We start from the raw sequence: 1,153,433 nt of genomic DNA, 5'->3' as shown, positions 1-1,153,433 counted from the left end.
TTCAACGTTCGACTGGTCCGGGGTCATCGTTTTTCATCACAAAATTGATTTTTGGGACTCTACCAAAAATGATTCAAAATGTCTTTTGGATCGGGCCTCATGTTGAATAACAACTTTTTAAACCCTCACAGTGACCAAAATTGCAATTTTTAAAGAGTTTTGCTCCTACTCAGAAGCTTCAATTTTGACCAATTTCAGGCACAGAAATGACTTTAAACACACTTATTTTAGTTGAAAAAGTAATAATTCACATCCAGCCGTCATTTAAAGTCAAAAGATTAAATGTTAAAATTTCATCAATATTAACCATTTTGTCAACGTTCGACTGGTCCGGGGTCATCGTTTTTCATCAGAAAATTGATTTTTTGGACTCTACCAAAAATTATTCAAAATGTCATTTGGATCGGGCCTCATGTTGAATAACCACTTTTTTAAACCCTCACAGTGACCAAAATTGCCATTTTTACAGAGTTTTGCTTACTCAAAATCTTCAATTTTGACCAATTTCAGGCACAGAAATGACTTTAAACACACTTATTTTAGTTGAAAAAATAATTATTCACATCCAACCGTCATTTAAAGTCAAAAGATTAAATGTTAAAATTTCATCAATATTGATCATTTTTTCAACGTTCGACTGGTCCGGGATCATCGTTTATCGTCACAAAATTGATTTTTGGGACTCTACCAAAAATGATTCAAAATGTCTTTTGGATCGGGCCTCATGTTGAATAACCACTTTTTAATCCCTCACAGTGAGCAAAATTGCCATTTTTACTGAGTTTTGCTCCTACTCAGAAGCTTCAATTTTGACCAATTTCAGGCACAGAAATGACTTTAAACACACTTATTTTAGTTGAAAAAGTAATTATTCATATCCAACAGTCATTTACAGTCAAAAGATTAAATGTTAAAAAAATCATCACTTCTGACATTTTGGGAACGCTCGACAGGTCTGGGGTCACCGTTTTTCATCAGAAAAATTATTTTGTGGAGTGTAACAAAAATGATTCAAAATGTCAATTGGATCGTGCCTCATGTTGAATAACCACTTTTGAAACCCTTAATGTGGCCAAAATTGCCATTTTTACAGAGTTTTGCTTACTCAAAGGCTTCAATTTTGACCGATTTCAGGCACAGAAATGACTTTAAACACACTTATTTTAGTTGAAAAAGTAATAATTCACATCCAACAGTTATTTACAGTCAAAAGATTAAATGTAAAAATGTCATCACTACTGACCATTTTGGGAACGTTCGACGAGTCCGGCGTCATCATTTTTCATCAGAAAATTGATTTTTTTGGACTGTACCAAAAATGATTCAAAATGTCAATTGGATCATGCCTCATGTTGAAACACCACTTTTTAAACACTCACAGTGACCAAAATTGCCATTTCTGCAAAATTTAGCTTACTCAGAAACTTCAATTTTGACCGATTTCAGGCACAGAATTGACTTTAAACACACTTATTTTAGTTGAAAAAGTAATATTTCACATCCAACCGTCATTTAAAGTCAAAAGATTAAATGTTAAAATTTCATCAATATTGACCATTTTTTCAACGTTCGACTGGTCCGGGGTCATCATTTTTCATCAGAAAATTGATTTTTTGGACTCTACCAAAAATGATTCAAAATGTCATTTGGATCGGGCCTCATGTTGAATAACCACTTTTTAAACCCTCACAGTGACCAAAATTGCCATTTTTACAGAGATTTGCTTACTCAAAATCTTCAATTTTGACCAATTTCAGGCACAGAAATGACTTTAAACACACTTATTTTAGTTGAAAAAGTAATAATTCACATCCAACCGTCATTTAAAGTCAAAAGAATAAATGTTAAAATTTCATCAATATTGACCATTTTTTCAACGTTCGACTGGTCCGGGGTCATCGTTTTTCATCACAAAATTGATTTTTGGGACTCTACCAAAAATGATTCAAAATGTCTTTTGGATCGGGCCTCATGTTTAATAACCACTTTTTAAACCCTCACAGTGACCAAAATTGCCATTTTTACAGAGTTTTGCTTACTCAAAATCTTAAATTTTGACCAATTTCAGGCACAGAAATGACTTTAAACACACTTATTTTAGTTGAAAAAGTAATAATTCACATCCAACCGTCATTTAAAGTCAAAAGATTAAATGTTAAAATTTCATCAATATTGACCATTTTTTGAACGTTCGACTGGTCCGGGGTCATTGTTTTTCATCACAAAATTGATTTTTTGGACTGTACCAAAAATGATTCTAAATGTCTTTTGGATCGGGACTCATGTTGATTAACCACTTTTTAAACCCTCACAGTGACCGAAATTGCCATTTTTACAGAGTTTTGCTTACACAAAATCTTCAATTTTGACAAATTTCAGGCACAGATATGACTTTAAACACACTTATTTTAGTTGAAAAAGTAATAATTCACATCCAACCGTCATTTAAAGTCAAAAGATTAAATGTTAAAATTTCATCAATATTGACCATTTTGTCAACGTTCGACTGGTCCGGGGTCATCGTTTTTCATCAGAAAATTGATTTTTTTGGACTCTACCAAAAATTATTCAAAATGTCATTTGGATCGGGCCTCATGTTGAATAACCACTTTTTTAAACCCTCACAGTGACCAAAATTGCCATTTTTACAGAGTTTTGCTTACTCAAAATCTTCAATTTTGACCAATTTCAGGCACAGAAATGACTTTAAACACACTTATTTTAGTTGAAAAAATGATTATTCACATCCAACCGTCATTTAAAGTCAGAAGATTAAATGTTAAAATTTCATCAATATTGACCATTTTTTCAACGTTCGACTGGTCCGGGGTCATCGTTTATCGTCACAAAATCGATTTTTGGGACTCTACCAAAAATGATTCAAAATGTCTTTTGGATCGGGCCTCATGTTGAATAACCACTTTTTAATCCCTCACAGTGAGCAAAATTGCCATTTTTACTGAGTTTTGCTCCTACTCAGAAGCTTCAATTTTGACCAATTTCAGGCACAGAAATGACTTTAAACACACTTATTTTAGTTGAAAAAGTAATTATTCATATCCAACAGTCATTTACAGTCAAAAGATTAAATGTTAAAAAAAACATCACTTCTGACATTTTGGGAACGTTCGACAGGTCTGGGGTCACCGTTTTTCATCAGAAAAATTATTTTGTGGAGTGTAACAAAAATGATTCAAAATGTCAATTGGATCGTGCCTCATGTTGAATAACCACTTTTGAAACCCTTAATGTGGCCAAAATTGCCATTTTTACAGAGTTTTGCTTACTCAAAGGCTTCAATTTTGACCGATTTCAGGCACAGAAATGACTTTAAACCCACTTATTTTAGTTGAAAAAGTAATAATTCACATCCAACAGTTATTTACAGTCAAAAGATTAAATGTAAAAATGTCATCACTACTGACCATTTTGGGAACGTTCGACGAGTCCGGCGTCATCATTTTTCATCAGAAAATTGATTTTTTGGACTGTACCAAAAATGATTCAAAATGTCAATTGGATCGTGCCTCATGTTGAAACACCACTTTTTAAACACTCACAGTGACCAAAATTGCCATTTCTGCAAAATTTAGCTTACTCAGAAACTTCAATTTTGACCGATTTCAGGCACAGAATTGACTTTAAACACACTTATTTTAGTTGAAAAAGTAATTATTCACATCTAACAGTCATTTACAGTCAAAAGATTACATTTTAAAATGACATCAATGTTGACCATTTTGGGAACGTTCGACGAGTCCGGGGTCATCGTTTTTCATCACAAAATTTATTTTTGGGACTCTACCAAAAATGATTCAAAATGTCTTTTGGATCGGGCCTCATGTTGAATAACCACTTTTTAAACCCTCACAGTGACTAAAAGTGCCATTTTTACAGAGTTTTGCTTACTCAAAATCTTCAATTTTGACCAATTTCAGGCACAGATATGACTTTAAACACACTTATTTTCGTTGAAAAAGTAATATTTCACATCCAACCGTCATTTAAAGTCAAAAGAATAAATGTTAAAATTTCATCAATATTGACCATTTTTTCAACGTTCGACTGGTCCGAGGTCATTGTTTTTCATCAGGAAATTGATTTTTTGGACTCTACCAAAAATGATTCAAAATGTCTTTTGGATCGGGACTCATGTTGATTAACCACTTTTTAAACCCTCACAGTGACCGAAATTGCCATTTTTACAGAGTTTTGCTTACACAAAATCTTCAATTTTGACAAATTTCAGGCACAGATATGACTTTAAACACACTTATTTTAGTTGAAAAAGTAATAATTCACTTCCAACTGTCGTTTGAAGTCAAAAGAATAAATGTTAAAATTTCATCAATATTGACCAATTTTTTCAACGTTCGACTGGTCCGGGGTCCTCGTTTTTCATCACAAAATTGATTTTTGGGACTCTACCAAAAATGATTCAAAATGTCTTTTGGATCGGGCCTCATGTTGAATAACCACTTTTTAAACCCTCACAGTGACCAAAATTGCCATTTTTACAGAGTTTTGCTTACTCAAAATCTTCAATTTTGACCCATTTCAGCCACAAATATGACTTTAAACACACTTATTTTAGTTGAAAAAGTAATAATTCACTTCCAACCGTCATTTAAAGTCAAAAGATTAAATGTTAAAATGTCATCACTACTGACCATTTTGGGAACGTTCGACGAGTCCGGCGTCATCATTTTTCATCAGAAAATTGATTTTTTGGATCGAACCAAAAATGATTCAAAATGTCAATTGGATCGTGCCTCATGTTGAAACACCACTTTTTAAACACTCACAGTGACCAAAATTGCCATTTCTGCAAAATTTAGCTTACTCAGAAACTTCAATTTTGACAAATTTCAGGCACAGATATGACTTTAAACACACTTATTTTAGTTGAAAAAGTAATAATTCACTTCCAACCGTCGTTTGAAGTCAAAAGATTAAATGTTAAAATTTCATCAATATTGACCAATTTTTTCAACGTTCGACTGGTCCGGGGTCTTCGTTTTTCATCACAAAATTGATTTTTGGGACTCTACCAAAAATGATTCAAAATGTCTTTTGGATCGGGCCTCATGTTGAATAACCACTTTTTAAACCCTCACAGTGACCAAAATTGCCATTTTTACAGAGTTTTGCTTACTCAAAATCTTCAATTTTGACCCATTTCAGGCACAGAAATGACTTTAAACACACTTATTTTAGTTGAAAAAGTAATAATTCACATCCAACCGTCATTTAAAGTCAAAAGAATAAATGTTAAAATTTCATCAATATTGACCATTTTTTCAACGTTCGACTGGTCCGGAGTCATCTTTTTTCATCACAAAATTGATTTTTGGGACTCTTCCAAAAATGATTCAAAATGTCTTTTGGATCGGGCCTCATGTTTAATAACCACTTTTTAAACCCTCACAGTGACCAAAATTGCAATTTTTACAGAGTTTTGCTTACTCAAAATCTTCAATTTTGACCAATTTCAGGCACAGATATGACTTTAAACACACTTATTTTAGTTGAAAAAGTAATATTTCACATCCAACCGTCATTTAAAGTGAAAAGAATAAATGTTAAAATTTCATCAATATTGACCATTTTTTCAACGTTCGACTGGTCCGGGGTCATTGTTTTTCATCAGGAAATTGATTTTTTGGACTCTACCAAAAATGATTCAAAATGTCTTTTGGATCGGGACTCATGTTGATTAACCACTTTTTAAACCCTCACAGTGACCGAAATTGCCATTTTTACAGAGTTTTGCTTACACAAAATCTTGAATTTTGACAAATTTCAGGCACAGATATGACTTTAAACACACTTATTTTAGTTGAAAAAGTAATAATTCACTTCCAACCGTCGTTTGAAGTCAAAAGATTAAATGTTAAAATTTCATCAATATTGACCAATTTTTTCAACGTTCGACTGGTCCGGGGTCCTCGTTTTTCATCACAAAATTGATTTTTGGGACTCTACCAAAAATGATTCAAAATGTCTTTTGGATCGGGCCTCATGTTGAATAACCACTTTTTAAACCCTCACAGTGACCAAAATTGCCATTTTTACAGAGTTTTGCTTACTCAAAATCTTCAATTTTGATCCATTTCAGCCACAAATATGACTTTAAACACACTTATTTTAGTTGAAAAAGTAATAATTCACTTCCAACCGTCATTTAAAGTCAAAAGATTAAATGTTAAAATGTCATCACTACTGACCATTTTGGGAACGTTCGACGAGTCCGGCGTCATCATTTTTCATCAGAAAATTGATTTTTTGGATCGAACCAAAAATGATTCAAAATGTCAATTGGATCGTGCCTCATGTTGAAACACCACTTTTTAAACACTCACAGTGACCAAAATTGCCATTTCTGCAAAATTTAGCTTACTCAGAAACTTCAATTTTGACAAATTTCAGGCACAGATATGACTTTAAACACACTTATTTTAGTTGAAAAAGTAATAATTCACTTCCAACCGTCGTTTGAAGTCAAAAGATTAAATGTTAAAATTTCATCAATATTGACCAATTTTTTCAACGTTCGACTGGTCCGGGGTCATCGTTTTTCATCACAAAATTGATTTTTGGGACTCTACCAAAAATGATTCAAAATGTCTTTTGGATCGGGCCTCATGTTTAATAACCACTTTTTAAACCCTCACAGTGACCAAAATTCCCATTTTTACAGAGTTTTGCTTAATCAAAATCTTCAATTTTGACCAATTTCAGGCACAGAAATGACTTTAAACACACTTATTTTAGTTGAAAAAGTAATAATTCACATCCAACCGTCATTTACAGTCAAAAGATTAAATGTTAAAATTTCATCAATATTGACAATTTTTTCAACGTTCGACTGGTCCGGAGTCATCTTTTTTCATCACAAAATTGATTTTTGGGACTCTTCCAAAAATGATTCAAAATGTCTTTTGGATCGGGCCTCATGTTTAATAACCACTTTTTAAACCCTCACAGTGACCAAAATTGCAATTTTTACAGAGTTTTGCTTACTCAAAATCTTCAATTTTGACCAATTTCAGGCACAGATATGACTTTAAACACACTTATTTTAGTTGAAAAAGTAATATTTCACATCCAACCGTCATTTAAAGTGAAAAGAATAAATGTTAAAATTTCATCAATATTGACCATTTTTTCAACGTTCGACTGGTCCGGGGTCATTGTTTTTCATCAGGAAATTGATTTTTTGGACTCTACCAAAAATGATTCAAAATGTCTTTTGGATCGGGACTCATGTTGATTAACCACTTTTTAAACCCTCACAGTGACCGAAATTGCCATTTTTACAGAGTTTTGCTTACACAAAATCTTGAATTTTGACAAATTTCAGGCACAGATATGACTTTAAACACACTTATTTTAGTTGAAAAAGTAATAATTCACTTCCAACCGTCGTTTGAAGTCAAAAGATTAAATGTTAAAATTTCATCAATATTGACCAATTTTTTCAACGTTCGACTGGTCCGGGGTCCTCGTTTTTCATCACAAAATTGATTTTTGGGACTCTACCAAAAATGATTCAAAATGTCTTTTGGATCGGGCCTCATGTTGAATAACCACTTTTTAAACCCTCACAGTGACCAAAATTGCCATTTTTACAGAGTTTTGCTTACTCAAAATCTTCAATTTTGACCCATTTCAGCCACAAATATGACTTTAAACACACTTATTTTAGTTGAAAAAGTAATAATTCACTTCCAACCGTCATTTAAAGTCAAAAGATTAAATGTTAAAATGTCATCACTACTGACCATTTTGGGAACGTTTGACGAGTCCGGCGTCATCATTTTTCATCAGAAAATTGATTTTTTGGATCGAACCAAAAATGATTCAAAATGTCAATTGGATCGTGCCTCATGTTGAAACACCACTTTTTAAACACTCACAGTGACCAAAATTGCCATTTCTGCAAAATTTAGCTTACTCAGAAACTTCAATTTTGACAAATTTCAGGCACAGATATGACTTTAAACACACTTATTTTAGTTGAAAAAGTAATAATTCACTTCCAACCGTCGTTTGAAGTCAAAAGATTAAATGTTAAAATTTCATCAATATTGACCAATTTTTTCAACGTTCGACTGGTCCGGGGTCTTCGTTTTTCATCACAAAATTGATTTTTGGGACTCTACCAAAAATGATTCAAAATGTCTTTTGGATCAGGCCTCATGTTGAATAACCACTTTTTAAACCCTCACAGTGACCAAAATTGCCATTTTTACAGAGTTTTGCTTACTCAAAATCTTCAATTTTGACCCATTTCAGCCACAAATATGACTTTAAACACACTTATTTTAGTTGAAAAAGTAATAATTCACTTCCAACCGTCATTTAAAGTCAAAAGATTAAATGTTAAAATGTCATCACTACTGACCATTTTGGGAACGTTCGACGAGTCCGGCGTCATCATTTTTCATCAGAAAATTGATTTTTTGGATCGAACCAAAAATGATTCAAAATGTCAATTGGATCGTGCCTCATGTTGAAACACCACTTTTTAAACACTCACAGTGACCAAAATTGCCATTTCTGCAAAATTTAGCTTACTCAGAAACTTCAATTTTGACAAATTTCAGGCACAGATATGACTTTAAACACACTTATTTTAGTTGAAAAAGTAATAATTCACTTCCAACCGTCGTTTGAAGTCAAAAGATTAAATGTTAAAATTTCATCAATATTGACCAATTTTTTCAACGTTCGACTGGTCCGGGGTCATCGTTTTTCATCACAAAATTGATTTTTGGGACTCTACCAAAAATGATTCAAAATGTCTTTTGGATCGGGCCTCATGTTTAATAACCACTTTTTAAACCCTCACAGTGACCAAAATTCCCATTTTTACAGAGTTTTGCTTAATCAAAATCTTCAATTTTGACCAATTTCAGGCACAGAAATGACTTTAAACACACTTATTTTAGTTGAAAAAGTAATAATTCACATCCAACCGTCATTTACAGTCAAAAGATTAAATGTTAAAATTTCATCAATATTGACAATTTTTTCAACGTTCGACTGGTCCGGAGTCATCTTTTTTCATCACAAAATTGATTTTTGGGACTCTTCCAAAAATGATTCAAAATGTCTTTTGGATCGGGCCTCATGTTTAATAACCACTTTTTAAACCCTCACAGTGACCAAAATTGCAATTTTTACAGAGTTTTGCTTACTCAAAATCTTCAATTTTGACCAATTTCAGGCACAGATATGACTTTAAACACACTTATTTTAGTTGAAAAAGTAATATTTCACATCCAACCGTCATTTAAAGTGAAAAGAATAAATGTTAAAATTTCATCAATATTGACCATTTTTTCAACGTTCGACTGGTCCGGGGTCATTGTTTTTCATCAGGAAATTGATTTTTTGGACTCTACCAAAAATGACTCAAAATGTCTTTTGGATCGGGACTCATGTTGATTAACCACTTTTTAAACCCTCACAGTGACCGAAATTGCCATTTTTACAGAGTTTTGCTTACACAAAATCTTGAATTTTGACAAATTTCAGGCACAGATATGACTTTAAACACACTTATTTTAGTTGAAAAAGTAATAATTCACTTCCAACCGTCGTTTGAAGTCAAAAGATTAAATGTTAAAATTTCATCAATATTGACCAATTTTTTCAACGTTCGACTGGTCCGGGGTCCTCGTTTTTCATCACAAAATTGATTTTTGGGACTCTACCAAAAATGATTCAAAATGTCTTTTGGATCGGGCCTCATGTTGAATAACCACTTTTTAAACCCTCACAGTGACCAAAATTGCCATTTTTACAGAGTTTTGCTTACTCAAAATCTTCAATTTTGACCCATTTCAGCCACAAATATGACTTTAAACACACTTATTTTAGTTGAAAAAGTAATAATTCACTTCCAACCGTCATTTAAAGTCAAAAGATTAAATGTTAAAATGTCATCACTACTGACCATTTTGGGAACGTTTGACGAGTCCGGCGTCATCATTTTTCATCAGAAAATTGATTTTTTGGATCGAACCAAAAATGATTCAAAATGTCAATTGGATCGTGCCTCATGTTGAAACACCACTTTTTAAACACTCACAGTGACCAAAATTGCCATTTCTGCAAAATTTAGCTTACTCAGAAACTTCAATTTTGACAAATTTCAGGCACAGATATGACTTTAAACACACTTATTTTAGTTGAAAAAGTAATAATTCACTTCCAACCGTCGTTTGAAGTCAAAAGATTAAATGTTAAAATTTCATCAATATTGACCAATTTTTTCAACGTTCGACTGGTCCGGGGTCTTCGTTTTTCATCACAAAATTGATTTTTGGGACTCTACCAAAAATGATTCAAAATGTCTTTTGGATCAGGCCTCATGTTGAATAACCACTTTTTAAACCCTCACAGTGACCAAAATTGCCATTTTTACAGAGTTTTGCTTACTCAAAATCTTCAATTTTGACCCATTTCAGCCACAAATATGACTTTAAACACACTTATTTTAGTTGAAAAAGTAATAATTCACTTCCAACCGTCATTTAAAGTCAAAAGATTAAATGTTAAAATGTCATCACTACTGACCATTTTGGGAACGTTCGACGAGTCCGGCGTCATCATTTTTCATCAGAAAATTGATTTTTTGGATCGAACCAAAAATGATTCAAAATGTCAATTGGATCGTGCCTCATGTTGAAACACCACTTTTTAAACACTCACAGTGACCAAAATTGCCATTTCTGCAAAATTTAGCTTACTCAGAAACTTCAATTTTGACAAATTTCAGGCACAGATATGACTTTAAACACACTTATTTTAGTTGAAAAAGTAATAATTCACTTCCAACCGTCGTTTGAAGTCAAAAGATTATATGTTAAAATTTCATCAATATTGACCAATTTTTTCAACGTTCGACTGGTCCGGGGTCATCGTTTTTCATCACAAAATTGATTTTTGGGACTCTACCAAAAATGATTCAAAATGTCTTTTGGATCGGGCCTCATGTTTAATAACCACTTTTTAAACCCTCACAGTGACCAAAATTGCCATTTTTACAGAGTTTTGCTTACTCAAAATCTTCAATTTTGACCAATTTCAGGCACAGAAATGACTTTAAACACACTTATTTTAGTTGAAAAAGTAATAATTCACATCCAACCGTCATTTACAGTCAAAAGATTAAATGTTAAAATTTCATCAATATTGACCATTTTTTCAACGTTCGACTGGTCCGGGGTCATCGTTTTTCATCACAAAATTGATTTTTGGGACTCTACCAAAAATGATTCAAAATGTCTTTTGGATCGGGCCTCATGTTTAATAACCACTTTTTAAACCCTTACAGTGACCAAAATTGCCATTTTTACAGAGATTTGCTTACTCAAAATCTTCAATTTTGACCAATTTCAGGCACAGAAATGACTTTAAACACACTTATTTTAGTTGAAAAAGTAATAATTCACATCCAACCGTCATTTAAAGTCAAAAGAATAAATGTTAAAATTTCATCAATATTGACCATTTTTTCAACGTTCGACTGGTCCGGGGTCATCGTTTTTCATCACAAAATTGATTTTTGGGACTCTACCAAAAATGATTCAAAATGTCTTTTGGATCGGGCCTCATGTTTAATACCCACTTTTTAAACCCTCACAGTGACCAAAATTGCCATTTTTACAGAGTTTTGCTTACTCAAAATCTTCAATTTTGACCAATTTCAGGCACAGAAATGACTTTAAACACACTTATTTTAGTTGAAAAAGTAATAATTCACTTCCAACCGTCATTTAAAGTCAAAAGATTAAATGTTAAAATTTCATCAATATTGACCATTTTTTCAACGTTTGACTGGTCCGGGGTCTTCTTTTTTCCTCAGAAAATTGATTTTTCGGACTCTACCAAAAATGATTCAAAATGTCATTTGGATCGGGCCTCATGTTGAATAACCACTTTTTAAACCCTCACAGTGACCAAAATTGCCATTTTTACAGAGTTTTGCTTACTCAAAATCTTCAATTTTGACCAATTTCAGGCACAGAAATGACTTTAAACACACTTATTTTAGTTGAAAAAGTAATAATTCGCATCCAACCGTCATTTAAAGTCAAAAGATTAAATGTTAAAATTTCATCAATATTGACCATTTTGTCAACGTTCGACTGGTCCGGGGTCATCGTTTTTCATCAGAAAATCGATTTTTTGGACTCTACCAAAAATTATTCAAAATGTCATTTGGATCGGGCCTCATGTTGAATAACCACTTTTTAAAACCCTCACAGTGACCAAAATTGCCATTTTTACAGAGTTTTGCTTACTCAAAATCTTCAATTTTGACCCATTTCAGCCACAAATATGACTTTAAACACACTTATTTTAGTTGAAAAAGTAATAATTCACTTCCAACCGTCATTTAAAGTCAAAAGATTAAATGTTAAAATGTCATCACTACTGACCATTTTGGGAACGTTCGACGAGTCCGGCGTCATCATTTTTCATCAGAAAATTGATTTTTTGGATCGAACCAAAAATGATTCAAAATGTCAATTGGATCGTGCCTCATGTTGAAACACCACTTTTTAAACACTCACAGTGACCAAAATTGCCATTTCTGCAAAATTTAGCTTACTCAGAAACTTCAATTTTGACAAATTTCAGGCACAGATATGACTTTAAACACACTTATTTTAGTTGAAAAAGTAATAATTCACTTCCAACCGTCGTTTGAAGTCAAAAGATTATATGTTAAAATTTCATCAATATTGACCAATTTTTTCAACGTTCGACTGGTCCGGGGTCATCGTTTTTCATCACAAAATTGATTTTTGGGACTCTACCAAAAATGATTCAAAATGTCTTTTGGATCGGGCCTCATGTTTAATAACCACTTTTTAAACCCTCACAGTGACCAAAATTGCCATTTTTACAGAGTTTTGCTTACTCAAAATCTTCAATTTTGACCAATTTCAGGCACAGAAATGACTTTAAACACACTTATTTTAGTTGAAAAAGTAATAATTCACATCCAACCGTCATTTACAGTCAAAAGATTAAATGTTAAAATTTCATCAATATTGACCATTTTTTCAACGTTCGACTGGTCCGGGGTCATCGTTTTTCATCACAAAATTGATTTTTGGGACTCTACCAAAAATGATTCAAAATGTCTTTTGGATCGGGCCTCATGTTTAATAACCACTTTTTAAACCCTTACAGTGACCAAAATTGCCATTTTTACAGAGATTTGCTTACTCAAAATCTTCAATTTTGACCAATTTCAGGCACAGAAATGACTTTAAACACACTTATTTTAGTTGAAAAAGTAATAATTCACATCCAACCGTCATTTAAAGTCAAAAGAATAAATGTTAAAATTTCATCAATATTGACCATTTTTTCAACGTTCGACTGGTCCGGGGTCATCGTTTTTCATCACAAAATTGATTTTTGGGACTCTACCAAAAATGATTCAAAATGTCTTTTGGATCGGGCCTCATGTTTAATAACCACTTTTTAAACCCTCACAGTGACCAAAATTGCCATTTTTACAGAGTTTTGCTTACTCAAAATCTTCAATTTTGACCAATTTCAGGCACAGAAATGACTTTAAACACACTTATTTTAGTTGAAAAAGTAATAATTCACTTCCAACCGTCATTTAAAGTCAAAAGATTAAATGTTAAAATTTCATCAATATTGACCATTTTTTCAACGTTTGACTGGTCCGGGGTCTTCTTTTTTCCTCAGAAAATTGATTTTTCGGACTCTACCAAAAATGATTCAAAATGTCATTTGGATCGGGCCTCATGTTGAATAACCACTTTTTAAACCCTCACAGTGACCAAAATTGCCATTTTTACAGAGTTTTGCTTACTCAAAATCTTCAATTTTGACCAATTTCAGGCACAGAAATGACTTTAAACACACTTATTTTAGTTGAAAAAGTAATAATTCGCATCCAACCGTCATTTAAAGTCAAAAGATTAAATGTTAAAATTTCATCAATATTGACCATTTTGTCAACGTTCGACTGGTCCGGGGTCATCGTTTTTCATCAGAAAATCGATTTTTTGGACTCTACCAAAAATTATTCAAAATGTCATTTGGATCGGGCCTCATGTTGAATAACCACTTTTTAAAACCCTCACAGTGACCAAAATTGCCATTTTTACAGAGTTTTGCTTACTCAAAATCTTCACTTTTGACCAATTTCAGGCTCAGAAATGACTTTAAACACACTTATTTTAGTTGAAAAAATGATTATTCACATCCAACCGTCATTTAAAGTCAAAAGATTAAATGTTAAAATTTCATCAATATTGACCATTTTTTCAACGTTCGACTGGTCCGGGGTCATCGTTTTTCATCACAAAATTGATTTTTTGGACTGTACCAAAAATGATTCTAAATGTCTTTTGGATCGGGACTCATGTTGATTAACCACTTTTTAAACCCTCACAGTGACCAAAATTGCCATTTTTACCGAGTTTTGATTACACAAAATCTTCAATTTTGACAAATTTGAGGCACAGATATGACTTTAAACACACTTATTTTAGTTGAAAAAGTAATAATTCACTTCCAACCGTCGTTTGAAGTCAAAAGATTAAATGTTAAAATTTCATCAATATTGACCAATTTTTTCAACGTTCGACTGGTCCGGGGTCATCGTTTTTCATCACAAAATTGATTTTTGGGACTCTACCAAAAATGATTCAAAATGTCTTTTGGATCGGGCCTCATGTTGAATAACAACTTTTTAAACCCTCACAGTGACCAAAATTGCAATTTTTAAAGAGTTTTGCTCCTACTCAGAAGCTTCAATTTTGACCAATTTCAGGCACAGAAATGACTTTAAACACACTTATTTTAGTTGAAAAAGTAATAATTCACATCCAGCCGTCATTTAAAGTCAAAAGATTAAATGTTAAAATTTCATCAATATTAACCATTTTGTCAACGTTCGACTGGTCCGGGGTCATCGTTTTTCATCAGAAAATTGATTTTTTGGACTCTACCAAAAATTATTCAAAATGTCATTTGGATCGGGCCTCATGTTGAATAACCACTTTTTTAAACCCTCACAGTGACCAAAATTGCCATTTTTACAGAGTTTTGCTTACTCAAAATCTTCAATTTTGACCAATTTCAGGCACAGAAATGACTTTAAACACACTTATTTTAGTTGAAAAAATAATTATTCACATCCAACCGTCATTTGAAGTCAAAAGATTAAATGTTAAAATTTCATCAATATTGATCATTTTTTCAACGTTCGACTGGTCCGGGATCATCGTTTATCGTCACAAAATTGATTTTTGGGACTCTACCAAAAATGATTCAAAATGTCTTTTGGATCGGGCCTCATGTTGAATAACCACTTTTTAATCCCTCACAGTGAGCAAAATTGCCATTTTTACTGAGTTTTGCTCCTACTCAGAAGCTTCAATTTTGACCAATTTCAGGCACAGAAATGACTTTAAACACACTTATTTTAGTTGAAAAAGTAATTATTCATATCCAACAGTCATTTACAGTCAAAAGATTAAATGTTAAAAAAATCATCACTTCTGACATTTTGGGAACGTTCGACAGGTCTGGGGTCACCGTTTTTCATCAGAAAAATTATTTTGTGGAGTGTAACAAAAATGATTCAAAATGTCAATTGGATCGTGCCTCATGTTGAATAACCACTTTTGAAACCCTTAATGTGGCCAAAATTGCCATTTTTACAGAGTTTTGCTTACTCAAAGGCTTCAATTTTGACCGATTTCAGGCACAGAAATGACTTTAAACACACTTATTTTAGTTGAAAAAGTAATAATTCACATCCAACAGTTATTTACAGTCAAAAGATTAAATGTAAAAATGTCATCACTACTGACCATTTTGGGAACGTTCGACGAGTCCGGCGTCATCATTTTTCATCAGAAAATTGATTTTTTTGGACTGTACCAAAAATGATTCAAAATGTCAATTGGATCATGCCTCATGTTGAAACACCACTTTTTAAACACTCACAGTGACCAAAATTGCCATTTCTGCAAAATTTAGCTTACTCAGAAACTTCAATTTTGACCGATTGACTTTAAACACACTTATTTTAGTTGAAAAAGTAATATTTCACATCCAACCATCATTTAAAGTCAAAAGATTAAATGTTAAAATTTCATCAATATTGACCATTTTTTCAACGTTCGACTGGTCCGGGGTCATCATTTTTCATCAGAAAATTGATTTTTTTGGACTCTACCAAAAATGATTCAAAATGTCTTTTGGATCGGGCCTCATGTTGAATAACCACTTTTTAAACCCTCACAGTGACCAAAATTGCCATTTTTACAGAGTTTTGCTTACTCAAAATCTTAAATTTTGACCAATTTCAGGCACAGAAATGACTTTAAACACACTTATTTTAGTTGAAAAAGTAATAATTCACATCCAACCGTCATTTAAAGTCAAAAGAATAAATGTTAAAATTTCATCAATATTGACCATTTTTTGAACGTTCGACTGGTCCGGGGTCATTGTTTTTCATCACAAAATTGATTTTTTGGACTGTACCAAAAATGATTCTAAATGTCTTTTGGATCGGGACTCATGTTGATTAACCACTTTTTAAACCCTCACAGTGACCGAAATTGCCATTTTTACAGAGTTTTGCTTACACAAAATCTTAAATTTTGACAAATTTCAGGCACAGATATGACTTTAAACACACTTATTTTAGTTGAAAAAGTAATAATTCACATCCAACCGTCATTTAAAGTCAAAAGATTAAATGTTAAAATTTCATCAATATTGACCATTTTGTCAACGTTCGACTGGTCCGGGGTCATCGTTTTTCATCAGAAAATTGATTTTTTTGGACTCTACCAAAAATTATTCAAAATGTCATTTGGATCGGGCCTCATGTTGAATAACCACTTTTTTAAACCCTCACAGTGACCAAAATTGCCATTTTTACAGAGTTTTGCTTACTCAAAATCTTCAATTTTGACCAATTTCAGGCACAGAAATGACTTTAAACACACTTATTTTAGTTGAAAAAATGATTATTCACATCCAACCGTCATTTAAAGTCAAAAGATTAAATGTTAAAATTTCATCAATATTGACCATTTTTTCAACGTTCGACTGGTCCGGGGTCATCGTTTATCGTCACAAAATTGATTTTTGGGACTCTACCAAAAATGATTCAAAATGTCTTTTGGATCGGGCCTCATGTTGAATAACCACTTTTTAATCCCTCACAGTGAGCAAAATTGCCATTTTTACTGAGTTTTGCTCCTACTCAGAAGCTTCAATTTTGACCAATTTCAGGCACAGAAATGACTTTAAACACACTTATTTTAGTTGAAAAAGTAATTATTCATATCCAACAGTCATTTACAGTCAAAAGATTAAATGTTAAAAAAAAACATCACTTCTGACATTTTGGGAACGTTCGACAGGTCTGGGGTCACCGTTTTTCATCAGAAAAATTATTTTGTGGAGTGTAACAAAAATGATTCAAAATGTCAATTGGATCGTGCCTCATGTTGAATAACCACTTTTGAAACCCTTAATGTGGCCAAAATTGCCATTTTTACAGAGTTTTGCTTACTCAAAGGCTTCAATTTTGACCGATTTCAGGCACAGAAATGACTTTAAACCCACTTATTTTAGTTGAAAAAGTAATAATTCACATCCAACAGTTATTTACAGTCAAAAGATTAAATGTAAAAATGTCATCACTACTGACCATTTTGGGAACGTTCGACGAGTCCGGCGTCATCATTTTTCATCAGAAAATTGATTTTTTGGACTGTACCAAAAATGATTCAAAATGTCAATTGGATCGTGCCTCATGTTGAAACACCACTTTTTAAACACTCACAGTGACCAAAATTGCCATTTCTGCAAAATTTAGCTTACTCAGAAACTTCAATTTTGACCGATTTCAGGCACAGAATTGACTTTAAACACACTTATTTTAGTTGAAAAAGTAATTATTCACATCTAACAGTCATTTACAGTCAAAAGATTACATTTTAAAATGACATCAATGTTGACCATTTTGGGAACGTTCGACGAGTCCGGGGTCATCGTTTTTCATCACAAAATTTATTTTTGGGACTCTACCAAAAATGATTCAAAATGTCTTTTGGATCGGGCCTCATGTTGAATAACCACTTTTTAAACCCTCACAGTGACTAAAAGTGCCATTTTTACAGAGTTTTGCTTACTCAAAATCTTCAATTTTGACCAATTTCAGGCACAGATATGACTTTAAACACACTTATTTTCGTTGAAAAAGTAATATTTCACATCCAACCGTCATTTAAAGTCAAAAGAATAAATGTTAAAATTTCATCAATATTGACCATTTTTTCAACGTTCGACTGGTCCGAGGTCATTGTTTTTCATCAGGAAATTGATTTTTTGGACTCTACCAAAAATGATTCAAAATGTCTTTTGGATCGGGACTCATGTTGATTAACCACTTTTTAAACCCTCACAGTGACCGAAATTGCCATTTTTACAGAGTTTTGCTTACACAAAATCTTCAATTTTGACAAATTTCAGGCACAGATATGACTTTAAACACACTTATTTTAGTTGAAAAAGTAATAATTCACTTCCAACTGTCGTTTGAAGTCAAAAGAATAAATGTTAAAATTTCATCAATATTGACCAATTTTTTCAACGTTCGACTGGTCCGGGGTCCTCGTTTTTCATCACAAAATTGATTTTTGGGACTCTACCAAAAATGATTCAAAATGTCTTTTGGATCGGGCCTCATGTTGAATAACCACTTTTTAAACCCTCACAGTGACCAAAATTGCCATTTTTACAGAGTTTTCCTTACTCAAAATCTTCAATTTTGACCCATTTCAGCCACAAATATGACTTTAAACACACTTATTTTAGTTGAAAAAGTAATAATTCACTTCCAACCGTCATTTAAAGTCAAAAGATTAAATGTTAAAATGTCATCACTACTGACCATTTTGGGAACGTTCGACGAGTCCGGCGTCATCATTTTTCATCAGAAAATTGATTTTTTGGATCGAACCAAAAATGATTCAAAATGTCAATTGGATCGTGCCTCATGTTGAAACACCACTTTTTAAACACTCACAGTGACCAAAATTGCCATTTCTGCAAAATTTAGCTTACTCAGAAACTTCAATTTTGACAAATTTCAGGCACAGATATGACTTTAAACACACTTATTTTAGTTGAAAAAGTAATAATTCACTTCCAACCGTCGTTTGAAGTCAAAAGATTAAATGTTAAAATTTCATCAATATTGACCAATTTTTTCAACGTTCGACTGGTCCGGGGTCTTCGTTTTTCATCACAAAATTGATTTTTGGGACTCTACCAAAAATGATTCAAAATGTCTTTTGGATCGGGCCTCATGTTGAATAACCACTTTTTAAACCCTCACAGTGACCAAAATTGCCATTTTTACAGAGTTTTGCTTACTCAAAATCTTCAATTTTGACCCATTTCAGGCACAGAAATGACTTTAAACACACTTATTTTAGTTGAAAAAGTAATAATTCACATCCAACCGTCATTTAAAGTCAAAAGAATAAATGTTAAAATTTCATCAATATTGACCATTTTTTCAACGTTCGACTGGTCCGGAGTCATCTTTTTTCATCACAAAATTGATTTTTGGGACTCTTCCAAAAATGATTCAAAATGTCTTTTGGATCGGGCCTCATGTTTAATAACCACTTTTTAAACCCTCACAGTGACCAAAATTGCAATTTTTACAGAGTTTTGCTTACTCAAAATCTTCAATTTTGACCAATTTCAGGCACAGATATGACTTTAAACACACTTATTTTAGTTGAAAAAGTAATATTTCACATCCAACCGTCATTTAAAGTGAAAAGAATAAATGTTAAAATTTCATCAATATTGACCATTTTTTCAACGTTCGACTGGTCCGGGGTCATTGTTTTTCATCAGGAAATTGATTTTTTGGACTCTACCAAAAATGATTCAAAATGTCTTTTGGATCGGGACTCATGTTGATTAACCACTTTTTAAACCCTCACAGTGACCGAAATTGCCATTTTTACAGAGTTTTGCTTACACAAAATCTTGAATTTTGACAAATTTCAGGCACAGATATGACTTTAAACACACTTATTTTAGTTGAAAAAGTAATAATTCACTTCCAACCGTCGTTTGAAGTCAAAAGATTAAATGTTAAAATTTCATCAATATTGACCAATTTTTTCAACGTTCGACTGGTCCGGGGTCCTCGTTTTTCATCACAAAATTGATTTTTGGGACTCTACCAAAAATGATTCAAAATGTCTTTTGGATCGGGCCTCATGTTGAATAACCACTTTTTAAACCCTCACAGTGACCAAAATTGCCATTTTTACAGAGTTTTGCTTACTCAAAATCTTCAATTTTGACCCATTTCAGCCACAAATATGACTTTAAACACACTTATTTTAGTTGAAAAAGTAATAATTCACTTCCAACCGTCATTTAAAGTCAAAAGATTAAATGTTAAAATGTCATCACTACTGACCATTTTGGGAACGTTCGACGAGTCCGGCGTCATCATTTTTCATCAGAAAATTGATTTTTTGGATCGAACCAAAAATGATTCAAAATGTCAATTGGATCGTGCCTCATGTTGAAACACCACTTTTTAAACACTCACAGTGACCAAAATTGCCATTTCTGCAAAATTTAGCTTACTCAGAAACTTCAATTTTGACAAATTTCAGGCACAGATATGACTTTAAACACACTTATTTTAGTTGAAAAAGTAATAATTCACTTCCAACCGTCGTTTGAAGTCAAAAGATTAAATGTTAAAATTTCATCAATATTGACCAATTTTTTCAACGTTCGACTGGTCCGGGGTCTTCGTTTTTCATCACAAAATTGATTTTTGGGACTCTACCAAAAATGATTCAAAATGTCTTTTGGATCAGGCCTCATGTTGAATAACCACTTTTTAAACCCTCACAGTGACCAAAATTGCCATTTTTACAGAGTTTTGCTTACTCAAAATCTTCAATTTTGACCCATTTCAGCCACAAATATGACTTTAAACACACTTATTTTAGTTGAAAAAGTAATAATTCACTTCCAACCGTCATTTAAAGTCAAAAGATTAAATGTTAAAATGTCATCACTACTGACCATTTTGGGAACGTTCGACGAGTCCGGCGTCATCATTTTTCATCAGAAAATTGATTTTTTGGATCGAACCAAAAATGATTCAAAATGTCAATTGGATCGTGCCTCATGTTGAAACACCACTTTTTAAACACTCACAGTGACCAAAATTGCCATTTCTGCAAAATTTAGCTTACTCAGAAACTTCAATTTTGACAAATTTCAGGCACAGATATGACTTTAAACACACTTATTTTAGTTGAAAAAGTAATAATTCACTTCCAACCGTCGTTTGAAGTCAAAAGATTATATGTTAAAATTTCATCAATATTGACCAATTTTTTCAACGTTCGACTGGTCCGGGGTCATCGTTTTTCATCACAAAATTGATTTTTGGGACTCTACCAAAAATGATTCAAAATGTCTTTTGGATCGGGCCTCATGTTTAATAACCACTTTTTAAACCCTCACAGTGACCAAAATTGCCATTTTTACAGAGTTTTGCTTACTCAAAATCTTCAATTTTGACCAATTTCAGGCACAGAAATGACTTTAAACACACTTATTTTAGTTGAAAAAGTAATAATTCACATCCAACCGTCATTTACAGTCAAAAGATTAAATGTTAAAATTTCATCAATATTGACCATTTTTTCAACGTTCGACTGGTCCGGGGTCATCGTTTTTCATCACAAAATTGATTTTTGGGACTCTACCAAAAATGATTCAAAATGTCTTTTGGATCGGGCCTCATGTTTAATAACCACTTTTTAAACCCTTACAGTGACCAAAATTGCCATTTTTACAGAGATTTGCTTACTCAAAATCTTCAATTTTGACCAATTTCAGGCACAGAAATGACTTTAAACACACTTATTTTAGTTGAAAAAGTAATAATTCACATCCAACCGTCATTTAAAGTCAAAAGAATAAATGTTAAAATTTCATCAATATTGACCATTTTTTCAACGTTCGACTGGTCCGGGGTCATCGTTTTTCATCACAAAATTGATTTTTGGGACTCTACCAAAAATGATTCAAAATGTCTTTTGGATCGGGCCTCATGTTTAATACCCACTTTTTAAACCCTCACAGTGACCAAAATTGCCATTTTTACAGAGTTTTGCTTACTCAAAATCTTCAATTTTGACCAATTTCAGGCACAGAAATGACTTTAAACACACTTATTTTAGTTGAAAAAGTAATAATTCACTTCCAACCGTCATTTAAAGTCAAAAGATTAAATGTTAAAATTTCATCAATATTGACCATTTTTTCAACGTTTGACTGGTCCGGGGTCTTCTTTTTTCCTCAGAAAATTGATTTTTCGGACTCTACCAAAAATGATTCAAAATGTCATTTGGATCGGGCCTCATGTTGAATAACCACTTTTTAAACCCTCACAGTGACCAAAATTGCCATTTTTACAGAGTTTTGCTTACTCAAAATCTTCAATTTTGACCAATTTCAGGCACAGAAATGACTTTAAACACACTTATTTTAGTTGAAAAAGTAATAATTCGCATCCAACCGTCATTTAAAGTCAAAAGATTAAATGTTAAAATTTCATCAATATTGACCATTTTGTCAACGTTCGACTGGTCCGGGGTCATCGTTTTTCATCAGAAAATCGATTTTTTGGACTCTACCAAAAATTATTCAAAATGTCATTTGGATCGGGCCTCATGTTGAATAACCACTTTTTAAAACCCTCACAGTGACCAAAATTGCCATTTTTACAGAGTTTTGCTTACTCAAAATCTTCAATTTTGACCCATTTCAGCCACAAATATGACTTTAAACACACTTATTTTAGTTGAAAAAGTAATAATTCACTTCCAACCGTCATTTAAAGTCAAAAGATTAAATGTTAAAATGTCATCACTACTGACCATTTTGGGAACGTTCGACGAGTCCGGCGTCATCATTTTTCATCAGAAAATTGATTTTTTGGATCGAACCAAAAATGATTCAAAATGTCAATTGGATCGTGCCTCATGTTGAAACACCACTTTTTAAACACTCACAGTGACCAAAATTGCCATTTCTGCAAAATTTAGCTTACTCAGAAACTTCAATTTTGACAAATTTCAGGCACAGATATGACTTTAAACACACTTATTTTAGTTGAAAAAGTAATAATTCACTTCCAACCGTCGTTTGAAGTCAAAAGATTATATGTTAAAATTTCATCAATATTGACCAATTTTTTCAACGTTCGACTGGTCCGGGGTCATCGTTTTTCATCACAAAATTGATTTTTGGGACTCTACCAAAAATGATTCAAAATGTCTTTTGGATCGGGCCTCATGTTTAATAACCACTTTTTAAACCCTCACAGTGACCAAAATTGCCATTTTTACAGAGTTTTGCTTACTCAAAATCTTCAATTTTGACCAATTTCAGGCACAGAAATGACTTTAAACACACTTATTTTAGTTGAAAAAGTAATAATTCACATCCAACCGTCATTTACAGTCAAAAGATTAAATGTTAAAATTTCATCAATATTGACCATTTTTTCAACGTTCGACTGGTCCGGGGTCATCGTTTTTCATCACAAAATTGATTTTTGGGACTCTACCAAAAATGATTCAAAATGTCTTTTGGATCGGGCCTCATGTTTAATAACCACTTTTTAAACCCTTACAGTGACCAAAATTGCCATTTTTACAGAGATTTGCTTACTCAAAATCTTCAATTTTGACCAATTTCAGGCACAGAAATGACTTTAAACACACTTATTTTAGTTGAAAAAGTAATAATTCACATCCAACCGTCATTTAAAGTCAAAAGAATAAATGTTAAAATTTCATCAATATTGACCATTTTTTCAACGTTCGACTGGTCCGGGGTCATCGTTTTTCATCACAAAATTGATTTTTGGGACTCTACCAAAAATGATTCAAAATGTCTTTTGGATCGGGCCTCATGTTTAATAACCACTTTTTAAACCCTCACAGTGACCAAAATTGCCATTTTTACAGAGTTTTGCTTACTCAAAATCTTCAATTTTGACCAATTTCAGGCACAGAAATGACTTTAAACACACTTATTTTAGTTGAAAAAGTAATAATTCACTTCCAACCGTCATTTAAAGTCAAAAGATTAAATGTTAAAATTTCATCAATATTGACCATTTTTTCAACGTTTGACTGGTCCGGGGTCTTCTTTTTTCCTCAGAAAATTGATTTTTCGGACTCTACCAAAAATGATTCAAAATGTCATTTGGATCGGGCCTCATGTTGAATAACCACTTTTTAAACCCTCACAGTGACCAAAATTGCCATTTTTACAGAGTTTTGCTTACTCAAAATCTTCAATTTTGACCAATTTCAGGCACAGAAATGACTTTAAACACACTTATTTTAGTTGAAAAAGTAATAATTCGCATCCAACCGTCATTTAAAGTCAAAAGATTAAATGTTAAAATTTCATCAATATTGACCATTTTGTCAACGTTCGACTGGTCCGGGGTCATCGTTTTTCATCAGAAAATCGATTTTTTGGACTCTACCAAAAATTATTCAAAATGTCATTTGGATCGGGCCTCATGTTGAATAACCACTTTTTAAAACCCTCACAGTGACCAAAATTGCCATTTTTACAGAGTTTTGCTTACTCAAAATCTTCACTTTTGACCAATTTCAGGCTCAGAAATGACTTTAAACACACTTATTTTAGTTGAAAAAATGATTATTCACATCCAACCGTCATTTAAAGTCAAAAGATTAAATGTTAAAATTTCATCAATATTGACCATTTTTTCAACGTTCGACTGGTCCGGGGTCATCGTTTTTCATCACAAAATTGATTTTTTGGACTGTACCAAAAATGATTCTAAATGTCTTTTGGATCGGGACTCATGTTGATTAACCACTTTTTAAACCCTCACAGTGACCAAAATTGCCATTTTTACCGAGTTTTGATTACACAAAATCTTCAATTTTGACAAATTTGAGGCACAGATATGACTTTAAACACACTTATTTTAGTTGAAAAAGTAATAATTCACTTCCAACCGTCGTTTGAAGTCAAAAGATTAAATGTTAAAATTTCATCAATATTGACCAATTTTTTCAACGTTCGACTGGTCCGGGGTCATCGTTTTTCATCACAAAATTGATTTTTGGGACTCTACCAAAAATGATTCAAAATGTCTTTTGGATCGGGCCTCATGTTGAATAACAACTTTTTAAACCCTCACAGTGACCAAAATTGCAATTTTTAAAGAGTTTTGCTCCTACTCAGAAGCTTCAATTTTGACCAATTTCAGGCACAGAAATGACTTTAAACACACTTATTTTAGTTGAAAAAGTAATAATTCACATCCAGCCGTCATTTAAAGTCAAAAGATTAAATGTTAAAATTTCATCAATATTAACCATTTTGTCAACGTTCGACTGGTCCGGGGTCATCGTTTTTCATCAGAAAATTGATTTTTTGGACTCTACCAAAAATTATTCAAAATGTCATTTGGATCGGGCCTCATGTTGAATAACCACTTTTTTAAACCCTCACAGTGACCAAAATTGCCATTTTTACAGAGTTTTGCTTACTCAAAATCTTCAATTTTGACCAATTTCAGGCACAGAAATGACTTTAAACACACTTATTTTAGTTGAAAAAATAATTATTCACATCCAACCGTCATTTGAAGTCAAAAGATTAAATGTTAAAATTTCATCAATATTGATCATTTTTTCAACGTTCGACTGGTCCGGGATCATCGTTTATCGTCACAAAATTGATTTTTGGGACTCTACCAAAAATGATTCAAAATGTCTTTTGGATCGGGCCTCATGTTGAATAACCACTTTTTAATCCCTCACAGTGAGCAAAATTGCCATTTTTACTGAGTTTTGCTCCTACTCAGAAGCTTCAATTTTGACCAATTTCAGGCACAGAAATGACTTTAAACACACTTATTTTAGTTGAAAAAGTAATTATTCATATCCAACAGTCATTTACAGTCAAAAGATTAAATGTTAAAAAAATCATCACTTCTGACATTTTGGGAACGTTCGACAGGTCTGGGGTCACCGTTTTTCATCAGAAAAATTATTTTGTGGAGTGTAACAAAAATGATTCAAAATGTCAATTGGATCGTGCCTCATGTTGAATAACCACTTTTGAAACCCTTAATGTGGCCAAAATTGCCATTTTTACAGAGTTTTGCTTACTCAAAGGCTTCAATTTTGACCGATTTCAGGCACAGAAATGACTTTAAACACACTTATTTTAGTTGAAAAAGTAATAATTCACATCCAACAGTTATTTACAGTCAAAAGATTAAATGTAAAAATGTCATCACTACTGACCATTTTGGGAACGTTCGACGAGTCCGGCGTCATCATTTTTCATCAGAAAATTGATTTTTTTGGACTGTACCAAAAATGATTCAAAATGTCAATTGGATCATGCCTCATGTTGAAACACCACTTTTTAAACACTCACAGTGACCAAAATTGCCATTTCTGCAAAATTTAGCTTACTCAGAAACTTCAATTTTGACCGATTGACTTTAAACACACTTATTTTAGTTGAAAAAGTAATATTTCACATCCAACCATCATTTAAAGTCAAAAGATTAAATGTTAAAATTTCATCAATATTGACCATTTTTTCAACGTTCGACTGGTCCGGGGTCATCATTTTTCATCAGAAAATTGATTTTTTTGGACTCTACCAAAAATGATTCAAAATGTCTTTTGGATCGGGCCTCATGTTGAATAACCACTTTTTAAACCCTCACAGTGACCAAAATTGCCATTTTTACAGAGTTTTGCTTACTCAAAATCTTAAATTTTGACCAATTTCAGGCACAGAAATGACTTTAAACACACTTATTTTAGTTGAAAAAGTAATAATTCACATCCAACCGTCATTTAAAGTCAAAAGAATAAATGTTAAAATTTCATCAATATTGACCATTTTTTGAACGTTCGACTGGTCCGGGGTCATTGTTTTTCATCACAAAATTGATTTTTTGGACTGTACCAAAAATGATTCTAAATGTCTTTTGGATCGGGACTCATGTTGATTAACCACTTTTTAAACCCTCACAGTGACCGAAATTGCCATTTTTACAGAGTTTTGCTTACACAAAATCTTAAATTTTGACAAATTTCAGGCACAGATATGACTTTAAACACACTTATTTTAGTTGAAAAAGTAATAATTCACATCCAACCGTCATTTAAAGTCAAAAGATTAAATGTTAAAATTTCATCAATATTGACCATTTTGTCAACGTTCGACTGGTCCGGGGTCATCGTTTTTCATCAGAAAATTGATTTTTTTGGACTCTACCAAAAATTATTCAAAATGTCATTTGGATCGGGCCTCATGTTGAATAACCACTTTTTTAAACCCTCACAGTGACCAAAATTGCCATTTTTACAGAGTTTTGCTTACTCAAAATCTTCAATTTTGACCAATTTCAGGCACAGAAATGACTTTAAACACACTTATTTTAGTTGAAAAAATGATTATTCACATCCAACCGTCATTTAAAGTCAAAAGATTAAATGTTAAAATTTCATCAATATTGACCATTTTTTCAACGTTCGACTGGTCCGGGGTCATCGTTTATCGTCACAAAATTGATTTTTGGGACTCTACCAAAAATGATTCAAAATGTCTTTTGGATCGGGCCTCATGTTGAATAACCACTTTTTAATCCCTCACAGTGAGCAAAATTGCCATTTTTACTGAGTTTTGCTCCTACTCAGAAGCTTCAATTTTGACCAATTTCAGGCACAGAAATGACTTTAAACACACTTATTTTAGTTGAAAAAGTAATTATTCATATCCAACAGTCATTTACAGTCAAAAGATTAAATGTTAAAAAAAAACATCACTTCTGACATTTTGGGAACGTTCGACAGGTCTGGGGTCACCGTTTTTCATCAGAAAAATTATTTTGTGGAGTGTAACAAAAATGATTCAAAATGTCAATTGGATCGTGCCTCATGTTGAATAACCACTTTTGAAACCCTTAATGTGGCCAAAATTGCCATTTTTACAGAGTTTTGCTTACTCAAAGGCTTCAATTTTGACCGATTTCAGGCACAGAAATGACTTTAAACCCACTTATTTTAGTTGAAAAAGTAATAATTCACATCCAACAGTTATTTACAGTCAAAAGATTAAATGTAAAAATGTCATCACTACTGACCATTTTGGGAACGTTCGACGAGTCCGGCGTCATCATTTTTCATCAGAAAATTGATTTTTTGGACTGTACCAAAAATGATTCAAAATGTCAATTGGATCGTGCCTCATGTTGAAACACCACTTTTTAAACACTCACAGTGACCAAAATTGCCATTTCTGCAAAATTTAGCTTACTCAGAAACTTCAATTTTGACCGATTTCAGGCACAGAATTGACTTTAAACACACTTATTTTAGTTGAAAAAGTAATTATTCACATCTAACAGTCATTTACAGTCAAAAGATTACATTTTAAAATGACATCAATGTTGACCATTTTGGGAACGTTCGACGAGTCCGGGGTCATCGTTTTTCATCACAAAATTTATTTTTGGGACTCTACCAAAAATGATTCAAAATGTCTTTTGGATCGGGCCTCATGTTGAATAACCACTTTTTAAACCCTCACAGTGACTAAAAGTGCCATTTTTACAGAGTTTTGCTTACTCAAAATCTTCAATTTTGACCAATTTCAGGCACAGATATGACTTTAAACACACTTATTTTCGTTGAAAAAGTAATATTTCACATCCAACCGTCATTTAAAGTCAAAAGAATAAATGTTAAAATTTCATCAATATTGACCATTTTTTCAACGTTCGACTGGTCCGAGGTCATTGTTTTTCATCAGGAAATTGATTTTTTGGACTCTACCAAAAATGATTCAAAATGTCTTTTGGATCGGGACTCATGTTGATTAACCACTTTTTAAACCCTCACAGTGACCGAAATTGCCATTTTTACAGAGTTTTGCTTACACAAAATCTTCAATTTTGACAAATTTCAGGCACAGATATGACTTTAAACACACTTATTTTAGTTGAAAAAGTAATAATTCACTTCCAACTGTCGTTTGAAGTCAAAAGAATAAATGTTAAAATTTCATCAATATTGACCAATTTTTTCAACGTTCGACTGGTCCGGGGTCCTCGTTTTTCATCACAAAATTGATTTTTGGGACTCTACCAAAAATGATTCAAAATGTCTTTTGGATCGGGCCTCATGTTGAATAACCACTTTTTAAACCCTCACAGTGACCAAAATTGCCATTTTTACAGAGTTTTCCTTACTCAAAATCTTCAATTTTGACCCATTTCAGCCACAAATATGACTTTAAACACACTTATTTTAGTTGAAAAAGTAATAATTCACTTCCAACCGTCATTTAAAGTCAAAAGATTAAATGTTAAAATGTCATCACTACTGACCATTTTGGGAACGTTCGACGAGTCCGGCGTCATCATTTTTCATCAGAAAATTGATTTTTTGGATCGAACCAAAAATGATTCAAAATGTCAATTGGATCGTGCCTCATGTTGAAACACCACTTTTTAAACACTCACAGTGACCAAAATTGCCATTTCTGCAAAATTTAGCTTACTCAGAAACTTCAATTTTGACAAATTTCAGGCACAGATATGACTTTAAACACACTTATTTTAGTTGAAAAAGTAATAATTCACTTCCAACCGTCGTTTGAAGTCAAAAGATTAAATGTTAAAATTTCATCAATATTGACCAATTTTTTCAACGTTCGACTGGTCCGGGGTCTTCGTTTTTCATCACAAAATTGATTTTTGGGACTCTACCAAAAATGATTCAAAATGTCTTTTGGATCGGGCCTCATGTTGAATAACCACTTTTTAAACCCTCACAGTGACCAAAATTGCCATTTTTACAGAGTTTTGCTTACTCAAAATCTTCAATTTTGACCCATTTCAGGCACAGAAATGACTTTAAACACACTTATTTTAGTTGAAAAAGTAATAATTCACATCCAACCGTCATTTAAAGTCAAAAGAATAAATGTTAAAATTTCATCAATATTGACCATTTTTTCAACGTTCGACTGGTCCGGAGTCATCTTTTTTCATCACAAAATTGATTTTTGGGACTCTTCCAAAAATGATTCAAAATGTCTTTTGGATCGGGCCTCATGTTTAATAACCACTTTTTAAACCCTCACAGTGACCAAAATTGCAATTTTTACAGAGTTTTGCTTACTCAAAATCTTCAATTTTGACCAATTTCAGGCACAGATATGACTTTAAACACACTTATTTTAGTTGAAAAAGTAATATTTCACATCCAACCGTCATTTAAAGTGAAAAGAATAAATGTTAAAATTTCATCAATATTGACCATTTTTTCAACGTTCGACTGGTCCGGGGTCATTGTTTTTCATCAGGAAATTGATTTTTTGGACTCTACCAAAAATGATTCAAAATGTCTTTTGGATCGGGACTCATGTTGATTAACCACTTTTTAAACCCTCACAGTGACCGAAATTGCCATTTTTACAGAGTTTTGCTTACACAAAATCTTGAATTTTGACAAATTTCAGGCACAGATATGACTTTAAACACACTTATTTTAGTTGAAAAAGTAATAATTCACTTCCAACCGTCGTTTGAAGTCAAAAGATTAAATGTTAAAATTTCATCAATATTGACCAATTTTTTCAACGTTCGACTGGTCCGGGGTCCTCGTTTTTCATCACAAAATTGATTTTTGGGACTCTACCAAAAATGATTCAAAATGTCTTTTGGATCGGGCCTCATGTTGAATAACCACTTTTTAAACCCTCACAGTGACCAAAATTGCCATTTTTACAGAGTTTTGCTTACTCAAAATCTTCAATTTTGACCCATTTCAGCCACAAATATGACTTTAAACACACTTATTTTAGTTGAAAAAGTAATAATTCACTTCCAACCGTCATTTAAAGTCAAAAGATTAAATGTTAAAATGTCATCACTACTGACCATTTTGGGAACGTTCGACGAGTCCGGCGTCATCATTTTTCATCAGAAAATTGATTTTTTGGATCGAACCAAAAATGATTCAAAATGTCAATTGGATCGTGCCTCATGTTGAAACACCACTTTTTAAACACTCACAGTGACCAAAATTGCCATTTCTGCAAAATTTAGCTTACTCAGAAACTTCAATTTTGACAAATTTCAGGCACAGATATGACTTTAAACACACTTATTTTAGTTGAAAAAGTAATAATTCACTTCCAACCGTCGTTTGAAGTCAAAAGATTAAATGTTAAAATTTCATCAATATTGACCAATTTTTTCAACGTTCGACTGGTCCGGGGTCATCGTTTTTCATCACAAAATTGATTTTTGGGACTCTACCAAAAATGATTCAAAATGTCTTTTGGATCGGGCCTCATGTTTAATAACCACTTTTTAAACCCTCACAGTGACCAAAATTCCCATTTTTACAGAGTTTTGCTTAATCAAAATCTTCAATTTTGACCAATTTCAGGCACAGAAATGACTTTAAACACACTTATTTTAGTTGAAAAAGTAATAATTCACATCCAACCGTCATTTACAGTCAAAAGATTAAATGTTAAAATTTCATCAATATTGACCATTTTTTCAACGTTCGACTGGTCCGGGGTCATCGTTTTTCATCACAAAATTGATTTTTGGGACTCTACCAAAAATGATTCAAAATGTCTTTTGGATCGGGCCTCATGTTTAATAACCACTTTTTAAACCCTCACAGTGACCAAAATTGCCATTTTTACAGAGATTTGCTTACTCAAAATCTTCAATTTTGACCAATTTCAGGCACAGAAATGACTTTAAACACACTTATTTTAGTTGAAAAAGTAATAATTCACATCCAACCGTCATTTAAAGTGAAAAGAATAAATGTTAAAATTTCATCAATATTGACCATTTTTTCAACGTTCGACTGGTCCGGGGTCATCGTTTTTCATCACAAAATTGATTTTTGGGACTCTACCAAAAATGATTCAAAATGTCTTTTGGATCGGGCCTCATGTTTAATAACCACTTTTTAAACCCTCACAGTGACCAAAATTGCAATTTTTACAGAGTTTTGCTTACTCAAAATCTTCAATTTTGACAAATTTCAGGCACAGATATGACTTTAAACACACTTATTTTAGTTGAAAAAGTAATAATTCACTTCCAACCGTCGTTTGAAGTCAAAAGATTAAATGTTAAAATTTCATCAATATTGACCAATTTTTTCAACGTTCGACTGGTCCGGGGTCCTCGTTTTTCATCACAAAATTGATTTTTGGGACTCTACCAAAAATGATTCAAAATGTCTTTTGGATCGGGCCTCATGTTGAATAACCACTTTTTAAACCCTCACAGTGACCAAAATTGCCATTTTTACAGAGTTTTGCTTACTCAAAATCTTCAATTTTGACCCATTTCAGCCACAAATATGACTTTAAACACACTTATTTTAGTTGAAAAAGTAATAATTCACTTCCAACCGTCATTTAAAGTCAAAAGATTAAATGTTAAAATGTCATCACTACTGACCATTTTGGGAACGTTTGACGAGTCCGGCGTCATCATTTTTCATCAGAAAATTGATTTTTTGGATCGAACCAAAAATGATTCAAAATGTCAATTGGATCGTGCCTCATGTTGAAACACCACTTTTTAAACACTCACAGTGACCAAAATTGCCATTTCTGCAAAATTTAGCTTACTCAGAAACTTCAATTTTGACAAATTTCAGGCACAGATATGACTTTAAACACACTTATTTTAGTTGAAAAAGTAATAATTCACTTCCAACCGTCGTTTGAAGTCAAAAGATTAAATGTTAAAATTTCATCAATATTGACCAATTTTTTCAACGTTCGACTGGTCCGGGGTCTTCGTTTTTCATCACAAAATTGATTTTTGGGACTCTACCAAAAATGATTCAAAATGTCTTTTGGATCAGGCCTCATGTTGAATAACCACTTTTTAAACCCTCACAGTGACCAAAATTGCCATTTTTACAGAGTTTTGCTTACTCAAAATCTTCAATTTTGACCCATTTCAGCCACAAATATGACTTTAAACACACTTATTTTAGTTGAAAAAGTAATAATTCACTTCCAACCGTCATTTAAAGTCAAAAGATTAAATGTTAAAATGTCATCACTACTGACCATTTTGGGAACGTTCGACGAGTCCGGCGTCATCATTTTTCATCAGAAAATTGATTTTTTGGATCGAACCAAAAATGATTCAAAATGTCAATTGGATCGTGCCTCATGTTGAAACACCACTTTTTAAACACTCACAGTGACCAAAATTGCCATTTCTGCAAAATTTAGCTTACTCAGAAACTTCAATTTTGACAAATTTCAGGCACAGATATGACTTTAAACACACTTATTTTAGTTGAAAAAGTAATAATTCACTTCCAACCGTCGTTTGAAGTCAAAAGATTATATGTTAAAATTTCATCAATATTGACCAATTTTTTCAACGTTCGACTGGTCCGGGGTCATCGTTTTTCATCACAAAATTGATTTTTGGGACTCTACCAAAAATGATTCAAAATGTCTTTTGGATCGGGCCTCATGTTTAATAACCACTTTTTAAACCCTCACAGTGACCAAAATTGCCATTTTTACAGAGTTTTGCTTACTCAAAATCTTCAATTTTGACCAATTTCAGGCACAGAAATGACTTTAAACACACTTATTTTAGTTGAAAAAGTAATAATTCACATCCAACCGTCATTTACAGTCAAAAGATTAAATGTTAAAATTTCATCAATATTGACCATTTTTTCAACGTTCGACTGGTCCGGGGTCATCGTTTTTCATCACAAAATTGATTTTTGGGACTCTACCAAAAATGATTCAAAATGTCTTTTGGATCGGGCCTCATGTTTAATAACCACTTTTTAAACCCTTACAGTGACCAAAATTGCCATTTTTACAGAGATTTGCTTACTCAAAATCTTCAATTTTGACCAATTTCAGGCACAGAAATGACTTTAAACACACTTATTTTAGTTGAAAAAGTAATAATTCACATCCAACCGTCATTTAAAGTCAAAAGAATAAATGTTAAAATTTCATCAATATTGACCATTTTTTCAACGTTCGACTGGTCCGGGGTCATCGTTTTTCATCACAAAATTGATTTTTGGGACTCTACCAAAAATGATTCAAAATGTCTTTTGGATCGGGCCTCATGTTTAATAACCACTTTTTAAACCCTCACAGTGACCAAAATTGCCATTTTTACAGAGTTTTGCTTACTCAAAATCTTCAATTTTGACCAATTTCAGGCACAGAAATGACTTTAAACACACTTATTTTAGTTGAAAAAGTAATAATTCACTTCCAACCGTCATTTAAAGTCAAAAGATTAAATGTTAAAATTTCATCAATATTGACCATTTTTTCAACGTTTGACTGGTCCGGGGTCTTCTTTTTTCCTCAGAAAATTGATTTTTCGGACTCTACCAAAAATGATTCAAAATGTCATTTGGATCGGGCCTCATGTTGAATAACCACTTTTTAAACGCTCACAGTGACCAAAATTGCCATTTTTACAGAGTTTTGCTTACTCAAAATCTTCAATTTTGACCAATTTCAGGCACAGAAATGACTTTAAACACACTTATTTTAGTTGAAAAAGTAATAATTCGCATCCAACCGTCATTTAAAGTCAAAAGATTAAATGTTAAAATTTCATCAATATTGACCATTTTGTCAACGTTCGACTGGTCCGGGGTCATCGTTTTTCATCAGAAAATCGATTTTTTGGACTCTACCAAAAATTATTCAAAATGTCATTTGGATCGGGCCTCATGTTGAATAACCACTTTTTAAAACCCTCACAGTGACCAAAATTGCCATTTTTACAGAGTTTTGCTTACTCAAAATCTTCAATTTTGACCCATTTCAGCCACAAATATGACTTTAAACACACTTATTTTAGTTGAAAAAGTAATAATTCACTTCCAACCGTCATTTAAAGTCAAAAGATTAAATGTTAAAATGTCATCACTACTGACCATTTTGGGAACGTTCGACGAGTCCGGCGTCATCATTTTTCATCAGAAAATTGATTTTTTGGATCGAACCAAAAATGATTCAAAATGTCAATTGGATCGTGCCTCATGTTGAAACACCACTTTTTAAACACTCACAGTGACCAAAATTGCCATTTCTGCAAAATTTAGCTTACTCAGAAACTTCAATTTTGACAAATTTCAGGCACAGATATGACTTTAAACACACTTATTTTAGTTGAAAAAGTAATAATTCACTTCCAACCGTCGTTTGAAGTCAAAAGATTATATGTTAAAATTTCATCAATATTGACCAATTTTTTCAACGTTCGACTGGTCCGGGGTCATCGTTTTTCATCACAAAATTGATTTTTGGGACTCTACCAAAAATGATTCAAAATGTCTTTTGGATCGGGCCTCATGTTTAATAACCACTTTTTAAACCCTCACAGTGACCAAAATTGCCATTTTTACAGAGTTTTGCTTACTCAAAATCTTCAATTTTGACCAATTTCAGGCACAGAAATGACTTTAAACACACTTATTTTAGTTGAAAAAGTAATAATTCACATCCAACCGTCATTTACAGTCAAAAGATTAAATGTTAAAATTTCATCAATATTGACCATTTTTTCAACGTTCGACTGGTCCGGGGTCATCGTTTTTCATCACAAAATTGATTTTTGGGACTCTACCAAAAATGATTCAAAATGTCTTTTGGATCGGGCCTCATGTTTAATAACCACTTTTTAAACCCTTACAGTGACCAAAATTGCCATTTTTACAGAGATTTGCTTACTCAAAATCTTCAATTTTGACCAATTTCAGGCACAGAAATGACTTTAAACACACTTATTTTAGTTGAAAAAGTAATAATTCACATCCAACCGTCATTTAAAGTCAAAAGAATAAATGTTAAAATTTCATCAATATTGACCATTTTTTCAACGTTCGACTGGTCCGGGGTCATCGTTTTTCATCACAAAATTGATTTTTGGGACTCTACCAAAAATGATTCAAAATGTCTTTTGGATCGGGCCTCATGTTTAATAACCACTTTTTAAACCCTCACAGTGACCAAAATTGCCATTTTTACAGAGTTTTGCTTACTCAAAATCTTCAATTTTGACCAATTTCAGGCACAGAAATGACTTTAAACACACTTATTTTAGTTGAAAAAGTAATAATTCACTTCCAACCGTCATTTAAAGTCAAAAGATTAAATGTTAAAATTTCATCAATATTGACCATTTTTTCAACGTTTGACTGGTCCGGGGTCTTCTTTTTTCCTCAGAAAATTGATTTTTCGGACTCTACCAAAAATGATTCAAAATGTCATTTGGATCGGGCCTCATGTTGAATAACCACTTTTTAAACCCTCACAGTGACCAAAATTGCCATTTTTACAGAGTTTTGCTTACTCAAAATCTTCAATTTTGACCAATTTCAGGCACAGAAATGACTTTAAACACACTTATTTTAGTTGAAAAAGTAATAATTCGCATCCAACCGTCATTTAAAGTCAAAAGATTAAATGTTAAAATTTCATCAATATTGACCATTTTGTCAACGTTCGACTGGTCCGGGGTCATCGTTTTTCATCAGAAAATCGATTTTTTGGACTCTACCAAAAATTATTCAAAATGTCATTTGGATCGGGCCTCATGTTGAATAACCACTTTTTAAAACCCTCACAGTGACCAAAATTGCCATTTTTACAGAGTTTTGCTTACTCAAAATCTTCACTTTTGACCAATTTCAGGCTCAGAAATGACTTTAAACACACTTATTTTAGTTGAAAAAATGATTATTCACATCCAACCGTCATTTAAAGTCAAAAGATTAAATGTTAAAATTTCATCAATATTGACCATTTTTTCAACGTTCGACTGGTCCGGGGTCATCGTTTTTCATCACAAAATTGATTTTTTGGACTGTACCAAAAATGATTCTAAATGTCTTTTGGATCGGGACTCATGTTGATTAACCACTTTTTAAACCCTCACAGTGACCAAAATTGCCATTTTTACCGAGTTTTGATTACACAAAATCTTCAATTTTGACAAATTTGAGGCACAGATATGACTTTAAACACACTTATTTTAGTTGAAAAAGTAATAATTCACTTCCAACCGTCGTTTGAAGTCAAAAGATTAAATGTTAAAATTTCATCAATATTGACCAATTTTTTCAACGTTCGACTGGTCCGGGGTCATCGTTTTTCATCACAAAATTGATTTTTGGGACTCTACCAAAAATGATTCAAAATGTCTTTTGGATCGGGCCTCATGTTGAATAACAACTTTTTAAACCCTCACAGTGACCAAAATTGCAATTTTTAAAGAGTTTTGCTCCTACTCAGAAGCTTCAATTTTGACCAATTTCAGGCACAGAAATGACTTTAAACACACTTATTTTAGTTGAAAAAGTAATAATTCACATCCAGCCGTCATTTAAAGTCAAAAGATTAAATGTTAACATTTCATCAATATTAACCATTTTGTCAACGTTCGACTGGTCCGGGGTCATCGTTTTTCATCAGAAAATTGATTTTTTGGACTCTACCAAAAATTATTCAAAATGTCATTTGGATCGGGCCTCATGTTGAATAACCACTTTTTTAAACCCTCACAGTGACCAAAATTGCCATTTTTACAGAGTTTTGCTTACTCAAAATCTTCAATTTTGACCAATTTCAGGCACAGAAATGACTTTAAACACACTTATTTTAGTTGAAAAAATAATTATTCACATCCAACCGTCATTTGAAGTCAAAAGATTAAATGTTAAAATTTCATCAATATTGATCATTTTTTCAACGTTCGACTGGTCCGGGATCATCGTTTATCGTCACAAAATTGATTTTTGGGACTCTACCAAAAATGATTCAAAATGTCTTTTGGATCGGGCCTCATGTTGAATAACCACTTTTTAATCCCTCACAGTGAGCAAAATTGCCATTTTTACTGAGTTTTGCTCCTACTCAGAAGCTTCAATTTTGACCAATTTCAGGCACAGAAATGACTTTAAACACACTTATTTTAGTTGAAAAAGTAATTATTCATATCCAACAGTCATTTACAGTCAAAAGATTAAATGTTAAAAAAATCATCACTTCTGACATTTTGGGAACGTTCGACAGGTCTGGGGTCACCGTTTTTCATCAGAAAAATTATTTTGTGGAGTGTAACAAAAATGATTCAAAATGTCAATTGGATCGTGCCTCATGTTGAATAACCACTTTTGAAACCCTTAATGTGGCCAAAATTGCCATTTTTACAGAGTTTTGCTTACTCAAAGGCTTCAATTTTGACCGATTTCAGGCACAGAAATGACTTTAAACACACTTATTTTAGTTGAAAAAGTAATAATTCACATCCAACAGTTATTTACAGTCAAAAGATTAAATGTAAAAATGTCATCACTACTGACCATTTTGGGAACGTTCGACGAGTCCGGCGTCATCATTTTTCATCAGAAAATTGATTTTTTTGGACTGTACCAAAAATGATTCAAAATGTCAATTGGATCATGCCTCATGTTGAAACACCACTTTTTAAACACTCACAGTGACCAAAATTGCCATTTCTGCAAAATTTAGCTTACTCAGAAACTTCAATTTTGACCGATTGACTTTAAACACACTTATTTTAGTTGAAAAAGTAATATTTCACATCCAACCATCATTTAAAGTCAAAAGATTAAATGTTAAAATTTCATCAATATTGACCATTTTTTCAACGTTCGACTGGTCCGGGGTCATCATTTTTCATCAGAAAATTGATTTTTTTGGACTCTACCAAAAATGATTCAAAATGTCTTTTGGATCGGGCCTCATGTTGAATAACCACTTTTTAAACCCTCACAGTGACCAAAATTGCCATTTTTACAGAGTTTTGCTTACTCAAAATCTTAAATTTTGACCAATTTCAGGCACAGAAATGACTTTAAACACACTTATTTTAGTTGAAAAAGTAATAATTCACATCCAACCGTCATTTAAAGTCAAAAGAATAAATGTTAAAATTTCATCAATATTGACCATTTTTTGAACGTTCGACTGGTCCGGGGTCATTGTTTTTCATCACAAAATTGATTTTTTGGACTGTACCAAAAATGATTCTAAATGTCTTTTGGATCGGGACTCATGTTGATTAACCACTTTTTAAACCCTCACAGTGACCGAAATTGCCATTTTTACAGAGTTTTGCTTACACAAAATCTTAAATTTTGACAAATTTCAGGCACAGATATGACTTTAAACACACTTATTTTAGTTGAAAAAGTAATAATTCACATCCAACCGTCATTTAAAGTCAAAAGATTAAATGTTAAAATTTCATCAATATTGACCATTTTGTCAACGTTCGACTGGTCCGGGGTCATCGTTTTTCATCAGAAAATTGATTTTTTTGGACTCTACCAAAAATTATTCAAAATGTCATTTGGATCGGGCCTCATGTTGAATAACCACTTTTTTAAACCCTCACAGTGACCAAAATTGCCATTTTTACAGAGTTTTGCTTACTCAAAATCTTCAATTTTGACCAATTTCAGGCACAGAAATGACTTTAAACACACTTATTTTAGTTGAAAAAATGATTATTCACATCCAACCGTCATTTAAAGTCAAAAGATTAAATGTTAAAATTTCATCAATATTGACCATTTTTTCAACGTTCGACTGGTCCGGGGTCATCGTTTATCGTCACAAAATTGATTTTTGGGACTCTACCAAAAATGATTCAAAATGTCTTTTGGATCGGGCCTCATGTTGAATAACCACTTTTTAATCCCTCACAGTGAGCAAAATTGCCATTTTTACTGAGTTTTGCTCCTACTCAGAAGCTTCAATTTTGACCAATTTCAGGCACAGAAATGACTTTAAACACACTTATTTTAGTTGAAAAAGTAATTATTCATATCCAACAGTCATTTACAGTCAAAAGATTAAATGTTAAAAAAAAACATCACTTCTGACATTTTGGGAACGTTCGACAGGTCTGGGGTCACCGTTTTTCATCAGAAAAATTATTTTGTGGAGTGTAACAAAAATGATTCAAAATGTCAATTGGATCGTGCCTCATGTTGAATAACCACTTTTGAAACCCTTAATGTGGCCAAAATTGCCATTTTTACAGAGTTTTGCTTACTCAAAGGCTTCAATTTTGACCGATTTCAGGCACAGAAATGACTTTAAACCCACTTATTTTAGTTGAAAAAGTAATAATTCACATCCAACAGTTATTTACAGTCAAAAGATTAAATGTAAAAATGTCATCACTACTGACCATTTTGGGAACGTTCGACGAGTCCGGCGTCATCATTTTTCATCAGAAAATTGATTTTTTGGACTGTACCAAAAATGATTCAAAATGTCAATTGGATCGTGCCTCATGTTGAAACACCACTTTTTAAACACTCACAGTGACCAAAATTGCCATTTCTGCAAAATTTAGCTTACTCAGAAACTTCAATTTTGACCGATTTCAGGCACAGAATTGACTTTAAACACACTTATTTTAGTTGAAAAAGTAATTATTCACATCTAACAGTCATTTACAGTCAAAAGATTACATTTTAAAATGACATCAATGTTGACCATTTTGGGAACGTTCGACGAGTCCGGGGTCATCGTTTTTCATCACAAAATTTATTTTTGGGACTCTACCAAAAATGATTCAAAATGTCTTTTGGATCGGGCCTCATGTTGAATAACCACTTTTTAAACCCTCACAGTGACTAAAAGTGCCATTTTTACAGAGTTTTGCTTACTCAAAATCTTCAATTTTGACCAATTTTAGGCACAGATATGACTTTAAACACACTTATTTTCGTTGAAAAAGTAATATTTCACATCCAACCGTCATTTAAAGTCAAAAGAATAAATGTTAAAATTTCATCAATATTGACCATTTTTTCAACGTTCGACTGGTCCGGGGTCATTGTTTTTCATCAGGAAATTGATTTTTTGGACTCTACCAAAAATGATTCAAAATGTCTTTTGGATCGGGACTCATGTTGATTAACCACTTTTTAAACCCTCACAGTGACCGAAATTGCCATTTTTACAGAGTTTTGCTTACACAAAATCTTCAATTTTGACAAATTTCAGGCACAGATATGACTTTAAACACACTTATTTTAGTTGAAAAAGTAATAATTCACTTCCAACTGTCGTTTGAAGTCAAAAGAATAAATGTTAAAATTTCATCAATATTGACCAATTTTTTCAACGTTCGACTGGTCCGGGGTCCTCGTTTTTCATCACAAAATTGATTTTTGGGACTCTACCAAAAATGATTCAAAATGTCTTTTGGATCGGGCCTCATGTTGAATAACCACTTTTTAAACCCTCACAGTGACCAAAATTGCCATTTTTACAGAGTTTTCCTTACTCAAAATCTTCAATTTTGACCCATTTCAGCCACAAATATGACTTTAAACACACTTATTTTAGTTGAAAAAGTAATAATTCACTTCCAACCGTCATTTAAAGTCAAAAGATTAAATGTTAAAATGTCATCACTACTGACCATTTTGGGAACGTTCGACGAGTCCGGCGTCATCATTTTTCATCAGAAAATTGATTTTTTGGATCGAACCAAAAATGATTCAAAATGTCAATTGGATCGTGCCTCATGTTGAAACACCACTTTTTAAACACTCACAGTGACCAAAATTGCCATTTCTGCAAAATTTAGCTTACTCAGAAACTTCAATTTTGACAAATTTCAGGCACAGATATGACTTTAAACACACTTATTTTAGTTGAAAAAGTAATAATTCACTTCCAACCGTCGTTTGAAGTCAAAAGATTAAATGTTAAAATTTCATCAATATTGACCAATTTTTTCAACGTTCGACTGGTCCGGGGTCTTCGTTTTTCATCACAAAATTGATTTTTGGGACTCTACCAAAAATGATTCAAAATGTCTTTTGGATCGGGCCTCATGTTGAATAACCACTTTTTAAACCCCCACAGTGACCAAAATTGCCATTTTTACAGAGTTTTGCTTACTCAAAATCTTCAATTTTGACCCATTTCAGGCACAGAAATGACTTTAAACACACTTATTTTAGTTGAAAAAGTAATAATTCACATCCAACCGTCATTTAAAGTCAAAAGAATAAATGTTAAAATTTCATCAATATTGACCATTTTTTCAACGTTCGACTGGTCCGGGGTCATCGTTTTTCATCACAAATTTGATTTTTGGGACTCTACCAAAAATGATTCAAAATGTCTTTTGGATCGGGCCTCATGTTTAATAACCACTTTCTAAACCCTCACAGTGACCAAAATTGCAATTTTTACAGAGTTTTGGTTACTCAAAATCTTCAATTTTGACCAATTTCAGGCACAGATATGACTTTAAACACACTTATTTTAGTTGAAAAAGTAATATTTCACATCCAACCGTCATTTAAAGTGAAAAGAATAAATGTTAAAATTTCATCAATATTGACCATTTTTTCAACGTTCGACTGGTCCTGGTCATTGTTTTTCATCAGGAAATTGATTTTTTGGACTCTACCAAAAATGATTCAAAATGTCTTTTGGATCGGGACTCATGTTGATTAACCACTTTTTAAACCCTCACAGTGACCGAAATTGCCATTTTTACAGAGTTTTGCTTACACAAAATCTTGAATTTTGACAAATTTCAGGCACAGATATGACTTTAAACACACTTATTTTAGTTGAAAAAGTAATAATTCACTTCCAACCGTCGTTTGAAGTCAAAAGATTAAATGTTAAAATTTCATCAATATTGACCAATTTTTTCAACGTTCGACTGGTCCGGGGTCCTCGTTTTTCATCACAAAATTGATTTTTGGGACTCTACCAAAAATGATTCAAAATGTCTTTTGGATCGGGCCTCATGTTGAATAACCACTTTTTAAACCCTCACAGTGACCAAAATTGCCATTTTTACAGAGTTTTGCTTACTCAAAATCTTCAATTTTGACCCATTTCAGCCACAAATATGACTTTAAACACACTTATTTTAGTTGAAAAAGTAATAATTCACTTCCAACCGTCATTTAAAGTCAAAAGATTAAATGTTAAAATGTCATCACTACTGACCATTTTGGGAACGTTCGACGAGTCCGGCGTCATCATTTTTCATCAGAAAATTGATTTTTTGGATCGAACCAAAAATGATTCAAAATGTCAATTGGATCGTGCCTCATGTTGAAACACCACTTTTTAAACACTCACAGTGACCAAAATTGCCATTTCTGCAAAATTTAGCTTACTCAGAAACTTCAATTTTGACAAATTTCAGGCACAGATATGACTTTAAACACACTTATTTTAGTTGAAAAAGTAATAATTCACTTCCAACCGTCGTTTGAAGTCAAAAGATTAAATGTTAAAATTTCATCAATATTGACCAATTTTTTCAACGTTCGACTGGTCCGGGGTCATCGTTTTTCATCACAAAATTGATTTTTGGGACTCTACCAAAAATGATTCAAAATGTCTTTTGGATCGGGCCTCATGTTTAATAACCACTTTTTAAACCCTCACAGTGACCAAAATTCCCATTTTTACAGAGTTTTGCTTACTCAAAATCTTCAATTTTGACCAATTTCAGGCACAGAAATGACTTTAAACACACTTATTTTAGTTGAAAAAGTAATAATTCACATCCAACCGTCATTTACAGTCAAAAGATTAAATGTTAAAATTTCATCAATATTGACCATTTTTTCAACGTTCGACTGGTCCGGGGTCATCGTTTTTCATCACAAAATTGATTTTTGGGACTCTACCAAAAATGATTCAAAATGTCTTTTGGATCGGGCCTCATGTTTAATAACCACTTTTTAAACCCTCACAGTGACCAAAATTGCCATTTTTACAGAGTTTTGCTTACTCAAAATCTTCAATTTTGACCCATTTCAGGCACAGAAATGACTTTAAACACACTTATTTTAGTTGAAAAAGTAATAATTCACATCCAACCGTCATTTAAAGTCAAAAGAATAAATGTTAAAATTTCATCAATATTGACCATTTTTTCAACGTTCGACTGGTCCGGGGTCATCGTTTTTCATCACAAAATTGATTTTTGGGACTCTACCAAAAATGATTCAAAATGTCTTTTGGATCGGGCCTCATGTTTAATAACCACTTTTTAAACCCTCACAGTGACCAAAATTGCAATTTTTACAGAGTTTTGCTTACTCAAAATCTTCAATTTTGACCAATTTCAGGCACAGATATGACTTTAAACACACTTATTTTAGTTGAAAAAGTAATATTTCACATCCAACCGTCATTTAAAGTGAAAAGAATAAATGTTAAAATTTCATCAATATTGACCATTTTTTCAACGTTCGACTGGTCCGGGGTCATTGTTTTTCATCAGGAAATTGATTTTTTGGACTCTACCAAAAATGATTCAAAATGTCTTTTGGATCGGGACTCATGTTGATTAACCACTTTTTAAACCCTCACAGTGACCGAAATTGCCATTTTTACAGAGTTTTGCTTACACAAAATCTTGAATTTTGACAAATTTCAGGCACAGATATGACTTTAAACACACTTATTTTAGTTGAAAAAGTAATAATTCACTTCCAACCGTCGTTTGAAGTCAAAAGATTAAATGTTAAAATTTCATCAATATTGACCAATTTTTTCAACGTTCGACTGGTCCGGGGTCCTCGTTTTTCATCACAAAATTGATTTTTGGGACTCTACCAAAAATGATTCAAAATGTCTTTTGGATCGGGCCTCATGTTGAATAACCACTTTTTAAACCCTCACAGTGACCAAAATTGCCATTTTTACAGAGTTTTGCTTACTCAAAATCTTCAATTTTGACCCATTTCAGCCACAAATATGACTTTAAACACACTTATTTTAGTTGAAAAAGTAATAATTCACTTCCAACCGTCATTTAAAGTCAAAAGATTAAATGTTAAAATGTCATCACTACTGACCATTTTGGGAACGTTCGACGAGTCCGGCGTCATCATTTTTCATCAGAAAATTGATTTTTTGGATCGAACCAAAAATGATTCAAAATGTCAATTGGATCGTGCCTCATGTTGAAACACCACTTTTTAAACACTCACAGTGACCAAAATTGCCATTTCTGCAAAATTTAGCTTACTCAGAAACTTCAATTTTGACAAATTTCAGGCACAGATATGACTTTAAACACACTTATCTTAGTTGAAAAAGTAATAATTCACTTCCAACCGTCGTTTGAAGTCAAAAGATTAAATGTTAAAATTTCATCAATATTGACCAATTTTTTCAACGTTCGACTGGTCCGGGGTCATCGTTTTTCATCACAAAATTGATTTTTGGGACTCTACCAAAAATGATTCAAAATGTCTTTTGGATCGGGCCTCATGTTTAATAACCACTTTTTAAACCCTCACAGTGACCAAAATTCCCATTTTTACAGAGTTTTGCTTACTCAAAATCTTCAATTTTGACCAATTTCAGGCACAGAAATGACTTTAAACACACTTATTTTAGTTGAAAAAGTAATAATTCACATCCAACCGTCATTTACAGTCAAAAGATTAAATGTTAAAATTTCATCAATATTGACCATTTTTTCAACGTTCGACTGGTCCGGGGTCATCGTTTTTCATCACAAAATTGATTTTTGGGACTCTACCAAAAATGATTCAAAATGTCTTTTGGATCGGGCCTCATGTTTAATAACCACTTTTTAAACCCTCACAGTGACCAAAATTGCCATTTTTACAGAGATTTGCTTACTCAAAATCTTCAATTTTGACCAATTTCAGGCACAGAAATGACTTTAAACACACTTATTTTAGTTGAAAAAGTAATAATTCACATCCAACCGTCATTTAAAGTCAAAAGAATAAATGTTAAAATTTCATCAATATTGACCATTTTTTCAACGTTCGACTGGTCCGGGGTCATCGTTTTTCATCACAAATTTGATTTTTGGGACTCTACCAAAAATGATTCAAAATGTCTTTTGGATCGGGACTCATGTTGATTAACCACTTTTTAAACCCTCACAGTGACCGAAATTGCCATTTTTACAGAGTTTTGCTTACACAAAATCTTGAATTTTGACAAATTTCAGGCACAGATATGACTTTAAACACACTTATTTTAGTTGAAAAAGTAATAATTCACTTCCAACCGTCGTTTGAAGTCAAAAGATTAAATGTTAAAATTTCATCAATATTGACCAATTTTTTCAACGTTCGACTGGTCCGGGGTCCTCGTTTTTCATCACAAAATTGATTTTTGGGACTCTACCAAAAATGATTCAAAATGTCTTTTGGATCGGGCCTCATGTTGAATAACCACTTTTTAAACCCTCACAGTGACCAAAATTGCCATTTTTACAGAGTTTTGCTTACTCAAAATCTTCAATTTTGACCCATTTCAGCCACAAATATGACTTTAAACACACTTATTTTAGTTGAAAAAGTAATAATTCACTTCCAACCGTCATTTAAAGTCAAAAGATTAAATGTTAAAATGTCATCACTACTGACCATTTTGGGAACGTTCGACGAGTCCGGCGTCATCATTTTTCATCAGAAAATTGATTTTTTGGATCGAACCAAAAATGATTCAAAATGTCAATTGGATCGTGCCTCATGTTGAAACACCACTTTTTAAACACTCACAGTGACCAAAATTGCCATTTCTGCAAAAATTAGCTTACTCAGAAACTTCTATTTTGACAAATTTCAGGCACAGATATGACTTTAAACACACTTATTTTAGTTGAAAAATTAATAATTCACTTCCAACCGTCGTTTGAAGTCAAAAGATTAAATGTTAAAATTTCATCAATATTGACCAATTTTTTCAACGTTCGACTGGTCCGTGGTCATCGTTTTTCATCACAAAATTGATTTTTGGGACTCTACCAAAAATGATTCAAAATGTCTTTTGGATCGGGCCTCATGTTTAATAACCACTTTTTAAACCCTCACAGTGACCAAAATTCCCATTTTTACAGAGTTTTGCTTACTCAAAATCTTCAATTTTGACCAATTTCAGGCACAGAAATGACTTTAAACACACTTATTTTAGTTGAAAAAGTAATAATTCACATCCAACCGTCATTTACAGTCAAAAGATTAAATGTTAAAATTTCATCAATATTGACCATTTTTTCAACGTTCGACTGGTCCGGGGTCATCGTTTTTCATCACAAAATTGATTTTTGGGACTCTACCAAAAATGATTCAAAATGTCTTTTGGATCGGGCCTCATGTTTAATAACCACTTTTTAAACCCTCACAGTGACCAAAATTGCCATTTTTACAGAGATTTGCTTACTCAAAATCTTCAATTTTGACCAATTTCAGGCACAGAAATGACTTTAAACACACTTATTTTAGTTGAAAAAGTAATAATTCACATCCAACCGTCATTTAAAGTCAAAAGAATAAATGTTAAAATTTCATCAATATTGACCATTTTTTCAACGTTCGACTGGTCCGGGGTCATCGTTTTTCATCACAAATTTGATTTTTGGGACTCTACCAAAAATGATTCAAAATGACTTTTGGATCGGGCCTCATGTTTAATAACCACTTTTTAAACCCTCACAGTGACCAAAATTGCAATTTTTACAGAGTTTTGGTTACTCAAAATCTTCAATTTTGACCAATTTCAGGCACAGAAATGACTTTAAACACACTTATTTTAGTTGAAAAAGTAATAATTCACATCCAACCGTCATTTACAGTCAAAAGAATAAATGTTAAAATTTCATCAATATTGACCATTTTTTCAACGTTCAACTGGTCCGGGGTCATTGTTTTTCATCAGGAAATTGATTTTTTGGACTCTACCAAAAATGATTCAAAATGTCTTTTGGATCGGGACTCATGTTGATTAACCACTTTTTAAACCCTCACAGTGACCGAAATTGCCATTTTTACAGAGTTTTGCTTACACAAAATCTTGAATTTTGACAAATTTCAGGCACAGATATGACTTTAAACACACTTATTTTAGTTGAAAAAGTAATAATTCACTTCCAACCGTCGTTTGAAGTCAAAAGATTAAATGTTAAAATTTCATCAATATTGACCAATTTTTTCAACGTTCGACTGGTCCGGGGTCCTCGTTTTTCATCACAAAATTGATTTTTGGGACTCTACCAAAAATGATTCAAAATGTCTTTTGGATCGGGCCTCATGTTGAATAACCACTTTTTAAACCCTCACAGTGACCAAAATTGCCATTTTTACAGAGTTTTGCTTACTCAAAATCTTCAATTTTGACCCATTTCAGCCACAAATATGACTTTAAACACACTTATTTTAGTTGAAAAAGTAATAATTCACTTCCAACCGTCATTTAAAGTCAAAAGATTAAATGTTAAAATGTCATCACTACTGACCATTTTGGGAACGTTCGACGAGTCCGGCGTCATCATTTTTCATCAGAAAATTGATTTTTTGGATCGAACCAAAAATGATTCAAAATGTCAATTGGATCGTGCCTCATGTTGAAACACCACTTTTTAAACACTCACAGTGACCAAAATTGCCATTTCTGCAAAATTTAGCTTACTCAGAAACTTCAATTTTGACAAATTTCAGGCACAGATATGACTTTAAACACACTTATTTTAGTTGAAAAAGTAATAATTCACTTCCAACCGTCGTTTGAAGTCAAAAGATTAAATGTTAAAATTTCATCAATATTGACCAATTTTTTCAACGTTCGACTGGTCCGGGGTCATCGTTTTTCATCACAAAATTGATTTTTGGGACTCTACCAAAAATGATTCAAAATGTCTTTTGGATCGGGCCTCATGTTTAATAACCACTTTTTAAACCCTCACAGTGACCAAAATTGCCATTTTTACAGAGTTTTGCTTACTCAAAATCTTCAATTTTGACCAATTTCAGGCACAGAAATGACTTTAAACACACTTATTTTAGTTGAAAAAGTAATAATTCACATCCAACCGTCATTTACAGTCAAAAGATTAAATGTTAAAATTTCATCAATATTGACCATTTTTTCAACGTTCGACTGGTCCGGGGTCATCGTTTTTCATCACAAAATTGATTTTTGGGACTCTACCAAAAATGATTCAAAATGTCTTTTGGATCGGGCCTCATGTTTAATAACCACTTTTTAAACCCTTACAGTGACCAAAATTGCCATTTTTACAGAGATTTGCTTACTCAAAATCTTCAATTTTGACCAATTTCAGGCACAGAAATGACTTTAAACACACTTATTTTAGTTGAAAAAGTAATAATTCACATCCAACCGTCATTTAAAGTCAAAAGAATAAATGTTAAAATTTCATCAATATTGACCATTTTTTCAACGTTCGACTGGTCCGGGGTCATTGTTTTTCATCAGGAAATTGATTTTTTGGACTCTACCAAAAATGATTCAAAATGTCTTTTGGATCGGGACTCATGTTGATTAACCACTTTTTAAACCCTCACAGTGACCGAAATTGCCATTTTTACAGAGTTTTGCTTACACAAAATCTTGAATTTTGACAAATTTCAGGCACAGATATGACTTTAAACACACTTATTTTAGTTGAAAAAGTAATAATTCACTTCCAACCGTCGTTTGAAGTCAAAAGATTAAATGTTAAAATTTCATCAATATTGACCAATTTTTTCAACGTTCGACTGGTCCGGGGTCCTCGTTTTTCATCACAAAATTGATTTTTGGGACTCTACCAAAAATGATTCAAAATGTCTTTTGGATCGGGCCTCATGTTGAATAACCACTTTTTAAACCCTCACAGTGACCAAAATTGCCATTTTTACAGAGTTTTGCTTACTCAAAATCTTCAATTTTGACCCATTTCAGCCACAAATATGACTTTAAACACACTTATTTTAGTTGAAAAAGTAATAATTCACTTCCAACCGTCATTTAAAGTCAAAAGATTAAATGTTAAAATGTCATCACTACTGACCATTTTGGGAACGTTCGACGAGTCCGGCGTCATCATTTTTCATCAGAAAATTGATTTTTTGGATCGAACCAAAAATGATTCAAAATGTCAATTGGATCGTGCCTCATGTTGAAACACCACTTTTTAAACACTCACAGTGACCAAAATTGCCATTTCTGCAAAAATTAGCTTACTCAGAAACTTCAATTTTGACAAATTTCAGGCACAGATATGACTTTAAACACACTTATTTTAGTTGAAAAATTAATAATTCACTTCCAACCGTCGTTTGAAGTCAAAAGATTAAATGTTAAAATTTCATCAATATTGACCAATTTTTTCAACGTTCGACTGGTCCGTGGTCATCGTTTTTCATCACAAAATTGATTTTTGGGACTCTACCAAAAATGATTCAAAATGTCTTTTGGATCGGGCCTCATGTTTAATAACCACTTTTTAAACCCTCACAGTGACCAAAATTCCCATTTTTACAGAGTTTTGCTTACTCAAAATCTTCAATTTTGACCAATTTCAGGCACAGAAATGACTTTAAACACACTTATTTTAGTTGAAAAAGTAATAATTCACATCCAACCGTCATTTACAGTCAAAAGATTAAATGTTAAAATTTCATCAATATTGACCATTTTTTCAACGTTCGACTGGTCCGGGGTCATCGTTTTTCATCACAAAATTGATTTTTGGGACTCTACCAAAAATGATTCAAAATGTCTTTTGGATCGGGCCTCATGTTTAATAACCACTTTTTAAACCCTCACAGTGACCAAAATTGCCATTTTTACAGAGATTTGCTTACTCAAAATCTTCAATTTTGACCAATTTCAGGCACAGAAATGACTTTAAACACACTTATTTTAGTTGAAAAAGTAATAATTCACATCCAACCGTCATTTAAAGTCAAAAGAATAAATGTTAAAATTTCATCAATATTGACCATTTTTTCAACGTTCGACTGGTCCGGGGTCATCGTTTTTCATCACAAATTTGATTTTTGGGACTCTACCAAAAATGATTCAAAATGACTTTTGGATCGGGCCTCATGTTTAATAACCACTTTTTAAACCCTCACAGTGACCAAAATTGCAATTTTTACAGAGTTTTGGTTACTCAAAATCTTCAATTTTGACCAATTTCAGGCACAGAAATGACTTTAAACACACTTATTTTAGTTGAAAAAGTAATAATTCACATCCAACCGTCATTTACAGTCAAAAGAATAAATGTTAAAATTTCATCAATATTGACCATTTTTTCAACGTTCAACTGGTCCGGGGTCATTGTTTTTCATCAGGAAATTGATTTTTTGGACTCTACCAAAAATGATTCAAAATGTCTTTTGGATCGGGACTCATGTTGATTAACCACTTTTTAAACCCTCACAGTGACCGAAATTGCCATTTTTACAGAGTTTTGCTTACACAAAATCTTGAATTTTGACAAATTTCAGGCACAGATATGACTTTAAACACACTTATTTTAGTTGAAAAAGTAATAATTCACTTCCAACCGTCGTTTGAAGTCAAAAGATTAAATGTTAAAATTTCATCAATATTGACCAATTTTTTCAACGTTCGACTGGTCCGGGGTCCTCGTTTTTCATCACAAAATTGATTTTTGGGACTCTACCAAAAATGATTCAAAATGTCTTTTGGATCGGGCCTCATGTTGAATAACCACTTTTTAAACCCTCACAGTGACCAAAATTGCCATTTTTACAGAGTTTTGCTTACTCAAAATCTTCAATTTTGACCCATTTCAGCCACAAATATGACTTTAAACACACTTATTTTAGTTGAAAAAGTAATAATTCACTTCCAACCGTCATTTAAAGTCAAAAGATTAAATGTTAAAATGTCATCACTACTGACCATTTTGGGAACGTTCGACGAGTCCGGCGTCATCATTTTTCATCAGAAAATTGATTTTTTGGATCGAACCAAAAATGATTCAAAATGTCAATTGGATCGTGCCTCATGTTGAAACACCACTTTTTAAACACTCACAGTGACCAAAATTGCCATTTCTGCAAAATTTATCTTACTCAGAAACTTCAATTTTGACAAATTTCAGGCACAGATATGACTTTAAACACACTTATTTTAGTTGAAAAAGTAATAATTCACTTCCAACCGTCGTTTGAAGTCAAAAGATTAAATGTTAAAATTTCATCAATATTGACCAATTTTTTCAACGTTCGACTGGTCCGGGGTCTTCGTTTTTCATCACAAAATTGATTTTTGGGACTCTACCAAAAATGATTCAAAATGTCTTTTGGATCGGGCCTCATGTTGAATAACCACTTTTTAAACCCTCACAGTGACCAAAATTGCCATTTTTACAGAGTTTTGCTTACTCAAAATCTTCAATTTTGACCCATTTCAGCCACAAATATGACTTTAAACACACTTATTTTAGTTGAAAAAGTAATAATTCACTTCCAACCGTCATTTAAAGTCAAAAGATTAAATGTTAAAATGTCATCACTACTGACCATTTTGGGAACGTTCGACGAGTCCGGCGTCATCATTTTTCATCAGAAAATTGATTTTTTGGATCGAACCAAAAATGATTCAAAATGTCAATTGGATCGTGCCTCATGTTGAAACACCACTTTTTAAACACTCACAGTGACCAAAATTGCCATTTCTGCAAAATTTAGCTTACTCAGAAACTTCAATTTTGACAAATTTCAGGCACAGATATGACTTTAAACACACTTATTTTAGTTGAAAAAGTAATAATTCACTTCCAACCGTCGTTTGAAGTCAAAAGATTAAATGTTAAAATTTCATCAATATTGACCAATTTTTTCAACGTTCGACTGGTCCGGGGTCATCGTTTTTCATCACAAAATTGATTTTTGGGACTCTACCAAAAATGATTCAAAATGTCTTTTGGATCGGGCCTCATGTTTAATAACCACTTTTTAAACCCTCACAGTGACCAAAATTGCCATTTTTACAGAGTTTTGCTTACTCAAAATCTTCAATTTTGACCAATTTCAGGCACAGAAATGACTTTAAACACACTTATTTTAGTTGAAAAAGTAATAATTCACATCCAACCGTCATTTACAGTCAAAAGATTAAATGTTAAAATTTCATCAATATTGACCATTTTTTCAACGTTCGACTGGTCCGGGGTCATCGTTTTTCATCACAAAATTGATTTTTGGGACTCTACCAAAAATGATTCAAAATGTCTTTTGGATCGGGCCTCATGTTTAATAACCACTTTTTAAACCCTTACAGTGACCAAAATTGCCATTTTTACAGAGATTTGCTTACTCAAAATCTTCAATTTTGACCAATTTCAGGCACAGAAATGACTTTAAACACACTTATTTTAGTTGAAAAAGTAATAATTCACATCCAACCGTCATTTAAAGTCAAAAGAATAAATGTTAAAATTTCATCAATATTGACCATTTTTTCAACGTTCGACTGGTCCGGGGTCATCGTTTTTCATCACAAAATTGATTTTTGGGACTCTACCAAAAATGATTCAAAATGTCTTTTGGATCGGGCCTCATGTTTAATAACCACTTTTTAAACCCTCACAGTGACCAAAATTGCCATTTTTACAGAGTTTTGCTTACTCAAAATCTTCAATTTTGACCAATTTCAGGCACAGAAATGACTTTAAACACACTTATTTTAGTTGAAAAAGTAATAATTCACATCCAACCGTCATTTAAAGTCAAAAGATTAAATGTTACAATTTCATCAATATTGACCATTTTTTCAACGTTCGACTGGTCCGGGGTCATCGTTTTTCATCACAAAATTGATTTTTGGGACTCTACCAAAAATGATTCAAAATGTCTTTTGGATCGGGCCTCATGTTTAATAACCACTTTTTAAACCCTCACAGTGACCAAAATTGCCATTTTTACAGAGTTTTGCTTACTCAAAATCTTCAATTTTGACCAATTTCAGGCACAGAAATGACTTTAAACACACTTATTTTAGTTGAAAAAGTAATAATTCACATCCAACCGTCATTTAAAGTCAAAAGATTAAATGTTAAAATTTCATCAATATTGACCATTTTTTCAACGTTCGACTGGTCCGGGGTCATTGTTTTTCATCAGGAAATTGATTTTTTGGACTCTACCAAAAATGATTCAAAATGTCTTTTGGATCGGGACTCATGTTGATTAACCACTTTTTAAACCCTCACAGTGACCGAAATTGCCATTTTTACAGAGTTTTGCTTACACAAAATCTTGAATTTTGACAAATTTCAGGCACAGATATGACTTTAAACACACTTATTTTAGTTGAAAAAGTAATAATTCACTTCCAACCGTCGTTTGAAGTCAAAAGATTAAATGTTAAAATTTCATCAATATTGACCAATTTTTTCAACGTTCGACTGGTCCGGGGTCCTCGTTTTTCATCACAAAATTGATTTTTGGGACTCTACCAAAAATGATTCAAAATGTCTTTTGGATCGGGCCTCATGTTGAATAACCACTTTTTAAACCCTCACAGTGACCAAAATTGCCATTTTTACAGAGTTTTGCTTACTCAAAATCTTCAATTTTGACCCATTTCAGCCACAAATATGACTTTAAACACACTTATTTTAGTTGACAAAGTAATAATTCACTTCCAACCGTCATTTAAAGTCAAAAGATTAAATGTTAAAATGTCATCACTACTGACCATTTTGGGAACGTTCGACGAGTCCGGCGTCATCATTTTTCATCAGAAAATTGATTTTTTGGATCGAACCAAAAATGATTCAAAATGTCAATTGGATCGTGCCTCATGTTGAAACACCACTTTTTAAACACTCACAGTGACCAAAATTGCCATTTCTGCAAAATTTAGCTTACTCAGAAACTTCAATTTTGACAAATTTCAGGCACAGATATGACTTTAAACACACTTATTTTAGTTGAAAAAGTAATAATTCACTTCCAACCGTTGTTTGAAGTCAAAAGATTAAATGTTAAAATTTCATCAATATTGACCAATTTTTTCAACGTTCGACTGGTCCGGGGTCATCGTTTTTCATCACAAAATTGATTTTTGGGACTCTACCAAAAATGATTCAAAATGTCTTTTGGATCGGGCCTCATGTTTAATAACCACTTTTTAAACCCTCACAGTGACCAAAATTCCCATTTTTACAGAGTTTTGCTTACTCAAAATCTTCAATTTTGACCAATTTCAGGCACAGAAATGACTTTAAACACACTTATTTTAGTTGAAAAAGTAATAATTCACATCCAACCGTCATTTACAGTCAAAAGATTAAATGTTAAAATTTCATCAATATTGACCATTTTTTCAACGTTCGACTGGTCCGGGGTCATCGTTTTTCATCACAAAATTGATTTTTGGGACTCTACCAAAAATGATTCAAAATGTCTTTTGGATCGGGCCTCATGTTTAATAACCACTTTTTAAACCCTCACAGTGACCAAAATTGCCATTTTTACAGAGATTTGCTTACTCAAAATCTTCAATTTTGACCAATTTCAGGCACAGAAATGACTTTAAACACACTTATTTTAGTTGAAAAAGTAATAATTCACATCCAACCGTCATTTAAAGTCAAAAGAATAAATGTTAAAATTTCATCAATATTGACCATTTTTTCAACGTTCGACTGGTCCGGGGTCATCGTTTTTCATCACAAAATTGATTTTTGGGACTCTACCAAAAATGATTCAAAATGTCTTTTGGATCGGGCCTCGTGTTTAATAGCCACTTTTTAAACCCTCACAGTGACCAAAATTGCCATTTTTACAGAGTTTTGCTTACTCAAAATCTTCAATTTTGACCAATTTCAGGCACAGAAATGACTTTAAACACACTTATTTTAGTTGAAAAAGTAATAATTCACATCCAACCGTCATTTAAAGTCAAAAGATTAAATGTTAAAATTTCATCAATATTGACCATTTTTTCAACGTTCGACTGGTCCGGGGTCATTGTTTTTCATCAGGAAATTGATTTTTTGGACTCTACCAAAAATGATTCAAAATGTCTTTTGGATCGGGCCTCATGTTTAATAACCACTTTTTAAACCCTCACAGTGACCAAAATTGCCATTTTTACAGAGTTTTGCTTACTCTAAATCTTCAATTTTGACCAATTTCAGGCACAGAAATGACTTTAAACACACTTATTTTAGTTGAAAAAGTAATAATTCACATCCAACCGTCATTTAAAGTCAAAAGATTAAATGTTAAAATTTCATCAATATTGACCATTTTTTCAACGTTCGACTGGTCCGGGGTCATTGTTTTTCATCACAAAATTGATTTTTTGGACTGTACCAAAAATGATTCTAAAGGTCTTTTGGATCGGGACTCATGTTGATTAACCACTTTTTAAACCCTCACAGTGACCGAAATTGCCATTTTTACAGAGTTTTGCTTACACAAAATCTTCAATTTTGACAAATTTCAGGCACAGATATGACTTTAAACACACTTATTTTAGTTGAAAAAGTAATATTTCACTTCCAACCGTCGTTTAAAGTCAAAAGATTAAATGTTAAAATTTCATCAATATTGACCAATTTTTTCAACGTTCGACTGGTCCGGGGTCCTCGTTTTTCATCACAAAATTGATTTTTGGGACTCTACCAAAAATGATTCAAAATGTCTTTTGGATCGGGCCTCATGTTGAATAACCACTTTTTAAACCCTCACAGTGACCAAAATTGCCATTTTTACATAGTTTTGCTTACTCAAAATCTTCAATTTTGACCCATTTCAGGCACAGATATGACTTTAAACACACTTATTTTAGTTGAAAAAGTAATAATTCACTTCCAACCGTCATTTAAAGTCAAAAGATTAAATGTTAAAATTTCATCAATATTGACCATTTTTTCAACGTTTGACTGGTCCGGGGTCTTCTTTTTTCCTCAGAAAATTGATTTTTCGGACTCTACCAAAAATGATTCAAAATGTCATTTGGATCGGGCCTCATGTTGAATAACCACTTTTTAAACCCTCACAGTGACCAAAATTGCCATTTTTACAGAGTTTTGCTTACTCAAAATCTTCAATTTTGACCAATTTCAGGCACAGAAATGACTTTAAACACACTTATTTTAGTTGAAAAAGTAATAATTCGCATCCAACCGTCATTTAAAGTCAAAAGATTAAATGTTAAAATTTCATCAATATTGACCATTTTGTCAACGTTCGACTGGTCCGGGGTCATCGTTTTTCATCAGAAAATCGATTTTTTGGACTCTACCAAAAATTATTCAAAATGTCATTTGGATCGGGCCTCATGTTGAATAACCACTTTTTAAAACCCTCACAGTGACCAAAATTGCCATTTTTACAGAGTTTTGCTTACTCAAAATCTTCACTTTTGACCAATTTCAGGCTCAGAAATGACTTTAAACACACTTATTTTAGTTGAAAAAATGATTATTCACATCCAACCGTCATTTAAAGTCAAAAGATTAAATGTTAAAATTTCATCAATATTGACCATTTTTTCAACGTTCGACTGGTCCGGGGTCATCGTTTTTCATCACAAAATTGATTTTTTGGACTGTATCAAAAATGATTCTAAATGTCTTTTGGATCGGGACTCATGTTGATTAACCACTTTTTAAACCCTCACAGTGACCAAAATTGCCATTTTTACCGAGTTTTGCTTACACAAAATCTTCAATTTTGACAAATTTCAGGCACAGATATGACTTTAAACACACTTATTTTAGTTGAAAAAGTAATAATTCACTTCCAACCGTCGTTTGAAGTCAAAAGATTAAATGTTAAAATTTCATCAATATTGACCAATTTTTTCAACGTTCGACTGGTCCGGGGTCATCGTTTTTCATCACAAAATTGATTTTTGGGACTCTACCAAAAATGATTCAAAATGTCTTTTGGATCGGGCCTCATGTTGAATAACAACTTTTTAAACCCTCACAGTGACCAAAATTGCAATTTTTAAAGAGTTTTGCTCCTACTCAGAAGCTTCAATTTTGACCAATTTCAGGCACAGAAATGACTTTAAACACACTTATTTTAGTTGAAAAAGTAATAATTCACATCCAGCCGTCATTTAAAGTCAAAAGATTAAATGTTAAAATTTCATCAATATTAACCATTTTGTCAACGTTCGACTGGTCCGGGGTCATCGTTTTTCATCAGAAAATTGATTTTTTGGACTCTACCAAAAATTATTCAAAATGTCATTTGGATCGGGCCTTATGTTGAATAACCACTTTTTTAAACCCTCACAGTGAGCAAAATTGCCATTTTTACTGAGTTTTGCTCCTACTCAGAAGCTTCAATTTTGACCAATTTCAGGCACAGAAATGACTTTAAACACACTTATTTTAGTTGAAAAAGTAATTATTCATATCCAACAGTCATTTACAGTCAAAAGATTAAATGTTAAAAAAATCATCACTTCTGACATTTTGGGAACGTTCGACAGGTCTGGGGTCACCGTTTTTCATCAGAAAAATATTTTGTGGAGTGTAACAAAAATGATTCAAAATGTCAATTGGATCGTGCCTCATGTTGAATAACCACTTTTGAAACCCTTAATGTGGCCAAAATTGCCATTTTTACAGAGTTTTGCTTACTCAAAGGCTTCAATTTTGACCGATTTCAGGCACAGAAATGACTTTAAACACACTTATTTTAGTTGAAAAAGTAATAATTCACATCCAACAGTTATTTACAGTCAAAAGATTAAATGTAAAAATGTCATCACTACTGACCATTTTGGGAACGTTCGACGAGTCCGGCGTCATCATTTTTCATCAGAAAATTGATTTTTTTGGACTGTACCAAAAATGATTCAAAATGTCAATTGGATCATGCCTCATGTTGAAACACCACTTTTTAAACACTCACAGTGACCAAAATTGCCATTTCTGCAAAATTTAGCTTACTCAGAAACTTCAATTTTGACCGATTGACTTTAAACACACTTATTTTAGTTGAAAAAGTAATATTTCACATCCAACCGTCATTTAAAGTCAAAAGATTAAATGTTAAAATTTCATCAATATTGACCATTTTTTCAACGTTCGACTGGTCCGGGGTCATCATTTTTCATCAGAAAATTGATTTTTTGGACTCTACCAAAAATGATTCAAAATGTCATTTGGATCGGGCCTCATGTTGAATAACCACTTTTTAAACCCTCACAGTGACCAAAATTGCCATTTTTACAGAGATTTGCTTACTCAAAATCTTCAATTTTGACCAATTTCAGGCACAGAAATGACTTTAAACACACTTATTTTAGTTGAAAAAGTAATAATTCACATCCAACCGTCATTTAAAGTCAAAAGAATAAATGTTAAAATTTCATCAATATTGACCATTTTTTCAACGTTCGACTGGTCCGGGGTCATCGTTTTTCATCACAAAATTGATTTTTGGGACTCTACCAAAAATGATTCAAAATGTCTTTTGGATCGGGCCTCATGTTTAATAACCACTTTTTAAACCCTCACAGTGACCAAAATTGCCATTTTTACAGAGTTTTGCTTACTCAAAATCTTAAATTTTGACCAATTTCAGGCACAGAAATGACTTTAAACACACTTATTTTAGTTGAAAAAGTAATAATTCACATCCAACCGTCACTTAAAGTCAAAAGATTAAATGTTAAAATTTCATCAATATTGACCATTTTTTGAACGTTCGACTGGTCCGGGGTCATTGTTTTTCATCACAAAATTGATTTTTTGGACTGTACCAAAAATGATTCTAAATGTCTTTTGGATCGGGACTCATGTTGATTAACCACTTTTTAAACCCTCACAGTGACCGAAATTGCCATTTTTACAGAGTTTTGCTTACACAAAATCTTCAATTTTGACAAATTTCAGGCACAGATATGACTTTAAACACACTTATTTTAGTTGAAAAAGTAATAATTGACATCCAACCGTCATTTAAAGTCAAAAGATTAAATGTTAAAATTTCATCAATATTGACCATTTTGTCAACGTTCGACTGGTCCGGGGTCATCGTTTTTCATCAGAAAATTGATTTTTTTGGACTCTACCAAAAATTATTCAAAATGTCATTTGGATCGGGCCTCATGTTGAATAACCACTTTTTTAAACCCTCACAGTGACCAAAATTGCCATTTTTACAGAGTTTTGCTTACTCAAAATCTTCAATTTTGACCAATTTCAGGCACAGAAATGACTTTAAACACACTTATTTTAGTTGAAAAAATGATTATTCACATCCAACCGTCATTTAAAGTCAAAAGATTAAATGTTAAAATGTCATCAATATTGACCATTTTTTCAACGTTCGACTGGTCCGGGGTCATCGTTTATCGTCACAAAATTGATTTTTGGGACTCTACCAAAAATGATTCAAAATGTCTTTTGGATCGGGCCTCATGTTGAATAACCACTTTTTAATCCCTCACAGTGAGCAAAATTGCCATTTTTACTGAGTTTTGCTCCTACTCAGAAGCTTCAATTTTGACCAATTTCAGGCACAGAAATGACTTTAAACACACTTATTTTAGTTGAAAAAGTAATTATTCATATCCAACAGTCATTTACAGTCAAAAGATTAAATGTTAAAAAAAACATCACTTCTGACATTTTGGGAACGTTCGACAGGTCTGGGGTCACCGTTTTTCATCAGAAAAATTATTTTGTGGAGTGTAACAAAAATGATTCAAAATGTCAATTGGATCGTGCCTCATGTTGAATAACCACTTTTGAAACCCTTAATGTGGCCAAAATTGCCATTTTTACAGAGTTTTGCTTACTCAAAGGCTTCAATTTTGACCGATTTCAGGCACAGAAATGACTTTAAACCCACTTATTTTAGTTGAAAAAGTAATAATTCACATCCAACAGTTATTTACAGTCAAAAGATTAAATGTAAAAATGTCATCACTACTTACCATTTTGGGAACGTTCGACGAGTCCGGCGTCATCATTTTTCATCAGAAAATTGATTTTTTGGACTGTACCAAAAATGATTCAAAATGTCAATTGGATCGTGCCTCATGTTGAAACACCACTTTTTAAACACTCACAGTGACCAAAATTGCCATTTCTGCAAAATTTAGCTTACTCAGAAACTTCAATTTTGACCGATTTCAGGCACAGAATTGACTTTAAACACACTTATTTTAGTTGAAAAAGTAATTATTCACATCTAACAGTCATTTACAGTCAAAAGATTACATTTTAAAATGACATCAATGTTGACCATTTTGGGAACGTTCGACGAGTCCGGGGTCATCGTTTTTCATCACAAAATTTATTTTTGGGACTCTACCAAAAATGATTCAAAATGTCTTTTGGATCGGGCCTCATGTTGAATAACCACTTTTTAAACCCTCACAGTGACTAAAAGTGCCATTTTTACAGAGTTTTGCTTACTCAAAATCTTCAATTTTGACCAATTTCAGGCACAGATATGACTTTAAACACACTTATTTTCGTTGAAAAAGTAATATTTCACATCCAACCGTCATTTAAAGTCAAAAGAATAAATGTTAAAATTTCATCAATATTGACCATTTTTTCAACGTTCGACTGGTCCGGGGTCATTGTTTTTCATCAGGAAATTGATTTTTTGGACTCTACCAAAAATGATTCAAAATGTCTTTTGGATCGGGACTCATGTTGATTAACCACTTTTTAAACCCTCACAGTGACCGAAATTACCATTTTTACAGAGTTTTGCTTACACAAAATCTTCAATTTTGACAAATTTCAGGCACAGATATGACTTTAAACACACTTATTTTAGTTGAAAAAGTAATAATTCACTTCCAACTGTCGTTTGAAGTCAAAAGAATAAATGTTAAAATTTCATCAATATTGACCAATTTTTTCAACGTTCGACTGGTCCGGGGTCCTCGTTTTTCATCACAAAATTGATTTTTGGGACTCTACCAAAAATGATTCAAAATGTCTTTTGGATCGGGCCTCATGTTGAATAACCACTTTTTAAACCCTCACAGTGACCAAAATTGCCATTTTTACAGAGTTTTGCTTACTCAAAATCTTCAATTTTGACCCATTTCAGCCACAAATATGACTTTAAACACACTTATTTTAGTTGAAAAAGTAATAATTCACTTCCAACCGTCATTTAAAGTCAAAAGATTAAATGTTAAAATGTCATCACTACTGACCATTTTGGGAACGTTCGACGAGTCCGGCGTCATCATTTTTCATCAGAAAATTGATTTTTTGGATCGAACCAAAAATGATTCAAAATCTCAATTGGATCGTGCCTCATGTTGAAACACCACTTTTTAAACACTCACAGTGACCAAAATTGCCATTTCTGCAATATTTAGCTTACTCAGAAACTTCAATTTTGACAAATTTCAGGCACAGATATGACTTTAAACACACTTATTTTAGTTGAAAAAGTAATGATTCACTTCCAACCGTCGTTTGAAGTCAAAAGATTAAATGTTAAAATTTCATCAATATTGACCAATTTTTTCAACGTTCGACTGGTCCGGGGTCTTCGTTTTTCATCACAAAATTGATTTTTGGGACTCTACCAAAAATGATTCAAAATGTCTTTTGGATCGGGCCTCATGTTGAATAACCACTTTTTAAACCCTCACAGTGACCAAAATTGCCATTTTTACAGAGTTTTGCTTACTCAAAATCTTCAATTTTGACCCATTTCAGGCACAGAAATGACTTTAAACACACTTATTTTAGTTGAAAAAGTAATAATTCACATCCAACCGTCATTTAAAGTCAAAAGAATAAATGTTAAAATTTCATCAACATTGACCATTTTTTCAACGTTCGACTGGTCCGGGGTCATCGTTTTTCATCACAAAATTGATTTTTGGGACTCTACCAAAAATGATTCAAAATGTCTTTTGGATCGGGCCTCATGTTTAATAACCACTTTTTAAACCCTCACAGTGACCAAAATTGCAATTTTTACAGAGTTTTGCTTACTCAAAATCTTCAATTTTGACCAATTTCAGGCACAGATATGACTTTAAACACACTTATTTTAGTTGAAAAAGTAATATTTCACATCCAACCGTCATTTAAAGTGAAAAGAATAAATGTTAAAATTTCATCAATATTGACCATTTTTTCAACGTTCGACTGGTCCGGGGTCATTGTTTTTCATCAGGAAATTGATTTTTTGGACTCTACCAAAAATGATTCAAAATGTCTTTTGGATCGGGACTCATGTTGATTAACCACTTTTTAAACCCTCACAGTGACCGAAATTGCCATTTTTACAGAGTTTTGCTTACACAAAATCTTGAATTTTGACAAATTTCAGGCACAGATATGACTTTAAACACACTTATTTTAGTTGAAAAAGTAATAATTCACTTCCAACCGTCGTTTGAAGTCAAAAGATTAAATGTTAAAATTTCATCAATATTGACCAATTTTTTCAACGTTCGACTGGTCCGGGGTCATCGTTTTTCATCACAAAATTGATTTTTGGGACTCTACCAAAAATGATTCAAAATGTCTTTTGGATCGGGCCTCATGTTTAATAACCACTTTTTAAACCCTCACAGTGACCAAAATTGCCATTTTTACAGAGTTTTGCTTACTCAAAATCTTCAATTTTGACCAATTTCAGGCACAGAAATGACTTTAAACACACTTATTTTAGTTGAAAAAGTAATAATTCACATCCAACCGTCATTTACAGTCAAAAGATTAAATGTTAAAATTTCATCAATATTGACCATTTTTTCAACGTTCGACTGGTCCGGGGTCATCGTTTTTCATCACAAAATTGATTTTTGGGACTCTACCAAAAATGATTCAAAATGTCTTTTGGATCGGGCCTCATGTTTAATAACCACTTTTTAAACCCTCACAGTGACCAAAATTGCCATTTTTACAGAGATTTGCTTACTCAAAATCTTCAATTTTGACCAATTTCAGGCACAGAAATGACTTTAAACACACTTATTTTAGTTGAAAAAGTAATAATTCACATCCAACCGTCATTTAAAGTCAAAAGAATAAATGTTAAAATTTCATCAATATTGACCATTTTTTCAACGTTCGACTGGTCCGGGGTCATCGTTTTTCATCACAAAATTGATTTTTGGGACTCTACCAAAAATGATTCAAAATGTCTTTTGGATCGGGCCTCGTGTTTAATAACCACTTTTTAAACCCTCACAGTGACCAAAATTGCCATTTTTACAGAGTTTTGCTTACTCAAAATCTTCAATTTTGACCAATTTCAGGCACAGAAATGACTTTAAACACACTTATTTTAGTTGAAAAAGTAATAATTCACATCCAACCGTCATTTAAAGTCAAAAGATTAAATGTTAAAATTTCATCAATATTGACCATTTTTTCAACGTTCGACTGGTCTGGGGTCATTGTTTTTCATCACAAAATTGATTTTTTGGACTGTACCAAAAATGATTCTAAAGGTCTTTTGGATCGGGACCCATATTGATTAACCACTTTTTAAACCCTCACAGTGACCGAAATTGCCATTTTTACAGAGTTTTGCTTACACAAAATCTTCAATTTTGACAAATTTCAGGCACAGATATGACTTTAAACACACTTATTTTAGTTGAAAAAGTAATATTTCACTTCCAACCGTCGTTTAAAGTCAAAAGATTAAATGTTAAAATTTCATCAATATTGACCAATTTTTTCAACGTTCGACTGGTCCGGGGTCCTCGTTTTTCATCACAAAATTGATTTTTGGGACTCTACCAAAAATGATTCAAAATGTCTTTTGGATCGGGCCTCATGTTGAATAACCACTTTTTAAACCCTCACAGTGACCAAAATTGCCATTTTTACATAGTTTTGCTTACTCAAAATCTTCAATTTTGACCCATTTCAGGCACAGATATGACTTTAAACACACTTATTTTAGTTGAAAAAGTAATAATTCACTTCCAACCGTCATTTAAAGTCAAAAGATTAAATGTTAAAATTTCATCAATATTGACCATTTTTTCAACGTTTGACTGGTCCGGGGTCTTCTTTTTTCCTCAGAAAATTGATTTTTCGGACTCTACCAAAAATGATTCAAAATGTCATTTGGATCGGGCCTCATGTTGAATAACCACTTTTTAAACCCTCACAGTGACCAAAATTGCCATTTTTACAGAGTTTTGCTTACTCAAAATCTTCAATTTTGACCAATTTCAGGCACAGAAATGACTTTAAACACACTTATTTTAGTTGAAAAAGTAATAATTCACATCCAACCGTCATTTAAAGTCAAAAGATTAAATGTTAACATTTCATCAATATTGATCATTTTGTCAACGTTCGACTGGTCCGGGGTCTTCGTTTTTCATCAGAAAATCGATTTTTTGGACTCTACCAAAAATTATTCAAAATGTCATTTGGATCGGGCCTCATGTTGATTAACCACTTTTTAAAACCCTCACAGTGACCAAAATTGCCATTTTTACAGAGTTTTGCTTACTCAAAATCTTCAATTTTGACCAATTTCAGGCTCAGAAATGACTTTAAACACACTTATTTTAGTTGAAAAAATGATTATTCACATCCAACCGTCATTTAAAGTCAAAAGATTAAATGTTAAAATTTCATCAATATTGACCATTTTTTCAACGTTCGACTGGTCCGGGGTCATCGTTTTTCATCACAAAATTGATTTTTTGGACTGTACCAAAAATGATTCTAAATGTCTTTTGGATCGGGACTCATGTTGATTAACCACTTTTTAAACCCTCACAGTGACCAAAATTGCCATTTTTACCGAGTTTTGCTTACACAAAATCTTCAATTTTGACAAATTTCAGGCACAGATATGACTTTAAACACACTTATTTTAGTTGAAAAAGTAATAATTCACTTCCAACCGTCGTTTGAAGTCAAAAGATTAAATGTTAAAATTTCATCAATATTGACCAATTTTTTCAACGTTCGACTGGTCCGGGGTCATCGTTTTTCATCACAAAATTGATTTTTGGGACTCTACCAAAAATGATTCAAAATGTCTTTTGGATCGGGCCTCATGTTGAATAACAACTTTTTAAACCCTCACAGTGACCAAAATTGCAATTTTTAAAGAGTTTTGCTCCTACTCAGAAGCTTCAATTTTGACCAATTTCAGGCACAGAAATGACTTTAAACACACTTATTTTAGTTGAAAAAGTAATAATTCACATCCAGCCGTCATTTAAAGTCAAAAGATTAAATGTTAAAATTTCATCAATATTAACCATTTTGTCAACGTTCGACTGGTCCGGGGTCATCGTTTTTCATCAGAAAATTGATTTTTTGGACTCTACCAAAAATTATTCAAAATGTCATTTGGATCGGGCCTCATGTTGAATAACCACTTTTTTAAACCCTCACAGTGACCAAAATTGCCATTTTTACAGAGTTTTGCTTACTCAAAATCTTCAATTTTGACCAATTTCAGGCACAGAAATGACTTTAAACACACTTATTTTAGTTGAAAAAGTAATAATTCACTTCCAACCGTCGTTTGAAGTCAAAAGATTAAATGTTAAAATTTCATCAATATTGACCAATTTTTTCAACGTTCGACTGGTCCGGGGTCATCGTTTTTCATCAGAAAATTGATTTTTTGGACTCTACCAAAAATTATTCAAAATGTCTTTTGGATCGGGACTCATGTTGATTAACCACTTTTTAAACCCTCACAGTGACCGAAATTGCCATTTTTACAGAGTTTTGCTTACACAAAATCTTGAATTTTGACAAATTTCAGGCACAGATATGACTTTAAACACACTTATTTTAGTTGAAAAAGTAATAATTCACTTCCAACCGTCGTTTGAAGTCAAAAGATTAAATGTTAAAATTTCATCAATATTGACCAATTTTTTCAACGTTCGACTGGTCCGGGGTCCTCGTTTTTCATCACAAAATTGATTTTTGGGACTCTACCAAAAATGATTCAAAATGTCTTTTGGATCGGGCCTCATGTTGAATAACCACTTTTTAAACCCTCACAGTGACCAAAATTGCCATTTTTACAGAGTTTTGCTTACTCAAAATCTTCAATTTTGACCCATTTCAGCCACAAATATGACTTTAAACACACTTATTTTAGTTGAAAAAGTAATAATTCACTTCCAACCGTCATTTAAAGTCAAAAGATTAAATGTTAAAATGTCATCACTACTGACCATTTTGGGAACGTTCGACGAGTCCGGCGTCATCATTTTTCATCAGAAAATTGATTTTTTGGATCGAACCAAAAATGATTCAAAATGTCAATTGGATCGTGCCTCATGTTGAAACACCACTTTTTAAACACTCACAGTGACCAAAATTGCCATTTCTGCAAAATTTATCTTACTCAGAAACTTCAATTTTGACAAATTTCAGGCACAGATATGACTTTAAACACACTTATTTTAGTTGAAAAAGTAATAATTCACTTCCAACCGTCGTTTGAAGTCAAAAGATTAAATGTTAAAATTTCATCAATATTGACCAATTTTTTCAACGTTCGACTGGTCCGGGGTCTTCGTTTTTCATCACAAAATTGATTTTTGGGACTCTACCAAAAATGATTCAAAATGTCTTTTGGATCGGGCCTCATGTTGAATAACCACTTTTTAAACCCTCACAGTGACCAAAATTGCCATTTTTACAGAGTTTTGCTTACTCAAAATCTTCAATTTTGACCCATTTCAGCCACAAATATGACTTTAAACACACTTATTTTAGTTGAAAAAGTAATAATTCACTTCCAACCGTCATTTAAAGTCAAAAGATTAAATGTTAAAATGTCATCACTACTGACCATTTTGGGAACGTTCGACGAGTCCGGCGTCATCATTTTTCATCAGAAAATTGATTTTTTGGATCGAACCAAAAATGATTCAAAATGTCAATTGGATCGTGCCTCATGTTGAAACACCACTTTTTAAACACTCACAGTGACCAAAATTGCCATTTCTGCAAAATTTAGCTTACTCAGAAACTTCAATTTTGACAAATTTCAGGCACAGATATGACTTTAAACACACTTATTTTAGTTGAAAAAGTAATAATTCACTTCCAACCGTCGTTTGAAGTCAAAAGATTAAATGTTAAAATTTCATCAATATTGACCAATTTTTTCAACGTTCGACTGGTCCGGGGTCATCGTTTTTCATCACAAAATTGATTTTTGGGACTCTACCAAAAATGATTCAAAATGTCTTTTGGATCGGGCCTCATGTTTAATAACCACTTTTTAAACCCTCACAGTGACCAAAATTGCCATTTTTACAGAGTTTTGCTTACTCAAAATCTTCAATTTTGACCAATTTCAGGCACAGAAATGACTTTAAACACACTTATTTTAGTTGAAAAAGTAATAATTCACATCCAACCGTCATTTACAGTCAAAAGATTAAATGTTAAAATTTCATCAATATTGACCATTTTTTCAACGTTCGACTGGTCCGGGGTCATCGTTTTTCATCACAAAATTGATTTTTGGGACTCTACCAAAAATGATTCAAAATGTCTTTTGGATCGGGCCTCATGTTTAATAACCACTTTTTAAACCCTTACAGTGACCAAAATTGCCATTTTTACAGAGATTTGCTTACTCAAAATCTTCAATTTTGACCAATTTCAGGCACAGAAATGACTTTAAACACACTTATTTTAGTTGAAAAAGTAATAATTCACATCCAACCGTCATTTAAAGTCAAAAGAATAAATGTTAAAATTTCATCAATATTGACCATTTTTTCAACGTTCGACTGGTCCGGGGTCATCGTTTTTCATCACAAAATTGATTTTTGGGACTCTACCAAAAATGATTCAAAATGTCTTTTGGATCGGGCCTCATGTTTAATAACCACTTTTTAAACCCTCACAGTGACCAAAATTGCCATTTTTACAGAGTTTTGCTTACTCAAAATCTTCAATTTTGACCAATTTCAGGCACAGAAATGACTTTAAACACACTTATTTTAGTTGAAAAAGTAATAATTCACATCCAACCGTCATTTAAAGTCAAAAGATTAAATGTTACAATTTCATCAATATTGACCATTTTTTCAACGTTCGACTGGTCCGGGGTCATCGTTTTTCATCACAAAATTGATTTTTGGGACTCTACCAAAAATGATTCAAAATGTCTTTTGGATCGGGCCTCATGTTTAATAACCACTTTTTAAACCCTCACAGTGACCAAAATTGCCATTTTTACAGAGTTTTGCTTACTCAAAATCTTCAATTTTGACCAATTTCAGGCACAGAAATGACTTTAAACACACTTATTTTAGTTGAAAAAGTAATAATTCACATCCAACCGTCATTTAAAGTCAAAAGATTAAATGTTAAAATTTCATCAATATTGACCATTTTTTCAACGTTCGACTGGTCCGGGGTCATTGTTTTTCATCAGGAAATTGATTTTTTGGACTCTACCAAAAATGATTCAAAATGTCTTTTGGATCGGGACTCATGTTGATTAACCACTTTTTAAACCCTCACAGTGACCGAAATTGCCATTTTTACAGAGTTTTGCTTACACAAAATCTTGAATTTTGACAAATTTCAGGCACAGATATGACTTTAAACACACTTATTTTAGTTGAAAAAGTAATAATTCACTTCCAACCGTCGTTTGAAGTCAAAAGATTAAATGTTAAAATTTCATCAATATTGACCAATTTTTTCAACGTTCGACTGGTCCGGGGTCCTCGTTTTTCATCACAAAATTGATTTTTGGGACTCTACCAAAAATGATTCAAAATGTCTTTTGGATCGGGCCTCATGTTGAATAACCACTTTTTAAACCCTCACAGTGACCAAAATTGCCATTTTTACAGAGTTTTGCTTACTCAAAATCTTCAATTTTGACCCATTTCAGCCACAAATATGACTTTAAACACACTTATTTTAGTTGACAAAGTAATAATTCACTTCCAACCGTCATTTAAAGTCAAAAGATTAAATGTTAAAATGTCATCACTACTGACCATTTTGGGAACGTTCGACGAGTCCGGCGTCATCATTTTTCATCAGAAAATTGATTTTTTGGATCGAACCAAAAATGATTCAAAATGTCAATTGGATCGTGCCTCATGTTGAAACACCACTTTTTAAACACTCACAGTGACCAAAATTGCCATTTCTGCAAAATTTAGCTTACTCAGAAACTTCAATTTTGACAAATTTCAGGCACAGATATGACTTTAAACACACTTATTTTAGTTGAAAAAGTAATAATTCACTTCCAACCGTTGTTTGAAGTCAAAAGATTAAATGTTAAAATTTCATCAATATTGACCAATTTTTTCAACGTTCGACTGGTCCGGGGTCATCGTTTTTCATCACAAAATTGATTTTTGGGACTCTACCAAAAATGATTCAAAATGTCTTTTGGATCGGGCCTCATGTTTAATAACCACTTTTTAAACCCTCACAGTGACCAAAATTCCCATTTTTACAGAGTTTTGCTTACTCAAAATCTTCAATTTTGACCAATTTCAGGCACAGAAATGACTTTAAACACACTTATTTTAGTTGAAAAAGTAATAATTCACATCCAACCGTCATTTACAGTCAAAAGATTAAATGTTAAAATTTCATCAATATTGACCATTTTTTCAACGTTCGACTGGTCCGGGGTCATCGTTTTTCATCACAAAATTGATTTTTGGGACTCTACCAAAAATGATTCAAAATGTCTTTTGGATCGGGCCTCATGTTTAATAACCACTTTTTAAACCCTCACAGTGACCAAAATTGCCATTTTTACAGAGATTTGCTTACTCAAAATCTTCAATTTTGACCAATTTCAGGCACAGAAATGACTTTAAACACACTTATTTTAGTTGAAAAAGTAATAATTCACATCCAACCGTCATTTAAAGTCAAAAGAATAAATGTTAAAATTTCATCAATATTGACCATTTTTTCAACGTTCGACTGGTCCGGGGTCATCGTTTTTCATCACAAAATTGATTTTTGGGACTCTACCAAAAATGATTCAAAATGTCTTTTGGATCGGGCCTCGTGTTTAATAGCCACTTTTTAAACCCTCACAGTGACCAAAATTGCCATTTTTACAGAGTTTTGCTTACTCAAAATCTTCAATTTTGACCAATTTCAGGCACAGAAATGACTTTAAACACACTTATTTTAGTTGAAAAAGTAATAATTCACATCCAACCGTCATTTAAAGTCAAAAGATTAAATGTTAAAATTTCATCAATATTGACCATTTTTTCAACGTTCGACTGGTCCGGGGTCATTGTTTTTCATCAGGAAATTGATTTTTTGGACTCTACCAAAAATGATTCAAAATGTCTTTTGGATCGGGCCTCATGTTTAATAACCACTTTTTAAACCCTCACAGTGACCAAAATTGCCATTTTTACAGAGTTTTGCTTACTCTAAATCTTCAATTTTGACCAATTTCAGGCACAGAAATGACTTTAAACACACTTATTTTAGTTGAAAAAGTAATAATTCACATCCAACCGTCATTTAAAGTCAAAAGATTAAATGTTAAAATTTCATCAATATTGACCATTTTTTCAACGTTCGACTGGTCCGGGGTCATTGTTTTTCATCACAAAATTGATTTTTTGGACTGTACCAAAAATGATTCTAAAGGTCTTTTGGATCGGGACTCATGTTGATTAACCACTTTTTAAACCCTCACAGTGACCGAAATTGCCATTTTTACAGAGTTTTGCTTACACAAAATCTTCAATTTTGACAAATTTCAGGCACAGATATGACTTTAAACACACTTATTTTAGTTGAAAAAGTAATATTTCACTTCCAACCGTCGTTTAAAGTCAAAAGATTAAATGTTAAAATTTCATCAATATTGACCAATTTTTTCAACGTTCGACTGGTCCGGGGTCCTCGTTTTTCATCACAAAATTGATTTTTGGGACTCTACCAAAAATGATTCAAAATGTCTTTTGGATCGGGCCTCATGTTGAATAACCACTTTTTAAACCCTCACAGTGACCAAAATTGCCATTTTTACATAGTTTTGCTTACTCAAAATCTTCAATTTTGACCCATTTCAGGCACAGATATGACTTTAAACACACTTATTTTAGTTGAAAAAGTAATAATTCACTTCCAACCGTCATTTAAAGTCAAAAGATTAAATGTTAAAATTTCATCAATATTGACCATTTTTTCAACGTTTGACTGGTCCGGGGTCTTCTTTTTTCCTCAGAAAATTGATTTTTCGGACTCTACCAAAAATGATTCAAAATGTCATTTGGATCGGGCCTCATGTTGAATAACCACTTTTTAAACCCTCACAGTGACCAAAATTGCCATTTTTACAGAGTTTTGCTTACTCAAAATCTTCAATTTTGACCAATTTCAGGCACAGAAATGACTTTAAACACACTTATTTTAGTTGAAAAAGTAATAATTCGCATCCAACCGTCATTTAAAGTCAAAAGATTAAATGTTAAAATTTCATCAATATTGACCATTTTGTCAACGTTCGACTGGTCCGGGGTCATCGTTTTTCATCAGAAAATCGATTTTTTGGACTCTACCAAAAATTATTCAAAATGTCATTTGGATCGGGCCTCATGTTGAATAACCACTTTTTAAAACCCTCACAGTGACCAAAATTGTCATTTTTACAGAGTTTTGCTTACTCAAAATCTTCACTTTTGACCAATTTCAGGCTCAGAAATGACTTTAAACACACTTATTTTAGTTGAAAAAATGATTATTCACATCCAACCGTCATTTAAAGTCAAAAGATTAAATGTTAAAATTTCATCAATATTGACCATTTTTTCAACGTTCGACTGGTCCGGGGTCATCGTTTTTCATCACAAAATTGATTTTTTGGACTGTACCAAAAATGATTCTAAATGTCTTTTGGATCGGGACTCATGTTGATTAACCACTTTTTAAACCCTCACAGTGACCAAAATTGCCATTTTTACCGAGTTTTGCTTACACAAAATCTTCAATTTTGACAAATTTCAGGCACAGATATGACTTTAAACACACTTATTTTAGTTGAAAAAGTAATAATTCACTTCCAACCGTCGTTTGAAGTCAAAAGATTAAATGTTAAAATTTCATCAATATTGACCAATTTTTTCAACGTTCGACTGGTCCGGGGTCATCGTTTTTCATCACAAAATTGATTTTTGGGACTCTACCAAAAATGATTCAAAATGTCTTTTGGATCGGGCCTCATGTTGAATAACAACTTTTTAAACCCTCACAGTGACCAAAATTGTAATTTTTAAAGAGTTTTGCTCCTACTCAGAAGCTTCAATTTTGACCAATTTCAGGCACAGAAATGACTTTAAACACACTTATTTTAGTTGAAAAAGTAATAATTCACATCCAGCCGTCATTTAAAGTCAAAAGATTAAATGTTAAAATTTCATCAATATTAACCATTTTGTCAACGTTCGACTGGTCCGGGGTCATCGTTTTTCATCAGAAAATTGATTTTTTGGACTCTACCAAAAATTATTCAAAATGTCATTTGGATCGGGCCTTATGTTGAATAACCACTTTTTTAAACCCTCACAGTGAGCAAAATTGCCATTTTTACTGAGTTTTGCTCCTACTCAGAAGCTTCAATTTTGACCAATTTCAGGCACAGAAATGACTTTAAACACACTTATTTTAGTTGAAAAAGTAATTATTCATATCCAACAGTCATTTACAGTCAAAAGATTAAATGTTAAAAAAATCATCACTTCTGACATTTTGGGAACGTTCGACAGGTCTGGGGTCACCGTTTTTCATCAGAAAAATATTTTGTGGAGTGTAACAAAAATGATTCAAAATGTCAATTGGATCGTGCCTCATGTTGAATAACCACTTTTGAAACCCTTAATGTGGCCAAAATTGCCATTTTTACAGAGTTTTGCTTACTCAAAGGCTTCAATTTTGACCGATTTCAGGCACAGAAATGACTTTAAACACACTTATTTTAGTTGAAAAAGTAATAATTCACATCCAACAGTTATTTACAGTCAAAAGATTAAATGTAAAAATGTCATCACTACTGACCATTTTGGGAACGTTCGACGAGTCCGGCGTCATCATTTTTCATCAGAAAATTGATTTTTTTGGACTGTACCAAAAATGATTCAAAATGTCAATTGGATCATGCCTCATGTTGAAACACCACTTTTTAAACACTCACAGTGACCAAAATTGCCATTTTTACTGAGTTTTGCTCCTACTCAGAAGCTTCAATTTTGACCAATTTCAGGCACAGAAATGACTTTAAACACACTTATTTTAGTTGAAAAAGTAATTATTCATATCCAACAGTCATTTACAGTCAAAAGATTAAATGTTAAAAAAATCATCACTTCTGACATTTTGGGAACGTTCGACAGGTCTGGGGTCACCGTTTTTCATCAGAAAAATATTTTGTGGAGTGTAACAAAAATGATTCAAAATGTCAATTGGATCGTGCCTCATGTTGAATAACCACTTTTGAAACCCTTAATGTGGCCAAAATTGCCATTTTTACAGAGTTTTGCTTACTCAAAGGCTTCAATTTTGACCGATTTCAGGCACAGAAATGACTTTAAACACACTTATTTTAGTTGAAAAAGTAATAATTCACATCCAACAGTTATTTACAGTCAAAAGATTAAATGTAAAAATGTCATCACTACTGACCATTTTGGGAACGTTCGACGAGTCCGGCGTCATCATTTTTCATCAGAAAATTGATTTTTTTGGACTGTACCAAAAATGATTCAAAATGTCAATTGGATCATGCCTCATGTTGAAACACCACTTTTTAAACACTCACAGTGACCAAAATTGCCATTTCTGCAAAATTTAGCTTACTCAGAAACTTCAATTTTGACCGATTGACTTTAAACACACTTATTTTAGTTGAAAAAGTAATATTTCACATCCAACCGTCATTTAAAGTCAAAAGATTAAATGTTAAAATTTCATCAATATTGACAATTTTTTCAACGTTCGACTGGTCCGGGGTCATCATTTTTCATCAGAAAATTGATTTTTTGGACTCTACCAAAAATGATTCAAAATGTCATTTGGATCGGGCCTCATGTTGAATAACCACTTTTTAAACCCTCACAGTGACCAAAATTGCCATTTTTACAGAGATTTGCTTACTCAAAATCTTCAATTTTGACCAATTTCAGGCACAGAAATGACTTTAAACACACTTATTTTAGTTGAAAAAGTAATAATTCACATCCAACCGTCATTTAAAGTCAAAAGAATAAATGTTAAAATTTCATCAATATTGACCATTTTTTCAACGTTCGACTGGTCCGGGGTCATCGTTTTTCATCACAAAATTGATTTTTGGGACTCTACCAAAAATGATTCAAAATGTCTTTTGGATCGGGCCTCATGTTTAATAACCACTTTTTAAACCCTCACAGTGACCAAAATTGCCATTTTTACAGAGTTTTGCTTACTCAAAATCTTAAATTTTGACCAATTTCAGGCACAGAAATGACTTTAAACACACTTATTTTAGTTGAAAAAGTAATAATTCACATCCAACCGTCACTTAAAGTCAAAAGATTAAATGTTAAAATTTCATCAATATTGACCATTTTTTGAACGTTCGACTGGTCCGGGGTCATTGTTTTTCATCACAAAATTGATTTTTTGGACTGTACCAAAAATGATTCTAAATGTCTTTTGGATCGGGACTCATGTTGATTAACCACTTTTTAAACCCTCACAGTGACCGAAATTGCCATTTTTACAGAGTTTTGCTTACACAAAATCTTCAATTTTGACAAATTTCAGGCACAGATATGACTTTAAACACACTTATTTTAGTTGAAAAAGTAATAATTGACATCCAACCGTCATTTAAAGTCAAAAGATTAAATGTTAAAATTTCATCAATATTGACCATTTTGTCAACGTTCGACTGGTCCGGGGTCATCGTTTTTCATCAGAAAATTGATTTTTTTGGACTCTACCAAAAATTATTCAAAATGTCATTTGGATCGGGCCTCATGTTGAATAACCACTTTTTTAAACCCTCACAGTGACCAAAATTGCCATTTTTACAGAGTTTTGCTTACTCAAAATCTTCAATTTTGACCAATTTCAGGCACAGAAATGACTTTAAACACACTTATTTTAGTTGAAAAAATGATTATTCACATCCAACCGTCATTTAAAGTCAAAAGATTAAATGTTAAAATGTCATCAATATTGACCATTTTTTCAACGTTCGACTGGTCCGGGGTCATCGTTTATCGTCACAAAATTGATTTTTGGGACTCTACCAAAAATGATTCAAAATGTCTTTTGGATCGGGCCTCATGTTGAATAACCACTTTTTAATCCCTCACAGTGAGCAAAATTGCCATTTTTACTGAGTTTTGCTCCTACTCAGAAGCTTCAATTTTGACCAATTTCAGGCACAGAAATGACTTTAAACACACTTATTTTAGTTGAAAAAGTAATTATTCATATCCAACAGTCATTTACAGTCAAAAGATTAAATGTTAAAAAAAACATCACTTCTGACATTTTGGGAACGTTCGACAGGTCTGGGGTCACCGTTTTTCATCAGAAAAATTATTTTGTGGAGTGTAACAAAAATGATTCAAAATGTCAATTGGATCGTGCCTCATGTTGAATAACCACTTTTGAAACCCTTAATGTGGCCAAAATTGCCATTTTTACAGAGTTTTGCTTACTCAAAGGCTTCAATTTTGACCGATTTCAGGCACAGAAATGACTTTAAACCCACTTATTTTAGTTGAAAAAGTAATAATTCACATCCAACAGTTATTTACAGTCAAAAGATTAAATGTAAAAATGTCATCACTACTTACCATTTTGGGAACGTTCGACGAGTCCGGCGTCATCATTTTTCATCAGAAAATTGATTTTTTGGACTGTACCAAAAATGATTCAAAATGTCAATTGGATCGTGCCTCATGTTGAAACACCACTTTTTAAACACTCACAGTGACCAAAATTGCCATTTCTGCAAAATTTAGCTTACTCAGAAACTTCAATTTTGACCGATTTCAGGCACAGAATTGACTTTAAACACACTTATTTTAGTTGAAAAAGTAATTATTCACATCTAACAGTCATTTACAGTCAAAAGATTACATTTTAAAATGACATCAATGTTGACCATTTTGGGAACGTTCGACGAGTCCGGGGTCATCGTTTTTCATCACAAAATTTATTTTTGGGACTCTACCAAAAATGATTCAAAATGTCTTTTGGATCGGGCCTCATGTTGAATAACCACTTTTTAAACCCTCACAGTGACTAAAAGTGCCATTTTTACAGAGTTTTGCTTACTCAAAATCTTCAATTTTGACCAATTTCAGGCACAGATATGACTTTAAACACACTTATTTTCGTTGAAAAAGTAATATTTCACATCCAACCGTCATTTAAAGTCAAAAGAATAAATGTTAAAATTTCATCAATATTGACCATTTTTTCAACGTTCGACTGGTCCGGGGTCATTGTTTTTCATCAGGAAATTGATTTTTTGGACTCTACCAAAAATGATTCAAAATGTCTTTTGGATCGGGACTCATGTTGATTAACCACTTTTTAAACCCTCACAGTGACCGAAATTACCATTTTTACAGAGTTTTGCTTACACAAAATCTTCAATTTTGACAAATTTCAGGCACAGATATGACTTTAAACACACTTATTTTAGTTGAAAAAGTAATAATTCACTTCCAACTGTCGTTTGAAGTCAAAAGAATAAATGTTAAAATTTCATCAATATTGACCAATTTTTTCAACGTTCGACTGGTCCGGGGTCCTCGTTTTTCATCACAAAATTGATTTTTGGGACTCTACCAAAAATGATTCAAAATGTCTTTTGGATCGGGCCTCATGTTGAATAACCACTTTTTAAACCCTCACAGTGACCAAAATTGCCATTTTTACAGAGTTTTGCTTACTCAAAATCTTCAATTTTGACCCATTTCAGCCACAAATATGACTTTAAACACACTTATTTTAGTTGAAAAAGTAATAATTCACTTCCAACCGTCATTTAAAGTCAAAAGATTAAATGTTAAAATGTCATCACTACTGACCATTTTGGGAACGTTCGACGAGTCCGGCGTCATCATTTTTCATCAGAAAATTGATTTTTTGGATCGAACCAAAAATGATTCAAAATCTCAATTGGATCGTGCCTCATGTTGAAACACCACTTTTTAAACACTCACAGTGACCAAAATTGCCATTTCTGCAATATTTAGCTTACTCAGAAACTTCAATTTTGACAAATTTCAGGCACAGATATGACTTTAAACACACTTATTTTAGTTGAAAAAGTAATGATTCACTTCCAACCGTCGTTTGAAGTCAAAAGATTAAATGTTAAAATTTCATCAATATTGACCAATTTTTTCAACGTTCGACTGGTCCGGGGTCTTCGTTTTTCATCACAAAATTGATTTTTGGGACTCTACCAAAAATGATTCAAAATGTCTTTTGGATCGGGCCTCATGTTGAATAACCACTTTTTAAACCCTCACAGTTACCAAAATTGCCATTTTTACAGAGTTTTGCTTACTCAAAATCTTCAATTTTGACCCATTTCAGGCACAGAAATGACTTTAAACACACTTATTTTAGTTGAAAAAGTAATAATTCACATCCAACCGTCATTTAAAGTCAAAAGAATAAATGTTAAAATTTCATCAATATTGACCATTTTTTCAACGTTCGACTGGTCCGGGGTCATCGTTTTTCATCACAAAATTGATTTTTGGGACTCTACCAAAAATGATTCAAAATGTCTTTTGGATCGGGCCTCATGTTTAATAACCACTTTTTAAACCCTCACAGTGACCAAAATTGCAATTTTTACAGAGTTTTGCTTACTCAAAATCTTCAATTTTGACCAATTTCAGGCACAGATATGACTTTAAACACACTTATTTTAGTTGAAAAAGTAATATTTCACATCCAACCGTCATTTAAAGTGAAAAGAATAAATGTTAAAATTTCATCAATATTGACCATTTTTTCAACGTTCGACTGGTCCGGGGTCATTGTTTTTCATCAGGAAATTGATTTTTTGGACTCTACCAAAAATGATTCAAAATGTCTTTTGGATCGGGACTCATGTTGATTAACCACTTTTTAAACCCTCACAGTGACCGAAATTGCCATTTTTACAGAGTTTTGCTTACACAAAATCTTGAATTTTGACAAATTTCAGGCACAGATATGACTTTAAACACACTTATTTTAGTTGAAAAAGTAATAATTCACTTCCAACCGTCGTTTGAAGTCAAAAGATTAAATGTTAAAATTTCATCAATATTGACCAATTTTTTCAACGTTCGACTGGTCCGGGGTCCTCGTTTTTCATCACAAAATTGATTTTTGGGACTCTACCAAAAATGATTCAAAATGTCTTTTGGATCGGGCCTCATGTTGAATAACCACTTTTTAAACCCTCACAGTGACCAAAATTGCCATTTTTACAGAGTTTTGCTTACTCAAAATCTTCAATTTTGACCCATTTCAGCCACAAATATGACTTTAAACACACTTATTTTAGTTGAAAAAGTAATAATTCACTTCCAACCGTCATTTAAAGTCAAAAGATTAAATGTTAAAATGTCATCACTACTGACCATTTTGGGAACGTTCGACGAGTCCGGCGTCATCATTTTTCATCAGAAAATTGATTTTTTGGATCGAACCAAAAATGATTCAAAATGTCAATTGGATCGTGCCTCATGTTGAAACACCACTTTTTAAACACTCACAGTGACCAAAATTGCCATTTCTGCAAAATTTAGCTTACTCAGAAACTTCAATTTTGACAAATTTCAGGCACAGATATGACTTTAAACACACTTATTTTAGTTGAAAAAGTAATAATTCACTTCCAACCGTCGTTTGAAGTCAAAAGATTAAATGTTAAAATTTCATCAATATTGACCAATTTTTTCAACGTTCGACTGGTCCGGGGTCATCGTTTTTCATCACAAAATTGATTTTTGGGACTCTACCAAAAATGATTCAAAATGTCTTTTGGATCGGGCCTCATGTTTAATAACCACTTTTTAAACCCTCACAGTGACCAAAATTGCCATTTTTACAGAGTTTTGCTTACTCAAAATCTTCAATTTTGACCAATTTCAGGCACAGAAATGACTTTAAACACACTTATTTTAGTTGAAAAAGTAATAATTCACATCCAACCGTCATTTACAGTCAAAAGATTAAATGTTAAAATTTCATCAATATTGACCATTTTTTCAACGTTCGACTGGTCCGGGGTCATCGTTTTTCATCACAAAATTGATTTTTGGGACTCTACCAAAAATGATTCAAAATGTCTTTTGGATCGGGCCTCATGTTTAATAACCACTTTTTAAACCCTCACAGTGACCAAAATTGCCATTTTTACAGAGATTTGCTTACTCAAAATCTTCAATTTTGACCAATTTCAGGCACAGAAATGACTTTAAACACACTTATTTTAGTTGAAAAAGTAATAATTCACATCCAACCGTCATTTAAAGTCAAAAGAATAAATGTTAAAATTTCATCAATATTGACCATTTTTTCAACGTTCGACTGGTCCGGGGTCATCGTTTTTCATCACAAAATTGATTTTTGGGACTCTACCAAAAATGATTCAAAATGTCTTTTGGATCGGGCCTCGTGTTTAATAACCACTTTTTAAACCCTCACAGTGACCAAAATTGCCATTTTTACAGAGTTTTGCTTACTCAAAATCTTCAATTTTGACCAATTTCAGGCACAGAAATGACTTTAAACACACTTATTTTAGTTGAAAAAGTAATAATTCACATCCAACCGTCATTTAAAGTCAAAAGATTAAATGTTAAAATTTCATCAATATTGACCATTTTTTCAACGTTCGACTGGTCTGGGGTCATTGTTTTTCATCACAAAATTGATTTTTTGGACTGTACCAAAAATGATTCTAAAGGTCTTTTGGATCGGGACCCATATTGATTAACCACTTTTTAAACCCTCACAGTGACCGAAATTGCCATTTTTACAGAGTTTTGCTTACACAAAATCTTCAATTTTGACAAATTTCAGGCACAGATATGACTTTAAACACACTTATTTTAGTTGAAAAAGTAATATTTCACTTCCAACCGTCGTTTAAAGTCAAAAGATTAAATGTTAAAATTTCATCAATATTGACCAATTTTTTCAACGTTCGACTGGTCCGGGGTCCTCGTTTTTCATCACAAAATTGATTTTTGGGACTCTACCAAAAATGATTCAAAATGTCTTTTGGATCGGGCCTCATGTTGAATAACCACTTTTTAAACCCTCACAGTGACCAAAATTGCCATTTTTACATAGTTTTGCTTACTCAAAATCTTCAATTTTGACCCATTTCAGGCACAGATATGACTTTAAACACACTTATTTTAGTTGAAAAAGTAATAATTCACTTCCAACCGTCATTTAAAGTCAAAAGATTAAATGTTAAAATTTCATCAATATTGACCATTTTTTCAACGTTTGACTGGTCCGGGGTCTTCTTTTTTCCTCAGAAAATTGATTTTTCGGACTCTACCAAAAATGATTCAAAATGTCATTTGGATCGGGCCTCATGTTGAATAACCACTTTTTAAACCCTCACAGTGACCAAAATTGCCATTTTTACAGAGTTTTGCTTACTCAAAATCTTCAATTTTGACCAATTTCAGGCACAGAAATGACTTTAAACACACTTATTTTAGTTGAAAAAGTAATAATTCACATCCAACCGTCATTTAAAGTCAAAAGATTAAATGTTAACATTTCATCAATATTGATCATTTTGTCAACGTTCGACTGGTCCGGGGTCTTCGTTTTTCATCAGAAAATCGATTTTTTGGACTCTACCAAAAATTATTCAAAATGTCATTTGGATCGGGCCTCATGTTGATTAACCACTTTTTAAAACCCTCACAGTGACCAAAATTGCCATTTTTACAGAGTTTTGCTTACTCAAAATCTTCAATTTTGACCAATTTCAGGCTCAGAAATGACTTTAAACACACTTATTTTAGTTGAAAAAATGATTATTCACATCCAACCGTCATTTAAAGTCAAAAGATTAAATGTTAAAATTTCATCAATATTGACCATTTTTTCAACGTTCGACTGGTCCGGGGTCATCGTTTTTCATCACAAAATTGATTTTTTGGACTGTACCAAAAATGATTCTAAATGTCTTTTGGATCGGGACTCATGTTGATTAACCACTTTTTAAACCCTCACAGTGACCAAAATTGCCATTTTTACCGAGTTTTGCTTACACAAAATCTTCAATTTTGACAAATTTCAGGCACAGATATGACTTTAAACACACTTATTTTAGTTGAAAAAGTAATAATTCACTTCCAACCGTCGTTTGAAGTCAAAAGATTAAATGTTAAAATTTCATCAATATTGACCAATTTTTTCAACGTTCGACTGGTCCGGGGTCATCGTTTTTCATCACAAAATTGATTTTTGGGACTCTACCAAAAATGATTCAAAATGTCTTTTGGATCGGGCCTCATGTTGAATAACAACTTTTTAAACCCTCACAGTGACCAAAATTGCAATTTTTAAAGAGTTTTGCTCCTACTCAGAAGCTTCAATTTTGACCAATTTCAGGCACAGAAATGACTTTAAACACACTTATTTTAGTTGAAAAAGTAATAATTCACATCCAGCCGTCATTTAAAGTCAAAAGATTAAATGTTAAAATTTCATCAATATTAACCATTTTGTCAACGTTCGACTGGTCCGGGGTCATCGTTTTTCATCAGAAAATTGATTTTTTGGACTCTACCAAAAATTATTCAAAATGTCATTTGGATCGGGCCTCATGTTGAATAACCACTTTTTTAAACCCTCACAGTGACCAAAATTGCCATTTTTACAGAGTTTTGCTTACTCAAAATCTTCAATTTTGACCAATTTCAGGCACAGAAATGACTTTAAACACACTTATTTTAGATGAAAAAATAATTATTCACATCCAACCGTCATTTAAAGTCAAAAGATTAAATGTTAAAATTTCATCAATATTGATCATTTTTTCAACGTTCGACTGGTCCGGGATCATCGTTTATTGTCACAAAATTGATTTTTGGGACTCTACCAAAAATGATTCAAAATGTCTTTTGGATCGGGCCTCATGTTGAATAACCACTTTTTAATCCCTCACAGTGAGCAAAATTGCCATTTTTACTGAGTTTTGCTCCTACTCAGAAGCTTCAATTTTGACCAATTTCAGGCACAGAAATGACTTTAAACACACTTATTTTAGTTGAAAAAGTAATTATTCATATCCAACAGTCATTTACAGTCAAAAGATTAAATGTTAAAAAAATCATCACTTCTGACATTTTGGGAACGTTCGACAGGTCTGGGGTCACCGTTTTTCATCAGAAAAATTATTTTGTGGAGTGTAACAAAAATGATTCAAAATGTCAATTGGATCGTGCCTCATGTTGAATAACCACTTTTGAAACCCTTAATGTGGCCAAAATTGCCATTTTTACAGAGTTTTGCTTACTCAAAGGCTTCAATTTTGACCGATTTCAGGCACAGAAATGACTTTAAACACACTTATTTTAGTTGAAAAAGTAATAATTCACATCCAACAGTTATTTACAGTCAAAAGATTAAATGTAAAAATGTCATCACTACTGACCATTTTGGGAACGTTCAACGAGTCCGGCGTCATCATTTTTCATCAGAAAATTGATTTTTTTGGACTGTACCAAAAATGATTCAAAATGTCAATTGGATCATGCCTCATGTTGAAACACCACTTTTTAAACACTCACAGTGACCAAAATTGCCATTTCTGCAAAATTTAGCTTACTCAGAAACTTCAATTTTGACCGATTTCAGGCACAGAATTGACTTTAAACACACTTATTTTAGTTGAAAAAGTAATATTTCACATCCAACCGTCATTTAAAGTCAAAAGATTAAATGTTAAAATTTCATCAATATTGACCATTTTTTCAACGTTCGACTGGTCCGGGGTCATCATTTTTCATCAGAAAATTGATTTTTTGGACTCTACCAAAAATGATTCAAAATGTCATTTGGATCGGGCCTCATGTTGAATAACCACTTTTTAAACCCTCACAGTGACCAAAATTGCCATTTTTACAGAGATTTGCTTACTCAAAATCTTCAATTTTGACCAATTTCAGGCACAGAAATGACTTTAAACACACTTATTTTAGTTGAAAAAGTAATAATTCACATCCAACCGTCATTTAAAGTCAAAAGAATAAATGTTAAAATTTCATCAATATTGACCATTTTTTCAACGTTCGACTGGTCCGGGGTCATCGTTTTTCATCACAAAATTGATTTTTGGGACTCTACCAAAAATGATTCAAAATGTCTTTTGGATCGGGCCTCATGTTTAATAACCACTTTTTAAACCCTCACAGTGACCAAAATTGCCATTTTTACAGAGTTTTGCTTACTCAAAATCTTACATTTTGACCAATTTCAGGCACAGAAATGACTTTAAACACACTTATTTTAGTTGAAAAAGTAATAATTCACATCCAACCGTCATTTAAAGTCAAAAGATTAAATGTTAAAATTTCATCAATATTGACCAATTTTTGAACGTTCGACTGGTCCGGGGTCATTGTTTTTCATCACAAAATTGATTTTTTGGACTGTACCAAAAATGATTCTAAATGTCTTTTGGATCGGGACTCATGTTGATTAACCACTTTTTAAACCCTCACAGTGACCGAAATTGCCATTTTTACAGAGTTTTGCTTACACAAAATCTTCAATTTTGACAAATTTCAGGCACAGATATGACTTTAAACACACTTATTTTAGTTGAAAAAGTAATAATTCACATCCAACCGTCATTTAAAGTCAAAAGATTAAATGTTAAAATTTCATCAATATTGACCATTTTGTCAACGTTCGACTGGTCCGGGGTCATCGTTTTTCATCAGAAAGTTGATTTTTTTGGACTCTACCAAAAATTATTCAAAATGTCATTTGGATCGGGCCTCATGTTGAATAACCACTTTTTTAAACCCTCACAGTGACCAAAATTGCCATTTTTACAGAGTTTTGCTTACTCAAAATCTTCAATTTTGACCAATTTCAGGCACAGAAATGACTTTAAACACACTTATTTTAGTTGAAAAAATGATTATTCACATCCAACCGTCATTTAAAGTCAAAAGATTAAATGTTAAAATTTCATCAATATTGACCATTTTTTCAACGTTCGACTGGTCCGGGGTCATCGTTTATCGTCACAAAATTGATTTTTGGGACTCTACCAAAAATGATTCAAAATGTCTTTTGGATCGGGCCTCATGTTGAATAACCACTTTTTAATCCCTCACAGTGAGCAAAATTGCCATTTTTACTGAGTTTTGCTCCTACTCAGAAGCTTCAATTTTGACCAATTTCAGGCACAGAAATGACTTTAAACACACTTATTTTAGTTGAAAAAGTAATTATTCATATCCAACAGTCATTTACAGTCAAAAGATTAAATGTTAAAAAAACCATCACTTCTGACATTTTGGGAACGTTCGACAGGTCTGGGGTCACCGTTTTTCATCAGAAAAATTATTTTGTGGAGTGTAACAAAAATGATTCAAAATGTCAATTGGATCGTGCCTCATGTTGAATAACCACTTTTGAAACCCTTAATGTGGCCAAAATTGCCATTTTTACAGAGTTTTGCTTACTCAAAGGCTTCAATTTTGACCGATTTCAGGCACAGAAATGACTTTAAACCCACTTATTTTAGTTGAAAAAGTAATAATTCACATCCAACAGTTATTTACAGTCAAAAGATTAAATGTAAAAATGTCATCACTACTGACCATTTTGGGAACGTTCGACGAGTCCGGCGTCATCATTTTTCATCAGAAAATTGATTTTTTGGACTGTACCAAAAATGATTCAAAATGTCAATTGGATCGTGCCTCATGTTGAAACACCACTTTTTAAACACTCACAGTGACCAAAATTGCCATTTCTGCAAAATTTAGCTTACTCAGAAACTTCAATTTTGACCGATTTCAGGCACAGAATTGACTTTAAACACACTTATTTTAGTTGAAAAAGTAATTATTCACATCTAACAGTCATTTACAGTCAAAAGATTACATTTTAAAATGACATCAATGTTGACCATTTTGGGAACGTTCGACGAGTCCGGGGTCATCGTTTTTCATCACAAAATTTATTTTTAGGACTCTACCAAAAATGATTCAAAATGTCTTTTGGATCGGGCCTCATGTTGAATAACCACTTTTTAAACCCTCACAGTGACCGAAATTGCCATTTTTACAGAGTTTTGCTTACACAAAATCTTCAATTTTGACAAATTTCAGGCACAGATATGACTTTAAACACACTTATTTTAGTTGAAAAAGTAATAATTCACTTCCAACCGTCGTTTGAAGTCAAAAGATTAAATGTTAAAATGTCATCACTACTGACCATTTTGGGAACGTTCGACGAGTCCGGCGTCATCATTTTTCATCAGAAAATTGATTTTTTGGATCGAACCAAAAATGATTCAAAATGTCAATTGGATCGTGCCTCATGTTGAAACACCACTTTTTAAACACTCACAGTGACCAAAATTGCCATTTCTGCAAAATTTAGCTTACTCAGAAACTTCAATTTTGACAAATTTCAGGCACAGATATGACTTTAAACACACTTATTTTAGTTGAAAAAGTAATAATTCACTTCCAACCGTCGTTTGAAGTCAAAAGATTAAATGTTAAAATGTCATCAATATTGACCAATTTTTTCAACGTTCGACTGGTCCGGGGTCTTCGTTTTTCATCACAAAATTGATTTTTGGGACTCTACCAAAAATGATTCAAAATGTCTTTTGGATCAGGCCTCATGTTGAATAACCACTTTTTAAACCCTCACAGTGACCAAAATTGCCATTTTTACAGAGTTTTGCTTACTCAAAATCTTAAATTTTGACCAATTTCAGGCACAGAAATGACTTTAAACACACTTATTTTAGTTGAAAAAGTAATAATTCACATCCAACCGTCATTTAAAGTCAAAAGATTAAATGTTAAAATTTCATCAATATTGACCATTTTGTCAACGTTCGACTGGTCCGGGGTCATCGTTTTTCATCAGAAAGTTGATTTTTTTGGACTCTACCAAAAATTATTCAAAATGTCATTTAGATCGGGCCTCATGTTGAATAACCACTTTTTTAAACCCTCACAGTGACCAAAATTGCCATTTTTACAGAGTTTTGCTTACTCAAAATCTTCAATTTTGACCAATTTCAGGCACAGAAATGACTTTAAACACACTTATTTTAGTTGAAAAAGTAATAATTCACAACCAACCGTCATTTAAAGTCAAAAGATTAAATGTTAAAATTTCATCAATATTGACCATTTTGTCAACGTTCGACTGGTCCGGGGTCATCGTTTTTCATCAGAAAGTTGATTTTTTTGGACTCTACCAAAAATTATTCAAAATGTCATTTGGATCGGGCCTCATGTTGAATAACCACTTTTTTAAACCCTCACAGTGACCAAAATTGCCATTTTTACAGAGTTTTGCTTACTAAAAATCTTCAATTTTGACCAATTTCAGGCACAGAAATGACTTTAAACACACTTATTTTAGTTGAAAAAATGATTATTCACATCCAACCGTCATTTAAAGTCAAAAGGTTAAATGTTAAAATTTCATCAATATTGACCATTTTGTCAACGTTCGACTGGTCCGGGGTCATCGTTTTTCATCAGAAAGTTGATTTTTTTGGACTCTACCAAAAATTATTCAAAATGTCATTTGGATCGGGCCTCATGTTGAATAACCACTTTTTTAAACCCTCACAGTGACCAAAATTGCCATTTTTACAGAGTTTTGCTTACTCAAAATCTTCAATTTTGACCAATTTCAGGCACAGAAATGACTTTAAACACACTTATTTTAGTTGAAAAAATGATTATTCACATCCAACCGTCATTTAAAGTCAAAAGATTAAATGTTAAAATTTCATCAATATTGACCATTTTTTCAACGTTCGACTGGTCCGGGGTCATCGTTTATCGTCACAAAATTGATTTTTGGGACTCTACCAAAAATGATTCAAAATGTCTTTTGGATCGGGCCTCATGTTGAATAACCACTTTTTAATCCCTCACAGTGAGCAAAATTGCCATTTTTACTGAGTTTTGCTCCTACTCAGAAGCTTCAATTTTGACCAATTTCAGGCACAGAAATGACTTTAAACACACTTATTTTAGTTGAAAAAGTAATTATTCATATCCAACAGTCATTTACAGTCAAAAGATTAAATGTTAAAAAAACCATCACTTCTGACATTTTGGGAACGTTCGACAGGTCTGGGGTCACCGTTTTTCATCAGAAAAATTATTTTGTGGAGTGTAACAAAAATGATTCAAAATGTCAATTGGATCGTGCCTCATGTTGAATAACCACTTTTGAAACCCTTAATGTGGCCAAAATTGCCATTTTTACAGAGTTTTGCTTACTCAAAGGCTTCAATTTTGACCGATTTCAGGCACAGAAATGACTTTAAACCCACTTATTTTAGTTGAAAAAGTAATAATTCACATCCAACAGTTATTTACAGTCAAAAGATTAAATGTAAAAATGTCATCACTACTGACCATTTTGGGAACGTTCGACGAGTCCGGCGTCATCATTTTTCATCAGAAAATTGATTTTTTGGACTGTACCAAAAATGATTCAAAATGTCAATTGGATCGTGCCTCATGTTGAAACACCACTTTTTAAACACTCACAGTGACCAAAATTGCCATTTCTGCAAAATTTAGCTTACTCAGAAACTTCAATTTTGACCGATTTCAGGCACAGAATTGACTTTAAACACACTTATTTTAGTTGAAAAAGTAATTATTCACATCTAACAGTCATTTACAGTCAAAAGATTACATTTTAAAATGACATCAATGTTGACCATTTTGGGAACGTTCGACGAGTCCGGGGTCATCGTTTTTCATCACAAAATTTATTTTTGGGACTCTACCAAAAATGATTCAAAATGTCTTTTGGATCGGGCCTCATGTTGAATAACCACTTTTTAAACCCTCACAGTGACTAAAAGTGCCATTTTTACAGAGTTTTGCTTACTCAAAATCTTCAATTTTGACCAATTTTAGGCACAGATATGACTTTAAACACACTTATTTTCGTTGAAAAAGTAATATTTCACATCCAACCGTCATTTAAAGTCAAAAGAATAAATGTTAAAATTTCATCAATATTGACCATTTTTTCAACGTTCGACTGGTCCGGGGTCATTGTTTTTCATCAGGAAATTGATTTTTTGGACTCTACCAAAAATGATTCAAAATGTCTTTTGGATCGGGACTCATGTTGATTAACCACTTTTTAAACCCTCACAGTGACCGAAATTGCCATTTTTACAGAGTTTTGCTTACACAAAATCTTCAATTTTGACAAATTTCAGGCACAGATATGACTTTAAACACACTTATTTTAGTTGAAAAAGTAATAATTCACTTCCAACCGTCGTTTGAAGTCAAAAGATTAAATGTTAAAATTTCATCAATATTGACTAATTTTTTCAACGTTCGACTGGTCCGGGGTCCTCGTTTTTCATCACAAAATTGATTTTTGGGACTCTACCAAAAATGATTCAAAATGTCTTTTGGATCGGGCCTCATGTTGAATAACCACTTTTTAAACCCTCACAGTGACCGAAATTGCCATTTTTACAGAGTTTTGCTTACACAAAATCTTCAATTTTGACAAATTTCAGGCACAGATATGACTTTAAACACACTTATTTTAGTTGAAAAAGTAATAATTCACATCCAACCGTCATTTAAAGTCAAAAGATTAAATGTTAAAATTTCATCAATATTGACCATTTTGTCAACGTTCGACTGGTCCGGGGTCATCGTTTTTCATCAGAAAGTTGATTTTTTTGGACTCTACCAAAAATTATTCAAAGTGTCATTTGGATCGGGCCTCATGTTGAATAACCACTTTTTTAAACCCTCACAGTGACCAAAATTGCCATTTTTACAGAGTTTTGCTTACTCAAAATCTTCAATTTTGACCAATTTCAGGCACAGAAATGACTTTAAACACACTTATTTTAGTTGAAAAAATGATTATTCACATCCAACCGTCATTTAAAGTCAAAAGATTAAATGTTAAAATTTCATCAATATTCACCATTTTTTCAACGTTCGACTGGTCCGGGGTCATCGTTTATCGTCACAAAATTGATTTTTGGGACTCTACCAAAAATGATTCAAAATGTCTTTTGGATCGGGCCTCATGTTGAATAACCACTTTTTAATCCCTCACAGTGAGCAAAATTGCCATTTTTACTGAGTTTTGCTCCTACTCAGAAGCTTCAATTTTGACCAATTTCAGGCACAGAAATGACTTTAAACACACTTATTTTAGTTGAAAGATTAAATGTAAAAATGTCATCACTACTGACCATTTTGGGAACGTTCGACGAGTCCGGCGTCATCATTTTTCATCAGAAAATTGATTTTTTGGACTGTACCAAAAATGATTCAAAATGTCAATTGGATCGTGCCTCATGTTGAAACACCACTTTTTAAACACTCACAGTGACCAAAATTGCCATTTCTGCAAAATTTAGCTTACTCAGAAACTTCAATTTTGACCGATTTCAGGCACAGAATTGACTTTAAACACACTTATTTTAGTTGAAAAAGTAATTATTCACATCTAACAGTCATTTACAGTCAAAAGATTACATTTTAAAATGACATCAATGTTGACCATTTTGGGAACGTTCGACGAGTCCGGGGTCATCGTTTTTCATCACAAAATTTATTTTTGGGACTCTACCAAAAATGATTCAAAATGTCTTTTGGATCGGGCCTCATGTTGAATAACCACTTTTTAAACCCTCACAGTGACTAAAAGTGCCATTTTTACAGAGTTTTGCTTACTCAAAATCTTCAATTTTGACCAATTTTAGGCACAGATATGACTTTAAACACACTTATTTTCGTTGAAAAAGTAATATTTCACATCCAACCGTCATTTAAAGTCAAAAGAATAAATGTTAAAATTTCATCAATATTGACCATTTTTTCAACGTTCGACTGGTCCGGGGTCATTGTTTTTCATCAGGAAATTGATTTTTTGGACTCTACCAAAAATGATTCAAAATGTCTTTTGGATCGGGACTCATGTTGATTAACCACTTTTTAAACCCTCACAGTGACCGAAATTGCCATTTTTACAGAGTTTTGCTTACACAAAATCTTCAATTTTGACAAATTTCAGGCACAGATATGACTTTAAACACACTTATTTTAGTTGAAAAAGTAATAATTCACTTCCAACCGTCGTTTGAAGTCAAAAGATTAAATGTTAAAATTTCATCAATATTGACTAATTTTTTCAACGTTCGACTGGTCCGGGGTCCTCGTTTTTCATCACAAAATTGATTTTTGGGACTCTACCAAAAATGATTCAAAATGTCTTTTGGATCGGGCCTCATGTTGAATAACCACTTTTCAAACCCTCACAGTGACCGAAATTGCCATTTTTACAGATTTTTGCTTACACAAAATCTTCAATTTTGACAAATTTCAGGCACAGATATGACTTTAAACACACTTATTTTAGTTGAAAAAGTAATAATTCACATCCAACCGTCATTTAAAGTCAAAAGATTAAATGTTAAAATTTCATCAATATTGACCATTTTGTCAACGTTCGACTGGTCCGGGGTCATCGTTTTTCATCAGAAAGTTGATTTTTTTGGACTCTACCAAAAATTATTCAAAGTGTCATTTGGATCGGGCCTCATGTTGAATAACCACTTTTTTAAACCCTCACAGTGACCAAAATTGCCATTTTTACAGAGTTTTGCTTACTCAAAATCTTCAATTTTGACCAATTTCAGGCACAGAAATGACTTTAAACACACTTATTTTAGTTGAAAAAATGATTATTCACATCCAACCGTCATTTAAAGTCAAAAGATTAAATGTTAAAATTTCATCAATATTGACCATTTTTTCAACGTTCGACTGGTCCGGGGTCATCGTTTATCGTCACAAAATTGATTTTTGGGACTCTACCAAAAATGATTCAAAATGTCTTTTGGATCGGGCCTCATGTTGAATAACCACTTTTTAATCCCTCACAGTGAGCAAAATTGCCATTTTTACTGAGTTTTGCTCCTACTCAGAAGCTTCAATTTTGACCAATTTCAGGCACAGAAATGACTTTAAACACACTTATTTTAGTTGAAAAAGTAATTATTCATATCCAACAGTCATTTACAGTCAAAAGATTAAATGTTAAAAAAACCATCACTTCTGACATTTTGGGAACGTTCGACAGGTCTGGGGTCACCGTTTTTCATCAGAAAAATTATTTTGTGGAGTGTAACAAAAATGATTCAAAATGTCAATTGGATCGTGCCTCATGTTGAATAACCACTTTTGAAACCCTTAATGTGGCCAAAATTGCCATTTTTACAGAGTTTTGCTTACTCAAAGGCTTCAATTTTGACCGATTTCAGGCACAGAAATGACTTTAAACCCACTTATTTTAGTTGAAAAAGTAATAATTCACATCCAACAGTTATTTACAGTCAAAAGATTAAATGTAAAAATGTCATCACTACTGACCATTTTGGGAACGTTCGACGAGTCCGGCGTCATCATTTTTCATCAGAAAATTGATTTTTTGGACTGTACCAAAAATGATTCAAAATGTCAATTGGATCGTGCCTCATGTTGAAACACCACTTTTTAAACACTCACAGTGACCAAAATTGCCATTTCTGCAAAATTTAGCTTACTCAGAAACTTCAATTTTGACCGATTTCAGGCACAGAATTGACTTTAAACACACTTATTTTAGTTGAAAAAGTAATTATTCACATCTAACAGTCATTTACAGTCAAAAGATTACATTTTAAAATGACATCAATGTTGACCATTTTGGGAACGTTCGACGAGTCCGGGGTCATCGTTTTTCATCACAAAATTTATTTTTGGGACTCTACCAAAAATGATTCAAAATGTCTTTTGGATCGGGCCTCATGTTGAATAACCACTTTTTAAACCCTCACAGTGACCGAAATTGCCATTTTTACAGAGTTTTGCTTACACAAAATCTTCAATTTTGACAAATTTCAGGCACAGATATGACTTTAAACACACTTATTTTAGTTGAAAAAGTAATAATTCACTTCCAACCGTCGTTTGAAGTCAAAAGATTAAATGTTAAAATTTCATCAATATTGACCAATTTTTTCAACGTTCGACTGGTCCGGGGTCCTCGTTTTTCATCACAAAATTGATTTTTGGGACTCTACCAAAAATGATTCAAAATGTCTTTTGGATCGGGCCTCATGTTGAATAACCACTTTTTAAACCCTCACAGTGACCAAAATTGCCATTTTTACAGAGTTTTGCTTACTCAAAATCTTCAATTTTGACCCATTTCAGCCACAAATATGACTTTAAACACACTTATTTTAGTTGAAAAAGTAATAATTCACTTCCAACCGTCATTTAAAGTCAAAAGATTAAATGTTAAAATGTCATCACTACTGACCATTTTGGGAACGTTCGACGAGTCCGGCGTCATCATTTTTCATCAGAAAATTGATTTTTTGGATCGAACCAAAAATGATTCAAAATGTCAATTGGATCGTGCCTCATGTTGAAACACCACTTTTTAAACACTCACAGTGACCAAAATTGCCATTTCTGCAAAATTTAGCTTACTCAGAAACTTCAATTTTGACAAATTTCAGGCACAGATATGACTTTAAACACACTTATTTTAGTTGAAAAAGTAATAATTCACTTCCAACCGTCGTTTGAAGTCAAAAGATTAAATGTTAAAATGTCATCAATATTGACCAATTTTTTCAACGTTCGACTGGTCCGGGGTCTTCGTTTTTCATCACAAAATTGATTTTTGGGACTCTACCAAAAATGATTCAAAATGTCTTTTGGATCAGGCCTCATGTTGAATAACCACTTTTTAAACCCTCACAGTGACCAAAATTGCCATTTTTACAGAGTTTTGCTTACTCAAAATCTTAAATTTTGACCAATTTCAGGCACAGAAATGACTTTAAACACGCTTATTTTAGTTGAAAAAGTAATAATTCACATCCAACCGTCATTTAAAGTCAAAAGATTAAATGTTAAAATTTCATCAATATTGACCATTTTGTCAACGTTCGACTGGTCCGGGGTCATCGTTTTTCATCAGAAAGTTGATTTTTTTGGACTCTACCAAAAATTATTCAAAATGTCATTTGGATCGGGCCTCATGTTGAATAACCACTTTTTTAAACCCTCACAGTGACCAAAATTGCCATTTTTACAGAGTTTTGCTTACTCAAAATCTTCAATTTTGACCAATTTCAGGCACAGAAATGACTTTAAACACACTTATTTTAGTTGAAAAAGTAATAATTCACAACCAACCGTCATTTAAAGTCAAAAGATTAAATGTTAAAATTTCATCAATATTGACCATTTTGTCAACGTTCGACTGGTCCGGGGTCATCGTTTTTCATCAGAAAGTTGATTTTTTTGGACTCTACCAAAAATTATTCAAAATGTCATTTGGATCGGGCCTCATGTTGAATAACCACTTTTTTAAACCCTCACAGTGACCAAAATTGCCATTTTTACAGAGTTTTGCTTACTCAAAATCTTCAATTTTGACCAATTTCAGGCACAGAAATGACTTTAAACACACTTATTTTAGTTGAAAAAATGATTATTCACATCCAACCGTCATTTAAAGTCAAAATATTAAATGTTAAAATTTCATCAATATTGACCATTTTGTCAACGTTCGACTGGTCCGGGGTCATCGTTTTTCATCAGAAAGTTGATTTTTTTGGACTCTACCAAAAATTATTCAAAATGTCATTTGGATCGGGCCTCATGTTGAATAACCACTTTTTTAAACCCTCACAGTGACCAAAATTGCCATTTTTACAGAGTTTTGCTTACTCAAAATCTTCAATTTTGACCAATTTCAGGCACAGAAATGACTTTAAACACACTTATTTTAGTTGAAAAAATGATTATTCACATCCAACCGTCATTTAAAGTCAAAAGATTAAATGTTAAAATTTCATCAATATTGACCATTTTTTCAACGTTCGACTGGTCCGGGGTCATCGTTTATCGTCACAAAATTGATTTTTGGGACTCTACCAAAAATGATTCAAAATGTCTTTTGGATCGGGCCTCATGTTGAATAACCACTTTTTAATCCCTCACAGTGAGCAAAATTGCCATTTTTACTGAGTTTTGCTCCTACTCAGAAGCTTCAATTTTGACCAATTTCAGGCACAGAAATGACTTTAAACACACTTATTTTAGTTGAAAAAGTAATTATTCATATCCAACAGTCATTTACAGTCAAAAGATTAAATGTTAAAAAAACCATCACTTCTGACATTTTGGGAACGTTCGACAGGTCTGGGGTCACCGTTTTTCATCAGAAAAATTATTTTGTGGAGTGTAACAAAAATGATTCAAAATGTCAATTGGATCGTGCCTCATGTTGAATAACCACTTTTGAAACCCTTAATGTGGCCAAAATTGCCATTTTTACAGAGTTTTGCTTACTCAAAGGCTTCAATTTTGACCGATTTCAGGCACAGAAATGACTTTAAACCCACTTATTTTAGTTGAAAAAGTAATAATTCACATCCAACAGTTATTTACAGTCAAAAGATTAAATGTAAAAATGTCATCACTACTGACCATTTTGGGAACGTTCGACGAGTCCGGCGTCATCATTTTTCATCAGAAAATTGATTTTTTGGACTGTACCAAAAATGATTCAAAATGTCAATTGGATCGTGCCTCATGTTGAAACACCACTTTTTAAACACTCACAGTGACCAAAATTGCCATTTCTGCAAAATTTAGCTTACTCAGAAACTTCAATTTTGACCGATTTCAGGCACAGAATTGACTTTAAACACACTTATTTTAGTTGAAAAAGTAATTATTCACATCTAACAGTCATTTACAGTCAAAAGATTACATTTTAAAATGACATCAATGTTGACCATTTTGGGAACGTTCGACGAGTCCGGGGTCATCGTTTTTCATCACAAAATTTATTTTTGGGACTCTACCAAAAATGATTCAAAATGTCTTTTGGATCGGGCCTCATGTTGAATAACCACTTTTTAAACCCTCACAGTGACCGAAATTGCCATTTTTACAGAGTTTTGCTTACACAAAATCTTCAATTTTGACAAATTTCAGGCACAGATATGACTTTAAACACACTTATTTTAGTTGAAAAAGTAATAATTCACTTCCAACCGTCGTTTGAAGTCAAAAGATTAAATGTTAAAATTTCATCAATATTGACCAATTTTTTCAACGTTCGACTGGTCCGGGGTCCTCGTTTTTCATCACAAAATTGATTTTTGGGACTCTACCAAAAATGATTCAAAATGTCTTTTGGATCGGGCCTCATGTTGAATAACCACTTTTTAAACCCTCACAGTGACCAAAATTGCCATTTTTACAGAGTTTTGCTTACTCAAAATCTTCAATTTTGACCCATTTCAGCCACAAATATGACTTTAAACACACTTATTTTAGTTGAAAAAGTAATAATTCACTTCCAACCGTCATTTAAAGTCAAAAGATTAAATGTTAAAATGTCATCACTACTGACCATTTTGGGAACGTTCGACGAGTCCGGCGTCATCATTTTTCATCAGAAAATTGATTTTTTGGATCGAACCAAAAATGATTCAAAATGTCAATTGGATCGTGCCTCATGTTGAAACACCACTTTTTAAACACTCACAGTGACCAAAATTGCCATTTCTGCAAAATTTAGCTTACTCAGAAACTTCAATTTTGACAAATTTCAGGCACAGATATGACTTTAAACACACTTATTTTAGTTGAAAAAGTAATAATTCACTTCCAACCGTCGTTTGAAGTCAAAAGATTAAATGTTAAAATGTCATCAATATTGACCAATTTTTTCAACGTTCGACTGGTCCGGGGTCTTCGTTTTTCATCACAAAATTGATTTTTGGGACTCTACCAAAAATGATTCAAAATGTCTTTTGGATCAGGCCTCATGTTGAATAACCACTTTTTAAACCCTCACAGTGACCAAAATTGCCATTTTTACAGAGTTTTGCTTACTCAAAATCTTCAATTTTGACCAATTTCAGGCACAGAAATGACTTTAAACACACTTATTTTAGTTGAAAAAGTAATAATTCACATCCAACCGTCATTTAAAGTCAAAAGATTAAATGTTAAAATTTCATCAATATTGACCATTTTGTCAACGTTCGACTGGTCCGGGGTCATCGTTTTTCATCAGAAAGTTGATTTTTTTGGACTCTACCAAAAATTATTCAAAATGTCATTTGGATCGGGCCTCATGTTGAATAACCACTTTTTTAAACCCTCACAGTGACCAAAATTGCCATTTTTACAGAGTTTTGCTTACTCAAAATCTTCAATTTTGACCAATTTCAGGCACAGAAATGACTTTAAACACACTTATTTTAGTTGAAAAAGTAATAATTCACAACCAACCGTCATTTAAAGTCAAAAGATTAAATGTTAAAATTTCATCAATATTGACCATTTTGTCAACGTTCGACTGGTCCGGGGTCATCGTTTTTCATCAGAAAGTTGATTTTTTTGGACTCTACCAAAAATTATTCAAAATGTCATTTGGATCGGGCCTCATGTTGAATAACCACTTTTTTAAACCCTCACAGTGACCAAAATTGCCATTTTTACAGAGTTTTGCTTACTCAAAATCTTCAATTTTGACCAATTTCAGGCACAGAAATGACTTTAAACACACTTATTTTAGTTGAAAAAATGATTATTCACATCCAACCGTCATTTAAAGTCAAAAGATTAAATGTTAAAATTTCATCAATATTGACCATTTTGTCAACGTTCGACTGGTCCGGGGTCATCGTTTTTCATCAGAAAGTTGATTTTTTTGGACTCTACCAAAAATTATTCAAAATGTCATTTGGATCGGGCCTCATGTTGAATAACCACTTTTTTAAACCCTCACAGTGACCAAAATTGCCATTTTTACAGAGTTTTGCTTACTCAAAATCTTCAATTTTGACCAATTTCAGGCACAGAAATGACTTTAAACACACTTATTTTAGTTGAAAAAATGATTATTCACATCCAACCGTCATTTAAAGTCAAAAGATTAAATGTTAAAATGTCATCAATATTGACCATTTTTTCAACGTTCGACTGGTCCGGGGTCATCGTTTATCGTCACAAAATTGATTTTTGGGACTCTACCAAAAATGATTCAAAATGTCTTTTGGATCGGGCCTCATGTTGAATAACCACTTTTTAATCCCTCACAGTGAGCAAAATTGCCATTTTTACTGAGTTTTGCTCCTACTCAGAAGCTTCAATTTTGACCAATTTCAGGCACAGAAATGACTTTAAACACACTTATTTTAGTTGAAAAAGTAATTATTCATATCCAACAGTCATTTACAGTCAAAAGATTAAATGTTAAAAAAACCATCACTTCTGACATTTTGGGAACGTTCGACAGGTCTGGGGTCACCGTTTTTCATCAGAAAAATTATTTTGTGGAGTGTAACAAAAATGATTCAAAATGTCAATTGGATCGTGCCTCATGTTGAATAACCACTTTTGAAACCCTTAATGTGGCCAAAATTGCCATTTTTACAGAGTTTTGCTTACTCAAAGGCTTCAATTTTGACCGATTTCAGGCACAGAAATGACTTTAAACCCACTTATTTTAGTTGAAAAAGTAATAATTCACATCCAACAGTTATTTACAGTCAAAAGATTAAATGTAAAAATGTCATCACTACTGACCATTTTGGGAACGTTCGACGAGTCCGGCGTCATCATTTTTCATCAGAAAATTGATTTTTTGGACTGTACCAAAAATGATTCAAAATGTCAATTGGATCGTGCCTCATGTTGAAACACCACTTTTTAAACACTCACAGTGACCAAAATTGCCATTTCTGCAAAATTTAGCTTACTCAGAAACTTCAATTTTGACCGATTTCAGGCACAGAATTGACTTTAAACACACTTATTTTAGTTGAAAAAGTAATTATTCACATCTAACAGTCATTTACAGTCAAAAGATTACATTTTAAAATGACATCAATGTTGACCATTTTGGGAACGTTCGACGAGTCCGGGGTCATCGTTTTTCATCACAAAATTTATTTTTGGGACTCTACCAAAAATGATTCAAAATGTCTTTTGGATCGGGCCTCATGTTGAATAACCACTTTTTAAACCCTCACAGTGACTAAAAGTGCCATTTTTACAGAGTTTTGCTTACTCAAAATCTTCAATTTTGACCAATTTTAGGCACAGATATGACTTTAAACACACTTATTTTCGTTGAAAAAGTAATATTTCACATCCAACCGTCATTTAAAGTCAAAAGAATAAATGTTAAAATTTCATCAATATTGACCATTTTTTCAACGTTCGACTGGTCCGGGGTCATTGTTTTTCATCAGGAAATTGATTTTTTGGACTCTACCAAAAATGATTCAAAATGTCTTTTGGATCGGGACTCATGTTGATTAACCACTTTTTAAACCCTCACAGTGACCGAAATTGCCATTTTTACAGAGTTTTGCTTACACAAAATCTTCAATTTTGACAAATTTCAGGCACAGATATGACTTTAAACACACTTATTTTAGTTGAAAAAGTAATAATTCACTTCCAACCGTCGTTTGAAGTCAAAAGATTAAATGTTAAAATTTCATCAATATTGACCAATTTTTTCAGCGTTCGACTGGTCCGGGGTCCTCGTTTTTATCACAAAATTGATTTTTGGGACTCTACCAAAAATGATTCAAAATGTCTTTTGGATCGGGCCTCATGTTGAATAACCACTTTTTAAACCCTCACAGTGACCAAAATTGCCATTTTTACAGAGTTTTGCTTACTCAAAATCTTCAATTTTGACCCATTTCAGCCACAAATATGACTTTAAACACACTTATTTTAGTTGAAAAAGTAATAATTCACTTCCAACCGTCATTTAAAGTCAAAAGATTAAATGTTAAAATGTCATCACTACTGACCATTTTGGGAACGTTCGACGAGTCCGGCGTCATCATTTTTCATCAGAAAATTGATTTTTTGGATCGAACCAAAAATGATTCAAAATGTCAATTGGATCGTGCCTCATGTTGAAACACCACTTTTTAAACACTCACAGTGACCAAAATTGCCATTTCTGCAAAATTTAGCTTACTCAGAAACTTCAATTTTGACAAATTTCAGGCACAGATATGACTTTAAACACACTTATTTTAGTTGAAAAAGTAATAATTCACTTCCAACCGTCGTTTGAAGTCAAAAGATTAAATGTTAAAATGTCATCAATATTGACCAATTTTTTCAACGTTCGACTGGTCCGGGGTCTTCGTTTTTCATCACAAAATTGATTTTTGGGACTCTACCAAAAATGATTCAAAATGTCTTTTGGATCGGGCCTCATGTTGAATAACCACTTTTTAAACCCTCACAGTGACCAAAATTGCCATTTTTACAGAGTTTTGCTTACTCAAAATCTTCAATTTTGACCCATTTCAGGCACAGAAATGACTTTAAACACACTTATTTTAGTTGAAAAAGTAATAATTCACATCCAACCGTCATTTAAAGTCAAAAGAATAAATGTTAAAATTTCATCAATATTGACCATTTTTTCAACGTTCGACTGGTCCGGGGTCATCGTTTTTCATCACAAAATTGATTTTTGGGACTCTACCAAAAATGATTCAAAATGTCTTTTGGATCGGGCCTCATGTTTAATAACCACTTTTTAAACCCTCACAGTGACCAAAATTGCAATTTTTACAGAGTTTTGCTTACTCAAAATCTTCAATTTTGACCAATTTCAGGCACAGATATGACTTTAAACACACTTATTTTAGTTGAAAAAGTAATATTTCACATCCAACCGTCATTTAAAGTGAAAAGAATAAATGTTAAAATTTCATCAATATTGACCATTTTTTCAACGTTCGACTGGTCCGGGGTCATTGTTTTTCATCAGGAAATGGATTTTTTGGACTCTACCAAAAATGATTCAAAATGTCTTTTGGATCGGGACTCATGTTGATTAACCACTTTTTAAACCCTCACAGTGACCGAAATTGCCATTTTTACAGAGTTTTGCTTACACAAAATCTTGAATTTTGACAAATTTCAGGCACAGATATGACTTTAAACACACTTATTTTAGTTGAAAAAGTAATAATTCACTTCCAACCGTCGTTTGAAGTCAAAAGATTAAATGTTAAAATTTCATCAATATTGACCAATTTTTTCAACGTTCGACTGGTCCGGGGTCCTCGTTTTTCATCACAAAATTGATTTTTGGGACTCTACCAAAAATGATTCAAAATGTCTTTTGGATCGGGCCTCATGTTGAATAACCACTTTTTAAACCCTCACAGTGACCAAAATTGCCATTTTTACAGAGTTTTGCTTACTCAAAATCTTCAATTTTGACCCATTTCAGCCACAAATATGACTTTAAACACACTTATTTTAGTTGAAAAAGTAATAATTCACTTCCAACCGTCATTTAAAGTCAAAAGATTAAATGTTAAAATGTCATCACTACTGACCATTTTGGGAACGTTCGACGAGTCCGGCGTCATCATTTTTCATCAGAAAATTGATTTTTTGGATCGAACCAAAAATGATTCAAAATGTCAATTGGATTGTGCCTCATGTTGAAACACCACTTTTTAAACACTCACAGTGACCAAAATTGCCATTTCTGCAAAATTTTGCTTACTCAGAAACTTCAATTTTGACAAATTTCAGGCACAGATATGACTTTAAACACACTTATTTTAGTTGAAAAAGTAATAATTCACTTCCAACCGTCGTTTGAAGTCAAAAGATTGAATGTTAAAATTTCATCAATATTGACCAATTTTTTCAACGTTCGACTGGTCCGGGGTCATCGTTTTTCATCACAAAATTGATTTTTGGGACTCTACCAAAAATGATTCAAAATGTCTTTTGGATCGGGCCTCATGTTTAATAACCACTTTTTAAACCCTCACAGTGACCAAAATTGCCATTTTTACAGAGTTTTGCTTAATCAAAATCTTCAATTTTGACCAATTTCAGGCACAGAAATGACTTTAAACACACTTATTTTAGTTGAAAAAGTAATAATTCACATCCAACCGTCATTTACAGTCAAAAGATTAAATGTTAAAATTTCATCAATATTGACCATTTTTTCAACGTTCGACTGGTCCGGGGTCATCGTTTTTCATCACAAAATTGATTTTTGGGACTCTACCAAAAATGATTCAAAATGTCTTTTGGATCGGGCCTCATGTTTAATAATCACTTTTTAAACCCTCACAGTGACCAAAATTGCCATTTTTACAGAGATTTGCTTACTCAAAATCTTCAATTTTGACCAATTTCAGGCACAGAAATGACTTTAAACACACTTATTTTAGTTGAAAAAGTAATAATTCACATCCAACCGTCATTTAAAGTCAAAAGAATAAATGTTAAAATTTCATCAATATTGACCATTTTTTCAACGTTCGACTGGTCCGGGGTCATCGTTTTTCATCACAAAATTGATTTTTGGGACTCTACCAAAAATGATTCAAAATGTCTTTTGGATCGGGCCTCATGTTTAATAACCACTTTTTAAACGCTCACAGTGACCAAAATTGCCATTTTTACAGAGTTTTGCTTACTCAAAATCTTCAATTTTGACCAATTTCAGGCACAGAAATGACTTTAAACACACTTATTTTAGTTGAAAAAGTAATAATTCACATCCAACCGTCATTTAAAGTCAAAAGATTAAATGTTAAAATTTCATCAATATTGACCATTTTTTCAACGTTCGACTGGTCCGGGGTCATCGTTTTTCATCACAAAATTGATTTTTGGGACTCTACCAAAAATGATTCAAAATGTCTTTTGGATCGGGCCTCATGTTTAATAACCACTTTTTAAACCCTCACAGTGACCAAAATTGCCATTTTTACAGAGTTTTGCTTACTCAAAATCTTCAATTTTGACCAATTTCAGGCACAGAAATGACTTTAAACACACTTATTTTAGTTGAAAAAGTAATAATTCACATCCAACCGTCATTTAAAGTCAAAAGATTAAATGTTAAAATTTCATCAATATTGACCATTTTTTCAACGTTCGACTGGTCCGGGGTCATTGTTTTTCATCAGGAAATTGATTTTTTGGACTCTACCAAAAATGATTCAAAATGTCTTTTGGATCGGGACTCATGTTGATTAACCACTTTTTAAACCCTCACAGTGACAGAAATTGCCATTTTTACAGAGTTTTGCTTACACAAAATCTTGAATTTTGACAAATTTCAGGCACAGAAATGACTTTAAACACACTTATTTTAGTTGAAAAAGTAATAATTCACATCCAACCGTCATTTAAAGTCAAAAGAATAAATGTTAAAATTTCATCAATATTGACCATTTTTTCAACGTTCGACTGATCCGGGGTCATCGTTTTTCATCACAAAATTGATTTTTGGGACTCTACCAAAAATGATTCAAAATGTCTTTTGGATCGGGCCTCATGTTTAATAACCACTTTTTAAACGCTCACAGTGACCAAAATTGCCATTTTTACAGAGTTTTGCTTACTCAAAATCTTCAATTTTGACCAATTTCAGGCACAGAAATGACTTTAAACACACTTATTTTAGTTGAAAAAGTAATAATTCACATCCAACCGTCATTTAAAGTCAAAAGATTAAATGTTAAAATTTCATCAATATTGACCATTTTTTCAACGTTCGACTGGTCCGGGGTCATCGTTTTTCATCACAAAATTGATTTTTGGGACTCTACCAAAAATGATTCAAAATGTCTTTTGGATCGGGCCTCATGTTTAATAACCACTTTTTAAACCCTCACAGTGACCAAAATTGCCATTTTTACAGAGTTTTGCTTACTCAAAATCTTCAATTTTGACCAATTTCAGGCACAGAAATGACTTTAAACACACTTATTTTAGTTGAAAAAGTAATAATTCACATCCAACCGTCATTTAAAGTCAAAAGATTAAATGTTAAAATTTCATCAATATTGACCATTTTTTCAACGTTCGACTGGTCCGGGGTCATTGTTTTTCATCAGGAAATTGATTTTTTGGACTCTACCAAAAATGATTCAAAATGTCTTTTGGATCGGGACTCATGTTGATTAACCACTTTTTAAACCCTCACAGTGACCGAAATTGCCATTTTTACAGAGTTTTGCTTACACAAAATCTTGAATTTTGACAAATTTCAGGCACAGATATGACTTTAAACACACTTATTTTAGTTGAAAAAGTAATAATTCACTTCCAACCGTCGTTTGGAGTCAAAAGATTAAATGTTAAAATTTCATCAATATTGACCAATTTTTTCAACGTTCGACTGGTCCGGGGTCCTCGTTTTTCATCACAAAATTGATTTTTGGGACTCTACCAAAAATGATTTAAAATGTCTTTTGGATCGGGCCTCATGTTGAATAACCACTTTTTAAACCCTCACAGTGACCAAAATTGCCATTTTTACAGAGTTTTGCTTACTCAAAATCTTCAATTTTGACCCATTTCAGGCACAGATATGACTTTAAACACACTTATTTTAGTTGAAAAAGTAATAATTCACTTCCAACCGTCATTTAAAGTCAAAAGATTAAATGTTAAAATGTCATCACTACTGACCATTTTGGGAACGTTCGACGAGTCCGGCGTCATCATTTTTCATCAGAAAATTGATTTTTTGGATCGAACCAAAAATGATTCAAAATGTCAATTGGATCGTGCCTCATGTTGAAACACCACTTTTTAAACACTCACAGTGACCAAAATTGCCATTTCTGCAAAATTTAGCTTACTCAGAAACTTCAATTTTGACAAATTTCAGGCACAGATATGACTTTACACACACTTATTTTAGTTGAAAAAGTAATAATTCACTTCCAACCGTCGTTTGAAGTCAAAAGATTAAATGTTAAAATTTCATCAATATTGACCAATTTTTTCAACGTTCGACTGGTCCGGGGTCATCATTTTTCATCACAAAATTGATTTTTGGGACTCTACCAAAAATGATTCAAAATGTCTTTTGGATCGGGCCTCATGTTTAATAACCACTTTTTAAACCCTCACAGTGACCAAAATTGCCATTTTTACAGAGTTTTGCTTACTCAAAATCTTCAATTTTGACCAATTTCAGGCACAGAAATGACTTTAAACACACTTATTTTAGTTGAAAAAGTAATAATTCACATCCAACCGTCATTTACAGTCAAAAGATTAAATGTTAAAATTTCATCAATATTGACCATTTTTTCAACGTTCGACTGGTCCGGGGTCATCGTTTTTCATCACAAAATTGATTTTTGGGACTCTACCAAAAATGATTCAAAATGTCTTTTGGATCGGGCCTCATGTTTAATAACCACTTTTTAAACCCTCACAGTGACCAAAATTGCCATTTTTACAGAGATTTGCTTACTCAAAATCTTCAATTTTGACCAATTTCAGGCACAGAAATGACTTTAAACACACTTATTTTAGTTGAAAAAGTAATAATTCACATCCAACCGTCATTTAAAGTCAAAAGAATAAATGTTACAATTTCATCAATATTGACCATTTTTTCAACGTTCGACTGGTCCGGGGTCATCGTTTTTCATCACAAAATTGATTTTTGGGACTCTACCAAAAATGATTCAAAATGTCTTTTGGATCGGGCCTCGTGTTTAATAACCACTTTTTAAACCCTCACAGTGACCAAAATTGCCATTTTTACAGAGTTTTGCTTACTCAAAATCTTCAATTTTGACCAATTTCAGGCACAGAAATGACTTTAAACACACTTATTTTAGTTGAAAAAGTAATAATTCACATCCAACCGTCATTTAAAGTCAAAAGATTAAATGTTAAAATTTCATCAATATTGACCATTTTTCAATGTTCGACTGGTCCGGGGTCATCGTTTTTCATCACAAAATTGATTTTTGGGACTCTACCAAAAATGATTCAAAATGTCTTTTGGATCGGGCCTCATGTTTAATAACCACTTTTTAAACCCTCACAGTGACCAAAATTGCCATTTTTACAGAGTTTTGCCTACTCAAAATCTTCAATTTTGACCAATTTCAGGCACAGAAATGACTTTAAACACACTTATTTTAGTTGAAAAAGTAATAATTCACATCCAACCGTCGTTTAAAGTCAAAAGATTAAATGTTAAAATTTCATCAATATTGACCAATTTTTTCAACGTTCGACTGGTCCGGGGTCCTCGTTTTTCATCACAAAATTGATTTTTGGGACTCTACCAAAAATGATTCAAAATGTCTTTTGGATCGGGCCTCATGTTGAATAACCACTTTTTAAACCCTCACAGTGACCAAAATTGCCATTTTTACAGAGTTTTGCTTACTCAAAATCTTCAATTTTGACCCATTTCAGGCACAGATATGACTTTAAACACACTTATTTTAGTTGAAAAAGTAATAATTCACTTCCAACCGTCATTTAAAGTCAAAAGATTAAATGTTAAAATTTCATCAATATTGACCATTTTTTCAACGTTCGACTGGTCCGGGGTCATTGTTTTTCATCACAAAATTGATTTTTTGGACTGTACCAAAAATGATTCTTAAGGTCTTTTGGATCGGGACTCATGTTGATTAACCACTTTTTAAACCCTCACAGTGACCGAAATTGCCATTTTTACAGAGTTTTGCTTACACAAAATCTTCAATTTTGACAAATTTCAGGCACAGATATGACTTTAAACACACTTATTTTAGTTGAAAAAGTAATAATTCACTTCCAACCGTCATTTAAAGTCAAAAGATTAAATGTTAAAATTTCATCAATATTGACCATTTTTTCAACGTTTGACTGGTCCGGGGTCTTCTTTTTTCCTCAGAAAATTGATTTTTCGGACTCTACCAAAAATGATTCAAAATGTCATTTGGATCGGGCCTCATGTTGAATAACCACTTTTTAAACCCTCACAGTGACCAAAATTGCCATTTTTACAGAGTTTTGCTTACTCAAAATCTTCAATTTTGACCAATTTCAGGCACAGAAATGACTTTAAACACACTTATTTTAGTTGAAAAAGTAATAATTCACATCCAACCGTCATTTAAAGTCAAAAGATTAAATGTTAACATTTCATCAATATTGACCATTTTGTCAACGTTCGACTGGTCCGGGGTCATCGTTTTTCATCAGAAAATCGATTTTTTGGACTCTACCAAAAATTATTCAAAATGTCATTTGGATCGGGCCTCATGTTGAATAACCACTTTTTAAAACCCTCACAGTGACCAAAATTGCCATTTTTACAGAGTTTTGCTTACTCAAAATCTTCAATTTTGACCAATTTCAGGCTCAGAAATGACTTTAAACACACTTATTTTAGTTGAAAAAATGATTATTCACATCCAACCGTCATTTAAAGTCAAAAGATTAAATGTTAAAATTTCATCAATATTGACCATTTTTTCAACGTTCGACTGGTCCGGGGTCATCGTTTTTCGTCACAAAATTGATTTTTTGGACTGTACCAAAAATGATTCTAAATGTCTTTTGGATCAGGACTCATGTTGATTAACCACTTTTTAAACCCTCACAGTGACCAAAATTGCCATTTTTACCGAGTTTTGCTTACACAAAATCTTCAATTTTGACAAATTTCAGGCACAGATATGACTTTAAACACACTTATTTTAGTTGAAAAAGTAATAATTCACTTCCAACCGTCGTTTGAAGTCAAAAGATTAAATGTTAAAATTTCATCAATATTGACCAATTTTTTCAACGTTCGACTGGTCCGGGGTCATCGTTTTTCATCACAAAATTGATTTTTGGGACTCTACCAAAAATGATTCAAAATGTCTTTTGGATCGGGCCTCATGTTGAATAACAACTTTTTAAACCCTCACAGTGACCAAAATTGCAATTTTTAAAGAGTTTTGCTCCTACTCAGAAGCTTCAATTTTGACCAATTTCAGGCACAGAAATGACTTTAAACACACTTATTTTAGTTGAAAAAGTAATAATTCACATCCAGCCGTCATTTAAAGTCAAAAGATTAAATGTTAAAATTTCATCAATATTAACCATTTTGTCAACGTTCGACTGGTCCGGGGTCATCGTTTTTCATCAGAAAATTGATTTTTTGGACTCTACCAAAAATTATTCAAAATGTCATTTGGATCGGGCCTCATGTTGAATAACCACTTTTTTAAACCCTCACAGTGACCAAAATTGCCATTTTTACAGAGTTTTGCTTACTCAAAATCTTCAATTTTGACCAATTTCAGGCACAGAAATGACTTTAAACACACTTATTTTAGTTGAAAAAATAATTATTCACATCCAACCGTCATTTAAAGTCAAAAGATTAAATGTTAAAATTTCATCAATATTGATCATTTTTTCAACGTTCGACTGGTCCGGGATCATCGTTTATCGTCACAAAATTGATTTTTGGGACTCTACCAAAAATGATTCAAAATGTCTTTTGGATCGGGCCTCATGTTGAATAACCACTTTTTAATCCCTCACAGTGAGCAAAATTGCCATTTTTACTGAGTTTTGCTCCTACTCAGAAGCTTCAATTTTGACCAATTTCAGGCACAGAAATGACTTTAAACACACTTATTTTAGTTGAAAAAGTAATTATTCATATCCAACAGTCATTTACAGTCAAAAGATTAAATGTTAAAAAAATCATCACTTCTGACATTTTGGGAACGTTCGACAGGTCTGGGGTCACCGTTTTTCATCAGAAAAATTATTTTGTGGAGTGTAACAAAAATGATTCAAAATGTCAATTGGATCGTGCCTCATGTTGAATAACCACTTTTGAAACCCTTAATGTGGCCAAAATTGCCATTTTTACAGAGTTTTGCTTACTCAAAGGCTTCAATTTTGACCGATTTCAAGCACAGAAATGACTTTAAACACACTTATTTTAGTTGAAAAAGTAATAATTCACATCCAACAGTTATTTACAGTCAAAAGATTAAATGTAAAAATGTCATCACTACTGACCATTTTGGGAACGTTCGACGAGTCCGGCGTCATCATTTTTCATCAGAAAATTGATTTTTTTGGACTGTACCAAAAATGATTCAAAATGTCAATTGGATCATGCCTCATGTTGAAACACCACTTTTTAAACACTCACAGTGACCAAAATTGCCATTTCTGCAAAATTTAGCTTACTCAGAAACTTCAATTTTGACCGATTTCAGGCACAGAATTGACTTTAAACACACTTATTTTAGTTGAAAAAGTAATATTTCACATCCAACCGTCATTTAAAGTCAAAAGATTAAATGTTAAAATTTCATCAATATTGACCATTTTTTCAACGTTCGACTGGTCCGGGGTCATCATTTTTCATCAGAAAATTGATTTTTTGGACTCTACCAAAAATGATTCAAAATGTCATTTGGATCGGGCCTCATGTTGAATAACCACTTTTTAAACCCTCACAGTGACCAAAATTGCCATTTTTACAGAGATTTGCTTACTCAAAATCTTCAATTTTGACCAATTTCAGGCACAGAAATGACTTTAAACACACTTATTTTAGTTGAAAAAGTAATAATTCACATCCAACCGTCATTTAAAGTCAAAAGAATAAATGTTAAAATTTCATCAATATTGACCATTTTTTCAACGTTCGACTGGTCCGGGGTCATCGTTTTTCATCACAAAATTTATTTTTGGGACTCTACCAAAAATGATTCAAAATGTCTTTTGGATCGGGCCTCATGTTGAATAACCACTTTTTAAACCCTCACAGTGACTAAAAGTGCCATTTTTACAGAGTTTTGCTTACTTAAAATCTTCAATTTTGACCAATTTCAGGCACAGATATGACTTTAAACACACTTATTTTCGTTGAAAAAGTAATATTTCACATCCAACCGTCATTTAAAGTCAAAAGAATAAATGTTAAAATTTCATCAATATTGACCATTTTTTGAACGTTCGACTGGTCCGGGGTCATTGTTTTTCATCAGGAAATTGATTTTTTGGACTCTACCAAAAATGATTCAAAATGTCTTTTGGATCGGGACTCATGTTGATTAACCACTTTTTAAACCCTCACAGTGACCGAAATTGCCATTTTTACAGAGTTTTGCTTACACAAAATCTTCAATTTTGACAAATTTCAGGCACAGATATGACTTTAAACACACTTATTTTAGTTGAAAAAGTAATAATTCACTTCCAACCGTCGTTTGAAGTCAAAAGATTAAATGTTAAAATTTCATCAATATTGACCAATTTTTTCAACGTTCGACTGGTCCGGGGTCCTCGTTTTTCATCACAAAATTGATTTTTGGGACTCTACCAAAAATGATTCAAAATGTCTTTTGGATCGGGCCTCATGTTGAATAACCACTTTTTAAACCCTCACAGTGACCAAAATTGCCATTTTTACAGAGTTTTGCTTACTCAAAATCTTCAATTTTGACCCATTTCAGCCACAAATATGACTTTAAACACACTTATTTTAGTTGAAAAAGTAATAATTCACTTCCAACCGTCATTTAAAGTCAAAAGATTAAATGTTAAAATGTCATCACTACTGACCATTTTGGGAACGTTCGACGAGTCCGGCGTCATCATTTTTCATCAGAAAATTGATTTTTTGGATCGAACCAAAAATGATTCAAAATGTCAATTGGATCGTGCCTCATGTTGAAACACCACTTTTTAAACACTCACAGTGACCAAAATTGCCATTTCTGCAAAATTTAGCTTACTCAGAAACTTCAATTTTGACAAATTTCAGGCACAGATATGACTTTAAACACACTTATTTTAGTTGAAAAAGTAATAATTCACATCCAGCCGTCATTTAAAGTCAAAAGATTAAATGTTAAAATTTCATCAATATTAACCATTTTGTCAATGTTCGACTGGTCCGGGGTCATCGTTTTTCATCAGAAAATTGATTTTTTGGACTCTACCAAAAATTATTCAAAATGTCATTTGGATCGGGCCTCATGTTGAATAACCACTTTTTTAAACCCTCACAGTGACCAAAATTGCCATTTTTACAGAGTTTTGCTTACTCAAAATCTTCAATTTTGACCAATTTCAGGCACAGAAATGACTTTAAACACACTTATTTTAGTTGAAAAAATAATTATTCACATCCAACCGTCATTTAAAGTCAAAAGATTAAATGTTAAAATTTCATCAATATTGATCATTTTTTCAACGTTCGACTGGTCCGGGATCATCGTTTATCGTCACAAAATTGATTTTTGGGACTCTACCAAAAATGATTCAAAATGTCTTTTGGATCGGGCCTCATGTTGAATAACCACTTTTTAATCCCTCACAGTGAGCAAAATTGCCATTTTTACTGAGTTTTGCTCCTACTCAGAAGCTTCAATTTTGACCAATTTCAGGCACAGAAATGACTTTAAACACACTTATTTTAGTTGAAAAAGTAATTATTCATATCCAACAGTCATTTACAGTCAAAAGATTAAATGTTAAAAAAATCATCACTTCTGACATTTTGGGAACGTTCGACAGGTCTGGGGTCACCGTTTTTCATCAGAAAAATTATTTTGTGGAGTGTAACAAAAATGATTCAAAATGTCAATTGGATCGTGCCTCATGTTGAATAACCACTTTTGAAACCCTTAATGTGGCCAAAATTGCCATTTTTACAGAGTTTTGCTTACTCAAAGGCTTCAATTTTGACCGATTTCAAGCACAGAAATGACTTTAAACACACTTATTTTAGTTGAAAAAGTAATAATTCACATCCAACAGTTATTTACAGTCAAAAGATTAAATGTAAAAATGTCATCACTACTGACCATTTTGGGAACGTTCGACGAGTCCGGCGTCATCATTTTTCATCAGAAAATTGATTTTTTTGGACTGTACCAAAAATGATTCAAAATGTCAATTGGATCATGCCTCATGTTGAAACACCACTTTTTAAACACTCACAGTGACCAAAATTGCCATTTCTGCAAAATTTAGCTTACTCAGAAACTTCAATTTTGACCGATTTCAGGCACAGAATTGACTTTAAACACACTTATTTTAGTTGAAAAAGTAATATTTCACATCCAACCGTCATTTAAAGTCAAAAGATTAAATGTTAAAATTTCATCAATATTGACCATTTTTTCAACGTTCGACTGGTCCGGGGTCATCATTTTTCATCAGAAAATTGATTTTTTGGACTCTACCAAAAATGATTCAAAATGTCATTTGGATCGGGCCTCATGTTGAATAACCACTTTTTAAACCCTCACAGTGACCAAAATTGCCATTTTTACAGAGATTTGCTTACTCAAAATCTTCAATTTTGACCAATTTCAGGCACAGAAATGACTTTAAACACACTTATTTTAGTTGAAAAAGTAATAATTCACATCCAACCGTCATTTAAAGTCAAAAGAATAAATGTTAAAATTTCATCAATATTGACCATTTTTTCAACGTTCGACTGGTCCGGGGTCATCGTTTTTCATCACAAAATTTATTTTTGGGACTCTACCAAAAATGATTCAAAATGTCTTTTGGATCGGGCCTCATGTTGAATAACCACTTTTTAAACCCTCACAGTGACTAAAAGTGCCATTTTTACAGAGTTTTGCTTACTTAAAATCTTCAATTTTGACCAATTTCAGGCACAGATATGACTTTAAACACACTTATTTTCGTTGAAAAAGTAATATTTCACATCCAACCGTCATTTAAAGTCAAAAGAATAAATGTTAAAATTTCATCAATATTGACCATTTTTTGAACGTTCGACTGGTCCGGGGTCATTGTTTTTCATCAGGAAATTGATTTTTTGGACTCTACCAAAAATGATTCAAAATGTCTTTTGGATCGGGACTCATGTTGATTAACCACTTTTTAAACCCTCACAGTGACCGAAATTGCCATTTTTACAGAGTTTTGCTTACACAAAATCTTCAATTTTGACAAATTTCAGGCACAGATATGACTTTAAACACACTTATTTTAGTTGAAAAAGTAATAATTCACTTCCAACCGTCGTTTGAAGTCAAAAGATTAAATGTTAAAATTTCATCAATATTGACCAATTTTTTCAACGTTCGACTGGTCCGGGGTCCTCGTTTTTCATCACAAAATTGATTTTTGGGACTCTACCAAAAATGATTCAAAATGTCTTTTGGATCGGGCCTCATGTTGAATAACCACTTTTTAAACCCTCACAGTGACCAAAATTGCCATTTTTACAGAGTTTTGCTTACTCAAAATCTTCAATTTTGACCCATTTCAGCCACAAATATGACTTTAAACACACTTATTTTAGTTGAAAAAGTAATAATTCACTTCCAACCGTCATTTAAAGTCAAAAGATTAAATGTTAAAATGTCATCACTACTGACCATTTTGGGAACGTTCGACGAGTCCGGCGTCATCATTTTTCATCAGAAAATTGATTTTTTGGATCGAACCAAAAATGATTCAAAATGTCAATTGGATCGTGCCTCATGTTGAAACACCACTTTTTAAACACTCACAGTGACCAAAATTGCCATTTCTGCAAAATTTAGCTTACTCAGAAACTTCAATTTTGACAAATTTCAGGCACAGATATGACTTTAAACACACTTATTTTAGTTGAAAAAGTAATAATTCACATCCAGCCGTCATTTAAAGTCAAAAGATTAAATGTTAAAATTTCATCAATATTAACCATTTTGTCAATGTTCGACTGGTCCGGGGTCATCGTTTTTCATCAGAAAATTGATTTTTTGGACTCTACCAAAAATTATTCAAAATGTCATTTGGATCGGGCCTCATGTTGAATAACCACTTTTTTAAACCCTCACAGTGACCAAAATTGCCATTTTTACAGAGTTTTGCTTACTCAAAATCTTCAATTTTGACCAATTTCAGGCACAGAAATGACTTTAAACACACTTATTTTAGTTGAAAAAATAATTATTCACATCCAACCGTCATTTAAAGTCAAAAGATTAAATGTTAAAATTTCATCAATATTGATCATTTTTTCAACGTTCGACTGGTCCGGGATCATCGTTTATCGTCACAAAATTGATTTTTGGGACTCTACCAAAAATGATTCAAAATGTCTTTTGGATCGGGCCTCATGTTGAATAACCACTTTTTAATCCCTCACAGTGAGCAAAATTGCCATTTTTACTGAGTTTTGCTCCTACTCAGAAGCTTCAATTTTGACCAATTTCAGGCACAGAAATGACTTTAAACACACTTATTTTAGTTGAAAAAGTAATTATTCATATCCAACAGTCATTTACAGTCAAAAGATTAAATGTTAAAAAAATCATCACTTCTGACATTTTGGGAACGTTCGACAGGTCTGGGGTCACCGTTTTTCATCAGAAAAATTATTTTGTGGAGTGTAACAAAAATGATTCAAAATGTCAATTGGATCGTGCCTCATGTTGAATAACCACTTTTGAAACCCTTAATGTGGCCAAAATTGCCATTTTTACAGAGTTTTGCTTACTCAAAGGCTTCAATTTTGACCGATTTCAAGCACAGAAATGACTTTAAACACACTTATTTTAGTTGAAAAAGTAATAATTCACATCCAACAGTTATTTACAGTCAAAAGATTAAATGTAAAAATGTCATCACTACTGACCATTTTGGGAACGTTCGACGAGTCCGGCGTCATCATTTTTCATCAGAAAATTGATTTTTTTGGACTGTACCAAAAATGATTCAAAATGTCAATTGGATCATGCCTCATGTTGAAACACCACTTTTTAAACACTCACAGTGACCAAAATTGCCATTTCTGCAAAATTTAGCTTACTCAGAAACTTCAATTTTGACCGATTTCAGGCACAGAATTGACTTTAAACACACTTATTTTAGTTGAAAAAGTAATATTTCACATCCAACCGTCATTTAAAGTCAAAAGATTAAATGTTAAAATTTCATCAATATTGACCATTTTTTCAACGTTCGACTGGTCCGGGGTCATCATTTTTCATCAGAAAATTGATTTTTTGGACTCTACCAAAAATGATTCAAAATGTCATTTGGATCGGGCCTCATGTTGAATAACCACTTTTTAAACCCTCACAGTGACCAAAATTGCCATTTTTACAGAGATTTGCTTACTCAAAATCTTCAATTTTGACCAATTTCAGGCACAGAAATGACTTTAAACACACTTATTTTAGTTGAAAAAGTAATAATTCACATCCAACCGTCATTTAAAGTCAAAAGAATAAATGTTAAAATTTCATCAATATTGACCATTTTTTCAACGTTCGACTGGTCCGGGGTCATCGTTTTTCATCACAAAATTTATTTTTGGGACTCTACCAAAAATGATTCAAAATGTCTTTTGGATCGGGCCTCATGTTGAATAACCACTTTTTAAACCCTCACAGTGACTAAAAGTGCCATTTTTACAGAGTTTTGCTTACTTAAAATCTTCAATTTTGACCAATTTCAGGCACAGATATGACTTTAAACACACTTATTTTCGTTGAAAAAGTAATATTTCACATCCAACCGTCATTTAAAGTCAAAAGAATAAATGTTAAAATTTCATCAATATTGACCATTTTTTGAACGTTCGACTGGTCCGGGGTCATTGTTTTTCATCAGGAAATTGATTTTTTGGACTCTACCAAAAATGATTCAAAATGTCTTTTGGATCGGGACTCATGTTGATTAACCACTTTTTAAACCCTCACAGTGACCGAAATTGCCATTTTTACAGAGTTTTGCTTACACAAAATCTTCAATTTTGACAAATTTCAGGCACAGATATGACTTTAAACACACTTATTTTAGTTGAAAAAGTAATAATTCACTTCCAACCGTCGTTTGAAGTCAAAAGATTAAATGTTAAAATTTCATCAATATTGACCAATTTTTTCAACGTTCGACTGGTCCGGGGTCCTCGTTTTTCATCACAAAATTGATTTTTGGGACTCTACCAAAAATGATTCAAAATGTCTTTTGGATCGGGCCTCATGTTGAATAACCACTTTTTAAACCCTCACAGTGACCAAAATTGCCATTTTTACAGAGTTTTGCTTACTCAAAATCTTCAATTTTGACCCATTTCAGCCACAAATATGACTTTAAACACACTTATTTTAGTTGAAAAAGTAATAATTCACTTCCAACCGTCATTTAAAGTCAAAAGATTAAATGTTAAAATGTCATCACTACTGACCATTTTGGGAACGTTCGACGAGTCCGGCGTCATCATTTTTCATCAGAAAATTGATTTTTTGGATCGAACCAAAAATGATTCAAAATGTCAATTGGATCGTGCCTCATGTTGAAACACCACTTTTTAAACACTCACAGTGACCAAAATTGCCATTTCTGCAAAATTTAGCTTACTCAGAAACTTCAATTTTGACAAATTTCAGGCACAGATATGACTTTAAACACACTTATTTTAGTTGAAAAAGTAATAATTCACATCCAGCCGTCATTTAAAGTCAAAAGATTAAATGTTAAAATTTCATCAATATTAACCATTTTGTCAATGTTCGACTGGTCCGGGGTCATCGTTTTTCATCAGAAAATTGATTTTTTGGACTCTACCAAAAATTATTCAAAATGTCATTTGGATCGGGCCTCATGTTGAATAACCACTTTTTTAAACCCTCACAGTGACCAAAATTGCCATTTTTACAGAGTTTTGCTTACTCAAAATCTTCAATTTTGACCAATTTCAGGCACAGAAATGACTTTAAACACACTTATTTTAGTTGAAAAAATAATTATTCACATCCAACCGTCATTTAAAGTCAAAAGATTAAATGTTAAAATTTCATCAATATTGATCATTTTTTCAACGTTCGACTGGTCCGGGATCATCGTTTATCGTCACAAAATTGATTTTTGGGACTCTACCAAAAATGATTCAAAATGTCTTTTGGATCGGGCCTCATGTTGAATAACCACTTTTTAATCCCTCACAGTGAGCAAAATTGCCATTTTTACTGAGTTTTGCTCCTACTCAGAAGCTTCAATTTTGACCAATTTCAGGCACAGAAATGACTTTAAACACACTTATTTTAGTTGAAAAAGTAATTATTCATATCCAACAGTCATTTACAGTCAAAAGATTAAATGTTAAAAAAATCATCACTTCTGACATTTTGGGAACGTTCGACAGGTCTGGGGTCACCGTTTTTCATCAGAAAAATTATTTTGTGGAGTGTAACAAAAATGATTCAAAATGTCAATTGGATCGTGCCTCATGTTGAATAACCACTTTTGAAACCCTTAATGTGGCCAAAATTGCCATTTTTACAGAGTTTTGCTTACTCAAAGGCTTCAATTTTGACCGATTTCAAGCACAGAAATGACTTTAAACACACTTATTTTAGTTGAAAAAGTAATAATTCACATCCAACAGTTATTTACAGTCAAAAGATTAAATGTAAAAATGTCATCACTACTGACCATTTTGGGAACGTTCGACGAGTCCGGCGTCATCATTTTTCATCAGAAAATTGATTTTTTTGGACTGTACCAAAAATGATTCAAAATGTCAATTGGATCATGCCTCATGTTGAAACACCACTTTTTAAACACTCACAGTGACCAAAATTGCCATTTCTGCAAAATTTAGCTTACTCAGAAACTTCAATTTTGACCGATTTCAGGCACAGAATTGACTTTAAACACACTTATTTTAGTTGAAAAAGTAATATTTCACATCCAACCGTCATTTAAAGTCAAAAGATTAAATGTTAAAATTTCATCAATATTGACCATTTTTTCAACGTTCGACTGGTCCGGGGTCATCATTTTTCATCAGAAAATTGATTTTTTGGACTCTACCAAAAATGATTCAAAATGTCATTTGGATCGGGCCTCATGTTGAATAACCACTTTTTAAACCCTCACAGTGACCAAAATTGCCATTTTTACAGAGATTTGCTTACTCAAAATCTTCAATTTTGACCAATTTCAGGCACAGAAATGACTTTAAACACACTTATTTTAGTTGAAAAAGTAATAATTCACATCCAACCGTCATTTAAAGTCAAAAGAATAAATGTTAAAATTTCATCAATATTGACCATTTTTTCAACGTTCGACTGGTCCGGGGTCATCGTTTTTCATCACAAAATTGATTTTTGGGACTCTACCAAAAATGATTCAAAATGTCTTTTGGATCGGGCCTCATGTTGAATAACCACTTTTTAAACCCTCACAGTGACTAAAAGTGCCATTTTTACAGAGTTTTGCTTACTTAAAATCTTCAATTTTGACCAATTTCAGGCACAGATATGACTTTAAACACACTTATTTTCGTTGAAAAAGTAATATTTCACATCCAACCGTCATTTAAAGTCAAAAGAATAAATGTTAAAATTTCATCAATATTGACCATTTTTTGAACGTTCGACTGGTCCGGGGTCATTGTTTTTCATCAGGAAATTGATTTTTTGGACTCTACCAAAAATGATTCAAAATGTCTTTTGGATCGGGACTCATGTTGATTAACCACTTTTTAAACCCTCACAGTGACCGAAATTGCCATTTTTACAGAGTTTTGCTTACACAAAATCTTCAATTTTGACAAATTTCAGGCACAGATATGACTTTAAACACACTTATTTTAGTTGAAAAAGTAATAATTCACTTCCAACCGTCGTTTGAAGTCAAAAGATTAAATGTTAAAATTTCATCAATATTGACCAATTTTTTCAACGTTCGACTGGTCCGGGGTCCTCGTTTTTCATCACAAAATTGATTTTTGGGACTCTACCAAAAATGATTCAAAATGTCTTTTGGATCGGGCCTCATGTTGAATAACCACTTTTTAAACCCTCACAGTGACCAAAATTGCCATTTTTACAGAGTTTTGCTTACTCAAAATCTTCAATTTTGACCCATTTCAGCCACAAATATGACTTTAAACACACTTATTTTAGTTGAAAAAGTAATAATTCACTTCCAACCGTCATTTAAAGTCAAAAGATTAAATGTTAAAATGTCATCACTACTGACCATTTTGGGAACGTTCGACGAGTCCGGCGTCATCATTTTTCATCAGAAAATTGATTTTTTGGATCGAACCAAAAATGATTCAAAATGTCAATTGGATCGTGCCTCATGTTGAAACACCACTTTTTAAACACTCACAGTGACCAAAATTGCCATTTCTGCAAAATTTAGCTTACTCAGAAACTTCAATTTTGACAAATTTCAGGCACAGATATGACTTTAAACACACTTATTTTAGTTGAAAAAGTAATAATTCACTTCCAACCGTCGTTTGAAGTCAAAAGATTAAATGTTAAAATGTCATCAATATTGACCAATTTTTTCAACGTTCGACTGGTCCGGGGTCTTCGTTTTTCATCACAAAATTGATTTTTGGGACTCTACCAAAAATGATTCAAAATGTCTTTTGGATCGGGCCTCATGTTGAATAACCACTTTTTAAACCCTCACAGTGACCAAAATTGCCATTTTTACAGAGTTTTGCTTACTCAAAATCTTCAATTTTGACCCATTTCAGGCACAGAAATGACTTTAAACACACTTATTTTAGTTGAAAAAGTAATAATTCACATCCAACCGTCATTTAAAGTCAAAAGAATAAATGTTAAAATTTCATCAATATTGACCATTTTTTCAACGTTCGACTGGTCCGGGGTCATCGTTTTTCATCACAAAATTGATTTTTGGGACTCTACCAAAAATTATTCAAAATGTCATTTGGATCGGGCCTCATGTTGAATAACCACTTTTTTAAACCCTCACAGTGACCAAAATTGCCATTTTTACAGAGTTTTGCTTACTCAAAATCTTCAATTTTGACCAATTTCAGGCACAGAAATGACTTTAAACACACTTATTTTAGTTGAAAAAATAATTATTCACATCCAACCGTCATTTAAAGTCAAAAGATTAAATGTTAAAATTTCATCAATATTGATCATTTTTTCAACGTTCGACTGGTCCGGGATCATCGTTTATCGTCACAAAATTGATTTTTGGGACTCTACCAAAAATGATTCAAAATGTCTTTTGGATCGGGCCTCATGTTGAATAACCACTTTTTAATCCCTCACAGTGAGCAAAATTGCCATTTTTACTGAGTTTTGCTCCTACTCAGAAGCTTCAATTTTGACCAATTTCAGGCACAGAAATGACTTTAAACACACTTATTTTAGTTTAAAAAGTAATTATTCATATCCAACAGTCATTTACAGTCAAAAGATTAAATGTTAAAAAAATCATCACTTCTGACATTTTGGGAACGTTCGACAGGTCTGGGGTCACCGTTTTTCATCAGAAAAATTATTTTGTGGAGTGTAACAAAAATGATTCAAAATGTCAATTGGATCGTGCCTCATGTTGAATAACCACTTTTGAAACCCTTAATGTGGCCAAAATTGCCATTTTTACAGAGTTTTGCTTACTCAAAGGCTTCAATTTTGACCGATTTCAGGCACAGAAATGACTTTAAACACACTTATTTTAGTTGAAAAAGTAATAATTCACATCCAACAGTTATTTACAGTCAAAAGATTAAATGTAAAAATGTCATCACTACTGACCATTTTGGGAACGTTCGACGAGTCCGGCGTCATCATTTTTCATCAGAAAATTGATTTTTTTGGACTGTACCAAAAATGATTCAAAATGTCAATTGGATCATGCCTCATGTTGAAACACCACTTTTTAAACACTCACAGTGACCAAAATTGCCATTTCTGCAAAATTTAGCTTACTCAGAAACTTCAATTTTGACCGATTTCAGGCACAGAATTGACTTTAAACACACTTATTTTAGTTGAAAAAGTAATATTTCACATCCAACCGTCATTTAAAGTCAAAAGATTAAATGTTAAAATTTCATCAATATTGACCATTTTTTCAACGTTCGACTGGTCCGGGGTCATAATTTTTCATCAGAAAATTGATTTTTTGGACTCTACCAAAAATGATTCAAAATGTCATTTGGATCGGGCCTCATGTTGAATAACCACTTTTTAAACCCTCACAGTGACCAAAATTGCCATTTTTACAGAGATTTGCTTACTCAAAATCTTCAATTTTGACCAATTTCAGGCACAGAAATGACTTTAAACACACTTATTTTAGTTGAAAAAGTAATAATTCACATCCAACCGTCATTTAAAGTCAAAAGAATAAATGTTAAAATTTCATCAATATTGACCATTTTTTCAACGTTCGACTGGTCCGGGGTCATCGTTTTTCATCACAAAATTGATTTTTGGGACTGTACCAAAAATGATTCTAAATGTCTTTTGGATCGGGACTCATGTTGATTAACCACTTTTTAAACCCTCACAGTGACCGAAATTGCCATTTTTACAGAGTTTTGCTTACACAAAATCTTCAATTTTGACAAATTTCAGGCACAGATATGACTTTAAACACACTTATTTTAGTTGAAAAAGTAATAATTCACATCCAACCGTCATTTAAAGTCAAAAGATTAAATGTTAAAATTTCATCAATATTGACCATTTTGTCAACGTTCGACTGGTCCGGGGTCATCGTTTTTCATCAGAAAATTGATTTTTTTGGACTCTACCAAAAATTATTCAAAATGTCATTTGGATCGGGCCTCATGTTGAATAACCACTTTTTTAAACCCTCACAGTGACCAAAATTGCCATTTTTACAGAGTTTTGCTTACTCAAAATCTTCAATTTTGACCAATTTCAGGCACAGAAATGACTTTAAACACACTTATTTTAGTTGAAAAAATAATTATTCACATCCAACCGTCATTTAAAGTCAAAAGATTAAATGTTAAAATTTCATCAATATTGATCATTTTTTCAACGTTCGACTGGTCCGGGATCATCGTTTATCGTCACAAAATTGATTTTTGGGACTCTACCAAAAATGATTCAAAATGTCTTTTGGATCGGGCCTCATGTTGAATAACCACTTTTTAATCCCTCACAGTGAGCAAAATTGCCATTTTTACTGAGTTTTGCTCCTACTCAGAAGCTTCAATTTTGACCAATTTCAGGCACAGAAATGACTTTAAACACACTTATTTTAGTTGAAAAAGTAATTATTCATATCCAACAGTCATTTACAGTCAAAAGATTAAATGTTAAAAAAATCATCACTTCTGACATTTTGGGAACGTTCGACAGGTCTGGGGTCACCGTTTTTCATCAGAAAAATTATTTTGTGGAGTGTAACAAAAATGATTCAAAATGTCAATTGGATCGTGCCTCATGTTGAATAACCACTTTTGAAACCCTTAATGTGGCCAAAATTGCCATTTTTACAGAGTTTTGCTTACTCAAAGGCTTCAATTTTGACCGATTTCAAGCACAGAAATGACTTTAAACACACTTATTTTAGTTGAAAAAGTAATAATTCACATCCAACAGTTATTTACAGTCAAAAGATTAAATGTAAAAATGTCATCACTACTGACCATTTTGGGAACGTTCGACGAGTCCGGCGTCATCATTTTTCATCAGAAAATTGATTTTTTTGGACTGTACCAAAAATGATTCAAAATGTCAATTGGATCATGCCTCATGTTGAAACACCACTTTTTAAACACTCACAGTGACCAAAATTGCCATTTCTGCAAAATTTAGCTTACTCAGAAACTTCAATTTTGACCGATTTCAGGCACAGAATTGACTTTAAACACACTTATTTTAGTTGAAAAAGTAATATTTCACATCCAACCGTCATTTAAAGTCAAAAGATTAAATGTTAAAATTTCATCAATATTGACCATTTTTTCAACGTTCGACTGGTCCGGGGTCATCATTTTTCATCAGAAAATTGATTTTTTGGACTCTACCAAAAATGATTCAAAATGTCATTTGGATCGGGCCTCATGTTGAATAACCACTTTTTAAACCCTCACAGTGACCAAAATTGCCATTTTTACAGAGATTTGCTTACTCAAAATCTTCAATTTTGACCAATTTCAGGCACAGAAATGACTTTAAACACACTTATTTTAGTTGAAAAAGTAATAATTCACATCCAACCGTCATTTAAAGTCAAAAGAATAAATGTTAAAATTTCATCAATATTGACCATTTTTTCAACGTTCGACTGGTCCGGGGTCATCGTTTTTCATCACAAAATTTATTTTTGGGACTCTACCAAAAATGATTCAAAATGTCTTTTGGATCGGGCCTCATGTTGAATAACCACTTTTTAAACCCTCACAGTGACTAAAAGTGCCATTTTTACAGAGTTTTGCTTACTTAAAATCTTCAATTTTGACCAATTTCAGGCACAGATATGACTTTAAACACACTTATTTTCGTTGAAAAAGTAATATTTCACATCCAACCGTCATTTAAAGTCAAAAGAATAAATGTTAAAATTTCATCAATATTGACCATTTTTTGAACGTTCGACTGGTCCGGGGTCATTGTTTTTCATCAGGAAATTGATTTTTTGGACTCTACCAAAAATGATTCAAAATGTCTTTTGGATCGGGACTCATGTTGATTAACCACTTTTTAAACCCTCACAGTGACCGAAATTGCCATTTTTACAGAGTTTTGCTTACACAAAATCTTCAATTTTGACAAATTTCAGGCACAGATATGACTTTAAACACACTTATTTTAGTTGAAAAAGTAATAATTCACTTCCAACCGTCGTTTGAAGTCAAAAGATTAAATGTTAAAATTTCATCAATATTGACCAATTTTTTCAACGTTCGACTGGTCCGGGGTCCTCGTTTTTCATCACAAAATTGATTTTTGGGACTCTACCAAAAATGATTCAAAATGTCTTTTGGATCGGGCCTCATGTTGAATAACCACTTTTTAAACCCTCACAGTGACCAAAATTGCCATTTTTACAGAGTTTTGCTTACTCAAAATCTTCAATTTTGACCCATTTCAGCCACAAATATGACTTTAAACACACTTATTTTAGTTGAAAAAGTAATAATTCACTTCCAACCGTCATTTAAAGTCAAAAGATTAAATGTTAAAATGTCATCACTACTGACCATTTTGGGAACGTTCGACGAGTCCGGCGTCATCATTTTTCATCAGAAAATTGATTTTTTGGATCGAACCAAAAATGATTCAAAATGTCAATTGGATCGTGCCTCATGTTGAAACACCACTTTTTAAACACTCACAGTGACCAAAATTGCCATTTCTGCAAAATTTAGCTTACTCAGAAACTTCAATTTTGACAAATTTCAGGCACAGATATGACTTTAAACACACTTATTTTAGTTGAAAAAGTAATAATTCACATCCAGCCGTCATTTAAAGTCAAAAGATTAAATGTTAAAATTTCATCAATATTAACCATTTTGTCAATGTTCGACTGGTCCGGGGTCATCGTTTTTCATCAGAAAATTGATTTTTTGGACTCTACCAAAAATTATTCAAAATGTCATTTGGATCGGGCCTCATGTTGAATAACCACTTTTTTAAACCCTCACAGTGACCAAAATTGCCATTTTTACAGAGTTTTGCTTACTCAAAATCTTCAATTTTGACCAATTTCAGGCACAGAAATGACTTTAAACACACTTATTTTAGTTGAAAAAATAATTATTCACATCCAACCGTCATTTAAAGTCAAAAGATTAAATGTTAAAATTTCATCAATATTGATCATTTTTTCAACGTTCGACTGGTCCGGGATCATCGTTTATCGTCACAAAATTGATTTTTGGGACTCTACCAAAAATGATTCAAAATGTCTTTTGGATCGGGCCTCATGTTGAATAACCACTTTTTAATCCCTCACAGTGAGCAAAATTGCCATTTTTACTGAGTTTTGCTCCTACTCAGAAGCTTCAATTTTGACCAATTTCAGGCACAGAAATGACTTTAAACACACTTATTTTAGTTGAAAAAGTAATTATTCATATCCAACAGTCATTTACAGTCAAAAGATTAAATGTTAAAAAAATCATCACTTCTGACATTTTGGGAACGTTCGACAGGTCTGGGGTCACCGTTTTTCATCAGAAAAATTATTTTGTGGAGTGTAACAAAAATGATTCAAAATGTCAATTGGATCGTGCCTCATGTTGAATAACCACTTTTGAAACCCTTAATGTGGCCAAAATTGCCATTTTTACAGAGTTTTGCTTACTCAAAGGCTTCAATTTTGACCGATTTCAAGCACAGAAATGACTTTAAACACACTTATTTTAGTTGAAAAAGTAATAATTCACATCCAACAGTTATTTACAGTCAAAAGATTAAATGTAAAAATGTCATCACTACTGACCATTTTGGGAACGTTCGACGAGTCCGGCGTCATCATTTTTCATCAGAAAATTGATTTTTTTGGACTGTACCAAAAATGATTCAAAATGTCAATTGGATCATGCCTCATGTTGAAACACCACTTTTTAAACACTCACAGTGACCAAAATTGCCATTTCTGCAAAATTTAGCTTACTCAGAAACTTCAATTTTGACCGATTTCAGGCACAGAATTGACTTTAAACACACTTATTTTAGTTGAAAAAGTAATATTTCACATCCAACCGTCATTTAAAGTCAAAAGATTAAATGTTAAAATTTCATCAATATTGACCATTTTTTCAACGTTCGACTGGTCCGGGGTCATCATTTTTCATCAGAAAATTGATTTTTTGGACTCTACCAAAAATGATTCAAAATGTCATTTGGATCGGGCCTCATGTTGAATAACCACTTTTTAAACCCTCACAGTGACCAAAATTGCCATTTTTACAGAGATTTGCTTACTCAAAATCTTCAATTTTGACCAATTTCAGGCACAGAAATGACTTTAAACACACTTATTTTAGTTGAAAAAGTAATAATTCACATCCAACCGTCATTTAAAGTCAAAAGAATAAATGTTAAAATTTCATCAATATTGACCATTTTTTCAACGTTCGACTGGTCCGGGGTCATCGTTTTTCATCACAAAATTGATTTTTGGGACTCTACCAAAAATGATTCAAAATGTCTTTTGGATCGGGCCTCATGTTGAATAACCACTTTTTAAACCCTCACAGTGACTAAAAGTGCCATTTTTACAGAGTTTTGCTTACTTAAAATCTTCAATTTTGACCAATTTCAGGCACAGATATGACTTTAAACACACTTATTTTCGTTGAAAAAGTAATATTTCACATCCAACCGTCATTTAAAGTCAAAAGAATAAATGTTAAAATTTCATCAATATTGACCATTTTTTGAACGTTCGACTGGTCCGGGGTCATTGTTTTTCATCAGGAAATTGATTTTTTGGACTCTACCAAAAATGATTCAAAATGTCTTTTGGATCGGGACTCATGTTGATTAACCACTTTTTAAACCCTCACAGTGACCGAAATTGCCATTTTTACAGAGTTTTGCTTACACAAAATCTTCAATTTTGACAAATTTCAGGCACAGATATGACTTTAAACACACTTATTTTAGTTGAAAAAGTAATAATTCACTTCCAACCGTCGTTTGAAGTCAAAAGATTAAATGTTAAAATTTCATCAATATTGACCAATTTTTTCAACGTTCGACTGGTCCGGGGTCCTCGTTTTTCATCACAAAATTGATTTTTGGGACTCTACCAAAAATGATTCAAAATGTCTTTTGGATCGGGCCTCATGTTGAATAACCACTTTTTAAACCCTCACAGTGACCAAAATTGCCATTTTTACAGAGTTTTGCTTACTCAAAATCTTCAATTTTGACCCATTTCAGCCACAAATATGACTTTAAACACACTTATTTTAGTTGAAAAAGTAATAATTCACTTCCAACCGTCATTTAAAGTCAAAAGATTAAATGTTAAAATGTCATCACTACTGACCATTTTGGGAACGTTCGACGAGTCCGGCGTCATCATTTTTCATCAGAAAATTGATTTTTTGGATCGAACCAAAAATGATTCAAAATGTCAATTGGATCGTGCCTCATGTTGAAACACCACTTTTTAAACACTCACAGTGACCAAAATTGCCATTTCTGCAAAATTTAGCTTACTCAGAAACTTCAATTTTGACAAATTTCAGGCACAGATATGACTTTAAACACACTTATTTTAGTTGAAAAAGTAATAATTCACTTCCAACCGTCGTTTGAAGTCAAAAGATTAAATGTTAAAATGTCATCAATATTGACCAATTTTTTCAACGTTCGACTGGTCCGGGGTCTTCGTTTTTCATCACAAAATTGATTTTTGGGACTCTACCAAAAATGATTCAAAATGTCTTTTGGATCGGGCCTCATGTTGAATAACCACTTTTTAAACCCTCACAGTGACCAAAATTGCCATTTTTACAGAGTTTTGCTTACTCAAAATCTTCAATTTTGACCCATTTCAGGCACAGAAATGACTTTAAACACACTTATTTTAGTTGAAAAAGTAATAATTCACATCCAACCGTCATTTAAAGTCAAAAGAATAAATGTTAAAATTTCATCAATATTGACCATTTTTTCAACGTTCGACTGGTCCGGGGTCATCGTTTTTCATCACAAAATTGATTTTTGGGACTCTACCAAAAATTATTCAAAATGTCATTTGGATCGGGCCTCATGTTGAATAACCACTTTTTTAAACCCTCACAGTGACCAAAATTGCCATTTTTACAGAGTTTTGCTTACTCAAAATCTTCAATTTTGACCAATTTCAGGCACAGAAATGACTTTAAACACACTTATTTTAGTTGAAAAAATAATTATTCACATCCAACCGTCATTTAAAGTCAAAAGATTAAATGTTAAAATTTCATCAATATTGATCATTTTTTCAACGTTCGACTGGTCCGGGATCATCGTTTATCGTCACAAAATTGATTTTTGGGACTCTACCAAAAATGATTCAAAATGTCTTTTGGATCGGGCCTCATGTTGAATAACCACTTTTTAATCCCTCACAGTGAGCAAAATTGCCATTTTTACTGAGTTTTGCTCCTACTCAGAAGCTTCAATTTTGACCAATTTCAGGCACAGAAATGACTTTAAACACACTTATTTTAGTTTAAAAAGTAATTATTCATATCCAACAGTCATTTACAGTCAAAAGATTAAATGTTAAAAAAATCATCACTTCTGACATTTTGGGAACGTTCGACAGGTCTGGGGTCACCGTTTTTCATCAGAAAAATTATTTTGTGGAGTGTAACAAAAATGATTCAAAATGTCAATTGGATCGTGCCTCATGTTGAATAACCACTTTTGAAACCCTTAATGTGGCCAAAATTGCCATTTTTACAGAGTTTTGCTTACTCAAAGGCTTCAATTTTGACCGATTTCAGGCACAGAAATGACTTTAAACACACTTATTTTAGTTGAAAAAGTAATAATTCACATCCAACAGTTATTTACAGTCAAAAGATTAAATGTAAAAATGTCATCACTACTGACCATTTTGGGAACGTTCGACGAGTCCGGCGTCATCATTTTTCATCAGAAAATTGATTTTTTTGGACTGTACCAAAAATGATTCAAAATGTCAATTGGATCATGCCTCATGTTGAAACACCACTTTTTAAACACTCACAGTGACCAAAATTGCCATTTCTGCAAAATTTAGCTTACTCAGAAACTTCAATTTTGACCGATTTCAGGCACAGAATTGACTTTAAACACACTTATTTTAGTTGAAAAAGTAATATTTCACATCCAACCGTCATTTAAAGTCAAAAGATTAAATGTTAAAATTTCATCAATATTGACCATTTTTTCAACGTTCGACTGGTCCGGGGTCATAATTTTTCATCAGAAAATTGATTTTTTGGACTCTACCAAAAATGATTCAAAATGTCATTTGGATCGGGCCTCATGTTGAATAACCACTTTTTAAACCCTCACAGTGACCAAAATTGCCATTTTTACAGAGATTTGCTTACTCAAAATCTTCAATTTTGACCAATTTCAGGCACAGAAATGACTTTAAACACACTTATTTTAGTTGAAAAAGTAATAATTCACATCCAACCGTCATTTAAAGTCAAAAGAATAAATGTTAAAATTTCATCAATATTGACCATTTTTTCAACGTTCGACTGGTCCGGGGTCATCGTTTTTCATCACAAAATTGATTTTTGGGACTGTACCAAAAATGATTCTAAATGTCTTTTGGATCGGGACTCATGTTGATTAACCACTTTTTAAACCCTCACAGTGACCGAAATTGCCATTTTTACAGAGTTTTGCTTACACAAAATCTTCAATTTTGACAAATTTCAGGCACAGATATGACTTTAAACACACTTATTTTAGTTGAAAAAGTAATAATTCACATCCAACCGTCATTTAAAGTCAAAAGATTAAATGTTAAAATTTCATCAATATTGACCATTTTGTCAACGTTCGACTGGTCCGGGGTCATCGTTTTTCATCAGAAAATTGATTTTTTTGGACTCTACCAAAAATTATTCAAAATGTCATTTGGATCGGGCCTCATGTTGAATAACCACTTTTTTAAACCCTCACAGTGACCAAAATTGCCATTTTTACAGAGTTTTGCTTACTCAAAATCTTCAATTTTGACCAATTTCAGGCACAGAAATGACTTTAAACACACTTATTTTAGTTGAAAAAATGATTATTCACATCCAACCGTCATTTAAAGTCAAAAGATTAAATGTTAAAATTTCATCAATATTGACCATTTTTTCAACGTTCGACTGGTCCGGGGTCATCGTTTATCGTCACAAAATTGATTTTTGGGACTCTACCAAAAATGATTCAAAATGTCTTTTGGATCGGGCCTCATGTTGAATAACCACTTTTTAATCCCTCACAGTGAGCAAAATTGCCATTTTTACTGAGTTTTGCTCCTACTCAGAAGCTTCAATTTTGACCAATTTCAGGCACAGAAATGACTTTAAACACACTTATTTTAGTTGAAAAAGTAATTATTACTATCCAACAGTCATTTACAGTCAAAAGATTAAAGGTTAAAAAAACCATCACTTCTGACATTTTGGGAACGTTCGACAGGTCTGGGGTCACCGTTTTTCATCAGAACAATTATTTTGTGGAGTGTAACAAAAATGATTCAAAATGTCAATTGGATCGTGCCTCATGTTGAATAACCACTTTTGAAACCCTTAATGTGGCCAAAATTGCCATTTTTACAGAGTTTTGCTTACTCAAAGGCTTCAATTTTGACCGATTTCAGGCACAGAAATGACTTTAAACCCACTTATTTTAGTTGAAAAAGTAAAAATTCACATCCAACAGTTATTTACAGTCAAAAGATTAAATGTAAAAATGTCATCACTACTGACCATTTTGGGAACGTTCGACGAGTCCGGCGTCATAATTTTTCATCAGAAAATTGATTTTTTGGACTGTACCAAAAATGATTCAAAATGTCAATTGGATCGTGCCTCATGTTGAAACACCACTTTTTAAACACTCACAGTGACCAAAATTGCCATTTCTGCAAAATTTAGCTTACTCAGAAACTTCAATTTTGACCAATTTCAGGCACAGAATTGACTTTAAACACACTTATTTTAGTTGAAAAAGTAATTATTCACATCTAACAGTCATTTACAGTCAAAAGATTACATTTTAAAATGACATCAATGTTGACCATTTTGGGAACGTTCGACGAGTCCGGGGTCATCGTTTTTCATCACAAAATTTATTTTTGGGACTCTACCAAAAATGATTCAAAATGTCTTTTGGATCGGGCCTCATGTTGAATAACCACTTTTTAAACCCTCACAGTGACTAAAAGTGCCATTTTTACAGAGTTTTGCTTACTCAAAATCTTCAATTTTGACCAATTTCAGGCACAGATATGACTTTAAACACACTTATTTTCGTTGAAAAAGTAATATTTCACATCCAACCGTCATTTAAAGTCAAAAGAATAAATGTTAAAATTTCATCAATATTGACCATTTTTTCAACGTTCGACTGGTCCGGGGTCATTGTTTTTCATCAGGAAATTGATTTTTGGGACTCTACCAAAAATGATTCAAAATGTCTTTTGGATCGGGACTCATGTTGATTAACCACTTTTTAAACCCTCACAGTGACCGAAATTGCCATTTTTACAGAGTTTTGCTTACACAAAATCTTCAATTTTGACAAATTTCAGGCACAGATATGACTTTAAACACACTTATTTTAGTTGAAAAAGTAATAATTCACTTCCAACCGTCGTTTGAAGTCAAAAGATTAAATGTTAAAATTTCATCAATATTGACCAATTTTTTCAACGTTCGACTGGTCCGGGGTCCTCGTTTTTCATCACAAAATTGATTTTTGGGACTCTACCAAAAATGATTCAAAATGTCTTTTGGATCGGGCCTCATGTTGAATAACCACTTTGTAAACCCTCACAGTGACCAAAATTGCCATTTTTACAGAGTTTTGCTTACTCAAAATCTTCAATTTTGACCCATTTCAGCCACAAATATGACTTTAAACACACTTATTTTAGTTGAAAAAGTAATAATTCACTTCCAACCGTCATTTAAAGTCAAAAGATTAAATGTTAAAATGTCATCACTACTGACCATTTTGGGAACATTCGACGAGTCCGGCGTCATCATTTTTCATCAGAAAATTGATTTTTTGGATGGAACCAAAAATGATTCAAAATGTCAATTGGATCGTGCCTCATGTTGAAACACCACTTTTTAAACACTCACAGTGACCAAAATTGCCATTTCTGCAAAATTTAGCTTACTCAGAAACTTCAATTTTGACCAATTTCAGGCACAGTTATGACTTTAAACACACTTATTTTAGTTGAAAAAGTAATAATTCACTTCCAACCGTCGTTTGAAGTCAAAAGATTAAATGTTAAAATTTCATCAATATTGACCAATTTTTTCAACGTTCGACTGGTCCGGGGTCTTCGTTTTTCATCACAAAATTGATTTTTGGGACTCTACCAAAAATGATTCAAAATGTCTTTTGGATCGGGCCTCATGTTGAATAACCACTTTTTAAACCCTCACAGTGACCAAAATTGCCATTTTTACAGAGTTTTGCTTACTCAAAATCTTCAATTTTGACCCATTTCAGGCACAGAAATGACTTTAAACACACTTATTTTAGTTGAAAAAGTAATAATTCACATCCAACCGTCATTTAAAGTCAAAAGAATAAATGTTAAAATTTCATCAATATTGACCATTTTTTCAGCGTTCGACTGGTCCGGGGTCATTGTTTTTCATCAGGAAATTGATTTTTTGGACTCTACCAAAAATTATTCAAAATGTCTTTTGGATCGGGACTCATGTTGATTAACCACTTTTTAAACCCTCACAGTGACCGAAATTGCCATTTTTACAGAGTTTTGCTTACACAAAATCTTGAATTTTGACAAATTTCAGGCACAGATATGACTTTAAACACACTTATTTTAGTTGAAAAAGTAATAATTCACTTCCAACCGTCGTTTGAAGTCAAAAGATTAAATGTTAAAATTTCATCAATATTGACCAATTTTTTCAACGTTCGACTGGTCCGGGGTCCTCGTTTTTCATCACAAAATTGATTTTTGGGACTCTACCAAAAATGATTCAAAATGTCTTTTGGATCGGGCCTCATGTTGAATAACCACTTTTTAAACCCTCACAGTGACCAAAATTGCCATTTTTACAGAGTTTTGCTTACTCAAAATCTTCAATTTTGACCCATTTCAGCCACAAATATGACTTTAAACACACTTATTTTAGTTGAAAAAGTAATAATTCACTTCCAACCGTCATTTAAAGTCAAAAGATTAAATGTTAAAATTTCATCAATATTGACCATTTTTTCAACGTTCGACTGGTCCGGGGTCATCGTTTATCGTCACAAAATTGATTTTTGGGACTCTACCAAAAATGATTCAAAATGTCATTTGGATCGGGCCTCATGTTGAATAACCACTTTTTAAACCCTCACAGTGACCAAAATTGCCATTTTTACAGAGATTTGCTTACTCAAAATCTTCAATTTTGACCAATTTCAGGCACAGAAATGACTTTAAACACACTTATTTTAGTTGAAAAAGTAATAATTCACATCCAACCGTCATTTAAAGTCAAAAGAATAAATGTTAAAATTTCATCAATATTGACCATTTTTTCAACGTTCGACTGGTCCGGGGTCATCGTTTTTCATCACAAAATTCATTTTTGGGACTCTACCAAAAATGATTCAAAATGTCTTTTGGATCGGGCCTCATGTTTAATAACCACTTTTTAAACCCTCACAGTGACCAAAATTGCCATTTTTACAGAGTTTTGCTTACTCAAAATCTTAAATTTTGACCAATTTCAGGCACAGAAATGACTTTAAACACACTTATTTTAGTTGAAAAAGTAATAATTCACATCCAACCGTCATTTAAAGTCAAAAGATTAAATGTTAAAATTTCATCAATATTGACCATTTTTTGAACGTTCGACTGGTCCGGGGTCATTGTTTTTCATCACAAAATTGATTTTTTGGACTGTACCAAAAATGATTCTAAATGTCTTTTGGATCGGGACTCATGTTGATTAACCACTTTTTAAACCCTCACAGTGACCGAAATTGCCATTTTTACAGAGTTTTGCTTACACAAAATCTTCAATTTTGACAAATTTCAGGCACAGATATGACTTTAAACACACTTATTTTAGTTGAAAAAGTAATAATTCACATCCAACCGTCATTTAAAGTCAAAAGATTAAATGTTAAAATTTCATCAATATTGACCATTTTGTCAACGTTCGACTGGTCCGGGGTCATCGTTTTTCATCAGAAAATTGATTTTTTTGGACTCTACCAAAAATTATTCAAAATGTCATTTGGATCGGGCCTCATGTTGAATAACCACTTTTTTAAACCCTCACAGTGACCAAAATTGCCATTTTTACAGAGTTTTGCTTACTCAAAATCTTCAATTTTGACCAATTTCAGGCACAGAAATGACTTTAAACACACTTATTTTAGTTGAAAAAATGATTATTCACATCCAACCGTCATTTAAAGTCAAAAGATTAAATGTTAAAATTTAATCAATATTGACCATTTTTTCAACGTTCGACTGGTCCGGGGTCATCGCTTATCGTCACAAAATTGATTTTTGGGACTCTACCAAAAATGATTCAAAATGTCAATTGGATCGTGCCTCATGTTGAATAACCACTTTTGAAACCCTTAATGTGGCCAAAATTGCCATTTTTACAGAGTTTTGCTTACTCAAAGGCTTCAATTTTGACCGATTTCAGGCACAGAAATGACTTTAAACCCACTTATTTTAGTTGAAAAAGTAATAATTCACATCCAACAGTTATTTACAGTCAAAAGATTAAATGTAAAAATGTCATCACTACTGACCATTTTGGGAACGTTCGACGAGTCCGGCGTCATCATTTTTCATCAGAAAATTGATTTTTTGGACTGTACCAAAAATGATTCAAAATGTCAATTGGATCGTGCCTCATGTTGAAACACCACTTTTTAAACACTCACAGTGACCAAAATTGCCATTTCTGCAAAATTTAGCTTACTCAGAAACTTCAATTTTGACCGATTTCAGGCACAGAATTGACTTTAAACACACTTATTTTAGTTGAAAAAGTAATTATTCACATCTAACAGTCATTTACAGTCAAAAGATTACATTTTAAAATGACATCAATGTTGACCATTTTGGGAACGTTCGACGAGTCCGGGGTCATCATTTTTCATCACAAAATTTATTTTTGGGACTCTACCAAAAATGATTCAAAATGTCTTTTGGATCGGGCCTCATGTTGAATAACCACTTTTTAAACCCTCACAGTGACTAAAAGTGCCATTTTTACAGAGTTTTGCTTACTCAAAATCTTCAATTTTGACCAATTTCAGGCACAGATATGACTTTAAACACACTTATTTTCGTTGAAAAAGTAATATTTCACATCCAACCGTCATTTAAAGTCAAAAGAATAAATGTTAAAATTTCATCAATATTGACCATTTTTTCAACGTTCGACTGGTCCGGGGTCATTGTTTTTCATCAGGAAATTGATTTTTGGGACTCTACCAAAAATGATTCAAAATGTCATTTGGATCGGGCCTCATGTTGAATAACCACTTTTTAAACCCTCACAGTGACCAAAATTGCCATTTTTACAGAGATTTGCTTACTCAAAATCTTCAATTTTGACCAATTTCAGGCACAGAAATGACTTTAAACACACTTATTTTAGTTGAAAAAGTAATAATTCACATCCAACCGTCATTTAAAGTCAAAAGAATAAATGTTAAAATTTCATCAATATTGACCATTTTTTCAACGTTCGACTGGTCCGGGGTCATCGTTTTTCATCACAAAATTGATTTTTGGGACTCTACCAAAAATGATTCAAAATGTCTTTTGGATCGGGCCTCATGTTTAATAACCACTTTTTAAACCCTCACAGTGACCAAAATTGCCATTTTTACAGAGTTTTGCTTACTCAAAATCTTAAATTTTGACCAATTTCAGGCACAGAAATGACTTTAAACACACTTATTTTAGTTGAAAAAGTAATAATTCACATCCAACCGTCATTTAAAGTCAAAAGATTAAATGTTAAAATTTCATCAATATTGACCATTTTTTGAACGTTCGACTGGTCCGGGGTCATTGTTTTTCATCACAAAATTGATTTTTTGGACTGTACCAAAAATGATTCTAAATGTCTTTTGGATCGGGACTCATGTTGATTAACCACTTTTTAAACCCTCACAGTGACCGAAATTGCCATTTTTACAGAGTTTTGCTTACACAAAATCTTCAATTTTGACAAATTTCAGGCACAGATATGACTTTAAACACACTTATTTTAGTTGAAAAAGTAATAATTCACATCCAACCGTCATTTAAAGTCAAAAGATTAAATGTTAAAATTTCATCAATATTGACCATTTTGTCAACGTTCGACTGGTCCGGGGTCATCGTTTTTCATCAGAAAATTGATTTTTTTGGACTCTACCAAAAATTATTCAAAATGTCATTTGGATCGGGCCTCATGTTGAATAACCACTTTTTTAAACCCTCACAGTGACCAAAATTGCCATTTTTACAGAGTTTTGCTTACTCAAAATCTTCAATTTTGACCAATTTCAGGCACAGAAATGACTTTAAACACACTTATTTTAGTTGAAAAAATGATTATTCACATCCAACCGTCATTTAAAGTCAAAAGATTAAATGTTAAAATTTAATCAATATTGACCATTTTTTCAACGTTCGACTGGTCCGGGGTCATCGCTTATCGTCACAAAATTGATTTTTGGGACTCTACCAAAAATGATTCAAAATGTCAATTGGATCGTGCCTCATGTTGAATAACCACTTTTGAAACCCTTAATGTGGCCAAAATTGCCATTTTTACAGAGTTTTGCTTACTCAAAGGCTTCAATTTTGACCGATTTCAGGCACAGAAATGACTTTAAACCCACTTATTTTAGTTGAAAAAGTAATAATTCACATCCAACAGTTATTTACAGTCAAAAGATTAAATGTAAAAATGTCATGACTACTGACCATTTTGGGAACGTTCGACGAGTCCGGCGTCATCATTTTTCATCAGAAAATTGATTTTTTGGACTGTACCAAAAATGATTCAAAATGTCAATTGGATCGTGCCTCATGTTGAAACACCACTTTTTAAACACTCACAGTGACCAAAATTGCCATTTCTGCAAAATTTAGCTTACTCAGAAACTTCAATTTTGACCGATTTCAGGCACAGAATTGACTTTAAACACACTTATTTTAGTTGAAAAAGTAAATATTCACATCTAACAGTCATTTACAGTCAAAAGATTACATTTTAAAATGACATCAATGTTGACCATTTTGGGAACGTTCGACGAGTCCGGGGTCATCATTTTTCATCACAAAATTTATTTTTGGGACTCTACCAAAAATGATTCAAAATGTCTTTTGGATCGGGCCTCATGTTGAATAACCACTTTTTAAACCCTCACAGTGACTAAAAGTGCCATTTTTACAGAGTTTTGCTTACTCAAAATCTTCAATTTTGACCAATTTCAGGCACAGATATGACTTTAAACACACTTATTTTCGTTGAAAAAGTAATATTTCACATCCAACCGTCATTTAAAGTCAAAAGAATAAATGTTAAAATTTCATCAATATTGACCATTTTTTCAACGTTCGACTGGTCCGGGGTCATTGTTTTTCATCAGGAAATTGATTTTTTGGACTCTACCAAAAATGATTCAAAATGTCTTTTGGATCGGGACTCATGTTGATTAACCACTTTTTAAACCCTCACAGTGACCGAAATTGCCATTTTTACAGAGTTTTGCTTACACAAAATCTTCAATTTTGACAAATTTCAGGCACAGATATGACTTTAAACACACTTATTTTAGTTGAAAAAGTAATAATTCACTTCCAACCGTCGTTTGAAGTCAAAAGATTAAATGTTAAAATTTCATCAATATTGACCAATTTTTTCAACGTTCGACTGGTCCGGGGTCCTCGTTTTTCATCACAAAATTGATTTTTGGGACACTACCAAAAATGATTCAAAATGTCTTTTGGATCGGGCCTCATGTTGAATAACCACTTTTTAAACCCTCACAGTGACCAAAATTGCCATTTTTACAGAGTTTTGCTTACTCAAAATCTTCAATTTTGACCCATTTCAGCCACAAATATGACTTTAAACACACTTATTTTAGTTGAAAAAGTAATAATTCACTTCCAACCGTCATTTAAAGTCAAAAGATTAAATGTTAAAATGTCATCACTACTGACCATTTTGGGAACGTTCGACGAGTCCGGCGTCATCATTTTTCATCAGAAAATTGATTTTTTGGATCGAACCAAAAATGATTCAAAATGTCAATTGGATCGTGCCTCATGTTGAAACACCACTTTTTAAACACTCACAGTGACCAAAATTGCCATTTCTGCAAAATTTAGCTTACTCAGAAACTTCAATTTTGACAAATTTCAGGCACAGATATGACTTTAAACACACTTATTTTAGTTGAAAAAGTAATAATTCACTTCCAACCGTCGTTTGAAGTCAAAAGATTAAATGTTAAAATGTCATCAATATTGACCAATTTTTTCAACGTTCGACTGGTCCGGGGTCTTCGTTTTTCATCACAAAATTGATTTTTGGGACTCTACCAAAAATGATTCAAAATGTCTTTTGGATCGGGCCTCATGTTGAATAACCACTTTTTAAACCCTCACAGTGACCAAAATTGCCATTTTTACAGAGTTTTGCTTACTCAAAATCTTAAATTTTGACCAATTTCAGGCACAGAAATGACTTTAAACACACTTATTTTAGTTGAAAAAGTAATAATTCACATCCAACCGTCATTTAAAGTCAAAAGATTAAATGTTAAAATTTCATCAATATTGACCATTTTTTGAACGTTCGACTGGTCCGGGGTCATTGTTTTTCATCACAAAATTGATTTTTTGGACTGTACCAAAAATGATTCTAAATGTCTTTTGGATCGGGACTCATGTTGATTAACCACTTTTTAAACCCTCACAGTGACCGAAATTGCCATTTTTACAGAGTTTTGCTTACACAAAATCTTCAATTTTGACAAATTTCAGGCACAGATATGACTTTAAACACACTTATTTTAGTTGAAAAAGTAATAATTCACATCCAACCGTCATTTAAAGTCAAAAGATTAAATGTTAAAATTTCATCAATATTGACCATTTTGTCAACGTTCGACTGGTCCGGGGTCATCGTTTTTCATCAGAAAATTGATTTTTTTGGACTCTACCAAAAATTATTCAAAATGTCATTTGGATCGGGCCTCATGTTGAATAACCACTTTTTTAAACCCTCACAGTGACCAAAATTGCCATTTTTACAGAGTTTTGCTTACTCAAAATCTTCAATTTTGACCAATTTCAGGCACAGAAATGACTTTAAACACACTTATTTTAGTTGAAAAAATGATTATTCACATCCAACCGTCATTTAAAGTCAAAAGATTAAATGTTAAAATTTAATCAATATTGACCATTTTTTCAACGTTCGACTGGTCCGGGGTCATCGCTTATCGTCACAAAATTGATTTTTGGGACTCTACCAAAAATGATTCAAAATGTCAATTGGATCGTGCCTCATGTTGAATAACCACTTTTGAAACCCTTAATGTGGCCAAAATTGCCATTTTTACAGAGTTTTGCTTACTCAAAGGCTTCAATTTTGACCGATTTCAGGCACAGAAATGACTTTAAACCCACTTATTTTAGTTGAAAAAGTAATAATTCACATCCAACAGTTATTTACAGTCAAAAGATTAAATGTAAAAATGTCATGACTACTGACCATTTTGGGAACGTTCGACGAGTCCGGCGTCATCATTTTTCATCAGAAAATTGATTTTTTGGACTGTACCAAAAATGATTCAAAATGTCAATTGGATCGTGCCTCATGTTGAAACACCACTTTTTAAACACTCACAGTGACCAAAATTGCCATTTCTGCAAAATTTAGCTTACTCAGAAACTTCAATTTTGACCGATTTCAGGCACAGAATTGACTTTAAACACACTTATTTTAGTTGAAAAAGTAAATATTCACATCTAACAGTCATTTACAGTCAAAAGATTACATTTTAAAATGACATCAATGTTGACCATTTTGGGAACGTTCGACGAGTCCGGGGTCATCATTTTTCATCACAAAATTTATTTTTGGGACTCTACCAAAAATGATTCAAAATGTCTTTTGGATCGGGCCTCATGTTGAATAACCACTTTTTAAACCCTCACAGTGACTAAAAGTGCCATTTTTACAGAGTTTTGCTTACTCAAAATCTTCAATTTTGACCAATTTCAGGCACAGATATGACTTTAAACACACTTATTTTCGTTGAAAAAGTAATATTTCACATCCAACCGTCATTTAAAGTCAAAAGAATAAATGTTAAAATTTCATCAATATTGACCATTTTTTCAACGTTCGACTGGTCCGGGGTCATTGTTTTTCATCAGGAAATTGATTTTTTGGACTCTACCAAAAATGATTCAAAATGTCTTTTGGATCGGGACTCATGTTGATTAACCACTTTTTAAACCCTCACAGTGACCGAAATTGCCATTTTTACAGAGTTTTGCTTACACAAAATCTTCAATTTTGACAAATTTCAGGCACAGATATGACTTTAAACACACTTATTTTAGTTGAAAAAGTAATAATTCACTTCCAACCGTCGTTTGAAGTCAAAAGATTAAATGTTAAAATTTCATCAATATTGACCAATTTTTTCAACGTTCGACTGGTCCGGGGTCCTCGTTTTTCATCACAAAATTGATTTTTGGGACACTACCAAAAATGATTCAAAATGTCTTTTGGATCGGGCCTCATGTTGAATAACCACTTTTTAAACCCTCACAGTGACCAAAATTGCCATTTTTACAGAGTTTTGCTTACTCAAAATCTTCAATTTTGACCCATTTCAGCCACAAATATGACTTTAAACACACTTATTTTAGTTGAAAAAGTAATAATTCACTTCCAACCGTCATTTAAAGTCAAAAGATTAAATGTTAAAATGTCATCACTACTGACCATTTTGGGAACGTTCGACGAGTCCGGCGTCATCATTTTTCATCAGAAAATTGATTTTTTGGATCGAACCAAAAATGATTCAAAATGTCAATTGGATCGTGCCTCATGTTGAAACACCACTTTTTAAACACTCACAGTGACCAAAATTGCCATTTCTGCAAAATTTAGCTTACTCAGAAACTTCAATTTTGACCAATTTCAGGCACAGTTATGACTTTAAACACACTTATTTTAGTTGAAAAAGTAATAATTCACTTCCAACCGTCGTTTGAAGTCAAAAGATTAAATGTTAAAATTTCATCAATATTGACCAATTTTTTCAACGTTCGACTGGTCCGGGGTCTTCGTTTTTCATCACAAAATTGATTTTTGGGACTCTACCAAAAATGATTCAAAATGTCTTTTGGATCGGGCCTCATGTTGAATAACCACTTTTTAAACCCTCACAGTGACCAAAATTGCCATTTTTACAGAGTTTTGCTTACTCAAAATCTTCAATTTTGACCCATTTCAGGCACAGAAATGACTTTAAACACACTTATTTTAGTTGAAAAAGTAATAATTCACATCCAACCGTCATTTAAAGTCAAAAGAATAAATGTTAAAATTTCATCAATATTGACCATTTTTTCAGCGTTCGACTGGTCCGGGGTCATTGTTTTTCATCAGGAAATTGATTTTTTGGACTCTACCAAAAATTATTCAAAATGTCTTTTGGATCGGGACTCATGTTGATTAACCACTTTTTAAACCCTCACAGTGACCGAAATTGCCATTTTTACAGAGTTTTGCTTACACAAAATCTTGAATTTTGACAAATTTCAGGCACAGATATGACTTTAAACACACTTATTTTAGTTGAAAAAGTAATAATTCACTTCCAACCGTCGTTTGAAGTCAAAAGATTAAATGTTAAAATTTCATCAATATTGACCAATTTTTTCAACGTTCGACTGGTCCGGGGTCCTCGTTTTTCATCACAAAATTGATTTTTGGGACTCTACCAAAAATGATTCAAAATGTCTTTTGGATCGGGCCTCATGTTGAATAACCACTTTTTAAACCCTCACAGTGACCAAAATTGCCATTTTTACAGAGTTTTGCTTACTCAAAATCTTCAATTTTGACCCATTTCAGCCACAAATATGACTTTAAACACACTTATTTTAGTTGAAAAAGTAATAATTCACTTCCAACCGTCATTTAAAGTCAAAAGATTAAATGTTAAAATTTCATCAATATTGACCATTTTTTCAACGTTCGACTGGTCCGGGGTCATCGTTTATCGTCACAAAATTGATTTTTGGGACTCTACCAAAAATGATTCAAAATGTCATTTGGATCGGGCCTCATGTTGAATAACCACTTTTTAAACCCTCACAGTGACCAAAATTGCCATTTTTACAGAGATTTGCTTACTCAAAATCTTCAATTTTGACCAATTTCAGGCACAGAAATGACTTTAAACACACTTATTTTAGTTGAAAAAGTAATAATTCACATCCAACCGTCATTTAAAGTCAAAAGAATAAATGTTAAAATTTCATCAATATTGACCATTTTTTCAACGTTCGACTGGTCCGGGGTCATCGTTTTTCATCACAAAATTCATTTTTGGGACTCTACCAAAAATGATTCAAAATGTCTTTTGGATCGGGCCTCATGTTTAATAACCACTTTTTAAACCCTCACAGTGACCAAAATTGCCATTTTTACAGAGTTTTGCTTACTCAAAATCTTAAATTTTGACCAATTTCAGGCACAGAAATGACTTTAAACACACTTATTTTAGTTGAAAAAGTAATAATTCACATCCAACCGTCATTTAAAGTCAAAAGATTAAATGTTAAAATTTCATCAATATTGACCATTTTTTGAACGTTCGACTGGTCCGGGGTCATTGTTTTTCATCACAAAATTGATTTTTTGGACTGTACCAAAAATGATTCTAAATGTCTTTTGGATCGGGACTCATGTTGATTAACCACTTTTTAAACCCTCACAGTGACCGAAATTGCCATTTTTACAGAGTTTTGCTTACACAAAATCTTCAATTTTGACAAATTTCAGGCACAGATATGACTTTAAACACACTTATTTTAGTTGAAAAAGTAATAATTCACATCCAACCGTCATTTAAAGTCAAAAGATTAAATGTTAAAATTTCATCAATATTGACCATTTTGTCAACGTTCGACTGGTCCGGGGTCATCGTTTTTCATCAGAAAATTGATTTTTTTGGACTCTACCAAAAATTATTCAAAATGTCATTTGGATCGGGCCTCATGTTGAATAACCACTTTTTTAAACCCTCACAGTGACCAAAATTGCCATTTTTACAGAGTTTTGCTTACTCAAAATCTTCAATTTTGACCAATTTCAGGCACAGAAATGACTTTAAACACACTTATTTTAGTTGAAAAAATGATTATTCACATCCAACCGTCATTTAAAGTCAAAAGATTAAATGTTAAAATTTAATCAATATTGACCATTTTTTCAACGTTCGACTGGTCCGGGGTCATCGCTTATCGTCACAAAATTGATTTTTGGGACTCTACCAAAAATGATTCAAAATGTCAATTGGATCGTGCCTCATGTTGAATAACCACTTTTGAAACCCTTAATGTGGCCAAAATTGCCATTTTTACAGAGTTTTGCTTACTCAAAGGCTTCAATTTTGACCGATTTCAGGCACAGAAATGACTTTAAACCCACTTATTTTAGTTGAAAAAGTAATAATTCACATCCAACAGTTATTTACAGTCAAAAGATTAAATGTAAAAATGTCATCACTACTGACCATTTTGGGAACGTTCGACGAGTCCGGCGTCATCATTTTTCATCAGAAAATTGATTTTTTGGACTGTACCAAAAATGATTCAAAATGTCAATTGGATCGTGCCTCATGTTGAAACACCACTTTTTAAACACTCACAGTGACCAAAATTGCCATTTCTGCAAAATTTAGCTTACTCAGAAACTTCAATTTTGACCGATTTCAGGCACAGAATTGACTTTAAACACACTTATTTTAGTTGAAAAAGTAATTATTCACATCTAACAGTCATTTACAGTCAAAAGATTACATTTTAAAATGACATCAATGTTGACCATTTTGGGAACGTTCGACGAGTCCGGGGTCATCATTTTTCATCACAAAATTTATTTTTGGGACTCTACCAAAAATGATTCAAAATGTCTTTTGGATCGGGCCTCATGTTGAATAACCACTTTTTAAACCCTCACAGTGACTAAAAGTGCCATTTTTACAGAGTTTTGCTTACTCAAAATCTTCAATTTTGACCAATTTCAGGCACAGATATGACTTTAAACACACTTATTTTCGTTGAAAAAGTAATATTTCACATCCAACCGTCATTTAAAGTCAAAAGAATAAATGTTAAAATTTCATCAATATTGACCATTTTTTCAACGTTCGACTGGTCCGGGGTCATTGTTTTTCATCAGGAAATTGATTTTTGGGACTCTACCAAAAATGATTCAAAATGTCATTTGGATCGGGCCTCATGTTGAATAACCACTTTTTAAACCCTCACAGTGACCAAAATTGCCATTTTTACAGAGATTTGCTTACTCAAAATCTTCAATTTTGACCAATTTCAGGCACAGAAATGACTTTAAACACACTTATTTTAGTTGAAAAAGTAATAATTCACATCCAACCGTCATTTAAAGTCAAAAGAATAAATGTTAAAATTTCATCAATATTGACCATTTTTTCAACGTTCGACTGGTCCGGGGTCATCGTTTTTCATCACAAAATTGATTTTTGGGACTCTACCAAAAATGATTCAAAATGTCTTTTGGATCGGGCCTCATGTTTAATAACCACTTTTTAAACCCTCACAGTGACCAAAATTGCCATTTTTACAGAGTTTTGCTTACTCAAAATCTTAAATTTTGACCAATTTCAGGCACAGAAATGACTTTAAACACACTTATTTTAGTTGAAAAAGTAATAATTCACATCCAACCGTCATTTAAAGTCAAAAGATTAAATGTTAAAATTTCATCAATATTGACCATTTTTTGAACGTTCGACTGGTCCGGGGTCATTGTTTTTCATCACAAAATTGATTTTTTGGACTGTACCAAAAATGATTCTAAATGTCTTTTGGATCGGGACTCATGTTGATTAACCACTTTTTAAACCCTCACAGTGACCGAAATTGCCATTTTTACAGAGTTTTGCTTACACAAAATCTTCAATTTTGACAAATTTCAGGCACAGATATGACTTTAAACACACTTATTTTAGTTGAAAAAGTAATAATTCACATCCAACCGTCATTTAAAGTCAAAAGATTAAATGTTAAAATTTCATCAATATTGACCATTTTGTCAACGTTCGACTGGTCCGGGGTCATCGTTTTTCATCAGAAAATTGATTTTTTTGGACTCTACCAAAAATTATTCAAAATGTCATTTGGATCGGGCCTCATGTTGAATAACCACTTTTTTAAACCCTCACAGTGACCAAAATTGCCATTTTTACAGAGTTTTGCTTACTCAAAATCTTCAATTTTGACCAATTTCAGGCACAGAAATGACTTTAAACACACTTATTTTAGTTGAAAAAATGATTATTCACATCCAACCGTCATTTAAAGTCAAAAGATTAAATGTTAAAATTTAATCAATATTGACCATTTTTTCAACGTTCGACTGGTCCGGGGTCATCGCTTATCGTCACAAAATTGATTTTTGGGACTCTACCAAAAATGATTCAAAATGTCAATTGGATCGTGCCTCATGTTGAATAACCACTTTTGAAACCCTTAATGTGGCCAAAATTGCCATTTTTACAGAGTTTTGCTTACTCAAAGGCTTCAATTTTGACCGATTTCAGGCACAGAAATGACTTTAAACCCACTTATTTTAGTTGAAAAAGTAATAATTCACATCCAACAGTTATTTACAGTCAAAAGATTAAATGTAAAAATGTCATGACTACTGACCATTTTGGGAACGTTCGACGAGTCCGGCGTCATCATTTTTCATCAGAAAATTGATTTTTTGGACTGTACCAAAAATGATTCAAAATGTCAATTGGATCGTGCCTCATGTTGAAACACCACTTTTTAAACACTCACAGTGACCAAAATTGCCATTTCTGCAAAATTTAGCTTACTCAGAAACTTCAATTTTGACCGATTTCAGGCACAGAATTGACTTTAAACACACTTATTTTAGTTGAAAAAGTAAATATTCACATCTAACAGTCATTTACAGTCAAAAGATTACATTTTAAAATGACATCAATGTTGACCATTTTGGGAACGTTCGACGAGTCCGGGGTCATCATTTTTCATCACAAAATTTATTTTTGGGACTCTACCAAAAATGATTCAAAATGTCTTTTGGATCGGGCCTCATGTTGAATAACCACTTTTTAAACCCTCACAGTGACTAAAAGTGCCATTTTTACAGAGTTTTGCTTACTCAAAATCTTCAATTTTGACCAATTTCAGGCACAGATATGACTTTAAACACACTTATTTTCGTTGAAAAAGTAATATTTCACATCCAACCGTCATTTAAAGTCAAAAGAATAAATGTTAAAATTTCATCAATATTGACCATTTTTTCAACGTTCGACTGGTCCGGGGTCATTGTTTTTCATCAGGAAATTGATTTTTTGGACTCTACCAAAAATGATTCAAAATGTCTTTTGGATCGGGACTCATGTTGATTAACCACTTTTTAAACCCTCACAGTGACCGAAATTGCCATTTTTACAGAGTTTTGCTTACACAAAATCTTCAATTTTGACAAATTTCAGGCACAGATATGACTTTAAACACACTTATTTTAGTTGAAAAAGTAATAATTCACTTCCAACCGTCGTTTGAAGTCAAAAGATTAAATGTTAAAATTTCATCAATATTGACCAATTTTTTCAACGTTCGACTGGTCCGGGGTCCTCGTTTTTCATCACAAAATTGATTTTTGGGACACTACCAAAAATGATTCAAAATGTCTTTTGGATCGGGCCTCATGTTGAATAACCACTTTTTAAACCCTCACAGTGACCAAAATTGCCATTTTTACAGAGTTTTGCTTACTCAAAATCTTCAATTTTGACCCATTTCAGCCACAAATATGACTTTAAACACACTTATTTTAGTTGAAAAAGTAATAATTCACTTCCAACCGTCATTTAAAGTCAAAAGATTAAATGTTAAAATGTCATCACTACTGACCATTTTGGGAACGTTCGACGAGTCCGGCGTCATCATTTTTCATCAGAAAATTGATTTTTTGGATCGAACCAAAAATGATTCAAAATGTCAATTGGATCGTGCCTCATGTTGAAACACCACTTTTTAAACACTCACAGTGACCAAAATTGCCATTTCTGCAAAATTTAGCTTACTCAGAAACTTCAATTTTGACAAATTTCAGGCACAGATATGACTTTAAACACACTTATTTTAGTTGAAAAAGTAATAATTCACTTCCAACCGTCGTTTGAAGTCAAAAGATTAAATGTTAAAATGTCATCAATATTGACCAATTTTTTCAACGTTCGACTGGTCCGGGGTCTTCGTTTTTCATCACAAAATTGATTTTTGGGACTCTACCAAAAATGATTCAAAATGTCTTTTGGATCGGGCCTCATGTTGAATAACCACTTTTTAAACCCTCACAGTGACCAAAATTGCCATTTTTACAGAGTTTTGCTTACTCAAAATCTTAAATTTTGACCAATTTCAGGCACAGAAATGACTTTAAACACACTTATTTTAGTTGAAAAAGTAATAATTCACATCCAACCGTCATTTAAAGTCAAAAGATTAAATGTTAAAATTTCATCAATATTGACCATTTTTTGAACGTTCGACTGGTCCGGGGTCATTGTTTTTCATCACAAAATTGATTTTTTGGACTGTACCAAAAATGATTCTAAATGTCTTTTGGATCGGGACTCATGTTGATTAACCACTTTTTAAACCCTCACAGTGACCGAAATTGCCATTTTTACAGAGTTTTGCTTACACAAAATCTTCAATTTTGACAAATTTCAGGCACAGATATGACTTTAAACACACTTATTTTAGTTGAAAAAGTAATAATTCACATCCAACCGTCATTTAAAGTCAAAAGATTAAATGTTAAAATTTCATCAATATTGACCATTTTGTCAACGTTCGACTGGTCCGGGGTCATCGTTTTTCATCAGAAAATTGATTTTTTTGGACTCTACCAAAAATTATTCAAAATGTCATTTGGATCGGGCCTCATGTTGAATAACCACTTTTTTAAACCCTCACAGTGACCAAAATTGCCATTTTTACAGAGTTTTGCTTACTCAAAATCTTCAATTTTGACCAATTTCAGGCACAGAAATGACTTTAAACACACTTATTTTAGTTGAAAAAATGATTATTCACATCCAACCGTCATTTAAAGTCAAAAGATTAAATGTTAAAATTTAATCAATATTGACCATTTTTTCAACGTTCGACTGGTCCGGGGTCATCGCTTATCGTCACAAAATTGATTTTTGGGACTCTACCAAAAATGATTCAAAATGTCAATTGGATCGTGCCTCATGTTGAATAACCACTTTTGAAACCCTTAATGTGGCCAAAATTGCCATTTTTACAGAGTTTTGCTTACTCAAAGGCTTCAATTTTGACCGATTTCAGGCACAGAAATGACTTTAAACCCACTTATTTTAGTTGAAAAAGTAATAATTCACATCCAACAGTTATTTACAGTCAAAAGATTAAATGTAAAAATGTCATGACTACTGACCATTTTGGGAACGTTCGACGAGTCCGGCGTCATCATTTTTCATCAGAAAATTGATTTTTTGGACTGTACCAAAAATGATTCAAAATGTCAATTGGATCGTGCCTCATGTTGAAACACCACTTTTTAAACACTCACAGTGACCAAAATTGCCATTTCTGCAAAATTTAGCTTACTCAGAAACTTCAATTTTGACCGATTTCAGGCACAGAATTGACTTTAAACACACTTATTTTAGTTGAAAAAGTAAATATTCACATCTAACAGTCATTTACAGTCAAAAGATTACATTTTAAAATGACATCAATGTTGACCATTTTGGGAACGTTCGACGAGTCCGGGGTCATCATTTTTCATCACAAAATTTATTTTTGGGACTCTACCAAAAATGATTCAAAATGTCTTTTGGATCGGGCCTCATGTTGAATAACCACTTTTTAAACCCTCACAGTGACTAAAAGTGCCATTTTTACAGAGTTTTGCTTACTCAAAATCTTCAATTTTGACCAATTTCAGGCACAGATATGACTTTAAACACACTTATTTTCGTTGAAAAAGTAATATTTCACATCCAACCGTCATTTAAAGTCAAAAGAATAAATGTTAAAATTTCATCAATATTGACCATTTTTTCAACGTTCGACTGGTCCGGGGTCATTGTTTTTCATCAGGAAATTGATTTTTTGGACTCTACCAAAAATGATTCAAAATGTCTTTTGGATCGGGACTCATGTTGATTAACCACTTTTTAAACCCTCACAGTGACCGAAATTGCCATTTTTACAGAGTTTTGCTTACACAAAATCTTCAATTTTGACAAATTTCAGGCACAGATATGACTTTAAACACACTTATTTTAGTTGAAAAAGTAATAATTCACTTCCAACCGTCGTTTGAAGTCAAAAGATTAAATGTTAAAATTTCATCAATATTGACCAATTTTTTCAACGTTCGACTGGTCCGGGGTCCTCGTTTTTCATCACAAAATTGATTTTTGGGACACTACCAAAAATGATTCAAAATGTCTTTTGGATCGGGCCTCATGTTGAATAACCACTTTTTAAACCCTCACAGTGACCAAAATTGCCATTTTTACAGAGTTTTGCTTACTCAAAATCTTCAATTTTGACCCATTTCAGCCACAAATATGACTTTAAACACACTTATTTTAGTTGAAAAAGTAATAATTCACTTCCAACCGTCATTTAAAGTCAAAAGATTAAATGTTAAAATGTCATCACTACTGACCATTTTGGGAACGTTCGACGAGTCCGGCGTCATCATTTTTCATCAGAAAATTGATTTTTTGGATCGAACCAAAAATGATTCAAAATGTCAATTGGATCGTGCCTCATGTTGAAACACCACTTTTTAAACACTCACAGTGACCAAAATTGCCATTTCTGCAAAATTTAGCTTACTCAGAAACTTCAATTTTGACAAATTTCAGGCACAGATATGACTTTAAACACACTTATTTTAGTTGAAAAAGTAATAATTCACTTCCAACCGTCGTTTGAAGTCAAAAGATTAAATGTTAAAATGTCATCAATATTGACCAATTTTTTCAACGTTCGACTGGTCCGGGGTCTTCGTTTTTCATCACAAAATTGATTTTTGGGACTCTACCAAAAATGATTCAAAATGTCTTTTGGATCGGGCCTCATGTTGAATAACCACTTTTTAAACCCTCACAGTGACCAAAATTGCCATTTTTACAGAGTTTTGCTTACTCAAAATCTTCAATTTTGACCCATTTCAGGCACAGAAATGACTTTAAACACACTTATTTTAGTTGAAAAAGTAATAATTCACATCCAACCGTCATTTAAAGTCAAAAGAATAAATGTTAAAATTTCATCAATATTGACCATTTTTTCAACGTTCGACTGGTCCGGGGTCATCGTTTTTCATCACAAAATTGATTTTTGGGACTCTACCAAAAATGATTCAAAATGTCTTTTGGATCGGGCCTCATGTTTAATAACCACTTTTTAAACCCTCACAGTGACCGAAATTGCCATTTTTACAGAGTTTTGCTTACACAAAATCTTGAATTTTGACAAATTTCAGGCACAGATATGACTTTAAACACACTTATTTTAGTTGAAAAAGTAATAATTCACTTCCAACCGTCGTTTGAAGTCAAAAGATTAAATGTTAAAATGTCATCACTACTGACCATTTTGGGAACGTTCGACGAGTCCGGCGTCATCATTTTTCATCAGAAAATTGATTTTTTGGATCGAACCTAAAATGATTCAAAATGTCAATTGGATCGTGCCTCATGTTGAAACACCACTTTTTAAACACTCACAGTGACCAAAATTGCCATTTCTGCAAAATTTAGCTTACTCAGAAACTTCAATTTTGACAAATTTCAGGCACAGATATGACTTTAAACACACTTATTTTAGTTGAAAAAGTAATAATTCACTTCCAACCGTCGTTTGAAGTCAAAAGATTAAATGTTAAAATTTCATCAATATTGACCAATTTTTTCAACGTTCGACTGGTCCGGGGTCATCGTTTTTCATCACAAAATTGATTTTTGGGACTCTACCAAAAATGATTCAAAATGTCTTTTGGATCGGGCCTCATGTTTAATAACCACTTTTTAAACCCTCACAGTGACCAAAATTGCCATTTTAACAGAGTTTTGCTTACTCAAAATCTTCAATTTTGACCAATTTCAGGCACAGAAATGACTTTAAACACACTTATTTTAGTTGAAAAAGTAATAATTCACATCCAACCGTCATTTACAGTCAAAAGATTAAATGTTAAAATTTCATCAATATTGACCATTTTTTCAACGTTCGACTGGTCCGGGGTTATTGGTTTTTATCACAAAATTGATTTTTGGGACTCTACCAAAAATGATTCAAAATGTCTTTTGGATCGGGCCTCATGTTTAATAACCACTTTTTAAACCCTCACAGTGACCAAAATTGCCATTTTTACAGAGTTTTGCTTACTCAAAATCTTACATTTTGACCAATTTCAGGCACAGAAATGACTTTAAACACACTTATTTTAGTTGAAAAAGTAATAATTCACATCCAACTGTCATTTAAAGTCAAAAGATTAAATGTTAAAATTTCATCAATATTGACCAATTTTTGAACGTTCGACTGGTCCGGGGTCATTGTTTTTCATCACAAAATTGATTTTTTGGACTGTACCAAAAATGATTCTAAATGTCTTTTGGATCGGGACTCATGTTGATTAACCACTTTTTAAACCCTCACAGTGACGGAAATTGCCATTTTTACAGAGTTTTGCTTACACAAAATCTTCAATTTTGACAAATTTCAGGCACAGATATGACTTTAAACACACTTATTTTAGTTGAAAAAGTAATAATTCACATCCAACCGTCATTTAAAGTCAAAAGATTAAATGTTAAAATTTCATCAATATTGACCATTTTTTCAACGTTCGACTGGTCCGGGGTCATCGTTTTTCATCACAAAATTGATTTTTGGGACTCTACCAAAAATTATTCAAAATGTCTTTTGGATCGGGCCTCATGTTTAATAACCACTTTTTAAACCCTCACAGTGACCAAAATTGCCATTTTTACAGAGATTTGCTTACTCAAAATCTTCAATTTTGACCAATTTCAGGCACAGAAATGACTTTAAACACACTTATTTTAGTTGAAAAAGTAATAATTCACATCCAACCGTCATTTAAAGTCAAAAGAATAAATGTTAAAATTTCATCAATATTGACCATTTTTTCAACGTTCGACTGGTCCGGGGTCATCGTTTTTCATCACAAAATTGATTTTTGGGACTCTACCAAAAATGATTCAAAATGTCTTTTGGATCGGGCCTCATGTTTAATAACCACTTTTTAAACCCTCACAGTGACCAAAATTGCCATTTTTACAGAGTTTTGCTTACTCAAAATCTTCAATTTTGACCAATTTCAGGCACAGAAATGACTTTAAACACACTTATTTTAGTTGAAAAAGTAATAATTCACATCCAACCGTCATTTAAAGTCAAAAGATTAAATGTTAAAATTTCATCAATATTGACCATTTTTTCAACGTTCGACTGGTCCGGGGTCATCGTTTTTCATCACAAAATTGATTTTTGGGACTCTACCAAAAATGATTCAAAATGTCTTTTGGATCGGGCCTCATGTTTAATAACCACTTTTTAAACCCTCACAGTGACCAAAATTGCCATTTTTACAGAGTTTTGCTTACTCAAAATCTTCAATTTTGACCAATTTCAGGCACAGAAATGACTTTAAACACACTTATTTTAGTTGAAAAAGTAATAATTCACATCCAACCGTCATTTAAAGTCAAAAGATTAAATGTTAAAATTTCATCAATATTGACCATTTTTTCAACGTTCGACTGGTCTGGGGTCATTGTTTTTCATCAGGAAATTGATTTTTTGGACTCTACCAAAAATGATTCAAAATGTCTTTTGGATCGGGACTCATGTTGATTAACCACTTTTTAAACCCTCACAGTGACCAAAATTGCCATTTTTACAGAGTTTTGCTTACTCAAAATCTTCAATTTTGACCCATTTCAGCCACAAATATGACTTTAAACACACTTATTTTAGTTGAAAAAGTAATAATTCACTTCCAACCGTCATTTAAAGTCAAAAGATTAAATGTTAAAATGTCATCACTACTGACCATTTTGGGAACATTCGACGAGTCCGGCGTCATCATTTTTCATCAGAAAATTGATTTTTTGGATCGAACCAAAAATGATTCAAAATGTCAATTGGATCGTGCCTCATGTTGAAACACCACTTTTTAAACACTCACAGTGACCAAAATTGCCATTTCTGCAAAATTTAGCTTACTCAGAAACTTCAATTTTGACAAATTTCAGGCACAGATATGACTTTAAACACACTTATTTTAGTTGAAAAAGTAATAATTCACTTCCAACCGTCGTTTGAAGTCAAAAGATTAAATGTTAAAATTTCATCAATATTGACCAATTTTTTCAACGTTCGACTGGTCCGGGGTCATCGTTTTTCATCACAAAATTGATTTTTGGGACTCTACCAAAAATGATTCAAAATGTCTTTTGGATCAGGCCTCATGTTTAATAACCACTTTTTAAACCCTCACAGTGACCAAAATTGCCATTTTTACAGAGTTTTGCTTACTCAAAATCTTCAATTTTGACCAATTTCAGGCACAGAAATGACTTTAAACACACTTATTAGAGTTGAAAAAGTAATAATTCACATCCAACCGTCATTTACAGTCAAAAGATTAAATGTTAAAATTTCATCAATATTGACCATTTTTTCAACGTTCGACTGGTCCGGGGTCATCGTTTTTCATCAAAAAATTGATTTTTGGGACTCTACCAAAAATGATTCAAAATGTCATTTGGATCGGGCCTCATGTTGAATAACCACTTTTTAAACCCTCACAGTGACCAAAATTGCCATTTTTACAGAGATTTGCTTACTCAAAATCTTCAATTTTGACCAATTTCAGGCACAGAAATGACTTTAAACACACTTATTTTAGTTGAAAAAGTAATAATTCACATCCAACCGTCATTTAAAGTCAAAAGAATAAATGTTAAAATGTCATCAATATTGACCAATTTTTTCAACGTTCGACTGGTCCGGGGTCTTCGTTTTTCATCACAAAATTGATTTTTGGGACTCTACCAAAAATGATTCAAAATGTCTTTTGGATCGGGCCTCATGTTGAATAACCACTTTTTAAACCCTCACAGTGACCAAAATTGCCATTTTTACAGAGTTTTGCTTACTCAAAATCTTAAATTTTGACCAATTTCAGGCACAGAAATGACTTTAAACACACTTATTTTAGTTGAAAAAGTAATAATTCACATCCAACCGTCATTTAAAGTCAAAAGATTAAATGTTAAAATTTCATCAATATTGACCAATTTTTGAACGTTCGACTGGTCCGGGGTCATTGTTTTTCATCACAAAATTGATTTTTTGGACTGTACCAAAAATGATTCTAAATGTCTTTTGGATCGGGACTCATGTTGATTAACCACTTTTTAAACCCTCACAGTGACCGAAATTGCCATTTTTACAGAGTTTTGCTTACACAAAATCTTCAATTTTGACAAATTTCAGGCACAGATATGACTTTAAACACACTTATTGTAGTTGAAAAAGTAATAATTCACATCCAACCGTCATTTAAAGTCAAAAGATTAAATGTTAAAATTTCATCAATATTGACCATTTTGTCAACGTTCGACTGGTCCGGGGTCATCGTTTTTCATCAGAAAGTTGATTTTTTTGGACTCTACCAAAAATTATTCAAAATGTCATTTGGATCGGGCCTCATGTTGAATAACCACTTTTTTAAACCCTCAGAGTGACCAAAATTGCCATTTTTACAGAGTTTTGCTTACTCAAAATCTTCAATTTTGACCAATTTCAGGCACAGAAATGACTTTAAACACACTTATTTTAGTTGAAAAAATGATTATTCACATCCAACCGTCATTTAAAGTCAAAAGATTAAATGTTAAAATTTCATCAATATTGACCATTTTTTCAACGTTCGACTGGTCCGGGGTCATCGTTTATCGTCACAAAATTGATTTTTGGGACTCTACCAAAAATGATTCAAAATGTCTTTTGGATCGGGCCTCATGTTGAATAACCACTTTTTAATCCCTCACAGTGAGCAAAATTGCCATTTTTACTGAGTTTTGCTCCTACTCAGAAGCTTCAATTTTGACCAATTTCAGGCACAGAAATGACTTTAAACACACTTATTTTAGTTGAAAAAGTAATTATTCATATCCAACAGTCATTTACAGTCAAAAGATTAAATGTTAAAAAAACCATCACTTCTGACATTTTGGGAACGTTCGACAGGTCTGGGATCACCGTTTTTCATCAGAAAAATTATTTTGTGGAGTGTAACAAAAATGATTCAAAATGTCAATTGGATCGTGCCTCATGTTGAATAACCACTTTTGAAACCCTTAATGTGGCCAAAATTGCCATTTTTACAGAGTTTTGCTTACTCAAAGGCTTCAATTTTGACCGATTTCAGGCACAGAAATGACTTTAAACCCACTTATTTTAGTTGAAAAAGTAATAATTCACATCCAACAGTTATTTACAGTCAAAAGATTAAATGTAAAAATGTCATCACTACTGACCATTTTGGGAACGTTCGACGAGTCCGGCGTCATCATTTTTCATCAGAAAATTGATTTTTTGGACTGTACCAAAAATGATTCAAAATGTCAATTGGATCGTGCCTCATGTTGAAACACCACTTTTTAAACACTCACAGTGACCAAAATTGCCATTTCTGCAAAATTTAGCTTACTCAGAAACTTCAATTTTGACCGATTTCAGGCACAGAATTGACTTTAAACACACTTATTTTCGTTGAAAAAGTAATATTTCACATCCAACCGTCATTTAAAGTCAAAAGAATAAATGTTAAAATTTCATCAATATTGACCATTTTTTCAACGTTCGACTGGTCCGGGGTCATTGTTTTTCATCAGGAAATTGATTTTTTGGACTCTACCAAAAATGATTCAAAATGTCTTTCGGATCGGGACTCATGTTGATTAACCACTTTTTAAACCCTCACAGTGACCGAAATTGCCATTTTTACAGAGTTTTGCTTACACAAAATCTTCAATTTTGACAAATTTCAGGCACAGATATGACTTTAAACACACTTATTTTAGTTGAAAAAGTAATAATTCACTTCCAACCGTCGTTTGAAGTCAAAAGATTAAATGTTAAAATTTCATCAATATTGACCAATTTTTTCAACGTTCGACTGGTCCGGGGTCCTCGTTTTTCATCACAAAATTGATTTTTGGGACTCTACCAAAAATGATTCAAAATGTCTTTTGGATCGGGCCTCATGTTGAATAACCACTTTTTAAACCCTCACAGTGACCAAAATTGCCATTTTTACAGAGTTTTGCTTACTCAAAATCTTCAATTTTGACCCATTTCAGCCACAAATATGACTTTAAACACACTTATTTTAGTTGAAAAAGTAATAATTCACTTCCAACCGTCATTTAAAGTCAAAAGATTAAATGTTAAAATGTCATCACTACTGACCATTTTGGGAACGTTCGACGAGTCCGGCGTCATCATTTTTCATCAGAAAATTGATTTTTTGGATCGAACCAAAAATGATTCAAAATGTCAATTGGATCGTGCCTCATGTTGAAACACCACTTTTTAAACACTCACAGTGACCAAAATTGCCATTTCTGCAAAATTTAGCTTACTCAGAAACTTCAATTTTGACAAATTTCAGGCACAGATATGACTTTAAACACACTTATTTTAGTTGAAAAAGTAATAATTCACTTCCAACCGTCGTTTGAAGTCAAAAGATTAAATGTTAAAATGTCATCAATATTGACCAATTTTTTCAACGTTCGACTGGTCCGGGGTCTTCGTTTTTCATCACAAAATTGATTTTTGGGACTCTACCAAAAATGATTCAAAATGTCTTTTGGATCGGGCCTCATGTTGAATAACCACTTTTTAAACCCTCACAGTGACCAAAATTGCCATTTTTACAGAGTTTTGCTTACTCAAAATCTTCAATTTTGACCCATTTCAGGCACAGAAATGACTTTAAACACACTTATTTTAGTTGAAAAAGTAATAATTCACATCCAACCGTCATTTAAAGTCAAAAGAATAAATGTTAAAATTTCATCAATATTGACCATTTTTTCAACGTTCGACTGGTCCGGGGTCATCGTTTTTCATCACAAAATTGATTTTTGGGACTCTACCAAAAATGATTCAAAATGTCTTTTGGATCGGGCCTCATGTTTAATAACCACTTTTTAAACCCTCACAGTGACCAAAATTGCAATTTTTACAGAGTTTTGCTTACTCAAAATCTTCAATTTTGACCAATTTCAGGCACAGATATGACTTTAAACACACTTATTTTAGTTGAAAAAGTAATATTTCACACCCAACCGTCATTTAAAGTGAAAAGAATAAATGTTAAAATTTCATCAATATTGACCATTTTTTCAACGTTCGACTGGTCCGGGGTCATTGTTTTTCATCAGGAAATTGATTTTTTGGACTCTACCAAAAAGGATTCAAAATGTCTTTTGGATCGGGACTCATGTTGATTAACCACTTTTTAAACCCTCACAGTGACCGAAATTGCCATTTTTACAGAGTTTTGCTTACACAAAATCTTGAATTTTGACAAATTTCAGGCACAGATATGACTTTAAACACACTTATTTTAGTTGAAAAAGTAATAATTCACTTCCAACCGTCGTTTGAAGTCAAAAGATTAAATGTTAAAATTTCATCAATATTGACCAATTTTTTCAACGTTCGACTGGTCCGGGGTCCTCGTTTTTCATCACAAAATTGATTTTTGGGACTCTACCAAAAATGATTCAAAATGTCTTTTGGATCGGGCCTCATGTTGAATAACCACTTTTTAAACCCTCACAGTGACCAAAATTGCCATTTTTACAGAGTTTTGCTTACTCAAAATCTTCAATTTTGACCCATTTCAGCCACAAATATGACTTTAAACACACTTATTTTAGTTGAAAAAGTAATAATTCACTTCCAACCGTCATTTAAAGTCAAAAGATTAAATGTTAAAATGTCATCACTACTGACCATTTTGGGAACGTTCGACGAGTCCGGCGTCATCATTTTTCATCAGAAAATTGATTTTTTGGATCGAACCAAAAATGATTCAAAATGTCAATTGGATTGTGCCTCATGTTGAAACACCACTTTTTAAACACTCACAGTGACCAAAATTGCCATTTCTGCAAAATTTAGCTTACTCAGAAACTTCAATTTTGACAAATTTCAGGCACAGATATGACTTTAAACACACTTATTTTAGTTGAAAAAGTAATAATTCACTTCCAACCGTCGTTTGAAGTCAAAAGATTAAATGTTAAAATTTCATCAATATTGACCAATTTTTTCAACGTTCGACTGGTCCGGGGTCATCGTTTTTCATCACAAAATTGATTTTTGGGACTCTACCAAAAATGATTCAAAATGTCTTTTGGATCGGGCCTCATGTTTAATAACCACTTTTTAAACCCTCACAGTGACCAAAATTGCCATTTTTACAGAGTTTTGCTTAATCAAAATCTTCAATTTTGACCAATTTCAGGCACAGAAATGACTTTAAACACACTTATTTTAGTTGAAAAAGTAATAATTCACATCCAACCGTCATTTACAGTCAAAAGATTAAATGTTAAAATTTCATCAATATTGACCATTTTTTCAACGTTCGACTGGTCCGGGGTCATCGTTTTTCATCACAAAATTGATTTTTGGGACTCTACCAAAAATGATTCAAAATGTCTTTTGGATCGGGCCTCATGTTTAATAATCACTTTTTAAACCCTCACAGTGACCAAAATTGCCATTTTTACAGAGATTTGCTTACTCAAAATCTTCAATTTTGACCAATTTCAGGCACAGAAATGACTTTAAACACACTTATTTTAGTTGAAAAAGTAATAATTCACATCCAACCGTCATTTAAAGTCAAAAGAATAAATGTTAAAATTTCATCAATATTGACCATTTTTTCAACGTTCGACTGGTCCGGGGTCATCGTTTTTCATCACAAAATTGATTTTTGGGACTCTACCAAAAATGATTCAAAATGTCTTTTGGATCGGGCCTCATGTTTAATAACCACTTTTTAAACGCTCACAGTGACCAAAATTGCCATTTTTACAGAGTTTTGCTTACTCAAAATCTTCAATTTTGACCAATTTCAGGCACAGAAATGACTTTAAACACACTTATTTTAGTTGAAAAAGTAATAATTCACATCCAACCGTCATTTAAAGTCAAAAGATTAAATGTTAAAATTTCATCAATATTGACCATTTTTTCAACGTTCGACTGGTCCGGGGTCATCGTTTTTCATCACAAAATTGATTTTTGGGACTCTACCAAAAATGATTCAAAATGTCTTTTGGATCGGGCCTCATGTTTAATAACCACTTTTTAAACCCTCACAGTGACCAAAATTGCCATTTTTACAGAGTTTTGCTTACTCAAAATCTTCAATTTTGACCAATTTCAGGCACAGAAATGACTTTAAACACACTTATTTTAGTTGAAAAAGTAATAATTCACATCCAACCGTCATTTAAAGTCAAAAGATTAAATGTTAAAATTTCATCAATATTGACCATTTTTTCAACGTTCGACTGGTCCGGGGTCATTGTTTTTCATCAGGAAATTGATTTTTTGGACTCTACCAAAAATGATTCAAAATGTCTTTTGGATCGGGACTCATGTTGATTAACCACTTTTTAAACCCTCACAGTGACCGAAATTGCCATTTTTACAGAGTTTTGCTTACACAAAATCTTGAATTTTGACAAATTTCAGGCACAGATATGACTTTAAACACACTTATTTTAGTTGAAAAAGTAATAATTCACTTCCAACCGTCGTTTGGAGTCAAAAGATTAAATGTTACAATTTCATCAATATTGACCATTTTTTCAACGTTCGACTGGTCCGGGGTCATCGTTTTTCATCACAAAATTGATTTTTGGGACTCTACCAAAAATGATTTAAAATGTCTTTTGGATCGGGCCTCATGTTGAATAACCACTTTTTAAACCCTCACAGTGACCAAAATTGCCATTTTTACAGAGTTTTGCTTACTCAAAATCTTCAATTTTGACCAATTTCAGGCACAGAAATGACTTTAAACACACTTATTTTAGTTGAAAAAGTAATAATTCACATCCAACCGTCATTTAAAGTCAAAAGATTAAATGTTAAAATTTCATCAATATTGACCATTTTTCAATGTTCGACTGGTCCGGGGTCATCGTTTTTCATCACAAAATTGATTTTTGGGACTCTACCAAAAATGATTCAAAATGTCTTTTGGATCGGGCCTCATGTTTAATAACCACTTTTTAAACCCTCACAGTGACCAAAATTGCCATTTTTACAGAGTTTTGCCTACTCAAAATCTTCAATTTTGACCAATTTCAGGCACAGAAATGACTTTAAACACACTTATTTTAGTTGAAAAAGTAATAATTCACATCCAACCGTCGTTTAAAGTCAAAAGATTAAATGTTAAAATTTCATCAATATTGACCAATTTTTTCAACGTTCGACTGGTCCGGGGTCCTCGTTTTTCATCACAAAATTTATTTTTGGGACTCTACCAAAAATGATTCAAAATGTCTTTTGGATCGGGCCTCATGTTGAATAACCACTTTTTAAACCCTCACAGTGACCAAAATTGCCATTTTTACAGAGTTTTGCTTACTCAAAATCTTCAATTTTGACCAATTTCAGGCACAGAAATGACTTTAAACACACTTATTTTAGTTGAAAAAGTAATAATTCACATCCAACCGTCGTTTGAAGTCAAAAGATTAAATGTTAAAATTTCATCAATATTGACCAATTTTTTCAACGTTCGACTGGTCCGGGGTCCTCGTTTTTCATCACAAAATTGATTTTTGGGACTCTACCAAAAATGATTCAAAATGTCTTTTGGATCGGGCCTCATGTTGAATAACCACTTTTTAAACCCTCACAGTGACCAAAATTGCCATTTTTACAGAGTTTTGCTTACTCAAAATCTTCAATTTTGACCCATTTCAGGCACAGATATGACTTTAAACACACTTATTTTAGTTGAAAAAGTAATAATTCACTTCCAACCGTCATTTAAAGTCAAAAGATTAAATGTTAAAATTTCATCAATATTGACCATTTTTTCAACGTTCGACTGGTCCGGGGTCATTGTTTTTCATCACAAAATTGATTTTTTGGACTGTACCAAAAATGATTCTTAAGGTCTTTTGGATCGGGACTCATGTTGATTAACCACTTTTTAAACCCTCACAGTGACCGAAATTGCCATTTTTACAGAGTTTTGCTTACACAAAATCTTCAATTTTGACAAATTTCAGGCACAGATATGACTTTAAACACACTTATTTTAGTTGAAAAAGTAATAATTCACTTCCAACCGTCATTTAAAGTCAAAAGATTAAATGTTAAAATTTCATCAATATTGACCATTTTTTCAACGTTTGACTGGTCCGGGGTCTTCTTTTTTCCTCAGAAAATTGATTTTTCGGACTCTACCAAAAATGATTCAAAATGTCATTTGGATCGGGCCTCATGTTGAATAACCACTTTTTAAACCCTCACAGTGACCAAAATTGCCATTTTTACAGAGTTTTGCTCACTCAAAATCTTCAATTTTGACCAATTTCAGGCACAGAAATGACTTTAAACACACTTATTTTAGTTGAAAAAGTAATAATTCACATCCAACCGTCGTTTGAAGTCAAAAGATTAAATGTTAAAATTTCATCAATATTGACCAATTTTTTCAACGTTCGACTGGTCCGGGGTCCTCGTTTTTCATCACAAAATTGATTTTTGGGACTCTACCAAAAATGATTCAAAATGTCTTTTGGATCGGGCCTCATGTTGAATAACCACTTTTTAAACCCTCACAGTGACCAAAATTGCCATTTTTACATAGTTTTGCTTACTCAAAATCTTCAATTTTGACCCATTTCAGGCACAGATATGACTTTAAACACACGTATTTTAGTTGAAAAAGTAATAATTCACTTCCAACCATCATTTAAAGTCAAAAGATTAAATGTTAAAATGTCATCACTACTGACCATTTTGGGAACGTTCGACGAGTCCGGCGTCATCATTTTTCATCAGAAAATTGATTTTTTGGATCGAACCAAAAATGATTCAAAATGTCAATTGGATCGTGCCTCATGTTGAAACACCACTTTTTAAACACTCACAGTGACCAAAATTGCCATTTCTGCAAAATTTAGCTTACTCAGAAACTTCAATTTTGACAAATTTCAGGCACAGATATGACTTTACACACACTTATTTTAGTTGAAAAAGTAATAATTCACTTCCAACCGTCGTTTGAAGTCAAAAGATTAAATGTTACAATTTCATCAATATTGACCAATTTTTTCAACGTTCGACTGGTCCGGGGTCATCATTTTTCATCACAAAATTGATTTTTGGGACTCTACCAAAAATGATTCAAAATGTCTTTTGGATCGGGCCTCATGTTTAATAACCACTTTTTAAACCCTCACAGTGACCAAAATTGCCATTTTTACAGAGTTTTGCTTACTCAAAATCTTCAATTTTGACCAATTTCAGGCACAGAAATGACTTTAAACACACTTATTTTAGTTGAAAAAGTAATAATTCACATCCAACCGTCATTTACAGTCAAAAGATTAAATGTTAAAATTTCATCAATATTGACCATTTTTTCAACGTTCGACTGGCCCGGGGTCATCGTTTTTCATCACAAAATTGATTTTTGGGACTCTACCAAAAATGATTCAAAATGTCTTTTGGATCGGGCCTCATGTTTAATAACCACTTTTTAAACCCTCACAGTGACCAAAATTGCCATTTTTACAGAGATTTGCTTACTCAAAATCTTCAATTTTGACCAATTTCAGGCACAGAAATGACTTTAAACACACTTATTTTAGTTGAAAAAGTAATAATTCACATCCAACCGTCATTTAAAGTCAAAAGAATAAATGTTACAATTTCATCAATATTGACCATTTTTTCAACGTTCGACTGGTCCGGGGTCATCGTTTTTCATCACAAAATTGATTTTTGGGACTCTACCAAAAATGATTCAAAATGTCTTTTGGATCGGGCCTCGTGTTTAATAACCACTTTTTAAACCCTCACAGTGACCAAAATTGCCATTTTTACAGAGTTTTGCTTACTCAAAATCTTCAATTTTGACCAATTTCAGGCACAGAAATGACTTTAAACACACTTATTTTAGTTGAAAAAGTAATAATTCACATCCAACCGTCATTTAAAGTCAAAAGATTAAATGTTAAAATTTCATCAATATTGACCATTTTTCAATGTTCGACTGGTCCGGGGTCATCGTTTTTCATCACAAAATTGATTTTTGGGACTCTACCAAAAATGATTCAAAATGTCTTTTGGATCAGGCCTCATGTTTAATAACCACTTTTTAAACCCTCACAGTGACCAAAATTGCCATTTTTACAGAGTTTTGCCTACTCAAAATCTTCAATTTTGACCAATTTCAGGCACAGAAATGACTTTAAACACACTTATTTTAGTTGAAAAAGTAATAATTCACATCCAACCGTCGTTTAAAGTCAAAAGATTAAATGTTAAAATTTCATCAATATTGACCAATTTTTTCAACGTTCGACTGGTCCGGGGTCCTCGTTTTTCATCACAAAATTGATTTTTGGGACTCTACCAAAAATGATTCAAAATGTCTTTTGGATCGGGCCTCATGTTGAATAACCACTTTTTAAACCCTCACAGTGACCAAAATTGCCATTTTTACAGAGTTTTGCTTACTCAAAATCTTCAATTTTGACCCATTTCAGGCACAGATATGACTTTAAACACACTTATTTTAGTTGAAAAAGTAATAATTCACTTCCAACCGTCATTTAAAGTCAAAAGATTAAATGTTAAAATTTCATCAATATTGACCATTTTTTCAACGTTCGACTGGTCCGGGGTCATTGTTTTTCATCACAAAATTGATTTTTTGGACTGTACCAAAAATGATTCTTAAGGTCTTTTGGATCGGGACTCATGTTGATTAACCACTTTTTAAACCCTCACAGTGACCGAAATTGCCATTTTTACAGAGTTTTGCTTACACAAAATCTTCAATTTTGACAAATTTCAGGCACAGATATGACTTTAAACACACTTATTTTAGTTGAAAAAGTAATAATTCACTTCCAACCGTCATTTAAAGTCAAAAGATTAAATGTTAAAATTTCATCAATATTGACCATTTTTTCAACGTTTGACTGGTCCGGGGTCTTCTTTTTTCCTCAGAAAATTGATTTTTCGGACTCTACCAAAAATGATTCAAAATGTCATTTGGATCGGGCCTCATGTTGAATAACCACTTTTTAAACCCTCACAGTGACCAAAATTGCCATTTTTACAGAGTTTTGCTTACTCAAAATCTTCAATTTTGACCAATTTCAGGCACAGAAATGACTTTAAACACACTTATTTTAGTTGAAAAAGTAATAATTCACATCCAACCGTCGTTTGAAGTCAAAAGATTAAATGTTAAAATTTCATCAATATTGACCAATTTTTTCAACGTTCGACTGGTCCGGGGTCCTCGTTTTTCATCACAAAATTGATTTTTGGGACTCTACCAAAAATGATTCAAAATGTCTTTTGGATCGGGCCTCATGTTGAATAACCACTTTTTAAACCCTCACAGTGACCAAAATTGCCATTTTTACATAGTTTTGCTTACTCAAAATCTTCAATTTTGACCCATTTCAGGCACAGATATGACTTTAAACACACTTATTTTAGTTGAAAAAGTAATAATTCACTTCCAACCGTCATTTAAAGTCAAAAGATTAAATGTTAAAATGTCATCAATATTGACCATTTTTTCAACGTTTGACTGGTCCGGGGTCTTCTTTTTTCCTCAGAAAATTGATTTTTCGGACTCTACCAAAAATGATTCAAAATGTCATTTGGATCGGGCCTCATGTTGAATAACCACTTTTTAAACCCTCACAGTGACCAAAATTGCCATTTTTACAGAGTTTTGCTTACTCAAAATCTTCAATTTTGACCAATTTCAGGCACAGAAATGACTTTAAACACACTTATTTTAGTTGAAAAAGTAATAATTCACATCCAACCGTCATTTAAAGTCAAAAGATTAAATGTTAACATTTCATCAATATTGACCATTTTGTCAACGTTCGACTGGTCCGGGGTCATCGTTTTTCATCAGAAAATCGATTTTTTGGACTCTACCAAAAATTATTCAAAATGTCATTTGGATCGGGCCTCATGTTGAATAACCACTTTTTAAAACCCTCACAGTGACCAAAATTGCCATTTTTACAGAGTTTTGCTTACTCAAAATCTTCAATTTTGACCAATTTCAGGCTCAGAAATGACTTTAAACACACTTATTTTAGTTGAAAAAATGATTATTCACATCCAACCGTCATTTAAAGTCAAAAGATTAAATGTTAAAATTTCATCAATATTGACCATTTTTTCAACGTTCGACTGGTCCGGGGTCATCGTTTTTCATCACAAAATTGATTTTTTGGACTGTACCAAAAATGATTCTAAATGTCTTTTGGATCAGGACTCATGTTGATTAACCACTTTTTAAACCCTCACAGTGACCAAAATTGCCATTTTTACCGAGTTTTGCTTACACAAAATCTTCAATTTTGACAAATTTCAGGCACAGATATGACTTTAAACACACTTATTTTAGTTGAAAAAGTAATAATTCACTTCCAACCGTCGTTTGAAGTCAAAAGATTAAATGTTAAAATTTCATCAATATTGACCAATTTTTTCAACGTTCGACTGGTCCGGGGTCATCGTTTTTCATCACAAAATTGATTTTTGGGACTCTACCAAAAATGATTCAAAATGTCTTTTGGATCGGGCCTCATGTTGAATAACAACTTTTTAAACCCTCACAGTGACCAAAATTGCAATTTTTAAAGAGTTTTGCTCCTACTCAGAAGCTTCAATTTTGACCAATTTCAGGCACAGAAATGACTTTAAACACACTTATTTTAGTTGAAAAAGTAATAATTCACATCCAGCCGTCATTTAAAGTCAAAAGATTAAATGTTAAAATTTCATCAATATTAACCATTTTGTCAACGTTCGACTGGTCCGGGGTCATCGTTTTTCATCAGAAAATTGATTTTTTGGACTCTACCAAAAATTATTCAAAATGTCATTTGGATCGTGCCTCATGTTGAATAACCACTTTTTTAAACCCTCACAGTGACCAAAATTGCCATTTTTACAGAGTTTTGCTTACTCAAAATCTTCAATTTTGACCAATTTCAGGCACAGAAATGACTTTAAACACACTTATTTTAGTTGAAAAAGTAATAATTCACATCCAACCGTCATTTAAAGTCAAAAGATTAAATGTTAAAATTTCATCAATATTGACCATTTTTCAATGTTCGACTGGTCCGGGGTCATCGTTTTTCATCACAAAATTGATTTTTGGGACTCTACCAAAAATGATTCAAAATGTCTTTTGGATCAGGCCTCATGTTTAATAACCACTTTTTAAACCCTCACAGTGACCAAAATTGCCATTTTTACAGAGTTTTGCCTACTCAAAATCTTCAATTTTGACCAATTTCAGGCACAGAAATGACTTTAAACACACTTATTTTAGTTGAAAAAGTAATAATTCACATCCAACCGTCGTTTAAAGTCAAAAGATTAAATGTTAAAATTTCATCAATATTGACCAATTTTTTCAACGTTCGACTGGTCCGGGGTCCTCGTTTTTCATCACAAAATTGATTTTTGGGACTCTACCAAAAATGATTCAAAATGTCTTTTGGATCGGGCCTCATGTTGAATAACCACTTTTTAAACCCTCACAGTGACCAAAATTGCCATTTTTACAGAGTTTTGCTTACTCAAAATCTTCAATTTTGACCCATTTCAGGCACAGATATGACTTTAAACACACTTATTTTAGTTGAAAAAGTAATAATTCACTTCCAACCGTCATTTAAAGTCAAAAGATTAAATGTTAAAATTTCATCAATATTGACCATTTTTTCAACGTTCGACTGGTCCGGGGTCATTGTTTTTCATCACAAAATTGATTTTTTGGACTGTACCAAAAATGATTCTTAAGGTCTTTTGGATCGGGACTCATGTTGATTAACCACTTTTTAAACCCTCACAGTGACCGAAATTGCCATTTTTACAGAGTTTTGCTTACACAAAATCTTCAATTTTGACAAATTTCAGGCACAGATATGACTTTAAACACACTTATTTTAGTTGAAAAAGTAATAATTCACTTCCAACCGTCATTTAAAGTCAAAAGATTAAATGTTAAAATTTCATCAATATTGACCATTTTTTCAACGTTTGACTGGTCCGGGGTCTTCTTTTTTCCTCAGAAAATTGATTTTTCGGACTCTACCAAAAATGATTCAAAATGTCATTTGGATCGGGCCTCATGTTGAATAACCACTTTTTAAACCCTCACAGTGACCAAAATTGCCATTTTTACAGAGTTTTGCTTACTCAAAATCTTCAATTTTGACCAATTTCAGGCACAGAAATGACTTTAAACACACTTATTTTAGTTGAAAAAGTAATAATTCACATCCAACCGTCGTTTGAAGTCAAAAGATTAAATGTTAAAATTTCATCAATATTGACCAATTTTTTCAACGTTCGACTGGTCCGGGGTCCTCGTTTTTCATCACAAAATTGATTTTTGGGACTCTACCAAAAATGATTCAAAATGTCTTTTGGATCGGGCCTCATGTTGAATAACCACTTTTTAAACCCTCACAGTGACCAAAATTGCCATTTTTACATAGTTTTGCTTACTCAAAATCTTCAATTTTGACCCATTTCAGGCACAGATATGACTTTAAACACACTTATTTTAGTTGAAAAAGTAATAATTCACTTCCAACCGTCATTTAAAGTCAAAAGATTAAATGTTAAAATGTCATCAATATTGACCATTTTTTCAACGTTTGACTGGTCCGGGGTCTTCTTTTTTCCTCAGAAAATTGATTTTTCGGACTCTACCAAAAATGATTCAAAATGTCATTTGGATCGGGCCTCATGTTGAATAACCACTTTTTAAACCCTCACAGTGACCAAAATTGCCATTTTTACAGAGTTTTGCTTACTCAAAATCTTCAATTTTGACCAATTTCAGGCACAGAAATGACTTTAAACACACTTATTTTAGTTGAAAAAGTAATAATTCACATCCAACCGTCATTTAAAGTCAAAAGATTAAATGTTAACATTTCATCAATATTGACCATTTTGTCAACGTTCGACTGGTCCGGGGTCATCGTTTTTCATCAGAAAATCGATTTTTTGGACTCTACCAAAAATTATTCAAAATGTCATTTGGATCGGGCCTCATGTTGAATAACCACTTTTTAAAACCCTCACAGTGACCAAAATTGCCATTTTTACAGAGTTTTGCTTACTCAAAATCTTCAATTTTGACCAATTTCAGGCTCAGAAATGACTTTAAACACACTTATTTTAGTTGAAAAAATGATTATTCACATCCAACCGTCATTTAAAGTCAAAAGATTAAATGTTAAAATTTCATCAATATTGACCATTTTTTCAACGTTCGACTGGTCCGGGGTCATCGTTTTTCATCACAAAATTGATTTTTTGGACTGTACCAAAAATGATTCTAAATGTCTTTTGGATCAGGACTCATGTTGATTAACCACTTTTTAAACCCTCACAGTGACCAAAATTGCCATTTTTACCGAGTTTTGCTTACACAAAATCTTCAATTTTGACAAATTTCAGGCACAGATATGACTTTAAACACACTTATTTTAGTTGAAAAAGTAATAATTCACTTCCAACCGTCGTTTGAAGTCAAAAGATTAAATGTTAAAATTTCATCAATATTGACCAATTTTTTCAACGTTCGACTGGTCCGGGGTCATCGTTTTTCATCACAAAATTGATTTTTGGGACTCTACCAAAAATGATTCAAAATGTCTTTTGGATCGGGCCTCATGTTGAATAACAACTTTTTAAACCCTCACAGTGACCAAAATTGCAATTTTTAAAGAGTTTTGCTCCTACTCAGAAGCTTCAATTTTGACCAATTTCAGGCACAGAAATGACTTTAAACACACTTATTTTAGTTGAAAAAGTAATAATTCACATCCAGCCGTCATTTAAAGTCAAAAGATTAAATGTTAAAATTTCATCAATATTAACCATTTTGTCAACGTTCGACTGGTCCGGGGTCATCGTTTTTCATCAGAAAATTGATTTTTTGGACTCTACCAAAAATTATTCAAAATGTCATTTGGATCGTGCCTCATGTTGAATAACCACTTTTTTAAACCCTCACAGTGACCAAAATTGCCATTTTTACAGAGTTTTGCTTACTCAAAATCTTCAATTTTGACCAATTTCAGGCACAGAAATGACTTTAAACACACTTATTTTAGTTGAAAAAATAATTATTCACATCCAACCGTCATTTAAAGTCAAAAGATTAAATGTTAAAATTTCATCAATATTGATCATTTTTTCAACGTTCGACTGGTCCGGGATCATCGTTTATCGTCACAAAATTGATTTTTGGGACTCTACCAAAAATGATTCAAAATGTCTTTTGGATCGGGCCTCATGTTGAATAACCACTTTTTAATCCCTCACAGTGAGCAAAATTGCCATTTTTACTGAGTTTTGCTCCTACTCAGAAGCTTCAATTTTGACCAATTTCAGGCACAGAAATGACTTTAAACACACTTATTTTAGTTGAAAAAGTAATTATTCATATCCAACAGTCATTTACAGTCAAAAGATTAAATGTTAAAAAAATCATCACTTCTGACATTTTGGGAACGTTCGACAGGTCTGGGGTCACCGTTTTTCATCAGAAAAATTATTTTGTGGAGTGTAACAAAAATGATTCAAAATGTCAATTGGATCGTGCCTCATGTTGAATAACCACTTTTGAAACCCTTAATGTGGCCAAAATTGCCATTTTTACAGAGTTTTGCTTACTCAAAGGCTTCAATTTTGACCGATTTCAAGCACAGAAATGACTTTAAACACACTTATTTTAGTTGAAAAAGTAATAATTCACATCCAACAGTTATTTACAGTCAAAAGATTAAATGTAAAAATGTCATCACTACTGACCATTTTGGGAACGTTCGACGAGTCCGGCGTCATCATTTTTCATCAGAAAATTGATTTTTTTGGACTGTACCAAAAATGATTCAAAATGTCAATTGGATCATGCCTCATGTTGAAACACCACTTTTTAAACACTCACAGTGACCAAAATTGCCATTTCTGCAAAATTTAGCTTACTCAGAAACTTCAATTTTGACCGATTTCAGGCACAGAATTGACTTTAAACACACTTATTTTAGTTGAAAAAGTAATATTTCACATCCAACCGTCATTTAAAGTCAAAAGATTAAATGTTAAAATTTCATCAATATTGACCATTTTTTCAACGTTCGACTGGTCCGGGGTCATCATTTTTCATCAGAAAATTGATTTTTTGGACTCTACCAAAAATGATTCAAAATGTCATTTGGATCGGGCCTCATGTTGAATAACCACTTTTTAAACCCTCACAGTGACCAAAATTGCCATTTTTACAGAGATTTGCTTACTCAAAATCTTCAATTTTGACCAATTTCAGGCACAGAAATGACTTTAAACACACTTATTTTAGTTGAAAAAGTAATAATTCACATCCAACCGTCATTTAAAGTCAAAAGAATAAATGTTAAAATTTCATCAATATTGACCATTTTTTCAACGTTCGACTGGTCCGGGGTCATCGTTTTTCATCACAAAATTGATTTTTGGGACTCTACCAAAAATTATTCAAAATGTCTTTTGGATCGGGCCTCATGTTGAATAACCACTTTTTAAACCCTCACAGTGACTAAAAGTGCAATTTTTACAGAGTTTTGCTTACTTAAAATCTTCAATTTTGACCAATTTCAGGCACAGATATGACTTTAAACACACTTATTTTCGTTGAAAAAGTAATATTTCACATCCAACCATCATTTAAAGTCAAAAGAATAAATGTTAAAATTTCATCAATATTGACCATTTTTTGAACGTTCGACTGGTCCGGGGTCATTGTTTTTCATCAGGAAATTGATTTTTTGGACTCTACCAAAAATGATTCAAAATGTCTTTTGGATCGGGACTCATGTTGATTAACCACTTTTTAAACCCTCACAGTGACCGAAATTGCCATTTTTACAGAGTTTTGCTTACACAAAATCTTCAATTTTGACAAATTTCAGGCACAGATATGACTTTAAACACACTTATTTTAGTTGAAAAAGTAATAATTCACTTCCAACCGTCGTTTGAAGTCAAAAGATTAAATGTTAAAATTTCATCAATATTGACCAATTTTTTCAACGTTCGACTGGTCCGGGGTCCTCGTTTTTCATCACAAAATTGATTTTTGGGACTCTACCAAAAATGATTCAAAATGTCTTTTGGATCGGGCCTCATGTTGAATAACCACTTTTTAAACCCTCACAGTGACCAAAATTGCCATTTTTACAGAGTTTTGCTTACTCAAAATCTTCAATTTTGACCCATTTCAGCCACAAATATGACTTTAAACACACTTATTTTAGTTGAAAAAGTAATAATTCACTTCCAACCGTCATTTAAAGTCAAAAGATTAAATGTTAAAATGTCATCACTACTGACCATTTTGGGAACGTTCGACGAGTCCGGCGTCATCATTTTTCATCAGAAAATTGATTTTTTGGATCGAACCAAAAATGATTCAAAATGTCAATTGGATCGTGCCTCATGTTGAAACACCACTTTTTAAACACTCACAGTGACCAAAATTGCCATTTCTGCAAAATTTAGCTTACTCAGAAACTTCAATTTTGACAAATTTCAGGCACAGATATGACTTTAAACACACTTATTTTAGTTGAAAAAGTAATAATTCACTTCCAACCGTCGTTTGAAGTCAAAAGATTAAATGTTAAAATGTCATCAATATTGACCAATTTTTTCAACGTTCGACTGGTCCGGGGTCTTCGTTTTTCATCACAAAATTGATTTTTGGGACTCTACCAAAAATGATTCAAAATGTCTTTTGGATCGGGCCTCATGTTGAATAACCACTTTTTAAACCCTCACAGTGACCAAAATTGCCATTTTTACAGAGTTTTGCTTACTCAAAATCTTCAATTTTGACCCATTTCAGGCACAGAAATGACTTTAAACACACTTATTTTAGTTGAAAAAGTAATAATTCACATCCAACCGTCATTTAAAGTCAAAAGAATAAATGTTAAAATTTCATCAATATTGACCATTTTTTCAACGTTCGACTGGTCCGGGGTCATCGTTTTTCATCACAAAATTGATTTTTGGGACTCTACCAAAAATTATTCAAAATGTCATTTGGATCGGGCCTCATGTTGAATAACCACTTTTTTAAACCCTCACAGTGACCAAAATTGCCATTTTTACAGAGTTTTGCTTACTCAAAATCTTCAATTTTGACCAATTTCAGGCACAGAAATGACTTTAAACACACTTATTTTAGTTGAAAAAATAATTATTCACATCCAACCGTCATTTAAAGTCAAAAGATTAAATGTTAAAATTTCATCAATATTGATCATTTTTTCAACGTTCGACTGGTCCGGGATCATCGTTTATCGTCACAAAATTGATTTTTGGGACTCTACCAAAAATGATTCAAAATGTCTTTTGGATCGGGCCTCATGTTGAATAACCACTTTTTAATCCCTCACAGTGAGCAAAATTGCCATTTTTACTGAGTTTTGCTCCTACTCAGAAGCTTCAATTTTGACCAATTTCAGGCACAGAAATGACTTTAAACACACTTATTTTAGTTTAAAAAGTAATTATTCATATCCAACAGTCATTTACAGTCAAAAGATTAAATGTTAAAAAAATCATCACTTCTGACATTTTGGGAACGTTCGACAGGTCTGGGGTCACCGTTTTTCATCAGAAAAATTATTTTGTGGAGTGTAACAAAAATGATTCAAAATGTCAATTGGATCGTGCCTCATGTTGAATAACCACTTTTGAAACCCTTAATGTGGCCAAAATTGCCATTTTTACAGAGTTTTGCTTACTCAAAGGCTTCAATTTTGACCGATTTCAGGCACAGAAATGACTTTAAACACACTTATTTTAGTTGAAAAAGTAATAATTCACATCCAACAGTTATTTACAGTCAAAAGATTAAATGTAAAAATGTCATCACTACTGACCATTTTGGGAACGTTCGACGAGTCCGGCGTCATCATTTTTCATCAGAAAATTGATTTTTTTGGACTGTACCAAAAATGATTCAAAATGTCAATTGGATCATGCCTCATGTTGAAACACCACTTTTTAAACACTCACAGTGACCAAAATTGCCATTTCTGCAAAATTTAGCTTACTCAGAAACTTCAATTTTGACCGATTTCAGGCACAGAATTGACTTTAAACACACTTATTTTAGTTGAAAAAGTAATATTTCACATCCAACCGTCATTTAAAGTCAAAAGATTAAATGTTAAAATTTCATCAATATTGACCATTTTTTCAACGTTCGACTGGTCCGGGGTCATAATTTTTCATCAGAAAATTGATTTTTTGGACTCTACCAAAAATGATTCAAAATGTCATTTGGATCGGGCCTCATGTTGAATAACCACTTTTTAAACCCTCACAGTGACCAAAATTGCCATTTTTACAGAGATTTGCTTACTCAAAATCTTCAATTTTGACCAATTTCAGGCACAGAAATGACTTTAAACACACTTATTTTAGTTGAAAAAGTAATAATTCACATCCAACCGTCATTTAAAGTCAAAAGAATAAATGTTAAAATTTCATCAATATTGACCATTTTTTCAACGTTCGACTGGTCCGGGGTCATCGTTTTTCATCACAAAATTGATTTTTTGGACTGTACCAAAAATGATTCTAAATGTCTTTTGGATCGGGACTCATGTTGATTAACCACTTTTTAAACCCTCACAGTGACCGAAATTGCCATTTTTACAGAGTTTTGCTTACACAAAATCTTCAATTTTGACAAATTTCAGGCACAGATATGACTTTAAACACACTTATTTTAGTTGAAAAAGTATTAATTCACATCCAACCGTCATTTAAAGTCAAAAGATTAAATGTTAAAATTTCATCAATATTGACCATTTTGCCAACGTTCGACTGGTCCGGGGTCATCGTTTTTCATCAGAAAATTGATTTTTTTGGACTCTACCAAAAATTATTCAAAATGTCATTTGGATCGGGCCTCATGTTGAATAACCACTTTTTTAAACCCTCACAGTGACCAAAATTGCCATTTTTACAGAGTTTTGCTTACTCAAAATCTTCAATTTTGACCAATTTCAGGCACAGAAATGACTTTAAACACACTTATTTTAGTTGAAAAAATGATTATTCACATCCAACCGTCATTTAAAGTCAAAAGATTAAATGTTAAAATTTCATCAATATTGACCATTTTTTCAACGTTCGACTGGTCCGGGGTCATCGTTTATCGTCACAAAATTGATTTTTGGGACTCTACCAAAAATGATTCAAAATGTCTTTTGGATCGGGCCTCATGTTGAATAACCACTTTTTAATCCCTCACAGTGAGCAAAATTGCCATTTTTACTGAGTTTTGCTCCTACTCAGAAGCTTCAATTTTGACCAATTTCAGGCACAGAAATGACTTTAAACACACTTATTTTAGTTGAAAAAGTAATTATTCATATCCAACAGTCATTTACAGTCAAAAGATTAAATGTTAAAAAAATCATCACTTCTGACATTTTGGGAACGTTCGACAGGTCTGGGGTCACCGTTTTTCATCAGAAAAATTATTTTGTGGAGTGTAACAAAAATGATTCAAAATGTCAATTGGATCGTGCCTCATGTTGAATAACCACTTTTGAAACCCTTAATGTGGCCAAAATTGCCATTTTTACAGAGTTTTGCTTACTCAAAGGCTTCAATTTTGACCGATTTCAGGCACAGAAATGACTTTAAACACACTTATTTTAGTTGAAAAAGTAATAATTCACATCCAACAGTTATTTACAGTCAAAAGATTAAATGTAAAAATGTCATCACTACTGACCATTTTGGGAACGTTCGACGAGTCCGGCGTCATCATTTTTCATCAGAAAATTGATTTTTTTGGACTGTACCAAAAATGATTCAAAATGTCAATTGGATCATGCCTCATGTTGAAACACCACTTTTTAAACACTCACAGTGACCAAAATTGCCATTTCTGCAAAATTTAGCTTACTCAGAAACTTCAATTTTGACCGATTTCAGGCACAGAATTGACTTTAAACACACTTATTTTAGTTGAAAAAGTAATATTTCACATCCAACCGTCATTTAAAGTCAAAAGATTAAATGTTAAAATTTCATCAATATTGACCATTTTTTCAACGTTCGACTGGTCCGGGGTCATAATTTTTCATCAGAAAATTGATTTTTTGGACTCTACCAAAAATGATTCAAAATGTCATTTGGATCGGGCCTCATGTTGAATAACCACTTTTTAAACCCTCACAGTGACCAAAATTGCCATTTTTACAGAGATTTGCCTACTCAAAATCTTCAATTTTGACCAATTTCAGGCACAGAAATGACTTTAAACACACTTATTTTAGTTGAAAAAGTAATAATTCACATCCAACCGTCATTTAAAGTCAAAAGAATAAATGTTAAAATTTCATCAATATTGACCATTTTTTCAACGTTCGACTGGTCCGGGGTCATCGTTTTTCATCACAAAATTGATTTTTTGGACTGTACCAAAAATGATTCTAAATGTCTTTTGGATCGGGACTCATGTTGATTAACCACTTTTTAAACCCTCACAGTGACCGAAATTGCCATTTTTACAGAGTTTTGCTTACACAAAATCTTCAATTTTGACAAATTTCAGGCACAGATATGACTTTAAACACACTTATTTTAGTTGAAAAAGTATTAATTCACATCCAACCGTCATTTAAAGTCAAAAGATTAAATGTTAAAATTTCATCAATATTGACCATTTTGCCAACGTTCGACTGGTCCGGGGTCATCGTTTTTCATCAGAAAATTGATTTTTTTGGACTCTACCAAAAATTATTCAAAATGTCATTTGGATCGGGCCTCATGTTGAATAACCACTTTTTTAAACCCTCACAGTGACCAAAATTGCCATTTTTACAGAGTTTTGCTTACTCAAAATCTTCAATTTTGACCAATTTCAGGCACAGAAATGACTTTAAACACACTTATTTTAGTTGAAAAAATGATTATTCACATCCAACCGTCATTTAAAGTCAAAAGATTAAATGTTAAAATTTCATCAATATTGACCATTTTTTCAACGTTCGACTGGTCCGGGGTCATCGTTTATCGTCACAAAATTGATTTTTGGGACTCTACCAAAAATGATTCAAAATGTCTTTTGGATCGGGCCTCATGTTGAATAACCACTTTTTAATCCCTCACAGTGAGCAAAATTGCCATTTTTACTGAGTTTTGCTCCTACTCAGAAGCTTCAATTTTGACCAATTTCAGGCACAGAAATGACTTTAAACACACTTATTTTAGTTGAAAAAGTAATTATTACTATCCAACAGTCATTTACAGTCAAAAGATTAAATGTTAAAAAAACCATCACTTCTGACATTTTGGGAACGTTCGACAGGTCTGGGGTCACCGTTTTTCATCAGAACAATTATTTTGTGGAGTGTAACAAAAATGATTCAAAATGTCAATTGGATCGTGCCTCATGTTGAATAACCACTTTTGAAACCCTTAATGTGGCCAAAATTGCCATTTTTACAGAGTTTTGCTTACTCAAAGGCTTCAATTTTGACCGATTTCAGGCACAGAAATGACTTTAAACCCACTTATTTTAGTTGAAAAAGTAAAAATTCACATCCAACAGTTATTTACAGTCAAAAGATTAAATGTAAAAATGTCATCACTACTGACCATTTTGGGAACGTTCGACGAGTCCGGCGTCATAATTTTTCATCAGAAAATTGATTTTTTGGACTGTACCAAAAATGATTCAAAATGTCAATTGGATCGTGCCTCATGTTGAAACACCACTTTTTAAACACTCACAGTGACCAAAATTGCCATTTCTGCAAAATTTAGCTTACTCAGAAACTTCAATTTTGACCAATTTCAGGCACAGAATTGACTTTAAACACACTTATTTTAGTTGAAAAAGTAATTATTCACATCTAACAGTCATTTACAGTCAAAAGATTACATTTTAAAATGACATCAATGTTGACCATTTTGGGAACGTTCGACGAGTCCGGGGTCATCATTTTTCATCACAAAATTTATTTTTGGGACTCTACCAAAAATGATTCAAAATGTCTTTTGGATCGGGCCTCATGTTGAATAACCACTTTTTAAACCCTCACAGTGACTAAAAGTGCCATTTTTACAGAGTTTTGCTTACTCAAAATCTTCAATTTTGACCAATTTCAGGCACAGATATGACTTTAAACACACTTATTTTCGTTGAAAAAGTAATATTTCACATCCAACCGTCATTTAAAGTCAAAAGAATAAATGTTAAAATTTCATCAATATTGACCATTTTTTCAACGTTCGACTGGTCCGGGGTCATTGTTTTTCATCAGGAAATTGATTTTTTGGACTCTACCAAAAATGATTCAAAATGTCTTTTGGATCGGGACTCATGTTGATTAACCACTTTTTAAACCCTCACAGTGACCGAAATTGCCATTTTTACAGAGTTTTGCTTACACAAAATCTTCAATTTTGACAAATTTCAGGCACAGATATGACTTTAAACACACTTATTTTAGTTGAAAAAGTAATAATTCACTTCCAACCGTCGTTTGAAGTCAAAAGATTAAATGTTAACATTTCATCAATATTGACCAATTTTTTCAACGTTCGACTGGTCCGGGGTCCTCGTTTTTCATCACAAAATTGATTTTTGGGACTCTACCAAAAATGATTCAAAATGTCTTTTGGATCGGGCCTCATGTTGAATAACCACTTTTTAAACCCTCACAGTGACCAAAATTGCCATTTTTACAGAGTTTTGCTTACTCAAAATCTTCAATTTTGACCCATTTCAGCCACAAATATGACTTTAAACACACTTATTTTAGTTGAAAAAGTAATAATTCACTTCCAACCGTCATTTAAAGTCAAAAGATTAAATGTTAAAATGTCATCACTACTGACCATTTTGGGAACGTTCGACGAGTCCGGCGTCATCATTTTTCATCAGAAAATTGATTTTTTGGATCGAACCAAAAATGATTCAAAATGTCAATTGGATCGTGCCTCATGTTGAAACACCACTTTTTAAACACTCACAGTGACCAAAATTGCCATTTCTGCAAAATTTAGCTTACTCAGAAACTTCAATTTTGACAAATTTCAGGCACAGATATGACTTTAAACACACTTATTTTAGTTGAAAAAGTAATAATTCACTTCCAACCATCGTTTGAAGTCAAAAGATTAAATGTTAAAATGTCATCAATATTGACCAATTTTTTCAACGTTCGACTGGTCCGGGGTCTTCGTTTTTCATCACAAAATTGATTTTTGGGACTCTACCAAAAATGATTCAAAATGTCTTTTGGATCGGGCCTCATGTTGAATAACCACTTTTTAAACCCTCACAGTGACCAAAATTGCCATTTTTACAGAGTTTTGCTTACTCAAAATCTTCAATTTTGACCCATTTCAGGCACAGAAATGACTTTAAACACACTTATTTTAGTTGAAAAAGTAATAATTCACATCCAACCGTCATTTAAAGTCAAAAGAATAAATGTTAAAATGTCATCAATATTGACCAATTTTTTCAACGTTCGACTGGTCCGGGGTCTTCGTTTTTCATCACAAAATTGATTTTTGGGACTCTACCAAAAATGATTCAAAATGTCTTTTGGATCGGGCCTCATGTTTAATAACCACTTTTTAAACCCTCACAGTGACCGAAATTGCCATTTTTACAGAGTTTTGCTTACACAAAATCTTGAATTTTGACAAATTTCAGGCACAGATATGACTTTAAACACACTTATTTTAGTTGAAAAAGTAATAATTCACTTCCAACCGTCGTTTGAAGTCAAAAGATTAAATGTTAAAATGTCATCACTACTGACCATTTTGGGAACGTTCGACGAGTCCGGCGTCATCATTTTTCATCAGAAAATTGATTTTTTGGATCGAACCAAAAATGATTCAAAATGTCAATTGGATCGTGCCTCATGTTGAAACACCACTTTTTAAACACTCACAGTGACCAAAATTGCCATTTCTGCAAAATTTAGCTTACTCAGAAACTTCAATTTTGACAAATTTCAGGCACAGATATGACTTTAAACACACTTATTTTAGTTGAAAAAGTAATAATTCACTTCCAACCGTCGTTTGAAGTCAAAAGATTAAATGTTAAAATGTCATCAATATTGACCAATTTTTTCAACGTTCGACTGGTCCGGGGTCTTCGTTTTTCATCACAAAATTGATTTTTGGGACTCTACCAAAAATGATTCAAAATGTCTTTTGGATCGGGCCTCATGTTGAATAACCACTTTTTAAACCCTCACAGTGACCAAAATTGCCATTTTTACAGAGTTTTGCTTACTCAAAATCTTCAATTTTGACCCATTTCAGGCACAGATATGACTTTAAACACACTTATTTTAGTTGAAAAAGTAATAATTCACTTCCAACCGTCGTTTGAAGTCAAAAGATTAAATGTTAAAATTTCATCAATATTGACCAATTTTTTCAACGTTCGACTGGTCCGGGGTCATCGTTTTTCATCACAAAATTGATTTTTGGGACTCTACCAAAAATGATTCAAAATGTCTTTTGGATCGGGCCTCATGTTTAATAACCACTTTTTAAACCCTCACAGTGACCAAAATTGCCATTTTAACAGAGTTTTGCTTACTCAAAATCTTCAATTTTGACCAATTTCAGGCACAGAAATGACTTTAAACACACTTATTTTAGTTGAAAAAGTAATAATTCACATCCAACCGTCATTTACAGTCAAAAGATTAAATGTTAAAATTTCATCAATATTGACCATTTTTTCAACGTTCGACTGGTCCGGGGTCATCGTTTTTCATCACAAAATTGATTTTTGGGACTCTACCAAAAATGATTCAAAATGTCTTTTGGATCGGGCCTCATGTTTAATAACCACTTTTTAAACCCTCACAGTGACCAAAATTGCCATTTTTACAGAGATTTGCTTACTCAAAATCTTCAATTTTGACCAATTTCAGGCACAGAAATGACTTTAAACACACTTATTTTAGTTGAAAAAGTAATAATTCACATCCAACCGTCATTTAAAGTCAAAAGAATAAATGTTAAAATTTCATCAATATTGACCATTTTTTCAACGTTCGACTGGTCCGGGGTCATCGTTTTTCATCACAAAATTGATTTTTGGGACTCTACCAAAAATGATTCAAAATGTCTTTTGGATCGGGCCTCATGTTTAATAACCACTTTTTAAACCCTCACAGTGACCAAAATTGCCATTTTTACAGAGTTTTGCTTACTCAAAATCTTCAATTTTGACCAATTTCAGGCACAGAAATGACTTTAAACACACTTATTTTAGTTGAAAAAGTAATAATTCACATCCAACCGTCATTTAAAGTCAAAAGATTAAATGTTAAAATTTCATCAATATTGACCATTTTTTCAACGTTCGACTGGTCCGGGGTCATCGTTTTTCATCACAAAATTGATTTTTGGGACTCTACCAAAAATGATTCAAAATGTCTTTTGGATCGGGCCTCATGTTTAATAACCACTTTTTAAACCCTCACAGTGACCAAAATTGCCATTTTTACAGAGTTTTGCTTACTCAAAATCTTCAATTTTGACCAATTTCAGGCACAGAAATGACTTTAAACACACTTATTTTAGTTGAAAAAGTAATAATTCACATCCAACCGTCATTTAAAGTCAAAAGATTAAATGTTAAAATTTCATCAATATTGACCATTTTTTCAACGTTCGACTGGTCTGGGGTCATTGTTTTTCATCAGGAAATTGATTGTTTGGACTCTACCAAAAATGATTAAAAATGTCTTTTGGATCGGGACTCATGTTGATTAACCACTTTTTAAACCCTCACAGTGACCAAAATTGCCATTTTTACAGAGTTTTGCTTACTCAAAATCTTCAATTTTGACCCATTTCAGCCACAAATATGACTTTAAACACACTTATTTTAGTTGAAAAAGTAATAATTCACTTCCAACCGTCATTTAAAGTCAAAAGATTAAATGTTAAAATGTCATCACTACTGACCATTTTGGGAACATTCGACGAGTCCGGCGTCATCATTTTTCATCAGAAAATTGATTTTTTGGATCGAACCAAAAATGATTCAAAATGTCAATTGGATCGTGCCTCATGTTGAAACACCACTTTTTAAACACTCACAGTGACCAAAATTGCCATTTCTGCAAAATTTAGCTTACTCAGAAACTTCAATTTTGACAAATTTCAGGCACAGATATGACTTTAAACACACTTATTTTAGTTGAAAAAGTAATAATTCACTTCCAACCGTCGTTTGAAGTCAAAAGATTAAATGTTAAAATTTCATCAATATTGACCAATTTTTTCAACGTTCGACTGGTCCGGGGTCATCGTTTTTCATCACAAAATTGATTTTTGGGACTCTACCAAAAATGATTCAAAATGTCTTTTGGATCAGGCCTCATGTTTAATAACCACTTTTTAAACCCTCACAGTGACCAAAATTGCCATTTTTACAGAGATTTGCTTACTCAAAATCTTCAATTTTGACCAATTTCAGGCACAGAAATGACTTTAAACACACTTATTTTAGTTGAAAAAGTAATAATTCACATCCAACCGTCATTTACAGTCAAAAGATTAAATGTTAAAATTTCATCAATATTGACCATTTTTTCAACGTTCGACTGGTCCGGGGTCATCGTTTTTCATCACAAAATTGATTTTTGGGACTCTACCAAAAATGATTCAAAATGTCTTTTGGATCGGGCCTCATGTTTAATAACCACTTTTTAAACCCTCACAGTGACCAAAATTGCCATTTTTACAGAGATTTGCTTACTCAAAATCTTCAATTTTGACCAATTTAAGGCACAGAAATGACTTTAAACACACTTATTTTAGTTGAAAAAGTAATAATTCACATCCAACCGTCATTTAAAGTCAAAAGAATAAATGTTAAAATTTCATCAATATTGACCATTTTTTCAACGTTCGACTGGTCCGGGGTCATCGTTTTTCATCACAAAATTGATTTTTGGGACTCTACCAAAAATGATTCAAAATGTCTTTTGGATCGGGCCTCGTGTTTAATAACCACTTTTTAAACCCTCACAGTGACCAAAATTGCCATTTTTACAGAGTTTTGCTTACTCAAAATCTTCAATTTTGACCAATTTCAGGCACAGAAATGACTTTAAACACACTTATTTTAGTTGAAAAAGTAATAATTCACATCCAACCGTCATTTAAAGTCAAAAGATTAAATGTTAAAATTTCATCAATATTGACCATTTTTTCAACGTTCGACTGGTCCGGGGTCATCGTTTTTCATCACAAAATTGATTTTTGGGACTCTACCAAAAATGATTCAAAATGTCTTTTGGATCGGGCCTCATGTTTAATAACCACTTTTTAAACCCTCACAGTGACCAAAATTGCCATTTTTACAGAGTTTTGCTTACTCAAAATCTTCAATTTTGACCAATTTCAGGCACAGAAATGACTTTAAACACACTTATTTTAGTTGAAAAAGTAATAATTCACATCCAACCGTCATTTACAGTCAAAAGATTAAATGTTAAAATTTCATCAATATTGACCATTTTTTCAACGTTCGACTGGTCCGGGGTCATCGTTTTTCATCACAAAATTGATTTTTGGGACTCTACCAAAAATGATTCAAAATGTCTTTTGGATCGGGCCTCATGTTTAATAACCACTTTTTAAACCCTCACAGTGACCAAAATTGCCATTTTTACGGAGATTTGCTTACTCAAAATCTTCAATTTTGACCAATTTCAGGCACAGAAATGACTTTAAACACACTTATTTTAGTTGAAAAAGTAATAATTCACATCCAACCGTCATTTAAAGTCAAAAGAATAAATGTTAAAATTTCATCAATATTGACCATTTTTTCAACGTTCGACTGGTCCGGGGTCATCGTTTTTCATCACAAAATTGATTTTTGGGACTCTACCAAAAATGATTCAAAATGTCTTTTGGATCGGGCCTCGTGTTTAATAACCACTTTTTAAACCCTCACAGTGACCAAAATTGCCATTTTTACAGAGTTTTGCTTACTCAAAATCTTCAATTTTGACCAATTTCAGGCACAGAAATGACTTTAAACACACTTATTTTAGTTGAAAAAGTAATAATTCACATCCAACCGTCATTTAAAGTCAAAAGATTAAATGTTAAAATTTCATCAATATTGACCAATTTATTCAACGTTCGACTGGTCCGGGGTCCTCGTTTTTCATCACAAAATTGATTTTTGGGACTCTACCAAAAATGATTCAAAATGTCTTTTGGATCGGGCCTCATGTTGAATAACCACTTTTTAAACCCTCACAGTGACCAAAATTGCCATTTTTACAGAGTTTTGCTTACTCAAAATCTACAATTTTGACCCATTTCAGGCACAGATATGACTTTAAACACACTTATTTTAGTTGAAAAAGTAATAATTCAATTCCAACCGTCATTTAAAGTCAAAAGATTAAATGTTAAAATTTCATCAATATTGACCATTTTTTCAACGTTCGACTGGTCCGGGGTCATTGTTTTTCATCACAAAATTGATTTTTTGGACTGTACCAAAAATGATTCTTAAGGTCTTTTGGATCGGGACTCATGTTGATTAACCACTTTTTAAACCCTCACAGTGACCGAAATTGCCATTTTTACAGAGTTTTGCTTACACAAAATCTTCAATTTTGACAAATTTCAGGCACAGATATGACTTTAAACACACTTATTTTAGTTGAAAAAGTAATAATTCACTCCCAACCGTCATTTAAAGTCAAAAGATTAAATGTTAAAATTTCATCAATATTGACCATTTTTTCAACGTTTGACTGGTCCGGGGTCTTCTTTTTTCCTCAGAAAATCGATTTTTCGGACTCTACCAAAAATGATTCAAAATGTCATTTGGATCGGGCCTCATGTTGAATAACCACTTTTTAAACCCTCACAGTGACCAAAATTGCCATTTTTACAGAGTTTTGCTTACTCAAAATCTTCAATTTTGACCAATTTCAGGCACAGAAATGACTTTAAACACACTTATTTTAATTGAAAAAGTAATAATTCACATCCAACCGTCATTTAAAGTCAAAAGATTAAATGTTAACATTTCATCAATATTGACCATTTTGTCAACGTTCGACTGGTCCAGGGTCATCGTTTTTCATCAGAAAATCGATTTTTTGGACTCTACCAAAAATTATTCAAAATGTCATTTGGATCGGGCCTCATGTTGAATAACCACTTTTTAAAACCCTCACAGTGACCAAAATTGCCATTTTTACAGAGTTTTGCTTACTCAAAATCTTCAATTTTGACCAATTTCAGGCTCAGAAATTACTTTAAACACACTTATTTTAGTTGAAAAAATGATTATTCACATCCAACCGTCATTTAAAGTCAAAAGATTAAATGTTAAAATTTCATCAATATTGACCATTTTTTCAACGTTCGACTGGTCCGGGGTCATCGTTTTTCATCACAAAATTGATTTTTTGGACTGTACCAAAAATGATTCTAAATGTCTTTTGGATCGGGACTCATGTTGATTAACCACTTTTTAAACCCTCACAGTGACCAAAATTGCCATTTTTACCGAGTTTTGCTTACACAAAATCTTCAATTTTGACAAATTTCAGGCACAGATATGACTTTAAACACACTTATTTCAGTTGAAAAAGTAATAATTCACTTCCAACCGTCGTTTGAAGTCAAAAGATTAAATGTTAAAATTTCATCAATATTGACCAATTTTTTCAACGTTCGACTGGTCCGGGGTCATCGTTTTTCATCACAAAATTGATTTTTGGGACTCTACCAAAAATGATTCAAAATGTCTTTTGGATCGGGCCTCATGTTGAATAACCACTTTTTAAACCCTCACAGTGACCAAAATTGCCATTTTTACCGAGTTTTGCTTACACAAAATCTTCAATTTTGACCAATTTCAGGCACAGAAATGACTTTAAAACACACTTATTTTAGTTGAAAAAATAATTATTCACATCCAACCGTCATTTAAAGTCAAAAGATTAAATGTTAAAATTTCATCAATATTGATCATTTTTTCAACGTTCGACTGGTCCGGGATCATCGTTTATCGTCACAAAATTGATTTTTGGGACTCTACCAAAAATGATTCAAAATGTCTTTTGGATCGGGCCTCATGTTGAATAACCACTTTTTAATCCCTCACAGTGAGCAAAATTGCCATTTTTACTGAGTTTTGCTCCTACTCAGAAGCTTCAATTTTGACCAATTTCAGGCACAGAAATGACTTTAAACACACTTATTTTAGTTGAAAAAGTAATTATTCATATCCAACAGTCATTTACAGTCAAAAGATTAAATGTTAAAAAAATCATCACTTCTGACATTTTGGGAACGTTCGACAGGTCTGGGGTCACCGTTTTTCATCAGAAAAATTATTTTGTGGAGTGTAACAAAAATGATTCAAAATGTCAATTGGATCGTGCCTCATGTTGAATAACCACTTTTGAAACCCTTAATGTGGCCAAAATTGCCATTTTTACAGAGTTTTGCTTACTCAAAGGCTTCAATTTTGACCGATTTCAGGCACAGAAATGACTTTAAACACACTTATTTTAGTTGAAAAAGTAATAATTCACATCCAACAGTTATTTACAGTCAAAAGATTAAATGTAAAAATGTCATCACTACTGACCATTTTGGGAACGTTCGACGAGTCCGGCGTCATCATTTTTCATCAGAAAATTGATTTTTTTGGACTGTACCAAAAATGATTCAAAATGTCAATTGGATCGTGCCTCATGTTGAAACACCACTTTTAAACACTCACAGTGACCAAAATTGCCATTTCTGCAAAATTTAGCTTACTCAGAAACTTCAATTTTGACCGATTTCAGGCACAGAATTGACTTTAAACACACTTATTTTAGTTGAAAAAGTAATATTTCACATCCAACCGTCATTTAAAGTCAAAAGATTAAATGTTAAAATTTCATCAATATTGACCATTTTTTCAACGTTCGACTGGTCCGGGGTCATCATTTTTCATCAGAAAATTGATTTTTTGGACTCTACCAAAAATGATTCAAAATGTCATTTGGATCGGGCCTCATGTTGAATAACCACTTTTTAAACCCTCACAGTGACCAAAATTGCCATTTTTACAGAGATTTGCTTACTCAAAATCTTCAATTTTGACCAATTTCAGGCACAGAAATGACTTTAAACACACTTATTTTAGTTGAAAAAGTAATAATTCACATCCAACCGTCATTTAAAGTCAAAAGAATAAATGTTAAAATTTCATCAATATTGACCATTTTTTCAACGTTCGACTGGTCCGGGGTCATCGTTTTTCATCACAAAATTGATTTTTGGGACTCTACCAAAAATGATTCAAAATGTCTTTTGGATCGGGCCTCATGTTTAATAACCACTTTTTAAACCCTCACAGTGACCAAAATTGCCATTTTTACAGAGTTTTGCTTACTCAAAATCTTCAATTTTGACCAATTTCAGGCACAGAAATGACTTTAAACACACTTATTTTAGTTGAAAAAGTAATAATTCACATCCAACCGTCATTTAAAGTCAAAAGATTAAATGTTAAAATTTCATCAATATTGACCATTTTTTGAACGTTCGACTGGTCCGGGGTCATTGTTTTTCATCACAAAATTGATTTTTTGGACTGTACCAAAAATGATTCTAAATGTCTTTTGGATCGGGACTCATGTTGATTAACCACTTTTTAAACCCTCACAGTGACCGAAATTGCCATTTTTACAGAGTTTTGCTTACACAAAATCTTCAATTTTGACAAATTTCAGGCACAGATATGACTTTAAACACACTTATTTTAGTTGAAAAAGTAATAATTCACATCCAACCGTCATTTAAAGTCAAAAGATTAAATGTTAAAATTTCATCAATATTGACCATTTTGTCAACGTTCGACTGGTCCGGGGTCATCGTTTTTCATCAGAAAATTGATTTTTTTGGACTCTACCAAAAATTATTCAAAATGTCATTTGGATCGGGCCTCATGTTGAATAACCACTTTTTTAAACCCTCACAGTGACCAAAATTGCCATTTTTACAGAGTTTTGCTTACTCAAAATCTTCAATTTTGACCAATTTCAGGCACAGAAATGACTTTAAACACACTTATTTTAGTTGAAAAAATGATTATTCACATCCAACCGTCATTTAAAGTCAAAAGATTAAATGTTAATATTTCATCAATATTGACCATTTTTTCAACGTTCGACTGGTCCGGGGTCATCGTTTATCGTCACAAAATTGATTTTTGGGACTCTACCAAAAATGATTCAAAATGTCTTTTGGATCGGGCCTCATGTTGAATAACCACTTTTTAAACCCTCACAGTGACCGAAATTGCCATTTTTACAGAGTTTTGCTTACACAAAATCTTCAATTTTGACAAATTTCAGGCACAGATATGACTTTAAACACACTTATTTTAGTTGAAAAAGTAATAATTCACTTCCAACCGTCGTTTGAAGTCAAAAGATTAAATGTTAAAATTTCATCAATATTGACCAATTTTTTCAACGTTCGACTGGTCCGGGGTCCTCGTTTTTCATCACAAAATTGATTTTTGGGACTCTACCAAAAATGATTCAAAATGTCTTTTGGATCGGGCCTCATGTTGAATAACCACTTTTTAAACCCTCACAGTGACCAAAATTGCCATTTTTACAGAGTTTTGCTTACTCAAAATCTTCAATTTTGACCCATTTCAGCCACAAATATGACTTTAAACACACTTATTTTAGTTGAAAAAGTAATAATTCACTTCCAACCGTCATTTAAAGTCAAAAGATTAAATGTTAAAATGTCATCACTACTGACCATTTTGGGAACGTTCGACGAGTCCGGCGTCATCATTTTTCATCAGAAAATTGATTTTTTGGATCGAACCAAAAATGATTCAAAATGTCAATTGGATCGTGCCTCATGTTGAAACACCACTTTTTAAACACTCACAGTGACCAAAATTGCCATTTCTGCAAAATTTAGCTTACTCAGAAACTTCAATTTTGACAAATTTCAGGCACAGATATGACTTTAAACACACTTATTTTAGTTGAAAAAGTAATAATTCACTTCCAACCGTCGTTTGAAGTCAAAAGATTAAATGTTAAAATGTCATCAATATTGACCAATTTTTTCAACGTTCGACTGGTCCGGGGTCTTCGTTTTTCATCACAAAATTGATTTTTGGGACTCTACCAAAAATGATTCAAAATGTCTTTTGGATCGGGCCTCATGTTGAATAACCACTTTTTAAACCCTCACAGTGACCAAAATTGCCATTTTTACAGAGTTTTGCTTACTCAAAATCTTCAATTTTGACCCATTTCAGGCACAGAAATGACTTTAAACACACTTATTTTAGTTGAAAAAGTAATAATTCACATCCAACCGTCATTTAAAGTCAAAAGAATAAATGTTAAAATGTCATCAATATTGACCAATTTTTTCAACGTTCGACTGGTCCGGGGTCTTCGTTTTTCATCACAAAATTGATTTTTGGGACTCTACCAAAAATGATTCAAAATGTCTTTTGGATCGGGCCTCATGTTTAATAACCACTTTTTAAACCCTCACAGTGACCGAAATTGCCATTTTTACAGAGTTTTGCTTACACAAAATCTTGAATTTTGACAAATTTCAGGCACAGATATGACTTTAAACACACTTATTTTAGTTGAAAAAGTAATAATTCACTTCCAACCGTCGTTTGAAGTCAAAAGATTAAATGTTAAAATGTCATCACTACTGACCATTTTGGGAACGTTCGACGAGTCCGGCGTCATCATTTTTCATCAGAAAATTGATTTTTTGGATCGAACCAAAAATGATTCAAAATGTCAATTGGATCGTGCCTCATGTTGAAACACCACTTTTTAAACACTCACAGTGACCAAAATTGCCATTTCTGCAAAATTTAGCTTACTCAGAAACTTCAATTTTGACAAATTTCAGGCACAGATATGACTTTAAACACACTTATTTTAGTTGAAAAAGTAATAATTCACTTCCAACCGTCGTTTGAAGTCAAAAGATTAAATGTTAAAATGTCATCAATATTGACCAATTTTTTCAACGTTCGACTGGTCCGGGGTCTTCGTTTTTCATCACAAAATTGATTTTTGGGACTCTACCAAAAATGATTCAAAATGTCTTTTGGATCGGGCCTCATGTTGAATAACCACTTTTTAAACCCTCACAGTGACCAAAATTGCCATTTTTACAGAGTTTTGCTTACTCAAAATCTTCAATTTTGACCCATTTCAGGCACAGATATGACTTTAAACACACTTATTTTAGTTGAAAAAGTAATAATTCACTTCCAACCGTCGTTTGAAGTCAAAAGATTAAATGTTAAAATTTCATCAATATTGACCAATTTTTTCAACGGTCGACTGGTCCGGGGTCATCGTTTTTCATCACAAAATTGATTTTTGGGACTCTACCAAAAATGATTCAAAATGTCTTTTGGATCGGGCCTCATGTTTAATAACCACTTTTTAAACCCTCACAGTGACCAAAATTGCCATTTTAACAGAGTTTTGCTTACTCAAAATCTTCAATTTTGACCAATTTCAGGCACAGAAATGACTTTAAACACACTTATTTTAGTTGAAAAAGTAATAATTCACATCCAACCGTCATTTAAAGTCAAAAGAATAAATGTTAAAATTTCATCAATATTGACCATTTTTTCAACGTTCGACTGGTCCGGGGTCATCGTTTTTCATCACAAAATTGATTTTTGGGACTCTACCAAAAATGATTCAAAATGTCTTTTGGATCGGGCCTCATGTTTAATAACCACTTTTTAAACCCTCACAGTGACCAAAATTGCCATTTTTACAGAGTTTTGCTTACTCAAAATCTTCAATTTTGACCAATTTCAGGCACAGAAATGACTTTAAACACACTTATTTTAGTTGAAAAAGTAATAATTCACATCCAACCGTCATTTAAAGTCAAAAGATTAAATGTTAAAATTTCATCAATATTGACCATTTTTTCAACGTTCGACTGGTCCGGGGTCATCGTTTTTCATCACAAAATTGATTTTTGGGACTCTACCAAAAATGATTCAAAATGTCTTTTGGATCGGGCCTCGTGTTTAATAACCACTTTTTAAACCCTCACAGTGACCAAAATTGCCATTTTTACAGAGTTTTGCTTACTCAAAATCTTCAATTTTGACCAATTTCAGGCACAGAAATGACTTTAAACACACTTATTTTAGTTGAAAAAGTAATAATTCACATCCAACCGTCATTTAAAGTCAAAAGATTAAATGTTAAAATTTCATCAATATTGACCATTTTTTCAACGTTCGACTGGTCTGGGGTCATTGTTTTTCATCAGGAAATTGATTTTTTGGACTCTACCAAAAATGATTCAAAATGTCTTTTGGATCGGGACTCATGTTGATTAACCACTTTTTAAACCCTCACAGTGACCAAAATTGCCATTTTTACAGAGTTTTGCTTACTCAAAATCTTCAATTTTGACCCATTTCAGCCACAAATATGACTTTAAACACACTTATTTTAGTTGAAAAAGTAATAATTCACTTCCAACCGTCATTTAAAGTCAAAAGATTAAATGTTAAAATGTCATCACTACTGACCATTTTGGGAACATTCGACGAGTCCGGCGTCATCATTTTTCATCAGAAAATTGATTTTTTGGATCGAACCAAAAATGATTCAAAATGTCAATTGGATCGTGCCTCATGTTGAAACACCACTTTTTAAACACTCACAGTGACCAAAATTGCCATTTCTGCAAAATTTAGCTTACTCAGAAACTTCAATTTTGACAAATTTCAGGCACAGATATGACTTTAAACACACTTATTTTAGTTGAAAAAGTAATAATTCACTTCCAACCGTCGTTTGAAGTCAAAAGATTAAATGTTAAAATTTCATCAATATTGACCAATTTTTTCAACGTTCGACTGGTCCGGGGTCATCGTTTTTCATCACAAAATTGATTTTTGGGACTCTACCAAAAATGATTCAAAATGTCTTTTGGATCAGGCCTCATGTTTAATAACCACTTTTTAAACCCTCACAGTGACCAAAATTGCCATTTTTACAGAGATTTGCTTACTCAAAATCTTCAATTTTGACCAATTTCAGGCACAGAAATGACTTTAAACACACTTATTTTAGTTGAAAAAGTAATAATTCACATCCAACCGTCATTTACAGTCAAAAGATTAAATGTTAAAATTTCATCAATATTGACCATTTTTTCAACGTTCGACTGGTCCGGGGTCATCGTTTTTCATCACAAAATTGATTTTTGGGACTCTACCAAAAATGATTCAAAATGTCTTTTGGATCGGGCCTCATGTTTAATAACCACTTTTTAAACCCTCACAGTGACCAAAATTGCCATTTTTACAGAGATTTGCTTACTCAAAATCTTCAATTTTGACCAATTTCAGGCACAGAAATGACTTTAAACACACTTATTTTAGTTGAAAAAGTAATAATTCACATCCAACCGTCATTTAAAGTCAAAAGAATAAATGTTAAAATTTCATCAATATTGACCATTTTTTCAACGTTCGACTGGTCCGGGGTCATCGTTTTTCATCACAAAATTGATTTTTGGGACTCTACCAAAAATGATTCAAAATGTCTTTTGGATCGGGCCTCGTGTTTAATAACCACTTTTTAAACCCTCACAGTGACCAAAATTGCCATTTTTACAGAGTTTTGCTTACTCAAAATCTTCAATTTTGACCAATTTCAGGCACAGAAATGACTTTAAACACACTTATTTTAGTTGAAAAAGTAATAATTCACATCCAACCGTCATTTAAAGTCAAAAGATTAAATGTTAAAATTTCATCAATATTGACCATTTTTTCAACGTTCGACTGGTCCGGGGTCATCGTTTTTCATCACAAAATTGATTTTTGGGACTCTACCAAAAATGATTCAAAATGTCTTTTGGATCGGGCCTCATGTTTAATAACCACTTTTTAAACCCTCACAGTGACCAAAATTGCCATTTTTACAGAGTTTTGCTTACTCAAAATCTTCAATTTTGACCAATTTCAGGCACAGAAATGACTTTAAACACACTTATTTTAGTTGAAAAAGTAATAATTCACATCCAACCGTCATTTACAGTCAAAAGATTAAATGTTAAAATTTCATCAATATTGACCATTTTTTCAACGTTCGACTGGTCCGGGGTCATCGTTTTTCATCACAAAATTGATTTTTGGGACTCTACCAAAAATGATTCAAAATGTCTTTTGGATCGGGCCTCATGTTTAATAACCACTTTTTAAACCCTCACAGTGACCAAAATTGCCATTTTTACGGAGATTTGCTTACTCAAAATCTTCAATTTTGACCAATTTCAGGCACAGAAATGACTTTAAACACACTTATTTTAGTTGAAAAAGTAATAATTCACATCCAACCGTCATTTAAAGTCAAAAGAATAAATGTTAAAATTTCATCAATATTGACCATTTTTTCAACGTTCGACTGGTCCGGGGTCATCGTTTTTCATCACAAAATTGATTTTTGGGACTCTACCAAAAATGATTCAAAATGTCTTTTGGATCGGGCCTCGTGTTTAATAACCACTTTTTAAACCCTCACAGTGACCAAAATTGCCATTTTTACAGAGTTTTGCTTACTCAAAATCTTCAATTTTGACCAATTTCAGGCACAGAAATGACTTTAAACACACTTATTTTAGTTGAAAAAGTAATAATTCACATCCAACCGTCATTTAAAGTCAAAAGATTAAATGTTAAAATTTCATCAATATTGACCAATTTTTTCAACGTTCGACTGGTCCGGGGTCCTCGTTTTTCATCACAAAATTGATTTTTGGGACTCTACCAAAAATGATTCAAAATGTCTTTTGGATCGGGCCTCATGTTGAATAACCACTTTTTAAACCCTCACAGTGACCAAAATTGCCATTTTTACAGAGTTTTGCTTACTCAAAATCTACAATTTTGACCCATTTCAGGCACAGATATGACTTTAAACACACTTATTTTAGTTGAAAAAGTAATAATTCAATTCCAACCGTCATTTAAAGTCAAAAGATTAAATGTTAAAATTTCATCAATATTGACCATTTTTTCAACGTTCGACTGGTCCGGGGTCATTGTTTTTCATCACAAAATTGATTTTTTGGACTGTACCAAAAATGATTCTTAAGGTCTTTTGGATCGGGACTCATGTTGATTAACCACTTTTTAAACCCTCACAGTGACCGAAATTGCCATTTTTACAGAGTTTTGCTTACACAAAATCTTCAATTTTGACAAATTTCAGGCACAGATATGACTTTAAACACACTTATTTTAGTTGAAAAAGTAATAATTCACTTCCAACCGTCATTTAAAGTCAAAAGATTAAATGTTAAAATTTCATCAATATTGACCATTTTTTCAACGTTTGACTGGTCCGGGGTCTTCTTTTTTCCTCAGAAAATCGATTTTTCGGACTCTACCAAAAATGATTCAAAATGTCATTTGGATCGGGCCTCATGTTGAATAACCACTTTTTAAACCCTCACAGTGACCAAAATTGCCATTTTTACAGAGTTTTGCTTACTCAAAATCTTCAATTTTGACCAATTTCAGGCACAGAAATGACTTTAAACACACTTATTTTAGTTGAAAAAGTAATAATTCACATCCAACCGTCATTTAAAGTCAAAAGATTAAATGTTAACATTTCATCAATATTGACCATTTTGTCAACGTTCGACTGGTCCAGGGTCATCGTTTTTCATCAGAAAATCGATTTTTTGGACTCTACCAAAAATTATTCAAAATGTCATTTGGATCGGGCCTCATGTTGAATAACCACTTTTTAAAACCCTCACAGTGACCAAAATTGCCATTTTTACAGAGTTTTGCTTACTCAAAATCTTCAATTTTGACCAATTTCAGGCTCAGAAATTACTTTAAACACACTTATTTTAGTTGAAAAAATTATTATTCACATCCAACCGTCATTTAAAGTCAAAAGATTAAATGTTAAAATTTCATCAATATTGACCATTTTTTCAACGTTCGACTGGTCCGGGGTCATCGTTTTTCATCACAAAATTGATTTTTTGGACTGTACCAAAAATGATTCTAAATGTCTTTTGGATCGGGACTCATGTTGATTAACCACTTTTTAAACCCTCACAGTGACCAAAATTGCCATTTTTACCGAGTTTTGCTTACACAAAATCTTCAATTTTGACAAATTTCAGGCACAGATATGACTTTAAACACACTTATTTCAGTTGAAAAAGTAATAATTCACTTCCAACCGTCGTTTGAAGTCAAAAGATTAAATGTTAAAATTTCATCAATATTGACCAATTTTTTCAACGTTCGACTGGTCCGGGGTCATCGTTTTTCATCACAAAATTGATTTTTGGGACTCTACCAAAAATGATTCAAAATGTCTTTTGGATCGGGCCTCATGTTGAATAACCACTTTTTAAACCCTCACAGTGACCAAAATTGCCATTTTTACCGAGTTTTGCTTACACAAAATCTTCAATTTTGACCAATTTCAGGCACAGAAATGACTTTAAACACACTTATTTTAGTTGAAAAAATAATTATTCACATCCAACCGTCATTTAAAGTCAAAAGATTAAATGTTAAAATTTCATCAATATTGATCATTTTTTCAACGTTCGACTGGTCCGGGATCATCGTTTATCGTCACAAAATTGATTTTTGGGACTCTACCAAAAATGATTCAAAATGTCTTTTGGATCGGGCCTCATGTTGAATAACCACTTTTTAATCCCTCACAGTGAGCAAAATTGCCATTTTTACTGAGTTTTGCTCCTACTCAGAAGCTTCAATTTTGACCAATTTCAGGCACAGAAATGACTTTAAACACACTTATTTTAGTTGAAAAAGTAATTATTCATATCCAACAGTCATTTACAGTCAAAAGATTAAATGTTAAAAAAATCATCACTTCTGACATTTTGGGAACGTTCGACAGGTCTGGGGTCACCGTTTTTCATCAGAAAAATTATTTTGTGGAGTGTAACAAAAATGATTCAAAATGTCAATTGGATCGTGCCTCATGTTGAATAACCACTTTTGAAACCCTTAATGTGGCCAAAATTGCCATTTTTACAGAGTTTTGCTTACTCAAAGGCTTCAATTTTGACCGATTTCAGGCACAGAAATGACTTTAAACACACTTATTTTAGTTGAAAAAGTAATAATTCACATCCAACAGTTATTTACAGTCAAAAGATTAAATGTAAAAATGTCATCACTACTGACCATTTTGGGAACGTTCGACGAGTCCGGCGTCATCATTTTTCATCAGAAAATTGATTTTTTTGGACTGTACCAAAAATGATTCAAAATGTCAATTGGATCGTGCCTCATGTTGAAACACCACTTTTTAAACACTCACAGTGACCAAAATTGCCATTTCTGCAAAATTTAGCTTACTCAGAAACTTCAATTTTGACCGATTTCAGGCACAGAATTGACTTTAAACACACTTATTTTAGTTGAAAAAGTAATATTTCACATCCAACCGTCATTTAAAGTCAAAAGATTAAATGTTAAAATTTCATCAATATTGACCATTTTTTCAACGTTCGACTGGTCCGGGGTCATCATTTTTCATCAGAAAATTGATTTTTTGGACTCTACCAAAAATGATTCAAAATGTCATTTGGATCGGGCCTCATGTTGAATAACCACTTTTTAAACCCTCACAGTGACCAAAATTGCCATTTTTACAGAGATTTGCTTACTCAAAATCTTCAATTTTGACCAATTTCAGGCACAGAAATGACTTTAAACACACTTATTTTAGTTGAAAAAGTAATAATTCACATCCAACCGTCATTTAAAGTCAAAAGAATAAATGTTAAAATTTCATCAATATTGACCATTTTTTCAACGTTCGACTGGTCCGGGGTCATCGTTTTTCATCACAAAATTGATTTTTGGGACTCTACCAAAAATGATTCAAAATGTCTTTTGGATCGGGCCTCATGTTTAATAACCACTTTTTAAACCCTCACAGTGACCAAAATTGCCATTTTTACAGAGTTTTGCTTACTCAAAATCTTCAATTTTGACCAATTTCAGGCACAGAAATGACTTTAAACACACTTATTTTAGTTGAAAAAGTAATAATTCACATCCAACCGTCATTTAAAGTCAAAAGATTAAATGTTAAAATTTCATCAATATTGACCATTTTTTGAACGTTCGACTGGTCCGGGGTCATTGTTTTTCATCACAAAATTGATTTTTTGGACTGTACCAAAAATGATTCTAAATGTCTTTTGGATCGGGACTCATGTTGATTAACCACTTTTTAAACCCTCACAGTGACCGAAATTGCCATTTTTACAGAGTTTTGCTTACACAAAATCTTCAATTTTGACAAATTTCAGGCACAGATATGACTTTAAACACACTTATTTTAGTTGAAAAAGTAATAATTCACATCCAACCGTCATTTAAAGTCAAAAGATTAAATGTTAAAATTTCATCAATATTGACCATTTTGTCAACGTTCGACTGGTCCGGGGTCATCGTTTTTCATCAGAAAATTGATTTTTTTGGACTCTACCAAAAATTATTCAAAATGTCATTTGGATCGGGCCTCATGTTGAATAACCACTTTTTTAAACCCTCACAGTGACCAAAATTGCCATTTTTACAGAGTTTTGCTTACTCAAAATCTTCAATTTTGACCAATTTCAGGCACAGAAATGACTTTAAACACACTTATTTTAGTTGAAAAAATGATTATTCACATCCAACCGTCATTTAAAGTCAAAAGATTAAATGTTAATATTTCATCAATATTGACCATTTTTTCAACGTTCGACTGGTCCGGGGTCATCGTTTATCGTCACAAAATTGATTTTTGGGACTCTACCAAAAATGATTCAAAATGTCTTTTGGATCGGGCCTCATGTTGAATAACCACTTTTTAATCCCTCACAGTGAGCAAAATTGCCATTTTTACTGAGTTTTGCTCCTACTCAGAAGCTTCAATTTTGACCAATTTCAGGCACAGAAATGACTTTAAACACACTTATTTTAGTTGAAAAAGTAATTATTACTATCCAACAGTCATTTACAGTCAAAAGATTAAATGTTAAAAAAACCATCACTTCTGACATTTTGGGAACGTTCGACAGGTCTGGGGTCACCGTTTTTCATCAGAACAATTATTTTGTGGAGTGTAACAAAAATGATTCAAAATGTCAATTGGATCGTGCCTCATGTTGAATAACCACTTTTGAAACCCTTAATGTGGCCAAAATTGCCATTTTTACAGAGTTTTGCTTACTCAAAGGCTTCAATTTTGACCGATTTCAGGCACAGAAATGACTTTAAACACACTTATTTTAGTTGAAAAAGTAATAATTCACATCCAACAGTTATTTACAGTCAAAAGATTAAATGTAAAAATGTCATCACTACTGACCATTTTGGGAACGTTCGACGAGTCCGGCGTCATCATTTTTCATCAGAAAATTGATTTTTTGGACTGTACCAAAAATGATTCAAAATGTCAATTGGATCGTGCCTCATGTTGAAACACCACTTTTTAAACACTCACAGTGACCAAAATTGCCATTTCTGCAAAATTTAGCTTACTCAGAAACTTCAATTTTGACCAATTTCAGGCACAGAATTGACTTTAAACACACTTATTTTAGTTGAAAAAGTAATTATTCACATCTAACAGTCATTTACAGTCAAAAGATTACATTTTAAAATGACATCAATGTTGACCATTTTGGGAACGTTCGACGAGTCCGGGGTCATCGTTTTTCATCACAAAATTTATTTTTGGGACTCTACCAAAAATGATTCAAAATGTCTTTTGGATCGGGCCTCATGTTTAATAACCACTTTTTAAACCCTCACAGTGACCAAAATTGCCATTTTTACAGAGATTTGCTTACTCAAAATCTTCAATTTTGACCAATTTCAGGCACAGAAATGACTTTAAACACACTTATTTTAGTTGAAAAAGTAATAATTCACATCCAACCGTCATTTAAAGTCAAAAGAATAAATGTTAAAATTTCATCAATATTGACCATTTTTTCAACGTTCGACTGGTCCGGGGTCATCGTTTTTCATCACAAAATTGATTTTTGGGACTCTACCAAAAATGATTCAAAATGTCTTTTGGATCGGGCCTCATGTTTAATAACCACTTTTTAAACCCTCACAGTGACCAAAATTGCCATTTTTACAGAGTTTTGCTTACTCAAAATCTTCAATTTTGACCAATTTCAGGCACAGAAATGACTTTAAACACACTTATTTTAGTTGAAAAAGTAATAATTCACATCCAACCGTCATTTAAAGTCAAAAGATTAAATGTTAAAATTTCATCAATATTGACCATTTTTTGAACGTTCGACTGGTCCGGGGTCATTGTTTTTCATCACAAAATTGATTTTTTGGACTGTACCAAAAATGATTCTAAATGTCTTTTGGATCGGGACTCATGTTGATTAACCACTTTTTAAACCCTCACAGTGACCGAAATTGCCATTTTTACAGAGTTTTGCTTACACAAAATCTTCAATTTTGACAAATTTCAGGCACAGATATGACTTTAAACACACTTATTTTAGTTGAAAAAGTAATAATTCACATCCAACCGTCATTTAAAGTCAAAAGATTAAATGTTAAAATTTCATCAATATTGACCATTTTGTCAACGTTCGACTGGTCCGGGGTCATCGTTTTTCATCAGAAAATTGATTTTTTTGGACTCTACCAAAAATTATTCAAAATGTCATTTGGATCGGGCCTCATGTTGAATAACCACTTTTTTAAACCCTCACAGTGACCAAAATTGCCATTTTTACAGAGTTTTGCTTACTCAAAATCTTCAATTTTGACCAATTTCAGGCACAGAAATGACTTTAAACACACTTATTTTAGTTGAAAAAATGATTATTCACATCCAACCGTCATTTAAAGTCAAAAGATTAAATGTTAATATTTCATCAATATTGACCATTTTTTCAACGTTCGACTGGTCCGGGGTCATCGTTTATCGTCACAAAATTGATTTTTGGGACTCTACCAAAAATGATTCAAAATGTCTTTTGGATCGGGCCTCATGTTGAATAACCACTTTTTAATCCCTCACAGTGAGCAAAATTGCCATTTTTACTGAGTTTTGCTCCTACTCAGAAGCTTCAATTTTGACCAATTTCAGGCACAGAAATGACTTTAAACACACTTATTTTAGTTGAAAAAGTAATTATTACTATCCAACAGTCATTTACAGTCAAAAGATTAAATGTTAAAAAAACCATCACTTCTGACATTTTGGGAACGTTCGACAGGTCTGGGGTCACCGTTTTTCATCAGAACAATTATTTTGTGGAGTGTAACAAAAATGATTCAAAATGTCAATTGGATCGTGCCTCATGTTGAATAACCACTTTTGAAACCCTTAATGTGGCCAAAATTGCCATTTTTACAGAGTTTTGCTTACTCAAAGGCTTCAATTTTGACCGATTTCAGGCACAGAAATGACTTTAAACACACTTATTTTAGTTGAAAAAGTAATAATTCACATCCAACAGTTATTTACAGTCAAAAGATTAAATGTAAAAATGTCATCACTACTGACCATTTTGGGAACGTTCGACGAGTCCGGCGTCATCATTTTTCATCAGAAAATTGATTTTTTGGACTGTACCAAAAATGATTCAAAATGTCAATTGGATCGTGCCTCATGTTGAAACACCACTTTTTAAACACTCACAGTGACCAAAATTGCCATTTCTGCAAAATTTAGCTTACTCAGAAACTTCAATTTTGACCAATTTCAGGCACAGAATTGACTTTAAACACACTTATTTTAGTTGAAAAAGTAATTATTCACATCTAACAGTCATTTACAGTCAAAAGATTACATTTTAAAATGACATCAATGTTGACCATTTTGGGAACGTTCGACGAGTCCGGGGTCATCGTTTTTCATCACAAAATTTATTTTTGGGACTCTACCAAAAATGATTCAAAATGTCTTTTGGATCGGGCCTCATGTTTAATAACCACTTTTTAAACCCTCACAGTGACCAAAATTGCCATTTTTACAGAATTTTGCTTACTCAAAATCTTCAATTTTGACCAATTTCAGGCACAGAAATGACTTTAAACACACTTATTTTAGTTGAAAAAGTAATAATTCACATCCAACCGTCATTTACAGTCAAAAGATTAAATGTTAAAATTTCATCAATATTGACCATTTTTTCAACGTTCGACTGGTCCGGGGTCATCGTTTTTCATCACAAAATTGATTTTTGGGACTCTACCAAAAATGATTCAAAATGTCTTTTGGGTCGGGCCTCATGTTTAATAACCACTTTTTAAACCCTCACAGTGACCAAAATTGCCATTTTTACAGAGTTTTGCTTACTCAAAATCTTCAATTTTGACCAATTTCAGGCACAGAAATGACTTTAAACACACTTATTTTAGTTGAAAAAGTAATAATTCACATCCAACCGTCATTTAAAGTCAAAAGATTAAATGTTAAAATTTCATCAATATTGACCATTTTTTCAACGTTCGACTGGTCCGGGGTCATCGTTTTTCATCACAAAATTGATTTTTGGGACTCTACCAAAAATGATTCAAAATGTCTTTTGGATCGGGCCTCATGTTTAATAACCACTTTTTAAACCCTCACAGTGACCAAAATTGCCATTTTTACAGAGTTTTGCTTACTCAAAATCTTCAATTTTGACCAATTTCAGGCACAGAAATGACTTTAAACACACTTATTTTAGTTGAAAAAGTAATAATTCACATCCAACCGTCATTTAAAGTCAAAAGATTAAATGTTAAAATTTCATCAATATTGACCATTTTTTCAACGTTCGACTGGTCCGGGGTCATTGTTTTTCATCACAAAATTGATTTTTTGGACTGTACCAAAAATGATTCTAAAGGTCTTTTGGATCGGGACTCATGTTGATTAACCACTTTTTAAACCCTCACAGTGACCGAAATTGCCATTTTTACAGAGTTTTGCTTACACAAAATCTTCAATTTTGACAAATTTCAGGCACAGATATGACTTTAAACACACTTATTTTAGTTGAAAAAGTAATATTTCACTTCCAACCGTTGTTTAAAGTCAAAAGATTAAATGTTAAAATTTCATCAATATTGACCAATTTTTTCAACGTTCGACTGGTCCGGGGTCCTCGTTTTTCATCACAAAATTGATTTTTGGGACTCTACCAAAAATGATTCAAAATGTCTTTTGGATCGGGCCTCATGTTGAATAACCACTTTTTAAACCCTCACAGTGACCAAAATTGCCATTTTTACAGAGTTTTGCTTACTCAAAATCTTCAATTTTGACCCATTTCAGGCACAGATATGACTTTAAACACACTTATTTTAGTTGAAAAAGTAATAATTCACATCCAACCGTCATTTAAAGTCAAAAGATTAAATGTTAAAATTTCATCAATATTGACCATTTTTTCAACGTTTGACTGGTCCGGGGTCTTCTTTTTTCCTCAGAAAATTGATTTTTCGGACTCTACCAAAAATGATTCAAAATGTCATTTGGATCGGGCCTCATGTTGAATAACCACTTTTTAAACCCTCACAGTGACCAAAATTGCCATTTTTACAGAGTTTTGCTTACTCAAAATCTTCAATTTTGACCAATTTCAGGCTCAGAAATGACTTTAAACACACTTATTTTAGTTGAAAAAATGATTATTCACATCCAACCGTCATTTAAAGTCAAAAGATTAAATGTTAAAATTTCATCAATATTGACCATTTTTTCAACGTTCGACTGGTCCGGGGTCATCGTTTTTCATCACAAAATTGATTTTTTGGACTGTACCAAAAATGATTCTAAATGTCTTTTGGATCGGGACTCATGTTGATTATCCACTTTTTAAACCCTCACAGTGACCAAAATTGCCATTTTTACCGAGTTTTGCTTACACAAAATCTTCAATTTTGACAAATTTCAGGCACAGATATGACTTTAAACACACTTATTTTAGTTGAAAAAGTAATATTTCACTTCCAACCGTCGTTTGAAGTCAAAAGATTAAATGTTAAAATTTCATCAATATTGACCAATTTTTTCAACGTTCGACTGGTCCGGGGTCATCGTTTTTCATCACAAAATTGATTTTTGGGACTCTACCAAAAATGATTCAAAATGTCTTTTGGATCGGGCCTCATGTTGAATAACAACTTTTTAAACCCTCACAGTGACCAAAATTGCAATTTTTAAAGAGTTTTGCTCCTACTCAGAAGCTTCAATTTTGACCAATTTCAGGCACAGAAATGACTTTAAACACACTTATTTTAGTTGAAAAAGTAATAATTCACATCCAGCCGTCATTTAAAGTCAAAAGATTAAATGTTAAAATGTCATCAATATTAACCATTTTGTCAACGTTCGACTGGTCCGGGGTCATCGTTTTTCATCAGAAAATTGATTTTTTGGACTCTACCAAAAATTATTCAAAATGTCATTTGGATCGGGCCTCATGTTGAATAACCACTTTTTTAAACCCTCACAGTGACCAAAATTGCCATTTTTACAGAGTTTTGCTTACTCAAAATCTTCAATTTTGACCAATTTCAGGCACAGAAATGACTTTAAACACACTTATTTTAGTTGAAAAAATAATTATTCACATCCAACCGTCATTTAAAGTCAAAAGATTAAATGTTAAAATTTCATCAATATTGATCATTTTTTCAACGTTCGACTGGTCCGGGATCATCGTTTATCGTCACAAAATTGATTTTTGGGACTCTACCAAAAATGATTCAAAATGTCTTTTGGATCGGGCCTCATGTTGAATAACCACTTTTTAATCCCTCACAGTGAGCAAAATTGCCATTTTTACTGAGTTTTGCTCCTACTCAGAAGCTTCAATTTTGACCAATTTCAGGCACAGAAATGACTTTAAACACACTTATTTTAGTTGAAAAAGTAATTATTCATATCCAACAGTCATTTACAGTCAAAAGATTAAATGTTAAAAAAATCATCACTTCTGACATTTTGGGAACGTTCAACAGGTCTGGGGTCACCGTTTTTCATCAGAAAAATTATTTTGTGGAGTGTAACAAAAATGATTCAAAATGTCAATTGGATCGTGCCTCATGTTGAATAACCACTTTTGAAACCCTTAATGTGGCCAAAATTGCCATTTTTACAGAGTTTTGCTTACTCAAAGGCTTCAATTTTGACCGATTTCAGGCACAGAAATGACTTTAAACACACTTATTTTAGTTGAAAAAGTAATAATTCACATCCAACAGTTATTTACAGTCAAAAGATTAAATGTAAAAATGTCATCACTACTGACCATTTTGGGAACGTTCGACGAGTCCGGCGTCATCATTTTTCATCAGAAAATTGATTTTTTTGGACTGTACCAAAAATGATTCAAAATGTCAATTGGATCGTGCCTCATGTTGAAACACCACTTTTTAAACACTCACAGTGACCAAAATTGCCATTTCTGCAAAATTTAGCTTACTCAGAAACTTCAATTTTGACCGATTTCAGGCACAGAATTGACTTTAAACACACTTATTTTAGTTGAAAAAGTAATATTTCACATCCAACCGTCATTTAAAGTCAAAAGATTAAATGTTAAAATTTCATCAATATTGACCATTTTTTCAACGTTCGACGGTCATCATTTTTCATCAGAAAATTGATTTTTTGGACTCTACCAAAAATGATTCAAAATGTCATTTGGATCGGGCCTCATGTTGAATAACCACTTTTTAAACCCTCACAGTGACCAAAATTGCCATTTTTACAGAGATTTGCTTACTCAAAATCTTCAATTTTGACCAATTTCAGGCACAGAAATGACTTTAAACACACTTATTTTAGTTGAAAAAGTAATAATTCACATCCAACCGTCATTTAAAGTCAAAAGAATAAATGTTAAAATTTCATCAATATTGACCATTTTTTCAACGTTCGACTGGTCCGGGGTCATCGTTTTTCATCACAAAATTGATTTTTGGGACTCTACCAAAAATGATTCAAAATGTCTTTTGGATCGGGCCTCATGTTTAATAACCACTTTTTAAACCCTCACAGTGACCAAAATTGCCATTTTTACAGAGTTTTGCTTACTCAAAATCTTCAATTTTGACCAATTTCAGGCACAGAAATGACTTTAAACACACTTATTTTAGTTGAAAAAGTAATAATTCACATCCAACCGTCATTTAAAGTCAAAAGATTAAATGTTAAAATTTCATCAATATTGACCATTTTTTGAACGTTCGACTGGTCCGGGGTCATTGTTTTTCATCACAAAATTGATTTTTTGGACTGTACCAAAAATGATTCTAAATGTCTTTTGGATCGGGACTCATGTTGATTAACCACTTTTTAAACCCTCACAGTGACCGAAATTGCCACTTTTTACAGAGTTTTGCTTACACAGAATCTTCAATTTTGACAAATTTCAGGCACAGATATGACTTTAAACACACTTATTTTAGTTGAAAAAGTAATAATTCACATCCAACCGTCATTTAAAGTCAAAAGATTAAATGTTAAAATTTCATCAATATTGACCATTTTGTCAACGTTCGACTGGTCCGGGGTCATCGTTTTTCATCCGAAAATTGATTTTTTTTGGACTCTACCAAAAATTATTCAAAATGTCATTTGGATCGGGCCTCATGTTGAATAACCACTTTTTTAAACCCTCACAGTGACCAAAATTGCCATTTTTACAGAGTTTTGCTTACTCAAAATCTTCAATTTTGACCAATTTCAGGCACAGAAATGACTTTAAACACACTTATTTTAGTTGAAAAAATGATTATTCACATCCAACCGTCATTTAAAGTCAAAAGATTAAATGTTAAAATTTCATCAATATTGACCATTTTTTCAACGTTCGACTGGTCCGGGGTCCTCGTTTTTCATCACAAAATTGATTTTTGGGACTCTACCAAAAATGTTCAAAATGTCTTTTGGATCGGGCCTCATGTTGAATAACCACTTTTTAATCCCTCACAGTGAGCAAAATTGCCATTTTTACATAGTTTTGCTTACTCAAAATCTTCAATTTTGACCCATTTCAGGCACAGATATGACTTTAAACACACTTATTTTAGTTGAAAAAGTAATAATTCACTTCCAACCGTCATTTAAAGTCAAAAGATTAAATGTTAAAATTTCATCAATATTGACCATTTTTTCAACGTTTGACTGGTCCGGGGTCTTCTTTTTTCCTCAGAAAATTGATTTTTCGGACTCTACCAAAAATGATTCAAAATGTCATTTGGATCGGGCCTCATGTTGAATAACCACTTTTTAAACCCTCACAGTGACCAAAATTGCCATTTTTACAGAGTTTTGCTTACTCAAAATCTTCAATTTTGACCAATTTCAGGCACAGAAATGACTTTAAACACACTTATTTTAGTTGAAAAAGTAATAATTCACATCCAACCGTCATTTAAAGTCAAAAGATTAAATGTTAACATTTCATCAATATTGACCATTTTGTCAACGTTCGACTGGTCCGGGGTCATCGTTTTTCATCAGAAAATCGATTTTTTGGACTCTACCAAAAATTATTCAAAATGTCATTTGGATCGGGCCTCATGTTGAATAACCACTTTTTAAAACCCTCACAGTGACCAAAATTGCCATTTTTACAGAGTTTTGCTTACTCAAAATCTTCAATTTTGACCAATTTCAGGCTCAGAAATGACTTTAAACACACTTATTTTAGTTGAAAAAATGATTATTCACATCCAACCGTCATTTAAAGTCAAAAGATTAAATGTTAAAATTTCATCAATATTGACCATTTTTTCAACGTTCGACTGGTCCGGGGTCATCGTTTTTCATCACAAAATTGATTTTTTGGACTGTACCAAAAATGATTCTAAATGTCTTTTGGATCGGGACTCATGTTGATTAACCACTTTTTAAACCCTCACAGTGACCAAAATTGCCATTTTTACCGAGTTTTGCTTACACAAAATCTTCAATTTTGACAAATTTCAGGCACAGATATGACTTTAAACACACTTATTTTAGTTGAAAAAGTAATAATTCACTTCCAACCGTCGTTTGAAGTCAAAAGATTAAATGTTAAAATTTCATCAATATTGACCAATTTTTTCAACGTTCGACTGGTCCGGGGTCATCGTTTTTCATCACAAAATTGATTTTTGGGACTCTACCAAAAATGATTCAAAATGTCTTTTGGATCGGGCCTCATGTTGAATAACAACTTTTTAAACCCTCACAGTGACCAAAATTGCAATTTTTAAAGAGTTTTGCTCCTACTCAGAAGCTTCAATTTTGACCAATTTCAGGCACAGAAATGACTTTAAACACACTTATTTTAGTTGAAAAAGTAATAATTCACATCCAGCCGTCATTTAAAGTCAAAAGATTAAATGTTAAAATGTCATCAATATTAACCATTTTGTCAACGTTCGACTGGTCCGGGGTCATCGTTTTTCATCAGAAAATTGATTTTTTGGACTCTACCAAAAATTATTCAAAATGTCATTTGGATCGGGCCTCATGTTGAATAACCACTTTTTTAAACCCTCACAGTGACCAAAATTGCCATTTTTACAGAGTTTTGCTTACTCAAAATCTTCAATTTTGACCAATTTCAGGCACAGAAATGACTTTAAACACACTTATTTTAGTTGAAAAAATAATTATTCACATCCAACCGTCATTTAAAGTCAAAAGATTAAATGTTAAAATTTCATCAATATTGATCATTTTTTCAACGTTCGACTGGTCCGGGATCATCGTTTATCGTCACAAAATTGATTTTTGGGACTCTACCAAAAATGATTCAAAATGTCTTTTGGATCGGGCCTCATGTTGAATAACCACTTTTTAATCCCTCACAGTGAGCAAAATTGCCATTTTTACTGAGTTTTGCTCCTACTCAGAAGCTTCAATTTTGACCAATTTCAGGCACAGAAATGACTTTAAACACACTTATTTTAGTTGAAAAAGTAATTATTCATATCCAACAGTCATTTACAGTCAAAAGATTAAATGTTTAAAAAATCATCACTTCTGACATTTTGGGAACGTTCAACAGGTCTGGGGTCACCGTTTTTCATCAGAAAAATTATTTTGTGGAGTGTAACAAAAATGATTCAAAATGTCAATTGGATCGTGCCTCATGTTGAATAACCACTTTTGAAACCCTTAATGTGGCCAAAATTGCCATTTTTACAGAGTTTTGCTTACTCAAAGGCTTCAATTTTGACCGATTTCAGGCACAGAAATGACTTTAAACACACTTATTTTAGTTGAAAAAGTAATAATTCACATCCAACAGTTATTTACAGTCAAAAGATTAAATGTAAAAATGTCATCACTACTGACCATTTTGGGAACGTTCGACGAGTCCGGCGTCATCATTTTTCATCAGAAAATAGATTTTTTTGGACTGTACCAAAAATGATTCAAAATGTCAATTGGATCGTGCCTCATGTTGAAACACCACTTTTTAAACACTCACAGTGACCAAAATTGCCATTTCTGCAAAATTTAGCTTACTCAGAAACTTCAATTTTGACCGATTTCAGGCACAGAATTGACTTTAAACACACTTATTTTAGTTGAAAAAGTAATATTTCACATCCAACCGTCATTTAAAGTCAAAAGATTAAATGTTAAAATTTCATCAATATTGACCATTTTTTCAACGTTCGACGGTCATCATTTTTCATCAGAAAATTGATTTTTTGGACTCTACCAAAAATGATTCAAAATGTCATTTGGATCGGGCCTCATGTTGAATAACCACTTTTTAAACCCTCACAGTGACCAAAATTGCCATTTTTACAGAGATTTGCTTACTCAAAATCTTCAATTTTGACCAATTTCAGGCACAGAAATGACTTTAAACACACTTATTTTAGTTGAAAAAGTAATAATTCACATCCAACCGTCATTTAAAGTCAAAAGAATAAATGTTAAAATTTCATCAATATTGACCATTTTTTCAACGTTCGACTGGTCCGGGGTCATCGTTTTTCATCACAAAATTGATTTTTGGGACTCTACCAAAAATGATTCAAAATGTCTTTTGGATCGGGCCTCATGTTTAATAACCACTTTTTAAACCCTCACAGTGACCAAAATTGCCATTTTTACAGAGTTTTGCTTACTCAAAATCTTCAATTTTGACCAATTTCAGGCACAGAAATGACTTTAAACACACTTATTTTAGTTGAAAAAGTAATAATTCACATCCAACCGTCATTTAAAGTCAAAAGATTAAATGTTAAAATTTCATCAATATTGACCATTTTTTGAACGTTCGACTGGTCCGGGGTCATTGTTTTTCATCACAAAATTGATTTTTTGGACTGTACCAAAAATGATTCAAAATGTCATTTGGATCGGGCCTCATGTTGAATAACCACTTTTTAAACCCTCACAGTGACCAAAATTGCCATTTTTACAGAGATTTGCTTACTCAAAATCTTCAATTTTGACCAATTTCAGGCACAGAAATGACTTTAAACACACTTATTTTAGTTGAAAAAGTAATAATTCACATCCAACCGTCATTTAAAGTCAAAAGAATAAATGTTAAAATTTCATCAATATTGACCATTTTTTCAACGTTCGACTGGTCCGGGGTCATCGTTTTTCATCACAAAATTGATTTTTGGGACTCTACCAAAAATGATTCAAAATGTCTTTTGGATCGGGCCTCATGTTTAATAACCACTTTTTAAACCCTCACAGTGACCAAAATTGCCATTTTTACAGAGTTTTGCTTACTCAAAATCTTCAATTTTGACCAATTTCAGGCACAGAAATGACTTTAAACACACTTATTTTAGTTGAAAAAGTAATAATTCACATCCAACCGTCATTTAAAGTCAAAAGATTAAATGTTAAAATTTCATCAATATTGACCATTTTTTCAACGTTTGACTGGTCCGGGGTCTTCTTTTTTCCTCAGAAAATTGATTTTTCGGACTCTACCAAAAATGATTCAAAATGTCATTTGGATCGGGCCTCATGTTTAATAACCACTTTTTAAACCCTCACAGTGACCGAAATTGCCACTTTTTACAGAGTTTTGCTTACACAAAATCTTCAATTTTGACAAATTTCAGGCACAGATATGACTTTAAACACACTTATTTTAGTTGAAAAAGTAATAATTCACATCCAACCGTCATTTAAAGTCAAAAGATTAAATGTTAAAATTTCATCAATATTGACCATTTTGTCAACGTTCGACTGGTCCGGGGTCATCGTTTTTCATCAGAAAATTGATTTTTTTTGGACTCTACCAAAAATTATTCAAAATGTCATTTGGATCGGGCCTCATGTTGAATAACCACTTTTTTAAACCCTCACAGTGACCAAAATTGCCATTTTTACAGAGTTTTGCTTACTCAAAATCTTCAATTTTGACCAATTTCAGGCACAGAAATGACTTTAAACACACTTATTTTAGTTGAAAAAATGATTATTCACATCCAACCGTCATTTAAAGTCAAAAGATTAAATGTTAAAATTTCATCAATATTGACCATTTTTTCAACGTTCGACTGGTCCGGGGTCATCGTTTATCGTCACAAAATTGATTTTTGGGACTCTACCAAAAATGATTCAAAATGTCTTTTGGATCGGGCCTCATGTTGAATAACCACTTTTTAATCCCTCACAGTGAGCAAAATTGCCATTTTTACAGAGTTTTGCTTACTCAAAATCTTCAATTTTGACCAATTTCAGGCACAGAAATGACTTTAAACACACTTATTTTAGTTGAAAAAGTAATTATTCATATCCAACAGTCATTTACAGTCAAAAGATTAAATGTTAAAAAAACCATCACTTCTGACATTTTGGGAACGTTCGACAGGTCTGGGGTCACCGTTTTTCATCAGAAAAATTATTTTGTGGAGTGTAACAAAAATGATTCAAAATGTCAATTGGATCGTGCCTCATGTTGAATAACCACTTTTGAAACCCTTAATGTGGCCAAAATTGCCATTTTTACAGAGTTTTGCTTACTCAAAGGCTTCAATTTTGACCGATTTCAGGCACAGAAATGACTTTAAACCCACTTATTTTAGTTGAAAAAGTAATAATTCACATCCAACAGTTATTTACAGTCAAAAGATTAAATGTAAAAATCTCATCACTACTGACCATTTTGGGAACGTTCGACGAGTCCGGCGTCATCATTTTTCATCAGAAAATTGATTTTTTAGACTGTACCAAAAATGATTCAAAATGTCAATTGGATCGTGCCTCATGTTGAAACACCACTTTTTAAACACTCACAGTGACCAAAATTGCCATTTCTGCAAAATTTAGCTTACTCAGAAACTTCAATTTTGACCGATTTCAGGCACAGAATTGACTTTAAACACACTTATTTTAGTTGAAAAAGTAATTATTCACATCTAACAGTCATTTACAGTCAAAAGATTACATTTTAAAATGACATCAATGTTGACCATTTTGGGAACGTTCGACGAGTCCGGGGTCATCGTTTTTCATCACAAAATTTATTTTTGGGACTCTACCAAAAATGATTCAAAATGTCTTTTGGATCGGGCCTCATGTTGAATAACCACTTTTTAAACCCTCACAGTGACTAAAAGTGCCATTTTTACAGAGTTTTGCTTACTCAAAATCTTCAATTTTGACCAATTTCAGGCACAGATATGACTTTAAACACACTTATTTTCGTTGAAAAAGTAATATTTCACATCCAACCGTCATTTAAAGTCAAAAGAATAAATGTTAAAATTTCATCAATATTGACCATTTTTTCAACGTTCGACTGGTCCGGGGTCATTGTTTTTCATCAGGAAATTGATTTTTTGGACTCTACCAAAAATGATTCAAAATGTCTTTTGGATCGGGACTCATGTTGATTAACAACTTTTTAAACCCTCACAGTGACCGAAATTGCCATTTTTACAGAGTTTTGCTTACACAAAATCTTCAATTTTGACAAATTTCAGGCACAGATATGACTTTAAACACACTTATTTTAGTTGAAAAAGTAATTATTCATATCCAACAGTCATTTACAGTCAAAAGATTAAATGTTAAAAAAATCATCACTTCTGACATTTTGGGAACGTTCAACAGGTCTGGGGTCACCGTTTTTCATCAGAAAAATTATTTTGTGGAGTGTAACAAAAATGATTCAAAATGTCAATTGGATCGTGCCTCATGTTGAATAACCACTTTTGAAACCCTTAATGTGGCCAAAATTGCCATTTTTACAGAGTTTTGCTTACTCAAAGGCTTCAATTTTGACCGATTTCAGGCACAGAAATGACTTTAAACACACTTATTTTAGTTGAAAAAGTAATAATTCACATCCAACAGTTATTTACAGTCAAAAGATTAAATGTAAAAATGTCATCACTACTGACCATTTTGGGAACGTTCGACGAGTCCGGCGTCATCATTTTTCATCAGAAAATTGATTTTTTTGGACTGTACCAAAAATGATTCAAAATGTCAATTGGATCGTGCCTCATGTTGAAACACCACTTTTTAAACACTCACAGTGACCAAAATTGCCATTTCTGCAAAATTTAGCTTACTCAGAAACTTCAATTTTGACCGATTTCAGGCACAGAATTGACTTTAAACACACTTATTTTAGTTGAAAAAGTAATATTTCACATCCAACCGTCATTTAAAGTCAAAAGATTAAATGTTAAAATTTCATCAATATTGACCATTTTTTCAACGTTCGACGGTCATCATTTTTCATCAGAAAATTGATTTTTTGGACTCTACCAAAAATGATTCAAAATGTCATTTGGATCGGGCCTCATGTTGAATAACCACTTTTTAAACCCTCACAGTGACCAAAATTGCCATTTTTACAGAGATTTGCTTACTCAAAATCTTCAATTTTGACCAATTTCAGGCACAGAAATGACTTTAAACACACTTATTTTAGTTGAAAAAGTAATAATTCACATCCAACCGTCATTTAAAGTCAAAAGAATAAATGTTAAAATTTCATCAATATTGACCATTTTTTCAACGTTCGACTGGTCCGGGGTCATCGTTTTTCATCACAAAATTGATTTTTGGGACTCTACCAAAAATGATTCAAAATGTCTTTTGGATCGGGCCTCATGTTTAATAACCACTTTTTAAACCCTCACAGTGACCAAAATTGCCATTTTTACAGAGTTTTGCTTACTCAAAATCTTCAATTTTGACCAATTTCAGGCACAGAAATGACTTTAAACACACTTATTTTAGTTGAAAAAGTAATAATTCACATCCAACCGTCATTTAAAGTCAAAAGATTAAATGTTAAAATTTCATCAATATTGACCATTTTTTGAACGTTCGACTGGTCCGGGGTCATTGTTTTTCATCACAAAATTGATTTTTTGGACTGTACCAAAAATGATTCTAAATGTCTTTTGGATCGGGACTCATGTTGATTAACCACTTTTTAAAACCTCACAGTGACCGAAATTGCCACTTTTTACAGAGTTTTGCTTACACAAAATCTTCAATTTTGACAAATTTCAGGCACAGATATGACTTTAAACACACTTATTTTAGTTGAAAAAGTAATAATTCACATCCAACCGTCATCTAAAGTCAAAAGATTAAATGTTAAAATTTCATCAATATTGACCATTTTGTCAACGTTCGACTGGTCCGGGGTCATCGTTTTTCATCAGAAAATTGATTTTTTTTGGACTCTACCAAAAATTATTCAAAATGTCATTTGGATCGGGCCTCATGTTGAATAACCACTTTTTTAAACCCTCACAGTGACCAAAATTGCCATTTTTACAGAGTTTTGCTTACTCAAAATCTTCAATTTTGACCAATTTCAGGCACAGAAATGACTTTAAACACACTTATTTTAGTTGAAAAAATGATTATTCACATCCAACCGTCATTTAAAGTCAAAAGATTAAATGTTAAAATTTCATCAATATTGACAATTTTTTCAACGTTCGACTGGTCCGGGGTCCTCGTTTTTCATCACAAAATTGATTTTTGGGACTCTACCAAAAATGATTCAAAATGTCATTTGGATCGGGCCTCATGTTGAATAACCACTTTTTAAACCCTCACAGTGACCAAAATTGCCATTTTTACAGAGATTTGCTTACTCAAAATCTTCAATTTTGACCAATTTCAGGCACAGAAATGACTTTAAACACACTTATTTTAGTTGAAAAAGTAATAATTCACATCCAACCGTCATTTAAAGTCAAAAGAATAAATGTTAAAATTTCATCAATATTGACCATTTTTTCAACGTTCGACTGGTCCGGGGTCATCGTTTTTCATCACAAAATTGATTTTTGGGACTCTACCAAAAATGATTCAAAATGTCTTTTGGATCGGGCCTCATGTTTAATAACCACTTTTTAAACCCTCACAGTGACCAAAATTGCCATTTTTACAGAGTTTTGCTTACTCAAAATCTTCAATTTTGACCAATTTCAGGCACAGAAATGACTTTAAACACACTTATTTTAGTTGAAAAAGTAATAATTCACATCCAACCGTCATTTAAAGTCAAAAGATTAAATGTTAAAATTTCATCAATATTGACCATTTTTTGAACGTTCGACTGGTCCGGGGTCATTGTTTTTCATCACAAAATTGATTTTTTGGACTGTACCAAAAATGATTCTAAATGTCTTTTGGATCGGGACTCATGTTGATTAACCACTTTTTAAAACCTCACAGTGACCGAAATTGCCACTTTTTACAGAGTTTTGCTTACACAAAATCTTCAATTTTGACAAATTTCAGGCACAGATATGACTTTAAACACACTTATTTTAGTTGAAAAAGTAATAATTCACATCCAACCGTCATCTAAAGTCAAAAGATTAAATGTTAAAATTTCATCAATATTGACCATTTTGTCAACGTTCGACTGGTCCGGGGTCATCGTTTTTCATCAGAAAATTGATTTTTTTTGGACTCTACCAAAAATTATTCAAAATGTCATTTGGATCGGGCCTCATGTTGAATAACCACTTTTTTAAACCCTCACAGTGACCAAAATTGCCATTTTTACAGAGTTTTGCTTACTCAAAATCTTCAATTTTGACCAATTTCAGGCACAGAAATGACTTTAAACACACTTATTTTAGTTGAAAAAATGATTATTCACATCCAACCGTCATTTAAAGTCAAAAGATTAAATGTTAAAATTTCATCAATATTGACAATTTTTTCAACGTTCGACTGGTCCGGGGTCCTCGTTTTTCATCACAAAATTGATTTTTGGGACTCTACCAAAAATGATTCAAAATGTCTTTTGGATCGGGCCTCATGTTGAATAACCACTTTTTAATCCCTCACAGTGACCAAAATTGCCATTTTTACATAGTTTTGCTTACTCAAAATCTTCAATTTTGACCCATTTCAGGCACAGATATGACTTTAAACACACTTATTTTAGTTGAAAAAGTAATAATTCACTTCCAACCGTCATTTAAAGTCAAAAGATTAAATGTTAAAATTTCATCAATATTGACCAATTTTTTCAACGTTTGACTGGTCCGGGGTCTTCTTTTTTCCTCAGAAAATTGATTTTTCGGACTCTACCAAAAATGATTCAAAATGTCATTTGGATCGGGCCTCATGTTGAATAACCACTTTTTAAACCCTCACAGTGACCAAAATTGCCATTTTTACAGAGTTTTGCTTACTCAAAATCTTCAAATTTGACCAATTTCAGGCACAGAAATGACTTTAAACACACTTATTTTAGTTGAAAAAGTAATAATTCACATCCAACCGTCATTTAAAGTCAAAAGATTAAATGTTAACATTTCATCAATATTGACCATTTTGTCAACGTTCGACTGGTCCGGGGTCATCGTTTTTCATCACAAAATTGATTTTTTGGACTGTACCAAAAATGATTCTAAATGTCTTTTGGATCGGGACTCATGTTGATTAACCACTTTTTAAAACCTCACAGTGACCAAAATTGCCATTTTTACCGAGTTTTGCTTACACAAAATCTTCAATTTTGACAAATTTCAGGCACAGATATGACTTTAAACACACTTATTTTAGTTGAAAAAGTAATAATTCACTTCCAACCGTCGTTTGAAGTCAAAAGATTAAATGTTAAAATTTCATCAATATTGACCAATTTTTTCAACGTTCGACTGGTCCGGGGTCATCGTTTTTCATCACAAAATTGATTTTTGGGACTCTACCAAAAATGATTCAAAATGTCTTTTGGATCGGGCCTCATGTTGAATAACAACTTTTTAAACCCTCACAGTGACCAAAATTGCAATTTTTAAAGAGTTTTGCTCCTACTCAGAAGCTTCAATTTTGACCAATTTCAGGCACAGAAATGACTTTAAACACACTTATTTTAGTTGAAAAAGTACTAATTCACATCCAGCCGTCATTTAAAGTCAAAAGATTAAATGTTAAAATTTCATCAATATTGATCATTTTTTCAACGTTCGACTGGTCCGGGATCATCGTTTATCGTCACAAAATTGATTTTTGGGACTCTACCAAAAATGATTCAAAATGTCTTTTGGATCGGGCCTCATGTTGAATAACCACTTTTTAATCCCTCACAGTGAGCAAAATTGCCATTTTTACTGAGTTTTGCTCCTACTCAGAAGCTTCAATTTTGACCAATTTCAGGCACAGAAATGACTTTAAACACACTTATTTTAGTTGAAAAAGTAATTATTCATATCCAACAGTCATTTACAGTCAAAAGATTAAATGTTAAAAAAATCATCACTTCTGACATTTTGGGAACGTTCAACAGGTCTGGGGTCACCGTTTTTCATCAGAAAAATTATTTTGTGGAGTGTAACAAAAATGATTCAAAATGTCAATTGGATCGTGCCTCATGTTGAATAACCACTTTTGAAACCCTTAATGTGGCCAAAATTGCCATTTTCTACAGAGTTTTGCTTACTCAAAGGCTTCAATTTTGACCGATTTCAGGCACAGAAATGACTTTAAACACACTTATTTTAGTTGAAAAAGTAATAATTCACATCCAACAGTTATTTACAGTCAAAAGATTAAATGTAAAAATGTCATCACTACTGACCATTTTGGGAACGTTCGACGAGTCCGGCGTCATCATTTTTCATCAGAAAATTGATTTTTTTGGACTGTACCAAAAATGATTCAAAATGTCAATTGGATCGTGCCTCATGTTGAAACACCACTTTTTAAACACTCACAGTGACCAAAATTGCAATTTCTGCAAAATTTAGCTTACTCAGAAACTTCAATTTTGACCGATTTCAGGCACAGAATTGACTTTAAACACACTTATTTTAGTTGAAAAAGTAATATTTCACATCCAACCGTCATTTAAAGTCAAAAGATTAAATGTTAAAATTTCATCAATATTGACCATTTTTTCAACGTTCGACGGTCATCATTTTTCATCAGAAAATTGATTTTTTGGACTCTACCAAAAATGATTCAAAATGTCATTTGGATCGGGCCTCATGTTGAATAACCACTTTTTAAACCCTCACAGTGACCAAAATTGCCATTTTTACAGAGATTTGCTTACTCAAAATCTTCAATTTTGACCAATTTCAGGCACAGAAATGACTTTAAACACACTTATTTTAGTTGAAAAAGTAATAATTCACATCCAACCGTCATTTAAAGTCAAAAGAATAAATGTTAAAATTTCATCAATATTGACCATTTTTTCAACGTTCGACTGGTCCGGGGTCATTGTTTTTCATCACAAAATTGATTTTTTGGACTGTACCAAAAATGATTCTAAATGTCTTTTGGATCGGGACTCATGTTGATTAACCACTTTTTAAACCCTCACAGTGACCGAAATTGCCACTTTTTACAGAGTTTTGCTTACACAAAATCTTCAATTTTGACAAATTTCAGGCACAGATATGACTTTAAACACACTTATTTTAGTTGAAAAAGTAATAATTCACATCCAACCGTCATTTAAAGTCAAAAGATTAAATGTTAAAATTTCATCAATATTGACCATTTTGTCAACGTTCGACTGGTCCGGGGTCATCGTTTTTCATCAGAAAATTGATTTTTTTTGGACTCTACCAAAAATTATTCAAAATGTCATTTGGATCGGGCCTCATGTTGAATAACCACTTTTTTAAACCCTCACAGTGACCAAAATTGCCATTTTTACAGAGTTTTGCTTACTCAAAATCTTCAATTTTGACCAATTTCAGGCACAGAAATGACTTTAAACACACTTATTTTAGTTGAAAAAATGATTATTCACATCCAACCGTCATTTAAAGTCAAAAGATTAAATGTTAAAATTTCATCAATATTGACAATTTTTTCAACGTTCGACTGGTCCGGGGTCATCGTTTATCGTCACAAAATTGATTTTTGGGACTCTACCAAAAATGATTCAAAATGTCTTTTGGATCGGGCCTCATGTTGAATAACCACTTTTTAATCCCTCACAGTGAGCAAAATTGCCATTTTTACAGAGTTTTGCTTACTCAAAATCTTCAATTTTGACCAATTTCAGGCACAGAAATGACTTTAAACACACTTATTTTAGTTGAAAAAGTAATTATTCATATCCAACAGTCATTTACAGTCAAAAGATTAAATGTTAAAAAAACCATCACTTCTGACATTTTGGGAACGTTCGACAGGTCTGGGGTCACCGTTTTTAATCAGAAAAATTATTTTGTGGAGTGTAACAAAAATGATTCAAAATGTCAATTGGATCGTGCCTCATGTTGAATAACCACTTTTGAAACCCTTAATGTGGCCAAAATTGCCATTTTTACAGAGTTTTGCTTACTCAAAGGCTTCAATTTTGACCGATTTCAGGCACAGAAATGACTTTAAACCCACTTATTTTAGTTGAAAAAGTAATAATTCACATCCAACAGTTATTTACAGTCAAAAGATTAAATGTAAAAATGTCATCACTACTGACCATTTTGGGAACGTTCGACGAGTCCGGCGTCATCATTTTTCATCAGAAAATTGATTTTTTGGACTGTACCAAAAATGATTCAAAATGTCAATTGGATCGTGCCTCATGTTGAAACACCACTTTTTAAACACTCACAGTGACCAAAATTGCCATTTCTGCAAAATTTAGCTTACTCAGAAACTTCAATTTTGACCGATTTCAGGCACAGAATTGACTTTAAACACACTTATTTTAGTTGAAAAAGTAATTATTCACATCTAACAGTCATTTACAGTCAAAAGATTACATTTTAAAATGACATCAATGTTGACCATTTTGGGAACGTTCGACGAGTCCGGGGTCATCGTTTTTCATCACAAAATTTATTTTTGGGACTCTACCAAAAATGATTCAAAATGTCTTTTGGATCGGGCCTCATGTTGAATAACCACTTTTTAAACCCTCACAGTGACTAAAAGTGCCATTTTTACAGAGTTTTGCTTACTCAAAATCTTCAATTTTGACCAATTTCAGGCACAGATATGACTTTAAACACACTTATTTTCGTTGAAAAAGTAATATTTCACATCCAACCGTCATTTAAAGTCAAAAGAATAAATGTTAAAATTTCATCAATATTGACCATTTTTTCAACGTTCGACTGGTCCGGGGTCATTGTTTTTCATCAGGAAATTGATTTTTTGGACTCTACCAAAAATGATTCAAAATGTCTTTTGGATCGGGACTCATGTTGATTAACCACTTTTTAAACCCTCACAGTGACCGAAATTGCCATTTTTACAGAGTTTTGCTTACACAAAATCTTGAATTTTGACAAATTTCAGGCACAGATATGACTTTAAACACACTTATTTTAGTTGAAAAAGTAATAATTCACTTCCAACCGTCGTTTGAAGTCAAAAGATTAAATGTTAAAATTTCATCAATATTGACCAATTTTTTCAACGTTCGACTGGTCCGGGGTCCTCGTTTTTCATCACAAAATTGATTTTTGGGACTCTACCAAAAATGATTCAAAATGTCTTTTGGATCGGGCCTCATGTTGAATAACCACTTTTTAAACCCTCACAGTGACCAAAATTGCCATTTTTACAGAGTTTTGCTTACTCAAAATCTTCAATTTTGACCCATTTCAGCCACAAATATGACTTTAAACACACTTATTTTAGTTGAAAAAGTAATAATTCACTTCCAACCGTCATTTAAAGTCAAAAGATTAAATGTTAAAATGTCATCACTACTGACCATTTTGGGAACGTTCGACGAGTCCGGCGTCATCATTTTTCATCAGAAAATTGATTTTTTGGATCGAACCAAAAATGATTCAAAATGTCAATTGGATCGTGCCTCATGTTGAAACACCACTTTTTAAACACTCACAGTGACCAAAATTGCCATTTCTGCAAAATTTAGCTTACTCAGAAACTTCAATTTTGACAAATTTCAGGCACAGATATGACTTTAAACACAATTATTTTAGTTGAAAAAGTAATAATTCACTTCCAACCGTCGTTTGAAGTCAAAAGATTAAATGTTAAAATTTCATCAATATTGACCAATTTTTTCAACGTTCGACTGGTCCGGGGTCATCGTTTTTCATCACAAAATTGATTTTTGGGACTCTACCAAAAATGATTCAAAATGTCTTTTGGATCGGGCCTCATGTTTAATAACCACTTTTTAAACCCTCACAGTGACCAAAATTGCCATTTTTACAGAGATTTGCTTACTCAAAATCTTCAATTTTGACCAATTTCAGGCACAGAAATGACTTTAAACACACTTATTTTAGTTGAAAAAGTAATAATTCACATCCAACCGTCATTTAAAGTCAAAAGAATAAATGTTAAAATTTTATCAATATTGACCATTTTTTCAACGTTCGACTGGTCCGGGGTCATCGTTTTTCATCACAAAATTGATTTTTGGGACTCTACCAAAAATGATTCAAAATGTCTTTTGGATCGGGCCTCATGTTTAATAACCACTTTTTAAACCCTCACAGTGACCAAAATTGCCATTTTTACAGAGTTTTGCTTACTCAAAATCTTCAATTTTGACCCATTTCAGGCACAGAAATGACTTTAAACACACTTATTTTAGTTGAAAAAGTAATAATTCACATCCAACCGTCATTTAAAGTCAAAAGAATAAATGTTAAAATTTCATCAATATTGACCATTTTTTCAACGTTCGACTGGTCCGGGGTCATCGTTTTTCATCACAAAATTGATTTTTGGGACTCTACCAAAAATGATTCAAAATGTCTTTTGGATCGGGCCTCATGTTTAATAACCACTTTTTAAACCCTCACAGTGACCAAAATTGCAATTTTTACAGAGTTTTGCTTACTCAAAATCTTCAATTTTGACCAATTTCAGGCACAGATATGACTTTAAACACACTTATTTTAGTTGAAAAAGTAATATTTCACATCCAACCGTCATTTAAAGTGAAAAGAATAAATGTTAAAATTTCATCAATATTGACCATTTTTTCAACGTTCGACTGGTCCGGGGTCATTGTTTTTCATCAGGAAATTGATTTTTTGGACTCTACCAAAAATGATTCAAAATGTCTTTTGGATCGGGAGTCATGTTGATTAACCACTTTTTAAACCCTCACAGTGACCGAAATTGCCATTTTTACAGAGTTTTGCTTACACAAAATCTTGAATTTTGACAAATTTCAGGCACAGATATGACTTTAAACACACTTATTTTAGTTGAAAAAGTAATAATTCACTTCCAACCGTCGTTTGAAGTCAAAAGATTAAATGTTAAAATTTCATCAATATTGACCAATTTTTTCAACGTTCGACTGGTCCGGGGTCCTCGTTTTTCATCACAAAATTGATTTTTGGGACTCTACCAAAAATGATTCAAAATGTCTTTTGGATCGGGCCTCATGTTGAATAACCACTTTTTAAACCCTCACAGTGACCAAAATTGCCATTTTTACAGAGTTTTGCTTACTCAAAATCTTCAATTTTGACCCATTTCAGCCACAAATATGACTTTAAACACACTTATTTTAGTTGAAAAAGTAATAATTCACTTCCAACCGTCATTTAAAGTCAAAAGATTAAATGTTAAAATGTCATCACTACTGACCATTTTGGGAACGTTCGACGAGTCCGGCGTCATCATTTTTCATCAGAAAATTGATTTTTTGGATCGAACCAAAAATGATTCAAAATGTCAATTGGATCGTGCCTCATGTTGAAACACCACTTTTTAAACACTCACAGTGACCAAAATTGCCATTTCTGCAAAATTTAGCTTACTCAGAAACTTCAATTTTGACAAATTTCAGGCACAGATATGACTTTAAACACACTTATTTTAGTTGAAAAAGTAATAATTCACTTCCAACCGTCGTTTGAAGTCAAAAGATTAAATGTTAAAATTTCATCAATATTGACCAATTTTTTCAACGTTCGACTGGTCCGGGGTCATCGTTTTTCATCACAAAATTGATTTTTGGGACTCTACCAAAAATGATTCAAAATGTCTTTTGGATCGGGCCTCATGTTTAATAACCACTTTTTAAACCCTCACAGTGACCAAAATTGCCATTTTTACAGAGATTTGCTTACTCAAAATCTTCAATTTTGACCAATTTCAGGCACAGAAATGACTTTAAACACACTTATTTTAGTTGAAAAAGTAATAATTCACATCCAACCGTCATTTAAAGTCAAAAGAATAAATGTTAAAATGTTATCAATATTGACCATTTTTTCAACGTTCGACTGGTCCGGGGTCATCGTTTTTCATCACAAAATTGATTTTTGGGACTCTACCAAAAATGATTCAAAATGTCTTTTGGATCGGGCCTCATGTTTAATAACCACTTTTTAAACCCTCACAGTGACCAAAATTGCCATTTTTACAGAGTTTTGCTTACTCAAAATCTTCAATTTTGACCAATTTCAGGCACAGAAATGACTTTAAACACACTTATTTTAGTTGAAAAAGTAATAATTCACATCCAACCGTCATTTAAAGTCAAAAGATTAAATGTTAAAATTTCATCAATATTGACCATTTTTTCAACGTTCGACTGGTCCGGGGTCATCGTTTTTCATCACAAAATTGATTTTTGGGACTCTACCAAAAATGATTCAAAATGTCTTTTGGATCGGGCCTCATGTTTAATAACCACTTTTTAAACCCTCACAGTGACCAAAATTGCCATTTCTGCAAAATTTAGCTTACTCAGAAACTTCAATTTTGACCGATTTCAGGCACAGAATTGACTTTAAACACACTTATTTTAGTTGAAAAAGTAATATTTCACATCCAACCGTCATTTAAAGTCAAAAGATTAAATGTTAAAATTTCATCAATATTGACCATTTTTTCAACGTTCGACTGGTCCGGGGTCATCATTTTTCATCAGAAAATTGATTTTTTGGACTCTACCAAAAATGATTCAAAATGTCATTTGGATCGGGCCTCATGTTGAATAACCACTTTTTAAACCGTCACAGTGACCAAAATTGCCATTTTTACAGAGATTTGCTTACTCAAAATCTTCAATTTTGACCAATTTCAGGCACAGAAATGACTTTAAACACACTTATTTTAGTTGAAAAAGTAATAATTCACATCCAACCGTCATTTAAAGTGAAAAGAATAAATGTTAAAATTTCATCAATATTGACCATTTTTTCAACGTTCGACTGGTCCGGGGTCATTGTTTTTCATCAGGAAATTGATTTTTTGGACTCTACCAAAAATGATTCAAAATGTCTTTTGGATCGGGAGTCATGTTGATTAACCACTTTTTAAACCCTCACAGTGACCGAAATTGCCATTTTTACAGAGTTTTGCTTACACAAAATCTTGAATTTTGACAAATTTCAGGCACAGATATGACTTTAAACACACTTATTTTAGTTGAAAAAGTAATAATTCACTTCCAACCGTCGTTTGAAGTCAAAAGATTAAATGTTAAAATTTCATCAATATTGACCAATTTTTTCAACGTTCGACTGGTCCGGGGTCCTCGTTTTTCATCACAAAATTGATTTTTGGGACTCTACCAAAAATGATTCAAAATGTCTTTTGGATCGGGCCTCATGTTGAATAACCACTTTTTAAACCCTCACAGTGACCAAAATTGCCATTTTTACAGAGTTTTGCTTACTCAAAATCTTCAATTTTGACCCATTTCAGCCACAAATATGACTTTAAACACACTTATTTTAGTTGAAAAAGTAATAATTCACTTCCAACCGTCATTTAAAGTCAAAAGATTAAATGTTAAAATGTCATCACTACTGACCATTTTGGGAACGTTCGACGAGTCCGGCGTCATCATTTTTCATCAGAAAATTGATTTTTTGGATCGAACCAAAAATGATTCAAAATGTCAATTGGATCGTGCCTCATGTTGAAACACCACTTTTTAAACACTCACAGTGACCAAAATTGCCATTTCTGCAAAATTTAGCTTACTCAGAAACTTCAATTTTGACAAATTTCAGGCACAGATATGACTTTAAACACACTTATTTTAGTTGAAAAAGTAATAATTCACTTCCAACCGTCGTTTGAAGTCAAAAGATTAAATGTTAAAATTTCATCAATATTGACCAATTTTTTCAACGTTCGACTGGTCCGGGGTCATCGTTTTTCATCACAAAATTGATTTTTGGGACTCTACCAAAAATGATTCAAAATGTCTTTTGGATCGGGCCTCATGTTTAATAACCACTTTTTAAACCCTCACAGTGACCAAAATTGCCATTTTTACAGAGTTTTGCTTACTCAAAATCTTCAATTTTGACCAATTTCAGGCACAGAAATGACTTTAAACACACTTATTTTAGTTGAAAAAGTAATAATTCACATCCAACCGTCATTTAAAGTCAAAAGATTAAATGTTAAAATTTCATCAATATTGACCATTTTTTCAACGTTCGACTGGTCCGGGGTCATCGTTTTTCATCACAAAATTGATTTTTGGGACTCTACCAAAAATGATTCAAAATGTCTTTTGGATCGGGCCTCATGTTTAATAACCACTTTTTAAACCCTCACAGTGACCAAAATTGCCATTTCTGCAAAATTTAGCTTACTCAGAAACTTCAATTTTGACCGATTTCAGGCACAGAATTGACTTTAAACACACTTATTTTAGTTGAAAAAGTAATATTTCACATCCAACCGTCATTTAAAGTCAAAAGATTAAATGTTAAAATTTCATCAATATTGACCATTTTTTCAACGTTCGACTGGTCCGGGGTCATCATTTTTCATCAGAAAATTGATTTTTTGGACTCTACCAAAAATGATTCAAAATGTCATTTGGATCGGGCCTCATGTTGAATAACCACTTTTTAAACCGTCACAGTGACCAAAATTGCCATTTTTACAGAGATTTGCTTACTCAAAATCTTCAATTTTGACCAATTTCAGGCACAGAAATGACTTTAAACACACTTATTTTAGTTGAAAAAGTAATAATTCACATCCAACCGTCATTTAAAGTCAAAAGAATAAATGTTAAAATTTCATCAATATTGACCATTTTTTCAACGTTCGACTGGTCCGGGGTCATCGTTTTTCATCACAAAATTGATTTTTGGGACTCTACCAAAAATGATTCAAAATGTCTTTTGGATCGGGCCTCATGTTTAATAACCACTTTTTAAACCCTCACAGTGACCAAAATTGCAATTTTTACAGAGATTTGCTTACTCAAAATCTTCAATTTTGACCAATTTCAGGCACAGATATGACTTTAAACACACTTATTTTAGTTGAAAAAGTAATATTTCACATCCAACCGTCATTTAAAGTGAAAAGAATAAATGTTAAAATTTCATCAATATTGACCATTTTTTCAACGTTCGACTGGTCCGGGGTCATTGTTTTTCATCAGGAAATTGATTTTTTGGACTCTACCAAAAATGATTCAAAATGTCTTTTGGATCGGGACTCATGTTGATTAACCACTTTTTAAACCCTCACAGTGACCGAAATTGCCATTTTTACAGAGTTTTGCTTACACAAAATCTTGAATTTTGACAAATTTCAGGCACAGATATGACTTTAAACACACTTATTTTAGTTGAAAAAGTAATAATTCACTTCCAACCGTCGTTTGAAGTCAAAAGATTAAATGTTAAAATTTCATCAATATTGACCAATTTTTTCAACGTTCGACTGGTCCGGGGTCCTCGTTTTTCATCACAAAATTGATTTTTGGGACTCTACCAAAAATGATTCAAAATGTCTTTTGGATCGGGCCTCATGTTGAATAACCACTTTTTAAACCCTCACAGTGACCAAAATTGCCATTTTTACAGAGTTTTGCTTACTCAAAATCTTCAATTTTGACCCATTTCAGCCACAAATATGACTTTAAACACACTTATTTTAGTTGAAAAAGTAATAATTCACTTCCAACCGTCATTTAAAGTCAAAAGATTAAATGTTAAAATGTCATCACTACTGACCATTTTGGGAACGTTCGACGAGTCCGGCGTCATCATTTTTCATCAGAAAATTGATTTTTTGGATCGAACCAAAAATGATTCAAAATGTCAATTGGATCGTGCCTCATGTTGAAACACCACTTTTTAAACACTCACAGTGACCAAAATTGCCATTTCTGCAAAATTTAGCTTACTTAGAAACTTCAATTTTGACAAATTTCAGGCACAGATATGACTTTAAACACACTTATTTTAGTTGAAAAAGTAATAATTCACTTCCAACCGTCGTTTGAAGTCAAAAGATTAAATGTTAAAATTTCATCAATATTGACCAATTTTTTCAACGTTCGACTGGTCCGGGGTCATCGTTTTTCATCACAAAATTGATTTTTGGGACTCTACCAAAAATGATTCAAAATGTCTTTTGGATCGGGCCTCATGTTTAATAACCACTTTTTAAACCCTCACAGTGACCAAAATTGCCATTTTTACAGAGTTTTGCTTACTCAAAATCTTCAATTTTGACCAATTTCAGGCACAGAAATGACTTTAAACACACTTATTTTAGTTGAAAAAGTAATAATTCACATCCAACCGTCATTTAAAGTCAAAAGAATAAATGTTAAAATTTTATCAATATTGACCATTTTTTCAACGTTCGACTGTTCCGGGGTCATCGTTTTTCATCACAAAATTGATTTTTGGGACTCTGCCAAAAATGATTCAAAATGTCTTTTGGATCGGGCCTCATGTTTAATAACCACTTTTTAAACCCTCACAGTGACCAAAATTGCCATTTTTACAGAGTTTTGCTTACTCAAAATCTTCAATTTTGACCAATTTCAGGCACAGAAATGACTTTAAACACACTTATTTTAGTTGAAAAAGTAATAATTCACATCCAATTGTCATTTAAAGTCAAAAGATTAAATGTTAAAATTTCATCAATATTGACCATTTTTTCAACGTTCGACTGGTCCGGGGTCATCGTTTTTCATCACAAAATTGATTTTTGGGACTCTACCAAAAATGATTCAAAATGTCTTTTGGATCGGGCCTCATGTTTAATAACCACTTTTTAAACCCTCACAGTGACCAAAATTGCCATTTTTACAGAGTTTTGCTTACTCAAAATCTTCAATTTTGACCAATTTCAGGCACAGAAATGACTTTAAACACACTTATTTTAGTTGAAAAAGTAATAATTCACATCCAACCGTCATTTAAAGTCAAAAGATTAAATGTTAAAATTTCATCAATATTGACCATTTTTTCAACGTTCGACTGGTCCGGGGTCATCGTTTTTCATCACAAAATTGATTTTTGGGACTCTACCAAAAATGATTCAAAATGTCTTTTGGATCGGGCCTCATGTTTAATAACCACTTTTTAAACCCTCACAGTGACCAAAATTGCCATTTCTGCAAAATTTAGCTTACTCAGAAACTTCAATTTTGACCGATTTCAGGCACAGAATTGACTTTAAACACACTTATTTTAGTTGAAAAAGTAATATTTCACATCCAACCGTCATTTAAAGTCAAAAGATTAAATGTTAAAATTTCATCAATATTGACCATTTTTTCAACGTTCGACTGGTCCGGGGTCATCATTTTTCATCAGAAAATTGATTTTTTGGACTCTACCAAAAATGATTCAAAATGTCATTTGGATCGGGCCTCATGTTGAATAACCACTTTTTAAACCGTCACAGTGACCAAAATTGCCATTTTTACAGAGATTTGCTTACTCAAAATCTTCAATTTTGACCAATTTCAGGCACAGAAATGACTTTAAACACACTTATTTTAGTTGAAAAAGTAATAATTCACATCCAACCGTCATTTAAAGTCAAAAGAATAAATGTTAAAATTTCATCAATATTGACCATTTTTTCAACGTTCGACTGGTCCGGGGTCATCGTTTTTCATCACAAAATTGATTTTTGGGACTCTACCAAAAATGATTCAAAATGTCTTTTGGATCGGGCCTCATGTTTAATAACCACTTTTTAAACCCTCACAGTGACCAAAATTGCAATTTTTACAGAGATTTGCTTACTCAAAATCTTCAATTTTGACCAATTTCAGGCACAGATATGACTTTAAACACACTTATTTTAGTTGAAAAAGTAATATTTCACATCCAACCGTCATTTAAAGTGAAAAGAATAAATGTTAAAATTTCATCAATATTGACCATTTTTTCAACGTTCGACTGGTCCGGGGTCATTGTTTTTCATCAGGAAATTGATTTTTTGGACTCTACCAAAAATGATTCAAAATGTCTTTTGGATCGGGACTCATGTTGATTAACCACTTTTTAAACCCTCACAGTGACCGAAATTGCCATTTTTACAGAGTTTTGCTTACACAAAATCTTGAATTTTGACAAATTTCAGGCACAGATATGACTTTAAACACACTTATTTTAGTTGAAAAAGTAATAATTCACTTCCAACCGTCGTTTGAAGTCAAAAGATTAAATGTTAAAATTTCATCAATATTGACCAATTTTTTCAACGTTCGACTGGTCCGGGGTCCTCGTTTTTCATCACAAAATTGATTTTTGGGACTCTACCAAAAATGATTCAAAATGTCTTTTGGATCGGGCCTCATGTTGAATAACCACTTTTTAAACCCTCACAGTGACCAAAATTGCCATTTTTACAGAGTTTTGCTTACTCAAAATCTTCAATTTTGACCCATTTCAGCCACAAATATGACTTTAAACACACTTATTTTAGTTGAAAAAGTAATAATTCACTTCCAACCGTCATTTAAAGTCAAAAGATTAAATGTTAAAATGTCATCACTACTGACCATTTTGGGAACGTTCGACGAGTCCGGCGTCATCATTTTTCATCAGAAAATTGATTTTTTGGATCGAACCAAAAATGATTCAAAATGTCAATTGGATCGTGCCTCATGTTGAAACACCACTTTTTAAACACTCACAGTGACCAAAATTGCCATTTCTGCAAAATTTAGCTTACTTAGAAACTTCAATTTTGACAAATTTCAGGCACAGATATGACTTTAAACACACTTATTTTAGTTGAAAAAGTAATAATTCACTTCCAACCGTCGTTTGAAGTCAAAAGATTAAATGTTAAAATTTCATCAATATTGACCAATTTTTTCAACGTTCGACTGGTCCGGGGTCATCGTTTTTCATCACAAAATTGATTTTTGGGACTCTACCAAAAATGATTCAAAATGTCTTTTGGATCGGGCCTCATGTTTAATAACCACTTTTTAAACCCTCACAGTGACCAAAATTGCCATTTTTACAGAGTTTTGCTTACTCAAAATCTTCAATTTTGACCAATTTCAGGCACAGAAATGACTTTAAACACACTTATTTTAGTTGAAAAAGTAATAATTCACATCCAACCGTCATTTAAAGTCAAAAGAATAAATGTTAAAATTTTATCAATATTGACCATTTTTTCAACGTTCGACTGTTCCGGGGTCATCGTTTTTCATCACAAAATTGATTTTTGGGACTCTGCCAAAAATGATTCAAAATGTCTTTTGGATCGGGCCTCATGTTTAATAACCACTTTTTAAACCCTCACAGTGACCAAAATTGCCATTTTTACAGAGTTTTGCTTACTCAAAATCTTCAATTTTGACCAATTTCAGGCACAGAAATGACTTTAAACACACTTATTTTAGTTGAAAAAGTAATAATTCACATCCAATTGTCATTTAAAGTCAAAAGATTAAATGTTAAAATTTCATCAATATTGACCATTTTTTCAACGTTCGACTGGTCCGGGGTCATCGTTTTTCATCACAAAATTGATTTTTGGGACTCTACCAAAAATGATTCAAAATGTCTTTTGGATCGGGCCTCATGTTTAATAACCACTTTTTAAACCCTCACAGTGACCAAAATTGCCATTTTTACAGAGTTTTGCTTACTCAAAATCTTCAATTTTGACCAATTTCAGGCACAGAAATGACTTTAAACACACTTATTTTAGTTGAAAAAGTAATAATTCACATCCAACCGTCATTTAAAGTCAAAAGATTAAATGTTAAAATTTCATCAATATTGACCATTTTTTCAACGTTCGACTGGTCCGGGGTCATTGTTTTTCATCACAAAATTGATTTTTTGGACTGTACCAAAAATGATTCTAAAGGTCTTTTGGATCGGGACTCATGTTGATTAACCACTTTTTAAACCCTCACAGTGACCGAAATTGCCATTTTTACAGAGTTTTGCTTACACAAAATCTTCAATTTTGACAAATTTCAGGCACAGATATGACTTTAAACACACTTATTTTAGTTGAAAAAGTAATATTTCACTTCCAACCGTCGTTTAAAGTCAAAAGATTAAATGTTAAAATTTCATCAATATTGACCAATTTTTTCAACGTTCGACTGGTCCGGGGCCTCGTTTTTCATCACAAAATTGATTTTTGGGACTCTACCAAAAATGATTCAAAATGTCTTTTGGATCGGGCCTCATGTTGAATAACCACTTTTTAAACCCTCACAGTGACCAAAATTGCCATTTTTACAGAGTTTTGCTTACTCAAAATCTTCAATTTTGACTCATTTCAGGCACAGATATGACTTTAAACACACTTATTTTAGTTGAAAAAGTAATAATTCACTTCCAACCGTCATTTAAAGTCAAAAGATTAAATGTTAAAATTTCATCAATATTGACCATTTTTTCAACGTTCGACTGGTCCGGGGTCATTGTTTTTCATCACAAAATTGATTTTTTGGACTGTACCAAAAATGATTCTTAAGGTCTTTTGGATCGGGACTCATGTTGATTAACCACTTTTTAAACCCTCACAGTGACCGAAATTGCCATTTTTACAGAGTTTTGCTTACACAAAATCTTCAATTTTGACAAATTTCAGGCACAGATATGACTTTAAACACACTTATTTTAGTTGAAAAAGTAATATTTCACTTCCAACCGTCGTTTGAAGTCAAAAGATTAAATGTTAAAATTTCATCAATATTGACCAATTTTTTCAACGTTCGACTGGTCCGGGGTCCTCGTTTTTCATCACAAAATTGATTTTTGGGACTCTACCAAAAATGATTCAAAATGTCTTTTGGATCGGCCTCATGTTGAATAACCACTTTTTAAACCCTCACAGTGACCAAAATTGCCATTTTTACATAGTTTTGCTTACTCAAAATCTTCAATTTTGACCCATTTCAGGCACAGATATGACTTTAAACACACTTATTTTAGTTGAAAAAATGATTATTCACATCCAACCGTCATTTAAAGTCAAAAGATTAAATGTTAAAATTTCATCAATATTGACCATTTTTTCAACGTTCGACTGGTCCGGGGTCATCGTTTATCGTCACAAAATTGATTTTTGGGACTCTACCAAAAATGATTCAAAATGTCTTTTGGATCGGGCCTCATGTTGAATAACCACTTTTTAATCCCTCACAGTGAGCAAAATTGCCATTTTTACAGAGTTTTGCTTACTCAAAATCTTCAATTTTGACCAATTTCAGGCACAGAAATGACTTTAAACACACTTATTTTAGTTGAAAAAGTAATTATTCATATCCAACAGTCATTTACAGTCAAAAGATTAAATGTTAAAAAAACCATCACTTCTGACATTTTGGGAACGTTCGACAGGTCTGGGGTCACCGTTTTTCATCAGAAAAATTATTTTGTGGAGTGTAACAAAAATGATTCAAAATGTCAATTGGATCGTGCCTCATGTTGAATAACCACTTTTGAAACCCTTAATGTGGCCAAAATTGCCATTTTTACAGAGTTTTGCTTACTCAAAGGCTTCAATTTTGACCGATTTCAGGCACAGAAATGACTTTAAACCCACTTATTTTAGTTGAAAAAGTAATAATTCACATCCAACAGTTATTTACAGTCAAAAGATTAAATGTAAAAATCTCATCACTACTGACCATTTTGGGAACGTTCGACGAGTCCGGCGTCATCATTTTTCATCAGAAAATTGATTTTTTGGACTGTACCAAAAATGATTCAAAATGTCAATTGGATCGTGCCTCATGTTGAAACACCACTTTTTAAACACTCACAGTGACCAAAATTGCCATTTCTGCAAAATTTAGCTTACTCAGAAACTTCAATTTTGACCGATTTCAGGCACAGAATTGACTTTAAACACACTTATTTTAGTTGAAAAAGTAATTATTCACATCTAACAGTCATTTACAGTCAAAAGATTACATTTTAAAATGACATCAATGTTGACCATTTTGGGAACGTTCGACGAGTCCGGGGTCATCGTTTTTCATCACAAAATTTTTTTTTGGGACTCTACCAAAAATGATTCAAAATGTCTTTTGGATCGGGCCTCATGTTGAATAACCACTTTTTAAACCCTCACAGTGACTAAAAGTGCCATTTTTACAGAGTTTTGCTTACTCAAAATCTTCAATTTTGACCAATTTCAGGCACAGATATGACTTTAAACACACTTATTTTCGTTGAAAAAGTAATATTTCACATCCAACCGTCATTTAAAGTCAAAAGAATAAATGTTAAAATTTCATCAATATTGACCATTTTTTCAACGTTCGACTGGTCCGGGGTCATTGTTTTTCATCAGGAAATTGATTTTTTGGACTCTACCAAAAATGATTCAAAATGTCTTTTGGATCGGGACTCATGTTGATTAACCACTTTTTAAACCCTCACAGTGACCGAAATTGCCATTTTTACAGAGTTTTGCTTACACAAAATCTTCAATTTTGACAAATTTCAGGCACAGATATGACTTTAAACACACTTATTTTAGTTGAAAAAGTAATTATTCATATCCAACAGTCATTTACAGTCAAAAGATTAAATGTTAAAAAAATCATCACTTCTGACATTTTGGGAACGTTCAACAGGTCTGGGGTCACCGTTTTTCATCAGAAAAATTATTTTGTGGAGTGTAACAAAAATGATTCAAAATGTCAATTGGATCGTGCCTCATGTTGAATAACCACTTTTGAAACCCTTAATGTGGCCAAAATTGCCATTTTTACAGAGTTTTGCTTACTCAAAGGCTTCAATTTTGACCGATTTCAGGCACAGAAATGACTTTAAACACACTTATTTTAGTTGAAAAAGTAATAATTCACATCCAACAGTTATTTACAGTCAAAAGATTAAATGTAAAAATGTCATCACTACTGACCATTTTGGGAACGTTCGACGAGTCCGGCGTCATCTTTTTTCATCAGAAAATTGATTTTTTTGGACTGTACCAAAAATGATTCAAAATGTCAATTGGATCGTGCCTCATGTTGAAACACCACTTTTTAAACACTCACAGTGACCAAAATTGCCATTTCTGCAAAATTTAGCTTACTCAGAAACTTCAATTTTGACCGATTTCAGGCACAGAATTGACTTTAAACACACTTATTTTAGTTGAAAAAGTAATATTTCACATCCAACCGTCATTTAAAGTCAAAAGATTAAATGTTAAAATTTCATCAATATTGACCATTTTTTCAACGTTCGACGGTCATCATTTTTCATCAGAAAATTGATTTTTTGGACTCTACCAAAAATGATTCAAAATGTCATTTGGATCGGGCCTCATGTTGAATAACCACTTTTTAAACCCTCACAGTAACCAAAATTGCCATTTTTACAGAGATTTGCTTACTCAAAATCTTCAATTTTGACCAATTTCAGGCACAGAAATGACTTTAAACACACTTATTTTAGTTGAAAAAGTAATAATTCACATCCAACCGTCATTTAAAGTCAAAAGAATAAATGTTAAAATTTCATCAATATTGACCATTTTTTCAACGTTCGACTGGTCCGGGGTCATCGTTTTTCATCACAAAATTGATTTTTGGGACTCTACCAAAAATGATTCAAAATGTCTTTTGGATCGGGCCTCATGTTTAATAACCACTTTTTAAACCCTCACAGTGACCAAAATTGCCATTTTTACAGAGTTTTGCTTACTCAAAATCTTCAATTTTGACCAATTTCAGGCACAGAAATGACTTTAAACACACTTATTTTAGTTGAAAAAGTAATAATTCACATCCAACCGTCATTTAAAGTCAAAAGATTAAATGTTAAAATTTCATCAATATTGACCATTTTTTGAACGTTCGACTGGTCCGGGGTCATTGTTTTTCATCACAAAATTGATTTTTTGGACTGTACCAAAAATGATTCTAAATGTCTTTTGGATCGGGACTCATGTTGATTAACCACTTTTTAAACCCTCACAGTGACCGAAATTGCCACTTTTTACAGAGTTTTGCTTACACAAAATCTTCAATTTTGACAAATTTCAGGCACAGATATGACTTTAAACACACTTATTTTAGTTGAAAAAGTAATAATTCACATCCAACCGTCATTTAAAGTCAAAAGATTAAATGTTAAAATTTCATCAATATTGACCATTTTGTCAACGTTCGACTGGTCCGGGGTCATCGTTTTTCATCAGAAAATTGATTTTTTTTGGACTCTACCAAAAATTATTCAAAATGTCATTTGGATCGGGCCTCATGTTGAATAACCACTTTTTTAAACCCTCACAGTGACCAAAATTGCCATTTTTACAGAGTTTTGCTTACTCAAAATCTTCAATTTTGACCAATTTCAGGCACAGAAATGACTTTAAACACACTTATTTTAGTTGAAAAAATGATTATTCACATCCAACCGTCATTTAAAGTCAAAAGATTAAATGTTAAAATTTCATCAATATTGACAATTTTTTCAACGTTCGACTGGTCCGGGGTCCTCGTTTTTCATCACAAAATTGATTTTTGGGACTCTACCAAAAATGATTCAAAATGTCTTTTGGATCGGGCCTCATGTTGAATAACCACTTTTTAATCCCTCACAGTGACCAAAATTGCCATTTTTACATAGTTTTGCTTACTCAAAATCTTCAATTTTGACCCATTTCAGGCACAGATATGACTTTAAACACACTTATTTTAGTTGAAAAAGTAATAATTCACTTCCAACCGTCATTTAAAGTCAAAAGATTAAATGTTAAAATTTCATCAATATTGACCAATTTTTTCAACGTTTGACTGGTCCGGGGTCTTCTTTTTTCCTCAGAAAATTGATTTTTCGGACTCTACCAAAAATGATTCAAAATGTCATTTGGATCGGGCCTCATGTTGAATAACCACTTTTTAAACCCTCACAGTGACCAAAATTGCCATTTTTACAGAGTTTTGCTTACTCAAAATCTTCAAATTTGACCAATTTCAGGCACAGAAATGACTTTAAACACACTTATTTTAGTTGAAAAAGTAATAATTCACATCCAACCGTCATTTAAAGTCAAAAGATTAAATGTTAACATTTCATCAATATTGACCATTTTGTCAACGTTCGACTGGTCCGGGATCATCGTTTTTCATCACAAAATTGATTTTTTGGACTGTACCAAAAATGATTCTAAATGTCTTTTGGATCGGGACTCATGTTGATTAACCACTTTTTAAAACCTCACAGTGACCAAAATTGCCATTTTTACCGAGTTTTGCTTACACAAAATCTTCAATTTTGACAAATTTCAGGCACAGATATGACTTTAAACACACTTATTTTAGTTGAAAAAGTAATAATTCACTTCCAACCGTCGTTTGAAGTCAAAAGATTAAATGTTAAAATTTCATCAATATTGACCAATTTTTTCAACGTTCGACTGGTCCGGGGTCATCGTTTTTCATCACAAAATTGATTTTTGGGACTCTACCAAAAATGATTCAAAATGTCTTTTGGATCGGGCCTCATGTTGAATAACAACTTTTTAAACCCTCACAGTGACCAAAATTGCAATTTTTAAAGAGTTTTGCTCCTACTCAGAAGCTTCAATTTTGACCAATTTCAGGCACAGAAATGACTTTAAACACACTTATTTTAGTTGAAAAAGTACTAATTCACATCCAGCCGTCATTTAAAGTCAAAAGATTAAATGTTAAAATTTCATCAATATTGATCATTTTTTCAACGTTCGACTGGTCCGGGATCATCGTTTATCGTCACAAAATTGATTTTTGGGACTCTACCAAAAATGATTCAAAATGTCTTTTGGATCGGGCCTCATGTTGAATAACCACTTTTTAATCCCTCACAGTGAGCAAAATTGCCATTTTTACTGAGTTTTGCTCCTACTCAGAAGCTTCAATTTTGACCAATTTCAGGCACAGAAATGACTTTAAACACACTTATTTTAGTTGAAAAAGTAATTATTCATATCCAACAGTCATTTACAGTCAAAAGATTAAATGTTAAAAAAATCATCACTTCTGACATTTTGGGAACGTTCAACAGGTCTGGGGTCACCGTTTTTCATCAGAAAAATTATTTTGTGGAGTGTAACAAAAATGATTCAAAATGTCAATTGGATCGTGCCTCATGTTGAATAACCACTTTTGAAACCCTTAATGTGGCCAAAATTGCCATTTTTACAGAGTTTTGCTTACTCAAAGGCTTCAATTTTGACCGATTTCAGGCACAGAAATGACTTTAAACACACTTATTTTAGTTGAAAAAGTAATAATTCACATCCAACAGTTATTTACAGTCAAAAGATTAAATGTAAAAATGTCATCACTACTGACCATTTTGGGAACGTTCGACGAGTCCGGCGTCATCATTTTTCATCAGAAAATTGATTTTTTTGGACTGTACCAAAAATGATTCAAAATGTCAATTGGATCGTGCCTCATGTTGAAACACCACTTTTTAAACACTCACAGTGACCAAAATTGCAATTTCTGCAAAATTTAGCTTACTCAGAAACTTCAATTTTGACCGATTTCAGGCACAGAATTGACTTTAAACACACTTATTTTAGTTGAAAAAGTAATATTTCACATCCAACCGTCATTTAAAGTCAAAAGATTAAATGTTAAAATTTCATCAATATTGACCATTTTTTCAACGTTCGACGGTCATCATTTTTCATCAGAAAATTGATTTTTTGGACTCTACCAAAAATGATTCAAAATGTCATTTGGATCGGGCCTCATGTTGAATAACCACTTTTTAAACCCTCACAGTGACCAAAATTGCCATTTTTACAGAGATTTGCTTACTCAAAATCTTCAATTTTGACCAATTTCAGGCACAGAAATGACTTTAAACACACTTATTTTAGTTGAAAAAGTAATAATTCACATCCAACCGTCATTTAAAGTCAAAAGAATAAATGTTAAAATTTCATCAATATTGACCATTTTTTCAACGTTCGACTGGTCCGGGGTCATCGTTTTTCATCACAAAATTGATTTTTGGGACTCTACCAAAAATGATTCAAAATGTCTTTTGGATCGGGCCTCATGTTTAATAACCACTTTTTAAACCCTCACAGTGACCAAAATTGCCATTTTTACAGAGTTTTGCTTACTCAAAATCTTCAATTTTGACCAATTTCAGGCACAGAAATGACTTTAAACACACTTATTTTAGTTGAAAAAGTAATAATTCACATCCAACCGTCATTTAAAGTCAAAAGATTAAATGTTAAAATTTCATCAATATTGACCATTTTTTGAACGTTCGACTGGTCCGGGGTCATTGTTTTTCATCACAAAATTGATTTTTTGGACTGTACCAAAAATGATTCTAAATGTCTTTTGGATCGGGACTCATGTTGATTAACCACTTTTTAAACCCTCACAGTGACCGAAATTGCCACTTTTTACAGAGTTTTGCTTACACAAAATCTTCAATTTTGACAAATTTCAGGCACAGATATGACTTTAAACACACTTATTTTAGTTGAAAAAGTAATAATTCACATCCAACCGTCATTTAAAGTCAAAAGATTAAATGTTAAAATTTCATCAATATTGACCATTTTGTCAACGTTCGACTGGTCCGGGGTCATCGTTTTTCATCAGAAAATTGATTTTTTTTGGACTCTACCAAAAATTATTCAAAATGTCATTTGGATCGGGCCTCATGTTGAATAACCACTTTTTTAAACCCTCACAGTGACCAAAATTGCCATTTTTACAGAGTTTTGCTTACTCAAAATCTTCAATTTTGACCAATTTCAGGCACAGAAATGACTTTAAACACACTTATTTTAGTTGAAAAAATGATTATTCACATCCAACCGTCATTTAAAGTCAAAAGATTAAATGTTAAAATTTCATCAATATTGACAATTTTTTCAACGTTCGACTGGTCCGGGGTCATCGTTTATCGTCACAAAATTGATTTTTGGGACTCTACCAAAAATGATTCAAAATGTCTTTTGGATCGGGCCTCATGTTGAATAACCACTTTTTAATCCCTCACAGTGAGCAAAATTGCCATTTTTACAGAGTTTTGCTTACTCAAAATCTTCAATTTTGACCAATTTCAGGCACAGAAATGACTTTAAACACACTTATTTTAGTTGAAAAAGTAATTATTCATATCCAACAGTCATTTACAGTCAAAAGATTAAATGTTAAAAAAACCATCACTTCTGACATTTTGGGAACGTTCGACAGGTCTGGGGTCACCGTTTTTCATCAGAAAAATTATTTTGTGGAGTGTAACAAAAATGATTCAAAATGTCAATTGGATCGTGCCTCATGTTGAATAACCACTTTTGAAACCCTTAATGTGGCCAAAATTGCCATTTTTACAGAGTTTTGCTTACTCAAAGGCTTCAATTTTGACCGATTTCAGGCACAGAAATGACTTTAAACCCACTTATTTTAGTTGAAAAAGTAATAATTCACATCCAACAGTTATTTACAGTCAAAAGATTAAATGTAAAAATGTCATCACTACTGACCATTTTGGGAACGTTCGACGAGTCCGGCGTCATCATTTTTCATCAGAAAATTGATTTTTTGGACTGTACCAAAAATGATTCAAAATGTCAATTGGATCGTGCCTCATGTTGAAACACCACTTTTTAAACACTCACAGTGACCAAAATTGCCATTTCTGCAAAATTTAGCTTACTCAGAAACTTCAATTTTGACCGATTTCAGGCACAGAATTGACTTTAAACACACTTATTTTAGTTGAAAAAGTAATTATTCACATCTAACAGTCATTTACAGTCAAAAGATTACATTTTAAAATGACATCAATGTTGACCATTTTGGGAACGTTCGACGAGTCCGGGGTCATCGTTTTTCATCACAAAATTTATTTTTGGGACTCTACCAAAAATGATTCAAAATGTCTTTTGGATCGGGCCTCATGTTGAATAACCACTTTTTAAACCCTCACAGTGACTAAAAGTGCCATTTTTACAGAGTTTTGCTTACTCAAAATCTTCAATTTTGACCAATTTCAGGCACAGATATGACTTTAAACACACTTATTTTCGTTGAAAAAGTAATATTTCACATCCAACCGTCATTTAAAGTCAAAAGAATAAATGTTAAAATTTCATCAATATTGACCATTTTTTCAACGTTCGACTGGTCCGGGGTCATTGTTTTTCATCAGGAAATTGATTTTTTGGACTCTACCAAAAATGATTCAAAATGTCTTTTGGATCGGGACTCATGTTGATTAACCACTTTTTAAACCCTCACAGTGACCGAAATTGCCATTTTTACAGAGTTTTGCTTACACAAAATCTTGAATTTTGACAAATTTCAGGCACAGATATGACTTTAAACACACTTATTTTAGTTGAAAAAGTAATAATTCACTTCCAACCGTCGTTTGAAGTCAAAAGATTAAATGTTAAAATTTCATCAATATTGACCAATTTTTTCAACGTTCGACTGGTCCGGGGTCCTCGTTTTTCATCACAAAATTGATTTTTGGGACTCTACCAAAAATGATTCAAAATGTCTTTTGGATCGGGCCTCATGTTGAATAACCACTTTTTAAACCCTCACAGTGACCAAAATTGCCATTTTTACAGAGTTTTGCTTACTCAAAATCTTCAATTTTGACCCATTTCAGCCACAAATATGACTTTAAACACACTTATTTTAGTTGAAAAAGTAATAATTCACTTCCAACCGTCATTTAAAGTCAAAAGATTAAATGTTAAAATGTCATCACTACTGACCATTTTGGGAACGTTCGACGAGTCCGGCGTCATCATTTTTCATCAGAAAATTGATTTTTTGGATCGAACCAAAAATGATTCAAAATGTCAATTGGATCGTGCCTCATGTTGAAACACCACTTTTTAAACACTCACAGTGACCAAAATTGCCATTTCTGCAAAATTTAGCTTACTCAGAAACTTCAATTTTGACAAATTTCAGGCACAGATATGACTTTAAACACAATTATTTTAGTTGAAAAAGTAATAATTCACTTCCAACCGTCGTTTGAAGTCAAAAGATTAAATGTTAAAATTTCATCAATATTGACCAATTTTTTCAACGTTCGACTGGTCCGGGGTCATCGTTTTTCATCACAAAATTGATTTTTGGGACTCTACCAAAAATGATTCAAAATGTCTTTTGGATCGGGCCTCATGTTTAATAACCACTTTTTAAACCCTCACAGTGACCAAAATTGCCATTTTTACAGAGATTTGCTTACTCAAAATCTTCAATTTTGACCGATTTCAGGCACAGAAATGACTTTAAACCCACTTATTTTAGTTGAAAAAGTAATAATTCACATCCAACAGTTATTTACAGTCAAAAGATTAAATGGAAAAATGTCATCACTACTGACCATTTTGGGAACGTTCGACGAGTCCGGCGTCATCATTTTTCATCAGAAAATTGATTTTTTGGACTGTACCAAAAATGATTCAAAATGTCAATTGGATCGTGCCTCATGTTGAAACACCACTTTTTAAACACTCACAGTGACCAAAATTGCCATTTCTGCAAAATTTAGCTTACTCAGAAACTTCAATTTTGACCGATTTCAGGCACAGAATTGACTTTAAACACACTTATTTTAGTTGAAAAAGTAATTATTCACATCTAACAGTCATTTACAGTCAAAAGATTACATTTTAAAATGACATCAATGTTGACCATTTTGGGAACGTTCGACGAGTCCGGGGTCATCGTTTTTCATCACAAAATTTATTTTTGGGACTCTACCAAAAATGATTCAAAATGTCTTTTGGATCGGGCCTCATGTTGAATAACCACTTTTTAAACCCTCACAGTGACTAAAAGTGCCATTTTTACAGAGTTTTGCTTACTCAAAATCTTCAATTTTGACCAATTTCAGGCACAGATATGACTTTAAACACACTTATTTTCGTTGAAAAAGTAATATTTCACATCCAACCGTCATTTAAAGTCAAAAGAATAAATGTTAAAATTTCATCAATATTGACCATTTTTTCAACGTTCGACTGGTCCGGGGTCATTGTTTTTCATCAGGAAATTGATTTTTTGGACTCTACCAAAAATGATTCAAAATGTCTTTTGGATCGGGACTCATGTTGATTAACCACTTTTTAAACCCTCACAGTGACCGAAATTGCCATTTTTACAGAGTTTTGCTTACACAAAATCTTGAATTTTGACAAATTTCAGGCACAGATATGACTTTAAACACACTTATTTTAGTTGAAAAAGTAATAATTCACTTCCAACCGTCGTTTGAAGTCAAAAGATTAAATGTTAAAATTTCATCAATATTGACCAATTTTTTCAACGTTCGACTGGTCCGGGGTCCTCGTTTTTCATCACAAAATTGATTTTTGGGACTCTACCAAAAATGATTCAAAATGTCTTTTGGATCGGGCCTCATGTTGAATAACCACTTTTTAAACCCTCACAGTGACCAAAATTGCCATTTTTACAGAGTTTTGCTTACTCAAAATCTTCAATTTTGACCCATTTCAGCCACAAATATGACTTTAAACACACTTATTTTAGTTGAAAAAGTAATAATTCACTTCCAACCGTCATTTAAAGTCAAAAGATTAAATGTTAAAATGTCATCACTACTGACCATTTTGGGAACGTTCGACGAGTCCGGCGTCATCATTTTTCATCAGAAAATTGATTTTTTGGATCGAACCAAAAATGATTCAAAATGTCAATTGGATCGTGCCTCATGTTGAAACACCACTTTTTAAACACTCACAGTGACCAAAATTGCCATTTCTGCAAAATTTAGCTTACTCAGAAACTTCAATTTTGACAAATTTCAGGCACAGATATGACTTTAAACACAATTATTTTAGTTGAAAAAGTAATAATTCACTTCCAACCGTCGTTTGAAGTCAAAAGATTAAATGTTAAAATTTCATCAATATTGACCAATTTTTTCAACGTTCGACTGGTCCGGGGTCATCGTTTTTCATCACAAAATTGATTTTTGGGACTCTACCAAAAATGATTCAAAATGTCTTTTGGATCGGGCCTCATGTTTAATAACCACTTTTTAAACCCTCACAGTGACCAAAATTGCCATTTTTACAGAGATTTGCTTACTCAAAATCTTCAATTTTGACCAATTTCAGGCACAGAAATGACTTTAAACACACTTATTTTAGTTGAAAAAGTAATAATTCACATCCAACCGTCATTTAAAGTCAAAAGAATAAATGTTAAAATTTTATCAATATTGACCATTTTTTCAACGTTCGACTGGTCCGGGGTCATCGTTTTTCATCACAAAATTGATTTTTGGGACTCTACCAAAAATGATTCAAAATGTCTTTTGGATCGGGCCTCATGTTTAATAACCACTTTTTAAACCCTCACAGTGACCAAAATTGCCATTTTTACAGAGTTTTGCTTACACAAAATCTTCAATTTTGACCCATTTCAGGCACAGAAATGACTTTAAACACACTTATTTTAGTTGAAAAAGTAATAATTCACATCCAACCGTCATTTAAAGTCAAAAGAATAAATGTTAAAATTTCATCAATATTGACCATTTTTTCAACGTTCGACTGGTCCGGGGTCATCGTTTTTCATCACAAAATTGATTTTTGGGACTCTACCAAAAATGATTCAAAATGTCTTTTGGATCGGGCCTCATGTTTAATAACCACTTTTTAAACCCTCACAGTGACCAAAATTGCCATTTTTACAGAGATTTGCTTACTCAAAATCTTCAATTTTGACCAATTTCAGGCACAGAAATGACTTTAAACACACTTATTTTAGTTGAAAAAGTAATAATTCACATCCAACCGTCATTTAAAGTCAAAAGAATAAATGTTAAAATTTCATCAATATTGACCATTTTTTCAACGTTCGACTGGTCCGGGGTCATCGTTTTTCATCACAAAATTGATTTTTGGGACTCTACCAAAAATGATTCAAAATGTCTTTTGGATCGGGCCTCATGTTTAATAACCACTTTTTAAACCCTCACAGTGACCAAAATTGCCATTTTTACAGAGATTTGCTTACTCAAAATCTTCAATTTTGACCAATTTCAGGCACAGAAATGACTTTAAACACACTTATTTTAGTTGAAAAAGTAATAATTCACATCCAACCGTCATTTAAAGTCAAAAGAATAAATGTTAAAATTTCATCAATATTGACCATTTTTTCAACGTTCGACTGGTCCGGGGTCATTGTTTTTCATCAGGAAATTGATTTTTTGGACTCTACCAAAAATGATTCAAAATGTCTTTTGGATCGGGACTCATGTTGATTAACCACTTTTTAAACCCTCACAGTGACCGAAATTGCCATTTTTACAGAGTTTTGCTTACACAAAATCTTGAATTTTGACAAATTTCAGGCACAGATATGACTTTAAACACACTTATTTTAGTTGAAAAAGTAATAATTCACTTCCAACCGTCGTTTGAAGTCAAAAGATTAAATGTTAAAATTTCATCAATATTGACCAATTTTTTCAACGTTCGACTGGTCCGGGGTCCTCGTTTTTCATCACAAAATTGATTTTTGGGACTCTACCAAAAATGATTCAAAATGTCTTTTGGATCGGGCCTCATGTTGAATAACCACTTTTTAAACCCTCACAGTGACCAAAATTGCCATTTTTACAGAGTTTTGCTTACTCAAAATCTTCAATTTTGACCCATTTCAGCCACAAATATGACTTTAAACACACTTATTTTAGTTGAAAAAGTAATAATTCACTTCCAACCGTCATTTAAAGTCAAAAGATTAAATGTTAAAATGTCATCACTACTGACCATTTTGGGAACGTTCGACGAGTCCGGCGTCATCATTTTTCATCAGAAAATTGATTTTTTGGATCGAACCAAAAATGATTCAAAATGTCAATTGGATCGTGCCTCATGTTGAAACACCACTTTTTAAACACTCACAGTGACCAAAATTGCCATTTCTGCAAAATTTAGCTTACTCAGAAACTTCAATTTTGACAAATTTCAGGCACAGATATGACTTTAAACACAATTATTTTAGTTGAAAAAGTAATAATTCACTTCCAACCGTCGTTTGAAGTCAAAAGATTAAATGTTAAAATTTCATCAATATTGACCAATTTTTTCAACGTTCGACTGGTCCGGGGTCATCGTTTTTCATCACAAAATTGATTTTTGGGACTCTACCAAAAATGATTCAAAATGTCTTTTGGATCGGGCCTCATGTTTAATAACCACTTTTTAAACCCTCACAGTGACCAAAATTGCCATTTTTACAGAGATTTGCTTACTCAAAATCTTCAATTTTGACCAATTTCAGGCACAGAAATGACTTTAAACACACTTATTTTAGTTGAAAAAGTAATAATTCACATCCAACCGTCATTTAAAGTCAAAAGAATAAATGTTAAAATTTTATCAATATTGACCATTTTTTCAACGTTCGACTGGTCCGGGGTCATCGTTTTTCATCACAAAATTGATTTTTGGGACTCTACCAAAAATGATTCAAAATGTCTTTTGGATCGGGCCTCATGTTTAATAACCACTTTTTAAACCCTCACAGTGACCAAAATTGCCATTTTTACAGAGTTTTGCTTACACAAAATCTTCAATTTTGACCCATTTCAGGCACAGAAATGACTTTAAACACACTTATTTTAGTTGAAAAAGTAATAATTCACATCCAACCGTCATTTAAAGTCAAAAGAATAAATGTTAAAATTTCATCAATATTGACCATTTTTTCAACGTTCGACTGGTCCGGGGTCATCGTTTTTCATCACAAAATTGATTTTTGGGACTCTACCAAAAATGATTCAAAATGTCTTTTGGATCGGGCCTCATGTTTAATAACCACTTTTTAAACCCTCACAGTGACCAAAATTGCCATTTTTACAGAGATTTGCTTACTCAAAATCTTCAATTTTGACCAATTTCAGGCACAGAAATGACTTTAAACACACTTATTTTAGTTGAAAAAGTAATAATTCACATCCAACCGTCATTTAAAGTCAAAAGAATAAATGTTAAAATGTTATCAATATTGACCATTTTTTCAACGTTCGACTGGTCCGGGGTCATCGTTTTTCATCACAAAATTGATTTTTGGGACTCTACCAAAAATGATTCAAAATGTCTTTTGGATCGGGCCTCATGTTTAATAACCACTTTTTAAACCCTCACAGTGACCAAAATTGCCATTTTTACAGAGTTTTGCTTACTCAAAATCTTCAATTTTGACCAATTTCAGGCACAGAAATGACTTTAAACACACTTATTTTAGTTGAAAAAGTAATAATTCACATCCAACCGTCATTTAAAGTCAAAAGATTAAATGTTAAAATTTCATCAATATTGACCGTTTTTTCAACGTTCGACTGGTCCGGGGTCATCGTTTTTCATCACAAAATTGATTTTTGGGACTCTACCAAAAATGATTCAAAATGTCTTTTGGATCGGGCCTCATGTTTAATAACCACTTTTTAAACCCTCACAGTGACCAAAATTGCCATTTCTGCAAAATTTAGCTTACTCAGAAACTTCAATTTTGACCGATTTCAGGCACAGAATTGACTTTAAACAAACTTATTTTAGTTGAAAAAGTAATATTTCACATCCAACCGTCATTTAAAGTCAAAAGATTAAATGTTAAAATTTCATCAATATTGACCATTTTTTCAACGTTCGACTGGTCCGGGGTCATCATTTTTCATCAGAAAATTGATTTTTTGGACTCTACCAAAAATGATTCAAAATGTCATTTGGATCGGGCCTCATGTTGAATAACCACTTTTTAAACCGTCACAGTGACCAAAATTGCCATTTTTACAGAGATTTGCTTACTCAAAATCTTCAATTTTGACCAATTTCAGGCACAGAAATGACTTTAAACACACTTATTTTAGTTGAAAAAGTAATAATTCACATCCAACCGTCATTTAAAGTCAAAAGAATAAATGTTAAAATTTCATCAATATTGACCATTTTTTCAACGTTCGACTGGTCCGGGGTCATCGTTTTTCATCACAAAATTGATTTTTGGGACTCTACCAAAAATGATTCAAAATGTCTTTTGGATCGGGCCTCATGTTTAATAACCACTTTTTAAACCCTCACAGTGACCAAAATTGCAATTTTTACAGAGATTTGCTTACTCAAAATCTTCAATTTTGACCAATTTCAGGCACAGATATGACTTTAAACACACTTATTTTAGTTGAAAAAGTAATATTTCACATCCAACCGTCATTTAAAGTGAAAAGAATAAATGTTAAAATTTCATCAATATTGACCATTTTTTCAACGTTCGACTGGTCCGGGGTCATTGTTTTTCATCAGGAAATTGATTTTTTGGACTCTACCAAAAATGATTCAAAATGTCTTTTGGATCGGGACTCATGTTGATTAACCACTTTTTAAACCCTCACAGTGACCGAAATTGCCATTTTTACAGAGTTTTGCTTACACAAAATCTTGAATTTTGACAAATTTCAGGCACAGATATGACTTTAAACACACTTATTTTAGTTGAAAAAGTAATAATTCACTTCCAACCGTCGTTTGAAGTCAAAAGATTAAATGTTAAAATTTCATCAATATTGACCAATTTTTTCAACGTTCGACTGGTCCGGGGTCCTCGTTTTTCATCACAAAATTGATTTTTGGGACTCTACCAAAAATGATTCAAAATGTCTTTTGGATCGGGCCTCATGTTGAATAACCACTTTTTAAACCCTCACAGTGACCAAAATTGCCATTTTTACAGAGTTTTGCTTACTCAAAATCTTCAATTTTGACCCATTTCAGCCACAAATATGACTTTAAACACACTTATTTTAGTTGAAAAAGTAATAATTCACTTCCAACCGTCATTTAAAGTCAAAAGATTAAATGTTAAAATGTCATCACTACTGACCATTTTGGGAACGTTCGACGAGTCCGGCGTCATCATTTTTCATCAGAAAATTGATTTTTTGGATCGAACCAAAAATGATTCAAAATGTCAATTGGATCGTGCCTCATGTTGAAACACCACTTTTTAAACACTCACAGTGACCAAAATTGCCATTTCTGCAAAATTTAGCTTACTCAGAAACTTCAATTTTGACAAATTTCAGGCACAGATATGACTTTAAACACACTTATTTTAGTTGAAAAAGTAATAATTCACTTCCAACCGTCGTTTGAAGTCAAAAGATTAAATGTTAAAATTTCATCAATATTGACCAATTTTTTCAACGTTCGACTGGTCCGGGGTCATCGTTTTTCATCACAAAATTGATTTTTGGGACTCTACCAAAAATGATTCAAAATGTCTTTTGGATCGGGCCTCATGTTTAATAACCACTTTTTAAACCCTCACAGTGACCAAAATTGCCATTTTTACAGAGTTTTGCTTACTCAAAATCTTCAATTTTGACCAATTTCAGGCACAGAAATGACTTTAAACACAATTATTTTAGTTGAAAAAGTAATAATTCACATCCAACCGTCATTTAAAGTCAAAAGAATAAATGTTAAAATTTTATCAATATTGACCATTTTTTCAACGTTCGACTGTTCCGGGGTCATCGTTTTTCATCACAAAATTGATTTTTGGGACTCTGCCAAAAATGATTCAAAATGTCTTTTGGATCGGGCCTCATGTTTAATAACCACTTTTTAAACCCTCACAGTGACCAAAATTGCCATTTTTACAGAGTTTTGCTTACTCAAAATCTTCAATTTTGACCAATTTCAGGCACAGAAATGACTTTAAACACACTTATTTTAGTTGAAAAAGTAATAATTCACATCCAACCGTCATTTAAAGTCAAAAGATTAAATGTTAAAATTTCATCAATATTGACCATTTTTTCAACGTTCGACTGGTCCGGGGTCATCGTTTTTCATCACAAAATTGATTTTTGGGACTCTACCAAAAATGATTCAAAATGTCTTTTGGATCGGGCCTCATGTTTAATAACCACTTTTTAAACCCTCACAGTGACCAAAATTGCCATTTTTACCGAGTTTTGCTTACTCAAAATCTTCAATTTTGACCAATTTCAGGCACAGAAATGACTTTAAACACACTTATTTTAGTTGAAAAAGTAATAATTCACATCCAACCGTCATTTAAAGTCAAAAGATTAAATGTTAAAATTTCATCAATATTGACCATTTTTTCAACGTTCGACTGGTCCGGGGTCATTGTTTTTCATCACAAAATTGATTTTTTGGACTGTACCAAAAATGATTCTAAAGGTCTTTTGGATCGGGACTCATGTTGATTAACCACTTTTTAAACCCTCACAGTGACCGAAATTGCCATTTTTACAGAGTTTTGCTTACACAAAATCTTCAATTTTGACAAATTTCAGGCACAGATATGACTTTAAACACACTTATTTTAGTTGAAAAAGTAATATTTCACTTCCAACCGTCGTTTAAAGTCAAAAGATTAAATGTTAAAATTTCATCAATATTGACCAATTTTTTCAACGTTCGACTGGTCCGGGGCCTCGTTTTTCATCACAAAATTGATTTTTGGGACTCTACCAAAAATGATTCAAAATGTCTTTTGGATCGGGCCTCATGTTGAATAACCACTTTTTAAACCCTCACAGTGACCAAAATTGCCATTTTTACAGAGTTTTGCTTACTCAAAATCTTCAATTTTGACCCATTTCAGGCACAGATATGACTTTAAACACACTTATTTTAGTTGAAAAAGTAATAATTCACTTCCAACCGTCATTTAAAGTCAAAAGATTAAATGTTAAAATTTCATCAATATTGACCATTTTTTCAACGTTCGACTGGTCCGGGGTCATTGTTTTTCATCACAAAATTGATTTTTTGGACTGTACCAAAAATTATTATTAAGGTCTTTTGGATCGGGACTCATGTTGATTAACCACTTTTTAAACCCTCACAGTGACCGAAATTGCCATTTTTACAGAGTTTTGCTTACACAAAATCTTCAATTTTGACAAATTTCAGGCACAGATATGACTTTAAACACACTTATTTTAGTTGAAAAAGTAATATTTCACTTCCAACCGTCGTTTGAAGTCAAAAGATTAAATGTTAAAATTTCATCAATATTGACCAATTTTTTCAACGTTCGACTGGTCCGGGGTCCTCGTTTTTCATCACAAAATTGATTTTTGGGACTCTACCAAAAATGATTCAAAATGTCTTTTGGATCGGCCTCATGTTGAATAACCACTTTTTAAACCCTCACAGTGACCAAAATTGCCATTTTTACATAGTTTTGCTTACTCAAAATCTTCAATTTTGACCCATTTCAGGCACAGATATGACTTTAAACACACTTATTTTAGTTGAAAAAGTAATAATTCACTTCCAACCGTCATTTAAAGTCAAAAGATTAAATGTTAAAATTTCATCAATATTGACCATTTTTTCAACGTTTGACTGGTCCGGGGTCTTCTTTTTTCCTCAGAAAATTGATTTTTCGGACTCTACCAAAAATGATTCAAAATGTCATTTGGATTGGGCCTCATGTTGAATAACCACTTTTTAAACCCTCACAGTGACCAAAATTGCCATTTTTACAGAGTTTTGCTTACTCAAAATCTTCAATTTTGACCAATTTCAGGCACAGAAATGACTTTAAACACACTTATTTTAGTTGAAAAAGTAATAATTCACATCCAACCGTCATTTAAAGTCAAAAGATTAAATGTTAACATTTCATCAATATTGACCATTTTGTCAACGTTCGACTGGTCCGGGGTCATCGTTTTTCATCAGAAAATCGATTTTTTGGACTCTACCAAAAATTATTCAAAATGTCATTTGGATCGGGCCTCATGTTGAATAACCACTTTTTAAAACCCTCACAGTGACCAAAATTGCCATTTTTACAGAGTTTTGCTTACTCAAAATCTTCAATTTTGACCAATTTCAGGCTCAGAAATGACTTTAAACACACTTATTTTAGTTGAAAAAATGATTATTCACATCCAACCGTCATTTAAAGTCAAAAGATTAAATGTTAAAATTTCATCAATATTGACCATTTTTTCAACGTTCGACTGGTCCGGGGTCATCGTTTTTCATCACAAAATTGATTTTTTGGACTGTACCAAAAATGATTCTAAATGTCTTTTGGATCGGGACTCATGTTGATTAACCACTTTTTAAACCCTCACAGTGACCAAAATTGCCATTTTTACCGAGTTTTGCTTACATAAAATCTTCAATTTTGACAAATTTCAGGCACAGATATGACTTTAAACACACTTATTTTAGTTGAAAAAGTAATAATTCACTTCCAACCGTCGTTTGAAGTCAAAAGATTAAATGTTAACATTTCATCAATATTGACCATTTTGTCAACGTTCGACTGGTCCGGGGTCATCGTTTTTCATCAGAAAATTGATTTTTTTTGGACTCTACCAAAAATTATCAAAATGTTATTTGGATCGGGCCTCATGTTGAATAACCACTTTTTTAAACCCTCACAGTGACCAAAATTGCCATTTTTACAGAGTTTTGCTTACTCAAAATCTTCAATTTTGACCAATTTCAGGCACAGAAATGACTTTAAACACACTTATTTTAGTTGAAAAAATGATTATTCACATCCAACCGTCATTTAAAGTCAAAAGATTAAATGTTAAAATTTCATCAATATTGACAATTTTTTCAACGTTCGACTGGTCCGGGGTCATCGTTTATCGTCACAAAATTGATTTTTGGGACTCTACCAAAAATGATTCAAAATGTCTTTTGGATCGGGCCTCATGTTGAATAACCACTTTTTAATCCCTCACAGTGAGCAAAATTGCCATTTTTACAGAGTTTTGCTTACTCAAAATCTTCAATTTTGACCAATTTCAGGCACAGAAATGACTTTAAACACACTTATTTTAGTTGAAAAAGTAATTATTCATATCCAACAGTCATTTACAGTCAAAAGATTAAATGTTAAAAAAACCATCACTTCTGACATTTTGGGAACGTTCGACAGGTCTGGGGTCACCGTTTTTCATCAGAAAAATTATTTTGTGGAGTGTAACAAAAATGATTCAAAATGTCAATTGGATCGTGCCTCATGTTGAATAACCACTTTTGAAACCCTTAATGTGGCCAAAATTGCCATTTTTACAGAGTTTTGCTTACTCAAAGGCTTCAATTTTGACCGATTTCAGGCACAGAAATGACTTTAAACCCACTTATTTTAGTTGAAAAAGTAATAATTCACATCCAACAGTTATTTACAGTCAAAAGATTAAATGTAAAAATGTCATCACTACTGACCATTTTGGGAACGTTCGACGAGTCCGGCGTCATCATTTTTCATCAGAAAATTGATTTTTTGGACTGTACCAAAAATGATTCAAAATGTCAATTGGATCGTGCCTCATGTTGAAACACCACTTTTTAAACACTCACAGTGACCAAAATTGCCATTTCTGCAAAATTTAGCTTACTCAGAAACTTCAATTTTGACCGATTTCAGGCACAGAATTGACTTTAAACACACTTATTTTAGTTGAAAAAGTAATTATTCACATCTAACAGTCATTTACAGTCAAAAGATTACATTTTAAAATGACATCAATGTTGACCATTTTGGGAACGTTCGACGAGTCCGGGGTCATCGTTTTTCATCACAAAATTTATTTTTGGGACTCTACCAAAAATGATTCAAAATGTCTTTTGGATCGGGCCTCATGTTGAATAACCACTTTTTAAACCCTCACAGTGACTAAAAGTGCCATTTTTACAGAGTTTTGCTTACTCAAAATCTTCAATTTTGACCAATTTCAGGCACAGATATGACTTTAAACACACTTATTTTTGTTGAAAAAGTAATATTTCACATCCAACCGTCATTTAAAGTCAAAAGAATAAATGTTAAAATTTCATCAATATTGACCATTTTTTCAACGTTCGACTGGTCCGGGGTCATTGTTTTTCATCAGGAAATTGATTTTTTGGACTCTACCAAAAATGATTCAAAATGTCTTTTGGATCGGGACTCATGTTGATTAACCACTTTTTAAACCCTCACAGTGACCGAAATTGCCATTTTTACAGAGTTTTGCTTACTCAAAATCTTCAATTTTGACCCATTTCAGCCACAAATATGACTTTAAACACACTTATTTTAGTTGAAAAAGTAATAATTCACTTCCAACCGTCATTTAAAGTCAAAAGATTAAATGTTAAAATGTCATCACTACTGACCATTTTGGGAACGTTCGACGAGTCCGGCGTCATCATTTTTCATCAGAAAATTGATTTTTTGGATCGAACCAAAAATGATTCAAAATGTCAATTGGATCGTGCCTCATGTTGAAACACCACTTTTTAAACACTCACAGTGACCAAAATTGCCATTTCTGCAAAATTTAGCTTACTCAGAAACTTCAATTTTGACAAATTTCAGGCACAGATATGACTTTAAACACACTTATTTTAGTTGAAAAAGTAATAATTCACTTCCAACCGTCGTTTGAAGTCAAAAGATTAAATGTTAAAATTTCATCAATATTGACCAATTTTTTCAACGTTCGACTGGTCCGGGGTCTTCGTTTTTCATCACAAAATTGATTTTTGGGACTCTACCAAAAATGATTCAAAATGTCTTTTGGATCGGGCCTCATGTTTAATAACCACTTTTTAAACCCTCACAGTGACCAAAATTGCAATTTTTACAGAGTTTTGCTTACTCAAAATCTTCAATTTTGACCAATTTCAGGCACAGATATGACTTTAAACACACTTATTTTAGTTGAAAAAGTAATATTTCACATCCAACCGTCATTTAAAGTGAAAAGAATAAATGTTAAAATTTCATCAATATTGACCATTTTTTCAACGTTCGACTGGTCCGGGGTCATTGTTTTTCATCAGGAAATTGATTTTTTGGACTCTACCAAAAATGATTCAAAATGTCTTTTGGATCGGGACTCATGTTGATTAACCACTTTTTAAACCCTCACAGTGACCGAAATTGCCATTTTTACAGAGTTTTGCTTACACAAAATCTTGAATTTTGACAAATTTCAGGCACAGATATGACTTTAAACACACTTATTTTAGTTGAAAAAGTAATAATTCACTTCCAACCGTCGTTTGAAGTCAAAAGATTAAATGTTAAAATTTCATCAATATTGACCAATTTTTTCAACGTTCGACTGGTCCGGGGTCATCGTTTTTCATCACAAAATTGATTTTTGGGACTCTACCAAAAATGATTCAAAATGTCTTTTGGATCGGGCCTCATGTTGAATAACCACTTTTTAAACCCTCACAGTGACCAAAATTGCCATTTTTACAGAGATTTGCTTACTCAAAATCTTCAATTTTGACCCATTTCAGGCACAGAAATGACTTTAAACACACTTATTTTAGTTGAAAAAGTAATAATTCACATCCAACCGTCATTTAAAGTCAAAAGAATAAATGTTAAAATTTCATCAATATTGACCATTTTTTCAACGTTCGACTGGTCCGGGGTCATCGTTTTTCATCACAAAATTGATTTTTGGGACTCTACCAAAAATGATTCAAAATGTCTTTTGGATCGGGCCTCGTGTTTAATAACCACTTTTTAAACCCTCACAGTGACCAAAATTGCCATTTTTACAGAGTTTTGCTTACTCAAAATCTTCAATTTTGACCAATTTCAGGCACAGAAATGACTTTAAACACACTTATTTTAGTTGAAAAAGTAATAATTCACATCCAACCGTCATTTAAAGTCAAAAGATTAAATGTTAAAATTTCATCAATATTGACCATTTTTTGAACGTTCGACTGGTCCGGGGTCATTGTTTTTCATCACAAAATTGATTTTTTGGACTGTACCAAAAATGATTTTAAATGTCTTTTGGATCGGGACTCATGTTGATTAACCACTTTTTAAACCCTCACAGTGACCGAAATTGCCACTTTTTACAGAGTTTTGCTTACACAAAATCTTCAATTTTGACAAATTTCAGGCACAGATATGACTTTAAACACACTTATTTTAGTTGAAAAAGTAATAATTCACATCCAACCGTCATTTAAAGTCAAAAGATTAAATGTTAAAATTTCATCAATATTGACCATTTTGTCAACGTTCGACTGGTCCGGGGTCATCGTTTTTCATCAGAAAATTGATTTTTTTTGGACTCTACCAAAAATTATTCAAAATGTCATTTGGATCGGGCCTCATGTTGAATAACCACTTTTTTAAACCCTCACAGTGACCAAAATTGCCATTTTTACAGAGTTTTGCATACTCAAAATCTTCAATTTTGACCAATTTCAGGCACAGAAATGACTTTAAACACACTTATTTTAGTTGAAAAAATGATTATTCACATCCAACCGTCATTTACAGTCAAAAGATTAAATGTTAAAAAACCCATCACTTCTGACATTTTGGGAACGTTCGACAGGTCTGGGGTCACCGTTTTTCATCAGAAAAATTATTTTGTGGAGTGTAACAAAAATGATTCAAAATGTCAATTGGATCGTGCCTCATGTTGAATAACCACTTTTGAAACCCTTAATGTGGCCAAAATTGCCATTTTTACAGAGTTTTGCTTACTCAAAGGCTTCAATTTTGACCGATTTCAGGCACAGAAATGACTTTAAACCCACTTATTTTAGTTGAAAAAGTAATAATTCACATCCAACAGTTATTTACAGTCAAAAGATTAAATGTAAAAATGTCATCACTACTGACCATTTTGGGAACGTTCGACGAGTCCGGCGTCATCATTTTTCATCAGAAAATTGATTTTTTGGACTGTACCAAAAATGATTCAAAATGTCAATTGGATCGTGCCTCATGTTGAAACACCACTTTTTAAACACTCACAGTGACCAAAATTGCCATTTCTGCAAAATTTAGCTTACTCAGAAACTTCAATTTTGACCGATTTCAGGCACAGAATTGACTTTAAACACACTTATTTTAGTTGAAAAAGTAATTATTCACATCTAACAGTCATTTACAGTCAAAAGATTACATTTTAAAATGACATCAATGTTGACCATTTTGGGAACGTTCGACGAGTCCGGGGTCATCGTTTTTCATCACAAAATTTATTTTTGGGACTCTACCAAAAATGATTCAAAATGTCTTTTGGATCGGGCCTCATGTTGAATAACCACTTTTTAAACCCTCACAGTGACTAAAAGTGCCATTTTTACAGAGTTTTGCTTACTCAAAATCTTCAATTTTGACCAATTTCAGGCACAGATATGACTTTAAACACACTTATTTTCGTTGAAAAAGTAATATTTCACATCCAACCGTCATTTAAAGTCAAAAGAATAAATGTTAAAATTTCATCAATATTGACCATTTTTTCAACGTTCGACTGGTCCGGGGTCATTGTTTTTCATCAGGAAATTGATTTTTTGGACTCTACCAAAAATGATTCAAAATGTCTTTTGGATCGGGACTCATGTTGATTAACCACTTTTTAAACCCTCACAGTGACCGAAATTGCCATTTTTACAGAGTTTTGCTTACTCAAAATCTTCAATTTTGACCCATTTCAGCCACAAATATGACTTTAAACACACTTATTTTAGTTGAAAAAGTAATAATTCACTTCCAACCGTCATTTAAAGTCAAAAGATTAAATGTTAAAATGTCATCACTACTGACCATTTTGGGAACGTTCGACGAGTCCGGCGTCATCATTTTTCATCAGAAAATTGATTTTTTGGATCGAACCAAAAATGATTCAAAATGTCAATTGGATCGTGCCTCATGTTGAAACACCACTTTTTAAACACTCACAGTGACCAAAATTGCCATTTCTGCAAAATTTAGCTTACTCAGAAACTTCAATTTTGACAAATTTCAGGCACAGATATGACTTTAAACACACTTATTTTAGTTGAAAAAGTAATAATTCACTTCCAACCGTCGTTTGAAGTCAAAAGATTAAATGTTAAAATTTCATCAATATTGACCAATTTTTTCAACGTTCGACTGGTCCGGGGTCTTCGTTTTTCATCACAAAATTGATTTTTGGGACTCTACCAAAAATGATTCAAAATGTCTTTTGGATCGGGCCTCATGTTGAATAACCACTTTTTAAACCCTCACAGTGACCAAAATTGCCATTTTTACAGAGTTTTGCTTACTCAAAATCTTCAATTTTGACCCATTTCAGGCACAGAAATGACTTTAAACACACTTATTTTAGTTGAAAAAGTAATAATTCACATCCAACCGTCATTTAAAGTCAAAAGAATAAATGTTAAAATGTCATCAATATTGACCATTTTTTCAACGTTCGACTGGTCCGGGGTCATCGTTTTTCATCACAAAATTGATTTTTGGGACTCTACCAAAAATGATTCAAAATGTCTTTTGGATCGGGCCTCATGTTTAATAACCACTTTTTAAACCCTCACAGTGACCAAAATTGCAATTTTTACAGAGTTTTGCTTACTCAAAATCTTCAATTTTGACCAATTTCAGGCACAGATATGACTTTAAACACACTTATTTTAGTTGAAAAAGTAATATTTCACATCCAACCGTCATTTAAAGTGAAAAGAATAAATGTTAAAATTTCATCAATATTGACCATTTTTTCAACGTTCGACTGGTCCGGGGTCATTGTTTTTCATCAGGAAATTGATTTTTTGGACTCTACCAAAAATGATTCAAAATGTCTTTTGGATCGGGACTCATGTTGATTAACCACTTTTTAAACCCTCACAGTGACCGAAATTGCCATTTTTACAGAGTTTTGCTTACACAAAATCTTGAATTTTGACAAATTTCAGGCACAGATATGACTTTAAACACACTTATTTTAGTTGAAAAAGTAATAATTCACTTCCAACCGTCGTTTGAAGTCAAAAGATTAAATGTTAAAATTTCATCAATATTGACCAATTTTTTCAACGTTCGACTGGTCCGGGGTCCTCGTTTTTCATCACAAAATTGATTTTTGGGACTCTACCAAAAATGATTCAAAATGTCTTTTGGATCGGGCCTCATGTTGAATAACCACTTTTTAAACCCTCACAGTGACCAAAATTGCCATTTTTACAGAGTTTTGCTTACTCAAAATCTTCAATTTTGACCCATTTCAGCCACAAATATGACTTTAAACACACTTATTTTAGTTGAAAAAGTAATAATTCACTTCCAACCGTCATTTAAAGTCAAAAGATTAAATGTTAAAATGTCATCACTATTGACCATTTTGGGAACGTTCGACGAGTCCGGCGTCATCATTTTTCATCAGAAAATTGATTTTTTGGATCGAACCAAAAATGATTCAAAATGTCAATTGGATCGTGCCTCATGTTGAAACACCACTTTTTAAACACTCACAGTGACCAAAATTGCCATTTCTGCAAAATTTAGCTTACTCAGAAACTTCAATTTTGACAAATTTCAGGCACAGATATGACTTTAAACACACTTATTTTAGTTGAAAAAGTAATAATTCACTTCCAACCGTCGTTTGAAGTCAAAAGATTAAATGTTAAAATTTCATCAATATTGACCAATTTTTTCAACGTTCGACTGGTCCGGGGTCATCGTTTTTCATCACAAAATTGATTTTTGGGACTCTACCAAAAATGATTCAAAATGTCTTTTGGATCGGGCCTCATGTTTAATAACCACTTTTTAAACCCTCACAGTGACCAAAATTGCCATTTTTACAGAGATTTGCTTACTCAAAATCTTCAATTTTGACCAATTTCAGGCACAGAAATGACTTTAAACACACTTATTTTAGTTGAAAAAGTAATAATTCACATCCAACCGTCATTTAAAGTCAAAAGAATAAATGTTAAAATTTTATCAATATTGACCATTTTTTCAACGTTCGACTGGTCCGGGGTCATCGTTTTTCATCACAAAATTGATTTTTGGGACTCTACCAAAAATGATTCAAAATGTCTTTTGGATCGGGCCTCATGTTTAATAACCACTTTTTAAACCCTCACAGTGACCAAAATTGCCATTTTTACAGAGTTTTGCTTACTCAAAATCTTCAATTTTGACCCATTTCAGGCACAGAAATGACTTTAAACACACTTATTTTAGTTGAAAAAGTAATAATTCACATCCAACCGTCATTTAAAGTCAAAAGAATAAATGTTAAAATTTCATCAATATTGACCATTTTTTCAACGTTCGACTGGTCCGGGGTCATCGTTTTTCATCACAAAATTGATTTTTGGGACTCTACCAAAAATGATTCAAAATGTCTTTTGGATCGGGCCTCATGTTTAATAACCACTTTTTAAACCCTCACAGTGACCAAAATTGCAATTTTTACAGAGTTTTGCTTACTCAAAATCTTCAATTTTGACCAATTTCAGGCACAGATATGACTTTAAACACACTTATTTTAGTTGAAAAAGTAATATTTCACATCCAACCGTCATTTAAAGTGAAAAGAATAAATGTTAAAATTTCATCAATATTGACCATTTTTTCAACGTTCGACTGGTCCGGGGTCATTGTTTTTCATCAGGAAATTGATTTTTTGGACTCTACCAAAAATGATTCAAAATGTCTTTTGGATCGGGACTCATGTTGATTAACCACTTTTTAAACCCTCACAGTGACCGAAATTGCCATTTTTACAGAGTTTTGCTTACACAAAATCTTGAATTTTGACAAATTTCAGGCACAGATATGACTTTAAACACACTTATTTTAGTAGAAAAAGTAATAATTCACTTCCAACCGTCGTTTGAAGTCAAAAGATTAAATGTTAAAATTTCATCAATATTGACCAATTTTTTCAACGTTCGACTGGTCCGGGGTCCTCGTTTTTCATCACAAAATTGATTTTTGGGACTCTACCAAAAATGATTCAAAATGTCTTTTGGATCGGGCCTCATGTTGAATAACCACTTTTTAAACCCTCACAGTGACCAAAATTGCCATTTTTACAGAGTTTTGCTTACTCAAAATCTTCAATTTTGACCCATTTCAGCCACAAATATGACTTTAAACACACTTATTTTAGTTGAAAAAGTAATAATTCACTTCCAACCGTCATTTAAAGTCAAAAGATTAAATGTTAAAATGTCATCACTACTGACCATTTTGGGAACGTTCGACGAGTCCGGCGTCATCATTTTTCATCAGAAAATTGATTTTTTGGATCGAACCAAAAATGATTCAAAATGTCAATTGGATCGTGCCTCATGTTGAAACACCACTTTTTAAACACTCACAGTGACCAAAATTGCCATTTCTGCAAAATTTAGCTTACTCAGAAACTTCAATTTTGACAAATTTCAGGCACAGATATGACTTTAAACACACTTATTTTAGTTGAAAAAGTAATAATTCACTTCCAACCGTCGTTTGAAGTCAAAAGATTAAATGTTAAAATTTCATCAATATTGACCAATTTTTTCAACGTTCGACTGGTCCGGGGTCATCGTTTTTCATCACAAAATTGATTTTTGGGACTCTACCAAAAATGATTCAAAATGTCTTTTGGATCGGGCCTCATGTTTAATAACCACTTTTTAAACCCTCACAGTGACCAAAATTGCCATTTTTACAGAGATTTGCTTACTCAAAATCTTCAATTTTGACCAATTTCAGGCACAGAAATGACTTTAAACACACTTATTTTAGTTGAAAAAGTAATAATTCACATCCAACCGTCATTTAAAGTCAAAAGAATAAATGTTAAAATTTTATCAATATTGACCATTTTTTCAACGTTCGACTGGTCCGGGGTCATCGTTTTTCATCACAAAATTGATTTTTGGGACTCTACCAAAAATGATTCAAAATGTCTTTTGGATCGGGCCTCATGTTTAATAACCACTTTTTAAACCCTCACAGTGACCAAAATTGCCATTTTTACAGAGTTTTGCTTACTCAAAATCTTCAATTTTGACCAATTTCAGGCACAGAAATGACTTTAAACACACTTATTTTAGTTGAAAAAGTAATAATTCACATCCAACCGTCATTTAAAGTCAAAAGATTAAATGTTAAAATTTCATCAATATTGACCATTTTTTCAACGTTCGACTGGTCCGGGGTCATCGTTTTTCATCACAAAATTGATTTTTGGGACTCTACCAAAAATGATTCAAAATGTCTTTTGGATCGGGCCTCATGTTTAATAACCACTTTTTAAACCCTCACAGTGACCAAAATTGCCATTTCTGCAAAATTTAGCTTACTCAGAAACTTCAATTTTGACCGATTTCAGGCACAGAATTGACTTTAAACACACTTATTTTAGTTGAAAAAGTAATATTTCACATCCAACCGTCATTTAAAGTCAAAAGATTAAATGTTAAAATTTCATCAATATTGACCATTTTTTCAACGTTCGACTGGTCCGGGGTCATCATTTTTCATCAGAAAATTGATTTTTTGGACTCTACCAAAAATGATTCAAAATGTCATTTGGATCGGGCCTCATGTTGAATAACCACTTTTTAAACCGTCACAGTGACCAAAATTGCCATTTTTACAGAGATTTGCTTACTCAAAATCTTCAATTTTGACCAATTTCAGGCACAGAAATGACTTTAAACACACTTATTTTAGTTGAAAAAGTAATAATTCACATCCAACCGTCATTTAAAGTCAAAAGAATAAATGTTAAAATTTCATCAATATTGACCATTTTTTCAACGTTCGACCGGTCCGGGGTCATCGTTTTTCATCACAAAATTGATTTTTGGGACTCTACCAAAAATGATTCAAAATGTCTTTTGGATCGGGCCTCATGTTTAATAACCACTTTTTAAACCCTCACAGTGACCAAAATTGCAATTTTTACAGAGATTTGCTTACTCAAAATCTTCAATTTTGACCAATTTCAGGCACAGATATGACTTTAAACACACTTATTTTAGTTGAAAAAGTATCATTTCACATCCAACCGTCATTTAAAGTGAAAAGAATAAATGTTAAAATTTCATCAATATTGACCATTTTTTCAACGTTTGACTGGTCCGGGGTCATTGTTTTTCATCAGGAAATTGATTTTTTGGACTCTACCAAAAATGATTCAAAATGTCTTTTGGATCGGGACTCATGTTGATTAACCACTTTTTAAACCCTCACAGTGACCGAAATTGCCATTTTTACAGAGTTTTGCTTACACAAAATCTTGAATTTTGACAAATTTCAGGCACAGATATGACTTTAAACACACTTATTTTAGTTGAAAAAGTAATAATTCACTTCCAACCGTCGTTTGAAGTCAAAAGATTAAATGTTAAAATTTCATCAATATTGACCAATTTTTTCAACGTTCGACTGGTCCGGGGTCCTCGTTTTTCATCACAAAATTGATTTTTGGGACTCTACCAAAAATGATTCAAAATGTCTTTTGGATCGGGCCTCATGTTGAATAACCACTTTTTAAACCCTCACAGTGACCAAAATTGCCATTTTTACAGAGTTTTGCTTACTCAAAATCTTCAATTTTGACCCATTTCAGCCACAAATATGACTTTAAACACACTTATTTTAGTTGAAAAAGTAATAATTCACTTCCAACCGTCATTTAAAGTCAAAAGATTAAATGTTAAAATGTCATCACTACTGACCATTTTGGGAACGTTCGACGAGTCCGGCGTCATCATTTTTCATCAGAAAATTGATTTTTTGGATCGAACCAAAAATGATTCAAAATGTCAATTGGATCGTGCCTCATGTTGAAACACCACTTTTTAAACACTCACAGTGACCAAAATTGCCATTTCTGCAAAATTTAGCTTACTCAGAAACTTCAATTTTGACAAATTTCAGGCACAGATATGACTTTAAACACACTTATTTTAGTTGAAAAAGTAATAATTCACTTCCAACCGTCGTTTGAAGTCAAAAGATTAAATGTTAAAATTTCATCAATATTGACCAATTTTTTCAACGTTCGACTGGTCCGGGGTCATCGTTTTTCATCACAAAATTGATTTTTGGGACTCTACCAAAAATGATTCAAAATGTCTTTTGGATCGGGCCTCATGTTTAATAACCACTTTTTAAACCCTCACAGTGACCAAAATTGCCATTTTTACAGAGTTTTGCTTACTCAAAATCTTCAATTTTGACCAATTTCAGGCACAGAAATGACTTTAAACACACTTATTTTAGTTGAAAAAGTAATAATTCACATCCAACCGTCATTTACAGTCAAAAGATTAAATGTTAAAATTTCATCAATATTGACCATTTTTTCAACGTTCGACTGGTCCGGGGTCATCGTTTTTCATCACAAAATTGATTTTTGGGACTCTACCAAAAATGATTCAAAATGTCTTTTGGATCGGGCCTCATGTTTAATAACCACTTTTTAAACCCTCACAGTGACCAAAATTGCCATTTTTACAGAGATTTGCTTACTCAAAATCTTCAATTTTGACCAATTTCAGGCACAGAAATGACTTTAAACACACTTATTTTAGTTGAAAAAGTAATAATTCACATCCAACCGTCATTTAAAGTCAAAAGAATAAATGTTAAAATTTTATCAATATTGACCATTTTTTCAACGTTCGACTGTTCCGGGGTCATCGTTTTTCATCACAAAATTGATTTTTGGGACTCTGCCAAAAATGATTCAAAATGTCTTTTGGATCGGGCCTCATGTTTAATAACCACTTTTTAAACCCTCACAGTGACCAAAATTGCCATTTTTACAGAGTTTTGCTTACTCAAAATCTTCAATTTTGACCAATTTCAGGCACAGAAATGACTTTAAACACACTTATTTTAGTTGAAAAAGTAATAATTCACATCCAACCGTCATTTAAAGTCAAAAGATTAAATGTTAAAATTTCATCAATATTGACCATTTTTTCAACGTTCGACTGGTCCGGGGTCATTGTTTTTCATCACAAAATTGATTTTTTGGACTGTACCAAAAATGATTCTAAAGGTCTTTTGGATCGGGACTCATGTTGATTAACCACTTTTTAAACCCTCACAGTGACCGAAATTGCCATTTTTACAGAGTTTTGCTTACACAAAATCTTCAATTTTGACAAATTTCAGGCACAGATATGACTTTAAACACACTTATTTTAGTTGAAAAAGTAATATTTCACTTCCAACCGTCGTTTAAAGTCAAAAGATTAAATGTTAAAATTTCATCAATATTGACCAATTTTTTCAACGTTCGACTGGTCCGGGGTCCTCGTTTTTCATCACAAAATTGATTTTTGGGACTCTACCAAAAATGATTCAAAATGTCTTTTGGATCGGGCCTCATGTTGAATAACCACTTTTTAAACCCTCACAGTGACCAAAATTGCCATTTTTACAGAGTTTTACTTACTCAAAATCTTCAATTTTGACCCATTTCAGGCACAGATATGACTTTAAACACACTTATTTTAGTTGAAAAGGTAATAATTCACTTCCAACCGTCATTTAAAGTCAAAAGATTAAATGTTAAAATTTCATCAATATTGACCATTTTTTCAACGTTCGACTGGTCCGGGGTCATTGTTTTTCATCACAAAATTGATTTTTTGGACTGTACCAAAAATGATTCTTAAGGTCTTTTGGATCGGGACTCATGTTGATTAACCACTTTTTAAACCCTCACAGTGACCGAAATTGCCATTTTTACAGAGTTTTGCTTACACAAAATCTTCAATTTTGACAAATTTCAGGCACAGATATGACTTTAAACACACTTATTTTAGTTGAAAAAGTAATATTTCACTTCCAACTGTCATTTAAAGTCAAAAGATTAAATGTTAAAATTTCATCAATATTGACCATTTTTTCAACGTTTGACTGGTCCGGGGTCTTCTTTTTTCCTCAGAAAATTGATTTTTCGGACTCTACCAAAAATGATTCAAAATGTCATTTGGATCGGGCCTCATGTTGAATAACCACTTTTTAAACCCTCACAGTGACCAAAATTGCCATTTTTACAGAGTTTTGCTTACTCAAAATCTTCAATTTTGACCAATTTCAGGCACAGAAATGACTTTAAACACACTTATTTTAGTTGAAAAAGTAATAATTCACATCCAACCGTCATTTAAAGTCAAAAGATTAAATGTTAACATTTCATCAATATTGACCATTTTGTCAACGTTCGACTGGTCCGGGGTCATCGTTTTTCATCAGAAAATCGATTTTTTGGACTCTACCAAAAATTATTCAAAATGTCATTTGGATCGGGCCTCATGTTGAATAACCACTTTTTAAAACCCTCACAGTGACCAAAATTGCCATTTTTACAGAGTTTTGCTTACTCAAAATCTTCAATTTTGACCAATTTCAGGCTCAGAAATGACTTTAAACACACTTATTTTAGTTGAAAAAATGATTATTCACATCCAACCGTCATTTAAAGTCAAAAGATTAAATGTTAAAATTTCATCAATATTGACCATTTTTTCAACGTTCGACTGGTCCGGGGTCATCGTTTTTCATCACAAAATTGATTTTTTGGACTGTACCAAAAATGATTCTAAATGTCTTTTGGATCGGGACTCATGTTGATTAACCACTTTTTAAACCCTCACAGTGACCAAAATTGCCATTTTTACCGAGTTTTGCTTACATAAAATCTTCAATTTTGACAAATTTCAGGCACAGATATGACTTTAAACACACTTATTTTAGTTGAAAAAGTAATAATTCACATCCAGCCGTCATTTAAAGTCAAAAGATTAAATGTTAAAATTTCATCAATATTAACCATTTTGTCAACGTTCGACTGGTCAGGGGTCATCGTTTTTCATCAGAAAATTGATTTTTTGGACTCTACCAAAAATTATTCAAAATGTCATTTGGATCGGGCCTCATGTTGAATAACCACTTTTTTAAACCCTCACAGTGACCAAAATTGCCATTTTTACAGAGTTTTGCTTACTCAAAATCTTCAATTTTGACCAATTTCAGGCACAGAAATGACTTTAAACACACTTATTTTAGTTGAAAAAGTAATAATTCACTTCCAACCGTCATTTAAAGTCAAAAGATTAAATGTTAAAATGTCATCACTACTGACCATTTTGGGAACGTTCGACGAGTCCGGCGTCATCATTTTTCATCAGAAAATTGATTTTTTGGATCGAACCAAAAATGATTCAAAATGTCAATTGGATCGTGCCTCATGTTGAAACACCACTTTTTAAACACTCACAGTGACCAAAATTGCCATTTCTGCAAAATTTAGCTTACTCAGAAACTTCAATTTTGACAAATTTCAGGCACAGATATGACTTTAAACACACTTATTTTAGTTGAAAAAGTAATAATTCACTTCCAACCGTCGTTTGAAGTCAAAAGATTAAATGTTAAAATTTCATCAATATTGACCAATTTTTTCAACGTTCGACTGGTCCGGGGTCATCGTTTTTCATCACAAAATTGATTTTTGGGACTCTACCAAAAATGATTCAAAATGTCTTTTGGATCGGGCCTCATGTTTAATAACCACTTTTTAAACCCTCACAGTGACCAAAATTGCCATTTTTACAGAGATTTGCTTACTCAAAATCTTCAATTTTGACCAATTTCAGGCACAGAAATGACTTTAAACACACTTATTTTAGTTGAAAAAGTAATAATTCACATCCAACCGTCATTTAAAGTCAAAAGAATAAATGTTAAAATTTTATCAATATTGACCATTTTTTCAACGTTCGACTGGTCCGGGGTCATCGTTTTTCATCACAAAATTGATTTTTGGGACTCTACCAAAAATGATTCAAAATGTCTTTTGGATCGGGCCTCATGTTTAATAACCACTTTTTAAACCCTCACAGTGACCAAAATTGCCATTTTTACAGAGTTTTGCTTACTCAAAATCTTCAATTTTGACCAATTTCAGGCACAGAAATGACTTTAAACACACTTATTTTAGTTGAAAAAGTAATAATTCACATCCAACCGTCATTTAAAGTCAAAAGATTAAATGTTAAAATTTCATCAATATTGACCATTTTTTCAATGTTCGACTGGTCCGGGGTCATCGTTTTTCATCACAAAATTGATTTTTGGGACTCTACCAAAAATGATTCAAAATGTCTTTTGGATCGGGCCTCATGTTTAATAACCACTTTTTAAACCCTCACAGTGACCAAAATTGCCATTTCTGCAAAATTTAGCTTACTCAGAAACTTCAATTTTGACCGATTTCAGGCACAGAATTGACTTTAAACACACTTATTTTAGTTGAAAAAGTAATATTTCACATCCAACCGTCATTTAAAGTCAAAAGATTAAATGTTAAAATTTCATCAATATTGACCATTTTTTCAACGTTCGACTGGTCCGGGGTCATCATTTTTCATCAGAAAATTGATTTTTTGGACTCTACCAAAAATGATTCAAAATGTCATTTGGATCGGGCCTCATGTTGAATAACCACTTTTTAAACCGTCACAGTGACCAAAATTGCCATTTTTACAGAGATTTGCTTACTCAAAATCTTCAATTTTGACCAATTTCAGGCACAGAAATGACTTTAAACACACTTATTTTAGTTGAAAAAGTAATAATTCACATCCAACCGTCATTTAAAGTCAAAAGAATAAATGTTAAAATTTCATCAATATTGACCATTTTTTCAACGTTCGACCGGTCCGGGGTCATCGTTTTTCATCACAAAATTGATTTTTGGGACTCTACCAAAAATGATTCAAAATGTCTTTTGGATCGGGCCTCATGTTTAATAACCACTTTTTAAACCCTCATAGTGACCAAAATTGCAATTTTTACAGAGATTTGCTTACTCAAAATCTTCAATTTTGACCAATTTCAGGCACAGATATGACTTTAAACACACTTATTTTAGTTGAAAAAGTAATATTTCACATCCAACCGTCATTTAAAGTGAAAAGAATAAATGTTAAAATTTCATCAATATTGACCATTTTTTCAACGTTCGACTGGTCCGGGGTCATTGTTTTTCATCAGGAAATTGATTTTTTGGACTCTACCAAAAATGATTCAAAATGTCTTTTGGATCGGGACTCATGTTGATTAACCACTTTTTAAACCCTCACAGTGACCGAAATTGCCATTTTTACAGAGTTTTGCTTACACAAAATCTTGAATTTTGACAAATTTCAGGCACAGATATGACTTTAAACACACTTATTTTAGTTGAAAAAGTAATAATTCACTTCCAACCGTCGTTTGAAGTCAAAAGATTAAATGTTAAAATTTCATCAATATTGACCAATTTTTTCAACGTTCGACTGGTCCGGGGTCCTCGTTTTTCATCACAAAATTGATTTTTGGGACTCTACCAAAAATGATTCAAAATGTCTTTTGGATCGGGCCTCATGTTGAATAACCACTTTTTAAACCCTCACAGTGACCAAAATTGCCATTTTTACAGAGTTTTGCTTACTCAAAATCTTCAATTTTGACCCATTTCAGCCACAAATATGACTTTAAACACACTTATTTTAGTTGAAAAAGTAATAATTCACTTCCAACCGTCATTTAAAGTCAAAAGATTAAATGTTAAAATGTCATCACTACTGACCATTTTGGGAACGTTCGACGAGTCCGGCGTCATCATTTTTCATCAGAAAATTGATTTTTTGGATCGAACCAAAAATGATTCAAAATGTCAATTGGATCGTGCCTCATGTTGAAACACCACTTTTTAAACACTCACAGTGACCAAAATTGCCATTTCTGCAAAATTTAGCTTACTCAGAAACTTCAATTTTGACAAATTTCAGGCACAGATATGACTTTAAACACACTTATTTTAGTTGAAAAAGTAATAATTCACTTCCAACCGTCGTTTGAAGTCAAAAGATTAAATGTTAAAATTTCATCAATATTGACCAATTTTTTCAACGTTCGACTGGTCCGGGGTCATCGTTTTTCATCACAAAATTGATTTTTGGGACTCTACCAAAAATGATTCAAAATGTCTTTTGGATCTGGCCTCATGTTTAATAACCACTTTTTAAACCCTCACAGTGACCAAAATTGCCATTTTTACAGAGTTTTGCTTACTCAAAATCTTCAATTTTGACCAATTTCAGGCACAGAAATGACTTTAAACACACTTATTTTAGTTGAAAAAGTAATAATTCACATCCAACCGTCATTTACAGTCAAAAGATTAAATGTTAAAATTTCATCAATATTGACCATTTTTTCAACGTTCGACTGTTCCGGGGTCATCGTTTTTCATCACAAAATTGATTTTTGGGACTCTGCCAAAAATGATTCAAAATGTCTTTTGGATCGGGCCTCATGTTTAATAACCACTTTTTAAACCCTCACAGTGACCAAAATTGCCATTTTTACAGAGTTTTGCTTACTCAAAATCTTCAATTTTGACCAATTTCAGGCACAGAAATGACTTTAAACACACTTATTTTAGTTGAAAAAGTAATAATTCACATCCAACCGTCATTTAAAGTCAAAAGATTAAATGTTAAAATTTCATCAATATTGACCATTTTTTCAACGTTCGACTGGTCCGGGGTCATCGTTTTTCATCACAAAATTGATTTTTGGGACTCTACCAAAAATGATTCAAAATGTCTATTGGATCGGGCCTCATGTTTAATAACCACTTTTTAAACCCTCACAGTGACCAAAATTGCCATTTTTACAGAGTTTTGCTTACTCAAAATCTTCAATTTTCATCAATTTCAGGCACAGAAATGACTTTAAACACACTTATTTTAGTTGAAAAAGTAATAATTCACATCCAACCGTCATTTAAAGTCAAAAGATTAAATGTTAAAATTTCATCAATATTGACCATTTTTTCAACGTTCGACTGGTCCGGGGTCATTGTTTTTCATCACAAAATTGATTTTTTGGACTGTACCAAAAATGATTCTAAAGGTCTTTTGGATCGGGACTCATGTTGATTAACCACTTTTTAAACCCTCACAGTGACCGAAATTGCCATTTTTACAGAGTTTTGCTTACACAAAATCTTCAATTTTGACAAATTTCAGGCACAGATATGACTTTAAACACACTTATTTTAGTTGAAAAAGTAATATTTCACTTCCAACCGTCGTTTAAAGTCAAAAGATTAAATGTTAAAATTTCATCAATATTGACCAATTTTTTCAACGTTCGACTGGTCCGGGGTCCTCGTTTTTCATCACAAAATTGATTTTTGGGACTCTACCAAAAATGATTCAAAATGTCTTTTGGATCGGGCCTCATGTTGAATAACCACTTTTTAAACCCTCACAGTGACCAAAATTGCCATTTTTACAGAGTTTTACTTACTCAAAATCTTCAATTTTGACCCATTTCAGGCACAGATATGACTTTAAACACACTTATTTTAGTTGAAAAAGTAATAATTCACTTCCAACCGTCATTTAAAGTCAAAAGATTAAATGTTAAAATTTCATCAATATTGACCATTTTTTCAACGTTCGACTGGTCCGGGGTCATTGTTTTTCATCACAAAATTGATTTTTTGGACTGTACCAAAAATGATTCTTAAGGTCTTTTGGATCGGGACTCATGTTGATTAACCACTTTTTAAACCCTCACAGTGACCGAAATTGCCATTTTTACAGAGTTTTGCTTACACAAAATCTTCAATTTTGACAAATTTCAGGCACAGATATGACTTTAAACACACTTATTTTAGTTGAAAAAGTAATATTTCACTTCCAACCGTCGTTTGAAGTCAAAAGATTAAATGTTAAAATTTCATCAATATTGACCAATTTTTTCAACGTTCGACTGGTCCGGGGTCCTCGTTTTTCATCACAAAATTGATTTTTGGGACTCTACCAAAAATGATTCAAAATGTCTTTTGGATCGGCCTCATGTTGAATAACCACTTTTTAAACCCTCACAGTGACCAAAATTGCCATTTTTACATAGTTTTGCTTACTCAAAATCTTCAATTTTGACCCATTTCAGGCACAGATATGACTTTAAACACACTTATTTTAGTTGAAAAAGTAATAATTCACTTCCAACCGTCATTTAAAGTCAAAAGATTAAATGTTAAAATTTCATCAATATTGACCATTTTTTCAACGTTTGACTGGTCCGGGGTCTTCTTTTTTCCTCAGAAAATTGATTTTTCGGACTCTACCAAAAATGATTCAAAATGTCATTTGGATCGGGCCTCATGTTGAATAACCACTTTTTAAACCCTCACAGTGACCAAAATTGCCATTTTTACAGAGTTTTGCTTACTCAAAATCTTCAATTTTGACCAATTTCAGGCACAGAAATGACTTTAAACACACTTATTTTAGTTGAAAAAGTAATAATTCACATCCAACCGTCATTTAAAGTCAAAAGATTAAATGTTAACATTTCATCAATATTGACCATTTTGTCAACGTTCGACTGGTCCGGGGTCATCGTTTTTCATCAGAAAATCGATTTTTTGGACTCTACCAAAAATTATTCAAAATGTCATTTGGATCGGGCCTCATGTTGAATAACCACTTTTTAAAACCCTCACAGTGACCAAAATTGCCATTTTTACAGAGTTTTGCTTACTCAAAATCTTCAATTTTGACCAATTTCAGGCTCAGAAATGACTTTAAACACACTTATTTTAGTTGAAAAAATGATTATTCACATCCAACCGTCATTTAAAGTCAAAAGATTAAATGTTAAAATTTCATCAATATTGACCATTTTTTCAACGTTCGACTGGTCCGGGGTCATCGTTTTTCATCACAAAATTGATTTTTTGGACTGTACCAAAAATGATTCTAAATGTCTTTTGGATCGGGACTCATGTTGATTAACCACTTTTTAAACCCTCACAGTGACCAAAATTGCCATTTTTACCGAGTTTTGCTTACATAAAATCTTCAATTTTGACAAATTTCAGGCACAGATATGACTTTAAACACACTTATTTTAGTTGAAAAAGTAATAATTCACATCCAGCCGTCATTTAAAGTCAAAAGATTAAATGTTAAAATTTCATCAATATTAACCATTTTGTCAACGTTCGACTGGTCAGGGGTCATCGTTTTTCATCAGAAAATTGATTTTTTGGACTCTACCAAAAATTATTCAAAATGTCATTTGGATCGGGCCTCATGTTGAATAACCACTTTTTTAAACCCTCACAGTGACCAAAATTGCCATTTTTACAGAGTTTTGCTTACTCAAAATCTTAAATTTTGACCAATTTCAGGCACAGAAATGACTTTAAACACACTTATTTTAGTTGAAAAAATAATTATTCCCATCCAACCATCATTTAAAGTCAAAAGATTAAATGTTAAAATTTCATCAATATTGATCATTTTTTCAACGTTCGACTGGTCCGGGATCTTCGTTTATCGTCACAAAATTGATTTTTGGGACTCTACCAAAAATGATTCAAAATGTCTTTTGGATCGGGCCTCATGTTGAATAACCACTTTTTAATCCCTCACAGTGAGCAAAATTGCCATTTTTACTGAGTTTTGCTCCTACTCAGAAGCTTCAATTTTGACCAATTTCAGGCACAGAAATGACTTTAAACACACTTATTTTAGTTGAAAAAGTAATTATTCATATCCAACAGTCATTTACAGTCAAAAGATTAAATGTTAAAAAAATCATCACTTCTGACATTTTGGGAACGTTCGACAGGTCTGGGGTCACCGTTTTTCATCAGAAAAATTATTTTGTGGAGTGTAACAAAAATGATTCAAAATGTCAATTGGATCGTGCCTCATGTTGAATAACCACTTTTGAAACCCTTAATGTGGCCACAATTGCCATTTTTACAGAGTTTTGCTTACTCAAAGGCTTCAATTTTGACCGATTTCAGGCACAGAAATGACTTTAAACACACTTATTTTAGTTGAAAAAGTAATAATTCACATCCAACAGTTATTTACAGTCAAAAGATTAAATGTAAAAATGTCATCACTACTGACCATTTTGGGAACGTTCGACGAGTCCGGCGTCATCATTTTTCATCAGAAAATTGATTTTTTTGGACTGTACCAAAAATGATTCAAAATGTCAATTGGATCGTGCCTCATGTTGAAACACCACTTTTTAAACACTCACAGTGACCAAAATTGCCATTTCTGCAAAATTTAGCTTACTCAGAAACTTCAATTTTGACCGATTTCAGGCACAGAATTGACTTTAAACACACTTATTTTAGTTGAAAAAGTAATATTTCACATCCAACCGTCATTTAAAGTCAAAAGATTAAATGTTAAAATTTCATCAATATTGACCATTTTTTCAACGTTCGACTGGTCCGGGGTCATCATTTTTCATCAGAAAATTGATTTTTTGGACTCTACCAAAAATGATTCAAAATGTCATTTGGATCGGGCCTCATGTTGAATAACCACTTTTTAAACCCTCACAGTGACCAAAATTGCCATTTTTACAGAGATTTGCTTACTCAAAATCTTCAATTTTGACCAATTTCAGGCACAGAAATGACTTTAAACACACTTATTTTAGTTGAAAAAATAATTATTCACATCCAACCGTCATTTAAAGTCAAAAGATTAAATGTTAAAATTTCATCAATATTGATCATTTTTTCAACGTTTGACTGGTCCGGGGTCTTCTTTTTTCCTCAGAAAATTGATTTTTCGGACTCTACCAAAAATGATTCAAAATGTCATTTGGATCGGGCCCCATGTTGAATAACCACTTTTTAAACCCTCACAGTGACCAAAATTGCCATTTTTACAGAGTTTTGCTTACTCAAAATCTTCAATTTTGACCAATTTCAGGCACAGAAATGACTTTAAACACACTTATTTTAGTTGAAAAAGTAATAATTCACATCCAACCGTCATTTAAAGTCAAAAGATTAAATGTTAACATTTCATCAATATTGACCATTTTGTCAACGTTCGACTGGTCCGGGGTCATCGTTTTTCATCAGAAAATCGATTTTTTGGACTCTACCAAAAATTATTCAAAATGTCATTTGGATCGGGCCTCATGTTGAATAACCACTTTTTAAAACCCTCACAGTGACCAAAATTGCCATTTTTACAGAGTTTTGCTTACTCAAAATCTTCAATTTTGACCAATTTCAGGCTCAGAAATGACTTTAAACACACTTATTTTAGTTGAAAAAATGATTATTCACATCCAACCGTCATTTAAAGTCAAAAGATTAAATGTTAAAATTTCATCAATATTGACCATTTTTTCAACGTTCGACTGGTCCGGGGTCATCGTTTTTCATCACAAAATTGATTTTTTGGACTGTACCAAAAATGATTCTAAATGTCTTTTGGATCGGGACTCATGTTGATTAACCACTTTTTAAACCCTCACAGTGACCAAAATTGCCATTTTTACCGAGTTTTGCTTACATAAAATCTTCAATTTTGACAAATTTCAGGCACAGATATGACTTTAAACACACTTATTTTAGTTGAAAAAGTAATAATTCACTTCCAACCGTCGTTTGAAGTCAAAAGATTAAATGTTAACATTTCATCAATATTGACCAATTTTTTCAACGTTCGACTGGTCCGGGGTCATCGTTTTTCATCAGAAAATTGATTTTTTGGACTCTACCAAAAATTATTCAAAATGTCATTTGGATCGGGCCTCATGTTGAATAACCACTTTTTTAAACCCTCACAGTGACCAAAATTGCCATTTTTACAGAGTTTTGCTTACTCAAAATCTTAAATTTTGACCAATTTCAGGCACAGAAATGACTTTAAACACACTTATTTTAGTTGAAAAAATAATTATTCCCATCCAACCATCATTTAAAGTCAAAAGATTAAATGTTAAAATTTCATCAATATTGATCATTTTTTCAACGTTCGACTGGTCCGGGATCTTCGTTTATCGTCACAAAATTGATTTTTGGGACTCTACCAAAAATGATTCAAAATGTCTTTTGGATCGGGCCTCATGTTGAATAACCACTTTTTAATCCCTCACAGTGAGCAAAATTGCCATTTTTACTGAGTTTTGCTCCTACTCAGAAGCTTCAATTTTGACCAATTTCAGGCACAGAAATGACTTTAAACACACTTATTTTAGTTGAAAAAGTAATTATTCATATCCAACAGTCATTTACAGTCAAAAGATTAAATGTTAAAAAAATCATCACTTCTGACATTTTGGGAACGTTCGACAGGTCTGGGGTCACCGTTTTTCATCAGAAAAATTATTTTGTGGAGTGTAACAAAAATGATTCAAAATGTCAATTGGATCGTGCCTCATGTTGAATAACCACTTTTGAAACCCTTAATGTGGCCACAATTGCCATTTTTACAGAGTTTTGCTTACTCAAAGGCTTCAATTTTGACCGATTTCAGGCACAGAAATGACTTTAAACACACTTATTTTAGTTGAAAAAGTAATAATTCACATCCAACAGTTATTTACAGTCAAAAGATTAAATGTAAAAATGTCATCACTACTGACCATTTTGGGAACGTTCGACGAGTCCGGCGTCATCATTTTTCATCAGAAAATTGATTTTTTTGGACTGTACCAAAAATGATTCAAAATGTCAATTGGATCGTGCCTCATGTTGAAACACCACTTTTTAAACACTCACAGTGACCAAAATTGCCATTTCTGCAAAATTTAGCTTACTCAGAAACTTCAATTTTGACCGATTTCAGGCACAGAATTGACTTTAAACACACTTATTTTAGTTGAAAAAGTAATATTTCACATCCAACCGTCATTTAAAGTCAAAAGATTAAATGTTAAAATTTCATCAATATTGACCATTTTTTCAACGTTCGACTGGTCCGGGGTCATCATTTTTCATCAGAAAATTGATTTTTTGGACTCTACCAAAAATGATTCAAAATGTCATTTGGATCGGGCCTCATGTTGAATAACCACTTTTTAAACCCTCACAGTGACCAAAATTGCCATTTTTACAGAGATTTGCTTACTCAAAATCTTCAATTTTGACCAATTTCAGGCACAGAAATGACTTTAAACACACTTATTTTAGTTGAAAAAATAATTATTCACATCCAACCGTCATTTAAAGTCAAAAGATTAAATGTTAAAATTTCATCAATATTGATCATTTTTTCAACGTTTGACTGGTCCGGGGTCTTCTTTTTTCCTCAGAAAATTGATTTTTCGGACTCTACCAAAAATGATTCAAAATGTCATTTGGATCGGGCCCCATGTTGAATAACCACTTTTTAAACCCTCACAGTGACCAAAATTGCCATTTTTACAGAGTTTTGCTTACTCAAAATCTTCAATTTTGACCAATTTCAGGCACAGAAATGACTTTAAACACACTTATTTTAGTTGAAAAAGTAATAATTCACATCCAACCGTCATTTAAAGTCAAAAGATTAAATGTTAACATTTCATCAATATTGACCATTTTGTCAACGTTCGACTGGTCCGGGGTCATCGTTTTTCATCAGAAAATCGATTTTTTGGACTCTACCAAAAATTATTCAAAATGTCATTTGGATCGGGCCTCATGTTGAATAACCACTTTTTAAAACCCTCACAGTGACCAAAATTGCCATTTTTACAGAGTTTTGCTTACTCAAAATCTTCAATTTTGACCAATTTCAGGCTCAGAAATGACTTTAAACACACTTATTTTAGTTGAAAAAATGATTATTCACATCCAACCGTCATTTAAAGTCAAAAGATTAAATGTTAAAATTTCATCAATATTGACCATTTTTTCAACGTTCGACTGGTCCGGGGTCATCGTTTTTCATCACAAAATTGATTTTTTGGACTGTACCAAAAATGATTCTAAATGTCTTTTGGATCGGGACTCATGTTGATTAACCACTTTTTAAACCCTCACAGTGACCAAAATTGCCATTTTTACCGAGTTTTGCTTACATAAAATCTTCAATTTTGACAAATTTCAGGCACAGATATGACTTTAAACACACTTATTTTAGTTGAAAAAGTAATAATTCACTTCCAACCGTCGTTTGAAGTCAAAAGATTAAATGTTAACATTTCATCAATATTGACCAATTTTTTCAACGTTCGACTGGTCCGGGGTCATCGTTTTTCATCAGAAAATTGATTTTTTGGACTCTACCAAAAATTATTCAAAATGTCATTTGGATCGGGCCTCATGTTGAATAACCACTTTTTTAAACCCTCACAGTGACCAAAATTGCCATTTTTACAGAGTTTTGCTTACTCAAAATCTTCAATTTTGACCAATTTCAGGCACAGAAATGACTTTAAACACACTTATTTTAGTTGAAAAAATAATTATTCACATCCAACCATCATTTAAAGTCAAAAGATTAAATGTTAAAATTTCATCAATATTGATCATTTTTTCAACGTTCGACTGGTCCGGGATCATCGTTTATCGTCACAAAATTGATTTTTGGGACTCTACCAAAAATGATTCAAAATGTCTTTTGGATCGGGCCTCATGTTGAATAACCACTTTTTAATCCCTCACAGTGAGCAAAATTGCCATTTTTACTGAGTTTTGCTTACTCAAAATCTTCAATTTTGACCAATTTCAGGCACAGAAATGACTTTAAACACACTTATTTTAGTTGAAAAAATAATTATTCACATCCAACCATCATTTAAAGTCAAAAGATTAAATGTTAAAATTTCATCAATATTGATCATTTTTTCAACGTTCGACTGGTCCGGGATCATCGTTTATCGTCACAAAATTGATTTTTGGGACTCTACCAAAAATGATTCAAAATGTCTTTTGGATCGGGCCTCATGTTGAATAACCACTTTTTAATCCCTCACAGTGAGCAAAATTGCCATTTTTACTGAGTTTTGCTCCTACTCAGAAGCTTCAATTTTGACCAATTTCAGGCACAGAAATGACTTTAAACACACTTATTTTAGTTGAAAAAGTAATTATTCATATCCAACAGTCATTTACAGTCAAAAGATTAAATGTTAAAAAAATCATCACTTCTGACATTTTGGGAACGTTCGACAGGTCTGGGGTCACCGTTTTTCATCAGAAAAATTATTTTGTGGAGTGTAACAAAAATGATTCAAAATGTCAATTGGATCGTGCCTCATGTTGAATAACCACTTTTGAAACCCTTAATGTGGCCACAATTGCCATTTTTACAGAGTTTTGCTTACTCAAAGGCTTCAATTTTGACCGATTTCAGGCACAGAAATGACTTTAAACACACTTATTTTAGTTGAAAAAGTAATAATTCACATCCAACAGTTATTTACAGTCAAAAGATTAAATGTAAAAATGTCATCACTACTGACCATTTTGGGAACGTTCGACGAGTCCGGCGTCATCATTTTTCATCAGAAAATTGATTTTTTTGGACTGTACCAAAAATGATTCAAAATGTCAATTGGATCGTGCCTCATGTTGAAACACCACTTTTTAAACACTCACAGTGACCAAAATTGCCATTTCTGCAAAATTTAGCTTACTCAGAAACTTCAATTTTGACCGATTTCAGGCACAGAATTGACTTTAAACACACTTATTTTAGTTGAAAAAGTAATATTTCACATCCAACCGTCATTTAAAGTCAAAAGATTAAATGTTAAAATTTCATCAATATTGACCATTTTTTCAACGTTCGACTGGTCCGGGGTCATCATTTTTCATCAGGAAATTGATTTTTTGGACTCTACCAAAAATGATTCAAAATGTCATTTGGATCGGGCCTCATGTTGAATAACCACTTTTTAAACCCTCACAGTGACCAAAATTGCCATTTTTACAGAGATTTGCTTACTCAAAATCTTCAATTTTGACCAATTTCAGGCACAGAAATGACTTTAAACACACTTATTTTAGTTGAAAAAGTAATAATTCACATCCAACCGTCATTTAAAGTCAAAAGAATAAATGTTAAAATTTCATCAATATTGACCATTTTTTCAACGTTCGACTGGTCCGGGGTCATCGTTTTTCATCACAAAATTGATTTTTGGGACTCTACCAAAAATGATTCAAAATGTCTTTTGGATCGGGCCTCATGTTTAATAACCACTTTTTAAACCCTCACAGTGACCAAAATTGCCATTTTTACAGAGTTTTGCTTACTCAAAATCTTCAATTTTGACCAATTTCAGGCACAGAAATGACTTTAAACACACTTATTTTAGTTGAAAAAGTAATAATTCACATCCAACAGTCATTTAAAGTCAAAAGATTAAATGTTAAAATTTCATCAATATTGACCATTTTTTCAACGTTCGACTGGTCCGGGGTCATTGTTTTTCATCACAAAATTGATTTTTTGGACTGTACCAAAAATGATTCTAAATGTCTTTTGGATCGGGACTCATGTTGATTAACCACTTTTTAAACCCTCACAGTGACCGAAATTGCCATTTTTACAGAGTTTTGCTTACACAAAATCTTCAATTTTGACAAATTTCAGGCACAGATATGACTTTAAACACACTTATTTTAGTTGAAAAAGTAATAATTCACATCCAACCGTCATTTAAAGTCAAAAGATTAAATGTTAAAATTTCATCAATATTGACCATTTTGTCAACGTTCGACTGGTCCGGGGTCATCGTTTTCCATCAGAAAATTGATTTTTTTTGGACTCTACCAAAAATTATTCAAAATGTCATTTGGATCGGGCCTCATGTTGAATAACCACTTTTTTAAACCCTCACAGTGACCAAAATTGCCATTTTTACAGAGTTTTGCTTACTCAAAATCTTCAATTTTGACCATTTTCAGGCACAGAAATGACTTTAAACACACTTATTTTAGTTGAAAAAATGATTATTCACATCCAACGGTCATTTAAAGTCAAAAGATTAAATGTTAAAATTTCATCAATATTGACCATTTTTTCAACGTTCGACTGGTCCGGGGTCATCGTTTATCGTCACAAAATTGATTTTTGGGACTCTACCAAAAATGATTCAAAATGTCTTTTGGATCGGGCCTCATGTTGAATAACCACTTTTTAATCCCTCACAGTGAGCAAAATTGCCATTTTTACTGAGTTTTGCTCCTACTCAGAAGCTTCAATTTTGACCAATTTCAGGCACAGAAATGACTTTAAACACACTTATTATAGTTGAAAAAGTAATTATTCATATCCAACAGTCATTTACAGTCAAAAGATTAAATGTTAAAAAAACCATCACTTCTGACATTTTGGGAACGTTCGACAGGTCTGGGGTCACCGTTTTTCATCAGAAAAATTATTTTGTGGAGTGTAACAAAAATGATTCAAAATGTCAATTGGATCGTGCCTCATGTTGAATAACCACTTTTGAAACCCTTAATGTGGCCAAAATTGCCATTTTTACAGAGTTTTGCTTACTCAAAGGCTTCAATTTTGACCGATTTCAGGCACAGAAATGACTTTAAACACACTTATTTTAGTTGAAAAAGTAATAATTCACATCCAACCGTCATTTAAAGTCAAAAGATTAAATGTTAAAATTTCATCAATATTAACCATTTTGTCAACGTTCGACTGGTCCGGGGTCATCATTTTTCATCAGAAAATTGATTTTTTGGACTCTACCAAAAATTATTCAAAATGTCATTTGGATCGGGCCTCATGTTGAATAACCACTTTTTTAAACCCTCACAGTGACCAAAATTGCCATTTTTACAGAGTTTTGCTTACTCAAAATCTTCAATTTTGACCAATTTCAGGCACAGAAATGACTTTAAACACACTTATTTTAGTTGAAAAAATAATTATTCACATCCAACCGTCATTTAAAGTCAAAAGATTAAATGTTAAAATTTCATCAATATTGATCATTTTTTCAACGTTCGACTGGTCCGGGATCATCGTTTATCGTCACAAAATTGATTTTTGGGACTCTACCAAAAATGATTCAAAATGTCTTTTGGATCGGGCCTCATGTTGAATAACCACTTTTTAATCCCTCACAGTGACCAAAATTGCCATTTTTACTGAGTTTTGCTTACTCAAAATCTTAAATTTTGACCAATTTCAGGCACAGAAATGACTTTAAACACACTTATTTTAGTTGAAAAAGTAATAATTCACATCCAACCGTCATTTAAAGTCAAAAGATTAAATGTTAAAATTTCATCAATATTGACCATTTTTTGAACGTTCGACTGGTCCGGGGTCATTGTTTTTCATCACAAAATTGATTTTTTGGACTGTACCAAAAATGATTCTAAATGTCTTTTGGATCGGGACTCATGTTGATTAACCACTTTTTAAACCCTCACAGTGACCAAAATTGCCATTTTTACAGAGTTTTGCTTACACAAAATCTTCAATTTTGACAAATTTCAGGCACAGATATGACTTTAAACACACTTGTTTTAGTTGAAAAAGTAATAATTCACTTCCAACCGTCGTTTGAAGTCAAAAGATTAAATGTTAAAATTTCATCAATATTGACCAATTTTTTCAACGTTCGACTGGTCCGGGGTCATCGTTTTTCATCACAAAATTGATTTTTGGGACTCTACCAAAAATGATTCAAAATGTCTTTTGGTCGGGCCTCATGTTGAATAACAACTTTTTAAACCCTCACAGTGACCAAAATTGCCATTTTTAAAGAGTTTTGCTCCTACTCAGAAGCTTCAATTTTGACCAATTTCAGGCACAGAAATGACTTTAAACACACTTATTTTAGTTGAAAAAGTAATTATTAATATCCAACAGTCATTTACAGTCAAAAGATTAAATGTTAAAAAAATCATCACTTCTGACATTTTGGGAACGTTCGACAGGTCTGGGGTCACCGTTTTTCATCAGAAAAATTATTTTGTGGAGTGTAACAAAAATGATTCAAAATGTCAATTGGATCTTTCCTCATGTTGAATAACCACTTTTGAAACCCTTAATGTGGCCAAAATTGCCATTTTTACAGAGTTTTGCTTACTCAAAGGCTTCAATTTTGACCGATTTCAGGCACAGAAATGACTTTAAACACACTTATTTTAGTTGAAAAAGTAATAATTCACATCCAACCGTCATTTAAAGTCAAAAGATTAAATGTTAAAATTTCATCAATATTAACCATTTTGTCAACGTTCGACTGGTCCGGGGTCATCGTTTTTCATCAGAAAATTGATTTTTGGGATTCTACCAAAAATTATTCAAAATGTCATTTGGATCGGGCCTCATGTTGAATAACCACTTTTTTAAACCCTCACAGTGACCAAAATTGCCATTTTTACAGAGTTTTGCTTACTCAAAATCTTCAATTTTGACCAATTTCAGGCACAGAAATGACTTTAAACAAACTTATTTTAGTTGAAAAAATAATTATTCACATCCAACCGTCATTTAAAGTCAAAAGATTAAATGTTAAAATTTCATCAATATTGATCATTTTTTCAACGTTCGACTGATCATCGTTTATCGTCACAAAATTGATTTTTGGGACTCTACCAAAAATGATTCAGAATGTCTTTTGGATCGGGCCTCATGTTGAATAACCACTTTTTAATCCCTCACAGTGACCAAAATTGCCATTTTTACTGAGTTTTGCTCCTACTCAGAAGCTTCAATTTTGACCAATTTCAGGCACAGAAATGACTTTAAACACACTTATTTTAGTTGAAAAAGTAATTATTCATATCCAACAGTCATTTACAGTCAAAAGATTAAATGTTAAAAAAATCATCACTTCTGACATTTTGGGAACGTTCGACAGGTCTGGGGTCACCGTTTTTCATCAGAAAAATTATTTTGTGGAGTGTAACAAAAATGATTCAAAATGTCAATTGGATCGTGCCTCATGTTGAATAACCACTTTTGAAACCCTTAATGTGGCCAAAATTGCAATTTTTACAGAGTTTTGCTTACTCAAAGGCTTCAATTTTGACCGATTTCAGGCACAGAATTGACTTTAAACACACTTATTTTAGTTGAAAAAGTAATTATTCACATCCAACAGTCATTTACAGTCAAAAGATTACATTTTAAAATGACATCAATGTTGACCATTTTGGGAACGTTCGACGAGTCCGGGGTCATCGTTTTTCATCACAAAATTTATTTTTGGGACTCTACCAAAAATGATTCAAAATGTCTTTTGGATCGGGCCTCATGTTGAATAACCACTTTTTAAACCCTCACAGTGACTAAAAGTGCCATTTTTACAGAGTTTTGCTTACTCAAAATCTTCAATTTTGACCAATTTCAGGCACAGATATGACTTTAAACACACTTATTTTAGTTGAAAAAGTAATATTTCACATCCAACCGTCATTTAAAGTCAAAAGATTAAATGTTAAAATTTCATCAATATTGACCATTTTTTCAACGTTCGACTGGTCCGGGGTCATCATTTTTCATCAGAAAATTGATTTTTTGGACTCTACCAAAAATGATTCAAAATGTCATTTGGATCGGGCCTCATGTTGAATAACCACTTTTTAAACCCTCACAGTGACCAAAATTGCCATTTTTACAGAGATTTGCTTACTCAAAATCTTCAATTTTGACCAATTTCAGGCACAGAAATGACTTTAAACACACTTATTTTAGTTGAAAAAATAATTATTCACATCCAACCGTCATTTAAAGTCAAAAGATTAAATGTTAAAATTTCATCAATATTGATCATTTTTTCAACGTTCGACTGGTCCGGGATCATCGTTTATCGTCACAAAATTGATTTTTGGGACTCTACCAAAAATGATTCAAAATGTCTTTTGGATCGGGCCTCATGTTGAATAACCACTTTTGAATCCCTCACAGTGACCAAAATTGCCATTTTTACTGAGTTTTGCTTACTCAAAATCTTAAATTTTGACCAATTTCAGGCACAGAAATGACTTTAAACACACTTATTTTAGTTGAAAAAGTAATAATTCACATCCAACCGTCATTTAAAGTCAAAAGATTAAATGTTAAAATTTCATCAATATTGACCATTTTTTGAACGTTCGACTGGTCCGGGGTCATTGTTTTTCATCACAAAATTGATTTTTTGGACTGTACCAAAAATGATTCTAAATGTCTTTTGTGTCGGGACTCATGTTGACTAACCACTTTTTAAACCCTCACAGTGACCAAAATTGCCATTTTTACAGAGTTTTGCTTACACAAAATCTTCAATTTTGACAAATTTCAGGCACAGATATGACTTTAAACACACTTGTTTTAGTTGAAAAAGTAATAATTCACTTCCAACCGTCGTTTGAAGTCAAAAGATTAAATGTTAAAATTTCATCAATATTGACCAATTTTTTCAACGTTCGACTGGTCCGGGGTCATCGTTTTTCATCACAAAATTGATTTTTGGGACTCTACCAAAAATGATTCAAAATGTCTTTTGGTCGGGCCTCATGTTGAATAACAACTTTTTAAACCCTCACAGTGACCAAAATTGCCATTTTTAAAGAGTTTTGCTCCTACTCAGAAGCTTCAATTTTGACCAATTTCAGGCACAGAAATGACTTTAAACACACTTATTTTAGTTGAAAAAGTAATAATTCACATCCAACCGTCATTTAAAGTCAAAAGATTAAATGTTAAAATTTCATCAATATTAACCATTTTGTCAACGTTCGACTGGTCCGGGGTCATCGTTTTTCATCAGAAAATTGATTTTTGGGATTCTACCAAAAATTATTCAAAATGTCATTTGGATCGGGCCTCATGTTGAATAACCACTTTTTTAAACCCTCACAGTGACCAAAATTGCCATTTTTACAGAGTTTTGCTTACTCAAAATCTTCAATTTTGACCAATTTCAGGCACAGAAATGACTTTAAACAAACTTATTTTAGTTGAAAAAATAATTATTCACATCCAACCGTCATTTAAAGTCAAAAGATTAAATGTTAAAATTTCATCAATATTGATCATTTTTTCAACGTTCGACTGATCATCGTTTATCGTCACAAAATTGATTTTTGGGACTCTACCAAAAATGATTCAAAATGTCTTTTGGATCGGGCCTCATGTTGAATAACCACTTTTTAATCCCTCACAGTGACCAAAATTGCCATTTTTACTGAGTTTTGCTCCTACTCAGAAGCTTCAATTTTGACCAATTTCAGGCACAGAAATGACTTTAAACACACTTATTTTAGTTGAAAAAGTAATTATTCATATCCAACAGTCATTTACAGTCAAAAGATTAAATGTTAAAAAAATCATCACTTCTGACATTTTGGGAACGTTCGACAGGTCTGGGGTCACCGTTTTTCATCAGAAAAATTATTTTGTGGAGTGTAACAAAAATGATTCAAAATGTCAATTGGATCGTGCCTCATGTTGAATAACCACTTTTGAAACCCTTAATGTGGCCAAAATTGCAATTTTTACAGAGTTTTGCTTACTCAAAGGCTTCAATTTTGACCGATTTCAGGCACAGAATTGACTTTAAACACACTTATTTTAGTTGAAAAAGTAATTATTCACATCCAACAGTCATTTACAGTCAAAAGATTACATTTTAAAATGACATCAATGTTGACCATTTTGGGAACGTTCGACGAGTCCGGGGTCATCGTTTTTCATCACAAAATTTATTTTTGGGACTCTACCAAAAATGATTCAAAATGTCTTTTGGATCGGGCCTCATGTTGAATAACCACTTTTTAAACCCTCACAGTGACTAAAAGTGCCATTTTTACAGAGTTTTGCTTACTCAAAATCTTCAATTTTGACCAATTTCAGGCACAGATATGACTTTAAACACACTTATTTTAGTTGAAAAAGTAATATTTCACATCCAACCGTCATTTAAAGTCAAAAGATTAAATGTTAAAATTTCATCAATATTGACCATTTTTTCAACGTTCGACTGGTCCGGGGTCATCATTTTTCATCAGAAAATTGATTTTTTGGACTCTACCAAAAATGATTCAAAATGTCATTTGGATCGGGCCTCATGTTGAATAACCACTTTTTAAACCCTCACAGTGACCAAAATTGCCATTTTTACAGAGATTTGCTTACTCAAAATCTTCAATTTTGACCAATTTCAGGCACAGAAATGACTTTAAACACACTTATTTTAGTTGAAAAAGTAATAATTCACATCCAACCGTCATTTAAAGTCAAAAGAATAAATGTTAAAATTTCATCAATATTGACCATTTTTTCAACGTTCGACTGGTCCGGGGTCATCGTTTTTCATCACAAAATTGATTTTTGGGACTCTACCAAAAATGATTCAAAATGTCTTTTGGATCGGGCCTCATGTTTAATAACCACTTTTTAAACCCTCACAGTGACCAAAATTGCCATTTTTACAGAGTTTTGCTTACTCAAAATCTTAATTTTGACCAATTTCAGGCACAGAAATGACTTTAAACACACTTATTTTAGTTGAAAAAGTAATAATTCACATCCAACCGTCATTTAAAGTCAAAAGATTAAATGTTAAAATTTCATCAATATTGACCATTTTTTCAACGTTCGACTGGTCCGGGGTCATTGTTTTTCATCACAAAATTGATTTTTTGGACTGTACCAAAAATGATTCTAAATGTCTTTTGGATCGGGACTCATGTTGATTAACCACTTTTTAAACCCTCACAGTGACCAAAATTGCCATTTTTACAGAGTTTTGCTTACACAAAATCTTCAATTTTGACAAATTTCAGGCACAGATATGACTTTAAACACACTTATTTTAGTTGAAAAAGTAATAATTCACTTCCAACCGTCGTTTGAAGTCAAAAGATTAAATGTTAAAATTTCATCAATATTGACCAATTTTTTCAACGTTCGACTGGTCCGGGGTCCTCGTTTTTCATCACAAAATTGATTTTTGGGACTTTACCAAAAATGATTCAAAATGTCTTTTGGATCGGGCCTCATGTTGAATAACCACTTTTTAAACCCTCACAGTGACCAAAATTGCCATTTTTACAGTTTTGCTTACTCAAAATCTACAATTTTGACCCATTTCAGCCACAGAAATGACTTTAAACACACTTATTTTAGTTGAAAAAGTAATAATTCACATCCAACCGTCATTTAAAGTCATAAGATTAAATGTTAAAATTTCATCAATATTGACCATTTTTTCAACGTTCGACTGGTCCGGGGTCATCGTTTTTCATCACAAAATTGATTTTTGGGACTCTACCAAAAATGATTCTAAAGGTCTTTTGGATCGGGACTCATGTTGAATAACCACTTTTTAAACCCTCACAGTAACCAAAATTGCCATTTTTACAGAGTTTTGCTTACTCAAAATCTTCAATTTTGACCAATTTCAGGCACAGAAATGACTTTAAACACACTTATTTTAGTTGAAAAAGTAATAATTCACATCCAACCGTCATTTAAAGTCAAAAGATTAAATGTTAAAATTTCATCAATATTGACCATTTTTTCAACGTTCGACTGGTCCGGGTTCATTGTTTTTCATCACAAAATTGATTTTTTGGACTGTACCAAAAATGATTCTAAATGTCTTTTGGATCGGGACTCATGTTGATTAACCACTTTTTAAACCCTCACAGTGACCAAAATTGCCATTTTTACAGAGTTTTGCTTACTCAAAATCTTCAATTTTGACCCATTTCAGGCACAGATATGACTTTAAACACACTTATTTTAGTTGAAAAAGTAATAATTCACTTCCAACCGTCGTTTGAAGTCAAAAGATTAAATGTTAAAATTTCATCAATATTGACCATTTTTTCAACGTTCGACTGGTCCGGGGTCATCGTTTTTCATCACAAAATTGATTTTTGGGACTCTACCAAAAATGATTCTAAAGGTCTTTTGGATCGGGACTCATGTTGAATAACCACTTTTTAAACCCTCACAGTGACCAAAATTGCCATTTTTACAGAGTTTTGCTTACTCAAAATCTTCAATTTTGACCCATTTCAGCCACAGAAATGACTTTAAACACACATATTTTAGTTGAAAAAGTAATAATTCACATCCAACCGTCATTTAAAAGATTAAATGTTAAAATTTCATCAATATTGACCACTTTTTTCAACGTTCGACTGGTCCGGGGTCATCGTTTTTCATCACAAAATTGATTTTTGGGACTCTACCAAAAATGATTCAAAATGTCTTTTGGATTGGGCCTCATGTTGAATAACCACTTTTTAAACCCTCACAGTGACCAAAATTGCCATTTTTACAGAGTTTTGCTTACACAAAATCTTCAATTTTGACCAATTTCAGGCACAGATATGACTTTAAACACACTTATTTTAGTTGAAAAAGTAATAATTCACTTCAAACCGTCATTTAAAGTCAGAAGATTAAATGTTAAAATTTCATCAATATTGACCATTTTGGGAACGTTCGACTGGTCCGGGGTCATCGTTTTTCATCAGAAAATTGATTTTTTCGGACTCTACCAAAAATGATTCAAAATGTCTTTTGGATCGGGTCTCATGTTGAATAACCACTTTTTAAACCCTCAGAGTGACCAAACTTGCCATTTTTACAGAGTTTTGCTTACTCAAAATCTTCAATTTTGACCAATTTCAGGCACAGATATGACTTTAAACACACTTATTTTAGTTGAAAAAGTAATAATTCACTTCCAACCGTCGTTTGAAGTCAAAAGATTAAATGTTAAAATTTCATCAATATTGACCAATTTTTTCAACGTTCGACTGGTCCGGGGTCATCGTTTTTCATCACAAAATTGATTTTTGGGACTCTACCAAAAATGATTCAAAATGTCTTTTGGATCGGGACTCATGTTGAATAACCACTTTTTAAACCCTCACAGTAACCAAAATTGCCATTTTTACAGAGTTTTGCTTACTCAAAATCTTCAATTTTGACCAATTTCAGGCACAGAAATGACTTTAAACACACTTATTTTAGTTGAAAAAGTAATATTTCACATCCAACCGTCATTTAAAGTCAAAAGATTAAATGTTAAAATTTCATCAATATTGACCATTTTTTCAACGTTCGACTGGCCCGGGTTCATTGTTTTTCATCACAAAATTGATTTTTTGGACTGTACCAAAAATGATTCTAAATGTCTTTTGGATCGGGACTCATGTTGATTAACCACTTTTTAAACCCTCACAGTGACCAAAATTGCCATTTTTACAGAGTTTTGCTTACTCAAAATCTTCAATTTTGACCCATTTCAGCCACAGAAATGACTTTAAACACACTTATTTTAGTTGAAAAAGTAATAATTCACATCCAACCGTCATTTAAAGTCAAAAGATTAAATGTTAAAATTTCATCAATATTGACCATTTTTTCAACGTTCGACTGGTCCGGGGTCATCGTTTTTCATCACAAAATTGATTTTTGGGACTCTACCAAAAATGATTCAAAATGTCTTTTGGATCGGGCCTCATGTTGAATAACCACTTTTTAAACCCTCACAGTGACCAAAATTGCCATTTTTACAGAGTTTTGCTTACACAAAATCTTCAATTTTGACCAATTTCAGGCACAGATATGACTTTAAACACACTTATTTTAGTTGAAAAAGTAATAATTCACTTCCAACCGTCATTTAAAGTCAAAAGATTAAATGTTAAAATTTCATCAATATTGACCATTTTGGGAACGTTCGACTGGTCCGGGGTCATCGTTTTTCATCAGAAAATTAATTTTTTGGACTCTACCAAAAATGATTCAAAATGTCTTTTGGATCGGGTCTCATGTTGAATAACCACTTTTTAAACCCTCACAGTGACCAAACTTGCCATTTTTACAGAGTTTTGCTTACTCAAAATCTTCAATTTTGACCAATTTCAGGCACAGATATGACTTTAAACACACTTATTTTAGTTGAAAAAGTAATAATTCACATCCAACCGTCATTTAAAAGATTAAATGTTAAAATTTCATCAATATTGACCATTTTTTCAACGTTCGACTGGTCCGGGGTCATCGTTTTTCATCACAAAATTGATTTTTGGGACTCTACCAAAAATGATTCAAAATGTCTTTTGGATTGGGCCTCATGTTGAATAACTACTTTTTAAACCCTCACAGTGACCAAAATTGCCATTTTTACAGAGTTTTGCTTACACAAAATCTTCAATTTTGACCAATTTCAGGCACAGATATGACTTTAAACACACTTATTTTAGTTGAAAAAGTAATAATTCACTTCCAACCGTCATTTAAAGTCAAAAGATTAAATGTTAAAATTTCATCAATATTGACCATTTTGGGAACGTTCGACTGGTCCGGGGTCATCGTTTTTCATCAGAAAATTGATTTTTTCGGACTCTACCAAAAATGATTCAAAATGTCTTTTGGATCGGGTCTCATGTTGAATAACCACTTTTTAAACCCTCACAGTGACCAAACTTGCCATTTTTACGGAGTTTTGCTTACTCAAAATCTTCAATTTTGACCAATTTCAGGCACAGATATGACTTTAAACACACTTATTTTAGTTGAAAAAGTAATAATTCACTTCCAACCGTCGTTTGAAGTCAAAAGATTAAATGTTAAAATTTCATCAATATTGACCAATTTTTTCAACGTTCGACTGGTCCGGGGTCATCGTTTTTCATCACAAAATTGATTTTTGGGACTCTACCAAAAATGATTCAAAATGTCTTTTGGATCGGGCCTCATGTTGAATAACCACTTTTTAAACCCTCACAGTGACCAAAATTGCCATTTTTACAGAGTTTTGCTTACTCAAAATCTTCAATTTTGACCCATTTCAGCCACAGAAATGACTTTAAACACACTTATTTTAGTTGAAAAAGTAATAATTCACATCCAACCGTCATTTAAAGTCAAAAGATTAAATGTTAAAATGTCATCAATATTGACCATTTTTTCAACGTTCGACTGGTCCGGGGTCATCGTTTTTCATCACAAAATTGATTTTTGGGACTCTACCAAAAATGATTCAAAATGTCTTTTGGATCGGGCCTCATGTTGAATAACCACTTTTTAAACCCTCACAGTGACCAAAATTGCCATTTTTACAGAGTTTTGCTTACACAAAATCTTCAATTTTGACCAATTTCAGGCACAGAAATGACTTTAAACACACTTATTTTAGTTGAAAAAGTAATTATTCACATCCAACCGTCATTTAAAGTCAAAAGATTAAATGTTAAAATTTCATCAATATTGACCTTTTTGTCAACGTTCGACTGGTCCGGGGTCATCGTTTTTCATCAGAAAATTGATTTTTTGGACTCTACCAAAAATTATTCAAAATGTCATTTGGATCGGGCCTCATGTTGAATAACCACTTTTTTAAACCCTCACAGTGACCAAAATTGCCATTTTTACAGAGTTTTGCTTACTCAAAATCTTCAATTTTGACCAATTTCAGGCACAGAAATGACTTTAAACACACTAATTTTAGTTGAAAAAATGATTATTCACATCCAACCGTCATTTAAAGTCAAAAGATTAAATGTTAAAATTTCATCAATATTGACCATTTTTTCAACGTTCGACTGGTCCGGGGTCATCGTTTATCGTCACAAAATTGATTTTTGGGACTCTACCAAAAATGATTCAAAATGTCTTTTGGATCGGGCCTCATGTTGAATAACCACTTTTTAATCCCTCACAGTGAGCAAAATTGCCATTTTTACTGAGTTTTGCTCCTACTCAGAAGCTTCAATTTTGACCAATTTCAGGCACAGAAATGACTTTAAACACACTTATTTTAGTTGAAAAAGTAATTATTCATATCCAACAGTCATTTACAGTCAAAAGATTAAATGTTAAAAAAATCATCACTTCTGACATTTTGGGAATGTTCGACAGGTCTGGGGTCACCGTTTTTCATCATCAAAATTATTTTGTGGAGTGTAACAAAAATTATTCAAAATGTCAATTGGATCGTGCCTCATGTTGAATAACCACTTTTGAAACCCTCACAGTGACCAAAATTGCCATTTTTACAGAGTTTTGCTTACTCAAAATCTTCAATTTTGACCAATTTCAGGCACAGAAATGACTTTAAACACACTTATTTTAGTTGAAAAAGTAATTATTCACATCCAACCGTCATTTAAAGTCAAAAGATTAAATGTTAAAATTTCATCAATATTGACCATTTTGTCAACGTTCGACTGGTCCGGGGTCATCGTTTATCGTCACAAAATTGATTTTTGGGACTCTACCAAAAATGATTCAAAATGTCTTTTGGATCGGGCCTCATGTTGAATAACCACTTTTTAATCCCTCACAGTGAGCAAAATTGCCATTTTTACTGAGTTTTGCTCCTACTCAGAAGCTTCAATTTTGACCAATTTCAGGCACAGAAATGACTTTAAACACACTTATTTTAGTTGAAAAAGTAATTATTCATATCCAACAGTCATTTACAGTCAAAAGATTAAATGTTAAAAAAATCATCACCTCTGACATTTTGGGAACGTTCGACAGGTCTGGGGTCACCGTTTTTCATCAGAAAAATTATTTTGTGGAGTGTAACAAAAATGATTCAAAATGTCAATTGGATCGTGCCTCATGTTGAATAACCACTTTTGAAACCCTTAATGTGGCCAAAATTGCCATTTTTACAGAGTTTTGCTTACTCAAAGGCTTTAATTTTGACCGATTTCAGGCACAGAAATGACTTTAAACACACTTATTTTAGTTGAAAAAGTAATTATTCACATCCAACAGTCATTTACAGTCAAAAGATTACATTTTAAAATGACATCAATATTGACCATTTTGGGAACGTTCGACAGGTCCAGGTCATCGTTTTTCATAAGAAAATATATTTTTAGGACTGTACCAAAAATTATTCAAAATTTCAATTGGTTTGTGCCTCATGTTGATTAACCACTTGTTAAACCCTCACATTGACCAAAATTGCCAATTTTTACTGAGTTTTGCTTCTACTCAGAAGCCTCAATTTTGACCAATTTCAGGCACAGACGTGACTTTAAACACATTTATTTTAGTTGAAAAAGTAATAATTCACATCCAACAGTCATTTACAGTAAAAAGATTAAATATTAACCCCTTCGATGCTCATGACGGAACGGTTCCGTCATGAGCCTCGGTCGCACTGCGCTCATGACGGAACCGTTCCGTCAGGACCACACCCGCGAATGGAATGTTCAGCACCGGGGGAGAATCGGCGCCGCAGTCAAGGTGTTAAAAAATCATCACTTCTGACCATTTTGGGAAAGGTCGACAGGTCTGGGGTTACCGTTTTTCATCAGAAAAATGATTTTGTGGACTGTAACAAAAATGATTCAAAATGTCAATTGGATTGTGCCTCATGTTGAATAACCACATTTAAACCGCTAAAGTGGCCAAAATTGCAATTTTTACAGAGTTCTGCTTACTCCGAAGCTTCAATTTTGACCAATTTCAGGCACAGAAATTGCTTTAAACACAATTATTTTAGTTGAAAAAGTAATAATTCACATCCAACAGTCATTTACAGTCAAAAGATTACATGTTAAAAAATCATCACTTCTGACCATTTTGGGAACGTTCGACACCTCAGGGGTCATGGTTTTTTATCAGAAAATTGATTTTTTTGGACTGTATCAAAAATGATTTAAAATGTCAATTGGATCATGCCTCATGTTGAATAACCAATCTTTAAACCCTCACAGTGACCAAAATTGCCATTTTTACAGAGTTTTGATTACTAAAAAGCTTCAATTTTGACCAATTTCAGGCACAGAAATGACTTTAAACACACTTATTTTAGTTGAAAAAGTAATTATTCACATCCAACAGTCATTTACAGTCAAAAGATTAAATGTTAAAATGACATCAATATTGACCATTTTGGGAACGTTCGACAGGTCCAGGTCATCGTTTTTCATAGGAAAATTGATTTTTTGGACTGTACCAAAAATGATTCAAAATGTCAATTGGATCGTGCCTCATGTAGAATAACCACTTTTTAAACCCTCACAGTGACCAAAATTGCCATTTTTACAGAGTTTTGCTTACTCAAATCTTCAATTTTGACCGATTTCAGGCACAGAAAGGACTTTAAACACACTTATTTTAGTTGAAAAAGTAATAATTCACATCCAACAGTCATTTATATTCAAAATATTAAATGGTAAAATTTCATCAATATTGACCATTTTGGGAACGTTCGACAGCTCAGGGGTCATCGTTTTTCATCAAAAAATAGATTTTTTAGACTGTACCACAAATGATTCAAAATGTCAATTGGATTGTGCCTCATGTTGAAAAATCCCTTTTTAAATCCTCACAGTGACCAAAATTGCGATTTCTACAGAGTTTTGCTTACTCAGAAGCTTCAATTTTGACCGATTTCAGGCACAGAAATGACTTTAAACACATTTATTTTACTTGAAAAAGTAATATTTCACATCCAATATTCATTTACAGTCAAAAGATTAAATCTTAAAATTCCATCACTACTGACCATTTTGGGAATGTTCGACGAGTCCGGGGTCATCCTTTTTCATCAGAAAATGGATTTTTTGGACTGTACCAAAAGTGATTCAAAATGTCAATTGGATCGTGCCTCATGTTGAATAACCACTTTTAAACCCTCACAGTGAACAAAATTGCCATTTTTACTGAGTTATGCTCCTACTCAGAAGCTTCAATTTTGACCAATTTCAGGCACATAAATGACTTTAAACACACTTATTTTAGTTGAAAAAGTAATAATTCACATCCAACAGTCATTTACAGTCAAAAGATTAAATGTAAAAATGTCATCACTACTGACCATTTTGGGAACGTTCGACTAGTCCGGGGTCATCCTTTTTCATCAGAAAATTGAATTTTTGGACTGTACCAAAAATGATTCAAAATGTCAATTGGATCGTGCCTCATGTTGAATAACCACTTTTTCAACCCTCACAGTGACCAAAATTGCCATTTTTACAGAGATTTGCTTACTCAAAAGCTTCAATTTTGACTGATTTCAGGCGCAAAAATGACTTAAAACACACTTATTTTAGTTGAAAAAGTAATAATTCACATCCAACAGTCATTTATATTCAAAATATTAAATGGTAAAATGTCATCAATATTGACCATTTTGTGAAAATTAAACTTGTCCGGGGTCATCACTTTGCATCAGAAATTGAATTTTTGGACTGTAACAAAAACGAATCAAAATGTCAATTGGATCGTGCCTCATGGTGCATAACCACTTTTTCAACCCTCACAGTGACCAAAATTGCAATTTTTACAGAGTTTTGCTCCTACTCAGAAGCTTCAATTTTGACCAATTTCAGGCACAGAAATGACTTTAAAAACACGTATTTTAGTTGAAAAAGTAATAATTCACCTCCTACAGTCATTTAAAGTCAAAAGATTAAACGTTAACATTTCATCAATATTGACCATTTTGGGAACGTTCGCCAGCCCGGGGGTCATGGTTTTTCATCAGAAAATTGATTTTTTTGGACTGTACAAAAAATGATTTAAAATGTCAATTGGATCATGCCTCATGGTGAATAACCACTTGTTAAACCCTCACATTGACCAAAATTGCCATTTTTTACTGATTTTTGCTCCTACTCAGAAGCTTCAAATTTGACCAATTTCAGGCACAGAAATGACTTTAAACACACTTGATTTAGTTGAAAAAGTAATAATTCAAATCCAACAGTCATTTACAGTCTAAAGATTAAATGTAAAAATGTCATCACTACTGACCATTTTGGGAACGTTCGACGTGTCCGGGGTCATCCTTTTTCATCATTAAATTGATTTTTTGGACTGTACCAAAAATGATTCAAAATGTCAATTGGATCGTGCCTCATGTTGAAACACCACTTTTTAAACCCTCACAGTGACCAAAATTGCCATTTCTGCAAAATTTTGCTTACTCAGAACCTTCAATTTTGACCGATTTCAGGCACAGAAATGACTTTAAACACACTTATTTTAGTTGAAAAAGTAATTATTCACATCCAACAGTAATTTAATGTCAAAAGATTAAATTTTAAAATGACATCAATATTGACCATTTTGGGAACTTTCGACAGGTCCAGGTCATTGTTTTTCATAAGAAAATTAATTTTTTGGACTGTACCAAAAATGATTCAAAATTTCAATTGGATTGTGCCTCATGTTGAATAACCACTTGTTAAACCCTCACATTGACCAAAATTGCCATTTTTACTGAGTTTTGCTCCTACATAGACATGACTTTAAACACATTTATTTTAGTTGAAAAAGTAATAATTCACATCCAACAGTCATTTACAGTAAAAAGATTAAATATTAACCCCTTTGATGCTCATGACGGAACGGTTCCGTCATGAGCCTCGGTCGCACTGTGCTCATGACGGAACTGTTCCGTCATGACCACACCCGCGAATGGAATGTTCAGCACCGGGGGAGAATTGGCCCCGCAGTCAAAGTGTTAAAAAATCATCACTTCTGACCATTTTGGGAACCTTCGACAGGTCTGGGGTCACCGTTTTTCATCAGAAAAATGATTTTGTGGACTGTAACAAAAATTATTCAAAATGTCAATTGGATTGTGCCTCATGTTGAATAACCACTTTTTAAACCCTTAAAGTGGCCAAAATTGCCATTTTTACAGAGTTTTGCTTACTCAGAAGCTTCAATTTTGACCAATTTCAGGCACAGAAATTACTTTAAACACAATTATTTTAGTTGAAAAAGTAATAATTCACATCCAACAGTCATTTACAGTCAAAAGATTACATGTTAAAAAATCATCACTTCTGACCATTTTAGGAACGTTCGACAGGTCAGGGGTCATAGTTTTTCATCAGAAAAATGTTTTTTTTGGACTGTACCAAAAATGATTCAAAAATTGGATCGTGCCTAATGTTGAATAACCACTTTTTAAACCCTCACACTGACCAAAGTTGCCATTTTTACAGAGTTTTGCTCCTCCTCAGAGGCTTCAATTTTGACCAATTACAGGCACAGAAATGACTTTAAACACACTTATTTTAGTTGAAAAAGTAATAATTCACACCCAACAGTCATTTACAGTCAAAAGATTAAACGTTAAAATGTCATCAATATTGACCATTTTGGGAATATTCGACAGCTCAGGGGGTCATAGTTTGTCATCAAAAAATAGATTTTTTGGACTGTATCAAAAATGATTCAAAATCTCAATTGGATCGTGCCTCATATTGAAAAACCACTTTTTAAACCCTCACAGTGCCCAAAATTGCCATTTCTACAGAGTTTTGCTTACTCAAAAGCTTCAATTTTGACCGATTTCAGGCACAGAAATGACTTTAAACACACTTATTTTAGTTGAAAAAGTCATAATTCACATCCAACAGTCATTTAGAGTCAAAAGATTACATTTTAAAATGTCATTAATATTGACCATTTTTTCAACGTTCGACTGGTCCGGGGTCATCATTTTTCATCAGAAAATTGATTTTTTGGACTCTACCAAAAATGATTCAAAATGTCATTTGGATCAGGCCTCATGTTGAATAACCACTTTTTAAACCCTCACAGTGACCAAAATTGCCATTTTTACAGAATTTTGCTTACTCAGAAGCTTCAATTTTGACAAATTTCAGGCACAGAAATTACTTTAAACACACTTATTTTAGCTGAAAAAGTAATGATTCACATCCAACAGTCTTTTACGGTCAAAAGATCAAATGTTAAAATTTCATCACTACTGACCATTTTGGGAACATTCAACAAGTCCGGGGTCATCCTTTTTCATCAGAAAATTGATTTTTTGGACTGTACCAAAAATGATTCCAAATATCAATTGGATCGCGCCTGATATTGAATAACCACCTTTTAAACCCTCACAGTGGACAAAATTGCCATTTTTACAGAGTTTTGCTAACACAGAAATTACTTTAAACACACTTATTGTAGTTGAAAAAGTAATAGTTCACATCCAACAGTCATTTACAGTCAAAATATTAAATATTAAAAAATCATCACTACTGACCATTTTGGGAACGCTCGACAGGTCCAGGGTCATCGTTTTTGGTTTAGAAATGCAGTGTGTGAGAAAAACAACGGTCTTACTCTTTTGTGAATCTGCATTTGTTTTAACATTTTCCTTCTTAAACCTTTTCTTAAATTTTGATACTCTCCCTCCTATTCTGGAGTAAGTATTTTCACATGTTCGAACCTCTTGCTCCAGCCCCATACATGAGTTTTTTTTTATTTCCTTGCCTCCATTTGTTTTTTATGGGAATGCGTTGCAGTATCTGTGAGTGTCCATGTGTAGTGCTTGACTCGCTCCAAGCTTGGGTTGGAGTACTTGTACACCTGTTTTGACACCGTTTGGACTGTAGTAACATTTGAAGTGTAGTTTGTGAGCAGAAGTAGTCTTACTCATTTGTGGGTTTAGAAGGGTAGTATGTGAATAGTAATCGTCTTACTCTTTTGTTGGTCTGTGTTTATTTTAGCACATCTCTCCCTACAACTTCTCCTTTTCCATCCTCTTCCACTGGCACCACTCAAATTTACTACTAAAACACAAACCTAGACATGCAGAGATCTCTGCCATGACGGTGGAGACCTCCGCACAGGAAAGTTGAGGTGGAGGTCTCCGCCCATGGGTTTGGTAATAGCATTTCGTGGGAGTTACAAGAGGAGGAATGGATGGAAGTCAAGAGAAAAACGAGAGAGGCGGTAATCTAAGTAAGGCTGCACACGATATACATTATGCCAGAACACCTATGAGAGATGTACAGATGCTATCACCAGAAAGTATTATACTCCTTGCACATGCGAAGGACTTCGTTCATACAGTCTGGAGCTGTCAGGTCTTTCACAGATGGGGTTTGCGCTGATTTACATTTCTTATAGGCAACTTTCTTGCGCAAAACAGGTTTTGCACTAGAAAGTTAATAACTAAAAAAACATTTTGTGTTGGTTTGCGATACTTTTGTGAAGCAAACACAGTTCAAAGGGTTTGTAAATCAGCCCAATTAATATAACGTGAACTTTGACAAAATTTAGTATATGTGCAAAATACTTACACAAAAACATGCTGCAACATGAGGAATTCTTCTGCTTAGAGCAATGGATTTCATTAAATAAAAGGATCAGCAAAACATTGATACCCACATTCAAGAAGAAATACTACAGCTCAAGGTCACTTTTGTTTACAGAACTGAACTTATCTTTGGGTGAACTCAGAATAAAATAGTAATGTGGATAGTGGTATAATAGAGTATGACATTCAACCAGTGACTGCACAGTTTGTGACATTGATCCACATTCGGTCCATCACCTGTTGTGTTTGCATATTCCGCCCTAAGTGCGCTGGGGATGCCCAGACGTGGGTCCCAGGCACTCCACACCACTGGAGTCAAGCTAGCCGGGCTGATGAGAGGTGTTACCTCGAAACCGGGCCGGTCCTCGGATGCTTGATTCCGTTCTGGGAAGGACATGGCTTTTGTAGTTCGGACTGGACACTTCCCATGGGGCACAGGGTCAGAGCTGATTTGCATATCGCCATTGTCTAACCCAGGGTGGTGTGGAGTGCAAAAAAACGATGGATTTGGGCCCAGATCTTTGGACTGGGGTGAGTGTGTGACATTGATCCACATTCGGTCCATCACCTGTTGTGTTTGCATATTCCCCCCCTAAGTGCGCTGGGGATGCCCAGACGTGGGTCCCAGGCACTCCACACCACTGGAATCAAGCTAGCCGGGCTGATGAGAGGTGTTACCTCGAAACCGGTCCGGTCCTCGGATGCTTGATTCCGTTCTGGGAAGGACATGGCTTTTGTAGTTCGGACTGGACTGTTCCCATGGGGCACAGGGTCAGAGCTGATTTGCATATCGCCATTGTCTAACCCAGGGTGGTGTGGAGTGCAAAAAAACGATGGATTTGGGCCCAGATCTTTGGACTGCGGTGAGTGTGTGACATTGATCCACATTCGGTCCATCACCTGTTGTGTTTGCATATTCCGCCCTAAGTGCGCTGGGGATGCCCAGACGTGGGTCCCAGGCACTCCACACCACTGGAGTCAAGCTAGCCGGGCTGATGAGAGGTGTTACCTCGAAACCGGTCCGGTCCTCGGATGCTTGATTCCGTTCTGGGAAGGACATGGCTTTTGTAGTTCGGACTGGACTGTTCCCATGGGGCACAGGGTCAGAGCTGATTTGCATATCGCCATTGTCTAACCCAGGGTGGTTTGGAGTGCAAAAAAACGATGGATTTGGGCCCAGATCTTTGGACTGGGGTGAGTGTGTGACATTGATCCACATTCGGTCCATCACCTGTTGTGTTTGCATATTCCGCCCTAAGTGCGCTGGGGATGCCCAGACGTGGGTCCCAGGCACTCCACACCACTGGAGTCAAGCTAGCCGGGCTGATGAGAGGTGTTACCTCGAAACCGGTCCGGTCCTCGATGCTTGATTCCGTTCTGGGAAGGACATGGCTTTTGTAGTTCGGACTGGACTGTTCCCATGGGGCACAGGGTCAGAGCTGATTTGCATATCGCCATTGTCTAACCCAGGGTGGTGTGGAGTGCAAAAATGATGGATTTGGGCCCAGATCTTTGGACTGGGGTGAGTGTGTTACATTGATCCACATTCGGTCCATCACCTGTTGTGTTTGCATATTCTGCCCTAAGTGCACTGGGGATGCCCAGACGTGGGTCCCAGGCACTCCACACCACTGGAGTAAAGCTAGCCGGGCTGATGAGAGGTGTTACCTCGAAACCGTTCCGGTCCTCGGATGCTTAATTCCGTTCTGGGAAGGACATGGCTTTTGTAGTTCGGACTGGACTGTTCCCATGGGGCACAGGGTCAGAGCTGATTTGCATATCGCCATTGTCTAACCCAGGGTGGTGTGGAGTGCAAAAAAACGATGGATTTGGGCCCAGATCTTTGGACTGGGTTGAGCGTGTGACATTGATCCACATTCGGTCCATCACCTGTTGTGTTTAGATTTTACATAAATCACAAACCATTTGACCTAACAATGCAAAATATATAGCAAGCCACATTTTCTTTATTGTACACAATCTTTAAATAATAGACATACTTAACAAAAAGGCACAGGACCTATTAATGGTTGAAATAAATAAACATTTCCTCAAAGTCCTGTTTTACAGAGAACTGTAACCCTAGCAGAATCCATCTGTAATATAGTGCACTGCAAAATGAAGCCCTCATTTGGTTTTCTGTGTTTGACTTTCTGTGATGTAACATAAAATTGGCATTTGGAAATGTTTTGTATCATAATTCACTTAACTGTTTTTAGCTCCGCTCTGCTGTCACAGAAGACAAGTATCATATACAAAAACAACAAAAAAAGATGACCCTATTTTCATTTTAGAGATGACTTTTGTTTTGTTGGCAAATATTTTATTAGAACTGCAGCTCACTATTTAAGATTGTTTATACTTGCATGTTGGAATGCTAAATGATGTTGAATCAGATTACTCACAGCTCAAAATCTATGTTCACTGTACAAGCTTCTTATATCACAACATGATAATATATTATAACATGACATTAAAAAAAATACAAAGTAGAGGCTGAGCAATCTTTAAAAATTATCGATTTAGAGGCTGAATACATAACTCAAAGAAGCAATAAAGCTTTCCCCAAATGAATCAAGGTACAGTAGGAAAGCCAATTTGTAGCTATAACTAAGTTTAACCTTTCCCTAAAGATTTGCCAAGAATGTTTAAGGTAAAGACTTCTGCCCAATACAAAAAGCATGCTGCCCTGCCATGCACTTCATATGCCCTGCACTATATCAAAAGAAAAAAATGTAGCTACATAGAATGAAATCTAATAGAACAGATACCTGTGAAAATGGAAGCACAGTAAAAACATAACACTGATATAAGTAAAAAGTAATCAACTAAGAGAGAAGTAGTCATTTATGCAAACAGAAATTTAATACATACTGAATGTGGAGCTCCAATCAGTCAAGCATAGTGTATTAGAAAGTAAGTTACCAATAGATTTGATTTGAAAATCCAACAAGACGTCAAATAATGGAACCAAAGAAATAAATAAATTGGTATGTTGAAAAGTACTCTGTGTAGTATTTTGTGACTTATGTTTGGGGCTGTTTCTTTAACTGACTTAAATTAAGTGTATAATTCCACATATTGCATTAAGAGAAGTTTTGTTATTATCCCAGTTGGAATGAAAGTACTTGCATATAGTTATAATGCTATCCAAAAATATCAAGACAATGAAATAGTGGAAATAATTTGCATCTGTTACTACATAAAATACCACTGTAATCACTAAACCAAAAGCAATCACCCACAGGCAGTAAACAATATTGTAAGGTATACCAGGCATAGATAACCTGGATGCACAAACAGTGGTAAAGATGCTAAAGACATTATATGTTGGGAAGTAAGCAGACAATCAGTATCTTGAACTGGAACAAAATCTCAAATGCCAAGCTGCCTCATTGAGAAGCACTTTCTCTGTCAGAAAGAAGAAAGCCTGTTCTTTTTTAACAAGAATCACTGTCCTAGGCATACTCTAATATGAAGTCACATGAAGGGAATACTCAAATGCAGGGAGCATAAAATGTAAACATTGTGCGAACCAATATGAAAGCTTTAATATTAGTTTAAAATTATAGGACCAGCTTATGGATGGGAAACAACCACGATTCAAAGGAAAATACACTGAACACAAGACCCATAACTTTTGAAAAATAAGGGACCAAGAAAGCTGAAAGAAATGACTGTTTAGCCATATATGCATTAAAAAGTATTTTAACCTGGAAAAAAAATACGGCATTTAGAAGAAACACTATCATATACTGAAAATATTAAACTAACATACATAGGAAAATAATGATGATACTGTATTTAATGGTCACAAACAAATAATTGAAGAAACTAAGGGCCTGATGTATCAAAAGACTAGGTGCAAAAAGATGTGTCAAATTCCGCACCAACTTTATGTGACAAGTTTTTAATTTTGTGAGACAACCTTTTTCGCTAACAGGTTGTATTACCAAACAAACTGCCTAATGAATATAAATTAAGCAGTCACTATTTGTGACTATCTGTGATTTCCTACAAACATGGGGATAGTAGCCTTAAACAGTGGACCACTATCCATGTGTAACATTCTCAGATGGGAATTGTTTTTGTAGCAGTATAAACGAACCAGAGCAGAACTTTTTTTAAAAGGTTTGCTGGCTGAGAAAACATTTAAGGGAGCAGGCAGTGGCCCCACGGAGCACAGCCTACCCGCCCCTGAGGCTGTAGGGTCAGTTACCAATCAATGGTGAGAGAGCAATAGCAGTTCTAAACTACTGATCTATGCAATACTGGATCATATTTAGGAATACCCCTTCCTAACTGTGATTCTAAATGAATTAGTACACCCATTTTAGGAGTAGGAAATGGATTTCAAATTTGCAAAACGGGTTTCGTACATACACAATGTACGTCTGGCTCCTAGTTACTGAGTTATTGAACAATTTAATGTGAAATACTTATAAATGCATGGTTACCATAGTAAAGAATCTTTTGTAGCGCTGAATATAAAAAAATTGATATGCATCTTTTAATAAAAGTTATATCAACTCTGCCACTACCCAGCATGCATGTCAAACTTACAAAAGCCTACACTGCATCAAAAAGGACACATATTGGCAAAATATTTGGTTTAACTATGTACATCCTGTCTGCACTAATAGCAAACAAAACACAACCAGGAGTGCAGAAGATACATTAAGGTTAATCTTTGATTTAGATGCTATCATAAATTCTAGGATCGTGATTCACAGAATCAGTGTCTGCATACATTTACATCAGCAAAAATGCAACTTACTGCAGGCAGCCATTGACCTTACAATATTCAAGTAATGACAAAAATAATTTACAATGGTTATTCATTTCCATCTATGATTTTCTTTTTCCATGCTTTTTTCAACTTTACGACGGTTGATTTGATAGAATTATAAATGCTACAAGGAGGCACAGAAAAGTAAAGAGGGGTGCACATAGCCAGAACAGCAACATTTAGAAGTGATTTACAGTGTGGTGGAAAGGCCCTTTGATACAGTAGCATAATTGATGAATGTCAGTTGAGCAAGGTTGTTGGTGTGTAAGTGGCAGAAGGGGAAGGAATGAGCAGGTATGTGTGTGTGTGTGTGAGAGAGAGAGAGAGAGAGAGAGAGAGAGAGAGAGAGAGAGAGAGAGAGAAAGAGAGTGTTTGTGTGTTGAAGTGTGTCCGATACATTCTTAACCTCTTGTCTCTGTGAAAAAGCTTGTTCTGCTTGTAACTCACTTTAAATGTAAACAGATTTTAAAGATGGTAACCATGATTTGTGAGGGTTGACCATTTACCAATTGAATTCCATTAAACCAATTATATAGTTTCTTCTCCACCATTACCTCATTTGTGAAAGGTACCACTATACAGTTATTCTGAGTTGCATGCTGAACATGTTCATAGACACATCCCAAATTGCTTGCAGCGTACTGTGATGTTTTTTTTTCAATATGAGTTCTATAATATAACTAACCAACATTCATTAAAAACATTGGGCATATTAACAAGGAACAGGGAAAATTAATGCTAAGGGCGCTTAGCGTACATTTTTTTAACGCCCGCTATCGCTGGATAATATCGCCTGGTGATCGCGTTATTAACAACGCTAACCGCCTAGATGATAAAAAATCCAGCAATAGCGGCATTTTGGGGGGTTATCACTGATAATGCAGCGATAAAACTACAAGGATAGGGATATCCTTGTTGATAGCCCATGGTGGACTTAACCATGTAATCAACCTCCCATTGGATTACATAGCTAAGTCTGAAAAGTAACAGTCATAAAAAAGCAGCGGTAACTGGGGTTAGTGCTGCTTTTTTTGTCTCTAACAGGGTTAGTGTGAAGCTTGATAATAGGAGAAATGTCGCTTAGCGACATTTCTCCTATTATTTTGCTCTGGAACGCCCACTTTGCATCTCATTAGAGATGCAAAGGGAAGCATACTGAAAAAGGGTGCTAACATGCGATTTTGTATGTTAGCACCCTGTTGTTGATAGGGCGATATTTTAATCTCCTCTTCTTTGGCTTTTAAAGCTAAAAAAGTGGGGATAAAGCCCTTATTATTATGCCCTATTGTTTTTTTCTGGTTAAATACTTCTATAGAGCATGGCATGAGAATCAATCATTTATTTTAACCACTGTTCATATCAGAAAATCAGAATTTCGAAATGAGATGCATTTTGCAGGAACAAAATGCGCTTTCCGAGAGGCTGCACCATTGAAAATTCACATGTATGGGATTTTTTCTACATTTCTACGTTTCAAAAAAAATATTTTAGAAAAAATAACTTTTTGTATAGCACGTCCTACAACACACTTCAGCCAGTTCTAAGAGGTGTAGTGAACAGATGTTAATATTATCCATTGTATTGCTTCGCAATTTACTGGTCTCATAAAGATGTAATCATGAGCCTGCTTTGCCAAGTTTCAGTCTTGTTACCTTCAGATCAATGCAGAAATCATTTGTGAGTGTTTTTTGCCATCCGATAAAATAATTTAAAAAAAGGCGGGAGTGAGTCTGTGTGAAGGTGAAGAATAGGAGGGCTCACACTCATATTTCATGTCTTATGGGTGGAAGAAGGTAAAAGTGATTTATCCACAGCCAAACATTTTACTTAAGTGAAAATATTTCATAAGCTACTGCCATGTGTAATTTGGGATGAACTTCTAAAGAAAATGACATTGTTCTTTTCAATCATGAAATCCACATTTATCATTCAAGGCAATACATTTCTTTCTCTATAATGTTATTTGATTTCTCTGAAAATAATATTTTAATAATCATGCACGAGAATAATGTGCATCATCTGAAAGAAATTCTAGAAGTTTGATACCATCAAATGGTAAATTATTTGGTTAAAGCTCCATCTGACATGTGAACTTTATTCATATGTAGATTTTAATAATAGAATATGTATAATTTTAGTAATTTTATATTGATAGTGTTTAGAAAGTTAACTAACAAATCAAATGGGCATGCAAAGTGCAACGTAATTATTTGGAGTTCTAATGCTGATTTGGTGGAGGTATGTCTTACAACATGAACAGTTATATATTTTATTGATACACTTTCTTTGGGAGTATCTAAATCATTTTATATCAAATGAGCTTTAATAAAACATTAAACTTGAAGGATAGTTCATTTTAGGCCTAGCCCTGCAAAAAGAAACAATTTGAAATATGTTTTAACATTGTCTGGCCATCATATTCCTAACAATATTTTTGTTTTACAAGCCATCTATCTAACACAAAGAACTGTAATATTTGTTGCCATCATAGCACATATCATAGACACATGTAATTACTTCTAGACTGTAATATCTTAGTGGCAATCACCATATAACTGTCGTAGGGGAAGGTAGACAATGATGATGTGCTGTTATAATAAATTCGTTACCACAGGTATATTTCATAGAAACACAAAAACTATCCATTGCATTTGCGGTCTGCTAATATTGTTCCATATTTGGGGTATTGATTAAAGTATGAGATGGAGGAAGCAGTAGTCAAATTTTTAGATGTAAATCATTATGTTAAAAACTGTGCCAACCACAGAAGCATATCTTTCAGGGCTCAAAGGCATTCATGATCGTTTTTTATTGAAGAGGTTTTGGCTCAATCTTTTCCACCATCTCTTGGCTCAACCATGTGGCTTCCACAGAGGTCAGTGTCTCATGCCCTGTTGCTGTGACGGAGAGTCTCCTCAGGACATGATGCACTTTTTAATGTTCTGCAGTTTTTATAATCTTCCCCAAAAATTATTTATTATCCATGTCCTGAAAAAGGCCGGTTTTAGGAGGGTTAAACCAGCTGGTATCTATTTACAACTTCTTTCTACAGATATTGTTTTGTACACTCTTAATTTTTTAAGGGCAGCCCTAAGACTCAGGTCAAGTTGTGATTAATTTCTGCACTGTAATCTATGTATTTTAGGTATAAACCCAGTGTAATTTGATGTATTAACAGTTGTTAACCTGTATTGTGGAACACGTTTTTAATCATGTTTGTTTTACTTTTATGGTTTTATTCATAAAACAGAATAAAGTTTGTTGATGATGATGATTTAAATTTTGTGTTTGAAAGTTTCCTAAGATTTTACAAATGTATTGCTCCATTTTGACATTACTAAAGCCAACCACTTTCAAAGCCAATTGCTTTCGAAGCTAGTTCAGAAACAGAACACCTGACCTTCAAGGGAAGATGATTATTGACCTTTTTTCCCGGAACTAGTTGTATTTGACAATGTAAACATGATTCACCTACATAATGGTTTCAAAATTTTACATTTCTCAAACCAAAAAATGTTTTACTCACTCTGCTAAGGAAGCAAGTAATGAGCAACAATCAGCGATTTCAGACAAAAATGCAGGTCTATGTTATGCCTCAAGAAAAAAACAATACAATTTGCCACTCTGAAACTAGAATTACAACTAACATGAGCACTGGAAAGTTATCAATATCACAAATACATTGTAATTTAGAATAATCAAACCTCTGATTTAGAATTTGAGAGATGGAGTAGTGTCCTTGGGAGGGCAAAGGACATTACTTCCACCATCCTAATAGTACACTGTCTGCCAAATGTAGAGATGACATTTGGCCCAGTGTGGTTCCTTTCAATGTACTAAACATTTGGTGGACAGGTGTTGTCGTCCACTAAACGTTTTATATTTCTTCATTACTGTTTTTTTCCTGTGCCTTTCTGCCCTTCTTGTTCTGTCAGTGACAAGCGGGAAACATAAGACTTTACACATCCACCCTAAATATGGTGGGTGGTGTAATGCCTTTCTTCCAACAGCCCATACTTCATCAGGCATTAGGAGGAAGTATTCCATCGATGGAGTGCAAAAAGTTATTTTGTCAACAGAATACTAAAGGTCTGCACATCTCTAACATCTCTAACTGGGACAGGTGGACAAAGGGTTTAGTTGGACAGGGTACTTTCATCTTGTTTGAAACAGAGTACATTGTCAGCAAAACTCTAAGCCAGGTCCTAAATTGTGTATTGTTCCACACTAAATCAAAAGCAAAGGAACTAACACGTAACCTAAAATTCCAAATTAATCTACATTTTAAATGAAAAACCTTGAATTGCGCTATTTTGAAGTAAATAACTTTTTGGGAAAAAATAATACTTTAAAACTTCTGTGCCTTTCTAATAGAATACAACATATCATCTAGGTTATTTCTTTCATATAGTAATTTTCATCAAGACCAAACCATATACGTTCACTTACATCAACAGATGACAACCAGTGGCAAATCAATCTCTTATGCTTAGGTAATACGGTATTATTGCATAATTTGGAACAATAGCTCAACATTCTTTCTCATTCTTAAAATATACATTTCTAAAGGTGCAGAGGCGCATGTGACTACATCTAGATTATTTGGTTTAGTACCCATTACCACTTTGTGATATGTTAAATTAACAATTATCAGGGGAGAAAGGAAACCTTTTTATGCATGTTATAAAATGCTGATTTCCCACAATGGCATTTACTGAAATGCTAAATAAGGAGAAAATAATATGACTTGCCACCAGAACTTGCTTGTTTGCTCAGTTGAGGTCAATGTTGAAATTCACAATCGGTCCGCATTATATTGTGATATATGGTAAAGGTCAGTTTTGTTATCCAAGTCAGGGTATCTGTATGTTCCTAGTCGTAGTAGGGTATGTATTGGATTCTGAACTGGGGACTACACTATTTATACTGTAATAATTATTTGGAAATGTGATACAGTAGTATGCTAAGCAACTTGTATATTTGAATTTTGCATTAACATGCATTTGCTCTGTTTCACATGGTGTAAAATGAAGAAATGGTGCAAAATCATATGCAATATTTTTTCACCGGTCTAAAACTTCAAAAAATGTCCCACAAGTCACATGTCCCAAGTTTCACATTTGTAAGATTCAAAATACTTATTCATAAAACACAAATACGATGAGAGTCATAGGTTTTGTGTATTTGTCATATTCAAGTGTTGGCAATTTCATTTTGTAAAAAGATATATCACTCAGGCACTTGTGATATATTTTGCAATATCCCTATCAGTAGCATTGCATATTGGTTAGTTTATTGCAAAATATAGCCAGAGACCAATATTTAAGGCATGTGGCACTTGTTTAAGTGACTAGTTAAAAAAGTTTAAGATTAAGCAATTACAAAATATTTCACAAGTAATAATTCAAAATGCAAACATTTCAAAATTCAAATTAAATGTGCAGTATTCATTACTTAATGAGTACAAATATCCACAACATAATGTTGCACTTCATGTGCAATGATCCTCAGGTTTGACTACCTCCACTGAGTAAGGAGCTCGCTTCTGAGCATACCATGGTTCTTGGCTGGGGAAGGCTTTACCACCTGCAAGTTACTGAACTGAACAATCTGCAGGTAATATATACTAGTTGATAAAGACATGAACTAAATGTTTCAATATGGCAGAGCAAGCAGGATCTCATCCTCCACCTCAAAAGCCATGTTCATATGTTCATAGGTATCTGGTAAAATATGAAGCTGTGGCAAGCCCACACAAGTGGAATGCTCATTTGTGAATTTCAGGCTCTTGTTTCAGCATGGGTCAGGTCTCCATTAGTCCAGGATTTTTGCTTTGGATGGCTATCTGCATCAATTGAGTTAGGTTGTGCTTTCTTAAGTTTTTTCACCAATCTGGCACTACATAGCAGCATTGAACTAAGTATCATTGAAAATCCACTGAGAAGAAATACCCCAGTATAGCTTTGAGTTGTGTCCAGCAGCCATCCTGTTAAAAAACAAATGTTTAGATTAGTAAATAATTCTAAATCATTTTCGCAGTGAGTGTACGCTTTATTGAAAAGAGGCAAACTATGTATGGGATTAAAGTACTTCATGCTGTACATTATACGGATATTGCAAGTCATCAAGAAGTGGCCACAAAGAGGATTTAGGCCGAAGGCCAAATTTCATAATAAGTTCATGGAACCGGGAGGGTACTTTCAATATCGTTATAATGTACGGCAGAGGGTACTTAAGTTCCTATAGTAAATGATCACAAAATCCCCTTCCCAAAAATGTTAATTTTATGGTGTGTTGCCCCTATAAGATGATAGGATTTTGCAGACCTAAAGAATAAAAGCAGTGCAGAATTGAACACACTAACATTGAGTTAGATATTTGTTGCATAAAGATATTAGAATCAGTTTAACATGAGTCAGATTTTAAAAAAATGCTGTAGCTCAGAATGTTTAGAAACATGCAGAGAGATTTTATCTTTCCTATACAGTGCAATAATATGTTGACAATATCTATTTTCTGATCACCACACATTTGAAACCAGCAACTTAATTATGCTCTGTGACCTGCCTTTCACCTTGGCTACTGCCTCTGGCAGTAGGCATTATGACGTCAGAACTCAACTGCAATAAGTTATTACTTTTTGGGCAGCTGCGTCATTTCTTTATTACAGGCAACTAGAAATGTCACAAGTTGCCCATTATATACAGGATAAAGCCCCCCCTGTTGTACATTATAAGGATATTGCAAGTCACAGAGGAGTTCCATAACCATATAGGCCTAAAGCTTTATATGGTAATGGGTCTCCGAGACAACTTATCATGTATGGCAGGGGATACTTTAATCCATATAATACATGATCACACCGTTACCTTTCCCAATACCCACTTAAAACATTGGTGCATAGCTCTTTCAGAAAGAGAGAGCATGTTTGCAAACCTGGAACATAAGCTTAGAACCTCTAGTGCAATTTTAAACACATTAAAAACTTGTTAGATGGTTGTTGCAAAAAGATATTAGAAACTGTTGAATTCATGTGAGTTAAAAAAAAGCTACGGTAACTCAGAGGGCTTGATTCACAAAACTAACTTAGGACAAAATCCTAAACTTACTACCATTTTGGTATTTACAGAAGGCACTTACTCATTTTGGTATTCACAGAAGGCACTTACTCATTTCGGTATTCACAGAAGTTAGGAGTCCTAACTTTAGGACTTCTAAATGCCTTCTGTGAATACCGAAAGTCTTAAAGTTAGGATTTTTCTCAGTTTAGGAGTAGTAAAGTTAGGAGTCCTAACTTTAGGAGTCCTAAATGCTTTCTGTGAAGACAGAAATTCTTAAAGTTAGGATTTATCTCAGTGTATGAGTAGTAAAGTTAGGACTCCTAACTTTAGGACTCTTAAATGCCTTCTGTGAATACCGAAAGTCTCAAAGTTAGGTTTTTTCTCAGTTTAGGAGTAGTAAAGTTAGGACTCCTAACTTTAGGACTCCTAAATGCCTTCTGTGAGTACAGAAAGTCTTAAAGTTAGGACTTTTCTCAGTTTAGGAGTAGTAAAGATAGGGCACTTAACTTTAGGACTCCTAAACTGAGAAAAATCCTAACTTTAAGACTTTTGGTATTCACAGAAGGCATTTAGGAGTCCTTAAGTTAGGACTCCTAACTTCTGTGAATACTGAAATGAGTAAATGCCTTCTGTGAATACCAAAATGAGTAGGTGCCTTCTGTGAGGATTTTGTCTTAAGTCAGTTCTGTGAATCGGGCCCTACATATATAGAAAGATTCCAACTTTTCTATAATTAACTAAGAAATGCAAAAATAATGATTTTCTTTCTGCTAGTCACTGTAAGCTACAAAAATAGAGCAGAAGAAAGAAAAGCAAGGTTTCGTTTTCATTGCTATAAACAGCTGCTCCATGACCAACCTGCCTTTCAACTTGACTGCTGGCTCTGTCAGGTGGCATTGTGACATCATAACTCGACTGCAATAACTTATTCCAGTTGAATTTTGAAGTCTTATCCTTATGAAAGTCAGCTGAGCGCATCACTTGTTGCCGATTATAAAATAAAATTAGAGATGTACATTTATATAGGTTTTGCAGGCTTTCATTTATTATATTGGTAATGACAGTGAAATGCTCAATAGCACTCTCGATTCATGACAGTAACAATGGCAACTCGCTACATAAATGGCAAATTGAACAATCTATTTATTACACAGGATAAGTACTATTTGGTTGAGTTAATACTAGGCCCACACATTGATTTTTGTTCATTAGAGATATAGGTCAGTACAGAGTGGAAGACGTGCTAATTCAGTATTATCACTGAATTGCTGGAGTAAAAAGGGCCATCATGCATTTCTTATATAGAGTTTTTCTGTACAAGAGCCCTATATCAAAACTTTATACAAACATAGTGCATCTCTCAATTCCATCGCTTTAGAACTAGAAAGTCAGAGGGACATGGGAAAACCAGTGGAGAAAGAGAGGGAGAAAATGGGGGGAGGGTACAACTTATCCATAGTGTGATTTCTATGCTAACCATCATTCTCTTCGTCACCAGGTCATCACACATGAGTTGGTGTCCAAGGGGTGAGTGAGTCTCAACTTGAGTTCGTAATGTGAGCTAGATCTGCAAAGGGCCCCAGATACCTCTTGGTCACGCCTAGATAGGCATTAGGCTGTCAGTTGACCTAGTATTCCCCGTGGGGGATCGTGCGGTGGCCCCAGCACATTACTAAACGTCTCTTAGTAAGCAGCAGGAGTAGCGCAATTAGTTTCCTGTTATCTATGGGGACATTCCCCAAATACACCAGCAACACAGTCAAGGGGGAACACTCTAATTGCAGATCTACCATTTCATCGATTGCATCAAAGACAGCACTCCAGTAGTGACTAATGCTGGGGCATTCCCACAACAAGTGCAGGAAATTCATGCAGGGAACCATGCATATCAAGCAGAGAGCATTTTCAAATAAGCCTCCCCTGAGAAGCCATTCCGGCGTCTGATACAATCTATGCAGAAATGTGAAATGAATCAGGTGCGGCCTATAGTTAGGGGATAGTTCTCTGGCCTGAGCGCAGCAAAAGGTCCACTTTACATCTGATATTGGTGTGCCCAGCTGGACCTCCCACTCATGTCTCGCCGTAGGTACTCGCGCCGGTGCCGTTCGTTGCATCTCTGTATAGAGCCACGCTATCAGTTTACAGACAACGGGATTCTTCAGAAAGCTTTCCAGTACCTGCAGCATGGGAGGCGCAATTGGAAATGAGGCAGAGTTAGCACACAGGGCCACCTGAAGCTGATATTAGGTCAATCCCTACAACACATTGAGCTCTGCTCCATTCAGGGCCTGCTGCATTGTGATGAATACTCCCTCCGGAAATGCATCGCCCATCCTGGGAAGCTGAAGTCTCCTCAATCTATCGCAGGCACCGCAATACGAGAACAGGGAAATGTAGGGTGTTTGATTAATGGTAAGGAGGTGGCACATAGCACCTCCAACCGTGCCCTCTGACGCAATTCATTCCAGGTCCATACAGTACAGCCAACCGTGTTCACTCTTGGGCATGGTCCAGCCAGCACCCTATAGAGGACCATGTGTAGCTGATACAGTGCCGCCTGGTCAGGCGCCGAACTGTGTACACCAGAAACTGCATAGGGTACACCCAATGGAACCCGAAATTGTGCCTGTGCACAGCTGTAATACAAATCTATGCCCTGAGCACATAGTCGTCCCTGCTCGAAAGGGAGCATCAAAGTTTGCCCGGAGGCCCTGGACGGTTTCCCAGCCAATGCCAATGATATCAAGTTCAAACACAACCTACGTCTAAAGCTGCTGGTAAGAGGGAGGGCAAGATTTTTGAATATGTAAAGAAATTTGGGTAAGACAACCATCTTAGCAATTGCCATGTGCCCCGCTAAAAACAGTGGAATTGTGCCTACCGTCCCATATGATTCTCCATCCAGTCCATTGGGCGACAGTAATCCACCTTCCAGAGAACATCAATGTCTCAGCTCAGTCATATGCTGAGGTATTGCACCTGGCCCTCTGCCAAGCTGAAGGGGAATTCCCATTGATACTGTGCTGTGGACCCAGTTAGTGGGAACATCACAGATTTAGCCCAATTAATGCATATGTCCAACAATCCACCAAATGTGATGAATTCCCTTATTAATGGGTCTAGCCTCACAGCTGGGCATTTAAAAAATAATGTAATATCATCCGCATATAAGGAAACAAGTATCACCTGGAGTGTGAAGGCTAGGCCACAGTGGACATGGTGTTTCCTTAGGCATGCTGACATGGGTTCCATTGCCATAGCAAAGAGAATAGGGTAAAGTGGACATCACTGCCTCGTCCCATGGGAGAACTGAAATGGGGGTGATCACCCCATTAATCTGGAGCCTCGCAGTAAGCTTTGTGAAGAGGAGGTGGATTAGTTGCATAAATTTAGGACTTATCCCCAGGCATGTCAGCAGCATGAATAAGTACAGCCATTCATGAGCATCAAACGCCTTAGTGGCATCCAGGAAACTGGCGTACGCCTCCAGCTCTGGGACTATCTACTGAAGGGTGGCAATAAAAGTGTTCAAGTTATTTGTTGTAGCTCTGACTGGGATTGGACTTGTATGGTTGCATTACAGCAGGGGGAAGGGTTGCAAAACAACCAGCTGTCCTCTTTCTATTGACTCCCCATACATGTGGAGATGTGAAGCCAGGATTGCTGCGAATACCTTCTTGAAGGCTGCCGACAGGCCATCTAATCTGGGAGCTTCATCACCTGGGATATCTCTAATCGCCTGGATCACCTCCTTCTCCATGAAGGGCTCATCTAAAAAACGTCAAGCTCCATCCCACGGCCAGAGCAGCTGAATTGAATTAAAAAAGGAATTCAAATCCGGGGGGCTGCATCTTTTTCACGTCGTAAAGGGAAGAAAAGAAAGAGATCATTTCAGCCTGAACTGCCTCCTGACCCACAGCTGTCCCATTCTCGAATGTGCAGAGTTCTGCTATATATACATACATGCCCAGGGTTTCCTAAGTAGACTATCAAGGATCTTGCCTGCCCTTTTTCCCTCCCCATGCTTCCTATCGCTCACATCATGGCCTAGGTAGTAGGTTCCTCTTAGCGCTACCTCTTCAAAGTTCCGGATCTTGCCTCTAATGCGACTTAACCCTTCTGCATTGTTGATGGCAAATTATTCACACTCTAAGCCCTGTATCTCTGCTTCAATATGACGTATATAATGTCTGAGTGAGCTCAGGACACCTGCCTGTGTCGCTATGTATTGCCCCCTGAAGGCCGTTTGGAACGCCTCCCACAATATCGAAGGCTTTTGGTATTCACAAAAGGCATTTAGGAGTCCTTAAGTTAGGACTCCTAACTTCTGTGAATACCAAAATGAGTAAATGCCTTTTGTGAATACCAAAATGAGTAGGTGCCTTCTGTGAGGATTTTGTCTTACGTTAGTTCTGTGAATCGGGCCCTCACATATGTAGAAACATTCCAACTGTTCTATAATTAACTAAGAAATGCAAAAATAATGATGTTCTTTCTGCTAGTCACTGTAAGCTACAAAAATAGAGCAGAAGAAAGAAAAGCAAGGTTTCATTGCTTTAAACAGCTGCTCCATGACATACCTGCCTTTCAACTTGACTGCTGGCTCTGTCAGGTGGCATTGTGACATCATAATTCGACTGCAATAACTTATTCCAGTTGAATTTTGAAGTCTTATCCTTATGAAGGTCGGCTGAGTGCATCACTCGTTGCCGATTATGAAATAAAATTTGAGATGTACATTTATATAGGTTTTGCAGGCTTCCATTTATTATATTGGTAATGACAGTGAAATGCTCAATAGCACTCTCGATTCATAACAGTAACAATGACAGCTCGCTACATAAATGGCAAAATGAACAATCTATTTATTACACAGGATAAGTACTATTTGGTTGAGTTAATACTACGCCCACACATTGATTTTTGTTCATTAGAGATATAAGTCAGTACAGAGTGGAAGACGTGCTAATTCAGTATTATCACTGAATTGCTGGAGTAAAAAGGACCATCATGCATTTCTTACATAGAGTTTTACAGTAAGAGAGCCCTATATCAAAATTTTATACAAACATAGTGCATCTCTTAATTCCATCGCTTTAGAACTAGAAAGTCAGAGGGACATGGGGAAACCAGTGGAGAAAGAGAGGGAGAAAATGCCTGTTTGGCTATGTATTGCCCCCTGAAGGCCGTTTGGAACTCCTCCCACAATATCGAATAGGACTCAACCGTGCCCGCATTAAATTCGAAGTATTCCACTATTATAGTCCTAATGGTCTCTCGGAACACCTGGTCTCACAAAGCTCAAGGCTGTAACCACCATCCAAACGCCCGGCTTGGGCATTCCAATAGGGAGAGCTCAATCTGCACCAATAAGAGGTCAGAGAGGGTTTGAGGCAGATGAGTAGCAATAGAAACCCAAGTATCCACATCTCTACATCTCAGGAAGCAATGCAGTAATCAATCAATGACCAATATGGGCCAGCAGAAGCAACACATGTGTCCTTCTCTCTGTCTCCATTCCTATTCCTACAGACATCCACTAATATATTATCTGCTTTTAAGGAGTGGAGTTGCACTGCCGCTCTAGAATGTGGGTGCCAGAGCCCACCCGACCTATCTTGCTGAGGGTCAAGAACCCCAAAGTAGAGCAACAGGCCCCAGGGTATGGATACATCACCAAATCTCTGTGAAAAGACCAGTGTCATCGACGTTAGGGTCATATGGTGCACTGTGTTTGAATTGTAAGCAGAATTGTTTTCGTGCAGGAAGGGACAACTTCCTGCACAAAAAGAATCATCTAAGGCATTTTCCGCTTTCTATGTGGGCCGAACAATGCAGCACATATTGAAAGAGGAAAAACGTGGAGAAATAAAGAATTTCTTCTTGTTATGCCTCACCTTCTATGGCGTTGCATGGCTGGATAAATCTGACTTAATTGTTGCATCGCCTATGGGCACCCTTGCGTGGCGCAAGGGCGACACAACAACAATAATAAATATGCTGCTTAATTACCAAGGTATTTAGAGCTAATTAGGCAAGAAGGGGAATATGGCATTGCGAAGGATAGTCTTTAAAGGAATGGGATGGGGAGAAGCAGGCTGAATAACAGCGGGGAGAGCTGTAAAGGCAGAGAATGCGTATGCTATTTGTAAGGAGTTGAGCAACAGACAGGAGAGGTAGAGATGGAGATGAGGAGAAGTAAACAGAATGTTTGGGGACAGATGTAGGTGGCTAAATACCAGTCGGCAATGCCAAAATACGTTAAATGTTTGCGTTACTGATAGGTATTTAGCCATGTACGATGTAGGTAATACCGAACACCGTCGGAAAAAAGAGAAATCGGTAAAAATAAGGGAAACCAGTTACAGATTCCTTATTTAGCGATTAGCAGACACCGAAACCCCTAAATACCGAATCGGTTAATAAGAAATCCTTAAATATTCGCAAATGCGATGTACCAAAAATCGGTATTAACGAATTTTCGGTATTTAAGCTTCGCTAATTACCACTGACTCAAAGCAGGTGGTAATCAGGTGCACTGCATATAAACAGCCCCAACATGCAACAGTGTGAACACAATGACGGCCTTCCACATAATAGCAAGGCGGCTATGTTTGCGAGCAGCAGGACTGAGTATCTGGAGACGGGAGGAGCGCGTGCACAGACTGCGTGTTACACTGTTCCAAATGACTGAGGCTGAAATACATGAGAGGTACAGGCTATACCCCTAAACCATCCTAGACCTGATTCAGGCCCTGCTCCCACTCCTGGAGCATCAGACACCAAGGGCGCATGCCATACCAACACATGTTCAGGTGCTCTGTAGCCTGCACCTACTTGCATCAGGAAGTAACCAGGGGGTAAAAGCTGTGGCAGATGGTGTGTCACGGAGTTGCCTATCCCATTTCTTGAACTCCTTCTTGGATGCTATGATGCAGAGAACTCAACCTAGAACTTTCCCGGCTGTTACACCTCACGTTATCATTTTGGTTAATGTTCCTGTGTAGGCGCCTAATACCACTGGGAATTATGGCCAGCTTAAAATCAAAGTGATAAACCGGTTACATAAATGTCTAGGTTATAGCCTGCCCTTGCCTAATGAAATCATAATGGCCAGGAGAGTACCTTGGGTTGACTGTCAACTTAAGATCCTGGTTTGTGACTGTGTTGTGGTTGATTTTAACAACCCACGACTAGCTGTTTTTTTATATCCCAGCTCTCAAGTAGCAAAGAGTCACCAACAGGCATTTCAGTGTTTCCTTTATGTTTCTTTTATAAACCATCTTTTCTATCGTCTAACAGTCCTAATGTACCCACTGTTTCTCCTATTATTGCTAGTCCTTTAATGTCTGTTCCAGCACCTTTGCCTGAGGTTAAGGTTTCCACCTTCAATCGTTTCGCTCTATTAAGCTCATTATGTGATACCGAATCACTGTCAACTTATGATGCTAGTGGCTCGTCTGCTTGCCCAAGCGAGCCCAAGGTTAACAAGATGGACTTTGGCACTATTTCTTTCCTTAGATAGAGAATTGCTGGTCTCGCCAATATGGACAATGTGACCTTTATGATTTTGTAGCTAATTTTAATGTGGTTTGTCTTTAAGAGACTTGGGATACTTCTTCTTATTTTTTCCTGAATAATTTATTTTGTCTTTTTCAGTTCCAACTGTTCCCTCTATTCATGGGAGGGCAAAGGGTAGACTTTTTATTTTAGTTTCTGTAACACTCAAATGTATTGTGTCAACAATGTATACACTGTCTCCTAATTTGGCTGCAGTTGTAGGAGAGTAGGATCTGCTTCTTATAGTTAGCCCTACTTTTTGCTGATATTTCACTGTTTTTGACTTAGACTGGCTGGGATCCTGCTATCCAGGACCCCAGCCTAGCTGCTTTCTCCTCTAAATTGATTGCAAGTACTTTAGGTACACTCCAGATTGGATTCTGGGGTACCCTTATAAGTCCCTAGTATATGGTATACTACGTACCCTGTGCAGCGTGTATTGTGCCACCCCTGCGAGACCACTCAAACTGACACCACAGGTCTGCTACTGCAGCCTGTGTAAGGTGGTGCATGCACCTCTTACTTAGATATAGGTTCACTATATCTATCATATATCACTGCACATATAAACTGATCAGTCACCCCTATGGTAGGCCTTATCAATCCTGAAGGCAGGGTGCTGGGTTTTATGTGAGAGGTTGCCCATGCATGACTAGAGCCCCTCTGCAGTCTTTTTTCCGGGGTTGTTTGTGATTCAGGCAACCATATACTTTTAAGAGCATTATAACCTCGCCGTAAATTCTAACTTTAAAACGGCTGCTTAGACACATGTCGTGCTTGTTCAAACACCTTGGAATCATACCTCCCCGCCAGTAACATAAAGGGACATATGCGACACACCGGTACACCCGGTACCACCTTTCTCGACCTGGGCATCAAAAAATGGATGCTGCCAGCCACAGACAAGAGTCTGCCCTCCTGCTGTTGAGCCAAGCTTGAGCAGGGGAAGGCTTTACAATAGGCTTCCTGTCACAGGGAGGTGTAACCAGACAGGCTTTAGTGCATTGGGGCTGGGTGGTTGCACTATGAGAGTGCTTTGATGTCTGCACTGGTGGCACATTTGGTATCCCTGTGCATAGTCCAGCACAAACTGGTCGCAGGAGCCATTTGCTCCTGCTCTGGCATGAAACTGGACAAAGGACATGGGTGTAGCCACCCCTCTGTCCTGACCCTCCCATGGGTTGGGCCCCGGAGTTTGTCCCACCCCTTTCTTTGGTATAAAGTAGGAACCCCTGACTAAAGGACTTTAGATTTTACCTGGACTAAGCACTGCTACAGAACCCAAGTACTTTGAAGATCTATATCATGCTGAATGACTGAAGAATTTCCCTTAGAGTAAAGGAGTTACTCCCATGCAAGTCAGGCACCTAAAGTGCATCTGACCGGTTTGCATCTCCTGAGCTCCTGCGGACTCCGAAGATTTCTGCAACACAGGAGGTGGGTTCCTTAGGTCTCTGAGGGTGATCTGGGCTCTCAGCAATTCTGAGGCCCGTATCCCTCGTGGGGACCGTGCAACCTGAACCCCTGTGCACCGTGCTCTTTGGCAGCAGCATATGCTTTCCGGCAACCCCGGAAGATGTGCTTTGGGCTACATTTAGTCCTTACCCCAATTAGTGTTTCCATTGAAGATTTCCAGCCTACACTCCATGAGTGTTCGGCGGGCTGGGATTTCATAATTCATCTAGAGGTCCCTTCGTAATCCCTGGTCTGTTGGCCTGTGGGTCCCTGTGAAGGTGACTTTGACTTTCTGAGGGCTTTTCACATTGCTCCAGACATGGCCTGACTCTCTATAGCTTGGAGAGTCCCCAGGATCTTGCTGGTCCTCACCGAAGATGATTTCCTCTAACCACATGGGTTGCAGTTGCCAAAGCTTGTTGGTGTTCCATCTGGACACTGACCCCCCCAGCACTCAACCTCCTTTGTGGGGCAGTTCACCTGTGGACTTTGTCATCTTCGACATATTCTGGTCCCCGTGGCTGCAGAGTCAAGCTTCCCCTCTTCTTATCTGAAATACCCAACATCATGGGCATTCGTCTACCGGGGCCCCTGGTCACCCTGAAGTGACCCAGACTATGTCCCCTCTGTTTTCAGGTTCTTCTCACCTCGAATCCAGGTTTGTATTTCACTGGACACTTTTTATCTTCCCAGCAGCAGCACTTTTCAGCATTACCCCGTTGAAAACAACGAAGATTCCCGACAACACTTGACACCTATGCACACGGCATTCCTGGGTTAGGTAAACAAGTACTCCAGTAGTCCCAAGGGTCTGGCCTTAGAACCTTCTAAATGTGAAAAGGTTTGCTAAAAGTCCTCTCTGAAGTGTCCTTAATCTTTAAAATACCAACCGCGACTTTCCCATAGAGTTGTACGGAGCTCGCTCATGTGTTCTCACACTGCACCCGTCCTCCGTGGGTCCCCTGTGTTACTTCTTGGGTGGTTCCTTGGGGTCCCAGTGATTCTACGTGCTCTAGGCACTGTGTCTATTCAGGACTTGGTTGTTATACCACTTTCTTAGTATATGGTTTAGTCTCCCACTGGAGCTCACTGAGTATTGTGCTTGTTACTGTCGTTCTAGTGATTTAATATTGTGTGCTTTGTTCTCTAATCTCATAAAAGGGTCAGTAGAGAGTGTTTAGTAATACATATATATATTTGATATATACCTTGGTTTGGTTCTCCTATCATTTGGTCATTCAGGAAGTTCTGATCTTCTAAAACAAGCTGCTTTACATTCCTTCGAGTCTTAGGCTGAAGGTTGCTCTCCATAGCTACCACTAGGATAGCTTTCAATACAGGTTATCTTAAACTAACCCTGGGCGTTGAAAAACGATCCGCTCACGGAGTTTGCGAAGTTTCGGCAACTTTGCCCTTCGCAATGAACGCAAAGTTACAACTTACCGTGGTTCTGCGTTCTGCGACTTGATTTCCTCTCCCGGTCGCGTGGGCCACAAGGTTTGGAATCCAGCCACACAATCCCGCGAGACTGTGCGAACGCGATCACGTCATTTGGACGTGCGAACACGTCATTCGGACGTGCTATCTTCCTTCCGGCGCAGTGTTGGTAAGATCACTTTCCCAAACACGCAGGAACTACAATCTGGCACAGAATATCTCTCAAGCACGATAAAACCTTCTCGAAAATGATCATTTTGCTCAGAAAAACCCCTCAGATTGTGATTTGGATGTAGTCTTTTGTGCAAGGAGTCCTCATTTTTTTCTACTCTTTTTTTCAAGAGGAAGGAAGTGCCCCTGAATCTCCAACTTCCTGTTCCTGTCCGGCAGGTTCCTCCCAGTGCTTTGTCCATGTGCTGTTCACTTTGATTTGGATTTGGAGCTGGAAGGATCACATTTTGTGCATGTCTGCTGCATCATATCATTGATTGGATTTATTGAGGACTTTTGGATTTGACATTTTATTTTATAGGTAAGTTGGAGAATTGGTGGACATGTTTGTTTGATTTAGGCTTTTTTTTACCTACAGTTTTCTGGGCTTTTCAATCCTTGTTAAAAAATATTGTTGTGGGAGGCGTGTACTTTCATGAGGGGCCAAGTTGTTTTTCTTTGAAATTTCATCCAGTAGGCCCAGAGGTACCCATGGGTTTCAAGTGAATTTCAAGTTTTTAAACATCATGGATGGCATTGGATTCAATTGCAAACTGTGTTTTTTGGAGTGGAATTTCGGTTTTTGGGTGTGTGTTAATTGAATATTGGCTTTTCAGCCAATAGATACCCCTAGGAGTTCATATAGTTAGTGTAGGCCTGCTTGAGTTCATTGTATGTACTTTCTGTGGGTGGCCTGGCCATGTGGTGGCAGCCATTTTGTGGGACCAGCCACTGTGCTTTTGCCATAGGCCTCCAAGCTTGTGGCCTACTCTGCAGTAGGCCCAGAGGTACTACTCAAGTCATCATGGGTGCATGAAAGTTCAACAACTGTTTTTGTGGTGTTTTTTTTTAACATCATGTATGGCATGGATGGCTTTGGATTGATTTGCAAAATGTGTTTTTGGGGTGGAATTTCAGTTTTTGGGTGTGTGTTAAATAATAGGGCTTTTTCTGCCAGTAGGTAACCCTAGGACTTCAGGTTGCGTAGTTTTTGGTAAATTTGCAGAGTGCGACAACGCGACCTTACAGTTTTTGTCTTCATCGGTGGCTCAATCTACGTGCTCGTGCACGCGATAACAAATTTTTGTACAGTTCGCGCTACCGAACATGCCGAATATGCAATCTTGCAAGCAATATGTCTCGAGTTGCATAAAACCTTCTCGAAAATGATGATTTTGCTAAAAAAACTCCTCAGGTTGTCATTTGGTTGTAGATTTTTTGTAACATGGAGTAATGTTTCTGTTTTCAAATTTTTTTTAAAAGAGGAAGGAAGTTCCCCAGAGACTTCCTGTTCCTGTCCTTTGTATGTACTTTGTTGATTTGGGTGGGCTTACCATGTGGGTGGCGGCCATTTTGTAAAGCCAAGCATTGTGTTTTGCCATAGACATGCATTGTCTGTCTTCTCTTCCTTTTCATGTTGTTGTGGGTGGCCAGGTCATGCGGTGGCTGCCATATTGTGTGACCTTCCACTGTGATTTTGCCATAGGCCTCCAAACTTGTGGCCTACTCTGCCAGTAGGCCTAGACTCCCAGAGGAAGTCATTGGGGGTGCTTGATGTAGCTGTTTCTATGTTGTCTCCTGAATTTAAACATCATTTAGGGCATGGATGGCATTGGATTGAATTCCCAAATGTGGTTTTTGAGGTGTAGTTAACTTTTTGGATGTGTGTTAATAAATGCCTTTATTGTATGTGTTGTTGTGTAACTTTCCAACCTTTTTAGACATGCGGATTTTCTTTTTTGCATTGAAGCTGTGATGTGTAACAGGCCATATTGGGATATAGGCCATGTCTGGCCATATATGTCTGGCCATCTAGGGATATAGGCCTGCTTGAGTTCATTGTTTTCTGGGCTTTACCCTTGTGCCTGTGATGAGTGACCATGTGGCTGGGGGCCGTGGTGGTGGTAGTAGTAGTGTGCTGTTTTGTTTTTGCCACATTGGCCTGTGTGTCTTTCCATTGTTCTTGTTGGCTTACTGTTTCCATCTGCATTGCTATCTGCTGCAGGTCACTGATGCTGCATCCATCCAACATGATGCACAAATTAAGGACAAACAAGTTCCACTTCCACTACATTTGTATTTTAGTTATTTGCTATTCTTACTCTTACTGAGTGTACTAACACTACTAGTAATTAAAATAAAAGCACAACAAATTCCATGTTTGACTGATATTCTTCTGCCTTCTTTGCTTGTTGGTGCACAAAAGACTGAGGAGGAGGTGTCTGTCATCATTCATCGCCCGTTGTACTGCCAGACAGACGTCCTGCTGTTGTCCGTGACATGTGGTGTCAGCTGCCCAGACATCTCTGCAACTTGTGCAACTGAGTGCTGCTAACATCTGAAGAAGATGGGCCCAAAGAAAGCAGGTACCAGGTCCTCCAAGACCAAGAAAGTTGCAGAGAAGAAGAAGAACAGAAGAAGGAAGTGACACTTAAGTCTGGTGTTGACCCAAAAACCAAAAAGTATGCCTGCAGCAGCGGTGTCCGAGGAGCAAGCTGGGGGCAGCACCTCCGCATCAGTGGGCCCAACCAACCCAGGCCCAAGCAGATGAGTGTGGAAGAGGTAGCCAACCTAATGGTGGGAAGCAGTGATGCTGAGGCTGACCTAAACTTATCACTATCTCAAAGCAGTACATAATCAACACAAGAGGGAATGCAGCAGATAAATGGTGAACAACAACCGCAACCACCGCCCGCAATAGTAGTTGTTGTTCCTCCCGAAGTAGGGGCAGTTCAGGAAATTGAGCCTCATGCAGAGCAAGTAGAAGAGGAAGCCACTCATGCAGGGGATCTATTGTCTTTCAAATCCCCACCAAGGAAAAGGAGGATTAGTTCATTGAGTTCTTCGCCAAAGCATCCCTTCTGATGATCTAGATCTCACTTGGGAGCCACAACAACCTGAGCATGAGAGGGAGACACATCCCAAGACCAGGCTAGGGAAAAGGATGGTTCCAGAAAGCCTTACACTTAAAGAGGTCGATGTAGAACAGCAGAATAATGATGATGATGACCCAGTCATCACGAGCCTCACTCCCGGCCCCGAGGACATGGAGACCAACATTTTTACCCTATCCAGAATGGTTGCGACTAGTAGGGATGTAGTACGCATACCTCCAACACAGGCAACACCAACATGACCTCCAGCTTCCATATTTACATTAGCAAAGGGCCGGCAGCGTCCAACATGCAGCACAAGCACCACCTCAGCAGAAGTAGGTAGTGGTACTACTGCACAGCCACAGAGTCAAATTCAACACACACCCTCCAGTTCATCCGGCATTGGAACCTCTAGCAGGAAACAAAAGTTAAGCTCCCCAGTGTGGGACTTCTTTACGGTTAGCGTAAAGAAGGAGAACATTGCTATATGCTCAATTTGTCATTTCTCTGTCGTGGTAAGCTTGGTACAAACTATGGTACCGGAGGCCAAATGACCCATTTAAAAAAACACCACGCAATCAAGTGGGAGGACCACCTTTGTAGCATAAAAACTGGAACCATTGATGTTGGTGGGGATAAACGAGTAGAAGATCCACTCACGGTCGAACAGGAAGAAAAAGAGGAAGACATTCTATCTGGTAGTGGTACACAAAGTAGCCCTGTCCCAGCACTGCAGTGGTACAGCCCACATCCTCAGCATCAGCAACATCTCAGTGGCACAAGAGTAAGAGTCAGCCGGAGACACCAAGGAGTACTGTGATGCAAAGTGCTGCGTCGAGCCGAACAGAAAGGAATACCAGGCAGTGTACCATTCTTAGCATGTTTACTAGGCAGGAGGGAAAGTACGAACGAAATTTCCCAATAGCACATTTGTACAATGCGAAGCTGGCTAAAATGCTAGCATTGTAACTTCTCCCTTTTTCTTTTGTTGAAGGGGTGGGTTTTCTGGAATTTCTGACAACCATCTGCCCAAAATGGAATGTTCCCAGCCGCTACTATTTTGCCAGAGTTGCTGTTCCAGCACTACATCACGACGTGCTGGAATCGCTTGGAAAAGCCTTACATCAGAGTACTGTTCATAGTATCCACATGACAAGAGACATGTGGACCAGTTGCCAAGCCACTGATTGCATGTGCTTCACTGTACACTGGATCTCTTTTTCAGGTGTTAGAGAAAAGCTATCTGCAGGCGCTGACACTGCTGAGATTTTTAATGACACTTGCAGACATGCAACTGTAGCCATGTTTGCTATGGAGAAATCTCATACTGCTACAAACATTTTGGCTGAGTTTAACAGCAAGGTCTTTGAATGGCTGCGACCAAGAGGGCTGGTTTTGTTGCCACGATCTATGGCAGTAATGTAGTTAAGGCCAAGAAAGATGGTGGCTATTTCAGGGTCCCGTGTTTGGCAAAATCCATTAACATTGTTGTTCAACACATTCTGAAAAATGAAAGCAAAGTCAGTAACTTACTGACCACCTGAAGAAGAATATGCATGCATTTCAACCATTCTTTTAAAGCCCGGAAGCAGCTAAGGGTCATTCAATGTGAGCATAAAATGCCAGTCAAAGCACTCATCCAGGAGGTGCCAAAACGTTAGAACCCAACTTATTACATGCTTGATCGTCTGTTTGAGCAGTACATACCACTTAATACTTGTGTTATGACAAGAAGATTAGGGGATCCTACTGTGAAAGCCATGACCTTTGAGATGTGGTAATGGAACCTCATTAAATGCCTGACAGAGATGCTACTTCCTCTTGAGGTCTTCACACGTGCAGTCAGCAGGGAGGACTGTACTATGGGCCAAGCTATCCCATTGTTGTAAATGCTAGAGCAACAGCTGAAGAAGGTGTCTGAAACATACGAAGGTGTGGAAGACAAAGTAGATGCATGTTATTTGGCGAACGCCTTAACCATCCGCTTATCTGACAATACAAGGATTCAAAATAAGATTGTGTCACATCGACATTACATAACTGCCACAATTTTGGATCCACTGTACAAATTATTTCTGAACAGTAATGCAGTAATTCCTTTTTCATAAGGGGATGTTGCCAAGTAAAAACTTTAATAGCTGAGGAGGCCACTGATTTAGAAAACAAACAGCTCTCAATTAGAGCCCTGCCAGTGCCAGCCCAGGACAGTGCAAGTACTACAGGGCATCCAGAGTCAAGTTCTTCTTCAGAGCATGAGAGCAGTGCGTTTGCTTCCCAGCAGTCACCAACACTACCAATAACATCAATAACAGCACCAACGGGATAAGATTCATCAGACACAGCAAACAAAATAGCTGCTTGGTTTCTACGGAAAGGGATGGGTAAGTCCGTTGCTGATGCAAAGTCAAAAGAGGCCAAGCAAATTGGAGCACCACTGAACATTGAGTGGATGGTCCAGGCCTATCTGGATGACACAACAGAGGTCTTCATGGAGCAAAGCCTATTGATGTATTTGTATGGGAAAAGAAGCCAATGGCTAGTGCTCAGCAGGCTGGCGATAAAGTATCTGGCTTGCCCTGTCGAAAGTGTCTCTTCTGAGTGTGTTTTCAGTGATGCTGGTGCCATTGTAACTGTGAAAAGGACCAGTCTTTTGCCCAAAAGCGTAGAGAGGGTAACCATAATCAAAATGAATCAGCACTTCATACCACTGGACTATAAAATATGTGAATCACAGCAGGAAGAGGAGAGCGACTCCGAAGACATAAGTAGTGGGTTATATGACCTACTTCTATCCAAACCACCAGAGTTTGAGGACTAGCTCCTCTTCCCTGACAACTAGGCTTTCAAATTGTTACTTTCTCCCTTCCTTTATTTGTGTGTATATCTGTCTTTCTGGTTCAAATCAAACCACAACAAATCCATCCCCATCGTCTCTTATTTTTATTTATCTATTGGAGTTGCACGTCTGTGCATTTAACTGTCCACTCCACTCCTCAGAGTCTAGCTCCATCTTCATGACTCGCCCTAAATACATTATCCATCTTGCCAGTCATTGGATGGAGATGGAGAATAGTACAATAATGTAGCCTCTAACAGTCCCTCCATAACAAGTTAAACGTATGTGACTATATCCATCTTCTGTGTTGTTTCCAATCTGAAACTCATCACTGTCTAAAGGCTACCACCTCTGTCTGCAGGCATCCACAACTTTTCACTGTCAGAACTTGAGCAGGCATCCAAAACTAAAGTAAACTCGTCATCACTTTCAGAAGGCTTGGCATCTCTGATCTGACAGCCAAAGAGAAGAGCAACACAGGTATATGATTTAATGAATGATGTCATGCATTGCATTGGATGCTTGCTGACTCTAAGCAAATGAGCAAGAAGTCGAACTATACTAGTAGTTAAATAATAACAAAGTAAAAGTGACTCAAGTGATAGTCACTGTTTCTATGTTGTTTAATAATAACCAATTGTACTCCTACTACTGTAGGTGCAGTCTGGACTTACTTAATCGGAGTCACTCACTACAGACTGAGTTGGTATTGGTCTGTTGGACAACACGTACACGTACCACACCATAATGATGACCATACTATCTTTGCACACAGTCAGTCAGTTGGATCTGAGATGATTGATGGAATAACAGTGTTTCATGAACAGGCATAAAAGATAAACACAGCCATTCAACAAGAACCACAGCAGACCTAGGCTACATGTCTGTACAGTGGTGGAATCGAATAATGGTATGATGACTGAAAGTGGAGCATTGATTTAGTCACTTGATTTGGAAAATGCTAGGTTGCTGTATATACCTTTTGTCTGGCTCTGTCAACAATTAAGGTAAATGGAGTTTGGGTCACAGCCCGGTGCCGTGGCCTGATCCGTGCTGGCTCCTGTCCTGTTGTTCTTGTAGATTAATGCTGTGTAAATACTAGAGTAGACAGAATGTATCCAAGCCGCCTCAGTTTGAAAGTCCTCTGCCTTAAGAGTCTTGTCTTTCTGCACTACACCATAATTGATGCTTTTTTTTAAATTCATTTATTTTTCAATACCTCTTTTGTTTTTCCATCAACACTTACAGGCTGGCCTTTTACCCAGTGGTATTATACTTGGAGCAAAAACTCACACTTACCTTACCAATCCTCATCAGCCAGCCAGTGGCACCCAAGAATGATGTGCAGAGTGCCCATGGAAGGGAGGACCAAGATGAATGACGAGATATACAAGTACACAATTGGACCTGGATAATGCAGTAACTTTAGTATCATATTCATCATTTGTCTTTTAAATAATTTGTTTCCTTTTTTCTCTTCATTCAATTTACGACTGGGTGACTTTGTTTGCTAATTGCTCCCGACAACTATTTTTTAATTTTCTTTGCTCGCTTTCAGCCCGGTACAGCAGGTAATTATGGTTTCTCTGAGGGCATACAGGCAGGGCAAATTTCATATAATACTACTTCCCTGTACTGTCTAATTGTGTAGTAGTAGTTAAGTACTACTCATTAACCATCAAGTTATCTTCATCATGCATGTATTTGCTTTTTCTCCCTTTATAGATTTATTGGATAGTGGATCATCGCCGTCTTCAAATATTGTTTTGCTTTTGTTGTCTCCATGCATACCGTTTTACTTTGTCAAACCTTTCCCCAAACCTCCCCTTCCCATCCACTCATCAAACCATAAGCCTCTTCCCCCGGGCAGTGTGATTTTATATTGAGGTGTGATGTGACTATATTAAATGTACACCAACAATTAATCACACGCTTGCTGGGGCAGATGCGTTGAAAGCAACGCTAATTAAATGTCAATAAGGCAGGGCGAGGATCTTCTTCTGCTTGCCCACCCATGCTCAGTCTATGTACAAGCCAGTGAATTTTCCAAAGGGACCCACCTAATACATTATAATTAGTTGCCGGTATTGATTGGATGTACAGCATTAAAGTTTACGAATTACGATTGTGTTACGCCACTCCTTCGACACAACTACAGTTTAACTTCTTAGCTTGTACTAGGCTGTCCCCGACATCCTTATGTTTTCTTTTAGTTTAGCAGTTGCAATATTGTTTGTTTGGCAGTCTTCTTATGTATTGTACTTTTCTACTACTCCCACCGTCTGGCTCAGGCAAGTGACTGTCTCTTTTTTTGTTTGCAAATGCTAGTGCCAGTGTCTAGTACTACCACTACAACCATGGCATCTTCTCCATTCTCTTGGGAAATCATGCAGCCATTGCTGTACTGAACTTAATCTTCATCCATCACAGGTAAGATAAGTTTGCTGGGAGGTATAACGGACTAGGAGGAGCAACTGGCAGTACTAGTAGGACAAATATAACTCAGTGAGGGGTACTGCATCTGTCTGTTTGCATGTGGCAAAATTGGCAGATTATTTAAATCAAACACTGGCTGCTGCCCTGCATCTGCAAGTGTAAATAAATAAAGTGTATTTCCCTAACAAAAATAAACTATCCCACACCTCACCCACCCCTCTCCCTAACCACAACCAATGTCCAAGTCCAACCAATGTCCAAAAAAATAAGAATCCCTAACACCCAATTCCCTCCCACCCACCTACAAAAGGACTAAAAAAAGGGCAAATTAACAGAGTCCATCTACAATTGGCAGGCTTTGAGGTGTTTGTCCACGAATATTTTGACTCGCTCCTCTAAGTGGTCCTCCAGCTCTGCCATCCGGAGGCAAAATGCCCGGCACTTACATTTGCATTCATGTGGGGGGGGGCAGCAGTTGTTGAAAAAGGCAGGCGGTGGGTGGCTGCCTGACCGCAGCGCCATACTACTGGAGGCGGGGCCTGGCTGGGGCCCAGGGCATTGAAAGAGGTGACAGCTGCTGCTGCCTCCTCCTCCTCCTCTGCCTGAGCCACCAGCCGGCGATATTCCTCGCGATGGCCTCCAGTTTCTGGCGCCGGGCCCTGGCTGCCAACTCCTTCCGTGTTGGTTTTTGGGAAGGAGTATATATAAAGAAAGAAACAGAATTGTAACCAATACTCTTAGCAAAACAGTAACACAAAATTAATTCAACATACAGTGGCACAGTAGCACTAGCAAGCGCAGTGCATAACATTTGTGGTAAGTATCTATCCTCCTGCCTCCTCGGCCTGTAACATTTGTTGGAGATTTTTCCGGCATTATACTTGCCCTAGTACTATGGATGGACTCCAGTACACAGAACAACAGTCTTTTTCTTATCTCTAGTTTAGCTAAATTACATAACCTTGTTGTAGCCGTCATGCCAGCTCAGTCAGCTAAGCTTGCGTCCAAGATCAACATACGAGTCAATACGCAGACTCCTGTTACTTTTATTTAGTACTCTGCAGGTGGGTAACTCGTATTTTTAGATTACGGGTGGCACTGGCCATACTCTCTCTGTTACATGAAGGCAATTGCTCAATTTCACATACACTGTACTCTGGCTACTACAAAAAGGCAGATTACTATAATATATTTCTGATCCAATGATCATTGCTTATATGGAACGACGACATATCAGTCCAGTAGTGGTCGGTGGTGGGAGTGCTGGTGGGCGGTGACGTGGAGAAGGGAGGGGCAGGGTAGAGGGATATCTTCGTGTGGGGGTTCGGGACCTAATAAGACACTTTAGCTAGTCGGTGAGGGGATTGTGGGTTCTGAGTTCTGACTGAGGTGTGAGTAAGGTCCAAGCTCTCATCACCAACATCCTATTTTCTTGAGCATAGTTCTGTATGTGGCTGTGCAGAATCCCCACAATAGTAGTAGTATGTACTACTATCCTAACAAAAATACTAAACATCTTGTTGGGCATTTTGTTGGTGGGCATTGTCATAGCCTCGAGATTAAAGAGGACAACCCAAAGGACAGGAGTAGAACCAGTGGCTAGAGCTATTGCTCTATCTGAGCTTTATTCAAAAGAAAACCTTAAATAAATAATGGCCAACTGGGCAAGCTTAGCTACAGACAGGCTAATAGTAGTAGTACAGAGAGTCATAGCAGAGGCAGTTATAAGGAACTTAAAGGCAGGGATAACCAGAATTTGGAAACAGATAGTCAAGGTCAAAGAACCTTTTGTAAAAAAATTAATTAGGAAGTGTAACCGTAATTAATAGTTCAGAAAAAAGAAGGTATGTTAAAAGTTAGGGAAATACAATTGTTCATATAACCACTGAAGTACTTACTGGGGCCAGCAGCAGGACCCTCAGTAGTGGAGCGGTCCTCTGGTGGTTGTCCCGCAGACTCGTTGGACCCCGTCTTCTTGCCCCTGGGTACTGATCATGTAAGAAATAATAAAGAAAGAGACAAACATTAATGAGTCCTGTGAAACAAATAAATCATTTAAAAAAAACACTCAAAAAACTTTTTAGGAAACAGCAATTCCAATAAAATTGACCTATGTAATCAGAACGACTACTGGCTTGCAGGATTCACGGACTGTCTACTTATTATGAACACTAATCAAATGTTCCATAATCATTCTGATTCCAGAATACTAATGAAGCCTAAGTACCACCTGACCTACACCACCTATTCCAGACGGGCCAAATGTTCAGTAAGTCTACATTTCCATTTTATTTTTGCCTTCAAAAATGCATAGATGAGATGGAGGACACATGCATAAATTTGTGCATACACCAAATTGTTGGTTGGTTGCGTCATCTGTGTTTCTGCTACTGACTGACAATGCTAAGCCTACCACTCAGTAAACAAACTACAAAAGGTTCTATGGAGGTCTGGGGTAAGCAGCATTCAGTGACAGAGGAGGTGTCACACAGACCGTAAAAAAATATGAACTAATACTAAGAAAACCTATTATCCATCCACCACTATTTCACAGAAGGACAATGGAAGGAATGGACTATCTAGCAATAGCATTAAGTAACTTCAGTTCTCTAAAGCAAACTCTTACATCATTAATCAGCACAAGCTAGCGCAAATTTGCAAACAACTAAGAGTAGTGCCGTGCATCACCTGTGTCCTACAATCACAGATATTGAAACGTAATTGACCTACAATGTAACTAAGTGCACCAGTAATCATGTTATTATTCATCAAAAAATTATACACAATACTCATACTACTTAATATTAGCTACTCACCAAGCCCCACAACCTCGACACCTAGCAGGTCCAACCGGTCCTGCTCCCGGTCCAGAATGTCTGACCACCGGTGGGCAAGCTGGTTGTCGGTGCGCCGGATCCCGGAGCAGCGAAACACTGCCCGGCGCACCTTCGCCCACCGGCGGTGACTCTCCTGGGTAAGGTTCCCGGAGCCTGGTCTGCCGCCTGCTGCCAAGGTGAAGGGGAGGTGGCGCTGGATGAAAAAAACAAGGGGGGCCACCTCCACCTCCCCAAAAAGCTGACGGGCCTGCACCCCTGCAGGGCGCATTCTACCGCAAGGCACCTGCATCTTGGCGCAGGTGCCTTGCACTTGGAGCCGGTACTGCTGCCCTTGGCCATGGTTCTAGAGTGGAGGCGGAAAAAAAAGAAGGGAAAAATAAAATTAGGGGGAAGAAGTAGAAGCTTAAAGAAAGAAGTAAAATAAAACAGAAAAGTAAAAAAACACAGTAAAAGTAGAAATAAAAGCCAAATATAAAAGAAAAGTGAGAAAAACAGTGAAAAAATCTAAGGATTGCAAAGATTAAAGGTGGATACAAAACTAGGCCCAGAACCATAGCATAGAGTGAAAAAACAAGATGGCCATGCCCATCGCGACTGCGTGGGTAAGTTTGCATGATATTTCTCGTGAGCACGCACTAGTCGTCCCGAACAAGTAGATAGCCTTCCCGAACATGACATCTGCAGTGTGAACACGCTATATGTGATCTGGTACAGGAAATAAGGCATCGCAAGCAGGTGGGACAATTGAAGAAACAAGATGGCCGCGCCCATAGGCCACCGCATGGGTAAGTTTGCGAGCTGGTATCGCGAGCACACAAACAGTGCCCTCAACACGCACAAAGCGCTTGCGAGAAAGAGAAATGCATCGCGAACAGGCGCGACAAGCAACTACGCACGCTTGCGAAGCTCACGGAGTGCAGGGACATCTTCACATAGAGAGACTACGCGCACTACGCCCAGCCGTATCTTTAATCTCATCACCAATAAGGGTTGTTGGGACTGGTACAGGGTGCCCACTATAAGTAGTGGTCAGCTTATACCAAGCTAACTTCTCACATTGGCAGCAGTGGGATTCAAGCTTGCTATTGTTTTACCAGATAAATCACATTGAATGATTAACTGAAAACCACTAAAGGTGTTAGGTACATATAAATAAAGACTAGAATACGTAAGTTCTACTGAACTTGGAGTTGGGTAGTCAAGGGTCTAGCACACCCTTTCTCCAACTCAAGAGTTTCAGTTCCCACTAGGTTAGGTAGATGCCTATACCACATAACTCTATTATGTCTTCTAGGTCTGAAGCCAGTGGCTCCTTTCCAACTAAGTATGACCATCTCTCATTTCAAGAATTGAGAAATATGTATACATCTAGGAAACATAAGATAGGGAGACATGCAAGCACTCAACGTCTCATAGAGACTCTGTTTTTAGATGATCTCCGAAAGACCCCAGGGTCTGATGAGGCAGGCAAGTTGTGTGGGACAGCAGATGAGGAAAGGCCAGGAAGTGAGAACTTCTATGACATGGACTCAAATGCTGACCTGGATGAACATGATGAATCCAATTCTTCCCTCAGGTGGGAGAGAAGGCCCCAGTAGCCCTCTCTTCACTTCCCCAGGAAGAGTTAACAGTTTAGCAAGTAGATCAAGATCTCCTTCTCAGGAATCTTATCATTCTGGTACTGCTGTAGGGACCTCAGCTTCTCACAAGAGAGAATCCTCTTATGATAAGAAGTGCCAAATGCTTGAGTTTGAGAGAGCTAACCTCAGAATCAAGAGCGAATAATTGGCCTTAGATAGGGACTCCCTACAGCTCCAGAGAGCTTCCAGAAGGTTGGGGCTAGAGCTTGATGGTGACAGCAACAGTGTCCCTAGAGGTAGAGAAAATACACATGCCCATAGGAACCTGAATAAGATTGTCCCTCCCTATCAGAGTGGGGATGACATCCACAAATGGATAAATGAACCAGAGAGGGTCTGAAAAAGTACATAGGGTCCCTCAAGAGCAGTGGGCAGCAATCATATGGCTCTCCTTTGCAGACAAAGGAAGAGGCAAGCTCCTCACTGTAAGAGAAGAGGATGCTGATAATTACAAAGTCTTGAAGAGTTCTCTGATTGATGGGTTTGGCTTAACCACTGAACAATACAGGATTAAGTTCAGAGATACCCAGATGGCACATACTCAAGACTGGGTTGACTTTGTAGATTGTGCTAATAAGGCTCTGAAAGGCTGGTTACTTGGCAGTAAAGTGTGTGATTTTAAAAGATTGTACAATTTAATTATGAGGGAGCAGATCCTTAATAATTGTCCAAATCAGTTATTTCATCAGTACCTGGTGGACTCTGATCTGACCTCTCCCCAAGAATTGGGTCAGAAGGCAGGCAAATGGGTCAGAACCAGGGTATGGCAGAAGGTTCTGAACCAAGGTGGCGACTTCAAGAAGCAAGATTCAAAACCCTCAGATACGGGTGGGGAGAAGGGAAAAGACCAGAAGTCTTCACAAGGGCCCCAAATATCTTCATCTGGTGGGGAGTCACAATGCAACAAGGGTAAAGGCAAGAAGATGCCATGATGTCAGATCTGTAAACAGAAGACCCATTGGACAAGTGATTGTACCACGTCCAAGGACTCAACTCCAACCTCCACTGCCCCTAAGGCAACTGTTCCCTCTAGTTCAGCTCCAAGTGGTGGTACACAGAATAAGGATGTGGTAGGGTTAACCCTGGGATCTGAGATGGACTCTGGCCTTGTCAGAGTTCCAGCTCAGGCTGTGTTGGTCTTTGACGGGGGCAACGTTATTGCCTTCTTATTTGTCAGTCCCAGTAATCTGGGCAAAAACAGACAGCAGCCTTTGATCAATGGAAAAGAGGCCTTGGCATTCAGGGACACATGTGCCAGTATCACAAAGGTGACAATAGATCTTGTGGCCCCTGAGCAAATCATACTTGGTGAGATTTACCAAATGACCTATGATAGCAAATTCAGGACAGACCATTCCTTGGCAGTTGTTAATTTCACCTGGGGAGGGGTAACTGGCCCTAAGAAGCTTGTAGTAAGTGCAGACCTCACTGTTGAATGCTTGTTGGCAATAATTTAGAAATTTCAGCTTGGGCTGGAGAGGAACTCAGTACTCATGCACAAATGTTGGGTATACCTGCAGATGTGTTTGGTATGACTAGGTCACAAGCAAAAATGTTTTCCACTCAACAGGCCCTGGATCCTGGAAACATGGACCAGGCGCCTTCCAGGAGAAGGAGCAGTAGGTGTAAGGTAGTGTCTTCTCCCCTGCCTCAGAATTCAGATCAGTCCTTCGAGGGAGGTGATCTTAGTCCTGAAGAAGTGACTGTCTCAGAGGAACTTGAACCTGATCAGGTTGAGTTCTTGGAGACACCGGCCCTTCCAGGGCAGAACTGAGCCAGGAGCAGCTGAGCTGCCCCTCTCTTGAACCCCTCGGGCAGCAAGCTGTTGCTGAGGCTGCTGGGAATGCCAATGGGTCCCATAGTATCTACTGGGATGATGGACTCCTATACTCAGAGAGTAGAGCCCCCAAGCCTGGTGCTACCAGGAGGTTGGTTATACCTCTGAAGTTTAGGAGCTTCCTATTGACACAGGCACATGACATCCCATTAGCAGGTCACATAGGTAAAAACAAGACCTAGGACAGAATTGTCCCTCACTTTCATTGGCCTCACATGTCAGATGACACAAAGGAGTTTTGTCACTCTTGTATCACCTGTCATGCCAGTGGTAAGGCAGGTGGTACTACAAAGCCCCCCCCCGATACCACTACCTGTGGTGGGGGTTCCCTTTGAGAGGGTTGGGATTGACATTGTTGGTATCATGGATCCTCAAACTGCATCTGGGTACAGATTCATACTAGTGGTGGTGGACCATGCCAGTAGGTATCCAGAGGCGATTCGATTAATAAAACTTTATTCGATTCAACAACAGAATCATAGAAGTATACAGACATTTTTTTTTTATAAAACACATTAGACACCATTACATAAATTCAAAAACCATCATATTAGTATTTTCATATAATTCGGACATGCACATTTCCCAAATAATCAATTATAACATTTTTTGTAAAGATAAAAACAGCCAATAATACAATACTTATACTGGTCAGTTACCATCCTACCATATATCAGGATAACATTTCCAAGTCCCATAAATCTAATAATGCAACAATGCAACAAGGAGGACAACCCCAGTTTTTCAATAATGTTTTCTTATATTAAGTGACAATCTAATAAAACTGAGGATACCACTACACACAACATCTGAGGACAATGATAGCAAATGCTCATAGCCCTCCTTGTAAGTGCATGGTTGAAGATCCAGTAAAACAGGTTTGATAAACCTGGTTCTCGGCTCTCTATACAAGGGACAGAATAAAACAAGATGCAGGGTACACTGTTGGGTTTTATTATCACAAGGACAAGGGGGAAGCCTCTCACACCACCCCCCTTGTTTAGGAAAGGCGAAAAGAAAGTGCAGTGTGTTTAATCAGAATCTGGTCAGATAGAAACGCCATTGTGAATGCACAGTGAATGTTAGATAAAATTGATGCTGTAATTTATTTCTATAATCTAATTGCTCTTTATTTAGCATACCAATGGTGTTACGATAGGCCGTTTTAATTACAGTCTTTATGTCCCCCTGAATAGTTTCTGGCTTCTCATAAATATGGCCCAAGCCAATTCTCTGGAGGGTTTCACTCACATAAGATAACCATGGGATCTTCATGGCATAATCTAAATTTTTACAATCCTGGAGGATTTCCTTTGAAAGATGGAGGTCTTCAGACAGCCATATTTTCCCCCATAAAAGTAAAGAGGAGACGCGGATAATATCGCTCAAGTATTCCATGCCCACTTCTGTATGGCAAAATTTATTCGATGAGCCTAATGGAATTGATAATAAGCGTTTTAAAATTGTATTTTCCATAACCTGGATCTTAGTGGGGCTTTCTGTCCCCCATGCCCCTGCTACATAGGTGGCCACAGACAAGCATTTTGCTTTATACAGGGTTTTTAGCTCAACTATAGGTTTTTGGCCTAGTTTGCATCCAGAGGCAATTTCCCTTAGAACTACCACAGCTCCTATTGTGGCTAGAGCCCTCCTGGGAATCTTTTCCAGGGTGGGTTTTCCTAAGGAGGTAGTATTAGACAGAGATGCAAAATTCATCTCTAGTTAGTTGACTGCTATGTGGAAGGAGTGTGGGTAAATTACAAATTGACCACCCCTTATCACCCACAATGCAATGGGTTAGTTGCAAGGTTATGTTATGTTATGTTAATAGAAATTTATAAAGCACACAGTCACCAAGAGGTTTCATGGCGCTGATCAAGGCAAATGTCAAAACAGAGACAGATTACGCAAGTGCTTGCTCAAACAGCCAGGTCTTAAGCAACTTTCTGAACCCCAGCAGGTTGTCACACTTCCGGATTGCTAATGGCAGGTAATTCCAAACTTTTGGGGCAAGGTAGGAGAACCTGCACCCTCCCTGGTGTTTGAGTTTGAAGGTGGGGGTAGTCAGTAACTGAAGATTGGCAGACCGTAGCTTGCAGAGTGGAGCGTGACTGGCTATCAGGCAGCTGATAAAGTTGGGGCTCCTGCCGTGCAGAGCTTTAAAAATGATTCACCCTGTCTTGAAGGCAGCACGTTGGGCAATAGCTAGCCAGTGAAGTTTGTCCAGCAAAGGTCTAGCAGAAAGCCATCTAGGTTGCATCTGGATTAACCTGGCGGCCTGATTGTGTACCATTTGAAGGCGTTCAAGTAAACATAATGGAGGGCCGAGGTAAATAGAATTGGAGAAGTCAAGGCGAGACAGTTCCAGAGCTATCACAACCTGTATTCGGGCAGAGTGGGTCAGCAGATGGGCAATGTTCCTGATCCTGTGTAATTGAAAAAAGCAGGACAAGACCACTTCCCCCACTTGGCCTCTAAGTGATAGGTCTGCATTTTTGATGACCCCAAGACTTTTCACAGAGGAAGACGGGGCCGGGGATCCCAATTTTGCTGGCCAGTAGTGTGGGCCCCAGGAAAGCTCACTCTTCCCAGGCAAGATTAGTTTGGTCTTGCCGGGGTAAATTTTTAGATGGTTAAGGTCCATCCAACGCTGGATACGGAGCATAGTGGCTTGAAATTGATGGATAGAGTCAGAGAAGCTGTCCAGGGTGAAGACGAACTGGAGGTCATCCGCATAATTAAAGGTAGTTACCTTCCTGTCTTTTAAGGAGTGAATATGGGGCAGGAGGTAAAGATTAAACAGGAGTGGGGAAAGGGACGAGCCCTGTGGGACTCCACATTTAGTCGAGATCTTAGGGGCGGTGAAAGAAGCAAGACGTACTGCTTGAGTTTGACCTTCTAAGAAGGATTTAATCCAGTTGGAAGCAAAGCCCTGAATGCCGGCCTGCTCGACACGGTCCAACAGGATTTTATGGTCGACCGTATCGAAAGCAGCCGACAAATCCAGTAGCACCAGAGCCTGAGGGCCACCCTTATCAGCATGAGCTCTCATAGGGTCCAGCATAACCAGAATTACGGACTCAGTAAAGTGGGCGGGCTGAAAGCCTGCCTGGTGCGACTCTAGGTATTCTGACTGTTCAATGAAATTGGATAGGCTCTTAGTGACATGTGCCTCTAAGATCTTAGCCAAAAAAGGAAGGAGAAAGATAGGCCGATCATTAGAGGGATTCACAGTGTCAGCCCCGGTTTCTTAAGTAGAGGGACCACTATTGCGTTCTTGAAAGCGCTAGGAACCTTACACTACGTGACAGACTCATTAAGAAAGGGTAACACGCTATGTGGTAAGGCAGAGAGGGCATCCCTCATGATATGGGGGGGCAGCAGTCATTGGGGGTGCCAGATTTGACGCAAGTCAATAATTCTGAAAAGGTCAGAGGACAGATGATGGGGAAATGATGCAGAGTGGATGCATTGGTTATCAGGTTGTCCAAAGGTTTCCTGTGTGATGTAGTGGAAATACTGGCTTTGATGATAGAGATTGTATCCAAGAAGAAATCATTCAGGGAATCACATAGGTCTTGAGTGGGTGTCTGTTTAGGAAGGATCCTCTCAGAGTTGCATAGGTCATTGACTATTGAGAAGATTTCCTTCAACTTATTCTGGGCACCTAATATTCTATTTGAAAAGTAGGCCGCTTTAGCTGCCAGAATGGCAGTTTCATATTCTTGGCGAGCTGATGAAAAGTGGTGCTTGTCTTCAGTAGAGTAGCGTACATTTTCTTTCTTTTTGGCGGAGCTCGAGTTTCTGTTTTTTTAGCTCAGCGGAGAAGCATTTTTGGGCCTCAGAATGATAAGCACGGGTAAATTTAGTTGCAGGACGACAATAGCCAGGTGGAGATATTCTCTTCCATGGAGTTAACATCAGGATTAAAAGTGGGTACTGAGCTAGCCAATGTTTCAGGGAAGGCTTGTTTGTCAAGAGCACTCCATTTTCTTGTCACTCCTCCCTCAGCTGTGGAGAAGTGTGGCTCAGGGGTTAGAGGCGGCAGACCCGGAAGCTGAGATCGGTCCTGGACCAGGGTTCAATTCCCCGCCTCGGCGGGTCTTGGGCTAAAAATTCCACGGACTCGATAATTCTCACTCTGGTGCCTTCTCGACTCACGGGTTCACACTCTGCGACTCTGGGCAATAGCTTGCTTAATCTCCACAACGGCCCCTCGTGGCGGGATGCCTGACTTTCACCTTGTGGATACCCTGTCGGGGCTATCACACAGGGAATATCAGGACGGGTTCCCTAAGCAAGCGCCGGGAAACCCACTGCGGGTAGCTGTGCGCTATATAAGCTCAACTACATTTACACATTTACAGCTGTGGGGGTCTTGGATCTTAGGAAGCATTGTGACAGTGAATTGTATTAGATGGTGATCTGACCATATACATGGGGAGATGGTCAATTCCGTCAATGTAAGATTAGTTGACCAGATTTGGTCCAGTGCATGACCTTTTATGTGTGGGGCAGAAGATACATATTGAGCAAAGTTCAAGTTAGAGAGTAAGTCAAATAGTTCTGCAGCATGTGGCCCACCAGAGGCATAATTGCGCCAATAGTTCAAGTTGCCTATAAGTAAAATATTGGTAAAATTTATGGCAAGGTAGGCCAGCTGTTCAGATAGAGAGATAGGGAAGTTAGGCATGGACTGGGGGGGCCGATAGATCAAGACAAAACTAAGAGCTCCTGAACTGGATTCAAGTTTAATGACAATATTCTCCACCGCCGAAAGGACCAGAGGAGACACAGAAGTAAACTTATGATGTTTGTGTATGAAAGCGGCAACTCCACCACCAGTTTTTCCTAAAGGCCGGTTGGCATGCAGTATATAATAGTCCTGGGGTAGGGCTGCTAGTAAATCAGGAGTAGAGTCCTGGGTCAACCAGCTTTTAGTGAGCAGAAGTACATCTGGTTTATCAGATATGAGCAACAAGAAAATATCCAGTTGGTGTTTGACCAAAGAGCGGGTATTAAGATAAAGAATGCACAGGGTGGAATGTTTAACGATGGTCAGGTCAAGAGTAGTGGTACAATGAGGGGTGCGGGTAGGAGCAGCGTGAGGACTACGTGTTTGGGAAATGCAGTTAGTCCTTATGCGGTTGCAGACAGCCGCATCAAGGGGTAAGCACTGTTGAGTGAGAGATCTAATTTCCTCAGAAGAATATTTAAAAAAATGTCCATAATGTGTGGCCCCTGGGCCAGTCAGGGTGCGGACGGGCGCAGACGGGCTTGCCTTTGGTGCTCCTTCGGCGCGTCCGCTGCGCTCCCGCGTTGTGGCGTGCATTAGAGCCTGGGCCCTGCCTCTGACTCCTCCCCCTCTCGGCCGATTGGCTAAGGCCTCTGGGTAGTGTCTGGAACATCAGGAGAACAGCGAGCAATTCGGTCAATTTTAAAAAGGTGAGCAATTCTAAACACAAATTCATAAAGTGACAGTTTCTTAAAAAGTGATAAGTGCTGGCAGCACCAGGCAGCGTGAAAACACAAGCCTAAAATCGCCTGCACTCGAGCTATAGCATGCTTTTGAGCCCGGGCCCTGTCTCTGACTCCTTCTCCTCTCGGCCAATTGGCTAAGGCCTCGGGTAGTGTCTGAAGCATCAGGAGAACAGCGAGCAATTCGGTCAAGTTTAAAAAGGTGAGTAATTCTCAACACAAATTCTAAAGTGACAGTTTCTTAAAAAGAGATAAGCGCTGGCAGCACCGGTCAGCGTGAAAACACCAGCCTAGAATCAACAAAACCCTCAAGGGCATGATCAAAGGTCTCCCTGAAAAGCTCAGACTTATATGGGACATACTTTTGCCCTGCATTCTCTTTGCCTACAGAGAGGTTCCTCAGAAGGAGGTTGGTTACAGCCCTTTTGAACTTCTGTTTGGACATCCAGTTAGGGGTCCATTATGTCTAGTGAAGGAGGGATGGGAGCTAACTCTCAAACCCTTGAAACAGGATATTGTGGACTATGTACTTGGTCTCCGCTCTTAGATGGCTGAGTAGATGGTTCAGTTGATGGAGTAGCCTTGGCAGGCAGCCTCACTGGCCAGCAGCAAGCTGATTACAGAAACGTTCTCAATCAGTTTAGACATATGTTCTCACTGACTCCAAGTCAGACTACCTGGTGCACTCATGAAGTGGACACAGGGGACAGTCTGCCTGTTGAAAATAAGATTTACAGGCAACCTGACCATGTCAGGGACTGTATCAGGACTGAAGTCCAGAAGATGTTGGACCTGGGAGTGATTGAGCCCTCAGATAGCTCTTGGGTTAGTCCAGTAATCATAGTACCAAAACCTCATACCCAGAATGGTGAGAGAGAGATGAGGTTCTGTGTAGACCACAGGGGTCTCAATGCCGTCACTAGGACTGATGCACATCCAATACGAAGGGCAGATGAGCTTATACATACTTTGGCCTCAACCAAGTTTCTGAGGGTATACAGACATAATATCAACAACAAAAATATCGAGGTAGTTAAATATCGAGTTTAAAATATCAAGTAGACAGAATATAGATAAGACAGAATATAGACTACAAAAATATCGAATAGAAGGACAATAATATTGAATCAAAAATATAGAATGGACAGCATATCGAATGGACAGAATATAGACAACAGAAATATCGAGGGACAGAATATAGACAACAAAAATGTTGAGGGACAGAATATAGACAACAAAAATATAGATGGATAGAATATAGACAACAAAAATATCGAATTTTAGGTAAGTAACTAAGTCAATTTATGGTATTTAATTTTTGCGTAATATAATTCTGGAGCGGGTTGTGGGTTTACAGGGGAATAAAGCGGGAAGTAATTTAATAATAATTAATTAAATATTTTAAATTATTGGTATTTATGTACAATTAATTGTTAACAAATTATTGGTTGGAAATTAATTAAAATATAATTGGTAATGAATTTTTATTAATTGATTAATTGATAATTATGTGAATTTTATTTATTTATTTTCTGGAGCGGGTTGTGGGTTTATAGGGGAATAGGGTGGGAAGTAATTTAAGTATAATTAATTAAATATTTTAATTTATTGGTATTTATGTACAATTAATTGTTAATTAATTATTGATTGGAAATTAATTAAAATATAATTGGTATAATTGGTAATTAATTTTTATTAATTGATAATTATGTGAATTTTATTTATTTATTTTCTGGAGCGGGTTGTGGGTTTATAGGGGAATAGGGTGGGAAGTAATTAAATTATAATGAAATGAATATATTAATTTATTTGTATTTATTTACAATTAATTGTTTATTATTTTTTAATTGCCAATTAATTAAAATATAATTGGTAATTAATTTTTATTAATTGATAATTATCTTAATTTTATTCATTTATTTTCTGGAGTGGGTTGTGGGTTTATAGGGGAATAGGGTGGGAAGTAATTTAATTATAAATAATTAAATATTTTTTATTGGTATTTATTTAGATTTAATTGTAATTTAATTTGTAATTGGTAATTATTTAATTTTAATTGGTAATTCATTTTTATTAATTGATTAATTGATAATTATGTTAATTGTATGTATTTAATTTTTGTAGTGGGTTGTGGGTTTAGAGGGGAATTGGGTGGGAAGTCATTTATTTGTAATTAATTAAATGTATTAATATATAAATTGGTATTTATTTTGAATTAATTGTTAATTCTTTTTAAATGTTTTAATAATTCATTGTTATTTGTAAATATTCTGTATTATTAGGTAATTATTTTTAAGTAATTAAATTAATTTCATTATTTTAAATTGTATGATTATTATAATATCTTAAATTGGGAATTATTTTAATTAATTTGTAATTGGTATTAATATTTAATTTATTTTCAAATATATATGAAGTATTTACTTTCCCTGCTGTTGCACTCACGGGAGTGGGAATAGTAATTTTATCCCCTATACTATCCAACGCTTACCCTACTGTTGCACTCTCTGGAGTGGGAATAGTAATTTTTACTCCTACGCTATCCAACGCTTCCTCTACTGTTGCACTCTCTGGAGTGGGAATAGTAATTTTTACCCCTACGCTGTCCAACGCTTTCAATACTGTTGCACTCACTGGAGTGGGAACAGTAATTTTAATTTCTATGCTATCCAACGCTTTCCCTACTGTTGCACTCTCTGGAGTGGGAATAGTAATTTTTACCCTTCCACTATCCAATGTTTTCCCTACTGTTGCACTCTCTGGAGTTGGAATAGTAATTTTTAGCCCCTACACTATCCAACGTTTTCCCTACTGTTGCACTCACTGGAAAGGGAATAGTAATTTTTACCCCTACGCTATCCAATGTTTTCCCTACTGTTGCACTCTCTGGAGTGGGAATAGTAATTTTTACCCCTACGCTATCCAACGTTTTCCCTACTGTTGCACTCAATGGAGTGGTAATAGTAATTTTTACCCCTACGCTATACAATGCTTTCCCTACTGTTGCACTGTTGCACTCACTGGAGTGGGAATAGTAATGTTTACCCCTACGCTATCCAACGGTTTCCCTACTGTTGCACACGCTGGAGTGGGAATAGTAATTTTTACCCTTACACTATTCAACGCTTTTCATACTGTTGCGCTCTCTGGAGTGGGAATAGTAATTTTTACCCCTACGCTATCCAACGATTTTCTTACTGTTGCGCTCTTTGGAGTGGGAATAGTTATTTTTACCCTCCCACTATGCAACGCTTTCCCTAATGTTGCATTCTCTGGAGTGGGAATAGTAATTTTTACCCTTACACTGTCCAACGCTTTCCCCACTGTTGTACTCTCTGGAGTTGGAATAGTAAGTTTTTTACGCCTACGGTATCCAACGCTTTCTCTACTGTTGTACTCACTGGAGTGGGAATAGTAATTTTTACCCCTACGCTATCCAACATTTTCTCTACTGTTTCACTCTCTGGAGTGGAAATAGTTTTTTTACCCCTATGCTATCCAACATTTTCCCTACTGTTTCACTCTCTGGAGTGGGAATAGTTTTTTTTACCCCTACGCTATCCAACACTTTCCCTACTGTTGCGCTCTCTGGAGTGGGAATAGTAATTTTTACCCCTCGCTATCCAATGCTTTCCCTACTGTTGCACTCACTGGAGTGGGAATAGAAATTTTTACGCCTACGGTATCTTATGATTTCCCTACTGTTGCACTCACTGGAGTGGGAATAGTAACTCTTACCCCTATGCTATCCAACGCTTTCCCTACTGTTGCACTCTTTGGAGTGGAAATAGTAATTTTTACCCCTACGCTATCCAACGTTTTCCCTACTGTTACGCTCTTTGGAAAGGGAATAGTTATTTTTACCCTCCCACTAGCCACCGCTTTTCCTACTGATGCACTCTCTGGAGTTGGAATAGTAATTTTTACCCCTTCGCGATCCAACACTTTCCCTACTGTTGTACTCACTGGTGTGGGAATAGTAATTTTTACCCCTACGCTATCCAATGTTTTCCCTACTGTTGCACTCTCTGGAGTGGGAATAGTAATTTTTACCCCTACGCTATCCAACGCTTTCCCTACTGTTGCACTCTCTGGAGTGGGAAGAGTAATTTTTACCCTCCCACTATCCAACGCTTTCCCTACTGTTGCACTCTCTGGAGTGGGAATAGTAATTTTTTACCCCTACGCTATCCAACGCTTTCCCTACTGTTGCGCTCTCTGGAGTGGAAATAGTAATTTTTACCCTCCCACTATCCAACGCTTTCCCTACTGTTGCACTCTGGAGTGGAATAGTAATTTTTACCCCTACGCTATCCAACGTTTTCCCTACTGTTGCACTCTCTGGAGTGGGAATAGTAATTTTTACCCCTACGCTATCCAACGCTTTCCCTACTGTTGCACTCTCTGGAGTGGGAAGAGTAATTTTTACCCTCCCACTATCCAACGCTTTCCCTACTGTTGCACTCTCTGGAGTGGGAATAGTAATTTTTTACCCCTACGCTATCCAACGCTTTCCCTACTGTTTCGCTCTCTGGAGTGGAAATAGTAATTTTTACCCTCTCACTATCCAACGCTTTCCCTACTGTTGCACTCTCTGGAATTGGAATAGTAATTTTTACCCCTACGCTATCCAATGCTTTCCCTACTGTTGCGCTCTGTGGAGTGGAAATAGTAATTTTTACCCTCACACTATCCAACGCTTTCCCTACTGTTGCACTCTCTGGAGTTGGAATAGTAATTTTTACCCCTACGCTATCCAATGCTTTCCCTACTGTTGCACTCACTGGAGTGGGAATAGTAATTTTTACGCCTACGGTATCTAACGCTTTCCCTACTGTTGCACTCACTGGAGTGGGAATAGTAATTTTTACCTCTACGCTATCCAATGTTTTCCCTACTGTACCGCTCACTGGAGTGATTATATTAAATTTAACCCTCTCGCTATCCTACGTTAAAAATATTGTATATGTGTTGTTAATAATATGTATATATATATATATATATATATATATATATATATATATATATATATATATATATATATATATATATATATATATATATATATATATATATATATATATATATATATATATATATTACCTACTGGCGGTCGCCAGTAGGTAGTTATAGTTAGGATTTTTTTCAATGTTAAATCTCAAAATTCTATTTGGAATAACTTTGGCACCGGTTGACGAATCTGCCTGAAAATTTCCTGAAAATGGCCTCGTCGAGCGCCGGTTCTACCTTGAAAGTTTGGGGGGGATACGTCAAGCGGGGGCCGAGATAAAAGGGGGGTCCCAAAACGCGTTTTCCCCATGTTAATTTCCATAGGGCAGTCGATTTCACTTTTAGCCCGAACGGCTGAATGGATTTCCACCAAACTTGGCAAAATTGTAGGGACTGGTAGCCCGATGTGCCTTTGCTATGTCTCAAGATATGTGCTGCAGTGGATTTTGAGTAATTTAGGTTAAAAAAAATATATATATCTATAGGCGCTCTCCGGTGCGCGCACCGGAGAGCGCTCCAGGCGCGCCACGCGACTTGCGCGCAGAAAGCTGATTGGCTCTCAGTTGTCTGTAAACATTCTAAACAGTCCGGAGCGGCCGCCATCTTGTGTCTCGGTAGGATCGAGACACGAGAGGTGGGCAAAACAAAGAGGGAAATGACCATAAGGGGGCAGGGTAGACCCCCCCTTGACCCCCTAGGTTTGATGTGGGGGCTATAAAAGGGCCCCGCGGGGCATTTAAAATATTTTTTTTTTCGTTTTGCGCGGGGGAAGCGCCCGGTACGCGCACCAGGTAGCGCACCGGGGAGTGTAAAATGAGGGAAAAAGATGACAGTTTATAAAAAAAAGAAGCCTTTATTTAGAAATTGGAGGTAGTTCTAAAAAGAACTCTTTTTTTCTTCTTTTTGTTGTTTTATATTTTTTTTGTGTTTTTTGAACTTTTTGAACTTTTTTTGGCTTTTCAAAACAGTTTTATATTTTTTTTGTATTTTTTTAGGGGGAGAAACAAAAAAAGGGAATTGAAACTGGCTCAACTGGAGCAAAAAAATAAAAAACCCAAAAAATTACTTCTTTTTGGGGCACTTAAAAAAACCTATGAAATTCACTGAAAAAAACATAGGTTTCACACCAGTTATAGTTAGGAATTAGCATTTTAAAAACCTATGAAATTCACTGAAAAAACCATAGGTTTCACACCGGTTATAGTTAGGAATTAGCATTTAAAAAACCTATTAAATTCACTGAAAAAAACATAGGTTTCACACCATTTATAGTTAGCTGGAAATTTTACTGATATAAAACCATTGAAATTCCCACGTTATAGTTAGTTGGACTCACTATAACTTGCGCGTGCAATGCACTGCTGATGACATCACATATTACATCACTCATGACATGGTCAGTGACATCACTCATGACATCACTGATGACACCATCCTTGTAACACAGTGACAGACCTCCTTTCACTGTAAAGTAACCTTTGAAACACATATTCAAAAATAGAAACTAACATTAACAAAAAAGTGGATATACCCATACCAGTTACAACAACCAATTCAGTAATTTCACCATCTATATACAAATTCACACATTCACCAACAGTTTTATGTATTCACTCATACATATACTCACTCATCATATGTAGTGATACCCCTATTCATTCTGTTACACACTGACAGTCATCAAAAACTTACTCATACATATACTCACACATGCAAATAAACTAATAAACATCCATTTATTTGCATATACAACTATACACACATTAGCACATTACTTCTAAGGAAACTTACACATACTTACTCTCTTAAACAATCACTTATAGAAACACATACTTATTTAAACAGGAACTCTTTCAATCTCTCACTCTCACATATACTTACTTATATACATCAATTCTCATATATACAAGATTAAAACATATGTAGTTACTCATAAAGACACTAGTGAGAGAGGCATTCACTCTCTAACACACACATATACACACTCATCCACCCATACAATCCTACACAAATGCTGTCTTCAAAACACATACAAACAGTGAGTCAGTCATTGATGCATCTATGTGCTAAGTAACAGCCCCACCAAACCATACAGACATTCATACTGATACTAAAAAAACATCTAATAACCCATATACACACACATGTAGCTACTCACCAACCCATGCAGCCACTTATACACAAAGTAAAACACTGATACATATATTTAAATATTTAAACATTACTCGCTAATATATGTATTCACTAAGATACACTTAATAAGCCAGTTAACCAATCAATTTTTTTTAAAAAAACATCCATTTAGACACTTATTTAAACATTTATTCTTCCATCGATCTTAATATATACATATATAAAATATATTTATTTTTCAGAAAGACACACATTCACTGGACGATGTCATCAGTGATGTCATTTGAGATGTCATCAGTGATGTCATGAGTGATGTCACTGACCATGTCATGAGTGATGTAATATGTGATGTCATCAGCAGTGCATTGCACGCGCAAGTTATAGTGAGTCCAACTAACTATAACGTGGGAATTTCAATGGTTTTATATCAGTAAAATTTCCAGCTAACTATAACTGGTGTGAAACCTATGTTTTTTTCAGTGAATTTAATAGGTTTTTTAAATGCTAATTCCTAACTATAACCGGTGTGAAACCTATGGTTTTTTCAGTGAATTTCATAGGGTTTTTAAATGCTAATTCCTAACTATAACTGGTGTGAAACCTATGGTTTTTTCAGTGAATATATATATATATATATATATATATATATTTATATATATATATATAAATATTCACAGAAAAAAACATAGGTTATAGTCCATATATAGTTAGGAATTTGCATTTACAAAACCTTGAAAATTCACTGAAAAAACCATTGGTTATAGAACATATATAGTTAGGAATTTGCATTTACAAAACCTTATTTTACTCGCATAAAACCATTGAAATTCCATATATAGTTAGATGCGCTAACTATATATCGCGCACCCGCAATCCACTGCTGATGATGTCACATATTACATCATTCATGACATGGTTAGTGACATCACTGATGACATCACTGATGACATCTCAAATGACATCACTGATGACAACATCCAGTGACTGTATGTTTCTGTAAAGTTAAAATGTGTCTTACATATTGAAGAATGAGTGGATGTATAAGTGTCTGGAAGAAGGATTTAGTAGGTGCATGACTGACTGTATGAGAGAATGATTAAATGTGTCTTAATGAGTGCATGGATTAGTGACTAAACTATCTTAATTTGTGCATCATTATATCTGTTGTTCTACAAACTGCTGCATGTGTTGATCAGTAGCTATATGAATAACTGTATGGGTTATTGATTGGTTGTCCAAGTATTTGTATGGGACACTGAGTGTGTGTGTATGGGTAGCTGGGAGGTGTGTGACTCTGTACATAGATGTGTGAGTAGTTGATTCACTATATGTATGGGTTCAAAACTGCATGTGGAAACAGCTGTATGGGCGGATGACTGTGTGCATTAGTGTATTAGTGAGTGAATGGATATCTCAGTGCTACATGTCAAAGTAAGTACATATGTAAAACACAGTACATGTGAGAGTTGACATATATAAATAACTGTGCATAAGAGCCAGTGAATGTGTGAGTGGCTGTATGGATCATTGTGAACTTGTATCAGGGATTGTATAACAGAGTAAATATGTGTTAGTATATGTTTGAATAAGTAAGGTGTGTATAACTGTATAGTTGAGGAAATGGAAATGTGATTGATTGTTTGCATGACTGACTAGGTGTGTGAGTAACTCCATGGATGAGTGACAGTCTGTGACTGTCTGTTTACACTGATTGTATCTAAGGTTATATTAGAGTCTGAAGAGGTTCATGGTATTATCACATGAATGAGATCATCAGTGATGTGATCAGTAATGTCAAATGAGATGTTATCAGTGATTTTATCAGTGATGTCATTTGAGATGTCATCAGTGATGTCATCAGTGATGTCACTAACCATGTCATGAATGATGTAATATGTGACATCATCAGCAGTGGATTGCGGGTGCGCGATATATAGTTAGCGCATCTAACTATATATGGAATTTCAATGGTTTTATGCGAGTAAAATAAGGTTTTGTAAATGCAAATTCCTAACTATATATGTTCTATAACCAATGGTTTTTTCAGTGAATTTTCAAGGTTTTGTAAATGCAAATTCCTAACTATATATGGACTATAACCACAGTTTTTTCTGTGAATTTCAATGGTTTTTTAATAGCAAATATCAAAAGCTGTCAAATGTCAAGTACGTGATAGGTAAAAACGTTTTCGTGTTTATGCACGCTGATGTGCTTTGAACGCTGCCCCCCCCCCTCTTTTCTCTTAGTAGTACTCTCTCTTTGCAGATAGTGAAGGGTAGTTAACGCAGACCTTTACCCCCGTTGTAATCCGTCGTACCTGCTTGTCTCTCCATTTGATTGATTGTTATCCAAGCATTTACTGTTTTAGAATTGGTTCTCTTTGGATCATTCTCTATTTACAAACAAGCACAAAGTCGCAATACTCTGTTTAGTCTTTGCAGATAGTGAAAAATCGTGTAAAAAAATAAAAGTAATCGAGCAAAATCAGTAGACCACTAATTGGATCTCTTTTTGACCTCGCTAAAATACAAACATTAGGAACAACCCTTCATGAGAAATACGAAAATAGTGAGATGAACTGAGCTCCACACCATGATGGCTGCAAGACAGCTCGACTCCGCCACCCACCCCGCCCAAAATAACAACAAACCCTATGCAAATATTATAAATATATACAACACACCAGCAAAGTAACAGGGTAAAACATTTTATTAAATAACTATTTACATAACTATTTTATACTTTTTGTTGCCCGATCCGGCTAGCTCAATCGATCGAGCATGAAACTCATGCACTGATAGCAAGCGTTGCTGCTGATGCTATGCAGACAAAAATTGGTTTTCAGTTTGTACATTCTTTAAGATTTTTCCATCCAAGGCTGAATGAGAGTTTGTAGAACGATGGCTTCAGATTTTCTACATACGGTGTGGTGGCGCGAACTGGGAGGGGGCATTTGGATCCTGCCCCTTCCCCAAATAAGATTTTCATACGTGAGTGTTCGTTCATGCTTTTGGTCCCTGAGTTGCTTCGATGTCACTGCCTTACACAAATGGCATAAGTCCTGGATGTTGAGTGCCATACTTCAGAGTTCTAAGCAGCGCTTGTAACACTGTCTAAACCTTATTTGCACCTGCTGCAGCTTCACTATTCAAAGTAAGTGGGGTCCATTTGTGGACCTGACTGCATTGGAAAACAATGTGATACGGTGCCTCCCTAAACCGCTTGACGGAGGCCCCCGAGGGGCGGTGAGATGGCGCGGACTGGGAGGGGGCGCTTGGCTCCTGCCTCCTCCCCAAGTCGTGTTGCCCTGGTGTGGCCTGAGATCGCCCCCGACATAGGCGGCCGGCTCCCGGGGTCCGGCGGAATTTTTTGCCTTTTGATGACTCTTCCATTCTGGACCTTGTCCCACAATCCGTTTGACCTGAAGACACGCTGTAGTGGGGCGCCCCTTTACCGTTTTAGTTGCCATTCCGCCCGCTTTTGCTACTCTGTGCCTCTTCCGCCATTCAGCTGTTTACCGCCCGCTCTGGCGACTACAGCGTCTCGCTCATCATGTAGTTGAGTTGCTCCCGCTCTTGCGATTTAACAGAACTTTTTGGACTGCTGAAAGCGGTTGTATTCCGACCGCTGGTTGGTGGAGACATTTTGACTATATTCTGGACCTGCGTTGTCGCGTAATGCGTCATATGACGCGCCGCGTTAGCGCACCCAGAAGTGCTCCGGTGCGCAAGGCGCAGCTTCCCGGAAACGATCCAGAGCGCGCCGCGCAGCGCGTAACGTAAGCATAACAGGTCATGTGACTTGTTAATAAAACTTTTCATTGGTTCATTTTACTTTTGTTTTCCTAATGATGTAAGACTAGGTCATGTGACCTAAAAATAACACTTTTCATTGGATTAAAACATTTTTTTTCCCAAACGATGAAAGCCCCACCTTGTTTCTGGATGTTTCAGACTGAAGCTGGCGTCACCATGAGAGCACCACCATCTCGTAGCTCCGTCGTGGCCATTCCGCAAGCAATCATGGCAGCCGCTCCCCACCGGAAGCCTGCAGGAGTCGAGGGCCCCCAAGACTTTTGTAGAATCTTCAAGGCTGAGGGGACGCTTTCGAGAATGGGACCCAAGCCCTGGCAGACAAGCGTCCGAGTTCCAAGGTGTCCCAGGGCCATTTTACTGGACCAGGCCCAAGTCCGAAGAGCCGGCCGCCATTTTAAGAGTCCTGTGGCAGCCGCCTATCGCTGCACCGCAAGAGTGGGAGCAACTCAACTACATGGTGAGCGAGACGCTGTAGCCGTAAGAGCGGGCGGTAAACAGCTGAATGGCGGAAAAGGCACAGTGTAGCAAAAGCGGGCGGAATGGCAACTGAAACGATAAAGGGGCGCCCCACTACAGCAGACGAGCCTCCGCCATGTGCTTCAAAACTGCATACGTATCTCGTGATATCAAGGTTGGGCAACCAGTACACAACAAGCAGTTACGAGTCCCATTTACACCGGCGCCATTTTGGGCGCGGCCGGGCAGGTCCAGGATCTAGTCAAACATAACAAATGAGGCTGACGTCTCTGAAGCAGTTGACGCACAGCAGGACATAGCAAATAAACATGAAGTCTCTAAAGCTGTTAACTCACTGCAGGACAAAACAAGTGAACCTGAAACCTCTGGGATAATTGTCGCTCAAAAGAACAACACACAAAACTCTGTAGAGCCTGAAGAAAGAAAAACAGAAGGGCACTGTAGTTTCAGACACACTTAACACTAATGACTTAACAAAGATATCGTCTGTTTATGAAGCAGTTATCATGTTCACAGAATTGACAAAGAAGTGTGCAGACACCAATGCTATTAAGAAACACAAGGAAATCCCTAACGCATCAGCATTCTCGGAAGAGGTTGACACAGATAACATCTTAAGGAACAAAGAAAGACAAAATAAGGATGAGGAAGTTATCACTTTAGTTTTTTCATCAGCTAGCGACAGCAAGAAACATATTGTAATGGAGATTAGAGAGGCTACGGATGGATGAATAAATTATCAAAAGAAATGGCGACTCCCCCCTTTAGCAGATTAGCTAAATCTTTGCGTAATTTGGACATTAAAGTTATATTATTGTTGTTGTTGTTGTTATGGTTATAGTTCTGGTTAATTTCAGCAAGAAACACATTTTAATGGAGATTAGAGAGGCTACGGATGGGTGAATAAATTATCAAAAGAAATGGCGACTCCCCCCTTTAGCAGATTAGCTAAATGTTTGCGTAATTTGGGCATAAAAGTTATATTATTGTTGTTGTTGTTGTTATCGTTATAGTTCTGGTTAATTTCCATTCAGAGTGTCCTACACAGCACCACTCTAGGTAAACACTACTTTATGTAAAACCTGGGACATAGCACTCATTGAAACTATAGTTGGTCACCATGGGGTTTAAAGAAGGGATGGTTCTTCACCTGGGTGCCTTCCACAACTCAGCACGTTGTGCTGCCTTGGGACTATTCGCACAAAAGACAGCTTCTGACCATTGTTGTTTTTTTTTGTCAAAAAATGTTTAAATATATTTACAGTTTTTGTTGCGTTCGTTATATTTAAAAGTTAATAAAGTTTTATAATCCTACTTTCTTGGAGTACTATATTTTTTTTAAAAATCGGGTGAATGGGGCCTTGAATCGGGTTATTGTCATGTGTGGGCTTTGCAAGTGTACTGCTACAGGATCGGACATTTCAAACTCAAATGCACGTTCTTTTTCTTACCTTTCCGAAGCATGGAGCGCAATAGCAGGCAGAGAAAGGGTGATGCACGTGTTGAACACTGCCTGGCCTGGCAAGTTGCTGGCAGTGCCCCCCCCCCCGCCCGCTCCTGAAAGAGGGCACACACACACCGCCGCCCCGAGTACTTCACAAATCGTTAAAAGACCATGCGCTTGTTCATGAGGCTTAAATGGTTTATCACCCCTTCTAGAACCCCTGCATCGACCCTCTGACGTTTCCTGGAAGAATTAGCACGTAACACAATACCAAGCCCTGTCAGCTGAAACCCCCGAGGAATCGTGGGGCATATTATCAAGGGGGTTTATTTCCGCTTTTTTGGCTTTAAAAGCCAAGAAAGCGGAGATAAAATTATCTCCCTATTACCAAGCTGTCGCTAACACCAGTTAGTGACAGCTAAAAGGAGATAGCGACCATCTTGGGCCCCGCTTTGCATGTCAGTGATATTTATCACTAATGACATGCAAAGTGGGCGTGCCAAGATGTTAGCGACTGGAAACAGTCCCTAACATCGCTATCTCCTATTACCAACTTTTGGAGATATTCGCGCTAAGCGTGAATATCTCCAAAAGCTAACACCTGCCCTGAGCAGTTTTTAGCCATGTTATCCAATGGGAGGTGGATAACATGGCTAAGAGCATTTGCTGGATAATGCATGAATATCGCTGACTTTTCAGCGATATTCATGCATTGCGGCCGTTTTTTATCGCATTTGCGATAAACCTTGCTAATAGCAAGGTTTATCTGCGATAAAATTCGCCGATGTGCGGCGATAATTTTTGTCTCTAAACAAGTTAGAGACAAAAATTATCGCTAGTTGTTGGTAATATGCCCCCGGGTTTTTGCTTGCAGGAATCGGGAGGCGGGAGACTAGCACTGAACTCAGTAGTCTCACGCCTGAATCGGGAGGATTGGTATGTCTGGATTCTCTACAGCTGGGGCCATAAACTACATCTGCAGGGCTAGGTGATAGCCTGGGTCCGGCCTGGACAATCGGACACAGAGGAAGAGGAGTGTCAGAGGGTGCGGTAGTGAATAGGGTGAAAGGGAGGTGTCGGGCGGGCACAGGGTGTGATTCTCAGGGAAGAGCAGCGCAGATGGGGGGAAGTATATGGCCCATGCATGAGAGAGAGAGCGGGGGTGACCAGTGCGTGGGGGAGATGCTTGCGAGGGTGGGGAGCCGTGCTGAGAATCGACGGCGTGCAGAGAGTGGGTCTGGTCAAGGCATCTAAAATGGCTGCCGTGCACGACAAAATTGTGGCATTGGACAAAAAGGCAAGATGGCGCAGACAATGTTTATCAATAAGGATTCATTTATAACAAAATATTTACTCGCAGTGACAAAATGGTGGTCAACACTTCCTGATTTCCATCGAATCGAACGTTAACAGACGTCACGCAGCAAAAAAAAAAAAAAAAAGCTCACGCACAGCCGCTGGAAGACATGTATCAACATATATGAGCCTCCTCAGCCACCCTCAGAAAACATAAGGGATCAGGATACGTCTCCCGCACCCCCTTATACCTAGTAATTTAATTAAAACGAAACACAAAATGGCGAATTCCCGTTTCGCTACCAGTTTGCAGCCCAGTTCGCGGCCGGGGAAGCGCTTCTACCGTGAAAAATATATATTTTTTTATTTTCCCCACGGGACCCTTTAATAACCCCAACATCATTCCTAGGGGGTCAAGAGGGGTATACCTTGCCCCCTTTCATTAAATTCCCCCTTCGTTTTTCACCTCTTCTTCTCTCTCGATCCTACCGAGAGATAAGATGGTGGCCGCTCCGGCCTGTTTAGAATGTTGATAGACACCGGAGAGCCAATCAGCTTCGCATCGCAAAGTTCCGTTTCGCGAAAAGTAAGCGGACCGGAGCGCAGCCCGGAGCGCTGTTACAGATATATATCTTGTTTTGAACGTTAATTTCTCAAAAACCACTGGAGCACATATATTGAGACCTAGCAAAGGCACATCGGGCTAACAGTCCCTACAATTTTGCCAAGTTTCGTGCAAATCCATTCAGCCGTTCGAGCTAAAAGTGAGGCCAAAGGCCCTATGGAAAAATGAATGGGAAAAACGTGTTTTGGGACCCCCCTTTTTTCTCGGCCCCCCTTGATGAAACCCCCCCGAATTTTCAGGGGCTGCTCAGAAACAAAATGTGCCATTTTCCTGAAAATTTCAGCCGATTCCGTCCACAAACGCCAAAGTTATTAGACATAGAATTTTCAAAAGTTCCATAGAGAAATAATCCTAACTATATATACCTACTGGCGACACGCCAGTAGGTAATATATATATATATATTTATATATATATATATTTATATATATATGTATTATCATTTTTGGAGGTATTTTGAAGTTACATTAATTATTTAATAATTTTACATGTATTTAATTATTTTAAGTATGTTTAAATTAATTATATTTATTATTATATTACTTTTAAATTAATTTTAAGACATTGAAAAAATTCGATATTCTTTACAATCGATATTTTGTAGTCGATATTTTTGTACTTACCTGTTTGTAGATAGGCAGTCGATATTCTGGCATTCTATATTTTTACCTCAAAATTTTGGTAGGTCGAAATTTTGTCTGTCGATATTATGATAGTGATCCGTTTCTGAGCACATTTGACCTGACAGCTGGCTGCTGGCAAATCAGACTAGCTGAAGATGCAAAGCTAAAAACAGCATTCTCAACTCCAAGTGGGCACTATTAATTTGTGGTGCTGCCCTTTGGTTTGAAGAATGCACCTGCCACTTATCAAAGGTTGGTGAATAAAGTCCTTACAGGCCTAGAAGCCTATAGTGCAACTTATCTAGATGATATTACTGACTTTAGCTCCATCTGGGAGAAACACCTGGTCCACCTAAGAAATGTTTTGGAGGTCCTGCAGAAAGTCGGCCTCACTATCAATGCCATCAAGCGCCAGATAGGGCAGAGTCAGGTTGTATACCTGGGCCATCTGGTGGGTGGAGGTCAGGTTCAACTATTGCAGAGCAAAATCCAGACCATCATGGACTGGGTTGCTCTAACCACACAGACTCAGGTCAGAGCTTTATTGGGCCTGACTGGGTACTACAGGAGGTTTGTCACAGGATATGGATCCATAGTGATCCCTTTGAATGACTTAACTTCCAAAAGAATGCCAAAAAAAGTTCAATGGATAGTTAGGCTTTGCATGACCTGAAGCAGGCCATGTGGACTGCTCCCATTCTGCAAAGTCCTGACTATTCAAAACAATATTGTTCAAACAGATGCATCTGAGTTGGGGGTAGGGGCTGTATTATCACAAATGAATGATGAGGGTCAGGATCAGCCAGTAGATTTTATTAACAGAAGGCCGTCCCCCAGAGAGAAAAGTTGGTCAGCTATTGAGAGGGAAGCCTTTGCTGCGGTTTGGGCTCTGAAGAAGCTGAATACTTGTTTTGCACTCACTTCATTGTTCGGACAGACCATAAGCCCCTCTTATGGCTAAAACAGATAAAGGGCGAAAACCTCAAACTTTTGAGGTGGTTCAAAGGAGATGGACTATACAGTAGAACATAGATCTGGAAGTAACCATGCCAATGCAGATGGACTCTCCAGATATTTCCACTTAGAACATGAAGACTCAACCGGTCAAGGTTAGTTTAATGTCCTCATGTTTGGGGGAGGGTTGTGTAGGAGAGTAGGATCTGCTTCTTATAGTTACCCCCACTTTTTGTTGATGTTCACTGTTTTTGACTTAGACTGGCGGGGATCCTGATATCAAGGATCCCAGCCTAGCTGCTTTCTCCTATAGATTGATTGCATGTACTTTAGGTACACTCCAGATTGGATTCTGGGGTACCCTTATAAGTCCCTAGTATATGGTATCCTATATACCCACGGAATAGGTACCCCAGAGGCCACCCATGGGCTGCAGCATGTATTGTGCTACCCCTGAGAGAGCACTCAAACTGACACCACAGGTCTGCTAATGCAGCCTGTGTAAGGTGGAGCATGCACCACTTACGTAGATACTGGTTCAAATATCATATATCCCTGCACATATAAGCCTATCAGTCCCCCCTATGGCAGGACTTATCAATCCTGAAGGCCAGGTGCTGGGTGGTTTTATGTGAGAGGGTGCACATGCATGAGCAATGCCCCTCTGCAGCCTTCGGAACCTATTTCCCGGAATCGTTTGTGCTGCAGCCAACCATATACTTTTAAGCGCATTATAACCTTGCAGTAAATGCTAACTTTAAAACGGCTGCTTAGAAACATGTTGTGTTCGAGTCAAACACCCTGAAATCATACCTCCCTGCCAGTAACTGGCGGGGGAGGTATGATTCCACCCTCCTAAAGGGACATATGCGACACACCGGTACACCCGGTACCAGCTTTCTCAACCTGGGCATCACAAAATGGATGCTGCCAGCCACAGACACGAGTCTGCCTTCCTGCTGCTGAGCCACGCTTGAGCAGGGGAAGGCTTGACAATAGACTTCCTGTCAAAGGGAGGTGTAACCACTTACCGGACAGGCTTTAGTGTATTGGGGCCGGGTGGGTTCACTCTGAGAGTGCTTTGATGTCTGCACTAGGGGCACATTTGGTGCCCCTATGCATAGTCAAGCTCAAACCGGTTGCAGGAGCCAATTACTCAGCTCTGGCGTGAAACTGGACAAAGGACATGGGAATAGCCACCCCATAGGTGGGACCCCAGAATTTGTCCCGCCCCTTCCTTGGGTATAAAGTAGGAACCCCTAACTACAGGACTTCAGATGTTACCTGGACTAAACTCTGCTACAGAAACCAAGTACTTCGAATCTCCCTTGGAGTAAAGGAGTTACTCCCCTACAAGGCAGGCACCTAAAATGCATCTGACCAGTTTGCATCTGCCGAGCGCCTGAGGACCCCGAAGATTTCTGAAACACAGGAGGTGGGTTTCTGAGGTCTCTGAGGTTGATCTGTGCTCTCAGCAATTCTGAGGCCCATCCCTCGTTGGGAACGTGCAACCCGAACCCTTGTGCATTGTGCTCTTTTGCAGCAGCATATGCTTTCTGGTGACCCCTGAAGCTGTGCTTTGGGCTACTTGTAATCCTGATCCCAAATAGTGTTTCCACTGAAGATTTCTGGCCTACACTCCACGAGTGTTCCGTGGGCTGGTATTTCGTGATTCATCTCGAGGCCCGTTCACGATCCCTGGTCCGTTGGCCTGTGGGTCCCTGTGAAGTAACTTTGACTTTCCGTGGGCTTTCCTGGTTGCTCCAGATGTGGCCTGACTCCCCATAGCTTAGAGTGTCCCCAGGACCTTGCTGGTCCTCACTGAAGCTGATTTCCTCTAACTGCGTGGGTTACAGTTGCCAAAGCTTGTTGGTTTGGTGTTCCATCCGGACACTGACCCCCCCCAGCACGCGACCTCCTTCATGGGACAGCTCACCTGTAGACTTTGGTCATCGTCAAAGTCTCCTGGTCCCTGTGGCTACAGAGTCAAGCTTCACCTCTTCTCACCTGAAACACCGACATCGGTGGGCATTCATTTACCGAGCCCCTGGTCACAATGAAGTGACCCAGACTCTGTCCCCTCTGCTTTCAGGCTGTTCTCACCTCAAATCCAGACTTGGATTCCGCAGGACACTTCTCATCTTCCTGGCAGTAGCACTTTCAAGCATCACGCCATTGAAAACAAGGAAGATTCCCAACATCACTTTACACCTATGCACCCGGCTTCCCTAGGTTAGGTAACACGAGTACTCCGGTGCTCCCAAGGGAGCTGGCCTTAGAACCTTTTATGTTTGAAAGGGTTCGCTAAAAGTCCTCTCCGAAGTGTCCTTCATTTTTAAAATTCCAACTTCGACTTTCCCATAGAGTTATACTGAGCTCACGGCTGTATACTCACACTGCACCCATCCTCCGTGGGTCCCCTTTGTCACTACTTTGGGTGGTTCCTTAGGGTCCCAGCGATTCTACATGCTCTAGGGACTGTGTCTAGTCAGGTCGTGGTTGTTACATCACTTTCTTAGTATGTGTTTTGCTCACACCCTGGAGCCCACTTTGTATTGTGCTAGTTATTGTCGTTCTAGTGTTTAATATTGTGTGCTTTGTTCTCTAATCTCATAACGAGGTTAGTAGAGAGTGCTTAGTAATATATACATATATTTGATATATTCCTTGTGTGGTTCTTCTTTCATTTGGTCATTCAGGAGGTTCTGATCTGGTAAAACAAGTTCCTTTACATTCCTTCGAGACTTAGCCTGAAGGCTGCTCTTCATAGCTCACTTCCAGATGACTTCTGGCCTATTCAGGCAGACACACCTCCCACACCAGCATCTGCTGTGCGCTATCTGGGGGTAGTTTTCGACAACAATTTGAGTATGGAGAAACATGTAAATAAAACAGTTGGAACCTGTTTCTCCCTCAGTAAAGTCTTGCAGAAAATCCTTGCCTTGTTGCCTTTGTCAGCCAGGGCTCTAGTAGGTAGAAGCGTCATCCTGTGCCGGCAGGTCTATTGTAACGCCCTGCTTCTTGGTGCAACCAAATTCCTCATTAAGAGACTACATAGAATACAAATAATAGCTGCTTAGTTAGCCTTAAAGAGGAGGTTCAGATGACTCTGCAACTGCGGCTCTCATCAATCTCCACTGGCACCCTCTGGTCCAGAGAATCCAGTTCAAAGCAGTATGCATTGTGTTCAAGGCCCTTCGTGGACTTGGACCTCTGCCTTTGCAGGAATATTTTGTCGGGCACTCCCCGTCACAAACTCTTCGCTCTTCTACTGCTCACCTGGCCCGCACTACCAGAGCAAGAACTTCCAGATATGGAGGCAGAGCATTCAGCTATGCGGCGACATAGCTGTGGAACAACGTCCCACCTAATATCAGACAATTAGAGGAGTTTGTACAGTTTAGGAAAACACTTAAAAATACCTTTTCCTGAGGGTGTGGTGCTTGCATCACCTGCGGTGTGTAAACTCTGTGTGTGTAGAGGAACCTCTGTTTTTTTCAGCGCTAAGATACCCGTGGGTTGATAGAGCGCTTTAAAAATTCTGGTTACATTACATTACAATAAGGGTTGTTTGGACTGGTACAGGGTGCCCACTATAATAAGTGGCCAGCATATACCAGACCAACTTCTCATAGCAGTTATGCTGCAATTTATTCATTCTCCCAGTTTGCTCCACAATGCTCCATCCTGGTCAGTAACTCCTGGTTGTGAAGCATCCCCAAAGATTTCTTTGATTCCTTGCCTAAAGTATGCATAGAGAAAAGTTATGTTATTCTAGCTGAAGATTTTAATTTACATCTTTGTCCAAACTGGTGTTTTAACCAGTGTTTTTTTAGATTCCTTGGACTTTTTGCACACTCCTAAAGGAAATGATATGGATTTGTTTCTAGCCGAGTTCAACCTGGTTTTCACATTGGCCTCTGATTTTCATACTTCCTCAGAAGAGCTTTTTCCCACTTTAAATGGTCGAGGTGCTAACAGTGTAATTTATTCTTTTTTTATTTGGAGTGTCCTGGACAAATTTGAAGTGTCCTGGAGTATAGTGAGCGATTAAAACCCTTTATCAGTTGTTTTTCTTTGGGATTCTAGCCGTCATCATCTGGTACATTTGACTGTGTTCAACAGGAGTCTCGCCTCCCAGTTGCGGTGCCTCAGATGGAACACAGTGCTTTCTGAAGCCTTTTTCAGAGATCTACTTAGGAAATGTCACAATGAGGTTGACATTTTTAAATGTAACTACTGCTGCTACTGTTATTGTGAACCCCTTTAATGTTATTTGTTGTAGCATGTATTCCATGTTAACAAGCAAGAGTAACAACAAAATCAGGAAACACTTCAAATGGTTTGAGTCCAACTGTACTAGGGCGCATCGCAGAACGTTAAAGCTACTCCTCAAGACTGTAAATGGGTTTCTATGTGCTGTGTCAACTATAGAAACACTAAAGAGGAGTGGAAGAGATCACTGAGAGAGGAAACATGGGAACAGCTGTTGACTGCAAGCCATCTTAGGGATAGTGGCAGGTTTTGGTAAATTGTTATTCACCCCGGGCCTCAAATAGGAAAAGTGACGCATCGCTGCGTGAAAACATTGATACATCACTTTTAATTGCGCCTTCCATGCGACAGGCTGGATGCGTCATATTTACAGTATGGCACATCATGTTGTAAGGAGTTACAGATACGTCAGTATTTCTGATGTATCTGTAGGCGCAAAAATGACGCATTGCTGGAGTGTGTCACGAAAGTGACGCAACTCCATCAATGGGTCATTTCAAATAGGCAAGTCCCATTTCAAATGTGCCTGCGTCAGTCTTACGCCTTCTGTGAGGCAGGCTTAAGATATTGACGCATTTGCGTCCTAGAAATGAGCAGTGAAATCTCATAGATTTCACTGTGTCACTTCTACGAGGCTTACTTGGGTCAGAAGGCTCACCCTGCATACATTATACCTGACGCAGGTGTAATGTGGCGCAGGGGGTTACAAAGTGACGCATCTACCTAGATGTGTCACTTTGTAAATATGATAAAGACGATAAAAATTTCTGGGGGTCAAAGAATGCTACAATCTTACTGTGTAAACATCAGAAATTGTATCCCAGCAATAGGAGGAATGAACGTAGAAGGTTTTTTTAAACCGGTATTAGTATTGTTCAAAACAGGTGGTTCGTCATTCTTCTTGGCGAAAAAGAAATGTAACCTGATTTTCCTAAAGAATTTAGCCATTTCCAATCTGGCAAGGAAAGGATCACCTTGTAGGGTTGTGACAAATCCTAGGCCTCTATTTAAGAGAGCTTCTTCAGTCTCTGATAATATATAGGAACAGGTTTATCACAAGACTATCCCATGGCTTGTCTGTGCACCCTCTTGCGGTATCTTCTTGCCATTCCACAGATCCATTGTGGCTGGTTGTAGAGGAGCCACCCATTGGACAACTCTTGATTTTCTTAAAGTTGTCCGTCTTCAACATCACACTCGTAGACAGACTGTACTTTCTCCTGGGTAAGGAGAGCCCAAATGATGTTTAGGGCGGTACCTGGCGGGAGCTGATGGGCACTTTTTTCCAAATTCAGGAATTTAAGTGCATCACATATTAGTCTTACCTTTGTCCATCTCACAGCACCATTTCTGATGTTGACACAGTATGATTGTAGCATTCTTTGACCCCCAGACATTTTTCTCGTCTTTATAGTGTTAATAGGGTATGTGTCTGTTGGGTCGTTAATCTAGCCCTAGGACCCTCTTCTAATGTTGTATTTTATTACTTTGTAAATATGTCCCTACATCGCGCATTTTTTACCCTGCTGGTGCATCACAAAAAGTGACGCACCAGCTGCCTAAAAGTGACGCACAGGCTCATAAATAAGACCCCCTCTTTTTAGGAAAAGCTTTTAACCTGCTCTGCAGTCTACCATTTAATCTAGGATATGGGTCAAACACATCAAATCTATCATATATAGATTTGACCACTCCGTCAACCACTGTTAGTTCAAATGATAATGCACTAGCCCCAGTTAGATTCAATTTAGACGAGGTCCATAATGCTATCCATGTGCTTTCTGCAAATAAGGCTCCTGGTTCTGATGGGGTTCCGCTTGAGTTATTTAAGTCAACCAATGATTTTTGGGCCCCTCTCTTAACTCTATATTTATACTCAGCTGTGAAAGTGTACATTCCTAATGCCTGGTCCAATTCTGTGGCTCTCCCTATCTTCAAGAAAGGTAACCATCTAGATCCTAAGTGGTATAGGCCCATTAATTAAATCTAGAGCCAAGATTGTTGCCGGCATCTTATTGAATAGATAAGTGGACTGGGCCACGAAACAGAATGTATATTCTGACATACGGAACAGTTTCTGTACGGGCCTAGGCAAAATTACCAGAGCTTTAATTTGTATTTGATTATTGCAAAATATACTTTTGCTATTAAACAGGCTTTACATCTTGCATTTATAGATCTTAGTACAGCTTATTACAGAGACAACAGGGATAAACTTTGGGCACTCTTGTTGGAGATTGGGGCTGATCCCCAGTTTCAATCTGTCAGCTTCAGTGAGATTTAGAGATGGGGTTAATGCACTGGACCCTTTAAGCTTATCAGTCGGGATTTCCAAGGTTGTATGCTGGTCCCATTTCTGTTTACATTATATATTAATAGTCTTGAAAACCTGCTGTTTGAAGTTGGTAGAGACATACCTAAAATTAGTACTCGTCTGACACCTGTAATACTGTATGCAGACGACACCGTCCTTATTTCACGAACCGTCTTTGGTCTAGATGTTTTCCTTAACAGATTTGTGGAATTTATTAATAGATTAAATACTAATTGTACCAAGTCCCACGTCTTTGTGATTGGTCCATGGTCCACCAAGTCTAGATTGTACTGTGTCAAAGGCAATTCCCTTAGTCCAGTCCTTGTATTCCCTTATCTGGGCAGATGAGAGAGCATTATTGGTCAAGAACAAATGGTCTCTAAGAGCATAATTACCACTCCAGACCACTCTTTCAATTGAACTGTATCTTACCAACAATATGTCACATTAGCACTTGATTCTGTTTAAATTAAACTTAATACACCATTTGTTAACAGTTTTGCAAGGTTATTCATTTGGTTCCACACACATTCCAAGTAGTTGTAATAATATTTCAGCCCAGGACATGTTGCGATTTGTCATTTTTTTTGGAGTAAAGTTTTATTTATTTTCAAATAACACATAACTAATCATATGTTCAGTGCTTACAATATCCGTACTGCTCAATACAATATGATTGCTATTTCCAGAATTACAGTATTCTTGCAGAGAGAAGCAAGGGTACAGAGATCAAGATATTCACTTTAAAAGAAATCCCCCCAATGCACGTAGTTCCTCCTACCCCTTACCCCTTACCCCTCCCTCAAACGAAAAAAGGCAAAACGATAGCAAAATTGTAGTACATCAGGGAGCGTGCAATGTCCAAGGATGGGGCTTTATATCCCATTGATATTTCATTGGTGATCAGGGAGTGCATAAACCATTCATGAGTAGCCCCCGGACAGGATGCTCAAAACTGAAACAGTTGAAGTTCCCTCGTTCTGGCGCGGCAAGCACAAAGGGAAAGACCCTCCAAGAGATATGATAAAAAGTTTGTAGGAATCTGCTAAAATATCTTCCAGGCATTCACGCATTATTGCTTTCCACAGCCGAGAGTGCCATTGAGTCATCAAGGGAGCCTCCGCTTTCTTCCATCCTGCCGCTACTGCCATCTTGGCCTCTCCAAGACATAGCCACATAATGGCCTTATCACCATGTGTCTGGTATTGTAGAGACTCACATCCCAGACCCAAGAGCACAAACCCCGGGTCCTCCGGCAGAGGGTAGCCCAAGATTACAGTCCCACCAGATATGTTGGAGATCACCTAATAGCCCACACCTGATCCAACAGCGGTCTGACGTTTGAGGGAATATCTTTTTAAGTTTAGCCGAATGTAGATACCAATCAAATAATAGTTTATAGTGCGCCTCCCAGAGTTACATTGAATAATTGAATCTTGTAATATCTCCAAGCACTCCCAATCATTGAGCCTCCATGATGGGACTATTCAGGACCCCCTCCCAGTGTTCTTTATGTTGGGGTTGGGGCGTGTGTAAAATATCTAATAGTAGGTTGTACAGAAAAGTAACAGCGTCCCACTACTACACTTTGCAAATTTCTCAATGGACGTGAGCTCTCTCATGGCGGCGTCCCTCACACTGGAATGTGAAACCCAGTGTATTAACTGATTATATCGGTAGAGTACTGTGGTTGGGAGCTGAAAATATCGGGCAAAATTCTCAAAGGTTTGCACATCCCAATTATGGAATAAGTCAGAGACCGTTAAGTAGCCCCCCACCCTCCATGCCTCGAAGGGGCCACTTAGCAGGGCCGGTGGGAATGCCGGATCGATGTGTATCAGAGTTAGTGGTGATGGAAAGGAGGTCAGTCCCTCAGCCACTGTGACCCCGTCCCATGCTCTCAGAGTGGTGCGTGTTGGCGTGCTCAGATAAGCATTTGGCGGCCGATCCGTTCTAGGTTTCAACATCACATCCCGTATATATTTCCCCATGAGTGCTCTTTCCATGTGGAGCCAATGTATGCCTGATGCACGGGCTGACTATTCCGGGATTACCCTTTGAAGCACTGCCTTGTAATATAAACTGAAATCTGGCAATACCAGGCCTCCTTTGGCCTTAGGTAACCGGAGCACCGAGTATGAAAGTCTCACCCCCACCATAACAATTGTGTTACTATGGAGCGTAGGGTAGAGAAAACACTGCAGCCTACCTCAATTGTGAGCCCTTGGAATAAATAGAGGAGTCACTGAAGAACTGACATTTTATTGACATGACTACTCCCCAGCCAAGTTAAGTGTAGAGGGGCCATCTCTTTAAGACCACTCCAGTGCTCATGTTCGTAGGACGGCCCCTGGCCATCCTCGCACATGGCACATGGAATCCCTCTGGTGTGGGCACCAGCAGGATTCCCTTTGCCCCACAACAGCCTCAGGAGCTGGGGAAGAGCTTCACCAGCTCCCAAGGCTGCTTCCCTGGTTTCCCTTAAATGATGATCAGCGCGCATGTCGCGCTGATGTCATTTCATTGAAACCGAAACTGAAATGAGCCAAGAGGCTCATTTTAGTTTCACTTTCAAGGTGCTCAGGGGGCTATCTCAGCCCCTGAGCATGTAGAAATACGGGAGAGGTATCATTGGAAAGAGGAATACCATTTTTATTTGGAAACCTGGGGGAACGCTGGGTGGTAGGAAATTTGTGGATCCACGCAGATTCCAGAACTTTCCCTCACAGAAATTTGAGACAAAAGTGTTTTTTTCAGCTAGATTTCAGGTTTGCAGGGGATTTTGAGTAGAAAGACTTTGGGGGACCAACACAAGCCATACCTTGCTGGACTTCCCCGGTGTCTAATTTTCAGAAATGTGTGGGTTTGGTGGATTTCCCAAGATAGTCGCCGACTCATTTTGATGTCTCCTCCATACGTTTTGGGCCCTTGTCTATCACGGGTATATGGGGCACCCACATGACCCACATGAGTGAGGTACCATTTTTATTAGGAGACCTGGGGGAATGCTGGGTGGTAGGAAATGTGTGGGGGGTCTACACAGATTCCAGAACATACACCACAGAAATGTGAGGAAAATGTGTTCTTTTTGACAAATTTTGAGCTTTGCAAGGGATTCTAGGTAACAGAACCTTGCGAGAGCCAGACAAGCCACCCCTTGCTGGATTCCCCTGGGTGTCTAGTTTTCAAAAATGTATAGCCTTGCTAGGTTTCCCTAGGTGCTGGCAGAGCTAGGGTTCAAAATCTTCAGCTAGGCACTTTGCAAAAATAGGGTCAGTTTTCACTGTGAAAATGCGGTGTGTCCACAATGCGTTTTGGACTGTTTCCAGTTGTAGGTACTAGGTCTACCCACACAAGTGAGGTACCATTGTTCTCGGAAGACTTTGGGAAATGCAGGGTAGGTGGAATTTTGTGGTTCCATGAAGATTCCAGAACTTTCCAACACATAAATGTGACTAAAATGTGTTTTGGGACAAATTATGAGGTTTGCAAGGTATTCTGGGTAACAGAACCTGGTCAAAGCTAGACAATCACCCCATCCTGGATTCTCCTGGGTGTATAGTGTTCAAAAATGTATAGGTTTGCTAATTTTCCCTAGGTGCCGGCAGAGTAAGGGTTCAAAATCTACAGCTAGGCACTTTGCAAAAAAAGGGTCAGTTTTCACTGTGAAAATGCAGTGTGTCCATGTTGCGTTTTAGGACGCATCCTGTTGCGGGCACCAGGCCTACCCACACAAGTGAGGTGCCATTTTTCTCTGAACAGTTGGTGCGTGGAATTTTGTGGATCCATGTATATTTCAGAATTTTCCACCACACAAATGTGACGAAAATGTTTTTGGGGGACAATTTATGAGGCTTGCAAGGGATTCTGGGTAACAGAACTTGGTCAAAGCCAGACAAATCACCCCATCCTGGATTACCCTGGGTGTCTGGTTTTCAAAAATGTATAAGTTTGCTAGGTTTCCCTAGTTGCCGGCAGAGCTAGGGTTCTAAATCTACAGCTAGGCACTTGGCAATAAAAGAGTCAGTTTTCACTGTGAAAATGTGGTGTGTCCACATTTAGTTTTGGGCTGTTTACTGTTGCGTGCACTAGGCCTACCCACACAAGTGAGGTAGCATTTTTCTTGAAAGACTTTGGGGAATGCGGGGTGGGTGGAATGTTGTGGATCCACGCAGGTTCCAGAACTTTCAACCACAGAAATGTGAAGAACGTGACTGTTTTTTGACAAATAATGAAGTTTGCAAGGGATTCGGGGTAACATAACCTGGTGAGAACCAGACAGGTCACCCCATCCTCGATTCCCCTTTGTGTCTAGTTTTCAAAAATGTTTAGGTTTGCTAGGTTTCCCTAGGTGCCGGCAGAGCTAGGGTTCAAAATCTACAGCTAGGCACTTTGCAAAAAAAGGGTCAGTTTTCACTGTGAAAATGTGGTGTGTCCACATTGCATTTTGGTCTGTTTCATATTACGGCCACAACACCTACCCACACAAGTGAGGTATCATTTTTATCAGTTAGACTTAGGGAAACCCAAAACTGTGGAGCAACTGTTATTACCTATTGACTTTCAATGCATTTCTGCCTTCCAAATGTAAGACAATGTGTAAAAAAGAAGTCACTTTGAAAAATGACCTATAATTCATATGCTGCTATGTATACCCACAATTTCGGAGATGTGCAAATAGCTACTGTTTCTAAACTCTATGTGGTGTTCTCATTTTAGAAATACATAGGTGACATAGGTGACTTTCATACCAATTTTTCCCTGTTTATATTTTTCCAAATGAATTGCTATATACCTGGTACACAATAAAAATACATTGCAAGAAGCTGCTCAAGTATTGGCTCTGGGTTCCTAGAGTTCTTGATGAACCTACAAGTCCTATATATCCTCACAACCAGAAGGGTCTACCGGATGTAATTATTAATTGCCTTCAAACATCTGTCATACTTAGTAGAAGTTACAGGTGAAAACGTTGGCAGAAATAGCTGTTTTTTTAACTCATTTTCAATTCTTTCTACATTCAACTGTTAGTTTCTATACGAAACCCTTGAAGGATCTACATAAATGACCACTTGCTGAATTAAAAAAGTTGTCAAATGTTCAGAAATGTATAGCTTTCTATGATCCATCATTGCTTTCATACCCATTTTTACCATTAACTGGAAGTAGATTGAAAGCACAAAAAATACAAAAATAGGCTATGTCTCAGAAAAGTACCAAAACTGTGTAAACATTTTTGGTTATCTGAAAAAAGTCTGCTTGTCCCTGAAAGCTGGGAAAATTGTGATTTTAGCACAAGAACCCGTTTGTTCATACCATTTGCAGGGAAAAAAACAGACGCTTTCATCTGTAGACGTTTTCCCATCTTTCAAAAAACAAAACAAAGTTTAGCTGTATTTTGACTAATTTCTGAGTCCCCTCCAGGGGAATCCACAAACCCTGGATACCTTTAGAATCCCTGTGATGTTGCAAAAAAAGGACACAAATTTGGCGTGGATATCTTATGTGGTCAAAAAATTACAGGTGCCTAAGCGCAAACTACTCCAAATAGCCAAAAAAAAGCTAAGCAGGTGGGGGGAAAAGGCCTTGCAGCAAAGGGGTAATTGTTGTAGCAATGGTGGGTAGTTGGCATGAAAAAGCTCTGTTAGTGTAGATGTGATTAGAATGCCTAAATATGTAATCCCACGGGGGCCCACTGAAAAGGTGTTTAGCCAGTAAGGACATCTACCACTGCTTGGGAGGCTGTCAGGTTGAACGGGTGCGGCTTAGATAGGTTGATACTGAGTCCTACTACTTCCTTGAAGTGTTGCTGATCTTCAAGAATGGCCGTAAGGGAAGGCGAGGGCTTGGTCAGAGAGAGCAAGATATCATCTGAAAAGAGTGAAAGCTTGTGCTCTTCCTCTGCAAAACGTATTCTGCAGATCTGTGGATTCTGGCAAATTGTGGCCGCTAGGGGCTCTATACTTAGCACAAGCAATAAAGGGGAAAAGGGACACCCCTATCGTGTTCCCCTACCCAGCGGAAATAATTCCAAACTCACCCCATTAACCAACACTCTGGCAACCGGGGAGGAGTATTTCGCCTTGATCATTGTCAAAAATGTATCACAAAAACTTCTTCAATGTGAGGAAGAGAAATTCTCAATTCACCCGGTCAAATGCCTTCTCTGCATCAAGCGCCAGGAGGACAGCTTGGATCTTTTTTTTAACTTTCTCAATTAAATTAAGTATACGTCTAATGTTATCATGTGTCTGTCTCCCTTTAATGAACCTCGATTAATCCGGATGGATGAGCTCCGGGAGTACCCTGTGTAATCGGGTGGCGAAGATTTTTTAACAGAGCTTGGTGTCTGAATTTAACAAGGCTATCGGTCGATAGGAGCCGCAATGTCTCAGATTCTTACACTGTTTGGGGATGAGGGATATCAAGGCCTGACTCATAGACTCCGTAACCCTTCCCTTGTCAGCCATGTAATTGAACTGGGATACTAGCTGCAGAGCTACCTCTGCCATGTAAGCTTTGTAGAATTAGGCTGTCAGTCCATCAGACTCCTGTGATTTGTGGCACCGGAGACCCTTTATAGCAGTACAACTTTCTTCATCTGTGATCCCAGCAGATCCTTTAGAGACCGAGGGAGTCTGACAGTTTGCAAATTTTCTAGCTGTATAACTGTTGGAGATGGATCTGCTGTATATACGTCTAAATAGAATTTTCCAAATGCCTGGGCCTTCCTAGTATCTTGCCCAAGGATTTCATTATGCTCATTGTAGATATCCCGTATGTGTTCTTTTTTGTTCTTTACTCTCAGCTGTCTTGCTAAATGGGAACCTATCGTATTTCCCCGGTCATCGGTAGTGCTGTGTAGACGAAGCAGGGAGAGTTCTGTCCAATTATTATAAATTGCTTTGAGTTTCCCCCACAAAGCTATGCCTTTTTTTGCTGCGCCCATATTGGGTTCTCTTTGTGGAGTCGCTCTGTCCGTCTAGTTCTGGTTCTAAACCTTGACGGTCCTTAATTCTTGACTTGTTGAGTGCAGAATTTAGGTTTATGCACTGCCCCCTTAAAAATGCCTGAAAGGTATCCCAATTGTTAAGCGGGGAGGTGTCTTTTGGGTCGTTATTATTTTTTTTTTAATCATTAATAGTAACCCTAAGGGAATCTCGCAGTACTCTATCTCTCAGTAGCGATTGTGGGAAGAACCAACGCTTGAACCTAAGTGGCGGCATCTCCCAGTTAAGGAATGTGTACACTGGTGCATGGTCAGAGAGTTTTATCGTATACATTGTCACTGACTGTAGGGCCTCATGCAGAGTGTTACTCACAAATACATAGTCCAATCGGGAAAAGGTTCTGTGTGAATGTGAAAGAAATATGTAGTCCCGATCGGATGTAATGTGCACAACACATCTAGGAGGCCTAGTTCTTCAAAGGCCCTCTTGAGTGAATTGTAGAAGCTTCCCTCTTTGTCAGGTTTGCCATTTTTTTACAAAAGATTAAGAAAGTCTTTTATCATTCCACTGCTTTCTGATAAGCATTTTGCACAAGTCCGTCCCGCACTATTCTACTTAATGTTATTATCGGATGTGTTTACTTGTTTTAATTTAACTAATATTTTATCTGGTGCTGTTCCCAGGAGAAAGTTTTTATATCCTACATGATGTGATGTTAGAATTATGTGGGCATGATTTTGGTTTGATGTCAAATAGATTTGTTGGGTGGTTTGTGTTCTGGCCTAATTGCATTCAACAAATGAGGATTTTGCTTGAAATATTTTGTTTTTACATAGTTTCATTGATGCAGAAGTGAGAGGATATTCAAATGTGACTATTTTTGTCTCTATCTGAATTCCTTTGGACAAAGATGCCTTCTGTCTCCTTTTAGTTCCAGGGAAAACCATTGATACGAATTATTTATGTTTTGCCTCCTGGGATTCACGTAAGCTAGCTCTCCGATTAGGTTTGCCATGGTGAAATTCTACGATTAGTTAATAGCATTGCTGAGTGACCTCGTGATGAAATCTGTAGATGAGCAGAAATTTTCACAGTGAGGTCTTGCAGGTTTATCTACCTTGTCTCTGAATCCTTGTTTAGGTCTAAGTGATTGGCCTTTTGATCACATTTTTATTGAGGACAGAGAAAAATGGCTGACGGTGTGGGTGGACAAGTCGATCAAAATATACGGACTGGTTCCTCCGCTCTCTGGTCACTAACATCAGATCATACATTAAAGATATGAAATATCTGCTAAAGCTCCTGAACGAAGTTGAATATGACCCTTTCAGGGGAACCATGATATGTCTGGTTGTAGAGGTTCAATACACCAGCATACCACAGGAGGAAGGCCTACAAGTAAACACCATTGTACTGTGTGATCAGGACATTGGCACACCCAGCTCTGATGGAAAACCTCTTCAAATTTGAACACCAGGTTTATTTACAACAACACGGAACTTCAATGTGGAGTAGAATAGATTGCCTCTGCATGAGCTGGTTCGAAGAAGAGAACATCTGGAATAATAACCCCAATCTAAACCAGATTCGCCTATGGCACCGCTACATAGATGATATCCTGGTAATAAGGCACCGAGATGCGAACTGCACAGATGGATTCAAAGGATGGTTCAACCAACAGTACCCTTACCTTATGCTTCACTATGACCACCAAAAGGAATAAGATCTCCTTCTTTGATGTTAACATCTTGGCAAAGAACGATAAACTTGAAAGTATCCTGTACACGAAACCCACAAATCGTGACAGTTTGCTCCATTTTCACATTGCCCACCCTGAGCACTTAGAGAGAATCTCTCTGTGGGCTTAGAAGAAACTGTTCTGACGTACGCAGTTTCAAAGATGGAGCTGGGAAGCTAGCAAGAAAACTAAAAGAAAAAGAATACCAAAACAAGATCATTGAACAAGCACAGAAAAGAGCCTGTAATACCCCATGGGCGGCACTGCCAGAAACCAATACCAAACAGGAACCCAAATCCTTTATATTTGTACGCACATATAACTCTTCCTCGAATGACATAGAATAATAAATAAGAATTGGTGCATCTTCATTTCTACCCTATTGTCCTTTAAGAAGCCTCTTTTTTTCATTCAAACATAAGGGACATGCTGTTTTCACTGCAACACATGGAAAGACCCACCAGAAAAGCAAACTACCCTTTGGGGCCTACCACGAGTGATAGGGCATTTTCCCTGTGGCTCTTGTTTATTGAGCTTGCTGACTACACAAATCAAAATCGACCTGGGCCTACCAACACCATGGGAACAGAGAAATCACACTAATTGCAACAGTACTACTATGATCTACATAATCACCTGACTATGCAGTTACCACTACGTGGGAATGACCACTAGAAAAAACCAAAATACGAATTAGTGAACACAGATGTGCAAAATTGTTGCAAAATAACATCTACGAAACTAACAGCACATTATCTAGAGAAAGCACACACTGATCAAGATGTAGGATGGGCTTTCATAGAGAAATGAAACTACAACACAGGAGTGGCACATAACTTACTGGAAAAAGAACAACTCTGGGTGGACATATTAAACACACATGTATCAGGACTTAATATTGAGATTCCATGGAATCAACTAACCCTATAATAGTACCTGAAAAATATGAACACCAAATTGAACCATAACCGCAAAAATTATCACCTAATGGTTACGTGAATGATCAATAGACTGACAAAATTGCAGATAAACATGGTATCTCAACCTCTCAAACCCCCGCACCCCACCCCAGCCATATAGATACAATTGACAATTTTAAGTAAAAAAATATCCGAAAAAAACTAAAGCCCTAGGTGTTGCAGATGACCAGAAGTTTTTTTAGATCTATAAAATATATTGTTTTTCCAATGTTTTGATTTGATCATCAAAACGGGTTGTCTATTACAACCATAAAACACGAGACAAGTAAAGACCTAAACCTTTGTACTAGAAAAGGAATTTATGCAGAAATATGCAGGGAAGTATGTTACAGAATACATGATCAACACAAAACGCCATGGATATGGTATGGGGACAAAAAGAACCACAAGTGCCATGACACCCCTGGTTTAGGGTAGTTACATGCGCCAGTGGTTTGTCCGGGCAACCACCATAAGCCAACATCGCGGTAATTAGATATGACAGAATAATGCCCCCCGGGCGTCTTGTACATGAGCAACGTTGAACAGCTGCGACCAAAGTGGCTTATAAAATCACGTGCTCTACCATGTTTGAAATTCACAATCCAGGATGACTGGAACCGTTGTGGTGAAAAAGTAGGAAAGGACCCTTGACAAAGTAAGTCTTGCTGTTGCTCTTTGAGGCCACACATAATTTTAGCTGTGCTTAAATTTTCCCTAAAGATGCCACATTTACGGATGTATGACGTTACAACGCATACTTTTACTCCGCATACCATTACAACGCGGTATTTACAACGCATACCGTTACAACGCATAGCGCTTTGGGGTGCTGGATAGTGGTAAGTATAAGTTACTATTCTAACTCCAGTCCCCGTGGACCCTAGGGAAGGTGTTGGATAGTAAATTAAACTTACCTCTTATCCTAGAGCGCCCCCCAGCGCAATGCGTTGTAATGGTATGCGTTGTAATGCCTGCGTTGTAGTGGTAGTGCGTTGTAAAAATTGCGTTGTAAAAGGTGCATACCCACATTTACGCTAATGCTTTTAAAAAAAAGGAATGCTGTAACACCAAAGAGTTTGACTACAGGGCGACCCTTTTCCTTCCTCTCCAGAGAAACAAGGAACCCAGAAAAATTGCATGAGTGTATGGATGTATTAACTATTAACAATGATATTGGAGTCATGCTTGAAATGATGAAGTAGAGGTAGGCCTAATAGTCTACTTGTTTTCTCTCATGGTTTTCGAAAAATTACATAAGAAAAGCGAAAATATAGCTCTGGCATAAGACATGAGGTTGGTGGAACAAAAGAATATGCCACCTTACCACGCATGCTTTTTTTCCCCATGCAATTACAATGCGGTTGTTAAAACGACTGCGTTGTAACAACGCATGACATTACAACACAAGTTGGAACAACAACTTTCTCTGGGAGGGGATGCTGGATGTTGGAATAATATAATTTACTATTCTTCTGTTCTGACTTGTGGAGTAATGGCATGCGTTGTTACAACACAGTCATGGTAACAACCGCGTTGTAATTGCATGCGGTGTTCAGATTCAAAGTATACGATGTTTACCCGCACAAAATGGTCATAAATAACTTTTAAGGCTACTAAGAATTATATATCGCAAAAGATGTGTGTTCCATGAATTTCTCCTCCTAAACTGAGGGGAAAGATGTTGTGTGTAATACAGAAGGGGACTTGAGGCTAATCGGCGCATAGAAGTACTCCCTGATTGAATGACGTGAGGTGAACTTGAAAGTATCAGTTTCACAACTACGATAGCATGCACCGGGTATGCATGCCACCAAAAGAAAGTAATTGGAAATGACACTGTAGATGTCATAAAAGAAATTTTATGACGAACGTAACCAAAAATAAAATGGCTATTTTAAAATTACAGGTCAAATTCCAAAGGAAGAAAAAGTCAAGTATATTAAATGACCAAGCATGCACTAGTTTGCATGCTTCACATTCACAGAATAGGGCAATCAGCTAAGAAACTGGGGAGGTGAGTTTTATCACCCCAATGAAAGCCCCGGACATCCTTTGCCTTCAGAGTAGGGCTGAAACATGTTGGACACTATAGGGTCATATGACCATTTTATCCTAATCACCCCTTGCAATTTTTAGTTTTATCATCCCGACCACTCTGCCAATAAAGGGATACCTACCTTGAAGTATTCGAGGGAATTTTAATCTGTAGTTCAGCCCCCTGGTCTTTGTCTTTCAAGAGCACCCTGGAAGATGGTTGAGCCCATCCTGACCTTTAGGAGTTGGGAATGAACCTAATGATGAAGCATGGCACTATCAGAGTGTTTGAGGGTTAGTTAAAGAAAAGGAAGCCTTTCCTTTTCCTCATTTAGAAACGTGGTGTCTTAGTGAAGCCTACCAAACCCCAGAACGCTACATCTGGAACTTTAGGTGGGATACTTATGATTTGTGTGTGTATATATAGCTAGGTCAGACAAGTCAACATGTTGTATGGAGTTGATAGTGATGTTCTCTATCTTGGCAATCACAAGGTCAAGTGTGGCTCCCTTTTTATGCATTGATTCACTGCAGAATTGTGAAATGCTGTTTTTGTTAGGGAGAATGTTCAGCAGAGTGACCTGATGATCTGTTTTATTATTCTAGTGTAAGCTAAAATCAACAACAAAATAATGATTTGTGAAGCAAGGACTTAGCTTGAGTTGCACACCAGTAATTATTTAAAGAAAATCCGATTATCTCGGTGGGTGGCAGAAGATGTAAATCTTGTGGGGGGTCGAATTAGCTTGCCCTCTAGTTCATCACCCAGTTATTCAATTGAGAAATAGTTCCTAATTCCAAGAAATCAGAGCTGGATAGGTTTTCTGGTGATGGCAACAACTCTACCACCCTGTCGGACATCACAGTCCTGACGCAGGGTGCCATTGTCAAGGGAAACCATTCGGTCATAAAGAGGGGATAAGTGTTCAATGTGCCATGTTTCTGTGAGAAAATTGATGTTGGAGTTGTAGATTTGGATAGACTCCTCTACAATCTCAGTGCAGTGTTTGGCAGCAGAACAACAGTTATGAAGCATGCACTTCAGGTTTATAAGTGCTAGACGGGGCTAAATGAACATGGATTAAATTGTTGGGGTTGGGTCGAGAGGATGTCTGGGGAGGGATTCATTTCTTAGAACTTTTGATTACCTGGCTGTTGGATGCTTGAGTGCAGTGAAGAGGAACACTCTGGTTTGCAGAATTTAATTAAATTGTCAATGTTGATGTTGAGGTATGGATGGCTATTGAGGAGAAATATCTTTGGGGTTTAGGTAGGAGGACGTAAGAGAGGAAGGAGCTGTTACATTTTGTTGGACTTTAGCAGCTATCAAGTGTGCAGCCATAGAGTTGACGATGGTGAGTGGTGAATCAAGATTGGTGCAGATGTTCTCGATGGTGCACTGGATGTGGAATGGAATAAGAGTCTGGGTCGAGTAAGTCAAGTAGGTGCATGTAGGTGGGGTTTGACTGTTCTCGTATATCTGGCTAAGTATTGGCTTCTGAGGTGAGTAGTGAGGGCATTGTAGGAAAAAGGGAGAGAGTAGGGGTCTGATTTGCAGGGTTAGTTCACCCTTGGCTAGGTGATATAATGGTGGCCTTTTGGGTCAATATGGGGGAGAAATATTCATTGGAGGAAGTAGTGGAAGAAGAGCGATTGGACTTGAAGATAATGGTAGGGATAGGCTTGCAGAGGGACAAGAGGGGCAATAATAGAGAAAGCAGGGGAAGCAGTGTGAGAAGTGTTTAAGGTGTGTGTGGTAGTACTACTTGGAGGAGGAGTGGATGATATGTTGCAGAGGCAGTTCTGGAGATGGGGAGCTAATTAGGTGGGTAACTGATGTATGTGACTGCAGGTGGCTCACCGTGAAGTATAAGGGGTTACTCAGACTGTGAGTGGTAGTGCTAGGAGTTAAAGTGCTGATAAGTGTGATGAGGGGGATTGGGTAATGGGATGCCACTTAAGAGGGTATCTGGTATCAGCCAATGCAAGTGGGTCCCATTGACGGTGTATTGAGCTGGACCTGTGTGTTACTTTGAAGCTTAAGACCAGAAATAGAGCTTTTGATGTACGGAAGGTTGACACATTTTAGATACAATGTTTGCAGGTTGAAATCTGAGGGTTGGATCATTATATTGCCATTGTTGTAGATGGAGATTAAGAGTTCTGTTTTAAGACTGACTGATGGGCTATTTACACGTTTCCAACCAAAGGGGTTCCAGAGAAGCTAGCAACATTTAAGTGGTTGATGAAGAAGGTTGTCTGGTTAGTAAGTTTGTGGGAGAAGAAGATAAGGTTGATCTTTAGGCATCTTTTTTTTAGCACAGAAATATTAGACAAGGTGGAGGGTTTCTGGAAATTCCTTGAAATGTCTGTATTTGAAGTTCTTATCAACATTTTATGAAAGGTTTAAGGGGGGCCTACTCTGGTGAGGGTGCAGTGTAGGTTGGAGGTTACGTAGGTAGACATCACAATGTGGCCATTGGGGGCATCTAGGGGAAGAGGTATGTGGGTGAAAAAGAGAGTTGAGAGGACCGAAGAAGTAGTGTGGCTGAGAAAAAACTCTGAGTGCAATTTTCAATTTGCATGAGAATAATAAAGTTGAGGATAAAGTGAATAGCATCAACAAGCGGCCTCTGCGAAGGGTGATGGTAATAGGAGGTAGCAAGAACAGGAGGTGGGGGCAGAGATGGAGATCGGAGGACCTGGAGGGCCGAGGGAGGGGGGAGCAGGTGTTAGAGAATTATCAGTATCGGGGGAGATGTATAATAAAAGCAGCATATAATAAGTCAAAAGTAATTGAAGATAACAGGGTAGAGGGTGATATTATGCTGTCAGGGTCCGAGGTTTGATCTAATTCACTAGTATCAGCAGATCAGTTTGGGAGTGAACTAGATCATGGAGAATATAATGGGCAAATGTATGACTGGGCTATTAAAGTAAGTTGGGCTTATCTGTGGTCAGTGTGTAAGAGGGTGGTTGATCAGATTGTTAGAGTTTGTGCTCAGTTTGTCATGTTTTTCATCCTCTTTTAGTGTTCCTTTAGACAGCTGGAGAGTAAATTGAATTATGGAGCTAGAAGATTTTATTATGGTAATCCGTGGTATTGGTCTGGCTTCTAGGGTTATTTGGGCTTTTTAAACAATGTTCGTGGGCGAATCTGAAGTCTGGAGAGCAAAGATTGCCACCACCTCACCTTTGCCTGTGCAAAAAAGAAGGGGTATTTATAACAGCTAGGTAGGCAAGGGCTTCCAGAGGGCGGTCTCAGTAACACCTCACAATGCAGTGCTGCCCAAATTAAGGATAGTGGCTATTGTGTGAGGCACCAACCTGGCTGCACACCCCAGGTGAAATGATGTGGCACAACTTAACAGCATAAGGAAGAGGGGAGGAACTGCCATGTGTCTCATCGCCTGAGAAGGGCTCAGGAGTAGCACACTGCAGCGGATGTGGGGGATGATGTCAAGGTAAGTCCATGAAGGTCGCATACCCCAGGGTCCTGTCAACGGCAACCAGCACCCAGGGGAAGGAGTAAGAGAGCAGAGCAGTCCATTTAAGGGAAGCAGAGAGTCACATGTTGTTGGCTAGACTGGGGCTCCAACTTCCTCCAGCAGTGTCCTTGTGCAGCGGGCCAGATCTTTGAGTGTTTATGCTGGCCTCTAGTACTGGTTTCCTATGTGGTAGATGGAGTTTCTGCACAGTGTTTTGCGGTAGTGGGAAAAGTTGTTCCCCGGCCTCCGAGGTCACAGGCGATGCTCCGTCCTGTCGGCCATCTTGGGATCTATCTGTGATGCTTTATGACATTTGGAGGTGGTCAGACAAATTGATTTTAATGTGAGATGTACTTTAAGTCTCTTTTGGGCATGAATGATTAGATGAAACATGGCTCCGTTATTGAGGGTGTATTTTTGGATGAATTACAGTCATTATTCTCAACTAACAATGAATAGCGGGTTTGGACTCCTTTGTCACAGTGGTCAGTCATACCAAAAAATGTTACAATCTCCTAAAGAAGTTTGTTCTCGCTCGCAGGAGAGGAACATGGCGGCCCCCTGCTGAACAGCCGCGGCTCGGCTCCCCCCTCTAGGTTATAGCACAAAGTAATAATGATTCTTGCGGGAATTTAAAGTAAAAAAGTTGGTTGTTTGCCCCTCCCACCCTGTTCCCCCTTCTTACTGTTTTAACATGTTGCTGGAGCGGGCTATTTTCGGAGCATTGAGGCGTCCAAGAGCAGGAGACGCAAAGATTGGCATGGCAGGAGCCAGTGAGGTGAGCAGCGGCTGGCACTGGGAGGAGGCGGCTCGATCCCGGAAGAGACGAGAGGTGGCACTATTCCTGTTCCGGGTTGTAAGGGGCAAAGTCAGTGGCGGCGGTGATTTGCCGGAAACTAAAGAGGTGAGGGAGAGTGTGAGCAGCTGCGGGTCCCATGAAGTTGAGTGCAGCAATATCCCTGTTTTTTGTTTCCTTCTGAGGGTCCTGGGTGTGGCACTAGAGAGGAGCAGATCCATTTGGGATTCGGGGCAGCTAACACGGACGTGTTAGGTAGATGTATGGATATTGAAGGAGTGACCCGAAGTGAGAGCTTTGGAAAACTAAGAGACATGGAGGTAGTAGAGCCCAAGAGGATACAGGCACCTAAAGTGAATAGATATACCCTCCCTGTTAGGTCTGTTTTTGATCCCACCAACGAAACCGCAGATTACCCCCCACGCGTTTCACCTCCAGTTTCTGAAGTGAAACCCCGCACTAGGCAGAGCAAAGCCAAAGAGAGTCACCTCAATGAGGATATTGAGCTTAACGCCAGGACTGGAGATATCAGCAAAAGAAAGGGCAAGGGCAAGAAGGGGTCCACCCCAAAGTAAAAGTTACCCCATCGCTTAAATCTTTTTATAAAGTTATGGCTACTACCTCAACTTCCGTATCATCCCTTCAATCAACTTCAGCCGATAACATTATAGAAAACAAAAACCAGGGGGTCTCTATGGGGTCTGGCAGTATTCCCGGCAGTATGCCTGGCAGTATCTCAAACCCCGTAAAGGAAAGGGATAGAGATACGGATACGGTTTTACAAGCAGATTCAGCCCTGAGCACGATACATTCAGCAGTGAGCCTGGCAAACAGATACTCAGTATTGGCAAGTAACAATGAGGAGATTCCTCCTATGGAGTCATCTGAGGTCCACAACTCAGCACAAAACCCAGTTCATCCCGGTGCAGCAGCAACAGCGGATAACACTATAGGTCCCGTAGGTCAAACTGATGCACCATCACACTCTTTGGCGGACATTCTCCTTGCAATAAAAGCAGAGATGACTAATAGATTTTTAGTCTCAGAAGCTAATCAGGCAGCAATCCAAGCCTCTTGTGAAGTTTTTACTAAAAGGTTGGATGAGGTCACTCTGAGAAGTGAGGTCATCGAGGTGGAAATCCCCAAGATCAAGGACTCCATGCGTTCCACAGAAGTAGCCAAATTATCGGCCCAGAACAAAGAATTAAAGGATGATTTTAAGCATCTAGAAAAATCACTCTTGACGGAACAACCTAAGGCTTTTGAATGTTCCTGAAGCCCTGGAAGGGTCCAACATCAAGGGGTTTGTTATATCAGTGTTAAGGGGGACAATCCTAAAAGGAGCCCCAGAAGTGAATCTAGCGAAATTCAAAGAGCACATCGTGACCCTTTTAGGAGAAACCCCGCCAAACAAAAACCGAGAAAGATTCTGGTTAACTTTTTAACATATTCTGTTAAAGAACAGATCTTGTCTGCTGCCTTAAAAGAAGGCTCCGTTACTTTTAACAGCTCCAACCCCTTCTCTTTTCAAATTAGATCAGACATTTCTCATACCACTGCAACTAGACAATGGGAGCTGGGGAGAAGGTTAGAGGAGCTAAATAGTAAAGGTGCGAAGGCGCAGCTGAAGTTTCCAGCAGTACTCCGTGTGATGTGGAATAACAAAATGTATCTAATAAAATCAGGAGAAGAAGCTGATGCTCTTATTGTTAAGATTAAGGATGAGCGGGGAGGGAGGTGGGGGGTTGAGCATGCGAGCAAAAATGAGAAGCTTTAGTTGTTGTGTTTTCAGTAAGAACTTAGTCTTTTTTGATACCCCTGGGGAGGGGGAGAAGAGCCAAATAGGCTTTTGCCTACTGGAAGGGCGGGTTCCTCATGGGAAGAGAGGGCACAGGGGTCTTGGGGAGGAGGGTGGGGGGGCACTTGGGACAGGAGCAGTGGGAAAAAAAAGGAAAAAAACAACCTCATCTTACCTTAAAGCCAAGAATACACTGTTAAATATGGTAATAGCCAGTAGACCCATGTGTTCAGGTGAATGGCAGGTAATCAGGACCTAGGGGGTCAAGTAGCAATGAGGACATGCAAGCTTGTCTTCTTTAGCTTTTTTCAAACCTTTATAGAGAGGATTTGGCCCCATTCCCGGGTTCTATCCTCTCCTGGTTGAGCAATAAACTATATAGGAAAGTAGAAACATGCTTAATGCCCCCTTTACGTTGGAGGAAATAACCGAACAAATAAAAAAATCTAAGGGAAAAAAAGCTGCAGGCTCGGATTCACTCCTGAGGGAAGTATATAAATTGCTCGCAGACGAGTTGATTCCTTTAATGAGTACGGTTTTCAACTCAGTTTATTGTCCTAATGGCAGAGTACCAGAGTTTTGGAAAGAGGCAATAATTGTACTAATCTTAAAGCCAGGTAAAGACCCACGTAAGGCGGATTCATATCGTCCAATCTCCCTGCTAAATACCGACTATAAGATCTTTATGGGCATTTTGGCAGGGAGATTGGCAAAACTAGTTCCTAAGTTGGTGCATACGGATCAAAAGGGTTTTGTGGCAGGAAGACACATCCAGGAGCAGACGCAGCTGTTGATTGGCAATATAGATCTAGCCATCTAGAGATCTGCTCCCTTGGCCATCGTGGCAGTGGACGCGGCCAAGGCTTTTGATAGAGTCTGCTGGGTGTATCTTTGGGAGGTGTTGGAGGTTATGGGTTTTGGTCCTATTTTTATTCAGATCCTGCGGAATTGTTATCATGGGAATTCAGCTCGGATCCTTTTAAATGGTCTATTAACGTTGAGCTTTGATATTCAGAGAGGAACCAGGTAAGGGTGTCCTATCTCGCCTCTCCTGTTCAATATTTATATAGAACCCCTGGCACAAGCCCTAAGATTGGATGATTTGTTCTATCCATTTAGGTCCGATCAATATTGGTCTAAAATTGCCCTCTACACGGACGACTTGGTACTATATACCAGTGATCCTGAGAGGGTGATTCCCCGGGTAGAGAGGGTTCTGGTTGGATTTGGGTCTCTGTTGGGCTACTCAGTTAATAAATCAAAGACGGAGGTAATGTGTTGGAACCTGGACCAGTGGACAGGAACCGTTAGTTTAGAGTTTAAATATCTGGGGGTTTATATTGTAAAAGATCTGGATAAAATTCCCCAAATTAACCTCAATAGAGTGATCAAAGATATCTCCCCTTAACCATTTACGGGAAGATCAACCTGGTAAAGATGGTCATTCTCCCCAAGCTCTCCTATCTTTTTACTACAATGCCTTTAACCTTTCCAAAAAAGAGCATCAGTAAGGTGCAGAGCAAGATAGGGAGTTTTGTGTGGGGCGATAAGGGGGTTCGACTGACCTGGACTCCGGACTGTCTGAGAGGCAGTTTGGTGCTGCCTATAAAGAGGGCAGGTATAACTACTTGGTCTGAACTGGTGGATTCAGAGGGGGTGCACCCCTGGAAATATTCGAGAGCCAAGATAGGTATAGGGTTATCAAGATTTAAATATCTGCAGTTAGTATCTTGGTATAATGCCGAAGGAAGGGAAGCAAGAGGGAATGTGGAGATCAAAAGGCTGTGTAAATCCACACACCCAATAAGGAAGGCAATCTCAGTATGGTATCACCATTTACCAGAAGCTGAAGATCTTGAGGTTCCTTCCATGGAATCGGTGTGTAACCTAACTACTCTTGGACCCTCAATAGTATCCCTTTTTGAGCCTTCATTAAAGATACTATACAAGTATATAAAACCTGCCTGTCTGAAAAAGAATCACTTTTTTGTCATAAACAGACTGTATTACACTCCTGCAAAGATTGCCAAGTTTGCCCCAGAACCATCTACTAAGTGTCCAAGATGCCTCTCCCCTCTGGCTAATGACCTGCATGTTTTCTTCGAGTGTCCAGAATTGGGAACCTTTTGGAAAGAGGTTGGTGATTCACTCCGAAATATTTTTAAGGCTGATATTGATCTTAATCTCTCATTAGTCCTCTTTGGAGATGATGGTGTATTCTGTCAGACGGCCCCACGGTTGCAGAGAGGTCTTCTTTTGTACCTGGTTTTGTTGGCTCAGAGACAGATCTGTAAGAAATGGAAAGATCTTCTCCCGCCAAAAAGGGAGGACTGGCTCAGAACATCGTTTAATATGGCCAGATTGGAGTATGAAGGTGCTGAGGATAAGCCATCGAACATTTGGTATCCTTTGATGAGTTGGGGTCGTAATTTAAATCTGGTATAAGTGGTCCTATGATTACACTGTGTACCCTCAACAAAAGGGGATTGTTCGGGTGACCAAAGCGAGTGCGGTAAGCCGGGAGGCCCACAGATCTAAATAGCGGCTTTATAAGATCCGCAGAGGCGGGGGCGTGGCTTGGGCGCCGATGGCGATGGTCGCCTGAGAGCTCGGCTCCGGGACTGAGCCCGGGATTATCCTGTTAATCGGAGGCCGCGGGGCACCCTAGCCCCCGCAAATCGTAGCTCGGCCCAACTGGACCCCACTGAGACGACCGGCGCGGCCTGGACGGGTGGTGATCTGCCCGAAACACGAAGTTCGAGGTCCCGGGGAGAGCGACCCAATATGGCGCCCGGACCCCTTTGTCCCCTTGGACGGGGCCATTAGCCTGGATGAACGCCGCTGAGCATAACGTGCCCTCCTCTCATGTGTGTTCCAGGAGAGTGAGGAGTTGGACTCTGCCCTGCTGAGACCCTGGTATTGATGAAGGCGCCTGGGCGATCGGAAGCTCCTACCACGGTAAACCCGGACGCCTGGAGGTCCCGGCGGTGGTGACGACCCCCGACGCGGCGCCTGGTTGCATCCCCCGATCGGCCCGATCCCATGGGAAGCATAACCCCCTGGTGCCACAAAGTCTCTGGAGGAGTGGGTGGCCCTCGTTCCGGATCCTCGTCAACCAGACGGCCCTACCCGGCCTGGCGCCGAGTGTCTCCGCCTCCTCCTCAGCGCTCTCAGACGACACGGTGGTGGCGTGAGCCGAACCTGTGGAGATCCACCTGGCCCTGGAGAAGAGGATCACCGGCCTTCATCCCGAGGGCCTCCATTCGGGAGAGTTATAGTCGGAGCCCGCACTCGGGGGCACCTTTATCTGAGCCCACATTGTGCGCTTCCCACGATATGGGGAAGCCGAGAGGGGCCAAGGGGCCCACCCCGGCCGCCTCTGACTCGGAGACCCCAGACAAGGAAGGCAGCGGCAACCCGGGGGACGCTGGTGGCACACCGCTGCAGCAACAATTTGATCGCGTCCTGGAAGCGATTGCGACCACACGCTCGGCCCTTCAGCAGGACATTGCCCAGGTGGTGACGAGTCTGGGCCTTCTCAGGGCGGATCATGGCAAGCTATCGGACAGGGTCAAAGAAGTAGAAGGCTCGGTGAAAACCTTGGAGCCGGCACAGCGCACCTTGGCCGCGGCAATGAAAGATGCTCTAACCCGGATTTCTGCCCTGGAACAGCGAGCGGAGGATGCGGAAGGCCGTAACAGGCGCAACAACATCCGAGTGGTAGGCCTGCCGGAGAAGATCGAGGATGACGACATGGTGGCCTACTTGGAGGCCTGGCTCCGAGACACGGTAGCCCCGGAAGGCCTATCCTCTTTCTACACACTTGAACGGGCTCATAGAGTCCCAGCACGGCCACCGCAACTGGGCCGGGCGCCGCGCCCGGTGGTGGCGCGCCTCCTGCATTTTCGCGACAGAGACCTCATCCTCAATGCCGCTAGACATAATGGCCCTTTCAAGGTGGAGAACAGCCAGGTGAACATTTTCCCGGACTACACCTATGAAACCCAACGTAGGCGGTACTCATTCTTGGCGATCAAGCGCGAGCTCCGGAGCGAGGGCATTCAATACTCGCTCCTATTTCCTGCAAGGCTCCGCGTCATTGTGGATGACAAGACTCAATTTTTTGATACCCCGGAGGATGCCTGTAACTGGCTTGAACTGTATAGAGCTGGGAAAGATGGCTTCGCCCCCACATCTCAGACAACGGCGGAGCCGGGACAGCGACGGCGGTCCACGAGGGTGCGGAGTCGCCGGGGCCGTTCAAGCGGCCCTACTACTGCAGAGACATCGACGGAGCGGAAGGGTGTATTGGAGGTGTTGTCTGCCCTTTCTGGGTCAAGAGAGGATGCCATCGCAGAAGAAGAGAACCCTGGTGACGAGGGAGCATCGACGGACTCAGAGAACTCGGTGACGGATAGTACCGGCACACCTGTGATCACACCAAAATCGGTTGAGGACCTTCTTGATGGACAGGGTTGACGGGGTGAGCTGTATCCTTTTGGGTGGGGGCCCGTACCGGGGGTGGAGGGAGCCGATGGTTCAACATGACCACAGGTGAAGCGGGGGGTAGGGGGCCCTGCCTTTGCCCCGAGGGTTTCCATTACTGTTTAGGGCTTGCTTTAGTCCTGGCAGCCTGAGCATCGAGGGCCCACTGCCACCGCCCAGCCCGCACCTGGCCCCTAAGGCCTTCCTACGGTGGCGACTGTAGGATTAGTTGGGGATGAGGGGAATTTTGGAGGGCATGGTTTGGATGGGAACTAGATGGAGTTATTTGGGTCCTGTTCTGGGGAGGGTGGGCAGGGGTTTGGGTAACGTAAATTTTGTTGAGTTTTGGTTGAGGGAAATGGCCGCCATCAGTGTTGGGGGGATTGTTGTCTGCCTATTGCTGGGACCCGGATGGGGTGACTTTGCATGCACAGTATGGGACAATGGCTGACGTTGCTAATGTGAAGTGTATTACTTGGAACGTGCGGGGGCTTCATACCATGTCTAGGCGGCACAAAGTCCACGCTTATTTAGTGCGTAGGGGAATACAAATGGCGCTACTGCAGGAAACCCATCTGAACAAGGCGGAAGGGGCGGCGCTACAGCGTAGATGGAGGGGACAGGTCTTCTACACGTCGTACTCAGCGTATGCCAGGGGGGCGCTAATCTGGATCCGGGCTGGGGTTCCCTTCCAGGTCACAAACTCAGTGGTAGACCCCGAGGGGCGTTACGTGGCCATCTCTGGCACTCTGGGGGGGAGGGACCTGAACGTTTGCTGTGTTTACGCACCTAACATGGACCAGATTGCCTTCCTTTCTAGGTTGTCGGGCTCGTTAGCCCACTTTTTCACGGGGCCCCTCCTGCTCGGTGGGGACTTCAATTCAGTGGTGGATGTGGAGACTGATCGCTCGCACCCGCCCCTCCCTGATTCTCCGGTCCGCCGCGTGGCCAAGGGCCGTGGCGACTGGCAGACACGGTGGGGGTTGACGGATATTTGGAGAGCGCAACACCCCGACACTAGAGATTACTCCTATTTTTCGGGCCTCCACGAGTTGCACGTTCGGCTGGACGGGTTTCTTGGCTCGACTGAACTGGTTTCAGCGGCCGTCCGTTCCGAATACTTGACTAGGACCATCTCGGACCATAACCCCCTCCTGCTGGCCCTTCGCTGGTTTCCGGGGGCGCCGGCGGTGCCCACCTGGAAGTTACGCCCTGAGATGCTCGAGGATATTGTCTTCAGAGCGGACTTAGGTGATAAGATCGAGGAGTATTTCGCGTCCAACGGGGGCTCTGCGAGCTCGAGAGCGCTGGAATGGGACGCTTTTAAGGTGGTGATGAGGGGTTATTGCATCACCAAGAAGGTAGGTATGAGGCGGGTTATCCTCGATGACTTGGAGGTGGCCGATCGGAAGCTTCGGGAGTTGGAACTCCGCCGCCCCGGGCACCCTGACCTCCAGGGACGCACGGCGGAGGCGAAGGAAGCGGTGGCAGCTGAGGTCGAGCGGCTGCGCTGCTTCGACTACAAGGCCTATACGGTTCGGTCCCTTGCAGAAGGGGATAAAACGAGCGCATTACTGGCTTGGCTGGCTAACCCTACGCGCCAGACCTCACTGACGACGTCCATGCGTATGATAGACGGGACCCTGGTGCATACTCAACCGGAGATTCTAGGTTGCTACCGGCACTACTACGATCAGTTGTACCGCAGTTGTGCTGTCAAAGACCCTGACCTTCTTGAGGACTATTTGGGATCCCTGGAGCTCCCGATGGTGGAGCCTGACGTGGCGAAAGCCCTGGGTTCCGATATCGAACTGGGGGAGATCCGCAGCGCCATCAAAAGGATGGCGCGGAACAAGACCCCGGGACTAGATGGTCTTCCGGTGGAATTTTATGCGACCTATGCCGACCTCCTGGCTCCGAGACTGGTGATTGTTTATAGAGAGGCGAGGAGGCTTGGCCGACTGCCTGGCTCGATGCGGGAGGCCCTGGTGGTTCCCCTCCTCAAGCCGGGGCGAGACTCGACCGATCCGGCATCTTACCGGCCCTTATCGATGCTGACGGTCGATTATAAGATTCTGAGCAGCATCCTGGCCTCGAGACTGATTGGCCACATGGCCTCCCTAGTGCATGAGGACCAGGCCGGATTCATCCCCAAGCGCAATACGACAATGAACATCCGCAGGTTGTTCCGCTTGCTGGGTGAACCGCTGACGGATGCTCCATGCCCAGTGGTCCTGTCGGTGGACCTAGAGAAGGCGTTTGATAGCCTGGAATGGGACTACCTACACACGGTGTTGCGACGGTTTGGCCTCGGGGAAGGCTTCATCAAATGGACCGCGGTCTTATACGCCTCTGTGTCGGCCAGGGTTCGGGCGGGCCCATTAATTTCCTCACAGTACCCGGTAGAAAGGGGCACGAGACAGGGCTGTTCGTTATCCCCACTTCTCTTTGCGCTGGCGGTGGAGCCCCTCGCAGTGCTACTCCGGTCGGGGGCGCATTACAGTGGCTTCTGGACCCCTTCGGGCACGCACCAGGTTTCGTTATATGCTGACGACTTGTTACTCTTTCTGGAGGACCCAGTCGAGGCCCTACAGGGAGCTAAGACGGCGCTCTCGGCGTTCGGGGCGGTCTCGGGCCTACGGGTAAATTGGACCAAGACGTGCCTCTTCCCGGTCCGTAGAGGCACCCCTAGTCCAGTCCTTAATGGGGGACTTAGATGGGAACCTGACTGTTTCAGATACCTGGGGGTGTACATTTATCATAATCCATCTGACCTCCTGGACGGAAACATCGCCAGGTGCAGTCGAGCTCTGCGGGGGAATATGGACTTCTGGGCTACACTGCCGCTTTCGTTGGCGGGGCGGGTCGCCCTCCTCAAAATGGTGGCTCTCCCCCGACTGCTATACTATTTCCGGGCGCTGCCAGTTTGGATCCCACCGGCCACGTTTAGGCTTCTACGGTCGACGGTGACCGGATTCCTTTGGGGCTCGGGCCGCCGTAGAGTGGCCCTTAAGACCCTGATGAGGCCGAAAGCCGAGGGTGGGCTTGCGGTGCCGGATTTCGAGAAATATTATTTGGCGGCGCAGCTCCAGACCCTCACCCAGGAGGTTGCCAGGGAATTCCGAGGCCCGGAGGACAGGAGAGGTACAGGGATGGCTAGGCATGTCCTGTCTTTCATAGCTCTACGCCAACGTTTGACCTTACAGGACCTAACGTTGGAGGAAAAGACCATCCGACTGTGCTGGAACCGGGCTCACGCCAGGGGCCAACTCCGGATACCGTATGCGCCGGAAATACCATTGGGGATGCTGACGGCGTTGCCCCATGGCGGGGATTGGTCACGATTGGCGGTATGGGAGGACGCGGGGTTGCAGTTGGTGGGTGATCTTTATGAGGCCGGGGTACTTTTGCCTTTCCAGGGGCTCATTGATCGTTTCGGGATTCCCCCAGGGGACTTCCTGTTGCACTCGGCCCTGGTCCGTGCGATCCAGGCGCATTGGAAAGGCGGACAGGAGGAACCTCCTACGTCTCCGGTGTGCCAATACGTTATGATGTCTGCGGGCACGGTGAAGGCGGTCACCTGCCTCTACGGCAGATTGGTCAATGAAGGGTTGACCCCCCTTACGACCCTCAAGGGCCGTTGGGAGGCAGACATAGGCAAGGAAATCCCGGAAGCGACCTGGTCTCAGCTCGTGCGGCGAGCGTGGAAGGGGACGCGTCATGCCCGTTTTCAGTTGGTCCACTATTATGTACTCCATCGAGCATACCTGACCCCGGCAAAAATCCAACAGTATTTCGCTACGGACTCGGCAGCTTGCCCCAGATGCCCGGCGCCAGAGGCAGACCTCCTCCACATGCTGTGGACCTGCCCGGGTCTGTCCTCCTACTGGGCGGAGGTGGAGAAGACCCTGACGGAGGTGACAGGGAGACCCCTATCGCTTGATGCGGCGGTGGGGTTGTTGCATTGGTTTCCACATACCCCCAAAAACAAAATTTCCAGTAAATTTATTGATTTAGGACTTCTCCTGGCCAAACGAGAGGTGACCAGAAACTGGAAGGCACGCGCTGGTCCGACTGGGGGCAGATGGCATAGCGAACTATTGAAGTGGGCGGCGGGGGAAAGTACGCTGAGGTATCAACTGGCTGGGAGACAACGTAGCGAGCGAGCACAGGAGACAGCGCTGGAATGGGAGACACTAGTGCAGGCCCTCAGAGACTATTGCGCCCCCAGCGACTCAGATAGTGAGATGGAAGCGCGCCCTGAGTCCCGATAGGCGATGGTGTTTTCTGTTACTGATACGCTCATCTTGGGTCCTCTCACGAATCCTATTGCGGTTGCTACCATACACTGATGGCGGAGTTGGGTGGGGGAGGGATTTCTTTGCAAGTTAGTGTTTTGTGGGTGGGACTTTCTTTTGGGTTTGGGGGCTTGTTTAGAAAAGCAGATGACGGACGGTGGATTATCCGGACCAGCCTTTCGCTCCTGCTGAACCCCCACTGGATTTTATCGCCCTACTGTTGAACTATGGGCTGGATGATAATGTGTAAAAACGTGCTGCGGGGGGTGGACGGGAGGCAGTCGATTGATTTCCGTGTATTTTGGATACTGGTCATATCTGTAACAGTTTACTGATTCCTGCAATAAAAATATATTTCAAAAAAAAAAAAAATAAATAAGATCCGCAGAGGCTTGAAAGGTAAGATGAGGACAAAAAATATTTTTTCATTAAAAAAAAGAACAATCTCCTAAAGAAGACAATTATTAGCTATGAGTAGCTGGTTCACTACCTTCAGGACCAATAATTTAATAAAATCTGATTGTTCCCAGGTGGATAATATATAAGGCTGTGACAGATGTTGTTTTTGAAGACAGAGATGCTGAGCTGCAAGCATTCAATTGATGGGCATTGGGTATATTGTATGCATTCACATTTTAGCATTTTTGGGGGGATTTTCATCACACATACTTTGACTTATTTTCACTTTGCTGTCTAATTCTTGCATCTCCTTTGCAGGGGAAAATATCCATAAATGCTTTTGGTCATAAAGAGTATATCCGGTATTTGAATTAATAGATCACAGAGGTAGAGGGGTCATTGGTCACTGCTAAGTAACAATTATTGTAGTATGCATTGTTATTCATTTGTGTTGTTTTGTGCTTTGTTGAATGGTTTAGATATACTTGAACAGGCGTGAGATTGTAGAGTCAGAAACCTCCATCTGTGTGTTAATTACTGTATCTATTTTTGGGGTGTTGTATCATTGAGGTATCCATCTTTGTGTTCTGACGTCTGGGAGTGGAGGTGTACCATACGTACTGGATTTTGCTCTTACTTTTGAAGCTGTAGCTAGCATTGTGAGGCTGCAATGAATGTGAAGTTTGAGTGATTAATGGAATGAGGCTGCCATTCATGTTGAAGTGCAATCCCAGATCGGGTTCAAGCCCCTATTTCTGCATGGCTTGAAATTACAGTCCAAGTAGAAAATACTCATCCCTGGGTGCTTTGGCTGCATGATTTGCAGAAGTAAGACTGACACAATTTGTTCTGACAATTAGCACACATTCACTATTTCATCACCTTAGAATAGGTAATACCAAGTGTCTATTTGCAGTTCATTGCTCATTCTGAAATATGTAAATTACAACGGGGCACACATTGCACACCTGGTAAGTAACAAAAAACCACCCAATGAGTATTTACTGGGTACATAGTTTTTAGTTCTCAGAGGCAGTTATTGATGCAAATCCTAATGACACAGGTTTGAGAGAGAGAAGATAGAAGGTGTTAACACCCCAGATTAGGTGCTACTCTTTGATAGTCTCTGTATCTATGAGATTGATGGATGATTAGATTGAGAATGGGAACATACTTTTGTGATGTATTGTATGGTAATAAAAGGGCAATTTGTTCAATATCATGTTGACGTTGGTGGTTGCATTATAAGAAAGGAATGACTGGGAAAATACAACATACAATTACAGTCACATATGTTCTGGGTTCCTTATTTGGATGGAAATGTTCATGTTGGAGGACAATTGGTTCATGTTGATGCATGAAAGGGTAATCATATCATCAATTGAAGGGGCAGTGTAACTGTTGCTTTATTGAATGTGCTTATGTTTTCAGGTATACTTTATTGACTTTCTTTTTTCTACTCATTAGAGGGCCTTATGTTTACATGCTGAGGTTAAGGTTTGTGAGCTTCACTTGTGGGTTTGACATTGATTAATCTGTGATCATAAGAGCGGTCAGAGGTAATTATAGATGAATTGGTGGTTTAATAAGAGGATGTTTAACACCATCCAGCGATGTATGATGGCTAAGATATTGGCAAGAGTATCCTTGTTTCAAATCTGGGGAAAGCATTGGGTTTGAAGAAGGACAGGTTCAGTGTAAGCTGAGTATCATCAGCACACATGTAAAATTTGCTACCAAGGTGTATAGCACAGAGGGATAAAGGTAACATGTAAATGTAAATGTTGAATAATAATGGAGACTACTGATCCCTTGAGTAGACGGCATGGATACTACTAATTCTCCTAGTGGTTGACCATTTAACCTTTTTTTTCTTCCTTACAGGGTTCCTGTTGATATCTCCTAATTTTTTCTTTTTGTCTGTTATAAAGTAGTTTTGCCTTTTGATGTTTCCTCTATAGATTTAGCAATGTTCTCTTTAACGTTTACTTCTTTTTGTAATTGCTCATTTAAAGCAGCATAAGTTCCTCATGTTTATCATATTTCTTGTTGCACGTTAGCTGGTCGTATATTTCCTTATGTATTATCCTAATGTTAATCATCTCTTTTGTTTATTCATACAGATCTGTTTATGTTCCTTCAACCCATATTCCTTCTCGTCCTGATGCGGTCCGGACTCCCAGTTTCGGGTGGTTTGTCTTGTTGTGTGTCATCACTGCCCCATTGTTCTTTCTTTGTTTCCCTCAGGTATGTTATTCTGAGTCATCCTTTTTGGATATGTACTGTCTCTTCTTGTATTTCTCCTCTCTTTCCCTCTCCCTCTTTTCCTTCTTTCTCCCTTTTTTCTAAAGGACCTATTCTTCTTTCTTCTTCTCATATCTGATTCTTCTTTTTCTACGTATAAATTTGTAATCTCTTTTTCCTCATGCTTCTTCATCTCCTTCTCTCTGCTCCTCCTTCTTCATCATCTGATTTTTCTTTTATTTCTTGGAATTCTCTTTTATCTCTTTATCACTATAGCTTTTGTTTCCTTTACATTTTTATTGTTTTTACATTCAGTTATCTCCTGGAATGTAAAGGGTTTTATCAATCCTATTAAATGACAAAGAATCCTTTCCCACCTTGCTTTGTATAACCCTGACATAGTTCTTTTACAGGAGACCCATCTTACAGAAGCGAAATCACTAAAGTTAAAAAGAAGCTGGATGGACACAGTTTTATTCTCAGCATCTACTAATAAAAAACATGGGGTTGTCATTCTATGCAAATAACAAATTGAAATGTAAAGTCATATCGCAGGAAAATGACACAGAAGGTAGACGGATATTAGCCAAGTTGTCCATTAATTCTGTGCCTTCAACTGTCTTTAATATTTATGTCCTACACAACCTGATTGTTCTTTTTGGCCTTTGATTATGCAAAAATGTATTCAAATTTGAGATGATTTGTTTATTCTAGGTGGTGATTGCAACCAGATTCTAGACCCGTTTCTTGATCGCAAGTCTACAGTCCTTTTTATTCCCCATAAGACCCACAAACAATTCCTTGACATTATCTCTCAAGCACATCTCATTGACTCTTGGAGAGGTTCTCACCCTGATACTCTTGACTATTGCTTTTTCACTCCTCCTCCTGCATCTCTTTCTCGTCTAGGCTATATCTTTCTCTCTCAATCTTTGTGTCAAAATCTACTGTCTTCTTCTATCGAACCCATAGTTATCTCGGACCAGGCCCACATTTTATTGGACCTTGATTTACTCCCTTCGCATCCAAAATCTTTGTGATGGCGCTTTAATAACTCCCTTCTTACTGATCCTCTCTTCTCCTCCTCCTTTTACTCCCCTGCTAAAAAATTCTTTGTACTTAATTGCGACTCCAGTACCTCCCGCCAGATTATTTGGGACTCTTTTAAAGCAACAGCAAGATTTTTTATTATAGATTTTGTCTCTAAGAAAAAGAAACGTTTTCTTCAGAAACGGAAAACTACATTATCTCATATTAAGATTTTGGAGCATGAATTTTACATATCCTCAAATAAATCCATCTCACCGGAACTCATACGAGCAAAGCTTGAGTTTAATAAAGCTACTACTGACAATGCATCATCAATACTCCTTCGTAATGGTGCTCGTTAATATGGTGGTCACAATAAAACAGGGAAACCTCTTGCTAATTACCTCAAAACAAGGAAGGAGCGCACTCTTATAGATTCTATGTACTCTTCTGATACTCCCTTCTACATAAAGATCAGGAACTACTTGATAAATGTAAACTTTTTTATAAAACCCTTTGCACACCAGAATCTACCCCCACTCCTTCTCTCATTCAGACTTATCTTGATGAACTCCCTACTCCCTCTACTTCTCATCTTAACATTCTTGATCTTGAAAACAACCTTTTCCTTAATGAACTTTCCAAAGCTTTAAATACCCTCACTAAAGGAAAATCGCCTGGACCAGATGGATTTTCTGTTGAATTTTACATCCATTTTTCTGATTTGTTACTTCCTAAACTTTTAACACTTTTCCATTCATTTTATTCATCTGGTAAGACAGCAGGCCACTATTTGCCTCATTCCTAAAGAGGGCTGTGATCCTCAATTTTGTAAAAATTATTGTCCGATCGCTCTAGTTAATGTTGATTATATATTATTTGCTAAATTGCTTGCTTTACGTTTAGATCCTCTTATGCCTCATCTTATTGGTAAAGAGCAATGTAATTTTGTTAAGGGCAATCTTACCTCCGATAATTCTCTTCTTTTTCTCAATGTTTTAAATAAAGGTCCCTCCCTTTCTATTCCTCTGGCTGCTATCTCTGTTGATGCAGAGAAACCTTTTGATAGAGTTGATTGGTCTTTTTGTTTGCATCGTTACGCTGGCATGGTTTTGGTCCTAAATTCACATCCCCTATCTCCTTACTATATTCTGCTTCCAAAGCTTCGGCCCTAGTTAATTGTCGCATCTCATCTTATTTTCCGCTCCAACGTGGTGTTCGTCAAGGCTGTCCTTTATCCCCCCTTCTTTTTGTTCTAGTCCTTGAACCTTTTTTGACTTTTAGCCTTAACAATGACTCCATCTCCGGTTTTCCTTATGGTGATTGCCAATTGAAACTCTCTGCGTATGCAGACAATATTCTTTTATTCATTTCTGCTCCTGAAACATCTATTCCTCCTTTATTACTTGAATGTAATTCTTTTTTGCAGGTTTCCGGGTACAAAATTAATTCAGACAAGACTGAAATTCTCCATCTTACAAAATTCTGTCTTCCCCATTTCTTCTCCTCAACTGGGTTTGATTGGAACAGTTCAAAAATTAAATACCTAGGTATATGGTTTTCCAATTCCATTGCCTCTTCAATTAAACTAAATATGTCTGCAGCCCTATCTTGAAGTCATTCTCCGCTTGTAATCCTCTCTTTCTTTCTTGGTGGGAGCGGTTGGATTCGATTAAGATGATGATTGCCCCAATTTAAATTCATATTTTCTCCATGATCCCCGTCTACACTCCCGCTATCTACTTTAAACGTATTGATTCGTGTCTTTCTAGATTTCTCTGGAAAAATAAAAAATCCAGAATTGCCTTATCATCTCTTTGAAAGATAAAATCTAATGGTGGAGTGAATTTCACGGATTTCCGTCTTCATCATAAAACATTCTCACTGCGCCAGGCCTCAAGATGGCTTACATCAGACCCTTCTCCCTTTACTCCCCTTTGGTTCTCCATTGAACAATTCTTATTATTCCCCTATTCCTTCAATGAAGATATACGTTTTTCCGCCAAAACTTCTCATACTCCCCCCCCCCTTATTTAGACACACTTGTTCCCTCTTGAAACTTTTGGTTCACCCCACTACTATTTCCCGTGAATCTTTCTTAGATGCCCTTATTTGGCATAATTAGCGAAATTCTCCTCAACAACAGACCCATTTTTTGGAACTTGTGAAGATTAAAAGGTATTTCATGGGTTAAACAGCTTTTTGATGGAGTTTCACCTTGCTCCTTTGCCCAGTTTCAGTCCTTATTTCATTGCCATCGATCCTTTTTGCCGAAATTTACCACTCTTATGGCGATTATTCTTGAAATGTATTATTCCCTTCCTCCTTCATCTTTATCTGTTATCCAAAATCCTCTCCTCAAATTACTTCTTACCTTTTCTAAAGCCTCTCTTATCTATAAATTCTTCTCAGCCCCAATCCATATTGCGTTAAATCTAAACTCGAACTTTCGTGGGAATCAGCTTTGGGATGCAATTGGTCTGTCATTTGTTGGGATAAACTTTGGTCCAGATCCTTAAAAAATTCTTGTTCTGCTTCCCTTACCCAATCATTGTTCTTCCTTTATCACAGATTTTATCTTTCCCCTGCTTCTTTATCTCATTTTTCTGTCTCTTCTGATTGTAACTGTTGGACTTGTGGTACTTCTAATGCTGACCTTCTTCATCTCTTCTTTCTCTGTCCAACAGTTTCTGAATTCTGGGAAAAGGCTTGGTCATACATCTCTCGTCTGTTTACAATATCCATTCCTTATTCTATGCCTCTCCTCTTCGCTAGTAGCCTCTCTAACTCTTTAGAACTTTCTCCACATTGCCATGGTCTTTTTGACCTTGTGCTGGCTCGAGCCTATCAACACATTTCCTTTAACTGGAAAACTCTCACAAATCTTTCCATACAACATTGGTGGAATACTCTCTGTCATTTTCATAGACTTGATGTTGCCTTTGCCTCCTCTTGCAACCTAACCGTTAATAGTGATCTCTTCTGGTGTAGTGTAGTTCCTATTTTCCCAATAGGCTCTGCGCATTGGAATAACATAAACAGCAGTGTAGACGTAGGACTGAGGTTATCTAGGTCTCTACTGACTATGTTAGACTTAATTTAGGTTTGCGCCAGCTAGCTCAGAGGTCACTGGAAACTTTCTTGAATGAATAGGAAGGGATCAACTTCCCTGGCTCAGACAAGAAGGGATTCAGTTTCCGACAACTGCATAAACATGACAACTTTGCTCCCTCAGAATAAGAGTAAATCTCTAGAGTCGTGTGAAAACAATAGACAGCTATTTCACTCAGTCAGATGTGCATTCTTAGCTTCACCAGAGTGCAGAGAATAGAGAGACGGGCGTTTTCAATAAAAGGTATTATTTATTGAGCAGTCTTCCTTCTCATACAAGAGAAATGAATTGCCACAATTGCAATACTTAATATAAAGTAAAGTACGTACAGTAAAAGGAGTATTATGAAATAATACTGTAAAAGCATTGATATGGTTTCTTAGCCATAAGACACTTTAAATTGGATAAAATATATATACATATATACATAGGCTAACGTGCTCAACTGGTGCTTCTAAAATACGCCTACCCCGGTGTACTGACCTAAGCCTAATACGTGGGAAGGAGTAAGTAAGTAGCAGTTTAAGTTAAGTTGGTTTTGCCAAGAATCTGGTTCAAGGATTCTCTCTAAGAGTTTAGTCAGCACTGTACCTCGGGAATAGAATGTAGGAGGTCTGGTATCTCTCTCTCAGGACTCGATATCCCAGTCACCCACAAGGGTAGGCTGGAAACGCCGGAGCTGGGTTTTCTCGGCAGGAGAAAAGACAGCGTCTTTCTCAGCGCGTCAAAGAGGAGGTGCAGCGTCCGTGGGCTCTCCGCGTCTGCTGGGCTCTCAGCAAGTAGATTAGCTGCTCTGCTCCAGAACCACCACCGTGTGTTTGCTTAAGGCAACGTTGGTATATTTATACCTGAAAGGTGCTGAGTTTGACGTAAGGTTTGGACATAAGACGTCAATAAAGATGTCACTAAGAACTGGCCGTTCTTACAGTGCTCGCAGGAGTTCTATTACAAATCAAAACAAAGCAAGTGGGGATTTCCCAGTTTGCTGGAGGTTTGGTGTGTTGAAAGAACTCATTGTGCTTTCTAGGAATCTAAGGAAGTAGCTTTTGCCGTGCCTTGGACTGCAAGGGCGATTTACTGAAATATGGATCTGATTCTTATGCCATTATAGGAATATTATTGATTATAGCCTTACAAGGGCATAAAATGGTAATATTGATTCAGGTTCCTAGATAAAAACACAATACTGGTTGCCCTTACCACCTATTTGGACCGAATGCATATCACCTCTGAAAATTCTAAACCTTTTTGAAGGATATCAACTCTGTCCTTCATTTCTTTCTTGATCCGGTTAATCTAATATATAGACCTACTTGCTAGACAATTTATATTGATTCATTTACAGTATTTTTCTAGTATGCCTTACTCTGTTTTATTTCTTTATTTCTTGATATTATAGTGTTAATATTCCCTCTCCTCCCCTTCTCACCCCTCTTCTGCTCCCGTTCCCTCTCCTTACTGCTCTTCTTATATAAAATTCCACAAATTGCTTTTACTCTTTTCTTCCAGTTATCAGCCAGGTCCTTTGTTATATTGCTGTATTTGAATTTTTCTGTATTTTGCTGGTATCTTTATGTATTAACGATATGATAAATAAAGCTTTTCAAACACAAAAAAAAGTAAAACATAAAATTGTGGGATTAGAATAAACGAAAATATTGAGAGGTTTGTAAATTTTGAATGAAGTCTTTTGTCTTAAAATATGCTGCACCCTGACACACTCATGGGTGGCATATTTCATTACTAGACCCGCACCTCTGTCATGCAAAGTCTGGCTAAGCATGAGTGGGCTCATCTCATGAGAGAGGAACAGATATATCAATGAGCATCAACATGAAAAATTGTCCATATACTCAATTTTGACAACAGGAACTAAAAAAAACCATTATTTCCACTATAAAGGTGACCAAAACCTAAAAGACCTATACACAGTAGCGAACCCTACAAAGTTGACTTTAAGGGGTCTACCATTGTCACAATCCATTGCCCAAGTGATTACTGTTGTGTGTGTCCCTTGATGAGACACAGCAATAAGTTGGACTTAGGCCTTAATGCACCTTGTATTTTCCTACATCTCAATAATTATAGCAGTTATAATGTAATTTACTTAATCTTATGTTCATAGACATTATGATACGTGTGCATGACTATACAATTTTAGATTGGTAAAGCAATATAAGATGCAAAATATCCTCCTCCGAACTAAAGGCTATTTAGCAGGAAGTGGGCCACATAGTAGATCAATTAATTAGGAGCATCATACAAAATCGGCCCCGCAACATCCTGCAAAGTGAGGCTACCCGGCAACTATTATGACAAAACAGAGTTTTTTTAGAGTTTTCACTTTGTTGATGTATTTCAGAAGCTTGAATGATGAAATTCCCTTGCAATCATTATGATACAGCATTGTTGCTAATGTCATAACTACCATGCATTTAATCAAAAATTATTAGATTTTGACATATCATTTCCACTTATTATTTTAATACAAATTACGCATTCATGCGATTTAAATCAGCCTTAGCAAAATGCATGATAAGTCTCAGCAGATTTTGCAAGTTTGCATAAGGGTTTTTAATATCCATGTAACCCCTTTGATGGCAATGCCTACGCAAAATATTTGACTTAGCCGTCTTCCTTCACATTAATAATTACATGCTGTACAGGACGCTTATGGAAGCTCTTCTTTGGTCACAAAATGGGTACAGACTTATTCTTCATTAAATTAATCACATGTGGTCTAGTTGTACAGTAGCTTCCACTCATCATGCTAAGCCAGTGACACCTCCTACCATTGCGCTTTTGCGATTTTAAATAGGCTTCCCACTTTTTTGTGGTCCAGTGCCTGTCAGTGAGTGACCTGGGAGGCAAAACCATGACCATGACCTCACGTAGGTGAGTGCTTTTTAGGTCAAAGCCTACATCTGGTTGTGAAAATACTTCTTGTGGGCATTCTCAAAGGTTCTCTTGGAATGCATTCAATCCGTTGCTTACCACTGGCTTTGTGATTAGTCACTCACATTTTCTGGCTTTCTGATTTGCTGGCTTCATTTGTTTTAGGCTGCCCAGCATGTCGTTGTCAATCTTGAGGAGCATAGCATGTTTACTGTAGTCTTCCCCCAGTTTTCGCTTTCTGTAAACAGGCCCACAAATCTTGTTCGTATCTTGTCAAATTTGATGTGCCTTCAAAGATTTAGGTCAAATGTGAGGCTTTGGCTTCCAAGGGAGCTTGGTGTTTACTTTTCTATCTCTGGCTTTAAAGTGAAAGGATTTGAAAAAATTGGGTTACTGGTTTAGGTCGGTGAATCCCTACTCAAGCACAATCCACAGTCCTTGTCAGGGTGAAGTCATAAGCAGACCTTAAATTAACCAGTGCTCAACCCTTGGTTAGTTTGGCACAGATCAACCAGGCTTAGCTCAGAGGCAATGTGTAAAGTATTTGTGCAAAAGCACCACAAAAGGATCCCACCCCAGTTTGGGAACATAGAGAAATGTTTTAATAATTAAAAAAAGACCAAAACAAAAGAAATCCAATCAGTAGAACAGGAGATATGCAGGTTCAAAGATTTCAGTGAAAATAGCGTTAAAAAGACAAGGCACCAACTGTGGATATCTGGTTACGCCAGACTGGGACAAAGTCACAAGTTCAGGCTGGCTGCAATGGCAGGCCTGAGACATGTTTAAAGGGCTTCTTAAGTGGGTGGCACAATAAGTGGTACAGGCCCACTTGTAGCATTTAATTTACAGGTCCTGGGTACATGGGTATCATTTTACTGAGGCCTTATAAGTAAATTAAATATACTAATTGGAGATAAGCCAATGTTACTATTTTTAAAGAGGGAACACATGCATGTTAGCACTGGTAAGGTGCACAGAGTCCTATGGCCAGCAAAAACGAGATCAGCAAAAATAGAGGAGGAAGGCAAAAAGTTTGGAGAAAGACCACCCTAAGGCTGACAAGCCTAACAGAATCTATCAGACAATCTTGCAGGATACTGGGAAAGAAAAGTGTTTGTTTCTAGCACACAATAAAATGGCAGAAGGGTTGCTCTGAGGAATTATTTTGTGTCTCTATAAGACTATTTCGCCCACAAAACATATGTTTTGACATCCAAATGAAGCATATAGGTCTCCTGGTTCCTGAAACATTACATAATCACAGCAACAAGGCCACTGACTCATTGTCAGTGAAATTGCTCTCCCACCCTCGCAGCTCCACCATTAAGTGAGGTGCCCCTGCCCCTGCACTCTTTAGTGTTGGTGATCGAGGCCCTCCCCCACCCGCAGGTTTCCTTGCGCCTCATCCCTGGTGGTCCAGTGGACCTCTGTCTCCTTTCTTTCTTTCTGCTCCTTCACTCGTTTTTCTCCCCTTTCTATCTTTCACCTTTCTGCACCTCTGCTCTTTTGTGCCTTATTTATGCCCATTCTCCCTTTCTCTACCTCTGCTCCTTCACTCGTTTTCACTCGTTTTTTCCCCCTTTCTATCTTTCACCTTTCTGCACCTCTGCTCTTTAGTGTCTTATTTCTGCCCATTTTCCCTTTCTCTCCCTCTGCTCCTTCACTCGTTTTCACTCGTTTTTTTACCCTTTCTGTCTTTCACCTTTCTGCTCTTTTCTGCATCTCTGCTCTTTTGTGCCTTATTTCTGCTTATTTTCCCTTTTATCTTTATCCCTTCTTTCCTCCCTTTACCTTTCCCCGCCGCTGCTGCCCCCGCGGCCCCTCCCCCCCAGCACGACCGGCCCAATCCAGCTCCCCTCCCCGCCTCCCAGCTGTCCAGACCTCCCCGACCCCTACTTAATGGCGGCCACTGCGGGGACAGGCGAGCAAGGCCACTGACTCATTGTGAGTGAAATTGCTCTCCCACCCTCGCAGCTCCACCATTAAGTGAGGTGCCCCTGCCCCTGCACTCTTCAGTGTTGGTGATCGAGGCCCTCCTCCACCCGCAGGTTTCCCTGCGCCTCATCCCTGGTGGTCCAGTGGACCTCTGTCTCATTTCTTTCTTTCTGCTCCTTCACTCGTTTTTCTCCCCTTTCTATCTTTCACCTTTCTGCACCTCTGCTCTTTTGCGCCTTATTTCTGCCCATTTCCCTTTCTCTCCCTCTGCTCCTTCACTCGTTTTCTCGCCTTTCTATCTTTCACCTTTCTGCACCTCTGCTCTTTTGTGCCTTATTTCTGCCCATTTTCCCTTTCTCCCTCTGCTCCTTCACTCGTTTTCACTCGTTTTTTTACCCTTTCTATCTTTTACCTTTCTGCTTTTTCTGATTCTCTGCTCTTTTGTGCCTTATTCAGTGAAGTAGTGTGGCTCACTGGTTAGAGGCGGCAGACCCGAGAGCAGAGGACGGCACGGGACCAGGGTTCGATTCCCGGCGCGGCAGGTTTCTGGACCAGGGTCAGCGGACTCGATAATTCTCTCGCCTCGGTGCCCACTCTGATCAGCGATCACACTCGGCAACTCTGGGCATTAGCTTGCCTCATCTTCACTAACGGCCCCACCAGACCTCCGGGGATGCCTGGTCTCACCCTGGAGATACCCATTAAGGGACCATCTCTCAGGGAAGCCAGGAAGGGTTTTGCAGCGGTCGAAGCGCCTTGGGACCCTACGGGTAAGTAGTGCGCTATATAAATGCCTATACATTTACATACATTTACATTTATTTCTGCTTATTTTCCTTTTTTTCTTTATCCCTTCTTTCCTCCCTTTACCTTTCCCCGCCGCTGCTGCCCCCGCGGCCCCTCCCCCCCAGCACGACCGGCCCAATCCAGCTCCCCTCCCTGCCTCCCAGCTGTCCAGCCCTCCCTGACCCCTACTAAAGGCGGCCACTGCGGGGACAGGTGAGCAAGGCCACTGACTCATTGTCAGTGAAATTGCTCTCTCACCCTCGCAGCTCCACCATTAAGTGAGGTGCCCCTGCCCCTGCACTCTTCAGTGTTGGTGATCGAGGCCCTCCTCCACCCGCAGGTTTCCCTGCGGCTCATCCCTGGTGGTCCAGTGGACCTCTGTCTCCTTTCTTTCTTTCTGCTCCTTCACTCGTTTTTCTCCCCTTTCTATCTTTCAACTTTCTGCACCTCTGCTCTTTTGCGCCTTATTTCTGCCCATTCTCCCTTTCTCTCCCTCTGCTCCTTCACTCGTTTTCACTCGTTTTTCCCCTTTCTATCTTTCACCTTTCTGCACCTCTGCTCTTTTGTGCCTTATTTCTGCCCATTTTCCCTTTCTCTCCCTCTGCTCCTTCACTCGTTTTCACTCGTTTTTTTACCCTTTCTATCTTTCACCTTTCTGATCTTTTCTGCATCTCTGCTCTTTTGTGCCTTATTTCTGCTTATTTTCCCTTTTTTTTTTATCCCTTCTTTCCTCCCTTTACCTTTCCCCGCCGCTGCTGCCCCCACGGCCCCTCCCCCCCCAGCACGACCGGCCCAATCCAGCTCCCCTCCCCGCCTCCCAGCTGTCCAGCCCTCCCCGACCCCTACTTAATGGCGGCCACTGCGCGGACGCGCAGCGGCTGCGGGCGTGCCGCTGGTGCACCACAGGCACGTCAAAGGCAAGCACGTCTGCGCCCGTCTGCGACCCGTCCGCAACCAGCACCAGGAACCCTGGACCTCCGCCCCGCCAACGCTATGACCCAGCAGCACTCCCAGGCTGCAACAACAACTGCAAGCTAGCATCACCAGCCGACACACATGGACCCTTCAGCTGTCTCCGCTGCTGGCACACCTGCAGCACCGCCAAGAACACGGATCCAGCACAACCCGCCCACAAGAACGCAACCGAACCGAAGACTCTGCAATGCATCCTCCTCAACGTCCGATCCCTCCACAAACACGCAACAGAAATCTGGGACCTCCTCGACAGCACCACCCCAGACGTAGCATTCTTCACCGAAACCTGGACCAACACCACCTCGGGACCGGACATCGCCATCGCCATCCCCCAAGGATACAAGATCTCCAGGAAGGACCGCCCCATCCACCCAGGAGGAGGAATCGCCATCATCCACAAATCAAGCCTCCGCCTGAGCACACTCCCTGACGAGTCCACAGAACTGATGGAACACCTTCACTTCAAGATACTGGCCAGCCCCACCGCCGCCCTCCGAGGAACCCTCATCTACCGACCCCCTGGACCCCACGGACCCTTCGCCAACTCCATCACGGACATTATCTCCCCGCAGGCCATCGCATCCACCAACTCCACCCTGCTGGGAGACCTCAACTTCCACCTCGACAATCAACTGGACCCCAACACCACATCCCTCCTGGACAACCTCCACAACATTGGACTCCGCCAGATCGTGACCGAGCCCACGCACTCAGCAGGACACACCCTCGACCCCCTCTTCACTACAGGAAACTCCATCACCTTCAGCCACACCACCAAACTCCCATGGACCGACCATCGTTGCGCCCACTTCACCTTCAGAACACCCACCATCCACAGACACTAGCACCTGCTTCCACAAAGAAACTGGACCAAAATCACTGATGACCAGCTCACCTCCTCACTCAACAGCTCCACCCCAACCATCGCGGAAAACGACGACCCCAACACCGCAGCCCGAACCCTGCATAGATGGATCTCGGACAGCACCAACACCATAGCCCCCCTCAAGAAAAACAATACCCATGCCAAGAAAGCCAGATGGTTTACCACCGAACTTCGAGAGTCCAGGCGCACATGCCGCCGCCTTGAAAAGGCCTGGAGAAACACCAAATCCATAGAAGCCCACAACAACTTCAGAGCCGCCACCAACGCCCACCATCAACTCATCAGAGAAACTAGGAAAAAAGCGATTGAAGACAGAATCTCCACCCACGCACACAACAGCAAGGAACTCTTCAGCATCATCAAGGAGTTCGCCCAACCCACCAGCGAGTCTACCGACATCCCTCCCTCACAAGACCTCTGCGACAAACTCAGCATCTTTTTCCACCACACAATCAAGAGCATCTACGACAACTTCGACGAAGACAACCAACACACTGAACCCTCACCAACCACCCCCGACACCCGGAAACCAGCGATTGATGACTGGACAGCCCTCACCACCGAAGACAATGAAGTCAATCCACTCAGGGGCCCCCACGGACCCCTGCCCCCACCACATCTTCAACAGAGCCGCCAACACCATCGCACCCATGCTCCGCCAAACCATCAACCGCTCCCTGGCGACCGCCTCTTCCCCGACGACTGGAAACATGCCGAGGTCAACCCCCTCCTAAAGAAACCCTCAGCGGACCCCACCGACCTAAAAAACTACAGACCCATCTCTCTGCTCCCGTTCCCAGCGAAAGTCATCGAGAAAGCCATCAACAGCCAACTCGCCACATTCATTGAAGAACACAACATCCTCGACTCCTCCCAATCCGGCTTCAGAAAAAACCACAGTACGGAAACCGCCCTCCTCGCCGCAACAGACGACATCCGCACCTTACTGGACAAAGGAGAAACAATAGCCCTCATCCTCCTCGACCTATCAGCGGCGTTCGACACAGTCTCCCACCGCACCCTAATACGCAGACTCTACGATGCAGGAATCCAGGACAAGGCCCTCAACTGGATCTGCTCCTTCCTCTCCGGCAGGACGCAGCGGGTCAGACTCCCCCCTTTCCTCACGGACCCCACACCGATCACCTGCGGAGTCCCCCAGGGCTCCTCCCTCAGCCCGACGCTCTTCAACGTCTACATGGCTCCACTTACCCACATCGTCAGAACCTACGGACTCAACATCGTGTCATATGCAGACGACACCCAGCTCATCCTCTCCCTATCCACCGAGCCCAACACCGCCAGACGCAACTTTCGAGAAGGCATGGAAGCCGTCGCCAAATGGATGAAAAACAGCTGCCTTCAACTAAACACCAACAAAACAGAAGTACTCATCATGGGCCCAAACCCCGACACCTGGTGGCCTACCGCCCTCGGAAACCCGTCAACCCCCACAGACCACGCATGCAACCTGGGAATCATCCTGGACTCCGAGCTCAAAAGGGACCGCCAGATCAACTCTGTCTCATCTTCCTGCTTCCACACCCTCCGCCTCCTTCGTAAGACCTTCAAATGGATCCCCCTCGAACACCGAAAGACAGTCACTCACGCCCTGGTCACCAGCAGACTCGACTACGGCAACGCACTCTACGTGGGAATAAACAAAAACCCCATCCGCATTCTACAGAACATCCAGAACGCTGCCGTAAGACTGGTCCTCAACCTGCCAAAACACTGCCACATCTCCCAGCACCTGCGCACACTCCACTGGCTCCCCGTCGAGGCGAGAATCACCTTTAAGATGCTCACCCACGCACACAAGGCCCTCCACGGCACCGGACCAGCATACCTGAACAGCCGACTCAAATTCCACGCACCCCAAAGGACCCTACGATCAGCCCAGCTTTCCTACGCCGTGGTCCCCTGCACCAGAAAGACCAGATCGGGAGGTTGCTCCTTCTCCTTCCTCGCGGCCAAAGCATGGAACGCCCTTCCGCTCCACCTCAGACAGACAACATCGCTCCCCATCTTCGCAAGAAACCTCAAAACCTGGCTCTTCGAAAGACCCCCTCCTTGATGGAATGGAACCTGCACCCCCCCACTCCCCCACCCCTAGCGCCTTGAGACCCTTACGGGTGAGTAGTCGCACTTTAACAAACTCCTGATTGATTGATTGAACACATCTGCCATTTTTAAAAATGTCGTCCCTAAAATTGCACCGTTATTAGCAATGTCTCCGTAAGCTAAATGACTTCTCTCATGATACAAAAACACACAAAAAAATGAAAATCTCTGCACCAAAATTTTGTCACGGGGGTATATCAAGGGGCCAGACTAACATCTAATCTTATGGACAGTAACCAACTGACTCTTATAGATGCTGAAAGGAAGGCCCACATACCCTCACACCATCCATTGCACCACTAAAGAGAGGACGAGACTCTGCAGACTGTTTAGAAGAGTAGAAGAGCATGCGCCAGGATGTATTAGACACATTTTCAGAATTGTATGTTAATTATTGAGGTTAATAATATCAACCTACAAACATGTTGTTACAATAATTATAGGAAGGAAAATATGGAGGCGCTATTCTTAACTCCACTCCTACTTACCTTGCTGGTATGTTGCTTGTAAATTCTATGTAGTCAGTTGATATGAAAAAAATCTTGATATTTTGATAGAACACCATTCTGACAGTTTGTTAAGCTTGATTTGTTGGAAGCAATGAATCAAATGTTTTGAAGAATACAAATAACCAATGTACAGACTTGTTAAAATATGAAGCAAACTAACCTGCTATAGGCGGGCTCACCAAATAAGGTATGGCATGAAGAAAGAAGATCACACCAAGAGCTGATGATAAGTAAGTTGTTCCGACAACGTCAGCAGCCACAACAGGAATTAGTGCCACATAGGCCCCATCAAAGTAGCCAAAGGTCACTGAGAAAGGTACAAGCAGTGCAAAGCTTCGTAGAATTGGAAGAAAGAGGCATGACAGTCCATCGAGTCCCACAGCAATGAGATAGCAAATAAGGCGATACTTCTTTAGAAACCTGTGAATAAAAAAATAAGCTGGGTAGGCATTGTGGCTAATACTGACATTTCTATCTACCAGGGAGACATGTAGCTTAGGCACCAATGTGATACAGGCAAAGTAGAAATTTAACATGTGATGGCATTAGAATGTATTTTCAATTCTGACACAGCTACATATAATTTCCTTTAAAACAAAATGTGAATCGATGAGACTTTCTTTTATCCCCTTTTTGTGAGCAAGTAAGGAAGGGGACTTTGTTTATTTGTTTTACAGACCAACCATCCCAAAACTACTTTAGGGTCTTGTTTTTGCAAAACAAAGGAAAATGCCGACTGGCCATCATGACATGAAGGCCAGTTGGCATTAATGTTTTGACAAAAATTATCTGGCCATGCATCTTTGCTAAAATAAATCTTACCATCCCTATGGAGTTCTCTACTTATGGCAGGATGCCCAACAGCATTTAATTGGTCTTGGTGCCCCCCTGGAGAGATGTAAACCTAAACCAGATGTAGGGGTATTAGTCATATCGTTTACGGGCTACGGGTACACACTTTTTACTGGGCTCCCTTTAAACAGACTCACCCGACTAAATGCAACACTCCATGCCGCAGTGCACTTCCAAAAACAAAACAAAAAGCCTGACGATATTGCTCTTGTCTCCGAATTGCTGCCAATTGAGGACCAATGCATATTTAGAACTACATTACTTATGACCAACTCTCTCCACCTTAACTCTCCTAAATACCTCACATAAAAACTAAAACTAAGATTAACCTTAAATTCTAGATTACTCAGAAGCACAAACTCCTACTCGACACTCCTGACTTCAAGAAAATTGTATGCAAGCCAGATCCTTTCAAGAACACCCAAACAAACCCTACACATTGTGAAGGCCTCACCTTAAAATGCCTGCTTATAAAGAAGTAATATGGCATCAGAATATCTTTGTCTTATTTTGTGGGATTTTACTGTTGACTTAAATCTAGATTTTGCTTGATGCCAACCATTTTGTACACTCCTATAAGCAAGAGAAATAAAGGGGTATATTCACAAGAATGTGTGATAACTACCGCAAGAGTAGCGTAACGCATCTTTCAACATTGCAGTCCATCACGGGAAAATAACCAAGTGACAACGTGGAATTCACAACACGGCGGTAGCATGCAATAGTCTGCAGAAACTGCAGACAATAACCGCCATACAACCACCGCAATGTAGACAATAACACAACCCACAACACCAAAAAACATGCGATGGGCCCAAGCTATGAGGAAAACAGCGATAAGCAGCACCAGGCCTGCAACACACACCTGGCAGGTGGGAAAAATCACAATAAAAGTAGGAAAAACACACAAAAACAAACTGACAAACAACCTAGCACTGTTGAGGCTGCCGAGCAGGTGCAGAGGATGAGCGCAACCCCCCAAGCACCCCGGACGACCTGTCCGGGACCTTGGGGACAGGGAAGGGCAAGGATAAGAAGAGGAAGACGAAGTTCAGTACGCAGGCAAACAGGATCATAGTCACGGAGGTGATGCAACACCATCAAAAACTGTTTGTCACTTCCAACGTGTCATTGGGCACCAAAAATGGAATATGGCGGGACATAGTGTGCAAGGTGAATGCCGTCGGGGAGCACAAGAGGAGAATGGACGAGGTCAAGAGGTGATGGAATGAAATAAAGCGGTGGACCAAGTAGAAACTCATCGCCAACTGAAAGGCAGCAACGCAGACTGGAGGTAGGTGACAGCGCCACAGCTCGAGCTGGATGTGTCACAGGGATTCTGCTCCTACACAGAACTGTGCACAGAGACCCAGGACCTCAGTGAATTGTGGTGTAACAAAAAAATCACCTTAGTGCCTAGAAACCCTAACCAGCTAGCATCAGTGTCACATTAGCTCTTCGTCTTATAGCAAATGAACCAATGATTAGACAACCCAGAAAATGCGACTTAGGTTATACTCAGAAATGGTCGGAAGCAAGATCACTCTTTCGTTATACTCTCATACCAGTCCACAACAGGAGTAAAAAAGAGACACAGAAAGGTTAAAATATTTATTTTAACGACGTGCTCAAAGATGCAGTATTTTTGCTAACCTAAGCAGACATATGATTAGAAATAATATGATCAGCATTGTTACAATTCCATAAAACACAAAAGGAGAAATCATATTACAATGATGGTGCAAATAGGTACTATAGCACCTAGTAAATCACCCTCCTTAGCTAGGAACTATGTTTTATAAAATATAGAAGGTCTCTTAGGTTTGTTTGGGGGACCCCATACCTCCAAGATCAGCAGGTGTGAATCACATCAAGATCTGTAAAAGCTCTCTGTCTCTCTGGAAAAGCGGGCTTCTTCCAAGTGCCTGAAATCATGCTAACAGGGTATTATTAAAGGCCCTAGAATCACGTTGGCCCGCAGCTGCATATATGTTATGGCTAGAACGTGAGCCAGTGATACAAAGAATATATTAAATGTGATAGTTGTGAAGTTTGTTAAAAAACAAACAAACTCCGCTGTGCGCCGCACACGTGATCAATGCTCACACGCGTGTAGAGCACACAGCGGGGTAGTCTCAAAGTCCCAGATTATGCCCAGAAGACTATTCCCAACTAGGAGAAGAGTCTGGGGGCTTGTTGGTCACACGGTCATGGGTGGGGGGAGGAGGAGACCCTACTTCTTAGAAGGACCCTCACTCACCACTAGTTGGTGACATGCTTCATAATCGGGTCCCCGCTGGGGTGACCTAATGTCTCCCCAGCGTGCTACGACGCCTGGTTACAGCGGAGCAGGATGTGGTGAGTGCAACAGTGCCCAAATTATGAGGTGACTAGCTGTGATTGTGCAAATGTGTTTACGGGCTACGGGTACACACTTTTTACTGGGCTCCCTTTAAACAGACTCACCCGACTAAATGCAACACTAAGTGCACTTCCAAAAACAAAACAAAAAGCCTGACGATATTGCTCTTGTCTCCGAATTGCTGCCAATTGAGGACCAATGCATATTTAGAACTACATTACTTATGACCAACTCTCTCCACCTTAACTCTCCTAAATACCTCACATAAAAACTAAAACTAAGATTAACCTTAAATTCTAGATTACTCAGAAGCACAAACTCCTACTCGACACTACTGACTTCAAGAAAATTGTATGCAAGCCAGATCCTTTCAAGAACACCCAAACAAACCCTACACATTGTGAAGGCCTCACCTTAAAAAGCCTGCTTATAAATGCAAGGGTTGTGCCTTTAACATTTTTTAATAATGGCCACCCTGCATTAGTTAAAAACAAAGTGAACGGACTCCCCAGGTTCTTAATTAAGGAACCGGAATCCTAGTTCTAAGGCATGAATTTGGTCGACATGTTTCAGCTGTTAATAGCGTTTCGCTCAGCTTTCTTCAGGACCTATACCAAAGTCCTCCGGTGGTGTGCGCGCGCTAAGGCGCACCCTCCCGAGAGGCTCTAAGTGTGAAAAAATATATACAGTGAAAGTACACGGAAAACACCACACTACACACTTGGTAGAGATGTATGAGAAGACCTGTGGAAACAAAAAGGGACAGACAAGACCACAACATATAGACATGAAGAAGGTAGATTACTATCTTCATTTCTGAATTTTTTATCATGGTTATCACATATAGTAGGTCTAGGCATCATGTATCTTGTGTCTGACACCATGTGCTGCCAAAACTATCTTAGAATCCCTGGTTTCAGTGCTTCTAAATTGGCCACTAGGACCGTCCCCGCAATTAGGTCCGTGTCCAGGTAGTGCTCCATAGTCAGTTAGAGCAAGCAAAGTATCATGCGCTTTCTATTCTAAAAGCGGTGAAATTTAGGTGAGGCACAGTGTTTTAGGAAAGTAATTGTAAGTGTAATCTAAGATCTTAATAGAGAACCATTGGCCCATACTGCGGGGCGAGGGTCACTCTGACAGTGTGACAAGCAAGCAAAAGCGATTTTAACCCCTTCCGTGCGGCCGCGATTTTCCCCGTGTGCGGCCGCCGGCAGAACACGGGCGGGCCATGACGAACCCCAGCCGTCATCAGCACACGAGCACCGTAGTGCATGACGGCTGGGGTTCGTCACCAGCATGGAAGGGGTTAACATCCACGTGAGTGAGAAAGACTGTAAATACTGCAGAGACTCACTTCAACAGGGACATAACTGCGCCCCTACAGGAATGACAGCGTGGGATGTCTTCACGTGGCGTATTTCTAAAAAACATGGTGGATAGAGAGGATCGTTAGGAAAAAGATGCGAGGGCTCGCCTTGATGGCGTGGTGGCAGTTAGACTTACTTTAGCGCACGCGGCTCCCCTCCGTGTACCTATACGGTCTGCGACTGTCTCCCGGCATTGCCGGAAGCTGATCGCCGGTCTGTTTATGTACACATTGCCCTGATTGGTTGTTGCAGCCCTCGTGTGTCCGTGACGTCGGAGACAACGCCCCGCGTTTACGGATAATTTCACAGAGAGGGTATTGAGCTAGCGGGATTGGTTGATTGATCCCACGTGGGGGGTGGGCGGATAGGTGCTTACAGCCCCAGAATTAAGGGTTCGAATCCCCGTTATGATCGCGGCTCGAGTCCGGTATTATGTTTGGTCCGATATTTTAAAAAATGTGATAATCGAATCATTAATAATACAAATCAAGTCAAAGGGGCCCAACCCGAATGAAACAATTTATAGGTCATTCCAGTGGAAAGGAGAGGCTTCCTCATAACGGTGTTTTCAAAACCGAGAAATGTATGGCTTTAATGAAAAAATCTCCCGGAGGTGCTAGAAGAAAGGGAACAATCTATTTATATCCCCAAAGCTCTTCCATGGTTAGTACAGCCCACATGGGTCTGTAAAACCGGGAGACCAGTCCTGCATCAAAGGTTGACTGGCAACAAAAAAGTATTGGCTAATGGGGTTGATTTTAATGATACCTCAGTGGAGGTGCTGGTAGCACTGAGTAAAAGAGTTCGAGTACCCGTTCTAGGCACAACCAGGGTCTGCTTTGATGGTTATCAGTAAAAATAGAAGGGAATCTGGGTTGGTATGCTTGCAAAGATTGAATGTTGTTGGTAGAGTTACCAGGTTGCACCAGTTGATGGTGATCCCTCATTGTGGTGTAAAACAAAACAGAACCAGGCAATGAATAGCGGGATGGCCCCTGGTCATAGAGTGAATGAACTTAAAGCATGGATGCCCAGTCTTAAAAGTGCTAGAGGGTAATAATGGAAATGGGGGATCGGGTATTAGACCCTATACACTTCTAGCCTACTTCGTGAATACACTCCCCACAATTGTGCGCCAGGATATTGAAGGCCATTACTGTAAAGCCAGGTGGATTACCGTTAACTGGGGGAAGTCAAAGTGATTCACACCCATACACAGAGAGGTGTCTAAAGACCCGGATGTCTCCTGTGCCTGTTGGTGTTTGTTGGGCTCTTGCTAGTATCCAGAATTCCAGTTTTCATGATTCAACCCGTCAGCTTAATACACTGCCGCACGGTATCTCATCATTCAGGCCTTTTTGTTGTTTATTATACATTGAATCGGGGCACAGGAGTGTCTACGCCCTACCTCTCTTGTTGATATGATATAGAACGTGAGCCAATCAGCTTGAACAACAGATACCTTGTTATGATAACCTTGGAGGCTTTAGCACTTAGTGTGCAGACTAGAGTCACGATGTAAGTCTAGGGTTGCTGAAAACAAGCCAGTCTCATATGAAGCATTTCACCAGCCTAACTTACAACAACAGTTGTATGCAGTGTTGTGTGCAAAAGCAGCAAAGAGGAAAAATGGTATTTAAACTTCTAATAAGCCTATGCTAACTTTGCGGTGTGAATAACAAGGCCCAGCCCACACTACACCCTCCCTTGATCAGAGAACGCACAATAGCGGGGGCAATTTTTAGAACAAAGAGTTCAAGTGCAAATGAGAAGGAACCAACCCCCAGATGCATTAAAGTTATGTTCTGCGAATCCTTAATAGCGAATTTTAAGGAATCGCTATTAAAGACTCGCAAAACGGGATGCATGTAGGAATCACAATCTGGCAGATGCATCAAAGTTATGTTTTGCGAGCCCTTAATAGCGAATTTTAAGGAATCGCTATTAAAGACTCGCAAAACGGGATGCATGTAGGAATCGCAATGTTATTAGCGATTCCTACAGATTCCTTATTAGCGATTCGGTAATAGCTAATCGCTAATTAGGAATGGCTTTCCCATTTATTCCTATAGGAATGAATGGGAAAGCCATTCCTTATTAGCGATTAGCTATTACCGAATCGCTAATGTTCCGCTATTTCAAGGGTGCCAGGGTGTCCAAAGGACACCCTGTTGCACCCCTGAAATGGACCTGTGCACAAATGTTACACACAAACATGCCCTAAGGGATTGTGTGTGCGCAACATGTAACTTTGAAAAATGCACAAAAGTGCATTTTTCAAAGTTTTAGCAAATTACCACGAAGTTCAACTTCATGGTAATTTGCTTCCCCTATTAGCGAAATCGCTATTTTTTTGGGTTTCATGCATTGCATTTAAGGAATCTCATTTTGGGATTCCTTAAATGCAAGAGCAATTTGAGGAATCGCTATTTAGAGATTCCTTAAATTGCGATTTCTGCATTTGGGATGATGCATCCCAAATGCAAAAATACCGGGAGCAAACGGCCAGATTCTGAGAATCTGCCCGTTTGCTCCCGGTATTTTCTTTGATGCATCTGCCTGAATGTTATTTGCGATACCTACTGATTCTTTATTTGCGATTCGCCAATTGCTAATCGCAAATAAGGAATAGCTTTCCCATTCATTCCTATGGGCCTAAAGGCCCATAGGAATGAATGGGAAAGCCATTCCTTATTTGCAATTAGCAATTAGCGAATCTCAAATGTGCCGCAATTTCAAGGGTGAAAATTGCAAAAAACAGTTGATGGACAGAATGCAGAACAATGTCTTACATTCACCCCAGTACAAAAATCTGGGCCTAAATCCATCGTTTTTATGCACTCCACACCACCCTAGGTCAGACAATGGCTATATGCAAATCAGCCTTGACCCTGTGCCTCATGGGAACAGTCCAGCCCGAACTACCAAGCCATGTCTTTCCTAGACCGGAATCAAGCATCCAAGGACCGGTTTCTGGCTATCAGCCTTCTTCAGCCTGGATAGCTTGACTCCAGTGATGTGGCGAGCGTGGGACTCACGTCTGGGCATACCCAGCCCACTCGGGGTGAAAATTGCAAAAAACACAGTTGATGGACAGAATGCAGAAAAATGTCTTACATTCACCCCAGTACAAAGATCTGGGCCTAAATCCATTGTTTTTTTGCACTCCACACCACCCTATTTCAGACAATGGCTATATGCAAATCAGCCTTGACCCTGTGCCTCATGGGAACAGTCCAGCCCGAACTACCAAGCCATGTCTTTCCTAGACCGGAATCAAGCATCCAAGGACCAATTTCTGGCTATCAGCCTTCTTCAGACTCACGTCTGAGCATACCCAGCCAGTTCGGGCTGGACTGTTCCCATGAGGCACAGGGTCAGACTGATTTGCATATAGCCATGTCTGAACTGGGGTGGCAGAGTGGGCTAAAGAACGGTGATAGATTAAACCCAGATCTTTTGACTGGGTGTGAGTGTTTGATAGATGCAGATGCTCCGTCTATCACCACCCACTTTTGTACCGCTTTTGGCCGCCATAAGTGTGGCAGGGTATGCTCAGACGTGAGTCCCTTGCTCACTTTGCCACTGGATTCAAGCAAGCCGGGCTGAAGACGGCTGGAATGCCAGAAACTGGTCCTCGGGAGCTTGTTTCCGGTCATGGGAAGACATGGCTTGGCAGTTCGGGCTGGACTGTTCCCATGAGGCACAGGGTCAGACTGATTTGCATATAGCCATATCTGAACTGGAGTGGCAGAGTGGGCTAAAGAACAGTGATGGATTAAACCCAGATCTTTTGACTGGGTGTGAGTGTTTGATTGATTCAGATGCTCCGTCCATCACCACCCCTTTTGTACCGCAATTTCAAGGGTGCCAGGGTGTCTAAAGGACACCCTTTTGCACCCCTGAAATGGTAATGTTCACTGGTGTTGCGCACACACATGTCCTAGGACATGTGTGTGTGTAATATACAACTTAGAAAAATGCACTAAAGTGCATATTTCTAAGTTTTTGCTTTTTACCACATAGTTTGGATTCGCTGTAAATAGTGACCCCAGATTGCGAATTCGCAATCTTGGAATGGTTCATGCATTGCATTTAAGGAATCACAAATTACGATTTGTTAAATGCAATCGAAATTTGAGAACTCGCAATTATTTGCAAATTCTTAAATTGCGAGAGCCTGAACCCTTGATGCATCTCAAATGCCATTTTTGCGGGAGCAAACGACCAAATTTTGCGATTCGCACCGTTTGCGCTCGCAAAAATGCTTGATGCATCTACCTGCAAGTTCAAAAGTACACCAAAGTGGATAATTGGGAGTAAAATCGGAATTTGTAACCAAAACTTTTTTGTAAAACCCAACTGGGCTGATAGTGTCAAAACACATGTAACTTGTAGAGTTAATGATAGAAAAAATTGAAAGGAAAAAGGTCATCATACCAATACGTGTCTATGAAGCATAAAAAGTTATAACTTCAATCCAACAGCGTATAGGCACAGTACGTTGCAACCGCCTCCAACAGGAAGTCGTTGCTCACGCCAGTGAACATTTCAGCCATCCAATTTAGCAATGGAAAAGAACACACATGTTCCTCAACAGCCAGAGCCTCTAGCACCATCAGAGGACAACTCGGGTGTTCTTCGAGATAACTGCTTGTCAGAAAGTGTTGGGCTGCAGTCCATATGTTCCAATTGCCCAGGACCCCATGAGCCGCTGCGCAGGCCATGATCTCGACTCCAGAACAATATAGTTCATGAGCAACTAAGGGACTCATTAGTAGATCATAATCCGGGTTAGGAGACACCGTGTTGCAGAGACACAAATCCAGAGCCCATTCAAATCTGCAATCCAGGCAGCAATAAACTGGCTGCACGCATGTAAAATATGAAAACTGGAAAGATAAACCATACGCCACACTCAGAGTCGCCAGAGGTAGCGATCCATAGTATTCAAGCATCAGGTTATGAAGTTGGAGCAGCCGGGGCAGACCATTGTGGGGCACAGAATGTGCTACCATTTTGCCGCAAGCAAATTAACAGCAGTACGCCCGCAGCTAAGGCGAGAATTAACGGTAAACCGCCAAAGATGCTGGAAAAAATAGAATGAAAAAATGCCGGCATCACACCAAATATAGTCTGGAATTAGGTCATAAGGCCAGAACTTACTACTTTAAAAAAGTGTGCCAAGCCTGTGGTCGAAGAGGCATTAAAGATAGTGTGAATCAATGCCCCAAAATGCAGGGGGAGATCTGTGTTTAATAAGGCATGGACCTCAGTATGAGTATTAGCCACGTGAAGGATGAATGTTTCCCGGGCAGATGTCAGGACAACTTCCTTTTGGGACAAAAAATCGCTCTTTTTTGACTCATCTTATTGAACTCTGCTTTCAAGGTCGGAATAAAAGGCCAGATGAATACATCGAGCTTCCCATGTGGAGGAGGAAACAGGACATTCTTACAACAGACAACATGTTGGGAAACAGTCACGATGTACGGAATTCCTGCCAGCATACCACAGCAATCTTCATTACTTAAAAGTAAATAACTACTGTTTGCTAAAAACTTGAAAGTAGGTGTGATAGCCGGAGTGGGTGTACCTTTTAAAATACTGGCCAGAATCGGTGCTTCCTGGTTGCAAGAACCGTGCAATTATATATTCCTACAGAGCAAAGAGTGATCGGGGTGGAAGTGTAACCTTCCCCCTTTAAATAAACTTCTTTTCCCTCCCTCAGACACCTATGGGAAAAAGGAAGAGACCAAACCGCATGGAGATACGCGCTGCCCAATTGTTCATGTCTGCCAATGGCATAATGTTTCATGCATGCTTCAAATTTAAACAGTGGGAAAGGCAACGTTATTAACCCATGAATAAGCCACACAGCAGAATTTGTCTCTGCCACTGAAAATTGTAAGGGTTCTAACTTTTCAATATGCAAAAGTGAAAATGTGGCATCTTTCATTGGCATAAATTGTTGTTTAACAGTCAGATTAAATGGTAAAAACAGTGAAGAAGTGTTCATTTAGTCCCAAGGCACCTTCTCAGCCTTCAAGGTTTATTAGTCCATGCAAACTGCATAATCGAAAGCAATTGATTTTGACCATGGTACAAAACTGAGACTTCATCTGGCACAATATCAACAACAGAAGGAACAATATTATCTAATGTGTAAATTTGGGAAGAAAGTGTGTTATTGCTATTATCTACACCTGCAAGCACTTTTTCTAAATTAGCTTGATCAATATCACGTAACCTAGAAGCAGCTTCAATTTGGGACAGCTTCCAAACTTCGTTGAAAACTGCATAAATCCATCTTTTGGACCTGCCTTTTGCAGGATCTTTTACAAAGTTATTCAAGTCAACTGCATCAGTCAATTTGGATAAATGGAGATTAACTGATGCTAAGGTGGAATGTTTGAGCCAAGACTGACATAGCTTGCCTACTGAGTAGGTAGGGACAGAATGATCATTCTCAAAATGTGGGTCCACCCGAACTTGTGTATAGCCAGGAGCCAAAACCAGAAAAAGATGCTGGCATGAATCTGCACTTTTTTGCCATAATAGCCAGTCTCGCGAATCCAAACTGGAAATGTTAAAGGACGAATTTTGCAATAGAGTCTGTAAGTCACTAAGGGACATATTGGTGTGGTTATTCCAACTGGAGTATACTCCCAAATCAGGAATAGAAGGAGCATTTGATTTTTTTAAGACGTAGCCAATCCAACGCAAGTGGTTTGTGAAATAGTTGAATTTAGAAACAACATATGGTTCGGGATAAGACATGCATGATGCAAAGCGTCAGTGCCTTGAACTTGCCAATTTTTAGAACCTCAAACAGATTTAAGATCAATAGTCTCTTTCCACAGCTCAGAGCCCCCTACTGCCAATTGGTTGAGTAAGGACTTTGAATACAATAGTTTTGTGTGGGTGAGTCTAACCTTGGAATAGGACTTCTCAGTCATCTTAAAATAAAATGCATCAGGATTTGATTGATTAAAATCAGTAAAGTAAGAAAACTTTTTCAACAGAGTTTTGGAGCTGCCTTCAACAGGAGTGGGAAAATGTTCCCATTGTGTGTAATTAACTACATTTCTAAATGTGTTTGCTTTGTTCAGAAAAGTATTGCCATCGTGTTGGTAACAGAACAAATCAGCATAATTAGCAGAATCTAAGTACAAATCTTCAGCATCAAAGGCATCATAATATTTCAAATCAGAAAACAGTGCCTCTACGGCTTGGACGTCCCAATCATCAGAGGGAATATTTTGTTTAACCACATCCCCCATTGAAATACGAAGTACATTAGGGACTTTAATAACCTCTCTGGGACCGTGGATTTGAAATTTAACAGCATCCCATCAAAAACAGGCCAAGCAGTGATATTCACAAAAGTCTGGTCCCTCTTCATTCTGTGTGATGAGGAATGGGGTGCCAAAGTCCCATCAATTAGTCTAATTGTAGTTCTTTCTTTAACATAGTGTCCATTCACAAAACAGAAAAAAAACACAACAAATCCAATGGACATAAATGAAAAACATTGAAAAAAGCACCAGCCAAATGTAAGTCCACGGAGGAATCAAAAAATGTTTTTTAAACCATACAGCAAAAAGCAAAACTTTTGAAGGAGACTTTGATGTGGTAGAGTAAGTGTCAAATGAAAAACGTGATTGATTAGCCACACAGGTCTCTAAATCAGGCATAGATAAGTCTGTGGGATAAGTGTACTCGGTAACATCAATGGGGTCAGCAGCTGGAGGATTCAATAAAGGATTTGCAACTGTAGTCATCTCGATAGCAACATCAGGTCCGGCAGCATGTGTCTGAGCCAAAACAGAGTTTCGCAGCATAGCTGGACAAGAGACCGCAGGTGTCATACTAAGAAAAATCGGCCACTCTGTGTAGTTTGACATTGTCAATAGAGATGTACCTGTTTTCCTTTCGACCAGGAAGTGGAGGTAAAATGACTGTTCGTGTACCCTTCACGCCAAGCACAGGAACTTGAGCACGATACGAGGGGCCGAATTCCTTCTTATTCTCAATCTTCTCTCGGACCAGTTCCCCAACTTGTGTAAGTGTGTGTACTGTGCCAGTTATGTCTCTGGACTCTGTTTCAGTTGACGGCCCTGTCTCAGATATGTGACCTGGCATGCAGCTCTACGTACCGACAAGTGGTTGGAGGCACCCAGGTGGCAGCAGGTGAGCGGTGTAGATTGGGTGCTCTGGGTTGGCTCTCTCTCTCCCCCTCTGTTCTTCTCTCTCACTCTCCCCCACTTTCTTCTCTCTCTCTCTCTCTCTCTCTCTCTTCTTCTCTGTCTCTCTCTCTCTCCCCTTTCTTCTCTCTCTCTCTCTTCTTCTCTCTTTCTCACCCCCTTTCATCTGTCTCTCTTCTCTCTCTCTCTCTCTCTCCCTTTCTACTCTCTCCCCCTCTCTTCTTCTCCCTCTCTTCTTCGCTCTCTCTGTCCTTTAATGTGTTCAGGACACTCCTTCTCATCATGGTTTTTGTCTTGCAGGCTCTGACGTACGGAATGTGTCGAGGGGAGCCAGCATATGTCTTAATGTGATTTCTGTGTTTCAATAAAGTTTAATTGTTTGCTTTAGTAGTGAATGTGATGTGTGATGGTCATTTCTGTCCCCACACATGCATGTCACTAGTTGTGATTGTGTGACATAAGGCAGAATATTTTGTACATGTTTAGGTGTAGCTGGAGTAGCATGTTTTTGCCTGGGGGTGGGGGGGGTGTCCTGGGTGTGCTGGCAGTTGGTGTTGTGGTCCTCTTGGGTGTCCGGTGGGCATAATCAGTAGTTCCATGACATCTGTTGTTCTTCTGGTGGGGCTCTGGATTGGGTTTCCTAATGTGGTGCAGGCTGCCGTCCGGCTTTACACCAGGTCAGAGCAGGTGTAAAATTCCTGCAGCTAACGTGCCTTATCGTGTGTTTTGTGTTCTTATCGCCGATCTGTCTGGTCGTTGTGTATGTTTAGGTGTGGTGTTGTCGCGGCTATTGTCACGGGAACGCCTACTCTGCATCCCATTAGCTATAGTTGTGGGGGTGTTGTTTGCAGCTGCTATCGCGGGAAATGTGGTGCTCTGGGCTGTTAGCACTGGACTGTGAATGGTGTGGTAAATTTATCACAACTTCGGCTGCAATAAAGTGCAGTTAATTACGCAATAACTCCTTGTGAATTTGCACCGTTCTCTGTGCTAGCTGAACAAAGGCATTTCAGTTTTGTTTCAATCTCTGCTAATGTCAGTGGGTGATAGCGGTATGCCAACCCTCATTTCTGCTGTCGATTTTTATTAGTGCAGAATTTGAGGACAATCTGTGAAAGTGGTTTCTTAACCCTAATCATAAACCAAACTACAATGAGAATACAAACAGTAAATTAATGAGGATAGAGACAGCTTTTCACAGCCTTTTCTAAGAATGGGTGTCTGTGGGGAGACGAAAAGCACTTAGAAATGTTTTCCATATACTGTGCTCTAGAAGTGGTTTTAACTGATTTTAAAGGCCGTATGTACACCAGATCCACCGCCCCACACCCCTAACGGCCGCTGGAGCCTGCCCCCTTCTTTGTGAAGGAACAGTCATACGTTTGATAAAAGTAAAAGAACTACTCATGTCTTGGGTACGTTTATCCTTGAAAAATGGAGAAAGACCACTATGCAGTTACTTTTTTAATTCTCACCCATATTTCATATCACCTTCATCTGCGGTAGCACAGAGAGTTTTGAGACACAAGCATTCATGCTGCCCAGCTCCTTCTGCATATCAATGTAAAGAACAAGTCTAACGAGAGAAAAAGTCCTGTGGCATTTTCTGATCTTGTTTAAAATGAAATTCTTCAGAAAAACACACATTTGCTACGTTTCTTCCGTCAATTTACCGGGAATCAAATTCTGCTTTGCCTTCTAAACAAATTATTTCTGCCACACCTGTAAGCCCATCTGGTTATTTCTGTTCTATTAACACTAGAAGATTTGTTCATATGAATGCCGACTTGCCTACAGCATAATCCACTGTTACCACTCTCCCACATAGAGTTGCTTTCCCTTTTGTAGAACTTTTCACACACAGACACAAACAAACACACACACTGTGTTTTTCATACCAGTTGCTCTGGGTTGCCATCAGTTTACCACAGTACTGTGGGAACATTCACTATTATGCTCAGCTTACCAGCTATGGCTACTGGTGATGTGTATCCTTAGCATGTTACAGCACCTCAAGCACAAGTCATATCACCTCTGAGTGTATTTGTTAAGGCAGGCTAGATAGTAGTATCATACTGGAAAGCAAGCTTAGATGATTAACGCGCTTGCAAAAGAGAGCTGTTTCGAAAAAGATGGTCACAAGTTAGACTCTTTATAAAATATATCTTAGAGAGTTAAGTTGCTTGTGGCAGAACACTGAATGAACCCTAAAGGGCATGTGTTTGAAAGCTAAAAACATATCTCTGTGTCCCATCATTTTTTTCAGAAGGCTTTTTGAAACCAGAAGGTCAAAACATCTATTTACATGTTACTAACAATGCTTATGATGAAAGTCTTGTATGTCTTCCAAAAAGTGAAATCGTTGAAGCTCGTAGTGCCATTCCATTTGGTAATAATTTACACATATTATTGAGCATCCACAATCATCTGCAGGCATATGGTGCATTATATTAGCTGAATTTGTATGTTACATTGCACTGAAAATGGAGTGTTTCTTCATTGAATACAAAGGAACATGCAAGGTGATATCTTCCAGCAATCGAGGCTTCTATCGTTCCTTGGGTTTCTTTCATCAGCGCATAAAAATCTTTGCAAAAAACCTTCCTTTTCTTTTGCAAAGCCGGCCCACCTGCTTTTTTTTGTTTCCTCTGATGGTTTGCTTAATTTCGAAAGGAGTGGCAGCATGTCCAGCTGTGCAGACGTCTGGACATCTACTGGGAGAAAACATCTCCTCTCGAAAGGGAGTAGCGATTACCTGTAAAACGATAGATGCTGACCCATTCATTCTTTAATTCAGGAATCCTTGTAGCCTGAATTGTTGAATAATAGAGAACCAGAGACAGAGTAAGGATGATACAAAGAAGCTCCAGCCAAGAGCCTGTGTGGCAAATGTACTGTTTAGGAGCAATTAGAGTAATGTTCTCTGTCTGGCTGCATGAGATAGGGTGCCCCAGGACTGCAGCATGGCTCGCCACGCTCTCCCAAGGAGATATTCCAGCTACTTGCCTGGTTTTATTTTTAACCTGACGTGAAGTATGAGTGCCAGGGGCGGCATGTGCGCATCCTTAGGGCTCTTGGGCAGGGTCGGATTGGGATCACAATTCGGCCCGGGCACTGACGAAAAAAGTGGCCCACATTCAAGAGGCGTGGCCCATATTTCAGGGGCGTGGCCCACATTCAAGGGGCGTGCCCTTTCATGAAACACCATTTGCACAGACAAGGAATGAAAGTGGGAGGATACTGTTCTTGCACACGACACAGGGCCAAGGTGACAATGGCCTACATGCTGAGCAACTAAAAAAAATAGCAAGGCCCCTTTTTGTCACAAAATTATTCCAGCCCTACAGCACAGGAGCACCTGAAAAGCAGCAAAGCCCCTGCTATTACTAACCTACTCAGCCCTCCCCAGACCTTCAGCTCAGGGGCACATGAACAGAGGTAAGGCCCCTGCAATTAGTAAATTAATCAACCCTCCAGGCCTGGGGAAAATGTCCTGGCAGGGGAGCACAAAACACAGCTTTCTGGGTCATCCAAGGTAGCCAGGTAGCCAGGGGGGAGGCTGAGGTGAAGCTGGTGCATGGGAAGTGTCTTACCAGTGTGTTCTGGCAGTTTGAGTATTTACCATTTACTGTAGTATTACTCTTGTACCTGTGTATGGTACCCTTTTGTAACTTGCACAAGTCACTTTTCTCTTGTAACACACTGTTTGCTACCTCTCACTTTTTGTTTGCTTTAGATGCTTGCACAAGTGCCACCATTGCCTACGTAACGTTTGTTCTTGTGCTGGAGTGTCTGCCATTAATTGCAGTATTATACCTCTACTTGTATTTTGTACGCTTTTGTAACCTGCACACATATCTCTTTTTCCTCCTGTAATGTATCGTTTGCTCCTGTTGTATTTTGGTTGCTCACTATTGTATAAATAAATAAATAAAACAAAAAAATTCCAAACATCACCAGGCCCCCACAGCAAGACCCATTCTTCCTCGCCCACTATGCCCTGAATGTGAAGGGCTGTGGGCGAGGTGTTAAGACTAACACCGTTTCTGGGCTGCATGGGCGCCAGGGGGCCGAGGTACAAATGGCTCAAAGGCCTGAGAAACACCTGGCCCCCAGGGAGGCCGATTATTGCAAACAATCACCCCTCCCCAGCCCAGCCTCAGCTTGATTGCTTGGCAGGGTAGGGGTGAAGGAGAGCCCACAGCTGACAATCACTGTCTGGCCGCACAGCGAGGCTGCTTTCATTTTCTGTCTCTGTCTCCGTGCACTCTGTGGGCCGTTTTTTTTCTCCCCTTTCCTAGTCCACTCTCTGTGGACTGGGACAGGGGAGAAAAAAAATGGCCCACAGAGGGCACTGAGGCACTGGCCCTTCGGCCCATTCCCGAATGCCCGCCTTGCCAATCCGCCCCTGCTCTTGGGCACAGGGAAAAGGTAGGCTGCGCACCCGCCCTCGTACAGCTTAGAGGTAATGTAGCAGCCAAGATATAAATCAGTCCCTAAGTCCAAAAACAAGAAATCTTGACCGGCCATAAGCACAACAAGCATTTCCAATGCAATTGGTCTCGCCGTTGGGACCTTGTTGGACTTGGCCCTTATGGCAGGTTCACCCCTAGACTTTTTGCTTGTAATGGTGACCTGGGGATAGTGATTTTTGGGGTTCTGCGCCCTTTCACTGTGTACCAGTGGAAAGTGCGTGCGCACTCTGGGTGCATGTGATGAGATAGGCCTGCCCTCCCATAGGAATGCATGGGGAATGTATGTGTCCCTGGTAGTTCCTGATGCGTGGGGTGTACAGGTTCGAATCTGATATGTGCGAACTTGTGAGAGTGAATGCTTCGCAATGGTGTGTGTTGCAGGAGTGTGTCATATGTAGAAGTGCTACTTCTAGGAGTTGGCATATTAGAGTAAAATATACCTGGCGCGTGATTGGCTGGAGCTGGCTGGTGAGCCTGGCTCCAGGAAGGCTGGGTGGGTCTGCCAGGTGGTGAGTGTGAGATTAGCATGAGTGATGTGTGAGAGGAGTGTACCTGTGTCCTGGATGGGCTGGGTTTTCCCCACACAATGCTGGCTCCGCCCCCCTGTGGTGTGACTGATGACCCTAGCCCCGCCAGTGAAAGAAAGGGGTGGTTAAGCCATCAAGGGTACTCCCAAACCAGCTGCGACTGGTTTCTCCCCCACCCTGCACCTCCAAACAAAGGATTTAGGTGTATAAAAATGGGGCTGTGTCTCCACAGACGTTGTTCTCTTCCAGGATCCTGAGGGGGCTGCTGCTGCTGTAGCTGGGCCAGAGGACCGCCACTTGGAGTGTCTCCCTGCCTGGAGACCCAGTGTGCTGGCTCTGGGCCCAGCCTTGCCCCCTCTGCCTACTTAAGGACTTTGCTGGAACTCTGCCCTGCTGAGGGCACCTGGGAGCGCTGTGCTTGTGCTACCAGCACCTAGGAGCGCTTTGGACTTTCCCTGGAGCGCCTGGAAGCGCTTGATTTCCCCTGTAGCACTCTATTTGACTCCTAGCGCTTGGGAGCGCTCTTTGCTATAATTGCCGCGCTTCCCCGCCCCGCATTTTGCGTGGGGAATAGCAGGTGCCTACCCTGCGTGTTGTGAGGGATTAATTGATTGGCTGAGGCCGGTGCCCACCCGGCATTGCCCCACTGGTTTGCTGCCCCAAGCAAGTGCCACCTCGCAGATTTGCGTTTATTTATCTGACTCGAGGGAGCCCACCCCTCGGTCGATTGTTCCCCCAGCCTGCGAGTGCCCCGCCGGGCCGCCGCACTGCCTGCGACGACCCGGAAGCAGCTGACAGGCTGGCCAATCACTGCGCAGCCTGCCCGGAAGTCCCGCCCTCGCAGGTCAGCCCGGAAGAAGAGGAAGTCTGAAGCTGGCTGCCGGGGCTCCCATGTGAAGAGAGAGCCCCGGGGAGAGAGGAGTCCGGCCGCAGCATCGGAGAGTCCCGAGGAGCGGGAGCTCTCCGTCCACAGCCTCCGCAGTCACCGGTGAGTGGGGCCCTTGGGTGCACTGTAAGGAAGGAGGGCGTCGGGGCACATTGCCGGTGCCCGCCCCTCCCGCCTGTGCTAACGTGAGCTGAGGCTCCACCGGAAAAGTGGGCATTACAGTGTCTTTGAGCCTAAGAAAGGCTCCAGGGGCAATACTTCATTGAGAGCCCGAGAGGCTCGGGGCCCATTTGTTTGTATTCCGAGTACCAGAGAGGGGGACTCCAACGGCTGGGCACAAGCTTAAACCGAGCCCTGAGAGGCTCCCCGCCCCCATTTTGTGTTCAGGGCCTAGTGAGAGGCTCTTGAGGGCACCACGAGTCATTTACAAGCCAGAGCGGCTCAAGGCGCCCCAGTGTTCCCGGGTCCCCCGTGAGGGACCCCGACAGCCCAGTGAGGCTGCAACTTTGCTCATAGAGAGTCCAGGTTGGCTCTGGGGGCATCCTTTGTTGTTTAAGAGCCCAGAGAGGCTCTAGGGGAAATTCTTTTAGCCAGAGCCTGCGAGGCTCCAGCGTGTGGCCACATCCTCCTCACTTCACACAGCTGCCCAGCACTTCGTGGGCAGCTGCCACGTTTAGGCCCCCTGACTTTGGGACACAGGGCGTCCTAAGCCCCCACAAGGCCAGTTGGCCTAGGGAAAGTCACAGGTGGTGACTTATGTGAGTTTGGCGCAATTGTTATTGCTACACCTCTGAATGTATTGTTGATGCAACATGTGTTTTCCTCCCCTGCACCTCTGAATATGTTGATAATGCGTCATGTGCCTTGTTCTTTACACCTCTGAATGAATGTTATGCATTGCATCATGTGTTATGTGTTTACACCCCTACAGGTATTGTGATACATAGGTGGTTGTTTTTCTCCTAGTGCAGGTGGTGCTAGTGAGGTCCTGGTTACCAGTAGTTACTGGTTGTGTACTACAGTGATTTTACATTCTATGTGCTATGTTCTAAAAGTGTTACTTCTAAAAGTGCTGATTCCTGACAGTGGTCCAGGTGGCCCTGTCTTGTACATATCCCCTGTAAATTCTGCCCGTGCCTCTGGCACATTGTAAAGTGTGTGTTTTATCTGATGTGTTTTGGTGTAATACAAAGGCTATTTTTATATATAACCTTGTGTGGAGTTTCCTTTGTGGTGGGCCTTGGGTGTTGTTGCTGGGGTGCGTGCGCAAATACTTAACTCATATCGCCTCCAAGTTTAGCCTTGCTGCTCGCGCCACGTTACCTAGAGGGTGAGCAGGGGTTATCTTGGCGTGTAACTCCCTTGCCCTGACTTAGGAGTGGTGGTCTCTGACTGACTTTGGCGCAAGCCCTGGCCAGCCAGGGATCCCATTTCTAACATTGGACGCAGCGGTGAGGATAAGGATTTGTGTTTGCTTTGTACCACAGTGGCAACGGGCCACACTACAAAACTCTGCATTTTAGATGACCACATTTTAGGGGATTATTGTTTTTATGAAGTTCCATATTTCTTCTCCTGAAGGTATCATTGTTTAATTGTGTCCAGTACATTTGTTCCCCCACCCTGCACCCAGAGTTTGGTACCTGTGTCACGTGTGGTCAGGTTGAGGAATCAGGGGTGGTAGAAACTGCCTTACCAGTCCGAGGGGGGGGTTGTGTGTGAATGAATGGTGTGTGGCACTAGGCAAGTGAGTGTGAGTTCTCTGGAATAGGGAACTTGCTGAACCTTTGTGAATTGTGTACTCCTGTTTAAGCTCAGACCCTTAGGTTCCCTGTGTGATCTTGTCTCTAGAACGTCCTGCCAAGATGGAGCTTGTCTTTGATCTCAGTGATCTAGTTTGGTACAATACGCAGGAGTTGGAAGGGTTCTGTAGATAGAGAGACATAGGGGTGGATGGGTCAGATACTAAGTACGAACTTAGGAACTACCTGGTCCGACGGTGTAAGGAACAAAGGGATCTTGAGCGCAGTGAGGAAAGGGCCCGGGCCTCACACCAGGAGGGTGGTGGGTCTGTAGGGAGCCCTGAAGATTCAGAGGAGGAAGAAGATGCCAGTACCTGGATGCCAGTAGAGAGTGAAGACCCCATAGGTAGAGAGTCTCTTGCTGGGTCCAGCGTAGGAGGCAGCGCCTCATCCCTTTCCCTGTCCCCAGAGGAGCTGGAAGATAGGAGGAGAGAAAGGGAGCACCAGTTAGCTTTAGAAAAGCTCAGGTTAGAGCATGCCCAGGCTATGGCATAGCTGGGTGTAAGAAAGCAACAGTTAGAGACTGAGAGGGTCTTAGCACAGGAAAGGATAGAGGAGGCTGAGAGGGCCTCCACCAGAGGCAAAGTAGCTCTGGAGGGTAGACTATCCCCTCTGCACAGTTTTAATTTTCTGGATTCCCCAGGGAGGGTTGAGTCCAGTGGTGGCAGCTACATAGATTTCAGTGCAGAAAGTCCCAGTTCCCCGAGTATGGTACCTGTTTCCCTAGAAGAGAAGTATAGGTTGAAGTTCAGGGACAGTAGGAAACTGTCTCACCAGTCTTCGGAGGACTTTGCAGGGGACTGTCAGTGTGCACTGATTGAGTGGTTAGAGGTTCCCACGGGACCTGATTTTGACAAACTGTTTGATCTTATTCTCAAGGAACAGGTGCTCAGTCGTTGTTGGCCGGAGTTGCGGCAGCACTTGTTGAGGTGTGAAACGATGGATCCTTGGGAGCTTGCAAGTGAAGCAGACCGCTGGGAGAGTGCCAGAGGTTCTCTAGAGTCATTAGGGAGTGACTCCAAAAGTAGTGGTTCAGGTATCCTCCAGCCCAGCGTGGTGGAGGAGACTCAGTGTAGCCCAACTAGGTCCCAGGATAGCGAGGAGGTTGTAGGGGCTCACTGCCTGGCTCAGTGGAGCAGGAGTGAGAGGGAGACCGAGGGTCCCCAGACGCCCGAAGCCCTGCCTCAGGACTTGGATGTATCGCCTCCAAGTTCAGCCTTGCTGCTCGCGCCACGTTAGCTAGAGGGTGAGCAGGGGTTATCTTGGTGTGTAACTCCCTTGCCCTGACTTAGGAGTGGTGGTCTCTGACTGACTTTGGCGCAAGCCCTGGCCAGCCAGGGATCCCATTTCTAACAGACCTCATATGTATTGAGGTATGCAGCGCGTTAGCCTGGGTGCTGAAACATCCACTATTCTTGAACATGGAGGGAAAGTAAGCACCAAACTGCATGACACGCCAGGTATGGGAACACAGCGAGAGAAATATTGCACTGCTGATGCCAACAACATAACCCTAGACAAGTAAAATATAACAATATTGGGCTTAGGCGTGTGTTAGTAACACATTACCATAACCTTAGCATTTCCATACCGTTCTGAAAACCATCAGAGCAGCGAAGGGCCCAACAGTATTCCAATATAACAGCACGCTTCAAAATGTACAGTAATCTACTGCTTTATTTAACCCTCGACAGTAGTAAAATATTGACTAACCCAAAAGGACATGTATTTTAAAAGCAACAGCAATTAACTTGTAGACTACGTGATTTATGCGAGTGGTTCCAAAATATCAGCTAACAATAGCAAGTTAAGCGTATTACAATGCAGACTTGTAAAATCCAAAACAAAGAAGTTGAATAAGGAGGAAACAAAATGTGTGACGTGTAATAGATGAATACTTTGACAAAACACCAAAGAAGGGAACATTGAATTTACAGCTCAAGGGAAAACGAAGATGCTGTTACTATACCATTATATGCTATAATATGGTACTCACCCTAACGTTGAAAAAACTAAGGTTGGGGGGGCCACAGGGAGTTTAAAGACCATGCAGTGACAAATTCCCTGAATGAACTGTAAAACACAACCAATGTCACCGGGTCTAAACAAAGAAATGTGGTACAACTAGAGAAGTGTTAGTGAATTTCCATATCAACAAATGAAAGAATTGGTAGGCACCTTGTGATCCCTAACAGGGTACCCTTCAGTCACCACTCGGAACCGCCCTTCATCATTTGGGATTCCTGTATGCCATGTATTAGGTGCAGCAATGGTTCTTAATAGAGGTAAGCTGTAAAAACCTCTGATGAACCTAGTGCTGCCCTATATGGTTGGAGTGTCACAGGCCATTTGTTGGCTGGAAAGAAGAGAGGGTGACTGATATGCAGTGCAAGTGAAAGAATAGTGCTAAGTGAAACTAAAATTGGGTGAGGGAGCAGGAAAAAATACCTTTATTCTGTGCTTTGCTCGCTCCTCCAATATTAAAAAGCAGTAAAGGTAAATTAAACAAATATTTACCCAGATGTAGTAGGGGTCAACATGTTTCTGCAAATCTAGGGACTACAGAGTCCATTGCATTCATCAGGACCTAAGTTAAAGCTACTGCAAAAATAAATAGTGAAATGTGTACTAAAGAAAATGTGACTACATATAACAATCTGCGACATGAAAAAAGATCACCTGGATCCCTAGGTATCGTCTAGTTTCGCAGTAGATGTATGTCACTGGTGGAGAAAGACACAAACATCAAAAGAATGACCACATTAGTTTAAAAACGGTTAACATGTGTTTAGTACATTCATAACCACGAGTAATATTGTTCTCAAAAACACATTGGTTTCTAAGGTTAGCCGCATGAAGATACTGTAAATTCTTACATGGAAGAGTATGTACTTCGTCTTACCATTATAGTCGAAGTAGAAGACTGCACCTCGCCTGGCAACGGCTCAGGATACGAGGGAAGCACCGCTCTATTGGGAGGAAGCAAGGAACAAGCAATGTCATCGCCATACGAGGACACAGTGTATCTTCAAACGTCTGGTACCAGTATGGGGAGTGTTTTCGCCCCCAGCCTTGCTAACCTTTACGTACACCATTTTGAACAGGAGCATGTCCTGAGTAATACCAATCCATATATCACCTCCATAAAAATGTGGAAGCGGTATATCGATGATATACTGGTGATTTGGAGAGGGACGCATGAAGATCTGATGACATTTTATCACTGGCTAAATAGCAGGAACAACTTCCTGCGATTCACAGTGGAAGTGAGTAAAACTGCCATTGTGTTCCTGGACCTAAGGATTTTCTCCACTCCTGAAGGCCTGCAATCAGAACTTTACAAAAAACCAATGGCAAAAAACTCTTTACTTTGCTTCGATAGCCAGTGACATACATCTACTGCGAAACTAGACGATACCTAGGGATCCAGGTGATCATTTTTCATGTCGCAGATTGTTATATGTAGTCACATTTTCTTTAGTACACATTTCACTATTTATTTTTGCAGTAGCTTTAACTTAGGTCCTGATGAATGCAATGGACTCTGTAGTCCCTAGATTTGCAGAAACATGTTGACCCCTACTACATCTGGGTAAATATTTGTTTAATTTACCTTTGCTGCTTTTTAATATTGGAGGAGCGAGCAAAGCACAGATAAAGGTATTTTTTCCTGCTCTCTCACCCAATTTTAGTTTCACTTAGCACTATTCTTTCACTTGCACTGCATATCAGTCACCCTCTCTTCTTTCCAGCCAACAAATGACCTGTGACACTCCAACCATATAGGGCAGCACTAGGTTCATCAGAGGTTTTTACAGCTTACCTCTATTAAGAACCATTGCTGCACCTAATGCATGGCATACAGGAATCCCAAATGATGAAGGGCGGTTCCGAGTGGTGACTGATGGGTACCCTGTTAGGGATCATAAGGTGCCTACCAATTCTTTCATTTGTTGATATGGAAATTCACTAACACTTCTCTAGTTGTACCACATTTCTTTGTTTAGACCCGGTGACATTGGTTGTGTTTTACTACTCACCCTAACGTTGCCATTCATCACCGATTCAACAAAGCAACTCTGTAAATACTACATTACCAAGGCACACGCTGGACAAGAACCTGTTGTAAAAGCCGGGCGTCTATTTAATTAATAAAACAAATTTCGTAGCGCTGGCTGCATCGTATTTTCTGATGCAGGGCATGCTACGAAATTTGTTTTATTTATTAAATCGTTTACTTACCTCCAATTATCCATATTCCGGTTTTTAACACCCCCACCCTGCCCCTCCCCCGCCACGCCTTCCCGCCCCACTGCAACTCCCTCCACGGGTCGTGGCTACCCAGAACAAAGACTTTAGGAATATTAGTACAGAGACAGTGACCCTATGATTTTAGACACTGTGTGGCACTTGCAACCAGACGCTGCTGGCTCTACAGACGGCACCTGGCCAGAAGGAACTGAGGTGCTACCAGGAGGAACTGCCATTGGACACCCTTGCTTGTGCTGACCTGTTGCCTGTGAGGCTATGAGAAGGACTGCTACTTTCTTTCCAAGGGCCCTGGTGTGCCTGCCTGCTGCTTGTTCCATGTATTGTGCCCACAGTTGTACTCCAGAAACTGGGTAGTGAAGCCCTCCCTGTTTTGCAGTCAGTGCGTGGTGAGAGTGCTTTAGTTCCTGACAGTTTTGGGTGCTGGCACTCCATTTTGTGCTGTCCTGGTGTCTTCGTTTTATTTGACAAAGCCCTGGTGCTCTTGGGCCATCGTTTGCACTCTGTTTGTTTGGGAAGAGCCCCTGATGGCGCGCCAGTGCAGGAACCCGCCCCTGGGATCAGTGCTACTGTAAGGGATCGCCAAGGGTCGGAGCTAGTGCCCACTTGCAGAGCCAGTCAGTAGCAACAAGTGAGGCCACCAGTCCTGCACAAGAGTCACACCCCCACATCAGAGGGCATTAAGCCCGGATTGTGAGAGACCGCAGGGACAAGATGGAGCGACTGCGCCACGTGTTGACAGGCAGCCACGATAGAAGGTCAGAGAGTGGGTGCTCTCTTGCTGAGGCGCAGCAGCTGCACTGCATGGGGCAGGCAGCCACGGTATAAGGACAGATAGTGGAAGGCTCTTCCCAGACGGAGGCTTTGCTCTGTACTGTGGTCCATCCAGAAGTAGATCCCTGGGGTGAGAGAGCAGAAGGCTGTGCTCTGACAGACGTGTTCTCCACGGCAACGTCCCGTGCCACCGCTCATAGCTACCTGCAAGTGCTGCAGTTGCCCACCCAGTCTTGAGGGACCAGGGCTGGCGTACCTTTGCGCTTCACGTTTGTCTTGGTGATTTTCTTGGTCCCAAGGGGCCGCAATTCACTGACACTATAGTGCTCATTGCTGCTCAAGACAAAATTACTGCATTTTCCTTTGTAGGTGGGCAGGTGGCCCAGAAGCCTATGCGGAGGGGACAGGGACACCAGATACCCTATAATAGGATTGCAGGTGCCGCCCTTTGTGTTGTTTATGGTACAATATGGTGATATGCATATGTTGGCACCGCAGTGATGATCCGTGTGCTGTTTATGGTATAATCTGTTGCAGTTCATTTTTTTTTCTTAACACATTTTTATTGAGATAGAAAAATGTAGGCACAGTGAATAACACGAATAGGGCTATAATCTGTTGCAGTTCATGCCCTGATATTAGGATATGTCGTTTTGCCTTACAGTATGAGAGGATACAGATTATTATTTCAGGCAAATGACTTTATTTGCACAGTGATGGTGTTTTTGAAACATGTGCAATCTATGAGTAATTACCCTATTGCACTACCTATACTGTTATGACCATTGCATAATGGCAAAGTGATTTATGATCTAAGTGATGTCATGACAATCACCTGGTTGGCAAAGTGATTTATGTGATTGTGGTCTAATGTGTTTTTATGTATATTACAAATTATATTTTTATATAACCTTGGTGGAGTCTCTTTTTGTGGTGTGACTAGTCTGTCGCTGGTGTGTGTGTATGTGTTGTGCAAACGCTTTACTAATTGCCCCAGGGATAATCCAGACTGCTCTGCCAAGCTACCAAGGGTGTGAGGAGAGGTTATCTTGTGTGTGTAACTCCCTTACCCTGACTAGTAATTACTACTTACTACTACTTACTACCCTGACTAGAGTAGTGGGTTCTGCCTGGCATAGGTGCATATCCTAGCCAACCAGAAACTCAATTGCTAACAGCATGGCATGAGATGCACACCACCAACTCCAGGCAGTAACCTTCAGGAAGGCAGCAACAACTCATGGCACTGCCAAACACAAAGGGATAAATCAGTCAGAACTTCCATCAACTCACCCAGGGTCGGTGGGAATGAAAAGTGCTGGATTTGGAAATCCTTTACTCTGGGAACCTATAAATTGGGGGTCAAGTTTTGGCAACAAAAAGGGGTGGAGTCATGAGGCGCAGACTCATGAAAAGCAGCCTGGCATTCAACATATACATTTTTTTTAACTAAGTCGCAAAGAAATTCGCAACAAGGAGAACATGGCAGTAAACATATCTGTTTTGGCTTAATTTGTTGCTATTGTATGAGGTTAAAACACCTGCTGCCCAACAAATCTCAGGGAATAATAATAATGGTAAGATAACTCTGGTGGTTAAAGAAGTTTCTAGAGACATCAGTCTTTTGTTTAGTTGGCATTTTGACTCCTAAAGTAGCATAGAGGGTTAATGGGTCTCCTGCAAAGCACATCATGTAACATGTAACAGATACATGCAGATGACAGATTATTATGTTATGAAGATAGATATGTGGGTCAATGGGTTTGACACTGAGCTCCTGTTATTACTTGAAGTTCATATATTGCAATCTGTAATAGAGCACAGTGAGCTAAGAACGGTATAAGTGACCTGCAATCAAACTGCAAGGCATAGGTTTAGAACTTTATTGTTTTTTCTCTCTGTTACTATCAGCGCTGGGATGCCCTCTGTTAGCTATGCACTTAATAAATGTTTTTCAACTATGAATCTGCTAAAAAGGGTATCTTTGGGTAGGAATAAAACTGCAAAAGGTTTTAAATCCTGACTTTGTGTTTCTCCCAGCCATGCAAGCATATCATTTCTACCAGTAAAGACGATGTGTGACTAATACCTTGAAACCCAAATTGTGTTATGGAACATCCTATACATTGACGTTCACACCTGTATGATTTATTGTCAATGTAGAATGTGGGTGTGTGATGTAAAGGGCTCTGACATCATTCACTGGGATAAATAGACCTACTATAAAATTATTAAATTAATAAAAAATGCTATTTAATTGTTATTCATGTTAATTCTTGTAGATACTGATACATCTGACATTCTTATAGTGCATGTATATCTCTTACATATAGAGTGTGCACAAAGTCAAAAACTTGTCTCCAAATCGTAGTTTCTCTTAAGTACCTTTGAAGCAGTGGCTCGCTGCTGCCAGTCGAAAGGGGTAGGGTGGCACTGGGGGTAATAAAAATAAATTAAAAGGACTTATCTGCTGCTCTGCTGAGATTGCCAGATGCCTCGTTCCTCCTCCACCGATGGGCTACAAAGCACAGGCGACCCACCCAATCAAGATGCTGCTCTCATGCTATACCTAACATAATAGAAGCGCCGGGATTTGCCTGAGCAGACTGGTCTAACGCTCGCTCAGTCACAAGGAACCTGTGCCATTTCTCCTTCCTGCTGGGTTGGAGAAACCTAAGTGTGAATGTCTCCTTGGCCTGCGTAAGACGGCTGGCCAAACCAACATGCACACATTCAGTGCCCCCCACGACTTCTCCTCACTGTCATAGTCTGCACCCACCCCACCCTAGACTCACTGGCTTTGCGGCTCAGATACGACTGATAAATAAAATGATAATAACATTGTTTTTATTATCATTTTATATATCCTCTGCTGTACCTGAGCAGAGGGACAACACTCCTCTCCATTACGGAGAAGCCTCCCCTGCTTTAAGGAGATAACAAGATGTGTGCTTTTATTTTCTCGTTGCACAGGCATCTAGATGTTAGGCTGCAGGTAGCTCCCAGGCAGGAGAAAATAAAAAAGCTATCTCACAGACAGCACTTTGCTACTCCAAACAGAAGTCAGACAACGTGGTGGAGCTGATGAATTGTGTGTCAGTGTTTGCAAATCACACCGTAACCAATTCTGCTTTTTTAACTGGAGCAAAACTATTCCCTGATCCAGCGGCAGCTGGCACAGGTAAACGTGGTGAGGTGAGGCATGGCGCGGTAGGGAGGAAGCCAACAGAGGATGGAATAGGCATTATTTCTTTATTTAATTATACATTTTCTGTCCCCTGCTCCCGCCCCACCACGTTTATCCATGCCGGCCGCAGCTGCCCTGATCTGGCTCAATAATAGCTGTCGGACCCGGGATCCACCTGATCCTGTTTTCACTCCAGCCCTGGTAATGAACCATCCTCCCTGAATGCTTACGGAACCACAATTCACCTGTACTACAGGATACAACTAAACTGCATGTCACTGGGGCACTGTGGTGACGCGTGGGGATGCAACCTTCTTAATCCAGATTGAGCGTCATCCAGGTGCGGCTCTAGGCTCATAGTGGGCCCGGAAGAGGGGGTCCGGGCGGGGCTGAGCGCGGAGGCCAGTAAAGAGGGGGGGGGTCAGGGTGTTTGGAAGTGGAACAGACCCTGTGGCCACCAAATCCCTGCCAGGGGCCACCACGCAAATATGTATCCATCCTCAGAGGATTATTATATTAAGGATATATATTGGCGTGGTGGCCCCTGGGGTTTGGTGGCCCTGTGCAGGTGCACAGCTTGCACATGCCTAAGGCCGCCCCTGACTCATCACAAGTGTTGATGTCATCGGGAGGTGGCACAGAGAAATGAAACGTAGCAGGTATTTAAGGCTGTGCCTGGGGTGTTTCATACTCTTTGTCCCCCTCAGACCACAGCAGGGCTACAGAAGCATCATCGATGGAGAGAGGTGTCCGGTTGGTGGCTGGCGTTGTGTGGCAAACTGGGTTGGAGGGGGCCGTGGCGTAGTGTGTCGCCCTCTTAAAGTGTTTTTTTAGTAATGGATCTTGTATGTAAAATCGAGGTGCCGTTCAAGAGGGTGCCGCGCCCGTACGTAGCTCTTTACTGTATTGCCCACATAATGGGCAATTTAATCATAGATGGGGACTGCACGGAGTTTGCTGTGCAGGGACTACAGGTATGCCTTTAAGGTGCAAAATATAATAGCTGTTAAGGGACCGCTCGGGTAGCGGGTAGTGGTTAGTGTGGCCTGGGACACCAACGTCGTTCTTCCGAGATTTTTGTATTGGGATAGGTACATGAGGTTGTTATCTGTGCCTTTGTTGCTGTCCCGATGGGTGAAGAGCGCGCCAGTTTGTGGGGGGCGTGGCCTCGTGGGATAGGTTTTGACTTTGGTTCGGGTCACGCAGAAATAGAGAAGCGCTTTTTGATGCGTGTTGCCTACTTATGCGATATATAATATAAGTCCTTTCCTTTACTAAGTAGTGATGGGTCGAAGTGAGTGGGCTTGTTTTGACTTCTTTACCAGACTGAACTGTGGAGTCGCATTCTAGAATTCCTCAGTCAGCACCCGGCGTAGAGAATCATGGGAAGGGTATGCTCGTTGAGTGCCAGAATGCTGACATACAGTGCACGGTGCGGACTGTGTACTCTCTTTCTAATATAGAACCTACATCTTCCCTATGTTATGCGGCTTCCATTCTTTACAATTTTAGCAACAATCCTCTCGGACCTTCGGCGTTGCACCCGCAGTTCGTCTGGTTATCTCCTGGCCTCTTCTTACGCGGTCAGGTACAGCCACCTTTATTTGATAGCCAGATGTACATACATGCCAACATTTTTAGGAACGGAAAGTGGGAGATTTAGAAAAGTTAAAAGGGAGAATGCATTTCATACATTGACTTCGATGGAAGAAGTGGAAATTTATGGTGGGAAACAGCCAAAAGAAAGCCATTTTGGCTTTAAAAATCGGGAGTCTCCTGCATGAATCGGGTCTATTGGCATGTGTAGGATGATACTTGGAATATTCTACCGAAATGTTTATTCTGCCTTATTACCGTTCGGACTTTCGAGTGAAAGAGATAGAACTATCCTTACTAGTGGCGTCTTTGACTTACAAAATGCTATGCTCCTGCTTAATTTTCCAGACACTGCCTTTTATTCTTCTCAGATCTGCATGAACATACAGTCTATTGGGTCAATCAATCAATCAGTGACACTTATAAAGCGCGCTACATACCCGTAGGGTCTCAAGGCGCTGGGGGGGGGGGAGCCGCTACTGCTCGAACAGCCAGGTCTTCAGCTTCTTCCTGAAGGAGAGGTGGTCTTGGGTCAGGCGCAGGTCGGTCGGGAGGGAGTTCCAGGTCTTGGCGGCCAGGTAGGAGAAGGACCTTCCTCCTGTAGTCGCTCTTCGGATGCGGGGGACGGCGGCGAGGGCGTGGTTGGCTGATCGGAGGTGGCGTTTGGGAGCGTAGAAGTTGACTCGGCTGTTGAGGTAGCTCGGGCCTTGGTCGTGTAGGGCTTTGTGTGCGTGGGTGAGGAGGCGGAAGGTGATTCTTTTGTTGACGGGGAGCCAGTGAAGGTCTCTCAGATGTCCGGAGATGTGGCTGGTTCGTGGGATGTCGAGGATGAGTCTGGCTGAGGCGTTCTGGATCCGCTGGAGTCTCTTCTGGAGCTTGGCGGTGGTACCGGCGTAGAGGGCGTTGCCGTAGTCCAGTCGGCTGGTGACGAGGGCCTGGGTGACGGTCTTCCTGGTCTCGGTGGGGATCCACCAGAAGATCTTCCGTAGCATGCGTAGGATGTTGAAGCACGCCGAGGAGACGTTGTTGACTTGCCTGGTCATGGAGAGGGAGGAGTCCAGGATGAAGCCCAGGTTGCGTGCATGGTCTGTCGGTTTGGGTGCGGTGCCCAGGGCGGGAGGCCACCAGGAGTCGTCCCAGGCGGAGGGAGAGGAGCCCAGGATGAGGACCTCCGTCTTGTCCGAGTTCAGTTTCAGGCGGCTGGTCGTCATCCACTCGGCTACCTCTTTCATCCCTTCGTGCAGGTTGGCTCTGGCGGCGGCGGGGTCGTTGGTCAGGGAGATGATCAGCTGGGTGTCGTCGGCGTAGGAGATTATGCTGAGGTTGTGTTTGCGTACGATGGCCGCGAGGGGGCTCATGTAGACGTTGAAGAGGGTGGGGCTCAGAGATGATCCTTGGGGGACGCCGCAGATGACTTCGGTGGCCTCTGACTTGTACGGTGGTAGGCGGACTCTCTGTGTTCTCCCGTCGAGGAAGGAGATGATCCATTCCAGCGCCTTGTCCTGGATTCCGATGTTGCTGAGGCGCTGTACTAGGGTGCGGTGGCAGACCGTGTCGGTATCCTGACTTTACTTGCGTTTGTTTGCTCTAGGTAGGTTTACTAAATGTGGCAGTGTTTTAGAAGTGGTATTTTGGAGTACTGTGTGTCGCGCTGTTTGACGCAAACAGTTTTAATTACCTGTTGGTTGCATAGGGCGGCCTGGGCCAGGGTGTGCGCTTCTGTGGTCGCGCAGATATCAGACGCTCTGTAAAGAGTTGGTAGTACAGTTCCTTTGGGGGGCGGTGCGTTGGTCAGGTTGCTGCACACCCCGGAAGCTTTGTTACATCTAAACAGGTATTGTAGCTTTAAATTTGAAGATCTTCTGCTGACTATATCTTCCATGAATGACACCTCGCAGTGTTTATAGAGATGCGGTGGGCAGAAAAGCCCGCCCAAGTATCTGAACAGGTCTGTAGTCCATAATCATTTACAGTTGTCAGACCTTCGGGGTTATTTCAAGCTAGTTACTGTATGCCGGTGGCAAGGCAGATCTACAAGTCAATAATTTCACGTCCTAGTGGTGTCCTGGTAAATAATCAGGGCTAGTTGCAGAGTTCAGTGTAATCTAGTTCCTCAATGTACCTTGCTTCAACATGTAAACGCTGCCTCACAATTGGAGCTTTCATTGTTAATGGCCAAGTCACAGGTTACGGGGGGAGGGTCTCTAAGTTCGTGCCCACAAAAGGAAACGGATCACCCTTGCCTCAAGCAATATGTAGGTGCCTTGCAGAGGTACTCAGTTGGAGCCATAGCCTGCGGGATGCCAGATTTATGGTCATAAAGTAGGCGTTGTGGCATAAATACACCGAGACGGCTGGACCTAATGTGAGGTAGGTTGCTGAACATGTTTAATCGGGGCAGTCAAAATGTGGCAGTTTTTTTGGTGTGTCGATTCCACGCGGGGGGGGTAATTTATGAGTACATAAAGACAAAGCTCTGTGGTAAATCTTCTCTATCACTGCACATCACTGCAGAGAGTTACCATTGTAATCCATGGTGATCCGTGGTAATAGAATTCAGCATCTAGAAAGGCATTCTTAGTATACCTTGCATGCCATAGAATATTTTGGACATTTATAAAACACAGCTGAAAAGGTTCAGTCATAATTTATTTTGTATTAACAAATTGGGCCATATCTGGCTACATGAGTAACAGTCTTCTAAATAGGCTTGGTTTTCACTTCCAATTCCTGGTGGGGCACTTACATTCAAAGGCTGGAAGGTGGGGCGGATTTGATTTATGGCCGCTGTCAGTAAGGCAGGGAGAAAGCAGGCCCATACATAAGAGAATTCTTTCTTCTATTAGAGATCTTGCCCACAAAGGAAAACGGATCACCTCTCCCTCGTGCCATATGTAGGTGCCTTCCAAATATGTTTTACTAGAGCCATAGCATTGATGGCTGTTTCCCACACCTGGCTGGGCCGGGTGAATTAGTGGGTTAATGCATCCATTTCGGGGCCCCGTGTTTCACCTCTTGGTCACAGATTCGATTTCCTGCGAGTACACTTAGCCCTTCATCTTTGCGCAGGTAGGCAAATAAGCACAATTCAGTTGGTCAATAAGCATCTGTTATTCAGCACCTCGATGCCCCGTTTGGGGGGAAAAAATGCACGGTGCAAGTCATGCTTTGTGGCAGTAATATGGATGGGCTGGTGCAGACGTCATTTACCTACCCTTTCATCTTGGCGCAGGTAGGCAAATAAGCACAATTCAGTTGGTCAATAAGCATCTGTTATTCAGCACCTAGATGCCCCTTTTGGTGGGGGGGGGGAACGCACGGTGCAAGTGCAATTCATGCTTTGTGACAGTAATACAGATGGGCTGGTACAGACTGTAGGAGAGTAGGATCTGCTTACTATGGTTACCCCCACGTTTTGCTGGTGTTTCACTGTTTTTTACTTTAGTCTGGCTGGAGCCCTGCTAACCAGGACCCCAGCCTAGCTGCATCCACTCTAAAATGATTGCATTTACATTAGGTACACTCCAGATTGGTTACTGGGTTACCCTTTTGAGTCCCTAGTATATAATACCTTAGGTACTAAGGGCATAGGTACCCCAGAGGCCTATCAGGGGCTGAAGCATGTATTATGCCACCCCTGGGAAGCCTTTCAAAATGGCACCATAGGTCGGCCACTGCAGACTGGATAAGGTGGTGCATGCACCCCTTACTAAGATATAGGTTACCTGTATCTACCTTTAATCACTGACACAAATAAACCTATAAGTCACTCATATGGTAGGCTTAATCAATCCTGAAGGCAGAGTGCTTGTTTTTGTGTGAGAGGGTGTCCATGGATGAGCAGGACCCCTCTGCAGCTTTCGGAATCTATTCTCTGTAGCTGTTCTGTGATGCAGCCAGACCATATACTCTTAAGTGCAGTAAATGCTAACCTTGGAGTGGCTGCATGGAAAGATGTTGTGTTTGGTGTCATACACTTTGGAATGATACCCCCCTGCCAGTCCTGGCGGCGGGGGTACAATCCCACCCTTCTAGAGAGAGAAGACATGTACACACTAACCTAACCGGTAATAGTGTAAAAGAGCCCCAGCATCACAAAATGGATGCTGCAGCCACAGACAAGAGTCTTACCTCCAGACAGGCTTTAGTGTATTGGGGCTAGGTGGGTGCATTCAGAGAATGCTTTTCAGACAGTGCTGGGGGCACACTTGGTGTCCCTGTGCATACCCCAGTTCAAACCGGTTGCAGGGGCGCTCAGCCCCTGCTCTGGCGCAAAACTGGACAAAGGGAAAGGGGTGTAGCCACCCCCTCCCTAGATCCTCCCATAGGTGGGTCCCTAGAGTATGCCCAACCCCCTAACTTAGTATAAGTATGGGACCCCAGTCCTTAGGACTTCAGATTACACCTGGATGAAACTCTGCAACATATATTCTGGAACTTCGGCATTCTACATCGACTGGAAGATGGAAGAATCTCCCTTGGGGTCAAGGAGTGACTCTCCTGTTCAAACAGGCATCAAAGAAGCATCTTGCTGGTCTGCATATCCAAGGCTCCCGCAGGATCCCGACAAGTTTGCGACTCAGGACACAGACTTCCAAACTTCTAAGAGGCCGACCCGAGATCCCAGCAAAGTTGAGACCCGCAGCCCTCACGGGTGATGTGCACATTTGCTAGTGCATCAACTTCATAAGCTTTCCCAAAGTTGTGCATTAGGCCATGTGTAGTCCAAGCCCCGAACACCTTTGCAATGAAGATTGTGGGCTTACACTCCACAAGTGTTCCGTCAGCCCGCTTCTTGCATTTCTGCTTGAGGCCCCTTCACAATCCCTGGTCCATCGACTGGTGGGCCCCCCTGACGATAACTCTTCTTTTCCTTGGGCTTTCCTGGTTGCTTCAGATGTGCCCTGAGTCCCATCCAAAGGGTGAGTCCCTCAGACCTTGCTGGTCTGCACCAAAGCCAATCTCTGTTTTCTGTGTGGGTTGCTGTTGCCAAGGCTTGTTGGGTCCAATCCGGGAACTGATACTGCAGCACTCGACATCCTTCATGGGACAGCACCAATCCAGTTCCTGGTTGTCCTCAACCCCTCCTGGCTGAAAAGTTAAGCTTCACCTTCTTCAACTGAATTCACAAGACATTGGTTGGCATCTTCTCATCACCTTCCTGGTCACTGGCAAGTGACCCAGACTCTGTCCCCTCTGCTTTCAGGTTCTTCAGATCTTTGATCCACCTTTGGATCCACCCGGACACTTTCCACTTGGTCGTCTGCAGCACTTTTCAGCAGCTCGCCATTGAAATCGATGACAAAGCCAGACACGAAAAACACCTATGCACCCGGCTTCCCTGGGTGAGGTAACTCGAGTACTCCGGTGCTTCCATGGGTGTTGACTCTAGAACCTCCTAGTTCTAAAGGGGTTTTCTCCAAGTCCTCTTCTAAGTGTCCTTAATCTCGAATTTTCCAACAGCGACTTTCCCCATAGAAGTTAATAGTGATTCGCGGCTGTGTTTAGACACTGCACGCATCCCCTGTGCGTCCCCTGTGTCACTACCTTGGGTGGTTCCTGGTGGACCCAGCGATTCTACAGGCTCTAGGCCTTGTATCTATGTCAGTCGTGGTTCTTATACCACTTTCTTAATATGTGGTTTGGTACGCCTCTAGGGCTCAACGTACATTGTGCTAATTTACTGTGTGCTAAATAAGTTTACTGAATGTACTTTTGCCTCTAGCCTCAAAGAGACTAGAGGGATGCGTTTATAATGAATACATATATTTTATATATACCTGGTGTGGTTCTCCTTTCATTTGGTTATTCCTGAGATTATAGACTGGTAAAACAAGCTGCTTTACATTCCTTCAAGACTTAACCTGAAGGCTGCTCTCCACAGCTACCACTAGGATAGTTTTCTATATAGGTTGTCTTTAAACCTACCATCAATAAGGGTCGTTTGGACTGCGACAAGGTACCCACTAGAATAGTGGACAGCATATGCCAGGCCAACTTCTCACACAGACGTCATTTGCCTTCACATTAGTGACAGCCTGAGGTAGTATGGCAGTTCACATAGCATTTCTCATCCAGCTGTCAAATACAAAGATGATTCCGGCCTAGCTTTAATTAGTTTCCTATGGTGTGTAGTTAACAACTGGTTGGTGGCACATGGGGATCCCTGTATTACAGTGCGGCACATTAAACTCAGCACTATAGCCGCAAGTTGACTGTTGCACCACAACTGTAACACAGTATCACAACCCACACCCATTGCGGCGATGGTGGGCTTTGCAGAGGCGCACTGCCAGCATCACTTGGGTGACAAGGGGACAACATAAGGGACTGCTCATCAATTGAAATTCTCCCCAGGATCTACGGTCCAATTCCCGTGCAGTAGATAGTCTCCGGCAGATAGCAAAGAGCTAAACTTCATTTTATAACTCATCCAAATTCCATGTAGAGATTTTTTGTTAACGTAGTCTGTGGGGAATTGTTAAAATTCATCAATTGTAGCACAGCTTTATGCATTGCCAAATATCTATTTGCAGAATTTCTCCTTCCCTTTCAGGTGTCAGCAGTATTGTATGAGGCTGCTGGTTTACTCTGCACTTAACAGAGAGCAGGCATGGGAAAAGAAATGCATTTTAAAAGCTCATACTGATACCATGTAGCGATTTCCTTAAAACGTAATCCACATGCAAAGTGGTGTTGTGGGCCAACAGTCCTTGGTAAGGGTTGATGGTGTCAGGCACATTTAACATGTAGTGGACTTTAAAATGGAAATACATTTCAAATTATCAACCCAAAAATTTGTATAAACGAAATATATTTTAAACTTCACTGTGTTTATTAGTGGAGTTGCTCCAGATAACGTATTATTGGGCTTTATGTATTTTCACTGCCATGCATAAATGACATGGGTGAACACACACACATACACAAACACACACATGTATAAAGAGAGAGAATGCAAAAGAGAGGAGAGAGAATAACACGCAACCCTCCTTGCTACACCCCCTCCCACCACCTCCCACCCTGGTGTTTATGCGCATGTGGAACGTCAAGACATTTGCAAAATGTGACTTTTGGGGGATTGTTTTTGTTGATCGGGCTCAATATTCAGACAATATCGCATTTAAGCCAATGAAAGAAGACGCTTAATTACTATTATTGGAATACACTAGGGGGCCATTTTTTCACAGCAAAGTTGAATCCACTTTGCACGACATAAACCTGACACAGTAACTTACTGTTTGTTTAATCTATACAAGTAAACCTATGACGAATTTACCATTTACCTGGGCTCTGGTGCAAATAGTTAACTTTGCTATGGGGACAGTATGTGAAAATACATACTTCAGCAGATAGGTAAACATTGACTATGACTTAAACACTCAAAATTTGTTTTCAGGATGTGTGTGCTGTACTTTGGCAGTTGCAAGCTGAAAATGAGCACACAGATAAAAGTATTATAAAATGAGCATTGTAAACCCGGTTGCACATAGGGGCTCATTTATGAGAAAGTGAAGGAGTGTATGGCAGCAGATGCACTGCATGACAGGAAAAGGGCAGGAATCATACGTTGGCACAATTTCGGCAGCATAGCGCCAGCGCAGGCACCCTTGCACCCTGGTGCATGGATGCTTGTATTGCATGCATAATTGTTTTTTTCCCCAGAAAGGACACCTTCCCATACAAAACCAATTCCGAGAGACATATTCCTTTTTGCAGCACACATAGAAAGAAGAAGAAACGAGGAGAAATAGAGACATTTCTCCTGCTTATGCCTCCCCTGGGAAGGTGTAAGATTTTGGTGTATTACCAGGTTTACAAGTTCTTGTAAATCTAGGAATTGGAGTTCTGGACTTTTTGGTTCCGTCCAGAGGTGTCAGGGAACAACACCCAAAGACCCCGGAGTTCCACCTGCCTTGGTGCACAAATAAACAGAAACACGGGCTTCTCGATGGTGGCGTCAAAGACCAAAGGTTTATTACTGCAGGGACACAGAAGTCACAGAAACCACACACGGGCAGAATCTAGGAGCCTGTTCGATTTGTACAAAGAGGGTTGCTCCTTATATACTAAATTTTAAGCTGGGGGCAAATTCTTTACATGCAATACATTCTCAAAACCTTTGTGTCAAAAACAATAAATATTTGGCGTTACACAGGAACCGTCGATAATATCTGATGCCAAACATTACGAAGAGGGGTTCCCACTAGTTCATCACAATCCCTTGTCAATATTGCATTCAAGAGCCGGACCGCCTCATCGTAAATTTCGTTGCCTCCCCCTAATAAAGATTCAGAAAGAAAGGAACGGAGCCAGGTGTGGAAGATAGAAAAGTGGGATAAGGGATGTTTGTGGGTTGTAAATGGGCAAGGCTACCGGCTTCGGCCGCCTAATCATGATCGGGACAATGGACACGAGAACCAGTTCAGTAGGGCTGGCCTCGGGCAGAGGAGGCAGCCTTTGTCGAGTCATGCAGCTACAGCGTGTTCTGGTTTAAGGTGCACGTGTCATGAAAGAGGTGAATCTCCGGCTAAGGCTACGTGTCCTTAATCGAAATGAAGTGATCAGAGGTTATTGCGTATGTGAGGGCAAGAAACACAAAATGGCCGCCATGATCTAAGATGGATGCCATGGGTAAATCAGAAATGTGTTTGTTACAGGAGTACTCTTGCTCGTAGCATAGCGAAAACACCAGGATATGCTAAATGGATCATTTGCGGTTCGCTGATACCAATATTATGTATTTCCGACAATATTGAAAACACGGGTTCAAATCGTCATGGAACCTCAGACCCTCCTTTTGCCCTTACATAGGCAATTACTCAGTCTATGTCAGAATCTCGTTCTATGCTCATCAGGTCAGTGACATGTTGTTGTATCATCATCCTTTCTCGCGCCTTTTCTCCAAACGCAGGTGGTTTTCTAAGACAAGTTGCAGCACAAAGACTACACAGAGCAGGACCACACTGGATAATCAGGCAGCATGAGAATAGGAATACTAAGATGACACCGATGACCATCAGAACCTTCCATCCCCACGCGGATATCAGAGTCCAAAACCACTCCATGAAGGACCAGTTTCCCTTGTCTACATGAATAGAGTCGGAAATCTTGTGTAGCTTCGAGATCGCCTCATAGACTGTTGGAGCATTATTAGGAATAAAGACACAGCAGCTCGATTGGATCACTCTGCATACCCCACCTCGGTCTGCAAGTATTACGTCTAGAACCATACGGTTCTGCAACGTCATGAGTCTATCCGCCTGAAGCTCAGCTGTCAAATTGCTAAGGGCACCAGCAGTTTCGGTGATAGTAGATTCAACTACCCGTGTTAGCTGACGTATGTTTCTACTATTGGCCATAGGCCCCCAGAACGGAAGGAAGCCTTTGAAGAAGTCTCCAGCTTCCTGACCAGCGGTATCTTCCTTGCTGAAAACACCTCTTGCTACTCTGGTCTTGTGGTAGTCAGATGAAGCAGTGTATGTTGGAGGCAATAATCGAGCAATATAACATGAACCTGAAAAGTCAGCAGGTAACCATGTATACGCTCTGTCTAGACAGATGAAGTAAGTACCCCTAGCAGTAAGAAAGGCAGGGGAAGAGTTAGCCGGAAACACGTAAGTCTCTACGCACTCACTCCTCCCTAGCTGAGCTCTCGGATTTCTCCCATTACCTTGCAAACAGACTTGACCTCGGTGTGGTACGACCCAGATTGGAGTTGAGCTTTTACGCTTGCTTTCTCCCAAACTAAGGCGATACTCTGAAGAATTCCAACTTAAATATACTCGCAATTCGTCTCTAGGGTAAGATGGAGTATTATTGACGTCCTTGATCATGTCAATAATTCCCTGGACTAAAGCTTTGTTGGCAGAGTTATATTTAGTGGAACGTGGTGGACGCGGAGGATAGGTTTCAAGGGCATAAGCAAAGATGGTTTGAAAGGCCTGAAATGATCCATTGTAGCTGAAAGGCAAAACCAGATAGGGAATACCTTTCATCCATAGTGTGGGGTATCAAGCCACACACCCAGCAGTCTGTAGTGTTAACTACCAGTTGGTGATGGTGCAAGAGTTGTACAAAAGTGTTATTAATGAATTCTGAGCGTCGAGCTTGCTCATGTTCAGGAAACGAGTGAAAAGAGTGTATAGAAGAAACAGTAGAAGTAGCAGGATCAAGGGGAGGTACTGTGGTTACTGGCATAAAAATCAAACTCATACCAAAGACGATTCCACCCACCAACGTTATCAAAACAATCAAAAATGTAATGGCACATTGTATCAAAAAGCATTTGCTGTGAAGAATTCTGTAAAGTCTGTTTCTGCGAACATAAATCACATTTTCTCGTTGCAGCGCAGGAAGCTCCATCTTCTACAATCCGCTCGCGACCACTGATGATGATTACGTAGATGAAAATGCCTCTATTAGCCCTGGGAGTTCCCAGAACCAACAGAAAGATCGACCTTGTGTCAGACCCCCGCAGATTCAACTAGGCACACAGCCACGACCCTACGGCTACCCAGACGGCAAGGCAATTTTAAAAAAAACAATAAAACAATAGCAAACTTCCTGGCTGAAGGCAAAAGTTCAAAATTTCAAAATATCACAATAGGCAGTTGCCTGCTTTATTTGTCCATATTACGAGGTCGTAAATTGTATCTTTGCTTTGCAGGTACTGTTTGATCGGCAAACAGCATATCACGAGTAGTTGTTGCAGTGTTCAAGTTCGCAGATGACAGAGTTTTTTCTGATGCAGAGGACAAATGTTCAGAGTTCAGAGGAGTCTTTTCAGGAGGAGAGTCAGATTTCGGAGTGTCGGTAATCAATTCGGCATCGCTGAAAGGGATGAACTTTGGCGTTTGTTCAAATTCGGAGGCACCAGTTCCCTTCTTCACCCAGTCGTCGTAAGGAAGTGGCAAAGGCACACGTTTGACATGAGATGCATGAATCCAGTGCTTGCGACCAGCTACACGAACTGCGGTTCTTGTCACAAGCAGGACTTGGAACGGGCCGACGAATTTCGGTTGAAGGTTCTTTGTCCTCGCAAAGTTTCTGACCACAACGTGGTCGCCTGGTTTCAGCTGATGCCCTGGACTCTCCGGAGGCTTTGGCAATGCATCGAAAACCTGTTGGTGAATAAGACTCAATTTAGCAGTCAAGTTGTAAAGGTAATCAATCAACATAGGATATTCTAGAGAACAAAACTCCTTTGGTCTAGGCACACCCCACACATTTGCCGGGCGGCCAAAGACAATCTCATAGGGACTAAGCCCTACTCTAGAATGTACAGTTGCTCTCGTTGATAACAAAGCCAAGGGTAGTGCGTCTGCCCAGGACAAACCCGTGGATGCCTGTATTTTAGCTAGTTTTAATTTGAGTGTGCCATTGTAACCCTCAACTAAACCAGCAGACTGGGGATGGTTTGCACTGTGAAACTTTTGTTTGATGCCCAGACCGGCACACACACTCTGCATGACTTTCCCTATGAACTCACTTCCGTTATCTGACCATACAATCCGTGGCATTCCGAACCTAGGGAAATATTCTTTGAGAAGAATTTTGGCAGTTGATAGGGCAGTATTGTCCTTTAGTGGATATGCTTCGATCCATCTGGAAAAAGCACAGACTACCACCAGGACGTATTTCAAAATATTACACAGATCCATGTGAATGAAGTCTAACTGAATCACTTCAAAGGGGCAGGAAGGAGGAGCGAAGTGACCAGCAGGAGTTGGAGTTCCCTTGCCAGGATTATGCATCAGGCATACCATGCAATTTTTCACCACTCTCTCTGCACATTTACTGATCCCATCATTCTTCCAGACTGGAGCCAACATCTTACAGATTCCTTTAGAACTTATATGCGCTACTCCATGCGCCATCGCCACCACTGCAAGCACATACGCATCAGGCAACATCCAACGCTGCTGTTCTGACAAATCAATCCAACACCCACTCGAATCCAACTTGCCCGTACTTTCTCTCCATACACGTTTTTCCTCCTCAGTTGCCTCTTTCTGAATCTCTTTCACACTTTCCATTGTATCCTCACACATTCCAGACTCAGAAATCCATCTTGCAGACGTAGCAACATACATTCTACTCATCATGTCTCTAGCTGTCTGTTTAGCAGTTTCATCAGCAAAAGCATTCCCACGACCAACATCATCCGTGATTGCTTTATGAGCGCTGCACTTCACAATCGCAACTTCAGTCGGCAAGGTTAGAGATTCCAACAGGTCGTTAACTAGCTGACCATGTTGAATCTTAGTCCCATGGGACGTAATGAAACCTCTTTCTTTCCACAAACGGCCAAAACTATGGGCCACGCCAAATGCGTACTGACTATCTGTAAACACATTCACTCTCTTTCCCTTAGCTAAAACACACACTCTTGTTAGAGCTATTAATTCTGCAGCTTGGGCAGAATTCTGACTCACTCTTGCAGTCTCCACAATCGTTCTTAGAGTCGTTACCGCATAGGCAGCAGTCACATCACCATTCTCCAATTTAAAGCATGACCCATCCACATACAACGTGCCATCCGGATCTGACAATGGAGTGTCCTTTAAATCAATTCGGCCTTTTGTCTCTTCCTCCGTTCTAAAACAACAATCATGAGGCTCGGAATCACTCGACTCTTGATTAGCCGGCAACAACGTTGCTGGATTCAATACATTACATCTTTTGATCTGAATATGACTCGCTAATAATGTCAGCTCATAACCAGATAGTCTCGCACTGGTAAGGTGTTGTGTCTTAGTTCGATTCATGAGTGTGTCCACAGCATGAGGAACCATGACCACTAGCATGTTGTTCATCACCAAACCAGCAGATTGTCGAATGGAAGCCGCAGCTGCCGCTGTGGCTCTCAAACAACTAGGTAACGCTCTAGCTACCGGATCCAATGTTGATGAAAAATACGCACAAGGGCGTTGTTTATCACCAAATGTCTGTGTCAGAACACTCAACGCGCAACCTTCTCTCTCGTGAACATAGAGTGTGAATGGCTTACTGTAATCGGGTGTACCCAATACAGGAGCTGAACACAATGCTTTTCGTAACTCAGAAAAGCTCTCCTGACATTCATCAGACCATGGCACCGGACTCGGAACACTTTTCCCAGTCAAAGCTACCAATGGTTTTGCTAAAAGAGAAAAATTTGGGATCCACTGCCTACAGTAAGAGGTAATACCTAAAAAGGCACGCACTTCTCTCTGTGTGCGGGGAACACTCATCTGCATAATTGCTTTTATTCTCTCTGGGGTCAACTTCCTTCCCTCCTTTGACAAGAGATGACCTAGGTAGGTCACTTCTTGGCAGCAGTATTGCATTTTCGAAGGTGATACCTTATGATTCAAATTAGACAAATGATGCAATAACGAAATCGTAGCTGCTTTGCAAGTTTCCTTGTCGTCAGCAGCCACTAGAAGATCATCTACATACTGCACTAGAGCAGAGCCTGGAGGAAGGACAAAGGAATCTAACTGACTTTTTAGTGCTTGACTGTAAATAGATGGGCTCTCACAATAGCCTTGTGGAGCGCGTTTAAATCTGAAACTTCGACCTCCTAGACAGAAGCCGAAAATATCCCTGCTTTCTTCGGCTATCGGAATGCTGAAAAAGGCATTCTTCAAGTCGATGACTGAAAACCATGTGGCTGTAGCAGGAATCAATGTTAACAAGGCAGTAATGTCTGGAACTACAGGAAACTGCGGGACCACAATCTTATTAACTTCTCTGAGGTCGATGACAAACCTATACACTGGAGGCTTTGTAGGATCAGTTCGTTTCAAAATCGGTAATACAGGACTGTTACAGACATTTCCTCTAGTTTCTTCAACCACACCTTTCTTAATCAAATCTTGTACAATCAATAAAAGTGCTCGTTCACCTTCACTAGATATTTTATATTGAGGAATTCGTGGAAATTTTACATTTGCTTTCAAAGTGACTACATATGGTGGTATCTCTAAAAGGCCTACATCGTTAGGACCAGTCGCCCAAAGAGTATCAGGGAGTGAACGCAGCTCTGGCGGGAGTGCATCCATTGACAAGTACATCGGAGAGGTGATTCTTTTGCCCAATGTAAGCTGTACTCCTTCCGGAGAACAGTATAACGTCGCATATAGGCGTTTTAACAAGTCTAAACCAAGCAGATTTTCATTACAACCCGTCGTCAAAATCAAGGGTGCTTTCAATTGACACGGTCCAACAGAGATAGACAAAGGACCAGATATGGGGTTGTAAACAGGGGCGCCTGAAAAACCTACAGAAACATTTGTTGAGCCGGACAAAGGTGCGCCAGGGAGTTTCGCATGAATGATAGAACTTTTTGCTGCACCAGTATCCAACAGAAACGGTTCGACTACACCTGATGTTGCTACTGCGACATAAGGCCCACTCTGATCCACTGGAACTGATACTACTCCCTCTCTCTGTCCATGGCTGTCCTAGTACCCATTTTGCTGAAATCCCTCATCCACTTCACAATAGTCCTCAACAAGATATTGTTGAGATCTATTTTGCTGAGCAGACTGTCCATTTCGTTGATCAAAGTGATTAGAAGGGCGATCATTCGTCTGTGGAGGCATAGCACCTCGCCCTCGACCTCTAGAATTTTGCACAAAACCACCACGACCTCTCTGAGCTGCTGCTGCGTTATTTTGCGCTAAGACTGGACACTCATTTTTGTAGTGACCCTCTTTCTTACAGTACGCACACTGATTCCACTGATATTGAGGCCTAGTTGAGTTATAATCTGTTCTTTGATATGAACCCTGTTGCGTATTATTCTGATTTGCACGAGGCGGATACGCCTGTTGCAAGAGAACTTTAGTTTTTAAGTCTTTCGTTTTCTTATCTGATTTCTCTTTCTCCTCTTTATCCCTATTTTCATAATACTGTGCAGTTGCAAGTATTTGCGCAGTTGTAGAGACAGCCCACGCACTCTCTGAATCCTTTAATTTATTGCATAACTCAGGTAACAAATTATGCACAAATTTATCGACAAACAGTCTCTGTCCTCCTTCTGTACTCATATCCTGACCACTGTGATCTACAAAAGTCTCTTCGAACCTCGTGAAAAAGTCGGAGACACTTTCGTCTTTCTTCTGCCTGCATGCGGACAACTTGTCCCAATTAACACGCAATGCGGGCATCAGAGTCTTCATTAAGTCGATTATCCTACCTGGAAGATTAGCAATTAGAGGTTCAGGTTTGGCACCACCTATTTGCTGACCATCCGCTGCAATAATAGCTGCCCAATCACCACCTAGGGCAACTGGATGATTCTCTTTACGAATTTTAGCCCAAATTGGTTGCGGAACTACATTGCTAAATAACATGTCAATGTCTGCTAAGTTCATTATACAAGCCTCAACTGTTTGTGTTAGTTCCTTATAGTATCCGGCAGGATTTTTACGCGGGTCTGGCAAGGCCTGTTTCACTGCTAGCACTTCGGCTCGTTTCCATGGAATGTGTATCCACACTCTTTGGAATTGGGCCGGAGCAGCTACAATACCATTGGCATTATCAGCTTCCACAGCTTCGCGCCAAATTGGAGGAACCTCCCTCATTGGATATTGGCGACTTAGCTTCATCTTACTTTTCTCTAAATCTCTTGGTGAATGAAGTGATGGATCACTCCTATAACTTAAAATCAGTTCCATCGCTTCTTCTATATTTTGACCTACTATCATTCCTGCAGCAAACTCTTTCTGAACCTTAATTAAGTCTTCTAAATTCGATTCAACATCATCTTCTTCTACTTCCTCACGTAAAAGCGAGCACATCTCATCAAAGACATACCGTTGCGTTGGCTCCTTCCATTGCATAAATGTATCTAGCACATCTCTCGTACTATATCTCCTACTCTTCGAAATCCATCTGAGAGCCGTGGAATCTAAAATTCCCCGTTCCTCAGTGCTTGGAAGCTGACTACGTCTCTGTACAGAGTCAGAAGTAGGAGTCTTAATTAAAGTCTTATAGAAGGGAGACAGAATGTTAGAAACAGAATCAGTGATTCTTCGACGAACAGAAAGTGGAGTCAACACACTAGCGGACGCAGAGAACACAGTAGAAGTAGGGACAGATAGCGGGACAGTAGGAGTATCGAGGAAAATAGTTTGTGGAACAGTAGGTGTGAGCGAAACAGATACAGGTATAGAAGTCGGCAATCCAGGAGGAGGAGGTGCCGTAGGAACATTCATATTGATCACAGGAGGTACAGGAGCTTGATTCTGAGGAGCAGGAGCAGGAATACCAGGTTGTCCAGCAACCGGCAACTGAACATTCGGTACAGGTGGAGCCACAATACCCTGTGCATACGGTGGAGGTGACTGTAACAAATAAGACAACAGAGGATCGTTTTCGGGGTCCTCCAGTATCTTAGCTGTTTTCGATGGCAAGGCAGGATAGCACTTGTCAATCGCTAAATTATGCTCTCTAATGGCCACCTCTATAGCCTTCTCTGATTCATTGACTTGCAGCTGTTTAACTGCTTGCTCTAGAGTCAACTCTTCTTGCTCTTTCTGTTCCTTCTTCAACCTCTTAATCTCTCTCTGTTTGGATTCTTTTCGCCAGTAACGGAAAGAATCAAACATTGCCGGCCGGGCTTTCTTCCTAAACAATTTCGCAAAACTACCATGTAGTGGCCAACTTAGGACACCATCAAGTCATATAAGGGAGTCCCAATCGGAGGAACCAGACATGAGTCCTCCAATCGTGAATCACTGTTGCAACCAAAGCACGACAACATACAATTTCTCCGACTTACCATTTTGCAATCCGGAACACAGAACAAACAAAACACAGAACAGATATGTGCACCTGAACCAAGAACTTAGGCCTACCAAAAATGAACTGATGTATCGATACCCAAACTAAACCAAATAGATTATCGTAACCAGAATAACCAGTGATAATCTAAACCAAACCAAGGACCAAAAAGGATTTTAACAACCCTCACGAAGTAACCAACTAGCAACCACTAAATACTTAACTGAGGCACTGAAGACGTCACCAAGGAGAAACCCGTCACGTTTCGCCGTACTAAGGACTGCACCTCGGGTCCAAGACAGGGCGACGGTCAAGGCAACGGCCCACTGCAGCCGTCCTGAACGGGAACCCTCGTGGAAGAGAACTTCGGGCCACTTTTGCGATATGCCGGGATCGATGAAGTGGGGCGCCTCCCTCAGGAATCTTCACACGAAGCTTCTCGAACTCTTCAGGCTTTTGGACCGGTACCGAATGACGTCGCCCCACGTTGGGCGCCAATTGGAGTTCTGGACTTTTTGGTTCCGTCCAGAGGTGTCAGGGAACAACACCCAAAGACCCCGGAGTTCCACCTGCCTTGGTGCACAAATAAACAGAAACACGGGCTTCTCGATGGTGGCGTCAAAGACCAAAGGTTTATTACTGCAGGGACACAGAAGTCACAGAAACCACACACGGGCAGAATCTAGGAGCCTGTTCGATTTGTACAAAGAGGGTTGCTCCTTATATACTAAATTTTAAGCTGGGGGCAAATTCTTTACATGCAATACATTCTCAAAACCTTTGGGTCAAAAACAATAAATATTTGGCGTTACACAGGAACCGTTGATAATATCTGATGCCAAACATTACGAAGAGGGGTTCCCACTAGTTCATCACAATCCCTTGTCAATATTGCATTCAAGAGCCGGACCGCCTCATCGTAAATTTCGTTGCCTCCCCCTAATAAAGATTCAGAAAGAAAGGAACGGAGCCAGGTGTGGAAGATAGAAAAGTGGGATAAGGGATGTTTGTGGGTTGTAAATGGGCAAGGCTACCGGCTTCAGCCGCCTAATCATGATTGGGACAATGGACACGAGAACCAGTTCAGTAGGGCTGGCCTCGGGCAGAGGAGGCAGCCTTTGTCGAGTCATGCAGCTACAGCGTGTTCTGGTTTAAGGTGCACGTGTCATGAAAGAGGTGAATCTCCGGCTAAGGCTACGTGTCCTTAATCGAAATGAAGTGATCAGAGGTTATTGCGTATGTGAGGGCAAGAAACACAAAATGGCCGCCATGATCTAAGATGGATGCCATGGGTAAATCAGAAATGTGTTTGTTACAGGAGTACTCTTGCTCGTAGCATAGCGAAAACACCAGGATATGCTAAATGGATCATTTGCGGTTCGCTGATACCAATATTATGTATTTCCGACAATATTGAAAACACGGGTTCAAATCGTCATGGAACCTCAGAATGCATCAAAATCCATGGGAGTTGCGTAGGAACACACACGCAACACCTATGACATGCCTTCCCAGGGTAGAGTAATGCAAAGCATTGATCTGTGCTGTGTTGCATTACTTTAGATTTTGAAAGCCAGTGTGAGCCACGCAAAGTGGCTTTGCGTGGCTTGAAAAATCAGACTTAGAGGTTTGAGTCATGCATGTACCACATTGCGTGGTGCAAATGCGACACAATCCTTTCATAAATGTGACCCTAAATATATGCATTAGTTTCCATACTAGCTGCTGAAAAACATCCTGCGTAACACAGTATATGGACAAAGTTAAATTTCTCACACTTGACACAGTAAACAATATGTCAGAAGTTAAGAACCTACCCTATGGAAAACATATTACTGCAGGGAACTGTGACGTAATTAATAGACAATCAGGCCTGCTATTGCCCCATCGTAATAATTATAATAAAAATCTTAAAACGGAGACAAGCCTTTCACAATATTTTGAGGGGCCCATGTCACAAACTTCATGCACCGCCCCTCTGGTTTTCTGGCAGTATGAGAAACTCATTCAAAATAGAAACAACGTCCTGAGAAACATTTGGAGGCAGCTCCAGCATATGGTGTCACCTAGTGGCAGCTGCCATTAATTGCCTTGTGGTTAATATTTCACCAAAGCAGGAAAGGTCTTGCTTTTGTGAGTTATAAATACATTTTGCAGTGTGTGGCCACAAAACAGTAAACAGCCCCCACCCCCGCCACTGCTCTCCATGATGACATTGGCTGGTGGCAAAACAAAAATAATAATCACGTCTCCAGAATTAATATTGCACCCTGTCTTACAAAAGAAATGCCCCAGACTTTAAAAGAGCTGGCCATCCTTGGGGCAGCTTGACCCCTAATCGGTCCTTATTAAGGTCTCTGCAATAAACTGAGAACATACTTTACTGATAAATAATTCAAGACTCAATAGTCCATCAGGATTCCTGTTCTGGGTAGCTTGGTGCAAATGTATCTCACGCAGCTTGCTCAGAGCTGTGTACGCCAGCATTGAAGGAAATTCCAACCACAATTGAACTCATGGTGAATCTAAAACCCAAGAACACAGTGAGTTGGCCTAGCCTCTGCAGTCTTCAAGTAGGACATGAAATGCCTCTTTTGAAGAAAGCATTACAACATCTCAGAAATGGGCAACTTCCAACCATTTTCTAACCTAATATACTGCCAGACAAAACTAGATAATAAACAGAATTAAAACAACACTTTAAAATGTTTTCCATATTAAAATGAATACGTTTCAATAAAAATGGCACAATGTAAATTGAATGTTATCATAACCAGTTTCCTTAAATTTCCTTTCTTCTGAGATCGCAGCAACGTGCAATGGGTAAGCTAGTTATTTATACTTAAGCTGAGGCACACATTTCTCAAGACCTCAACTTTCCCTGAATTTATCCACCTAGGCGAAATAGACACAAGAAAAACAGATGGAGGTAAAAGTCGGAAGTCTCTATTCCTGTGTCAATCAGCTAACCACGCAGTTTTCATGCCATAACAACAAGACATGTTTCCTTGTTTCTTTTTCTAAATTAACAGATGTAAAAAGCGAATGTGCAACACCATCCTTTTCACCAAACTCATACTTGCACTATGCATGGTAGATGTATAAGGTGGTCTTAGAGCTAAATCATCTTTTAAGGTATTTAACGTTGGGCACCACATCTAAATAATACAGTCTCCATGTTGTGGCACTAGGAACCAATTCCTAATACTTGGAACAACTGTACACTTTACATCGGGTTCTGTATTTTAATTTTGTTAAAGAGATCTACCTTCATCTTAGATTAACTTGACCCTGCTAATGATTGCACGGACTGTTACCACTGTGAAAAAACTATCAAAATAGTTTTACCAATGATCAGCTCACAAACCCATTGAACAAGAGTAATTGTTTGAGTTCAGAGCTTATGTTTGTTAGTCTCAATTAATGTTCCAGCCATGCTACACATACCAGTTTGAAATGTATTGCTGAGACCTACTTTATTTTTGTGGATTAGCACATTTCATTGTAGTCGTTTTTCAAGTGCTGGGAAGAGATGGGTCATAGGTTTATTTAAACAGTATAAACTCCGGGCTTATTCTCAAAAACAATGTTAAGTAAATAAAGTACCACTACTCTAGTAGCCTTTTACACACTCTTACATGCCTTACTGAATTGGCCTCAAAACATTTCAAATGGGAATAAACTAGCATTATTTAAGGAGCATTCACAAAGATTAGTACAAACAAAAATGTCTCTGCCCTCCTTACACTTTTACTAATAGGGAGTTGGATTTTGTGGGCCGATTCCCAAGAGGCAATTAAGAGTGCGTAAAGGAGAACTCCAGGGGCTGTATTACAGAAAGTGCCCCGGGACCACAACAGGCATGTGCACCTGCTTTGTGTGCCCCTGTGGCATTTTGATATGACAAAAGGGGCCTCAGATTCTTGTGTGGACCCTTCTGTAATACTGATAACGGTGGTGCACATGTAGCACTATATCAAGAGGGTATTCTCTCATTTGCATAGTAGTGTGGCCCCAGGCAAATGAAAGAATCTCTTTGCTTCTGCACCCGCGGCGTATTCAGGACGTGGGCATATAGGAAATAGAAGATGTCAGAAGGTGCAGTGAATGTGCACCGCAAAAAGCTGGAGCGCTGTCAGTGCACCTCCTCATGACAGTTCTCTGGAGGGGGCAAGGGGCCACATGGACCCCCAGAAATCCCCTTGCAGGCTCACTTTTCAGGTTTGCGCACAATGCACCTATTTAAAGATGCACCAAGGTGGAAGCAGGAAAAATGAACCCTGTGTGTAAAAAGAGCCCTGGAGTACAACGTCCCGCAGTCAAAAATGATTGTGCGAATCTGCTCCAGTGTGTCTCTTCACTGTGTGCATATCCTAATGTAGCTAATATGATGATGTGTTATTGTAAATTGTGTTTCATATAGTATGTTGCCCCCTTGTATTTGAAAAGTACTGGGAGTTGCATCACACTTAATTATTTTCAGCTTCACATCCACATTTTTAGGATTTGAGAATTAACTGTGTTTTTAATCATTTCATTCATCAGCAGAATAGGGCCACACAAATGCTGAGAAAATGAGCCCTCCCTAAATGGCTGAGCAGACAGTTCATGTCCTGGAATAACCCCAGGCGTCCAGACTTTCAACCACTGTCTGATATCGGTATACACTGTGTCTGTGAGAGATCATTTTCCTGGACTGGTAACAGTTGCAGAGATTGTGTCCTTTCCATCCTTCCATTGCGGTTCTCTCCATGCATTTCCCACAGAAAACAGATGCCACTTTAGACTCTCATCTTTCCACACATTCCAAATGCCTGCTCCCAAGTGTGGAATATGTATTTTGTAGGTTCATTGTTTGATTTTGGCCTGGCAGTTCATAGTTCTGTCCAGTAGGTGGGGTAAGACACACGCCACTATTTTAGTTTTCACATTGGCAAATTACTTTTCAAAGTTCTAAAGGCCTCATTCTGAGTTGTCAGTGCAATAACGATGTCCATCATTGTTGCACTATTTTAAAGAAAAGAATCAACGTATGTTTGAAAAGCCCGGATATCTAAGATTTTTAGAGAGAAAACGGATTTTCATTTTGTTGCAGTTTTATATAGCACAAACCTGGCCCGAAAGTATCCGAGCACTTTATATGAGCAGTCACTACATTACACAAGGACACATTCATTTTTGGTTTTGAGACACTGGGAGGTTAAGTGATTACCCAGAATCATAGGATGTTGAGCGAACGCCGAGAATGGAACCTGGTTACCCAGTGCCAAAATCAGCAGCTCTGGCCGTTACGCAACATCCCCTCCATCGGCTGTCCTCTCAGATGAGGAGGCTCAAAAGGGCATACCTCCACAATTTTGTTGATTGAAATTTGAATGGTGGAATTTTCAATTGTCATTTGATTGGGGGTTCCTGATTGATTCATATTGGGGGTCAATAGCTCCCTTAAGCCTTTAGTACAATCAAATGGCTTCCAAATTAAGTTTGAACTCCATCAGAAGCCAATGGGGTACTTTAAGGCTTGGTTTGTGTGCTTTTTATTTTTAATGTCAGGATCAACCTCTCAATTTTAATATTGGGCCAGTGTACATTATAATTATAGTGGTCCTGGGTCCATATTTATAGAACAGCCATAGAATGCAGCGCAGCAGCCAAAATTGCTGCACTGCGCTGTATGACAGGAAGGAGCAGGAGAACGCCATATCCACAGAGATATGGCTCTCTACTTCCCTTAGCTGTTGTGCGCCAGGCACACACCTTGGCGCCAGAGTGCTAGTGTGTGTGCGAGTCTACTAAGGTTTTGTACTAGAATGTTAGCCTTTCGGTACAAAATATTATGCTTAGACACACTTTGAATCTTTTCCTACTTTGTATGTGTGCTGCACAGGGCAGCAGGCATGCAAAGTTGGAAAAGAAAGGATAAATAAAAACATTTCTCCTTTTTACGCCTCCTTTGAATTGGCATTAACATTTGGCGCTAAACCCTGACTGCTATTGTTTGTAGATAGGGTTTGTGTTGCGCTGCTTTGCATTAATTTTAGGATATCTTCCAGCGCGAAATAAGTTTTGGACTAGAAAGTGAATTAGGAAAAAATATTTTGTGCTGGTTAATATCACTATTCTGACGTTAACCCAATGCCAAATGTTCGTAAATGTATCCCCAGATTTGCCCTTTCTTTGGAGGTGATGAGATATCTCAGTGGTTATTTCTGTGAAAGACGGGATCTCTAGAATTCTCAGTAGTTTATTCTTGAACCCTGCACTAATAGATATGTTTTAGAACATTTGCAGAGTTGGCTGGCTCGTAATTTGGTTTCCAAGGCTGAGTTAGAATTACTTATCATTAGCATGCGCCTGGAACCTCATACCGTGCTTTTCAATCTGAACAGCAGTGTTAAAATGGAAGATGTCAGGAGGCCTTTGAATGTTCATGACTACATGAGCGCTGTATGTGTGTGTGGCCGTACCCTGATGTGGGAAGCGTGTGTGTCTCCGGAATTATTTTAAAAATTGAAATCTCTGCTGTCTCCGCTATTCTATAGATTGGAATCGCGTTTCAACTCGCACCACTGAACCAGAGAATCCGGCACTTTGAAGCCTGAAAGCTTAAAATTTAATTTGTACCTCGAACTTAAAAGCCCAGCCACCTTCCAGACTTCAGCCCCTTCGCTGCACGCCTCCCGATCCGACCCCGGTCCACCACAGCCCAGGGCTGCTTGAGTGGAGGGCAGAACGGGAAGAGAGCGAGACACGCCCCCTGATCCAGCTGCCCTACATTAGGCCCATAGCCTTGCGCCGCACCTCAGACTACATGAGCGCTATATGTGTGAGTGGCCGTACCCTGATGTGGGAAGCGTGCGTGTCTCCGTGATTATTTAAAAAATTGAAATCTCTGCTGTCTCCGCTATTCTATAGATTGGAATCACATTTTACCTCGCACCACTGAACCAGAGAATCCAGCACTTTGAAGCCTGAAAGCTTAAAATTTAATTTGTACCTCGAACTTCTAAGCCCAGTCACCTTCCAGACTTCAGCCCCTTCGCTGCACGCCTCCCGATCCGCCCCTGGTCTACCACAGCCCAGGGCTGCTTGAGTGGTGGGCGGAACGGGGAGAGAGCGAGACAAGTCCCCGACTCCTCCTCCTAAGAGTACATATGTAGCCCACGCTGAGACCGAGCAGCGGCGCGCCGCCGGTGCGCCGAAGGCGCGCCAGTCGCAAGCCCGTCTGCGCCCGTCCACAGCCGTTCGGGGCCAGGGGCCACAACCCCTACATCTTGGACATCAGAAAGGAAGAGCTACAGCGCAAGGGAACTGAAAACATTTAGGGACAAACTCCCCACCGTATGTAATCATACCTGGCTTGCGGATACTCCCCAATTAGCCTGTACCATGTGCGGCTTCCAAGTTAAACATACCTCTAACAGCAACACTGCTCTGGATAGGTATAAAATGCTTCTTGTAGACTGCAGATCTCTCGTGAAGCACGCCCTGGAAATCCACCTCCTCATTCAGTGGCTCGACCTTGAGGCCATCTTCCTGACCAAAACGTGGCTCACCGATGAGTCTGAACCCGACCTGGTCCTGGCTTTACCACAGGGATACCAAATCGTACATGAAAATCGTAAGACGGGGAAGGGAGGGGGACTTGCTATCATCTTTAAAGACTCCTACCAGTGTCGGATCTTCCTGCTCCCTGTACATGAATGGCAATCCACTCTGAACAAAACCAGACCCCCCACTAACACTGACCCCACATTAGCAAATGAGGATTTTAACAGGTGGGTCACTAATTCCCTAGACTCAGTTCTCCCTCTAAGGAGGATGGAGGCAAAGCGGACCACCAAAACTGCCCCCTGGTATCTCCGGAACTGCGGGAACTCAAGAGTAAATGTAGACGTCTGGAAAGGAAGTGGAGACTTGACTTCTCTTCCGCTAGTAAAATCATTTACAGAGACTCGATTAGGTCGTACAAAAAGGAGATCAAAGCCGCCCAAGCAATTTTCTTTGCAGAGGAAATTAATCTTGCCGCTTCCAAAGCCAAAGAAATGTATAGGATTGCAAAGACTCTCATGAAACGGCGAGAACCGCCCCCCAACTCTCAGAATGCACAGTCCCGCTGCAATAGCCTAGCTCAGTGTTTCCCAAACTGGGGTCCGCGGACCCCCAGGGGTCCGTGAAACATTCCCAGGGGGTCCGTAGGCAGCAGTTTTAAAAGCACAGCAAAGTTTCTCAAATTAGCAGAGCTGAGCAACAATAAAAGTGTCAAGATATGCCAGTGATTAATGTACCTGCTGGAGAGAGAGGAGAGTTTTGTTCAGTGGCAGCTTTGACTTAACTAATGTAGCACAGATGGTTAATGTGCCTACTGCAAAGAACGTGTAACATGCATTTTAAAAAGCCGATTTATGTGCATAGGTCCGTGGTTACTGCTTTTGTCACAGAGATTCTTTTGTTACTGTGCACTTCGTAAGTGACAATCGGAATCTAGCAGAGGGACCTATAGGCTGTTATCAAAGAGCGGCTTGCAAACTGCATGGTACCAGTCAGTAACTTATGTTTTTTCCAAGTGATTCATTATCCTGATGCTGCTAAAAAGATTTATTTGGGTTGAAATACATTTTTAATGTTAAAGTCAGTGCTAGCCACTGTGTTATGTTCTGAATCCTGAGTTTGTCCTTTTCCAGACCAAGCACTCTTTAAAAATGCCTACCAGTATGAATGACATGTGAATACTACACCTTGTAGTCCCCTTTACCTTATGTAACGTTTTCTATACAATGATTTACATGTATGATTCATTGTCTCTATATGTGTGTGATGTAAAGTGCTCTGACATCCTACAATGGTATGAGAGATGCTATAAAACAAAGGAATTACGTGTGACAGAGGGGGTATTCCTTCAATATAAAATACTAAGGGCCAGATGTGCGACCAGTTTTCATATGTGCAAACGGGTTTGTGAACCTGTTTGCGCATGCAAAAACCTATTGGGCCATGTACATAGCCTGTTTCGTGAGTCACAATTTTTTTGCTACTTGCTAAATAGGTTTTGCAACTTGCTATTTGGGAGTGGCATTCCCTTCTAAATAGAGAGTCTCAAAACCATGTACAAATGTTTTGCGACTGCAATTGCGGTTGCAAAACAGTTGCAAAACACTTGCAATTATCACCTACTTCAAGTAGATAGTAATGCATTCGCAAATGGGAAGGGGTGCCCAGGCGACCCCTTCCCCTTTGCAAATGCATGCAAAATTATTTTTTAAGGGCAGGCAGTGGTCCCAGGGTCCACTGCCTGCCCTTAAAAAATAAAACAAAAGCGTTTCATTTTTTTTTAAATGCATGGAAAACAGGCTGCATTTTTTTTAAAAAACTGCTTTATTTAAAAGCAGTCCCAGACATGGTGGTCTGCTGAGCCCAGCAGGCCACAATCCCTGGGATGGCTGGCATGCCCAAACAGTGTTAAACACACTCTTGTACATTTCATTTAGCGACTCACAATTTGCCACTCGCAATGGATCGCCGATTGCGAAGCGCTAAATAAAATGGTCGTACATCTGGCCTCAAAATCCTTAGTACTTTGAGTATTTGATTCGTGTGCACACGTGTTTTTTTAAATTACTGGTTTAATATTTGAAATTTAACTCATACAAATTGCTTGGGGGTCCCCGGCTTCCAGTGGTGACTCAATTGGGGTCCTCAGGAGTCAAAAGTTTGGGAACCACTGGCCTAGCTAATTACTTCTCTGAAAAAATTCAACTGATATATTCCTCCTTCCAGACATACCCCACTCCTCCTGAGAGGGAGTCCTCATCCATTCTTGAGATCCATCCTACTCATTCCCTGCAGTCTTTTCCTCAGATCAATATGGCCACACTCAATTTCATTGCTCCTCAGGTAAAATCAGGCTCCCCGAAGGACCCGGCTCCGCCACGAACCATTGATATGGTAAATGAAAACATTTTTCCAACACTATTGAACCTACTCAATACCTCCATCACTGCAGGCTCAGTCCCACTCCCCTGGAAACAGGCGATGGTCAAGGCTCTTTTAAAAAAACCTACCCTCGACCACACTGATCCCAGAAATTATCATCCAATCTCACTCCTCCCCTGGACAAGGAAGGTACTAGAAAAACATATCAACTCTGCACTAATGGAGTATATTGAAACTAGTCACCTGCTCGACGACTCACAAACAGGCTTTCGGCCTAAACATGGGACCGAAACCGCCCTGTTGGCAGTGACGGAGGAGGCACGGATGATTATGGACAGGGGGGGGCTCTGCAGCCATAATCCTCCTGGACCTTAGTGTCGCCTTCGACACTGTCAACCACAGTACACTACTGTCACGTCTGACAAACATCGGAGTGTCGGGTAAGGCCAGATCCTGGCTAGAATCTTTTCTTTCTGACCACTCCTTTCAAGTGTTTGAGGGCGACTCCACCTCACTGAGCAAACCTCTCATTTGCGGTGTGCCCCAGGGCTCCTCATTAAGCCCGACGCTCTTTAATGTTTATATGGAGCCACTAGCGGGTGACGTTCGACCGTTTGGAGTGCGAATTGTCACTTACGCGGACGACACCCAGCTGGTGGTGTCCCTCAATCAACTGGATTCCAACCCCGGCAATCTGATAGCATGCCTGGAGGAGATCTTTAACTGGATGACCATGTCACATCTTAAACTAAACAGCGATAAGACCGAGCTAATGACCCTGGGCAACCCCTCCCCCCTGGCTCTCAAGCTGCTTTGGCCCTCCTCTTTGGGTTCCCCCCCCCCCCGGTGCCCAAAAATGAAATCAAGAGACTGGGCATTTGGCTCGACAAAGCTCTCACTTTCAACGCCCAAGCCTCAAAACTCTCAGCGACCTGCTTTGGTCTGCTAAGGGTACTACGGAAGATTCTCCCCGTATTGCCATTCGAAGCCAGGAAGATCATGATTCAGGTACTCATCATGTCTAGACTGGACTTTGGAAACGCGCTGTATCTGGGTGCCCCTCAGTCGACCCTAAACACACTGCAGATTGTGCAGAACTGTGCGGCCCGTACACTGCTCCAAATTCCCCGTCGAACATCAGTTAGGGATGAATTAAGGACCCTACACTGGCTGCCAATCATATGAAGAATCGAATTTAAATCTCTATGCACCATGCATCGAGTAATCTGGGAAACTGGCCCACCCATCAATCGCTCCCTGGCAATCCCATATTCTCCCGCCAGGCAGCTCAGATCATCAAACTCATTTCTACTGACATCAAGGAAGCCAGATGCGGAGGCCGTGCCTTTTCGTACAATGCATCCGGCCTTTGAAACACCCTCCCCCTCTACCTGCGTGCAGAATCTAACCTACTGGATTTTCGTAAACTACTAAAAACCCTTCTCTTCTCAAAACTCAACTAGGTCTCTTGCCCACCCCTACCGCTCACAGTGTCTGTTAGCGTTAGGACGCCTCAAGGTAACTATCGCGCTCTATAAATCGTCTTTCCATTCCACATTATAAAATCGCACATGTGAATGCTTAGTGGGTTTTGATATACTACATACTCCTAAAGTTGACACCGCGCAAATAGTCTGTGCCAATTTGCTACCTGTCTCTTTGTACATCAAACACAAATGATGATCAGCTAATTTACAAAATATAATACATATTTCCTATAACTGTTTGCTTGTATCCTTTACAGAGTTCTGTTAACTGCTTCATAATAACCTAACCTGGTTAGTCTGCTAAAACGTCCTTGTATCCCTATGGGAATAATATCTACAGTATTCCAGACTTCTATCTGTACTTTTTATTCTAGCTTGTGGTAACATCACCAGTCATTGGTAAATCTGATCAGTGTTTTTATTTCTCACTGCATGCATGAGAAACATTGCTAAATGGATGTCCCTAAACTGCCTTCAGTTGAACAGGGATAGTATGAGATTTTACTGTTTGGAAAGGCACAGTTCCTATGAACAACAGATTGGTGGCCCACAGAGCTTGGTCCCTTCCCTAAAAATACAACAAGAAATCTAGACATTTTTATAGGCAATAAACTATCGATGAAAGAGGAGTTAAAGCCACTTGTGGCACATGCATTGGGATAGTGAGGTGATGGGATAGGAAGAGAGAAGTAGATGACGAGTGACATGAAAGATATGGGCATTGATTAAGTGACACTGAGGGTTCAAGTGCCTCCTTCCTTGTGCGTCGATTTCTTCCCTGAACCCCCCTTTTCTCCTCCAGTCTTCCCAACAATGAGCTCCTGTACCTCTAAACAGCCCCATCTCTCCTTCTGGTCTGACTGTACAGGGGTCCCCGCTCCACTGCACAAGGCTCGGGCCCTGCAGCAACAAACGCCGCCCGAAAAAAACACCCAGCAAGACACAGAGGGGGAGACAGATAGCCACCCGCCGAAATCCGGTGCATAACATTTCCGAGCTCCCACGGTAGAAGCTAAAAACAAGGAAGTGACAAGCGAATGAGCCATTTAATAAAGCATCAGACACTTTGAGAGTTACATCTGTTCTTAATGCAGAACAAGAGAAAATATAGCTATGTATTTAAAAAGCACATTTTCACAATGCCTTAAAAAAACTAATTATGTAAAAAGTTGCAATATCATTCAATAAACATTTGAAAGGATTAAATGTGTTGTTGTTGTACACTACATTTATGATAATTGGTAGGTGTCTGAGTTTAAAGTGCTGGCACAGCTAGGATGGTAGTGACATCAATGCGGCGATGGGGAAGAACTTGGCATGGTGGGCCATGCAGTGCCTGCAACTCATGCTATTGTTGTGCTTAGTGTGGAAAAAAGAAGTTCATATCTCGAAATTCAGTGGAACAATATTTGAATTCCATGTCCCTCTGAAAAGACAAGGAGCCGCAAGGAAGCAAGGATAACAGGGTGAATACAAAAGAATTTTATGAGTAAACAACAAGCGATGCGGAGGTAAGTGGGGTGGGCATCCAGCCATATGGGAGGACGTGGGAGTGACCAATGATGCATTAAAATGCAAGTGTTAGGGGCCCAAAATCAGGACACAGGTAAACAGTAATACAAGGAGGATTGAAAGAAAAAAATGTCCAAAACCCCAACAGATAAACAACCAAGTTGTAATGACACCGTACTTGGTCCCTGCTCCATGGGAGGAAGCAGAACGACAAAAAGGAGGGAAAAAGAGAAGGACTGACCACTAGCAAGCAAGGATCTCCAAGAACATGAAACTAGAACCATCTGCAACACAGGGCTTGCACACGCAATTCAGAAGCAAATGACACATCAATTTAATGAACATCTCATACATTACCAATAGGTGTTCCTAGGAGCCTCCCAACCCAATGGAGACCCAATAAGATGCCATCTATGTTTCTTTTTGACACCTTACCTTTAAAATGGCCGTGTTCTTAATGACAAGGGGCTGTCATAAAATAACGTCATGCAATACTACTTAAATAAGCAGATCAAGTGCATTTTACAAAGGATTCAACCATAAACAGCCGCTAATTTTGTATGCATATTATGAACTCTGAATCTTGCTATAGGTCAAGATTCAGAAGTTAATGGCTGTGCCCTTGGTTGCCAATTATCTGACAATGAGGAATAACATACTATAAGCTCATGCTATTCCTCATTTCAAAATGCACAAAGAGATACTTTGAGCTCTTTCGTCTCTTGGCTTGCAGAAGGTTTCCCGTGTGGTAAATTGCAGGAGCGGACAAGCAAAATCCCAAATTGGAAACAAACAAGAGTCGAGTCAAAAATAGTAAGTGCAGGTTTTTTGGCCTTTTGCGATTAGGGTCAAAGTGGTCTAGCATGGGACACATCCTGATTAGGACTGGCTTTCACCTCTTTTTTACTGACAAAAACCCCTGATGAATTATCTGCCGGTCAGCACCAAAACACGCATCATCTTATCTTATCTTATCTTAACCAGAATTTATAAAGCGCACGTACACCCGAAGGTTTCATGGCGCTAACCGGCAGGTCTAGAAGCTAAGCCCAAGAAGGAAAAGGAAAAATTACGCTAGCGTCTGCACAAAAAGCCACGTTTTAAGTTTCCGCCTAAAGTGGAGAAGGGTAGTGGCAGAACGGATCTCCAAGGTGAGGGCGTTCCACAGCTTGGTGGCAGGTGTGGCGAACCAACGTCCTCCCTTACGTTGAAACCTAAAGCGGGGGACAATCAAAAGGATTTGAGAAGAAGACCGAAGGTTGCGTGAAGGGGTGTATTTAGCCAAAAGTTCCTGAATGAACCTGGGACTGCGAACATAAAGGGCTTTGAACGTCCTGCAGGCAACTTTAAAGAGAGTGCGCTGTAATACAGGGAGCCAATGGAGTTGCTTCAGCAGTGGTCTAGCAGATTGCCAGCGAGGGAGATGGTAGATGAGTCTGGCTGCTTGATTTTGAGCTAACTGCAGACGCTTGCTAAGGGCAACAGGGAGACCTAGGTAAATGGCGTTGGCATAGTCTAAATGCGACAACCCCAGGGCCATTACAACCTGAGTCAGGGCGGATTGGGTGAGCAATCGGCTGATCTTCTTTATTTTCCAGAGCTGGAAAAAGCACGATGACACCACAGCATTAACTTGAGGCCTCAATGAAAGCTCATCATCGATAAGTACCCCTAGGCTTTTCACCGATTTGGATGGATTAGGAGGTGGGCCGAGTTTGGGAGGCCAATAATGTGCTCCCCAGAAAAGCTTACTTTTGCCGAAAAGAACCAGTTCTGTCTTTTCAGGATTCAACTTGAGATGGCTACTGTCCATCCATTGACCTATAAAGAGCATGGTGGACTGAAATTGAAGGACAGATTCTGGGGAGTCGTCGATGGTAAAGGTGAGTTGCAGGTCATCTGCATAATTAAAGGTGATAACTTTAAAGGATTTTAATGAGTTCAACAGAGGAAACATATAAATATTGAACAAGATCGGAGATAGGGAGGAACCCTGAGGAACCCCACAGGTAGTGAGCAATTTAGGCGAGGAGAAGGGAGGAAGACCTACTGATTGGGAGCGGGCACTAAGAAAGGACCTAACCCAATCGTGGGCGAGGCCACGTATGCCGGCTAGTTTGACACGGTCGAGAAGGATGTCATGGTCGACCGTGTCAAACGCAGCCAACAAATCAAGTAAAATCAGTGCCTGGGGGGTGCCTAGGTCTGCATTATGGCATAGAGAGTCCAGGACTGCTGTAATAACCGCTTCAGTAGAATGGGCTGGACGGAATCCCGCTTGAGCAGGGTCCAGAAAATCGGACTGCTCGATGAAATTAGAGAGGTGAGTGGTAACGTGAGCTTCCAAAACTTTGGCCAAATAAGGTAACAAAGAGATACCAGGCCTGGCTTCTTTTGTAAAGGTACCACTACAACCTCTTTAAAGGAACTTAGTACCATGCCCGAAGCTAGAGAGCTGTTAAGAAGACTCAATATAGGCAGGGGTAATGCAGTAATCACCTTTTTTTAAGATCTGGGGTGAGCAACAGTCAAGAGGGGAGGCTGACTTGACCCTAGCCGTCAGGGCGAGCAAGGTTGGGGCATTCAGAGAGGGGAAGAGATCAAGGGAAGATTCATTGGAGGGGAAGGTGACATCATGGGGAATGGGAAGGGTAGCTGGGATACTGGACTTAATGAGCCTGATCTTTTCTTGAAAATATTTCTTGAGGGTATTACAGAATTCTTGTGTAGCTTTAGGTTTGGGCTGGGTTCTTGCCGGATTGGTGAACTTATCTACAATAGAGAAAATGTCCTTTGACTTATTGAGAGAATTTTCAATACCGTTGGAGAAGAATTCTGCTTTAGCTGAGAGAATGGCATTCACATAGGCAGAGCGAGCAGCCAAATATTGGGTCTTTCCAGAGGGATCGTAGTTCCTTCTCCACTCGCGTTCCTTCTGGCGGACAATAAGTTTCTTAGCCCTGAGGTCTGGGGAAACCATTTATGAGCGTCAAATTGACGCAAAGTTTTCGACGTTTTTAGAGGGGTGTGTATATTGCTGGCTTTAACAAGCCAGTCGGAGATGTCATCTGCAGATTGATCGAGGTCGTCATTATTGACAGGGACTGAATTCTGCAGACTGTCAAGAAAAGCTGGAGTGTCCAAAGAGCCCCACTTCCTAATCATGCCTTTTTTAATATCTGTGTTGATAAGGGGCTTAGAGATGGGAATATAAAATTGAATCAAAAAATGGTCAGACCATATACACGGCGAAATCGTGGGCGATAAGATGCTAAGGTTGGTTCTCCAGATCTGATCCAGCCTGTGCCCTTTGATGTGAGTGGCAGCATCAATATGGTGACTGAAATTAAGCCCTGTGAGAAGATCCCCAAGTTCGCTTGCTGCCGGGTCTCCAGACTCATTATCCAACCAGTAATTGAAATCGCCAACCATCAAGATCCTAGTGTAATCTGTGACCAACATAGCCAACTGGTCACACAAAGAGAATGGAAAAGAGGGCATACTTTGAGGGGGTCTGTACATCAGTACACATATAAAAGTACCTGGCCCAGAGTCAAACCTGATCACCATATTGTCGGCTGCTGAGAGGTCAAGTGACATCAATTTGGTGAATGCTAATTGTTTGTTAATGATGGCAGCCACTCCGCCACCCATTTTACCTGGGACGTGGTCTACCTGTAAAATATAATAGTTCTTAGGAAGTGCTGCTAAAATGTCTGGTGAAGAGTCCGCATTAAGCCAAGTATCTGTAAGAAAAAGAATATCAGGTTTTTGATCAGCCAGGAAGAGAAAAATATCCAGTTGATGTTTTACTAACGATCTCGTGTTGAGATAGCAGATATGTAATTGTTGAGTATCAGCTTTAATTTGGCTGGGTGGAGAATGCCTATAAGGCATAGTAGGAGGGGATTGGAGAATGCTTAATTGAGTAAGATGTCTGATCATAGAAGGACTGAGGGGTCCAGCAGTGCTACGAATATTCAACAGGTCCTTCGAGGGGTAAATCAAGGAGGAGGTTAGGGGAGTGGCCCCTGGTCCCGGCATGTCGTGGACGGGCGCAGACGGGCTTGCCTTTGGCGCGCATCAGACATCGCCGACCTTGCCCTCAACAGGAAAATTGATATAATCATCCTCACAGAAACTTGGCTTAATGAGTCATCCTCCCCTTGCCTAAATCTTCTTTTTCCACCCGATTACAACATCATTAGATTAGACAGAACGCACAAGACATGTGGAGACTTTGCCTGCATACATCGGTCCGACATCTCCATCTCGAAATTTCATGCGGAACCCCTTGTCTCCTGTGAATATTTGGGGATTTCTGTTATTTTTTCAAGTACCTACTCTTACAAACTATGCATTCTTTACCATCCTCCAGGTTTGAATGCTGAATTCACTTAACAGCTTATGGAATTTATTACTTCAAAATTTCCCCTCACTCCAAAGACATATACCTGGGTGATTTCAATCTACACTGGGATAACCCCCTGGACAAGCAGGTTAACGTCCTTAAAACCTTCCTAGCAGACCATTTCCTGACCCAAGTTATCTCAATGCCGACTCACTCAAAGGGTGCCACTCTTGATTGGAACATATCTAATCAAAATACTATTGACTCACTCTCGGTTATACCTTGTGACTGGTCAGACCACCACATTATCACCTTCAATTCCATCCGCATTCAAGAAAATCTTCCCGCAACAATGCAAGCATAAACATTGGTTAAGAGACACAAAAACTATCGATTGGAACAGCCTGGCCTCTCACTGTGAGAAGGTTCTCCCTCCCCCCAATAACGTGTTAGACGTCAATGATTTCACAGCTCACTACAACTCCGTAATGACCAAAGTCTTCAAGCAAGCTGCTCCACCAAAACTCAAAAGAATTAGAGAAAAAGACAATAACCCATGGTTCAGCGCAGCCTTAAATGAAGGGAGACTGTTGGAAGGCTGTGACCCCAGGGGTCAAGAGGACTCTCCTAACCGCCTGGAACCTCCTCTCCCACAATTACTGCTGAGTCTTATCGAGGGGGAGTTCCCGCCGGGGAGGACTGATCGTACACACTGTCGACACACCACACTTATGAACGGACACCACACCGTGATTCTTTATCAAGAAAGACTTTATCAAGATTTAAAAGTAGGGAGCAATACACAGCGATCGCGAAAGTCTCGTAACGAGGGATCCGGGAAGCGGGACAGTCTTAGGGTGCCAGCTGGCACGCCACGCACCCTGCGCACAGTTCTCAATCCTCGAACTGGGGGGTACGGGGGCTGGCGATGAGACTTGCTGTCCTACTCACTTCTGGTTCAAGATGATCGTGGGGGTAGCGTCGATGGTCCAGCCGGACCCAAGAGTTTGTCAAGCCGCGACGAGGTCAGCAGGGCTTAGTCAGAAGTACTCCGTTGTACTCGTAGGCAGGTGGAGCCGCGACAGCGTCAGCAGGGCTCTGATGGTTCAGATTTTGGGCTTCGAGAGGGAGCCGCAACAGCGTCAGCAGGGCCCCAATGGTTCAGGTCTTGCACTTCAAGAGGGAGCCGCGACAGCGTCTGCAGGTCTCCGATGGTTCCGTTCCGTAGGTTCGAGGGTGAGCCGCGACAACGTCAGCAGGGCTCAGTGGGTCAGAGTCTGTTCTCCTCAAGGTCAGCCGCGATCAGATCAGCAGTGCTTTCTTGTCCAAGATACAACTGCCGACTAGATGGAAGGCAGGCTGTCTTATAGTACTGGAGCTCTTTGATGTCCGGACCCTCACAGGCAGGAGGCCGGAAGTCCGAGGGCAACAGCGTCAGCAGGGCCCCAATGGTTCAGGTCTTGCACTTCAAGAGGGAGCCGCGACAGCGTCTGCAGGTCTCCGATGGTTCCGTTCCGTAGGTTCGAGGGTGAGCCGCGACAACGTCAGCAGGGCTCAGTGGGTCAGAGTCTGTTCTCCTCAAGGTCAGCCGCGATCAGATCAGCAGGGCTTTCTTGTCCAAGATACAACTGCCGACTAGATGGAAGGCAGGCTGTCTTATAGTACTGGAGCTCTTTGATGTCCGGACCCTCACAGGCAGGAGGCCGGAGGTCCGAGGGCCAGGCGCCTGATTGTCTGGGCGGTTGGTTCCTTGATGCTTTGGACCATGCGTCCAGGGAATCCCAGACGCCCATCAAGGTCTGGAGCCAGCTCACTAGGAGGCCCAAGGTGCAATCGAACCCAGCCCCAAGGGATTGTTCAGAGGTGTGAGGGGAACCAGTTCCTCGGAAGGGGGCCGGAGGTGCGATGGAAGTCTTGGTTTCGGGTACTTGGTGAGTCGTTCACCCCCTGGGCGGATCTGGGCGCGCCGGACGCGCACGCTTAGCTGTAGCCAGGAGTGGCCAGGGGATGCCGAAAGGAAAGAAGGCGGCTGGCCGGCCGGGGTGGCCAAACATGGAGTCTGATGGTCACGTGCACGGGGGCAGGCACGCGGTCTGGGGATCGTCCCAGGTCTGGGGTAGGAGTGTCATGTACAGTTCTGGGTGGACGGGAATCAGTTCCACCCGTAGTTCTGGAGCTGCGGAGATCAGCGAGGACCACGCCACGAGGCCGGGTCCAACAGAGACACAAACTCAGATCTGCGGAACGGAAATGGAGGCAACATCCCTCCCCCAATCATCTCAAACATCTCTGGAAATCAAGAAACTACTACAATAAAAGTATCCTACAATCAAAAAAAGTCTTTTTCAGATCAGAACTAGACAAGGCTAAAAATAGACCAAAGAAACTCTTTGAAATTCTGAAACAACAATCTAACAAATTAGCTAAATCTTCACTCCTAACATCAAAATCACAGTTGAGTAGTGTAGAATTCTCCTCATTTTTCTCTGCTAAAACAAACTCTCTTCAACTTGAACTTAGTGTAGCAGCACTCAACTCAGCCACGCCAAAGGGCATTCAAGTCATTATGCCTGCAATGCTTGAGTTTCCACGGCCCAAAAATAACTCTCTCTGGGCCACTTTTAAACTCTACGATCTCAATGAAATCACCAATATTATTGCAACGACCAAACTTAACAACCACTTCAACAACCCTGTCCCCTCAAACTGTTTACCCCACCTCTTCCATATCATCTCTCCTTTTTAGACCAATATCATCAATGCCTCTCTAGCACAAGGTCACATCCCAGATTGCTTATAAACAGGACAAGTCACCCTATCCTTAAAAAACCTACTGCAGTTAACTCCGACCCCAACAACTTCCAACCAATAACCAATATTCCCATGCTAGCCACGGTCCTGGAAAAATGTGTTCAGCAACAACTAAACCAACACATTTTTCTAACTTCAAATCTACTGAACATTCAGGGGGGGGCGGAGCTAGCCAGCATGTGAGATGTCCGCTGCTTGAGTGAGCTCCTCACCTAAGCCTGCATAATCCTTTCAAGACCCATCCTTTCCCTCATCTATACCGGGCTAACACACCGTAAGAGCTGTTGGGGACATCGGAGCATCCAGCGACCGTTAACTGGCGGATAGACGCAGCCGCAGCACATGGGACGCCGGCCTGAAGACGCAGGCCTGGAGCTGCCATTATTACAGGGCTGGGACCTCGGACTCGAGTAGGATGCGGTCCCGTGACGCAAGTCATGCACGGCGGCCGCGCTGCTGGGTGAGTGCCACCTTGTCCGTGAATGCAGTCCGGGGGTACGAGACACGAATGAAGACCCGAGATGGTGTGTTCCAGCCACCGCATTTGCAACGCGTGTCCGGGGAGCCGAACGGAGGGCTGAACAGGCTAGATGGGCGGCTGTGACGCAGAAGCCGATTTCGCATAATTATTACACCCGCCCTTGATGAGCAGTGGATACAGTGCCCCTTGCCCCTGTTGATCACCGCCTAGGGTGGCACGATTATGAAGGCCTGGTTGTGAGCTGTGGGGGCAGATGGACTAGATCCCCCGGGTCTCAGAGGCGGCCACTGGGTGGTGGGCTCACTGACCTGGCTGACGAAGCGCCCCCATGAATACAGAGTAGAGGGGCGGTCACCTGCATAGGGAGCCTGGGGACATACCGGACTCTCTTTCCCTCTGCCTTGTCCCGGGGGTGAGCGGCCACAAGGGAGGGCGACATCAAGCGGGCCCCCTGTCTGGCTTGCGATTGAGGCAATGCTCCTGGGCTAGATCACTAGCAACATTCCCGCCTACCACGCACATCAGCTGAACGGTCACTGGGCCTGCCGCGAAGATGCTGCGATCCGTACAGGCACGTGTGGGAGAAGCGAGGAGGCTGGCCCGACGGGCTATCAGGTGGCTGGAGTGGGACGGATTAAGGACGGGCACCATAGGCCCCCAGAAGAGTGCCGCTCCCTCCGGTTGGCAAGGCGCACACAGTAAACTAGCGGAGTGCCCTGGATGTGCCAAGCTAACAGCCCAAGAGGACGTGCTGACCCCCCCGATGCCTTCCCAGGAAACGTCCCTTTGCAGAGGCCTTATATATGGTACAATTGCTACGCCATGGGGAAACCGGACCCCAACCAACCGAAGTTGACCTTCGACCAGTCAAAGAAACAACAGGACAGCACCACGGAGACTCAGACAGCGTCTCAGCCCACGACGTCGGAGGTTGGTGGGATTGCAAATGATGCCATACAATCCATGTTTCAAACTATAAAGACTTCCCTCACGAATAAATATGGCAATATTGATTCCCTAACTTACAGGGTGGATAGAATGTCAGAGCGCCTAGATAAACACACAGGTCGCATAGACATGGCGGAACGACAGATTTCTGAGGCTGAAGATTCTCAGGCGTAACTGGAAGGGAAACAAGTAAAACTTGAGAAGCAGGTGGCGGTAATGGCGTCGAAAGCGGAGGATCTGGAAGGCTGGTCCAGAAGATGCAATATCCGCCTAATGGGTGTATCGGAAACTACAAACACAAGCCAGATGGAACACTACGTAGAGAAATTGCTGATCTCCTTGCTAGGCCGAGACACTTTTTCAGAAGTGTTTATTGTAGAACGAGCTCACAGGTCGCTGGCCCCGAAGCCGCCTGCTGGATCCAGGCCGAGGCCAATCATAGCCAAGCTCCTGCACTACAGGGACCGCGATGCAGCACTACGGAAGGCCAGAGAACTTGGAAAGCTTACCCACGAAGGGATGGATATTTCTTTACACCCGGACTTTACCTCTGCGGTACAGGAAGCCCTGAAGACATTTTTGGATGCAAAGCAGAAGTTGTGTGAGCTTAACATTCCCTATGCAATGCTCTACCTGGCACGACTTAAGATTACAGTAGAGGGTAAAACCAGGATCTTCAATGACACAGCGGAGGCGCAGAAATTCCTGAAGCAAAAAGGGAAACAGGGCGTGCGGAGAAGATCGCCACGAGGCGAACAGGGAGAACAGCCAACACTATCTGATGAGGAATAGCTTTGATCCACGATTACACAGGGTCCGCTGAAAGGTTGAGGACACGGGCGAGATCCTAGATTTGGTAGACACTGGACACTGGTGTTATCAACATGTGTATGCAGTAGAAGCCACCTCCAGATAAGTGGACGATAGTTAAACTTTTTCGAAGACCGATTGTACTTACTGTTCTGATAAGGTCGATTATAGGCATGTACTGTGGTTAAATTGTTGCTACCCAACAGCCTTATATATGGGGCGAGAAATAGATATGGGTGAGTGTGATGAGAATATACAGCGAAGGGCTTAGACTCATGTAATCTAGGTTACAGGTAATGGGTGGGCAGCTCCGACCCCCACGCGTGTACAGCACAGTTTACTGAGTTATGTTTTTTCACTGTTCTTTTTGCTTTAATAAGTGGGGGGTAAGAGGGCTAATGTTATCAGGGATTAGGGAAGGTGGAGTCGGGGGTGTGGTAATGGGAGTACAGAAAATTCTGACCCGCAGCTTGATGGTTGTAATACATGAGGTTGACATGTTCCATAGGACCGCCCATAAAGGGTTACAGCAAGGCCACACAGGGGCGGTATATACTACCAATACAAGATATGGGTGAGGCTTTCACAGATTATAGGCCACTGTCTCTTCTATCATGGAACGTACAGGGTCTACATTATCCACAGAAAATACAAAAAGTGGTGGCATATTTAGACAGACTCAAACTTGATGTGGCCTGCCTGCAGGAGATGCATCTCACTGATAGCCGGGAGCAACATAAAGGAAATAGGTGGGCCTCCTTTAGATTAGCATCCTCCTACTCGTCATATGCCAGGATAGTACTCATATGGGTAAAACGCTCTGTACCATTCACACACATTAAGGACGTTCAAGGGCGCTATGTAATACTTCAAGAGAATTACGGGGCACCATCCTAACCATAGTGAACGTCTATGGACCAAATACAGACAACCCTTCATTCTCTGCACAAATCTGGTCGACACTAAGGGACATGCAGCCTGAGACCGTGGTTTGGGGGGGACTTCAATACATGCCAAGACCCTGCGATAGATAGATCATCCGGCATAGACAGATATGGCAAGGGTGCGGCCAAGGTCCTCCGAGGCGGAATGTCCGACTGGAACCTGGTAGATATTTGGAGGCAGAGGAACCCAGATAAAAGGGAGGGTACATGTTTTTCAGCCACACACCTCACATGGTCCAGACTGGACTACTGGTTAGTCACACAAGAAGTTTGCACATGGGCCGTCGAAGTGTCACACATGCCTAAGACATTGTCGGATCACGCACCGGTCATGCTTAAATTAAATATTCCAACACATACTCCACAACAATTTACATGGCAACTGCGACCTACAGCACTACAAGACCAGGTTTTCAGAGAAGACCTGCGCCAGGCGATCGTGAGCTTTTTTGAACATAATACTGGCTCAGTTCAGAGTACACAAACCCTATGGAAAGCCTTTAAGGTTACGGTGCCCGGACACTGCATCGGTGCGCATGCAGTATACTGCGCGATATACAGCGCCAATTGGAGAACACTGAGAAGGCTCTACTGTCCTTAGAACGTAGTTATGAATTGCACCCTTCAGACTCATTGTTGGCGGATATACGGAAGCAAATCGACATATACAATGACTTTGACGATGAACTAAAATATCTTGCACGCAAATGTATAGTGAGGAATTATGGCGAGGGTGGCAGACCCGGCAGGGCACTATCATACAAAATTAGGCCTGTAAAAACCCAGATACATATTACTGAAATAATAAACGCTCAGAATGTCCCGGTCTATGGCACGCCAGCTATACTCAATTGTTTCACTGAATTCTATACTAAATTGTATACGGCCAGAGTAACCCCCCCTGCTTCAGATATATGGGAGTATCTAAATGATATAGGCCTTGCTTGGCTGTCTGACACTCACAGAAAATACTTCTATCTACCAATCTCTAAGGAGGAAATCATAGATGCTTTCAACTCTCTTCCCAGTAATACGGCCCCGGGTCTCGATGGGCTCCCGGGAGAATTTTATAAAGAATATCGTGAATTACGGGTGCCGAACTTTGCAGAAATGCTCGAAGAAGCATACGAGGAAGGTACACTTCCGACCGCTCTTACAGAAGCGTTACTGACAGCACTCCCAAAACCGGGCAGTGTGACTCTTATAGGCCCTTGTCCTTGATAAATATAGATGCGAAGATCCTGGCAAAAAAATAATAGCGAACAGAATACAACCGCTCCTCTGTAACCTGGTTTTGCCTGATCAAGCTGGCTTTATGCCGACGTGGTCCACGGCCCAAAATTTGCGCACTATCTTTTCTTTATATCATCAGCTAGACTAGGTGGAGCCAGCGGCTGCCGCTCTGCTGGACGCTGCTAAGGCGTTCGACTCCATGGAATGGGGTTTTTTGTTTGTGACTCTGCGTAAAATGGGATTCCCGGAACCTTTCCTAAAGTGGATATCCCTCTTCTACGCGGCACCTAAGGCTAGCGTCCGTATAAATAGTTTAACATCTAACCCCATATCCATTGCAGAGGAACAAGACAGGGGTGCCCGCTGTCACCCATGCTTTTTGCCCTGATACTTGAGCCTTTGGCCTGCAAAATTATGCAAAAACACTCAGCCATGGCTCTATAATTTAACTTAAGACCAATTGGCATTTCGCTATATGCGGACGACATGGTCCTCTATGCGACGCATCCGGACAAAAACCTGAATCCCCTAATCAGAGAGTACGTCCGATATCAGCAATATGCGGGTCTCTGCATAAACTGGGACAAATCAGTGGTAATTACACTCACTACAGGTACGATGGAGCCAGAGTTAGATTATGCTCTAAAATGGTGTGTGGACCCCGTCAAATACCGGGGGATATGGCTACATAGAGACCTGGAGACAGTTATCAGGGAGAACTATGGCAAGGCGATGACTCGGCTGGAGGACCAAGTCGACAGGTGGATTAAAATGCCACTTTCAATGGCGGATAGGATAGCTCTCCAGAAAATGATTGTCCTACCCAGATTTTTTTACTTATCCTGGATGTCCCAATTTGGCTGACAAACGCTTTCTTTGACAGACTACACTCTGTACTTCAGAAACTAACTTGGGCCGGTAAACAAGCCAGAGTAAGCTGGCAGGTCCTTACCCAACCATATAATTTGGGAGACTTTGAAGCGCCTGATTTTCAATTATCTGTGCACAAGGTCAACACGCTTATTATTGGACGAGACCACACGCCCATGTACCACATGTTGCGGTAGAAAGTGATAGTGCCTCCACAATGCCGCTGAGGGCACTATTGGCCAACCCCACACGATACACGCCGCACGACAAGATTCACCCAGCCAAGAACACCTCGAGAGCGCGGCACGCACTGGTGTGTAGGGCAGATAAACTGCCGATATACGCACGGGCAATACCAACGGCGAAACACCCTCACATTACAGTGACTCAAGAACCAAACCTGCAGAAACGTCTGGAAGACATGGGCTTCCAGACTCTGGGACAAGCGTTTCCACATAATACATTTCTTAATTGGTCGGACCCCGCCTAATGTGTGCACCATAACCCAATGAAAAATTTTGCATACCTGCGCTTCCGTACGGCTCTGATGGAGCTATATGCCACATTTCCTGCTGAACCTGAAAAGTTGCTGACACTGCAGGTACTTTTAAAGGACCCTACACGGAAAAATCTAGTGACGCGATTATATACTGCAGCTCAAAGTGAGCAGGTTGACATGCCCACGACGGCAAAGGGTAGATGGGAACGGTCACTGGGAGTAACAATTGATGAGCAGGATAGGCAGTTCAGCTGTACGCAACTCACACTCGTACTTCTAACTGCAACCTGTGCATTATTCACTTTAAATTCCTTCCTCAAATATATTACACGCCAGTAAAATTATACAAACTAGGGCTTAGAGACTCCGACTCTTGCTATTGTTGCAATGTGCCAGGTGCAGATTTCCCACACGTGGCTTGGTCCTGCCTTGGCTTACAGCTATATTGGCAATCCGTCACTGATGCGTTAAGCACCATGCTCTCGGAACACATCCCAAACTCCCCTCTGACTTGCCTGCTGGGAATCAAAAAGCTAAAACATGCTAGGCCCAGGAAATTCTTGGCAGTGGTGTTACTTCTCGCGAAATAGCAAGTAGCTGTAAGATGGGGCAGCAAGAGACCACCTAGATTTAAAGAATGGACAACAGACATAACCAATTGCAAAACAACACTAGAGACTTATGCTGAAAACATACCACTAGCGTCCCGGCCCAGAGACTTTTGGGAACCACTATTGCACTACTTGCAGGATACTGCAACCTAAACGCACTGTACAAATGTGGACTGTTCGAAGTGATTCGGCAGTGGCTGCAGTACGGATATTTGGTATGTGACCAGAGGGGTGTGATATTGTACCGGAAGCAGAGTTGAGGGGGTTCTTAGCACTAAATGGATTATGCTATTGTTGTTCTATGTACTGCGTGATGTGAGCTGTGTCTGTTTGTAGATCACCCACAATGTAATTACTCAGTGTCAACTGTATTTGTGTAAAACTTTGCTGTGTTCTGATATTTGCTGTATAATTCTGCCGGTCAGAGGAAAAAATAAAATACTAAAAAAAAATCTACTGATCATTCACCAATCGGGTTTCAGCCCCGGGCATAGCACAGAAACAGCCATCTTACATATAGTAGATGATGCCCTGCAAGCCCTTGACCACAACAAAACCTGCCTGCTCGTTTTACTCGACCTCTCTTCAGCCTTCGATACGGTCAACCAACACAAACTACTAAGAAGACTAGAATACAGGATGGGTTTTCCTGGTAAAGTCCTTCAGTGGTTCAAATCCTTCCTGGAAAACAGAACACAATCCTACTTGATCAACAACAATCTTTCAGCTTCCTCCCCTAACCTACTAGAAGTTCCTCAAGGCTCCACACTATCTCCCATGCTATTCAACCTATACGTCGAACCACTCACCGAGCTACTAAAGCTGGAGAACATATCCTTCCACATGTACGCGGATGACACCCAACTGTACATCAAGATCTCCTCTATCGAAGATATATGGTCAATAAATACAGCCCTCGAAAAGACAGTCCAAAAACTCAGCCTATCTGGAGGAAGCAGAAATTCAAGGAGTGCTAACGATCTACTTCTGAAACCCTCACGTTTCAAAAAGTCTAAAACTTCCAACAGAGCATTCTCTGGGGCAGCTCCAAGAATTTGGAACTCCCTTCCACCACACATCAGAAAAATCTCCTCTATCCCTCTCTTCAAAAAGGAAACAAAATTATTCCTGATGAGCAAATTCCTACCTTAAATCAATACAACCACTTCACAAGATCGGCAAACCCCTAACAACCTCTATTCTATGGTCCGCTTAATTAAGACCTTCATGAACTTAAATAGTTTTTTTGGGGTTCAGAACATTCTTCTAATTGTTGCCGCGAGAACTGATGACTCACTCAAACTCGAAAGGTCTTTCTATTGTTTTCAGAACAAGTTTTCTCAATGTTGTTACTCCCTGTTACTTGCAGACTATGTTTCTTTGTATGCAATGTTCCCCTTTGAATGTTTCACCGTACGCCTTATGTAAAGTGCTCTGATACCCTAGTTTGGGTCTGGTTCACGCTCTATAAAACTTTAAAAATAAATAAATAAATACATAAATTACATTTTCTATTTGGAAACAAATAGATTTTGGGTGCAAACGGCTGTAGTTTTTCTGAGCGACAGTAATTCACAAACAGTGACCTTGTAGTCATAAATTTATTGACCTCATGTGATATTACTTCATAAATGTGTAGCATCCCACAAGGTTGTATGTTCCAAGGTTTGGTTAGCCTACCTACAGCTAGGAGTCCCGTCAAGAACAGTAGTATATAACTTTCGAGGATACGCAATGGAAGGTGATACCACCAGACTTCACCAGACTTCATGGTATGGTAGAAGAACTTGCTCTTTGATGAGGAAAAATATTTACTGGCAGATTAAAAAAAAAGTTGTGCAATGGCACAAAGGTGCTAACTAAATGTGTAGCAGTACAATTGAAACAAATCGCTTTGGAGAAATATTGTAAAAAAAAAAGAAAACCAATTCATATACTTTTTTTAGGATTACAAATAAAAGATGTGACTGGGAAAGGTATCATCTGGGAAAGTTATGTGGGTACTTTTAGAATACCAGAACGTTTTTACACTGATGTATTGTCACAGACCTATTGGGCGCGTGGCTCCCCCTTATGGTGGAGGAGCATTGCCCCACTGAAAAATAAAATGATAATAAAACCACTTTGTAATCATTTTATTTTTCATTACTTCCAGCCGCGAGGTTAGGGCAGGGCAGGGCCATCCTGCCGAGCGTCACATTGTAGGAGCAGTGTTTGGGCACTTGCAAGTGCGCATGTCTATGTGGCCGGCCATATCAGGCCAGCCAAACAAACATGAATACTTGTGTTTCTACAACCCAGCTGTGTTGTACAGCCAGGTTGGATAAAAATCCCAGGGTCCCTGGGCCTGAGCGAGCATCAAGTCAGCCCACTCAAACCAATCACTGCGCTGCTCTCATGCTGGTATTACCAGATTGAGAGCAGCGCTGTGATTGCCCCCTGGGAGCCTGTGCAGCGTCAGAAGACGCACGCTGAGGGGGCGGCCCCAGGAGCAGGTAAGTTTAAAAAAATATATTTTCCCCTCACCCCAATTTCCTCCTTTGTGTTGCCTCAGCACCCGAAAATTGTAGCAGCCGCCACTGCTATTGGTGTTGATTTACAACTTTGGACCTGATTTTGATTTTGGCAGACAAGGTAATCTATCACAAAGGTTGCAATTGTGACGGAATACTAAACCCTCAGTCCACCCATGGCTTTGGTGGGCACACAGTCAGATTTCCAATGGCGATGCCTAAGCATATTAGGTCATCAGAGTAAGAGCGTCATACTGCCTGCCCTATTTAGATTGAAAGACCAAATATCCTTTTTTTCCTGTGCTCCGCGGCTAGTCACAAAGAGAAAAAAATAATGAACCCTGCACCCTGGGAGAAAGACCAGAGTGTGGGGCCATGAGTTCTTTATTTTTCAGAAACAAATTCTGCTTTGAGAAATCTTCATGTATGACCCATTTCAATGACAAAATGTGAGCTAGATGAACATTATTGCACACAAATTCTATAAAAAAACGATTTTTTTTGTGAGCAATGGAAAATGGTCGTAATAACGCAGGCGGAGCCACACTTGTTTCAACATCGCAAGCACTATCATGCTTGCCTTAACCACCCACATGCGTGTTTAAGGCAGTGCACAGTCTAGCTGCTGCCTGGAATGGGCGGAAGCAGGAAGGATCAGGAGAGGAGGCAGAACAAGGTGAGGTAAGTGGGGCTGTGGGGGGATCTGGGGGTCGCTTTCAGAGGGGGGCAGGGTACTTCAGGGAAGGAGCAGGTTTTTAGGGCTCAGGGAAGGGTACTTTTAAGAAGAGGGCAGGTTTGTACGGCTCAAGGCGCGGGAGGAGGTGTGGGCAGTTTTAAGGCCTTGAATTGGTGGATAGTTTTTTTTAGGACTCAGGGCAGGGGGATCCGATAGTTTTTTACATGGGGGCAGGGTTTTAGGCTTCAGGGCAGTGGAAGGGGCTAGGATAGTTTTAGAGACAGTGCAGGGGCGTGGGTCAGGGTAGTGTATGTTAAGGGGCAGGATTTTAAGCCTCAGGGCAGGGGAGAGGAAAGGGGTAGTTTTCAGGTTAGATTTTGGTCCTCAGGGTGAATGGGGTTTATAATTTAGGGCTTAGGGTGGGGCCAGGCTGGGTCAGAGTAGTGGTGAACTTAACCTCGCATACTCCCTTACCATTCATGCCTTTACAGCGAAATTGCATTGTACCGGCATGCATGGTAAAGGAATGCTTGGTTAAGATGCTTTAGTGGTTTGGGCTGCGTGGTAGACATACGCGTGGTTTAGCCATGTGTGCCTCTATTGTACATATAATTCAGTCTACTCCTTTCACAACGTGCTACATAAAATATTAGTGGTTTGTTGATTCTGTAGAGGGGTAAAACCGTTTAAGCCTAACAGAAAAAAATATATTTCGATAATATGGATATGCACATCAGCTTTTGGAGCACCTTTAGATCGATCCACAGGCTGACTGTGTTGCTCTTTTCTTCGTCACCAATCGTAACAAAAGAAATGTATGAAAACGGTCTTTATCAAAGTATTTGAAGTCACCTTACCTTCTGTCCGTCAGCCATCCGAAAGTGATGTTCCCAACAATGTCAACCCCCCCAAGAATTGACATGAGGAAAGCAGCTTCTTGATTGCTCACACCAATACTTAGTGAATAAGGCACCAGGTAGACAAAAGGGGGGCTGCAGCCATATGCAAGAAATAGAAAGGAAACTGCTAATATTATAAAGTCTGGTATCAACAAAAATTGGTACTCTTTCTGTGAGCAGTAGCATAGGCTCTTATGATTGCAGTCTTCAGGTAGAGGGAAACATGCTGAAGTCTGATTTTCATCTTTAAGTTCTGGATCAGAAGCATATTGTTCCTTGAGAAGCTCTTGAGAGTTCCTGTTTTTTTCCTTGATTGCTATGGGTCGCATCAATGCCCCACAAACACACAGGTTGGAAACAAAACCTCCCATAATAAGTAATGCTCCACGCCAAGAATACTGTTCAATGAGGAGCTGCACCACTGGTGCTAGAACAAATGTACCGATTCCGCTCCCCGACATGGCAATCCCATTGGCCAAGGCTCTTCGTTCATTGAAATACTTGCCAACCATAGCTATTGCGGGACTGTAACAAAGTGCAAATCCGAGTCCTGGCAAAGAAAAGCAAAATGTTAGACAGACATGAATATATAACATCTATTGTGTTATCTTAGTAAACAACAGACACAATAAAGGTAGTATATGACAGGTGGGTCACTGCGGGCAAGTTCTGACTACATTTCACTATCCATGATCCAATTTACATTTCGGGTTCTGAATTGTTAACATATATTCATGGTTAGGGACTTATAATCTGGAATTCGAGACAGGTTGAAGGATGCATTATATCAGGAATCTTTAACAAGGTAAACAAGTGCATTTAGATATGATATTATATTATAGGTATTGATATAATACTGATGGAGGCATAGGACACTAATCAAGGGTTTGTAATAATGTAGGTTTTTAGGACAGCTCTGAATGTAAATTTGCATTGTATTAAATTGACAACTTTTAACTTGATCATTTCAATGCATTATACTAAAGTTATTGTAAAAGTTGGGATTGGCTGCTACAAATTATCAACCACTTTAACATCATTTTAGCAGTAAATCACATTTTTGTTTTAATTCTAATTAATTCTATACATTTAAAGAATTAGCTCTTTTTCAAACATTACATATACCATGCAAGAATTTTTCCTACAAAATGAAAAGTGGTATTTGTTTATTTTTTCTATTTTTTATTGAGTCCTCATAGAACCTCTGGGGAGAGGATGTAGCCTAACGGCTAGGGTGGTCGACCACGAAGCTGGGGAACCTGGTTCGAGTTTCGGCAGAGACGCTCACCATCCTGTGATCAGGGCGGGACTGGCCATAGCGGGCACCAGGCAATCCCCCAGTGCGCCGCATGGATGGGGGCCGTTTTTGTTACAGGGCCATTTTTGCAGCATAGCTGCAAAATCGTCCCAGTACCAAAATCGTCAGAAAACCGGCCCCGGCAAAGAGCTCAGCGGCACCTCCAACCCCCCGAGTGGGGGGGGGGGCGGCCGAGCACTTTGCCAGGGCCGGTTGTGGTTAATTGTTTTGTTAAGCACAAGGAGAAAAAGTGATTCTGGGTAAATCACTTTATCTACTTGTGCTTAACAAAAAAAAAATGAATGTGTCCATCTGTAATGCAACTGGTGCTCATGTAAAGTGCTCTGATACCTTCGGGTCTAGGTTGCGCTATATAAAACAAAGCCTCAAAAAAACAAACCTCACATGATCCTTCAAGCAGATAAGACACATGCAATGCTCTTCAGATATAATCCAAGGCCAGTAGTCTCACAGTGAAATCCAAGGCCCTAAGGTCACTCTAGCCAAAGAGGTATAATCACAGGACACGACCAGGGTTCAACATTCCGCCTATGGGGTCCCATATACACTGATTGTGACATGTATCCCCTCTTCACCATTTTCCTTTCCATTTCATACATAAAGGCCACTGATCGCCACCAGTCTGACCATTCAGGGGACCCTGGACGGGACCACCTCTTATAAATCTCTCTACTTGTCTGTAGGAGTAATTCTCATTACTTGAGCTCTTTAGAGGCAGATGTGGTGTGTCTCCACGAGACCTGTTGTACGGGTGAATTGACTTGTATGTCCCCTCCTTCAAGGAGGGAACATGCAAAGGAGGAGGGGTGGCATGTCTACTGTCTAACAAGATCCAATTGTGATATGAATGTTGTAAAGAGCGGAGTAACTTATTTTGGGCAGTACCCTTGTCTAATTTTGATGGAAATCTGAGAATGCTCCTGCTAATGTTGATAATACTTATATCCTGCCAGAGGCCTCTTATGATGTTCTTTTAAGTGAGGTATGTTCCCATACTAAAAAAGCGTGTGATAAGGAGTTTCCTTACATATATTTTTGGGAGGGGATCTGATCTGTAAGATATCTAATTTTACTTTAGATAGGTTATGGGAGAAAGAAAAAGAGGAAGCCATGCTGATACCACAAGCTCTTTTTACCCCCCCAAAAAGAACTACCAAGAGAGGGAGAATGTTAGCGTGTGGGCTGAGAAAGGTCGATGGTATCCCAGTGAGCTGGAGGTTATCTTCCGTCTCCACCCCAGCTTATATACATAAAACTCAAGGGGAAGCGCCTATTTTGGTCTATGTGGCAGTAGGAAGTACTTCCTTCCTTTTACAGAGTAACTTAAGGTCTCCGACTCCTTTCTTAGTGATCATAAACTTCTAACTCTTCCAGTACATTTTTTGTAGTAAAATTTTTATTTATAGCATAGTAAACAGAAAGAAGGAAATATAGAGAGAGAAAGAGAGAGGAAGACAAGCGGCAACAGTGCATTATTACATATGCAAGAATGGGAAGAGTCTCAAACAGTCGCATCTGCTATGATGGTTGCCAACAGTTAGGCTGTCCCAAGTACAAGGAAAGCCAGCTATAGTCCAGGAACTGATAATCACACTTTTCCGGAAGTCCGGCTGCCTCTCCAGGGGAGAAAGTCAATCTAGCAAGTTCACGGGTCTCGAGAGCCCCCGGGCAAGCCAAATCTCCCCGCAGCTATGCAATGCCACAACCAATACAGAACCCCCCCCCAAACTCCCCCCATCCCACCTCCCCAAACACCCCCTCCCCCCAAGGTGATGGCGCCAACATACATTCTCATTCACAGTTGCATTATCACACACGCTACTTAAATCTGAAAAAGATGAAGGGCTGATGGGCATACCGCAGACGGCAATCCTCGCGATAAGAACCGGACCAAGGGTCCCCACCGGAACATAAAGTTCTTACAGTTGCCTAGGAAGATGTCCGCCATTCTCTCCATGCTCATCAACCTCCACAGCTTCGCATGCCACAAGGATAGAGCCGGGCCGTCGGTTTCTTCCAGGCCGCAGCCAAAGGTACCACTGCACTCTATGCCATTCCACTCTATGGCACTGCACTTTACTCTGCACCATTCCACTGTACACAACTGCACTCTATGCCACTTCAGTCTATGCCTCCGTACTCTCCTGTGCACCGCTCTACTTTATGTCAATGTAGTCTATGCCATGCCTCACCACTGCACTCTGTGCCACTCCACTCTACTCTACCCTGCACCAATCAATTCTACACCACTCCACGCCATTCTACTCTGCAACACTGCATTCTATGCCACTGCACTCTAAGTCAATGCACTCTACTCTGTACCACTCCACTCTAAGCCAGTCCACTCTAATCTATTTTGCACAACTGCACTCTATGCCACTCTAATCTGCTCTACACCACTCTACTCTGTTCCACTCCAATCTACCTTGCACCACTCCACGTTATGCCATTGCACTTAACTCTGAAACATTCCACTCTATGCCAATGCACTCCATGCCCCTCTACTCCACTCTGCTCCACTTCACTCTATGCCACTCCACTTTATGCCACTGTACTCTACTCTAAACTACTCTACTCTACACCACTGAACTTTAAACCACTCTACTCAAAACCAATACACTCTATGCCAGTGCACTCCACGCCTATCTACTCTAACCCACTGCACTCTACACCTCTATACTCTACACCGCAACACTCTACGTGACTCACTTTCTGGCGCTGCACTCTATGTCACTCAACTCTACACGACTGCACTCTATGTCACTCAACTCTAAGCCACTCTGTTCTACTCTGGACCACTGTACACTACATCACTGCACTCTATGCCACTCTATTCTACATCACTGCACTCTTCTACACTCTACACTGCAGCACTGCACTATAAGCCATTAAACTCTATGCTATTCTTCTTTGAACCACTGGACTCTATGCCACGGCACTCAACTCTGCACCACTATACTCTAAGCCACTCGACTGCACTCTATGACAATGCGCTCTACACCACTACACTCTACACCTATCTACTCTGCATCACTCCACTCTATGCCACCTCACTTTACACCACTGCACTCTGCACCATACTACTGTGCAGCACTCCTCTCTACAGCCCTGTACTTGATTCTACTCTGCAACACTCTACTCTACACAACTACACTATACACCTTTCTTCTCTAATCGATACCACTGCACTCTACGACACTGCTTTCTACACTACTCTATGCTGCGCACTACACTCTGTGCCACTCCACTCTAATCTGCACCATTGCACTCTATGCCACACCTTTCTATACAGCAGCAAGCCATCCTACGCCACACCATAAACATTTAGTCACACTAAACAGCAGCCATGCTGGTGTATAATATGACTAAAACAGGTTGGTAAAGATTATAGCTCATGCATAGTCGAAACCTATTGGCTTTGAAAATGCTTGTTTTTTTCTGCTTAATGCAATGGCTCGAATGGTTCCATCATCAGTTTAGTGAGCACCAGGTCAATATTCCACATGGGTGTTTGTGCAGACGGCTGTAGGAAATTTAACCTTGCCCTTTCAAGGAATTTCTTAATAACTGGTATATTGAAGAAACGTTTGTTTGTTTGTATGTATCCCCTTGTGTATGCTACTATGCCTAAAAGGTGAAGGTTAAGTTAGGTTCTCGTCTAATAAATATGTTAGATATTTTATGACTATAGTGTGTTGTGTTCTGGCAACCAGAATGAGGCTGACTGGTGATAAATGTGTCCCTTTTGCATTGATAGGTCTTGTAGAACTGGTAGCGTTCTTATTTTCTCCAGTGACATTTGTGTAGGAGCTTTGGGCATCAGTGCTATTGGGGGAAATTGTATTCACATTTGTTTGACCAGTCTATTGATAGAGCATTTCATTGGGACCAGTGGCGTGAATGCCTGGAAGTGAAGTTTTGGAATTTCTCATTATCTGGTGTTGTGACTAGATACATTTCTGGTGTGCCTAAGTGTAGAATACATTTTGTGATCCTTGCTGCTTCATTACCCATTTGTGTGAAATGGCTACATGTGTGCTTAGTCTGTTTGTACGTTTGGCATCCCTGGTATGTGTATTGCCAGCAATGTACTTTTCCTTGGAATGGTCCATTTCCAGATGTCTTGGGCTAGTGTTGACAACAAATGGTACTTTGTTCCTCTTGCATGTTGAGGTAAAACAATACGGTTGTGTTGTCCTATAGAATAAGCACTCTCCCCTTTTATCTGTGATGCAAAGACTTTTAGAGCTAGGAAAACTATCTTTAGTTCCAATACATTTATGTGCTGTACTGCTTACTCTAATTTACACATGCCATTGTGCATCCCTCATCCTGTGTGGGATGCATCCATGGTGATGGTCACTAAAGGAAATGGTTGATCAAAAGGTCTTACAACTGCTATATTGTTTACATTCGAGTAATCGGAGTTCTGAGTAATAACAACTGGATCCTCTTGGCTCTCTCTTGCCTGTGACCATTGGTTTTGAATCCATATTTTAATAGGCCTCATAAGTATTTTGCCAGGTGGTAGTGGTAGAAAACATGAGGCCATCTTGCCCATTAGTTTTGTAACTGTTTCTCAACTATCCTCACTGTCAAAGATTGTCCTTTCTGTTAAAAGCAAACTTGGTCTGGCAATGCATTGATTCTGTCAGTAGTTGGAAATGCTTTCCCCTCTCTAAAGTGGAGGCTTGATCGTAAAAAGATTTTTTATATCTCTGGTATTGGTGATCATTTTTCTATGTTTATCAAGAACCCAGTAGTGCACACACTGTGCATAACTGTCACTGTAACCTTTTATAATTGTTTGAACAAGCTCTACTTTAATAAAGGTCTAGGTATGAGTATACATGTTTTCAGTACTCTGCTATATGCTGTTACTGTTGCAAGACATGCTAGAAGCTAACATTATCACAAAATGAAGGTTTTTGATTTGATAGTGTACATGATTGAAAATGAAGCAAAGGAATCTCTTGTGTTTCTTGCTCGCTGGCATGCGCATGTAGGTTTCCTTGAGGTCAATTGTCACCATATACTCCTGATTTTGCAGACCCCTTGAAGTGTAGTCAATTTGAACCTTTGTGTCTTTATGAAAGGGTTCAAGAATCTGGGTCCAAAATTCATTTAAACGTTTTGTCAAGTTTTGATACTGGAAAATACACACAGTAGATATCCAGGTTGATCTATTATCTTGGTACTTTTTCCATTGCTTGTTTCCGCAGGAGCTCTTCTGCCTCCTGTTGCAAGCATTGTAGGTTTTCCTTTGTTTGCTTTCTCCTTTAAGGTTTGACACTTTGAAGATTTCTTAGGAGTTTGATACAATGACTGTGTTGAAAAATCTTCAAACTCTATAAGTCTGTAGTGATTGACCTCCACTCCTGGAGGAAACCTTGGGTTCTGCCCCAACAAGTGTTATGTAGTGGGGCTGTCCTGTGGGCAAGTTATTTACTTGATGTAGCTGCATCTCTCAAAGGCTGCCCCCTACCTGTAGCTATGCCAGGAAAAGGCTTCCTTGGTTTTGTTTAGAATTGCCACTGTGGTGGCATTGATTGTTGTGTACCACCCTTGCTGGTAGGATGTCTGCAGCATAGGTATTTGGAAGCCTTCACTTTCTAAACACCTTCGTAATACCGTACCTACTATACCTTTTTTCTGATGATAACAAGAAATCTCAGGAATTGAGATTGTTGAAAAAGAAGACTTATTTTGATCAAAGAAATGCTGTCTCACGTACATGTGTTAAAGTAGGAGACAGGGTAAAAGTTCGGCTGTCGAAAAGAATCTGTGGTTTGTCTAAGTACTCCACTCCTTTTGTTGTGGTAAAGTGTTTTGGAAATGCCGTCAAGTTGAGCGATGGTCGTATTTGGAATTTAAGTAGGATTGCACCTTTGTATACAAATGTTTTGTAAAATCTATTCCTGAAACACTTGATGATAAGGAAGGTAAAAACCCTGCCTTACGCAGGAGCAGTCGTGAAAAGAAAACTCCTAAATGTTTTGACGATTTTGTTACAAAGTAATTATGTATAGGAGAAAGGTGTGTAATATCGTACCTACTATACCTTTTTTTGTATGTATAAATGCTTGTTACTTCTGATTTACCTTTGCTTATGCTCGTTTAATTCCAGAGTAGAATGTTACTAATAGAGTGTTTAGATTCAACTGATTGTTATGATCAGTTATTCCTGTGAGCTGTGTGGCTAGGAAGTCCTTTACCTTTTCTTGTAACTATTTACAAATAAACCCCTCTTCAATCAACTCTCCTGGTGTGACCATCATCATTTCAACCTTCTTATTGGGGGTTCACCCCTTCTTAAGTTGCTGCACAACTACAGGGCACTCTTGGCCATTGCAGTCTCATTGTCTTTCTCAAGCTGTTGTAGAATGTCATCGACAATTGTTCCACCTAGGTGCTACTCTGTAAATGGAACGTTTATGACATTTGCCTGCATCTGATGTATTGAATCCTGCAACACGTAGCCTGGCACATCTCCTGAGGACAATGCTTAATTGTCTGCTTGCCATGTCAGTGGCATTCAAAGGAGACTAAAGGCAGTTGTTTGAGATGGCTTTGTCTTCTTCTGTAATGGAGCTTGCCCTCTTTTTGCGTTGTTCAAGGAGGTGTTTCATTAATTCCCCGATTCCTCCAACTGTTGAAGTGCATAGTAATTAAGGAGTTTGCAATCTTCCACTGCATGGTTACTCCTCTCTACACTTTTGCCCTAGCCTCTCCATCTTTTTGCTTTCGTTTTTCTGGTGGAGATCATGTTGGCATTGGGACATTAGCTTTTTTCCCTGCGGTGGACATGATTAAGGAGTCCACTACTGCATTGCCCTTAATATGTACAGGGTCCCTGAACTCCTCCTTTCCTTGCACTAGAATGCTTAGGCGAATAAGAGGCTACTGGCTCTGCCTTTGAGATGTTAAAAGTGCTTCTGGGAAAAAACAAGATGGTTACTGTTCTTCTTCCAACTGTACCCTATACTTGCTGGCAGCTTGCTTTATTATTGTGTTGTACATTGTAATGTCATCCGCCGGGAAAAGGTCTGAAGGGTAGGATTCTACACTCTCTTCTGTTGAGGCTGTGTCAGCATCTTGTCATTCTCCCTCAGTGCTCTCAATGTAAGGAATCAACCCCGGCTCTGTAAAGTAAACACACGGTATTTCTGAAAGTGTCACTTTATTCCTTGTAAATACGACACACCGGGTAGAGCGCTCCGGTCACCAGCTCAAATCATGGACAGCTGCAACTGCCCTCATCAACTGTCAACTAACTGTCAGATGGCAAAGTACAAACGTCATCTGACGTAATGTATGCAAATGCAGGGTCGCGCAGGAGGGACGGAAACAAGGAGGGGACATTTGCGAGAGGGAAAGTTACAACCGTAACACATCTCCTTCCGAAGGGAAAAAAAGCAAACACAAATAAACAAAAACATTTAACAGTTAGTCAAACATACTCCTAGTAATACGTGAGTCTGTCCACAAGAGGACCATGTAGGAACGGGTAAGTGGTTACTTCCCTATTGTCAACTTTTGTGGTTAGTCCACTACGGACTTCTAGTTATCTTCAGTTCCAAATTCACTGGTGGTGTTACTGTAAACAAGGTTCATTGTTCCGTAAAGGCCAACGCAAAGTCCTGACCTTCCTCCAACGTGGATGAATGAACTTCACAGGAGGATGCTGCAGAGCCTTCTGATCCCCTGAACTCGTCCTCGCCAGCAACACCAATGCGCATCCAGTCAGCTCCTCAGTTAACTTCATGGTGTGGGCATTGTACTGGTTTGTGTGCTTCTTTACTCCCCTCCTCTGACTCCTCATAGTCTACCCAAACCCAGCAGTTCATTCTACTATCGTGCTCCACACTTCTCCTACTCGTACCATCTTCTCCCTCCAGGTGAGTGATGGTAGCATTAAGATCCTTTTATTTGGGTAGTTTCCTGGGCCAGACCACACTGCGTCTACGCCTTCTAATACAACAAGTCTCTTTCTCATTGTCATCATCGGTGTCAGGTCTTGACCATCCTCCAGCGTCATTTCTCTTGTTGTGATCCTTACCAGAGCCACTGGTAGAGTTCTTTTCATTAAGTTCCACACCATTAGTACGAGCCTCATCAAAGACCTGTCCTTCCTCCAGTTTCATCAAGTAACTACCGCAGGAGGATGCCGTTGAGTCTTCTAGGCCGCAGAACTCATATTCTCTCCTGTATTCTATAAGCACACTCGTCTTCCCTAACATAGCTTTATTTAGTGGACTTTGTAAGAGTTCCTGTGCTTCCTTAATCTCATTCTCCAACTTGTCACTATATAACCTTTGATAATACTCTCCTTTGTTGTCACACTTTGACTCAACAAAACTCAGACCATCTTCCCCTTCCTGGTCAAAGTCATCAGCATATTCCTCTCTTGTTTTATTCTTGGGCTCAACCAAAGTAGTTCCATGCCGCTCTTCCCTAAAATGTAGTTGGTTAGACTTACAAACTACCTCCTCTTTACCTTTAGTTTGTGTTACCATACATTTTCCTTTTCTTTCAAATTCACCTTTTTTTACTATTTCTTCATCATTGTTCTTTCTCTCGTATTCTTTGCTTATATTCTTTTTGTTGTCCATTCCTTTGTATGTTTCTTGTTTTATTTTGAATTTGTCCATAACTGCTTCTTTTTCCCATTTCTTTCTCCTTGCAGCTCCTTCCTTAGCTACCACGACCTTAGATGGTGGTGTTCTTGCATTTAACAACTCATACTTTGCTATTTGTGCACTGTTGTTTAGCGCCAGCTCTCTTATGTGTTCATTACTGTTTTGATTTAGCGTTATTCTTAATTTTTTTTGTTCCTTCCACCCTAGTACGGTGGGTCCATTTCCTGAAATGTCTATCGTACTCCTGGTACTTTTCTTCTTGTAACTCAATTTCAGCTCTCTGCATCCTATTAAGGTAATGTCCTCGCCTGTGAACGTTTTCAGGGATATGTTGGCCTCCTTTAATTCATTTCCAAGTGTTTCAGCTAATTTTCCTTTCCATATACTTGTGCTTACTACAGTATAATGTGACCCTGAATCAGCGATTATGTCTATTTCTACTCCACCTATGTTGATGGTACACTCTTGGTTTATTTTACTTATGTTCACCTCCTCTTTGTTATCCGTTTCTTCCTTGAAAACCTCGTTTTTTAGTACATCAACAGACGTCACTTGCTTATAATGATCATCTAAATTTTCCATAACTTCCTCAAATTCATTCTTTACTGCTCCCTTGTGGACTTTTTTCCACTCTTCCCTTTTTGCTGTAGTTCTACCATCCCTTTCCAAAAATGGCACAGGTTGCAGTAAACTGTACATATTGTTTTTATCCATGTTTATTTTAGCTATTGATCCAAATTTCGCTCACAGTTCTTTTTATTCTTACTCTTTTATTCTCTTTTTTTTAAAATTTGATTTAAACTTTGTTTTATTTTCTTATCTTTTAGCAAAGGATACTTTATTGTACTTATCCAGTAAGTTTCGTTCTTAACGATGTTATCTGCGTTGCAAACAATTGGTGATGCGTATAGTCTAGCCTAGTCTCTCACAATTTCATCCAGCGCGATGTCGTCACACGCTTTTAAGTTCAGTGGGTTAAACACCCGTGGTTCACTTAGATGAGATCTTTTCTCCTTAACCTTTACTTGAGTATTAGATATTTGTTTTACAAACAGTTTTCATGTATATGAAGTTTTATTCATTCTCACGTAGTTCTATTTTTGCCGTAAGACTTGACTCATTGCTTTGTAATTTTTCCTTATTCTTCTTCAGTGAGTGCGCTTAAAGCTTAAGGCTTCTGATTTATTAGAGATCTCATACCTATTTATTATCAGTCACAGTCCACAAGTTAAACTTTGCTTCCTTCTTAGCTATTGTACTCCATGTATTATTGTTATTTAGTTATGTTCCTTGCTTATATTTTTCTTTTCCTCAAAAGTAATACTGGTGCTTTTACAGCCTGATTCATCATTGGGAGGTTTTGCGAGGCTGAAATAGCGAATCATAAGGAATCGCTATTCCAGACTCGCAAAACGGGATTCATGTAGGAATAGCAACATTTTTTGCGATTCCTACTGATTCCTTATTTGTGATTAGCTAATTGCTAATCGCAAATAAGGAATAACTCCCCATTCATTCCTATGGGCCAAAAGGCCCATAGGAATGAATGGGGAGTATTCCTTATTTGCGCTTAGCAATTAGCTAATCGCAAATAAGATAGCGATTTAAAGGGTGCCAGGGGTGACCAGAGGACACCCTGTAGCACCCCTTAAATGCTAATTTAAACAGGTGTTGCGCACACACATGTCCAAAGGACATGTGTGTGTGCAACATGCAACTCAGAAAAATGCTTTTAAAAGCATTCTTCTGAGTTTTCGATATTTACCACGAGGTTTGACCTCGCGGTAAATAGCGGGCCGAAATTGCGAATTCGCAAATTTTAAATGGATGATGAATTGCATTTAAGGAATCTCAAATAGAGATTCCTTAAATGTAATTCATCGCAAAATAGCGAAATCGCTATTACCGATTTTTGCATGCGGGATGATGAATCCCAAATGCCAAAATAGCGCTCACAAAGGGCCAGATTCTCAGAATCTGGCCCTTTGCGAGCCGATTTCGGCTTGATGAATCAGGCTGATAGATTTTAATTTCCTTTCGATAATGTCCGTGCGTTTAATTAGCTTCACGACACGGTGACATTCAAACTCAAAATGTCTCCTTAACACCGTTACGTAATCACGTTTGCTCCTGTGTGAACGTTGAAGTTCTGAGTAGATCACACGCTTAATGTGCTGCTTTAGATCAATTTCAAATGCGGTTTACAGCGATATAACCCGTTCCCTGCTCCGCTCACTACTCCACCTCACGGCTTTGCAGATTTACCTCACAAGCCACGCGTAAGATTAGTTTAACTGCGCGGTGACTTTTATACTCAAAATGGCCCCATGATGCCAGTATTTATTGAATTTACTTCTTGGATGAACACTGTTGTACTGAGGAGAACACTTCACACGCTAGCGCGCTGCTTAAGATCAACTTCAAACACGGTTCCAGAGATATCACTTGTTCCCTGCACCGCTCAAAACTTCTCCTCCCAGCTTCCAAGGTTCACCTTATGAACTTGCGCAGATTCCAGTGTTCATCTACTTCGGGTCTTACTTTTCTTTAATATTTCATTTTCACAAGAATGCCCAAAGTTCAATTAGTATTCACCGGTCATATTAATCCGCTCAAAGTCCAAGGTTAATTTGATCAACTCACTCATATTTTAACTTGCCGGAATTCACGGAGGCTGCTCTTTTTCCTCAACTCAATCGTACTTCATGTATGAAAATACATGCTTCACGATGCCGTCATACTCCTTGTAACTTCATCTAAAATATTCATCAAGTTGTGGGTTCTCCGGTGTGCCGTCCTCGTCGCCAAATTTGTAAAGTAAACACACAGTATTTCTGAAAGTGTCACTTTATTCCTTGTCAATACGACACACCGGGTAGAGCGCTCCGGTCACCAGCTCAAATCATGGACAGCTGCAACTGCCCTCATCAACTGTCAACTAACTGTCAGATGGCAAAGTACAAACGCCATGTGACGTAATGTATGCAAATGCAGGGTCGCACGGGAGGGACAGAAACACGGAGGGGACATTTGCGAGAGGGAAGTTACAACCGTAACAGGCTCATGCATCTTCTCTTCCTCTAAGACTTCCTGCTTCTCTTCATGGGGATCACCTGTAGTAAGTGGTAGCAAATTCCACCTGATCTTACTCAACAATGTTCTTTCTGCAAAAGCTTCAAAGGAATTTGAAATTCCTTTATGGATTAGTTAAATTACCTCTACTTTTGGACAATCACAGCCTTTTTGGACTTGTGGAGTTTTTTTTCCATTCAACCTTGATCATTCTTTGCTTAGCATCGAAGGTTGGTGCCTTCTCTGCAGGGCCAGCACCTCTTGCTTCAATTGCTTCTCCCTCTCTGTCTTCACCGACAATCAGCGCTGAACCCCTGTCACTCCCGCCATCCAGCTGCCCCTCCCTCCCACTTGGCCTCTTATGGAGGCCGTGCGGCGCAGGTGAGTGTGACCTGACCCCAGGTCACTCCCCACGCCGCACGACTCCTCTGGGGGCCCAAGTGCTGCCGAGGGTTCTCCGCTGGTGTGCCCACTGCATACCTTTCTTGCTGTGCTATTGCCTGTTGTGGTTTTACTGTATTTTAGTTTTATTTCTGTCATTGTATATTCGTAGGCGTGCCTTGTGTGCCCCTGCCCTCTGTGCCCCCCTGCTCCTGCCTCCCGCCGCTGCTCCCCCGCGGCCTTGCCCCCTTTTTCCATCCTGTTCCCCTGTCCTCGCCCATTGGCCGCCCGCTCCCGCCTCCCAGCTGCCCCTCCATCCCACTTGGCCTCTTATGGAGGCAGCGCGGCGCAGGTGAGTGTGACCTGACCCCAGGTCACTCCCCACGCCACACAACTCCTCTAGGGGCCCGAGTGCTGCCGAGGGTTCTCCGCTGGTGTGCCCACTGCATACCTTTCTTGCTGTGCTATTGCCTGTTGTGGTTTTACTGTATTTTAGTTTTATTTCTATCATTGTATATTCGTAGGCGCTCCTTGTCCGCCCCTGCCCTCTGTGCCCCCCGCTCCCCTCTTCCCGCCTCTGCTCCCCCGCGGCCCACCCCCTTTTTCCTTTCTGTTCCCATGCCCTCGCCCATTGGCCCCCCGATCCCTCCTCCCAGCTGCCCCTCGCTCCCACTTCGCCTCTTACGGCACTACGACTCCATCACCCTCCGCGCACTCAACACCGAGCGAGACCATCCCTGCTACCGGGCCACCCCGAAGTGCACCCAAGGGCCCTTCGCCTGCCGGAACTGCAGACACAACCAGCATTCAGCCCACCAAACCACCAACCAGAGTACCCAACCACCTCCGCTGCATCCTCCTCAAAACTCCCCCCGCTCACAAACATGCCATCGAACTCTGGGACCTCCTAGACTCTACTGCCCCCGACGTCGCCTTCCTGACGGAGACCTGGCTGAATGCCACCTCAGCACCAGACATCACCATAGCCATCCCACAGGGCTACAAGATCTCCCACAGAGACCGCACCAATGGAGTAGGAGGGGGAATCGCCATCATCCACAAAGACACCATCAGAATCTCGACCCTCACCTCCGCCGAGCACATGCACTTCCAGATCCACACCGACCCCAACACCACCCTCAGAGGAACACTCGTCTACAGACCTCCCGGACCTCGACCACAGTTCAGCGACACCATCGCCAACCTCGTCAGCACCCACGCCCTCACCTCCACGGACTACATCCTCAAAAGGGGACCTGAACTTCCACCTCGAGAACAACAACGATGCCATCTCCACCGCCCTGATCGACAAATTCGCCAACCTTGGGCTCAAACATCTCGTGACGACACCCACCCACGCCGCTGGATGCACCCTGGACCCCATCTTCTCCACCAGCCCCCACGTCTCCTTCAACCACACCACTGAACCCCACTGGACCGACCACAGATGCGTCCACTTCACCTTCAGGAAACCCACCACACACCACCGCACCAAGCAGATGACTCACTGCCACTGGAGCAAAGTCACCGAAGACCAGCTAACCACCACCCTCGCCCGAAATCCACCCGCACCCAACAGCTGCCACGCCGCTGCTGGGGCAAAGTCACCAAGGACCAACTGACTACCACCCTCGCCTTGAGACCACCTGCCGACCCCACCGACACAGACACCACAGCGACCAACCTCAAACAGTGGATAAATGACTGCGCCGACACCCTCGCCCCCCCTCAAGACCTCCACAACCAACCACACCAACAAGAAAGCCGCCTGGTTCACCGAAGACCTCCGGATCTCCAAGCACACCAGTCGGAAGCTGGAAAAGAAATGGCTCAACAACCGATCACCTGACAGCCACACAGCCCACAACAGTGCCACCTGCAGACACCACCAACTCATCATGGCCACCAACAGGACCACCTTCAAGGACCGCTTAAACAACAATGCACACAACACCAAAGAGCTCTTCAGCATCGTGAAAGAACTCTCCAACCTCAGCACCAACACCAACGACATCTCACCATCACAAGACCTGTGCGACTCCCTGGCCATCTTCTTTCACCGCAAGATCACCAACATCCACGACAGCTTCAACTCCGACACCCCCGCGCCCACCACTGAGTCCATCACCCCTACGACCACCACCAGCACCTGTCACCTGACCACCTGGACCAACGTCACCGACAAAGACACCATCAAAATCATGAACTCCATCCACTCCGGATCCCCATCTGACCCTTGCCCTCACCACATCTTCAACAAAGCCAGCACAACCATCGCGCCCCATCTCCGGAAAACAATCAACCGTTCCTTCGAGACAGCAACCTTCCCGGAAAGCTGGAAGCACGCCGAGATCAACGCCCTTCTGAAGAAGCCCAAGGCGGACCCCAAGGACCTCAAAAACTTCCGGCCATCTCCCTGCTCCCGTTTCTGGCAAAAGTGACAGAGAAGATTGTCAACAAACAGCTAACCCGCTACCTCGAAGACAACAACATCCTGGACCCCTCCCAATCCGGCTTTCGCAGCAACCACAGCACTGAGACCGCCCTCATAGCCGCCACTGACGACATCAGGATCTTGATGGACAAAGGAGAAACAGCCGCCCTCATACTCTTGGACCTATCAGCACGCCTCCACAACGCTGAAATTCAAGAGAAGGCTGTGGCCTGGACCTCATCCTTCCTCTCCGGCAGAACCCAGAGCATCCGCCTCCCCCCTTCCGCTCAAAATCCACCGAGATCATCTGCGGCATCCCAAAGGGATCCTCCCTCAGCCCGACGCTGTTCAATATCTACATGGCTCCGCTCGCCCACGTCGCACGACAACATAACCTCAACATCATCTCCTATGTCGACGACACCCAGCTGATCATATCCCTCACCGAAGACCCCCACACCGCCAAAGCCAACCTCCACAGACCGTAGCCGACTGGATGAAGGATAGCAGACTGAAGCTGAACTCAGACAAGACAGAGGTCCTCATCCTCTGACCCACCCATCAGCCTGGGACGATTAGTGGTGGCACACATCGTTAGGCACAGCCCTGGATCCCACAGACCATGCACGCAACCTGGGGGTCATCCTCGACTCCACCCTCTCCATGACCAGACAAGTCAACGCCGTCTCCGTGTCCTGCTTCAACACCCTCCGCATGCTCCGCAGGATCTTCAAATGGATCCCCCCGACACTAGAAAAACCGTCACCCAGGCCCTCATCACCAGCAGACTCGACTACGGGGACGCCCTCTACTCAGGAACAACAACCAAGCTCCTGAGACGACTTCAACGAATCCAGAATGCCTCGGCACGACTGGTCCTCGACGTCCCCCGCGCTGCCACATCACACCCCACCTTAGAGGCCTGCACTGGCTCCCCGTCAACAAGAGGATCACCTTCAAACTCCTCATCCATGCACACAAAGCCCTACACAACGCCGGACCCACATACCTCAACAACCGACTCAGCTTCCACACCCCCACCCGAAACCTCCGCTCAGCCAACCTCGCCCTCGCCACAGTTCCTTGTATCTGGATAGCCACCGCCGGTGGCAGATCCTTCTCCTACCTCGCCACCAAGACCTGGAACGCTCTCCCTACCAGCCTATGACAGACTCAGGACCTGCTGGCCTTCAGAAAACTCCTCAAGACCTGGCTCTTCAATCAGTAGCGGCCCCCCCTCCCTCCCAGCGCCTTCAGACCCTCACAGGTATGTAGCGCGCTTTATAAATGCAGTGATTGATTGATTGATTGATTGATTGATTGATTGATTGATTGATCTCATGGGGGACTGCAAGTCACAGGATACAACAGTACGCTCAGGAGTAGGGGCTGGTCTCTGCAGGGGCTTTTAAGCACTTTTGTTCACAGCAGCAAATTCCATATCTAAATGTACTCCAAGAAACCTGAACTTTACAACTCACATTTAGGGTGGGCTATATAAACTACAGTATAGAAGCAAAACTGTGAAGTGCAGGTCTGAATCATGACTTAGAAACCTTATTAGCTTTGGTAGATTCCCTGGAGAATTTAAATACTGGAAAATATATTGTTATAGCTGGGGATTTTAATGTGACGTTCAAACCAGTAGATTTTATTCAAAATCTTATGCAAGAAGATGAAGAAAGGGGTATTCCAAGATTGCAAAAATCCAGTTTAAAGAGATGCTCGAATACGTGCAGTGGGTGAACAATCTCAGATAAAGAGGCAAATTACACATTCACAAGGGTAAACTTTAGAAATAGGATAAACTATATATTGCTTGATCTAAATGTATCGTCCAACTTACAGGACAAGAAAGTCATCAATAAAACTGCAGTGACCATGACTAAGTATGGGCGGAAAATCCGTTGCGCTCGCGGATTTTCGGTAAATTCGCAATCCGCGAGATTCGCGAATTTCCCGCAAAATCCGCAAATCCGCAAGCAGCGGATTTTATGGCTTGCTCGCACTGTTCGCGTGAGTTCGCGGCTTCCCAGTTCAACTTCGCGCCCCGCGAATAAGCGCTAAATTGCAGAAATACGATCTTAGCAAAACTGAAACTACTTACCAGGTTCAAAAGTTCAAGCTCATCATTAGTAGCCATTTCCTGTAGTGCTTCCTGAGGGGCCCCTCCAGAGTTCAGTTGCCTACTTGCACCTATTATGTGACCCTGCTCTGACCCTCAGAATAGTTATACATATGCCACAAAGGTCCTGAATTACAGCTAAGGGAGACAAGCAGGAGCCAGGCTGGAAGTTCAAATCCAGTGCCACATTAATCAGCCCCTAATTCATTATTGTCAGTTGGGGCAGGGCAGGTGTTGTAACTAATTTTGCAACAATGAAAGCACTTAGCAAGTGCAAAAGATCACTAATCAGGAAGCACTAAGGAAGCAGGTGCCAGCTAAAAAAATATTCTGTGACACATTAATCAGCCCCAAATTAATTCAGGTCACTTGAGGCAGGGAAGGTGTGCTTTGCTTTGCCACAATAATGTACACTGGACAACCAGAGGGTGCTGTGATGAAACAGAGGGTGGCATGGGTGAGCCAGAGGGTGGCATGAGTGAACCAGAGAGTGGCAGTGGTGACAGAGGGTGGCAGTGATGAAGAAGAGTGTCCCAAACAGGCTGGACACGTAGAAACAACAAGTTCGCAAAACTTGCGACCCGACAGGTAAGTTCGCGTTTGCAAATTGTACAAAAACCCTCGCGAACTGGAAGAAACCCGCGCGAACACAAAAAAAAAATCCGCAAATTCGCGAGAATTCGCGGATTTTGCGGATTGCGAGTTCGCAAATCCGCAAAATTCGCGAACGCGAGATTCGCAAAATTCGCCCATGCTTAACCATGACACCCTCGCCCTTGAGCTGAAGAATATTCGATACCTACATAATAATCAATGCCCCCGCATGTTGGATCCACCTATTGTATCTTCCAATTATGGTAGGAGATTAAAATGGCCCTGCTCACAATTATAATTGTATAAGGAATTCCTTGCTTGTACATATACCGATGATACGTCCTCCCTATGTCTACTTGGTAACCAAGCGCAAACTGAATCGTCTATCATGCATATATTTAATAGCTTACTTCCATAAAAATAAAAATGTTATGGAATCTTTAAGGCAAAAATTACTAGACAGAAAGAGGCAGAATATTTTTAATAAGGACTGTAAGATACCAAAGCACACATTGATGCCCACTTTGGAAATTGCCTTTCGACCTGCCATACTTATAGGGAGATAATGATATAATAGAACACAATCACTTGCCAAGAATAACTGGGAGGAGGAAAACTGGTGAGAATGTGTCACATTGGCCACAATCAAAGACAGACGGTCATTCTGGTATTTGCTCACCAAACGTGTACCTTTTACTGTAAATGAAGATGATTTTTCTATCCAACCATACATTTGGGAAAAGCATTATATCAAGTTAGACTCTACCAAAGAGACAGGTGAGGGACATGATCTTAGTAGGGAGTGTCTGACTGAAGCACAGGAATGAGGTATATGGTCCTTATTTCCTTCTCCATGGCAGAGACAATAACAGCTATAGAATGCATGAAAAAGGGCAAAGTGCCAGGTTTGATTACAATACCTGGAGACCTTTTAAGCTCTCAGCTGACTGTATGGGGCTATATATTAAATATGATCTCTAACGCTATAGCGAAGGGGGAAGAGATACCAAAAACATAGGAAGCTAATTATAGGCCCATCAGCCTGATAGATAGTGTTCAGAAGTTTTTTTTACCAAGAAGCGATTTGCAAAAATACAAACTTGGACAACCAAGTTTGTTTCATCCAATTCAGGAGGAGGCTTCATTGCACACACAAGCACTAAGGATCATGTATTTCATTTTTTACTGATTGTGTGAAAATGGGTCCTGATTAACAAGGGACACTCGTATGTAGAGTTTGTAGATTTAAGATCTGCTTTTGATTTAATCACCCAAGCAAAACTATGGGTTGTACTTAAGGAGATGGGGATGTTATTAGATGTGTTACATTTAATAATCTGCTTAAATAATGGAAATTATGCACAAGTGAGGTGGGGCGGGGAGGGCAAACTGACAGATGTCATAGATATCTCTAAAGGGGTCTGACAAATATGTGCCATAGCTCCAACATTGTTTACACTCCATATAAATGGGATCATAGACACTCTATATGACTGCAAAGATGACTCCCCCCAAAGTAGTGGGCCAATTAATCCCTGCCTTCCTCTTTCCAGATGATACACTGCTGATATTAGAGACACCCATGGGATTACAAAACATAATGAACCGTTTTTCATATGCTTGTGATAAATTTGTTCTTGAAATTAATGCACCCAAAACTAAATATATGACTTCTTGGCCACACAACGCATTTAGAAGGAAAGTGGGTATTGGACCTAGGAACCTGGAACCGGTTAAATATTTTGATTGTCTAGGTGTAATGTTAGCCAGCAATCTATCATCAACTGCCCAAATACTGATAAGTCAGTTGTCCTTGCGACATGTTGAGGCGGCAATTGTAAAGAAACTGAATAGATCTAACTTCCACCCAATTTCTCCTGCACTAGAAATTTATCATGCTAGGGGGCTTGGTGCAGCTATTTATGGGGCAGAACTCTGGGGATATGACAACACCAAAAGGCTGGAAAAAACTCAAAATAAGTTTATTAGATCGTTACTGGTTATGCCACTGAGTACTCCACTTAACCTCGCTACACCTAGACCTACATACATAATGCATATAATACATTATGCTGCACTTAAACCTTTACAGCCTGATTCATCATTGGGAGGTTTTGCGAGTCTGAAATAGCGAATCATAAGTGTTAGACCTGTCTGACTTTTTGCGTAGTCCCTCCAATTTATTATTTATTTTGTCCCCTTTTTGCCCCTCATGCCTTTAATTATTTTTGTGTCCACTGGAATTTTCAAGGTGTTGGTCATGGGGATAGGTGCTCTTTTACCCTCATAATCATTTACCCCAGTTTAGGTGCCTTTCCTGTCAGGGATTTACTGAGTTTCACAAAATGGTGGCCACCAACTGTCCCCAACTGCCACCTCATAGACTGCCCCATAGGTTAACATTAGGCCTTCCAGAACTTTCTGGACCCTACTGGACCCTGTGTGGTCTGGCTATAAAAGGGCAGGGGTCAGGGAGCCATTTTGTGTAGTCTAGAGAGTGTGAGGAGTAAGGCAGTCGCGAGTGGAGGTGGACGCACAGAGAGAAGTTAGTTGGCAGGAAGCTTGACAGCCTCTTCTGGATGACGTTCCCCCTTAGCTACTGACCAAACCCTCTGGTGGGACCTTGATAACTGTGGGTGTCAGCTCTGTGATCTTCGCTGGCTCTTTCTGGAGAACATAAGCTAACCACCTGGCTGCTGACCGAGTAAAACCCCTTCCCTTTGGACTGTCTACCGATCTTACCAGGAGCGGAGTGTAGACGCCCTGTGTTGGGGTTGGAGTCCTTGAGGCGGAGATACGGGACTGCGGTGAGCTGACAGGCCGGTGCTTGATTCGGGAGACGCTGCTCTCTGCGCATGCCCAAAGGCGCGGGCGGTGTCTCATTTTGGAAGGAGCCACGCCTGTTCAGGAAGATAGCGGCCGAGTATCGCGCAGGCCCGGTAAGAGGCGGAGCGGTGTCTCATTTTGGAAGGAGCCACGCCTGCTCAGGAAGATAGCGGCCGAGTATCGCGCAGGCCGGTAAGAGGCGGGGCGGTGCCTTGTAGGCGGAGTGCTGGCTTCGGTGGGCGGGCGGCTCTGAAGGCGCGGAGGCGTCTAGGAGGCGCGCAGGCCCAGTGAAGGGCTGAGGAAGACTCTCGGTGGGATCGGAGGAGAGGCGGAAGTGTCTCTCACCGTGATTCCCCGTGAGTAGCACACAACGTCGTTTCCCCGCCTAAGAAGCCACAGGTCCATCGCTAACTGAAGGAAGAGCGGCTGGTCTGGTGGGTCGGCTTGAAAAGCAAGCCGCTTCTGTGGAGCTTCCCTGGTGGCCTACCTTCCTCCCTCCAGTGTCCTAAGACAACGCGAGACGGAGGGCCCTTGTTGAAAGTAAGGAGCTTGTGGGTGTGAGAAGCTGGAGAGCAGGGGGCACTTTCTTGTGCGCAGAATCAAATGCGCTGGTGAATGACTCAAAGAAAGTCTTGAAGAGTTGCCTCAAAGACGCAAAAGTCTGTATTGTTATAAGGGACACCGGTTCTGGAACTGGGTCAGGAGAGAATCTGGATTTAGGGGAGGCTAAGGAGTTCAATGATAATAGCTTTGCGGGGAGGGGGAACTTCCTAAGACATCAGCCTAAAGTACCTATTTTATATGACCAGGCTAATGTTTCACTGTAATCATTGCCGTTACTGATACTCCTTACTTCTGGCTCATGTTCATTGACTGTACTGCACCATTAGGGAGTGTGAGAGAAGGAAGGTGGTAATTGGAGGAAACTACAGAGGCTTATTCAAACGTCCATTTGCCCTGCTATCCACCTTGTTGAGTTGTACTGTTATAAAGCTGTAGAAAATAGCAGGCTTAATGTAAACCTTGTGAAATTGACAAAGCAAATGTAATTTGACTATGAAATGTGAATATCAGTTTTAAAAGTAACCAATACAAAAAGGTGAAATGATGGTGTGAAATACAGAAGAGAAAATAACCAATCTATTTTTATAAAGTAATCCATATTTTTCCATAATTTACGGTGTAGCGTCATTTTTGAGTGGAATTTTATTGAGTTACTGTTGGGTGGTTTTGCAACCTTTACACATGTGCCTCTAGTGATTGTGTCTTACCCTAGGCCAGGCTACCCTAGGTGACCTGACATATTTAGGTTCCAACAAGTTGGTGTCTAGCGGTGGGATCCTGACTGTGGTTGCAACTACTCTGTAGTAATTTAGTAAAATCCACTAGCCTACACCTGGAGTTTTCTCCTAGCGGCCCTCCTAATTTTTACTTTTGTTTTTCCAAATTTGTTCCTGGTGGTGGGGTGGAGGTAGCTTCAGGTTGCCCTTGCAACTCAAATTTCCTTGAGTGTATAACTTGGTATTGCTTGTTGAAAAATGGAGTTTGCACTAGAGAAACTAGACACCTATTCTGTGGCTCAGCTGAAAGATTTCTGCCAACAAAATGGGGGTATTTTTTAAGCATGGTGCCAGGAAGGGGGAACTCCAAACCAGTCTAAGGGCTTAGGTGGAAGCACACAAAGAAGGGAAGGAGGAGGATGAAGGGACAGACCGGGACACGGTTGTGGAGATAGAAGGATTATTCCACTCAGAGGGGGAAACCTACTCCCAGGACCAGTGTCCTACTCTCGGAGGGGCAGTAGTGTCTCCGGGGGAAGCCTGACCGAAGCCGAGCTTACTGACAGGAGGGAAATGAGACAGTTAAAATGGGAGTTGGCTAAGCTGGAGCAGGAGAAGGAGGAGCGGAGGATGGCTCACGAGTTTAGGTTGAAAGAGTTAGAACTCCAGAACCTGCAACGGGGGTCCTCTCCTGTAATGAATGGTGGCAGCGAATCCAAAGAAACAGCCAGGGAGTCCAGACCCTATTTGCCAAAAGACCTCATTGCTAGCTATAGTCAGGGGGATGACATAGCCAAATGGTTGGCTGCCTAAGAGGTCTCCCTAAGAGCCCATGGGGTGCAGGAGAAGCACTGGGTGGGTGGTTTGTATAAGTACATGCCTCCTGCTGGTCGGGTCACCTTGCTGGCCCTGGAACCAGAGGAGCAAACCACCTACCCCATCATGAAGCTAGCATTGGTAAGGAAGTTTGGGCTTACCCCTGAGAAATATCGCCAGAAGTTCAGGGGGAGCCACAAGTTAAGCACCCAGAACTGGGTAGACTTCCTTGATTACGCAAGAAAGGCCTTGGAGGGCTGGGTCAAGGGCAGTGAGGTGAAGGATTATGAGGGGTTGTATGATCTATTTTTGAAAGAGCACCTCCTCGAGAAATGTTTTCCCGAGCTGCGCCAACACCTGGTGGACAGCAAGCTGACCAATCCCCGGAAGCTTGCAGAGGAGGCGGACATCTGGGCAAGTACCCGGGTGTCCCCAAAGGGGACTGGAGGGGATTCCCAAAAGGCTGGACAGGGCGCCCTCCAGAAAAAGGAGGGGGGAGATAAAAAGAGGGAGTTCTCTAAAGGTCCCCAAAACAATTTCCAAGGAAAGGGAACAGGTTTCACCCCTAAGGCAAACCCGCCCAGAAACCCTAATCCTGGCCAAAGCCAGCAGCCAAGGGTTCTCCACTGTTTTGAGTGTGGTGGTGTTGGACATTATAAGGGAGATGTCAGATGCCCAAAGAGACCACCCCCTCCCACCGGAGGAAAACCACCGGGAGTAGCTAGTGTAGCGCTCGGGGAGGAGTTGCCCTTAGATAAGGGGGGTGAGTGGGCGGGTGTCACCTTAGTGTCCCTGGGAGAACGGGAGATGGTTCCTAAGATCCAGGTGCCCCCAAATACTGCAAAGTATGGGCAATGGGTCACCATCAATGGCCAGAGAGGGGAGGCTCTGAGAGATACAGGAGCCAGTATGACTATGGTGAGAAGTCAACTGGTGTCTCCAGAGCAGGTGGTTCCCCATGTACTCCACCCCGCCACGATGGCTGACGGCAGAATGGGCCACTATCCAGTGGCTGAGGTTCCCTTTGAGTGGGAAGGGGTTGCAGGTTCACTTCGAGTTGCCGTAAGCCCTGCCGTGCCAGTTGATTGTCTGCTGGGGAATGATATGGAGCACAACGCTTGGAGAGAGGTGGAATACCGGACGCACACTGCGATGCTGGGTACACCTGACTGGGCCTGTGTGAGCACACGGTCTGCGACTGCCCGGAGAGGGAGTTCACCTGGGTTGGAGCCTGGAACAATGGCCCAACCCGCTGCCAAAAAGGGACAGACCCGAAGTCAGGAAGAGCCTGCTTCGGCTTCCACACCCCATGTGACAGATCGGCCACCTGCGGTGGTGGACCAGGAGTCCGTGGAGGGGGAAGTAGACTCTCTGGAGGATTTACCCATCCCTGCTGAGTGGCATGTGGAGACAGGACCTACCAGAGAGGAATTCTGTAAGGGGCAGAGGGAGTGCCCTACCCTTGAGGGACTGAGGCGACAGGCTGAAGCCCAGGCAGCAGGTGATGTTACGGGACACTACCATATTTACTGGGAGGATGGACTCCTCTACAGTGAACCCAAGGTACCCTTACCTGGTTCATCAAGGGCCTTGGTAGTCCCGCAACAATACCGAGCCTTTCTGCTGGAATTGGCTCATGCTATACCCTTGGCAGGACACTTAGGTCAGGACAAGACCTTTGCTCGGCTTGTCCTCCACTTTTACTGGCCTCAGATGAAAGTGGCGTCCAACACTTACTGTCGGACATGTGTATCCTGCCAGGCCAGTGGGAAAACAGGAGTGAAGCTGAAAGCTCCCCTGGAACCACTTCCAGTCGTTAGCACCCCCTTTGAAAGGGTGGGCATCGACATTGTAGGGCCTTTAGATCCACCAACAACAGCTGGTCACAGGTTCATCCTGGTTCTGGTGGATCATGCCACACGGTACCCAGAGGCAATTCCTCTGAGGACAGTCACTGCACCTGTGGTGGCTAGGGCCCTAATGGGGATCTTTACCCGAGTGGGTTTCCCCAAAGAATTTGTGTCTGACAGGGGGACCAACTTTATGTCAGCTTACATGCGGGCAATGTGGAAGGAGTGTGGAGTGACCTACCGGTTCACCACTCCTTATCACCCCCAGTCGAATGGACTGGTTGAGAGGTTCAACAAGACCTTGAAGGGCATGATCAGAAGTCTGCCCGAAAGCCTGCGGAGGAAATGGGACGTCCTCCCACCCTGTTTGCTATTCTCTTACAGGGAAGTGCCACAGAAGGGAGTGGGCTTCAGCCCCTTTGCACTTCTGTATGGGCCCCCTGTATGCGGTCCTCTCAGCCTGGTGAAGGATAGTTGGGAAAAGTCTCCCAGAAAACCCCCCCAGGATGTGGTGAGCTACATGCTCGCCTTCCGGAGCCAAATGGCGAAGTTGTGGAAGCAAGCTTCTGACAACTTGGAGGCCAGCCAGGCAGTCATGAAAGAGTGGTATGACCACAATTCTCACCAGGTGGAATTGGAGCCTGGCCAGAAAGTGTGGGTGATGGAACCTGGAGAGCTTAGTGCCCTCCAGGATAGCTGGACAGGCCCATTTGAAGTGTTGGAAAAGAAGGGTAAGGCCACATACCTGGTGGACCTTAAGACCCCTCGACAGCCCCTACGAGTGCTGCATGCCAACCGACTCAAACCCCACCATGAGAGGCCCAAGGTCATTTTATGATGGTGACTGATGGGGAAGAGGAAGCGGAAAGCAAACCTCTCCCAGACTTGTTCTCGTCTCAAAAGAAGGATGGGTCAGTGGAGGGAGTGATTCTCTCTCCCACTCTAACTCCTGAACAGCGAGAGGACTGTCGCCAGATACTGGAGCAGTACTCTACATTGTTCTCCCTTGTCCAGGGAAGGACTCACCTGTGTACCCATGATGTGGACACAGGGGACAGCCCACCAGTGAAGTCAAAGACCTACCGGCTGTCCGACAAGGTGAAGGCTAGCATCCATGGAGAGGTTGCCAAGATGCTAGAGCTGGGAGTTATAGAACCTTCTAACAGCCCTTGGTCCAGTCCGGTGGTGCTAGTGCCAAAAGCCGCTCCACCAGGCACCACACCAGAACTGAGGTTCTGTGTGGATTACCGGGGACTGAATTCAGTTACAAAGACTGATGCTCATCCGATCCCTAGGGCGGATGAATTAATTGACCGGCTAGGAGCTGCCCAATATCTAAGTACCTTTGACCTCACTTCAGGGTACTGGCAGATCACCTTGACAGATGGAGCAAAGGAAAGGTCAGCCTTCTCCACGCCTGAGGGACACTTCCAATTTTATGTCCCTTTTCACATCCCTATCCGTCACTTGCCCCACTTAGTAATGGCCGATCATTTCACTAAAAGTTCTAATATGGCTGCCATTCTGTCCCTTTACACGTCACTTTTATGTCCCTTTTCACATCCCCACCAGTCACCTGCACCTTTAGTAATGGCCGATCATTTCGCTAACCGTTCTAATATGGCCGCCATTTTAACTTTGTTAGTCCATTGCCTTAACTTTACTAATCCTTAACCTTACTAATCGTTCCAATATGGCTGCCACTCTCAGCTCATAATTCTATTGGTTATATCAATACCTTGTGACCCTTTTACTTTACTCACTGTCCTAATATGGCTGCCGTTTTTACTTCGTAATTCCATTGGCCAAGTCAATACCACGTGACCCAGAACAGTTCCATTTCCACCCTCACCGTGGCTTTTCTCTGATCGTGAGGGCTTCCCCACGACTCACAAGGACCCACATTGAGGACCTGTGCACTACGGGATATGGTAAGCGTAACCCGGTTGTTTTCGCTTTCCTACCGTCATACCTCGCTTATGACCAGCAACCTTATTACTATTCTCCTCCCTTGCAGAATTGCCCCATATTGTGATCTCGCAGTAGCAGCAACCCGGTGAGCAAATAGTCCTTTGAGCACGCATGCTGGTATCATCATACCCCCCGTTCCAATCTGTCTTCTTGTCTCATTCCCCATAGGATTGATATATTGTTACATTGCAGTATCGTAATCACCGAGCCTAACTCAGTGTCCCCGGTATGCCTGGCTCACTGTGAGCAATTGCAATTTTTATGTGCCCCTGCCCTGTTACCTTAGCAATTCTTGGCCGTTTTCGTTCTTAACTAGAATCATTGCGGTTTAAATTAATTTAAATTTTCGTGTTAATGCTATCTCCTAACCTCTTGATGCAACATGACAGTTGCGTGTTCGTCGGAGTAGCTGGTAACTGCACCGCTATCGTCACCTTCTATTCCCTCCATCTTCCCAGTCACTTGTGTAATTTCTGCATGTACACTCACTACACCTTTAGCAGGCTGCGCATGCTTTCAATACGTTGTGGTCACGGGTACATTTCTGCATCACTTGCACGACTGTGGTCTAATATGGCTTTAGTTGTTTATATGCATTGAATGGTTGACATGCCTATATATGGTTTTAATTTGTTCCTTGTTTCCCCCTCCCCCCTTCTATCCAATTTTTCCATTAATTGTTTATATTGGCGAAATAACCACAGAATTTGGGCATTATTTATATATGTGTTCACTAGGCAATTTACTGTTGTCCTGAAGATGAACTTTGTATCTTAATCGGGTTCGAAACGTCGTCGACCTTAATACACTAAATGCATAACTATTGTGTGAATTACTATTTGCATATGTGTATAAATTGTATTGTCTATGTATGATTTAAGATATTCAGACCGCAAAAATTGCCTACAAATTCCCCTGTTTGTTCTCCCGTGAGTGTGTTAGTTGGGCATCGGCTGGTGTCCCACTTGTATCACACTTAATTTTACATGTATTATATTCATTGGAAATTAAGCTGTCAGGCTGGACACATAATATAGAACTATTTAGTCTATATTTATTTGAATCCATTGTTTCTTGTCTAGGGACCACTGTCTCTGTTGATACATATCTACCCAAGGTCCCTGGCTTATTGCACCTTTGGGTCCCCTTGTATTGTAGATATACTATCATAATTGAGGAGCATACAGGGTGTCAACTCATCTGACCTACCAACCATTTTGATTTCCTGAATGGCCCAGTTCATGTTACAGTAAAAAAAGGTCATAGATCAATTGTACAAATATAACATCCGCCTCTATTAGTACTTTATTCAAAGATCTTAATCCTGGGAATACACGTGAAATGTCTTGGTTTGGATTAATTGATTTTGGTTGATTCCACAAATCCTTTACTGCATGGTAGAATTTTCACCATCACATTTTATTTGTAATGTGCACCCACTATTGGGGTATTTTTCGGATGTCCATAAAACATGTAAAACTGTTCTATTTACAGTTTTCTTCAAGAGTGTGAGTAGACCTCCCTGCAGATTTTACTCAGAGGAGATGCCACCAAAAATGATGGTGGGCCACAAGGACTCAATTGGGTAACCAATGGTTTGGCAATTTTCAGCACCATCAGCACTGCAGACATTATTTTTCTGATCGAGACCTCAAGGAGGTACTGGCATCTAGACGTCTGCCTTCCTTTGCCCTTTTAATATGGCTGGGGTACGGTCAGAATGAAGGACAAGACTCCAGGGGCCTCATTTATGAAAAGAGACGCATCGCTGCGTGAAAACAGCGATGCGTCACTTTTCACTGCGCACTCCTTGCGACACCAATGATGCGTCATATTTAATGTATGACGCATCATGTCGCAAGGACTTACAGATACGTCAGTATTTCTGACGCATCTGTAAGCGCAAAAGTGACGCGTTGCTGGAGTGTGTCACAAAAGTGACGCAACTCCAGCAATGCGTCCTTTCACATGGGGAAAGCCCCATGTGAAAGGGCTTGCGTCAGTCTTGCGCCTGCTGTGAGGCAGGCGCAAGATTTTGACGCAACCGCATCCTAAAAGTGACGCAGTGAAATCTCATAGATTTCACTGCGTCACTATTACGAGGCTTTTTGCGGGGGAACGCACCCTTTGCATACATTATACCTGACGCAGGCATAATGTGGCGCAGGGGTTTAAAAAGTGACGCATCTACCTAGATGCGTCACTTTTTAAATATGGCGCAACAAGGTGCATGTTTTACGCTGCCGATGCGTCACGCATCCGCAGCGCAAAACTGACGCAAGGCCTCATAAATGAGGCCCCAGTAATTTTTTGCCAGATGTCTGTTACCATCCTCATCTAAATCAGGTAATTAGTGACTGGAATTGAGGGTTAGCTCATGAATTAAAAATGTAAATTTTAAATTTGGGAACGATCACAGTTCATTTTTCACATATTAATTTGCATTTGCACAGGCCTATTGAATTGAAACAGTGAACTTCCTCCACTCAAAGGAATGATGACATAGTTAATGATTGACTGAACCATCAAGTAGCCCTCTAGTGAATTATTAGTCAGTCTTTCTCATTCTAGAAACACAACTCTATCCCCACATGAAACCCATACTTTTTCGATGTTTAACAAATTTGGCCCTCTATTATTTAATGCATTGATGTCGGTTTGCTCACTTCCAAAACTGCACATTTACTGCATTACTTAGCTTATATGCAGGGTACAAACAATGAAGCTACATACATAGTAATAAAAACTCTGATAAGAATGGACTATGTAAGTTTCCAAATGACCTAATTGCAGGGAAAGCCACAACCATCTCTGTTACAAAGAAATCAGAAATACTGCATTGATATTTATGCCCCTAAAATGACAAATTCCTTGGTATCCGTCATTTTGGGAATCAAGGTGACCATGCAACCTAGGGCTGTATTATGACTTTGGCAGTGCAGGAGCAGGCCACCCCGCCTGCAGGGCATTGACTGTCAAGTCCATGGCCTGCAGGAACTGGGGGCTGCATGCAGACAGGGCGGCACACCATATGTCCCCCTGCATGCATTCCCTAGCGCAGAGGCAACAGTAAGCCCTGTTTCCTCCCTGCCACAGTTTTCATTCAGAGACAATGCCATCACTCACAGTACAAGCCAGTGGATGAACTTGGATGACGCATTGCCCCATGCTGCGTGCTGTGGTGGGCAGAAACAAAGTGTGAAGGGCACGTGAATAGACTAGTGAATAGTGGCCAATATTTTTTGATAGCATTCTGTTGTGCATTGTGAAGTACATAGTGCCAAAATAATGTGCAATAAGGTGAAGATGTGCTATGCATGTGATTTTGTAGTGCTCCGTCATTTGCAATAAATGCATTTCTCATTGAAATGAAGGGGCATGTGTACAATGAAGTGGCTAACTGTGTCGTTAAGCTAAGAAGGCTAATGAAACGCTTCTAACTGCGTATCAAGAGGGAGAGAGAGAACCAAAAAGCTAGTCCTTATCCCCGGGGTTTATAAATAGTTAATCAAAAAGAGACTAGCTTATGCATTATGAGTTTAACAAAAAGTTTAAGGACTCAGGTATGTTTTGTCATGGGATAGGAGCACCTGGTTGGTGTGCTAATGAAGCCCTCACCCACCAACCTAGTTGGTGGCATGCTTCATCATCGGGCCCACCCAGTGACACCTAGCGTGTCCCGGGTGTGCTTCGAAGCCTGGTTACAGCGGAGCAGGCATGTCGCTGAGTGTGCGGTGAAGAGTGTTGTGAAAGTGATGTTAAAACGGCTTGCAGATGGTCCCAGTACCCGAAGGTGAATTAGATTTTAATACCTGGGCCACCGTCTGCGGTTAAAAATAAGGTTGTTGGATGTTAGAGGCGAGTTACGACCTCCCACATCCATGGTGAGTCAACATGTTTCAGCCAGTGCCTTATGAATATGCTGGCTTTCTTCAGGACTAAAATAAAAATAAGTGTATGTGATTAAACTAGTGGGTGTGTAATTCAGACTATGTGTATACACGCGCTAAAGTGTTTATCTATGTGTGAGAGGGGGATTCCCTTCTCAAAACACCTGTACATGTAACATATGGACAAGGACAATACACACAAGGGGAAAAGAGAGTCACTTGAATGTATTGCATTATATACATCTGACTGCCGACTCTATAGCGAGGAGGGTGCAGGCTATAGGCGGCTGCTATTGTAATGGTATTGGTGGTACCATTAGGGTGAGGTTCGCATTTGTAGTTTGGGGGTGGAGTGGCTAAAACACGATAATCACAACCATAGTGCATATATGTGAAGAAAAGGCGCAAGATTGTTTCTTACGCTAGTTTAAGCAGTATTATGCTCCAAGGTTGTGAAGAGGCAAGGGGTTGACCCTGTGGGAAAGAAAGGTTTTGGCCACTTTGATTAGGAAACCTGCAAGGGAGAAAAGGTAGCGCTTACCAGTGGTCGTGGTGGTTGTTCAGTCATACTCACAGCTTTTCTGGGTAGGGCCTGCTCTGGACCTGTAGTGCCTCCTTCGCATACCGGTAGGTAATGACCGGTATCGCCAAGCGTTTTATACCGTGGTTAATTGGGTAATTGCTTGCATCTGCATAGTGGAGGAAAGGGTAGAGAGACTCAAACTGTTGAGTCATGGTGCTCGCGGGGGCGCCCGGGTGTGCTCTGCTACACGCGAGTCGCGTTCGCGCATGCGTGTTACCAGCGGTAGCGGTGCGCATATGCGGGCGCTAGTCTTGTCTCCGCGCATGCGCATTGCGAGAAGCGCGCGTATGTGTTCCAGTGCGCTAGCGGGGGCGGGGCGCTGAATTATTAGCACATGAGGTGTAGGGTGAAGCACTGATAAGTTGGCGCTGGCAGGAGGCAATACTCCCGCTGGCGCCCGAAATTATTAATTATGGATGATTATTATTTGCCAATGGGCTGAACTGTTAGCACAATGGTGAAGTTAGGGTGAAGTGCCTGGGTGATGCGCTAAAACCGTAGGCGCTGGCAGGGTGTCTTTACTGCCAGGGTGCAAGATGATGGGTGGTACTATTAACATGATCATGGGGGGCACCATTGACCCAGTACTAAGAACTGTGGGGCTCTATCTCAAGGGAGATATCTTACAAGGGGGTTCTTTGTAATCCGTGGTAGGCGGAGAAATGCCAGCCCTGGTAGGTTTACAGGGTGGTGCTGTAGGTGTAATCCTTTGAGTCATGGACATGTCAGGGAATTCCAAGGGATGGCGTCATTAAGGCCCTGGATAGCTGTGGAAAGGCAATATATCCATCGCTGCTCTTTGCGCAGAAGTTTTTTGTCGTTGTCAATTGTGCTTTCTGGAATTTGCTCAATGACCGTCCAGTGTACGTCGTTGGGTGTGTGGTAGTGGGTGATAAAGTGGTTGGTCAGTCTGCTGATGTTTTTCTTCAATCTTATGGTACTGTGATGCTCTGTTATTCTGGTCTTGACTTTGCGTGTTGTCATCCCGACATATCGGAGGCCACACGTGCATGTGAGGAGGTAAATCACGTTGCGTGAATTGCAGTTGGTATGGTTACATTGGGTCCAAATCTTATTGGGCTCCAAGTCCAGAGTCTTTGTGTGTGTCGTAAGGTGACACATGCTGCAATCATTGCAGGGGTAGTGTCCTGTGACTTTGGGTAGGCCCCATGCATTCAGGACTGAGCTCGTCGGTTGTTTTTGTTGTTGTCTGGGTCGGGTGCTAACCAATTGGTCTTTGAGATTGTTGCATCGTTTATACGCAAATCTCGGGATGTCCCATGTCCTCTGTCCAGAGTTGATTATTCTCCAATGTTTTTTGATGACCTTGGCTACTTTGTTGGACGCTGTGTTGTAGGTGGTAACACAGGTGATGGGTTGTTCTTGGTCCTCCTTTATGACGTTCTCAAGTAAGGCATCACGGTTTTGATTACTAGCCCTTTTCTGCGTTTTGCGAATGATGGCTTTAGGGTAGCCACGGTTTTCAAGTTTGATGGCCAGGTCCGCAGATTATTGTTTGTAATCTGTGATACTGGTACAGTTTCTACGTCTGCGTAGAAACTGACCGATGGTAGGTTCTCTCTCAGCGGGCGGGGGTGGAAGCTCGTGAAGTGGAGCAGCGAATTCCTCGCAGTTGGCTTGTAATAGGTTGTTGTGACCAAGGTCCCGTCTTTGACTCGAATGTCCAGGTCTAGGAAGGGGAGCTGTTGGTTACTGGCTGCGCTGGTAAATCTCAGGTATGGGTCCCTGATGTTGAGCCAGGTCATGAATCTGTCTAAGTCAATCTGGGAGCCCTACCAGATGACTAGAATGTCATCTATATATCTGTGCCAGTTCAAGATGTGATGACTGAAGGGGTTGGTGTCAGTGGCAATGTGGGTGCGTTCAAAGTTGTGTACATACAATCCTGCCAAGCTTGGGGCGAAAACGCTGCCCATGGATGTTCCGTTCGTTTGCAAATAGAAGGTGCCTTCATATTCAAAGTAATTTTCTTTGAGAGCCAGGGTTGCACATGCTAGTATAAAGTCCCTAGGGGTGTGGTAAGGCCAGGGAGATTCCATTAGGATGTCGTGGAGGACTGCCAAGGTGGCATCCTGGGGGAGACTGGTGTACAGGCTCTCCACGTCCAACCCTACCAGTAGTTGTGTATCCGCGTTGAAATTCATATTGTTGATAAACTGTAGAAGGTGTTTGGTGTCTTTTATATATGTTGGTGTTCCTTGCACTAAGGGGTTCAAGAAGAAATCACAGTACCGTGATAGTGCCATTACTGCCAATCATATTGACCTGTAAATATGTATGGATGAATTTATATATCACTTGTATATTAATGTATTTTGACTTTTTTGGGAAATCAGTGCTAAGAGTATTCTTGCAGAACACTTGTGGCGTTTGGGAACATCCATTCTGGCACACTGCACATAACCAAGCATGTCGTGTTCAGAAATGGAAAGCAAATCACTGTAATACAAGAGAGTTTTTCAGCATAGCGATGCGGCTTTCAGTAGTCTGACCGAGATACAACGTATTGTTATGATTTTTGGAAATAGCAAGAAAATGTTAGAAGTTTTAGTTAGCCTGTAGTATGGAATGTAAATGATGCAAGCACAATCTGCAGATATGGAGGACATGAATGAAAAGTGCACACACTAGGCCTAGACAATATTTTTTGTGATTTAAGGTCGGAGAATCGAAGACAGCAGATGTTTGTGCACGATACAACTTGACATTAAGACCTTGCACACAAACTAGACAGATCGCTTAATGTTCTTGTTTTCATCGAGTAATGGACTCTTGGACAATGCCGTTCATTACTATTCTTTAATCCTACTTTCTTGCACATTTTTTTTAAATTCCTATCTAGTAAGATATTTTGTAGTAAACTCCCACGACCACTGCTATTACCGACATAATAAAAAAATATTTATTTTTATTTTTAGCTTGCTTGAGATAATACCAAGAGAGAGTTTAACTCTAATCTGCAGATTACAGTTACTGTAATCTGCAAATCTGAAGATTTGTCAAAACTGTGCAGAACTCAGGAGAATAGCACAGAAAATTCCCAGCTCTTATGATTTGGATGCGGAGCACAAGAACATGATCATTCTTACAAGACTTAGGTAAGCATCTTTAGAAGCTTCCTAATACTTGGGTCCTTCCTGAAGAAGCGGTTAATAGCTAGTGGCCACCAGCAGAAGGAGCTAACAACAGGCAGTTGTCAGGCCCCCACCTAGTAGTGATAACCACTCTACACAAACTATGATGGTGACAGGCAGTAACTCCTGTGGGAGACACCGTCAACCACCACTAAAGACGGCAAGACGGGAAGACAATATCTGCCTTGGTTGTGTCCACCACATCTTCCATCAGCGTGAAAGTGTGTTCAGCGTTAAGCCTCCACCTGTGGAAAGGCACACATAGTAAACTAGTGTTTTACTGGATTAGATGTGGGTGCAGTGTGTATATTTGTGTACGCGAGGTCAATAGCAGGTGTACCTGAGATCCTCTTCCTTGTGAGGCATTTCAGGAGGACCCTTCTCATCCAGGGAAAATGCTACAGGGGGTTCCTACTGGTGGTGATGCTGGTCAACAGCAAGTCACCGTCCCTCAAGGGGAGTAATTTCCTAGCTGTCCACTACATTGCCAGGCAGCTATGGGCTGATGGGTGATAGACGGTCTACTCAACCCATTCACATAATCACTCAAACACAGAGGAGTTATCTTATATTAGCCCTTTCTATCAGGGCACTACCAACTGGTGAATAACATGATCATAACATTTTCTGCATGTGTGCATGGAGCTCTCACCACTCTATCCTGAAATGTACAGGAAAATAAGAAAGATAAACTTAAGTGTTTATATGGTACAAAATAAAGAAAAACGGATACAGCCAATCAAATGATAAGGAGGATGTACCACTTGGGCCTGATTAGGAAATAATGCATCTACCTAGAGTTGTGCTGCATGGTCTCCTGAGTGTCTTCCACCTTAAATATAACTGTATCATTAGTGACTGGCCATAGAGATGTAACTCCTCAATATACTTCTGAGTTACTTAATAGTGAGGGTGTACTGTGGGAACTATTCTCACACACAAAAGGATACAACTGGTATACAGATCAAATACAAGCACAAGGGGCTGCATTACCTGTGTTGAATTAGAGTGAGGCTCTCTATGTACAGGCAATGCAGTGATCTCAGGTTGGAGAGGGAGTGAATGGATGTGAGGAGTTAGTGAGAACATTAGTGAAAGAGTGAATACCTTGATAAAGTGCACTTTTCAGAATAAATTGGTTCCCAAAGGTTGTCACCACATTCACACAGGACTGAGATGGAGAAGCCAGTGTAGACTGGTCAAGAGAGAAAAAGACTCTCTAGGAGTTTATAACCTCGTTTAGAATCTTGCACTGAAGATGCTCTTTCAGTAAAGAACCATATTCTATTTTGAGTATGACGCTTGTACAAGATTATACATCTAAATATTCTCTTGAAGATATGTGGGTTCAGAGAGATATCAACCTTGGGACAGCATACATTAGTGTAACACTTGCTGTATAGTCCATGCACTTCTTTGTGGTCCCCCCCACCCCACCATTCACACCTTCTGATGGTGCTCCTTGGTGCTACTACTATTGAATTTGGGAGCAGCATACAGGAGAACTTAAGAGTCTTCGCTGCTTCCTGCACCACAGAGCACCGTCAGTTTTGGCTCCTGTCTAACTGAGAGGCTGAGAGAGTAGGCATACAATGCTGACCTCATTGGCATTCAGGGCTGAGTCGGGCCCAGGTCTCGCACCTGTAGGTGATGCACCCCCAGTGGCGGCTCATCTGCTATGGCAGAAGAGCGTTACCCCACTGCTTTTAAGCAGTGCAAGAAGAGGAAACATAACATGATGATAACTTTCTGATGCACTCATGCTATGTGTCTTTTGTGGGTGGAGAGTGAGTGGGGCTGCTCTACTCACGGAGCATGACAGGGGCAGAGTAGTATGCCCACTCAAATGCGCAATAACTGTTTGGTCAACCCTCTCAGGCCGCCCAAAGCAGTCATGCACACATCCCTGTTCGCAATGCAGGCTGCCTTACAGCCTGCATGGAGATCATGTCCACCGATCCAGTCCCTGGCTGAACGCCTTGTCACAGCACTCAATAACAATCACAATGCCGCAGGCATGATTGTGATTGGCTTATGGGAGGGAGCCTGGCTCTGCTTTCTATTCCTGGAAGCAGCCTCAGAAGAGCAAGAGCACAGAAAACATGGGGCCCAGCCTTGAGGTAAGAATTTTACAAAAATATACTTACAACGCCCGCTCCCCCCATGTCCCCACCCCTCCAGTGTCCTTTCCCACGTTTCCCGCCTCACAGCTGTTCAGTCCCCCCGCAGCACTACATAATGGTGGCCGCTGTGCGGCAATGCGCAGCGGGCATACCACTGGTATGCCAAAGGCAAGCCTGTCTGCACCTGTCTGCCCCTGGACCACGCCCAGCACCAAAGACCCTTCCTCTCGGACACTCCATCACAATGACGATAGCCCCCTCCTCGCCATCAACCGTGGCTGCCAGATCGCCTGCCATCTAACAACACTGTAGAATTCTCTTGCACAATCTGCCTGTCGAAACTGCAATCGCACCTTCTGCCACATCAGCACACAGCGCCTCCTACCGCCTAACCAACCAACAGTGCAGCAGACCGGCTCAAATGCATCCTCCTCAACGTGCGGTCCCTCCACAAAAATGCAACAGAAATCAGGGACCTCCTCAACACCACCTCTTCAGACATCGCCTTCTTCACAGAAACCTGGACCAACCTCTGCTCTGGACCGGACATTGCCATCACCATCCACGATGGCTACAAATTCACCCGCACGGTCCAACCAGAGAGGCCAGGAAGAGGCATTGCCATTGTCTGAAAAAGCACACTCCGACTGACCACGCACTGTAATGACCCAAAGGTGATTATGGAACACCTCCACTTCCAGATCGGGACCAACCCCAACCCCAACACCACCCTCCGCAGCACTCTCATCTACAGGTCCCCCGGGCCATGAAATCCCTTTCACTGATGCTATTGTAGACCTCATTGCATTCCAGGCTTTTCCATCCACTGACTACATCCTACTCAGAGACTTCACTGTCCCCCTGGACAACCCCAGTGACCAGACCACCACCCCTCTCCTGGGGAACCTCGCCAACATCTGACTCAAGCAGCTAATCACTGTACCAACCCACATGCTTGGGCCTGTCTTCTCCACCAGCGGGAACTTCAACTACAGCCACACCACAGGACTCTCCTGTACCACCAATGATTGTGTACACCACTCCCACCGCTAAGAGGGGAGCTCTGTGCTAGAGCTCCGGGGTCGGGGATAACCAACTTGGTCTAAATCCCCATGCAAACCCCACCATACACCATCATCCAACATCTCCTATTACTAGCATAAGGAAAGGAAATTTTGACCTACCTTAGAAGATCTTCAAGCGAACCGCCATCTCCTACACGATGCCTGGGCTACGGGCAGGACGCTGCTGGGCCGGATAGCAGCACCCACATGGTGAGGTGCTGATCGCCGGGTGGCCAGCTGACCGCCCGTTCTGCAGCAGGTTGGAACGGACCCTCAGATCAACATAAAGTGAGAAAAAACAAGTGGGGTTCCCCGAGTCATATCCGGTCTCTGATTCGACAGTGGTGGTCCCCTCAGTGGACCCGACGACTGTGGGACCCCCTGCTGGACCCAGGATCCTTGCAAAAGGCGGCGGCGGACCGTTGTAAAAAACATGTGGGTCCCAGATTGATGACCAAACGATGGCGGGTTCCCGCTGGATGCACCGCATCCTGATCTGGAGGCTTCGCTCTCATGCCCCCAGGGACTGGCGACCTCAGGGCGACGAGTGGTGGATCTGTAACGGGCTGACAAACACCGCATGTCAATCTGGCGGCTTCATTCACGTGCATATCAGTGCAGGACCAGGGCTGTGGAGCGCTCATGATCGCAAGTGAATGCTCGATTTACTAACCACCGTAAGGAGGCATCGCAACGCGCTGCTGGCTGCCTGATTTTAAAATGGCTGCTGCGGCGGACAGTTGAAAGGCAAAACGCTAAGCAATTGTTTTACAGGAAGACGGGCACCGCTCTGATGGCTGCCCGATTTCAAAATGGCGGCCACAGTGAATTTATTCAATATATATTTTGACCTGATACTTTTCATCAGAAAAACGGCTAAATGGCGCACCATCATTACGAGATGCTCAATGTAAAAAACACAAACAACATTCCACATGGCACAAAATTTAGTATCATTTCGTCACCAAGACGAAAAGCGGATTTATGCATAACTATCTACAAGAACGGCATTGCACTTATACAAGCAGCTAACAAGTATCTAGAAAAGTTTCACAACCTATTTTCAATGCTAAAAGAATGGGTAGACAAAACAAATCTCTCTAATCAACAACGGACAATACAAGAAGCCACTCAACTCACCTCCAACAATACCGCCACAGACATCACATCAACAATCAGAGACCATCTAGATCCACAAACTACAATGATACTAGGAGGCACAACGGAGGCTCTTTAGACGGAAATTAGTCTGAGACAGGTGAAAACAAAACACCATATGCCATTACCGCCCAATGCCACTGCAGCGAATAGAATCAACGCCTCTACCCAGGGTGACATACACATAGGAAAATCAATGGAAACCCCCTTCCAGGAACAAAGTTCAACAAAGACCTTACAAAATTCTTCTCCGGAGAACGTAAGACAGAAAGACCAGGTCTCAAGAAGCGCATCCCACCCAACAAATATAGGAGACACTATCTACTGAGGCAATGACAAAAATAGGAAAAATTAAGAAACCAAAGATCCAAAACTTCAGGACACAAGAAAAACTCAAAACTGGCAGACGCATACTCCCAAAATATCTTCACAACCTCGGAAAGAACTCGAAGCACTCCAAACAAAAGTGGACAAGATGTCACAGGACATTTCAAACGCACTACAAGCTTTAGAAACAATACTGGAAATCACGGTAAGCACCCACGCCAAAGTCGAACAGGTCCAAAAATTAGTGCATAGCTCTCAAGAAAAGAACAGAGAGTTTTTCCTGCCTTTTTCAAATAGACTTAACAGACCAGACAGAAATCTTAAATACCTATCAGACGATGAAACCTTAACCATATTAAGATCATATGAGCCAGAAACTAGCAACAAAGGGGAGACAATTGAGTCAGTCCCGATCGATGCCAATAGAAAACCCTGGCCCAAGAATAGGAAACCCAACAATACCAACCTACAACAAGTCCAGCTAATCGCCAATACGAGTGAAATGAACTCTAGTAGCGCAGGGAAACCTCTACTATGCCTACTGCTCAACTGTCGGCCCGCAGTAAAACATGCCTCGGACATTGCAGCCCTCATCATTAGTCAGGAAATAGATGTAACAATCCTAACAGAAACGTGGCTTACGGAATCTTTATCCCCGTTCAGGGATCTGCTGGTGCCCCCTCATTATAACATTGGGAGATTAGACAGACAAAAAAAGACAGGAGGCGGTATTGCATGCAAACACCGAATGGATATAGAGATCAACCAAATTCAGTCAGACCCTCTCGAATCTTTTGAATACTTAGGCCTCAATATAAGAACAGCAGGCAACCAAAGATGCAACCTGCATGCGCTTTACCACCCACCAGGCAATAATGCTACTTTCATAGAACAGTTAATGGAGATCATCACAGTTAATTCTAACAGTCACACGAATAACATATTAATGGAGACTTCAATTTACACTGGGATGACAAGAATGATAAACAAATCAACACACTTAAAGACTTTCTGACAGATCTAAACCTCACTCAAACCTGCCCACAACCAACCCATTTGAAAGGGGCTACCTTAGAATGGGTAATTTCAAGGAGTAAAGGTGTTACAATCCAATCAATTGTCCCTTGAGATTGGTCAGATCACCATGCCATAACATTCCTGATACCCTCAATAAAAAAGAGCAAAACAACGCAGCCAGTCAAACTAAAAAAATGGACCAGAGACATCAAAGATCCTAATATTGAGATACTAGTAGCAAGATCCTAGAGGGAACTAAATCCGCCTAACGACTTGCTGAACGCTAACGAACTCACTGAGCACTACATTAAGTCTATGACGGATAAAAACTACTCCACCATGCCTCTAAAACTAAAAAGAATATCTGAGAAGGATAAAAATCCATGGCTTAATGAGACATTGAATGAGGATAGGCGTAAACTGAGACTAGCAGAAAGAAAATGGAGACAACATCCATCATCCCCACAGCTTAAAACACTCGAAAAGATCAGAAACGAATACAACAAAAAAGTACTTAACTCCAAGAAAGAACTCTTTAGATCTGAACTAGACAGCGCCAAAAACAGACCGCAGAAACTATTCGAGTTATTAAAACAGCAGTCAAATAAGCAGGCCAAATCCACACAAGAAACTACTAAAACTCAACTGAATTGCGTAGAATTTTCTACATTCTTCACGGACAAGGCCAACAAGCTAGAAAGAGAGCTCAGGTTGACAGCGGACAACCTTCATAGTCATCTACCTAAACAAAACAAGGAATCCTCGACAAACGATCATGATAGATCGAAAAACAATGCACAATGGGCAAATTTCAAGCTCTATGACCAGAATACCATCGACAAAACTCTTTCGGATATCAAACCTAAAAACCATTACAATGACCCCCTTCCCTCTAAATGCCTAAAAAGAATCAATCACATTGTCGTTCCTGTATGGTCAAAAATAATAAATGCCTCACTTTCTGCCTCACTTTCTCAAGGAACACTACCAGATTGCTTAAAAACAGGTCAAGTACTCCCCATCATCAAAAAACCTACAGCGGACACGACAGAGCCAAATAACTTTCGCTCAGTAACTGATATTCCTATACTTGCCAAACTAGTCGAGAAATGTGTACAAAATCAACTGAGCTACCACATCGCCAATTTCAAGCAGCTGGACCACTGTGAATCCGGATTTAGACCTGGCCATAGTACAGAATCAGCAATCCTACACATAGTAGATGATGCACTGCAACCCCTAGACCACAATCAAACTTGCCTACTAGTACTTCTTGACCTGTCGTCTGCCTTTGACATGGTAAACCATGAAAAATTGCTAGCCAGGCTGCAAGACTGGAATTGTTCTGAAATGGTTTGAATACTTCCTCCAAAACAGAACTCAAAGATTCCTAGTCAACCAGACGCTCTCCCCGTCATGCCCAAATTCAATTGGAGTCCCTCAAGGATCAACACTATCCCCATCACTATTCAGCTTATATGTTGAACCCCTCACAGAAAGTCTCCGAGACGCATGCATATCTATATGCTATATGACTCTAGCGGAAGGGTATTGCGCACCAGGAACGCTGGCTGAATGACTTATACCAGACACGGTTCCTGATCGAAAGACCCTCACACCGCGGGTTACAGGTCTTTTTTGCTTTCCTCAAGACACTCTCTCCAATACAGGAGTTTCCTACATTTGGACTAGGTATGCCTTGCTTCGACTAGAGTCATATAGCCAAGCTCCCGACTGGCTTTTACCTGAATACATTTCCAATTTAATATCTTTCAGGTTCTACTATTTACGCTATCTTGGAAAACCTTCAACGAGTTATCAGTACATAGGCGTTGACAAGGAACACCACTCAGTGTTCAGAAATAGGAAGAGTTGCTAGTGACATTAGGGCCATCCTGACAAACCATGGTCATGGATAATTTAGGTTTCTCAGCATTTACGGCTATGGGTTATAAAGTCATGTTTGCGGTTGCCTCAGGAACTGACAAGCGCTAGGCTTCCTTGAGACCGATGCACAGGTGAGCCCAACATCATCTATCAATATTAGAGTTGACTTTGAAATCACCACCTTGGGGTTGCACTTCCAATGTTATTCGAGAATAAGGTTCCTTAGCAAGATAATGATTCTTTATGTGAATTTGACATGAGCTTAGGAAAGTACATGCCCGTTATGGTGTGGGGAGAACCAATGTATATATATATACATAGTCTGGCAGAGAGTCTCTGAGATGGAACTGCTTCTGCCTTTGGAAACCTGCAGCGAATTTGTAAGAGTAGCCTTCAACTAATCCATTAGCTTGAGTCATCAGATCTGTTATTTTTTGATATCTAAAACATACTCTGGCAGCAACTTCCTTGAACACGCCTCCAGAATAGGAGCTTACTTGATTAGAATGGAAAAGTAGGGAAGATCTTGTTGATGGCTGGTATGAACAAGTCAGAAATGGTGCTGGGAACAGCCCTTGCCGTTGAAAAGCATGAACATTCATTGTTGGCCAGGTTTTGCCCAGTTGTATTAGACCCACATTCTATTGTAGCATGTTTCACATCTTAGGTGGATACTGCAACATGTATAAAGGTTTGGTAGAGCTGTTCTCACACCCAGACTCTGCACACTTGACAGTCATCTACTTTTACCCACACATTTATCTAGGGAACGGTCTCATAATTTCTGTTGCAACAATCTCTTGGTAGCTTCATTGCCTTAATGTACTTTGTGTGCCAGATCAACCACATAGTCCTGCAGTATGTGAAGAATAACCAAAATAGTTCCTCATAATCAATTGTAAAGTCAGGTGAGTTCACTCTGAACATGAAAAAATATCTTGAGATTTTCTTAATTTCAAAATACTCTGTTCATGCCTTTGTGGGTATGTTCTGGACCCCATACACCCCAATCTCTTATCTCAAGAAGGTCAGTCACAGTATTGAAGGTATTGCTCAGCCATTGATGATCTTGCATTGGTGTAAGAGACTATTGAGCCAAAATCAGAAGGACTCTCATCTTTGCCAGGGTAATTAAGTAACTTAAACTTGAAGTATTGCAGGCAAAGTTCCCACCTTTAAGATCCCCAGATATGGCGAGCAATGCCTGCAAAGCGTGCCATACAGAATAATATGTAAGTGCCTGCATGCACACACTACTACTCTTTAGTGCTTGTGAGTAGTCATTTTCAGAATGTGTGATGCTACAACTGGTATATTCAACTACATGTTGTGGAGCTTTAGGGAATAGTGTCCCTTTCTAACAGAATGGTTCATCGGGGTCACAGAATTTACATCATCGAATAGTTTGGTGTGTGAGTAAGCAAAATATGCAAGGTATTAAGTTTCTCTGATTTTCACACAAATGCTTTCGAACACTGTTTGGCTTTTCTGAGACCATTTAAAGCACACAGGTTTTCATGAGATCTTGTAGTGGCACACTGATAGATGTGAACTCAGGTATATACCAGAATCTGGAGCTTGCTAGTTCAAGAAATGAAAGAAGTGCTAAAATTCTCTCTGGCAGAGGGGCCATCAAGGTGGGGACTTTGCATGAGTCAGGACACATGCCTTTTTGCAAAACAGTTTGACCTTTGCATTTTGGTGGAGGCTGTTCTAAAGTTACATTTTGCTTTGCTAAGTGTCAAATGAGTGTTACAAAGGGCTTGACAGAATTCATTTTGTTTTTAATTGTGTTCTTCTTTTATTTGCCAACGATTAAGATATTATTGCTATAGTTTAGGCGTACCTTGGCAATTGACAGAATACTAAAGGCAAGGTGTTTGACCCAAACATACTGTAGTGAATGGCAATGGTTGTGTTGTAATAGGGCCTTCCTTCTAGGTTCAACTGGTGGCATCCTTTATTTAATTTTAAATTGGACAATATGTAAGCTCCATTCAGTTGGTGAATAAAGTTTTGAATTCTCTGCTTCTCGTGTCTCTCACAGTAAATGGCTAGGTTTATTTCATGAATGTCCACACAGATGCATATTTTACCTCATGCTTATTGTTTTGGTCCCACAACAATGGGTGAGATTCAAGAAGTTGGCCCTTCTACGGCTTGTGAGGATAACCAGTCCTGAAGAAATGCCATGATCACACCCCTACCCCCGCCTCCCAGCTGCTTCTCCCTCCCACCTCCCCATATATGCCGGCTGCTGGCGTGGCCGCCGAAGGCGCGCCTAAGGCAAGCCCGTCTATGCCCATCCGTGCCTGGACTGCGCCCAGTGCCAGATCCCCTGACCCCCGCACCGACCACGACAAACCACCGCCGCTACGACGCCAGCACTCTGCACGCTCTCAGCTCCAGACAGAGCCACACCTGCTTCAAGGCTGCCCCGAAATGCACACATGGCCCCTTCACCTGCCGGAACTGCAGCTACACCAGCCTCAGAGCCGACGAACCACCCGCCAAGGAAGACCTCAACCACCTCCGATGCATACTACAGAACACCCGCTCCGCAAGCAAGCATGCCGTCGAGCCCTGGGAACTGCTCAACACAACATCCCCGGACGTCGCCTTCCTGACAGAGACCTGGTTTAACGACTCCTCCACACCTGACATCCCCATAGCCATCCCAGACGGCTACAAGATCACCCGCAGAGACCGCATCAACGGAGTCGGAAAAGGAATCGCCATCGTCCACAAGAACAGCATCAGGGACTCGACTAGCACCGACGACGCGCTCAGCACCGCCGAACAGATGCATTTCCAGATCTACACAGACAATAACTCCACCCTTAGCGGCACCCTTGTCTACCGATCCCCCGGAACCCGCCACCAGTTCAGCGACTCCATCGCCGACTTGATCAGCACGCATGCCCTGACCTCCACCGACTACATCCTCCTCAGAGACCTGAACTTTCACCTTGAGAACAACAACGACAACAACTCCACAACTCCACAACCCTGATCGATAACCTCGCCAACCTCGGACTGAAGCAACTCATCACAACTCCCACCCACTCCACCCGAAACGGCAGCAGTCATCCTCCTAGACCTCTCTGCTGCCTTCGACACCGTCTGCCACCGACACTACGTGCATACCTTCATGACGCAGGGATCCGAGACAAGGCTCTGGATTGGACCACCTCCTTCCTCTCTGGCAGAACCCAGAGCGTCCGCCTCCCCCCATTCTGTTCGAAAGCCTCTGAGATCATCTGCGGCATACCCCAGGCATCCTCCCTTAGCCCGACGCTGTTCAACATTTACATGGCCCCGCTCGCACATGTAGCCCGACAGCACGACCTCAACATAGTCTCCTACGCCGACGACACTCAGCTGATCCTCTCCCTCACCAAGGACCCCATCACTGCCAAAGCCAACCTCCACGAAGGAATGAAGACTGTCACCGACTGGATGAAGACCAGCCGTCTGAAGCTGAACTCGGACAGGACGGAGGTCCTCATCCTCGGCTCCAACCCTTCAGCGTGGGATGACTCCTGGTGGCCGACGGCACTGGGGGCAGCCCCGACACCCACCGACCACGCATGCAACCTGGGAATCATCCTCGACTCAACACTCTCAATGACCAAGCAAGTCGACCCGTCTCCTCCTCCAACACCCTCTGCATGCTCCGTAAGATCTACAGATGGATCCCGACCGATACAAGAAAGACAATCACGCAGGGCCTTGTCAGCAGCAGACTCGACTACGGAAACGCCCTCTACGCGGGAGCCCCGACCAAGCTCATCAAACGACTACAACGCATCCATAACACCTCGGCACGACTGATCCTCGACGTACCCCGCACGGCCACATCACCCTCCACCTGAGAAACCGGCACTGGCTCCCTTTGAACAAGAGGATAGCCTTCAAGCTCCTCACCCATGCACACAAGGCACTCCACAAGACCGGCCCAGCGTACCTCAACAGACGGCTCTTCTTCTACATCCCCAAACGCCAGCTACGCTCCGCCGACCTCTCACTCACCACGATACCGCGCATCTGAAGAACAACCACCGGTGGGAGATCATTCTCCCACCTCGCCGCCAAAACATGGAACACCCTAACACTGAGCCTACGACAGACCTGAGGCTTGCTGACCTTCAGGAAGATACTCAATTTATTTATTTAAAGAGTTTTATATATCGCTGGCTAGACCTGGCTGTTTAATAAGTAGCGCCCCCGTGCCAGGAGACCCGACCCTCGCGGGTATGTAGTGCGCTTTACAAATGATTGATTGATTGACTGATCTCACAGACAGTAATAGGCATGAAACATGTCGACCCACATCCTTGTTTAGAACACGTCACAGTGGACCATTACATGCACTTCTTGCAATAATTGAAGGTGTTTAATCATAACATAGGATCCCAAGGGATTACATTAGTTTTATTAGGCTTCTATAGTTATTTTTACAGCACCCTCACTCCACTCTGCTCACCACTTACACACCCTTTTCATCACACCTCAGACTCATCAACGGCAAATAGAAAGGAACTCTGGTAAAGAGCACCCCTGTGGGGACTGTTGGGCATTGTATCACCGGCTCAACGAGGAGCTTCCTGATGATGAAGCATGACACTTCTTGGGGTGTGTGAGGGCCCGTGCTTCTATATGGAGCACTCCCTTCTAGTTGATTTCTTAGTAAAAAAACTCATTTTCTCTATAGGAAATTCATACCTCATGTTGAATAAGCCCGTTTTTTGACTCATTACCTGGGCAATAATAATTTAAATATTCATCAATCGTGACAGGGTATGTTTGACAACCTTCACTGCAGGCCACTAAGTTGACAAGATGACCTTGGATTAGAATAATTGATCATTATGATTTGTATATCAAAATGTGTTTTCAACATGTGTGACAAGATTTACTGTGTCTTTTCATTTCTATTTTACATTTCTGTTGATCATGTGCATTTGTACACCACCATACAATAATCTTGAAGAAGAGCAGTGGCTTGAGAGCCACAGGAAAACGTGTTAGCTGTCTAAAGAACCTCATCAGTGATGTCACTGATCATGTCATGAGTTATGTAATATGTGAGGTCATAAGCAGTGCATTGTAGGGGCATTAGCAATAGTTAGCTCAGCTAACTATAACTGCTGAGTTTCACTGGTTTTGTACAGGTGAAACTTGACCTTAACTATAAGTTCCTGTAACCTTTGTTTTTTGGGTGAATTTCTATGGTTTTTAAATGCTAAGTCCTAATTATAATGTTTATGTTACCTTTGTTTTTTTCAGTGAAGTTCTATGTTTTTAAGTAGTAATGGCTTTTGCAGAGTGGTGAAGAAAGTGGATGGGGCCTCTGACCATCTCTCAGGAATCCTGCTATGTTGGACTTACAGAACCAGGAGGTCTTCTTGGGCCCCAAAGTCCCATAGCATCCAAGAGGACTTCATTTCCCAACCAGTAATGCACCAGGAGATGTGTTTGCAGAGTGGTGGCTGCCCATTTTATCTGTGTAGTGCTCCATATTAACTATATTTTATCATGCTGCTAAGCCGGTCATTTTATCTGTTTAGTGCCCTTTATTAACTATATTGTATCATGTTTTTAAGAGACTTATTTGGATCTTGACTCCCAGTTGGGTGTTTGCCTTGTGCCCTGGTCTGCTGCGGCTGTCGTGACGTTTGTGTAGAGGGCAGAGGAAACCTTGCGGCACCACTTTTGTGCCAAGCTTACTTCCGGGGTGGTGAGCAGTCCAGTTGCTTTCTCACCACCTCTCAAAAGGGATGGTGGAGTGGACACGCAGCCCGTCTTTGCCCGTCCGCGTCCAACTGGGGCCAGTAACTCTGGTCCTTTGCAGCCAGAAACAATATCTTAGTCCCCCCCTGTTTTTACATAACCTAAGGCCCACACCGAACAATCATTGTCGGGATTTTAATCCTGAAAATCCTCCACCTTCATGCCCTTTCTGCCATTCTTGATGCTCACCTTAAATTCCCTTCCTAGGAATGATAGCCCTGCGTATGGACTGCAGGTCAGGGTGGCTGCACCTGTGTTCTTCTCCAACTGTCGGGGCTGATTCTCTCCCGCCCCAAGAATTTCAGTGTTTCAGCTTGAACTGCCGCTCTCTCCCCATGCACCAGCTATATTTATTTAATTTTCTCTGTGATGCTAGTCCCAACGCAGTTTTCCATACAGAAACCTGGCTTCAAGATGGATGCTTACCTGATGTTATTTTAGCACTCCCTGCCAATTTGCTCTGATGGGGCTAAATCGACCTCACAGAACTGGCGGAGGTATCGTCATTATTTTTTAAAACAGCTATAAATGTAAACTAGAGGACCTCTAGATTACTAACCGTGAAGCCCTGCTATTTACTCTCTCTCTCTCACCATAAAATGTACTTTCTCCAGTGCTCTTATCTATCATCCCCCTGGGTATTCCAGCGTCTGGTGTTCAGCTCTTCCTGACTTACTGGCTCCCCATTTTTTGCAGTTAGCCAATTTTACTGTGCTTGGCAATATTCGCCTACATCTTGAAAATGCAGATGATTACATAGCTTCAGCTTTTATCAACAACTTGGGCTCCCTCAATCTTGCCCTCGGCAACTCCGCACCTACACACATCGCAGAGGACCTTCTGGACCCTATTGTTTCTAACTTTAAAGCCTCGTCCATAGCATCGCCTCTTCCATTCTATTGGTTGGATCACTTTGCGGTGTCTTTTAGTATCAGTGACACTTTCAATCCTCCTTCTCAGCCTGTTCTGAAACCTAGTTCCAGGAACTGGTCTAATCTCTGCATGTCAGACTTAAATAAGCTGGTCATAATACATTGCCCACCCTTGTCTCCCAACATGATCCAGACCAAATTTCTGTCCGCCAATGGATTATAGAGGCCACTGATTCCATCCTGCCTCCTTCAGCTAAATTGACGCACAAAATGCATCCTCTTGCTCCTTGGTTCACTGTGTCCCTCAGGCATGAAAAGAAACATTGTAAAAAACTAGAAAGGCAATGGAGCAAATGCTATGCGACTGAGGATAAGTCCAAATATGTGGCGGCGCTGAAAACATATCATGCCGTTTGTAAATTGGCATGTGCGACTACTTTACTGAGAAGATTGCTAGTTCCCAACATTGTCAGAATACTTTTTTTAAAGTACTTAATGAGCTCTCAGCGGCTGGTAACACTCTACCTTCATTTACTCTTTCTCAATATCAGTGTGACGAGTTAGCCATGTTCTTTCAGAGCAAAGTTGATACAATTCACCGTCAACTAGCTGTTGATGCTGCAAACTTGGAGATCCTTACGCATTCAGCTGCCTCATTGGAAGGTCACCAGGAAGTGTACCTTTCGCCTAATCAGCCTATGGAGTCCTCTAAAATTAGGGCATGGCCTTCTTTGGACATGGTGACATTAAAAAATGTACTACAATCTATAAAATCCAGCTCCCCATTAGATCGCCTTCCTCTTGCAAAATTTAGACTTTTAGACAATGCTGCCCTAACTGTTATTCTTAAACTTCTCAATACTTCCTTCAAAGGATATGTCCCTCAGAACTGGAAATTTCTCTTCTTTCTGTTTTTTCCAAGATGTTAGAAAAGCATGTTAACACCCAACTCCTCATTTGTTGAGTCTCATCAGATGCTCAACTCATCATTGTCTGGTTTTAGGGCGGCACACAGTACCGAACCCACTCTCCTTGGGGTCACAGAATGTCTTAGGCAACAGCTCAACTCTGGTGGTACGGCTGCTCTAAATTTGCTTGACTTAAGTGCAGCACTTGATACAGTTACAGTGTCACACTCTATTCTGGCAGATAGACTTGAGACCTTGGGCGTAGAAGGCTCGGCCTTGAGGTGGGTGACCTCCTTCTTGAAAGATCGCTCCTTCCAGGTCGTCTTGGCCAATATAAGATCTAAATTATCAGCTCTGTCCTCTGGTGTTTTCCGGGGATCCATCTTGAGCCCACTTCTCTTCAACATTTATGTTTGTCCGTTGGCTGATGTTGTTGAGAAGCATGGGCTCACTCTCTTCTCATATGCTGGTGACACCCAGATTATCTTTTCGTTATCAGCTGCTCAACATCATGATCTCTCCATATTCCATCCGACCCTAAGGAATGTTTCCCTCTGGATGAATAAAAACACTCTGAAGCTTATCAGTGATAAAACTGAGGTCTTGGTTCTGGGTAACAACCTGGAACCAATCACTGGCCGGATTCACTTGGGCCTTTACAATCTCCGGCGACCAAGGTCAAGAATCTCGGCTTTATTATTGACAACAAGCTCTCCCTGAACCCACAGGTGTCCAAGGTCACCGCCACCTGCTTCGCTGTTCTCAAGTGGATCAAAAAGATCCTTTGGCTAATTCCTCTGCTCACTCAAAGAACCGTGATTCAAGCTCTCGTGATTACTAGATTGGATTACAGCAACGTACTGTACTTGGGGACAGATAAATCCTTGATTCATTATTTACAAATCATTCAGAATGAAGCAGCTAACCTACTCTTCTGCTGCTGAGACATGCTTCGACCTCCCCTCTGTTTCATGAATTACATTGGCTTAAGATCGACAAGCGCATTAAATTCAAGGCATTGTTCTGCATGTTTAGGGCCTGACATGGTTTGGCTCCCTCATATATTCAAGATCTGGTGACACCCTATGTGCCTACCCGACAGTTGAGGTCATCCAACGTCTAACTGTTCGCAACGCCCAGGTATCACCTTGTTTGGATGAAGGGATGCTTGTTTGCCTATCTGGGCCTGAAACTCTGGAACTCCCTTCCAGTCTCTCTTAGGAACTGCCACTTTCTACTTACCTTTCGTAAAGAATCTGAAGACAATGCTTTTTTTAACTGTGCACTGCAGCTCTCTTATGCTGTCTATTCTTGCACCAGGAGACCTCTTGGGATAGCTGTGCGCCCTACAAATCTGGTTTGATAATAATAATAACTCTGATAGTACTAAGTTCAGATGATGTCACCGAAACCATAGGAAATATCTCCAGTTTGTTGTTAAGTTTGTAGGTGGTGCATTCATGAAATGCCACTCCATGCAATTCTATGGGTCACTCCTTGCCCGTTGTGCTCGTACCTTGGCGCCAGGGATGGAGAATGCATATTTTGGCCATTACCAGTGCAGTAGCTGGCCACTGGTAAGTTCAGAGTCTAAATCAGGTGGGTGGGATGTGTCATGTCAAAGATTTTAAGTGCGATAAAGGGGCAATCATGCCTAACCATATATATCACTTTAAACTTTTTCTGGGTTTCCCTAATCAAATTCAACCTCGAGTGTACACCCAACTTGCTTAAGCAAGCTGTGGCCAACGCCCAGTCTACGCATGGCCTTGAACTGTGAGTAACAACAATTTGGTCACAGTGACTGGCTTCTGTCCAGGCCTTGAGCTAAATTCTGCTGTGGTCATCCAATCCTGCATGTGGGCATCCCTAGGGGGAAACAATCTGCGGCATCTGGCCTTTGGCCTGCACCCAACACCTCTGCTTGCCACAGCTTCCTGCCAGGCCCTTTGCAGGACCCCCCTCCTGTGTGCAGCTAAACACCCACAGGTGCCCAGTGCCCCACTGTGGACAGCCTTCAGTAAGGTGCTGTAGTGGATTAGCCCTGCACCCAACCCACTGCAGGTGGTCAACCCGCTGCATTTCACCTGCAGGCTCTACAATGGTGGTTGGCTACTTGGTCTGGTCAATGACTCCACAGTGGGTGCCATGCTTGGCACTATGCTTGCAATCAGTTGATCCTGGTAGCGGTGTGCCATAATAATTATTTTCTTTTATTTGACTTCAGGGGGGTCTCTCTGGGACACCCCACATGCCCATGGTGGTTAAGGTGTGTCCATCCTGTCCGATATGGGATTTTTAAATTTTCTTTTCAGGGTTTGGGAACCGTTTTCTTGAATTCTGTAATTGCAGCTGCAACATTTTGTTCAGAGTTGCCTCCAGTCACTCAGATTAATGGCTGGTGGGAGAAAAAGCTCACGCAGGCAATGAGAATGGCCTATTTATATTTGAAAATGTTGGTAGCATGTTCAACCTTCCAGACATACCTAACGTTTCCTGAGCGTTAACCTCTTTTTAAAAGCTAATTCCTTGATATTGGTGTTATGAATTTACATCAAACCACAAAAATGACACTGATGTAATTCCATTCAGTAATTTTTTTGTATATCGATAAAGTAAATTCCCTATGGAAAATTGGACTTTTAGGGCCCTATCTTTCTTGGCCTACTTGTCGGATCAGCGCAATTCTTTCAATAAAGTAGCAGAGGTTGATGAATGTTTCTTTTGAGTTTTGCGTCGATGGACAAATCAACGTCAAAGTTATTAGCTCTTAATACATGTACAGAAAAACACACAGATATATTTTTAAGGTTAGGGCTCTTAAACTTAACTAACTTGTTCAGTAAAGTCATGCAGTATAAAATACCGGAAAAATTACCTTGATGCAATGACTCCCAATGTTACTCCTGTGATGTAATGGTAGCACACATCCCTTTTGCTCGGATGAGTCCACAAATAGATAATTCACCCTTCAAAATTTTTATATCCACCCAGCTCTCCAGGATGTGCCCGCAGGAATGACCCCACTTGATGAAGAGGCGTTGTGTGATGCCCTAACAATTCCCTCATTTCGGAGGGGGCTTCTTTGTTCTATCATGGTGTGCACAAGGAACGCCCACATCAAGGTATATCTCTGGGAGACTTGCTAGTACCCATTGGAAATACATTCAGGTTAAGACTAACAAACTGCTGAACATATTCTTGATTAGTTTTAGTGAGGCGTCATAGGATCTGTACACCTATTCAGCACTTTTCTTTTTTTTTCAGAGTTTTATATAGCGCGAACTTGACCCGAATCGGGTGTCAGAGAGCTTTACATAGCACCAGTTACATTACATGAGGACACAATCATTTTTGCTAGGCACGGGGAGATTAAGTGATTTGCCCAGAATCACAGGATGTTTAGCGTCATTGCCGAGAATCGAACTCAGTTCCTCCAGGTCCGAGTTTGAGCGCCCTAGCCGTTAGGAACTGGGAAAGAAAAGCATAGGCATGGGCCAGGCCCTATTTCAATAAGTCTCTGCACATGAGCCAAAGTTAAACTCTGTGCCTCCTTATGGATCACTGCACATTATTCTTCTGGGTTTTATGTAAAGGAGAGAGATATCCTTCCTCCGCAACTTTTCATTTAAGCAATGAGGGTCTACCTCTTAGGATAATGGTTTGTACAGCCTGATGTCCATACATTGTCATGTATTTCACAGAACAAATATTACATATTAGCATTCAGAATAAAAATGTTGCATTGCATAGTAGAAAAAACATAACATGAACCTAAAAATGAACATAAATGAACACTTTTTGTGATCTCTGGATGCAACAAACCTCGTCATAGAGGTACGATCACAGCAGAAAATGATATCTTGCAATTACAGCGTACTAGAGAAAAAGGCTTGTGAAGCTATTAAGTACCTGTCATAACTCCCAGAGTGAGGTACAGGTACTCCAGGCTTGTGGCAAAGGAACTCAGGATTAATCCAGTAGAAGCAAGCAGTCCTCCTAACATGATTCCCACTTGACAGGAAAAATGATTACTCACATAACTGCCAAGTGGAGCTGGAATACAAAAGAATACATATCTGCAAACAACAATATCATAAAATCTTCCTCTCTGAAATACGGTCAAAGGCGTATCAGGAAATATTTTTTAAATACCAAGGGAGATTATTCCAACAGAATGGAGCACAACCTTGGCACATCACAATTTGTTAAGCAAACCTGGTGTAATTAATTGTAGTCAATGATTTCACAACATTTTCTTCTGGGCAAGGTCATAAGGGTATGTTACTGTTACATCGCAACTTTTACATCGGAATGCTGTTACAACGCAGCTTTTACAACGCTGGTTCCATTACATCGGATGCCATTACAACGCAGGATATTACATAGCAGATGCTATTACAACGCATACCATTACATCGTAAGTATTGGTAGGTATATAATTTTTTTTAATTTTATTTAATATTATATAATTAATTTAATTATTATTAATTATAAATAAATATGTTTATTTATGTTTTTTAATATTATAAATTAAATATATTAATTTAAGTAATTTTTTTAAATAAGTATGAGTATAGGAGTATATGTTTTGGGGTACTGAGGTATATGTTTTGGGGTGTTTGGGTATTTTTAGGTTTTAGGGCAGGGTTTGGGTTTTGGGGAACAGGGGTATTTTTAGGTTTTAGGGCTGGGTTTGGGTTTTGGGGTACAGGGGTATTTTTTAGGTTTTAGGGCAGGGTTTGGGTTTTGGGGTACAGGGGTATTTTTAGGTTTTAGGGCTGGGTTTGGGTTTTGGGGTACAGGGGTATTTTTAGGTTTTAGGGCAGGGTTTGGGTTTTGGGGTACAGGGGTATTTTTAGGTTTTAGGGTTGGGTTTTGGGTTTTGGGGTACAGGGGTATTTTTAGGTTTTAGGGCTGGGTTTGGGTTTTGGGGTACAGGGGTATTTTTAGGTTTTAGGGTTGGGTTTGGGTTTTGGGGTACAGGGGTATTTTTAGGTTTTAGGGCAGGGTTTGGGTTTTGGGGTACAGGGGTGTTTTTAGGTTTTAGGGCAGGGTTTGTGTTTTGGGGTACAGGGGTGTTTTTAGGTTTTAGGGCAGGGTTTGGGTTTTGGGGTACAGGGGTGTTTTTAGGTTTTAGGGCAGGGTTTGGGTTTTGGGGTACAGGGGTATTTTTAGGTTTTAGGGCTGGGTTTGGGTTTTGGGGTACAGGGGTATTTTTAGGTTTTAGGGCAGGGTTTGGGTTTTGGGGTACCGGGGTATTTTTAGGTTTTAGGGCTGGGTTTGGGTTTTGGGGTATAGGGGTATTTTTAGGTTTTAGGGCTGGGTTTGGGTTTTGGGGTACAGGGGTATTTTTAGGTTTTAGGGCTGGGTTTGGGTTTTGGGGTACAGGGGTGTTTTTAGGTTTTAGGGCAGGGTTTGGGTTTTGGGGTTCAGGGGTATTTTAGGGTTCAGGGGTAGGTTTGTGTTTAGGGCTAATTAAATTATATTTACCATTTATAAATTAATTAAAATATATTTATTAAATTAAATTAATTATATTATATTAATTACATTTTTTAATTACATAATTAAATTAAATACATTATTTTAATTAATTTAATTTAATTACAATTTTAAAAATATTTTAATTAAATTAATTTCATTATATTAATTAAATAACATTAATTACAATTTATATTAAAATTAAATTAAATAAATAGATTTTATTTTATTAAATTAAATTAATTACTATTTTAAAATGTATTTTAATTAAATTAATTAAATTAAATTAATTAAATTAACTTAATTACATTTTTTTTAAAAAGTTATACTTACCTATACTTACGATGTAATGCCATGCGTAGTAATAGCATCTGCTATGTAATGCCATGCGTTGTAATGGCATCCGATGTAATGGATCCTGCGTTGTAAAAATTCCGATGTAACGGAATGCGTTGTAAAAAAACGCGTTGTAGTGACACCAATCCGGTCATAAGTTACCTGACTGCAGAGATGCTAATTTTTTTTTAAAAGATGGAATTCGACTGAAGTCGAATTGGTCTGTGCTGTGCACTACTGTATTTCTACCACATGTCTGAAACCAAGGGCCTGAATTAGATCTTGGTAGATCAGGTCCTGCCGTCGCTTTTTCAATAGTCTTCCTGCCCACTGACTTGGCGGTTCGCCCTCTGTATTTATACGTTTGCAGGTCCATGGGCAAAAGTCCACCACGGTTCTGCAACATCTGCCAGGAATCTTGGTCCGCGTCAACAACGCCATCGGCAGAAGTGGATGGCGGCCCCTCCCAATTATGATACGCCTTTCTGACGAGGCAACTGTGGCAGGAATGCCGCCTACTTTGAGTTGGCGGAATTGAAGAAAAATAGGTAAAAATATTACATTTTTACCTGCTTCCGTTTCCGTCTGGTACCCAATGGCCCAGGTCCCTCCTTTGCTGCTCCGACTCCACCACAATGCCAAACGACCCCATTGTTGCTCAGATGTAAGGTAAGCTACTCGTACAATTTTCCAACTGATGTAGCCTCATGTATTTCTGCATTGCTCTGACATACAATATTTTTCTTAGGTGTAATGCAGTAGAGTTCATTTTCCAATTTATCAAGGTAAATTGAACACATCTGTACTGAAACTTAAAAAATATTTGTTGTTGTGGTGTTTGGGGGTGCTGTGTTAGTGGTGCATGTTGGTGGGCATTCAATTGTGTGTGTATGTTGTGTGAGTGGCATGCAATATGTAACACAGACGGACATAGCGCATTCCCTACACATGATTTATATGTAAACATGACACGTATGTGTATTGGCACATTAATAAGTTGTACTTGCCAGTCACCACTCCACTAGGTACTCATTCCGTCAGCAAACCACTGCTAGGACACTGACAGCACAAATGGAAACATCTACATCGACTTGGTGCATATCTGCCGGCCTAATGGAGTACTGTTAGCCAGCAGTGAAGACTGCTGCTGTGGCCGTCTACTGTCTAGTACTGCAACATCTAAATACGGCGGCTGACTGGTGCCAGCTTGATGAAGTACTTGAATCTGCTGCGGTACTTGAGTCCCGCCAATATCTAAATGAGGCCCTATTTTGCTCAGGCTGCTACTAGACTAGGCAGCTGTATTTCTTAAAGAAAAAGGGGTTTCCCAGAGGGCAGGGTGAGCATTTTGAAAGAAAGCTTGAGAAAAACAATTTGTTGGCAGTTAATTGAATCACAGAAAGCATTTTATTGCATTTCTTACAAAAGCAATTTATGGAATTTATATTATCCTAACACACTGTCTTTACTGTACATGTAATTATTACAAGTGGAACCTGTTGTTCCGGTCTTTCAGACCACAGCCAAAATTAAGCTTTCAATTCCTGCAAGAAGTAGCATTCAGAGCAAAAACCAGAGCTGTCTGGATTAGATCTTTCTTATGTCAACCCCTTCCTGTATTTTTCAAGAGGCAGAAGGCACCGTTAAAAACTAAAGTAATCCAGGTGAGGAGAACCTCCAAACAGTTATGTTCACCCCACAATGAGATATTTGAAGAATGCTTGAGTTGAGAATGCCAATATTGGGTATGTCGCCTAATATTCACAATTTCGGCCACTCCCTAAATTTCTTGAAGAACCCTGCAAAAATAAAGCGAATGCAAAAATGAACGAATTATTATAGTTCATTCACCCCTATTTTCTATTTTTCAAGAATTCTACATAAATGTAATGATTTGCAACTATGTATTCACTTTTGTAGTAAGCACCGCAATAAATTACTGACGATAATGGGGGTTATTTGTCCGAGAATAAGTCCTGATCTTGTGTACCTTTAAAATATTTGATAAAAAGAAGACAAATCTCTCCTGAATAAAATAATGCTAAACTTTCCTGCAACCTCATTTCTTTGTGGTAGGAAATATTGTACGGTTTTTAGTTTCTGCGGGCCAGAAGAATCAATTCTCCACCCCTGTTATCTTCCAAATACTTTTTTTTCTCAAGCACAATTGACTGTTGGATGGATACCTTTGCTGTACCTACTACACACATGTTGAAATAATGACCACTTTTGGTCTCTCAGTACTTACCACAAAGCATTGTGGTACAATCAACAATGGAATGAATCCAAGCAGTTCGAGCATAATCCTCTCCAAAGTATGTTTGGAATTCCACAAAAAATATGGAAATGCACCTAAAAGGAGATAGACAGTAAAAAAGAAAATATAAAACAGTTTAACAAAGTATTCTAAAGTCAATGTGTCCATGCAAGTTCTTATGTATTGCTATAACAAACCGGCAACCTTTAGGGATGAATGTATCCACAAAATAGATTGAACTAGCTTGCAATTGAAATAACGAAATTTTGCTAGTAAGCACTGCCTGTGAAAATCATTTTGAAGTGTATGTAGGAAATAGATGAGATGGAAGGAGGAGCTCAATAATATGACATTTGCACCCATTAAACTAATTCTCTTCTCTGCCTATACTAATAATCCAAAGAAGCCCTAACTTAGGGGCTCATTGCAATCGCGGTTTTCCGGCATCCTCCGGGTCGGCGGAAGCCACCGCCAGCCCGGAGGTGCGGGTAAACCGCTGCGGAGCAACCAAAGACCCACCGCCACATTTGGATGGCTGGTGGGTCTTGGTTTCAGTCCGCCGCTTTTCCGCCACGGTCGGCTTACAACCGCGGCGGAAAAGGTCTAATATGGTGGCGGTGTCTCTCAGACACCGCCAGACATATTAGGATGGCTTCTAAAACATGCTTTTCCGCAGCGGATTCACCGCCGTGGAAAAGCATACGGATCTTCACTTCGGGGGCCCTTTGCGGGCCCCCTGGGTGAAGGTTGGGTGGGGGGTGCACATGGGGGGGTACCTATGGTACCCCCCCCCGGCATTTACATGCAGAAAGCAAAGCGGCAGGCACCGCGTGGTGCATGCCGCTTTCTGCATCTAAATTGAATGCATGCCTTTTTAACATTGCGGCGGTCACATCCTAATTGCACAGGAGGGAACGCCGCAGCACATGCGGACGTTCCCTCCTACTCAGGGCTCGCGGACGGACGCAAGTCCGTCCGCGATCGTAATGAGCCCCTTAGTTAGATCGGTTTTAATATAATGGGATTTATTAAGAAAGACAACTTTTAAAAACCAGCTCATTAAAATTCATAAATGGTGAGGATTCAGCAGAACAGCCTTTCAATGGAGCCTGACGTCAGAAAGAAAAGAGATACATTATGTATGGATATCTTCTCGGATTCCTTAGATTAAGTGGGTTAGGATGACTGTGATGGCTATCTAGGTGGACTGATATGTGATTGTTTGACTGGTGAAAGGGAGGGTGGACATAAGAATAGGTGGGTGGATGGATGGGCACACGTACATACTGATGATTAATGGATTAACAGATGAGTTGCCAGATGTGTAGATGGACAGACAGATGGAATGGAAGTTCTGACTTAGGAAACATTTTCTAACAACGTTATCACCTCTTGAAGGCTGATATAAACCTGCTGGAAAAGACTAGGGGGAATGGGGGTGCTGGACAAACTTGTTAACTAAGAAGGTCTTTTATGAATGTGAAAGCTAGAGTCAATTTTTGGGGAGGGATGAAGTTGATTGTCTGACTCTTGCTGGCATGTTTACTTTAGGTACTGTTAAGAGATGAGGAAATCTAAGCCTCCGCATATTTTACGGACATACCTGCTGATTTAGTTTTCTTATTCTCTTCTTAACAGTCACTTAAGTACCAGATAAGAAGAATTAATCTGATACTTCTAAAGATGAGCTAACCATTATTGAGAGCTTCACAAAGATCACACATAGGTACTCTGACACTGTATAGACTGCACAACCAACCACTCTTCACTTGAGAAGTTAAGTAACAGAGTACAACGCTCTCCTTATCCTTAAAACACACCTTTCTACAAAATTGCCCTGGGATCTTGGATAATAGTTTTAACTTTAATAATCCCTTGACTCCAATAGTTCGCACACTCAGTAAAAGCTGCACTCATGAGTGCCCTCAATGTAAGATGCCGCCTACAGCCCCTTTATTGTGAGCATCCATTAGTAGTGTGTACTTTCAGCTGTTAAATAATGTAAAGCATCAGAAAGTGGATTAAGGGGGATTGGCCTGGGTGTACACATTGAAACACTCCTACTATGGAGTTTGAATTTTCAGTAAACCAACCAATGCTAATTTTAATTGAAATATAATGGGGTTTTTTCAGTGAAAGTTGGGAGGCACAACTAAAAAATGGAAGTGAGTGCATACAACATTCCCCTGCTTTAATGTAAATGTATTGTAATCAATGGGCCTTGGCCTATCTTAAATAAGACTTTACCAATTTACAGTTTTTTTATATTACACCGGCACTACTAACAAGAAACAGTTTAGAGACACAATAACAGACCATCTTCCCTAATCTCTCCAAATACTGTTTTATGTCCAGTCTGTCCCATGATTGTGTCACAATAAAATATCCTTCAAAGCTGCTGATGCTTGTTAAAGCAACTGGTTCCCGTGAAATCTATACACCCAGAAGAACTTTAGCTAAACATTATGTGTTACCTGTTATTTTTAGATCCAGTGAGAGGCAGCACAGGCTGTCTTTCCGGCATTATACCAACCACTGACACAGATAAAGGTGATAATAGATAAGCCTTATCAGATACCTGACAGCTGTTCACTTTTTTTGATCAGCCCACATTACAGCCATTATCTGCTGAAACAGTCATCCATGATGTGTGGAGTCTTGAGTGTGTACTTTCATACACTGGCTCAGGAGATATATGAGTCAGAATACAACTGCTACACTCAAGTTGTTTATTCGCAAGCTTCACACACAACCAAGGATAGCACTGGGTTTGTGAAACAATTTCCTCTGCAAGTCCATGACAGCGGTGACCTGGATCTTGGAAAGTGACTTTCACTGGATGAGGACAGGGTGCAGTGACCAAGCACCTGTCCACCAGCTGCACGGCTGGTGCTGCTAATGGCATCTCTGTCCATGACTGATGGGCACCAGTAAAAGAGAGGGACTATGTAACTGCCGATGGCATGGGTCACCGTCCCAAGAGCATGTAGTACAACCCCATGGTACCTACTTACTCCTGAAAGTTCATACATGGAATAGCGATGCTCACCTCCTGGGCCCTCGGCAGCGCGTGTGTACGTAATTTCTGCCTTTGGCCTTCTGATGCTCACCTCATCACTCTCGGTCTTCAACAATAAATAGTAACCACTACCCAGTGTTCCATATATCGTCCTCACAGATGTTCCCCAGGCCTCTTCCCCAGCCATGTACTTTGCTGCATCATAGTCACATTCGGGTGCAGAATGGAGTTGTATGCATATTGTCTTCGAAATAGTACTGTCTGCAGCACATATATTAATTTTGATACTCTCCAAGTTTGTGCATGAACTTCATACAGCATACATATGAAACTACCACCCACCCATGTTTCCAACATGTTCTGTCAGCAGCTGTTTCACCATGTCAGTGTTTAGTGTTATTGTACGTACTTTAGGCAATATGAGAGCATAAATGGCTTCAGGTGCCATAGTTCTACATCACATTTTGTTCTCCAATCTTGCTCAATGCACCTGGGATCAGATACAAATGGGCATTTATATCCACACCTACATTTTTAGCTCAATCAGCATCAAGGAACTGGGGGAAAAGAAGCTCTGGGCTGGATTCTTAGGGATCACCTGTGTTTAGCCTCAACTCATGGCCATGCCTGCCTCCTTTGTCTGTTAGTATATTTCAAGCTTTCTGGACATATTGGTGGTAATTACTGGCAGATTGTGGGTATTCATGTCAAGATGGGGCCTACCCCAAGCACATGGTTTTCTCTGCCATAGTGATGGTAATTCATTTTGGCACACTCTGGATAATAATGCTATGATGGCATACTGACATATGGCCTAACTTGGTATAACACTGGTGATTCTTAACATATTGTGGGCACCTTTGCATAACAGTCCCTGCCTGGCATATAAGTGTTGTCCCAGACATAATTGCTGTGAATAATTGAATAATTACAGAAGCACCCCACTTAATAGTTATATATCACTCTTGTAGAACAATTTTCATATGTATGGGAACAAAATGTATTAGACTTATTCATTCATACAGAGTTATAACATTATGTAGTACGGTCACAATAAATACAATTGTTGCATAAGTTCTTTATCCAATATCCAAAAGTGATCATATCATTATGTTTGTGCAAAGATAGAACTTTACATGTTGTCAGAAATGAAGATTATTAAGATCATTTCAAGAAATTAATTTTAAAATTCACAAGATCTTCTTTCCTAATTTTAGACAACTGTCATGATATGATCACTTTTGAATATTTGACCATGTACTTATACAATAAATTATAACCTGGGACATTATAAAAATGAATTCTATATATTGTTACTATATGTCAGTCCCGTTCAGGAGGCCAAGGTGCAGGCAGTGGCTACTGTCCCACAACTGTTAAGGTTAAGATCAGAGACAAGTACTTTATTTCACTAAAAATATAGAATTCCACTACACATTCAATAGTGCACGAATACCAGAATTAAGGATGCAAGTCAAGCCTCTGCCAACTAATCCTATTATCCCATCATTTATCTCCTCATGGGTTCCCCCTTCTTTGGGGCGTCCTTTCACAGGTTCAAAGTTTGAGGTAAGGTCTGTAGGTGCAGCTTGTGCTCACTCCGTTATAAAGAACAAGGGTCCTTAGCTTATTTACGAATCAAAGCAATACAGTATAGAAACACAATGGAAAACTATACGAGTTAAGATTTCCAAACCCAGCCGGGAAAGGAGTTTATTTTCTGGAGGCAATGTCCAATCTTTCAATATACACGGAATAGCTTGACACAAGCCTGTGCCGTACAAAAAAAGAGGGAAAAGGAAGGATAGAATTAGAGTGAAAGGGGTGTCTTTCAGGCAAAGGAAGAGAGCAAGGACAGGGTACTGTGAACAAATCAAAGATTAATAACAGTATCGCCTGGAGTTGAGTATACACAATCTCATTTAACAATATTATAAGTGTAAACCCACTCGTGGGTGTCGACGTTTCGATCCCTATTGCTCAATTAGATACATGGGATCATCATCAGGACTTTTATAATAAACAAAAACATGCCTGAATGAAATAAAGCCTCAGTAAATCGAGGAAAAAGACCTCAAAAGGGGGGTGTCCTTCTCTTCAGAATACAGCGATGGTGCACGTAAATACACGTCAGGGAGGTCTTTATGGGGGTCCAGAGGAAAATTGCTTAATTTAAAAATAAGTGGATGTAACTCGAGGTCCGTTTCCAACTGCAAAGAATGGCAGCTCTTACTCCACTCTAAATGAGATCGGGGAGTAGCTTTAACAATGCAGGCACCGGTGGCCGTGCATGTGGAATGCCAACAGTGTGGCGTTAAGGACGCAAGTCTGAATGAAGACGCGTCTCTCCTGGGGCTGCTCGGTCAATGCCGGATGCAGAGCCATTGACCGAGCAGCCCCACGGACCTCGAGTTACATCCACTTATTTTTAAATTAAGCAATTTTCCTCTGGACCCCCATAAAGACCTCCCTGACGTGTATTTATGTGCACCATCGCTGTATTCTGAAGAGAAGGACACCCCCCTTTTGAGGTCTTTTTCCTCGATTTACTGAGGCTTTATTTCATTCAGGCATGTTTTTGTTTATTATAAAAGTCCTGATGATGATCCCATGTATCTAGTTGAGCAATAGGGATCGAAATGTCGACACCCACGAGTGGGTTTACACTTATAATATTGTTAAATGAGATTGTGTATACTCAACTCCAGGCGATACTGTTATTAATCTTTGATTTGTTCACAGTACCCTGTCCTTGCTCTCTTCCTTTGCCTGAAAGACACCCCTTTCACTCTAATTCTATCCTTCCTTTTCCCTCTTTTTTTGTACGGCACAGGCTTGTGTCAAGCTATTTCGTGTATATTGAAAGATTGGACATTGCCTCCAGAAAATAAACTCCTTTCCCGGCTGGGTTTGGAAATCTTAACTCGTATAGTTTTCCATTGTGTTTCTATACTGTATTGCTTTGATTCGTAAATAAGCTAAGGACCCTTGTTCTTTATAACGTAGTTATACCCATGGTACTTAGCTATCCGTTGGGTCCCCCTTGTATTCTAAAAAGCTTGTGCTCACTCCAGCACATCCCCTCCTTTGGTCCTAACACTCAGAGGCATATTCTCAAGCCCCTATCGCCATGGGAACATCACTTTTCCTGATGTTCCCATGGTGCTAGGGTCAGGGCGTTATTCTCGAGGCAGCGGTAAATCACATAACGTGCCTATAAGCCACGTTAAGTGGCTTAACGTTGCCTTGAGACTAAAGCCCCTTTCACGCTAAATTTCACTAAATTTCACTGCAACACCCATTGTGAGTGACGCTGCCACCTATTATCAAGGGCAGCGTTAATAAGTGGCATCTCCGAACTTAAGACCAGAAAAATCCTGGTCTTAATCAGGCATGGCTCGTGCTGGGCGTTATACTGGGGAGGTGACGTCAGGCAGGGGAGGGTCAGGGTGGGGGGATGTAAAATGCAAAAATAAATAAAAAGAATTTTGTTGCCCACTCTGCATCGCCAAATGTGATGCAGCGTGGCAACGAAATTCGTTTTTTTTTTTCGATACTTACCTCTAATGGTCCTTATCCCATATTTTACATCCCCCCACCCTGACCCTCCTCTGCCTGACGTCACCGCCCCAGTATAACGCCCAGCACGGCCCGTGCCTGGTCTTAATTAGGTAAAACGAGGAGAAATGCTATATTTCTCCTCGTTTTTGCTTTTCCCATGTGTGCTGCCTTGTGCAGCACACATGGGAAAAGGAAAATGGTATTTCAGGAATGTTCATGTGCAGGAAAGGGCACCTTCCTGTACATGAACAACCCTTCCCTGCACACTTGCACTCTGGTGCAAGGGAGTCTGCGTTGGCGCTAAGTCGTGAAACTTAGCGCCATCGCAGGGGGAAACGCCAGGCTGCACCACATGCTTGAGAATAGGGTGCAGCCTCGCGTTTCTGAAGTGGCGGTGAGAGGCGTTAAGCCAAGGAGGCTAACGTCTCTCACGCCACTTCCTTGAAAATATCCCCCTCAGTCTGTTGGTCCTAGGCTCTCTCAGTCTCTCACCCAGCTCATAGGAGCCGTGCCGGGCCTCGGCCCTCCTGTGGTAGCGAGATCTCTGTTGTAAATAGGATTAAGTAGGCAGCAGGACACGCCTTCTTGTAGTTAGATGTATTTATTAAGTTACAAGATAAGTTAAGACACAGAGCAGAGAAACCCCACAGCTGACCAGACCAACTGCCAGGGCTGGAATTCTCAATGTATTTATTAAGTTACAAGATAAGTTAAGACACAGAGCAGAGAAACCCCACAGCTGACCAGACCAACTGCCAGGGCTGGAATTCTCGACACCGACAGAGAATGAGAGAACACTAAGAAAGGACTAAGACTACAGACAACCACATTACATGAAGAAACAATGTACAACAATCTCACTGGTAGGAGATCCCACCGGTAGCAGAAAGCTTACGGTTGGTACACAGGCCCGGACTGGCCGTTGCGGGCACCGGGCAATCCCCCGGTGCGCCGCAAGGGTGGGGGCCGGTTTTGGGCCCTGTGGGCCGTTTTTGTTACAGGTCCGTTTTTGCAGCATAGCTGCAAAATCGGCCCTGTAACAAAATCGGCCGAAAACCGTCCCTGGCAAAGAGCTCGGTCGCACCCCCAAGGGGCCGGCCGAGCACTTTGCCAGGGCCGGTTTTGGTTCTCAGTCCGGCCCTGTTGGTACACAGCAGTCTTCCAGGAAGCATCTGGCCATGCAGCCTCTTGCTTGAGGGTTTTGGCAGGATCGGGGTCTAGCTGTGGATCACACTTACTTAGACACACCAGTGTGTACAAGACTCGCAGCACAGCTCACTCTGATACTCCAGTGGGTACTTGCTGCATCTTCTTGAATGTGTTTAGGAACACAGGAGTATCATTTTTAAGGGACCATCGTGGAGCAGATTTTCAAGAGAATCCATACCTCTATGAGTCGCATACTCTTCTCTCCTCTCTAATGTACGTAGGCTTAATTAATTTGGAGATTCATAAAATTCCCAGACGTACAACTGCTAAAATGTGGAAATTGTCAATTCCCGGGGGATATTAGAACTTTGTCTCGTCAGTGTACTGTGCTTTATTCACAGGCACACATTTACGGTCTGCAGAGAATTAAATTAGCATATGTTGTTCACATTTATTTTCTCCATCAGGACAACATCTTGTCCCCTAAAAACATGTGGTGTTTGGTCCTTTGTTTTCAGCCTAATTGCACAGTCAGTAGAACCCCTTGTCTACTATTCTATTGTAATTCCAGTGTGAAAAGCCCTTCTCGATGTTGTGAACACACTCAAAGCTAGAAACTACGGACCCAGCTCTTTGTAAACCTCATTTAAGCACCCATTTCCTGTAGCTAAAGCTCCAGACAAGTCATCTAACTCGAGATTTCTTCCCAATCACAGGTTAAATGTCTTACCATAAATATCAGCATACAGTAATTCAGCAACTCACATCCATCATTTGTGGTCACGCATGATAATATTGTGCAATTAAGGATGCAGTTAGGTAGGCAATTAGGTATACAGTTAGGTATGCAAAAAGCCATTAACTACTCGTTTCCAGATTCAAATAAAACAGTCCTTTTTTTTCATCATACCACACTTAGTATCTCATTACACATCACATTTCACAGTGAATGCAATTGGCAAAACTTGTTTTGGTAAACAGCTCATCTAAGATCCGTGTTTGAAATCAGATATGAGAGCTGGGCCGATTTATGCAACAGCTTGGACTCTAATGGGTAATTTGTGTTTTAGGCCCACATGCATCAAGCGTTTTTGCATTCGCAAACGGCGCGAATCGCAAAAATCGGCCGTTTGCGAATGCAAAAACCTTTTTTGGGATGCATCATTTTTTTTCATTTATCGCAATTTAAGAAATCGCAATTTTTTGCGATTTCTCAAATTGCGATAGCATTTAAGAAATCGCAAATTTTGAGATTTCTTAAATGCTAGGCATGAATTAATTTAATTTGCGAATTCGCAATTAGGAAGGGGAAATTACCATGAAGTAAAGCTTCATGGTGATTTGCGAAAAGTTTCAAAAATGCAAAAAAATGCATTTTTGAAACTTACATGTTACACACACACACACATGCCCTTGGGACATGTGTGTGAGTAAAATGTACTTACGTGACATTCAAAGGGTGCAGGAAAGGACCCCCCCCCTGCACCCTTGAAATTGCATTCTCATTTTACGATTCCTTAATTGCGAATTCGCAAAATGAGAATGCCTTCCCATTGATTCCTATGGGCCTCTAGGCCCATAGGAATCAATGTAAAGCGATTCCTTATTAAGGAATCGCAAATGAGGAAAATTATGAAATCGCAAAAACTTTTGCGAATTTTTAATGCATAGGAATTTGCGACTCCTAAATTGCGATTTCTTAATTTTCGCAATTTAGGAATCGCAAATTCCTACAATGATGCATGTGGGCCTTCGTGTCATAATCCTAATTTTTGAAATGTCATTGTTATTGCACCTTCTGTTTTTGTTTTGTTTTGTGGAGTTTTATATAGCACAAACTTGACCAGACGGAATTTCATGAGCACCAGTTGTGATACAGACGGACACATTCATTTTTGTTAGGCACGGGAAGATTAAGTGATTGATCTGCCCAAAATCACAAGAGGTCGAGCGTCCTTGCAGAGACTCAGTAAGAAGATGAATCATATGATGTGTGCTGGAAAGTTACAAAATGGCTGCTTGCAGAACACAGAACATCATTCACAAATGACAACAATCCTGCTTGGTGGCTATAATGACATCTGTTTTAAGTGCACTCATTGGTAGCACTTGCGGTGCAACAAAATTATTTTTTAGTGCTCATTCCATGTAGTGGACTCCATATTCCAGAAAAAGAGGGTTTAGGGGTTTATGATTATAAAATATTAACTAGGTGATTCCGCAAACTACTGTGTTTTTGGAACATGACCTAAGGACATTAGTCATGTAACAAAGGTTTTCCTCATTGAAAACTAGAGCCAAGACTTGATTCAGATTGTGTTTCAGTGGTAGGATGTTTCTGGTCAAACGAGTAGCTCGAGCTTTAAGTGTAAATCCCAACATACCTTTGCACTACAATCTGTGTGCATAAAATTTGATAGTGGAAAAAGGTTGTAAGGAGGCATATCTATTTTAAAACACGAATCAAAAATTAAATGTCATGCAAAAAATATAGCTCACGTAGATATTTTGAAGAGATCCATTCATATGTAAAGGGCACAAACAGACAGACAGACGAACATTGTGTAGGTGCCATACATAATAACTTGTTCATATTCATGAACAAAAACTAGGCATTACAAGGCAAGACAGAACAGAATGTTTCTCCCATCTGAATATATCGTTTTTACTAAGATATGTGATCGAGTGACTGTTAGGCAGGATATGCAAATTAGGGGCTTTGACACATTTATTACCTTTTATTAGCTCTTTATCTTTCCTACTAAGGGTCCATATCCTTCACTGTCTCATAGTTTGCGCATGCATTTGTGGCATGGAAGCAGCAAGATAATCCATTCTCAGCACTTCTTTTTTTTTTTACTTTATTAAATTCTGTGCACAGTTAATTAAAACCCTTGCAATGGTGGAGCCTTCAATACATCTTTGGGAGCAGTGGTCATACTGGCCATAACATTTAAAAATCATTACTAATAAAAAGCATTCTTGCACAGTAGCCTTGCTATGAATACAAACGTTAAAATCAGAGATAAAATGAGTAAAGTGACTTAGAGTGGTGATAAAACTCTGGGGTATGCTATAATCAGTAATGAGTTTTTGAGGAGCGAGGTCCAGATTGGGAAGGGCTACGCGAGGGAAAAGTCTTCTAGGATTATCACATATATTTCGCACCTTGCATGCTTTTGAGTGTCTGTTCGGGTAAAACAAAGTGCAGATGCCGCCAAGATGGTGTAAATGCTCTTTTTAGGTCTCGTCTGGTGTTGCAGCACACATGCGCTGTTCGCTCTGCAAGGGCTTCTTGGAATCCATACGATTTTAGAAGGGCACTTGAAGCCCTGCCCCTCCTTTCCATTGGCTTGCATCATCGTTTATGTTAAACGATGGTGCGTGACTGGAAATCAGGTTTATTGTTACCGCCCTGTCCAATTTTAGGACGGCCCATCTGGACAGTTTTTGGGAAACGCTGGGTCCTCATTGGAAATCTTACCAGCTTCTCCCTCCCCTTCCCCATCCAAAAGCAAACGCCCCAGAGTTGCGCAAGTCATTGTTAATGGGCTTCCTGAGGCAAAGGGCTGAGTTAGCTGCACTGTAAGTTTCATTGGACCTCATGTCGCTTTACTTGTTAATTAGCGCATTCGCCGTGCTTGTTTTTATAAATGAAACTTAAGACAGGCTCCCTCACTAGTGTCGCAAAACATCATTGAATATTTGTGCACTGAATTTGCATCTGACGTAGGCCTCAGGCTTGGTTACACAACAGGAAAGGTAATTAGGAGAACCCGCATCAGGAAAGGAACATAATCTGGTTGTTAATCGTTTTGTAAGCAGATTGTTGACAGACACAACAGCACAGCAAAGTCTGTTCTGCTGACAGCACCCAGTGCGTGCCTCTGTACACCGAAAGGGGTTTTACCATTTCACAACACCGGGTTACACTGACTGTCTGGTTTCATGCATCAGCCATACTTTGCATTTATGTAAGCTGCGCTTCCACAGAACTCGAGTTCTTTGAAGGATTACAACATGTTTAGTCCTTCCTTACAGCATCAGGAGTAGGCCACGGAGCTCCAAACTTGTGAGGTGCAGGGTGTTCGCTGATCTCAGCAGAGCCGCCATTTTCAGCGAAGCCTCGATTTATGGCACTGGTTATCAAAGCTCAGACTTCTTTGCTTTTGTTGGGTGTCGTTCGGCAAAGAAGGTCAAATTGCCTGTGAGGGGAACAGCATTAGCTAGGTCGGACGGACTCCTGACCAGCTGCCTGGTCACAAGGGAACCTATCTTTACCGCATAATTCAAAGTTGACTCAGACAAATAAGTTGCCGTTTAGCTTCTTCATGTTGTGCAAGATCTGAAATGGAGTTCTACGGGGCTAGTCCGATGTCACCCCTCCACACCCGTGTCACTCCATGCCTCTCACAGTCAAATCTGATCCCTGCTTCTGCCATTAAGGAGAATTTCTTTTTTGTATACTGCTGGGTAGCTCAGGATTTGCGGTTTGTTACAGCTGCTTTATAAAAGGTGCCATCTCCACCATACCAGATACCATTTTTCTCTATCTTGCATGGAGAAAAGGCTGAGCTGCCCATGACCAATATTTTGTCAGTGTTATTTCAGATGCACATTATCTACAGAAAGTGCATACAGCATGCTAAACGACCTTCCCCGCATAAAACATGCTTGGTGGAAAATCACACACTCGTTGTGTAGTTCCAAGACACAGCGTTTCAGATTGTCCCCTCCACATTCATCGTGTAGGCGTTTCTGGTGTAATTGTTTGCCAAGGTGAATGGAAGGGATGAAGAAAGCAGAAGCATAATGTAATTTCTAGGAAGCCCAGCACGCTCTAGATTTGGCCAAGGGTTGTTTCTGTTCAGAGTTGCAAAATAAATCAAAGTTAATGATTCAGACCCTAGGCCGCATCTTGTGAGCAGGGCTTACATTCCCAAGATAATGTACATTAGTGAGCCAAAAGGCAAGACAGTTGTCAGGTGAAGCCTGTGTGTGGCTCAGGTTTTGTAAAGCAAATTAGATTCTACTGAATTAAACGTTTTTGTACAGCTGATATTCAGAAGTTACGCATCTGAAAGTCCTTTCGTAAGCTTTTATGAATAAAAAGGAACTTTGGTGAAAAAGCTCACAAATTAAACGGAGAAGCCGTAATATATCCAGGTTTTTGAGTTCACATTGTACATATTAGCCGTTAAATGGTTATCTATCTGTGTCTCCTTTTGATGTTCTTGCTTTGTTTTTACTTCTTTGTGCATTCTTCTGCAGTTTGGATGGTGTGAACTTGACCTGAAGGTATTGGAGCGCTTTACATAAGCACCAGTTACATCACCCAATGCCATTCTTTTTTTTAATATACAAGGGGGTTACCCAATAGAATCACAGGGACCTGGGTTCAATAAGTGTTAAGAGGAAGGGGTCCCAATGAAAGTGGGAGACATATAATACACTTCACAAGAATTGATCTAAAGCAATTATTTTGATCCACAGAGTTTTATTCAATATGGGATCCAGTGTAATTAATACACGTAGCAAAGCAAACAGTCAACTGTATTCATGGTCATACAGTGCCCCAGGAGGGAGAAGGAAGTGATCGTGAGGAGGTAGGGGAGTGGTGGGATGGCGTGACAGTAAAATCAACAGTTCAAAATATATTTCATGCTATGAATCACATAGCAGTAGGTGCCACAACCTTATGGCAACATTATGTATAAACAGGCATACGACACATAGTACAATATAAATGCAATTTTTCGCATGTGTGGTTGCCGTAATTGAAAAAGCCGTCGACGTTTCGACCCTCTGAGACTGCAGGAAGATTTAACCTTGCTGCGGGGTCTTCATCAGGACCAAGGAAGGGGCAGGGGACCTAGTAAACGGGTATAATTAACTTAGATTAGAGGGGTATGGCTTCAACCTCTATTTATCACATAGGAAAATACGAGCGTGCAAGTAAATCAACATTCTAAAAAGACTTGCATGCAAGTGAATCAACATTATAATAAACTGTTAAATAAGAGTGTAAATCCGAAAAAGTTAGATGAAATTCATTAGCATAGACGTTAAATTGGCATATTATTACCAAGGTCTGGGTGCCTGTGTAGGAAACTGGCGGAGTACAGGGCGGACAAACACTCGCCTGATGAGGTATACACTAGAGTGCCAAAATGAAGAAACATAGGAATGGCCGCGAAGGTCACAAAGAACCTAAATATTAGTATTAAAGTGGCTAACATTCGATAAACGTGAAGACAAAGAATTGTACAATATTGGATAAATTACGGACATACCACATGATCCGTAGTTTGCAATGTGGTCTTGTAGGTACTTAGAACATGGGAAGGTCTGAGTCAGCATCTAAAGTAATTGGTGGTATCAATTAGAAAAGGGCTTAGATGGTGGTGACAAAATACATCGTGAAAGTAAAACGGGAAGCTTACCGAAAGACGGCATTGTGCCAGTAATCAGTATTCGGTAAAGCAAATTGCGCGGGGAATTAATCCACAGTAGAGCTAGGGAGACAAAGCATTAGGATCGTAAGGCATCCGTTCACTGAGCGGATTATATATAGCAGAGGACAGAGCGGGCGGGGGATCGTATTCACTCGGTAGCGTTGATTCACAGAGCTCCGTACGCGGGCAGCCGATCAGCGCGGCATTTCCTGGTTTAATGAAATAACCATGGAAACAGGTCACATGGTGACCGTCAGAGTCATGAAGGCTGAAGAGAGACTATGGGTCACGAAGGGGTTTGATGATAAGGGATTTACAACGTAATGGACTGGAATACGGAGAGACAATTGTCCATTGTGGTGGTAATATGTCAAATTACATGCAAATATTCACAGCGTCATACTAAGGAACAAATTTGAATTAAAAGCAAATAAATTATTATTGCAGGGCGTACCTCGTCAACATGAGGGTAAGGCCCATAAGATAATAATTGCAATAATCACAGTTACTGGCCATGTAGTATACATCAATATAAAAGAAAAATGTGAAGGATGGCGTACCTCTCGCACACGATGGTAAAGCCAACATGACAAGATCAGTCAACAATTTTTAAACCAGGCCCATATGAGGGTCAATTCAAAATTCAACTCACTAATTCAATGGTACACATCAATTAGAAAGAGGTAAATGACTGAGTGGTAGCGTACCTATCTTAACTGAGTATAGATGTAACATGCTAAAATTAGTCTGCAATTGTAACCGGGTGGTACTGGAAAAGGGGAACCCTACATAAATGGATACCATGGTGATTGATTGATAAAGGTAGTAGATCTGAGTGATAAAGGAGGGATCAATCATGGTAGTGTGGCCAGTTGGGAGAAGGAACTGTCCTGTTCATTGAGGCCGGTTTCAATGGAGTTGAAAAAATATATCCATTTCAGTTCTCGAGTGTTCAGAATATCAGAAATGTTGCCACCTCGTGGTCCTAACATGGTTTTCTCAATAACCAGCCATCGTAGACTTTCAGATGGGTGGGCATGCAGCTTAAAGTGTTCCACAAGAGGTGCGCCGGAAACATCGCATCGAATACGGCTCATATGCTGTAGGATACGTGCTTTGATTTTTTGCTGAGTCTGCCCAATATAGATCTTTTGACATGGGCATATGATGGCATAGATGAGGTTATTGGAATTGCAATTACTAAAGGATTTTAGTTTGACAGTTAAATGAAGATGTACAAATTCTTTAGTCTGAATAGTCATATCACAGGCCTTGCAGTGGCCACAGCGGAAATGGCCAGTGACTGGTGGGAGATTCCACAAGGTGTTGATGGTGGGTTGGTTGTCAGGTGATAGGAAGGAGCACACGACATAGTCTTTGATGCTTTTGGCCTTCTTAAAAGCATGAAGAGGTGTCTCTGATTGTTTGATCTCATCCGATACCAGATGCCAGTGCTTGTTGATAATCCTCTTGATGTTATTGCTTTTCGTATTGTAGGTTGTGACACAGACAATACGACTCTCATCGCAATTGGTTCTGTCTTTAGGAGTTAGAAGTTCCTCGCGTGGATAGAACCATGCGCGTTTGCGTGCTTTTTTTATCAAACGTCTTGGGTAACCTCGTTCAAGCAGGCGATTGGAGAGAACCTGAGATTCCGAGAAATAGTCGTCTTTGTCTGAACAATTTCTTCGTATCCTCAAAAATTGCCCAAAGGGCAGATTGTCACGGAGAGCTCGAGGATGATGGCTATTGTAAGCCAATAGGGAGTTTCTCTCAGATGGTTTACGGTATAATTTTGTACATAGTCTTCCAGAGTGATGGTAAATGGTTACATCCAAGAAATCGATGGTGATACTGTCTGATTCAATCGTGAACTTGACATGCTGGGATTGTTGGTTTAACCAGGTGAAGAAATCATTCAATTGGTCATGGGTGCCATTCCAGACCATTAAAATGTCATCTATATACCTCATCCAGAGGTCAATATGCTCTCTGAATGGGTTAAGTTGGTTACGAACACTGTCCTCTTCAAACGCTGCCATATATAGTATAGCTACATATGGGGCAAATGGAGCGCCCATAGCTACACCTGATGTTTGCAGGTAAAACTTGTTATCAAACAGAAAGAAATTACGAGTCATGGCTATTTTGAGCAGAGCCACAATGAACTCCGAAGGGACTTGGACAGGTGCAGGACGTTTTTGGCTAATAACCATCATACTGGAACCTTTGGGCAAGTATATTGACTTTTTCATTAAACCACTTGCCGAATCCACCTCGTCCTACCTTCGAGATACAATGCACGCTATCAACATAGTTGAAAACATTCCATACGATCCGACGAAGCAAAGGTTAGTCACGTGTGATGTAGTTTCCCTCTATACTTGCATTCCTCAACAAGAGGCACTTACTGTGATAGCCAGATGTCTCCAAAAACGTTCTGCACCTGTCCAAGTCCCTTCGGAGTTCATTGTGGCTCTGCTCAAAATAGCCATGACTCGTAATTTCTTTCTGTTTGATAACAAGTTTTACCTGCAAACATCAGGTGTAGCTATGGGCGCTCCATTTGCCCCATATGTAGCTATACTATATATGGCAGCGTTTGAAGAGGACAGTGTTCGTAACCAACTTAACCCATTCAGAGAGCATATTGACCTCTGGATGAGGTATATAGATGACATTTTAATGGTCTGGAATGGCACCCATGACCAATTGAATGATTTCTTCACCTGGTTAAACCAACAATCCCAGCATGTCAAGTTCACAATTGAATCAGACAGTATCACCATCGATTTCTTGGATGTAACCATTTACCATCACTCTGGAAGACTATGTACAAAATTATACCGTAAACCATCTGAGAGAAACTCCCTATTGGCTTACAATAGCCATCATCCTCGAGCTCTCCGTGACAATCTGCCCTTTGGGCAATTTTTGAGGATACGAAGAAATTGTTCAGACAAAGACGACTATTTCTCGGAATCTCAGGTTCTCTCCAATCGCCTGCTTGAACGAGGTTACCCAAGACGTTTGATAAAAAAAGCACGCAAACGCGCCTGGTTCTATCCACGCGAGGAACTTCTAACTCCTAAAGACAGAACCAATTGTGATGAGAGTCGTATTGTCTGTGTCACAACCTACAATACGAAAAGCAATAACATCAAGAGGATTATCAACAAGCACTTGTATCTGGTATCGGATGAGATCAAACAATCAGAGACACCTCTTCATGCTTTTAAGAAGGCCAAAAGCATCAAAGACTATGTCGTGTGCTCCTTCCTATCACCTGACAACAAACCCACCATCAACACCTTGTGGAATCTCCCACCAGTCACTGGCCATTTCCGCTGTGGCCACTGCAAGGCCTGTGATATGACTATTCAGACTAAAGAATTTGTACATCTTCATTTAACTGTCAAACTAAAATCCTTTAGTAATTGCAATTCCAATAACCTCATCTATGCCATCATATGCCCATGTCAAAAGATCTATATTGGGCAGACTCAGTAAAAAATCAAAGCACGTATCCTACATCATATGAGCCGTATTCGATGCGATGTTTCCGGCGCACCTCTTGTGGAACACTTTAAGCTGCATGCCCACCCACCTGAAAGTCTACAATGGCTGGTTATTGAGAAAACCATGTTAGGACCACGAGGTGGCAACATTTCTGATATTCTGAACACTCGAGAACTGAAATGGATATATTTTTTCAACTCCATTGAAACCGGCCTCAATGTACAGGACAGTTCCTTCTCCCAACTGGCCACACTACCATGATTGATCCCTCCTTTATCACTCCGATCTACTACCTTTATCAATCAATCACCATGGTATCCATTTATGTAGGGTTCCCCTTTTCCAGTACCACCCGGTTACAATTGCAGACTAATTTTAGCATGTTACATCTATACTCAGTTAAGATAGGTACGCTACCACTCAGTCATTTACCTCTTTCTAATTGATGTGTACCATTGAATTAGTGAGTTGAATTTTGAATTGACCCTCATATGGGCCTGGTTTAAAAATTGTTGACTGATCTTGTCATGTTGGCTTTACCATCGTGTGCGAGAGGTACGCCATCCTTCACATTTTTCTTTTATATTGATGTATACTACATGGCCAGTAACTGTGATTATTGCAATTATTATCTTATGGGCCTTACCCTCAGGTTGACGAGGTACGCCCTGCAATAATAATTTATTTGCTTTTAATTCAAATTTGTTCCTTAGTATGACGCTGTGAATATTTGCATGTAATTTGACATATTACCACCACAATGGACAATTGTCTCGTCCGTATTCCAGTCCATTACGTTGTAAATCACTTATCATCAAACCCCTTCGTGACCCATAGTCTCTCTTCAGCCTTCATGACTCTGACGGTCACCATGTGACCTGTTTCCATGGTTATTTCATTAAACCAGGAAATGCCGCGCTGATCGGCTGCCCGCGTACGGAGCTCTGTGAATCAACGCTACCGAGTGAGTACGATCCCCCGCCCGCTCTGTCCTCTGCTATATATAATCCGCTCAGTGAACGGATGCCTTACGATCCTAATGCTTTGTCTCCCTAGCTCTACTGTGGATTAATTCCCCGCGCAATTTGCTTTACTGAATACTGATTACTGGCACAATGCCGTCTTTCGGTAAGCTTCCCGTTTTACTTTCACGATGTATTTTGTCACCACCATCTAAGCCCTTTTCTAATTGATACCACCAATTACTTTAGATGCTGACTCAGACCTTCCCATGTTCTAAGTACCTACAAGACCACATTGCAAACTACGGACAATGTGGTATGTCCGTAATTTATCCAATATTGTACAATTCTTTGTCTTCACGTTTATCGAATGTTAGCCACTTTAATACTAATATTTAGGTTCTTTGTGACCTTCGCGGCCATTCCTATGTTTCTTCATTTTGGCACTCTAGTGTATACCTCATCAGGCGAGTGTTTGTCCGCCCTGTACTCCGCCAGTTTCCTACACAGGCACCCAGACCTTGGTAATAATATGCCAATTTAACTTCTATGCTAATGAATTTCATCTAACTTTTTTGGATTTACACTCTTATTTAACAGTTTATTATAATGTTGATTCACTTGCATGCAAGTCTTTTTAGAATGTTGATTTACTTGCACGCTCGTATTTTCCTATGTGATAAATAGAGGTTGAAGCCATACCCCTCTAATCTAAGTTAATTATACCCATTTACTAGGTCCCCTGCCCCTTCCTTGGTCCTGATGAAGACCCCGCAGCAAGGTTAAATCTTCCTGCAGTCTCAGAGGGTCGAAACGTCGACGGCTTTTTCAATTACGGCAACCACACATGCGAAAAATTGCATTTATATTGTACTATGTGTCGTATGCCTGTTTATACATAATGTTGCCATAAGGTTGTGGCACCTACTGCTATGTGATTCATAGCATGAAATATATTTTGAACTGTTGATTTTACTGTCACGCCATCCCACCACTCCCCTACCTCCTCACGATCACTTCCTTCTCCCTCCTGGGGCACTGTATGACCATGAATACAGTTGACTGTTTGCTTTGCTACGTGTATTAATTACACTGGATCCCATATTGAATAAAACTCTGTGGATCAAAATAATTGCTTTAGATCAATTCTTGTGCAGTGTATTATATGTCTCCCACTTTCATTGGGACCCCTTCCTCTTAACAATTCTTTTTTTTAAGGCATGGGGAGAGGATTTGCCCAAAATCTCAAGATGTTGAGCCGACACAAACTCGAAACTGGTTTGAAGGTTGGCAGACTGGTTGCAATTCCACACCCTGGGTACAGATAGGATGGCAGGCATAATCCACAAACAAGCATTGGCATAGCCAATAGCTCTCGCCTTTGGGACCTTACAAGTGTTTAGCCATACAACAGTTTATGTTGTTGCACCAAGGATATTGTACTGCATAACTAAATACGTATAAGGACTAAATACGTATAAGGTTCCAAAGGTGAGAGTGACTTCAGAAAGAATCTCCTGGGGGGGGGTATCAAATGAAGGACAGCAGCACAAAAGGTGGAGCCAGATTTGTCTCACCTGTTTGTTTATGGCCGTTTTCCAGACTGCGTAAGAAATTGAGTCTAATTTTAGCGCTGATTGGTCAATTTGTAGAGATCTTATGGCTTTATACTCTCTTAGCAAGCACTTAAGAATCATACAGTGACGGATCTCCTACTACATAATTGTACTGAGCTTTCCAGTTTTTTTGGCTTATACGCCCATACACCATCTACCATGACCATACAATGGACTGTATCCAGTTCTCGAAGGTTTGTGCAACTTATCAGATGGAACCTGTTTAACTTTGTATATCTATGTGGTATTTAATCTACATATCAACTCTAAATAAATACATTTTGCAATCAGTTGGATACATGAAAGAAATGGAAATATTGGTTCTATATTGCATGATTGAAAATGATAGTGGAGATTGATAACCACTGTATAATGGGAATTGTTTTCACTTTGCACAGCAAAGTATGATATCTCAGTTCTAAACTACAAAATATTTTCACAGATGAAATTACTTAACACCATGACCAAACAGCGACCTGGAACAGACGGATTCCATGGTTGATATAACCGTGCCCCTGAAAGGAGTCAGAGCTGTTAAAGCCGAACGTCGTCTGCACCGAGGTCTACCTGAAGGTGAGAGTTAGTCTGCGCTGCTGTAGCACGAAAGCAGCCATGCACAGTCGCAGACAGAAGGAAAGAGGTAGACACCACCCGAGAAACAAGCGGGCACAGGCAAGTCATGGCCAGGGACCAAGAGCAGAGGGTCAGAGAGATCTGGGTCAGATTTTAATCTTACAGCACCCTGCCTCTTATTAACTTAAACTCTGTTGTTCTAAACACCACCTGTCTCAATGCCCTCCTCGTAATGTTTGCCACGCTCACATTCAGCCATCGGTTTAGCTGAACATTTTCACGAGTTGTACAAATATTTCAGACTGTAACTCCTGTCGATGTGTAACTTGTAAGGGGTGATATTTCGTGCAGTGGCTGAGTGGCGGCCTGTTATGAATAGATGCAGCACCGAGACAGTGATTGCACCCCACGATTAATGTGTGTGCGTTCAAAATCTTTTCCTAGAGGGTGAGGATGGTACCTGTGCTCCGGTCTACCGCCAAGAGCAGAGATATTCAAAGTACATCCCAGGGGCCGCACGCAGCCCTCCTGATCGAAGTAAGTAGACAGGTGTCGGTGCGGCTGGAGGTGAGACTTGCAAACATGTTGTCCAGGGCAATGTGGTGTCTCGGGCCCTAGGTCCTCATGCTGGGTAAATGACCACACAGACAGGGCGTGTTTGGGCACTAGAACTGACAGGGTACGTGCGCCTAACCCCTTTTTTTGCAGGGTCACCTGACCGGTGACGTCTGTGATGGGTGTGTGTTAGTGTGGGTGTAATACAGGGTGAAACACTAGAAAGTGTTCAGCAGGACACTACATCCCTCCCAAACTTTAATGAAAATAAACAAACAAAAGTCCAACCTATAGGGAAAAAAATAAACCCTACACAGCACCAAATGAGTCTCTCCAGGCCATCTGCTAGGCAGCGCTAGAGCTTTGGTCCGCATGGTCAGGATTCTTTATTCCGCCTTGGCGATGTATTTCAGAACGGCCTGGTCTCACGGTGTGGAAGACTATTTACAAAGTTCCAATAGCGGTGCATCTGGAGCAGTGGTGGAGTCTATTCTGGAGATCTTGCAGGTGCTCAGGTTCTGGTGGACGACAAACCTACATCCATTGAGAAGGCTCTCTGTGGATGAGGCCTTTCCTTGGAGGCGACGTATTTGATAATCTTTCCAGTTCCTGCTATCCGAGCAGCTTCAGACTTGTCTCTCCTGCCTGGACTCCCCTCTCACAGGGGTATCCGGGAGGGCCTTCCTGCCGGCTGCCATGGGACCATGTGGACTTTGGGGGCATCATGTGTGCCTCACGAAGGCATCACTAAGGAACTCCCAACAGGACTACAGCCAAGTCACTCATGCAGCTGCACAGGGTATTGTCTCAGTTTGGGGGTTCTCACCGTCCGGACTCGGGTTCTATGCCTTCCTCAGATGGTCTTTGGGTGACCAGTCTTCGTCTGTGACCTCCATGCTTCCTGGTGCCTGTCATGGAGCTGCTGCCAACACATCTCTCCGATCCAGATTCCCCTCTCACAGGAATTCCGTTGAGGCCCTTGCCCCTGGATTGCCACATGACCGTGTGGGCTTTGTGGGCCTTTCATATGCCGCACTGAGGGTATGCTGCAGAACTCCCAACAGGGCCACGGCCAAGCCTCGTGTAACCCCAACGGTGGATAGTCTAATGGTCGGGTATGCTCTTCCTCTGCAGGCTTCAGATTTACCGGGGGCACACAGAAGGTTCCTGGGTGGCTAGCCTCCTATGGCATGGAGAGTTCCTCGTTGAAACTCAGGATGTCTTGAGTGTTTGGATCCACTCTAGTGGTGCAATGCTCCTTGGATGTTCTTGGTGATGATGCACCTGGATGATGAACATGGTTCTTTTTTTTCAATTGGGCAAACAGGCGGCGATCTCTGTCTTTAGGTGACTTTCGTGGAGTGAGGAGGATTGGAGGGACTTCGCAGCCCGTGTCTTCTTCTTGCTCAGGCTGTTTTTCACCCGTAGCATCTTCGGTGAGAAGCAGGGATGCCGTCCGACTTGGAATGCCAATGCTTGGGACTAGATAGTCGCACTGGGAAGCATTGGCGAGAGACGCTGTTCGCGATGGCTGCGGGTTACATTGGGTGTCTCCAGGGCCGTCGGTCCGGCATGATGGCTGTCTGGTGTCTCTGGGTGCGTTCATCTTGTGGTGATATGAGTCCTCTGTCCTGTCACTCTGCTCCTTTTTCTCCTGCACGCCTGTGGTGGTTGTCTGCCCTGTGGCGTTGTGTCATTGTTCTTTCTTCCTTTGCGGAGTGGCGTCCTGCCACTCTTTTTTCCTCCTTCCGACCAGGTCCTCCCTTGGATGTGGCGTCCTGCCACCTGTCTCATGTTTGCTGCACATGGACATCTTGCTGGTCCTGTCCATTGCTTGGGAGGGTCTTCACTTCTCTGAGGACCTGTTAGAGGTCTGTCCTGTCAGTAGGACTTGATTCTTCCTCTTGGGGACCTTTTCACGGGCACCATCCCTTCCTCAGGGATTTCGTAGTGCTCCTCCTCTCTTCACTTGAAGGCGTTGTGCTTGCCCCTCGAGGCTGCACCGTCATGGCACTTGACTATGCTTCCCTTCAGGCATGCTTGGTCACTTTGAGCAACATGCTCCTTGCTTGCGATGCGGCAGTGGTGTCCTTCAGGACGCACGTTGCAGTGGCGGCCTGCCATGTGAAGTGTGCCACTCTCCTCTTGCCTGTCTTGGCTTGCAGGTGACTCTTTCTTGAGGCAGTGTGAGGGAGGACACTCTGTTGTCTTTTGGCCCATTGCAGGGCTTTGCTGGTGCAGCAGAGACATGCAAAATCTTGCTGTCTTCAGCATTCCTTCTCTTCTGAGAGGTCTCTCTCTCTCTCCTGGGTTGCTGCCCATGCTGTCAGGTTTGATGGCATAGTCCTCTGTGGACCTCTGACTTTGCTCTCGCAGCCGGTTCCCTATCATGGGTGCCCCCTGCTGGTGCTTGACTTGCCCTTTTCTATCTTGTGGTGGTGGTCGTTCTCTGCCAGGGCTGTGTGGTGCAGTTTCCTCACTTGCAATGGCGTCAAACAGGTACTGGAGGTCACGCAAACAGCACATTTTCTCCTTGGGCCTTTTGTGAGATATGCTTGGCTACTTGACGCTAAGGTATCTTTGTGGTTCTTGAGGCTCTTTGCTGGGGTATCCAGCCTGTCTGTTACTGAGGGACAGGGTGCTGTCACTGTGGCACAATTGGTGTAGGAGGCAACAGGGTTTTCCACCTGATGTAAGGGTATGTAGTAATGGGCCTCTGACCCACATGCTGAGCAATGATGAACACTTACACTACATAGTCTGGTGCAGTAACTGGTCTCGAGCACGTGCACCTGGACCCTTTTATTAACGGGGCCACATCACTCGTGGCACCCGTGATGGATGGGTGTGGGTGTGCAGTGTGTCCATTCCTCGAGGGAGTGGTTGGGATTACAGCTTCCTGCAGAACACTAGAATGTGTCCCGCAGGACATTACATTCCTCCCCAACTTTTTTGAAGAACAAACAAAACGTTAGTCCAACCTGTGAGGACAAAACAAACAGTTATGTGAATACCACAGGGTCCACCTGTCTCCTGAGTCATGTGGCAGGACGACGTCAGACAGGAGCTGGTGACTTGGCTTGCAGCAGGACCTTCTCGGCGGGCACCCGTAGTTTAACCTCAGGGGTTCAGGACACAAGGTGCTGGCTTGGAAAAGTCCACTGCATACGGCCAGTTCACTGATAATGAAATGTCATACGATCTTGCATGGCTCCTACCTTGCTGACATTGGTGATGGTCTGTGGTAAGTTCTAACAGTTCTTTACAGTGGGTTGCGTTGTGAGCATGGATGGAGTCCACAGTGAAAATTCACGGAGGTGTTGCTGGACCGACTGTCCCTGTTCAACTGCTAGGCTGTGACCAGTAACCTGTCGGTGGGGCAATGTCTCTTCTCGCTCTCCCACCTGGGGAGGCCTGTCGTCAGGGTTGCAGCGGGACTGTAGGAGGGCTGCGCTGAGGGCTGCTTGTGTGCCATCTGGGGGCAGCTGCAGGACCACTGAGGAGCCGTTACTTAGTCACACGCACAACCTTCACAGGTAGATGAGTCTTGGCCAAGACTTGCACTCACTGCTGCGGTTCAGGTGTAGGCCAGGTTCACAGGTAGCTTCTGATCCCTTTAGTCGGCTGGTGTGGCAACGGTGTAGGACTCCAGTCCACTTGTGCTCTGGTAGTGATGTTTGACGCAGGTGCTGAGGGTTGGAGTGATGGCGGCTGCCAGCCCTGTGGTGAGTCGGAATGACAGGCGGTGGTGACTTGCTAGGAGAGTTTGGATGTCAGGAGGGACTTAGCAGCCAGGTGTCTTCGCCTTGTTGAGGTTGATCCACTGTGGCAGCTTGACACGTAGAGTGTGCAGATCCTCTATTGCCTGTTTTGAGGCCACTGCCATCTCCATCGTGAGGCGGTGTGAGGTCGGGCACTCAGAGCTGATCTTCACCCGTGACATCAGCAGACAGGAGCAGGGTTGCCGATTGACTTTAGACTGCCGATGCTTGGGGATGGCCAGTCACCTGGGGGAGCATTGGGACGATACGCGGTCTGCGCTTGCTGCAGCTTATGTTCGGTTCATCCGCGAGGCTGTGCCCTGGGACGTCGGTCTGCCTTGGTGGCTGTCTGGTGTGTCAGGGTGTGCTCTTGGCTTGCTGTGAGTCCTCAGCCTTTTCCCTTTGTTGGTCTGTTCAGCCCACCTGTGTTCCTCCGAATTTTGGGGTGACAGGGCTGTCACTCTCTCGAGGAGTCGCTTTTGTGGCTCCAGCTTCTGCCTTTGCTCCGGTGTGCTTGTCTGGACTGGTCACTTTTTTACATGCTCCTTGCTTGTTGGGTGACATGCTGTCTGGTCTCATGTCGCTGGTTGTTGGACTGCATGTTGCTGTGGCGGCCTGCCACGTGGAGTGTGCGACTCCTCTCTTGCCTGTCGTGGGTCACTGCTGACTCCATCCGGAGGCAGTGTGAAGGAGGACCCTGTTGTGTGGTCTGCGGCCCAATGCGGGGCTTCACTGGGGCGGTGGAGATGTTGCTGTCTTGGCTGGTCGTCCCCTCTTGCTCGTGGGACTTGTGTCGCAGTTTCAATAACAAAAGAGAGAGTCAGGGAAATTTTACATGTATTATGTGAGGTGGGAACTCCTGGTCCCCGGAACAGTTTACAAAAACAATAGAGGAGTATCCCCTCAAAGGCAGAGAACTGTTTCTCTGAATCTAGAGTAAAGTGCTCAAGTCAGCACAATATGCCCCAACCTGTTGTCGGATAATGCATATCCTTATAGAAGACCCCTCACTCACCAACCTAGTTGGTGACATGCTTCATCATCGGGGTCCCACCCCATAGGCCGACTGCCTATAGGGTGTGCTGCGACACCTGACTACAGTGGAGCTGGTTCGTATTTTTCTTTTATGTGTGCATAACTATCAAGGAGTGTTTTAAAAAAGGGGCCAAAACTACTCACTTCAAGTGTTTATTCTTGAGTGCTTGGACCCTTATTAAAATGGTGTGGCACCTGTGCCTAATTAGGTAGGCTTTGGTGTCATTAAGAAGTATAGTGCGTTAAAAATAGCGTAGTGTGCTATGTGAGATGTGAAATTTACAGAAACTACTAATTAAAAGGTCTACATGTTTCAACCATTATATACATTCATTGGTTTTCGTCAGGACCGTGGTGTTTTGAACTGGGTGGTCCGCACACGCTAAGGCGCGTCCTGCCCTTGTCCAAATAAGAGACCGCAAATTGTGGTCTCGTGTAAAAGGGTGCGGGAAAAAAAAACCTGTAAGGAAAACAGGGGAACAAAAAGAAGGAAGGGGGTCACATACCAGGGTAGACAAAACAAATGTACAACATTTAACACATATGTTACTAGTCTTTACCCCAATCGTATGATCAATAGATGGGGTCATGCCAGCATTTGAGGTCAAGCAGTGTAGTCCATCTATTGCGGTCACGGAACAGTGCTTCAGTGATTGTTACCGAACTGTGCCTAAAGTAAAGGACCAGCGCCAAAAAAGAGGTGTCGGACTGGTTTTGGCGTCTGGGGTTATGGTGTAAAAAGGGGGCCGTAGTAAGGGAGAGTGATCTTTATCGTGCTGCGATGTGGGCGGCTGCATAAGTATGTTTGTGAGCAGTCGTGACATCGCTTATAGTGAATCTCAACAGCGACTTGTTTTGGCTTACGCTTAGATGCGGGACTACCGCTTCATGGGCACCAGCGTTTCCAAGACGGCAAGAGTCCGTCTCCTGTAAAGTGGTAAAGAACAGATGCCAAATGTGAGCTATGGGCTGCCCAGGTCGGGCAGTTTGGTACAGCCAACGGGATCGTGCGGTAAAGGGTTTCCCGCACTTAGGTCAGCCTGATTGTACTTACTTGCAACTTCTGTTCATCAAGCGGAAAACCTACTTGGTTTCTGCTGGGGGTGCCCCGAGGAATGACCGGAGAATCCGCGCGGTGCCGGTAAAGTAAACTGGTTGCATTTCCTGGTTGGGCGTGGCCTCGTCACGTGGTCTTGACATGTGGTTCTACGAGAGCCAATCGGATCGCGTTTGCCGAGAAAGTAGTAAGAATTCTCCATTCCCGAGCGCCGATTGTGAGATGCCTCTCTGGGTTGCCATGAAGATTATGCTGGCTCTTAATTCTTAGTCATGGGAGGGTAGAGATATGAGAACATATCATACGGGCTCCCAGTGTAGGTGGGATTTCGAACAGAGGACAGAAAAAGGGGGGGTTGTGGTAAACCACATGGGTTGGTTAAATAATTTTGGCTGATTAAATCAATGGACAATGCGTATCACAATGAAGAATAGCTTCTTGGTTTAAGTTCGTATTCGTATGGCTAATGGGAACTATACTCAAGCCATTACGCTATTCCACGGGATATTATAATTCAAACCGGACTTGTGGGTGGAGAGTCTGTACACCCACCTCTGTTCTTTCTCGAATAGTCGTTGAGTCAGGTTGGCTCCTGGTTTGATTTGTTCAATGATTGTCCACTGTAGGTCATCTGGTGTGTGACCTACGGATAAAAAATGTTCAGTAAGTCTTGTATTGGTTTTTTTGCATCTAATTGTGCTTCTGTGCTCTCCGATGCGTAGTTTAATCTTCCTGCTAGTCATTCCTACGTAATGTAGGTCACAGGGACATGTTAGTCTGTAGATCACATTCTCGCTATTGCAATTCGTCTGCCCCTGATTGTCCAGATCTTATTAGGTTCCAATTGTAGTGTTTTGGTATTTTTGGTATATGGGCAAACGCTGCAACTTCCACATTTGTAGTGGCCTGTCACCTTTGGTAGACCCCATAAGTTGGTTAGTGTCTCTCTGGTTTCAAGAAGAAGCTTGATGAGCTGAATAAGGAGATGACGGATTATAAAGATAATCTGACACAACAGAAAGTGCAGAAGTTCCAAAAGGACTTGAAAAGATTCTCAATGACCAAAGCATACCCGTACTCTGATCCAGATTTCGTACCACCATCTAAAGGAGAAGACAACTCAGATGCCTCCAGCAATGCATCAAGCAATACATCTAACTCCAGTGGGAACTCAAGTGGAGGTGGTACCAAACAGAGAGGGAGAGGACGCGGTAGAGGGCATGGAAATTGGTCATATTATAATCCAATACCAATGCAAGGGCTTCCTGACCCTTACTACCACCCACAAAATATCCCAATGTATGGTTGGCAACCACCCTTCCAGCAACCATTTTTTCCACCTAACCCTTATAGACCGCCTTTTTTATACCAGGGCGGAAGGGGACGGGGAAGAAGAAAAAAACAGAATCAGGGTGGTCAGGTACACTGGGCACCGGAAGATCCTAGTGCGAACCAGAACAGGCACAAACCTCAACAAGCAGGGCCGAGCAATCGGAGAACTTAATAACAAACCTCTCCACCAGACCCTTGAGCAGGGACGAGGAATCAGTCCTAAATAAGGGTTTAGGGTTTGTACCCACAGCGAATCTAGACAAATTTAGACTTCACTGTGAACTCTCATCTTTCTTCCGAAAACTGCAGCCATTTTGAGTACCATGGCCTCTCTGCCCATCACGAATAGCCAGCGCGTCTTTCTCCCTCTCCTGACCACGCAAGCATCCCCCACACGCTGACAGCCCCCGCTCTCACATGCCTTGGGTCATAAACCCCTTCAGCGCAGCTCTGCCTCGGAACCCCATCCTGTTCCCAGCACGACACCTCCCTTCTTCCTTTCATGATCCCGGGTCCTTTGATAAAACCCCCTTTCCTCTGTGCCCGTTTTTCTTACGCGTTCCCAGGCCGCCACCTGGCCCTGCGGATGCTGTTTATTGCCCCCCTGTACAGTAGGAAGCCTCCCCCATCAAAGGATCCACGAGTTGATCAAAGCCCCCACCCTATGAGATCCGATCAATCCCATACATTCCGTGAATCGGCGGAATGTCCAGCTGTGCGATAATCATCACCTATTGTGACCGGGGTGGGGACTTCAACTGTAAATGTGTGTGGGAACGGGTCTGAAGCGGGGATTCCGAGGATGTCTTTCCGTACATCAAAGTGTTGACAGAGATGTGTTTTATGCAATAAAACAATAAACTTGTGTATAAGAGGCCAGGCCACAGAGATGCGGTTAGAGCACCTCGAGAAGATACCTTGTTGTCTGATTTGATGTGTTCTGCTCCGTCGGAATAAACTTCTGTTCCCCTGCCTTCCAGTCTCCAGCGCCTGCCTCTTTGTTTGGTAACTTGAGTGGGTATAGAGGCGGTTAACGCCGGGCAACTCTGAGAAAGGTCATCGGCCCGTACCTTTTTCCACAATTGGCCGCCCAAACGTGGGGCCCATCAGCGACTCGTGGATCCAGTGGGAGAGGTCCCGACGACAGAGTGAACGACTGCAACGATCGGGAGAGCTCCTGTCCGATAGACCCTCGTCTGACAGCCGATCATCCGAACTTCACTGGTTCCGAACAGACCTCTCTCGAGTGATCTACGGTCCTGACTGGGAACCATCAGGAGTGCCGCGAGGATCACGAAGAATAGAGGACGATCGGGCGCTGGATTCGGAAGACAAGAAACTGTCCATGCGGTCCGGGTAAGGTCGTGTAAACACGACGAATTGCAAAATGATTGTTTGATTGTTTGGAAAATACTAGTATTACTCTTTTGTTGATTTGTTTGGAGATTCGCTGTCTGCAAACAGAGAAACAACAGGCTCTCCCTTTGCAAGCAGTGAAGGATAGGTAACGCAGACTTTTGTCCCCGTTGTAATCCGTCGTGCCTATCTTCCTCCCCCACTGATTGATTGTTTGGCCCGAACTACTGTTCGCGGATTGTTTTCTGGAGATTCTCTGTCTGCAAACAGGGAAGAACAGGTTCTCTCTTTGCAGGTAGTGAAAGGGTAGGTAACGCAGACTTTTGTCCCCGTTGTAACCCGTCGTGCCTACTTATTCTCCCCATTGATTGTTTGATTGACCGAACATTGACTGTTCGATATTGGTTCTTTTGAGGTATTCACCGCCTGCAAACAACGAAGAATAGAAATATTCTGTCTAGTCTTTGCACGCAGTGATAAGATAGGTAGTGCAGACCTTTGTCCCCATTGTAATCCGTCATGCCTGTCTTCTCCCCACTGATTGGTAGCCTGTTTAGCCCGGACCGCTTATTAGAGATGAACCATCCGGCTCCACCGGAAGGCACCCCTAATAAGGACATGTTCACGAAGCATGGATTGATCGCTATAGCTTATAGCAAGCTGTGGCATAAATATACGAAAAAGGATCGAGAAAGTCAGTGGCCACTGATAGGATCCTTCGATGAGGATAAAATAAGCGCGCTAGAAACAGCCCTTGGGAAACACAAGACAACGCCCACTATGCTTGATAGTCTCGGCATGTGGCGCAAAGAAACCGAACAGCGTAAAAAGAGAAATGAGAGTAGGTTGGGAAAAGAGCTGCGAAAGGCAGCCCACCTAGCTGCTAAGAAACTAGAAGAAGAGATTAAGGAAAAAGAGGAAGCCAAACAGAAACTAGAGGTAGAAACATCAAGCCAGTGTCCGTTCAGAACGCCCTCTACGCTTTATCCTGAACTACCACTGAAACAGCGAGCCAGCGATGATCTTTTGTTAGGTCCTCCGATCATCTACATGCCCCCTCCATATGCCCCTTCCCAACCCTTAGCACAGCACCCACCACCCCCAAGCACAGATGAGAGTAATACCAGAGCTTCGGCCCCCATAGCCCCTGTGCCGGCCGAACCCCTTGTATTAGATACAGCACAAGCGGCAACGTTAGATGACCCTGAGACCCGGAAGGCTGATTCCGCAAGAACAAACAGATTAAGCAAGGATGAGCGAGCAGGGATTGACAAGATAGTGAGGACATTGGTAGAAAGAAAGGAAAGTGAAGAGTACATCACGGATATGTTCAACTCATATGCAGGAAGCCACAGACGACATTTTGCCGTACGGCTGTGTTATCATATCTTGAATGCGTACGAGGACCGATATCGAGACAAAGGTCCCGAGAGCCTAACGACTCTGTATAGGAAGGTCGATATCGGGGATGAGGGCGAGTGTGATGTGACGGACCTCCTTACGCATACGCTTGAGGTTCTCCGCCACCTCACTGAACAGGAATCGGAAGCTGAACCCACGACACCTGTAGCGACCGAACCCCAAACTGAGCGAGCTAGTGCCATGATGCCAATAAGAGAGGCTGCCCCTTACTGGGTTCCCCCACGAGGTCTAGGAACACACGATGACGTCAACCACCAGGATGCAAAAGGGAGGGTTGTGTACAACTGGGTCTACCAGCCATGGGATCGGCAAGATATTCTGACGTTTCGGAAATCTCTGCCCGATTTACGTAAAAACCCCACTGCTTTCTATACCGAATTAGGTACAGCCCTAGGTTCAACGATCATGACCCTGGCTGACATCGACTTGTTTTTCGGGTTATGTCTACCAGCTGATGTGTGGAAGCAAATCCGGAAAGTCGACCACCTTGAGCTGTTCGGACATACCTGGTCACAACTCGATGGCATAGATAAACAACGAGAACCTGGACAGAAGCCTTTGAAATCCATTTTAGACCTCCCAGACAAGATTGTACAGAAATTGAAAACCCTGATTCCAGAAAAGAAAGTGGACTGGTCGATAGTAACGGCTTGTCGACAGAAACCCCAGGAAGATGTGTCGGACTACTTCTCCAGGTTTGAAACGGTGTTCTCCGATTACAGCGGCCAGGATCTGACCACTGTATCCGGACACCACTTGTTTGTCCAGAATTATGTTAAGGGTTTGTCACCGGAAGACTCCCAGAAACTACAGGCCAGCGAGAGTAGTTGGGCAGCCTCCAAACCTGCGGCTATCCTTCAGATGGCCCAATATTACGAACACCAGAAAAATGAAAACGATAGAGCAACAGAGAAAAAGAAGAAGGACTTAAAAGAGAGGGTGATGATTGCACAACTGCAAGGGGTGACTATAGGACGAGAGCAATACAAAGGAAACTACCAGACAAATGCCCCTAGGAACGTGCCTCCTAAAGAGCGCAACCCGACATCCCGCATTGGACGTACAGACATTAACGAGGACCAGTGTGCTTTCTGTAAAGGATTCGGCCATTGGAAATCCCAGTGCCCGTTCCTGTTAGAGATGAACAGAAATAGGGATCCCAAGGACATAGCAGGTGGGCCGAGAAATAGAGGACAGCAACAAGGGCCCACAAATAACACGACTAACGATAGACCAAACAGACCGAATACATTCGACCGACCCAGACAAAATCAGTACCAGCAGTCTAACTGTGATGATGCCCACGACTTCGCATAGGACTGCCAAGGGCAAGGGAGGGATCCAGTCGAGCTCTATGTTGACCAGCAAGGACCTTATGTCACCGCTAAGGTCCTGGGTACCAAGTCTCCATTTCTGGTAGACACTGGCGCAACACGTAGTGCGTTATCTAAACGACTGATTCCAAGGGCACCCTTGTCTGGCTCACTTGTGACATCGATAGGTTTCGATGGAACGCCCTCCACTAACCCTTTGTCCACTCCAATTTCCTTCGACTTAGAGAACAACCTCACTGACACAACGTTTTTGCTTTCTGCCAATACCCCTGATGCCATTATGGGCCTTGACTTACTGAAGCACTTCCGTGCGACTATTAGATGTTCCCAAGACGGAGTTCGAGTTTTCCTGTATGACAACCCCATTCTGCTCAGACATTGCCCTTCCCGACGCATGTTTTCTATCAATGACGCTGACATGTCCCTGCTTGACACTCTGCCTCCGTATCTGTGGGCCAAGACAGATTCGGACGTAGGACGCATGATGATTGACCCAGTGCACATCACTGTTCGGCCGGACGCAATACTCCCAAAACTTCCACAATATCGGATATCGCCCGAGGGCGAGAAGGCATTGGTAAAAATTATTCAGTCTCTGATAGACGCAGGAGTGGTAGAGGAAGTAGTTAGCAACGTTCGTAACAGCCCTATCTTACCCATCATCAAGAAACAAGGAGAGGGAGATGAGAGAGCATACCGCTTCATCATTGACCTTCGAGAGATCAACAAAGTGGTTGTGCCCCAGTACCCCGTAGTCTCAGACATCACCACTATCCTGACTTTGATTCCTTCTACTGCCACCACCTTCACTGTTATCGACCTCAAAAACGCATTTTTCTCTATCCCCATCCACCCAGACAGCCGATATCTCTTCGGCTTCACCCTAAAAGCCCGCTCATATAGGTTCTGCCGAGCACCCCAGGGCTACACAGAAAGCCCTAGCATCTACAGCCAGGCCCTCAAGAGGCAACTGGATCAGGTCCAGTTACCCGATGGAGTGGTATTGATCCAATACGTCGATGACATCCTTTTGGCAGCCGACACCACTCCATTAGCAGTCACAGCCACCATTCAACTCCTGCACTTCCTTGCGGAAAATGGCCACAAGGTCTCCAAGAAGAAGTTGCAATTCTGCCAACCCCAGGTCACTTACTTAGGCCACCTTTTGTCCAAAGACGGAAGGAAACTCACTCCCGACCGGATCCAAACCATTCTTGAAACCCCTGTCCCCAAGACTCAGAAACAGGTCCGCTCCCTACTAGGTCTCACCTCTTTCTGCCGACAGTGGTTACCAAACTTCAGCCTCATTGTAAAACCGCTGCTTTCTCTGCTAACTAAAGATGTCCCCTTCCCACTCCCTTGGACCCCCGAATGCCAATCCTCTTTCATAGAGCTGCGTGATGCCCTCTGTTCAGCCCCTGTCCTAGGTACCCCTGATTATACCAAGCCCTTCTCCCTCTACACTCACGAAAGGGAGGGGTGTGCTTTATCTGTCCTGACCCAGTCCATTGGCCCAAAACAACGACCGTGCGCTTACTTCTCTGCCGCTCTCGACCCCGTAGCCAGAGCCTTACCTGCCTGCCTTCGAGCTGTAGCTGCCGCTGCTATCTCTATCAGACAGAGTGAGGGGGTCGTGCTCTCGAATGCCCTCACGGTATTAGTACACCATGCAGGTGACACCCTCCTGAACCAAACCAAGACGCAACACCTGACGAGTGCACGACTGACTGGATACGAACTGACTCTGCTCGCACCCCACATCACCCTGAAAAGATGTACCACACTGAACCCAGCGACTCTGTTACCCCTGCCAGAGAACGTTCCCAATGTGCCCCCTGTACACGACTGTGTGACCCTCACGGACGAACAGACTAGAAGTAGAGTTGACCTCAGAGACACGGCTTTTCCTGACCCTGACGGAGAGCTGTGGGTGGACGGCTCTTGCATCAAACTCCCCGATGGCACCACTTCTGCTGCCTATGCAGTCACCACAGCCCGAACTGTAGTGGAGACAGCCCGCATCACCCAGCGATCTGCACAGGCAGCGGAACTGATTGCCCTGACACGAGCATGCATCCTAGCAGCAGGAACCACAGCGAACATATACACCGACAGCCAGTATGCCTTCGGGGTGGTTCACCATTTTGGGCTCCTTTGGAAGGAAAGGGGATTCTTGACCTCACACGGCACTCCCATCCTATATGGAGATCCAGTCTCCGCCTTGATCGAAGCTGTCCTTCTCCCCAAAAGACTTGCGGTCATCAAATGCCAGGCACACAAGAAAGTGACAGATATTATTGGACAGGGAAATGCACTAGCCGACCTCACTGCTCGAACGACAGCTGAAAATAGGACGACAACACATATGTACGTGACCAGGTCACAAGCAGAGAAATGGACCGACGCTAGGGACACTATTAGAGACATTCAAATGGCTAGCACGCAACACAAATTGACTGAATGGGCGCGGGTGGGATTGAAAGACGATGAAGGCTGCTGGCGGACCAAAGACACGAACAAGTGGTTGCTACCTGACTCCTACCTGATTCCCATACTGACTATGGCACACTCCTCTGCTCACATAGGATCAGCCCCCATGATTGAACTTGTCTCCAGAGTTTGGCACAACGACAAAATAACAGACTCCGCCAAACGTCTGGTCCAACAATGCTTGATATGCCTGCAGCATAACCCCGGGAAAGGAACTGTAGTACCCCGGGGAGGGTTTGGGGTCCCCAATCACCCGTTTGAAGTCCTGCAGATGGACTACATCCAGCTAGACAGATGCCAAGGCCTGAAATATGTACTTGTTGTGGTATGCGCATTTAGCAAATGGGTGGAAGCATACCCAACCCGTGACAACACTGCTATGGCCACTGCAAAAGTACTGTTAAAGGAATTTTTCCCTCGCTACGGCCTTTGTCGAATTTTATGGAGCAACAATGGCCCCCACTTCGTAGCCGAAGTCATCCAGCTCATCTTAAAGGGGCTGGGTATCAAGCAGAAGTTCCACGCAGTCTTCCACCCCCAGACTGCTGGACTTGTTGAGCGACACAATGCCACACTAAAGCTTAAGCTGGCCAAGATAGTGGCTACCACGGGTCTGAAATGGCCAGACGCCCTCCCACTGGCATTGCTATCGATGCGTTCCACCCCCACCAAACATCACTTGACACCTTATGAGGTTGTTTTCGGTCGACCCATGAGCGTCTGGTCTGCACCGAAACCAACTTCCATTCATGACGTCCCGGACGTCCTAATGTCTGATTATCTGTATAAATTGACTGAAACTCCGTCTGTCATTCATCAGCAGGTGCAGCAGGCCATCCCCGATGCTTCCAGGGTTCCGGGCCACGACATCCAACCGGGGGACTATGTATTAGTCCGGAATTTTCAACGAGCGAAGAGTTTGGAACCCCGGTGGACGGGCCCCTGGCAAGTACTGATCACCACCCGGACAGCTCTTCGAGTGGAGGGGAAACGGCACTGGCTGCACGCGCACCACTGCAAGAAGGTCTCTCCGACCCTGGCCACAACAGAAAGCATCGACAACCAGGAAGAGCTCCTGAACAAGGATCGACCATCTCTAAACTGCTATCCCGATACCGAGGCACTTGAACTCGCAAAATTCTCTGATCCCACTGTGCCATCCAGAGAAGGGTATTTCCTGCGTCGAAAGGAGGGAGCTTCGGCTAAGTAGACCACGGACTAAGTTAAAATCTCAGAACGGTGACCTAAACACCACCAAGGGTTACCCGGAGAGAAGCTAAATGAAGTCTGTGGTTCTGCCCACTACCGAGCACCTTGAAGGTGATGGAAGCGCCAGATAAGAAGACGATGGAAGCGCCAAATAAGAAGATGATGGAAGCAACTGGAAATACCCACTACAGAAACCCAAAGACTGACAATATGCACAAATCAAAGACAATCGCATTCTTCATTGTCTCCCTCTTTTGCCTCCTCCTCATGACTTGCTTTTGGATCCTGGAGGAAAGCACACCTGCTCATCAGATATTGCTAACCACTGCCCAGCCTACTACCATGAAGGAACATTATCTGATCTCGCTCTCTCCTCAACTCAGAGAAAGGTGAAAGGAGTTCTGGAACAACTCCTTTGTACAGCTACTGCACCAGCACAATCTCGCCACCAATGCCACCAACTGCTGGATCTGTGGGTTGCTACCCCACGCCACTGGACATTCGATACCTTTTATCCCTTTACCCTTTTCAATTCACGGCTCCTGCCTTGCTTGGCTGATTCTCCTGCAGGAGAGCTATAAGGACAATGTCACCTCCAGCAAAACCATGACACATTTCTACCATGAGGTCTGGCGAAATAAAACAAAGACACACTTCTGCCCGCAGACCTCCAACGATTCTATCCACATGGACATCCCTGCTAAAGAACGAGTTGAAATGCAGGTGTTCAACAATCCAACCAGACCCACTTTCTCCTACCTACGGAAGCGAACAACTGCCACTTTGACTGTGGCTCTATCTGTCATCAACGTCACAGGCCATATGTGCATAGAAGGGTTCGGGTCACAGCTGGTAGGCCGCAGTGCTTGCCGCTTCACCAGGACTTTGGACTCTACTGACCCACCTTCCTTTGTATCCTCTCCAAACATGTACTTTGTTTGCGGCACAAAAGCTTACACCTGGCTCCCCAAAGGCTGGGGGGGCACTTGTTTCATCTCCTTCGTCCTTCCTCCAACCTATGTGGCCCCAGCAAATCACCATAGACAAAAGCGAGCCAAGGACATTGAACAAGCCGACTCAACAGGTGCACAGTTCCTCGATGCTATGAAGGGACTTGTTCCGCTCTGGGGTCCGATGGCAAACAGCCGTGCCATCCGACATCTGACTCAAGCAGTCGAGACAACAATGAACATCACAGCTGGTATCCTTGCTAACAATACCGCCGAGCTTCAAGCGGTCCGCCTGGTGGCTCTCCAGAACCGCCTTGTTCTAGATGTGGTTCTTGCGGACCGTGGTGGAGCATGCCGCATTATTGGGTCCAGCTGCTGTACATATATACCGGACAACGCACCTTCAGTGTACAAGGCCATCGAACATCTCCACAGACTCTCCTCAGAAGTCCACCAGGAGCAGGAAGAATGGTCGCTTGGTGGATGGTTCTGGAGTACTGTTAAGAACTGGGGCTGGAGACTGTTTTCTATTATCCTGATTCCCGTAGTTGTAATATGTGGACTATGCTTGGGAATTCAATGCCTGCCGCCTCTGTGTTCATTATGTATGAGGTGTATTTGCCCTAAGACTGTGGACCTTGGAAATGAACGCATGGGAGCATTATATGATGCCGAGGTTAGGAATTTGATGAGGATCGACATAGAGTAGACAAGCTGGCTAGATATGTTGAAAAGGGAGGACTGTTAAAAGTTAGGCTGCAACGTCAACATTATCGGCGCCATCTTGCCCCCTTTTCGAGCCCATTCATGCGCGCAAGCGACAGCCATTTTGAGTACCATGGCCTCTCTGCCCATCACGAATAGCCAGCGCGTCTTTCTCCCTCTCCTGACCACGCAAGCATCCCCCACACGCTGACAGCCCCCGCTCTCACATGCCTTGGGTCATAAACCCTTCAGCGCAGCTCTGCCTCGGAACCCCATCCTGTTCCCAGCACGACACCTCCCTTCTTCCTTTCATGATCCCGGGTCCGTTGATAAAACCCCCTTTCCTCTGTGCCCGTTTTTCTTACGCGTTCCCAGGCCGCCACCTGGCCCTGCGGATGCTGTTTATTGCCCCCCTGTACAGTAGGAAGCCTCCCCCATCAAAGGATCCACGAGTTGATCAAAGCCCCCACCCTATGAGATCCGATCAATCCCATACATTCCGTGAATCGGCGGAATGTCCAGCTGTGCGATAATCATCACCTGTTGTGACCGGGGTGGGGACTTCAACTGTAAATGTGTGTGGGAACGGGCCTGAAGCGGGGATTCCGAGGATGTCTTTCCGTAAATCAAAGTGTTGACAGAGATGTGTTTTATGCAATAAAACAATAAACTTGTGTATAAGAGGCCAGGCCACAGAGATGCGGCTAGAGCACCTCGAGAAGATACCCTGTTGTCTGATTTGATGTGTTCTGCTCCGTCGGAATAAACTTCTGTTTCCTGCCTTCCAGTCTCCAGCGCCTGCCTCTTTGTTTGGTAACTTGAGTGGGTATAGAGGCGGTTAACGCCGGGCAACTCTGAAAAAGGTCATCGGCCCGTACCTTTTTCCACAAAATCACTAGTGGAGTACGGTGAAACAGAGGGATTCATATAAAAACAGGAAGCAGATTTCCTATGTAAGAGTGAGGGGAGAAACCCCTACTTCTATACACTCCCGAAAATACACAAAAACAAGACACCACCCCCTGGCAGGCCAATTGTCTCTGGGCTGGGGTCCGTTCTGGAACCACTTTCGCAATTTTGCGACGTGTTCTTCAAGACTTTGGTGCAAAAAACCAGCACGTACCTCCAAGACACCAAAAGTCTATTACAAATCTTGGATCAACTCACCGTGGATAACGACACCATCCTGGTGAATTTTGATATTGAGAGCCTGTACACCAGCATCCCCCAGGATGCCACGCTGGATGTACTAGGAAGGGCGCTAGAAAAAGAAGAGTGGACATCCAGAACTCCTAGGCAATTCATTATGGAGTGTGCCAGACTGGCACTCAAAAGAAATTATTTTGAGTTCGAAGACAAGATATTTCTACAGACGGGGGGTACATCCATGGGCAGCACTTTTGCGCCGAGCGTAGCTGGACTGTACGTGTATGACTTTGAGGAGAAATACATCCTCAGCGATACCAACCCCTACAGTTCCAATATTCTATTATGGCGTAGGTACATCGACGATGTGCTGACCATATGGAAAGGCACCGAAGAATCCTAACTTCCTTCTTCAACTGGATCAATACCAGTGATGATCACCTAAGGTTCACCTATGAAAAAGACACGGACACATTGGTCTTCCTAGACGTGATGATTACAAAAAAGGATGGGAAATTAACAACTGTCACCCATCACAAACCAACCTCCAAAAACAATCTACTACGATTTGAGAGCTTTCACCCTAGACCTTTATGTGAAAACTTACCCTACGGGCAATACCTGAGGATCCGCAGAAATTGTAGCGAGCTGGAAGACTACAAGAAACAAGCCCAGGATCTCACTCAAAAATTGCGTAACCGGGGTTATCCAGACAGAATCCTCCAAAAAAGCCAAAAGCGAGCGCGGAATCAACCGCGTGCAGCCCTATTGGAACACACGAACAAAACAGTAGAAGAAATCCCCTTGACTTGTGTTACTACATACAACACCATATCCAATGATGTTTCCAGAATAATAAAGAAATACTGGAACATCCTTAATACAGGAAATTTGAGGTGGGAGAAACCCCTTTTTTTATTCAGGAAGGCACGGAGCATAAAAGATGCAATTGTCAATACAAGACCCAGAAAGGAGTCCCCAGAGAGAGAGACACTAACCAACTTATGGGGTCTACCAAAGGTGACAGGCCACTACAAATGTGGAAGTTGCAGCGTTTGCCCATATACCAAAAATACCAAAACACTACAATTGGAACCTAATAAGATCTGGACAATCAGGGGGCAGACGAATTGCAATAGCGAGAATGTAATCTACAGACTAACATGTCCCTGTGACCTACATTACGTAGGAATGACTAGCAGGAATATTAAACTATGCATCGGAGAGCACAGAAGCACAATTAGATGCAAAAAAAACAATACAAGACTTACTGAACATTTTTTGTCCGTAGGTCACACACCAGATGACCTACAATGGACAATCATTGAACAAATCAAACCAGGAGCCAACCTGACTCAACGACTATTCGAGAAAGAACAGAGGTGGGTGTACAGACTCTCCACCCACAAGTCCGGTTTGAATGATAATATCCCGTGGAATAGCGTAATGGCTTGAGTATAGTTCCCATTAGCCATACGAATACAAACTTAAACCAAGAAGCTATTCTTCATTGTGATACGCATTGTCCATTGATTTAATCAGCCAAAATTATTTAACCAACCCATGTGGTTTACCACAACCCACCCTTTTTCTGTCCTCTGTTCGAAATCCCACCTACACTGGGAGCCCGTATGATATGTTCTCATATCTCTACCCTCCCATGACTAAGAATTAAGAGCCAGCATAATCACCATGGCAGCCCAGAGAGGCATCTCACAATCGGCGCTCGGGAATGGAGAATTCTTCCTACTTTCTCGGCAAATGCGATCCGATTGGCTCTCGTAGAACCACGTGTCAAGACCACGTGACGAGGCCACGCCCAACCAGGAAATGCACCAGTTTACTTTACCGGCACCGGGCGGATTCTCCGGTCATTCCTCGGGGCACCCCCAGCAGAAACCAAGTAGGTTTTCCGCTTGATGAACAGAAGTTGCAAGTAAGTACAATCAGGCTGACCTAAGTGCGGGAAACCCTTTACCACACGATCCCGTTGGCTGTACCAAACTGCCCGACCTTGGCAGCCCATAGCTCACATTTGGCATCTGTTCTTAACCACTTTACAGGAGACGGACTCTTGCCGTCTTGGAAACGCTGGTGCCCATGAAGCGGTAGTCCTGCAACTAAGCGTAAGCCAAAACAAGTCGCTGTTGAGATTCACTATAAGCGATGTCACGACTGCTCACAAACATACTTATGCAGCCGCCCACATCGCAGCACGATAAAGATCACTCTCCCTTACTACGGCCCCCTTTTTACACCATAACCCCAGACGCCAAAACCAGTCCGACACCTCTTTTTTGGCGCTGGTCCTTTACTTTAGGCACAGTTCGGTAACAATCACTGAAGCACTGTTGCGTGACCGCAATAGATGGACCCCACTGCTTGACCTCAAACGCTCGCATGACCCCATCTATTGATCATACGATTGGGGTAAAGACTAGTAACATATGTGTTAAATGTTGTACATTTGTTTTGTCTACCCTGGTATGTGACCCCTTCCTTCTTTTTGTTCCCCTGATTTCCTTACAGGTTTTTTTTTCCCGATTAAGGAAAAATGCCCCCTTTTACACGAGACCACAATTTGCGGTCTCTTATTTGGACTAGGGCAGGACGCGCCTTAGCGTGTGCGGACCACCCAGTTCAAAACACCACGGTCCTGACGAAAACCAATGAATGTATATAATGGCTGAAACATGTAGACCTTTTAATTAGTAGTTTCTGTAAATTTCACATCTCACATAGCACACTACGCTATTTTCAACGCACTATACTTCTTAATGACACCAAAGCCTACCTAATTAGGCACAGGTGCCACACCATTTTAATAAGGGTCCAAGCACTCAAGAATAAACACTTGAAGTGAGTAGTTTTGGCCCCTTTTTTAAAACACTCCTTGATAGTTATGCACACATAAAAGAAAAATACGAACCAGCTCCACTGTAGTCAGGTGTCGCAGCACACCCTATAGGCACTCGGCCTATGGGGTGGGACCCCGATGATGAAGCATGTCACCAACTAGGTTGGTGAGTGAGGGGTCTTCTATAAGGATATGCATTATCCGACAACAGGTTGGGGCATATTGTGCTGACTTGAGCACTTGTGTCGCAGTGTCTTTAGTGTTGGTGCTTGATCTTGATCGGCGCTTGCTTGGGCTAGAGAAACTTCGGGCTTCCTGGGAGCCCTTGGTGATGTGCAACAGTCATTTCACTTTGAAGTGCCTTGGCAGCCTGTTAGGGTGGCACACAATGCACCCCGTATTTGTGTGCTTCTCTTGGGGCTCCTTGTTGGGGTTGCCAGTCCCTTACTTTGGAGATGTGACCTGCGTCTGGGGGGGTGTACTGCGACAGCCTTGTGGTACTGCGGTCAATTACTGTGCAGCAGAGTGGTGCAACTCAGTCTCCGTGGTGTATCACCTACCAGCACTAGGTGGCACTGCTCTTACTTTCACAAGGCTGTTGTAATCGATGCTTGCTGGCACTCCTCATTCAGGGTACTGGCCCCCTTGGGCCTCAGTGCAGCTTTATTCTCAGGCAGACCTCCTCATAGGAGCAGCAGTGTGGCTGGCTTCTAGGCACTGGGCTCTTTCACTATAACCTGTGCCTAATTGCTGCTTTGGTCTCCCAGGTGCAATGCCGGCGTTTGACATCTCTACCCTCTGTTGTGTTACAGGCACTCCTTTAGTGCCTTGACTTCAGGCGCATTAACTCAACTGGCCAGTAGGTGGCAGTGTTGCTGCATTCTCGTGTCCCAGTCTCTGCCAAACTCTAATGCTGCAAGGCCTCATGCAAGGGGATGGCGCTGTCTGAATCCACCCTGCAGGGACTCTGGCACTAGGATTAACCGTACCTTCAGCTGCTCCCCTAGTGCCTCTCATCTCGTCACTCACGCAGGTAATGGAGGGGCTTTCATTTATATCGCATTCCGTTCACACCTTGCAGAGTCACTCTTTTTTTTGTGTGTGTGTGCCTCGACGGGGGCAGCTGCACTTAATTACCTGCCTGGAAGCATTCGCGCGCTTTGAGTCTTGCCAGTGGAGGGTGCCGGTGAAATTATTCCTGCCGCACTCTGTAGGCCTCAGCAGCTCTACCCATGCTGCGGGCCACACTCTACTGCGGTCTCACTTTTGCGGGAGCTCCCGCCACTATCTTGCGGTCTCATTGCTCCGGCCCCTGGGACCACCTAGCAGGCTGGCTTAGCATACTCTCTTGTGCCTGTCGGCCGTGCGCTCACTCTTCCGGGGGGGGGGGGCACTGACACCTCCGCTGGACTCCCTGTACACATGCTGCCGGGGACTCTCTCTCGTCGGTCAGGAGCAGCCACACACACTGCAGCTTCCCAGGACTCAGACGGTCGGCCGGACCTTACCGGAGAACTCCGTCTTCACTCCAGTAAGTGTCCTGTGCTACCGTTCGTCCCACGTTTACGGCCCCACACAATGCAGTAGCTGCCGCATTCCCCCTTAACTTGCTGCAAGGGGATGCTGGCTCCGTTCTGGGGGCCGCTCTTCTTCCTCGCGGGGCGGGGGAGTGGTTAGTTACTCCACACCCGGTTCTCCCGCATTCTGCCTATTTTCTGGCACTGATGCGGGGTTGGTTCCCTCGGACCTCCGGCGTTCGGGCTCATGCTTCCCTCCGCGCCTGAACAGGTATGAGGGCGCGGACCTTCGTTCTGCGCTGCCGCATCGGCTCCTTGGGGCAATGAGCAGTCACGCTGGGCAACAGGTTTCGGGGGATGGTGTGTGGTGGGGGCAGCGGGGCACGATTGCTCCCTATTCCTCTCACCTGGGCACTCATACAGTCAGAGAGTGGGCAATGCCGTGTGGGAATTCGCCTCCGGTGGCGCCGATCGCCTCATAGGCCAGTACCTTGAGCCTGGTGCGGGCACATTGCTCCGCCACCTTCCATTGACCTCATGCTGTTGGGCCGGTCAGTACAGCGGGCTGCAACTGCGTCGGCTGCAGTCGACCACAGGGGCAAACTGGAGGGCACGTGCCTCGGCGAGCCACAGCCCCGGTGCTTCGGTCGCTGCAGGTCTTCTAGGGTCAAGCTGCCCTTCCCCCTCCAGGACCCGGGAAGCGGTCGCCACTACACACATGGGGTAAGACCCCCTCGTCGCCTGTGTAGTATTGGGCCTCAGGCCCACATGCTGACCAATGATGGACACTTACACTACATAGTCTGGTGCAGTAACACTGACAGTGCTGTTCAGCTAGGAGGCTCTTTCACCGACAGTCTCTGCTGCTGAATGTGGAGGATATGTTCATGCCACTTACATGTAGGTGCAGTTTAGAGTCATCTTCTTTTGACTTGGTGTGTACATCAACAGGTGCCATATGACGAAATGGCAACTAGATGGCGGTGCAGCACTGTTCTCTGCAGGCCACAGCAGTGTATCTTCCGACTACGGGCTTCGACAGTTGCTGGAGATGTCGGTGCTGGGTTTTTGTGCAGCAGGGGTCGATCAGGCAATCTTTGCAGGATCCTCCAGCCTTTCAGGTGAGTGTTCATCTCTTCTGGCCTGTGGGCTTACAGTGTGACGCATGCAGGCTGGGAATGCCTGGGTGGTTTTCCTTCTACAAAAAGGGAGCCCATTGGTGCTGCCCGCTGTGTATTTGCAAGTTGGTGCTGGATGCGTGCCGTGCACCACCACTAGGGACACTGCGGCTCCTTTTCTTGTACCCATCAAGCTTTTTAACACTGTGGGGCTCAGCAGGATGGTAGAGGCAGGAGTGGGGCCATCTGTAGTGCTGGTGCGGCCCCAGTCTTCACCTGATGCTCTTCCCAGTAGACTTTCCATATGGTAAGTGGCGCTGCCTCTTCAACACTGGTGGCCATGGTAGTCTGCCTCACACGATATGGTCACTTATCTCTCTTGCCGGCCTAGATTACTTCCCTGCAGGGCAGACACGAGTTACTCTGGCTGGTTTCTCGACCTTGATTCGGGGTTGGCAGGGCCTGCCAGCTCACTTGGGCCTAGATGTATCAAGCCTTTTGCGATTCCTTAAGGCCGAAATTCTGCAAATTTCGGCCTTAAGGAATCGCAAACGGACATTTAGCATCTTTTGGGATGTATCACACATTAGCAAAATAAGGAATCGCAAAAAATTGCGATTCCTTATTTTGCTTATGCATTTAAGGAATCGCAATTTTGCGATTCCTTAAATGGCATGTATGAAACTTTTTTAAATTGCGAATTCGGGTTAAGGAATCGCAAATTAACACCAATTTGAGGTTCGTGTTAATTTGCGAAATCCTTTTAAAAAACAAAATATGACTATTTTGAAGGTGGCATGTGACACACATACATGCCCATAGGGCATGTATGTGTGCCATATGCACACACATGTAAGTTTCAGGGGTGCAGCAGGGTGTCCATGAGACACCCCTGCACCCTTGAAATAATTCTCAAATTGCGATTAGCAAATTGCGAATTCGCAATTTGAGAATTACTGCACAATCATTCCTATGGGCCTCCTGGCCCATAGAAATGAATGGGAAAATTATTCCTTAATTGCGATTAGCAATTTGCTAATCGCAATTAAGGAATTTTAAGGAATCGCTAAAAAATAGCGAAATTCTACATACATACCATTTTGCACTTCTCAAATAGCGATTCCTTAACAATCGCTATTTGAGAAGTGCAAAATGGTTTCTTGATACATCTGCCCCTTGTTTCCCTGGCAACCAGGTAGGGTAGGGTTAGGAGTGTGGGCCTCTCTCAGTGCGGGGCAGGCACTGTCTCACCTTGCCGCAGATGCAGCCTTTTTTTCTTGTACCAGAGCTGCAGAGGTGGGCGCTACGTATTTAGTGCAGTTAGCAGTCTTGGACAAAGATGCAGCACTCTTCGCCCACTGTCATGGACCCGGGGGTGCAGCTATATTAAATGCAAGGCGCAGCAGCCTTCCTAGTGCTGCCGGGCACGCCTTTCCTTGTGGGCTTTGCTGCACTTGTTATGAGAGGTGCCACTCACCTTGGACGTGGCCACTGGCTGATCCGCTCGTTGCCTGCTGGGAACCCACAGGCAATGCGGGCAGAAGTCCATTAGGGGCTCACCGTGCTCTGTCTGCCAGGCTGTTCTTGCTTTCCCAGCGACGGTCTCCTCAGCAGGGTGGGAGACAGGGCTGTGATCCAAATTGGCACATCGCCTCAAAATCCCACCATACAAGAAAAAACATGGATGGCACATCTTTCTCTGTTCATGCAGCCAAACTATGGAATACATTACCTCGAAACACAAGATAAACAGATTGCTATCTTATCTTCAGAAGACTACTCAAGAGTCAGCTCTTTCCTACAAAACCTCCATACTCAACACAAATGTACAGCATATCCCTGTGTATATTAACATTTCATTTGATTAAATGGATGTAAGTAGATATGTATATTTTTGGTATACATATGAATAATGATATGTACTTTGGTATCTATACATTTATTACTTAATTCCTACCGTTAAAAATATTAAAAATACTAAATATTTGCCACTCTCCAATGCACTGTCCTATATTTCATCCTATATCTCTCTCAATATATCCTTCACCTCCTTTTTCTGACTCATCCCAAAACTCATTCTACTACTATGATCTGCAAAATAACCCTTTCTAGACTCTACCCTCCTCTATCCTTCCTTGGATCACCCCAAACCTCATTTTAATACTATGAGCTCCCAAACAACCCTACAAAATTCTTCACTCACTTATCCCTCCTTTGACTCATCCCAAAACGTATTTTACCTCTATGATCTCCCTAATGCTTTTCTAGCAGGCACGACCCGTGATGGGTGTGCCAACGGGCGGTGACGTGGGGCGAGGAGGGGCAGGGTGGGTGGTTGTAAAATGCGGGAAACGGACAATTTAAGGTAAGTACAGAAAAAAATGAATAAAACGAATTTTATTGCGCACGCTGCATCGCCAAATGTGATGCAGCCCGCGCAACAAAATTCGCTTTATTTAATTTTTTCGCTACTTACCTTAAATCGTCTGTTTCCCGCATTTTACAACCCCCCACCCTGCCCCTCCCCTGCCGCACGTCACCGCCCGTTGGCACACCCTTCATGGGCCGTGACTGTTTTCTAGACAGTTGTCCCACCTCCACCTCTCCTTATACTCATCCAAACCTTATCTTACTACTATGATCTCCCAATAAACACTTTCTAGACTCTGCTATCCCCCATTCTCATTTTCAATCCAACTAACAGACTCACATGTCCACCACTTAAATTAATTCAAATTTCACTATACTAATCCACCACTAATCCTTTTTGGGTTCCAGAATAGCGTGCTACTCGCCAAAAAGAGCGTTGACACCTCGTCAGGAGTATTAAGTGCTAAATGAATACAATCACAATTACAATGTTCAACTGGGCAATACTCATTACTTCTAACCTTTTAATTTTGTTACTTTATTCTGAGAAGCCACGATTAAAGCTGACCTCATTTTAATCTTCAATCGACATATGTGTGCAAATGCATTTAGAAGACAATTCAGAAATATGCAGTTGAACACATTTAAGACATAAGAAAAATTTAATAAAAAAACAAATCTTGAGATTTTTTTTTGGTCATTCATTTAGTTTTGCCCTTAATGGAATTATTCACTTCAGATGCGAAATGTAAACGTACTATTTTAAGCTATTTACTCACATTTCAATTCAAACACCTCATCGTCTCAGTCTTATCAAATGGGAGCTAAGTAAATCCTCAAGCTTACCTTGTAACAGCTCGGGTGCAGACAGTAACAAGGAAGCAGCCAGCTACAATCATCCACCCCCAGCCTCCGTCAGGGGGAGCATTGTTTTCATCTTTCTTTGGCTGAGCCATAGTTGAGATGTTTTGGCTTATGAGTTTAGTAGACTTACAGTAAATGTTCCAGTCGACATAAGGCTCATTCATGGAATGTTACCTTACGTAAGAGTTTAGCTTTAGCATCTAAGGACAAAATAAGGAAAAAATCATTTAAAATAACCATGAGTATGATATCATGGAAAGCGATTCTCTCTAACTTCGTATGCATTACTTTGTAGTTAACAACATATGCTTTGAAAGTCTTAAAAATGGCTTAAGAACAATTTCATGACTTGTCCTCCAAAAGAGCATTATGAAAGTAGTTAACTGTACAACAGTGATCATATATGTACATATTTATTTTGCATAGTACAGTATCAATTAAAGCAACATATCATTAAAAAACGAATTAGTGGATGATGTAATAGATAATACATTTAGCATTTATTTAATAGACCACACAGATTGGTTAGGTTTCTCATTTGAGGACAAGTTTATTTTGCAGCTATTGAAAACATGCAAATGGAAACTTTGTCACAAAACGTACTAATTTGCTATCAAGCAAGAAAATTAACACATAAACTATCACAAATAAGACCGACAGAAACGCTCTCTGTTAGTGATAAATACACACTTGTGTTGAAACCTTCACAACCGCACAGTTATATGCATTCGAAGAAGCATAAAAGGAAATTGGCATGTCAAATAGTGCAAATCATGTTAAGGAAATGTAAGTGCTGCTAAGCGGGCTAGTGAAGTGTATTTTCTTACACACTCTTTACCAAACTCCTTTTATGCACGAGTCAATGCTCCATGATGGATCTTTCCTCGCCCTTCCTCTAGAGTAAATACTTTATTTCCCAGCTGATGTTCTTTCTACAAGTCCTCACATTTTTGCTATTTTATACTGTAGTGGTAAAGGCAAAAAACTGCACTCTTTAAGTCATGTTGACAGATTGAATGCATCAGTATTTGCAAAACAAAACAAAAACAGCTTTTCATGTGCTCAGCTACTTTGTGTCCAATATTCAACATCCAAACCCTCCAAAAATTTCTTTGTGGTTCAAATTTCCCCAGGCAAATCCCACATTTTAATATTGGCATTTTGTTAACTGCGTATATTCCAACATTTTAGGAGGCTAACTCTTTGGAACTATAGGCCAGATAGATGTGCAACCCTTTTTAACGGTTGCAAACAAAAAATCGGCCCATTTGCGACTACTATAAAGGGTTGTGGTATGTACAAACCCTATTTTGCGATTCTGTAACCTATTACCGACTAGCAAAATATGATTTACCAATTTGATATTAGGAAGGGGCCTGCCAAGTGCATCCCTTCCTAATAGCAAGTCACAAGACATGTACGATTGTTGTCGCAAAACAATTGCAGTTACCGCATACTTCAAGTAGGTGGTAAGCCAGTCACTAATAGAAAGGGGTCCCCAGGGGGGCCCTTTCCCTTTGTGAATATGTGCGGAAACATTGTTTCAGGGCAGACAGTTTTCCCTGGGCCCACTGCCTACCCTTAAAACATTAAAATAATTCATTCATTTCTTTTAAATACATCCTGTTTTCCTTTAAGGTACAAAACCATTTTACAAGTGGTAAAGTATTTTCCCAGCTCACAAAAGGTCATCTATGATTCTTTCTGAACCTCAAGTAGGAAGGGGTGTGATGCTGAACAGAAAGTATCAATAGCTTGAAATTGCAATTGGGACGTCAAACCACTGATGAGATACCGGACCCAGAGTTGGGGTAGTACTTGATTCGCAAAGAGGAAGGTGTCCATTTGGGACACTTTCTTCTTTGTGAATGGTGAGGGTGGCCTTGAGATGAGGAGGCAGTGGTCAAAATGACCACTTCCAGCTCACCCCTACACCTTTTAAAACTGAAACTGTTTTTTTTAAGTAGTACATGTGACACAGCGCAGATAGCTTTGAGTTTTTAATATATGAACTGTTAGGCAAGTAATTCATGCTATTTTATTTACCCTGGCGAAAATTGCACTTTTAACTAAATGTACTTTTTAAATGTGCTGCTGCTTTCCGATCTGCACAGTCTTTGACTATTTGTCAGGGAGAAAGCATTGCTTCCTTGGTTCACCCACTTCCGGTACCTTGCACGATTCCCTAGGCAGCACTCTAGCTCTCCCGGGTATAAATGCCAATGCTGGCCCACACGCGTGAACAGCGCAGGTGGCTTTGAGATTTTAATATACGAACTGTATGGCAAATAATTCCTGCTGTTTGATTTTCACTAGGTGAAAATTGCACTTTTAACTAAACATACTTTTTATTTGCGCTGCTGCTTTCTGGTCCACCACAGTCTTTGACTGTTTGTCATAGAAAAAGTATTGCTTCCTTGGTTGACCCACTTTCGGTACCTTTCACAACTCGCTTAGTGCTCTAGCTTGGAAAATAAGGGCCGGGCAGTTTGAATTTGCATCACAGTACACGACCTAGTATAATAAATCACTAGGTTGGACAACCATTTGTATTGATTGACTTTTTTGTTTTATAAAATATTTTAAGATTTTTTTGGCATCAAAAAATACAACACAACATTTATAAAGATACACAAATTCAAAATCAGTGAACCGAAAGGAAATTGTCAAAACACATACTGTGTTTTGACAATTTCCTTTCGGTTTACTGATTTTGAATTTGTGTATCTTTATAAATGTTGTGTTGTATTTTTTGATGCCAAAAAAATCTTAAAATATTTTATAAAACCAAAAAGTCAATCAATACAAATGGTTGTCCAACCTAGTGATTTATTATACTAGGTCGTGTACTGTGATGCAAATTCAAACTGCCCGGCCCTTGTTTTGTTTCTTCGTACAATGGTGGTCCAGGCCGGTCAGTGACAGGACCCAAGCCTTTCCCAGTTTTCCCTAGCTTGGAAAATGGCATGAACAACGCGAGCTGTGCCATGCGGGCCATTTCCCTGCAAGCCCTACCTCCCTTGCCTTAACCACACATATGCATAGTTAAGGCAATGCACTGTCTAGTTGCCCAGTGGAGACACAGGAAGGGGAAGACTGTAAGAGGAAGGACTATCAGGAATCAGGAGAGGACACAGTGAGGTAAGTGGAGCTTGGGCTTGGCTTTGGGGAGTGGAGAGGGTAGTTTTTTGGGGTGGGGTAGGATTTTAGGGCTAAGGGCGGGGGAAAAGGGACAGTTTACAGAGCAGGGAGCAGGGTTGGGGTACTTTAGGGATGTTGGGGATCATTTTTAGGGCTGCGGGCAGGGTTGCTTTGTAGGGCCTTTGGTTGGGATTGTATTTTTTCCCATATCTGTGCTTGGGGTGGTCCTAAGAGGATGGGACCACCACTGAATCGTTCAGCATGATATGCTCTTTGTGTTCAAGGCATCTGCCTGGTCCCCCCTAGGTTAGGGTGACCCCAAAATCATCCCCTCTCTCATTGCCTAATATTTTCCATTTTCAAAGTTCATTGTTGTGAATTGGTTATATGCTATTTAGCATGCAAAGTTGCTTTATCAAAGCGTTTGTGGATGCAGTTTAGTAGCTGACTCTGCTACGTGGAGGAACAGAGTTTTTGCCTGAATTCCGTGTTTTTATTTGAATGCGCGGTTAACCAATCTCCGCAAACTCAAGTTCATTGCCCAGGGTTAGTCTATACCACAAACTTGCGTGCTAAAGACCCAGTTGTGGTAGAGACCGCATGGTACAGGCATGCATTGTTGAGGCATGCTTTGTACCATCATACAACCCTCTAGCTCTCCCGGCTATAAAAGCTGATGCCGATCCGGACACGCGCAGCAGGCGCGCCTAAGGCAAGCCCGTCTTTGGCCATCTGCACCTGGACTTCACCAAGAGCCCAGACCCCTGGTCCGCCGGACAAAAAAGGTTTTTACCTAACCGAATCTCCTATTCTTTTGCTTCCCTCTACCAGGTAAAAGTATCTTGCAGACCTAGCAACCGACAACATCGTCTTTGTAAAAACAGCTTTTTTGAAACCCTGTAGATACCTTTCGGCCTGCCGCCGCTGCCATTTTCAAAGCGGCCATGAGCCTCCCTGTGCCACATGTCATGAACTGAATCCTTACATACCCAAAGCTATTTTAGCCTGTTGTGGAAACTATTCTACCAATCTACCTCCCACAGTGTCCCCCACTATACCATACCATGTCTCCCACTTGAATGACACTAAAACCAGCATAAAAAGCTTTCTCTGTAAAGTGAGATCACTAGCTAAGCCCTCTACTGAATTATTATCACCTTTCTATCTCCAGACATATGTTTTCTTACAGAAACATGGCTGAATGCCACAACGGGTATCACTCTAGCCATCCCTGACAACTATCAATTAATAAGACTTTATAGAGACCGGAAAATAGGAGGGGGCATCACCATAGTTTTCAAAAACTCGCTTAAAGTCTAATGGATTAATACTTCTATTACTTAATCAATGGATTTAAGCATTTTTAAAATAATTCTATCTGTTACAGAAAGCTGGAAGCGTATCTTCAAATATCGCCCACCTGGGACTAAGAAGGTTTTAGCCAATGTTTGATGGAAGAAATAGCCACCCAATCTCAACTACAAATACTTTTCTCCTCCTGGATGACTTTAATTACCATGGTTAGGATCTAGCGAACCAAGAGGTGGTGCAGCTTATGGCTGATATTGAAACCCTAGGCCTACACCAGCTAATTATTGGCCTTACTTACCAATAGGGCCATTCACTGGATTTGCTATTCACAAACAATAAGGAAGTTACTTGCGAAGCACCTTTGCCTATAACTTGGACTGACCATTATATAATCCTGTTCCAAACCCAACTTCCTTTAATAACCAAATTGTCAGATAGCAGAATAATGGATAAGACCATAAGAAGAGCCTGGCACACAAGTTCCCTGCACTCTTTCAGTGAGCCTTTTCACCCTGTCTTACCATCACGTAGAAAATTCCAACATAGCTCTAACTGAGGTTTTGGACAAAATTGCGCCTATCAAAAAGATCCACAGCACAACATTATGTTCCTTTGCACCTTGGTATACGACAAAGCTAAAAAATTGAAAATTTGCCTTGTAAAAACATAAAGAGAAGATAGCAGATAATTACAAATCTACAAGACAAAGATTCTTATAAACTAGTTCTGTCTAGAAATCATCTCAGTATTAGAGCTATGTGTAAGCATTTTATCTATAAATAAATTGAAAAGGCAGTAAATGCACCGAAAGTGCTCCTTAAAATCATTCCCGATTTTACTAGCCCTCAGGCATGCGCGCTGCCCTGCTTAGTGTTGCAGGAACTGTGTGACTCTCTCACCATTTTTTTCCAGGAGAACATTTCACTGATTTTTTTTAAATTTCAACACCTCATCCATAATGGAACCTTGCGTTACTAGCAGTGTGCCTGACATGGTAGAGGTTTGGACTACCACACTAATACGGTTTGAGCCATTCTCTCTGGAGGAGTCCCAGAGGTTTCTGGGATCAGCAAAATCAAGCTCCCCCTAGATATCTGCCCTCCTAGAATTATGGTGTCTCTATCTAGCCATCCTGCTCCGGTGATTAAATCTATATTCAATTTTACGGTGGAAACTGGCACAATTCCCTCTGAATGGAAAGCTGCACATGTTCTACCAACCCTAAAGAAAGATAACCTGGACCCAACCATCCTATCTAAATACGGTCCCATATCTATGCATCCCCTTCTGGGTAATTTGCTAGAAGTCCTAATCAATAACCAATTAACAGCATATCTAGAAAATAATAACATTCTGGATTCAGACCAGGCCATAGCACTGAAATGGCCCTACTGCAGTTACCGATTCTTTGAGACTCTCTCTGGACGCAGGTACTCCTTCCATGCTAGTGCTGCTGAATCTCTCTGCAACTTTTGATACGGTCTCTCATTCAAGACTGTTGAAGAGGCTGCATGAGATTGGTGTTCGAGTGACTGCACTTAAATGGTTAAATAATTTCTCAGACGATAGATCCCAAACTATCACTCTTGGTCCCTATACCTCTTGTAAGATGCGTCTGGATAAGGGTTTACCACACGACTCATCCTTGAGCCCCATCTTGTTCACCATATATTGACCTAGACTTTTGATTCTGATTTAGATTTAACTAAAGATCGCTTTGCGAAAGGAATGTTAGCCATCTCCTGTAGGATGATTGACAAATATTTACAATTGAACGCAGACAAGGCCGACATCATGCTATTTGGCAAGCCATCACCCTGTGGTTCAATGAGCAGTGGCCCTCTCAACTAGGATCAGTCCCATCTTCCAAACCAAATGTGAAAATCCTTGGCATAAAAATTGATCAGCCCTCTCTATGAAAGATCACATCTTGGAAACTACGGCCAGGTGCTAAAATAATATTTATCTCCTACGCAGAATATTTCCCTTTTTCCCACTCTCTGCGAGAAGAACATTAGTTCAAGCTCTGGTAGTAAGTTGACTAGACAATGGGAACGCTTTTCTGGCTGCAGCTAATGAGACTCTTGTGACTAAACTACAGGTGGTGTAAAATAAGGCAGCCAGACTTACTCTCAATCTTCGGCTGGGTACCCCGTTGGCCCCTTCATTGAAGTCTCTGCATTGTCTGCCGGTAAAAAAAGGAGCATTTGAATGATCTGCTCCCGCACATATAAGGTCGTAAGGTGGGATTGGCCCCAGCTAGCTTCAATAGAAAGTTGCATTGTATGTAACCACCAGAAGTCTAAGATCCCAGGACAAAACTCTTTTGTGTGTCCTGCCGATTCCGCCTGCATAGATGTGGTGGGAGAACTTCATCTAACTTGGCCACTGTCTATTAGAACAGACTCTCTGTGCATATTCATACCTGTCTGAATTATTGCCAATTTAGGAATTTGTCGAAAGCCTCCATTTTCCAATGAGACCTCTTCTGGTAGATGCTAGCAGAGCCGAGATGCCTACTGGGGATTCGAGTGCCATATTAAACATTTATCAATATAACATACTTAATTAACATAACATGTGGTATTAATGGACATGGGCTGCTTTGTAAAAAAATGTTTTCCATTTTGGTAAGCAAATGCAGGGATGGCTGTCTGCTGTGCTTTGAAGACCTCAAGGACACCACTGTCAGCCATTCACAGGGGATTGCAAGTTGTGACTTACCTAAGGCAGGACATTTTGAACCCCCTTGCAAGTGTACAATTTGTGATGTGATCTTTTACTGCAAAGGTTGCATCGAAAACTGCATTCCCATTCGCAAACTAGTCGACGTGCAAATTAGACATATCTAGTTAGCGAATGGGAATGTAAATTGGAATAGCACATCTGGCCATAGATTTTTGATTACAATGAAAGTGTACAACTAACACTTCACAATTCAGGAGTACAAGCTTGCAGTTGTAAGCCACTTTACACAAGTCAGCATCGATTAACAAAAGCTTTATTTGTTCGCATAACATGATTGTATAGAAATGCCAGGGAGAGGGACGGGTGGTTGCTGTGTGAGATTGGCCAAGATTTGATGCAAACTTTCATAGTGTTAGTTCTAATGGAAATCAGAAATCATGATAAAGATTAAAGCTATGGATCAGGGAGGATACTGAAAGTACACTTTTCTCTTGAACATAGAGGTGATCATATATTCTGGGGTGCAACAGGAAGGTGGATGCATAAGCTCAAAATTATAGGATCTAGTTTCCTTTAATCATGTTCCTATAAGTTGAACATCATTCTCATTCAGCTAGTGAGATTTTGCTTTTGCCTTGAGATTTTTAGAGAAGAAGTGAGAAAGGACTGGTTTTCGAGATGAATTTACACTGAAGATGAGGCAGGCTTGTTTGATCCTGATACTATCAGAAGCCTGTGTTGACCTATCAACACAGAGATGATGTAGTTAAATGTTTGCTATCCTGAAAGTAATATTGTGCCTGGATGCAAAACGGCTGTGAGTTGGGACAGTGAGGCTTTTGGAAGAGCAATCAGGATGCCATTTCCATAGTACTAGCACATGATTACTAAATCTTGTGCTGCTGAGCATATGTCCCTATGAAAATAAAAGGAACAGCTTTGACTAAAAATATTTACTGATACCAGTTATGTATGTTTGGCACTGTTGTTTTGAGAACATGTATATTTTCAACCGAGGATAGCTTTATGTGAAGTAAGGAGTTTCAAGGGAGAGTAATTTGGAAAAAGAAGTGAAAACAGGAATGTAATGATAACAAAAAGAGAGCCTAAGTCAGTAATGGTGTTAATACAAAGTGAGTAAATGACATAGAAATGAAGAGAGAGATCACAATTCTGACTTGGAACAACATTAATGGAAGGAGAGGTTTCATGAGAAGAGGCATGACTATGAGTGTAAGGTGATTTAAAGTTAGACTTTGAACTAGATCAGTGAAGCAAGGTATACTTTTGAACTCTTGCAGCATCTTAGTTACCCAGTGGTGACATGGTAATGCATTTGTTCTGCTAATCATACAGACTTGGTTGATAACTAACTATCAAAGTTAATGCACGTTTGAATTCTGTTTCCAAAGCTATAGTAATATTTAACAAACCACAGGAATAATAGATGTATGTCTATAATGGCCATGAATAGTCCATGTCAGCAGTAAAGTATATTTACATATGGGTAGACGTTTAAAAAACATCTCAAAAGAGAAGACTGGAAATGATACCCAATATGGCTGTCTTTGGCTCTAATTGAAAGTTAGGTGACACTGGAAAAATAACCAAATTACACATAAAATCCTCTGTTGGACGATTCACCGCCCGAGGAAAACATGTGCCAGAGGAATAATTTGGCACATATAATTCCACTAGAGGAGTTTTTACTGGTAAAGAAGCCGTCATTATAACTTTGTCCAGTTCCTCCTCAAATCGAAGCATGTCCTGGGAAATCCAACTATAAATCAGGCCCATATTCTGACATTTTGTTAGTAGACATAGCCTGGATACAATATTAGAGTGAAATTTGGTGCACACTGTTGAGAGGGGTATGTAATCGTGTTCCATTCAGGACCATGGTTGTATCCTGACTGCATTATTTTATTAGACACATTTAATGGGAAATGAATTTCTAAAATTGGTTAACAAAGGTTCATCCCACAGCAGCCCCTGAAGACAGACTTAGGAGCAACATAAGTACCAGTGGGTGGTATGATGGAGGCCAAGTGTATGTATTTGATTTTATATTCTGACAGAAAGTGGTGAACATTTACTAACAATAGCATGTTGAAATAAGGATAAGGGTATATTTAAATTGTGTAATTGATGGTACCTTGTACAGTTGTGGACTTCACAATGAAGGCACATCAGTATCATATTATGACCCTAAGTAAAAAGTCCAATACATACAAATATGCTAATGCAGGGCTTATTTGTGCTCATAAATAATTGTATACTCCTGGAAATGTTCATAACCATCTACAGAACACAGACAGATGTCCTCACAAATTTGTCCGTGTTCTGATCGCAATATTTTACTAACTGGATTTTTATTTTCAAACAATCTTTAACATTTTCCGTCTTCCGAACTGTGATGAATTGTTAAAGTGACAAGTATATTAGGATTACTTGTGCAACGAGCATATTACGTCGCTTCCTTTTGGAAAAAGTGACAATATTAAGTCCATTGTATTTTTCTTTACAATCGATTTCAAATGCTTCTGCTTTTCTTTTAAGCAGTTCGTTGCTAGAGAGAACTGTAGAAATGACATGCAACCAATGCCATCAGTAACATCCGTGCAAAATATACAATTGTATATATTATACAAGGGACTTTTGAGCCACTAGAATGTACTTACACGCTCATGTTGCGGTGTTTAGTTCATCTTAAGGGTGGATGTCTTTGATCGCTCTTAAACTCCCGCTTTACCCTCTGCTCCTTGGCAATTCACAGCTACAGCTGTGCAGGGAAACTGCCACTGATCCGTTTTCTTTGACGAGTGACATGATGTGGCTAAAGAAAGACAAGGGCAGATGATAGGCGCACAGGAGACTTTTTGCAATAGTGGAGAGCATTCTTTGGATCCATTACTGTATTGTGAACAAGGTGACAGAGTAGCTGTCAACTAGACTAGCCCTCATTATTGTGAAGATGAAGGGAGACTGGGGCTGGCGATTGTCTCCTGGAAAACACAATGAGGTGATGGACAGAGAGCTGAAACTTTTCAGACACATACCCCCAGTCACAGATATGGGTTGAATCCATCATTGTTCTTTAGCTCACTTACCACCACAGTTTGGACCCAGCCATATGCAAATCAGTCTTGACCCCATGCCTCATGGGAACAGTCGAGCGTGAACTGCCATGCCGGGTCCTCAGTGGACTGGAAAAAAGCATCCAGGGACCAGTTTTGGGGTAACATCCCTCATCAACCAGGCTTGCTTGAATCCAGTGGCAAAGTGAGCAAGGGACCCATGTCTGGGCATGTAATGTAATGTTATGTAAAAAATTCTTGTAGAGTGCTCTTACACCCAGCGGTTTCATGGCGCTATAAGCAGTGAAGAGGCAGAGAGAAACAGGTGAGGGCAGAAGATAGAGGAATTAATTGTGCGCCTTACAGAACAGATGTGTTTTCAAGAGGGACCTAAAATGAGGGTAAGAAGTGGTGAGCCTAAACTCCAAGGGGAGTGCGTTCCAAAAGGAAGGAGCAAGAAACGAGAATTTGAGCCCTCCATGTTTCTTGCGTTTGAAGGTGGAAGTTTTGAGTAGCGCAAGATGGGAGGACGGGAGATTCCGGGGGGGAATTTGGTGTTGTAAAAGGGAAGAGATGAAGGCTGGGCCAAGGCCAGCCAATGCTTTAAAGATCGTGCATCCCAATTTAAAGTTGCACCGTTCAGCAACAGAGAGCCAATGAAGAGTTTTCAATAGTCGGCGAACGTGCTGATGCCTAGGCTGATAGAAAATTAATCTTGCCGCCTGATTCTGGACCAGCTGTAATCGGTTTAGTTGGTAGGCAGGGATGCCAGCATAGAGAGAGTTGGCATAATCGAGCCTGGAAATTACCAGGGCAAGTAAGGCCAGGGTGAGCGCCTCTGTGGTTAGGAATCGGGATATCTTACGGATTTTACGTAAGTGGAAGAAGCTAGAAGAGACCACCGCGTTAATTTGGAGTTTTATCGATAGGTTCTTACAGATGACCACCCCTAGGCTTTTGACAGAGTCAGCAGGGCGAGGGGGAAGGCCTAGGTCAGTGGGCCAGAAGTTGGAATTCCATGGATTGGATGTACCCCCGATAAGAACCAGTTCGGTCTTAACGGGGTTAAGTTTCAGGTTGTTTGCTCCCATCCAGTCACTAATGTGACACAGAGTGGACTGGAAATTGTGGACAGATTGATCCGAGGAATCAATGTCGAGGATCAATTGAATGTCATCTGCATAATTAAATGCAGTGACATTTCTGCCTCGTAAAGAACGAATGAGAGGGGCAACATACAAATTAAAAAGAAGGGGGGAAAGAGAGGAGCCCTGCGGGACGCCACATGATAACTTAACCTTGTCAGCGGAGAACTGGGATAGACAGACAGCCTGATGACGATCGCTCACAAACGAGCGAACCCAGTCTAGGGCTGAACCCCGGATGCCGGCCTCCTCGACACGGCCGACCAGAATATCATGGTCGACCATGTCGAAGGCGGCCGACAAGTTGAGGAGTACCAGAGCCTGGCTGGTGTTGCCGTCCGCTCCTACTTAGGGCAAAGAAAGCAAACACAAGGAGATGACGGATGGAATGCTGAAACTTTTCAGACACTCACCCCCAGTCACAGATCTGGGTTTAATCCATCATTGTTCTTTAGCTCACTTCAGCATCCTAGTTTGGACCAGCCATATGCAAATGAGCCTTGACTCTGTGTCTCATGGGAAAAGTTCAGCCCGACCTGCCTGGTCCTCCCTAGACCGAAAACAAGCATCCTGGGAACGGTTTCGGGGTAAGACCCATCATCAGCCAGGCTAGCTTGAATCCAGTGGCAAAGTTAGCAAGGGACCCTCATTTGGGCATACCCTGCCAATTTAGGGCAAAGAAAGCAAACATAAGGAGATGATGGACAGGGGGCTGAAACCTTTCAGACACTCACCCCCGGTCACAGATCTGGGTTGAATCCATCATTGTTCTTTAGCTCACTTCACCACCCCAGCTTGGACCCAGCCATATGCAAATCAGACTTGACCCTGTGCCTCATGGGAACAGCCCTGTTATGTTCCATATAGGTACCCCAATATAGGCTCAGGTAATCACCTAGCATTTCACTTATATTCTGCCCCACTATTACACTCCATGGTCTAAGTACTGACCTTTTACCTAGTTACGGTAATGTCCAGAGATGACATGGGGTTTTCTCCGAAAAACTTAAGCCTCATTCATTATGCATGAGGATTCTTGGAATCACAGCAGGACAGCAGGCCTACCATCTCCTGCATAATACCTATGTATTAGAGTCATTCCTTCCATAATCCCAGTACAACATGACACAGCAAGGTATATCCCCAGGGGGTACCACTTTGGGTATATATACATCATCTCCTGCTGAGATAGATAGAGGAGGAAAGGACTTCCATGCCGACACACCGATGCGAGATGAAGAGGCTACTACATGCAGACACTCCAGCTCGCAGTGGTCTGACATCCCTTGTGAGGTGTCCATCTCGAGACCGAGATGGGGTCCCACAGGCTCTCACTTCACAGAATAGGGTTGACTTTATCCTAGAAGGATTCTTGGCTTTTACACCCACATACATGCCAGGTACATTCAGGTATGTCTAGTTAGGAACGCATCGTAGGAGTACACATTTTATTACTGTCATGTATTTTATATACTTGCCTGTATTCATTGTTTTAGCACAACAGTATAAATCTATCATCCTTTTACTCTATTAGTTCTTATTATCATTCATATCTGTTACTGTCTAATGGTTGTTTCAGCACACCTATTTTACATTTGAATGATGCTGGTTCAATAAATGCTTATTGAAAAACGTCCCCACCATTTATTCTGTGCATCTCTCTGAGACAAAGTGAGCATGTGTGACTGAGTGACAAGTAGCACTGTTTCCACCATCCCTGAAGGGACAGGGTTGCCATGTTCGATAATTGTATTGCTACAAAAAGGGTGGGGGGGGCACCAAAACCCAACACACCAAAACCCTGAACCTTGGCGACTTCATAAGGGAACAGTGTAGACACACCAATTGTAACACTAATAACTGTGTCTACCTGGTCACCTGCCCGTGCTCACTGAGAGACGTGGGGATGATGACCCGACCGGACAAAACAAGGATAAGTGAACACAAGAGCATGATCAGACGTGGCCGCACGGCTACCAAAATAACAAACCACTGCATAGAGAAAGGCCACACCTGTGATGAAATACAGTGGACAATATTGGAGGCTAACCAAATGTGGAGTAGCGTTTCCCCGTTACGCAGCGAACAGCGATTGGTACACAATCTCCTCACAAATGAACGGTACCTCACCGATGAGATCCCCTGGGTGGAACTTTGACTCACTCAGTATGCTAGGCCCCATCCACCGTACATGATCTAGTGTGGGATATGGTTGATCAAAGGCCCAAATGCACAGGGCGGAGCAACATCACTAGAACATTAAACCCACCCCCACCACACCATGAAGAACACCTAGCTGAATGTATGGGGTATATTGACTTTCGACCCCGCAGACATGATAGTAGAGGGATGGGCCAGTACACCTGCCAGACCTGTCTCCTCTGTCTCCCCTCTAAAACTGTCCACTAATGCTGTAGTGGTCGTCTCTCTTATTATAGGTGGGCCCGCCATGCTTTTGTGTATCCACGAAATTTCTATTGGCCACTGGGTTACTACCGCCTCACTCAATGGCAATTTGACTTTACTTAACTCCATAAATTACGCCTAACTATAACGAAACCACGTTTAAGGTATGCCTTAATATAGAGGCAGCTGTTCACCGCACGCCTGGCGTCATTGATCACCATGACAACCGGGCTCTGCACGGCATTCTATGCGCAGATGCACGGGATAAGGGTCTCTCCAGCACACATTACAACTGCGCAGCTGTTAGTCACAGGAATGTGCCTCCCAGAACATGGCCCCTCCCCAGCACCAATTAACAACACTATAACAAGTCGTCAGTGCCAGAACTACTCATTGCAGGCAGATGTATGGACGGGGTAGGTGCTACTGTGCCGGCACCCGTGCATTAGTGTAAGTAGAAAAGCTGTGATGGGACCACAAAAACAAAACAGTAAGTTCTCTGTATCAAACTGTACTATTGGACCATGTGTACGATTTTACTTTTGTGTCCAATGTTGTTTCTTCTCTTTAGCCCGGTAAGGTGCGGGCGTCCTACATTCCGAGCCTATGGAGCAATTCTCAGTTTATTTATAGGTAAGTGCTCTTGTAGATACCTAGCACTCCATAGAAGCTGTGTCTAAAATCTACAGGGGCTGAGTTTGCTAAAACAACTGTTATTATTCTTGTGTGGCAGTTAGTTGCAGCGCTAAGAGTCTCTAACACCTTCAGGTGCCTTCCCACATAGTACGGAGGGTTGTTTCTCTTTTGTTACTGCAAACTGGATATGCTACGTGCAGGGACTAACCCATAATGCTGGGCCCTCTCTTTCTGGCGTAACGCCAAGCGCGGGTGACCCCTTGGACACTGGCGGGGCCACACACGCGACGGCCATGCTTTCTGGCACTGCGTGTGTTCGGTCTGCTGGCTGTTCTGAGTTGAGACACCGCGCTGGGGGCCTGCTGTAAAAACGGCCCTACTTTAACCTCACCTGTCTCGTGCTCTTTGATGTGATATACACAGTTTGGATGTATGCAGTTGGGACACACTATGAAGCCACAGAGATAGTTCTGATACATGTTGTTTTTGTTTTTTGTTGTTTTCTCTCCTAGGTGGTCTTCAGGAGCGGTCACAACTATTTAGTTTATAGCCATACTGTAGGGTACACAGTTCTTTGGCCCTCCCTGACACCTTCAGAGGGTATTACCCCTTCACTTCTTTCGTGCACATCACCTCACTTTGTTTTGTTTTGGTCCTGAAGAAACGCCATGGATCCTTGAGACGACACAGTGCGAAACATGTCGACCTTTTAACAATTGTGTGGCTCAATGATTAGAGCGGCAGACCCTGATGCAGAGGTCTAGCCCGGGACCAGGGTTCAATTCCCCGCTTTGGCGGGTCTTGGGCTCAAAAATCCACGGACCTAATAATTCTCGCCTCGGTGCCTATTCCAATCATGGAGTCCCACTCTGCAACTCTGGGCAATAGCTTGCTTAATCTCCACAACGGCCCCCACAACACTAAGGATGCCTGGCCTCCACCTTGGGGGTGCCCAGGAGTGGAAGCCTCACAGGGAAAGCCAGGATGGGATCCACAGCGGTATTCGTACAAGCGCCTTGAGACCCTTGCGGGTGAGTATTGCGCTATACAAGTATCAATGTACAATGTGTGTGCACATCAAGCCTATTGGGGTAAAACACAACCTACTGATTTTTACTCTGTCAAGGGTACAGCCACAGTAAACTATTTTTGGAGACCCTTAGGCAGTTTTAACTCACTTTGCATGCACTACACCACCCTCCAATAGGACCCACCCCACACACCCGCATGCATCAAAAGGCTGTTCTCCAAAAAGGTCTCTGCTTAAGCGACCCTTCGGGGGACACGTACGGCATTAAAGCGCCGCCCGATGATGAAGCATGACATCCTTTGAGGTGTGTGAAGGCAACAAAAGGCAAGACTTGTTCTCCCCTCTCACAAGTGGTTCCTAATGTCTAGGAGACTTTACACGTCCCTTCCCCCTTTCTCTACTTCATTTATCTTTCTTGTAGCGAGTGGGTGACATTTTGCACCCCTCTGCTGGAACAGTGTCCCTTTTTTTGGTTATACATGTTCGATAGTTGCCAAGAACTACTCTCTCCTTGGTAAGAGGGGTTTCTAGTGCAACTGTGAGCTAGGTGGTAAACAGACTAACATATTCGGTAGGGGTGTCTAGAATCAGTCTGAATACAATCCTACAACATATGTTGTCTAAACGCGCAGATCCTATATAGGTTTATAGGAACTACACGACATGACACCACCAACATTAGTTTGGTACTTATTTAACGGTCAAATCTGAGTAGTTCAGTAGTACTATTCTCAGAGAGCCCTACTCACATTTCTCCAAAGATGTCTGGAGGCGGAAGGGAATTATCTGCCACAGCAGAGTAGGCATAAATTCCTATTTATTGGCTGTAGGTTTATCAAGCTTGAGGGACCAAGTGTTCCTACTGTGCATAAAGCCTTTATCTCAGTTTCCTTGAAACCTTTTCCTTCTTCAAAACAAATGGCTAACGAAAATGCTACTGGGCGAGCACAGCCTGCTGTAGTCAGGGAAGTAGTATGAGAGGAAAAACACATTTCAGAAAATGTTAGGTATTCCCTTATTCAAAAGCTATAAGACTGCAGAGTCACAGCTAGGGGTGGAACAGTAACCTTTGTGATTGAGGCTCAGGAGTCATATAGAATAGAGCTATTCTATTCTTGGGTTAAATTTCCACAAGCAGATGCACAATCAAATACATTTCATTCTTACACTGAAGTTGAAACAACAAATGAATACTGTCCTAATGAGGACATTGAAATTCTGCTCACCTACCAGGAGTACATAAACTGGTTTAAAGGCGTCCTTCCTCATACAAAAGACAAAGCAAGACTAGGTCCACTCGGAAGGGATGGAGCCACTTGGCCAGTCTTTGCGGCTTATACACCGCATCCAGAGATTGACACAATGCCATTAGCAGACCTAAGTCTACATCAAATAATAAAACTTTAAAGAAACCTCACACAGTTTGTGATGAGAACACTCACACTTCAGCCACCAAGAGCTACACAAGCAGTACAAATGTAGGCTTCTACAACTAAAATTACACCACAAAGGCTATATCAAGTTATGGTAAAGTGCTCACTAAACGTGAGCAAATGCCATTCTGGATAACTAAAAAATAAACACAGCTAGAGGCAGTATTTCCAAACACAAGCCGTTAAGAAAAACACAAAATGTTAACTATCTGCTTGCCAGTGGGGATAGCTCCCCAGATGGAGGATTGTACCACTTGCGGTACAGTTTTCGCTACCATATATACCAGAACTCATGGTATTCCATAATTAGCAGTAATACCAGATGTATTAAGACAGATACAGACCAAGTATGGAGCAGGGCCTGCTCTGAACTTAGAGATGGAATTATTAGGTCATTTTGCCCATGTATCAGCTATAATATTAGCCGATATAAAAGGGGGGTAGCAACAGTAGCAATAAGCCAACCCCTGAGAGAATTTCACTCCTTTACAACAGGGTCGTGAATAACCTAAAATTATCACAAACACCTATGCTGAATTAGGTAGAGATAGTTTGGGAGCTAGAGTAACAAAGCCTCAACTCATGGTTGGTCCTAAAAAGGATAACACCAAGCAAGCACCTGATTCTTCCAAGAGGAAATCGGATAAAAACAATAAAAAACAAAAAGATAGATCTCAATCCAGGAGTGGTTCTCCTCTAAAGGAGCCCTCCGAAAGGAAATTTGCCCTTAGAAATAGGGATAACATTAAAAAACCTGAAAGGTATCAGGATATTGATATATGTTCCTCTCATTCCTTTCAGGGTTCATTAAGAAACTCCGAGAGAAAAGGATGGTCAGAACACAGACAAGAAGAGCGTACAAAGTCCAGAGACACGCTAAAAGCTTCAAGCTATCCTTCCAAAAAAGAAGACAAGCCACAATCTAAGCCTCAATTTAAAAAGAAGAAAGTAGCAGGTCTCAAAGTTAGACATGCCCAGAATTCTGAGGACTCAATTACTGAACAGGGCTCTGGCGATGCTAAACAGCACAGCAGAAGTAACAATAGATTGCCACAACCTGATGGAATTTCTGGTGACAGCGAAGTTGAATGAGCACGTCACAGTGGAAATACCTGATATGAGAGTAAGTGTACCACATGGGTTACATGAAATAACACTAAAAATAAAGGGGGACAAACCCAGAAATGTAAAGGTCTCTTTTGGGAGAACTTGACTTATGGCTATGAAATGTTATGGATTGCCCAAAGAAGAAACAGTAATTTTACCAGCTTTTTCCGACCACGTTCCAATTTACTTAAAACACACATACCTGCGGGAGTTGGCGGTAGCCCTTGCTCCAGCACTTTATCGCAACCATGTTGGGTGGGATACTGAGTCTCCTCACCATGTAATCCCAGTAAACACTAGTCCAGTTCCAAAGAGACAGCACCCAACAAAACAAGAAGTGAAAAAAACAGGCCAGGGAGATCTTATATCAACTTTGAATACCAGGGTGTAATAGAAACGTGCACCTACTCAATGAATAATCCTTTGTTTCCAGTAATGAAACCCGATAATTCATATTGTCTAGTTTTAGACTGCAGACATCTGAACACATGCACTAAAACATTTGCAGTACAGAATGTACACAGTGCCACATTAATGATTAGCATTTGCGGAAAAAATACAAAACCACACTAGATATCTTAAATGGATTTTTCTGCCAAAATGTAGTGCCGGAAAGCAGGTATTTGACAGCATTCTCAGTGCTAGGTTCCCAGTGTCAGTTTTGTTGACTCTCCCAAGGGTATAAGAATAGCCCTGGATTGTTCAGCGCTAGGGTAACAGAATTACTTCAGAATTTGGATGAAGAGGCATTGTCCTATGTAGAAGATATTTATCTGATAGATGATGATTTAAAGGATCACTTGACCAGGGTGAACAATATAATTTTGGAGCTTGTCTCTGAGGTCTACAAATTCAGCTTTAAAAAATCCAAAATAGCCCACCTCAATGTCCTATTTTTGGGATATGAGTTATCAAGTTAAGGGAAACGCCTTGCAGCTAACTTTATAGAAAAGTGTGCGCTGCTCCATCCTCCTAAATCTTTGAAAAACTTACAATCCATATTTTGATTTTTTAATTTTGCCGGAACATACATTTTGGACTACACAGAAAGAGTAAAACCGTTCTACAACTTAATAAGACCTGATTTCTCAGTTAGGCATTGGACACAGGAGCACACAGATATACTTTGTTCCCTACAAGCTGACATTATAGCTTCAAAACACCTGCAGACATGTGTAAATGTTCGCCAATTAGTGATCCGTGTTATAGCGGTTCAATCTTGGTACCCTTACCGAACCTTCAATGAAGGAGAAACTGTACCCATAGCATACAAATCACATTTGTACACAAATGCTGAAATGCGCTTTGCTTCAACAGAAAAAATCTTGACAGCAGTACAGACCGCTGTAGTGAGAGAAAGAGCACTGGCTCAGGGGAAATGGATATTTGTTGTAACTCCACTACAAGCCTTAGATGCTGCTACAAAGGGAAGCATTCATAATGCTAAAGCCTTGCATCCAGGATGGATACAAATAACTAATTCTTTCACTGCAACAGTCTAGTCTAGTCTAAAAACACAAGCATTTCTGCAATATGAACAGGAATATCCTCTACCAAATGAAATATTGCCTCTAGATCAGTATGAATATATCATTTACACTGACGGATCTGCTTAGCCGGCCATCGGGAGTAAACAGCAATACAGCGCTGCTTGTGCGATTGCAAAAGGTCGTATGTGTGAAGGCAATTTCCATCCCAGCGAAACGAAGACACAGTCTCTAGGAGACTGCACAGCTCAGTGGCAGAACTAAAAGCCCTACTACTGGCACTAATAAATATGGATCGAGAATTCCCCACACTGATCGTGTGCGATTCTTTTTTATTGTGTCCAGTCCTACAATGAGTATCTCCACTACTGGGGTCAGAATGGGTTTAAAGTCTCAAAAGGTGGCACAATTAAGCAAAAAATGCTTTAGGAACAGGTTGCTAAGATGAAAAACGAGCTACCAAAAGCTCACATGATACACACGCTGAGTCATCAACATGATGGTGTTCACGTTGAAGGGAATTCATTGGCTGATGAAGCCCCAAAAGGGGCAGTACGAACTGCTGCCTAGCCTCAATCACTCATTAAAAAACAAGGATAGATGGACAGATAATGGTAGCTGTTATTGCTTCAGGCAAAAACAGCCCTGCCTTACCAAAAGGGTTTCCACTCAAATCCTCCTACAAGTTAGATGCAAACAACATTCCAAATGCTCAGATTCCTGGAGTGGGGGATAGAATAATACCAAACATGGATCGTACATTAGGTTTAATACTAGCTACACACGAGGCTCTAGGTTCTGCACACTCAGGAATTACTGCGACAGTTTCATTAGCGAAACAACGCTATTGGTGGCCTGGTTTAACAAAACCGACAAACAATTTTGTCTTAAATGTGACATCTGTAAGCAGATGAAGGGTTCCACCGGAGCACGTCCAGCACAGACACCTTTACTAATATCAGACAGACCACTAGCGTGTGTCTATCTGGACCACTGTGGCCCTCTACATTCGGATGGGGCTTACAAGTATAACTTGGTGGCAGTGAATTCATGGTCAAGATACCTATCGCTCAGCTGACGCTCAAACTATTATAAAAGATTTGCGAGTCTTCATAGGGACATACGCAGTTGGCACATTACATTCTGACTGTGGCCCCAAGTTTAGCTCCAGGACCCATAAGGAAGCCATGGAAGGTTTGGGTGTAGCATTGCTGTACTCCTCTCAGTACCATCTCGAGGGAAATTCGGTTGTGGAGAGGAAAATTCGGGACTTAAAGCAGTCTTTAATAGCAAGACTATTAGGTTAGGGTGGTAGTTGGGTTAATCACCTATATGGGATAAAGTGTGCCCTCAATTCCATGCCACAAAGTGCTCTAGGGGGTGCCACTCCTTATGAAGCTCTATTTGGGATGAGAATGTGGGTACCTGATCTTGATTGTGAAGGCACAGTGGCAGATGAAAAAAATTTGACATCAATAAACGTTCAGCTATTTTACATGATCTGAACGAATCAAGATCACTACTAAGCAACGTGCAAGCAAAACGTACTGCCACTGGGATAGTCAAATCAGTCACGGCAAGACCTGTCTGGGTCACAAAAGTCAGGGATCTGGTCAGAGAAAAGATCAAGAACAAAAAAGAATTTGGGTCATCATACAGAAAGCCTGTATCTGTCCTGGCTGTCGAAGGGACAAGAACAGTACTTCTTCCACCTCTTGCCGGCAAAAAAACAAAGAGATTTGTCTTGATTGACCTGATCAAACCACACTATGTGGCCAATACTGAATGGTGGGCCTCATGGGCTCCTGGGTAGCTGAGGCTCTCCTCTCGCTACCATATAGGAAGTTCAGACCGAAAAACTCATAACATTTGAAGAATCAGCAATACAAAGTGATGGAGATTCCAACAATGAAATAAAGTCGTTCCTCTGGAAACAAAACTTCAAACTACAAATGAAAGACAAATATCAGTTTAGCTTAACACCGACCTCTACATCAATATGTCTCAACAAGAAACACCTGCCAGTTCCACACAACCTTTTGAGCTATCAAAGATTGATCGAACGGCATCTGGCTACTTCAAGATTTTGATGCCTTCCCTCCTGATCCCAGTGAACTTGAGACACTGCCAGCTCCAGTTTACCGTAAGCCACAAATTTGTGAATTCTACACTCTCCTGAAAAAGACTTCTTTAGTGTCACCTTAGCTCCAGCTCTGGATCACAACTGGAATATTGTTTTTTCTGTTCTGGATTGGCCTTGTAACTGTTTTCTTCTTACTTGTGAATTGAAATGATCTCCCAAAACACTCTGCTGTATCCAATGTTAACTTGGTCCTGAAACCTTGTGCATCATCTCATCGTGAACAAAGAGACTTGTTTTCTGTGAACATTACAGCTGTTCCAATTCCTAATGGTATAGTTTGGGAAAAGGTTTATTATGATGTATTTGGCCCTAGTGAACTTTTTAAAATACCACGTTTATTTGAAATATCTCTAAATGATATTACCTCCAGTACTTTTTATGACAATTGGGATGTTGAAACTGTAAACAATATGATTTCTGATTTAGAAAAATCTGCTACATTTGCAACAATGAAATGTTACTTTGATAGTATGTACTGTTACCATCATTATGTGTTAGTCCGTACTCTTTATACAAATCGAGTATCCTTCATAGTGTTTTCACATACACCAATGGGAACATTGCCCAAGACCAACAACAGGTAATTCAAAAATACTTGCACAGAAATGTTCATATTTTTCAGGGTTTAAAACTACTGGCCAAACCTCATTTTCCTATAAAGTTGCACCTACACCTGCACAGAAAAATATGCAGACTAACACAAAATAAATGTATTCCGCCTCATTTATTTCCCTCATGTCTGAACAGGATTTGACTTATGGAAGGACACAATAGACACAAAATCAGTCTGGGTATCTAAGGATTGGCAAGTCTAGGTCAAAGAAACACTAAATAGAGCATGCCTTATTCCACCACAAATAATATTTCTGAATGACCTGTGCAACAGACTTCCTGTCTTGCACTTGCCAAGAACAAGGATTTGAACACACCATGGTTTCCCACACCTTCACACATCAATTTTACATCATGCGGAGGGATACAGTAGATGACATCACGCAGTACAATACATCAGACCCCAATTGGAAGGGATAGTTAGTTTGTCCCACTCACACAAACAGATGTCATTCAAGATTTCAGGGCACAACCGAAGGGTTTAGTATAAATAGACCAGACCCACAATATGTACAAAGAGAACATCCGGGGGTAGTGACATAATACAGTGTTGGGAAGTTGTGCCTCGATTGGCTAAAAACCTTAACACTGTCCCAGGTGAAACAGCACTTATCCTTACTCTCAGATGAGGTGGATCGAAGGAATTTGTTATTAGGTCCCCGGAAGCCATGTCAGAAACATTTTTATTACGCTGTCTATTATGAACTCTGGAAAATCTGTCAACAAGAAGCTTCAGAGAGACTTTGTGAAATAGATAGAATTAAACTAAAAAAGGCGTTAGCTGTAGTTGACAATAGTACGACTACATTAACATCCAGGATTCATTCCCTGGGCAGCATTGTATCATCTGCTATTGATATTCTAAAACAGGACTTGTCCATTCTACAGCACGGACAATCTCAACTACATTCTATTATGTTATTAAGCTGGATGCTGCAATCATTGTGCGCTGGTTATATGCCTCAGCATACAATCTGACTGAAAAACAGATTACAATGGCACAAAGGGGAGCAAAATGTACAATGTTGCTTATTGAAAAACTTGACAAGTTACCTTTTTCTGTGGCAGAGTCACCATCCACAGAATTGGTAATCCATGGGCATATAACACTAACAGTCAAAACTTTCCAGTTTCAATATTGCCAAGAACAACAACAGGCACGCAAGAAGTCGTGTATGTAGGGCTAAGCCTGCCCCCTCGCTCAAGGAGTATTTTAGGGTTATACCTTCTACTCTTGAACTAAAACCCTTGTCCGGCTGCTCTGATCCCCTAAAGGACTCTACAACTGAACGGCCTAACTTTCCGGAAGGAATATTGTGTCCTAACAGATACCAGGTATTGGAAGATCAGCTGGACCCCGAGGCAATGGAAAGCCCGGAAATGGGGGACACAGCAGCTACCATAGAAAGTGTATCTGCCCTGCCCTGTAATGGGGATACTCCGCCCAAGAGTGGAAAAGAGCACCCAGTGGATCGTGAAGATGCCAAGGGGCGGGAGAAGACTTCTTTAACTAGTAGCAGACAGGACATTGAGAAAAAGGATAAAGATGATGAGGGACTATCTAGTGATCAGTCTGTTTTGTTAATCCTCCAGTCATTAAGCTAAGAGATGAGAAATGGTTTTTGGGTTTCAGAGGAAAAATCAGCAGGAGATTAAGACATTCTGTGAAAAGTTAGAAGAAAAAATGTACTCACTAGCTGTTAGAACTACGGCCCTAGAAACAACAGTTACAGATATGAAAACCTTGGCTTTACAACATACAAAGAAAATCGATAATTTAAGAGAACGTGAGCAGGGCTTTCAGGAAAAATTAGAATCTATTGAAAACTCTCAGAGGAGAAATAATCTTCGTCTTTTGAAAATTCCAGAAGGGGCCGAAGGCAGCAATATTAAAGAATTTGTAGCTAAACTCATCAAACAAGCGACTGCAATAGAGGTCTCGGAGCACGATCTCATCAGGGATATACTTTTCAGATTAGGTCAGACTTCTCCTCAATAACTGCATCTAGACAGTGGGAGCTAGGGAAACTACTAGACCCCTTTAGACAGATGGGCGCAGTGGCACAATTGAAATTCCCTGCATCCTTAAAAGTAATGTACAATAATAACATCAGGGTCTTCAAGAGAGTGGAGGGGGCAGAAGCCTATCTACAACTGATTTCTGAAATAGGTCGGGAGGTAGAAGTGGGGTCATTTACGTTTTGCTTTATTTATTTCACCTATGCCATCGATACCATCCTATTCTTCTTTTTTTCATTCACTGACTTTGTTACGTCATGTCACACACATAGAGCGCAATGTACACCGTCCGGATACCGGGAGGGGAGCCTCAAGGCCAGAGAGGGCTAAAAGAAGAAGAAGGGGGGGTTCTCCAGGGAAGCACTAGGGAGGGTCAATGGAGGGTGGGGTGTAGGGGAGGTGGTCACTGGGTGGGGAGCATTTGAGTAAAAAAAAACTAAAAATATGTCCGATTCGCCAAATTAGGTCACTTAAAGAAACATACTTTCTGCCTAGAGAAGAATTGTCGTAATTTGACAATGGCCGGGTTAGCGCTTAGCTTTGCTACACGTTATTTCCCTTAACTTGGCCATATTAGTAAACGCCATTTTGTATGTTGCGGCGGCCATTTTAGGGAACGAGCGGCCTCGTGGTCAGCATGCCCTTTAGTCCGTTGTCCGTACCACTGACCACTCGGCTTTGCCCAGCAACAGGCTATTTTTAGCAACGGTCAAGCCTGTACATGCGCAGTCCCCACTGACCAGTCACCCCTCAGGAATGTTCCGCCAAACTGACCAACGGAGTTGTAACTCCTCCCATGAGTTGGCTGTGTTCCAAAAATGACCATATATGTACATAAAGCTGTGTAACTCTGTACTGCCTACCTTTTTATTACCTGTAAGATTGTATAAAAGAGGCATTCACACCAACATTCGGTGTGATACTTCTTGCATTACCGAAGGGTGCTGTAGGAATGTACCACCACCCCATGGGGTCTTAATAAACTTGTTCTTTGTACTTTTCAGTTTCCGTGCCAACAGTTCTTTCGGTGTAGGTGGGTTATCTACGGAGCATGTGGCCTTGGGAACCCGATACCACAAATTGGCGACCACGAAGGGACTCATCGGCGACTCGGATGCCCGAAGGAGAGGTCGTGACGAAGGATTGGAAATTCGCCATGGACGCATACGCTGCCACCGAGTGACCCGAGTCTTGGCACCCACGGTGTTTTCTTCCTTTCCTTCTGATCTGACCTTCCAGGTGGCGCCGGTCTCCGACTGAGTTCTTGATCGTCTGTGTTGCTGGATAAGCGCCGTTTGGCTGATTCGATTAAAGACCTTGGCAGTTGGAACCTGGATATTTGATTTGGGTAAGATTTGTGATCAGTAAGGTAGTCTCCGGACGCTTACTGAAGTTCTATGATTTGTGTTCGGTAAGGTAGTTTTCGGACGCTTACTGAAGTTCTATGATTGTGTCTATGATTTGAGTTAGCTAACATTTTGACTTTGTGAACTTTGAATTATATGTGTAGTGCACTTCACATAGGCAGGCATGTAGAGATGCTTCTCTAATTTGTTTCGTATTCTGAGCGGCACATTTGTGTGAAGTACTGTAAGTGCCATTTATATGGTATCACGCTTTTGTGATACTTTTTGAACATGCCTGTTTTAAGCACACTCCGAGGGATGTGCTGTCTTGGAAATGGTACCTCAATCAGGTTAGCGGAATCACAGCCGGCTCCCCCAGAAGGAACTCCAAACCGTGAAATGTACATAAAATTTGGCCTTCCCCCTATAATGTACAGTAAATTATGGCATAAATATACCAAGACCGATCCTGAATTGCAATGGCCACTACATGGGTCGTTTGATTTACGAAAGGTTCAGTTTGTGGAGCAATGTTTGTTTCAGCGCAGGTCTAGACAGAATATGTTTGATTGTGTACGAATGTGGGAGAAAGCGGTGCGTGAACGTATGAAACGTGAAGTTGCCTTGGCGGACAAAGAGCAGCGCAAGGCTGCTCGAGATAAGGCTTTACAGCTTGAGGAAAAGGAGGCGCAGGAAAAGAAAGAGAGGGAGGAACGGGAACGTAAATTGCAAGCGACCGGTCAATTTCCTATTCGACGACCACTTTATCCTGTCCTTACTAATGAAATTGATGATTTTTCGTTATTAGATCGATCGCCGCCTCCGTACGTTCTTCCTACGGCTCCGACTGCAGATTCTGATGACGAAGGACAGGATAAGTCGGAAAAAGGGGATAAGTCCAGTGTCAGGTTATCCGCGGAGAGAGCTGCGGACTTGCGTAGTTGGGCCCGTAAATTGAATTTAAATTATGTAACTGTTTCTGACGTTACTGCCAAGAGGGGTAAATGGTCAGAACGAGAATTGATGTGTTTTTTGCATACGTTTGCTGATGAAGTTGTTACTACATTTCGTAAATATTCAGAGACTTTAGAACCAAAAGCTGTGTCGGTTCATCGTGAGAATTTGGATAAAGGTATATTTGTTCTTGCAGATGTCGATGAATTTTTCAAACAACTGATCGCGCTCCGGAATGAGGCGTCCAAGCTGCGGGAAGCAAAGAAAAAGGAGTCTGCGCCGGGGTCGCAAGAACAGATTAAGGAGTGTTCTCTCCGGGGTTCAGATAAGAATTCTAAAGTGCATGTTATGCCTATGCGTGAAGCTGCGCCCTTGTATGTTCCACCTAAAGGGGACGGTACAGATGAGGATAAAAGATCGAAGGATGCAAAGGGGTATTTTATATATAATTGGGTGTATACACCCTGGAATAGAGCAGATGTTATGGCGTTGAGAAATTCCTTACCTGATCTTCGTAAAAATTCAGCCGCATTTTATGAAGGGGTGGAGGGGGCCATTTCCTCTTGTGTTATGACTCTCGTTGACATAGATCTGTTTTTTGGGTTAATTCTTCCACCTGATATGTGGAGATTGATTCGTAAAAATAATGATGAAACAATACTTGGGGGTACGTGGAAGGAAATAAACCAGGCAGATTTAGACAGAAAACCTGCATGTAAGCCATGTGAGTTGATTTTAGACCTCCCAGCGGCTATCTTAACTAAACTGAAAACGCTTGTTCCTTCTAAAAAGATTGATTGGACCATGCTAGCTTCGTGCAAACAAAAGTTGGATGAAACGGTGTCAGATTTTTTTACACGCTTCGAAGAAGCGTTTCATGATTACAGTGGTCAATCGTTAACAGACGATACGGGTAGACATTTGTTTGTAGATAAGTATGTGGCCAATCTCCTACCGGAGATTGCAAAACGGTTAAAGTCGAGTGAAAGTTCCTGGGCCACGGTGACCCCTGCGTCTTTGTTAACTATGGCTCAGTATTATGAGCGGCAGGAATTGGAGGCTAAAGAAAGTGTTGATAAGAAAGCGAAGGAATTGAAAACGAAGGTGATGTTGGCGCAGGTTCGCGGAACACAATCTTGAGGGAATGATAGAGGCAGGCGAGGAGGGGGTACTGCGTCGTACGGGCGTACGGATATAGCGGAGGACCAATGTGCCTATTGTAAGGAGTTTGGGCATTGGGCTGATGATTGTCCGGTACTTCGTGAGCAACGTAGTCAGCGTGGTCGAGGAGGTGGAAGGACCAGGAACAGTTATTCGGGGGCGAGAGGTGGTGGAGGTGACCGTGGTAGATTTGAAGAGAGGGGCCGTGGCCAGGATGAACGTAATACCTTTGATAGACGGAACCAGTATCAGATATCGGAGGGTGAGAATGTGGAGCATCAGGATTACGTGCATGCATAGGACTGCGTAGGATGGGGTACGGAATCAGTTGAAGTGCCAGTAGATCAGAGTGGTCCATATGTATCAGCGGGCATTTTAGGTTCTACTGATCAGTTTTTAGTCGACACAGGAGCTACTCGTAGCGCTTTGTCTAAAAACTTGGTTCCGAGGGCTCCCCTGTCTGGCGGCATGATAACTTGTATAGGGTTTGATGGCACACCCTCTCCTAGCCCATTATCGAAGCCTCTTGCACTTTGTCTTGATACATTTTTCAGTTTTGGTCAATTTTTGTTGTCACCCTATACACCAGATAACATTCTGGGCATTGATTTACTCAAATATTTTCGAGCAACGATACGTTGCGCTCCGGAGGGAGTGCGAGTTATTTTGAACGACAATTATCCAGATTCAGACAGATTTTGCACTATTCAAGAAATTGAAGCATTAGCCTCTCTCCCGCACACGTTATGGGCGACCTCAGACACGGATGTGGGACAGATGCTTATTCCACCTATTCGAATCACTGTTAAGGAGGGAGTACTTTTGCCACGTGTACCACAGTATAAGATTTCCAGGGAAGGTGAAATTGCCCTGACGCATATTGTTCAAGATTTGATCATTGCAGGAGTAGTGGAGGAGGTTCCTTACAATGTTTGCAACAGCCCTATTCTTCCAATCCTTAAGAAAGATACTGACGACAAGGTCTATCGATTTATTATTGATTTGAGAGAAATTAACAAAATTGTCATTCCCCAATACCCGGTGGTGTCCGACATCACGACATTACTCACATTGGTTCCCCCAACGGCGACGACCTTTAGTGTCATTGACCTTAAGAATGCGTTCTTTTCCATCCCCATCCATCCTGATAGCAGATATTTGTTTGGCTTTACATTAAATAATAAATCGTATAGATTTTGTCGTGTTCCTCAAGGTTACACTGAGAGTCCGAGTATCTACAGCCAGGCTTTAAAAAGACTGCTTGATTCTTTTGAATTGCAATCTGGCGTTGCCCTTATCCAGTATGTCGATGACTTGTTGTTAGCTGCAGACACTTATGTACAATGCGAGGAGAGCACGCTTGCCTTGCTTTCCTTTTTGGCCCAGAACAATCATAAGGTTTCAAAGAAAAAGCTTCAATATTGTAGACCCAAGGTGACCTACCTCGGTCATCATTTGTCTAAGGAGGGGCGTGCATTAACATCAGATCGAATTCAGGCGATTTTAGATACACCAGTCCCCCGCACTCAGAGAGATGTGCGCGCCTTCATAGGATTAACGTCCTTTTGTAGACAGTGGATCATGGGGTTTTCGCACATTATAAAGCCTTTGTTAGCGTTACTGTCCAAAACTACACCAATGCCCCTTGAATGGACAGATGAATGTCAAAATGCTTTTGATCAACTGAGACAAGCCCTTTGCTCTGCACCCGTGTTAGGTACACCAGATTATACAAAGATTTTCACATTGTACGTGCACGAGAAAGATGGGTGCGCGTTATCAGTGTTAGTGCAGGCACACGGGGATAAGCAGAGGCCATGTGCGTATTTTTCTGCTATTCTTGATCCTGTAGCACGAGGGCTACCGGGGTGTTTCCGAGCAGTTGCAGCAACAGCAGTAGCTACACAGCAAAGTGAGGGAATAGTTTTATAGCACAAATTGTTGGTGTTAGTTCCTTACGCAGTAGATGCCCTGTTGAAACAAACGAAGACATAGTATCTCACGAGTGCACGTTTGACAGGATATGAGCTTACACTTCTGGCGCCACATATCACACTGAAAAGATGTGCTACCCTGAACCCTGCCACTTTATTGCCCTATCCGGTCGAGGAGGGTCAGGAAGAAAAACATCATGATTGTGTTTTCCTGACCGAGGAACAGACAAAGGGTCGTGTCGACTTACAGGATATGCCACTTCCAGATGTGGATGGGGAACTGTGGGTTGATGGATCGTGTTTGAGGCTGCCAGATGGTACGACTTCCGCAGCATATGCGATCACGACACTTAAGACAGTGGTAGAAACAGCACGAATACCACAAAAATCGGCTCAGGCAGCAGAGCTGATAGCCTTGACAAGAGCCTGCGAATTGAGTGCTGGCCTATGTGTGAACATATACACAGACAGCCGGTAAGCCTTCGGAGTAGCGCATGATTTCGGGATACTCTGGAAAGAACGTGGGTTTTTGACTTATCATGGAGTACACATTATGCACGGAGAACTGGTGCGTGATCTCCTAAACGCGTTGCTTTGTCCACAGAAAGTAGCGATAATTAAATGCAGTGCCCATAAAAAGATCACTGATAAAGTGGGTCAAGGAAATGCTTTTGAAGACAGCATAGCAAGACAAACGGCTATGTCCCGAACTGACTCCCCCATGTATGTAACAAAATCACAGGCTGAGCGATGGTATGATGCTAGAGCAGAGATACTAGATATCCAAAAATCAGCGACTGAATCAGAGCTTGCGGCATGGGCAGCAGATGGGGTGTTAGATGATGAGGGTTGTTGGAGAAGCAAGGATATGGAAAGATGGAAATTGCCTGCAGCTTACTTGCAGGCGATGGTTCAGATGACACACGGATTAGCGCATGTGGGAGCTCTTGCAATCACTCGATTATTAACACGAGTTTGGGAGCATCCCGAGATTGCCAATACTGCTAAGAGAGTAGTGCAGACCTGTCTGATATGTTTACAGCACAATCCTGCAAAGGGGACTCATACTCCGAAAGGAGGGTTCGTTCCACCTTCTGCACCATTCGAGGTACTCCAAATGGATTATATCCAGCTTGAGCGCTGCAATAACCTTAAGTATGTCTTAGTGGGGGTGTGTGCTTTTAGCAAATGGGTTGAGGCCTTCCCCACGAAAGATAATACAGCTTTTACAACGGCTAAGGTGTTGCTCAAGGAGTACTTCCCTCGATTTGGAGTTTGCAAATTTTTGTGGAGCGATAATGGGCCTCATTTTGTTGGCAAAATTGTGGAGTATGTACTGAAGGGGTTGGGGATCCAGCAGAAGTTTCATGCTGTGTTCCACCCTCAGTCAGCAGGTCTTGTTGAGCGGTACAATGCTACGTTGAAGTTGAAGCTGGCTAAGATTGTGGCATCCACGTCATTGAAGTGGCCGGATGCCTTGCCGCTAGCATTACTCTCTCTTAGATCAGTGCCCCACTCTCGGACAGGCCTCACACCGTATGAAGTGGTGTTTGGAAGGCCTATGAACATATGGGGAGTGCCTAAGCCGCGATTGATACATGATGTGCCTTGTATAATGATGAACGATTATTTGGCACGATTAACAAATGATTTGCTTTCTATTCATCAACAGGTTCGAGAAGCGCTCCCTGACAATTCTACTGGAGAAGCTCACAATCTCCGTCCTGGGGATTTTGTGATGGTGAGATCGTTTGAGAGGGCGAATAGCTTGGAACCGAGGTGGCGTGGCCCCGAGCAAGTCCTCCTAGCAACTCGAACAGCTGTACGAGTGACCAATAGAAAGCGGTGGGTGCACTCAACTCACTGCCGTCGTGTTTCTCCGGATCTGGTGAATCCTGCCGTGCTGACCGACTACAAGGAGATTCTAGATAAAGAAAAGAGCCCAGCTGTGACATCGGCCGAAGTCGAGGGAGCCTTCCCGGACCACACTGCTTCTGGACGACAGCGCTACGATCTGCGGCCAAGATAGGAAGAAGATTTTTGTTTTTCGAGACTAGTTGGTTACCGCTCTGGGGTTTGTGAAACGGAAGCCGGGAATCTCAAGGGGGGGGGATCAGTTCTGCCAAGAGTAGCGACACTCGTCTTGACCCCGGAGAAGAAAACAACGGCTACCTCGGAGCTCAGCACCGTATTTTTCTTTTTTAGGTATACTTTTGAGACATTGTGAACTCTTCGAACTATGGCGTCCACTGCATCACGAGACAAAAGAATACTTGGTGCCGTCTTGTTTGTATTAACTATTGTGGTGATAGCAGTAATAGCCTGGGTAGTAGAACTTGTGGTACCTGTACGTGAACATTTGCTGCCGACTACCCCGGCTCCATCTGAACATTTTCACTTCACCTTGCCCTACCATGAAGAACGGCACCGACAGACTTACTTGAACAATAGCTTTATTCAGATTCTGCATCATACTCATAATATGACAAACACCTCCAATTGTTGGGTGTGTGGGATGCTGCCTGGTCATCAGAAGAAAGGGGGCACCCCGCTCATCCCACTCCCATTTTCGCATAATGGCTCCTGCAATGCCTGGTACACTCTTCTATTCACTTTACGATGGCCAACGAAGGGGGGGGTGCTCTTCCGCTTGAACAAAGTTTGCTACCATGACCGGGATGGGTATCCACGAGCTGAGGGTACTCGATTTGAATGGGAAGAGTTCCGCCCGATAATGTGACTGCACCTTGTGTTTACAGCAATCAAAGGAACATTAATATGTCCAGTACACATGTTATTAATGTTATCACTACTAAGGCAGACCTCAGCATTCGTAATAAAGGTACAATCCCGGTGGGGAAAAGTGAATGTAACACTACACTTACATTTGACAGTTCGAATGGCATATCATTTGTGGCATCTCGAAATACTTATTTTATCTGTGGCAATAAAGGTTATCATCAGCTCCCTTTAGGATGGTTAGGTACATGTTATGTATCCTTTGTATTGCCCCCTGTATTCATTGCCCCGCCAATGTACCATAATGACTATACACTCTATCATGACTTTGTATTAAATCGTGTTAAACGTGCTGTGGTCGTGGACGATATTGATCAGACCGATACTGCCTTGCAACAGTATGTAGACTTTAATTTGGGATTGTTTTCCTTTGTGGGGGCTGCTTTGAATAGTCGGAAGATACGACGGCTGACTCGTGTTGTTGAGGCTGTAGCCAATGATACTGCTATTGCATTGGGAAACATAACAGAAGAACTTCAGATTTCTAGGATTGTTACGCTCCAGAACCGCATGGTTCTAGATGTGGTTCTAGCTGACCGTGGGGGGGCATGTAGAATCATCGGAAGTAGCTGCTGCGTGTACGTGCCCGATAATTCGCCTTCTGTTTATGATGCCATCTCAAAATTGCACAAAATAGCTGCTGAAATACACCCGGACAATGGAACTTGGACTCTTTCAGGGTGGTTCTGGTCAGTGCTCACTGCTTGGGGTTGGAAACTACTGACGATTTTATGTGTCATTGTTGGGATACTGTTCTTCCTATGTTTATGTATACAATGTGGTCCTGCCTTATGTTCTATGTGTTTATCAGCTTGCATTCCATCCAGACGCACTCTTGCTCGAAATGAAATGATGCTTCATAAAGAAGTTGCTCAAATAATGTCAATAGATATCGAAGATGAGTATCCCGACTATGTCCACTATGAGGTAGCTTCAGCTAAACGCTAAAAGGGTCGTCTGTCGTAATTTGACAATGGCCGGGTTAGCGCTTAGCTTTGCTACACGTTATTTCCCTTAACTTGGCCATATTAGAAAACGCCATTTTGTATGTTGCGGCGGCCATTTTAGGGAACGAGCGGCCTCGTGGTCAGCATGCCCTTTAGTCCGTTGTCCGTACCACTGACCACTCGGCTTTGCCCAGCAACAGGCTATTTTTAGCAACGGTCAAGCCTGTACATGCGAAGTCCCCACTGACCAGTCACCCCTTAGGAATGTTCCGCCAAACTGACCAACGGAGTTGTAACTCCTCCCATGAGTTGGCTGTGTTCCAAAAATGACCATATATGTACATAAAGCTGTGTAACTCTGTACTGCCTACCTTTTTATTACCTGTAAGATTGTATAAAAGAGGCATTCACACCAACATTCGGTGTGATACTTCTTGCATTACCAAAGGGTGCTGTAGGAATGTACCACCACCCTATGGGGTCTTAATAAACTTGTTCTTTGTACTTTTCAGTTTCCGTGCCAACAGTTCTTTCGGTGTAGGTGGGTTATCTACGGAGCATGTAGGCCTTGGGAACCCGATAGCACAGAATGTCATAAGCTAGATCAGCCCAGGATATATATTTGAAGGTTTTAACGTGGAATCTAAATGGCTTGAGGGTAAAACATGGAAGAGACATAATATTACAATATCTTAAAGATGCGCCGGAGCAAATTTGTATTCTTCAAGAGACCGCTCTCACTGAAAAAGAGTTGAGGGAGTTTTGTAAAAGGAAAAAATGAATACAGGATGTAATATGCACCACTCAGCAAGTAACCATAAGGGGGGTTGCTTTTCTGGTTAAAACCAATGCAGCTCTCATGGTGGAAGACTCTAAGGTGGATAAGAAGGGCATTTGGGACATAGCGAAGATTAGATACCATACATATAAATTTACTATGGCCCAAACTTGGATGATCCGGCCCGCTGAGAAAGCTGCTGGAAGAACTGTTAGCCTATAAAGATCCACTAATTTTAGAGGGTGATTTTAATCTGGTTTTGGATCCCTTAATCGATAAAACATATAAGGATAAATCCCCACAAAATTGTAAAACGAGATCTCTCTTAGTGAATGCAATTCACCAAATGAGTTGGTCGGATGTATGGAGGAAACAATGGGGGTCTAAAAAGGGATACACTTTTCATAATAAGAAGCTGGGCCAAAAATCCAGATCTGAATTTTTCTTGATTGCTGAAGAATTATTGGGTGCTGTGGTGGATGTTAAGCATTTAGGAGGGCATCTGTCAGATCATTCGGCCATTTCTTTAGTTTTAAAGTTGCCTAAGGAACAGAGCACTAAAAGGTGAACTCTGCATCGAACTATCTTGCTCGAGGATGAAGTGGTAAAAAAGCTATTAGATGAGTCGGAGAGGTTCTTTGAGATAAATCTAGGAACCTCCTCCATCGAAATTGTCTGGGACTCTTACAAAGCTTACCTGAGGGGGATGATCACTGCTATACAATCCATGAGACAAAAAAGTTTAGGGCCACTATAGCCGAAATCGAGGCAAAAATCTATGAGTTAGAACATGACCTTATAGCTCAGAATCAGTTGTCCAACGCAAACATTCAGGTGGAGCTCTCAGCTTGTAAATTACAACTAGCAGAGGTATTGGATGCTAGAGTTAGGAAACGGTGGCAGGCTAGCACTCTCGCACATTTTGAATATGGGGAATCCAGCGGGAAGCTCCTAGCCTGGAAAACTAAAAGGGAGCAAAACAGAAACAGGATTAAAGGAGTTCTGTCTGGAACCTCGGATGATATCGCAGAGAACGCAATCGATATTGAGGAAGCCTTTTTAAAACACTTTGAGCAGGTATACAAGGAAGATTTATCCCCGCAAGATAGCTCGATACAAGCACGGCTTGAGCAATATGCTCTGTTGAGAATTGAGGACGAGGCATCCAACAATTTAAATGGAAGTATCAGCTTAAATGAGGTGGCCAGTGCAATAGAGTCGGGCAAGAGAGGCAAAGCCCCAGGTCCAGATGGGCTGCCAGCCAAACTATACAAGGTTTTAGCGCCAGTTAATCTCCCCGTGCTCCATAGGCTCTTTTCTATCATCTTCGAGGGGGGAGGGAAAATACCCCCGTCGTGGAATGAGGCAACTGTGGTCCTTATCCTTAAACCATCTAAACCACCAGGGCAATGTGACTCCTACAGGCCAATCTCTATGCTTATTCTTGACTACAAGATCTTTGCCAAGATTTTAGCAGAAAGATTAAATGGGGTAGTAGGCAATCTATTACATTGCGATCAGAAGGGGTTCGTCAAAGGACGGAGCATACAAGACCTGACTCATACATTAGTGGGTGCTATAGATCTAGCAACTCTGTATAAATTGCCAATGGCCATTATCACACTCAACGCTACCAAGGCGTTTGATGCGTAAATTGGGCCTATCTAGCAAGAGTGTTGGAAAGATGTAATTTGGGTGAGAACTTCTTTCTACCACCACCCTATAGCCAGAGTGTTGGTAAATGGCAACCTCTCTGCACCCTTAACCATTAAAAGAGGGACGAGGCAGGGATGTCCCCTCTCACCTCTACTCTTCAATTTATACATTGAACCATTGGCGGAGAAAATAAGACGGGATACGAGTATTGTACCCTTTAAATGCAGAAATTGGGAGAAAAAAAGTATCGCTCTACGCGACAATATGATGATTTATACCTCGTATCCAACACGAGTGATCCCACTAATTTATAGAGCAGCCTCACAGTTTGGACAGATCTCTGGCTACAAGATTAATCAGTCGAAGTCAGCGTGCATGGTCTTGAAAATAAATGCCCATTTTCCCATCCTGAAACGAGAGATAAGATATTTGGGAATTCAAATTACTCAGGATATCGAACAGATGTCGGACTGAAATCTTGCTAAGATAGACAAAGAAATTGCAGATTCCATAAAGGGCTGGTCGCTCCTTCCCCTCACGTTAATAGGAAGAGTGAACATCGTGAAAATGGTGCTCCTGCCTAAATGAATATTTTTATTTCAGAATATTCCTCTAGCATTCAAGGAAGAGAAGCTAAGAAAAATCCAACCTAAACTTAATTCCTTTGTATGGGCCTCAAAGGGCATAAGGATCTCGTGGAGGAAGCTGCGGAGAAAAAAAAGCAAAGGGGGCTTGTGTGCCCCAGATTTGAAGTTGTATGCCTGGACACTGTTACTAAAGGCAGGGAAATGCTTTTCGACCAGCCTGACCGATCAGAGGTGGGTGCAATGTTTAAGGAAATGTTACGGGAGATTACAGGGGGAAATCAAGGCTTCCTGTACACGTTTGGAGATCCGCGTTTTTTTCAAAAAGGTTCGTTTAAAGTTGCTGAAAGATATGGCTTCCACCTGGGCAAGAATAAGGAAACCCCTGAATATTGGATACTATAGTGCTCTGGCTCCTATCTGGGAGTTACCGGGGTCTCCAGAGTGGACTAAGGATTTCCTCGCAAAACCACTGCTGGATGCAGATATAAAGCACTGGTCCCAGTTAATGCCCGAGGGTTCGCTGATACGATGTAATGAGATCTCCATTGTGACAGAGAGAAACCTATCCAAGTTCAAATATGTCCAAACTAATAGCTGGAGTCAGGGTGTGGGGACAGTGGTGGGAGCAACAAATGACCTGGAGAAAGTGTTTCAGGGAAGAGCAACAAGGTAAGACAGCAGCTTTGTACTGGACTATCTTGGAAGCCAAGGATGGTAATTTCACCTTGCCTGCTCAGCTCTGGGGAGATCACCTGCCGGACAGGGATACAGAAGAATTATGGCAAGTATCCTATGATGTATTACATACTACAGTATCCCCTGCCAATTTAAAATGAAACTATCTGTTTTCTCTTCACAGAGTATATTGGTCCCCAGCTAAGCTTTCAAAATTCTCGAAAGGTACTACTCCCTGTTGTCCAAAGTGTCAGCAGGTAAAAGCGGATGATCTCCATATGTTTTTAAGATGCCCTGTTTTGCATAATTTCTGGGGTGCGGTTTGTGATGGTATGGACGTCATGTTTAATTTTGAAATCCAGGTGAGCGTAATTCTAATCTTTTTTGGTATTTTTCCAAACTATGAGTTACTTCCTCGAGATGTTAATAAGTTGTCGCTATATTTGATCATACTCGCCCGTAGAGATATTTGCAAATCCTGGCTAAATGATACTGCACCAACCTATTTAGATTGGATAAATGCAATAAATATACAATGAACGTAGATAGGGTAAACTGGAAAAGAAAAAAACCTTTTTTGGATACCCTATATCTCCTGGCTAGATAAGCTGTGATAGAAATGACTTAAATTGTCCAATGATTATGCCTTTTTGCAGTTTAATATACCTGTAGAATCAGTCCCATGGCTGGAAAGTTAGAAGAACTGAACTGACCATGTTTAAGGGTATCTGCGGAAAGTGCATCCATTAAGATCTTCAGAGTCCATGATAGGTGGAGGTATACACCTGTTGCATAGTGGATGGTACGGACAATGCGGACTCTGGGCATAACTTTGGCGTATGAGGACAAAAAATTAAAAAAAAAAAAAAAAAACCAACAGGCAGGCAGATATGAAGCGAAGGGTAGGGAATTCATCAAGGAATCTTGGAAATTGCCGTACAGATTACTATCCAGGAATGGGGACACATAAGTGTTACTTAGCAGTACCAACTGCGAGAATTCCTTAAGGGGATCTCTCATATGCCAGGATATCATGCTTCATGGGGTCTGTAATGGTGCAGTTGCTAACTTATCCTGCCACTTGAAAGGTTCCCCGGCTGCTGTGATTAATCCGGTATTCAAGTTACTTTCAAATGGGAATTACTTGAAGCTGAATGATCAAGGTTGTTGTGGGATGCTCCCAGGCATAGCATATATTGTCACTGTAAGCGCCAAGGTTACTTGCTGTATGCAAGTATTGTTTCCACCGACCCACACAATCAGAGAGGCCCCATAGTGGCCTTCGTGAAATCCTTTATATGTTTTGATTCTCTGAGCTGAATGAAAGCTATGCTTTTACAGTAAAGCTGGCCCTTAACCTCCACCTGAGAACCTTATTATCACCAGGTTGCAAGGTCCTTGGCTGAGATACAGGCACTGATATGAACATACTGCCCTTTCCATTTCACAGAATGGTACAACGCATCTTTAAGATGTCTGATACGACGGGTATTATCCACCTATTTAAGACATAGGTTCTGGGCTGTTATGCACCTTTCAGACATTCCTCGGAGTTGTTCCCAACTTTATACACTCCGTATTTTGAAGCATTTTTTGAGGGTTTCAGCTGATCCTGTTTCTAATAGTTGGTATCCAGATTGTCCTTTTTCTGCTACACAATGGATGTCCCAGTCACCAAGGAGAAGGAATGAACACTCTTGGAGCCCCGATACCGTGATCACATGGTACTCCATTTGGTCTACGAGTACTGAGAGAGTCTTGGTTGTTGTCATTTAGACCAGTCTGGATTGTCTGTATTCTGCCTGTCCTCCAATACCTGTTCTGTGGACAAGAATGCGTGTTGGATCTCTGTCTAACACTTCCAACACTTGCTCCACCGTACATTGATGCTTTTCTAGACCCGATAATGGCCCCTGTTCTGCAATGTCCTCATCGCATTCCAATGTTGATGTCTGCATTCATAGAGCCACTACAAGATGCTTTAGCTCTTGTCAGGAAGGATACCAGCTCCTCAACAAATATTCAGGTCTCGGATGACACTAGTACATCCCCAGCTGTAGCTGTGGTGAATACGGAGGAACATCTGTGCTTGATTCACCTGATCTGCAAGGTGTTGCAGTGACCGCCGTTTGCGATTGCAGGCAACAGTGATGTTGCGTCTCCCAGCCAGGACACATAAACATTTTGGCTCATTGTGTGCTGGGAAAATATGTTTGGGATTTTAAACAAGACACTTTTTTTTAAAACTGCATGGCTTTCAGTCCCTCATTGTTCGGACTACATATACAAACGTATTTATTATAGACTTCTATTACATGCACTACTTTTCCTTTTTAGTATTTTTTGAAATGTAACATGTTTAAGTACTATTTTTTATGTACATTAATAGTTGCGCACCAAGTTTAGCCATACGTACATTTTTTAGTATATCATCCAGTTGGATGAGGAGTGGGTGTTATGTTCCATATAGGTACCCCAATGTAGGCTCAGGTAGTCACCTAACCTTTCAATGATATTCTACCCTACCATTACACTGCATAACGGTTCTTACTACTGACCTTTCTCCTAGTTACAGTAATGACTAGAGATGACATGGGGTTTTCCTCCAAAAAGCTGACACCTCATTCATTATGCATGAGGATATTTAGAGTCACAGCAGGACAGCAGGTCTACCATCTCCTGCATAATAACTATATATACGGGTCATTCCTTCTGTCATCACATTCCGACATGACACAGCAAAGTATATCCCCAAGGGGTACCACTTTGGGTATATATACATCATCTCTTTCTGAGCTAGAGAGAGGAGAAAGGGACTTCCATGCCCACACACTGACATGAGACTCTGAGGCTCCTGCATGCAGACACTCCAGCTTGCAGTGGTCTGACATCTGTTGCGGGGTGTCCATCTCGAGACCAAGACAGGGTCCACCATTCTCTTACTTCAGGTAATGGGTTTGACTTTATACTAGAGGGATTCTTGGCTTTTACACCCACATACATGTTAGGTACATTCAGGTACATCTAGTTAGGAACACTTCATAGGAGTACAAATGTTATTACTGTAATTTATTTGATATACTTGCCTGTATTCATTGTTTTAGCACAATGGTATAAATCTACCATACTTTTACTCTGTTGGTGCTTATTATCATTTATATCTGTTACTGTTTAATGGTTGTTTCAGCACATCTATTTTACACTAGAATGACGCTGGCTCAATAAATGCTTATTGAAAGACGTCCCCACCGAATATTCTATGTATCTCTTCGAGACAAAGTGAGCACAAGTGACTGAGCGACAAGTAGCACTGTTTCCACGATTATTGATGGGACAGGGTTGCCATGTTCGATAGCTCCCAAGAACTATTCTCTCCTTGGTAAGAGGGTTTTCTAGTGGCACTGTGAGCCAACTGGTACCCAAGCTAACATATTCGGTAGGGGGGTCTAGAATCAGTCTGACTCCAATCCTACAGTATATGTTGTCTAAATGTGCAGATCCTATATAGGGTTATAGGAACTGCATGATAGTCCATCACAAACTGCCAGGCCAGGTCCTCTCTGGACAGGTAACAAACGTCCTGGGACAGGTTTCGGGGTAACACCCCTCATCGGGAAACAAACTTTATAACGCAACTTTTACAACGCACTACCAGTACAACGCAGTCATTATATCGCAGCATCTCTTACATCGCATGCCAATACAACACAACCATTACATCGCATGACACTAAAATGCATACCATTACAACGCATTTCATTATAACACAGTCATTAGAACGCTTACCATTATAGCGCATACCATTACAATGCATAGTACCCTTACACTGTCCAAAACGTACCCCACTGTTGCACCCCCTGGGGTTAGAATAGTAATTTTTACCCCTACACTATCCAACACTTACCCTACTGTTGCACCCCCTGGAGTTAGAATATTCATTTTTACCCCTATACTATCCAATACTTACCATACATGCAATTTAATGGTATGCGTTGTAATGGTATGCGTTGCAAAGGTAGTATGCATTGTAATATAATGCGTTGTAAAGGTAGTTTTAGACAATTTGTTGTAATGGCATGCGTTGTAATGGAATGCGTTGTAAAGGATGTTGCGATGTGAAAAATGTGTTGTAAAGGCATGTGTTGTAAAAGTATGCGTTGTAACATCATACAACCCCCTTCATCAGCCAGGCTATCTTGAATCCAGTGGCAAAGTGAGCAAGGGACCCACTTCTGAGCATACCCTGCCAATCTAAGATCAAACACAAGGAAATGATGGACGAAATGCTGGCATTTTTCAAGCACACATCCTCAGCTCTACGAACGTCTGACCTGTTATGGATGGGCCCTATTTGGCTGCGGGAACTTTCCCTTGATTTACTCCAGAGTCACTACCTGGGTAATACACATCTGTTATGCAGTATTTGACACTTGAAAGTTTATGAATTCAGGATAAGGGATTTATAAGTTTGGGAACATACGACCTGACCCAGGATCTTGCTTTGGAATCTTTTAAGTACGAAACGGGAATCTCTATTATCTGTGGAGGTTTTTGATCCAGTACTTATTGCAGAACTTAGGACCAATACGGATTGGTATCTGAGCATACCGCGGCCCTTTTTGATATTAATCAGTGGGAGTGAGCATACAGATTTCTTTCTTCTCCTCGCTTGAGGTCGTGACTGATCCAGACATCTCAGCCATGGCCACATTTTGGTACTGCTCAGGAGTTATCCTCAATATAAGGAACTTCTCCAATCCACTTGGTTTTCCCCTCGTAAGAGTGAATGACCTTAAGAGCCCTGATGAAGTTCTCCCAGGGAGAACGAAACATGTTGGCTGAAATCTTAAGCTTTGAGGTCAATTGAACAATAAAGAAATTCAGAAAATTCAACTTTGCTACTTGGACTTTTTTATTCTGTGCACGCCCAACATTGGCATTTCAAGGATCTGGAGCACAAAGGCATCACTAGAGGGTTGATGCCAGGGCTTGCTGCACTGGACTTGTATATATGAAGAAACTTGTGTGAGGTGCAGAAGTTTTAGTCAACCATCTTTTACCTCTCTGGACAGGTTACAAGCATCCTGGGACCAGTTTCGGGGTAACACCCCTCATCAGCCAGGCTATCTTAAATCCAGTGGCAAAGTGAGCAAGGGACCCACATCTGGGCATACCCTGCGAATCTTAGGGCAGACAAAGCAAACACAAGGAAATGATGGACGAAATGCTGACATATTTCAAACACACCCCCCCGGTAACAGATCTGGGTTGAATCTATCATTGTTCTTTAGATCACTTCGCCACCCCAGATTGGACCCAGCCATAAGCAAATCAGACTTGACCCTGCGCCTCATGGGAACAGTCCAGCCCGAACTGCCACATCTGGTCCTCCCTGGACCGAAAACAAGCATCCTGGGACCAGTTTCAGGGTAACAACCCGTCATCAGCCAGGCTAGCTTGAATCCAGTGGCAAAGTGAGCAAGGTACAAATGTTTAGGCATACCCTGCCAACCTAGGGCAAACACAAGGAGATGATGGGTGGAGTACTGAAACTTTTCAGACACTCACCTCCAGTCACAGATCTGGGTTGAATCTATCATTGTTCTTTAGCTCACTTCACCACCCCTGATTGGACCCAATCATATGCAAATCAGTCTTGACCCTGTGCCTAATGGGAACAGTCCAGCCCGACCTGCCAGGCTGAAATAAACCCAGACTCTGCCTACAGAAAAGCCACCACAACACACCACCAACTCATGAAATCCACAAAGAAGATTTTTGTCACAGACAGAATCCTGACCAACACACACAACTCCAAAGAACTCTTCTCCATCACCAAGGAATTTACCAAGCCCAGCAGCAAAAAAATTTCCCACTCTCCCAAGACCTCTGGAATAGACTCAGGATTTAGCTGATCAATGAAAACTTCGACAACCAGGACCTCTGCCCCACCCCAGCTCCTACCCACAGCGATGCCACCCAACAGACCCTGCTCACCTGGGCCCCACTCAAAACTGAAGACACCATAAAGACCATGTAGAGCATCCACTGCGGAGTACCCTCTGACCCCTGCCCATCCCATATCTTCCATAGAGCAACCACAGCCATCGTACTCTAACTACGCCGGATGATGAACCGCTCCCTCAAAACCACCACATTCCCCGATGACTGGAAACATCCTGATGTCAACCCTCACCAGAAGAAAGCTGCCACAGACTAGACGGACCTCAAGTACTTCAGGCACATCTCCCTGATTCCTTTCGCAGACAAGGTCATTAAAACGTCTGTCAACACCCAGCTAGAAAACTTAATTGAAGCCTATAATGTCTCTCACATCTTCCAATCCAAACTCTGCAGCAACCACAGCACCAATACTGCCCTCCTCACCGCCACCAACGACATATGCTCTCCCTTGATCAGGGCCAGACGGCAGCCCTCATCCTCCATGTCCTCCTTGCCACCTTCGACAAAGTCTTCCACCGCACACTAGCCACCAGACTCCACAACACTGGCATCCGTGGAAAGGCACCTGGCTGGATATGCTCATTTCTCACAGGCAGAACTCAGTGAGTCAGACTCCCGTCCTACCTCTCTGAGCCAACAGAGAGCAGATGCGGAGTGTCCTAGGGATCCTCCCTCAGTCCCACCCTCTTCAACTTCTACATTTCCCCCCTCGCAACCATCGTTAGAAACCACGGGACTCAACATTGTCTCCTATGCAGACGACACCCAGCTCGTGTTCTCTCCCTCACCAAAGAACCCAACATCACCAGGCACAACTTCCAGGAAGGGATGAAATAAGAGATACCTGAAAATCAACTCAGAGAAAACAGAAGTCCTCACCCTTGGCTCCACCCCCTCTGAATGGGACGACACCTGGTGAACCCTGCCCTCAGAACCCCCTCACCCCCAAACCCCACGCACAAAACCTCTGCATCATACTACTGATGACCCGCTAGATCAGTGCCTTGTCCTCTGCCTGCTTCAACACCCTCTGCATACTCCAAAAGACTTTCAGATGGATCCCACCCGAATCCGGAAAAATGGTCACGGATGCCCTCATCAGTAGCAGATTGGACTATGGCAACGATGTCTACGCCGAAATCAACAAGAAATTACTTTGCAAACTCCACACAGTCTAAATTGCCGCAGCCAGACTGATCCTGGAGATCCCCCGCCTGAACCACATCATCCAACACCTCCGCAATCTCCACTGGCTCCCCATTGAAAGAAGAGCATCCTTCACTTTTGCTGCTGACTCCACGTTGGGATTACTGTGCCTCTAAAGCCTGCCTTGCATCACCGGGATACTGCTCGCGGAACCCGCTGCGCGGGTCCCGCTTCGCCTGAGGCTCCTCTTACCGCTGAAACTGCTGGGACTCTGATTTTGGGCGCCGGGACCTGCAGGGCTGTGAGCGTGTTGTGGGCGCAGGACTACAAGTCCCAGGAGCGCCCACAACTCCCAATTGCTGCCAGCTGGGACGCTCTCCCTGCAGGCTCCTCCCTGGTGCCTCACTGCAGTAAAAAGCCGCCATTTCTTTTCCATTGGCGGATTTCCTTCACTTTTGCTGCTGACTCCACGTTGGGATTACTGTGCCTCTAAAGCCTGCCTTGCATCACCGGGATACTGCTCGTGGAACCCGCTGCGCGGGTCCCGCTTCGCCTGAGGCTCTTCTTACCGCTGAAACTGCTGGGACTCTGATTTTGGGTGCCGGGACCTGCAGGCCTGCGAGCGTGTTGTGGGCGCAGGACTACAAGTCCCAGGAGCGCCCACAACTCCCAATTGCTGCCAGCTGGGACGCTCTCCCTGCAGGCTCCTCCCTGGTGCCTCACCGCGGTAAAAAGCCGCCCTTTCTTTTCCATTGGCGGATTTCCTTCACTTTTGCTGCTGACTCCACGTTGGGATTACTGTGCCTCTAAAGCCTGCCTTGCATCACCGGGATACTGCTCGCGTAACCCGCTGCGCGGGTCCCGCTTCGCCTGAGGCTCCTCTTACCGCTGAAACTGCTGGTACTCTGATTTTGGGTGCCGGGACCTGCAGGGCTGCGAGCGTGTTGTGGGCGCAGGACTACAAGTCCCAGGAGCGCCCACAACTCCCAATTGCTGCCAGCTGGGACGCTCTCCCTGCAGGCTCCTCCCCTTCCTTTTTGAGATAGTATATTATCAACTGGAGATCCCCGCGGCGCGGGAGCGCGCGGGAGGGTGCCGGGACAAGGGCGGGACAAGGGCGGGACCGTCTGTGGCCGTCAGTGGCCGAAGGAGGCCGGGCTGGGCCGTCCCACTAACATTTTCAGAACTGGTATTTCAATACAGTCATTTGTGTAGTGTTAGTGCTTTAACCTGTTCTAATATATTGAGGTGGTAAAAGGGCTCCTTATATGGCTTTTTCTACAAACACCTCCACCTTGCTGCCCTCCCTGAGTGAGGTGGAAGCTGCTGTTATGGGCCCCCTAGATACCTATTTTAAACGGCTGCCTCAGGATATTGATAGGGAAATCGCCTTGGCAGAAAGACGTGCGGGGCGTAGGTTGTCCATTGAGCTTTTGAAAACCCCTGTTGACAAACGTAAAAGCCAAAGTTTTCCCTCATTGGTCACCCCTTTATTGTCCATTACGCTGCCTGCTGTACATGACATTCCACATTTCTCACCCCTAATAAATGAGTCATTGGTTACTTTTCCCCTAGAAATAGTAACCGCTACTCTGCCTGCAACTTCCCCTAGTGTTCTTACTAATCCATCCACTGGGCAACATTCTACATCTCAACCCAGTGTTTTAGCACATCCTACAAAACCCAAACCCTGTCCCAAAAGGAAAAGGAGTGTAACTGTAAAAAAATGTCAGGTGCCAAAACCTCCCAAAAAATATAGGAAATTAGGGACAAATACACGACCTCGTCATACTACTGGGGATAACCCAATTGGGTTACCAATGGGCGAGGGAGAAGTTGTTCCATCAGGCTTGGATCCCGTAATAATGGCATCCCCTAGGACACCATTAACATCAGGTCCTGATCCCATTGTTATAATCTCCCCTGGGACACCAACATCTAAGCCACAACTCCTTTCGGAATTGGAAAAATTAATACGGTCCCTCTTGAACCCCTTTGAAGATAGACTCAAAAAGCTAGCTGATCAATTGGGCCACCTAGAGCAGGCTAGCCTAGATAATTTTTTCTCTACAAAATCCCTAATTAAGTCTTGTCTCAAAACGGGCGATAATAGGAATAACCAACAAATAGCTGAGCGAGATGTAGGTGCCCCGTTGGTTGACTCACATCCTTCTGCTGCGAGTATTGCAACTAGCCAACGGGGAAAAGGACAGAGTAGTAAGACTACTAATGATCCACCAACTATTCTAACTAATAGCAATTGTGGGAAAACCAAGCCCCATAGTACTGTAGCCAAAGGTAGCAAGGAATGCTTAAAGAATGCCACCCCTGTTAGTAATAATATTCAACCCCTACCAAGTACTTCGATAACTTGTCAGGGTCCTTTGGCAAGCAATGACAGAAATTCTTGTAAAAACAGTGTTGGAACAAATAAGTCCCATGTTCCACAAGTGCAAAATAGGGGTGGTCCTGTAAGTAATGGAAATAATATATTCGAGAAAATAAGGCTTCCATGGTACCAAAGAATCTTCTCCCACCAGGGCCTGTTGTTCCAGAACAAAGCCGACCAATACCCTGTGTGACAAAACCTCCAACTAGGATACCTCCAGTACAACTTACCCCTGATTCCTATCCCTATGTGGCTATCTTTACCAATGTTCCACCCCTATTGGAAGGGCAAAGAGAAACCTACCAGATGCTAAAAAACAAGGTTATGTACTGGTTAAGGGTTAATAGACCTCTGCCCGGGGAAGTGGATGGTTTGATTATCGGGGTTAGAAGGGTTAAGTGGATAGGAGGCACCTCAAAAAATTGGGGGGCGAATGTATTATAATTAACTTCCAAGATCCAAGGGTGGTAGGATTGATCACAAGACCAGGCTGGAGTACTAGGAGTACTAGCAGTGGTGGGATTGGTATTGTGGATCTCACTTTTTTCTATCCAAGACCAGTGGACGTTCATCTTGGTGGGAACAACGAGCTAGGGAGATTCAGTTTCTTTCCTCAGGCAGAGATCAACCCTTTTAACTTCCCTTTCCCACGACTGAATGATTGCTATGAACAAGCATATAACCCCTATGATGGGCTGGGAAATTTGAGGTGGGGATGTTGACGGAAATCGGCTGACCTCATTGATATTGGGGGTAACATGGTTAGAGAGAACATATCTGAGAAACCACTGGTAACAACTAGGGATGTAACATCAAGTCCAAATGCAGTGATTCTCAATGGGGAAAATGAAAATGGGAGGGGGAACAGTATGGCGTGTATGGAAATTTTGGGGGCGAATTAAGAGCGTTATTAAATATGGGTGCTACTGAGGGAAAGGATGTCAACTGTGTGGACACTGTCATAGAAGAGGAAGGTAACTGTGAGGAAGGTAACTGTGAGAGTTTGATTAACCTCCCGTCTATGCAAGTTATTGATGTGGGGACTTGTAATGGCAATACCACGGGGAGGTTCTTTTCGTGGAATATCGCGGGGCTGGGTAATAGATTATTGTCACAAAATTGGATAGATTTTGTCAACGGGTTTGAAATGTGTTTATTCCAGGAGACATGGGCTTGCGACCCAATATTCCTCCCAGGCTATTTAAACTTTTGTATCCCAGCGAGTAGAGTCCCAAGGGGTAGACCCATGGGAGGTCTAACAGTTTGGATCAAGCAAAGTTTACAAGTTAAAATAAAAGTGCTTGATCTGGGTTGCAAGGATATACAATTGCTAAGAATGTCATCAGACAAGGGGGGTGTGATAGACATATACACTATTTATGCCAGGGGTGCCAATGCTGGGAATTCCCCCACCCTAGAGGCTCTATCCACCTTCCTAGAATCAAAGTCCCTGGGAAATAGAGTGGTTGTGGCTGGTGACCTCAATAGGACCTTCGAACCGTTGGAAAATACGGAAAATACGATAGGGCAGGAGGAAGATGTCCAATGGGGTGTCCCAAACTTAAATCTTGTACCAGTTAAACGGTGGACAAAAGATATATTGCTACTGAATGTGCTATGTTTGGAATATGGCTTGAGGGCCCTTAATGGAAGGACAAAGAGCGACCAGGGAGGCAATTGTACATTTGACAATGGTCACAGTAAAAGTAGAATAGACTATGTCATTTGTAGCCTTAATTTATGGTGTGGGATAGGCGACATGGAAATCAAGGGTAGATTAGAAAGTGACCATAATACCCTTTGTGTCACCCCCTCCTGGTGGAGGGCCACGCCTGATAATCCAGAGTCGCGTAGTGAAGTTGTACCTGTTATGGCCAATGATATGCGAAGAGTTAAATGGCCAAATGTGTTGGCAAATGTGGCATCCATGGACTACATAAACTCGGAGGTGGACAAAGCAATTGCCGACATGGAGATAGTAAACCCTGTAACACCTGGTTCCTCTTCAACAACAGCCATACACGATACGTTCTTTTCCCTTTTAAAACCACATTTTACTAGATTAAATAAGGTAAATAGAAAAGCCCCACTTAAAATGTGGGATGAGGAATATTGGGATGAGTTGCTGGAAGCTTCTGGGACAAGGGATTCCAGACTTTTCTGGAAAATTGTGAAGTGGGGCCGAGGTGGCACCCCTAGCAATCCAGATAATAATGTCAATGAGGCATCATGGGTCGAGTATTTTAAACCCCAGTATGCAGAGAATAGGGATATTGTGGCCATAGAACCTATTCCAGTGGCATTTTGTAAGGGAAACCTGTTCTCAAATAAAGAAGCAGAATTGGTAATTTTAACCCTACAAGGGGGAAAGGCACCGGGCTTGGATGGGATCCCCTCTGATTTATTCAAGAACAACAAGGTACGGTGGGCTAGGTATGTGACCTTGCTGGGAAATGCTCTAGCTAAAGGGGCTAAAATCCCAGAAATATGGAAGGGGGCAATAATTATACCGATCTATAAGAAAGGTGATCGGTCACTCCCGGCCAATTACAGGCCGATAAGTTTGATTGCCACTATCCAAAAAGTGGTGGGGAAGATGGTGGTCAATAAACTTATGGACTGGGTAGACGAGAATAACGCCCTTTCCCCCTACTAGGCAGGCTTTAGGCGGGCAACCAGCACGGTGGATCAAATATTTTGATTTACCATGTTGAGGTGGGGGACGGTACTCCTTGGCGAAGGCAGCCTATATGTCGCATTTGTAGACTTGAGGGCTGCCTTCGACCTGGTTCCAAGGAGCAAGCTATGGGCAGTTCTGAAAATGATAGGGGTCCCACTCGAGTTGCTCACTCTAATAATGCGTCTCCATGAATGCAATTTTGCAACAGTCCAATGGGGGAGGAATGGGGAATCTACTGTTAATTTTCCTGTCGAGCGGGGTGTACGGCAGGGATCTGCAATGGCGCCCCTGCTCTTCTCCCTGTTCATTAATGGTATTGTGGATAGGATGTTGGATGCAAGTGTGGATGCACCTTCGCTAGCGGGCATCAGGGTCCCGATCCTGATGTTCGCTGACGACACCCTAATTGTGTCCAAAACCCCAGCTGGACTCCAGCGTGCCCTAAATATATTTGACATGTTTTGTAAGGAGCATGGCCTCGAAGTCAATGCTAGCAAAACAAAGCTGATGGCTTTCTCTCAAAGGCGCCGACCTCAACCAAGGGTATCTCTGAATAACATCGAGCTTGAGGTAGTCAATGCTTTTACTTACCAAGGGGTAGAGATATCAAGCAAGCCAGGTTGGTCACGACACATAGAAAAGGCGGTATTGAGACACCAGCAGATTTCAGGGGCGCTCCGGGTAGAGCAAGTAAAATCAAAAACTAGGCCCATAAAACCGGTCCTTATGGTTTATGATGCTAAAGCCTTAGGGGCAGCCCTGTATGGGGCAGAAGTATGGGGTTTTGAGAGGTTCCCTACTCTACAAATATCAGAGAATAGATTTCTGAGGGGAATTACGGGTCTCCCCCACAGTGTGCCATTAATACCGCTTGGCCTTGACCTAGGGAGGAGATCGGTTAGTGACCGTGCTCGATTAAGGCCTATCCTTTATTGGAGACGGCTTTGGATGACCCCAGAGATCCGACACTATGCTGATGGGTTTTTAGCCCTAGTTAAATCAGATACATTCCACAAAATATCATGGTTGAAGACGCTCAGGTCTCTCTAACCTTTGGGAAAATCCGTCTGGGGAAGTATTCCCAAGTAAAAACATCATCAAGGCCATATATTGGGATTATGTAGAAGACAAGCTCTGGAGGGGTACACAAACAGAAACAATGGGGGGTAGATTCATGGAAATTAAAACGAGACCTGTACTGGAACAGTATTGGGACAGTATAACTGTCCCGATAGATAGAAAATTATTTTTTCAGTTAAGGTCAGGTTCTCTCCCCTTGAGATCATTGACGGGTAGGTGGAGGAGTACTAACATCTCGTGTTGCCTGGTATGCGGTGCCCCCAACGAAAGCATTGCTCACTTTTTATTTCTGTGTGAGGCCTATGCAAACCCGAGGAGAGTATGGTTAGCTCCAGTTTATAGAAACCTTGGGGTATCCAGCGGTGTTGAGGGGTTGAGAATTATTTGTACCTCCACCGAAATGCCTATTGTGCTGGGAACAGCAAAATACTTGGGGTGGGCATGGTCCATCAGGCGGAAGGCTTTACCTCCCAATATGAATTAAAATTTTACAGTAATTTTATATATTCTTTTTGTTAAAGCTTGCACAACTGCTTAAAATGTATATTATGTGTATGAAATATGAATTTTAATTGCAATGTATTTTAAAATGTATGAATTTTAAAATGTATGTTGTGCTTTTATGAGTGTATAACTCGAATAAAGCTTTTTTCAATTCGAAAGAAGAGCAATCTTCAGGCTCCTCGCTCTCGCAGGCAAGGCCATCCACAATATCGGACTAGCATACCTAAACTACCGCCTTTCCTTCCACACATCCAATAGACACCTCCGATCAACTGACCTCTCTCTGGCCACCGTTCCACACATCTACAAGACCAGAACAGGAGGAATGTCCTTCTCCTACCTCGCAGCCAAGGTCTGGAAAGACCTCCCCCTCTACCTCCGACAAGTCCCCACACTGCTCCAGTTCAGGAAGGACCTCAAGATCTGGCTCTTTGGTTGACCCAGCACTCAACAGAGCCGCCCCTTCCTCCCCCCCAGCGCCTTGAGACCCTTGCGGGTGAGTTGCTACGCTTTACCAGCCCCTGATTGGTTGATTGATTGATTGAGTGGTCAAGCTATATAGTGACTTATGGAAATTTGAGCTGTCACTATATAGAAATTTTAGAGAAAGAGGAGATCCAACTCTGCACCTTCATTGGCTGGAGCCTGGGAATTAGTCGACAATATATTTATTTCACGGTCCTTGCACTCCTTTGTAACTACTGGTAGAACACTGGAAAATAGCTACCGTGATCATAATCCTAACAATCTGGCCCTCTGTGTCTCAGTGCAAAGTTGTATGGCTCCAATTGCAATAGCAGATAAAGGGTTACGGTTCAAGTGGTGAGTCATTGACTTAGAGCCTTTATTTAGTAACATACTGAAGCAGAACTTGGTTTAATAATGGAACGAATATTAACTGATGCCCTGAACAGACCAGATACAGTGGACACTTTTGTAACTCTACGCCACAATATTCATAACCTACACATAATACCAAGTAAATGACGAAAGATATTAAACCTGGGTGGTTTAACAGGCCATGCAGGGATGCCTATAGACACCTAAGGACAGCCATTAATAAAACCCCCTAGGATCACTGTAGTTGTAACCATCCTTAGGGTTGAATACAAACAGGCCAATAATGAAGAAAGCACGCTAAAAGAAATTAAATATGGACCATTTAGTCAATGCTACGAAGCCAAAGATAGAGTTGGATTTTGATTAATAGTCAACTCAGGTGATCCCTTAGGCAAGCTATCAGATGACCTGGGGACTAACATCCAAGCAGATTTATGGCTTGCACACTTTAAGTCAATATATGGCCTAGGCTCCCATGTGGAATTCCAACAAGAAGCTCAGGATCCTTCATTCTGTCTTAAAATCAGATTTGAATATGTAGTGGTCATGACCGCAATAGCCTATTGTACCTCTAACAGGGCTCTTGGCCCTGATGACATCCCACTGGAGCTGTGCAAGTCCAGGCCCGAGTTCTCTGCATCTCTCATCACAAACACTTGAAATTTGGCTGTAAGCTCTAGGTTCCTGATTATATGGCGGGCCACAGTTATTGTCCTGGTATACATAAACGGGAACAGGCAGGACCCTAAATGTTATCAGCCCATCTCCCATAAGGACTTTGTGGTGAAAACTATTGGCTGCATAATCCTGCAGAGGATGTTGGCCTGCAGTGAGGCCAGTAGCATAAGGTTACCTGTCAAATATGGCTACAGGGAGATTTTAGGCACTCAGCAGCTGATCCTTAACCAAATACTGCTTATTAACAAATACACACTAGCCAAACAGAGGGTGTTATATCTCTCCTTCATGGATATGAGTTTGACTTTCACCCAGTTGAACTGGTCTAAGCTACCAGACAGCATTGCAGGGATGCACTTGGAACCAGACGTGATAGACGTAAGGTACGAATCTGCGGTGGAGTGCACCGAAAATTTTGAGCTAGTTCACCTGGGATGTGTGTTGGCACCTGTTTTATACTCATTATACATTAGTGGCCTTAATGAATATCTATCTTCCTTAGGCAAAGACATGCCGACAGGTAAACAACTCCCTGTACTGGCTTTACTTTATGCAGATGATGCTTTGCTCCTGTTTGGCCATAGGGGCCAGCCCATCCAAAATAAGACCGATCCATATTAAGGGCAAGTCTATGTCTGTATTTTATTGATGATGAGGATAGAGTTTATTATGTGTACTTTTATGGCTACATTTATTAGGCAAATAAAGTTGTTTGGTAGAGTTTCAGACTTTACCATATGTGGTCAGCGAAAATTAGAATGAGGGGGATAGAGGCAGAGAGGCAGTACATCATAATGGCATCCACTTCATCACCTCTAGTTTCAGAAGTTCCTTCCAATTGCTTCATAATATATTTATGGAGACTAAAATAGATAAAACTTGGGTTCTGTTCATGTGAAGCAATTCCTCATTGATGAATGAACAATCGAGATTGGGGTTTAAAATATGGCATGAATATTTGGTGAAAGTCAAATAGCTAGCCTTGCATTAATTGACCCACAGAGCACAGCTCTATGTTTACACAAAGGAGAAGTAGATTTAGTTTTAACGGGAATTATCACTAGAGTGAAGAGGTGAGCAATTGCATCATCATTTAATATATATTTCTTTACATAGGCTAGGAACATATGCTCGTCATGAAGAAACGTTATGGGCTGGCGTCATTGGGACTGGGAGAAATGTAATTATAAGCAGTGCAGCTCGCCATACGGTCCTGTCACCTACTGTTAGAAATGGGGGGTCCTGGTTGGCTGAGGTATGCACCTAGGCCAGGCAGGAACCACCACTCTAGTCAGAGTAAGTGAGATACACACTAAAAGATAACCTGTGCTCACCTTCTAGTAGCTTGGCGCAGAGTAGTCAGGCTTATCTAAAGAGGCAATGTATAAAGTATTTGTGCAAAACAAACACACACACGCAGTAACATAATGAATACACCACAAAAAGACTCCCCACTTGTTATAAACGTAGATTTTATATTATAAACAAAATAAGACCAAAATAAGAACAATTGATTAGTAGAGGTCAAGAGATTGAATTTTAAAGGAATAAATGCAGTAAAGTATTTAGTAACAAGTAGCACTAAAAAGGATTACTTTAGGTTGTGCTGGAATGGGGCAAAGCCAAGGTTCAAGCCGACCGCGATGGAGGAGAAGAAATGCAAAAAGTTTGGGGTAACCATGCAAACAGGGCCATTTCCATCACCTCCTAAAAGTGCTATGACTGCCCTAGGAAGGCAAGAGGATCTCGGAACGTAGTGCTGTGAGCACAAATGAAAACTGTTAGTAGTCAACACCAAAACTAATAGGTAGTTCAGGGCTCTCCGTAATCTTCACTAATTGAAATGGAATTACAAAAGCATAACATGGATTATGAAGAGGAAAAAGCGGTAAATCCGTCCCAGAGGGTAAACAAAAATATCGCTTTAACTTGGAACACAAATGGAAGAGGAGCATGCACAATGGCACTCAGATTAGTTGTGTTCATCTGGCTGCTTGACATATACACTTTTTCTGAGCTTTTGCACCCCTCGTGATGTCAGGACTGTCAGTGGGATGACATCGGACAAGACTATCTAGGGAAGTGTAGAGGTGTACGTTCTCTTACAAATCAGTAACTGTCAAAAGGCTCTCCGAAAAAAAGATTGTGTTATGCATCCCACATGGGAGCATAACCAGGGCTGGCGCTAGGCATGGGCATGTGGGCAGCTGCCCAGGGTCCTGTTGTCAGCTCTCCACCATGGGGCCCGCACCAGTGCGACAGTCAGACCACGGCATGAAAGGTGACACCTTTCAAATGCACATACTTAGGAGGCCCCCTCCCCTGGCCTCACTGCTTTGGTGTAGCAGGGGAACCTGAGGGGAGGGGGCCCCCCTTTCACATTCACAGTTTCAAACTCAGGTTTGTCCTGCAATTAGGCCTTCACCGCCCACCCAAGCAGAGGCACAGTGGGATGGCTATTGCCCTGCTGTTAGCTCCTTGGCAGTATGAAGATAAGCTACCCTGACAGCCTCAGCCCTTGATGAGCTGTTGAGAGGTGCTTGAAAGTGGCTGAGAGGGAGGGGCTGCAACCTCAGGAGCAGGGGCATCCATGCAGACAGCCCTGAATGGGTCAAGTCTATGCAAATTAGAAGGGGCTTCCACTTTCCCTTGCTGCACAGGGCCCTACAAATCCTAGAACCGGCTGTGAGCATAACAACGTGAATTCCCTTTTTTTAAAGATACATATGGATTGGTGATAGCGTTACTGCAGTAGTAGCCATATTAGTAGTAGTAATAGTAGTAGTAGTTCATTGTTTTAATCAAAAAAAAACATCATCATAAAAATATATCCATGCAATAAAATACAAGATAAAACAATCATAGTAGCATACAAACTAAAACTGGTGCGTCTACTAAAACTATAAATGTCTTAAAGGAATTCATTGTCTCGACGGAATAGATGTCTCATGATCTTCCATATATTGCAATCATAAAGTACCTGGGGCTCTTAATTTTGTGTCTGCTCAGGTTCCTTGCGTTGATAGAATACCTACTGATGTGTCTCCGTACTTGCCGTGCAAAAGGCACTCTCTCCTAGGGTGCTTCATAATTTAAACATTAAGGGCGGTAGAAAGCATCATCTAAGGCACTTTGTGCAAAATGTTTGCAAAAGAAGATTTAACCCAACATCTCTGTGCTTAAGGAAGTCTAGCGTAATAAGTTGAGTAAAGTGTTGATAGCGCTACATAACCAGCTTGCTGAACGAGTTTGTTAGGTTTATTGAAGGTCTGAAGAAACTGTCACACAAGAATTGCAAGAATGAAGGCTGAATTGCTGCTTGCTATAGTATGCTGCAGGCGACACTGTAAACAGCTGCTTTAAGATATGTTGACATTGTTTTCATAGTTTAACACTTCCTTTATGTATATTTAAGTTGTCATGCATTCTTCATTTTGTATTCTCATGCTGTATATTCTTAGCGTGCGCACTCTCAAACAAGTTTATGTTTGAAAGTGCATCGCTCCTGTTGCTGTCTCTTAATGAATCATCCCAACTGTGAACCTTTCCCTTAGATTTACATTTTATGCTTTGTTGGATACAGATGCACTCCTGTGTCTTGCCCCATTGTCTGAATAAACATCGTCAACTTCAAACTTCACCTCTAGGTCTCTTCATTGGATCACCTTCATTTTGGAAACTTCACAGACACATAATGAAAAGTAAGAGTCAACACACCACGTGAGCTTCTGGTGCGGCCAGGAGCTGATAATCGTCATAAGCGCCTAGGTCAGGAGAGGGAAGGTGAAAGAGCCCACTGTGGTTTAGGTAAATGGGAGCTGGCTGACATTTGTAGAACAATCTTTATTTGAAAAAGTAAGACATTGGATTTCGTTTTCATTCCTCTTGAAGAAAATAAAAAAAAGATAAAGGTGATTGAATATACCTAAATAATTAAAATGTTAAAACATATGTAAACCATAGGCGGCCCACGCAGATGATGTGTGTAAAATGTGCTTAAAAAAGGTCTAGGTACAGTACTTGATGATACCCTAATTGTGACACTTTTCCGAGCAGCGATTAAGTAAAACTCTTCTTTAAATTACGGGTCTCAAGATAACCTATGAATATAATGATCTCATGATTCCTGTGATGTGTGCACAGGGAATATGTGAAGACTGTTTTCGTAGAGACATTGACAAGCCAAGATGACCCTTCCCTGAAAGTGCCACAATGTTTGGACCATCAGATCATCGCCAGAACACTTCTTACTCAACAATAATCTTACAATTTCTAATTTGCTCTTCAGCACCAAACCTACAACACAAGTTGTTAACTACTTTCAAGAAAAACCGAACACATTTATTTTGTGAGGAAGCTGCCTTGAGCATGCCATGCTTTGATGGAGAACCGAGCAGACTCCAAGATACCAGTCAGAAATTTCCCGAGTTACCCCAACAAACTGAACTGTTAGTAGTTCAAATGCAGAACTCCAAATCAGAGTCAAGCTTCTCGTCCAGAAAATCCAGAAAGTTCCACCAGTCCCATCTGAGTGGGAGGAAGATTGATTGCATATTGCTACACAATGTCCACTATCCCCCTCCTCCTTTCAATAGGGCACAGAGAACAGTGTTTCTTTCTTGCTTCTGTGCATTTGGCTCGCCATTCTTCTGCACATCCTCCTATACGAATTCAAACAAGGTTGGTTTTTGATGGACGCGTCTTGCCATTATTTGGTGCCATCATGTTCTTGTTTCAAAGGATGCCACATAATATTCCCCATGTGATATTGTGCCTGTCCTCATGCCTGACCAATAGCTTCCATAATTGCTGCTATTCACAGGAATGCTAAATCAGCTCGACATGGCCCACCTGATGTGTTACCAGTGGGCAGAAAGGATGGGGGCCTGTTTTTGAATTGTGATGGCCAGTTTTATTACTAAGGGCTGGTTTTGCAGCAGCGCTGCAATATTACCCCCGTAACAAAAGTGGCAGCGGCGACACTATAACCTGAACGTCCCAACCTACCCTCCCCCCCTTCCCAGACCGGAGTTACTCACCCAGTCAAGCAGGGTTAGTTTCTATACCCAGTCCGGCAGTGCTGCTCGGGTACAACCATCCAAAATGACTCCAGAACTAGGATGCAAGCCCCTCTAGTTGCACACATAGGGTTTCTCTTGAGGCCAGATGAACTAGTTATGGGTCAAATTGCGCAACAATGGTTACTGGGCCTGTCTGACCAGTTGCGGCACGCCGTGGGAGTGCTGCGGGCAGCTGGGTAGGGGAAGGGCCGAGTTGGCAATGCGGCACTCGTAAGGTAAATTGTTTTATCTATTTTATTACTTACCTTACTCCTGTCCGTCGTATGTCAGACTCCACTACCCCCCACCCTGCCCCTCCCCGCCTCACCACCCGGCAGCACTCCCAGGGCGAGCCGCCGGTGCGTCTGACCTACCTTTAACCAGTTTCATGCACGAACGAGAACTTGTTGACCCTTCTTAAAGGCTTCAAATAATGTAGGCTGCCTTCAAAACAATCTCAACCACTCAAGGGCATGCATGGTCTCAATGCATGCTCAGTAATAGGAAGAGGTGCTATATGATAAGCAGGGTTTCCCTCATTCGCTCAATAAAAGGGTCATGCAGATGAGGACTCACTCCTCTTTCAACATCTTTATTCTTGTCTTGCCATCATGGACAATTTTGTCACACGAGGAATACAAACTGTTCACAAAGTCGAGATAAATGCACACATGCAAGCATGAAATGTGGAGTTATCTCAAATTCACATTCACGGAAATAACTTATGGCATTTCTTGGAATCCAAGGTCATTCTCCTTTGTCCTCGAGTATTGGTAACTAAACTTAGAATCATACATTCTCTTCTTGTTTAACGGTATCTTGCCTCATCATACTGTACAACAGCATGTGATTCACAGGAGGCACTACAGTATTAGATATAAAAGTATAACATCTGCTCGACAAGCAAGTTAATTGGGCCACTGCTATAGTTAATGATTCAAAACCAATCATCCTTAAAATGCTAACCCTGCAATCCAAAATGAATATGTCACAGAACCTTCATTCCTTTACACAATTCCCTATTAATTATTTATGTTTTTAAATGGAGAGGTCTTCATGACAGGGTAAAAAAGTGACAAAATAACTAAATCGAAAAAACAATATAAATAACTTTTTGCAAAGCCCTTCGAACCCTACTTCTGCTTGCCTCTAAGTACTCCAATTAGCAAGCATTAATAATACCCAAATTATTAGTACTCAATCTACCGACCTTTGAAGGATAAGTCAGCCTTGCTGATGTTCGAATCCGTGACCTGATGATCTCCAATTCCTTCATTGACAAGTTGAACTCCTAGAACTAAGCTAGAGGTGAAGAAGTCTTGTTTATTCTAACAACACTGGTCCTCTTACTTTCAAAAGGTGGTTCCAAATAGGTTTTTTAATAATCTCAAGTAAGTTGCCAATGCTAACGTATGGAAACCAGATGAAAGCTCCATAAAGCAAGATAGGGAGTGTGGCCATCTCATGTGGTCGACTCAGAGTTTTGAGGGAATATTCCATTTTTGCCTTTTTAAATCAAGTAACTACTTCCTCAGTAGTTGTGCTGCTTTAGTTTTACTCAATCAATCAAATCGAAACGATATTTTCAGGTTCAGTGAAAAAAGACGGGTATAGAATTTTTCCAACTTAAAACAAATAAATAAAGTCATTGGGAATCTGATGATCAGTCTGGTGTCAATATGTCAGTACTGTGACGAGGATGTCAGATGAGGAGGAAATAAGTCGCTTTTCCAGTTTCATATGTTTTTAAATTATAGAAATATATGCAGTGGATTGCATTTTTTATAAGCTTAACTAGTTACTACTCACCATTCTTTGCTTCAGAGCAGGAGTATATCCTTCCATGGATGCTCTTTGATTTGTCAAATTACTGCCTATAAAGAAAAACATACTTTTGTAAATAATTGTACCAATATATTGTATATTAGTAGTACGTATTGAGAGTGATCAATTCATCACTGCATCATGCGTTCAACTTTATATAAACTCTTTTTGACTTTCTTTATTTTTATAGAGTTCGAAAAAATAAATTACATAATTCATAGTAATAAGCATGTACATGTAAAAATCACGACAAAAATGAAAGGACACATTTAAGAAGTATAAAATACTATCAATTGTGTTCTAAACATGTCTGCAGTTGTTTCAAAAGTAATTTGGTTATCGATCAATTAAAGGACAAGTATTAAACACCAAAACGTCAAAACACCTGAAAGCATAATCAAGAGACGACAAATGATATGATAGTCTGAAAAAAACACTACGGGCATATTATCTAGGAAGTGGTGGTGAGAGGTGCTAGCCTCCTTGGCTCAATGCCTCTCATCTCCACTTCGGAAGCACAACGCTGTACCATATGTGTGTTCTGCTTCATGCAGCACACATGTAAGTTACAAAATGGCATTTTAATTAAAGTTTTGTTTACGTACAGGAAGGGGCACCTTCCTGTTCATAAACAAACCTTGGCATTTTGCTTTTTCCATGTGTGCTGCACAAGGCAGCACACATGTAAAAAACAAAAAAAAGGAGAAATGAAGCATTTCTCTCATTTCGCCACCGTAAGACCAGGATTTTCCTGGTCCTAAGTTTGGCGCTACCACCTATTATCGCCTCTCTTGATAATAGGTGGCAGCGTCAAAGTGAATGGGTGTTGCGGTGGAACGCCCACCACAACACCCACTGTACGCCCCTTTCACGCTATTTCTAGCGTGAAAGGGGCCCTATTACCAAGGCAGCGTTAAGCCACTTAACGTGGCTTTTAGACACGTTATGTGGTTTAACGCTGCCTAGGTAATAGGTCGCTGACCCTTTCGCTGCCACAACGTCACAAAAAGTGACGTTTTAGTGGCGATAGGGGCTTAGTAATATGCCCCAACCAGTGATAAATTTCCTGTCTTCCAAGAATACCAGCCAGCTAGCTAAAAATGCCTATAATAACATAATTTCATATTAACATTGGTCATATTACACTTTGCTAGCGATCAATATCGCCTGTGCTAATTACCACTGTAAATGTAAACTAATGCCAGATAGTCCTTACTCGGACAGTGAAAATAACAACAGCTAGAATCAAATGTATGGATTGAAATAAAAAAAACAATGGTTAAAACTGCTCTCCATTTGTTAACTGAGAATATAGTGAAGATAACTAGCTAACACACCAATCTCTAATGACAGGTTAAATTGTTGGCGCTATTTAAGACCAGCTCTAAGCTGATCCTATTTTTGGTGATAAATGCTACAATTATTAAGGCATTATTTTTTGCAAAGAAAAATCTTTAGCCAATGGATTTTCCATTGGTTGTAAAGTAACCACTTGCGTTATTTCCACAATATTCCAGCAGTAATTTAACAGAGGTTTTTCTTTCCAATTGATAATTTTGACTTTTGGCAAGTGTGGCATCCTATGTCCATTAGTACTTTTATTTTACCACCAATGGAAGCAAGCATGGGAAAAGCCAAAAGGTCTTGCTTTTCAGACATACTGGCTTTGTCAATACCATTTGGTAGTTCAGTACAGGCATGTCAGTTTGTAAACAGACACATGCATGATGATGCCACTAACAGTGCAGGAGAGCCAATGCTGTATGTTGTGGCGGAGGGAAATAAAATGTGAGTGAGAGTAGAGCAAACCAATGGTTCAAGAGGGCTGACTCAAAACCCATCTATGTGTGTGTGTAATATATATATTGATAAAGCCTGCTGCTCAGGCGAAACGCGTTTCTCTTTTACTGCGGGGTCGAGGGAAACCTAAATATAATAAACTAGCCTCGTGGAGAAGTGTGGCTCAGGGGTTAGAGGCGGCAGACCTGGAAGCTGAGATCGGCCCTGGACCAGGGTTCAATTCCCCGCCTCGGCGGGTCTTGGGCTCAAAAATTCCATGGACTCGATAATTCTCGCTCCGGTGCCTTCTCGACTCACGGGTTCACACTCTGCGACTCTGGGCAATAGCTTGCTTAATCTCCACAACGGCCCCTCGCGGTGGGATGCCTGGCTTTCACCTTGTGGATACCCTGCCGGGGTTATCTCACAGGGGAATACCAGGACGGGCTCCCTAAGCAAGCGCCGGGAAACCCTTTGTGGGTAGCTGTGCGCTATATAAGCTCAAATACATTTACATTTACATTAGCCTCATACATGCCAATCATGTGTACGTGCCACTTTCTCCTCAGAGGTGGATGGATTACTGGATTACTGGGATATATATAACTATATATTACCTACTGGCGATAGCCAGTAGGTATATATAGTTAGGATTAATTCTCTATGGAACTTTTGAAAATTCTATGTCTAATAACTTTGGCGTTTGTGGACGGAATCGGCTGGAATTTTCAGGAAAATGGCACATTTTGTTTCTGAGCAGCCCTTGAAAATTTGGGGGGGTTTCGTCAAGGGGGGGCAGAGAAAAAAGGGGGGTCCCAAAACGCGTTTTTCCCATGTTAATTTCCATAGGGCGTTTGGCCTCACTTTTAGCTCGAACGGCTGAATGGATTTGCACGAAACTTGGCAAAATTGTAGGGACTGTTAGCCCGATGTGCCTTTGCTGGGTCTCAATATATGTGCTCCAGTGGATTTTGAGAAATTAACGTTTTAAAAAATGTATATATCTATGACAGCGTCCCAGATAGCGCTCCAGATCGCGTACTTTTCGCGTCACGTAGCTTTGCGAAGCGATGCTGATTGGCTCTCCGGTGTCTGTCAACATTCTAAACAATCCGGTGCGGCCGCCATCTTGTCTCTCGGTAGGATCGAGAGACAAGAAGAGGTGAAAAACGAAGGGGGAATTTAATGAAAGGGGGCAAGGTAGACCCCTCTTGACCCCCTAGGAATGATGTTGGGGTTATTAAAGGGTCCCGTGGGGAAAATAAAAAAAATGTGATTTTTCATGGTAGAAGCGCTTCCCGGATCACGAACCGGGCCGCAAACTGGTAGCGAAACGGGAATTCGCCATTTTGTGTTTCGGTTTAATTAAATTACAGGGTATAAGGGGGTACGGGAGACGTATCCTGATCCCTTATGTTTTTTAGGGTGGCTGAGGAGGCTCATATATGTTGATACATGTCTTCCAGCGGCTGTGCGTGAGCGTTTTATTTTTTTTGCTGCGTGACGTCTGTTAACGTTCGATTCGATGGAAATCAGGAAGTGTTGACCGCCATTTTGTCACTGCGAGTAAATATTTTATTTGTTATAAATAAATCATTATTGATAAACATTGTCTGCGCCATCTTGCCTTTTTTGCAATGCCACACTTTTGTCGAGCACAGCAGCCATTCTAAAATGGCTGCTGTGCTCGACAAAAGTGTCGCCCACAACACCCACTGTACGCCCCTTTCACGCTATTTCTAGCGTGAAAGGGGCCCTATTACCAAGGCAGCGTTAAGCCACTTAACGTGGCTTTTAGACACGTTATGTGGTTTAACGCTGCCTAGGTAATAGGTCGCTGACCCTATCGCCACTAAAACGTCACTTTTTGTGACGTTGTGGCAGCGAAAGGGTCAGCGACCTATTACCTAGGCAGCGTTAAACCACATAGCGTGTCTAAAAGCCACGTTAAGTGGCTTAACGCTGCCTTGGTAATAGGGCCCCTTTCACGCTAGAAATAGCGTGAAAGGGGCGTACAGTGGGTGTTGTGGTGGGCGTTCCACCGCAACACCCATTCACTTTGACGCTGCCACCTATTATCAAGAGAGGCGATAATAGGTGGTAGCGCCAAACTTGACCAGACCCACTGTCTGCACCCTCGCAAGCATCTCCCCCACGCACTGGTCACTCCCGCTCTCTTTTTCATGTATGGGCTAGAAACCTCCTCCCATCTGCACTGTTCTTCTCTGAGAATCACACCCTGTGCCCGCCCGACTCCTGCCTTTCACCCTATTCACTACTGCACCCTCTGACACTCCTCTTCCTCTGTGTCCGATTGTCCAGGCCCGTCCCAGGCTATCACCTAGCCCTGCAGATGTAGTTTATGGCCTCAACTGTAAAGAATCACCCCTCTTCAAAGAAGTTACAGTAGATCAAGGCCCCCACCCGATGAGATCCGTCACACTACACGCGTTCCTGCAATCTGATAACCATCCTGTATTGTGATTGGAGAGGGGATTCTCACTGTGAGGGTGTGTGGGACCGAGCCTGAAGCGGAAGATTCCAGGGATGCCTTTTTGTACATCAAAGTCTTCACAATTATGTGTCACATTATAAATATATAGCACTCCAACAAAGTAGAAGGAAAATAACACTTTAATAACTTATAAATATATACATCGCAACAAAAACAGTAAACACCTTAAAACATTTTTTATTAAAACAGAAGCAACAATGGTTTATGACATGGGGAACAGTTGTGATATCCTGGGCGGGTGATGGAACTGGGTTTGTTAATGGAAAAACATCTACAGAGAAAACTATTGGTAAATTATACTTCTCCGGAAATTTTAAACTCACAAATGTTTCATTTGTGTAATCGTTTTATGAACATGTACATTAAAAAACTAAAAGAAATGCCAAGAACGTCCCATGTGAAAGTGAATTTTATCTGGCAATTTTTTTCTTTTCCTTCTCATGAAAAGAAAGTTAAAGCCAGGTTCGTTACCTGCCTCATCTGCAAAAAAAAACTCTCGAGAGGGACCGAAAAAAAATAGCGCTATGGTAATCATACCATGCATCAGCACATGGAGAGGTGGCACCCTCTTAATTATTCTAAAGCACAACTTCGAGATTTTGGGGATAACCCCCGACCGGCAAAAACATCCACCAATGACTTAGCAATAAGTGAGTCAGAGGCAAGGGAAATGGTCCCAAATCTGCAAAAGAACTTTGGGCAGATGAGATTGACTTGTGTAGCATGTGGAAAATTAATTTCATGCGGAGAGATCAGTATTACTTCAATAAATACAGTAATCAATGATGCATTAGAACTTAATAGCAATTCATTTTCCGAAAGTGTAATCAGTACCTGTCCCATGTCAATTCATTGTTCGAACGTATAATCAAAACCCATCCCGGATCAATTCATTGTCCGAACATATAATCAGTAAAAAGTGCGACAAGTGCGACAAAATCATATCGATAATTCATTGTGAGCAAGTACCAAAAGTGTCGACAATTCTAACCTTCAATAAATACAGTAATCAATGATGCATTAGAACTTAATATCAATTCATTGTCCGAATGTGTAATCAGTACAAGTCCCATGTCAATTTATTGTTCGAACGTATAATCAATACCCATCCCGGATCAATTCATTGTCCGAACATATAATCAGTCTTATCCCATATCAATTCATGTGCTAAAAACTGCATACATATCTCATGATATCAAGGCTGAGCAATAGGGGCACAATAGTTTCATTTGTACCGGCGCCATTTTGGGTGAGGTCTGGAAGGTCCAAGTATAGTCAAAATGTCTCCACCAACTCGTGGTTGGACCGGGACCTCTTTCGGCAGTCCAAAAGTTTTCGTTGAAGGGTAGTAGAGGGGACTGGCGACATGAACCATCAGTCAAAGAGGGGTGGGAGGCAAAAATCTCTCCTACCGGGTCATACTGGTGTCCCACCGGAACTGATCAAGTTCGTAGTCTTGCAGGATTTTGGTGATTTCAAGACTGAGGCCGGCGCCGGCATGAGCGCGCCGACGTCCCGCGGCTACGTCGTGGTCGTTCCGTGGGTGATCATGGCAGTCATTTCCCATCAGGGGTCGGGGGCCCCCGTGGCTCTTATAGAATCTTCAAAGTTGAGGAGAACGTTTCTGGATGCAGGACTCATTTTGTAGTTGAACTCAGAAGCGCCGTTGCACCGCAACAGTGGACGAGACCCCCGCTGGGTGAGCGGAGCATCATTGCCTCGCAATAGTGGACGAGACCTTTTGTCGGGTGAGTGCAGCGTCGCAGCATCGCAAGAGTGGAGGAACCCTTTTGTTGGGTGAGTGCAGCGTCGCTGCATCGCAAGAGTGGACGAACCCTTTTGTTGGGTGAGTGGAGCGTCGCTGCATCGCAAGAGTGGACGAACCCTTTTGTTGGGCGAGTGGAGCGTCGCTGTATTGCAAGAGTGGACGAACACTTTTGTTGGGCGAGTGGACCGTCGCTGTATCGCAAGAGTGGACGAACCCTTTTGTTGGGTGAGTGGAGCGTTGGGGGTGCAGCTGAGGGGCCCCCACCTGGGGGGGGTGGGAGAGGCTCGTTCGCGCCGCCTCTCCCTCCCAGCGCACCCCACGCCGACACCTGGCGTTGATATCCGTGATGTCCGGACCAGGCGATAAGAGGGGGGGGGTCGGAGGCAGAGGCAAGACATCCCCCCCCGTGGCCTGCAGGGCGCCGCTTCAGGCCCGAATGGGGAGCTCATATCAAGCCGGGGCCAGACCAGGAGATATGAGGGGGGGGTCGGTGGCATGTGCAAGACATCCCCCCCGTTGTCGCAGTCATTATCTAAGAAAGAAGAAGAATCCCGTCGGCCTCGGCTCCTCTCCTGGCCAACCTTACGGGATGACCTCCCCGGCCGACGGCTGCCAGCAGGACTCGCCCTACACGTGCCGAAGGCCTCGTCTTCCGGATGGGCGTAGCCGCGAACCTGTTGCACTTCGGGAGTTTCCGGAATGGGGGTAGGTATCTGCTGATTTGTATTTATTTCATGTTACCGTTATTGGGCGTGGCGGGCGGTGGGACAGACATGCTTGGAGCAGTGGGGGGCTGGCGGAGCCTAGCTACCTTGTGGCTGCCGTAACGTCAAGCTTGGCTTCTTTCACCACTTTCATGTTTCTTATTTCTAGCGAAGTCAAAAACTCATCAGAGGCCTACTGATTTTGTTCGATTTCTTTCCTTTCCTTTTCAAGTGTGTTTCATGCTAAAGTTTCTGTTTAACAGGATACAGGGATTACTTCGTATTTTACATATGTCTTCTTTATTAGGGGTTCTCTCCGGTTGAGTCAGATGATGCACCTCTAATAAATGGTCCGGGTGGAAGTAGTTTCTCAATCAGTGGGGAGTGACAGATTACAACGGGGGACAAAGGTCCGCATTACCCACCCTTCACTACTTGCAAAGACTAGACAGAATATTTCTATTCCACGTTATTTGCAAACAGAGAGTACCTCGAAAGAACTATTCCTTGAACAATAAATGTCCAGCCAATCAATCAATCAGGCATGACGGATTACAACGGGGGACAAAAGTCCACATTACCTATCCTTCACTATATGCAAAGGGAGACAGAATATTTCTATTCTTCTTTGTTTGTAGACAGGGAATATCTCAAACAGCAATAATCGATAAAAAAAATAGTAGGATTATAACACTTTAATAACTTATAAATATATACATCGCAACAAAAACAGTAAACACCTTAAAACATTTTTATTAAAACAGAAGCAACAATGACAACTAACAATAGTGATATCCTGGGCGGGTGATGGAACTGGGATTGTTAATGGAAAAAGATCTACAGAGAAAACTATTGGTGAATTATACTTCTCCGGAAATTTAAAACTCACAAAGGTTTTATTTGTGTAATCGTTTCAGGTCAAACGGATTGTGGGACAATGTTCACAATGGAAGAGTCACCAAAAGGCATTTGGATCGATGTTGCAGCAGGCTGTCATGTATATAGTTATTTAATAAAACATTTTACCCTGTTACTTTGCTGGTGTGTTGTATATATTTATAATATTTGCATAGGGTTTGTCGTTATTTTGGGTGGGGTGGGGTGGGCGGCGGAGTCGAGCTGTCTTGCAGCCATCATGGTGTGGAGCTAAGTTCATCTTACTAGTTTCGTATTTCTCATGAGGGGTTGTTCTTAATGTTTCTATTTTAGCGAGGTCAAAAACAGATCCCATTAGTGGCCTACTGATTTTGCTTGATTCCTTTTGTTTTTTTAAACTATTTTTCACTATCTGCAAAGACTAAACAGAGTATTGCGACTCATTGCTTGTTTGTAAATACAGAATGAACCAAAGAGAACCAATTCTAAAACAGTAAATGCTTGGATAGCAATCAATCAAATAGAGAGAGAAGCAGGCACGACGGATTACAACGGGGGCAAAGGCCTGCGTTAACTACCCTTCACTATCTGCAAAGAGAGAGTACTGCTAAGAGAAAAGAGGGGGGGGGGCAGCGTTCAAAGCACATCAGCGTGCATAAACACGAAAATGTTTTTACCTATCATGTACTTGACATTTGACAGCATTTGATATTTGGTATTAAAAAACCATTGAAATTCACAGAAAAAACCATAGGTTTTAGGCCATATATAGTTAGGGATTTGCATTTACAAAACCTTATTTTACTCGCATAAAACCATTGAAATTCGCATATATAGTTAGATGCGCTAACTATATATCGCGCACCCGCAATCCACTGCTAAACAGACGCAGCTCATACAATGTCCCCGGGTATGCATCCGTGGGACATTTATGTTTGCTATTACAGGGCGGGAGCATGGCTTCCACCATGTGATAGCAAATCCTTGTTTGGCTCGTTGAAGGGAGAAGAGGAAAACCTCTTATCGCTTCAATAAAGCGGATCCGGATGGTAAAAATGGAGAGAAAAAAATGAAGCAGGGTCTCACCTGTTCCTTTAAATGAGCCCCCTGGTGAGTAATGTTCCGGGGCCAATCCTATTATTATATTGGGGGGTCTGTGCAGGACTGGGGACCTTAATCTCACATGTAAATTTGGCACGGGAGGGCACAGAGACGTTTCGCAGCCTAGGGGATCGCCACCTCCTCGGGTATTGTTTACTAATTGTTCAGGGGGCTTCGAGGCCAACTGAAGTCCGGGGATTGCCACCCTCCAGGGCTATACTTAAATACGCTGGGTGGGCCTCGCCAGTCCTTGAAGCCTCGGTGGTCCTAGGCAATGCTTTATTGGTTTGTAATCAAATGGGCAGTACTCATGGTGTTGTAATAAAGTGATAAACATATAGAACCCTTGCAGTTGTGAATTCCGAAGACTTTATTTATGTAATAATCTGTTGGTTTATATTTGGCAGGTGCACCACAAATTTACAAATATTTTCCCTCAAAGCCTCCTATAAACAGACAATTTTCACAATAAACTACAGACAACTGTTTTCAGAAAAAGAAGACGTGTACACTCACTTATTTATGGTAAAAAAATAACCTTTATTAAAACAACACAAATAAATGGAAACACAAATGTATTGGAAGAAACAACAGGGTAACATGAAATAAGTGGCTGGGACTCCTCTGGAAGCAGCGGACAAAACCTGCAAAACAAAAATGAAACATAAGTATGTGTGCTATGTCCAAGAGAAAAATAAAGGTAGTCAGAATGAAAGGAAGATAGTGAGAATGGGACAGAGAGGAAGTGGTTGGAAGGGAGAAGGGGAGGGAGAGTCAAAACAACTGAGGGAAGAGGAGACAAAGCGTCGGTCTACTGCACCCAGCCCTCACTGTTTACCTCCCGTCACCCGTGTGTCTATGACGCTGGGGTCCGTGATAAAGAGTGCGGTCCAGCAAGTCCTTAAAATGAAAAAGGTATGAATGAGGCCAGAGATTACATTATTAGCTACGGGAACATTGTTTGCCTGTACCCTGTGCACCCAGGCTGCTGCACCCCAGCCCCTTCCCCCACACCTTGTTCAATTGTAGTTCCTGCGCAGCAAGGCATCACTTCTCACCTGCCACCATGGTGTGTCCAACGATGTAGCGGTGCAAGCTCCGACTCGGGGGTGCCTCTATAGGGTGGCACAGCAGGTCTCCGGTCGGGGACGGTGTCTTGATACCACGATGGAAGGCGTCAGAATGCCCAGGGCATCATCACGGTATGAGCACCCTCTCCGTCCATTTCGGCGCAACAAATTCAATGTATGAAAATGGAGAAAAAATATAATGGTGGAAACATCTGAAGGTAAATGAAGGTTTATTTCAAGCTTAATAGAGAACACCAGTTGAGTGCATCCTTCCTTCTTGAAGCACGATCTACCAACTGTTATTGGTAATCGTGGTTCAAAGAGGAGTTGGAGTGCACGAGAATACACAAGGTTAAATAATGATATGTTATGCCAACGTTCACATACAAAGAAACAGAGCGCATGCTAGAAGCATGGCTCAGGCGTACAGTACGATCCAGCAGGTCCTTAAAATGAGACAGAGATGTGACTAAATGAGGTCTGAGATCACATCATTAAGGAGGGCAACATCCCTTGTTTGCACCTGCGCACCCAGGCTGATGCACCCCACACCTAACGCAGCAGTCGCTCAACACGTGTCTGTAGGGTTGCGCTGCCCGCTGGCACAGGCCTACAGTACGGTCCAGGAGGTCCTTAAAATGATACAGACATGTGAGTGAGATCATATCATTACGCATGGCAAAGATCGCTTGTTGGCACCTGTTCACCCAGGTTGCTGCACCCTAGCTCCTTCTCCCGCACTGTGCTCAATTGTAGCTCCTGCGCACCGAGGCTTCACTGTTCATCTGCCACCATCGGTGTGTCCAACGACGTCCCGGTGCAAGCTCTGACTCCGGGGTGCTTCTGTAGGATGGCACAGCAGGTGTCCGGTAGAGGACGGCGTCTTGATACCACGATGGAAGGCATCAGAACGCCCAGGGCATCATCACGGGATGAGCACCCGCTCCGCCCATTTCGGCGCAACAAATTCAGTGTCTGAAAAGGGAGAAAAAATATTATAGTGGAAACGTCTGGAGGTAAATGAAGGTTTATTTCAAGCTTAATAGAGAACACCAGTTGAGTGCATTCTTCCTTCTTGAAGCACAGTCTACCAACTGTTAGTGGTAAACGTGGTTCAAAGAGGAGTTGGAGTGCATGAGAATACACAAGGTTAAATAATTATATGTTATGCCAACGTTCACATACAGAGGAACAGAGCGCATGCTAGAAGCATAATGTGTGCGTGTAATGCAGTGGTGCAAACCTGTGTGCATGTTCACTTAGTAATCAATTCACTACAGTGCCCTAAAAGGCAACGCCATGTGTCTGTAGGGCAGTGCTGCCCGCTGGCTCAGGCCAACTGTACGGTCCAGCAGGTCCTTAAAATGAGACAGAGATGTGACTGAATGAGGTCAGAGATTACATCATTACGCACAGCAACATTGCTTGTTCGCACCTACGCAGCCAAGCTGATGCAACCCACCCCTCCTGCAGTACTGCGCTCAACACGTGTCTGTAGGGCAGCACTGCCCGAGGGCTCAGGCCTACAGTACGGTGCAGCAGGTCCTTAAAATGAGACAGACATGTGACTGAATGAGGTCAGAGATCTCATCATTAAGGAGGGCAATATCGCTTGTTCGCACCTGCTCACCCAGGCTGATGCACCTCACCCCTCCCACAGCACGTGCTCAATTGCAGCCCTCGTGCACCCAGGCCCCACTGCTCACCTTCTGTCATTGCTGTGTGTCCAAACACGACAGACATCAGTGTTCACAATTCAGATGTAGTGTTGACTGCAGGATGGTGTACACCTCATGGATCCCTTTCGAAACACGACATCCAGTAGGGTTCACAATTGATGTCCAGTGTTAATTGCCATGATGGTGTACACCTTATGGAGCCCTTTTTTTATTGCGCATTGTGATATGCAAGGTGGATGCGGCCATATCACCTTAGGCAGTGTGGAAGAGCTGGGACATGTGGCATTGTCGTTATCCTATTTATATGAACCTAAAGTGGGCTGGGCTTATGTACGTCAAGCCAGCATACGGGTGTGAATAATTGTTCCGGGGACCTGGGCGTTGTTCAGTTCCTGCCTGGCCAGGAAGTGTACTTATGTGTGTTTCTGCTGCAGTTTCGATGTCGCAAATGAGCAGTTTACATTAATGTAGCATGTACCGAGGCGAGGGTTGTAGAGTTTACTGGCATAGATTGGAATTAAATGGAGTAGAGTGTCGTACAGTTCAGTGTTATAGAGTGCAGTGCCATTCAGAAGTGTGTCGAAGAATCTAGTATAGTGTAGTACAATGGGGTGTCATTATTAGAGAGAACACAGTGCATGGTAGAGTGGCGAGTTATAGTTAGTGTAGTCTGGTTGCTGAACTGCAAAGAGCCTGTAACATGGTGTGCTACTTATATTAATTTGAAGGTGGTGGAAAAATCATAAATGAAAGCTTTAACTTTAGAATTGTTAAAGTTTCTGTTAAGTTTAGTTTGTATAAGAAAACAACATTTTCCTAACTATAACTAAGCTTTACATTTTTGTTTTGTGATTGAATTTCAATGTTTTATAATTTAATAAAAATGTGTTTCAAATCGTAGAGTCCAGTTTCGTCGAGTGGAGGTTTTAATGTGGACTGTCGTAGAGTACAGTGGAGGAAAATGTTTTAAAGTCTATGGTTGTAGCGTTAAGTATTGTAGAGCTGATTAGAGGGAAGCAGACTAGAGTGGAGTAGTGTATTGTATAGTGTAGTAAAATGTTAGATAGTGTAGAGGCATGGTGTCTCAGAGTGGAGTCAAGTATCGTAGACTGTAGCAGAGAGTAGTACAGTGGACTGTAGCAGACAGTTATACAGTGGACAGCCTCATTTGCCATTGTGCAAGCCAGCGAGAACGAGGCTTGGTGGTATGCCGGTTCAAGGAGCAAATGCCAGCTAGGGATGGTCAAATGAACCACAGTCATAAGAAGGAAGAAGGACGTCCGGGTTACCCGGTTCAATGACCGATAGTGACCGATAGTGAGTAATCTCGGTGCTGCTCAATCGCGGGTGCCGGCATTTGACCTTCCCTAGCTGGCATTTAGCTCACGGCTCTCCAGCGCCCACTCCATGCTCCGGTCTCACCAAAGCACTCCTTTATCTGACTGACACCACCTTGTCTCTACAGTTAATTATTCGAATACTCCTTAAACCGGCGTACCACCAAGCCTCGATCTCGCTGGCTTGCACAATGGTAACTGAGCCTTTTTTACTATTAGGCATACATTACATGTCCTGCTGAGATCCGTACAATGTGGTAAACGGATCAAAACGCCGTCGACAACTATGTGCACCTTATACACATGGAATTACTTATATGCCCACTAAAAGTGTGAAGGTGTCAATATTGTTCTGTTTCATAATCTAAACTGTGCGATTAACAAGTTTACAGGACGCTAAGCTTTTGCCGATAAGCCCTTTTGTTTGTTTCCTTTTAATTGTTTCCCTTTTGTCTGTGATATAAAGTGGGTGCAGGTTTGTGACCTGTCTTGTATATTGTGTGTGAATTATGTTTTACATTGACTGAAAAGTAAATACCAAGACCTCTGCCCAGCTGGGTATGTCATTTGCAATATAGTAACAACTTCGTCTATACTTAATGATTAAATATTAATGCTTGTACGGGACCACTGTTGCGTTAATAATACAGTGGCACAGCATAGAGTGGAGTGGCAGAGTATGGAATAGCATATAGTGGATTAACATACATTGGAGTGGTGTACAGTGGAGTAGCATAAAATAGAGTGGTGTACAGTGGAGTGGGGTGGAGTGGAGTGTTGTACAGTGAAGACGTGTAGAGTGTATTAGCGTATAGTGTAGAAGTGTACAGTGGAGTGGTATACAGTGGAGTGCTGTAGACTAAAGTGGTGTACAGAGGAGTCGGGTACAGTGTAACAGCAGACAGTGGAGTGACATCCAATGGAATAGTGTAGAATGGAGTAGGGTAGAGTGGAATACCATTCAGAGGAGTGACAACAATTGAAATTGTGTAAGGTGTAATAGTGTAGAGTGGAGTGGTGTACAGTGGAATAGCATTGACTGGAGGACAGTGGAGGTGTAAAGTACAATAATGTAGCGTGGAATAGCATGGAGTGGAATTGTGTACAGATGAGAGGTGTACAGTGCAGTGATGCAAGTTGGAGTGGGATACAGGAGTGGGGTAGATTGGATTAGCATTCAGTGGGGTGGGTTACAGTGTAGTGGCCTCCAATGGACTAGAGTAAAAAGGAGTGGCTTCAATGGGAGCAGCGTACACTGGAATGGGTCAGAGTGGAGTAGCGTATAGTAGTGTGTCATCCAGTGGAATAGCATAGACTGGAATGGGGTATAATGGAGTGGTGTAGAGTGAAATAGCGTATGGTGGAATAAATACAGTGGAAGCGGTGTAGACTAGTGTGGCAAACAATGGAGTTGCATAAAATGGAATAGCTTAAAATGGAATTTGTAATGTATGTTTGAATTCTTTACAAGTAATTAATTTTATGTTATTAAAATTTTGCGTATTTTAGTTCTGTAGCGGGTTATGGGTTTATAGGGGAATAATTTAATTAGAATATATTTAATAATTTTTTTAGAAGTTATTCATTTTTTTAAAACATAAATATTGCGTTTCAGTTGCGCAGCGGGTTGTGGGTTTATAGGGGAATAGGGTAGGAAGTAATTTAATTTAAATTAATTAATTAATTCTATTAATTAAACATGTTGTATTTAATAATTTATATTGATAATTGTGTTAATTAATTTGTTATTATTTATTAATTAATTGGTTATTAATAAATAATAATTAATTGGTAAATGTGTTAATTGTGCAATTGTTGTGGTTTTATAGAGGAGTAGGGTGGGAAGTAATTTTATCATAAATAATGAATTAATATTTGTATTAATAAATATTTATTTAATTATTATTTCATATTGTTAATTGCGTTAAAATATGAATTAGTTATTGATTGGATATTAATTATTAATACATATTTCGCAAATATGTTAATTGTGCAATTTGTTTTATGAGTTGGTTGTGGGTTGATAGGGGAGTAGGGGGAAAGTAATTTAATTTTAAAAATATTTGCAATATTTCTTTAAAGTTACTTAATAATGTTAACTGTGTGAACTAATTTATATTTGATTGGTTTTAATTTGCTTGTTAATTGTTATGAGTTAATTTATTAATTGTTGAATAATTATGTTAATTTTGTAATATTTTACAATGTTGGCAGTGTCGTTTATAGGAGAATATCGTGGGAGGTAAATTACTTTTGGAAAAATTAATTCTTTGTTAATTGGTGTTAACTCTTTTGCAGGAGTGGGAATACTTAATTGTTCCCCTTCGCTATCCGACACTTTGCCTATTGTTACACTTGGTGGAGTGGGAATAGTAAATTATTCCCACCTGCTATTCAACACTTTCCCTACTGTTGCACTCACTGGAGTGGTAATAGTAATTTTTACCCACCCTCTCTGCAACACTTTCCGTACTGTTGCACTCGCTGGAATGGGAATAGTAATTTTTACCCACCCTCTCTCCAACACTTTCCGTACTGTTGCACTCGCTGGAGTGGGAATAGTAATTTTTACCCACCCGCTATCCAACACTTTCCCTACTGCTGCACTCGCTGAAGTGGAAATAGTACTTTTTACATACCCGCTATCAAACACTTTCCCTACTGTTGCACTCGCTGTAGTGGGAATAGTAATTCTTATCTACCCGCTATCCAACATTTTCCCTACTGCTGCACTCGCTGGAGTTGGTATAGTAATTTTTATACACCGCCATCTCAGCTTTCTCTACTGTTGCACTAACTGAAGTGGAAATAGTAAATTTAACCTCCCGCTATCCAACAATTTCCCTACTGTTATACTCGTTGGAGTGGGAATAGTAATTTTTACCCATTTGCTATCCAAAACTTTTCCTGCTGTTGCACTCACTGGAGTGGGAATAGTAAATGATTCCCCTCCGCTATCCAAAACTTTCCCTCCTGTTGCATTTGCTGTAATGGGAATAGTAAATTATTCCCCTCTGCTATCCAACACTTTCCCCACTGTTGCACTTTGTAGTGGGAATAGTAATTGTATCCCCTACTTTATCCAACATGTCCCTACTTTTATAGTTAATGTTGTGTAAAATATTTTTTTAAATAAACATTAATTTTATTATTTACATTTAGGGGCCGATTCTGATCCTGAAAAAAAACATCCGTCCGATTTTTATCCGGAGCCATCACCGTACGATTCATACCTGTCCGTCCGATTCGCGTAGTACGATTCGTATTCCATCAATCCGTCCGAATCGTCGCGATCCGTACGTATTGCAAGGCTGAAACAGTGAATCGTATGACTCGTACACATGCCGTATGACCCGACGAGTACGATCCGGACCCGGGTATGAAGACACGATTCGTACGGTCCACGTCAGGTAAGGGTGATTCGTACGGAAAAGCACACAATCACATACACACCGTAAGGTGCGTACACCCCGTGATCGCAGGGGTATGCACTGTACCCCTGCGATCTTGGGGTGTACGCACTGTACCCCGTGATCGTAGGGTGTACACACCGTACACCCAGTGAACATGGGGTACGGTGCGTACACCCCAAGATCGCGGGGTACGGTGCGTACACCCTGTGATGGGGTGTATGCACCGTACCCGGGGGGGCCGTTCCGTACCTGTTTTGGGGCAAACTCTGCTTTTACTGCTGTTTTCAGCTCCCATAGAAAAAGGGTCGTACGGTGCGTACCCAACATGAATCTTACTTGCCGGGTCGGAAAAAGCAGCCGCGTACAGCGGGTTCCGAGGGAGATTCGTACGGGGATTTGATTCGTACGGTCTCTGTATGATTCGTACCGAGTCCATCTCCTGGTAAGAATCGTACTTCGTTGTACGTACGGGGGACGTTGCAGGGTACGATTCGTACAGGTAAAACGCTCCGAACGGCTATTCGGAGCGTTTTTTCCCGAATCAGAATCGACCCCTTACTATATATATTTTATTTATTTATATATATATATATATATATATATATATATATATATATATATATATATATATATATATATATATATATATTACAGGTTTATGTATATATATATGTGTGATCAAGACAGACTTGTTCTGTCGAAACGCGTCATGCTGGGGCACTGGCCAGGACTGAATGGATGCCTTTCAATAAATGAAGCACTGAGAAACATCGTTGGAGTCCCTGAGTGGTTCGTACCTGTGATTGCTGCGCTGAAGATTGCTGGTGTACTGCAGGATTTTTCGCTATATATATATATATATGTATTTATAAAGTTTCTTATGTTTCTAACACTGTATAATTAAATACATTAATTATTTATTATTATTATTGAGCTAATATAAATAAAAAAATGTACGTGCGATTTTTTATATTACATTTATCAGTGATCCGTTTTTAAAATGTTTAAATAATTCTAACTATGGGGGTCATTAGTATGGCGGGTGGACCTTGTCCGCCAGCCATACCCCCGGGAAACCGGACCGCCCACTGAGGGTGCGGTGGTCCCGCACTCCAAATTAGGATGCGCCCGCCTCACTGGCGGGCGCATGGCGCATTTGTAACATTGCGGGAGGCGAGCTGAAAGCACCGCCCACCGCAATGCCACAAAGGCAGGTTGTGCCTTTTAATGCACAACATGACAGGCACTGAGCGGTGCCTGCCAAGTTGTACATTGAAATGCAGGGGGTTACCATAGGTACCCCCCATGTGCACCCCACATCCTCCTGAGTCACTGGAGGCCCGCAAAGTGCCCCCGCAAGCAAACTCTGCATGCTTTCTGTGGCGGCAATGCAGCCACAGAAAGGCAAATTTCAACCCACATTGTAATATAGATGGCGGTGTCTAACAGACACCGCCACCATATTGAACCCTTTTCCGCCCGGTCGACTTGTCGACTTGGTGGAAAAGCGGCGGACAGTCTTTCCGTCTGCCGTGGACCCCCCAGCCATAGTAATATGGCGGGGGGCTTTGCTGCTAGGATGGCAGGCTGATAGCCCCTGCCGGGCTGGCGGTGACTACCGCCGGCCCGGTGAGGGCGATCCGCCCGCTATCCTAATGGGGCCCTATGTTTATATTTAATATTTAATTATGTTCATATTATTTTTATGACATTTAAAAAAAATGATATTTTAAATAACGATATTTTAAACAACCATATTTTGGTTTTGATATTTTGTAGAGATAGGCTGTCGATATTGTGTCGATCGATATTGTAGACTGGATATTTCTATAGCTCGATATTCTGTCCATCGATATTCTGTGAGTGATCCCAATGGAGTGTTGTACAGTCGAGTGATATATAGTAAAATAGCATTGATTAGAGTACAGTGGAATGGCGTAGAGTATAATAGCATTTAGTGGAGTAGCATATATTAAAGTGCCATACAGTGGCGTAAACTGGAGTGCTGTAGAGTGGAGGTTTGTACAGTGGAACAGCTTAGAGTGTACGGGTAAAGGAGAGGTCCATACAGTGTATTAGCACAGAGTTGAGTCTCGTACGGTGGTGTGGCATAGATTGGAATAGCATATAATGGAGTGGCGTACAGTGGTGTGGCATTGAGTGGAGAGGGTTGAAGTGGAGTGAAGTGATGTACACTAGAGTGGCCTCTGATGGCATACATTAGAGTGGAGTGGTGTATAGTGTAGCGGCACAAAGTGGAATGGCGTACGTATATATGTGAAATTTAGCAGCAATGTAGATTATGGTGTGCAGAGTAACGCAAACAACGAATCGTGCTGAATTGCATTTGTCCCGTTTTACCAATCAACGTGGGCCGTGAATGGTGACCTTGCGTTTCTATCTAAATCTGATTTAAGCATTGCATCTCCCATGCCGCACCATGCATGATGCAACGGTACGCAATATAATATTACAGCTAGGCCTTAGTTATATTTTGGGCCACGGTATAACATAGCAACTTTGCAGTATACTGTGGTATATGGAGATGACAAGTCAGTATATAATTGGGTAATTGTGGTTTTTAGAGGCTACCATATTGTTTTTACTACACTTTGGCTGTGTTCTCTGCTAGGACCTTAGATATGGGTAAGTAGAAGGTTGTACTTCCATACCTAATACCACTTTACTAAAGTGGCAATAGGTAGGGAATTTTAGTTTTTTTGAAATATATTTAGTACTCCGGTAGTGCCTTGCAAGTACCATATTTTTTAGGGAATTCTTTAGGTATTTATGCGGTACTCCGTACTCTTTTTTATTACAGAATTATACATGCTACAAATTGTAAATACATTGTACTACACTGTGTTTGTGAAATATAGTGTAATTCAGTGTTTTTCAGTTTTTCTAAGATATTTATTTTTTGTACTTATTTAAGTATTGCAGTACTTTCTATGTAGTACCGCTTTACTGCATATCATTTTTTTTAAAATGATATAGAAACTTATATTAATTTTTCCTATCTATTACCACTTTACTTAAGTGGTAATAGGTAGGGAAAACATATAAAATTTAATACTTATATCTATTTGCTACGCCAGAACACTGGCAAAGTGGCCTTCAAGCAGCATTGCTGCCTTAAAGATTTGTAAAGGTGAGGTGTCTGCCACCATGGCCATGACAATGCACGGGGGTACCATAGGTACCCCCCATGTGCACCCCCCAATACCCTTGGGCCCGCAACGGGCCCCCGTAAGCGAATTCCGCATGGGAAAGGCTTGTTACCGCTCCCATGCTAAAATGGATGGCAGTGTCTAGCAGACACCGCCACCATATTATACCCTTTTCCGCCCGGTCAACTTGTCGACTGGGCGGAAAAGCGGCAGACGGTTTTCCCGTCCGCCGCGGTACCCCCGCCATACTAATATGGTGGCAGGCGGAGAAGGATGTAGGGCAGATCGCCACCACCATGCGGGCGGCAGTGATCCGCCCTACATCCTAATGGGCCCCTTAGTTTGGTGGGCGAGAATTGTCCTGATGGTATTAATCAACTTCTCCTTTCCTTTATGAAACCCTTTAGAGCTGAAACCTCTAAAACAATCACAAGATGATTTAAGTGGACTATGTAGTTAGTGGCCATTGACCTAAAAAAAAATTCAAGCTCACTCTATAGAGGGGAGCTATGGCTAGTCAGTCCTTTTGCAAAGGTGGCAGGCTAGAGGACATCCTTAGGGCCTCTTATTGGTCAATTTATCCTACCTATGCAAAACTCTACTGTAAGTCGATTGAGCACATCAGATGTGATTTTGCAGGACTACCAACATGCATAACGATAGCCTCTGATCTTGTAATGAAATAACAATTCTCCTCATTAAATGGCAAGAGAATCTGGATTTCATTACCCTGTTGACCGCGGAGCAAATTCCAACGCAGTGCGGGTGATTTATGACTGGGCGTGGTCAGGACGGCCCCGGCCGTTCTCCCCACAGGCTCACCGTGACGTCAGACGGGGTTAAAGACACAGAGACTAAGATTAACCTGCACTCCCGGCCCAGGGGTAAGGTTGGGACTATAGAAAAAAAAGAAAAGAAAGAACACTAGAAAAAGCTATGGATTGAAAGAATGCTACAGTTAATGTTATGTTTTGAAGCTTTTCTTTATTCACTATGATTAATAGTTTTTGGCATTTGCAGAGGTGCGAAAAGATGGATTATTACCATTCTGCTTTAATTGCAGATAATGACCAGTAGATCAGTTCTTCTGTGGTGTTCCATCTTCTGGAAGTTTGGCATGGCGATAGGATTCCTTACCGTGGTTCAGCTATGATGTTATTCGTTATCCTGATGTTCTAATGCCGTTACTGGATTCTTCGTTTATGCATGAAGGAGGAATTTTGTTTGTATTTCTGTGTGCATGCTTATTATATGCCAGGAAGGTTATGTTCTGGAAAAGTTTTCTTTGGGGTGTATAACTTCTGTGCCGCGTGGAGTGGCATTAAAGGAACAATTCATAATTCTAGCCTTAGTGCCTTAAATCCAGATTCTCTTGGCATTTAATTAGAAGAATCGCTATTATCCTATTCCCCTCTATCTTTAACTTGTAGGAGCACCTCTAAATTTATCTCCTAGACATGCTTTTGATTTCCAGAAACTCCTCTGTGGCACTTTTGTCCTATTCAGACTTTTTGTTCATTAGGCTTAGACTGGTATAGCCACAACCTTTTTCACTCTATTACTGCAGTAATATGGTGTGTAGCTGAGAGTGCCCTAACAGGGAACACACAGGCACAGGGAACACACACTCTTCGCCCATGTCCAGCATGACTACGGCAAATGACTCTGCTGAGGGAGATTGACAGACTTTTTTAACAGGAGAGGCCTGTAGGAATCTCTCCCCTGAAGGTGACGGGATAAAAGCGTCTGTCCCTTCTACCAAAATCAATGCTGCAATCACTGCAAATTTCTCTGAGCTAGATGAGAGGGTAATAGTCACCCCCAAAGAAAGATGTGCACTTTGAGTACCCCTTTTAACCACTGTGACAGGGGTGAACAGTCTAAATATCACATTTTAAATATCGAGTTACCAATATTGAATTTTAAATATAGAATTGCCAAAATATTGACTTACAAAAATATAGTGGTGCTGAATATCGAAATGAAGGTAAGAAATATTGTTTTTAATAATATCAAAGTTAGTAATATCGGAAGTCATAATAAAGTTGTTAAAATATCGATTTTTTTAAAGTGTTTTAAGTGTTAGTATATGTGTTAAAAGTATACATTATGTTTGTAATGTATGTTGGAATTGTTTTTTAAGTAATCAATTCTATGTTAAAATATTTTTGCGTATTTTAGTTCCACTGCTGGTTGTGGGTGTATAGGGGAATAGGCTGGGAAGTAATTTAATTATAATATATTAATTAAGATTTTATTTGAAATAATTAATTAAATGTTAATTAATTTTTGTGTAATTTTATTGGGTAGCAGGTTCCGGATTTATAGGGGATCAGGGTGGAAAGTAATTTAATTTAAATTAATGAATTCATACATTATTTAATTAATAATTTTGTATTTAATTATTCTTTGTCCTACCTGCTGCAAAGAAGCCTTTCAGAAGCTTTTCAGAACGCCGAAGGGGGGCCGCCGCACTATAGAAGTACGGCCGAGTGCCGCTGAGTGCTGCTGCCATTAACTGCTTGACTCCTGGACACTAGGGGACTACATCCCCCAGCATCCCTCGCTGCAGTTCCGCCGTGCAACGTGACTTTGTGCACCAGGAGGCGCTTAAGAGGGGGCCAGAGCTCCCGCAGCGCGAGACGCGCGCGTGCAAAGCCCGGGCCAGGGGCGGGCCCGTCCTTGCCCATCATCGGCCGAAAGAGGCTGGGATGGGACACGGCTCTTTCGCTCCCTGGTGAAAATATTTTGCCTTCAAGCCTGTGGTAAAAATGACAGTTTATGTTCTTGTCTGATTATACTTCCGGCTTCACCGTTTCATGAGAACTATCGCCGCCGGTCCATTGATATTGACATTGATTGACTGGTGGGGGATCTAGGGTTTTATGAGACTATGGTTTACTCACCCCAAGTTATTAACCCTTGATTATTGTTTATTTTGCTTTATGTGATGCAAGTGGGGGGTTATATTTTCTGCTTCCCATTAGAAATTTATTGTGTAGGAACTTTTGGAGGGATAAAGTCAGCTCTTTTTGTTATTAGGACAGGGGCTGTCTTTTGGAATCGATATGGGGAAAAGAAAATTGCACAGTTCAAAGACTGGATAAAAATCAAAGCAGGCTAAGGTATCCAGTGCATCTTTAATGAAATACCTGTCAGGGGCAGTGGGCTCTTTAGAAAAGCAAATTTTGAATGCAAAGGAGGCTTTGAACAAAGAGTCATATAGTACGATTGACTCTAGTAAAGCCTACACTCCCACCCATAGATCGCCTAAGGGGGTTTTAAAATCTAATTCAGCATAGCCACCAGTGGAAAAGCAGAATGGTTGTGACCAAATAGGGGGGATGAGATCTTATTGATTGATCTCGAAGCTGCGCCATTGCCTCCACAAAAAAGAGTGTGTGTATCAAAGAACTTAGAGGCCCATATATCTTTACCACCACAGATTCATGAGGATTACACTACCCTAAAAACCTCAAAACCCTATTTTAAGTCTGTTCACGGAAAGGATCGCCCAGCCACTAGTATAGCCAAAGAACACGCAAGTCCTACTAAAGTCAAAAGTAAAAACAAAGGCCAAGTAGCTAATAACATGACAATCATGAACTCAATAACTGATTTAACCATCTTTATTAAAGAGTCTATTGGTACCCTGGCAAAAAGACTTGATATAATTGAGCAAGACCTGGCAGCAATCTCAGGGCACCTAAAGAATGTACAAGCAGAGCCAGAAAGGGGCGGGGGTTCAGACAAAAACTATAGCCAGATACAGGTTGATTGTGTCCCTAGTGGTAGCATAAAGACCTGGGATGGGGAGAGATCTAGTTGCATTGCCGGCTCTAGGCTAAAGAAGGTAAATTCTCCTAGTGCGCAATCGGCTAGGACCGTTAAAGAGAGGGGGTGGAAGCGATCCTGGTAGAGACGGATGTAACGATCCATCTCGAGCAGATACTTGCCTTAACCCAGGAATATGAAGGACCTATAATCAAGTACCCACATCAAACCATGTTAACTTGAATCTTCCACCGGCAGCGGCTCCCTACACTTTGATTCTGGAAAATGTGCCATCGCCAATACAGGGAGACAAAGAAAACTGGGTGATGTTGAGGAATAAATCTTTACATTATCTAGGGGCTAAAATAGGTTTGACCCAAGAGATGTTTGATTCCTTTAAAATGGTGAGACGAGTTCAATGGGTGGGCCCTAGTAGAAAGATTTTCAAAGGGGATTGTGTAGTTCTATGCTTAGGCTCCCCTGCCCTAGTCCATGAAATTTTAATTCGAGCTGGTACAAACAGAGTAACGATCGAGGGAATTAACGTGTTACCCCTGGGCTTCTTTTATCAGCCCAATATGCCTAACAGAGTTACTACCCTTCCTACTGGTACTCATTTTAATAATCAGTGGAGTTACAATCTAGATGAGCCAAATAAATACGGGCCCCTATATTCATTGGAGGAGGTGGATTGACGCAGAGCCACATAAGTTTGCAAGGAGTCGGGGACTAGTGAGGTGCCTGAGATTGATCAGAGAGTATGTTATCCTGTACCCCTGAAGGTACAACGTAAACCTGTCTTTAAGGCAGTGGGTGGGTGTTTCTCTTTAGCTGATCCGCCTTCTTCAACCCATAAACATCTTAATTATCATACCTGCATAGGCCCACAAAAAGCCGTAGATCTACCTGAAATGAGTATCCAGGAATTGGACCAATATGCCCTTGTGACCAAGGAAGCATCTAGTGAAGTAGTAACTAGTGCAGCTACAGAAAACAGCTTAAGTGCTGTAAAAGCGTTATAGCTGGGGGGGAGAAGGACCTGACTTTAAAGCCTCAATCACTAAATGCTCACAGGCAAGTAATAATAGCATTTTGGAACATTTTTGGGCTCCAATCCAAGGTCAATAACCCAGCCTGGACGGATTTTAATGCGAATTTTGACGTATTGTGCTTGCAGGAGACATGGCTGTTGGATGAATTACATATTGATGGTTTTAAAACATTCCATGTCCCTGCGATACCTTCAACGCATTGGAGACATAAAAGGGGGTTATGTATGTACATCTCGAATATGCTGGGGGCTCAGAAGATAAAAATCGTAAAAATAACTGCCTATTATCAAATTGTCACCATATACTTCTCCCCGCAAGTCGAGTTAGCTGACATCAATTTCTATAACAATATTGATAGGGGCAACTTTGTGGACCTGTTAAAAATTTTCGAAGACGACATAAGCAATTTAACCGCATCAAAAGGGAAGGATTGTATTATTATCTGGTGAGGGGATTTCAATACCAGTGTTTGTACCCAGTATTCTTGTGGGTTTGGGTAAGTTGTGGAAGAAGAGCATGGCCATGCAGCCCACTTAGTACACTCTATCAGGGGTGAATATTTTAACGAAGTCTTGGCCTCGCATGATTTTGGCTTTGCCAATATGTTGTGCTCCCCTCCTGTAGAGTTTGATACCACGTTTATTGGTCGGGGCCTCGGCTCCATAATAGACGTTATTATTCTCCCAAATCGATTTGCAACGTGGGTTAATAAATTTAGTATCCACACGAACGGGCTCAGCGATCATCTCCCGCTAAGTATTAACATCTTAATCCCCCATAGGAGCACTTCTGTAGTAGAGAGCTTGGCTTGGACACAAGGCTGCGTGTTGGATCGTCAGAATGGCTATTCATTGCACTGGGCTAAGAATGATCCTGAGGCATTGAACTTAAAATTAATGTCACAAGACATAATTCCCATTAATGAGTGCTTGCAAGAAGAGATCTCTCACTCTGATATATTGGTCGCATTCTCTCAAATTACAGCTGCGATCCAAAAAACTTTGACTCGCCCTTGCAGGAAGCCAAGAAACGTAAAACACGGCTGGTTTGATTCTGTGTGAACCAAGGCATACTCCTTGCTGAAGGCTGCACTACACAAGACCATGAGGGACTATGAGGAAATCAGAGGGTGTAGGAAGGCCTATAATCTTGCTAGAAACAAACGTAAAAAAGATTTAAAAGACCAGGCCTGGAACCACCTCTATGAAGCATCCCTTAGTAGTCAAGTCAAGTCAAGTCAAAAGATTTATATAGCGCGCTACATACCCATAGGGTCTCAAGGCGCTTGAAGAAGGGTGGGGAATTACTTGTCGAATATCCAAGTTTTAAGTTGCTTTCTGAATGCTAGGTGGTTCTGTGTAAGGCGAAGGTGAGTGGGAAGTGAGTTCCAGGTTTTAGCTGCCAGGTAGGAGAAGGATCTACCTCCCATGGTGGTTTTGTTGATGCGAGGTACAGTGGCAAGGGCTTGGTTGGAGGATCGTAGCTGGCGGGAGGGGGTGTAGAAGGACAGTCGTGTGTTGAGGCATTCGGGTCCAAGTCCGTAAAGGGCTTTATGTGCGTGGGTTAGGAGGCGGAAAGTAATCCTCTTATTTACGGGGAGCCAGTGGAGGTTTTTCAGGTGACCGGAGATGTGTTCCTTACGCGGAACTGGAGTTTTGCGGTGGTACCGGCGTATAGGGTGTTTCCGTAGTCCAGGCGGCTCGTGACCAGTGCGTGGGTGACCGTTGTTCTAGTTTCGGTGGGGATCCAGCGAAATGTACTTTTGAGCATGCGAAGAATGTTGAAGCAAGAAGATGAAACGGCGTTGACTTGTCTGGTCATCGAGAGTGAGGAGTCCAGGATGACGCCCAGGTTCCGTGCGTGCTCCTATCGGGATGGGTGCTTTTCCAAGGGCCTCTGGCCACCAAGAGTCATCCCAGGCGGAGAGGGAGGTGCCTAAGATGAGGACTTCTGTTTTGTCTGAGTTCAGTTTCAGACGGCTGTGCTTCATCCACTCGGCTACTTCTTTCATTCCTTCGTGTAAGTTGGTTTTGGCGGTGTTAGGGTCTTTGGTGAGCGAGAGGATCAGTTGAGTGTCATCAGCGTAGGAGATGATGTTGAGGTTGTGTTGGCGAGCGATGGCCGCAAGGGGGCTCATGTATACGTTGAAGAGGGTGGGGCTGAGTGACGATCCTTGTGGCACGCCGCAGATGGCATCAGTGGCCTCTGACTTGAATGGTGGGAGGCGGACTCTCTGGGTTCTTCCGGTGAGGAACGAGGTGATCCATTCCAGTGCTTTTCCATGGATTCCGACGTTTCTGAGGCGCTGTAAAAGGGTGCTATGACAGACTGTGTCGAAGGCCGCGGAGAGGTCGAGGAGGATGAGGGCGACTGTGTCTCCATTGTCCAGTAGGGTTCGAATGTCGTCTGTTGCTGCGATGAGGGCGGTTTCAGTGCTGTGTTTGGCTCGGAAGCCGGACTGTGAGGAGTCGAGGGATTTGTTGGTTTCGAGTAAGGCTGGTTGTTGACAGCTTTCTCGATGACTTTGGCCGGGAATGGAAGAAGCGAGATGGGGTGGTAGTTTTTGAGTTCGGTGGGGTCAGCTGTGGGTTTTTTCAGAAGGGCGCTGAGTTCTGCGTGTTTCCAGCTTTCCGGGAATGTGGCGGAGTTGAGGGAGCAGTTGATGACGTCTCGGAGGTGTGGTGCTATGATGGAGTCAGCTTTGTTGAAGATGTGGTGAGGGCATGGGTCTGTGGGGGATCCTGAGTGAATGGAGTTCATCAGGCGGATGGTGTCCTCAGTGGAGATTGGGTTCCATTCATTAAGGATGTTCAAGGGGGGTGAGGGTACGGCAGAAGGTTGGGTGGGATGGTCTCCGGGACGGTTGTCGAAGCTGTTGTGGATGTCTGCAATTTTGTTGTGGAAGAATGACGCTAAGGAGTCGCAGAGGGCTTGAGAGGGGGTGATGTCGTTGGAGTTGGCTGATGGGTTGGTAAATTCTTTGACGATGTTGAATAATTCCTTGCTGTTGTGGGCGTTGTTATCTAGTCGGTCTTTGAATGCGGCTTTCTTGGCAGATCGGATTAGTTGGTGGTGTATGCGGGTGGCGTTTTTGAAGGTGTCCCTGGTGCTGGTGTTTGGGTCTTTTTTCCAGGCCTTCTCCAGGGAGCGACAGAGTTTCTTGGATTTCTTAAGATCATCGTTGAACCAGGAGGCGTTTTTGCTGCCTAGTTTGATTTGACATTTTTTCAACGGTGCTAGGATGTCGGCGCTGTTGGATAGCCATTGGGTGAGGTTAATGGCTGCTTGGTCGGGGTTAGAGGAGTGGGCGGGGGGGTTTAGAAGAAGCGATGAGGAGATCTGGTCGATGGTGATTTTGTTCCAATTTCTTCGCAGAGTGGGTTGAGGATGGTTGTGGATTGTGGTCTTATTGTAGATAAAGTGAACGCAGCTGTGGTCCGTCCAATGAAGAGCTGTGGTGTGACTGAATGAGACATGTTTGCTGGAGGTGAAGATAGGGTCGAGTGTGTGACCTGCAATGTGGGTGGGGGTAGTGACAAGTTGTTTGAGTCCGAGGTTGGCGAGATTATCCAGAAGGGTGGTGGCGCTGCTGTCGTTGCTCTTTTCCAGGTGAAAGTTGAGGTCTCCCAATAGGATGTATTCCTCAGAGGGGAGGGCGTGTGGGGTGATAAAGTCAGTGATGTTGTCACTGAATTGTGCACAGGGTCCTGGTGGTCTGTAGAGGAGGGTGCCTCTGAGTGTGGTCTTGGGGTCGATATGGATCTGGAAGTGAAGGTGTTCGGCGCTGGCAAGGTTGACGTCTGAGCTGGTTGAGATGCGGATGGAGTTCTTATGGACGATAGCGATGCCTCCTCCTGTTTGGTCGGTGCGGTCCTTACGGATGATCTTGTAGCCTTTCGGGATGGCAATGGTGATGTCTGGGGCTGATGAGGCGTTCATCCATGTTTCTGTTAGGAAGGCGACGTCCGGGGAGATGGTGTCTAGTAGATTCCAGAGGGATTGCTCATACTTCTGGCAGGCAGTAAAGGCCCCGTTCTTCACGAATAACGAGGGAGCTAGGATTGAAGTGGCAATCAATGAAAATGCCTGGGTTGACTATTTCTCCTTGGTTTATGGTAATGGGTGTAATGACATTTTAGAATCCAAGGAGCCAACACTATTGGACGAGCATATTCATTTCTCACCGATAAATATTCATTTTACACATGGCGAAGTAATGGTGGCAATTAAGGAGAGTAAATGTGGAAATGCCCCGGGACCCGATGGGACTCCGTTTGACTTGTATAAATTCACGGCTGAGCTATGGTCCCCACTTTTAACTCGAGTCCTCAAAGCCAGCTACACAAAGGGTTTTATAAAATCCTGGTCGGAGCCCATAATAATACCTATTTTTAAAAAAAGGGGACCAGGAAAATCCTGCTTAATACAGACCCATATCCCTTCTAGATTCTTTCATAAAAATTGCAGGAAGGGTCATCTTGAATAGACTGCAAGAGTGGGTAGAAGATAATAACATCTTGAGCCCCGCTCAATATGGGTTTAGGGAAGGAAGGGGTACAGTCGAGCAGGATTTAAACTTTTCAATTTTACATGAGAAATACACCCAGGCTAAGTCAGGAAAATTATTTGCGGTATTTGTAGACTTTATGGCCGCCTTTGACTGCGTCAATCATATTCGGCTATGGCATATTTTAGAGGGGCATAAGGTTGACCAGTCTCTGGCGTTTTTTATGAGACAGCTATATGTGGGGGCATAAGCAAAGGTGATTTATGGTCTAAAGGGAGAGTGTACCAGGTCTTTCCGCCTGGAGAAGGGAGTGAGACAAGGCTGCGTACTGTCTCCGTTGCTCTTCTCATTATACACCAACGCTTTGGAGGAGGAACTGGTGGCCAGCGTGAGTGATTCACCGCAAGATAACAACAAGCAGATTGCCTCCCTTCTTTACGCGGACAACACAGTTGTAATGGCCTGAACCCAGCTTGGTCTTCAGAGGGCCCTTACTACTTACATTGACTTCATGGGCAATAGGGGACTGAAGCTCAATGTGAAGAAAACCTTTGTTATGTCTTGTGGTAAGGGCAGAAATAAACGTTGCACACTTGCAGCTGGGACCGATTAAATTGAATCAACTATAATGTTTTCCTACCTTGGCATTTTGCTAGAGGATACTGGTTCTTGGGGCACTGCTGTTAAGAGTGGGGCTCTTTTATTTAAAAGGTCGACGGCGGCCTTGATGATATTTTAAAAAAAGATGGGTGGAAGGCCGCCAGAGATCTTATTGAAATCTACCAGGCTAAGTGTATAAGTATTGCCACATATGGGGATGGGGTCTGGGGTTTTATGATGTCACACCAATTCAGGTGGTAGAAAATGCTTTTTTAAGATTTATATTAGCTGTTCCTCAGAGCACAGCTGTTTTTAATTGTCACAGTGAACTAGGGATCCATCATATCACTGATGTGATTAAAATGCAACCTATGCTACTTTGGCATAGAGCCTGGACCGCACCCAACCTTGGATTACACTGAGACATTATTAGAGATTCTATGGGCCTGGATCAGGCTATTAAAATTCCTTGGCTAAACTACATCAGTAAACTATCTAATGATCTTGGGAGACCTGAGTTCTATGTTAATCCTGATTCCTTAGATTCAAAATCTAGAAAAGAGCTTAAAGCTATATGTCTGAACCATTTTGAGACTTTAAGAATGGGGTTGGAGTTTAACAAAAAAAACTGTGATCCAAAATCAACTTACCCTGGCCTGTAGCTCCATTCAACCCTATTTAGTATGGTGCATAGGGGGTTACGATAGATACATTTTGACCAGGTTTAGGTTTGATTGTTTTCATCGCATGGTTTCCTTTCCAACAGTTAACGACTGGTCCAGACAGCTTTGTCTTTGTCCGTGCGATAATTAATCAAACCAAACGACCATGCACGTGACTCTTTTCTGTAAATTTTATGTAAATGAACAGGCCAAATGGATTATTCCCTTCTTAAGGAAGGGTACATGGCGGCAATGCCGTCCGGCCTTTTTATTTCTTCAATTATAGAGCAATGTGTGTTGTGTTGGAATCATGTCTGGTTTTTTAAAAAGTATATTGAAAAAAAGAAAAAGTATAAACTGATAGCTAATTGCATAGTTTAATGTATTTTTAAGTGTATATATTCAATGAACTGATATTTTGTTTTTTCTGCTTTTATGATTGTATTAACTTTTAAAATCGAATAAAGCATTTTCTGATTTTGATATTATGGAGAAGTGTGGCTCACTGGTTAGAGCAGGCAGCCCCTGAAGCAGAGGTCAGACCCGGGACCAGGGTCAGACCCGGGACCAGGGTCTTGAGCTCAAATGTCCACGGACTCGATAATTCTCGCTTCGGTGCCTGACCTAATCATGGGTTCACACTCTGCAACTCTGGGCATTAAGCTTGCTTAATCTCCACAACGGCCCCCCGCGGCGGGATGCCTGGCTTTCACCTTGGGGATGCCCGTTAGGGGCTATCTCACAGGGAAAAGACAGGACGGGTTCCCAAGGCAAGCACCGAGATGCCTCCGGGTAGTTGAGCGCTATATAAGAACATACAAAAAAATAAATTATTAATTGTGTTAATTAGTTAATTAATTAAAAAGTATAATTTAATTAATAAAAATAGGAATGTATTTGTAATTATGGTAATTGTGTAAAAAATATTAAATAGTTATATTTTTTTAAATTAAATATTAATAATTAATTTGTTAATATTTTAAAAGTGTACTTTTTTTAGGACAGGGTTGTGGGTTTACAGGGGAATAGGGTGGGAAGTAATTTAATTGTGTTTAAGTAATTATTACATTTTATTTATCGGTATTGATAATTAATTAATTGATAATTATATTAATTGTATTAATTATTAATTAGTAAATAATGTTTAATATTTATTATTTATTGGTATGGGTAATTAATTTATTATTAATACATTATGAATTGGTAATTAATTTATATTAATTGATTCTTATATTACTTATGTGAAAATTTATGTGGAGTGGGTTGTGTGCTTATTGTGGAATAGGGTGGGAAGTAATTTAATGTTATTAAAGGTATTAATAATTTTTATTTATTGGTATTTTAATTAATTTATTGTTAATTTATGATAATTCATTATTTAATTACACATTTTTAAATGTATAAGTATGTTATTTTTAGCTCTACGCTAACCAACACTTTCCCTACTGTTGCACTCATTGTAGTGGGAATAGTAACACCCACCCGCTATACAACACCTTACCTACTGTACCACTCGCTGGAGTGGGAATAGTAATTTCTACCCACCGCTATCCAACACTTTCCCTACTGTTGCACTGTTTGGAGTGGGAATTTTAATTTTTACCCACCCGCTATCCAACACTTTCCCTACTGTACCACTCGCTGGAGTGGGAATAATAATTTTTACCCACCCGCTATCCAACACTTTTACTACTGTTGCACTGTTTGGAGTGGGAATTTTAATTTTTACCCACCCGCTATCCAACTCTTTCCCTACTGTTGCACTCACTGAAATGGGAAAAGTAATTTTTACCCACCCGCTATCCAACACTTTCCCTACTGTTGCACTCACTGGAGTGGGAATAGTAGTTTTATTCCCTACTTTATGCAACGTTTTCACTATTGTAATATTTAATGTACTGTAAAACATTAATTTAGAAAAAATATATTTGTAATGTTTTAACTCATTATATATAATTTATTTGTATATTTATATGACAGCTTTATTTATATATATGTAATTATATTTTAAAATATGTTTTAACATATTACAATACTTTTTAATATTGTTAAATATATATATATATATACAAAAAATGTAAATGAATGTTTATTTTTTTAGATTACATGTTTTATTTATTAATTTTGACCTTATATACTTAATTTAATGTTTTACTTAATTGTACTCAATATTTAATTAATTATATATTATTTGTAAAACATTTAAAATATTCGATATTTTATCATTCTGTATTCTTAACATTAATATTTTTTTATTCTATATTTTTGCACTTGCCTGTTTGTAGCTAGGGAGTCGATATTCTGTCATTCTATATTTTTAATTCGATATTCTGGTAAATCGATATTCTTGTATTCTATATTCTGTCAGTGATCCGTGACAGGGTGTCAAGCTACTACAAAAGGACCATTAATGAACATGTGTTGTTGCCATGTTCACTAAGACAAATAGCAAGAACCTACGGGAACCCTCCATGACTTTTGTAGCAGACTAGCACAGAGCTGGGACGCATGCTCTTCAAAGTCATACAGGTGACCTTTATGTCTCACCAGTGGGCATTACAAATGGAAGGTAGCATGCTTTTTACAAACTGATTGCACCCAAGTACTCTCTCCCAATATTATCCCATGATATGAGCTGTTAAGTGATGTTTTTAAAAGAACAAAACTATTCTCAGACATGCCTTCAGTGTCTATACAGTTTAATTTTGCTACTGTTTTTCTTTGACAAGAATCATTGTACACTCTTCTTTGCTACCGTATTTGATATTTGCTCACAATCGATACAAACCACCAAGTACTTTGAAACGTTGAAAGTTCGGCCATTTTAAAAAGAACAACTGATTGACGCAATGCTGAAAAATGTCAAACATTCACCCCCAGAACTAAGATATGGGATTAAATCCATCGTTTTTTTGCACACCATGCCATTTCAGTTTAGACTCAGCTATACGCAAATCAGTCTTGACCCCGTTCCCCATTTCATACAGTTTTGGTGGAAGTAATACATTTTCCAACAGCAAAGCAAGGCCCACAGTAAATATAGCTGTTAACAAGACACGCGGACAGTTTATGTATTTTGCTTCTGCAGGCATTTACGCCACCTTCCTAAATATTTATGGGTTTCAGTAAAAATTAGAGCAATAATAACATCAAAGTTCTTGTTATGCATCTATCTTGCACAAATGACCTGTCATATACATGCACTTGACAAATAAATAGCAAGAATATGCCTGGTCAATCACTAAATGCTTATGTAGCCGGCATTGTGAGGTGAAAAAATATATCCTGAATCTCAGCCAATTGCGGTCAGTGCTCAAATAATGCACAGTATTTATGCTTCAGTGCCTCCGATACATGACTAGCTTCAGAAATTGCAAACATATCAGAGTATTGACTGCATACACATTTACTGAGTAAAATCTAAATTGGAAAAAGAGATACAGCAGCTCAAAGAATTTAAAGATAATATAAATTCAGAGTGGTCAGGAAAAACTCAAGGAAGATACATTAAAATGGGCAAAGTAACATTTAACACAAACATATCAAACCGAAACATTACAGATGAATGAGTACACCTAAAGGTCAGCAAGGTTGCATTAAACTTAATTTCAAGTTAAATCTAGTAACATGCTAAGGTAAATTCTTTTTTAATTCAATTTAACTTAATTGATGGTTTGCATTTTGGTTGGGATAAGGTCACTTGTTCATTTCATTCAAATTGTAATTATTTCGTGGTTGGCTTATTTACGATTGGCTTCTGGGTTCGGAAAAAGCTAGTTTACATTTATTTATATATATAAATAAAAAAATGTGAGCTTAAGTGCGATTATATTTAGTTTAAGGGGATCAACTAAATATAATTTGAGTGAATTTAATTTAGCACTCTGATAAGAAACAGGCTCATGTTAATGTTATTGAAATAATATTTTGGTTATTATTATTATGTTCAATTATATACGTATCCCCTTAAATGCCTCTTCAAGGATTATCGAGTGAACTTCTAAAGGAATTTGAACAATACACAAATCCACTTCCATTTGGATACCAGCCTAAAACTTAACCAACATCACCTCATATTCGGAACATGCGTTCAACTGGATGAAGGAATGCATCCTGCGCATGAATTGCACTAAGATAAGACTATACTTCTACTCATTTGAGGCTGTTATGAGGGAATTGCTGTTTAGGTAGGTCCAGGGGAGATAGTGGCGAGTAAATGACTTCACAGACTGTTAATATTGGACTCTGCCTCGAATAGCCGGATATCCATTCAATTTATCCCTGAGGCTGTGCTCAACCTCAGGGTGACTGTGATGCCTTATACATCTGTAGTTCTGCATACAATTTGAACAGTGCATCCCTTCCCACCTTAGTGGATTTCTACTCCGTATCCTGCCATGGTTTCTTGAGCACAAATGGGTTGGTGATGCAATTGAAAAAATCTTTAAATATTATGGTCGAACATGAATGCGGCCGTAGGTGGTAGAGTTGACTGCATTACTCCTGACTCACTGGAATTTCCTTTGTAAGTGTCTCACACCATGCTGGTGTGATTTCTTGGTTTGTGTGGCTGATCGGGGTGCACTGTTTGGTACCGGAGTGGGAGATGTGGATGGAGTTGCCTCTGCTTCCTCAGGCGCTTCCTCTTGACGCTCACAGTGGCTTCTCTCACCACTTTCTCATGTTATCTCCTACATCATGATGTTTCTTGTTCCAACTGCTGTACCTTTTATGGCCCTGATGATGCTTCTTTTGTGGTTTGCTAAAGTTCACATTCCAAACTCAAATGGGGGCTGGTACTTGCATCCTAGGTGTCTATCTTTTATGAGCAGTAAGTCACCCTTCTTAATCCCAATGTTCTTGGCCCATTGGGTCATTGTGGCATGGTGGCTGGTTTGGGCTCTTCTCTTCTGGTTGTCAGCCATCTCGAGTTTCTTCAGGTTTTATTTTGCTCTTCTGGGAAATACATTTCGTAATCTCCTACCGAACATCAGAGATGCTGAGATGCATTGAGTGGCTCTATGATCTACGCTTATCCTGAGCACATTGGTCGTGGTACACATGAACCTCTCGACAGCTCTGTGCACCTAGGGGCCATCAAGGTATTAAGCACCAGTGTTTTATGTCAAGGTTCTCAATATATTCCTGGTACTCATTCCCTTGGAAGGGGGCCTATAGGCAAAACACACAGCCATCGGCAGGCCAAAGTCTCTGAACATTTTATCCAACTTTGGTCTCATGTGTCAAAACCCTGAGGACCGGTCTAATTCAACTACTGGAAACTTTGAGTAAGAATCCCTGAATACTAAGGCAAGTTGGCCTTCAGGAAAACTGCCAAAGTCAATGCTGATTAGTATCCAAGGTGTTGTGCTAGGATATTCTGTGATAACTGAGGTTGACCTATCAGCCTCCCTGTTTAGTAGACATGGCCTCCAGCATGTCCAAATGGGCTTTCATGCTGGGAAACCAACGGTTTTCCCTGAGTCTTGTTATTTTCTTTGTCGTGCCATGGTGTCCTTGGTGGGCCAGGGTCACCACCAGCTCCTGCAATGATCTTGGAACTACCGTCCTCCATTCTCATAAGATGAAGCTGCCACTGGTCATCTTCAGTTCTCATTGTACTCTCCGGAGTTGCTCAAGGGTATTGTGAGCTCCGTGGTCGGCTGAAAAAGTTTGCTAATAAGATGACCCATTTGTTCTGTGTATGACTTCCCTTTTTTCCCCTAGGTAGCTGTTCTGCAGCAAGGCATTGATGAACTCTTCTAAAGACAGTGCACAGCAGCATAGGGCTAAAGAGTTCAGACAATCAGTTCTGTTGCATGTGTCTGGGGAGCAGCAATACTGGCTTGGCTTCTGGGGTGTCTGAAGAGAAAGTCAGCAGGATTCTTTGCTCCCATCCGGTAACTGATTCTAAGCCAGCCGGTAACTGATTCTAAATTTGTATTGCTGTATAGTATCAACCCATTTTCTGATGCGGGAAGGTGGGTGGCTGGGTTATTTACTTGAGGTTTGAATTTGTGATCTGTAACTACTTTGAACCGGCAGCCTACAGGGGAGAGGTGGAAATGGATGCAACCCCCTTTGATGACCGGGGCCTCGCGTTCAATATGAGCATATCTGGTTTCCACATCTGATAATGCTTGACTTGCAAAAGACAAAGGCATCTAGCTGTCTTTCTTCTGTTGTTGTACTAGGACCATTTCTCGACCCTCCGGGTTTGCATCAATGATCTATGTTTCCAAGGCATGGTCAAAATACACCATGGCCACATTATAGAGGAGCACACCTTTGATATTTTGAAAAATGCTATCTGCTGAGTATCTTCCCACTCCCACTGGAGATGAGTTTGTGTCAAAGCACTCAAAGGACCTGTGAGGTTGGCCAGGTTGGGAATGAATCACCCACAGTAATTCACCATTGCAAGAAAACTTCCCACTTTGGTGGCAGATGTTGGAACAGGGCATTCTGGATGACTTTGGATTTTTGTGGGTCCACACTAATTGTATCTGCCAAGAATATGTAGCCGAAAAATTCGTCTTACACTGGTCAAAGACAGAGCATTGGTTTTGTTCAGCGTCAGGCCTTGCTCTGATAACCTCTGGAGAGGGAAGTCTTTGAACATATCGTTGCTGATATTGATCACTACTTATAGTCCAATGAGGTTTCTTGTATTGCATTTTGAAAAACTTCTGGTGTGAACAAGATCGCAAAATTGTAAATTTTTGCACTAAAAAGTCCAATCATTCTTGTAGCAGGAGGATCCAATTAGTGATTGTGCACATGTTTGGCAAAGGCTATGATTCCGAGGTTTTCAGCGTTTTTTCAGGCTGATCATTGTGTCATCCGCTTTCTTAGTAATATATAATGTCATGCTGATTTGTTGATCTTTGTGGCTGACATGAGCATCAGAGAGTAGTGTTGCTCCCATAGACGGAGATACGGGCCTTTTTCATCTTCAGAGGGGGCCATCTATTCAGGCACTGATGCAGATTTAGAGCTGTTATGTTCACCTAAACACTAGCATCTATTAGTGCTGGGATTGGCTGTGGTCTTTTAAGTGCTGGCTTGTCAGCAGTGTATGATATGAGGAACACCTTCTCTTCATCATTGAGTGCACAAACAAGGACACAGGGCATTGCCCTGGATCCCCTGTGCCCATTGGTGGCACTGGGACACACTTCTGTGAAGCGACTAAGCTTTCCACATTTTGCACATGACTTTCATTGTGCCTGGCACTCAGATGATGAGTGCGGATCTCAGCCACAGTAATTGCAGGTGGCTGCACGCTGAGTGTCATGACTGTGGGGCGCACCCTGAGTATCTGATCTACAGTCTCAGACTTTACTCAGTCTTCATGATCCAGTGATTGTGACACGCTTACTTTTGCCCGTCCTTCTTCCATTCTCTCTGCTCTGCTGTGGGACAGATTATATGCTCATGCTTGCAAGAGCATGTCCTCTAACTTAATTCCTGGCTCTCTCACGGTGAGCCGAATTAGTGAGCTTGAATTGCAGCACTGAATAATTTGGTCTGAACCTTCTTTTGAGGCTCGTTGTCTGTAAACGCGCTTGCTATCTCATGCAGTTGTGAGGAGAAGCTATTGATGGACTCATCTTCCAGATGCATGCCTTGGCGGAGTTTGAAGCATTCAAAGTCAGGATTGATTTGCAGGTTGAAATGTGCATTGAGCAATACAATCAATGTGTCATAATTGTCTCTGTCTCCCGTGTCTGGGATATTCTCCAACAGTTTGAAAATGTTGTCCCCAAAGTAGTAAAGTAGGAGGGATTACAGGGGCAGTTTCTCTGGTGGCCCAAAAGTAGTTGTTGAGCCTGCTGAGCCATGTCTTCTAACAGGCTTCTGGCATTGCAGGGACTACTAATTTAATTTGCTAAATGGTGGCAAAGCAGTTGTCACAAAGTAAACAGGAACACCTGTAACATAAACAGGTACTGCCAGAGGTCCAGAGCCTCGAGCAGCCAAATGTCTGTCTATCTATCCCTGAGGGCACATGACATTCTTCCCCAAACAAATTGAACAGCACAAAGGCCATGTGCTGAAATACCTGATAGGCTGAAGAATCAGAACGGCCCATCCTTCTGAATGAATTTATAACTAATAGCAGGCACTACCACAAATACAATGAGAAGGGAACATGCAGACAGAAGGCTCATGCATAGTACTATTTTGTACACAATCAAATGAAAAGTTCTGCATACACTCTTAGGTCTTCCATCAATATTATGTTTGTTAGGGGCTTTTCGTAGTGAGAAATATAGTATACCTTTTCTAACTACAGCAATATTTTTATAATTTGCAATTGAATTGAATGGATCTGCATTTTTGGAAACTATACAAAAGAAAATGAACTGACTTATCTAGGTAAGGCACCCCTGATATTCACATGCAGTGTACTGTGTATTTTCACTATTGAAAGGCTGTCTGTCCCATAAGCTTATCATTGGGGCTGCACTGTAACATTTTTACATGCGTAACTTCCAATAGGGACAAGATAGAAAAATTGAGTTTAGGTCCTCTGAACTCAGCATTTATTAATGTATCTTACGTAAAGGTGGTTTTTTAATTCTGTGTTTGAAAATACCACTTTTAGCAGTTCGGGCTGGACTGTATTCATGAGGCACAGGGTCAGACTGATTTGCATATGGCCATGTCTGAACTGGGGTGGCGGAGTGAGCTAAAGAATGGTGATGGATTAAACCCAGATCAGTTGACTGGGAGTGAGTGTTTGATTTGCTCAAGCGCTCCGTCCATCATCCCCTATTGTATCACTTTTAGAAAGTAGGCATTTTCCTTATTTACCACTCTGTATTCAGCATCTGGTTGGAGTGACAGGAGCTGGGGATGGACATACACTCTAGACAGTTACAAGGGGGGTTGAGGTGTGTCCTCACTTACCTTGATGACTCATAGCTGGGCTGAATAGACCTGGTCTGCATTTATAGTGGCGGGAGGAGTTTTGCTTGCACCTGAATAGGCTGTGTCTCCTTTTTAGGTCGAGCCTAGAGAAGCACGCATGTGCTGCTTTGCGAGACATGCTGTACATGGTATGTGTGGGAGAAGAACCTCCCATCTTTCCTATTGGCTTCTGCTACTGCCCTTCTGCAATGCTTGCTTTTCTTTGATGGATATTGTAAATTAGTCCTGCCTTTTGCTGTTTTGGACCCTCCCAGGTGACTGCCCCTATTACTGTGGCAGTACTCTGTTTTTCATATATGTATATTCCTGTGCACTCTCTTTTCCTTTCCCTTCGATCGGCTTCTTGAACGCATTGATAATCCCTTCTGTCTGCCTGTTTTTGGCTTTTCCCCTCCCACCTCTCGCTTGGAGCCCTCCCCCACCCTACATGCACACACACAGATGTGAGTTTCTCATGGCAGAGAGACCTTGCACTACGAATCCCCCACCAGCAGCAGAACTCCCCTCTGTCTGCCTCTGCTTACTTCCGTAGCGGCATGTACAGGCAGTTAACCCCTTCTTTTCCCATGTCCGCTGTACTTGTGTTCAGCTCTATGAAGCCTTGATGCCTGCCCTGGCCAATGTTTGCAAAAGATGTCACTTCACTCACTCTCTCTTTTCTTGTCTCTTTCCCCCTTCCAATCCAGCCAGATGGTCCTCACACTCCACCTTAAGCAACATCACTCCAAGCAGTGACACTCAAGGCAATGTCATTCTAGGCAGCACCACTCTGCTCCACGCAGTGCTGCGCCACTGTGCTCAGCACAGCGCCATTCCGCTCCACGCAATTCCACTCCACGCAACACCACTATAGGCAATGTTGCTCAAGGTAATGTCACTTTACAGAGAGCCACTCCATACAACTCCACCCATGTGGCACCATCCCTCTCCACTCCATGCAGTAACACTCAACTCTATGCATTGCCACTCCAAGTCATGCCACTCAAGGCAGTGCCACTCAAGGCCATGCCACTCTACACAGCGCCACTCCATGCAATGCAACTCCACACACCGGCACTCTACGCATGCCACTCTACGCAAAGCCACTTCACATAACACCACTCCACGCTGCTGCACACCCCACAACTGCACGCTGCGCCCCACTCCATGCAACATCACTATATGCAGCACCATTCTGCTCCATGCAGCGCCAGTCCATGCAACACTGCTCAGTGCAATAACACTCAAGGCAACGCCACTCAGTACAATATCACTCCATACACCGCCATGCTACCCCGATTTACGCAGCACCATTCCATTTTATGCAACTCCACATGCAATGCAAATTCACTCTAGTAACTCTACTCCACCTATCGACAATTCACTCTACCCAACCCAATCCACTCTATGCAATGCCACTCCAAGCAGTAACACTCGAGGCAGAAAAACACCATGAAACACTGCACCATGCAATGCCACTCCATGCAACACTGGTCCATGCAACCCCGCTCCATGCAACCCCACTCCACGCAACTCCATTCCGCTCCATGCAGCACCACCCCACAGAAAGCCACTCTGCTGCATTCCACACAACTCCACGCCACTCCAGGCAGTGCCAATCTACACAGAGCTGCTCAACGCTACTCCAAGCACTGGCTCTCATGTCAGCATCACTCTAGGCAGCGGCACTCTATGCAACACCACTCTATGCAGAGCCACTCTATGCAGCGCCACTCTATGCAGCACCACTCTATGCAGCACAACTCTACACAGCAACACTCTACGCAGCCACACTCTAAGAAGTGATGCTTGACGCAGCGACACCCAACACAGCAACACTCGAAGCACCAACACTCAAGCAACGCTTTTAGTACAATATCACTCCAGACAAAGAAATGCCACCCTGCTCTATGCAAGGCTACCCTGCTCTATGCAACACCACTTAATTTTATACAGAGCCACTCCAGGCAAACCTAATTCACTCTACAAAACAGTACTCCATACAAGTGCACTTCACTCTACCCACTCTATCCACCCCAATTCACTATATGCAGCTCCACTCTAAGCAGTGACACTCAAGGTAATGCCACTCTATGCAACGCCACTCCACTCCAGGCCACGTTGCTCCACACAAGTCCCACTCCTCGCAATGTTACTACGATTCATGCAACACCAAACTATGCAGCTCCACTCTTCTGCACGCAATGCCACACCATGCGTCAAAGGTGTACTCTATCCAATGCCAATCCATGCAACCCCACTCCACGCAATGCCATGCCGCTGCACTCCACACAACTGCACACCACACCCAACTACAAGCACTGTACACAGCATCACTCCATGCAACCCCACTCCATGCAACACTATTCCACCCAATACTACTCCAAGCAGTGGCTCTTGCTCCACGCAACACAGCTCCACTCCGCGCAAAGCCACTCTACACACCGGCACTCAAATTCACACAACTTCACTCCACGCCACTGCACTCCATACAACTGCACTCTACTCCATGCAACGCCACTGTACACCGTGCCGCTCAACACAACCCCACTCCAAGCACTGACACTCCATGCAATGCCACTCTACGCAACACCACTCAACGCTAGAGCACTCCATGTAATGCACTCCACGCAAACGTCACGCTTTGCAGTGCCACTCTGCTCTACAAAACACGACACCACTCCATGCAACGCTGTGGCACTCCACGCCACTCTACATGGCACCACTCTATGCAGCACCACTCTATGCAGCCACTCTATGCAGCCCTACTTCACTCAGCACCACTTCAAGCAGTACAATATCCCTACAGACAATGCCACACCACTCCACTCTATGCAATGCCACTCCATTTTACGCAGCGCCACTCCATGCAAACCTAATTCACTCTACGCAACTGTACTCCATATAAGTGCACTTGACTCTACCAAACCCACTGCATTCTACGCAGCTCCGCTCCAAGCAGTGAGACACAAGGCAACGCCATTCTGTGCAACTCCACTCCGTGCCACGTTGCTCCACACAACTTCGCTCCATGCAAGGCCACTCAGCTCCATGTAACACCACTCTACGCAGCACCACTCCACTGCAGCAGTGCCACACCATGAGTCACCAGCGTACTCTATGAAATGCCACTACATGCAATAGCACACCTCTGCTCTATACACAACTTCACGCCGCACGCCGCTTGATGCAATGTCACTCTATGCAGTGTCACTCCACTCAGCGCCACTCCAAGCAGTGCACTCACTGCAACGCCACTCAATGCAACGCTAATGCATGCAATGCCACTCTGCTCCATACAGTGCCACTCTACGCAGCACCACTCCGCTCCACACAATGCAACTCCATGCATCGCCACTCTACACCTCTGCACTCCAAACAACTGCACACCACACCCAACTACACGCAATGCCACTCTACACAATGCCACTCTACACAGAGCCATTCAACGCAACCTCACTCAACACAACCGCACTCAATGCAACCCCACGCCACACAGCGCCACTCCAAGCAGTGGCACTCACAGCAGCACCACTCAACGCAACACTAATCCATGCAATGCCACTCCCTCCATACAGTGCCACTCTACACAGCACCACTCCACACAATGCTACGCCATGCAAAGCCACTCCACACCTCTGCACTCCACACAACTGCACACCACACCCAACTATACACAATGCCACTCTACACAGCGCCATTCAATGCAACCCCACTCAACACAACCCCACTCAATGCAACCCCACTCCACACAGTGCCACTCCTTGCAATGCCGTACCACGGAACACATGACCACAGCTGGCCACGCAACTCCAAACAGTGGCTCTCACAGCAACATCACTCTACACAGCGCCACGCAATGCCATTCCATGCAATGCAACGCCACTCCACGCAATTCCACTCCACGCACAGCTTCCCTACTCCGCGGCACTCCACTCCACACAATACAGCTCCACGTAATCTACTGCATGCCACTGCACTCTACACAGCTGCACACAGCACCCCATGCAATTCAACACCACTCTACACAGAGCCACTTAACGCAAACACACTCCAAGAACTGATGCTCCACGCAACAGCACTCCAAGCAGCGGAACTCCACACAGCAACACTCCGCTCCATGCAACAGCACTCTACGCAGCACCACTCCGCTCCACACAACACCACTCCATGCAATGCAGCTGCACTCCATGCCACTGTACACCACTCCACAAACCCACTGCATTCTACGCAGCTCCGCTCCAAGCAGTGAGACACAAGGCAACGCCATTCTGTGCAACTCCACTCCGTGCCACGTTGCTCCACACAACTTCGCTCCATGCAAGGCCACTCAGCTCCATGTAACACCACTCTACGCAGCACCACTCCACTGCAGCAGTGCCACACCATGAGTCACCAGCGTACTCTATGAAATGCCACTACATGTAATAGCACACCTCTGCTCTGTAACACTCACACTCACTGTAACACTACTCTTCCGCAAACTTGATAGATCTAGCTACACATTCCTTAAGATCACTCTCACTTTACATAAGCCACTGATACTTTTGTTGCCTACCACTATATCCTAATACCATAATCCTTTAACAATAAACAACCTACAACATAATTACATTACACAAATATAGTTCACACCACACACAAATAAACTACTAAACAATAAAAAATAAACATATTTCCACTACACAATACATACAGGCACTACATTAAAAATTAAAACACATAAGAATAAAACATTACAATTTACAACGTCAACAGCTCTAACTCTCAAACAAAATGCAAAACCTATTGTATTGAAAATGCTTGTTACAATTCCATCTCCCCCCTGTGGGCAAGTTGCACCAGGGAGGACAGGACGGGTTTGGACTGCGTTCAGAGGTCCTTGCCACAAAGAAAACAATGACAAAATGGGGTATAAGTATTGGACCTAAAACCCCAAGTCTTTAGATTACTTCAAGGAACAAGAGGACCCTGCCAAGAAGAGGTTCAGAAGGACTGGGAGGAGTGCTGCCTGTTCTTTGTGAAGGGTGGGTTAGCCTACAGTTGCTGCTTCTGTCTGTGGTAGAGGAAAAGGACTGACTCTTTTTGCCCTGCTGAGGTATCCTGCTTGAGAAGAAATCTTCAATGGTCTGTATGTGCTGGCCTCCAGTTTAGGGAAACTCAGAGACATTACAGTTTCCATGGGCTTTGCTTTGCAAGCACTGTGTGTGTTTTACTTTCACCGAGCTCAGTGTGATTTTCTTTTGCAAGAGCACTGTGTGTTCTGTTCTCTAACAGCACTATGTGTTTTCCGTCTGAGGGCTTGGAGGGCTCTCCTCTGCGTGTGTTTGAGGGAAGCAGCCTACCTGGGCACTGCCCCTTACTCCTTCTTGGACCCGAGTCCGGGGCTGAGACCCTCCCACTGTGCAGGAAAACCGATATCGCAGTGAGGTCCCTCCGCCAACCCCGCTAGAGCACTAGGCGTTGCCTAGCAACCTTCTGAAGCTGCAGAGATCCCTTAGCCCCAGCCGCACTAGCTGGTCATCCCGCTGTCACCCTCAGCGAAGGATAGGGGTCTCATAATGCTGTACTGTGCCCCTCAACCACGAGAAAAGGGCAGAGGGATCTCCGCCCACGTCAGCTTGGGGCGGGGCCCTGCTCGTGAAGAGAAACTACACTGCCCGAGGAGGAAGGAGAAGAGCTCCACGTCTCGCTGTGGGCTGGGTTGGAGGCCCATGGGAGTCCTGCAAGGACGCAGGGAAAGGGAACGGCCCCCGCACCCCGGGCTGGGTGACCCGAGATTTCTGGCAGCTGCACTGCAGGCCCATGGGCAGCTGCAGGGAATCAGTTGATGGTGGATGCCGGTCGAGGTCTAAGGTGTGGAGAGCCTGAACTGGCCCGACCCCTCCTTTTGTGAATTGGGAAGATACCTGGGGCATGTCGATTTGGTGGTTGGTACAGGTGGAATGTCGATGGAGGCTAGATCCCCAGTAACAGTGGCAAATTACCATATACCCTGTAAGAAACAGTGCAGGAGTGCTGTGGCCTCATGTTTAGGGGGGTACACTGGTAATTCATGTGATTTATGGTAGTCACCGACATTCCTATTCCCTAAGGTTATTTTCTAAAGTAATGAAATATCTGGATGATATGATGTGTAGAGTGATGGTGTTTTAAGTGATAATGTTTTCATGACGTGTGCACCCTTCAATGATTTACTTTATTGCACTACATGTGATGTAATGACCATTGCATTATGGCAAAGTGATTTATGATGTATGTGATGTCATGACAATTGCCTAGTAGGCAAAGTGATTTTTGTGATTGTGGTCCGATGTGTTTTATGTATATTACAAAAGATATTTTCATATAATCTGGTATGGAGTCTCTTTTGTGCTGTGCCAAGTGTGTCACAGGTGTGCGTGTGTGTGTTTTGCAAATGCTTTAAACATTGCCTCTGGGATAAGCCTGTGGTGTGCCTGGTGAATCACTGGTGTGTGTGTGTGTGCTTTGCAAACGCTTTACACATTGCCTCTGGGATAAAACTGACTGCTCTGCCAAGCTACCAAGGGGGTGAGCAGGGGTTATCTTGGGTGTTCAACTACCTTACCCTGACTATAGTGGTGGGTTCTGCCTGGCTTACATATATATATACCCTAGCAAACCGGAAAATGCATTTCTAACAATATGCAATAAACACAACAAATATAAAAGTAATAAAAAATAAACCTGCTGCCATCAGCAGGTATGTGTGTATTTTTGCGAATAAAACCTAAACAATGACTCATCACAAAAGTAAATAAATACAAATATGAAAAGATAGTAGAACCGACAGCAGGAAATTGCTTAGGTGCCCTGGCATTGAAATTGAATACTTTCTAGCCAGAAATGCACATGTGCAAGAGCAAGAAAGGGTCCTTCACAGTAAACAGAGCCAGTGCATGAAGTGGGCTGACACTTTGGCCCATGCTGTAGGCTGTGAGGGGTGAAAGTAAAATCTGAATAATAGCACAAAAAAAGAATGGATGATTGAATAACAATAGCAAAACAGCTGAATCTGTGTCTAGGACAGAACTTAAAGAAGTTTAGAATATTTTGTCCTCAGACATAATGGCACCTATTCAAGAAGCTATTACATTAGACATGCTTTCAAATCTCGGGCTAGACCCAGTGTGTACCCACGAAACAATATCATTCTAGATATTCCCACTCCTGCAGTAAATGTAATAAATGAATCAAATGTAGTGCATTTAATATCTTTTTAGTTGATATCTTCTCTTCCACATCAAAGTACACAACTAAGGGGCTGTTTCTATCAATGTTGCATCATTCTTCTTTGTCATTCAGTTAGGTCTAATTGCTACTGGACTCAATGAAACAAAAAAGTGATGTTTAGATTGACTTTAGCATTAGGATAAACCAGCTACCGGAATGGGCATTCGCCCTGCAGCAGACTGTTCCAGCAATTCCAGGCACATGGACAAAACATTCAAGCAATCAGCGTTCTTTTGTAAATCATACAACCTTGGCCTCACCAAGTTTTGTAAGTAAGTACTAGCCCAAAGTGTACAGTTTGTAGCTAACAACAAATAGTTGAAAATAGTCTGCAAGCAGCTCAAGCAATATGTTGCATCCCACTCCTTCTAGAGCTGAACCAAAATAGTATTATGCCCTAGATAAAGGAGGGAACTATCTGTGTCTATCATTAACCACCTGATTTGTCAACTAATTTTTATATAGTTACTATTAATCCCTATTTAAAATTTCATTTGATACCTTGGGAAGCACCATTCAACAGTTCAAGTCTTTGACACTTCTTCCTAGTCACTAGCCTGAGACTTTTTCTTTACAGAGTTTTATATAGCGCAAAATTGACCCGAATCGGGTATCAGAGTACTTTACATAGCACCAGTTGCATTACATGAGGACACATTATTTTTTGTTAGGAGATTAAGTGATTTGCCCAGAATCACAGAATGTTCAGCATCATTGCCGAGACTCAAACCCAGGTCTCCAGATTCAAGGTCGACCGCCCTAGCCGTTAGGCCAACTCCTCTCCCGACTTGATGGTGACCAACCACTGGTCACAGGTGCATTGGTCATATATCTTTTTTTAACTCCTTCCCTTAGGAGGGAGTAATGGAGGTTCCTACCACAGTATCCTATTCTGTTTCCTGTCCCTGATAGGGGTGTGGCACATAGCCCTGCCTGGTCCAGTCAGAAAGGGTATGTCTCTGATGCCAGTTTAATTTTCAGTTTCTTGCATCTGATACTTTGGTTTTCTGTTTAGATTTCGTAGTATGAGGATGTAAATTGGCTAAGAACTGTCAGTCTTTTAGACTGCCCATGTTGCTTAGTGGCAGGTTCCCACTGATATATCAGTGAATGGCTGTGTTTATCATGCCACAAGAATGCCCTGTAGCTGAACCTCACTATAGGAACCTAAGTCACAGAAATTGGAACACCCTCAAGGAAGACAATAAAAGAGTTGTGCAAGGATTGTAACCCCTCCCCAATCCAGTAGGATACAATTTGACAGTGCATCTCGCAAAGAGACCTAATTTCAAGCACTACTTTTACTTATCACCCTCAAACATCCTGATTACTGGACTCCATGGTCTGATGCTGCATGGACCAGCTCTCCAAAACATCAAACCGCTGAGCCCTACAGTTCAGTGCAGCCACTTTCATCAGTTTAAGAAAGGATGTAAAAACCTTTCTTTTCAAAGAACCCTGCACTAGTGCGTCAGTGGGGGCACTGAACTGACCTGGGGGCATACTGCCACACTGCTCCCACATTTGTTGCCTGCATTCGCGTCCCGTGTGGTTCTCCCTCCCGCCGCCGCAGCTGATCTCCACCTTGGCGCGGCTGCCGAGAGGAGGGGAGCTACACTGCCTATCTTCCTTTGTGGCCGGAAGCCGCCAGCCTACATCCTGCGCCTGGAGGCGTTCATAACCGACAGGAGCCTCCACGTCGCTGGACCGCGCACGGGCAGCACCGGGCTAAGCCCGGGCAAAGGGCGGGCCGTTTGTAGCCGTCTGGGGCAGTACGTGGCAGGGCAGGGCCAGCCCTCTAACATCTACATCTACTTATGGGTAAGCGCAAAAAAGCTGTGAATGCAGAGGAGGGGGGAAGTTGCCAAGACACTCTGAAACTATTATTTCCAACCTTTCCTCAGCCATGGGGGCATTGACAAAGGAGATTGTGAATGCTGAACTTCAGTTGGGACTGGCTCATTCCTCGCCAATAAATCCTTCACTGCCCCTTGACCCCGCCCATGCACCCCACATTCCTCTGGAGCCAGAAGTGGTTGTGTTAAACCCTAACCCGCTTGTGGCACTAACTGTTTGTCCCCCTAATGACACTATCGCATCTCTGCCCTCGTCACAGGGCCCACAGGTTATTGACCATAACTCAAAACGGACCTCGAAAAAACAGAAAAAAACGGAGGGCACCCTGATCACTGCCAATGGGTCTGCTATGAACATCGGTGACCAGCTAGAGTCCTTGTTTGTTGCTCGCATTGAGCCTTTGTTGATGGGCATAGCCAAAGACATTGTGGAAACATTGAACACCTGCCTTGCTGGCTTACTAAAGAAATGTAACCTAATTGATAAAATTGTCAAGGACTTGACCCTAAACAAGGCCTGATTGTGGTGTACAGAAGCTAGCAGTGGCGGGGTCAACATTTCGAACAGGATCATATTTGCCAGAAGGGTAGGCTGGATTGGGAGACGGCCTAGGATAGTTCAGGGGGATTGTGTGATAATACATTTTGACACCTCAGACCTGGCAGATAGACTGTTTTTGGAGGGCTCTGAGATATCAGAGGCAAGCCATATGAGACCGTTCCCTTGGGCTTTTTTTACCCTCCCCCTGGTACTCAACATATGGCCCATCATCCAGTTTTCACAAGGAGGAGAGTCAGCATCAAAGAAGGGGGCTAGGGACCCAGCCAGCTTCTCATCCACAGCCAGTTGATACATTCTTGGTGGGCGGCGGGCCAGTTCTGAGAAATTGCTTTGCTCCCCTTTCAGATATCGAGGAAAATGACTGACAGCCAGCCCCAATGCAACCTGCCACGCCCGGGGTATTCGCCCCTGACGAGTTAGCGGCCTGCAAAATCCTTAGTTGGAATACAGCTGGAATCAGGGCGAAAAGGACTGATGCAGCCTGGCTTGATTTTGTCTCTAGCCATGATATTATAGCCCTCCATGAATCATGGGACACAATTTCTAACTTTTGGCTAGACGGCTTTACTAGTTTTTCCGTTCCCGCTGCCCCTAGTACCGCTGGTAGAGCGAAGGGTGGCCTTATTTCCCTTTTCTCACTGACTCTTAAGGGGACTTTAAATATGATTCAAACTAGTTCACCGAATTTATTAATCGTGGAATGGGATGTCTCACCATCTAGTAAAATAACTTTTATTAATTTGTATAACTCCTGGGATAGAGACAATGGCACTGAACACATTGATGCCCTGGGTAATTTTCTTTTTACACACAGTCAAAACAATCTCACTAACTTCGAGTTGATTTTATTGGGTGATTTGAATATACACCTCTGTAGGGACTTGTGCACCATAGGGCATGGGGTACCATCAGGTTCGGTGGTACCCCATTTTGAGCATACCAAGCCAGGGGAGGCCTTTGAAGAGTTGGTGGCCAATTTCAATCTTTTTGAACCCTGCATCACCAAGGAGGGGACAAGAACAATCACCTACAAGGGCTCTGACCCTGGTTCTGTGATTGATTACATCTTTTTGACCCCGGTTATCCTACACAGGGTAACATCCTATAAAGCAATAGTCTCCATATATAGTGACCACAATCCAGTGTTGCTTGAGGTGCTTTGGGGGGATTCTATGGGTACAAAGCCCTGCCCTGTTCCACCAGGGCCCGCTTTGCACTCGGTGGATCAAGGGCGCAGGTTAAAATGGGCTAAGGTTGTCCCTGGAAACTTCACCGACGATTTACTCCCCAAAATTGAGGGTAACATGGCGATATGTCAGGATCAATACGCCACAAGTACTGACATTATGTGGGCGTTCAAGGCCATTTGTGCACAAATATCTAAAGCTCTGACAGTCAAACCAAGGCAGGGAAACAAAAATCATCATAGATGGCTTGATTCCAAGTGCTCTAGAGCACATAGGGCTCTATTGCTAGCTCTAAAAACCACCCCGAGAGACAAGGCAGTTATTGCCTGTTTAAGGAAGGAGTATAAGCATATAATTAATGGGAGGAAGACTGAGATAAAAAATGCAGCTTAGGAGAAATAACTCTCTATTGATGTTTTGCGTGATAGTTCCCAGTTTTGGTCCACAATAAATCAGCCCTTCTTCTCAGAGCTAGATAACGCCATTATGGACTGTGTCATCCCAGATGATAAATGGCTCACCCACTTCAGTGAGGTGTACGGTGAGTCAAACTCTGGAGTCCAAGGCGGCCCTTGGATGGCACCTGAGTGCGCTCCTCTACTTTTTAATGGAGCCGAGGTGGAGAGAGCCATTCTAGAGACGTCTAAAAACAAGGCCCCGGGGCCGGATGGCGTCCCTGTGGACCTATACAGACATTCCCCAAAACTCTGGGCTAGGGTGCCAACGCACGTGTTTTCTGCTGCAAATGGTACAATCTTTCCTTCTACATGGGTCACCTCCATTATTGTGCCAATTTTTAAAAAGGGGAGGCGTGATGACCCGGGGTGTTATAGACCCATTTCCCTCCTAAACTCTGCTATTAAGATCTTAGGCAGAGTCTTATTGTCTAAATTAAGGGATAACATCGAGAAAAGTGGAGGTTTATCTAACATCCAGTATGGTTTTTGAGAGAAGAGAGGCACCTTGGACCAGTGTTCTAACCTGCACTTGCTAATTTCAAAATACACAGTAGCCAAGGAGGGGTCTTTGTATTTGGCCTTTATGGACCTCTCCTCAGCTTTCGATTTAGTAAACAGGGCAAAACTCTGGGATATCCTACTGGAGATAGGGATTGATACATCGTTGGTGAATTTCATGGCGTCCCTCCATCAAGAGCTGTTTGCAACAGTAAGGGACACCAAGGAGGGAAGGTGCACGAGCCGCTTTAGATCTGAGCGAGGAGTACACCAGGGCTGCATCTTGCCCCCCCCTCCTCTTTACAATCTATATAAATGGCCTGAGCAAATACCTAGAGGCAGAGGAGGTGGATGTCCCGCGTGTAGGGGAAGCAAGAATACCGGCTCTCCTATATGCGGACGATGCAGTCCTGATAGCCCGTACTGGGGTGGGTCTCCAACGTTTGTTGGATCTTTTCGGCGCCTTTATGGACCAATTAGATTTAAAAATTAATGCCAAAAAATCACACACAATGGTGGTCGGTCCACATAGAAATAAGAGTAAATCTAAATCTTTTGTGTGCAAGGGCGAGGTGGTATCCAGGGTCACAGTTTTCCATTATTTAGGGGTGATTTTCGATGAGAAGGGATCGTGGGGCCCCCAAATCAAGGCCAAGAGCATATCTATGGCTAGAGCAACATCCGCCCTTATAGGGTTCTCAAAAATATTGGGGGCCAGGCCTATGGAGGCGCTCATTAAAGTCTATAACACCAAATGCATCCCGATTGCCATGAACGGCTCACCACTTTGGGGGTATGTGTCTCAGGAATTGATTCAAAAAGTGGAAAACAGGTTTCTTAGGATTATAACTAAGCCTTTTCACAGATTTTATTAACCAAATTTAGATTTAACTTGATCCATTTCTCCTTAGGTAGTTACCAATCCTGGTGCAAACCAGAAGGGGGTCCATGTTGTAAATGTGACAATTTTTCCACACAGGACACCATGCATTTCATTATGTTTTGTGGGCTATACTTGGATATAAGGCAAAGATACTTAGCACCAATTTTGAGAGAGGCTGGCTTCGTTCAAGTCAGGCCTGCCCTAGCGTACCTACAGGCTTTGAGTAGCACCTGCATTATATTTGGAATGGCAAGTTTGTTGGTGGCAGCATATAGAACTAAAACAAAAAAAGTGTCATCCACTGTATTTATACCTCCCAAGTAACTGTTCCATCTACATTGTTTACAGTCCGGGTTTTGTATTGTATTTGTCTTAAACGCCCCTGTATGGTGCTTGTAAACCTAAATTCATGAATTATGTGTTTTTAACTCATGTACATAAATGTTTTATGCCTTTTATGATTTTTAAAAAAATCGAATAAAGTGAATTTGACTGACTGACAAGAGAAAATCCAGTTTGCCATCAGTAGGCTACAAATGTATTCCACAAGAGATAACGTTTGAATGGCTAAACATGTCAGTTAGACAAGAGGACCTGTAACCATCAATTATGAGGCTCACATGTGAACTACAAGAAGATGCTTCAATTGAGAATGATGAGCCAGGACATTGACAATATACCTGTGACCAGCAAGCGCACAGCAGCAACGGTACTGCGGATTGGTATCACTGACATTATATCAATCCCACAAATATCAATGTACACATATGTTGGAAGTTTAATATTGATTACAAAAATATAGCCTTTCTATACTTAACTATGAAAATCCCTAATATAGAACACAATATTTTTTACAGTAAAATCCATTTTTATATATATGTATACCAAAAATATAAGAAATACTAATATCATCGCCTACACATAAACATATAGTATATCAATAATTTTGATTACCACAATATCAATCACAATATTATCAACAACATAAATATTAAATCCTCATAAATATACCCAAAAAGATAAATTTAACTTAAAACAATTACTTTAAATAAACTCAAAATTTGCAATAAACAATATAGTATATGAAACAAAAATGTAATCTAAAACACATATATTTAAAAATAGCAAAACAATTATGTTTAACTCTTAACATATAAAAAAATTATTAATACAAATTAATACATATATAAATAAAATTCATATATAAATAAAACAAACTATTTAGTAAACCTGCCCCTAGAACATACCAAGACACAGAAATACCTGACCATTTACAACTAATATATAATGAGGAATCCATCCTTTTACATGACAATTTAAATAATGAAAAACAAATCTAGTTTTCTCTGGAGCAAACAACTAAATGAAACTTACCCAATGCCAAAACCTGGATGATGGATGGGACCTTCAAAATATGTCTGAAACCATTCACACAAATACATACTAAACATGGTGTCTATGAAACCACCAATGCCCCTTTTGTATATGCTTTACTACCAAACAGACAAAGCAGCACTTACTGTGAATTCCTAAATAGTATAAAACGACATACAAATAACCCCAAACAATAATCATAGACTTTGAACTAGCTATGATTCAAACATTTCTAAAAATATACCCCCACACAGCCATACAAGGCAGTTACTATGACTTTAATCAAAGTATATGGAAAATACTACAAAAATATACACGAAGGGCCTTATTGCGAGTCTGTTGGTCTTCCTGGGGGACAGCCACCATGGAGGTCCCAGGAAGACCGCCAAGCCCCTGGTGAATCCGCCTGCTGGATTACAAGTTTAAGCCAGGATGGGCGGGCGGTGCAACGGTGGTAGGTATGTTAAGCTCATAGGCGAGCTTAAACAGCATACTGCTGCTTTGACAGCGCCTATAGCATATTTGTGCTCTGTGTGGCACACAGTTAATGCTCGTAGGTGCTATTCAAGGGGGGTGACATGTGCCCCTGCATGTATCCTCAAGGACAGTATCGACCATGGTCCCTGTTAGGGTTCCCTTACCTGCATATCTGCTACCCTTTTCATTGAAGGTTCCCGCTAGGAAATGAGTGATGGAAATGCAGGTCATAAACTGCTTGGCAGTGCTGGCATCGAGTCAAGGACCGGGAATCTTCGCAGGAGCAAATGGCGGCTGTTTCCCAACCCCCGACCGCCGGTGACGCCGCGCTTCTGACAGAGCAACGTCACCAAAAGAGAGGAAAGGGGAATTGGAAGAGAAAAGAAGAGACACTCCAACTGCTGTCAACCTCTGTGGTTTCTGCGGCTTCTGTCTGCTATTCGTTTTCCTCTACCCTGGAGGGTTACATAATGCACAGAAGGAGAAAACCTTAAACACCAAAACTCTGACCAAACATGTTACTGTTAATATACTGACTCTAGTTTACTATACCAGTGATTATTTGGAGCATAGCCTCTCTTCTGTATTATTGAATTTGGACTCTACTGAATTAGAAGAGCGTCTGACTATCTGCAATAGAGAAAACAACTTTAGAACTAAATACTGTATCCTTTCTTCTCCTAGCATGTGACTAACTGGGACTTTTACCTTCTAATTCTGAAGAGAAGTGTAGAGTAAGATATCTTCCTAAATTGAATATGAGTTTTGTCTTTTTCTAGAAATGTCCTGGAAAACTTGCAGATTGAATATGTGCAAATGTCCTTTGAACTGGCGCGCAAAGGGAACAAGGAAGGATAGAAAGGGAAGGAAAAGGGAAAGAAAAGCGCAATAGGAAGGACAGGGTCCCAAAAGAATTTAGGACGATGAATAGTTGACAAGTTCTGCACTGCCTCCAATGGGAAGTTCTTACTTGTAAAGTGGTGTCGCTGTGGACTGTTCCAAGCCACTAGAATCCTTACAGCTCTGATTCGTTGCTTCTGCTTCAACTATGATTCTTCTCCAACGAATGGTAGCAACAAGTAGTCAGTACTTCTCCTCAACTCTTGAAATGCTCAGGAACTCTTTTGACTACTTCACAAGACTTTGACTCTCTGTGACTGGAATTGAATTTCCAAGAGCTGCGCCATAACAACTCTTTCTCGCAAACGAAGTAGTTAAACGCTAACTGAAAAACTAGATAGCGTTCTCTCGCGCACTGACTAAAGGCGGGGATACGGTTAAAAACGTGTTGTCTCAAACAGAATCAAATTGAAGTGCGCAGTGGAATCTGCGCGCGTCTTCTATAAAGACTAGACTGTGCAAGTAGTACAAAATGGCGCTAAATTCCTTACCAATACGGCGGCCATCTTGTAACAGTCATTTGTCATTATATGTAATACCAGGTATTGATCATCTGCGGTTTGATTACCACTCTGCTCTTTTTTTAGGGACACAAGATGAAGACTTGTTCCAGATGGTAGCAATCATGCGGTTCCAGACACATCGACACCACCAGCATTTTCTGACCCTTTCCACGCAGCTGTGGGATCCTGGATCAAGGCGGAGGAGGCAAACTTTTGGTAGTCCTACCGCCACCATCGTAATACGGCAGGCAGACTGCAACCACGCCCATCGTATTCAGAATAACTACCAAAGTGAGGGTGCTTCACTAACAGTGAATTTGATTTGGAAATCAACAATATGATAGCACTAGCCTGTATCTCTGTCACAGAGGTATTTAACTAATATAACTTACTAATAGAAGGCCCTTCTTACAAACCAAATTGAACATAGACGTAGGGCCTCATTATGAGTTTGGCAGAAAGGTCAAAGGTGGGTGTTGGAAGCAGTTCAGAGAAGCTTACCGGCGTCCAGATTACGATCTGCCTTTCTGATTAGCTTTTCCTGGAGGGGACACAGCTATGCGCAAGTCATGGTAAAGGCAGAAAAAGAGATGAAAACTCCCTTTTTTCGGGGTCCCACTTCAGAATCTGTGTCAAACGCCATAGTCCAGGTCCCTCCTGTGCTGCTGCCATCAGATCACAACGTTCTGCAAACCTGTTGCCACCAGAATCGAAGGAAGGCTTCATTGTATCTTCTATCTTCTCCTATGCAGTGGATGGTAACAGTTCACTATATTTAACATGCAACAAAACAGTGATGTCATCAGTGATGTCACTGACCATGTCATGAATGATGTAATATGTGACATCATCAGCAGTGGATTGCGGGTGCGCGATATATAGTTAGTGCAACTAACTGTATATGGAATTTCAATTGTTTTGTGTGAGTAAAATAAGGTTTTGTAAATGCGAATTCCTAACTATATATGGTCTATAACCTATGGTTTTTTCAGTGAATTTTCAAGGTTTTGTAAATGCTAATTCCTAACTATATATGGTCTATAACCTTGGGTTTTTTCAGTGAATTTTCAAGGTTTTGTAAATGCTAATTCCTAACTATATATGGTCTATAGCCCATGGTTTTTTCAGTGAATATAAATATATACATACATATATAAACATATATCATCTGTATATCTATATAAATACAAACATAAATGCATGCATACATATACTTATATGCATACAGATGCATGTTATTTACATGAAAGTTGAAAAAACACTAATAAAAGCAAAGCTAAAAAGCCACCTCATTACAAACAGAATGGCTTTAACTTAAACGAGGGCAAGATCTATTGCATTTTCAATGCTTGTTTACTTTGGTTCCATCAAGAAGGCATTCAGATGTGTCACACATTTGCCATAAATTCTGAATGTTAGCACTCTAGTTGCACATTAGATCACTGTAGTAAAGCTACTGCTCACCAGGGACGTCTGCTGCTGGTATTCAAAGTGCATGTTTCAGTCTGCATGTCAGAATTTTTTTAATGAAATAGAAGAGGATTTGAGAAGTCACTCAAAATGATCCCTAATTTTTCTTTCTGAAGCACTAATCATACTTTCTATGGCAAAATTAACCCCCTCATGCTGTTCCTTTTTAAATTGAGTGTTTTCAGACTTACCACTTCATTCCAATCAAGATGGCTTCTGGTGTGCCATACTTTTGTCATAAGTAAGACTGTTAGCGCTCTAGTTGTTCTTTAGAACACTCTGGGACATTCTGTCATTGGGCTATACTTGGGGTACATCTGGGTGATATTTGGGCTACATTTAGGCTCTTTTGTCTCTGGTGGCCATCTTGGGAGACTGTATGTCAGAATTTTTTAATGAAATTTTTGTTGCGCCGGGATGCCCCCGGGTAAGCTGAGCGCATTACAAATTTCATATTATTATTATTATTATTAAATTGAAGAGGGTTTGAGAAGTCACTCAAAATGTGCCCTAATTTTTCTTTCTGCAGCACTAATCATAATTCATATGGCAAAATATACCCCCTCATTTTGTTCCTTTTTAAATTAAATGTTTTAAGAGTTACCACTTTATTCCAATCAAGATGGCTTCAGGTGTGCCATACCTTTGTAATAAGTAGGACTGTTAGCGCTCTAGTTGTTCTTTAGAACACTCTGGGACATTCTGTCATTGGGCTATACTTGGGCTACATCTGGGTGATATTTGGGCTACATTTGGGCTCTTTTGTCTCTGGTGGCCATTTTGGGAGACTGCATGTCAGAATTTTTTAATGAAATAGAAGAGGATTTGAAAAGTCACTCAAAATGTGCCCTAATTTTTCTTTCTGCAGCACTAATAATACCTTCTATTGCATAATATACCCCCTCATTTTGTTCCTTTTTAAATTAAATGTTTTAAGAGTTACCACTTTATTCCCATCACGATGGCTCCAGGTGTGCTATACCTTTGTAATAAGTAGGACTGTTAGCGCTCTAGTTGTTCTTTAGAACACTCTGGGACATTCTGTCATTGGGCTATACTTGGGCTACATCTGGGTGATATTTGGGCTACATTTGGGCTCTTTTGTCTCTGGTGGTCATTTTGGGAGACTGCATGTCAGAATTTTTTAATGAAATAGAAGAGGATTTGAAAAGTCACTCAAAATGTGCCCTAATTTTTCTTTCTGCAGCACTAATAATACCTTCTATTGCATAATATACCCCCTCATTTTGTTCCTTTTTAAATTAAATGTTTTAAGAGTTACCACTTTATTCCCATCACGATGGCTCCAGGTGTGCTATACCTTTGTAATAAGTAGGACTGTTAGCGCTCTAGTTGTTCTTTAGAACACTCTGGGACATTCTGTCATTGGGCTATACTTGGGCTACATCTGGGTGATATTTGGGCTACATTTGGGCTCTTTTGTCTCTGGTGGCCATTTTGGGAGACTGCATGTCAGAATGTTTTAATGAAATAGAAAAGGATTTGAGAAGTCACTCAAAATGTGCCCTAATTTTTCATTCTGCAGCACTAATCATACTTTCTATGGCAAAATATACCCCCTCATGTTGTTTCTTTTTAAATTAAATGTTTTAAGAGTTACCACTTTATTCCAATCAAGATGGCTTCATGTGTGCCATACCTTTGTAATAAGTAGGACTGTTAGCGCTCTAGTTGTTCTTTAGAACACTCTAGGAGGCTGCAGTAGAACACAAAGGAATCAACTGACAGTCTCTGTCATTGTTGGATGTACATGTTTTACTGAGAATGTCAGACTTCATTTTCACATGACTGAGAAAGATAATGTGAATTTACAGAAAATATGCTTTCAGTTTAGCTTATAGATCCCCTTCCAAACCACTGTGGGAAAATCATGAGATATTAGTTTTCTTTCAAACAATATTCATGATATCACAGCAGAAGGTTTTTTCACATGGTAAAATCACCTTAGAACCCACCACAATTCCTAAAACGAGTATGGTACCATCAACAAATGATTTATAATGTAACTAAAGTCCTAAAACCCTCTATTAACTACAATGCTTTTTAATGAGGTGCTATCATGTATTTTGGTCCCAAGATGGCTGCCAACACTTCTTGGATGAAGTGCTGACAGCCAATCAGATCAGATGTGTGGTTAGGCTCCGCCCAGATATATATCTTTTTTTGAACCTAAATTACTCAAAATCCACTGGAGCACATATATTGAGACCTAGCAAAGGCACATCGGGCTAACAGTCCCTACAATTTTGCCAAGTTTCGTGCAAATCCATTCAGCCGTTCGAGCTAAAAGTGAGGCCAACTGCCCTATGGAAATTAACATGGGAAAAACGCGTTTTGGGACCCCCCTTTTTTCTAGGCCCCCCCTTGATGAAACCCCCCCAAATTGTCAGGGGCTGCTCAGAAACAAAATGTTCCATTTTCCTGAAAATTTCAGCCAATTCCGTCCACAAACGCCAAAGTTATTAGACATAGAATTTTCAAAAATCCCATAGAGAAAAAATCCTAACTATATATACCTACTGGCGACCGCCAGTAGGTAATATATATATATATATATATTTGCTGATACACACACATTGTACTTACCTATCTTTCCAGCACCGAAAAGTCACTCTGTCACAACACTACCGTAAAGAGACCACCAGCACATCGTTAATATCGTAATATGGCAGGCAAAGAGACCGAAGCACTCCAGCGGTAAGACTGCCGAACTCGCAGACCCCAAAGGGACTATTTAGAAGATTCATGTGTTGGAAAACTGCATCAGCCAAGATACACATGCCAAGTCAAGTACTAGATACCATATTGGAATGTCTATGACAGCACCTTCACACAGGAAGGCAAAACAAACACTTCAGTGGAAGGATGGCACAGTGCCTTCCAATCCAAACTAGACAGAACTCAACCTACATTGTACTGAAGCATTAAAGATGGAAAAAAGCTACCATTACTAAAAATAGAGCAATCTGTTACCCAAATTCGACCAAAACTAAGTAAACAGACTAAAAGAATGTATGACATGCTACAATTTAAAGTCAAACTCTTAAAAAATAACAAAGGGCTACATTACCTCGAAATGATAGCCAAAATCATATTATATAATACATATAAATCGACCAAAATCCTCAAAAAATACAACAAACTATAAACCACCAAATCAATAATCAATCAATAATAACCTTTATTTTGCTATGGTTCATTGCATAAAGTACATAAAAAACAATGGTTAACATACAATTTAAAATCATTTCCAAATATAACCAAATATAAAATCAATTTTAAGATCAATAGCATTTTGACCTTCAACCAATGACATAAACTTCCCCTTGATAAAATCTTTTTAATCTAGACAAAAATAATAGGAATCTACATAAAAGATTAAAATCCAAAAGGAAAAAGCACCCCAAAAAAATGCAAACATATGAACAATCCAATTGAAATTCCTTGAAACAATCCAAAATCTTAAAAAAGAACCGCTCGAGGCAACCTAAAAAAAAGGAAATCCGCATAAAAAAACATCAGTTTATAATAAACCGAAACAGATTTCCTAAAAAAAAATGCAAACTCCAAATTCTTGTAGAAATCATTCAGGAATAAAAACCTGCAAAAACAAATATTAAAAACCCACCAACATAATAGATCAAAGTCTCAAATATACAAATACACAACACGGGTAAAGGCATGGGTTGGGTCTGCAAATTAAAAATATTTTTTCATGTGTGTCGATGTAGGTGTGTACATTTTGACTAAATATGTACATATATGCATGGCACGTGAAAAAAAAAACCTTGTTTGAGTTCTTTTGCTGCTGTCGTGACTATACGTGCCCAGTCCAGTCAATGGGAGAAAAGTGCAAAATGGACTCACCTGGATTTCTGCATCGATGGATCACATTTTTTAAAACCAACAAAACTGTGCAAAACACTAGCACCAACACATCTAGGGCCAGATGTAGGTAAATTAGATTTACCGAACTTTAATTACCGAATTTTACCGATTCGGTAATTAAAAATCGGTAAATCTAAAGTGTGGATATGTAGGTATATCCAGAAGTTCAAATACCGAATCTTTACCAATCGGTATTTACCGATTCTGTAAATACAGAATCGGTAATGCCCATTCATTCCTATGGGCTTCAAAGCCCATAGGAATGAATAGGCATTACCGATTCGGTATTTACAGAATCGATAAATACCGATTCACACAAGGGTGCAGGGGGTGTCACTTTGACACCCTCTGGCACCCCCAAAACAGGCACGGGTGCCATGTGGCAGGCATAACTGCCCTAAGGGCAGGTCTGCCTGTCACATGGCATAGGTGTGCATGCACACATGTGCATGCACACCTGAATCTGTATTTTACCATCAAATTGGATTTGATGGTAAAATACCGATTCGTTAAGGCTCCTGGGACTCTGAAGAGTCCCACCTACATCGGAGAATTACCGAATCGGTAAAAATACCGATTCGGTATTTTACAGAATCGGTAAATTTACTGAATCGGTAAATTTACTGATTCTGTAAAATTGTGCCCCTACATACCATTCCAGGTATACCGGTCGGTAACGGCCAAAAATACCGATTTTCGGCCGTTACCGACCGACCTACATCGGGCCCCTAGTTATATAAAACACACTAAAATAAAAATGTACCCAACTTTTCAACATGGATCCTAAATACCCCCTCCTCAAAACCCTTAAAAATATCCTGAAAGTAGATTTTACCTGTTCTAATGACCAGCAGCACCTAACCGAGACTTGGTCTCTGAAAATATGACACAAAATAACACAGACTCCAAATAGCAGATAGGGTAAGGAAATGGCAGCCAAATAAAACTAAAAAAAGACAATCTGCACATTGAAATCAATAGGAAATATAGGAAAAATGTTTAATAACTGTTACAAAAATTGTAATACATTTTTCAAAAATCTTATGCCTGTCAAACAATGTTTTAAAACATGTTTTAAGATTTGTCAAGCATAACTGAAATAATAGCATAAAATGTATACAATTGCATGGGCCTCATTAAGGTGTCGGTCGGAAAGGCGCCGAACGGCATTTAAATTTTCTTCACCCGTGTCGGAACTCATGTTTCCGACCAACTCGGAAATATTTACGACTGACCAATTATGATAGAAGGTAACTGTTCGGTCTTTCCGACTGAGCCAAATCATACAGATCTATGAACCACGTTTCCGACAGACGTATTAAGATATCGTATTTGGACAGCCTTTCCGAATCGGTCTGATATGAAACGACGGTTGGAAACTGACTTTGGGAGCCCTTAGCAGGCCCCCCTTCACCCAGAGGCCTCTGGTTTCGGCCCGTGGGTGGACACATGGGACCCCTCTTTACAACCATGCACAGTGTGGCAGGCACCATGGGGTGCCTGCGACAGGGTGCAAGGTTTTCCTGAACTACCCCTTCTTTAAATGGGAGCCTGTGTTGTCAGTCGGAACACAGGCTCCCATTGAAGTCAAGGGCAGTCTGACCGGACAGTGTTTGGATACATCGTAATCGGTCGGTCGTACTCACCGAACCCGAGTAGGTCTGAACCAATTCCAACAAGGAGTCAGCCAGAATGCTTTCCGACCAACATCATATTGAGACCCTTAATATATACTAATACAAATTATCCAACAATAATGTTAAAAATTTATTTTAAAAAGTTTATGAATGTATAAAAAATGCAATACATTTTTTTAAATGTTAAACTTGTCGATAAATGTTATAAAAAAAATTTCAAACATTGTAACACATTACAAAATAATATAAAATGTATAAAAAAATGTAATATATACTAATACAAAAATGATAAAATAATTTAAATAATGTACTTTAAAGAGTTAATAAATGTATAATAAATTGTAAACAATGAAAAATAACATTGCAAATGTACATTATATAAATTTAATAAAAATTATCTACTTCTATTTTTTCACAGTAAAAAATTAACACGTATTTTTGTTAGGTAACAATGAAAATTACTTACATTTTTATTTTACAAATATATTTGTTAAAATGTAAAATAGTACAATACGTTGAAAATTATAAAAAGAATTAAAAGATGTATGTCATCTTTTTTATTATAATAAGTTTACAATGTCGATGGGACCAACACCGACAGCATGTCGGTGTCGGTCGCACCGACATCTAAAGCAGCAGTTAAACCGCCATATGGGTTGAGGGACGACCGCTGCAGTTCCAACCGGCTCAAGGAGCCCCTCGGCTCAGTGGTCAGAATGTAATCCATACAATAAGGATGGTATCTGCTCAGGCACTGCCGTAGGGTTACTATGGCCCATTCCCTCTGTCTTTCTATAGCCGCGGTGCGTCCATTGGGGCGTAGGGGCGTAGCCCCCATAAGCCACATGGACCCAAAGTCGCGTAATCAAGGGGAAACTAAAAATATTGCAATGCTCATGATCAATCATGAATTATAAGCGGCGCTACCCGCTGCCACCGGGAATCCGGGAAACACCCGACTTATCCGGAGTGCGCAGGGGGGCTGGCTTGCTGCAGCTTGAGTGACAGTCCACACACTCAGCTGCAGCAGACAGTACTAGTGCCGTAGTGCGCAAGTGAATTTTGGGGCTGAAACTAACCCGAGCATGCGCACAAACTACCTGTGAAGTTCCACTTAGAGAGAGGGACCAGGGGGTTCTGGTTTAGTCATGCCGCAGCCCCCAGGGTTACAAAGGGCGACTGGGCGAGTAGTCAGTGTGCCCCCCTAGCCAATCCTGGCGCTGCATGCAGCGCCATGATTGGCTGGTCCACCGCGCATCAGGGCAGGCAATCCATTATTGGATGCCGCGCGTGGGTGGTGGCACACTGCCTCAGCCGCACTGCATAATGGCCAATCCCAGTGTGACTTCATGTGAAGCCATGCAGAGATTGGCCATTTCGGGACGCGAGAGCCGCTGTGACGTCGGTTCGGAATCTTCTCTATCTCTGGGGCTCGCCTCGTGCGCAGGCAGCAGACTGTGACTCCCGCCGGAGGCGCCTCACCGTCACGACTGTCTGTGCTATGCCTGTGTTGCTGTTATCATGCTCTGCTCGTGTACACTACACACTAGTTAGTACCAGGTAAGGCCACAGTGCCTACAGTTTAGTAAGCCTGTAGAGTCTAGACAATATCTCTGTACTAGTGTACTGTGTAAATCAACTTGTTGTTTCACACATTTTTTTGAGTAGGCTTACTGCCTCTCCAGTCCACTGCAAGCACGAATCCCCCCCCCCCCGGCCCACTACCTATACATACACACAGGCCTGCGCTGCATGACGGTATATTGTGTACACTACACAGTTCAAACCGTGATAGACTGGCTGGTATCACACCATCAACGGCTGATGACAGAAATGTAATAAGTCCGAAGCAATGCAATCCAATCTTGCTATGAAAAGTTATCTTATGGGACAAGGAACAGTGCAATAACAATGCTTAATAAAAAAAAAGTATACATATTTTGTGCTGAAAAGCAGGGTTCATACAAGCATCCTGAACAAAGCGTATTCTTTCTGCCAGGCACCTATTTGCAGTACTCTGTAATTCAGGCGCTATGAAGAAGTGAAACCACTCCTGCACGATATAATAGTGGAACCGCTATTGACGGAAGAGGTATTTCTGGTTTAAATTTCTTTGAGTTATTTATTATTATAGAGTGTGGTTGATGAACTGTATAAGGGGCACGAATATATGGGCTAATAGTGTGTGCCACACATTGCGCATACTGTGACATGGGTTAACACTAGGAATAAGTGCTGGCGATAGGTGTCTGGTTCAGTACACTGGAATTTCAACACCTATTTAATTTAACCTATATTATGTAACAGCATACAACGTCTTACCTCAATTATGATCCAGGCAAAAAGTTGACGGCTGCGATCAGGTATTGTTCAGTTAACAGATGGCAGCTTCTGTGCCACTGTCTTATAAAGGAATTGGAAATGAATACAAATCACCTAAATGACTGCTAAAAGTGACAGAAAAAGTCACACCCAAGTTGATTTCGAAAAAGAAACTTAGGTCATGCCTGCACATACATGTTTATTCTTCTGCGTTTCATTTAAAGACGTGTATGAAATATTTTAAACATGGGACAACACTCGAGTATGCGTGCCTCAATTCCACTAGGCAAAAAGAGACTATAACATTAAAAAAAAAATGGAGCGCAATGTTTCTGTGGCAGAAGTCACAACTTATTTGCCCAGGCTCTAGAGAGAAAAGACAGATGCAAATAAAACATTTAAATTAGGGGCCCAGGCCTCAGAATGTTCAGAGGAAGATTTAAAACAAGTGACATGAAACTTCAACCTTTTAATTTAGGATGCTTCTGGGCACAACTCCCCTCCTTAGTCAGTGAAACCCCCCAAAAGCCATTTATCAAATACAGTAGGTAGCTACCTGCCACTCGTGAGTTATTTGCGCACCCGAATGCTAATGTCCAAAAACCTCAAAGGGAGAAAGCTGGAGGACGGCGATGAACAAGAATATAAATCACCGCCGGCTTAAGGATGCCTGGAATGTGCCAGTGGCAGGGTTCATGAATGAAATCCCCACAACAAAGCATCCCAGGGCAGACTGGGACGACCGGGCCTACCTTATTTCCACCCCTAATTATAGCTCCTTATTTCACAGAGCCAATTTGTCAAACTCTAGTTAAATCTCTAAGACACTTGTGTTGAACAAAAAATGCATATTGGAACACATACCCATTTGCTCAAAACATGAACGATAAACATGTTCAGAAATAGTGCCTTTTCCACCTTCTGCACTGTGGAATTTGGACAGATGGGGATGGGATCCAAAAAGCATTGGCAAGCTAGCTGGATCCTCTTAGTACGAATGGAGCCCAATTACACAGATTTTTACAGGGAAGTTACCTTTTACAAAAGAGATCATTCCGATGGGGAGATCAAGACATGGCTAAGCGCGAATATCTCCAAAAGCTAACACCTGCCCCTGAGCAGTTCTTAGCCATGTTATCCAATGGTAGGTGGATAACATGGCTAAGAGCATTAGCTAGGTAATGCGTGAATATCGCTGACTTTTCAGCGATATTCATGCATTTCGGCCGATTTTTATCGCTTAGGAGATATACCTTGATAATAGCAAGGTTCCTAAGCAATAAAAATTGCCGCAGCTCGGCGATGAAAATATCGCCGCTAAACCAACATATCAATAATTATCGCTAGTTGTTGGTAATATGCCGCTCTGTACTCTTTCATCTATGGCGATGTTAGCAGCAACGAAGCAGAGTGACTAACATGGATAACTAGGTGGCTGTTTTTTGTTTATAAATGTTAGTTTGAAATACGAGTGCTTTCACAACAGTCCCTGATGCTCCACCGCTTTTTTTATTACGCAGGTTTTATGTGCCCGAACCAGTGGCTGTGCGCACTCTGCAACAGATCTATTGGTAAGTTTGCAATTGTACTTTAAGAGGAAGTTGGAAGGTTTTGGAGGTTTTTTTAGCAGCATACATACATTATTTGCTTCCTTTGACTCTGGTGACAGACTGCTGATCAATGTTAAATAAATGCTTGGACTTAGGGGTTCACTTTCCACTTTCATCTTCCTCTATCTTGCCCCCTGCATGTGCTTTTGATAACTGTGCCAGTGAATGTCTAGCCTGGTTTTATCTGATTTCTGGGAATCCGGCGAGCAGCTCATGAGAAGCGATCGATCCCGGAAGAAGAAAGGGGGGAATATACGTTTGATTGAGACCGCCTGAGGGGCGAGTTCTGTAAGCCTTCCTATGCAACACTGTGTGCTTTATGTCCCGGGGATGTGTGTTTGTGTGTGGATGTGTGTGTGAGCGTGTGTGTGTGTCTGTGGGAGGGGTGTCTATGTGTGTGTGTGTGAATTGATGTGTGGGAGTGTGTGTGAGTCTGTATGTGTGTGCGTGTCTCTGTGTGTGGGCGTTGTTTTTGTAGCTCTGACAAACTTTCTCTATGTCTCTCCCAGGAGTGGTCTCTCCTTCTTTCCCCTATATGACAATGACGTTCATCTAATTCTCATGTTTTTCTTATCCCTTCATGGCGAGCTTTGTGTAACTAAAACTACCTCGTTGTCTCAGGAACTGCTCTTAGATGACTCACCAGTTTCAGGCATGCTAGCTAGCTCGAAATGGATTACCTGGAGAACGTGCAATTTTTCATTTATAACAAACACGTCGGTCGCATTCATGCAGCAGAATTTGTGGAATAATTTAATCACAGCTGTTTCTTATAAGGTGGAAAACATTGAAAATGCAGGTCCTTCTGGGGTTTTGTCATAACTCCAAATATGCCAAGATTTTTCATACCTTCCTGTTCTGACTTTGCATCAATGTTTTGACAAACCGGCAGAAATGTTTTTGCACTAGTCGGAAATGGTGGTTTTCACCTTCCTGACAATGTTGGGGCAAATTACCCCGGCATGGATTTTAAGCTTTATTCTAAGGTTTATTTAGGCATTAATGGTAATGTAACAAAACTGGTGCTCATGCAAAGCGCTCTGATACCCGATGTCTCGGGTCTAGTTTGCGCTATATAATACAAAAAATAGAAAAATCAGTTGTTGGCCTATATATGGAGGTGCGTTGGAAGTCTGGCAGAGCTAGCCTATGTTTGTGGTCCCAGTAGTGAAATAGCATCAAGCGGCAGCGCAGAAGTTTAATGCGCCTGCTGCAAAGAAAATGTACCTGATGCAGATCACAAAATGCATATGATGTAAATAGGTCAGTGAGTCACTGCTTTTGTCAGAGAGATCCTTTAGTTACTTGCAGTTTGTAAGTTAAAATCCTAACATACAACAGCGAGCTATTAACTGTCATCTAAGAGCTGCATGCAAACTGCAAGGAAAAAATTGGAGCGTTATGTTCTTTTCCCCACAGTCTTTGTTGGATTACCCTCGGGTTTAAAAAATAAATTGTTATCTTTCCATTTTCAGCACCTGGTAAAGCCTGACAACCTGAAACATTACCACATTTTGGGGCCATTTTTCGGCAAACAACAAGAGGACCCCAACCTCTGATCTTTCACCCGGGCTACCACCCAGCAAACACCAGTGTTAAAGGTAAGGAAACTAATGCTATATTTTTTTTACATGGGAGTTAGGCTATGTATGTGGTCACTCTCAAGGCCATCAAACAGTGACTGTTTCAGTGCCTCCAGCAACCACTATGGCACAGAGAGGCAGGAGGCAGTAAGGCTGTATTTTTAGCAGTCATTTTGTGGAAAGGGGAGCTGTTGGAGATGTATTAAGATACTGCACAAGATATATGTATTTATACTGAAATTTGATATTATTACACTGCACCTTATACGTTGTACTTTGATTATTGTCAGGTTTCTGTAATATATATATTGGTAAGGCCAGCAACACCATCATGAATACAGTACAAGAAAGAGCTGATTACAAGGTCATTCCAGGCACGGCCACTTGAAGAAAAACTACATTTAAAGCAATTAGGACCTCATCAGCCTGACATAAACCTGCAGAAAACTTCCCAGGACAGAGGAAAAATGTCAAAACGTACATTCTCAAATGCCTGGTACACAAAAGCTGATTGGCTTACAGGGTGCCCTATAAGAAATTCTCCATTCTGCTTTCCCTGCTTGCTGTTTGGTGGTGCCTTTTCTAGGACATGTCAAGGAATCACTGACTTGAAGCATTTGTCGGAAAAAATAAAGAAGCATGCATACACAAGAAAACCTGATGAGACTGGCAATGTTGGGGGAAGATGCACCAATTGAGCAGCAGATAAATGATGCATATCGCGAAACCATACAAAAACACAATTAAGCCGTTGATAAGAACAGACTAATTCTATCCAAGATAATTAATTGCATTAGTTTCTGTGGTGCTTCCGAACTGGCATTGCGAGGCCATGATGAATCAGAAAGTTCCTCAAAACCTGGGATCTTCAGAGGCCTAGTGGATTTAATAGCAAGCATGGACAAGGATTTGGAAACACATTTAGCAAGTGCTACAGTCTTTGAGGGCACTTCTAAAACAATACAAAATGAACTCCTTGAGTGTATGCCCGAGATTATAAGAAGCCATATTGTGCAAGAGTTGCAAAAAAAACAGACTTTGTGGCTATTCAGGCTGATGACACCACTGATGTGGCCACTAAAACACAGTCCGAATTAGTGTTTTGGTACCTTGAAAGTGACAGAAACGTTGTGAAGAGGTTCTATGGTTGCACACATTTAAGAGACACTAGTGCAGCAATCATTACTGAAGCTATACTGTGTCAACGAACTAATTCTTCCGGAGCTGCCTCAAAAACAAAAACTTATCGCACAAAACTATGATGGTGCGTCCCTAATGAGTGGAAGCCTTAGTGGAGTACAGAAACGAATTCGATATGTGTACCCTAATGCTCATTATGTGCACTGTTATGCCCACCAACTCAATCTTATTATGCAACAGGCAGTATCAAAGATCAGAGAGACACAAATTTTCTTTCAGGATATAGGAGGCATGGCAGCATTCTTCTCACGTTCCCCCAAAAGAAAAGAAGCCCTTCATGAGATTGTGGACAAAAGCGTTCAAAGGGGATCCTCAACTCGTTGGAACTTTAACATTCGTACAGTCAACCTAATCTTTGAAAATACGGAGAGCCTTGAGAAATGTTTTGTCGCCATAGAAGCCAATGATGAGTTTGATCACACAAGTCAGAATGAAGCCCAGGGCTTTATTAGAACACTACAAGACAGAGAGTTTCAGTTCTTACATTTTTATTTCATGAAATAATGTGTGGTGTTGACGTGTTATACAGTCAGTTACAAGGAAAAGACATAGATACTGTCTTTGTGAAAGAAAATACCACTACATTTGTACAAAGCATAAGGAAAGTGAGAGATTGGGTTGACAATTTAGAGAGCAAACTTCCGGAGCATTCTACTTTTGCAAACCGCAGGCAAAACATCACCTCTCTGGTTTGAATTGCAAAGGAGATATGTGACATTGTAATTGTGCAGGCACAAGAACATTTTTCATTCACTAAACATTTGGTGGGTGCCACATTATTGCAAAGTCAAGAGTTTGCAAAATATGATGAATCCTTCCCGGGGGGTGCTCTGAATGAGGCTGGGCAAGCATATCCTATGCTCAAAAAAGAGCAGCTGAGAACTGAGTTGACTGTACAGTACGCAATGCCTGTGTACTGGAAGGCCACAAGGGCCTTGAATTTGCTGACTTTAATACATAAACTGAATATGGAAAAGCGATGCTCTCTGTAGAGAGCAAGCTAGTCCAAAAAATACCGGACTTCAACATGAAAGTTATTGACAAGTTTGCTAGAGAGACGAAAGTTTGAAAGAGAGACGTGCTGATTTCATTAACAAAAAGTGAATGCTACTACTTGTTTGTTAAATAAAAAATTACTGTGAGTGAGGTACTCAGAAATGCATTGTTATCTCTGTTTTTAAAAGTTTTCTAGTGTTTGTTCTACTTGGGGACTAAACAGATTTTACTGATCAAATGGCATATTAAGTACATTCTGTTTCACCTAAACACTATAAACTGTGTGAAAAGACATGCGTGATAAAGTCACATGTGTTCTAATGGAAACGTGGTAAAGGTAATGCTTGGTTCCCAATGCTTTGTGAAGGCTGTTTCCCAACTGCTGTGCAACGTTTTCTATTTTTAGAGCTGAGATTTTCATGAAAGTCTTATAGTCTGAATTCAGCAGCGTAATAGGACGGAATGTATGAAGCTCTGTGGTTATACTGAATAAGCAGCTATGTATGTTATGGCATCTATTAATGTAATAACTGCACTTTCACAATTGCTTTATTAACCTTCCTTCTTTCTCAAATTTTCTTGAAAATGCACGATTTTTCTTCTCTTTTTTCAAAATGTTCCCCCTTATGGTGGTTCGAGCTCGCTCGCTCACTACGGTGCAGTATGCAAATTGTAAAGTAGGCACTTATTTTGGGAATGGAGCCTGATGACATTTCAAACAATGGCATGTGCTACTCTTTCACAGTGGTAAACACTTGGGTCAGTTGGTAAATCTACTCATGCCTGTCATGACATCACCAGTGTGCCACAGATGACATAAAAGGCATGTACATTGTTGAATACGATTTCTACACAATGCCATTCTGTACACCAGTACAAACAGACAGCTAGCACTGCCTGCGATTATGCTGCATCAATGGACCGCCAACCTGACTCATCCTTACATAATTTTGCGGTCCATAAAAAGAGGACCAATTATTTGGTTAAAACTGGAAATTCCAATAGCTCAGTCTTTTTCATATTTCACCGCTACCCCACCCATCTTCTCGTACTTTCAGTCTACCTGCAACACACTGAACTTACGGATACGACATCCATTCATCCATCGTCAAGTAGGTCCATTCCTTGGGCATTGATACATCTATGTGTATATTTAATGCCAGACACGTCATGCTACGTTGATCTAGAACGTCGCCGCCTTACAAAAAGGTTTACAGTTTGTAAATACTACAGCTGACCCCCCTTGTCCTCATCTGCCTTATGTTACCTTCATGTCTCTTCATGGACCCAGTTCACACAGGCAAAGTAAATCTCCCAGCACCTGTTTCGTCTTCCACAGTCCCTGGAGAGGCTTTAGTTCTGGCCCCATCTTCTGCAACTTCTCTTGACTCCCCTGAGTATGTAGAAAGCCAGGCAGGTGGACAGTGTGACCTGTCATCTGAAAGCGGGTTATTATAATAGACTTTGTAGCAATTAGGCTTTTTTCGCCAACTGTTGGAATGAATAAATAATTGGTCAGATAACATTACGATAAGATATGTCCTCCTCGCTGTCAAAATGTATTGCATGCCATGACATCTATTTCTCTAATCCTACCATCTTCATAAATTAAATATGTAAATAAAGATGGACCCTCGCAATTTAGATTTTGCCTTATCTGTAAATATGTTCACCATTCATTCCATCTCCCTACTGCTCTTCGTTATCTGTTAGTTGTGAAGTGCTGCATTGCCTTTAGAGTTAGGTCTGTACTATTGAAGCACCTTTTCTAAATGAATAAAACATAAATACATAAGGATATTAACCGCCATTAATAGAGATGTTTTCAACTAACGGGCTCCAAGTCAAACCAAATAGGCAATGTGAAGCTTAAGTTTTTAACAATGTCTGCTGAAACTCCGAGATGATTACTCCACAGCATTTACAGCTGCCCATCTTCAAGTGTATGTGGTATATGACGCATCTAAGCCCTTCCTGCTGTGCATGTTATCCTTGGGATCAGCTGTGTAAGGGAGTCCTAAGGAGCTACGCCGCACCTTCTTCATCCCATGCTCCGATGAACACTGTAAAATAAATATACATACTTGCTGCCCTGTAACTCACCCCCGCCACCATCTGCCCATACTTTAAAAAAAACACGAAAACCTAACTGCCGCCTTACCATGCTCCATTCACACCTTTGCTAGCTCACTAGCTTTACCCAAATATTCAAAAAAGAATCTGGTGTGCTACAATCCTCCCAACCCACTCTTTATGGCACCCTGCAATGCCCATATATTCTTATAACAAAGCCTGATGCCCTGATGTCCTGTCACTCCCTCCAACAAATCCGCATCTACACCTTCCCCTTCCATGCTCAATATTAAAAAATAAAATGCCGATACCCTTCCACCACTTGACCCATGTTCCATGCATCAATAAGGGAATGGGGAGCCTGTGCCATGCTGGCAGCGTCTCTGGCTCAGCCAATTGCAGCTCGCAGAAAAATTCCCTGTCAGTTACAGGTCTGCACAGACTATTGGCTGACATGGAACGAAGGTTTGCCGTACGCACTGACCTGAGAGCAGCACGTGCAGGGTCCAGAGGCCCTCTTCGTATGGATCTCTGTAGAAGCATGAGAGGTGGGGAGGTGGGGAAGCAATTGCTTCGCCGACGCCAATGCCACAACAGCAGTGAAAAATAGATATCTTTTTTTCACTTCAGTGATGTAAAGGTAGTAAATGACTAGATTTCGAACCCGGTGTTCATGCTGTGGCTTTGAAGAATCCATAGACGATAGATTTCTAAAACTACCCACGTGAACCTCTTTTAGGATGCACACCACTTAACTGACCGTTCCGCACACAAAAAGGTAAATATCATGTTTACAAGGCAGTAAGTACCATATTACATCGATTTGCAATGAAAGGTTCATCTTTCCTTCCATATTCATAACACAACGTTCTCTGATTATTTCCTGTTTTTATTTAACTTCCCAAATCGTGATTGGTTTCTCTTCGTCGTCCATACGACGAGAAGAGGCCTTACATGTGCTGAAAATCATTAATGCATTGTACAATATCTTTCACACAGTAATGGAAGATCTGAAAAGTAAAAACAGAGGACCTGGTTTGCCCATAATCACATCTATATATTTATTGGCATATTAACGAATGTGTTGGGAAACCATACAAAATGAAAAAGAGGAAGAAAAAAATACAAACTTTTAAACCAGGCTTACCCTTACGGACATCAAGAATCATGAGTCTCCTACCTCTGGTACCCTGACTAACTCAGGCCTTTTATCTTTACAGAACACTGTGAAGACATCATTTTGTAATATCTACCTAGGTTCCTGATGTTCAGAGGTACTGTAGCAAAGGCTGTGATTCGCAAAATCATAGGGTTGTGACAGCACAATATAATGGATCTATTTTAAAAAACCCTTTTACAAGTCAGAAAAGTTTTTCTGAAACATAAAAGGGCCTGTTGTGGCCCTGTCCAAATCTCAAATAAGAGGGGCCATGAAAGGGGTGTCCCCCTTCTATCTTTGATTCTTAGAGAAATGAGTCAATGGTTTGCGACCACAATTATGATTGTACACCATTGACCAGATAACCAAACCTCAACAGGGGGTGGTATCTTATTCAAAAACAGGAAGTTGTTCCGGGAAGCTGTCCCTGTGGGACATCTTCCCGTTTGGGAATGTTGATGGTAGCCTCAGAGGGAGAAGGCAGTGGTCAAAAGACCACTGGGCAGCGCTCAAAACCACTGCCTTTTGCCCCCAATTTCCTCCCAAACATGAGTTTGTTAGGTCGAGCCTAGCGTCAGCGCGCATGCTCTGCTCACTCTGCGAGGCTTGCAGTAGTCAAGTTTGCTGTGGAAGCCTCGCCTTCTCTCCACCCATATTTTTGATTGGCTACTTTCATTGTCCTTGGTAAATGCTGGGTTCCAATTGATAATGAGGCTTTTTAGTGCCTTCTTGTTACCGCCATGTCGCCATTTTTTACCTCCCATGAGGACTGGATCTTTTAATTGTGCCGTTACACAGTCTCCTTCATAAGTTGGTAAGCACTATATTTTTTTTATTTGCAGCGCGGTTCGCTTTCACTTTAGCGGCCGCACTTGTTTATTTCATTACTTTGCCGCACGGGCAGAAGGGAAGCGTTTCCACTCACTAATCTAACAAGTATTTGCAATGCAATAGTTCTCGCATTTACGCGAGGTTGAGCTATTGACATTGCAAATAACAATGCCTTTTATTTTTGTTTTAGTTTTAAAAACATAAACGAAAGGCTTTGTCATTTACAATGAAATAGCTTAAACTTGCGTAAATGCGAGACCTATTGCATTGCAAATGCCTGTTTTAAAACAGCACCGGACCACTAAATGGACACAGACTGCTTTAAAATAATTCCTCTGGTTTGGGACTGTAAATTTCTCTAGCAGGCCTTTATCCCTCCTTTTAGCCATCCACAGATGGCTGCAAATGCAGTATGCCAAACAAATATTCATTAGGAAGGTTGTTTTGCAACCCGCTGCAAATGTACTGGTGGCGATGGGACTTATTAGTGCATCAGTTGCACATAAGTTGCATTGAGGAATGCATTCCCATGGTAAACCAGTTGGTTCAAATTACACGTTTGAGCATGGGTATAGTACATCTGGGCCTAGCTTCACTTTATCGACTCTTTGCCTTCTGGAGCTCTTCTTGCCTCATACTTAATTTGGTACACTTCTTGAAAGGTGTAAATGCTATGCTCTGCTTTACAAATTTTATTAACCCCTTAAGTGCTGCCGTCGGCCAACGGTCGTTGCGAGCACTACCTTGCCAGTGCTGCGCACAACCGTTGGCCGACGGTCCAGCATTCATTCTTCGAACGTTCAGCACTGGGCGCTGTACGTTCGACGCTCCTATGAGGTTAATAAGCTGTGTAAATCAAGTGTGAGTTTACATATTATACACAACACCATTCCATTTACCAATAATTGCATGCTTTGGTGTCATAACCAAGAGCCCCCGTTTTGCAAGGCGGTGGGTGCTGATTTTTCACAGCAGCGTAAAAAAACCTAGCCTTGCTAGTTTGCCCTCATGCCAGTAAGAATACATTGCTTGTAAACGCCGCACTGGGCATTCTGGCCCTGTAAGTAGAATCAGCAACATATCTTTCAATGCCCATTTCTACCCAACCCTCCAATGGTCTGGACAAAGGATGTGTGAGCTTGTGGCAGACAGTGCAGTCTGTTTCATTTGCACCTTTCAAGCTGTGGCAAGTTGGACATTCCATTTACCACAACCCCGCAGTTCTGTTTGATGGCGACAATGAAAACAAAGAGCATTGTTTTTACGGTACCCATCTTTAAAATAGACCAGCGCCATCTCCATTACCTATGAAGAATCAGGAGCTGCATTTCTCTACCTTTTAGTACATTACATTGATGATGTACTTGGTATGACACAAGGTAATGTATTGTTTGTTCAGTTTGTCATAGTTTCTATATGTACATGCCTTGAACCATGCTGTGCGTGTGTCTAGCAGGTTACTCACCGTTTATTTTTACAAAGTTGGATCATATGCTGTAATGGCCCTTCATCTGTGTTTTCAGAATGGTATCTGCAAAGAAAAGATACATGTCTCAATGAATAAATAAATGCAATAAGGCATAAGGTTCATAAATACAAACCACCCAATCAAAGATTAAGACCATAATTCTATTGTCATGTTCAACGGGTACATATGCTCCTAATTATCAAAATTGTATGGACGTTTCATAGGTATTTAGAGTCTTTGGTAGATTATGGGGGAATGGTATTATAGGAAGGCTTGTAAGATCAGAATATATTATTGAGAGAAGAAAAAATGTATTATTTGGGAGATTTCCTTCAGTCAAGGGCCAGGGTAAATGCGTATTCAGGGTATTAAAGGGAACCATCTCCATATAGAACATCTTCGACCCTCAACCGGATCGCATCAGTATCACAGCTCAGCTTCCCATCACAGCTGAAGAGCAAAACGCTGACCTTGTGGCCCTCAAATACCACAGTCAAAATTACTGCTACCATGAAGACCATCCACTAAGGGGCTCAATCTGACCACTGCTCCCACCACGCCTTCACACAAGGACTCCTACCAATTAGAGAAGCACTAACTCCAATCCTCAATGCCTCCATCAACCCAGCCACATTTATGAGGACAAGGAAACATGCCACTGTCATGCACTTGCTCAAGAAACCATTCACTGACCCAGCTATGCTTTCCCAATAGAGACCTATCTCCCTTCAACCATACCCACCAAAGGTCTTAGAGAAACTAATAAACCGCCACCTCACTGACCAACTCAGCAACCACCAACTCCTTTGATGCCACGCAGTCCGGATTTAGGCAAAACAACAGTAATGAAACAGCACTCATTGCCACCACAGATGACTGTTTTGTTACATATAGATGTGGCGTAGCCTTACTGCGCTTAAGCCAAACCCTTTCTTGTTCCCAGACCACAGATGACATCAGCATGATTGTCCACAGAGGAGACACCTTAGCAGTCATTCTCCTGGACCACTCTGCAGCATTTGACACAGTTTCACATCCCAAACTCATCACGTGCCTGCATGAGATTGGCATCCAAAGGCCTGCTCTTCCGCTGGCTCTGCTCCTTCTTAACGAATAGAATACAAGCTGTCAGCATAGCACCTTACTCCGCAGAAGCCCGCAAACTTATCTGTGGAATGCATCAAGGTTCATTGCTCCTCAATGGATACATGATCCCTCTGGCCAACGTCATCCACGCATGCGACAACAACACCCTACGCCGACGACATGCACCTCATACTCTCCCCATCAGATAAGACCCCCAACACAAGAAACAGGTTCCTTTCCTGCATTACCAAAGTCGCTAGCTGCTTGAAAGCCAGCTGTGTCAAACTCAACATCAGCAAGACAGAAGTAGTGATTTTGTCAAAAGCACTTCGCCATGGGACTTAAATTGGTGGCTGGCTGAACTTGGACCCACACCCAGCACCCACGCCAGGAATCTCAGATGGCTCCCATTAGGGTGGGCAAATTGGGGGATTTCCCCTACCAGTATGGGCCTTTTTGAATCGAGCAACTCAGTGGAATGCAGGGTGGTGTATATTGTTTGAATTCATGCACATTATCCTATACAGAATGCCTTCAACATCAATGTGTAGTTCAAAACAACTATTTTGCCTTATTTATGTCACAGAAAATCCAGGCAATTCCAGCCAATAGAGAACATTGTACCTTTCTACCATTCTGCATTCCCACAATTCTCCTGATTGAAATGCTGCCCCCATTTGTGGGTTTACCTAGATCACATTGAGGGACTGCACCAAAACGGTAACCATGTGAAGATCTCATTGAACCCACATTGACATCAATCACATGGTGTGGGTTTTCTCTGCTCTCTGTTGTGGGTGTTAGTACTCCCCACATTAATGCAGAGTAGTTTTAATTGGCAGAAGTGTGGGAATGCTGGGACATAGGACCTTTGTTTATCTTCGTTGATTTTAGAACTTTCCCTCCGGAAAATATGAGAAAAATCTGTGATTTAGTTTAAGTTTGACATTTGCAGGGCATTCTGGGTATGGATAAGCACTGACCTTAGGCCAAAATACCATGGTCCTGCCTGTTCTGAGAGCTGTGACAAGAGATATCACAGCAAAACTTTTGTTGATACCATTTTTGGAAAAAACATCACACTTTTTTGCACAGCATTTTTTCCATATATAAAAAACAAAATCTTGCAGCTGTTTGACTGGGTACTTGGTTCCCTCCTTAGGAATCTACAAAACCTTGGTACCTTTGGAATCTCTAAAACGTGGATAACTTTTGTGGAAATAAACTATGGGAACTTAAATGCTATCTGCCTCAAATAGCAAAAAAACGGACTTGGCGCTGGAAGTGAAAGCATTAGGACTTAACAAGTTAAATCATGACCTAAACAAGTATGCATATTACAGGCAGCCAGAAAGTTAAATTGTCACTTAAACTCTTTGTCATGGGAATTATAATAAGCATTGGAAAAGCTAATAGATCGCAACTTCATAATGTGAGTGCCAAGCTACTGACTTTGCCAATGCTTGATTGTAAAGCATTGCTTTGAAAAGTTTTTTAAAAATCTGAAGGAAAGAAAACACGAAAACACGTAATGGTATTTCAGAACTGCACATTAAATTCAATATTTTCAATCTTTATGAAAAACCTGCTAGATTTTTTTTTAATACTTTTCACTCAGGGCGTACATTTCACCTACTCTTCCTATTAGCTGCCTGTTATGATACATATTTACATCACCCCAGATCTGTCCCTTGGACTCAATGCTCCTAGGGCGCACCCAGGATGATGAGCTCTCGGTGCAAATGTTTCTATTTCCATCACTGTCTGTAAGGTATTCAGACCAGATAGCTAGTACTCCAGTCCTCCCATTCTGAGGCTGTCATCTTTTCATTTATGTACGTTTTAATTTATATACGAATGTGTGCGTAGCTAGTGGCTCTACACATGCACTAAGTGTGTCTGCGTTGGGGGAGTGGGGGTGTTAAAAGTCAGACTCCTCGAGGTGACCTGAGGGCGAAGTTGCCCCCATTCTGGCTGCTGACCTCTGAGTACCAGCCCCGCTCCCCTTGTTTCTCTCTGACGCTGTTGTGACTTCAGACGTTTAGATTGCCGCAGACACAATCACTCTGCCAGAACGATTCTCTTCAACCCTCCATATTTATTTTAATAAACTACACACCTAAATCACATGAACAGAGTCTCGGATTACACTTGGCTGGGAGTTTAAAAATAGAGCTTGTGAATGTTGCTAGGCGCGCTATAGGGCGAGCTGGCTCCCTTTTTCACAGGCTGCTCCGTGATACTGTCAGGTGTGAAAGTCCTCGTGTTTTGTGCCCTGCATGGTATGTCCCGTTGAAGCATTCAGACAGCTCTGTGAACCGAAACGTTTCCAGCCCCTCGCAGCATCCGTACAAAAGCGAATAAAAACATCCAGAAACATTCATTGAAATCGATGCACTAGCAGCTATCTATATTATCATTAGAAACATGAGGGTGCAATGGCATAGAAAATTCGAACAGAATGACATTTCCAGCCCCCTTTCCCCACAGTACTAAGGGCGTTTCTATGCTTCTATTCTCGAGGATTTACCACTGTCAAGTTGAGTCAATAAAAAAGAGGACCTACTTTATTACTTGATTCTTCAGCGAGTTAGGCGGAGAAGGAAAGGGTATCCAAAGTGTGACATGTAAACTCCTACTGAGCACAAGATACCAGTGCCTTGTGCATCATTATGCATGTTTACACAAGTTTCGAAATTATCATAGGAGTATTTCACAACCCGTCTATTCAGCTGCCAAAAGCCAAAGCAACATAAATAAGCTTTCTTATTAATGCACTGGTACATAGGGTACCCACTGCACATACATACTTGCTTTTGAGTGCTAGTTTCCCAACATACCTGCGGCTGCATCACAAAGGTCTGCGCCGCCTTGGCGCAGAGCTGTTGAGGCTCCTGCAGTGTGTAAACTGAATTCATTTAACCGGATAGTCCTCCTAGCTGTATACTTATTTTTATACAGTACACTTAGGAAACAATGAGAGACATGTTTGCCTCTTTCAGTTTCTGAGCACTGTGTCTAAAATAATGTGTTAACTCTTGACAGATTGTAGGTGCATAAAAACAGGTGCCTGTCATGCCTATCACGATTTCGTCCAAGGTGGTATTTTAAGTTGGAACTAGATTTTGGTGTAATTGATCAGAATCAGTAAGGAAAGGTCCCATGTCCACCCATGCAGGTGGATCTGTAATTTAGGGATCTAGTTATCCCGCGTGTAGGCACCACCTCCGTTGAGGTCTACTGCCCGCCACTACCACACCATGCTCCCACTGCCTTCACTTGTGATAGTGATATTCCCCAGTTGCTGGGACACAGGTCAGTGGCAGGAGAATGGCTGGGCAGTGGTGGGCATCAGATTGGCAGTGAAAGTGCCTCTGTTCTGCAGTTCCAGTTTTGCCCAGCGGTCTAGCAGGGCCTACTAGATTAACAAGCAGGGGCCTCTGCATCCCACTACCAGTCTTCCTCCCTAGTAGACCATAATAATACTTGGCAGTGAGTGCCACTACCCTTTCATAACAAGGTGAGTGGTTGGCCGATCGGTGGTGGATACATGTATCCTGTCATCTCATTGGTGCTATCTCTTCCTCCACACGCATTGCCATTTGTAAGAAAGAGGGCGCCATTGGTAAGAAAGAGGGCACCATTGGAGAAAGGTATCTACCACCTTCATCCATCAAGATAAAACTGGGGCCTAACTGTTAATTTCTTCTATGCTTGAGAAGTCCTGTATTTCTCGGATTCTAGCCCATATGGCAGTGAGTTGCTTTAACTGTCAACATGAATTATAACATCTCTAAAAAAACACACCAATGTTTTCTATGCCATAAATGGCTCAAAAATGTTGCCAGCTGTTTTCCTTGTGCACATTACATCCATGTGTCTAGCAGTCAATGTCCAGATTTACCGTAACCTGCTGTGTCTGTGCACATTGTATACCCCGTGTTTATGCAGTTAGCTCATCCTTCACATGCACCCACCCCCACATACATCCTACAGCTCTTTCTGATCACAGCATAACCAAGTATCACTGCATCTCACTAACTGTAACAACAGCACTGCCTCAGCCTAGGGTTTCAGTCGTAGGTCTAGAATGGCCAAATCCATTCCAAATCGTATCAATCAATGTAAGATACACTTGCATACAATGGATCTAAATGGAAATTATTTTACATTAGTATCCCGAATATCGGTCAAAGGTCAAGTCTTCTTGGACCTACCCTGGTTACTCCTGATTTATGATGCCCTACGCAATCATGGAAGGGGCATAGCTATCACGGTGCAGCCGGTGCAATGTACCAGGGTCCAAAAGGGAAGGGATCCCATTCTGCTTAGGATGGGTAATGGTTCTTTGGATAAGCTGCCCACTTGCCCACTCCTATTTCTTTGGTCGAAGCCTACAAGAAGAGTGCAGCTGTCTGGTTTGCTAACAACATCTTGAGGACACTCTGAAAGATTCCCGGGAAATAAAATCCGCCCGTTACTTACCATTGGCTTTGTAGCTCACATATGCTTGCTTTCTATCTGCTGCCTTTATTTGCTTTAGGCTTTACAGCTTGAGTTTGTCCCGCCCCAATATTTGCTGTATTCTTCCAAGTTTTCCTTTTTTTGTAAACTGGCCTTCAAATATTGTTCTTATCTTGTCATATTTGTTGTGCATTCAAAGATAGAGGTCAAATGTCAGGCTCTGTCTCAGTAGGGAGCTTGGCTTTTACTTTTCTTTCTCAGACTTCAAAGTGAGAGGATTTATGTGACAATAATGCTGGTTACTAAGGTGTGCACTAGGAAGGCTATACAATGTTATTTTATTTTCTGGCACAAAACAAAATGTAATTGTCTGTAAATGAACTGTGTAGATATTTGAGAATCTATCAGAATTAGGAAAGCACAAAAGATGGGCATTATTTGTGGTGGAAACAAATATTTTGGTAGATCAAAACAAATCAGTACAATAGGTAATGGCATTTCCACTCATTATCATTTGTGTTCTGCATACCTTTATACGTAAAACTGTATGTATGTGCAAATGTAATGGTAGTTTCAATTAAAGATGTGTTTTCTGTGACGGCAGTGTGCTATCCTACCATGCATTTTACCCACTCCAATAATAATACTTTATTTGATTTGTAAAAATCATGAAAGGGTGGATCCTACCACCATGTGATAAACATCAACATCTTTGAGTCAACATAAAAAGAGCATAAAATGACATGATAAAACGATCGTTAAAATGACACAAGTCGTTAGCGACTTTGCACAAATATACAAACAAAAGTAATAAAAAAAACAGGTATAACACTTTGTAAGGGGATAACTATCTCATTAAGACATGGGGACCATCAAATGAGTGTTGTGACAGGGGATACGATATACTTAGGGGCTTATATTTAATTAAATGTAACTGTCACCTATTGTCTCAGATAAAGTGCATTTGCAGGGGGAGCGGGGAAGAGGGTATCTATTGAGAAAATGAGGGTGGGTCCAGAACCAGCCGCGGGGAGACAATGTGACCCAGTTCATCTTTTATTGCTACCTTTTTTTCAAGCTCTTGGGCAGCAAAAGCCAGGAATTTTATAGTTTTGCAATAAAGTTGTATCGAAGACCCGCTAAGGCATTTTATCACAGCCGCCCTAAAGGTCCTGACTAGTGCTTCTCTTAGGAGTGGTTTCAAGAGGATCTTCCTTTGATTTTGTAATGCCGGGCAAATGCATAATAAATGCAGTAATGACTCTTCACCCTTGTCACAGAGGCGACAGTCTGAAGTTGACCAGGTCCGTAACCATTTGGGGGTAAGGTCTTTGCCCGAGTAACAACCCAACCTCAAAAGACTTAGTTTCCTCTTGTAATGATCCCTGAAACATTCTTGAAAATAAGGTTGTTGTTTCAGTTATTTTACCCACTCCACTCCACATTACTGCACAATACTCTGCAACACTCCACATTATGCCACACCACTCTATGTCACCTCACACTGCATCACTACACTCTACTACGCTCTACTCTACAATGATTTAATCTACTCTATGCCAATGCACTTCACTCTACTATGCAGCACTGCACTATTCGCCGCTGCACTCCACATCACTCAAGTCTATGCCACTCCACTCTACTCTGCACCACTCTATTTTGCAACACTGAACTCTACACCAATGCACTCTACTCTGTGCCAGTGCTCTCTTTGCCAATCCACTCTACGTCAATCTAGTCTACTCTGTATCACTCTACTCCACATCATTGCACTCTATGCCACTGCACTCTATTCTACACCACTCCACTCTACAGTGTGCCACTCCACTCCAGTTCACTCTACTCTGAAACAATATACTCTGCTCCACTCTGCGCCACTCCACTCTGCTCCAATTCAGTCTGCAGCACTCTATTCTATGTCACTGCACTCTACACCATTTAACTCAAACCAATGCACTCTATGCCACTGCACTCTACGCCACTATAATCTACTCTGCAACACTCTATGTCACTCCACTCTATGCCTCTGCACTCTACAGAATTGTACTCTACATCACTGCAATGTACAGCACTCTGTTCTACTCTGCACCACTGTACATTATGCCACTGCTCTCAATGCCACTTTGCAATACAACTCTTTACTCTACACCAATGCACTATACACAACTCTACTATACACCACTGCACTCTATGAGTCTACTCTGCAACACTGCACTCTCTGCCACTGACTATATACCACTCTATACCATTGCACTCTACTTTACGCCACTCAACTCTACACCACTCTAGTGCACTCGACGCCAATGCACTGTACACCACTACACTCTGCATTGCTCCACCCTATGCCACTGAACACTATACCAGTCCACTCTAAACTAATCTAATCTACTGTGCACCAGTGCACTCTGACACTGCACTCTATGTCACTTCACTCTACACCCCTCTACTTTACACCACTCTACTCTATGCCAATGCACTCTACTTTACAATCCATCACTTCATTCTTCACCACAGCACTCTACACCACTACAGTCTAGGCCACTCCACTCTACTCTACACCACTCCACTCTACGCCACTTCACTCTAATCTGAAACAATCTTCTCTACGCCACTGCACTCTATGCCACTGCACTCTACAGCACTCTACTCCCAACCACAGTATTTTATGCCAATTTACTCTGCACCACTCTACTCAAAACCAATGTACTCTATGTCATGATACTCTATGCCAACTACTCTGCTCCACTGCATTCTATGACTCTGTACTCTAATCTGTAACACTCTATTCTATTCCACTACACTCTATGCTACTCTACACCATTGAGCTCTACGTCTTTGCACTCTGTCACTCTATTCTACTCTGAAGCCTTGTACCATACACCGCTGCTCTCTACAGCACTCTACTCTGCAATGCTGTATGCTACCGAATTGTACACCAGTGCACTCTAAACCAGTGAACTCTACAAAACTCTACTATGCAAAACTGCACTCTCCTCCACAGAACTCTTTGCCACTTTACAGTGCAGCTCTGCACTCTATACCACTGCACTCTATGTGACTGCACTACACTCTATGCCAGTCTACTCTGAATCACTCCACTCTGGGCCACTGAAATCTACGCCACTGCAATCTATGCCACTACACTTTAACCCACTCTAATCTGCTTTGTACCACTGCACTCCACCCCACTCTGCGGTGCTACACTCTACACCTCTGTGCTCTATCCTGCACCACTATACTCTACTCTGAAACTATCTACTCTGCTCCACTCCACCCTGCTTCACTCCACTCTGCTCTACTCTGCACCACTCTACTTTATCCCACTCTACTCTATGTCACTGCAATCTATGCCAATGCTGTTATGTGCCCAAGTTAGGCCCCTGTAGCAATGCTGCACGTTTTCTTACATTGTCCTCTTTCTACATGATAACATTTTTTGCTGTGACTTTTTGCACATATTTGTGTGCATGACAATATTGGATTAGTTTACTTTGCTTACACATCTGGCTTCACGCACCATTATCATGATACCTCTACATCAAATGTCATTCCATATTCATCCTCGGGGCGACAGGCCTATCTGCATATCCACAACAATGCTACTCTGCGTATACCTCGCAAGGATGCTTTTTTATTATAAAGAACCATTTCTGGGGGTTAGCAGAGGAGACACTTCCACTGACATAGAAACACCCGCAAGCTGAGGCTTCGCTATGCATCTGTCTAACATCTCCATGAGGGGGTCCAGTTCGTGACCCAGACGGGGTCCTAAATTCTTTCCTGCCAGGTAATGGGGTTGGATGATCTTATGGGGGGATTCTTCGCTATACACCTACATACATTCTAGAAACACATAGAGTAGGGATTGCATGATAGGAGTATGTCTGATTACTACCTTGTTTATATGCCTGTACATATACACTGTATTAGAACCATGGTGAAACTATATCTGCTATTCACTATTTTGGTGCTTGTAATCACTTTCATATGCTTTTGTCTACTACCCCAGAACATGTATGCTATACAAGAATAACGTGGGTTCAATAAATATATTGAAATCATCCCATTGTATATTCTCTATGTATTTCTCTGAGAGCAAGAGTGTACTAGTGACTGGGCGAAAGGGTTCTAGATTTGTTACCACAATCCCTGAGGGGTCAGGGTAGTCATGTTCAGTGGTTGCCAGGAACTATTTGTTCCTTGTTTGGGTTAGGGGGGCTTATGGTGGCACTGTGAGTTAGCTGGTACCTAGACCAACATATACCATGGGGGTGTTTGGAATCAGTCTAGGCAGCTTATCCAAAGTTTATGTTGTCCACAAACATGCATATCCTAAGGATTAGTGGGAACTACATGACAATGCATTCTACACCACTTTACTCAAAACCAAGGCACTCTATGCCACTGCACTCTACGCACGTCTACTTTGCACTACTGCACTTTATGCCATTTTACTCTAGGCCACTCTACTCCACTCTACCACACTACGACACTCCACTCCACAATACTCCACTCTATGATGCTCTAACCTATTAAACTCTATGCATTCTACTCCACCCTACACTATTTGCTGCTCTATGACACTACTACAGCCTTACAATGCCCTGTGAAACTTCCTCTATACCACTCCATGCCATTTTACTCCACTCTATTCTACAAGACACTACCCCACTCTACTCCACTCCACTACTACATTCTAATCCACTCCACACCACCCCATGCCACTCTATGCCACCCCACTTTATGACACTCTACACCATTCCACAAAACTCGATTCCACTCCACTCTACAACACTCTACTTCACTCTGACACTATTCCACTTTACGCCACACACATTATTCCCTCCACACCACTTCATAGCACTTTATGCCACTCCACTCTACGCCACTCCATGACACACCACTTCACTTCACTCCATGCTACTCAACTCTGCCATACACCACTCCACACCACTCCATGAGTCTCTACACCACTCCATAATACTCTGCTCCACTCCACTTTAAACACGCTACTGTACGACACTCCACGTTCCTTTATGCCACTAACTTTTAGCCATGTCAAACAGCATCCACTCTGGTTTACAACATGATTAACACATATTGGCGAATCCCATGTAGTTCTTGCATAGGTGAGGCCTATTGGCTTTTCCAAAGCTTGTTTTCTTGGGTGTCTGCCTGGGGCCTGGCTTGAAATCTATTCTATATGGTTGAATGAGGGGCCAGACAGGCAGCCACACATAGTAGGTGGGCAGCGCTTACATTTTGGAATTCAGAGGCTGTATTCTTTGGCAGTGTAAGGAGATCTGCTCTTCAGACAGGGTTAGAGAGAGGCTGAGTCCAGAGCTAGAGAAAGGTAGAGGACAGCGAGATGAAGAATGAGATGATGGTATGTACCAAAAGTGTGAGAGACAAGGAGTGGACTAATGAACTGAGTGGAGGTATGAGAGATAAGGAGAACATGGTGAGTGGTGAGAAACGAGGGGGTAAATGAGCGAGAAAGGGGAATTCTAGAGAGTAATGAGAGAAAGGTAGGCAGAATGAAAGGGTACAGGCTCATTAGGTGAGAGAGGACCAAACTGATATGAAAGAAGATAATAACTTAGTGAAAGTGTAAAAAAGGGTAGTACAGAATGATGAGCAACAGAGAAGGAGAGCAATGAGCAGCGATGTAGCAAATGTGCCATGCGCCCTAGTGAAAGCAAAGAAAATGGGCCCAACTAACTTTGGGTCAAGTTAGCAAAAGATAGTCACGATTGAGGAACAGAGGACCCCTCACACGACTAGACCACAGTGTGATTGGGCTAATTATAGCCACACCTCTTGCCGGAAACCTTACTTATGGACTGAAGCAGGTTGTGATGAGAGTCAAAGAGAAGAAGCACGAGAGGAAAGTGCATTGAGTCTCAAGCTAGAAAAGGGTGATGTTTCAGAAAATTAAAGAGAAAGATATGTGTGTGAAGGTGATGCTAAATTGTATTGAACTTAAACAAGTAATAAATCAATATTACAGATATAGGTATAAGCTTTCTGGCAAGAGGTATATCAATAATTAGTAGAATAGCACAGTGGCCCAATAGTGTGAGGGGCCCTGTGCTCCTTAATTGTGGCTTTCTTTTGCTAACTTAAACCAGTGGTAGTTGGTCCCATTTTCCATGCTTGCACCAGGGCCCATGGCACTCATGTTACGCCACTGAATCTTGGGTTCGGGACGTGGAGCAAAATCGCTCATACTGTGATTTTGCAAATGAAGTCTTACAGGTTTTTCACTTAGTACCAACAAATTTGCTTCTCAAAAAATCTACCCTAGTTATGTGTTAAAACATCCTACGAATGTCACATAGTTGGTCTTCTGCGTATGTGTGTATCGTGATGGAATTCATCACATCTACCCAAAGTAAGTACTGTGCATTGAAAAGATGCAGAGCATATTTGGTAAGGAGGCTCTGTATTGCACATATTTCATGATGACTCAAAAAGCCAAAACACGTTTTAAATCGCATGCTGGCTTCAAACAGCATGGGCCCGATAAAAACATCTTGGGCATCTGGTCTTTCTATACACGCACCATAAAATCCTATCTGCAAACGGAAATGTGTAACTAGAAATGATCTCCTCTTTATGCCAAAAAACAGGTACTTATTACATTCAGGGAAATGGCTCTGGCTCATTAGTGTGTGTCTAAAACAGAGGAGTGTACTCTCAATTCAACACTACAGTTATAATTCAAGTGGCCACAACTGACATTAAATAGAAGATGAAGAACTGAAGCGGGATCCTGTTATGGGTGTGTCCAATAGAGAGGCCTCTTTTCTCTAGCTAGGGATTTTTTATATGAGGTACCATGCATGGGGTGGGGGGTGCACATGGGGGGTACCTATGGTACCCTCCTGCATTTGTATGCAGAAAGCGGAAGGCACCGCGCGGTACCTGCCACTTTCTACATACAAATGCAATGCGTGCATTTTTAACATTGCTGCGGGTGCAGCTTGAAGCCGCACCCGCCGCAATGTTAAAAATAGAGGATCTGACCGCCAGGGTGGCGGTCACATCCTAATTGCACAGGAGGGAACTCCACAGCCCATGCGGAGGTTCCCTCCTGCTCTATGGTGGCGGACGGACTCAGGTCCGTCCGCCGTCATAATGTGCCCCTTAGTCCCCGGCATCTTTAAAAATAGAATTAACAAAGGCAATAGGCCTAACTTCAATGTAACAATACTTGCAAACACAGTCATGCAGAAATGTACTTCAATGCAATAGCAGATTAAAGCAAAACTTACTGACTTTGCCAGTTCTTAGTGGTGGTGGTTGTTGTAATGGGATGATACCTATGAGATACCTACATAGAACAATTTCTAACCATGCAGTTCCTACTGATAGAAAAGGAGCTTTGTTGTATCAATAATGACTCTGAATGTAAAGGGGGCCTATGAAAGGCATGTTTCAGTATTTATTTGGCAGCTACTGTTCTACCAGGCTGCCTGTCCTCAGTGAGAGAGTCTCTGTGTAATTGTTGAGTCCTCATCTGTGCAGCTCGGATACAGGTTAACATCATGACATATGGTGCCTTTTAAAGATTGTGCTCTTGTATAACGAGTACAAGAATATTGTGGCACGCAAATAACATGAACAAAATATTGACTGACAAAACATTGAAAAGGAAGAACGTAGACGGAAATGGTAAGCATATATTTACTACTCTTAATGCATATATATATTCACTGAAAAAACAAAGTTTACAAGGACGTTTTAGTTAGGAAACAGAACAAAAAACATAGAAACTCAATAAAAAAAATCAAAGGTTGGAAGAACGTTACAGTTAGGCAAAAAATGTCACTTGTACAAAGCCAGTAAAATTCAGCAGTTATAGTCACCTGAGTTAACTATATCTTACTCCACGCAATGAACTGTTTGTGACCTCCCATATTACATCACTCATGACATGGTCAGTGGCATCACTGATGACATCTCAACTGTAACTTGTAACCTTTGAGACTCTGTGAGTGAGTGTCACAGTGTGTCTGTGTTGGAAAGCGAGGCATTATTTGTGAGGCCTGTACAAACAATATGTCTATGTTTGACCATCACTGGGAACCAAACACCCCATTGTAGCACTAGACTCTCAGAAGGTAGCATTGCAGGGCAGTCTAAAGCTAACTCAAGGGAGGTGGTGTGGATTAGTAATCGCCATTTATAAGTACGCAGAACTAACACTCAATAATTGATTGCCAAGTCTATACTTTTCTTTATAAACAGGAAAATTATGTTTATTACACACACACTCTACTCAATACTGCAAAAATGTAAAAATATACATCAGCTGTTGGAATTACGTCATGACTTTACATCACATTCCCACCCCTCCCATAGGGGGGAGGGGTGTAGTACCACTACTCCCATGTATGCACATCATCCTGTGGAGAAGTGTGGCTCACTGGTTAGAGCAGGCAGACCCTGAAGCAGAGGTCAGACCCGGGACCAGGGTTCAATTCCCGACGCGGCAGGGTCTTGAGCTCAAATGTCCATGGACTCGATAATTCTCGCTTCGGTGCCTGACCTAATCATGGGTTCAAACTCTGCAACTCTGGGCATTAAGCTTGCTTAATCTCCACAACGGCCCCCGCGGCGGGATGCCTGGCTTTCACCTTGGGGATGCCCTGTAGGGGCTATCTCACAGGGAAAAGCCAGGACGGGTTCCCAAGGCAAGCGCGGAGATACCCCTTCGGGGGTCGATTCAGGCGCTATATAAGAAACATAATAATAATAATAATAATAATAATCCTGCCCCCCAAATGCAGTGGGTTGACCATAACCTGGAGAGAGGACCTTTCCCACTGGTAATATCCCATTGGTAGCCCACCTCATTATCTCACCAAGCATTTATAATGGGAACACCTGCCATAGTGATATATAACCCTGACTGAGCATCTCATACTGACCATACAATATATACCCTTGAATCACAGTGGTGGACAGTCTGGGTTGTTGTTCAACTGACGCAGTAGCAAGAATACATGCCTAAACTCAACTGCCCTTAGAATGGCAGGTACTTAACATATTTGATAACAGTTATCATGAAATTCAATTAAATCCCCTAAAAGGCATCACTGTTATAATCACAGGATTAAGCATTTACAACCAGGCACCTTAGCAGGAATGCCTAGCAACATAACCCCGCTTTGCTCATGATTTCACAAATCACATGTGACTTCCAGTCCCCAAAAGAATCAACATCTTGTAAATGCACCACTGCACAATTTCACCTTTCCATCTCTAGAGGGTATCACTTCAGTGACCATCCATGTTTAACCTTCCACACTTCAGTGCAGCCCCACGCTTCAGCGCCCAACTGTACAACAAAAGTTCCAGAATTAGATTAGCTTTACAAACTATGGCTAACCCTGAGGCGTTTCTTCTTTTAAGTCCCCCAGAGACTGACGGTAGGGACTTCCACTCTTCATGCTGGGGGAGTCTGTGTCCTCCTGCAGCTCCCCGGCACCTTTTCCAACAAAGGGGGGAGACCCTCCTCCTCTGGAGGCTACCTCGCGCCCTGAAGACGCAGCACTCCCCATGCGTTATGAGGCATTATGGGGTGCTTCGTGCTCAGAGTGCACATATCAGAGCAGGGGTTCTCCCACTGCTCTGGGGAGAGCCAGCTGTCCTGGCCGGTGGCCTCATGCTGCATCTGCCCTTTGTTGGGGGGCAGTCTGTTGTACTCAATGAGAAGATGGATACTTCATGTAAGATAGATCAAGTTACTTTATTTAAGTTAGTTAGTTAAGATATAAAGGAAACCCCATCAGGAGCAGCTGTCCTGCTGCTGCTGAGCAGCAGGGAAACACAAGTTATAACACAGTCCCACCCAGACCCCTTTCATTGCAGGTGAGGTGAAGAGCAGCTCGGGGAGCCCACCCCGGCTGCTCTTGCCGACCTCCATCTGGCCAGCACTTTGGCATGCTGCTGCAGGAGCCGGCGCTTCCATTATGGTCTGCCCACTACAGCTGGCAGACACGGAGGCTGCTGCTGGTCTGGCGGGGCCTTGGGGGAGTGTGGCGGCACTCCCCCTCCTTCCTCCTTCCACGGGGGAGTGTGGTGGCACTCCCCCTCCTCTAGGCTTCACACGGGCCCGGAGTTAGGGATCCCTGGCCCAAAGGATGGGTCGCGGAGAGCGGGTCCCCAGGGGACTGATTTTCACCAATTTGGCCTCTTCTTGCTCATGATGGCCTGCCCTAGCCACCTGGAGCACTTCTCACCACCCTCCTGGGGCTAGGAGAGGGAGCTCTGAAAGGAGCTGTCTTCACTGGCTCCCTGCGCCAGCCTTTCACCTGGCTCTCCTTCTGTGCCTCTCTTCTCTTTGCGCAGAGGCCCAGGCTTCTCCTTACTGGCCCTGGACTCCCTCAAAGGTGCAGTCCAGAGTCCTGGGAAAGTCAAGGGTTTCCTCTTTCCAACTGCCCATGGCAATAGGCTCCAGCACCAGTCTTCCTCAGCAAAACCACACCCCATAAAGCTTCTCTTCCTGTACAAGAACTTTTAAAAGAATGTGAAGGGAGCTAGCAGGAAGGCACTTCTGCCCTATCCTTCAACGACACACCACCTCTCTGCCTCTGCTCCCTCCTATATGCACAGGCCTCTGGGATACTTCAAAATTACATCATCCAGGGGGCTCATGCCACATGATCTCCGAAAAGCCCCCTTCCCCCTTTGCTGCCTTCATGGCCCGGGCCGGGAGCAGGTCTGATGCCTGGCACTGGGTGACAGCTGCTGATGGATAACCTGTAGCTTCAACCCTATGTCTATCTCTTGGAGAGAAGAGCTAACCCTTGGAATGCTTGCAGTCAGGGCTAGGCCTCTGATGCTACAGCTTGGGGAGGAAGGTAATTAATCCAGCCCAGCAGGGTCACACCCAGCCAGGCTCTGGTTATGAGCTGAGTCAGAGGAATATGACATTTCTGGATGAACCATAAGCAGTACAGATATGTTTTTCAGCAGAATACTTCTTTTTACACTTAGAGTGTACGTTGGTGCGTGTCTGGAAACTGTAGACCCTAGGGAAGTGAAAGTACCCCATGTGGTCTCCATCTACAAAGAAGAGTAAATGAGTGTTCCTAAAGTGAAAACAGTAAAACACACTGACTTTCCATTACACGTGTCTCCCCACATTATAAAGCCTATTCCATGGCACTACCCAACTCAGCATATTTCCTGCCACACCATTCTATCTGTACCTGCTCCTGGGATGCGCACATCCAGAATCTCCCCCATGTAGCCTTTACATGGTTGCACATGTGTGCACATGTGTCTATATGTAACTAGTCCAGTGCCCCTTACCCTGGCTGCAGCGCAGCAGCCTTTTCTCACGAGGAGACACGGTTTAATCCACATGCAGGCTGTTTCATCATGAGTTCACTGTGGGTGAGTCCCAGCTTATGAGGCTCTCCAACAGTAAAAGCAAAAAAATTAGGTGTTCAAAAAGCAAAAAATCCGGGCAGTTCAGATGGTCAGAACCACCTTCTGACAGTCCGTGAGTGGGTGCGTGAGTATCAGAATGGGTATCTGAGTGAGTGTCTCAGTAGGCCTGCAAGTGGGTGTGAGAGTGTCTCAGAGGGTTTACAAGTGCCTCCATGAGTGTGAAGTCAATCTGTGAGTAAGTGCATGAGAGTCTAAGTGGGGCTGTGAGTGGGTATGTTGGTCTCTGAGTGAGTCTGTGAGTGGTTGTGTGAGTCTTTGAGTGGGTCTGGGAGTTGCTGTGTGAGGGGCAGTATGGGTTTGTGAGTGGGTGCATGAGTGTCTGAGTAGATCTGTGTGTTGGTTTTCGAGTCTGAGTGGGTTTGTGCATGGGTGCATGAGTGTCTGAATGGGTCTGTGAGTAGCTGTATGGGTCTCTGATTGGGTGCATTATTATGAGTGAGTGTCTGAGTATGTCTGTTAGTGGGTGTGTGAGTGTCTGAGTGGGTGTGTGAGTAGATGTACGTGTCTGAGTGGGTCTGCCAGTGGATGTTTGAGTGCCTGAGTGTGTGAGTGGGTGTCTAAGTGTCTGTGTGAATGTGTCAGTAGCTGTGTGAGTGATTAGGCCACAAAGTAACTGCCCCAGCCCTTTTATTCAACAAGAGTCCACAGTTTTGCACAAAATAGCTACCAAAGTGGAGTACTTTTTGCTGGTCAATTACTAAATGCTAAATTATTGGGTCAATGTCCAGTACGTATTCTGTACTACAGCTGCATGGAGGATGAGGAAATGTCACCACTGACCTTGTATGTATTTTGGCAGTGTGATTGTTCCTGGTGGGTCTTTTTCCAGAAAAATGTGATAATATGATTTCTCCTTTAGAGAAGACAACAAGACTACAAAGAGGTAAAGGTCCACCAATCAAGGGTCTTTCGTCTTAACTATATAAAGTAAGTGCTTTTTTGTTTGGTGGAGATGTCCTTATATCTCTCTGCATCAAGTACTCCCCCAACCAGGAAACATGTTAGGAGCCACTTGTTAAGCAGCACAACATCCTATAAAAATGCAGGAAGACTTTTGCATACTACTAAAGTGGGCAGGCCAAACGGGCGAAGCTTTCATATGATTTGCACATTTCCATAACTAATAGTAATTTAAAGGAAGAAACATGAAAACAGCTCTCACCAGGACAGGACACCAAAGAGCCCACTCGTCACAGTCACATGCAGATTGCACTACAATAGATCAATGCTGCATTCACCTCTATAAAGCATTTCAGATTGATTTTCAGTATGGAATTGCCAAGAAAACACACTTGATTTGCCTTCGCCAAGGCCAGGATTACTTGTCCTTTGCAAAAGAGGAGCTTCAACGGGGGTACCTGTTTTGTGTTTATTTATAAGTGCCTCCTGTTGATGTTTAATATCTGTGAAATGAGCATTAGGGTCAAATCGGACACCCAAAACGTAATGGGGGGCATGTAAGCTGCCTCTCCGGGCCAATGTTGGCCCCAGGGACCCTGTCCTCTGCGGTCCAGCCAAAGCTTAATAGGGTAGGGGGTTTTATGCAACCCTCTACACTTGTCGATTTTGGCCCCGGAGACCCCATCCTCCAGGGCCTGGCCATAATTCAATGGGTGAGGGGGACTGCACATTGGCCATGTCTCCCTGTGTGCCCTGGAGCCCACTCACGACACCCAGTGCGCTATGGGCCATAGGGGGAGCCTCAAGGCCCCCAGAGTCCCAGCTGGCTCCCCACCTCCTGCGGAAGTTGGCATTGCTGTCACACACAGAACTGCTGGACATACAGTTCCCTGTGTATGGGAGCAATAGTTTCATTTCTTTCCTCAGTTTGACATCTCCCTCTTGCTGGAAGTGGAGTGTTTGCTCTGACTTGGTGGGATCTGTCACAGCTCCCGCCAAGTCAGAGGAAACAGCTATGTCCCAGGGGTAGTCACCCTCGGACAAAGCAGGAGCCAGCCCTGGGAGTGGATGTCCCTAGAGCTATTAATGGCTCAGGACAGGGCCCATGCAGCCCCCTCTCCTTCTCTGTGTGTGGGCCAGCCCCAGGGAGGTGGTGAGCCCTGGACCGTATAGGGCTTGGAAGGGGGATGCACGCCCCCTCTCAGTATTAAATATTTTATAGGCCCTGCTCAGGTGGTGGTCTCTGGGGCACAAGGTGTAGTGTAGTTCCTAGTTTCCCACTAGGCCCTGCGCATTGGAATAACATAAACAGTAGTATCGACGTGGAACTGCGGATATTCCAGGCCTCCACTGACTATGCTAAACTTAATTGGGTGTGTTACCAACTAGCTCAGAGGTCACTGGAAACTTTCTTCTCTGCATGGGAAGTGATCAGCTTCCTTGGCACAGACAAGAAGGGATTCAGTTTTCCAACAACCGTGCAACATGACAACTTTGCTCCTCAGATCAAGAGTCAATCTCTAGGGTCGTGTGAAACAATAGACATGTATTTCACTCAGTCAGTCTAGTGCAGTTTACTTTCACGAGATGTAGAGAATAGAGAGACGGGCGTTTGTCAATAAAGGGTTAACATTTATTGAACAGTCTTTCTTCTCGTACAAGAGAAATGTATTACCACAATTGCAAAGCTTGTTATGATAAAAAGTACGTACAGTAAGATAAGTATTGCGAAATAATACTGTAAAATCATTGATATGGTTTCTTAGCCATACAATGGTTTAAAAGTAATAAAACATATATACAGTCATATATACAATAGGCTAAAATACTCAACTGGTGCTTCTAACTAAGCCTACCCCAGTGTGCCTGACCTAAGCCTAACACGTGGAAGGGGAGTAAGTAAGTAGCTTTAAGTTAAGTTGGTTTTGCCAAGGTTTGTTTCAAGAATTCTCATTTAAGGGTTTAGTCAGCACCATACCTCTGAATAGAATGATGGAGGTTTGGTATCTCCTTCAGGGGAAGCTCGATATCCCTGTCACCCGCGAGGGTAAACCGGAAGCGCCGGAGCTGGATTCCTCTGCACGAGAAAGGCAGCGGCTCTTCTTCAGCGCGTCGAGAGGAGGAGGCGGGGGACAGCGTCCGCGGGCAGCTGGATCTGCTAGGCTCTTCGCAGAGGGACGTCTGTTCGGCTCCTAAGCGTACTGCACCATCGTTCGCGCCTTAGCAGCGATAATGGTATCAGTAGCTTCACCACCACAGGGACAGCAGGCTGCAGCGACAGAGTGCTACAGTGCTCAGCAACGGTAACTGTATGCACGACAGGGTGCACAACAGCTCTCGACCACAATTGCTTAAGGCAACGTTGGTAGTATTTATACCTGACAGGTGCCGGGTTTGACGCAAGTTTGCTGGACATAAGACGTCAATTAAAGATATCACTAGGAAGTGATAGCTATCAGTTGTTCATTAGAGTTCTATTACTAATCAAAACATAGCAAGGGGAATTTCCCAGTTTGCTGAGTTTTTATCTTGTTGAAGAACTCGGAGTGTTAATCTAGGAATATCAGATAGTGACTTCTGCTCTGTCATTGCACTAATTGGTCGCAAAGGAAGTGGCAGAGAGAGATATCCTTGAACGTGGCTCTGTTCGTGTGAGGTCAGAGATGACTTTCTGAATATCGCACTTGAACGGTTATGCCAATATAGGGAATAAAATGGATTTATAGCCGAATAGGGGCATAAGGTCACAGTATCGATCAGGACCCTAGATAAACACGCAACACCCACTCCACGGGTTAATGTCCATCAAAATTACTAAAACTAAAGCAATTAGATGTATGTGTAACATTGCCCACCCCAAAATACATAAATGCATTCGAAATAGGCGTACTTGTAATACATGGATTTTAGGTACTGTACGTTTTTGAAGCATAGAAATCATTCAAAAATTATGGCATGTGAAATCAATGAACGATTATGCATAAAAATTACACATGAAGTATCTCTGACAGAAGAAGGGCGAGATAAATCATCACATATAAATGCATTTGCAAAATGTGTGCTAGAGGCTAATGTAAGTTGTTATGTCTCTAGGTGTGTGTAAAAAATAGAAGTATGAACTTCTGTTCTTCAAGAATAGATTTTACCTCAAGCAAAGATTTGTTCGTGCCACAAAAAGGTCAATATTTGAAAAATATCCAATCCAAAGAGAATTAATGTTTGAACGAGGAAACAGAGTTCCAACGCTGCTAGCAGTCTTTGTTGACTAGAAGTGAAGGCCGAATTCAGAGTTTCATGGGAACGCTGTGTGTCGGAAAGCTTCTCAAAGTTATTGTTTCTGTATAGGTGGGAACATCATATCAGACAGGCTCGCAAAGAATTGGTCTACAAATTCAGGTGACAGTTCAACCAAATTTGATAGCGCTGTAACTTGGCAAGTGTGAGAATGATTGCTGTCATCGAAGGCAGGATCAGTAATGCTCACTGAACGTTGTACCTGGATGATGTTGCTTTTGTCACTCGCTCCACTGTTACCACTTGGTTGTAGCACAGGAGTCTCCACAAATGCCGTCATCAGGATTGGTAGCCGCTGGGGACAACACAATGCGTGAGCCGTTATTGGACTGAGCAAAGTATCGACGTCCATTGGTACTGCTGATGGAAGTGAAAGACAGATGTCCAACACGCATTCATCGCCGCAAAGCATACATCGGTGCACAGGTAAAATGCAATTTTGCCATACAGGTCTGAATGAAAGGAACCAGGTCATGTTTAGATCTCTCAGCCTGGCCAATCCGAGGACGTTAGTTATCCTGTCCCGGTAGCGCATTGCTAGGATTGTCTCTTCCATTCCCATGGGAGCTATGTCTGAGCTGAGGCTTGCCATAACGAAGTAGGAGGGTCAAAAATAAAATCCCTGCTACAAGTCCCAAAAATAATGGTATGCCGCCAAAAACAGAGTGCACAAAATTAGGAACGATTCCCAAAATTGCTTGAAAAGGCGTTAGCAGTCCCGTAAACACTGTCTTGAATATGCCTGGGACGCTTGTGGCACTAGACATGTTAAGGAGTTGGCTTAGCATTTGTACGAAATGCACGGGGCAATTTGTTGATAAAAGGTCATGAACTTCAGTAGCTGTCCTTGCAACTAGAAGATCATGCGTCTCTTTTGATGACGTTATAGGCACTGTTGTCTGTAAAAGTACAGATTTAACTTTGCTTAAAGTATCAATTCGTATAGAATAGAGATTCAGACGAGGCCAGATGGGAGTCACTGAGTCTGCAGCCCCACTCGGAAACAATGCTTGCATACAGCATTTGACCATGGATGTTACTTCTACTAGATAACTTTTCCCTGGCACGAGGCCACAACATCTGTGATCCGTTCTAAGAATGTAACTCCCGTTTGCGATTTGCATAAAGAAGGGCTCTATCTGAGTTGCAGGTGTGACTAGCTGGTGGCATGAAAGGTTGTTAGAATTTCCATCACATGCTCCGTGTAAATTAATACCCTGACACAAAAGTATACCGCTTAGTGAATGTTTACAGTTATTACCACTAAGAAATACATTTTTGTCGCTGTCACTATAGCAAGAATGAGTGTATGGTAATTTCCATTCAGATTTTACATATCCTTTACCCAATTGTTCATACTGGCCAGCAGGTATGTACTCAAGGCACTTTTTAAATCGGAAAGTTGTTATCGGAATTGTGATAATTCTGTGTATTATCCATTCAATGACAGGACTCTCTGACATTGTCAATGGTAATCTCTCGAGTTTTTCGATGCTCAGGATTGTATAGTCTGCTCCTTTCTGTGCCAAACTGATCTGTTTATCAGTAAGGTTAAAACTGGAAAATAATGACGTTGTGTTGATTAAACGCCAAGGCACATAGCCTGAACGAAGATTTTGCAGCGTCCAGCCTAATTCTATAATAGAGCGTAATTGAGACTGGCCATGTTGTAACATAAGCAAATCTCTGTCTATCACATCAAAGGCAGAGGATACAATATTGTCCAACGAACATATTCTGGAAGACAGAGTCATTAACCCATTGTCTACTACAGAAAGTGATTTCTCCAAATTAATACGATCAATTTCTCGTATTTTTTCAGCAGTTTCAATTTGTTTGACTTTCTAAGCCTCGTTGTAAGCAGCATAGATACTGGTCGCTATGAAACGCTTTTGTCGCTGTTTGCGTGGTCCAAGAATGAAATCGCGCAAATCAGCACCTTCTTTTAGTAAAGATAAGTGTTGCTTAATTTCAGCCAGTGTGGATGTTGTTAGCCATTCGAAGCAGAGTTTCCCTACACTGTATGTTGTTATAATCCCTGGATGTTGTCTCTGGGAAAATCTCGAGTCTAATCTGGTCATTTTTAACCCCTGTGTTTTATTCAGGAATCTATCTTGACAGCTGTTTGTGTCAGTAGGCCAGATTAACCACTTTTTCCAATCAGGATGTGTTCTGTTCAAATTTAAAATTTGTGTTACGTCTAACTCAATATCTGCAGTTGCATTTTCAGGTATTGGCTTTGGTATAGACGGTGTTTTAAGGTCTTTGATCTTAGCTAGGCCAAGACAAGATGTTTGGTGTATTGTGTCATTTAAAAACAACATTTGTTCTGGTATCATGCAGGTTCTAAATAGTGCTTCAATGCCTTGCACCTGCCAATCTTGTGTACCCCAGATTGTTTTCGTTTCAATATTATTTTTCCAATAATCAAAACCAAATGTCATCATTTTGTCATAAAATGCTTCTGAATATATCAATTTAGAATTTGTCAGCATTGTTTTCATTCCTGTTTTATCTAATAGTTTGTAATAAAACGTTTCTGCATTACTGGTGTTAAACCCTGAGAAGTATTTGAATTTCTCAAAAAATGCTTTAGAACTGCTTTTAGGTGGTGTTGCACAATGTTCCCATTGATTATACATAAAAACATTTCTAGGCTGTGCAGATTTATGCAAATAATGATCCCCATAGTGGGTGTAACAGAATAACTGCTCATAACTAGATGAACCTTGTAAATAATCATGATCTGTGTGGTTTCAGGACTAGGTTGATGTTCTGACTTGCTGTGTCCATTGTAATATATTTTCCTTCAATGAATTTTCCCAAACACAGTACCATGATGAGCCAAAGCAGGAGGAAAAATACACCTAGACCGAACCAGAATTCTAGCCAAGGGGAAACAAGGTAGATTTCTTTTAGTTGATGAAAGAGTTCTGTTGCTTTTTCTTTAAAAGTCTTTTTTGTTTCTGGCATCATTTCGGGGTCGTTTTGATCTTCAGAGAAGTTGTCGAAGTTGATGAAATAACCAGAGGCAGTTCTGTCAATTGATGGGATTGTTTTTTCAATCTGTCTCTCGGTAGCACTTTCTGATGCCACATTAGTGTAGACTGGTGTTGTATCTTGACGAACTGTCTCAATCTGTGTTTCAAGAGGCACGAGTTCCATGGCATTATTGCATAGTCCTTCATTGTGCACTGTAGGCTGATCGAATGTGATGAGTCTTTCAGTTTGAACCTCTTGGATTGTTGCAAGTTTGGGTATTCTGTTGTTTCTTGGGAGTCCACTGGGCCTACTGTTGATTATGGGCCACATGCTTGTGGTTTTACCAGATCGATAGACACGACTCTGTTCTCCTTTTTACCAGCAAGGGGCGGTAGCACAACTGATCTTGTTCCGGTGACTGCTAAGACAGGTACTGCTTTTCTGTAAGAAGGCCCAAATTCCTTCTTAACCGCGATCTTTTCTCTGACTAGATCCCCAATCTTTGGAATCCAGACGGGCCTTGCTGGGGCTGTTGCTGGTGGTGCCTCGTCAGTGGTAGGTGGCTGTTGCTTTAACTTTGTGTTGCTTAAGGATTTTCTTGTTCCGTTCAGTTCCTGTAAAACAGCCAAACGATCCTTTACATCAAAGTGCGTTGTTTCTTCTTGTACCACTGACATCTGACTATCGAGGTCCTGAACGCGCATTCTAATTCCGAACAATAGTTCGTATGGGCTGAAACCTTTTAGAGAATTTCTTGGCATGTTATTAAGACTAGTCTGGACACTTATTAAATGTTTGACCCACCCAGCGCCTGAACCTAATACCTTCGCTGTTATAGATTGCTTTATGTCACGGTTTTTTCTTTCTACCACACTGTTCCCTTCGGGGTGCGACGGACAAGAATACCGCAACCCAATTCCCATGCTGGCCATGGCCTCCTTATAGGCTCGAGAGCTGAAAGCAGGACCCTGGTCCGAATGGAACGTGGTAATTGCGTATGTGCCGATAAAGACTCACAAATCTTTTATAACCGTTCTAGCATCAGCCGAGCGCTGGGGCCTCATTATTTAAGTGCTTTTCGTCTTAATGGTGTACACTGGGACGCGCTTCTCTTCTTTGATTGCGCAGATAGACCGCCTCATGCTGTCTAGCAGGGATCCTGAAACTACACTGACCTGTTTATTACTGTGATCTCTGTTGCAGTCTTCACAATTTTGAGCAAAACATTGAATGTCTATACTCATTCCTGGCCACCAGTACTCTGATTGTAATTCTTTCAGAGAGGCTTTGATTGTTTGGTGTCTCAGACCCAACCCCATGTGTGCTTCCAGTAAGAGGAAGCCCCTCCTGCTCCTGTTTGGAATTACTCTGTCCTCCACTCCAGGGATTCGAGCAAAAGGAACGGAGTTTGCATCGATTATGTATGCATAATTGAGTGGATACTTTACGGGTAGTGCTGCACAGTCGCCTTTTACGGTCGTTTTTACTGCCAGCATGGTTTCCCCGTCAATATATTTATCTGTACGCTTTTTTGTGGCTACGGAAGCCGGTTTAGTTGCTTCCGCGGTGGCTGTATTAGCCAATGAATTCCCTGCAACGTGAACGCCATCACGTTGAAGACTCTGTGCGTGAATCACGTGAGTCTTTTGTAGTTCTTTACTTAAAAGAGCTACCTTGTTCCAGAGCAATTTATGCTTTATTGTGGCACCTGTGTCATCTTTGTAGTCGTTTTCAATCCAACTCTGCAGTTTGTTATTGTAAGAGTTGACGCAAAAATGAGAATCGCACACGATAAGTGTCGGGAATTCACGTTCTGCATTTTCAAGCGCCATCTTTAAACATCTAATTTCAGTTCTCTGAACCGAACAGTACTTTACTGATTCGGTTTTTGTTACTTTCGGTCTGATTTTACCGCACAGCCAACGACATTTAATGATCGCACATGCTGTATCGTAGGATTTTCTCTCTACGTTGAAATGCTGTACAGAGCTATCTGTATAGATTATACAGGCATATTGTGGGAGACGCAGAATTTCGATTGGCAGAGGATATTCTTCTTCATATTCTAAATCATTCAGTTCTTCAAATTGTGGGGCGAAATAGTATTTCACGTCTTCCGCTCCTAGAGAATCTATGCACTGTATCCATTTCGGATCCAGTGACACTGTAGGCAGGTTTACTGGGCTGAATAGCGCTTCGAAGGCGGATTCCGCTGTGAGGATGTTAATCCTTTTGCCGTGTGCTAGTTCTCGTTCATTTGCTAATGCGATTTGCACTGCATTCACAGTTCTTTCTGTGTGACTGAATGTTTTTTCTGCTTGTGTGTACAAGTGAGATTTAATTGAAATTGGTACCTTTTCTCCCTCATTAGAGGTTAGGTATGTGAATCCGCATCTTCCTGTGATGACTCGGATTACAAGATCACGTGTGTTGTCACGTGTATCTAATTTTGTTTTTGCTAACATGTCTGTTTGCAGTGATCTCAAAATTTCTGTGTGTTTTTGAGTCCAATTTATTTGTTTAAAATCGGGTTTAATTAGTTCGTAGAGAGGTTTAACCCTCTCTGCGTAATTTAGGATGTAAGTTCTTCCGAAATTCAGAAAACCTAATATGGATTGTAAATTCTTCAGCGTTTTTGGAGCTTGGAGTACAGCGCACTTCTCTAAGAAGTTGTCCGCTAGGCTTTTCCCTTCACTTGATAATTTGTACCCTAAAAACAGTACTGTCAGACGGGCAATTCGGGACTTTTTAAAGTTGAATTTGTAACCCTCTGCTGCGAACCCAAGTATAATGGTGTTCACTCTTTTCAAGTAAGTATCCAAGTTGTCGTCTGTGAGATAAATATCATCTACGTAAGATAATGCTTCATCATCATAGATTTGTAGTAACTCTGTTACCCTAGCTGAGAATAGTCCTGGGCTGTTCTTGAACCCCTGTGGGAGTCGACAGAATTTTTTCTGCGACCCAAATGTGGAGAAAGCGGTCAAATATCTGCTTTCTGGTGCAATATTTTGACAAAAGAAACCATTAGATATGTCTAATGTCGTTTTATATTTTTTCCTAACTATATTATTCATTAGGGCTGCACTATGCGAGTTTTGTACTGCAAAAGTTTTACAACATGTATTAAGATGTCTGTAGTCCAAAACTAGACAATATGAATTGTCTGGCTTGGAGACAGGAAACAAAGGATTGTTCATTTGAGAGGTGCATGTTTCAATCACCCCCTGGTACTCAAGTTGATCTAAGATCTCCCTGACCTGTTTTTTAGCTTCTTGCTTTATGGGATACTGCCGTTGGGCAGTTGGTTCACTTTTCAACTGGATTTTGTGAGGAGGAGAGTCCTCATCCCATCCTACATGATTTTTATATAATGCAGGTGCCTGGGCTACTGCCCATTTCCTTGCATATGTATATTTTTTGTGAATCGGAATGTGATTCGAGAAGGCAGGCATAATCACTTCTTCGCCACGAGGGCACTCCCTGACAAACTCCGGGGGCCAATCTTTTTCAGCTAACAGAATATCATAGCCTTTTGAGAGCTTATCCCAAAATAGACCCTTAATTTTCCTAGTCTTATCACCCTCTATACGCAATGTTATTTCGTATATTTTATGGGGCTCGCTAAGTCTGGCGTCGGCAGTTTCAACCTGAATGTATTCATTCGTGTCCACTGTCTCCAGATGACTCATCAAGATCTTGCGGGCTATACTGATCTCTGCTGCACTGTCCAACATTGTCAATGCCCACTCCCCGTTTTTCAACTGTGTCCTCAGTATTCTTGGCATGGTTGATTACTCTAATACTGGCTACCTTCTTTTTCTGAAATTGAGATTTTTTACTCTGAGCAGGTTCCTTGTCTTTGGACTTGGTGTGCTCTCCTGGTTCTGACCGTCCTCTTCTTTCCGAATTCTGTGGAAGAGATCGAGAGGGACGTGTATCAATACTTTGATATCTATCAGGTTTTTTCAGATTATCCCTATTTCTAAGGTTATATCTTTTCTCAGAGGGCTCCCTCTGGGGAGACTGGCGTTCTCGAGTCGGAGTTCTTTCCCTCCGTCGAGGAGACCTTCCTCTGGACTGGAAAACTTTTTCCTTGGGAGTGGATTGTTTATTTCCATCCCAGCTCTTTTTAGGAGTGTTTAAATTATTTTTAATAAATAATTTTTCAGGACTTTCGAGCAGTTGGGGTTTTACTGGTTTCCCACCCAGGCTGTCTCTACCTAATTCTTCATAGCATTTTTCTATGATTTTTGCAAGCTCAACAGGATCTTTTATATCTGTTTCCCTCACCTTCTGGCGAATCGCCACATATGCTGCTTCTCCTTTTATGTTGGCTAATAATATAGCCGAGACCTGCTTGAAGTCTTTCAGTAATTTCATACCTAGATTTAAAGCGGGCTCTGGACCGAATTCATTTTGAATCTGTTTTAGCACTTCTGGTATTACCGCCATGGACGGAACACCGTGTGTTTTTGTGTAAATGGAAGCAAAGACTGTACCCCAAGTGTCACAGTCCTCCACGTGTGGTGCGATTCCCATAGGAAGGCAGATGGTCAAGATTCTGTGTTTCTCAATAGGGGTAGTATCAGGAAATACTGCCTCTATTTGAGTGATTTTCTGTGCTAACCAGAAAGGAATTTGTTCCCGTTTAACGGGTGTTTTACCAAGACATGACTGTATGTTCTGTGGTGTAATTTTATTTGTGTTCCCCTGATGAGGGGTCAGCTGTGGTGAATTAACAGCTGGCTGGACTGTTGCAGTCCGCATTACATGTTGGACTAATTGCCTATGTATTTTTATTAGTGTTTTGAGCTGTGCTAACAGCTCTTCCTTAGACATTCTTGCAATGTCAGGATATGGTGTGTAGCTGGCTAGAACCGGCCACGTGGCTCCTGGTCTACCTAGAGGACCGAGCCTAGTTATGTGATCATTGTGTTTTAGGGCGCCATTAAACCAGAGCAAGTGCTCTTGAAATTTAAGTGGAATTTCAATCTCCTCGAAAGGAGCGTACTCTTCCGGAGGTTTCTCTATTTTGTAATAGTGAAACTCTTTTGTTCTAGCGTTTACCGCTGGAAAGTTTATCCATGAATAGAATACCTCTGTCTGCCGATACTCGTGAGCCTCTATCACGAAAATTACTGTACCACCTTGAGGTGTCAGTCCGTTTTCTATAAGTTTTAAAGTTATAGATCTTCTTAAGTGGACCGGGATGATTATAGCATCCGGGTCTGTGTGTTCGGGACCTTGCTGAGTCGCATCTGCTGCGGTCCCAGAGGTTCCGTTATTTTCTACCGACATTTGTTAAAATGCAAGGTTTGCAGAGTAGGTCTCCAAGGAGACAAAGATTAGGTGCACAATATTTTGGAACACTGTATCCTTCAACGTTGAATAAACCAGAGCTTTACATAGGAATCTCTTCCTACTAAGGTCGGGCGGATTTTAACCTTTCACCCACTCCAGACGTCTATTGGAGTATTTACGGAAGAAAGGGGTCTGTGAAATATGCACGACTGAGTTACTCTAAAAGTCTTGCATTAGTTTATCGCCTTACCAAACGTTTGGGCGCCAAGTAGTGTAGTTCCTAGTTTCCCACTAGGCCCTGCGCATTGGAATAACATAAACAGTAGTATCGACGTGGAACTGCAGATATTCCAGGCCTCCACTGACTATGCTAAACTTAATTGGGTGTGTTACCAACTAGCTCAGAGGTCACTTGAAACTTTCTTCTCTGCATGGGAAGTGATCAGCTTCCTTGGCACAGACAAGAAGAGATTCAGTTTTCCAACAACCGTGCAACATGACAACTTTGCTCCTCAGATCAAGAGTCAATCTCTAGGGTCGTGTGAAACAATAGACATGTATTTCACTCAGTCAGTCTAGTGCAGTTTACTTTCACGAGATGTAGAGAATAGAGAGACGGGCGTTTGTCAATAAAGGGTTAACATTTATTGAACAGTCTTTCTTCTCGTACAAGAGAAATGTATTACCACAATTGCAAAGCTTGTTATGATAAAAAGTACGTACAGTAAGATAAGTATTGCGAAATAATACTGTAAAATCATTGATATGGTTTCTTAGCCATACAATGGTTTAAAAGTAATAAAACATATATACAGTCATATATACAATAGGCTAAAATACTCAACTGGTGCTTCTAACTAAGCCTACCCCAGTGTGCCTGACCTAAGCCTAACACGTGGAAGGGGAGTAAGTAAGTAGCTTTAAGTTAAGTTGGTTTTGCCAAGGTTTGTTTCAAGAATTCTCATTTAAGGGTTTAGTCAGCACCATACCTCCGAATAGAATGATGGAGGTTTGGTATCTCCTTCAGGGGAAGCTCGATATCCCTGTCACCCGCGAGGGTAAACCGGAAGCGCCGGAGCTGGATTCCTCTGCACGAGAAAGGCAGCGGCTCTTCTTCAGCGCGTCGAGAGGAGGAGGCGGGGGACAGCGTCCGCGGGCAGCTGGATCTGCTAGGCTCTTCGCAGAGGGACGTCTGTTCGGCTCCTAAGCGTACTGCACCATCGTTCACGCTTTAGCAGCGATAATGGTATCAGTAGCTTCACCACCACAGGGACAGCAGGCTGCAGCGACAGAGTGCTACAGTGCTCAGCAACGGTAACTGTATGCACGACAGGGTGCACAACAGCTCTCGACCACAATTGCTTAAGGCAACGTTGGTAGTATTTATACCTGACAGGTGCCGGGTTTGACGCAAGTTTTCTGGACATAAGACGTCAATTAAAGATATCACTAGGAAGTGATAGCTATCAGTTGCTCATTAGAGTTCTATTACTAATCAAAACATAGCAAGGGGAATTTCCCAGTTTGCTGAGTTTTTATCTTGTTGAAGAACTCGGAGTGTTAATCTAGGAATATCAGATAGTGACTTCTGCTCTGTCATTGCACTAATTGGTCGCAAAGGAAGTGGCCGAGAGAGATATCCTTGAACGTGGCTCTGTTCGTGTGAGGTCAGAGATGACTTTCTGAATATCGCACTTGAACGGTTATGCCAATATAGGGAATAAAATGGATTTATAGCCGAATAGGGGCATAAGGTCACAGTATCGATCAGGACCCTAGATAAACACGCAACAAAGGGGTCACCACAGCCCAGCAAATTATTTTATTTTTTGCTCCCAGGAGGTGGTGATCCTCAGGTCTTCAAGGAAGCCCAGCAGTGGTGTCCTTGTGGCCCCCTTCAAAATTAAACATAAAGCTCTTAGGGAAGTTGGTGTCCCTGGGGCTTCTCCAAAGCCCAGGAGGGTGTTTAGAATGCCCCCTTCTCCATTATGTAAATAAAGCCCCGGAGGTGATCCCTGGCGCTCTAAGAGCCTTAAAACGGGGCCCCATGCAACCCCTCCTTTTTTAAAAAAAAAATGCCGCCAGGACCTGGTCCACTCTGGGACTCATTTCAAAACAACCACGGGAGACCGTACTTGTTTTTTGTTCAAATTTATTACCAATTGACGAATCCACCCAGGGTAAACTGAAAAAAAAAATTGTTAAACTCTACCACCACATCTAGAGTGTCAGGGTATTCCTACCCTGCCCAGTTTTCTATATGTAATAAAGTTTTGTGAGACTCAGCTGAAGCCAAGTCACAGTTTTGCTGCCAATACTTCTTGGCTGAATTGCTGGCAGACAATTAGATTACAGCATGGGCCTGTGGATCCACGCCCATAGATTAACAAATTTGGATTTTGGTTAATATCTTTAAAACTACTAAACGGATTGACATTTAACTGCAAAAAGGCCTGCCTTTGGACCAAGAACTAGCTTTCTGACATATTTAGTGTAATTCAATCCAGTGGTTCGGGCTGTAGGCGTACTTAAAGTGCCTATGGGGATTATCATGGGGAAAACGAGTTTTGGGATCCTCTTTTACTCAGCCGCCATTTGACGAATCACCGCGAAACATTCAAGACAGCAGTTGAAGTGACTGGCAAATTCATTAGCATAACAAAAATTGCTTTCCATATGGAACCTAACTATAACAACCTATTGGCTACACAATATATATATACATATATTACCTACTGGTGGTCACCAGTAGGTATATATAGTTAGGATTTTTTTGAATAGGGATTTCTGAAAATTCTATGTTGAATAACTTTGGCGTTGATGGACGGAATTGGCTGAAATTTTCAGGAAAATGGCACATTTTGTTTCTGAGCGTCCCCTGAAAGTTTGGGCCGAGAAACAAGGGGGTCCCAAAACGTGTTTTTAACATTGAGTTTTCCATAGGGCGGTTGGACTCACTTTTAGCTCGAACGGCTGAATGGATTTCCACAAAACTTGGCAAAATTGTAGGGACTGGTAGCCCGATGTGCCTTTCCTATGTCTCAAGATATATGCTCCAGTGGTTTTTATGAAAATTAACTTTGAAAAATATATATTGGGCTACATTGGGCTATATATATGTTTGAGCCCAAATGTAGCCCAATATAGCCCAATGTAGCCCAAAGATGGCCACCAGAGACAAAAAAAAACAAATGTAGCCCAAATATCAGCCAGATGTAGCCCACCTATAGCCGAGTGACAGAATGTCCCAGAGTGTTCTAAAGAACAACTAGAACGCTAACAGTCTTACTTATGACAAAAGTATGGCACACCTGAAGTCATCTTGATTGGAATAAAGTGGTAACACTTAATACATTTAATTTGAAAAGGAACAAAATGAGGGGTTTCATTTTGCCATAGAAATGTTATATATATAATATATATATATATATATATATATTACCTACTGGCGGTCGCCAGTAGGTATATATAGTTAGGATTTTTTCTCTATGGGATTTTTGAAAATTCTATGTCTAATAACTTTGGCGTTTGTGGACGGAATTGGCTGATATTTTCAGGAAAATTGAACATTTTGTTTCTGAGCAGCCCCTGACAATTTGGGGTGGTTTCATCAAGGGGGGGCCGAGAAAAAAGGGGGGTCCCAAAACGCGTTTTTCCCATGTTAATTTCCATAGGGCGGTTAGCCTCACTTTTAGCTCGAACGGCTGAATGGATTTGCACGAAACTTGGCAAAATTGTAGGGACTGTTAGCCCGATGTGCCTTTGCTAGGTCTCAATATATGTGCTCCAGTGGATTTTGAGTAATTTAGGTTCAAAAAAAGATATATATCTGGGCGGAGCCTAACCACACATCTGATCTGATTGGCTGTCAGCACTTCATCCAAGAAGTGTTGGCAGCCATCTTGGGACCAATATACATGATAGCACCTCATTAAAAAGCATTGTAGTTAATAGAGGGTTTTAGGACTTTAGTTACATTATAAATCATTTGTTGATGGTACCATACTCGTTTTAGGAATTGTGGTGGGTTCTAAGGTGATTTTACCATGTGAAAAAACCTTCTGCTGTGATATCATGAATATTGTTTGAAAGAAAACTAATATCTCATGATTTTCCCACAGTGGTTTGGAAGGGGATCTATAAGCTAAACTGAAAGCATATTTTCTGTAAATTCACAATATCTTTCTCAGTCATGTGAAAATGAAGTCTGACATTCTCAGTAAAACATGTACATCCAACAAGGACAGAGACTGTCAGTTGATTCCTTTGTGTTCTACTGCAGCCTCCTAGAGTGTTCTAAAGAACAACTAGAGCGCTAACAGTCCTACTTATTACAAAGGTATGGCACACCTGAAGCCATCTTGTTTGGAATAAAGTGGTAACTCTTAAAACATTTAATTTAAAAAGAAACAACATGAGGGGGTATATTTTGCCATAGAAAGTATGATTAGTGCTGCAGAATGAAAAATTAGGGCACATTTTGAGTGACTTCTCAAATCCTTTTCTATTTCATTAAAACATTCTGACATGCAGTCTCCCAAAATGGCCACCAGAGACAAAAGAGCCCAAATGTAGCCCAAATATCACCCAGATGTAGCCCAAGTATAGCCCAATGACAGAATGTCCCAGAGTGTTCTAAAGAACAACTAGAGCGCTAACAGTCCTATTTATTACAAAGGTATGGCACACCTGAAGCCATCTTGATTGGAATAAAGTGGTAACTCTTAAAACATTTAATTTAAAAAGAAACAACATGAGGGGGTATATTTTGCCATAGAAAGTATGATTAGTGCTGCAGAATGAAAAATTAGGGCACATTTTGAGTGACTTCTCAAATCCTTTTCTATTTCATTAAAACATTCTGACATGCAGTCTCCCAAAATGGCCACCAGAGACAAAAGAGCCCAAATGTAGCCCAAATATCACCCAGATGTAGCCCAAGTATAGCCCAATGACAGAATGTCCCAGAGTGTTCTAAAGAACAACTAGAGCGCTAACAGTCCTACTTATTACAAAGGTATGGCACACCTGAAGCCATCTTGATTGGAATAAAGTGGTAACTCTTAAAACATTTAATTTAAAAAGAAACAACATGAGGGGGTATATTTTGCCATAGAAAGTATGATTAGTGCTGCAGAATGAAAAATTAGGGCACATTTTGAGTGACTTCTCAAATCCTTTTCTGTTTCATTAAAACATTCTGACATGCAGTCTCCCAAAATGGCCACCAGAGACAAAAGAGCCCAAATGTAGCCCAAATATCACCCAGATGTAGCCCAAGTATAGCCCAATGACAGAATGTCCCAGAGTGTTCTAAAGAACAACTAGAGCGCTAACAGTCCTACTTATTACAAAGGTATAGCACACCTGGAGCCATCGTGATGGGAATAAAGTGGTAACTCTTAAAACATTTAATTAAAAAAGGAACAAAATGAGGGGGTATATTATGCAATAGAAGGTATTATTAGTGCTGCAGAAAGAAAAATTAGGGCACATTTTGAGTGACTTTTCAAATCCTCTTCTATTTCATTAAAAAATTCTGACATGCAGTCTCCCAAAATGGCCACCAGAGACAAAAGAGCCCAAATGTAGCCCAAATATCACCCAGATGTAGCCCAAGTATAGCCCAATGACAGAATGTCCCAGAGTGTTCTAAAGAACAACTAGAGCGCTAACAGTCCTACTTATTACAAAGGTATGGCACACCTGAAGCCATCTTGATTGGAATAAAGTGGTAACTCTTAAAACATTTAATTTAAAAAGGAACAAAATGAGGGGGTATATTTTGCCATATGAATTATGATTAGTGCTGCAGAAAGAAAAATTAGGGCACATTTTGAGTGACTTCTCAAACCCTCTTCAATTTCCTTAAAAAATTCTGACATACAGTCTCCCAAGATGGCCACCAGAGACAAAAGAGCCTAAATGTAGCCCAAATATCACCCAGATGTACCCCAAGTATAGCCCAATTACAGAATGTCCCAGAGTGTTCTAAAGAACAACTAGAGCGCTAACAGTCTTACTTATGACAAAAGTATGGCACACCAGAAGCCATCTTGATTGGAATGAAGTGGTAAGTCTGAAAACACTCAATTTAAAAAGGAACAACATGAGGGGGTTAATTTTGCCATAGAAAGTATGATTAGTGCTTCAGAAAGAAAAATTAGGGATCATTTTGAGTGACTTCTCAAATCCTCTTCTATTTCATTATAAAAATTCTGACATGCAGACTGAAACATGCACTTTGAATACCAGCAGCAGACGTCCCTGGTGAGCAGTAGCTTTACTACAGTGATCTAATGTGCAACTAGAGTGCTAACATTCAGAATTTATGGCAAATGTGTGACACATCTGAATGCCTTCTTGATGGAACCAAAGTAAACAAGCATTGAAAATGCAATAGATCTCGCCCTCGTTTAAGTTAAAGCCATTCTGTTTGTAATGAGGTGGCTTTTTAGCTTTGCTTTTATTAGTGTTTTTTCAACTTTCATGTAAATAACATGCATCTGTATGCATATAAGTATATGTTTGCATGCATTGATGTTTTTATTTATATAGATATACAGATGATATATGTGTATATATGTATGTATATATATATATATTCACTGAAAAAACCATAGGTTATAGACCATATATAGTTAGGAATTAGCATTTACAAAACCTTGAAAATTCACTGAAAAAACCATAGGTTATAGACCATATATAGTTAGGAATTAGCATTTACAAAACCTTGAAAATTCACTGAAAAAACCATAGGTTATAGACCATATATAGTTAGGAATTCGCATTTACAAAACCTTATTTTACTCACACAAAACCATTGAAATTCCATATATAGTTAGTTGCACTAACTATATATCGCGCACCCGCAATCCACTGCTGATGATGTCACATATTACATCATTCATGACATGGTCAGTGACATCACTGATGACATCACTGATGACATCACTGATGACATCTCAAATGACATCACTGATGACAACATCCAGTGACTGTATGTTTCTGTAAAGTTAAAATATGTCTTACATATTGAAGAATGAGTGGATGTATAAGTGTCTGGATGAAGGATTTAGTAGGTGCATGACTGACTGTATGAGTGAGTGATTAAATGTGTCTCACTGAGTGCATGGGTTAGTGAATAACTGTCTTAATTTGTGCATCATTATGTCTGTTGTTCTGTAAACTGTTGCATGTGTTGATAAGTAGCTATATGAGTAACTATATGGGTTATTGATTGGTTGCCCAAGTATTTGTATGGGAGACTGAGTGTGTGTGTGGGTGGCTGGGAGGTGTATGACTCTGTGCATAGATGTGTGAGCAGTTGATTCACTAGATGTATGGTTTCAAAAGTGCATGTGGAAACAGCTGTATGGGCGGTTGACTGTGTGCATGAGTGTATTGGTGAGTGAATGGATATCTCAGTGCTACATGTCAAAGTAAGTACATATGTAAAACACAGTACATGTGAGAGTTGACATATATAAATAACTGTGCATAAGAGCCAGTGAATGTGTGAGTGGCTGTATGGATCATTGTGAACTTGTATCAGGGATTGTATAAGAGAGTAAATATGTGTTAGTATATGTTTGAATAAGTAAAGTTTGTATAACTGTATAGTTGAGGAAATGGAGGTGTGATTGATTCTTTGCATGACTGACTAGGTGTGTGAGTAACTCCATGGATGAGTGACAGTCTGTGAGTGTCTGTTTACACTGATTGTATCTAAGGTTATATTAGAGTCTGAAGAGGTTCATCATATTATCACATGAATGATATCATCAGTGATGTGATCAGTAATGTCAAATGAGATGTCATCAGTGATATCATCAGTGATGTCATTTGAGATGTCATTAGTGATGTCATTTGAGATGTCATCAGTGATGTCATCAGTGATGTCACTGACCATGTCATGAATGATGTAATATGTGACATCATCAGCAGTGGATTGCGGGTGCGCGATATATAGTTAGTGCAACTAACTATATATGGAATTTCAATGGTTTTGTGTGAGTAAAATAAGGTTTTGTAAATGCGAATTCCTAACTATATATGGTCTATAACCTATGGTTTTTTCAGTGAATATATATATATATATATATATATATATATATATATATATATATATATATATATATATATATATATATATATATATATATATATATATATATATATATTACCTACTGGCGGTCGCCAGTAGGTATATATAGTTAGGAATTTTTTGAATAGGGATTTCTGAGAATTCTATGTTGAATAACTTTGGCGTTGATGGACGGAATTGGCTGAAATTTTCAGGAAAATGGCACATTTTGTTTCTGAGCGTCCCCTGAAAGTTTGGGGGGGGGTTTCGTCAAGCGGGGGCCGAGAAAAAAGGGGGGTCCCAAAACGTGTTTTTAACATTGAGTTTTCCATAGGTTGGTTGGACTCACTTTTAGCTCGAACGGCTGAATGGATTTCTATGAAACTTGGCAAAATTGTAGAGATTGTTTGCCCGATGTGCCTTTGCTAGGTCTCAAGATATGTGCTCCAGTGGATTTTAAGAAATTAACGTTCAAAAAAATATATATCTGTGACAGCGTCCCGGTTAGCGCCCCGGTTCGCGTACCAGACGCGTAACGGAACTTCGCGAGGAGAAGCGGATTGGCTCTCTGGTGACTCTCAACATTCTAAACAGTCCGGAGCGGCTGCCATCTTGTCTCTCGGTAGGATCGAGAGACAAGAGGTGGAAATAAACGAAAAGGGAAATGAATGAAAGGGGGCAAGGTAGACCCCTCCTGCCCCCTAGGATTGATGTGGGGGCTATTAAAGGGCCCCTCGGGGCAAAAAATAAAATAATTTTTTTTTCGATTTTTCGCGATGGAAGCGCTACCCGGTACACGAACCGGGTAGCTCACCGGTAGCATAACGGGAGTCCGCCATCTTGTGTTTTGGACGAATTTAGTCACAAGATGGAGGATAAACAATGTTGGGAATGGGTATAAGGGGGCACGGGAGACATATCCTGACCCCCTAGGTTTTCTGAGGGTGGCTGAGGAGGCTCATATATGTAAAAAAAAAAACACCTTTTTTTTTTCAAATTTTCGCAAGGTTAGCGCCCGGTCCGCGCACCGGGTAGCGTTCCGGAAAGCGTAACAAGGGGAAAACCAAGGGAAATAGTAAAATAATATTTTAGAGTGCTTTGAGGTAGGGTAGCTCTGAATAGAGCTGTTGTGTTGTGTGGGTGATGTAAGTACCAACATGTAGGTACCAATGAAGAGTCTAAAATTCAATGTACACCGTCTCCTCTGTAGATATTTTGTATGTTCTAATATGGGTTATTTAAATTTAAATGTGTGGAAAAGCACTTCATGCTTTAAAGCAATTGTATTTTTGAACTGATTGTTCTTTCCTCTTAGTCCTCCTCTTTGTTTTTTTTCCCCCACACTCTTCTTCAGCAGGGAACAGCTCCCACAGAGGAGCGGGGGTCATCGCTGAGCGCACACCGGCTCCAGGAGGGGTCACAGCGCTTTACCGCTTGCTGCACGCTGCACTGACCGGACAGGCAAAACCACGCAGCGCCGCTGGGTCCCTGATGCTGTGATTGGACTACAGCTCCCAGCCTGCTCTGCAACCACACCGCTTCCTCTTCCTGTGGAAAGCGCCACGAGGCGCACAAAAGGGAACAGCTTCCTCCGCGTCGCGGACGCGCGCGGACGGCGCCGGGCGGTGCCCGGGCAGAGGGCGGGCCGTCTGTGGCCGTCAGAGGCCAGAGGAGGCCGGGCCGGGCCCCCCCTCTAACCACCAGGAGGAAAGATGGGCAAAAGGAAAAAGGTAGGCTCCAAAGACAATGCAGGGTCAAAAGCCAAACACCCCAGACACTCCGAATCAATAATCTCATATTTAACCTCAGCAGTGGGGGCTTTGTCTAAAGAAATTGCACATGCTGAGAAAGAACTGGGCTTGAACGATGTTGAGTTAGACCCAGCTCTGAATTCCAACCATGTCAGGGAGATACCTTTTGTTCCTACTGTTGCTATCTCCAACCGGGCATTGATTCCACCACCCATCGCACAACCAACTCCCCCAGATGCCTCGACTGTTCAGCTACCTACTTCTCCCACACCCACTGCGACCCCACAAAGGGCACATAAGAGGAAAAAAACACTAAGTTCGCTGGGAAGGCCAAACAAAGAAATGGCAATTACCAATAGTCTGGACGCTCGCACAAAGAGCCAAATTGGGAAACTCATTGAGGAACTTTTTACTGAGCGCTTGGAACCTGCATTGGTATCTGTAGCTAAGGACATTGTGGACACACTTATCACGTGCGTAGCAGGGCTTCTCTCTAAATGTGAAAAAATTGACCAGCTATTGAGACAACATAGTGGGGTTAAGGGAGGCCTGAATAAAGCAGGTGTTATATCAACTAATCTGTCTACAGCTGACAATCTCACTCCAACTCCCAGACTGGTAACCAGTGAGGGCGGGGCCACTAGTTTACTGGGGAAGCCAAACGCAAGGGACAATCCTCCTAACCCCAGGATGGAGAAAAATGCATGCTACAACCGGGATAGGTTCAATAGCAGACACCCCCATCATCCTGGTTACAGCCTGGAGCTACCTCCTGATGCTGCTCCTTTGGTGGCCATCTTCACTGGAGTTCCCTCGGTAAAAGGGGGGGATAGGGAGACCACTGCTGACTTGTTGAATTTAGCTAGTCAGTGGTGCAATGAGTTTAGCTCAGGCGATGCTAACATAGATAGTGCGATTACAATGGTAAGGAGGGTACGATGGGTGGGGCGTCGCCCAAAGAACATTCCCGGGGACTGTGTGGTGGTGAATTTTAAGAATAAGAATTGTGCGGAAAGGTTATTCTGGGATGGTTCAGAGTTAACTAATAAAGGCATCAGACCCCTTCCCCTGGGGTTTTTTTACCCCCCACCGGGTGTTTTTAGACAAGGACCCCCACATTTCCAACAACACACAAGACCGAGCAACACAACTAATTTAACATATCAGGCTAGGATGACTGCTCAGCGATCTTTAGCGCAGAGCCCAACTAGGACGGGGGACATCGAATCAATGGACTTACTTCCAGCCTCCCCGATAAATGTGCAATCCAGGGGCGAGATACATCTTAGTAACAGGTTTTCACCCTTATCACAGATGGAATCCAATGACTGACTGGGCCAGGTAGATGCAAGCGAGGGGAGGGAAAGAGAATGCCTTATAACTCCAATAGACCCATTCAAATTTTTAAGTTGGAATGTGGCGGGCATTAGATCTAAAAGTGATGATCCCATCTGGCTCCAATTTATAAAAAGTTTTGATATCCTGGCATTTCAGGAAACTTGGGATGCAGACCCTAGCTTTAATCTGGACGGCTTCCAAAGCTTCTCTACCCCTGCGATTAGAGGGACTATGGGAAGATCAAGGGGAGGCTTACCTTTTCTTGTATCCTTAGACATTGCTGGGTCATTTAGAAAATGTCATATTGAGTCCAATAATTTTCTCATCCTGGAGTGGTCCTGGTCTAATAAGAAATATATGTTGATAAACTTGTACAATGCTATGGATGGTCTTGAACATTGTAACATTTTAGAACAATTTTTGTCACTATATAAAGTCAATCACTCTCATTCAATAGAAATTTTCTTTATGGGGGATTTTAACATACATCCTTGCAAATGGGATTGTTACGGGGATGATTTAGACGGGCAGGTTAACAGCAAGGCACCTCATTTTGAACATAGTAAGCAGGGAGAGGATCTGGAAGCTTTGCTATCCAGTATGAATCTACTAGAACCTGGTAGGGAGAGTGGCAATGAGAATGCACCTACCTTCCTAGGAAGGGGGGGTTAACTCAGTTATTGACTACATTTTTGTGTCACCCCCTTTGCTGGCCATAATATTAGCCTACAGAGTAGTGATATCACCATTTAGTGATCATAACCCTCTCGTTTTAGAATTGGATATAAGCGCCAAGATTACCACCAGGGCATCGAGCAGGGAAGCACCACGAGCCATCTCCACAAAGGATCAAGGCAGATGGTTAAAATGGGACAAAATTGTACCTGAGGCCTTCTTTGAAGAATTGACGGCCACAACTGAATCCCATATGGGCATCTGCCTAGATGATAATGTTGTGGGCGAGGGAACGATAACCTCCTTCTCAGCTATCTGTAAACAAATAGCAGCTAACCTAAATAAGGGGAGGGGGTCACATCACAAGAAAGCCCATAGATGGTTCAACAGCGCCTGTTCTAAAGCTCATGAGGCCCTCCTCATGGCGCTTAAAAGAAGCCCGAGAGATAGAACTTTAGTTTCCACTCTCTGTAAGAAGTACAAAGTGGCAATCTCCCAACGCAAACAAAAAATTAAAGAGGAAGCATGGGATAGCCTACAGGAGGTGGATGTGTTAAGGGATAGCAGGAAGTTCTGGGCCATAATTAATCAGCCTTTTTTTGCGGATAGCGATAGCCATGACACGGATTGTGTAATTTCGGACGATGTTTGGCTTGGGCATTTTAAGAACATATATGGTGACTTGGACATCCCTGATTTAACATGTGTACAACCAAGCATCAGCTGCCCCGGGTCCCCCATCAAATTCAAACCGCAAGAAGTAGAAAGGGCTATCCGTGCTACTTCCAAAAATAAGGAAAAACAGAACAGGGTGGCTGGACAGGAAAATTGACAAAGCAAATTTCTGCCACGTAGTCAATATATACCACGTGACCACCGGGTAAGAATCCCAAAGCAAATTTATTTTCTTTTTTGACTCAAGTTATTAAGGATTCAAAGGCACGAACACAAACAAAACAACTGTTACGACAGTGAATTCATGATAACAATATCTACAAATATACAAATTTTACAAATGTACAACACTTACAAAGATGAATCAAGCGAAACAAGTAAGCAAGACACACCAAAACAATACACAATTCAGTGAACAACATAGATTGTAATTATATACAGTGCAAAAACTTTAGAGTGTAAAACAAATATGTTACCAGTCCATCGGACTATGAAACCATGGGACAGGCGGAGGAGATGGAATGAAATGCCTGCCTGTCAACCAAGCCTGTGGTTAATTGTTTATAGCGGGTTGCACAACTAGGATCCAAAGTAATCGGTAGAATTCTATCCTAGGGGCACCCTTGGCGTTTGCCACAGGGTGGTAGTGTCGACGCGTTTCGAACCAGCGTTATTACAGGTTCTCTTCAGGACAGGGACTGGGGACCGTGATTCTGCACAATGGCATAGAAATAGCCGTGGTGTCGGTTAAACTCAACGGGACAAGATTTCTGTACTTCACCCAGGGGTTAGGCTGGAGATGTAGTGCCCGCGAGGCGGTGCACGGTCGGAGTTGGAGACGGCTCACATGTTGAAGCGTCTATGTTTTGAAACTGAAGTCACAACAGACAGATGGAGGGAGTCTAATCCACGCCAGCAAGCGGTTAGTTGCTGGTGCTGGGACTCTAGAAGGAGGAATGAATCCAGCGTTTCGAGAGGCAGAGCAGTCAGTAGGTGCCTACTGACTGCTCTGCCTCTCGAAACGCTGGATTCATTCCTCCTTCTAGAGTCCCAGCACCAGCAACTAACCGCTTGCTGGCGTGGATTAGACTCCCTCCATCTGTCTGTTGTGACTTCAGTTTCAAAACATAGACGCTTCAACATGTGAGCCGTCTCCAACTCCGACCGTGCACCGCCTCGCAGGCACTACATCTCCAGCCTAACCCTTGGGTGAAGTACAGAAATCTTGTCCCGTTGAGTTTAACCGACACCACGGCTATTTCTATGCCATTGTGCAGAATCACGGTCCCCAGTCCCTGTCCTGAAGAGAACCTGTAATAACGCTGGTTCGAAACGCGTCGACACTACCACCCTGTGGCAAACGCCAAGGGTGCCCCTAGGATAGAATTCTACCGATTACTTTGGATCCTAGTTGTGCAACCCGCTATAAACAATTAACCACAGGCTTGGTTGACAGGCAGGCATTTCATTCCATCTCCTCCGCCTGTCCCATGGTTTCATAGTCCGATGGACTGGTCACATATTTGTTTTACACTCTAAAGTTTTTGCACTGTATATTATTACAATCTATGTTGTTCACTGAATTGTGTATTGTTTTGGTGTGTCTTGCTTACTTGTTTCGCTTGATTCATCTTTGTAAGTGTTGTACATTTGTAAAATGTGTATATTTGTAGATATTGTTATCATGAATTCACTGTCGTAACAGTTGTTTTGTTTGTGTTCGTGCCTTTGAATCCTTAATAACTTGAGTCAAAAAAGAAAATAAATTTGCTTTGGGATTCTTACCCGGTGGTCACGTGGTATATATTGACTACGTGGCAGAAATTTGCTTTGTCAATTTTCCTGTCCAGCCACCCTGTTCTGTTTTCCCTGTTGTTGAGATCCGGGCTGGGCAGACGTTGGATCCAAAACCTTTACTGTTCTACTTCCAAAAATAAGGCACCAGGCCCGGATGGGGTCCCTGCAGACCTATTCATTATGTATCCTAATTTCTGGGCTAAAATCCTAACAAATGTATTTAATGCTGCAGCATTGGTGGGTTTCCCCCCCTCTTGGGGTTCTTCAATTATTGTGCCCATTTTCAAAAAGGGGAGCCGTGGGGATCCCGCCTGCTATAGGCCAATCTCCCTGTTGGATTCTTCCGTCAAAATCATGGGAAGAGTTATCTTACAGAAACTGGGAGATTGGCTGGATAGTGGGGGGTTTCTCTCAAATCTCCAGTACGGTTTCAGGGAGCACAGGGGCACCATGGACCAGTGTCTTAATCTTTACCTTCTGATCAACAAGTACACAGTAGCAAAGGAAGGTTTCTTATATCTAGGGTTCATGGATTTATCATCAGCCTTTGATATGGTGAACCGTTCAAAACTGTGGTGTATCTTGTTAGATATGGGACTAGATGCTCCCCTTGTCTATTTTCTAGCCTCACTCCATCAGGACCTAGCAGCATCAGTCAGGGTCACACAGGACGGTAGGTGCACGGACCAATTTAGATCTAGACGGGGAGTCAGACAAGGTTGCATTCTGGCTCCTCTTCTTTTCACGATCTACATAAATGGCTTGGAAAAATCTTTAGTCAAGGTTGGTGCGGACATCCCTAAATCAGGTGGAACGGGTATCCCGGTCCTTCTGTACGCTGATGACGCCGTACTCATCGCCCGTACAGGTCTGGGTTTACAAAGGCTGCTGGACAGCTTTGGAAAATTTATGAAAGCCCTAGAACTCAAAATCAATAGCAAAAAATCCCACGTCATGATCGCAGGGGCCGGCAGGAATCCCAGGAATGTCAACACCTTTAGATGCCTGGGTGCGGAAGTTGCAAGGGTCCCAGTCTTTATGTACCTGGGTGTTCTATTTGATCAGAAAGGTAATTGGGGTCCCCAGATGAAGCATAAAAGTTACTTAGTGGCTAGATCTACCACAGGGCTTCTCAATTTTGCTAAAAGATTGGGAGAGAAACCCATGGATCCCATGCTCAAAATCTACAAGGCCAAGTGCGGTGCAATTGCGTCTCATGGGGCATCAATTTGGGGATATGCCAATGTGGACAAAATCCAATTAGTAGAAAATAAGTTCTTCAGATCACTGCTGGCGGTACCACATTCATCGTCAACTATGGCAGTACACAGTGAACTTGGAATGGGTTATATCACAGACCTTCTTAAGGCAGCACCGTTGATTTGCTGGGCAAAGACATGGCTGAATGAGGACATTACTCTTAATCATCTCATCCTTAAAGACTGTCTGGCTCTTGATAAGGCACATAGCATCCCATGGCTGGCATACGTTAGAGCGGCGTGTGTCCGACTGGGACGCCCGGATCTGTTTTCCACCCCAGAGGGTATTAAGAAAGAGGATCTGGGTTGGATCAAGCATAATTTCCGACTCAAGGCTGAGGCAGATAGGGAGGAGATAGAACTTAAAAAACCAGGAGTAAGAAGTATTTATGTTCTGCAGTCCTCGCCCCACATAGAACCCTACCTCAAGATTGTAACAAAGCCATACCATCGCTTCTTGCTTACAAGGTTCAGATTTAACCTTATTCATCTTGTGTTGGGGGACCTACAACATTGGGGAAAGCCAGCTGATTCTCCACCATGTTCTTGCGACAACTTCTCGATACAAGACTCTCTTCACCTTATTATGTTTTGTGACAAATTTGCGGAAGCACAAAATAAATTTTTGTTGCCCATACTACGAGAAGCGGGTTTCTTGCAGGTGAGGCCTGCACTACTGTATTTGCAATCATTGAACAGTGTGCGAGTAATCTTCAGCGTAGCTAGTTTTCTGGTGGCTGCAGCAAGAGTGAAAAACAAAAGAACCCTACATATAAATTGATTTAATCCACTTCCCATAATCATGGAAATTTGCATAAATTTTTAAAATGTTTAATAGTGGTTTTTAATTACATCAGGAGATATTTTGTACTAATTAGTCCCCCATGAACGATGTAATTTATAAATTGTATATAAATGAATGTATGTACATAGATGCTTGTTTTTAAATGTATACATATATTTTTATTCTGTATGTATGTATTGCTTCTTTTATGATTTTAATTAATCGAATATAGAGTTTTTGACTGACTGATAGTTGATAAATTTGTTCCCTCAAAAAATTTATATACATAAAAAAATTATATTAAATACATATAAAATATATTTTTCCTTTAAAAGAAGAATACATTTTACAGCTTTTGATATTTGCTATTAAAAAACCATTGAAATTCACTGAAAAAAACATAGGTTATAGACCATATATAGTTAGGAATTAGCATTTACAAAACCTTGAAAATTCACTGAAAAAACCATAGGTTATAGACCATATATAGTTAGGAATTAGCATTTACAAAACCTTATTTTACTCACACAAAACCATTGAAATTCGCATATATAGTTAGTTGCACTAACTATATATCGTGCACCCGCAATCCACTGCTGATCATGTCACATATTACATCATTCATGACATGGTCAGTGTAGTAGTAGTAGTAGTAAAATCTTTATTCGGTTTCATTTTTACAAAGAGAACCATAAAAGAGTACAAACATTTAAAAAAATTCTTTTTTTTAGCAAATACACATTAAAAAATTTAGTTTCGTAAGGGATCATTATTGTCTTATCAAATGATTTTAAAGGTTATTGTCTTCAAGGTTCAGCCTATGCTTAAAAATGCATTTTAAGAAGGTGCTAACAACTTTACACACGTACGGTGAATTTAAGAATTGTAGCCAAAGCATAGCAGGGCGACATCTTCTAAAATGCGATGATCGAAGCAGGGGAAGTAACCAAAGTTTGCGATGAACAGAATAGAAATTACAAAACAAAACAGCGTGCATTGTTGTCTGTTCTGATAGTTCGTCGCAAGGGCAAAGAGTTAAACATTCATCCCAGCTGTTTCTTTTAGGGAATGCTACCACCCTATGGAAAATGTTCAACCTGAATCTCGTTAATAAGAAACGTTCAAACTGCGAGTTTACGTATGTCAGATAGGGTTCCATTTCCAGGGTGGACATAACTGCTACGGAGTGCTGTACCGATTGTTTTCTGATCTCCACAGTAATGCGAAGCTCTTCGAAATAGCTCAGTGCTTTTACCTTTAGTTCTTTTTTTGCTATTTCGGCGATAGTTTCAGGGTTGTGATAGTACCCCGGCATTCCCAGGTCTGCAAAGAGTTTCTTAACATATATGAGCCAGGGTATTTTTTCGGCCCTGTCTAGGGTCATACAGTCCCTGATTATGGCTTTGGTAAGTGTGTTTTTTGTAGAGATCCATATTCTGCGCCAAAGAAGTACTGGTTCAACTTTGGCCAGATCTTCGATATATGGGAGACCCAGTTCTGCATGACAAGAATAGGTGGAGGGACCGCGAGCAAGAATCTCAGGAAAGTGTTTTCTGCTACCTGCAGGGCATTTACGTTTTTGTGTCCCCATAGGCCCGCCCCGTATAGAGCAATGGAATGGCACTTAGCTCTATATATCTTCAGTAGTACTACCGGCGGTTTTTTCCCCAGTTTTTGGGCAAATTTCATTAGGGCAGCGATAGAGCGCAGTAGTTGGTGTTTGCGCGCTTCTATGGCTGCTCTCCAGGTGAGCTTCTCATCTATCACAATTCCTAAATAGGGGTACTGGGAGGTTGTTTCCAGCTTTTCATTATTTAGGAAGATAGCATTTCCCTGTTTCCTGGCTTGTCCCGCCACCACCACATAGGTTTTTTTTATATTTATGTGGAGGTCTAGGTCGCACATAAATTTAGCATAGGTGTTCAGGGATTTTTGAAGCTCTCGTGGGGTGCGTGCTAAGAGCACCGCGTCATCCGCGTACAGGAGCGCGGGCACCAGTCTCTTGTTCACTCGAGGCAGGTCCAGACGCCCCCTCAGCATTTCCGCCTCGAGACCATTTCTGTAGAGGGAGAAGAGGAAGGGGGCTAGAACGCACCCCTGCCTGACCCCACGTTCCACAGAAAATGGTTCCGTCAATTCGCCCCTTGCTCCGAAACGCACCCGGGAGGAGGCGTTTGAGTAGAGTTCCCTAAGAAAAGTAACCAAGGCTTCGTCTATTCCCATATCGGACAGCAACACCCACAGTTTTGCAGGGGATACGCAGTCGAAAGCCGCGGAAAGGTCAACATAAACCATGTAGACCTTCCCACGTTTTGCCGACACGTATTTTCCCAGCAAAAGGGCCAGGTTCAGGGCTTGCTCCGTTGTTCCAAGTCCCTCTCGGAAGCCGTACTGGACGTCCGAGAGGGGCCCGGTATCCTCTGCCCAATCCTGCAGACGCTGGAGTATTACTCTTCCCAATACTTTCCCCAGTGAATCGAGAAGGGAAATAGGCCGATAACAAGTTACCTCCTCTCTATTACCCTTTTTAAAGATGGGTACTAGTATAGATTGTGACCAAGAGTTAAGTAAACCTTGATGCATTGTTGCATTAAAGACCCTAGTTATGATGGGTGCCCACAGGTCTATTTTGAATTTAAAGTAATCGACCGGAACCCCATCAGGGCCAGGCGCTTTCCCACTCTTGCTAGCGTTTACTGCCATGATAACTTCATATAATTGGATTTCCAGTGGGATTGGATATACTTCATCCTGATTTAGACGGTGTCTTTTATCTATAGGGACTACAGGCTGGATTTGTCCAAAGATATTAGCAAAGTGATTGACCCAGGTTTGTCCCTCTAACGCCACATCTATGCTAGGATGGTCATCTGTGTCATTCAGGAACGGTGCTTTTACCACCTTCCAAAACAGGTCGCTGTCTCTATTGAGTGAACTTTCGTGCAGCTGATCCCATAGGGCATTTTTTAATTCCTCTTTACGTGCTCTACACGCTAGCCTGTATTGCTTCCTCAGGATCCTAATCTCCTCCTGGTTTCTTGTTGTCTTTGACAGGGCTCTCTTTAGTTGTTTATGGGTGGCCGTGCAACCTGGGCTAAACCAACCCTTTTTCTTTATTTGCTTAGGCCCCTTTTGTTCCTTGGTAAGGCATTCATTTACTTTAGCTAATATATCTTTAAAGTGGGATATTACTTTCTCATCACTGGCCTCAAGGTCCAAGCAGTTAGATATGGCAGATTCTGCTTCGGTTACCACTTTATGTGTCAACTCAATTGGGTCAATCTTTCCCCACCCCAAGGTATAGCCATTAGTTTTTTTAAGCTGTAAGTTATTTTGGACGAGGGTGGACATTATAGTCTGGGCTATTGGTTGAACTTGATCTAAGGATAGATCGAAGACTAAGGCCGAGTGGTCACTCAGGGTGTTAATTTTAGTTTTAAAATTTGCAGTCCTATTTACTAGCGATGCTGTCGTAAGGATGTAGTCGACAGTTGTTTCGTGACCCCTACCAAGGTAGGTAGGATCCAGTTTCCCGGTTATGGGGTTCAATTTGATTTAATACTAGTAGATCCAACCTCGACAGTGTTTCATTTAATAAGTCGCCCACCACTGAATGACTAAAGTGGATTATCTGGCCTTCTGATTCACCTCCGGACCCGCAGAGTTCGCAATTTGACATCGTACAGGGATGGTGATTAAAGTCACCTCCCCATATGATGCTTGCGGGTTCCAGTCCTGGTCTTAGTCTCGCTCCCCTGGATAGTTTCTTGGAAAGGGCCCCCAGCATTTTTAGCCTGTCATTTTCCCCTGCATTATCATATAGGTTAACAAAAATTACAGTCCTCTTTGTCTTAAAAACCAGCTTTAAAATTTGGAAGTTGGGTTCTGAGTAAGTACGGTCGCTTCCAAGCCTGGTATAGTATTAGATATGTAGATTGCCAGCCCTCCTTTGGCTCTTCCATGCGTTCCTGCGATCCCTGCCGAGGAATAGGTTTTGTATCCTACAAGGTGCATTTCCTTCGTAAGCCATGTTTCCTGGAGGGCCACTACTTGACAGTCTTTGACAAAATCTAGTAAAGTTCCATCCACCATTTTTTCACGGAGGCCCGCAACATTCCAGAACATTATCTGGATATTTTCTGTTCTCCTGATGAGGATCTGTCCTTTATTTGGTCCAACTTCTGTTTGGATTGTGACCGTATCTGACTCTGGAATAGATTCCCTGTTTATTCTGATGAGCCTCACATTTGTTTCGGTTTGTGTGATAGTCTTTCTGCTCCCTCAGACTTGTTCCATACGATAGGGCAGATTGAGGTTGGGTTATGTTACTGCAGGTTTCAATTGGAGTGTCAAGAGCTGTAAGGGAGGTATTCTCTTTTATCATGAAGGGTTCTGCGGGTGAGAATTGGTTACTGGCAAGTCAATCTATTCCATCTAAGCCGCTCAGGGCTGAAAAGGGGTTAAATGTAGGTATGTTGTAGCCTGAGGGGATCAGATGGTAATTATTGTTGAACGGATTATTTTGGTAGGGATGGTGATAAAGTGGGTGTTGATGTTGATTTAAAAACTGATTCTGGGTGAATTGATAGCCTAGTTCTCTCCACTCAGGGTGCTGCCTACTGGTGCGATGCCGAGGTGGCTTGTTAATTAATTCCCGAGGGTAGAAGTAGCTAACGTAATGTGTTGTAATGTTGTCCCCTCCTGTACTCTCATACCAATCACCTATGGTTCTTACTGCCCTGTGATCCTTGAAATTGATGATTATGACGTCCCCTCTTTTGTCTTTCGGCCTGGACCCCACCCAAACAGCCCGCCTGACCGATAGAATTACCCCGTTGACGTGAGCAGGGAGGGGTCTGTTCTGCGTTAACTAGTAGATGGTTTTATTTTTTAGCGCGTGGTATGATTATCTATCCTCTTCTGCTAATTCTGGAACTCCTGCCATTACAATTGTGTAAGGTGCAGATTCAGGGGGTAAATCCACTATCCTACGTCTGGGTCTCTGTGGGCGCTGTGATAACTGTTCGCCCAGCTCGGTAGTTGTTTTTGGGTTCGTTGGGGGGTTAGAGTTGGTGTTAGAAACAGGGAGGGTGCTTTCTGTAGATTTCTTCCCTGTCATGTTTTTGCCCTCTACGGTTGATTTTACCCCATCTTTTACTAGGTTACTGTTCAATGGTTTTGGGCTATCTTTTTTTGTTTCTTTTACGGTTTTTGCTACCGCTTTTTTCCCTTGCGTGGTTCCCGGTTTCAGGGACGCACTGTTGGTCGATGGTTGGGCCGGTAGAGGTGCGTTTTGGCCTGTAGGGTTGTTTGATGGGTGTTTGTATGGTTGTGGGGATAATTTGAGAATGGCCGCAGTGTTTTCATCTAGTTGTTTACCCAGTTTTTCTAAATGGGAGCTCATTAGTCTTGTTCTCTCCAGAAGAGGGAGCATGAGAGCCTTCACTATTACCTCAATTCTGGAGAGAAGTTCCGCTTCCATTTCAGGAAGTAATCCTGTCGTGGTGCGGGTATTCTGCGCCGTGCTAGTAAGGAGGAGGGGTATTGACAGAGGAGGGGTTGTAATCAAAGTAGTGATTGTATTGGAAACAGTAGGAGAAGATTGTCGCTTTTGTTTCTTGGTATGATTGTTGGTTTGATCTGAAGGAGATGGGGGGAAATGGAGAGATTTGGGGAACTAAATAATCTAGATGCATTGGGACTGACTAGAATTATTTCAGGAACAGGTTCTTGTTCTGTTTCTAGTTTGCTTCTAAGTGGGTGAGTGATTGTATCCCTTGCATCGTTTCCCAAAAGTGTAGGTGAGTTAATATTAGAGGAGGGAATGATGGAGGACTGAGAATCAGAGTCGATCAGATGCGGAGAGCGGGCGTTCCCTATCAGACCTAAGGAGGAGCGCTTACCGGTTAGCAGGTCCATCGATAGGCGCTTTTCAGTGTCCGCTATTTCTTTTTCTAGAACAATTGTGACTCTCTTGAAAAATTGGTCGATGGTTCCTGTTACTGGCCCCCTCGATGTGTTTACGGTGATATTCCTGGGTTTTGCATGGTCCGAAGGCATGATTGTCAAGGGATCTATTTGACAAGAGGCGATATCTAATCCGGCTTGAAGTTAGTAGAATTAGTAGAGGGATCCTTGGAGGTAGTGGCAGGAAAAGGAAAAGTCGGTTGCCAAGGAGTAAGCGTTAAGGGGGTAGCCCGTCCCGTCCTTGTTCGACCTTGGACGGCCACAGATGGTCCCGCCCTTGTCCCGGGCTTCTCCCGGCGACCTCCCGCGCGCTCCCGCGCAGCGGGAACGATACTTCCTCTATGTAGCTGTCCAATTGGCCACCCGGAGGGCGGGGCCGGCAGGGAGAGCAGCCCAGCTGGACTAAGGGCGCGCGGGGACTCCTGGTCCTCGGAGTCCTCCGCAGTCGCTCGCAGCCCTGCCGGTCAGTTAAAGTAAGCCCCCCTTATCTGGGCTGAAGTCCGCTACAAACCGCAAAGCGGGACCCGCGGAGCGGGTCCGGCGAGGCGTGGCGGCTGGAGCAGGCTTCCTCTGAGGAGTTGGCGGCGTCCTGGAAGGGCTCGGCGTTTGTGCTGTGAATCCGCTGGAAGCCTGGTGACAGCGCTTTTTGGCGCTGAGGAGGTGAGGGCGGGGCCGGCAGGGAGAGCAGCCCAGCTGGACTAAGGGCGCGCGGGGACTCCTGGTCCTCTGAGTCCTCCGCAGTCGCTCGCAGCCCTGCCGGTCAGTTCAAGTAAGCCCCCCTTACCTGGGGTGAAGTCCGCTACAAACCGCAAAGCGGGACCCGCGGAGCGGGTCCGGCGAGGCGTGGCGGCTGGAGCAGGCTTCCTCTGAGGAGTTGGCGGCGTCCTGGAAGGGCTCGGCGTTTGTGACATGGTCAGTGACATCACTGATGACATCACTGATGACATCTCAAATGACATCACTGATGACATCACTGATGATAACATCCAGTGACTGTATGTTTCTGTAAAGTTAAAATATGTCTTACATATTGAAGAATGAGTGGATGTATAAGTGTCTGGATGAAGGATTTAGTAGGTGCATGACTGACTGTATGAGTGAGTGATTAAATGTGTCTCACTGAGTGCATGGGTTAGTGACTAAACTGTCTTAATTTGTGCATTATTATGTCTGTTGTTCTGTAAACTGCTGCATGTGTTGATCAGTAGCTATATGAGTAACTATATGGGTTTTTGATTGGTTGCCCAAGGATTTGTATGGGAGACTGAGTGTGTGTGTGGGTGGCTGGGAGGTGTATGGCTCTGTGTATAGATGTGTGAGCAGTTGATTCACTAGATGTATGGGTTCAAAAGTGCATGTGGAAACAGCTGTATGGGCGGTTGACTGTGTGCATGAGTGTATTGGTGAGTGAATGGATATCTCAGTGCTACATGTCAAAGTAAGTACATATGTAAAACACAGTACATGTGAGAGTTGACATATATAAATAACTGTGCATAAGAGCCAGTGAATGTGTGAGTGGCTGTATGGATCATTGTGAACTTGTATCAGGGATTGTATAAGAGAGTAAATATGTGTTAGTATATGTTTGAATAAGTAAGGTGTGCATAACTGTATAGTTGAGGAAATGGAGGTGTGATTGATTCTTTGCATGACTGACTAGGTGTGTGAGTAACTCCATGGATGAGTGACAGTCTGTGAGTGTCTGTTTACACTGAGTGTATCTAAGGTTATATTAGAGTCTGAAGAGGTTCATCGTATTATCACATGAATGATGTCATCAGTGATGTGATCAGTAATGTCAAATGAGATGTCATCAGTGATGTCATCAGTGATGTCATTTGAGATGTCATCAGTGATGTCATTTGAGATGTCATCAGTGATGTCATTTGAGATGTCATCAGTGATGTCATCAGTGATGTCACTGACCATGTCATGAATGATGTAATATTTGACATGATCAGCAGTGGATTGCGGGTGCGCGATATATAGTTAGTGCAACTAGCTATATATGCGAATTTCAATGGTTTTGTGTGAGTAAAATAAGGTTTTGTAAATGCTAATTCCTAACTATATATGGTCTATAACCTATGGTCTTTTCAGTGAATATATATATATATATATATATATATATATAGATAGATAGATAGATAGACAGACAGACAGACAGACAGACAGACAGACAGACAGACAGACAGACAGACAGACAGACAGACAGACAGACAGACAGACAGATAGATAGATAGATAGATAGATAGATAGATAGATAGATAGATAGATAGATAGATAGATAGATAGATAGATAGATAGATAGATAGACAGATAGATAGATAACCTACTAGCGATAGCCACTAGAGAGTTATAGTTAGGACCAACTTTTCCCATAGAAGAAGCATTTTTCGTTTTGGTTATAATTTTAGTGCCGTTTGACGAATCCTCACTACATTTCAGGATGATTCACCGAATGGGGCTAAAAAAAGGGGGGGGTCCCAAAACAGTTTTTCCCATGCAATGGCTATGGGGATTTTGCAATATTTAGACACGACTACAGACCAAACTGATGAACGGATTTACATTAAATTATACAGAAAGCTAGTTCTTGGTCCAGAAAGAACCCTTTTTAGGTTGAGTCTAACACAGCGCGCATGCGCTGTGCTATAGGAGGCTTCTTGTGAGCACTCCAAAATTCCTTGAAACTTCTAAGTGTGGGTCTGACTCCTTCCACAGATGGGATTGGCCTTTGCATGTGGCTTTCAATAATAAAAGCACGCAAATGGCCAAAGGCGGGTGTATGTCCCACCTTTTCTCCAAAGGTTCACTCCCATGGTGTTTTGCTCTCAGGAGCACAGGGTGCCAGCTACATTCCTCCCTCGTCGTGGATCAGGTAACAAAACATATCATGTGTATTTGTAAAACGCACATTCTCCCAGAGGTATCTTGGCGCTGAATAACAGATGTTTCTTGTTACCCAACTCAATGGTACTCATTTTATCGATCTCAGATGGATGAAACACTGAGTAGACCTGCCAGGATTTGAACCTGTGACCATGAGGTCAAACACAGTTCCCTGCAGTGGAGGTATTAGTCCACTGAGCCACCAAACCAGGCTTTGTGGGCAGTATGATGAAACCTTGCTGCATATGGTAACATTATGCCCAAAAATGTTGCAAGAATGGAAAATAATTTTAAAGCTATTTTTAAAGAAATGGAACTCAGAACTTGTAGATCGGCACTAATATTGTGCCTAAGAGGTGTCAACGTTTATATTATGCAGCAATTTGTTCAATTCATTTTTAGAGTGGAAAAGAAATTATGCATGGTTGACACCCAAAGTAAACGTTAAATTTTGTTATGGCTTTGAAATGAGATGTTGGTGTTTTTAAGGGGTCAATGGATTAATTTTATGGCACTTTTTATCCATGTTATATTCGCTTGTTTCTAGAGTACTTTTTAAAGAATGTTCCGCTTATTATGTTTACTACTTTTGTTGAATGGCGTATATGCACTTTATCCCCATTTTAGTATTGATTCTGCCCTACAAGTGTATTTTAGTCAGTTTTAGTTTTAGATATTTGTGATACTGTTCTTTTGCTTTGTCGCTTACTATCATTGAATATTTGCTGCTAGCCTATCCTACTTAATGCACTGAAATTTTTGACAATTGAACATTTGCTGCTAACTAATTGCACTTAATGCACTGTTCACTTTATGATGATACCATAAGTCACTTTAGCATTGATTTTGCAATATGACAGTTATAGATATTCTGTAAAAATGTAATTGACACTTTTTTGCTAGCACATTGTATTTTATCTTCTGCTCTATAAGCACATTGCACTTTATTCTTGAACCTGTAGATTGCTACCCAACCTGTGAAAATATTGGTAGCACTATAATCCCTAACTGGAAATAGTTAATCAAATATGGTCAATTTTTATCTTTGCACTGTATTCCCGTTTGTTCAATTAGTTATTGTGTTTGGTTCTTATTTGTTGCCTTCTTTTTGTAATTGTTTTAATTAATCAGCAAATAAAATATTACTTACGGCTCACTGAGGATGAATGAGGTGCCTGAGAAGCACTGGGGGCGGGCCTATGGAAACACTTTGAAGCTTCTGGGAGGGACATCTTACCGCCCTACGAGCGGGCTGGTACCCTGACCTACGCCAGTATGAAGGAGGCCAGGTGCCTCAGGTATGGGCTCACCCAGAACAGTACAGACAGAAGTTGAGGAACTTCAAGGAGCACGATTCAAGCACTTGGGTTGCGTGTGTGAATTTGTGCATGCGTGCACTGGACGGTTGGATAAAGGGCAGCACCGTAACTGATTATAAGGGATTGTGCCATTTAAATAGTTTGGAGCTCTTGAGTAGTCTGTGTGTTCCGTAGCTGCACCAGCATCTTTTGAACAGTAAGCTAACTGATCCCAGTGAGCTTGCTATGGAGGCGGACCGCTGGACCAGCACCAAGGAGATTGTGGGTATCACAGCCAAAGGTGGGTAGGGTCCCCGGCAGAAGGGTGGAGGGGACAAGGGTAACCAAAAGAAGTTCTCTAAAGAACCCCAAAACAGTTCCCAGAAAAAGGAGTCCCAACCCCCCAAGACGACCTGGCCCCTTATGGGCAGGCGTGACAAGAGGGTTTCTCCTACATGTTATTCCTGTAGGGAGGTTGACCACATTGCCCCTAAATGCCCCAAGAAACCCCAGCACCCACTTGTGCTCTGTCACCAGGTTTAGTGAGGGTAGCGTTGGGGGAGGAATTTGTTTCCAGTGAAAGGGAGGAGCAAGCAGTGATGATCCTTGTCTCATTAGGAGACAGAGAGATGATCCAGGAGTCCTACCTGCCTGAGAACACTAGAAAATACAGACAGTGGGCAACCATCAATGGGAGGGGGTGGAGGCTCTGAGGGACACCGGAGCCAGTGTGACATCTGTCAGGTGTCAGTGGGAGTCTGAGGAGCAGGTTATTCCTAATGCACTTCACCCTGTAGTTACAGCAGACAATTTTGTGTACCTATGTAAAGTAGCACTAGTTCCCTTTGAGTGGGGGGGGATCTCAGGTTCCTTGAAGGTTGTTGTAAATCTATCCATGACTGTAGACTGTTTGCTGGGAAATGACCTGGAGAGTTCCCCCTGGAGGGAGATGGAACGTCAGGCTCATTTGGAGATGTTGGGTCTACCTGAGTGGGTCTGGGTGACCACACGGTCAATGGAAGCCAATAGGGGTAATCAAGAGGGCCTGGAGACTGAAACAGTGGCCCAGGGGTGTGCCAGGAAAAGAAGGGACAGGGGCCATGGGAAACCAGCCCCGAAGTTCCCAGGGTCCAGGAGGAGGCAGAACTTGAGGGAGATGCCCTGGAACCTATAGGGAAACAAGTGGCCGAAATGGGAGACCTGCCTGAGCTGACCCATTGGCAGCAGAAAGGGAGTCCCTTCAATGAGGAGTTCTGGAAGGCGCAGATGGAATCTCCTTCTCTCATTGGTATGAGGCAACAGGCTGCGGACCAGGCATGAAGGTGATCAGTCCAGATCACATCTCATTTACTGGGAATATGGATTACTCCACAGTGAGTCTAAGGTCGCGGACGCCCGGTGCAGCCCGTGTGCTGGTGGTACCTGAGCGTTTCAGGACCTTCCTCCTGGGTCTGGGTCATGACGTGCCTCTCGCAGGACATTTGGGGTGCAACAAGACTTGAGGCTTGTCACCCACTTTTACTGGCCCCAAATGAGGATGCATGTCTGTACACATTGTAGGACTTGTCAGACTTGCCAGGCAAGTGGCAAGAGTAGAAGGAAGTGTAAGGCTCCCCTCCAACCCTTTCCTGTGGTGATCACCCCTTTTGAGTGGGTAGTCAGCGACATTGTGAGGCCACCGGTACCCAAGACAGCCTTAGGCAACAAGTTTATCTTGGTCTTGGTGGACCATGCCACCCGGTACCTGGAAGCTGTCCCTCTCAGGACAATCACAGCCCCCATGGTGGGCCGTGCATTGATGGGGATCCTTTCCCATGTGGGGTTCCCCAGAGATGTGGTCTCCGGCAGGAGTACCAACTTCATTTCAAAGTACATGACATCTATGTGGGAGGAGTGTGGTGTAACTTACAAGGTCACCACTCTTTACCATCCTCTAGGGAATGGGTTGGTTGAGAGGTTCAACCGAACCCTGAAAGGCATAATCAATGGTCTTGCAGAACCCATGAGACGGAAGCCGGATGTCTTTTTGCCATGCCTGTTGTTTGCCTCCAGGGAGGTACCCCAGAAGTCCTTAGGGTTCAGTCCCTTTGAACTACTGTACGGTCACCCTTTGAGAGAACTTCTGAGTCTGGTGAAGGAGGGTTGGGAGAAGTCTACTGGTAAGGCCCCACAGTATGTGTTCAGCTATAGGCTAGCCTTCAGGAACCAGACACACCGTTTCAGGAAGCGCGCTCAGGCAAATTTGGAAGCTAGCTAGGAAGAAATGAAAAGATGGTATGACCAGAATGCCACTCTGGTAGAATTTCAACCTGGGCAGAAAGTGTGGGTGATGGCACCAGTGGAGCCCTATGCGCTCCAGGACAAGTGGGCTGGTCCATATGAGGTGGTGGAGCGCAAGAGTGAAGTAAGAGTGAAGTAACCTATCTGGTTGACTTGCAGTCTCCCAGGAACCCTTTGAGTGTCCTACATGTGAACCACCTCAAGCCACACTTTGAAAGGTCTGATGTGGCAATACTCCTTGCTGCAGATGATGGGATGGAGGAGGAGAGTGAACCTCTTCCTGACCTCCTGTCAGCAAGGGAGCAGGATGGGTCAGTGGATGGGGTAAACCTCTCGCCTACCCTGACCCCAGAACATCAGAGGGACTGTCACCATGTGTTGGGTCAATTCGCCTCCCTGTTCTCCCAGACACCAGGAGTCACCAATTGGTGCGTCCATGATGTGGACACTGGAGACAGTCTACCTGTGAAACCAAACTTTTACAGAGTAGCTGACAAGGTCAGGGCCATCATCAAGGAAGAAGTTTCCAAGATACTGGCGCTAGGGGTAATTGAGCCCTCCAGCAGCCCCTGGACTTGCCCAGTTGTCTTAGTGCCAAATGCTGCTGCACCCGGTGCTACTTCAGAACTTCGGTTTTGTGTGGACTACCGTGGGCTCAATGCGGTCACCAAGACTGATGCAAACCCCATCCCCAGAGCTGATGAGCTTGTGGATTGGTTAGGCGCTGCCTGGTAACTCACTACTTTTGATTTAACCTCTGGGTACTGGCAGATCGCCTTAACTGGGTGGGGCAAGAGAGATCAGTGCTTTCAACACCTGAGGGGCACTACCAGTTCCGTGTTATGCCCTTTGGATTGAAAAACGCCCCTGTCACCTTCCATTGACTGGTCAACCAGGTACTGTCCAGGCTGGAAGAATTCAGCGCTACTTACCTGGATGACATTGCTCTATTCAGCTCCAGTCGGAAGGAACATCTGCAACATCTCTGTGAAGTGTTGAAGGCTTTGCTAAGAGCAGGCCTCACTATCAAGGCCATTAAGTGCCAGATAGGGCAGGGATCAGTGGTGTACTTGGGACACCAAGTAGGGAGCGGATAGATAGCGCCCCTACAGGCCAAGATTGATTCCATTCTGGCTTGGAATCCCCCCCAAGCTCCAGGCAGAAGTGAGAGCCTTCTTAGGTCTCACTGGGTATTACAGACGGTTTGACAAGGGATATGGCACCATTGTTGCTCCCTTGACAGAGCTAACTTCTAGGAAGCAGCCCAAGAAGGTGATCTGGACCGATGCCTGTCAGACCAGTCTGAAAGCTGCCTTGTGCACAGCGCCCATGCTCAAAGTGCCTGACTTCTCCAAAGAGTTTGTGGTGCATATAGATGCTTCAGAGCATGGTGTGGAAGCAGTATTTGCACAATTGAATGATGAGGGTTTGGGCCAACCCGTAGCTTTCATTAGTAGGAGGCTACTTCCCAGGAAACAGAGGTGGAGTGCAATTGAAAGGGAAGCTTTTGTTGTTTTCTGGGCACTGAAGATACTAAGCCCTACTTGTTTGGGACTCACGTCCGGGTTCAGACAGACCACAGGCCCCTCAGATGGTTGATACAAATGAGGGGTAAGAATCCAAAACTGTTGAGGTTGTCCATCTCCCTACAGGGAATGGACTTTAAGGTGGAACACCGCCCTGGTACAGAACACGCCAATGCTGATGGTCTGTCCAGATTTTTCTGCCTTAGTGATGAGAACTCCCAATTGGGTGGGTAGTTCTCCCCACTTTTCAGCTGGAGGGGACACGTGTTAGACCTGGCATCCTTGGGGTGGTTTTTCCTGACTTTTTTGCCCCTACCACCTGTGTTTTCAATGTTGTGCAGGATTTTGTTTTTGCTGGCTTAGATACTTTGGGCACTTTGCCACTGCTGATCAGTGTCAAAGTGCAAGTGCTCCCTGGATAAATTGATATTCTGATTGGTTCTCCCTGATTGGCATATTTGTTTACCAGTAGGTCCCTAGTAAAGTGAACTACATGTGCCAGGGCTGATAAATCAAATGCTACTAGCGGGCCTGCAGCACTGATTGTGCCACCCACATGAGTAGCCCTACAGAAATGTCTGAGGCCTGCCACCACAGTGCCTGCTTGCAGTTCGCTAACTGTCATTTTTGACCTGGCCAGTGTACCCACTTTCCACGCCTTACCCTTCCCTTTTCTCACACATAGAACGCCCCTATGGTAGGCCCAAGGTAACCCCCTGGGCAGGCTGCAATGTATGTAAAAGGTAGGACATGTACTGATGTTTACCATGTCCTGATAGTGAGATACTGCCAATTTTGTTTTTCACTATTGAAAGGCTATCTTGCCCATAGGACAGAATGGGGATAAGCCTGCCTGCTCGTGCCAAGCTACCAAGGGGGTGAGCAGGGGTTATCTACAGTGTGTTTCCCCTTTACCCTGACTAGAAGCAAGGGTTCCTATTTGGTCAAAGGTACATACCTTTGCCAACTAGAGACCCCCATTTCTAACATTGGTGGCAGCGGTGGGATCCAATCCGCTGCGAGGCATCGCCTAGCAACCAGGATTCCCCAACGACGAACAGCTGTTGTCAAAGGAGTTGCCCAGCGGAACATCGAGCCGTGAGGAAAGGAGAAGAGAGGAAGCAACACCCAGGTAATGCTCGGACCGAAGTAAAGAGAGCTCCGTGTGTCGCCGCCTGGGGTGGGTTGCATGTCTGTGAGAGACTGCTCCCGTCTCCGCCCTTCGTAGCAAGAACCTCCGCTCGAGTGATTTCACCGGCCCGTACTTGCCTGACAGGAGTGGCAGTACCGGGGCTGTGTTAGAGCTATTTACCTGATTTAAATGCATTTGGGGGCATACTTCTGCAATCGCTGACTCGGAGTCAACAGTCCTGTGGTGGGAGTCCGTGAAGAGCACTTTGTGTCGGTGCTGAACTGTGCTTTTGACATTTTTTGTTAATTACACCGAGAAATACAGAACCTACAAGTTATCTGTGATAACATTTTGAAAAGTCACTTTACTGAATACACATATGTTGGATTTTTGTCGTTTTGGTCTTGTCAAAGTTTAGATAAAGAAACCTTTGTTTTTCTAAACTGGTGTGGTGTTTATTTGTCGTGTTATCACTGTGTTGCTGTGAGTGTTGGTACAAATACTTTACACATTGCCTTGGTGATAAGCCTCTCTGCTCGTGCCAAGCTACCAACGGGGTGAGCAGCAGCTATCTACAGTGTGTTTCCCCCTTACCCTGACTAGAAGCAAGGGTCCCTATTTGGTCAAGGGTACCTACCTCTGCCAACCAGTTGACCCCCATTTCTAACACTCAGCAAACACACACCTGAAATATGGGACCTTCTGAGCAGCGACGCACTTGACATTTTCCTCATCACAGAGTCTTGGCTAAACCCGCTAAACCCCTCATCAGTTCCTGACATGGCTAAAGCAATCCCAGTGGGCTACAAGATCGCTCAACAGGACCGCCTTCACGAGTCAGGAGAAGGAATATCTATCATCTAGAAGGCCACCTCCTTCATGGAACATCTCCAATTCAAGCTGCAAATCTCCCAAAAATGTACCCTCAACAGAACCCTTGACTACCGACCACCCGTACCATGAGCAACCTTTACTAAATTCTTCTGACTTTGTGCCTCTGCTCACTATCAACTCAAGAGACTGCATTCTCCTCGGTGACCTGAAATTTCATCAGGATAACTGAAATGACGATACCTGCGCCACAGCACTCCTTGAAAGCCTGAGCAATGTCAGGGTCACCCAGCACATCACAGAACCAAGACACATCACAGGACACACACTGGATCCCATCTTCACCACAAGCGACAGCAACAAATACAACTCCACCACACAGATCACATGGACCAACCACTGTATCATTCACTTCCACATCAATTCAGCTCAAGTCAACACCCCTACCAGGTTCAGTACTCCAAGCTGTAACTGGGGCAAAATCACAGAAAGGGCTGATCCAGCACCCTCAGCACTGATCTGCCCTGCCCCACATACAACCTTGACGAGGACATCAACAACTAGATCAAGAACTGCATGGAATCCCTCACACTCATCAAATCCAACAAACTTGGTAGTAGATCAAAAAGCAGGACAACTGGTACACAGAAAACCTTTGACACACAAAGCGACACTGTAAATAGCTACAAAGGAAATAGAGAATCAGCCACAACTCCATCGACAAAACTATCTACAAGGCTGAGCTCAGACGCTATCATCAGCAAATTAGGGACTCCACTAAAAAGCATTTATGGACCACATCGAAGAAAGCTCCAATAGCTGCAAGAATCATTCTCGATCATCAGGGATTTCACCTCTCCGTCAGCCACTGACAATGACATTGATGTCTCCCAACAACTCAGTCCCCACCTAAGCAACTTCTTCCACAGCAAAATTGCAAAAGCCTACAGCAACTTTGGACACCCACCCAGCCCCAGGGAAGTCATTTTTAACCTACCCACCACCAAGTAAGATGGCCACCTGAACGAATGTACAACCCTCACTAGAAATGACACAGCGGCAATCATTCGGACCATCCACTCAGGGGTCCCAACGGACCCCAGCCGCACCACATCTACAACCTGGGAATATCACCAATCAGCACCACTTTGACTCACATCATCAACGCCTACATCACACCCACCACTTTCCTGGGTGAATGCATACTTGCAGAAATCAACACCCTCCTCTCGAAGCCCACAGCCGACCTGAATCGACCCAGCAAACCTATTCAGTCGAAGTGATTGTGAAGGCCATTAACAAGCAACTCACAACCTACCTCAAACCTGACCATGCTACTGACAACACACAATCAGGATTCAGAAAGAACCACAGCAATGAAACAGAACTCATTGGGGCACTAACGACATTCAAAACATTCTGGACAAAGGACAAACAGGCACCCTCACCCGGCTCAATCTCTCCGCGGCATGCAGCACTGTCTCCCACAACACCCTCATCAGAAGACTCCACAAAATCGGTATATAGGATCAGCTCTCAAATGGATCTGCTCCTTCCTCACGGGAAGAGCTCAAAGGGTCAAGCTGACACCATTCACGTCAGAGACCCAGAAACTGACAGGGATCGTTCCTCAGCCCCACTCGTTTCATCATTTGCATGACCTCACTCGCCAACATCATACAATCACAAGACATCACCGTCATCTCCTACACAAATGACAACCAACTCATCCTCTCCCAGACGGGAAAGAGAAACACCAACTACACCAACTGCATAACCATGGTAGCAGACTGGATAAAAGCCAACTTCCTGCAGCTCAGCTCCGACAAGACAGAAGTGCTGGTCTTCGACAACAAGACCTACCAATAGGATTTCTCTTGGTGGCTGTCAGGGCTCGGAGCAACACCCACATCCGTGGACCACACATGAAATCTAGGGATCATCCTAGATGAGAAGGTCAACATGAAGGCTCAAGTCAATGCAGTGAGCACCTCCTGCTTCCTCATCCTACAAACGCTGTAAAAGATCTTCAAATATTTGCCTCAGAACACCAGTTGGACTGTCACACAAACACTCAGTCCCAGCAAGCTGGACTAGGGTAACAGTCTCTATGTCGAAATCTCCAAACAACTCTTACACAGAATCCAGACCATCCTATATGCAGCCACAAGACTCAAACTCAACCTCCCACGTTGCACCCACATCAGACCGAAACCTCAGGAAGCTTCACTGGCACGCTATTTAGAAGCGCAGAGAGTTCAAACTTCTCATGCATACATACAAAGCCCTACACAACACAGAACCAGAATACCTGTACAGCCGCATACACTTTCACTAACCCACCAGACACCTACGCTCTTCCTCACTCTCATTCCCACACACTTTCTGCACCCACAAAAGAAAAAACTGGTGGTCGCTCATTCTCCTACATCGCACCCAAGACATGGAGCAACCTCCCTCAGCACATCAGAGGCTCCTCCTCACTTCTTGAGTTCACCAAAAAGCTGTAGATCTGGCTCTTCATATGAGCGCCTTGGGACCACACATCTACACACCTTGCCCAACCACCTGGATATCCTCTTAGGTGATTAATGTGCTATACAAATCAACACAACATAACATACATGCACCTACATCTCTCACACATTTCTAGATTCCATCTTCTCCTTATTGGCTTTCCATCCTCAATCACAAACTTTTCAAGTCTGTTGTGCCTAGTTCTCCAAGCCTTTCACCAGCAGAGCCCTATCCATCTAAAGCAGAAATGTACCCCTTTACTGCCCTAGCCGTTCCTTTAACACCTTCAGCGCGGCACGAATTTTCGCGCTGTGCTGAAGGTTCGAATAACGGGCGTAGTCGTGACGGAACGGTTCCGTCATAAGCATCGAAGGGGTTAAATCCTCCTGATGGCAGCTCTTCCTTGAAAATTTCACCCCTCCCTAACAGACGGCCATTCTTTTTCCTACCTTCCTGCAAAGACCTGAAATTCACCCGCTCCCACTCTCTTCATCTTAGACTCACAGATAATCATCTTGCTTTTCGTAAATTCCTCCGAATTGTTTTGCTTTAGCCCCCTACTTTGCCTGGGCTCTTTCACAGCTCCCATAGTGGCAGGATACTCTCTTTGGTGGCAGCGAGCTCTGTAAATACCTAGAATAAATTCCTGGAGACAGATAAGCTTGAGTCTCTTTGAAAAGGAAAATATTATTTCATGCACATATAAATTATTCAGCATTTAGAATGCTGTTCTCTTTTTGAATGGTTTCTTCCCTTTGAGTTAAAAAGCATCCTTGGAATTCCTATACCGTGCATCTATCAAGCTTCTGGTAACTGGTCAAATAAGGCCCACAGGAGGATATAACGCATGTGATGAGCAACAGAAGCCTGAGATAATAACCACACCGGAAGCCCTAGATTCTAAGACAGATAAAAACATATGCAACTTAATGCACTGATTACTTACAAGAAATGTTCATTGCTCTGACTTCTCTTCCTCCTTCCAGTACCTACACGATCCTGTCCTTCCTTCAATGTTGTTTGACCCCCAACCAAGGTGATTTTGATGATGACATGACAGACTACAAGCCATTCCTTTGTAGTCCACTAGAATAGGGTTAGGTCTGCGGAGCAGTTTGAAGGTTAGTGGTGATGGGTGTCTTCTCATGTTTTAAGCCAGGGGGAGAGAGTGAGGTGGGAAAACCTCAATGTAATAAGACCTAGGATAAGGGAGAGTTAAGGGATGAGGGATAAACCTGGGAGGCTTTTTCTGAAGTTTTTTTTCTACTCATCTATACGTATAACTTTTTCTTTTTTTTAATCTCCACTTAAATGAGCATATGAAACATCTCCCTTTACAGGCATTTTATTGGGGATTTCAACACCGGATGAAAGCATGAGCAGAAGTGGACATGAAGAATTATAGTCTTCCTTCACTGCACACAATAGTGTGTGGGCTCTTGTGCAGTGTAATTTACTGGTAAGTAATAGTGCCAAACAGTGGCACTATTTAGTAGTTGTTTCTAATGATTTGCCAATTCAAGGTGCTTGGTGGTTTTGCTACAGTCCTGGAACATCAATTTTAACAGATACAACAACTATTAATGAGCCGAATCCAGAATACAGGAGGATCCAGCATACCCCAAACAAATGTGCGAAATGTGTACCAGTACAATTTGCCAACACTGGGACACATTCAGCAGAACCTGAACTTTGTGTGCTGTGAAGTCGGAGTAACAAACTTCAAGGGGCAAGGGATCACTTATTTTCAGTTCCATCTGGGCACAATTCAAATGCCCCATTTAAAAACCCATCAGCAATCTTTTTGCTTGACTCTCTTCCTGGCTGGAACTAGTGGGAGCTTAACAGCTTATGGTGAATGCCACCTAGGAAACAAATTAATATATACAAAAGAGCACCCCAGTAGTTCCTTGTGGGCTTGGGTATCAAACTATTGATAGGGTAAACTGCCAGCAAGGGAATCATTCAAAGGTACAAAAATTGCAAAGTTAAAGTCTGTTTTTTGTCAATCTTTCAAAATCGCACTCTGAAGAAAGAATAAGTGAATGTTCGTCTTAGCAGTAAGACAAAACTTGCGCAGGTTGAAATATTTTCCAACAGAGAGATGGGCTACTTGTGGACGTTTCGGTGTCAATCCAGGAGACAATCTTGGACAATCATTAGAGACGCCACTCTCCGTAAAGTGTCAAGGTCCAATTTATCATGTGGTTCAAAGTATTGCAGCCCATTGGAAACCAAACATAAAGCTATTCAAAAACACGATCAACTAGTGCTAACATGGCCCAATGAAGGAGGACAAGACAGAAGATGGCCAGCAAACTCCAATCAATTAATTAGCCCAATGACGTAGAACTTTTCAGACTACTCGCAACCGACTTGGCATGTAACTATTCTTGACAAGTGGGGTTTTGAAACATTGACAAATGTAAATTTATAACGGAGTTGCCTTTATTAGATAACACATTGTTAATCTATGGTGTGACTTAATTTTTCTTTGAACCCCAGCATTCGTTGTGCTTCAATATAATGTATTACATTCAACAAGTATATACGCCGGTCTGTATGATTTTTTTCTCTGTCTAATTGTTCCATGCAAATATTACTAATTAATGTATGATGCCACGAAGGACATCTAAAACAGACTTTAACTTTGCAATTTGTGTACCTTTGAATGATTCCCTTTTTTACTAATTTACCCTATCAACACAAAGAAAACAAAGACACTAACAGCCACATGCATCAAAGGAAATTGCATTCGCAAACGGTGCGAATCGCAAAATTCGGCCATTTGCGAATGCAATTCCCATTTTTGGAATACATTAACATTTTAGTAATTTTCGCATTTTAAGAAATCGCAAAATTGTGATTTCTTAAATTTGCGATTGCATTTAAGGAATCTCAAATTGAGATTCCTTAAATGCAATGCATAAAACTTTAAACATTTGCGAATTTGCAAATAAGGGGAGCAAATTACCATGAAGTTGACCTTCATGGTAATTTGCGAAAACTTTGAAAGATGCACTAAAGTGCATTTTTCAAAGTTCCATTTTACACCCACACATGCCCTTGGGGCATGTGAGTGTGCAAAATGTACTCCTAAGCAGACTTCAGGGGTGCAACAGGGTGTCCTTTGGACACCCCTGCACCCTTGAAATTGCATTCTTAATTTGCGAATTTTCAATGGTGAATTGCAAATTAGGAATGTCTTTCCATTCATTCCTATGGGCCTCTAGGCCCATAGGAATGGATGGGGAAGTATTCCTTAATTGCGATTCTCAATTAGAGAATCGCAATTAGGAATTTTAAGAAATCGCTATTTTTATTTATTTCATTTATTTCTTGATGCATTGCAGTTTGCAATTCCTTAATTGCGATTCCTTATTTTTCGCAATTAAGGAATCTCAAAATGCAATATCGATGCATGTGCCTGTAAGCCTGTTACTTCACAAATGCTTCAGAGATATGCTATGATTCGGCCGCAGGTAGCTATGTATGTAAGAGGTATGCAGGAATTAAAAGAATGGCAGATTTACCCATCTAAATGGGTAATTATGTTAATAACCAATTACATAGAGCTTACGAATCAGTGTTATTACCACAGAGAGGAAGGAACGTTTTTTAGCAACCCTAGAATTTAAAAAAATGTGAGAAAAATAACACTAAAGTTCTAAACTAATGGCTTGAACTTTACATGCAGCTCCTCACTGCATAAGTCATTAAGGTACATTGGAAAGAATTGTATCTTGTAACACGCGGGCTCTGCAAGGACTTCTGCCAAATCAACAGCAGGAACTCACTGAGCTATGAAATAAAAAATATGTGCCCTGCACATTACATGCTGTGCTATGCAGGAGACCAATTGTTTTTCTATGCCATTTATGATGAGGGAAAACAGTGAACAGACTGCAAACAGATCTTTCCAGCAAGTGCATTAACCACCAACTTTATATCATTCTATGCCTTGGAACTTACTGAGTACATAAAGATCTCTGCAGTAGTTGCCAGTAAGATATTTTAAACAGCAGTCTACTTGCGACAGGTGACGTACGCCAGACAAGATTTACTATCACATTTGTCCTTGTTTTTACTTTCTTTGGAGACAGGGTTTGTTAAAAATCAAATTCATCAGTTAACTGCCAGAATCCGCCCTTTGCTGCTGCTACCAGGATCCCGAAGCAGGCCCGGCTTTTAGAAATAGCTTACAGTAGCAGCCGGTGTGTGGATTGAGTGGAGGAGCGGGGAGATACGGGGGGAAGAAAGACGAACATAAAATAGATTTTTTTTAAATCTTACCTGCCTCCCTGCATCATGCCCCTCTCTTCTACAGCCACAGGCTCCCAGAGTGCACTGTTTCAATCCTGAGGCTGCTTTCATGGTCCTGAAAGCAGCATCAGGATTGGCATGAGCGCTGAAGATTTCCGCTCCCATTTAGACTGGGGGCCCATGCCTGCTCTCTCCAACCCGACAACGCTGATCGGGTTGGAGAGAACTTCAGTGTGCATCACGGTATAGCCGGCCTGAAGCGGCTGGCCAGATCGTAATGCACACTGAATAGTAGTGCAAAACTCTCCTCCACCAGCCTGTCATCGACCTGGCCCTGCTCCCAATTCTCAGCTCTGAGAAAAAAAATAAAACGAAAACAAACAAGGGTTTATTATTGTTTTCTTTTTTCATTTTTTTGGCTGCCGGCAGGTGAGGCAATCCTCCTCCACCATAGCAGAGGAGCTGTCGCTGATAACTTATGAGTTTGAAAGCACCTGCTGCAGAGTTCGTTGTGGGTCTCATAGTTTTCATGCAACAATAAGAATGTCAAGGTAGCCTGGAGATTAATGTTCCTGCTGGAGAGAGATGGAGTTTTGTCTAGTGGGAATTTTGACTCATCATAAAGTAGCACAGTGGGTTAATATGCCTGCTGCAAAGAGCATGTACAATGATGATCGGAGCACTGTATTTCATGAGGAAAGCTAGTGGCAATGGCAGCTCTTCTGCAGGGCCCCACTGGCTACCAGGCGTGTTTTACTGGGGTGGCAGGGTGGGGTCCAGGGTCACTGTTGATGGGATCATTTTGTTGTGCAGGAGCTGCCAGCGCTTTTAAATGAACAATGCAAAACAAATAGCTTTCTAAAACATTTGTTTTGCATTGTTTATTATGGAAAGCCCAGTAACCAGTCTGGCCCTGCTCCCCTGCAACGGTGGAGAAGCGTCGACCCTGCAGTGGGAAAAGGAAAAATAAAATGATAATAACACTACGTAATTAATATTTTATTCTTCCTTTGTCATGCAGCTTTACGGGGTGGGGTGAGGCTTGGCTGTCATCACAGCCAGCAAGGGGAGGAATGGTGGACACTTAAGTGAGCATGATGGTTCTCCTGGCCCTCCTGGGCCTGCTAAACAGTCCATTGCACTTTGCATGTTCCCCACCAGGCTGCATTGCGCAACCTGGTGAGGAACATGTACAAGCTCCCATTCCCTTTCTGAGCGCAGATCCGCGGTGTTCAGACCAATCACATCGCTGCATTGCAGTATTGTGATTGGCTTACGGGAGGGTCCTCGTGCTTCCTGCTACAGAGGACGACACAAGGAGAGGCAGCCTTCCGGCGGTCTAGCAGCAAGGTAAGTCTATTTTAAATTATTTTTCTATCTTCCCCCATGCCCCGCCCTACTTGTGCTACTCGGTGGCAGCCGCCACTGGCTAGTGGGTTACTGCGTTTGTCACAGAGATACTTTTGTTACGTGCAGTCATATGTTGCAATCCTAATACAGCACAATGACCTATGAAGTGTCACCAAAGAGCTGCATGCAAATGCATGGTATAGTTTGGAACATTATGTTTCTTTGTCAGTCTTTCATTATTCTGATGTTGCTAAAAACGGTTCCTTTAGGGAGAAATACATTATTAGTAAAGCCAACCCCAACCACTGTGGTACTTTTGAAAACCTGAGTTTCTGCTTCTCCAGACCAAATACTTTTAAAATATACGGCCCACTAGAAAGGATGACGTGATTCTTACACCTTGTCATCTCATTGTCACATGTAACATTTCGTGTCGACCGATTTACACACGTATGAGTCATTATATCCGTATAATGTGTGTGTGATGTAAAGTGCTCTGACACACTACACTGGTATGAGAAGAGCTATAAAAGAAATAAAATGCATATGGAAAAGGGGCTATGGAGAGATGAGTGGCACTGCTCGAGGATGGTAGTGAGGGAATCAATGGAGGAGGTAATGGGGGGGCAAAGATTGTCGAACCAGAGCTAAAGCTGGCCCTGTCCCAAAGTAAATGCTTTCCATTGCCTGTCCTGCTTATGACACGCAATACAGGCACAGAGCATGGGGTTAGCACATGGCGACAAGCACAGGTGCAATACGTGACAAACTGCACCGAGTTGGCACATTGAGATTCACTTCAGCGGGTTTGCAGGGCCTCTGGGTGGAACGGGATCTATCTCTGGAACGCATACTCTGTGCACCGAGTCAGCAGAGCATGTCTCGTCTGGAGACACGTGATATGATGCAGAGATGATGACACACAACCTGATGACTCCTGGTAGCCTCAAGCGCTTCATGTCAGGTGGGCAGACACGCTGAACTTGAATAATGAGAAAGATCAATTCAGGTCAAACTTACATCTGCAAACAAACCTAGCTGGAAGCTCTAATAAGCAATGTTTGGATGATTGTGACTTTCATAACAGTGTCACTTTTATTTGGAACTCAGCCTTTACCGCTTTTGCTAAGACACACTCAACGGTTCTCCCACCTAACTGACATTCCACACAGACTGAGTTCATCCCAGAAACTGCAATCCCAAATGTATACAATAAACAACACCACTTCCACTTTGCCCCCAAGTTTAAGCCATGTTTCTTGGTCTGACTTGGGTAAGCGTCACAACAACAACTTTATTGTATGAATAATAAAAATCCTTTACAAAAGCGGAAGGAAATACAAATTAGGAAGAATTTAAAAATAAGATGAATAAAATCTAAATAAAACAACAGCAAGTGGTTAAAATGCAAAGATGCTATAAAGTAACTGTGTATAAGTAACTTTGTACCAAAAATGGTCCGTTTAAAAACAGCTCATGTGGAGATTTGACATGTGGGGGATGCGCCAGTTGCAGAGGGCATACTGTTCCTAGTAAAAGTTAGTATTGACCTAAATAGTATTGAAAAGTGCTATGCTAAGTAATTGCAAGTGCCAGTAGTCCTTCAAATAAGATTTATTTAACTGTCACTTCTCTGGCCGTAAGAACATTCCAGCAGCCGCGTAAAACTTCCCAATTAGTGCCAGCTCCAACAGGACTATGGTGGTGTAGATGAGCCTTAAGGCCTCCTTGCATGTTCTTAGGCCGTGATGTATGTACATGGTTCTTAAATACATATGCCTTGGGGACAGCAAAGCTGGGTGACAGCAAATGACATGTTCCGCAGATTCTTTGTGATGTTGGCACTGACAACAACCGGACCCACTTGACGACTAGTTTTTCCAGTGGGCTCTATATTCTTGTATTGGCAAAGTTAAGAGCCTCACCCAAATGACATTTGGTAGGGCTTGCCTTCCAAGACCTGCTTTTAAATAAGGCTGGCATGCAGTAGTTTCATGTGAATTGATAAGGCCTTATGCACCCAAGACTGGTCGGATCCATTCAAGGTCTTGTTGCCACGAGATGTTCTTGACACACTTTTTTAACAGGTTTTTTAGACTGCACTTTGTTAATGATATGTCTGTTGAAAATTCAGTAGATAGACCCAGTGTTTTTTTGGCCATCAAGAAATAACTCGCCCAGCGACTATTGTTATCTGTAAAGACCACCTGTAGCGCAGCCCTGAATGTGCCCAGACATGCATTGATCACATTATTTTGGAATTTGACCGTCTTTTTTGCATTCAATGTCCATTGCTGTGATGTTGTACTCTAGTCGGATCAGTGATCGCCTGGTCGTGTGAGGGAGATTGAAGTCTTTCTATATGCCATTGTGTACTGGCCCTCCAATGTTTTGGTCAGCAAACCAGGGAAGGTGAGGTGGCCATAGCTGAGTGTAGACATTAGCTTGGCTTGCATTACTCGTCGGATCCCCTCCATTGAGTGACTTACAAGCTTGTGGTGTTATTTACACAAGCCATATGTTAGCTTAGCTGCTTTTGCCTCTAGTGCTTTAACCTGCACTGCTGGTCTGCAGATATCTATAAATTGTACTCCCAGGTAGGTGTACTTATTGGTTGTGGTTATCCTAAGAGGACCCAGCTGCCATGCCAATGATAGTTTTTTTAACTTGTGGCCAAAAATCAGCACTTTTGTCTTAGATGCATTAGCTATGAGCTTGTTTTCCATGTTGTAATTATGTAGCATCTCTAATGCCCTTTTCATGCCAATTCTTGAATGATTCAATAAGACGAGATCGTCCGCATACTGCATAATTGGCAGTCTGAGGTGGCCCGATTTTGGAGGAAAGTTGTTAGTTTTTAACAGTGCTTTTCCCAGGTCTGTGGTGTATAAGTTAAACAGGGAGGGGGCGATCACACAGCCCTATTTTAGCCCCCTGTTCGTGAAGATCTTGGCAGTTGCACATGTGCTAGTGAGCTTAACTCGCACCCACGTGCCTGAATACAAGGATAAGATGGCCGCAAGGAGATTCCTTGGTATAACGCACTTAGCCAATTTTGCCCACAGTATTTCGATCTACCCATCAAAGGCGGCACTGTAGTCCACGAAACATGCGTATAATGGAGGGGAGGTGGAGCAGTTGCCTTCGTAGCCAGATATGAAAGTGCGATGGCATTGTCCATGGTCGATGAGTTCGGCCGAAAGCCAGTCTGGTATAGCGGGATTATGTGGCTTTCCGTGATTCATAATTCTAGCTCTTTCAAGAGCGTTTTGGCAAATGCCTTGCCTTCCACGTTTAGTAGTGCATCAGTCTATAGTTCTCCTGGTCTGAGGCATCCCCCTTTGTATGAATGGGTTGTAGGATGGAGCCTTTTCATTAATCTGGAACTGCAGAGATGTTGTAGCAATGGTTGAATAAGCCCTGAATGTGGGGTGCCCAGTATTCACGATCTTCCCTAAAAATATACCAAGGCAGCCCATTGGGCTGTGGCGCCCCATCCTTCCTGATGCCCTGTAGGATAGTCTGTGTTTACCTTTCTGTTTGGTAAGGCTCCGCCACATTGCTCTCTTCATATTGGAAGTCTTCTACCTTGACAATGCTTGCCATGGATGTAAGCGTCACAAGATGGCGCTCTGGATGATTTTAGAGACCCATTTGATTTTTGAGACTCCATTGAGAGGCAGAATTTAAACATTTTGGCCACTCCGAGGCATTAAATTCCTCTGTAACTTCTGCACCTTTGAAAAAGGGTGCCTTTAGAGGAAGCATTTTACTTCAACGCCGCCACCCACAGCCCAGGATTGAAGACGTTCCTTAAGAGTCCATAAATTATACTAGTACATCTGTAATGAAAGAGGTTTGAAATTCGCATCAGAGGAGTATCGTTGAGGTGGATAGTTGTGACACCTGTTAGATATACAGCTAAAAAACAAACATCTAAGGTAGCATACACTATAAAAACAAAAACTGAGAAGGGCAATACATTTGGATTTTGTATAGTAAATGCGTACAAAGACATAGTATTTGGGTACACTAATCTACTCTACAACGAAGAAACCCGTGATCTCGAAGCAATCCCCATAACCAATAATGTTTTCCATTGTATGGACTAGACCTGACCTACACATGAATGTGGGGTACAGGGTTAGCAGGAGAATTGTGGATTTCCCTTAAAATAAATATGCAATGGTTACAAACACACTATAAATGTAGCAATCGTTTCTTTGTAATAGATTCGAGATGATGTATTGTTTGATAAATTCCACACATATCCGTGCACATGTATGCAGCCCAAAACACACATATACCGATACCCATTTTCACAAAGTCAAACAAAATATCCAGGAATCAATGCACACTGACCACCAGTCATACCAAATTACGTGCAGCATGCATCACAGAATCAGCGGGATATTCATCATGGAAGCACTTGTGGTGCACCTCAGGGGCGTTATGGGTAATGGACCGTAGGGGAATAACTAGCAGTGGTAAAGCCACAAGGTGTTGCCTACGGGTGAGCAATTGGCTTTGGCAATTTAGTGGGGGTGGGTAACGGGGGGCGCATGGGGGATTAACGGGGGGATTAAAAAAAGCGATGTGAAGCGGCCATCATTCGCTGGTTCATATCGATTGTTTCCGCCTTTTGGGAGAATAAATAGAGATGGGGATGGTGGGAAAGAGGGAGTAAACAGACCCTGGGAGTAAGGACCGAAGAAACAGAGACAGGATGCTGAGCATCTAAAATAAAGCGCTATGACGGGACCACCGTTGACTGCGTCATAGTGCTCTTTTCAGAATAAATAGTATCTCAGTCACAGTGTCAGCTGTTGATTGCCAGTGGAGAGATACTAATAATATGTGCTTGGCCCTGTGCCACGGAAAGAAAAGGAAGTGATGAAATGCATGCCCTTCCCAATTAAAAGGCAGCCAAGAAGAGCAACCATGATAATGGCGAGCAATGGGCTGGTTCCAGCAAATTACTAAGCCTTCCTGTACAAGCCTTACGCTGGACTCACACACACACTGGGTAGGGCATGGCAGCTGTAATCAACGCGGGCGCAAGGGAAAGAGGAGTAGAGAGCCATATCTTCGAAAACATGGCGCTCTCCTGGGGCCTCATTTATGAGGCTGTACGTCACTTTTACGCCACGGTGCGTCACTTTTTGTGACGCACCAGTGGCGTAAAAAATGCGCCTTGTTGCGCCATATTTACAAAGTGACGCATCTAGGTAGATGCGTCACTTCATTTTTTTTGTATTTTTTTTTTCATTTGAATTCTTTATTCGATGATTAAAAATCACCATAAAAATGCAAACAGTCATTATACATTGAATTCATTTCTTTAAAAACAATCAGTCAAATTAACGTATAGCCCAATATAAATACAGCAACAAAATCCCCCAAAAATTAATAAACATTATGAATCATTGAAACCAACCACTGAATTTCCATCATCATCGGCCCCCCCTCCTCTAGTTACTCTTAGTCGTACAGCTACTTTAATAAAATTAATAATATAGCACAATGTTAGTTGGTCCGCAGCTTGTTGTAAAAAAATCAAAGCATCTTTTGCACCTTTGATATTTGATCTTTTTAAAACATCTACCAAAAATCTGCGTCTGGGTTCTGAATAAAATGGGCATATTAATACAAAAAGAAGGGAATCCTGCGGAGACCTATTGTCGCAGCCGCAGGTTCCCCTCTGCTCAATAGTGGGTAGGTACCCTAGTGGTGATCCCAATCAATAAGGTAAAAAAATTGAGCCTAAAACGGGTCATAAAAAACCTTTCCTGTGCATTATGTAGCAAATATAAATAGGGTTCCATTCCTTCTGTTTTCTTTACAAGGTTGTTAGCGCCCACCGTGGTTTTAGCCAATTCTTGTTCTACTCTTTGTTCGGCTCTGCGCGCAAAGAACGCCTCTTTTACAGTTGTCTTATGCTGAGGGATGATCGTAGTTGGGTCATTAAAGAGATTCCCTACGACCAGAGTTACCAATACAGATTTTACGTAACTGAACCACGGGATTTGTGACCATTTGTCTCTACCCAAACAATACTTCAATATCTCCCTACTTAGGGTTGCCTCTTGATTCGTCCAGATCTTAAGCCACGCTAAAATTGGCTTAACCTTTATCAGATCTTCAAGATAGACGATCCCTAACTCCCTGTGTACTATTGAAGCAGTTACACTGTGTAGGACTTTCAGGATGGATCGTAGATGTTTATTCTCCTCCCGCTGCAGACGACCAACATTTGTAAAGCCCCACACCTCTGCCCCAGATGCGTCACTTTGTAAACCTCTGCGCCACATTATACCTGCGCCAGGTATAATGTTTGCAAGGGGGGTGTATTGACGCAAGGAAGGGTCATAGAAGTGACGCAGTGAAATCTATGAGATTTCACTGCGTCAGTTTTAGGACGCCATTGCGTCAAAATCTTGCGCCTGCCTCACAGCAGGCGTAAGACTGACGCTGGCCCTTTCACATGGGGCTTGCCCCATGTGAACGGACGCATTGCTGGAGTTGCGTCACTTTTGTGACACACTCCAGCAATGCGTCACTTTTGCGCATACAGATACGTCAGAAATACTGACGTATCTGTAACTCCTTGCGACATGATACGTCATACATTAAATATGACGCATCCGGAATGTCGCAAGGAGTGCGCACTGAGAAGTGATGCATCGCTGCTTTCACGCAGCGATGCGTCATTTCTCATAAATGAGGCCCCTGCTCTTTCCCTGTCGTGCAATTCAGCGCAGCATCACTGGGGTCTGTGTGAATTTTTCATAAATCTCCCCCAGATGTTGTACACCAAGGAAGCGCTAAGTGTGGACAGTTCAGCTGCAGCGGGCTGTATGCACTAGGTGCTCTCCGGGGCATGTTCAATGGGTGGAATTTGTGATACAAAATAGAGGGAACAGGCCAATATGTATAATAACCGATGGGTGGAAGACATTTATGTCCCCTTCATGACAATATGAACTCCCTTGTTTTTCTGGAAATATATGATTTATGACAATCTGACATTTTCGCGGCTTGAAAGGTTTCTCTTATTTTCGTGCTGGATGAATGTATTCAATAAAAACATTATAGGAATTTTCATTACATTTAGCCCCCTGAAATAATTTCCCACCAGGCATAAATGTACCTAATAAATCCTTACGATGAGCCATGAGAAAAAGACAAAGGGCTAAGAGAACACACCTTATTGTCGTGCGTCAATGCACTGTCTGACTTGAATGGTGTTTGTGAAGACCACATTATTAACGCTCTACTTAATATGCAATGTTCTGGGTAATCTCTCGGCTTGCACTAGAAACTCCTCTATACATGATAAATGGGCCAAGAAGGGGCCTTTTTAAATACTGGCCCGCATGAGCAGTGACCCATGCACACCTTTTATTCTGCCTAATACCTAGAGATGGAATAAGGCATATTAGGAAACAACGGAATCTTATCGCGACTAATGTTAGTGGTGGCGTGGAAAGAGTGAAGGCACTAGTGGTCTTGTGGTTCATTTGTCTGGGTGCTGCTCTCTGATTGTTCTGAGTCAGGGAACAGTCCAAAACGCAGGCCAGCCACCGGATGCAAACCACCATCTGCGATTGGAGCGCTGCGCCTTTCAGTCATTTCTGACCCCTGCAGAAATGTGCAGTCAATCTCTGTCAACAGAAATGTCTGCCTCGGGTATCAATTTCAAACCAGCTCTTGACAGAGCCAGATGCATTCTCTGAATTCTGAACCTGCAAACGCCCCATGAAACCATGCACTCCAAATTACTCTCGTTTATCTGCAGGACAAGTTTAACTGCTGTTTGTAAGTGCTTACAACAAATTACCATATTTCTTGTTCCTCACTCATTCTTTAATTCTCCCTAATGGGAAAATCCCTGTAAGAAAATCGCCTGACATCAATTCTGTGTCTTAAATATTGCCTACATAAAATCAAAGTGTATATTGGAACATCTACACCCAAGGAAACATTATTTTTTTAAATGATGTTTAGAGTAACATTTTTATTTCAGGCAATATTTCAGTTTACGATATTCTGGCAAACAAACCCCAGAATACAGAAGCAAAGGCCCTAGATCTCTGCCTTATCCATGTCGCTGGGTGGAATTCTTCAAAATTCGCACTATCCATTCTTTGTGGTTAATCATGTCTTGATTTTGTGTTTCATTACTATCTCCACAATGGATAACATTAATACAGAAATTATAGCTTGCTGCCTTAACTGTTGTTAAAAGTCCTGAACCCTAGTTATAGTACTCGTCTACAGGCAAGGACCCACAACAAGGGTAGGAGTCTTGAGCAACTGCCTGGGTACAGCCTGAGATAGAATAGATATAATGCTTTAGGACATGCTACAAACTGGGGGTAGAATATTCTAAATCAATAAAACAAAAAACAAAAGGCACATTTTGGAATGCTGAAGCGAAATGAGGAAATATTCGATCTTACTTGTCAATTATTCACAAAATACAAAATATATATGGATAAATACTGATAAAGATTGGCAAATAATAAATATGATAAACACAGATGGAAATGTTAAAAAAAATATACTATAAAACCGGGAGCCCTAATTATAACAAAGACACCCTTGTCCTCTGTCGACCTACTTTTGACATAAAAAGACAAGCATTTGCAATGCAATCGGTCTTGCATTTGTCAGAGTTACAGTTATTGGTGTTGTAAATGCCCCGGTTACTTACCGGTAATCTTCATTACTCCGAGTATAGTCTTCCTCGCCACATGACTATACAAAGTGAGCTTCAGCTCCACACCAAAACCCTCCAAAGCAAAAAGTCAGCCTTCCATGCCTCCCATCCCTTTCCAAGAAGGCCGACCCATTACCACCTGACCTCTATAAGAGGCGGGCCGGCCCAACCCATCAGCCTGAAACTACCAAGCACAAACATGAAGCCAATAGCCAGACAGGGAGGGAGGGATAGGAACTCATGTGGCGAGGAAGACTTTACTCGGAGTAATGAAGATTACCGGTAAGTAACCGGGGCATTACCTCCTCGTTAGTCTTCCTCGCCACATGACTATACAAAGTGAGCACATACCAAAGCCAAGCGGCTTCATGGAAACTCACAAGAAACCAACAGACCAGGATGGGAACCCCACGGAAGAGGGTAAAAACTAACAGGACAGCGAGTGGAAGAACCACCCCAGAGAGAGGCAGGCACGAGCAGGAAGACCAGCTCGGGACAGAAAACACACCATGAGGGTCGCAAAAACAGACCCCAAAAGACACGAAGCGCCCACAGAAAACGTGCCCCAACCAAAGAACAAAGATGGCATGGTACCAGTACACATAAAGCCAGAAAGCAACCACAAACAGGCCCATGAACAGAAAGCAGCCAGCAGGACCAAACACGTCAAGACCGCCCAAAGGACAGCCGAAAGCGAGAGGGGAGCAAAAACCCAAACAGACCATGAGCCACCGGGGCACCACAGGAACCGAAGAACAGAGGGCAACCCCACCACAGAGACCCAACGAAAAGGCCACAGCAGCAAGAGCCACAGGGGGACCGAAGCCCACATCGCCACGGACCGGAGGGGAGGAGAAAACAAAACCACCAGATCCGGCAGCAAACAGGGGCAGAAGCAAAAGGAACCAGAGGGAACCCAGAAAGGCAGGAGCCGCAAGAACGGACGGAGGAGCAGAAACCAGCACCCCACCCGAACAACAAAAAAAGAAGGGCACCCAAGCCCCACCAGCAGGGAGAGGCAGGGGTGACACGGAACACAGCCGCCCAAAGGATCCCAGGACGGGAGCCAGACCGAAATGAGAGAGCCCAGGCAGGTGCAAGAAAAACAGACCACGGAATCCACAGGAAACCACAACAAAGCGAACCCGACAGCAAGGGCACTGCAGAGGACCAGGACCAAGGCTAAGCCCCCAACAGGAAAGCGAACACCCACTACGGGGCCCATGCACAAGAAAGCATAACAAACCCGGAAGGAAGGGGAATGTAGACTGAACGAGCGAGACAGCCCAGCGCAGGGGACAAGTAGCACAGCCCCGCAACATTCCACACGCAACAAAGGAGCCGCCGAGGAGAGCACCCTGGAGGCAAAAACCAACAAACCACGGGGCACGAACCCATGACCGCAGGCGGAAGAGCCAGCCAACAGAAACACCAGGTCACAGTGGCACAAACCCACATCCAGGCCCGACCAAGCCAAAAAACGGAGATCCGACAGGAACTGGAGGGAACACAGGGACAATGCCACAGGCAGCAACCCACCAAAGGTGAGAAAGACAGCATAGCCAGGCGGACGATCCCCAGAAAACCAACACCCCCAGGGAGAAAACCCGAGCTGCAAGGACCCAGTACCCCCACCAAGGGAAAAAGAAGAACAGGACCCAAAACGCACAAGGAGCGCCGGGCCCGACCAGGGAAGAGAACTGGGAAAACTAGCATCCCGGGACAATCACAAGCACAGCATGAACCAAATGCCCCAAGGAGAAATTTAAAAAACCGGGGCTCGGATGCCAGCCCCACTGGGTCGACAGCGCTGGCCGCACAAAGGCCGGGGCGCACATGGGGGCGAGGTCGCAGAATAGGCCGCTGGACGCAGACCCACCACTGCAACAGGGCAGGAGAACACGTGCCCGGCACTCAAAGACAAGAGCAGATACAGGGACAAGGGGACGTGGCTGCGAGAATGGAGGCGCGCCAATACCAGTATGCAAGGCAAAAACACCCCAGGAGATGCCCAGGCTGCAAGCGAGCATCTCGCCACAGGAGGCGGCAAAAAGCCACCGCAGGCAGTGACGGGCCGAGGGACCGGAAAACCTGAAAAGTAGAGAAGAGTCAGAGGCCAGACCCACAAGGCCCAAGAGACAACAAACGCCCACCCAGAGAAGAAGCGGACCATAAAAGGAAGCCCGCAGCCACACGGGACATGAAAGCACACCCCACCAGAGCCCACCAGCCGTCCCACCCAGAGACCGCAGGGCCCAAACAAGAAAGCCCGCTAGAGCAGGGCAGAAAGCAGAAAATGGAGAGGGCGCAGGGTAGAACTCCCAAGAGCCCGCATGCACCAGGAGCCCGCTAGAGCAGAGCCGTGAACCCAAAGGTACAGTGCGAGGGTCAGAAGGCAGGGGTAACCAGAGAGTGAGCCCACTGGAGCAGGGCCTCCCCCCAGGGCACAGGGACCCGCTGGACCCACCAGGGTGAACAACCCAGACAAGAATAGTCAGAGGGCCACACAAAACCAGACGAAAGGGGACAACCACCCAAGGCAGGAGATCAGCCATAAGAAGGGTGGAGACCAAAGGAAGGACTCCGGCATGCCCAACCAGCCAGCCAAGACCATGGCGACCAAGAAAAACCACCTTGAAGGTGAGGAACCACGGATCCACCTACCAAAGAGGCCCAAAAGGGAGGACCCCGCAGAGCCTGCAGGACCGAGGGAAGAACCCAATGAGGATCCAGGCACACAGCCCGCAGAGAACAGCCCCGCCGCAAGGAACCAGACCCAATCAGCCAGGAATGCCGGAAACCAGTGTTAAGGAGAGCATAGAAAACGGACAGAAAGCAGAACAACGTCATGCAATCACCCCAGTACAAGAGAACTGGGTCCAAGCCACCGCACATAAATGCCCACCATGCCATTCCAGCGAGGAACAGCAAAAACACCACCAGGGAACACCAGCCACAACACGTGCACGGGAGCGTGTGGGGAAACCACATCGCACACCACTGTCAAACTGGCAACGCCAGAGCCCTCAGGAGGCAGCAGAAGCAAACACGCACCATGGGCACCCACTGAGAACGCGAACCACACAGGAGGAAGAAAACACAGCCCTAGCAGGTGCTGCCCGAACTCACAATCCCTGGCAAGGCACAGCGCAAGCGCTGCAGTAAAGTACCCTGAGCCCGTAACGAAAGGATACAAATGCCACAGACACAACGTGAAGTATACCAGAAAAACCGAGGATCGTGGAACAGACACAGGAACCAGGAATCTCTGACTCAAAGCCAGCTCATCAATCAATAGGCTCGAAGATGGCAATAAAAGACAAATAACAATGCTGCGTAGGTCCAAGACAAAAGTGTAAAAAAAAAAAAAAAAGAAACACAGCCTACAGATCACAGGGAGACAGACCTCAAGAACCCCAGGAGCGATTGGGAGACAGACGGACACTGACAGCGTGACCGGCTGCTGTATAAAACTTCAAAAGTCACCAGTCCCCACCCCGCAGACAGTACAGAGAACCCTCAGAGCTGTGTAGCTGGTCAAATCCACAGACACGTAACCATGGTGGATCAGTCAGTCCTGCAGGTCAGCTGTGGCCATGTCCCACGGAGACGGAGACAGAGAAAATGCGAAGACAAGCGGCACCCCGCCCCCTAGAAGCCCGGACAGCCCAGCGAGAAGAAAATCCGCAGGAGAAAGGCAGCATCGGGGAATGCATCCGCCCAGGCAAGCAGGTAAGCCCCCAGAGCCACGAGGGCGAGGCAGCACAGCAAAGCCCGGGACCAGCAGGGAAACATACAAAAGAAAACAAAGGGGCGCAGCCACGGAACGGAAAACGGACCGCCAGGCCCCCATGCCCAACATCCACGCAAAAATGAAAAGGAAACTCACAGCACATTGCGTGCTCAAAAAACCACCTCTACCCCAGAGAATCAGCAAAGTAGAGCTGGCAACCCCTTGTGGGGGAAAGAGGCAGAGGCGCACCCAGGGAAAGCCCAAGGGACCCCCACCCCCAACACACACACAAGCCCCAAGCAGAGGAAGACCGGGGACTGCAGAGCGCCACCAACAGAAGGAGCGCACCCTGGGGGGGGGGAGAGAGAGGACAAGGGGAGAGAAACAACAAGGCCCCTAGGAAGAGCCCCAGAACTCCCCGTCCGGCATCCTGTTCACCCTGGGCTCGCTAAAGCAGAGCCTAACCGGCCCATGACCAGTCACCGGGGGAAGGAAGGAGGAAGGTCCCAGAGCCCTAGGGCCCGCTAGAGCAGAGCCACCAACCAGGGACCCCAGTTCCAGACACAGCAGGAACAAACTAACCTGAAAGAAGCTCTGGAGAGAACTGCAGCTCAGAACGAAAAAAACAGGCTGATGGGTTGGGCCGGCCTGCCTCTTATAGAGGTCAGGTGGTAATGGGTCAGCCATCTTGGGAAGGGATGGGAGGCATGGGAGGCTGACTTTTTGCTTTGGAGGGTTCTGGTGTGGAGCTGAAGCTCACTTTGTATAGTCATGTGGCGAAGAGACTAACGAGGAGGTAATGACAATGTTTTCTATCTATGTGTTTTGGTTTAGAGTGTAGTAAATAAGTTTAGTAAATCGCCTTGCACGAAGGAGTAGCTGGAGTTCCTTGTCTATGAATGGCTTTAAAAATATGTATCTTTCCAATGAAAGAGTACCACAATCTTTTTATTCAGAAAGACGCAACTGGCAGTTAACATGAGCAGTCCTTAAATCGCTACAAGTGTAGCACTGGAAGGGAATTTATATATATATTTTCGACAAAAAGTATTTGACGAGTATTGGCGTAAATAAATCCGCAAATAATGTGTGAGAGGTATATCAAAAGAGTATCCTAATTGTGACCACAGTGACCTGTGGGTGTGGGGGAAACAGCTTTTGATTAACAGAAGAGTGAACGTTCTTCTTTAAAAGAGAAAATGCGGTGGCTGTGTTCACTATGAATATTTAGTACATTAGCCGTCTGCTGTTCGCAAGATTCTGAAGTAAAGTAGCCACCAAAACCAAAAAATGCATGCATTAAAACTGACTCAGAACTTAATTTCGTTCCTTACTGCAACATTCTGCAATCGTGCCAGATTTGAATATATCTGATGGTCTAAAGCAGTCTTGCTTAAGTATGTGCAAACCATATATGCCATCTGAGCCAAAAGAAGTCTTAAGTACATATTGGGTTAATTCCAGCAATTCTAAAAGGTATTCTCTAGTAACCTTGAAAAACGTACAGAGAGTTGATGAAGTAGAGAGCCGATGAGACAGTGGAGCGGAATGTCGAAAATCAGGTGCTGTGCTGCAATCTTAAAGCATGACACCTGTGTTGTTAACATGAAAGTGGGCCCCATGCTGAAACCTAAAGCGCGGCGTCCAGGGGTGGGACGGGGATGAGGGGCTGTAACCTAGGAGAGTTTGAACAAGCTCAAGCCATGCAGGCACCATTGTTGACTGTGTGTTGCCAGTATGTTGATTGATTTGAGCAAGCCGCGCATAACAAAAGAAATGCGTGGCCGCTATTCTTGAACCTGCAGCGTGCAGCGGTGCTGATAGAAGAACACGCTGCTTTCTAAAAAATAAATGATGGAATGAGCAGCCTTAATGACGCTGCCGCCTATGTTGAAACAAAAAACATACGATATAAAGCATGCGCTTGCCGCACTGCTTAAAAAATTTAACAAGCGGTTGCAGGAGAGCATGTCGTACATGCAATTGGAGAATGTATTTTAAGAAAATAGTGCTCACAGTCCGCACATAAAGCATACCAAGTGACAACACGTTACAGGGGCAGTCCTCATTGGAGGTTACAAAAGGAGAAGAGGAGGTATTAAGGAAGAACTACTAAGCCTATTCACGAATCAAAAGCCACCATTTACAAAGGGCAGTAAGAGGAGCCTATTGAAAAGATGGGCATAAAATAGGCAGAGCTTCAAGTCCATACCTGACTACAGCATGTCTTGCAGAGACAGCACAAGTGCTGCCTAGGCAAGATCTAACGAAGCAGGTATTTTTGAAGAAATTAGGAACTAAAGTATAGCCTTGCTTTCACCCTATGATATCCTGAGGCACATAAGAGATGGTGCCTGGAAAGGACGGAACAGAAAAGAGGAGCTGAAGAGGAAGAGAAGGAAACACACAGAAGAGAGCAGTAGAAGTGGACAGAGAGGGTTACAGTTGTAAAGTTCTCACCTATGCAGTTCAACGTAAGTAATAAAGTGGAGGTGGAAGGATACATCCAAACCACCAAGAACATTGGGATGAGCCAAGACATGTTTGATCAAGTCGCAAGCCAATGTCTGAATGAGGCTTTTCTAAGAAAGCCAACATCCGAAACAACACACCCAAAATCCACTCTGTTAACTTAAGCACTAAATCAGTTTGACAGCCAGGTTCAGGCAAAAGGAGCACAGGCGTTTTTGCTTAATCCCGCTAAGCTTAAGATTGTATATAAGGAGAAAACTCAATTTTTCACTTCGGAAAACAGGGCTAAGGAATACTTGGCTTCTTTGTAGTAAATGGATAGCTAAACTCAGCAGGCTATGTATATTTTTCTTCCCTTAGAGAGATGTCCCTATGGTGTCATTTTATGTCTAAAAGACATGCAGCCTTTTTAGTTTATGGAGATTTTCTAATTGTTCAGCCCCCTTTTTTTGGTTTTTTTTTTCTATTAAAAGCCTGCTTATCACTCATGATGAAATATGGGGGGGAACGGGCAAGGGTAGAATAATAGGAATTAGGGACATCATGTTTGTACATGTACTCTAAAGAAAGTAACTACTATTAGCTCTGTTTTCTTTTCTTTTCTCTGGATACACTTTCTTTTCGGCCCCTCATCAGAAATTCGTACGCTTAGATTATTATTTTATAACTTCTTGAGCTGTTATGGATCTTAAGTATCTTATTCACCCTAAAATAATATCGGATCTTAACCCCATCCTGATAGAATTGGCGGTAGATGGAATAGAAACTCCCCTACGTAATCAGTGGACATTTGAACGGAAACTAGTTATATAGAGCATATGGGGAAATGGATAATAAAAAAATGGGTATATAATCGTGGCTCTACCTCCCCACAAATGGTTTGGGCTGCACTGAAATTGGGGATACGAGGCGAGCCACTTTCATATTCTATAAACAAACAAAAACAATCCAGAGAACATATGGCTCTACATATTAAGAAGCTACAGGAATGGGAATCTAAGCTCATAACAGCCATGAGGCTCTCCCAAGATACCGAAGATATAAAGTCTGAATTAGCTATTCAAAAATCAAGATTATATGAGAATTTTGTGAAAAAGCTTGCAGAACAGATAGCTGTTAATCAGGCGAAAGTATATGAGGTGGGAGAAAATACAGGTCGAATTCTGGCTAAGAAAATTCGTCAAAAGGAGGCTACTAATCTAATAAAATGTATTCAGGATCAGACAGGACAAAGAGTGGAAAAATTAGAGGAGATTCTGGAAGTCTTTAGACAATTTTATTGTAATCTATATAAGCAGGAAATAATTAAGTACACATCAGAAAGCTTCTTGAATTATAACAACGGTGGACCTATGACCAAATTAACAATAGCACAGACTTCAATCCTTGAGAGAGATATAACTTGGGAGGAAACGGAAGTGGCTATTCTTTCCTTAGCTTCGGGTAAGGCTACAGGGCCCAATGGAATTCGATTGGAATTTTACAGGATGTTCCGACATATATGCTAATGACAAGGGTAACTCGTCATGCCCCTCCCATTCATTTCAATGGAAATCCCATTATAAAGCCTTCAAAGCCTTAGCAGCCAAGTGGTTAAAACAAGACATAATTTTGACACTTACCGAATCACAGAAAGGTAGACCACCAGAATCGTGGAGACATTCAATTATTATGGCCTTCTTGATAACCCACCTACCTCACCAGCCTCCTACAGACCAATCTCTTTAATTAATTCCGATAGTACGATCTATTCGAAGATTCTGGCCTCCAGAAAATCTGGTATAATATCATCCATTGTCTCAAATTTTCAACACAGTTTTATCCCTAATAGGGATACCACAGATCATATCCGACACCTCATTGCTCTTATGGATAGGGCTCAGGCGACGAGGACGCCTATGGGAATTACCCTGTTGGATTCTGAAAAGGCATTCGACAGGGTAACATGGCCGTACCTATGGGATGTGGTGAACCAGAAGGGTATTGGCCCGAAGGTGTTGCTCGCTTTGGAAGCTTTATATATTTCGCCAACAGCATCTATTAAAATAGCAGGGCATGAATCCGCTCCTCTTTTGATATTTCGGGGAACCCGACAAGGGTGCCCATGCTCTCCACTTTTATTTGCCTTGTATATTGATGTATTTTTAAACAAACTGAATACTGCTGAAGACATAGAACCAGTTAAAATCTCACGGATGAATTATAGAGCATTGGCATATGCAGATGATATCATAGTAGTCACAACAAATATTCAAAAAACAATCCCAGTTATAGAAGATTTGGCAACTAAATTTGGCTCTTTTGCTGGTTATAAATTGAACATCTCTAAAACTCAAACATTATACCTAGCAACAGATCCACTTCCTCCTACACATTTTAAAACGGTGACAGAGGCTACATATCTAGGCATCAAAATTGGCACTCCATTGGCTAGCATTCCGGGTACAAACTTTAATTTAGTCCTAAAAAAGACTAACTAAATGCTGGAAAGAATAGATCATCTTCATTTCTCATTAACCAGTCGGGTCAATATCTTAAAAATGGTGGTTCTTCCTAAATTTTTATATAAGTTTCGTGCTATACCTCTAGAATTTCCTCCTAGTTGCTTTAAAGAGTTAGAGATAATGTCTACCAGGTTCTTATGGAGCTATAAACGACATAGACGAGTGTATCAAAAAATGATATTGCCTAAAGAAAGAGGACGGTAAGGTATTCCTTATTTTTTGTATTATTATTTAGCCTCTGTCTTACAGTATATAGGTCCATTAATGATCGGCGATAAGGCAAGATTATCTCTGAGTCATTCCCCTTCAATTTATGAAATAATTGAGCCCAGTTACATTAAAAAAACGAGATTTAAGATTTTAAAATCGGCATATATGGTATGGAGATTAATTAAACGCCAAATAGGAATTCCAAAGGTAACACTATATACACCTTTTAATGCTTCATACATTCTACCATCAATATGGCGAGATAATGTGATGTCTAGATGGCGCTTGAAGGGTATTCTTTGGTTAGGTGATATCATTTCTGATGGATCTCTGCTTTCTTTTCCGGCCCTACAGGAAAAATTCAATTTATCCAGCTCTGATTATTTTAAGTATCTGCAAATCCATAGCCACATTAATAAATTACGATCACCTCTAGAGAGAATCCCTATTATTGATTGCCTATTTAAGAAAACCTCCATTGGTCTGTATTATAAACTTTTGTTGGTAGCTTGTCCCGAGGATTTGGAGCTAGTTCAAAGCAAGTGGGCAGCAAAATTGGATATGGAGTCAGTTAATTTAGAGGAATCAATTAAATTAGCCAATGAAATTTTAATTACAGGGCGTTCTAGATCACAACACTACATGGCAATATTTGATCTTTATTACACTCCCGGCAAGATCTCGAAATGGGAGACGTCGGTGGGCACAACCTGTAGTAGATGTGGGGAGATCGCTGCAGACGCGATACCCATGTTTTTCTCATGCCCAAAACGGAAGGAATTGTTTTCTTCTATTGAAAAATTCTTGACTGCTGTGCTGCAGTCGGTAGTATTCATTACCGGGGAATTGGTTCTGATTGGGGTAACAGCCGATGTAATTCCCGAAAAAAAGGAAACAATTCCTATTTATCTGTATGGCGGTTATACGTTCTTGCATTACCCGTGAATGGATTAGTACTGCCCCTCCCTCCTTCGAGACTTAGCGGGCGGGGTTACTTGATAAATATAATCTAGAGTTGGCTATATACAAACCAAGGGGAGAAAGAAAAAGAGAATGGGGTTGAAAAAATGGGCACTCTTGATGGAATGGTCTAAAGGGTCAAATTTGAGACTGTCTTTTGTGTCTGGATATATCGAACCATGAATTGGACTCTGCTGTATTATTTTATATTTTGTGAATATCCCAAATACTTTGCTGTGTAATAATGTATTATATATTGCTTTGCTTTCTTTTTTTTCCTTGCCTGTATAAAATCATAAATTACTCAATAAAAAATATTTATTTTTAAAAACCTGGATTAAGGTGTCACACATGACAGAGGGCCAATACTAAAGGGCAGAATTACAAGGAACTGACGCATCTGCATAGGCACATCAGTTTCCTTGCGTCAGCGCCGTATGTCCTTGCGCCACTATGGATGCACTGCATTTACAATACAGTGCTCCATGGCGAAAGGATTAACAGATGCGTCCGAAATCGGGATGCATCTGTTGGCCCAAAAGTGACATATTGGTGGAGTTGCTCATGAAAGTGACGCAACTCCAGCAATGCGGCAAAATAGATGGGTGAGTCCCATTCAAAAAGCCCTGCATCATTCCTTGCGCCTGGTCTGAGCAGGCGTAGGGATTTTGATGCAGTGAAAGCATAGAGTGATGCAGTGAAATCTTGTAGATTTCACAGCTTCAGTTCTACATGCCTTTTGGCGTGGGAACGCCCACCCTGCATACATTATACTGTTATGTTCCATAGCCCCGGGTAATATCATACACCTTCACCTACATTACCTCCCTTACAATACACAGTAACAAGGCTTTTAGGATTGAACCTTTACCTAGTTCTAATCCTAGGTGCAGAAGGAGGGGTTTCCCTGAACAATAGCATCATATAACTTCATCAATAGGCTCACACAGTATGAATGAATATTCATAAGGGTTCTTGGAAACCAATCAGAGGCTTCACCACCTGCATAATATCTATGTATAAGGTTCATCCCATACCTCATCCTCAAATCCAACAATGGCTAATAGAAGAAATAAGGGACAAAGGAACCCTAGATACTTTCTGTATAAGTACAGCACATCTTACTAGGTTTAAGAAGAGGAGACCGAGACTTCCGAGCCGACACACTGACCAGAGATGCTGAGGCTCCTGCATGCAGACGCTCCAGCTGACTGTGGTCTGACACATCCCTCGCGGGGTGTCCAACTCGAGAACAGGACGGGGTCCCACACTCTCTCACTTCAGGTAATGGGGTTAGACTAAAACCTAGAAGGATTCTTGGCCTCAAACCTACTAACGTGCTAGGTACACTTAGGTACATCTCGACAGGCATCGTAGGAGTATGCGCTTTCTTTTTTATCATGCATGCTATATTCATGTATGTATTCATGAATATTGCAAGATGGTAGAACTGTACTATCCTTTTATTTTGCTCCTGAGTAACGGTTGTTGCAGCACATCTATTTCACATTAGAAGAACAACTGTGCAATAAATTCTTATTGTAACATGCCCGACTGTTTCCTCTGTGTAAACTCTCTGAGACCGAATAAGTGAGCACGAGTGACTGAGCGAAAGGTAGTAGTACATTGTTTCCACGATTCTGAGGGATCAGGGTTGTTTGCCAACAATTATTCTCTATTCGATAAGAAGAGATTCTAGTGGCACTGTGAGCTAGCTAATGCAAACAGGTTAACATTCTCGGTGGGGGTGCTCGGAACCAGTCTACCACCAAACCCCCAGTTTATGTTATCCGAACGCGCAGATTCTGTATAGGATATATAGGAACTACACGAAAATACCTGACACAGGTATAATGTGACGCAGGGCTTTAGAACGTGACGCATCTCCCTAGATACGTCAAATTGTAAATGATCCACAAAATTTATGCCACGGCTGCATCACAAAATTGATGCAATGTCATCACAAAAGTCATGCAAGTGACATGTAAATCTGCCCCTAAATGTGGATGTTAAACTATGAGTCACAGTTTCTAAAATGGAGCATTCTGGGAAGAAATCTGGGAAAGGAGATAGAAGAGATTGTCTTTCAGTAATCTCTATTTACCGATTCATAAATACTAAATTTTACCGATTCAGTATTTAAGAATCGGTAAATAGTATGGAGGTAAAATGTGGTAAATTTTACCGATTTGGTAATATTCGGTATTACTGATTCGGTATTTACTGATTCGGTAATTCCCATTCATTCCTATGGGCCTGGAGGCCCATAGGAATTAATGGGAAGCCAATCACTTTTACCGATTCTGTAAATACCAAATCGATAATAGGGGGAGCATATTCAAGGGTGGCAGGGTGTCATATTGACACCCTGTTGCACCCCTAAATTGTGCATTTGTGCGCATGTGGCGCACATACAAGTCTGCCACATGGCACTTTTAAAAAAGCATAAAATTGCTTTTTTAAAGGTATTCGATATTGACCATCAACTAGTAGTTGGTGGTAAATAACGAATCCTTAAATCAAAAATGCACTCACTTGAGTGCTCCCTACATAGGATTTAACACCTTGGCTGCTAGGTGTTTTCCCCCTCCTGTGCTGAAAATTACCATTTTGCTGGTGTCATGACGAGCTCAGCTCGTCATCAGCACAGCTCAACTGTGTATCATGACGAGCTGAGCTTGTCATGAGCATCGAAAGGGTTAAGGATTCAGAAATTAACTGATTCCTTAAATTACTGATTCAGTAAATTACCGAATCCTTAAATCCAGTCACATACATTAGAAAAAGCTAAATACCGTCAGTAACGGAAAATTTACCGATTTTCGGCCGTTACCGACCGGTACTAAGCTACCTACATATGGCCCTAAGAAAGGGTATTTCTTTGCCACAGGGATACATTTAGAAGTCGGCCGTATATGTGCATCCTGAAAAACTGACAGATTCCCACCAGTGCCATTTTATTTCTTTTGATTTTGAGGTTGTAAAATCACTTTCTTTCTGATGGTAGAGTCTTTCCTTGTTCCACTGTTCTATACGACGACAAGATGGGCCGACTACCATGTGACTACCATCTCCTTTATGTTAAAAGACCTACCCTATTTTAAGGCCTGGTTTTCATTTTTGACATGCCAGTTCGGGGAAGAAACAAGAAAGCAGGGTCCCAAACAGGCTGGACTCCCAGAGCATCAGGGATATTGATTTTGTGACGTTCAAAAGGCAACCTCTTCCCTCCCCCCATCCCAACCCACTTTGGGGGTTCGTTTATGAGAGAAAAAATGCTGAACCGGTTTGTTAGGCAACCAAAGCTCAACCAGCGGGCCAACACTGAACAATTTCGCCAAAGGTGGTTATACTATGACAGCGGAAACACTTTTGGACAGAAAACGCAGTGGATCCAGAAGAGAAACTTAGTTATTGGAGGGAATTGAAGCGGGACTGACAGAGGAACTGTTAGCCAGCAAACCATAAATGATGACCCCTCAACTGTCTTGTTTAAAATACGCATTAAATAGTTTGTTTGAAAAACAAAGTTCTAGGAAACAACTTAAGTGGAATGCATTTCAAATGACATTAAAATGTTGAGATAGCTATCCAACAAATCCAGCTATACAATCTGTTTTTTATTTGACTTGCCTGTCATTAAATGAATTGGCCTGAAATTTGAATCTTGCAATAAACGACAGGTTAAGAATTTTTTTGCATTGTTAATAAACTACATATGAGAATTTGTTTTCGATTGAAGCAGAATTTTTAAGCCAATTCCGGCAGAACAGAATTCCTGCTAACTATTTACAGGCATGTTTGGGAAATAGCTCCCTCATCCTTTGTGGTTTACAAACCAAAACTTTTTTCAGATGTCCCCTATTAACCGTAGTCTAAGGGAGTGGAATGGACATGCACATATCTTCAAACGGGAAGAATAATTTGGTTGAAAAAAGAATACTAAGCGTCAGGTCAGAGGTGCTATCACTTTGTTTCAGTGCCGAGCAGGTCCAGCGCAAACATTTTTTTTTTTAATTTGTGACCACTGCCAAGTCGTCCAATGGCGGCAGCACAACAGCTGTTGCTAGTAATCTGCTCCTTTACAACATCCGTGGTTAGAACAAATCACGGCAAACGCATGAGTCATGAATACGCGCAATTGTTCCAGTGCCTTGGGATGGATACTCAATGATCTCACAGGTTTTGACCACAGCCTGAGGGGATATGGTACCATTTTTATACCAAACTGATGATAGTTTTACAAAATAGGTGATCTTCAGTGGATTTGTAATCACAGGGGACTGTGTTCTGAGCATCATCATGACACGTGGGGAAGTCACCGATATGCATACCAGCTGAAAGTGATGCCTGTACAGGGAACAGAATAATGTGGGAAGAAAATCACTTTCCATGAAATTCTTCCCTGTAAGCAGTGACTGATCTTTGACTAATTGAAGGCAACCGGATCTTGAATTTCTTGCCTAAGTGAATACATGGGGCTGCGCCTAAACAAACTTCTCTCTTTGGTTGTGGCACTTAACAGGCGATAAGAAGGTGTTCCTAGAAACTTTTTGTCTAGCAAAAAAAAACACGCAGTAGGCGGGGAAAGGAAGATTCACTGCTTCAAGAATTCGGGCGTAGCCTGAAGATCAAAAGCCCAAGTCAAAGCCAAAACAATTATTCATCTTACTGACGTCAATACATTAAGACGCCCTAAATTGGGTAATAATGACACTTACTAGGAAATACAGTAATAAAAACAATGAGATGTACACGTCCGTGCAAAACTAGATGTAGGTGCAGCATGCACAGAAACCTGAGAATTGTAAAGAGGAAATTACCTTGCTATATAAAACTTTATAAATAAATAAAATAGTAATCCAATTAAGAGTTCCTAATGTAGTGATCAGCTTGCTGAAGAGGGTGTGTTCTCTAATTGATAAACATCTGGAATTAATGACTTATTTAGGAGTTGCAGAGCTAAATCACCTACTGTCCATAAGGGATTCTGAATCTCCTGGTATCACAAACAGCTACTTAATGACTGTAACAAAGTATTCTGGAGTTAAAGTCATACTGAACATGGGCCATTAGTCAATGAACGTGTTTCTGTAATTATACATCAAACACAAGCATGTTTATTGATATGTTTACATGGATGCCTTAAGTGAGTGTGCAGTAGACGCAGTGAAAATAAAGACACCTCGACTTAGGTTAAAATCATGCCAGATTCAGTTCATCTAGGTGCTGTCACAGCAGTAATAGCGAACACGTGTTTAATTCTTTCAATTACTGGTGCGACGGTCACATTTATGTAACAAAAACAGCGGTTCTGCTTTTGGTTTTCAAAGCAATGAACAGGTTTACATAAGACAGAGAGTCGCATATGTGTATATGTCCCATTACATATTTAATATTGCAGACTTTAAGTGTAACTGGCTTCAATAGTATTCTAAACCGATTCATGATTATATACTATGAGAAAACTGCATACCCAGACGGTAATTAATAAATCAGGATATTATTTCATCATTATGAAGTCAAATAATAGTGTAGAAGGCGAGTAGCAGTGCAGTGTTCATGGTACTTGTATGAGAAGGAAGTAGTAATAGTAGAGAAAAAAAGAGAGCCTATGCAAGTAGTGCGAGTCAGACACACTTCTATTCTGAAGGAGCACCACATTGTGATTTTGAGGACTCATTAATACACTTGGCTTTTTTAGTGGTGTTTTGATCCAGATGAAGAAATGGGCCACCATCAGGACTAGATATAATTAATGGAAGCATCTATAAAGTGCTTGGTATGAAGGAAATTAGATGTAGAATCTCCTTTCTGTGGAGAAGAGTGATTCAAAATAACGCATACATTTTTATTTATGAGTGAGGGCCTGTGGGTGACAAGTAGGTTAAGGAAGTGTATGGTTGGGTTAGCACTACGAGCTCCCATGTCATGTTTTAGAATCGATATTTTTTAAATAGCTAATCTCCGTATAACCCACACAGAAAATAGCTCATGATGGGTTTCAATACACTTGCTGTAAGGGTCACAAATATTGGTCTGTGTTAAACAATGTGTGCAAGATAGGGGATGGCTGCTCCCTACAGAGAAACAGCAAAGATAGCCCCCTCAAGTTTTTCCCAGCTGTAGTATTGTATGGCATGTCATTGTATAGTATGGTATGGTATAGCATGGTATGATTTGGCCTGCCATTGTACAGTATGGTATGTAGGCAATGGCCTGCCTTTGTGCAGTATGGTATGATATGGTATGGCCTGTCATTGTATAGTATGATATGGTATTGGATGATATGGCCTGTCATTGTATTGTATGGTAGGTTATGGTATTTAATGGAATTTCATTGTATAGTATACCATGGAAGGTATGGTATTATATGGTAAGGCCTTTCACTATATAATATGATATAGTATTTATGGTATGGCATGCTATGGCCTGTCATTGTATAGTATGATATTGGATGGTTTGGAATGGACTGTCATTGTATAGTATACCATGGAATGGTATGGTTTGGCCTGTTGATGTATATGATATGGTATGGTGTGTCATTGCGAAATATGGTATGGTATGGCCTTCCATGGTATGGTATGGTCTGTTATTGTACAGTATGGTACGGTATGGTATAGAATGACCATTCATTCTATATGGTAAGGAACATTATAGTATGACCTGCCACTGTATAGTATGGTATGGTATGGTTTAGTATGGTATGGTATGGTATGGTAATCTTTGTTTCAATGTACACAATAAACTACAGGAGGCAGGCTAAATTTTATAATATTTTTAATTTAGAGTTCAGCCTTTATTCTCTCAAATCAATTAAAAGACAAAAATTGGGCACTCAGATATGGGGGCCTATGATAGAGCATATGAAATGATATCGCTGTCTAGTAGGTTTTACCATATGGCTGATTTTGGCTTCTAATGTTTTGTGTTAAAGTATTTATGTAACTGATCTTGATTGTCATTTGCTATGAATTGAAAATCATATATATATTTTTTAAACTACAGGAGGAAGCGCAGTAGTAGTGGCCAAACGTGTAAACAAGCATTGACATTGCCAATAGGTCTCGTCTATGAGAGCTATTAGCTTTGTCAATGTTTTGCAGCCATGCTGTACAGTAGCATGTATGGTTTGCAGCTATTTTTAAAAAGTGCCATGGCACAGCCAGGGGTTAATGCATGGTTTTTTAAGAGTGCCCTAGCTGTGGGTGCATCATAGTCCTTATTTTATTATTGCTTTTAGTCATGCTGCACAGCAGCCACACAGCTATACAGCATGGCTAGAAATCATTGGCAAAGTTGGCTATGCCCATGCTGTACAGCAAGAACAAAAGGCAACAGCAGAGCCAATAGTCTCAGGGTGAGGTCTATTGGCTTTGCCAATACATATTAGGTTTGCACAACAACCTTGTGTTTCTGAGCAAATAAGGTCCTCTCTAGGGGTGGGCGGAACTCACCGAGATACATAAAAACTTCATTTGATTCCACAGAGTTCTGCCATTGGGCGGAAATATGCATGTTATGCTGCTTGCACTACAAATGAATGCCAGTGTGAACGGCACAATACAGTGCGCAAGAGCGAGCAGCCATTCAAGTTGATTTTGCTGCCACTTAAGAGGACAATCTACTTGAGCAGCAGCAGACTTACTCAAGAAGCAGCCCTCTGACCGCGCATGGTTCTCAGCTGTAGGACTTGGCCCATTTTGGCTAAAGTTCCCTAAACTTTTTGCTTTCCTCCTAGACCTTTTTCCTGACATTGTTTTGCCAACTTAGATGCTTTGGACCCTTTGCCACTGCTAAGCAGTGTCAAAGTGCAAGTGCTCCCTGTATAGAGTGTAATGGTAATTGATTGTCCTTGATTGGTATGTTTGACTTACTAGTAAAGTCCCTAGTAAAGTGCACTATGTGTGCCAGGGGTGGTAATGCAAATGCTACTAGTGGGCCTCCAGGCCTAATTTTGCCACCCACACAAGTAGCCTTAAAAAGGGAACTCAGGTCTGCCATTGCAGTGCCTGTGCGCAGTTTGTTAAATTGCCATGTTGTTATGACAAGTGCACCCACTTGCCAGACCTTATCCTTCCCTTTCTACGCACATCAGACACCCCTATGGTAGGTCCAGGGTACTCCCTGGGCAGGGTGCAGTGCATGTGAAAGGTAGAACATGTAACAAGGTGTGTACCATGTCCTGACAGTGAAATCATCTCCATTTCGTTTTTCACTGTTAAAAGGCCATCTTGCCCATAGCAAAGTATGAGAAGGCTGTGTAATATGTTTTCCAGCCTATCTTCTCAAAGGCTTAAGATGGAGAAGTGAAGTTTAGTATGCCTGAACTCACAATGTAATCACACATCTTTTAATGATTGTGGTTTTATACATTGTGTGTTTAGAAGCCACTCTTTTAGAAGTGGCTGAGTTTTTGTGCTCTAACATTTCTGAGTGTCTCTGCCTGGTTGTGGATTGACTGTCTGGATTTGAAAGCAATAGAATCTGGGGAATGTCTTGACCTAGGGGAGGAGGTGAGCCAGCAACATGCTGACCTGCCTCTGGAGTGTAGGGGGAGGAGTAGTCCCTGGAGGTGAAGAGGCCTGAGTTGCTGTTATGAAACAATTGTCCCATCACCTGCTGAGTGATTGAGAATCCAGACCCCCACTAATCAAAGGAAAAAGGTGTCACTGACAGGGAGGCACCCAGAACTGTTTTGAACAGGGGTCACTGCCCCCCGGAACACAAAGAATTCAAAGCCATTGAGGGGTATAACTATGAGAGGTGAAGCCCTTGAACTTTGGCGAATGGCTTGATCAAGATTGAACAAGACTGGAGCTACTTCATGGACAAGAGGAACCTTTGCCAAGGAAGAAACAACTGAAGAGACTAAAGGAAAGGATTGACAATTGCTGTGCGTTCTGAGGCTGGCCTGCAGTTTGCTGTTTTAACCCAGGAAAGGCAAAAGGGACTTTGCTGTGTGCTGTATCCCCCTGCTTGAAAGGACATTGCTGTGCTGTGTTGTGAAGTACCTTATTATGCCCAAGGGCCCGAGGTGAGCTGGCTCCCTGTTGCGGAAACTCAGGAACGCAAAAGTTTCCAGGAGAGTCTCAGCGGCGCTGTGTGCGCGTGCTTGTTGCAGCCTGAGACCCTTATAAGGAGTGCCCTGTGATCGTAGGCACCTGGAGTCCAAGCAAGGGTCAGCGACGCTGTGTGCGTGTGCTTTTTGCAGTCTGAATCCTTTGTGGTGATTGTCCAGTTATCGTGTTCCTCAGAATCCAAGTGAGTCTCATCAACGCTGTGTGCGTGTGCTTTGTGCAGCAGGAGACCTTCGTGAGGGTTGCCTTGATATTGTGCACACCTGGAATCCAAGTGATTCTCATTGACGCTGTGTGCCTGTGCTTTGTGCAGCGTGAGACCTTTGTGAGGATTGCCTTGTTATCATGCAGCCGGAGTCCAAGGGAGTCTCAGTGACTCTGTGTGCGTGTGTCCTGTGTCAGCCTGAGATCTTTGTAGCAGCAGCGGCCCCGACCCCAGCATTGCCCATTCACAAAGATTGCATCGGAGGCCCAAGCCACTCGATGAGGAGAGGAGAGTGAGTTTGCGCCCCCCAGGTAATGTGTGTTGACTCCTGGGCCGGGGTGCAGGCTTGGAGGGAGACGCTCTCAGCTTCTCCCTCATTCCGGCAGCGCGAGCCTCTGTTTCAGCTCGTATCGCAGCCCGTATTGCCAAGGGAGTTGCAGTACCGGAGCCGGAGTGTGGAGCTGTGCAGAGACTGACTGCGAGTCAGAAGGAGTAACGGAGAGACCGCCTAAGGCACCGTGATCAGTGGCGGAGTGTATTACGCATTATCTTATTTCTGCATAACGGAGTACCTGATTGTCGTATTACACATTGCATAATTTCTGCACAACGGAGTACCTGATTAGTGTAATACGCAATGCTTTATTCCTGCATAACGAACTACCGTATTAATGTTTGACGCATGGCATTATTTCCACATAACGAACTACCTGATTGTCATATGACGCATTGCATTATTTCTGCATAGCGAACCACCTGATTAGCGTATTACACATTGCATTATTTTTGCATAACTCACTACATGATTAGTGTAATACGCATTGCCTTATTTCTGCATAACACCATACCTGGTGGTTGTGTTACACATTGCATTATTCTTACATTGTAAAGTGCCTGATTGTTGCGTTACGCATTGCATTCTTTTTACATTGCAAAGTGCCTGATTATTGTGTAACGCAATGCATTATTTTTACATTGAAAAAGTGACTGATTCTAGCATTATGAACTGCATACCATGGTATTAGGATTACAGTGGAATGTTTGGAGGTGCTCATTAATATCACCAGAACTTTCAAGGGCTGACTGGCCGAACAACCGGCCAGGAGAAATAGTACACATACTCATATGTTGGATTTACATTGTGTGGTCTTATCGTATATCTTTTTTACATTAAATTTATACTTGTTTTTATAAAACTTATGTGGAGTCTATTTGTGGTGTCATCATTGGGTTGCTGTGAGTGTGGTTGCAAATAATTTACACGTTTGCCTTGAAGATATGCCTGGCTGCTCATGCCAAGCTACCAAGGGGGTGAGCGGGGGCTATCTCAGAAGGTGACCTTCCTTTACCTGACGTGGAAACGCGGGTCCCTATTTGGCCTAAGGTACCTACCTCAGCCAACCAGGGATCCCGAGTCTAACATCCCCGTTAGAAAATGGTGCCAGGGGATGCCAAATATGACCCACTTTTCTGAATGCTCACAGGAAAAAATACCACCATGCAGCAATTCAGAGATTGGCAGAATGTGGCCAGAACATTCATTTCTAAGGAGGAAAAGGCTTCTTTGAAGTATGTATGGATTTGTAAAACCAAATAAAGCACTAATCCAGCACATACAAACTACACCATAACAACAGTGTCACAACCATCCAGCCGGCATACAAAATCCAAACAAAAACAGATGCCACAACTGACAGATACCTGCTTCTCTTTAACGAGGCAGAAGGAAGGAAGCAAATGGAGCACTGTAGCCCTCCCAAATCTAGAAATGAGCACACACCACCTCCCAATAGCTACTGAACAATCCATGCACTAGCATGCAAAGAATGCGGCGCAGAACCGTTAATAGGTGTACACTAGGTGGCATATAGTGTGTTGATCGTGCGAAAATGTAATGAAATGTGGCTATTAGTGTTCACTGGATGAATGTAATGACTCTAGTATGTAGTGTACCTTGAGGCATTAGTGCTTTTAGGATGCAATGTAGTGCAAATGATCTGTGTCCTTCGGATGTAGTGCAGACAATTGGTTAATCTACTTGGAATGCTGTATGATATCACTGGCTTTCACTAGGATACAATGAAGTCTCCTAGGAAAGTGCCCTTAAATGCAGAGCAATGCAGAGAATAATGGTTTATTTAGCTTGATTGATGGATGCACTACTATATAAGGGCTTAGAGACTTATTCATGAGCCCTTGCAAAACGTTTGCCCAGCTAGTGCGTCACTTTTTATAATGACCGGCAGCATAAAAAGTGCGCATTGTTGCGCCCTATTTATAAACTGACAGATCTTGGCAGATGCGTCACTTCATAAACCCCTGCGCTACATTATACCTGCATCAGGTATAGCGTATGAAGGGTGGGCGTTCCCCCGCAAGAAGGGTTGTAGGAGTGGCGCAGTGAAATCTATGAGATTTCCCTGCGCCAATTCTAGGACGCCAATGCTTCAGGCAGGCATAAGAGAGACGCTGGCCCTTTCACATGAGGAACATTGTTGGAGTTGAGTCACACTTCCGACACAACTCCAGCAATGCGCCACTTTTACATTAACAGATACGTCAATAATACTGAAATACCTGTCATTCCTTAAGACACGATGTGTCATACTGTAATTATGACGCATCATTGGTGTCGGAAGGAGGACCTACTTTTTATAAATGAGGCCCTTAGTGTCCTTAGGATGTAACAGTGTGGGGGTTTATCCTGTATAAGACAATGCAGTAGGTGATGAATATTCACAAAAGACAATGCAGTGGATAGAGTCTCTGGGGTATAGCACACCCTGGTGGGTTACATATGGTAAGTGCTGGGTTTTCTTAATAGGGTGCAGTCTAGTGGAATGGATTGGTGCCTCCAACAAATCAGTGCAGTGTGGAAACTTAGTTATTAGATATGAAGTGCAGTGTGGAGGGCGGTGGTCCTCAAATGGACCACTTTGTTGTGGGCTAATGACCCAAGGACGCAATGCTGTTGGTGAGTTAATTATTTTCTTTAGGATGGAGCATTGTGGGTGGGGATAGTGATCAGCCCTGTCATTCAATGCATTGTCATAGGATAGTGCTCATACGATGCAGGGCTAAGGGTTATTGGTGGTACAGTGCAATGTGTTGTGGAGTTTTAACCCCATTTGGATGCTGCTGGGGTAGTGGCTTAGTAACCTCTTACTGTGGATGGAGCCACACGTGGGGAGTGTCCATGGTCTCTCTCAGATGGTTCAGGGAGTAGTGTGGCTTTGGGGCCCATCTGACAGCTCGTGCCCATGCACTGCAGACCTCACCACAGTCTGTGAAATCTCAAGAAAAAGAGCAGGATGGCTGGGCTGACTGTTGTGATACTACACTGACCAACCTACAGGGAAACAAGGAAGCAGCCAGGCTTATCAAGGGACTTTGCCACCCAGCTAGACTAGACTTTGCTACTAGACTGGGTAGCAAAACATTCCACATGCGCATGTGTGCATCTGGGATGCACGGGGGCTAGAAGGAACAGCTGCAAAACGAAGCATAGTTGCTTGGATAATCCAAAGAATCTGAATGCTCCTGCAGACAGTGCCCCCCATGGACTTTCCCTTCTAGGCCAAACCTTCAGTGGTTCACAACAGGAAGTGAGAACCAGGGCAGGGTGTGTAACAGCCACCGCAGGCAGAGTGTGCTCCATCCGAAACACATGAAGCACCCAACCAAAAAGAACAAGCATTGGCATAGCCAATAGGTCTCGCCTTTGGGACCTTATACGTTTTTAGCCATGCAACAGTTGATGTTGTTGCACCAAGGATATTGTGCTGCATAACTAAATACTTATAAGGTCCCAAAAGTGAGACCTATTGGCTATGCCAATGCTTGTTTTGTAATATGTTTGTGACAAGTTCAATTACTATAGCTTGCTCCAGAACAACTTGAGGGTATCACAGTACACATGCTTTTTTGACGAGTACAGGTCACCTTAATTAAAAACAAATATTAGCATGGGCAATAGGTTTGTGAGATATGTTTGACAAATATATGCATTAGGCATTACAACGTTAAATGTAATAAAAGTCAAAATTGTGCCATGTAAAATGTTTTTACCTTTTTTGAAATAAAACAATCTGTAAAAATGACCTTTTACAAAAATAAATGTAACAATTATGAAATGAGACGAAACCAAGGCAGAGATAAGTGTACAGATGCCGACAGTGAAGTGCACTACATTTAAAGTGGATGTACGCATATGGAGAAGAAAATGCCATCACTTATATTGAACAGCACCAGTGGCTGAAGTGGGTTGACTGTTTGCCCAATGATGTATGGTGTGCACTGTAAATAGCGTGGGTTATTATCACCCCATGTCACGGGGCTCGGTTTGCCGACCTCAAAAGGATTGGAGGCAAAGTGGCCTACCTAAAAAGTGAACCTGTGGCTGGCATGCTATCCAAAAGATTCTGCAGGGGAAGACATTAACCCACTGAGCTGTTTGTATTTGCCAAATGTGTTGGATGCAAAAGACAAGCTTGGGAGGTGGGGGGGAAGTGGTCGCTTGGGGATGATATGGATAGAAATAAGAAAAGGTGTGAACTTAAGAACGGCTGTGGGGAAAGGGGTGAGGAGTTAGAATGCAGAAAGGGGTGGAGAGAGGAGGTAATAGAAGGGTATGTATGTGAGAGTGTAAGAGAAAAGTGAAAAGCAGATTAGAGAGAAATTGATGAAAATGAGAAGGAGAGAAGGAAAGAGACATATAGAGATGATTGAAAGGGAAAGGATAGAATACGAAAATATCATCTGGAAGGGAGCAGACAGTGTGAGAAAACAATTTAAAGCGGAGGGTGGACAGTAAGGGAATATAGAGCTAGACACATAGACGTAAAATAAACGGGAGGGGAGAAGTGCGCAGGGAGGACAGGTAGACTAAGGGGCATGGGAACAGGCAGTGTGAAGGAAATGATTGGGTGAAATTTGGACAGAGGGGCTTAGAGAGCGGATGGTAGTGGCACAGATAGGGGGCAGGACAAGAGCACTGTGCAGCTATGTGTGGAGGGGTGGGGAGTTCGGGGAAAGGGAGAAAGTTGAAAGCTGTGTACCGAGAATGGAAACAACTGGGTGTAGTGGATAACGAGGACATATGGTTTGAAAATGCAGGGGGTAGAGTAGGTTACAGGGTGCAGTGAAGGATCGAGGGGCTGGTGGGGTGCAGCGTGTAGAGAAACGTATGGTTAATATTTTAAAAGGCACGTAGAGTTTACAGTGTATGAAGACTGAGGTGGAGAACTGTAAAAGGAGGGCTCATAGTGTGCAGCGGAAGGGTGGGTGGAGTGTGTATGGAAAAAAGACGCCTGGGTCAGGGTGGGGTGCGAGTGCGTGCCCACTCATTGTGCAGCTGTGACTCAGTGAGAGTTATGCTGTGCAGGGAGTGAAGAGGGGTGCGGTGTGTAGAGCGCACGCTGGGGAGCGGTGTACATGGAGGGGCGGTGTGTTAGGGAGGTAGGGGCATAAAAGGCCAGTTTGTGCAGGGAATAGAGAAGGTTAACAGCTGGCTGACAACTGTATGGTATGGGAGGGAGCAACCTCAGATGCTACAGCATGAACGTGCACCCATTCAAGGGGATGGACAGAGGGGATGGGGCATCTATCCAGAGAGGGAACAGCTCGTAATGCTCCAGGCCCAGCCCACTATGGGGCTGCAGCGCCACTATATACAGAAGGAAAGGGAGCCCTGTCACAAGAAGCCATTTTCTTCGAAATGCCAGGAATCTATGAGACGGGACAATGGATGACCCGAGTGGGGAGGGAGCTGTTCTTCTCGAAGAGCTGCTATCCTCAAAATACAAGCCCATGCTTTATTGCTCGGCTTCCCCCTCCAGAAAGTGAACATAAACACCAAGCTGTACAACACAATTGAACTGCCTCCCCTCCCTAAGCATAAGTTTAAACAATATCTCGTGAGGTAACCCCGCCTTCCCTGTTCACCTTTTGATTTGGATCAGTCCTTGACACGTGGGCAGTATGCTCCGGATCACCAGCGCCGCCTGTCACCAGTCACAGCTGCCTTCAACTTTGAGGGCTCCAGGGGCCAGTCCACGTGTTAAAAAGAGCAACAGAACATATCTCAACAAGACCAGCTTGGGCATGTCACGCGCCCCTGGCAAACGCGCTTTTTTAAGGCGCGCGCCGTCATGGAGGGCAGGTGAGCCCCACCGGTTCGGCAGGGGTTCCCCCCCAAAAAAATGTGCCACCGCCGAAGCTTGATCCTTGTAGGAACTAAGGGGCATGGGAACAGGCAGTGTGAAGGTAATGATTGAGTGAAATTTGGACAAAGGGGCTTAGGGAGGGGAAGGCAGTGGCACAGATAGGACGTAGGACAAGAGCACTGCGCAGCTATGTGTAGAGGGGTGGGGAGGTCGGGGACAGGGAGAAAGTTGGAATCAGTGTACCGAGAATGGAAACAACTGGGTGTAGTGGATAACGAGGACATATGGTTTGAAAATGCAGGGGGGAGAGTAGGAAACAACCCAAGAGCAGAAAGAGTAAGGAAAAAGAACGTTAAGAAGAAGAAAACGCCACTCATTATTGAACGGGTGGAGACACTCTCACTGCATTACAACGTGTATCTAATCAGCGAAGATTGCTACATCGTCAATTCATGTGATATCTATTTTAGGAGATGGGATTCCCTTTGTAATCAACGCTGCATGCCTGTTCAATAACTAGTGGCATAACTTTTCTCTCTGCCACCCACTATGAGGTCTTGAAAGCTGCAGCTCGAAACACAAAAGTCTATTGTGCTTCAGAAACATATTCTGCTGATGCCAGAAACCGCCTGTGCACAATTGCACATAGAAGCCTTATTACCAATAACAACAAGCCGGTAATGTTGTGCGGGCGCGAACGGGAGTTGTGAGCGCGTCCGCACGAAAAGTGAAAGAGAACATTGGAGAGGCGGAGCGAGGCGCGCACATTTGGGCGCGTAATAGCAAGCTGGTGACTGCCTTTGGTGGCACTTTCAAAACCAGCTTACTAAATGTCTCGCCAGATCAGCGCATGCGCTGGCTCTAGCGAGACCTAAAAATACACAAACATGATAATAGTCATGTAGTGGAAACAGTGTTACGTAACTGTATTTGTTTTTCTTCCTGTTTCGAATTGCGCCATGCTTGAATGAGAAGGGGCACAGGCTCTAAAGTATGTGGTGCAGGTGAGTCAGAGATGGAACAGGTAATGACATGGTGTGGGTGCTCATGACACAGTGGTGAAAGAGGATACAGGCAGATGGCCAGTACGTTACACGCTGGAGGTAATAAGTGCACAGACAAAGCAACGATGCTTAACATGCTTGGAAACATAATGTGTATTGGAAAAGCATAGCAAAGCAAGATGTCCAATTAGGTGAAAAAACTCTACTCACATTTGCAATGACTTACAGGTAATGAGTATAAAGTCCAGGAGAGTCGACTCACCCATTTTTAGGTTTCGCCTGCATAGCTCTTGAGCTGTGGCTGCGAAATCTTTTGCAAATAAAAACTAAATATTCAAAGGGAGTGAGAGGGAATGTATGAGGTTACAACACATACTTTTACAACGCATACCTTTACAACGCATTTTTTACAACGCAACATCATTACAACGCATTCCATTACTACGAATTTTTAAAAACTACCTTTACAACGCATTCCATTACAACGCATACTACCTTTACAACGCATACCATTACAAAGCATACCATTACATTGCATGTATGGTAAGTATTGGATATTGTAGGGGTAAAAATTACTATTCTAACTCCAGGGGGGGTGCAACAGTAGGGTAAGTGTTGGATAGTGTAAGGGTAAAAATTACTATTCTAACTCCAGGGGGTGCAACAGTAGGGTAAGTGTTGGATAGTGTAGGGGTAAAAATTACTATTCTAACTCCAGGGGGTGCAACAGTAGGGTAAGTGTTGGATAGTGTAAGGGTACAATGCATTGTGATGGTATGCGGTGTAATGGTATGCGTTGTAATGACTGCGTTGTAATGATATGCATTGTAGTGGTATCCGTTGTAGTGTCATGCGTTGTAATGGTTACGTTGTAATGGCATGCGATGTAATGGATGTTGCGCTGTAAAAGTTTCGTTGTAATGGTAGTGCGTTGTAAAAGTTGTGTTGTAAAGGTTGTTTCACATGAGAAGCCGCCCATTATTTTAAGCCACGTTGCACAGCAGCCCTTGCTGCTGTGCAGCATCTTAAAAATACTTTGACAATGCCAATCAGTCTTCCGTGGGCAAAACCTATTGCCCATGTCAGTGCTTATTCATTCTGAGGGCGATACAGTGAGTATTATTACACTGGGTAAAAGTAACACCTTCTATTTACAGCACTTAGAAATATAGGAAATTCTGGTTTAAATTGCAAATTAAAAGTAAGCCATCATTATTTTACTGAATTCTATTAACTGCAAATGGTGCTGCAGTCTTAGGCCCTGATTTAGAGTTCGATGGGCAGGTTGCTCCATAACAAACTTTACGGATAATGCGCCTGCTGCATTACAAGTGCCATTGGAAATAATGCGCTTGTAATATGGAGGCTGGATATCCGTCACGTTTGTGACTGGGAAACTTGTCTGTGGAACTCTAAACCAGGCCATTAATCTCAACATATTCACACACCATTGCAAAGCATGCTCTAGTCTTTATACAGAGATTACAGGTTTTGATTTTATGTCAAATGTGCTATGCCAATGATGTCTTCATTGATGTGATTTGCAATGTCGTGTGAGCAGTGCACTGTTTGATACCCATCCATACTTCAGTGTCTTAGTTATCGCTTCCCAAAACTCCCCTATCATATCGCTGCTGGACTATGCACGAGTTTTTCACAGCAAAAGTTACTTTTTAGGCTTCCACACTTAGACTGATGACATTGTCTTCTTTCACATTATGTACATATAGCTTTCTTATTCTCCTATTTTAATTTTATATTGTATAGTATAGATATTGTCTGATTTGTCACGATCCATGGCTTTCTCACTTTCAATGCGATGTTTTACTGATGGTGCTCTTCAGTTAATGAATGTCTGAATAACTTTATTGTATAATATATCATATATTTATTCTCTTTTTCATAACGTATTGGAATAAGATGTTTATGTAATTTGGTATTTCATTTCATGGATGGATTGAGATATTGTTATATTTATATATGAAATTGCCTTTAAATATGAAATGCTAATAAAAAATGATAACACAAAAGTTACTTTTCATACTATTACATTATCTGCCCGCTGTACTCTGCTTAAACCATTGCACACAAACGTTTCCAGGAGTTCTTTGGCACATGATAGATAACACATGAGAGCCACACTAAGGCACTGCAAGACAATATGATTTCATTTGTCAAGGAGACGTTAATACTCGCTGTTGATGTACAAGCCACATCACAAGCATACAAGGGCACTTGTGCCTCACATGCATGAACTTCAGAAGGTGAAAAGTAATCATTGGTCTTTGATTGCACTATGTCATGCACATCTGAGCGGTAATATGGGCATTATTTACATGTGGTGTATTCTGTCCATTTCTAGAGACCGCATGGTAACTGCTGTGCCCAGCTCTAGAGGCTTCTTCTTGATTATTGTGCCTGGAACCCCAGTGGGAGTATGTCTGCTGTAGCTGATGTCTCGGATGGTGTGAAATGGCTACTTTCCAAGGTCACATCTGGCTCAATGTTATCCATTCTAGAGACCATGACTGAAGGGTTCTGTCAGTGTGAAGGCAGCCTATGGTTTGTTGTGTTGAACGTGGGTCGCACCTGGAGAGTGATGTCTAGTTCTGAAGGGCATGTTTGAATAGTTGTGTGAACTTCAAGAGGCCACATCTGAAGCATTGTGGTTAGTTTTGAGGCCTATTCTAGAGTATTATGCAGTGTTTTCTTAAGGATGTAGGAGGTCTGGGCAAGACACATGTTGTGGGCCCCTGTTGGGAACAACATTGAGCTTTATTACAAATCTCCTGCTTATTCATGCATACATAACTGCAAATTATACTGAACTGCATGTCAAACTTTCAGTAACTGGGTGACGCAAAAGAAATTGAAATATTCCTTGCCCAGGATCACAAAAATCCTAATGATGATACTGAGTAAAGAGAGGTGGCATGGTGAGTAAAGCGACATTGGGTTAGGATTTTACCCCAAGTGATTGCCAGTGGTTAGACAAATTGAAAGCATTCCTACTATAACCTTTTCTGTGTACCACCTAAGGGCCATGGGTATGCCCGGATGTGGGTACAGCACGTTACTGTGCCACTGGACAAAGCTATACCTGGCTGATGAGCCCTACAAAAGGCGAAACAGGTCCTATGTTGCTAGTGTTCCAGTAGGTGAGGGCCTGGTCTGGCAGCTTAGGCTGGACTATTCCATGAGGAGCAGGGTCAGGGCTGGTATGTGTATGGCTGGGTTTAACCTGAGGTGGCATTGTGAACAAAAGAACAATGGGATGCTACCCCAATTGACTGCCAATGGTTAGACAAATTGCACGCATTCCTCCGATCACATTTTGTGTGTTTCATGTACTGCCCTAAATGACAAGGTTGTGCCCAGACATGGGTCTCACCTCACTATGCCCCTGGAACCAAGCTCTTCCTGACTGATGACCCCTTATCAGACGGATACAGGTCCTTAGTTGCTTGTCTTTAGGTTCAGTGAGTAGCTGGCCTGACAGTACCCATGAGGAGCAAGTACAAGGCTGATTTGCATATGGTTGAGTCCAACCCGAGAAGGCATGGTGAGCAAAAGAACAATAGGTTGGGATGCTTACCTGAACGATTTCCAGTGGTTAGACAAATTGCAATCATTCCTCTCATCACCTTTCGTGTGTTTCATGTAAACAGAGACAGCGTAACAGGTGTTGCAGGCAGAGAGATGAGAGTGGTTTGGACAGTGAAATAGCCAGTAGACAGATGTCATATGGACAGAATGTTCACTTTCCTCGGTGGCCCCTATGGTAAATTCCAACGGTTGGGTAGTAAGGTATACCTGCGCAATGTCTGATGGTTTAGGTGTTTTGATTGTAGTTTATTTTACACTATGCTACTAAGGGAGTCCAGACAGCCACCACCCTATACTGCCTGATTGCAATCTGTTACAATTGCATTAATAAAGTCTTTTTTTGATTGGTCTCCCTGAGCAAGGAAATTTGTAACTTTTCTCATATAAGTTCACAATACTCATAAATTGATCAGTTCAAGCAATGACAATTGTCCAAATAGAATGTCCGTGGTCTACTTTATTCTTCTTTGATTCTTTTCCCGACATGGACTTGTAAGACAGTTTTCTTCAAGAATGTGTATCTTGTATTAATTTCGGCCTTAGCGAATCGCAAACGGCCTTTTTACCGATTGTGGAATGTATGAAAAATTAGCAAAATAAGGAATCGCAAAAAATTGTGATTCCTTATTTTGCTTAAGCATTTAAGAAATCGCAATTTTGCGATTCCTTAAATGCTATGTATGAAGCTTTTTAAAATTGCGATTTCAGGTTTAGAAATCGCAAATTACCACCAACTTGTAGTTGGTGGTAATTTGCAATTTCTTGTAAATATGCACCATTGTGCATTTGTGAGGGTGGCATATGACGCACATACATGCCCATTTACAGGGGTGCAGCAGGGTGTCCTTGAGACACCCCAGCACCCTTGAAATAATTCTCAAATTGCGATTAGCAAATTGCGAATTCGCAAATTGAGAATTATTTCACAGTCATTTATATGGGCCTCCTGGCCCATAGAAATGAATGGGAAATTATTCCTTATTTGCGAATTCGCAAATTGCGAATTCGCACATAAGGAATAATTGGAAATCGCTTAAAAATACCGATTTTGTACATACATACCATTTAGCGATTTCTAAATAGCGATTCCTTAAAATTCGCTATTTAGACATCGCAAATGGTGATGATGATACATATGGCCCCAAGTGTGGCATATTGTGTCCAGATACTGTAATTCTGATTTGTTATTTGCTTAGGTCCAATAAAATGTAGCATCTCCTTCACAGAGGTATTTGTTTTTTCCATTTTCTTTCGAACATTAGCCTCTTCTAGCTTGAGACCCAATGCACTACCCTCTTGAGCGTGTTCTCTTGGGCCCTCAACTCACCCTGCTCCAGTCCCAAACTAAGCTTTCTGGCAGGAAGTATAGCTATAATTAGTGCACTCTCACTGTGATCCAGCAGTGTGAGGGGCTCTCTGCTCTGACTTTGTTACTAGCTTGATTCAGGGGTAGTTGGGCCCATTTCCCTTTCTTTCACCATGGCACCCCTGCTACGTCACTGCTCATTGCTCTCTCTCTCTCTCTCTCTCTCTCTCTCTCTCTCCCTCTCTCTCTCTCTCTCTCTCGCCCATCATTCAGTGCTACACTTTTTTACACTTTCACTCAGTTATTTTATTTTCCCTTAAAGTCCAAGGAATACAGATGACGGATTCCTAATGCATAAGCGCTGTTCACCTGCTACGTGTCACTGCCTGCTTCGGCCCTGAGTCACCCATATAGAATAAACACAGAGCCAGGCCCCAGGCCGACACAAGAAAATAACATAGAAGTGGGTGGCTTTTCCAAATAACTTTTGCCCGCCCATAGCAAAGAGATCCCCCTTCACTCTGTGCCCAGGTGCACTGCACCGGCTTCACCATCATACCCAACTCCTGCAAATGAATCTTTTAACTTTTTTGTAAAAACTTAAGACGAGCAGAAATCATGTTTAACAAAAACAGAGAATAGTTTCCTAAAAACACAACAGTTTCTTATATGATATCATCACCACAGAATCATGCCAGTGCACATTTAAAGAGCAAAGTGACAGTTATGTTCAACTTATTTGAAAACTCCTATGAAATCCATAGGCGAAATCAATTTTTAGTACAGTAATTTTCCCATTTTCTGCGAGATACGGTGAGGATTGTATAAGAGTTACAACTACCATGATTTCGGGCAGACGCTGAGTAAAATTTGTGCAAAATTGTATCTGTTTGAAATGCTTAGTGTTCTATTCATGCAATCCATAGACGTTGTTAAAATGTTCATATTTTCCTTAAAATATCCATCCAAAGATTTTTTGAAAGATGGCAACACTACCTAGATTTTTTTGTGCTTTATGTTTTTTAATGGTACTATTATCTCTTCTCTGTTTTCCCAGTACGCCCCCTGTATCTGGTCTATGAGGGAATCAGGTGATAAACAGAACTCAAAAGTCGTGTTATCTCATGGTCCCTTATGAAGGGTCTCAACAGTCCAGACACATGTTCTAGCAAGATAGGATTTAACAGGAAGGGCACAGCTTGGCAGTGATAAGCAGTTTGGTTGCAAAAGCAATGGAATGTTTTCGTGCATGCTCTTTTGACATTCAATTAGGTGCAGTTTCAGTTCCTCTTAGATGCTACATTTTGTAACATTCTACTAAACCTCGAGCAATTTAAAGGGATCATAAACAGTGTATTACCTATAACATATAGAAATAAATCTGAAATGCAATTCTGATATTTAAAAAGGAGCGAAAAACACTTTCCCCCATCTTTTTTTTACATAACACGTATGATATCTATTTTCCTTCAATACAATATTCTATGAAAAACCTGGAGCACCAATATAGAAAAGGTCGTTTCCTTTATCAGACATAGGCCAAAAAAAGTGGGCCTCTGAGAACATTTTGAATAAGTTTGTCAGTTTTTTTTAACTTGTTTTGGAATTTGTAAAAATGATGTACAGGATGACAACCAGCTCTTTTCAGAAAATTGATAAAGACGTGGCTCTTTCCCTAAGCTCGAAAATAATTACCTCAGTGCCAAGACGCCTCAGCACCAGTGCGCTTCATAAGATTTCAGTCAGTCAGTCATACATCGGTGTCGCGTATTTTGATGCAAATGGAAAGTTTGTTTATTATGTGCAAGTAACATCCAATACCAACTAGAGTTCAATAAGAGGGAAAAGACCTGACACTTCCCATAAAGATGAGGAAGGATCGCAGCAACTGAGAGAACATTTTGGCTGCACACGGAGAGGCTGACGTCACAGGACTTAGAATCACACATAGACAAGAACCTGAGCCAAATCTTACAGAAAGGTGGAAGGCATGACTACTTGTGGAGCTATCTCTCACTCTCCTTCGCTTCACTCAGCGCACATGCACAGCTGTACAATTAAAAGTGTTAGAAATGGTTTCTCTGGTTGGCTAAGGCTTGTGCCAAAACCAGGCAGAGAGCACCACTCTAGTCAGGCCAAGGGAGTTACACGCCAAAGATAACCCCTGCTCACCCCTTTGGTAGCTTGGCACGAGCAGTCAGGCTTATCCCGGAGGCCATGTGTAAAGCATTTGCGCACGCATACAGCAACCACATCCCAGGCACACCACAAAAGGAACTCCACACAAGGTTATATCAAAAATAGCCGTTGGATTCTCTTAACACATTAGAATAGTAAACACATGTTGTACATGGTGCCACCTGGCACTAGGTCATATCTACAAGGGATTATAAACACCTGACAGGGCCCACTGGACCACTGTCAGAACCATCACAAAGCGAACTTAGTAAAAGTAAAACAGATCATAAACATACAACCAGTAACCACTGGTAATCACTGTACTTATCATCAGCCTGTAACATAAACTACATTATGCACAGTATCACATCAGGCACGAATTACATTCTGCGCCAACCTCACCAGCATAAACACATTATGCAATCCTCAAATAAGTCTAAACATATTAGACCCTAACCTCCTAAGCATAACTCACATTAGGTACATAAATCACACAGTGAAACATAATCTCACTAGCATAAACATAATATGCAAAATGACCTCATGATCACAAGAACCACATTTAGAGGTATAAACCAGGGTGCGTAAATCATACTACATACATTACATTTCCAAGCACCCTATAAATCACATCAGGGCCTGGCGCCCTACAGACCTAATAGTCCCCCTAGCCAACTGGCCATCTCAAAAGGGGCTCAAATGCCCTCTGTCCCAAGAGTCAGGGTGCGCTGCTAATGCAGCGGAAGTCAATTGTGCGCACTCCGCGCAGGCCTAAACATTGCAGCTGGCACTAAGTGCGGTGCAGCTGTGAATACCAAATGTGGGGCACTGGCCCGGACTGTGCCCTGCAAACAAATATGCCCCAAAACTTTACAGCTGGCTGCACTCTCGCAGGACAGCTGGGATCAGCCATCAAACCGCGGGTACCACTATGCCTCTGGAGCCCCACTGGGGCCCCTACGCAAATATCATGCCCCGTGTTGGAGGACAGGCACCGACAATGTGCCCCGCACTGCCCCCAAGTCACAGCTGCCTCCTAGCAGGTGGGGGCCACTGTCTAAATAGCCAAAACGGAAGGGGAAAGCATGGGCCCCTCTGGTCCATTATAAAATAATTATGCCTATCGTTGGAACCACATGGGTCTTGAAAACCATCACACGCCCAGTGTTGGAGCGGCCCTCTGGCAGGTGGGGCCGCTCAAGAAAGAGGCACGGGCAACAACAACATACCTCCCTCGTGGGAGCGGCCCGTTCTCTCTCGCAGGCATGCTCGGTCTCTATGCCTCTCCCAGGCACTACGATCACGAGCCCCACTCACCGGTTTGGGGCGAAGGCAGGACTCTCCTCTTCACAGTCTGCCAGGGCTCCCAACCGCTCACGGGAGCCCCGCTCCAACTCCTGACCTGGGCAGTGGGCAGGACTCTCTCATTCTTGAGAGCCTTGCTGGCGTCGGCTGCATCTCTTCACCAGGGCACCCTCCTGGGAACCGGGACTCCTCATGGGCATTCAGAGAGGTGGGGTAGGCTCCTGTCCTCCTCCCTGCATACCGGCCAGCTTCTCCTTCGCTTCCCGCCGCACTTCCGCCTGGCGCCCGCCCACTGTCAGGCAGGCACCGGGCTTCCCTTTTGGCAATCGGGCCGCAGCAGTGAAACGCAGGGTGGGCTCCCGCTTAAGTCTCAAAATAAAAAATGTGGCAATGAAGGTTAGGCTCCCTCCGTAATCAAAATATGCAGTGGGGTGGGCACCCACGTGCATAACCATGCATAAAACCTGCATGGGCCCAATGCAGTATGTTAAACTACACACATGTGCATTTCCCTGCCTTCAGCCCTCTAGTTTTTTGGTCACCGCGTCCCACACTCCTACATGGATACAATGACGTCTGCTCTGCCCCTGTAACAGGAACGCTTCCATATGTAAACTCTTTATGCAGAAGCACCCAGTAACGTCCAGGAACGTGAGGAGACCACAATAATTCTACCATAAATTCAACTAAAGAATTCTTCAAAATAGTTACCAGCCAGGTGCAGCCTGGTACACCTAGTGTTTCCCCGAATCAGGGGCTTTGTGATGAAATAACCAGATTCTTCTTTAGTAAAGTGGAGGCTATTTTCACCACATTTAAAGGTCCAACAACAGATGGAGCACTGGACGTCAGGGAGAGATATAAATCTCGGTCGGGTCTCCTTCCGAGTTTTGAAGAGTTCGCACCTTTAGCCATCAGGGATATTCATAATTCATTGATATCAACTAAATCAAGCTCTCCTTATGATCCTTGTCCGGTGGCGGTACTAAAACTAGCCCCAAAACCTATTGTTATAATGCTTACCGCTATAATAAATTCGATGTTCAAGGAAGGACATTTTCCTAAAGCCTGGAAAATCGCCTCAATATGACTTCTACTCAAGAAGTCTAACCTGGACCTGAAGGATCCCAATAACTTTTGGCCCATCTTGTGTATCCCTCTGCCAGTCAAACTGGTGGAGAAAAGCATGAATGCACAATTAAGAACAGGGAGGTAATGCCGCAATGATTATGCTGGACCTGTCAGCAGCCTTTGACATGGCCCATCATGACTTTTTGATGGACCGGTTGTGGGAATGTGGAGTCCAAGGGAAAGCATGGGAACTCCTGAAGTCCTTCCTCTCGGACAGAATGCAAACAGCGTCACTTGGCACATTCTGTTCGAAACCCTTCTGACTGCCCCGAGAAGTTCCGCAGGGTTCCTCTCTTAGCCCCACACTCTTTAATGTTTATGTGTCCTTGCTGGCCGCCCTAATCAAATCATTTGGATTTGCTCTGACATCGTATGCAGACGACATTCAGATTGTGGTGTCCCTGCTACCAGGGCAAGAGACTGGGCCTGCAAAATGGTTTCATTACTGCATGGAAGCAGTGGGCAAATGGATGTCCCAACATTGTTTAAAACTCATTTCTGGTAAGACGAAGTCATTCTGTTTGGCAATGACCCAAGTTCTGGACCCCAAGTTGGTGGCCAGGTTCGTTGGGTGTGCTTCCGATCCACACTAGGAAAGTGAAAAACTTGGGAGTGCTGATTGATGACAAACTCAATTTTTAGGACCAAGTTAATTCAGTTGTCTCGGCTACTGCATTTGATCTTAGAACATGCAAAAATATCTTACAATTTCTACCTAAGGAAAATCAACGTACTGTAGTGACAGCATTAACTATGTCGAGGCTGGACTATTGCAACAGCCTTTACCTTAACATTCAGGAGCGACTACTGCACAGATTCCAACTTCTACAGAACTCTGGGCCCGATTCACAGAACTAACTTAAGACAAAATCCTAAACTTACTACTTTTGGTATTCACAGAAGTTAGGATTTTGTCTTAAGTTTGTCTTAAGACAGACTTAAGACAAAATCCTAACTTAAGTCTGTCTTAAGTCTGTCTTAAGACAAACTTAAGACAAAATCCTAACTTCTGTGAATACCAAAAGCAGTAAGTTTAGGATTTTGTCTTAAATTAGTTATGTGAATCGGGCCCACTGCCACCAGACTGCTCACAGGGACGGCTACATTTGCCTCTGTCCCCGGTGATATCAGAAGACTCCATTGGTTACCCGTTAAAAAACGGGTGCAGTCCAGAGCATCTGAAGCAGCAGTTTCAGTGGTACGTTCCCAATAGACCACTTCGCTCTCTGGGAGCAAAATAGGTAACAGTCCCCATCTTTAAAAAAGTCAGCTGGGGATGGAGGAGTTTTTTGGCAGGTGCAGCCAAGGCATGGAATGCCCTCCCACTACATCTTAGAAATAATTATGATCTACTGGCATTCAGGAAAGCCTTAAAAACCTCGCTTTTTGGCGTTTAGCCTGGGGCTTCATATGTAGGTCTCTTTGGAGGGCTTTGCAGATAGCTCCAGGACACCTTCGGGTAGCAGTTTGCGCTTTAAAAATACTAATAACATAACATACCAATAAGTGCAGCCTGTGGACGCTCCATCTTGATGAAGTAAGATCTTTACATATCGCTTAAACTGGAGCATGCCCATGTGCAGCTCCACTCCGAGCCAGGTACGCTCACTTTCACTCAGACTCCACAAGTCAGCATTTTCCCTCCACCCCCTTTTAATACTACTCTAACTTTTGTCCTCAGTGTGGGACAATGGACGAGCGCCCCACCCGGGTCCTGCGAAAAGCTACAAGTAACACATAGCCAGTGTAATTATGACGTTTTTACATTGAACTTTTCACACATTTTACTTTTAATACTGATCTGCTGTGAGATTTCATTATGGTCACATAAACATTGGGTGGTTGTGCCTGTGCTGCCAACTGCACTGTTTCCCTGAACATTTAACAGTAAGGCTAAAGGCACACACCGCACCCCACAGGGCCTCAACAGCCCTTTACTTTTGATACCGATCTGCTGCGAGATTTTACTATGGCCACATGACCACCAGGTGGTTGTGCCCGTACCAACATCTGCACTGTTTCCCTGAGCATCTAACAGTTAGCCTAAAGGCACACATGGCACCCCACAGGGCAGCAACAGCCCTTCACTTTGGTAGTTATCATAGTGTACTAGCATGCCACAAGTACACCACAATAAGCAGATTGATGCATGACTAGAGAGCACAGTATACCTGAACAGCATGCATTTCTCATCAACCAACTGGTTGCAACTATTGATCGATTCACACCAGTGCCTAGTCACCTGAGACAATTCCAGTGGCACATTAATATTGCTCTGAAGATTGCATTTTATGTTGCATTTTATGTCCTTTGTCTCGTTGTCTTTTTCTTCCTACAGTTTTTTTATCAGTGGGTTCAGAAGTATACAGACACCACTCATCTCACAACACACCTTAGCGTCCGTGTTGATAATCACGATACATGTGGCTGATTTTTGCCACTCCCTCACTTCACTCACCTGGTCCTGACGAAAGCCTCCCACTTTTTATGGGGCTGAAACCTGTAGACCTATCACCGTTACAACCCGGATAATTTTTCTCCAAAGTTGTCCTCTCTTAATTTTTAACCTTATCCTGGGCCACTAAGAATAAAGTTTATTTAGTAAGGACTCCCAGAGATAATTTTAACTTGCACCACTTCCTCCACAAATATACAAAACCAGCTCCGTTATAATCAGGCATTGTAGCACAACTGGGTGGCACTCGGCTACCCAGTTGGGACCCTAATGATGAAGCATGCCACCAACTAGGTTGGTGGGAGAGTTTTTTTTTCTAATAAAACTAATGATTTCCTGGCACTCATTCAAACCGAAACGAGTGAGTCTCTTTTGCCAGTGGGTTTGTCAACTTTGTTTGTTCGTACACATATTAACTGACCATCTCTAAGTAAGAGATTGATTAACATGTCAAAAATAGACAAAGACGACACCTAAGTATGCTCACCACATGACCTGCACTTCCTGATTTTTGGTGCACTTGAGGTGAACTGCACATTGGGTTACCAAGAAGATAATCACATGCGAAATGAGACTTTTCTTTTTTTTTACAGAGTTTTATATAGCACGAAATGACCTGAATCGGGGATCAGAGCGCTTTATATAGCACCAGTTGCATTAAATGAGGACATGTGCATTTTTTTTGTTAGGCACAGGGAGATTAAGTGATTAGCCCAGAATCACAGGAAGTTCAGAGTCATTGCCGAGACTCGAACCCAGTTCCCCAGATTCGAGGTCGACTACCCTAGCCATTAGGCCAACTCCTCTTTTATACATTTAATGTTTTTGACTTTCTCTGTTTCCCTTTAAGTTATGGACAACTATCAGACCTGTAACAAAAATCGGTAAGTTAATGTACTTATTTAAAGGCACCCCATCAGTATCTATTAATACAGGTATCTGAGTGACGAGGTGCTGATGAAGGCCAACTGACCCACAGAGGCTCCAGTGGCCGAAACATGAAATTCACATCACTAGATGCTAAGGACTGTTAATATGTCAGAATATCATCTCTTACTTTTTAACCTTACCCCTATGATGAAGCTACCCACTATGTCACTCCAGTGAAGATAATATACACTACTGGTGGTAAATAATGGTTAAGAGTCTCCGAAACAACTTTTGAGAGACCATGGTAGCTAGACTTGTGTGGTTCACTCCCATTGTTGATTTGCAAAAAGAAAACTCTTGCCAGGCCCAAACCTTCCTTTAACTACATATGTCACCCATAGGGTAGGCACTGAACTGCCCAGATAGCAGGATGCAGTGAATTTAAAATGTTGGATATGCACTTTTAAGTGTTACATGTCCTGGTGGTGAAAAACCCTTACATTTATTTTTCACTACTGAAAGGCCTACCTCTCCCAAAGGCGAGCATTGGCTACCTTATTACATTTAATAAGTGATACTTTAGATTGGGAGCAGGTAGACAAATCGAGTTTGGTGTCTTTGGGTTTCAAAGCCCTCTTTCATGCTAAATTTTTAGTCGCAATTCTGAAAATGCCTCTTTTATAAAGTTAAGAGAAAATAGAAAATGCCCACACCTCATGAAATGAACAATTATTCAAAGAAGCACGTGTAACTGAATGACACATGTGAAGGTACATTTATTTATACCAGCGACTAATGTTTTTTTGAATTTTTTCAACAAAATATTTTTTGAAAAGCAGAAAAAGAGGGGTAAACCCACACAATCAACACAGTGATTATACAAATACATACAGTTATTAACAATGATGGACAACAACAATTGATGAAAAACATGGGAACACAGAACAAAAAATATTAACACATTTGATGATTCATGGTTACATGTGAATGCCTGTTTTAAAACCACCAAAGCAAAGTGAAAAAGGGGCAAGAGCTTGTACAATGTTCATTAACATAAATACATTTAATGTATAACTACGCTCTTGCACAATGCCGACGCGTTTCAGGTTCAAGCAGAGCGTAATCGAACCCTCATCAGGGCTTTGTGAATTGTCTGTGGTTATCAGGCTCCTGAGAACTGATCGATGGACAGGGGGCAGTATTTATAAAGTTGGCATTTTCGTGTCCTAACAATTTTGTGCCTGCATCCTGTCACTATTTTCACTTAAACCTTTAAAACGTCATATGTCCTGTTCTACTAATTGGATTTTTTAAATTTTGTTCTTAAATAATTTATTACACTTTACTCTATCTTTCTAAATTATTATGGGATTTTTCTTCTGTTGTGTTTCCTTTTATTAATGTTTGAGGTGCTGCATAATTACTTTACACATTGCTTTTAAGTTAAGACTGACTGCTTTTGTGCCAAGCTGCTAGAGGGTTAAGCACAGGGTAATGTGAGGTTTGCTGGTGATTTCACCCTGACACGAATTGTGGTTACTGCTTGAGTAGGGTTTCACCCTTATCAACGAGTAGCCTATTTTTTCACAGTGATATCTAGATCTCGCAAAGAAATTCTGCCAGTATGTGAGCACTGTAGATTGGTTCTACCTGTAAAGATTAGTTGGTGAAACCATAAAACTCCATAATTGTGGGCACACAAAGACTATGTGGGTTGGTTTCATGCCTGAAAACAATCACAGATTTAAAGTTGTCAAGGGCTGGGATAAATCCAGCCGACAGCTGGTCATTGTGTATTGCTCCCAAATGGTGAGACAAAGGGAAGCTAAGTGTTGGCAGGATGGGTCACTGTGAGTTAATGAGGGGGAGGAGCTGTCACCTACCACACTTGTACATCACAAACAACCTGTGTGAGCACTCATGCACAGGGGTTTGTCACTAGCCTAATGTTTTTATTTATTTAAATAGTTTTATATAACGCTGGCTAGAACCAAAGGTATCAGAGCACTTTACAGGAGAATCCACAATGTAACAGAAAAAGTTAAACAATTACACAATACATCAAAAAATAGGCAATACAATTAGGAGAGGAGAGAAAGGAGATAGTAACAGTGGAGTGGGAGGTGAGAAAGGGAGGATAAGGGAAGAGACATCAAGGAGAGACGAAAGGAAGTCTGTCTAAAGACCGATAGGGTAGGTGACGACCAAGGAGGGAATCCACGGCCCATCTCCCCTATAGCTAAACTAGGTAGCTCCATCGGGCATCAGACAAAATAGTTCAGTCTCAGTACATTTGAGAGAGGAGAGAGGGAGAGACATAAATAGAGGGAGGGTGAGGGAGGAGACGACAGGAGAGACAAAAGGAAGTTCAACAATGTGGTTCAACAGTATAACAGAAAAAGATCAACAATTATACATTACATCACATAATCAGAAATACATTAGGAGAGGAGAGAAAGGAGAGAGAAAAGTAGTGGGGGGTAGGGGAGGTGAGAAAGTGAGGATAAGGGAGGAGACGATTGTAGAGACGAAAGGAAGTCTGTCTAAAGACCGACTGGGTAGGTGATGGCCAAGGAGGGAACCCACGGCCCATCTCCCCTATAGCTAAACCAGGTAGCTCCATCGGGCATCAGACAAAATAGTTTGGTCTCAAGTGGGGAGGGAAGAGGTACACAGAAAAACAGGGTGGGGACAAAGGGCAAGGGCAGATGGTGGCAGAGGACAGAAGCTGGAAAGGGTGGGAGTGGAGGGGGGTGAGGGTTGGGGGTGGGAAGAAGGGGAAGATAAGGTCAGGAAAGACGTGGGAGCGTTTGCCCGAAGTCCGGCTGGGTAGGTGATAGTCAAAAGAGGGAGTCCAAAGTCAATCTCCCCTATAGCTTGCGAGGTAGCTCCACCGGGCATCATACAAAAGTAGCTAGGTCTCAACTGTCTAGGGAAGTAAGCAGGGAAAAGGACCAGGTGGGTGGGCGGGCGGGGACAGGGACGGGTGAAAGCTGGGGAGATCAATGATTAAAGACCAGGGGAGGAACGAAAATATCACAGAGGGTCTCACTGAGTCGGCCATCTGGAACTCAGGCAGGGGGTATGCAACGTAAGTTCAGCTACCTCGACCCGCTCCTTGGTTGTACATTAGATCCTGATAGTAGCACACACAAGTTTGGCAAGATCACCCCCAACACAGGGTTGTTCTCAAAGAGAGGCAGTCCCAAGTCTTTATGCGTTGCTGCTAATAAGCTTGTTTTGCCACAGATTCACGAGCACCCGCAGGAGTGAGCTAAAGTGCTTAGGATATCTTAGCACTGATTTGGTGGGAGCTCACATCCACAGGCGGGTGAAGGTGAGGCAATGCGCTTACGATATGTCTCCTCTGGTTTCGGTTTCAGTTTGCGAATGTGCCGCTTGCCGCCTCGCGCTAATCAAAGGTGACATATTGCTGTTCCTCCCTCCAGGCACGCTCCCCTGGCGAAGCAAGAAAATCTCTGTAGTGAAAGGGAATTAATCCCTAGTGTTAACCGCCATTTGGGGGGGGCAGCACGGCCGCCATTTTAAAGTTAGGCATGTAAGACACTGCGGCTGCAAGGTCCTCCGCGTCCATAAATTTCTCAACAGTCTTCTAGAGGCTTACCGCCGCTGTTTTCCGGCCTCTGGTGTTTCCGCTTGGGGCCAGTTGCCGCACAGCACCGCACCTCCCGTGAACTGGGCTTGACCCCGCTACAGCCGAGCCTCGGCCGCCTTCTATCTCGATATCTAGGAAATGTTACCAGTCCGTAGAATAAAACATATTTTATCTAGTCCTCAAGTCCGTCTCGTTAAGAATAGCTGTGGACTCTATTGCCACTATTCTACCAACATGGCGCTCATGGACGGCGCCCAATATTGGGTAACACATTAGCACTTTAGATCTTTATTAAAACGTTGGTTTTCATACAGCCCCACAAACCTTAATTCGGGCTGGAAAATGCCTTCCAGGAAGACAGCTGGTTTTCCTCAAGAATCCTACAATAGCTGCAGCCCTGTGCTTTACTGTCTCCTCCAAAGGACAGGCGAGCCAGGGTGACAGGAAATATTCCAAGCTCCTCTTGGGGAGGGGGGGATGGAACATCCAGAAGCTTCTCCAACTACAAAGTGGGGAACAGGTATAAATATTGGACCTCTGACCCCAACTCATTAGTATACATCTGAACCAGGAGAAGACTCAGAAGAAGGACTGCTGTCCTGCTCTGCAAGAAGGACTGCCACTCCACTACCCTGATGCCCTGCTGTCTGAGTGAAGGGACAGACTTGCACCTTGAATCCAGGACCAAGGGCTAGGTGGCTGGCCTCCTATCTAGTGCCTTAGGGACAGAAGGCTCAAACAACATATAACCCCGCACCTAGACTCTTTGTGCTGTCAGTCCTACCCTTCCAATTGAGGCCACCCCAGTCCTGGACCCTTAGAAGAGGGCCTGAAGGTGCTCAGCCTGCCCAAATGTGGTCACAGCAGAAGTGATGCATTGGAGCCACTGCACAGTGCATCACCTCACCAAACACTACATTGGGACCTCTGCATGGTTTGATTTCAGCGCAGGACTTTGCATCAACGCTAGCAAGCTTCCAGGAACCACCACTGCATAACACATCGGGCCTTCGCATCGCAAGCCCCTTGTCTATGGCATCATTGAGAACAAAGAATTGAAAGAGGACTTGCACAACTGTTGAAAGTGCGAGCCAAAACTGATAACTCCCGGATGGTAGTTGTCTCCAAGTACACTGTCTTGAGTAACCAATTCAGGAACATTATTGCCAATCGTTGGTCCTTACTCAGCTTGGAACCTGACTTTCCAGGAGCATTCGCACAGCCACCGCTGTTTGCGTACACCAGGGGACGCAATCTCAAAGAGATCCTATCTAAACCCAGGGAGCGAAGTGAATCTGAAACATTCAAGGGACTTAGGCCCTGCTACAATTGTAGCAATTGTAACAACTGCATTCAAGGGAATGTCACCAACCATCCAATGAAGGGTCATCCCATCAAACTGCGAGTCAATGCTACTTGTAACTCCGCTAATTTAATTTACATGTTGAAATGTCCCAGTGGGAAGTGTTATGTTGGTCACACTGAAAGAAAAATCAGAACGCGATTACTTGAGCACAAGAGTAATATAAGGACAGGTAATATCAAATCTGCGGTTGCTGCACACTTTTTAGAACAAAAACATTCTGTAGCCCAGCTAAAATATCTCATACTGGAACAAGTGACACCCACACATAATAACAAGAATACAAGTCAAGTCAAGTCAAATAATTTATATAGCCCGCTACATACCCAGAGGGTCTCAAGGCGCTTGAGGGAGGGTGGGAATTTACTTGTTGAATATCCAAGTTTTAAGTTGCTTTCTGAATGCTAGTGGTTCTGAGTGAGGCGAAGGTGAGTGGGAAGTGAGTTCCAGGTTTTAGCTGCCAGGTAGGAGAAGGATCTTCCTCCCATGGTGGTTTTGTTGATGCGAGGTACAGCAGCAAGGGCTTGGTTGGAGGAGCGTAGCTGGCGGGAAGGGGTGTAGAAGGAAAGTCGTGTGTTGAGGCATTCGGGTCCAATTTCGTAGAGAGCTTTGTGTGCGTGGGTTAGGAGGCGGAATGTTATCCTCTTATTGACGGGGAGCCAGTGGAGGTTTTTCAGGTGACTAGAAATGTGGTCTTTACGCGGGATGTCTAGTATGAGTCTGGCTGATGCGTTCTGGATGCGTTGGAGTTTTTTCTGAAGTTTTGCGGTGGTACCGGCGTATAGGGTGTTGCCGTAGTCAATGCGGCTCGTGACCAGTGCGTGGGTGACCGTTTTTCTAGTTTTGGTGGGGATCCAGCGAAATGTTTTTTTGAGCATGCGAAGAATGTTGAAGCAAGATGATGAAACGGCATTGACTTGTTTGTTCATCGGGAGTGTGGAGTCTAGGATGACGCCCAGGTTCCGTGCGTGGTCCGTCGGGATGGGTGCTTTTCCAAGGGCCTCTTGCCACCAAGAGTCATCCCAGGCGGAGGGGGAGGTACCTAAGATAAGGACTTCTGTTTTGTCTGAGTTCAGTTTCAGACGGCAGTGCTTCATCCACTCGGATACTTCTTTCATTCCTTCATGTAGGTTGGTTTTGGCGGTGTTCGGGTCTTTGGTGAGTGAGAGGATCAGTTGAGTGTCATCAGCGTAGGAGATGATGTTGAGGTTGTGTTGGCGTGCGATGGTCGCGAGGGGGCTCATGTATACGTTGAAGAGGGTGGGGCTGAGTGAGGATCCTTGTGGCACGCCGCAAATGATTTCAGTGGCCTCTGACTTGAATGGTGGAAGGCGGACTCTCTGAGTTCTTCCGGTAAGGAACGAGGTGATCCATTCCAGTGCTTTTCCTTGTATTCCTATGTTTCTGAGGCGTTGTAGGAGGGTGCTATGACAGACTGTGTCGAAGGCTGCGGAAAGGTCAAGGAGGATGAGGGCGACTGTGTCTCCATTGTCCAGTAGAGTTCGAATGTCGTCTGTTGCTGCGATGAGTGCGGTCTCAGTGCTGTGTTTGGCTCGGAAGCCGGACTGTGAGGGGTCGAGGGATTTGTTTGTTTCGAGGAAGGCGGCGAGTTGGTTGTTGATAGCTTTCTCAATGACTTTGGCCGGGAATGGTAGGAGCGAGATGGGGCAGTAGTTTTTTAGTTGGGTGGGGTCAGCTGTGGGTTTTTTCAGGAGGGCGCTGAGTTCAGCGTGTTTCCAGCTTTCCGGGAAGGTGGCGGAGTTGAGGGAGCAGTTGATGACGTCTCGGAGGTGTGGTGCTATGATGGAGTCTGCTTTGTTGAAAATATGGTGAGGGCATGAGTCTGTGGGGGATCCTGAGTGAATGGAGTTCATCAGGCGGATGGTGTCCTCAGTGGAGAGAGGGTTCCAGTCATTAAGGATGTTCAAGGGGGGTGAGGGTATGGCAGAAGGTTGGGAGGGTTGGTCTCCGGGTTGGTTGTCGAAGCTGTTGTGGATGTCTGCGATTTTGTTGTGGAAGAACGAAGCTAGGGAGTCGCAAAGGGTTTGAGAGGGAGTGATGTCATTGGAGTTGGCTGAGGGGTTGGTAAATTCTTTGACGATGTTGAATAATTCCTTGCTGTTGTGGGCGTTGTTGTCTAGTCGTTCTTTAAGTGCAGCTTTCTTGGCAGTCCGGATCAGTTGGTGGTGTGTGCGGGTGGCGTTTTTGAAGGCGTCCTTGGTGCTGGAGTTTGGGTCTTTTTTCCAGGCCTTCTCAAGGAAGCGACAGAGTTTCTTGGATTTCTTAAGATCATCGTTAAACCAGGAAGCGTTTTTGCGGTCTGGTTTGATTTGACGTTTTCTCAAAGGTGCTAGGTTGTCGGCGCTGTTGGTTAGCCATTAAGTGAGGTTAATGGCTGCTTGGTTGGGGTTCGAAAAGTGGGCAGGGGGGTGTTGAAGAAGCGATGAGGAGATCTGGTCGATGGTGATTTTGTTCCAGTTTCTTGGCAGAGTAGGTTGAGGATGGTTGTGGGATGTGGTCTTTTTGTAGACAAAGTGAACGCAGCTGTGGTCCGTCCAATGGAGAGCTGTGGTGTGGCTGAAGGAGATATGTTTGCTTGAGGTGAAGATGGGGTCGAGTGTGTGTCCTGCGTAGTGAGTGGGGGTGTTAACAAGTTGTTTGAGTCCAAGGTTGGCGAGATTGTCTAGAAGGGTGGTGGTGTTGTTGTTGTTGCTCTTTTCCAGGTGAAAATTGAGGTCTCCCAGTAGAATGTAGTCCTCGGAGGGGAGGGCGTGTGGGGTGATAAAGTCAGTGATGTCATCACTGAATTGTGCACGGGGTCCCGGTGGCCTGTAGAGGAGAGTGCCTCTGAGTGTGGTCTTGGGGTCGGTATGGATCTGGAAGTGAAGGTGCTCGGCGCAAGCGAGGTTGACGTCTGAGCTGGTTGAGATGCGGATGGAATTCTTATGGACAATGGCGATGCCTCCTCCTGTTTGCTTGGTGCGGTCCTTACGGATGATCTTGTAGCCTTCTGGGATGGCAATGGTGATGTCTGGGGCTGAGGAGGCGTTCATCCATGTTTCTGTTAGGAAGGCGACGTCCGGAGAGATGGTGTCTAGTAAATTCCAAAGGTCGATGGCGTGTCTGTGGACCGAGCGGGTGTTGAGCAGGATGCATTTTAGGTGGTTGGTGTCAGATCTCTGTTTGGTGTTCGTGAATGTGGGGTTGGACTTGGTGCCGTCGTACTTGCAGGAGTTGCATGTGAAGGGTCCATGGGTGTGTCCAGGAGCGGCTTGGGCGCAGTTAGGGAGTCGGCCGGGATTTAGGGCTAAGAGGGTGGAGGCGCCATGTGTAATGCGGGAGGGGTGGGTGGTGCGGGGGCCAGGGGGTCTGGCGCTGGGCGCGGTCCAGGCGCGGACGGGCGTAGACGGGCTTACCTTAGGCGCACCTTCGGCGCGGCCGCAGCGCGTGGACGCTGTGCGTTGGTGCATCTGACATAAGTGGAGAGGTGGAGGGGGCGGAGCGTGGGAGGGGGAGCTGGGAGGCGGGGGCGTAGGGGGAGGGACGGGCTGCAGGCACAACAAAATGGACGAGGAGACAACAACAGGACCGGGTAATGTGAGCTGGCGGTGGAGGACGGGCACAATATCAATTAAAAACACAATGAAAGCAATGCGGAGCGTTCCCAAATGGAAAAAAGCTAAACAGGCCAGGCAATGCGGATATTTCACAGTTCAACTATTCTGAGCATACAAAGCAATGCAGAGCGCTACGCAGTGGAGCGGGTGTAGACTCAATTAAATTAAGTTTACAAATAAGCATACAAAGCAATGCGGAGCGCTACGCAGCGGAGCGGGTGTAGACTCAATTAAAATAAGCTTCAAGTATGGCAGTGGTGGGAGAGCAGCGCTACGATACCAGAGGTAGCGCTGTTGAAGAGAGAGAACTTTTGGATCTGCTTCATGGCGACGATGCAACCCCACGGTTTAAATGACAGAATGGAATTTCTGTGTTACCTTTGAGCATTGTATACTTTATTCACTTATTGATTTACCTTTTCCATCATTTTTGTACAGATTGGCAGTTATATGTTAAACCCTTTTATTACTGTCTATGTGCGCTACTGGGGACTTATCGCTAGAAATTCATATTAGTTGTTAGCCTAATACATTTTTTGATTTACAACGTTGCCACACTTTTCTCTCAGTTCGTTTTTGCATAGCTTACTGTATTATTCCATTCCAAGATGGCGCTACTTTACTTTCGAGCACAGTCCTCTTTCTATTTCGGTACACGCGTCCCGCGCCGGTACTAATCTCACTGGGATCTTGCACATTGGAGGTTTCCTGACATATTGTATATAGAGGGAGTTCACATATCTAATTCACTGTAAGTACCCGCTCCGACGACTTTTCAAACCGCTTTGGTGTTTACGTTTGTTTAGCGTGTTTGGTAGCTAAACGATGTTGTACGTTTTTTCAGATTTCCAACGAGTCACGGATGTAATCATCCCGTGAGTATCGGACATAGCGTCTTTTGAATCTCCTGGTGGCCTATCGACTTTCAATCTCCTGGTGGCTTGCAACTATCGGCATCTTTTGAATTACGTTAACACTCTGGTGGCTTAACTTTATTGCGCTGATTTCTTGATTAGTAATCTGGTATTGTCTTTTTGCATATAATTTCGAGGCTGCACGATGTTCTTACTTCCTACCATTCTGAAAACCATCACTTTTTCAATTTTCACACGCCCAGGTATCAGTTATGCATGATCTTCTGTTTTTTTATATGTCATGCATGGGGTTAACTACACAGCAGTCAGTCAGTATTGGTGTAACTTTAGTTTGATATAGGCGAATCCTAGTGGCATCATGGTGTTTTTTTTTACGTTTGTAGAGCTGTCCCCTGAGGAAGGGCTAGTCATCTGCCCGAAATGCATTGGGAGGATTTATGATTGGATGATACTTTATGTTGGATGATGTTCGTGATCTTCAAGCATTGATGAACTGTTTATAATCACTATGATCATGGATTAAACATCTAAGGAACCTCTCCGAGTTGTGAATTTAACCTTGATGAACTTTTATCAAATGCTGTGGACTTCATCGTCATTATTTGTGCTGTGCACCAGGGTGCCTTCTTCCAATTGTGGGTAGTCTTCTGATCATTGAGAACAATACAGGTCCTTGCATTATGCTTCGCTGCTCCTAGGAATTGCTGCTGCCCAATGCATCCTCGACAAGGGACTCAGCAACCAGGATTTAAGGTGTTCTTGTTCTGCTGGTCTAAGTCCATTTTTGCGGCCGGCCCGTGCTCCATCAATGTCGGCCTGAATTTGTGACTTTGGCCCGGTCCGGTGCAAGCAGATAAGTACAGTTGGCGCTTTGTGCTTTTAGGCACTATTTTCACTTAAACCTTTAAAATTTCATATCTCTTGTTCTACTGATTGGATTTTTGTTATTTTGACCTTAAATAATTTATAGAATGGTACTCTAAAGTATTATGGGATTTTCTTTAGTTGTGTTTCACTTTATTACTGTTTGAGGTGCTGCATACATACTTTGCACATTGCCTCTAAGTTAAGCCTGACTACTTTTTTGCCAAGCTACCAGAGGGTTAAGCACAGGTTAATTTGGGGTTTGCTTGTGATTTCAACCTGACAAAAATTGTAGTTTCTGCTTGAGTAGGGTTTCAACGCCCCTTAACCAGTACCCCTATTTTTCACAGTGATAATTTGACTTCACATAAAAATTCTGGCAGTATGGTTGAATTTCAATTTGAATAAATCTTATCTTGAGAGGATGCTTATGGACACTGCAGTGTAGTTCTACCTGTAAGAGTTGGTGAAAACCGGCCACGACCCGTGGAGGGAGTTTCGGTGGGGCAGAGAGACGGGGCGGGGGAGGGGCATGGTGGGCGGTGCTAAAATATGCATTTTGCGATGCAGGGCGAGCTACGAAATTTGTTTTAATAATTTAATTGTTTACTTACCTCCAATTATCCATATTCAAGTTTTTAGCACCTCCCACCCTGCCCCTCCCCGTCCTGCCTCTCGGACCCACCGAAACCCCCTCCACGGGCCGCGGCTGGTGAAAATATACAGACTCCACATCTGTGGGTGCGCAAAGATTTATGCAGGTCGTTTTTGGCCCTGAAAACCATCACATATTTATAGTCATTAAGAGCTGGGATAAATCAATTTCAGGGTGGGAATAAGGAACAAAACACCCCCCAAAACTGTTGTGGGCTGCAGAGAAGGAGTTTTACTCTTGAGGAGACTGTTTTCTCATTGGAGAAACTAAAACAAAACTTCAAATCCACCTAAGCATCATGTTTCCAAATGCCAATTTGTACAACAGTACATTTTAATGTGTGGAAAGGGATAGGCTTGTGAGTGCTCATAGCTTCCCAACAGTACTCTTTGAATTTCATTTTGAAGAGTCAGAAATCTACAAAAAATGTAGGTAGAAGTCTTAGAGTATATATTTCTGTCTTTTCAAAGGGCAATTTTGTGAATTGAGAGCAACATATTGAGAAAATAAATGTCAACAAATGTAATTAAAAAGTTTTAAAATTCTGACAAGTATAGTTCGCACCCATGCATTAAAGAATTTGTTGTCACCTCCACAGTATATATTAGTGTATGATATAACAGTACATTACATAGGGTCAGATGTACAACTATCTGGTATAAAAATACTGATTGCAAATTGCGACCAGTAATTTTAGAACCAGGAAACATTTTTCAGAACTGAGCTCTGTTATAATAAGCTGGTTCTTAAAAGTCTGCGTAGTGGTGATTCACAATCCGACCTATGTCATATTAATTAGGCCTGGGGGAAGTTAGTGGAACTTTGCGAAGTGACCAAAAACCTCTGCAGCCATACAAGGAGTCCGCAAGAGGCGGAATCCGTTAGGTCGCACCGATTTGTAGAGCCTGGTGTTTTTCCCGCGCTTTAAAATCAGTGTTAACAGCACCATGCACGGCACAAGAGGGCACTGATACTTTCTGCCGCTTGCGTAGATTTTCTACGCGAGCAGTAGCTTCCTCAATGCGAACGGATGGTTTCAATGCGAGCAGTAGTGAACATCCGCGACCACAGGCGTTGAGAAGTCATGCTGGGACGTAGTCTAGCATTGGATTTTTGTTGCTCGTGCTCACCAACTTAACATTGGTGAGAAAGGAAAAAACTCTTCTTCGCAGAGAGGAGTTTTTCGTAGCTCCGCATGCTCTGCAGAGTGAGGAAAACTCTGCAAATTTGGCCAATGATATTAATAGGTTAGGCGACAAATTGCAACTCACTGCAATTGAAGACCATCACAGGATGGTGGCCTGCTGGGAACATCAGACTGCAATGTCTGTAATTGCCTTTCAATAAAGTTAACTTTTTTACATACAGGACATTTTTATTAAAGGAAATGGGACTCCATTTAAAACAAATAGTTTACTTTTTTTTCCTTTTGTTTAGAAGTTGGTAGTGGACTCTTCATCAAACTTTCTTTTTTGCATTCAGGAAAGTGAAACAGGTTCAAAGTGTACCCTTTCCTTTTTGTATATGCTTTAGCACCTCCTATGAGGGATCAGAAAAATCTCAATGTTTTGACCCTGCTTGCAGGCAGGTCATCCTCACGCTGCTGCACTGCTAGGTTAGAATTGTTTCTTGCACCTGTTACTGGATTGCTTCTGCTTGTTTTTCCCTCTCTGTAGCTCACTGTATTTCCTTTGCTGTTGCTGGATTACTTCTGCCTCTGCTCATTTTGCCCTCGCTGTATTTCGCTGTATTTCCTGTACTGTATCTGTTGTGTTCTCTAACTGCCATTAATCCTTTTTTCTCCCTCCTGCCTTCTTTTGTTGTTTTTCCCCCTGCCACTCTTGCTGTGCCCTGTTTTTGTTCCCCCTGCCGTTCGCCCACTCTTTCCCGCCGGTGCGTCCATGCAGCCCCGCCACCCCTGCTCTCCTATTTGCACCCCGCTCCGCCTCCCAGCTGCTCCTCCCTCCTAAATTCCCTCATATGGAGGCCGCGCAACGGTGAAAGGAGCGACCTTTGATCCTGCTCGAAAGCAGGTCGCTCCCCACGCTTCTGCCCTGCTAGGTTAGCACTGTCTCTTGCACCTGTTACTGGATTGCTTCTGCTCGTTTTGCCCTACATGTATTTCGCTGTATTTCCTTTACTGTAATCTGTTGTGTTCTCTCACATTCCATTAATCCTTTTTTCTCCCTCCTGACTTCTTTCGATGTTTTCCCCCCTGCCACTCTTGCTGTGCCCTGTTTTTTGTTCCCCCTGCCGTTCGCCCGCTCTTTCCGCCGCAGCGCCCCTGCGACCCCGCCCCCCCTGCTTTCCTATTCGCCACCCCGCTTTTACCTCCCAGCTGCTCCTCCTTCCCACCTCCCCTCATATGGAGGCCGTGCAGTGGTGAAAGGAGCGACCTTTGACCCTGCTCGCAGGCAGGTCGCTCTCCACGCTGCTGCACTGTTAGGTTAGCACTGTCTCTTGCACCTGTTACTGGATTGCTTCTGCTTGTTTTTCACTCGCTGAAGCTGGCTGTATTTCCTTTGCTGTTACTGGATTACTTCTGCCTCTGCTCATTTTGCCCTCGCTGTATTTCAGTGTATTTTGCTGTATTTCGCTGTATTTCCTTTGCTGTAATATGTTGTGTTCTCTCACTGCCTATTAATCCTTTTTTCTCTCTCCTGCCTTCTTTCGTTGTTTTCCCCCTGCCACTCTTGCTGTGCATTGTTTTATGTTCCCCCTGCCATTCGCCCGCTCTTTCCCGCCACTGCATCCCTGTGGCCCTCCCCCCTGCTCTCCTATTCGCTACCCCACTCCCACCTTCCAGCTGCTCCTCCCTCCCACATCCCCTCATATGGAGGCCGCGCAGCAAGCCTGTCTGCGCCCGTCCGTGCCTGGACCGCGCCCAGCGCCAGATCTCCTGGCCCTCACGGACACCACAACACCCGCCTCTACTACCACTCCAGTGCCCTCCACGCACTCAACGCCGGACAATCACACACCTGCTGCCTGGCCGCCCCAAAGCGCACCCAAGGACCCTTTTCGTTCCAGTACTGCAGCTTCACCAGCACCCGGCCCGCCAACACACCTACAAAAGAACCCAACCACCCCAGATGCATCTTTCTCAACACCCGCTATGCCCGGAAACACGCTGTTGATCTCTGGGACCTATTCGAATCAACCTCCCCAGACACGCCTTCCTGACGGAGACCTGGCTGAACCCCTCCTTGGCACCGGACATCGCCATAGCCATCCAGGAAGGCTACAAGATCACCGCAAGGACCGCACCAATGGAGTAGGAGGAGGAATTGCCATCATCCTCAGGAACACTCTCAGAATCTCGACCAACACCGACGACACCCTCAGAACCGCCGAACACATGCACTTCCAGATCCACACCGACCCCCAACACCACCCTCAGATGAACCCTCATCTACAGACCCCCTGGACCCCGACCACAGTTCAGCGACTCCATTGCCGATTTCGTCAGCACACAGGCCCTCGCCTCCACAGACTACATCCTCCTGGGGGACTTGAACTTTCACCTCGAGAACAACAACAACTCCAACTCTTCTACCCTGATCGACAACCTCACCAACCTCAGACTCAGACAACTCGTCACACCACCCACCCACTCCGCCGGCCACACGCTGGACCCCATCTTCTCAGAAAGCTCACACGTCTTCTTCAACCACACCACCGAACCCCATTGGACAGACCACCGCTCCATCCACTTCACCTTCCGAAAACCCACCACACACCACCACACCAAGCAGATGTCTCACTGCCACTGGAGCAAAGTCACCGAAGACCAGCTAACCACCACCCTCGCCCGAAGCCCACCCGCAGACCCGACCGACCCCAACGCTGCAGCCCGCAACCTCAGACAGTGGATCGATGACTGCGCCAAAATCCTTGCCCCGCTCAAGAAACCCTCTAACAGCCACACCAGAAAGAAAGTGTGCTGGTTCTCCGAAGAGCACCAGGCCTCCAAGCAAACCTGCCGAAAGCTAGAGAAGAACTGGAAACGTGAACGAACACCAGAAAGCTATGAGCCCACAAGAACGCCACCCGCAGACAGCACCACCTCATCAGATTCGCCAAAAGGACCTCATTCAAAGACCGCCTAGACAACAATGCACACAACAGCAAAGAGCTCTTCAACATCATGAAGAAACTCCCCAACACCAACGGCATCCCACCCATGCAAGATCTGTACGACTCGTTGGCCACCTTCTTCCACCGCAAGATCGCAGACATCCATGATAGCTTCAACACCACAACTGCCCCGGCAACCACCGAGACCTCCACCCCCACGGCCACCACCCGCACCAACCGCCTGATATCCTGGACCAACACCAACGATGATGAAACCATCAAGTTCATGAACTCTATCCACTCCGGATCCCCTTCCAACCCATGCCAACACCAAATCTCCAACAAAGCCAGAACCACCATCGCACCCCATCTCCTGAAAGCCATCAACATTTCCTTCAAGACAGCAACCTTCCCAGAAAGCTAGAAGCACAACGAGATCAACGCCTTACTTAAGAAACTCAAGGTGGACCCCAAGGAACTCAAGATCTTCTGGCCTACCTCCCTGCTCCCGTTCCCGGTGAAAGTCATCGAGAAGGCCGTCAACAAACAACTGACCAGATTCCTCGAGGAGAACAGCATCCTGGACCCGTCCCAGTCTGGGCTCCGCAGCAACCACAGCACTGAAACTGACCCCATTGCCGCCACCGACGACATCAGGACCCTGCTAGACAGCAGAGAACCCACAGCCCTCATCCTCCTGGACCCGTCAGCCACCTTCGACACGGTCTGCCACCGCACACTACGAACACGCCTCCACGACGCCGGGATCCAAGAGAAGGCCCTAGACTGGACCACCTCCTTCCTCTCCAGCAGAACACTGAGCGTCCGCCTTCCCCCCTTCCGCTCCAAAGCCACCGAGATCATCTACGGCGTACCCCAGGGCTCATCCCTCAGCCCAACGCTGTTCAACATCTGCATGCCACTGCTCGCCCACATCGCCCGACTGCACAACCTCAATATCATCTCTTACGTCGATGACACCCAGCTGATCCTCTCCCTCACAATGGACCGCCAAAATCAACCTCCACGAGGGAATGAAGGCGTTTGCCGACTGGATGAGAAACGCCAACTGAAGCTGATCTCGGACAAGACTGAGGTCCTCATTCTCGGGTCCATCCCCTCAGCCTGGGACGACTCCTGGTGGCCAACCACACTAGGAACAGCTCCTACACCCACGACCACACACGCAACGTAGGAGTCATCCTCGACTCAACCCTCTCCATGACGAAGCAGGTCAATGCAGTCTCTTCCTCCTGCTTCAACACCCTCCCCATGCTCCGCAGGATCTACAAGTGGATCCCCACCGAAACGAGAAGGACGGTCACCCAGGCCCTCGTCAGCAGCAGACTGGACTAGATATACGCCCTCTACGCAGGAACATCGTCCAAACCCTGAAACGGCTCCAAGGCATCCAGAACGCCAAAGCCACATCACCCTCCACCTGAGAGACCTTCACTGGCTCCCCATCAACAAGAGTATAACCTTCAAGCTCCTCACCTACGCATACAAAGCACTCCATAACACCGGACCAGCTTACCTCAACAGCCGACTCAGCTTCTACACCCCCACCCGCCAGCTCCGCTCTGCCGACCACGCCCTCGCCACTGTCCCCCGCATCCGAAGAGTGACCGGCGGCGGCAGATCATTCTCCCACTTCACCGCCAAGACATGGAAACCCCCCCCCCCCCCATCTGCCTATGGCAGACCCAAGACCTTCTGACCTTCAGAAGACTCCTTACGACCTGGCTCTTCGAACAGTAGTAGCATTCCCTCTCCCCTTCGCGCCTTTGAGACCCACACGGGTAAGTAGTGCACTTTAAAAATGCTTGATTGATTGATTGAATGTTTTGCGACTAAATTTCAGGTACAAAACACTGATCCATTAGATACTGATTCGGTAAATGGAAGTGGCACCTACAACACACTCCTTCCAGATACAAAATCGGTATCCATTTGCAATCCCACTTTAGGAGATGGGAAAACTTTTCAGACTCCTAAAATGGGATTAGTACATCAGAAAAAGCATTTAAACAGTTGCAGACGCTGAATTGGAGCGTTTACAACCGATAACATGCTTAGTAAAACTGGCCTTTATTTAGCTGAGCGTCTACTCAGGAACCTTCAGGCTACAAATTTCAATACCAAACCCACTACTCAGACCCTCCAGGATTTTGTGATTTTGCGTTTTGCCGCGAAATCGGCACTTTTGTAAAATTGCCGCGATTTTTACAAAAGTGCCAGCGAAATTGGTACTTTTGTAAAAATGCGGCCATTTTTGCAAACGTGCCCATGAAATTGAAGGGTATCGGCTGCCGACCCAGGCTGGAGGAAGGGCTATAGATGCTCAGGCTATATGGTTTAACACACAGTATGCCCAATTACAGCGACTGGATGGAAGAAAATCCCAGCGGGTGATGGTGCTGTATACAGGCAAGATGACAGCCAGCAGGGCAATGGGCAGCATTTCTGGTTGACAGGATGTGGATGAGAGTGAGGCGTGTGCTGTACGGGCAGTTGTGGAGGATGAATGGCACACTTACACTCCCAGTTCCATGGCCTGGGCGTGAGCCAGAGGCCAGTAAGAGTTACTTGCGTTTGTGTGATACTTACACCATAACGCAATCTCTTGATTAATAAAGTCTCCAAGCGCTAGCCATGTCCTACTGGAAGGAGTGCGAGAAACACCAACCCCTCGTGCTCATTTCCATGCCCAGCTTTTGGCAGTCATATATTGAACTGCTCAGAAAAAGGGGTTGCAAAACTATTAACTTTGCGCGCCGGCCAAAGTAAGATAATCTTAGTGGGATGCAGAGGCAAGAGCACCCCATTGCGGACTGGGCTGGGTGTGGCAAGGAACAAACTAGCCACTTGGCATGGCAGGCGGTCAGGGTTGGTTTCTGTCTCTCGCAGTTGAGTGCACTGGGACGTTTTACCATCAGAAACGACCAACAGGCGTTGCTGAGTTGGATACTGCATCATGTACAGCATCCCTCCTAACCAGGTTCAACAGCCTCCATCCTGTGATTGTCGTGGTGCTCATCTCTGCCTGGCCACTGACAAGAAGTCGTTCCTCTACCTCGGATGACTGTCACCCCAGAAACACTCCATTACCAGATTGTTTTTCAGCAGATAGGTGAGAATGGGATTGTACTATGAATCAGTAATGTGATATCCATGCAAAGAATGTAATGTAAAACATTTAAACTGCAACCTACACAGGACTTTTTGGGGCGAGGGAGGCAAACGTAAATCTACAGCACTACATGCCAAGGAAAGATGCCTACAGGGTAAATAACAATCCGTTCGAGGCATGTGTGCTGTAGATACACGTGCTGTTAAGTAAGACACGTTCTAAGGGAGGAGTGAGATCATGATGCCCATAAGAACGGGTTAATGTAGAATAGGTAACACCATGAAGAAAGGCATGGATATAGAATAGTGGGAGAGCAGCAACACTGAGTACAACCGGGGATGAACTTGAGCTGAGTGAGGTCACTGTGGGCTAAAACACTTCCCAGGGGCTGAAGTTAATGTCAGACCATCCAGGATTTTGCGAGAATGAATGATTATGAGTAAAAAAAATGGGCAAAAATGCCGCTAAATTTCCATATTTGTGCCGCTTAGCTTCCATTTTTTTTCTGCCGCTAAATTTGCTAATCCATGCCGCTATATCCTGGGGGGTCTGACTACTGCACTGTAATGTGCAATTTCCTAAAAGTATCCATGAGGCACTATAACCTGACAACTACTTCAATGACGGTTGATACTGCTGGTATAAAATATTTAAAGTTTTAAAATTAACAGTTTATTTCTAATAATGCATGACGAATTGATTTAAGGAAAAAAACTTCAATCGCTTAGCATTTTCACTAAATTACATTTTCTATGCACCAACGTGTGTGCATATGTTGGTGATTTTATTAGACGCCTTTTGCATTAAAACATGATCCCATCTGAGGGCTTTTTTAGTCACATCCTGTTAACTTCTGAAAAAAATGATGGGTGAAAGCAGATTTAAAGGACCGAGCTTGTGGTTCATGTATTTATTTAGTTCAGTGTGAAGGGAAGGCGCGCGGTTACTGTGTTCACGTGACTGGACACAGATGCGGCGAAATAACATGCACTCTGTTTTCCTTTGGCCCCCTCAATGCCAGAGGGAGCCGCGTCCCCAGCGGTGACAGGCCTGCCTCGCTGGAATGTGGGAGATCCCTGCTGTCCTGAACTGGGCTTCAAAGCACCCTCAGGATTTAAGAAAACATTAGCAAAGGGGAGAGGTCAATGAGTTCGTCATTCCGGCTCATCTCTTTAAAGCCATTTTGTGCTTGTGCCTTTCTTTTTACTAGTCATTATTGAGGGTGTTCGATGGGTACTGCACTGGTCTTTCAAGGGCATTACAATATCTAACATCACAATAAGCATTAATAAATGTACTTAACGTATAATTATTGTCGTATACAATCATTACAGTTATTCAATTTTTCTACTGGTTACTGCACTTATGAAAAACTGAACGCAAGATGCTATTTATTACTAATTCTAAAACATCCCTATTAAAGCGCGACATGAAGTGCAGTGCTCTTCGTCGCCACATCCATCACTTATTTTGTTCAGTTTTGCCCTTAATGTGCAATTGTGACCCCCACATAGGCTAGTGCTAGCATTAGTTTGGGAAAGTGGTTAGCCATCAACTCCATCCAGCATTATTAGTAAATGGGCTGGAATCTGTCCTCTCCCAGAGTTACTGATACCTGAGTGGGATTTACAGGATTTACAGGTTGGATCCTGAGGAACCGCTAACAAATGAGTATTTACAGCAGTAATCTGAAATTCCAGGTCAGAGTCCTTGGTAATTCTTCATTTTCCCCATTTTGTGCAGTGAGATTTCGGCTGTTTTCAGCAGGTGTACGTAAAGAGATCCATGGTGTTCCCGCAGATATCCTAAATCGTATGGGACCAGTAACTGCGGTCACCGGCCCTACAGGAATTAAAAGGCCACTCATAATGAGAGCCTTAGTGGGAAGGCTGGCCCAGGGACCTTTTACGTCTCATTTACAGCTCGAAAGCCCTAATATGTACAATAACCACCAAGGCAAAATAACGCAGTGAGGTAGGAGCATTGAAAACACAATTTCTGAGATACAGAGGTATCAGCACGAGCGCAGAGGCCCTTTGTGAATCAGGCTCTATATTATTTGCAAGTTCTTAAAATGAGCACACCCAGGGCACTTCACCCTAAATAAAAGTGACCCCCCCCTACTGAATTGGGTAGCTAAAATATGGCCCACATTTGAAAATTGGGGCAGCTTTGATATTGTAAAGACAATCTGCATTAGTTAGTGTAACTAACTGAACTCCAGTGCATGGAGTTCAGCTTGTTACAGGAAATGTTCGCTTTACAATAAGGGAAATTAACAATAAAAACTGGCCCAGCAGACCATAAAACAGGCTTGAAACAAAATTAAAATCGGCTCACACACTGAACTGTCAGACTAGCCTGTTAGGCACTGCCTGATTGCCCTAAAGGCCAGTCCGACCCTGACAAGGGCCTACATTCGTTCTTAGGAGCATGGTGCTAAAAAGTATAGCGATCTAAAGTTGAATCCACTACAAGCAATGTTTATTCTGCTCTCATGCACTTCATTTCTCTTTATTTCAGTATTGCAGGCTTAATCCTGACCCCCTGATATACCTCTGAAAAAAAAATTGTTGTCAAGAGATTTTCATTTTTGATTTGTATTTTTGGATCATTAGAGTAGTAACTTAGCTTGGGTAGACACTGCTGATCCGAACTGAATTTTTCTGGTTGACATTTTTAAAAATGGCAGATGTGTTGCAGTGATTATGTAATATTTCAGGAATCATGAGACCTCCATACTCCATTTTGATGTCAAAACATGGGTTTTGGGGTCAAGTAGTCTTATAGTGAAAAAAATAACTCCTCAGAGCAACCCTTCTGCCATTTTCCAAAATGGCAGCTATAATAGAGGAAGAAGAGACATATATAGAAATGAACCAATTAGTAATGGTTTTTAATCCTTTTGTGTATACACCAAACAATGTTTATGATCTGAATATGAAAAAAATAATGCTTATCAATCCTGTTGTAGACAAATTTTCATAGTTCACTTTATTTATTTGTTTCACCAATCGCTTGTGGTACATTTGCGGACTGTTGAACATTTGAGGAGAGAATTTCGATAGGGACATATTTTTGTAGCACAGGTTTTGCAAGTACATATTTGTGTACGTTCTGTAGATAGAGGCTTTTGAAATTTTATAAGTTTTAGAACCCCATCAATATCTTCCCAACTAAATTCATGTGGATCTTTCTCTGCATATGTATGATCCAAAACATCTGCACATCTTCTGGTCAAGTAGAACTTTTTTTAATGTGTCCATGCACAGAATATGACGTCGGTGGCAGGTCACTTAGCAGGACTGATCTCTTGAACTCACTGTACTAAAGATCATCAAATGTGTGGCATTCAGAACTGATTTTACATACACACACAAGGTATTGTTCCACCATTTGTTTCAATTTTGCTCATAGTGTAATCACCCGTAAGAATAAGTGCCATTGTAAGAACACTGGGCATCTTTGGGTCAAATTTCTTGTACAGAATATGAAGTGGGATTAGGTGTCTTTTCTCGCCTGTTCCATGTGTCCATAACTCTGACAATCCTTGACTTATGCATATTGCAACAAATCTAAGAAGCACAATAATAATATTTGCGTCATTTGACAGTGCAATGATTCGATTGGAACTATTTCAAATAGCCCACTCAACATGTGGCACCACAGGAAGGTCACCTCCAATTTGCTGTTAAATTCTTGAGCCATATGGCCTGTACATTTTGAATATACCTCTGCAGGCACCAACTCCTCATAGACAATGATTCCATCTGCAATAATTGGAAATATTGTGTCCACTAAAGCATCAGCAAAGTTTTGGCGAGTTAACATCTCCAAGTTAATTTTGTTCTATGTTGACCACAATTTATCAAGTTGCACAGGTATAGGTTTCGAAATTTTGATGCAGGCAAGTTCAATTGTTCCACTTGTAGACATTCATCTGATTCTCTCACATTCTTTGTTTCTATCCATGTTCCAGGATATCTAATAGATATGTCTTTATATCGTTATCCACATATTGCTTGGTCACGAAGGTGTGTAGTCACACAGGCTCAGTCATTTTAAAGGAGTTTTCTTGCTGCTGCATGAAATGAAGAAGGCGGTAAATATGTTTATAAAAACGTTCCCCTCTTTTTCCCACAAGTTCGTGGTGAAGAACAGTTATACGATGGTCCATTAATTTTGAATTTGTCATCTCCCTGAAAACATTGCGAATAGAAAGAATTTCATGGTAAACTAACTGCCATTGAGCAAAATATTCACGTTTACCTGCCTGACAAACAATTCCTTTGGAGCTTTTCTCTGATTTCTGGATCATCTATTCCAGTTCCATAACTGGAGCCACAGCATTGAACCTTCCCTCTCTGTTTTTCACCACAAAATGTCTTTGGAAGAATATCTGTAGAGAAATGGTCTTCCACCTCTAACTTCTTCACTCTTTCCATATACCAGGACCCATACCGCAGGTAGTTTATGCAATCGAATTCGCAAAACGCAGTCATCAGTGACTACGAAGTCTTCACATGCAGTTCCCAATCAGCATGTACCAAGTTTTTCACTAGAGCTATCATCTGTAAAACATTTCCTCAGTTCTTGCAAAGTTCTGACTTTTCTTCACATTCTTTGACCAGCTCTACAAACTTGTTTTTCAGATTTTGAACTGAGTGTATTGAACAATGCCTGACTTTGCATTATGCCTTCTAAATGAAGTGCACCCTGTGCCTTGTTCACTTGTGAGATAACATATTCAAAACCTAATTTTTAATTCTTGTTCCAGAAATCATTCCAATGCAATGTTTCTACAGCCTTAAGATATGATCAGCATACCTTGTAATGAATGAACATAATGAGTTCATCTCAATACTAACTGTTCAGATTTGCTTCCAAAGATTTCAGCCTCAATAAGCACATTGTCTACTGAGATAACGCCCTGCATATTGCAATGCAACTTTATGTCATGTGTCAAATGCCCATCATTAGATGAAGACCATCAAATGCTATTGGGTTGCTCATAAATATGTCAGCTACAGTACGGAAAACACTTTAATCGCAGAAAATTGGCAAGATAGGCTGGTCTTCAAGCTGAGCACGCACATTTTGAAAATAGAGCTGTGTATACTGTTGCATAGTTTGTGACTGGAGATGGTATTACTGGTAAAAATCCAACTTTTTTCAGTAGGATGGTATTCCGGAAGATCACAGCATAAATGCCTGCCCACTGAGGAACTGGTGTGTCTTTATCCTTCAGTCTGCACCAAACAAGCAATATAGTAAATTAATTTAAATCAGCTTTGCAGACCGCAGCATCAAGCAGAAGAAGATCCATGTCCTTAGCCATTTTGACACTTTCTGGTAGACAGGGACATGTGGATAGCTTGTAGTAATTTTGCACACGTTGGCAAGATAGTTGGGTTATAAGTTTGCAGCTTTGTTTGATTATGCCTCTAGCTGACACAGCTTGTTTTCCAGCAGGGACTTCATTGGTACAGTCAGAAAAAGCACCATGGTAGTATCATGTGCTGGATGTTCCAGGCAAAGAAAAGCTGTCTTTAAATTCAAAATTATCAAGAGCAGCAATTGTAAATCCTTTCCTGGTAAACTGACTTGGATGTGGTGTGCTGTCAGATTCACAAGATCTTACAGCATGATCTTCTAACAAATTCCTGCTCCGAACTATGTCATTATAACTTATTGATACACTAACCCTATTCAATGTCGTGATTAGCTCTCTACTTTTGCACTTGTCATAGATTGCGCTGGCAGTGCTTATGTGTACCGGAGTTTTCTTTTTTGCTGTGATGTCATTCATAAAACATAATTTGAAAAAGACAGTACATTTGAACAGCATAAGCCTGTTGGTTCATTGGATTGTCTTCCACTTCTTCGATTAGATCTTCAAAGCTATCATCTATGTTGTCAGCTTCTGTTCTGAACTCAAGAACTTTAGTTTGTAACAGTTTTGCCTCGCTGATATTCAACAATGATGTAAAACATGTGAAGACAACATCAGGTATTCTTGCTGACTCCCATGAAATGCAGAGCTCTGGGGCATCACAAAATTTGTCATTAAAACCAAAATCTAAATATTTCAGGACATTTTTTAAAATGGTTCCTGCTGATTTTACTGCATCCTGTAATCTTATTTTGACAGAAAGAACTTCAGGAGTCACATCAACTGAGAACACCACAAGTGGTTCTCTAAGCTGGCTCATAACATAATTTGTAAGAGTCTGCTTCAGCTTGCACACGCTGGGTGCGGCTGCTACTGTCCAGGCACAGGGATCATCATCATCACAGAGGGCGGAAAACGCATAAAAGCTTAAATACATTTTCACTGTATTTTTTAAATAACGCATCTGATATACATTAATAAAACACATTAGGATTATAATGCTTGCTTTTTACTTTTTGCTTGACTGACAAAAACTAATTCTGCCATTGTACATTCTCACTAGAAAAATATCATTATTCTAATTTCATCAAATGTTGACCATTATTTCTCTGCCCTCACAGAGTGTGAACCTGTAGCTTTGCATTCAAGAGTGGTTTTAAAACTTCATTTGCTTTTTCAAAGAGTGCAAAGTGAATTGAAGTCAGGTGGTTACGGGGCTGCTGGGAGCTCACTGTGCATTCATATTTTCGAATGTATGTATGCCTGCAGTTCAGGTGGGCATACAAATCCACAGCAAATACATTTACCTCGCTGTTAAGATCAGCTACTCAGCAAAAAACTTCCTCTTAGAAGAAACTAGCTGCAGATAAAACATGTTTGCCCCTGGTCAGAACCGGTCGCTCCACCCGCTCCTGAGGTGCCTGGTGTCATTTCCACATTGCTCCCTCCTTCTGCATTGCTCGCTCCTGGGCTGCCTGGTATCGTTTTCTTCATTGCTGTGCCTGCTATTGTTTCTACGTTGATTAGCCTAATTTTGTTTCTAAATTGCTTTGCCTGGTATTGTATCCACACTGCCTTTGTGAGTCGCATCTGTGCCTGCCTGGTATCATTTCTACTTTGCTTTGCCTGGTATCGCTGCTTTGGTGGTTCGTGTCTGTGCCAGATTGTGCCCCCAATCCCTCCCTGCATTGTTTTGGTGCCATTTGTTTTGCCTCTCCTGCTCCCCCGCGGCCCCACCCCCGTTCCCTCCAGCATCTCTGGAACTCGCAACCCCGCTCCCGCCTCCCAGCTGCTCCTCCCTCCCTCCCTCCGCCCCCCTCCGCTCTCCACTTATGGCAGAGTCGCATACGCACAGCGTTCACACGCAGCGTGCGCGCCCAAGGCAAGCCCGTCTACACCCGTCCGCGCCTGGACCGCGCCCAGCGCCAGACCCCTGGATCCCGCAAACTCCATCCCTCCTGCCGAACTTACGAAGCCGCAACCCTCACTGCACTCAACACCGGCCGCCACCACGACTGCCAACAAGCTGCCCCAGGCCGTACCCATGGACCCTTCACCTGCCAATCCTGCAAGTTCTGCTGCATCAGGACCCACTCTACAACCACAAACGCCAAACAGAGCTCCAAAAACAACCGCCTGAAGTGCATCCTGATCAACACCCGTTCGGTCCACAGACACGCCATTGAACTGTGGAACCTGCTCGACACCACTTCGCCGGACGTCGCCTTTCTCACGGAAACCTGGATGAACGCCTCCTCAGAACTAGACATCGCCATAGCCATCCCGGACGAATACAAGATCATCCGAAGAGACCGCATCAACCAAACAGGAGGAGGCATCACCATCATCCACATGAACACCATCCGCATCTCGACCAACTCCGTCGACACTCTCATAGCCACTGAACACCTCCACTTCCACATACACCACGACCCCAAGACCACACTCAGAGGCACCCTCATTTACAGACCCCCAGGACCCCGCACACAATTCAGCGAAGACATTGCTGACTTTGTTAGCCCACACGCCCTCCCCTCCGATGACTACATTCTCCTAGGGGACCTCAACTTCCACCTGGAGAATAACAACGACAACAACACCACCACCCTGCTGGAGAACCTCGCCAATCTCTGACTCATACAACTGTTGAACACCCCCACCCACTACGCCGGACACACGCTCGACCCAATCTTCTCCTCCAGCAAGAACATCTCCTTCAATCACACCACGGGACTCCACTGGACGGACCACAGCTGCGTCCACTTCAGCTTCAGAAAGACCACGACCCACCACCACCCGCAACAGGTTCCCCGCAGAAGCTGGAACAAAATTACCACCGACCAGCTCACCACATCTCTGAACCAAAACCCTCCCTCCATATCAACGGACCCAAATCAAGCAGCCATCAATCTCGAACAGTGGATCACCCACTGCGCTAACGAACTATCACCCTTGAAAAACCATTCCAACAAGCCAGGAAGCAAAAAAGCCTCCTGGTTCAATGACGACCTCAAAAACTCCCAAAAAAACTGCTGCACCCTCGAGAAAGCCTGGCGAAGAAACCCAACCACAGACAACATGACCGCCCTCAAGAACGCCACCCGCAAACACCACCAGCTGATCTCCACCACCAAGAAATCTACATTCAAGGATCGACTAGACAACAACGCCCACAACAGCAAGGAACTCTTCAGCATTGTCAAATAGCTCACCAATCCCAGCGCGGGCAACAACAACATCACTCCCTCTCAAGACCTCAGCGACTCTCTAGCCTCGTTCTTCCACAGCAAGATCGTAGACATACATAACAGCTTTGGCGACCAGCCCACTCCCCTCACCACTGAACCGAAGCCCCCCACCACCACCCTCCGCGCCTGGACCCCAATCAGCACCGATGACACCATCCGCCTGATGAACTCCATCCACTCCGGATCGCCAACCAACCCATGCCCCCATCACATACTCAATACGGCCGACTCCGTCATCGCACCCCAACTCCGGGACATCAACAACTACTCCTGCAACACCGCTACCTTCCCAGAAAGCTGGAAACATGCCGAGCTCAGCGCACTCCTGAATAAACCTACAGCAGACCCCACCGAATTTAAGAACTACCGCCCCATCTCGCTCCTCCCGTTCCCCGCCAAAGTCATGGAGAAGACCGTCAACAGTCAGCTCGCCGCCTTCCTTGAGTCTAACAACTCCCTTGACCCCTCACAATCCGGCTTCCGAGCCAACCACAGCACCGAAACCGCCCTTATCGCAGCCACAGACGACATCCGGACACTGCTCGACAACGGGGAAATTGCGGCCCTCATCCTCCTGGACCTTTCTGCAGCGTTTGACACGGTCTGCCACCGCACACTTGTACAACGCCTCAGGAACGTCGGGATACAAGATAAGGCATTGGATTGGATCATCTCTTTCCTCGCCGGAAGAACGCAGAGAGTCCGCCTCCCCCCTTTCAGATCAGAGGCCACCGAAGTCATATGCGGCGTTCCACAAGGATCATCGCTCAGCCCCACCCTCTTCAACGTCTACATGAGTCCCCTAGCATCCATCGCATGCCAACACAACCTCAACATCATCTCTTACGCAGACGACACCCAGCTGATCCTCTCCCTTACCAAAGTCCCAACCACCGCCAAAACCAACCTGCACGAAGGGATGAAAGACATAGCCGAATGGATGAAGAACAGCCGCCTAAAACTGAACTCCGACAAGACGGAAGTACTCATCCTAGGATCATCCCCCTCTGCCTGGGACGACTCATGGTGGCCCCCGGCCCTAGGCAGTGCACCCAAACCAACGGACCATGCTCGCAACTTGGGATTCATCCTAGACTCCTCCCTCTCGATGACCAGACAAGTCAACTCCGTCTCATCATCATGTTTTAACATCCTTTGATGCTCCGAAAGATCTTTCGATGGATCCCCACAGAAACAAGGAAGACGGTCACCCATGCACTTGTCACCAGCCGACTGGACTACAGAAACACCCTCTACGACGGAACCACAGCCAAATTGCAGAAAAGACTTCAACACATTCAAAACGCCTCCGCTCGACTCATCCTGGACATACCTCGCCACAACCACTTATCCGGTCACCTGAGAGACCTGCACTGGCTCCCCGTCAACAAGAGAATCACGTTCCGCCTCCTCACCCACGCACACAAGGCCCTCCACGACCTAGGACCCAGATACCTCGACACTCGCCTGACCTTTTACACCCCCACCCGCCAACTACGTTCGTCCAACCAAGCCCTCGCCGCAATTCCACGCATCCGAAAAGTCACCATGGGAGGAAGATCCTTCTCCTACCTGGCGGCCAAGACCTGGAACTCCCTCCCCACCCACCTCCGTCTCACAAAGAACCACCTCTTCTTCAGAAAGCAACTCAAAACCTGGCTGTTTGATCAGTAGCGAACCCCTCTCCCTTAAGCGCCTTGAGACCCTCTGGGTGAGTAGCGCGCTATACAAATTTCTGACTTGACTTGACTTGACTACTTTGTTTTTTCGTCAATCCCTTTGCCCATGTTCTGGCTAAACCACAGAAATCACAATGAAGAACCTCTGCTTTCTGATCAGTTGTTGGAGGTGGATGAGGGGTAGCCATTGATCTTCTAAGTGGATGCACATTGTGTTCGGTTGTTGTCGCTTTCTCAGAAGACTCGGATTCTTGTTGGAATTCACTGGTTTCTGCTATTATTTGACTATTTTTTTCTAGGCTTTTTTCCATGGTATATGACTTTTAGCACTTATTGTAACAATCATTAAATATCTGATCCTCTTCACCCATCAATTTCAATCTTTTGTATCTGCACATTTCTGCAGCATCTCAAACTCTCTTTTGTCCATCTGCAGTTGATGTTAGCCTTTCTTTCGAATTAGTTTGGCATATGACACATTTTTCTTTGTTGAAGGAGTCCTCAGGTTCTTGAGTCAGCAACATTCTGAGGAGGTAAAGACCCCTTGCTCATGTTTACATATTTGAATTAATTGAAAATACTGAAACAAAAACAATATTAAAATAAATTACCAATATGATGGCTAAAACACATCATTATTAAGCCACCATTTTGGAAAATGGCAGAAGGGTTGCTTTGAGGATTGATATTCTGTCTGTTTAAGACTACTTGACCCCCAAAACCTATATTTTGACAACAAAATGAAGTATATAGGTCTCATGGTTCCTGAAATAATACATCATCACTTCAACACATCTGCCATTTTTTGGTTGAGCCTAGAGTCAGCAGGCATGCGCTACTCTGTGAGACAATGCTGTAGTCTCTCTGTGGAGATTGAATACGCCCACCGCTTTTCATTGGTTGCTTGGTCTGCCTTTACAAATTCCATAGTTTCTGTTGGCAAATAGTGTGCATTTGCCCCGCCTTGTGGCTTTTTTGTTCCCACCATGGCTACTGGCCCTGCTACGTGGACCCTTCAACTGAGGGCCATATGTTTTGGTTGAGTGCACTACTTTTTTCCTTTAATTTATCTCCTGCCAGCGACTCACTGGTGCCAGTCACTGCTTTCAGTTCAGTTAATCTCCCTGTGTTGTCCCTCAGCATCACCTCCCCCTCTCGCAGCTTGTTTTTGCCAGTGCCATTGCTCGTGATTGTGCCACTTTGCTCGCATCACTGCTTTATGGTCATCCACTGTTAGTCTCGTATTTTTGTTGTAAACAAAGCAGCCTCAGTTTATTGTGTCTGGGAGCTGCTCTCTAAGCTGTCTCGTAACATAATTTGTAACAGTCTGCCTCAGCTCGCACACGCCGGGTGCGGCTGCTACTGTTCAGGCACAGGGAGTATCATCTTCGAAGAAGGCGATAAATGCACAAAAACTGAAATACATTTTCACTGTATTAACATGTTTGATATAAATTAATAAAACACATTAGGATCATAATACTCGCTTTTTACATTTCCCGCTGCCTATCGATAGCAACTTTGTGAATTTAAGAGATCTTGTTTCAAGGAGCACGACTCCCGTGCCCAACCAGCTTTTTTATCCATAAACAGTATTCAGCACTCTAATTCATTCACACTCTTCTGTGACACAAATAGTTTTTTGAATGGCATCAACATGGCTGACTTTGAGGGACTTACAAGTACACATGCGCAGTTCTGTATTTTATTTGTTCAGTACATATGTTGGTTCGAGGGTCTCGTTAGAATATTTGTCGCCCTGGTCCTGTCGCTGTCAAGGCGAGCGGACTCTGTCAAAGATCAGCGATGATGACACCCCTATTTGTTCCTTGATGTCCCGTAAGGACCAAGAGTGAACTAACGTTCTTACACTATATTTTGTTTGCATAACCGGTCTAGTGCCTTAGCACACAAAACGGACTGCACTTTTGGCCTAACCACAGCAACAACAAGTTAGTCATGAATCATTGGGTGGTGGATGTGGCTAGAAGGCCTGTTTCAGACAATCTGGGGATTTTGTTTTTGCCTAACAGATATATTACCAGCAATTTTGGCATTAGAGAAAGGACGGTGCGTGTTTACAGTTTGCTTTTATGTTACATTTCCATGTTCTGGCTGCGTTTAAGTGTAACATTTTAATGAATTGAGTGAGTATCGCGAGCAGAGAAAAGTAGTTATCTCCATACAAGAAGGAAAATACAACTAATTGCATCTTCTGTACAATTTAGGGTTCGAATCCAGGTCAGCATATAAGAAGAGGATGTCTTGACTGAAAATCCAGGAAGGGCTTAAAGTGTAAGTCACCCAACACAGGCATCTCTCGATCAGTTTTCACCCTCTCTCCCTCTTTTTTTCTCTTACATTAAAACCCGGAAATGATAATCCTCAGAGAGCATACACTTTTCTGTAAATTATTATACTTACTGTGCAATGCTAAATTTAGGGCCTGGAAACACTAATCATGAACGAAACCATACTTGTGTAAAGAGATAGATGCTACTATGGTGTGTGATGATGCAACTGTTAACAATCCAGGATGGTTCCTAATCCATCAAAGTGACAGCTGTCCTGGCTGCAGTGTACTTGCACTGAGCTCCTTGCATTAAACGACCTTGCAGTGGACGCTGCCCTCACTGCAGTGAGAACCATCACTTTTGCCCATTCATATGCTGTCTTTTCTCTCACTTTAATTGGCCTACTCTATTTCTCTTGTATGTATCCTCCAGTCTTTCACCCCCTCCTCTCTCCTATACACATATGGCCCCCAGAACTCGGCCCTCAGTGCAGGACCTCTCCCAAAAAAAGCTGCTCTAAGAATGTGTGCCTTTTTCTTCCTGTGTCCACCTCGAGCACTGTAGGGCATGCATGTTAATTTCCACAAATTAACTCACACTTTTTTGTAGTCTTCACTTGTTTATAAATGTAATGAAAGTTTATCAATAATTGAACGTGGTACTCTTCAAACCACTCCTAAGAACTCAAATACCATGTTCACTGCCAAATCTACTACTAGACTTGTATTCACTTCCACACAGTCCATTGTAGAAATGTGTGATAATATGCTGCATGGTTAAACACCTATAAGGTTCCAAAGGTGCAAACGATTATCTTGCACAAGCTTGTTATAAATGTAATCTAGAAAAATTTGGCCCGGATTAGCAATGTCTACCCAAGATATATGACTTCTCTAAAGATACAACATAAATGAAAAATGAAATTATCTGGACAACAATTTTTGTACAGAGGTCTAGCAAGGGGCCACGCCTTCTACTTCTATTTGTGGTATTTAGGACAATTTGTGTGCCATTGTGTTTGGTGTCTGTGTGTGTCTTTCTGTTTGTGTTGACCAGTGTACATGGATTCCTGGGTGTCCTTAACGTGACATAGCATTATCAGAAAAGTCGCCCATGTTTACAAACTCTCCAACGGTCCATTTCCTTGTCCTTTGTTCTCCCACCAGTTGATTTCTACCCCCTACATCTCCATTTTCTTCCTTTCCAGGTTCCTACATATTTTTCCTGCTTCATTCTTTTCGATCTGATGCCTAAAGTCAGCTAATCATTTCTACTCTGTTTTAAGGAAAATCATTCCATTGACATTGCACCTCATTTATTCTCTTTCTTGTCCCTCTCATTCGCCTGTCATCTCTATTGCTTTAAGATGGTATAATATACTATACTAGCAACCAACATAACATGTTTGTTGGTATGTGTGCACGGGCAACTGCACATATGGTGGTCTTTGGCCAAAGTTGATGGAGGTGTGTATGTGTGTATTTGGGTGTTTGGTGAACTGTGTGATTAGGTGTCTGGACATGTTATGGTCAGTGTGTGTGCATAGATATTTTTAGGAATATACTAGTCTGACTGCAAATGTACATGAATAAGTGGGGAACATCACTTACAACGCATTTATTACAACGCACTACCATTACATCGCAACCATTACAACGCAAACCATTACAACGCATTGCGCTGGGGGGCGCTCTAGGATAGGGAATATATTTAATTTACTATCCAACACCTTCCCTACTATCCACGGGGACTGGAGTTGGAATAGTAAATTAAATAATTCACTATCCAGCGCCTAAAAGCACTATGCGTTGTAGTGGTATGCGATGTAAAAATCGCGTTGTAACAGCAGGCGTTGTAATAGCCTGCGTTGTAGTGACACCAATCCGAATGTATTGTCCGTATCAATGTGCACATGAATGTAGTGTGTCTGTGTGAATATGGGCATGCTCTCTACTAAAGTCAAACCTACTGGCTTTAACAAGGCTTATTGATAATGCAGTATATTATCATAAACATTCTTTATTTTTGCAGATAAGTGGTATATGTATCTGTTCTCAATATCCTCAATATATTACAAAGAAAATCATTATAATCATAAAACGGTATCGAATGAGAAGCTGAAGAAATAAAAAAAGCTTTCCTGAAATGGACTTGGCGGCAGATTTTACTAGTCGGACTTTTGCCTGCCTTCTCTGGTCAGATCATCCCGGCATTTCCAGCGCTACGAGTCAGTTAACGTTTCTCTTCATTTCAGCATCGACTTACTTTTCACCTGAATGCAGCTGTTTGTAAAACTGGACCGAAGAGGTCAAACTCTGCGTGAGAGGTCAATGAGTGAAGGCTGTTTGCCAGCTGTGTGTATGGTCAACAAATTGATTCCCACAGCTGCACACTTAGAAGACAAAAAAAATCACTTCCTGGTGCCCTTGTAAACTAGCTTGAGACCCGAAAGGCATGTTTAATTTTCTCTTTGTACTAGAGATGTAGGCGTCCTCCTAGGTGAACAGCAGGTTAAAATGTAAAATTCAGAGTCGTTTTAACCTCGTAAAAAGGTTTTCTGATTGATTCCATATTTGGAAAAAAGGTGCACGTTTGTTTAATTTTATGCTTCAAATGATTCGTCTGCAAATCATTAATTATTTTTAGTAAGTCAGTCATTTTGCTGTGATTGTAGACGTCTAGCTAAAGAATCCGGCGTCGAGGAAACAAATACTAGCATTCTTATGTTATTTTAGGTGTTTGAGGAGTGTTGTCCCCACTCCCAGGAAGACATTTATTTCACAATTAAAACACAGAGGACAAATTTGACCAGTGATCGAAGTGCATTGACAAAAGTATAAGAACTGTGATGCTGTCAGCAATGGGGGCGAGGTGAGTGAATGTAAATGTAAATGTCCAGTATAATATATTTGTAAAACGTGAATAACTTACCCGAGGGCGTCAAGGCGCTGCTGGCGGCCATCGGGAAGATTAAGCGAGCTATTGCCCAGAGTCACATGGTGCTGGGTTGATGTGCTGCCGGGGTTCGAGCCGTGAGCCCCTGGGTTTTGGAGTCAGCTGCCCTGGCCCTGGTAAAGGCGAGGGCACAAGAAACAAAATATTCTCTAGCTTTTCTTGGTGTTTCACCTTCATTTAATTATATATAAAATAAAGCAGAGCTTAAATGAAAATTAAATGCAAGTAAATTGGTAAATGCACTATCGTACATTATGAAACCGCTATTAGTTAATGCACAGCACCAGAAGGCCACATAATTGAATCCATTAGCTGTAGTGAAGAAAAGTGACTTGTGTATGTTTAGTTCTACAAGGTCCCAGTCTCTGACAGAAAACACTGTGAACTTTTAAGTCACTATTTTAAACTTGCATTAAACACAGTATAAGATAGGCTGCTACAAAATGCGCAAAAAGGTTTCAGATAAAAAGTGCTTTCAAAATATAGATTTTAGCAATACCCAGACTGTACAAAAATGCCTTTTTCATGCTTGTCTTTTGAAAGAACACACTTCACAGTTTAGCTGGTACCTTCCTTACAATAACTCCCCCCAAAAAAATCTGTGTCATCAGGAAGCTTCAAGGGATTCCATCAATTAAAGCCAACACAAGCTTCCTTTACATTTGAAGATTGGCTAGTCGTGCACATTTACATTTCTTTCATGTAAGCAGGCATCCTGGCAAGAAGGAACGTTTAGCTGTCTGCCCCTCCCTCGCTTTCAAAGCACAGGAGATTACCTCCCTTACATTTCAGCTAAAGCATTTCAACTCTTGGAATTAACCATCCCGGGTTGTTTGTCTTTTCACAAAAAGTAGAGGAACTGTTTTAGTAAAATGAAAAAAGTATGGGGACGTTGTGCCCCTCAGATGCCCCCCCACTTCGACCACTGAATTTAACATATTTTCCTACCTTGTGCATACCAATTGTGTGCACTAGTTGAAAGAATTTGCAAATTCTGCATGTCCCAGTACTTAGAGGGCACTGGTTTGGCCACATTCTAGGCTCAGCACCCACTAATTACTATGACCAGATCACCAAAAGCATTTGACTACCTCTATTTTTGTCAATGGTGACAAGTTTAGCTAGTGCGCAATGCAAATACCTTTCAACATATTACTGTGAAAGCAGGTTTCTGGAAGTGGTCATTTGTGACAAGAATGTTTATGTACATTTGTTGTGTGGGCGATTGTGCTACGCTGTTTTTGTGCTGCATTACTGTAATGGGATGTTGTGGTGTACTGAGGTTGCTGTCTTGCATTCGGTTTTGACCATTTTGTTCTGCTGTACCCTGCTATATTTTAAATAAGGTGTTGTGTTGATTTTAACATGTTATTATATTGTGTTTCCCTTTTTTAGGTCTCGCCTCAGACAGCGCATGCACTGTATCTTCGAGACGTTTAGTAAGTGGCTTTTAAAAGTCCCACCAGAGGCTTTTGCTGGCCTACAGCTTGCGTTCACAAGCTTGTGCACGTGCACTGCTGCCATCTGTTTTTTTATTGCTGTAATCAGGCTCCTCTGCTTGCACTACCCCCCTTATCCCCCTCCCTCTTGGTCAGCTTCATTTGTGTCTTCTAGCTGTGAATCATGCTCCTATGCTCGCACTCCCCCTCCCTTCTCCCCCTCCTCTTCGTCAGTTTCATTTGTCAATCACTGTGAATGCTCCTGCTTCCACCAGGCACATACACCATCAGTCGTCAGTGCACGCTTTCCTTACACCAGGCACACACACCATCAGTTGTCAGTACATGCTTTCACAAGGCACACACACCACCAGCCGTCAGTGCACGCTTCCACCAGGCACACACCACCAGCCATCAGAGCTTTCTTCCACCAGGCACACACACCACCAGCCGTCAGTGCACGCTTCCACCAGGCACACACACCACCAGTCATCAGTGCATGCTTCCACTAGGCACACACACCACCAGCTGTCAGTGCACGCTTCCACCAGGTACACACCACCAGCCGTCAGAGCACGCTTCCACCAGGCACACACACCACCAGCCATCAGTGCATGCTTCCACCAGGCACACACACCAACGGCCGTCAGTGCAAGCTTCCACCAGGCACACACCACCAACCGTCAGTGCACGCTTCCACCAGGCACACATCACCAGCTGTCAGTGCACGCTTCCACCAGGCACACACACCACCAGCCGTCAGTGAACGCTTCCACCAGGCACACACACCACAACCCTCACTGCACGCTTCCACCAGGCACACACACCAGCAGCCGTCAGTGCACGCTTTTACCAGGCACACACACCACCAGCCATCAGTGCATGCTTTCACCAGGCACACACACCACCACCTTAGAGTTTCTTGGTAAATATGCGTTCGATGCCTGGGAGGCAGTGGGTCGAGTTTTCTTAAACCATGCTGAGTATGCAGGTGCAGTGCATGAATTCCTGTGTGAGTGAGTAATGCTGCCTGGGGCTCACTCACTCCACACTTGCAAATTGCGCCTGCAGCAGGCTTTTTCTCATTTGCATAGCTCGGCACATGCGCACAGCTAGGCAGCCCCCACACCCCCAGGAATGACTGCTTCCTACAGCTAGAATGGAAACAAATTCAGAGTAATGAAAAGAAGTTCATTTGATGCAAAGAACTGTTAACAAAAACCATGTCCAGTTATTGTAGATCTGGCAACTTAAACAAAACAGCAACAAAAAACAAACAAGCATTGGCATAGCCAATAGGTCTTGCTTTTTGGACCCTATAAGTATTAAGTTATGCAGCAAAATATCCTTGGTGCAACAACACCAACTGTTGCATGGCTAAACACTTATAAGGTCCCAAATGCAAGACCTATTGGCTTTGTCAATGCTTGTTTACTTTGGATACTTTAAATATGTCAACAGATGATGCTATATTTCCAGACAAAAGCAGGACATACCATTAACGTTTCCATGACAAGCAACCATTTACCACTGCATAAGGTGGTTAAGTAGCTAAGCTTCAGCCTTCAACTAGGTAAGGCACCAGTCAGCCTCATGCAGTGACAGAGAACGTGACCTTAAATAGCAGCCATTGTGCTAACTTTATATGATATTGAAAAAAAGCACAGGGTGCGTAGTTGGTTGGATGGCCTTGGTTGTGGCTAGAGTTTTTGTCTGTGCAGCCATTAGCCTCAAGGAGATACACACACTCAATCACGCAGGGCCTGCCTTTTCCTACACTGATCAAAACAGCAACAAACCCAAACTTCGAAGAGGCACAAGATATACATTGTAAAGGAATGACCCCTTCTCGCTTTCAAAGACCCTGTAAGAGCATTTTTGTTCCCCGGTGCACTCATGTTTTCTCTATCACTGTACTGGTGGTGGAAATTCATTGTATTTAATTGCACCCTTTCATGCCCAATTGCAGTGATACGGTTCTTTCACTCCTGTGAGTTTAACATTAGCATGCCCCATCTTTTAACCCATGTGGGTGATAACAACCAACACATATCATGTGCAACAATGCATGTAAGGAGGGCTAATCTGTGCCATATGATCACTCTCACCTGGCACACCTTCATCTCTAGGGCTCCTTTGAGAATATGGGACCGCCATGTTAGTACCCCCAGACGCAACTCTTGAAAGCAGATGTGGGACCTAACCGTCCGGGGAATCGACAGGGTCAACAACCTTTGAATTCATTGTTCATTTCTTTGGCAAGGTGGAGTTTAATCTGGTCCCTCTTCTATGTATGTTTGAACACCGGCAGCTCAAATAAAAATATGAAAGCAGATTTAAAAAAACTGGGATAAACATTATCAGAGCACTTTCAAAGGGGGCTACATATGCAAATTAGACGTCAATCAACACGTGCCTCTGCCCCAGTCAAAAAATGTGCAATTTGTGAATGTGTGGATGATGTAGATTCTAGCATATTCAACATTTACAGAGGAGTGCAGTAAAATCTCCCCCTGCAACACTCCCCATTCCCAATAACAGCCCTGACTAAGTAATTGGTGTCACAGGAGAAAATGCAAAACAAGAGAGGAGGGAATTGTCCTTTGTCTGCATTGCAGGCTCAGGGGAAGTACAGAAGTGTAATTCAATTGTGTGACGTGCAAATGCTTGTAGATCTGTACACACTGATGTGCTCCATTGGGGATGTTGTTGCTGGAGCAGAAAACGTCTGGCATCAACAGTCACCCCGAACTTCACCTATGTTATGCTCTTGGAAGACATTACCTAATAGACTATTGTGGCAAGCGTGCTGCTTTGTAACAGTGGACGTAGAATGTGTACTTCCTCACCTGTCCTCCCTTTAACTGCCAGGTCGCAGTTATGAACTAGAACTAGAGGCCCTAAAATGCAAGGTCATCAGAGGAGGTTATCCTTTAGTCTGTTGACAATGTTAACAACCAGCGGGAGCATAGCTGTGTCCAACTCCTAAATATTCAACAGCTTTCTGCTCATTACTGAGCAGGCAGTATGGTTTGCTTGTGAAAGCTTGCCCTGAGTAGTCAGATGCTCAAAATTTGGAGGAATGAGAGGTATTTTTATTTTTCCTCCAATAAAGGAAAATTAAATCAAGTGTTCATGAGGTTCTCAGCAGGTCTGTATCACTGGAGCGAGCTGTCCCTCTCATGTAGGTCCAGACTGAACCTACAGTGTTGTGCACAATTTACGTGTGCCAACCATGAATTGGTACAATGTACGGGAGATTACTTCACCAGAGTGCATCACGGACAATGACAGTCAACTTAATCAGAAGATTACTACTGTTGGGACCTTATTTATAATAATGACTTCTGGTGTGCTTTTTAGGTTGAGCCTGAGCTAGCGCACAAGTGCTGCTCTGGCGGTCTGTTGTAGGTAGAGTACAGAGGAGAAGCCCCGCCCATATTTTTCATTGGATTATGTCTTTGTCCTTCATAAATGCTGGTTTCTGATTCCTGAATAGGCTTGTTAGTCCCTCCTTAGTACCACTGTGTCGTCATTTGTAACCTCCTATGGCTACTAGCCCCTTTACTTCGGATACTACATGGTACAGATTATTTTTAGTGTTGTAAGCACTATTTTCTTTATTGAGTTTGTCCTAATTCGGGCAGGACGAAGTGCTTTGTTTACATTCAGCATGCTGTGCGCGCTTTCACTTTCGAAGCTGCTGGGACAATCGCGACTGCTTGTTGCTATATTGGGGTAGCCCTCCCCTTTCCTTAATCTGTCCATCTCAGCACTCACCGAACTTTCTACATGGGCCGGACTGGCTACCTGGCATTTTTGTGTGCTGCCAAGCTGGGGGCTCATTTTGTTGATGGGGACCTGCGGGTGCTTAAAACCATTTTTTTTGCTTTGTTCACTTAGGAGCACACGCAGGTCCCCATCAATAAAATTATCCCCCATCGCAGGGAAGTCAACCCCCAGCTCGGCAGCTCCCCGAAACACCCGGCAGCCAGTCCGGACCTGCTTGCTACCTTTAACTCCGGTTTCAGCCAGTGCTTTTTACAGCTGCCCAACACCTACCCACCATACCACTATCATGCTTGCAGCCCAGCCTTGGACGAGGGGAAGGAGGAAGAGGAAGGATTTGTGAACCCACCCGAGGAGCGAGTCTCAACTTAATTAAACAGCAAAGTAAGCACTGAAGAGTTTTGTATGCACATCAGGATTTTTCTATTTATATTAAACATATTAACATATTAGCTTAAAAATATTTGGTTACTTTCAGACATTTTATATGATAAATATGTTTCAAACCATTTACCCTGCCCCCTCCCTCCCCTGAACGAACGCCGTGCTTCACAGTTCACCAAACGGGTGCTCGCTCTGTTAAGTAAAGAAGAAATATGCGTACGCTTCCTCCATTGTTCCCCCTCCTCCCCCATTCCTTTGCTAAAGCTCAGCTTGCGCACAGGCCCAACTTTACCATGTTGTAGCTACGCAACTCCAATTACTTCATCATTTGGTGTGCATATTTTATTAAGTTGTTGGTGAGAATGTAGCGAAATATCCGGAGCTAGGAACAACTTCATAACTGTGCAGAAAATGCTGCTACATAAGTGCAAATGGAGGTGAGCACACACATTATTGTACATGAAAAGGCTTCAGGGTGCCCATGGGGCTTTTTCGCGTGTGGTGGCACGCCACAAGAATTGCCCGTGGGGCACACTTTCTACCCTCTCAGTTGCCCCGCGCTCCATGCACGTAAACCGCGGTTACTTCTAAGTGCCCGGCGTGTGCACTGCTCAATGTGCTTGGGGCCTGTTATGCTTACTAGGGAAGGCGAGTAGCCTATTTATCTGACTGGGGCTCGTCGTCGGTGGAGTAACCCATGCACAAAGTCTGCGGTGGTCTTTCTGCTGGTCTCTTCTCTTTAGTCTCTGAACCCGTAATTCAAGCAGTTGCCAACTTCAAGCCATTCCCCTGGCCCCCTCCTCCCACTGCAGGGATGCCGCGCTTAATGGATCACGAAGCGGGCCATTCATTAATTAAAGAAGAAATCTGCACACACTTCCTCAATTATTTCCCCTCTCTACCCCATCCAGTGCTTTAAATGAGCCGGTACTGAGTAACAGCACATTTTTTTAATTTTAAGAGGGAGAGTACCTGCACTTCGATTTTTCTGTTTCAAGCACTGACCCCATCCCATCCATGCCCTTCATGGGGCTTTTTTTTTACGGCGGCGGTGTCCACTTAATGGTTTAGTTTATTTGTCATTGTTTGTTGCCATTGTGTTGCTTTTAATATATGCTTAGTGATGTTACACATTCATAAGTTGGACAGCTGAGCTGTCCATCAGTTTACATAGATGTTGAGACCTCAGGCTTTTGACAGTAGAACTGACCCTCTGCTCACACGGATCTGCAAAAGCAACGAAGTGAGCCTGACTCCCTACTATTTTTGAGCTTTTACACTTTTTGCTCCTCAGACAAACACATTTCTTTATGTTTGTACCTGTATTATATTTATACTTTTTTTCTTAGATTTTGTTTCTATTTTCTCATAAAGTTTTTTCAAAAGAAAGTGAAAAGGAAAAAGTAGTGCATACTTTACATATATTACAAATACATTTAAATTCATTTACATGCAACCTATTCTACATACTCCATCCCAGTACATACAGCTATATACAAATACTTTAGAAAACCAATTGTGACGTAAAAGTGCAACTTGTACAAACATGAATCAATAACATAGATTTTTAAAGCAAATATCGATGTGACTGTAAGAGCATATAGTCTTTCAAATATAGTTCATGAGTATAGGAAAAAAATCCCTTGTTCTTCTATGCTCTTTTGCGTTACGGATCTGACAGCACATGTATGTAGTCCTCTACTTGACAGATGCTGCAAGCTTCAAACGCAGTCTAATTCATCTTAGCCTATCCTCCTCAGTGGCATAGCTCTTAAGTGATCCTCGCTTACATAGTAGAGGCCCCCTGAGGTTGCAAAGGTCTTACGAGATAAGGCCTCCAAGAGCAGAGTTATCCTCTGTGCTTTCCCAGTTCTCTCGGGCTTGAGTACAGCTGGAACAGCCCTGCCTGATGAATAGATCTGGTTTACAGCCGCGGTCCGTGAAGGTAACAGTGGTGGGGCGGTGGGACCGAGTAAGGGGGATTTTGAGGGACGATGCTGAGTGAAAATTAAATAAATAAATAATTTTCCCTCGGCATCATCCCTCGAAATCCCCCCTTACTCATTCCCACCGCCCACCACTGTTACCTGCATGGGCCGAGGCTGTCTAGTTCCAATCTCAGGCAGAGGAATTATCATACAAAACCGTCCACGCTCTAACCTTTACTGAGATAAATGACTATAAGTTTGAGTTCAGCAACGTTATTATCTGGTCACCTTTTCGGAATTGTGTAAATGTTTCCATTACATTTATACTGACAATATATATATATATATATATATATATATATATATATATATATATATATATATATATATATATATATATATATATATATATATATATATATATATATATCACTTTCAGAGCGTCTTTATCAACTTTAAACATCAGTAAAGCTGTTAATACCCATGAAATTAGACATGAAACAAAAAAAGGTGAAGCATATATGTGGTAAGCAGAAGTTGAAGGACATTAGAGCTCTTCCCGCAGAGAAGCTTTATTCTGACATAAAGCGCAGTACACCTGCCGCCAGGGTGAAACATAGGCCTTCGTACCCCCTGTGGCATAGTGTTAGGGAGGCAGGTGTTAAAAGGGTCCCTATTTGGCCCAATGCCTTTGCATAGGTTGACACAATATGTTTTAGTGAAATATTAGGGGCAGTTTGCCATGTTTTGACGGGTGAGGTACATCAGTTTAAGCGATACCACTGTCTTCGTTTACAAATCTGTCTGTGTTGTGCCATCTTCGTCAAAAAATTGAGCAAACTGGAAATGCTATATTCAGATTGGTGCTGGGTTTGGAGCCCGCATCATTTCATTTGTTTGCACACTGGAGCAGATTTCAAAAGCTGCGGTGATGTGGAGGGCTTATTGGACATTGCAAACCTGCCTGCAGAGCTGCACAGCCATGTGTGGAATGGCAAGTACTGTGAGCCTGTGGTTCCATCACCATTAGCACACCTACTTTCAGTGTGCAAAGAAATTCTGGTGCCAGGTCTAGGATGTGCAAGATGCCACTGATTATGATTGACGTAAAAAGCAGCCTGAGTGGTGCATACATTTAGCACCCTCTGTCCTGCCTCACCCATGTACGCATGAGGCGGCGTCAGGCCTCTGTCTATGTAGTAGTCTCAGGCATGTATGCTGTAGGTAACTTGTTAGCTATGAGTACACAAAGCAGCTTGAGTCATATATGCACATAGCAGCTTAAGTCATGTGTGCACATAGTAGGTCGTGGAGAAGTGTGGCTCACTGATTAGAGCGGCAGACCCTGATGCAGAGGTCTGGCCCGGGACCAGGGTTCAATTCCTGACGCGGCAGGGTCCTGAGCCCAAAATGTCCACGGACTCGATAATTCTCGCCTCGGTGCCGATTCTAATCATGGGGTCCCACGCTGAAACGCTGGGCAATAGCTTGCTTAATCTCCACTATGGCGGCCCACCCGCTGCGGGATGCCTGGCTTTCACCTTGGGGATGCCCAGTAGGGGTTATCTCACAGGGAAAAGCCAGGACGGGTTCCCAAGGCAAGCGCCTTGATGCCTTTGGGTGATACGTGCACTATATAAATCGCAATACATTTAGGTCCAGCTGTATATGCCGTCCATTAGGTATGCATGTAGCAGCCTCACTCATGTATACATTTAGTATTGGAAGCTGTGTATACAAGTAGAAGCCTCAGTCTTTTATACTTGTTACTTCTTCAGTTATGTATCCACGTAGCAGCCAGCCTCATCGTTCTATGAATGTTACAACCTTTGCCCCTATGGTTGTAGAAGCCTAAATCATATGTATGCATATGTAGGTTTTTATATAGGGCAAACCTAGCCGTGAAGCAATGGAGCACTATATATACCATTATGTGAAGGGTCTGGAGACGATGTACAAGATCATTTACATCAAGTGGGGATGACACAAATACATTGTAATACATTTTAGGTACATGAAGATTAAGTGATTTGTCTACAACCATACGATCTTGAGTCTAGCACCAATGATAGGATTCAAACCTGGGGTTCCAGAACCAAAAGACAGCATTTTGCATTGCTAGGACACATCCCCTCATTTATGCATGTCTGCATCTCATTTTTTGTATGCATATAGGTGCTATGGTTGTGTGTGCATGAAGTAGTTTTAGTAATGTTCATGCATTACCCTCTATTGTCTATGCATGCTTGTATACAGGGACAAAGGCCAGTGAATACTTGAGTATTGGGGACACCTCTATTCTACTCTGCAAAACTGCACTCTATGGCCCTGCATTCTATGCCAACCCACTGTACTGTTTATCACTCCACTCTCTACCACTTCACTTTACTCTAAAACAATTTACTGTACGCCACTACACTTTAAACTACACCACTCTAAGCCACTCTTTTACAATGTGCACCTCTCCATTCTACTCCACTGCACTCTATTCCACTTCAATATAAGCAGCACCACTCTATGCCACTATACTCTACACAACTTTACTTTAAACCACTTCACTCTACATCTCTTAATTTATATACCCATAATTTCACTGCACACCATACCACATATTTGCACTACACAAATCCACTCATCACAATTCCACACCCCACAATTACACAACTAACAATTCCAATCCAACCCACATAATTTCACTCAAACCACATACATCCACTCCATAACACAAGTGTAAAACACATGGCCATTTACAACACCAATAGCTCTAACTCAAAAAAAGTGAGACCTATTGCATTTCTAATGATTGTTATTCCAAGGATTTGTGGCAATATGGTGTGCAAAAATATTGTCACATATTATGGACCCATATTATCAACTGCCAAAACATCATGAAAGTAAGTATATATAGATAAGTATAGATTTATTATTCTTAAGTCTAAGTACCTAGAAGAAATATATTATCGAGGTACATACGTGCAGACACTCTTGCTTGCTGAAAATTTCATTCACATTTTGGATTTGCCCACAGGACAGCTATTTTGTTATTCAACTGCCAGTCATTTAGAATGACAATATTTTGCCTATTAATTGTGAGTTCCTTTGAGGAAGTGGTGAACACCCTATTGATGAAGGGGAGAGACTTTCTCTAGTACTTCGAATCTCACACAAGAAGTGGAAATAAGAGTAATCAATTACATCTCAGCCTTACATGGAGATGGCATGTCAATCCCCTTCAAAGCCCGATGGAGCTGGCATGGGGGCAGTTCTCTTCAGCACTAAATGAGTGATTCACAACCATTTTACAACATGAGTTAATATTGCTGAACCCAGAAAAAAACAATTTACTGTGAAAAGTCACTGTGACTAATTTCTAATATGAATTCTCAAAAATGTATGATACAAAAGAAAGGAAAGTTTGGCCTAATTACTGGGAGTACATTTAAGAGTTGGTGCAATTTAGGAAAGGATTAAAGATGTGTGTAAGAAATTGGATTACTGGTTGAGGGGAGTGAAACGTTTCTCAAGCAGCAACTGCAATTCTTCTCAGGGTGAAATCACAAGCAAACCCTAAATTAACTTGAGCCCAACTCTCAGGTAGCTTGACCCGAGAGCAGTCAGGCTCAACTTAGAGGCAATGTGTAAAGTATTTGTGCAACACTTCAAACAATTACACATTGAAAAGCCCAGCACAAAAGGATCCCACACAGGTTTAGAAAAACAGAGAAGAATTTAATAAATACAACAAGACCGAACTGAAAAAAAAACAATCAGTAGAATCAGATGTCTGAATTTTCTACAGTTTTAGTGAAAATTGCTTAAAAAACTCAAAGCAGAAACTCGGGATAGCTGGTCGTGCTGGACTGGATCACAGTCACTCTTTCAGACTGACTGCGATGGAGGGCAGGTCAGATGAAATCACCAGGTTAAGCCCCCTTAAGTTTGTGCCAAGTCCCATTCACTTTGAATTGGGCCACGAGAAGCAGAGAGTCACAGGATGCTGTTGGCAAAGCATGAGGAGCTGGCCAGCATGGCGTGTGGGTGTTGCTGGAGCTTCACGTTGGCGGTCCCTGCGAGCGGTTAATGCTTGGGCGTGAAGAGTCAATTTGACGGAGCTTTGCGCTGGCTCGCAGTACAGCGGAGAACGGGCACATTTGCAGTCGCATACGCCAAAAAGCTTGAATTCAGCTACCTTGAGCCACAGGATAGGTCCAGGACCTGAGAGCCACCACTTGGCGGTCAAGGACATGCTGCAGCTAGGTTCAGGGGCTAGTGCAGAATGTTGGGGAGCCTTTAATGTCCCTGCGGCTCAGATCAAGAGGTCAGCAGACTACCCCTTGGAATCACTACGGTGTCCTGGGTTCAAGATGAAGTTGCAGGTCCATTTCTTCCTCCCCAGGCAAGAGGGCAGCAGGCAGCAGGTCAGCACAGCAGGGCAGCAGTTCCTCCAGAGCAGTAGTCCAGCAGAGAGGCAGTTCTTAAGGCAGCACAGCAGTCCTTCTTCCTGGCAGAGTAGCCACAGCTCCTGATGCGTACTGAAGTGATGGTGTCTGAGGTCCTTTATTTACTCACAGACATGCCTTTGAAGTGGGAAGATGCTTGAAGTCCCTAGGCATCCTGCCTTCAGTATCCTGGTTCCAGACTAACTACAGGAGGTATGCAGCCCTTTGTGTGGAGGCAGTACACAGCCTTTTCAGGTGTAAATGGGGTTGTGCCCAGCTCCTCCTTCTTATCCTGCCAGTGATGGCGCATCTAGGCACACCTATAGTGCGTGGGGTCTAGTAGCAGTACACAAAGCCCAACTGCCAGCTACACCCAGTCATATGACCAGAGACAGGCTCCAGGCACTAAATGGCTAATATACTGGAAGCACTTTGTAATATTATTGCTAATTGCATTTGTATTGTACTTTGTTTTTAGCTATCTGTGTGTCTTTTATGGTTTTCATTAACCAAATAAAGAATGTTTGAGTGACTGACTGGCTGGCTAATGCTGGAAAATACCAACTTTCTAAAAGTGGCATTTTGAAAAATGCAATTTAAAATCCGCCTTCACCATAAGTTAGGATTTTTTTATTTTTTTTATTTTTTAAAACCTTTATTTGAAAAAATGCACACAGCTATTCAGCCTAACATCCTGGAGGCAAGGCAGCATCGTGAATCAGGAGAGCAATAGTGCAAGAGCATTTAACACAGTACCATGAAGGTTGTTTTTATATTTTATGATAGAAGGAACATTAGAACAAGGAAGAAGTAGACGCCAAAGGCGTCGAAGAGTGGCAATGGAGCAGGGAAAGCCTGAGAGGTGCCGGAGCGGGGCAGGGAGCAGCGTACACTTGAGCACAAATACAGAAGAGTAAAGCAGGATAGAGGGGGGGAGAAGGAAGAAACAGGATTCAGCAGTATATCATAAAACAGTTGGTGTCACAGGTTATGGCGACAAATGTTCCTCCAAAGAGACAGGTTCAGGGGGCAAGCAAATCTCTCCCGTGTAAGCATTCCAGGCCCCCCACACTTTCGACCACTTTCTGGGCTTACCCCTGGCAACGTAAACTGTCTTTTCCCTAAACATACACCAATCCATGTTGGCTTTCCATTGTACCACCAGGGGAGCCGTCACAGCCCCCCATTTCTGTGCAATATCGCGTTTAGCCACCATGTTGCCAAGGGTCACCCACTGCGTCTGAGCCACATTGTGATCAGATGGCTCCCAGATGTTAAGGAGGCATCTCCTAGCTTCCGCATTCGCCACTACCCCAGTCACCTCGTCCATAATCCGATGCACCCGTCTCCAATAGGAAGCTATGACGGGGCACTCCCAGAGAATGTGCAGAAAAGTAGCAGAGGCGCCACAGCCACGGCGACAGAGCCCATCGGTCGAGTAGCCCATATGTACAAGCCGGGGGCCAGTCACGTACACTCTGTGTAAGATCTTGAACTGCACCAGCCGAAGACAAGAGGAAATGGCGACCTCCTTAGGGGAGGACACAGCGCTCTGCCAGTCCTCATCGTCGATCTCCAGGCCATCACGCACCCATTGCTCCCGCACACCGAGGAGGAGGTCAGTGCGAACATTAATCAGTTTCTTATACAACAGTGAGATGGCTCTGTCAGGCATATGGCCGTCCAACACTCTGTCCTCCAGCGGGGAGCTCTCTGGGATCGCCCCCTCTGCCGTCTTAGCAGATAACAGCGCGTGTCGCAGCTGGGCGTAACAGAAAAACTCTGTGCCGCCCAGCTGGTACTCAGCCTGTAGCTGGGAGAAGGTCTTAATCTCGCCCTTAGAGACAATATCGTCCACCCTGGAAATTCCTATGAGGTCCCATTTATCAAAGCCCTTGGTGTGCCATAACCTGCCCAGAATGTCAGAGTCGTACAAAGGGGTGAATCTAGTCAGCCTGCCCTGCCAGCCCTGCGCCTTGGTGATCGTACGCCAGACGTGGATCGCAGTTCTCGTTGGACCCGACATCCGCCCGTCCAGAGAACTCGAATACAGTGCCCTGTAGTAGTTGCCGCCACCCAAAAGCCACCTGTCCATGGCGTAGCCGGGGTTGTTTTCCGGGCCGTAGAAGCCATGATTGATAGCCGCCAACTGGGAGGCCCAGTAATATCTGCGCACATCCGGCAGTGCAATACCCCCGTCATACCACGGAAGCGTGAGCTTCGTGACGGCGACGCGGGGACGGCCATCCCAGAGCAAGGCACGTTGAAGGCTCTCAATCTCTCGAAAATAGCGAGCGGGAACCGGATCCTGAGTGTTCTGCAGGGCGTACAAAAACCTGGGCAAAGACATCATCTTAAATAATGCCGCGCGACCAAGTAAAGAGAGTGGGAGCTTGCGCCAACCCTCCACATCACGCCGGAGGCGCTGAAGAGGGGGAAGCAAGTTGTGGTCGTATCTCACCCTCGCATTACCGGAGATGTAAATCCCCAAATACTTAAAGCCCTGGCTGGCCACCTGGATGTTGCTGCCTCTAGGGAGGCGTGGTGTGTCCCCCTTCAGTACGTATAGGGAGGACTTGGCCCAGTTGATAACGAGGCCAGAGTACCTGCCAAAAAGACGAAGTACATCGCACGCCACAATAAGTGACTTGCAAGGGGAGGTGAGGTAGAGCAGAATGTCATCAGCATAGAGAGAGATTCTGTCCTCGAAACCAGGAGCCCAGCTTATGCCATGCAGATCCAGGTGCGTGCGCATCGTGGCCGTGAGCGGCTCAAGAGCGAGCGCAAACAAGAGAGGCGACAAGGGGCAACCCTGTCTAGGGCCTCTATGAAGGGCAAAAGATGCCGAGATGCGGCCGTTGACGGCAACGTTAGCCAGCGGGTCAGCATAAAGGAGCTGTACCCAGGCAATGAACACCGGGACAAAACCGAGCTTCGACAACAACGCCCAGAGGTAGCTCCATTCGAGAGAATCAAAAGCCATCGTGGCGTCCAAGGAAGCAAGGACCGCCGGCTTCTCCAGGGTGTGAGCCCTGGCCATGGCGCCGTGGAGTCTACGCAGGTTAAGGGCAGTGTTGCGATGAGGAATAAAGCCCGACTGGTCCGGGTGCACTAAGTCGCCAATAACCCCAATCAGTCGATTGGCGAGTAGCTTGGCGAGAATCTTAGGCTCGGCATTGAGGAGGGAGATGGGTCGATAAGAGCGACACAAGTCTCTCGGCTTCCCATCCTTATGGATGACCACAATGGTGGCCAACCTCTGGTCCAAGGGAAGTAGGCCGGCGTCCCGCGCTTCCAGAAACATGTTACGCAGGTGTGGGGAAACCACATCCGGCCTGACCTTATAAAGCTCAACCGGGATGCCATTGGGGCCCGACGCCTTGCCCGATCGCAATGAGCGAATTGCAAGGGCAATCTCATCATCTGAGATGTCCCTGTCCAGGTCTTCGCGTTCCTCGTCCGAAAGACAGGGAAGCTCAACTGTCGAGAGAAGCTCTGTCGAATCGATCTCAGACCGGTCCGAAACAGATGTGTAGACACCTCGAAAGTAGTCGGCAAAGGACTTGGCAATGGCGCTGGGATCGGAGACGACAACTCCGTCGTCCCCCAAAATCTCGGGTACGACACGGCTAGCCATCTCCCTCCTATCCAGCCAGGCTAGCAACTTCCCAGCCTTATCGCCGACGTCGTATATCCGACCCTGCTGTTCCTTAGCTATAGTAAGGGCAGCATTCGTGGAGAGGTCACGGTATTCCGACTGTTTGAGGGAGAGGTTGTGAAGGAGAATGGGATCGGGGTCTGTCTCCAGTTGGGAGTCTAACTCCATGATTTCCTCCTCGATGTGCACCAAGTCGGCATCCCTGGCTCTACTGGCCTCTGCTATAAGAGCAAAAGCCGCACCCCTCAGGACAGTCTTAAACGCCTCCCAGAGAGTCACGGCTGAGTGAACCGAACCCTCATTCTCAGAAAAGTAGAGGTCGATGGCCTTGGCCAGAAGATTGCGAGTCTTGGGGCTGCGGAAATACCATGGATTAATGGCCACCGGCCGATCCGACAAAACAATGTCAAAGTCGAAAGAGACCCACATCGGGGAATGGTCGGAAATGCCCCGCGCCAAAAATCGGGCTTCAGAGACAGCAGGCGCATATGCAGCCAATGTGAGAACATAGTCTATCCGAGATAGACTGCCATGGGCACCGGAATGAAAGGAAAAATGACGGAGCGTGGGATGTAACAGCCGCCAGCTATCCACCAATCCCATAGTCTCAAGGAAAGAGGGCACCCACAGTTGGGAGCCCCGGAGGTCTCTAGGCGGATGGCGGTCCAAGGAGCCGGAGCAGACCGAGTTGAAATCACCCCCCATTATCAACAAACCAGCAGGCAAATTTAAAATGGCGCCACCAAGGTCTTGGAAAGTGCTAGATTGCAGGCCCGGGGGAACGTAAACTGAAAGTAATGTCAGGGCACGCCCCTCCCACCGTCCCGTGACTGCGGCGTAGCGCCCCCTCTCATCTATCAGGGTGACGTCGATCTCAAGAGGAAGGGACGAGCGAACAAGAACCCCCGCCCCCCGAGATCCCGAAGAGAACCCCGAGTGGGCAACCATTTTGTATCCCTTACGGTTAAGCGCCTTACACGTATTTCCAACCAGATGCGTCTCCTGAAGGAGAACAACATCGGGCATGTGGCGTTTAAGTAATTGAATCACGACCCCCCTCTTGATGCGGTCACCCAACCCGTTAACATTCCAACTGAGTACACGTAGTTTCCTACCCCCATCATCGTGTCGCCAGCCCCACCCAACCCCAGCAGACCTCAACAACAATTGAAACTGAACAGTGTATACAACCCATTGCCTAAGAGATAGAAAGAGAGAAAAATAAACAAACAAACGAACTTTCCCAACACCACCCCCCACCCTGCACCCCTGCAGCAGACTAAAGAGCCCCCCCAACCAGCAGTGTGCCTGTCGCCCCATGAACTAGTCTACAAAAAGTCCCCAAAGGAGTAAGGAATCTCCACAAATCCCTCCCGCCACCCTCCTTGTAAACGACAGGAGAATCATCAACATCGAAGTAACATTGGTATTATCAGTCACAGACAGCAGGGACACCAACCGCCATGATCCGCACAGTAGAAACAGGTCCTAGAGGTCGGAACCACCAGTTGCGCCTCCGGAGTGCTCGTCTTGTTCCTCTCGGCGTTGTGGCAAAGTGTCCAGCCAGTCGCTTACATTTTCCGGCACATCAAAGAACAGGGCACGGCTCTCTTGCTCAATCCGGAGTTTGGCAGGGAACAGCATCGAGTATTTAAAGCCCATTTCTCTCAGGCGCCGTTTCACACCTGCGAAACACTGGCGCTGCCTCTGCACGGCCCTAGTGAAATCCGGATAGAAGTGCACCTCGGAGTTCTGGTATTTGAGCGGTCCATGCCGTCTGGACGCCTGAAGGATAACATCCCGGTCTCTAAAGTTGAAGAGCCGGGCAATGATGGGTCTAGGCGCCACACCCGACTTCGGCGGGCCGCCCGGGACCCGATGGGCCCACTCCACCGAGAAAAAGTTGCTCACGCCTGAAGGTGCGAGATGCGCCTGCACCAGGTCCTCCACAAAAAGGTCCACTGCCGCCTCCTCCGCTCCCTCCGGAACACCAATAATACGGACATTCTGCCGCCTGGCACGTCCTTCAAAGTCCTCCAGTCTTCTGGAAAATTGGTTGTTGGCTAGTCTCAGGGTCCGGACGTCCGTCTGCAGGTCCGAGACGTCGGTGGTTAGGCTGGAGGTCTTGAGATCAAGAGACTTCACTCGGTCGTTAGTTTTCCCCAAGTCAGCCCTGATAAGAGTAAGGTCCACAGCCAGAGTGTCCACCTTGTGAGTCAGGACCTCATGTTGCTTTTGCATTTCTGAGCGAATTCCCGCAATGGCCCCATAACGTCGCTCAGGGTAGGCTCAGAGCCTTCAGGCGAGCCTGCACGATGAGGGTCCCTAGAGGAGGCCACCACAGTGGGTGAGGTCCGTTGCTGAGCATACCGGTCGATTTTATTTTGCTGCGTTTGGGTCGTCCTACGAACACCTCTGTTCGACGTCCTGTCGGGGTCCCCTCTGCCAGCCATGTTGGGTCCCAGGAGAACAAATGGCTACTCCACCCGAACAAGAGACACACGAACAGGGCAGAGGCAGTGTCAGTAATCACACCAGGCGGGTAGTAGGCAACTGCGCAGCCACAAGCACTCCGTCAGCAGGGACCACAAATAACCGCTTCGCATTCCAATCGTGCGGAGCGTCGGTGAAGGCAGCAACCACCCAGGAGACAATGGCGCATCCCTGGCAGGGAGTTCAACTCGACGTAGTTTCGTCTAGGAACCACCAATTTGGAAGCGGAAAGCTGCTCCCGTGTCTGCGACCATCCACCAAGTAGAATCCACTAATGTGGATCAGGATTTCCAACAGGATATTTGCGGAGGGTCCGCGGAGCTCCGAGCTTACGCGGCCACCTTGGTCGACCGCGAAGCTCCTCCCCCATAAGTTAGGATTTTGATTAGGATTCCATAACCACCAAACATGAAATGGCTATGAACTGCTTACCTATTCCCATTTGGAATTACACTGGTAAGATGTAATAAGGAAACTCCGATTTTATCCTATGTTACAGGTAGGCCTTGCAGTAGTGAAAAACGAATGTAGCCAAGTGCCTACCCCATGGTGACATATATTTATTAAAAAGGAAGGTTTGAGCCTGGAAACAGGGTTTACTTGGCCAGGTCGAAATGGCGGTTTAAAACTGCACACACAGGCTGCAATTGCATGCCTGAGACATGTTTAAAGTGATACTTTAATGGGTGGCAGCTTCCCTAGTTGCATTTAATTTACAGGCCCTGGGTACATGTCATATGTTGTTACTAGAATCTAATAAGTAAATTAAATATGACAATTGGGTGGAAGCCAATGTCAACATGTTTAGGAATGTAGAGCACAAGCACTTGAGCACTTGTTAGCAGTGGTAAAGTTTGCAGAGTTCTAAGGCCAGCAAAACGAGATAAGCAAAAATGGAGCAGTAACGCAAAAGGTTTGGGGGAAGACAACTCTATGGTGAATAGGTCTAACAGTATGCCTAAGCAGAACAAATGACTTTGGGTAGTCAGATTTTTTCAGTCAGTAGTTACTAACATTGAGATGCATGCTCTATGGAGAATAATGTGCACTACTGACAGCCAACAGGGCATCCACCTTGTGGCTGCCTAAAGTGACTTCTAGTTGGTCAGATTCAAAGCAGAGGCAATATGAATTGCTTTTGCTCATTGAAATTGAAAGCAAGTATATAAGAATTTGATCTTTAACACTACCTTTTGGGTGATTGGAGGCAGTGCTTGATTTGTAAAAGAATTAGTGCTGATGCCCAAACCTTTGCTGGGAAGCCCGTTGCTGGTGCTATTAAAAGTTAGGGCACCAAATACCAAGGTTGTGTAGTCTGGAATTGACTTTGCGCCTCTTTAATCTACTACCAGACACCCCCTTCATCTCTGTCTCACTCTTGAAGCTTCCTGCTTTCTCCTTTTGTGGCAGTTTTTCCAACTTTCACTTCCTCCTTCCTCCTTCTTTCACCCTTGTGTGTTTTTTCCTCTTTTGATCTCACACAATGTCTGACAGGGAAGAATAAGTGCAGGTCCCCAAAAATGGGTTCTGGTGGCCCACCCAGCACAAATTAAGCACTGGTAGGAGGGAAGACATTATTTTGGCATACACACTGTCTTAATAGACGCATGGAATGTTTAAATACCAGCTATTGTAGGGCAATGTTTTTTTGTGTGCAAGCATAGGTGAAATTAGCTCCTTCTGCATGACATTAATTAATCCAATAATATTTTGAGGCCTAAGGTATAGCATCGACCCTAGCCCAAAAGTTCAACTCACGAATTGCTTCATTATATCAGTGCAGTTTCATTGCTATGAAAATGCAAAACACTTTAAATGTTTTTCTTGGGATGTGCACTTTTGTCTCTCAAGGAATAGTCTTTTGGAGCATGTGTTTGTCCATAACTGGAAAATCAAACTGTAAGCACCAGCTAGGAAAAAAATCACAACTGCATGAATATTGGAACGTTACATTTGGAACCGCTACAATAAATAAACTAGCCTATGTAAAACACACCATGCATTTCAATTTCTATGGACTAAGGGACTTATTATGAGTTTGGTGGTGTGAGAGTGGGACCGCCCGTTCCCGCACCCCCAGACCAGTGTGCCAGATCACTACTTTTTTGTTGCTAGGGGCGGTTCTTTGGAGGTCCCATGGTGGTGCCTATAAAAAAAACACTGCAATGTGAATGCCACAGCAATTCCCTTCAGGGCATGGACTGTTAAGTCCATGCCCTGCAGGAACTGGGGTTGTATGCAAACAGGGGGATACACCATATGCCCCCCTCCATGCATCTCCTGGTGCAGGGTCCCCTTACTTTTCTCACCCCCACACTTTTCATGGCGCACTCACCACCACGAAAAGTGTGGCGGTGAGGGAAATCCTAATATGCTTGGCAGTGCCGCCGAGGCACCACCAGCATGATTGGGGTCTCAGACCACTGCAAGACCAACACGGATCGCTGATCCCGGGAAACAGCGGTCCCATGGTGGTCCAACTGCCCTAATTGTAACAGGAAGGTTGGACCACTGGTTCAGAGGTAGCTGCACCGCCACCATGGGTTTGGCGGTCCATCGGAGCTCCAAACTCTTAATAAGGCCCTAAGTATTGTAGCGTTTCCAATGTGTGCTAAAGAAAACATATCACTGCAATCAGGAAAATAAACTGTTTAAGCATTATATGGGATATAGCACGCAATTATTCATCTGTCTATAACTGGAAAGTAGAATAATGTTATCATCTTCTTCCAAATGTTCATGACTGTAGTACATATCTTTTTTCATTTTTTCAAACGTTGAACAGTACTCAAGAAAGTAAAAACCGAACACAACACCAAAGTGAAAGAGGCGATTCAAACATTCGTTCATTTCCTCATTATCAAATCAAGCATTGGCAAGGCCAAAATGTTTAGCTCTAATGTGCAAACAAAGAGATGAGCAAATTCGTGTTTTATGCACCAGCACATTAAAGCTAAACTATTCGCTTTGCCAGTGCTTCTTTAACTCAGGGTGGGCTTCATTTGAGCGCACCAGTATTTTGTTGCAGTAATGCCGCTCCATGAAATAATAGTAACGTTGAGTTATATGGATGAGTCGATATTACTGCACAATTCTGACCTGGGAGCATTGGGAAGTGGAGTAGCATGCAGCATCAGAGTTTGTACACCTGATAGCAGCAGAATATTTGACCTCTTCCAGGCTTTTTAACCAGTCTATATGTTCATGTTTTCCTGCTGAAATGTGCAAGGGAAAAAACTGAGGACAGCAGTCACTGTGCACTTCGTGCAGTCCTCACTGAAGTGTAAACTGCCGCCTGTCTTTGACAGGGATTACTGGGACACGTTTAATGTGGCCAATTGTTTTTACAATATATTATTACTGCTGTATGTCATTTTCTTTATGCTACTGAACACCCTTAGATAACCTGGCAGCACAAAATAAGCCAACATTACATTCAGAACAATGTCTCAGGTGGTGAGACAAACATCTGTCAGGTTGAGTGAAATGTGAGGTAGCATCTGGGAGTAGCTTATTGAAACGTTTGTCATACCTATGTGGCTGCTTTAAACCCTAAGGATTTCTATGGCAATTGATATGTGCTTTAAGTGTTTGCCAGTTTTAACAGCTGTCTCTTGTTGTTCATTATAACTCATTGTTTGTTAAAATACTGCAGGCTGACTTTCAATAAAGAGTCTTTTAAGAATACAGTGATAAGATATCCTATTCAACGTTATGTAAGTATATTACTGGAATTCAGCATGAGACATCAATTTACACTTAAATATATTGGCTCCCCCAAAGCAAGGTATGTTTGTCTGTAAGCATATGCTCACCGATGACAATAGCTAGGAATTCCAAAAATTCACAAATGGACTCTTGGCAGACGAAAATAGATTTATTACTGCAGATTTTGTTTGTCTCTAGTTTGGAGTAATCTGCAATAAATCCCACGACACAGTTTACCATGTAAGTTTGAGATGGTGAGATGGTGCACAAACATTTGTACATTTGTGAGCATTCAAAAACTCTGATTCAACCTCTTTTTCCCTAGATATTATTTTATACTATGTAGAATTACACATACAGGAATGGAAGCCCTTTATTTGTATATTGGCAAAAAAAATCAGAACTTGGATAGTAATTCTACTGCATAATCAATTCATGTCCTCAAAATGCAATAATCCGTTTTGGCACTGTTGGAGCAGGGGTTAGAGAAAAGAAACCTGCTCGAATTAAGACCCCCATAATACGTACTAACAGTAAGTAGAAAATTTAAATTAATGTGCACCTTACACAAACACGAGGGAAATAGCTTTGTGCATGTATATACTAATGTGAATTAATATATGAAAGAACAAAACGAATTTGCAGTATGCTTTGAAGAAAATGAAAAATAATGCATAACGTAGCTGCATGTGATTATCATAGTTTACAAGTTGTATCTCGCTTAGAGATGAAAAATAATGCAGGTTTTTGCTTATGGCTTATGCTAGCTAACTCTAATGAGGAATAGTGCAAGGGAGGGGGTACACAAAGAAAACTACATTATCATATAATTAATGAATGCTTGTTTCCATTTGCCATAGTGTGCTGGATAAAAAACATTTTTCTTAAGTTGCCCGAAAAAGGAAGGGGTGGACCGAGGAGTAAATCTGATCTGTCAGAGGCAGGACAGACGCGCTGTGCACAGCAGAAAAGATTCACAAGGTGAAGGCCAATGTGATGATTGACAGCCAAGTGATGAAGCCAACCGTGGCACCAGAGACTTAGTCCGCGGACTATGTCAATTTTATGAATGTTTAAATGTATCTTATGTAGAAAACGTGAGAACAAGTTAAGAACCAAACTGTAAGAAAGGATGTAGAACATTGAGAGTGAAGTCACCATGGTGTGACAGAGGTACCTCCCGAACCCACCAATCCCGTGTCGAATTTTATAAAATGTTTCAATCAACTTGGGACGGACATGTAGGTTTTAGGGTATAATTGGTGTGCTTTTAGGGGTGTGGTTTAGACTTGCGGGCAGGAAGAGAAGACAGGTGAATGAGTCGCTGATCGTCTATTTGCAGAGATGCCTATCTGTTCCTGTCCCTGTCCTGCTCCTGGGTTCTTAATCTTTGTTCCCTGATTCTGTTTTGGGGAACCCCCACCATCACCTAGGCTGAGGGGTGGTTTTCTACAGACCATTAGGTTTGTATTAGTCTTGCTCATTCTTGCAAATTTACTTTCAAATGTATTTTGTCTCTGAAGCTTTTGTCTCTTCACCTATCCACTCCCTCATAGATAAATTGATACATATTATTTTAGATTAAACTATTGTCTCTTCATCTATCCCCTCTGTTAGGTTTATTTTGTTTCACATTTTATTTTGCTGAAACTTTTGTCTCCTAATCTTTCCAATCCTTCATGAAAATAATGTAATTGCCTATATGATGAGTTTGTATTCGTTCACAAATTGCTGATATTTCTCTCCCTTTGTGAGTTTAATTATTTGCATTTTTGTGACCGTATGCATTGAGCATTTACCATAATATTGAGATAAAGCAATATAAATTTTACTGAGTGTCTGTGATTATTTAGCCAACTAAAGGGTTGGTTAGATACAAATATAATTATCATCAACTATTCAACTAATTGGTCCATCGACCAAGTAGAAGGAAAGTTGATTTATAAATTAAGTAAGCATTTTATGACTTCTCACATGGACCTTAAAAGGAAAAGTATTGAACAAAAATAAATTGACCCCAGCGCATCATGGATTCTGGGTGAATGTGTATGGGCCATTGTAATTAGATGAATCGAGTATTGATCCCTGATCAGGTATTGGCCTCACGCTGGATCAGTTTCTTGGCAGCAGAGGACGATTTAATTGTTGATTAGTTTGGTAATGATTATTGATTATTGATTATATGTTCTTAACACAAAAAGTTTAGTGTCCTGCTCTATGTTGATACCTAAGGGATCCCAAGAATTCAATGTAGCCTGAAGTAGGCAGAAGAAGAGTGTGGTAAAGAAGCCACAATGCAGAAGTACTTTGTCTGTTGTAATTATAACTAAAAGCTACCAAGGGCCATAGGTGTTATATTACAGACATTTTGTATAAAAGTGGGGTGACTGAAATAACTTCTGAAACTCTAGCCTTATCCCCAGAGATATAACAAGACCTCTTTTTGCGCCAAGAAGTCCTCTTGTGAAACTTTGGCCTTATCCCTAGAGGCGTACCAGATTCTCCTGGAGCTTGTTAGAGAAGTGAGAAAATGCTGGTCGTTAAAATTGCTTGCAGTGTAAGAAAAATCTCTTTGAAAAAGTGAAGACTATCTCTTTATTTAGTGGAGCAGGAGAGGTAGCATGGTTTTGTGTTGTTACTTACTGAATTTTGAATAAGATAAACTCAGAAAAATATTGCCGTAATATTTTGTGAAGGGAGGGTCAGTAGAAAGAGTAATACTGACGTCAGAAAGAGTCGCGCTGGCATTGGTGAAGCCGAGGGCATGTAGTGAGATCTGATTGGTTGGTTGATGTGAGCCGCACTAGCATTGGTGCATATAGTACTTACGTAGAGAGCCATGATTGGACGGTTGGTGTGAGTCGCACTAGTATAGGACAGGAGTTGACCAATAGAATAAGTGGAATTATGGAAAGGTTGTTTTGTTCGTTTGTTGAAATACATTAGCATAAACGATCAGAAAAATGAAGTTGCTTAAGAAAATTAAGAATTTCTTTAAAAAAGATAAACTGATTGTGACTAGAGAGGGAATTTCGATTCTACAGCCAAAACGCCTGCTTCCTATATGATGTTGGAGCGAGGATATCATACGTGTATGTGGATAGAGAATTACAAAGGATGATGGTGTTAAAGCTTTCCCACAGCATGGTACTTTAAAGTGAGAATATTGCAGAATTTGAGAAATCAAATGAATTAATTACAACCAAACCCTAGATTGACGCAATATTAATCATTAGAAGAATGGGAAGTTTAGGCATGTGAGAGAGAAAGATACAGAAGTGGTAACAAAGGTACCAGGATTGGTCTACCGGAGCTTTAGGAAACTCCTGACGTACCTTGCTCAACGCTAACTAAGGCTGATCTGGTTTGCCACTTTTGGCACCACAAATTAGAATCCATCCATACGAGTTCTGATGGGGGAAGACTGACCACTGAGTTTCTCCAAGTTAAATTAGATTACAAAAAGGAAGAATTTCTAGATCTAATTTACCCTTCACTAGCAAGAAAACTATACATGCAATTTAGGTTGGGTACTCTTCCGCTTAGGCTGTTCACCTGCAAATGGGACAGTAATAAGAGTATGGATTGCCCAGCTTGTGAATATTACTTGGAAAATGAAATCCATGCCTTTTTTTCTGCCCAGCGTATCAAGTTGCACGTAAACGTTGGGTGTTATCAATCTGCAGAAACGTAGGCTTCCGCCAGTGTGTCCAAGCATTGAGAGTCTTAGAGTACGATACGCACCCTCCTATTACCTCACACTTTTTAAATGGAATGTGGCATAGATGCACTAAATTTATTAACGAACCAATTGGACAGTAGGAATTACTCCTGTTTTAAAATATAATGAAATCCTACGCATCCAATGTTTAATCTGGCTTTATCATATTGGATGGAGAAATAGTTCTAATCCTCCTAACATGTGTATTTTATGATGAGTATGTAATTGTTTTTTGTATTGCTATTTATTATCTTAACCATTGTAATGTATGTATGTTATCATGTACTTTTATGGTCCGCTGGAACTGTAATAAAGTTATTGAATGGAATGGTAACAGAGGTTACAGGAGTATGATGTTTAGATTTGAGAGTATTGAAGTAAAGCTGTAAAGATGGAGGTGAGCTGTCTTAATGGAAGGGTTGTACCCAGTTTTAATTGTTGATGAGCAGTCTGGTGGCAAGGCTGTTGCAGGTTTTCAAGCAGTACAGTGGGTTTGAGAATATTGGAGACAAAGATATGGGACATTTTGTGTACCGTTTTGTATTTGGACTAAGACCAGAGAATAGCAAAAGGATACAACAGCATTTCATCTGCTGGCAGAGGAAAACATTGGACGGAATCCTAAGGTATGCAAAGTATTGTAGTGACGAAATTGATACCAAACATAAAAGGTTGAAGGAGAAAATGATGTGGGCACAAGTGATGGCCGCAGAGCTGGAAGAGACCAATAATACTCAAATGAGTTACCAAATGAATGGTCCTGATCAGAATGGTCAGGTACCCAGTGGAGGTAGAGGTAGAAGTAAAATGAGTAGATAAGAAGCTATGAAGAAATGTCCTTGTCATGTGTGCAGAAAGCATGGAGACTTGAAGAATGAGTGTAGATCTGCTAAAAAGATTAACAGGGTAAATCAAAATTTTATTCCACAGATGCAGATCGAGGTGGGTGTAAACCAACAACAGCAGCAGCAGATAGTTACTCCACAGTTAAAGGTGCCACAAGCTCCCATGCCAAATAATGTGAATGCTCAAGTGCAGAAGTACAGTGCAGATACTGGATTTCACTGAGGTGACAAAATTGGTAAGAATCAAAGTCTGCAAATGGTTCCGTAATAATGGGTGCAATTCAATGAGAATGATTCAGACTCATCTCAATGATGGTGCCTGAGGGTAGAGGAAGAGTGCGTAATTGGCGCATGAGTCAGTTCCATTTGTTGATGGAAAAGTGGAAGGTAATGATATTACATTCCTAGTGGATACTAGTGCTACCCGTTCTACTGTGAGAGCAGCAGAAATTCCAAACCTACCCCTCTTGAGAGAAACTGTTCAAGTTGTAGTAGTCTCGAATAGGCATATTAGAATGCCAGTTACAAATCCAATGGAAGTTCACATTGGTAACTTCAACGACATGCATCGGTTTGTGGTATGTGATTCGAGTCCAGTAAAGTTCTTAGGGATTTATTATGCAAAATGAACTGCACAATCTATTGTACACCGGATGGTATTGCATTTCAGACACCTGATCAGGATGTTGAATTTAAGATGTTGCTAGCAAAACAAGGGACAGAAGTGGATGAGTTGTTTTCACGTATCACAGAAGAAAATCTTCCGGATGAGTGGGAAAGTATAGTATAGTAAGATCAGATGCGTGGGATTTTTCAGGAAAAAAATTGGCCTAATGACAAATGTAGATCCTATACAGGTTACAGTAAAAGAAGGTGCTGTATATCAAAACATTCCCCAGTACAAAATGAGTCCAAGAGTAATTGCAGGAGTTGCTCCTGTGATTGACCAAATGATTGAACAGGGAATTCTAAAAGAAATAATGAGCAGTCCTTGTAATTTGTCTATTATAGGAATTAAAAAAGCCCTATTGAAAATATAGAATAGTACAGGATTTGAGAATAATCAATTAAATTGTAGTGCCCTGTGTAAGGATTGCAAGAAAGTTCCACAGGAGCGCCAGGAATCCGAAGAATAATCCACAGTGCTCCCCTACGGCTTCCCGACTCTATCAAACACTAGAGTACGAGAGACACGCCAGGGGAACACAGGGAGACAAAACAAGGGAAGATGGTGAAGAATGAATGGTGTGTCGATACTCTTCTGGATAATCTGCGTGGTACATCAATTGAGGAACTGGCAATAGGCAACCTGCAAAGAAAAGCGAGTAAGCCACTAGCTATTGGTACCTTACAAAGAAAACATTAGCACTCCTACAAATATAAACAACACATACCGGAATCCTTACTCTTTGGAGAACATGTATGTATACGACATCTAGATATGGAACATCAACTGGCTCTGTGACAAGAATAATGTAAGGTATTAGTGATTATGCACTTAAACACAAAAGTGATCCTATGATCTAAGCAATATACTTCTTACTTTAGTTGTTTGTGGACTTCGTGAAGCCTTAGGCACTAACGAGTGATATGTATGAAAACCTTTAGCCACCTCTTCTGATGCTGGGTATCTCTAGATGAAAAGCAATATAACATATGTTAACTATATGTATAGCTAGTGTAGCATAAGTATTAAAGAGCGCAAAAGCGCTGTTACCGTGATTCCCTGTAGAGAAGCTGCTGATAGAACCCACTTGGATCCACGCAAGAATCACTCCAAACACCAGGACAGTATTCCAGAAGTATTGTAAGGTTGGGAAAAATAATAAAAGGGGCAAAAATAGAACGAAGATAACCTAGCTATCTAGCTAAAGGGAACAGGGGGAAAAATAGGAAATGTAATGTACAAAAAAGGACAACAGGACCAGGCTGGCTGTCCGGTAAAGCGCCTTCAAATGCAGGCATAAACTGGGAACAACCGGAAAGGCAGGGAAAAAAACCCTTGCCGCCGGAACAAACTTCAAGGACTAAATTAGGAAAGGTTCACGAGGAATGTGAACTCAGGACACTAGAATTACAAGCGCCAAGCCTGAGCGCCCGTAAAACTACTCGCCCCTGATTCGAAATAACAAATGCAAGGTCCGCTCGAAAACGCGATGGCCGGAAAGGCAGACTGCCGACCAGCGCTCCAAACAGGAAATCCCAACAGCAAAATACGGAAGTCAGGCAAGGAAGGTCAAAGACGGATGCAGAGCACGAAGGGAGCTTGACGCAAGAACGTGAAGCGTCTCTCCCAGCTTCCTGATGCTCTAAATAGCATGCATCTTAAAGGGACAGTGTCTTTTTGGGAATCTCGAAGCATGACAGTACACTCCCTCCAGAATGGTCCCCTCCTGGTTTGGGCTTGTTAGGGTGTCTTTGATGATACACCTTCAACAATCGGGGTGCATGGATGTTGGAAGCAGGTTCCCATGTGCGCTCTTCAATACCATAACCCTTCCAATGAACCAGGTATTGAATCGCTTTCCTTACTCTCCTGGAATCTAGGATGGCCTCCACCTCATATTCCTCCGAATCATGAATGATTATAGGAGCAGGCTTCGAAGGCATCCTGGTCCCAGGTTCAACTGGTTTGAGTAGTGACACATGGAATACTGGATGAACTTTAAATGATGGTGGAAGGGTTAGTTTCAAAGCAACAGGATTGATCACCTTTTCCACCTTATAGGGACCTATGTATTTAGGGTTAAACTTGCGTGGACCCCCCAGAGTAATGTATTTCGTGGAAAGCCAGACCTCATCTCCTGGTATGTAAATGGGTTCCAATCTCCTGTGTAAATTTGCTCCCTCTGTGTATCTCACTTTAGCCATTTCAAGACTCTCCAAGGCTTTCTTCTGTACTTCATGTAGTCTTTCTACCCTGTTGGAAGCAGCAGGTATGGGACAATCAGTAAGACTACCAGAGGGTAACAACTTAGGGTGATAACCATATGAGCAAAAGAAAGGGGAGGTGTTGATGGAGGAGTGTGTACTGTGGTTGTAAGAGATTTCAGCTAACCAGACTAATTCATCCCAATCCTCTAGGGTTTGCAACATCTGATTTCTTATGTACTGCTCAAAACACTGGTTAACTCTCTCCGTCTGCCCATCTGACTGTGGGTGGTGACTTGAGGACAAACGGACGTCTATCTGGAGTAAAGAACATAGACCCTTCCAGAATTTAGACACAAATTGGGTTCCTCTATCGGACACCAGGACAGAAGGAAAGCCATGTAGTCGTACTATTTGTTGCATGAATATGGAAGCTAGCTCTACGGCAGTGGGGAGTCCCTGCAAAGGTACAAAATGTGCCATTTTCGTGAATAGGTCTACTACCACTAACAATGTATTATTCTTCAACTTCGTAAGTGGCAGCTCGACTATAAAATCAAGTGACACAGTATGCCAAGGTCCAGGAGGAGAGGGTAATGGCATGAGAAGGCCCACCGGATTGAGGCGTGATGCCTTGGTTTGTGCGCATACATAACATGTCTTTACAAATTGTTCAATGTCCTTAAGCATGGTAGGCCACCAAAAATGCTCACGCACTGCTTCGCTGGTTTTCTTAATTCCCGGGTGGCCCGCTATTGGGTGTGAATGGTACCACTTCAAAACCTGTTCTTGTAACTCCTTGGCCGGTAACACCACTCCCCCTTGTACCCGCACCAATCCTCCTCTCACGGTTAGTTCCTGTGACCCTACCATTTGCATCATGTCTACCGAGGCTTGACTGTTTCTAACTTGTGATAGGAATTCATCCTCGTTGTTTATGGTTCCTATAATGTTGGCTCTGGGAATGATACTGGTCTGCTCTATGGGAACTGAAGGGGTATCGAAGCCCAAACGTGACAGGGCATCTGCTTTGCCATTCTTCCTCCCAGGTCTATACTGGACTGTGAAGTCAAATTCACTGAAATATTGGGACCAACGTAACTGTCTCATGGACAGGGCCTTAGCTGATTTGAGGTATTGGAGGTTTCGATGGTCTGTATATACCACAGTAGGATGTCTAGCCCCCAAAAGATATTGCCTCCACTCTTCAAATGCCTTCTTAATGGCTAAAAGTTCCTTGTCCCCCACGGCATAGTTATATTCAGCTGGGGTGAACTTATGGGAATAATAGGCCACAGGATGACATTCGCCCGTCAGCACGTCAGCTTGAGATAGGACACCTCCCACCGCCACTTGTGAAGCGTCCACCTCCACCACAAAGGGCAGAGCAGGGTCAGGAAAACGTAAGACAGGGGCACTAGTGAAAGCCTCCTTTAGGAGCCGAAAAGAATTCTCAGCCTCACAGGACCAAGCAAAAGGAATACCTTTCTTCAAAAGGGCTGTAATAGGTGATACCAAGGCTGAGAAGTTACGGATGAACCTCCTATAAAAATTAGCTAGGCCCAAGAAGCTCTGAATTTCTTTTACTGAACAGGGAGCCGGCCATGCAAGAACAGCCTCTACTTTGGAGGGATCCATGCTAAGACCCTTAGGGGAAACAACATATCCCAAAAAAGGTACCTCCTTGGTGTGAAAGGAACACTTTTCAAGCTTGCAGTACAATTGATTGTCTAACAAACGTTCCAACACATTGCGTACATGTTGTTGATGTTCGGTCAAGGTAGAAGAAAAAATTAGCAAATCATCTATGTAAGCTATCACATAGACCTCAAGCATGTCCTTTAACACTTCGTTAATGAAAAATTGAAATGCCGCAGGGGCATTGCATAGCCCAAAGGGCATTACAAGATATTCAAAGAGGCCGTATTTGGTGCAAAAGGCGGTCTTCCACTCGTCTCCCTCCTTGACCCGCACCAGATGGTAAGCTCCACGTAGATCTAACTTAGTGAAATATTGGGCCTTGCGGATCATGTCAAGGAGGGAGGCAATCAGTGGGAGCGGATACCGATTCTTTATAGTCACATCATTTAATTTTCGATAGTCAATGCAACAACGCAGACCCCCTTCCCGTTTTGGAATAAAGAATAAAGAGGAAGAGGCTGGAGAACGGGATTGACGGATAAACCCCTTTTCAAGCATGGAGTCCAGATAATCACGTAAATACACATTCTCCTTTTCAGTTAGAGCGTAGACTCTGCTGCATGGTATCCTGGCCCCTGCCTCAAGGTCAATACGGCAGTCATAAACTCTGTGTGGTGGGAGTATTTCTGCTTCCTTAGCATCAAAGACTGCCTGTAGATCCTGGTAACAGGACGGAAGAACATGACCATTTCCGCCACTGTTGTTGTCATTATGTACATCCTCTACGGCAGCCCCAACTAAGGACGGGGATATAACAGGAGGGAATATTATGGTAGAAGTCACCCAATCAATGGTAGGGTTATGAAACCGTAACCACGGAATACCCAGTAGAACAGGAATCTGAGGGGAACAGATTAAATCGAACCTCAATTCTTCACGATGATCAGGTTCTATAGTCATGATTAACGGGGAGGTACACCGTGTTACAGGGCCTGATTTTAGAGAACTACCATCAATCGTGGTGACGATACTAGGTGTCTCTTTCTTGGTACAAGTTATATTATTTTCTTTTGCCCACTCTAAGTCCATGTAATTCCCTGATGCCCCAGAATCGATCATCACCAGGACATGTAAACCCAGTGCACCTTGGGTCAAATATGCAGAGACATAGAAATGATTAGTGGGGTTAGTGACAAGGTCAGAGGAAGAGACTGTAAGACCAGACCTACCTGGGTTCCTCGTCTCACAAGAACCCAGGCTTACAAGTTTCCCGAATACTTGGACTGTGAGGGTTTTACCGGGCATTCTCGCAAAAAATGACCCGCTTTTCCACAATATAGGCAAAGTCTAAGGGTCCTTCTCCTCTGTCTTTCCTCAGGAGTCAAGGGTCCTTTAATTGTACCTATCTGCATAGGTTCGCTATCTTCACTGGGTTTCTCTGGAGCACTCTTTTTCTCCCTTGTAACAGCATATCGGTATTCATGCTTCCCTTTTTCTTTCTTTCTTTCTTGATATCGATGATCGATCTTAACTACTAAATCAATCAATTCTGTACAGGAGGTGGGAAGATCAACTATCTGAGATAAAGCATCCTTTAAATCATCCCGCAAACCCCTATAGAAGATGGTACTACGTTTTTCTTCAGGCCAATCGGATTCAACCACTAACCTACGAAATTTAGTTATATATGTCACTAAATCCTGAGTTCCTTGTTTAAGGTCTAGTAATTCGGTATCAGATGAGTGTGTATACATATGTCTGTCAAATAGTTTGCGGAATTCTCTCCTGAACGCCGAGTAACTATTCAATAACGGGTCATCCCTGTCTACTAATGGTATCGCCCAATCAGCCGCTGACCCACTAAGATATGATATTACAAAGGCTACCTTGGCCTGGTCTGAGGGAAAACAAGCAGCCTTGCAGGTAAAGTGCAATTGACATTGGCTGAGGAAAGCTGCGCAGCGTGCTGCGTCTCCTGCAAATCTTTCAGGGGGTGCTAGAGGTATGACAGGGGGAGTGGTTACTTGTACCACTGATGTTCCTCCACCTGTCGCCCCCGAGGTTTGGTTTCTTTGAATAGCGTCTACTCTCGTCATTAGCGTTTGAGTTTCAACCTGTAGGTTACCTAACATACCCGCTAAATCTGCCAAAGTTATTTCTTCGAGATCCATGACGCTCGGGCAGAACACACCACGTGGGCTTCACGTTCTGTAAGGATTGCAAGAAAGTTCCACAGGAGCGCCAGGAATCCGAAGAATAATCCACAGTGCTCCCCTACGGCTTCCCGACTCTATCAAACACTAGAGTACGAGAGACACGCCAGGGGAACACAGGGAGACAAAACAAGGGAAGATGGTGAAGAATGAATGGTGTGTCGATACTCTTCTGGATAATCTGCGTGGTACATCAATTGAGGAACTGGCAATAGGCAACCTGCAAAGAAAAGCGAGTAAGCCACTAGCTATTGGTACCTTACAAAGAAAACATTAGCACTCCTACAAATATAAACAACACATACCGGAATCCTTACTCTTTGGAGAACATGTATGTATACGACATCTAGATATGGAACATCAACTGGCTCTGTGACAAGAATAATGTAAGGTATTAGTGATTATGCACTTAAACACAAAAGTGATCCTATGATCTAAGCAATATACTTCTTACTTTAGTTGTTTGTGGACTTCGTGAAGCCTTAGGCACTAACGAGTGATATGTATGAAAACCTTTAGCCACCTCTTCTGATGCTGGGTATCTCTAGATGAAAAGCAATATAACATATGTTAACTATATGTATAGCTAGTGTAGCATAAGTATTAAAGAGCGCAAAAGCGCTGTTACCGTGATTCCCTGTAGAGAAGCTGCTGATAGAACCCACTTGGATCCACGCAAGAATCACTCCAAACACCAGGACAGTATTCCAGAAGTATTGTAAGGTTGGGAAAAATAATAAAAGGGGCAAAAATAGAACGAAGATAACCTAGCTATCTAGCTAAAGGGAACAGGGGGAAAAATAGGAAATGTAATGTACAAAAAAGGACAACAGGACCAGGCTGGCTGTCCGGTAAAGCGCCTTCAAATGCAGGCATAAACTGGGAACAACCGGAAAGGCAGGGAAAAAAACCCTTGCCGCCGGAACAAACTTCAAGGACTAAATTAGGAAAGGTTCACGAGGAATGTGAACTCAGGACACTAGAATTACAAGCGCCAAGCCTGAGCGCCCGTAAAACTACTCGCCCCTGATTCGAAATAACAAATGCAAGGTCCGCTCGAAAACGCGATGGCCGGAAAGGCAGACTGCCGACCAGCGCTCCAAACAGGAAATCCCAACAGCAAAATACGGAAGTCAGGCAAGGAAGGTCAAAGACGGATGCAGAGCACGAAGGGAGCTTGACGCAAGAACGTGAAGCGTCTCTCCCAGCTTCCTGATGCTCTAAATAGCATGCATCTTAAAGGGACAGTGTCTTTTTGGGAATCTCGAAGCATGACACCCTGTTGTCAAGTAGTGCCAAACCCAGCAGCAATTCTTTACCAAATTCCCTGTGGTGCTTAATGGTACACAGTTATTGATGTGTGCCAATCATTTTTCTCGATTCCTTTGCATCCAGAAAGCCAGTATTTATTTGCATTCCGATTCAGAGACTGGGTTTTGGCATGATGCCGAGTTCCTCAAAGGTAAACTGAAAGTCCCTCAATCTTTAATCAGATCTTGAAAAAATGTCTGGAGAATCTAGTCATGCCAGGAAATTTCGTTTTGGTTCAATATATTGATGCACTGCCTATGCTGTTTGCACCCTCAAGGGAGTTATTGAAGCATCCTGTCTAAAAGGGGTACACTCCGCCTGAATTGCTGAGCTGATAGCTCTGATTAGAGCGTGCAAAGTTACTAAAAGCCTGAAAGTGACCATATTTACAGACAACCAATACGGATTCAGGTTCGTCCATGATTTTGGCCAACTATGGATGCAAAGGGGATTACTGACTTCTTCAGGTTCTCCTATCAGAAACAGTAAAACTGCAAAGGAACTATTGGATGCTTTGCAATTACCCAAAAGAATTGCAGTGGTCAAATGTGCTGCACATAAATCAGGAGATGTTTTATGTGACAAAGGGCAACAGATATGCAGACCAAATAGTGCGTTTCTGTGCACGAAGTTTAATGGCTTTAAACAGATCAATTGAGAGGGGAAATACTGAATGTCATCCTATGCTTACAACCACATTTGAAACTTGGGATTTAGTTTGGCAGATGCAAGAAGAGGCAAGTGATCAGGAAAAGGACATTTGGCATAATTCAGGCTGTGGAAAAATAGCAGAAGACGGATTATGGGTCTATTATGACAAAAGACCAGTTTTGCCAAATTCTTTACTTTCCCATATGGCCAGGGCTTACCATGAAATAGCACATATTGGAAGAGATACAATGATCAGACTCTTCAAGCAGTCATGGTATAACCCCAAGTTCAGGGTCACTGCAGAGAGCCTTTGCCAGAGGTGCGTTACCTGTCAGCAGCAAAATCCAGGCAGGGAGACAGTTGTTAGTTGGGGATGAATTGCGAGAGCAGGAGGACCATTTACCCGTCTCCAATTGGACTTCATCAAACTTCCCCCATTTATAATGGGCTGAAGTATGTGCCGGTTGTTTTATATTCTTATTCTCTTGCTGGGTGGAAGCCTATCCCATGAGAAGAAATGATAGCTTTACTGTAGCTAAATTACTGTTGAGAGAACTGATTCCTAGGTTTGTAATTCCAGTCACTTTAGAGACAGATAGAGGAACCCATTTTAACAATGAGATAATTTGGCTGACTTGTGCAGCATTTAAAATTGAGCAGAAGTGACATTGTGCCTCTCGACCTGAATCATCTGGAGTGGTTGAGCAAGTCAATGGCACTATAAAATCCAGGTTAGGGAAAGTGTGTGCATCCACATCACTGAAATGGCCTGACGCTTTACCCCTTGTACTGATGGGTTTAAGTAGTATTCCTGGCAAAAAGGTGAGATTGAGTCCTCATGAGATTCTCATGGGAAGAGCAATGAGACAAGGATACAAACCAGTTAACAAATTGATGAGTACATCTGATGATCTAATGCTTGACCTTTGCAGAGGATTGGCTGATCTGGTGTGTTCTGTGTCTCACCAGGTTGGAAAAGATGCCACAACAACACAGCGCAAATAAGCGCATGATCTGAGTCCTGGTGAATGGGTTCTAGTCAAGAAGCACGTGACAAAATCATCTCTAGAGTCCAGGTGGAACAGACCTTATCAAATCATACTGGTGATGACAACAGCAGTGAAGTGTGGTGGCTTGCCAAGTTGGATCCACGTAAGCCATACCAGACGAGTCCTAGATCCACTCGAAAGACCAAAAGAGCAGCAACTGGTAAAATAAAAATAAAGACCAGGGTTTGAAGTGTGCGAAGCTGAAGAATCTAGAGTGGCAGATTCTAAAGAACAACCAGATGGTGAACAGGCAAGCACAAGTAAACTAGAGTGGGCACCAGATTTTGGGACTTACAAGACTGCTATAGAGCCAAGAGAAAGTGAGTTCACTGAGGACCCAGAAGTGAGTGAAGTCCCAAGTAAGACTGCAGTTGAACCAGAGGGAAGTGAGTTCACAGTTGAAAGAGAATATATTGTTGAATCGGCAGAGACAGAAGAGGCTGAATATCAGGAAGAGGAACACTCAGAAGCAAGGCTAAATAAAAGAACTGGTGAACCATATACAGGAGAAAAAGTAGTTGAAGCCAAGAAACCAAGAAAGGTTGATAATTGGCCAAGTGGAGTGAAAAGCCTGAAATACACTCAAGTGAAGAGAAAGTCAAAGAGAAGACCTGCGCAAAGTAATGAGGTCTCAAGTCAAAGAGAACAAGAAAAGTCAGGAGAAGAATCAGTACGAAAAACAAGCAGAGTAAGAATTCCAAGCCGAAATGGACCTACGTCATATTGGAAGAAATTGAAAGTTCTGATCCAAGTGAAGAAAAAGACAATTCTGACACTAAACAAGTTGATGAAAGCAAATTGAGACCACCTTAAGAGAACTGTGAAAATTTAAGTTGAAATAAAAAAATGGGTAACTAAAAGAAAAACTGAATGACTCAAAAGATCAAAAGAGAAGAAAATAAAAGGAGGGAATAAAGAAGAAAGCCTATAGGTGTAGGATTACACCATTATGTCTCCTGTTTTTTTTTTTATTTAGCATTTATAGATTTAGATAGATTTTTATTTTTATAGAATATAAAATGGATAAAGCAAAAGTGACTGAACATTCAAAATCTATTTTAAAAAGTGGATGTATTAAAGCTTGCTTATGTAGTGTTTTTCTAATAGCATTCATGTGGTTGTTATTGGCTGTCCTTGTACCTATTCTAATGGTAACTGACAATGGAAACAAAACTAATGATGCAACTAGTGGAAGAATGAATGATGTCACTAATGAAACCCCTAATACTAATATAGAACAATTGGATAGAAGCATTCTCCATCATGATAAATCAATTAGTGATTTCTCGGTAAATGTCTTTACTAAATTGTTGTAGGAATACATTAACAGAATGAATGTGAGTGATTGTTATGTGTGCTTGCAAATACCTTTGTCCATCTCAGAGGGGGTGATGTATCACCACTTACCTTTAACATATGGTGTGTCTTGCAGTGTACTAACTGGCCTGTTCTACGTGACGGGGAAACTCGAATACCACTATTCCAATATAGATGTCGTATTTTCTGAAATACCTGTTATTAAGGAGCTGAACAAAGTTTTAAGTAGCAAAAATGCACGTTATATGGGAGAGTTCTTCGATATTACTATAACTTTATATGTAGAATATGTCTATAGAAATAACCTGACTTGTAGTTTGCGGATGGAAGAACAGATTTTTATAGAAATGGTAGAAGGTAGAAGAGAAAGTTTTCAAAGAAAGGCTGCTGAACAGAAGTCATGGGTACCACCATGGACTTTTAGAGAAGGAAACTATAAGAAAGGCGAGACAAACGCTACAATGTCCCTGGACTGGTCCCCGAAAGAAAAAACATGTTTGCTTAGGACAAAAACTAACTATAACAATTACTTAATTGGTAGTAGTGAATGTAAGCATACTTTCCAAATTACTGGAGGTTGGGAATTGAAGGGTGAAACTGATCCTGTCTTTCCAGGAGTCTATATTGTGTGTGGTAAAAGGCCTATTATAGGTTGCCTGCCCATTGGTATGGAAGTTGTTATTTTTCTATTGTCTTTCCTAAGGTCTATCACATGGACCGAAACAATAAACTTAATGAAGTGAAACAAGGACTAACGTGTTTCTCAGAAATAAGTAGGTGACATTTTTGGTGCACTGATACCCTCAGTTGGAGTCGTTCTGAATTCACACAAAATTCGAAAACTGTCCACAGTGGTAGATCGATTATCAACAGATAGTGCTGGTGGGTTCATGATTGATACAGAAATGGTTGCAATCAGATCAATGGTTTTGCAAAATCGACTTGCCCTTCATATCTAATTAGCAAAAGAGGGTAGAGTCTGTGGCATGTTGAAAATTCAACACTGCTGTATATATATCCCTGATAAAAGTAAAGGAATTGAGGGATATATATAAAGAATATAATGAAATTACATGAAGACTTGACCCAACTGGCTGTTGGCAGTGTTTGGGCGGTGTTTAGGAGAGACTTGGTAAGAGTTTCTCCTATGTAGGCAAATGGTTTTCTACCCTCGGAAGTAGTACATCAGGAAAAATATTAATACCTCTTATTTCAGTAGCCACTGTAGCCTTAATGGTAATAAAAGTATATAAATGTTGTGAGAGTAGGAATCGAAGTAAAGAAGCAACAGAATCAATGAAGTGCAAGAAAGAGAAAAAGAGATGAGATAGAATTAAAAGATATGAAAGGAAAATAATATGATATGGTGAAAGATTTAGACGAGGGTGCCATTAAAAGAGTTCTGAGTTTTAGATAAAATGAAGATGGCACTCGGTATGGTAGGTATTTTATGATGACTCCTGATAGCCATTAGAGGGGGGATTGATGGAGCAGGGGTTCAAGAAAAGAATTATAAACAAAAACGGGGACTCACCTTGTAGACACTTATTCCCATTAAACGTGACATAAGCCAGGGTTTTCAATATTTTTCTATTCCCTTATGTGTATGAATTCAGTTACTCATATAGGTCACAGTGTCACATTTAGAAACACCCATGTCTACTACCATCTACAATCCCCACCTTTCATACAATGAAAAAATGTGAGAAGAGAGAGAGAGTACCTCACGGTAGAACCGCCAACAGGGTTACTGGCTAGCAATTACCAGTTTACCCACTTATCATCATTGGTAACTCTCTCTCTTTAGTGAATATGAAAAAGAGAAAAAGGGAAAGAAAAGGAAGAAGAACCAAAGCTTGTTCTCCTTATCGAGAAACACAAATAGTGATGATCACTCGTGCAATAGTCAACCAAGAAACCCCAGTGAGAAATAATAAGTGTAATTCTCACCATTAAAATTGTAGGGCTTGCTGGCCACTCAACTTTTATTCTGGGCTGCAAGCCTTCCAAATTAAAAATGGTTCCTATCAAACTATATCTAATACTTCTATGCCATTGCCAGCATGTTCCGTTGCTGTATACTAAATTAATTTTGTGCTGCTTTTAAGAATGATCTTGGTGAACTGAAGGGTTATTCTCACCTAATCAAGGTAAAAGAAAACTGTTTACCCATCCAACACAAATTGAGAAGGATTCCTTTAGCCATTAGACATGAGGTAAAATCACTACTTGAGGAGATGTTGCAGAGTGGAGTTATTGAACCGGTAGAGGCATCCTCATGGGTTTCTCTGGTTGTAATTTCTAAAACATCTGATGGCAAGTTAAGATTCTGTGTCGATCTCAGGTCTTTAAACAAATGTTTCATTGCTGATATATTTCCATTTCCAAACATAACTGAATTGGTATCCACTCTTGATGGTGCGAAATACTTTTCGAAGTTAGACCTCAAGAGTGCATACCATCAGACAAGTTCCACAAGAGTTGCAAGCATTTCACAGCTTTTATCACCACTGAAGGAGTTTTCCAATTTACGCGCCTTCCCTTTGGATTAATTTCAGTGGCTAGTGTATTCCAACGCATGGTTGCTGACATTTTTAAAGGGTTAAAGAAGGTTATATATTTCCAAGACGATATTCTTGTCTTTGGCAACTCTGTTTCTGACCACAACCACACACTCAGGGAGGTTTTGCGTCGAATTTTGGATGCAGGTCTTACAATACGTAGAGAAAAGTGTGCATTTCTTGTGGAGCAAATTGAGTATCTGGGTCACGAGATTTTAGTATCTGGAATCAAACCTAAAAAAGATTTGTTGGTATCGATTCGGTCAGCCCCACATCCCACAGATAAAGATCAATTGAGATCTTTCATGGGGTTAATAGAGTATTGCTCTAAATTTGTTGAAAAATGTTCTGGAAGGACAATTTGTTTGAGGGCTTTGCTGAAAAAAGGTTGTACATTTTTTGGGGGGCAGGAACAGGATTCTACCTTTAATCAAATCAAAAGTGACATTTGCGAGGCCAAAGATTTTGCACCCTTTGACACTAGATGTGTTTCAATACTCATGGTTGATGTGAGCGCAACCGGATTAGGTGCGGTTCATCTACAAAAACAGGGTGCAGCTGAACGCCCCATTGCTTTTGCTTCTAGGACAATGACAGTATCCGAGAAAAATTATAGTGTGATAGAGAAAGAGGCATTAGCAGCGGTGTGGGGCGCACACTATCTTCTCACATATCTATGGGGAATCAATTTTATTCACAAGACAGATCACAAGCCTTTAATTCGTATTTTGTCTCCAGGTGGTACGGTTAAGGGTTTGCCTAGATTGGCAAGATTGGCAGCGAAGTTTCAAGATTTTCACTTTGAGACACAGCATGTCCAGGGTTGGAGGAATTTACAAGCTGATTGTTTTTCTAGACTTGCTATTGATGCTGGAGAAGAAGATTTATAGACAGATTTCATGAATGAAAGTGTGGCTTGGATTCAGGAGGTTGTTTCTATTGGTGAGGGCTCATTCTCGCAGGATGAATAGGTTAAAGCAATGCAAAATTATCATATTTTGAAAGAAGTGGTAAACATGGTTAGACGCGGGACCAGGAGAGAGAGTTGTCTTCAGGTTGCTGTTCGTCCATATGTAAAGATGTTGGATGAATTATCTACTTGTAGTGACAATATGTTGTTGCGTAATGACAAGATTGTTCCTCCTTCGGATCTTAGGAACAAGCTTATCTCTACTGCTCATGAGGGACACTTGGGCCAGACTTTAACACAACAAAGGTTAAAAGCTAATTTTTGGTGGCCAGGGATGGACGCTCAAGTTTCTGGTTGGGTTGAGTCGTGTGTGACATGTAAAGAAGGCGAAAAGAGGTTGAAGGTTGCTGTTGGCTTAATTATGGGTAAGATTACCTCTCCAGATATTCCTTGGCATACCATTTGCTTTGATTTTATTGGGCCCATGGAGGAACTTAACATGCATCAACCGTTTGCAATAGTTTGTGTGGATCTTTACAGGAAATGGCTGGTGGTTGAGTTTGTGAAAGATATTACTACATACACTACTATCAAATTCCTGAAGTTACTTTTTCAAGGAGAAGGTTATCCTAATGTTATCAGCACTGATAATGGGATGCAGCTGGTTTCACATAGTATGCGTTCTTTTCATTCTCATTGTGGTGCGTCTCATCATCGTACCTCTCTGTATAACTCACAGGGTAATGGCCTTTGTGAGTGGATAATTAGACTTGTAAAAGGCACCATTCAATTAGCATTTTCAGGTGAGAGAAATGTTTGGGATCTGGTTCAAGAAATGGTGTGTGCTTATCGGACTACGATTCACAGTGGGAGAACAAAATCTCCTTTTGAACTTATGCGTGGCAGGGTTTCTGGAACAAAGTTGAATACTTTTTGGGTGAAGGATCTTTTCATAAGACATCTCACTGTGTGTAATGAGAATGTGTGTGATAAAAAAAAAATAAGATTTGCAAAGGTGATTTTGTTAAAGTTAAACCTGGGAGAATCTCAAAGGGTTTGAGTAAATTTAGGGGCCCTTTCTGTGTCAAGGAGGTTTTTCCTCAATATCTGATTCTTTCTAATGGAGAAAAATGGAACATGAGGAGAGTTGCCTTATATCAAAGAAATGCCTCGCTGGTCTCAGACATTTCCTTGAAAAGTGATGTTGTTGACTCTTGCACTAGTAAGAGTAGTGGCTACATATTTTCATCTCCAGATCATTGTGTTCCATTTTCTTCTCCTTCTGATAGGAATTGTGAAGGGGGTGGTGATGCCTCGGATTCTGGATTTCCAACCATCCAGAATTCTGTCATTGACTCTTCTCTCCCTCAAACATCTTCCTCTGAGACATGTCCCAAAGTTTCAAGGTATCATAAACCACCTATTTATTTGAATGATTATGTTTGTAATTAATTTTGTGTTTTTGTTTGCGAAGAGGGAAGATGTGTTGTATATTCTTTATTACTTTCTGTATTCTTTCTTCACTATGATTTTACTTCTCTATGCTCTTGTGTGTGATTCTAGAATTGTTATGATGACACTGAGGCTTGATGTTCTGCTGGTGGCAGTTTGCAGACTGGTCAGCAGGCGTTGGGTCCTCTGTTGCAGTGCTCCTGAATAAACCATCTCTTTAAGACTACAAACAGTGTAGCTGATTTACTACAGCTGTTTCCTGCCCTGCGAAGCGACGCACTGGAATCTTCACTACGACTGACCAATATTGATATCGAACACATGTAATCGATTGGCTTGCTAGGCGATGCCAACCAGTTAACATAGTCCTCAAAATCTCTTTACCATGTGGCTGTCAGGATATGACTCCACCGCGGCTGCCATACTTTCTGTTATAGAAAGAATTACCGCCTGAACTACAAGTCCCAAGCAGCCTTAGAGGGAGGGGCTTCATGGTACATTAGGCGACCTTGCATGTCAGACAGCGTGCGTAAATCTAGCTGTGAGGACCGTCTTCGCTTTGCTGCTGCTTGGTTCGGATTCTCTGTTCGGGATCAAGGAGAGGTTGTTGCTGATTTGGAGTGAGCACATGGCTGCCTGTTGATTTGCGCAGGGAGAGCCGTTGTGGGTTACGTGTCGGCTTGCGGTTCGGATTCGAACCAAAGTCATGAGATTTTTGGCGGCGGGCACTGAGGGAAGGGCTCTTGCTGTTGAGAGGCGTTTCTGATTTTGGAGCCTTCAAACTAACGGCAAAGAGGATTATCCAGCGACTACTGGTGTCCAGGTGCTGCTCGGGCTCGAGTGGTCTTGTGTATTGAATGTCTTTGTGCAAGGGAGGACACACCAGCGAGAGGCGGCCCGTGAAGCTTCTTTCCCCTGTTAGTGGGCACTTGCAGACCTGATGCTAGGTGTCTTGGCATACGAGGTCTGGAAATTAAGACACCTTTGTGTTTCTTTTTGGTTTAATTAACCAAGGAGGCTATTGGTTTTTCTACTGACTTTCGTTTAAGGGTCTGGACAACTACTTTGACCTTTTTGATGGCTGCAGTTATATTGCTCTCTGCCTAAAGATTTCCTAGCACTTTACTATTATAAACACCACTGCGGAGCAAGGATTCTGGAGATTGCACTTCTGCTCCTCAGAACTAAATACTAGGGAAGTGTCACTTCCCTTATTTTCTTTTCTCATGTTGTTTTTGTGGTATTTTTGGTGGGAATGCAACAGAAAGGATATGTTTTCCTCCTGTTTGTGAGCTGCATCCCTACTGGGTAGAGAGAAAAGAGAGAGAGGAACACCATGGCAGGTGGAACTTGTTTTTGAAGGCGTCCCATTCCCCTGGTGTTCCTACCCTAATTCCTTTCCCTCACTTGATCGCCTCAATACTCTGTGCGTTGTGGGTCAGAGTTGTGGATCTCAAGAGGTGGACCCCTTTGAGTATCACCCTGATTCCGAGGAGTTCCTGTGGACGTTACAGTGGCAGCAGGTGAAGCTGAGATCCCTAACTCATAAGCCCCATCCAAAACTATTTCTAATGCACTCTCCTCCCTGGGGTGCTGCTACCATTCAGCAATGCTACGGAGACACTGAGTGGACTACCTGGTCTTAGGGAACAGCTTTAGATTATCAAGAAATGCAGGGAGCAGGATAGTGAGTTTTCCTCTGTCCTCTGCAGCACAGGGTCGCTATATTGCATTAAAAAACATACTGCCTCCACTACATTGATCTAAACACTACTTTGGAAGACAAGTATAGCTTGAGTACACATGCAGTTAAGAATCGTATATGTATACATACATTGAAGATGTAGTGGTAGATTATGTAGTTAATGCAATATTTTAACAGGTTGACGTCAACTGTCTTTATAGCTTCATACAACCTCTCCAAAGTACGGAAAATGTTCATATGATCGAAGAAAACGTGGCCTCCACGCTTCTTCCCTCAGTCATAACTATTAGGGTATACCTAAGGAATGCCCCAGAAAACTCTCTGATATACAGAACAGCCAGCAGTCATTCACAATCGTGCTATCTGGCTGAGCATGAAGATGCATAACCACTGCTCTATACTGACTCTAACATATTTCCGTTTCTCCCAATGCATCTCCTTCATAAAAGTAGAAAAAGTGGAACAGAGTATAGGACATGTAGGGATAAGGGTGAGGCGTAACGAAGAGGAAAGAAGCAAGAAAACGGAAAAAGCACTGACATATGTGCAAATGCATTAGAAAGCCTGTTTTAATTATGATCCAATGTTTACGCTGGTGAAAATTGTTCTTTTTATTTTAAAGCACTGAAACAAAATAACTTAGATAGCAACTTTTTACAAGGGGACTTTGTTAGAGTCCGTATGTAAAAAAAAACAAAGGCCTAATTCGAGGATCGAAACTTCTTACTGAATACTTCATCAGATTTACATTCTTCTTCCCCGCCATTAATAGGCAACACAAACCTTCAATTATTTATGTGCTGAAACAAAAAATGGAAAACCCGATTAAAATAAAAATATGAGGTGCCTTCAAAGAAGCAAAAGCCAGACGAATCAACACCAAATTTCAGGAACAGATACATTGAAAAATGCAAGGATGGTTATACAGTGTTCTACCGATTAATAACATTGCTTAAAGCTGCAGGAATTCAGCTATTTGCTAATTAAATGTAGTCGTACATTAAAGAGTTCTCAGATTGCCACGTGGGACTTGGGTCCCTGGATTCCTACTTGCTCTAGAAGGAATGGAGTAGATTCTCAAATGTTTTGGACAACTAAGTTCAAATTAAGGCTCTTCGTTTGGTATAATGGATGCATTCCCATCCAGCATTTGAAAATGTTTGTGGTTAGGGAAGGGTTTGTGGGCTGTTGTAGGTGGGTCCTTCAGCAAAAGTTGGAGGGCATATGTTTGTCGTTTTTTTAATCCACACGTGAACAGAGAATTCCCTCTTTCTAGGGCAGGAACAAAATGCTAGGGTAGCACTTGGTAGTGAACACCCACAAAATCGATCATTGTGTGAAAGAAGGGAATTCTTTAAAGTGGAACAGAGTGTCCTAGTGGAAGATAAAAAAAAGCTCATTGTGTATTTTCACATTTCTGCTCTAAGTAATGCATAAGAAAATGTGTGTCTGGTGCAATTACCTTTGCAGAAATAGTTACACCTATGAGTACTCAATTAAAACGATGCCTGCCATAGATTTCAATGACAGTTTCCGGAAATCTTGGGGCCAAAAAAAAGTCATAAATATGCTCCAAACCCAGGGGTTAGCAAATTTCGGGGCATATTATCAAGGGGGTTTATCTCCGCTTTTTTGGCTTTAAAAGCCAAGAAAGCGGAGACAAAATTATCTCCCTATTACCTAGCTGTCGCTAACACCAGTTAGCGACAGCTAGTAGGAGATAGCGACCATCTTAGGCCCCGCTTTGCATGTCAGTGATATTTATCACTAATGACATGCAAAGTGGGCGTGCCAAGATGTTAGCGACTGGAAACAGTCACTAACATCGCTATCTCCTATTACCAACTTTTGGAGATATTTGCGCTAAGCGCGAATATCTCCAAAAGCTAACACCTGCCCCAGAGCAGTTCTTAGCCATGTTATCCAATGGTAGGTGGATAACATGGCTAAGAGCATTAGCTCGGTAATGCATGAATATCGCTGACTTTTCAGAAATATAAATGCATTTTGGCCGATTTTTATCGCTTAGGAGATAAACCTTGATAATAGCAAGGTTCCTAAGCGATAAAAATCGCCGCAGCTCGGCGATAAAAATATCGCCGCTAAACCAACATAGAGATAATTATCGCTAGTTGTTGGTAATATGCCCCAACGTTTTTTTTTTTAGTTAGCTCTTGGGACTTGAGCTGTCATAGATCTCTGAAGAACTTGCTTAGTTGGGGTTCCCTAGTGGAATACCAGCTACCCAGGTGCCAATGAATACTACACAGTAACATTGCAGTACTGGGATTTTTTGGACCCTGGATTTTAAATGCTCGCCAAAAAATCTAGTTAAATGGATAAACACAATTAGAGTCCAAAAATCATTAGAAAAATGAAATAGTAATCACCTGAAAATTATTGATTGACATTCATTTGATACCCTAAAACCTGTATGCCACGAATTGGAATCTGCAATATCATTTGCATGTGGCCAAATGGACCTTCCTCCAAGACAGAAGCATGAAAGATGTCCTGAATCTAGATTTGTCTCAGGCGGTGCAACTTACCAAAGTCATTATTCTACAGGTGAATGAAAACATTATCAAAACTTAGATGCAATATGGCAGCAATTGGTAAATATAAATTGCAAATGTTATTTACATGTTTACTAGGCCTTACGAAAGATTATATGTAGATATGTCATACAATAAGGTGAAACAATGACTTCGGGACCAGAAGAATACATAAAAATGGAGCAACAGCTGAAATTCAAGAGTAGTAACTGATGTTAAAAATATCACAAAGATGCAGAAGATCTGCATTGGATAATCAATGAGTACATTTAGCAGAATTGTGGAAGCATACGCTTAGAGAAGAGAATTATTGGACTTACTGCCTCCGTACTCATATTAATGGTTTTCATAATGAATTTAAGCAACCTAAAGTGGCAGCAAATAGATGACTTGACGCAGACCTCCAGATCCAGAGTCTCCTATCGAATAATAAGACCTTGTTATATGGTACTTCATTTTGAGGCTTTCGACCTCTCTAAGCACTATAGATAATGACTTTACTATTACCCATTTTCAAAGTGCCATCTACAAGCAACTGGACGGTTGAGTTAACAGGCTAGGAATTCACCCCTTATAACAAATGCATTCATATATATGTATATTATGAACAACACATATCACATGTTTCATTGTCAATCTGCAACAATTTGCTATAATTCTTCAAGTTTTCAGCCAAAAAAAACCAAACTATTGAGGATAATGTACAAAGCATTCGAACCACTCAAACTAGCATCTGAGCATTCTGACAATTTGAGCAGTAGCCCCAAAGACTGCACTGCACTAGCAGAAAGGAGGGGTGAAAAAGTAATATCTCATAAAAGCAATGCTTTAACCTCACTATCATACCCATACAAACAACCCCTGGAACAACAATTGAAACTGGATCCAGATATCTAACTCTTAGGGGCCCATTAGGCTGTCGGGCAGATCGCCACCGCCTACAACACCGGCCCGGTAGTGGCGATCTGCCCGCCAAATATCCCTGGTTCACCCCGCCATATTCGAATGGCTGGGAGCACCGTGGCAGACAGGAAGATCGTCTGCCGCTTTTCCGCCGGTCGGATTGCCGGCCCGGCAGAAAAGGGACTCAATATGGTGGTGGTGCCTTGCATATTAGGATGCATGCCTTTCCATGTTGGAGACTCCGCCAAGGAAAGGCATGCAGGAAATCCCTGTGGTGGTCCATTGCAGCCCCCCGGTCCATGGGGGTGTGGGTAGCTGCACTGGGGGGTATCAATGGTACCCCCATCATTGCAATGCACAACATGGGCATTCCACAACATGGGCATTAACAATGAGGCGGGTGCTGATTAAAGCACTGCCCGCAGCAATGTTAATGTCGAGGATGCGCCAACCAGTGTGGCGGGCGCATCCTACTTTGCATGGTGGGACCGCTGCAACTTCGGCAGTCAGTCCCGTGCTCCGTTGCGGTTGTGGGCGGACAACAATACTCAGTCTTCCATTCAGTTATGTGTCAAACCGCCAACTTAAGCTGGTTTTACAATCATTGCAAATTATTTCCCAGTATCTAATCTCACTTTACTTGTGGAAATTGCAGTACAGTGACCAGGCACCAGCTACAAACTAAACAATAAGAACGTTCAGTTTGAGTATCGATTAATGCACAGCAGTGAATCAGTGAGTTACTCCCCAAAGCAATGAAACAAGTCCTTTACACTCCAGTCTCAACTGAATGTTCTGTGCAGTGTTGCTGAGTCATATTACAGCCCACATGGCGTTGGTCCAGTGGCGGCTGCTCCTGGGAAGCAGAAGTGAGGCATGGAGGGAGGAAGAGTGGGAGAAGGGGGAAGTTTCAAAATAAATTCACACCTGCCAGCCAGATGACCGGCTGGCCTGCCGCTGCCTCTTCTCCATCCTCTCCTTCGTCATCCTGGCTTCTCCTGTACAAACAGGAAGCAAGAAGCACAGGGGCTCCCAGGATTCCAATAGCCAATCACAACACTGCAATGCAGAGTTGTGATTGGTCTGAGCACCAAGGTTCAGAACTCAGCTAGGGAATGGGAGACTGGGCATGTTCTCCACCCAGGCTGTAATGCAGGCTGGGTGAAGAACATACTAAGTGCACATGGATGTTTGGCCAGCCGATATGACCAGCCAAACATTAATGCACACTTAGGGAGTGCAAATCACTCACCCTTGCTTTGTCAGCAGAGCAGATCGACTCTCCCCACAAAGACGCTGCCACCAGAACAAATAAAATGATAATAACGTCCAGTTATTATCATTTTATTTTTCCTTTTTTAATACTGTGAAAAGTAGTGGGGAGCCGCCACTGCGCTGGGCTGCACATACATGATGCTCAGTTTCTGGAAAAATGCTGAATATCAAACAATGGACCAGACGTATCCATATACTTGTTGCAATTTGTGTCCAATCTTTTAGTGACCAGCACTAAAATTATGCACTTCAACCTATGTACTAATAGGACAGTACACAGAATTCCGAATCAGAGTGGTTCGCAAACCAATCTACATCTTTCATATTGATAAGGTAGGCCACACAAGGCGACTCACTCCAATTTGCACCAATCACAGGGATGGTGTACTTCAAGGGTCCGCAGAGCACCATGTCTGTGATAGATTTTTAATTTGATAAAATTCAAAAGCCTCTCAATTTACTTGAGGAAACAGGGAGCTTTGTTTTTTGCTAATGTTTTTAAAATGTTTCTCTGAAAGTTGGCAGTGTGCCTCCGGACCACTGCCATCTCCCTTTGAAACATTTTCTACAATTCACAAAGTAGAAGGCAACCCCTTCCCATTTGTGAATACATTCCCCCCAACTTGAAAGTTCACTTTTCAATGATTTGCAACCAGAATTCTTGTTGCAACCCATTGCTACATCTGGTACCAATTTGCTATTTGAACGAGACACCCACACCACATCCCTACAAAATTCCAAATTGGTACCTAGTTGCCATCCCATTTTTTTATTCTATAAAACACTAATAGTGAGAGATCTTTGGAAAGCATACAAAAAAGTTATATGAAGCACAAATAGAATCAACTTCAAATCTATTGTGAAGAACTATTTCTAGCTTACTCTGGAAAACAGACTCGTACTGGGCATAGTGCTGAATATTCAGTTGTGCAGCAATTATATCATAGGTATCTAAATAATAATATACTTCATGCTCTTGTTTTACAAAAATATATCTTTTTTCTTTCTTTTTCTTTCTTATTATTTATAATTAATATCAAAATATTATAAATAACATACATACATATAATTCAATACTCATATGTTTAGAGAATTCATCACAAATCTTTTTTATATCAATAGAACCACAGAGAAAAATTGACAATAAGGTATGATCTTCTTGTAAACTGCAGAGAAGTAATAGTCACAACAATTTAACTATTTCTAGCTTACGGCAGTAAAATTCAAAGGAATTATGGCCCACAGGCATCATTGCATCCGTTTGCGATTCCTAAATTGCAAAAATTAAGGAATCACAAACGGCAATGCATGAACAAATCGCATTTATTTTTGCGATTCGGTATTTTTCCTTAATTGCAATTCACAATTTGTGAATCGCAATTAAGGAAAACCCTTCCCATTGATTCCTATGGGCCAAAAAGCCTATAGGAATGAATGGGAAGGCATTCACATTTTGCGAATTTCAAATTGCGATTCGCAAAATGTGAATGCAATTTCAAGGGTGCAGGGGGGTCCAAAGAACCCCTTCCTGCACCCCTGAAATGTAACTTTGATTGCAATTTACACACACACACCCCAAGGGCATGTGTGTGTGTAAATTAAAACTTTAAAAAATGCAATTTGTGCATATTTGAAAGTTTTCGGTAAATTAGCATGAAGTTCAACTTCATGCTAATTTACCACTTCCAAATTGCGAATTTGCAAATAAAAAATGATCATGCATTGCATTTAAGAAATCTGAAATTGCGATTTCTTAAATGCAATCGTAATTTTAGAAATCGCAACTTGGTTGCGATTCCTAAAATTGCGAAATGCATGATGCATTCCAAATTAGTCAATTGCATTCGCAAACGGCCGAAAATTGCGATTCGCACCGTTTGCGAATGCAATTGACGTTGATGCATGTGGGCATATGTTTGTTAATAAGAAAAATAAAGCTGGAATTCATAAGATGGGTAATGTAGCTGTATGGTCTAGATTCTAGGTCCGATTCCCTAATGTAAATGACACTTTTGACAAAGTGTACACATTTAAGTAAGTTTAGTACTTTTCGATATTCACACATGGGAACGCAACTTTTACCACGCAGTGCTTTTACATCGCAAGTTTTACAACGCAAACCATTACAAAGCATTGCGCTGGGGGGCGCTCTAGGATAGGGTATAGATTTACTTTACTATCCAACACCTTCCCTACTATCCACGGGGACTGGAGTTGGAATAGTAAATTAAACTATTCACTATCCAGCACCCCTCAACACTATGCGTTGTAAAGGCATGCATTGTAAAACTTGCGATGTAAAAGCATGCGATGTAAAAGCATGCGTTGTGATGTCATACTTGGACTGCAGAGCCCTTTGATACTATATATGTGAGCAAATGTACAAAGAGGATGGTGAACAAAAACCTTAGGGTAAATACTTGGAAGCAGTCTTACTCTTCCTCGAAATTTTGAGTCTTTTATACACAACATTTAAATTGTTCTACATAACAGTAAATAAAGTTTTGAGAGTAATCGCTCACACAATGATAAAGCAGCAGGTAGCAAAAGATCACATGCCTGGAATGTTATAAATTCACAAAGGCAACAACATAGGCAAGTATGTATTTTCAAGTCATCTATCGCAATATAATATATAAGAACATCTACTTATGATTCTAACTAATTCAAACCCTAGACTTGTTAGCAACCTGGCCTCATAGATCGGATGTGACTCTTGTAGACTGCAATTATAAATCTGAATCTACCAGCCCTTATTTCTTGTTTCTGTACAGTATTCAGTCAAGTGCAAAAGGTGATTGAGAGAGTTGTTTAAATATTTAAAGGTCAGTACCTATCATCAAGCAATCATCTTTTGCTTTTTTGGGGATCATGCTCATTTGATTGAAAGATTTATTACATGTATAGAAGTCGTAAGCAAACAGTAAAAGCATTAAGAAAATGTAATGAAAGTCTAAAAGCATTTATCTACCTTACTGGTTTTGGTTGGACTTGTGGTTTAAAAGGTCAGCAATTGAACATGGTAGACTACTTATAAATTATATCTGCCAAGGACAACCCAGCTCTTTTATTAAAGAAGGCTGGTATTTTACAGCAAACACTTGCCTTGTAATGTGTAGCATTGAGAAAGGCCTCACTGACTAATCATGTTTTAACTTTCTGCAAAAAGGGCAAATGTGGCATAAGGTTAAGAAAATTTTGATTGTACTTTTTAAGATGTAGATAATTGTTTATTCCAGTCGGAACTATGCTGAAGTCTATTTTCCTATTGTTAAATTTCCCCTTTCGTAATTATTTAAAATAACTACCCATTAAACTGAAATTTGGCCAGTATGGTGATTTATGACAGTCACACATTGATAATTTTCTTCTACCAAAAAAAAATATTTTCCTTATTTCTTTTATTTGCAATTAGATCACAATAGGCTTTACGATCACACAAATGAAGCAAATAACGACAAATACAGCCATGAAACTGGCTCAAAGTTAATAGTCCAATGATTCAGCAATTATAGACTACACTTTGACAACCTAATAGTTTAGATTGTCCAATTCAATTTTATTTTATGCATATTGTTCGATTGTCAGCCCAATAAAAGTGGATCTACCTAGTACAACTGTTATAAGTTATAAGATCAATGTGTTAGCATTAGACATACTGGTCAATTTAGTTCAGTACACAAAATAATTTATTATGCATGCATTTATTTAATCTAGCTGTAACTTCTCTCTTCTCTTACTGCCAGCTAAATATTACATTAGACACTCTACACTAGCTTTTACTATCAATCAATAAAATTAACTGTGACCCGTTGAGACAGATAAAAGGTGTACTTGAGATTAAATACAGGGCAATTTCCCATATATTAAATGTGGTTCGACAAGATGTGGCAGTAATATTACTGGAAGGCTCAGGGGTCAGAAAAATGAAGACGCTATACATCAGTACAACACTTGCCCCAAAGGCATCATTGTATCAGGCATCCTCAGTTCCATTAACTCTATTTATTTCCTTGAGTGAAGGGACCAAACTGACAGATTGGCTAAGATCTTCCAGTACTACATCCTGAATCTCCTACTTCAACCTTTACCACCCTAAGGACACAGATTTACATTTATCAGAATTCATTTTCTCAAGCACACAACAATCTTGTGCATTGAATTTTCTTTGCTGGCCTCAAGGAGTCGTAGGCTGTAAGGTGGTGAATTGTCAATATTACCAACACTTTAGAGAGCAAGTATCCAGTGTTCTTATCTTTGGCAGCAAATCTGTGAAACTAGATTAAATAAGGTTGGAGTAAGGATACAGCCCCTAAATGATCACCATGGGTTAAGATTGTTAACAACCCTCTCTAAAGACTTACTTAATTTCAATGAAGGTGCCAGTGTGCAGAAGAATAGCAATTTCAAGCAGCAATGCTTCCATTTCCTGGCTTCCAGATTTGCTCACATTAATGCTCAATTTACAAGACCCAGGTCAGCCAATGAAAACACAAAATAGCCACTGCATTTTGAACTCAATATGATTTTTAAGGAGTCAAAACAATATTGTTGGCCTTCCTTCTCTGATGATGACATAACAAATTATTTACTTCCACCTGGGACTCGAACTTTTTGAAAAAAATAATTGTGAAATCATTTTTCCAAATTGACTGCAGGAGTTAATTTTCTATAGCTAGAAAGGTTCCTTCTTGAAACCCTTTTGTAAATGAGGACTACAGGTTCACTTTCAAAGAGTTAGGAATAATCTTACAAACTGCTTTAAGAACAATATGTGCATGTAAGACTATAGCCAATCATTCATAAGCATAGAGTAGAATTTATTCAATTACTCAGGGCCTGATTATGAGTTTGGCGGTTTGGGACCAGGCTGCCAAGCCAGCGCCCTGGACCACACCACCAAACTCAACTGCCGACCTCCCACAAGATCAGACGTTTTCTCCTGGTTTGGCGAGCGGTGCTTAGACAGTCCCAAGCAGGTGCTATGCATGGCATCGCCGTGGGACCGCCAAATAGCAGAAGATACAATGTTGCCCAATGAATATACTCTGGAGGTCAAAGTTGTTTACCCATTATTCACCACAACAAAAGCTTTTTCTAAGTTTATACGGTCTATTTCCCGTATTCTCTCTGCAGCTTCTTGTTTGGAAATCTTCAAGAGTTCATTATAGGCAGCATAAATGCCTGCATATATGAAACGTTTCTGACATTGTTTCCTAGGTCCTAGTAAAAGTCCCTAAGATCCATGTCTTGTGAGAGTAAAGATAAGTGTTGTTTCACTTCTGCAAGTGTTGACATTTCTAGCCATTCTAGGCACAACTTCCAAAACACTATAGGATGACACTACCCCTGCACAAAACAGGACCTACACCTGCGCTTTATTGATCTGCAAGCAGCCTTTCACAGTATTGACCGGAACCTGTTGTGGGCAAAGCTAAGAGCATAGGCGATTCCGGAGAGCATATTAAGGGGCCTGTTGTTATTTTACTCAGACACATGGACGCAAGTAAAACTAGGGGATGGATCCCGCTTATCTAGAAAAGTGTATACTACAATTGGACTAAAACAGGGTTGCGTCCTGGCTCCACATTTATTCAATTTATTTATTTCTGATCTTTCCGGTAAATTAGATAATTGTAATGCACACTCCCCGAAATTGGGGAAATTTCAACTTACTCACCTGGCATACGCAGATGATATTGTGCTTCTGAGTTTAACCAAAATTGGACTGTCTAGGCTGCTAACAGTAATCTCACATTTCCTGACTACTAATAATCTGGCTCTTAACTCATCCAAAACCAAAACAATGTTAATCACTAACCGACGATCAGTACATTATATTATGCTGTTTGAAGGAAAACATCTGGAAAGGGTATCCCATTATAAATACCTGGGTTATTACATTGATGACAATCTTTCCATAAACAAGCAGAAAAATTACTTAATGAAAAGAGCAGGGGCCTTACTATTCGCAATTTGCACATTGTTAAAAAAATTGGAAGGCCCATCGTTAAAACCGCTCCTAACTGTGATTGCAAGTAAAACGTTACCCACTTTAGCTTATGCAAGTGTTACAATGCATGGCAAGGATTCCGAATTTTTAAACAATCTAATTACTAACATTTATAAAAAGGTCTTTCAACTTCCAAGGTCTGCATCACCAGCGCAAATGCGGCTAGAATTCGGAATAATGAATGAATCGCTGGGTAGACTGTACACTTGCATCAAGATCTGGTACCGAATAAAGGAAAATGCCATCAACAATAATAATCTTAATAAATTTCTATGGCAGGAGCTGGAAATACAAACAAACTCAGAGGCAAATACATTTCTGTCCCGTGCATTGGAGCTAACTTGCACTACCAACTTATGGGATAAATATTTACCGTTTACCTCATTTAAACAGGCATTAAATAAAGCCGCTAAATTTCACTCGTTGATCACAGACAAATACATTTTTTCTCATCGATCCCATTCATGGACTGTGATCAACAGTTACAAAACTCTCACTCCAGCGGCCTACTTGGATACAACTTATTCAATACTTATCAAAAAAAGATTGATGGCTTTGCGTTTCGGCAGATTTCCAACTCTCGCTGATGGTCCAACATGGAAGCATGTTGAATCTACTGATTGTCACCTCTGCGGTTACACTAAGGAAGATTTAATTCATACAATATGTCATTGTAAAAAGCTGAGTAGGGAGCGTTCGCTTTTCTTGAAGAACATCTTTCTGGTTAAGAGAATACGCACATGCAGGACAGCAGTAACCGGAGGCCTGGACTCAACAGCTCCTCAAATGAACTGTAAGATGGTAAAGTTTTTGTTGGCCTTTGAAAAAGGTTTGAAAGAAAGCAGATCATTGACTATGTAACATTTAAGAATTATTAAGACTGAGGACTAAGCCTGGAGGAAGTTTTTATTTAATGGTTTTAGGAAAGTTATTATTGGAATTCGCTTTTATGTTATTTAATGTCTATTTGATTCTTCTGTTTAGGTTATTTTATCCTTGGTGAGGATATAGTAAAGAAAGTTTGTTATGGTTTTAATTAACTAAACAATAAAGATCAAAATTCAAATTTACTCAGGGCCTGATTATGAGTTTGGCGGTTTGGGACCAGGCTGCCAAGCCAGTGCCCTGGACCACACCACCAAACTCGACTGCTGACCTCCCACCAGATCAGACGTTTTCTCCTGGTTTGGCGAGCGGTGCTTAGACAGTCCCAAGCAGGTGCTATGCATGGCATCTCCATGGGACCGCCAAATAGCAGAAGATACAATGTTGCCTAATGAATATACTCTGGAGGTCAAAGTTGTTTACCCATTATTCACCACAACTGAAGCTTTTTCTAAGTTTATATGTTCTATTTCCTGTATTCTCTCTGCAGCTTCTTGTTTGGAAATCTTCAAGAGTTCATTATAGGCAGCATAAATGCCTGCAAATATGAAACATTTCTGACATTGTTTCCTAGATCCTAGTAAAAGTCCCTAAGATCCATGTCTTGTGAGAGTAAAGATAAGTGTTATTTCACTTCTACAAGTGTGGAGATTTCTAGCAATTCTAGGCACAACTTCCAAAACACTATAGGATGTCACTACCCCTGGATGTTCTCTCTGTACATAATGTGGATCTGGCGTATGCATACTGAGTCCCTTGGTGATATGGCATGTGTTTGTGTCTAAGGGCCAAACCACCCACTCCTTCCAATTTGGGTCTGATCTATTGTACTTCAGTACATCATCAATTGTTGCCCCTTCCTTTGAAGAATAATTCTACCACCCCTGTGATGGAGTAGGAAACTTTGGAGTGTTCAGGTCCTTTATCTTGGCTGTTCCATGACAGGATGTCTGTTTTACAGTATGATTTAAAAAGATCCTCTGCTGTGGAATGAGGCATGCTCTAAATAGTGCCTCTGTACCCTGGACTTGCCAGTTACTTGAACCCCAAATCGATTTGAGTCAATTTCGTCTTTCCATAGGTTGTAACCCTGTTCAGACAATTGGGCCAACTAGGAAGCAGAGTAAATCTGTTTAGTGTTTGTCAACATAATTTTCAGTGCTGATTTTGGTGCAACCTTATAATAAAATGATGCTGTGTCTGTGGTGTTAAACCCAGAAAGGTATGCACATTTCTGTGCAAACATTTGTGAACTACTTTTTAGTGGTGTTGGGCAATGTTCCTACTGATGGTACTCAAATACATTCCTAGGTGAAATGGATTTGTGCAGGAAATGATGACCAAAATGTTGTTAACAGTAAAATTTGTCATGGTCTGATGAACCCTCTAACATTTCATTATTAGAAAATGCAGCAGTTTTCTCTAAATCAGACAACATGCTATTTACTGTTTCAGTGTCCCAATCATCAGAAAATGTACTGGAGATAATGAAATCAATTCATGAGATTTTAAATACATGATGAATTTTTAAACGTTTAGTCGGTTTGAATATGTTGAAATCAACCTTGTCTCATACTATACCATTGGTTATAGTAACAGCTGTAATGTTCACTGATGACAAGTCTCTTTGTTCACGATGTGATGATGGATGTGGCTTCAGTAGGATGTTCACCTTTTGGACTGTGGAACCTTGTTAAAGAAAGTTTCCATTGATAAGCATACTAAAAGTCAATACTAAGCCTAACCAGAAACGAAAAACAATATCTCAGAATTTACCCAGAGTTCAATCCAAGGTGATACCAGGTATGTCTTTTGAAAAAAGAGAAAGAAGTTCTCTAATTCTTGTTTGAATGGTGTTTTGGCTGGCGTCATATCCAGCTCGCTTTGATCCAGGGAAAACATATCGAAGTTAATAAAATAGCCAGAAGCTGTTCAATCAATTGTACAAATTGCATCAGGATTAGTTGAATTGTCATTTTCCTCTTGACGAGGCATATTGATGTAGACTTCTGTATTGGGTCTAATTGCAACTTATGAAATATTCAGATTTTCATTTTGAATTTGAATGCCTGGTTCAAGTGGAACAAATTCCATAGCATTGTTGCTTAGTCCTTCATTCCTTAGAGGTGGCTCTTCAAACGTGATGAGTCTTTCTGTTTGAACTTGCTGGATTGTAGCTAGACGAGGGCGTCGGCTACAGCGGAGTCCACTAGGCCTACTGTTTAGTATTGGACACATAGTGTGGTTTGATCAAGTTGATTAAGACAATTCTTTTCTCCTTTTTTCTGGCGAAAGGCGGGAGCAGCACAGTCCATGTTCCGTGTACTGCAAGGACTGGAATAGGTTTTCTGTAAGAGGGTCCAAATTCCTTTTTGTCTGCAATTTTCTCTCTGACCAGATCCCCGACTTTTGGGATCCAGACAGGTCTTGACGTGACTACCTTGACTTCCTCAGTGGAAGTCTGCTTTAGATGGGCATCTTTAAAAATATTAATTGGTGCCACTGCCTTCAAAATAATCTTGGACTCTGGAATTGCCCTTTGCTCCTCCTCTAATTTAAATCAGGGCGTGCCACAAGAAATGCCTCCCAAGTTGGCATCCCAAGCCAAAGTTTGTTCTATTAAACTCCCTCCGATCTGCACTCATTCAGCGTTGCCACAGTCAGTTGAAGTGCAAACACGGGATGAGGGTCGGCCGGGTCCAACTGTCAGGCAGAGCAAGACTGGAGGACTTATCCCTGCAGAAGGTCAATATATTACATCTTTATGTGGTATTCGGAAAAATGTTAAAAGAACACTTCCTCTCCTGCCAGATGCTACACCATATGTCATTGTCCTGAAAAATGTTCCAACTCTGCCAGCAGATAAAGACGAAGGCTGGAAGCCGCTTAAGAATAAAACTGTTCACTGGTTGGCAAAAACCTCGGATTGGACCAGTAGTGGTGAATTGTACTACAACATAAATAACGTTGAACGGGTGTCATGGGTGGGCTCACAAGTAAAAACAGATTCAGGGGACTGTATAGTTGTAAATTTTAGGGACAAGTGCCTGGTCCACTGGTTTATGGATAGGCTCTTCTGGGTTGGGAATGGGAGGAGTCCTATTTAGGTAGTTCCCTTGGCATATTTTTATAAGCCAGAATCAAAAAGAGGCCCACTCCCTGAACATATAGCTGCTAATGTGTCATCCGTTTTTGCTATTCCAACTTTTCATTGTTTTTCTTCATTAGATTATGTAGACCGACTGTTTCCTGAGGGCAGTGTCTTGCCTAGGGAAAATTGCGGTCCATCACACATATTGCCTAAAATTCAGATGCAAGGGATGGTTAAGTCATTGTCAGCCGTTGTGAGCATGACAGATAGTGATTGATCTGTAGGGAATTTGCCTATATCCTACAATGTCATTCCCAGAGAAGAAATGCCTAATGTTTATGCTTGTGGTTTGGATGACTCTGTTTCCCCTATGAGTTCCTATTTAGCTAGTTGTACCCCCCATGTACTACCAGAGAGCACTGCATTATCATCTAATGTTTTGCTGTGCGGAGTGTCGGAATCTCATGTGGCATTAGGGACACGGAGCTCAAGAAGAGCAATGTTTCATCTTTGTCGCCTTTAGAGGAGGGGCCCATTGGTCCAAATATCTTGACAACTTGTGGTAGTCTTTTCTGGAATATCGCAGGTTTGTCGCATAAATTAGCAATCAAGGATTGGGTCGCTTTTATCGAGAACTACAGCATAGTATGCTTTCAGGAGACATGGTTGCGAGATATTGTCCACATAAATGGGTTTTATTCAATTTATACCCCAGCCATGGTTTCCTTGGGCGGACATGCTAAAGGAGGCTTATTAAAACTGGGCTCAACAACAATGAATTGCAGGTTAGGCAAGATTAAGTGTGATTCATCGCATTTTCAGATTATTAATATTTCCCTTAGGCGAAACCTGACATTGATACTTGTAAATTTCTATCATAATAATGTTAATGTTAGAAATACAGGTATTGCTTTAGAGTTGGAATATGCTTTGTCAAATCACATTGAGGAGTTAAAAACTGATTTCATAGTGTTGTGGGGAGGGGATTTTAATTGTAAATTATGCCCTCTTTCAAAACAGGGGGCTTGCCACTTGGTATCTCGGGATACAGTGGGTAGTTGTCATTTTAATCATAATCCATGAGGGAATATTTTTAGCTAAATATTAAGATTTTCCCTTTTTCTTACTGTGGAACTCATGGATTCTTTAGAAACTGATTTAGTAACAAGAGTACAATGGGAGAGGCCAAGGCACTTAAATTGATTTTATTGCTTTTATCTGAGTATTTTAAATCTCCCGCCCTGGTTTTTACCATCCATAAAATTCATTATAGTGATCACTATCCCATCTCTTTCGAGATGGGGATTGAAACTGATGTGAAACCCGTACACCTATTGAATCAGGCCCATTAATCTATGATGCAATAAAGGGCTACTTAGGAAGAGGTCCAATATAAATCCTGATAGGGTCTTACATCAAATTATAAAAACTAACTTGACTCATGGTCTAGATTGCCTGGAAGATAGTATAACTCCATTAATCATGGTAGCATCTTTCATGGCAATAATTGAGACTGTAAATGCCACATTAATTAAAGTTTCTAGGTTTAGGCCACTGAATAACAAAAGGTGGTTTAATGACAACTGCACCCATTGTCATAATGAATTAATTAAGACATTAAAAATAAAACCCCGAAATTTAATAGAGGTAAAACTGTTATGCCTAGATTATAAGAAGGCACTACAGAAATGCAAGCTAGAAATTAGGCATGAAGCTTGGAAACAACTGCATATAGACTGCCAGAGCAGAGATTCCAAAGTTTTCTGGAAAACTGTGAACCAGGATTATTTAAATGTATGTGGCAAAATTGATGTGGCAATTATGCCCGAGATTTGGGGCGAGCATTTTTCAAATCTGTATAAAACTGCTAGTGATCCTGTTTTTAGTATTAATATTAACTTTGGGGCATTAAATATGGCACCTCTGACATTAGGTTAGGTAGATAGGGCCTTTTGTCAGACTGTGAGGAATAAGGCCTCTGGCCCTGATGGTATCTCCGCAGATTTGTTTCTGGCCACACATCCCTGTGGCTTCCGCTGCTAACAAATATTTTAAGCTGCTATGTAGCTCAAGGACCTCCTGACTTCTGGAGAACAGTGAAAATAGTCCCCATTTTTAAAAATGGGCAATAGGGCAGATCCTAATTGTTACTGGCCAATATCTTTGATTGACTGCACCTGTAAGATCATGGGCTGAGTAATCCTAGAAAGACTGGATGTTTGGGTAACAGAGAACGGCAATTTCTCTGATATCCTATATGGCTTTAGGAGAGGCCTGGGCACGATAGAACAGTGCCTCAATCTGCATCTGGTCATTCGCAAATACACTTTAGCTAAACAGGGTTCCCTTTATTTAGGGTTTATGGACCTGATGTCTGCCTTTGACTGGGTGCAGAGAGGAAAGCTCTGGGAGAAGATGTTGGTGATGGGCATAGAACCAGCAATTGTGCATTTCATAACAGCCATGCATCAGGAGGTCACCGGGAGGGTTCACTACGGAACAGGTAGGGAACTCACTGCCCCAATTAAAGTGAGCCGTGGGGTCCGCCAAGGCTGTGTGCTTGCCCCATTTTTATTTTGTCTGTATATAAATGATTTAGAAACTTCTATTATAAATGGCCAAGTGGATTCTCCTCAGATAGACCGAAGGTTGTTACCGGCTTTATGCAGACGGCTGTGTTTTAATGTCACAAACCGGGTTAGGGTTGCAACAGCTTTTAATTGGTTTTAATAATTTTCTGAGTGACCTTGGCCTCAAGACCAATGTTGCTAAATCTCAGAATATCGTGCTGGGTAAACATTCTACAACTTTAAAGACATTTTGTATAGGCAGTGAGAGATTGCTTCACGTGCCTACTTTTTCTTATTTAGGAGTTCTTTTTGATTAAAAAGAACATGGCTTCAGTTAATGGAGGCAAGGATTAGGGGTTTCAATCTAAATCTGAGGCCATTTTTAGATTTGCCAAAAATGTAGTCTCACATCCATTAAAAGTAATAATTGAGATCTACAACGCTCTCACGTGTGCTGCCACTCTGTATGGTGCAGGATTCTGGGGCTCATGAAATACTTTAGGCCTTCAGAGAGCTAAAAATATGTTTTTGAAACGCCTGTTGAGTCTTCCATCAAGCACTTCTGCAACTATGTGTCAGAGTGAACTTGGTGTGATTCCCCTATCCTTTCTAATACAACTAGCGCCTCTTTTATTGTGGTATAGTATCTGGGCAAATGAAGAAACAGCTTTGAAATGTGCCATTATCACAGATTGTTTAAAACTAGAGTGGGCAAGCAAAATTCCTTGGCTTTCCTATGTTAAAGTCCAATTGAGGAATTTGGGATTGTCAGATTGCTTTGACAGCCCAGCAAATACTGCAAAAATACCTAGGGCTAAGTTAAAGAAAGAATATATGGCATACTCTTATCTGAAAAGAGACACGCAGGAGATGGGGAAAATAAGGGTTTTTGAGCACTCACTTTTTAGTTTGTTCTTTAGGGACTGAGCCTTACCTTTCTTTTTACTTTAGCCATCCTAAATGATATTACCTTATAAGGTTTAGGTTTGGAACCTCACATCTACTGGTCTCATATCCACAAAATGTATATTCAGATGCCAGATTGGATGTATGTCCAAGTGATTCACAATCGAAGCATTTCATGTTCTCTTGCAAACTTTATATTAACCCAAGGCGTGCTTTTTTAATACCACTTTTAAAATTCCTGAAAATAAGAAAGTGCCAGGCAGCTTTGCATTATCTCCAGCTTTTAAAGGATGAATTTATTTGTCTGATGGTCTATAGATATATCTCCTCTGCAGTTTGACTCCAGAATATTGTTGGGAAATGAGCTCGTATTTCATTATTGCATTGTATATTTATTGATGTTTGAAATTGATGCCATAAGGCAGTATGAATGTAGATTTCTATTTATTTATTTATTTATTGTTGTGTCTAAGGCGGTGATATTCATTTCATGAGCTTGCTACCTGGACATTTGTAAATTGCTCTCTTTTTAAGGAATATCAAGCTCATTGCGTAATTTAAATAAGAAATTCATTTTTTATGATGTACTCTTTTATGGCTTGGAATATAGCCAAATAAAGATTTCTGACTGACTGAGATGGACATTGCTTTGTTTTGTCCTGGGTTCATTTAGATCCTGTAAAACAGCCAAATGATCATTGATATCGAATGATTTTTCATCTGCCACTGCTCCTTCACAATCAAGATCAGGTACCCACATTTATGTTCCAAAGAGGACCTCATATGAAGTAACACCCCCTAGAGAGCTTCTTGGCTGGTTGTTTAATGCCCCCTGTACCCCATAAAGGTGTGTGACCCAACTACCACCCTTGCCTAATACCCTAGCTGTTAAAGATCACTTTAAGTCCCAGTTTTTTCTCTCCACAACCAAATTTCCCTTGGGATGGTACAGAGATTAGAACTGCAATGCTATGCTCATTCCTTCCATGGCCTCTTTGTAAGCCATAGAGCTAAATGCAGGGCCGCGGTCAGAGTGTAACGTACTAACTGTGTAGGTGCCGAAAAAGACTCACAAATCTTTTATAACAGTTAGAGCTTCAGCAGAACGCTGAGGCCACACCCACAGGAATCTCAAGCATGAATCCACTGTAACCATGATATACATGTAAGCCCCATCCGTTTGTAAGGGGACGCAGTGGTCCAAGTACAAACATGCAAATAGTTTGTCTGACTTTAGTAATGGCATCTGTGCCAGGCTTGCAACGGTGGAACCTTTTATCTGCTGGTAGATTTCGCATTTTAAGACATAGCCTTTAGTTTGCTTAGTTAACCCTAGCCACCAATTGCGCTGTTTCAGTAAAGAAATAGTCGCTGTAACGCCTGTGTGAGCAGAAACCAAATGCTTTGTGTGCAGCTAGTATTAAACCTTGCCTACGATCCATAGTTGGTATTACCCTATCCCCCACTCCAGGATTCTGAGCACATGGAATGTTTTGAGCATCTAACTTGTAGGAGTATTTGAGTGGAAATGTTTTAGGTTCTGCTGTGCTGCCTTTGTGTGATCCGATGACAGCTACCATTATATCTCTGTCTAGTCTTGTTTTTGAACAAGTCAGCTTAGCTATGAAAGCCGTGCGAACAGCCCCCTTTGCGGCTTCATCAGCCAATGAATTCCCTTCAACGTGAACACCATCACATTGATGACTCAGTGTATGGATCACGTGAGTCCTCGGTAGCTCGGATTTTAATTTTGCTACCTGTTCCCATAACATTTTAATTGTGCCACCTTTTCCATCTTTGAACCCGTTTTGTTCCCAATGCTGTAAGTATTCATTGTACGACTGTATTTTCTGTCCCACAATATACTGAATGCGGTCAGATACCCGATTTCAGGAGCTATATTTTGGCAGAAAAATCCATTTGAGATATCAAATGTGGTTTTGCATTTTTTGCGCCCAATGTTATTCATCAATGCAGCACTATGTGCATTTTGGACAGCAAATGTCTTTGTTCATGAGTTTAAATGTATGTAATCTAAAACTAGATGATATGTATTGTCAGGTTTAGCGACAGGAAACAAAAGATTGTTCATTGGAGAGGTACATTTTTGAATTACCCCCTGGTATTCAAGTTGGTCTAAAATCTCCCTGACCTGTTTTTTTAACTTCTTGCTTTATTGGATATTGTCTCTGGGCATTAGGTGAAACTTTTAACTGGATCACGTGCTAGGTTGAGTTCTCATCCCACCCTGCATGATTTTTGTACAATGCTGGAGCTTGGGCTACTGCCCACTCCTGCGCATATGTATGTTTAAGGTGAACGGGAATGTGGTAGGAAAAAGAAGGAAAAATTATACTTTCTCCCCTGGGGCACTCCATTAGGAATGCAGGCAGCCAATCTTGTTCTGCTAACAGGATGTCATAACCACATGACAAGTTCTTCCAAAAAAGACCTTTTACTTTCCTGGCCTTGTCTCCCTCCAACGGAGTGTTATTTCATATAACTTATGTGGGACGCTCACCCTGGTGTCTGGTGTTTCCACCGTTATGTAATCATTCAACTCCGCTGTCACCAGAAATTCCTTCAGGTTCAGGCGACCTATTGTTACTTCTGCCGCACTGTCTAGCCACATCAGAGCCCATTCCCCGTTCAGAAGTTGTGTCCTCAGAATTCTGGGCATGTCTGATTTTCAGACCAGCAACTTTCTTTTTCCTAAATTGAGGTTTTGGATTTTGATAATCTTCTTTTAAAAAAAAATTTTTAAAGCTTTATTTTCCAGTTTGACATTCAAGATACAATGCAATCGGATCGATCATCATTGCGAAGGATTAATAAGGCATATCAAAGAAAACAAAATATACATAAAATGTTAACAGAGAAATGTATGCAATGACCAAAAGAAAAATACACATCCACAAATAATGACAGAGAATGCAATGCACACAACATTCAAGCTTTTGCCCTGCAATCAGATCACAATGGCAGCGGAAATCTAACCCACACCCACACCCTCGGGGGTAATGCCGGCCTGTACCTGGTTATCATGCATCACCTGATGCGTGGAGATGTAGTCCCTGTATGGGCCCCAAATGTCAATAGGCCCGGATGAGTGGGGAAGCAGGGTACTAAATTCCTCTCAATTCATGTTGCAAAACGCAAGGCTCTTCACCCAAGAGTGTAACGTGGGGGAACGTTTGCTGCCTTACAACAGCGCAATCTCACGTTTGGCCAAGAGGAAACCCAGCGCAGCCAGCTTGCGAACCTTCTTAGGGAAGTTCGCCACATAACCCAGAAGTGCGATCTCAGGGGTAGGTAGGAGTTGCATGGATAATATGTCCCCCAAAGTGGAATGGACCCTCAACCAGTACTAGTGGATCTTAGGACAGGTCCAAGTAAGGTGCGCAAAGTCAGAAAAGGGCGCTAAACATTTCTGACAATGGTGGGGCCGGGAATTGTCAATCCTATGCGCGCGGGCGGGAGTGAAATACATCCGGCGAAGGAATTTAAAGTGGAGTAATTTATGTCGACTATTCAATAAAACGCCGTTTATGGCCCTACAGCAATGCTCCCACTGGTCTTTCAGAATCGCCCCCCCCAAGTCCGCCTCCCAAGCAGCCCGGATTCTGGAGCCATCTAAGGGTGTAAGTGAACTACACAGCCTGTAAAGTTTGGATATTAGATGTGCACCGTCCGGGTTCTGAATCAGTAGGGTGAGGGGAGGGGTTTCAACCGGGGCAACAGGAAAGAACGCGAATCCAGCTCTCAGAGCCGAGTGCATCCGAGTCAGGATAAATGTGTCCATAAAGGAACGCTCACTAAAGCAAGCTTCTTCCGTCAGTGAAAAGGCATGTCCGTCAGGGAACAAGTCCCCGAGTGTGTGTATATGAAATTTCACCAATGTGCGCTTGACCAGAGTTTCCCCGGTGATCGGAAGGAGAGAAGAATTAGGCAAGGGCAAGGCAGGGGAATATAAGGAGTCCAGTCCCAAAAGTCGGTGCAGTCTGCTCCAAGCCCAGCACATGGTGGATACCGTCTGAACATCTCGGGGGTCTCGAGGGAAACTAGAAGGAAGGAGTGTAAGAAGCTGTCGTGAGAGAACTAGATCGGCCTCTGGCTTTAAATATGGGATGCGTGCATCTGAGTGGAACCAAGCGTATGCGTAGCAACACTGTGCACCTAGATAGTATAAATAAAAATCTGGGACACCAAGCCCACCTCTGTCTGGCGGCAAAGTCAGGATCTTCCAACTGACCCGGGGCGTCTTGTCCCCCCAAACCAGGCGCAGCAGTACAGAGCGAAGCTGCAAGAAAAAAGTCTTGGTGAGGGGGATGGGAATATTATTAAAATAATACAAAAAGCGGGGAAGAACTACAATCTTAATAATGGTGATTCTACCTGCCATGGACAAAGGCAGTCGGAGCCACCTTGTGACCTGCGACTCCAACGACCCTTAGCGCTGCCATAGTTAAGGCAGAGTATCGAATTGGTGTCAAGATGAATATGGACCCCGAGATATTTGACTGAATCATCACACCACTCCAACGTAAATTCACACTGCCAGGGTAATGTGGAGGCCGGAGAACTCACCGAACCAATTGATTTCCCGAATTAAGGGGGACAGATTGACTTAAGGGAAAACGAACATATAGCACTGTGTCGTCTGTGTACATTGATAACAACAGAGGGCCTGTACGGAATTGCAGAGCCCTGCCGCGTGCCGCGTGATAGAGGGAAAGGATCAGACAGTGTGCCGTTGAGGCGAAGTCGGGCCGTTGACTTAGTATATAATAAAGCAACTGTCGCGACAAAACACTCCAGCATGCCCATACGGCGCATGATTGATATGAAAAAGGACCATTCGAGAGAGTTGAACGCCTTTTCAGCGTCGAGCAAAATAGCGGCAGCAGAGGTGAAGGGCTAAATTCGATGTAATACTGTAAACAACGTCCGAAGATTAAGAGCGGTGGACCTGTGAGGAACGAAGCCCGACTGTTCTGGGGATATAATGAATTCCATCAATAATGATAATCTGATGGCTATGACTTTGGCCAGGATTTAATAATCCAGATTCAATAGGGATAGCGGTCTTTAAGAGCCACAGAGCATGTGGTCTTTCCCAGGATTGGGCAATAAAAAAATCACCGCTTCTCGAAATGTCGGGGGGAGGATACCCACTTCAAGAACATCAGCGTAAACTTCCACTAAACGAGGCACTAATATGTCTTTATACACTTTATTAAAGTCAGCAGAGAAGCCGTCAAGACCGGGGGCCGAGGATGCTCGCAAGGAACCAATAGCCTCGACAATGCTATCGGGGTGATGGGAATGAAAAGGAAATCCTGCATGTACCGCTCCAGATAAACGAGGGCCACCTCAGCTAAATAGGACTCTTGGTTGCTAGAATCCCCGGATAGGCGAGAGGTGTAAAAGGGATTTGTAGTACGAAAGAAACAGATCGCAGACCTCAGGGGTGGACTATAAGGGGGTGCCATCGGGCCCAGCCATAGAAACAATATTAGTGAGGCTCGAGGAGGGCGTAATGTATTTGCCAGGAGCCTACCTGGGAGCTCTCCCTCACTATATTGACGCGCCACGCAGTGCTTGTTGAGGAACAATAGCTCCTTATCAGCAGCGTCTCTAAATTCCACGCACAGTTCCAGCCTGCGCGTAGTCAAGGACTCAGTGGGAGCGTCAAGCATCTTGCAATCAATAGCAGCAATATCTTTCTCGATACGGCCAAGAGTAGAGCGCAGATCGCGCAAGACACCCGCGTGTTTCGAGATACAGACCCCTCTGGTATAGGCTTTGAACCCCTCCCATAAAACCGCCCATGTGTCAACAGAACCGGTGTTCAAGTCAAAATAGTCTTCGATCGCCAGTCGAACTTCTTCGTTAAAAACAGGGTCCATCAAGGCACGGCTAGGAAATCGCCACTGTTTTGCAAAGCCACCTGCCCGGGGAATGCGTAGCTGTAGGACTACCAGGGAGTGATCTTAGAGGGTTCGAGGAAGAGTCAGGACTGTCCCAATCCAACCCGCCACCCCAGGAGAAACCAGCCAATAGTCTATTCTCGTCCAAGTATTGTGGAACCCAGAATAATGAGTGAATGCAGGATGTTGCGCGTGTAGATGTAATTCCACATCAACTAAGGAGTATTGAGTGCAAATCTCTCTGAGGGCCCGTCGGGCTTGTGGTTTGGTTTCGGGGAATGAGGCCGTGCTGTCCCTAGAATGATCCATCAGAAGATTAAAGTCACCACCCATGATCAAAAGTCAGATGTCAATGGAAAGGAGGCGAGTCAGTAAGGAGTGAAAAAAGGTAGGGAAATCAGTGTTCGGGCCATATACTCCCACCAGGGTAACCTTGTGTCCCATCAGTAGCCCAGTGATAATTAAAAAGCGACCATCAGGGTCCTGGTACGTGGTGTAGTGTGCAAACTGAACTCTCTTGTGAATAAAAATAGAAACCCCACGCGCATATCTACTATAATTGGAAAATAATCTGTGGGGGCCCCAGCCAGAATCCATTGAAGCACCGCCCGTGCCAGACAAGTGGGTTTCCTGCATAAAAAGGATATCCGCCTTATGACGAGCCACGTAATTCAGAAGCTGCCTACGCTTCCTGGTGTTATTTAGGCCACATACATTCCATGTTAATAGTGAAAGCCCGGAAGGACCGGGCACATTCCCTAACTGTGCCATCCAAACTGCATCGAAACTGTCAGAGCTGTGAATGCATGTATCACATTTTGTACCACAATCGACATTGTCTGTAAACTCAAAGAACCATCGCTAAACAAAAAACAAACACCCCACCACCCCCCACACAACTTCTTACACCCCAGGAAGAGGCAGACCCAAACATAGCGAACCATGACCCAAACCAAACAGGTATTCACCATGGAGCGTGGCAACGCCACGCCAGTCGGAAAAATCAGCGATCAAACATTGCACAATGCAGCGTGCGCAAGAAATGGAAAAATAAACATCATTAATAAGACAAGTTAAAGGAGCATATCAATATGAACAACCATTAGCCAGTCCCGGGCTGGGAGAAGAGGTCCATGCTGGGCTGCGACGCCTGCATTGAAGGAGAACTAGCTCTGGACCCTCCTGCTGCACTGTTTTGATCTTTCTTGTAGTCTCAGAAGAACTCCTGTGCTTCATTTGGAGTGTCGAAAATCCGCGATCTGCCGTTAATGTCCACCTTAAGACGAGCTGGATACAACATGCCATAGCGGAGCCCCAACTTCTTAAGCATCGCCTTAACACTCTGAAACTTGCGCCTGGCCTCCTGCACCATGATGGTGAAGTCTGGGAAAAAGTATAACCTGTTCCCCTGCCACTGGGCCTCTCCCTTCTCACGAGCTGCGTGTAGGGCAGTATCTCTATCCTGAAAATTCATGAGCCAAGTGATGATGGGCCTAGGAGGTAAGCCAGGTCTGGGACGAGGGCCCAACGATCTATGGGCGCGCTCGACCACGAAGCCCTGTGTAAAGGCGTCTGTTTGTACAGGAATAAAACCATTTCCGAATGTCTCCCGTGAGTGCTGGTTTTTCTCAACTTAACAGGTGAGAATTGGAGCTACGATATATATATATATATATATATATATATATATATATATATTCAATGAAAAAACCATTGGTTATAGAACATATATAGTTAGGAATTTGCATTTACAAAACCTTATTTTACTCGCATAAAACCATTGAAATTCCATATATAGTTAGATGCGCTAACTATATATTGCGCACCCGCAATCCACTGCTGATGATGTCACATATTACATAATTCATGACATGGTCAGTGACATCACTGATGACATCACTGATGACATCTCAAATGACATCACTGATGACATCACTGATGACATATCAAATGATATCACTGATGATATCATTCATGTGATAATACGATGAACCTCTTCAGACTCTAATATAACCTTAGATACAATCAGTGTAAACAGACACTCACAGACTGTCACTCATTCATGGAGTTACTCACACAACTAGTCAGTCATGCAAACAATCAATCACACCTCCATTTCCTCAACTATACAGTTATACAAACTTTACTTATTCAAACATATACTAACACATATTTTCTCTCTTATACAATCACTGATACAAGTTGTCAATGATCCATGCAACCACTGACACATTCACTAGCTCTTATACAGTTATTTATATATGTCAACTCTCACATGTACTGTGTTTTACATATGTACTTACTTTGACATGTAGCACTGAGATATCCATTCACTCACCAATACACTCATGCACACAGTCAACCACCCATACAGCTGTTTCCACATGCAATTTTGAACCCATACATCTAGTGAATCAGCTGTTCACACATCTATGTACAGAGTCACACACCTCCCAGCCACTCACACACATACTCAGTCTCCCATACAAATACTTGGGCAACCAATCAATAACCCATATAGTTACTCATATAGCTACTGATCAACACATGCAGCAGTTTACAGAACAACAGATATAATGATGCACAAATTAATACAGTTTAATCACTAACCCATGCACTCAATGAGACACATTTAATCACTCCCTCATACAATCAGTCATGCACCTACTAAATCCTCCATTCAGACATTTATACATCCACTCATTCTTCAATATGTAAGACATATTTTAACTTTACAGAAACATACAGTCACTGGATGTTGTCATCAGTGATGTCATTTGAGATGTCATCAGTGATGTCATCAGTGATGTCACTGACCATGTCATGAATGATGTAATATGTGACATCATCAGCAGTGGATTGCGGGTGCACGATATATAGTTAGCGCATCTAACTATATATGGAATTTCAATGGTTTTATGCGAGTAAAATAAGGTTTTGTAAATGCAAATTCCTAACTATATATGTTCTATAACCAATGGTTTTTTCATTGAATTTTCAAGGTTTTGTAAATGCAAATTCCTAACTATATATGGCCTATAACCTATGGTTTTTTCAGTGAATTTCATTGGTTTTTTAATAGCAAATATCAAAAGCTGTAAAATGTCAAGTACGTGATAGGTAAAAACGTTTTCGTGTTTATGCACGCTGATGTGCTTTGAACGCTGCCCCCCTCCCCTCTTTTCTCTTAGTAGTACTCTCTCTTTGCAGATAGTGAAGAGTAGTTAACGCAGGCCTTTACCCCCGTTGTAATCCGTCGTGCCTGCTTGTCTCTCCATTTGATTGATTGTTATCCAAGCATTTACTGTTTTACAATTGATTCTCTTTGGTTCATTCTCTATTTACAAACAAGCACAAAGTCGCAATACTCTGTTTAGTCTTTGCAGATAGTGAAAAATCGTGAAAAATCGTGTAAAAAAATAAAAGTAATCGAGCAAAATCAGTAGGCCACTAATTGGATCTCTTTTTGACCTCGCTAAAATAGAAATATTAGGAACAACCCTTCATGAGAAATACGAAAATAGTGAGATGAACTGAGCTCCACACCATGAGGGCTGCAAGACAGCTCGGCTCCGTCACCCACCCCGCCCAAAATAACGACAAACCCTATGCAAATATTAAAAATATAGACAACACACCAGCAAAGAAACAGGGTAAAACATTTTATTAAATAACTATTTACATAACTATTTTATACTTTTTATTGCCCGATCCGGCTAGCTCAATCGATCGAGCATGAAACTCATGCACTCTGATAGCAAGCGTTGCTACTGATGCTATGCAGACCAAAACTGGTTTTCAGTTTGTACATTTTTCTAGATTTTTCCATCCAAGGTTGGTTGACTTTGTAGAACGATGGCTTCAGATTTTCAACATACGGTGCGGTGGCGCGGACTGGGAGGGGGCGCTTCGCTCCTGCCCCCTCCCCAAGTAAGATTTTCATACGTGAAAGTACGTTAATGGTTTTGGTCCCTGAGTTGCTTCAATGTCACTGCCATTCTCAAATGGCATAAGTTCTGGATGTTGGGTGCCATAGTTCAGAGTTCTGAGCAGCGCTTGTAACACTGTCTGAAGCTTATTTCCACCTACTGCAGCTTCACTATTCTCAAAGTAAGTGAGTGTCGTTTGTGGACCTGACTGCATTTGAAAACAATGTGATATGTTACCTTCCTAAACCGCTTGACGGAGGCCCCCGAGGGGCGGTGTGATGGCCATGGACTCGGAGAAGATGCTTGGCTCCGACCCCCCCCCCAAGTCTTATAGCACCGGTGTAGCCTGAGATCGCCCCCGACATAGGCGGCCGGCTCCCGGGGTCCGGCGGAACTTTTTGCCTTTTGATGACTCTTCTATTCTGGACCTTGTCCCACAATCCGTTTGACCTGAAGACACGCTGTAGTGGGGCGCCCCTTTACCGTTTTAGTTGCCATTCCGCCCGCTTTTGCTACACTGTGCCTCTTCCGCCATTCAGCTGTTTACCGCCCGCTCTTGCAACTACAGCGTTTCGCTCACCATGTAGTTGAGTTGCTCCCGCTCTTGCGATGCAACGATAAGCGACTGCCACAGGACTCTCAAAATGGCGGCCGGCTCTTCAGATTTGGGCGTGGTCCACTAAAATGGCCCTGGGACACCTTGGAACTCGGACGCTTCCCTGATAGGGCTTGGGTCCCATTCTCGAAAGCGTCCCCTCAGCCGTGAAGATTCTACAAAAGTCTTGGGGGCCCCCGACTCCCGCAGGCTTCTGGTGGGGAGCGGCTGCCATGTTTGCTCGTGGAATGGCCACGACGGACCTACGAGATGGTAGTGCTCTCATGCTGACGCCAGCTTTAGTCTGAAACATCCAGAAACACTGTAGACTACCAATTCGATCAGTTCCGGTAGCGCCCCAACATGACCCGGTAGAGAAGAACTTGCCCTCCCCTCTTTGACTGATGGTTCTTGTTGCCTGTCCCCTCTGTTGTCATTTTACAGAACTTTTTGGACTGCTGAAAGGGGTTGTGTTCCGAACGCTGGTTGGTGGAGACATTTTGACTATATTCTTGACCTACGTTGTCGCGTAATGCGTTATATGACACGCCGCGTTAGCGCACCCGGAAGTGATCCGGGGCGCGGCGCGCCGCGCGTAACGTAAGCATAACAGGTCATGTGACTTGTTAATAAAACTTTTTATTGGTTCATTTTACTTTTGTTATTTTAATAATGAAAAGCTTGGTCATATGACCTAAAAAATACGCTTTTTATTGATTTCGAACTTTTTTTTAAAAAACATATATGTTATAATATTCCAGGCTAATGTACTTTCCCCGAAAATTTACAACTGTCCTGCAAGTAAAATATATTCCTTTTTCGAGAAAAAGGGCGTTTCTTCGTTCCATGACGGAGCCGTTGAGTAAAAGAGACTCGGCCTGCTGTCTTAGTCGCCGATACGCCTGATTATCAGATTCTTATCGATCACTTTATGTTGCAGGAGTGGAAAACACAACTGCCCTTGACCATTTATCTTTACTGCGTTCCTACATATTATACCTTTTATCCGTCATGTAATTGGACTGCTTTATTTCACTTGCCTTTTACTGATTCGAAAACAGTGACTAAAAGTAAAAACTTTACCAATGTAAATACTACTACCATGTTTTGTTTTAAAAACCTTTATTGTGAAAATGTCAGTATACAAATACGGGCCTATAACCACGTGGGCCGGCCACGGAGCAAACTGAAATCGTATATGATGAGGAGACATTTACATTATAGAGGAACGTAACGAACGAGCCATTAGGTTGCAAGAACTAAGGAGTATAACAGTTGCGGAATCGGTGGACGTACATTTTGTAATTAAAATACGACAGGGCCACTTACAAAAAAGTTATCTAGATATACATTTGCGTGCAAAAACCATGGGTGACGTTAATTCGAACTTTCAATAGTACAGTAATCAATAACACATCAGAACTTAATATCAATAGGGATGTCGAAATATTCAATCAATTCTCGTCCCCGCCCGCCATGAGCATCAAAACTGCATTCATATCTCGTGATATCAAGGTTGTTCAACCAGTACACAACAATGAGTTACGAGTCCCATTTATACCGGCGCCATTTTGGGCGAGGCCGGGCAGGTCCAAGATATAGTCAAAATGTCTCCACCAACCATCGGCCAGACCAGAACCCCTTTCGGCCCTTTATGCTACAAGACGGTGTCTTCCATTCAGAAAATATTGTTGGCAGCATTTTGAAAGGAAACATAAACAGCCGTTCTCCTAGTGAGTCTCACATTGTTACATTTAGGAAGAATGTTGAAGAGTAGTATGTGGAAAATCTGAAGCCATTTTTCTACAAACTCTCAATCAGCCTTGGATGGAAAAAAAAGATCCTGAAGAATGTACAAACTGAAAACCAATTTTTTGTCTGTATAGCATCAACAGCAACGCTTGAGTCAGCTTTGTGTCAAGCCGCCATTTTGATTCAATCAATAACGTCCCCCTGCACACATTCAGGGACCTGGTCATGTCTTCAGATGAAACGGATTGTGGGACAAGAAGCAAAAAGAAAAAGGAAAAAAGTTCAGTCGGACCTCGGGAGCCGGCCGCCTATGTCATGTGCGACCTTTGGCCACACCAGGGCAATAGTGAAGCTGCAGCAGGTGCAAATAAGCTTCAGACAGTCTTACAAGCACTGCTCAGAACTCTCAACTATGGCACTGAACATCCAGGACTTGCCATTCGGATCTTGGCGCCTTGTGCTGGTTCCGACCTATTCACACATCGGTCCACTATTGACATCACCTCATAAGCCAACGGGGCACCCCACGCCGACTTTCGGCGCAGCATTGTAGGATGGCCACACCAGTGCGGCAACTTGCTGGACACCACCTCGGTGCCATCCGGATCTCGGCGCGTTCGAGTCACTGTACCGCAAGAGTGACCGGAACTCAGCTGGACACGCCGTCTTTCGGCGCAGCATTGTAGGATGGCCACACCAGTGCGGCAACTTTCTGGACACCACCTCGGTGCCATCCGGATCTCGGCGCGTTCGAGTCACTGTACCGCAAGAGTGACCGCAACTCAGCTGGACACGCCGTCTTTCGGCGCAGCATTGTAGGATGGCCACACCAGTGCGGCAATTTGCTGGACACCACCTCGGTGCCATCCGGATCTCTGCGCGTTCGAGTCACTGTACCGCAAGAGTGACCGCAACTCAGCTGGATACGCCGTCTTTCGGCGCAGCATTGTAGGATGGCCACACCAGTGCGCCAATTTGCTGGACACCACCTCGGTGCCATCCGGATCTCGGCGCGTTGTGCTGCCTTTGGCCTACTGTAGCCGCAAGTGCGGACGCAACTCAGTTGGACGGCGAGTGAAACGCTAAGGGGCGCCGCACTGCAGCCGAGGAGCCTCCATCTTGGGGGAGACGCACAGCCCCCACTGACTGACGCGACCTCACAGGCCAACGGGGCGCCCCACGCCGACTTTCGGCGCAGCATTGTAGGATAGCCACACCAGTGCAGCAACTTGCTGGACACTAACTCGGTGCCATCCGGATCTCGGCGCGTTGTGCTGCCTTCGGCCTATTCGCACATCGGTCCGCTACTGACGCCGCCTCACGTGCCAACGGATTTTCTACGCTTTTTGTAGCCCTATGCCGCATAACAGGTCATGTGACTTGTTTATAAAACTTTTCATTGGTTCATTTTACTTTTGGTTTCCTAAAGATGGAAGGCTTGGTCATATGACCTAAAAATAACACTTTTCATTGGTTTAGAACATTTTTTTTTCCCAAACGATGAAAGCCCCACCTTGTTTCTGGATGATTCAGACTGAAGCTGGCGTCAGCATGAGAGCACCACCATCTCGTGGCTCCGTCGTGGTCATTCCGCGAGCAATCATGGCAGCCGCTCCCCACCGGAAGCCTGCAGGAGTCGAGGGCCCCCAAGACTTTTGTAGAATCTTCACGGCTGAGGGGACGCTTTCGAGAATGGAGCCCAAGCCCTAGCAGGCAAGCGTCCGAGTTCCAAGGTGTCCCAGGGCCATTTTAGTGGACCAGGCCCAAAACCGAAGAGCCGTCCGCCATTTTAAGAGTCATGTGGCAGCCGCCTATCGCTGCACTGCAAGAGTGGGAGCAACTCAACAACATGGTGAGCGAGACGCTGTAGCCGCAAGAGCGGGCGCAACTCAGCTGGATGGCCGCCACCTGGGGAGGCCCGTTCACACCGCCTCCCCCACGCCCCCCCCCGGGCCGCCCCACGCCAATTTTCGGAGCAGCATTGTAGGATACCAAAACCAGTGCAGCAGTTTACTGGACATCACCTGGGTGCCATCAACATCTCAGTGCGTTCTGCTGCCTTGGAACTATTCGCACAACAGACCGCTACTGACGAGGCCTCCTCCGCACCACCCGGGACGCCCCACGCTGTTTTTCTTTGCTGCATTGTAGGATCCCAAAAACCAGTGCGGCACCCAGGTGACATCACCTGGGTGCCGTCCAGAAGTCAGCACGTTGTGCTGCCTTGGGACTATTCGCACAAAAGACAGCTTCTGACCATTGTTGCTTTTTTTGTCAAAAATGTTTAAATGTCTGTTACAGTTTTTGTTCCGTTCGTTATATTTAAAAGTTAATAAAGTTTTATAATCCCACTTTGTTGGAGTGCTATATATTTTTAAAAAATCGGGTGAATGGGGCCTTGAATCGGGTTATTGTCATGTGTGGGCTTTGCAAGTGTACTGCTACAGGATCGGACATTTCAAACTCAAATGCACGTTCTTTTTCTTACCTTTCCGAAGCATGGAGCGCAATAGCAGGCAGAGAAAGGGTGATGCAAGTGTTGAACACTGCCTGGCCTGGAAGTTGCTGGCAGTGCCCCCCCCCCCCCCCCCCCGCCCGCTCCTGAAAGAGGACACACACACACCGCCGCCCCGAGTACTTCACAGATCATTAAAAGACCATACGCTTGTTCATGAGGCCTAAATGGTTTATCACCCCTTCTAGAACCCCTGCATCGACCCTCTGACGTTTCCTGGAAAAAATACCACGTAACACAATACCAAGCCCTGTCAGCTGAAACCCCCGAGGAATCGTGGGGCATATTATCAAGGGGGTTTATCTCCGCTTTTTTGACTTTAAAAGCCAAGAAAGCGGAGATAAAATTATCTCCCTATTACCAAGCTGTCGCTAACACCAGTTAGTGACAGCTAAAAGGAGATAGCGACCATCTTGGGCCCCGCTTTGCATGTCAGTGATATTTATCACTAATGACATGCAAAGTGGGCGTGCCAAGATGTTACCGACTGGAAACAGTCCCTAACATCGCTATCTCCTATTACCAACTTTTGGAGATATTCGCGCTAAGCGCGAATATCTCCAAAAGCTAACACCTGACCTGAGCAGTTCTTAGCCATGTTATCCAATGGGAGGTGGATAACATGGCTAAGAGCATTTGCTCGATAATGCATGAATATCGCTGACTTTTCAGCGATATTCATGCATTGCGGCCGTTTTTTATCGCATTTGCGATAAACCTTGCTAATAGCAAGGTTTATCTGCGATAAAAATCGCCGATGTGCGGCGATAATTTTTGTCTCTAAACAAGTTAGAGACAAAAATTATCGCTAGTTGTTGGTAATATGCCCCCGGGTTTTTGCTTGCAGAAATCGGGAGGCGGGAGACTAGCACTGAAATCAGTAGTCTCACGCCTGAATCGGGAGGGTTGGTATGTCTGGATTCTCTACAGCTGGGGCCATAAACTACATCCGCAGGGCTAGGTGATAGCCTGGGTCCGGCCTGGACAATCGGACACAGAGGAAGAGGAGTGTCAGAGGGTGCGGTAGTGAATAGGGTGAAAGGGAGGTGTCGGGCGGGCACCGGGTGTGATTCTCAGGGAAGAGCAGCGCAGATGGGGAGAAGTATATGGCCCATGCATGAGAGAGAGAGCGGGGTGACCAGTGCGTGGGGGAGATGCTTGCGAGGGTGGGGAGCCGTGCTGAGAATCGACAGCGTGCAGAGAGTGGGTCTGGTCAAGGCATCTAAAATGGCTGCCGTGCACGACAAAAGTGTGGCATTGGAAAAAAAGCAAGATGGCGCAGACAATGTTTATCAATACGAATTAATTTATAACAATTATTTTTAACAATATATTTACTCGCAGTGTCAAAATGGCGGTCAACACTTCCTGATTTCCATCAAATCGAACGTTAACAGACGTCACGCAGCAAAAAAAAAAAATAAGCTCACGCACAGCCGCTGGAAGACATGTATCAACATATATGAGCCTCCTCAGCCACCCTCAGAAAACATAAGGGGTCAGGATACGTCTCCCGCACCCCCTTATACCTAGTAATTTAATTAAAACGAAACACAAAATGGCGAATTCCCATTTCGCTACCAGTTTGCGGCCCAGTTCGCGGCCCGGGAAGCGCTTCTACCGTGAAAAATATTTTTTTTTTATTTTCCCCACGGGACCCTTTAATAACCCCAACATCATTCCTAGGGGGTCAAGAGAGGTATACCTTGCCCCCTTTCATTAAATTCCCCCTTCGTTTTTCACCTCTTCTTCTCTCTCGATCCTACCGAGAGATAAGATGGCGGCCGCTCCGGACTGTTTAGAATGTTGACAGACACCGGAGAGCCAATCAGCTTTCTGCGCGCAAAGTTCCGTTTCGCGAAAAGTAAGCGGACCGGAGCGCAGCCCGGAGCGCTGTTACAGATATATATCTTGTTTTGAACGTTAATTTCTCAAAATCCACTGGAGCACATATATTGAGACCTAGCAAAGGCACATCGGGCTAACAGTCCCTACAATTTTGCCAAGTTTCGTGCAAATCCATTCAGCCGTTCGAGCTAAAAGTGAGGCCAAAGGCCCTATGGAAATTAACATGGGAAAAACGCGTTTTGGGACCCCCCTTTTTTCTCGGCCCCCCCTTGACGAAACCCCCCCAAATTTTCGGGGGCTGCTCAGAAACAAAATGTGCCATTTTCCTGAAAATTTCAGCCGATTCCGTCCACAAACGCCAAAGTTATTAGACATAGAATTTTCAAAAGTTCCATAGACAAATAATCCTAACTATATATACCTACTGGCGATAGCCAGTAGGTAATATATATATATATATATATATATTCACTGAAAAAACCATAGGTTATAGACCATATATAGTTAGGAATTAGCATTTACAAAACCTTAATTTACTCGCACAAAACCATAGAAATTCGCATATATAGTTAGTTGCAATAACTATATATCGCGCACCCGCAATCCACTGCTGATGATGTCACATATTACATCATTCATGACATGGTCAGTGACATCACTGATGACATCACTGATGACATCTCAAATGACATCACTGATGACATCACTGATGACAACACCCAGTGACTGTATGTTTCTGTAAAGTTAAAATATGTCTTACATATTGAAGAATGAGTGGATGTATAAGTGTCTGGATGAAGGATTTAGTAGGTGCATGACTGACTGTATGAGTAAATGATTAAATGTGTCTCACTGAGTGCATGGGTTAGTGACTAAACTGTCTGAATGTGTGCATCAGTATGTCTGTTGTTGTGTAAGATGCTGCATGTGTTGATCAGTAGCTATATGAGTAACTATATGGGTTATTGATTGGTTGTCCAAGTATTTGTATGGGAGACTGAGTGTGTGTGTGGGTGGCTGGGAGGTGTGTGACTCTGTGCATAGATGTGTGAGTAGTTGATACACTATATGTATGGGTTCAAAAGTGCATGTGGAAACAGCTGTATGGGCGGTTGACTGTCTGCATGAGTGTATTGGTGATTGAATGGATTTCTCAGTGCTACATGTCAAAGTAAGTACATATGTAAAACACAGTACATGTGAGAGTGGACATATATAAATAACTGTGCATAAGAGCCAGTGAATGTGTGAGTGGCTGTATGGATTATTGTGAACTTGTATCAGGGATTGTTTAAGAGAGTAAATATGTGTTAGTATATGTTTGAATAAGTAAGGTGTGTATAACTGTATAGTTGAGGAAATGTTGGAGTGATTGATTCTTTTCATGACTGACTAGATGTATGAGTAACTCCATGGATGAGTGACAATCTGTGAGTGTCTGTTTACACTGATTGTATCTAAGGTTATATTAGAGTCTGAAGAGGTTCATCGTATTATCACATGAATGATATTATCAGTGATGTGATCAGTAATGTCAAATGAGATGTCATCAGTGATGTCATCAGTGATGTCATTTGAGATGTCATCAGTGATGTCATCAGTGATGTCACTGACCATGTCATGAATGATATAATATGTGACATCATCAGCAGTGGATTGCGGGTGCGCGATATATAGTTATTGCAACTAACTATATATGCGAATTTCTATGGTTTTGTGCGAGTAAATTAAGGTTTTGTAAATGCTAATTCCTAACTTTATATGGTCTATAACCTATGGTTTTTCAGTGAATTTCAATGGTTTTTTAATAGCAAATATGAAAAGCTTTAAAATGTCAAGTACGTGGTAGGTAAAAACATTTTTGTGTCTATGCACGCTGATGTGCTTTGAACGCTGCCCCCCCCATTTTTTTTTCTTTTAGGAGTATTCTCTCTTTGCAGATAGTGAAGGGTAGGTAACACAGGCCTTTGCCCCCGTTGTAATCCGTCGTGCCTGCTTCTCTCTCCATTTGATTGATTGTTATCCAAGCATTTACTGTTTTAGAATTGGATCTCTTTGCTTCATTCTCTAATAACAAACAAGCACAGAGTCGCAATACTCTGTTTAGTGTTTGCAGATAGTGAAAAATCGTTTAAAAAAACAAAAGGAATCGAGCAAAATCAGTAGGCCACTAATGGGATCTCTTTTTGACCTCGCTAAAATAGAAACATTAGGAACTACCCCTCATGAGAAATACGAAACTAATGAGATGAACTGAGCTCGACGCCATGATGGCTGTAAGACAGCTCGGCTCCGCCACCCACCCCGCCCAAATTCTATAAGTTCCGGTGGAGCCCCAACATGAACAGGTAGAGAAGAACTTGCCCTCCCCTCTTTGACTGAAGGTTCTTGTAGCCTGTCCCTTCTGTTATCATTTAACAGAACTTTTTGGACTACTGAAAGGGGTTGTGTTCCTTCCGCTGGTTGGTGGAGACATTTTGACTATATTCTGGACCTGCGTTGCCGCGTAATGCGTCATATGACGCGCCGCGTTAGCGCACCCGGAAGTACTCCGGTGCGCAAGGCGGCGCTTCCCGGAAGCGATCCAGAGCGCGGCGCGCAGCGCATAACATAAGCATAACAGGTCATGTGACTTATTAATAAAGCTTTTCATTGGTTCATTTTACTTTTGGTTTCCTAATGATGGAAGGCTTGGTCATAATAACGCTTGTCATTGCTTTCGAACATTTTTTTTTCTTAAACATATATGTTATAATGTTCCAGGCTAATGTATTTTCCCGGGAACTTTACAACTGTCCTGCAAGTAAAATATTCCTATTTCGAGGAAAAGGGCGTTTCTTCGTCCCATGAGGGAGCCGTTGAGCAAAAGAAGCTCGCCCTGCTGTCTTAGTCGCCGATAGGCCTGAATATCAGATTCTTATTGATCACTTTATGTTGCAGGAGTAGAAAACACAACAGCCCTTGACCATTTATCTTTACTGCGTTCCTGCGTATTATACCTTTTAACCGTCATGTAATTGGACTGCTTTATTTCACTTGCCTTTTACTGATTCGAAAACAGTGGCTATTATTCAAAACTTTTCCAATGTAAGTACTACTACCATGTTTTGTTTTAAAAACCTTTATTGTGAAAATGTCAGTATACAAATACGGGCCTATAACCACGTGGGCCGGCCACGGAGCAAACTGGAATCGTATATGATGAGGGGACATTTACACTGTAGAACAACGTAACGGGCGACCCATTAGGTTGCAAGAACTAAGGTGTCTAACATTTGCGGAATCGGTGGACGTACATTTTATAATTAAAGTACAACAGGGCCAGTTACAATAAAATTATCTAGATATACATTTGCGGGCAAGTACCATGGGTGACGTTAAATCGAACTTTCAATAGTACAGTAATCAATAACACATCAGAACTTAATATCAATAGGGATGTCCAAATGTTCAATCAGTACTCGTCCCCGCCCGCCATGTGCTTCAAAACTGCATACGTATCTTGTGATATCAAGGTTGGGCAACCAGTACACAACAAGGAGTTACGAGTCCCATTTATACCGGCGCCATTTTGGGCGAGGCCGGACAGGTCCAGGATATAGTCAAAATGTCTCCACCAACCAGCAACTATGATGATGTTCATAAGCTCTATTGATTAGAATAACACTCCTCTCTCCACATGAAATTAATTTGCCGCAAGTTAAACATGTCATTTTCATTTGTCCAAAGTTCTTCTGAAGATTTAGAACCGTTTACCTTGCCTCTGATTCTGTCACTGCCACTTCATTTGTGGATGTACTGGCAGGTCGGGGATTATCCACCAAATCAAACTGCAGATGAGATGCCTTCACCTGGGGAGGTGGAAGAGGTCCGTTTATGCCGCCTCTCCCCCCCCCCCGCCGGGCACCCCACTCTGTCTTTCGGCGCAGCATTGTAGGATGGCCACACCAGTGCGGCAACTTGCTGGACACCACCTCGGTGCCATCCGGATCTCGGCGCGTTGTGCTGCCTTCGACCTACTGTAGCAGCAAGTGCGGGCGCAACTCGGCTGGAAGGCGAGTGAAACGCTAAGGGGCGCCGCACTGCACATGAGGTGCCTCCACCTGGGGAGGCGGAAGAGGGCCGTTTGCGCCGCCTCCCCCCGGGCACCCCACGCCGTCTTTCGGCGCAGCATTGTAGGATGGCCACACCAGTGCCATCCGGATCTCGGCGCGTTGTGCTGCCTTCGGCCTATTCGCACATCGGTCCGCTACTGACGCCGCCTCATGAGCCAACGGGTTTTGTATGCTTTTTATAACCCAAAGCCGCATAACAGGTCATGTGACTTGTTTATATAACTTTTCATTGGTTCATTTTACTTTTGGTTTCCTAATGATGGAAGGCTTGATCATATGACCTAAAAATAACACTTTTCATTGGATTAAAATATTTTTTTTTCCCAAACGATGAAAGACCCACCTTTTTTTTTCTCACTCTGCAATCAAAAAAGGTTCCGTTAGATGACAACAGAGGGGACAGGCAACAAGAACCATCACTCAAAAAAGGGGAGGGCAAGTTCTTCCCTACCGGGTCACGTTGGGGCTCCACCGGAACTCATCGAATTGATAGTCTACAGTGTTTCTGGATGTTTCAGACTAAAGCTGGCGTCAGCATGAGAGCACCACCATCTCGTAGCTCCGTCGTGGCCATTCCGCAAGCAATCATGGCAGCCGCTCCCCACCGGAATCCTGCGGGAGTCGGGGGCCCCCAAGACTTTTGTAGAATCTCCAAGGCTGAGGGGACGCTTTCGAGAATGGAGCCCAAGCCCTAGCAGACAAGCGTCCGAGTTCCAAGGTGTCCCAGGGCCATTTTAGTGGACCAGGCCCAAATCCGAAGAGCCGGCCGCCATTTTAAGAGTCCTGTGGCAGCCGCCTATCGCTGCACCGCAAGAGTGGGCGCAACTCAACTACATGGTGAGCGAGAGGCTGTAGCCGCAAGAGCGGGCGGTAAACAGCTAAATGGCGGAAGAGGCACAGTGTAGCAAAAGCGGGCGGAATGGCAACTGAAGCGGTAAAGGGGCGCCCCACTACAGCAGACGAGCCTCCACCTGGGGAGGCCCATTCACGCCGCCTCCCCCCCCCACCCCCCCGGGGCGTTCCACGCCGTTTTTCGGAGCAGCATTGTAGGATACCAAAACCAGTGCGGCACCCAGGGGCGCATACGGTGCATACGTATCTCGTGATAGCAAGGTTGGGCAACCAGTACACAACAAGGAGTTACGAGTCCCATTTATACCGGTGCCATTTTGGGCGCGACCGGGCAGGTCCAGGATATAGTCAAACATAACAAATGAGGCTGACGTCTCTGAAGCAGTTGACGCACAGCAGGACATAGCAAATAAACATGAAGTCTCTGAAGCTGTTAACTCACTGCAGGACAAAACAAGTGAACCTGAAACCTCTGGAATAATTGTCGCTCAGAAGAACAACACACAAAACTCTGTAGTGTCTGAGGAAAGTAAAACAGAAGGGCACTGTAGTTTCAGACACACTTAACACTAATGACTTAACAAAGATATCGTCTGTCTATGAAGCAGCTGTCATGTTCACAGAATTGACAAAGAAGTGTGCAGACACCAATGCTATTAAGAAACACAAGGAAATCCCTAACGCATCAGCATTCTCGGAAGAGGTTGACACAGATGACATCTTAAGGAACAAAGAAAGACAAATTAAGGATGAGGAAGTTGTCACTTTAGTTTTTTCATCAGCTAGCGACAGCAACAAACACATTGTAATGGAGAATAGAGAGGCTACGGATGGGTGAATAAATTATCAAAAGAAATAGCGACTCCCCCCTTTAGCAGATTAGCTAAATCTTTGCGTAATTTGGGCATAAAAGTTATATTATTGGAAGTAGATGATTATAGTTCTGGTTAATTTCCATTCAGAGTGTCCTACACAGCACCACTCTAGGTAAGCACTACTTTATGTAAAACCTGGGACATAGCACTCATTGGAATGTTTGTGATCTTTCCTGTTCAGTTGCATCATAAGTTATTTTAACCATTCCATATAAAGTCATGCATAAAAATGAATACACAGACACAAATAACATGTGTATCCAAAAACAAAATACAGATTTCGGCCTTATTTATTGCCTCTAGTTTTCAAAGGCAAATTTCTGTGGAAAACATGCACATTAAGGGTTGCCTTTCCTTAAACCTTTGTTTTAAAAAAAAAATTGGAAGAAACAAAAAGTCTTCCCTTCCATAAATAACCCAAGACTTTTATTTTGTTATGGCAAGGAAACGAAATAGAGAATAAACTATAGTTGGTCACCATGGGGTTTAAAGAAGGGATGGTTCTTCACCTGGGTGCCATCCAGAACTCAGCACGTTCTGCTGCCTTGGAACTATTCACACAACAGACCGCTACCGACCATTGTTGCTTCTGTTTTAATAAAAAAAAATTAAGGTGTTTACTGTTTTTGTTGCGATGTATATATTTATAAGTTATTAAAGTGTTATAATCCTACTACTTTGTTGGAGTGCTATATATTTTTAATGTGACACATAATTGTGAAGACATTCATGTACAAAATGGCATCCCTGGAATCTTCCGCTTCAGGCTCGGTCCCACACACCCTTACAGTGAGAATCCCCTCCCCAATCACAATACAGGATCGTTATAAGATAGTAGGAACGCGTGTGGTGTGATGGATCTCATGGGGTGGGGGCCTTGATCTACTGTAACTCCTTTGAAGAGGGGTGATTCTTTACAGTTGGGGCCATAAACTACATCCGCAGGGCTAGGTGATAGCCTGGGACCGGCCTGGACAATCGGACACAGAGGAAGAGGAGTGTCAGAGGGTGCGATAGTGAATAGGGTGAAAGGGTGGTGTTGGGCGGGCACAGGGTGTGATTCTCAGGGAAGAGCAGCGCAGATGGGGGGAGGTTTATGGCCCATGCATAAGACAGAGAGCGGGGGTGACCAGTGCGTGGGGGAGATGCTTGCGAGGGTGGGGAGCCATGCTGAGGATCGGCGGCGTGCAGAGAGTGGGTCTGGTCAAGGCATCTAAAATGGCTGCCGTGCACGACAAAAGTGTGCCATTGGAAAAAAAGGCAAGATGGCGCAGACAATGTTTATCAATAGGGATTAATTTATAACAATTATTTTTAACAATATATTTACTCGCAGTGTCAAAATGGCGGTCAACACTTCCTGATTTCCTTCGAATCGAACGTTAACAGAAGTCACGCAGCAAAAAAAAAAAAAAAAACGCTCACGCGCAGCCGCTGGAAGACATGTATCAACATATATGAGCATCCTCAGCCACCATCAGAAAACATAGGGGGTCAGGATACGTCTCCCGTACCCCCTTATACCCATTTCTCACATTGTTTTTCCTCCATCTTGTAATTTAATTAAACCGAAACACAAAATGGCGAATTCCCATTTCGCTACCGGTTCGCGAACCGGAAAGCGCTTCTACCGCGAAAAATCAAATTTTTTTTATTTGCCCACGGGACCCTTTAATAACTCCAACATCATTCCTAGGGGGTCAAGAGGGGTCTACCTTGCCCCCTTTCATTAAATTCCCCCTTCGTTTTTCTCCTCCTCTTGTCTCTCGATCCTACTGAGAGACAAGATGGCGGCCGCTACGGACTGTTTAGAATGTTGACAGACACCGGAGAGCCAATCAGCTTCGCTTCGCAAAGCTACGTTACGCGAAAAGTACGCGAACAGGAGCGCTATCCGGGACGCTGTCACAGATATATCTGTTTTTTAAACGTTAATTTCTCAAAATCCGCTGGAGCACATATATTGAGACCCAGCAAAGGCACATCGGGCTAACAGTCCCTACAATTTTGCCAAGTTTCGTGCAAATCCATTCAGCCGTTCGAGCTAAAAGTGAGGCCAAACGCCCTACGGAAAACTCAATGTTAAAAACGCATTTTGGGACCCCCCTTTTTTCTCGGCACCCCCTTGACAAAACCTACCCAAATTTTCAGGGGCTGCTCAGAAACAAAATGTGCCATTTTCCTGAACATTTCAGCCGATTCCGTCCTCAAACGCCAAAGTTATTAGACATAGAATTTTCAAAAGTTACATAGAGAAAAAATCCTAACTATATATACCTACTGGCGACCGCCAGTAGGTTATATATATATATATATATATATATATATATATATATATATATATATATATATATATATATATATATATATATATATATCCAATACGAATTGCCCTTAGCAATAAGAGGTCACGCAGCAACATTCAGCCATCCGGCTTTCATCTGCAGACAGCCTGTCATTTACATCGTTTGTTCATTATTTTCGCCGACGCGTTTCGAGGCAGGAAGCCTCTTCTTCTAGGGCTGCAAATCACCACACTGAAGGTTCACATTTCTCATTGGACTGATTTTATTTGTTTCCGTGACCCCCATTGGATGTTACTTCATGCAAAGTTCGTGATGCATTATGGGGCATGCAGTTTATGACTCTCAGTGTGCTGAATAAAATTATGCATTTTAAGTAATCCTTAAGTAGGCGATGTTCCTGAAGGCTGCATCGTTAGGCATTAAGAGTGTTGCGCTCGAAGGTCCCGAATGGTTCAGAACCAGGCTCTCCCAGCTGGCAGGCGCTTACCACATCAGCTGGTGACGGTGCTCCTCTTCACGGCCGGGCCGCCGTGTATAAATCCAATACGAATTGCCCTTAGCAATAAGAGGTCACGCAGCAACATTCAGCCATCCGGCTTTCATCTGCAGACAGCCTGTCATTTACATCGTTTGTTCATTATTTTCGCCGACGCGTTTCGAGGCAGGAAGCCTCTTCTTCTAGGGCTGCAAATCACCACACTGAAGGTTCACATTTCTCATTGGACTGATTTTATTTGTTTCCGTGACCCCCATTGGATGTTACTTCATGCAAAGTTCGTGATGCATTATGGGGCATGCAGTTTATGACTCTCAGTGTGCTGAATAAAATTATGCATTTTAAGTAATCCTTAAGTAGGCGATGTTCCTGAAGGCTGCATCGTTAGGCATTAAGAGTGTTGCGCTCGAAGGTCCCGAATGGTTCAGAACCAGGCTCTCCCAGCTGGCAGGCGCTTACCACATCAGCTGGTGACGGTGCTCCTCTTCACGGCCGGGCCGCCGTGTATAAATCACACTGAGAGTCATAAACAAACGATGTAAATGACAGGCTGTCTGCAGATGAAAGCCGGATGGCTGAATGTTGCTGCGTGACCTCTTATTGCTAAGGGCAATTCGTATTGGATTTATACACGGCGGCCCGGCCGTGAAGAGGAGCACCGTCACCAGCTGATGTGGTAAGCGCCTGCCAGCTGGGAGAGCCTGGTTCTGAACCATTCGGGACCTTCGAGCGCAACACTCTTAATGCCTAACGATGCAGCCTTCAGGAACATCGCCTACTTAAGGATTACTTAAAATGCATAATTTTATTCAGCACACTGAGAGTCATAAACTGCATGCCCCATAATGCATCACGAACTTTGCATGAAGTAACATCCAATGGGGGTCACGGAAACAAATAAAATCAGTCCAATGAGAAATGTGAACCTTCAGTGTGGTGATTTGCAGCCCTAGAAGAAGAGGCTTCCTGCCTCGAAACGCGTCGGCGAAAATAATGAACAAACGATGTAAATGACAGGCTGTCTGCAGATGAAAGCCGGATGGCTGAATGTTGCTGCGTGACCTCTTATTGCTAAGGGCAATTCGTATTGGATATATATATATATATATATATATATATATATATATATATTGTCAAAAGCTGTTCCGTTTTGCTGGGGGCCACCGGTCCTGCAGGGCGGGCTCTGTGCCAGGAACGGAGATCCTGGAAGGCTGCGGGTCAAACACAAACAAAATGAAGAGCCCCACAGTGACGGATGAAGCAGCCGACTTTTATTCGTCATTTCATGTGCACCAGCGCTCGTACTCCTTACGCGTTTCGACGTCACTGACGTCTTGTTCACAGGTGAGCGGAATATCAAAACCAAGTGGTGTATGCCTGCATATTACTTCAGGTCCCAGAATGCACCAACACTGTTTGTGGGAATGCGCCTGTTGATTCAGTTACTGCTTAATAGCGTCGTTTTTAAATTAGTAAGCAATGTTCTCCCAAGTTCGTGCATTCAATATGAAACTGCATAGTGCTGATGGTTGCTGCATGATGTTGAATATGCGCCGCTTCCGCACTGTTCCAAAGAGAGGAATCTCCCTCTCTCATCACCCTTTCCCCTGCGTCCTTGCCAAATTACTGCGGTGCGTCCATTTGAGCTGGCAAGAGGCGAGGAGCGGTCCATGCCCCCTCGATAAACATTGTCAAAAGCTGTTCCGTTTTGCTGGGGGCCACCGGTCCTGCAGGGCGGGCTCTGTGCCAGGAACGGAGATCCTGGAAGGCTGCGGGTCAAACACAAACAAAATGAAGAGCCCCACAGTGACTGATGAAGCAGCCGACTTTTATTCGTCATTTCATGTGCACCAGCGCTCGTACTCCTTACGCGTTTCGACGTCACTGACGTCTTGTTCACAGGTGAGCGGAATATCAAAACCAAGTGGTGTATGCCTGCATATTACTTCAGGTCCCAGAATGCACCAACACTGTTTGTGGGAATGCGCCTGTTGATTCAGTTACTGCTTAATAGCGTCGTTTTTAAATTAGTAGGCAATGTTCTCCCAAGTTCGTGCATTCAATATGAAACTGCATAGTGCTGATGGTTGCTGCATGATGTTGAATATGCGCCGCTTCCGCACTGTTCCAAAGAGAGGAATCTCCCTCTCTCATCACCCTTTCCCCTGCGTCCTTGCCAAATTACTGCGGTGCGTCCATTTGAGCTGGCAAGAGGCGAGGAGCGGTCCATGCCCCCTCGATAAACATTGTCAAAAGCTGTTCCGTTTTGCTGGGGGCCACCGGTCCTGCAGGGTGGGCTCTGTGCCAGGAACGGAGATCCTGGAAGGCTGCGGGTCAAACACAAACAAAATGAAGAGCCCCACAGTGACTGATGAAGCAGCCGACTTTTATTCGTCATTTCATGTGCACCAGCGCTCGTACTCCTTACGCGTTTCGACGTCACTGACGTCTTGTTCACAGGTGAGCGGAATATCAAAACCAAGTGGTGTATGCCTGCATATTACTTCAGGTCCCAGAATGCACCAACACTGTTTGTGGGAATGCGCCTGTTGATTCAGTTACTGCTTAATAGCGTCGTTTTTAAATTAGTAGGCAATGTTCTCCCAAGTTCGTGCATTCAATACGAAACTGCATAGTGCTGATGGTTGCTGCATGATGTTGAATATGCGCCGCTTCCGCACTGTTCCAAAGAGAGGAATCTCCCTCTCTCATCACCCTTTCCCCCGCGTCCTTGCCAAATTACTGCGGTGCGTCCATTTGAGCTGGCAAGAGGCGAGGAGCGGTCCATGCCCCCTCGATAAACATTGTCAAAAGCTGTTCCGTTTTGCTGGGGGCCACCGGTCCTGCAGGGCGGGCTCTGTGCCAGGAACGGAGATCCTGGAAGGCTTGTGACTAACACAGGGTATTCACGGTGACCGACATCGAAATACATGAAAACAGATTAACAAGCAGCGGCCGGCGTAAAAGGAGAAAAGCGGACCGATAGGCTCCAGTATGCACTGCCCGATAAAAACATTACAAGTGTGCGATATCCAAAACCAATGGAGGACTTAATATTTAAAATCATCCACGAACCAGTGAGTGTCATCATTGAAAATAAACAACCAGAAACACACTGAATAATGGCGGCTAAGAACTCAAAGAGGGAGGACATTGGTGAGAGTCCCTCTTCGCTGTCATCGGGCAGAGGAGGAGCAGAAGGCTGACTTTTTTAAATGGTGGTGTAACAACAGCTTCCTAGTATTGCACCCAGCGTCTGAGGAAGTCGATAGACGAAACGCGTCATGCTGAATGCAATTAAAAGATGCTTAACCCACTCCTAAGTGTGCTCCGTGTGTCTTTTGAAGTGGGACACCTCTTTGCTTTGAATTAAACTTGTGCAACGCCGCTTGCACAAAGGATGCACCCGCCCCAAGTAGTTCGGCAGGCAAGCGGCATTTGTTTTTGAAATCTGAGGATACAAACCTGCTAGAACCGCCGTTGGAAGGGAATTCCGCTTTGGCTAGTGACTAACACAGGGTATTCACGGTGACCGACATCGAAATACATGAAAACGGATTAACAAGCAGCGGCCGGCGTAAAAGGAGAAAAGCGGACCGATAGGCTCCAGTATGCACTGCCCGATAAAAACATTACAAGTGTGCGATATCCAAAACCAATGGAGGACTTAATATTTAAAATCATCCACGAACCAGTGAGTGTCATCATTGAAAATAAACAACCAGAAACACACTGAATAATGGCGGCTAAGAACTCAAAGAGGGAGGACATTGGTGAGAGTCCCTCTTCGCTGTCATCGGGCAGAGGAGGAGCAGAAGGCTGACTTTTTTAAATGGTGGTGTAACAACAGCTTCCTAGTATTGCACCCAGCGTCTGAGGAAGTCGATAGACGAAACGCGTCATGCTGAATGCAATTAAAAGATGCTTAACCCACTCCTAAGTGTGCTCCGTGTGTCTTTTGAAGTGGGACACCTCTTTGCTTTGAATTAAACTTGTGCAACGCCGCTTGCACAAAGGATGCACCCGCCCCAAGTAGTTCGGCAGGCAAGCAGCATTTGTTTTTGAAATCTGAGGATACAAACCTGCTAGAACCGCCGTTGGAAGGGAATTCCGCTTTGGCTTGTGACTAACACAGGGTATTCACGGTGACCGACATCGAAATACATGAAAACGGATTAACAAGCAGCGGCCGGCGTAAAAGGAGAAAAGCGGACCGATAGGCTCCAGTATGCACTGCCCGATAAAAACATTACAAGTGTGCGATATCCAAAACCAATGGAGGACTTAATATTTAAAATCATCCACGAACCAGTGAGTGTCATCATTGAAAATAAACAACCAGAAACACACTGAATAATGGCGGCCAAGAACTCAAAGAGGGAGGACATTGGTGAGAGTCCCTCTTCGCTGTCATCGGGCAGAGGAGGAGCAGAAGGCTGACTTTTTTAAATGGTGGTGTAACAACAGCTTCCTAGTATTGCACCCAGCGTCTGAGGAAGTCGATAGACGAAACGCGTCATGCTGAATGCAATTAAAAGATGCTTAACCCACTCCTAAGTGTGCTCAGTGTGTCTTTTGAAGTGGGACACCTCTTTGCTTTGAATTAAACTTGTGCAACGCCGCTTGCACAAAGGAGGCACCCGCCCCAAGTAGTTCGGCAGGCAAGGGGCATTTGTTTTTGAAATCTGAGGATACAAACCTGCTAGAACCGCCGTTGGAAGGGAATTCCGCTTTGGCTTGTGACTAACACAGGGTATTCACGGTGACCGACATCGAAATACATGAAAACGGATTAACAAGCAGCGGCCGGCGTAAAAGGAGAAAAGCGGACCGATAGGCTCCAGTATGCACTGCCCGATAAAAACATTACAAGTGTGCGATATCCAAAACCAATGGAGGACTTAATATTTAAAATCATCCACGAACCAGTGAGTGTCATCATTGAAAATAAACAACCAGAAACACACTGAATAATGGCGGCTAAGAACTCAAAGAGGGAGGAAATTGGTGAGAGTCCCTCTTCGCTGTCATCGGGCAGAGGAGGAGCAGAAGGCTGACTTTTTTAAATGGTGGTGTAACAACAGCTTCCTAGTATTGCACCCAGCGTCTGAGGAAGTCGATAGACGAAACGCGTCATGCTGAATGCAATTAAAAGATGCTTAACCCACTCCTAAGTGTGCTCCGTGTGTCTTTTGAAGTGGGACACCTCTTTGCTTTGAATTAAACTTGTGCAACGCCGCTTGCACAAAGGATGCACCCGCCCCAAGTAGTTCGGCAGGCAAGCGGCATTTGTTTTTGAAATCTGAGGATACAAACCTGCTAGAACCGCCGTTGGAAGGGAATTCCGCTTTGGCTAGTGACTAACACAGGGTATTCACGGTGACCGACATCGAAATACATGAAAACGGATTAACAAGCAGCGGCCGGCGTAAAAGGAGAAAAGTGGACCGATAGGCTCCAGTATGCACTGCCCGATAAAAACATTACAAGTGTGCGATATCCAAAACCAATGGAGGACTTAATATTTAAAATCATCCACGAACCAGTGAGTGTCATCATTGAAAATAAACAACCAGAAACACACTGAATAATGGCGGCTAAGAACTCAAAGAGGGAGGACATTGGTGAGAGTCCCTCTTCGCTGTCATCGGGCAGAGGAGGAGCAGAAGGCTGACTTTTTTAAATGGTGGTGTAACAACAGCTTCCTAGTATTGCACCCAGCGTCTGAGGAAGTCGATAGACGAAACGCGTCATGCTGAATGCAATTAAAAGATGCTTAACCCACTCCTAAGTGTGCTCCGTGTGTCTTTTGAAGTGGGACACCTCTTTGCTTTGAATTAAACTTGTGCAACGCCGCTTGCACAAAGGATGCACCCGCCCCAAGTAGTTCGGCAGGCAAGCAGCATTTGTTTTTGAAATCTGAGGATACAAACCTGCTAGAACCGCCGTTGGAAGGGAATTCCGCTTTGGCTTGTGACTAACACAGGGTATTCACAGTGACCGACATCGAAATACATGAAAACGGATTAACAAGCAGCGGCCGGCGTAAAAGGAGAAAAGCGGACCGATAGGCTCCAGTATGCACTGCCCGATAAAAACATTACAAGTGTGCGATATCCAAAACCAATGGAGGACTTAATATTTAAAATCATCCACGAACCAGTGAGTGTCATCATTGAAAATAAACAACCAGAAACACACTGAATAATGGCGGCCAAGAACTCAAAGAGGGAGGACATTGGTGAGAGTCCCTCTTCGCTGTCATCGGGCAGAGGAGGAGCAGAAGGCTGACTTTTTTAAATGGTGGTGTAACAACAGCTTCCTAGTATTGCACCCAGCGTCTGAGGAAGTCGATAGACGAAACGCGTCATGCTGAATGCAATTAAAAGATGCTTAACCCACTCCTAAGTGTGCTCAGTGTGTCTTTTGAAGTGGGACACCTCTTTGCTTTGAATTAAACTTGTGCAACGCCGCTTGCACAAAGGAGGCACCCGCCCCAAGTAGTTCGGCAGGCAAGGGGCATTTGTTTTTGAAATCTGAGGATACAAACCTGCTAGAACCGCCGTTGGAAGGGAATTCCGCTTTGGCTTGTGACTAACACAGGGTATTCACGGTGACCGACATCGAAATACATGAAAACGGATTAACAAGCAGCGGCCGGCGTAAAAGGAGAAAAGCGGACCGATAGGCTCCAGTATGCACTGCCCGATAAAAACATTACAAGTGTGCGATATCCAAAACCAATGGAGGACTTAATATTTAAAATCATCCACGAACCAGTGAGTGTCATCATTGAAAATAAACAACCAGAAACACACTGAATAATGGCGGCTAAGAACTCAAAGAGGGAGGACATTGGTGAGAGTCCCTCTTCGCTGTCATCGGGCAGAGGAGAAGCAGAAGGCTGACTTTTTTAAATGGTGGTGTAACAACAGCTTCCTAGTATTGCACCCAGCGTCTGAGGAAGTCGATAGACGAAACGCGTCATGCTGAATGCAATTAAAAGATGCTTAACCCACTCCTAAGTGTGCTCCGTGTGTCTTTTGAAGTGGGACACCTCTTTGCTTTGAATTAAACTTGTGCAACGCCGCTTGCACAAAGGATGCACCCGCCCCAAGTAGTTCGGCAGGCAAGCGGCATTTGTTTTTGAAATATATATATATATATATATATATATATTCACTGAAAAAACCATAGGTTTCACACCAGTTATAGTTAGCGGGAAATTTTACTGACATAAAACCAATTAAATTCCACGTTATAGTTAGTTGGACTCACTATAACTTGTGCGCCTGCAATGCACTGCTGATGACGTCACATATTACATCACTCATGACATGGTTTTTTCAGTGAATTTCAAAGTTTTTTTTAATGCTAATTCCTAACTAAAAGTCTCACTTTATAAGTAAGACTGTTAGCGCTCTAGTTGTTCTTTAGAACACTCTGGTACATACTATCATTGGGCTATAGTTGCGCTCCATCTGGCTGATATTTGGGCTACATTTGTATTTTTTTGTGTCTGGTGGCATCTTTGGGCTACATTGGGCTACATTGGGCTACATTTGGGCTCTAACATATATACAGCCCAATGTAGCCCAATATATATTTTTTAAAGGTTAATTTTCTTAAAAACAACTGGAGCATATATCTTGAGACATAGCAAATGCACATCGGGCTACCAGTCCTTACAATTTAAAAATTTTTTTTTTTGTATTTTATTTTTTTTCTTCTTTTTTTTGCCCTGAAGCGCTCCCGGTGCGCGCCCCGGTGAGCGCCCCGGAAAGCGTAGTATTTTGAAGCGCCCCGGTGCGCGAACCGGGAAGCGTCCCGTTAGCGCCAATGTCGCGATCGAACACAACATCGTGACGTGTCGCGTAAGCGTGACATATCGCGTAGCCGCGCGATGTGTCTTATGACGCGCTGCGTAAACGCACCCGGAAGCACTCCGCGGCACGGCCCGGAGCGCTTAACGTAAGCGCGCCGGAGCGCGTAACGTAAGCGCATCGGGTCATGTGACTTGAAAATAACACTTTTCATTGATTCTCATCATTTTTTTTCTCCAAATAATGAAAGCCCCCTCCTTTTTTCCTCATTCTTACTTTCTTCATTGAGAGAGCAAGAGCTATTTTTGAGCAAACAATGGCATCACTTGTTGCTGCAGCTGGTGCACCCCCACCACCACCCGCACCACCAAGAAAAGAAGGTCCACCACCACAGTTTCTTGGAGGACAAGAAGAAGAGGAGGAAGAAGAGGAGGAGGATCAACAACCAAGGCGCTTCCTCCCTGACGAACCAAGACAAAGGCACGTTAAAGTGCACTTCATTTGGCAATTCTTCTCTTTTCCTGATGACCAAAAACAAGGTGAACGCCACCAAAGTCACCTGTCTTATTTGTGACAAAGTTCTCTCCAGGAGCAATCCCACAAAGAAATATTCTTTTGGTAATTTTACCATGATCCGCCACATGGAGAGGTGGCATCCCAATAATTTAGCCCAGGCTGAAGTCCAGGAACTTCAAAACAACCCACCCCCTGTGGCCAGCACTTCCTCTCCTGTACCCTCACTTTCTGGTCCTGAAGAATGCCAAATGGTGCCAAATATTCAGCAAAAATTTGGCAAACTCAAATTTGTTTGCATTTTCTGTGGCAAAACATTATGCTATGGTGAACTTAGCGTCACCTTAATAAATAATGCTGTAGACAACCACCAATGCAGCAAGAAAAGAAAACAGTAATTCTTTTATTTTTTTTGCTCCTGTTGAGCCATTTCCAATTCCCTGTTTTTTGTTTGTTCCCTTAAAAAAAAACCCAAAAATATAAAATTGTTCAAAAATACAAAAAAATAAAAAAATGTTCAGAAAAATAAAAAAAATATAAAACAACAAAAAGAATTTAAAAAAAGTTCTTTTCAGAACTACCTCCCATTTATAAAATATTGCCAACATTTTTTAACTCTGGCATTCTTTTTTCTCTTTTGTGAGCTTCCCGGTGCGCGTACCGGGCGCTCCCTCCGCGACAATCGGAAAAAAAAAATAGTTTTTTTGCCCCGCGAGGCCTTTTTATAGCCCCCACATCAAACCTAGGGGGTCAGGGTGGGTCTACCCTGCCCCCTTATGGTCATTTCCCCCTTTGTTTTGGCCACCTCTTGTGTCTCGATCCTACCGAGACACAAGATGGCGGCCGCTCCGGACTGTTTCGAATGTTTACAGACACCCGAGAACCAAACAGCTTTCTGCGCGAAAGTCGTGTGGCGCGCCCGGAGCGCTCCCCGGAGCTCGTACCGGGGCGCTGCCATAGATATATATATTTTTTTTTTAACCTAAATTACTCAAAATCCACTGAAGCACATATCTTGAGACATAGCAAAGGCACATCGGGCTACCAGTCCCTACAATTTTGCCAAGTTTGATGGAAATCCATTCAGCCGTTCGGGCTAAAAGTGAGGTTGACCGCCCTATGGAAATTAACATGGGGAAAACACGTTTTGGGACCCCCTTTTATCTGGGCCCCCGCTTGACAAATCTCCCCCAAACTTTCAGGGAAGGACCGGGGCGCGGCGAGGCCATTTTGAGGAAATTTTCAGGCAGATTCGTCAACCGGCGCAAAAGTTATTAAAAATAGAATTTTGAGATTTAACATTGAAAAAAATCCTAATTATAACTACCCACTGGCGACCGCCAGTAGGTAATATATATATATATATATATATATATATATATATATATATATATATATATATATATATATATATATATATATATATATATATATATATATATATATATATATATAATTCGAAAAAGGAGAAGCCCATTGTGGAAGAGCCTCACAGCAGGTTTTGTAGCGTATATTTCTTTAATGGAAGTTTGCCGTGCACAGGAAAACAAATCTTGCTGCTTTACAAATAATCATCCGTGACATCCGACGCGTTTCATGCTCGTTCTGGCATTTCATCAGGGACTCTGGATTCAGCGCTTTGCTGATGGCAGTTCGTTTTAATAGCACCTGTGTAAATTGAAGGTCCGCCTCATGTGCGTCGCCACCCCTGTGGCATTATGGTCCTTGTGGTGCAGCTTTTTTCCCAAGTGGGCCCGGTGCCATCAGCAACTTTTCAAGCATAGTGTTACCACCGTGGGCTGCAGTTCAAGTCACTTCCCTGTGCCGGCGTCTTGAAAACCCCCACCACCGCTCCTGCTCCCAAACGCGGTTCTGTAATCCATACTTCACCGCCGGGTCTGTGTTTAAACAGCAGGGCTCCTCCGCGACCTAGGCCTGGCCGCTTAATGTAAATTCGAAAAAGGAGAAGCCCAATGTGGAAGAGCCTCACAGCAGGTTTTGTAGCGTATATTTCTTTAATGGAAGTTTGCCGTGCACAGGAAAACAAATCTTGCTGCTTTACAAATAATCATCCGTGACATCCGACGCGTTTCATGCTCGTTCTGGCATTTCATCAGGGACTCTGGATTCAGCGCTTTGCTGATGGCAGTTCGTTTTAATAGCACCTGTGTAAATTGAAGGTCCGCCTCATGGGCGTCGCCACCCCTGTGGCATTATGGTCCTTGTGGTGCAGCTTTTTTCCCAAGTGGGCCCGGTGCCATCAGCAACTTTTCAAGCATAATGTTACCACCGTGGGCTGCAGTTCAAGTCACTTCCCTGTGCCGGCGTCTTGAAAACCCCCACCACCGCTCCTGCTCCCAAACGTGGTTCTGTAATCCATACTTCACCGCCGGGTCTGTGTTTAAACAGCAGGGCTCCTCCGCGACCTAGGCCTGGCCGCTTAATGTAAATTCGAAAAAGGAGAAGCCCAATGTGGAAGAGCCTCACAGCAGGTTTTGTAGCGTATATTTCCTTAATGGAAGTTTGCCGTGCACAGGAAAACAAATCTTGCTGCTTTACAAATAATCTTCCGTGACATCCGACGCGTTTCATGCTCATTCTGGCATTTCATCAGGGACTCTGGATTCAGCGCTTTGCTGATGGCAGTTCGTTTTAATAGCACCTGTGTAAATTGAAGGTCCGCCTCATGGGCGTCGCCACCCCTGTGGCATTATGGTCCTTGTGGTGCAGCTTTTTTCCCAAGTGGGCCCGGTGCCACCAGCAACTTTTCAAGCATAGTGTTACCACCGTGGGCTGCAGTTCAAGTCACTTCCCTGTGCCGGCGTCTTGAAAACCCCCACGACCGCTCCTGCTCCCAAACGCGGTTCTGTAATCCATACTTCACCGCCGGGTCTGTGTTTAAACAGCAGGGCTCCTCCGCGACCTAGGCCTGGCCGCTTAATATAAATTCGAAAAAGGAGAAGCTCAATGTGGAAGAGCCTCACAGCAGGTTTTGTAGCGTATATTTCTTTAATGGAAGTTTGCCGTGCACAGGAAAACAAATCTTGCTGCTTTACAAATAATCATCCGTGACATCGGACGCGTTTCATGCTCGTTCTGGCATTTCATCAGGGACTCTGGATTCAGCGCTTTGCTGATGGCAGTTTGTTTTAATAGCACCTGTGTAAATTGAAGGTCCGCCTCATGGGCGTCGCCACCCCTGTGGCATTATGGTCCTTGTGGTGCAGCTTTTTTCCCAAGTGGGCCCGGTGCCATCAGCAACTTTTCAAGCATAGTGTTACCACCGTGGGCTGCAGTTCAAGTCACTTCCCTGTGCCGGCGTCTTGAAAACCCCCACCACCGCTCCTGCTCCCAAACGCGGTTCTGTAATCCATACTTCACCGCCGGGGAGCAGGAGCGGTGGTGGGGGTTTTCAAGACGCCGGCACAGGGAAGTGACTTGAACTGCAGCCCACGGTGGTAACACTATGCTTGAAAAGTTGCTGATGGCACCGGGCCCACTTGGGAAAAAAGCTGCACCACAAGGACCATAATGCCACAGGGGTGGCGACGCCCATGAGGCGGACCTTCAATTTACACAGGTGCTATTAAAACGAACTGCCATCAGCAAAGCGCTGAATCCAGAGTCCCTGATGAAATGCCAGAACGAGCATGAAACGCGTCGGATGTCACGGATGATTATTTGTAAAGCAGCAAGATTTGTTTTCCTGTGCACGGCAAACTTCCATTAAAGAAATATACGCTACAAAACCTGCTGTGAGGCTCTTCCACATTGGGCTTCTCCTTTTTCGAATTTACATTAAGCGGCCAGGCCTAGGTCGCGGAGGAGCCCTGCTGTTTAAACACAGACCCGGCGGTGAAGTATGGATTACAGAACCGCGTTTGGGAGCAGGAGCGGTGGTGGGGGTTTTCAAGACGCCGGCACAGGGAAGTGACTTGAACTGCAGCCCACGGTGGTAACACTATGCTTGAAAAGTTGCTGATGGCACCGGGCCCACTTGGGAAAAAAGCTGCACCACAAGGACCATAATGCCACAGGGGTGGCGACGCCCATGAGGCGGACCTTCAATTTACACAGGTGCTATTAAAACGAACTGCCATCAGCAAAGCGCTGAATCCAGAGTCCCTGATGAAATTCCAGAACGAGCATGAAACGCGTCGGATGTCACGGATGATTATTTGTAAAGCAGCAAGATTTGTTTTCCTGTGCACGGCAAACTTCCATTAAAGAAATATACGCTACAAAACCTGCTGTGAGGCTCTTCCACATTGGGCTTCTCCTTTTTCGAATTTACATTAAGCGGCCAGGCCTAGGTCGCGGAGGAGCCCTGCTGTTTAAACACAGACCCGGCGGTGAAGTATGGATTACAGAACCGCGTTTGGGAGCAGGAGCGGTGGTGGGGGTTTTCAAGACGCCGGCACAGGGAAGTGACTTGAACTGCAGCCCACGGTGGTAACACTATGCTTGAAAAGTTGCTGATGGCACCGGGCCCACTTGGGAAAAAAGCTGCACCACAAGGACCATAATGCCACAGGGGTGGCGACGCCCATGAGGCGGACCTTCAATTTACACAGGTGCTATTAAAACGAACTGCCATCAGCAAAGCGCTGAATCCAGAGTCCCTGATGAAATGCCAGAACGAGCATGAAACGCGTCGGATGTCACGGATGATTATTTGTAAAGCAGCAAGATTTGTTTTCCTGTGCACGGCAAACTTCCATTAAAGAAATATACGCTACAAAACCTGCTGTGAGGCTCTTCCACATTGGGCTTCTCCTTTTTCGAATTTACATTAAGCGGCCAGGCCTAGGTCGCGGAGGAGCCCTGCTGTTTAAACACAGACCCGGCGGTGAAGTATGGATTACAGAACCGCGTTTGGGAGCAGGAGCGGTGGTGGGGGTTTTCAAGACGCCGGCACAGGGAAGTGACTTGAACTGCAGCCCACGGTGGTAACACTATGCTTGAAAAGTTGCTGATGGCACCGGGCCCACTTGGGAAAAAAGCTGCACCACAAGGACCATAATGCCACAGGGGTGGCGACGCCCATGAGGCGGACCTTCAATTTACACAGGTGCTATTAAAACGAACTGCCATCAGCAAAGCGCTGAATCCAGAGTCCCTGATGAAATGCCAGAACGAGCATGAAACGCGTCGGATGTCACTGATGATTATTTGTAAAGCAGCAAGATTTGTTTTCCTGTGCACGGCAAACTTCCATTAAAGAAATATACGCTACAAAACCTGCTGTGAGGCTCTTCCACATTGGGCTTCTCCTTTTTCGAATTTACATTAAGCGGCCAGGCCTAGGTCGCGGAGGAGCCCTGCTGTTTAAACACAGACCCGGCGGTGAAGTATGGATTACAGAACCGCGTTTGGGAGCAGGAGCGGTGGTGGGGGTTTTCAAGACGCCGGCACAGGGAAGTGACTTGAACTGCAGCCCACGGTGGTAACACTATGCTTGAAAAGTTGCTGATGGCACCGGGCCCACTTGGGAAAAAAGCTGCACCACAAGGACCATAATGCCACAGGGGTGGCGACGCCCATGAGGCGGACCTTCAATTTACACAGGTGCTATTAAAACGAACTGCCATCAGCAAAGCGCTGAATCCAGAGTCCCTGATGAAATGCCAGAACGAGCATGAAACGCGTCGGATGTCACGGATGATTATTTGTAAAGCAGCAAGATTTGTTTTCCTGTGCACGGCAAACTTCCATTAAAGAAATATACGCTACAAAACCTGCTGTGAGGCTCTTCCACATTGGGCTTCTCCTTTTTCGAATTTATATATATATATATATACATATACATACATATAAATATATATATATATATATATTCACCGAAAAAAACAAAGGTTACAAATGACGTTATAGTTACACTCAGGTTTCACTCATACAAAACCAGAGAAATCCAGCAATTATACACTGCTTATCACCTCACATGTTACATCACTCAATACATGGTCAGTGAAATAGCTGATGACAACTCAAATGACATCACTGTTGACATCATCCAGTGACTGTGAGTATTTTGTTAAACGTTTGTGATTGTTAAATATATATATCAAGGTGTATTGGAGAATCATTGGGTGTATGAGTGCATGTATGGCTGATTAGTGGGTGTGTGATTGACTATACATGAGTTTATTGGTGTTTCATTGAATGTATGGGTGAGTGACTAGTTTTGTGTGAATGCCTGTATCAGTCTGTCTGTTGGTATGCACGTGGCTGTATCGGTTGGTGAGTGGGTATGTGAGTGGCTGTATGGGTGAATGGTTGTCTGAGTGTTGTATGGGTGTATGAGTGTCTGGGTGGTTGGGTGAAGAGGTATGTGAATGCATGCATGGATGAGTGAGTGGGTGAGTCAGTGGCTGTATGGGCTAGTGAATGCATCTGTGAGAGCTGTATGGATGACTGAGTGTGTATGGCTGTGTTGGTGAGTGAATGGATTTGTCAGTGGTATATGGGTGAGTAACTGCATATGTGAAAGGCAGCATAGGTGAGTGTTGGAGTATATGAGTGACTGTATGTATGAGGGAGTGATTGTGAAAGTGGCTGTATGGGTGAGTGTGTGCTTGTGTCAGTGATTGTATAGGTGAGTGAGTATGTGTTAGTATGAATACATTCCCAAACACATCAGAGAACAACTACCAACTATACCCACTTTAAAATGTTTAATTGAACAAACTACAAAAGTCACCAGGGATACCCCTCCTGCCCCTAGAAAATGCCAAGATATAGAAATACATAAACTCTTAAAAAGCTTTGACAAAATCAATAAGCTTCGCCTTTGCGAGAGCAACTGGCTTTGCAATATATATTTTAGCCATGTTGTTCACCAACATAGCTGCTGTTCGGCATGGCTAAAAGTGAGTGGGATAAAGGAGAGTGATTGGAGTGTTGTAGAGTGGAGTAGAGTGGAGTGTTGTAGAGTGGAGTAGAGTGGAGTGTTATGGAGTGTCATGTAGTGGCATACACTGGAGTGGAACTAGTAGAATGGAAGATTGTAGAGTCCCATAGAGTTGAGGGGTGTAGATTGGAGTAGAGTAGCATAGAGGGTGTTGCAGACTAGAGTGTTGTAGAGCAAAGTGACGCAGAGCAAAGTAGATTGTTGTAGAGTGGAGGGACATAGAGTGAAGTAGTGCCGGAGAGTGGAATGACAGAGAATTAAGTGGAGTGTTGTAGAGGCAAGTGGAGCAGTGGAGTGGAATAGAATAGAGTAGTGTGTCGTAGAACAGACTGGAGAAAAGTGGCATGGAGTGGCGTAGAGGGAGCTGCGTAGAGAGCTGTATAGTGGAGTAGTGTCATAGAGAGGCATGGAGTAGAGGGTTGTAGAGTGGAGTGGCATAGAATGGAGTTAAGTGCCACAGAGTGGGGTAGAGTTTAATGGAGTAAGTTCAAGTTCAAGTTCAAAAATTTGTATAGCGCACTACTCACCCAGAGGGTCTCAAGGCGCTTGAGGGAGGGGGGGTACTCAACTTATCGAATATCCAAGTTTTTAGTTGCTTTCTGAAGGAGAGGTGGTTCTGTGTAAGGCGGAGGTGGGTGGGGAGAGAGTTCCAGGTTTTGGCCGCTAAGTAGGAGAAGGATCTTCCCCCCATGGTGGATCTATGGAAGCGCGGAATTGCGGCGAGGGCTTGATTGGACGATCGTAGTTGGCGGGTGGGGGTGTAAAAGGACAGGCGCGTGGTGAGGCATTCGGGTCCTAGATTGTAGAGGGCTTTGTGTGCGTGGGTGAGGAGACGGAACGTTATTCTCTTGTTCACGGGGAGCCAGTGGAGGTCTTTCAGGTGATCAGAAATGTGAGCTTGGCGGGGGATGTCTAGTATGAGTCTGGCTGAGGCGTTTTGGATGCGTTGGAGTTTTTTCTGTAGTTTGGCTGTAGTTCCGCGTACAGGGTGTTTCCGTAAGCCAGTCGGCTTGTGACCAGTGCGTGGGTGACCGTCTTTCTTGTTTCGGTGGGGATCCAACTGAAGATTTTTTTGAGCATGCGTAGGATGTTGAAGCATGATGATGAGATGGCGTTGACTTGTCTGGTCATCGAGAGAAAGGAGTCCAGGATGAAGCCCAGGTTACGTGCGTGGTCCATAGGTATGGGTGCGGTTCCCAGGGCCGGTGGCCACCATGAGTCGTCCCAGGCAGAGGGGGATGATCCTAAGATGAGGACTTCCGTTTTGTCCGAGTTCAGTTTTAAACGGCTGTTCTTCATCCACTCGGCTACCTCTTTCATCCCTTCATGTAGGTTGGTTTTGGCGGTGTTTGGGTCTTTGGTGAGGGAGAGGATCAGCTGGGTGTCGTCTCCATAGGAGATGATGTTGAGGTTGTGTTGGCGAGCGGTTGATGCGAGGGGACTCAAGTATACGTTGAAGAGGGTGGGACTGAGTGATGATCCTTGTGGTACGCCGCAGATGACTTTGGTGGCCTCTGATCTAAAAGGGGGGAGGCGGACTCTCTGGGTTCTTCCGGCGAGGAACGAGATGATCCAGTCCAATGCTTTTCCTTGTATTCTGACGTTGCTGAGGCGTTGTATGAGGGTGCTATGACAGACTGTGTCGAAGGCTGCGGAGAGGTCAAGTAGGATGAGGGCAACTGTTTCTCCGTTGTCCAGTAGTGTTTGAATGTCGTCTGTTGCTGCGATGAGGGCAGTTTCGGTGCTGTGTTTGGCTCGGAAGCCGGACTGTGAGGGGTCGAGGGATTTGTTGGATTTGAGGAAGGTGGCGAGCTGACTGTTGACGACTTTCTCAATGACTTTGGCAGGGAATGGGAGGAGCGAGATGGGGCGGTAGTTCTTAAGTTCAGTGGGGCCTGCTGTGGTTTTTTTCAGAAGGGCGCTGAGTCCGGCATGTTTCCAGCTTTCCGGGAAGGTCGCGGAGTTGAGAGAGCAGTTGATGACGTCTCGGAGATGGGGTGCGATAATGGAGTCTGCTTTGTTGAAAATATGGTGGGGACACGGGTCGGTTGGCGATCCTGAGTGGATGGAGTTCATCAGGTGGATGGTGTCTTCGGTGGTGATTTGGTTCCAGGCGCAAAGGTTGTTAGAGAGGGGTTTTGGTTCGGAGGTGGGTGGAGTGGACTGGTCTCCGGACTGGTTTTCAAAGCTGTTATGTATGTCGGCGATTTTGTTGTGGAAGAATGAGGCTAGGGAGTCACAGAGGTCTTGAGAGGGAGTGATGTCGTTGGTGCCGGAGGTGTGGTTGGTAAATTTTTTGACGATGTTGAGTAGTTCCTTGCTGTTATGGGCGTTGTTGTCAAGTCGATCCTTGAATGCTGATTTCTTGGTGGATCGGATCAGTTGGTGGTGTTTGCGGGCGGCGTTCTTGAAGGTGGCCAGGTTGTCAGTGGTTGGGTTTTTTCTCCAGGCTTTCTCGAGGGTGCGACAGGACTTCTTGGATTTCTTAAGGTTATCGTTGAACCAGGGGGCTTTTTTGCTACCTTGCTTGATTTGATGGTTTTTCAAGGGTGCTAGTTCGTCGGCGCTGTGGGTGATCCATTGTGTGAGGTTGGTGGCTGCTTGATTTGGGTCCGATGATTTGGCAGGAGGGTTTTGGTGAAGCGTTGTGAAGAGCTGGTCGGTGGTAATTTTGTTCCAGTTTCTTCGGGGAATTGGTTGTGGGAGGTTTGGGGTCGTGGTCTTTTTGTAGTTGAGGTGAACGCAGCTGTGGTCCGTCCAATGGAGAGCTGTGGTGTGGTTGAAGGAGATGTGCTTGCTGGAGGTGAAGATTGGGTCGAGCGTGTGCCCGGCATAGTGGGTGGGAGTATCAACAAGTTGTTCGAGTCCGAGGTTATCCAGGTTGTCCAGAAGGGTGGTGGTGTTGCTGTCGTTTTTCTTTTCCAGGTGGAAGTTGAAGTCTCCCAGTAGAATGTAGTCCTCGGAGGGGAGGGCGCGTGGGCTGATGAAGTCAGTGATGTCTTCGCTGAATTGTGTGCGGGGTCCTGGTGGCCTGTAGATGAGGGTGCCTCTGAGTGTGGTCTTGGGGTCGGTGTGGATCTGGAAGTGAAGGTGTTCGGCGGATGTGAGGTTGTCATCGGAACTGGTTGAGATGCGGATAGTGTTCTTGTGGACGATGGCGATGCCTCCTCCAGTTTGGTTGATGCGGTCCTTTCGGATGATCTTGTAGCCTTCCGGGATGGCTGTGGCGATGTCGGGCGCTGATGAGGTGTTCATCCATGTTTCAGTAAGAAAGACGACGTCCGGCGATGTGGTTTCGAGTAGGTTCCAAAGTTCAATGGCGTGTCTGTGGACCGAGCAGGTGTTGAGCAGGATGCACTTCAGGTGGTTAGTGTTGGAGTTCTGTGTGGAGTCTGTGGGTTTGGTGTGGATCCTGATGCAGTCGAACTTGCAGGAGTGGCAGGTGAAGGGTCCATGGGTTTGTCCTGGGGCGGCTTGGTTGCAGTTTTGGAGTCTGCCGGGATTAAGTGCTGAGAGGGTTGCGGCGTCGTACGTTATGCGGGTGGAGTGTGTTTTGCGGGGGCCACGGGGTCTGGCGCTGGGCGCGGTCCAGGCGCGGACGGGCGTAGACGGGCTTACCTTTGGCGCACCTTCGGCACGCATAGGGCGCGACCGCTGCGCGTGAACGCTGCGCGCAAAAGCATCTGTCATAAGTGGATAGTGGAGGGGGGAGGGGCGAGGGAGGAGCAGCTGGGAGGCGGGAGCAGGGTGGAGAGCCGGGCAGGGAGGCACAACAACAAACAACAAAATGGCAGCAAGCCAAAAGCGAAACTGGATTGGAGCGCAACCTTAATAAACGCTATGTAGTGGGCAGTGGCACCGGCACAATCAGGCACAAATGAATTATTCAGGCAAAGGCAGCAAAGCATAATTGAATGCTAGTGAATGCGCGCTTTCGCAATATAGCGCTACGATACAAATATTAACTGCAAAGAGGCACTAATAATTGCAGGAGCAATGCGAGCTATCAAAGAGCAATCTGGCAGTAGAGCGCTACGATACCACAAACAGAGCAGGGAGCAGAGTGAGGAGCGACCGCTTCTGAAGACTTCAGGACGGTCACAGCGCTAGTACAGGAGGGTAGAGCCTAAAGTATCAGTGGGAGGGAGGAGCAGCTGGGAGGCGGGAGCGGGGTGGAGAGCCGGGCAGGGAGGCACAGCAACAAACAACAAAATGGCAGCAAGCCAAAAGCGAAACTGGATTGGGGCACAACCTTAATAAACGCTATGTAGTGGGCAGTGGCACCGGCACAATCAGGCACAAATGAATTATTCAGGCAAAGGCAGCAAAGCACAATTGAATGCTAGTGAATGCGCGCTTTCGCAATATAGCGCTACGATACAAATATTAACTGCAAAGAGGCACTAATAATTGCAGGAGCAATGCAAGCTATCAAAGAGCTATCTGGCAGTAAAGCGCTATGATACCACAAACAGAGCAGGGAGCAGCGTGAGAAGCGACTTCTTCTGAAGACTTCAGGACGGTAGAGCATCACTAAGTGGGATGGAGTGTTGCAGAGTGCACTAGAGTGACCAGGCATACAGTACAGTGGAGCAGAGCAGATTGGCATAGAGTGCATTGGTTTTGAGTAAAGTGGCGTAGAGTCCATTGGTGTAGAGTGCAGTGACATACAGTAGAGGGGTGCGTAGTAGATTGCAGTGGCATAGAGTGCAACGACGTAAAGTAGAGTGGAGTAGAGAGGCATGTAATGCACCAGAAGAAGCAATGATAACTGACAGCCAAAAAAGGGTTAAAAGGTTAACATGTTTCTTGCCTCGTGAAGTCAATAATGATCAAAGGGCCAATTCATTAGGACCTGTGGAATCTATTCTACACAACATTAGGGACCTAGGGTGAAATATATGGTAATTCAAACATGGAGTACCCTATATAGGTGTACCTTAAAATTGTTGCCTACAGGCTGACCTGAAAATCAAAACAAACCTGGGTATAACAAGGCTGAATCATCCAATCAGGTAAAGCATATCATAATAATGGTGTTGCTGGATGATTCAGCCTTGTTATACCCATGTTTGTTTTGATTTTCAGGTCAGCCTTTAGGAAAGAATTGTAAGGTACACCTAAAGCAGAGGTCTTCAAACTTTTGGGTGCTGAGACCCCCCTGTCAAAATTTTCAGTCGTAAGGACCCCCTCCTGACAAACATTTCTAAACCTGTAGGCAGGGCTTCTGGAATTACGAGGCAGGTGAGGACCAAATTACACGAAAGACTTGACTAAATTGTGTGGGAGGAAAATGTAAATAATGTTATGTGATGCCACGTTATTTTGGGATAGAATTGCTTCATTTTTTTGAAATTTTTTGCACACAATAACACAGAGGAATGATTTCACCCCATCAGTACCAGTTTATAACCAAAATACAGCAATTAACATCAGAAAGATGTCTAGTCAACCTTTGTGATGGGCCTTCCACTCTGCAGGAATACGTGCTGCCACATTAGAAGCTCACCCGGCCCTGGCCGGGAGCAGCAGGGGTCCCTTAAAACCCTGGTGGTCTTGTGCAGAGTTAAGCAATTCACCCATGCCGCTTTCATCTCACCCCCTCCCTTCCATCCCTCTCTCCTCTCCCAACCCTGTATCCCTCTCTCATATTGCCGGCATTTTCTTTCACCCCTTTTTACAACTTCTGAACTCTCCCCTTTCAACTTCTCACTTCACCTTTAATCACCTCTTGCCATTCTGTCTTTTCACTGCCCTCATCTCTAACAGTTTCTCGCATTTATCTCATGGCCTCTCTGGCCCCGTCACCTCCCGTGCCCATCTGCACTTCTCATTCACCTCAAGTCTCTCCATTCAAATTGTTGTCTATTTGTATCTTACACCTCTCCAGTCGCCCTATTCATCTTTCACATCTCTACTTTGTTCTTTCACACGTTCTTGAACAAATGTCCATCTCCCCTGTTACCTCAGCACCAGTGCTTAATTAGAGCAGGTGGTTTCCGGTGCTCCGCACTGGCACCTAATTGTGCACACTGGCACTATAACCGTCTGCCACATAGTGGCTCTGTCTGAGTAATTTAGAGATGAGCAGAACAGCTGTTTATTAATTCAATATACATTAAAAATGATAAACTCCTGACATCCATGCCATTCTTATAACTTTGGGGGCTTGAAATAGTCACACTTGTACAGTATTATGGTTGGTAGTTGCTTAGGTATTGTCATTGGCAGCACAGGCAAGGCAATGGGTGGGTGGTTAAAGTTGCAGTGGCACCAACAATGCACCTCATCTCTCTGTAGCACCTTTCTGACAAACATTTTTTATAGTGCTACGCATAGTTTAGTCACACTCAGTTCTGTGATCTGCATAGTACATATTCTTTGTAGCAGGCACATTAACCCTCTGCACTCTGTGGATGAGAAGAGTGCCCATGTGAGTGCAGGGTGAGCGATGCAACAGTATGAGAGGAGGGAAAGAGGAGTGACTGCAGGGTGAGTGAGGTGGCCATATGAATTTGGGTGTGGATATAAGTGCAGAGTGGGATGAATGAATGCATGGTTAATGATGGGCTTGTTTGAGCGTGGTAAAAATTGAGCAGTGAGGGGGCTGGTGAATGAAGTGTCACATGAGTGCAGGATGAGTGCAGATGAGTAGTGTGACTGCAGGCTGACGTACAGGGTGAACAACGCAAGTGCATTGTTATTGCAGAGTGATCACTGTGAGTGCAGGGTAAGAGGGTGAATGATGTGAGTGCATGGTGATCAGTGTGAGTGCATTGTGATCACTGTGAGTGCAGGGTGAGCGGGAAAGTGAAGTGCGAGAATGAGAAGTGAGTTCTCTGAATGCAGGGTGCATTTCCAGACACTTGAAGTAACTCAAAATATTATTGACGGCGGCGTAGGGTTTAAGATATAAGTTAAACTATTGCTATTATGACATTAATCAGGGATCGAGGGTGGAGGAATTAAATAATATGCTGATCTTGCAACACACTTCCAGTCCTATGGTTAGGGTTGCCTGCTCATTATTTTGATTTCCCAGATGGTACAAAAATAAGCAGTCACCTAAAGCTGTATATTTCAGCACTCATCTGTGCATACTGGGAACAGCAAATCTAAATAGAAAGCACTTTTAATTGTGTTCTAGGGCTGCCTCAATGATCCATGACTGATAATTAAAGGGAACAAAGACAGAAAAGTCACATTATAAATTTATTTATTTATGCGTTTTTATATAGCGCGGACTTTACACGAAGGTGTCAGAGCGCTTCACAATAGGAACAGTAATGATACATGAGGAGAAAATTACAAGTGAACAAAGTACAAAAGCAAACATTAAGTTACATGAGGCAAAAGTGACAATAGTGAGCAACCAAAATACAAGAGGTGGCAAACGGTACATTACAGGAGGAAAACGTGATATGTGTGCAGATTACAAAAGCGTATAAAGTACAAGTAGAGGTATTATACTGCAATAAATGGCAGACACTCCAGCACAAAAACAGACGTTAAGTAGGCAATGGTGGCACTTGTGCAAGTATCTAAAGCAAACAAAATGTGAGAGGTAGCAAACAGTGTGTTACAAGAGAAATGGCTGGTATTTTTTTCTTCTGGCAACCTTACTTTAAATTTAAATGCATTCTCACACTATTGCAGTAAATGTAAAATACAAATGTGAGGAAAAGGCTGAGTTGGGGCCCAGGGGGTACTGGAACTATTAAAAAAACTAATCCTCAGTAACCAGTTTTCAAAAGATGTGTAAATATGCAAATGGTCTTTAACGACCTGTGAAAAACTCAGGGTTGCCGGGCTGTGCTGGAGATAAGACTGCAGACACAGCCCAGCGCAGCTCACAGCAGCTGGAGCTGAGACACACTACGGGGGAGGAGGGGGCTGAATCCCTGTAGTCAGATGGGCCCGGGCAGAAGTGTGATCTGGAATTCGCGACCCCCTTTCCATCACTCCACGGCCCCCCTGAGGGTCGCGCCCCACACTTTGAAGACCCCTGAATGTAAGTGTAAGGCATTAAAGGAGTGACATTTACTATTCCCATTCCAATTTAAAAGTTTTTAGGGAAATTGTTGGACACTAAAGCAGTGACATTTACTAATCACACTCCAATCTAAACCATTTTGGGGAAGGTGTTGGACACTAAAGGGGTGACATATATCATTCCCACACCAAACTAATCAATATGGGGAAAGAATTGGACACTTAGGGATCCAATTTCGATGTCGGAAGAACCTGAATCCGCCCAACATCGATCTGGAACTGGGACTGACCAACCTCCTGTTGGTGATCCCAAACCAGCAAGTAAGATGCGACAGAATACTGTTCGGTCGCAATCCTATTCTTTCCAATGGGAGCATGCATTCCAAACGGAATGCATGCTCTCATTGTAAAGAGCAGAGGTGCAGTTAAGCAATGCACCCTGTGGCAGTCACCTCAAAGTGCCTGCACCAGGTACATGGATCAGGGGGGCACCAGGCTGCCATCTGGAAGCCTTGTACCGATGGGGGGCTTGCTGGGGGCCCCCATAGTTGGATTCCCACACCCTTTCTGTGTTGGAAAGGCCTTGGGAATCTGCCATCATAGTCCCTCAGGCAGAAAGAGCCACCCTAGGGATTACAGGCCCCTCTCCAAATGGCAGACGGGTGCTCCGAACCCGTTGTTAGCCATTCAGAATTACTGTTTGGATTCATTTACAACCGACTTCATCAAAATAGTTCAGTAGGAAAGGAATCCTAACAGGAGATTACGATGCCGTAGGAATGGCTCCAACAAAATCCACATCGTAATCGGCCCCTAAAGAGGTGCCAATTATTTCTAATCCAAGCTATACAACTTTGGGGAAGGTGTTGAACACTAAAAGGGTCCCATTTACTACTCCCACTCCAATCTAATCCATTTTGGAGAAGGTGTTTGTCACTAAAGGGGTGATATTTACTATTCCCACTCCAATTTAAATCAATTTGGTGAAGGTGATGGACATTAGAAAGGTGACAATTACTATTATCAATCCAATCTGAACCATTTAAGTGAAGGTGTTGGACACTAAAGGGGTGACATTTACTACTCCCACTCCAATCTAAACCATTTTGGGCAAGGTTTGGTTGCTAAAGCGGTGACCTTTCATAGTTCCACTCCAATCTAAGTCAATTTGGAGAAGGTGTTGGACACTAGAAGGGTGCAATTTCCTATTCCAACACCAATCTAAACCAATTTGGGAAAGTTGTTGGACACTAAAGGGGTGACATTTACTATTCTCACTCCAATCTAACCCATTTTAGGGAAGATTTTGGACGTGAAAGGGGTGACATTTAATATTCCCACTCACATCGAAACCATTTTATTGAAGGTGTTGGACAATAAAACGTTTTTCAATATATATCATACTCACACATAAGGGCCGATTATGATGCGGCTTGGAAGGCTCTGACCGACGGTCTCCCTGTTGATCCCTGAACCTGTGGCAGGCACCTGGAGGTGCCTGCCACAGGGTGCAGGGATAAACTGTACCTCCCGTTTACCCTGTGGGAGCATTATTACGGCCGGTTTACAGCCATAATGCATGCTTCCAAAGGAAAATGTAGGAATACGACCCATCCTAATTAGGTGATCAGGACCGCCGACAGGAGGTCGGCCGGTCCCAGGACCAAGACGGTGACAGGTGGACTTACTTCGACAACGTAATAAGGCCCTTGATTTTTTATGTAAAAATTTTAATTTAAATTATGTAGAAGACACAATAACCTTCGTATTTAAAATTAAACATTAACATATAAAACGATGTTTAATCACTATTTATAAAGAATATATTTTTATTAATATTTCTTAATATTCCTAAATGTTGAAGCATAAAATAAAAAACATAATTTAAATGTAAAAATCATTAAATATACAAAACAAAAATATAAAACACATGTTCTAATTATACAATAAACAAATTATATTACAATTAAATTAATACATTATAGAATATGTGTTCTTTGCAAGAGAACTTATTCCAAATATAGAAATAATAAACCGCCATTGTTTTAACAAAATGTAAATAAATAAATCAACATATTCATATACACATACATCTTAATTTATTATTCATAAATAATACATATGAATTCTATTTTTGTAATTTAACTAAACATAATTTCAAATATTTTTTTAATAAATTGAGAAATACAAAATTCACAATTTATTACCAATGACGTTATGATTTCCAACATTTTAAACATATTATAAAATTTCCAATAGAAAAGTAATTTAAAAAGTGTGAAAATAAAAATATGTAATAAAACTGAATTTACAAAATATTTACATTAATAAATTTAAATGTAATCAACTGCAATTTCCCCCAAAATATCTATAATTAAAATAATTATATTATTATTTACAATAAAATACTTTTTGTGTTAAATATAATTGATCAATACATTAAACAATATTATGGAATATTATTTATAAAAATAATAATTTAACCAAATAAATGTATGGATTTCTCGATATTAATTTGCATATCCTTAAAAATAACATTACATTTAAATGAAAATATTCACTTTATAAACATCTTCCCATCCTAATCCCCTAAAACCCATCATCCCGCTACTAAAACAAATTGTGTATATAGTATTTTTAAACATTAATAGAACTAAAAATAAAAGTTTAAAAAGTTGCACAATCAATAAATTATCTTACTAAACACAAAGATTAAAAGAATTAAGAAACACATAAAATCAAAACACTACGATAAAATACATATAAGATAACACTTACAAACAATATTATATACAACAATATTTTCCTAAACAATATTTTTTACAGCATTAATAACCATATTATAAACAACACGTAAAACAATATTTTACCATCATATTCCAGCCCAATATGTTTTTGACATCTTGATGTACTTGACACGATAATATTGTATCACAAATTGTTGTATTCAATATTTTGTCTAAACACCGCAGACCCAGTATTAAGATTACTGGCAGTCATTTTCTGTATGTTTCAAACCTCTCCCCAAGTTTTGGGGAACAACCACTGGAAAATTCAACCCAGCTAGCAGCAAAAGACCACTGGAAACACAAAAGTTCTGTCCAGAATTTAATGGAAGGTATGTGTAATTAATCAGACTTTTCCAGAAAAAGAGGTGCCTCAAGTCCTGGCAATTACCGAACATGTAGCTAATGGTACAAAGATGAACACGTGTTTGTTACCCAAATACCAGCTATTTATTCACACTGTACCAATACGGTTATGATTCAGAGCATGGGATATTTGAACAAACCCACTGACAGTCCAGTGGTGGAGCTTTTGGTGTATTAATAACGTAAAGAATCCAAACTTGCATTTGAAATATAAAATCTCAGATCACTCATTAAAAGTGCCAGGAAGATCCATGCCCACGTTCCAGGGCCAGCAGTGAAGGAGTATTGCACCTGTAATGTTGTGAGCAGTCTAGTAGCTGGGTGTGGGTGGAGCTAAGGGGTTGGAGGAAGAGGAGGAGCGAGGACAGGAAAGGGGCAGTTAGAGTAGGGACAGTGACGAGTGAGGAGTATGATAATAAAGCTCCCTAAATATAACGTAAGTGTCTGTCTTCATTTCATGCAAGACACTACAGCTGTCGACGAGGGTGGGATGATGTGACCTTCCATCCCTGAATGAACAAGGAAAACGTCCTGTCCCGGGCAGCACGAGAAACGTGGTCGCCGTCGCGACATGTGTGCCCCCACAGAGATCGCCGCCTAAAGACCCAGGCCAGCGGTAATTGTGTCAGCTCCGCGATTCACTGATTGCGTGGAGCCCTGCCTTACGAGCATGATCGAGCGCTGGAAAAATCGCAGCCGAGCGCTACTTCGCGCCAAAGTTGGGAGCTTACCCCAGATGCGTGCAACTCGGCATGGCGTCGGAAATGGCCCGCGAGTGAAGAAGTAAAGTTGGGAGCCCACCCCGATCCTATCTGGAAGGTCCAGCAAGTGAAGGTGTGTGGAGCGCTGCCACCGTGTTGCCGCCTGCAAGAACGGCGATCCGGTGAGTCCCGGTAACTGAATGGGCGTGAGGGGAATGAATGAAGCTGAAATCTCGGGGGAGCCGAGATTTCTCTAGCGGCGGCCATCTTGGAACCAGGCAGCCAACAGGACAATCCCTCTGTGCAATTTGGAAGCGGCCATTTTGAGGTCAGGCAGTACAAGCAATAAGCAAACGAGCATTGGTAAATGCAAAACAAGCACTGGTAAATGCAAAACAAGCATTGGTAAATACAAAAAAGCACTGGTAAATGCAAAAAAAGTACTGGTAAATGCAAAGCAAGCATTGGTAAATGCAAAACAAAGAATTGGTAAATGCAAAACAAGCATTGGCGAAGACAAGAAGCCAGCAAACGAACCTTGGTAAATGCAACACAAGCATTAGCAAAAGCAAGAAGCAAGCAAACAAGAGGTGGCAAAGATCAAACAAAGACAAGAAGAGGCAAGCAAACAAACAGTGATAAGTGCAGAACAAGCCTTAGCATATACGAGCAAACAAGCATTGATACATGCAAAGCAAGCATTGGTAAATGCAAAGTAAGCATTGACGAAGACAAGAAGCAGGCAAACGAGCATTGGTAAATGCCAAACAAGCAGTAACAAAAGCAAGAGTGAAGCAAACAAGCACCAGTAAGTGAAAAGGTGTCGGCGACACAGTTGTACAGAAATGTCGAATCCACCCCAACAGAATGGAGACGGTGCAGCAGCCGCACCAACTGTGACTGGAGCTTTGCATCTGCGTCCCCCGGAACCATTGACTCTGGTTGCTGGAGGAAGCATGGGGCCCAGATGGCAAGAGTGGTTTGAAGATTTTGAGGACTATATTGAAGGATCAAAAGTCAAGGGAGACAGAGACAAGTTAATTGCACTGCGCAATCTAGTGGGAAAGGAAGTATGCAAAGTGATCAAGGACTTGCCAACGGACGATACAGGAACCTATGATAAAGTGCGAGACGCGTTAAACAAGAAGTTGTTACACAAAAGAAACGTGGATTATGAGCGATACATCTTCCACCAGGCCCGTCAAGAAAAGGAAGAGATGATGAGCACCTTCATATCTAGGCTACGCCGACTGTCTCTGTATTGCAGCTTCGACGCATTTTCAACGGAGGATGCTATCCGATTGCGAGTCATTGATGGGTGTCACTCAGAAACACTTCGAAGGCGATTGCTACGGAAAAGCCACAATCTCGATGAGATTGAGGAGATGACCAGGGTGCATGACCAAGCGGAAGAGCATGCCAAAAGGATGGAAACAGGGTGAAGTGAAAGAAGAGATCAAGCATATCGGGTGTAAGCCCACAGCACTCGCAGAAGATCAAAAGAACGACAGAGAAAGCCCCGACCAGTATCCCGTCATCAATACACAAGACGCAGGCGGTACGAGTCTGGCCGGAGAGACAAGAAACCAGATCGCTCAAGGAAATGCTATCGATATGGGTATGACTTCCCGCATAGAGATGCATGCCCAGCGATGGGTCAGCAATGCCGAAAGTGTGGATGGAAGAATCACTTTGAGCTGATGTGTGGAGTATACAGCAAAGAAAGAATGAGGGAAGCTACAAGATCGTCTCGCCCGGACACAAGGCGACATCATGCGCAAGCAGTACAGGATCGAGACAAGTCATTCTCTGGTTCGTCTCACTCCAGCAGGGAGTCTCACAGGTCCCAATGGATGAGAAGGTCACCGAGAAGATCGCCATCGAGAGAATCGAGATCAGCATCTCTGGAATCAGAATACACAGATGAGTACGTCTGCATGGTAGCGGACCCGGATCAACTGAAGAAGTATCCCTCATTGGACATAAGTGTGGGAACGCATGCAACTAAATTTGTGTTGGACAGCGGGACGTCACTGAATTACATCCCCGTAACTGAGTATAATAAAATGAAGCCGTCACCCCCCTTGAGTCCGGCACATATCAGAGTGTTCACCTGGATGTCTAAAAAACCTCTTCCATGTCTGGGCAAGTTTGCAACGACACTCTGACACAAATCCACCTCTGTGCCGGCATACATTCATGTCATTGAAGGTCTAGAAGCTGATTGCCTCCTCAGTCTGCCTACTGCAGAGTGCCTGCGGTTAGTGGAGATCTTATACCGAGTCAGTGATGATCCGGACATTATCCACAAGTTCCCCAAGTTGTTCACAGGGCTTTGGAAAATTAACAAATGTTTGATTCGACTACACATCAATGAGCAAGTGCATCCTGTGGCACAACACCCTGGCGTTGTGCCTTTTCATCTTCAGCAAGCGGTGGAGGACGAAATTCAGGAGTTGTTAAAAGCCGACATCATTGAAAGAACTGACGGCCCCACACCCTGGGTATCACCTGTCGTCATTGTGCCAAAGAAGGGCACCCCTGAGAAGGTGCGTTTATGCATGGACATGAGGCTCCCCAACACCGCCATAGAAAGAGAGCGTCACCCAGGACTCCACTTGAGTGACATGATATCTGCTCTGAATGGAGCAAGAGTCTTGACTTAACAAGGGGTACCACCAGCTAGAATTACATGAAAAGTCGCGATACATAACAACGTTCGCCACTCATCTGGGTTTGTTTTGGTACAAACGGCTGAGTTTTGGTGTCTCCTCTGCAGCGGAAATATTTCAAGAAATCATTCGTCAGACCATCAGACACATACCCAATACGCTGAACTATAGTGATGACATCTTGGTGTATGGGTCAAACACCCAGGAACATGACAAAGCATTAGATCGGGTATGCCGTGCTCTCCTGGAAGCCAACCTTACCCTCAATAAGGACAAGTGTGAGTTCCATCAATCCACTCTCAAGTTCTTCGGACATGTGTTCTCTGGAGCCGGGATGAAGCCTGACCCAGAGAAAGTGACAGCACTCAACGACACCAAGAGCCCTCAGGATGTGAGTGACATCCGATCTTTTCTTGGCATGGCCAGCTATTGTGATAGATATATAAAAGATTATGCTACCATCAGCCACCCACTACGAGCCTTCACCAAGCAAGGACAACTGTTTGTTTGGACCCCACAATGTGAGTGGGCATTTCAAGAGATTAAACAAGCTGTAGAATCAGCGGACAATTTGTCTTACTTTAGCCCCAAGAGGAAGACAGAGATAACGGTGGATGCCAGTCCAGTGGGACTGGGTGCAATATTGGCTCAGTATGATAATGACACTGATCAACGACACATTGTGGCCTATGCCAGCCGCAGCCTATCAGACACTGAGAAGGCTTATTCCCAACCTGAAAAAGAAAGCCTTGCGGTTGTATGGGCCTGCAAACATTTTCATGTATTTATCTATGGCAAACATTTTACTATGGTGACTGATCATCAGGCGCTCGTCACCATCTTTGGGAACCCCAGAGCCAAGATGCCACCTCGAATCGAACGGTGGGGTTTGCGCCTACAGGAATACACCTACACAATAATACACAAACCGGGGAAGTCAGCGAATCCTGCGGATTACATGTCCCGACATCCTCAAGCATCCCAGGTCTCACCTCCCTCAATCGCGGAAGAGTATATACACTTTGTAGTGGGCGTAGCCTGGCCACCGGCGGTTCCTCTGGAAGCGATACAGGAAGCCACTTCACAGGACAACATTCTTCAGAAGGTGGTGCGTCGACTGCGAACACACCGCTGGAGACATGACAGTGAAGAAGAAAGGAATAACTCTCAGGTTCATCAAGAAATGCAAGCGTTCAGGCACATCAGCGAAGAGTTATCTGCCACCTCAGAGGGACTCCTACTGAGAGGTCATCGGATTGTCATCCCGAGGCAGTTATGACAAGGCGTTATCAACTTAGCCCACGAGGGCCACCGTGGAGTGGTCGCGACAAAAAGAGCTCTCCGAGAAAGGGTGTGGTTTTCACTGCTGGATCAAATGGTGGAGCTCACCTTAAAGGACTGTCCTCAGTGTCAATTGGTCAGCCACGGAGATCCGCCTGCTCCTCTCCAAATGACTAAGCTGCCCAGTGGGGTGTGGCAAGAGATTGCCATGGACTTTTATGAACCCCTCCAGTCAGGCAAATATGTCCTGGCAATAATGGACGAATACTCGAGGTTTCCAATAGCACAGTTCGTATCTTCCACCACTGCCTCCAGCACGATTGCTGTGCTAGATGAAGTTTTCGCTGCCTGGGGCATCCCCAAGGAACTCAAGACGGACAATGGTCCTCCTTTCAACGGACATGACTTCAGTGAATTCGCGAAGCACCTCAACTTCAGGCATCGCAAGATCACGCCCCTGTGGCCACAGGCCAATGGCACCATTGAAAGATCATGGCGACTTTGAAAAAGACCTTTCAACAAGATACCTTGGATAAAAGGGACTTACAGGTGGCTCTCAATGAGGTTTTGAGAGCGTATCGGACTACCCCACATGCCACCACAGGAAAGTGTCCTGCCACGCTCATGTTGGGGCGACCCATTCGAACGCGGATCCCGACATGGGAAGGAGGGCTGTGAACCGTGTCTCCAGCAAGTGCCCATCAAGAGCTGGTACTGGCTGATCACGCTGGTAAGAGTAAAATCAAAGTTTATGCAGACACTCAGAGGAGGGCCAAATCTCCATCTCTTCATGAAGGAGATTGTGTAGTGGTTAAACAAGATCAACTAAAGAAAACGGACTGCAAATTCAAAGATGAACCCTTGGTAATCACTCAGCAGAAAGGTAGGATGATTACTGCGGACTCAGAGAAAAGACGGATTACATGAAATGTCTTGCATTTCCAAAAGTGTACACCTGCCATGAGAGAGGCTCTTGACAGAACACCAGACCAACAAGAATTAGAGGAACCTGGTCAAGTGGTTGCAGTACAGAGACCTGAAAGTCAGACTGAAGTTGCGGCTGAAGATCTTGGCATGAATCTCTGTCCTAGAAGGGACATTCAAAAGCCCAAGAGGCTAATTGAAGAACTCTAATCAAGTCAGTTATTTCTTTTGTTAGCAAAGGGGGAGATGTAATGATGTGACCAGTCTAGTAGCTGGGTGTGGGTGGAGCTAAGGGGTTGGAGGAAGAGGAGGAGCGAGGACAGGAAAGGGGCAGTTAGAGTAGGGACAGGGACGAGTGAGGAGTATGATAATAAAGCTCCCTAAATATAACGTAAGTGTCTGTCTTCATTTCATGCAAGGCACTACAGTACCTAAAATGGCTGGCAATCTTTTAAAACCCTAGACACTCAATCAGTTTGTCTTATACAATTAACATGTCGCCCATAGAATTTCATCTCTAACACCACTGCTGAGGGCAAGGAGTGATTAGGTGCATGGAGCCTTGGAGTAATATACCACAATGCCTTTCAGAATGTGCACACTTCTGTAAAGTTGTATAATACATTCTAAAGAAGTTCATTGTGTGTAAAACATATTCATCACTGAATGGTTTTTTAATTTGGTTTGGTCTCGCTCACTTTTGTTTGTTATTTTGGGAGTAAGTCGTTTTCTGTATTCTGGTTTGTATTTGCTGTATCTGATGCAGACTGTGAAGGGTCAATAGGTGGCATTTAGTGTAAAATCTAAAACATAAATCATCAATTGATGCATTTTTCAACTGAAAATATACAACATCATCAAAAATAAGACAATAGAATCAGTAAAGGTGTGTACTTGTTTTCAGCAGCCATTAATTCTTCTAAACAAGTCATTTAACATCGTAAGAGAAAAAACTATTATTTTGCTCTGTCTATGGCTGTTCTGTAATCCCCCTCTAAGGACGAAGGCAATGATCATTCTAAACAAGAAGGCTAACAGACCAAATGCAAACTCATGTGCATCCTAAATATGCTTCTCAGAACAAACAAGGACATTGCCTACCTTATCTTTTGGGGGCGGATGTATTTTGTATTCCCGATTCTGATGGGAGAAGGAGGCTCCTCTTGACAACTCTCCGGAGCATGTCCAAATCATCCGCTATTTTCCTTCCTCAAAAGTCTGCCTTCTGTTTTATATACCTGAGAGATAAAACGTGCATTACATGTATCTGTGGTGAATTTCCCATCCCTCATAAAATCAACAAATAAGAGTATGGCCACAAAAGTATGCACACTGTAGACAACTTGGATAAATTAGATCAAGCTTGCTATTTTATCATCATTAATGTGTTCTGTTCAATGCCCCTTCAAAGAAGGTCCCACTCAACCAATATTAAAAGTAAAGGTATGCCAGGCATACAGGTGGGACAGAAGTTCAGGGTGACACGGTGCTTCTTTACGAAACCTATATTTCTATCTACTTTTTTATTGGGGGGCATTCATAAGCTATCAACTTTTTTTTATACACAGGCTGCAGCGATGTAAACCATCTTGGAAAAGTGGATTTCAACATTAAGATACATAAGCTTTGAAATAAGAAACACTTTCTTACTTAAAATCGGATAAAAATGATGCAAATGCACTGAAAATATTTAGAGAACTCTCATTTTCAATTCAATAATTTGTCATGTACTTTTGATGAACAATTTTTAACACAAATACAAATTCTTGACATATAACACCTGACAAATATTACAGCACATGTACATACTTTTTTTGTAACATACTTGTTATCATTAAGAATGTGTTTCTTTTAGTGGGTGTTATGTTGTGATGGACCACACCATTTGGTTGTCCATCAGTGGGTGGACCCTGTGGTGCACACCATCATGCACGTCCGTGGTACTGTCCATGTAAAGGAGGGGCCGGATGTAGTTGTGAAAATAAATGGGGAACCGGAACCGGATATGGGAGGTTCGGCACCACTCCAATGTGCTACTGGTGTGCGTGTCATTTGTTGTCTACAATACAGTGTGCCCACCCCATGCCAAGGAGCACCTTGACCATACAGGGAATGGTCAACTAGGTCAAAGGCGCTACTTATGAGGTCTAGATTTATACATTGTTCGATGGTTCCCAACCCCTTCCTAAACCAAAATTGAGAGCGTGCAAGAATTCCACTATCCTCCACCCATTCCTCTAACCTGGCCAGCAACACTTGACTCATTATTTTTAGTGATGAATCTAAAAGGGAGATAGGGCGGTAGTTTTTCGCCTCCGACCTATTTCCCTTTTTTATATATTGGTATAATTACAGATTCACCCCAGGTATGCGGGTGCTTTCTATAACTGCCACATTAAAAACTTTAGTCAAGACAGGGCCCCACAAGGATGTGTCGGCCTTGTATAGGTCGATAGGCACCCCATCAGGGCCAGGTGCTTTCCCTCCCTTGCTGCACTTAATCGCATGTTCTACCTCCCGTACATAATGCTTAGGGGGGTGGCTGGCAATAGATCAATCTCCCCAGTCGCTGAGTCAACCACCCCATCCGGGTCAAAAAAACTTGAATAATGTGAGACCCATCGTTCCTCGCTTACTTGGGCAGTAAGGACAGGGGAGTTATCACTCTTAAGGAAAGGACAGTTGACCGTATCCCAAAAGAGCTTACTGTCTGACAGTTCAACAGCCCTGGTCATATTATCCCATGCTTCCTCTTGTAATTCCAGCTTCCTGCGCTTTAGCTGCCCTTTATAAGCGGCTCTAAGATGGATAATTATTAATCTATCCCTTGGTCTACTGGATAGTGCCTTCTTTAACTTCTGCAATGACTCCGTGCAAGCGGAGTCAAACCATCCCAATCTGGGTTTTTTACTGCTATGTTTGGAGAAGGTCATGATAGTTACAATTAAAACGTTAATCTTATTAAAGTTTGTCAGAATTCCCCTGGGATCAGTATTCTCATCCAAACAATGGTACAAGTTTGGCAAGCAAGCCGCCACAATTTTAGTCAACAGTTTTTCAGAGTTGTCTCCCCTCCACTTAATCCTATGACCATTCGGTCTACAAGGAACAATATCAGTGACAATAGTTTTAGCTACTAGTACCTTGTTACCCCAAATAAATAGTGTTAACTTGATACAGTTATGGTCGCTGATCGCAAGATGCAGTACGACCGGGGTATCACAATACATACTGATATCATTCGAGATCAACAGATGATCAATAACCGTAGAGGCATTCCTCCCAGTGAAAGTAGGGACAGGATTTCCCTCTCGGTCCTTTGCTGTCTGCAATATAACTAGATCATATTTTGCCAGGACGAAGTTCAATGATTCTCCGTAAGGGCTATGCATAAAGTGGATGCAACCATCCCCTCTATCGTCATTGAACCCACATGTCTTGGTTGATGATAAGGGGCACGTTGGAATATTAAAGTCCCCCCCAGATAAAAACAAAATTAACACGATTGACCCGGCATATCTTATCAAGGGCCATCCCCAAATCATGGACTACAGATGAGCGTAAGGGGTCCGGTCAGTTATTATAGTGGTTGATCAGCAAAACGTTACGGCCGTTCTTATGTCGCAGCCATAGCAGTTGAGAGTGACAACCAAACTTTTCGTATTTAATAACTTGCACTTGGAGATTGACAGAGAGCAGGATAAGGAGGCCGCCTTTTGCTCTACCCATGTTCGAACCCATTGCTGGTAGGTTATAGGAGGCATATCCCTCATAGCTAATGTCTTCCACACTCCATGTCTCTTGAAGACATAGTATATCATATTTATCCAAAATATCTCTCCATCCCAGGGAGCCCAATTTACTATTCCAGCCAACAATATTCCAACTAGCTAGATTGTACCCACTCCCCCCAGTTACTATCCCTGGCTCTGTGGAACCAGCCGTTTCCCTAGGTACAGCAACTATAGCCCCTATTTGTGTTAAGTTCAGGGTGGGGGTACCACTACCTAGTTTAGGCGGAGTACCCACACAATTTGTGTCACCCTGGTCAGCAATGCCTAACATCCCTATAGCTTTGATACTAGCAGGATCACAGTCCTCTAAAATAATCGATTGCTCTCTGTTCACTCGGTCCAGCGTTACTAAATGTAGACCTGCAGCCCATTTCTGGTCCGGAGGGTTCCCTGTTTCCTGGGTTGAATAATACGGTCAATCCACTGCCTCTAGGCAGCTCGCACTACGCTGAGTGACCCACATAAAGTCAGAGGAGACCTAGCTGTGTCTCCTGAAAACTGCCTGATGAGAGGATCCCGTTTGGTGATCCCCTGGATGCTGCAGCAACGAGTGGTTGATATGGCACATATAGCGCACCAAGGAATTGGGAAGACGAAGTCCCGTCTGTGCTGTAAAGTATGGTTTCCCTGCCTTGACGACCTCGTGGAGCAAACGGTTTGTGACTGTGTTTTCTGTCAAGCAACTGGCCGAGCTGAACCCCCAGTTCCAATTGTCATTGTAGACATACCACCACATCCGTGGCACCGGGTGAGCGTGGATTTCGGGATTCTCCAAGACGGGAGACACATGCTGGTGGTGATAGACGACTTCTCGAAATATCCAGAGGTAGAGATCTTAGAGTCCACCACAGCGAACAAGACCATACCACTGTTGGAAAAATTCATGGCCAATCATGGACTCCTAAAAGAGCCACAGAAAGATAATGGTCCCACTTTCTCCAGTCATGAAGTGGCAGAACATATGCAGTCAATAGGAGTGCAGCATCGGACAATCATGCCAAGATGGCCTCAAAGCCAACGAAGAAGCTGAACTCTTCATGTGCACTCTTAACAAAGTGCTTCGCATTGTTGTCGCTCATGGTCATGGAGAGTGCCCAATACAATTTTCTACGAGAGTATCGACTTACTCCTCACTCTACGACTAAAGTCAGCCCTGGATCGCTCTGCATACGAAGAGCAGTGGGAGATATGTTTAATCAGGTGACTCAATCAACTGACCTACAACTGCAAGTATCGGAAAGACTAGACCAGCGACAAACTCAGAATGACAAGATATCCAGAACAAGCAGAGCCAAGGAAAGACAACTAGCTGTGGGAGACTTTGTGTTGGTAAAGAACCGCAATCCCAGGGAAAGTTCACTCTTCCATTTGAACTAGATGTGTGGACTGTTCAGGGAATAGAGGGGACTATGGTTACTGCTGGAAGAGCTGGAGAGACCACCACCAGGAATGTCTCTTGGTTTAAGAGATGTCGACCTCCTGGGAACTCGGACGTGAGAGCTCCATCTGAAAGAGAGGACTTTGCCAGTGAGTCAGGTGATGGTGTCATGCCATCAGTACCCTGTGAAGGGTTTCCTTGCTCTCCTGCCATGGAGGACCTGGTAACAGCTGGAGTTCCCAACCCTGAGCACAATCCTCTGGTGGGGTCGACAACCCCTCGTGGTCCGGTAGACCGTCAGCAGTCCCGAGGGAGTGGCGGAGCAGGTGGTCTTGACAGTGAAGGCCATCGAGGGAGTGGGAGGTACCACCTCAGACCGAGGCCAGTGGTTTCTTCTCGTCTGAGAGATTATGTATTGATGTAATGACATTGTTTCTGTGGTGATATTCCCATCCCTCTCTCTCTCTCTCTCTCTTTCTCTCTCTCTCTGTTCCTGCTGTTTTTGCATCAGCACTCCACTGTGTTTCAATTGAATTTGTTGACATCGTACTTTGTTTTTTTATTTTGAACAAAAGAGGAATGTTGTGTTTTGATGGACCACACCATTTGGTGGTCCATCAGTGGGTGGCGCTGTGTTTGGACCCTATCATGCACGTCCGTGGCACCGTCCATTTAAAGGAGGGGCCGGATGTAGTTATGAAAATAAATGGGGAACCGGAACCAGATGTGGGTAGTTTGGCACCACCCCAATGTGCTACTGGTGTGCGTGTCATTTGCTGTCTACAATACAGTGTGTCCACCCCATGCCAACTGGTGTTTGCACCCAACAGTGGGGTAAACGTTATTTTCAAGATTACTTCTCTGTTCTGCACATAGTCCCTATCAGATGCTGAATGTAAATGTAAATGTCATGGTACTTATAGAGCGCACTATCACCAGACGGTCACCTTGCGGTGTCGCCTATTCGGCTTCCTGGCGCTGATACTCATACCGCTGTGGAACCCCTCCTGGCTTTCCCTGTGAAGTGTCCACTCCTGGGCACCCCCAGGGTGAAGCCAGGCATCCTTAGCTCTGTTGGGGCCGGTGTGGAGGCTAAGCAAGCTATTGCCCAGAGTTGCAGCGTGGGGTCCGTGATTAGAATAGGCACTGAGGCGAGAATTAACAGGTCCGAGGAAATTGAGCCCGAGACCCCGCTGAGGCGGGAATCGAACCCTGGTCCCTGGCCAGAACTCTGCATCAGGATCTGCCGCTCTAACCATTGAGCCACACTCCTCCACAATGCTCCTTACGCATTGCAATGGAACCATATCCTGGAAACCTAAACAATACACCCAGTAGCCACAGACATATTGGTGAGATAGAAATATTCTTCTTGACTGATCGAAGAGGTGAGTGCCACAGTGCAACAGTCTTAAAGCTCTAGCTAAAGAAGGATGGCCCAAACAAGCCAATGGGTGATTTTTCTGTGGGGTTGAGGCAAGGCAGGCCCTGTAGGACCTTGGCGGAGAGGAAACTCGTAATATGCTTGGCGAGGCCAGGGCGGTCTTGCCAAGCATATTGCAGCCTCAGGACCGCCACGCCACCTCCAGGGACCAGCGGTTCCCTGGCAGCGGTGACGGTCCCAGGGCATTCTGACTGCCCAACTCACAACGGGGTGGTAGGTTGGTCGGTGAGGTGGTGGCTGCACTGCCACTGCCATGCCCCTGCTAGTCTGGTGCTCCTTGCACCGCCAGACTTGTAATTAGGGCTTTCATGCCCACTAAAACAACTTTATTGCGAAAGATACAGACGACTTTATTGGCACATGACTCTTTTAAATGCACTGCGCTTTTTTCCTTACTCACGCAATGCGGCGCTGGAATTTGAAACGCAACACTGCATGCAAGAACAATAGTCCTCAATTTACCAAATCACTATGGCCCCGTTTACGAGTCTAGCGGTCCATAGGCCCCCAGACTCACGGGGCATGGCCGTGGCGGTCTCCCGATTGACCGATTTGAGTTGCGCAGTGGGACCCCCACAGCCCTTCCTCAGCCGTCAGGGAACCACCACTCTCTGGCAGTGTTGCAACGGTGTAGAGGGTGTAATATGCTTTGTGGGAGGGCCGCGGTCCCACCAAGTATATTACAAGTTTCCTCTCTGCTGTGGTTTTCATGGAGGTTCCATCACTCTGATGCGCCTTGATGCCTCTGGGCTAAGTTGCGCAATACAAATCCCACATTTATTCATTCATTCATTCTGAAAACCCTGGTGGAGAGAAAACAAAGGGGCCCCCAAAGGGCCCCCCATTGCCTCACGCCCTGTGGATGTGCATACACACCAATTTGTGCATGGCATAGACTTCACAGTCCATGGTGCGCAGGAACTGCTATTGGCGTTCCCCTTGTGGTGCCTATTTTCAGGGCACTGCCGTGGGAACTTCAAAAACAAAGCCCACCAGTACAAAGGAAACTCCTAATCTGGCAGGTGGTCTGACCACAGCTTTGGCAGTGAAGCGTCAGGGCCGACCCAGCGCTGCGCTGCCAAAGTCGTAATCGGGCCCTATGAGTTTCAGAAACCGCTAAAAAGACCCTCGATTTAAATTTTGTCACAATTATTAGGTTGTAGTTCTCCACAGATTACCCTTTTCCTGTAAATGCAGTGCTCCACAAGTTCAGGAAAAAAAAAAGTGTATAAGAAAATACTCCCCTTTCAAATGAAAGGACAGCTAAGGTCCCCCATTGCTACAGAACAGCCCTGCAACGGCCAGCTTTACTCTTTCATTTCCGTGCTGGTTACTAAGTTGTCTGACCCGTCCTATACATACAGCCCGAGGCTTTCATCATATCATCCATCTGGAGGCCGAGGAAAGCTCAGCGAACCTATTTCTAGACTCGTGTTTACTTTCCACTGCACCGCATTTCTATTCGTACACATGGCCTTGTGTTACTGAGCACTGCCCGAACCAGAACGGTGCTGACATTCACATGTTATGAGTTCTTATGGCTCAAATAGAGTATCTACTTAACTTTTAATTATTGCTGCCCTGATTTCTATATTTTGTAGTGCAGAAACACCTTACAGTAATACAACACAGACAGCCATAACCACAACAAAATGTTAAAAGTGCCACGTTAACACTTAAGAAGTGTCTAATACCATACAAGACTGACAGACTGTGGTCTCAAAATTCCACGTCACCTACGTTCCTTTATTTACATATCCGTTTATAACAGCATGTATCCCTACTGTAAGCACTTTAATTGTGTGTAATATGAAAACGGAGGTACGGTAAACGTAGTGATTTGCCCAGCATCACACAGCTTAGAGAAGGGAGAAAGTTGGGCTTACAACCCAGGAGCGATTGATTTTGGGCTTTTGTTTCTGCTGTCTCGTACAGATCCGCTGCTCATGCTTTTGCTGCAGTAAAGGATAATAATGGCTTAGTTTTGTTGCATCACTTCCGGATGTCAACATATCAGCTGCCGTAAAAGAACGGCTCACGGTATGTCGCACACCATCCCCCGTTCATCCCGGCATATCTTTGTCAGAAAGTCCCTTATATGATTTTCTGCCCAATTTCCTTGTTTTCTTATTCTCAATTTCTTGGGACACATTCCCGTCCCTGCTTAATGCAGGTGTTGAACTCAATATTCACAGGACTATCAGCTTTTTACGCGGTTATGCAAAGGCCTTGGGTTGTCTGCCATCGGTCAAAGCATATTGGCATACACTTTGCGTCTCTTTCCATCAGCATTGATATCACACCCAGCAGCATACTTGTCAAATTCTGCGTTTCTTTCAATTGAGGGCCTTGTCCAATGTTGGCTTTCCCAGCTTTCACCGACTCCTAAGCATATGACTACTAGACTGCCTAGCAACATCTTAGGTCTTAATATTCGCATGTAAAGATTCTGCACCACTGTATACCCTAATTTATCAAAAGATATGATCAAGAATACCTATATAATTGCTTCAACTTGTGCCACAAGCTGTTGCTATTGAATGTGTATAATGATAAAATGCAGTGTTGGGCTGCAGATTGCTATTAAAGATGGCACCACAGGGCCCTGTCAGTAATAATTACTGCACCTAAGCTACATTAAGTATGTGGCCTACTGAACTGTGGATGTCTAGATTTTGCATGAACCACCCTGGTGGGGACGATTTGAAGGGGCAAGGAGGGACCCCAAGAATACCGTGCCCTACCCTCCTATCTTCTTGGGGTTCTGCTTGCCTATCAAAGCTGAACTAAGTTTGTGTTACAAAGAGTGGGGCACCAATGATGCATTTATGTCTGCCAAGCGATGTACATGCCTTTTGATGCAGCCCTACAGATTCCAGAGTCTGGTTGACAATGGGAACTTGAGAATCGATGAGAAAGTCATGCCCAGGCTATCAAAAGGCTGAACTGCCATTCCAATAGCGGACTGAGAGTAAGCATTATACAAACACCATTAACAGGAATAGGACCACCCAGGGATGTTAAGCTTGCCTCTGTGCCAGCAGACTTTACACCTGCCTTTTTTCCATACGGATTCCATAAACCTAGAGCGGAAATGGTCAGCTACTGGCACAAGAGAGAATACAACATATGTTTACAGCAAAACAAGGATCCAAGATCTGCGGAATTTTAATAGAGCAGTTAGGATGTCTACAGATATTTAGAACTTTTCCAAGCAGGAATATGCCTAGAAACACTATAGGCACCTGGGCCTGTTTGAAAGGGACTCACTGTACAAGTTGCACTATGTCTAATTTGACACTCTGATCATATCAGACGAAAGGTTATTAAAGTATTTGTTGGCATGGCCTCATCCCATTTAAGACATTAAATCTACACCATTACACACAAGAATCTATTCTGTTATCTAACATTTTCTGCGATATTTTCGCCCAGAAGAAGGACTGTCAAAATCAAATATGTTTCTTGTTTAACACGTAACATGTTATGTATCAATTACTAGTTTTGAAAGGGTAATGTTTTTTTTGTAAAATTCCCAATTAGGTGAACTACTGTAATAAGTAAAACATGTATTCATTTGTTTTATTGTGATTATACAAAGAAAGAAGTAACCATTTATGTATGTTTATAACGAAATTTGATTTATATGAATTCACGTAAGGTAATGTTCTACCAAGCCTCACAACAGGCGACCACATAAATTTAAATGACGACCATGTACTGGTACTGGCGTCCACCTATTAGTTGGTATTAGATGAGGCCGTGGCTATAAGGCAGGGGTCTCCAAACCGGTCCTGGAGGGCCGGATCCATGCCAGATTTTTAAAATAACTACATGTATCTCAATGGGTATATCCCAAAATCTGGCATGGATCCGGCCCTCCAGGACCGGTTTGGAGACCCCTGCTATAAGGGTTCAGCACAAACAGGAAAACAGGATAAACCTAACAAACAGTTAATGTGTTTATGTCATTTATTCTCCCATTGTAAATGTACCCCTCCTCCTATGGTGCAGTCACAGAGTGCACCTCCTACCCCTGTGAGAAGCCTGAGATACGCCCACCCAAGGGGAGGGGGCATTCCAGAAAAGCATAAAAGCTGAGCCGAAGAGACAACAGCTTTTTATGGAGTGTTGCATACTCTACAGCACATCCACAAAACACAGTCCATTTTTTATGACCCTCGGCACCTAGAACAATATGTATGTCTCAGTTTCCTGTGAAGAAATGGTTTAATAAATCTGTCCCAGCTCCTCTGGATTCACGGTCAGCAACAGAACCACTGACCTCTGCCTCCTTCACTTATGGAAGGCACTCCCATATTTGAATATGTGAACTTCATTAGGATAAAGGCAGGGGAGAAGTTCTAGAATACATTTGAGTATCTAAATATAGACCCAAGAAAGAACTAGGGGACAATGTGGGATGCTGGATTTAAACTATGGTTTGGGGATGATAACTGCCGAATTAATTGTAAATTTGTTGTAAATTGATTAATTTTAGTTTTTGATAAGTGCCTTTTTACTATTTATTGTATTTATTGTAAAACACGGATTTTCACCATCCCTCCCTGTTACTATTGTAAAATCATACCAGTAAGAAGTTGTATTATTATGAAAACGCCTTGGATGAAATTGTATTTTTTAATGTAACTTTTATGATACGAAAGTATCAAAATAAAGAAATTGAAATTGAAAAAATTGAATTGTTTCCTTTTTATACCCAAAATGTAGCCCTTTTGACTTTTCGCCTGCTAGAATATATGTGATAGGGTGGTGAAGATAGAGAGCCATACAGGCTGTTGAGAATCTACAAAGGATGTGACGAACAGAGGTATGGGTAAGAGTCAAGGTCGGAACTCAAATGCATTCAGCATATGTTGGAGGACAACTGAACCTCACACAGGCTGGTACTAAAGATGGACCCAGGCTCACCTGTAATAACTGCAAGTGCTGGAGAATCGAGGTACAATGTGTGCACAAGACTGTGTGAGAGAAACAAAGCGAGACACTATTGGAGGGCGCACAATACCACAAGAACCACAATGCTGGAGGAGAATGTTTGTTAACACCCTGTACTTTGCATACCTGAGGTTTAGCCTGCTCCTGAATCCTCTGTTGTCATGGCATTACCAGGAAGGAACACCTTAGAAAAACTACTTGGTGTTGAGAAAGTGAATTTTGAAATATCTGACGTCTAGGAAGTGTGGGGTCTGTTGCCTGCCACCTGTCGTGGCAAGTACAGAGAAATCTTTGTGGATGCATATGGAGCGGTATTCAAACTGGAAGGTGTTGCACTAATCCCTGAGGATAATTTGGTTGGAGAAAAATGTCTTTGTCTATTGGCCCACATAAACAATGAGTGAGAAGTGCATCCCTGGTTGGCCAGTGATTCAATAGGGTTGCAGCCCTAATAAAAGAATGCAGGATGCCTGTGACGAAGATGTGGCACAAAGTCCTGGTGATGGCGTATACAAGTCGAGTGCCATTCTAGTGTACTCCCTGTATGCAAGAATGTATGCGAAGAGATCTCTGCTACAGGAACATGCCATGCCACAGCCCACATTAGGGAGATGGTCTACTGAAATAATCAGCAGCAGGAAGAGTGAAGGGGTTCTTTAAACATTCAGGAGGCCGAGAAACATTTGCTAAGGTCCACCACCAAGGGCCACCCAATCCCTCAGTCTAAGAAACTGTATTATCCTCTAGAGCTAAGGTGGAAGGCCGCTGGTTCCGGCTTTCAATATATCGGTCAAGTCAGACCTGCTTTTCATTCACTATCTTTTCCATGTATCGTATATACTACAATAAAACCCAATGCACGAACTATAACCAAGACAAATGAATTATCTTTCTTTTACGTCAATAATAATAAGTATAGCACAGGTACAATATCCCAGGTAAGCATACTTTTAATTAATCTAACCCCTCCAGTCTGTGGAGATTGAGTATTTTGCATTAAGCAGCTGGCCACTGATGCATTGTTGTGCGGCCTTGTCTGCCCTTAGTTTGGCACAAATTATTTTGTAATAAAAAAGTCCCCATCACTAACTATTTGTGGACGCATGCCCATGAAAACTAATTTATTTCTAACAATCGTATTCCCTTCCCTAGCCCCACAAATCTCTACCAGTTATGCCGGCAGTCTCCACTCTCATAATTGATGAAAAGCGAATGTGGTGGTCAGCTCTAAAGCATGAGGTAGATCTCCATGATCTGATTTGGCCACTAGTCTTTTAAATAAGTCTCTGGACTCCATATAGGCTCAGCAGGTTTGCTCATGTTTCAGAGAAAACCAAAAGTGCTCCCTAGTTTTCAGTGCATCTTCTTAATCCTAAAACCACATGTCCAAGTGAGTATTTCTCCATAATTTCAAGTTTTATATATCGTCTTGCCAACATATTGAATCTAAAATTTCAACAACCACTATATCATGAATTTAAGTATCTGTAGACTTCTTCTGAGCACCTTGACAATGTATGTGTTAGACCTGAATTGTCCAGCGGGTTTATCCACAAACATTTAGCTTTTTGGCCTCCTGTTTTTGTTGGTTTTATGACTCTGGGAACTTTACCAATGCTGCTAAAGTGCATATGCTCTTCCTGTAAATTGTATTTATGGATTGGTGATTAAGCATGGGCGAATTTTACGAATCTGGCGTTCGCGAATTTGCATATTTGCGAACTCGCAATCCGCAAAATCCGCGAACTCTCGCGAATTTGCGGATTTTTTGTGTGTGTTCGCAAGGGTTTCTGCCAGTTCGTGAGGGTTTTGTACCAGTTCGCAATTGCGAACTTACTTGTCGGCTCGCAACAGTCGCGACTTTGTTGTTTCTACGTCTGGTTCATCATCACAGGTTCACAGCACCCTCTGTTTCACCACTGCCACCCTCTGATTCACCCATGCCACCCTCTGGTACATCACTGCCACCCTCTGATTCATCACTGTAGGTTATGGGGGGCAAAAGCAAGCACACCTGCCCTGCTTCAACTGACATGAATTAATTTGAGGTTGATTAATGTGTCACTGAATTTAAACTTCCTGTCTGGCACCTGCTTCCTTATCTGTAATTTGCTTTCTGTTGCAGTGCAATTTTTTTTCCCAGGACCTTTGTGGCCTACTTGTAGCTATTCTATGAGCCTGCTGTGAGGGTCAGAGCAGGGTCATAGAATAGTTGCAAGTAGGCAACTGAACTCTGGAGGGGCCCCTCAGGAAGCACTACAAGGAATGGTTACTAATGATGAGTTTGAACTTTTGCACCTGCTGAGTGCTTTCAGTTTTGCAAAACTCGTTTTTCTGCATAACAGCAACTGTAATGCCCCAAACAAACGTAGGCAACTGAACTCTGGAGGGGCCCCTCAGGAAGCACTACAAGGAATGGTTACTAATGATGAGTGAACTTTTGTACCTGCTGAGTGCTTTCAGTTTTGCAAAACTCGTTTTTCTGCAGAACAGCTACTGTAATGCCCCAAACAAACTTACTTGTGAAAGTTGATTTCTAATCCAAAAGGGATCCAAAGAAAGTCAAAAAGGCCTCAAATCCAAAAAGGTGCAGGCAAATGTCAACCTGAGGAGTTATTCTGATAAAAATCATCATTTTCAGAAGATTTATGCTGCTTGCTGGTGGATTTCTTGTGCAGAATTGCAAATTTTGTAATTTCGCGAGTGCGAGATTGTTGCTGCCCGCCGCATCTACATGTTCGCAATTGCGAACTCTCGCGATGCGTCGCCAAACTCCAGCGGGATCCCGCAGCAAGATCCAAAATGGCGCAGCACTCGCAAAATATCGAGAAAAACAACTCGGCAAACGCTGAATGACAGTAAGTGAACGCCGCACGCCGCAATATTGTATCGCCAAGCAAAAAAAACTGCTGCGCGCGAATTTGCGAATATTCGGTAAATTCGCGAGAGTTCGCGGATTGCGAATTTACTGAAAATCCGCAAAATCCATGAGCGGAACGGATTTTCCGCCCATGCTTATTGGTGATTCCATGATTGGCATATTTGATTTAATGGTAAGTCCCTAGTACAGTGCACTGTGTGTGCCCAGGGCCTGTAAATCAAATGCGGCTAGTGGGCCTGCTGCACTGATTGTGCCACCCACATGAGCAGTCTGTAAATGTAACTCATGCCTGCCACCGCTGTGTCTGTGTGCAGTTTTGTACCACCATGTCGACCTGACAAGTGCACCTACTTGCCAGGCCCTAACCTTCCCTTTTGTTACATGTAGGCAGCAGCGGTCCGGGCAAGTAACACGGTGAGGCCGTGGGGGGGGGGGGATTTTGAGGGACGATGCAGAGGGAAAATTTATTATTTATTTAATTTTCACCTCTGCATCATCCCTCAAAATCCCCCCACATAGCCCCACCGCCTCACATCTGTTACCTGCACTGACCGCTGCTGTATTTAAGGCACCTATATGGTAGACCCAATGTAGCCCCATGGGCAGGGTGCAGTGTCTGTGAAAAGTAGGACATGTCCTGAGATGTGTGACATGTCCTAATAGTGAAATACAGCGTATTTCATTTTTCACTATTGAAAGGCTATCTGTCGAATAGGATAGAATGGGAGTTTATTTATAACATCTTATAAATATTACTTCCCATTGGGACAAGATAGAAAGAAGGAGTTTAGTATGCTTGAACTCAGAATATAAAAATGCATCTTTTAGTAAGGATGATTATTATATTTCTTGTTTAAAAATAACACTTTTAGAAAGTGGGTATGTTCTTGCTTAGCCATCCTGTGTGCCTTTGCTGGTTTGTGGATTGACTGTCTGTCTTTTGAATGACAGGGGCTGGGGATGCACATTCTCTCAGACGGCCACCGAGAGGGGAGGGGGTTGATGTGTGTCCTTTCTTTCTTGGATGAGTCAGGGCAGGGCTGAATAGACCTGGGCTACATTTAGAGTATGGGGAGGAGATTTCTTTCATACCTGAATGGGCCTGGTCTGATTTGGACAATGCTGTCTCCACCTCCTGCTTGGCAGATGCACCGGAGAGGACAGAACTGGTTTTGGCTGGGCAAAGAGCTTCTCTGCCACCTGAGAACAAAGGAATTTGTGCTATAAAATGTGGGGCCCAGTCCCCTGAACTTTAGATTACTGCTGAACTAATGAACCGGCCAGGAAGAAGAATAGGAAAGCTAGAGGAGGAGTACTGCTCCTGTGCTGTGTGCTTTTGGGGTTGGCTTGCAGTGGTTGCTTCTGTCTGGGGCAGGGAAAGGACTGGACTGTGCTTTCATCATCCTACTGTTAGAGTTTTCTCTAAGGGCTTGAAGTAGAGCTTGCCTCCTTTTGGAAGTCTCAGGGAGAGAAAAGACTTCAAAGATCACTTCTGAGAATCAAGAGGAACCTTTGCCAAGGAGAAGAGCTGGAGAAACTGAGGAGGAATACTGCCCATGTGCTGTTTGTTGTCTGGGGTGGCCTGCAGTGGCTACTTTTTTCAAGGAAAGAGGAAAGGACTTTGCTGTTTGCTTTGTCCCCTGCTTGAGGAAGAACTCGAAGGGCTTGAAGAAGAGCTTGCCTCCTGTTCTGAAGTCTCAGGGAACAAAGACTTCACCCCAGCTCCCCTGAATGTCCTTGCTGGGATTTCTGACCTGCCAAGAGGTTCCTGTAGCTGTTCTGGGCCTCTGGAGGTTGCTCTGGCTGTGGGAGCTGGAAAACCAATGCTACGATGAGAAGCCCAAATTATCCATACTTGTTTCAAATAAATCGAAGCAGCGCCTGCCCGTGGCTCAAGAAATCGCTTCACATAGTATTAAGTGCACCGGTCCGAAGCCCAAGATCACTGCACCAATTCCAATGCAAGCCCTGCTGAGCAGCTGCAAGAACCCACTCATCGCCCCTGATCCTCGCATTGCGGCACCCGGTCTGTCGCATCATTCGGGAACGCAGTAAGAAACCGATGCATCACCTCCCCACGCAGTAAGAAACTGACGCATCACCTCCTCTCCGGTAAGGAACTGACTCATCACCTCACCTGCACAGCAGTAAGGAACCAATGCATCCCCTCCCCTGGAGCAAGGAACGGATGCATTACCTTCCCTGAATGTAAGGAACCGACACATGTCTTTCCCTGCAACGCTTTTTGTTTGTGTGCGCGACGCATCCAAGGAATTTTGTGTGAAAAGTGTTGAATCTGCAATTTGCTTTGAACTGATCTATTTCTACCATTTGAAAGTCATATTTTTATTACTCTATAGTGGATTTTTGTTGTTTTGGTCTTGTTTGGTTTAGATAAAGATTACTTATTTCCCTAAACTGGCGTGGTGTCTATTTGTAGTGTTTTCACTTTATGAGTGTATGTGTTCACAAACGCTTTACATACTGCCTCTGAGATAAGCCTGTCTTCTTGTGCCAAGCTACCAATGTGGTGAGCAGGGATTATTTTAGAAGTGTATCTCCCTTACCCTGACTAGGAAGAAGGGTCCGTACTTGGACAAGGTACCCACCTCTGCCAAATAGAGACTCCCACTTCTAACAGTATGTATCTTCAAGAACACGATGAGGGGTTAAGAATAATTAGTAAATACTTATCTATACATATATATATATATGCTGTCACAATATTGTGGTAATTTATGTTATGAAGACAAAATTATTACAGGACAATCTTTTTCACTTAATAGTATTGCATACATCTGTAGAAGTGGCAAACTCAGATGTCAGCACAACTAAAACAGCATGTATAGGAATCTGTTGCTCCCTGTATGAAAAATGTATAAAAGAGGACAGAGAAGGCTTGTTACACTTTCCTTTATTATTCTGCTAAAACTGTGACAGCAAAGAATACCTTCAAGGAGGTTTTTGATAGGCCTGGGTGGACTTTTCAATCCCGCCTTTGGAATTGGAGTAATTGGGGTAATTTTGTGTTATTCTGGTGATGCAGAATAACTGCTAAATTAAAATTCTGTCGCTCCGCCGGCAGAATTAAAACATATGCAGCAGTTTCTAAAGTTAGACACTGCTGTATATACCACTCGGCGCCCTTGCATACACTGCAGTGATTAAAAGTTTTAATCACTGCAGAGTATGCAAGGGCGCTGAATGGTATTTGGTTGCACTATTTTCTTAGTGCAAAATGCATCCTTGAATTCATTTTCGGATTTAGGGTGCATTTTGCGCTAAGAAAATAGCACCAAATCCGCACTCTGTGCCATCACAGAATTCTGCCGAGCCACGCTCATTATGTTCATCCAGGAAAATTCGAAGTAGGGTCAGGAGTAATTTCTATTTATCGGTGTAATCTTACATAATGTTGCAAACGCCGCATTGCACTTGTTCCGCAAAATGATACTATTAAGCCATGTGGCTCTGTCGGTGTTCATAGGACATTTTGTGCCATGCATCATGGAAACAACATGAACAGCTAGAACTATTGCATGCAGCACTAATCTTTTTTCACCGTTTTAGAGCAAAATTCACCCTCAGGCCCATTTGCATTCCGTGCTCAAATATAACAATTAATGAAGATTTTGCATAATTTAACATAATTTTGCTAAATTCCACATATTTATGCAAAAGCAAATGATGCAAACGTTGCACACCCCCGTTCAAACACTGACACTGGTAAATCTGCCTTAACTTCATCTCATGAAATGTCTCCTTGGACCGTTCTCACCCCTGCTGCCTCGGGTCCAGGCTTACAGCATGGCAGTGGGATTTTGGGACTGGATGGAACACTGGGGGCTGGAGGACATTTGGACAACAAACTGAGGGTGGTGATTGTTCCTTGTAATCACCCATACACCATTTACATATGAAACTTGATGCCTTCTTGTGTTCCCCTAGCCTTAGTGGTACTGTCACTCACACTGAGCATCTGGGACCTACAATTTCATACCATAATCTGTTACTGATTAACCACCAACCCTAGGGAAGCGCCCTCTAATTCCTTTATGGAGACTCAATCCCTTAATGCCCAAAGACTTCTGTTTCAGGAAAACCCTGGGCACCTTTATTGATACTTACTTCTCTAACAATGCGCAAACAGCATCCACAGGACTGGTGGATTGGGATACGTTCAAGTTGTGGTACGTGGACACTGCCTGGAACAGTCGATGAGGGTGCAAAGAGAGCTCCACAGGGAGTTGGAGGACCTAGAGGGCAGACTGCACAGGTTGGATAATTGCCAGGGTCCGGAAGCCTCTGCTTTTGAATACCTCCGGGAAGCACAGGCCCTTTATAACAAAGAACTTGAGCGGAAGCACAGTCCCTTTATAACAAAGAACTTGAGCGGTTAAGATGCAATGACTATAAGAGGTACCGCTCCAAGGTGCAGGAAGAGGAAGGAAGGCCCTGCCACCTGTTGGTGTGGCTTATTAGGCCGGAGATCCGAGGGTCACCGATCACCCATGTCCAGTCTGGGACTGGTGCATCTGTTTATGATCCGGGTTCCATCAATGCTTTATTTCGTGTTTACTATGAAACTATATACGTCACCCCCTCCGGTTACACAGGTGGAGCTCAGAGAGTTCTTGACCACATTACAGCTCCGGGTGCTGGATAGACAGCCCAGGAGATGCTGGGAGGTCTGGGGACATTACAGGAGATTTGCAAGGCCATTAATAAAATGGCCACGGGTAAAAAGCTAGGACCGGACGGTCTTTCTGCAGAATTCTATTCAATGTATGCTTCAAGATTGGCACCCCTACTAGTGACTTTATATGCCGAGTCTTTGAGACTTGGGCGGCTCCCTGAGTCCATGCGTGACGCACTTTTGATTCCACTACCAAAAACAACGGTATTGATGCCTGGGACATAGACCACAGCCCGCTTTCCATGTTCAACAAGGATTTTAAGATACTTAGTAAGTTCCTAGCACGCCGTTTGCTTCCCTACATGCTCACCCTAATTCACACCAATCAGAATGGGCTTATTCCGTCCCGGAATATTTACTTTAATCTACCCAGACTGTACTCTGTGTTGCACCACCCTGTGTCAGAACTCCTTCCACGGGTGTCCCTCCTGACAATAGATCTGGAAAAGGCCTTTGACACAATATGGTGGGACTATTTGTTCGATACTATGGAACATATGGCTCTTGAAGATGGTTAGGTAAAGTGGGTGAAAGTGTTATACGAATGCCCCATGGCGCAGGTTAAGACGTGTAAAACGGTATGCACACAGTATGCATTCTCTCACGGCACCCAGCGGGGTTGTCCTCTATCGCCCCTTTTTATTTGCCCTAGCGATTGAGTCACTGGCCGCACTGTATTGACAAGGGGGTGAGGGGATGGGTCTGACGGTGGACGGACGTGACCATATATGCAGATGACCTCCTGATCTACTTGAAGGAGGCCGTGGTGGGCTCTGACATGGTGCTGGGCCTCTTGGGATGGTTTGAAATTCTGTCTGGTTTAAGGGTTAATAGAAGCAAGACTTATCTGTTCCCTGTGGCTGGAACCCTGCCCGACCGCAGGATCTCCCTGTGGATCTTAATAGCGCACATTCCAACTTCAAGTATTTGGGAATCCATATTTTTCGCTCCCTTGAAGATTTGGGAAGGTAATCTGGGCAGGGCTCTTTGGTCCCTCAGGTCCTGTGTTCCTTTCTGGTGCACTTTGTGGCTACCCATTATGGCCTAGGTTTCTCTATCTAAAATGGTTAGGTTGCTGTGCCTGTTGTAGTTTTTTATCAATCTTCTGATCTCAGTACCTACGGGCTGGTTTTGACTCCTTGCTGCAGGATCTTATTTGGGAGGACGGGCAGCGGAGGGTCTTGTTGGGAACGCTACAGTGCCCCATGGCAGAGGGTGGCCTAGGGGTGCCGAATGTCTTAATATAGCACGACAGCACGAAAAATAAAACTTGTTTCCACTCCCTGTAGCTAAAATGCACCAACAGTTATGCTAAGAAATACCCTAGTTCATTAGGAGAGATACCAATCGACTGGTACCTAGGTTTCCCATTTGCTTCTCAGGCTGTGAAACGTTCAGTCTTAATATATTTTTTTGGCCTCTGAGATGCAGTGGCTAGCGTTGTGGTTGGAGGGTGTGACCTAGGAGGGAACAAATCTGATGGAGTCTGGAACCCTCCCCACCTTATTACCAGCTAAGTTGCTCAATCCAACAGTGGAAGTCCCTTATCGGTCATTATTGCAGACTGCGGCCCTGCAGTGTTGGAAACGCTGCATAACTAATGCTGCTGGGGCCCCTCGGTATGCCTGCGGCTGCCATCGGTTGGTCAGCCTCATTGAGACCCATGGTGGATATTTACAGCCAAACAAATTACAGTTTGAACAGAGACAGGGCTGGAGACGGTTGGGGACTGCTATCAGCAGAAAGTTCTAGCCCCTTTCGAGGATCTGGTCAAAGGATATGGCCTCCCACCTGGGCAGGTCCTACGGTATGAGGCCCTGGTTAGCATGCTCAGGTGCTGTGGGAAAGGGCTGAAAAGAACCCGAGACACATGTGATGTTAAACTCTTTGCTTACTTTGGGTATGGCTAAGCACCAAGTGAAGTTGTTCTGTGCCTCATTGATTGGAATATCCCATACTCCTTTACAATGGGAGACAGTATTAGACAGAGACCTTACTGACTTGGAATAGGGTAGAATTCTAGCATCCCCTAAGAGGGTTGCCCGAAATACGAGGTTGAAATATATACAGTTTAATTATATGCATATGACATACATGATTTGACTTCAAGTCACCTACGATGGTGAAGTACGTAGATGCCAGAGGTATAATTATGGTGATGCAGACTTTACACACATGACCTCGGCCTGTGCCGTGTTGCGTCCATTTTGGGACAGTGATAAGATTGACATTGGGGCGCACACTTGACTCCATGGTTGAAATATGCTTGTGGGGGCTTTTCCCCCGACCGCCCAAACGGAAGGTGGGAAATAGGTTTATTGTTCTGTCCCTGTTCCTAGCTAAGAGGGGGATAGCAAGGACTTGGCAATACACCAATGGGCCAGTGATAGGGACCTGGAAATGGAATGCAACTTACTGGGCTGGGGCAGAGGGCAAAGTCTTAATTAGGGAGGAGTCGAAAGGAATGAGACGCCGTCCCAAAGCAGAGCAGTGGAAGGAGGTTCTGGACACTACAGTCCTTATACCTCCTTCGAGACAGCAACCTTCCCGGAGAGCTGGAAGCACGCCGAGATCAACGCCTTACTTAAGAAACCCAAGGCAGACCCCAAGGACCTCCAGAACTTCCGGACTATCTCCCTGCTCCCGTTCCCGGCAAAGGTCATCGAGAATACCGTCAATGAACAACTGACCCGCTACCTCGAGGAGAACAACATCCTGGACCATTCCCAGTCCGGGTTCAGCAGCAACCACAGCACCTAGACTGCCCTCATCGCCGCCACCGATGACATCAAGTCCCTGCTGGACAATGGAGAAACGGCGGCCCTCATCCTCATGGACCTGTCAGCCACCTTCGACACGGTCTGCCACCACACACTACGAACACGCCTCCACAATGCCGGGATCCAAGAGAAGCGGTACAAAAGGGGGTGGTGATGGATGGAGCATCTGAATCAATCAAACACTCACACCCAGTCAAAAGATCTGTGTTTAATCCATCACCATTCTTTAGCCCACTCTGCCACCCCAGTTCAGACATGGCTATATGCAAATTAGTCTGACCCTGTGCCTCATGGGAACAGTCCAGCCCGAACTGCCAAGCCATGTCTTCCCTGGACCGGAAACAAGCTTCCGAGGACCGGTTTCTGGCATTCCAGCCGTCTTCAGCCCGGCTTGCTTGAATCCAGTGGCAAAGTGAGCAAGGGACTCACGTCTAAGTCAATATGTCTGTGTTCTGCATACCTCTTGCACCAGAAAATATAGCTATGTCCTACGATCCACACTAGCATTTTGAAGGTATGGCTGGAAGGTATGGAAAGATGTCTGTAGCTCATGCAGTTTCTTCTTAGAATAAGAGATATGTTTAAAGATGGGGAACTACTTTTTTTTGCCATACAAAACGATACGTGATTGGGAGATGAAAAGCATTCTTTTTTAAAAGTAAGGTGCACATTTGTTTTGTGGAATGCATCTTTGTGATTGGTTAAGAAAAAACTGTTTCAATATGGAGTACATATCATAGGATAAAATTTGCTCAAATCAACCACACCTGCTACTTGCATTTGGAAGGCACTGTTCGAACTTAAAACAATCGTGAACTTTTAACCTGCACGTGCCGTTAAATGTTTGAGAAAATGTTGCAAAAAAAAATCATTACGTTTAAAAAAAATGATGAACGTTTAACCTGCGGATGGGCCTCAGCTGTCCCTCTGTGAGCCTGGGTGCAAACTGTTCATAACTCACACTACGTAAGTATTGAAAAATCATTTTGTGATTCAGTCCATCAGCTGGTATCTGTCCGAGGCATTTGTTAAAACATATAGGAGTTCTTTCTATGATAGATACCCCTTTGACGCTACCTCTCCCCACATCAGCAGGTAACGCACCCTCTTCCCGCATTACCATCATACCCCCAACAACCTTCTTGGGTCCGGAAGTGTCCCTGTGCGGTTGGACAAAGAAGAATCTTAGTCATGTATAGAGTTACATATAAAAAAAATGTATTTAAAGAAAAGAACAACAAATAAGGCTGAAGGGAGTCTAGTTCTGTGGTCGCTGCCAGGAAGTTGAGGTGACTGCCATTCAGGACCCAGGGCACAGTTACAAATGTGGGATCAGCTTGTGTTAAAGAGTGGGACTACGTGTCGCCGGCCTAGCTTATCGAAATATGCCTCACTGATCGAAGGGAGTGTGGTGCTGTGGTCGGTGCCACAGACTTGGGGTCACTGCCATTCAGGACTCAGGACACAGTTACACACGTGGGATCAGCTTGTGTTAAAGAGGGTTAGGGGCACCCGAAGCATTGAGACCGTATGAGCCAGTGATGATGCTTGGTGTGGACGGGCTGCACTGGGAGCAATGTGTCTTGGCCACTGGTCTGCGTCATGTGGAATCAGGACTCTATCTGAATTGTGAGGCATGCTGACCGTAGTGTAGGCCAGAGGTAGTGATGAGCAATGGCAGACAGCCACGTACATACGTTGGTGGCTCCTCCGGCCTGCGTAGTGCAGGTTCAGTGGCACCACGTGATGCCGGCCTTCCATATGCAAATACCCCTCACTAATCGAAGGGAGTGTGGTGCTGTGGTCGCTGTCACGAAGTTCGGGTCACTGACGTTCAGGACTCAGGACACAGTTACACATGTGGGATCAGCTTCTGTTAAAGAGGGTTTGGGAAACTACGTATGGCCGACCTTGCATATCGAAATATGCCTCACTGATCGATGGGAGTGTGGTGCTGTGGTCGGTGCCACGGACTTAGGGTCACTGCCATTCAGGACTCAGGATACAGTTGCACATGTGGGATCGGCTTGTCTTAAAGAGGGTTAGTGGGAGTATGTGTCGCCAGCCTTGCATATCGAAATATGGATCACTGATCAGAGGGAGTCTGGTGCTATGGTCGCTGCCACGGACTTGGGGTGACTGCTATTCAGGACTCAGGACACAGTTATACATGTGGGATCGGCTTGTGTTAAAGAGTGTTAGTGTGACTATGTGTCGCCGGCCTTGCATATCGAAATATGCCTCACTGATCGAAGGGAGTCTGTTGCTGTGGTCGCTGCCATGGATTTGGGGTTACTGCCATTCAGGACTCAGGACAAAGTTACACATGTGGGATCGGCTTGTGTTGGACAGTGTTAGTTGGCACCACATGTCCAAAATTGAAATTACGAGCTCTGCTGCCCACAGTGTAGACTGCTAATTTGAGGCCTGTAATAGTTACTTGAGTAGTGGACTCTGTAGTTAATGAATGAAGAAATAATTTTCATTGTGAGCCCTACTGAGTGCAGTGTAGGCGTATGATGAAAAGATGAAAAAAGGAATATGTGACGTTTTTCCGCATACAAATACCCCGAATACCATCACTCCGCAAAAAAGATTCCGCAAATACTATCACTCTGCAAATAAACACAACGCAAGCTTTTACAACGAACATGCCTTTAACACGCATGCCTTTACAACGCAAAGGCATGCATGTTAAGGTATACTCATTCTAAAAGTTTTAAAGGTAAGTGAGTACCCTGCAAAAAACACTAACCTACAATACACAAACACTCCCCTACATTACACCGACACCAAAACACTACCCACTACCCTACACTACCTTACACTACACTAACACTACCCTAAACCCTAAAACACTACCTACAGTACACAAACACTACCCTACCCTACACTGCACCAACACTACCCTAAACCCTAAAACACTACCCTATATTACACATACACTACCCTACACTACACAAACACTACCATAAACCCTAAAAAACTACCTTATACTACAAAAAGACTACCCTACACTACACCCACACCACAACACTACCCTAACCCCTAAAACGCTACCCTACACTACACATGCACTACACTAACACGACCCAAAACCCTAAAACACTACCCTACACTACACATACACTACCTTACACAATCACAACCCTAAACCCTAAAACACTACCCTACACTCACATACACTACACATACACTACCCTACACTACACAAACACGACCCTAAAACCTAAAACACTACCCTCTGCATGACCCTACACTACACAACCACTACAACACTATCCTAAACCCTACAACACTACCCCCTGCATGACCCTACACTACACAAACACTACAACACTACCCTAAACCCTAAAACACTACCCCCAGCATGACCCTATACTACACAAACACTACACCACTACCCTAAACCCTAAAACACTACCCCCTGCATGACCCTACACTACACAAATACTACAACACTACCCTAAACCCTAAAACACTACCCCCAGCATGACACTACACTGCACAAACACTACAACACTACCCTAAACACTAAAGCACTACCCCCAGCATGACCCTACACTACACAAACACTACAACACTTCCCTAAACCCTAAAACACTACCCCCAGCACCACCCTACACTACACAACCACCACAACTCTACACTACACTAACACTACACTACACTGCACTACACAATCACTACCCCAGCACGACCCCCACCCCTAAAAAATTAACCCAAACCCCCTTACCTCTCTCGTCGTCGTGGTTCCACACTCCTCCTGGTTCCATCTTCTTGAAGTCTATTATTTCTTCACAACGCATGTGCATTTACCAAACATGCCTTTACAACGTAATTTGTTGTAAAGGGATGCCTGGTAAATGCACATGCGTTGTAAAAAATGCGGAGTGATGGTATGCGAGGTCAAAGACCTCGCGGAGTAATGGTATGCGGACTGAAAATCAGCCTAAAAAAAGATTCGGAGTAACCGTGCCGTACCGAAATAAGTATAGAATACACTGACGAAGTGTTGTATTTACTGAGTACAATCTTGTTGTTAGAAATTAGCATTTAAGATTGAAATTGCGAGCTGTACTGCCTGCAATGTAGACTGCTATTCCATATTAGTTTGTATTTGAAGATTAATTTGGTTATTGTAGTAAAGCTATAACTGATATAAAAAAAATTCTTGAAGTGAGGATACCAAAAGGATAATATGTAGGGTGTAGGAGTGTGATAGTTACTTGTCTACTGGAATCTGTAGTTGCATATGGAAATACCCTTCACTGATCGAAGGGAGTGTGATGCTGTGGTCGGTGCCTCGGACTTGGGGTCACTGCCATTCAGGACTCAGGACACAGTTACACATGTGGGATCGGCTTGTGTTGGACAGTGTTAGTTGGCACCACATGTCCAAAATTGAAATTGCTAGCTCTGCTGCCCACAGTGTAGACTGCTAATTTGAGGCCTGTAATAGTTACTTGCGTAGTGGACTCTGTAGTTAATGAATGAAGAAATAATTTTCATTGTGAGCCCTACTGAGTGCAGTGTAGGCGTATGATGAAAAGATGAAATAAGGAATATGTGACGTTTTTCTGCATACAAATACCCCGCATACCATCACTCCGCAAAAATGATTCTGCAAATACTATCACTCTGCAAATAAACACAATGCAAACTTTAACAACGAATATGCCTTTAACACGCATGCCTTTACAACGCAAAGGCATGCATGTTAAGGTATACTCATTCTAAAAGTTTTAAAGGTAAGTGAGTACCCTGCAAGAAACACTAACCTACACTACACAAACACTCCCCTACATTACACCAACTCCAAAACACTACCCACTACCCTACACTACCTTACACTACACTAACACTACCCTAAACCCTAAAACACTACCTACAGTACACAAACACTACCCTACCCTACACTACACCAACACTACCCTAAACCCTAAAACACTACCCTATATTACACATACACTACCCTACACTACACAAACACTACCATAAACCCTAAAAAACTACCTTATACTACAAAAAGACTACCCTACACTACACCCACACCACAACACTACCCTAACCCCTAAAACACTACCCTACACTACACATACACTACCTTACACAATCACAACCCTAAACCCTAAAACACTACCCTACACTACACATACACTACACATACACTACCCTACACTACACAAACACGACCCTAAAACCTAAAACACTACCCTCTGCATGACCCTACACTACACAACCACTACAACACTACCCTAAACCCTACAACACTACCCCCTGCATGACCCTACACTACACAAACACTACAACACTACCCTAAACCCTAAAACACTACCCCCAGCATGACCCTACACTACACAAACACTACACCACTACCCTAAACCCTAAAACACTACCCCCTGCATGACCCTACACTACACAAATACTACAACACTATCCTAAACCCTAAAACACTACCCCCAGCATGACACTACACTACACAAACACTACAACACTACCCTAAACACTAAAACACTACCCCCAGCATGACCATACACTACACAAACACTACAACACTTCCCTAAACTCTAAAACACTACCCCCAGCATGACCCTACACTACACAAAGACTACACCACTACCCTAAACCCTAAAACACTACCCCTGCATGACCCTACACTACACAAACACTACAACACTACCCTAAACCCTATAACACTACCCCCAGCACTACCCTACACTACACAACCACCACAACTCTACACTGCACTAACACTACACTACACTGCACTACACAATCACTACCCCAGCACGACCCCCCACCCCTAAAAAATTAACCCAAACCCCCTCACCTCTCTCGTCGTCGTGGTTCCACACTCCTCCTGGTTCCATCTTCTTGAAGTCTATTATTTCTTCACAACGCATGTGCATTTACCAAACATGCCTTTACAACGTAATTTGTTGTAAAGGCATGCGTGGTAAATGCACATGCGTTGTGAAAAAATGCGGAGTGATGGTATGCGAGGTCAAAGACCTCGCGGAGTAATGGTATGCGGACTGAAAATCAGCGGAAAAAAAGATTCGGAGTAACCGTGCCGTACCGAAATAAGTATAGAATACACTGACGAAGTGTTGTATTTTCTGAGTACAATCTTGTTGTTAGAAATTTGCATTTAAGATTGAAATTGCGAGCTGTACTGCCTGCAGTGTAGACTGCTATTCCATATTAGTTTGTATTTGAAGATTAATTTGGTTATTGTAGTAAAGCTATAACTGATATAAAAAACATTCTTGAAGTGAGGATACTAAAAGGATAATATGTAGGGTGTAGGAGTGTGATAGTTACTTGTCTACTGGAATCTGTAGTTGCATATGGAAATACCCTTCACTGATCGAAGGGAGTGTGATGCTGTGGTCAGTGCCTCGGACTTGGGGTCACTGCCATTCAGGACTCAGGACACAGTTACACATGTGGGATTGGCTTGTGTTAAACACGGTTAGTGGGAATACGTGTCGCCATACTTGCATATCGAAATATGCCGCACTGATCGAAGGGAGTGTAGTGCTATGGTCGGTGTAACGGACTTGGGGTCAGTGGCGATACAGGACTCAGGAAACAGTCACACATGTGGGATCGGCTCCTTTCCTGAAATTTTTGGGGGGATTTGTCAAGTGGGGGCTGAGAAAAAAGGGGGGTCCCAAAACGTGTTTTCCCTATGTTATTTTCTATAGGACGATTAGACACGGCTACAGCCTGAACGGATGAACGGAATTACAAGAAATTTGGAAAAATGGTGGAGTCTGATTCGCAGATCACGCTTTTGCTGAAATGGTGTAAATCCTTCCAGTAGTTTCTGAGAAAATTAAAAGAAAAAATATATATATATCTATAAGTGCGCACGGTGCGCGAATCGGGTGTGCGCGAGCGGAATTCTGGTTTGCTGTTAGACGTCTGTCAACATTCTAATTGGTGGAAACCAGAAAGTGTTGGCCGCCATTTTGTCACTCCGAGGCAGAAGAGAGCCCATAACGAAAGTGGAGAACGTGAAAAGGGGGCAGGGTAGAGACTCCCTGACCCCCTAGGTCTTCTCAGGGGGTCAGGGTGTCCATGAAGGACCCCAAAGGGCAAAACACATTTTTTTTTAAATCGCGGGGTGCGCACACGTTGCACGCACCCCCGAGGCAGAAGAGAGCTCAAAACAAAAGTGGAGATCGTGAAAAGGGGGCAGGGTAGAGACTACCTGACCCCCTAGGCCTTCTCAGGGGGTACCTGAAGGACCCCGAAGGGCAAAAAAAATCCGTTTTTTTTTTTAAATCGTGAGGTGCGCGCACGTTGCGCGCACGTCGGAAAAAAAGACAAAAAAATTACAGTTAAATAAAAAGTTTGAGTGTTTATATGTTGGCTGGCTCTAAAAAGAGCTGTTGTGTTCATTGAGGGTTTTTTGTACCTACAAGTAAGTACCGATGCAGAGTCTAAAGTTACAGAATAAGACTCTGTTCTCATCTGTGAAATGTACTCCGTATCCTCTATAAATGCCTTGCATGTTGTAACGCAAGTTGTTGTGGTATATGGAACCCATACCATAGTCTCTGAGGAAAGCAGAAACAGACTTATTCACATGTTTCCTTGCTTTCTCAATCTGTGGACAATATTTGTTGGACCAGTTCCATTTTTACCTTTGGCACATATTAGAATATACAAAGGCAGTTTGTGGAAAGAGTGACATCAATTGCACAAAGGTGTCCTTTAAAAGCATTTCCAGACCTACCCCAGTCAAAGTGCCCAGGTCACTGCCACCAAAGTGCACAATTATGAGGTCAGGGTGTGGGAGATGCAAAAAGGATTTTACCAATGGCATCAATTGGTGACATCTCAATCCTCTCTGGCCAATCCACATAATATCCACATTTGGTAAATCAAGGTTGAGAAAGCATCTATTTGCTCCATACCTTTCACTCCAGAAAATATAGCTGTGTCCTACAATCCACACTCTAAGCATCTTGAAGATCTGGTTGTACTCAGATGGGCTCTGGAAAGGAAATGGCAGTTTGAAAAGTAGGAGTTTAGAAAAAATGTGGATGAGATTCAGTGCACTTGAAAAAAAAAGAATTGATAGGTGGTTTCTTAAAATTCAACATTGAAAACCAGAGTGCATGCTACTGTTTTTTAAGGAGAAATGATAATGGTTGAGAAAAAGTCATTGAAAGGAACATTTCACAGGATAGGTTGGTGTATTGAAAAGTCAAACACCCTTGCTGGTTTGGTTTGCAGATGAACTTTTCACCTGTGTGTTCAGTTAGGTCTTCTATGGAGTGTTACCATGGTAACAGGCAGATAGAGCAGTGGGGGAAGGTTGAATATTATGTGAAATTGAAAATGTTGCAATGTAGAACCAATTAAAATGTTAGTTTGGTTTTGAATTTGTGTGGGAAGATATTCCATTGGTTATCTACAAGAATATGTGTGTAAAATTAGAGGGAAGCTATGTCATTCTATGATTCCAGTGACTGGTGCACAATTGAGAGATTCTGCTTAAGAAAATCTGGTGTGTGATTGTCACTGTTCTAAATCTACAAAAGCATTTTTAAAGGTGAGTTGTTAATTTGTAAGGGGATCTATGTTGTGCAGTTTAAGTTAATAAGAAAAATGTGTTCTAATGTGGAAGCAGAGGTTTATTTGCATAGAGTGTATTTCTGAAGTTGTCTGCTTTGGGAAAAACATTGTGATAGTTGCATTTGGTATGTTAATGTGTTTGAGGAGATATATTTTTTTCATGTCAGTGAATTCTCATTTCTACATTCTCAGTCCCACCTTGAGCCCCTACACTGCCTGAACACCACTGCACAGTCCTAAAACCTGAAACAGCACTCCCAGCAAGACTCTCTTTCACTGTAGTAATCATTTTACTGAATTGCAAGGCAAAGTGTCATGTGTCTAAGATCACAGTGTGAGTCAGACTTCATTTCAGAAAAATGCGGCAGAATAATTTGCTTAGTTGATGTGTTTTAAAATATGGCAATACATGTACTCATGAAAGTGATAAAGCTAGTTTTGTATTATCTATTAGTAAAAATAATAAAATTAAGTGTTTATATTTTTCTGCTAGGTACATCAACATAATAAAATGTATTATGGATCAAAATCACAACAACATTGAATTCACTTTTGAATTTTCTGACACTCTGATGGACTTAAATGTACCTTGTGTGGACAGCTGCAATAAAGAAAACCCTATTGGTGCAGGAGATATAACCTGTGATTTTTTGGATGAAAGTGTGGACAATTAATTTATTGAAGCTTTAGATGATATTGAGTTTAATGTGACAAATTCTGAAGTTGATGAAGATGTTAATGAAATTGCTGATGACATCATGCTAGATGTTCTATTACAATATGAAATGTTACAAGAATAAATTTATGATTAAAAATTAAAAATGATTGGAGAGAGTCTTCTTGTATAATTGTAATCCTTGAGCTAGTAGCCACGTTATTGTGGTATAAACTGAGTCTTACAGCATAGTTTTTATTTCTAGGTGTATATTGTTTGACTTTTAGCAAGGTCTCTATGATTGTTGATTTCCTATTGTACAGAGGTATTCAAGAGAATGTCTGTTTGTATGCACTGTGGTAAAAATCAGACTATTCGTGATCTTAGACACATGACAGTATCCCTTGCAATTCAGTAGAATGATTACTACAGTGAAAGAGAGTCTTGCTGAGAGTGCAGTTTCAGGGTTTAAGAGCATACAGTGGTGTTCAGGCAGTGTAGGGGCTCAAGGTGGGACTGAGAATGTAGAAATGAGAATTCACTGAAATGATTACTACATGCTACAGAGAGAGTTGGTATGCAATTTCTACAGCACACCCAGGATCTTTATTACACAGCATGGAGACTATTGGGGAATTCAGAGGCCTGGCACACATGCTGCGTTGGACTTTATAGCAGTAAATGTCCTAAGGACTGACTCACTCCATGACTACATGTATTGCCATATTTTTAAACACATCAACTAAGTAAATAAGTCTGCCACAATTTTTTAAAATGAATACTAACTCAAAGTGTGATCTTAGACACATGACAGTATCCCTTGCAATTCAGTAAAATGATTACTACAGTGAAAGAGAGTCTTGCTGGGAGTGCTGTTTCAGGGTTTAAAGCGTACAGTGGTGTTCAGGCAGTGTAGGGGCTCAAGGTGGGACTGAGAATGTAGAAATGAGAATTCACTGAAATGATTTCTACATGCTACAGAGAGAGTTGGTATGCAATTTCTACAGCACACCCAGGACCTTTATTACACAGCATGGAGACTATTAGGGAATTCAGAGGCCTGGCACACATGCTGCTTTAGACTTTATAGCACTAAATGTCCTAAGGACTGACTCACTCCATGACTACATCTATTGCCATATTTTTAAACACATCATATGAGTAAATTTTTCTGCCACAATTTGTTTAAATGAATACTAACTCACAGTGTGATCTTAGACATGTGACAGTATTCCTTGCAATTCAGTAAAATGATTACTACAGTGAAAGAGAGTCTTGCTGGGAGTGCTGTTTCAGGGTTTAAAAGCGTACAGTGGTGTTCAGGCAGTGTAAGGGCTCAAGGTGGGACTGAGAATGTAGTAATAAGAATTCACTGAAATGATTTCTACATGCTACAGAGAGAGTTGGTATGCAATTTCTACAGCACACCCAGGATCTTTATTACACAGCAGGGAGACTATTGGGGAATTCAGAGCCCTGGCACACATGCTGATTTGAACTTTATAGCACTAAATGTCCTAAGGACTGACTCACTCCATGACTATATGTATTGCCATGTTTTTAAACACATTAACTAAGTAAATTATTCTGCCACAAGTTTTTTTTAAATGAATACTAACTCACAGTGTGATCTTAGACACATGACAGTATTCCTTGCAATTCAGTGAAATGATTACTACAGTGAAAGAGGGACTTGCTGGGAGTGCTGTTTCAGAGTTTAGAGCAGTGCAGTCGTGCTGAAAGAGTTTAGCAGCCTTTGCTAGGGATGGTGTATCAGGGTTTAGGACAGTGCAGTGCTGTTCAGGCAGTATAAGGGTTCAAGGTGACACTGAGAATATAGAAATGAAAATTCACTGAAATGATTACTACATGCTACAGAGAGAGTTGCTATGGCATTTCTACAGCACACCCAGGATCTGTATTACACAGCATGGAGACTATTTGGGAATTAAGAGGTGAGACACACATGCCGCATAGATTTTTATAGCACTACATGTCCTAAAGCCTGACTCACTCCATGAGTTCATGTATTGCCATGTCTGCAAACACATGCACCGAGCAAGTGATTCTGTCACTGCCCAAACACAACTGCATTGTTCTAAACTCAGAAATATCAGTCGCACCGTGACCCCCTACGCTGCCTGAACACCACTGCACTGTCCTAAACCCTGAAATACCATCCCTAGCAAAACCTGCTAAACTCTTTCAACACTACAGCACTGCCCTAAACCCAGAAACACCATCCTCAGCGAATGCCCTATAATGTTGAAACACCACTGCACTGCCCTATTCCCTGAAACAGCAATCCCTGCATGATCTCATATAGTGCCCAGACACTGTTGCTGTGCCTTACAATTACTTATGGAGTGAACCAGACTTTACAACATATACTGCTTCTAATTGCTATATAGTATGCTAGTAGTGGTCTATAATTGTAAAAAAAAAAAAAAATTCTTCACAACAGATTTTAATTATCTACAGAAAGAACAAACAATATGCCGTCAAACATTGAGAAAAGAAAAAGATATAAACAGGCTTACTTTTCCAAGAAAAAAGAAGTACAAGATTTATCTAGACAGCAATGTGTGGAAAAAACAAAGAAAGCTCCTGGTAAGTCAACAAAGGATTTTATAAGGAAAATAACACAAACTAAAAAAAGTGTGGAGAATCAGGAAAAAAAATATCCGTAACTACAGCGAAAAATGTGACAAAAAAGAAAAATGATGGAAAAATATGTGGTAAAGATATTGTTTATAGTAATAGACGAAAAAATCAGTGTGTTGAAATTCGCAAGCGAATGTTTCATAACAGAGTTGTTTCAAATTAAGAATTGTAAAAGAAAGACAGCTTTTTATAGGAAAAAAACATATAGAGTCAATTGTTGAGAAAGCTTTTGAAATAAAAAAAAAGTTGTTCCTTTTAGTAATCAGTAGGATTCGAACACTAGATAAGCCAATCATTGATATGAAGGCCAAAAGTAAGGGGAAAAGACTAATTAATAGAACTAATTTTTGTAATGTTTTTTCTGGGGAATGGTAACATAGTTCAAGTTGTTAGCCGATTTTTAATGAAGAGAGTTACCTTCAGAGTAATGATTTGTTGCATGCAGTTGACACCAGTGGTCGAGTTTATGAGGTCAAGAATGGATGTCCGATTGAAAAAGAGAAAATTGTCCCTAGAAATGCAGAAGAGGTGTTAGCTGATGAAGTTTTAAGGAGATGTCCTAAGGCTCCAGTGTACACTTGGAATTTTAGTAGTATTTGTAGTGTACGACCGGATTCAATTGATTTTTTTAGCAATTTCTTACGTAAGTATAGTAAGAAAAGTGTTAAACAAAAGATTAAGATGTTGCAAGAATTAGATCCTTGCAAAGTGAGAGAAAAACGGGTTTGCAAGGTCATTCTCTGGCTTGTCTTTCTAAAAAAGTATGTCAGAGTGTTTTTCGCCATTTCAGGATGTTAGCAGTGCATCATACTCAAGTGAGGAAATTAGTGAGAAGGTTGTATTATGCAAAAAGTCCTGCACTTAAGCTAAAACAGTGCTCTTTTGCATGGATCTGTATTAGCTGTGATCAACATTTGTGAAGAAATTGAGGTTAGTTACTTTGGTCCTGAAGAAGACAGTGGGGAAACAGATACATTAATAGAAGGCAGTGTGGAAGAAAATGTACAGAATTTTAGTACAGGAAATTTTGAGCAAGAAATTACAAGGTTTAAGGTCATTTCGCGTGAAAAGCCAAACTTTTCTTGTATTTGTTGTAGACGAATTCATTATAAAAGTCAGACCAGGTTAGTTGATCTATATTTAAAAAGTGAAAAGGAGAATAATAATGAGTGGAAGGAATTTGCAACTTATTTGTTGGTTGAGAATTGTTTTGATTTGGGTTCAGATCAACGTATTTGTAAATATTGTTATAATAAATTAAATGAAAACAAAATGCCTGCTAGATCTGAACATAATAATCTTGAGTTGGAAAATATTCCTTCTGAACTGTTGGATTTAAATACTTATGAGTCTATTCTTAATCAATGTGTGCATCCATTTCAGGCTATTGTTCGTATGGAGCCTAAGACAGGGAAATTGCCTCCTTCAGATTTACAGAGAGGATTAAAGTGATGAGTTGTTTATTTGCCTCTAGATTTAAAGAAAAATATTGAAACAATTGGTGTAGAAATTGTGGAAGAGGAACCTCTAGTTATTCTAGTTACTGGCGTTCCTACGAAGAGTAAGAAAATCTGGCAAGAATTAGTGGATGCTAGGAAAGTGAAAAAGGCAATGTTGTATTTGGTAAAAAAATAATCCATACTATAAAAATGTATATCTAGGAGAAAAGGAAACATCTGTAGAAGAGGACAGTGATTTGTCAACTGGACAAATTGAAAAAGTGGATGTGTCCAGAACTGAAGAAATTTATGAACATTATAGTGTGCATCCACTTCACTCTAAAGAAGCGATGGGGAATACTATTGAGTTATTTCAAATGAAAGAAGCAAAAGGAAGTCTCATTAGTGTATGGGAAGAAAGCTTGGAAGCTCGTTGTTTCCCTCAGTTATTTCCAACAGGCAAAGGTGGACGATATGATGAACGACCTGTGCATTTTCCTGCATCTGAATACCGGACATCAAGATTATATGCAGAAGATCCAAGGTTTCGCCAATGTATTCCATATTTGTTTCATATTCTGTTCAAGAGTGACTTGTTTGGACTTTCCTATGCAGTGAACCATATACTAAAAAGTGGAGTACATTTGCAAAATATTTCAGAAAAGGACTTTATGGATAAAGTCCAACAGAAATATACTGTTTTGGAATCTCAGCTAATTAATCTCATGGCAAGTCAGCCTGGTACTAATGAGTATTGGTACCGTCGTCATGGGGAATTGAAATGCATGCTAAGAAACTTGGGAACTCCTACATGGTTCCTTACTCTAAGCTGTGCAGAGTATGCTAGGGGAAGATTTACTTCAATTTCTTCGAGAGGCAAATGCAAACATAAACAATATAGAATACAAGACACCTGGAGAACTGTGCTCTTTGGATCCAGTTAATGTATGCAGGTATTAAAATCATAGATTTGAAGCTATGATGTCTTTTATCACAAACAAAAAAAATCCTACTCTTTGAGAGGTTCTGGATTTCTTTTGGAAAAAGGTGTATCAAGCAAGAGGTGCTCCTCACATACATATGCTGCTATGGACCAAAGATGCCCCCAAATTTGGAACAGATTCAGATGACAGAGTGATGAGTTTTATTGAACAATATTCTACATGTGATGTACCAAAAAGTACAGAACAAAAGAATTTAAGACATCAAGTCTTACGATTTCAAACCCATCGTTGTGGAAAATACTGTTGTCAAAAGAACAAATCTAAGGATAATTTCTACACAAAATGTCGATTTGCATTTCCACATCCAGTATTACCAAAAGGAAGAGTGAACAATTTTATGTCATCTTTGCGACATACTGTCACAAGAAAATCACTGAAAAATACCTACAACTTAAGAAGAAATGAAGAGTCAAAATACATAAATGACTATAACCTAGTCATTTTGTCCATGTGGAATGCTAACATGGCTATTCAATATGTTGCAGACAACTCCATTGCTGTGGCTCGATATGTAACATCTTACATTACTAAATCTGAAAAGACGGAACTAAAGGAAATGTGGGAAGAAATTTCTCATGAAAAGAGCCTAAGTAAGAAATTGTACAGCTACAGTCTGAAGATGTTGTCTCATCGAGAAATCGGAGCATATGAATGTTCAGATCGCTTATCATCTGCAAGTCTATACTCCAAATCTAGAACAATCATTTGGGTGAGTTTAGGTCTTGCAAGAACATGAAACCGAGTTTTGAAATCTGTAGAAGAAACTGAGTATTTAGCAGAGGGAGAAACAGACAGTACAGATATTTTGAAGACAAATATGTTGGATCCATACTATCCAAATAGAAGTAATCATCTTGAGAACGTTTGTCTCTATAAAGTACTGCAAAGCTATACTTTTAGGAGGAATACTACAGAAGATATCAATAAAGGAGTATATGCTGTGATTGGATCTGAAGGATGTTTAGTGAAACAAAGAAAAGGACATTTGATTAATCACCGAAAACTGATTTGCGAAACTCATGACAAAAAGGAATTTTACTATTTAGCTCTTTTGCAACTCTTTAAGCCATGGCGCACAGAACTGGAACTACTTGGAGATTTTGACAGTTATGAAGATTCATTCAATGCAACTAAAAATGCTCTAGAATGTCCTGTTTTTAGTAATTATCTGAAAATGTTGAACGACGATATACAGCAAGAAGCTACAATTGCAGCAGAGATTGCTAGCGACAGTTCTCAAGATAGTCAAAGTTCTGTTTCGTTGAGTCAGGATCCACTAGGAGAATCACTTATCCAAAATGAAGCAGCAACTGCCATGGATGAGGTGGAAAGAGCAGTGCAACAAGCTCAAGAGGATGTAATATACTTAGAAGAAATGGAAAAACAACTAAATGTTGAGCAAAAACAAATATATTTATGTTTTTGTTTTTAAAACATAAATAAATGGCATTGTCATTTACAATGCCAATAGCTTAATTGCTCACAAATGCGAGACCTATTGTATTTGCACCCACATAGAGCCACACACACAAAGCCACCCACACACACATACAGAGTCACCCACACAGAGTCATTCACATAGAGCCACCCACATACACAGCCACCCACACACACACAGAGCCACCTACACACACACACAGAGCCACCCACTCAGAGCCACCAACAGTCATTCACATAAAGCCCCACACACACACAGCCTCTCCCCACACACACAGACCCTCCCCACACACACACAGAGCCTCCCCACACTTTATGAAACGCAAGAGCAGCAATATTGTGGTAGTGTCACAAGGGCTATAATTGGAAGCTTTTTAAATATTATATGTAACAAGCCATGGTGGCAGCTTATTTATCTTATGCAACTAATAACCATTGACAAAGCCAATAGTCCTTACTTGTTGTAGGTATGATGTTACTTGCTGATTCACATATCTGGATGCAATGAAAGAAAAAGAAAAATACAAGTCGGGCGGCACACTATGCTAAACACAGATTTTTAGTGTTAAGTGTTTAAAGCCACGCCCCTAATTACACTGGCCACGCCCCTTTGAGAGACCCCCAGTTTATTCATCCCACTTAAAGCCCTAAGTACTTTGTCACTAAATACAGAAAGAACATTTGATTGAATAAAGATGTTCTGAGGCCATAACTCACTCCGCGCTGGCCAACACATGTGAATTGTGCTGTGGTCCAAAAACACGTCCCATGCTCTAAATAAAGGAAGGGGAACCCTCTGGGTGGGATCATGGGGAACATAACCCCTCGAGGGCAAATTCCCTTCCACTTTCTAGTTAGCCTTAAGTACTTCCTGGCTGGGAGGCCTGAGAGCTCGCGAGGGCGGGCAGCGGTGCCTGCGGAATGCACCGCACGTGCACGGCGCAGAGCCATTTGTTGTAGGCCTGTCTTGGGCCTCCACTCCTCTGCCCCAGCCCCGCCATCCTCCCGTGCTCATTATGCATCGGGGAAATGCAGCCCTAGGCCGGGAAGGACTTGGCCTCGGTCCGCAGGCCTTCTTCTTTTAATGTCGGAGGCCAGGGAGGGGGTGGTACCTAGGATCCCGCAGACGGAGCGGGCGGGCCTTTTTTTTTATTTTTAAATGGCTGGTTGAAGGGAGGCTGGGAACGTGCAGGGGGTGGGAGTGGTGGTGGAGAGAGGGCTCATTTCTATTCCACCCCATCCGGCCGCTGTTGCTTATTACGGGCTCTGCGGGAGCAGAGCGGAGCTGGGGGGGCCGCAGGGGGGTGGAAACAATGGCCCCATTGAGGCTGAAGGGCAGCATCCCCTCCTCACCACTCTCTGACCACACCACACAGAGGCTGGCTGGCCGACCATGATGGTGGCAAGCCCGGAGCTCACGGGCACCGAGGCCACTTGGGTATTCTGAATTTGTCTTGGGCCACGAAGACTTCCTCTTTTTTGTTTGTTTACCAGCGTGCACCAAAAAAATGTCAGATAACTGTGTCAACCTAAGAAGTCTTTTCATGGAGTCTCAGCAACTGGGTTTAAAATTCACAGCGAGTGCTGCTCAGCTGCTCTTCGCCTGTGAGGCTTAAAACATGCTGCCTTCCAGCACAAGACACGTCTCCCCCGTCTTTTCTTGCATATGGGGGTAATGCAACGGAGCGGACGGAGGAGAGCTGAGCAGAGGGAGGGGGGGCGAGAGCGCGACAGAGAAGGACAGAGAAAAGGGGGGGAGGCGTGCGGAGCCAAGCAGCTCCTGAAAGACACAGACAGCAGGGGGCGGGAAGAAAGTCACGAACAGCAGGTGGGAGGACAGACAGCAGAATACAACAACGCTGGACGGGGACGAAGTTGGAAATGACGAAAAACATCTGTGAAAAAATAAATAAATAAATAAACGCCCACAATCGCCCACCGCTGCATGACGTATGAAAAGAGGCGGACAGTGAAAAAATAACAGGAACGCACACCAATCTGCTCCCACAATGATTGCCACATCTCTGTTCCAATGGCTAGCCTCCATTTATGGAGCTAGCCAATGGAACAGAAAGGCGGGTTAAAAGCCCAGTACTGCAAAACATAAGATCTCGGCTGCTCGAGACTGCTGCGCAGTCTTACGCTTAGGCCAAGACCTAAAAATGAGTGCTCATGTACTTCATTTAAACCTGTCCGACTGTACGTGAGTGGAGAAGCAGGAACTGGAAAAAGTTTTCTAATTAAAGGAATTGCAACTTATCTACAGAAAAGAACTGAGTCGTCACTGTCTTGTGTTGTGGCTGCTCCAACTGGATTGGCAGCACATAACATTAAAGGGATTACTTTACATTGTTTATTGATGCTGCCAGTAGAGCATGAAAATAAATTAGAATACCACAAGCGTTCTGGAGAAGCTTGTTGTGAAGTTTCTAGAGTCTTGAAAAAAATGAAACTTCTCATTATTGATGAGGTAAGCATGGTATCAAATTTAATGCTTGCCTTTGTGCATTTAAGAATGCAACAAATCCTTAAAACAGAGTATGATGTGTTATTTGGAGGCAAACATGTCATAGTTTCTGGATATCTACTACAACTAACTCATGTGAAAGGACAGCCAGTATTTAAAACAGTTACACATGAGGACACCAGAAAGTGCCTGGGAAGCATTGGAAATGTTAATATTTGGTCATATTTCGAATATTCAGAACTCATTACAAATATGCGACAGGCAAAGGACACTGATTATAAAAGTATTCTTGAAGATATAAGAATTGGAAAAGTGAGTGAACATGGCAAAGAAGCTTTACAGGCACAATTACTAACAAATTTGTTTCCAAACGAAAAAATTCTCCCAGAGAATATATATATATAGAGAAATTGCAGAAAAGAAATCAGTGATATGCTTGATGCCAACTCTGCAATAATGTTCAATATTAAATGAAAAAATGTTAAAGTTAGAAAATCAAGAAATTATAAAACTGGAAGCTATTGATAGAATAGAGCATGAAGGAGCTACTATTATTTTATCAGAAAAGTTGAAGTCAAAATTGGATTCTTTAGAGAAATCAATATCTAAAACTGCTGGTTTAGAAAAGAATCTATATGCATGTATAAATTGTCGGATAGTTTTACGACGTAATTTACATGTGGAAAGAAGTTTAGTAAATGGAGCAATGGGTAATGTTGTTGATTTTGTGAATTACAAATAATCAAATATGGAGGGAGAAGGAAGGCGTGATCCATTCAGCTTCCTTGGTTATGGGATAATCAAAAAATCAGATAGGGATGGATCACTTGTCCTGTATAAACTGGGTATGCAGGTTGCGTACCAATGTGTTCCAATTAAAAACCCTCATGCACGTGTCTGATCTTGCATGGAAGCGGTAAAGCTTAATTCTCCGCTTGTTAGACACGTGTTTGCATAATCATTGGGTTAGTGGTTATGAATCCTCCAGCCGGAGATTTACCCCTGGTTACCGCAGTAGTGATCAGTGATGGGTGGGGTATGTCTAATAAAATAAAATAAACTCGTACAGCCAGATATTCGTCTTTTATTAGGTCTGGATCCGAGTTCATGTTAAAAATAAATTTACGTGTGTTGGAGAATGATTAGGGATCTCACACACTATGATGAATGTTTTAAAAGGAGGACGACATGTTTCAGCCCTTAATTGCCTGGTGAGGTCAAGTAGGCTTTCTTCAGGACCAAGTGAAGAGTGTAGAGACCAAGGGCGTCTCTGTGAAAGTGATCTCCTATGAACTGAATTGACTATTCGGGCGGAGAAGTGGGAAGATGGATATATTAATCCTTACAGCCTTATCACTGTTGCGTTTCAAGTGTTACAGGTAATTAGATATACAGTACACTTGATGTGCAAATTGGCGCAGTGTGAAATGTAAGTATTACAGGTAATCTGGTAAACAGTACTCTTTTGCATGTGCAAATTTGCACAGTGTGAAATTCATGTCATTTCACATTAAAATCCATGTGCAATTATTAACCATAATTTCAGCATGATGTGCAACAAGCATTTACAATGCAATAGGTCTCGCATTAGTGAAAATATGAGCTATTGGGGTTGCTAATATTAAGTGACTGGCAATAGCTCATACTTTCAGTAATGCTTTCCTGACGTCATCGACGCCATATCATTGCGCTGTGACACTCTTATAAACATATTCCAAGTAACAAGAACTTACTAAGAAAAAGGGTGCCCAATTTGCTTTCACACACATTGTGTAATAAAAAATATTTTTTTTCTAAAGGATCGTGCCCTTTTTACGCAACACTAAAACCATTCAGTATTCATGTATTATAATAAATATGTGCAATGTCTTAAGATCTGATGTCACTTCTTGTGATGTCACTTCCTGTGAGGTCATGGTTGTTATGCCCCTTCCTGAGATGCTACGTGCGATGTCACGTGCTGTGATATCATGTGCCATGATTTTACTTGCATACTGCCTAACTTTGTTAGTCCCCACACTTCTGTTTTTAGCACTTGTGCCCTGGATAGGAGAATTGAGTGCTAGGGCATGTGTGAGATTGGGATGGCAAGAGGGGATTGTGGGCCAGCAAAAAGGATCTTAAAGAGAGGAATTTCAAAAGAAGGCAAGAGCAGAAAAGTTATAAAACAAATTTGTGATAAGGGTATGATAAACGTCAGTGGGATTGCAATGACATAGACATATAACCTAGAGGAAAGTGACAGGGAAGAAAAGAAAATCTTCATAGAGGACACAGAGATGGAGAATGCAGATGCAAAGTGTGAGATAAGAGGGCAAGAGAGAAGGGAATGTGAGGGTGTCCCCTCCCATCAAGATTCAGAACTGAACGCTTGCCTTCTTCCCGGATTATATGGCGGAGGTCGCCCGTCGCCGGAGAATGTTTCTGGATGTTAAGGGCGAGAGAGATCCCATACTCAATGTTGTTCCCAGCCAGGTTGCGGGTGGTAGCTGACAAAAAAACCTGGTTTGTCGATACACCTGACTTGGCCCAGGACTGGCTGGAAGGGTGGGGACCGGCCAATCAGCCTCGCCGATCGAATAGAAAACATCGGGATCAGCGCACTGGAGAACACTCAGGATCTCAAACATCAGGGCTGGAGGAGGCGGAACGCTCGCAGATGAGGGAAGATCTCAGCGATGAAGTCGGAACAAGACAATGATCACCCGGTACCTAATTGACGATCGATGAGAAAGGTACCTGCAAGCGGACTGCCAATGGACACTGGGCTAAGGGACTCCGAAGAGGGTATGAGGGGTCTCCAACTCCAGGGGGTCTCCAACCCAACAAGCAAGTATCTTGTGTGTGGGATGGGTTAAGCACTCTGCTAAGTTGGGGGGGGGCGGGCGTTTGAATGTCCGTATAGCAGGGAGGCAGGGAGGGGGGTTCAGGGGGGGAAGTTCTTGTTTTCTTTGCCCCACAAGTAGGGGTACTGTTTATTGAATTGTTGACTCAATGTGTTAGGGTAGGACTTGATGACAACGACTCGCTGGTGAAGTGGTGGAGGGATAGATCATGTGCACTACAGATAGGTAACCCGGGGACTCTGTGCTTTCCTTATTGCTGTGCCACGGGAGTATAGCAAAGGAGGTCCCGGGGAGTGCGGTGTGGAGGCAGGGCTGCGAGCGTTCTAACAGGGACTCCATCTCCCAGGAGTCCCTGTGTGCCCAAACCTGTTCCACCTGGGCCGCTCTCCCTGCTTGCCCCCCCCCCCCCCCGCCCACGGAGTAAAAACGGGCTTCTGGCTGCTCTTTGCGGGACCCTGTGCTTTCCTTATTGCTGTGCCACGGGAGTGTTGCTGCTGAACTTGCTGCCTTTCTGCCCCTGAGAAGTCCAGCTCGCCGGACCCGCTGCGCGGGTCCCGCAGTGCCTATCATCGGCGGGAGCTGATGGAAGGAGTGGGACTGTGCAGCATAGGAGGTCCCGGGGAGTGCGGTGTGGAGGCAGGGCTGCGAGCGTTCTAACAGGGACTCCATCTCCCAGGAGTCCCTGTGTGCCCAAACCTGTTCCACCTGGGCCGCTCTCCCTGCTTGCCCCGCCCACCTGCCTGTCTCTATTTCTTATTTAGCAGGTTCAGCTCCAAGCGGCGCGGGAGCGCGCTGGAGCATCCCGGGAGAAGCCCGGGACAAGGGCGGGACCATCTGTGGCCGTCCGTGGCCGGTCGTGGTTGGGTTGGGCCACTCCCTCAGGACCTCGGACATTGGACTTTCCTTCCTTTTCACTAGGTACAGTGGGTTGTCGGTTCACTCAACCAATTATTACCTCTGCTATATGTGCTGTGTTATTCACTGTTTGTATAGCCTGACCTGCCCTAAGTATGCCCTTACGCTCGGGTAAGGACCGCTCTGTTACCCTGCAGACTTCTAAGGGGGTGGGTTCTGGTACATTGGATGCTTTTATTATTAAGGCTACGGGAATTTTGGAGAAGGAGATAGCCTTTGTAGAGAAAAGGCTATCACTAGACCTCATTAGTGGGAAACGTTCTTCTCTGGGGCCAATTGCTTCTGTAATTAGCCCGTTACCCCCATCATCACTTTCTCCAAGTCCTAACATGGTTCCTGTCTTAGTGGATGTTCACAGCGAAGCTGAAGGTCCTTCTTTGTTGCATTGTAGTAACGACTCTAATAACGTCGATACAATAGGGAGTAGGGTGGAAGGTAGTGTGCTGTCAGGAAGCCCTTCATTGCTAGTCTCGTCCTCTGAAGGGGACTCCCCGATGAGTAATCTCCCCGGTAAGAGGAAGCGAAACAAGGGACGGCAGAGAGGGGGTGTGTCAAAAATACCAAAAACAGCTTGCCCATCTCAGCTCGCTAATAACCATGATTCAACCTGGTGCTCACAGTACCCCCTGCTTCTTAGTGGTCATGTTACTTCCCCCACAGATCCATCTGGGGTTCCGTATCTTTGCCCAATAAGCCCGAGCAGTAGTGATACCGACATACTGTCAAAAATGGAAGTCTTATTTAAGACACTCCTTTTGCCGGTGCTAGAAAGAACTAGACTGATTAATCTAAAATTAGATGGCCTGGAGAATCTTGCAACTGCCAATTCCTGTTTACTTAAAAAATTGGTGAACGACTACGTAGTACCGCTGGCTCCTGCCATCTCTGGTAACACAAAGTCCCAGGGAAATAATCCTATAATCGCTCAGGCTCCCTCATCCGTCAGGCAGTCTCATACTAATCCTAACGGGTTGGGACCCATTGGCAGTAATTTAAAATCAAATAGTGCCCCCAATTCATCCTCGGCCACCGTAGCCCATGCTCCATTACATAAGAAGGCTAGCTCCAAATCCAATGGCCTGCCACAGCCAAGCTCCTCTACACCAGCAACCAATATGCAGGCCCAGACCTCCAGGAAGGGCGAGCCTAAACCTCCCTCCCAGCCTACAGGGAGCTCTAGTGCTGCTGCTGGGCGTGTTAAGCCTAATACTACACAACTTCCAAGGCAAGTTATTAAAAGGGGACCCCCACCAGCGGACCTGCCAATTGATGCTACGCCCTATACTATTGTTCTTACAGGTGTTGCACCCCTAAGGGATGGTCATTCTGAATCCCATGGCGATCTTATGAATAAGGTCGCCTTTTGGTTAAATAAAAATCATCCCCTCCCACCCTCCTCTTCAACTAAGATTTTGACTGTTCGTAGAGTTGATTGGGTGGGTTATTGTACGAAGGATTTAGAAGGCGACTCCATTCTTATAAACTTTCGGGACCCCTGGGTGGTAGAATATATTCGTAGGAAGGCCAGGTTTGGGAGGATGGGGGATGTGCAATCCTTGGGCTTGAATTACTTTTATCCCAAAAGATATAGTGCACCTCGCTTCAATAGTTTCCCAATGCATAGATCTGTAGGAAGGAACTTGGTAGAGAGGAATTTGGTAGAGAGGATACCCCACTCCCCTTTCTATCCCTGTCTGTCAAACCGGTTCGAATCTCTGTCTGGCCTAGAGGGTATTGACTGACTGGAATCAGACAAAGGGTTAGAAAGCATTTGTAGAGAAGCCGAAGGTACCAACTTGGTGGTATACAACTTAGAACAGTGTTTTAATGAGGGTTTCAAAGGGAAAGAGAGTGGTATTGCAAGTTCTATAGCTCTTAATCAGACACCTAGCTCCCTTTCCAGAATGGATGTAACAATAGAGGAGGATTTGTGTGTATTAGAGCCGAACACATCTTTTAGTCAGGTTGGGTCGTTCAAGGTCGTTTCCTGGAATATAGCGGGATTAAAGGGTCGAATCGATTCAGAGGATTGGGCAGTTTTTATCGACACCTTTGATATTGTCATCCTTCAGGAGAGCTGGGCCCCTGACCCCATATATCGGGCAGGGTATCTTAACTTTTTCAAGCCAGCTATACAGGGTCCTAAGGGCAGAGCCTCAGGAGGTTTAGTGGTTTGGGTGAGGCAGTCCACTGGGTATAGACCTTCAGAAATTTTAGTGGCCAACCCTGACCTACCAGGAATAAAGCTTAGTAGGGCCAATGAACAGGATATTGTAGTCATAAATATTTATGCCCGAGGACGTCCAGGAGGTCGTAGGCCGGCCATCATGGAAGATCTAGATTTGCTTCTCGAGGCAATAGGTAGAGATAAACTTATCCTCGTAGCCGGGGATCTAAATTGCTCGTTTGAATCCTTGTTTAGTGTGGGTAAGGATCTGGGGGCAGAGGAAGACGCTGTTTGGGATATCCCGCCGTTATTTTTAAACAAGGGTGTAAAGGCTACTGAAGCGGCACTCCTCTGGCTAGGGCTGTGTTTGGAGTAGGGTCTGCGAGCAGTTAATGGGCGCACGACCTCCGACAAGGCAGGGCATCCCACCTTCAATAAAGGGGTCAGCAAGAGTCGAATAGATTATATTTTAGTCAAAATAGAATTTTGGTCTCTGGTGATTGACATGGAGGTTTTAGTTCGCCCAGAGAGCGATCACAACCCCCTTTCGTTAGGCTTGAAGCTCCCAGGCGATCGGGGCGGGCCCCCTAAAACCCCTTGTCTAACGTCAGAGGCTATTTTGACCAATGACAGAAGAAGGGTTAGATGGTCCAGGGTAGTCGAAGATCCTACCTTAATAAATGACATAGAGAAGGAAGTCTCGGTAACATTGAATGCCATGAAAGCTCTCCCATCCCCCTTGGGGGCTATCCCTCAGATTAGTGACCTGCATGACCAGTGCTTCTCAAAACTTAAAACCCTTCTTATGCAACCGCCAAATCTAAGGAAAGAAAAGGCACTAGGCACCCAAAATAAATGGTATAATAAGAGTTGCAGGGTAGCGCATTGCAGTCTGATCAGAGCGATAAAATCTCGAGTCACTGCTGACATTAAAATGGCGCGGCAAACATATAAAAGAGCTCAATGGGCCGCGAAGAAAGAGTGGGATGAGCATCACTGGTCCGAGCTCCTCTTGGCGTGTCAATCATCCATCCAAATCAAGTTTTGGGAAATTGTAAAGTGGGGTATGAATCCAGACTCCCGAATTCCAGTCAATGATGTCTCTCCTGATGATTGGGTGGCTTTCTACTCATCCCAGTTTAGGGCTTTAAATATAGATCACCATACAGAGCAGGTGAAGGGAGTATTCTCGCCTTCCAGCTCTAGCCTCACGCTTGTTTTTACCATCTCCGATACAGAGCAGGTCCTCAGTGTAGTACAATCAGGGAAAGCCCCAGGAATGGATGCAATACCGGCAGACCTTTTTAAAATTCATTCACATATTTGGGTTCCCTATATAACCATGCTCGTTAATGCCATCGCTAAAGGGGCAAGGATCCCGGACTCTTGGAAAGGGGCGGAAATTTTACCAATTTTTAAAAAAGGGGACCGATCGGCCCCGGGAAATTACCGCCCGATAAGTTTAATTGATTCAATCCAAAAAATAGCTGCTAGGATGGTCCTCGCAAGAATCCAGGGGTGGATGGAGCAGGATAACATTCTCTCACCAATGCAAGCCGGATTTAGATCAGGCACCAGTACAATAGATCAGGTTTTTAGACTAACCATGTTGTACTAGAAGGTTGTTCTGTTGGGAGGAGGAGCAACCTATGCCGTCTTTGTGGACCTCAAGTCGGCTTTCGACCTTGTGCAAAGGGAGAAAATGTGGGATCTTCTTAGATCCATGGGCCTGCCGCCAGAACTCCTGGACATGGTGGTTAGGCTACACGAGGATAACTTTGCCAGGGTGAGATGGGGAAAACAAGGGCAGGTGACGGATAGCTTTCCAGTAACATGCGGCGTCCGTCAGGGGTGTGTGCTGTCCCCCACCCTCTTCCTTTTGTTTATCAATCAGGTAGTTAAGTTTTTTGCTGACACCCCGACTGATGCCCCATCTCTGGGTGGGACAAAGTGCCCGATGTTAATTTTTGCGGACAATACTTTGCTTCTCTCAAAAACTCGAGGGGGGCTGCAAACAGCACTCAACAGGTTTGATGAGTTTTGCAGGGTAAACGATCTGCAAATTAATGTTGGTAAGACTAAATTTATGGTCTTTAGTAAAAAACCGCCCCAATAAAAGCTTGGTTAGTTTAAATGGTCCTGTATCGAACAAGTGGAGGTAATGACTTATTTGGGCGTGACTTTAGACTATCGCCTTTGCTGGAAACCCCAGGTTGAGGCATTATATCTTAAATTTGCACGCCTCACGGGTTGTTTAATCCAGGAGCATAAGAAGTCCTTGACCAAACGTATTGCTCCAGTACTTAAGATCTATGAAGCAAAAATGAATGCAGCCACTCTGTATGGTGCCGACCTTTGGGGTTTCAAAGATCTAACCTCCCTGGTTAAAGCCCAAAACAAATTCTTGCGGAATTTGGTACGTCTTCCTCAATCTACACCTATCAAACCTCTGTTGTTAGATTTGGGCTGTAAACCCATTAATGAGCTGGCTCGATATCGTTTGGTGGCATTGTGGCGTTGGCTCTGGACTTCTCCAGAACTCAGCCTCTTTGTCAACGAACTAGCCGAGGTAAAATCATTATGGGGCGCTTCAAAAATTACATGGTTAAGGGAAGTGAAACTGGTGCTGGAAGAGATGGGTCTAAACCAGCTTTGGGCCTCCCCGGGGAGTTCTACGTTCCCCTCTAAACAGAATTTCAAAGATCTGTATTGGGCTTCAGTTAAGCATTCAGCTGTTGTACAGTCTGATGCCACTAGCCTAACAGGACTTTTCCTGGCTCATAAAGTGACCCCCTCCCTAGAGATCTACTGGGATGTGATTAGTAAGACTCTCGACCGGAAATTATGTCACCAGTTCCGAGTTGGGTCACTACCTATTAACTCTTTTACCAAAAAGTGGTCTGCCAATTTAAACGATACCTGCCCTTTCTGTTTAGACCATCCGGAGAGTGTGGGCCATTTTCTTTTTGCCTGCCCTGCATATCATGCCCCAAGAATTAAATGGATCAGGCCTATTTGCTGTAGGCTAGAAATTAAAGGGAGCACCGAAGCCATGAGGATATTTCGTACCAACACTTCTGAGCTGGTAGCGGTTGGTGTTGCAAAATACCTTGGGTGGGCATGGGTTATTTGAACTAGGAACCCAAATGTATTTTAATATGGAAAATGTTTTATGGGGTATTATATTTATAAAGTCTTTATTATACTGTTTAATACTTTTTAAATGATGATTGTTATGATGGTTTTTACCAATTTTCTTATCCTGTATTTGATACTTTCTGTCTTTTATGATTTGATAATCGAAATAAAGACTTATGAAACTGAAACTGTACGGTCACAGACACCAGGACCCTCGCGGTTCAGCGACCTTCTAGAGGCGCAAGGTCTCGTAGATATATGGCGCCATATGCAACCCACCGCACAGCAATACACCTACTACTCTGCTACGCACAGTAGTTTGTCCCGAATTGACTACTTTCTGACCTTAGGCGACGGCCTCCTCACTATTGACGATGTACACATTAGACCCAGGGACATTTCTGACCACTCCCCGATGACACTAATGCTGTCCAGTCCAGAGAAGTCCAGTAAGAGAATATATCCGATCTACCCGGGATACCTCAGGGTACCGTCCATACGGAAAGATCTGAAGAAAACGTCCCGGTATTATTTCACAGAAAACACGGTGTCGGTGGAATCCCCCTCGGTCTTATGGGAGGCGTATAAAACGGTCTTGAGAGGGCAAGCCATTTCATCCATAGCGGGACACAAGCGCACACAGAGGCTGGAATTAACAGAACTTGAAGATCAAGAAGCTTCTTCCTTACCTCCCCACTTCAGCTGGTAAAACTCTGATCAGCACCCTCGTTTTTGCCAGAACGGACTATTGTAATGCCCTCCTTCTCAATGCACAGGAAAAAGTTCTTAATAGGCTTCAGTTAGTGCAAAATGCCTCAGCCAGAATCTTACTGGGCATTCCCAAGTTCACCTCCATCACTCCTTACATCCGACAGCTTCATTGGCTCCCTGTCAGGAGGCGTACAAAATTTAAGGCACTGTGCATTGCCTTTAAAGTCATCAACAACTCAGGCCCGCAGTTTCTCAAAGACGCCCTCCGTCCGCTCAAAAACCCCAGAACCCTTCGCTCATCCTCAGCTCATCTGCTCAAAGTCCAAAGCACTAGGAAAGTTAACTGGGGTGACAGATGCTTGGTGATCTCCACACCCAGACTATGGAATTCACTCCCTCTCGCCATCAAAACTGCCCCAACCCTCCTTAGCTTTAGGAAGAAATTAAAAACCTGGCTGTTCCTACATTAAGATCTGCTATAGCCATCGTCTGATCAGTTAGCGCTGAGACACCCCTGGTTATTTGCGTGCTATAAAAATTGCCAAAACATAAACATAAACATAGAATTAGCTCTCCACACGGCGAACACTGCACACATGGCAGACCCAACAGCGGATACGCTCCACACACTGCAATTATGCCAACAGCAACATGACGATCACCTAAAGTGCTGGGCCATAGACAACATAGCGGCCAAATCACATAGAATATACGACGTGGGGGACAAGGCGGGTAAGCTGCTGGCCTGGTTAGACAAAAAGAGGGGTGGTGCTAAGAGTATACTCCAGTTGAGCGCTGCCGACGGAACGCTGCATACGCGCCCGTCGGATATAGTCGACGACCTACCTAACCACTTCCAAAAGGTATATACCCCAAACGTCGAGGTGACGGCGGAGACAGCAACGGCTGCCCTCCACAACGTACCAACACCAACTCTCTCGCAAGAAGAGATGGAGGAGCTAGAAGCCAAAGTGACAATGGAAGAAATACAACTGGCCATTAATGCAGTGCACTCTGTCAAGGCTTTGGGCCCCAACGGGATTCCAATCGAATGGTACAAGACAATGTCGGAGACGCTGAGTGCGCCCCTATTGGCCATGTATGTAGAAAGTCTAGAACATACGGTCCTCCCTTTAGACCAATATACGGCGACAATTATGGCAATCCCGAAACCAGGCAAGCCACCAACGGAGTGCACGGCCTATCGCCTGATATCGCTCCTCAATGCGGAAGCCAAGATTCTGGCGAAACTTCTGGCTACTAGGTTAATGCCGCACCTCCCGCAATTGATTCACCCAGATCAATCAGGCTTTATGCCTCACAGGAGCACAGCGTTAAACCTCCGTCGAGTTCATGGTGCGGTGGCACGAGCACTGCAACTGCAAGTGCCGGCGGCAATCTTGTCTTTAGATGCTAGGATGGCATTTGATATGGTCGAATGGAACTATTTATTTGCGGTGCTTGCCCACATGGGATTCGGTCCCAAATTCATATCTTGGATACAGCTCCTATACGCTAGGCCGATGGCGCATTTGTCGGCAAACGGTCACATCTCCCGCACGATACCGCTGGCTAGGTGGACGCGACAGGACTGTCCACTGTCACCCCTATTATTTGCGCTGGTCCTGGAGACACTAGCCACCTTAATTAGGGCTTGCCCGCTCTTGAAGGGGATTGGGGGGAAAGCTGGGAAGACAGAGTCTCCCTCTACGCCGACGATATGCTGGTCTATTTGATGGACCCGGAGGAGGGAATCCCAGAACTCCTAGCGCTGTGTGACAAACACGGGAAGGCGTCTGGTTACACGATTAACTGGACGAAATCAGTGATTTATGTATTGCATGGCCCAGCTCCGACACTCCCCCACAGCTGTCCACTGGAGATAGTGGACACCTCCTTCAAACATCTGGGGATTCATGTCGCACGAAACGCCACTGACTTCTATGAACAAAATTTAAAACCGCCACTTGATCGTCTACGGCGCGACGTGCGGCACTGGAAGGCCCTACCCCTGACGCTGTTGGGAAGGGCAGCGCTGTTCAAAATTATGGCGTTGCCACGCTTCCTATATGCGCTTGAAAATACTCCCTACCTGGTGCCGCCGCGCTATTTCCAACAAGCGACAGCTATGGTAACCGGTCTGTTATGGGGAGACCGCCCTGCACGTATAGCGCATGTGAAGCTGAATAGAAGCTGGTACGAGGGGGGATAGCCCTACCTAATATTCAGATGTATTACTGGGCAGCGTAACTGAAAGTCATTAACCATTGGCTACACGTCCCACAAGACGACCCGGCCTATCAATCAGACAGAATACAGCTGGGCACGCATAGCTTACTGGCGACACTCTACCACAAGGGACTGGCTGCGAAGCTGATAGGACCGACAAAACATACAGAGACACTGTGGTATAGGGCACAAACGAAACTTTAAGTGGGGAGGCGTAATCACGAAAATGATCCCTCTGTGGGACACTAAGGCACTGGGTCATCTGAGGCACAGCAAAGGGTTCACGCAGTGGGACAACATTGGCATTTCCACGGTGGGGGACATGTGGATGGAAGGGAGGGTGGTCCCTTTCTCATACCTTCAGCAGCAATACGACTTAGGTCCCAATGAACCCTATCGATATGTCCAAATTAGACATGCACTGTTGACAGCCACACCTGAAGGCACAGAGGTCCCTGAAGCCTCCCCACTGGAAGATCGCTTACTTACTGACTTCATGCAAACCAGCGCCACTTCCCTTACATACCGTAAGTTATTAAATAACCTTCCTGACCCCTTGGGCAAGCTGAGAGAGAAATGGGTGGGCGAACTGGGAGACATGGACGAGACGGACTGAAACGCTGCACTGCCGTCCCCCAAGGAAGCGGGCATTTCAGCTAGGTTTAGACTGGTGCAGCTGAAGATACTACACCGGATATACTATACGAGAACCACACTCCACAGGCTCCACAGGGTGGAACACCCCTACTGTCTTCGGGGGTGTGGGGAGGAAGGCACTTTCATTCATACTATCTGGGAATGTCCGAGTATCATCGACTACTGGAGGCAGGTGATGGGCACCATCTCTCAAACACTAGAGGTTTCACTTTCACCAGACCCCTGTACATGCTTGCTGAATGTGTGGGACCCCAATGATTTGACGCGCCAGAGTCAGCAGTGGGCAATTGTGGGCATTGTGGTCGCAAAGAGGGTTATAGCGCAGAAGTGGGGGGCGGCGGACTCGCCTAATTTAACGCAATGGTGTAGGAACATGGATGCACTAATGGTGACGGAAAGAGCGGTGTACAAAACAAGGGCAACCCCACGAAAGTGGAATAAAGTATGGCAGCCTTGGAATAGTTACCGAGGAGATTTGTGTGAACCATTGCTGGAAGATGATATTGAAAGCTCAGGCGATGAGGGGGAGGAGGACTGAGTTGCTCTGGCTGATCGATGAGGGAGGTGTTAGCGCAGTTCGATTGAGACAGATACAATGAATGCCGAGGTGCCCAGAAATAATCCGGGGGTCTAAGCCGAGCACCTTATACGTCCATACTACTGATACCAGTGTAGGAACCTCATCGATACTGTTGAAATTGCTGTGTACTGACTGCCAAGCTATTGAGTCTAGAAGTTTTGTTTTGGGTTTTGTAAAATAAAAAGTAAGACGTACTTTGATTCTAAGTGTGCAATGATAATACACTTGATGCAAGTATTTATTGTTTCGCTACCGGACCTGACGTTGTCGGCTGAAGAGCTGTGTATAATATCTATCCTTGAGTGGTTTAATGTGTTACAGCCGGCCTCAGGGTTGTAGGCTTATTGCTGTGTATTGATTATAAATGCTAATAAAAGTCTTACAACCAAAAAAAAAATAAAAAAAGGCTGACCAGGAGGGGGCCACGCAGCTCCCCTCCAAAATAAAAAAAAGGCTGGCCAGGCCCAGGGGGATGGGGTCACCGAGGCCATAATTGGCCTCAGGAGGGATGTCGCGCGGCCCCTTCCTGTTTCTTTTTAAACAATCTTTTTTTTTAAAAAGGGTCCCCAGGGCCCAAAAAATATTAAAAGATGGGGATCCACACAGCCCCCTAAAAATACAAAGAAAGGAAAAGATGGCATCTCGCCGGAGGCCCTGCCCCCTCCTTGCACCACTCTGCAAACGCACCTCCTGGTGTGGTCTGGGTTGGGGGATTAAGTCCCCCTGAATGCCAAGGGTCCTTAGGGACCAACTAGCCCACCAGGTACCTCCAGTAAGACCCACACAGTGGGACCCACAGAGATGGTCCGGGCCACGCCCCTTTTTACACCACTCTGCAAACTCACCTCTTGGCGCCTTGCTGGCGGGGCGCTGAGGTCTTCTTGTGTCCTGAGGACCTCAGGTCTAAAGTGGACTTCAACCTCCGAGCAGCAGTGCGCCAGGAGGTGTGTTTGCAGAGTGGTGTAAAAAGGGGGCAAGGCCTCAGACCTCTCTCAGCAATCCAGCTGTGTGGGGCTTACTGAAGGTTCCAGGTGGGCTATTTGGCCACCAGGGATCCCTCAGGATTCAAGGGGACTTAATTCCCCAACACCGAAAGCACCAGGAGGCACATTTGCAGAGTGGTGGAGAAAGGGGGCGTGGCCTGTGTCTTCCTGTCAGCTATCCGACAATCTGTGGCACACTGGAGGTATTAGGTAGAATAGTTGGCCTCTAAGGACCCCCAGCAGCAAAGGGGACTTGTATCCCCATTCAAGAGCAAGCCAGGAAGTGCGTTTGCAGAGTGGTGGAGAAAGGGGACATGGCCTTCTATGAGAACTTAGCATTCCTGCTGTGTGACATTTACTGGAGGAAGTTGGCCCCCAAGGTTGACCTAAGGGGCTAACTACCACTCCTGTTACCTCCAGTAAATCCCACACTGTGTGATAGCTAAGAGGTCTTCAGAGGCCATGCTCACCTTTCTCCACCATTCTGCAAACGCACCTCTTGGCACAGTACTGGTTGGGGGATGAAGTAGACTTTACTCCTGAGGGACTATGGTGGCCAAGTAGCCCTCCTGGTACCTCCTGTAAGTCCTACACAGCGGAATTCCTGAGTGCATGCTGGAGGCCCAGCTCCCTTTCTCCACCACTCTGCAAACGCGACTGCCAGTTAAAGAAGCATTTGTAATGTAACAGGTCTTGCATTTACAAGAGTTAGAGCTATTAGCATTGTAAATCTAAAAGTGTTTTATTAATGTTTCTTGGAGTGGAGTGGATGTAGGTTGTGTGAAGTGAAATTATGTGGTAAGTTGTACAGTAAAATTATGTGGATAGAAATGATGTGGTATTTAGTGTTAATGAATTATGTAGAGTGGCTCTATGTGTTATGGAGAGTAATTATGTGGTATAGCCGTCTGTGTTGTGGAGTGGTAACCTCAGATTTAGTATTCCTAATTTCCATAGAAGCTAAACTATGAACTCAATGAGACAAAAAAAGGAATCACTGAGGAGCACTTCTGGACCTAGTCAGAGGTATGAGCAGGGCCACTGGAACTATGCAAATGTTAGGCTGCACCAACTTTTGCACAATAATATATTTTCCACATTAGCCACATAATTCATCAACTGCTGCCTAATCTGAAGATTTGAGCAAGGCTCAAACGTTACTAAAAATGCAGAGACAAGTGTTACAGCGTGGTGGAAGGTCCTTTGTAAACCTAGAATGGTCAACTTTTACTTATTGCTAAATGTGGGTATTAAATTGGTACTAATGGTGTGCAAGCCACTGTTGCTTCTTTCTGTGCCTCTCTTGCCTTTTTCTGCATTTCTGTTGCTTCTTTCTGCACCTTTCTTACTTTTTCTGCACTTCTATTGCCTCTTTCTGCACATCTCTTCTACTTTCTGTACCTCTTTTGCCTCTTGCTGCGCCTCTGTTGCCTTCTTCTGCACCTCAAGTGCTTCTTTGTGCACCCCTCTTGCCTCTTTCTGCACCTCTCTTGCCTCTTTCTGCACCCCTCTTCCTTCTTTCTGTAACACTCCTGCACCTCTGTTCCTTCTTTCTGCACTTTTTTTATTTATGTCTGCACCTTTCTTGCTTCTTTCATTACTTTTGCCTCTTTCTCCACCCCTTTTCTCTCTTTCTACATGTCTGTTGCTTCTTTCTGCACTCCTCATGCCTCTTTCTCAACCCTCTTTCTGACTCTCTGTTGCTTCTTTCTGCATTTATTTTGCTTCTTTCTGTATCTCTCTTGCTTCTTTTTGCACCTGTGTGCCTCTTTCTTCAATCCTCTTCTCTTTCTGCGCTCCTCTTGCCTCTTTATGCACATATGCTCCTTCTTTATGCACTACCTGTGTTACTTTCTGTACCCCTGTTGCCTCTTTCCCCATTCCTCTTCCCTCTTTCTGCACCTCTCTTGTCTCTTTCTCCACCCTTCTTTCCTCTTTCTGCACTTCTATTGCTTCTTCCTGCACCTCGCTTGCTTCTTTCTGCACCCCATGTGCCTCTTTCTGTACCTCTATTCTCTCTTTTGCACCCCTCTTGCCTCTTTATGCCCCTCTGTTCCATCTTTCTACACTTCTACCGCTTCTTTCTGCACTTCTCTTGCTTCTTTCTGCATCCCTCTTGCCTTTTTCTCCTCCTCACGTCCCTCTTTCTGCATGTCTGTTGCTTCTTTATGAACTTCTCTTGCTTCTTTCTGCACCTGTCTTGCTTCTTTCTGCACCCCTTGTGCCTCTTTCTGCACCCTCTTCCCTCTTTCTGCACTCCTCTTGTCTCTTTCTGTACCTCTGTTGCTTCTTTCTGAACTTCTTTTGTTTCTTTCTACACCTTTCTTGCTTCTTTCTGTACCCCTCTTGCCTCTTTTTCTATCACTCTTCTCTCTTTCTGCACTCCTCTTGCCTCTTTCTGTACCTCTGTTGCTTCTTTCTGCAGTTCTCTTGCCTCTTTCTGCACCACTGTCCCTTCATTTAGCAACCCTTGCACCTCTTTCTGTACTTCTCTTTCTTCTTTCTGCTCCCCTCTTGTCTCTTTCCGCACATCTGTTGCTTCTTACGGCACTTCTTTTGTTTCTTTCTGTACCTTTCTTGCTTATTTCTGCACCCCTCGTGCCTCTTTCTGCATCCTTCTTCCATCATTCTGCACTCCACTTGCCTCTTTCAGCACCTCTGTTCCTTCTTTACGCACTCCTTATGTTTCTTTATGTACCTCTCTCGATTCTTTCTGCACCCCTCTTGCTTCTTTCTATACCCCTCATGCCTCTTTCACACCTCTCTTCCTGCACCCCTCTTGCCTCTTTTTGCACCTCTGTTCCATCTTTCTGCCCTTCTTTTTTCTTTCTGCACCTCTCTTGTTTCTTTCTGTATCCCTCTTGCCTCTTTCTCCACCCCACTTCTCCTTTTCTGCATCCCTGTTGCTTCTTTATGCACTTCTCTTGCCTCTTTCTGCACATCTCTTGCCTCTTACATGCTTCTTTCTGTACCCCTCTTGTACCCAGAAGGGGGATGAGAGCACACTGCTTCACCTCCCAGCACAGTTCACCCCTTAGTATTATGGTAAACACAGTCACTTTAGATGCTAACTTGTATATTTGCTGAAGTGTTTCACCAAAGTTGTTGCAGGTTAGCGCTGTGAATCTCTAGACACATGTGTTTCTGGATATTATCCTCATCAGTAGAGATAAAAAACAAAATGTTTCTGGGGTTGCTGAGCAGCCTGCCACGGTCCTTTCAGGTCTCAGTACCTCTCTCTGGCGCATAGTTGCATATCCAATAAGTCATCAGCTCAGTGGCTCAAGGGTGCCTTTTCAAACAGAAGGGGAATGGGAGCACACTGCTTCCCCTCCCAGCACAGTTCACCCCTTAGAATTATGGTACATACAGCCACTTTAAATGCTTACATGTATTTTTGCTTATGTGTTTCATCAAAGTTGGTGAAGATTGGTGCTGTGAATCTCTAGACCTATGTGTTTCTGGATATTATCCTTCATCAGTAGAGATTAAAAACTAAATTCATCTGGGGTTGTTAAGTGGGCTGCCACACTCCTTTCAGGTCTCAGCGCCTCTCTCTGGTGCACAGGTGCATCTCCAAAAGCTCGTCAGCTCAGTGGCTCAAGGGAGCTTTTTTAAACAGAAGGGGGATGAGAGCACACTGCTTCATCTCCCAGCACAGTTCATCCCTTAGCATTATGGTAAACACAGTCACTTTACATGCCTACCTGTATTTCTGCTGAAGTGTTTCACCAAAGTTGGTGCAGGTTAGTGATGTGAATCTCTAGACAGATGTGTTTCTGGATATTATCCTTCAACAGTAGATAACATTCAAATTTCATCTGGGGTTGCTGAGCAGGCTGCCACAGTCCTTTCAGGACTCGGTACCTCTCTCTAGCCCACAAGTGCATCTCCAAAGGCTCATCAGCTCAGTGACTCAAGGGAGCCCTTTCAAAGAGAAGGGGGATGGGAGCACACTGCTTCACCTCCAAGCACAATTCACACCTTAGCATTATGGTAAACGCAGTCTCTTTAAATGCTTACTTGAGCTAGCAAGCTGACAAGCTTTGGAGATGCACCTGTGTGCCTGTGAGTGGTACTGTCACCTGAGAGGAATTTGGCAGTATTTACAGCAACCCAGAAGATTTTTCTTTGCTTTCCACAACTGCTGCTCTCTACTGATGAAGGGCTGAAGCCGGAAACACGTGTCTCGAGATATACAGCAATGTGTGCACCAACGTTGGTGAAAAACTACAGCTAATTTTCAAGTAAGCACTACGTTTCTACTGAATTTACCAGGATGCAAAGGGACAAACTGTGCTGGGATGTAAGACAGTGTGCTCCCAACTCCATTTCTGTTCAAAAGGCTCCCTTGCGCCAGCATGCTGACGAGCTTTGAAGATGCACCTGTGTGCCTGTGAGTGGTACTGTGACCTGAGAGAAATTTGGCAGCATTTCCAGCAACCCCAGATGATTTTTCTTTGATTTCTACAACTGCTGCTCTCTACTGATGAAGAGCTGAACCCAGAAACACGTGTCTAGAGATATACAGCAACGTCTGCACCAACTTTGGTTGAAAACTACAGCTATTTTTCAAGTAAGCACTACTTTTGTACTGCATTATTGAATTTCTGTTTTAAGACACTGATATACTTCAAGTCTCAAAGTTCTGAAGATACTGTGTGGCACTGTATTCCTCCTGAGGCTCATGCATACACACTACCTGAGGCTACCGTGTTCTTCTAACCTTTTAGCTTGCTTGTGTGCTTGTTGCTCACATCTTTTGCTGGTAAATGGTACTCCAGAACAACCCTGTTGTTCCAGCTTGTAATGAACCTTTAGATTATCCAAACTTGCTAAATGTTATAACTGGAGATCAAGAAACATGCACATAGCTAACATAAAGTCGGGAGTGTATGATAAGACTGAGGCGCCGACCACCAAAAACACAGAATAACTGTTTGTGGATTGTTTTTTTCACATATGTCTTCTCCCTGGAAGGAAGAAATAGTGCTGAAGGATCAGAACCTTGCACTGCTTCCTACATGGGTACATCTCTTACATATTCTTCATCAAAAATAATGTAGTTAGAGAAAGCAATTGAAAACATTGAGGGGAGCAAAACAAAGTCGACCTCCTTTAATGTTTCAGCCCAGCTTCCAAGTATTGCCATCCTTTAACTTTCCCGTCCCGCTGTGTGAACCAAACAAATGTTTTATTAGTTGATAAATTAAGTCAGTTCTCTTTATTTCGAAAGATACACGTTGTGAAATTATTTCAATGGTGTGACTTACAAGTGATCCATAGGTAGTCAGTTAAGATGGCATACATCCTAGCAGAATGTCACTGACCAGCTCTGCAGTTGACACGGATGAACACATATCGCTCATCCTATCAGTCAAAGTCAAATATATCTTTATTTTGCCACTATGTATGACCATAAAAGCACAAAGTAAAATTAATTGTCCATTTATATGAGCACAAGAATAAAAACATATAAAATAAACAAAGCATGTCAAAAATGTATTCAGAAGAAAAAACATCATCACACAAGCCCATCCAAGTGCATAACTTATTCTTAATTAAAAAAACAGCAGTAATTAAGCTAAGGAAAGAAATAAAAAATTGAGTAGCAATCATCCAAAAAGTAGTTAAAGTGCATATATTCTTCTTAATTTGATTGCAGAAATTACATATCTAAGGCCAACAGTGCAAATTTCAGGAGAAAATAAACTTTGCAGGTAGATAACCCCTCTTTATCGGATGTAAAATGCTTGTTTAAAAGGATTGGACACAAAAAGCGCAATCTAAGGTAATCATACAGTGTAAAAAAGAGCATAAAGTGTGGGGTAGATTGGGCAGTGACTGTATCACAAGCACAATATGGAAGAGATACGTGCCAAGTGCCTTCTACTGGAAAGGCCACAAGGAAATGTACTGTATTAAGCCTCAGACTAGTGAGATGGAATCTATGCACCGGGTTTGTTATCCAGAATAAGTAAGGCTCCAAGCTTCTAGATGTAAACATGTGCATGTACCTACAGACAGACGCCATATCAAGAGATCTCTCAAGTCTGGTTTCCTCCCTGTGTGTTCTGTAAGCCCCCTTGACTATCTCTTTGGATTTGGGGCCAATATTTTGAGGATTATCAAAGAGATGACTGAAACCCAGGCTGTAGAAAGGTTTTTTAAATGAGCCTGCCATGTGTTAGAAGTCATGTTGTATAGGTTTAAGCAACCCGCTAACACCTGTCTTGAAAACTGCGCCTATGGGGTGTTCCATATCTTTAACCCATGAAACGAGCGGTGTCATACTGACTTGATCTTCAATGAAACCTAATCCCAGTTCCGTGTGTGCAATAATACTTGTAGTAGTTTTAAGGACAGCTACAGGTCTGCACAAAAAGCTATTTTGAGCTACCTGAAGTTTCCCTGTGGCCGCATAGCCGCACACTCAAGCCCATTACGTGCCCATTGACAGGTATTTGTTTTATAGAGCTGGGCCATCTCAAGATTGGATTTTAGCCCAACCTTTTGGCGTACCTAAATATAGCGTCACCGGCTGCTCACATTTTTTTTCGCTCTTTGAATCATAAGCCTGTCCGATTGCCAATCTGCATCCAGTAAAATGCCAAAATAATTAGAGTAGATACTTTTAAAATGGGCCTCGGTCCTTAAAAAACGTTTTAGATTTGATATTTTTGTGACCACATGACATGAGACTTTTGCTGATTCACTTTATGTTTCAGTATAAGCATAAAATCATAAAAAAACATGTAAAAATTTTTGGAGGCCATTTGCTGTCCGAGCAAAAGAAACCTCATCATCTGCGTACAGCAATGTCGGGACTGCCTGGGTGCCAATTCTGGGGACGTCTGTGCTGCATAATTTTAATGCTGGATCTAAAGAGTTTATGTAAAATTAGAAAAGGGAAGGAGCTAATATGCAGCCCTCTCTTGGTTTTTTTTGTAAACCTTTTTATTGGATTTTACAGTTATCATACAGGTTATATAACAGCCGATAGTGTTTATCATTGTATCATTGCACAACAAACATTATCAACATTTTCATAATGGATAACTGTGTGTCTATTGAGGGGGATGCCGCTCTTCATGTGTGGGGCACACCTAGATGCATGCCTGTTTCGGGATGTCGAGAGGCCTTATGGAATAACCATTCCCCGGGAGCGAGTGTTGTACCTGTTCCGTCTATGTGTGATGTTTAAAGGGGACGATCCATATGTACAACTGAACTGGGGAGACAGAACTTGGGGAGATGAGGGCAGGGGATAGGGGTAGAGCTCCTCGCAGGTCCATTATCAGCAAGCAGTGATTTCCCATCAGCGTAAGTGGGGTGATCTACTCATGGCAGGCGAGGGGATGGCCTAGTTCAGGGGGGTGCAAATAATGGGGGGTTGTGAGGTGCACTCCTAATGTTACTCTGAACTAATAGTGTTTACTCTATCGGTGCAGCGGCTGTTGAGGGTTGTCACCCCTCCAGGCTGAATTGAAGTTAGAACGAGTATAAAAACTCATCAAGTCGCGCACTGTTCACATGGTGTTTTATGCACACCTTACTACAATAATTCTGTTATACCAAAAAAAATTACTCATATTTACCAATCATTTAATATTCATAAACTCATCTTTTGAAATTGAATATCTTTTCATATGGTGATCATTTCAGAACTGAATATTTAAATCATAACATGTGGTCATTGTACATTTTCATGATACATTTTCATAATACATTCATAATACATCGTATCTCATCATATCAACACATCTTTTGTTCATGCCCAATGCATTTCAGTACCACCGGTACCTTCCTCAGGGGCCAATCTGTGTGTAAACTGATGGTAAGCTCTGTCGTCCTGTTACTCTTGCTAGTAGTAGTCAATGATGGGCTGATGTAAACGAATAATGGTGTCTCACCCTTGTAAGTTTAATCTCCGTACATATCTCGTTCGTCCTAAACCGCGCAGTAATAAACCGCCGGAGAAATTGCAACAACCGCTGTTGCAATTTCTCCGGCAGGTTATTACTGCACGGTTTAGGATGTACGAGATATGTACGGAGATTAAACTTACAAGGGTGAGACACCATTATTCGTTTACATCAGCCCATCATTGACTACTACCAAGAGTAACAGGACGACAGAGCTTACCATCAGTTTACACACAGATTGGCCCCTGAGGAATGTACCGGTGGTACCGAAATGCATTGGGCATGAACAAAAGATGTGTTGATATGATGAGATTTGATGTATTATGAATGTATTATGAAAATGTATCATGAAAATTTGCAATGACCACATGTTATGATTTGAATATTCAGTTCTGAAATGATCACCATATGAAAAGATATTCAATTTCAAAAGATGAGTTCTTGAATATTAAATGATTGGTAAATATGAGTAAAAAAATGTTGGTATAACAGAATTATTGCAATAAGGTTTGCATAAAACACCGTGTGAACAGTGAGCGACTTGATGAGTTTTTATACTCGTTCTAGTTCAGTGGGGCCTTGTGAGGTTCGAGGTTTATTTGGACCTGGATCCGTCTGGGTGGGCTTGCGGAGTATCCACAGGGGCGGCCTGTATTTGTATAAAGTTATGGAGGAGCATTGATCAGTCCATCGATATGGGGTTTCATCAGGTGCCGCATGTCTCTTCCTGTCTGATGATGTCCTCCTCAGCCGTGCTCCACTTCTTAACCGCCCCCCACCATGAGGCTATTGGGGGACCGCCCGGTGAACACCAGTGCATTGCGATGCTTCGCTTTGTGAGGAGAATAGCTAGTAATGCAAATCGGGTCTCTACCTTTCTCTGCTTGTGTTGATTAAAGATGCCTAAGGCACATTCCTCCCATGTGGTGAGTCCAGTCAGGCCCGTAACTGTCTGTAGTGTAGTGTGCATTGTTGCCCAAAGGGCTTGCAGTGTGGGGCAGGTCCAGAACAGAATGGATGAATGGGGCTTCAGGGATGTGGCAGCAGGGGCAGCCTAACTGTGTCACTGGAAAGAAGTGCTTAAGCTGCGCCGGCGTGAGGTATGAGCGATGTAGTATGTTAAATTGGATGTTTTTGAACCTTTGATTGAGGGACACTTTTTTTGTGGTGTTCAAGTGCTGTGAGCCATTCTTTATCATGGAGATCCGGGACGAATTCCTCCACCCAGTGGAGTCGCAGTTGTGTTAGGGGTGCCCGTGTAAGTTCCATGATGGATTTATAGATCCATGTGATGAGGTGTTTCCCCATCCCCATGTTTAGAAGTGTATGCAATACCGGGTGAGTCTTGAGTTCTCAGTCCGTGAGGACCCACGTCTTTCTGCAGCCAGCAACCAGTTGCCGGTGTAGTAGGAACTGGCTGTCAGGAAGCCCGCTCTCTTCAGACAACCCTGTGAATGACATCAGCTGACCGTTGGTGAACAGGGCTTCTAACTGGGTGAGCGCGGGCTCTGTCCACACCTACAGTTCACCCATGGTGTAGTACCCTTTCCCTTGGGGAGGCCCACTATCTACAATAATGGGGAGTATATGGGCGTCACCTTAGATAGACGGTGGATTCGTAGGGTGTAGGATCTGGCCACTTTGACCAATAGGGGGTATCCCGAGTTGGGCTTGGTCCCCAGGAGGAGCATCCTGGTCAGTTCCGGAATTGACACAGCTCTTGTTTGTGCTTCCGTTTCTCCCAGGTTTCGGCCCGTTGTCAATCGCAACAGCCATTGTAGCTGCGCTGCGAGGAAGTAGGCCTTGAAGGACGGGGCTCCAAGCCCCCATCTCGTGGCAGCATATGCAGCCCTCTCTAGCCCCTCTGAGGATCTTTACTGGGGCTGTGCAATCCCCAGTCCATGAGTAGCACACTCTAGTTGTGGAGTTCCAGTGTAAATGCCTTATAAGATCTAGATGGGGAGGCTCAATACCCGACTGTTCCATCAAATCCCAGAGAAAATCCCTATCTACAAGGTCAAGGCACACGAGAGTCCATAAAGGTCACATGCTAAGTGCCTCTCCTGGCTTTGAGGTATTTACCCAGGATAAGTATGAGGTTAAGGGTCTGCTCTATCGACCTAATCTCAGTTGAAAACCCTATTGAACTGGACTCCGGAATGATTTAATCTCTGCCTAGGTCTCCAGTTTGCCCAAACTGACGTGACCTAAAATCTTTACTGTCGAGTCTATTAGTGATATTTGGCAGTAACATGTAGGTGGGTTCTGATTACCTTTTTTAAAGATAGTTACTATTATAGATTGTTTCCATGAGTCAATCGAGCCTCCCTCCACTGTAGACCTTTGCACATTTGTAACCATTGGGGCCCAAAACTCAACATTTAGTTTAAACAAATCAGTTAGTACCCCATCGGGCCGTGAGTCTTCCCATTGGCTGCACTCATAACGGCTTCAGTTACAGAGGGTAAATCTACTAAGTCAGCTATACAGTTCTAATTCATGGAGTGGAGACCAAACCCATTTTCCTTGTAATCAAGTCCCCACATTTTATCTGGGTTAAAGACAGTAGATTAATGGTCAACCCAGTCTTGTTCAGGGATATAGCAGTTTATCTCTGTAGAAAGACTATCCAGGAAAGAAAAAGCGATTGACTATATCCCATCTGTGCCGCTCTAATTAAGCCTTCCCATGCATTCGCCCTAATGTCCTTTTTCCTTTGCTGGAGTGCTTGCTTATATTTAAACCTTGCTTCTTTGATTTCATTGGTATTACATGGGTTAGTATTTGTGACCACCTAAAGGGCTTTAAGTGCTGCGGTACACTCGGAGCTAAACCATGAGTGACCGCTTCGCTCTTTAAGTGAGTTCTTTGAGGTTATCCCACTGAAAATATCTCTACAAATCCCCATAAAGTTATCCAAGATTTTTACAGGGTTACCCACTATAGAAAGCAGCCCAAGATCTCATTAGGGTTTGTAGTAAACAAATCCTTAAAAAAAACGTTTTGAGTCGGTAGAACCCCACTTTAAACTGAACCTCTTATTCACTGAATAGCTAATTGAGAGTATGGTCTTATCAGGCACACTCTGCTGGAAAAATAATGGAGATTTTTAAGTTACAGGATTATAGTCACTGTGTTGAAGGGAGCACACCTCAAGGCCTGTAAGATACTGTACGTAGATATCAGGACAAAATCTATTGTGTTACATTCTTCCCTTCCTGTGAATGTGGGTACATTTCCCTTGCCATTTCCCTGGAAATCAGATGAAAAGGTAAAATTTTGGGATAAGATCAACTGGCTTAGTGCTTCACCATAGTTCGAATGTGCAAAGTGGCCAATAAAGTCGCCTTAAACATTAGCAAATCCACAAGTACAGTCCCCATCATAGAGACATTCGGAGATATTAAAGTCACCCGCCCATATAATTGATGTGTAAGTCTTTCTCTCATCTACGAACTCTGAGACTAATTCCCCCAGCTCATCAAGATTACCTATTGTGTGTGAGTGAAAAGGGTAAAGTAAAAGTTAATTAAAATCATATTTAACTTCTTTGGCGAATAATGATTTAAGATTTGGTAGCATGGTCTTGATGGGAAAAAGTTAACTTCCAAATTCCTAGTGGTACATGCCTCAAAAGTAACTAGACCCCCTTTCTTCTCCCGGCAGCAGATGGAATTGCACCAGTACAGTAAGACTTAAAACCATTGATGTATCCTACAAGTAACTACATCCTAAAATCTAACTTTCGCCAATGTGCTTAGAATGAAGGTGAAATAGCCACCTAACTAAAATGTAATTTTCCCATCCTGCTTCTGTTTTTCGTTTAAATGATAGCCTTAGAAGATCCTTGCATTCAGTATCTTGTAGATCCACTTCGTACTTAATGCACTACATTATAAAGATGAAAGATCCATTTATTGGGAAGCATATACTTCATATAATAGACAAATGTGCACACAACTAAAATATGATGTACATGGTTAAAGAAAATGCGTCTCATTCTCAATTAGATATCACGGGTTGCACCTTCTTCCAAGCTCTTTTGCTCCAAATTGTGCTGAGGCAATTGCCTCCAATATTTGTTACTTGTCAAACCACATCACCTACTAGGTCTGTCAATGTGCCTTTCTAACGACTGGTGAGTCTCACAGCAACTGTCTCAAAATCTGGTTATCAAGTGATCAGTTCTAAGGAAAAACGAATAAGGTGCAGTAGATCTTTAGTCTTCATCAGGCTAAATGTATAATTAACACATTCATTTTCATCTTAACTCTGTTAACCATCCCTTGAGGCAGCTAATTGATAGGAAATACAAGGAAAATGATTGGATCTGCCTAACCGCCCCAATATGTAAGTTAACTTTGAGATAATTAAATAAATTGCTTCCCAGTGGCAAATAATCTGCTGATTTCCAGTCAGAAAAGTCCACTCCTGTTGTTAAATAAAATAATACTTTTTTTTCTTCTAACATATGATAATTCCTGGGACTACAATGGACTTTTATCCCTGTTTTTTCCGAAGTGATTTAACTTACTCACTAAAAGCGTTTGCCATAGCGAAATTAAATACTGTCTATGATTCGGCAAAAACATGTCTGTTAATTAAACCAGAGTAAGCGTGAAATGTAATGGCTGTGCAAATATATACAGCATTTTGAACCGCTGAACTTTCCTTACATAGACTGAGCATGTGTCATTAAACACACACACACACACATATGTGTCACTAGACATACAGTCACGCAAAATGCTTTCCAAAACATGAAATAAGCAAGATGTATGGGCCACATTCTGTAAGGACCGTAAAATGTGGATTTGGTTGGGATAACATCATCTGCGCTCTACACAATTCTGACAAAATGAATCGAAAACTCATTGGCGACTTGCATTAATACAATCAGTCTGGTACTCTCCAGGGAGAGTCAGTCCTCATTGACCTTCCCCGGCCCTAGGTCAAAAGGAAAACTGAAAGAAGTGAAGTGTAGTCCATTAGCCAAAGCATACAACAACAGCCGGAATGCACAAACCAGTAAGAGAGAGCTGTTTCCAAGTATTCAAACGTATTTATCGAGCCTGAATGAGCAAGGTAATCTGACCTCTTTTTTGTTAACCGGGATATGCTTGTGTCAACAAAGGCCCTAAATACATTAATCCTAACAGGGTAGCTTTTAAGCAGATCAGTCTTGGGAAACAGACTGCTGGGCCTGGACATCTGTTAAGCCCATGTCAGGTCTCTGGTGAGGGGGCACTTGAAAAAAAACACACAAAAAGCCCAAGCATTGGCAAAGCCAATTGGTTGTAACTTTTGGGATATACCGGCTTTGTCAATGATTTTTAGAAAGGCAGTAAAACATCCCCGAAGCTTAATGGCATGGCTAAATTTAAAAAGAAACTATGTGGCTGACACCCAGATAATTCTCAAATTGGGAAACCCAAATGACATTTGAAAATCAAAATTCAACAACTGCCTCACAGCCATAGAGCAATTGATTACAATTGACTACATGTAATCATGTCAAATTAAAAGTTTGAAAAACCGAAATACTGACTTAAAGTGAATGAAAAAATCAGGGCCCTCTATCCTTCTGGTGGCATGAATTGAGGCCTGCTCCAAAAATAGCTAAAAAAGTAAGAATTCTTGGAATCACCATAGACTCCGCACTCTCCATGAATGCTCAAGTGAGCAAACTGTCTAAAGCCATTTCTACATAATGAAAACTATTTGACACATTTTACGCATCTTGGGTTTACTCAAAACGGTCCAATCAACAACTTCACTCATCCTTTCAAAACTAGGCCACTCTAATTGACTATATTGCAGCATTCCACTCTCGAACATTAGAATGTTGCCCAAAATCAGAACTCAGTAGCAGGGCTACTCCTACCTGCAGGGGCACAAACTCACACCCATCCTGTCCTGACGGCACTTAACTGACTTCCACATGCAAGAGGATCTTCTTTCAGGTTATTGTGCATTACTCACTGATTGAGAACAATCCTAAATTCCTAAAATCAACAAGCATTTGCAATGCAATAGGTCTCGCATTAGGAAAGTTTGAGCTATTGGTATTGTAAATGATTTTTATTTTATTTATCCTTCACCCCTCCCAAACTGGCTTCTGTCCAGGTCAGGAGACGGAGACAGCCATAATGGCGGTCGTGGAAGGAGCGCGCAAAATCTTAGACTCAGGAGGATCAGTGGCAGTGATCCTCCTGGATCTAAGCGCGGCGTTCCATACCGTCAACAACCACATTCTGATCCATAGGCTAAGGGCACTAGGTATCTCAGGGTCTGCATTAGCGTGGTTGAAATCCTTTCTTCACAACCGATCCTTCCAAATTTGTGAGGGATCCTCTAAATCACACTCCACTCCTTTACTCTGTGGCGTCCCCCAGAGCTCCTCTCTGAGCCCTACCCTTTTTAATGCCTATATGTCACCCCTCCAGGACACAGTGTCCCCGTATGGACTCAAGCTAGTGACATATGCCGACGACATGCAGCTTGTAGTATCTCTCAGCCACCCTGACCGCTCCCCTGATAACCTCCATTCTTGCCTCTGAGACATCTCACGTTGGATGGACCGGTCCCATCTCAGGCTCAACGCTGAGAAAACGGAGATCATGTTACTAGGTAACCCAGCCCACTTTAAGCCAAACTCGCTGTGGCCTCCCTGTATGGGTGAAGCCCCTACCACTAAAGCCTCCATCAAGAGTTTGGGCATATGGCTGGACCCTAATTTTTCGTTCACAACCCAGGCTAGGAAATTAGCAGGCGTATGCTATGGCATCCTTAGGACTACTCGTAAAATCCTGCCTCTGCTCCCCCAAGACACTAGGAAGCTCATCATCCAGAGCCTTTTATTATCCAGACTCGACTACGGCAATGCCTTGTATCTTGGCGCCCCAAAAAAAGTAATTGCCAAACTTCAGGGCGTACAGAACTCGGCAGCTAGGCTGTTAACAGGCCCTCCTCGTAGGAGCTCGGCAAAACCAGCCCGTAGGCTACTTCATTGGCTCCTGGTGCAAGAACGGGTCACCTTTAAGATGCTCTGTCTGACCCATAAAATCCTCCACAACAACTACCCTCCTATTCTTAAACACTGGATCAGACCTCATGTAACCAATAGAAATCTGTGCTCCACTTATCTTGACCTGGCATACGTACCCAGGATCAAAAAGGCCCGCTCAGGAGGTCGCCTTTTCTCCTTCATCGCTCCCAAACTGTGGAACTCTCTCCCCCTCACTCTGCGAGCGGAACCAAACCAACTCACGTTCCGCAAGAGTTTGAAAACCTGGCTCTTTCCTTGATCTTTTTTGCCTTCTTCCCCCTCCCTACTACCTGTCATCAGCGCTGGGACACTCAAGGGCAGCCATGCGCTCTACAAATCTCCATTTCATTTCATTTCATTTCATTTGTTTTGAAAATAGCGAAATTAATCGCTTTGTCATTTACAATGCCAATACTTTTCACTTTTGCAACTGTGACACCTATAGCATTTGTAATGCAACATGTTTTGTATTTACGTGACTTAGATGTATTGATATTACAAATAACAATGGATTTTAATTTTTTTAAATAATAATACTTTAATAATAGTATATTTAATTTTAATTTAATTTATAATGGCAATAGCTTAAACTTTTGTAAATAACTTTTGTGAAGATTATATTCAGTGTATTTTAATGTGACGAAAATTCAAGAACAGAAGTGAAATATTAACATCTTTTTGTGACATTTGTAATAAAGCTTGAAACATTGAGAGCGCATATTTGAACCAGTTGTTGTTGAATGGTTGCACTGATTGATGCTGTGGTGGCACTGAGTGATGCTGTGGCGTTCAGTGATGCTGTTGTAGGGCATAGTGATGTTGTGGTGCCCCTGAGTGATGTTGTGGTACCCCTGAGTGATGCTGTGGTGCCCCTGAGTGATGCTGTGGTGGTGCGATAGACAGATAAAGGGAGAGGGCTAGATAGATTGAGGGCGATAGATAGATAAATAGAGTGAGGGCGATAGATAGATAGAGGGTGATAGATAGATAGAGAGCAAAAGATAGAGGGCGATAGATAGATGGCGATACATAGATAGAGGGTGATAGATATAGTGAGGGTGATAGAGTGAGGACGATAAATAGATAGCTAGAGTGAGGGCCATAGATAGATAGAGTGAGGGCGATAGATAGATAGAGTGAGGACTAACCAAGTTAGCCAGTATCCAGGTGCCGTCATGGCGCTGGATGTAACGGCACATGGCATCACAAAGTAACATCACAGGAAGAGGCATCAGATCTTAAGACCTCACACACGTTTAGCAGGTTTATCAAGAGTACATTTGAGCGCACTGCGAGACTTACCAAATGAGATTTTCCATCTGGGGTTTGCCCAAAAGGTGACGCAATCACAACGCAAAATCAGGGCCTCAATTTGTACATAAATTTTTTTTAAACGTTGCTACTAAGAAACTGGCAGTGAGGAGAAATATGGTGGTGAATCTGTTATAATTAAATAGTTGCGTTGTCTGCATTTTTAAATATCTTATGGGGGTTAAGGCACCTCCTGCAGAGATCTTTGTGTGCCAGCTAAATCTCATGGAATAATAATAATAATGGAGAGAACTCTCGAGGTTAACACATTTGCTGGAAAAATCTGAATGTTGTTTAGACCCAGTTTTGTATAAAAGTTGCATAGATGGTTAATGTGTCTCCTGCAAAGCAAACCATGTAACATGTAGCCAGCAGATTTTTATTTTATGTAGATATGCAAGTGGGTTACTGCTGGTGGTGGACGTGGTGGTGGTGGTGGACGTGGAGGATGTGGTGGACATGGAGGAGGTGGTGGAGGTGGTGGACGTGGAGGAGGTGGTGAACGTGGAACTTGGAGGAGAGGGACCTGGAACGTGGAGGAGGGGGACATGGAATGTGGAGGAGGGGGACGGGATGTGGAACGTGGAGGAGGGGGACGTGGAACGTGAAGGAGGGGGACGTGGAACGTGGAGGAGGGGGACGTGAAACATGGAGGAGGGGGACATGGAACGTGGAGGAGGGGGTGGCTGTGGTGGTGGTGGTGGTGGTGGACGTGCTGGTGGACATGGAGGTGGTGGTGGACGTGGAGGTGGTGGTGGACACGGTGGTGGTGGACGCAGTGGTGGTGGTGGACGCGGTGGTTGAGGCAGACGTGGTGGTGGTGGCGGACGTGGTGGTGGCGGACGTGGTGGTGGCGGACGTGGCGGTAGTGGCGGACATGGTGGTGGACGTGGTGGTGGTGGCGGACGTGGTGGTGGTGGTGGAGGCAGACGTAGTGGTGGTGGCGGACTTGGTGGTGGTGAGGCGGACGTGGTGGTGGTGAGGCGGATGTGGTGGTGGAGGCGGACGTGGTGGTGGAGGTAGACGTGGTGGTGGTGGCGGACGTGGTGGTGGTGGCGGACATGGCATTGGTGGCGGACGTGGTGGTGGCGGAAGTGGTGGTGGCGGAAGTGGTGGTGGTGGTGGCCGACGTGGTGGTGGTGGTAGAGGTGGACGTGGTGGTGGTGGAGGTGGATGTGGTGGTGGAGGTGGACGTGGTGGTGGTGGAGATGGACGTGGTGGTGGTGGAGGTGGACGTGGTAGTGGTGGAGGTGGACATGGTGGTGGAGGAGGTGGACGTGGTGGTGGAGGAGGTAGACGTGGTGGTGTTGGAGGAGGATGTGGTGTTGGAGGAGGACGAGGTGTTGGAGGTGGACGTGGTGTTGGAGGTGGATGTGGTGTTGGAGGTGGACATGGTTTTGGTGGTGGACGCGATGGTCGACGGGATTGTGGACAGGGTGAAGGTGGACAGGGTGAAGGTGGACAGGGTGATGGTGGACAGGGTGATGGTGGACAGGATGGTGGTGGACAGGGTGGTGATGGATCAGGGCCACTTGAGTATGTGATTCTGTGGCCTTGGCATTTTCCGCATAATTGTGAATTTACCACTTGCACATAATCCACCATTTGTGCATACTTTGCAGATATCAACAAAAAATATTTCTAGCTCTTATCAAAAATCACCTTTATGTTGTGGACTGCTTTACTCCAACTTTATATTAAAACTAACAAGGTGAAGACGATTGCTCACACAGTATTAATCAGTCTTAAAATGACAATACTTCAAGAAATATGCTGCATTACACAGTATAATCTGTAATTTTAACCTCCATTGCCACATATTTCCAGTAGCCCTAATCGTAACAAAGAAGCCTTAACTTAAAAAATGGACAAAATACAATTTTACAAAGACCTGGATATCTACTCCTACTACCAATATTTCCTTTACAAAATGCATGCTTTCACTGAAATCTAAACACAGAAATGCATATGCTGAAACATTTCAAATTCCATGTGTATGCCATACCAGACAAAAACTCACAATAGGCGCATCCAGGCATGACAGAACACCAAGCCGAGTGACTCAACCAAACAATGACTGCCGGCAAGCTTCAAGCCTAAAGCATAAAAGTTAGTAAGACCTGCACATGTGAGAAAAACCGCCAACGGCTATAAAGCAAACTGGATATGATATTTCAATCATTTTGAGGCTTTGAAAAGCATACACTCTACTGTACCTTTCTACACATATGCACGCACTGATTTTTTCTCTCTCAATACCTGGCTCTATATTAATCCAACATCATGTTTCCTGCAAGATTCATACAGCGCTGTGGACCAGACACATAATCAGACTGGTGGTGTAGTATTCCTCAGTTCCTACCAATATCATTTTAAGTATCTTAAATGGGATACTTTTTCAAAATATATTTATACACCAATGTAAAATGCATTTGTGTGAGCAACAAACAGTACGAAGATTTCACTTGTTCCTGTGGTTTTTAATGGGATTGCTTCCTGTGTCTGTCATAGAGCAATACAAGCACAGTACTTAGTTTTGAAATCTTAAATGGCTGCGGTTTATTATGTCAAAACACCAGTTTGGTTCTGCATTTCTACTTCCGAAAAAGCCAGGTGTCAATAAGTATAATTAGAGAAAGTGAGTAGTCTGGTTAACAACCTAATGCTATGAATGAATAGGATGCTGTAAATGTACGAGTGTATAGTATAAACAGTAGTTACATTTCAGACTAAGAGTAAGAGGCGCATCACTAAGACAGCAGGTCTTAGTGGTGCTACTTGTTACATACACTCTTAAACCATTAAATAGAACATGCTAATCCTGGTGTCATTAAAATAAAGCAAGTGGGACAAAGTTTTCTCAAACAGTGGATCAAGTCAAGCTGCAACATAGAAAAAGATTATAAGACGTATGCATGATTTGTTTTAATGTGCACAGCAATCAGGTTGCCAGCACTTGTTTTTTAACAAGTAAATAAATGGAAGCACTCCTCATGGAAACGGGGAACCTTACAAGCTACATTTTAATTAGGCTCAGGAACTGTGAATTACATGATTTTGGGAAAAAGGGGATTCCGCCACGCAACATTACACTGTAGAAGTTGAGAATATAACGTAACTGGGTGTAGGCATAGAAATTAGGTCAAACAAATGATATTCCGGAATACACTTCAGTCTTGAATCAGAAATTCTTACCATGCAGTTAGTACACTGTAAATAAACATTTAGGATAATGCTAAGTTTAGCAGGCACATTTTTGCTGAACAGCCGAGTGCTTTGCAGTGGCATGCTCAGTGTGAGGCAGTACAATTTACACGGCGACTAGAACAAGCATTGGGGTTTATTAGTCAAACAAAGACGTAAGCACAGTGTGAGGGTGAGGGGGCAACGCAGGGGGCAGGATTACAAACGCCACGGGAGAGGGGAGCAATTGGAGTGCGGCGGAAGCATCAAAGGGCTGGGAATGCGTGGGGGAAGGGGCGCAGCACGGTGACATGGAGCAAGCTGGCGATGCGCGCGTTCACGCGCACATGCACGCAAGCTTGCAGCCACGGAAAACAGGGGTAGCAATTTGAAAAGTCCCTGTACAAAATGTCGAGCAAGCTCGACCTAAAAAGACCATTATGCTGCTTATATGGAGGGCTCTGGCTATCCAATTCGAGCATGCTGGCTCCACCCGCATTTGTATTGGAATGGATGATACTTACAGCCCTTTGAAACCTATCGTTCAGATGTTTGTGTAAAGGGACCTTTACCAATCAAGTTTGAAATAATGCAGTACGCTTGTTACTTTCAAGCAGACAAATCATATGGCCAGGCCTTTTTTTTGTACAATATGATTTAATGCATATACAGTCAAAAAAGTATTGTAGACACTGTGCTCAAGGTAAAATTGCCTTTGTTTAAATGCACGCGCGGCAGTGCATCCCCAGATGTTGATCATAAATGATTCTTCGGCATGGCGTATGTTCAGCCCTCGGTTCCCTGCACATAGTATGGGTCGAGGGTCCGGGTTCACACTGGGTGTAAGTTGGGCTGGGCTCAGCACACAGAGGTCCAGACAGCTACTGAAAATAATTGAGGGTCTGGTTTCCATATTGCTCATAAGGAGGAAAAACAGAAGTTACCAAACAAATACATTGAAAAGAACAAATGACTGGCAGATATGCAAAGACCCTCATGAGTCTGCCAAGTGCATACAATGAAGGCCATGAATAAAGCATAATATAAAAAGCCCAAATGAAAATGAAAACGCCGGCGAACGAGCTGTTAAAACCATAATTGGACAGGGTCTCAACAGTGCGTCTGTCTTGGCCAAACAGATATTCAATCCCGATGACACAGTATAACAAGAAAGAGAGAAAGTGAAAGATAGAACGGAAAGAACTGAATAGAAATAAATAAAGTAATAGGCAAACCCTGAAAGTAAAAGACAAGCTCTTGGCATTGCTGTGGGGAGGGGGGGAGGAGAAATGCGAGACACGGCCCGGCGGCTGTGAAAAGTGTGAAGCAGGGGGCGGAGGAGGAGAAATGCGAGACGCGGCCTGGCGGCCGTGAAGTGTGAAGAAGTGGGCGGGGGAGTGGAGCCCTTTGAAGTGAAGCTCTTGGAGGCAGGCGGCTTGGGAGCGAGGGAAAAGTGCGTGCTTGTGTTCACGTGAACTGTTTGAAATCCGCCAATGGTTTGAGAACTTATTTTGCCCACTATAATTCTCCCCTATCCATTCCTTGTGAAATGGGATATTCGAGACCTAAAAATCACTGTTCAAGCTGCCAATTTATGGGATTCTCTTCCTACCAAGGTTAGAGCTACTGAAAATCACCTGGGAATCAGGAGAAAGGTCAAACGTTGGCTACTCCCATTGTGATTGCACAAAACCATTACCAGAGCTAAGCAAGAGTTCAGACCTTACAAGCTACTGCTGCAGATGGCACACAATATTATCCAATCTATAAAAACCTAAAAACAAGGAAACTCAAAATTCAACAATTGCCTTAATGCTGCAAACCAACAGTTGACATAGGATCAATGCAAACTAAAAGGATCAAACTCTGAAGTGGAGAAGGGAAAAGTTACACTCTGGTAACCCTCTGGTTGGACAAGCTAGAACCACCAACAACATTATGTAAAGAGATATGTCATTTTGGAGTTGCCATGAATTTGACACTCTCCATGTATTCACAAGTGGACTATACAAGTGAACTATACCACGAAATTTCACTTTTAGATATGAATAAACTCCACAGAATTCAGAACTCAACTGCACGACTGCTGTTCCTGAGGTTCTTTAATTTCGACTCCATTTTACATTTTCTGCCATTTTGTGTTGCCTTTACACAGCTGCTCGATTCACGAAGTGTCTCTGCCCCTTGGACTGCAACGTGTCAAAAAACCCCTCCGTCCTTGTCTTGAAACCCATCTCAGACACCAGCCGGCCATCCTTGTCTGGACTACCTAATCTCTATATCAACTATCTGTTAGCCTTTAGTATTCTTCTCTTGCCGCATCTTATGTTTTGGCCTTCGCCATTCTCTTCTTGTGTTTTCCTATTTTACAACCTTTCTTTTGAAGCCTACAGACATATCCTGCCATTGCAACACTGAACCATGGGTACCAGTATTTATTAACTCTGGGGGCTGGATAACACACAAACATATAAGCAGAGAGCATTCTGGTTGCACAACACCTTGTTTTCAAACCCTTCTGATTGGCTAAAACTTTGTGCATTGGGTGTGTGTTTGTACAGATGTATTTTGGATATAAAAGTTTGTGAGCCATGGAGTAAAGTGGCAATCTCCTGAGAACCTACTTGGTTCTCTACGCCAACAGAGTATTCTGTGTCTCTGTGCAACAAGGCAGGTGAACTCGAAGATTTCAGGCGTACCCTGCGCCGCCAGGAACAAAGGCCCGGTTCTTGAATTGGCAGCCCATTGTGGGGCGGCTTCGGAGGTAGCGGTTGAGCCCAATGATCGTGAGGAGCCCCGCAGGAAAATTCCAGAGGAGGCGCACCCACACCAGCGACCCCTGTATGTCGAAAGGTGGACCGATGGTCTTTTGAAGTGTGGCATCTCCTTTCCAACGGCTGCTGGTGACTGCTGCCCTGACTGCCGTCCTGCCTTGGTCCCTATTGGTGACGACTGGTATTGCGAGACGTTAGACGGACCTCTGTTGGCGTGAGAAGACATTTTGTTAAGTATTCGTGGGTAGCGCCCACTTCTTTGTTTTTGTGTTCTTTGACTCGATTATTGCAATAACCGAAGCCAAGGGGTGAGTACGTTTGTGCTGTTTTGATTAGCCCCTTGTTGTTTGTACAGGAGCCAGTAAAATAACGATGCCTGGTTTCAGTAAGTTTAGGAAATTGTGTTGTTTTGGTTGCGATAGGGACTCCCGACTGGAGGACTCTTGTCCAATTCCTCCAGTTGGAACTCCTACTTATGAGCTCTATTCTAAGCATGGTGTGGGCCCCATCACCTTTAATGAAGTGTGGATTTGCTATACAAAGAAAGATGGTGTTTTACAGTGGCCACATAATGGTAGTTTTGAGCCTGACATTCTAGATAATTTAGAAGCTACTTTGTTTAAAAGAAAAGCCCTGCCGGCTATGTTTGACTCTTTTCGCCTTTGGCGCAAGGAAGCCAAACAGAAAGAAATTAAACAGGCAAAAAGAGATAGGAAAGAAAGAGGCATGACTGTTATACAGGCTGCCCAGCAGTTTAAGGATGATGAAATAGATCATGCGATAGAGATCTCAGATAGGCAACATCGCATGCAGTCCTGCCAAGTATCACGCATCATACGTGACACTAACGCATTTCAGTGTGGTGGTCCGCATCACCGCACTGAAATGCATTGTCACGCATAATGCAGTAGTTTCTGCTGTCACAAAATGTGCCCTGCAAACAACTCTGTGTGGAAGCTGGCAGTGTGCTCGAGTACCTGCGCTGGCTGCTCTCACAGGCTCTGGGGCTCCCAGCAGCTGAGCAGGCTCAGCCTGAGCCAGTGCTGCTACAATGTATCAACCTTTTTGATTTACGTGGCGCCAGGGTGCTGAGGGACAGGAGACTTGCCGTAGCGTCGTAGGAGCACGTGACGTGACGTGCTGTTTGTAAAGACTCTGCTAATGGAGTGGCTCGACTGCTTGCTCAGCCTCACTGGTTTGTGGGCCTGGCCAGTGGCCCGGGCATCATGGTGCTCGGCCGCTGGCTCACAACACTCTGCTGCTCGCACCTCAGGCCCTTCCTGCCCTGCAGAGCTGCCCGTGCTGGAGCACGCAGGTCCAGGAGTTGAATTATTGGCCACGCCGCCCGTAGGTGAATTACAGAGCAGCCCATGCCTGCGGACTCGAGGCCACATGGTGAGGGAGACAAGATTGCTGCATGATTATGCAACAGCTGTGAGAGCGCCGGACGTCACTGAGGGAGAGTCACGCTGCCTCAGCCTGGGGGCTGGCAGAAGAAGAACAGAACACACACAGTGGGTTATGGTGGGCTTCCAGGAGTTGTGCTTTAAGGGGTTCTGAAGGAGAGACGAAATACGTAAGTCATAATGTAACAGGGGTGTGGTGCATTTTCCAATAAGAGGACATAAGTGTCACACGCACGCAGTGAAATGCTGTTGCCCATCTTTATACAACAGCAAACGTGATTAATTATTCACGGAGCATTGATTCATTTTTCTTTTTGTTTTTGACAGCCTGGGTGCATGTTAAACTTTTGTGTCTGAACTGTATCATCGGGTTTAAGGACATAGTTAATATTTTGTTAATCTAGGCAGCTATCACTACATTTTAAGCTGCAATTGTGATTATCACTATTCATGTGCATTGACTGAGGAGTCTATTCATTGGTTATATTTTCACGTCGTAGGCATGGTGAGTAGCCATTCACTGCAAAGGGTCACGTATTTCTTATATTTTTTGACACGTGTTTGTAAATTAACTCTGCCGCATGTTTAAAAGGATTGTTTCCACCTGTATTGTTTATGACGAGTTTGCTATCAGTTTGCTTGGAGGATAACTTTTATTTGTTTTAGGGATGGTGTAATGGGGGCTAAGCTGCCAACATTGGACCATGCTTAGAATATGCTGGTTTCCACTCTGGATCTTATCTCTACACATACAGTGAACATTTGCTTATGTTTGCATGGATTGCAAGAGCAGATCGCTGGCGCTCTTCGCAGGCAGGCCCCTGTTAGCGCACTTTATTTCAATTACTTCTTAGAGTTTCGTGGTGCTCAAATGGGTGTAAATTCTGATATTGTATATGTTTCTCTATATGTTTCATTGCTTAATTTTTTTAGCGATAAAGTGTCACTCATAGTCGTGAAATGTCACTCATAATTACAATGAAATTATGAAAATGTCACACATGGCAATCTAAAACCTTGGCAGCTATGCGCATGGCGATTGATAAATGTTACCCGGTGCTGCCAAATTTTCCCCCAAATACTGATGCTGATCTTGAGAAGGATCCTTTAATGTCCCACTTGTTAAGATCGCCCCTGCCCTATGTACAAGGTGCGAATGCACCCCCGCTTTTGTTACCCGTCCAGCAACCTGTTATTCTCCCACCAGCTCCAGCTCCTGCACCTCCACTACAGCCCTTTGTGGCACTACCACTACCGCCAGCTTCTCTGCCTCCAGCTCCTCTGCCTTTGGCTCCCTTGCCACCAACTTTTTTGCCTCAGTCTTCTCTGCCTTCGACCTCGGTTCTACCTGTTGCCTCTTCTCCTGGTCCGCCTCATACCTTATCTACTGTTTTTCTTCCAACTTCCCCTTCCGTCCGTCAGCGGATGGTTGAGACTGTTTCTGCTCTCTTTTCTCCTCTCTTTGGGTCAGTAAGTCTGACTCCTGTTCTTCTCCGTAGGTAGACCCGTAGTTTACTCCCAGGTTCCCAAGAACGAGATGCGTTAGATCTCCTTGCCCGCAAGTGGATTATGAATAGTCCAGAGTATCCTGTACGAGATATTATGGATACTTTTGAGCAGTGGGATGCCCCAATACAAAGATTTGTTTTTGACACCATGTGTGGCATTTTAGGTCGGGAATGGGAGGCTGCGGGATTGGGTTTAGCTCCCAAGGGTTTGCTGGATATTAGGACTGATTTTGATAAGGGAATTATTGTGGGTCCTGAGGTTGAGGATGCTATACAGACACTTGTCACCTTCAGATCGATGTTTATTTCCCGGTCTTTGTCTGAACCTGATCCTTCTGTTAGGCGCAAACTGAAACACTACCCTATGCGAGAGGTTCCCCCAGTGTGGAGGGAAGCGGTTCCAGCCCAGGAAGGTAATCAGCCTATCTTTGTGAGTATCAAAGGCCCCCTGAATTCTAAGTCCAAAATTCCTAGGACAGGGAAAACAACAATGTGATAAAATATATTTCCTAGGCAATCATCAGATAATAATAACAATACTGCATGGAGGGCTCGACAAAATACAGAAATACAAATGTCTAAAAATTACAGCTTATTTTATTGTATATTATGTACCAACTCTAGTAAAATGGAAAAGAGTGACACAACAAATCAAATCTAATTATTATAAACAGTACATAAAATCCACATAAAGAATCATCTAGGGTTAAAAATGCACAATACAATAGTAATTATCACAATACAGTAGTAATTATCGACGCGCGTTTCGGCGTAACATACGCCTTCTTCACGAAATTACCACACTTAAAACAGGAAAACACAGCAAGGCATTTATGGCTCTGCTATATTGTTAAAATTGATGTTGATGTAGTTCTTAATACTTGGAGAACTACTCTGGCAGAATGCAGGGATTCCTAAACATGCAGACAATCTTGTTAAACATTGCATTGTTTGTTTGATGCACAACCCAGGAAGAGGGACACCTACCCCAGCAGGCCATTTTGCTCCCCCAACGTATCCTTTTGAGGTATTGCAGATAGACTACATTCACATGGAGAGATCCAATAACTTGAAGTATGTACTTGTGTTGGTGTGTGTCTTTTCACACAGACCAACCCATCACATTTGAGTTTTTTCCACTTGATTAGGTTACAGTTCACCTAATTCCAAGTGGTTTTTCATCAATTCCTTTGGGTGAAGGATCCCAAATGATGTAGGGCGGCACAGGATGGGTATCTGATGGGAATCATTTTGATGATCACCACGTACTATTGAAATATAGACTTGGTGACTGTTCCCTAACCAACACTCACTAAACATTCCCCTTTGACCCTCTTTTATATTAATTGTCTTAGAGTAGTGGTTCAACTGCTGGTCTTGTATCCTTTTTCCGACATATTGAGAGAAGAGGGGGAGTGGCTGTAATTGAGTTGAGAGATCTTAACCGATAACACAAGAGTAGCCTGACAGACACTTAGACATGGCCACTAATCTAGGCCTCGCTTTCGGCGAGGATGAGATCCAGACACTACTATCTGAAAATCCTAGTATGCTGGACATAATTTCGGTTAATCCCACCAACCCTGACGAAGGCTGGGCCAAGATATTGGTTCTAAAGAAAAACTAAGCGAGGGTATGTGTGCACGGGATAGTGATGGCAGATTACCTAAGAAGCAATTGTGCTCCCAGTGGACTAATCGTAGGAAATGTCCCACAACTTTTTCTAGATGATAAGGACTTTCTAAAAGATTGGTTACTTATAGCGTGGAAGTGTACACGTGATTGGCTGGTGCCTATTATAAAAACTGCTAAGAAAACTGCAGATAAAATACTTGTAGAGATCCAGGTCCTAGAAGGACAGATAAAGACTACCATCTCCTCTACTAAAGCGTTCTCTAAACAACAAGAGGATGGTAATAAATCAGCCAAGGAGTTTAAGGAATCTATTCTGTTTACTAAACTCGAAAAATTCAAAAAAGATCTTGAAAAATTCTCCATGGAAAAAGTATATCCTTATACCAGTGAGCACTTCGTACCTCCAAATAACACTAGGAATGGACAAAAGGGAGCATCCAACTATGGAAGCACCAGCTCAGACGGTATCTCCAGTGATTCGAAGGGCTCTTCTTCGGGTCACTCCCCACACCTGCAAAGAGGCAGAGGTAACAACAGAAGAGGTTGGAGGGGCTATAATCAGGGCTTTGCCTCCCAACCACAATACCCACCTTGGTGGCAACCCACTCCTTGGGGGCCACCCCCATACCCACCAATGGTGAATCCATATGGTCCACCACAATTTTTTGGCAATTACAATCAGCAGCCTTTTTTAGGGTCGGGCAGGAGAGGCCGAGGACGACAAAGAACTTCAGGGCAAGGACAAGTTCGATGGAACCTACCCCCCCAAACCATGGACCTGAGGAGCGGGAAAAAGATCCTGCAGGACCAAGCAGGGAGTTCAGCTGCTCAAGTCTAGTTGTTAACTTGAGCTCCCATTCCATCTCTGAGATTCAAGAACGGACACTGAATAAAGGACTCGGATTCGTTTCAACATTTCAACGACCCTTTCCAAGCACAGATTGAAATGGGCAAATTCTTCAGAAAGATCCGTCTTCATTATCTCTTTGCAAACAAATCTAGGGAGCTGGAAAAATCTAACTCCAATGACAATACAGGACTAAAGAAACCGTCAACATTCAACCCAAGTACCATCGGTATGCCACCTAAGGTTTTGACATTTGAAGAGGCAGTGGATCATGACCTACAGGAATTGTTTAAAACCAAACAGAAGGTCTTTTACAATGTCTCACGGCAGGAACAAGAATCGATAAAGACACTCGCTGAAAACCCCAATATTGTCATAAAACCAGCGGACAAAGGGGGAGCGGTTGTGATCTTAGATGTACAGACCTCTCGTGAGGAGTGCCTACGCCAGCTCAGCGACAATAGATCCTATCACAAACTCGCAGTGGACCCAACCGAAAGGTTGACTAACACAATAGGACATATCGTCGAAGAGGCGCTCAACAAAGGGTGGATTACACCGAAAGAAGGACAATTCCTTCGTACATCCAATCCAATTACACCTTATTTTTATCAGCTGCCAAAGATTCACAAGACTCAACGCCCGCCTGTAGGGCGCCCTATAATATCTGGGATAGGTTCACTCTTAGAACCACTCTCAACCTTTGTTGATGTATTTTTGCAACCAATGGTACGAGAAATGCCAACCTTCTTAAGGGACACAAAAGATATATTGAGGTTATTGCCCAATATTGACTTCAATCCTCAAACTGATATCTTAGTATCATTCGACGTTGAAAGTCTGTATACGTCTATCCCCCAGGCTGAGACATTGGAAGTCGTGGAGGCATTATTGTCAGCTAAAGAACTGGATTCCATAACACCAGTCAGTGTCATCATGAACCTAGCCACCTTGGCGATGACAGAGAACTTCTTCAGCTTCGAGGACAGTCTCTACTTGCAGATTAGCGGGACTAGTATGGGCAGCGTTTTTGCCCCTAGTCTCGCTAATCTGTACGTACATCACTTCGAGCAAGAACACGTGTTCGCAGACACTAATCTCCATCTAAGTTGTCTGCGAACCTGGAAACGTTACATTGACGATATTTTCGTGGTGTGGCGTGGAAGTGAGACAGAGTTAAAAGAGTTCCATACGTGGCTCAATCAAAGGAACTTGTTTTTGAAATTCACAATGGAATATAACACTCAGCAACTGGCCTTTCTAGATTTACTTATCCGCAGCACTCCTACTGGTCTAGACTCAGAACTTTACCGGAAACCAATGGCGCGCAACTCTCTACTCAACTACAACAGCTGCCATCCGAAGGCCCTGCGGGACAATTTACCCTATGGGCAATTTTTGCGTATACAAAGAAATTGCTCAAATAAAACGCTCTTCGAGACACATGCCCAACAACTCTCCCTGGATCTGTCACACAAGGATTACCCCAAAAAACTGATAATGACATCTAAGAAACGAGCGGCTAACAATAACAGAGCTGGTCTTCTGGAAATTCTGCCACCCAAGCCCAAAACAGAACGTATTACTTGTGTAAGCACATTTGGAACTTTTTCTAATCAGATAACCAAAATTGTGAAGAGACATTGGGGGATACTAAACACCGGCCAAGATACGCTCCCCCTCCCCCTTTTTGCTTACAAGAGAGGCCAAAATTTGAAGGACAAACTTGTCCATACAAGACCGAAAAATGAAGGACCAAGAGTAGTTGGCACTTTATGGAACATGCCAGCTGTTACAGGGCATCACCCCTGTGGACAATGTGCCGCATGTCCCCAAACAGAAAAAACCACAACCATTGACATCGGGACGGAGAAAATTTGGGAATAACGCAGATTCACAAACTGCAACAGCACAAATTTGATCTACCTAATCAAATGTCCCTGCTGCAAGATGTATGTGGGCATGACCACTCGCAAGATTAAATTGCGAATATCTGAACATAAGAGCTCAATACGGTGCAGTAGACAGGCTACACTTTCTACTTGCAAAACATCTACCAACAGATATGAGATGGACGGTCTTGGAACAACCAATAATACCAACACACATTGTAGATATCAGCACATTTCTGTTCAAACGCGAACAGAGATGGGTCTACAGGTTACAAACTCACAAAACAGGCCTGAATGAAGACATACATTGGATGTCTTTATGATTGAAACATTTGCTAATCGGTTTGGGTTGAGAATAGAGCAATCGATTTTTATAATAAATACCTATAGGTTCAAATGACACACTCACACCTTATGAAAATCGATTGTGACCCAGAAGCACTTTATATCATAGGACTGCCATTAGGATGATTACATCATACATCCCCTTTCTTTGACAAGCATAGTCACTATGAAAGAGAAGGTGAATAAATAAACAAGTATTCCTCTAAACCAGTAATATAATAGAGATCTTTACATCCGAGATATCCCACTCCTCCCCGAAATATATGAAAATAGCTCACAAACGAGCATGTATGGGGCATTCCATAAACATCATAAGACGGAATGAACCATCTTGCGCATAAAAAAACTCTTTATCAAGAGCTATTCAAATTACATCAGTACTACGCATCTCTATTGCCAGGCAACCAGGATTGTCAAATTTTGCCTAGCGATACGCCTCCTTCTTCGCAAGAAGAAGGGCGTCTTTGTCATTAAGCGTAACGTCACTCGTGAGATATCCCACTCCTCCCCGAAATCTCTGAAAATAGCTTACACACGAGCATGTATGGGGCATTTCATAATACATCACAAGACGCGAGTATCCACTTGCGCATAAAAAAACTCATTATTAAGAGCTATTTAAATTATATCAGTATCACGCGTCTTTATTGCCAGGCAACCAAGACTGTCAACAAACCTTGCCTAGCGATACGCCTCCTTCTACGAAAGAAGAAGGGCGTCTTTGCCATTGAGCACAACGTCACTCGTGACGCGGCATCAGGTGACACGTATAAAATCATGTGACAGGGGAGCGCGGCCACGCAGACGTCGATCTCGACGTTTTGTCACGTGACACTGCAAGCCAATCGCGTCTTAGACGATTACCAACAAGGAAGGATAAAGACCCGCTTCCTGTCCGTTCGGTACCTCCCTCCATGACAGCCAAGACGGATGTCCGGAGTACCGACGGACAGGTAAGCAGGGCAATGGTGCGTTATTTCGTTCTCCAAGACAGAGAATGGTATACATTTTGAAAATTGGTGCAAGACTCGCTTTTTTCTCAGACAAGTGGAGGAATGTTGCATGATGGCTTCCTTATCTTTTGATAGACTCGTCACTCAATAGACTTGTGCATAATTTTCTGCATAAACTCTTACAAGTCCTAAAAACAAAATACAACCCTGTGTGCAATAACCGGACAGGGCAAAGGTGTGTGCTCCTGTTTATGAGTGTATCAAGTGAACAAGCACCAATCGCTGTACTCATGGGTATTATTGATTGGGCCAACTTTTGATTAAGCAATTTCTTTATTTAAATATAATGGATGATTGGTCTTTGGCTGTAGTGCAAAATACATAGATGCAATGTTTAATGGTTATGCATCTTTCCTCTTCTATTCCCTCCCTCCTTCTCTCTTACAGAGCTGTGCTCCGTTTTTACCTGAGCTGTAGCCAAGTGAGGTGGAGCGTATATTCCCCATAAATTGGGTGAGTAAAAGATACACTGATGTCTTAAAAATAAGGTCCCACATTATAAAGGATGACTATATTGTATGATCTACTCATTGAGACCGTTAGACCAATAAATGATTGGCCTCAAATAAAATCACACATTCACTATGTGCCAAGTAAACTGTCATAATTATGTGTTCTTTTTCTTTTTTCTTGATGGTTCGTCCCTCGTGATTGATTGAGCAGGCGAATTTCAGGTGACATTTTTATCACTTTTGTTCAAAAACTTTCACATATATGCAGTAGCATTTGATATAAGGTCCTGATGAAGCTGGAGGAGATCCTATGACTCCAACTACCGCAGAAACATGTTGACCTTTATAACATTGAGTATATATAAGTTTAATACACTCATGCACTGTTTTTATTGTTGGGTGTAGATAGGATACCATTAAAATATTGTTTCCACTTCTACAACCCAATCTTAATATTCACATACCTTTTCGAAAACAGTTACTTTAACACTTTTTGTGCACTGCTATCTATTCTTACCCTCCTTATGCCACACAGACCAACCCATCACATTTGAGTTTTTTCCACTTGATTAGGTTACAGTTCACCTAATTCCAAGTGTTTTTTCATCAATTCCTTCGGGTGAAGGATCCCAAATGATGTAGGGCGGCACAGGATGGGTATCTGATGGGAATCATTTTGATGATCACCACGTACTATTGAAATATAGTCTTGGTGACTGTTCCCTAACCAACACGTTTTTGAGACAGTTTTTCTTTTGTTTGACCTACTGGTATCTTGTGGTAGTACTCAAAATTCAGGGGATGATACCATTGTAGGTCACTAAACATTCCCCTTTGACCCTCTTTTATATTAATCATCTCTAAATTACACCACATTGCTGACTCCATCCACCAGGACGAAGGAAATTGGTCTTTGATGGGAGGGTTTTGGGGACTACTGTCCACATGGGGGTGGAGGGTATTGACCTTTGTTGGAGTTGTTTTGGCCATCATCTTTTCTTGTTGTCTTTGTTTGCAATGTGGCCCCGCAATTTGTTGACTTTGTACTACTATGTGTGTCCCAAGATCCATGTCACAGAAAACAGAGAATATGAAGATGATGTTGCAGCAACAGCTTGACGACCTCATGACCATCGACATTGATTCAGATTAGCGTGAGTCTTTGTGTATTGCCTGCGTAATGGCAAAAGGAGGGTCTGAGGTTCTTTAATTTCGACTCCATTTTACATTTGCCGCCATTTTGTGTTGCCTTTACACAGGCTGTTCTCTGCCCCTTGAACTGCAACGTGTCAAAAACCCCCTCCGTCCTTGTCTTGAAACCCATCTCAGACAGCAGCGGGCCTAACTAATCCTTGTCTGGACTACCTAATCTCTATATCAACTATCTGTTAGCCTTTAGTATTCTTCTCTTACCGTATCTTATCTTTTGGCCTTCGCCATTTTCTCCTTGTGTTTTCCTATTTTACAACCTTTCTTTTGAAGCATACAGACATGTCCTGCCATTGCAACACTGAATTATGGGTACCAGTATTTATTAACTCTGGGGGCTGGATAACACGCAAACATATAAGCAGAGAGCATTCTGGTTTCAAAACACCTTGTTTTCAAACCCTTCTGATTGGCTAAAACCTTGTGCATTGGGTGTATGTTTGTACAGATTTATTTTTGGATATAAAAGTTTGTGAGGCACGGAGTAAAGAGGCAGTCTCCTGAGAACCTACTTGGTGTACTTCTTGGACAACTGTGCCTAGCTGCAGCTAATTAACTTGGTCTTTCTACGCCAACAGAGTATTCCGTGTCTCTGTGCAACAAGGCAGGTGAACTCGAACATTACAGGCGTGCCCTGCGCCGCCAGGCCCAGAGGCCTGGTTCTTCATTCCAAGTAAACATACAAACACACCTCTTCTCTATTGGGAAGGCTCTCCACTGGCTACTGCATGCAAGAAGGACTTCTTTCAAACTATTATGTATCAGCTGCTAGGCAATAAACGATAAAGGTCATGAATTCCTTTAGAAGAAAGATCACAATTTACAATCCAGGCTTGCTCAGCGACTAATCATTCCTCCTTATAAGAATAAATTGGCACTACTTTCTCCAGATAGACTTTCAAATTATAGAACTCCCCACTAGCAAAAGTATGAGCCACTGCAACCCTTTTGGTACTCAACAGATTTCAGCAGATTGATTAAGAATAGTTGCTCACAACATAGGGCCCCATTAGGATGGCGGTTGGACTTTGTCCACCCACCATCCCAACGTAAAACGGGATCGCCCGCCATAAGGGCGGCGGTCCCATGGGGGCCATTAAGATGCGCCCGCCAAAGTGGCGGGCGCATCCCGCATTTTTAACATTGCAGCGGGCAGTGCAGAAAGCATCGCCCGCCGGAATGCTAAAAATGCACATTGCGCACTTCAATGCACAACGTGACAGGCACTGTGCAGTGCCTGCCATGTTGTACAGTGAAGTGCAGGGGGGTACCATAGGTACCCCCATGTGCACCCCCCACCCCCTGGAGTCCCTGGGTCCCCAACGGGCCCCCACAAGACATCTGCATGCCTTTCCATGGAGGAAACACCACCACGGAAAAGCATGTTCCAGCCCACATCCTAATATGGATGGCAGTGTCTAACAGACACCGCCACCATATGAAACCCTTTTCCGCCCGGTCAACTCGTTGACCGGGCGGAAGTTCGGCGGACGGTCTTTCTGTCCGCTGTGTTCCCCCCGCCATAGTAATATGGCGGGGGAAATGGGTGGCGGGCGCGGAAGGATGTTGTGCGGATTGCCACCGCCCGCATGGCAGTGGCGATCCGCCCGACATCCTAATGGGGCCCTTCGTCTTAATGGGCAACCAGTTGTGCCATCATCATAAAGACAGGATAAGCAACAAGAACATCTGCTGCTTGGCCTATTAGACAGAAACTCAGTCCAACTTGAAAAAGACCTAGGAGAGAATGTCTTCATTCCTAACGGTGAACAGATCATTCACTTGAATCTAGTTCCAATCAGAAGTATTTAATGAAGCACTATCTCACATGCAAATAATGTTGTTTGGTTATACAATCTTTACATCCTCAGATTTCATGCTACCTCTAGAAGCCTCTTCTCACTATGTGCCTTAAATCCTGCCTGAAAAAGTGACCTTGATTTAAAACCTTTGATTGTTCCCTCCCCTTTATTTCTTATGAATGGCCCTCTCCTTCCTTTCAACCTCTGTAAGACTAATTTATCTGGGAACAGTCCATTTCAAATTGCATGCCTGTCTGCCGTAATCTGCTTCATTGTATTTCTGCCAACACCCCACTGCGCCTTTCATAGATCACCGTGTCTCCTTTTTTGAAACCATATCCCGCAAGCTAAAAATTCATGATCTCTGCTAGCCTGTTACTGACACCAATAAGCATTTTCACGGACTCCCATGATTGATAGTAATGATCTCACCTTACTTATAATAATGTATTCTACCACAATGGAACTGGAGTAAATAGATGTAAGTTTCATCGAGAGTGCAAGTCTAAAACCAGTAACAAACAATAACCAATAATCACTAGTTTAGGCACTAATTGTGTGTTCCGGAGTAGCATGCTACCCTCCATAAAGAGCTTTAATACCACGTCGGGGGTAGTAAGCGCTACATAAAAGACATTAACAGACCACACAATACATAGCTTTCATAAGTAGTAAATTATATTGATAATGTATTTAAATATACTTTTCTAAACGAACAAATGTCATGCATGCACTATTCATTAATATGTTACGTGATTCATAGTTTATTGATATTTAGAAAGTATACCTAGCTATGTGAGGATGACTCTGCTCATCTTATTAAAAATAAAAATAGGTTGAGGGGAAGCATTGTTATTACTTACATTTTGCTATTACACATACTGATTATTGATATATAGTATAATGCCAGACGGAGCCACCCTTACATTGATTATCAGAGGGTATAAGAATTCACGCCATTATCAATGAGAAACCAAGAGAGTGAGACCTGCCACTCCTGTTACTACACTCACAGTGCTAATATATCCTTGTGTATGCAAAGGCCAATGGGAAAAGCTATTCTAGAAAGGGATTAGACATATACAGCCCTAGTAGGTTTATCCTACAGAGTCTGCCTGTTTCATTTTAAAGGTGTTAATGGATTGGAGTGCAGGTGTAGTCAGTTACGCCAAGAGCACATGAAAATCAAGCAAAATACAAAGAGATCAAGCCTCCGTCAAAGGAAGAAACTGGGTAAAGGCATGCAACATATTTGGAAGTAGCCACGAAGGCAAATGGATTCCCTACACTAGGGCAAAATATGGCAGCACTGGAAACCCTTCCTAGTTCAGCTTTACTCCCTTCACAAGGTAAACACAGTTACATACATCAGGGCAAGTAGGAGGATAGTTTAGGTGGACATACATTAAGAGAGGAATCCAAATTACAACATGAAGAGGTAAGTAGTTCTGCAGAACCTATAATTTCCTATACTCAGAAGTGGTGAGTTACAACAGAAGTACTTTAACACCAATTCACTCATTACAGATGAACTGAACTGAAAAACACACCTAGTTTAGGGCATACATAGGCTGGCACGTGTTCTAATGTATTCTTATGTAACTTTCAAAAGTAAACAACCACAACCGTCCTGCTGCTAAACCCTATTTGACTTGTAGTAGATGTCAAATTATGAAGCAACGTCTTCTAGAACAAATCTATCCCAAACTGAGCTATGCTCTGCAACAAAAATATACACAACTGTTGTTCAGAATAGCTATTTAAATTTGGAGAGACAGGCACTTGTGTTAATTTGCAGCAGTAATTTTTATAAACAGTAAAGTGGAGAAACACCAAAATACAAATATTTCTTTTATTACTTTCCAGGAGCAAATGGAGGCATTTGGGTCCCTATGGACACTATAATTCTATGGCCTAATAGCTAGCATGCCTAATACCGTGTCATAAAGTAACATCACATGACTTTGGCCTCAGTTTGACTCACACGAAGTGACATAACATAAAGTACAAAATAAATCTAAAAATACTCACGATAGTTGGAAAGTTTCAATACATATTAACCTAATTACAACTGAATGAATAATATCCTTGAACATCACACCAGAAGTATTGAGAGAGCGTAAATATAATTGTATCCCAGATAAAATGTCTAGAAACATTGTTGCTCAGTTTCTAAATCAATGTGCACCAATTAGAATGGTATTCCAAAAAGAGTGGGTATATTGAACTGAATTTATATTGCATTTTTAGTGCTTACTACTTATGACAAGGCACCGAAGCACCTAACGGCGAGTAGCACGCTGTTTCAGGACCCAAAGTTAGTGGATAGCCCAGTGGGTATCGTTTTTGGTCTTGTGCTCTCAAGGAAACCATTCCATGCATTAACTCCAGTTACTTTGTGGTACATTAAAGAGTTAGGTGTGATCAATAGTGGGGGATTTGTGAGATGCAAATTATTGATGTCATCAATAGATATGACCACATTGCTTACCTATAAACTTCAATCTTCTGAATCATTGCCTTCCTTGTCTTTCACCGTCTCTCCTCCACAGATTTTATGAAAAAAAATCACCTCTTCTAATATGGCAGGCACAATCACTTCCTGTGTCAGTTTACAAAGGAGGGTTGAACCTAATGCACTTAATACTAACGTTTTGACAATAAAATAAAAAGGCAATATTTTTCTAGCCCAAACTAAATAAGACTGTAACAAGAAAGAAATGAATAATGAAGCTTACCAGTTTTAGAGTTGTTGTGTATTTTATATTTTTGCACATTATTAGCAGCATGCCGAATTGATCTGATGCGGATTCATCTTCGAATTTGTACGTACACATTGATAGAGTGCTATTGCATTTGAAACAAATTTGCTCCATCTTGGTCAAGCATGTTTTCTGGCTTAAGTTAACGAGGCCTCAGTTAGACCTCAATGCCATCATGCTGAAAATGGATATCTCCTTGTGCATGTTTACGGTTTATCATTTCTGAAGCACAGAGTCAAGCAGAGTCATGCTTGTTTATTTCCATTGACATTGTTCTTGCTATTTCTCTAAGAAAATCCCTCCAAATCAGACATAGTAATGTCACATCTTCAAAGGCCCTTCTGCTAGCTCACTGTACTGTATTCGTCCACAATACCTTACTATTGTTCCTGTAACTAGTTGCAATATGGATGACATTAGCATAGAGTGGACAAAAGCAATATTCATGTAGTAGGATCAGTGGTTAGATGGTAAGACAATATGATGTTTTAGAGAATGTATTATGATTTGCTAAAGAATAATTCTTTTGCTCACACCATGATAATTTTACGGAAATTAATGATTTCCTATGCAACAAAACTGTATATGTAAACCATTGATTTTGGGGGTGAACTAGGAGACTTTGCAATGCTACCAGGGACTCTCTCCGTTTTCTTATTAATTTTGCTGCTCACTTTGGGCGTGCAATTTTTCTAATCTTGCACTTCATTCTACATTGTTTTATTTGCTGAGAGCCTTTATGGTAACAGCCTTAAGTATTTGCATTTACAATTTCTGTACTACGCCTTTTGAATTGTGTAATAAATATGTACAATTTTTATTCCTGACCTAGAACTTTAAGTATTGAGTCTGTCCTTACTTAATTGATTGTATTTTGACATGCTGTAAGGTGCCTTATCTTGTGGGCACATTCTCATGAAATTGATGTTTAAGACCATTTCTGATACACCCACCCATGGAGGTGCAGTTGAGGAAATATTTTGGGGTGTACAATTTTAGGAGTTCCATGCACCTATACCGGTAAGTAATCTGAGCATTACCACCTCCTCAGTCTTCCTCGTCTCAGTCTTTCACCCCATGAGTGTATACTGAAGCTGAATAAAATTGACTTGGCCTGAGAAAGGGCATGTAAACACAATTTACTGCAACACCCAGTGCCATTTATTAAGATATAGAAATAAATATGTTACTGAGGATAAGCCTGCTTCATCAAAAGGCGAGGAGAAAAAGTTCCTCATCTGAAGTCCATGATGGGAAATTCATTTATATGGGGCACTTTAAATTTTAGCTGCATAAATATCAAAGTAGCACCTTTGAAAGCTCCCCAAGTTGAGAAAATACCCAGATGGATCTGCCTTGCACCTAGGAAAATGGAGGAACACATGATCTAGCAGAGGTAGGTGAGATTGTGTTTTTTTACCAACCTACTGATTGACGAGGTTCAGGGCTTGGGGCCATTATCTAAGGGACCAAACGAAACAAACAGAGCACCTGATTGTCTTAAAGCAGACATTCTGCTTACGTAAATAGAAAGAGTCCTATGTACATCAAGTGTCTGCCTCAAATCATCTTCCTCTGAGAATGGAAATGTCTAAAACACAGAATGAGGGAACATTTAGGTGCATCATATGCCTATTTTTGTCTGCCCTCTTCTTAAACCAATATAGCAGTGAGAACATGAGCAATGAAATAAATATATTTACTAGACTAGATATCATTAGTCTGTTTTTTGCTGCTTGTCAGAAAATGAGAGTTTTTTATAATTATTGATGTTTGGATAAAATGTCTAAGTTCTGCTTTAAGGTTATGCACAACTGCTTGCATGTTTATGTGTTATACCCAAGTTGGTTTTTGTGATTGATTAAATAGCATCTATTGTATATCTTTTCTTTTTATATTTTATAGGTAGTACGTGGTTACTCCTGAAGAAGGCGCTGGTCGCCGAAACGCGCGTCGATAGTATTATTGTGCCACTGTGTTTTTTATAAAAAAATCCTTTTTAAACAAAATATTTTCTGTACAAATTTATGATGTCTTTTGTTAAATATTGATGTTATTGGCTCATTAAATCTGAGTCCAAAATTTTTTTAAGCAATGTGTCATTATATATTATTATATTTTTTTGATTGAATTATTAAAAAGCAGAATTTTAATTGTTATTAGTTTCTTTTTCCTCTCTGTTACTAGACATGACAAGCAAACAGTAGATTGCCTAGGTTGTTATTTTTCACATGTTGTTATGTCCCTGACCTAGGAATTGTTAATATCAGTCACTCAGGGGGTCCTTGTTATTTACACTAATAACAAACAGGAAGAACCTTGTCTTGGGACAAATAAAAAGAGGATGCCATCTTAGCCAAAATGGTATGGTCCGGACTGAGAAGCAACTTGTTCTGAAAGAAATTACAATAGGCTCATGCAATAGCAAGTCTCCAATCTCTCCAAACTTTCATCCGTAGATGACAGTCACTGAGAAAAAATAAACTTCTAAGTCAGGAAATTCAAAGGGAATGACTCAAAAGAACTTCCCATACAAAATAAGGCACATGGGGCAGATATCACCTCTATTATTCAACTTGTACCTCCGTCCGTTGCTACACTCCTTAAAAAATCGTAAAATCACTATCTTTAACTACGCTGACGATCTTCAGTTAATAATCCCTTTAAACTCCCCGGACTCTGTCAATGAATTCCAGGCAACAATGTCACACATACAGAGATGGATGGATCTTAACCATCTCAAACTCAACCCGGGCAAGGCAGAACTAGTCCTGCCCGGGAAGAGTGAGCTGAGCTGGGGTCAACATTTTTGGCCATCTCCACCCACCTGGGATCTCCACCCACTCAGTCAAAAGCTTAGGGGTCATTCTTAGTGCTCATCTATCACTTAAAGGACAGGTGGGAGCTGTTGTATTCTCTAGCTTTTTCCAACTTAGAAAAAGCAGGAAAATAGCACACCTACTGACCCACTCAGCACTCGCACAAGTAGCAATAGCCCTGGTACTCTCCCGCATGGAATTCTCGAACGGTCTTTATCTTGGCCTCCCAGCAGGACTGCTAAAATGACTCCAGATGGTCCAGAACCAAGCGGCCAGACTTATTTGGAAACTACCCAAATGGCAATCAGTCAGATCTGGCATGGAAAAACTCCATTGGTTACCGATGGCCCAGAGGATTGCCTTCAATACGGGTTGCACCGCCTTTAAAGCATTGCACGGCAACGGCCCTAAATTTATCAGAAACCTGATCCCCAACTATAAACCCCAGCGCAACCTACGCTCTGCCCATCTCAATTTAGTTACCATTTTCTCATTTTAAAAGAAAAGACAAGGAGGAAGCTGCTTCTGCTACTTGGCGGCCACTTTTTGGAACTCCCTCCCTCTATCACTCAGGAACTCTGACAACCTCCTGGTATTTAGGAAGTCCCTGAAAACGTGGTTATTCAAGCAGTCTCCTACGCCTAGGGTTTGTACTCTGTCTCTCACAAACAGTGCCATGAAACCCACGGGTGTACGAGCGCTCTATAAATAGTTATTAACATAACATAATATAACATCAGGTGGGAACTCAGGCATGAACAGCTGATTTTCTCAAAGCAAACCTCCTTAACAGGCGCTTAGCCAAATAATCAAAGGAAACCAGAGGCCTCATTTACGCCAGCGGTGCATCACTTTTTTTGACGCACCGGCGGTTGCAGTGTGCCTGCTTATATTTACAAGGCCATGTAAAGCCACCCAGCATGACATTTTATGGTCTTGTAAATATGGGCCCCTTTCACGTATTACTCTGCATGAAAGGGAATTCCATGGGTATTGCTGCGGATGTTCTCATTCAACATTCATGGAACCTGACATATTCCCACATTTGTAAAGTTTTGCAAAGCTGGGAATACGTAAAAACCCAACGCCTCCCCAGGGGAGGCATAGGAGTGGTGCAACTAGTAGAAATACTTTTATTTCTCCTCTGGGTTTTTCTATCATAGAAAGAGGAAAATGCCATCAAGGCTTGTTTTTTGTGCAGGAAGGGACACCTTCCTGCACAAAAACAATTATGCCTGCAACTCAGGTACAGTTGCAGCATGAAACAAGAGTGCTTGCACTGGCGCATGCCAGCCAATTGTGCGCCAGCGCAGGGAAGAGCACACAGATGAGTAGTATTGTTGTTAATACGAAGCATTCATGTGCTTTTTAAGTTGACGCAGCTCGACTCAGTAAAATAGCTTGCAGTGCTGCGCAATTTTTTTGTAAATGAGGCCCCAGATTTGGACCCTAGTAGCTGACCTCTGGCTACAGATGGTAGAGAAGGCTGACTCAATTAATAAACCAGCTCTCAGGAACTCCAACACTGAGTTTACTTTCCATTTTGATGAACAAAAATCCCTTGAAAGACGCCAGGATTTAAAGTTTCTCCACTGTCTTTCATAGACCTTTAGTGTGCTCTGCCTTCTTGATATCTAAATGGAAACTGAAACAAACTGCAGAGCAGCCCAGTGTCATTAGCCTATGAGTTTCAGTTCCCAAGTCTCAAGAGCTAGATGCTGACAGCATCTAATTGACAGAAGGGGAAACCTCAGGAGAGTGGGGGAGATAAGAAAACGAGAGGATTGAGAACAGCTACTAGTGAGACCATCATGGAGCTACCAGAATCACAGCTGCTTGATCTGACAAAATCTTTTGACAAACAGTGAAAAAGCATAAACAACGCCCCGAGCCAGCTATGCTCATAACATCTATGGACTTGACTCTAGATAGGCAAACAGATGTAGCCACAAAACCCCGAAGCTGGCTTGGAGGGTTTAAAAACTCTTGAGAGATAAAGACATGTCCATCAAGCAGGGAAATATTCGACTCAGACTGTCTGCAAGTCCATTCTCCATAGATAGATTGCTGACAGAGAGAGGAGATTCTCCTCTACACACTTCCATAATTCCTCTGCTAGTAGTGCTTGTGAGAAGGTGGGTTGGTATATGCTGTCCCCTAATTAAAGTAGGCGCCTTGTACCAGTCCACACAACCCTTATGATGTATGAGGTCAAAGATAACCCTATTGAAAGCTATCCTAGTGGTAGCTATGGAGAGCAGCCGTCAGGCTTAATCTTGAAGGAATGTAAAGCAGCTTATTTTACCAGAATATCACCTCCTAAATGAGTAAATGAAAGGAGAACCACACAGTGTTTATATAAAAATATGTATTTATTAACATATTAACACTCTCTACTAGTCTGTATACAAGACTAGGGCACAAAGCACACAATACTGAATCAATAGAACATTCGTAAATAGCTCAATACACCTCGGGGTCCAGGGGGGGACCGACCATATACTGAAAAAATGGTATAACAATAACGACTTAACTAGACACAGTGCTTAGAGCACGTAGAATCACTGGGACCCCAAGGAACCACCCGAAGGAGCGACACAGGGAGCCCAGGGAGGACAGGTGCGGTGAGGAAACACAGACGTGTGCTCCGTACAACTATATGGGAAAGTCGTAGTTGGAATTAAGGACACTTCTAAGAGGACTTCGAGCAAACTCTTTGGAACTTAGGAGGTTCTAATTGCAACCCACCAGTGAGTACTGAGGTACACCTGTTACCTATCCCAGAGGAGCCCGGTACATAGATGTCAAGTAGTGTCGGAAACCTTTGCCGTTTTCAATGGAGAGCTGCACAGAAGTACTGCTGCCAGGAAGGCAAAGAGTGTCTGGTGGAATCCAAGCCTGGATTTAAGGTGAGAGGAACCTGAAAGCAGAGGGGACAGAGTCTGGGTCACGTCTGGTGACCAGGGGCTCGATAGTCGAATGCCCACCAATGTCCGTGCTGCAAGTGAGAAGAAGGGTTGCTTGATTCTGCAGCCACAGGGACCAGGAGATGTCTAGGATGACTAGAACCCGGAGGTGAGCTGTCCCATGAAGGATGTTGAGAACTGAGGGGTCAATGTCCGTCTGGAGCACCAACAAGACTTGGCAACTGCAACCCACGCAGTCAGAGGAAACAGGTTACACTGTGGACCAGCAAGCTCCAGGGGAATTTCCAAACAATGGAGAGTCAGGGCACGTCTGGAGCAACCAGGTAAGCCCAAGAATTAGCAAGGTGACCCTCACTAGGACCCCCAGGCCAACGGACCAGGGATCGTGAGGAGACCTCAAGCAAGTCTGCAAAGCACCAGCCCACAGGACACTCAGAGAGTGGAGGCCAGAAATCTTCAGTGAAAATACTGCGCAGGGTTGGGACTACAGGGAGTCCAAAGCACAGGCTCAGGAATCGTCACTAACCATATGCAACTGAAAAAGCATGCGGTGCACAGGGGTTTGGGTTGCACAGTCCCCACAAGGGATACTGGTCTCAGAATCACTGAGAGGGCAGGTCGACCTTTGGTATCCCACCTTCTTTGTTGCTGAAATCTTCGGAGTCCTCAGGAGCTTGGTAGAAGCAAACCGGATAGTTGTGTTTAGGTACCTGCTTTTGCAGGGAAGTAACTCCTTTACTCCAAGGGAGATTCTTCAGTCGTCCAGGGTCGTGCAGGCAGGCAAAGTACTTGTTTTTTTCCTAGCAGAATCTTGTCCAGGTAAAATCTAAAGTCCTGTGATCAGGTAACCCACTTTATACCCATGGGAAGGGGATGAAAAGATTCTGAGGACCCTCCTAGGGGAGGGGCAGGATAGAGGGGTGGCTACACCTATGTCCTTTGTGCAGTTTCGCACCAGAGCAGGAGCCAATGGCTCCCAGAACTGGTATGAGCTGGACTATGCATAGGGACACCAAATGTGCCCCCAGTTCAGTCTTTCTGGCACTCAGAGAGTACACCCATCCAGCCCCAATACACTAAATTCTGTCTGGGAGGTGGTTACACCTCCCTGTGACAGGATGCCTATTGTCATGCCTTCCTCTGCGTGAGCTTGGCTCAGCAGCAGGAGGGCAGACCCATGTCTGTGGCTGACAGCATCCATTTTGTGCAGCCTAGGTCAAGAAAGTTGGTACCAGGTAGACCGATGACCCACAGTAGTGGTTCTAGAAGGGTGGACTCATACCTCCCACACCAGTTACTGGTGTGGAGGTATGATTCCAAGGTGTTTGACACCAAACACGACATGTTTCTAAGTAGCCGTTTTAAAGTTAGCATTTACCGCGAGGTTATGATGCACTTTAACATACATGTCTGGCTGCATCACAGCCAACCCTGGAGAATGGGCTCCAAAGGCTTCAGAGGGGCTCTGCTCATGCAGGGGCACCATCTCATGTAAAACCCAGCACCCTGCCTTCAGGAGTCTTAAGAGCTACCATAGGGGTGAGTGATAGGTATTTAAGTCTAGTGATTTAGGGCGATATAGTGAACCTATAACTCAATAAGTGGTGCAAGCACCATCTTACACGGTCTGCAGTAGCATGCCTGTTGTGTCAATTTGGGTGGCCTTCATGGGTGGCATAATACATGCTGCAGCCCATGGGAGGCCTCTGGGGTACCTATGCCCTGGGTACATGGTGTACCATATACTAGGAACGGATAAGGGTACCACAGAATCCAATCTGGAGTATACCTAACGTACATGCATTGCAATTAAATGGAGAAAGCAGATAGACTGGGTTCCTGGATAGCAGGATCCCAGTCAGACTAGGCCAAAAACAGTGTGATGTCGGCAAAAAGTGGGGTGAACCATAAGAAGCAGATACTACTTTCCTACAGTGCTAATGATGGGACTCTTAAGCCTCCCAGGTGGTTGTCATATGCCCTGGTCACCTGGTTGTCCATGCAAACCCCCTGGTCTTTCTGGTTATGTAAGTGTGAAGCAAACACCATTAGGGATTTCAACACATTGGCCAGCGCATTGCAATTCGTGGAAGCCTCTGTATTTGGCCATACTCCCTGAAAGGAGAGATTCTACAGGGTACTCCAACCTCCCCCCAGCCCTGTCCGCTGGTACCTGTAGTCAAAATAGGAGGAGAAGATGGACATGAGGTGATTCCTTTGGACAAGATGTCTGGATTCAACAACTACTGAAGATTCAGGGATATGGCATGACCCACAGGTACTTGTACCTCGTAGGTTTTTTCGAGAACTGGTCCCATGTGACAAGAGATGGATTACTTATGGATATAAATGAAGGTGCACCCAAGTGACCAGATGAATTGCTGCCATAATGTCCCCCTGAAGCCAACCATTCGCTTGCTGTTGCTGATTGCAGCTGGAGAAGGGAATGCAGTCACACCACCAGTTGCAACTGCCTCAGAGGATAAAGAAAAACTGTCCCAATATTTACACTGAACAGGACTCCTATGAACTGAAATCTATGGGTTGGATGAAGGTGGGGCTTTTCTTTGTTCAATGGAAAGTCATGGTCCTTTAGTGTTCTGCATACTTGATTGACTGACTCCAAGCCCTTGGAAAAAGAAGGACAAATTAGCCAATTATCCAAGTATGTAAAAACAAGTTACCCAGATCATGTAAATTACGCACCAGAGGTGACAAAGTCTTCGAAAATAACCCTGGGGCTGAAGATAATCTGAATGGAAGAACGCGGAATTGGTAATAATCCTCTGCAATGGAAAACCTTAGGAACTTTAGAAGTCTGCATACATAGGGATGTTGAGGCAGGTGCCCAATAAGTCCAGAGTGGCTAGTCCCACAACCCGAAAAATCAGAGGAATGATGGCCTGAATGGTCACCATCTTGAAACTTTAATAAGGGAAAAACATATTTACTTTCTTTAGGTCTAGAAAAGGATGAAAGTCCCTTGAAGGTTTTTGGACCAAAACCAAAAGAGAATAGCAACCCTGGTCTCTCTCTTCTTCCACGACAGGCCTGGTTGCCCCTTTTTCAAGGAGATCCAACACCTCTTGAGACAAAGGTTGCCGACTACATGGATACCATGGAATTTGCGCTGGCCAGAAAACATTCTCTGGAGTAGAGATGTAGTCTATCTTAAAAACACTCTCTGGAGTAGAGATGTAGTCTATCTTATACCTGTGGGTAACAATCTGAAGAACCAGGGAGTCCGTGACCGTTGATCTCCAGACCTGTGAGAAGTGAAGTGTCCCTCCAACTTTCTCATGATAGCTATGATTTGTGAGAGGAAGAGGTGGTGTAGTTGGCCGTGGGCTGGGCCCAGGATTTGTACAAATAAGAGCCCACCCGGCCACGACAGCTGCATAAAAGGGCTGATTGATGCCTCTGAAAGCTCCAAAAGATATATGAAAGCCAACCCCCCTACCTTTTGAAGGAGGACAGATGGGTGCCAGAGTTTCCTGTCCTCTGCTGACTTCATGACTAGGTCCTCCAGTTGCCGCCCAAACAGTTTGCAGCTTTTAACCAAAGGCGTGTCAGAATTGACTTCTAAGATATGTGAACACTCCATTTCCTTAGTCAGAGGTGTCTTCTTGCAGAAATTGCTGACCCGGATGCTGCAGCCACAGCATACATTAGATCAAAGGAAATATCAAAAAGAAACTTTCTGGTAAATCATGGAAAGTCTGGAGATACAATCTTCCCTTTGCTGAAGGTCTTCTGCATGACTGTGAGGTCGTCCTCACAGACATGCAGCAGAGACTGAACAGTGCAAGTGGCGTAAGCCCCAGTTTTAAGAGCGAAACTGGAAGCTTTGCACGCCCCTACGTATGCCCTGTCTACTTCAGAAAGCGACTGGACGAAATGCATCTGCCTTTTTTCTTTCCAGGTGTTCATATGAAGTTTGTCAACAGAGGAAAGACTGGCTCAAATACCTCAATGAATTTCGAATCTAAGAATAAATGAGGCCCATGAACTCATTTTAATTGAAGTACCTCAGGTTACCTACATGACACTAAAGAAATGTGCTAACCGCTCTGCTAAATAGCTTTATGAGTGTTCATCTTTTTAACACTTTACTTAAATGATATATAATTCACTGTATTTATGCACCTGCACTGTTTTTGATAACTTGAAATGCAAATTGAATTTGTTAAAGATTAAACAATATCTGCTAAAAGAAAAATATATTGTATCTGCCATTTATGTTGTTCAGTGATAGTAACAATCAAGGTACAATATGGACACGCAGAAAGCAGTATATATGATCAAGACAAAGAAATGTGCTTTTTATTCTTGCCAATATTGATTTATGCTTTATTGAGCCAAATTGCAAACTGGTTTAATCAATCCCGAGGAGAATTATTTTCATATATAGATTGCAAGCCCAGTTTCAAGGGGGTTAATCGGACCGCCCCACACTTTTGTCAAATTAGAGTCAGGCAAAGAGCAAAGAAGACACCAGGACTCAAACTCTTACCTTTCAGAGTGAGAGTTAAAGATGTTAACCATTAGGCCAAGAATGACCTTAATTATTTGTTTAAACATTAAAGGAAGACTTAGCCATATTCGTTCCCTCAATCGGCCTGCTGGAGGTAAGCATCGTTTGAAAGCCAGACAACGAGTAACACAGACTCAGGGGCTGAATGCAGCAGAGAAGGCCACTAGAGCAGAGCTTTATAAATGAACAAATACAGGCAATAAGAAAACAGTACCGAAAACTATACTTACCAGGAAGGAGTATGCTATGTGTAGGAAATAACAACAGGAAGTGCAATAGCTTCACCTCACTTTGGTGGCCTCGTGCAGGAAGTGACTGTGTCTGTAATATTAGGAGGGGTGAATTTGCTTTTAAAGTTATAAGGTACTTCTGTGGAGGAGAGACTGATGCTTGTGGGGTGAAATATTGGGAAGAGAAAGACTGAAGAGGAGGTCATTGCTAGGCTGCAGGGATATTGTTTCAGAGATGGAGATGAAGGCAGGGATGCATGCCATTTCCATATACTCAAGGGTCATACAGAAAGTGCAAGCGAAGGAGAGGGTCATTATACCTGCACCAGGTATAATGTATGCAGGGTGGGCGTTCCGATGCAAGAAAGGGTCGTAGAAGTGACGCAGTGAAATTTATGAGATTTCGCTGCGCCACTTCTAGGATGCAAATGTGTGAATATCTTACGTCTGCCTCATGGCAGGCGTAAGACTGACCCAGGCACATTTAACATGGGACTTGCCTATTTGTAATGACTCATTGCTGTAGTTGCGTCACTTTTGTGACACATTCCAGCAACGTGTCACTTTTGCGCCTACAGATACGTCAGAAATACTGACGTATCTGTAACTCCTTGCGACATGATGCGTCATACTGTAAATATGATGCATCATTGGTGTCTCATGGAGAACCGCAATGAAAAGTGACGCATCTCTGTTTTCTCTCAGTGATGCATCATTTTTCATAAGTGAGGGCCAAAGTCTTTACTAAATGTACGTTCAACAGCGCAGCACCCTTTTTGTATCCTTTTTCAAACCCTCCAGAGAGATAAAACGGTGTGATTCGTTTGCGAAAGCTACAATGTTGCACTAATCTGTGAAATTATCTCTTAATAGTTTTGACTAATCAACCTAACAAGACATATGTAATTATTTCAATTATATTTATTTCTATTTATTTGTGGGCATAGGGTTGGATGGCACATAATGTGTGTATATCTTTCATTGATTCAAATACAGCTTGCAATCATACTGTTTGATCATTGAATGTCTTCAGGCTAGCTGAGGACTCATGATTGAACATGTCTCTAAAACCAACAAAATCATTTTTGTGCTAATGCTTTGTGTAACTTCTCAAAACCGTTTTGGATGAAATACTTGAATTTGCCAATAGTTACTACTTTAGGTCAAACTACTGTCCATTGTTGTTTGTGCAAAGTACTATAGCGTGCAAGGAAAAATTAGGTGCAACTCGGTCTTGGTCACATCCCAAAGGTAGAAAAGCAACCTCGTATTTGTCTCAGCCTTTTTCAGTGAGGAGCAGTGGGATTACCAATGAGCAATAAGCATGAGTCCCAAGTCTTACGGATAGAAACATCAAGCATTGGCATAGCCAAACGGTCTCGCCTTTGGGACCTTATAAGTGTGTAGCCTGAGCTATTAGCTTTGCCAATGTATTTAAGCTGTGTTGTAGAGAAGTGTGGCTGCTGTGCAGCATGTTGAAAAGTTATAATAAAAGCTTGTTATAAGCATTTGTTTAACTTATATATACCAAGAAGACATTATGTACAACTGAACGACCCTATTAAAAAAAGAATAATTAACATAAAAAATATCTTCTCGATTTTTTGTCCTTGCAATGCTGGCAACTTCTTCCTGCCTATTCTAATGCTAGTCTGTTATAGTTTTAGTTTTTTGGCAGGGGGACCTAAACAACGAGAGGGTGGAGGTTAAGAAATAGTACCTGAATCATGACACTAGCAAGGGATGGAGACTAGGGGAGAATAAACAGATGTCAGATTCTGAAGGGAAACTGGTGGTGCTGAGGTGGTGTTGTGCTGGTATGGAGGTGATGTTGAGTTATACTGAGGTGATACTACGGTGGTGCTGAGTTATGCTGGGGTGCTGAGTCAAGCTGAGGAGGTGCTCAGTGGTGCTGATCTAGTACTCAGGAGGTGCTAAGTGATGCTGAGGTTGTACTGCATTGATGCTGAAGTGGTGCTGCATTGGTGCTAAAGTGCTGCTGGGGGGGTTGCATTGACGCTGAGATGGGGATGCTGTGGTGATGTTGCACTGATGCGGAGATGGTGCTGTGCTGATGCCAAGATGGTGCTGTGCTGATGTTGAGGTGGTCCTGCACTGGTGCTCAAGTGGTGCAGATCTGGTGCTCCGGCAGTGCTGATGATGACGTGATGCTGCATTGCTTTGTGCTGAGTTGCTGATGAGGTGCTGCTGCGCTGGTGATCAGGTGTTGTTGTGCTGGTACTTAGGTGGTGCTGAGATGGTGCTCAAGTGGTGCTGCGTTGTGCTGTTGCTGATTAGGTGGAGCTGTGTTGGTGGTGAAGTGGGGCTGCGCTGGTAGTGATCTGGTAATGCGGAGGGGTGTTGTGCTGATGCTGAGATGGTGTTGAGCTGAGGTTGAGGAGGTGCTGTGCTGGTGCTGAGATGGTGCTACGTTGGTGCTGCACTAGTGCTGCACTGGTGCTGAGTTGGTGCTGTACTGGTGCTGAGGTGGTGATGTGATGATTCTAAGATGGGGCTGTGGCGGTGCTGTACTGATGCTGAGCTGTTGCTGAATGCTTCTGAGGTAGTGCTGAGTGATGCTGAGGTGGTGTAAAGTGTTGTTGCTCAGTTGGTACTGAGTGATGCTGAGTTGGTGCTGTGCTGAGGTGATGCACTGGTGCAGAGGTGGTGCTGCACTGATGCTGAAGTGGTACTGCTTTTGTGTGGAAGCGGGGCTATGATAGTAACGGTGAACAGGGGTGGTGCTGTACTGATGCTGAGATGACGATGTGCTGATGTTGAGATCATGCTGTGCTGATGCTGAGGTGGTGCTGCACTTGTGGTGGTGCACTGATGAGGAGGTGGTGCTGTGATGATGCTGAGATGGTGCTGTACTGATGCTGAGATTGTGCTGTGCTGATGTTCAGGTGGTGCTGGGCTGACGCTACTCTGGTGCTGCGCTGGTTCTGCACTGGTGCTGAGATGGTACACTGATGAGGAGGTGGTGCTGTGCTGATGCTGAAGGCAGTGCTGAGAGATGCTGAGGTGGTGCTGATATATGCAGATGTGGTGGTGCTGCGCTGGTGCTCAGGTGGTGCTAAGTGATGCTGAGTTGGTGCTGTGCTCAGGTGATGCACTGATGCAAAGACGGTGCTGCCTAGATTCTGAAGTGGTGCTCCACTGGTGGTTCTGCAGTAGAGGTGTTGCACTGTTGAGGAGGTGGTGCTGTGTGATGCTGAAGTGTTGCTGTTCAGCTGATGCTTAGTGATACTGAGGTGAAGCTGAGTGATACTGAGATGATGCAGAGGTAGTGCTGAGTGATGCTGGTGCTCAGGTGGTGCTGAGTTGGTGCTGTATTGAGGTGATGCTGCATTACTGCTAAATTGCTGCTGAGGTGGAGCTGCGCTGGTGCTGCGGTTGGACTGCGCTTGTGGTGGTGCACTGATGCGACGGTGGTGCTATGCTGATGCACAGGTGGTGCTGTGCTGATGCTGAGATGGTGTGGTGGTTCAGAAAAGGGGGTGGTGATGGACAGAGTATCTGAATTAAACAGAACACTCATACCCAGTCAACAGATCAGGGCTTGATCCATCACCGTTTTTTAGCTCACTGCACCATCCCAGCTCAGAACCTGGCTACATGCAAATTAGTCTGTGTGGTGGTGCACTTATGGTGATATGATACTGTGCTGGTGTTAAGTGATACTGAGGTTGTGGCGTGCTTGTAGGTAGGTGCTGCTCAGGTGGTGCTGCGTAATACTGAGGTGGTGGTGAGTGTTGCTGAGGTGGTGCTGAGTGATGTTAAATGGGTGCTGCGCTGGTGCTGCACTGGTGCTGAGGTGGTCCTGTACTAATGCTGAATTGGTGCTGAGTTGGTTCTGCGCTGATGGTGGTGCATTGATGAGGAGGTGGTGCTGTGCTGATGCTGTGACGGTGCTGTGCTGATGCTAAGGTGGTGCTGAGTGATGCTGTTGTGGTGCTGCGCTGGTGCTGGGTTGGTGCTGTGGTGATGCGCTGATGCTGAGGGGGTGTTGCACTGGTGGTGGTGCACTGATGCGAAGGTGGTGGTTTTCCGTCCTTCTCTTCCTCCCTCTTTCCGTTTTTGTTGTTTTTCCTTCTGTTGCTCTCTGGAAAATTCTGATGAGGAGAATAAAGTACTGGTGTCCCCCACCGGCTCAAATTAACCACTGGAAACATGTAGTAGTGGTAGCGCTTGAAGCTGCACTGGTGGACAGTTTAAGAAGCATCGACTAGCGACCAGCGCTTAGAGCTGCACTAGTGGACAGTGCAATAAAATGGCATTAGTGAGCAGTGTGAAATCCATATAGTGTGGGTATTGGTACTAGCTGACAAATTAATTGGTACTGGAGGGTATATTACATATGTCCAGAGTTCTAAATAAGGCACTCATAGGCATATTAGGTATACCCCTGATCCTTCATAGCGCCTAACGGCAACTTTGTTACCATGGGCGCTACAGAAGGACACAAGATTTTCACAGGGATTCGGCCAGGCATCAGCATGCCCCTTGAGCACCTATAGATCACTGCTGAGCACCATGGCTTGGCTATCAGGAGAGTTTAGAGAGCTCAGAAACGAATGGGGGCTTCTCAGCTTCTGTTTATAGAGCACGGAGGACAGTGGGTGAGCCATGGGCAGGCCTCGGAGATGAGTTACAGCTGCAACCCCTGCATGCCCTGTACCCCAAGCCCCTCTTCGCAGGCATACACAAGAGCTGCCAACACCTTGCAGGAATGGCTTCTACAGATGAGGCACCCTGGGTGTGGGGGTGGGGGTAGGAGGGCTACCCCTGCTTTCCATATCACTTGGAGAACCTACAATCGGAAAAAAGAATTTGCAGTGAGAAGAATTCTTTGAGCTGAACTACATTTCTTTTAATATCCCAATCGTCCGTGTTCTCTTCCACTCCAGGAGGAAATTAGGAGAACAGGCAGAGGATGTGGCGCAATGGCCAGCACTGCTGACTCAGAAGCTAGGGAACCAAGCTCCAGTCTCAGAATGGATGTTCAACATCCTGTGGGCAAACCAATAAATCTTCCAATGCCTACCAAACATTAATGTATTTTCCAGTGATGTAATTTGTGCTCATGTAAAGCACCCCAACACCTTGGGGTCGAATCCTCGCTACATAAAAGTGGGAAAAATCTGTCTTGGACATTTAAAGGAAATTTGTGATGTTGATGTGGGAAGTTCTTGATGCAATTCTTCTGGGGACCAGCGCATTTCCTGCTCGGGGACACCTTTTGTTTAGCTTTTTTGGCAGGCAGGAGTCCCCTCCCCCCAATGATTAGATTGCCATTAGCGCATCCCCAGCCCCCTCCTCCACTCAAATACACATGTGCGCATACAGTACTGTCACACTGGTTTAAATCCGTGGGACTGTGTCTAGAGGAAGAGCTGGAGGAAAGAGTGGCTTGTACCCCAAATGTGCGCCTTTCATCGTTTTCCCAAGAAGAGGAACATGGTCTTGACCCTAAATCCACGCCTCAGCGCGTGCCTGAACACGTTTGCTGCAGAGCCCACACCCCACAACCCTGAGGACAGGGTCAAGAAGACCTCAACGCAATGAAGGGAACTCATTGCTCCACCTGTTTCCAGAAGTTTGTTTGCTGTACACAATTAACGTTATTTCCTTCTACATTCAAACACTATATGAATTTAATGTGCCTCTGCAATTGCAAGCTGCACTTGTAGTCCGACAATTAGGAGGAACACCATGTTCCATTTTAACAGACACCTTATCGTTTTGAGGAGGTAATGAAGTCCCGACCCTAGCTTCATTTGTTGGCCCGTGCCCCGTAAGTAAAAGCAGCTTGCTAACATAATAAATCAGAAATATTGATACTGAAATGTAGGGCCAGAGAAGTGTGGCTCACTGGTTAGAGGAGGCGGACCTGGAAGCAGAGGTCAGCCCGGGACCAGGGTTCAATTCCTGGCTCGGCGGGGTCTTGAGTTCTAAAATGTCCATGGACTCGACAATTCTCGCTCCGGTGCCTACTCGATTCACGGGTTCACACTCTGCGACTCTGGGCAATAGCTTGCTTAATCTCCACAACTGCCCCTCGCGGCAGGATGCCTGGCTTTCACCTTGCGGATACCCTGCCGGGGTTATCTCACAGGGGAATACCAGGACGGGTTCCCTAAGCAAGCGCTTAGAAACTGCTCGGTGATTTGCGCTATATAAGTTCCTGTACATTACATTTTACATTTACATCAAATGGTTTAGCCCATTCTGTGTCTATGGGAAAATGTGTTCATGCATATGGCACGTAGTTGCCATTGACACCCAGTCAGGTAGCTTAAAGATTATGGGCCATATGTATCAACACCCTCAATTGTGATTCTCAAATAGCGATTTTTTAGAAATCGCTATTTGAGAATTGCAAAAAGGCATGTATGTAAAAAAGCGCAATTTGTTTAGCGATTTCTTAATATTCCTTAATTGTGATTAGCAAATTGCGAATACGCAATTAAAGAATACTTTGCCATTCATTTCTATGGGCCAGGAGGCCCACAGGAATGAATGGGAAATTATTCTCAATTTGCGATTCGCAATTTGAGAATCGCAAATTGAGAATAATTTCAAGGGTGTAAGGGTGTCATAAGGACACCCTGATGCACCCCTGAAATGTACATGTGTGTGCATATGGTGCACATACAGGCCCTAAGGGGAGGTATGTGCACCACATGGCACCTTCACAAATGGCAAAAAAGTGCATTCGTTAAAGCAATCGCAAATTACCACCAACTTCAAATTGGTAGTAATTTGAGATTTCTTAATGAGAAATCGCACGACTTGGGTGCTTCATACATAGTATTTCAGGAATCATAATTTGCAATTCCTTAAATGCTGACGTAAAATTAGGGAATCGCAAATTTTGCGATTCCTTATTTTTGCGATGTGATTTCAATCATACATCGCATTTTCCGAATTTTTTGTCGCAAATGATGATTTTTTGCGAATAGCAGCATTTGCGACTAAAAAAACGGATGATACATGTGCTCCTATGTGATTATTCAGTTTGTATCAAAATTAGGTTACCTGTTTTTAACCAGTGCCGCTTCCTGCCCACGACTGTTGCTTTCAATCAAGCTAGTTTACATTAATCTGAATAAACTCTTTCATCCGTTGACATCGTTCAACTGAAAATAAGAGGCAGCTACGGGTGGGGAAGGGATGGCCCGGGATATAGCAACAGGTGCTAAAGTAGTTAAAATAACAGGCAGTGAAAATGTGGAGCGGCACAGGGAAATTCCTGAAAAGAAAGATTTACAGGCATGTTTTCAAGCCGGTTTGCGCTCAGTCAGTTTTGTTTTTGATTGCAATTAGAGACAAAACTTGAAGCATGTGTCCACATGAAGAGGGCTCCCTGCTGATACACGACCTGAGTCAAACAATTAAAAAAGTAGTGCGCACAAAGGAACGTAATGTAAAAAAAGCATAAGATCAGATGTAGCAAGGGCAGTCGCCTTGGAGGGTCTGAAACACCAAAATGACGGCTTACTAACCAAACGTAAGCAGGCATTTATGAAGAGCAGGAACAGACCTCTATGAAAAACATGGGAGGTCCTTCCACTCCCGGGTCTAGATACAGCATGCCTTGCAGAGCAGCACATGTGCTGCCTAGGCTCAACCTAAAAGGGTGGTTAAGTTGAATGTGTGGATTAATATTAGTCATTAATAAGTGCTATGGGCCACTTTCTACTCCATCGTTGTGTTGCTCACTGTGCCACTGCAGACAGGCATCAACCATATGCAAAGTATCCGTGACCCACCCACACAGTCACAGGCCACCTTGAACAGCTGACATATTTTTTATCACAGCAAGGATAAGACCCTCGTCTGGGTACATCAGGGGCCGTAATATGTATTGCCATTGTTTGTGCCCTGCGCACCTTTGAAATGGTGCGCCGCATCGTGTTTTTGAAGTGCAGACGGCACCCGCCTGCACTTTCAAAGGGGATTACAAGCCCACTTTACCCCCTGCAGAGGGCTGCAGTCAGGAGGCGCACTCACAGTGCGCCACGGTTTAAATGGCGCACTGTCAGTGCACCTCCTGGGGGCGTCTTTGAATCTGCGCCTGCATCTGTAATATGACGCTGGTGCAGAGCCAAAGGAACTCCCTCGTTTACATAGGGCACACCCCTATGCAAATGAGGGAACACCCTCTGTTGATAGAGCTGGCGCTTTAAGTGCGCCAGCGCTATCGATAATATAGAAGGGGACGCACAAGCGTCTGCATTCCCTTCTATAATACCAAAGTGCCCCAGGGGTGCGCAAAGCGGGCACAATCGGCAGTTGCACCCCCGGGGCATTTTATGTAATATGGCCCCAGGTAAACTTAGGGTGTTTCACTAGATTGTTGCAATATTTGAATCAATCTCATCCCTTACAATGGCACAGTGAGCAACGAAATGAAGGATTGGATGTGGCCAATACTGTTTATAAGGAGTTAAAAGTCAAGCATTTCATCGATCGGTTTGTTTCCTCAACTGGAGGCCCCAAGTACAACAGGTATGCTCATTGAGCCATAGGAGTGCTGCTGTCTGATTTTCTCTGATTATTGTTTTTGGTTTAGAGCATGATGCAACTGACTTATGACAATGATGAATGTATGATTACAGCCATCTTAAACTCATGTCCTTCAAAACCAATGTCTTGATCTGTGGAAAATGGAACAAAAAAAACCTCCAGCAATATGGCAAAAACAACTGAAGTCTCCACCAGCAACATTGGATGAGGTAAGAAACCTTGAAGCAATCATACACTCAAACACTTTGCCCCACAGGTTAATGAAGTCAACAAGGAATACACTCTACACTATGTGAACAATGAGACATGTCCTCTCACCTATGGTACCCATAGAAAATACAGGATATTATAAAGTTGTAGTATATGGTGCAATGGAGCAGTGCACTACCAGGGTATAGTGGTATTTAATAATGAAGCAAAATCAGTTCCTTCGTGGGTATCATCTTTATTTAAATATATCCAAATGCACAGAAAAAAGCCATCAGCCAACGCGTTTCGATCTGGGAATGAACTTCGTCAGGGCATTGATTATATGACGAAATGCATCACTAAATGTAAAAGGAGGTCCAATTGCCTGTCAAGTCGTAAAGATCATAGATTGCCGGCGTGGGCCTCCTTGATAAGGGCCAATGGTAAGAAACCTATATCGGTGGTCCGAGCGTGTTGGCACTTCTTATCAAGGAGGCCCATGCTGCCCTTCTATGATCTCTACGACTTGACAGGCAATTGGACCTCATTTGGACCTCATTTTACAGTTAGTGATGCATTTCGCCATATAATCAATGCCCTGACGAAGTTAATTCCCAGAACCAAACGAGTTGGCTGACGGCTTTTTTCTGTGCATTTGGATATATTTAAATAAAGATGATACCCATGAAGGAACTGATTTTGCTTCATTATTAAATAGCACTATACCCTGGTAGTGCACCGCTCCATTGCTTTTTCAGTTTTGTTTCCCGAGCCGGCGGATTGCATCCCTTAACGGCGGATGCAGGAGCAGTCTGTGCACACCACTCATTCAATTGATATTTCGATTACACTTTGGGTTACTACACTGAGGCTTGTGCGGCACTTGGAATCCGCCGTTGGATTTCTGCTTCTATTATATGGTGTAATGAGTTGCCCCAAGTCACATTATTTTCTATTACAGAAACTATAAACACCACAGCAGGACACCAATGTGAACACATGAAACCGATGCTGAAAGTTCAACACAGGCTCAGGACACTAGGACACTTCGCCCTAAAAGCAGGTTGCATCTTTAACAAAACCATCCAAGGGAAAGGCCTGCAGTTTCTACAAGCGTAATTCAACCAATTCTCACAGAAAAAGACTTTACATTAAAGATCAGCAGCTTGACTCATTGTTCCTTCTTATCAGAAAAGGTCTGTACAGTTGACAAAACCTTGGAACTCCCTATCAGCCTAGATATGAAATATATTATATCACAAGAATGGTAGAAAGTAAGTGAAAACATCTGTCATTGCTGAAATAAAGAAGCATTTCAATATAATAACAATTACGTTATGTTTTGCAGGTCTGTAGAGTTCATTATCACCCAGGAGGGTATCCTGGCACTGAGCAAGTGTGAGTCTAGCCAAAGCTAGTGGGACTATTCAAAAAGCCAGCTATTCAGATTCTTGCAGAACTCAAGAAATGAGGAGTAGACTCATGTGTAGTGGCAGGTTGATCCACACTTTAGGAGCATTGTAGGAGAAGGCTTGACTCACCTAGTAGAGACCAGGCGAACAGAGGTGTCTGAAAGGTTTGTGAAAGCAGATGGGATTGTTGATGTATGCAGGGCCGGTATTATGTAATGCATTGAAAGTGTAGGGGAGGAGTTTGAATTGTGCTCATTTGTGTATGGGGAGCTAGTGGAGTTCCTTGAGATGTGGTGTGATATGAGTACAGCGGGGGAGGTTAAGGGTGATTCTGGCCAACAAGTTATGAATAGTTTGCAGCCCTCTGGTGAGTTTTAGTTGATCCCATCATAAAGGGTATTCAGGTAGTCCAGCCTGCTTGTGACGGACGAGGCCAAATGTGACAGTTTTCCAGGAGCTGATCTGAAACCATTTGAAAATCTTTCTCAGCATCTTCAGGGCATGGAAGCATGAGGGGGAGACAGTGTTGACTTGGGCTGGCATGTCGAGATTATTGTCTATGACGATCTTGAGGCTCATGCTGTGTGGAGGGTGGTAGGGGTGGGTGTTAGTCCTAGCTTGGTTGTCCACCACATGCAGTTCCACAGTGAAGTGCTCTTTTTGAAGATCATGATTTCTGTTGTATTCAGCTTCAGACAGTTGGTCTTCATTCAATAGGCAATGTCAGTCATGCAGGCATTGAATTTGATCTGGGTACTGGGCATCTAGTCCATGAGAGGGAGAATGAGTTGAGCATTGTAAATTTAGAAGATGATGTAGATGATATGAGAACAGATGATGCTGGCTAGTGGGATCATGTATATGTTGAAGAGGATCGGGCTCAAGGACGAACCTTGCTGCACTTCGCATATGGGTCGCAGGCATCCGAAGTGTAAGGTGCCAGGTGGATTGTCTGGGTCCTTCTAGTCAGGAAGGAACTGATCCACCAGAGTGCATTTCCTTGGATTCTGATGTCATGTAGGCATAGGATGGGATGAGAAACCATTTCAAACACTGCAGAAAGGTCCAGGAGTATGAGGTCGCCATGTCTCCTCTGTCCAGAGTCATGCAGATGTCATTCGTAGCAGCAATGAGGAAAGTTACATCCTGTGGTTGGATCTGAAACAAGACTGAGTGTTGTTGAGGAAACTGTACACTACTGATTCCTGCCCCATCTCTCATTACCTGTATACTTGCCTTTGAACCTGTACATAACTCTGTCTATGTTTGTGCTTTCTAAATACTAAATACATACATACAAGCATATAAACTCAATATGGTGTATTGGCTGAGAAAACCCAATTTACAATAAAGGTGAAATGAGAACACTTTGCCCAAATCCGCAGGAATAGCGCAGTTTATTTAAATATGGTCAGCTGTAACCAGTGAGGGCTGGACAACATGCATGCCCTCTCACAGTCATGGTAAAACATTTCTATTCAGATTGGCTACTACCAAAACAACCCAGCTCTTGCTCCATAAACCAGGCTGGTATCTGTAGAACAATCATAACAGGCAACACCCAATCCAAACCCATAGTGCACACCTGTACTTTCAGCTAAACACCATCAAACAACTAACTAAAACCTAGCCACTCAATACTAAAGAACACAGATATCTAGTGCACAAGGAGATCTGCCACATTTGGCTGGCATCTTGGAGGACTATCATTTAGTCCAACCAATAAGGTCCCACTCCTTTTTTCCCCCATTTTCAAAATTGGACATTCATCTTTTCCCTCTCTTGACCAACAAGCTTTACAGAATGGATATGTTGCACCAGAGTTCCACCCCCCCCCCCTCAAATGGCAGCTCACGAGTTGATCTCGGATGAGCGGGACACGCGGCTTCACAAGAGTATTTCAGACCAGGTTGCTACCTGTGGGCTGCCTCACGTGGCTGTTAGAGTTGCCTCCCAGCAGTCGACCCACCAGTCTGATTTCTTGAACTCTTGCTCTTCTCCTTTGGGAGAGTTTTTAAGAAAGATGCCTTTGGCATCTCCATACTGTTTACCTTCTCTTTCCAAGAAACGTCTAGTGTGGATTTCTGGGATATATCCTGCCCTTTCCAAAGATGACCACCTTACCATTAGTTGCTATAAAGTGATCCGAATCCAATATGACTGAAGCTCTCTTCCTTTGAGTTAATTCCTATCCTTAAGGTATAAAGGTCATCTGATCTGTTTCTCCTTGTGTCACAACATTTCTTGCTCCCTTGTGGTGTGTTTCCTCGTTCCTCATTAGTTTTAGGACTTCCTGGTCCTTCAGACATATTGTTCCTGCTCCCGGCATTCCTGTATGTCTTAAAGTCTCCTGTCCTTGGGTTTCTACTGTTACATGGAGCCTCGTTGTCAAGTAGGAGTGTGTTTTGCCTTTTGGCTTTTTCCTTTATCTAGGCCTCTTTCCGGAAAGCACAATTGGCTTAGGTGCTTTCATGTGTCGCTGGAAATGTGGATACTGGAAGGGGTCACCCTTACCTTGGCAGGCCAAGATGATAAAGACCTGGGCTGATCGACCTCCCCACAGTCAGAGGCTTTTCACCATGTGTCTGGCTCATGACTGGATAAACTAGTTGCTGTATCCAGAGGAGGAGTTGCATTGAAAGTATCAAGTATCACCACAAACTCAAATTAGGACCTCCAGAGTAATTTATTGCAGCCAGCTAATATAATCTGAGTGAACCCTATTTATCATTCATCTTTCCTCCATCCCACTGCCATAAAACTTTATAAATAAATAAATAAATATCCAAGACACGGCAAGAGAACCACTTGTGTCTCTCATGCACAATACCAAAATGATTCCCACATAGGCACACAGTAAGTACAACTCCCTTTCACCCAAGCACTCCACCAAGGTGTAATGTGCTGCAGACCAATAATGTCCTTTGTTGCCTCACAATCCGGTAGGATTCAATATACAAATGCCATTGTAATATAACGCAATATGACACAAGCTGTACCTCACCAGTGAGACCCAAAGAAGCAGAAATATGTGTGTGGTTGCTCATGTTCCACTTATTCATACAGGATGTCGCTGTTCAGTTCGGGCTGGACTGTCCCTTTTGAGTGGCGCTTAGACTGATTTGCAAACTGGTGGTTTCTGAGTATAGTGACATGGTGGAGAAAAAATCATGGATTGGAATATAGTCTTCAGGAATTATCAGTGGTTCAGATGAATTCAAGAATTCCATCCATCACCTTTTATTTTTCATATGGAATCCTATGTGGCTTTGCGTGTTAGGACAGTTTAAGTAGTAAGCTGGTGAAGGTGCATAAATGGGCTAAAAGTCTGAGGTTCTTTCTGTATGAATTTCTGAAGCACGCAATTTAAAATGCTACACAGCATTGATGTCTTATAAGTTTTGATAAAACAGGGGCATCATCCACAGCATTGATGTCTCATACGTTTTGATACAACAAGGGCATCATCCACAGCCCAAACATTATGGTAGAGCTTTGGTTTAAATGCATATATTTAACATGTTTTAGTACTGTTCCCTGAAGGCTTCGGTACTTTGTTTCTCCTAGACTTCTTTTTTGTCTCTGATTATCTCGCTTTTTCAGATGTCCTCTATATATGTTTGACTTATTTAGACAGATGGTCACAAATGTAATGCTCGCCTTCAGGAAAACATTTTCTAGTGTTCCCAAGGCCAGATGCTGCCCCACTGGTGACTAGTCCCTTTTGGTGAATTCCAGTTACCAGCTCTTGTTTGGATCTTGACTATACTTATATTTTCAGACATTTAAAATAAATTTCTGATGCAGAAAGAAATCAAGACAAGTTCTATTATGGGATCTAGCATAAATAATGTGTAACTGGTCAACTACAATATTCAACCAGAGTGTCGTAAAAGTTTCCAAGAGCTTTAAAGAGTGGAAGTAAGGACACCAGATGGAAAGCGCTGGATATGAATGCACTCTGGCACGCAAGTCTAACTGGGGAAAGTTGTAAGGTAAGGGTAAGGCTGGCTTTTCCAACAATAGCTTATGTATTTGATTGTATTTAATTTTTTTCTATTAGATGTAAAGTTATCAGATAAGTCCAAATTGTCAGAGAAACCATCTTCCAGGTCTAGATTTCCATTTAGCAAATTTAAAAGGAACTAAGATTACATTTCCAGAATGTGTTAGCTTATAAAAGAAAAGGTCATTGCTGCAAAATGGTGTCACAGATAACATAGGAGTCATTTGGAAATCTAAGTTCCATGATGTCTGCAAAGAGGTGAGTTGACAGAATGGAACTGATGGTATTTGAAATGTGAAGATTGCTGTTTGTCATTGGACTCTGTGAATCCTCTATGTACTCTGTCACACCTCCAAAGGTTTGCTATGGTAGATCTAAATTCAGAGCTTCAGTTACGTTTTTGCAAGAGGAAGGCATGGCATTCAACTGTTGTTAGAAATGGGGGTCTCTAGTTGGCAGTGGTTTGCACCATGTCCAAGTAGGGACTCTTCCTTCTAGTCAGGATAAGGGAGTTACACTCCTAGATAACCCCTGCTCACCCCCTTGGCAGTTTGGAACGAGCTGTCAGGCCTATCTCAGAGGCAATATGGAAAGTATTTGTACCCTAACACACAATAACAAAGTGAAAACACTACAAAAGATCACCAAACCAGGTTAGAGAAATAAAGTATCTTTATCAAAAGTAAACAAGAACAAAACGACAAAAATCCAACATACAGATATCAAAATATCACTTTTAGAAGGTGTTAGCAATTCTGTTGCTAAAAAACTATGGATGTGGATGCTTTTCACAAAATAACTGAGAATGCGACAAAATTCACCAAACAAAATAGCCGCAGATGAGCAAGATGCAGGAAAACATGAGGACGCATCGATTCTTGAATCGACAGGGAGGCAATGTGTTAGTTCTGCTGCCGGCAGGAGAAGTGTTGTGTTGAATCCTAATTGTAAGGGATAGTGAAGCGTCGATTTCTGGGGGGCCTGGGTATGCAGGTATCGAACTTAGCAAGCAAGTATGATTTGTGAAAAAATCCAGGTGCTGCAACAATTTCTGCAGCCACAGACAGGTGATGCGTTGATGGGAGTCAGAATGGGAGTATTGGATTTCAAAATGTTGGAGCCTGGGACTCGGCTGCAGCATTTTCGAGGGCCGTACATAAGCGATGCATCAATCTTTTTGGTCGCACCTCGGCTATAAGTGTGGTTTTTCAGCTGCATGGCACCTTACAGCAGGAAAAACAGCACTGGAAGGGCGATGCATGGATTTTCACCAGGAAAGATAGCAAAACAACCTTCAAGTGCCCAGTAACTGGAATAGGCACCACAAGGCAGGTCAGCACTCCCAGCAGTCCCTGTGACATCTTAGCAGGAGGCAAGTTCTACATCAAGCCCTTAGAGAATCTTCTTAAGCAGGCTACACAACAAAGTTCAGCCTTTGTCCTCTCCAAGAGAAACATCAACTGCAGCCCATTCCAGCAAAGCAACACACAGCAAAGGGGCAGTACTCCTCCTTACAGCATTTCAACCCTTGGCAGAGGTTCCTCTTCATCAAGAAGTATTCTAAAGTCCTGGGGTCAGAGCCCCCATATGTATACTATTTTTCTCCTTGAAGTCAGTACAAAGAAATGTCTTGATTGCACACAAGAACCAGTTCTGGCCTCTCTGGTCCAGTAACACCACAGTAGGTGGAGACAGCATTGTGAAAGGTAGCCACTGCCTATTCAGGTGCTAAGTGACAACTCCTCACACCACTCAAGCACTGGAAGACTGATCAGTATATGCAGGACACACCTCAGCACTCGCTGTGTGACTGTCTAGGGTGAATAAACACACCAGTCCCGTCAGATAAAAAACAGACGATTATACAGGCAGGCAGATGCACAGATGGTTAAACAAGAAAATGCGCACTTTCTTAGTCGCAATTAAGGAATGTTTAGAAATCGCTATTTTTTACGAGATTTCTACATGCATAGGGTTCTGCGATTCCTTATTTGTGATTCCTTATTTCTCGTAAATAAGGAATTGCAAAAACAAATGTTGATGCATGTGCCCTCTAATCTCTTTCATGTCCCAATTGAAAGTTACACTTGTAATATGTTACATGACAACCCTGATGTTAACCTATGGGAGAGGTAGCTGTTCAATAGTGAAAAACTAAATTGCCAATATTTCACTATCAGGACATGTAAACCACACCAACACATGTCCTACCTTTCACATACACTCTACCCTGCCCATAAGGGGAACATTGGACCTACCTTAGGGGTGACTTACATGTAAGAAAATGGAAGGTAAAGGCCTGGTATGTGGGTGCACTTGCCAGGTCAACGTGACAATTAAAAACTGCACGAGCAGACACTGCAGTGGCAGGTCTGAGACACATTTTAAAAGCTACTTGTGTGGGTGGCGCAACCAGTGCTGCAGGCCCACCAGTAGCATTTGATTTACAGGCTCTGGGCACACACAGTGTACTTTGCTAGGGAATTACCAGTAAATCAAATATGTCAATCATGGATAATCAATCATAGTCACCATTTACACAGGGAGCACTTGCACTTTGGCACTGATCAGGAGTGACCAAATGCCCAAAGCATCTAAACAATCAAAAATGAAATCCAACACAGTCAAAAATACAGGAGGTAGAGACAAAAAGTCAGGGGAGACCACGTCAAGGATGCCAGGTCTAAAAATTGCTAAATAAGTGGGCATCATTCACATTGTTGGAAGTGTGAACACTGCAAAAGTTAATGTTTTGAGACAAAATGAGCCTATGAAAAAAAGTAAAATTTTTTAGATGATTTACTTGTTGGAATGCCTCCGCCTTCTATGTTTAAATCTGAGAACATACCAGCAAAATAATCACTAAATCATGTTAGTGAGGTGCCAATCGTTTGCAACGCAAGAAGCTCAGGTAGATGTTAAGGGTAAAACAAGCATTGGCATATCCAACAAATTTACCCTTAGCAATTGTGCAATTTAATTTATTTATTTTGCAAACATATGGAATAATTTAAAAATGCAAACACATTAAAAGTATAACATTAGAGTATCCTAGTACCGCAGGAGCACCACCCCTGGCACTGAAGAGCACCCTTTTTCAGGTAGCGGCGTATAATTGATCAGGTAAAATGCTGTGAATCACAGTGCAAGACAGCCAGCGGACGAAGTGCACTGACCCTCTGCCCCATAGTGTATTCAATGGAGGGCGGAAACAAAATGTGACTGACAGCTGAACAGTCAAGTGGGTGAAGAGGACTGACCGAAAGCCAGTCTATATGTGTGTATGTATTAATATTATTATGTTTTTTTGGGAAAACGAGGCTGTTGAGACAAGCTAAAACCGACTCTAGGCCAGACCTAAAGAATCAACTGTTGCTCAGCCAGTTTGAAAACAAGGCTGAAGCATGAGCAAACACTGCATGTGATGATACAGGCCTCTGGGTGTTCCCCAGCCTTCCATCTCACAGGCGGCGTCCTTGTGAGTATTCCTTTGTGTTAACTGCCCAGGGGGGTGGCGGTGGAAATTATCTCTGAATCTCTTGCCTGCTCAACATTTACCCTTCCATTGCTCAAGGAAGAGTGAATATGAGGGGGCTTTGTGCTTTGAAGCAGGTTAAAGAACACCTGCAGGAAACACACGTATTTCGGATGATCAGAAACATCGAGCACCAAGTCACACTTCTTAAGGAAACACAAATAATCGCCTCTAACTCCATACAACATCCACTAACTCCATTACTTCCAAAGATTGATGACAAGTTTAATACCCGTAGCTGCTTAATCAATATCTGCATTCGATTATATATGATTGTTCCCCAAGCCTATACCTCTGTCCATTATTTCCTACTATGCAACTCGTTAACTGTGTAAAACATTCGCCGTTATGCGTTCACAGACAGCAAATAGACGTACAAGTATGTGTGATTTAGCTACAAATACATTGCACACATATATTTACGTTCATATTTTGCCTATAACAAATACAATATTCTCAGCTTTTAATTGTAACATAGGCCTTGACCCTTTTAAGTCAGTGGTGTTACAATAGTGAGTGTGACGTCACTTCCTGTGGGCCCCTACTTGTGATATCATCACTTGACACCACTGAGAGCTGTAGATGATAGGTCGACAATGTTGTTTTAGGACATGTGCCCTGAGACATGGCATCCGAGTTAGGTTGTGAAGCTCTCAAGAGCATTTTCCACATTTGAAGTTGCGTTTAACTAATTCGTTTTTGGGAGGACGTTTTCCTTTTTGTCTGATCCAGTGGATTAAGAGGGGAGTCCCCAAAGCTCCAGGTTTGCACGAATCTCTGTAATAGCTACAGGAAACAACTAGTGAACAGTTTTATTCCCGTCTTTTTCATTTTACCTGCCCAGGGACTCCCATAACATCCTCTGCCAGTCGAAATACGCGTTTTTATGGAAACAAATGGGCAACTGGCATTTTGAATTCGATATAACATTTGGCTGTGCCTTTCAAGGCATCCATGGTTGCGAAGTACATCATACGTTGTATACTAAACAAGTCTTCCAGCAAATAATGTGTTTCTACAGTGTGAGTGAAACTCCTTCCTACAGTACAAAAGAAGAAAGGAGTCTAATTTGTACTTTCCAGTGCCCATGTGAAAAATCCCCAGAAATGTTCTGAGGACTGAACCGTCGACTCTGTCACAGCATGAGTTTGACAAAAAATCAGTAAACTACAGCATGCATCTTTGACGCACCACCCTGCTCACCCTTCGTATTCCCCATCAACACCCCTCTCGGGTCAGAGTTGAGGCAGGAGAAGCTGGGAGCGGGAAAGTGTGTGTGTGTGTGTGGCGGAGGGGGGGGGGGTTGGGGGAGGGGGAAAGGAATGGGACCTCTGAGAAATAAATTAGGTCACCTCAGCGTGTAAAATGCCCTCAGGGCCGCAGTGGCAATTAAATACTGGGGAGACTTTCTGTAAACATTGCTTATTTTCAAACCAGGTTTTACCAAGGTCTGGCAGTTAGTTGGAAATGGTGGGTTCCCGGGCTCACTCATGGATCCATTGAAGGGATCTAAGTTTGACCTCCTGGTCACCCGCTCAAATCCCAACAGGTCTGTTCAGCCTTTTCTTCTTCAGAGGTTGATACAATGAGTACCATTGAGCTATGTTATTTTAGCGTCAAAATGCCCTTCTGAGGGGACGTGTTCTTTAGAAATGAACATGCTATGTGGGGCATATTATCAAGACAGGCGATAAAATTATTGCCGCTTTAGTAGCAGAAGTGCCGCTAAAACGGCAATAATGGGCTTGATAATATGCTCTATTGAATTCCAATTCCAATTGAAGCCCATGTTAGATGTCCTTCACATCTATGAGGCATATTAGAAAGGGCGATATCGGTGCTTTAGCGGCGATATTTTTATCACCCTATTAGCAAGCTGTCGCTAACAGCAGTTAGCGACAGCTTTTAGGCGATAGCTACAGGTTTGGGGCCCACTTTGCATGTCAGCGATATTTATTGCTAATGACATGCAAAGTGGGCGTACCCAAATTGTTAGAGACTAAAAACAGTCGCTAACACAGCTATCGCCTATTAGCAAGGCAGGCGAAGCGATAAAAAAAATTGCGCTAAGCGCGATCATCGCTAGAATCTAACGCCTGCTAAAAAGTCGACTTACCTGCATAGTCAATGGGGGATGGATTATCACACTAAGCCCCCATTGGTGTTAATGCGAGAATATCGCTGGATTTCCAGCGATATTCTCGCATTTCGCCACTATCGCTGGATATTTTAGCACAATGTAGAAAAAAGATGCTAATAGGTTTTCTCCGCAAAAATATCCAGCGATAGGCAGCGTTAAAAAAATGCGCTAAGCGCATTTAGCGTTAAATATCGCTACTCCTTGCTAATATGCCCCTATGTTCTTTGTAAAAGAGGGGCGGTTTCTGACAAACTTGTGTCCGAGATAATTAAAGTCGTGCATTGGCAACATATGGGAACAGGAAGCTAGTATAATGAACTGATCGCTCTGGTACTCTGTTTCAAAACAACTGTTAGAAAAAACATAAAAACAGCCAACATGATCTTAGTTAGGCCCCCTAAGAGCAGAACGTACTGCCTTCTACTCTACAAAGCACGCTCCCTTTCAGACGTGAACATCCGCATTAGAAAACATAGCAATACAAAACATGTAAGTGAAAACTGCAAGGGGCACTGTCGCAGCCTTAGACTGCCCTGAAATAAACACAGCAGCCAGAGAGGCCACGATTCCAAAAACAAGTCAAAGAGCTCTTTAAGAGAGCAATAAACCTGGTTAACGCATGGAGCCGCCACAATTTGGGTAACGACCCTGACCATGGGACTGCCACAGTCCCATAACTGCCCTGCTCCCAGTAGTGGCAACACTTAATAAACATCGCCTGCCAGACATGCAAAGACCTGGGGGAGGGGTAACACAGGGTCCCTGGCTTCTGACGCCGCCTCCTGCACCGAGGTTTCCAACCCTGCACCTCTGCATTTTACCCACACACGAGTCTAACAGCACACCACAGGTATACAAAGTATTTGAGGGAGTAAGGCATCTCGATGCCTAGGGGCCCTCTTGCACCGCGGCACTTTACCTGTTTAGGAGTCTACGTCCACCTTCCGGATATATACACGTCTTTGAGGGGGAGCAGGGCGCACGGATGAATTGGGGCTGCTTTTGCAACCCTCCGCTTCACCTGCTAAGCCCTTAAGGCCATCTTCCATGTATGCAAAGTCCTGGGGGTTTGTAGCCTCTAGATGCGCAGAGCCCCTCTGCACCGCAGGGTCCTCTCGTGCACATCTGCACTTTACCGGCAACCGTGTGCCAGCGCCTGGCTCAGTCCACAATCCCGCGGCCGGTGGCCGCTACCCCAGCCGGTGTTACCTGGCCCCCAGCCTCCTCCTTGACACAAAAGTGACAGGATCCTTATCGCAGACAGTCCGGCCTCGCGCTTCAGATGGTGCCTTATCGGCACGATTTCGAGCGTGGCTTAAATAAGTAGCGCTGACTCATCACAGGAGAGCTGCCGGCTGGGTTGTTGTTCAGTCCCAGCTGTTTGCGCGTCCGCACTCCCCCCCCCCCCCCCCCCCCAGTACTTTATAACAAAATGCACGCACACTCCTTCCCTCGCGGCTGGTGCCCGCACATTCTTTAAATGCACACCGCGACCAGTTAGGTTTTAACGTCCACGTTAAAAACTGCAAACGTCAGGGGCCGGCTGCTGCACTAATGCCGACTCATACTTTTTGACGAACTTTTTTTCTCGAAAGTTTCTTAATCTTGAGTCGGTCATTGCGATTTAAATTAAAGTGCCAAAAAGCCTCTGCTGCTGAGCCAACGTTCTACGCCTTGCCGTAACTGGCGCCTATTTCCACTACTGCACTGTGTAAGCAAGTTTATATTCTGCAGTCATAAATTCTGGAGGAACGCTCTCCAGTCAACAGCCCAGTGCCCCCAGAAGTGCTTATGTCAATTCGAGTCACACGAGGCACATGCCGGAGCTGTTCGCGCGCAGATCCCCTTACCTTGGTCTCCCCGCGCCAGAAGACGGCGAGGTGCGCTCGCGCCGGCCGCTACTGCGCCCAGACATGCACCCAGGCTGCGCGCCCATCCAGGAGGGCGCGTCTCCCTCACACTTCAGGTGCCCGGAGCGCTGTGTCCCCGCCCGCAGCTGGGGCCTCCCAACAACAACCCGTCCTCCTCACTGAGCTCCCGCGAAAGCAGGCATAGCAACATTGCTGGCCACCACGGGCAGTAATTCTCCGGAATCGGATTACAAGAAACTCATTGGCCATTAGCGCTGTTTTTCTTTGTTTTCGCGTCCGTGCGTTCAGTAATAGGCCAATTAAAAAAATATGCGAACGTTTTGTTGTTCAGGAATTACTTTGGTGCGCCCACTTTCGTTTATACATGCAGTAATGTAGTGGTGGCAGGCACATCATGTGTACGTTTTCTCGATCATATGATTGTGTTTAATTCCAGTTCAAACACACCCAGTCAGCCGATTTGTATTCCCCTCATTATCTCAACCCCATCACTCCTTTCATTGAAAGAAATTCTACGTTTATTAAGGTGTTTCTTTAGTGGTTAATGCTTTTTTACCTCCCTGTTCTGTCACTCTCAAGGTTTACAGTAACAGTTCATAAAGCAAACACAATGTGACGTTTGATACAGGATAATTAAATATTTAAATCCCGCCACACCGACACACTAACATTAAAACAAAACTTATGGTAGATATATTTAAAAGAAAGAAAAGGTAATCACTGCACAATTATTTTGCTTGTTCTTAAAATGTACAATTTGAGTGCCAATGCTCTACAAAAGCATCAATGTCAGTCTCAGAATGGGTTCATCGCATGAGCCATATCTTTTGTTTGCTTTTGAAGTCAGTTTTGTGTCTGTAAAAGGATCTACTATCTCAGAAGTTGGCATGTCAGTAAATCTCTTGTGTGTGGAGTCTGGAATTTCCAGGACAGGAATGCCCTTTTGGACATTCACATACTTCAATATTTTTGGTTAGTCATGTTTCACTTAATACACTCTCGCAATTCAAGAGCCATTTAATTAAATTCACATTTTCATAGGTGGACTCTCAAATATATAGGCGTACCATAGTTGGTTTGGAAAATTTGTAGATGTTATTGCCATGGCTTTGTAGTTTACCTTCAACTGGAAATACACAAGCAACATTTCATTTCTTGAAAGGATGAGTATTATGTGTTATAAAAATAGAACACACACAGCTAAATTGATCTCTACGCAATTGGTTGCTGAAAGAGACAGGTTATTGGGACCTTTGACTCCTATTTACCCAGGAGCTTTGTTATTAAGAATACTCCGTGTTTCCTACTGGAGTGTTTAAATCTCCTTGAGTGATTTCTTGATTCATACCAACAGTACTTGCAAAAATTCATTTGTATTCAATTCCTTAGAGTTGTACATAGTATGTATTACATTTAATTGAACAAATATATATTTCAATCAATTTCGTTATAATTTATGCACATCGTTTTTCTTCCTTTACACCTTACACTGTAAGGCACTCTTATTAAATTGTGATACTTCTTTTCTCTTCCATTTCACCCTTCTTCTCTTTCTTCCTCCCCCCCAACATACATAAAACTCTCTTTTCTTTTTCTATTTTAGAAAATGCTTGGCCTTAAGCTTCGTAATATATAACAGGCATTTGCAATGCAATAGGTCTTCCATTAGGAAAGTTTGAGCTATTGGTATTGTAAAAGACACATTTTTTATTTATGTTTTGTTTTTGAAAATAGCGAAATTAATAGCTTTGTCATTTACAATGTAATGTAATGTAATGTATTTATACTTGTAAAGCGCACTGTTATCCCATCACTCGGGGCATCCTGGCATTGTATACCGCTGGGGAACCCGTCCTGGCTTTCCCTGTGAGAGGGCACCCCCAAGGTGAAGCCAGGCATTCCCGGCGCTGATAGGGCCTTTGTGGAGATTAAGCAAGCTATTGCCCAGAGTTGCAGAGTGGGACCCATGGTTAGTGTAGGCACCTCAGCGAGATTTATCGAGTCCGCGGGCATTGACCCAAGACCCTGCTGCGTCCGGAATTGAACCCTGGTCCCAGGCCGACCTCTGCTTCAGGGTCTGCCGCTTCTAACCAGTGAGCTACACTTCTCCACAATGCCAATAGTTATAACTTTCGCAAATGTGACACCTATAGCATTTGTAATGCAATATGTGTTGTATTTACGTGACTTACATGTATTGATATCACAAATAACAATGGCTTTTAATTTTTTAAAATAATTAATACTTAAATAAAAGCTATTGTAATTTATAATGGCAATACCTTAAACTTTTGTAAATAACTTTGGTGAAGATTATGTTCAGTGTATTTTATTGTGATGAAAATCCAAGAACAGAAGTGAAATATTTACATCTTTTTGTTACATTTGTAATAAAGCTTGAAACATTGAGAGAACATATTCGAACCAGTTGTTGTTGAATGGTTGCACAGATTGATGCAGTGGTGGTGCTGAGTGATGTGATGGCGAACGAGTGATGCTGTAGCGTTCAGTGATGCTGTGGTAACGCATAGTGATGTTGGGGTGCCCCTGAGTGATGCTGTGGTGGTGCTGAGTGATGCTGTATGCTATGTTATGTTTTGTTTTGCTATCCTATGTTTTGTTTTGTTATGCTATGCTATGTTTTGCTATCCTATGCTTTGATTTGTTTTGTTATGCCATGCTGTGTTTTGTTTTGCTATGCTATGTTTTGTTATGCTATGTTTTGCTATGCTATGCTTTGTTATGCTATGTTTTGTTATGATATGTGTTAGACCTGACATAATTGGCTTGAGTCTCTCCTCCATTTTTTTCTGCTTGCCTCTTCTGTTTACGATGTTTTTGCTGGTATATTGCTTTGGGCACTGTGCCACTGCTGATCAGTGCCACCGTGCAAGTGCTCCCTATGTAAAATTGCTGTATTGATTGAATTCCATGTTTGGCTTATTTGGTTTAATGTCAGTCCCTAGTCTAGTGCACCAGGAGTGCTAGGGCTTGTAAATACAAATGCTGCACGTGGGCCTGCAGCACATGTTGTGCCACCCACAAGAGCGGCCTAGTAAAAGTATGTCTAAAAGTCTGCAATTGCTAGAATATACACAAGAGTTTGAGGGAGCGACAAATTCACCACAAAATCAAACGGTTCACAGAAGTGAATTCCAAGAATGTTCTTTTATTTGATGATTTTCAACAGAGATGGTGATGTTCAAAGCAGTAGCAAATCTTCATTATTTCATAAGTCAGAATTCAACACAAACAGCCGACGCGTTTCGCCCACAGACGGACATCATCAGGGCTGTAAACGCCAAAACATAGAAAAAATTATCACATTAATAGATGAATAAATAATATATGTCAGATTTACAGATTTCAAAAACATCATACAAGGGGAGTTCAGGCAAATATACTAATTTAGTGTTAATTCCAGGTGAGGTACTCTTCTGAACAGATTCTGAATTTGTAATGAACCATCATTCTCTGATGGTTATATACCTTTAGAATGTTACTGAATTGTATCTATGTGGAGCAATATTTTTGTATGTAATTTTGTATATCTATAGGATTTATTGGATATGAATTTCTCTATATATAGTACCCTAATGTCTGGTGTTTATGATCTGTTTGATTCAATATTATGTGTGTGTTAAGTTCATCTTAAAAATCTTTCTAATCAGGTTGCACTACAGTTGGATTATTCTAATACTAAGACAAGATTTCGTCATTGAAAAATACACATTTACAGGAGGTAGGGAGGATATTTTTTTACTATTAACAGTTATTTTCATTAAGAGTTCTGGGGAATGTGTAGACACTTTTATTAGTGATTTGTCCATTTATTTGTTATGCTTTATAAGGTTGTTATATAGGCAGGTGTCCTATTATTCAGTCCTGTCGTATGATGTTTTTGAAATCTGTAAATCTGACATATATTATTTATTCATCTATTAATGTGATAATTTTGTCTATGTTTTGGCGTTTACAGCCCTGATGATGTCCGTCTGTGGACGAAACGCATCAGCTGTTTGTGTTGAATTCTGACTTATGAAATAATGAAGATTTGCTACTGCTTTCAACATCACCATCTCTGTTGAAAATCATCAAATAAAAGAACATTCTTGGTTTGATTTTGTGGTGAATTTGTCGCTCCCTCAAACTCTTGTGCATATACCATTGACTTTGCTGGATTTCACCGGTGGATCCAGATGAGGTGTTGAGCTGACTGCGGAAGACTAATATTTCTTTCAATTACTGTGTTTGGAAATTTAGTTTTTTTCTGTGCTGATCTTGTACCCTCACTGTTGTTCGTATTTAAATATCTGCAATTGCTAGACCTACGTGCAGTCTGGTACTGTCACGCAGACTGCGCAAGTACACCTACTTGCCAGTCCCTAAACCTTCCCTTAGCTTCATGTTAGTCACCCCTATGGTAGGCCCGTGGGCAGGGTGCATTGTAAGCATAAGGTAGGACAAGCCTGACAAGGTTGGCATGTCCTAATAGTGAATTACAGCCATTTAGTTTTTCACTATTGTAAGGTAACCTGCTCTCCATTAGTTAGAATGGGCTGCCAGGATTATTAATGCTATAATCCTAGCTGGCTCGGGGAGCATGGTGCGATGCCGAGTTTGGTATCCCTGAACTCGGGGTTTAATCACGCATCAGTTGGTGTGGATGGTTTTTGGACTCTGGGTTTGAAAATAGCACTTTTAGAAAGTGGCTATTTTCTTGTCTAACTATTTCTGGTTTCTGCTGGTTTGGTGTGTGTGTGACAGGAGCTGGGTGGCTCCAGAGGTCTGAGTGAGTCAGTGTGGGATGAGTGGGACATTTGCATTGAGAGTAGGGGAAGAGTAGCTTCTGATAGCCTGCCCTGCCTGACACAATGCTGGCTCCACCTCCTGCCAGGCGACTGATGGCTCTGTGCCTGCCAGCGACAATCCTGGCCCCACCTCCTACCAGGAGGCTGATAGCTCTGCTCCTGCCAGTGACAATGCTGGTTCCACCTCCTGCTGGGCATCTGAGGACCCAGCCCTGCACAGTAAATAGGCCAGGTGCCTCTGCCTGGCTACTCTCACAACAAACCCAGGATGTGGGGAAATTCCCCTGCATGGACAAAGGGATCAAAGCCAAAAAGGGGTATAAGAGAAGGACCCCTGAACCAAGAATTTAGATCACTTCTGACAAGGAAACCTGAACCAAGGACAAGAAGCCTGCTGATCCAAGGACTTGCCTACCCCTTCTGCCAGTGTGCTGTTTGTTGGGGGAATCCTGCAGTTGCTTCTTTATTTTTGCCAAGGAACCAGGAGATAGGAACTGAGTGTGTACTCTCAAGCTTTGCTGTAGAAAATCTCCAAGGGCTGGAAGAGTGCCAGCCTCCTGTTGAAGTCACAGGGCTAAAGGACTTCATCTGCTAAAAGTGCTTGTTGCTGGAACCTGAAAGTCCAGCACCTCTGAAAGAAACCAGCAATCTCGACGCCGACGGACGCCGCCGAATCCAGCTCGACATCGTGAGTAACGGCTCCAGTGTCCCGCTTCCTCGACGCTGGCCGCCAGGCCCGATCGACGCCAGCAGCAACGCCAGTGAGTAGCGAGTTCGGCTCCATCTCCAAGTGACCCGTGTCTGCACCGCTGCTGATCGCATCGACTTCGAGCCCTCTTGACGCCGTGAGCGCTGCTCACTCTTGCAACATCATCATTGACATCGACGACGACACCGTATCCTCCTTCGCCTCGTGAGCGCTGCTCCTGCCTGACATCTGTCGACGCCGCTGCAGGTCGCCCCGACTCCGAGGCCCGATCGACGCCGGACATCTCGACGCCGCTGATCATCGTGTGCTTCGCTTTTCCAAGGTACTGTGTTGTGGGGGTCTGTGCGACTCCGGGCTCGACGTAGCGCTCCTCGCGGTCGACCCCGAACCTTTGGATTAACTTTGCCTCGACGTCGTGTGACTCCAGTGTGGGTTACATTGTTGCCAAGAACTGTGTTTTAAAGATGAAGAGTTGCTTTTGTTACTAAAGACTTTGTGCTAAGAAGAAACTACACTTGAACTATTATTTTTCCTTCCAAGAGTATTTATTAAAGTTGTGGTATATTTTTGTCGTTATTTGGTCTAAGAATTGGCTTGGTAGTTTAGTCTGCCCTGTTCCCATGATGCACTGGGCCAGGGACAGACTGATTTGCATATAGCCAGGTTCTGAGCTGGGATGGTGCAGTGAGATAAATAACGGTGATGGATCAAGCCCTGATCTTTGGACTGGGTAAGAGTGGTCTGCTTAATTCAGACACTCTGTTCATCACCACCCCCTTTTCTGAATCGTTTTTGGCCACTATAGGTGTGGCAGGGTATACTCAGACATGAGTCCCTTTCTCACTGCACCATCAGGATTCAAGCAAGCCGGGCCGAAGACGGCTGAAATGCCAGAAACCGGTCCCCGGTAGCTTGTCTCCTTTCTGGTGAAGAATTGGCTTGGTAGTTTAGTCTGCCCTGTTCCCATGATGCACTGGGCCAGGGACAGACTGATTTGCATATAGCCAGGTTCTGAGCTGGGATGGTGTAGTGAGATAAATAACGGTGATTGATCAAGCCCTGATCTTTGGACTGGGTAAGAGTGGTCTGCTTAATTCAGACACTCTGTTCATCACCACCCCCTTTTCTGAATCGTTTTTGGCCTCTATAGGTGTGGCAGGGTATACTCAGACATGAGTCCCTTTCTCACTGCACCATCAGGATTCAAGCAAGCCGGGCCGAAGACTGCTGAAATGCCAGAAACCGGTCCCCGGTAGCTTGTCTCCTTTCTGGTGAAGAATTGGCTTGGTAGTTTAGTCTGCCCTGTTCCCATGATGCACTGGGCCAGGGACAGACTGATTTGCATATAGCCAGGTTCTGAGCTGGGATGGTGCAGTGAGATAAATAACGGTGATAGATCAAGCCCTGATCTTTGGACTGGGTAAGAGTGGTCTGCTTAATTCAGACACTCTGTTCATCACCACCCCCTTTTCTGAATCGTTTTTGGCCACTATAGGTGTGGCAGGGTATACTCAGACATGAGTCCCTTTCTCACTGCACCATCAGGATTCAAGCAAGCCGGGCCGAAGACGGCTGAAATGCCAGAAACCGGTCCCCGGTAGCTTGTCTCCTTTCTGGTGAAGAATTGGCTTGGTAGTTTAGTCTGCCCTGTTCCCATGATGCACTGGGCCAGGGACAGACTGATTTGCATATAGCCAGGTTCTGAGCTGGGATGGTGCAGTGATATAAATAACGGTGATGGATCAAGCCCTGATCTTTGGACTGGGTAAGAGTGGTCTGCTTAATTCAGACAGGAAAAACTACCGCAAAGGTGCACCACACAACAAGAGGTAACAAAAAGATCTGTGCAGATAAAATATAAGCACAATAAAGAAATATTTTTCAGAGAGATGTTGTTGATCTTCTTTAAATCTTTATTTTCAGTTATCAGTGAAACATAAACAGCCGACGCGTTTCGTCCCAAGCTGGGACTTCTTCAGGGCTTTGGATTTGAGATGCGTCGCTTATGCGGGGGAGTATGAAAGGAACCGGGATGCAAGGAACCCCTTCCCGGAAAGTGTAGTCCTCTTGGAAATATGGATTAAACAGAGCTGGACTGTAAGCCTGCTAATACGCAATGAATGCAGTGCTTGTAGGGAATTCCGGGTGGTAAAAACGGTCTTATCACTTTAGTGTTTGTCCCAAGTCGTTTACTGAATAGATGTAGAAATTAGTAGTGGACTGAGTGTCCTGATCGTCCAAGGGAGGAGGGAGTGGGCACTGTGTATTCCAGCAGGCCGTTCCTGCTAAAACGGCCGGCACCCATCCACGTCCCTCGTCCCGATGTAGCACCCGCAGCGGCGTACTCAGACATGAGTCCCTTTCTCACTGCACCATCAGGATTCAAGCAAGCCGGGCCGAAGATGGCTGAAATGCCAGAAACCGGTCCCCGGTAGCTTGTCTCCTTTCTGGTGAAGAATTGGCTTGGTAGTTTAGTCTGCCCTGTTCCCATGATGCACTGGGCCAGGGACAGACTGGTTTGCATATTGCCAGGTTCTGAGCTGGGATGGTGCAGTGAGATAAATAACGGTGATGGATCAAGCCCTGATCTTTGGACTGGGTAAGAAAGGTCTGCTTAATTCAGACACTTTGTTCATCACCACCCCCTTTTCTGAATTGCTCAAAATATATGAACACATAAAGGTACTAGGAGATGTCCCAGAGCCCGGAGGGTTTTAAAGGAATTCTAACAAGAGTATATCCTCCCTTCTTAATACAGTAATCACAAAAAATACTTCAATTGAGCAGCCAGTGGTCAGAGTTGCTAGTAAACTAGCTGTGCCCGAGAACCGGGACAAAAGAGGAGAGAAAAATGAGGGGGGCCTCTCTAGTGAAAGGTTGTGCTAAACATAAGCATGAGTATGGGAAAAAACACTTTTTGTTTTAATTGCCCTCACACACCCTGGTGGTGTCATGCTTCATAATTGGGTCACCCCGAACCCTAGAAGTCGGGGTGGGCTCAACCACAGTGTTGGGAGCTCTTCATATAGATAAAGGCCAGGGGGGTTAAAGATTTAAATACCTTAGTCAGACCCCCGGTTTCCCTTTATTCTTGGGTCTATCTGGGTCATTAAAAAATCTAAAAGACTGGTCTTGTTGGAGTATTATGGTCCTAAGACCCTAGTGCTGACATGTTTCAGTCCTGTGTGGCCATAAAGGTCCTGGACTTTCTTCATGGCAAATGGAATACCCCCTATGTGAGGAATAATACAAGGATGGGGAGTCCCTATCCTCTCCGTGATTCGAGGGCAGAGTAGCTACTCCTCGTGGTATGTGATGTGTTAGTGTATCTGTTATCTGCCAAGCTCCATCTGAAAAAGTAAAACGCAGACAGACACCAAGTAACAACGAAAGATTCAGTAAAGCCATCGGTGCTTAGTACCATTTAGGTGTATTGTGAATACATAGTGAGTAGGCATGCCATCATGTATGTGCATGCTTTAGTTGGAGGAATCATCCCCTCATTGTGCCACTCATCTTTGTTGTTCTGTGACATACTATTTATATGTGACAGAAATTGTGAAGTGCCGAATTTCCTCGCATGCTAACACTATAAGTATATGTGGATCTAATTACATTTGGAAATGTGGTTATAAACCCACAGCTTTGCGCTCCTCAAAATATATTAACACATAAAGGTACTGGGAGATGTCCCAGTGCCCGGAGGGTTTTAGAGGAATTCTAACCTGAGTATATCCTCCATTCTTAATACATTAATCACAAAAAAAGACTCCAATTGACCCCCCAGCGGTCAGAGCTGCTAGTAAACCGAGAAAAAAAAATGAGGGGGGCCTCTCTAGTGAAAGGTTGTGCTAAACACAACCATGAGTATGGGGAAAACACTTTTTGTTTTAATTACCCTTGCACACCCTGGTGGTGTAATGCTTCATCATCGGGTCACCCCAACCCCTAGAAGTCGGGGTGGGCACAAGCATTGGCAAAGCTAATAGGTCTCGCCTATGTGAGAGCAATTGGCTTTGCCAATGTCTTTTAGCTGTGTTGTACATGAGTGTGGTTGCTGTTCGGCATGGTTAAAAATTAGTGGAGTGGCATAGAGTAGAGTGGTATAGAAGAAAGTGAATTAAGCCATATGAGAAGTAAAATGATGTAGAGTGGATCTGCTTGGAGTGGAGTGCATTAGAGTAGCGTACAGTGTTCGTGGAGGGGTGTAGAATAGAGAGGTGCAGAGTTAAGTGGTGGAGGATGGAGTGGCGTAGGGTAGAATGACATAGAGTAGAGTGGAGTGGTGTAGAGTGAAGTGGATTGGCATAGAGTGAAGTGGTATAGAGTAGAGTGGAGTGGTGTAGGATAGAATGACATAGAATAGAGTGGTATAGAGTGGAGTGTTTTGGCATAGAGTGGAGTGCCATAGAGTGACATTGTGTGAAGTTGAGATGAGTAACATAGAGTGGCATAGAGTGGAGTGGTGTAGAGTGGAGTGGGCAGAGTGGCATACAGAAAAGTGACGAAGAGTATAGTGACGTAGAGTGGAATGACATAGATTGGAGTGTCATAGGGTGCCTCAGAGTGGTACTGTGTGTAGGGGGTGCAGTTGAATGGAGTAGTGTAGAGTTGAGTGGTGTGGAGTATAGTGGCATAGAGTTGAGTGGTGTAGAGTGTTGAAGACTTGAGTGGAGTGACAGAGAGTGGTGCAGAGTAAAATGGCTTGGAGTAGAGTGGCATAGAGTAGATTGGCATAGAGTGGCGTGACAGAGAGTGTGGTGGAGTGGAGTGGCAAAGAGTAGAGTGGTGTAGAGTAGAGTGGCAGAGAGTATAGTAGAGAGGAGTGATGTAGAGTAGCGTACAGTGGAGTGGAATGGCATAAAGTAAAGAGGTGTAAAGTGGAGAGCAGTTGGATATAGTGGTGTACAGTAGAGTGAAGTGGTGTAGAGTGGAGTGTCATGCAGTAGAATGGTGTAGAGTGGAGTGGCATGGAGTAGAGTGGGATAGAGTAGAGTGGGGTGCGCATAGAGTGGCATAGAGCAGAGTGGCATAGAGTGGAGTGCACACTGGCGTAGACTGAAGTGGAGCAGGTTGGAGTAGAGTTGCATAGAGAGGAGTAGAGTGGTGCAGAGTGGCGTATAATGGAGTATTGTAGAGTGGCGTAGAGTGGAATTGAGTGGGAGGGCAAAGAGGGAGGTGGAGTGAAGTAGAATGGCGCGCAGTAGAGTGGAATGGGCTGGCGTAGAGTGAAATGGCGTTTAGTAAAAGCATAGAGTAGAGTGAAGTAGAGTGGCATAGAGTAGAATGACACAGGTTTGAGTGGCATAGAGTAGAGTGATATAGAGTGGAGTTGTGCAGAGTGCCATAGAGTGGAATTGTGTGGAGTAGAGTAGAGTGGAGTGGCGTGGACTGGCATAGAGTGAAGTGTCATAGAGGGACGTAGAGTGGAATGGCACAAAGTAATGTGGAGTGGAGTAAAGTGGCACAGAGAGTAGTGGCAGAAAGTACAGTTGAGTGGTATATGGGTAGAGTGAAGTGGCGTACATTAGAGTGAAATGAAGTAGAGTGGCTTAGAGTAGCATAGCGTGGAGTAGAATGGTGTGGCATAAAGCAGAGTGGCATAGAGTAAAGTGGCATGGAGTGAAGTGGCATAAAGTAGAGTGGAGTGTAGTAGAGTGAAGTGGAGTGGCATAGAGTAGAGTGGAGAGTAGTAGAGTGAAGTGGAGTGGCATAGAGTAGAGTGACGTATAGTAGAGTGGAAAGGAATGGAGTAGAGTGGCAAAGAGTAGAGTGGCATAGAGTAGAGTGCTTAGAAAGGCATAGAGTAGAGAGACTTAGAGTGGAGTAGAGTGAAGTGGAGTGGCATAGAGTGGAGTAGATTAGAGTGGCAAGCAGTTGAGTGGTGTAGAGTGACATGCAGTAGCATGGCCTAGAGTGACATAGAGAAGAGGGGTGTGGAGTGGCATAGCGTAGAGTGGAATGGCACAGAGTAGTGTTGAGTGGGTTGGCATATAATGGTGTAGAATAAAGTGGCAAACAGTAGATTGGTGTGGAGATGAGATGAGTGGAGTGGATGTGGTAGAGTGGAGTTGAGTAACGTAGAGTAGAGTGACAGAGTGGAGTGGCATAGAGTAAAGCAGCTTAGAGTTGAGTGGCCGAGAGTGGTGCACTGTAGAGTGGCACAAAATGGAGTGGAGTGGCGTAGAATGGAGTAGTACAGAGTAGAGTAGTAAAGTTGTGGGTGCAAGCAACTAAAGTGTGAATAGAAATTCCAGATAGGGTGGAAGCAGCATAAATAAGAAGCCCTATGCCTGTGTTCAAAGTAGATAAGCACATTGCACGTCCAGGAATAATACAGAACATTTCTTATACAATTTATAAAATAGTGAGTTGCAAAAACACTAAGAATAACACATATAGTTGGTCCATTCTTCATGGAGTAGCTAACACAAGAAATAAAGGGAAATTTACAGGAGCTAAGCAATTGAAATACTACAAATGAAAGTGACAACAAAAAGAAGTAATGGTGTGCTATGGGCAGGTTGTAAGCCTACTGAGTTGCAAATAATCTCACAGAACAATGCATGTACTGTGTAGGCGATATCTAAAAACAATTAAAAAGGTCATAAAGACAACCTGGTTGGATGCTAACTTGCAATAGTGAAGGGAAGAGTCAAGGGATTGCCTACCTAAATTAATTTGTTTTGTTCTTAACAAGTACTTTATTGGAACAATAAAAAGTAACCACTGACTACTGAATTGCAAGAATAGACATTTCCACAAAATCTACAACCAATGCAAACAGAAAGGGAACATTCCATCAAGTGAACATGGTATATGCCAATTACACATGCCTTGCCAGCCCAAATGAAAACCAAAGTCCAAAATACAGGAATATTAGGGCAGAGGGCTAGTCTGAATGGCTAATGAAATCATTAATAACATAATTCTTTAATTAGCATTTGGAATAATATTTACATTAAAAAAGAGAGAACCCTGTTCAGAGGGTCACAGGGCACGCAGGTGCTACTGGGTATAACAGTGAGGGCTGAAGCCATTTACTCTAGATGTTGAGAGGTCTGACCTACCATGGATCCTGAGCGTCTGGGCCACATACTCTCCAGCACTTGATTTTCAATGGTAGCTTGGGTAAAGCAGTCCAATGCTTCTCTGGAGGGAGGTAGACACAGGGAGGTAAAACAGGCTCACAATTCAAAATATGCTCCATAGCAGCCATAAATAATTGTTCAGTCAATAACTTGCTTTTATGAAAAAAGAAGTGTTTATATATCAACAAAAGTAAAATACAGCTTTAACAAACAATACACACAGGGCCCGATGTAGGTGCCCTAATACCGGTCGGAAGCGGCCGAATTCAGCCGTTTCCGACCGGTATTACGGTTTCCAGATGTAGGGCATGCATTTACAGAATCGGTATTTTACCGATTCTGTATTTACCGATTCGGTAAAATTACCGAATCGGTAAATACAGACTCGGTAAAATACCGATTCTGTAAATGCAGATGTAGCTGGCACATGTCAGAGTGCCACAGGGCTTTAAGAATCGGTATTTTACCACCCAATCCAGTTGGGTGGTAAAATACCGAATACAGGTGTGCATGCACATCTGTGCATGCACACCTGTGCAATGTGACACACAGACATGCCCTTAGGGCATGTCTGTGTGCCACATGGCACACAGGTCCGAAATTGGGGTGCAAGAGGGTGTCAAAGTGACACCCCCTGCACCCTTGCAAAAATCGATATTTACCGAATCGGTAAATACCGATTCGGTAATGACCATTCATTCCTATGGGCTGCAATGCCCATAGGAATCAATAGGCTTTACCGATTCGGTATTTACAGAATCGGTAAATACCGAATCTTAACGATTCGGCATTTACCGAATCTGAAATACCTACATTTCCCCCCTTCTAATTTACCACTTCTTAAATACCAAATCAGTATGATTCGGTATTTTAGAAGTGGTAAATTAGAATTACCTACATCGGGTCCACAGTCCCCTGAGGTCAGGGCTCTAGTGCTTCAATTGGCTATTCCTTTCCTGGGACCCAATCCCCTCTACTTAGCAATGCTGGTTATTCCCCATTCACTATAGCTGACATTCTGGTTCAGTCCCACTAGTAGTTCAAGTTTTATCGAGTCCGGTTAAATTAAAAAGTGTTCCAGCGCCAAAGCGCTATATGGGAGGCATGTTCCCTCCGGGTCTTCTTGCCTGTTAATTAGGCATGCCAGTGTCTGCGAGAGAGCCCCCTCATGGGTGCTGAAGCTGCTGCAATTGTCTCCAGTGAGTACTGCATATGAAGCCCTGCAGGGCAGCGGTTTGGTGCCCTCAAGTTCCTCATACGTAGTCGTGCAGAAACAGTGGCTGGAGGTTCCTCTGATGTCAGTAAGTTTCCTTAGATCTTCCTCGCCGCTTTGGGGTAGACAATTCAATGCTCCTGATGCAGATCCACAGTCAGGGCTTGGTTCCGCATGGGTTACTACAGTGGCCTCTTTCGATGACAGTCTGGATCAGACCAATCTCCTTACCCTTTTCTTACTGCCTCACCTGGCATACAGGGTCACTGTCTACACTCCCCCTACAGGCTACAGTCCGATTGGCACAGCAGCAATCTTCACTGCTATTACAACTGACATAAGGAGTTGCCAACTTCACTCCACACACTGGCTATGGACCAATGGGCATGGTAGCAATCTTAACGGCGGCCTCACCTAGCATGCGGGGTCTCTGACTTCACTCCACACACTTGCTACACCTCAATCCGTGCAACAGCTGTCTCCTCACACATTCACTTCAGGGATCAAATCACCAGGATTTTCCAATGGACCTCGATCTCTCCAGCACTCTCCTCTTCCTCATAGGGCACACTGGTCTTAACACGCAGGTAGGAACTGGTACTCCAGGGTTAGGTGGTCTTGGATTTCTTGGGTAATATCCTCTCACCCAACTGGGAGATAGGCAGGCCCTAGCCTCCAGTCCTGGCCACAAACAGAAGTCTTGCAGTGCTTCCCCTCCTACCACAGCCCAATAATTTTGGGGACCTGGAGCACCCCTTCTTATAGTAAAATTTTCAGACTCCAGGTGTGATTTAGGGTCTTTGAAGTTTATGTGGGGGCCTGCATTCCTTTGAAGAGCCCTCTCCTCTGCCCTGCCCTTCCTTCAGAAAGCAGTCGGTCACAGCAGGATTTACTCTAAATCTATATCCTCACAACACAGTTGTGACCAGAGTTTCACACTTGAATGCCAGCCTCGTTAAGGCGTATCAAACGGTTGCCCCAGGGAGTCAGTTCTATTCTTTATGATTCTCTTATCAGCCCCATTGCAGTTGGGGGCATTCAGGTCAGGGGTACACATCTAACAATGCAAAAGACCTTTCTGTCCCAACCCATGGTTACTGTATTGCCCCTTTAATCACTAATCACCTCCACAACTGATCTAGGTAACTATTCCTCTTCATCTGATGTAATATTCTGTCTTATTACAATATACATTGTATATGTTCAAAATATTTTGTTTACATTACAAATAATCTACAGCACATCCATCATATAAAGACTGCAATTGAAATACCAAATAATAAAATACCTACAAATTCAATAAATTCATGCTTTGCATAACCAAAAGGTAAAAACTAAATTTTATGTAAAGCAATTGCAAACACGCTTATCTTAAAACAAACAAACAAAGAGCTACTCACAATGAAGAATGGAGAAGTATTGTAGAAGCGTACCAAAATCACAGTGCAAAATCACAGTGCAAAATACAGAATAAGTGAACACTGAAAACAAATGAGTACACAAATCAAGGGAGCAAAACACCTACAAAAGCAAACTTATGCAACACTGCAAGATTGTTGCTTGGTCCATAAGCTCATCAACACAATCATATTCCCCAAAGCAGTACTTACACCAAGATCTCTAACTCCAACAAGAGCAGTCCTGCAAAGGAGAGCACTATGGACAATGTTGATTAGAAGAGTCTCCGAGATGATCACTACCTCCTCAAATGCACACATGCTCACGCAAGACATCAGGATAACAGTAAGAGCCACATGGAAAAGATTTATGAAAAGATCTCTCACTGTACCAGCTCCTAATACCTCCAGAGATCCAGGCAGATCAGGAAATCAGTAACAATATGCTACCCCTTGTGAACATCAATCCCTGAAAAACAAACACACCACTTGGCATGCCAGAGGATATTGCACCATTGAGTGGCTCGAAAGAGTCATTGGAGATATCAATCATTCGGGCACTACAGGCGATATGAGAAGTTTTAACTACTTTCTACAACTTCAGTGGCTTTCTCTCCATCATTGGGGACATTGGTTACACACCCTCATGAAAAAGGCATTAGACACTCAGCTACTGGATACAAACACAAAGGTTGAGCCACCCTCATCATACAGTGGATATGTGAATCCCAGCTATGCTTCATTGCATTGTAGCCCTGTACTAATATCTGGTGGGTTGCTTGCACTGTGCCTATATCTTGGATACTAGTGGAGTCTTGGCACAACCACAGGAGCTGTGTCATACTTAATGAAATGTGCACACAGCTACACAATACAGTGACCGAGTTGCTCTTGGATAGTTACTTCCTGCCACAAATGCCAGCGGCTATGCTTTGATGGCACAGTTGGTGATATCCCTCCAGAACTAGACTTGACAAAGAAACGTGCAGAAATCAGGTACAGACCACCAAAGTTGACAGTGCAAAGTAGGTGCTTTATTCCAAAATGGGCAGCAGCATGACGCGTTTCGTCCGGGAAACCCGGACTTGATCACATGACATGCCCAGAGAGACCAGGGTTTAAATACTATTAACAATCCCCTTATGCCCCACCTCCTTCATGCCATAAACATAGAAGAAATACTCAGTGTTTTCATTACAGAATGTAAAAATCTGGTGAAATAATCAAGGTAATTCGTAATCAATAGAAGAGACAAAGTAATAATTGAATACAGTCTCAAATGTAATTCTCATGATCTAGCTCCTAAAATCAATCTACATAGTGTAAAATAATAATTACGCCACAATTTACGAATCTAAAAAAGGGCATTATAACTAGATCAAGAAAATAAAAAAACAACAACAAGTATAGGGCAAGTGCCCAAATCAATATACTTAACTAATGTTTATACCAGAAACGTAAATCCCTATACAGGCTAGTTCTGGGGACACATAAGGAATTGATCACAGTAAATAAGAATAATTACAATAAAAAGTACAAAATAGTGCAATAGTTAAAATCATGATAATATGAAGAGAGCTTAAATAAATACCTAAGCATTATAAGGTATAAGTAGCAGACACTCTTAATTAGAATAAAGTGCAATGTGCTTGTGAAGTGAAAAACGTGGCAAACCGGAAAATTCATTATATTAATCATAAAGTTAGCAGCATATAATCAGATAAAGTGCAAATGACAATGTATGAATACATAAAATCATTGACCTAAAAAATGCAGTGCAATAATACAGAGTATAAATAATTAAATGCAATAACAGGAAGATAATCACAACGATGTAGAGAAAAATAGAAAAACAATATACAGGGTTTACTCCATAGTTTGGGAATTAGATTCAATAATTACTCACAAATTAGTTTAAATCCAACCAGTTCTAAAATATCATCCTCAGCACGTATAGAGACTGGTAAAACCATAAAAACAGTAAAACCAGTATAAAAAACGCACTTTAAGAACAGGGCAATAAAGGATACAACTAAGACCCAATGGACTAAAATAGTTATGAGTTCAGATATATGCAATAACAAAGGGGAGTTACATTGAGGACTAAAAGAAGGGGACAAGCCTGTCGCCTAAAAACCTACATAATAATTAAAACCCCTTAGACTAAAATACATCCTAGAAGGGTTACAAAGATTTATAAAAGTAGTTTATAAAAAGTTGTGCAAGTGCTCCCCCATGTTAAGACCATTAGGGACCTTAGTATGCAGAAGTACAATGTAGTGGCTCTCTATTGTCTTAATTTCCTTTCTCTATCTCCACCTCTTTTGGAGAAAGGAACTGCGTCAATTACATAGTATTTCAAATCATTGAGATTGTTTTTACGAACTAACTTGAAGTGACGCGCCATAGGATAATTGGAGTCGGAATTAACTCTCGCCCGAAGGTGCTGTAAAACATGATTGAACACCTGGAGCTTAGTACTCCCAATATACTGCAGATTGCAAGTACATAGTAAGACGTATACAGCATGATCTGTCTTACAGGTGAACAAACTGTTGATCTTGCAAGCGGTTCGTGAGAAGGCCTCATAATATTCCGTGGTGTTAACTCCAAACTTGCAAGCTCTACAAGAGCTGCATTTAAAAAATCCTGAACTGTTAGAGAGCCAATTAGAAGATTTGATGACTTCAGGACTGGTCTTAACAAGGGCAACCCTCATAGAGGGAGCCCGACGAAAAGTGATAGCAGGATGGTCGTCTATCAAAGGGGCTAAAGTGATGTCCGTCTTAAGAATGGGCCAGTTGGATTTCAAGATTTGTTTGATTTTTCGCTCTTGACAACTGAAAGTTGTGATGAGTCTGATTTTAGTTTTCTCTGTCGTGATAGAGTTACTTTCCTCAGGTATGACAGTGTCAATAGTAGTCACCACAGGAGAGTTTATCTGTTTGGTGACTATTTTCTTCAAACAATCGATAAGGTCAGTTTTATTATAGCCCCTAGCTAAGAACCTTTGGAAGGATTCCTCCAAACAAACCTTGAGATCTACCTCGTTATTACATATTCTTTGTATTCTTAAAAATTCCCCATACGGAATACTTTTTATCAGGTGGCGAGGGTGACTACTGTGGGCATGTAAAATAGAATTCCCTGCCGTGACCTTCCCATGCATTTTAGTCTTAATTTCATTGTCAACAATATGAATCTCAACATCAAGGAAGTCAACTTTAACATTATCAATGGTTGCTGTAAATTCAAGATTCAGTTCATTAATGTTAATCCCACTAACAAAATCTTCTGCAGACGCTCCAGATCCCTGCCATATTATGAAGACATCGTCTATAAAGCGCCACATATGAGCAATGCCTGTCTCAGTGTTCTCAACAACAGTACGGGGTGACCAAGAATATGCCTCTCCCACCAGCCCATGTGTAAACACGCGTAGCTGGGGGAGAAGCATGCCCCCATAGCCACACCCCGCAACTGTTGGAAAACTTCATTATTAAAGAGAAAAAAATTGTGGTTAAAGAAAAGTTCAATCAATTGGATCAACATTTTGCTATATTCATAGAATATTATATCCCTATCTGATAAAAAGTACTCAATTGCTCTAAGGCCATCCGTGTGATTGATGGAAGTATAGAGAGAACAAATATCCATTACAATGTAATGATACTATGGCTTCCAACATATTTCTTTCAATTTGTTCAGGAAATGACTGGTGTCCCTGATATAGGTTGGAAGAGCCTCCATGTAGTTGTGACGGAAAAAGTCCAAATAATTCGAGATGGGTTCTAACAATCCATTTTGAGCAGAAATGCCATATTGGTGAAATACCTTTGTGGATTTTGGGCAATAAATGCAAAGTAGGAGCGATGGGATAATCTTTCTTCAAGAATTCATATTCCTTTTTGCTTATTAGCCCATCCCTTTTCCACTGGGCCAAATGTTTGTGGACTAAATCCTTCACTTTATTTAGTTCATTAAAGGAGGCCTTTCTATAGCACAATGGTTCATTCAATTGTCTCTCAGTTTCCTTGATGTAGACATCACGGACCATAGAACAACATTGCCGCCCTTATCAGCTTTATTTACTACAATATTTCCTTGGTTGTTGATTTTACGGAGAAGAGCAGAATACTGTTTGTCTTTATAGCTTCATTGCTTCTGGCTTTTAGTAATTGTAAGATTCAAACTTTTGAGATCCTCAATCATTCGGTCGCTAAAGATGTCGATAGCGTCCCTGGGCATCATAGGAACGAAAGTGGATCGAGGGCAAAAAGGACTTATGGCGACACTTCCACTAATAATACCCATAGATTGTAGCACTCCTTGCGTGTTATGAACACTCTCACTTTCCAGATTTGCAAGAGAGTGGGCGGTTTTCAGTGTTGCCACATCTGATATCACAAAGTTTTTACTAGGTTGAGAGTCCAGCAAGATGTTTGTAGCCCGATTACTTGATTTATTCAAAGTATGATATTTCATCAGTTTGAGCTTACGAATAAATTTAAATACGTCGATTCTTGATTGGACGTATTTAAAACCATTTTTAGGGCAAAAAGATAAGCTCAATCCCGAAGTTGGATTTCTGCATCATTTAAATCTAAGTCTGTGAGATTGATAACAGTGTTTTCATTATTTTTATTTTCCTGATTTTTTTCTTTATTATTTTTTTCTCTTTCTTTTTATTTTTAGCGGTGGCATTAGAAGTGATGCCGGTTGTTAGTTCACCTGTAGATTCCCTTTCCCCCTTTTCTTTTTCCTCCTCCTCTGCTTGCAGCATTTGTTGCGTTCATGTCGCCTTTCACTTGCGGCGGACCCCTCGGTCTTAGGGTATTGCGTCTGTCCTCTATCATAAACCCCAATTCCGCTGATCGGGTAAAGCCACTCACAATTGGTTGTTGATCATATATTATATATATATATATATTCACTGAAAAAAACAGAGGTTTCACACCAGTTATAGTTAGGAATTAGCATTTAAAAAACCTAAGAAATTCACTGAAAAAACCATAGGTTTCACACCAGTTATAGTTAGCTGGAAATTTTACTGACATAAAACCATTGAAATTCCCACGTTATAGTTAGTTGGACTCACTATAACTTGCGCGTGTTATGCACTGCTGATGACATCACATATTACATCACTCATGACATGGTCAGTTACATCACTCATGACATCACTGATGACACCATCCAGTGAATGTGTGTCTTTCTGAAAAATAAATATGTTTTATATATGTATATGTAAAAGTTGATTGAAGAATAAATGTTTAAATAAGTGTCTAAATGGATTTAAAAAAATAATTGATTGGTTAACTGGCTTATTAAGTGTATCTCAGTGAATACATATATTAGCGAATAATGTTTAAAAATTTAAATATATGTATCAGTGTTTCGTTTTGTGTATAAGTGGCTGTATGGGTTGCTGAGTAGCTACATGTGTGTGTATATGGGTTATTAGATGTTTTTTTTAGTATCAGTATGAGTGTCTGTATGGTTTGGTGGGGGTGTTACTTAGCACATAGATGCATCAATGACTGACTCACTGTTTGTATGTTTTTTGAAAACAGCATATGTGCAGGACTGTATGAGTGGATGAGTGTGTATATGTGTGTGTTAGTGATTTAATGCCTATCTCACTAGTGTGTTTATCAGTAACACAATATATTTTAATCTAGTATATGTGAGTATTGATGTATATAAGTCAGTATATGTGAAAGTGAGAGATTGTAAGAGTTCCTATTTAAATAAGTATGTGTTTTTATAAGTGATTGTTTAAAAGAGTACATATGTGTAAGTTTCCTTAGAAGTAAGGTGGTAGTGTGTGTATATCTGTATATGCAAATAAATGGATGTTTATTAGTTTATTTGCATATGTGAGTATATGTGTGAGTAACTTTTTGATGACTGTCGGTGTGTAACAGGATGAATAGGTGTATCACTACATATGATGAGTGAGTATATGTATGAGTGACTATATAAAACTGTTGGTGAATGTGTGAATGTGTACATAGATGGTGAAATTACTGAATTGGTTGTTGTAACTGGTATGGGTATATCCACTTTTTTGAAAATGTTAGTTTCTATTTTTGAATATGTGTTTCAAGGGTTACTTTACAGTGAAAGGAGATCAGTCACTGTGTCACAAGGATGGTGTCATCAGTGATGTCAAGAGTGATGTAACTGACCATGTCATGAGTGATGTAATATGTGATGTCATCAGCAGTGCATTACACGCGCAAGTTATAGTGAGTCCAACTAACTATAACGTGGGAATTTCAATGGTTTTATGTCAGTAAAATTTCCAGCTAACTATAACTGGTGTGAAACCTATGGTTTTTTCAGTGAATTTCTTAGGTTTTTTAAATGCTAATTCCTAACTATAACTGGTGTGAAACCTCTGGTTTTTTCAGTGAATTTCATAGGTTTTTTAAATGCTAATTCCTTTCTATATCGAGTTTCTAACCTTTTTTTTTTTTCAATTTGCTGTTTTGTGTAAGTATTCATTTTTTTTTTATATATAATTTTTTTCTTTTGCGCTCTGGGTGCGCGCTCCAGTAAGCTCTCCGGTGAGCTTTCCGGTAAGCTAACCGGTGAGCTCACCTGAAAGCGCACCCAGAGCGCTACTTTCGTTCGTGAAAAAAAATATGAATGAAAAGTTAATAATAATGCAAAACATTACGTACCATACAAATAAAATCAGTTTTTTTAATAAGGAAAATGATTATGCATTTCCGTAAAAGTTTGATGACGTCACTTCGGCGCGCAACGTAAGTGCCCTCGGAAGCTACTACGTTCAGGCCGCGTAAACACACCCGGAAGCGCCTACGTTCGCGCCACGTTTGCGCCCTGGAAGCGCCTACCTTCGTGCCGCGTAAACGCACCCGGAAGCGCTCCGGAGCGCGCAGCGTAAGCGCGTCGGGTCATGTGACCTTAAAATAACACTTTTCATTGGTTGCTAACAGTTTTTTTTTACAAAGAATGAAATCCCCACCCATTTCCTTCACTTCTTCTTTCACTTTTGTGACTGAAAGACCTGCCTTTTTGCTCCAGGATATTTCTTGGTTTTTCAATGGCTGCCAGACAATCCAGCAGTGAGGATGACTCCAATGAATTCATCAATGAAGAGCCTCCTCAACGAAAAGTTAAGGAACATTTCATTTGGAAATTTTTTATAATCCCACCTGGACTAAAAAATGTAAATGCTCCAAAAGTGCAGTGCAAGATCTGCAAAGAAGAGCTGTCACGAGGAAACCCTTTGAAAAAGTACTCTTTTGGGAACTTCACAATGATCCGGCATGTGGAGAGGAAGCACCCCCAGAATTTTGCCCGGGAAAGTGTCAGGGCTCTGGCACAAGAGGTTCCCAGAGATGGGGCCTCTACATCAACCGGAGGAGCAACTTCTTCTGGGAGGGGGCAATCACAGGAGCAGGTGCCAAACATTCAACCTGCATTTAACCATGATGTCCTCAGATGCAGATACAGCAATCAACTCCTCACCTTTGGGGAGCAAAGTGTCCAGCTCATGGTTCGAGCATTGGAGAACCATCGCTCCCCTTCCCACCCCTAATTTTTTTTGTTTTATTTTGCTCCTGTTGAGCAGTTTCCATTCCCTGTTTTTGTTCCTGTTTTGAAAAAAAAAGAAAACCAAAAGTTCTTTTCAGATCTACCTCCAATTCTCATCAAAGAGCTATATTCTTAAAAAAATGAAAAAGAGTAAGTGAAATAGAGTGCATTGATAATTGAAAGGAGAATGAGTAAGAAAGAACAGAAAGGTATGAGAGGAAAAAAGAAGTGAAGTAGGAGGACTGAAAGAAGGTGAGTGTTAGTAAAGAAAGTTATAAGAAGAAGAGTGAATATGGGGAATATTGTTATTCAATGAAAATGTTGAAAAAGAACAGGAGTGTTGAAGGATAAGAAAAGATGCATTGCTGGAGTTGAAGGTAGAAGGCCTCATTTATGAAGCCATGCGTCACTTTAACGCCACCAAAGCATCACTTTTTGTGACACAACATTCCAATAAAAAATGCACCTTATTTATTCATATTTACAAAGTGGCGTTTCTTGGTAAATACATCACTTTGTAAACCCCTGTGCCACATTATTCCTACGTCAGGTGTAATGTATGCAAAAGGGACGTATTGACGCAAGAAAGGGTCGTAGAGGTGACACAGTGAATAAACTGGAGGCCTCATTTCTGAAAAGTGACGCATCGCTACGTGAAAACAGCAATGCATCACTTTTCTAGGCGCACTCCTTATGACATTCCAGATATGTCATATTTAATTTATGACTAATCAATTCGCAAGGAGTTACAGATACGTCAGTATTTCTGACGTATCTGTAAACACAAAAGTAACGCATTGCTGGAGTGCGTCACAAAAGTGACGCAACTCCAGTAATGCGTCCTTTCACATGGGAAAAGCACCATGTGAAAGGTCTTGCGTCAGTCTTACACCTGCTGTGAGACAGGCACAAGATTTTGACGCAACAGCATCCTAAAAGTGACGCAGTGAAATCTCATAGATTTCACTGCGTCGCTATTACCAAGCTTTTTGCGGGGGAACGCCCCCTCTGCATACATTATACCTAACGCAGATATAATGTGGCGCAGGATTTTAAAAAGTGACCCATCTACCTAGATGCGTCACTTTTTAAATATAGCGCAACAAGGCGCATTTTTTTACACCGCTGGTGCGATGCGTCACTTTTCTGTGCGCACTCCTTACGACATTCCAGATGTGTCATATTTAATGTATGAGGAATCATGTCGCAAGGAGTTACAGATACGTCCGTATTTCTGACGTATCTGTAAACACAAAAGTGACGCATTGCTGGAGTGCGTCACAAAAGTGACGCAACTCCAGTAATGCGTCCTTTCACATGGGGAAAGCACCATGTGAAAGGTCTTGCGTCAGTCTTACACCTGCTGTGAGGCAGGCGCAAGATTTTGACGCAACAGCATCCTAAAAGTGACGCAGTGAAATCTCATATATTTCACTGCGTCGCTATTACCAAGCTTTTTGCGGGGGAACGCCCCCTCTGCATACATTATACCTGACGCAGATATAATGTGGCGCAGGGTTTTAAAAAGTGACCCATCTACCTAGATGCGTCACTTTTTAAATATAGCGCAACGAGGCGCATTTTTTTACACCGCTGGTGCGATGCGTCACTTTCCTGTGCGCACTCCTTACGACATTCCAGATGTGTCATATTTAATGTATGACGAATCATGTCACAAGGAGTTACAGATACGTCAGTATTTCTGACGTATCTGTAAACACAAAAGTGACGCATTGCTGGAGTGCGTCACAAAAGTGACGCAACTCCAGTAATGCGTCCTTTCACATGGGGAAAGCACCATGCGAAAGGTCTTGCGTCAGTCTTACACCTGCTGTGAGGCAGGCGCAAGATTTTGACGCAACAGCATCCTAAAAGTGACGCAGTGAAATCTCATATATTTCACTGCGTCGCTATTACCAAGCTTTTTACGGGGGAACGCCCCCTCTGCATACATTATACCTGACGCAGATATAATGTGGCGCAGGGTTTTAAAAAGTGACCCATCTACCTAGATGCGTCACTTTTTAAATACAGCGCAACGAGGCGCATTTTTTTACACCGCTGGTGCGATGCGTCACTTTTCTGTGCGCACTCCTTACGACATTCCAGATGTGTCATATTTAATGTATTACGAATCATGTCGCAAGGAGTTACAGATACGTCAGTATTTCTGACGTATCTGTAAACACAAAAGTGACGCATTGCTGGAGTGCGTCACAAAAGTGACGCAACTCCAGTAATGCGTCCTTTCACATGTGGAAAGCACCATGTGAAAGGTCTTGTGTCAGTCTTACACTTGCTGTGAGGCAGGCGCAAGATTTTGACACAACAGCATCCTAAAAGTGACGCAGTGAAATCTCATTTATTTCACTGCGTCGCTATTGCCAAGCTTTTTGCGGGGGAACGCCCCCTCTGCATACATTATACCTCACGCAGATATAATGTGGCGCAGGGTTTTAAAAAGTGACCCATCTACCTAGATGCGTCACTATTTAAATATAGCGCAACGAGGCGCATTTTTTTACACTGCTGGTGCGATGGTGCTTTCCCCTTGTGAAAGGACGCATTACTGGAGTTGTGTCACTTTTGTGACGCACTCCAGCAATGCGTCACTTTTATGTTTACTTTTATGTCAGAAATACTGACGTATCTGTTACTCCTTGGGACATGATTCGTCATACATTAAATATGTCACATCTGGAATGTCGTAAGGAGTGCGCACAGAAAAGTGACGCATCGCACCAGCGGTGTAAAAAAATGCGCCTCATTGCGCTATTTTTAAAAAGTGACGCATCTAGGTACATGGGTCACTTTTTAAAACACTGCGCCACATTATATCTGCATCAGGTATAATGTATGCAGAGGGGGCGTTCCCCCGCAAAAAGCTTGGTAATAACGACGCAGTGAAATCTATGAGATTTCACTGCGTCACTTTTAGGATGCTGTTGCGTCAAAATCTTGCGCCTGCCTCGCGTCACTTTTATTTTTACAGATATGTCAGAAATACTGACGTATCTGTGACTCCTTGCGACATGATTCGTCATACATTAAATATGACACATTTGGAATGTCATAAGGAGTGTGCACAGAAAAGTGACGCATCGCACCAGCGGTGTAAAAAAATGCGCCTCGTTGCGCTATATTTAAAAAGTGACGCATCTAGGTAGATGCGTCACTTTTTAAATATAGCGTAACAAGGCGCATTTTTTTACACCGCTGGTGCGTCACAAAAAGTGACGCACAGGCGGCGCAAAACTGGCAGCACAAGGCCTTCATAAATATGGTCCTGGATTTTCCCCGTGCTTCGCTCCCCGGTGTGCTTCCCGGTGCGCGTACCGGGCGCTTCCCCCGCGCAAATCAATTTTGTTTTTTTTAAATGCTCCGCAGGACCCTATTTTAGCCCCCACATCAAACCTAGGGGGTCAGAGGGGGTCTACTCTGCCCCCTTATGGTCATTTGCCCCTTTGTTTTTGCCACCTCTTGTGTCTCGATTTTACCGAGACACAAGATGGCGGCCGCTCCAGACTGTTTAGAATGTTTACGGACACCCGTGAGCCAATCAGCTTTCCGTGCGCAAGTCGCGTGTCGCGCCTGGTGCGCTCCCCGGTGCGTGCACCGGAGAGCGCCTATAGATATATATATTTTTTTTAACCTAAATTACTCAAAATCCACGGGAGCACATATCTTGAGACATAGCAAAGGCACATCGGGCTACCAGTCCCTACAATTTTGCCAAGTTTGGTGTAAATCCATTCAGCCGTTCGGGCTAAAAGTGAAATCGACCGCCCTATGGAAATTAACATGGAGAAAATGTGTTTTGGGACCCCCTTTTATCTCGGCCCCCGCTTGCAGAATCCCCCCCAGACTTTCAGGGAAGGACCGGGGCGCCGCGAGGCCATTTTCAGGAAATTTTCAGGCAGATTCGTCAACCGGCGCCAAAGTTATTCCAAATAGAATTTTGAGATTTAACATTGAAAAAAATCCTAACTATAACTACCTACTGGCGACCGCCAGTAGGTAATATATATATATATTACCTACTGACGGTCGCCAGCAGGTAGTTATAGTTAGGACCTACTTTCCATAGGAAAACCACAACATTCTATTTAGAATAACTTTGGTGCTGGTGGATGAATCTTCGTGAATTTCCTCAAGAAAATGGCCTGCTCCGCTCTGCTCCTTCCCTGAAAGTTTGGGGGTGATTCATCAAGTGGGGGCCGTGAAAAAAGGGGGTCCCAAAACGTGTTTTCCCCATGCAATTATCCATATCGACCTTTATCCAGGGCTACAGCCCGAACGGCTGAACGGGATTACACTAAATTTGGCAGAGAGTTAGAGTTCGGTTTGCAGATTGTGCTTTTGTTAAATGGTGTAAATCCGTTCAGCTCCGGGAACTGACACCCTCTCGGGTTTATTTAATTTTTTTTTTTTAAGTATGTTTTCAGCCGCCCCCAACGCGTACAGTAAGTGTATCGAAAACCGTACAATTACGAGCACGAGCTGCATGTTGATTGGATGTCAACTGTCTGTCAACACACCAAACCAGGAAGTTTTGGCAGCCATCTTGTGCCTCGGTAGAACCGAGTGAGAAGAAAACAGTAAAACAAAGTTGAAAAATAAGGAAAGGGGGCAGGGTAGAAACACCTTGACCCTTTAGGCCTGCTCAGGGGGTGCCACATGGATCTTTCAGCCCAATTTTTTTTTTACATTAAAAATCGCAGGGTACACGTATGGTATGCGTGCGGGGTGGCCATGGAATAAAAAAACTAGAAGTCCGTTTTATTCTTAATTAGCCACCGGGGGTGCCAAATCCCGGGGACAATTTTTTTCCATAGTGGGAGGCTTGCAAGGCTCTCGGAGCCCCGGGGAACGCCACCCTGGGATTTTATTTTGAGTTGTGTGTGGGGGGGGACTCACTGCCCCCCTCGTAGCCCTGGGGACTGCCACCCCCTTGGGGCTTTTTTTTAAAAAAAGCCCCCCTACACGCCCCGGGGACCGCCACCTTCCTGGGGTAGAAATATTTAAAATAGGGGGGTCGACACTGCTCCCGCAGATTCTGTACCTGTTCCAGACGCTCCCCCTGGACCCCCCAACGGGTTGGCTCCAGCAAACGCAATCGGACCTGTCCCGGTTTATTTGGAACGGCCGACGACCCAGGTTCAAGCATACCCTCGCCGCTCTACCCCCCGCGAACGGAGGCGTCGGGGTGCCAGACCTCACACTGTATTTCCAGGCAGCCCAATTGCGCACCTTCGTGGAATGGTTCCAGCTAGAGTCCGGTAAGCACTGGCTCTTCCTCGACCAGGCTGTAGCCGGCCGTACCCTCCAGGGTGTGCCCTTCCTCCCGCGCCGACACCGCCCTCGCAACTTGTATGCCTCTGCAATCACCAGCACAGCCCTGCGAGTGTGGGATAGAGTGGCCGTGTCCAAGGGGCTGACCACCTTTCCCTCACCCATGACCCCCATCTTTGAGAACCCCGACTTCACCCCGGGCCTGGACGCCGGCACGTTCACGACGTGGCGGACGACGCCCTGTCGCGCGGCGGGACACATGTTCGACCTTAGGGGCGTACTGTCGTTCCAGCAGGTCAAGGCGGATTACGGTGTGGCCGAATCAGAACGTTTGCAGTACCTGCAGGTGCGCCACTGGGTGCTTCACCCTTCGATCCAGCCCGGAGCCCAACGGCACCTCACGCCTTACGAGCGGTGGCTGCTGACGCGCACCTCCGACAAGAAGTTGATATCGGATCTCTACCAGCAGCTGCTGCTCACGCAGGCACACACATACAATGCAGGCCAGGTCCGATGGGAACGGGACTTGGGGAGGCAGCTCACTAGGAAGGAATGGGAAGGGATATACCATAGAGCCAGACACTCGGCACACCACACTGGTCTTACCGAGACCTTGACGAAGGTGGCGACATACTGGTACCACACCCCTGAGAGACTTCACCAATGGGATGCCCGGATCAGTGACAGATGCTGGAGGGGGTGTGGGGAACTAGGGACACTGGAGCATCTGCTTTGGAGCTGTGAGGCGCTGCGCCCCTACTGGGACCCTATCCTGGATCTTATAGATGCGCACCTAGACACACAACTGCCGCGCTTCCCTGCGTACATCCTGCTGGGCCTCCCGAACGCCCTCATGTATCCTCTGAAATCCTGGCGCGGGCGCCTGATCGCGCTTGCACTGGGGGCTGCAGTCCAGAATATTGTGGCGCACTGGAGGGCGACCCAGGCTCCGCAACAGTTGGGGTGGCTTCATCGGCTATGGGCAATCCTGGGGATGGAGAAACTGTCGCTGGCGGCAGCAGGGAGGGGGGCGGACTTTGCGGAACTTTGGCAGCCATTCCTCACCTTGCTTACTGGTGAGTTCCGAGAGGTGAGCTGTCCACGCTACCTGCGACTGCTCCGCTTGGCGGACACGCCCCGCCCGGACCCCAAACCACACGCTCGCAAGCGCACTGGCCCTGCGCGCGCGGCATCCACTGACTGTTGAGAGGGGTTCCCGATCTATCGCTAAAGCCCGGACATGGACAAGGAGAGGGGTGGGGTGGGGGGGGGGGGGGGGGTGGGCTGTGGAGTTGTTTACAGTTCTTTGATTCTCGTTTCCTTGCAATGTAATAGCACTGCTTAGCCTGCACCGTTGTAGCACCTCTTAAGACGCGGCCGGCCCTTTTTGGGTTGTAGGCGGCTTGCTGTGTTAATGAGAGGGATTCTCCGTGGGCCCTAGACGAGGTGTCCGCGTGGCCACTGATTTCGGCCTCCCTGGACTGGGCGCGGCCATTGCAGAATTGGATGGGGTGCATTTTTTGCTTATGCTCAATAAAATATTTAATACATAAAATAGGGGGGTCCGTGATGGCATGGACCCCCCAGCCCCGGGGACCACCTCTCCGGGCTTTTTATTGTTGGGAGAGGGTTGCGCGGCCTCCCTCCAGGAGCCCTTGATGGCCCTGGGGACCACCACCTCCCAGGGCCGGCTCTTGCAGTGTCTCTGGGTGCCTACCTCTGGGACACTGCTGTTTGCTATGGTAGGGCAGGAGTGTCACGGCTCCCACTTTACCACAGCAAACCGCTTTCCTATTTGAAAGTAAGAGGAAGTTAATCTGCTCTCTTTTTCAAGTAGGAAAGCAGATTGCTTTTCGTTAGAGAGAGCAGCATATAAGCTGTTCTCTCTGACAAAGTAATGCCGGCTCTCGAAGGATGCGGGGAGCCGGCTGGGACCGTGGGTGTATTGGGGTTCCCCCCACGGTCCCCAATGTTATTTTTGGAGTCCTGGGGGATGGGGTCCCTTTGCAGCTCCTTAAACATTCGTACATATAATTTCTGCAAACATTTTTGTGTGTTGGGGAACAGAGTATTACCCCAGTGACTTTGTCCTCCATGTATCTTTTTTACTTTTTCTTTATTTGAATTCCGCTTTATTTACAGTATCTTTCTACCTCTCATCACAATGAGATCCACAGCGTAGCGTTCGTTGCAGTGTTCTTAGCCTTTTTGTTCTTTTGCTGACTTACTAGTTTGTGTTCAAGATTCGCCGTCTTATTTGTGTAGATTTCCTTTGTGTATCTTTTGTGCATCTTCTTTTGTATCTGACTTTGTTTATTCGTTGCTTGATCCAGTGTCCTGAACATAGCAGTACATCTGTAGACATAAAGTTTAATCCTTTCCTTTCCCTCCCTCCACCCTAATTGACAACGTAATAGGGGGAGTCAAAGTAAGGCACTCCTGTCGTCACTTTTAAGTTTGCAACATAGTAGGTAGGACATGGTTTAAGAAACCCAGCCTCCACCACTCTTGGACCCTCCTGGCCCTTGTTGCCACCTCTTTTGCTATGTCTTAAGTATTTAATTATTGCACTTGACCGTGGTCCTCCTATAGTGTATTATCATCATAGTACAAGCACTTACAATCCATCATTTTATCTGTTCTTGCCCATTCTGTGTGATGGTATCGTCACCACTTATTGCACATTATAGAATACCTTGAGTGTACCCGCCCTCAAAACGTCTCCGCTGGCCATTGTACATGCAGACCTTGGACCACCCTTTTCATTCATTCTTGCATCCTGAGATGCAACCTCTTACCTCTGTTCTTCACCTCCTACTTTACCCTTTTAAATATTCAAATCTTCTTGGAAAGACATTACTAATCCTTATCATCGAAAAAGTAACACGTTTCTGAAATCATTTTATATGTGAGTTGTGTATGTTATCCTAATACCCAACATTCCAATGACATGCTTTGTACTTATATGTAATGTGCTTTAGTTGCAGTTTTCTATCTTGTTTTGGTTCGTATGTCATTACAATCAAAGGTAACATATTCCTGTATATTCTAAATAAAGCACTTGACACAATGCATAGTGACACTGTATTTATTGGATTTATTTTTCGAATGTTTTCAAAATAATATACACTCAAGTACAAAACATTGTTGCTTCATTTCCAAGATAAATATTTTATGAGAATCACCACATATGCTGATATTACAGTAACGATAAAATGAAGTGTTTATTTTTTTGTACAAGGACCTACAACATAAGAAATTCAGAATGGAAAATCAACAAAATAATTTGGAAGATGGTTTCGAAATTAGTAACAGTGTCATAGAAGAGCTCAACATACTTTTTACAAGTAGCGGGAATGAAGAGGAAGATATGAATGCTGCAGATATCAGTTGTGATTTCCTAGACGAAATCTTGGATGCTGATTTTGTGGAAGCATTAGATGACATAGAGTATGATCATATGACTTTTGAAATTGATAATCAGGAAAATTAAATACATGATGAAATTATTTTAGAAGCTCTATTAAATTATGAGATGTTACAAGAATAACATTATTATTATATGATAATAATGGTTTGAGACACTCTTCTTACAGAATTATAATCATTCAGCTAGTACTGAAGTACTCATGATCTAAAGTGGGCCTTAGGGAATGGACTGATTCAAACCCCTATAGACTATGTATGCACTCTTCCATGCACCATCAAACTTGTGTTTTATACCTTCAATACCCCAGTCTGTATCTTTACATTTCCAGCAAACACTATCACACTTCTGTTTTATTATTGTAGTGAGCCACACAGCACAATGTAACATATTTATTTTCTGTTACCACCTCAAACATTGATATTACAGTAAAGAATTTTTAGAATAGTTGCAATGTATTCAAAAATGGTTTATGGAAGCAGTTGAAACACTGATATTATAGTAAACAAGTTTTAAAAATAGTTTCAAAGTATCACAAAATATTTTATGTGAGCACCACAAACTTCAATATTACAGTAATAAAGTTGTGAAAATAGTTGCAGTTTAGCTTAAAATATTGAACTTGAGGAGCAAAAATGCACTGTAACAACAAACAACAGTAAAGAAGTTGTGAACATAGTTTCAATATATCACAAAAACGAATTTCACTTCACTGAGAACATGTTTCTTTTCTATTGACAGATCTTATATCTTACAGATGGAAAATGTCACTTACACAATAAGCATTTCTTTTTGGCATGTAGTGCTGTACATTTAGATGCTTTCATAGTCCTGCCATGTTGTGTTGTTTTTGGCCGGGGTAGTAGCTACAACAAAAAGGCTCGATAAAGAACCTGTTCTTTGAATCAGAATATGAAATTGAACAGTAATTGATAACCCCTGCGAAGAAAGGCAGCAAGTGCGCACATTTTCACTGCCTTTTGCCGGGTTAGTATCTACATGAAAAAGACTCAATAAAGGGCCTTGAATTTGAATCAGAATATGAAATTGAAGAGTAATTGATAACCCCAGCCAAGAAAGGCAGCAAGTAAGTGTGTGTATGTGTGGATGATGAGTTCATTGAATGGAAGATGAATAAGGTAAAAAGTAAGAAAGCCTGCAGATGCGCAAAGTAACCACTGCCTTATCAGGGAAGTAGATCTTTGGATACCCAGCTCATTACACAGACTGTGTGTCGCAAGAAAGGATGCAAGTGTGGAAATTACACAGTGCTATTCACGGGAATTAGTTACCAAGAAGGCTGAATAAAGGGCCTGCACTTTGAATTTGTATTACAAGAAGAAGAATTGAAAACCCCAGCAAAGAAAGGCAGCAAGTGTGAAAATTTCCTACTGCCTTCGGCCGGGGTAGTAGCTACAACAAATAGGCTCGATAAAGGGTATTGACTTTGAATCAGAATATGAAATTTAGGAATAGTTGATAACCCCAGTCAAGAAAGGTAGCAAGTGTGCAAATTTCTCACTGGTTTTGGCCGGGGTAGTTGTTATAACAAAAAGGATCAATAAAGGGCCTTGACTTTGAATCAGAATATGAAATTGAAGAAAAATTGATAACCCCAGCCAAGAAAGGCATCAAGTAAGTGTGTGTATGTGTGGATGATGTGTTGATTGAGTGGAAGATGAATAAGGTAAAAGGTAAGAAAGGCTGCAGACGCGCAAAGTAACCACTGCCTTATCAGGGAAATAGATCTTTGGATACCCAGCTCATTACACAGACTGTGCGTCGCAAGAAAGGATGCAAGTGTGGAAATTACCTACTGCTATTCACGGGAATTAGTTACCAAGAAGGCTGAATAAAGGGCCTGCACTTTGAATACGGATATGAAATAGAAGAATAGTTGATAACCATAGCCAAGAAAGGCAGCAAGGAGGTGCGTGTATGTGTAGATGATGTGTTAATTGAGTGGAAGATGAATAATGTAAAAATAAGAAAGGCTGAAAGTGTGCAAATTACCCACAGCCTTTAGCCGGGGAAGTAATTTAAACAAAAAGGCTCGAAAAGTTTGAATCAGAATATGAAATTGAACAATAATTGATAACCCCAGCCAAGAAAGGCATCAATTGCCCTAATTTCCAACTGCCATTGGCCGGGGTAGTAGCCTCAACAAAAAGGCTCGATAAAGGGC

General features: G+C 41.3%; 1 protein-coding gene across 3 annotated transcripts; it reads right to left on the bottom strand.

Moving 5' to 3' along the window:
* Window positions 1–307,091: 307,091 nt before the first annotated feature.
* SLC16A12 (solute carrier family 16 member 12) lies at window positions 307,092–1,119,825 on the bottom strand. 3 transcript variants are annotated; one of them, XM_086921988.1, is made up of 9 exons: window positions 1,119,658–1,119,825; window positions 724,954–725,019; window positions 649,809–649,873; window positions 590,569–590,786; window positions 542,646–542,749; window positions 538,490–538,633; window positions 484,453–485,044; window positions 406,997–407,256; window positions 307,092–308,747 (listed from the first exon to the last, which is right to left on the bottom strand). In XM_086921988.1, the coding sequence occupies exons 4-9, from the start codon at window positions 590,748–590,750 to the stop codon at window positions 308,542–308,544; spliced, it is 1,488 nt and encodes a 495-aa protein (XP_086778114.1). In that variant the 5' UTR covers window positions 590,751–590,786; window positions 649,809–649,873; window positions 724,954–725,019; window positions 1,119,658–1,119,825; the 3' UTR covers window positions 307,092–308,541. The 3 variants fall into 3 exon arrangements, with proteins under 3 accessions (XP_086778114.1, XP_086778112.1, XP_086778113.1); XM_086921986.1 differs by lacking the exon at window positions 1,119,658–1,119,825 and adding an exon at window positions 997,115–997,251 and having other exon boundaries at window positions 307,930–308,747; XM_086921987.1 differs by lacking the exon at window positions 1,119,658–1,119,825 and adding an exon at window positions 728,609–728,660 and having other exon boundaries at window positions 307,930–308,747.
* Window positions 1,119,826–1,153,433: the final 33,608 nt, after the last annotated feature.

Source organism: Lissotriton vulgaris, chromosome 5, assembly GCF_964263255.1.
Source record: "Lissotriton vulgaris chromosome 5, aLisVul1.2, whole genome shotgun sequence".
NCBI classification, from domain to species: Eukaryota; Metazoa; Chordata; class Amphibia; order Caudata; family Salamandridae; genus Lissotriton; species Lissotriton vulgaris.
Note: the sequence above shows the minus strand (reverse complement) of the source record. Positions and strands in the feature narration are given on the sequence as shown.

Coding starts and splice junctions, on each gene's coding strand:
- SLC16A12 (XM_086921988.1), bottom strand. CDS start 590,750: ATGAATGAGCCTTATGTCGACTGGAACATTTACTGTAAGTCTACTAAA. Junction 407,257..484,452: donor GGATGGCTGACGGACAGAAG/GTAAGGTGACTT, acceptor TTTTATTCACAG/GTTTCTAAAGAAGTATCGCC. Junction 308,748..406,996: donor GGTGAGCCCGCCTATAGCAG/GTTAGTTTGCTT, acceptor GTTTTTTAACAG/GATGGCTGCTGGACACAACT.